The sequence below is a fragment of the Harpia harpyja genome, chromosome 21 (assembly GCF_026419915.1).
Source record: "Harpia harpyja isolate bHarHar1 chromosome 21, bHarHar1 primary haplotype, whole genome shotgun sequence".
NCBI classification, from domain to species: domain Eukaryota; kingdom Metazoa; phylum Chordata; class Aves; order Accipitriformes; family Accipitridae; genus Harpia; species Harpia harpyja.
In genome coordinates this window covers 2,837,292-3,662,145 of record NC_068960.1, presented here as the reverse complement: position 1 = coordinate 3,662,145, position 824,854 = coordinate 2,837,292, and the positions used below count along the sequence as shown (strand labels likewise).

Below are 824,854 nucleotides of genomic sequence, written 5' to 3'. Positions count from 1 at the left end.
ACCAGCCTCCAAAAAACTTCCCTGCACATCATCAGCCCAGGCATATGGGGCATTGCCCCAGACACATATAATCAGGGTGTCCCCATTAGCCTAGCAGCCAGGTTTCGGATGCCAAGCCATTCAGACACTCGCCTAATGCTCGCCGCAGCAGGGGTGATGGATGGAGCTGAGTGACGGCACCCAGCATCACCTCCACGGCCATCTCTCATCCCTCGCTCCGCTGGCGGCCGGCTTTTCCCAGGCAATCAGCCTTGCTCTCAGATGTGACACCCAGGAGGGCTGTGGAGAGAAAAAAAACCCTCACTGAGGACTCAGAGGGGGCGAAAAGCCTGGTAAGTGGGGGCTGCTTCGTGCCGCGCGTGACGGCCCCCGCAGCAGGCGCCTGGCCCTGGTGCTCAGCGCCACGGAGAGCTGGGCTCTGAGCCTATTCAGGGCATGAGCCCTTCCCGGAGTAGTGTCTAAAAGCTGCGGGGATGTGCTCTGCCTCCAGGCTTAAACCACTCGGGGAGCCCCTGGGGAAGGGCTGACTTGCAGGTCTTGGACACAAACACGTGCTCGCAGGAGCCAGGGAAGGGGCTTCCACGGGGGCACGCAGGTTTATCCCAAGGAACCACAGAGCTGGCTATAAATACCTCCTGAGAGCATCGCTCCCCCTCCTCTTTGATGTTTTGCTGTTATTTACTTCAAACCCACTCCTGCTGCTGTTATTTTTATCTTCTCTGCTTTCCCCTCTGCTTTTGCGGCTGTTTATGAGCTGCATCGCAGAAGCACCTCAAAAGGAAGATGGAAAGAAGGTTGGGGACCCTTGGAAGAAGGTTGGGGACCCCAGGAAGAAGGTCAGGGACTCTGGGAAAAAGGTTGGGGACCTTTGGAAGAAGGTTGGGGACCCCGGGAAGAAGGTTGAGGACCCCAGGAGGGCAGAGGCCCCATGGCCAGCGAGCTTCCCATCTCCCAGCATGGTGCCCTGCCAGCAACATGCGATGGGCAAGAGCTCTGCCCTCACGTCCCACCGGCGAGGGGCACGGCAGCCCCCCTCGTGCATCCCAGGGGCTTTCTGCTCCAATTCCACCCAACCTTTGGCCAGACACTTTCCTCTGCTGGGATGAACTGGTCCCGCTTGGCTGCAGCCCAGTACCAAGCGCTGTCAGCTCCTGGCAAGGCCAGCTCCCCGTGCCACCCCTGAATCAGTGGCTGGTCATGAGGCAGAAGGTCCCCATAGGACTGATGTGGTGGGCGATCAAAAGTACCTCTCACCACGGGGACAGGGCTAACGGGGTCTCCCGCTGCTCTCCAGCCACCGGCATTTGTTGAATTTGCAGGAAATTGGTCTCCCTGCTATGCCAAACCCCTGCCAGAGCCAAAGGAAACCAGGCAAGCGGCTCAGAAATTAATGAAAGTGGAGGTGATGTGAGTAGTCAGACACGGACAAGCTTAATTCCCTTAAACAAATTAAAAATACATTGCTCCTCACCACCACGAGCCCAAAGCCCTAAATCGCCTTGGCAGGAGGGGAGGGTGAGCTGTGAGTGCCAGCCGCCCCACCGACCCTGTCTCCACCCAGCCACGGGGCAGGGGGGGGATCCTGCCTTGGCCCTTGGACCCCCCCCAAATCGAACAACCAGGTTTCGCTGCCACGACCCTCCCTGTAGGCAGACTGGGAGCAGGGGGGCATTGCTGGGTGCCATCGCTGGGTGCTGATTCAAATCGTTTCAGCAAAAAGAAGCTGCTGGAGCCAACTTTAAAATTTTTTTTCCGTCACCTTTTCAGCGAGATGAAGAACACTGAGCACAAACTGATCTCTGCTTTGTAGAAAACGGGGCCTGAAACAGAAGGTCTGGGTTTCCCCACCTAAACCAAAGCAGACTGTTTACCTTGTTTAAGGAGTTTAATCCCCTTATTGCTAAAGACAAGATGCTGTCCCCACTCCCTCCTCCACGCATCCCTCCTTCTTCCCACACCCGGAGAAGCCAGAAACCGCCTGGAAGCACCGAAACCCAGACATCCCCTTTGCCAGAGAGCCTGCCTGCAGCATCACCCACTTGCCAAGAATTGGGGTTTTTTTTTTTTTGCAGATCCCCATAAAAAGGGCAACCGGCTGGGCTACAGGTCGCTGCCCAGGCAGGGGTGCAGAGGGTCCGTGCCAGTCTCGGCTGTCAGGAGGGATGTTTTCTGCTGCGGTTTGTTGTTGCTGGTGGGGAGCCCCTGGGGTCCCGTTTGGACATCGGCTGCTGGGGGAGAAATTAAATCCAAAGGGCAGAGGGGGAAGGAGGAGAGGCTGGAGCAGGGCTGGGAGCATGGGGTGGACCCGGCAGCCACCGACCGCAGCCCCGTGGCAGGGCACGGGACATGGGCACAGCAGGGGTGGGAGGAGGACAGCCCGGCTGGAAGCGTGGCCGGAGCAGGAATAAGGAGGGTTTGCCAGCAGATGGGTTTAGCGGGCTTTGCCGTGAATTCTTCAGCACGAGGAAAACTTTAAATCCCAACAGGCTGTTCCTCTCCAAGGTCTGCTCCAGCCCAGACGGGCAGGCGTCCAGGAGAGCCTCCTGGCCTGGATTGCGCGGGAGGTCACGGTTGTCCCTGTGGGCTCTGCGAGCTGGAGCCCAGCGAGGATGGATGCCGGGTGATGGGAAACCACGCTCCGGGGTGACTGGGCACAGGGACCTTCTGTGGGCGAACCCAGGGACCTGCTCCCCCTCCGCTGCCCAGGATGGTGTGATGGGAAGCGGCTGCCCTGGGCTGGGAAAGCCCTGGGTCGCCTCTGCAGAGGGGCTGCTCCTGTGCCATCAGAGGCCCCGCTGCTGGCACAGGCTCTGGTTTCCACGGCAGGGCTCAAAGCAGTTGCCTCTCCTCCTCCCTCGGTGCCAGACAGTGCCTAGCCCGCGCTGGCTGCCAGGGATCCGCGTTGGGCTGCAAACGAGTCTCAGCTGCGTGGAGAGCGGTCGTGTCCCGCGGCTGGTAGGGGCATGCAGGACAACGCTAATTGGGAAGAGAAATTACCTCCATCTCCTTGTGCCTCTCATTAAAGCCAAGCCTGGCAGCATGTGCTTTTTCTCCCAGGCGGGTGCTCAGTGGGGATGTGGCCAGTGGAGACATGGGTGCATGTGGGGATGAAGGCAGGATCCAGCCACTTTGCAGGACATCAACGCGTGGCAGCCAGGCATCGCCTCCACGGCGCTGGGCAGGACGCTGAGCTGTGCTGCACCCGCTGCAGGCCTGCTCCGGCTTTCTTTAAATGCTGCCTTTCATCCCCCCATGTTGGATATTCCCATGCGGTCCCCGGATGCTTTTCCCCTACTCCATCAGCTTACAGCATGACGGGACAACCCAAGCAGGCTCACAAAGCACCAGGCAGAGGACCCAGGGGTGCAGTGTGTGCAGGGATGGGGCACGAGGCCACAGCAGTGCTGCAGCTGCCAAGGAGTGTCTCGGAGTTTCGTGATCGGCCCCAAATCCAGCCTCACAGGGCACTGGCGGAGGGAAGCTGCCTGCAATCTATCACCTCTCCGCCTGGCGCGTGGAGAGGAAAACAGGCTTGGGGGCACGCGGTATGGGTTCAGGGCGCGCTCTCTCTGCTTGGCTAAAATGACACTAATTAAGCCCCTCGCAGTGTGCAAAAGCTATTCCTACAGGGCAGACAATTAACCTTGAAACTTGGCTTTTAGTGCTTGGAGGGGAGCGAATTTTTCATCCTGTTATTTCCCCGTGCTATTAAGCTAATCCTAGAGACCATGAGGGAGAAGCAGCGTTACACATCTGCAGCTCCCAGCCTTGCCAGGAGCACAGCATGTGGCCAGCAGCCTCATGCTCCATCCCTCCATCACGCTTACATTTTCACCCACGGTCTCCAATAGCATCATCATCGCTGGGGAGCGCTGGGAACGAGGGATGTGACCAAGGGCACACGGCAAGGCTGTGGCATTAAACGATTATTACAGTCAGAAATAAATCCAGCCTCCTCCAAGCATGCTGGACATGGTACCAGCCTGGCCTTGATTTTTCAGGGAGTTTTCCCAGAGGGACGGCGCGTCCCTGGCTCTCCAAGGCTGTGTCTGCTGGCACGGCATCACCCCAGCCCAAGCTCTGCGGGACATGAGCCACTGAAGTTTTGTTTTCCTGGAGGAGGAAGAGAAGGATGAGGGAGGTGGAGAAAGGGTGAAGATCTGGCCCGTGGAGGTCAAACCTGCCTTGGGGAGCTGGGATGTCCCTATGTCCTCCCCAGAGCTCGCAGCTCCTCTCCCCCCCCAGCTCCCCTCTAGCCCCCCAAAATGTGGCTGATGACAGTGCTGAGCTTGGGGACGCTGGGGAGAGGAGCTGGCAGCTCGGCCTGATCCTGCCATCAGCAGAGGCGAGGGGAAGGGGAGGACGGATAACCCACAAAACCCCACCGCGGGCTGCCACACAGGGACACCAGCACATATATAACATGTTTAACCACTAAAAAACCCAACCTGAGGACGTTTGTTACAGCAAGCTGCAAAAAGGAGCCAAAATGTCGCTAAATTGCCCCAAAAAGAGAGCGCTGGGAGAGCACCGACGGCCGCCCCGGCGTCGGGCAGGGCTCTGGCAGTGCCGCTGATCCGAGCCAGCCGTGCCGGGGCAGCCGTCCCCGCAGGCGAGCCCCTGGGGAAGGGGGACAGGGAGGGGGTGAGGGGGACCCCAAAGCCATGAGACGCAGAGGGCAGAAGCCAAGGGGAGGGCTGGGAAAGCAAATTTCTCCACCCGGGAGGAGACACATCAGCCCGGCAAAGGTCTCGGAAGGTCTTTGGGGCAGGGGAAATGGGTGAAAGCCATCGGGAAGGGAAACGGGAGCGTGTTTTGGGGTGTGACACCAGGAAAGCTCAATGCCGGCCACATGCCCAGATTGAGTAGTGTTTCGTGAGCAAAATGCACCCGGGGTGATGAGCAGCAGGTGATTGATTTGGTGAATGCAAATCATTTCCCCGTGGCTCAATTAATCTCAATTAACACTTGCACAGGAAAGCCTTTTTCCCTGCGGTCAATCTTGGGTTAAAACCTCCTTTTCCCCAATCAGCTGCTCCTGAGCAGTTCTTCTTCAGCTGCGAGGTGAGCAGTGGTGGGGAAAGGGTGGCCCTGTGGGTCCCCCACCTCCAGGGATGAGGATCGAGCATCCCGGTGATGTTGCTGCCAAAAAGTAAGGGAAGACGTGCAAGATGTGCTGCTCCCGGCGGTGATGGTGCCGTGAGAAAGTAAATCAGCCTTTGGGGGTGCCCAGGGGAGACCGGAGAGGCTGTGCGTGGTGGGACCCGGCTGTTTGCTGGGGCGATGCAGCGGGAACCTTCCCCCCAAAATGCACGGAGAAACCCACAACGTTGAGACCACCGCTGAGATGAACAAGGCACAGGTGGAAAGCCGGCCGAGCCAGACAAGATACAGCTTTTGCCTGCGGGAAGTTTAAAATCCTTCTGCACTCTGGGCTGGTGTTACCTGTGTCAGCCCAAGCCACCCTGCACCCAGATATTTTCCAGGTGCTCTTTCAACCAGGCCACTCGGCATCCAGCCCAGGAGCTGCAGCCGATGCTCATCTCCCCCAGAGAGGTCTTCCTCATCTTCAGCAACCCCTTCCCACCAGTGGGACCTGCAAACCTCCCCCTGACCCCCCCACCGAGCTGAACACTGGCTGCTCGGCTCCTGCTCCCAGCCTCAGCACCCCAAAATAGCAGCAAACCTCCTACCTGAGCACTACTGGAAGTGCTCTCCCAGCTTGCTGCGCTAATTACTTGGCCTTTAAATCAGAGCATGGAGGGCTGCAGCAGCCCTCAAGGAGCCATTTTGTTATGTGGGTGCTGTTTCTCTGAAATGGCCTGGTTTTTAACTGCTTTCCTCTTTTTTCTTGAGGGGGTGGTACATTATGGAGGCTGGATAAAGCGACTGAAGGGAGAGCTGCACCATAAAAGCCAGTCTGCTGCTAAATCTGTTGAAAAAATGATGCTGCAAAGTGCCTTTGCAGTTGTTTAGTCATTTGTTAGCCTGGCCAAGGGGTGATTTGTGCGGCCGTGCTCTGCTTGTGTGCACGAGCACCAGCTGCAGAGCATCATGTAGGGTAAAATGCCCTCAGTGTGTACAGGCACCAGAGGAAGGATCAGGAAAGGAGGATGAGAAAGCACTGAGAGATTTTCTTTTTTCTGGGTGACTTTTTTGGCTTGTCTGCCTCACTCTCCCATTTGCAAAATGATGCTCATCTTCTCCAGGGCTCCCATGGAGGTAAATTCAGCTTCCACTGCCTTGCAGCTTTTGCCTCCCCAAGAACCATGCCCGTGAAAGACACTTCTCCTGGAGCTCTGTTGTTTCTCACAGTTAGCTTTCATGCTTTAATAAAAAAAAAGAGTAGGTGCCTGGGGTAGCAGATGGGCCTGGCTTCTCCTGCCTGCTATAAATCACAGAGGAGGTTTTACCTTCCCAGGATGAAGCCATGCTCTTGGAGCACCGACCCTGCTGGAGTCGGCCGGGGAGCGGCTGCACGGCCGGCTGCCAGCACCATCACCGCTCATCGCTGCATCTTTTTGGGAGAAGACAAACCGACCTGCTGTGCCTCTTCTGCAGAAGTGGCAAGGACCTAATGGGATTGCTAAATCATGGCTGTACTTTGGAGCGTCCTTCTGCCGGCGTAAATCAGCCCCGCTGAAATCGCCTGCGTTGTGCTGATTTACACCGGGGAGCGGGGGGAGATGCTGGATGGTTCATCTGAGCATCCCTGTCCTCTGAGCGGTGGCAGGCGGCCACAAATTGTCTGGTGGCGATGGAAATAACTCAGCAGCCTGAGCTTGGGCATTGGGGTGAGGGAGATATGTAAAGTCAAAGGGGTTTCGAGGTGGCTGTGGGAATGAGTTTCAAAATATAGAATAGAATAGAATAGAATAGAATAGAATAGAATAGAATAGAATAGAATAGAATAGAATAGAATATTTTCAGTTGGAAAGGCCCTACAACAATCGTCTAGTCCAACTGTCTGAGCACTTCAGGGCAGACCAAAGGTTAAAGCATGTTATTAAGGGCATTGCCCAAATGCCTCTTAAACACTGACGGGCTTGGAGCATTGAGCACCTCTCTAGGAAGCCTGTTCCAGAGTTCGACCACCCTCACAGTAAAGAAATGCTTCCTAATGTCCAGTCTAAACCTCCCCTGGTACAGCTTTGAACCGTTCCCACAAGTGCTATTGCTGGATACCAAGGAGCAGAGATGTCCCTGGAGAACTCCCAGGCCTGCTGGAAGCTGGGTTTCTCCAGGATTTTGGAGGGGTTAGCGTATACCTCATTGAGCTTGCAGGAGATGCAGCCTTCCCAAGCGTGGGTGGTGCTGGACGGGGCAAGCAGGCACGGAGGTCAGCCCCGGGCTGTTTGCAGTAGGGCAAATGGTTATGAGTGGTTGGTTGCTCCAAAATTGGAAGGGATAAATGTGGAGTGGAATGCGTGCCAGCCAACTCGGCTGTGTTAAACCCGGCGTGAGCGCTTAGCTGTGACAAAGCATCGGCACCGAGGGGCTTACACGCGCGTGAGCTGGCGGCCGGCGAGTCGGGCCGTGCTTTATCGGTATTTGCAGCTGCAAAGCGGCGGCACCGGCTCTGGGGAGCAAGGCTGGCTGGGACCTGCGTGCTGCCGAAAGCCACCGTGTCCTCGGGTGACCATCAGCTGTACCTGTCCCCAGCCCAGGGGAAAAACTGCCTGCGGCCCTGCAGGTTGCATTTATCCCTCTAGATGACTACAGAGTCGAGGTGCCCATGTAATATAGCCTGCTATGTCTATTTTATAAGGTCCGTGCAGGATTGTATTACCTGCACGTGCTGGGGTAGACCAGGGCTGGGGAGATCCCAACCTCCCACGTGGCATTTCGTGCCCCGATGGTACAGGACAGGCTGCAGGACCAGCAGCAGCTCGGTGTGGGAGTGAGGGTTTCTGCTCTGCACAGGAATATCTTGGCAAGTTAGGTGTGATTCCCAGGAATAAAATTTGGTATCGTGCCAAGGGCAATGCCTGGGAGGGAGCAGGGGCTGTCCTGCTGCCCGTCTCTTTGATCTCTCATGCTGGGCTGAACTGGTGGCTTCTGCCAAAACCCCCATGATGGTCATTTGATTTTTTTTTTTCCTCCCCATTCTGCGCTGCAGACAATCCAGAGCAGCATGTCCCCAAAGTGTCAGCACTTTATACAGCACAAGACCCAATGTGATTCCGTAGGCACAGAGACACAGGCAGGATACAACTCTCAGGACTCATTTACATCTCTGTGCTTCTTTATAGTGCTGCAAATCCCCACGGTGGGTTACCAGGTCATACCAATACCTGCAGCAGAAATACGTCCTTGCCTTAAGCAGCAGGTTTTCATCCCAAGACACTATTTGTTTAGTGCATTGTGATTCTAATTCAGCAGATGGTACCAACAGCTGCCAACCCTGCTTCTTATCTCCCTCCTAGCAGGCAGCATTGACCCGATCTGACCCCGAGCAGGGCTCAGCCTGACACCCATGGCTTTGTGGGTGAGGACATCCCCTGGCAGCACCCCCAGTGGGGTCTGCACCCAGGCAAGTGTCAGCCAGGTTGGGAGCCCTGGGACCCAGAGGATGCTGCAGCCCACCCTGAGGATGCTGCTGCCCAGGTCCTGCCGCCTGGGCAGTGCCAGGGGCTGCCCCAAAGCCGGGCAGAGGCTGCCACTTAGTGTTGGGAAGGGAGCACGGCTGCTGCAGGGACCTGGCAGAGGGCCTGAGGTTGGGGACAGGCCACCCATCTGCTCCTTGGGGGGGTCCCCAGGCTCCTTGCTCACACCCCGGGGTGCCTGAGCTCCCCCAGGTAGAGCCCAGCCTGCCTTGGGTGCGGGTGGTCCCATCTAACCGTGGCCCCGTTAATTACTGCTGATGGGGCCGATGGGGTTCGTGCTCCTCCACCTCCCTGCCCTGTCCCTTGGGGTGCTGGCAGACCTCACCCCGCTGCCTGCGCTGCTGCGTAATCCCCTGCCAGCCCTGCAGCCCCGAGGCAGCTGATGAACATCCTCACCCCTCCCCGGGCACTGCCCGCATCAGCCGTCATTGCATTTTCCAGCATCAATCAAGGCAGCCCCCAGCCCGCGCTGCTCCCCAGCTCCTGCTCGCCAGCTGGCAGAGGCACCCCAAATCCCACAGTTTGGGTGACCGCCGGCTCCAGCTGCCCTCCTGGACACGTTTCTATTTAAACAAGGTGCCTCATACACCTTTTTCCTAGGCAATGTGACACTGAGGCACCCAGGTGACTCTGACAAGATCTCCCGTGCCTCAGTTTCCCCAGACTGTACAGTGGGTCAATGGCAAATAAGCCCTTCAACCAGCTCCCAGGGTCTTCTGGCTGCTGGAACAGAGCTCGCTGCCCCTTGGCCACATGGGGAAACTGAGGCAGGGCACAGTAAAGCAGGGGTGGGTGGTCCTGAGCTGGTCTGCATTCCCTCTGCCCCGAGCATACTGGCTGCTGTCATCTCCTGCTCTTTCCCCTCATTACAGCCCGATTCCCCGGAGACCACGGCGGCAGAACGTCCTTCCCCCGTGATGTTGTATTAGCTTAATAGCATTTTTCCACTCCATTTGAGAGGGGAATTTACAATGATCTCCAATTAGGACTGCCTTGGCAGTGCCGTACGTCTGCCCGCTCGGGCCGGCCACCCGGGCTCACCCTGCCCTGCTCCGGGTTCAAGGGCTGCGGGTCCCAACTGGCCTCTAGCCGCTCATCACCCCGCGGTGCAAAAGCCTCCATCTCCCTGCACCCCATTTCTCACCTGCTAAAGAGCTCAGGAGCAGAAAACACAGCTATTCCCACGGCTCTTTTTGCCCACGCATCTCACCCTGGTGATGCTCGCAAAGCCAGCCGGGCACCCGTTTTCTCTCGCAAACCTCGCTCACGGTCTTGCTTGCAAACCCCACTCGCAATCCTACTTGCAAACCCCGCTCACGGTCTTGCTGGCAATCCCCACCGGCAGCCCAGCAGGCAGCCCCCCCGTGCGAGAGCCCTCGCTGCGGGCAGCCCCAGCCCTTGCTCCGGGCAACCCTGGCTCTGGCAGCCCTTGCCCTCCGGAGTGCCGGAGGCTGCACAGCCTTGGCCCCCTCCTCGCCCGGAGCTGCCGTTGCTCTTCCCTCGCCTCTGCCACAGACGGTTCTGGGATCACTTACCAATTAGTGTGGCCTGCTCATTAAAGCTCATTATCTGCCAGTGTGAACTTGGATGGGATTGTGCGGGCTTGGCGGGGGATCAAAATCTTCCTTCTTTCCAATTGCATCCTCCTCAGCCTCCCCTGTTCCGGGAGCAGCCCCGCGGCCGCACCAGAAGGCTGGGGGACACGATGCTGCCTTTTAGAAGGAAAAAAAAAAGCATCCCACAAATTAAGCCGACCCCTCCCCACAGCAGGGACGGCTCACTGCGCTGCACCGATGCTGCGATGGAGGAGGATGATGCCAGGGCTCGCCGTCTTCCATGGCTTTCCAGGAAGCTGGGGACACACAAGGGGTAAATGGCTGGACTTCTCGTCAAACCCTAAATCTCAGAATCAAGCTTACAGCCCAACTAGTCCGGACCAGTGATTTTGGAGGCCGGGAGGCAGCTGCAGGTACCGGCATGCCTGCAAGGACACACTTGCCAACTGGCTGTGGTTCAGCCCGGTGGTGGTCCCCTGCGTACCCAGGGAAATTGCCAGGCAGGTCCTGGTCCGGCAGCCCCAGCTGCCCCTGGGTGATGCCCGAGCCCCCAGCTGTGCCCACATAGTTTCGGGCAGCCCCCAGCACTGTGTGATAGTGAGCTCAGCTTGGCTCCAGGGCACAGAGCCGGCAGCAACTGGGAAATACCAGCTGCCAACCACAGAAATTAGGTTTCTTCTCCATGTGCTGTGTTGTCGGAAGGGGCTGGTCTCAGAGGTGTCTTGGCTATTTTCTGCTTTTAATTGCAAGGATAGAAGGGAAAACATAAAACTCTGACAAAAGCATTCTTCTCCCGCTGCCTCGGTGGGTGTTTGAGTTAAGTAAGTGCTAGAAAACCCAATAGATTACATGGCTTGGATGAAAACATCTCTGCTCACGGAAGGGGACTTCACTGCACGGGGACCCCCGGCTGTGGTCCAAGCTGGCGGGCAAAGCCCTGCACCTCCGTCCTGCCCCGCTGTACCCCACGCCATGCCGTCGGTCTGGGGCTGGCTTTGCTGTCATCGCACGTGTCGCAGCCTCTGCCTGACACGGGGACGTCGGTGCCTGGGGGGTGACATGGACCCAGGTCCCTGGGCAGGGATGGGGCTGTTGCTTCGCTGCCACGAGGGCCGGTCCTGGGCATCCTGCACCTAGAAGGCAAACAAGCCAAAGCGTTTCTGTGCTGGGAAAATCAACCCCAAATGCAGTCTGGTTTCATAAGAACCAGGGGCATGGGAGAGGGAGTCCTGGCTTTCCCAGTGTCTCCTTAGCCTCTTTCCCAAAGCCATCCTTCCCCGGGGAGTCACCAGGTCTGGCTTTCATTAGCAAATGAGCCTGTTTTGGTGAATAGCTCTTGTCAATATTGATTAAATTCCATCTTCCCACGTGCAGAGAAATCCTCTTGCGGTCCCTTCAGCACCACCATCCTAAAATAACCGAGTAACAAGACCTGGTTTAACCCTTCCTTCCTCCTCCAAAAAAAAACCCCCCAAGGTGAAATCACCTAGTAACTGCTCCTTTGTTCATCTCCTGCACGGAGCCACCCAGTAACAAGACAAAAATCCACCAGCCAGTGGAAAGCAGCTGGTCTAAGTTCAAGCCAAACAGCCTCAGCTTGCGCGAGCCAGGGCTTTAGCACAGGCCAAGCTGGGAAGGCTGTGCCTGCATCATTAACAAAATCCCCAGCAAATGCTCCCCGTGGCATCCAACCAGCTCTCCAGGGCTGCAAATTGTGCCCAGGAGCGTATTCTTCCCCAGCTCCTCCTTGCCAGGGTGCCTTTCACCGCAGACATCAATGTGCCTGCATCCCACGCTGGCCTGGATTAACTGCCTCTTTTATTGCTGCCAATTACTGGCAGCAAAGATGCCGTGGGGATGGAGCATGCGAGATGGGTTACCACCTTCCCGGCCCTAATGACGTGAGGCTTTGCAGGCTGCAGCGGCAGCCTTAGCTCCCCGCGGAGGGGGGGAAATCAGCCCACAGCCCCCCCACCCTGCTTCCCTGCACACCCATCCTTTGCACCCCACTGCTGGATGCTGCAAATGGTATTGCGGAGAGAGCTGTATCCCTGAGATGTGGCATGGATCAGGGGATGCGAAGGTGATGCCCATCCCTGGTGACCCAGAGACCTTCCCGCGCGGGTGGGAGCAGAAGCAGCACAGGGCTGCAGGCAGCAGACCACACTCGGCTGCTGCTGAATGCTCTGAGACTTCACACTGCGAGAAGAATGAGCAGATAATAGGATTTTCCATCTCTTCAAAGGGCGCGCGAGCCAGGCCTCAGCACTGTGCGGCACCCTGGGAAGAGCCGCCAGGAAGATCCCGCACCTCCCGGCCAGCACTGCAGCCGCAGGGATGCTCCCAGCTGCAGAGCATCCGCTTACGTGCAAATGGGGGACTGGGGACCCGAGTCCTTCGAGGACACAAGGCTGGCGGGCACCACAGGGTTTATCGCTGCTGCTACCAAGGGGAAGCGAGAGGATGCCAAACCCCGGCAATGCCACGCCAGGAGCCACGGGAAAGTTCAGCCGCCTCCGCCGGCCGCCCCGACACGGCGCGTTTTCGCCAGGAACAGCTGCTCTGCTGCAAAAACAAACGGGAAAGCAGACAGCGGGCTTTCCACTTCATGCTTCTAACAGCCAGGGCACGCACACATCGCCACACCGAAGGCATGGAACGCTCACACCTCCTCTTCTGCACACATATGCTGGCACCGGCCCGGGGCAGAGCAGCCGCCCCCGGTGAGCCCGGGGTCCCTCGGCCCCCGACCGCCGCGCAGGGGCAGCCGAGGGACCATCTGGAAGCTCATTTGAAGAGCTCCCACGTCCCTGCATCCCTGCTCCATTTCTCCTCAGATGGCTTATCAGCAGTGACTTTCCCGACAGCAATCGATAGAAAACATTTTATCGCCTTCCCAGGCGGCAGGATCCTTGGAGTGGGTCTGATTTCTGTTTCTATGGTGACATCTTCCGGGCTTGTGAAAGATCTTGCCTTTCTTGGTTGTTGTTGGGTGGTGGAGACGGGGGGGGTGGAGGGGGGCTGGTGCTATATTTTTTGTTGTTGTAGGTTTTGCCTTTTTTTTTTTTTTTTTAATACCATTTTCAGCGTAACAAGGAAGTCGCCAGCCAGACAAACGCGATGCCCGCAGCTTACTCGCAGCGCTGCTGCTCGCTGGGAAGGGCCCCAGGGCAGCTTTCATCCCCGAAACACGCTGCAGCCTTTGAAACCTATCGAGGCTCAAATGCACGTTGGCTCGGCCAAGGCCGTCTTGCTCCTTCCTTCATCCCCGTCCACCTTCCCACCCCTCCGGGCTTCTCCTGCCAGGCCTGGAAAAAGCCACTCGGCCACACAGCAGGGATGGCCTCAAGCACAAGTGACTGCTCCGGGCGTTTTGTAGCATAGCTTATTTTGCTCCTCAGCTCTGCTCCCTCCTCCTTCCCTTTCCTTTTTTTCCTCCCACCACCTGCTTTGGCAGAGGAGGAGGGGGTTTGCCACGCAGCCCCCCGCTGCCAGCCCCTGCCCTGCCGGCTGCGGTGGCCCTGGGACCCGACCAAAGGGGCAAGGAGGGACGCCGGGGGGGTTCACTTTGTATCTCTAGGACAACGATCGCTTGCCATCTCCTGCATGCAAATGGCCTGGTGCTTTTGCTGAGTTATCTGCACCTGAGGATCTCACTGCCTAATTAATGTCTGCATGGTTCTCTCTCGTTAGCAGTCCCTTTACCCCAGGAATGGCATCGCCTCCTGCTGCCTGTCCCTGCCCAACAGCCCATGTGCTCCAGCTAGAAGCCAGCCTGCTGCAGCCACCCTCCTCTGGGAGATTGATGGATGGATGGATGGATGGATGGATGGATGGATGGATGGATGACCTCTCGTGTCCAGAGATGCCCTGTGCTGATGCATTTAGCAAAGTAGCCCCCAGCATCTTGGCCCTCATGGCTTGGGGACCCGAAGAGGAGCCCCTCTTCTCCGCCACCGAGTCCCCAGGGGGGTTGCACCCATGTCCTTACTGCAAAGGGAACAGATGCCCGGCTGAGGTGGCCTTACCCCAGGCTCCAGCTCCCCAAAAGCCTGATTGCATTCAGCACGCAGCAACCTGGAGAGATTGAGCAACACAAGGGAGCCAACAGCCCCGTGCTCCTCCTGGTGCGACACCGGCTGTGCTGCCCGACCTGGGATGTGCCACGAGGGCTGGCACAAGGGCAGGACCGGCACTGAGCCGCTGGGAGGGCTGAAGTGTTGCCGACGGCTTCAGTCCCAGTTACCAGAGATGGGTTTGAAAGGCATCGCTGGCTTAGCAACACCCTGCCCGCACCTTTCCCGTAACGATGAAGACACGCTGTTCTATTTAGTTAATGTTTCTCAGTGGCACGGCCTTCTGCCTGCACAAAAATAAATAAATAAAATAAAACAGAGGTTTCTTCTTTTTTTTTTTTAATAATGGGAAACTCCAAAGTTCAGAAAGTTGGATTCGCGTCCTGGTGTTAAGTGACAGCGGGGGATTACTCCTTGCATCGGGCACAGACCCAAAGCACTTAAAAGCAAGGGCAGGAATGGCTAATGCGGACCTGCCATCACCTTACGCAGCAAAGAGAAACGCACTGCCTGTGACACAGATCAAAAACCCTGCATATTTCATCTCAACACAATGCCCTTATCTTTGACCCAAAATAAAAATTATTCCTTGCTCAGCAATCTCAAAATACAAAATTATCTACGCGTGCATTAATGCCATGTATCAATCAACTTCAAATGCAAATCCACTGAGCGTTTATTCCTAATTTTACCATAAAAGGATGGTTACTCGCCAAGCACCTCGCTCAACATTATGCTGGGGAACAGCAGTTACGATCAGCAAATCTTCTCCTGGCCATTGACAAATACTTGGATCCTCAGCTTCTCCTAATGGAAACAATCTGGCTGGCTCCTGAGAAAGGGCAAAGCACGGAGGCCAGGAAGGAGAGCAGCACGTTCTCTTCTCTCCCCCTTTTTGCAGCCTCCCTCCCAAAAAACCTCTTCAGTTCTGGAAGCCGGTGTGGGGACGAGTGCTGGGGGGGAAGGAGAGCAGAGCTGGCTGGGACCTCGGGTGGGAGCGGTGAGCGAAACCCCTCTTTGCTCTCCCTGCGAGGGCAGCGGGGAGGATCGGTGTTATCGGCCGCTTTGGGGAGAGCCTGCAGCCTGTCCCTGCTGACAGCAGTGCTGCTCAAAGGGAAGCCCGTTTGCTAGGACGTGTGGAGGGTAATTAGGGAATTGCAAGGCTAGGCATATTCTGCAGGTCTTTTTCTTCTGTTTTAAAGAAATGGGGGAGCGTTGGTGGGAAAAGGTGCTGTACGAGCAAAAGGAAAACATCAGGGAGCACTTAAAGAAATGGCAAAGCGCAGATCAAAACCAGACCACATGAAATGTCTTTCCAGGTGACTGCGAGGCTGCTGCAGGGTGCTGGCGGGGTTGCGGACAGACAGACAGCAGCGCTACCGCAGGGCCATGACAAATATCAGTAAGAGCTCTGGAAAGGCTAAAAGTCCTTGGGCACGTTCCATGCTCCAGCTGCGAGAAGCAAGAGAGCCCCCTCAAGCGGATTGTCCCACCGGGGTTGTCCCACCGCTGCCACCAGCGGCTCAGCTGCCAGGCATGGGGTTTGATGAATTCCCAGCCTGATCCGCTTCGACAGCTCCTGGGTCCCGCTCACAGCCCGGGATCAGTCCCCAGCAGTGCGGGAAGGGTGGCACACAACGCGTCCATCCGAATTTCCACCCCTCGCGCTCAAGGAACAATGGCCCGTGTGTCCCTCGGAGGCTCCTCCTGCCGCACGTGGCCGCGGCCACCCTCCAAACACTCTCCCTCTTGTTCGCTTTGGCCGGGGAAGCGGCGGAGCAGCAGGTATTTCCTGCCATCGGCCGCCATCCCCGCCTGGCCGGCCCCGCGGGGGGGACACGCTGCTCCAGCCCGCGTCCCTGGAACCCCCAAGGGACCTGACACCCCTCGGGGACAAAGCAGGGACCCGCAGAGGTTGCCGTCTCTCGGCAAGCAGGTGGCCCCGCTCCAAAGGGACACCAGCAGCTCAACGCGCACACACACACACCCCCCTCCCCGCTGTGCACATCCTGCTGGAAAAGATTTCCCTTCTGCGGTTCCAAGTCCCAGCTAAAACGAGGCTAAAAAACGTGCAAAACGCTGTTTTTGCTTCGTTTCCTTTGTGCGTTTCACAGCATGTTCTGCAAACAGGGCACTTCCTCATAGTTTCGCTTTGGCTCTCACGTTTGGGAATAAGAGAGAGGCTTTTATTTTAATAGGAAAACAGGATTATAAATTAGCAGCCGGGCGGCGAGAGCCCAGAATCTTCCCGTTAAAATACCTGCACGCATCGCCGTGGCCAAAACCGGGTGTCAACACCAGGGACACAACCAAGGAGGGGTCCTGGGTGCCACCCTTCTTGGTGCAGAGCGGGTGCCGGCGGCCGGTGGCGCATCTGAGATGCAAGCGGTTAACCAGCTGCAACCGCTGAAACAGCGAGGCCTTATACCAGATACCTGATGGAGAGGAAAATCCCAAGCAAGCATTAGGCAGCAGTGCTGGCTGCAGCCAATTTTCCTCGTTTAATATGTTTCCTGCACTCGTCCCCCTCCCTGACCTCAGCTCCTCCTTGGAGCACGTTCAGCCCCAGACGCACCGCTGAGCAACAGCCAAGGCCAGCGGGACCGCTGCCATTTTGTCCCTCCCCTCGGCTCGGAGGCCAGGGCTCCTGCCACGGCTGCTGCAGCCCCCGGCGTTCCCCCCGGGCTCCCCAAAACCGCCTGGGGCAGGGTAAGCGGGCAGCACCCTTGGGTGGTGAGCACCCCGTGGCGTGAGGGTGCTCTGTGCGCCCGCTGGGGCTGCCGTGGGACGCTCGGAGAGCGGGGAGGGGGGGGGTCGGACATGCCACCTCCATCCTTTGCAAAGGATGCGTGATCCAGACGCGGATGGGAATCCAGCTCCAAATGCAAAACCAGATGCGGATCCAAATCCAGACCCAGATCCAAGCGCACACCCACATGCGGTCCAACCCCGATCCCGACGTGGAGCCAAATCCAGACACCGCAGACCCGGATCCAAATCCGGACCTAAGCCCTGGCCCAGGATCTGGCGCAGGGTCCCCGGTGCCCGGCGGTGCCTGGGACCTCACCCTGCCCTGCAGCGCCCGGTGCCCGGTACCGGCAGCACCCGTGGTGCCCTCCACCCACTACCGCTGCCCACCATGCGCAACCCGGTAGCTCCCGTCCGCTAGCGCCCAGCAACCGCTACCCGGTGCAGCGTCCCGGTGCCCCATCTCCCCTCCCCCAGCCCCTAACGCGAAATCCCCGGTACGCGATGCCCGGTACGCGATCCGCGATCCCCATCGCACCGGCCCCCGCCGACCGACGGGCCCCGCCGCTACCGCTCGCCCGTTACCGGCGGCGCCCGGCGCGGCCGGCAGGTGTCGCCGCCGTCGCGGGCAGGGCGGCGGGCGCGCGTGCACTTCCGACGGCGCTCGGTCATGCCCCCGACTTTCCTCCCCTCCCTCCCGGCGCCGCGCGGGGCTCCCGCCCGCTGACACCGCTGAGGCGGCTCTCTGCACGGCGCGGCGCGGCGGAGAGCGGCGCGGCCGCCCGGGGATGGCCGCCGGGGCCGCCCCCGCCCAGCGCCGCCGCTGAGACGCAGCGGGGCCACACGGCCCGTCAGGTAAGAAGCCTCCGGTTCCGGGGGGGGGGGGGCGGATCCGGGTGGGCCCCGGCTCTAGCCCGCCGGCCGCGTCGCCGAGGCTGGGCCCCGGGGGAGGGCGGGGGGGGGGGGGGGGGTGACAGCCGTTGTCTGGCGGGGGAGGAGGGGAGAGGGGTTGGCCGGGCGGGGCGGGGGCCGCAGCCCCCGTGGCCTTGCCGGTGTACCGGGGCGGGGGCGGGGGGCGCGTTACCACCCCGCTTGCTTCGCGTCGCAACGGCGGCTGCAGCCGCGGCTCCCGCCGGGGCCGCTGCATTCCTGCTGCCGCTGGAGTGGCGGTGGCATCGCGTCTCCGCCGCGCTGCCGGCATCTTCTTCCCTTCCCTTCCCTTCCCTTCCCTTCCCTTCCCTTCCCTTCCCTTCCCTTCCCTTCCCTTCCCTTCCCTTCCTTTCCCGCTGCCCAGCCTTGCGTTCCGCCCGCGCTCCCATCGCGCCGCACTCACATTTACAACCGCAGCCCGCTTCGGCCCCCCCCCCGCCCCCCCGCCTCGACACCCCCCCCCCCCAACCCCGCCAAGCGCGAGCCTGGCCCTAGCTCGGTGACGTCACGAGGGGGGGGCAGCGAGGGGCTCCCCGGCCCCCTCGGCCCCGCGGGTGGCCGCGGTGTTCCCGCCTGGCAGCGTGGGGATGCGGAAGGGGGGACTTGGTGTATCTGAAGCCCCCCTGGAGGAAGGGGGGGGGGGGTGTGCGCGCCCCCCCCCAAGCCCTTCTGCTGCAGCTGCTTTTAAGCTGCTAAATTCCAGCTAAATTCCAGTGTGTGTGGTTCCCCCCCCCCCCCCCATTCCTACCACCCCCCTGGAAATGTGCAGCTGGAACAGCAGCCTGAGCACGGTGGTGCTTGCACCACCGGGGATCCCAATGGAGATGGTGACCGGCCTCTTCCCCCCGCCCCGGCCCAAGGGTCGGCATCCCGAAGGCTCTCCGGCCGATGGCGAAGCGTCGCGGCTGACGTCGCAGACCTGCCGGAGATTTTCATTGACGTCAGAGCGGGGAGCTGCTGGGGTGCGCGTTCGTTCCCCGCCGCCTTTGACGGAGCGCGATGCCGTCCCTTAGACGTGAGCAAATTTGGCTTGGCAAAAGCTCTTGTGGCCACTGGTTCCTGCCTGTTCTCCCCTTGGCTGCAAGCGGTGCCCGGGCTGGCTGCCCTCAGGTGACCTCCCAAAGCGATGTTTTGGAGGAACAAAAACAACAGTGGGGGTTTTGCGTGGGAGAGCGCTCCTAGGGCCCCGTGCAAGCGGAGGGAAAGCATCTCTGGTGGTGCCAGCACCTTCCGAGGGTTCTCCCAGCTCAGCTCCAGCTGCCCCAGCTCGTGGGCATCACTGGAGCCTCCTCGAGGGTCCAGAAATGGTTTTCTGCTGGCTGCTGGGATTTGCAGATCGCTCCTACCCCGCAGCCGCCTTCTGCAGGGTGGCAGCTCACGTTCCCCAGGTGGGCAAGCAGCACCGCGGTGGCTCTGCGGATGCGGGTGCCGGCACCCGTGCGTTGGTGGGAGAGGTTGGGGGGACCCACGGGGGGCAAGGCGGAGGTTGGCTGTGCATGGTGCCCTGGCGTTGCACGGTCAGGTGCAGAGCTGGTGCTGAGACTGCATCTCCTGGTGTCTGTCACTGGCTGATGAAAATGGACCTCGAGCTGCTGGGGGATGGAGTGGAGAAGGATGGGAAGAAAAGGACACGTTCCCCCCGAGCACTCTTCCCTCCCCGTTTCCCGTGGGATCGAGGTGTGCCTTGAGGCATGGCGAGAGCCACGGTGTTGGGGGGGTTCAGCGTGGGTCTGCGCATCGGGCTCAGAGCCCAGGCTGGGGGCATCTGCACCCTGAGCAGCAGCTCTGCAGCCCGGGGCCAGGAGCTGTGTGAAGTTCAAGGCAGGAAGTGAGAGATAAAAAAAACAACAAAAAAATCACAACCGGTAGAAACTGCCAGGGAGATTTAGGGAAGCAGCACGGCTGTGCTGTGGAGCCCAGAAGAAGTGTGCATCCTCATCTGATGAGGAGCTGCCCGTGCCAGGGACCGCAGACCCACCTCTCTTCTCCCGGCTCTGTCTCCTCTGCAAGCCCCAGGGAACAATTGCATACAGAGTGCTTCGTTTCAGAGCCGCCACAGTCATTTCAGAGACCTTTTAGGCAGGAAAAGTGCTCTGTAGCGTGTAATTTGAAGGCTCTGCTCTGAACCTTCACTGTCGCTCTGCTAAATGATCCTCTGCTCTTCCAAACCTTTGCTGCCTGGAAACCAGCGGCAGTGACCTGGTTCCTGGCCTTGTTTGGTCCCTGGTCTCCCTTCGGCCTCGTGCTAAGGTGAGGGGAGTCGTGGGTTGCAAGGAGCAGCCCGGGGTGTTTCTCTGTCTTGCATGGGGCCTCTCAGACGTCAGAGTCCTGTGAGATTTCAGCCAGTCTTAATCATCTCTCGCCTCTGCCTGAGCTGCAGAGGTTGTCACAGCTCGCTAAGGATTTTCCAGCCTGGAGGGTCAAGTCTTGTGAGAGCTCTGCAGGAAAATCTAGGGCCCCCGACTGATTTCCCGCAAAATGGGGAAGCTGCAGAATTCTTTTCTGCACCATCCCTCAGGCTTGGAAGCTCACGGCAAGGAAGGACGGTTTGTTCTGCCATCAGAGGATACAGCGCAACTTTGGTTTACCTGAGGGACTTGCGCCGTAGCCTCGCCGGGGGCACGGTGAGCTGAGCCCGGAGGTGACGGGCCATCATTTAGCCAGGGAGTGTGATATCGCCGGGGGTTTCCTCACCCTCGTCTTTCCTCTTCTGCCCGTCCCAGCGCGAATTGCCCTAAAACTTTTGTCGGTTGGAGGCACACCTGCAGGAACAGAGCAAGCTGTGGGTTTCCTCTCGCCGTGGGCGCTGCCTGCCCTGCCAGATGCAGGCAGGGTTTTGAGTTCCCGGCAGCTGGGGCGTGCAGACAGCTTCGCAGTGGGGCGCAGGCAAAGGGAAAAAGATGGGGAGAGGGAGAAACATTTGCATGTGAAGGGCTGGGCTGTCGCACCTCGGCCTATTCCCGGCTGGTCCAGTCCCGTGCTGCGGCACAGGGCTGAGTGCCGGGCCGGTGTGGCGGCAGCATGCCGGCTGGCACCGTGCAGGCACGTGCACGTCTCCTCTTGCCTCGCACGGCTTCGCTCTGCTTTGGATTCGCTCCTGGTTTCCGCCAAGGCAGGGAGAGTCCCGGTGACAGCGGATTTATGCACATCACCGAATCAGACACGCGGCTAGGGCAGGAGGAAACCGTCTTGAGTCCGTCCTAGCGGGCTGGATCAGCCATGCCAGGCAGATACCCGGGTCTAACCTGCTCTTAAAAACTGCGGGTGCTGGGGACTCCACCCTGTCCCCAGGCAATTGCTGCCACTGACTAATGACAGACTTCCAGCAATGCGACTTGGCTTCCGCTCGCATCCTGTCCCCCGCAGCAGGGCACGAGGCAGAGGAAAGGCAGTTTCCCTTCTTCACCTCTCGGAGGGATGCTCCGCAGCTACAGCCCTTCCGAAGACCAGGCAGGATGCATCCCAGCTGGGTTGGAGCGGGCAGACCCGTGCATCGTCATGCCGGCGTCCCGTCCCACCACCCGCTTGGAAACATGCTTAGAATCCACCTGCTCAGCATCGTGTGGATTTGGGATTTTTCCCAGGAGGGCTTGTACAGCTGCTCGGGGCCGGCAGCAGCGAGGCTTTCACCCCGGGCCCGGTGTGGAGGAGGAGGAAGAGGAGGAGGGAGGCAGGTGCAGGTGCTGGGGAGCCGGCGTCACAGCCGAGTGCAAAGAGCTGGCTCTGGCTCCGAGCAGCGGTGGCCACCTGCGCTCGCCGGCGCCCAGCCGGCAAAAACTACACGTCCCAGCAAGCTGAGGGCCACCGCCAGCCGTGCAAGATGGAGAGCGGCTTCCTAGGGCTGGCGGTCACCCCCGGTCCCCAGTGGGAGGGTGGGCATCGCTGCGGGGAGGCCACTTTGCTGTGGGCAGGTGGCCGCTTGGTTTTTGCTTCGGTTGCACGGCCTAGTTTTAAGAGCTGGAATATGCTCAAAGATGGGCTTTCTGAGTTGCTTTTTTTGGTTTTGTTTTGTTTTAAATGACAGCATTTCCCCTTTAAATTTACATCTCTAGCTGGGGAACACAGAGCCTGGTGAGAGAGGGAGTGTGAGACTTTTATAAAAAGAACGAGTCGGGTTTTATTATCCCTTTGAGACGAGCAGGGAAAATCTATACTGAAGGCATGAAATAGCAATAAAAATGGACTTTTTGCCAAAGCAAAATTAATTGAGTGAATCTCAGTCCTCAAGCCTGAGCTCTGAGAGGCTTATGAGTTGGATATGAACCACGCTGCCCCCTTCCAGGCTCTCATCCCCCGAGGAGGGGAGGCAAAACCGCCCTCCGGTCGTCAGCCCCAAACAACAAAGCGCGATGTGATCGGCGCACAGGAGCAAAGGACTCGTGCTTGGGACACAGGCATCCCCACCGCTTGCGAGGCTGGGGTTGCTTCCAGCCCTGATGGTCCCCAGAGCAAGGACCTTCTCCAGATCCGTTGGCTTGGGGACCTGCTCCGATGGCATAAATACGATGCTGATGATCATTCAGCGGTCACCGCTCCGGTGTTGCCACTCTCCACCATCATCATCAGTCACGGCATCTCACCTGGATTGCAGATTTGGGGGAGTCTGACATGAGAAAGAAAGAAGGCTGGACGGAGGTTCCTTGAACCCACTCTGGGAGCCAGGAGAGGAACCTGCTGTCTTATCCTGGCCTGGGCTTGCTGTTACTAACCATTTTCCTCCCTTGTCTCTGCTTCCTGCTCCTGCCCCACACTGGGGTCTGGCTCTCCAAGGCGCTTTCTGGGCAAAACCTTCACAGAAAAGGAAAACCCCCTCCTGGGTTCGTCTGGATGTACACCTGCGGTGGCACCAGCTCTGCTCTCCCCTTTTTGGTGGGGGAGGATGGCAGGAGGAGCCGCCGGACAGAGCAGCAAGGGGAAAGACAGATTCTTTTCAGCAGATGGTGCAAAGAGGACGAAGCTGCGTAAACCTCCCGAGTCTACCAGAGAGACAGAGATTAAATAGCGAGAGGGCTGAGAGGCAGCTCCAGGCGGGAGAAGGAAGGAGAAAAAAGGAAAATGGGGGTGGAAATAGGATTGGAGAGTGGAACTGGGGAGAGGAGTGTTGGTTTGAACAGGAATCTCCTCCCACTTGATGTCTCCCCTCCAATTCGGAGGGCCTAGATTCCATGCCATAAAAATATAGCCCTTTTCAATCCCTTATCTTGCAGGAGCAGAAACAATTGGCCTGCAAAGAAGGAGAAAACAATCTGTTTGACTGACAAACAAAAACACATTTCTGCACAAAAGGAGGAGGAGGAAGAGGCAGCTGTCTGGCTGCTGCTTCGGCTTTTTTCCTTTCCCCTCCCTCTCCTGTCCCCTCGCTCATGGTGTCGGAGCAGAGCCGCTACCCTTGCCAGCAAAACACCCGCCGTTCTGACTGGCTGGGTTCAATGTCAGGCTCCCACAGCAAATGTCATTGTCCGCCCCGCCGTCACCAGCCATGGCGGAGATGCACAAGCCCTGCCGTGATGCCCTCCTGGGGATGGTGTGGGGAAAGGTGGTACCCTGAGCATCAGTGGGGCAGAGCCCAGCTGCTGGGAGAGGTGCCTGTTGGGTGCCAGAGACACAAACTGATGCTCAAGAGAGAGGGACCAAGGCCAGCAGCTTGTGGCGGCTCAGTTAGGGATGGAAGGGATGCAGGAGATCCCTCGTCCGGGGATCTTGGGGAAGTTCAGCCGGATTGTGGGCGATACACTGATACTGCAGCATGTGGGCAGCGTCGTTGGAGCACCCGAGTGCTGCAACTTGGAGGTGCTGCAACTTGGAGATACTGCTGGAGCCTCGGCCATCTCCAGAGTCAGCTCTGTGCCTCGGTTTCCCCGTCTGCAAAATAAGCAAGATAACACGCAAATGCTGTAAGAGAGCTGGGGCGTAGAAGTGCCCTGTGCACCCTAAGTCATTATCCCAGCAAGTTGTTGTCCCAACAAATGGTTATCCCTAAAAAATAATTATGGCAACCACCATACTAGCCAAATTGGTGCTGGGGGGAATCTGTCAGACAGGCAGGAGCAGAGCCCATCGGATCTCAGCAGTTCTCCATCTCTCCAGAAAAAACTCCTCACTCGGAGGCTTTTTTAAAAGAAAGAGAAACAGATTTTCCCCATGTGATTCCCTGACCAGGAGCAGCAGCAGTTTCCTGCCTGGGACAGCCTTCCGAGGGGACTCTGCTCTACAGGGACGCATGAAGCAAACACCCATGCTCCAAAAACAGCCAAATGCAATACCCAGTGCCTGCCCAAACCTGGAAAAGCAGGAGGCTGGAACAGGGCAATCTCTGCAGGGGCTGGTTAGTGCTGCCAGAGAGGGAATCTACGGTAAATAAAGGGGCACAAGAAGAGAACCCTGAAGCCACCAGGATGGTCTTAATTGGTTTTGATCCAGGTTGCTGGAGACCTGGTAGAGTCCACTGGAAAGATGATCCTGCACTAGTGGACAATTCGCTTTTTCCTTTTTTTTTTTTTTTTTTAAGGAGCTGTTTCACTCCGCAGCCAAATAGCAAAATAGCATGTAAGAAATCACAGATTCCAGGTGAGTTAATAACAAATAATGACTCTCTGTTCCTGAGTGGTTCTCTTGATGCCTCAGTCCAGGCACATAACAGCCAGGCTTTCCTGTGCATACTCAGCCAGGCTTGTTGAAATGCTGGTGCAAATTGATAGAACCATCCTGAATTCAAGTGAATTCAAGAGCTCCAGCCTCTGCTTTCTTAGAGTACCACAACAGAAGCTTTGGGGAATATTTGATCTGAAACATTAGAAGGATTTGATTTTTATTTTTTTTTAATTCCTGCACCTAAAATGCAGAATGTTCTGCATTTTCCTTTCCTCTTTCATTTCAAAGTAAGATGAGAGGAACCGTCTCTCCACATGTCAAACTGCAGGCAAAAGAAGATACGAAAGATGACTGGACTCCTTTTACAACTTTGGCGCTTGACTTTCCTCCCCAGAAGGGGAAGATGCATTGTCAGCCTGTCTTGTGATCGGGCTGTAACCTTTTGTTACCCTGATAAACGTCAGCTGACCAGGCTGGGATGTAAAAAAGCTCCATCTCTACCAGACCGTTGCTGCGCTGCCTCGCACACAGTATTTGGGCAGGAAGAGGCCCAGCGTCTCCCTGCCTGAGCGGTGCTTGCAGACTTTGCCCGGCGCGGGGGCAGTTGCATGCTCTGCAGGGAAGCACAGACAGCGACTGCAAGAGCAGGTTTTGCCCATGTTGAAGTGGGTGGCAGCACCCTTCAGGGACCGTGGTTCTCAGCGTGTGGTCATCCAGGCTGGGCCGAAGGAGTCTTTGCTGGGACGGGTGGTCTGCAGAGAGTCTGTGCACCAGAGAGGAAGAAACAGTGTTATCGAAGTGGCATGGCTAGACCCCTACCATCAGTGCTGCTCAGGGGCACTTGTTCCCTTCCATCTCAGCAGTGCCGCGTCCTCTGCAGCCACCTGCCCGGCTTCCCTGTGCTGGTGCCTTCTCCCAGCTCCTCCATGCCCTGCTGTGGCCCCCAAAGTCCTCCAGCACCCTCTCTCCTTCTTTACTTACTCCTGCGCCCCAAACTCTCCCTGCCTTTCTCCCTCCCAGCTGAACCCCGTTGGCAGAAAAGCAAGCCTGGTGAGGGTTTAGCCTCCACACTCAGTGCTGGTAGATGCAATGCAAAGCTGATGCGGTGGTAAAGTAAATCTAACAAAGACGTGGAGTTTGGCTCCCAGGCAAGAAAGACTGTTCAGGTTTTAGCAGACGTCTGCTTCTCTGGTCCTGCATGCTCTGAGCATCAAAGGTGGCCATGGGAGCAGCTCTCGGGGTAAAGCCAGAGTTTGGCTCAGCCCAGGGCTTGAGGAGAGGTGGCTGAGACAGGGTGGGATCTGGTGAAGCCCTGGCTCTCAGCTTCAGACCCTGCAGAAGTCTGGATGCTTGCAGCCTCTGGCCGGCAGGACGGTATTTCCCATTCCAGAGCCAGTATCTGGTGAAGCAGCATCTGCCCGTGTTTTATCCAGACCTACCTGGAGCCTCTCCTTTCCCTGCTACTGCCCTGCTTGCCCGCCATGCACAGGAAGGGAGCAGGCATCTCCCACCCCCTTCTACCTACCAGTTACAGTCACACAGTCTCGAAGCTCATCCTCGATGTTACTCTGCGCTAGTGCCTCTTGGGATTTGGCCAGCGTGTGTCAGGGCTACGCGCTTCTTCCTCTACAGCTGCTCTCCGCTCAGCTGCGTCACCCAGAGCATCCCTTCCTCCTGCCTGGGGTTGCTTTGTACATCCCGTTTCCCCAGTTATTTCGCCCTGATTTATACCAGGTCACGGGCGCGTGGTCCCTTACTTGGCCGTGGTAGCACAGCCTCTTCGATTAGGTGTATTTCCAAGCATGACTTCCATCTGTCCGTCAGTCGCTATAGCTCATTTCTGCAGCGTTTACAGCCGTACAGGGGCATCGTTCATATGTAATAATCGCTGATGGTGGCAGGACTGTGATAAATGATCTATTCCACGTATTTCACCTCTTTTCTATTCACAAATTGTTCGTGATTTTTTGTAGTTGCATTAAGTATTCAAAGGGACTGCGATTTCCACCATCGTATTCATTATTCAAAATTGTTCTCCAGATAATTTCTGCAAATAATTCGTGGTCTTTGCTCTTTTGTGAATACTCGGTCTCAAGAATGAGAGTCGTTTTAATTGGGATCTTACATCACATGATGGATTTCGGCTTCCCGATTGGGCAGGCTTAATTTTTAGACTTGAGGTTTGGGGAGGGAACTGTTGCAATTAAGAATTTGAAATTCACTTTCTTCCAATATCTTCAGTTGCCGCTAAAAATTAACAGTCTGTCTTGTCTTTTTTTTTCATCCCTTCCTGGCCAAAAATCCCTGCCGGTAACTTGTTGGCAAGAAACACTTGGAGAATATAAACAAAAAGGTGGCACCAAAACAGCTAAATTTAACATATCTAAAAACTGGAGTGATGATTCACAGTGGTTTGTTTTGTATTATTCACCTTGCTCTGGTAAAAATAATGATCAAAATAATTTAGAAACATAAAAAGTCACATAGCAAGGGGACATTTATAGCACTCGGTTTCATAAAATCTTCCATCGACGGCTCTCTGGGTGCCTGAGAAACATCCTGTGGGCTGGCTGGCGTGCGGCGGTGAGTTGGTACCCTGGCCCCGCTCGGCGCTCTGGCCCCGGGCTGAGGCTGCTGCCGGCTCGGTGGAGGCGGAGGGAAGGAACGTGCAACCAGCCTGGCTCCACATACTGCCTTGATCCGCACCCACAGCAGACAAGACTCCGGTTGTCTCGCACAGAGCTCGACTCCAGGCAGAGGGTGACCGTAAGTGGCTTGCCCAAGGTCGCACTCCAGCTCCCTTTTTCAGCTGGAAATAGCTCCAAGGTCTCCTGATCCCCCCCCCCCGCACCAGCCCCCTCCCGCTTCGAGGCGAGACAGAAAGGTGCAGAGTTCAGATGTTTTCTCTAACCGACAGCCTGGCTCCTGCCACCTCTCATAAAGCCTCCTTGGCTGTATTTTCTGTCCCCCACCATCGGGCTGAGTCAATGGGGCCCCACTTGTCCCCCCCTTAATAGCACGAGTTCCCGGGGCATATTTATGCCTCCGAAGTGGAGCGTTGTGCTGGTGTTCCCATTCATGCGGCACCCTCACACCCCGGCTGCTCGCTTCCACCAGCTGCTGCTGCCGATTTCCCTTAAAAATAAAACCCCTCTAAAGGTACAGCAGGGACACCTTAAATGCAGAGCTGTGGCGTGCAGTTAATCATATCCTCTTAACGGGTTTATTCGCTCATTAAATATTTAAGACTCGTTTCTCTTTATCAATAGTGTGGAGGCGTGCAGGCCCCGGTGCAAAGATTTATGCACACAATAGGATCGGTGCATTTAGATTTGTTTGAAGGGATCCGAGAGCCATTTAAAACTCGACCCGGGGGGGGGACGGTTTCTGCTGCTGCTGTTTTCCTCCGGTGAGGTTTCTGCCTCCTGACTGCGGTTGGGAGGTGGCAGGAGGGAAGGTCGGGGGGCACGGGCTGATGGCTGCCTCCAATACCCCCTTGGTTGCTTTTGAAACAGCTGTGCCCCTTTTTGAGGGATGCCGAGGTCTCGGAGGGGGCCCACTCGTGCCTCACGTGAGTGTCCTGTAGTGATGAGGATGGTCCGTGGAAAATGCGGCGCATGGATGCAGGACCTGGGGCTGGGAGAGCGGTTGTGGAAGTGGCATTTTGATCCCCGCTTCCCACTGCTGTCTGTGGGAAGAGCTTTGCCGTTGCGGCTCAGATGTGAATTCCGGCTCGTCTGGCGCCGTTTGGGAGCTGTCATGCAGGTGCAACATCTGTTGTTCTCCTCTTATTAGCTGGGCTCTGCTCTTCACGCAGGTGTAAGACCGGTGGTGGCCTTTTTGGTTCATAGGATGGGGAGGGACCAAATCCACACCATCACCTTGATCCTGCCTCCCCATCCTTCCCATCATCTACCCCCCTGCCCACCGCAGCTCACCAGCCCAGACCACCATCCAGAGCATCCAGTCTTCATCCAGTACCCACCATTTCCCATCCTGCCCCGTGCCTGGTCCCCAGTCCCTACGCAGGGTTCCGTGGCTGCCAGATGTGTTGCTTGCCCTCGGTGCAGGGAGTTGATCCCTTCTGCCGGCACGCACCCCGCTGGCACGTGTGTATGCCTGTTCCCCCGGCTCCGAGGGCTGCGGGTTGCAACCTTGTGCTGGAGCGATGGGGGGCCTGAGATGGGGCCGTGAGCCTGACTGCGCGTCCGATGCAGTTGCACAATGTGACCTGTACCCGTCCTTCCATTGAGCGCGTTGCCGGAGCTTGCAGGGACAGCAGGTCCCGGCACGCAGGACTCTATCACCGTCTCAGCAGCCTCTGCTTAGATCAGGAGGGAACATCTCATGCCAAGACCTGTCCTCCCCAGGCTGCAGCTTGAGTCGGAGATGGCAGCAGCTGACGCCCATTTTTTTTGGCCCCCTGTGGCATGCCGGTGGGTTCTTCCCACAGCTTTGCATGGAGCCAGACGTGCCCATTCCAAAAACTCCTCTCTGGGAGGTGCTGGGGTGGATGGGGAGGGTGAGTGGCTGCAGTGGCAATAGGCAGAGCTGGCAGCTCCCTCCTGGGGGTGTGAGAAATACCCCGGCTGGCTTATTGACAGCCCAGAGCACGGGAAGAGCATGCGTGCGTCAGATATTTCCCCAAACCTCTCCTGCTTTGCAACGTGCCCACTGAAAAAAAGGATCTGACAGCAATAAAACTGTCGGGCGGCTGCTGCTGCTTTTTTTTAAAGTTCTATGATAGCTTCTCCCCCCCTTTTTTTTAATAGCTAATGCATCTGTCACTACTTTCCTAATGAGCTTTCCGAAAGGGCCTTGGGGACCTCTACCTATCCATGTGGGTTCGGATAGGAGCTTACTCAGGGGAGGCAGAGAGAATTCAGCTCCCTATTTCACCCCCATCTCCTCCCCACCGCCCTCCCAAACTCCTCTCCGAGGGCAGGTTGTCCAGAGGGAGGGGAAGACAGCAATATCTCAGCACTCGGCAAGCTGGCATGCACCCCCTGCAATCACAGCCAATAATGACAAAAAGACGGGGCTGCTGCCAGAGATAGAGAGCTGAGCTCCAAGCGTTACAGCAATGTCACAGCCTTGGGACTGCTGCTGGCTGCTACTGGAAAGAAATTTCCTCACAACAGGCAGAGTTATAGGAAGGAGCCATTGATTGCATTAAAGAACACCCTTCCCACCTCTTTTTTTTGGCATGGATTTTCAAGGCTTTTTTTTTTTTTCTCTCTCACCCCCCCCCCTCCATTTGCCATTGAAGTTGCGTTCAATAAAACCCATCGCCCGAGAGCGTCTGTTCGCATGTTCTCAGCAGTACAATGGGCAGAGGACTGCAGTGTGCAGAGGCTCAGCCAGCCTCACGCAGACAATGAGGGGGTGGGAGCGGGGCGGGGGGGGTGGCTTTTATTTTATTTTATTTTATTTTTCCCCCACCTGCCAGCCCCCACTACTAATTGTAATCACAAAAGGCAAATGGGAAGGGACTGGGGGAGCAAGGCTGTGGTTCACTGGGGTCATGGTCTCCATCAGTCATTCTCCCAGCCTGTTGCTGGGTAAAAGCCTGGCTCCTTGGTTTATCAAAATGACTGCGCAGCAAAAGCCTCTTCACCCAAAAAAACAACAAAAAAAAGCTATTTCAACTGACTCAAAAAGCATGAACTTCCCATTGCCATCCATGGGAGACTTTCCATTGACTTCTCTAGGCGCAGAAGGGAAAACAGAGGATTTGGTGAATCAGGCACAAACCTGGGATCTCTTCCTCTCTCTGATGCTGTTGGCAAATCATTTAGGGCCCGATTCAGCAAGGATTCAGCAAGGGGCTGAACGCTGCCATCCCTGTGCATTTCGATAGGGCATGAGAGGATGCACCACTTGGCAGGACTGAATCTCTAACTGTGCTGTGCCCGAGTTCCCCTCAGCTGTAAAATGTAACGGTGCTAACCCTACATTGCATGATGGTGGAGAACCTAATAACTATTAATGCCAGGGAGATGCTTCCAGATCTCTAGATAAAAGGTGCTCAAGGAGGGAAAATTATTATCAACGTGGGCCAAATAGCTACAGGGGATTCGAAATCTGTTTGTATTTGTAGGATGTAACCACTAAGGAGGGAGAGACTGGGACAATGGAGCATGCACAGCACTAATGGAATGAGCATAGGAAAGAGGATATCTCTGGAGACCCTTAGAAACCATTTCCCAGTGGTAAGATCTGCTTGGGTTGTTTGTTCTTCTTCCCAGATGAGAGCTGCAGTCATGGACGCTTTTATCACTTACAAACTGGACTAGACGGAGGGCCAGAGAGTGTACTGTAGGGACGAGCCTGCATGGCTCTCCAGTGGGTGGGTCTATGGATTTAACAGGTCTCAGCTTCCATTTCTATCTTTCAGAGCTGCACTTTATAACAGAGGAATCTGGACTGGACATTTCAGACCTATTTTTCAAGCTTATGGGATGCAGGTTTGGCCTCTGGTAGAGATGCAAGGGCATGACTTGGGCATCTTGAGGCTGCAGCAGAAGGGTTGTTCAGGGTGGGCACATCCCCGTCCCATCCTGGGATGGAGCCTTGGGATACGGTTTGGGCTGAGGTGTGGATTTGGAACAGACCTGTAGTAGCACGTGACCGTGGTGGTTCCTTGAAGCCATTTCACTCGGAGATTCACTTTTTCCAGCTGATTCACGTTCCCGGTGCAAGCCCATTTCTTGCCATGGTGACAGTAAAGCTCCCTGAGGTTCTGCATACTAACGCCCAATGGTCCAGGCTAGAGTCTCCTAACATGCTCTGAGCCAGGTGGTGCCAGGAGCTGTACAAACACAGGTTGTTCCCTTGAGATTAAAACCAAGTCAGACAACCTGTTTGTTGTCTGTGGTCTGGCAGTGCTGGGAGACCTGGGCAGTGCTGTGCAAAGCATTGGGCAAGCATGTAAGAGACAGGCAGCATCCGTCTCGGCTCCCCTGGAGCGTACATCCTTGCTTACCCACAGTTCCTCGCTCATGGTGGCATGGACTGCTCCGAAATCACGACGTCGCCTTTCCTTTGCGCCCTGAGACAGCCCCATTTTGTGCTCTGGGGAGCTGCTGCCTTTCTCACTGAAGACCTGCAGCACACCATGCTGCTTTTTTTTTTTTTTTTCTCTCCTGGACACTTTACTTAGGTTCTTTCTTCCCTCTCATTTTCTCTACCATCAAATGAAAGCCATTCAGACCAAAACGGTTCAGTCTGCTCTTTGTGTCTGGAAAACAGAACACCAAAGACAGCTGGACCTACCCGAGATGGCCACGGCCGTGGCAACAGTGGCTCTTTGTTAGCGCTGTTGTCTCTGCCCCTATCTCCAGTGTCTGGGGCCCTGTCTCTTTAAAGCTTTAGTGTGCTGTGTCAAAGCCAACAGAGAGTTCAGCTTATTAATGGATTCGCTAGGTTAATATCCCAACAGTTTGGGTTTTTTTTTTTTTTTCCACCAGCATAATTTAGAAAGGGGGGGGAGGGGGAGAGAAAGATAACCCAGTCCCATTTCTGGGGAGGAGGGCATGGCATGGCTCATTGCTTTGGAGAAATGGAGCTGGAATGGTTGGTCGGGGCCACGAGGAGGTGGTGGCCCAGCCCTTCGCCTTCCTGTCTGTATGTACATCTCTCTCTATATCTCCTTCTCCTGCGGGGTTCCCTGCATCAAAGCTTCTTCCAGTTCTTATGCTAATGAGGTGCATTAATGCTTAATGACTGTGAACAGGCTTGTTTAATTGCACCTATCTGAGCAGGAGGCACGTTGCTGTATAAGAGGGAACGACCATGTAAGCAGCTGCATGCCCTCCTGGACAGTCTTAATTACATGTAAAACTGATGTGATCTAAACCACCAGGCTGGTGATTAGTTTAGTGAGGCAGGTGGTACTTTGCAATTCAGTGCCTCAGAAACTCTAGAGCAAGTGAGATCAGATTCTTTCGTAGGCTATGGAGGATAAGGCAAGCCCTGATCATCCTTGAATTTGATGTTGGGTGGGGACAAGCACGGCATAGTAGATTAATTTAATTAATTTATTGCAGTTAGTTTGCAAAGACATTATCCGCGAGCGTCTGTGCAGAATACTGAGCAGTCCCATTAATGCAATGCTATTTTGCCTGTAAATCCTCTCCCCCCGCCCCTTACAGGAGGAATGAGCTGCGATGGTCTCAGCTTTCTGCAGTGTTATCTCGCGCTGTTTGAATACGACTGATTGTCTGAACTACAAAGGGGCCCGGCGCTAATGCAAAGCCATCCCTATTGGCACTAGACCTAGATTAATGACTCTGCATGCATTGCCTTGGCTCTAAACTGGATTTCCCTAAAGCAGCTCACGGCGCTGCTGTCTGCTCCCGTATCGGTGCCTCTAGCCGGGCTGCGATTGTTCAGCTGGCGAGAGCAGCGGATCTGGGAGCACCTCCAAGTGCGAAGGCTGTTAAGTAGGGGTGCACAGGTATGAAGGTACCTGTTATCGCGAGCCATCTGCTGCTAATTACCCGGCCTCTCGCTTCTTGCGATTATTTGTTTTGCTTTTATTCACCGGAGGGGGGATTTTAAAAAGAAAAAAAAAAAGCAACCTTTTTTTTTTTTTTTTTTTTTAATAGAAATCGCTTTGGGCAGGGGAGTAAACCGAATCCAGCAGCATTTTGGGGTCGGTTGCGCTCCCAGGGCAGGCGTCTCCCGGCACACCGCTGCCCCGGGGGTTCACCCCCTCCTCCCCGATCCCACACCGGACCCTTCCCCTCGGCCTCCTCTCCCTCGAGAGCTTCCTCCCCATCTCCGTCCTGTGAACTCTCCGATCTTCCCCTCTCCCTGCCCGCCCGGGCCCCAGCGGAGGCTCTTCCTGACGTTACTCCCACAACAACCACTTCCTTCCCGTCCCGGCAGCCCCCAGCTCTGCAACCGTCCCTGCCGGGCCCTGGCCAGCCCCGGCCCCTCACTATCTCCCCGAGACCCCTCTTCTGTTTCTCCACTTCCAGCCACCGCTATTTATTTTGTGAAAGGGCTTATCTCGGACGCGGAGGCTCTTTCCGCATGGGGTGAAACCTGTGGCCTTGGGACTCGCGGCCCCGCTTCTGCCAAAAAAGCCCTCTCCTGGCATCCACCACACCCGCAGGGTTTTGGGGTTAGAAACCCACCACGTGGGACATGTTTTAGCCAACTTGCAGGGATCGGCTCCCCAAAATTAAGCATCCTCCCAACGTTGCCGTGCCCCAGGCTTGTTGGCAGGGAGGGAGGGCCCAGCCATGGCGGCCGCCTGCTTGTGGCGGGAAGGCAGCAGGGCAGGAGCTGGGGAAGAAGCGGGCTAGGTGCGTGGCGGGGGGATGAGAGTCCTGCGGCGTCTTCCTCGGCATCTTCCTCCCAGTCGGCGCGTTTCCTGGCAGAAGAAGGCGCGCGGCCATGGCGAGGGCAGCAGCTGAGGAGAGGGCTTGGCAGGGGGAGATGCAAGATGGTGGCTACCCTGAGGGGAGAACAGGGCCCTGCCTGGTTTGGGGTGGGAGCTCTGCCTCCATGAGAGTGAGCCCCACTCCGAGGGGCCGCAGCTGCCTGGTTCCCCACGGGGGAAGATGGAGGCCCCGCTGCCATCTGCCTTCTCCTCGCCCACCCCATCGTGGCTGTTCCCACCCTTGTCCCGCTGAGACGCGTTTTGCTGTGCCAACCCTTGGCCTTGCAATGGCCCCAAGGCAGACTTTGGGTGGAAAAGAAGACTTTTCCTCTCAGAAAAGCCACCCGAAGCACAGCCCCGCGGTGGCAGCACCAAGGCAGCCCCTGAGTGTCATGGCATTACCGCTCCCAGGGGACCTGCCCCGGTGTAACACCACCACACCAGACCTCGCCGCCCCGGCGGGCATGGCTGCCTGCAGTGCCGTCCCCTCGGGTGGGCCGAGCACCCCAGGACACGCCATCGCTGTGAAACCAGGAGCGTTTTTGCAGAGATATGCTGCGAAACCGGCACCGCCGTGGTGGGGGGGTGCGTCCTCCTGGGGGGGGGGTTCAGCCCTGCCTCGTCTGTGGGCAAAACACCCTCGCGCCAAACCTGAGCCCCAGCGAAACCTTTTTTTAGCGCTCCCCTATTTGCCAAGCGTACTTCCTTTCTTTTGATTCTTACCACCTACATACAGTCTGACTGCAACGGCAAAAAAAAAAAAAAAAAAAAAGAAAAAAAAAAGAATTGCAACATTCAGTCGAAGGCTTTTCTGTCTAATGACGTTAAATTTATTAACCAAAACTCCAGCTGCACCAGGCTGGGATCTAATAATATTCAGGCTATGGAGACATCAAGTAGAAAGAAGCTTAAAGCCCTTTTTATTTCACAGTAAAACTGTCAGTAAATAACTGGATTGTCTTGAGACTGAGAAAATGGGGATTTATCTTCCTGAACATGAAAAGTGTGCTTATTTTTTTTTATCAGCTTCAAAAAGCCCCAGCAACCTTGATTTTCCTTCCACACCGTTCTCAGCAGCTCTGCCAAGCCCCAAAACCACACAAATCAAGAGACAGGCTCTAAAGATATTTTTAATTAAATTAATTCCTTTTCCTTCCTTCCCCATTTCTCCCTTGTCCCCTCCTCCATCCTCTCTTTCTCTCTCCCTGTGTCCCCAGCTAATGACTTCTAAGCACTGTGACATTTCAGCACTGGCTGTCACTAACACCACACCTCCGTGCTGGTTATAAATTGGGCACAGAGACATAAAATTCCCCGCAGAAGGTCCCCGTTTGATGATATTCTCCGAGGTAAATCTCCAATAGCTCCCTGTTTTCTTTAATAACGCTAATAGGCATAGATTAATTAAACTGTTATATTACTTCCTTCTTTCTACCAGCACCAGTTAGAAATCTTATTACCTGCTCCTCTCCGCTTGCCTTTTCCCCAAGGTGGTTATATTCCAACCAGTTTCCAAGGTTTCTCAGAGGCTGTAGCACAAGGTGAAACGGCAAACATCGTCTCCGCGAGGCCAGATCCTGCCCCCAGCCCTTGGCTCCGAAACCCCACCGACCTCGGCAGAGTCGGGGCGGGCGTAAGCGGGGTCAGGATTAAGCCCAGTTTGTCTGAAGAGGTTCTGTCTTGAAAGCAACAGCGGGGCTATTGTTGAGTCTGGATGCCCCCTCTAAAAGGGACCACAGCTGTAGGAAAGGGAATTGTATACATCCATCAACTCCTCCAGGGCCCCAGGATGTATTAGTTAAGATTGCGGGATAACATGTCCCGGCTCCACTGAAGGGGTCCTTTGAATGACATGTTGGATATACTGTTGCACATCTGGCTGCTGTATTATTGAATTGCTCTACGGTTGCATTTTCCAGACCGCGGGAATGTGTTGGTTGGGGCGGGGGGGGGGGGGATGAAGGGGACGACATGTGGGAAAATTAGAGGGATGCATCCTGCGGGGTGGGGTGGGTTTGGATGGAGCCGCATGGTGGAGGCGGGGAGGGAAGGGGGGGAGCAAGGCAATGCTTTCACACAAAATGCCGTGTTGCCATTTGAAATCCACTCCAGAGCTTCCTGCTCTAATTAAATTTGTCACCATCGTTACTATAATGCCTGCCATTCCTCCGGTGCTTTTTGTTCTCAGGGATCCCAAAACACAACAGAGGCAAGGGCAGAATTTCCAGGTCCTCCGTGTTTCTTCTGCGGGAGCTTTTCTTGAGCAAAACCAGGAAAACCAGTCGTAGGAGCTGCTTTGGGGCAGGAGCGCAGCTACTTCTGGTTTGGGGACACTGGAGCAAGGGACGCTGAGGCTGGGGGATCTGGGCAGCTCTTGCACTCACACATGAGGTGTCTTCTGGGACTGCTAATTTGCAGGAGCTTGGGCAAGCACCCCGGGAAGGCCCACTGCAGCAAACAGCCCTTCTTGGGCTCTCCTTTGGCTCGTCCTGCTCTCAGCCCCTCTGGACCCGCGTGGGAGTCCAGCATCCCTGCAGCCACTGCTGCACCTTCGCTCTTGGCACCGTGTGCGGCCGGCCAGCCACCGCCAGCCTGCCATGAGGTGCCGCGAACGGCTGCTCCGCGCTGTGCTGGGGCAGGAGGAATTCACTAATTACTCGTGGCTCTTAATATGGCCCCTGAACGATGCCAGAGTGGCGTGAAGGGCTCAGAGCAGGAGACACAACCTGCTCCATCGTGTCTTCTGTGTCAGCTTGCAACGAACTGAATGCAAAAAGGCTGTCTGAGCTGCAAACAGCAGAGCCCTTGGAAATTTAAAGGTGCAGAGCACAGAAAACAAAGGCGAGGCGATCGCGCTGCTGAATATTCATCCCAGCGTCTGATCCTGCCAGGAGCAAAGCCTGCACAGCTCCCGTGAAAGCTGGTGGGAGGGAACCTTGGTCTGAACCTCATCTTGGGCTCCAGCCCAAATCTGAGGGGGGAGGGCAAATTAGTCCTTAATGCACATATATCTTAGACTAAAACCCGATAAGGGAACTCTCCTATGTTAATTTACCTGAGTTATTTACTATACTGATTGCTGAAGGTACTCTGATTAGCGCATGAAATATTTCTATACCTTCGGTCTGATTAACCCATATCTGCAAAATAAATATTTGTCTCATTATAGTTATGCGATCATGCAATCAAAGACCCTATCATAATGGGAAAGGGAGAGAGTATCCGTGTGGAAAAGGCAGGGAATGGCGACACAGAACGAGCGAGTTTGAGAGCAGGGAGATGAAAAGCAGGGGCATAGCTGGAGGGGGAGGCTTAGTGGTCACAGCCTCCGGCCGGAGGGGTTGAAATGCCGGGGAGGGCACGATTCTCCTCCCGTTTCACCGGTGCTAATTGGGACTAACTCCGTTTGACTCGGCAGCGGTGCGCCAGTCCCAGCGAGAGGAGGGTCAGACCTTGGGAACCACAGGGGTGAGTCCCAGCAGGCTCCCAGCCTCCAGCTTTTTTGAAACAGAAGCGGGGAGTTCCCAGCAGCGCGGTGCGTGTGCCAGTCTCCCAGACGAGCTCTTAAAATAACCCAGCACACCAGGCTGTGGCACCGGGGGAGAGCGCAGAGGATGAAGTCTTCAGTCCTTCTGGCCCAGATTCGGGGAGAGGGGGGGCTGGCAGCTCCCTGCCCAAGGCGAAGGTGTCTTAAAGTGTGGTCTGGGGAGGGGGGCAGCCGGCACCCCACGACCAGGTGGCAGGGAGCGGAGGAGGTGGCGGCCGGCAATGCTGGCACCGTCATGTATGCTGGACATCCTCCCTCGGCGAGGGGAGCTGTAAGTCATCTGGAGGAGAGGATCCCCCCTCTGCCGTTACAGGGCTGTTTTGCATATGCTCCGTTAGGAAAAGAGAGGAGTTTTATTGTGGCTGTGCAGAAGAGCTAAGTCAAGAGGTTGCTTTATGGCTCGCGGATCCCGGCGTAGAGAGGAAAGCGTCCCAGATGCAGCATATAGTAAGCCTGGCAGCGTTGTACAGCACTGCTGCATCGCGGAGTGGCTGCGAGCACTGCTCTGCAAAAGAGCTGAAGTCATTTTTCTTCTAAGGGCAGGGGGTAGTGGGGAGGAAATATGAAGGCAGCCCTGTTGCTAAGGTAATCTGCTCTTTGTATGGTCGTACATTTAGGTAATGCTAATGAAAGGCCATATAGTAGCGAGGTGCAGATGTCAGCACTGTGCACTCCTGGATATTTGATTAGCATTTCTTTGACTTTGCCTCCTCTAACAGAAATACCTGAGTACATGGATATTAGGAAAATAAAATCCCCCTTCTCCTCTGCCAACAGCCCAACAGCACACATTACGCAGAGAAAGGAAAAGCCTTACCAAAATAAGACACTCCATAATGAATGTGTGTTTTTTTCCCCCCACACACACACCCTGGGGAGGATGAGAGCAAACATGTGATGAGAACAGAAATAGTCACATTGCTTAATGCATTGCTGGACGGTACCCAGCCAGCACAGTGATGAACCTGGCGTAAGACCTGATAGCAGCAAACCAGCATAGCATCCTATTTAATGGCTGGTGGCCCACAGATGTTTTAAACCTCAAGGCTGCATCTCTCAGAGGTTTCCCTTTCAACTCGAGCATCAGCAGGCTGCTTTTGGAAGCAAAGGCTGCGGATGCTCTATCCAGGGACCCAGCGCATCCGTGGATTAGCTGGTGCGTGCGTACGTGCGTGGTGTCCAAGCCTGGATCCGGTGATCTGGCTTACGAAGCGGGAGAGGACCCACACTGCTGCTACAGAGCGCCGTGTCCTGCTCTCAAGCATCGCTGGAAGAATGAGTCAGCCGTTTTCCTTCACACGGGGGTCGAGTGGATGCCCCTGTCTGAGCGTCACGAATAAAAGCACCCAGAAATGTAACTGCTCTGTGCTTGCATGTTGTGCTTGCAACTGTCTTAAAGACCAGCTGCTCTGCGTGAGACTTCCAGAGAGCGAGAGCGCTTGAATGAAGCCCTTATATCTCTCTTTTGCTTTTGCCTTTTTTTTTTTTTCCCCCACACAGTGCAACGTGGGCTCTGTTCCTCCTCGCCTTTTGCTCTTGCTCCCTGGGGCAGCCCGCTGTGTCTCAGAGGCATGAGGAGTGAGTCCTCCCTGGAGTCCTCCAGCTCCTGCGAGGAATGGCCCCTCGGGGGCTAAATCCAGCAGCGGGGCCCCGAGGTGGCGGAGACGTCTGTGCGGGCAACGCCAAGCGTTTCTCCTCGATGACAGCAGTGCCTGGGACAGAGGTTTGCACGCCTTTTGGTGCGGCAGCCGGGGACGTCTTCCTCCCTGCCAGCACCTGCCCCTCCCTCTCGCCGTTGTGCAACATCCCAAGGGCAATTACAGCAGTGCTTACGTGGAGGAGTGATATTGGGAAAGTATTTAGTCATTTTTAACTGTTCTGCTGGCAGCTCCCCTCCCTTAAGGTGGTTCCTATTTCTTCTTCGCCCTCTCCCAGCATTTCGTGGCAACTCCTCGCAGCAGCCCCTGGCCCGACGACCCTTTCTTGGTGCATCCTTGGGTACCGAGAGCTCCTCTTGGCAAGGGGGAGCCCACGCTTCCGCAGAAGAGCCACATTCCCATCGAATGACTCTTTTCCTTTCCTTTCCCCATCCCTCTTGTGCTTACTACAGCGATTTTAAAGCTTCCGCGCCTTGACAGCAATGGGGGGGGAATGGTTTTGAAAGCAAAAGTAAGAGGCAGGAGGATGCAGAGCTTCTCCTGCTCTCAGAGGCGTCTGGATGCTTCTCTGGCTCCATCTCTGGAGTGATTTTCCCTGGACCCAGTGTAAACAAGGCAATCCGTTACAGCAGTTTGAGCGTTACTCCACAAACACGCCGTCAGCCCCTGCCCCCACCGCAGGCTCTCTCCGCTCCTTCTCTTCCTGCCGCCGTGCCGCACGGCGAGCGTTGGCGTGGCGCAGGGGTTATCAGGCACTGGTCTGCACGCAGAAGCAACCTCTGAGCATCGGCAGGCGAGGAAGGCTCCAGCGCGAACTGGAGTCGAGTCTGCAACAGCACCATCCCTGTGCTGCACGGCTCACCCCGGTTTGGAGGGGCAATTGCAAAATTGAGCCTTCAGGGAAGTTCGGGGATGCTGATGCACTCCCAAGGAGGGACATGGAAGAGTCCGGCTATTGTTTACCCCAGAAAGACGGCGAAAGGCAGAGGCCGCGGTAAAAGAAGATAAGCTCATGTGCGCCCAAAACCAACACTAAAAAATACATGATTAAGGTTACAAAGTCAGGCACTGAATGTGTAGGAAATCCCTGTATTAAAGACACCTGAGCGGCTTACGTCCGGCAGAGTGGCGTGCATTCATTAGGGCGCAGTCTTAATTCTATGGTCACAAGATATTTCTTCCGCAGGGGCTCTGCCTCAGGGAGTGTGTGGGATGGATGGAGCTCGGTTAAAAGCAGCTCAGTGTCCAGTATGTGGCCATCACCCCACTATTTGGTCTGCAACCGCAGTGCCTCTTTCACTGTGCATCATGCAAATCCTGCTTGGATGATGAAATTGTTCCTCCTGGACTATCCTAAACCGCTAAGTCTGCTCTCACCTCTTGCTTTCCCTTCCTTCCCTCTGTCCCTTCCACCTCCATGCTGCTCGGTGGGTGGCAGGGGGGAGTAGCAGGACCCCTCCCAGCAATAACCCTTTTGGGGAAGGCTGGCTTTGCCCTGGGACCCCGGAGCAGGAGGGAATACACTCTGCAGCTCCAGGAGGGCTGATGCAAGTGCAGCCCACATGCTTCACGCTGCCAGCATTTGATTTTTCCATCTGTTTTTTGTTTTGGTTCAGTCAAAGGCAGAGAGGAGAGGTGGATTTTGGTGTGAACCTCCTGTCTGTCTGCATGTGGTGTGCAGGACAAAGGCGGCTTAGCATGGAAAGCCCCAGAAGCACCCAGGAGTGGGCTGGGGGACTTAGCAGACATCGTTTCTTCTGAAGCTGCGGGAGAAGCGTACATTTAGGAGAAGCAGCCTTGCAGCCTGCTGTATGTATTCACCATCTGAGAGCCCAGCCAGCCAGAGCCTGGAGGGGACAGATGGAGGAATTAAGGACATCTCAGCTGGGCAGTAGGACCAAGGGATGCTTGCAGGAGAGCTGGCTCCCATACCTGAACCACTTTGGAGACAAGGCTGGGAGTTATAATAGCTTTTCTTAGCAAGAGAGCCCTCCACCGGAATAATGTGTTGTGGACATAAAAGGAGATCTGGAGAGGGAATATTTTCACCCTGGAAGCTGCTAAGGAACTTGCATTTAGCTGCTAGCAATCTGTTTCAAACTGGGTTTCTGTCCCAGGAAAGAGAAAGCAGAGCAATCTCGCTGCTCTGACCAGCTGTAAATTCTTTCCTGGCTTTGCTGGGGAAAAACAATGGGCTCTCAGTGAAAACCTCCCAGAAATCCAGGACATGGGTATTTTATATGTCAGCCCTTTACCACTTTGGAGAGAACAGCTAAGGAGACTAGTCAAGTAGATCCTCTGACTTTTATTTACTGACAAGTCAGTGGAGTGTCTGGTGAAGGACGAAGATGCTGCCTCCCTCCCTGAGCCGGGCAGGTCACGGTGACTCACGCGTGACCGCGGGAGAGAGGCCGAGAAACCGTTCCTGAGAGAAGAGATTTGAGAGGCATATGTGTAGCAGAGCACAAAACGCAAAAGCCATGTTGAAACTTTGCATTTAGATGCCTGCAGCAGCAAACTGGGGAGCTTTCCACGAGGACCGATAGATTTCCCGCCTCACAGCATTTGCTTAAAAAGTATTCATAAATATACCCGCCACTACTAACCGTCCTTTTCTGCTGGGAATTGCCATTAGCAGCTAAATTCAGCGTTTTACATATAACAAGCACTGAGACTTAATTCAGTGCAATGCTTTCTTCAACATCCTTGTAGAAGAGACAACTCCAAGCTGGATTCCAGCTAAGAGTTGCAGCAAGGTGTTGGGAAGTGGGGACTGTAACGCTGCTCAACGTATGATCACAGCACCTGGGAGGTGCATGTGGTACGGTCAAGACGAGATGCCACGAAGGATGGAGCGTACTCCTCGAAGATGGACCTGTCAGACCTGTGAGGTGCTGCAAAGAAAGCAGCCTCCATCGAGCGTGCACACACGGCACTCACTCAGAGGCCAAAAATGGACAGGTTTTCCTGGGTGCTGCAAGAAGCACATCCCTGACGCTAATTATCCCATGGCATTGCAAATCCCTGCTGCAGCACAGGGGGCTGCGTGAGATGTTCAGCCTTTTGGTTGGGGAGGGAGATTTATGTTCCCTCGGCCGCTTTCTCAAAAGTACCTGGATTTTCCCAGCGGAGGTTGTACCCGTGCCGAAATGAGCCTGGAGAGAAGGTCCCCGTGGAGTTCCTGTTTTGGAAGTGAGATGCAGTCTCATGCTCTGGTCTGCAGAGGAGTTTCCAAACACAGGGAATTAGGATGGGATTTCAGTGGAAGCGGATTATCCCGTTTCTCTCTTCTCTGAGCACATTTCTTCCTCCAAAGCAGCACATGACAGGCAGGGCAGCAGCCGAGGTGGCTGGTGGGGCAGCTCCCGTGCGTGCTGGAAGGGACTAAGCCCAGAGCTCCGGAGGGTTCCCTGTGTTCCTGGTGCAGCTGGAGTGGGAGTGGGGATGGCAGGAGCGGGATGGAGGGGGAGCAGACGGCGGGCACGGAGCTGCGGTGCTGAACGGGCGGTACAAAGCGCTGTCAGAACAGCAGGGGCTCGCGCTGGCGACGGCTGCAAATGGAGATGGAAAGGGCTGGAGAGGAAAGGATGCGACACAGCTGGTCCCCTTCGGCTTTGATCTCCAAAGCAGAAGGGTGTTGGCCACAGAGCAGGAGCGGGGAAGAAGGGGGGTGACTCATAAAAATATTGGTGTTTCCATGAAGATGCAGTTACCTGAGGACAGCAAGGAGGAGGGAACTTCCCTGCAAATGTGGGGGGAGCTGGAAGAAAAAGTCCCACTTGTGTAGAAATTGCCAGCCTGCTTAGGAACACAAAGCTGTTTGCTTTGGAGCCAGCGGGTTGGTTATTTGCTATGAGTTGCTGGTTATGTGCAGAGCAGAAGGTGGTTTGTGTGCTTGTTGCTTCAGGGCAAAAAAAAAAGACGGGAAAAAAAAAAGGAAGAGCTGATTTTCTTGGAGGCCTGTGTGGTGGAGATGTCTTTGGAAGAGAAAAGAGAGATCTCCTTCCTGCTGCTGAGTGAGGGAGCGGGTCGAGGGGGATAATCCAACCCCAGGTAGCTGAGGAGAAGTCAAGCACACCCCAGGATCTTCGTTTAGAGGCTCTGGCCACAGGAGGGCTGAGGTTTCGCCTTCCTGACCACCATGGGGTTTGTGCTGGGAAGAGAATTGTGGTTTACTCACAGGCATGTAGATTTGCTCTGAGTACCCGTTGCTTCCCCTTGCAAGCTGTGAGAAGTGCCTTGTCCTGCACAGGAGGACACGAGAAGGATGGATGGACACGGCTGATGCCTGCCCTGCGCCAAAGCAAGCTCAAAGTTTCTCTCGCTGCTCCCTCCATCAGCCCTTGGGGGATTCCAGCTCACAGAAGCCTTATATGCAGCGTAGGACCAGCTCTAATTTTTATCCTGGAGGCAAAAATCACTGGAAATAATGCTTCATCACTCTGAAGGTCCTGACACCACCCTTAACCACCACATCACGAACCTCCTGTCGCAATTGTGATCTGCGTATGTGTCAAATCTTGCCGCGCAGATAAAAGCTGCTCCGCAGGCACCTTTTGTACTAAAATACGGAGCCTTTAAAATGTGAAAGAAACAACAAAATGTAGGACGCCACACAAAGCTGACCCACTGGGGACTGGGGGGAAAAAAAACCGCAAGAAGGAGGGCTTGACACACAAAAATTGTTTTGTTAACAAAGCATCATTGTTCCACTCTGAATCGGTTTGACTGGAGTGGTAGAAACACCCCATCTGGAGACAGATGGAGAGTTTTCTGGCTAAAGAGACGGTGGGAGGAGGGACGGCTGACAACCCAGCAGATAGCATTGTCTGCTGCTACCTTGGCAATGGAGAGGAGAAAGGGCGGGTGGCAGATTAGGCGTCCCCTTTGCAACCCACCCGTCGCGCCGGCTCCTTCTGCGCCCTGGGCCCCGCGCCCGGAGGGAGGTGTGCGCCCAGGTTGGCAGCTCGTACCCCGGGATAATCCTCCCTCTCTTCTTGCGGGGCTGGATGGGTGCTCCTGGGGACCGGCAAGGTGTCTGGGGAGGCTACGAGCAAGCACGTTCCCCCTTCAAGGTGCTTTTGGTGCATGCCACGCTGGCAGAGCCCAGCGTGGTGAGATGGTACCGTACAGCTTGTGTGCTGTTCCAGGGCTTTGTGTGATGTGGTTTTAGCAGCACTGGGGGGTCCACAGTGGAAACGGCTTTCCAAAGCGAGCACAGAAGGCTTGCTCCTGCTCTCGCATCGGTTTTGCCACTAACTTCCAGGAGAGCAGGATTTGGGCTGCTGGGAGGATGCTGAGTGGAAACCAGCATGGTCAGAGCTGCAGGGAGTAAAACTGATGACAGCAGGAAGAGTTAATGCAACGCCGAAACGTCCAGGGACGGGAGGTGCTCGGGTGACCCGGCAGGTCTGCAGGACGCCTGAGGACCAGCACTTTGAATTGCCCTGGCCACCTTGCTGAGGTTGGGAATGAGTGAGGGAAAATCTATGCTTGAACGCCTGGGGCCTCTTAGCTACAGCACATGCTAAACGTGAGATGGTTTATGGCAGCAGGCTCCGCTGGCACGGTATCTGCTCTGCTTGCCGAGAACTCACCAACAGCCCCTGCTCCCTCTGCTGCCTTCCATGCCTGATGGGAAACTCTGGGGTGGGTTTTGCTCCTGCCAGAGCTTTGAGGGATCATATCCTGCCCACCCTATCTGAATTCCTGATTACTTGCTAATTGCTTGACACACTCTACTTGCAATGCAAGAGACAGGCTCACGTCATCCTCTGTGGTTTGCCAGGGGAGAGTGTGAACCTCTTTTTGACTTGCCTTGAAATAGATGAAATAGATGAAATAGAATAGAGCTCGATATGATTAATGTGAAAACTTCAGCTTGGTTTCCTGCCTTGGCATCTGGGCCTCAGTCATCTTAGCATCACCGTGCCTTGTTTTTTGAGGGTTTGGAGCTCACGTGGGGGCATCTGAGAGCCGATGGTGCGGGCTGCGGTGGCCTGGGTGCTCCTCTGCAAGGTCTATCCATAATCCCCAGCTGCTGGAGACATTTTGGGTTTGTGCAGCAGTCACGGAAGGATTCAGGTGGTTGCCTCGAGGCACTGCTGAGATAATACCTCAAGGGCTCCTATTCAAACCCACTGGGGCCTTTACATTTGCATGGTGGAAATCTATTCAGATTCACCATGGCTTTTCACTGAGCCAAGATGAGCAGGCCAGCTCGCCCCACTTGGCTGCGGGCAGGCGGTGGCCCATGCAGAGGAGATCAGGGGACCGGCACGGCTTAGATACAGCCCTGCAAAAAAAATGAAAGTAATAAAGTAAAAGGTGGTTTTGGTTTTTGAGCCTTGGGGCTGCAGATGCAGCAGCACAGCGGTGGCAAGGGGTGTCCTGCTGATGCCCTGGTGTCCCCAGACCCATCCAGTGTGTGCCCGTGAGCTTTTGAAGGTGGATGTAATATTGGCTTCCCTGCCTGGCTCACCAGGTTTACCTCCTGCATCACCTGCTCTGGGCCGGATCCTGCCTGGTCCGAGCAGTGCTGAGCTGGCCCAGAGGGATGCGGCATGGGGAGGAGCGTGAGCGTGACGGGAAGGTCTGCGTCACATCGTGCTGTTCAGTGCACGAGGTCCCAGAGTGTTTGCATCCATCACGGCACCGCAGGTGACTTTGGTATGAAGCGTGGCCTCGGGGAGGAGAAGCGAAGGGGGTCACTGAATGCGACTGAACACGCAGGATGGAGTAAAACAGCTTGGATCTATTTACCTGAGCAAGGTGTCGTGGTTGTCCCAGAGGGAAGGGACCTGGACTTTGGAAAAGCAGGATGCTTGGACAGCAGGCCCCTGCTTTTGCAGCCATTTGCCTGCCCTGGGCTGCTGGGAACACCGTCCCCGCAGCCTCCCCCCGAAAAAGCATCATTTTGCTGTCTCTGATTTCAGGCCTGCTGTGGGCAGGGAGCGCACCAGATGCACCGCGCTGGCAGGAGAGAGGAGGTGAGACAGGGCAGGCAGGTTCGGTTCATGCCGGCTGCTGTCACGGTGCAGCGCCCTTGACGTGGCTTTCGATGCCAGGAGGCCAGCCGGGGTGCAGACCCCGCTGCCGGGCGCTGGCTGCCCTGGAAGGAGGAGATGGGGCCCGGATTGCTGGTGATGCAGCAAAGCATCCACGAGCGAGGACTCTGACACATGCACGGCGGCAGGTCAGGGTGCTGTTTGCTTTGCCCTACCACTTGGAAAGCAAAGTACTTCCCTGGGGACCCCTGTGCCATCCACCCCACCTCCCGCACCGCTCCATCCCCGCCGTCCCCATCCCGGGAGTCCTGGCATCTTGATGGGTGGTGCTGGGCACATGGCGTGAAATCTTTCACTTTGCTTTACCCTGTGCAGAAAGGGGACAAAAATCAGCATGCAAGCTCTCCCGGGGAGCAGGGGGGAAGAATTCACCTGGCTGAGAGGGGAGGGAGTCGCTCGGTAAGAGGTGCTGGAATAAGCGCAGAGCGGATTAATCTGCAATGACTTCGTTGTCGCTAATCACCGGTGTAAAAGCACCCAGGGAGGTCGGGTGCTTTCGGGTGGCTTTGCGCAGAGGCAGCACCGCCTGCACAGGCAGCAGCAGCCGGGTCGCTCCTCTCTCTGCCTCCCAAACGCCTCCTGCGCCGGGCTCTGTGAATCAGCATTTCTGCAGTCGAAACGAGACAGCGGGGAAAGGCGGGAGGCTGTCGGGGCACGGGGAGCCTGGCAGGGAGGAGGATGGGGGGACCTTGTTAAAAAAGGGGCAGCCTGTGAGTTGGGGGTGGTCTCATGCCGCGGATCTGCAATCTGCTCCCTCTAGGTTTTTGCTCATTACCGCCGTACACCCCTCGTGCGCGGCGGCGAGGTAAACAAGCGCGGTGAGCAATGCCTCCCCTTCTCGCTCGTCCTCTCCCCGCCATCGGCGACGGGGGAATGTGACAAGCTGGCACCGGGAGAAGGTATGAAAGCGATGTGATCCGCTGCGGCTCCTGAGCCGAGAACCTGGGGAGATCCAGTTACAGCAACGGGGTTAGAACAAAAGAGATTTGCCTCCGGGATCAATTCCTCTCCATTTTCCGGGCTGTGCACGTGCGTGTGCGTGCACGCGCGTAACAGCCTCCGTCTCTGGTCGTTAGCACTGCTGGCTCTGCAGCACGAGCAGCCCAGGGCCCGGCCAAGCACCAGCCAGGCTCTTCTCCAAAGGGCTCCAACGCTCCGAAATGCTTCTTTTTCCCAAAACAGGGAGAGCAGGGTGATCCCCCGGGACAGGTCTAGAAATAGCAAGGCCAGACCAGGCTTTGCAATGCTTGAAAACCAGGAGCAAAGCTGGGCAGCTGGCAGTTGCCGGAGCTCCAGCCTTTCCTCTGCCAAGGGCCGACCCGATGTGGGGCCGAGCTCCGGGTCTGGGGCTGAGAGTCCTCGTGGTCCCCACAGATCGCTCCCTGCTCCCCAGGCATTTTGAGGTGACGCCTCCTCCCCTCCATCACAAGGCTGGCCAGCAAGCAAAAACCGAACCCCTAAAAAGCCTTTTCTGCGACAAAACAGCTGTGCCAACACCGTGTTAACCGAGATGCCTTTAACCCGCAGCCATGGCGAAGCTGGGGGCACAGCGAGCGTTTCACACATGCCGCAGGACCGGCTCGAGGAATTAGCGAGGCCCCGCACCCTGGGATGCTTGTCGCTCGTTTCGGGGGGGATTGGGCTTATTTGGGGTTGGGTTTTTTTTGGCATATTGCCTTCTCCCAAATGCCGCTGGGGATGAGCCGTGGAGAGCACAGATGTGCATCCCAAGCATACCGCAACGAGGTTCCTGATTTAAGGACTGTGATTAACCTCTTTCCGACAGTTGCTAACCAGGTGCAGAATTGTAACGGGAAGAGGAGAAAGCTCAGTGAAAACAGCCAGTTTTCTTCCGTCACCTGGAAATGCACATGGATGCCATTTTCTGCCTGGAAATCAGGCAGGATTTAGGATTTATAAAGGGTGCAGGGACACCCCATTTGTATCAGCAGTGCCCTGTAGCTGCTTTCCAGAGCCTGTCTCCTCCTTTCTGGCTTGGGCTCCTGCAAACAAGACATGGATGCAGCATGAATCCAGCGCAAGGCATTCCGGTGCGCGGGATGACGGGCTGCGGAGCGTGCCCCACTCAGGGCTGTGTATGCAGGGGTGTTAACGAGAAATGAGGCAGAAAATCACCCTGGATTTCCTGCCCTTCATCTTGTGAGTCTGAGCTGGAAGAGCACCATCCCTTGTGCAAAAAAAGCTATGGCATCTTCCAGGTGTTCCTGCATGGGGTACGTGTGGGAGCCATGACCTGCATGCATGGCTGTGCACGTGGATTTGCCTGGTCCAGGTTTCCGTGGGACCTTGCTCTTTGGAAAGCCGGGCATTGGGAGGAGAAAAGTGGTTTTCCGTGGTTAGGCATGAAAAGGGGAAGCCATTGCGGCTTGTGTTTTACAGTCAAGGGTTAAACCAGGGGCTGCCAAACTTGCTCATTTTCAGGAGACCTGGCATCTCTGGGACTCAGGGCTCCTCTGCCCAGGACTGTCACTGGTCTCCCAGGTCTGGTTTTCATGTGTGACACTCACAAGTGCTGTATCTCACCCCAAATACCACTCTGGCGTCATGGTCAGTTTTAGATCGACTTCAAAGTTGTCCACTGGCCAGCCAAGTGCTGCGGTGTGCGTGCGTGCATGGGCTTCTGCACCTTGTTTTTCGGAGGGCCGGACTCTTACTCCTGTTCCAGCCGCTGGCTGGCTGGTTTTGGGACCCCCCCCCCGTTGTACCTCCTCCCCTTCCATCTCCCCATCTCTTAACTGCAGCCAAATCCCTGTATTTTCCCCCAAAGAGGAGGCTGCAGGCTGTGTTTCACACTGGGGCATCCCCAGGCAGAGAGCGGTGGTCGTTGTGCTCCAAACGCTTTGCAGAGTCGAGAGCTGTCTCGTCCCTTGGGGGAAAGGCAGGGAGAGAGTGGGATGGGGGACCAGGAAAGAGGGGAAGCCCCAAAGAGGGCGAGTGGATGGTCTTGGGAAATCTGAAGAGACAGAAAAATTTATTAAAAACAATTAAAAGCTGCTACAACCAAGGATTTAAACTGAAACCAAAGCCTTAGGGCGGGAGGAAATGAAGTGGCTTACGATTGTTATTTTATTGCTTAATTTTTTTAAAAAATATGATATGCTAAATGCAAATAAGCGTTCTTACGGAGCAGGAGAGGGAGGGGATGGAAGACATGCCGGGAAAAGTGAGTGGGATCTAGGTTTTGCATCGTTCGCTGAATTACTGGCAGGTCCTTTGTAACATCTGTTAAAAATAAAACAAACATTCATTTCCATTTCTCGCTGCCTGAGATGGCTTCTGCAAAAAAATTTCAACCTGTCCAGGAATTTGTCTTGAAAGTTGCCCTCCCTCTCCTCACGCCTCCTCTTCTCCAGGGGAGATTTCCTTCCTGGACTTCCCAGGGGCTCCATTAGCCCCACATTAAAGCCTTTTTACTTTGCTCTAAAACTCTCCATCGAAGTAAAAGGAATTCTAATAAACCGCTGGGAAGACTCTGCTATTCACTCTTTCCATGGAAACACGGCACTGCCTCGGAGCAGAGCTCCTCTCGACGGAGCCTGGGTCACGGCAGGAGGAGACCAAGGAGGGATGGAGAGATGGTTTCCATTATAAGAGACCTTTTGAGAGAAATAATCGCTGCTCTCCCACCAAGGAAAGCCTTCGAGACGATGGGGGCCTTGGCACGCCGCGGGAGCGGGGCTGGCCTCGGAGGGGGTGGTGGCGTGAAGTGGTGATATGCCGGGCTCTGAGAAACTCATTAAAACATCTGATTAGCAGAAACGAAGGCGCCTAGGACCGGTTCCTCTCTCTCGATGGGAGGAACGAGTCCAGGAGGGTAGATGGACGCGGTGCTGCGGGCAGAGGCTACACGGTGGGCTTGGGGCTGGGGACGTGGGGTGCAGCGAGGGGACGGGGTCGCGGGAGGACATCGGTGGCTCCTCGCCCAGGGCCACGCTGCACTGGCCAAACATCGCACCAGGCAAATACATTTTTCAAGGCCAAAAAAAAGCCTGTTTGCTCTGCGAGGGGGTTTCTGGCTGTTTGCTGGGTCCCAGGCGGGAGCCGGTCTGAGGAGGTCAGTGCAATGGCCCCCCTACCTAAAGTGACTGCGATGTAATTAATTTCGAGCCTCCTCGCAGGCACAATCGTCCCGAGCGTTGCTGCTCCGACACCACGCTGCAAGATGAAGGATTTATTTTTTTTTAAGCACGAGGAAGCTCGTTAGAAATAGCCCAAAGGGCAAAGTTAGGAAATGAAAATCCATCGGATCTGCTCGGAGCTGGTGCACGGAGCTTGATGCGAGTTGGGGCAGGGCTGCCTGCTCCCTGCCTGTAAGGAGCCACAAACACAGGGTGTGCAGCACTGGGTGAGAGGTGTCACCCGGACCAGGGGACGAGAGCAATCCGTTGGGATCATCGGGAGTGGGGCTGGGGAAAATCAGCCAGAAAGAGGGATGAGAGGAAGAGGAATGAGAAAGAGCTGGCTCAGAGCATCCCACATAGGCACTGGGGAGGTCCCAGGGACCCCGGGCCAGCGGAAGGAGAGGCTGTTGGCGAAAAGCTCATTTTTCTCAGCACTGAGGAGGATGCCTTATCTTTGTAGGTCGCAGTGGCGAGACACTAAGGAAGCCGGAGCGCCTTTGTTTTAGCAGCTCCAGAAATGACATTGCAATGAGTCATTATTTTTTAGCCCCCTCCCCGGGGCAGGAGGTGGGGGGGGTTACTTCCAGGGAAGCCTCCGACTTTGATCAGCAAGGTGAGCCCTGCTCTCGTGGCAGGGAAGATGGGAACAGGCTTTTTGATGCCGGTTGTGCTGGGTTTGCAGTAGCTCAGGGTGAGATCTGCTCCGCAGAGGCAGCTGGTGAATGCAAGGGACACGGGGCCGTATCCACACCCATGGTGGGGGGCTGTGTGCCATGCACAGGAATGCTCTGGAGACGGATTTTGTCAAGAGGGTGGAAACTTTCCCATCCGCGCAACCGCGCAGCAGCATCTTCTGTGAGCTCAGAGGCTTTAACGAGTAAAGTTAGTTGCTGCGATAGGCGATGGTCTCCCACCCAGCCAGCAGCTGGGCTGAGACAGACACGGCCATGTCACGCAAATGGAGATGACGTGGGTTCCGGCACCTCAGAAGTGCTGAGAAGTCATGAAATCAGCCTTTGTGAACCCGTAAATCAGAGTCACAGAACTATGAAGCTGCCTGAAAAATCACAGCGTTTAAAAAACAAAGCGTTTGGTGGTGATTTAATTTGCATATGAGGCTCTCGGGGCTAGTGGTTTCAACCTTTCTCCTTGCCGCAGCAAGGTCAGGGTTTAAGGAGAGCAGGGCTGAGGTTCTCCTGAAATCACAGGACTCCTGGAGTTGGGGATTTCAAACATACCAGAGCCAGGAAACAACCCGGATGGACCAAATTGCTGAATTTATGGGATTGTAGTGTAAAAATAACAAATCCTTTAGTATTCTCTCAGTCCCAGCGGAGAAGCTGGGGGTGATGCCCATTGGGTATGTCCCACCTTGGCTTTACTAGGGCGGCAGTCACAGCCCGTGGTGCCAAATGGTGGAGGAGCTCTTCCCTGTGAAGGGCAGGGGGGATCGGTGGTTATGGGGGATAAACACTGAGTCCTGGGGGAGCCATGAGGTCCCGGCTCGGTTTACCGTCCTGCGGAGAGGCACGTGTGAAGTCAGAGGTGGCTGGGAGCGTGCTGTGGTGTATTAGCTATAAACAGCCAGGATGGGGCTGGGACGGGGCTGGGGGTGGGGATGAGGATGAGGAGAAAGGGGATGGGGGAGATGAGAGCAAGCGGTCTGCTCTGGCAATGCTGGGTCCCCTTACAAGGTTTGGTCTGTTTTGCAGGTTGATGCCTGCTATCTCGAGTAATTAATAGGGAAAAGAGAGGGCCTGGTTATCCATCCTTCAAGAGCAAGGGGTTGAATTGAAAGGCAGCACCTTGGAAGTGGATCAAATAGCTCTCCAGCCCCCCGCGTACGGCTCGGAAACTTGCTGCCGTGCTGCGTTATCAAGGTGAACAGCTTTAGTTCAATTAAAGAGAGGCTCAGAGCGGAGTCGTGGGAGGAGGCAGGGCTGGGCATTTGCACCCTTCAGGCAGGAGCCGGTGCGCACGGAGCTGCACGGCAGCGACCCCGGCCAGCCCATGCGGGCACCACTGGCGGCAGGATGCGGGCATCCCAGTGTGCCAGGGCCACCAAAGCCCTCCCTCCTCGCCTCTGCGCTGGATTTTATTTACTCCTTGGAAAAAGCAGTGTGTGGGGAAGGATTGCTCTTTGTTACCGTCTCCCTTTCCCCCCCTTCCTAAAATAAACCCCCCAAAAGCAATCGCTTCCAGCGATGAGCTACCGTCAGCTCACTGTGCACCTAAATCCCCGCAGATGCACGACGCTGGGAGCCCACGCGCCTGTATTTTTCCTGCCGGTCCCTGCCTGGGCTGCAGCTGGCTACGGCGCGCAGAAAGCTGCAGGTGTGATTTGTTCATTTGCCTCCAACCCCCCGCGCTGCCTCCCTCTTGCTTTCCTTCCCCACTGCCGCCCGAGCCCACCTAGCTCATCCCACCCAGCTCATCGCGGCGACGAGACCCGCATCCCCACGCCGACTCCAGCATCTCCCCGGTGCAGCGCTGGTGGAGGGCTGGGATCGCTGGGGCTGGCGTGTGTGTGTGTCTGTGTGTGCGTGGAGGGGAGGGGGGGTTAATCTGATCCTACGAGGCTGGAAGAGGAAAAAAATCAAAACTATAAAGAAGGCAGCAGCCTCCTCCTTTTCCCTCTCCCCCGCTCCAGAGGATTAAGCCTACAAAAAAAAAAAAAAAAAAAAAAAATGTCTGCAGCTTTCTGTTGACCCTGCATGATGGCATTTTTGCGCTCTGTGTGCTGCCTCTGCTGATTGCTATTCCTGGCACAAACACACACACACGCGCGCACACACACACACGCAGCCCCAGCACGGCTCACACGGGCACGGCGAGCCCACTCCGGAAAAAAAAAAAAAAAAAAATCCCCCCCCCCCCAAAAAAAATAAAAATACCCCAACCCCAAAATAACCCCAACCATCCCCAAACCAAACCGGTGCCGCTGCCCCTCGGCGTCCCTGGCCACCCTGGTCTCTTCAGGGAGAGCCGCCAGCACCCGCTGCCGCTCGCCCTCTCCTCCACCCCACTTCTCACCTCGTCCCCAGCTCCACCGAGCACTTTCTGCCGGAGCCGCCCGCAGCCAGAGCCCTCCACCACTCCTACCGCTGGCATTACATTTTCAGGCTGGATGCTATAGGGCCGTTTCTAATTACCTTATATCCCCTAGTGGTCTATGAATAATGGTTAGTGAAGGAGCTCAGAAGGGCTGCTGAGAAGGGAAGCAAAAAAAAAAAAAAAAAAAAAAGGGAGAATTGTGCTATTTCTCACATTTTTTTTTCTAAGGATCTAATCTGGCTACTGTGCTCTGGAAGAGGAGGAGAGCGAGCCAGCAGGAGAGAGAGGAGAGAGCGAGGACCATCGCAGGTATTGTTGCAAGCTACATCTTTGTGCTTTTTTTTTTTTTTCCTTTTTTTCTGTCTTTTTTTTTACTGAAGCCGCAGCAGAATTGGAAGGGGGGGGGTGCAGACGGAGCTTTTTCCGGATTTATTTTTCTCCTGTGCAACTCGTGTGCCGCTGCAATTGAATGGATGCACGGCGCCGGCATCGCGGAGTTTGGGGCGGGGGGGGTGTACGTACGTGTGTGTCTGTGTCCGTGTGTCCTATTTGCAGCAGCGGCGGAGGAGGGGGGGGGTTGTTTTGCTTTTCTGGAAGTAATAAAGAAATTTGCAACCGGTCCAAAAATCCTCCTGACTTGCCGATTGATGGGTGTCTGAACAAAGATACAGCTGAGACTTGGAATATTTGTGTGTGTAAGGGATGGATTCATTTTGCTTGTCCTGACTCCTACTTTTCCAAAGTTAAAATAATAACGGGCACGGGGCTGTGAAAGGCTCTGCAGAGGGAAATCTTCCAGGGGAGGCTTATTTAATTTAGGAGTTATCGATGTGCGTGGTTTAATACTTATAAAAGTTGCGGCGGTGCCGCGGTCGGGCGCCTGGCTATCCTTGCCGTTGTCTGCACGTGAGAACGCTGACTTGATGGATTTTCTTTCTTTTATTCGGTGGCTGGCGGGGCAGGAAAAAATGGATCTAGCAGATAACCCAAGGAATTGCAGGGTTTGCACATCTGGTTGTGCCTTTGGAAAGCCCCTCGGTGGGACTTTCACCTCCCGCTCCCTTTCTCCCACAGCAAATTTTGCCCCAAAATCCTCCGTTGACATTAATAAACAAACAAACCAGGGAATAACCGAGGAGCCTGGTGAGGGGGCTCGGAGCCTGCTGCCGGGGGGGGGCCTGTGCTTTTGTTTTAAATAACGAAACGGCGATGATTGAAAACATATGAATAGGATGCAATGCAGAGCGGGTGTGTTACGGGGGGGGGGGAAGAGCTGGAAAACTGCTTATACGACAGAAGCGGAGCTTGAATGAGTGTGGTGAGATGAAAGGCGAGGGGTCCGTCCCTCGCCCGGCTGCGGGGCTGCGGGGGGGGGGGGGCGATTCCCAAAGGCAGAGGAATGATCTTGGGGTGGGGAAACTGGCTGGGGAAAAAAACCCAAAACCCTGGAGTGAAGTATGCGATTATATCCCATCCAACTTTGCCGGCCGTGGCGTTAATGGAGCTAATTGTATTCGAAAATAATAAAATCGGAGGAAAATACGCCTGTGCGTGGAGTGGGGAGATGTGCGGGGGTCCCGAAACCCCATCGGCCCCCCAAAAGCGCCGCCGAGGTGGGTGATACCGAGGCGGTATCTAAACGTGGCCGGATTGTGTTTATTTGGGCGGAAATAAAGATCGAGCAACTGCCCCGGGGAGGGCTGTGATCCCCCAGGGAAGGGCTCCGAAACCGCGCTGGTGCTGCCCTTCGCTGCCTGCCCTTCGCTGCCTGCCCTGCCTGGCCTTGCTTTTGTGTTTGTTTGCTACCAAGGGAGGGGGGAGAAGGGAGCTGGGGGGGGGACGCGAAGGCGGGGAGAAGCCGTGAGGGCGGAGAGCCGATTTAAATTGGACTTAATGGATTCCCAGGGCAGCTCTTTTAGATGAAAGTCAAAATAAGAGCCAAAGTGAATCTCAGCAGACCTGTCTGTTGCATTAGAGATGCAGCCTTCCTCTCCCTCCCTCCCTTTATTCTTTAAAAGAGAGGGGGAAAAAAGTGTTATCCGTACAGAAGACGGCGTGGAGTTTCTCGTTCCTATAATGAGAGCTCTAATTGAAGAACTTGCAGCCTCTTGGGAGAGTCTTTACTGATCGCTGCTTTTGTTATTCATGCCGCGCTCTGTTTTCTTGGGTTTTTGCGGGGGGCTGGCGCAAGTCTGTCTGCGCTGGGGTCAGGGTGCGATGTTGTGTGTCCCCCCAAACTGGCTCCGTGGGTTGCCGGCAGGTAAGACCCCCTGGTCCCCTCTGGGGGGGGGGCCATGCCGGGTTCCCCCAGGTAGGCTGGGTGGCTGCTGCTGGCTGTGTCGTGCTTGAGGAGGAGATGGGTGGCCGAACCCCCCCAGGAGCCGGTGGGATGAGATGCTGCAGTCTGGCTGCGGGTGCCTCTCGTCCTCGCAGGACCCCCTGGGCTGTGGGACGGATCCTGCCCGGCGTGGCACTCGGGGATGGCTCGTGGTGAGGGTGCATGGCAGGGCTTGAGCCTCCTGCCTGGGCTTGCTGCAATAGTGGGGAACCCCACGTGGCTGTGGGGTGCCGTGGGGTGCTGTGGGGTGCCGCAAGCCTGCTTGGTGCAGAGGGCACAACGCAGCCCTGCCGTCATGGCTCTCGTGGCCCACAGGGGTCTGGGGTGGCTCTCTGCAGCTGGAGCGTCACCTGAAAGGGACAGGCGTCGTGCCAAAGCCACATGGATCCTCTGCCCACCCAGGCTGCGGAGTGGGACACGGCCACCAAGCCGGCAGGACCTGTGCCGGGCAGGAGAGGTGAGGTTTCCCCCTCTTCTGCATTTTCCGTTGCCCAGCAATTTGGGATGGGGATGGGCAGGGGGACCCCACAGGGATCTCGTCACCCCCACTCCCCCTCCCAGGCCCCCTTGGGTGGCCGGTGTCTCTGTGACCATGGGGAGGTGGTGGCTGTCCCCAAGCCCCACGTCCCCATGTGGTCCCACGGCGATGCTGCGTGTGGCAGCGGGCTGGTTTGGTGCAGCTGAAAGCTCCTGGAGGGCAGGTCCTTATTGCCCGCATGTCCCTTTCCCAGCCCTGGACACCTTTCGCAGCTACGCTTGAGCTCTACATGGATGAAAGCAAGAGCCACGAGCCCTGGGGATGCTCTCGGTGGCGTTTGGTGGCTTTGGGGCTGAATCTGGCTGGGGAAGAGATTGTGTGAGCAGGACAGAGCTCCACCAGCCCATCGGCTTAGTGCAGAGGCAAAGCAGTTAACCTGGACATCTGATCTCCCCGAGAATTGTGTATTGACCCTGACAGCAATGCATCAGGAGCAACAGACTCTCCATCATCGATCCCTCTCCTCCCATCACCAGGTGTCGACACCGACGGTCGTGGAGCCGGCTTTAATTTCAGGCCTCTGGCTCCAGCGCGTAACACTTAGCTGTGGTCCCAAGATGCCGCCAGGCTTTGCAAACACCACCGCGGGCAGGTTGCCATCCCCATTTTGTGGCAGCGATGGCACTTGCTGGGGGTGGCTGGCTGAGCTGGGGATGGGGCTCATGGAGGACCCAGGAGCCCTGGCTCCCAGGGCCATCAGGCAGGGTGGTCTCCCGAGGTAGCATCGCAGCCTTTGCGGGAGGACCCAGGGGGGCACCCGGAGCTCCTGTTTTGCCGGTCTTCGCTAGGAAAACCCTCTGGTCTGGTCCCCCCGTGCCGTCGGTGCCGAGCAGCAGAGGATGTACCCGGGCTGGGGAGTCCCGGTCCTTCTGCAGCCTTTGCCGGGTGACCTCCTTTGGCCAGGATGCCTCTTGCCCTCCCTGCCTCCGAAATGGCCACGGCCAAATCCGATGGGGATGTGGTCACATGTCTGTGCCACCCCACGGAGACCTGGTGGGGAGGGTGGTGTTTTTCTTGGGTGCCTTGATTTTGGGCAGGACGAAGCCGCTGGCGGGGGCCGGCTGGCACGCCGCCTCTCCTCCTTCCCAGCATCTTGAGATTTCCGAGATGCATGCAGCCAAGCTGAGACTGAAAAAGCTGCTTGTGGTTCAAGAGCATCTCCTCGACAGAGGAGAGAGGAAGGCTTTTCATTCCTCCCTTTCTTTTGGAGCTAGCCGAGCTCCCTTTGCTGGTGCAGGGGCTCTTCCCGCTCTCCCCTGCAAGGGAACGTTAAAAGCCAGGGGCAGCGGGTATCTTGACACCCCGTCAATCTGAGCCTTTTACAGCAGCAGTCTCTGAAGGCTGGCACTCTGCTGCACAGAAGAAAACAAGTGAGAAGAGGGGGGGAGGCGAGAGCAAGCCTTTGCAGCCGGCAATCGATAATTGTAGTGTCAGTCACTGCCTAGGAAGTTCCCGCATCCCCACTGTCGCTGGCAAGGGGGGGAGTAGGGGAGGGCGAGAGCTCGGCTGTGCCCCGCGCAGCATCGGGCACGGGGCAGGGAGCGATTGCGGAGGGCGAGAGCCCGGCCCTGAGCTGGAGCCTCCCGCTGCATTACTCACCACTTGATGTAGCTTGAACCTTTCAACTCCCTCCCCTTGGGGATGGAGCGGGCTGGGCAGAAGGTGTCGACGGAAAACGCTCTGCTTTCTTAGGTTTGAGGGGGGGGGGGTTTCCCCATTCCTTCTTTTTTTTTCCTTCCTCACCCTGCTCTGTGTGCATTTTGGGCTCTCATGTTCTCCAAAAAATATAAAAGAAATACCCCCAAACCCCAACCCAGCTCCCCCTCGTGTGTGTCTCCGTCTTAGCAAAAGCCGAGGCAAAAGATCAAGGAATTCTCCCTTTTGTGCAGCTTTCAAGACCAAAGATGCGCCGGTGAAAAGGGGAGGCTCAGAGTACCAGGCACACACAAGTGTTAAAGGAGAGGCTTCCCTTTTGTCTCCAAGGCAATCAGCCGGCGAAGGGATCCACAAATTAATTAAAAATTGCTCTGTCTTGATTGAGTTATTCCTGCTCGCATCCCACCTGCCTATCAAAAGACTGGGAATGGCAGGAGGAAATTCCTGTTTCTTTCCCAAACAGCTCAGACACATACTACAGGCCGTCTCGCTCGCCTTTTATCCCAGGCAGCAAAGGAAATAAAAAAAGGAAGGGCTGGCGCGGTATCCAAAGAGATCTCTCCCGGAGGATGCGTCCCTCTCCTGCGCTAACAAATGCTGCGGTATTTGGACGATTTGGAAGAAAAATGAACAGATTTACATGCCACGCATGGGCCAAATTGTGGTTGTAACTCCATGAAGTTGATGGAGATCCATCGGAGATTAATTTGGCCCAAGGTCTGGCGCTTGCTCCGCGGGGAATAGCCTGGATCTCTGCCTTGGTTGAAACAAGAGGTATTCAAATGGGTTTGTTGTGGCTGCACTATGCCCAAGTGGTAGAGCCGAGCAAAAATCCCAACTGGTTGTATCCCTTGTGCCAAAGCACCATAAATACGCCTCGATCTGTCAAGTCGTGCATGATCTCTACCGCATTTACCACCGAGAACATTTTAAAGGGGTAGATTTATATGTAGGGGCTGTACAGAAGTCTCCCAGTTTGCTTTGCTAAGAGGCTTGAACTCCGTCCCAGCGTCCTGATGCGGGCAATCCTTTCTCCCCTCCCAATTATGGGATTTCCACCCAAACTGAGCCTGTGCCAGGACCGAGCTCAGCCCTAGCCCAAGCGAGCCCAGCTCCCCGTCGCTGGCTCGGCTCATGCCCATGCAGGGCTCGGGCTCCACGCTGGTTTGGGAGAGCATCGTCAGTCAGTGCCTTTGAGCTGGATTCAGGGGGTTGGTTTGCTGCTTTGCAGTCAGACCTTGCTTCCTCTGCTTTATTGTCATCTCCGCTCTTAGTCACCGCTCAATGCCTCACCAGGGGACACCGCTCCTGCTGCATTTATGGCAGCCACTAAAATTGGCGCTCAGTGCTTGTGCTCCAACGGGGAGGAACGCTGAGCATCAGGGAGGCTCTGCCCAGCTCCGTTATGGTCCTCGACATCGCGTGGGGCGTGCAGAGGAGCTGCGGGGCAGGTCGGTCACCGGATGGGTCCCCTGTGCCGGGGACAGACCTCTGGCTCCGCTGGGTCCCATCCGGCTTGTGCCGGGAGGGGATACAGGAGCGGTGCTGGAAAGGAGCGGCGCTGGCCACGTTCTCAGGTGGAGATGGCCAGCACGTAAATGAAAATTAGATGCTCGATAAAGTGAGAAAGACTAATTAAAAACATTCACGGCTGCTGGCTCACAGAGGCGTGGGCACTCACTGATCCAGGGAGGCACGGCTGTCCCCCCCCAAACGCCGCGTCCTTCAGCTTGGCTGTCGCTGGGTAAACCCCCCGCACCGCCTCGTCCTGTAATAGCGTGTCCTTCACCATGCCTGTCGCTATATGATCTATAGAACAAGGCTGGCCTGTTCATACCACCGCCTTTCACCAGGCCGGCAACTGGATTCTCCGGAGCAGACTCTAGTCCTATCATAGCATGTCCTTCACCGTGACTGCTGCTGCGCGAGAGGCGCGGCGGCACGGGGCTCTAATACCTTGTAATTCACTGTGACTGCTGTGGCAGGACCTGCACCATGCTGCGCTGCGGCAGCCCTTCAGACCCTTTGGCTTTTGCATCTGCTCTCTAGCTTCGGAGCAAGGGCCGGGTGGGAGGGGATATGTGGGGGGGGGACCTTGGAGGTGCCTTGGGCTCGGACCCCGCTCCCCAGCTCCCAGTGGGCACGGGGAGGGTGCTGAGCATCCCTGGGGCACGGTCCCATTCTGCCTCCTGGGTGGTTTGCAGGGTGAGGTCCCTGTGGGGAGGGGGTGCTGGGGGCCAGACCCTGCCTGGGCAGGGGATAAATCCCCATCTGAGTGTGCCAGGGTGAGAAATGGCCCTTAGATGCAAGAAAAGCATCCTTCCTCTGGGTGGTTCTTGGGCAGCATAATAAATGTCAAAAGCCCAGCGCACACAAAGGAGAAGGAGACATTTGGCTACTGAGCGCGTTTGTTCCAGGAGCTGATTTATTTTGAAGACTTAAAGGGTTCTCCAATGCTTCCCTCTTCGCTGGTTAACCCTGTTCCTTTGCCAGTTAAACAGAAATGCAGCCATCGTCAATAAAGCCCTTCTGGAGGCTCTGCAGTGGACATTTGGCGTACTGTTCTCTTCCCCACGGAGGTGCCGTGCTGGACATCGCTCCCTCTTCCACCGATCTGGTTTAGCTCCTCCGTCGGCAGAAGGTGGCTGTACCCGTGAGCTTTTGGTGCCATGAGAAAGTGAGGGTCCCCACGAGGGGCAAGGCTTTCCTGGCCAGGCGATGGAGATGCCCAGTGCTCACCGCTTCCCCGCCATGCACAGAGGAGCCGGGAGCTGTGGTGCCATGGTTGTGCATGGCACAGGGTGCGGGCGACTGCGGCTCGGCCAGGAACCAGATTCGGGGCTGTTGCTTTGTGTTGCTGGGTTTTCTTTGCAGGGGAGGCGATGCAAAGCCATGCCGGGAGGTTGGAGCCTGCAGGAAGAGCGAGGATGAAGGAGAATATCCTCGGAGGGCTCCCAGGCTGGGAGAAGGGCACGTTTGGTGGTGAGATGGATGAGGGAGCAGATTTTCGGAGCCAGTGATTCCCTGCAGCATGATGCTCACTAGCAAGCGCCGGTGTGTGGCGTTGCCGGCAGAGCCAGCAGCCTGCCAATGGAAGTCCTGTTTTTCTGAAAGACGGGGGTTGGCATCGCCTGTTTTGCTCCTGTGCAAATCGGCAGCGATGCCGCTGCTTCTGCTTGGACTGGGGAAGGGGAAATTTGGCCCGGTGGCTCTTCTTCCTCCTGCTTTCCCCAGCAGCCTGGGCTACATATCTGCAAACAGCTGTAAGAAGAGCAGAGATCATTAGCTGGAAGGATCAGATGAGATAGTTTCTTAAAAGGATTGTCTGATTTCTCTATTGATCAGCCTGATTTAAAAGGGGGAGTTGGGTCAGAGGGCATAAATTATCATTGAAGGAGGGGTGAAGGCCTCAAAGGCTGTGCTGCACTTAGCTGCAGTGCTGAGGAATGTGTCTCTTGGTAGGGACGTGCATAGCTGAGCGCCGTGGCTGCCGGCCAAGTTGGGTCTCCTCTACGCTGAACTGGGAACTGAGTCAAGGGAAGTGCATTTAAACTTGGTTAAAGAGCCTGTCTTCGCCAAACTGGTTTCTGCAGCCCCCGCCAGTATTGCAGGGGTGGGTGTTTGGGGTCATAGGGGGAAGGGGTGCAGCATGTGGCCCTGCGTGAAGTTTGGGGTGCAGCGATGGGTCGGGGGAGCTCTGTGGTGCCGCTGTCTGCGAGCGAGCGAGCTCCCCGGGGAGAGGATGCTCTTGCCCTGCAGAGACCTGCGACCTCTCCCTGGCTTTCCCCAGGCTCCCTGTGTGGTCTCCAGTGAGATGTTGAACCACGGGAGGTTTCTGCCTCCCTGGCTATAAAATGAAGCTAATCTGCAACCTGAGGTTGCTGCTTTCCCTGTTCTTGTGATCGCTGCCTGGGGCTCCCGCATCTCCTGCCGACGGAGTCATGGGACTTGCAGCCTTTACTGCGACCCCCCTGGCCCTCTGGCTTATGGGAAGAGGAACGGGAAAACATCCAGACAAAATAAGATGCCGTCCCCATTAATTACAGAGGGTCCGGTTTGGGGGGAACACATCACATCGCCCACACCAGCTTGTTCTGCAGCAGCGTGCATCCTTGCAGCACCCATGGAGCTCCCTGGACAGCCAGGGCTGTAGGAGCATAATTACTATTCACGCAAGGTACAGCTCCTGTAACACACGGTGGCACAAGCCAATTACCGCAGCATCGCTGGGCAGCAGCGTACTTGCATCTTTCGGGGTGCAGGGAGCACCCATTTCCCCAGCGGGTCTCGCTATTGCCCCCTTCTTGCTCCTGGAGCTCCATCTCAGCCCCCACTGCCTGAACGTAGCATCTCCCCGAGCCGAGCTCGGCACAAGCCGGTCGGTCCTTCTTGCTGGTTTGGTGCCCAGTGGAGGTTTTGGCTGAAGCAGGAGGGGCTCAAGCCTGGGACGTTGTGAGCGGGTGGGAACCGCAGCCCTGCAAGGTGCATGAAACCCAAGGGCAGCCCTCTGCATCATGCTCCTCCTTTCTTCATCTTCACCCTCATCCTCATGATGGCGGAGCCTTCTGTGCCCAGGTCAGCGTCCGTCTCTGCCTTCTCCTGGGGTTTGCATCTCACACCTCTGGCTGCGCTGGCCCGGGACGGACCGTGGGGATCTGTGACAGGGTCGTGCCACCCCAACGGGGCTTGAGCTGGAGCTGGGACAGGCTGGCTGATGAGGAGAAGCTGCAGGAGCAGTTGTGGGATACCACAGGATCCTCCGATCGGGGTTTGTGCCCTTTCCAGCCCCGATGGGGTTTGTTCCCCTTTTATTTCTGGCTGTGCTAAAATAAAACAATGCAAGAAATGTGGTTTCTGGGACATCATCGGGGTGAATAAAAGCAGAGCCGTTCCCGGGGGCTGTGGGCAGGCCTGGGGTGCCCCGGCAAGCGCTGGGTCGGGACATCTGCTCGGAGCAGCACCGTGGGGGACACTGATACAGCCGCACGGCTGATATCCCCAAGCTGGGGACGCGTCCCAAAGGTGGGCTGTGAGCATCCACTCGCCTTTCCCCGGTGCTGCTCTGTGCACCGGCAGTGCCGCCAGCGCGGTCGAGGCTGCTGCCTGCCCCGGTGCTGCCCATCCTCTTGCTCCTGCCCTCCCGTGCGCCCCGTCCCCATGCACGGGGGCTGTCGGGGACGGCAGCGTAGCGGTTCCCTGCGGCGTGCGACTTGGGGCTGGGAGGAGACGAGACAAGTTGTTATCACGGATCACCTCTGCCAGGCAGAAAAGCAGGGGACTGGCACCCCAGCCCGGAGCATGGCCGGGTGCGGGCAGCGTCGGGCAGAGAGTTTGGATCTGGGGCAAGGGCAAGCCGGGGCAGCAGGGGCTTGTGGCAGCCCCACGCTCGCCGAGGAAGCAAGCATCTCTTCCAAGCATCCACGCGGCACTGACCTCCCAGCACGGCTGCGGTAGCGGCCACTGGCAAGCGGCGGCTGGGCCGGCATTATCCTCGAAATGTCAGCCGAACGCCAGCCCGCCGGTGAGCGCCAGGACGCGGCGGGAGGCAGTGACTCGGCTTGCTGGCATTGGCTACCATTTTAGAGGAAATGTGGAGCGGCGGGTAATTATTTCTCTTTCTTAATTGAAATTTCAGCCTCAGTGGTTTGCGAGAGCGGGCGGGAGAAGGAGCACAGGCGAGCGTGACACGAACACGGGGCTCGTCGTGGGACGAGGGGGAGCGCGAGCGTGCTGAGTCCGTGGGGTGGCAAAGCATCTCATGGCTCATGCGGGGTCCGGCACCGCTGGGAAGGGATTCCCACAGCCCGCGGCACGACCTGCTCATGGTTGCAAAATAAAACTGACGCCCAAAACGCAGAGATTTTAATTTTTTTAGGGGGGAGGATGCTTTATTGTTTCTTTATTCCTCTATTTCTGTTTTGCTTCGGATGGAGGGCCAATTAAATGAAATTACGCGCTGCAGTCTGGCACCCCGCGTCGGCTCGGAGCAATCAGGTGTAACGCAGCATGGCTGATGAGAGCCAATCAAGATGTATAAATGAGGTGTTGACATTCAAACAGCAGGTACCCGCGCCGCCCAGCCGCAGCCACGCTCGCGGGCTGTTGAGCCCGCTCCATGGATTCAGGCACGGGGCTATGACAGGCGGCAGAAAGGCCAGTGCCCGACGGGGCAGCCGGGCTCTGCTTTGGCTCCAAAGCATTTCGTATTAAGCGTGACAGCGGGGACACGCTGAGCGACCCATGCTGGGGGCGGCGGGCACGGGGACGGGTGGTGGGCATCCGTGCCGGGGTCTGTTCGCTGGCAGCCCCCGTGCCTGGTGCCGATGCATCGATGCGTCCCGTGGTCAAGGAGATGCAGCAGCCGCCGAGCCCTTAGCACTGCCCCAGGGTTGGCAGCGAAGCAAAACGCTGTTGCTTTGGGGAAACTGAGGCACAGGGCAAGCTGGTGGACAAGGGCCGCAGCGCCAGGGCCTGGCTCGACCCTCTGGGTTTTGTATTTCCATTGCCGGCGTCAGTTTTGTCTCTGCAAATCCCCGGGGCCGAACGGCAGCAGGACGCATCCGTCCCCGTGCGGAGATCGCCGCTGCCCGGGGACCGTGGATGGGGACCTCGCCGTGACCACCGCGCTGGCAGGTGCGGGGCCAGCACCCTCCAACGGTTTGTCGCCGTCGGCTCTCAGGCTTGCCATAGCTGCCGCCGCAGGATGCGGTCCCCTCGCCAGGAGGTGGGGGCCGGGGGGCCGGTGGCGTGGCAGCACCGCGCAGATCGGAGGAACTCGGAGGCCGTCCGGGGAGGAGAAAGCAGCTCCGTGGCGAACAACCTCATCAGCGTTTCCTGTCTCACGATGGAGAAATCGCATGTGGTGAGAGGCTCTAAAAATAGGCTCGGCAAACTTTTAACCACATTTGCAGATGTTAAAGGTAAAGCCAGAGCAGTCACAGGGGAGAAAACATCCCCGGCCGTGCCTCCCTGGCATTAACCCTCAGCACTGCCGGCCCTGGCTCAGAGCCGGCGCGGCTACGGGAGAGCCGGATCGGAGGGCAGCAACCCCCGGATGGGCAGCGGGGCCGAGCCACCGTCTCGCCACGCCGTTCTCCTCCGCGTCCCCATTAAGCGTGCCGGGGAGGACATTAGGAGCAGGAGCACGTAGCGGCAGGCTCTGTCTAACAGCGCTGCCGCCTGACCCTGATTTGTAGCAGGGCTGAGCGGGGAGGTTTGCTCTAGCGTTACAGCTCTTCCTGTGGTAATAGCTGGCAAGGCGTCACACGCACGGCGCTGCCGGCGGCACGGGAAGGCCGCGGCCACCCGGGGCGGTTGGAGTGGAAAGGAGAAGCCACCGTAGCTGGGTCGCGGGACGCTTGCTTGCGAGGGGAGGGAGGGGGCACGTGGGGACGCACGCTCCCGTGGCGCAAGCGGTGTCGCCGCCGGGATTGCTTTTCCCCGTGGCGACGGTGCTGGTGCCCGGCACGGTGACAGGGAGCTGGCTGGATGCCGCCTGTCCCTGTCCCCACCAGCGCCGTGGCCGTGTGTCCAGCAGCTCGCCCCGCACGCCGCAGCGGGTGCGTGCCAGCGGTGCTGCCGTCCCCTCACCGCCTGCCCCAATGTCACATTGCCAGGGCTGGAGTCGTTTGGGGACAGTGGCCAGGGCTGCCGGGTCCTCTCCCAGCCGAGGCGTCAGCTCCCTGGTGGCACCCAGGGGATGTTGTTTCATCTTCCCAGTCTCTGCCAGGACAAGGGTGACAAACTGTCGGAAGGTGCCAGCCCCACACCTGCCAGCGCGGTGGTCACGGCGAGGTCCCCGTCCACCACCCCTGCGCCGTGGCCATCTCCATGCGGGGACGGATGCGTCCCGCTGCCGTTCATCCCCAGGGACTTGCAGAGGCAAAGCTGACCCCGGCAATGGAATGGAAATACAAAACCCGGAGGGTCGAGCCGGGCCCCGGCGTTGCGGTCCTTGTCCGTGGAGGGCTGGCGAGGGGCGTTCTGCCCGCAAAAGGTGGGAAAGGCAGCACTGCCCGCCAGCGTCACTCCACGGTGCCGCGGTCCCCCGCGCCTGTGCCAGCCCCGCGAGCCCGAGCAGGAGAGAGCGAGAAACCTTTAACCTCGCAAACCTGAAAGCTTGACTCGGACCGTCGGAAAGACGAAAGAGCCAGAGAGAGGGAACGATTAAAGGGAAGAAAACGAGATTCCTCGCGTTACCTTAGCTGCGCGCTGCTTGATGCTGGCAAGTTGCAGGCCCTCAGCACCTCTCGCACGCAGCTCAGTGCCGGCGCACGGGAGGGTAGCGTGGCTTTCTCTTCGGGAGGGGGCTCCCTGGGAGGTTTTTAATAGTTGCTGTTTGTGGAATGGCTGGGGGGAATCCATCGCTTTCTGTCTGCCATTGCGTGGCTTCACCTCTCCTCCTGCCTGCAACTGCTGCATCCTCACAGCTGGGTTTGGGGTGATGCTTTGCATCGTCATCAGCCTTTATCTGCAACCCTGGAGGGGAAAACTGCCCCTCAGAGTTTTATTTAGCTTAAAAAAAAACCCAAAACCAACCCTCAAACAGGCGCAAGCTGTGTGGTGCCTTGCAGCCGTATGGCCAGGGTGCCGAGGAGCAGCGCTGGTCCCCAAGGGTCTCTGCAGGCGAGAGACGGCCACATCGGGATCAGTGTTTTGGCAAAAGGCATCACCTTGCTGGTAGGAATAATAACCAGGAGGGGGAGGGGGCCGGGGCAGGCAGACAAGCAAATCCGTTTTATCAGACGCCGCATATTTTATGAAAGCACATTTCAGCTCTTCAGCCTTGGAAAGCTTTTCATACCCTTTAATTTTCTAATAAAAAGGAATTACGTTTGCTGAAAAGCCAGTAACAAGATTCACTGTCATTGTCTTTTGTACAGACCATAATTCCTGGCTTGGGCTCCTGCTTGTAGCCCCGTTGTGTGGTCCTAGGTGTGGGTCTGGTGCGCTGGCAGGGGGGCACGGGGGGCCACGGCCGAGCCAGCAGCGGGCAGAGGAGAGCTTTGCCAGTGGAAGCTTGCAGCAAGCGCCCGGGGATGGCGGGGACGAAGGCGAGCGCCGCGTTCGGCTGCAACCGCAGCGGTGCCTCTTGGCGCCGTGCACCGAATGCGGCTCCCTGCGAAAGCGGCATCTGGTTTCGAGGCGCACTGAGGTGGTTCCCGCTGGCTGTGCGTGCTGGTGAGCCGTGCCAGGGCGGCTCCGGCACACCCAGAACTGCAGGGCCTTTCCATAGCCCTTTCCAGGCTGGGAAGGCATTTTGTGATCCCCCCCATAGGGTAGGGATTTGGGAAGGTGCGAAGGACAAGGTGCGGAGGGGAGCGCCGCTTGCTGCACCCCACGCTGCAGCAGGATCTGGATTGCGCCCCGCTGCTGTGCCTCCCCCTGCACCGTTCTGCCCGGTTTTACACCGGCAAGGTGGTGGGGGTTCCCCATTCCCAGCAGCCCGACGGCGGAGACGAGAGCTGCCGGTCCTCCCGCCATCCCACCCATCACATCTCCCATCGCAGGTTTTTAGTCCAATGGGGAAATGGTTTTATCCTGGTGGGGAAACGGCACGGCACCATCTGGCACTGATCCCTCCTTTGGGCATAGGTAGCAAATCCGTGCATGTAGGGAGGCGAATCTTCATCGCCTGCTGTTTGCATCAGACGGGGTAAGGCTGGAGCAGGGACCTCGTATCACCCAGCTGGGAACTGCTGGCACCTCCCAAGGACCCAGATGTGCCGGAGCGGCTGCTCCCCTCTCTGCCCCGCGCTGGCTCCTCTCCAGGAGCACCAGCTCCTGCCGATGGCCCTGCCGGGACATCCCTCCCTGGCAGCGGCTGGCTGTGGTTGATGCAGGGGGGCCAGCCCCAAAACCTCAGGGACTCATGGGCTGGCGGGGAAGGGCAAGCACTGGCACAGGCTTGCTTCCCAACAGCTTCACCTTGGTGAGCGGCACGCTGCTAGCGTGGCAGGTGGGATGGCTCTCGAACCAAAAACCAGGGAATTTAATTGCCCAGTTGTTGTAACGGCGAGCTCAAGAGCGGTGCGAGGTCTCTGCTAGGCTGGTGGCTGGAGAACAGCTTTCCCGGTCTTTGATGGGGATGGGGCAGGTCGCGGTTACACGTGTGTCGGAGCAACTGGGTGTCTTTGCAGGCGGCTGGGGACAGCGAGCCGGCGTCCCCCAGCTCTCCGCTGGCACTGAGGACCTGGCTGGTAAAGAGGTTTGGCTGGGCAGCCGGTGCTTCCCAGTCATCCCCCACCCCCCCGAGCATCCCTCCTGCAGGGTGCAGGATCCGGCATGCAAACAGCAGCCACAGAACATGAGAGCTCGGCAAACCCCGGCTGCCCAGGGCACCCCTGAGATCCCACAGACCACGGGCTGTGCCGGCGAGCAAAACGTGCTTGGGTGCCGGCGAGCAGCAACGGTGCGGTGTGGTTGGGGCCGGCACCGAGAGCCACCATCTCCTCCCAGCTCCCCCCAAGTCCCCAGCACATCCCGGCAGCGCTTGCGGCGTCGGGAGTCCTTCGCAGGTCCACTTGCTCCTCGCTTGCCTCTGAGGGCGCATCTTTCTCCGAGCGCTCAAGCCGCAGCTCTGCCTTTGCCGCGCGGGCTCCCGGCCGGCTGCCACGTGGCGCCGGAGCCACGATGCCGCAGCCGCCGGCGCTCCGTCTCCCTCCGAGTTGCTCATTTGAAGTTTCAGCTTACCGGCTGTTTTCATGCAGAGGGGACGCAAAACCAGCCCGCAAACACCAATAAATATCTTCTACATCCTCCCCCCCTCCAATTCTCGTTTTCATTCTTACTTCCCAGCTGGTTTGGGGGGGGAAACAGGTTTTCAAAGCTTTCCGTAAACGCGTGTAACAATAGGAAGCGTTGCCTTTTAGCCTGCGGCCGGCACAGTTTTAAATGAGGTCCCAGGTAGTCATGGTTACCTCTCCTCTTCAGTAAGAGATGACTTTTATTTCCTGCCTTTTGTATTTGCACATCTCAGATATACATTCTCCTAAACCGTAATTGGTATTCACAGATAGACGGGGACGCAGGAGCGAGCCGCCGCAAGAGGGGAAGAGCCAGATGGACACAGGGGGTGTCAAGGTCTCCAAGCCCCCAAACATCAGGAAATCTTAATTTCAAGTCATTTTTCCTCCCCTGGCAAGGGCGGGGAGGCAGACCTGCCTCTCTGCAGCCTCAGGCCTTGTCCTGATCCCACCTCCCTCGCAGCATCCCGGTTGTTAGCCTGGATGCTGCCCCGGGATTCGGGATTCACCCTACCCGTGAGCAGCGGTCCTGAAGCCTCTCCTTGCGGAAGGGCTCCCCGGCATCCCGCATCCCCTCCTAAGCATCCCTCCATCGTGCGGAGCCGGGAGGGTGGCAGAGGGGCTGCCCTGTGCCCCCCGGCCCCGAGCGGGGTCTTGACCTCATGGGCACTGGAGGGGCCAACCCTACACCCTTTGATTTTTGGAGGCGAGGAGGGAAAGCGGAGCAGCAGGGCCGTACGCTCGCAACGGGCACGGCCCGGGAAGCGGGCGCGGGAGGGAGAAGCGCTCGGCAATGATTGATGAAAGATCATAGCCTCATTCCACAGGATCATTGCTCAGAGTGTGGGCAAAGCTGCGCGTCCCAGGGGGACCATCGCCAGGATGCGTGCAAGCCTGTGTTTCAGGGCAGAGGGGATGGAAAGCCACATATTTTATGCCTCTCTTTTTCTTTTTTTTTTTTCCTCTCTCTCTAAAGCACCAGGAAAACAAAAACCCAAGCTGTCTAATCAGAGACAAGCAGATTCCACCCACTTCCTTGGAAAACTTGCATTTGCTAGGAAATCATCTAGCTGCATTTACAGCAAGCAGAGTGCCCCAGCGGTAGCTCGTGCCTTTCTGGCAGGATGATAACCAGCGCTGAACAATTATTGCGCTGGAGCGGGAGCAGCAGACATATTGGCTTTTCTCAGCCAGCAGGAAAGAATTTGCAAAACTAAGCAGGCAACTGGAGCAGCTCGGATTTGCAGCGTTGGATGCGCGGTGCCGGGGATTCGCAGCTCACCAGATTTGCTGGTGGCAGCATATCAGGGACTTGCACACCGCATGCACCTGGGCTCCTATTTACATTTTTTTTTGCAAGGGAAGGGCCCGGTTTTGCTGCCTGGAAAATGCCTCCAGTTGCCAGCTCCCCCCGCAGACACTCAGCCCCCCAGGTGTGCGCTAGGGCCGGTGGGGAGAAGTTGTCTGCTGCTTTATTTTTTTTCCCCCTTTAATGAGAAAAATGTGTTCTTGTCAAGGAGGTTGTCCTTAACAAATACAGCGCTGGGAAGAAAGGCAGCTGGCTCCATGACATTTACCTCTGCGGGGCCACGATTGATGTGCAGCACCCGGGAGCTTGCCCTCTGCCAGCCCGGCTGCCCGCAGCATCACTGGGAGGAGCGGGGTCAGTCCCGGGGTTCCCAGGGGAAACCCTTCTGGGGCATAACCCCAAATCCCCACTCAGGGCAAAGCTCCTTTGCTCGGTTTTAACTCCAGGCAGGGATGTATGGGATTGCTGGAGCGACTCCCATCCCGCAGAGGTTTTTGGTCCTTCCCTGGGCAAAACTCCCCCTGATTGTAGGTCCCACGTCCGCCCTTGGCTACTGCACGGGCTGGGCACGGGGGAAGCAAAGAAATTGCTTCTCTACAGCCTCGTCGGGTTGGGAGCTGGGGTCTGGCCCCGTTCCCTTCTGCCCGCTCACAGCAATCCCCTTCCCAGCTGGAGCATTTCCAAACGGGATGCTCCAATGCCGAAAAGTGGCAAGGCAGGGTTTTGACATGGATTTGAACCCTGCTCCCACCACGGGTGCCATTCGGCAAGGACAACGGGGCAGAGCCTGGCCCGGGATATGCTACCCGGCCCCGCTCTGGGTGCAAACTGCACATCAGTTGCAACAGCACTGATGGAGACTCCAGTATATTAGCAGCATTAATTAAGTTACAAAAATTATGCATGTTATCAGTTATGAGACGACCTTTCATAAACTCAGTTATTAAAGCAATAAAGCATGACCCGCTGGTCCTAACCAGTTTAATGGCTGGCTAAGAGTGCGGTTTTTCACATAATACTTTTAGCAGGTCATTAGCTGAGCAATAAGATAACATGGAGAGCCTAAGTGATGCGCATGAGTGGCAGCAGACACATCGCTCGATGGGGGGACGTGGGGCTGGGGGTCACCCGTCCTCCCGCACCACTTTCACGGGTGTGCACGGGCTCCGGTGGTGGCTGCAGCGGGTGACGGTGATGTGGCGGGTGCTGCCGGGGCTGCTCCCAGCCTGGCCGTGCCGTGCCAAAATCCCAGTGTTGTAGGGCAAAGCCATCCCTGGGGGTCTGCGGGGCAGGTTTGGGGCTGGTGCTGGTTTCTCTGCAGCCCCGGTATCGCTGGCCAAGCCCGCGCCGCAGACGGGAGATGGGATGTCGTGACGTGGCCACCCAGGGGCTCCCAGCTGCGGCACTGGTGCTGCTGTAAGATGGAAGACCCCGACCTTCCGTGGGCTTGGGAGAGGGATGGAGGGGCCTGGGTTCCCCCCACCCGGTGTACGGATGGTGCCGGTCTCGGTGTACGGATGGTGTTGGTCTCTCCGGGCTGAGACCCCAATTCGAGGGTGTCCGGGTTGGTCCCTGCGTCCCTGCCATGCCCACCGCAGCACCCGTGGGGATGCGTCACGCGTCCAGAACCACCTGGAAGAAGCCGCCAAGTCCTGGCCGCCAGGTCCCGCTCCCTCCACATCCCGTTACCGTTGCCGAGCGCATCCCAGCTGGGTGGCGATGCCCTTCCTACCAGTGGCCATGCCGCGGTACCCGGACCTGCCGAGAGCCACACCGTGCCGCTGGCACCCCCAGCACCCCCAAAGCGCCTTTCCTGGTCCCTGCCAGCCATTTCCAAGCACTGACCCTCTCCATAAACAAAGGAGAGGGAGAGGGAGGGTGGCTGGCATGTTAATATACTCTCCCCCCCTCTTTTCCTCCCTTTATCCCTCTGGGAAAGGCCTTTGCAGATATAAGCAAACCTTGATTAAAAGCTGCCTGACAGGCAACGGCAGCAGCAAGCAGCAGGCAAGGAAGCTCTCCAAGTCCAAAGGGAGCTGCTTCTGCTGCTGCCGCTGCTGCCTCCATTCTCAGATGTCCCTGATCCTTTAATCAATCACAGCCGCGGAAGAGAAGAGCAAACACCCGTGCCGGGGCAGAGGTATGTGCATGCATTCGTTCCAGCCGCAGCCGAGGCAGCAGGGCGGCCGCACGCCTTCGGCTGAAGGCACGGAGCCGTCCCCGAGCTTGGATCTGCCCTTTCATCTCCTGGAGACAGCAGGGGCTGTGTCCCCGCTGCTCCCTCCGATGTCCCCACAGGACCCGACACGGAGGATGGTACCCCACGGGGTGCGGGCAGCAGGATGGGTGCAGGCAGCGGGGTGGGTGCAGGCAGCATCTTGTCCGCATCTGCCCCCCTCCCTGGGTGCTCTGGTGCAAAATGCATCTCCAGGAGGGGAGGATGCTCCCAGCTCCCATCCCATGGGCTGTGCCACACCGGTGCTGACGTGCCTGGGTAGCAGCGAGCGGGGAAAATGGGGTGTTTGCAGATATGGTACCCCGCCGGGGAGCTGCCGGGATAGGGACGGCCGCGGGGCACCAGCCTGGGCATTGAATTTAACACAGGGCTGGCCAAAACCCAGCCATCCTTCGACGGCAAACTGTGGCTGGGCACGTGGTGCTGCGCCCATGGCAGCCCTGGGGACGGTCCTGGGGGGGACCAGAGCCCCATCCTGGGCTGCGTGGGGTTGGCGAGGGGTCCGCTTCAGCCCCAAACCGTCAGTGTGTGGAGAAACACCCTCCCCCGGGATGATTTGTCACCAAGTCCTGTGTGTCACCGCAGGGCTCGCTCCCCGGTGAGGCTGGAGATGGAGGCGGAAGGAAGGGAAAAACGCGTCGTTTTAATAAAACCCGGCAAAATCCTCTCTTTCCTGCCGTGCTTCCCCAGCTCGCGTGCGGCGGCGGGGGCTCTGCCTGCGCGAGGCCGGCAGGGGCAGGCAGGGACTGTGATTTCCTTGCTTATTTTTGCTGTTGCTTATTTTTAGCGCCGCGTCTTAATATATTGTGACAGTGCCCTGGGACGTACTGCGCCTCCGGTCGTATGAGAAGGTGTCTGGGGCAGAGCCGCTTGACGCCGCAAACGAGTTTTAGCCAATCGCCGGCATGGCGCTGGCTAACGAGGCACCCGCCGCTAACGGGGGTCCCCGGGGGGGTGGGTGGGCAGGGGGGAGTGGCAGGGCTGAACCGGTGCACCGAATTTGTCGGGGTTCTGCTGGGAGGGACTTGCTCTTGGGGGAGTCTTGGGTTTTAAAGCCTTTTTATGTTTTTTAATAAGGCGGTTCTGGTAATGACGGGCTGATCGCTGGCAGCTGCCGCGGCGGCTGAGCCCATGCCTGGTGGGAGCGGTGTCTTCGGTCGGGGCCGCGGTGGAGAGCGGGTGCCCACACGGTCGGGGACATCCAGGGGTTTGGTGTTTCGAGCAGGGACCTCGTGGGTACCGGGGGATGCCGGAGCTGCGCTGGCCTCAATCTCCCTTCCTGGAGCTGCTTTTTGGGAAGGGTTGAATGGTTTCCATGCCAAGACGTGCCGTGCTGTTGTGTTTTTGGACCTGCAAGCGGTTTTTATCGCAGAGGGGCAGCCAGCAGAGACATGGGGACATCGGGATCTTGCCAGGACCCAGGTGGGAGCTCACCAAGCCGGAGGTCGCCAGCACCGGCTCAGCCACGGGTGTAAATCCGGTGGGGACCCCGTGGCTGGGGGAGAGCCGGGCGCATCGTGGCACTGGTTTTGGCAGCAGGCATCTGTGCACGGGCGCTGCCTGCCCCCAAGCCCATTAGTAACGGATCTTTGTGGAATAACCCTCCTCATTAAGGCGAGCTACCCTGTGTGTCAAAGCCGCTTTATAAAGAAATTATACTCGGCTCCGGCCAGGCTGTGCATATGTAAATGGGGCGATGCACAAGCCCTGATTGAGACATCACGGGGCAGCTCAGCCCAGGACCCCTGGGAATCCCCAATCCTGGGGGGGAGCGGGGGGTTCTGGAGGGGCCAGAGGGTGCCAGCAGTGGGGGACGTGTCCCAGCCACTTCCCGGGGTCCGGCAGCCCCTGTGTCCACTCGGGGTCTTGGCAGGAGCCACGGAGCTGTTTAGGGCTGGGATGTCTCCGGGTGTCGGAGGCTCGAGCATCCCAGCTCCAGCCCCCACGTCCTCCCTGCTTCAAGTTGTTCCGACAGCATCGCGATGCGGCTCCTGCCCTCTGCACCGCGGCACCTCTCTTGGTTTGGGGCAGCAGAGGGGGAATCCCCTCTCATCCATCCTCCCCCCCCTCCCAGTTTTATCAGGACATCACCGTATGCCCAGCGCTGGTAGCAGAGGTGTGGGGGTCCTGCTCTGCTCCCCGCCTCGTGCCTGACCTGAAGCCCTGCTAAGCTGGGATGAAATCCTCCTGATCACACATACCTGGGGTGTTGGGATGCTCCACACACATATTTGGGATGTTGGGATGCTCCAGGGTTTGGGAGAAGCTGCAACAAGGTGCTGGAGCTGAAGCCATCCCAAGCACTGGGCAGCTTTGAAGCCCTTCAAGGGACATTGAGGGACACCAAGGGATGCCGAAGGACACCGAGGGACGCCGAGGTCCCTCGCACGGTGCCGGCACTGGTGCTCACTGGTGCTTTCCGAGAAGGAGAGCTCAGGCCCAGAGCGGACACGGCAACACCAGCCCCCCTGGATCTGGCCGCAGCATCCCCACATGCCGGGGCATCGGCACCTCTTTGTACAAACACGGCGGCAGCAAACCTGGGAAATAAGACCCTTCTTTTTTTTGGCAGCGTGTTGCTAATCAGCACGACCCAGCGCGCACCGCCGCGGGCGCGCGGCTCGCTGCTATTTAAGGAGCCTACTTGAAATACACCTGCAAGAGGGGAGAGGAGCGCCAGCAAGTAAATAACCCAGCAACCCGCCAGAATAAAAACACTGGTGGGGGCGCGCGGGCAGAATGAGAAGAGATGCAGCGATTTAAGGAAAAAAAAAAAAAGGGAGAAAAATGAACTGCAATCTGGCAACTGAGGGGCTTGGTCCCAATCGCGCCCTGGTTTTCCACAGGGATTCTCCATGGTCCCGGTGCTTGGTGGGGAGACCCCATCCCAATGGCTGTGGTGGGTCTCTCGCCCACGTCCCCAGCATGGGCAGGGGGACGGATGGAGCCCCCCGCCTGCCTCCCCACTCGGCGTGTTTACCACGCACTGCCGTTCAGCTCCTGCCTCCCCCCCCCTTTCCTGAAACATTATAAATCAAACAGCTTAAAATGTAAAGCATCAAAAATTCTAAAACCTTCATCTATTATTAACTGTGACAGTAAATTCCACCTCTGAATGTTTCACATAGCAACTGTTACCAGGACTCGGCATCCGAAGCTGATGTTCCAGCAACTTTCGATCATGCCGCAGCCGCTCTGGCGATGCTGAGAGCGGCCTGGTGCAACGTTCTGCTGCTCCCGATGCCTTTCCATGGGACTGGAATGCCAGCAGAGAAACCCAGCTTGGACTTAGTGAGCGCAGCCCAGCCGCGCTGCTGGGGTAGGAAGGAAGCTCGGTGCCTTTGTGTTGGGGTGCGGGAGCCGGTGGTGGGGGTCCCCCATTATGGCCCTACCTCCGTGATGGTTGTGTAACCCCCCAGACTTCATTACTTTCACCATCTCATTATGGAAGACGGTAAATAACGAGGACGGGAATGGGGTAATTAAAATAAATGGATAGAGAGACGTTTTTGCAGGGTACGGTGGTTGCTTTTCTACCGCCGCTTTGCCCCGGTGCTGGCTGTACCTGTGCCCCCCAGGTGGTGACCCCCACCCCGGTGCGGGCAGTGGGTCTCGCTGCTCTGAGCATCGGGCTTGTGGTGAGCTCGTGGTGTGCCGGGTGCCCGTGGGGACGGGGAGTGTTCGACCGAGTTTGCCGCCAGTGCTTGTTCGCCTTCCCCGTGCGGCATCGTGGCTCCGCTCTGTGTTGTGCCCCATTCCCGGAGGCCAGGATGGCTCTGGCTGCTGCCAGCTCACGTGGAGCTGGGTTGGGGTAGTTTGGGTTGGATTTGGGTGCGTGGCAGCACCAGGAGCCTGGTTGGAGGCAGGGAGAGCCCTGGCTCTGCAGCCCGGCGGGATGCTGAGCCTGGTCCGGTGACAGCCCGACCGGCACACTGGCATCCCCGGTGCCGTGCCGTGACTGCGGCCACGCTCGCACCCACATCCCCAAGCACCCAAAACCACCCAAACCCCCTTGGCAGCACCTACCAAGCCATGCCCTGTACCCCAGTGCCCCAGCACAGGCATCCCTGCCTCACCATCGCCCCGGCCATGCCACCTTCCCAAAAATCCCAGTGGCTGCTGACGTGCCGCCGGGATCTCTGCCATGCTGTGCTGTGCCGTGCCGTGCCGTGCCGTGCCGGCTGTGGAGCTGGGCGGCAGCGGCTGCTCCACTGCCTCCCCGGGGACAGGCAGCAATTTTCCTGCTCTGAAGAAGCTTGTGAAGGTTTGAGTGAATCTGGGAAGCAAATCTAATTGGCAACCTGGTAATTCCTCGGGGGGACATGTACTTTGGTCATATCTAAGTACATTCCAGCCAGTGTTTAAGACACGCTGAATCCAAACTTGGACAGTCGAATACCAGCAGCTCTAAGCTCCTTATCTATTTCAGGCAGATTAACTCCTTAATCATCCCTTTTGGAAGTTCCCTGCCCCAAATTCCTCTCCCCTCCCTTCCCTCCCCCCCTCCGATGTTTCAGCAGGAACAAAAGGAGCAGATTTTGTGGGGTGCGAAAGGTTGGGATGGCGCCTGCAGTGATTGACAGAGTCAATAACCAGGAACCAGGAGAAGGCCTTTGGAAATCTGCTTCCCCAGTTCACCTGCCCCAGTATTTGTCTTCGGGATTTGGAGACGAGGAATGTATAATACCGAAATAATTTATCACACGACGTCGAACCTTGATTTAATTTTTTCAACCCCTTTTTATTCTATTTTTTTTACCTTGATATATTTTTTTCAACCCCCTTTTATTCTTTTTTTTTTTTTTTCTTTTTCCCAGGGGATTCCTGCTCAGCATCCCCTAGCAGAGGTCCAGCTGCTGGTACCGGCTCCCACCGTGCCGGCTGGGGAGACGTGCCGCTCCGCAGCCCCCAGCCCCACTCGTGGCAAGGGGATGCTCATTTTTCCTCCTCTCTTCCCCACCCTGGCAGGCAGAGGAGGCCGTGCCGAGCCGCCGGGACGCAGCCGGTGCTGGCCACTGTCACTCAGGGGAGTGTCGGAGCATTACGCTTCATTACCGAGCTGTCTGCTGCTGGCGGGAGATGACTTAGAGGGCAGAGCCTGGCAGCGGCACAGCCGAATTCATCTCCGGCGGACAGACCTGTCTGCAGGCAGACACCAAAGCGTGGCATCCGTGGGGCACTTGTGACCGGGGGGGTTGCTGTGCTGGCGGTGGGGAGCCGGTGGTCGGTGGTTCTCCGGTTTGGGTGGTGCGATTCGGTGTGGCGGCGCGGCTGCCCCAAAAGCAAAGGCAGGAGGTGCCGCAAAAGTGGACGGTGGGAAGGCAAAGGGGGGACGGGGTAATGCCCTCCGTAACTGTGGGTCTCGGTGAGGGGGTCTCAACAGGACTGGGACCACCAGTAAAATATGGGCATAAATGTCCCTGTGTGCCTGCCAGCCATGAGGGGACATGGGGGCACCGGTGGCAAAGCCCCATCACCTCCCGGAGAGGGACTGGGAGCATGGGAGGGGGACGGGGTGCAGCCGGGTGCCGGGGTCCATCCTTTGCCCATCCTGCAGCAGCCAAGTGCCTCCTGGTTTTGGCCGCTGCAACGTGAATTTGCTGAGTTTTCCCAGTAGAAAAAAATGGCTGTGGACGGGGCAGAACCCGACCCATCAAAGCTGGAGGCGATGGACCCAGCGGCATGTTCGGGAGAGCTGGAAATGTCTTGGGGGTGACGGCCACCCATCACCTTCTGGGGTCTCCAGTCCTGCTGGGGATGGAGACACCCGCCGAGGGAGGAGGACTGGGACCCTGACACAGGGCTGGGGCACAAGCCCGCTCCGTCCCCATGCTCCTGGGCTGGCATTTCCCAGCCCGGCGGTGCTGGCCAGGGACGGGACCAACACTGTGCGCAAACCTGGGCCACCCCAGAGGTGGGGAAACTGAGGCAGAGCTGGAGAGCAGTTCCATCCCCAGTCCCATCCCAGCTGGGTTCCCCATGTGGGGTGCAGGCCAGCTCCGAGCTGTGGTGCTGGGCGGGTGCCAGGTCCTGCTGCCAGGTTTGGCATGGTTTTGCCAAGCCGGAGGGCTCGGTGGGTGTCCGTGGGCCAGCGCAGGGTAGGGACTATGAACCATCCCCATCGCATTCCCCAGGGAGCACGGCCTCGCACGTTCAACTGCATCCGCTTGCAGCAGCCGTGAGCAGCCAGCTCATGAGACAACCACGTGCTGAGCGGATCCGGGACCGGGATGAGGATCCATTTGCTCTCCCATCCTTGGGAAAGCTTTTATTTGCTTTTATATATTTGCTGCAAGCAGCATGAACCCCACGGGGCCGGGACTGCAGCCAGCTGCATCCTCAGCATCACCGAGGAGGATGCCATGGGGCACCCCGCTTTCCTTGTCTAGCAAGGGGGGGTCCGGCAACATCTCGGGGGTCCGGCACTCGCTTCCCTCCCGGTAACAAACCAGCATCTTGTTTATATAGTTTCAGCAAAACAGCTTGTCCGACGGCCGTGCCAATGAGCGAGCGGTTGGGAGGCCGCTCCGCGGGGAGGGTCTCGCCAGCGATTTGCATACGAGCGGCGCATGAAATATTGCAAGCAATCAGCCGGCGTTGGCCCTGGGCAGCACAGCCGACGGGCCGCAACCGGAGACCGCAGAGCAGCGCTTCATCACCGGCGGCGATTGCCGGCATCGGTCCGGTTGCTCTGCTCCCTGCAGCTTTCCTTGCAGGGATGTGGTTTCTGTCTGGCTTCAAGGGGAAACTGAGGCAGGGGGCAAAATGGGGTGTGGGAGAAGGAAGCGGGGGGTAATATTAGCGGTCGCAGTAATGATTGGAATGGTTAATTATTATTAGAATTGAAGTGAGTCAGGCCGGGAGCACAGGGGGAGGGAGGAAGGAAGGGAGGAAGGAAGAAGGATCCCGACCCATCAGGCAGAAAACGAGTAAAGAAGAAAAATGGGAGCGTGCCGAGACCCGACCCGGCTGTCGCTTCACGCCGGCACCGTGCCGGCACCGCGCTGGCACCGTGCTGCTCGCTTGTTTTGAGGCTGGAGGGTTGGCTGAAGGTCACCATGGTGGCGAGTGGCTGCCCCACGGCCACGGTTGTGCCCGTCGGTGCTCCCGGCACGGGCTCGCTTTGCCCGTCCTTGCCGCTGTCTGCCCGCGCCGGCAGCTGCAGGCAGGTCTGCAGCAGGATTTAGGTGCAGAGGCTGGGAGAGCCGGGTCCCTCCTTAACCTCAGCCATATTTCCAGCCTCATGACGGGCTTGTTTTCCTCTCCCCGCCAGCGCCTCAAGGTTGATGTCAATCCCCTCGCTGGGGAGCGAAAACATGCGACGCCCTCCCTCCATGTTACGTCCGGCGATGAATTTTGCTCCGGAGCGTGCTTCCCTGCCGGAGAGGGAATTTGCTCAGGAAGGCTCAGGCTGAGCATCTGCTTTGCAGTGAGCCACTAGCCTTTTTCTTCCCTTTTTTTTTCTTTTTTCTTTTTTCCTTTCTTTTTTCTTTTTGCCTTTTTTCCTTTTTCTCTTTTTCTCATTCCTTTTTCCTTGTTTTTTCCTTTTCTTTCCTTTCTCTCTTTCCCTGTTTTTTTCTTTTTTCTCTTTCTTTTTTCCTTGTTTTTTCTTTTTTCTCTTTTTTCTTTTTTCCTTTTTTCTTTTTTCTTTTTTCCTTTTTTCTTTTTCTTTTTTCCTTTTTTCTTTTTTCTTTTTTCCTTTTTTCTTTTTTCTTTCTTCCTTTTTTCTTTTTACTTTCTTCCTTTTTCTTTTTTTTCCCTTTTTTTCCCTTTTTTTTTTCCTCCTTTCCTTTTCAAATCCTTCCTTGCCAGCTGGCGTTTTCCAGCAGCAAGAAGAAACACACCAACTTGCTCCAGCTCTCATAGCCTCCCCCATCCTCCCCAGCCCAACCCTCTGCCAACCTCCCAGCCCTGACATCAGGGACCCAACCCCCCCACCCACCCCCAAAATAAAGGAGGAAAAACCAAGGGGAGAGAGGATGGAGCTGGCGGATGAGCCGGCTTTCCATGCGAGGGGATGAGGTTGGGGAGGCCACGGGCTTCCCCTGGCAAGCGACGGAGAAACCAGGGCCAGCAGAAACGTTGAGTCATGAGTGCGGTTCGCAGGCGATGTTTTTTTTCCCCAAGTAAAATTCCTTGCTGGGGAGGAGCAGAGCTGGGGGGGGGGGGCAGGAACGAAGGACTGTGCCCCCCAAATGGGGCATTGAGCTGTTGATGGGGATGCACCCCACTGCGATGGGAATTCCCTGGGCAGGTCTGGGGGGTTTGGGGGGGGGGACACACCTGCCCAGGGAATTCCCCAGCAGCTGGATGGGAGGAGCAGCACGATCTGGGGGGGCTGCAGGAGATGGGGACCCCATCCCTCCTCCTCCTCCTCGCTACCCGCATCCGCCCACCCTCGCGCAATGGGCGGCGCAGCCCCAGCTCCATTTATCATCATCTGCGGGCAAGTGAAGTGTGCAGGGAACAGCTGCTCCGGTCGGCTGAGCGCCGAAATCGGGGTGCGGGGGGGGGACGACGATGATGACGACGCAGTGATGGGGGGGAAGTGGGGGGCTGGGGTCTGCCCCTGTGGGTGCCATCCCACCCCCTCCACCCCAGTCGCTGCACTGGGATGGAGCGTTGGCGTTGCGGGAGATGGTGGTGCTGATGTGGGGGGGGGTGATTGGGGAGAGGGTGTGTTAATGGGGTGCATTGGAGAGAAGGGGGTATTAAAGGGGTTCGTTGGGAGAAGGGTGCATTAAAGGGGTTCATTGGAGAAGGGGTGCATTAGCGGGGTGCACTGGAGAGAGGGTGCATTAACGGGGAGCATTAGAGGGTGCATTGAAGGGGGGGTGCATTGACAGGGGGGGTACCCAACGCTTCGGAACTGGGTGCCATCACCCACTGCCGGGCACCGCAGGGGCGTCCGTGGGGTGCCGGGACAGACGGACAGCGGCAGCTTCACAACCGCCTGGAGGGTTTGACCCTGCCCTGGGAGAGTCCTGTGGGTCCCTCTGCACTGCTGGGGGGGTCCGTCTGCCTGTCTGTCCCCCCCAGTTCCTCTCATTCCCAGCTCCTGTGGCAGGATGCCTTTTCCCGGGCTGTCCCATACACCCCAACCACCCCCCCCTCCCCGCAACCTCCCCTTTTCTCTCCTCCCTTAATAATCAAATTCTCCGGAGCAGTTTGTGGTGTGGCAGCCGGCCAGAAAGGGTTTCTTTAAACTCCACCAGCTCACAATTAAACAAATCCAAGGCTGACGCTCCTTGATAGGCGCTTATTTCCCCCCCCCGCCACCCCGAGAACCACCAAGGGAGGCTGGGGGGTGTCCTACCCCTTCGTTCCCCCCCCCCGCGATGCTGCCTCGCCACATGGGGCTGCACCCATGGGTGGGTGGGGGGGCGAGGGCTGGGAGGGGATTTGGTGCAGTGGTTTTGGGATGGGGAGCCGGTGGCGGGGGGGGGGGGTCCACGGTGCCAGCTCTGCTCCGATGGCGAAGCATCCCCTTGCGAGAGCGCGCTGCTATTTTTAGACGTTGAGTCCTTGTTGATGGCGCAGCAGCGAAGGCGAGGGAGCAGCCGGGCTGGGGGGGTGCTGGATCCGGCCCCGTGGGATGAGCAGCAGCTGGGAAGCGAGGCTGGGGTGTGGGGGGGGCCGGGAGATGCCCGCCGCCCCCAGGGGCTGAGGCGTTGGGGGGGTCTTGGGTGCTTACCGAGGGTCCCCTGCCATGGAAAGTCCTGGGCTGCCTTCAGAGGGTTCCGGATCCGGCCCTGCCATGTCCCTGCCATGTCCCTGCCAGCCCAGGGGAAGTGGGGGGGGGGAAGGGGAGAAAGCAAGGAAGGAAGGAGGGATGGAGTTGGGGGGGGGAGAGGAAAATAACACCAAACCCAGCCACGCAGCACAAATCCTCCCGAGCAGCAGGCAGGCTGCGAGCCACCGTGCATCTGCAGGGACGGGGCTGCGCTGGCCTGGCAGTGCCGCGCGGTGCCCCGGCTCCGCTCCCGGCATCAGCCCCGGGCACCGCGTCAGCCCCGGGCACCGCGTCAGCCCCACGCGCTGCAGCGTGGCCTCGTGCACCACAGCATGGTCCCGGGTCATGCACCGGTGCTGGGAGGTGCAGCGGGTCCTCGCGTATCCCCGAAGGGTGACGGATGCTCCGGGGCGGCCGTAGCCAGAGGCGAGTGCGGCTCTATGCGTTACGGGGACAGGGTCGCACTGGCTTTGGGCGCCACGATGGCCCCAAGTCCCTGCCTTCTCCGACGGATGCCCTGCGGACCCCTTCCCAGGGATCCACACCGTGAGCCCCGGCTGCAGCTGTGACGGCTTTGCCGGGCCGCCGAGGGCAGGCGTCCGGCTGCAGCCGTGTGCCGACGGCCCCGTGTCGATTCCCATCGCGGGGGCAGCAGGAGCCGGGCTGGAAACTTCTTTGCGGCCAGGATAGCACGTCCGGCAGGGACGTGGCGGGGGGAGCGAGTGTGCAGGGCCCCCGGGACGCGGCTGCGGCTGCCTCCCCCTCCCGGGAAGGGCCGTAACCTTGCTGCTGTCGACAGCTTGATTTGATGCCATTAAAGCGTTTGCTCGGAAACAGCCTACATCAGGCGGCAACATCTGTTAAGGCCCTTCTCCGGCAAAGCTGCGGCAGAGCCGAGGGCAGAGCTGGCCTCCGGCTCTGCCGACAGGTCCGGGTGCTGTTGGTGATGAGCGTGTCCCCTCCCGGCTCCGAACGGCAGCATCCGACCCCCGGCAGAGCCCGGTTCCCCGGGTGGTCTGCAGGGAGATGGGGCTGTGGGTCTGGGCACGGCACCTCGCTCGGTACAGGATTTCGGCTCGTCTCAGATGGGGAAGCAATGGGCAGCCCCAGCTCCATCTCCTGCCTGGTGGGCCTCATCCAGCCCCTCATAGTGTGACCCCTGTAAGAAGACGCCCAGGGGTGCAGGATGAGCCCCAGGCCTTGCCAGGCACTGGGACGTGGCCTCGGCTGGCTGTCCCCAGCCGGGGGTTATCTTACAGGCATGACCATGGCCTGATCCTGCCCGAGGGCTTCCTCCCACCCACGCACACGGCTTGTGTGCACGGCGCTGCGCACCCCACTGCATGCACACCCTGCACGCACGTACACCCTGTGGGCACGGACACCCTGCAAGTGTGCAAACCCTGTATGCACGCACAGCCCGCACGCGTGCACAGCCTGCACATCTGCTCCCTCCGTGCATCCCCGCCTCTGCGTGCCGGTGAGCGACCCATCCCCTTGCACCGGGTGCTTTTGCTCAGGCTGGCATTGCCCCAGCTGTTTGGAAAATTAACTATAATGAATTAATAACAATAATTAATAATAAAAGCGAAAGGGGGAAAAAAGCTCCCCTTAAAGCACCAGCCCAGGGTCTTCTCAAGCCAATTTCATTTTTCAAACCTGCTTCCATGTGGAGTGTGAGGGGCCCTTTTCTCCCTTTAATTTTCTCGCCACTGCCCGGGGCTGTCCCAGAGGCCTGGCTTTGATTTTGCTGCCTTTGTTCCGGCAGCCCCGGCACAGGACAGGGCAGCACCGCGCCCGTGCCGCAGTAGGGGCTTTTGTGCCGGCCTTACCGGATTTTTAATTGACCCATCTTTTCCCCAGGATCTCGGCTTTAACCACATCCAGTTGCCCGTGCAGACTGCGAGATGCAGCTGCGATACAGAGGAGCGACATGGAAAGCATCCAAAAAGGGGATGGAGGGGATGGGGTGCTGGGCTGCTGTGGGTGGCACCAAGCCCGGCTCCAGTGGTGCCGAAGGGCAGCATGTGATCGGTGCATCCCTGAGCTGCCGGCGGTTATGGAAATATAATTAAATAAAGCCCCATCTGTGTGTACACAGCCCCCAAAAAGGTGCTGAGACATTACCGGTGTCCACAGGGCGCTGCGAGAAAACGAGGCCAAGCTGGGACTGATCAAGCCAGCGGTGCGGTTTGTGCGGCTACGGCAGAGCCACTGACAAAGGGACCGTCCGGAGCCGTGCGCCGTTTGGCACGTTGTGGCGGTGACACGAGGGTGGCGTGGGGACACGTGGGGACACGCACATGTCCCCATCCCGGCTTAGGGCTGCCTGGCGTGGCTGGCACCGCGGGGAGATGTGCCGGGGAGCAGGGCTAGGCTCAGCTTTGCCCGCAGGTGCCGGGTGCCACACACCGCCAGCACCTCGTCCCCTCCCCTCGTTACGCTCATTGCCTTAATGAAGGCAGAGGGGACAGCACTGGGGTCACTGCCGCGGCACGGTGCCAAGGGAGCAGCACCGGGGAAGTCCCCGGGGAGCTGCAGACCCTTGGGGCTGCCCTAACCCGGGCTCCCAAATCTCAAGCCGCTGCCAAAACAGACTCGTGTTCACCCCAGCGCCTCCGACCGACTGGTGCTGGGGACGGGCAGGATGTGTCCCCCCCACCTCCACCGAGCCCTTCATTAGCCCCCGCAAGCCACTCGGCTGCCTCTGAGATCAAACCGGTGACCCGGGTGCTTCCCTGCACCCAACGCAAGCTGGGCTAGGAAATGGGGAGGTTTAATGACGACGGTGGCGAGGCGCTCGGCTAATAGATGTCTGCTGGCGGGAGCAGACAGCTTCCAGATGGTATCGCACCGGGGCAGGGGGGATCGGCTGGGGCCGGGGGGGGGCTGCGGGAGGCAGCAGCAGGCAGAGACGGGCAGAGCCAGCAAGTTGAAATGACTTTTTTTGCAGCCCTCCACACTGCTGCTTCCAGTAATTAGCCCAATAATTAAAAAGAATGGTGATAAGCGGGGTGTTCGGAGGGGCTCGCAGGATCCCAGCATCCCCGGGGAGGGCGTGCGAGGAGGAGGCGGGTAAGTGATTTGCAGAGGCGAGGGGCAGCGGGCGCGTGAAATGCAGAACACCAGGGCTGGGGGACCCCAACACGGTGCAGGGGGGTCGCTGTGTCCCGCGGGGCAGGCAGGGAGAGGGTTTGTTTGTCCTGCAAAGCCGGGGTAGGCAGCAGAGATGGGGAAGGCTCCCAGCAGCAAGGTCAGGAGGGCTGGCTGGGCGCACCGCAGGCAGGGAGGAGCAAGCTGGACCCCAGCCACCCCCCCGCTCACGGGCACCGTGCTGCGGATAGGGGTGATGCAAGGAGGTATGATAGAGGATGATGCAGGGCGATGAAAGGTGAGGTGATGCAACGCCAAACGATGTGATGTGGGGCGACACGCTGCGATGCGGAGCGACGCGAGGTGATGCTAAGCCAGCTGCTGCGATCTAGGGCAATACAGGGCATCGCGACGCAAGGTGATGTGATGCAGGGCGATGCGATGCAATGCAAGGCGGTGTGATGTGATGCGATGCAAAGCAATGTGGTGCAAGGCGATGCGGTGCAAGGCGATACGATGCAGGGCAACGCGAGGCGATGCATTGCAGGGCGATGCCACGCGAGGCAACACGATGCAGGGAGACGAAACGCAAGGCGAGGCGATGCAGGGCGACGCGCTGCAGGGCGACGCGAGGCGCTGCAGGGCGACGCGAGGCCACGCGGCGCCGGCACCGGCGGAGCGACGCCGCGGCAGGCGAGGCGATGCCCCCGCGGCGCACGCGACGTTGCCCCTCTCGGCGCGCGGCCGCGCTCCCCGGCCCGCCGCGGTGGCGATGCTTCATTTGAATTCTCGCCTCTCTCTCTTCGCAGATAACGAGCCCGCGCCATGCAGTCCTTTCGAGAAAGGTGTGGTTTCCATGGCAACCAGCAGAGCTACCAGCCGACTTCACAAGATACATCACGCCTGGAGAATTACAGGCATCAAAGTCAGGCAGGGCCGAACTGCGAGCGGCAGAGGCTGGTGGCAAAGGAGTACTACAGTCAGCAGCAACTGCCGTACTCGGGCTACGAGAACAGCGCCGTGGAGAAATACCACCGGGGAAACAAGCAATTAGCGGGGCAGCAGCTGCAAGGCAGGCCGGCCTTTTCCAATTACGCCGTGCAGGAGAACAGCCCCTACCCGGCCCGATATTCGGGGGACGAGAGCCTGCAGGCGTGGGGCGGCCAGCCGCAGGCGCTGCCCGGCGGCGTGGCCAAGTATGAGGACAGCCTGATGAAGAAGACGGCGGCGTTGGCGGGTGGGCGGCCGTACCACGAGCCGGCGGCCGCCTCGCTGCCCTTCCGGACTCACTTTCAGCAGCAGCAGCAGCAGCAGCAGCCGCAGCAGCAGCAGCCGCCCGCGCTCCCCTACCCCAAGCTGCAGCGGCAGAAGCTGCCCAACGACGTCTCCTCGCCCATGCCCTTCTCGCAGAGCCCCCACTTCGGGCAGCACTCGCAGTCCTTCCCCGCCTCCTCCACCTACTCCTCGGTGCCGGGGGGCAGCCAGCCGGCACACTCCTACAAGAGCTGCACGGCACCCTCGGGGCAGCCGCCGCTGGAGCGGCCCCTGGGCAGCGCCGCCAGCCTGGCCCCCGGCCCCCGCGTGCCCAACCTGCACGGCTACCAGCCCAACCGCATCGGCTACGAGCAGCCCCCGCAGCCGCCGCCGCAGCCCCCGCAGCCGCCGCCGCCGCAGCCCCCGCAGCCGCCGCAGCCCCCGCAGCCGCCGCAGCCCTTGCAAGGGCGGCATCACGCCCCGGAGACCCTCCATTACCAAAACCTGGCCAAGTACCAACATTACAACCAGCCGGGCCAGACCTACTGCCAGGGCGACGCGCCGCCCGTCCGGACGCCGGAGCAGTACTACCAGACCTTCAGTCCCAGCGCCAGCCACTCGCCGGCTCGCTCCGTCGGCAGGTCCCCGTCCTACAGCTCCACTCCCTCCCCGCTGATGCCCAACCTGGAGAACTTCCAGTACAGCCAGCAGCCGCTGAGCGCCGGCGCCTTCCCGGCCGGCATCGCCGACCACAGCCATTTCATGCCGCTGCTGAACCCTTCTCCCACCGACGGGACGAGCCCCGATGCTCAATCGGGGAACTGCAAAAACTTGCAGAAGGAGAAGCTGCCTGAAAACCTGCTGTCAGACCTGAGCCTGCAGAGCCTGACGGCGCTCACCTCCCAGGTGGAGAACATCTCCAACACCGTCCAGCAGCTGCTGCTCTCCAAAGCGGCCGTGCCCCAGAAAAAGGGCATCAAGACCCCGGCGAGGACCCCCGAGCAGCTCAAGGGACAGCACTGCAGCCCCGAGAGCAGCACCTACTCGGCGGAGCAGGTGGGGACCCCTCTGTCCGACCCGCTGAGCACCCCCCAGTCCGTCCACGCCGAGACGCAGGACACCGACTACCTCAGCGGGTCGGAGGACCAGCTGGAGAGGAGTTTCCTGTACTGCAACCAGAACCGCAGCCCTGCCCGCGTCAACAGCAACTCCAAGACGAAGCCCGAGTCGGTGTCCACCTGCTCCGTGACCTCCCCGGACGACATGTCCACTAAATCGGACGACTCCTTCCAGAGCATCCATGCCAGCCTGCCCCTGGAGACCTTCACCAAGTATGTGACCAATGAACGGGACTGTCCCCGGCTGCTCCTCAGCGCCCTGTCCCAGGAGGAGCTGGCTTCCGAGATCATCGTCCTGCAGGATGCCATCAGCGAGAAGGCGGACAAAGCCTGGGCCAACTCTCCCATGCTGAGCAAGGAGGCCACCAAGTCCCCTTTCCAGCTGGAGAACCACCGGCCCTGCCTGGACTCCATGGTGAAGGGTGCCTGGCCCAGCCAGGGTGACTCCAGCACGCTCACCGAGCCCCTCAAGCTGGACAAGGCTTCGGGGGCCAGCACGGGAAAGGACTTTGGCGAGGAGGTCTACGAGGGTCCCCAGGTGGAATTCACGGCCGCCGAGACCAAGGACGCGCTGAAGGACTCTGCCCCGCTGGCCTTCAACTCCAAGCCCAGCATCCCGGCGGCGACGTCGAGTGCGGGAGCCGCCGGCTACAGCTGCTATTCGAACACCACCGCCAACTCGGTGGGGTCCGAGAACGCCATGGAGCACTTCGAGTGGCCGGAGGAAAGCCTGGGCGAGGCGTGCCTGCGGTGGAAGGAGCTGCAAGCCGCTGACCTCCCCAAGGGCTTATTCCCCAGCAAATTGGTGGGCTCCTGCAAGGAGAAAAAAAATGCCTGCGGCTTGGATCTGTGTGATGGCGAGCAGCCGGCCAAGAGCGAGCCAGCCCGGGACTTCGGCCAGCAGGCGATGGAGGAGGAGGAGGAGGAGACGCTGACCTACGACGAAGCGGCAAAGGCGGACAGTGAGAGGTGGCTGCAGGACACCCGGCACTGCTGCTCAGCTGGGGACTTCAGCGAGATCCCCATCATCTCCTCGCCGGAGCTGAAGGAGTCAGATCTGGAGGCGGAGGAGTACTCCTCGCTCTGCGAGCTGGCCGGCTCGGAGCAGAAGTCGGTGACGTACGACACCTCGCCGCCCAAGCCCCCGGAGATGCCCGCCGTGCTGTCTTCCAGCGAGGTGCCCGTGTCCGCCGAGGAGACCGTCAGCACGGTGGAGAAGGAGAGCTCAGCTCCCGCCGCGCGCCTCTCCGGCCAGTCCGTCATCCTGCTGGGCCCCGCCGTGGGCACGGAGACCAAGGTGAAGAGCTGGTTCAAGTCCTCCCTGCCCCACATCCAGCCCGAGGAGGAGAGCAGCGGAGGGGAGACATCCCACCTGGAGGCGGCGGACGCCGAATCTGCCCCGTCGGTGAAGCAGCAACTCGCCCCCAAAAACACGCTGGGAAAGACGGAGCCTGTCTCGCGGGGCAAGAGCCTCCGCAACAAGAGAGTCCACTGCCGGCTGCCAGAGGGGGACGGCCCCAGCAGCGCCGTGCCGAGCCCCTTCGATGACCTGCCGGCAGCCGGCGGCATGGCCAGCGCCTGCCTCGGGCCAGACGGCCAGGCGGAGATACCGAGCAAGAACGCCCACAGCCAAACACCCCGGTTTCCAGCCGAGGGTCTGCCAGCGCGCATGTGCACCCGCTCCTTCACCGCCCTCGCTGAGCCCCGTGCCCCGGCCCCGCTGGAGGGGCTGAAGGCCCCCGCACACCAGGAGAAGCTGGGGAAGAAGCCCGCCTGCGGCGTGAAGCAGCGGGTGGCCTTCAAAGCCAGGAAACGCAGCAGCCGACCGGCCCCCAAGGTGGTCCAAAACGCCAGCGATGCCACCCTCCTGGTGCCCGGCTTGGTGGCGGCAGAGGAGGTGGCGGGGCCGACACCGCCGGAGGGGGACGCGGTGGAGGCGGGGGAGAGGGACCAGCGGTCGATGATCCTGCGCTCCCGGACGAAGACGCAGGAGGTTTTCTACACCAAGAGGCGGCGGGGCAAGCGGGCGGCCGACGTCCGGCTGAAGAACTGCAAGGCGCCCAAGAAGCTCATCTCCAACAACCACCTCCCGCCCGCCTTCAAGCTGGCGGCCCCGGGCAGCCCCCACAAGGAGGGCAAGGTGGGTGCCCGGATGAAGCTGCCCAAAGCGGGGCCAGGCGTGGGGGGCAAGATGTCCGAGCGGCCCCTGCACTCGCTGAAGAGGAAGTCCACCTTCATCTCCCCCATCCCCGCCAAGAAGAGGAACCTGGTCCTGCGGAGCAACAGCGGCGGCGTGAAGGAGGAGAAGCCGGAGGCCCCCCCCAGCCTCTTCAAGAAGATGCCGGTGGCCAAGAAGGTGAAAGCCAAGCTGCCCCCCAAGAGCTCCGGCGAAGCCGTCCCGAAGCCCCCCCCCGCCGAAGGAGGCCCCCGATGTCTGCATCAAGATCACCTCCCGGGCGGCCTTCCAGGAGGCCACCAAGACCAAAGTGCTGCCTCCCCGCAAGGGCCGCGGCCTCAAGCTGGAGGCCATCGTCCAGAAGATCACCTCGCCCAACCTGAAGAAGTTCGCCTGCAAACCGGCAGCCACGGCGGCGGTGGCGGCGGCCACGGCGGCCGCCTACGGCACCTCCCTGAGCCCGGCGGGGACGGAGAGGGAGCGGGCGGTGAAGCACAGCGGGGTGGCCCCGGCGGCGGGCGATGCCCGGCTGCCCAAGCTGGTGGCGGCGCAGAAGGCGCCCGCCGCGCCGGCGGTCGAGCAGCTCTGCCGAAACCCCAACGGCCGAGCACCGAAGGGGAAGCCGGGCGGCGGGAAGAAGCTCTCTACCGACGGCTGCCAGGGCGAGGCCTGCGCGCCGGCCACGGGGGCCCAGCCCGGCTCCACCATGGCAGCCAAGAGCCTGGGGCTCCTACCCAAGAAGAGGAACCGCAAGGGCAAAGCGGCGGCGCTGGGCATGGCCAAGGCGCCCCTTGGCCCCGCGCCGCCGCTGCTGCCGCGGGAGCGTGCGGCGGGACCGGGCGGCGAGGAGGAGGCTCCGCGGGAGGGCAAGAAACCAAAGAGCGAGGAGAAGGAGGCGGGGGGCGGTGAGGGTCCCCCCGAGGGACGCCCCACTGCCGGGCCGGCCCGGGGGCCGAAGCCGCGGGCCAACCACTCCAACTACAACGGCTACTCCAAGAGGCAGCGGAAGCGTCTGGCCCACGGCAAGGCCAAGGCGGTGCCGGCACGGTGCAAGAGCCGCGGCAAGCGGCGGCGGCAAGCCCAGCAGGCCCCGCTGCTGCACCCCGCCGAGCCCGAGATCCGGCTGAAGTACATCTCCTGCAAGCGGCTGCGGGCGGACAGCCGGGCCCCCCCCTTTGCCCCCTACGTCCGCGTGGAGCGGCGCGGCGAGTTCACCACCGCCTGCACCGTCGTCAACTCGCCCGGCGAGGAGGCCCGGCTGCAACGGGGACCGGCCGGGCCGGCGCCGCGACCGCGGGCAGCCTTGCCCGCCTCCTCCACCATGCACATGGGGCCGGTGGTGTCGAAGGCGCTGAGCGCCGCTTGCCTGGTCTGCTGCCTGTGCCGCAACCCCGCCAACTACAAGGACCTGGGGGACCTCTGCGGGCCCTACTACCCCGAGGACTGTCTGCCCAAGAAGAAGTCGCGGCTGAAGGAGAAGGCGCGGGCGGAGGGGCCGGGCGAGGACGCCATCCCACCCACCGCGGCCGAGCGGGCGCCCCGAGGGACGGAGGGCGGCTGCGGTGCCGGCGGCAAGGCGGCGCGGCCGGAGGGTGCCGCCGAGGCGGCCAAGCAGAGCGCGCTGCGCTCCAGCCCGCGGGGCATGTTTCGTAGGCTGCAGAGCTGCTACTGCTGTGACGAGAGGACAGAGGGCGAGGAGGCGGCCGAAAAGCCCCGGCGGCACGAATGTCACAAGGCCGAGTCCCCGCCGCAGGAGCCGGCGGGCGACACGCAGGAGCACTGGCTGCACGAGGCCTGTGCCGTATGGACCGCTGGGGTTTTCCTGGTGGCGGGGAAGCTCTACGGGCTGCAGGAGGCCGTCAAGGCGGCTGCCGACCTGGTAAGAGCTCGGCCGCCCGCCCCGGCACGGCACGGCACCGCGCCCTGAGGCGGCATCTCCTGCCGGCCTCCTTCAGCCAAAGCCATTCCCGCGGCTGCGCCTCCGGACGGGATGAAAATTAATAGGGTTGGCCCCGACGAGTCGCCCTGGGAGAGCGGGGCGGGTGTTCGTGTGCCATGAACCCCGCTGGCTTCCTGCGAGATTTGTGCTGCCGCGTCTCTGATAGCACCTAAAAACCCCCCTTTTAGGCCTAGAAGCGGATTTATGTTGTTATGTTTTGGGAGGGTGGCAGGGCCCCCCCGGGACCGCGAGGATGCTGAGCCCGGTGGGTCACATCCCCCCAGCCCAGCCATGCGTCGCACGGGGCGGGACAGATGCAGCCTGGTGAAGGCAGGACGGGAGACAAAAATGGGCACGACGTGGCCTGATGCCACGGTGATGGGCAGCAGGGGAAGGGGAGCTGGAGGCAGGGGACGGCCCTGCCCTGCTCCTGTCCCAGAGCGAGAGGAACACGGGCACATCGAGCGAGCAAAATAGGGAGGGTGCTGCTGGGAGACCTCCAAGGGGACAGTGGGGTTTTGTGCTGGGGAAAAGGAGGGGACAGCCACCCGGCAGAGGCCAGGCAGGGGGTCTCCAGCAAGCCCCCCGGTACTAGCTTTGGAGCTGGCCGTATTCCCAGGCGTGCATCCTCACGGCATGGCTGTCTGGAGGCTGCTGCCTTCTCCCTGCCCACGCCGCGGGGCCGGGTGCTCCCATCCCTGCGGCAGCCGCTGGGGATGGGGAGCACCGTGGTCCTCCACCACCGCTGCCACCGAGCCATGTCCGGCCCAGGCCATGTCCCTTCACCTCCGCACCTTCTGCCCCGTGGAGGATGGCTGCGGGCTCGGTGCCGTCCAGGGAAGCGGTACGGCGGGTAGAAATCTCGTGCGTGGCTGCAGACGGCCGAGCGAGAGGCACGGCGTCGCCCGCGGTGTGCCGGCACGGGAGGAAGGATGCTGCCCAGCGGCGGGGGGGAGGCAGCGTGGGGCTGGAGAGGCGCAGAGACGCCGGCGCCTTCTCCTTGCGTCCGGGGCCGTCGCGGCGCTTTGCTCCTGCGCTGGGCTCTGACGGGGTCTCTCTGTCTCTCCACATCTCTCCTTCCCTGCTCCGAATTCCCGGGTGCGTTTAAAGAAGTGCTCGAGCTGCCAGCAAGCGGGAGCCACCGTGGGCTGCTGCCAGAAGGGGTGTCCCCACACCTACCACTACGCGTGTGCCGTCGACACAGGTGAGCCCGGCTGTGGGGACAGGGCTGCGGGGTCCCCTGGCACTCTCCAACCCGGCTGGGCTGCTCTACAGAGCACTTAAGCCCACCCAAGGTTAGGGTGGGCTCACGGCTCCCTGCCTGCCGGAATGGTGATGCCCGCACCACCGGCAGTGCTGGCTGGTGTCCTGAGTTTGGCCGGCCTCAGCTGAACCCTTCATGCAAACGCTGCGGTTGGTCCGGAGGGTGGCAGGAGGCCGTGGGCCGGGGGGGGGTGCTGTGTCCCCTGGCACTTGGGGACAGCCGTCCTGCAGCGTGGGGACTCCCCTGACACAGCCTTCTCCTCTCCTCGCAGGTTGCTTATTAACCGAAGAGAGCTTCTCTCTGAAATGTCCCAAACATAAGGTAAGCCCAGACCTCCCCCGTGCACCCCCTCCAATGCTCTGCAGCCCCCCTGGGGTAGGAGGACCTGCCTTCAGACCATGTCCCCCCCCCCGGGGACACCCCGCTCCACTGCACACCCACCCCGGGCGCTCAGCCCCGCATGCAAGGGGCATCGCGTGGGGCACGGCATCGCGTCCCTGGGGGATACCAGCTCTCCCAGGACCCCACCGCTGCGGGGTTAGGCGAGCGGGTGCTGGGTCTGGGACCCCCCCCCCCCAACCGGGTTCTTGGGGTTTCCCTGAGCGCTAACGAGGTGGTGGGCGGTAATTGAACCCGTGCTAAAAGCACCCGCATCTCGGGTGGGTGCACGATTATTCACGGGTGGGCAGGGTGGCTGCTGATGGGGACATCCCCACCGGCTCGGGGACCGGACCCAGGGGCTAACACCCCCCCCCACCTTCCCTCAGCGGGACCACCGGGCTGACACCCCCCCCCCTCCAATTCTCCCCGCAGAGGCAGCCGGTGTAGCGCCCGGTGGGCACCCACCGCCAACGAGGGACCGGCGGAGGAGGCAGCGCCCCGGGAGCGGGGCCGGACCGGGCCGGGCCGTACCGGGAGCCGCCCCGCTGCAGGTGGGCGCAGCGCTGCCGCCCCGTCCCCGTCCCCCCCCGTCCCCGTCCCCGCCACCTTCGAGCCCCCCCCCCCCGCCCCGCCGGAGCCCGTTCCGGGCGGGTAGAGCCAGCGCCGGGTTTTCCACCCGTTCCCTCGCCGGGCCCCGGTAAAACCCGGCCTGGCCGAACGGGAGACGGAACGGGATTCCCCGGCCCGCCATGGCTGCACAGGGAGGGGGAGGGAATATGGGGGGGGGGGGGTCGGGGCGGGGGGGGGCCGTGTACAAGGAGGGGGGGGGGGGTCCCGGCGATGTTGTCTTACTGTGGGGCCGCCGGACCCCCCCGCGGGTCCCGGCTCTCCATATCTCACACTGATCTGATCTGAGATGTTGCCTTCAGCAAACCTCACGGTGTCTGTCTGTATATACGTGCGGCGGAGAAAAGGAAAAAAAAAAAAAAGACAAAAAAAAAGGACAAAAAAAAAAAAAGGACAAAAAAAAAAAAAAGACAAACAACGGCCTGCTGTTTGAAACACCACTCTGCTTTTTCCGTTTCGTTCTTCCATCTCCTGTCTGGCTCCCACCCTGCCTGTCTCGGGGTGCCAGCCCCTGCGCTGGGCACCTGGGTCCCCACCGGGGCGAAGGGTGCTTGGCTGGGCTGGTGGGCGCCCACCGGGCTGCCCCAGCCCCGCTCCCTCCCTCCGAACCCCGGCCCATTGCACCCTCCACCCTCCCGCTCCATGGGCCGCTGGCGCTGCTGGGATGGGGACACCTGGTCCTGCTCTTTGGGACCCCCCCCCCAAAAAAACCCACCCTTCTCCTTCTGCTCGGCCTCGCCAGCACCTCGTCTGCAGCTCCTCTTGCTGGGGACGGGCTTTGCTCCCTCTGCTTGTGCAAACCTTCATGGCTCTGGGTGCAAACCCCAGGGCTTTGGTGCAAACCAACCCCCAGGGCTCTGGATGCTGAACCCCATGGCTCTGGGTGCAAACCCCAGGGCTCTGGGTGCTGATGCCCAGGGTTTTAGCCTGGTGCAAGAGGGTGCAAGCAGCTCAGAAATGGCTTCCAGCTGGCAGCAGGGGCCTTGCAGGAGGAGGAGGAGGCATTTGCTTCCTCCCTCTGCATGGCCTTGGCTCGCCCCTCGCTGCCCTGGGTGCCGGGTTCGCTCGGCTCCCTCGGCTTTCGCTTCCCTTCCCAGCCACTTCGGTGGAGCTGGGGGGCTGCCCAGCACTGGGATCACCCCCTGCCCCTGTCCCCGCGGGGTGCCCCGCATGACTCCCCAGTCTCTGCACACCCCAACCTTGCACCACCCGCACCCTGGCGCAGGTAGTAAATAACCAATCCAGGGTGAATCAACCCCAAATCCCATCCTAAAAACAGAGCCGCCAGCTGCCCCCCCACCTGCAAAGCATCTTGCAAAGCGGGGGGGGGGGGTGGCATAGTGCTGGCCCCATCCGTGTCCCCCATCCCGGACCCTGCAGAGCCAGCACCTCGTGTCCCCGCCAGCTGTCGTGTCCCCTCCGTCCCACCCAGTCCTCACCCTCAAGGTTTGCTGGCCACAAAATGTCTGTCGTTTCAGCAGCTTGCCTTGGACACAGGAGTGAAAAACACAAAAAGGGAGGGGGGGGGAAGAGAGAAAGAATAATAAAAATAATTAATTTAAAGAAAAAAAAATAAAAATCCTGGTGTCCCTGGCAGTGTTGCCTGAAATATGGCTATTTTTAGTGACATCTTGTACATATGACTGTAAAATGGTAAACCGTGTGTATTATATATTGCCTCATTATATAGTGTATATATATGTATACATATACATATATATAATATATATGAAGACTGTAAATGTTAAGACTAGTGTTCTTATTAGTATATTGCTTCACACTGAAGATTGTGTGTAACAAGCTGTTTCTAAAAGATGTTTATTTTCCTTAAGAGTAAAAAACAGGTCATTGCATTCAGAGCGTCAATAAAGATACAACGATTGTTTTGGAAGTACGTGGCGCCCTGCTCGTGGCCTCTCTTTCTCCTGGGGGGGCTCCCGGGGGTCCCCCCCGGGCCGTGCCAGCCCCTGGCTGGCCCTTTGTCCCCAGGTGCCACCTGTACCAAGGGTCTTGCTGTAGGGCTGGGGTATGGGGGGGCTGGGGGGCAGCACCCCCGGCACATCTTGGGGTAAGGAGGGGGTGTTTGGGGTCCCTTGGCACCCAGTGTCCCCATCCCTGCCACCCTTGTCATTCCCCCCCCCTCCATGCCCTGTGGGGGCAAGGCAGGACCCACGATGCCCAGCTGGGGGGGGGGGATCCCCCCCTTGCCCCAGCCCCTGCGTGCCCCCCAAGTTCAGTGTCTGTGTCATCCCAGTGTCCCCCCACCCCAGTCCAGCACACACTGGTATAAATAATCAGCTTTAATCATCTGTACAAAACTCTCCAACTATGAAAATACCGTTTAAAAAGGCAAGGCGGGGGGGGGGGGGGCTGGGGCAGGGTGGGGGGCTATATACAAGAGGGGGGCAAAGCAAGGGGACGGGGGCATCCACCAGCCCCCCGGGACCCCCGTTGCCACCCTGCCATCCCTTCTCTGAAAGCGCTCAGGCCCGGCTGTGCCCGGGGGGTGATGGCAGCTCCTAACTGGGGGGGGACTGGTCAGTGCTGGGGTGGGGGGAGGGATAGGCTGGGGGTCCCCTCTTACCTACTGTGGGCACAGTTGGGGAGAGGGCCCTTAGCTGCCACCGTGGGGCCAAATCTCCCCCCCCCCCCATAATGGGGGCAATGCTGAGGTGCCCCAAGCCCCCCCCTGCAGCAGCAGGACACCAGGAGAGGGTTGGGGGGGGCGAGGACAGGCCCCCACCCTGTGCCAGGGCACTGGGGTGGGGGGGCTACGAGGTGGCACTGGGGGCCAGGCTGGCCAAGCATCCCAGTGCCATGCAATACTGGGACAGTGTCACTAGAGGTCCCCACGTCCCATCACCCGAGCGGGCTGGGGACAAGGACAGAGCCATGGGGTGGCTGAGCCCACCCGGGGTGCCCCCACGCGTGACCGTCCCACACCGGGAGCCTCCACACCCGCTGCCGGTGGCACCGACCATCACCCTGCCCCCTCCCCCCCCCACCTTAAAACCTGCTCCCTAACACCGTCCCGCAGAAAGGGCTCCCGTCCTGGGGGTGAAGGGGAAACTGAGGCACGGGCCTCCCCGCCACCCCCCTTCTCCCACATCCCGGACCCAGGAGGGGCTAATGGGGGGGGGGGGGGGCTGGCAGCGTGCCCCCCCCCCCCAACTAGCCCGATGTGACGGTGGTGCCGCTGCCCAGCTTGATGATCATCTGCTGGCAGTCGTGCAGCGTCCGTTTGTCACCCAGCTTCTCCAGAGTGCGGGCGGCCTCGGCCAGCATGCCCACGCGTTGGCCCGGCCCCGAGAGAAAGCTGGGTGGGAGGTAACAGCAGGCCAGCAGCAGAGCCTCGGCGTGCTCCCGCGGCGTGGGGTGGCTCTCCGGCTCGCCGGCTAAGGTTGGAGGGGTGGGGGGGGGAGAATGGGTGTCAGCCCCAAGGGTGCCGCTGGAAGCCACCGACCCTCCTCCCTTGGATGCTCTGGCACGGCGACGGGGCTGTTCGCCCACCCCAGAGCAGGCGTCACCACCAAAGCCCCTGTCTCCCACCACCCAACGCTGCTGGGGTGCTGCGGGTGGGGAGCGGGGTGTCGTGTCCCCCCCGCCACCGTGTCCTACCTGTTTTGCTGCCCTGCACCCCTCTCCTCCGCAGGCTGCGGTCCAGCAGCTGGTGGGTGCGTGTGGGGCTGGCCCGGGCCATGAGCCTGGCGGTGGCTTCGTGCAGAAACACCTGGAGAGGAAGAAGAGGGGGACACGCAGTCAGCACAGCCGGGCACTGGGGGGGGGGACACACGGACGAGGGGACCCGCCAAGACGAGGGGCGAGGGGCTCACCCGACGCATGGCGGGGCGAAGGGTCTGGGCCAGGCGCCGGAGGCTGCTGAGATCCTGCTGGAAACCGCGGAGCTCGAGGGCGGACGCTTGGTAGAGGCAGCTGCGCTGCTGGCTGACGTTCATCTGCTGCTGCCACAGGTTGGTGCGGGTGACGAGGAGAAGGTCGCAGAGCAGGAGCTGGACCGCCTGGGAAAGGGCCAGGGGGTGGGAAGGGGGAGCGAGGGGACCTGGGTGAGCTGGAGACGGGGGGGGTCGGGGGACGGGGGACAGACGGATGGCGGGGGGGGGGGGCGAGGAGGTCCCTGCGGGCAGGCGTCGCTGCGCGGGACCCCCGCCGGGCTGCATGGCAGGGGCATTGCACTCCCAGTCTGACACATGCAATGCAACTACAATGCACCCCCGCGAGGGCCGGGGGCACCTCCCGCGAGGGCTGGGTGCTCTCCCCCCCTACCCCCCCCACCCCACCCCGGGGTGGGCGGCCGTTTTGCCCCCCACCCCGGCTCACCTTATCGATGGTGCCTTTGGGGGGGCTGCCGAGCTCCAGGCTCTCCCGCAGGCAGCTGCTGGCCTTCTCGCAGTGGTTCAGGCTGGCCTGGCTCCCGTCTTGCTTGCTCAACATGGCTCGGACGGCTCGGAAGGAGTGCAGGGCGGCGCGGGGCAAGGGCTTCCTGCAAGGATGGGGGGGGGGGATAGAGTCACTGCAGACCCCTCACTGTGCCCCCCGCCAACACTCAGCGGACACTGGGCAGCACAGCCGCAGCACTCAGAGTGCGTTAGCAAAAGCTGTGCCAACCCAAAAAGGAGGGGAGGTGTGCGATGAGCTGGCACCCCCTCACCCCCCCCTGCCCCGTCCCCAATGCCCCCCCCCCCAGCACTCACTCGGAGCTCTGCAGCGCCCGGGGCATGGTCTCCACCAGCGGGTAAAGGCGCTCGGCCCCCTCCTCATCTCCCCGCAGCCAGTGAATAACTGTGCCAATGATGGACGCCCACCACTTGGACACGGGGTCGGTGCCTGCGGGGCGGGAGGGACACGGGAGCGGGGCGTCCAACGGCCCCGTGGCCCCCAAGATGAAGCGTCCCCCGGGAACTGGGGGGGGGACACACGCCGGCTTCACCTGTGATGGCCGCCAAGCCGGAGCTGATGGAGGGCGCAGGACCGGGCGCGCCGCTGGCGTCAGAGCAGCCGTTGAGCAGCTGGAGGTACTCGAGCGCATCGGAGAAGCGCCTGCCGGGAGAGGGGCCGTGAGCGGTGCCGACCCCACGCCGGGCGAAGGGAGCGGGGTGCCCACCCCGGCACGTACCCCTCTCCCTGGGCAGCGGGGCGGCCGGGCTCGGGCATGGCCACGCAGCACAGCGCCTTCTCCAGGAGGTGTTCGCGGAAAAGCTGGGTCACCTGCGCCAGCGGATCCACTGCGGCACAGAGGGGCGGTGAGCGGGTACGCCTCCACCCCGAAATGGGGGGCTGGGGGCACCGGTGGGGGGTAGTGGGGGGGGGGTTACCAGGGTTGCCGGCAGAGCTGTAGATGGTCTCCCTCGGGACGCCCTTGACGGCCCAGTCCCCGTCGACGAAGAAGCGGTGACCCAAGGGGTGGCAGAGCCACTGCATGGCGGGGGGCACGGCCCCGCCGTGGGACAGGGCCACGCGCCGGGCGCTGCAGAGGAAGGGGCGCTGCGGGGAGAGGGGGGGGGTGTCAGGGAGGGGAGAGCCGAGACTGAGTCCCAGGGGACAGACGGGACCCCCCACCCCCACCCCGCCCCGCACTCACAGCCAAGAAGTGGAAGCAGCGGTGCAGGCTGGCCTTGACCCGCAGGGCGGCCGCCACGTAGATCTCGGCCAAGGCGGCCACGGAGACGGCGTCGCCGGCGCATTCGGCCAAGTTGACGGCGCTCAGCGCCAGGTTGATGGCCAGCAGGTGCCCCCCGGCCTGCTTCCCTGCGGGGATGGGGATGGAAGGGGGGGGGGGTCTTAGGTGGGACGCGCGGCGTGGGGATCGCATTCCCCCCGCCCCACGGCGCGGGGCCGTACCGGCGAGGTGGAGCTGGTGCAGGCGGTGGTAGGCCATGGCGGCGTCTCGGGCGCTCTGCCGGACGTGGGCGGGGGGCGGCGGGTCGGAGCGAAGCCCCCCGGCCCGGGCGGCCAGCCAACGGCCCACCCAGAGACGCTGGAGCAGGTGCCGCAGGAGGCTCCAGAGCAGGCTGCAGGCCAGGTCCCCGTGGGAGGCGGGCAGCGGCCGCCCCAGTGCCCCCAGAGCCGTCCGCAGGTGCTGGGCACCCTGGGCGAAATCCCCCTGCGACCCCCGGGAGAGAGCGGGTCAGCGCGGGGGGGCGGGGCCACGGCGGGTGGGTGGAGCTAACATCGCGGGGCAGCGGTGTAGGGGCGGGGCCAGGCGCGAGAGGTGGGGTGAGTTTAGAGGGGGTGGGCGGGGCTAATGGCGATGGGGGGCGGGGGCTGTGAAACGGGCGGGGCTAACCCAGAGAGGGGGTGCCGGGAGAAAGGGTTGGTGGGGGCAAGTGGGGCGTGGCCAGGGTGGGTGGGGCAGGTGACATCATGCAGGGTGGGGCAGGGCGGGGCGGGGCTTACCCGGTCGAGGTCGAGGTCGGCCTGCCGGCGGTGCCGCCAGAAGAGGACGGAGGGCTCGGAGTGGGGGCGGGTGACGGGCTCCCCGCAAACGAAGAGCCGCACCACCGCCCCCAGCACCAGCGCCGCGTTCAGCGCCCAGAAGGCCAGGGTGGGCCACAGCCACTGCGACCACCCCCACGGCTCCTCTGCGCGGGGAGGGGGTGAGCGCCACCCCGCCGCCTCCGCCCTGCGCCCACCCCAGGGTCTCCATCCCGGTGGTCTTCACCCCGTGCCCACCCCAAGAGCCTCCACCCCAATGGCATCCACCCCAACAGCCTCCACCTAATGGCCTCTGCCCCGCGCCAGCATCCTCCACCCCAGTCGTCTCCAATCCCAGACCTACCCCAAGACCCCCCCTCCTGATGCCCTTCACCCCACGTCCACCGTGACCGCCTCCGCTCTGATGGTCTCCGCTCCAACGGCCTCCACCCCAGGCCCACCCCGAAAACCTCCACCCTGATGGGCTCCACCCCAACAGCCTCGACCCAGGTAGCCCCTACCACACACCCCCCCAAACACCCAGCACCCCAACGGTCTTTACCTCAACAGCCTCTAGCCCTTGCCCACCCCGACAGCCTCCATCCCAATGGCCTTTGCCCCATGCCCACCCCGACAGCCTCCACCCCACGCCTATCCCAACAGCCTCCAACCCTGTGGCCTCCACCCCAAGAGCCCCCACCCCATGCCAGAGCTTACCCATGGTGCCAGACTCAGCCATGATGCTCCTGCTGGGGCCAGCGGTGCCCGGGCTCCCCACAAAGGCCGGGGCACCGGAACCCCGGAGGAGGGAGGCCAGGGGGTTGAAGGAGAGACAGAGGAAGACGAAGGCGCAGAGGGCCATGCGGGAGCGGTCCAGCATGCCCTGGCTGCTGGGCGAGGGCGGCGGGTGCTCCTGCTTCACCTGTGCGGGCAGAGCTGCTCTGAGCCCCAGGGCATGGGCACGGGGCACGGGCATGGACATGGAGCATGGCGATGGGGCACAGGAATGGGATATAGGGCATGGGGTACAGGGCATAGGGTACAGGTACAGGCACGGGCATGGGGTACACAGCATGGGGCATAGGGCTTGGGGCACAGGTATGGGCATGGGTGTGGGGTATGGGGCATAGGTATGGGCATGGGGCATGGTGATGAGGCACAGGTATGGGATACAGGGCATTGGCATGGAGTGCAAGGTATGGGCATGGGGCACAGAGCACATTTTGGGGTACAGAGCATGGGGCATGGGCATGGGCCAGGGGTCCAGCAGCCCACTGCACCCCAGAATGCCCCCGCATCCCTCCCTCCAGCCCCAAATCGGGTGAGGAGCAGCCTCAGAGAGCAAGACCAGGGCTCTCGGCTCCTTTCCCTACGCCGGCATCTGGTGCGCCTTGCTCTTGGCACCCCTGGCGTGATGCAGCTGATCCCCTGCCCCGCTCGGGGTGGGGGATCCAACCCCCCCCAGCACCCCCCCCCCCACCTTGCCGTGGTCGCAGAGGGGGCTGTCGGGCTCCGAGTCGCTGCTGCTGTTGCTGCTGCCCCCGCTGAGCGAGAGCGGGCTGCTGTGGGACGGCGAGCCCACGTCCGAGGGCGGCGGCGTCAGCATCTCCATCACCTCCGCCTTCACCACCTCCATGGGGGTCTCCGCCTTGGCCCCCCCGCTGCAGGAGGCCACCAGGTCCTTCAGGGACTCTGCGGGGGGAGCAGAATGGGCTGAGCGGTGCTGGGGGGGTACGGCAGCCCCAGCACCAAGGCTGAGTCCCCCTCCACCCCGAGACCTGCCCTTCCACTCACGGTTCTTCTGCACGGCCATCTTCAGCGCGAGGTTCTCCTGCTTCAGCTTCTGGTTGCTCTGCTGCAGGAAGCGGATGTACTCGATCGCCTTCCTCAGGATCGCCGATTTGTTGAGCTGCCGGCGGGCAGGGACGGCTCAGCCCCAATGCCGGGCGAAGCCCCCCCTTGCCCGCCCCTGCCCCACCACCCCCAGGCTCCCACCTTGGCCTCGGTGCCCACCACCAAGTCCTTGAGCTCCACGATCTTGTCGTTGATGGAGGAGCGGTAGCGTTTTTCGATGGCGTTGTGCGCCGTGCGCTTCTCCCCCCGGTTCTGCACCAGTGGCGGCTTCCCGCTGGGTGCCAGCCGGTTGATGGGCAGCTTCTCCGTGTCCACCACCAGCGGCACCGTGGCCAGGATGGTCCCTCCGCTCACCAGAGCCTGTGGGGATGCGGGACGGCGTCGGTGGGGGTCCCGGAGCATCCCACCACCACCTCAGAGCTCCCCGGCAGTGGGACCTACCGGCACCTGCAGTGGGGTGGCAGAGCCGCTGGCACTGGTGGCCAGGGAGGCGATACCGGAGGTCTTGGCACTGCTGGCGTCCGTCTTGACGGCCGTCAGCAGCAGGGAGTCAGCCTTGATGAAATGGGGCTGCAGTAGGACCTGGGGGGTGGGGGGGGTCAGCAGGGCTGGGGGGGGGCCACTGGGAACCCCCCGACCCCTGGCCCTGGGCTTACCGGCACTGGCTGGATCTGGGGCGAAACGGGCTGGGTGGCGGGGGCGGTGGGGGCCAGGAGCTGCTGGGGTGCCACGCTCTGCACGGAGCCAGGCAGTGCCACGGGCTGGCCTGGCTGCGGGGCGGGCAGGGGGCTCGGCAGGGCCTGACCCGCACCCCCGGGCTGCACGGCTGGGCATGGAGCAGAGGACAACGTTACCGGACCCCCCCAGCACCAGCCCACCCCAGGCAGCCCCATCCCGCAGGGACGCATCCCCCTCCTCCAGCAAGAGCCCCCCTGCAACAACCCCCCTCCCTGCACCCCCAAATCCTCACCGGAGAAGCTGTGCTGGTTCTGGTAGCCCACCAAGGGCTGGGGGCTGAACTGGCCAGAGGACGCGGGGACGAAACTGGGGGCCAGCATCACGCCGGGCTGGGGCTGGCTGCTGGGCACGGCCGCCGGCTCCTCCTTGACACCCGGGGCCGGTGCCGGCAGGAGCGGGGCCGGGGGCTGCGGAGCAAAGGCTGCCATCCCGGGGGGCCCCGGGTAGACGGTGCCGGTGGGGGCGGCGGGGGGAGGCTTGCTGGGCCCCAGGTAGGTGCCGAGGGTGCCCTGGGCTGGGGAGAGCCCCGGGGTCACGGTGCTGTCGGGGGCACCGAACGGCAAGTCAAACAGCCCCGAGAAGTCATTGTCCGGCGTGTTGATCAGCTGGAGCATGTCTGCAAAACAGCCCCCCCCCGGCCATGCTGTCAGCGGCTGCCCCGGCCCCACACCTCCCAAGGGGCCCCCAAAGCCCTGGGAGTCCCCCAGCTGGCCCCACTCTGCCCACCCCACGGCTCAGCACTTTGGGGATGGCTCTCCATAACCCAGGGACAAAATTCCCTGAGAGCCCAGGAATCTGCTGTGCCCTTCTCCTCCCAGCCCCCCAGCCACCCTGCCAGTGGGGAAACTGAGGCACGGCGCTCGCAATGGGGGTCCCAGGGCCTGGCCACCAGCGGTCAGAAGTTTCCAGCCCGGTCTGGGGGTGGCAGGGAGGATCTCAGCCTCAGGCAGCTATTTCTGAGGTCGAGGGGGGCAGAGATGGGCTTGTGCCAGCTCGTTCATTTATTCTGTACTGGAAACCCCAGCAACCCCCAAAGCAGCCCCTGTATCGAGGGGAGGGGGTGCTCGGGCTGGGACAGAGGGGTGACACACCTGGGATGTGCCAGACCCCCGTGCCAGGCGTGCCTACCCACGCCACCCCCCAGGAGTGCAGCTGGGCAAGCACGGGGTTAAATAGCCGGGGGGGGGGGGGGGGGGTCTGCCCCGCTCAATGGGACCTGGGTGCCCCGGGATGTCCCCATCGACACCCAAAGCATCGGGGTGTCCGGAGATGCCCCCACCGAGGTGTCCCGGGATGCTCCCACCGAGGTACCCCCCGGCGCACCCCCCCACGCACACCCCCCCCCCCCGGGATGCCCCCACCGAGGTGCACGGTCCCCAGACACCCCTCCGTGGGGTGCAGCACCCCGAGAGGGCCCGCGGCGGTGACCCCGCCAGGCGGGGAGGAGGAGGATGGCGAGGAGGGGGTACCTTCGAAGGTGCTCTCCATGCCGGCGGGCGCAGGGGGGGTCCCCAGGAGCAGACCGCGACCCCCGCTCAGCCCCGTATCGTGCCGCGACGAAGCACCGGGATATTTTAAAGCCATGTTCTCGCCTCCTCCCCGCCGGCCCTCCCCGCCGCTGCCCGCGCCAGGCCTGGAGCGAGGCCGGCGATGGGGTGATGCGACTCCGCCAATCGCCGCCCGCGCGCCCGCCGGCCGCCCGCCGCCCCCGGTCAGCCCCGCGGCCACGCCAAGGTGAGCCCGGCGGCGGGTTACTGCCGGACACCCCGCCGTAACCCGCCGGCGGTTACTTGGGGTCAGCCGCCGTTAACCCCTTCGCCCCGCGCGACCCCTCGACCCCCGCGTTCGGCCGACGCAACGCGACGTCCCTCGCTCGATGCCCAGCGCCCAGAGGAGACGCCCCGCAAGGACCGGGGTCTTTGCGCAGCCCCATTTCTCAACCCCCACACCCCAAAAGACATCCAGCCCTCGGCATCCCTCTCTGCGTGGGTGGGTTTCTTTCCAGGGGGGCCTCCCAGCTTCAACCCCCCCACCCTGCTCAAGAGACCCCCCCCAAGGCTTCTCCATGGTGCAGGGGCAAGAGAGCAAAGTCCGAGGGTGCAGAGAGGGGGTGCTCCCTCCTGGCCCCCCCCCTTCCTACTGCCCAGCCTCGGGGGTGGGCACGGCTCTCCCAGCCACCTAGCACCTACCAAATATTTCTATCCCGTGGCACCCACTGCCACCCACGCCATCAACACGACGCAGGCACCCGGCAGTGCCACGGCTGCCCCCACTCCGCTACTTCAGGCCATGGGAGCCCGTGGGGCAGAGCTATATGGCTGTGGGTCCTGGCGGGTCCCGGCGGGCGTGGGGCACCCGCATCCCCGAATGCGCATCCCACAGTCACCCCGGGGTGGGCACGGGAATGAGGGACGACCCGTGGCCACCCAGGGACGGGTGGCAAACCCACAGCCCGTGGAACGTCAGGCCACGTGGGGGAACCGTGGGGCACGAGGTGGCCCGGGTGGCCGTAATGCAAAGGAGCGTGGCAAAACCCCACGGCGGGGGACACCCTCACGCCAAAACCTTCACCGGGGGCAGGCAGGTGACACCTGGAGCTGCCCTGATCCACCCCGAATTGCCGTCGGGATGAGGTCCAACCCTGGGAGAGACGCCCCTGCGCCGGAGAAGGCGTCGGAGAGCTCGGCCAGCCCCGCGCCCCGCCTCGCCGCATGCTCCACCGGCTCTGCCGGTCCGCGCCATCCGGCGCGGACCGGCAGAGCCGGTGGAGCATGCGGCGAGGCGGGCGCGGGGCTGGCCGAGGGCTAGGAAACCCAATTTTTGGCTAAAGCCATGCTAACGCCACACCCGGCATCGGTAAGACCTCGCTGCCAGGGTGGCGGGGAGCGGGTCCCCTTGGGGAACGGATCCCCTCGGCAACATCCCCCATCCCACAGACACCCCCCCCCGCCCCCAGTTTGACGAAGAGTTGGGTGCTGCTGGGTTCCAACCACCGGGATCGGTGGTTTGGAGAACTCGGGCGTCCTGGAGGGAATGACCGGGAGTAACCCCGCCGGTGACGTCACGGAGGGGGCGGGGCTAGAGGCGACACGATGCTGCGGTCGCCGGAGGGGGAGGGGGAGCCCGTCGGGGCTGTCCCGGCACCGGCACCTCCAGCCCGGGGGTCTCCGTGTCCTGCAAACCCACCCCCCCTCCCCTTCCCGGGACCCTGCTCCTCCCCGAGCCCCCCCTTCCCGGTAACGGAGCCAGCCCGAACCGCCGGGTCATGCACCGACTCCGCGTTCCAGCAGCTCGGTTCCGACGCCGGACCCGGTGCCGAGCCCGGTCTCTCCGGTTATGTCCCGGTGTGGCGGCCGCGCACCGAACCCTATCCCTTTCAGCCCGCTCGTACACCGAGCTCGGTTCTCCGGCCACGCACCGAGTCCCGGTCATGCACCGAAGCCGCTCCCCGCCGGTCACGTCCCGGGCCCCGCTTCCCTGGCCGTGCACCGAGCCCGGTCTCCCCAGCCCCGGGCCACACACCGAGCCCGGTCCCGGCCACGCAGCGAGCCCCGGTTCTACCCCGAACCCAGCCGCCCCCCGGCCCGGTCCCGGCTGGGCACCGAGCCCGGCTCCGCTCGCCGCCGCCCGGGTCGGGACGCACCGTCGATGTCGCTGAGCAGGGCCGTGTCGATATCGCTGGCCCCGGAGAGGCCGAGGGACGGCGACAGCCCCTCCAGGGCCCCGTCGTCGAAGGCGAGAGCGCTCATCCCGGCGGCGGTCGGCGGCTCCCGGGTGGCGGCGGCTTTAGGAACGCCGGGGCCGCCCGCCCGCCATGGCCGCGCTGGCCCGGGGAGAGGGAGGAAGGGGACGAGCCGCCAAGTTGCTCCCGCTGAACCGTGCCCAGACCTGCTACCGGGCAGGGGAGGGAGGGAGGGAGGGGACGGAGGCGGATCCGCCGCCGCGGCCCGCCCCGCGGCCGCCTCTCCGCCCCGCCGGCGCCGGGACCCGCCGCTCCGCTGCACCGCGCCGGGACCCCCGGCGGCAGCGGGCAGGGAGCTGGTGCGCCGGGAAACGGAGCAGGGAGCGAGGCTGGTTGCAGCCCCTGAGCTGGGCAGCAGTCCCCTGGGAATGTCACCGAGCCCCTGGGACAGGCACCGACCCCTTGGGACAGGCACCGACCTCTGGGGACAGGCACCGAGCCCTTTGGGACAGTCACCAAGCCCTGGGGACAGGCACCGACCCCTTGGGACAGGCACCAACCCCTTGAGACAGGCACTGAGCCCTTTGGGACAGTCACCAAGCCCTGGGGACAGGCACCGAGCCCTTGGGACAGTCACAGAGCCCTTGGGACAGGCACCGACCTCTGGGGACAGGCACCGACCTCTGGGGACAGGCACCGAGCCCTTTGGGACAGTCACCAAGCCCTGGGGACAGGCACCGAGCCCTTGGGACAGTCACAGAGCCCTTGGGACAGGCACCGACCCCTTGGGACAGGCACTGACCTCTGGGGACAGGCACCGAGCCCTTGGGACAGTCACCAACCTCTGGGGACAGGCACTGACCCCTTGGGATAGTCACAGACCCCTTGGGACAGGCACCAACCTCTGGGGACAGGCACCGAGCCCTGGGGACAGGCACTGACCCCTTGGGACAGTCACCGAGTCCTTGGGACAGTCACCGAGTCCTTGGGACAGGCACCGACCTCTGGGGACAGGCACCAAATACCTGCGCTGGCCTCTAGATACCTGGGTTGGGCATTAAATATCACTTAGCCCCCGATCGGGGCACACGTGGGAGAAGGCAGGAGGGCCAGCGTGGGGAGAAGGTGGTGGCCGTGGCTGCGGAAGCCCCCAGCACCTCGTGGAGGCCACGTGCCAGGGTGAGGTTGGGCCACTGCATCACCTCTCGAGGCTCCTGAGGTTCCTGGTACAGAGGCAGGCTGTGGACATCTGCCTTCCCCCTCCCAGCTCTGGGGTCCGGGCCACATCCCAGCACTGCTGCCCAACCACGGCACGGCCCGGGGTGGGAGAAGCTCCCGCGGCCGCAGTTAGCGGATGCCGAAGAGCCGATGCTGCCCTGTGAGTCCCAGCTGAGGCCACACACCTTCCCAGGTACCGTGAGCTGTGAGAACCAGGAAAACTGCTGGTACCGTTGGGGTCAGCCCCGTGGTTGCCCACGGGTGGTGGGTCTCAGCGTGGGGGTCTCACACCAGGGCAAGGCCGCGCCGCTACGCCCTGCAGCGCTGCGTGGTTTGTCTTACTGCTGGGAATAATTTTGGAAAAGAAAATGCGCTGCAACATCAGCCCCCAGAAAGTTTGCCCTCCCCTCTTCTGTGCCACCCAGCACAATCTGAGGCTACCCGTGAATTAATTAAACCTGGCTGCACCGTAACAACCTCCCCCCCTACCCTCACTGCCTTCCATGTGGTGGCACAACGGGCACCCCTGTGCAATATGGGGATCCCCTGCGTGGCACAGGGCACCCCGGTGTGACACTGGGATCGCCGGGGACCACGCAGAGCACCCCGTGCGTGGCACGTGGCGGTGGCAGAGCCGTGGGTGCACAGCCCTGCCGGTCCCTCTGCACCCTCACCCCAATTTGAGCCTCCTCGAGCTGGGGACGTTAACCTGTGCCCGAGCTGGGGACGAGCCCAGGGAGTCCTGCTCAGCTCCGTGCCGACGGCTGGGGCAGCATCACCCGCACTCGGACATCTCTCGCCCACAGCAAACATTAAAGAAAAACCCTCGAGAGATCCACAACGTGCCATGGGGCGTGCGGGGGGGGCGTGTGCTCCCCCTCACATTTTTGTTCAGGTCACGGGGGAGAAGCTGGGCTCCGTGGCCGTGGGAGGTTTCCCTTCGCTTTCAGGAAAGCGCTTGCAGCAGTCTGCATGCTGCAGGAGGAGAGGGGCACGTTTCCAGGGCTGGGGAGGTGGATGTGCCGTGGCCCCGCCAGGATTTAGGGCAGCCTCATGCGAACGTGAGGGTCACGCACCTTTAACAACCCACGCGAGACCCGGGGCACAGCCTTCCCTGTGAGACACGGAGGGGGGGAAAGTCGCACGCGTAAACATGGCTTTATTTTCGCACAAGCTGCGGGCAAAGCCAGATTTTGCAGGGCTCCTTCCCTGACTCCGAGCCTCCCCCAAGCCGGAGGGTCAACGTACCCCGGGGACCCCCACATGATGCTTTCCCCTGCTCCGGGGGACCAAACCAAAACCGAGCGGCATCCTCGGTGCAACGGGGAAGAATTAAGCACTCCGGCAGCTCCGTGGGACGGGGTGGGTTTGGAGGCCGATGGATGCCACGCGGGGTGGGGTTCCCCGGGGTAAGCTTGGTTGTGGGGTAGGGAAAACCCCGCCTGTAGGACCAGGGCCACGCAGCCAATAAGCGCGGCGGCCCGGAGTGGAGTGATTCTGCATCACGGCTCAGGGCCCGTGATTACATCATGTCGGTCCTGCGGGGATGGCAGCGGGGCCACGTGGTTGCTTCGGAGTCGCTGAGACGTTTTCCTGAGCTCAGGCTTGGAGGAAACCGCAGGGATGAGACAGAAAACAAACCGGCCCCAAGACGGTTGGGTTCTGGCCACCGAGCCGGCCGGGCAGGCTCGCATGGCTGCAGCTGGCTCGGGCGGCTGCGTAGGGCTCGCCGGCGGCGTAGAGCATCGTCCCGAACCGCACTGGTGGCAGCGACGGGCTCCGGGACGTGCTATGCTTCAGCTGCGGAGCCCAAACGCGGCAGCCCCAGGCACCCCGCGTGGAGCATCCCCCGTTCTGCTGCCTCCTCGCTCAGCTGGGTGGGCTTCCCCAAAACGCTGTGCCTGGCCAGATGTGAGCCCCAGGATGTTTGCCGCCTGCCAGCATATCTTAACCCTCCACTAAAAGCAGCCCTGACCGCCCAGGGCTTTGCTGGCACGCCCCACTCCCAGCCTTCAGCACCCCTTGTGCTCCGGGGGTTGTTTTGCTATGGCAGAGCGCGGTGTTAATCATTAATTTGTGTCGCAAACAGATTCAAAGCCTCTTCTCTCCTTCACTACCTGTAACTCCTCTTTGTCAACTATCCCTTCCTGAGCCACGGCTTGGGTAAACATGTAGCCGAGACCAGCAGCACTCCAGTGTGCCGTGCAGCCCCCGCTCAGGATTTATTTACCCCGAGGTGAAATGGCAAAAGGCAAATGCACATGTGGTCATTTCCCATTCACACCGAGATCCAAACTCGGTGCCCAATGCTGAAAAGCAGTGACATGCACCCTGTCTGAGGCTCAGCCCGTACCGGGCTCTGCAGCGTGCTTTGCACTGGGGCTCAGCAGCCTGCGGTGGAGGGCAGCGATCTGCGGAAGCCCCCAGCCCATACTGGGAGCTTGCACGGTCTCTGTGGGAGCCTGGGCAGGTTTGGAGACAAGAAGCCCATCAGGGTTCACAAACCCAGGGAAGCCGTGCTCGGTTTGGGGAGTCAGGTGTCACCAGTGGCTGGAGGCTGGGGCTGCACACATGCAAAATGCGCCCACGTGCTTGTCCTGCTCTTACACTCTTCCCTATGCACCCACTTTGGCCCCTGTTGGAGACAGAATTTGGGGTTAGAGGGATCTTTGCCTCATGCGTTTAACCATGGGGCTGCAGAAGACAGTGTGGTGCAGCCCCCCTGGAAGGCAGCAGCCCCCCGCTCTGACAGCCTTCGCCCTGCACAGCGCTGGAAATTTATGACCCAGTGCTTTTTGTGCGATTTCTGCTCTGTCAGGGCAGCGGTAGCTCCGCACCTTTCTCAACAGAGCTGGACCATGAACCTACGGGAATATATCCGACACAGAGTCAGGCACATGATCAGTGTGATGGTAAACAAGCCAGGGCAGAGCTGGATTTAATGCATGCTAATCTGCAGCTCCAAGGAGGGGAGACCCATCTTTCAAGCTGTTCCACACACCCCCCTTCCCCAACACAGCTTTTAAACCACAGACCATTAGTTTTGATCTTTGTGTGTGAGACAGAGGGCACCATTCTGATAAATTGGTTCGTCTTTGGCCGAAGTAATGCCGTGTCACTTCTCCAGGGTTCCTAGATGGCCGCTCTTCCTTCTCCTCTGTCCATCACAACCACCATCATAAATGAGGATGTTGGAACAAATTCCTGGCTGATGAGTCAGGAAGTCACCCATTGCATGGGCTGGGAACATGACCTGCATTGCAGCGCACAACAACTTACCCGTCACTTTCTAGGTCACCAAGGCAGGTGATCTGAAGTTACCCCCTGAGAACCATCTGGCAAGCCCTGCAAGGCAGGCAGGGGTCCCACCAGGCACCAAGGTTGTCACCCGTGTGCCTGTCTGATGTCCGCCACAAAAGATGTGCCAAAGATTTAGCGAGGAACAAATTTACCAGCAGTGGCAACACACCACCGTGCACAGCAAGACCCATGTAAAGACACAAAGAGCATCTTCTGCTGGGGAAAACCCTTCTCCCAGTGAGAATACCCGGGCCTCTGTCATTTGGAGGAAACCGAGGATTCCCAAAAGCCTGCGTCGTGTTTTGACATCTGACGGGCACCCAACAGCAGCTGCAGACCCTGCGTGTCTCCCCCGCTCACTCGTACCGTGCGTTCAGGCCGGGCAGCGAAGCAGAGCGAGACACCACCTGAGAGACAGACGGATACCATCCTCCAGGTCACACTAGTAGTGTATTTATTGGAGTATCTCACATGCAGGAACCAAAGTAGAGATGATTTCTGGAGCAAGTTAAACAATGGCAGATTAATACAGTTGTATCATCCTTAACGTAAACACTTTCTATGTGAATACAGCAACATTTTAGTGTTGGGTTTCTTTGCTTTTTGTGTATTTTGTTTCTCTTTACACAGTCAATCTCTTTAAAACAGTTATGTCCCCCTTCTCCCCCTGCCCCATTCCCAAACAAAAAAATATCCAATATCTTCAGTAAATAAATATTATCCACTTTTATCTGGAAAGCCTACAGCTGTAATATACAGAGAAGCTATTACACAGGTTACATTTGTAGGGTTAACGATAGCTCATAATAACATGTACAGAATGAGGAGCTAGTACTCATAAAAACACAGAGCAGGGTGAGAAGTCTGGCATAGGTTTGCCATGGGCTAAAGAGAACCAGCACCGGAGCTCGGCACCGCTCGAAAGCCAGCCGGCTCTCAGTGAAACGCAACCTCGCCTCTCTCCTGGATGGAGAGGCAACCTGGGGCACGGTGTGGGGAGGCTGGGGCTGGCAGCCTGGGGATGGAGCAGGCGGGCACAGCCCGCTCCGGAGGTTGCAGTTTGGGAGGGACGAGTGGAAGGTGCTGCGTGGGCACCAGCGATGCCTCTGGGCACCTGGCAAGGGGATTGCTGCCTCCTTTCCTCTGGGGGTGCGCAAGGGCGGGTGGGTGCCCCCAGCAGCTGAAGGGTTACCTCCAAGGCGGCTATAAATCCACTCACTGATTGCCTGCTTCATTATTTCCATAAAAATAACTGTCCTGAGCTGTTTTTTTCCAGGGTAGGCTCCGCAAGCCTTGTGGTTAGCATTTAGGAGGTAAACAATGACTGAGCTGGATGAGGCTGGCCTGGGGATGGAGATAGCACAAGCAGTTCCCACTCCACAGGACTCCCAGCAGCTGCAAGAGACTTGACAACTCATCGGATGAAAAAGACTGTTGAAAATGCTGCTGTGTTTGCTCTCCTGGTCTGCATGTCCTGTCCTCATGGGTGAAAGCAGGAGAGCATTGAATAGAGAGGAACAGGAACAGGCTGCGTTGGCCAGGGTGCCAGGGAAGGGTGAGCCCAGCTCCTGCAGCAGCTTACGGAGGGGGACCATCACCCCTGCCCTGGGTCTGAAACCACCGCCTGGATCTGTTCTTCCACCACTGGAGGGAAACATCTCGCCACCGCAGCCAGCTCTGCTGCATCCTCCATTTAAAAGTGGAAACAGCCAATGTATCCCATAAAAAAAGCTGAACGAAGTCAAACGAACAGAAAACCCCACTAAAATCCTTTTTCAGCTTGGAGGTGTAAAAACAGCCCTGGAAATGGCAGAGCGGGTTTGATCAGCACATTTCAGAGATGGAGGCTGTGATAATTGGAAGGGGAAAGGTATGTGGGAGGCTACGTGAGGGTCCCAGTAAGGACCAGTCTCTGCATTTATGTTGTTCCCTTTAAGAGACACCATGCTACGTTTTTATGAGCAATTCTCCTATGAGCCTTACCTACATACTAAACACCCTAAATGTCTGTACAGCACATTGTTATCTATTACACCTGCCAAAGATGCAGCTGAAATCTACACATAACAATTAAAAAACCCGAAAGGATATATTTAAATAGAAACCATTCATTTCTTACATCTCAGCACATGAAGGGTTAACAGAAGAGGTTAAAAAACACACTGGAAAGAAAATATATTGACAAAATAAATATTTTAACCTAGATTAGGGTATGATTAGAACTTACAAAGGACCCCAATAATAATTTAGTGTCATTGAGTGTCAAGCTGTGATTCCTAATATGCCTAGGAAGCGTTGGGATGTTATTTTTCATGGAAAGCGGATCAGGCTGCAGCTCCATCTCTCTTCTCGCAAGCGTCGGAGCCACGCAAGTCCTCTGCCCACTTGCACAGAGGAAGCACTTAGAGTGAAAGCGAAGGGAGAATAAATTGAGAGGTCGGTCTTCTGAAGCGAAAAACCCCTTCCCTTTCCCTCAAACAGTTTCCACCGCTCAGGTTTTCTGCAGACCACAGGAGGACGGGGAAGATGAGAGATCCTGATACAGGACATTAGGGAAGCTCTAGCATAGCTCTTACATTTGTTAAAGAAGGTTTGGGCTAAACCACCCGTTCTGCTGCATGCTCTGTCCCCTTCGGTGCTTCCAGCCCCTGTGTGCTCAGCCCGCGAGAGCCAGGTCTGGTGGATTCGGGCTCCAAATTTAACTCACATCAGGGCTGTGCTTTTACCAGACCCATCAAGGGTCCCACCAAAAGGACGTTTAGCCATTGCCCCAGGCTGACAACACACCTCTCAAGGAAGGCATCTCCTGAGGGCTGCCCTACTTCCAGCAAAGCCGCTGCTTGTGCTGACGGCACCTGCCACCCCCTGCAATATCCAGCAGATAACGCGGGGCGTCAGCGGGGACCACAGAGTGCCTGAGGTTGCAAGCACAGAAGAGAGTCCCTTGAGCTGTGCCAACACATGCTCCTTATCTCCCCTCAGCCCCAGCCTTCTTGTTTCATCTTTTTTCCTCCCCGGTCGGAGGGAGCAGTCACTGACAGCTCTGCAAGATCTTCCAGAAAGGGGCCAGATTCTCTCTAAAGCAACAACTTGGAAGTCCCAGGACAGGTTTAGCATGACAGAAAGAAGTGTTAACAGCGCACCCCACCCCCCGCCCCCCCTTTTTTTTGCTTAGGGGTGGGATAAGAAGGGCCAGCAAATCCACAGCAGTGGGAGTCTGCAGGGGGGCTCGATGACAGCGCTGGTGATATCCTTGCCACTCAGCATCATTTGACAATGTCCCCATGCTTGAGCAATGCGATTATCTCCTCCGGCTTGGCAGGGAAGCTGGATTAACATGCTTAGAATCACCTGATGTGGCCATTTACAGGGTCAATGTGTTTCAAGGATTTAGAAGAGCAAATACACACTTAAAACACCCACGGAGCTTTTTGCATTGACAGGAATACCAACAATTCATTCTATGCTGGCAAGACTGCTCAGGCAGTCACCAGACACTGTCTGAAATCAAATCAGCATCACAACAGAAGTTTCCTCAGGTTTCTGGGAGCTGGTGGCCACATCTGATATGTTGCAGCAAGGCAGAGTCTGGCAGGAGCTGGCAGCGGGGTGTCTGGCAGCCGGTATCTGAGCATTAGGCTCGCCTTGTGTTAAACACCGAGGGCAGTGGGCGAGAGCAGCAGTGCATACATGCAACCAAGGCAGACTGTCCTGGCACCTTCTGTTAGCCACAGAGAAGATGAAATGGAGAGGAAGCCTCTGCAGACCCACATGGAAGGGCTTCAACCGGGGAAAGAGCCAGCAAGTGGGGAGAAGCAGCAGCTTGATCCCCAAGCTATCTCCATCCTTACAGTGATTTTCCCTGTCCACTTGCAAGCCATGCTACTTTCTGCACAGTGCAGAGCTGACAGGGAGCAGTGAGCTACAGAGCAGAGACGAGCGCCGGGGGGTGGCAGGGCAGCCTTGCCTGGGCCCAGCTACATACAGAGGGATCCTGGAAGAGGATGCAGGCAGGGCAGGACAGAGGAGAGGATGAGCAGGGACAGCACAGAGTGACATCTGACCTGGGATGGCCTGGAAATTCTGCCCCAAACAATGCTTCCCTTCAAAGATTAATGTGACTGCTCTCAAAGACCATCAGTGCTGCAATTGGGCCATTTGGTAAAAGGTTTTATGTGTCACAACCTACCAAAGCGTGGCAAACCCTAGAGAGTACGTTATGAGCTGAAATAACTATGCTCAGAGAAAAGCTTCTATCACTTTCACATCAGCTGTTTATAGCACAGCTTCTTGGTCTAGAACAACTTCTGAGGGAGCTTGACACACATCAGCATCCTGGGAAGCTCAGACATGCCAAGTCAGAACAAAGTGGCTGGTTGCCTAAGACAATGAGCGCCCTGAGGAAGAGGGGCTGCAGCGCTGCTGCCTGCATGGGTGTTCATCTGATAAAGTGCCTCTCTGTCAGGACAGGAGATTCTCCCTGCCATGAGTTCAGCGCTCTCTTTGATCCTGCCATCTTGCGCCACTGGCTTCCTACCAAGGAACATGCTGCGGGATGCAGCGATGGCTGGAGCTGCCTGCTCCAGCTCTGCTTGTCAGCCCAGCAAGGCAGGCACACATGCTGGAATCCCTTCTGGCAGCTCCAGGAAGAGCAGCACTCTCCACCATGCCTCTGGCAAGCAAGGGAATATGCTTGTTTGCACAGACAGGAGGGAGACTGCAGCCCCGTAGGAGCTGGGAGTTAATAAAGGGGCAGAGGTATCAAAGGACACTCCAGAAATTACAAATAGCATGGCCACAATCATCCAACACTTTGTCAGGCCCAAACCTAGAAGGAAATGAGGAGTTTCACCTCCAGCACAGGCAGGCATGGCTAATCCCTCCACAGTAACCACCTCCCTCAGCATTTTCATACAAGCCTCTGTGAGGTTTGCCTCTTTTTCTCATACCTACCACCAAGAACCAGTGTGTCTATCCTACCGGGCATGGCAGGGAATCCAGGAACCTCAGTTCACACCCAGTCCATGAGCAAGTCCCATCCATCTGCATGGATGTTATTAACAACAGCTGAGACAAATGCAGAGCTCTACAGTCACTGAAGAAGGAATCTAAGGTAAGGAAAAAATAACCTAGCTATTTTAAAAGGCAAACACACTAGAAAAAATCCTCATGTGAGAATGCTCTCCCAAAGAGCAAAATGCTTCATGCGCTAATGTTACAGCATCCATTTAGCTCAGCGTTTTTCATTCTCGTCAACTGCCAGAGCTACTGGACATGGCCAACAGACTGCTTTCAAATTAGAGCAAGCCCAGATAAAACACAAGGAAAAAAAATACCCTGTGAGATTTAGAATATGAAGCGCCGCACAAAGTGGGGAAAAGCGACCACCATATGGTACCAGGAGATGTGTGAGTGGGAGAGTAAAGGATTTTAACTTGTGAAGCACATGTTGAAAGGGGAACAGTTGTTCCTTGCTGTCGAATCCGACACGAAAGCCAATACATTAACATTTTATCTAAAAATAAAGACACGCTCCTCCTGAACATTCCAGCTCAGTCAATTACATGCTGATCGACAGAGCAGTCTACTTGGCAGGACCTGCCTACAGAAGAGGATGATCCCTACATAAATTGAAGGGCAAGGCTGCTCTCTCCCCTCTGGGCTTTTGTTTCAACACAGTGTGACGTACTCATGCATTCTAAAGGGGTTTTCAGCATCAAGAGCTGGTTTTGTGCAGCTGGGATAGGAAGGAGGGGATTAAGCGAGTGCTGGAGAATCGTGGTCTGGCAGGAATAGTGTTGGACTTAAATAGAAAGAGTCAGCTTGTGGGGGTGGATTGTTTGGGGAGGGGGGGGAAGGAGAAGCAATCTATGAAATCAGGGGGAAAGGGGTTGTTGTTAGCCAAGTATGGTGGGAGGACAAAGTGGCCGTACAGCGACATTCGCCTGCAGAGCATGGGGGTGGGAGGGCGGCTAAGAGCAATCTTCACAGTGCAAAGAGGGCATCCTCCGAGCGCTCTTGCTTTTTCCTGCTGGAAGGATTTGTCGGAGGGGTGGGGGCTTCCAGGGGAGGGGATGGCAGATTGGGAACCATCTCCGCCGCTTTGGCTCGCTCTTCTAAAAATTTGTCAAACTCTGCAATGCAAAAAAAAGAAGGAAGACAGGTAAGAACGGGGACTCTACGTTTAGCCCTGGGGACAGAGGTTAGCAAGGTCTGAAATTCCAGCGCCTGGCGTCCCATCGGGCTGTGTTCACAGGCACACATATTTGTACAGCCTGACTTCCTCAGGAAAGGGTACAGACGTCCTTTGAGACACTCTAGCTCAGGCAGCAGAGGGAATCAAACCCACACTACACCATCAGCTGCGACAGAAGCGGCAAACATCATTCCAAAGGGCTGAGCAGCCTGGGGACCCATTCCTGCTGGCACAAACACAGTGCACAGCCAAGAAAGATGGCAGGAAAGCACTTACAGCCGAGAGGGCTCCTCACACCATAAATACGAACTTTTTGCTCTGAAATGCTCTCCTCACGCCTTTCCGAGTGCAGAAGCATTTGCTGGGGAACATCAGGCTGCGAGAAGTCAGCATTTCAGCAGGGATCAAAGCAGATAATTCAGTCTGCGTACTAACCTGAGAATGGCTCATAGCCACAGGCATCTCTGCTTACCTTCACTGGTCACTCCTTCTTCCAGTTCGTCTCCTTTCTGCAATTGGAACAAAAAGGTGTGTGAACACACAGGCAGTGCTTCACCTTCGCTATTATCCTCTATGCACATTTAATGCAACTGGACAGTTTCTACCACTTCTTTCCACATGCTAACTATTTGAGCAGGGTGACCTGGGGAAATCACGCAGCTCCCATGTCGGGAAGCCAATGGTGATTGACATTTCACTGTGCTGCAGAGCAAGAGGATGAGCACTAGAGATGCTTCTGAAGATTGCTCATGGATAGCTAAACTTTCCCCGTTGGACCTGAATGGCAGTCCAGCGCTGTTTCCAGTTCAGACAGTAGGCTTGGTCAAAAACTGAGCTGCATGAGTCACACAAATACTGTACAAGATGCCATCTTTTCTGTCACATGGTCCTTTAAAAAGTCAGGACTGCTGTTTGCATTGTGTCTTCAAATAAAATGCACTTTTAGCTGACAAAGAACACATGCCACAAAATAGCTTGGGGCCAACGTTCCTCCTGTGGGAGTTCACTTTAGATTTCATACAAAAATATAGCAGCTTTCCTGGCATCCATGCTGTACAACGATGAGACTAGGGTGGGCTGGATGAAGGATACTGATGGCCAGTTAGCATCCATGAGATACAAGGGCTGGGATGCCAGGGGGTCAGTGCATTTCTACCAGCTGTGTGCATTTCAACATGTAAATTTCCAATAGTGCTTTTATAAGGAAATTAAAAGTCCAGGGATGTGGCATCCTTGTCAATCTGTCAATATGTTAAAGATGAACGAAAATACTACTTGGAAACCTCATGTTGACCCTGTTTTGAAAAAGAAAAGTATTTGTCCATACCATGGCTTCTTTACCAGGAGAGTGGAAACATACTGATTGGCCTCACAAAGGTTTTTAATGCCTGAGCATTAAAGCCACCTAGCATCTACTAGCTTTCTACCGCACAGAGGTTTCCAAAGGTACACACAGCAGCCACTGCTTCCCATGCAGAGGTACTGTTTCAATGTACCCCCAAAAGGGTGAGGAAATAAATAATGATTAGCTAGCCTAATCTGTAGCTTCCTCAGCTGGGAAGCAGAGAACTGAAATGAACCCTTAACAAAAAAAGGAGGAGGGGAACCCAGAGTGAAAACCAAAAATCCAGTCCAAACTTTCTCAGAGGGCATGTCTATGCTGCACCCACATATGGTCAGGATGGGGACCCAGGTACCCGGGAGAAGGGAAGCCGGTACAGTCACAGCCGCAGTGTGTGTGATCCCCAGGCTTGTTCAGGCATTTACACGGCACTTCTCTGCTCTTTTTGAGCAAGACTGTCTAGTGGATGACAGATATACAGAGCTACCTTGATCTCCCTCCATAAGATCTTATCTCCTGCTAAATTAATTTAAATGGCAAAGACAAAAGTTTATTGTTTAAGCAGAGTGGACATGCTACATTTACTGTAGCTCTTTAACAAAATGAGGCCAGTTTCTAATTACATTTGAAAATGACTGCCTGTACTGAGGCCTGAAAAAACTACCTGCAGCTGAAAACCAGTGACATTTCAAAGACAGCCAGTCAGTCTGCCAAACTCTAACACTGAAACCCAGAATCTGTTTAAGCACTTCAGGCAGCTTTGGAGAGCAGGAGCATTTTCTTCCTTTCAGTACAGTCAGCTCCTCTGGTGCCGGAGCGGAGGGCTGACGTGCTGGAGCATGCCTGCAGTTCTGCTGCCAGAGCTGGGGAGCAGAGCCTGAACCCCACAACTCCTAGCCAGGAGCTGAGCAGGCAATAGCAAGGGGCTGGGGGAGACCTTAAGGAGTAGGGAGTTATCTAGGGACAGTATCTGAAGTCATAAGAAGTAATAGAAGGACATGATCCTTAGGGATATGGTGACCACAAGGAAACAGTTCAGTTCACTAAAGCCATGTTTAAAAGAACAGTCTGAAACACAACCCACCACCGGTCCCCAAAAGGCACTTGGTTAATTTGAGTCAGATGCTTACATTAAAAAAAAAAAAAGACCAGAGTAAATGCGTACTAGCTGTACCACTGCTTAAACCAAATGTGTATTGGTACAGCAAAACAAACTCCAGAATGAAGGCAAAGCTACTTTTAGTTCTGTCTTTTGTTTGCTTGTTTGTTTAATAATTACCAGACAATAATCATTTAGGAGAAACTGAAAGTTATAAACATTGAAGAGAGACTGTTATAAATTTTTATTATTACTATTATGAAACATGTCAAGATTGCTTGCCAATTTAAAAGACACCTCCATTTGAAAGGAATCTAAGCCCTGATCCAGCATCTCTTAAATGCATGCCTCAATGTAAGCATGTACTTAGATCCTGTCAAAGCTAATGCAGCCTTAAACATGTGCTTTAAGTCCAGTGCAGAACACAGGTAAACCTCAGCACATGTTTAAATGCTTTCCTAAACGGGAACCAGAAACACGATTTCTGGAACACATGCTATTCCGTGGTGTTAACATGGAGAAGTGAAAATAAAAAACTCAGAAAAAAACCGTTTTGATTGAATTGCTGAACACGACGCTATCTCCTCCTGCTTAGATATTCCCTTCAAAGGGAAATAAGCTACATGATTTGGAAGTTTCACTGCCTCCCATTACGAGAAGTACCAGTAACTCAGCAATGCATTGAAAGTTATCCATACAAGTGCTATTGCCCATGTGAAAAATGAAAATATAAAGGGTCTCACCAAGTCGGTACTGAGCCACTCCTCAATGTCATCCATGACAGAGGACTGTGCAACAGGGATCTAGGGAGTGCAGCGAGAGAACAGCAAGGCAGGCAAAAACCAAAACACATCCACAATCATGGCCACAGAGCGATGGAAAACGCCAGAAATAAGATTAAAAACAAAACAAAAACAAAGATGTAAGATGTGCTGGAAAAAAAAAGGCAACAAAATATAAATGGCATTTCAAATAAAGAAACACTTGGAAAGGAAATTATGAACAACAAGGCAAAAAAAAACCAGGAGAAAGATTATGGGGAATGACGTGACTTGATGCCAGCGTAAGATGGGTAACTTCTCGACCACATATTAAAACCATCAAGATGGACTGATGATTCTAATCTTGATCGTGAAAAGCTTTTAAGGGTAGAATACTGGATATCAGTTAGGTTTTGAAATGTTAAATTTACCTTTTACTTTTTAAAATGGGTATTAGCCACAGTGAAGGGTTAGCAAAAAGAGGGGCTCAAAGTCTTCAGGCAACGCTCCTATGAAAACAATTTGATTTTCTCCGCAGGTGGAGGCAGGCAGAGCCCAGGGTACACAGTCATGTTTCCTTCCAGATCCTCCTCCCACCACACCACTGAGCCTTGGCAAGCCTCGGCACACCAGTTTAAAGCAAAAGCATCCCGGCTCCCTGGTCCCGCTCCTCTGCCAAAGGTGACCCTCTCGCAGCGGAGGCGGCAGAACCCAACGTGTGCCAGTGCTTAGTGCGGAGTCTCAAAGGTGAAGATGAGGAGGAGGACGGGGCAGCAGCTCCTGGTGAGGGCAGAGGAGGAGAGCACAGCACGTGCTCCTCTCGGCTCCAGCACCAGCAATGCCTTGTAGTGCTCCAGCAAGGCTCGCCGGAGCCTGCCCGTCAGGCCTCCACGGGCAGTTTAACAAGAAGGCATGGAAGGTTTGCCTCTCCTCCCGTGATAAAACCGCTCACGTTACGTTGTGCAATTGCAACAGGCAGCACAGACGCAGCGTGCTGAGTGCTGAGGTGCAGCTATTTCACAAAGCGCTACAAGCAACTGGGTCAGCGAAGGGAAATTACTGCGTATTAGGTGTAGAATTTCCTGACTTAACTACGCTGCTTAAATACACCAGAGGGCTGCAGAAGTAAACAGGAAAACACCACAATAGATCTCGTAAGGACAACCTGAAAAACATTCGGAAAGCAATGTCAGACACGCAGGTTCCAGGCCAGAGCACAGTGGCCGAGCAGCAGGGCTGGCAGATGAGATCTCACGGTGCTGGCGAGGCTCTCCTAGGAAGAAAAAGTGTCAGGGGTTGTCCACAGCTTTGCCTGAAACCTCTCATGGGAAGAAGAGATGAAAGAGGCTCTGCAGATGAATTCGCTGGGAGATGTAGTTTTGTCAGGGACTTCTACTGGAGGAAGATAGACAGATGCTGAATTACAGAGGCAGCAGCACAGACTGATGCTGTTTTGCACAGCTCCTCAAGAAATTTTTCTTCTAATCAAGTGGCCTTTTGCACTGAGGAGGTCAGTTAAGCCCTTGCTTGAGGTGAGGTCTGCTAAGGTGAGTTAGTTGTGTCAAAGGACTGGAAATCCAGGGCTCAATCCAAAGCATCTCCCACAAGAGAGGCACCAGGAAGATGGCTTGGCTCTGACTCTGCAGGTTGCTGGACAAAGTGCACGTGACAGATCCAAGAAGGGTCAGAGGTACAAGTTGTCATTTTGCTTTCAGCTAATACAAGAAGATCCCAAACAGAAAATAAGTTCCTGCAGTTTCCTTTGGAATGGGCCAGATTTAGGATAATCGCCCCTTTTTAATTTGCAAGGGAGAGCTGAATCATGCACGTACAATGCTAACGCAGTGTGCTGAAGCTGCTGCAAGCTGGCCCAGATGGCCATTAATGAGAGGAGGGCTCTGTAGACATCTTCCAACGTGTTCCTTCCCAAGGGCAAGTTGCATCTTGTAGAACTGGCTTGTTAGTTTAACAGCTTTGGAAAATACTGGCTTCAGAGATACAAAGCAATGGATTTATTCAGCCTACAGCAACCTAAAACCTACTGCAGAAGTTTCACTGCTGTCTCTCTCCTGTATTGCTTAATGCTGCAAACAATAAGTAACGCTTTGGAAGGTGTAGCCTTCAGAGCTGTTGGCTAGTTTGCAGCTCAGAAAGGTACTTGCATTTCTTTAACGATAAGAAAATCTGTATGGAGAGGAGGAGGAGAATAGCAGGGTTTTTTTGCTTTTTTGTGAATAAAATAAGAGCAGCTGTTCTAAAAAGCGTGGTGGTACTGTGGTCCCTGTATTAGGAGGAACAGCAATTCAAATCTTGGGTATCCTGAAAACACAACAGATGACTGAGCAAGTATTGGATTCCTGAGAACTGCAGGACTCCTGAGTTTGCAGGAGTCCTCAAAGAACAGCTCAGCAGTATAGGAGTCTGTGCTGTGGTGTTTTGTAAGATTTAAAAAAAAAAAAAGGCGGGGGGGGTAGAAAAAAAAGGAATTCTACTTTCAGACAGACCTACTTTATATAACAAACAAACAAAAACTTCAGAAGTGCAAGAACACTTCTCACAGGTCATATATAAGAAGCAGAGAGAGCTGCAAGATAAACATTTGAGCATGTCAGCCATTTGCTATTCAGCACTGACCTTTTAAAAAACTTCCCCCATCTTCGAGCACACTTGCAGAAGAGCCAAAAGTTTGCATCTATTGCTCCTTCCATGTTCAAACTTCCAATTTACCTTCCTCAGACTGAGCCCCATTTTCCCCATAAAACATGGGTTAAATGTATCAGGTTTAATTTGTTCAAGCATAAAGAGAGGGGAAACTCTCAAGAGTAACTGGAGGTTTTAAAATATTTTAACTATAACATTGTAACATTTATATTTCATTTGAAACTGACCACACACAGAAGTTCATTTTCTGCCAGTCAGTTGTGTATTTGGCAAGTCTCAGCCTTCCAGAAGCCCTAAACTGAAAAACGTGGAGGGGAGTTTTGTTAAAACTAATCCCCTAAAACACAACAGAAGCAATGTAAAAATAAATTAGCTAGTTTACACATTAAAAAAGACAACAGTTTCTGGGAACAAACAGCAGTGGCAGCCACAGACTACATGGAAATGGCTCCAGAATGGGATACCGTCTTGTTAATACTTTGATTATGCAAACACACACCGTCTAGTGAAGCGCTCAATCTTGGCAAGACAGCTCCCTAGATAGTCAGTGTTGGCTGCAAGAGCTGTTTTTGTAACGATATTGTGATTTCTTTTTTAAAAGTCTATACTCTAAGTAAATGAAAATTAAGTCTCAAAATATTTTTGGGTACTTTAAGTAACTGGCTTTAATTAAAAGTTGGGCTTATAGTTCAAATTCCTTTTTTATTTAGTCTTGGAAAATCCTACAAATGGGATCATCTCAACAGTCCTGAAAGGGAAATGGAAAAGGAGGGCTGGGAGAACAAAAACGAGCGTTCAATCCCACAAAACCCACAGGAACCTGGAATTCAAGTTCATACTTATCTAAGTTAGATTGTGTTGGTGTTCTCACTAGCAATCAAAAGCCAAAGAGTATTGCCAATATATTTCCTCAGAAGTCATAAAATCCAATATTCTACCCTTAAAAAGACAGTTTAAGGTTATTATTATCACATTTTATTTCTATTAAAAATGATCCCACTGGAAAAGAAGCAGGTATGAAATGACAATTCAGGTCTCTAGTTGAGCTCATTAATGTTCTTAAAATGTTTAACAAGGTTCATGCTAATTGTTGCTAGACTACTGTCTTGTAGTAGCTTAGTTAATTCCACTTCTTTATAGATGTTTAACAAAGCTGACACCAATACTTGGTTAGCTGCTATTCACTCCCCCCCGTTAGTTAGCAATAGTAAAGAAAGCTCTGTCATTCCTATGGTAGCAGAACGAGAGCGCTGAGATGCACACTAGCAGTCTACTCCAGCTTACTACTACGGTCTTACCATCTATTTAAAGCTGTTGTGATCTCGGAATAGCTGCCTGGCCTCAATATTAGAACACGTTTGACTTTACATGTAAGGATTCAATTAGCTACTTGATTACTTCTAACTGCGTTTACACATCGCATAGATGGGGAAGACAAGAGCTCAGGTGCAGTATGTTCCCCAACACAGCCTGTTGTACCTGTACAACAACCAGCCAATCTGGATCTGATAGACATGTCCAGACAGTGAAAGCCTTCCTTCACATGTGGTATCACATTGTCCTTGTAGACTGCTCCGTAAAATGCCATTGCTGGACAGGTAATGAAACCCACATGGTCTTCAGAACAAGGGAACACACCTGCTTGCCTTCAAAAGAGAGAGGGGTCCTACCACACAGAAGAAATGAGATCTTCACAGGTTTATTTCTCAGTTTGTCCACAATTCAAGCACTTTCGTCTCCAAGAAGATGATGTATTTCAACAGTCTCATGTTACCCAAATAATTTCCACATCTTAGATCCTATCTCTCTGTTGAAGGCATACATAGTGGCATCTCACTTTGTTACTAATTAACATCTCAGCAAAGGTTTCATTTATTCTTTACTCACTTATCTTTACTACAGAGAGGAATCTCCTCTCCAGCCAGGCATGCTGCTGGTGGTCAAGATGCAATGCTGAAAGCTGTTTGTATCACTTTCTGTGAATTCTGGTTCAGTTTCATTCCTCCCCTGCCACTGTCCCAAATAAATAATGTCTGGCCTGACGTAGTGGCTTAAGAAACACCTGCTTCTCACTTTCGTAACAAATACTCATTTGGCCTGTGAGTGGGGTGACAGATTATTCTAACAAATGAATATATTCATGCAAATCTCAATAGCTGCCCAAACTCATGAGAAGGGAACTGGAATTAACCTGCACTAAAACGTGGTGGCCTTGTGCCTAAGAGCTGCTGATACAGACCCTTGTATGACACCTGCATGGTCTAACTTGCAAACCCCCAGACCTTACATTGCAAACAGATCTGGTACTGGAACAGCTCAGCTAACATCCCTAAGTCATGTTTGAACGAGGAACATTTTCTGCAGATATCATTTTGCCTGCGTTAGTTTTGTAGGCAGAGCTGGAATGGATAAAGGTGTGGTTTGTGTCTCTGTGGTCCCAGCATCACCTTGCCAGCAGAACTGAGCTGTAGATTAAGCTGACACAGAAACAACACTGCCAAATTCACTGGGAGAGTACACACGGAGCCCTGAATGAGCCTCACTCTGCAAAGGTGTGTTGGTGAACTGGGATGCACAGAAATGGAGTGGGAAGAACTCAACCCTAAGCTTAAATGTATCGCGGTTTGGAAAGAATGTCAGGTCATGAGGGGTGCGAGTACCACTCTGGCAGGTGGAGACTCTATCAGTGGTCTCAGTGTTGTACAGGCACAGGTAATAGCAATGTCAGCTCACCCCTCTTTTCCCTCTCATCTCAAAAGTACAAAAAGTTACCAAAGAATGTGCACATCAAGTTCATACCTGGGATGCTAGTTATTCCACTGGTATTGCAAATGCTACAAAGTTGTATTAATAAATATGGTTAAGAACTACAGCCAGTTAAGAGAGAAACAGAGTTAATGATTAGTTTAGTTTTATTTTAGGTATTTCTCTCTCATACTTAGCATAAAAACAAGGTGACAGGCTTGTAAGAGCAGCGACTGGCTGAACAGCCAGACCCCCTTCCCTCCCCAAATCCATATGCCTCCATGAATGCTGCAGTATCCTTTTTCCAGACTGAATAACCACAAGCCAATGAACGAATATTGTGTTTGTTTTTTTAATAAAGCAGTGGTGTGAGTGGTGTGAACAGCAGGGGTGCCGATTTCATGCTTCCCTGCTCTTGTAAACAGTGGAAAGGCAAAGAAGAGGAACTAACTCAATCACTGGATTATTCATTATGGATGAACATCTAACAGTGGCATAGTACATCTCTGGCTGCAACAGAGCCACCGAACAGCAAGAGCCTCTGTGAACCACAATCAACAGTATCAGAGGCAAAGCAAGTGCTGCTCACTTTATGGCTTTTCCCTCTCGTGTTACAAGCTGTGGGTCTCTGACAAGCACTGAAATGAAACTCTGGCTCCCAAGGATAGGTACCTACAACTGGGCTTACCCACATCTGCTAGCAGGCACAGAACTGCTTCTGGGTGCTTGCATGGGCAGGCAGACAGGACCGTATACATGCACGTGTCCAATCACTGTGCATGCACAAGCCATGCGAACTTCTGACAAATTCACAAGCTGGCCCTCAGAAATAACCTGGATTAGCCCTAAGCCTAGAAGAATAAATGCAAAGTGTTTCACAGAGTTGGTGCACTTTGATATTGCACACTCTGGATTTTCTCAACCTTAAACTCTCTGGGTTGTTTCTCTTTTTAGGCACTGGGCAGCTCAGTCTGGGACATTCAAGGCTCTCCCTGGAGTGAGGCATTGCCATTCCACAGGCCTCCTGACACCCAGCCCCACAAGCTGCACTGCAAGCGCATGCCAGCCCAAAGAGAATTCTGCACTGCACCTTTCTGAACTCAGCTGCAGTCGGGACTGTCTCAGAGGGACTTTGTACAGTTAGGTCACATTATTGGTACTAATCTCAAACACTTAAAGTGATGGATTACATTGTCCAAAAATACAAAATTGGTCTTAGAACTTGGCTTTAAGGCATAGCTGAGGCTATTTTTTACCTACCTCTGACTTCTGCACTTAAAGCAGACTTTTGAACTTCTCTCTGCAAGCGTGTTGATGAAGGACAACTTCAAACAAGGTCAAAATGTGCACAGATTCAGTGATCTTCAGAAGCTTGACTTTATCAGAGCACTGGCATCACTAGACACGGGAATTAAATCCTTACAGCCAGAAACACGATTGTACCTTTTGGAGTCTGAATCCTAATGTCAGTGGAGTGGAAGATGTCAATCTGGGTAGCAGTTCTCCCATTCCCTTCCTTTCATAAAGAGCTATCCCTACATTACTCAATTCAATTAGGTATGATCCTACAACTTCTGTATGTCTATTACAGACCACAAAGTTAAGCACTACCAGAAGAGGCTGCTTTAAAGACATGTAGAAAGTGTCCTCTTTATGACCAAGATCCATGAGACTTGTGTTTATCCCTTGAAAAGTGGATACTGCATAAATAAATCAAGACAGTATAAGGAACCAATTGGATCCCCAGGCCTCTTCTGAAGGTGATGTGGGATCCTACAAACGATTCAGTCGGTTACAGGCCTTTGTACTATGTAAACCAGAAATTGGTTCAAATCTTTCCCTTTGCCCTGGGTGGGAAATAAACTCCTTGTACTGTCTGATTTCAAGTGGTTCAGTAGGGCAGGACGAGAGGTGAATGGAGGATGGTTATTCTAGGTAAAGGGACTGGGGTGGGCAGTAGGAATCGCTTCACTGGTGAAGTCCTCACCATTCCTTGTGTAATTAGCCACTTGTCTATAGGCTCCATGTCTGAGTTCCCACCTTTACCTCTCCTCTGTGTTGAGAACAGAAAGGTCCATAAAGAGATAAACCACAGCAACAACCCATGATATAGTAATATAACAGCAGCAAGTTAAAAACTTCATATACACATACACACACACAGAGTTGCCTATGGTAGCTTCTGGCAGCAGCTGCATCCCCCTCTGCTGCCTGTCAGCTCTGTCCGTCGAGGTACAGACCTCACCCCAACCTCTGCACTTCCTACAGACAGTTCACAGAATTTTAGCACTTCCTCCATGCTGATAATAAAAAAAAAAAAAAAAAAAAAAAAATCACTGACTAGTAGTGAGGCTGATGTTTGTCATCTTCTTAGAAGAAAAAGTATAGGCTATACAACCTACTAAAATCAGTCAGACTTTACCAGAAACACTAGTATTACACACTGTGGAGTTTCCCTTGTTTACGAAGCTGTGAGCTGCAGCACACCCTACTTACCTCCTTAAGCTCAGCAGACAGACTCTGCCCCAAACTCTAACAGTACGACAGCTCTAATGATGGCGTTGAGCAGGAGGGTAAGTAATGGCAGTTTGCTGCAGTGTTCTGGCAGTCTTTCAAACTGCCCCTCTTGAAGAGCGACAGAGGTTATAAAGGACCGCTGATGCATCCAGTTCCTCTGAGCAGGTTGCAGACTGCATGGCACAGCAACACAAAGACTCTCAAGATGGCTTCTTATCCTTCAGCATCTCATCCCTGAGCCAGGGCCCAGATGCAGAGTCATTTCTAGCTCTGGAGGGGCTTGCTCAGGACCGGCAGAGCACAGTGGTTCCAGCCCACCCACCCTGCCAGAACTGGGCCAGCTCAGCCGAGAGCCACTGGTATGTTTATGTACCTCCATTCAGATACCCATATACGTGGGATACATCTCCTGTCCCCACTATCACATCTTTTATGTCTCATTTCAGTACTTGTGCTGAGAAAAAAAAGGGAGAAATCACTCCAACTTCATCTACTATCTGTGTAACACTAGAGAATTGTTTCTTGGACACCTCTCCTCCCAGTTGTGATCATGCAACAACTCTGTGGCAACAAAAGCAATTCCCAACATGGAAAAGCAATATTAAGAAAACAGTGTATTTTTAGCTTGTCTTGTTTCCAGCTGCTAAATCATATTAAAAGACAGCTAATGCCACGTGATTAGCCATCTCTCTACAGACCATTCTGAGAATGACTACATTAGAAACGTCGGATGTGCTGAATTTTACCACTGGACAACTGTGCTGGAACAAGAAGTGAGTGAAGAACGCGTTGCGAAGCTTTTGGCTCCTCCCTAGAGCTGTTCTTAAATTAGCTCTCTACCCAAATTAACGCGTGTCTTTCATTTACTGAGCACTGCCAGTTTTTTGCTACACATACCGGGGCTGGTAACTTTAGGAGAGTTTAATTTTCATTTCCTTTAAGGAGAGACACCCACAAGCCTCACAACACTTGACAAGAAGCAGTGTTTACCAATTTCTGAAAGACTGCATTTCAAAACAAGCTATTCTGATTACATGATACAGTCATCAGGACCTTTGAAAAGAGGCTGAAAGTCTCTACGACATCTCAGAGCCCAAAGTTCCACAACCCATGAAGCGTTTGCCCAAAAAAACTTTGACCGTCAGATTAGCTTAGACACAGCCCTTTGAACTGACAACACTTTGGGCAGAGCAGCAGCTATGCTGGTGTGAATGACACGTCGCATTGGTGCCTCAAGCAGAATTGGCTGAGAACAAAAGTGTTAATAAATAAGGACATGACCCCATGGCCACTAGGGGAATAGAGCCCCCTTGACCAGTAGCTAAATGCAAGCCTCTTGCATTTAGTTAGCCAGGAACAAAGAGCAGAATCTCAAATCCTTTCCCAGGTCCTGCCAATAACACAGCACAGTGATACTGGGGGCTTGGGTTGTCACACTGGCTTCAGGAATTCCTCTCTCACCCGCTTAATATACTTCTGCCCCTGCCTCCCCATGCTTCCCCCTTTTCCCTCAGTACTGCTGGCATGAATTTTTGTGGGGCCGAGCTTGAAACTGGTCACAGGGCTGACCTGGGTTATAAATTACCCTTTTTGCAGGAGGACAGGGACAGGAACAAGCAGATAGATTTGTGGGGCAGGGGGATGCTCCCTAAGAAATCATTGCTGAAGGCCTGCTACCACTGAACTATGTCCGAAGCAGGCAGGCAGCTGTGATCTGACCCCAGCTGGCTCCGAATGCAAATTCTTCCTGGCTCAGAGCACAAGCTGCCAGGCATGCCAGCTGCCCTGAGCACTCCCATTTCAACTTATGAAAGAACCAGGGCGAGATCAGCCAAGGCATGGGGAGGCAATTCTCAGTGGAGGGAGGCGTGTGCATGCTGCACTGGCTCTCCCATGCTACACTGGCTCTGCCGTGCTCCCTAGTGGTCAGCACAGACCAAAATTAGACTAGGAAAAGGCTCTGAACTTGCACCGTCATCCAAAAACTTACACGCAGCTGAGTACAAAAAAGCAGGACAGTTTTAAAAAGCAGGGTGGTAGAAAGGGGTTAAGGGACGATCTGAAAGCTCTTTTCACTTCTGCCTTCACCAAGGTATGCAGACAAAGCTGGCCAAGCTTGCTCTCTCAAGCATGTTTCTAGCACCAGCTGCTTTGAGGTGACAGCACATGGGCCTCTTCTGCCCACACAAGATAGCAGGAGCCTGCCCTGGGACTGACAGAACAGACTGCGTGCAAGGGCAGTTATGGCAAGGCATGTGAAGCATTAAAAGTCTACATAATTTCTCTCCCTGTACCTTGCATCTGTATCTGAGCACTTAAAGCAAAGTCTAGCAGATTAAGACTGCAACAACTTTCGTAAGCAAAAATGAACCAAACAAATGCACACCAGTGTTCACAAGACATTCCCCACTTATTGTTTTCAGCAGTGATTCCAGTCAAAGAGCTAGACCCCCCAGGCAAGCTGCAAGAACACAGGAGAATTTACTCACTATGATTTTGAAGTCTTTTAGGCTGGTGTGCTAAGTAGCAGCTCTTTAGAGATCATTACTGAGCAAGTACTTGCTCCTAGGTATCAATTTCAAAATAGCCAGTACTAGCATGCTGCTGGAATACATAATGAGAAGTCTCGGTCAAAGCAGCTGCCTAAAGCTTGGATTCCACGCACGGCTTCAGATAACAAAATGCAGAGCAACGACCTACCCCTCCTGTGTTCTGTTTTCGAACATCCAGGGCAGATGCTAGTCCTTTGACAGCCTGTGGATCCTCATACGTCACGCTGAAAGAAAGGAACAACCACAGAACTAGAAGGAAGTCCAGCAGTCACCCATGCAGAACGCACTTGCTACTCTGATTTACACCCCTGGAAATCAGAAAGCACATTCTTTTTCTTAACAAGACTTCAAGTGTACTAAGTGTATTCCAAGAAAAGGAGTGTGCTCTGTATAAAGACCGTCCATCAGTTTCAGTAAGCACGTTGAAGCAAAAAGAGTAAGACTAGCATTATGAAAGGTAGGCAAATAGGTTACAAGGCACCATAAGTGTCTCCTAGAGCTAGCAGGGGACTATGAAAAGAGGCCTGATTACAGATGATGTTTTGCAAAGCTTTGAAGATGACATTTGGAAACCTGACCTTGATGTGTGCATGGGGGGGAGGCAGAGGGAGACTCGAAGACAGATGAAACATAACTAAGCAACTACAGTGAAGCATACAAAGAAATGCACTATTTACAGGGGTTGGATTTGTAAAAAGCTTCTTAAATTGTTATGCAAAAGGAACATGTAGCAGTCAGGTGACAGAAGCAATAGCATCATTTCTGAGAGCACAGTAGTGAATCATGAGGTGAAGCAGATGCCAACACCTGTCCATAAATCAGTTCCTGGGAGGAGCCGCATGTCTGAGCTGGAGGAGCAATTTCTCCTCCAGCATGCTGGCTTCTCCCAAGATCTGAGCACAGCACCCTGAGGCTCTCACCTACACACCGCAGCAAGTCACACTTACATCTTTACTGCCTCGCTGCTGCTCCATTTACACAGCGTACAATCCAAGGAATATATAGCAATCCTCCCTTGTGAAATCATGGACTGATAGGTGCTCCTTGTTCCATTAACTCACAGAAGGAGATAGAGGTGCAGTGTGGGAAGACTAGTTTCGTGCTTCATTTAGCACAAGAGACAGAGGGACCTCCATTAGATCTCTCTGCAATGCATCTCCTTTCTGACTGTACATTAGGGCTCTCAGCCTGAAATCTCTAGTGGTAACGTACGCCTCCACAGTGGAGCACATCTTCTCAACACTGATACTACAGCTAAGGCAGTACCAATAGCTATATTGATAACTGCAAATAAAAGATCCTAATAAATTTGCTGGCTCAAGTTTTCAAGAGCTGGTAAGTTTTTGATAATCTGCTAAGGTCTGAGCTAAACTATTTAACAACATTTATTAGTTTGAGACAAGATATTGATGATGTTCTGACTGCTGGTAGCCACTACATCCTCTAGAATCTGAAACCAGGGGGAGGCAAGAAATAATATATGAAAGAAAAATACCTGAGTGTGTCTTTTACTGAATCTCATTTGACAAGGATCAAAGGATTTCTTAATAAGTGCATAGATTTATTTTATATTAAAATAATTAGACCTGTTAAATGCCCTTGAAAGTGCCAGATTTGCAGCTCTAGAGATGCAAGCCCTATGCATATAAACAAATTAGGGGTAGCATGGCAGCCGGGCAAGCTACACTGCCTTGACAGCCCACAAGAGTCTGACTGCTGGGCCAAAGGGAGAGTTTAACTGGATGGTAATTCTGTTTCCAAGCCCCTGATGACAGTATTCAGTCACCAAAGCATATTCATGACCTTCAGGTGAAGGACCCTTATGCTCCTGTATCTCAAGAACTGGCAGGGTGGATGGGATGAGAAGTCTTTATGAGAGGAAGCATCTGCAGAAATAAAGGCAAGTTCATTTCCAAGTTTCCAGTGAGCTCATTAACTAAGACAGTCAAATAACATTAGTCAGCCAGTCAGCTCTGCCCAGCAGCAGGAACTTCTCCGCTCGCCCGTACTAATAATGACCAACAGGGTAGGGATTGGATTAAAAGCACAAAAACATACACCAAAACGACTTTTTTAGTCAAGAAGTTTCAGATTTATGCCCTTAGACAACAGCAATGCCGTGACTCAAACAGCGCTAAAGACAAACTCCAACATACTTCTTTCGCTGCTCAGCCAAGGAACTGCCTCTTGTCTGTGCAAACATGTCGAAGTCATCACGAGGATTACAGTGTTGTAGAGAGCTGAGTGTGCCACTGACGCTGTTTGTACCCAAGTCTGCAACCAGAGGCAAAAAAAGTGAACCAATGAAATAGCAAACCATATGGAAGCACCACTGCCATGACTGTATAGGTTACAGAGGAAGTCATTAACAATACAGGGCAGCTATAGATATCATCTAGTTAACAGTTGCAGCACTGAGCACAGTTCTGTCCAGAAGAGGCTGGAGGCTGCTAATCATGCATTTCTTAAAAGACAAATGTAGAGATTGTCTTATTGCTCCTGGAAGCACCACACCCTAAGTACTCCATCGAGAAGCCAGCATTTGGGAATTGGTGTGCACCTGCTGCCAATCTGATTCTGAGATATTTACTATTCATTAACATGGTCCAAAATTTTGGCATGGATACTAGTCTTCTCCACAATGTTGTCTCTCACTTATTGACTGTGAAACCAGCAGTTTCAAATCAAGTGATAATGATATTGGCACAGTGCTGAAAGAGGTGAAGAACCTTCACTCAAATCAAGTGATCCTATCTAGCAATCTTTGGTTTGATTTAATGTAAACCACCTAACAGTTTCATAAAAACTTTCATCCAAAGATTTCAAATATTATTTGTAGAAGTGAAACCAAGAACATTCACCAGACTGATTTCATGGAGAGCTATACCTAAGCAGAAATTAAAGTAGTAATACAAGTTTTACCATGAACAAGAACCTGCACCCTTTCCTTCAGTCTCCCCTTTGGTTAATAAATCCCTCCCTTTGTGCCAGGGTGGTTCCCAATTACAGATCGCTACAGTGCAAGGGAGTGGGAAAGTCCTCCTAATCCTACAACACACATACCAAACCTTCCAAAGGCTACATGGCAACATTAATCAGGTGGAGGAGACCCAAGGGGAGCAGAAACTCCCTGACCCACAAGTGAAAAATGGCTCCTCATAAATTCCAACAGCCCACTGTGATAAGGGCTTGTACTGGGTGTTCAGGTCGGTCACAGGGACCTCAGCAACCGCTCAGACTTGCTCCCACAGTCACACACCTGGATTGCCTAGCAGCCCCTGCATGCTGTTCAAGACCCACAGACTGGTTAGGCTTGAAAAAGTCCACGCATTGCAGCCTCATGTTCATCCGCACTATTTAGACCAGGTACTCACCAAGCCCTGCAAGCTGTGAAGAAAGTGAAGACGGGGGTGCTGAGTTTCCGACCATGGGGCTTACTACAGCTGGAGAGCCAGGACCCAAATCTATTAAGTTATCTTCTGTCACCTCATTCAGTACCTGTTGGGACACAAGAAACACAGCAAGTTACACGTGCCAGAGATTTCTTCTTGCAGTGCAACATGAAACACCAAAAAATAATGGGCACTTCCTAAAAAGATCTCTCTTGCATATTGCCAAATGGACCAGTCTCTTGGATACTACAATGATGAGTGCAGAATAAAAAGGGTCAGCCACCAAAAAAATCTCAGTTTGACTGCTTAGCACAGCAGGAAGCTCTCCTGGAGGTCATCTACATCTCTTCAGATTTAGCTAATGTGTCTGTGTTCTCCACCTCTTTTAGCACCAGACCAACATCAGATCTAAGTCAAACTGAATTTAGTATCATCTTCCACATTAGGTGTAAACTGTTTTCAGAAACATAACTTCTTTGTCATGACTAAAGTTAGAATGCAGAGCCTGTGCTGAAGTTTGCATCACACAGCAGTAGAAGAGGCAATCAAACAGGCAAAGTAAATAGAGGAAATGGTTAGAAGAATGCAGAATAGAAAATGTAATAGTGTCACACACTAATTCATCATGAACCCAGATCTTGAACACTATAAACCGACTATAAAATAGTTTTCATTGAACGAATAATTAGAACTGTAACTCTGCAGCTTGGAAAGGGGCTGCTGAAAAAGGAGATGAGAGAGGTTCTTAAAATTATGAGTGGCATGAAGAAAATTAACCTGAACAGCGGTATTGTAAGACACAGTGAAGAAGAATTAGGTGGAGCAAATAAAAATTATTAAGTGGCTCAATCAAATGTAAACAGAATATTTATTACATATAAATACCCACATAAATATGTAAAAATGTGTAGTGAAACTGTGGGACTCACTGCTTAAGGACACTGTGAATTCCTAAAGTCCACATGGACTCCAAAACAATCAAAAAAGTTAATAGAGCAAAGAAAATCCATCAAGGATTGCGAACACAGAGATGTTTTAGTGTAATGTCTTCCTGAGCTAAAAGTTGTCACTTGCGGTTTGCCACATTCTTGCGCTCTTTTCGTGGTATCCACTATTAGCCACTACAGGCAGGACACAGGGCTGGACAGGTAAAAAGGGATACTACTGATATTAGTACGGCTAGTATGGTGTAATTGCTGATAAAATAAATGGAGCGATGTACTTACTCCATTGCTGGCATTTTGTGTTGAACGTCCCGATCTGTATCGTTCAAATCTGTTTAAAAAAAACCAAAAAACCAACATGGACTATCAAAGCCACCAATAAACAATCAAAAACACGAGTTTATAACAAAGCCATGACATGCTTGCCACTGAACTTAGTTTTCTTTGGTTCAAGAGGGAACCCTGAGAGCTTTAAGTCCAAGCCAGGAAAAAGGGAGAACAGTTGCAGAAGTTGCATTCTTGGCAAATATTAAGTTGACTAATCTGATCTTGCAGCACACACATGCCTGAAAAGCACTGTAGGATTTGTCTTTGGGTTTTTTGTTTGTTTGTTTGTTTCCATTAAGTGCTTTGTGATAGACTATTCTGTTAGCCAAGGGACAGAAAGAATTGCAGCAAGATTGATGCTCCCAGCTAAGTTGAGCACCGCAGCGAGTCTTAACTCCCACTTAACAGCTCCCCCTTGCTGCAATACATGTAAATTAGAAGCCATATGCATGCTAGCACAGTACTACCCAGGCAGCACATGTATAGAGAAACAACGATTAGCAGATTAATTTCATAAAACATTCCGGGTCAGCTCAAAGATCGTCAGAACCAATGTTCAAATAGGTTGGTACTTTCCAAGAATGAAAAGTAATGACGTTGGATAAAAATCCTCATACTTCTTAGGGGAAGAAGTCTGGCTAGTCAAGATCTGGTCTCTTCTCTACTCCTTCCCCAACCAGCTGTGCATATGGGGTCGCAAACCTAAACGACGCTTTTGTGAACTCAAAAAAGCAGAGGGAACTACCTCCTCCCAAGGCCCATCTGAGGCCAGTCTGATCTCCTTCCTTACCAGGAAAAGCACTGTGATTTCTCAGAGGCTAGAATTTTTCCTCATTTAAAAGTAGTTTCATGTGTAACCTCTCTTTTCAGTAAAAAAACCCATAATATTGATAATAATAATAATCCTGTGGGTTTTCGCCCAGATGGACAAAATACAACTGGGAATCTCAAGCAAACTAAAATGTTTTCTTAATGTAACAGAGGAAAATGCAAACTTAAAAGGCAGCAAAACCAAATTCAGGCCCAAATTTCAATTTTAGGAAACTGTGGGTGTCTACTATTACTGGAAATGCAGCTCCCTTAGCTGGAAACCTAAGACACCTCCTACCTCATATTTCTCACCAAAAGGCTTATGAGCCACACGTTCGTTTACATCCAAAGCTTCACAGTGAAGGCCAGAGCTCCTGCTTGAGTCACTGACAGAGCTCGGCACCCATACTAGAAATCAGCGTGATGAATGTGGAGCTTTTGGAATAGCAGAGAAGGAACTGGAATTTATTGAAATGCTCAGACCAGTGCAGCTATTCTACCACAAATAGCTTGCTAACATCACTCAGCTCACCTTTCAGTGTATAATGACTACAAACACATTAGCCCCAGTCAGCAAAGGCGCAGATGGAGGAAAATAGAAAAAATACTAAGGCTGACCAGACTAAGCTTTAGTGACAGTTACACTCTGCCACTTGTAGAATCATGCTCGTGCATGAAACACATACCATTCCACATAAAAAGCCAGCATTTGTTTCAAAGTTTGCCCCGATCTCCTCTGAACAACTAAATCAAAGACAAAAATCGAGGCCACTGAGTCTACTTTCCAGCCTTTGCCATGACAGCATAGATTCACAGATCTAGAGTCTAATTTATTTTTAAAGGCTTGAGAAACAAAGCCCTGTGCTAAGAGCAAGTAACAAAGGGTACTCTTTAGTGCCTCACTCCCCAGGCCTGTCATTAAGGGGAAGATTAAACTTTCCCAAGACTGCTCTATCACGTGTCACCTACTGCAGCAGATGTGGCTGACAGCGCCTTTGTCTAACATGTCGAAAGTCCTGTGACCCAAGTCCCGCCCCTGGGGATGATTCCCACAGACCAACTCTTCAAAACCTCAGCTCTGCGCAAGACAGGCTTTTTTCAAGATTTTAAGTGTTACTTAAAAACAAAACCCTTACATGCATGACGGTCACGCCCACCTCAGACAGCTCCCTTTGCACCAGTACTGGAACTAGAAAGCTCAGAGATCAGAAGACAGAGCTCACGGGAGCCTCCCTAAGCCAGGAAGCAGCACAAGCATTTGTGCAGAGCCCAGGCTAGCAAGTGGAACTAGCAACTGTGGCTATGCTATTTTCAGTCCCAAGTCCCTACATCTGTACAGCACCGCACAACAGGGACTTGCAGACTCAAGTCTCTGCTAGTTCAGAGAGTTTTGCACAAGGTTGTCCTGCATTTTACGGATATGCCCCACAAAAATTCAATGGCTAGGACAAAAAAAAAATAAATCATAGTATTGGAGGAAACAACAGAAACAGGAATGTTACCATAAAAGACTGTAAAAGCTTTCTGTGGTTTGGTTCTCTGCATTTTGTTATGTTGGACCATTGGCCCAGATGGCAAACTCTTGTCAACTGACCTATTTTACACTTAAGTGAAAACCCAGAATGAATGTAAATAGTTAATGGAAAAGGTGCCCCACCTTTCGTATCGGAGGAAGACGTTATTTAAATCATCATTCACATGCAGCAGCTCCTCTGTGACTTCTTCATTGGACACTCGTGAGATAAGCTCCACGATTCTCTGCTGCATAGCTCTACAGGTTCGGTTCAGTTCCTAGGAGGAATGCATTGTGCACACGCATTCTGATAAGCAGCTAGCAATAAGTAGATTTAGTTGAGCTCTGTTCACAGCCAAACATATCCCCCAGCTGAGAAACACTAAGACAAGTCTATCTTTGCATGATTAAATGTCACCCAAAAGCACATCTAATCAAACATGCCCTTCAAGAGACGATGGCATAAAACCTTGAGAGCTTATTTACAAATCAACATCCTGATTCTTCTTTAACTCTGAGCACTTCAGAAAATAAATATCTGTATTTTAGTTATCTGTTTTAAGAATAAAACATGTTAATACAACAGCTTTCCAGAAGAGAGCTTTCAAGGAAAATTCAATCTGCTCTATTTGGCAGTATCATCCTTAAAAACTAAAAGATGCACATGGTGGAACAAGTAGGGAAAAAAAGTTCATCAGGGCTACCACAAGTAGCTAAGTGTGTGCTAGGAAGAGAAGTGTTGGGGACACAGAACTTACCAACTACGGAGAACATGAGGGTGAACACAAAGCAAGGAGCAGGAGCAGGAAAAGATGAGCACACCATACATACTTCAGTACTGAACTATACACAGAAACATTCCTTTCAACTGAGCAAGTCCACAGACAAGAGACTGCAAAAAGGCAGTGGGGAGTTTCAGAAGAAAATTTTAAAGAATATAGAGTAAGGGCATTTATTTAGAAGTCTCTCGTGCCAAGAAATCTAGATTTGAGTTTGCCTAAACCAGGAGTTCTGATGCTTCCAGGACATCTCTTCCATCACCAATTACTTAGCAGAATTCTTTACTCCTGAAAGGCCTCAAGACCAAAGGTCAAAACTGGTCTGTTGAGGAGGAACTACAAGAAGAAATGTGACATATGGCATGGCGCCACTGATTAGGCCCACGGTTTTACTTCAATAAGCACTGACATTTCAACTAAAGCATGTCCCTCTGTCATCTTCTCCCCCCCCCCCAGCTCCACTTCACAGCAAAAATTCAGCACTAAACAAGGATGACTTGTTGGTACACAACCTTCGGGATGAAAGCAAAAATGTGTTTGTTTTCCTTGCTTGGTCTGACATCCTAAGCTCTGGATAAATTTCACCTAGTGCAATCCAGCTGCCTTAACAGCTTGAGGAATGTGTTCTCCAATGTCAGTTTTGATCCCATCACTTGAGAAGCAGATTGTGACATTTCAGAGGTTTGTTTGCTGCCTTTCTGAGAGGGCTGACAGTACCTATCTATTCTGCTCAGAGCTGGCTCTCTAGCAAGCTGTTTACATTTGATTGTTAGAGAAAATGTCAGGAATTATTTAAGGAGGAGGGCTATATAAACCTCAAAGCAAGGAGTCCTTGCATGCAGCAACCGGCTCACAGCTTTCAAAAGACTAACCATCCTTTGTGATCAAAAATGGTTTCTCCCCAGCTCTGTGATTCAGATTTAGGATGCATCAGTCAAAGAAGGGAACCAGTTGGAATAAAGAATCGTTGCTGTCACTCCATTTTATGATCAAGTTCTTTCACCTTAAAGCTATGCTGTAAGGTTACACTGTCAAGATGTTAGTAGTTGTTTCTGAATGTAAGCAAACTGTTCTACACTGTTCTGGTCTGTTGTGGTTTCCTGGAAGCTTCTTTTGTTTTGAGCAGTCCGACCCAAATGGGCAGTAACTGAAAGGCTCTTTATTGCAAAGCCTCTCATTAGCTGCCATGATGACTCCGAGACAAACACACAATACCACTGCATGGGAGAGACCAGTTTTTGGATGGATTTCAGACTCTGATGTATCACAGAGAGCAATTCCCTGCCTTCCTCCAAATGTACTGCCGTGGGAGCCCATCCTCCCTGCTGGAGGATCAAAACAGAAGCCTCTTTCTAAGCTATGGAAAGGCAAATACCATGTTAAGGGCAGCAGCTGGAATGCTAGATCACAGTATCCCTCATCTGTATTGCATGTGGTACTGTATTACTTTCCTCAGCCAAAAGGCCACTCTGCCACTACTGGCCTAGGGAAGCAGTTATGAAGCCTGAGACATAAGCTCAACTTACACCATTTTACCTCTTGACATAATAAATGCTGCACTGGATTGAGACTTTCCAGCAAAGAAATCCCTTCTGATTACGGAGTCTAACCCTCCAGACAGCATGAAACTTCGCCTGAGCACCTGCCTTAAGACACTACCTTCAGGAGAAGCTACAGCACATCTTCTGGAAAGACAGTTAGTTCATACATAAGATTTCAAGTGGCAGAGAATCCACAGACCCTTGGCAATATTTAGTCCAGCTGGAACCATGGAGTGTTTTTTTCCTGCATAGTGACTGGGAATGTTTTGACACTGTATGAGTGATGATGGAGGAAGTAAAAGAAGCAGAAATGCTCAGGGCTTACAGAGCCTATGGCAATTCTAAGCTGCTTTGTGGTAAAGGAGACTTTATATTCAACATTGGGAAAAATTTCTAACTACATGGAGAAGAAAGCATTAGAACAAGTTTCAAGGGAAGTTAGGAAATCCTTGTCACTGGAAGCTTTAACAAATGAGTAACATCAAGTGATGAGACTAACCAGGGTCAAGCACAACCCACATTCATTATGTAAACCAAACAAACCAAGGCAGTGAAGTAAACTACAACAAAAACCACATCCTCCAGAGAAACTCAAGCACAGCAATGATCAGAATCATATTTGCTAGAAAACTTACCTGGAGTAACTCAAGGTCTGAGGAATCCTCTTGTCCAGGTACCATTTCTGTCAGCATTTCAGACATCACTTTTGTATTCCCACGAACAATATCCAGTTCACTGCGCAGCCGGGCAATCTACATTGGGGTAAAAAGACAGCAAAATACTGCACAATCTTTTGGTTTAAGCAGATCATTTTCAAGAACTGACTTTGTGATACCTCTGGTTCTGTCTGACTAGATATCTAAGGCCCCAGATATTCTAGCAGGGAAAAAAAAAAGTAAAGATAAAAAGTTTACCCAGGAGAGAATTTTAGAAAAACAAAACAAAAAGAAAAGAACTTTGTAGAACCACTTACTATCATCACAAACCCAGATGTGCTATGCGTGTATGGAAGGGAAGCAATTGAAAACAGCAGCTAAAAACAGACCTCAGTTGCAGTACACCTTGCGTGCCTCACTGAAGCGTGGGGAAAGATGTACAAATGTTGATCAGGATCTTTGGCTCTGAAGTTATTATTTTTGCAGAGAGAAAAGATGATCCTATATTAGGGCATTACGGATGCAGACTTAACTCCCTGTTAGAAAGACTTCCTGCATCTGCAAGACATTCTGTGCCTTTAAAGGAGGGGGGCTAATGATAATAACTGCTAACCTACTGCACAACCGTGGAGTGGACTGGTACATCAGATTGTGAGGTTTTGTAACTGCTGCCATTAGGAGGCCATACATACAAATCTAAAGCCTAGATTTTACAGTATAATAGGAGGAAAGATTACTAAGTAGAACCAGACCTAGGAGGCAATCAAAGTCAAAAGAGTTAAAATGAAAGTTCCTCTGCAAATTGGTTTCTAATTTGATCTGTTGAAAGAGTCTCACTCAAAAGAATCATCATCCCAATACCTGTTCAGAATTAGCAGTGATGGGACCAGTCACATTCAAAGCTGGGGCCTGAGGAGCAGAATACGCCGTTGGAGAGGATGAAGAGTAAGAACTGGTGCTCATCCTTTGCTGAGACTGTGAATTGTGCATATTTGCTGCAGGATCAACTTCAGGAACACTCTGCCACATCAGAAAGACAAGAGTTCAAAAGCTGAATTGTGACAGCACTTGCTTTGTCAGCAGCCTCAGCCCAAATATGCTCAAATATAGAACATAATTGCACCTTGTGGAAAAGGTCAGTGTAGTTATGAGAACAGACTGGCGGGCCAGCCCATAAACAGACAGCTGCAACAAAAATGCATGCCCATCACTTTTGACCCAACCCACATGCATTTAAGTCAATTTATCTGTACAAGAAAAGTGAGAAGCAAAATAAAAACAAGAGCCAAAGATAAATAATTATAAATTATTTAAAACTAGGAATTAAGTTGCAGGCTTACAAAAAATGATGTGATACTGAATTTAATTAATCTTGACACACGAATTGTAATCTTTCAGTCCTTGATCACTTGCATTTACCACTTCAAAGATTCATTAACTTTGGTTTTCAGAGTGAATAATCAGAACACCTGTGATCATTAAGTTCCCTCCTAGCAGCAGTTCTGCCAACTTTCCAGACCTAACTTTTCAGAGGTGTAAAGATCTCACATTACCATGGGATCAGTGACAGATTCAGACTCTGTACACCTTTAAAAGACAGGCAGGCCTTGGTTCAGGCTTATCACCAACAGAAACAACCATATTTTTGAGCAAAAGAAGTAAATCTCAATCATGTATCCTGCTGGACTTTCTCTGAACAAATTAGTTGCACTTGTCTGGTGGTTTTGTGGTACAAGACAAGTGTACAAACCTCCTCCAAACTTTTATTTTCTCAGACTGATGTTTGACTCAAGGGAGGAGATACCATTAGCTTATCAGCCTGACAAATGCAGCTGTATTATACTTCTCTTACATGCCCTTTCACTACTAAAAAAGTCCTCCCAGGAGAGAGAAAATAGGCCAAATTCAGAGAAACAGGAGGGGGAAGAAGAGTAGTTATCCAACTATTTAGACATCTTGGGAAAATACCCCTGGAATCGCAATGCTGCAGCTTACCCTCTGTGGTGTGTGTATTGGAGACAGAGCATCAAGATCTGCCATGGGAAACTCTATGCCTTTCCTCTTGAGTTCTTCATAAATATGCACTACTCCAGTTAAATCAGGGCTACTTCGAAAGGCATCAGCCCAAGCCTGGAAAACATGAGGGATTATCCATAGACCTTTCAAACGAAGTTCCAGCTCCACCCTGATCTCAGATACTGACTACAAAAGCTTTCATGTATTTCAGCTTCAAAGGGAAGCTGTAATCATTAGACCTTGTCTAAAAGATCCTGCAAATATTATTAAGACAGTCACATACACATTTTATTCAAATATAAAATAGACACGACCCCAGCGCACAGTAGCAATGTCTAGTCCCTGACATCATCAAAATCTGTAAATGCAAATGAAAGCCTCTTCCAATCTCCTCTACTTAGCAGTGATTGCATGCTCATCTTTTCTGGCAAATTCTATGGCCAATGACCCGCCAGAAAAAGTCTGTGTGAAAGATTAAATTGATCTAAGCAAAATTCATAAAGTCATACAATAATCTTAGGTAATCTCAATTTACTTTGTGAAAAATCCTCATTTGTTGCCAAAGAAAACACACAGCTGTCAAGTTTTCTTCAGTATTTTATTTGGATCAAACTTAAATAAAAAAGGTAGTTGCTGAGGTTCTTATATTGTGAAACATGCAGTCCCATGAGCAGCACAACTAATGAAGCCTGGATTCTTTCAGAGCATATCCAACATTTAGACACCCCAGTGTGTCAGAAGGAACAAGTTTAAAGGGAGAATTTCCCACAGCCAGAACACTCATAATATCTCTCTCGCATGAATTCTCTGGTGCCTAAAAAGACTTCAATTCACATTTGAGCTTTTTCTTCAGTGGGAGCACTAAGTGTTTCTCTTTGCTAGCCAGCCTCCTGTACTCATGAAGTTGCTAGGAGAGTAATATCTTGAAAGCTTCTACCCTCTTTCACTTTTGCTGGAAATTAGCCAAGTATTAAAAATTTAGAGGAAGGAAAAATTGAAATATTATGACTCAATTAAAAATGAAGCATTCCACAACCCCCCACATATGTGAGTATCAGGGTGCTGGATCCAGAACTACTGCGAGACATGTGTGTGGGCTCTGAACTTAATTCATTTAGTCATCACTTTTACACTAGTTCTTTGACTATTTTTACTTTAAAAGCTGTTTTTAACCACTTTTTATATTTGAGAGAAATCAAAGATAGCAAAGCAAGATAAGAAATAATATTAATATTTAACTTACACTCCTATTCTATTCGATTTTAAGAAAGAGCATTTCCTACCCCACTCCTATTCTATTCGATTTTAAGAAAGAGCATTTCCTACCCTATATGCCCAGGAGACAATCCATTATCAGTTGCAAGCTAACAATTCTGGGTTTGCTTCTCAGCTTTGTTAAGAGTAAATTAACTGCATCAACTTTCTGATGCAGTGCAAGTCCAAACAGCCCTATTTGAGCCAGAGAAAACAGCTCCAACTGCAAAGAGCCATTCTGTTTCCTTGGAACTGACCTTCCAAACCATCCCTAACTCTGACGGAGGTATTGGCTGTACAAGTAACTCTACCCTTGCACTTTCTCTGCATTTTCAATTTACGTAAGTCATGTGAATTATGCTTCTACATAATGGTACTCCCCACTTCAACTCTATTTGCAAGTAAGAGTGAAAAATGTTAGGCAAGGGATGGTCTATTTAATAATCACTTAAAATAAACTGAGAGGCAAAAGTATGCTGCGTTGCTACCCCCAAATTTTAATGAGGCTTGTTTGTCCAGGAGGATGTACTAACGCATCCTCTTTCACTGGCTTCCTATAGATTTTGTTGTAGGCTCTAATGACAGTGAACTCACTTCATTTGCACTCTACCTTTTTAATATATTCTCTCTTCTGCAATTCTCTTTACTGGAGAAAGGAGACACTTTCATTTGTATTCTTCTTCTGCCTGAGCTGGCAGCATTATCTACATTAGTGTGTCTCTCAGAGGTCACAAGCAGGACTGGGCGCTATTGTCCGAAGTGCTGTCTACACACATTGTAAGACAATCCCTGTCCTAGACAGCTTACAATTCAACTAGGCAAAAGTAATATTAGCTCTACTTTATGGATAAGGAGCTACACACAGACCTTAGGAGACTTGCCTATTGTCCAAACAATTGTATGACAGAGGTGAGATTGAATTCATATCTTCTAAGATTTTGGGCCAGACTATCAAAGGTAGATACTTAAGGATGCTGCTGTATAAATCCCACTTGGCACCTCAGTGTGCCCAAACAGGTTAATTAAATACCATTGCAAATCTGGCCCCTAAATCAGTGATCATCCCAAGACAATTTTTCCAGTGTCAGACACTCTTTAACACATGTACCCTCAAAAGAATTTGCCATGCCATGCCATGCTTCATCTTTGATGACAGTGCTCAGCTACTGGGCAGCGAGGTGGTATGAACTCTGAGGTGATATGCAAGTTCTTACCACAGGCACAGCAATAAGGAATATTTCCAAGGCCTTTTAGCAAGGTGAAGAAGGAAGGATAAGCAGTATGTAATACATGCTAATTTACGTACACTGGGAAATAGGTTGAGAAAGTGAGACACATGATGCTCAACATCTCAGAACAGTCAAATCTCCAGATAAGAAATTGGATGGCAGCTTCATCTACCCTTGCTATGGAAAGGCCCAGGAGTACAAGAGCTGTGTGGCTGAAGACATAGACTGTTTGTACAGCTTTTTTCCATGCTTCCAAGTGCTATTAATCCTCTCATTTCTATTCTTATTAATTCCCTGCTATCAAATGGTAAAAAGCCTACAGAAGGGGATAAATGTAATGTTAGTGGAGCAGAGCTGAGAAGAGATCAGCCCCCTGGAACGGAGTTAACTCCAACTGCAGGGAGCTCTAAAGAGCAAAGTCTAAGCTGAGCGAAGTGGTCATGACGTATGGGATATTTTGGGTATGCATGTCCATAGGGCACCTGAGATGAGTGACTGCAATCCCTTTTCCAAACTTGTCAGGCAATCTGGAAAACAAAGTCCCCTACCACCTCCAGCTAAAGACACACTAACAGAACCCACCCACAGGCAACTTTCATAATTCTCAGGCTTCTTATACCAAAAGGCATTTAGTACCCAGAGTGAGCCTTTTAGCTCTACTGCACTAAGTCTATTCAGATAAAGCTGTTTAATACACTCGGGCAACGACTGCGGCTTTTTGGTTATGTTACAAACACTTCCATCTTAGTTGCATTGATGACTGGAAATCCACTTAAATTCAGGACCCAGAGTAATCAACATCCTCTTAAAACACTGTAGCAAACAGTATGGAAACACACACAGTTTCTCTTTACAGGACAATATTTAACCTCATTTCCTGGTCACTGCATGCATCAGCTCTCCCACCAAAGCAGGCAGACATCCGAGGGCTCAGTCAGATGCACAAGAATTGCTTTTAATAATTTCATTAATGTTGTGCTATTTTTTTAAAAGCCTTGAGATTAGAGACCAGAAATAAAGGGGCCCCACAGACGCCAATGCAATGCCCACCTAATTCCCCCACCCAGCATATTTCCTGTTCAGAAATCACTTATTTACGTTGTCATGCTCTAACAATGTCCTATCTGTGTATCCAAATAACAAATAAACCAGCAGAAACTCAATTGCATGCTTTGCCACAAAAATCAGAAGTATATTTGGAAAACTATGCTGCACATTTGTGAATACCTTCCCACAAGAAACACTGCAGCAGGTTTATATCATTTTAAATACGCAGTGTCTTTTAGTCTCTGGTGTATGCAATAGCCTGTAGGAGCTTAGTGATAAAGCTTCCTATAATTGTCAGATTTCCTCCAGGCAGGCACCAATGTTTCCTCATGTGTTGCTAATGGTTTGTGGAATTAACATGGCTGTTTATTGTCACGCTGCACAGAGAAGAAAAGGGGCAGACAGGCCTACGTCTGAACTTCTCCACTGCAGGCAAGGAACTGACAGTGCACTTTTACTGCACAATAACCAGAGAAAAGACACCAAAAACATTTTAATTCCTATATGGTCATTTACTTTTCTATAACCATCTTTAAAAGGAATTCAGAATGCTTTCTAATGGAGGAAAACAGCTCCATTTTACGGTCAGGGAAACAGACACAGAAAGGTAAGTGTTCTGCAACTGACAGTGAAAGTGTGATCCTCTAAAATTTCTTGGCCTCGATGACAAGCCCATCACAGAAGCAAGTCTCCAGCTTCTAGATTTGACTGTTAAATTGCAAAGCCATCCATTTATCTTTTATTAAGTCCTCTTGTTTTAGAGTACATTGGTACCTCTAACTAGAATCCAGACATTTCTCCCTGGATAAAGTATCTATGCATGTGCATGTCTGCTCTTCCCTGCCAATCTGGATATACTGTTTGTTTTTACGTATAAAAAACTTGCCACGTTTTTAATGATGACAGCATGTTTAGTGATGCGTAGCACTGAAGCAGACAGTCCTTATTTCAGGCAGCAACATATGGAAGCAGAGACAAGCTGTGTACCTGAATCAGTGCTAGTACTTTATCCTGTACAATAGTGGGGGGATTATTCTTGGGCGAGATGATTTTCACCAGAACACCATCTATGAAGTCACGGTTTGCCACTAAGACGTGAAAGCGATGGCCACAGTTCTTCACACAGGTCTCCAACACCTACACACACAAAAAAACCCATTCATTGTTGGAGCAAAGCTTGATCACACACACAGCACCTATGTGGTTCGTTTCTGATTTTGGTTTTGTCTTTTTTTTTTAATTTTAAAACTTTTGATGGGAGGGAGAGAAGACAGAGGAGAAATTACACTTATACTCTTAATTCTTCTTTTCTTCCCCAATTTTACCAAAAAGCTTACTTTTCTACACACACATTTAGATGTACCTCACCCACCATTAACATATTGGGGACTTTTGTGATCTACCTTTGCCTGTGTTCAAGGTAAAGACATACAGTTTCTTCCTCTTCAAGTCAGAACTTTCCAACCTGTGCAGCTGAACAGCTAAGTACACGGCATCACATCAAGAGGAGGTAAGACAGAGGACATCCTGTCACAGTGAGATATTATCGTGCTGTGGCACTCCACCATTTTCTATGTACCTGGAACACAGCTGGACCCAGCTGCTCTGAGGTTGTTTTAAGCCATGTTTTAGAGTTGAGAATTCAGGTGAATGATCTTCACTCATTCAAAACACTCCCTTGTGAATGTTCTGACAGGTTATACTTTGACACATTTTCCCCCTGCAACCTAGCTAGAGGCACCTTCCAGTTGCTATTCAACTGCCATGGAAGAACAGCTGTTGATTTTTCTCTGAAGAACATGATTAGCATGGAGATAAATCCAATGCGTCACTTCTCCTTACAGCCATGCCTAATAACCACTGTGACTCTGTATCTGAGGAGTCTGTAATTACTCTCCTACTTCAGCTACTTTCATCAGCCCTGATGACATGGACTCATTCCTGATGAATTTTGCTCTTTCCTGCACAATGGATAATCTCATGGTTTGGTCTTTGGTAATCTGTCAAAATGACAATCCAGGATAGGAAATGGCAAGAAGACAGAAAGTACAGTTATGCTTCGTCAGGGAGATGCAACAAGAGCTGTGTGAAAGAATCATACAGATCACCTACCCACAGGAGTATAACTTGATCTAGTTACTGCTGCTCATTCTTCAGACTGCTGCTGTGCAGAGCCTGCCCAGCACCACATGTTCAGGAGTGCTGCATTACCCAGGAAACCCCTAGCTAAAGTCATCAGTAGGAAAGGTCACTGGCAAATTATCTCACACCTTACCAGTGCTGCCTAAATGCACAGAATATAATTTACACTTTATTAAGTGAAATTAGATCAGCATAAATTAACACGAGTCTCCTACACAGATCCATTCACAAGGGTAATTGTGAATCAGCTACTTATGAAGCTGAAAATATGGCAAGTTCACCATCCTCACTTGCAGATATGCCCACAGCTGTTGCCTTGGAGTGGAGAAACGGCTGGACACAGGGAGAGGAGAGTAGAAGGGAACAGACCCATTTGGGCTACTTTAATTTTCCTCAGTCAGTACTTCTGATGAATAAGATCCCCGAAAAAAAATCAATTGAGTCAGAAAAATGCTATGCAAAGGTTCCAGCAACTCTCCCCAAGGAAGCGAGGAGGCAATTGGAAAGAAGAAAAGAGCAGAGCAGTGGCTGTTAAAGCAAATAGTGTGTACATTCAAGAAAGTGCCAGGAAAAGGAAAATGACAAAAGAAAAGGATTATGCCCTTTTGAGGCATTCCAGTCTGCCCCCACTCACCGTTAGCGCCAGCATAACCTCTCTGTAATTTTTGTTTCCATTCAGCCTCTTCTTCAGTGCTCGAATGGCATCCTTTGGACTGAAGGAGAAATACACCATTTTTAAAAGACAGATCAGACACACTTTTCACATGCCATATATTGTGGGAAAAGGAATCCTTTACCACTTCCAGCTGGACATAAGCATGTGTGTTAACTTCAGATTACTTGACTACAACCAAACTAGGGTCATGTAGAATTATGTGAGGAGACAAGATACCACAGAAGTCAAGACCGGAGCAATGCCCGAGGCCTCCAAAAAGGTAGGATGTTGATCAAGCAGGAAAAATTGAGACCCACTCAGAAAAAGGCCCAGGGCATAAGACCAGTCATCAGTTCTCCTGCAAACTGCAAGCAGCACAGCTTTTCTGATGCTGAAGGAGGTGCATCAGAGAAGGTCTCTATTCAAATGGCTGAAATTAATAGCATCGCAGCACTGCAAAGAGATAACACCTGCTGAAAACAAGAACCCCAGAAGTACAAAGTCAGTACCCTCTCCAACAATACGTTTTTCACCCCAGCCATCCCAAGCAGAGACTGACCACAGAAAGTGCTGTATCATACAGTAGTTTTCTGAAATGCCTAAGGAGCTGGAAAACTAAGCAACTCATATGCAAACTGCGTTCAAACTATGAGCATCTGCCCCCAGACTCACTGCACCTCCTCACATGCTGACTATGACTGGATGAAGATTGTGTTCATGAACCTTTCAAAGTTTGCTGAAATAGCACATACCCTTCTTCTGTCTCGTTGATAATGTCACAGATCTCCATGTTAAGTGTCCAGTCTTCACTCTGCAGAGAGCCATCTGTGGCCTTTTCTGTAAAGAAAAATAAATCTTTTCACATCTTCCTGATTAGGTACTATACTTCAATCCATCTTCAGTTACTCTGAGCTGAAACTATCCAGTAAAAGAAAGACAGGGGGAAAAAAAAAAAAGAGTCCCCACTGACTGTAAGTAATGTCAAACCTTCCCTCCTGGTTTTAGGGATCAGCATAGAAGTTTCCAGACAGAATCAATTATCACTCAAGATCACCACCTTCAGCCCACATAGATGGGCTGTTCTTCAAAGACTCCTGAACTCCTGGGAGAGTAGGAAAATGTCAGCTAATTCCAATTTAAACTTCTCAGATGCTGCATTGTTGGCAAGTTATGAGGTAGGAAAATCTCCCCAAAATCAATATGACCTCCTCCCTGTTTTAGTAGGAGAATACCTCCACATGAATTGAGGGAGGAAAGATGGCAACTTGGAAACAGAATTCAAGGAACTCCAGAATTTCAGTGTGAAAAGAACCACCAGCACGTGAAAACATTTAGCACGTGACAGTTCAGGTCACGATATCATTCATGGGCACCCCTTTTTGCCCGGAACTCTTTTACTCCTGTACCGCGGTCCCTCAGTGTCTGCTTGCCAGGGGGCTGGGCACTGCTTCCCTCCATCCCATGCTATGAATCCACTCTCCTCTCCATGCTGGGACTACATACACATCTCCCAAGCACAATCTGCCTTCCTCCTAACTCCCAAATGCCCCCTCACTATTTGCCTGGCGGGTAAGTCACTCTGGCATCAGACTAAATTCTAAGGAAAGGATGACCTATAGCACTGTGACAGTGGCAGATGCCAACTGTTAGCAGTTTAATTTATAGACATCTGCAAGAGTAGCATAACCATAACTTCAAGTAATCAGTTGACAAGAACTATTTCCTCCTTGGGATTTCCTCCTAAATCAATATAGTTCTGCCTAGTGGTGCCTAGAACATCCCCTGAATTTTTCACACTTCTCACTTGCAGCATTCAAACCCTATGTGCGTTACGCTACCCACATTCAGAAATTCTACAGAGTTGAACATGAAGTCTGCCGCCAGAGAGACCTAAAAAGGGGACCTCCAAGGCAAATGTGACCTTCTTTGTTAAATTAGTCTAGGTTTTTCTACAGATCCCTGGCATCCAATGTTGGAAGGTAAAAAGGGTAAACGAAAGCATTTTTAAAATGCAAAATAAACCAAGAAAAAAAAAACACTTTTAAACATTTTAAAGCAGAAACAAAACCACAGATACCACCTTCCCCAACTATCCTTCTGTCTTTACATCAGACCCCAATCTGTCCCCCAGAACAAGGCAGATTTTGTTTGAGAACGCCAGGCTCCAAGGACTTCACACATCTCTTTTTCTGTTTACCAATGACGTTTTCCCATTAACATATGTGACTGAGGATATAGATGCCCACAGGCCATAATTAGGGGATGTTATTTGGAGAAAGACTATGTGTCTGGGTAATTCAAGTTTCAGTGACTTGTCTACACCAGAATCGTGGCTAAAGCAGCTCCATCAAGGACAGTAATTGCATGAGTCTGAGACAAACCAGACAGCTATGCAAAACCCAAGTAGAAAGTGCTGAAAAGAAGCCATCTATCTCCAGAATGCAGAGGACTCCATGGAAAAGGAGATTATGGAACAGGAGAGCATTGTTTGCAGGCCTCGCTTCCCACTCAGAGAGGCAGTGCTGCAAGGCATGGAGATGGCTGCACGGGGTCTCACCCACCGGGAAGGAAACGGAGGCTGGGAGGCTGCAAAACTCCCAGCTGTGCCATCTTCAGCTCTGAGTCTTTTTCAGCCACCACCACCTCATGGTAGAGTGGCAACGAAAACTCTTTCTGTTTGAGGAGGAGCCTCAGAGAGATGCATGGGTTCCAAAGTGTCCAATAAATACTGGACAGGTTATTGAGTATTTTTAAGTTACTGCATTTTGGATATGTTAGGCAGGGATTCTCTGAAGGAAGAGTGCAGGCAGAGGTGTTTAATGTTTTCTGGGATACGGGAATTCATCTTTGCGCATAGCTACTTCCAACAATCACTTTCATTAGTTGCATTTTGTTCTTATACTGTACATAAGGCTTTATTCCTACAGAATGTGATCTGCCTTCGCCTTCATATAGTCCTTGTTGCTTAGGAAAACATTTAACATTAGAAAAAATCCATTAATATTCAGAGATATATATTTTTAAAAAATCACTACATCTGCTCTGCTGGAGAAGGTGATCCCCAAAGCTGCAAAGGATTTATAAGCACAGCGCTGCAAACTGAGAGATTACGCCTTAAATAGAGGGTATTCCTTAAGCTGGGCATATGATTTGTTTTCTTGATCTAAAACTATATTAACAAATTTGTGTCTTCTTGACAGCATTTGGCATCAGGCAGCGACTTAGCAATGTTCATACTCTCTGGTCTCCTCTAATCACTTTTTATAAATGATTGTGGAAAATGCTGATCCTGCACAAAGTTGTGCTAGCAGCAAATTCATTCATTGCTCTTGTAAAACCCATTTAGCTAAGGTTTATTTTGACAAAATGTGTATATGGCAGTACTCCACAGCTAAAAACTGTGATATTTTGGAGACGGTAGAGTGAAGAGATGCTGCTGCAGCACTGTATGGAGGGTAGCACAGGAACACTCATCTGGAGTCCCCAATAACCTTATTTGTATTTCCCTTCTGAGATACACTACGGAAAACGAAATCCCCTTTCTCCCAGAAAGTTTGGTTACCGCCTTTTTATTTTTGAATTTCTGTTCTTCAGTTGGAGTAATACGTGGTTGAGACTGTGTGAGTTTAAGATGTAACAGTTGTCTTTTTGAGAATTAGTTCTTTTCCCCTTGGGTAATTTTTAATTCGAATAAGAGTCAGAAGCTAATTTTAGTCTCTTCTTCAGCGACAGAGAGCACACAAGCTCTTGTCATCTGTAGTCGTTTGTCCTTTGTAGGGTGTGTGACCCAGATTTGCTGCTGCAGTGCTCTCTCAACTGTTACAAAGGAGTTAACTGACTGCAGAGAGGCATACGAGTTTGTGTGTGATTTGTTTGAAGAACAGTATTACGCTGCGATGAATTGAAAGCCTGTAGAGCTATTCCAAAACTAAAACGCAGCAGGTTGTAGTTCTGGATTTCTGGTGAAACAGCTCTGCCTGCACTCATCCATAAGAGAATCCCTGCCCAATATATTCAAAATGCAGTAACCTAAAAATACGCAATAACCTGTCCAGTATTTACTGGACACTTTAGAAGCCATGCATCTCTGAGTCTCCTCCTCAAACAGCAGACAGATACCACTGACAAGATTAAACAGGTTTTTGGAAACTATCACAGAATTGCAAAGGAATGGCATGCAAATCATGCAAACACCCCTTTAAAAAAGTCACCAGTTCCTCAATCTCTTTCAACCTCATTAAAAGGCATCTAAATGGCACTAGTTCACACAAGGACTCTGGAACATGACCAAAGGATTCCAGTGTGACATAAGAAATGTTAAATCAGACAAGGAAAAAGGCAATGAGTAGGAGTCCCTCCTGCCCCTCCCCTCACTGAACTGAAGAGTTTATGGTATAGTTTAATTGCATAACAAAAGGGCTGGCAACTCCCAGCCTGGGTGCCAAGGGTGCCTTGCACAGCTTCTGACCCGAGAGCAACTCCGAGCGCTGTGTTATTGCCGAGTTTTGTCACTGCAGCAGGGGCCAGGAGTTAGTGTCTCACACGGAGACATGATACCACCAGTGAGATTATCAGAAATTCTCTCTCAGAAACAAGATGCTATCAGTTCCCACCACGTTTCCCAAATTAAAGAAAAAATGTTCTGGTAGAAAGACAGACAATTTGGCACCCCACGCCTGACACGCTGCAGACCTTGGACACTGCATATGCACACGCAAGCATTAGCTTATCTCTAGTCCGCAAAGAAGAGGAGAAAAAATTGTGCTATTTTTTCATTCACACCTTCCTTCTGATATCTAACTCTTGCGGCCGCATTTCCACACTCTGCCAAATGGCAATATCAGTATTTCCCTGCTCACATTGAAATCGTGACCATTTCATGACATTCAGAAGGCACTGTTCAGTAGTGCAAAGTTTTCAGTGTAAACAGTCTCAGTGCCCACACCCCCCAGCCAAGCCTCTTCTTGAGCAACCTGCTCCAACCCGAGAGATGTCACCACAAGGAAATCAAGTCAGAAATGCCTATGTAACCAACACATAATATAAACAGGCTGTGCAGGGCAGGACAGGAATGCTCTTTTAAATGCAGGGAAAAAACAGAAGAACTTTTACCACCCATCTTGAACACAGCTCAAAAGTCACCTAACAAAGAAATGCTAACACTAGTTGTCCTCAAGAAGCTGCTCTCAGCCCTTTTCAATCCATTCTACTTTTGCTTCAAAGTTACAGTTCCATGTTGATGACACTCTTAAAATTCTACTTTGTTCACATATGGATGAGATAAAGCAGAACTCCTCACTCTTCCCTGCTTCCCCCTTCCAATGCTCATGTCTGACCATTATACTGAACCTGCCGATGGAGACAGCCTGAAGATTTTCATTAGGATTGCAATTGCACAAGTTGAAGTCTGTATGTTATTTAACTCACATGCCATATGCATGCTTACACAGCTGAGACTGAAAAACTGACTGCTGGAAGCACTGAGAACATCTACTCTAGCTGAATGATCACAGCAGGCACAACCAGGGTAAAAATCTCCCCAAAACGTCTATCTATAAGCACCAGTAAGTGACTGTGGTGCTGCATAATGTTCTTGAAAGAAAAGGCAAAAGTGAAAAGTAAACGTTGCACTAGCTTTATATCACATTATATGAAAATGGCAGAACTGTGCTGTTTTCTGTCTGAATACCAGAATCTCATGAATGAACAGATCTTTGTGTTCAGAGAAATCACAGTTTTCTCTCTTGGGACTTCTCCAGGTGTTGCTTCAGAGACTCTTGATTCATATGTTTGGGAAGAATTACGCACGAAAAATCACCTCTTTATGCAAGAAGCATGCACACCAACGCACTGTATTAGGGAGATCCAAAAGCAAGAAAGTTCCAATTCCAAATTTCTCCCCTCCCCTCCAACAGTGTTTGGTGTTCAAGTAGCATAAAACATGGGGGGTTTTTTTGCTTGGAAGTTCAGAAGATTGTGGATCTTAGATCTTTGTCTTGCCTCTTAACAGTCCACCTGCCTACCAGCTGTGCTCCAAGACTGAAATTAGCAAATCAAACAGTCAGATGTGTTATATTTCACTCTGCATAATATTTGACAGAACAGAAGAAGCCACAGTATTAGCAGACTTTTACTACCATCCTACTGGTCCCCCTCCCTTCAGCTCAGTGGAGATCTCTCAGAAGCAAGGGCTATCAGCTGAGGTCAAATGCAAAATGCTTTTATAGAATGGACAAAGGTCTTTCGGGGGGAGGTGGGGGGAGGAGTTTTGCAAGGCAATGTAAAACACACAAGATAGCTCACAAGGGAAGATAAGCTACTGAATGAGATGATAACGTCTCTCCTCCAAGCTGTAGGTTATAGAATTGTTTTGCTTTAAAGCATCGTTATGTTTTGTGACTGCAGTTGTCTCTCTTGGATTCAACAAATCATCAATGACCTGCACAGCACCGTCAATAAGACCTGGGGAAAGACCATACAGAGGCCACAGAAACATATTTCACCTGTCCAAGCAAAAGGAAGATAAGACTAAAGATCCTCAGCATTCGCATAGCTGCTGAGTTCAAGACATCTCACTTGGAAGACAGATACACTAGAATAACACACTTGGATACTCCTGGACTTAACAGTCTATTCTTGCTTTCTCTATATTCGCTTTTAGAAAGACAGTCACGGACACTTAGACATTATGGTAACCAACAGGAGGTTTTTTCCTTTTTATCAAAATGCTGCTATTAAAAAATAAATGTGACTCATTCAAAACTCAAGATCAAAACTCAATTCTGAAGTGACTTACTCATAAAAACCTGCCAGTTTCTTTGTTAGAAAGCACAGCTCCTATAGCATTTTTCAATTAGCCACCTCACTGCTCCAAGTCCTTTTTCTACATTCCTTATTTCACACTGCTCTGAAAATGCTGAGCTTCACACTTCCAAAGAAAAAGCCAGTCAGCTAGAACAAACGGGCTCAATCTGAACTGCAAGGCATTACAGAAAAACGTGATTTGGGTTGTACTGCTGCAGCACTGGTCATCCACTTTGACCAGTGTGATTTTTCAATTGATTTTAGCTATGCTTACATCGAAACTCTTTGCGATGAAGTCATCTATCCTCCACTCATTGTTTTGCCAAAGCTTCTGGGGCTGAATAAATGAATAATCATAGTTTGTAATGACTGTGGAGTCTACATTAAAATAAAATAACAAGAGAAGCTGTGGACGTGGACATGTGCAATCATAACGAGTATTTAGCTCGAATGCTGTTTGAAGGCACAGCGGTAAACTGGGAACTGTCATTTTCTCCAATTAACTTTCAGGTTTTCTTCTTTTTGAAGCTGCCGCCCAAATGCCAAACTTCTTCAAATGTGCCTTCCAGATCACACTTGCCTGCAATCGTGAATATGAAATATGCAATTATTGTGCTTTTTTAAAGACCACATGGTATTCACAGTTATGCTGTGACATTCCTGTGATTTAGATATGCTACAGAAAAGACATTGCCCACAAATTCAGCCTCTCAGGAGTAGGAAACCACAGCTGATTAACTGAGCATAGCTGCACAGCAATTTCAGAAGCAGAGCAAGGTGAATGGATTAATACATATTAAACAAATATTAACAGCTGTACAACGGAGAAGATTTTTCTTTCATACTCAGATCAGAGCTTCATCTGAACAAAAATCAAAACCAGAAATCCTTATAATAATATTGGAGTAGGCAAGGGAGCATATCAGCCTGACTCGCTTAGTTTATCCCATCTCACAGGTATTGATGTATTTGCAGGTTGTAAAACCAGATGGACCTTCCAGTACTATGCTATTGTATTGTACAGAAATGGCCTGACGGGGTAACCTAGTCCAGGCAGTTTCTGTACTCAGGTGTCGTTCATCTCAGGCACAAATGATGGTTTAGTCATAGTCCTTAAAAGCATTTGGAATCTGGATCCCAAGCAGAACAGTGTGTTTCTATACAATAAAGACTTTGTTATGAATCTTCTCACTGAAGTTCCCCTATCAGCAGAAATTGTTGCTGCTGACAGCATGCTCCACTGAATGACATGTGTATGTAAGTTGCTCTCTTTCAAAACAGATGGCAGAAAGAGACTACTGCTTCTTTAAAACAAAGTGAAATCCCTCTGACTTATTCATTCTATAGAGCTTTAAAAAAAAACAATCAAAACTTCCTCCTATGTACTGTACGCTCATTAAAGCTAACGTGTTGACCCATGTACTGTAAATAGCTGTCCTTCAGAGCTAGGACATACGGCAGCAGCTCCCAGCTCATGAAGCCATTTGCATGATTCGGAGGCACTTTTCCCTAAAACTGAGCCTGCACCACACATTTCTTCACCTCGTTCAGCAGTGACCTTGGCCAGATTCCCATCCCACTGCAAACCCATGATATTCAAAGTATGGTGCTACTTTACGATTGACAAACAAGGACCCGCTCACGTCAGAAATCAATATACGCTAAAGCCTTCAATCAGAAGTGTCAAAGCAGTTTTAAAATATATGTCCTGTATTAATGGATTTTAATGGATTTGAACGGAGATGTTTACCGTGTGATTTACTGTAGGGGAGCGACAAATCAATGCTCCTTTATGACATGTCACATCTCATGACAGACTGTCCCCCCATACTGTTGTATCAGTGGAGATGATGGCTTGCCACTTTGCAAACATCTGTGATCTATTAGGCAACACTTCCAGTAGTCTAATATTATCACACTCTGAGTGTCCATCTTTCTTCTCTAGATGAGAGGCACAAAAGCATAAATTAAAACCTTTCGGGTGACAAAATGTTCTCCCTCGGATTTGCCTTTTCTGAATTAGACTGCAACTGCTGTGACTGGTCCATATGACTCTGTATGGGAGAATTTATCAGCACAGCATTGTTTCAACAGGTCACTGTGTTGGGATGGCTACTTAAATCTCCCCCTCCTTTGACCACAGTAAGGCAGCAGATGCTGTATACCAAATCACACCGACATTTAGCCACTACCAAAGGCAGAACTTGGATTGTAGCCTACTACTTCCCAAAGGGTTTTTATATTGGTTTAATTTCTCCAAGGAATTTGGATGATTGGGAGGGGGGCTACCTGTTCCCTAATTGGGGCTACCAGTTCCTTAACTAAGAATCTCAGGTATTAAAACACTGACATACTGGATGAATAACACCCGTTCACCAACATTAGAAATACAAAATTTCTTAATAGCTGAGTCTTTGGCTCTCCCCCACCCAAAAAAAATGCCAGACAAAGAAACTAGCCAAAGAAGCTGAAAAAATAGTCTTCTTCCAAACAGCCCTTAGTAGCTGAGAAGCTTTTCTCACCAGAAAGACAACTCGCTACAGACAATGCCAATATTCCAAAAAAGCTCTTAAACTATGTAATACATGCACATAAATTTGTCCTAATGCCAAAAAACAACTGCTAAAAAAATGCAGACTCCGTTCATTTTATCAGCCTTAACTTACAAATCTGAGAGAAGGGGCAGCTGAAAGTAGTGATTTATTTCTCAACTTCTTTGTTAACAAGTATGCCAAAAGTCTCTACTGCATTTATAAGAGTCGCACAGAACACCAGTATGACAGTTTCTTAAATAAACATTCCCCCCAAAATGCAGAAAAACAATACCACACATACAAAACAGAAGAATGTATTTGACCAGTAGTATACTATGAGGAGGTAACAGAGAGAAAGAGGAATATTCTACCCATCCGGATGCAGTTTTACCACCCAGAACTGTAGGCAGAGCGGTATTACAATTTGATATCCCAGCTGCACAAAATGTTGCAAGCACCATCAAGAGCAAGAAGGTGTCCTCATCTGTGACTAGCTGCCCTGTTCAAGACTTCAACGGCATCCAGTAATTACAGGTGAGACCGAAAAAATGTCTTTATGAAAAGTTATGGATGATCAGTGTGTCAGTGAGCTATATTTGAAATCTATCAGCTCTTGATGGCTAATTTTGTACTACATGAGTAAAGCAAGTTCTAATAACTCACTTGGGACTTCACTCCAGTACTTACAAGCTACGTGCTTTTCATATTCATAAAACAAAACTAATTGCCTTTCATGGATGAAATGTTCTAAGAATTTTTAATCCACGTCAGCTGCAAACTCTAAAAATCCATCCCCATATATTTAAAACTCCCCCTCCCACCCACTCGCTTGTAACATGCTGTTTGCTGCAAACAAACTGGAAGGCAAAGATGATCCATCAGGCTCCTACATTAGTATTATTTATACTATTTTTTACAGGTTACTCCTAAAGTCAACTGCCCACATTCTCACATGCTTAAAATAAACTGAAAACACCAGTTATATTTAGTGAGGGGAAAAAAGGGAAAATCTTTCATTCCTACAAAGAAAGCAGTTACAAGAACAATTTTACTCCTTAGCTGCAGCATGCTATAGCAGATTTTTAAGTAAACGTTCATACACAATAATTAAAATGTGTTACAAATGAAAAGAAACAAATCTTGCAGCAGACTATTTCATGTCCATGTTTCCACACCCAGCTCTCCTATCTATCTACAGCTACGAAGATGAGAGCTGTGTCCTCCGGACCACGATTATCCCACACGTAGAAGCAAACTAGACAGTAAGGAGTCTGCAGCTTTTGAGGGCTGACAGCTCACGTTTTCTAGTGTGAAATGCTTCAGTTTGCTTTTCAATTTTGCAGCCTTCCCTCACACTGCTCTACAGGATGACAGCAGGCCTGTGCAAGAGGCAGCTATCTCTGATCCCATTCAAACTCTCCAATACCTCCACGGCTTGAAGATCAGCGTCTGGAATACACTAAGTGTTTTCACCATGGGAAGTGGGGAGAGCTGGCTCCTGTTCCACTAGGTAACAGGAATCACTTTTGCCAACGTTGCTGTCATTGAAGGGCTCTGTTGCCAGCTGCCCGTTCCAACAAGCCAAGCTTGCTATGCCTGTAAAAGCTTAGCAGCTAAACACTTCCAATCTTCTCAGTGCAAATCAGGCAACAATAATAACAAGATACACGTGTGCAATTCTGTCTTGTATGGGCTGAGAAATGTGGATTTCTTGGTCCCTAATAACCCTGCTAAAAATTCTGCTCCATTTGTACAGCCCTGTTTCTCATGTGCCACTGCCATAGATAAGCCTAAAAACGACTGATAAATAGAAAATGTAAATACCACAAGTTTAGATCAAGTATGCAAATGCCCATTTCTGAGACTGTCATTTCAATTTTCCCATAAGTCCCTGTTCACCAACTTGTGTTATTCAGTCATATGACTTTGTAAATTCTTCAGGTCAGGAACTGTCCCTATACATTTCACGTTTCACTGCAATCGTCTATATTACATGATACTGTTAGTGTGGTAAAATTAAAAACAATGTAAATTTATCAGGGCACTGCAGCATACTTTTGGAAAATAACTATATTGGTCCTTGGACAGTTAAAATTCTAACTAGAACACAGATTTTGAGCATGGCATAAAAACAGTTTGGCTTATTTACCATGTGCAGCAGGGAAGCAAATCCTTGCAGATGAAAAGGGCTGATCTAGGGCATTCTGAAAACTGCACAGTATGGACGGGAAGGTAACTTTCCCAATGTGAACGTACAGGATCTTCTGGAACCTACAGAGAACCAGCTCTCCGGTCTTTGCTGCTTACAGCTTGTTTATCAACAACACAGGAGAAGTCACAGGATACCGAATAACAAATACGAAACCTACTGAAGCCTTTTTGGCAGTGTGACACTGATATATGCTAGTGTCACTGCTCCTGCTTGGGAAAGCAATGAGTATCACCAAAGATGCCAACCTGGCCCCATTCACTGATGGCCAGCTGTATGACTGAGCTTCACCAGCTCCTGCTGAGGTTAGCCTCTCCTGAGCATTCCCTTATGCTTCTGGGTGAATCAAGACTTTCTCAACTTCTTTCAGGTTTTATGTTCATGTACACTGTGCACGTCCTTCCTCTGAGCCCAGCAGCAGCTTTCTAAGCAACTAACAACAGTATAACGATGTCTTTTATGAAAGAGTGCCCTTTAGAGGTGTAAAGCTTGCCTGAGCGAGACTGTACCGTTTCAGGTCTCTCCTGGAGATCATCAACGGCCTGGAGATGATTCTGCAAGCCAGCATGCAAACTAAGGTTTGCTTTAAGGGGTGCCACATGTGAAATACCTCATTAACAGCAGCAAGACTCAAGGCCAATACCCTTTAAAGAACCTGGTTGGAAGAGGGATTTTTCATTACTCACTTGCTATGCCAAGTCATTGGCATAGATGGGGATTTTAAAGGCAGTTTTAATTATAGTAGGTAAAACCCACACATGATCAAGCTGCAGTGTCAGAAAACCACCAGAACTGAACACTGACCCATTTGGGTTGTTTGCTGAACTTTAATCACTTTCCAAGTCTGACAGCTGCTCAAACTTAATTGCTCATTACACTTGTAAATAAAAACTGATCTCATTCTCTGATTAGCCAGCCATCTTATAGTTGCCATAACAACTTCTTGTCTAATAAGTAATTTCAGATTTACCATTATTTGTACTAGCAGAAAATTTCACAAAGGTCTGAGATCTCTCTTTTCACTAAAATACCCTTCTAATTAGAAGACCTGAAAAATCAGTAGAGAAAGGGCAGCTCAAAGATAATGAAAAAACAAGCTATTTACTACAACAGCTTAAACATGAGATAAGGGTACCCCAAAATGAAATATATACTTAACCCCCAGCTTTCACCATCAATCATCTTATTATCATACCTATACACCAGAACAACTGCTCAGAAAAATAATAGACAGTGTTCAGGTAATAACTGGTCACAATGTGGAGACTGATTTCAAGATTCACTCCAGATGAAATATTCCAACAAAGTTTGCATATTTTCTCTCCTAATCTTAAATTAGGAACCAATTAACTGGTTAAATTCCTTAACACTGTTAACTGATTGGAGTGCTTTTTGGTGAACACTGAGGAGTTCAGATTCTTGACAGCGTCATATAAAAGAGGGAAAAGCACTTTTGAGTGAAAGTATTGAGCCCAACAGACGTTCATTGCATCAACTACAAGGAAAGATGTTTTGGAAGGAAGAGTTACAATACAGTATCTCATCTCTGGATCACCTCAGTCAAAAACTTACTTCAGGCTTGACTTTTTGGACAAGATTACTAATTAAAGCCTTACAAATGTCTGAACCCCCCCCCCCCCCCCGTATTTCAGAAAGTATTTGGTCATCACAGTTTAAGTAAAATGCCTCTATTAAAACATACAGACGTATTTGTTAGTCTGAGAAGACAAAGTGATCGGAAGCTATCAAATACCGCTAGCCAGTAGACCTAGTACAGGACATAAGGACCTTCCAAAATTTGCCGGCAAAGCTGCTGAAGCTTGCAACTTATTTAATCTGCTCAAGGTAGCTTTTTGTGTGTATAGGCAAGGAAGGACGCCCTTTTCCTTCCAAAAGGAAAATAAATGCAGAAAGCTATAATTGAGACAAAACTAAAGTTAAAAAAAAAAAAGGCAGGAAATACCAGATTTTAAAAAGGGACCTTCTGCATTTACTTGCTATGCCAGAAATGTGATTTTTTTGTTATTTGAGTCAAATACAAAGCTGGTCACACTTCTTGCAGTAGATGTATCCCATGAAAATACAGAGGATGCAACATGTCCAAGTTAACAATATCCTCAACATTCCTGACCACATTTGGGATGTAACAAAGTCTTTCTTGCCTTAAGAATAAGAAACGGATGCTCTGCAAAGTTCTTTGGGTTCAAACACAGTTTATAACACCAATCTGTGCCTTCACTTTGTGCACGTTTTCTTTGATCTGAATTTGAACAAAGAATTTCTTCCCAAAGTAATCTAACCCAGAAGGCTTCTGAGGACCAGCTGGGGAACAGACTGGCTTACTCTCAAAGAATAAGCAGGCTTACCAACTAACCAAATTCTTCAACAGGTTTTTCCTGAATATCTACTTATTTTTTGAGTCTCCTGATGCTCTCTGGACTACATTGCAAACTGAGCTGCCAAAGGGTTTCTGTCAACTGAGAGATACAGAAATACGGGTAAATAGTCTATACATAGCCATGACAGGAATCACCCAAACACAGACATGGTATATACATACATGGACCTATTTGTTTCCCTAATCCTTGATTTTGAAATGAGTTACTATATTATGGGGCCTACCTTATAATTCTGGCAGGTACAGAACAATCATAGAGTATATTTAAATTTAAAGACAGTGCTGTCAATAACAGACTGGCTGTATTTATTTGTGTCTCCCCTTCTTCAGCAATGGGAAGAGTGCCTACAGGTTGGAAGATCTGGCTCCATGAGTTAGGTAAAGAAATGTTTACCTGTAGCAAAGGGCCTGCTCCTAAGGGAAGAGAGACCAAGCTGTAGCAAAGCCTTTAGACCAGCATCTTTTGTGCTCAAGAATCATCAATTTTAAAAGAGCCCTTTCGCATTGATGATAACTGAAACAAATGAGCAAAACAATCGTGGAGAACCATCAGCAGCATGACTAAGCAAATACAGAAGATAAGGCCTATCTATCGTAGATAGGGTTTTTTTACTCAGCAACAAGTTTCTTTTACGTAGAAAACCAGTAATTCCCAGATGGATGCAAATGAGAAAATGGAAAACTAGTTCTGAATGATCTGTGCAGACTCATATGGGGGGAAAAAGGTGTTAATGCATGCTGGCCTTTTGGGTCACTTCCTTACTTCTCAGGGCTCCTACAACACTTCTTTCTCCCCTGTGTTCTCCGGACATTTATGCTTTTTATCACCTATACATTGCACAGATTTTGAAACTAAAACACAAAGTGTGATATGATTTACCCAGAGTCAAGTATGATATACCAGATGAGGAAAGAGATTGCCAGGCTAACCCTGAAGAGCACCAGCCCTGCAGGTACTGTGCAGGGTCATTTCCCATGAAGGATCATCTCATCACAATTTCTGCAAAAACTGCTGCTGTTCCTCCACTGATCGTTATGACTGAGGATACTACCAAATGCCTTGATCACCTTCAAAGAATGCTTAATTAAAAACTCAACATAGTTTACAAAATCAAAGGAAAGTCTGGCTAATTTAAAAATGTTCTTAATTCAACTAAGGAAAACACACAATACTTCTTTTTTTGGTGAAAATTGTTTTGGATGAAATACAAAATCAGTTGGAAGGGTCTGTGGGGATTTTCTAACTGTGTGGTTTTAGTCAAGCGTATTTTAAATATGCAGTTTAAAAAATCTGCCAGGTACTCAAACAGAGCAGTATCAAACTGGGAACGAGCTGTCCTCACACTGCAACCTCTCACATATAGATTTATATTAGAAGCATATGGAATATACATTTAAGCGTACTGTGCTGGAAGAGATAAAACTGCATTACTCAAAAATACATGCTATAATACCTTCATGAACTACAATCTGCTTTTGTGCCTATAAAATAAATCCAGTCTTAGAAACCTAGTATTAAATGGTATTATACTAATTATCCAGCTTCACACACGTATGTAGTTTCTCCAAGTTGCCAGATTCATGACTCAGTACTTATTTGCTCCTTTAAAAGCAAAGATATCCATTTTCATATTTCATGGAGATTCTCCTTACAACATAATCCATTGTCATGAAGTGAAAGCAGATCCAAATAATCTTATAAAACTAAAAGCACTTTATCAGACTCTCTTTTGCATGACTAGCACAATTCTATATGAAGGGGGGGGGGGCTAGATTTTTAGCAACTACAGGAGTACCTATAAAAGTACTTAAACTCCAAGGAGACTACTTCTTGTGCACTCTTCACTGCAAGCAAAGACAAAAGTCATCTTTTTGATACAGCATATGCTGTGGGCATCTGATAGCAAGAAAAGTTACTGACACCTTGTACTGAGAAAAGCTTCCCTTTGAACAGGGCACAATACTTCAGTGGCTATGGCTAAATGCAAAGGACATTTTATTTTATTATAATGCAATGACTGAAAAGAGAGATGATTGAGACCCCAACAGCATGCTGCAAACACATAATTTTCCTGGTACCAGATCCTAAGGTTACGGTGTGCACTTTAAACACTGACTTCTGGCAATGGGAAAAGGTCTGTCTTTAAAAAAATGTTTTCCTTACAGCACAGCACACCAATAAGTTTAGTCTGAAGGGAACTTAAGCAAATTGTGTGTTTGGACAAGAAAGCCTGGGTTAATTTATCCTGCAGGATTACCATGGGCTGCTCACTGTAATATATCTCTCTATTCTTACATGTAGCCATCAACTCATTTATTTAGAACCCTTTTTTTCCTAAGACTCATAAAGCCCTTAAGATATAAGAAACCTGCAGAAAGGTCTTAAGTGCTTCTTATGAAAAGGAAAATAAAAGGTGTTCATACACCCCTCCAAGCTGAGGCATTTTCTCATTTAAAGAAAAAAAAAAAAAAAAAGAGGGGGGAACAAAACAGCAGCTCTGAAAACAGAGTCTGTCCACCATATTTATTATCAGTTTCACAGCCTTGAATGGAAACTGCAAGTGCTTTGATAAAAATCAATTGAAAAGCTGTCTGCCTCACTGTTGCTTCAATAAAGTGCCTCTGTATCTTTTGCTGAAACCCTGTTTTCGTAGCCTCCTTAAACAATACTCTGTATTAAATCACTGCACTGTGCCTCTTCTGAAAACAGACTCCAGGGCAAGTGCCCAGACCGGCACCCCTCGTTCAAACCTCCCTTCATCAACAGGGACCAAGGATGTAAACCAGCATCATCTGATCAACACCCCCACCCCCAGTTATGCAGGACACCTTAATTTCTACTATATTGTTAAAAATTAACTTTCAGGTCTCTGTGCATTTAACTCAGGTGCTGGACCTCTCTCCCTGGAGGTCTTTGGCTCCAAGTCAAGCAGTCTTCAGGCTGCAGCAAGAACGGCTGACTTCAGCAGCACACAGAGCCCTGACCAGAGCCCTTACCAAAATGGACCTCAACACTCCTGTCCATCACCCCATGAGGAGCCCATTTCACACTTCACTGCCCCAACTCAGCCCTTCGCACCTGAGGGAGCAGGGGGGGCCAGCAGCAAGACTTGGTTTGGATTTAAACAAATACTCTCCTGAAGCAACTGCAAAGTCTCCAGACTAAAAAAAAAAAAATACTACAAAATGTAACTGGTTTTACTGTGTCCTCATGTGCAAGCCATATGGCCTATATCAAATAAGCAGAATGAGCAGAAAAAGTCACCAGTACTCCACATTCCTGTAATTCAATCAGCTTTAATCATCTAAGATGTTTTCCCTAACCTACGGTAAGGGTATTTGTTCTAATAACCTTGAATACAGTGGTGACACTTTAAAGATGGCTCCCTTGAACAAAGAAAGATAAAAACACAATTTATGGCAGGATGTTGAATCTCAAGGCAAATTCCCACTACTGTAAATTGCAGCTTTTCCCCAGGTCAGTCCCTCTCCCAATAGCAAGCAGTCTGTCTTAGCTGTTTTACTACACATCTTCCTGTACTTCTCCTCCTCACTGGTCAGGAATATTCTTCAAAATAGTCCTCCTCTAAGGATCTAGTCTATTGTATTTACAGTATTAACTGGAAAAAATAAACAGTTCAGTCCTAAGAACTGGGCCAACACCCAGTGCCACAAAGGATCTTGTCAGCCCTGACACACTCCGCAGCCTACAAAACCTGCGGCACCCAATTCCTCCCTCTAGACTCTTGCCAGCTTTCACAAAGACCTTCTCCAGGGCTGGTGGCACGGCCACCCCTCAGCTGGCCAGAGCCACGCAGCACAAGCTGTCAGTGAAAGCTCCAGTGCCCCCCTGGGCTCCTCGTCCAGCATCACCGATGGCTGCTGGATTCACCGGGCGCCAAGCACGCAGCACTGGTTAAAATCACCAGCAGCACATCAGGCTCCACACACAACCCCTGCTCAGGGATCTTCCTAAGGATGCTTGCTAGGAGGCACTGACCACCAACAAAAGTGACATTGTGAAGGGGTGAAGGGACCATGAAGACTTCTTCTAAGTCCTGTGAAATGCTGAAAAGCACCATTTGCTCACAAAGCCTTTGAGAACTAATGGATGCTGCTACATAATCCTGGGTAGGATTTTTATCTTATATGTAAAACGGTGCAGTTATCTCCCTTCACTGCAACCTCCAGGTAAAAAGCAACACGGAATGAGCAAAATGTTTTTTAAGTTCAGGAATCTCCTAGGCACACCACAGCAGCTGACTACCTTGCACACTGCAGCCCTGTCAAAAACCACCTCCTCCGCTCAGGTGAGGACCTTGCTAGAGACATAAGGACATTTCAGCGTCCACGGGTCAATTGAAGTATTAAAGAAAAGTTAAGTGAGGTTTGTAATTAGTAGCCATGGTGATGGCTTGTACAGTTTCTGTTAGGTGACCGCTGGAAACTAAATAGAGACTACCATATAAGCCAGTCCAAAAACCAGGTAGCTTTCAGCGATGAGGAACCTGGCTGCCATTTAAACCAGCACTTTAGATGCAGGAGACTCTATCCATCTCCATTACAAATCCTCTGAGCTCATCCTAGCATTACTTTCCCACATTAAGCAAAAGAGTTAACATAAAAAGCCTGTCTAGCTTCAGACATTATCCAGATAAAGAGAAGGAGAAAAGAGAAAATCCCTTGTATTACCTCTCTCAGCTCTCCCCAACCTTCTCTGACATCTTTGTTCTTTGAGACCTGGCATTTATCTGAAGACATTGTCTAGCCCTAATTAAATCTTCATGTGAACCACTGCTACTTCCTGGCAGAGAACGTGCATTCTTGGTGTGCTGATGGACCTACATAATTTTCTGCACTCCTCCCTTATGGTGAGTGTTAGGCCTTGCTTGAAAACATCACAACTGTGTTCAACACAATATGTTGAAACAGAAATACAAAATTATTCAGTTTCTTTTAAAGAATGAAGAGAAACATAAGTGAAAATTATATTTGACAAGCTCATTGAAAAAAAACTGTGGAAACACTGGGCAAATAGCACCGTCTGAGAACAAGGCATGCTTTTGTTTTACTGTTGTCTCAGAAAGGGATAACTGGCAGTGATATGAGAAGCAGAAAAAATTTTCTTCCAAAATAAAATCTGCAGCTATCTCTTCCCCCCGGGGATGAAAAAACATTCTTAAAGTGCAGATGAATTTTCCATTAAGGGAAGCTGCACTATAAGCCCCTCACACACACCTAACCTTATCTGATGAAAGCAACTCCTTCAGAGCTTTGTGTTCGAAGCCTCTAAGTTGGCAGCGACTGCTCATTCAAAGAGAGGAGGGGGATGTAAGAGCTATGAAAATCTTTGCACTCCAGAGTTAGAAAAGCAGAAGGCTAGAAAAGCAGATTTTACTGCTAACCTCCCCCAACAATTCTTAAGTCTTAAGGAAGCCCCTTTAAACCACTTACTGATGCTAAAAGAATCTGACAATAAATAAATGAGAAATTATTGCCTTCCCTTAACAACGCTCATTGTAGAAGGCTTGTCCAAGCAGCAAAGCAGCCAGCTGTCCTGCCAGATGTGGTCAGATAGCCAAACACAACAAAGCAAATTCACTTTAAAATCATGTTTAACTTTCACTGTTCTCATTATTATCCTCAAACTCTCGGCACTTCTCTCCCTAACCAGAAGAAATAAACACCCCAGATGGTGGAAGAAAAACAGCAAGCTATACATATGCTCCATATAGTCTGACAAAGCAAGAGTCCAGCCATCTTCAAAGCACATGTGAGACTTACCCATTTAAGGGGTAAAAGCTCTACAAGGGGGTGTCTTTGCATGTGTGTGTGAGTCAACTACTATAAAAGGACTTCTGGGTTTTCAGGCCACGACCAGGTACTCTGCAAAATTTTTCCACTGTAATTTCCAAAGACACAAGTCTTCCATCTTCCCATAAATCAATGTAGAACAGCTATAGACTAGACTATACATAGCTATACATTATACTATATATAACCCCTAAATAAGGCATTAGAATTACTGCTGCTTATGAAACAAATCAAGGAAACTAAGAGCATGGTTTCACTGGAGAGGGATGCTAGCGCATGTGCATTCATTCAGCTGAACATCGCCTTGGTTTGTGGGACTGCATGCCATGGTCCCTGCACTGCAGGAACCTGAGCCATCGTGCCGTTCTTTCCCACTGCACTGTGAGAGATCTTATATTTCTCCAGGGCCTAAGAGAAGAAAGCAGGAGGCAATGACAGCCCACCCAACCGTGGGCAAGTTATCAAACTCTGCAGAAGTGGCGTCCAGGCTTTCTCCCGTGGCCCTGGCCATGGCAACCCAGACCGAAACCAGACTTGCCACAGCTGAGAGTGAACACATCTGTGGGAGGGAGGGAGTAGACGCAGCAACCCAGGAAGGCCTATGGCTAGCCGCACAGTGAAAGCACACTCAAAAGAACCTGCCTAATGTCACCAAAGCATTAGCAAAACCACAATTCAAGCTCTGGGCTGAAAACTGAGCACGTACTTCTATCTCTATAACCACATCACCCTCTCTGCATATGCACAGGTCCAGGAAGGTTTCAACACTTTGGGAAAAAGGTGGCTGAATGACAGGGTTGCTCTGTAACAAGGTATTCATATGCAGGAAAAGGAGCTGGGGGATGCAACAACTTTCCTTCATCCATCAACCATCTTGAAGTGGAGTTGCTCCCACCTCATGATGAACAGCTTGCCCAAAGCCACCGCTACCCCCACAGCCCTCTGCTGCCCACAAAGCCCTCCACGACCCACACTAACCCCCAGAGACCCCCACTAAGGCCTACAGCACCCATGAGCCCCGAAAACCCACCACCACCTCCAGAGCTCCCACCAACCCTTCAACCCCAGAGGCCCCCACACACCTCCAGAGCCCCCCATTAAGTCCCAGAGATCCCCACAACCCCCAAAGATCTCCACTAAGCCCCACATCCCCCCCTCCCCTGGCTCCAGAGCCCCCCGCGGGCCCTCACAGACCCCCCCACAGTCACCACAGCACCTCACCGACCCCCAGAGCCCCCCACTGCCTCCAGAGCCCCCCGCTACCTGGAGCCCCCCACCCCCTCCAGAGGCCCCACCGGCTTTCCAGGCCCCCCCGGAGCCCCTTGCACCCCCCGGGCCGCCTTACCGAGGCTCTGCCCCACCGGGGTGCTGAACGGGTTCCCCAGCAGAAACTCCATCTTGGGATGACAACAAACAGCGGCCCGGCGGCCCCCCCTCCCCCACTCCGCCCTGACTGGCATCCGCGCACACCAACCGCAGCTTGTTCTGCCACGCGTGGCCCGCCTCCTTGCAGTCGATTGGGCGGCGGCTGGACGCCCCGTGGAGTCATAGGTTACAGAGCGTGCCCATCACTGTCAAGCGAAGGGCCCGCCCCCGCGGTAGTCCCGCCCTTTCCACGCCCACCGGTTGATAGACAGCAGGGACACCGCTACTGCCATTCTCCATTGGGCAACGGCCAAACCATTCTCTAATGTTATTGGGCAAGAGAAACATCAATCATGAGCGCCTCCTCCCGCCCCGAGGGCACGGTGCCAGCGCTGATTGGCTGACATGGATTTCTCGCTCTCTGATTAGCGGCCAGCCTTCCCACCCTCTCCCTGACCATTGGCGGCTGAGCCTGTCACGTGGCCGCCCTTAGCAACGCGCCTGGGCTTCCTTAGCAGCCGGCGCCGAGCCCCGGGGCCGAGGCGGAGGTGGGGGCCGGGCCGGGCACCGGGGGCGCGGAGCGGGCCTGGAGCCTTGGGGACCGGGGGGTGAGAGGCCTGAGGGGCCGGGATCGGGGCGTGGATGGGTCTCGGGGGGGAAGGCGGCAGCCCAGCTGGGTCAGAGCCGCCCTGACAGGCAGAGTCAGGGTCCCCGTCCCGGGCCCTGCAGGGCCGGGGGGAGTCGGGGACGTGGTGCTGCTTCCCAGGCCTGGGCTCCGGCTGGCTGTGAGCAGCAGCTTCTTGTCTGGGTGGGCGACAAGCGGAAGGTCTGGCAGGTCAAGGGTGAATGAACCCAGAAGCTGCTACTCCGTGGTCTGAACGGAGCACAGCTGTAGAGAGGTTTGGTTTGTTAATTAAAAGCCATGATGAGGAGAGAACTCTCTAAACCCAGACGTTTATCCTTCCTGTCCTCCCACGCAAAAAATCGGTAGAACTTCTTCCATAATTATAGACATCTTATGCAAGCAAAATCAAGTCCTTCGTACTGATTCATTAACTGTGTGCGGCTCTAGAAAGATAAGCAGTCTCATTGCCTCCTGGGCAACGTCAGGGATATTTAAGTGACAAAGCCAGGACAGAAAGTTTTGACTGACAGAATTTTCTGTTCCCCAAAGTGAAGATGTTTATGTGCAGCACTATGTATTGATTGAACTAGACAGCCTGTACTATGGATCTGCATTAAGTGCCTTCTTCAGAAAATTGTTGTTATTGTTTGTAAAGTTTCCTCCTTCCTCAAATTTGTTTTCACTTTTATTATGATGTTGGTGTTTAAAATTTAGTGAACTGCTGTTGTTAATGTTCCTATTCCATATATACCTGCCTCTTACTCTATAAATCAAACTTGCCTATAACGAGAAACTTACCTTTTGAAACTAGATTCAATGGCGCACAGAGCCTTGAATATGCCCTCTTCATGAAGATGGGTTTCAGCAGCAGGTGATTGCCATGCGATGGACCATTGCTGTTGATAAGTGCTGCACGGGGCCTCCTTTCCTGGCCTGTTTATCTGGCCAAATTCTGTCATTCTTCATGGAAAACACTCAAACATGGTGTGAAGTTTGCATGTGATTGTGGCTGGCCATTTTACAGTGCTGGGGCTGTAAGACTGTGCTTAGAGTCAAATCAGTGACTTCGTGATAAAAGTCAAGTCTGTCTTTTATATCATTTGTGAGGTATTAGATCTTCTTAATGCTCAGCTGTGCTCTTAATTCCTTGGAATTGTCATGCCTGTTGGCATGAATGTTCAATGAATGTTGGAAGTAGTAGCCAGGCATTAATTTTATTTATTTTTCTATTCTGTCCTTTAAGGGTGATACCATCTAAAAATGAGTCAGTTATACAATAGCATTGAGCCAAACATTATTGATGATGAAATGGTTCAGAAAGCCATTGAAGAGCAGTGTCCAGAGGACATAGGAAAGCTTGCCAAAAGGGAAGGTATTAACCTTAAGGATGTGACAGAGCTACAGCTTGGTTTTAGAAGTGAGTATCAGAATATATACTTTTTTTTCTTCTTCTTTTGTTAAAGGGTAGTAGAATTAAGCATGAAGTGGCTAACTGGCAATTAAACAATCATGATTAGCTTGGATTTGTTATGTGAAAAGTAACATCTGGAGTTACATTTTTAGTCATACCTGTATGAAGTAGTTTCATTAGAGAGAGATGGGTGCTTTTGCTGATGGGTAACGTTAAAGCTGCTTAGCTTTAAGCTATTATTGTCACTGCTATTCTTATTTAACATTTATATTGTGGTGACACCTACAGGCCACAGGCCTATTGGGCCCTTCTGTACGTGGACAAATCAAACCCCGGGCAGGCTCCGCCATCGCTGGCGATTATGTGAGAGCTATTTGGTAGATTATGGTGATTACAGTCCAATTCGGCGGCTTCCTCCGGTCATCCATAGCATTATCGCAGCTTGCCTCTTATTGTCAAACCAGTCATAAACTTGCATTCAAAAAATGAGAAAGAAGAACATTTGGCTCAATATTTGAGTATTTTGGGCGTATGTAATTTCATGGGCAAAAATCTGCTTTTGATTAACCATTGCATGCTTCAGTAAAATAATGCATGTATTAGTTGAGTTCCTTAGAACAGACTCCCTGTTACCTGATCCTGCATGTATTTGTTTGCAAATACAAAGTATAGAACTGTGTGAATATTTTGTGCATGCAATTACTTGCTTTACTCTGCACTCACTAAACAACAATGGCAGTAGAGCAGCTAACGAAATCTTCTGGGAAGCCATTGCAGGGGGGAAGAGAACTGAGAGTGAGAATATTCTGTATTTTCTGTCACCTTGGTCCTAATGTTTTGCTGTAGTGCCTAACGACCTGCCCTTGTGATTCTGTTTTTGGAGAAAGCTAAATGCAGGGATATTGATTAGTTCTAAACTGCAGCCTTCACAGAAAGAGTAGACCCCAACTTGCTCTCCTGTGATGAGAATACCAGAAGCAGGAGAGTAATTTACAAAAGCGGTAGCTGGCCACCGCTAGCCTGCAAATGCGGAGAAAAGCAGAGTCTCATCCCAAACCTCCCTCTTGGAGCTGGAAAGGAAAATGAAGGTCAAGGCCTCCTAGTAGTGGATTCATAAAGCCACTCTTGACTGCACGGCCATAGCCAGCATCCCCTCAGTGACTCGTTGGCATCACTGATGAGCAGTGTGCGCTGGTGCAGGACAATGAGGTTAACTGGACTGTTTCATTGAAATCTCGTCCAGCCAAGGGACCTCTCAGCTCTCTAGGGCAGTCATCACATGCTATCGTAATCTGCTGAAAATAATTTTGGAGGTAACACTGGACATGTTTTCCTTGTGCAAGATAGTGTGTCTGCTAAACTGAAAGCTGTCTCACATGAAAAGCAATTTTCTTTTATTTTTTTCCTGTGGCTTTAGATATCCTGCAGATTGATAATTTATGGCAGTTTGAGAATCTGACTAAACTGCAGCTGGACAACAACATCATTGAGAAGATAGAAGCTCTGGAGAGTCTGGTTCACCTTGTATGGCTTGGTAAGATACAAGTGTATGAAGTTGGATGCCCTCACAGGTGCAAAGCAATCTGCAATAAAGCCAGGATGTCGCATTCCTTCTCAAACACAACTGATAGGAGCTTTCTCAGGGAAGGCTGTCAGCTGCCTGTGTGTTTCCTCATTTGACTGGCAAATGTCAAAATGCCTGAATATCAGAGCTGCAAAACAATCCTTCAAATCCTTTAAAAACTGGTTTTAATACATTTGGTGTGGCAGGAACAGGAAGCTGAGGTTTCAAGGTTGTTTCCAGGGTTTGTACTTGTATTTGGAGATAACTTTCAGAAATATTTATGGAAACACCTCTGTGATTTAGAAGCCTGTATTCTGTTTTCAGAGCTAATGCAGGCATTTCAGAGGCTAGAACCCACTGTCTTTACCCCTATACGTTTAAGGGCTTGTCGTCATTGTTTTCCCAAAAAGTACCCGTCCTTGTAGTCGTCTTATGTGACTAATTTCAACTAAAAACTCAGGACGCTGAGAGCAGCATCTCACAGGGGTGCAGGTTTTGATGCTGGGCAGATCGGTGATGTTGCTGCTACAGATGCATAGCTTAGAGCATTCTCCCAGAACTGCAGGCATGTTGCTGGCTGAAAGTGTAAATATATCCTCATCCGTCTTTGAAAATAGCATGCAAGGCTTCAGTTCATAAGCACATCTTGAAATGTCTAATGGGTTCTTCTGCCCAGTTCTCTGCACTGTTCTGCTGCACAGATGACTAATGCACTTGTGAATCGAGAGCTGATCACCACAATGTAAGCAGAGTGTTTTGAAGCACACTCATGGGTTTCGTTTGCCCAAAGGCTGCAGTGGTTCAGGAGCTGCTGCATGAGTGTCTTAGCCATCCAGGGGCTGGGGTGATGCAGACAGCTGGTAACCTCATCAACCATCTTTGGACTCCTGAATTGCTCAGTACTGGCCTGAGGGCAAATACTGCCCTTAGTCATGATGAATGTAGGTGTTAGGATAGATGTTCTGGCAGGAAAAGAGGAAATTTCAATAAGTGAAATAATAGCTAAAGTGAGTATGTGCCTTTGCATACCTCCACTGACAACAGGGCGACTGTGAGCATGGGACTGGCGTATGTTGGTCTTATGGGAATGACCATGACAGTGGGCATTGGTGTGGCAGGCAAGAGTCTGCAAGAAACAAGGCAGGGAGTGTCAAATTTGTCACAGAAATACCCCCCCTTTTAGGGCATTTCCCCACCTCTTTTCTTGTATTTTGGTTTTCCCCATAAGGTAGAAGTCGCTTTCAGGTTGTGTATGTAGACTCCACAAGGAAAGCCTTCAACTGTTCTTCTCATTTAAAAGTTGCATGGACAGTTGAAAGGAGAAGATGTGAACGAATGATGATGCCTTTCCAGTGGGACACTGAACACCCCTGAGGAAAATACTGTACATAAACTCCTAAATCAAGAATCAGGCTAAATGCAAGGTCTGAATCAGGGCGTTCTGCTACAGATAATTTAACTTTTGCTTGTAAAACTTTTGATTTCTAAACTCTTCCCCAGACTTGTCCTTCAACAATATTGAAGTAATTGAGGGCCTGGATACCCTTGTCAAACTGCAGGACCTAAGTCTCTACAATAACAGAATATCTAAAATTGAGCACATGGACACATTGCGAGAGCTGCAGATTTTCTCCATAGGAAAGAATAACCTGACAACTCTGGAAGATGTGAGTGCTCCCTGTCTTTGCAAATGTTTCCTATCAAAGGATCAAATACTCTAATAATGACATTTGGCACTGTGTCTGAGCCCCTCCTTAGAGGAGAAAATTCTCCTTAGGATTTCACTGCCTCTGTAGTCTAAGTTATGGTTTTGGTAAGCTGTCCCAGTGTTAAGTGCTTACTACAGCTACTTCTCTTTTAGATTACTGACTCATGGGGGCCCGGCTCTGTTACTGCTATCAGCCATGGCAAAATTCCTATTGGTTCCCATGAAAGCTGAAAAAGGATTAAATAGCTACGTATGAGAAAAGGAGGGAGTGGAGACTAGGATTTATTTGGGGTTCTTTTGAGGGCAGCTTACCACCCCAGCTAAAGACCTTCTCTCTACACCCATTGTTTATATATTCACAATGTGAATTTAAGTATTGCCTTTCCTGAAAGCATTAGAAATTCATAATTTAATGATGTCACCTGTGTTTGGCAGCAGAGCAGGATATGTATTGCAACATAACTGTAATAAGAGCAATGAATTTCAAGGCCGTGTGTTTCCCCAGCAATGGGAAGTACAGCATCTCTTTCCTCTCGGCATAGGTGATCTATCTCAGGAGGTTTAAAAACTTACGCACACTGAATCTCACGGGGAACCCTCTCTGCCACGATAAGCAGTATACGCTGTTTGTTGTTGCTCATCTTCCAGACCTGGTATACTTGGACTTCAAGCTCGTGAGTGACACCACGGTAAGCATTTCTGCATTCCCTGCTTGTGAAATCGGGCAACAGCATCTTACAGAGCATTTGCTTTTTTGGTATGCCCGCAATATTCTAGCATTCAGGGCAGGTTCCCTGCAGAAATTAGACTTACAGAAACACGCAGTGTTTATTCTGCCTCCACCTAACAGCTGTGAACCTGTAGGCCAAATTCTATCAAATCTGACAGAGAGGTAGAGGTGTCAGAGGCATGATGTCTTCACAGATTTTGTGAAAATCAGCAGCTGTGTGTGGGAGAGGGGCCTGGTTAATGTTGCCACAGAGAGGCTGCAGTGTGAGTGCAAGCCTTCTTACAGATCAGAAAATCTCAGAGGAGATCAGTCTTGAGACACGGATCCAGGGGAAAGGAGGCTTGGTGGTCCTGCTGCTCGGTGAGCAATTTGTTTCAGTAGTGGACTGATAGACTATCCAGGCAAGCAGGTGCCTTAGAATGCACTTCCCAGTTTGATTTCTGAGAACAGGACAGCGCATCCGCACCGGTAACCTGTGGGACTGCTTTTTGTTCCCAGCGCTCAAAGGAACAAAGAAGGGTTTTTTTGTTGGGGTTTTTTTTTAGTAAGCAAAGAACGTGATTAATTGTAAATTTGCTTGGCACAGAGCAGGAGCTGTACTTGGAATATATATTACTCTTACCATAGGACTGGAAGGGCTTTCCAGGTCATTGAGTCCAGTCCCTGCTCATACAGACAGTACGTCATAGAATTGCATACTTAAATTTGTCAAGATTCAGTTTCAAGCTAATTAGGTTCTTGCGCCTGCTACTACCTTGCCATCCACTCCTCTGAAGAGCCTTCTCCTCCCTAGTAAGTGTATTAAACTTGCTAGCTGATCAAATCAGAGCTGAAATTCTAGAAGTCAAAACAGGGCCTCCTGCTAAAAAAAGAAAAAACAACCCTAAAGATGAGGAAATGGGGAGAGAAAAGTTTCCTGGGACTGAATCAGCTCAGATGCACTGAATGCAGAGTCAGAGTAATATGCCAACAAAAAATGGGATGAGGAATGGATTAGGAACTTCATAAGTAGTTTAATAAAAAGTCCACAGAGAAATGGAGAGGCAGATGTCACTCAGGTTCATGTTCTAGAAAGATCAAATGCTTATGCCCAGATTTGTTGAGCAATGCTGGATAATCTAATAAAGATATTTCTTTGTTTGCATTTCTCAGCGAGAAGTTGCAGTTTTAAAGTATCAAGATCTTACCGAGCCATTGGAACGTGAGGAGGCTCAGGCCCTGGCTCAGCTGGAGGAAAAACAGGCAAAGCAGAAAGAGCTGGAGTACCACAAGGTACGTTTTCTTCGGCTGGTTGTATATTGTCTCAGGAGAAAGAAGCACAACAGATATTGACTTCTCTTTTACCTGCTTGAAGATTTAATGAGAGGTTAACATCGACTGTGCTAAAACTAAGGCTAGGATTAATCTCTGTGATCTCTGAATCTCGTTTTTGAATGAAAACAGGAACTGCTGTAGAATACACATGACGTGGGGGAACATAATTCTTTTGGCTGAACAATGAAACTACAGATATAGACCCTGCAAAGCTAAATAGTAAATCATACCTAAGGATCTTATCAGACTGACATGAGATTAAGAAAATTACAGGTCTGAGGGAACTGTTAGCATTTTCATGGTGCAGTGACTTTTTTTTCTCCTTCACACTAAGTCAATGCTTTTCATTAGTTTTATGGTTAAACTCTTCAGGGCTTTTCAGAGATCACTGTAGTCCTGTGTACAGACTGAAAACAAGACCAGGCAGAATGGTGCTTTCAGTTATGGTCTGGCTCTGTATTCCAGACCTCTAGAAGATCAGACTGGCTGAAGAGCAAGAGGCAGTTAAGTGATAGGGAGGAGACCTGCAGCTCTTCCCTCTGTCCCTCCCCAAAGTCCACTGACTCCTTATCCAAGAGGCTTAATAGCCTTGCAGTATGTGGTTGTATGTGATAATGTTTTGTACAAGATTAAACAGTGTTTTCTATCCTTAGGCTAGATTGTTCAAGCAGCAAAGCCAGCAGGATGGTTTTCACTCCAGTTGCAGGGTGCTTTTATGCCTTGGTTGGTATACCTATTGTGTTGGTAAGACTGTGTCTGCACCAGAGTTCCTCTGCTGGTAAAGTGCTTATAGGAGTGACACATCCTGAGGACTGGCAGCTGGTTGGCACTCTTTATTTTACTTATATTGCTCTGATTCTCTTCAAAGACAGCCTTTGTTGAGTACCTGAATGGATCATTCCTGTTTGACAGTATGTATGCAGAGGATACAGAAGCTGCCAAACTGGCTTACCTCCCTGGAGTGGGTAACCTGCTGCAGGCATATCCTTCCTGGGTTTAGAATACCTACAGCTAAAACGCAATGCCTTGAGTTAAGAAGGAGGTGCATCCACAGGGACTCTTCATCCATTGCTTTTGTCCAGGGCTGAAAACTACATTGATCTAAGATCTGAGACAGTCTGTGTTCAGTTTTGGAATGGTACCAAAAAAACCACTGCAAGACCGTGAGACCACTGACAGCTTTAAGGCCTAATATCTCGTGAAATATGAGGGCTACAAACAAATAGTTTATATTACTGGCAAGCTGGCCAACCCAGCTTGAAACATCCCGTTTGTAAAAGCACTCGTTTCTATCACCAACAGGTCATGAGATTCCAGCGTTTTAAATTCTCACCATTGTAATTACCATATTCCTTTTCCTTCACTTGAATCAAACACAATTGTGGTAGCCTTCTTTTCTGACCCTTCAAGAATCAAGGCTTTGTACTTACTTTAAGTCTGGAATCCACTTAAAGTTTAAAATGAGCTATAAGATAAATGTCTGTCAGCTAGATTGTAAGAGCGCTGTCGCTAAAATCATGTTGAAATTGAAGTGGCAGGAGATAGGAACAGACTAATCAGAATGATATGAGTCGCATATCTCTCAACCTGCCAGAGCTGGCAACATGAAGTTTTCAGGCCAGCACTTTTTTCTGATCATTGCTCCTACACCGGGGATCAGAAAGCAGACACTTTTTTTTCTTTTTTCTTTTCTCATTCAGATTAATAGAGCATTGTCAAGGCCAGTAACTTGACCTTCCTTAAAACTGCATTACACTGTTGGGAAAAAATGCATCACGGCTTAACTACAATAGACTCTAGAAACAATTCCATTGCCAAGATAATAGTAGAAGAAAAATTGACATTATTTTTGTGATGCTACCAAGTCAGTAGTTTATTCTGTGCTCTGGCTGTAGGCTCCAGAGCTGTATTTATTAACTACGCAGACACTGTATTCACACTTGTGAAGACAGATAGGGTTGTATGGTTCATTCCGCTGCTCTGTCAGAAAAGAGTCAGAGAAGTATATGTATTTCCTTTTCTTCCTCAAGGCCTATTCCCCCCTCAAGTTGCCACAGCTTTCTCCATACCCTTAAGGTAGCAAAATCCTATGCATTAAATGTGAATGGGTGACCCAGTCCTGCCACAGACAGAATACTTGGCAGCCTGCTCCCAGCAAGAACCACGGAGTTTACATAACAGTAGCTTGTAACTCTTGTTGCTCACATTCGCAGAGGTAGAAAGAACATAGCATAACAAACAAAATACCTTGACTCTGGTGTCACATACAGGACGGAGTTTGTCTCAGTTTGTGAGAACCTATTTAACTATGGTCTGAAAGAGTATGAAGAACGAGAAGCTGAAGTCTCTGATTTCTATGAAAGCCTTCATGAAGCATTAACAGCCAACCAGCAAGAAGGCAGGAAAATAATCCTAGACTTTGAAAATCGGAACAAAAGGGTAATGTTGTTATACTTTTGTTTGTTTGATACATGATTTCTCTACATCCTCTGCCAGCTTTTAATTTCACTGAGAGCAAGGGTAACTCCATTAAAATTAGGGTAATAATTCTGGATTTACACTGTTGCAGTAGGAATTGGTACTTGATCCCTAATGGCAGAATCACAGAGTGGTTGAGCGTTGGAAGGGACCTCTGGAGGGCACCTGGTCCAACCCCCCCCTGCTCAAGCAGGGCCACCCACAGCAGGCTGCCCGGGACCATGTCCAGATGGCCTCTGAATATCTCCAGGGATGAAGACCCCATAGCCTCTCTGGGCAACCTCTTCCAGTGCTCAAGTCACTGATCTCTCTTTACATGTTTTTTACAGTATAAATCTATACCAAGAAAAATTGTTGTGTTAGCTAACATAACGTCATTAACTAACATAATGTTAAGAGGTTTTTAGTACTTTATGTAGGAAAATAATTTGGGGATTGAAGCTTCAACCTTTGGGCAAACCACAACCAGCTAACATTGACAGTCTTTATCTACACTGGAAATTCAGCGTAGGACAAAATTAACATAGCACAGTGTTATCTTATTGTCCACAAAGGTAAAGGGCCTTCAAGGCTTTACAGAAAAAAAGTGACTAAATGTGAAGGGGTTTTTTTACTTTTTATTTGCCATCCAGAAAAGTTACCAGTCTTTAAGAAAATGGAAACGCTCAACCTTTCTTTCAGTTTAAATATTTCTGATAAAGTTAATTTTAAATATATAGAGAGATTTATCAGATTTAATGCCACTCCCCTTCTCTGTGAGGCCTCCAATAGCTCTTCTTTCATTGCAAAAGGAGGAAGAAAAGGAAGGAGATGGCATGATACTTCGTTTTCAAGTAATTTTCTGCTTCAGTTCATTTTGTCAACAACAGCTCAAAGAACTTTAACAGAAAAATTAGGTAAAGTTATTGTAATGTATTTCTAGTGTTTTTAAAGCAGAAACTATCTTTTTTCATTCTGCTCAACTGCAGCCACCCATTGTGGCTGCTCAGGGCGTAGCTTCTAGCAGGATCCCCTTTCTGACCATGTATAATAGATGGTTCATTATTTTGTTTCCACAGAAAAAATAAGGGGGGCTAAAGCCTGGTAACAGTGTCAGCTGAGCAGAGCAAGTCCCTGACAACTGACACCAGGCAGTCACGAGCGCTGGCTCCCTTTGAAAACCAGGTCACTTTTATTTAGGTGCCTTGTCACACGCTGGCAGCCTGCTGAGTCACTCTGCGCCCGGGTCCTTGAACCTTGCTGACTCATGCTGGCAAACTGACTCCATCAGCTCTAGTCGGGACACGAGTTTGCAGCCTTACCAGAAGGCAACATATAAAGATTGATATGTATATTCAGTTAACTTGCACTTGAATTCCCAATATAGCATCCATTAAAAAAAAAAAAAGCCACAAAAACCCAACAAAAAAACCCAAAATCAAACCCAAAGAAACATGGCTGAGGCCAGATTTTGGCCTTTTGTCTGATGACCTGCAGGGTCAGCTACGGATTGAGCTGCAAGAACAGGACACAGTGGTCAGCGTGAGTTTTCATATAAATACTGGAGGAGTTGGTGTCAAAACTGAACACTGTATTTTAACAGCATTTCCCCATTCATTTAAAATTGCTGGAGGAGTTCAGAAGGTGCAGAGGTCCTGGCAGTCTGAAATCTGCAAGCCATTCTTAGGGGCTGTTTGTCTCGCTGTAATCCTTTCATGTAAAATTAGGTAACCTGTAAAATAACTTTGCTCTCTGAAGTTGGTTAAGGAGCAAAGAAGCATTAAAGGCCTTGAACTTTGAAGTTATTGCTCCCAGAGGTGCAGCTTGAATGGCTGTGGAGCTTTTGGAGCCTCCTAACTTGTTTACATTAGAAAAAAAGATACCTTGCTCTCCCCTTCCCCGCTTTTAACACTGCAAAGTTTGGGTAATCTAGTCCATTTTCAGACACAAGTCTTGGCAATGATTTTCATCAGAATTTGCTATTTTAGCGTGTTCCATTCCCTCTCAGGAGAAGTGGATTAGACATCTTAAAACATACATTTTTTTTCCTCCTATTAACGTTTCATTGTTAACTTATTTTGAACAGACTTGAAAATAATACATTGCTCAGCACAAAGGATTTTTTTTTGATCCAAGAAATCATAAATCTTGTCTGATACAAAACTGACGTCAATATTTAATTCTGAAGGGCAATAAATCCTTGCTGTAAGAGGAAGGCAGGCAATGATAGGTATTCCATATTCAGAATAGTAAATCCTGACCCTGCAGAAGTCAATCAAGATTCTCCTTGACATGAAGGGGATCAGGATTTAGGCCTGCATTTCTTTCTACGAAGTAATTGTTAATCTCTTCTTCATGGCCAGCAACGTCAAGAATCTAGTATTTTTCTTTACTTGAAATGTGTCAGAAGGGGAACCAAAGTTGGAAGCATAGAAGGGGCAGTGTCTTCTGCTGACTGGAGGATGAGGAAGCGTTTTCACTGATTCTACTGCATTGCCCCTGGATCGTTAGCGCAGTAGCATACCTCAGCACTGTTGACTACCCAGTATGTAAATCTGGAGACTTCCTGAATCATCACATTTCATTTCAGCTAATCAGCAGTAGGAACTTTTCTCACATATGTAACAAGTTAATTAAATTGCAATGGAGTGCTGAACACAAACTGTAAGTAATTTATGTATCTCTGTGTTTAGAGACTGGATGAGATTCATAGTGCCAGTAGTTACGATATTGCTGAGTCTAAACGAGCCGAGTACAAGGAGGACATACTTCAGCTGTCAGAAGCACTCATGACCTTGGAAATGCTCATAGCTGACCAGCTGGAGGTAAGGGTCAAGCACATACAGTGAGAGCTCACATCCAGAACGCAGGGGGATCATTTTTACTATTGCTACACCCCTCTGCTTAGTAGCCCATTGCACAAAGAGGGGCACATAGGTCTTGCAGTCAGGCTAATGTTTTGTCTTCATCTTAGTCTTTCTCTGCTCAGAGTTGATCTGGGTGAGATCAGGCCCTGGGCATTGATCCATTGCAACAGATTTCTGTTTCTCAGAGCAGAGCGCAGTATGTCCTTCGCATCTATACAAGCTGATTTCCTAGACTTTAGAGAAAGGGACTTGAGGTCATTCAGTCATTTTATAGGTCTGCATACAGAAGTCGTTGCATAGCATGGGGTATGCCTTTGGGATTCTAGATGTGTAATTCTTTGAAGCTGATCTTTGCTATGAATAAGATTACATACATTCCTGCTCAGCTTACTGCATTTGCTTGCATAATAGCTGCCTTTTTTCTTCACAGACTTTTCCTCAAAAACTAGGGCAGGGCTGCTAATGGCATCCTCATTAAAAAAAAAAAAAAAAAGTAATCTGTTTAAAAATTAGCAGGCAGGAGCTGTGGCCTGTGTGCAAGCAGATGCAGCTGTTTACTTTTGCGAATGTGCATGACAGAAAGCAGCAGATCAAAATGGATTCCTCACTGCATCAGGATTGTGCCTTTTAGTGTTTTCTGAATTGGTCCTCACATATCTGCAGTCACTGATGGAATGAGCCAAAGCATTTCTCCCTGCATGCCTTTCTGGATTTGCAGGATTCGGGTGGCTGTCTTTGAACTGTTGTATCAAGACATTTAAGTGCAACACTTCACATATTCTCCATCAGCCATTTCTGACAGAGGTAATAGGCAGCAGCAATTTTAATTTCTGAGGACTAAAACAAAAGCTGCAGTAAGCCCAGTCATTGGTTGTGCTTCTGACAAGAGGCTCTTCATGCATACAAGGAGACTGTAGCATGTCAGTATACGGGAATACAGCACTCTCCAGGCATTACTTAGGTGAGGGTAAAAAAGGATCAGCTGGCTCGCTCCAGACAGTGGGTAAAGGTATCATTCAGTCAACTTCCCTCCAATAAACTGATTTTCTGTCCCTGAAGGAGGAAAGAAAATCTTGCAGCACTTTCAAAACACTTTAAATGCTTGAGGCAGTTCAGTTTCTGACTGTGCTAATAACAGCAGTGAGTCCAAATTATAATAAATTGTAGATTCTTCCTAGAGTCCCTGACTCCCTTTTATGTTTATGCAAGTTTTCATTGTAATATGTCCTCTTTTTCCCTCTGTTAAGGAACTAATAAAGGATTTTAAAGGAAACATTGCTGTCATAGCATCAACATTCATTGAAAACGTTAAAGGGATATATCCTTTCGACAGTCTGTTGGCCTGGACCTTCCAGTGATATACGTGTATCTCGCCTCTAAATCCAGAAATGAGCCATCAGTATAGAATTTGATTTTTTTTTTTTTTTTAAATCAACAGAAAAGGTGTTTTCCCAGCTTTGCAGGAATGGTCATTTAAGGTGCCCAGCTCCTTTCTGTGGAGACTGGAGGGCACAAAAGGATCTAAGTTCTCCTGTGCTGAAAGTCTGTAAGACTTATGTAGCTTTCTCCCCCTTGGGAATCTTCCTTCCTTCTCCACACAGCCATGACAAAACCCTGGGAAGATCTGGTTAGACGGTTTTTTATGTACATTCTTGCCGTAACAGCCAATGAAATACCTACAATTCTCTTTGAAATTTCTTTTAATGGCCTTCATTTTTGTGTTGTTGATGTCTTCTGGTACAAAGTGAGATGAGAATACCAAAGTGCTTCAGTGACAGGTTACACTACTTTAAATATAGAAATCTGTTGGCCTTGTGCAAATAATTGCACCATATTCAGAGCTTAGCTTATATCCTGGGAGGCCTCCTCCAACTTCCCTTGCAAGCCTAGGCCCACTCTCAGTTCTGCGTAATATATGGCAGTGAGGATGAGACCCAATGTGCGATTAAGAGCAGAAAGCATATATCCTGACACTACACCAGCTTCTGGCAGCAGCCAGGCTCTTTCCTGAGGAGGCCCACTGTGCAGACACTCAGTCTCTAGTTACAGGAGGTCATTTAATCTCTACAAGGGAATGGCGTGGTCAGCTTTTTCCTTAACGATCTTCTGTACGATGACCCAGTGCCGGGACCTGGAAAACCATCACCATGAAAAGCTGCTAGAAATCTCCATCACCACACTGGAGAAATCAGTCAAGAATCAGCTTGACGAGGATTTGCCAGCTGATGTTCGAATGGTGAGGGCACCAAAAAAATTCATCTCTGCTAAGGAGTTGGCAAGAAGAGGAGGCCACAGCCTCTTCTCAGAAGGGACAGGGTTTCCAGGAGGCTCAATACAGCTAAAGCCATGTCTAAACCAGAGCATAACCTCCTCCCAAGAGGCCCCAGCCACTTGGCTGAACTGCAGTGCCACCAGACATCTCCGCTGACTAGGACAGAGGATAACTGCACTGCAGGTTTCCCTGGGCGCTGCCAGAGCTGATGGCAGCAGCCCAGGAGAGGTGCTGAGCAAGTCTCTCTCCTGCCTCCAGCACAACTCACTTCTCTGGGTGATTTCCAGACAGCCCCAACCCAGCAGGCACTTAGGCGGCATCTTTGCTGCACTCGCAGCTGGTTTTGTTCAGATTCTCCCTGCTCCCCCAGGAGAATCTGAACACTGCTCTGACTTTCTTGCACCGGGGCTCTGTTTGCCTCAGTGATTTCAAAAGCCCTTCCTAGAGCTCCCCAGCCCACGAGCTGATCTGGAGGCAGGACATGACATTTCAAATGGAGCCTTCCACTGAGCCCTCAGTCTTGCTGTGATAGCAAAGATCCCAGGAGCCTTTCAGAAAGCACAAAGATTGTTGCAGTGCTCCAGTCAGCAACGCTGCTGACCTTTTTGCCTCCGTTATTCCTTCATTCAGTGGCTAAATTACTTGAGTTTTGCATTCGCTGTGGTTTTGCTCTGTCCAGATTATCCCAGCCCCCCCATTACTCCAGGTAATCGAGAGCTGACAGACACAAAACAGACCCCTCAGCCCCCCCGGGGGAGCTCCCTGCTTTATGGCCTGTGCAGATGGCTGCAGTTACGCACCGTTGCTGTGCACCCATTTTGCCTCGCTGCCATCCATTTCCACGGAGAAGCAATCTTCATTTGTTCAACAGCTGCACTTGGCTGCAGGAGGAGAGTCATTATGGTTTAGTGAAGCCACCCTCTATTTAGAGCCACGGGGGAAGTCACTGCTTCGATTAGAAGCTGGGACTCTTCAAAAATGAAGATTTACAGCCAGTGCCACCAGTGCAAGAGACCCTTCCAAGTGCGATTTTCCACTTCCCGCACCTGCTGGGCCAGGCGTGCTGGAGCATATGCAGCCTTGCTTCAACACCAGCTGCCCACAGGGGCCTGCCATGTGCTGCGAGGCAGCCCTGCCTGCAACAGAGCACTCAGCAGCAGGCATTTGCTCCCTGCTCCAGCTGGGGAGCCTGAGAGGGCTGCCTCAGTTTCCCCACCCGTACTAGGGATAATACCCCATTACGCCGTAGCGAGGTCCAGGCGCATCCTTGCGAAGGGGTAAAGCGCTGGATTCCTCCTGATGACTAGGGCTTTGTCCGTCTGAAACAGAGGGCCGATTTTCTTCCCCCCCGAGCACTGCAGTTACTGTGCTCCTAGTTCCGAGCTCTGCTGCTTTTGCTGCAAGCCCACTGCCCTCCCCTCATCCGGTCACGTTACCTCCTAGCTTCTTGTGGACAAAAACACCATTGTCAATGCAGTCAACGCGTCCCATGGCATCCGTCTGCTGAAGATTGCTAAGCGAGAGAGCGACATCCTCAGCAACACTTACCGCTGGCAGGCCTCCGTGACAGAGAAGGTAAGAGACCCTCATGCTCAGGGGGATGGGGCACAGACAGGTCTGGCCCAAGTGGTGGGGACACTGCTAGGAAAGATGCTCCCTAACCTTTGCTGGAGCCCTCTGTGCTACAGCAAGGGACCCTGACAAGCCTGCGGATTCACTGCTTGGTTTCAATCTGTTCAGGCTTTCCAAAACGAGATTGACAGAAACCGCGACCGTGTCAGAGAGATCGTTCAGTACATCGACAATCTCCAGGAGGAGCTGGATAACATAGAAATCCTGGAGCCAACGGAGTAGGTCTGCCACAGGCTGGGCAGCTGCCTTAGCTGGGGGCACACAGGACAGCCCCCAGCGGCAGCACACTCAGCAGGGACGGCTGCCTCTATGCCTGAGCTGCCTGGGACATTTCAGGCCAAAGGCATGCTTCTTCCATCCCACCACAAACTGCAAATAAAAGATACTTCTTGAGTCTGGAAAAGCATGTGAAGCTCTGCCTCTTCCATCATGTTGGCGTGAAGCCCGAGAGCTCAGACCTGGTCACAAGGGGTTATGGATCAGCTGTGAGCTGATTGAACCAAATCATCGTAGCACATCATGCCTGAAAGCTTTGGTACCTGCAAGCACAGTGGCAGGAACCTGCGAGCCACAGGCACATGGCAGCAGCCTGGGAGATGAGTGCTCTCCATCAAACCACCCCCAAGATAACAGCAGGTTTCCAGCTCAGCAAGCACAAGGCTGGCGGGGGCTCTGCGTGCCTGGGAGTCTCGTCTTCTCACCGCCTCTCGCAAAAGCAGCTTTCTGCAGCGTGAACAGAGCAGCCCCCAGCTAGCAGGAAGGGAAATCAATGGTTCCACAGGAGCTCACACACCGCCGCTCGCAACAGCCAAGCGAGGAGTCATTAATTCCCCTCCTTGCTCAGTGACAGCAGCTGCTACGCTCACTTGTGGGCAGCTTCTGAGGAATGATGCTGGCTGGGGCGGTACTGCTCGAGGCAAACAGCAAGGAGAAAGGTGGGAAGGTTAAACGAGAGGGTGGCTGCATACGCACTCCGGGGGGAGACCAGGTCTCTCTGAAAGCCCCGTGGCTGGTGCTGCCTGTCGTACACAGATTTACCTTGTAGTACCCTGTGCTTTTGAAGATGGCAGGAGCCCAGGTTCCCCCCCTCTTGCTCCAGGACTGCACAGTCAGCTCCCTGCTACTCCTTGGCTGCAAGGACAGGGCACCTAGCATGGAAAGGCTCACACAGAGATGTGGAGGAAGCAGACCTGTTTGGTAGTTAGTGTCTGCTCAGCTCTGCTCCATGTTTTTTTCTGCCTGCAGCCATCCCAGCACCTGCCTGGAGCCTGGCAGCTCAGGACCTACACCACAGTTTGGTGATTAAAACAAAGAAATACTCAGCAGCATTGGCTTTCAGTATCTAGCAGGGGCGTGCCTTTAATCAAACAGAGAGACCCTGGTGTTACATACAGGCACACTGAGGGATGAAGAACAGATGCAATGGAGTCTGTTTTCAGATTTCCATAACAAGTGTGTGTCAGGAGCTGGCAGCTATGAAGACATGTGGCATATGCTGGGTATGTCTGTACCGCGCCCTGCCCAGGAAGCTGTTTCTTTCATGAGAGCTCCTCTGATGAGTTACAGACACCGGTAATGGACAGAGCTGCTGTCTTGGGGATGCAGAGGAAGCTCACCTTGACCTTTCCTCCTTGTGGGCTCAAAACTGCTGGCACTGCACTGCGGCAGGCAGTCCAAGTGAGGAGTCGCCCACAAAGTCGCAGCTCCTCAGCACGAGGCTGATCCCAGGAAAGACGTGGTGGCAGGAGGGTGGTTGCCCTCACTGGGTCATGCCAGCAATTCACAGCTGGGCATTCTCCTCCTGCGCCCAGCCCAGCAGCCTCAGTCCTGCAACAGCTTGTGTTTTACAGTCGAGCTCTCTGAACAGAGGTGAACAAAGAGAGTCCCAGCGGCCGTGCGAGCACGCAGCTCGCACAGATCATAGTCATGGGCCCACTCCACACTGCCCCACCGCTGAATCTGAAGGAGAGGAGGAACGCGAGTCAGTTCAGAACTGGATTATATGTAAGCTGCTCAGCAACTCCCAGCCTCCCTTTTCATGTTTGTGAAACACGGGTAATCCCCCAGGAGCTGTGCTGATCACTGCCTACTGGGGCAGACAGATCTCCAGATGAGTTCAGTGGAAGGACATGCTTCATTTGTACTGGGGTCTGAGGCAAGACCCTTAAAGGGAGGATGAAAAGATTCCCATCAACTTCAGCCACTTTTAGGTCAGGGAGAGCTTCACGCCAGGCCAGTTTCCAGCAAGGAAGTTATTAGCTTGGTGTCTACCAAGGCCTCCAGGCTGGATAACCCACAGCAAGAGAAGCCAGCCACGACTTTGCACTTCAGATTAGAGAGGGAGAAAAGCAGCCACCTGGGTTCTGCAAAAAGAAACTGGCAGTCCCAGGAGCACTCTGGGCTGTTGCCCCCATGGTGTTGCTCTACAGCAGCACACTCCAAACTCTCTCAAATAGGGAGACTGGCAGAGTGGAACCTCTCCTGCAATAGCAGGCACTTCCCTTGCCAGTTATTTGTGGTGGGAGGTGCATTTGTCATGCTGAGATTATTGCTATTTGAATTATAGGGCTGTTTTGTAACATAATTTACCTGGTATTCTTCCTCCAGGCGAGACAGAAGCACGGCTTTCTCTACTGTAATGTGCCTGTCAATCAGACCCATGGACAGAATCAGAGATTTCAGCTGGGTGATTACATATTCTATACCTGGAAGGGAATAACCCAAAACGAACAAGATTCATGGTTGTTTTCTGCAGCATTACAGCAGCATCTTCACATGCTCTGAACAGACAGTCAGGGTGTGGTGCCTCCTCAGGGGGATCACAGGGCCAGTGATCCTCCCACTTGCATCTGGGCACTTAAGCATCAGATCTGCAGTTAACAGGAGACACAAAGCGCTGTTCTGGCCACTGTCACTGCAGTGACAAAGGCTATGCCTTGGAAACTGCCTCCTTTTATTCCACCACAAACCTCCCCTGTGCAAAGGGAAGAGGTACCCTTCCAGGCCTGAGTATTCTGGAGCTCAGCTGAAAGTCTAGGGTGAGAGGGCCTTGTATACTGTTTGGTGATAAAAGAGCTGTCCGCATCTATAACCACTCCTAGAAAAACACTGTGCAAATGCGTGCGGTGTGCCGTGCCCTGGGAGAACTGTCGGCAAAGGACACAGCTGCTGGGCTCAGCTGATAAAACAGCAGAGCTCTTTCCTGCCACACCACCAGCTACTGGCTTGCAAGACACCCCTCTTCAGGGGAGGAGAGAGCGTGCCTGATGGCTGAGGGACCTGAGCAAATCCCTGAGCCAGGAGGAGGAGGAAAGAAGGGCTCAAAACTCTGAGCTTCTGAGCACTCACGGTTCAGCTCAACCTGATAGGAAATGGAGGTGCCTGCACAGGGACAGGGTCTAAGGAAGGAACTGAAGTGAGACTCGTCCTGTGCTACCAGTCTAGGCCAGACCTTGAATTTCAGGTCTAAAGTCGACTAGCTGGCCAGAGGGTCTCCTTCCCCAGGGGAGGCATGTGCCTTTCACTTCCACCCTGTCTACCCGTATTACAAACTGTGAGGAAAGGAAATGATCCATCAAAAAGTATCTTTACAGGGGTAATGGAAAAGCTTTGCAAGCCCTGTGCCAGGAATCAACACTGTTAACTTCCCTTAGCTGCAAAGCTAGTGTCTTTTGTGGGTTTCACTGTCTGCTGCTCATTCAAGTCTTGCATTTGAGGACTTGAGCAAAGCAAACATTACTTCTTTTCTATCTTTAGGTGTCATTCAGCAGTATCAGGTAGGATCAAGTGGGCTGTAAGGGTGAAAGAGTGAGGACAGTACACGGAACCATGGGCACTTGGAGTACTAAACCCTATTTCTTTTCCTGGTAACAAAGCTGGGGACTAAGTCACTGGAAGGTTTAGCATTAAAGAAGTTATTTGTGCTAGGGTAGAGACCAAACAGCTCACAGGCCAGCACAGTCAGACCCTGGACACTAGTGGCACTAAGGGGAGAGTCCCTACCCTTAAAAAATACAGCTACGGGACTGGCCTGCAGTTTTAAAACATAAACCTCAACACTCTGATTATCTCAGCTGTAGAAGAAAAATGTTACAGTCGCTCTTCTCCCCCATGGAGAGGAACCGCCTCCTCCACTGGCATAGCCTGAGCAGAGGGCTCCCCAGCCCAGCCCCTCTCACCTTGCAGGGCCCACATGTTGTAGGACGCCAGATGGCTGACGAAGGTCTCCTTGGTGCTGGCTGGAATGTTTGGCCCCAGGATGCTGGTCGAGGAGCCAATTGCCACGTTGTACCTGGAACGATCGCCCAGCCCCTTAGAAAAACACAGGGCTCATGGACCTTGCAGCTCTGACAGTCACAAGCACTAGAGCTCCTGGCCTCAGCAGGGCAAGGCATAAGCAGACAGAAACATCTTTGACCTCTTACCTTTTCTCAGCCCAGGCGACAACAGGATCCCATTCATTCCTCTGCAGCTCTGCCAAGGCGGCTGGCTCCTCCACACGATAGCTGGGACATTGCAGAACAAAACCACACTGGATGTTCACTCCCAGGCTGCCAGGCTGCTCGCTGCCAGGCTAGGACACACCTCTGTGAAGGAAGCTACCCCCTCCCCAGACCACAGCAAGGGGAGCAAGGGTCTACTGTCCACCCAGCAGCAGCAGTGACTGGGAACAATCCCCCCACTCTCCCCTGAATTCAGAGCTTTTTGTTTTTCTAGGAAGGACAATGCTATCTCACTGCAAATCAGAGCAGCAAACCACCACAGAAAACTGCAGGTAGCCCCACACCAGCCATGGGATGCTGCGAGGTTTAGCGGTTAGAGCAGGGGACATATCCCACTGGAAATCTTTATATGGGGCCACTCCTGCCCCACCTTGCCCAGCGGCTCAGCTTGGCACTCCCCACTGCCAGCCTGAGCAAAGCCACAGAGACAGATGGGGGCAGTCCTGTTCCCCTCTCCCCACAGGAGCTGAGCAGCTGCCAGTGGACACCTCAGAGGCTGGGACTGTGAGACAGGAGCTTGGGCATGAACAGGCTTGAGCCTGCAGCCCACAGGGACTTTAAGGAACAAAGGGCATTTTGCTACTGGTAAGAGTAGTCTGAGCTGCCTGTACTGGCACAGGAGTACCAGGAACTGGGCTGACAGATTCCCCCAGGCTTTTCAAAGATAGTTGCTTTTCCCCAGAGACCTTCATTTCCTGCTGCTCCCGCCCTTGCCCAGCATGGAGGTGTCCAAAACAGAGTTCAACAGAGAACCAGATCCTCATTCTCCCTCATACCTATACCGTTCAGGTACATGGACTTCCACTAGGTTTGCAGACGTAGGACTGGCCTAAACTAATTCAAACCCTCGGGCCAAAACCAGGACAGATCATAGCCCTGCCACAACTGGGTTACAGTAGACATTTTCTCTCACTTGCCCCAACCACCTTTCCAAAAAGCACACTGCGACAAGACAACCTCGCTTCTGCGCCAGCCGGGCCCCCATCTCATACCAGACAGTGTCAGTCTCCAGGAACTTCACAGCCGCACGGATCAGCTGCATTTTGTTTCGCTGTGTGGGATTGTCCAGCGCCGTGTTGCACAGTGTGGTCTGGGGGATAAAGGCAGTTTAAACCGCTGTTATTCAAGGCTTGGGGAAGCAGCAGCTTCCATTGTGCAAAGCCAAGAAGCAGCAGAGGAATTTGTGGCAGACAGAGAACTGAGGGACTCAGCTAAAGAGGGGTGCAGGGCCAGAACATGGCTCGTGTAGTAGGAATCTTCTCACTGGTTTCAGAAGCCTCGGGAGCAGGCCCATCAAGCACCAGGGAAGAGAGCTCACAGACTGTTCCAGAGCTCATCGTTTCCTCCTGCCCCTTGCTATCCCAAATAACACTGTCCAGGCCCTTCTAAAGTCCCCACAGTGACATAGATTCCCCCTAGACAGTCACCCATCCAGTATCTAACCACCCTCACGACTGCAAGGTTCTCCCCAGTGGCCAGCGGAAGTCCCAACCTCTTGTCCCTGTTTCCATCGGTGTTAGGACAACCTGCTCTCTCCACGTTCTGCGTCTGGAGACCATTCTCATGTCTACATGGTCACCCCCATTTTAGACCAAGCCATGCCAATTCTACTGCAGGTACTCAGGAGAGCTGGAGAAGGCAGGATGCAGAAGGAAGCATTCTCAGAAGACACCCCCATCTCGTGCAGCCGGCGCAAGGCTTACACCCCAAAGTGGTTCTCAACCCTTGCTCTGGAATCCATTCTGCCAGCTGGCACAGCCCTCACCATGTGGCAGTGGCCTGGCAAACCCACCTTTAGCCCCTGGCATTTTGATTCCCTGTCTTTAATCCTGACTTCCTTGACCTGATTTCTCCCGGCATGCTGCATTCTGCCCTGCCAAGGTCTCAGCGTCCCAACCTGCTGTGCTTACCAGGTGCATAGTGTAGAACTTGATGGTGTCTTTCTGGGAGTCCCACTCTGTTGCCACTGCAATGGCCAAGGCCTCACTGGGGACAGTGAAGAGCTTGCCCTGGGGCGTTTTCAGCTTTCGGTGGTCCAGGTTTATTTCAAAGCCTCCTGGGGAATCAGAGTAGAAATCCTGGGGAATCAAAGAGGAGCAGGCACTAAGGAACAACAGACAACCCTACAGTAGGAGCAGATTCAGAGCCGGAGCTGACGGGAGCACGGGACCAGAGATACTCAAGTTTCCCCATCATCACCATCATTTTGACATACTTTTCCCCCAGTCTTGGAAGCCATTTCCCACCACATAGCTTCGCTATAGATGAGGAAAGGGCACAGCCTGGGTTGCAGGTGTGCCACGCTCTTGCTGAAGAAGTGTGGGCTGGTAACACCCTTCCCAGGAACGAGCCCCTCTGTCCTGTCCCAGCGGCCATACTCACCTTCTCCTTGTGAGATGCTCACGTTCTGGTAAAACCGCTTCCTCTCTGGGGACAAAAACAGAGCCATTCAGAGGGCAGTTAGAGGAGGTTTGGTCCCTTCCCCTGCTCCCCATCACAGCCCAGAAAAGACAGAGCCCTCAGTGCTGCTGAGGTGGCCTGGCCACAAAAATCCAGCCCATTGATCCACAGTTTCCAAGCACTACACCGTTTCAGTGAGCTCCACTCAACTGGGGAAGCGCCATGAAGCTGGTGAAAACCACAGGGTTGCTGTGCACAACTGGCAAGTGAACGGGACCAGCTTCGCTTCTGCCAGGCTGCGGTCTCAGCTCACTTCGAACTGGCCTGCACTGAATTTCTACAGAGTCTGGCAGGGGCGGTTTCCAAAGCAGACCTGTCCCAGCACTCCTTCTGGAGTTTTGCTTTGGGGTCAGTCTTTCAAGATTCTCCCACTTGCAATCACGTTTGACAAATTAATCCCTGAACTGCTCTGGCTAACCCTCTCTCCCTGGTTGTTCTGTCTCAGAGTGACAAGAAACCCAGCAGAGCTGGGTTAGAGGCAGGGCAGGGCACGGCAACCTCTCTTTCCATCCCCGATGACAACAAACCCACCCAGTGCCAACCCACACGATCTCCCTCAGTGCCTCTAGCTCATTCTCTGCTTTGACCTGCAGCCGACGCACCCTCTGGAAGAACCACAGCTGCCGGCAGGCTCGGAGCGTGCAGGGGCAGGATGCTGTTCCCTCCACCACAACCGCCCACGGGAGCAGGTTTATTGCAGGCACATGCGGTAACAGCTGGATGGTACTGTGGACACGTTGCACACACTGCAGCATGCCACTGAGTCACCAGGGGAGGAACCACCTCCCGCAGCCGCCTCCAGCCCACACACCCAGCTCCAGCTCGGGAGGACGCCTGCTCCACCGGCAAGGTGAGCCTGAGGGAACTGCAGGTCTGTTTTGAGAGCAGCCTCCTTTCCTACCAGCACTGTTTCACACACGCCCAACACCTGAGAGCTGGATTACATGTATTGCAAAAGTTTGTATCTCTCGCACAAGGCAGGAAGAATCTGCAAGCCTTTCCCCTGACGACAGCGACCAGATCATAAATCCCGAACCCAAAAATCTACCTCCTGAAGGGTGAAGCGAGCAGGCCAGGCTGCAGGTCTGTTATTCTAGGCTATAAAAAGTACATTCCCGCTGGGGAAACGGAAGAGGATTTGCTCAGGCTCAGTGACCTGCAAGCTTCGGGGCCTCAGCAAACGCCATGCTGTTAGGGCACAGCACAGCTCTGAAAAGATTAACGTGCTCGTACCCCAGAGGGGTCCTGAGTCACGTCAGTGGGTTCCCGACACCCCGCGATGAGTCACTGCGACTCTGCAGCCTCACCTCAGACAGAATGAGACTAGTTTTACCGTCCTCAAACCTACGCGTTTCCAGCAAAATCTGAGGAGGTGATACATGGCCCAAAACATGCCTGAACCGCCTCGGGTGGGTCCCACTCCCTCAAAATCCCTAAAACCCACCAAAACACAAACGCAAACTGATACACGGAGCACTTGGACCCCCCTCCCCCGCCCCGAACACCCATTTTTCCACCCGCCCGGAGCCCAGCCTTCCCTTGGCCCGGGGTGACCTTGAGGGGGTCCCACCGGGGGGATGTCCCCCCCCAGCAGGACCAGCCCCGCCGAGCCAGGGAAGGGCCGCCGCCCCCCTCCTCCTCCTCCTCCTCCTCCTCCTCCTCCTCCTCCTCCTCCCCGAAGGGAGCTGGGGAGGCCCCGGTGGGCCCGGCGCTCCCCTCACCTGCCGGTGGGGCGTAGGCCCGACCCCCGCCCGGCCCCACCGGGCCGCTGCCGGCAGCGGCAGGAGGCGGTCGGGGGAACCGGGCGGTCGGGAAGCGGCCCCACAACAACCGGCGGCAACCGCTCAACATCGCGGCGAGAGAACAAGCAACCGCCGACCGCCACCGTCCTGCCGGGCTCAGCGCGGCACCGCGGGCGCCGCCATGTTGCCGTAACGACAACCAATCCGCTCCGCGAACGCGTTTTGTCCCTTCGGCGTCCCCGTCCCGTTCAAGGACTACATTTCCCATCACCTCCCGCGGCCGCGCCTGCCGGGAGGAAGCGCGTGCCCAGGCGGCGGCGGCCAATCGCCGCCCGGTACCGCCCTTCCCGCAACACCCGCGAGGGCCAATGGGAGGGCGCGGAGGCGCTGCCGGGAGGCCCTGAGCCTGGCGGCGGCGGCGGCGGCGGCGGCCTCGGCGTGTGGGGAACGGGAACGGGAGCGGGCGCGGGCGGTGCCGCTCGGCCGCGGCTCGGCCCCGGCCACGCTGGCGCCCGGGGACCCTCCCGAGATGCCGGTGCGGAGCGAACGGTGCCGTGCGGGCGGTGCGGCGGGTTCGGCCTCCTCACCTCCCTCAGGGGCGGCCGCTAGTAGTCTGGTACCGCCGCCTCCCATCAACACGGCGCAGCCCGGGGTGGCCACTTCGCTGCTTTATAGCGGTGCCAAGTTTCGCGGGCAGCAGCGCAGCAAGGGCAATGCCTACGAGGTGGAGGTCGTCATGCAGGTGAGGGGCCCGCCGGCCGCCTCCTTTCCCCCCCTCACCCCGTCCTTCAGCCCCGGGCCCGGCGCGCCGGGGCCCCGCTCTCCTCAGGCCGCGGTCGTCGTTCCCGCCCCTCCGGTCCCCTCAGGCCGCGGTCGCCCCGTTTTTTTTCCTTTTCGGACTCTAAAGCCGCGGTCGTCCAGTCTCCCGTCCCCTCAGGCCCAGTCGCTTGAATTTCTCATGCTCCGGTCGCCGCCGTCCTCCCCACCCTCGTTCTCTTCACCCCCCGGCTGGGGTCGGTGTCTGTTCTCCCCCAGTTCCCTCAGAGCCCGGACCTTGTTGTGTGTCCCATCCCCTGAGCCCCAGCGAGGGCCGTGGCTGAGGCAGGGGAGACCCCTTTCCCTTAGTCACAGAGTCCCCGTTCCTCTTGGCCCCGGTGAGGTGGGAGCAGGGCGGTGGAGGTCTCAGAGGGACCCTTCCCCTCAGGCCTGGAAAGGCCTGTGGTCCTCCCTGCCCCGCTTCCCCTCTGACCTGGCAGTGCCTCCCTGTGATTCCCCTGGTTCCATCAAGCCTGATAATGGCTGTGAGTCCTCAGGCTCTGGAGAGATCTCTATCCCGCACCCACCATGCGCTTTCCCTTCCTTTGAGGATCAGGGGAAAAGACCTTGTCTTATTCCCCTCAGGCCCTGGTATAGACTCCTTTCCCTCAGGCCCAGTGAGGTCCCAGGGCCACCTACTTGATCCCTTCCCCTCAAACCCTGAGGAGGGCCCACTGCACTCAAGCCTTTCTCCTCCACCTCTTTGCCCCATTCCCTTTGGTCCTGGCAAGGTTCATAACCCAGGATCCCTCCCCCATTCCCTTCAGGCTCTCGGCTGGCTGTGCACCTCCATGCTACAGGGCAGAAGGGTAAGAGACCAGCTTAGAGCAGGTGGTTTTCTGGAAAGTCCCTACCAGTGGGACAGCCTGTATTTCAGGCCTGGCTGGAAATCAGCAGAGATCCAGGTCCCAGTCTTAGGCTGGCAGAGCATGGCTTGGCTGGACCTGGGACCCAGGGTTCCTTGTCCCTGGGCTGTCAGAGGCTCCCCCAGGCTGAACAGAGAGCCTGGGACGAAGTGCGGTGGTTTGTCTGTGGCAGGAATGCAGCCAGACAGCTGTAGTGCCCAGCTGTGCTGGGGAATCAGGACGCTGGCTCATGTGGCTTTCCCATTCCTCCCTGCAGTCATTGTCGCCCTGCGTGCTTTATTTTTAGTCCTAGGGATTGGCATGATTGCTTTGGGCAGAGCTGGTGAGGTGTGGAGTCATTAGTACGCGGGCAAGCCAGACATCTGATACACGCTTTCCTATAGAGCACCCTGCGAGTCACAGCTTTGTTCCCAGTTTGGTGGCACGGGATCTGAGGAACTGTGGTTGAGCGTGCAGCGAGTGCAGCGATAAAGCTTGCCATGTGTGCTGGTGTTGTGGAGTAGTGTTAGAGCCCCAGGGTCAGCAGATGGGGTAGTGTTTGAACTGGACCGTCTGTTTTCATGTACGGTCCAAGCATACCTGGTACGGTTTGCTGTGGTGGGGACATCCTATGGCTGATCAGCTTCACTGCACGCTGCCTTCTCGCAGGGGTGGCTGTGGCTTTGTGCTAAAAATGCTGCTGTTTTGCGTGTGTCAGCTGAGAAGAGGTGGCTGCCTGCTTTCCCTGTGCTGAGCGCAGAGAAACGTTGCTTTTCTTTGATCACAGGTGGGGAAGATCCATCTTCACACAGTTGATGTTTGCACTTCCCCAAATAACTCACTTCTTGCTTTGAAAACAGATCTGGAGATGTCGGGGAAAAGCTTAGAAAATCCCCTGGTTTTAAAGGTGCTTGGAACAGACGCAGCCCCCTGCCTAGCTTCTGCACAGCAGAAGCAGCGAGCTGCAGCCCTGTAACTCAAAAGAAGGGTGGCATAAAAGCATTAGATCTGGGAGAAAGGCCTCTTTCAAAGCGCGCGAGAGATCGTTTGGCTTCTGAGCAGGCTTTGGCGTGCGCTGTGCTGGGTACTAGGCAGAGAGTACAGGTAGCATGTTAGAGAGGCGTAGGTCAGGCCTGTTAAATAAGCAGACAGCAAAGCTCAGGGCTGTGCTTTCTTCCTCTAGCCTGAATTATCTCCAGTAAATAGATGCTTTTTATTCTTCTCTCCCCTGAATGCCGGTTTGCTGGTAGCGGTTGACTGGGAAATGTGGGGGCTGGGGGTGTGGGTGATTCTGCCAGTGGTGCTTTCACTTGGAGAAAACTGTGAGTCTCCTTCATTCTGGGTGGAGAGGGGGGGATTTGCTTCCCATGGGAGACCTCTGGGCAGAGGGTGCTGCCTCAGTGTGATGGAGCTGGAAGTGGGGTGGGTGTTGTCAGGCCTGGGATGTGGAGGCTGTCAGAGGTGAGCTGGGCCCCTGTAAAAGATCTTTCCAGGTGGTTCCCAGTCATGGGGAAGGGCTGCCAGCATGAGCATTGGGCAGTAAGTTGGACAGGCTGTACCAGCTGAAGCTGAAATTAGCCTTGGAGGGGTTAGAAGCTTCTTTGGATCAATTGGGTGCCTTCATGCCTATGCTTATGGTTGGACTTTGCACTCTTTTCTAGCATGTGGATATGGAAAACTCCTATCTCTGTGGATACTTGAAGATTAAAGGCCTTACAGAGGTGAGTGTTAACTGCAAAACAACAAGAAAAGGTGCCGTGTAAAGGCTTTTCTTTTTCCTGGTGGGGTGGGAGAAACTGCCACCCACCAGAAATAGAAAGTGGAGGGATTGAGCATACAGTAGATTTGACCACTGTATAGTTTTAATAACTTCAGTCTGTTGTTCTTGGTGTGTCAAGCAAGTATGATGGGCCTCAGTGGGAGTCCTGAATGAGGAAGGCTTATCTGGCATCCCTTAAGGTCTGAGCACAACCAAATCTGACCCTGCGGTCAGCTTTAGGCACTCTACCCGTGGTGGTGTGTTGCTGAAAGTAAACCAGGACCCGAACAGTCAGATCTTTACATACTTCCTTCCCCATCCATCCTCTAAGATTGCTCCTGGTGTCGGACTGTCAGTGAGAACTGTCTCCCAGGGGTGATGCTTCTATTGGCTGCAGTGCACTGTGTGTCTGTCGTTATGTGGGAGCGTTTGGAGAAGTTCACTCACCCCAGCTGAGTCTGCTATTCCCTGCCTGTGTTCTAATTCGGTGCCAATGCAAAGCTGAAGAGGAGCACCTTCTCCCCTGGTGGGGTGGCTTAATCCAGCCCTTGGGCTCTGTAGCAGTCGCGCAGCAACTGCCCGGTGTCTGCTGGGGAGCGGTGCTGGCTGTAAACGGTCACTTGTGATCATCCAGTTGGGAGCTTCCCCGCAGTCCAGCTCTGACACGGCTCCTTCTGGTTTCATGAAGTGAATGGAGAGGCAGACAGAGGCTGGAATAAGAGGGTGGAGGCTGTGCGTGCATACGAGTCAGGCTTTAAGAGGTGTGGGGCAGGATGAGTCAGCGTGCTGCTTGGAGGGACGATGGGAGCACCGGCTTCGGATTGCCCAGAGCTCTTGCTGCAAGATGCTGCTTTTTGCTGAGCACGTGCACCTTTATCTGCGTTTGAGTTTCTGTCTCTAGTTGACCAATCCTCTGACCTCTCGTTCGTCTCCATTCTCTCTTAGGAGTACCCAACCCTCACCACTTTCTTTGAAGGCGAAATAATCAGTAAAAAGCACCCTTTCTTAACACGCAAGTGGGATGCTGATGAAGATGTGGATCGTAAACACTGGGTAAATAAATCTGGGGAGCAGATGTGGGTCTGATGCAGTCCTGGCTGAGCAGCTGGTTTGGAGGTGAGGTGCAGTGTGTGCCCAGGCAAGAGCTGTCAGAAGGGCCTGGAAAACTGTCCTTTTTGGGTGTCTCCCAACTTTACCCACTGCCATCTTTGCAACTAGAGGTCCCTTCAGCAGGCTGTTGGCTGTGATCTATGGGAAGGGAGGGGGCGTCTTGTTTTCCACTTGCTCGCCATGGGCTTGGAAGGGACCAGGAGCAATCCCCACCTCTTGACCCCCTAGGAGACCACGCTCCTTATTTTGAAGGCTTATCGCAAAATGGAGTGGAGAAGGGGAGAGGTGCGCCTCTAGCACAGGCAGGGCAGTTGGTACCTGTGTCTCAGCCACCTCAGCCCTCTGCTTGCGATAGGGTGTGTCTGCCGCTGCGCTCTGGATCAGGGCCAGATTTTGTTTGCCAGACTTTGATGTTTATTATGTTTCAGTCAAAATACCTTCCTCTGGAAGTGTAGGAGCTTCTCCAGCTGGGCTGGATGTGGCTGTGGGTGTCTTGCAATCCTCTGTGTTCCCCTGTGCTAGTCCTGGGGTGTGCATTTAGCACTGCTCCAAGGGAAGAGCAGCCCCTTTGGTGAGGAGGTCCTGTTCTGTAGCAGTTTTTCCCTCCTAAATAGCAGCTGGCACTAGTGAGCTCTACTCCTGGAGTAAGGATCCTGGTTTTTTTTTTCTTTTCTTTTTTTGTTGCAGGGGAAGTTCCAGGCTTTTTACCAGTATGCAAAAACATTTAACTCTGATGACTTTGATTATGAGGATCTGAAAAATGGGGACTATGTCTTCATGAGATGGAAGGTAAACTCTGCATGTCGTCTCCTTTGATGAGCTGCTTACAAGCAACTGACAGAGGCTTGTGGTGCCTGAAAGCTTTTTCAGCTATGATGGTTTAATGAAAGATCTCACCTTACCAACCTCGTAACCCACCATACTTGCAAATTCCAGTGTGACTCCTGTCTAGCCAGCTAATTGCATCCTTAGAGGCTGCAGTCATGGCTAAAAACACAACAGGAAAATCTTGCTTGGTGATGCTTCAGAGGACGAGAGAATTGGTGTCTCCAGTCCCTGTGTGGGACATGTGTGTTTGATGCAGACTGGCCGGTCCGCACCTCTCTATTCTTCAGCTGGATTGATTCTTCCCTCTTTACATGAGCCTTGTGCAGCTACAGGGGGAGGAAATCATAGGATCATAGAATGGTTTGTGTCAGAAGAGACTTCTAAAGATCATATAGTACACAGCCCCCGCCCATGGGCAAGGACATCTTTCACTAGACCGGGTTGCTCCGAGCCCTGTCCAACCTGACCTTGAATGTTTCCAGGGATGAGGCATCTACCACCTCTCTGGGCAACCTGTTCCAGTGTCTCACCACCCTCACAGTAAAGAATTTCTTCCTTATATCTATTATAAATCTACCTGCTTTTAGTTTAAAACTGTTACCCCCTGTCCTATCACTACAGGCCCTGGTAAAAAGTCTCTCTCCATCCTTCTCGTAAGTCCCCTATAAGTATTGAAAGGCTGCAATAAGGTCTCCCCAGAGCCTTCTCTTCATCATCACGTGGCACCGATTCCTGATTTTGCAATTGGCTTCTGGTTTGCAGGGGGTAGGTGTTGAACTGAAACTGGTCTCTTGCACTCTTCGGACTGGTTCTGTTCTCAGTTGTCTGCTTCCCTGTAGGATGCCTGCAGTGGCAGGTGGTGAAAGAACATGCTGGTCTCTGTGGTCTGGGCTGCCGTGAGTGCAGGGAATGCTCAGCCAGGAATGCCTTTGTGTTAATGGGTGCCCATATTCAGTTTGGGAGGGCAGATTCGATGGGGGGGTAGTATTTGACCGGCATTTTAAAATGCAGTCTGTGTTTTGTGTGCAGGAACAATTCCTAGTCCCAGATCACACTATCAAAGACATCAGCGGTGCTTCCTTTGCTGGTTTCTATTACATCTGCTTCCAGAAGTCAGCAGCATCTATAGAGGGCTATTACTACCATAGGAGTTCAGAATGGTAAGGAAGCTTCCTTCCTCCTGTGGACTGAAGGGTGGCTCCTCAAACCAAGCAGTGACTCCTCTTCTGCTTGTCTGCAGCCTTGGGAGTGTCCAGGCGGTGTTTCTCTGGGCTGGGAAGGAGGTTCAGTCTGGTGGCTGGACCTCAGGGCAGAAGGGAGGGCGTGTGTGCTGTGCTTGGCCAGAGCAGGCTAGCGCAGCCGATCTGTGTGGTATAAAGTGCTGCCCTTTTTGCATGGCAGGGGATAATTGGGCTGGCAAAGTGGAGCAGGGGAGATACAAGGTCTGGAGATGTGCTGTGGCCCAGCAAAGCAATGGCCTGCTGTGTCAGTGAGGTACGTTAGGAGGCAGACACCAGCTGTGGTTCACTAAAATCATCCCTCCAGAAGCCTTGTCTCCAGTCCAAACACTCACAGGGCTTGCTTGCTTCTGCCGTCCTGTGAGGACAGGCAAGTGTAAGGCAGCCTGATCTTGTGTGCAGGGTTGTGCTCCCTCAGTTTGCACTTTGCTCAGTGATTCAGGCTTTGAGCTTCTCCATGCCTTGGCCCTTCAGAGGATGTCGGAGGGGCCTTCGAGAGGGAGCTCGGTGCTTTCTCGCATGTAACAGCTTGGCTGTTGCTCCCTTCAGGCAGAAATCTTGTTAGGCCAGTGCTTTGTAGTCCAAGGTCCTTAGGGTGTTGCTGTAAGACGCAGTGAACAGTCAAAAGTTAATTGGTTGGTTTCTTGTTAGAGCCAGCCATCTGACAAGTAGCAGTGGAGGGCTCTTTTCCCTCTGACAGCCTTCAATATTTGTCACACGCAGCAAGTGAATCTGTAGGGTGGCTGGAAGCTCTCAGGGGGAGGGAAGGTACCTGGGAGGCTTTCAGACAAATCCCGTCAAGCTAAGCTTTGAAAGACCTGAGTGTAATTTGCAGTTGTAGCAAACGCTGTTTGAACATGAAAGTTGTTGAACTTCAAAAGGTGTCCAAAAACCACAGTCAGCCCACCTCGAACGCAGCCTGGCTGCAGGTAGCTCAAAGGCACGGGAATGGAAATGAGGAATGATGCCGAGCCCTCACAGGGTTTTGGCACCATGGATAAGTGGGTGTTGGGTGCCTGAACACCTCTGGGACTGTAAAGGGGAAGAGAAGAGCCGGCCACCAGGATGTCTGCTCTGTGGCCTGCCAAGCAGGAGCCATTAGTGCTAGGGGAGTTCTGTTGCTCTGTGTAGTCATTTTGTCCGTCTTTTCCTTCTTTCCCAGGTATCAGTCATTGAATTTAACTCATGTTCCTGAGCACAGTGCTCCTATCTACGAATTCCGATGACAGCTGTCCAGGACTGATACCGCACAGAAGCAAACCGGGCAGGAGAGCATGGCCTGCCAGGAGAACTGTGTCCCTGTCGGAGCACGGGAATGCACGCTTCTCTCCTGCCCCTCGGACTCGTGAGAGAGAGCCTGAATGTTAACCCACCCAGCCCAAGGAGCGTGGCTGCTGGAGCTTGATTCTCCCTCCTGTCGAGTGGCGATTTGATCTTTAATCTGGTTTTAAGCTACCTTTAAATGCACTTTCTTATTGCACAGCTAGTTTCTCTATCACTGAAGTTCCTCCTGGCTCTCCTCTGGAAGCTGTTTCTCAGTAGCTGGAATCAGTGGTCTGTCCTCTGAGTAATAAGAAAATATAAGCTCAATGCTTATGTTTTCATTGTTACAGCTTGATATGGGTTGAAACCGCCAGGACTCAGGTTTGTTGCCCAGATTGCCAGCTCTGATGCTCCCAGAGCTGGGTCCCGTGTGTGAGGCTCTGCTTGGCAGAGAACTGCTCAGCTGCAGAGTCTGTGGGGGGAGTGTTGGCTGAGACAGATAAGGCTTGAACAAGTCTTTGCTTCGCGCTGGCTAACGAGGTTAGCTGGAGCTGCAGATCTTTCAGGAACGCCGGCCCTTTGGAGCTGGGAGCTGTTCCGGTGTCTGGATACGCCACTGGGAATTAATTTGATGTATGGACTTCCAGGCTCTCAGTAAAGTGGATCTGAACTCTGCTTATAGGTGTATATTTGCTCTTTACTTAAGTTAAGGGTAAAAAAGGAAAAAAAAAAAAAAAAAAAAAGACTTTTATTAAAAAAATTATATATTTTTATGGTTCCTTTTCCAAAGGACCCTATGGCAAATGCACAAGTACTCAATTACATTTTACCGTTTTCACATTGAAAACCGGGAATGTCTGCGTTAGTTTTTATATACGTGTATGCTAGCCACTTTGGGAAAGTAATGGGAGTGCAAGTGTTGAGCAGCATCACAGGGATAGCTCTGGGACTGTTCAGCATTTGTACTTGCTCTTCATGCTTCACCAACACCACTGCTTGATACCTTTTTACAAGGCAAAAACAAGAAAAAAAAAAACAACAAAACAAAAACCAACAAAAATCCCCCGAGTAGCTCTCCTCTGACTTTGAAATGTTTCAAGTGATATAACTTAAGGCTTGCGTGCCAAAGTGTGTGTGTATGCGCGTGTGGTTTGTTTTTTTTTTTTTAAAAGACATTTTAAAAATTGGCCTTGGTTGTATATTTAATGTGACAGTCCCACCTGTGGGGCTTTTGTGAGAGTTTAGTTTGTGTTTTTCTGGCTATTTTAAAAACAACCCCCTTAAAGCAGGCTTGTGTCACGCGCTAACCGGGTGGGCGTTGAGGACGGGTTTGCCGCCTGGGAGAGGAAAGCAAAGCCTCCGCATGCCTAGCGCCAAGGTGGTTTGGGTTTTCTTCTTTTTAACTAACTTTCTTCCTTTCGGCAGCATGTCTGTCTGGTTTATTGCAGCAGCTGAATTGCTAGTTTAAGCCTTAACGAGAAAGTATTCAGGTCTCGGTGAGCCCATTTCCCTCTATTCCAAGTCAGGATCTTGCGTGATCGGAGAAGCGGCTGGGCTGGTCTCAGGAGATGATGCGGAAATCGCCCGCCTCGTGCGAGCTGTTTGCTGCAGATGAATCCTTTTCCCCAGCACAAATGGAGAGAGACCTGCTCAGGGGAGAAAGGGGGGGAGCCCTGGCCCTTCTGTGGGGCGGGAGCCCCCCCTGCGATGAAGGAAGCGTGTGCCGTTGTCTTGGCTGTTGCAGGTAGATTTGTAGAGTAGCGCGAAGGCAAGCGGGAGAGTGATTCGAGGCACGAAGGGAGAGCGGCTGCGAGCAGAGCAGTTGGGAAGCGGATTCCCATTTTATTCTGCTCCTCTCGGAGAAACTCATCCCCTTCGGGAAGAGGGGTTTCCTCACGGTACTGGGAGATGTCCTGGTTTTAGAGGCGAAAGCTGGCGGTGCTGACTGGCTGTAACCAAGTGTGGGGGTGAAGCCCCCTCCCAGGTGCTGTGTGGGCGCAGGGACCCAGCTCCGAGGGCTCTTTCCAGCCCTCCGGAGCTGTCTGTGTGCAATATTGGCGACGATGCCGGTCTCCTTGCGCTCCCCGGGGCTGTCGGTGCCAGCGTGACACTTGGGTTTCTGACGTGGTTTAGTTGAGTTAACGCTGGGGTTGTTGGCAGAAGCTGGGTTAGGAAGAGTCCTGGGGTTGTTTAATATGTATAACTACCCCAAAACCTCAGAAGTTTTTCTTTGAGACTTGATAAGTGGCGAGAAGGGTGGGGAAGGAGCATCCTGCTCCCCGTCTGTCTCCTTCCCACTGTTCTGAAGCCAATTTTGGCTGAAATCCAAAACTTTGGGGGTGATGCCGCCCCGTGGGATGTGTGTGGCGGGTGCAGAGCAGGTCGTGGAGCCGAAAGGTTTACTGGGGCTGTCGGTGTTTAGAGCTTCCTTCCTCTAAAGCCTTCGTTTTGGTTTTCTTTTTCTTTGACTTGTTTGATGAGCTAAGGAGAGATGTTACGTATGTCGCAGTGTGGTGAGAGAGAACTGACCGGGGGGAGGATTTGGGGTAAGAAATGGGGTATTTGGTCTTACAAGAGGTTGCGATGTCTCTTTTTAACCGTGCTGGCTGCAGAAGGGGTGCACTTGTGGGCAGACGGAGCAGGGGCTGAGGAGGTGTTTTGCGGAGCGATCAATGTCCAAATTAAACATGAAATGTATTTAAGGGGCCTGTGTCCGTGTGTGTTTGTCCGCCAAAGCGCTTCTCGGTTCCAGGGGGGAGCTGTGCTTCATCTCCTCCCTCGAGGGTTTCTCCGGCAATCGAATAAACTGCTGATTGCCTTAAATGCAGGATCCGGCCTTAATTAGGGGACCAGGAGGGGGGCAAGCCTTGGGGGGGGGGGGGGGGGGGTGTGTCTCCCTGTGAAACCTGCCCGATTCCTTACCCCTTTCCCTACAAGCAGCTCCCCTTACCCCCCCTTCTTAGCCTCGTTTCCCGCGCAGCTCTCACTGCCAGCCGCCTCTCCGGTCAGACCGTGTCGCCCACCCACCCGTGGGCGCCCACCCGCGTCCCAGAGAGCGACGGCGGGCGGAACGCAGAACGCGGGGTACGGGAGGTGGCCGGAGCGGCTCGGCGGGTGCACAAAGCACCTTTAAGCGCCGAACCTCGGCCCGGACGTTTGAGGGAGACGGACGGACGGGCCGGCGGCGCTTCCGGCGTGAGGCGTGCGGGGCCTGGCGAGCGGGCCGGGCCGGGCCGGGCCCCGCCATGGGCATCCTGGAGAAGATCTCCGAGATCGAGAAGGAGATCGCCCGCACGCAGAAGAACAAAGGTTCGGGGGGGGGGGGCTGAGGTACCTGGGGAGACCGGGCGGGGCAGAGCCCGGGGGGAAGGGGGGTGAGTGGGGGTGTGAGGGGCTGCTGGGTTATGGGGGGGCTGGGGAGGGGGGTTGGGGGAAGAGGGGACGGTCTGGGCCACGGGGGAGGTGGAGTGTGGGGTGGGGGGGGGTTGAAAGTCTTGGGGTGCTGGGGGCTGGGGCTGGTGAGGGAGCAGGGTGAGCCCTGAGGCTGAGGTGGGGTGTATGGGGGGGGGGGGAAGTACCCAGGGAGGCTGTGGAGGGCCGCAGCCCCTCTTCTTTCCCTGCCGTTGCAGCCCTGGCCCGTGCGGGTGAGGAGCCTCGGGCCCTGCGGAGGGGCTGGGCCGAGGACCCCAAGTGCTGCTGGCGAAGGGGGACCAGGGCTGTCAGCTGCGGGGTCCCCGAGCTGGTGTTGAAATGCTTCGACTTAAAAGAGAGGGGACTGGGGAGCAGAGCTCCCCTCGGCTTCTGCTGGGGTGGGTGCCCAGCACCTTGCTGCTTCTGGAGGTTTTAGGCTGTGGTAAATAATGGAAAGGGAAAATAGTAAAACGTGTAATCTCTTGGGTTTTGTGCCCTTCCCAGTTACAAAGGGAAACAACTGCCGCCTTTTTTTCTATATTGGGTGTAAATTCAAGTGTTTTGCTAAAAAGAAGTCAGTGAAGTACTTTCATGCACGTGAGCTCCAAGTTGACTGTGTCTTTAAAACTTGTCAAGAGCAGGGGGAAAAAAATCCTGCGTTTTTGGAGTGTTGAATGTGACCGGGTGTAAGGAAGGGCCTTTGCCCAGGAGCGGCTGTTCCCCCTGTGATCTTTCCCTCCTTAACTGGCTCCCTTCACCTGTTTGTTCCCGCACCTGCTCTTCTTCTGGCTTGCTCCTTTTACCCAGGAATTTTTTGGCTCCTTATTTCCCTCAAGTCTGACTTTCTGTGCAGGATACCAGAAGGTTTGCTCTCAATGGCTCGTATTTCAAAAGGATACAGAATGCCTAGGGGGTAGCTTGTGTGTGTGGCAGTGGTTCAGATGTTGACAGAGACCCTTAGTGTTCCTTTTTAAGAAGGTTCCTATTTCTAGAAGTGAATTATCAGCAACTTTCTGTCAACCAGTTGTTGCATTTGTGTTATTCCAGCCACTGAGTACCACCTTGGCCTGCTGAAGGCAAAGCTTGCAAAATACAGAGCTCAGTTGCTAGAACCCTCCAAATCCTCAGCTGCTAAAGGAGAAGGCTTCGATGTGATGAAATCTGGAGATGCCCGAGTGGCGCTGATCGGTTTTCCTTCTGTGGGTAAGGTCAGTGAGTGTCTACGTTAACCACGTGGCATGTGTGTTTCCAGTTCGTGGTTAGCAGCGGCTATAAAGCAGATATCCGTCTTCTCTTCATCTTTCACATTCGTGCCATGAGTTAACAGAAGGTTATTGTACGCCAAGAGCTGAAAGTTAGAGCTAGGGCAAACACTCCTTCATGTTGTGTGCCGTGCCCTGTGGTAACAGCCTGAAACTCGGTCTTGCCCAGCCACAGCACTGTGGAGAAAATAGGCGAGAGTCCAGGATTTACCTTCGTTCAGTGAAAGCGCTGGCTGTCCCATCACCGTTTCAGTCTCTGTGCCTTGAACAGCCACAACACGACTTCCAAAAGCTGAGGAACACTTTGGTGTTGCTTGTATTGCTGAATGTTTACCGGTGCTTTGATTTGTGTATCTCTAGTGATGCTGATCTCTTGCATTTCAGTCCACGTTTTTGAGTTTAATGACCTCAACTGCCAGTGAAGCTGCGTCTTATGAGTTCACAACCCTGACGTGTATCCCAGGAGTTATAGAAGTAAGTAGGATTTTCCTCCCTTCAGCACAGTAGTGGCAGTAAGAAACCCAGACAAGTGAATGTGTCGGTTTACACCAGTTACGCTTGTGCTACCACTAAGAAGCGGTGATATCCAAAGGTCTCTGCTGACTTCTGCTTTAAACTTTAGGAGGTCTTGAGTGTTTGCGGTATCAGGTCTTCTGCAACCTGCAGTGCTGATTTAGCACTTCCCGAGGCTACATAACTCTTCAGGATTGACTGCCTGATCAGGGTTTCATCTGCTGCCATTCGACTGACCAGAGCAATACGACAATTCTCCACTGAATTTTTTATAACCGCTATTGGCGCCATTGACCAGATGGCTGGAAACCTTGACAGATTTGTTTTTAATGAAGCTTTAAAAGAGGCAATCTGTACTGTGATCAATTTGGAAAGAAAATACAACTACTCCCATCCTTGAGGAGTTTTATTAGTGGTGGCCTAAGCACCCATCAGCAAAGCAAATGATAAAGGGCATCAAACTGAAAAGTGTCCAAGAGTAATGAGAGGCTCTGGGTCAGAATTGAAAATGGAGTTAAATAATGAAAGTAACCATATTCGTGTTAAAACGAACACAAATATTGTAACGCATCCAAATGCAGCCATTGCTAAAGCCATTACTGAGGACTTTACGGCAACAATAGCGTGAAAGCTAATGCCCCCGCAGATCTGATGAATGAAAGTGTCCTGTTATTTCCTGGTACTGTAAGACCTGCAACACATCTGAGTAGTTCTGATCTGTCTCAGTAAGAGATGGTGGCACTTGCTTGCTACTGTGCTTTCTCGTTAGATCAAGAAAGTAAGGTGGGGTTTTTTTCATTCTATTTCACCAGCTCAGGATAACGTGACTGTTGTCCTGTTTTCCTGGTGCTTTGTCAAACTGCAATCACGTGATGCTTTAGGAGGCCAGGACCTAACGTAGCACAGTATGTGGTGTTGAACGCAGCTTCATAGGAAGCGCTCTGGAGGTTACCTTGACAAAACAGAGCCATCAGCTTTGTGCAAAGCTGTCCTGCTCTGTCAGGTTCATTCAGTTCCACTCCCTGCAGGCTTTGGACCCCAGCATGTGCTTGGGGCTTTCGAGGCAGCTCAGGTGCCCTGCATAAGGCTTTCAACTTTCCGTCCTTCTGTTTCCTTTTCAGTACAAAGGAGCCAATATTCAGCTGCTGGATCTGCCTGGAATCATTGAAGGAGCAGCACAAGGTTGGCTGATCTCTGTGTTCATGTAAAGTAGGGATTTGCCCTCAATAGTGTATCCGGGTGTCTCAAATGTTAGCAGGTTTCCTGGGCCAATAGTTCCCACATTGGCTTTCCAAATTTTAGAGTCCTTGATCTTAAGTGAGGCACGATTCTTATCCCTGAGCCCACGTAAGGTTCTATATGTAGCAGAAAGATGCTTTTCTGGAGGTGGGAGCCAAAGCAAGCCAGTCACTTCTCACCTTCTTGCGTGAGTGTTATCTTGCTCATCTGTTTTCTGGTACAGAGGAAATCTAAAGAAAGATGCTAGAGAGGCGGAGGGGGAAATTACAGCTAAACAGTAACCTCTTTTGACTAATTTCCTGAGTTCCTGCCAGTCCTCCCATGACTCCTGATTCGGGGAAGAGGTGTGTTGGCTTTGTCCCTCTGCTTCGTCATTGTCCTGATTGGCTGGTCATGTCAGAAGATGCCTTAGGAAACTTTGGAAAATCTCCTAATAGTCTGTTCTTGGAGGAGCATGGCCTGGTTAATAAGGTCTTTCCTCTTTTTGACCAGAAAGTATATGTAACCCCTCTGCACAGGGGCCCTAGGCCCACATCACTGTTCTGGATCAGCTGTCTCTGCTGCCTGGAGCTGCTACCACTGCACATGTCTGGAGATGTCTGTCCGGCTGGCAGAGATGTCGTTTCCACCCATGCAGCCGTACTCGGATAGCTTTACTCACACCAGTTCATGTAACCGGTGGTGGAGGAGCAGCAGCAGAGTATTTGTTAGGGCTTGTGCTGGACATAAGACAGTATGGATTGACCAGATACGCTCGCTCAGGGCCCCCCCCAGCAGCTGACTACAGCCAGTACAGCACTGCAGGATCTTTTTCCTTGCTTCCAAGCAGCTGTGCAGGGCAGGAGTCCCCATCTGTTGCAGAACTCGTAGCTGGTTTGTCTTGCTGATGTACGGCCATCTCCTCTCTTCTCAGGGAAGGGCAGAGGTCGGCAGGTGATAGCTGTGGCGCGGACAGCCGACGTCGTTATTATGATGCTGGATGCCACAAAGGGTGAAGTACAGAGGTGAATGTGGGCTTCTGGGCACATGGAGCTGTGGGGTGGGGGGCCAGGTTCAGGGGTTCCCACATGACCAGAAAACATGGTAGCTTTCTGAAGTGTTGTGTCCCGTGCATGTTGGGGAACCAGTAGTTAAGCTATTGAGACTGAGATGGAGGTTGTACTCCATTAGAAGCGTGCTAGCTAACTGGCTTGGGCTTCTCAGCTGAAGGATCATTCCCACAGGATGGCTGTTCAGAGGCGGGGATGTCAGCCTAGATTTTCCACCAGACTCTGTCCTGCATTAGCTGTGTTTTTAGGTTGTAGTGAAAGCTTGTGGCAAGGCTGTATCAACATGTTAGTCAAAAAGAAAGGTATGGGTGTCATCTGACTGTGCTCAGTCTCACTTGTACTAATGTGCAGTGTCCCTGCAGGGCCTTGCTGGAGAAAGAACTGGAATCTGTAGGAATCCGGCTGAACAAAAGCAAACCAAATATCTACTTCAAGGTGAGGTTTCCTGGGCTGCTGCAAGCACAGCTGGTGTCTGGCTGCCTACTCAAAGCCGAGGTCACTCTGTGCTGCCCCTCGTGTTGGACAGACTGAAGGAGGGGGGGAGTGGGGGTGGTGTGGATTTTGCAGACTTTTTAAGATGCTTTATTGCCTCCCTGCAGCCGAAGAAGGGTGGAGGTATCTCCTTCAACTCAACTGTCACATTGACTCAGTGCTCCGAGAAGTTGGTGCAGCTCATCCTTCATGAATATAGTATCCTTTCCTAAAACGGGAGACCCTTAAGCTGTCAACAGCTCATGAGTCAAGCGGTACCTGTTGTGGGACAGCCTTGCTGTGTCTTTGGTGCTTGCTGGGTTGACAACAGGCTTTCGCAAGCAAGCTCAGCCCGTTAGCTCACAGCGGTGTGTAGATGTGTTGGGATTTGGGCCTTGACAATGCTCACCTCAGAAATCTTCAATGCTGAGGTCCTCTTCAGAGAGGATTGTTCCCCTGATGAGTTCATTGACGTGATTGTAGGCAACAGGGTCTACATGCCGTGCCTCTATGTGAGTATTTCGGAAACAGCCTGCCTTCTGCCGCACCGAGCAGCTCCATTCTTTTCTGAAGGAAACACTGGATCTTCCTGGTTCCTAAAGCAGGAACGATTTGGGGTTTAAGAGGTGGAAAGCGCAGCTCAACAGGGAGCTTTTTATAAGCTTTACATGTGCGGCTGTACTCTGTGTGTGTTCCCTGTGCCCTCTTGTGGCTGGCTGCCGTGGAGCAGCACGAGCTGCGTGTCCTGGTGGCATGGGCTTCGCTCCCGCTGTGCAGAGCCTTCGATTCCTCTGCTGCAAGCTCTGCGCTTGGGTTTTCACTACTGGTCCCTTGTGCCAGAGGTCATTTAATGACTCTGGTAGCGACTGGGTCTCTAGTGGAATCAAAAGATACTGGAGAACTTGAGGCAAGTCATCCCAAAGGGAGAACTTCAAGAGGCCCAAACTTACATTTAGGCTTCTGAATTTTAACAGTTTGTTTTACTAAGAGCCTTGGCTTGTCCTCTGGCTGACAGGATCTGAGTTTCTGTTTCAGATGCTGGAACTACCTTGTTATACCTATGTGTACATGTCTTACTTCCTTGCAGTGTCGCTGAATTGACTTCCTAAAGGGTGTGTTGTTTTTCCTTTGACTTAGGTTTATAACAAGATTGACCAGATATCTATGGAGGAAGTGGATCGTCTTGCTCGGAGACCCCACAGTGTTGTAATCAGGTAGGAGCCTGTCACGCTGCCTGATGTGCTAGCCTGGATGGCGTGGTGGTTCATTTCATACCCCTTTCTCCAGCTTCTCCCAAGAAAGGGCTTCTGCCAGGGCTGCCTGCAGCTGCTGGGGGGAGAAGCAGAGCTGCTGTGCAGCTTTTTCCAGGCTTCCTTCGCCTGGAGAGGCAGGCTGCTTGGCTTCTCCAAGCTGTCTGCAGGCCAGAGTAAGCCAGTCTAGCTTGTTTGCTTAGAAGTTCTGATATATCTGACTGGGGCTTTGCTGCTTCAAAGCTGCTTGCCCTTCTGAAAGCCCTGTTTATTTCACCTTGTGTTTTTCATTTACTGGCCTCATTAAAGACTTTTCCCCTTGTTCCCTAGCACTTTAATAAGACGTTTCACCTTGTTCTTCTGGATCTCTAAATCACAACAGCAGTAAACACGGAGATGTTCCTGGTGTTTTGCAGCTGTGGCATGAAACTGAACCTGGACTACTTGCTGGAGAAGCTCTGGGAATACCTGGCACTTACCTGCATCTACACCAAGAAACGAGGACGTAAGTGACCATTAGCCGAACAGAAGGTTTGAAAGGCACAAAGGGCTGCTGCTCATCAAAGGCAGAGAGGCTGCCAGCGGGGCTTGGATGCCTGGCTGTCAGTGATCTCTTGTGTCTTGGAAATGCTGCAATTACACTCTCCCTAACCAGCTTTCAGCTCTTGGGAAATGCTTTCTGTTCCATCTGATCCAGCCATGCGTGTATCCCACCACAGCCCTCCTATTCTCTCTGCACTAGAAGAGCTGAATTTTCATAAGACTTTGCATGATGATATAAGGAAATAAGTGTCCAAGTTTGCAGCTTTCTTCCTTGCTATGCACACTCTGTGATGAACTGTTCAGCCCATCACTACCCGGAAGAGGTCTCCTTTTCCTACTGTGAGAGGTTTGGTGATTCCCATGCCAGGCTCCTGAGGCTCAGGAATGCCTTTGATCCTCCTTTTGCTTTATAATTCACTTGCAGCTTCTCCCAGTGATGAAGGCATGTCTATAACTTGTTCCTGTTTGGTTGTGAACAGCTGTGACTCTGAACTTGGGTGGATGTGAGGAGATGAAGGAACTTTCTATGAGCTTGCTAAACTATGAAATCTTGGGGATTTTACAGAAAACTGCAGTGTGTTTTGGTTTTGCTTGAGCAGGTGTGTTTTGAATTGGGTGCGTTTGTCCTAAGTCAAGTGTTTGGAATGGAGTTGGAGCAGGTGGATTGTGAGGAAGCTGTTGACTGTGTGGCGTGGGTAATTGTACTTGTGGGTACTGGAGTGTCTACAGAACTGATTTGATGCTTCCAAGTACCTGGATACCTGTTCTGCCTGGGATCTGGCAAGTGTAACGGGAGGAGGAATTTGGGAGTAGTAAGCACAAGGCAATGTGAGATGGTGTCAGCATATTAGAACACACTTGATGGAAATCCAATGCTTTCCCCCCCCCTCCTGCTTCTCCACAGAGAGACCAGACTTTACAGACGCCATTATTCTACGGAAAGGGGCCTCTGTGGAGCATGTGGTAATTTCTCTGCATCTTTTACGTTTCCCTGTCTGTAGAAGGCAGGTTCCTCTTGGAGCCTGCTATGATCTGTGCTTTGTAAAGCTCGGGACATGTCAGTGTTTAGCTGGGCTTCTCCTTTTATTACCTTTACTGATTCTGTCTGCCTCGGGTTGCTTTCCTAGCTGCTATGAAAGGTTAAAAAAAATTTACTTAATGCAGTCCAGTGAAAAAGCACATGGAAGCAGTGGAATGGGGCTTTATGTGGACTGGTGATTCCTGTGTGTCTGTTCTGTATTCTTTCAAGTGCTGTTAACTGGCCCCTAAAGTCACTTGTAATTTCTGACATAGGCCTGAGTTGCTTCTAGTTCCTGGATATTGAGCTAGTTGGTTGCAAAGTAGTGTCATTGAACTGTCTCACATGCTGTCTGTCTGTCTTGCAGTGCCATCGAATTCACAGATCGTTAGCCAGCCAGTTCAAATATGCCTTGGTGTGGGTAAGTGTTTAACAGCAAATGAAATCCCTGTCCTCGGGTGTCTCTGACTGGTCTTCTAACCCTTCTCCCCCTCTTGCTTTAAAGGGGACAAGCACAAAATACAGCCCTCAAAGAGTGGGCTTAACCCATATGATGGAGCATGAAGATGTCATTCAGATCGTAAAGAAGTAACTCTCTTCGCTGGTGCCTGGCCTTGTCTTTAATCACTAGAATTGGAACTGACCACATAAAAGCAAAACAAAACAAAAAAAAAGAAAAAAAGAAAAAGAAAAAGGGAGATGTGTTCCACAGCCAAGAAAGCTTCCGTGAAGCTCCTTCTCTTGGAGAAAGGCAGAAAATGAGGCTACTGTACTTGCAGGTGGGGATGGGGAAGATGGGTTTCCATCTTGCGGCATTTCAGGTGAAGTAATTCTTCTTAAAAAAGGAGCCAGTTCTTCTAGGACACGGTTCCCACAGCCAGCATTGCCCTGCCCCTAGCAGGGTTTGCAGATGGATCTGTGTGTTAACCTACCAGTGGCTTGCTTAACCAGTGGGAAGTTTATGGGTTTGTGTGAACAAATCTGGCCCTGTGCTTTGGGACAGGGAAGCCAGGGCTGAGAGACCATTGCTGATGCTTTGCTGCCTATCCATTCACTTAATTTAAGAATTGTTCTGAAACGGAAACAAAGTTCTCCCTCCCCTGCTTATTGAACGCGTTGTCTCTGCAGCTTTCACCGTTGGGAGACTTCACTCTCTGCATCTGAGACAAACCCCGGTGAATTTGTAATGGTCCCACCTCAATTAACGTTAAAACGTGGCACTCTGTGCCTCTCCTTAGCTCTGCAGTAGAGTTTGTAGGACATCCTGGTCCAACTGGTACTGAGAGAGATGAGAAATGAAACCTTGTTAATGAATGATTAACCTGGCCAAACTGCAGCAGGGTATGATCAAAGAGCCATAGACTGCAGTGAGAATTCACTTCTGGCATATCACTCATTGAGGAGCTGTCTTGGGAGTTTCCTCCTTTGCTCTTGTCCTGCCCGTTAGTCCCCAGGAGTATTGCTGGGGATCTCATTCTTTCTCAACCGTGCCCCTAAATTCCAGTCACAGCTCTTTGAGCTGAAGGTACCATCCCATGCCATGGGTTTTACCCCAGCCCTGTTAAACATCGTTGCTTTTCTGGGTATTTTTCATCAGAAATCTGGGATTTTTCTAATCATGCTTTTTCATTGAATACTGATGCTAAACAATTCAGAGTGCCTGATAGAGAACAGCTCTTTCCTTCTGGGATCAAGAGTTGCCAATAGCTTTTATTTTCTTTCATTGAAAAAGGGTTCGGTCTGATGTGGATTCTTAACTGTGAGGACAGGTCTGATAGCAGATTTGTCTGAGCAGGGCTCCTTCCCTCTCCTTTGTGCTCCTCCCCACCCCTCACAAACTGATCGAGCAGAAATGGAAGGATTATTTTATTTGAGAAAATAAAAGTTGCTATTTCATGTGAACTGTAGGTGTCTGCCTGCACTGGGTGGACGGTTTGGTGTGTTTTCTAACTCTCTTTGTTACCTTTGGCCACCTGAGGAATCCTGGATGCTGTTGCAGGAGGTTATAGGGGGGAATAGATTGTGAAGTGGCTGCAAGAGGGCTCTGAGGCTGGAGGGGACTTGATGAGGTGTGATGGGAGATAAAGAGATATTATACACAATACCCAAGCTAAGAAGGTGACTTTGAACTCTGTAAGTTCCCTTCCCCGTCCCTGGCTTTGTTCACAGCTGGAGTGCTGAGCAAATCCCGACCGCGGTGGCAGCTAGCAGAGAATGAGCTCCAAATTAGCTGCATTATGCCTGAGCTGGCTGGAGAAAGCAAGCACTTCTCTGTGTGAATTGGGTGGGATGCCGTTCCAGCACATTAACTTGCCCTTTAAATTTCCTGTGAAGGTTGCGCAGGCAGAGCTGCCCGCACAAAGAATTCCTTTGGTTTCATTTTTGTCCCTGAGTTTCTGACTTTTCACTCCAAACCCAGGAGCCTGCCAAGCCCCGGCACGTGAATGGGCAGCCAGAACTGCTGACTGGGCTTCGTCTTTAGGCCAGGTACAGTGTGGAGTGGGTGAAACGGTTGATGCTTGCGTGAGACTGAAATGCACAGTGTTACCTGCTAAAACATGTCCTTGGTTAGTTAGTGCCTACCTCTCAGTGTGTTTGGGTTTCAAATTGACTAGTCTAGCGTGCCATCATTAAAAACCCCTCTGTCTAATTAGCCTTACTCCTCATTTAGGAAATCAGGCATTTTATCCTGTTCAAAATGAACCAATACATGATTAAATTGGAATGGGGATAAAGTAAAAATAGTAAAGCCAGAAGCAGCTAACTTCTTTTTTTTTTAGTGGGAGTAGCTTTTTTTGCAAGCAAGCTTATAGCTGTATTTGAAAATGCATGCATTTAATTGCAGTGTTCATTCTTCCAGACGGCTTCCCTAATTGTTCTCCAATAACGTTAAAAGCTGCAAACACTGCAGTTCGGTGCAGGAGCAGGTTTGCCTGAAGATCTCTCCGATTCCTGAGAAAGCAAGATCCTAAGGGCAGGGGGGAAATCTACTGCAGCGTTAGGATTGTACCGGAGCCTCCTGAGGTTTATGGAATTGGCCAGACCCCTCGTTAGCTCCGTGGGGGAGCTAGCGAAGGGAGATGTGCTCAGAGCGTGTTTGGAGATGCTCATCCTTGCTGAGCGTGTTTGGAGAAAGGCTTTCTTCTGTCCAGGAGGATGGGGAGCAGTTGCAGGCAGGAGCTGTGGGTTTGCCACCCCGAAGAGCAGCACGCTGCGTTTTCTCCGCTGTACGAGGGAAGGCTTGGCTGGATGATGCTCGGAGAAAGCTGCCCTCAGCAGCTTGGCTGGCAGTCTGCTCTTCTGCGCTGCAGCCCCCCGCCATTCCTCTGCTCTTTCAGCCGACTCCGGTTTCATTAGTGCCGGACCCTGCTCCCAGAGGGCTGCACTGATCCTGCCCTGTCCCTGAGCCCGCTCTGCTCGCAAAGTGCAGCCGTGCATCGCCGCTGAGCCACGCTCCAGGTGTGAAGCGGGGTGGATCGGCTTTGATACAGTCCATCAGCCACCCTCCATCTAGTCCTGGAAACAGCGACGGCCCGAGGCGTGCTCTGTTTAAAATGCCTGTTCCAGGCAATCAAGCAGGTTTGATTGGCTGAACACTCCTTTTATAATTTAATTTAGTCAGGAACCGTTTGCAAGGTAATAAAAAGAGACTCTGACTCCAAATACATTCATTTAATTCAATGAGAGACAGTTACTGCGGCAGGCTCGCCTCAGCCAGCTTCCCTCACCCCATCACGCTGACATCTTAAAGTGCTGCTCAGGGCTGTATATAAGAGTCACGATCTGCAGTGACAGCTTAATTGTTTCAAATGCTGACAAGGGTCACCCCAACCAGCCATCGCCATTGTGCGGGGCTGGCTCGGGAGGCTGCGGCGAGGAGGATTTATGGCTGGCAAATAGTTTTGAATTCCTCTGGTTGCGCCTGCTAAATGATGAACCTGCCCCTTGGGGGTTGGGGCTATTGATTGTAATTTGCAGTTAAGCCCTCGCTTTCTGAGGAATCAGCATAATAAATACCCACCGCATTACAGCAGGGACGTGTCTGCGTGGAGGAGAAGGCAGTGGAGGTTTTCCCGACTCAGGCGGTGCAGTGCCTGCAGCAGGATGCTCTCATTGCTCCTGGGTTTGGGAGAGCCGCAGGCTCCATCGCTGCTGGAAAACGGTCCCCAGTTTGGTGGGATGCAGGAACCCAGGGCTGGAGGAGGGGAGGATGAAGCTTTGAGGCTCTCGGATGCTTTGTGAAGGCAGGTGGACACATCCTGCTCGTCCCGCGGAGGAGAGGGCTGTCTGGTATTTTCGGGATGATGGGTGTCTAGATGCCTTCTCTGTGCCCGGCCTCGGGAGCCGGTTGGTCGCAGCCCTGCTTTGGAGAGGGGTGTGAGTGTGTCCACCCCCATGTCCCTGTGATTTCTCCTAAACTTGCATTGGTTTGGGGGCAGGAGTGGGTCAGGGCCATTCACCAGCTGTTCACATCTGGGATTGGTGACACAGAGGTGGCACAGATCTATGTCCCGGGAGGGAAGGGACTGGGGGACTGTCCAGCTGTGTCACTAGGGGAGGAAGGGATGGGGACCAGAGGTGGCTGCTCCCTCCCTGACGGTCCCCAGCTCTGCAGAGGGAAGATTAGCTCTTGTCCCTCCGCTCGTGAGTGGAGATGAGAATAATAGCAGTCATCAAATATGCATTGGAAAGCAGCAGCCTGCAGCTGCTGTGCAGCAAATATGGTCCTGCGGCTGCCGGGGGAGTGACGGTCCCCGGCGGAGAGCGAGGCCAAGAGCACGACGCCAGCAGAGCCGGGGACTTCGGGCAGCATCGAGCCGGCCCGGTGCCATGCGGGCGAGCTAGGCTACCCCAGGTGAGTGGCTGTGAGTCCCCCAGCTGGGTGCCACATCTCTTGGGCTCATGGAGGCCACAACGGGGAGGACCAAGTAGGGAATTTTGTGTGCGATGTTGGTCCTTATGCAAACGCTGTGGCGTGGGGCTCAGCTCCTCCGGGTCAGGGCGTTCGGTGTCCTCTTGTCTCTGGTTGTCCCCGCCTGTCCGCTTGCTGCCTTTGGATCCCTTATCTCACCTTCTGACTCGCACCTTCACTACAGTCCCAGCATTCCTGCTGCCCTCCAGAGCAGAGCTTTCTCCCCTAAACTCCTCCTTCGCCAGGAGCATCTGCCCCATGTCTCCTACCACCCCTTCCCCAAATTCCTTTTACTTTGGGGCTGTTTTACCCCAGGAAAGCTGCCTGGCCCCGCAGCTGAGCTCTGCGGGGCCCCTGGGCTCGGCTCTGGGGCCGAGGCGATGGCACGGGGCTGTGACCTGGCCCTGAGGCCACCAGCCAGCGTTCCTGGGTGCCCACCAGCGCTAAGCCCAGGACACGTCGTGCCCAGCTGGTCTCTGCTTCCAGTATCTGCTCTGGCCTGTCTCCTCCCCATAATGCCTCCTTTGCGGGCAGGTTTCGGTGTCAGGCAGCAGCCGGCAGGCAGGGACGTGGTGTGCATCGCTCACGAGATGCTGGGTCCCCGTCCTCACTTTGGAGGGAGGAACTGGAGAGGGTTGAAATTAGCCAGTTCAGGGGTGCGATGGGTGCTCGGGGGGGGGGGGCAAGGAGAGATCCCCCTGGTGCCTCGGGGGCTTGGAGGGCCGTGCTGCTGTCAGGCTGCCCGTTGCTGGAAGGGTCCAGCCCGTCCCCGTGCTCCCGGCATCCCTGTGGCTCACGGCTGGAGCTGCGAGAGCTGTGGGAGGGCTGCCCCACCTGCACACGGGCGTTTGAGAGTGGATGCATAAGGATACAGAACTGATGACGGGGAAGGGGATGTGATGAGAGATGCCACAGCCAGGAGGTGCCTGGCCAGCTGGACTGGCTCCATGGGGCCGGGCCGCGGTTCTCCCGCAAGGCATGGCGGCGGTGGGGCCGGCATGGCACGGTGCGGTGGCATGGAGCCCTGTTTGTTCCAGCTGTAACTGGAAACAGGCTGTAAGCGGACCTGGGGTCGGCTGGCGACCGCAGACCTGCCTGAGGACGGCGGAGCTGCCGACCCGGGAGCTCTGCCCTACCGATGCCGGTGCTCCAAAGGTACAGTCCCGGGCAGCCATGCATCGTGCCGGGCTAGGGCGGGCGAAGCAGAACCCCGGTAGCCAAAATCTCCCTCCTCTTTCTGCGCCCAGCTGTGGCACAGCCCCGGGCTGCGGTGGTGGGACAGGGGCTGCCCTGAGCCGTGTCCCTGGAATGAGGTGGCTTTCCCTGGCCATGGGGTGCCAGCCATGGGGCTCTCCTGGTCCTGGAGGAGGCCAATGGGTTCGGTCCAGAAACTGCTGCTGGTTCTTGGGTTCCCCCAGCTGCTGCACAGCTGGATGCTGCTGCTGCTCCTCCCTTGGGTCTCCCCAAATACCCACTGCGAGGGGGTGGAGCGGGTGCTGCCCCTGCCCGCACGGGTCCTGCCGCTGCCCGCAGGTGATCCGTGCGGGGCAGCAAGTTCCCACCGCCGCTGCTTAAACTTTCATGAACCTGCAGCCGCAGGAGTCCAGCCCTGGCATTAACATTTGATGCGGTCACCCTGCGCCTGGGCACGTGTGTGTGCAAACACGCTGCCAGCACCGCCACGGGGCACACGTGTGGCACAGGCGAACCCCCTCGCCAGCTGCGTGTGGGCACGCGTGGCACCCTGCACGCACGCGCGATGTGCGTGGCGTGGCGTGGGGGGTACCCCGTGGGCTCCTAGCTCCTCTCTGCTTCCCAGCGGGGCTGTGGGATTTGGTCTGGTGTTGGGTTCCTCTTCTGCGGCGCTCCCCTTGGCCGTGCTCCCGGTGCCGGGGCGGCGCGTGCCTTGGGCTCTGCAAAATTGTCTCCTCTCCCTTGGTGCCACGGTTTGGCTTTGCGGGCTCAAACGGGTCCCTGGGCTTTGTCCTCCTCCAAGCTGGCTGGAGGAAGAGGCTGATTCCCTGGCGGAGAGCAGAGTGAGCCCCAAGGCATGGAGAGGTGGTAGGGTCTGGTTTTGGGGTGGTGACGGTGCTCTGTGCCATCCCCTGCAGCGTCGTCCCCCCCGCCGGGGGGATGCTCCCCACCACGGGTGCCCTTTCCTGCTCCTTTGGAAAAGTCTCCGGTTGAGGCGGCGCATCCCTTACATTATTCATGCCACCGCGAGCCCCGGCGGTTGGGTTACAGCCGGAGCCCATCTGCCAGCACCGCGCTGCCTAACTCGCGGGGTGCCGTGGGAGGCAGGAGGCAGCTCCCGCCGGGCTGCCCCGGGGCTGCCGGCCCGCCGCCCCAGCGCCATGCCAAGCGGGGGGACGCCGGCGGCCAAGGGAGCCAGCCACGGGCACGTGTCTCGCCGAAACTGGGTGCAGGTAAATACCCTCCCGGGGCAGGCTGCGGGGTCGGGAGCCAGCCGGTGTGCCGGGACCTGCCTTGTGTCGGCACGGGGGCATCGTCTCGCAGGGCCCCGCTGGGGCCGGAGCATGAGCGCCCGCCACCGCCGGGATGGTTGGCAAGAAGGGGGAGCCCAAAAAGGATGCAGAGACCAAGGGGAAGCGGGGCAAAGGGAAAGGGAAGGATGGCAAGAAGGGCAAGAAGGAGGCACCCAGCGAGTCGGAGGAGACCTCGGATGCGGAGCTGCTGAAGGCGGAGGAGAGCGAGGAGATGGAAGAGGAGAAGGAGGAGAAGGACGAGGAGGAGGCAGCTGCGGAGGAGCCCAAGAAGGGGAAGGGGAAGGAGAAGAAGGGGGTGCTCAAGGGGGTGGTGGCGAAAAAGCCGGGCCGAGGGAAGAAGGTGCAGCTGGAGCCAGAGGAGGAGGAGGGCGAGAGCGATGCCGCGCCGGCCAAGAAGAACCTGAAGGGCACCTCCAAGCTGGTGATGGGGCTGGCGGCCGACAACGCCAAGAAGAAGAAAGGGGCCAAGGCCGTGGAGGCCAAGGGCCAGCCCAAAGAATCTGCGGAGCCCGGCCTGGCCGAGGAGGAGGAGGAGGCGTTGGCGCCGAAGGCCCGGGTGAAGCGGAGCCTCCGCAGCACCTCGAAGCTCTTCCTGGGCTTCAAGAAGCTGGGGTTGCATCGGCCCAAGAAGGGGCAGTTCAAGAACACGTCCCGCTTCTTCTGGGGGCTGCAGAACCACAGCACCAAGAAGAGGAAGAAGAAGAAGAACAAGGCGGTGCTCAAGTCCACCTCCAACCTAATGGTTCGCTTCAAGCGCGTGGGCAAGAAGAGGAAGGAGGCGGCCAGTAGCTCCCCGCCGGCGAAGCCGTCCTTCCTGCTGCTGCGGCGGGGCGGGCAGGCGGCCGAGGACGGCGCGTCCCTCTTCCGCCGGCGCCCGGAAAGGAAATTCAAGCCGCGGGCGCAGGTGCTGAGCAAGGCGGCCTCCGCCACGGGCTGGCTGGCCAGGAAGGTGCTCTCCCGCCGGGGGCGGCTGGCCGGGGGCGGCCGGGCGGCCGACGCGGCCTGGCTGTCCCGTATCGGTGCCAGGAAGCTGCCGTTCCCCGCGGAAGACGAGATCCTCAGGCACCGGGCCAACATGAAGCGGATCCCCAGCACCAGCGGGCTGTTGGCCCGCGGCGCCGCGCGGCACGGCAGCATGGTGCGGCGTCTGTCCCGGCGGGGCTCCCAGCGCGCACCCGCGGAGCCGCCGGTGCCGCGCTACGGGTGGGCCGAGGAGGAGGAGGGAGCCTACAGCCGCCAGCGGGGCTACGGCAAGGAGGAGGATGGAGCCTATGGCTCCCGCCGTGGCTACGGCAAGGAGGAGGATGGAGCCTATGGCTCCCGCCGTGGCTATGCCAAAAAGGAGGATGGAGCCTATGGCCCCCGCCGTGGCTACGCCAAGGAGGAAGATGGAGCCTACAGCCCCCAACATGGCTATGCTGAGGAGGATGAAGCCTACGGCCCCTGGTGTCGCTACACCGAGGAGGAGGATGGAGCCTACGGCCCCCGGCATGGCTACGCTGAGGAGGAGGAAGGCTACATCCAAACTCCAGTCTACCCGGCGGGGTACGGCTTCGAGGACGCAGTGCTGACCCCCTACGCTGACTACCCCGGCTATGAGACGGAGGAAGAGTATGGCTTCTACGGGGGGTTTTGGGAGGAGGGTGACCCCTGTGGCTACGCAGAGCTCGAGGATGAGGGGCCGCTCGCCAGTGGGTCCCCCCTCGCCCTCTACGACCCTTACGGCAGCGACCCTGAGTATGGCGAGGAGGCAGCGGGGCCCTTTGGCTACAGCGGGGACCCCTACGAGGACTTCGGGGACCCCCTCGCCGGGAGGTACCTGGGGGGCGAATACCCTGAGCATCGCATCCAGTACAGCGAGGAGGGGTGGGCACCGCATGCCCAGTCCTCCTGCAACCCCTACGCCCTGGCCCTGGAGGAGATTGCCGAGGCCGAGGAGCCTGAGGAGTGGGAGGAAGAGGAGGAAGAGGACAGGGAGTACCCCTTCTCCATCCTCAGCGCCTCCTCGCTCCGGGGCATGCGGGAGACGCTCTCCTCCAAGCTCTCCCTCAATAGGAAATTCAGGCTCTTCCCCCGGCCCCAGGTCAAGCTTTTCGGCAGGGACCGCCTGGACGTCCCCCTCTTGCCGTCCCCCCACCTGCCCGCTGCCCGTGACGAGGACGACTACGATGAGTACGAGCCACCGCCGGCAGCCCCTGGCCCCACAGCATCCCCGGGACACCGGGTTTCGGCAGCGCGGGCGTGCGGGAGCCCTTTGGGGCAGTTCCTCCAGCGCTCCCTCTCGCAGCCCCCCAGCCGCCCGCCACGGGGTGCGGGGGGATTTCGGGACCCCTGCACCCCCCAGCCTTCATACAGACTCTCCGGCCGCAGGCTGGCAGGGATGGAGACCACCGGCTCGGGGGGCCGGGACCCTCCACCACGAGCATCTCCAGCCAGGGACCCTTCCCCACTGGGGGGGCCCTGGGGGCAGCCCCCTTCCCGAGATCCGGAGGCTGCGCGGCGGCCGTCGCTCCGTAACCCTTTCGCCAACCCTGGGCGCTCCCCATCGCCGCCGCCAGCCCGGCAGCGCCCCGGCAGCATGCGGGGCGAGGGGCCACGACGATCCCCCTCCCTCGGGGCCAGCCTCCGGCGGTTTGGCCCTGAGCCCCCTGCCCCTCCGCCGGCTGCCCCCCACTCGCCGGGACCAGTGGGGAGGCATTTGGGGGTGCCCACGGTGGGGTCGGGGAGACCCTTGTCCCCGCGACCGTCTCGGCGGAGCAGCCCCCCCGGGCTACCGCTCCCCCAGGCCTGGCCCCGGCTTCCCGAGCCCCCCACCAAGGCTGTGAAGCCGCTGCAGAGGACCCCCTTCCTGGCACCGACCCCCCGCCCTGGCAGCCGCCGTCTTGGCCCCCCCGGCCCCTCCTGGGACGAGGAGTTGCCCCCCTGGCAGGGTGCTGTGCAGGGTCTTGCCGGGGTGCCCCCCCCACCCAGCTCCGCTCCTGGCACCCCCAAAACCTTCATCCAGCGCATCGGGCAACCCCTTGCCGGGATGGCCCCCCGTTCCCCCCCGGCGAGGCCATCTCCGGCTGAAGCGGGGGGCCGCAGCCCCTCCCCAGGGCGCTCCGTGGGTCAGTCGCTGGCATCGCTGCTCGTGGGGAGCATGGCCCCCTCTGAAACCCCCCCATCCCCACCTCCCACCCGCCGTCCCTCCTCCCGCTCGCCCTCCTCTCCCCGGCCCCCATCCCGGCGCGACGGGAGCACCCGCAGATCGCCGAGCCCACCGGCAGGGCGCCGGGGTTGGACCGACGCCGGGCACCCCAAACTCCCCTCCAACCCACGCGACAACCGGAGCCCCTCACCGCAGCGTCGTGCCGCTTTCCCGGCACCCCGCCGCGGTCGAAGCCCCGGTTCGCCTGTAGCCCCCCGCCACGACGCTCGTGCCCCAGGGCCGGCGGAGACCGTCGAGGGCGATGGGGGGGCCGGGGAGGAGGGCGCAGGACGCTACGCGGTGGTGACGCCGCAGGTGCAGAGGTTGGGTTCCTTCCGACGGGCGTCCCGCGTGTACAAGCAGCACTGGTCCACGCAACACGTCGTGCGGGTGCAGGAGATGCCCGACGCCTGGACGGCCGAGCAGGGTCTTCCCCGGCAGCCCACCCAACGCGGCCGGCGGTGGGCGAGTCAGCGGGGAGCCGACATCGCCCGATATCTCAGCCAGCGTTCGCCGGCGGGCGGCTGGCGGGACAGGCACCCCTGGGCGGACGGGTACCTGGGCACCAAGCAGCCCTGGCGCAGCAAGGTAACGCCGGCGGGGAGCCCGCTGCGGGGTGCCGGTGGCGGGACGGAGCCGGAGAGGGAGCCGGCAGCAGCCGAAGGGACCTGGGATGGGGTGGTGTGTTGAGATGGCTGACGGCTCGCTGGGGCACGAAACCACCAGGGCCGGGGGGATTTGCGGCACCCAGGGTGGGGGGGTAAGTGGCTATGGGTGCACTGGGTGCTGGTGGGGGTCCTGACACAGGGAGCAGGCTGGAGGGGGAGGGGGGGTAGTCATTGCCTGTTGCGTGTGTGTCCCCCCCCCCCGTGCACAGCCCCCCTTGGGGACACTTGACTCTCGTGTATGGAAATGCTGAGACCCGATCTGCGGCTGGGGCGGGCGCGGGTGCCACCCTGACCCGGCGGGTGTCCGCTTTCCTGCCCACCGCCTGGCCGGCCGCCAGCGCGAGCTGCCGCGTGCCACCCGCCCCGGGTCGCCTCTACGCGTGGCTGTGGGGTACGGCCATGGGGAGCAGCCCCCAGCCCTACAGCTCAGCCCCCACCGCAGCTCCCTTCCATCATCTCCCCTGGAGGTGCCACCCTGCCTGGGGGGGTCTCCATCACCCACCCCTTGCAGCCCCCGTGGGGGTATGGGTGAACCGTGGGGTGTCGCGGTGGGGGTGGCACGGCCATCTCTACCTGTTCCCACCTGCCCATGGCGATCGGGACCGGGGGTCTCCGCAGCCAGCCTTTCCTGGGACGGTCCCCAAGGGCGCCTTGGTGGCCCCATGTCCCTATTTCCAGCGCTGCTGCTTCTCTCCCCTGACACGCGACGCTCTTGCTGGGGGACCCGTTTCGGGGCCGTGGGATGTTTGCTTGGGGTCCCTGCCATCACTGGCTGTGGGCTCCCCGGTTTGGGGTTACAGACAGTGGTTTTGGGGGGGTGATGGTGGTGGTGACTGGGTGGGATGCCGGAGGAGGTTGGCGCAGCCCTGCTGTGACAGAGCTGGGCTGGGTTGCTCCGTGCAGATGCAGTCGCTGTGCAGCCTGCCCATTGTGCGGTACCAGGAGCCGCAGGAGGAGGACGGGCTGGAGGACATGACCCAGCTGGAGTGAGTGTCCCCATCCCCTTCGCCACCCACCCCGTCCCATCCCGACACGGGGCCCGCTCCAGCCTCCTGGGACTGGGGATGCTGGGGACACGCTTGGGGACAGCAGACACCTCCCGTCCCCCTGCCACCCCCTAACGCAGCCTCTGCTCCGTGCCAGGGACCTCCAGGAGGCCGCGGTGCTGAGCAACATTCGGACGCGGTTCGAGCGCCAGCTCATCTACGTAAGCTTAGGGGCGCACAGCATCCCCCCGAAGACGGTGGCCGTGGGGTCTTTGGGGGGGTCGTCACCCTCCGAGCGCTCGCAGCCCCAAACCTCGCTCTCCGGCAGACCTACATCGGCAGCATCCTGGTGTCGGTGAACCCGTACCGGCTCTACAACATCTACGGGACGGAGCAGGTGCTGCAGTACGAAGGCAGAGCCCTGGGCGAGAACCCACCGTGAGTATCGGGGCGTCCCCGAACGCCCCGTGGGGACAGGGGCATTCCTACCCACCGTCACCCACCCCTGCATCCTGGGGGTCCCAGGCCCCCGAGGACCCTTGGTCGCAGGGTGCCGGAGCGGCTGTGTCCATGCGTGGGGATGCTCGGGGCGCAGTGGGGGTCCCTGTGTCGGGGCGATGTGGCACCGCACCCCCCCAACCTCTGCTCCCCCCCCTGCCCCAGGCACCTCTTTGCCATCGCGAACGTCGCCTACTCCAAAGTGATGGATGCCAAACACAACCAGTGTATCGTCATCAGGTGGGACACGGCTGTCCCCACGCACGGCCCCCTCCCGGGATGGCCCCTAATCAGCGCTGCCCTAATTGCTGGTTGCAGGATGCTGCCACCAGCCTGGCCCGGCCCCGGGGCCGATGGGTGCTTCTGGGGATGGGGTGCTGGGTGGGTTTGGGGTGGGCACACCCCTGTGGCCCCTTGCTCAGCTGATGATGGCCCCGGCCATGTCCCCCCCCACTCTGCGTTTCAGTGGGGAGAGTGGCTCGGGGAAGACCGAAGCCACCAAGCTGATCCTGCGCTACCTGGCAGCCGTCAGCCAGAAACGCAGCACTGCCCCGCAGGTAGGGTCCTGCCCTGGGGACATCCCTGTCCCCTTGTCCCACCACCCTGTGCGCTCCTCCACCCCCTGCTCACGGCTCTGCTGCTCTCTCCTTGTCCTCACGCTTCCACCCGGACCATGGCAGATAGAGGTACCGGGGGGGGGGACGCACGTGGGCTGGGACGGTTCAAGGGGACAGAGCATCGTGGTGGCATCTCTGCCACGTCACCCCAGCTGTGGGGGGGACAGTGGGGAAGGACAGCAGGAGCTCAGGGCATGCATGTGCATGGGGTCCTTGCGCTCTCCCGCATCCTCATGCAACCCGGCCACGGTGCACACCTTGAATTTTGGCACCCGTGGGTGGCTGCATGGGGCAGGAGGTGGAAGGGAGGGTGGCAAGAGGGGTCCCCCTGCCATGGGGACAGCCTGTGGTGTATCGGGGTGCCCAGGCTGACCCCCCCCGGCTCTCCCCATCGCCACGGCAGATCCTGGAGGCGACCCCCTTGCTGGAATCCTTCGGCAATGCCAAAACCGTGAGGAACGACAATTCCAGCAGGTTTGGGAAATTTGTGGAAATCTTTCTGGAGGAGTAAGTAACACTGAGCAATGCCCACGCGTGGCCAGCCCCCACCCCCCTGTGTGTGTCCCCCCCCGCCCCAGGGGTCCCCAACCCGGCCCCCAGCCCCGCTGCCGGGCTATCCCTGCCCCTCAGCTCCGGGGTGGGATGCACATGGGGATGCTTTTGGGGACAAACCTTGGTGGGGGAAAGGCAACATCACCTGAAAACAGGCAGCGTTTGCCGCCCCTGGGGTAGGGACAGGGATGCTGTGCCCTGGGCTGGCACCCTGACCACTGCCGGTCCCCGTCCCTGTCCCCACGGCCCCCTCGCTCATCCCCACTGATCCCAACGGGGAGGGGGTGCCCGATATCGCCCTGGGGTGCAGCAGCTCCAGCCCTCACTAGGGGCCTGGGGGTGGGTACCTCTCCCTGCCCACAGATCCCACTGGGGGGGCACCTGGGGACCAGGCACCGACCCCCCGTGTGCCGGGGACAGCATCGGGGCAGGGGTGGGCACCATGGAGGGGGGGCACAGCCCCTGCCCGCGCCGAGGTTGCCAGCCATGTGCCCGCTCTCGCCCCTGCAGCGGCTTGATCTGCGGTGCCATAACCTCGCAGTACCTGCTGGAGAAGTCCCGTGTGGTCTTCCAGGTGGGTGACAAGGGGGTTCCGGGCTCTGTCCCCCCCCCCCCAAGCTACCCCCCACGCTCCAGCTCGGTCCTCTGCTCCCCAGGCCAAGAGCGAGCGCAACTATCACATCTTCTACGAGATGCTGGCAGGGCTGCCCGCCCAGCAGCGGCAGCGGTACTGCCTGCAGGGCGCCGAGACCTACTACTACCTGAACCAGGTAGCGTGCCCCCTGCCCAACCCCCCCACGCTGCCTGCTTTTCGGGGGGTTGGCCAAGCTCGGGGTGCCGGTGGGTTCCTGAATCCTCCTGGATTCAGCGTGCGGATGGGGAGGGTGCTCAGGGCAGGGTGTCCTCCCTCCAACCCCTGGGTGCTGCCTCCCCGGGACCCACTGATGGCACCGAGGGGGTCATGCCAGGGTGGGAACTGCGAGATCCCCGGCAAGAACGACGCGGAGGATTTCCGTCGGCTGCTCAACACCATGGAGGTGCTGAGCTTCAGCGTGGAGGAGCAGAACAGCATCTTCCGCATCCTCTCCTCCGTCCTCCACCTGGGCAACGTCTACTTTGAAAAATACGAGGTACCCCAAAGGGAGCCAAGATCCTTGGGCTGGATTTGGGATTTGATGGAGGGGCGGGGGCACTGCATCCCACCACCTCACCGTGTCCCACAGACCGACTGCCAGGAGGTCGCCACGGTGGTGAGCGCCACGGAGATCCGGACAGTGGCTGAGCTGCTGCAGGTCTCCCCCGAGGGCCTGCAGAAAGCCATCACCTTCAAGGTGACGGTAAGTGGATTGGGGGGGGGGGGGCACAGGCAGGGAGGAGGGTCCCTGGAGACCATGGCTGGTGTTGCTAAAACTCCATCACGCTGTTGGTTTTGTGCGCTCCAACCAGGAAACGCTGCGGGAGAAGATTTTTACCCCTCTGACTGTCGAAAGCGCCGTGGATGCCAGGTAGAGGGAAGGGGGGGACGGTGCTGCGTGGGGGCTCGGGGGGGTGTCTGGCCCCTGGGGATGGGGTGGGAGATGAGATGCCAGTCTGGGAAAGGGGACGGTCAGGTCCCCTAGTGTAGATTCTGCTCTCTGGTGATTAAAACTGCAGCCCTACGGGCTGCCCCATGCACAATGTGGGGCTGTGATGGGTGCTGGCCACAGTGGTGGGGGTGTACGCGGTGCCGTGCCGTGCCGTACCATGCCAGAGCTCCAGCACTCTGCTCATCTCGCCGCTTCCCAGGGATGCCATTGCCAAGACCCTCTACTCCCTGCTCTTTGGCTGGCTAACGGACCGCATCAACAAACTGGTGTACCCACGGCAGGAGGCCCTCTCCATCGCCATCCTGGACATCTATGGCTTCGAGGTGAGCAGGATCCATCCTGGCTCCATTCTTCCATCTGCCAGCCCCGGGGCTGCGAGGTCTGAGATTCTGCGGCCCCTTCTTCTTGCAGGACCTTAACTTCAATAGCTTTGAGCAACTATGCATCAACTATGCCAACGAGTACCTGCAGTTCTTCTTCAACAAGATCGTCTTCCAGGAGGAGCAGGTGGGCCGGCGAGCGGTGCCGGGCTCTGTCCCCGTGCCGAGCATCACCGTGGGGCCGGGGGCATGGGGCTGACTGAGTGCTGACCCCGCAGGAGGAGTACCTCCAGGAGCAGATCGAGTGGAAGGAGATCCCGTTCAGCGACAACCAGCCCTGCATTGACCTCATCTCCCAGAAGCCCTACGGCATCCTCCGCATCCTCGATGACCAGAGCTGCTTCCCCCAGGTGAGGGGCTGCCCAGTGCCAAGGCGGCGAGGATGGCAGCACCGGGTGGTCACCGTGCCTGGGGTGACGCCGTGGCCCAGGGCTGCTCTGCTTCTGGGCTGTCCTGGACAACCTGGGAGACCCCCCAGGTTTCTCCATGCTGGACAAACCCTGGGAGGTCCCAGGTCAGTGTCACTGGAGCAACTTCCCCCAGAGGACTCGCTTTTGCAGGAATTACTGAAAATCCCCTCCTAGCTGCCCTATAAAAGAGAGAAGGGTGGTTGCACCCTCTCTGCCAATGGGGAAACTGAGGCACAGGAGCAGCAGATGCCCATGGCTGTGCAGCTGCTCGGTGGCAGAGCTGAGAGCAGGGTCTGGCCGATTGTCCAGGCGTCCCCGTCCCGGTGCCTGCATTCCCGGGGCTGCCGAACCACTCGAGCCATGTCTCACCCCTGCGTCCATCCCCAGGCCACTGACCACACGTTCCTCCAGAAGTGTCACTACCACCACGGGACAAACCCGCTGTACACCAAGCCGAAGATGCCGCTGCCCGAGTTCACCATCAAGCACTACGCGGGGAAGGTGACCTATCAGGTGTGCAGCAGTGGGAAGCCCAGCTGAAGTTTTAAGGACGGTTAAATAGGAGGTTTATGGGGTTGATCCTGCACCTGGAGCTCCTCGCCTCCCACCACTGTGCCGCCAGACTCCTCACCACGAGGTTTTGCTCTTTGCCAGGTTCACAAGTTTTTGGATAAAAACTACGACCAGGTCCGTCAGGACGTGCTGGACCTGTTCATCAGTAGCAGGACCAAGGTAGGGCTCTGCCCAGCCCCGGCTCTGCGGTGCTGGGGGGACACCGGGTATGGATAGCCCACTTCCATACACACCACTTTTCGTGTCCCCAGGCGTGTGCCCCCGTGGCTGGTGAAGCCCAGGGGGACCAGGAGCAGAGGATGCCTCCAGTTCCACCCTGTGCCCTCTTCCCACAGGGTCCTCTGGGCTTTGACCCCTGAAGCATTGGCACAAATGGGCACATGGGCTGCTCTTGCACTTCCCCATCCCCATCCAGGGAATCTCACCGCAAATAGGGGATGCGACTCACTCAGGGCTGGGCAAAAAGGCAGCAGCCGGGCTGGGAAGAGGAGCCAGGAGAGCTGCACCATCCCGGCCACCTTCCTCCTCCCTAACCTTTCCCATCTCCCCAAGGTGGTGGCCAACCTCTTCTTCGGCCATGCCCAGGTGATGGCACGGCAGAGGAGCCTGGTTAGGAGGAGCAGCACCAGGACGCGGCGGTACAAGGCCCCCACCGTGGCTGCCCGGTTCCAGCAGTCGCTCCTGGACCTGGTGGAAAAGATGGAGAGGTCAGGGCAGGCAGGGTGGGCAGCCAGGCCATGCACCAGAGCTGGCAGGAGCAGGGTGACAGCCGAACCCGAGCCCGAGGTGGCCAGGCTGGCTTTGTCCCTTGTCCCCTGTGGCCGACGGGGTCTCTCCAACGCAGGTGCAACCCCTTCTTCGTGCGCTGTCTCAAACCCAACAACAAAAAGGTGAGAGCTGGCCCGGGGCTTTCCTGCCCGTGGCGATGCCAGTGCTGCCTGCCCTCGCCAGCACGGGGAGTGCGGTGGGCAGGGGTCTGCCCGTGCGGCCGCCGAGGCTTCTCCCCATCTCCTCCCCAGGAGCCGGGGCTCTTCGAGGCCGACGTGGTCAGCAGCCAGCTGCGGTACTCGGGGATCCTGGAGACCATCCGCATCCGCAAGGAGGGCTTCCCCATCCGCATCCCCTTCCTCGTCTTCATCGACAGGTGCCTGGGGGCTGCGGGTTGGGTACCACCGTCCCGGCGAGGGCAGACTACAGAGCTCGTGGGTGTTTTGGGGGGCAGCGTTTGGCCCGGGATTCCCCCACGGCGGGAGCTGGGAGCCCCCCGTTTTGGTGCGCAGCACCCGGAGAAGCTGCTTTCCCAGGCACGGTGCTCATCACCGCAGGGAGGGGCCATGCCGGCATCCCGGTGGGGTCCTGCACGGTGACGGTGACGGTGTCACGGGCTCACCCAGGTACCGCTGCCTCGTCGACATGTGGTCCAACGTCATTCCCAACGGGACCAACTGCGTGGAGATGCTGAGGAACCTCTGCTCCGTGAGCCCCAGCATGTACTACGTTGGCGTCAGCAAGGTACCGTCCTGGGCAGGGGGCTTGGCTCTGGCGATGCCCTGGGGGAGGGCGGCCGAGGTGGGGGGCTCATGGCATTGTCCCCCCCTCCCAGCTATTCCTGAAGGAGCAACTGTACCAGGCGCTGGAGAGCAAGCGAGCCCGTGCCCATCACCTGGCTGCGCTCACTCTCCAGCGCTACGCTCGCACCTTCTTCATCAAGAGGCGCTTCCGCTCCCTCCGCCGAAAGATCGTCCTCCTGCAGAGCCGGGCGCGGGGTTACCTGGCCAGGTGGGGGTCCCGGGGAGGGGGTGGTGGGTGGGGACTGGTGGGTGGCAGAGGGTGACGGGTGCCCTCCCGCAGGCAGCGGTACCGGCGCATGCGGCACACGCTCATCAAGTTCAGGTCGCTGGTGCACATCTACGTGAACCGCCGGCGGTACCTCAAGGTGAGGCAGGGGCTGGCACATCCCGGGGGGGTCCTGGGCACCCACTCCCACCCTGCTGCATGCTCAGTGGTGGGTCGGGAGAGGGCACAGCGGCACCCCCAGACCCTAAACCCCCCCAGACCCCATCCCCACCACCTCCTCCATGTCCCATGGGCCATGGGCAGTGCCTCTTTGGGGTGAAAGCCTGGTGATGCCGGGGGGCAATGGCACCCCAGGGGGGGGTCCTGCTGCCTCCGGGTCTCCCTCCCCCCTCGACTGGGGGCTCAGCGCAGCTGCTCTGCTTCCAGAGGAAGGAGGACGCCCGCCGGCGGGCGGCGGAGGAGAAGGAGAAGATGAAGCAGGTAACGGGGTGCAGGCATGCGGCACTGGGGGGGGAGCACGCAGGTGTGATGCATGTGCAACCCACGCTGCTGTGCCCTCGTCCCTGCCACGTGCTTGCCCGTCCCTATGCTGCCAGCTGAGGCACCCGTGGGTGCTGGGGCAGGGAGCAGCGTGGCAAGCGGGCGCATCGCTGTGCTACGCCGGCAGGAGCTGACGAGGAGGGAGGTGGTGGACGTCACCCACCTGGAGATCCCGGCCGAGCTGATGGGGCTGCTGGAAGCCGCCGCAGGTGAGCGGGTCTTGCACCATCGCTAGCCCCGCTCCCAGCCCCTTCTCCCTATCCCCGTGGCTATGCCATCGCTGCCCGTTGTGCCGTAGCCGCCCGGGAGGTGAACGCCGGCTGTGTGGTCCTGGTGCCACCGCCGGCGCTGCAGCCCGACTCCCAGCTCACCCTCCCGCTCGACATCAATGACTACCCCATGGCCAAGTACGTGCGGGGCCATTTCCAGGTAAGGTGGGCGCCGCGGCCCGGCGGCGGGGAGCCTGCCCCGATGGGCAGCCAGCTTTCGGGGAGTTCTCGGCGCCCTGGTCGTGGCTGAGCGGTTAGGTTCAGGGTCCCCGCAGCGGCTCTGCCCGGCGGCTCCCCGCACCATCCCGCCGGGCTCTGCTCCGGCTTTGGCCCCGGGGATGCCACGGGCTGCGAGAGGGGACGGATCCGGGGCGGCTGTGGTGCTGCAGGGAGCCGGCCACCATCTCCCTCCCTCCCCGTGGGTTCCTGTCGTCTCCAGAGGCCAGGGGGACCCCGCTGATGTTATCGGAGAGAGACCCGCCGAGCCATCCTGGACGCCCGACGTGGGGCAGATCCGGAAACGCTGGGGCGGGAGACCAGGTCGCTTCACTCCCGGGACCCCAGCCCCATCCCTGGTTGCTTTGCCCCCTTCCTCCTCCTCTTTGTCCCCTATTTTTGCCATGTGTTTCCCAGTCCCCGGCATCCTGAACGACAGCGCCGGGGCCGGATCCTGCTCTCAGCCTCACCGAGGTGCTGGCATCTCCGGTGCTGCCAGCACAGCCTGAGCCCATCCCTGCCCCGCTGCCGGGAGGCTGCCGGCCCCATCCTGCACCCCAGCCCTTTTGCAGCCCCATAGTCCCCATCCAGCACCGACGCCACGCTCAGCGCCGTGGGGCTGGCCCCTCGTGGCCTGAGGCTGTCCCCGGGGCCCGAGTAGCCACGGGTGCGGGTGTCACCGCAGGAACCGGCGTTCGGGATGCTGACGGCCCCGCTGGCAGCCCCCCTCACCCGGCTGGATGAGGAGCTGTGCCACGAGGCGCTTAGCCTCTTCCAGCTGGTAGGTGGGATGGCACGGGATCCGGCACCGTGGTCCCCTGCGTGCTCCTGCCTGGGGCCAGAGGGAGGACCTCGCTGTCCCCACGGCAGATCCTGCGGTTCATGGGGGACCCGGGGCTGGGCGGCCCACAGGAGACCCTCTTCGGCAACTACATCGTGCAGAAGGGGCTGTCGGCACCAGGGCTGCGGGACGAGCTCCTGGCGCAAGCCGCCAACCAGGTCTGGCGTAACACCAACGTCAACAACGAGGAGCGGGGCTGGCTGCTGCTGGCCGCCTGCCTCAGCGCTTTCCCCCCCTCCGCCGCCTTCGACAAGTATCTGCTCAAGTGAGTTGGGGCTGGGGACAGGGATGGGGACCGGGGATGGCTGGGACCCTCGGGGATAGCCTGGCACTTGTGCCTGAGGACACTGCCGGGTCCCTCCGGGGGCTCTCCGGGCCAGCCCGGCACGTGTGCCCAGGGATGCTACCCAGGTCCTGCTGGGGATGCTCTGAGGTCCCTCCGTGGTCCCCGGGGCCAGCCTGGCACACGTGCCCAGGATGCTGCCCAGATCCCTCCAGGGATGCTCTTAGTCCCTCCGTGGTCCCCGGGGCCAGCCTGGCACTCGTGCTTGGGGATGCTGCCCAGGTCCCTCCTGCAGCATCCTCCCTTCCCCACAGGTTTGTCTCCGACTACGCCTTTGCCGGCTACAAGCCGGTGTGCCAGCGCAAGCTGATGCACGCCATGGCGCGGTCGCGGCTGGGCGCCGCGGCCGCCCGCGCCTACCCACCCTCGCTGCTGGAGTGGACGGCGAACCGGCAGCAAGCCAGCATGGCTCTCGACCTCCACTGCTTCAACGGTGCGGGGTGGCACGGGGCTGGGGGACGGCAGCGGTGAGGGTTGGTCCCAGCTCCACCACCCTGCCACCGTCACGGGCAGGAGGGGACCAGTGGGACCCGCTCACCGCCACTCTCTCCCCAGGTGACCAGTTCTCCTGCCCCATCCACTCCTGGAGCACGGGCGAAGACCTGGCAGGGGATGTCCTGAAGTACAGGTACCTGCCAAACCAGCACCCCCTCACCCAGTGGGGTGAGCACAGGGCACAGCATCACCCCGGGGCCATTTTGGGTGACCCCAGGATCTGGGAGCCAGGATGCCCAGCTCGTGGGCAGGGTGTCCCCACGGAGCCGGGGTACTGCTGGCAGCCCATGCCCGTCCCCAGCGTCCCGCTGTCAGCAGGGGACTGGCAGAGGGCTGGCGTGGCTGGTCCGTGGCCATGAAGGCAGGTGCCCAGTGGGCCGAGCTGGCCGGCCATGACTATGTCCTGGACCTCATCTCCGACCTCGAGCTGCTCCAGGGCTTCCCCAAACAGAAGTCCTGCTTCCTCGTCGCATGGGAGGGGGCTGAGACCCACGGCAGGGACAGCCGGGCGTAGGTACCCGGGCAGGGACGGGTCCCCCGCTGTGGGGCTGGTGGGAGAAACACCGGCACCAGGCTGGATGGGTGCCAGCAGAGGTGTGGGTCGGGGTCCCGGCACCCGGTGGATGCGCGATGAGTGCATCCTCCCTCTCTGCAGGGTGCTGGGACACGGCTTGGATTTGGATGAAGTGCCTCCTCCCCCAGCCGTGAAAGCCCCCACGCTGCCATCCACAGAGGTGTACCACCCCCACGGTAGGGCATCATCCCCCCCCACAGCCCCCCGGAGCTGCTGGTGGGGCCGTGCCAGCGAAGTTCCACCATGCCGGTGAAGCCCTGCTGCCGGCGGCTCATCCCTCCTCATCCCCCAGCAGACGGGGAATTTGGGGAGCCGCGCAGCCAGAAGGGTCTGGACCGTTACCTGGACAGCCTCTTCGACCCCGTGCTCTCCTACGGCAATGGGGTGAGAGGGGTGTCCCCCTGCCCGACACAGAGGGAATCCAGCATTTTGGGGGTGCAGGTGGCACAGCCTCTGTCCCCTGATGCCTGCCCCCCCAGGAGCTGGAGAAGCCGGCTGCCATCTCACAGAGGATGAAGGGAGGAGGTGGTGTGGGAGGGGGGGACGGCGGCGGTGATGCCGAGCGGAGCGGACCCCCCGTGCCTGCAGAGACGCGTCAGCCGAGGGGTGAGCGCCCCGAGCACTCCTGCATCCCGACCCAGCTCCCTGCCTCAGTTTCCCCAACTGATCCCTGGGGTGGGGGACATCCCTGCATCCAGCACCCCACAGCTCCGGTACGGGGCTGCAGGATACTGAGCTCTCTCCCTTTGCCATCGCAGGCGCGGAGCCAGCTCCATCCCCGCAGTGCCGGGCAGATGCCAACCAGCCGCCTGGGTCCCCGGTCAGTGGGGCAGAGCCGGGGTGGGGGGGCCAGGAGGGGTCGAGCCCTGCCCCACTGCTGCAGGGCATTTCCCTGGGGATGGGGGCAGCTGGGGGGTGCCGGATTCTCACGCCGTGGTGCCCCTTGCAGGGCAGAGCAGCGGAGGGGACGCCAGCCCGTGCCCCCCAGCCCCGGCCCTACGTGCAGAAAGCCGGTAAGGGGTCTCAGCGCAGCGGGATGGCAGTGGGGGATCGCGGCACCGAGCTGTGCCTCAGGTGTGAGGGCGATGCCTGGACCCCCCCCCCGAGCCACGTGCTTGGCCTCGCAGCACCCGTGGGTCGGCGGTGGCCAGGCGAGCTGGTACGGCATTCCCGGCTCAACTCGGAGCAATTCCCACGGCCCACGCACGACATCCGCAATATCATCCGGCAGTGCCAGCCGGCCCCGCGCGGCTCCCAGCCCCCCAGGTACCCACCTCGGCCCCCAGCCGAGCTGCAGGCTTCTGCCTGCGGGTGTGTGTGCCAGCCCTGATGCCGGGGTGCAGGCGATGCCGGGGTGCAGGTGATGCTGGGGGTGCAGGCGATGCCGGGGTGCAGGCGATGCTGGGATGCAGGCGATGCTGGGGGTGCAGGTGATGCCAGGGTGCAGGCGATGCCGGGATGCAGGCGATGCTGGGGGTGCGGGTGATGCCAGAGCGCAGGTGATGCCAAGGTGCAGGCAATGTGGGGTGCTGTCTCTGCAGCAAGCTCTTTGGGAAGAAGCTGGACCCCCACGAGGAAGCCATGCAGATCCTGAAGGAGCAGCTCTCGGCAGCCCGGGTGCCGGCGGCTGTGGTAGGGATGCGTTCGCCCCCGTGTCCCCCACGCTGGGTTGGGGGAGTCGTCGGCCCCGACCGCAGCCCGCTCTCTGCCTCGCAGGGGCCCAAGGAGACGGTGGCTGCGGTGAAGCCGGTCACCAGCGGCAAGTACCAGCTCCAAACACCGATGGGGCGTCCGGCGGCCACTCGGCCCCCAGGTATCGCAGGGCAGATCCGTGGCACTGGGGGGGTCAGGGCAGAGCGGGGCACCTCGTCCTCCCCGGTGACACCGGGTGATGCCTGATGTGGCCAGGCATGGGTCCCGCTCTGCAGCATCCTCATGGGATAACCACTGTGTCTGGCTAAACCCTCGCTGGCCCCCGTGCCTCAGTTTCCCCGGGTGGAGAAGGTCTGTCTGTGGTCCCCCCCAAGGATGTGCAGGGCTTTTCGTATCTTCGCAGTCTCTGTCTCACGGGAGCTCCCGTCCGAGGGGCAGCAGGTCCAGACCCAGCTGCACCGGAGCTGCAGTGAGGACTTCTACACCTACCACAACGTGCCCTGGAAGATATACATCCGCAAGGAGGTGCGGTGGGGGGGGGGACAACGTGGGGACAGACTGGTGTCAAAGTGCTACGGGGATAAAGGGGGCTTTTTGCCGAGGCCCTGCAGGGTGGGCGATGCCGGTGATGCCGGCGAGCCGGGCTGGTCTCCCTCCTGGCAGGTTTTCTACCCCAAGGACAGCATCAACAACCCACTGCTGCTCGACCTCGTCTTCAGGCAGGTGAGGCACCGAGCTGGCCCCGAAGCCCCCCCGGGGGTCCCCTGGGAGTTGGGGTATCCCCACGCTGGGGTGATGGTTTACTCATCCCACCACGGCAGTCCCGTCTTCCCCTGCTGAGCTGCCGTGGAAGAGCAGGGGTTGTCCCTGTCGGGGGTCTGAGGGTGGGAAGGGCAGAGGGGCTGGGGGTCACACCGCTCCCCCCCGCACTGCTCCGCTGCTCCTCACCCCCTTCCCCAGATCTTCAACGACACGCTTTCCGACACTTGCATCCGGATCAGCCAGGAGGAGCGGCTCCACTTGAAATCCCTCTTTGGTAACCCTCGCTCGCACCCCCGCATCCTGCTGCTCCCCAGCTGGGGGGGGGTCACCCCTGGGGGACCCAAACCTGGGGGTCTCACACCCAGCATCTCCGGTGCCCCATCCTCATCTCCAAGCCACAACCAGATCTGCTTAAAGCCGGGGTAGTTTTGCCTCCAAATGCAATAAGCCCCCTGTGCTTTAGTACTCCACAAAGTCACGAGTTGTGTCAAGTCTCAGCCAGGCTTGCTGCATTAGGGGGTGCCTGGGGGGACACACCTGTCTCTCCATCATGGTCCTGCCAGGGTTGGGAAGGGGATGAGCATCCCTGCTCTCGCTGTGAACCCTGCATCCAGATCCTCCCTGGGGAGGGGAGGACACTCACCAGGGGCTATTTCTCCCTGCAGCGGCAAACAAGCTGGACTCCTTCAGCCCTGTGGCCACTGAAAGCGTCAAGAGGGAGATCATTGCTGCGGCCCGGGACAGCTGCGAGGTGTATTTCTCACGCCTCTTCCCCGCCACGGTGAGGGTCCGGCCGTGGGACAGGTCAGCGTGGGGGGGGCACCGCAATCCTGTGCCCCCGGCTGAGGCAGCATCCCGGCCCTCAGGGCAGCGTGGGGACGGGCGTGCAGATCCTGGCCGTGTCCCACGCCGGCATCAAGCTGCTGCGGCTGGTGAAGGGCACCAACGTCCCCGGGGAGCAGCTGCGGGTGCTGCAGGCGTATAGGTAGGAGCAAGGACCCCGGGTGGTCGGGGTGGGATGGGTGCTGTGGGTGCCGGGTGTTTCAGCCTCCCCTCACCCTGCCCCAGCTACGCCGACGTGCTGTTCGTGACCACCCCATCCAGAAACATGCTGGAGTTCAACCTGCGCAGCGAGAAGCTCATCCTTTTCTCCCCCAAAGCCCCCCAGGTCAAGGCCATGGTCGACCACTTCATCACGGAGCTCAGGAAGGTGGGGGGGGGTGCCTCGGGGTCAGGGGGGTGGCTGGGGGCATGTCCTGGGGGTCAGATCCTGCCCGTGTGCCGGCGTTTGGGGGGGTCAGGGTGGGCAGCGAAGGGCACCCTGCGAATGGGACGGTGCCTGGGGTGACGGGGAGTTGCGGGAGTGGGCACCCTGGGGTGGTCCTGCAGCTGTGGGTGCTTGAAGTCCTTGTGCTGGGTGGGATGTGGGTGTGCGTGGGTGTGCATATGTACGCCTGTGTGCACAGGCTGTGCCAGATCCCTCTGTGCCCAGGACTCCCAGTACGTGGTGGCCGTGAGGAACTACAGCCCAGAGGACGGGGACCAGCTCAGCTTCCACAAAGGGGACATCATCCACCTGCAGCCGCTGGAGTGCCCCGAGAGAGGTGAGCGGCCCCCCCACAGCCCTCCATGCCGAAAAGCCCTCGATGAGGGGCACGGTGGCAGCAGGACTGATGGCTTCACCAGCCCCAAAGGTGGCCATGCCCTGGCCTTGCATCCTGTGACACCCCGTGTCCCCGTGATGTCCCCGCAGACCACTACTACGGCTGCGTGGTCCGCAAGAAGGTGATGTACCTGGAGGAGCTGAAGACGGGCACCCAGGATTTTGGTGGGTGCCATGCTGTCCCCTGTGCATGTCCCTGCTGTACATACGCTGCCCTGAGCTGTGTCCCCTCCTGGGACTGGGGCACAGGGCAGGATCGGGCCTCTGTCACACCTCAGCAGGATGGTTTGGGCTCTTTTCGGCACCGACCTGATGCAGGTGGATGCTCCCCTGCAATTCCCACCCTGGGTGGCACTGGGTGCTGCCCCGTGTCCCTGCACATGATGGGCTTTGTGGCTCTTGGTCTGTGCCTTTACCTTGAGCAATGCCAAACCACAGCTATTTCCAGCCAAAACCCAAAGCCAGAACCCCCCTGGAAAGGGCTCGGCGTACAGGGGGAAGGAGGGAACGGGCAGAGGCTTTTTGGGGGGTCACCCCCAGGGCTGCCAGCCCGGGGCCATCCCCACCATCTGCCTGGCACAGGGTGGAAGTTCGGGGCCATCCACGGCAGGTCGGGGCTCTTCCCCGCCGAGTACGTCCAGCCTGTCGCGGCCCCTGACTTCGTCCATTTGCCGGCGGAGAAGAAAGAGGAGCCCAGAGACAAGCAGGGCAAGGTGGCGGCTTCGGCGGCCGTGGCCGTGGCCGTGGCTTCCACCGCCGTGGCCCAGGAGCTGGACCGGAAAACTGAGGTGGGTGCTGGCCCAGGGCTATTGCCGGCACGGCGCTGGCCGTGCCCGTCGCCCACCGCCCCGTTCCGCAGGCATCCGCTGCCAGCACCGCCTTTGCGGAGGGTCCAGAAGGAGACGGCAGCGAGCAGCTCACGGCCGGTGCCGGGACCTGTCCCATTTTGGTCTTTGCCCGGCGGTATTTCCGTGCCGCACGGCACGGGACCACGTGAGTGTCCGGCAGTGGGATAGGGATAAGGACACCCCGTGGCGGGGACACCCGTGCCCACCCGTTCCCTTGTCCCTCTCCCAGGGAATCCTGCGGGATGAAGGCCAAGAGGGAAGTGCCCGATGTGCTGGAGATGCTGATGTTCACCAAGGTACGGGGAAGCGAGGTGCCTCGGGGTGCTCCTGCCCTGTCGTCACCTGTGGGTTCCCCGAGGTCCTGGCATGCTCCGGAGCTCCCCGAATGCCACCCCAGCCCCCATCCCATCCCTCTGGCTGCTCCTGGGAGCTGACCCTCTCCCGCTCCAGACCCCTATCCAGGAGTCGCTCATTGAATTCGTGGATGGTGGCATCAGCAAACTGGCCGCCGAGGCTTTCCAAGGTAGGCGGGGGGCACAAGCGCCCCGTCCCCCTGCCCCACGGCCATCCCCAGCCCCATCCTTGGAGGATGGTGGGGGCAGGAATGGGGTGGGCAGATTGGGTGGCCAGGGGGGGCTTTAGCTCCTCTGGTCCCACTGCCCTGCGTGCTTGGGATGTTGCTGACACCCAGGGAAGCGTGTCCCCAGGGAAGGGACGGGGTGAGCTGTGTCACCGTGTGGCTTTGTCATCCCCAGCCGTAATGAAGTTCATGGGTGACCACCCTCTGCGGGGGCAGACGGAGCTGGATGCCGTCTGCGCCATCCTCAAGGTAAATCCCCCGCTGGGGCGGTGAGTCCTGGGGGTGGCCTGGGAAGGAGGGTGGCAGCTGGGGACATCCCCAGCCACAGAGCGAGCCATACCTGTCCCCCAGCTGTGCGCAGAGCACGAGGTCCTGCGGGACGAGGTATACTGCCAGATCATCAAGCAGGTCACCAACAACACCAGCTCCAAGCCGTGAGTCCCTGCAACAGTACCGTCCACCCTGGCTGGGACAGCAGAGGCTGGCACGGAGGACACTTGTGTCCCCAGCGGGGCTGAGCTGCCCCAAAGTGGGGGGAGACCCGGGGACCCCATCCTCGCCGGGGCGGTGGGTGCCGTTGCAGCCGCTGCGGCCACCCTCGCCCTTCCCAGGGGCTCAGCCCTGGCTTTTCCCGGCAGGGACAGCTGCCAGAAGGGCTGGAGGCTGCTCTACATCCTCGCCGCCTACTACAAGTGCTCGGAGGTGCTCAGACCCTTCCTCCTGGCCTTCCTGCAGGATGCGAGCAGGCACCCGGAGCTGCCTTTCCAAGGTAAGGGCTGTGCACACCCCAGGGTGCTGGGTGCACGGCGGGGAAGGACGCCTGGGGGTGTCATGGGGCTCCGGAGGTGCTTTAGCAAAGCCGACATCATGGCTCAGCCTCATCCTTCACCCCGTCCCTGGCAGGCATCGCCAAAGCCTGCGAGCAAAACCTGCGGAAAACCCTGCAGTTCGGCGGCCGCAGCCTCTTCCCCAGCAGCATGGAGCTCAGGGCCATGGTGGTGAGGCTGGGTGCTTATGGGTGCCCGTGGGGAGTGGGGCAGGGCTGACACCAGCTTGAGATTCCCCCCCCCCGCAGGTTCTGGATCCCCCCATGGGCTTGGGATCCCCCCCCAGACACTGCCCTGGAGCTGAGCTGCTGGCCCCTTGCTGGCACGGGGAGCACGGTCTTTTTTTGGGGTCTGCTTTCCAGGGGCACTGCTTTGGGGGTGCTGTGAGCTTTCAGGGGTCCCCAGTGGGGAACGCAGCTCTGTGCATGTGGGGTGGGGGGGGCACGATGGCTTATCCGGGCAGGATGGGCAAGATACAGGATGATCCCCATGGGATGGTCCCCACGGCATAGCTTGGGGATTCGGGGTCTCCTTTGGGGTCTTGCTGTGCAAAGGGCCCCCCCTGCACCCCGACGTGTCCTCCCCACGCAGGCTGGACGCAGCGCCAAGCGCCAGCTCTTCCTCCTGCCCGGCGGCATCGAGAAGCACCTCAAGATTAAGACGTGCTCGGTGAGTCAGAGGGGGCAAGAGGCTTGCTCGGTGCACCCCGGGCTTGTGGTGACCCCCCCCCGTTGTGGCCATCCTGTGGGTGCAGATGCCAGGGCAGGGGGGGGGAAGCTGCACCCCTTGGCTGTCCTTGAGCTGGGGGACTTTGTTCTCCGGGAAAGGGAGATCCCTTCCCTGGGAGCCGCATGGGATGAGCCCCAATGGGGGACCCACTGGTGACCCCGAGCGCGGTGGGGGGGATGTGGCAGCGTCCCAGCCGCCTGTCCCCGTGCCTAGGTGGCCCTGGATGTGATCGAGGAGCTGTGCTGTGAGATGGGGCTGCAGCACCCAGAGGCTTTTGACGAGTACATCCTCTTCGTGGTGACCGACAGAGGTGAGGGGCTGGCGGGGACGGCACGGCCGTGCCGCCGGCGGGTGCCACGCGTGGCGGCCGCGCTCAGGCTCCCGCGGCGGCACAGGGCAGAGCGTGCGGCCGCTGACCCGCCGGGAATACGTCCTGGATGTGGCCGCCGAGACGGAGCGCCGGGATGCCAGCTACAGCTTCTGGTGCCGCCGCGTGGTCTGGAGCCAGCCCCTCAAATTCGACAACGAGCTCTACGTCACCGTCCACTACAACCAGGTCGGGCCACCCCACCAGAATCCGCTGGGATCACCTCCCTGTTGTTCCCCCGCCCCGGGCAGCGTGCCCCAACCGCAAGCCGTGTCCCTGCGTTCTGTCCCCCCCCCCAGGTGCTCCCCGACTACCTCAAGGGGCTGTTCACCGTCCTGCCGCCCGCGAGGCCGGGAGAGCAGCACTTCCCACACGTGGCCAAGCTGGCCGCCCTCCAGCACCGAGCCAAGGACCGCCATCACCTCCCCACCGCGTACGGCCGGGGGCGAGGGGTCCGGGGGGGGGAACACGTCGACACATCCCATGGGGTATGGGACCTGCTGGCCAGCGCTGGCCCTGACCTCCGGCTCCCCGCAGGCGGGAGGTGCAGGACTACGTCCCCCCGCAGCTTTTCCACCTGCTGAAGGCCCAATCCTGGCTCCACATGGTGACCCAGCACATGCAGCAAGCCCAGGCGCTCAGCGCCCACCAGGCCAGGGCACAGTTCCTGGGTGAGCAGGCACGGGCCGGGGCTGGGGAGCTGATGCTGCCAGGGATGCAATGCTGCCAAGGATGCAGTGCTGCCAGGGATGCAAAGCTAATGAGGACACAGTGCTAACGAGGCCGCAATGCTAATGAGGGTGCAATGCTGCTGGGGATGCAAAGCTGCTGGGGGTGCAAAGCTGCCGGGAATGCGATGCTGCTGGGGATGTGATGCTGACTGTGTCCTCCTAACAAGGACACAATGCTAATGAGGATGCAATGCTGCTGGGGATGCGATGCTGCAGGGGATGCGATGCTAACGAAGACGAGATGCTGCTTGGGATGCGATGCTGCTGGGTGGCTCCCCTGCGTGGAGCCTGGGATAGGCAGACCTTGGCCCTGCGTGGAGCCTGGGGTGCTGTGGGGCCAGCAGGGTGCTGCACGGGGGGGGGCAGGACCGCAGTGGCAGGGCAGGGCAGGCTGCTCCCAGGCCCCACGCTTGGCCACCCGCTTTCCCAGCAGGCTGCAATGGGTCCCCTTGGCTGCTCCTGGGTGCAATCCTGTTCCTGGTCCAGAGCCTGAAGCGGCGCAAGGCTCTGGGAGCTGACCCAGCTCCTTCCAGGCGTGGGGCTGGCTGGGACCCTTGGCAGAGCCCCTGTGGGTGCGCGCCAGCCTGGGGCACAGGCAGGAGGGGGTGGGAGCAGGCGCTGAGACCCCGTCCTCCGCCCCGCAGGGCTGCTGAGCGCCTACCCCATGTTCGGCTCGTCCTTCTTCTACATCCAGAGCTGCAGCAACAACGCCATCGTCTCGCCCTGCATCCTGGCCGTCAACCAGAACGGCCTCAACTTCCTCAGCAAGGAGACACACGTAGGTGGGGGGGCTGTTTGGGGGGCACGGGGTCCTGGACAGAGCCAGGCAGCACCGTGCGATGTGACGGTCCCTCCCCGCAGCGGGCAGGGTCCCCCAGTTTGGCCCCAGCAGGGCATCGCTGGCACCCTCCGCCCCGCTCCGGTCCTCGGTCCCCTTGGTGGGGTTCCCAGGGCACGCGGGCCACCCGCCTCGTCGTCGTCCCCCCCCCCCCCTTCCTTCCAGGAACCGGTGGCCAAGTTCTCGTTGAAGGAGATCCAGTCGACGCGGACGCAGCGGCCGACGGCCGGATCCAGCTATCCCTACGTGGAGATCACGCTGGGCGACCTCCTGGCCCAGGGCATCACCCAGCTGCAGCTGGAGCAGGTGGGGGACACTGGGGGGACGGCGGTGGTCCGGGCTGGTGGGTGGGGGGGGACGACACACAACAACCCTACTACCGGGGCTCCCACGGTGGTGACCGTGGCCACCCACGAGCGTGTGTGTCCCCCCCCCACGCCCCGGCAGGGCCTGGAGCTGTGCCGCGTGGTGGCCGCGCACATGGAGAAGCTGCTGGGTGCCCGGGAGAAGAGGTTGACGCTGCCGCCCAGCGAGATCACCCTGCTCTGAGCCCACCGTGGACCCCCATCACGGGTGGGGGGACACACACACACACACAGAGGACGCATCGATGGATCCCGGGGCGTCCCCCGGCCTGGCTGCCGTTCCCCCCGTCCCCGTCCCTTCCATGCTGTTCACGCCTCGGTCTTGTTTTTTGGGGGTTTTATACAGGCCCGTGAGCCCGGCCCGACTCGGCGTCGATGGTTTTGTGCTGCGCTCGCTGCTGCGGTGGGGGGGGGGGGTGTCAGTGCCTCAGCTTCCCCCACCCCCGTGCCTCAGTTTCCCCGTGTCCCCATGCATCACCTTCCCCCGGCCCTGTGCCTCGCTTTCCCGTCCCCCCCGTCTCCCCTTCGGCAGCCCCGGGGGGAGGTTTGGGGGTACCGGGAACGCGATTCCCCCGGGTGACCCCCCCCCCCGGCCCCGTCCCGGTCCCGGTCCCCGGCCTTGTTGTCCCGCTCCTCCCAGCCGCCAGGGGGCGGTCGTTCCCCGCCGCCGCGCTCCCGCAGGCACCTCAGCGGTCACCCCAACCCCTTTCCGCTAAGGTCCCGTGTCCTTCCGTCCCCCCCCCCACCCCCGAGCCCCCCAATCAGTCGCCGGCTCGAGCGGCTCGCGCCCGCCCACCTCACCCCCAGCCAATCAGCGCCGAGCCGGGAGGCGGAGCGTTGGCGTCGCGGCGCCGCCGGTACCCGTTACGGGCGCGAGGCGAGGGCGGAGGTGGCGGCTGGGCCGGGGTGGGGCGGGGCCGCGCGCGTCGCCTTTACGTGCTGTACGAGGGGGCGGGGCGGCGCGTGCGCGGGCGGGGCGGGGCGGCGATCCGGGATGTCGGGCTGGCTCCTGGTGACGTAGCGCGCCGCGGGAAGGGCCGCGCGAGACACCCCCCCCCCCCCCCGCTCCGGTCGCCGCCGCCCCCCCCCCCCCCCGTCCGGTTTCTCCTTCCGTGTCTTCTCTTCCTCCTCCTCCTCCTCCTCCTCCTCCCCGCCATGGGCAGCGCCGCGGCGGCGGGAGCGGGCAGGGCGCCTTGCCGCGCCGGGGCCGCCGCTGGGCATGTGCCAGGCCCGGCCGCCGCGTGAGCGCCGCCGCCGGCGATACCGGCAGTATTGTCCGCGTCCGCTCCCGGGCGAAGCCGTGAGTGTGGCGTCCGTTGGGCCGAGTCCTTTTCTCCGGGAGGGGCGTCGCGGCGGGAGGGAGGGGGTGGGCGGGAGGGAGGCAGCCGTGTTGCCCACCGGGAGGTGGGGGGGGGGGTCGGGTCCATCTCCCGGGAGTGGGGGCTCTGGTGGGCCCGGCCCGGCCGGTCGCGGTGGCGGGGGTTGGGAGAGAGTGCGGGGGGGTGGCGGGGGGTCCCGTCCTCACCTCCCCGTTCCTCCGGGGCTCTTCCAGCAGGGCGGCGGGTGCCATGAATAGCAGCTGCGCGTCCCCCGCCGCCGCCGCCGCCGCCCGCCGCCTGCAGCACCGGGATCGATAGAGGCGGGGGCTGCGGACGCACTATGGCCGGCAGCGGTTACACGGACCTGCGGGAGAAGCTCAAGTCCATGATGCCCTACCGGGACGGCCACAAAGGCGGCAGCGGCGGCGGCGGCAGCCTCCCGCGGGAACCCCCCGAACCCCCCTACGATCGCAAACGCCGGCACCAGGAGGATTCCGGCTCGGAGCCCAGCGACTACGAGGAGCAGAAGGAGGAGGAAGAAGCTCGGAAAGTCAAAAGCGGCATCCGCCAGCTTCGCCTCTTCAGCTCCGAGGAGTGCGCCAAGATCGAAGCTCGGATCGAGGACGTGGTGTCCCGGGCGGAGAAGGGGCTCTACAAGGAGCACACGGTGGATCGGGCGCCGCTGCGGAACAAGTATTTTTTCGGGGAGGGCTATACCTACGGGTCTCAGCTGCAGAGACGAGGCCCCGGCCAGGAGCGCCTGTACCCGCGGGGGGAGGTGGACGCCATTCCCGAGTGGGTGCACGACCTGGTGATCAGGAAGCTGGTGGAGCACCGGGTGATTCCCGAGGGCTTTGTGAACAGTGCCGTCATCAACGACTACCAGCCGGGGGGCTGCATTGTCTCCCACGTGGACCCCATCCATATCTTCGAGAGGCCCATCGTCTCCGTCTCCTTCTTCAGCGACTCGGCGCTCTGCTTCGGGTGTAAATTCCAGTTCAAACCCATCAGGGTCTCGGAGCCCGTTCTCTTCCTGCCCGTGAAGAGGGGAAGCGTCACGGTGCTCAGGTAAACCTGCCGAGGCCTCCGCTAACGTGCCGGGGCTCGGTTGTGTAACGCTAATCACGAGGCACGCGGATGCACGCACCGACGGCGGCTCGGGCTTGATCTCGCCCGCCTGTAGGCGTGCAGGGTCTCGCTGTGAAGGAAGGATCCGGGGGGGTCCTGCCGCTGTGGTGAATGGGGATTTGGGTGGGTGATTGATTTGGCGGGGGTGGGGGTTAGTGCCTTCTCTGCGGGGCTCAAGGCGAGTCCTGGTGGGAGCACGGCCACTTGCGAAGCCGAGCTTTGCCGTAGTTCCCGTAAACGGTAAAAATAACACATCGAGATACAAAATGGATCCTCTGCCCAAGAGCAGTCAGAGCGGAGCAGCTGGCTGGGATGGGGCTCCTGGGTCTATTCTTAGCTCGGCCGGTGCCTCCCTGACCTGACCTTAAGCGTGGAGAGGTGTGAATGGCCTCGTCTTCCCAGTCTGTAAACTGGGAATGCTAAACCCTCCCCTGCCCGACACCGTTGGGGAGACTGGAGTGCAGAGCCCCATGGGACTGTCGCTTGGAAGCGGTGGCGGGTCACAGGCACAAGGAAGGACTTCACGTGCGTTCTTGCAAACGGGGGAAGAGCTGTGGAGGTGAAATGACCTGCCCAAGGTCACGCAGCCGGTCGGTAGTAAAGCTGGGATTGGCACTGGGAAACGCCTGCTTCCTAATCCCTGCTGACTCCCGGTACGCGCTGGGCGGGCAGAGCGGGCAGGTAAGGGGACGCGCAGAGTGCGTGCAGGCCGGTGCGTACGGACCCGCCGGCGTCCAGGTCTTGGGGAGGGCGGCTCGAAGCCCAGCGCCGGGGCTGCCCGACTCGGGAAGCACCAGTCCCTCGTGTCCCTGAAGGTCAGAGTGCTCCCTGCCAGGAGCAGGGATCGCCGGGACTATGCCAGCAGTGCTCTGAGCTACCAACTGTATCCTCGTTTGGGGTTTTATTTTTTGGACTGGTAAAGGTCCAGGCCGGTTTTCAGGGCTCCTGGGCTGTAACACAATCCCCTGCTTTGGCTTGTAAAGTGATCGCCGCAGGGTTCGGGAAGGAATTTTTTCCCCCTGCATACGCACAGCCTTGCACCGTTGACTAGTGCATCAATAATAAATGCTGAGATCTCGCGTAGCTTTTATCTCGGAAAAGCTGCACAAATGTTAACTAATCCTCGCTGTACCCCCAGCGTTAGGTAACTTCTGTGGATTAGCGAGGGATGAGGGAGGTTGCAGAGGGAAGCGGGAACGGCGCCGAGGACATTTTCTCGTTCTCTGCTGGAGTGGCTGGGGCAGGGAGGGTGCCGGAGGACGGGGAGGGGGCAGAGGTCACGGTGATTTCGTGCAACGGGACCCGGGAGCACCCGTCCTGCCGAGTGTCCTTTTACCGCAGAGCAAGCTCCATCCCTGGGGATGGAGACTGCTGGCTGTGAGGCAGCCACTCCGCTCCCTGAGTTCTCTTAGACACCAGGAGGGAAACTTTCTACCCTAATTTTCTTGCTGGTGATGCGAACCCCTGTGCCGCCTTTCCCCGGCGGGCCTGGAGTAAATAGTTGTCCTTTCTTTTACAGCCAGAGGCCTTTTTTTTTAAGGACGGTGAGAGTTTTTTCTTGCTTAGAAGCATGCTGGCAGTGCTGTTAATGCAGGGTCAGTCTGAAGTCCTGTAGTCAAAGCCACTAGGAAAACTCGTGGCCTTACGTCTGAAGGAGGATTGGGACTTTGCAGTGGAGGATGGCGGGAGGAGGAAGAGGTGCTTTTCTCTGCTCCTGGACCAGAGAATGATGTTTTCTTGTCCCAGATGCTCGCTCTTCTCCCAAAACTGCTGGGAAGAGGAAGCTGGCTCAGGGCTCCTGGAATTGGAGCGGGGTGTCTCCCAGGCCCCTGCATTTGGGTTGGTGGCCAGCATTACCTGGGTGCCGTAATCAGTTTATTAACTGATGGTTGAAGCAATCAGCTGGAGTTACAAAACAAACAAAGATATCTTTTAACTCTTGACTAGAAGGGTTGGTTTCTGACCAACCCAACTCTGGAGTTAGATGTTTCGTTTTCCAGCAAATAATAGACTTGAAAAAAAGGGGATTATTTCAGTTTTGGTACAGCAGTTAGCAGATACTTAGCACTCACTTAGAGATTCTGCCAAAGTAATTGTTCTGTGATGATATGATCCTGGCTGGATGCAGGTTCCTGGACTCCTGCAAATCTCCTTGTCTCCCCTCTAACCCCAGCAATTTGGGAGGAGCAGGGAGAGCTTCAGACCGTCCGGTCGGCTCTGAGGGGTGTATCTCCGAAATCCAGCCCTTGGTGATGTTTAAGTCAATTCCCCAAACTTGGCTTTTTCTGCTCTTAGTAAACAGTTGCTGAAGGCAGTTGCCCTGGAGATAGGGAAACGGCGCAGATAGAAATGGCATGCTTGTAATGTCTGTGATTCAAATATTGCTGGGTCAGTGGCTGCTGCTGGCGTGCCGCCTTTCTGGGGAAGCCAGGGTAGCCGCATGCGTTTGGTTACCGTGTGGAAATCATGAGGATCTAAAGAAAGCTGTTGGATCTCTCCCTTTGCCCCCACATCATTCTCAGGCTCTACCCAGGTCTCACCTGTCACGTTCCTGCTCTCAGCAGCCTATTCCAAATTGTCCTCCCAATTTTGTAGCCACCTACCCGGCAGGGAGTTTGCAGAGGGGCTTTCCCCATATCCCTCCCTTGACTTTATTTGCCTACTGTGAAGCAGGCTGTGGTGTTTGCAAACACTGAACCCGCCTCAAACTCACTGGAAAGTATTCGGACCTCAAACGACAGGTTAGCGTTTAAAAGGTGGAATGGAGATTCTCCTGGCTGGGCTGCACACCTCTGCCAGCACGACAAAGGCTGAGCCACCTTGCGACCTGCTAACTAGCCCTTTGCTCTTCCAGCAAGGCACTTTTTTCCTCTCCTTTCCCATCTGCGGTGAAGACTTGCCCTTGTAGGTTGTGACATCTAGAAGACCTCCTCCAGTCCCCTCTTTTCCGCAGCCCCAGGAAGCCGGTGCTCCTGCAGGTTTGTCCTGCTGCCAGCCAGGCCAAGGGAAAGCGACAGCAGTGCCTCGGTCTGTGCTGCTCTTTTCAGGCAGTCGGAGTGAAGTTGGATTTCAGTCCTGTTGGACCATCAGCTGCCTGTTGGGGGCTGCTTGCTGGACCGCGTTTGTGGGTGTTCTTCTGTTTTTTTGTTTGTTTTTTTTTTTAAAAAGAATTTGATAAGCATCAATCGATAGAAGCAGTGGGGAGGAGATGGAGGAATTTGCCCATTCATCTGGGGAACACGTGGTTTGACAAATGCTTAGGCTGGAAAAAAGGGATGGAGCTGGGGGGGGCGTTGTGCAGAGCCAGCCGGGGTGGGTGGTTCCAGCCAGACCCCTGCACCACACCGTGCCCTACAGATGCTGTCGTAGGTAGCAAATCTGAGTCCCCAGCCAGCTTTTGTTTAACTGTTGGGTGTTGCATCTCAGAACTGGGGTTGAAAATAGTGCAGTTGCATTTAGCCAGGGGAATAAATGACCAAAAGTAACATTTCCCAAGTTCTGAGAGCTTGTATGCCATACGGGCTTCCCTTCTGCAGCTGGTGAATGCTCCAGGTTGTCTCCCTGCTGTGTGTAATAGCAGTGGAAACATCGTAATGTTTGTCTCTCCTGTTGTCTCAAGGCATGCCTGATGGTAACATAATTGGAGCTGGTTGGAGTTTCTGGAGGATGAATCTGCTTTCTTCCCAGCTGGAGGAATCTCTCTGCAACTGCCTGGATTAGATGCTTTTCCAGAAAAGTCTGATGCCTCAGAACAGGCCGTTGGTGCAGAGGAAGTTCTGCATGTGCTAGTGATGATGAGGCAAATAGATTTGTTCAAGCTTTGCTTGAACTGGTCGGTGTCACAGCTGTGGCTTGTGGCAGCAGCTTTCCTGAACCACAAGTAAAGCATTGAGCTGCACAAACTCTGTGATGGGCTAGTGTGCGAGATCCCTCTGCCTCTGAGCTGGCCTGGCTGTTGTCACCCCCTAGAAATATTTCTTGTTAGATGTTCTGCAGAACTTCAGGGCCTCCTTTCTGGTGATGTTTGTACAAAAAAATCTGCTTTCATCTCTGTGTGAATCAGTTATGTTGTGGCTCAGCAGCCTCTCTTGTGGACTGGAAAAGGGACTTGAGGAGGAGTTGGGGGTGTAAGATCCGACAGGTTGGTTAGGAGTTGGGGTGTTAGTTGGGGGAGCGTGTGGATAGCATCTGCGCCTCCCCATGTTCTTCTGGAAAATGCTCTAGGCTGGAAACATCATGCTCGGGTGTTCTCGTGGGCAGCAATTTAGGGTTTTCCTTACCAAGTTGTCTCTTACCTTGTGCTTTGGGTTTGTTCTCTGGGCAAGAAATCTCTGGGTAGACCCTCGATATCATTATGGGTGTTTTGTTCCAGCTACTGCCCCATCACCCCTCATCAGGATGCAGCGAGGCCAGGCGGTGGGTGAGAAGTTCATGCTGGCACAAAGCAGAATAAGTGTGACACAACCAAGTAATCTTTTTCTTCCATTTCTCTTCCTGGTGCCTGTGCGAACCCCTTTGCTGGAGGGCCATGCAGAGAGATGCTATCACTGTATCTGATGTGGTGCGAGCTGGGTTTTCCCACACCAGCGTGGCACTGGGGCAGACTGGTGGGTCCCCATTAGGGCCTCGGACGGGGGTAGTGGGGCTGTTGCTTTGGTGCTCCCCATGTGCATCTGGGACTACGAGCTGTGCCTGGCGTCACTCTGAAAGTGAGCTGGAAAGCAGGTCGCTGCCTGGGGAGTGAGAACGAGTGGCCGGGCTGACATCTCATGATGGAGAGTGCAGGTCTGGAAGCAGACCTTTTCCTGATGTTCAGAGTGTTGCTGAGGATGTGCCGAGTTGAATGTTAACGTGGGTGATATTAATGAATTTGCTGGAGCTTGACGCAGAGATTCCTGGAACATAATAGAGCATCATTATAAGCCCCTTCGCATAACACTGTCTTGTTCTGCAGTGCCCCGGAGGACGGGGGGGATGGACATCAACCCCTGTTTTAACTGATCAGGTTTTAGACTCTTAACTCTCTTTTCAAAGCAGTAAATCCATCTTTGAGAGGTGTGCGTTCCTCAGTGAGTGGGTGGGTTATCTAACCAGATAAAGGAAACCCAGTCCCATCCCCAGAGAAGACCTGCGTGTGCGTGATCTGTTCTCTGCTCTGAGCATTCTGAATAACCTGCAAGCCACTGACCCTGGCCGTGCTCCTGGAGGGCTGGCTGACAGCAGCTTCACCGTAAAGCCTCGTGGGGAGAGTGGGCTCATTGATTTCTGCTTCAGGTTAAACCAGTATGGGGGTGTGCTAGCTTTGTATGGCTTCAGCAACCTCTGTCCAAGTCCCTTCAAAGGCATTTCTGTCTTTGTCAGCTATTTCAGGAGGCTCTGAAGGTGTTTTAACTTCTCTTTTTCCCCATACTGGACTCTAGAAGGCTCTTTTGTGAACAGATGCTCTCCAAACAGCAGGTAGAGGGCAGGCCCACCTCTCGGACCTGCTCGTTAGCACCCATGCGAGTGACGAGATGTGCTCCTGGTGGGGTGGTTTGTGTGTCTGAGCAAGCACGATGGCCGCTCTCCACAGACCCGCCGCGATCTCACGTGCTGCGCTGGACCCCAGGAGTTGTGCTGAACAACAGAAGCAGCCACAAGAAAAACGCTACTGTGTGTTGTGGGTAGCTGGGGCCCTCGTTGGCCATGGCTTTCCTCCTGCCTGCTAGAAACGTGGAGTAGGTGAAGTCATCTCATACAGCGAAACACTCCTGCCAAGAACGGCTACTGCGTGGTGACGTAGCTGCTTGAGCCTGGTGTAATTTTCCTCGGCCCAGGTAGCCGTCTTGCCTTGTGAGCCCTGTGGCAGGGAGGTTTTAGGAGTGCAGCTTGGTTTGCAGGTCTGAATTTGAAGGTTACCCCCTGTGCGTTGTGTTGGGGTTGGGCTGTGCTGGGGGGTGATGTTTGTACCGTGGCTGAGGATGTGCCACACGGGGGGGGTAGCGGGGAGGGTGAGGGTGCTGAGACGGCAGCGTCTGTGCCCAGGTGAGGGGGGTGAGACACTTGACTCTTACCACTGCTGCACCCCCTCCTCAACTAAAGAATCTTCTCATCGACTCCGGTACGCATTAAGTGTCTGGGTATGCTGTGCATCTCAGCCACGAGAGATGGCTTTTTCTCAGGGACATATGTCAGAAGATGCTTTGGAGCAATGTGCTGATTTTTTTTTTTTTTTCCTGCTGTTGCTCTCTAATTTCTTGATAAGTGAATTGGCTGAATTTACACTCTATAAACTCATTTTCTACATGTCTTATTTCACAATGTTGTGGCAGGTGGTAGTTTCCTCTGGTATATGCTAAAAAACTGAGTCAAAAAAAAAAAAAAAAGCCTTGACTGTCCTCATTCTTTCCTGGAGTTTCTTCCTTCCTATAAGTCTAGCTCCTGTGTGCCTGGGGAATGGTGTTTGGAGGAGGAATTCCTGGTGGAAGTTAGGAAATGACTGGCCAAACTGAGTTGTTGAGGCTGGCAACCACTTTCTGCTTCTGCCTGTCATCTTTCTCACAGTGGCTTTTTGTTTTTGTTGTCAGTGGATATGCAGCCGATGAAATTACACACTGTATTCGACCACAGGACATTAAGGAAAGAAGAGCTGTCATCATCCTTCGAAAGTAAGTGTTGAAGCCCTCCAGACAGTAAGATAAACTTGGATGTGGTGTTGTGATGTTTCCTAAGGTGCTTTTAAAGAAACACTTTAAAACTGCCTTGCTTGTTAATTTGCTGGCTTGATCTTACATCTTCCTTAGATGTCACTCTCATGCTTACTTGTGTCTTGCTGTACCCATTGCTTGGCTGGTGGAAGTAGATGGAACTTGTTACTGCAGAGTTAATCACTTCTTGGCTCAGTGCGGCAGTACTTCATTGTAATGTCTGGGTTTGCAAGCCTTGTTCATGTCCAAACACCTGGCTTTTATTGGCTGCCTAACTCCAAACAGCTAGGATTTCAAACTCTCTTGTTTTGGGCTATGTATTCAGGTGTCTGACCATATGATACCCACATGAGTGAGTTACCTGGACGGTCCTTTGGAGCTAATGCTTATGATGGAGAATCTCCTGTAAAGCAGATAAAGTTTTCTTGGTAACATAGCTTTCATTTCCTGGGGAGAGTGAGAGGAAGATGCTGGCTTTGAAGGGAAACAGATGCAGTGAATTTAGTGCTCACTTTACAGAACTTGTCCTTCGAGTCGGTGTTGGGAAGCCAAGCTCTGTAAGCTGTTTTAGAAGCACGCTTCCTGTTTTAGAAGATACGCTGTCTTGATGGCATTTCATCAACCAGTGCTTGTTCCTAAAGCTCTTAAGAAAATGGAGAAAAAAAAAAAACAATCCCACCCCAAACTCCCTCAGTATAACCTTTTTTTGTGCCCAGAAATGTCCCCTCTCATCAGTTTCTTCTACTAGGAGACCAAAAAATGTGACTGCCACACATTGACCCATACTGATTGTGCCTTAGAAGGTGTTAGCAGTAATTCTGCTGTCAAGAAATCTTTTTGCAAGTGAAAACACATGACTTGAGTCCTGTGAACCAAGCCAAAAGCATGGGCATTGGTGGCAGGGCTGCAGTTGTGGCCCAGGCTGGCATAAGGCTAGCAGGCAAGTGGTCTAGATTCAGACTTGCTGAGCTTTTGGACAGCTTAGTTGGTTTCAAAACAAGTCTGGCAACGTTGTGAAGATATGGCACAAAGCCAGTGGACTGGAGTTGGACATCTGGTTAGAGAGACCCATGAAATGAAGGCAGGAAAAACAGCAGCCCTGAGGCGTTAGCCAGGCTAAATCAGCACAGACCCAGGGAGGCGGGATGAGATGTGGCAGGTGATAGAGTGGGATGAAAGAAAGACAGATTAGAACCAAACCACCCAATAGCTGGTTATTGCCACGTGAGGTTTAAGGTGAGAGGGTTGCGATAAAAACTAAAAGATTGTTGTGTTCACTGCAGCCAACAAAAAGCAGTGCGAGTGCTGATGAGCACCAGTGGAAGGCATCTCCAAATCCTGTAGCTGCTTTAGTTGGGCTTTGGGATAGAGAAGCTGCCTGTCCTAGGCTGTAGAGCAGTTCCCTAGAAAAGACAATCAGCTAAATAAACTAAAGCTGCCCAAACGGGTGCAGATATCTAAGATACTCGTTTAAACTGGCTCTACCTCTTGCTTTCGCCAGCCTCTGTAAGCTGAGGGTGTTGAGTTATTTCCGTCTAGCCTGACTGTCCTCAAAAGTGCAACTGGGCAAGCACCTAGCTGGCTGAGATGTAACTGGCTGACCTGGTGCATTGCTGCTGAACAGACAAGGCCTGTTAGCTCCTTGCAGAGCCCTGTTGCGTACGTTTGCTTAGCTATCCTTCTGTAGCAGTGTGTCCTTCTGTCTTCCCCTGATTTTAGGGGCCTGATTTGCTTAGCGTTAGAGCAGAAGTGTCTCTGCCCAGTCATACGCAGACAGCGATGGGCTGACTTGACTGGCAGGCTGAATGAAACCACAACAGGATTTTTCTCTTGAGCAAAGTGGAAACCCCCTGGTAATTATTTTTGTGTAATCTCCGTAGAGCTTAGCAGCCCTGGTGAATACATGGCAATTGCCTGTTTGCCAAAGGGTGCACTCTGCTGCCAAATAGAGCTTATTAATTGCTGCTTATCCCTTGTGACGGCGGCCGTCTCCTCGCTGAGTCCCGTGTGCATGCATGCATGCACAGCAGGGCTGCGGTGACCTTTGTCTGCGCTCGCATCCCCGCGGCATGTATTGCTGCAGCGAATGCCATTCCCTAGTCCCGGATCATGCGATTTTGTGCAGTCTGAAATAGCGTGTTATGCAACCAGGAAAGCAGCTACTTCCGCTGGTAGCCTGCTAGCATGAAAGGCTTGGGAGCAGCCAGCGGCCTCATAAAACTCCTCTTCCTCATCTTCGTGGTAAGGATCAGCCCTGAGCTTTCCAGCGGGATCAGATCAGTTGGGTCATAGAGCAGCATAAACTTTGCTGCAGCTTGGAGCTGGGATATTTGGCTCTGAATAGGCTGCCAGAGCCTGCTGGGCCCCAGACGTTTGAGTCTGGATCTGCTCTTGCCGCTATTCCGAGCGTGTGGTTCTAGAGACGGTTTTTGCTGGCAGCGGCAGGAGAACAAAGCTGCACGAGCTAGAGAAGTGGCTGGGTTTTGCAGGATGCTTGAGAGCGGCGTGGTTACCAAGTAGGTCATAAACACTTCAGTGCTGTAGCGTGATGATATTTACAGTGTTTCCTGCGTATCGGAGTGCAGGACTGCGGGGAGCCAGCCAGGTTTGGAAGCACTTTGAGCAAGAGTCTGGGGGGGAGGAACGGTGCGCTCAATTTCATGAGATGCTGAAAGAGGTAACGTGGGAGGTGGGGATAGAAATGAGACCTATTGAAGCGGGTCTTGAAAGTCATTTTAGAGGGCTTATGCTGCTGTTTGTAAACACTTCTTTGCAAGCAGTTGCATTGGGGAGTTATTCTATTTAACTTGAACTTCAGTAGGTAATTTGCTCTCCATTTTAGTATAGCCTCTCCTCGTACCTGCTTCTGCAACTCATACCTGCATTGCTCTGTGGACAGAGAGAGCGTGGCTGGTGTTCCCTTGCCCTTGCAGTATATTTGGTGGTTTGTTTGTTTTAATTGCAAGCCTGTAGTTGCTGTTGTATTTGAGAGGTATTTAAACCACCTAACTTGTCCAGGGCAGGATCTGCAAAGCCTTTGGTGTTCAAGCTGGACTGGGTCCAGTCCTGGAGCTGAGAACAGCTCAGGACGATGGCATTGTGGACTAGCGCCGGCTCCAGCCTGGCAGCTGCCTGCGGAAGTGTTCCTTGTTTCTGGCATGCTGGGCAGACTTGGGCTGCCGTGCCCGGTTTCACGTGTGCCAGCCTGGCATTGCCCTGGTTAACTTGAAGAGGCTCTCTCTGATGGCGGACAGGAAGCTTGGCAACTGGACGTGCTTCCTAATGGGAGTTTAGGTTGGGATTCTCCTGTGGAAACCTCCCTTGGGAGCTAAAGTTCAGCACTGGAGAGCAAGTAGTGGCTCTCCGCTTTCTTTCACCCAGACCCCTTCCATATTCACCCCTAATCCCAAGTAGGGAGACAGGCTGCAGCAACAATATCAGGGTGCCTTTCCTTCTGGGAAGTGGCTTCCATCCTCCTGAAATAGGCAGCACTGGAGCACTGGCACCACCTTTTAGAGTGTTTTGCCCATTCTTAGGCTTCAGTATGAGTTTTGAAATAGACTTTAGCGGAGCTTGTAAGTTGAGACTGGTAACCGTGCTGTGCTTGGGAGATGGTGGTAGCGCTGTGATAAGACGCTGCGCCGTGGAGTTTTTATTCCTGCTGCTTAGCCTGATGCTTCCCCCCACATGTGCATGGCTACAGTCGTGCCTGGGCCAGTGACAGTTCTGCTCTGGGATGAGCTGTGCTTGCTCTCCGCTGTAGCTTGAGCAAGTGCTGCGCTGCTGGAAGGGATGTGGTGCAGCTTCTGTTTGCTAGACCTTCTCCTGACTCGTGCTTCAACTCTTTAAACCTCTTAGTCAAGCTGAGAAAGGCCTGACCCCACGAGATCTTGAGACAGTAGGGAGTTTCCAGATAGAAGCAGTTATTACTGTTGTAGGTGATGATGAATTTCGCAGGGCATCTCCCAGGTGGCTTAACTGGAGCTGCGAGTTATTGACGAGTCATTGTGATTTCACAGGATTTTACAGGTGCTCCAACGCCTCTACTCTGTATCCCATAACTGCGATTGCAGTGAGCCCAGCACCATTTGCATTCACCTCATGACTACACGTGTTCCTAAGCCTTCCTCTAACCAAGGCAGCAAAGGTTAAAGCTGAAGCTGCAAGTAGCAGAAAGCTGCAGCTCGTTCTGCTGTTGAGCGTAATAGTCCTGACCTTCTTCCTGAGCTGTGTGGCTGCGATTGAGGGTTCTGCTTCAGCATCTAGGACAGATGTCTGCTGCAGCATGCTAGCGGTTCTGTAGAAACTCCTTGCAAATTCTCTTCTCTTTAAATATTTGCAGAACAAGACTAGATGCACCTCGATTGGAAACAAAATCCCTGAGTAGCTCTGTGTTGCCACCAGGTTATAACTCTGACCGTCTATCGGGAAGCAACCGGGACCAGATCCTGAAACCAAAGCGGTCCCATCGCAAAGCAGATCCTGATGCTGCTCACAGGTAGGATGATCTCTGCTAAGATCAATGTTTGGATGGCATCTCTAGGTCAGTGCATGTCTAAGGTTCCTGGCCTCTGACAAGAAAGGCTGCACAGCACACTTAAAAAACATCCTAGTTTGCACCTCCTGGGTGCTTTCTGTGGTGTACAGATCTGTTTTATCAGAATGAGGTTCTTTATACGTTCCTCCTAGGCTTGCGGAGGCTAAGCTGTGGCTGTAAGCAGCTTACATTGTTTATCCTGTGAGTGGCATAATGAAGAAGCAATAGATTTGGCTGGCTGTTGATAATGCAGTCATTCAGAACAATAGTTTCCCTGCAGCTAATTATTTTTGACCTCTATTGCCAAGCAACCTGTGCAGCTGCGTTAAACTATATTATGAAAGCAGTCTTGAGAGAGAATGTGAGGTTTTGCTATCTGGGAAAGGTGAAGGCCGTCTTGGGAAGCTTCTCAGACCTGTTTTGGTTCCAGAGCTGCATGTGTATATTTTTGTGTGTGTAACCAGACTGTGTGAAAGCAGAAGCCTGACCTTCAGGGATGCTTCTTGCTGAGGTTTCAGACAGCTTGAGCTCTGCGGCAAGGCTTCCCTTAAACACCACCTTGCTCTGCGTGAACGTACTGATAGCCGTGAGTGATAGCCAGTCTGCCAGCTGTCATGCAATATTTCTGGTAATCTCCAATTCCAAAGCTTCCGGAGGATCGAGACAGCATTCTCTGCAGATCGTGTAAAAGCCAAAAGTCAGTTCGGTCCTGGGGCTTGGCTGCTGTGCGGTCCCAGCTCGTGTTTCAACCTGTCCTGGAGGGAGGAGGGTGGGGATGACTTGTTTATGAGCGGTGTTCATTCACCTGGACTCAGACTGACTGGGAAGATAGATCAAGAAGAGAAGCTAGCCTGCAAATGAAGGCTTACCTCTGAGCATGCAGTGGGCTGGTGTATGATTAGAGGAGCAATCATGCAGGACAAATCTGCAGATCTGTGAGAGCTGGTTTTTAGCCTGTTGTGACCTTATCGGGGTGGAGGGACTTCCATGGACTCCTGCAGCAGATGGGTATGAAAAACATGTGTTTCTCTTCCTTTGGCCTCAAAGGCTCCAGTATAACAGGTAAATAGCATGGATATCAGATAGCGGTATCTCTTGGAGGAACTTGGCAGTTGCCACCTAAGATAAAACAAGTGGTCTGTGCAGCCACCAGCCCAGTCCTGCTACAAAGTGATCGCGGGTGAGAGCAGAGGCAGCTTTGCAGAAATAACAACTGCGCTGTGCTAATGTTTGTGAGAACTAGCGAGAGGACAAAGGAGTTCGGAGCTGTGGTTTGATCCTGCACCACAAGCACCTCAGCAGCTTGAAAAGGAGCTCAGCTCTCTGCTGTGAGTTCTGCTGGAGGAGAGGCAGACCCCTCTGCCCAAGGGGTGTTTCTTGGGGCCACAAGCTGCACTTAAAAAGAGGTGACTGGGCTGTTTGGAAGTGTTTCCTGGTGGAGGTAAAGACCAAAACTTGCCCTGGGAAGGGGAAGGACTTGCACCATCGAAAGCAAAGTTCGCAGCCTCCCCATGGGAGGTGCAACTTGGTCATCTGTTCCTGCTCTGCTGAGTGCCCAGCACTGGGAAAGCAATGTGGAAACATTCAGTCATATCGCTCAAAGTATGCAAAACCGCAGATAGTGTCTGCACAAGGGATGCCTGAATCCTGTCGTGGATGTGCTCTCACTCCCTCTTTCTCTCTCTCCATAGGCCACGGATTCTAGAAATGGATAAAGAGGAGAACAGGCGCTCAGTCCTCTTACCAAAACATAGGAGACGGAGCAACTTCAGCTCTGAGAACTATTGGCGAAGGTCTTACGAGTACACGGAGGACTGTGACGAGGAAGAGGAGGACGGCAGCCCAGCCAGGAAAGTTAAAATGAGGCGACACTGAGGATTGCACTTTCCAGGCTTGTGGAGCTGATGAGATTGGCCTCCAGTCTGTGAAAACTTTCTCCTCCCTCTGGCTATCTTCCATCTAGCTTCAGTTTTGGTTTTTCCTTTCAGGCTGAAGAGTAAACAGGAAGGATCTAGGCGATTTGTTTTTATGAATGGAGGAATGCTGAGACATACGTAAGGATGGAACATGTCCAGTGCACATGGTGTCCTGAGTCATGGGTCAAATGGGCATCTCTCCCTTAGGAAGCAGATAAAGTTATGCCAGGCTGTCTGTTGGGATTTCTTTTGAAAACACCAAAAAGTTTAACTGTTTCATTGCGCAAGATTTCAAGAGTTGTATTTTTGTTTTTTTGCTTTAACTTTGTTCCTTTTCATGTGTTCTAAATATGATGTTTGACCCCAGGAGCTGAAACACTCTGTGGTGGCCTCGTATTCCTTGCTTCACCAAAGGGCTCCTTGGTCTGCTCTTACCTAGTTGTTGTTGGGTTGTGTTTTAAGGGTGCCCTGCAGTAACTGGAAGTTTGAAGCTTTGCAGACCCCTCTTACTGCAATTGATTTCAAAGAGTTTAGGACATTTTTGTTGCACTTTAGTACCAGTTTTAAATGCTGTAGGTTTCCTTTCCAGTCCCTTTTCACAAGTCAGTGGGGGCTCACAGCCTTGTGTCCCTGCGCTGCCCTCTCCGAGAAGAATGTACTTGAGCTCTGGTTTCTCAGTGCTGGTCTGACTAGGGGTGTATTTTGGTTGAGGAGGAAGGAGATGTGGCTGGCTTCATTTGAGGCTGGCTCAGCATTGACCCGAGGTCCATATTGGAGTCCCGGGGCTGCTGAGTGAGTGATCGCATTGACTACATGCTGCTTCCCAGAGCTGGAGATAGCAAAGAGGAGTAGGAGAGACGCTGTGCTTGTGAGGACGCTTGCCTTGGGATCCTCTGAGAAGACCTGTTCTCCACTGCCCCTTTTAGGTGGAGAGAGTTGAGATGGCGCAGCATCCCATCCCGAGGGACCGGCTGCGTTCTGTCAGAGCAGGAACAGGCGCTGCCACGGCCTTGGGGGAGCTGGGCAGCTCCACTGCGGTCTGTCCCCTCCGAGGCTGGCTCTGGGAGCAAGGACGCTGCAAGGGTCTAGTTTGGCCCCAGTTCAGTGCATTCAGCAGCTAGTGCTGCAGCGGTTGCCCTCCTCCTCCTCCTGGCTTATTCCTGCCTGTGTTCCTGGGGTAGGGAGTTTTCTGGTTGCTACAGAAAATGCTGAGAAAAATCAGGCATTCGGCCTCGCGGAGTTAGTGTTAGAAAGTCTGCCGCCTTCCTCCTCTTCTCCCACCCGGTTTGTGTTAGCCCAGACCAAAGCCTCAGCGTTTTCAAAGTTTGGGGCCCAACACCATATTTAGAACCGTACTTTTAAGAAACTTCCTCCAATTGATTCTTTGAACCCAAGTGTTGGCAGTTGTAAGGAGTAGTCTTATTTTTAAATTTTTACTGCTTTGCCCTCCCTCAAATTGTAGTTTTTCTTAGTGTCGTGTCCCCCACACACTTCATGGTCTGCACGCTTGGCAATAAAAAGATGTAATATATTTTGAAACCCGTTTGCTGCTGTCTTGAGGGGCTCCCAGTCAAAACAAACAAACAAACAAACAAAAAAACCCAAACCCCAGGCGTCATTCCCCGGAGTGCCGTTCCTTGACGATCGAGCATGTTTGCTGACATCTGGGTTTCGGTGTTCTTTTCCTTCCCTGCTGACTTCTGCAGCTCCTGCCACTCGCCCGTTGTTGGGGTTTCTGCTCAGGCTGGATCTAGCGGTCACATTAGTGCAAAGGAAATTACCATCACCTTCACCACCGCTGATCTGCGAGGTCCCCAGTGCCTGTCTCTTGATTCTCTTTATCCGATTGCTTTCCTGGTGAGAGCCCCATTCGGCTCGGTGCGGAGGTATGGGCACAGCCTCACGGCCAGCCTTCGAAGGACCCTGTCTTGTCTGCCCAGAGATCTAAAAGTTCATGCTTCTGCTGCTTCTGAAACCTTTAAAAAAACCATTTTCAGACCACGCTTAGTGTTTGAAGCGGTGTTCCTCACCCTCCCAGCTTTCTGCAGAGAATCCGGGCCAGCTCTTGGCTACAAACACCCTGTTTTGGAAAGCTCGGCATTCCCCTGGTAGCAAAACCGCATGCTGGGAGCAGTGATCCCTTCCCTTCCTTATGGCTGGTGCAAACTTCTCCAACAAGCTAGAGACCTGCTAGCAGGATGCCTAGCAATGGCTGTTTCTAGTTGTCTTTCTGGATTCATCCTGGATGTGCCCCGTGCCCTTCTCGGTGTCAGGCTCTGCTGTGGGTGCTGCTGACGGTGGCAGTGGTCGCTACCAGAGGTCTTGGCTCTGCACGACCTGCTCTCCCCCTCTCCCCCCCACCAGCTCCCAGTTTTACTCCTACCTCCATAATATGGATACTGTATCCTGGTGTCTCAACTCAAAATGAAGCTGGAGGCAATCTGCCTTTCTGGGGCCGCTTCCCAGAGCAGGGCTCCCGTGGGATGAGGCATTGGCTGTATCTGCTGAAAAGGCATCCTGAGGTCTTACCTCTAGCCTAGTACCAACCATCACCTCATCCCGGTCCTTGTGCGGTTTGTACACGCGCAGGTATCCTTCCTTTCCTGTTTGTTTTAGTATTCCTGCATGCCATGGTCGGGACCTCTCCCCTCCTTCCTTCCCCCACTGCCCCACATCTGTGTGGTGGGTCTGAGCTGGCAGCTGTGGCTGGAGGGACAGGAGGAGCTCCTCGCCAGAGCCGCTTTCCAGCTGCTGTCTGTTCTCGTGTGCGCTTGGTTTTCAACCTGACTGGTTGGGGCTTGACACCTTGGAGAGAGAGAGAGAGTGGGATGCAACCAGTCTGACCCGTAGCATCTCTTGGGCGAGGAGACCCCAGCATGTAGGCAGGCCATCTTCCCCACTTGTACAGACATTTTCTATACGTACGGATGTATATGTGTAGATAACATGGTTTTTTAACTCTTTTGCACTGAACAACATCGGAGAGAAACCTTGATTCCAAACCAGAAGATTCATTCTTCACATGGATCCAGATGTCTAGATCCCTTACTATAACCTGTCTGGTAAAACTGGCTCAGAAATACTGGTGATGCCTGTACCTGTTCTCTGTTGCTGGCTGTGTTGGGTTGCCTGCAGGCTTCGGGTCAGGCTGGTGGCATGGGTCTGGTGCGGAGGACGGAGGGTGGTGAGCTTCAGTTTGGAGGCAAAACTTCTCCCCGTCTGCTCCGTGGCATGGGCTCATGCACAGACCTGACCCCGTCGGCTTTGTCGTGTCTGTCTGGTCCGGTCGTGCGGTCCGACCTCCTCTCCATCCACCTACAGCGTGTCATTCATGTAACCCGCTCAGCCCAAAACTTGGGAATAAGGCTACATCCAATGTGATGATCCCATGCACCCAGACCCACAGCCCAGACCATGAGAACTGTCTTTCCTAAGGAAGGGGGAGGAAGGTGGGGTTTGTCCCCACTTTTCTGCAAAGAGCAGGAGGAATTGGGGTTTGTTACCATTACCTGTATCTCGAGAAGACTCAGTGGTTGAACTAAAGCTCTTGCATTGGTCGTGTGGGCTCGATATGTCCGTAGGAAGAGAAGGAAAGGCTGTTTGCTGGCGGTAAGAGGTGAGCTGGCCTAGGGAGGGGCTGTCAAGTCTGCCGGCAGGTCCCTGCCCGATTGGGCTCGGCAGGCAGGCTGCCTGCAGCCAGGGAGCCCTGGTTGCCACATCTGGCTCCATACCTGCTGAACTCTCATCCAGCTGTTAGGCGAGAGCTCTGATGCCTGGGAGCTGCGATCCCAGTACCGAGGCTTGGCTCATCCCGGGGGTCACTGGGGTGCGGGGGAAGCTGATTTGTGCCGGGGTGAGAGCTCGGGCCTTTGGCTCTCGGTGCTGTTAGTACCTAGCGCTCGCCGCTGCGTGGTCTGAGCCCCATGGGTCGAAACAGCTGCCATGCTTTGAGGAGGGCTCGGAGGGCTGGGGGGCAGGGGTCTGGACCCCCGCCAGCAGCAAATAGTCTTTTATCTGCCAAAAGTGTTCCCTTTCCCGGTCGAGAGGAGAAATGTTTGGCCAAGAAGCGTGTCTCTGCTCCTTCCCGCGCCCCTGCCCACACTTACAAGTTCTGGCTGACTTTAATTTTGTTTTTTAAAGATTCTAATTTTTTTTTTTTTGTTACAAATAAAAATAAAAAAATAAAGAAGAAGTGGCAATATTTTTTTCCGTAAGCTTTTCCTAGGAAAAAGCGTGGTTTGTAACAAAGTTGTACAGTTCTGAAGTTTGAGATACGAGAAGTACTGTGTGAAACGCTGTAAATGGGGCAGAGATTATTTTATGTACAGTCTGACGCGGGGGGAATCTTTTAATTCTGGTTGATTCTTAGGAAGAATTTGGTTCTTCACTGTCAGGGTTTGAAATTTCATGGTTTCATTATTATTATTTTTTTTTCTTGTATAGATTGCTGCATTAATTGAATAAAAGCAGAAAGCATCACTCTGCCTGCCTGTGTGGTGGTGCCGGCGGCTGGGATGTGTGCCTCGCTTCCCGGCCAGCAGAAACGAGGTTGCGGGGAGCAGGGAACCGCTTCTAAATAAAGGGAGTATTTGGCTCCTTGGGGACAGGGCAGCCAAACGCAGTGTCTGTCCCTCCTGTGCTGCCCTAGAAAGCAGCGGCAGGGCTCGCTGCCCTCCTCCTCCTCCTGCTCTCCCCCCCGGGGCTGGGGAGCAAATGTGGATGCTGTCCCCCTGCAGCTCCCACCCTGCCACAGCTGGTGTCTGGTCCCCAAATGGCCCCAGCACCCCAGAGGGGCCGCACCTTGTGCTTCAGCCTCTCGTAGAGCCCCTCACCCGCCCTGCCCTGTGCCTTCCTCCTGCAGAGAGAGATGGTGGTGGACGGGTATGCAGTGCCAGAGAGGGGATGGCGTGGCTGGATGGGGTCTGCTAGCCTCACATGGTGGGCTGCTGCTTCCTCCTCCTCCTTTTCCTCTGCTGGCCTCCTGTGGTGGCCTTCCTCCTCTTCCTCCTCTTCCTCCTCTTCCTCCTCTTCCTCCTCTTCCTCCTCTTCCTCCTCTTCCTCCTCTTCAGCAGCAATGAACTCCTGCCCGATCTGGCGATGTCCTCTCCATCACCCACCCTCAAGCCCTGGGGCTGTACGTGGGGTCAGACCCCTTCCCTCCATCCACCTGGGAGCCCATCGCTGGGGCATCGGGGCATTCACCCCCAGGCTGTTTTCCACCCCAAAAGGCTGCATCACCCCAATGTGACATCTCCCCGGGGCCGGACTTAGTCAGCAGGGAGGGGAAGCCCTGCCCTGCCCGGGTTGACTCACCCCAAACCTGGGTGCAGGACAGGGTGCTCCCCATATCCCTGGGGGAGTGGGACACGGCTATGCCCAGCGCCATGGTGGGAACAATCGGTTACCAACCGGGGATGGAGCCTGAATATTAATGGCGGGAGCTGGCAGGGTGCTGAGCACGGCCCCGCTCGGTGCAACTGCGCCGAGCGGGGCCGTGCTCAGCACCCTGCCGGTGCAGGGCCCAGTATCTGGGGGCACCCCATGGCTGTGGGGCCCATAGGCCAGGATGAGGCCCTGAATCCAAGACACCCCATGATTGTGGGGAGCCCTGTGAGCAGGATGAGCGGACTAGGGCTGCCCTCGCTGTCGCTCCCACCACCATCCCCGGAAAGAAAAAAAACGAAAGAAAAGAGGTTAAAAAAAAAAAAAAAAAAAAAAGATAGAAATAAAGCGCCCACAGAGGGCGCCTGAGCTGGGGGGAAACTACAAATCCCATCGACCCCTAGCGGCGGCGCATGCGCGGCGCGGCTGGGCGGGGGCCGCGCCGCGCGCCGCGCGCGGTCGCGCCCTGATTGGCTCTAAGGGTTATCCGTCAGGGCCGTGCCCCGCCCCGCCGCGGCGGTGCCTGCCCGGGCTCGGCGCGCGGCGCTCGGCGCTCGGCGCGCGCACCGGGACCCGTACCGGGACCGGGACCGGGACCCGCCACCGGCACCGGCACCGTCCCCAGCCGGGACCGGCACCTCCCGCCCCGGGAGTGGGCCACCGGGACCTTCCCCCCCCCCCCCCCTCCGCCCCTCCCGGTACCGGCCGCGGGATCGCCGGCCCCGCCCGCTCCGCCCGGTACCGTGCCGTCACCTGCCCCCACCATGATGAAGTTTCGGTTCCGGCGGCAGGGTGCCGATCCGCACCGCGATCGCCTCCGCCACGACCTCTTCGCCTTCAGCAAGGTGCGTTCCGGGGCGGTGGCAGACCCCGGGGGGTGGGGACCACCGGGAGCCACCGGGAGTATCGGGCAGGGCTCCGGGACCGGGGTGCGGGCAAACCCCCCCCCCGGTGGCGCAGGCTCAGGCACCCCCTGGGCTCGATCCCCGGGGAGGGGAGCAGCGCACGGGGCACCGCCCCCCCCCCCCCCCCCGGGACCGGTGCCACGCACCGAGACCCCCCCCGCCCCGCTCCCCGGGGAGTAGGTCTGGTCCCGGGAAGGGGGCACCCCTGGGTGGGCAGGGCCCCCGGGTGCGGGGGACCCCCGGGTGCAGGCTGTGGGGACACCCCAGGGGGGATGCACCCCCCGGGGGTGGGTCCCGGGACCCCCCAGTTGCAGGATTTGCCCTCCCCGGCAGCGTGGGGGGGGGCAGGCTGGGGGGCTGCCCTTCTCCCCTGGGGTGCAGCGGACACCCCCGCCTTAGGGAGCACCCACACCCGGGGGACACCCTGGGGCAGGATGCGACCCCCTCACCGGCGCGACATCCCCCTTCCCCAGCCCCACCGGGGTGGGGGGCTACCCCGAGCGCCCCGGTTCCCGCGCTGCCCCTGTCCCGTGGCTTCCCCCAGGCCTCGCTCACCGGCAACCGCATCTTGGGGTGCCCCGCGGCCCCCCACCCTGTCGGGCCCCAGAGCATCCCCAGCTGCAACCCTTGTGCCCCATGGGGGGGCTCAGCCCCTCGCCCTAACCCCCTCAGGGGTGGGATATGGGGGGCTGGACCCCCTGTGTCCACAGGGCCCTCTGGTGATGACTCGTGGGGGTCCCCTTGCACCCCAAAGATGTGTCTCTGGGGGACTGGGGGGCATCAGAGGCCCAGAGCTCAGCCCCCCCCCCCCCCCCCCCCCCCCCCAGCACTGGGGAGGTTTCCCTGCTTGGCCCCATCATGCAGGGTGGGGACCCCCCCCCCCGGCCTCGCCAAATGACCGGGGAGGGACCCTGCGAGCCCTCGGGTGCCAGACCCGTCCCTCGGCACGTTGGCAGGACGGGCTGCGCCGGTGGGCGCCCGCCTGGGTCTCGGTGCGCCCTGTCCCGGTTAGTCCCGTGGTGTTGGGACCATCCTCCTGCCCTGGCCCCGGGGACAGGAGAACACCGGCAGCGGCCCCTGGCTGAGCCCAGACCGTGTCCGTCCGTCCGTCCGTCCTTCGGCAGCATCTTGGCACCGGTGTCGGGCGCTTGCCCAAACTCACGGTGGCGTGCACCGGCGGGACCCCCGGATCCCCCCGCAGCGGGGCCGGACTGGGAGGTGTTGGGGTGTGCCGTGGTGGGGAGGGGGGGGTCAGAGCCAGCACCCACCGCCCCCGCACAGCCCTGTCCCCCCAGGCTCTGGGCGAGGGTTTGGCCGGGGCGTGAGGCTCAGCCCAGCTGGAACCCCCCTCCCAGTTTTGGGAATGACTGTCCCACGGCCGGATCCTGGCCGAACAGGCACACTGGGGGGTCTGTACCCAGCGGGGCGTCCTGGGGGGGCCGGGGAGCAGCCTCGCTTTGGCCGGCCCGGTGCTGGGGCCGTCGGCTGCCCACCTGCCTCCCATTAACGGTTGTTTTTCCTCCCGAGTTCCAGATCTGCCTGGGATTTGCTGTAATTTGGCCGGGAGCGCGCCTTGGCCGGGCCGGCACAGCCTGCCGGATGCAGCCCCGCTGCCGGGCGGGAGGAAGGGCTGAGCGTGGGGGGCTGCCAGCTGGGTCCCCTCTCCGGGGCTGGGGGTGCAGGGGAGCGCTGAGGGGGTCTTTGCCAGCGTCATCGCGCCGGTCCCCAACCTAAAGCGTCACCACGGTGTCCCCACGCTGCTGCCGTCCCAGCTCCCGCCGCCATCCTCCGGTGCAACGTGCGTCCCCGGGGAGGGATTCGGGGTGACCCTGCGTGGGGCTGCCACGAGGACCGGGACCCGCAAGCATCCACTAACTCACCCCCCCTAGCCAGGCTGGGACCCCCTGGATGGGCTGGGGACGTTGGCACGCTCCCGAAGGTGGCCCTTCGGAGGGGAGCGGGAGTCAGGGGGTGATGGCGGCTGCGCCGGCGGGTGTGAAAAGCCGCCCCGCTGCGCCTCTCGGTCGCCCCAGACAAAGGGAGCGGGTCAGGATCCGGCCAGTCTGGCTCCGGCGGCCTCCGTATCGTCTGATCGCGACGTCGCCGCTCAGCCGAGCTACCCCGAGGGCCGCTTTCCCCCCGCCCCGGGAACCCCGCGGTCCTCTCGCCGTGGGCCGGGGCGGTGGGTGCCCCCCATCTCCCTCCCGCTGCCAAGCGGGCAACCCCTCCCCAGCCGGCGAGTCCGGGCACGCCGTCGCCCGGCCGCGACTTCCTTGGGAAGGTGCCCGCGGGCGGCACGTGGCTCCGGCAGGGACGTCCCTGGCGCTGGTGGGTCCCGCTTGCCTGGTTCCGCCACCCGGCACCGTGGACCCCTGGGGACGTCGCGGTGGGGGTCCCGCCTGCCTGTGGGGGTGAGCTGGACCCCGCGCACCCCTCCTGGGGCATCCGCACCTTGGGCAGGGGGGTTTAGAGCGGGGGGGGGGGGGTCCCTTCTCCGAAGCGGCGGGGTGGCTCGTGCAAGCTCAGACCTACGCTGGACCTCGGTGCGGCGGTTGGATTTGGTCTGTTTTGGGGTGTCAGGTGGAAATTGGGGAAGGAGTGATGTCCTCCCTCCCCAGGGACCCCCTTGGTGGCAGTGGGAGGGGGGACGAGGCAGCATCCTCACGGTCCTCCATCGCTGGGGTGAAGCTCAGGCTGGTGCAGGATTGGAGCCGTGGGGTCGAGAGAGGGCTGGGGGGGGCGGTTTGGGAGGGCTCAGGGATTGGGGGTCCTGGCTCTGACCTGCCTTTCCCCACGGCAGACGGTGGAGCACGGCTTCCCCAGCCAGCCCAGCGCCCTGGCCTACGACCCTGCCCTGCGCGTGATGGCCATCGGCACCAAGGCAGGAGCCGTGAAGCTGTATCCTTTTCCCCGCTGAGGGCAGGAGGTAAGGACCCCCCCCCCCCGACACACACACACATACACCCCCCCCTCCGGCTGCCCCCATCCTGGGGGACACCAAGAGACGTGGCCGTGCCGCTGCTGACCCATCCGGCAGCGCCCCGTCCCCCAGCTCTGCTGGCGTCTGTCCGTCTGTCCCTCCGTCCAGCTGGGCTGCAGCTGGGCTGGGTGGAGGGGGGGGGGACGGACACGGTGGCCGGAGGAAGCCCCCGCCTCGCCTGAAACGATGGGGGGAGCAAAGGGGTTCGGCCATCCCGGGTGGCATCCCAGGCCGGGGGGTGCTTCCCGGTGTCACCCTCCCCTTTATCCCGGGGGGGCTCCTGTCCATCCTGGCCTCATCTGTGCAACCTTTTTTGGGGGGGGGGACACGGACAGCGGGACCTCCGGCCGGCTTGGCGCAGGGGTGGGGGGGGGCTGTGGTGGGCGCTGAGCCCGGTCCTGAGTGGGGGGCCGAGGAGGGTGGTAGTGGTGGTGGTGGTGTGGGGGGGGGAAGAAGACGACGACGCGGGGCCCGGCCAGGCTTTGTTGCCGGCGGCGTGCAGGGAGACTTCAGAGGGCTGCTGGCGGGCGGCCAGGGCTGGATGCGGCCCGCGTTCGGGGGGCCTCCGCGCCGCAGGAATGCGGGGGGGACGCGGGGGCGGCTGCGCCCGGATCGGGGTCGGGGTAAAGGAAGGGGGTGTGTGTGTGTGTGGGGGGGGGGTGTTCCACGCTCCCCCTCCCCCAGGCCGGTGGCTCGCTGCCTCCCGAACACAAAGATGGCGGTTTTTTTGTGGGTTTGTGTTTTTTTTTTTTTTTTTTTTTTTTTCTTCTGCCGAGGCCGCCCGGGTGCCAGCCCGGCCGCGATGTCGCCGGTCGCTCCGCTTGGCCGACTCGCCGTGGGGTGCTGGCTCCGGCCACCCCCGGGTTAAACCCCCTCCGAGGGCCGCGGAGCTGCCGTTTTGGGGGGCTGCGGTGCCCTGTGCATCCTCTGCGGGGATGTTTTTGGGGTGGTACCCGGCTCGGGGCTGGCAGTGGGGTGGCACGATCCTGCCCGTGGCACTGCAGCCTGCGCCCACCCGGCCCCGCTCTGGCTGCCACCGAGAAGATGCTTCTGGAGGCTCATGGTGCCGGGGAAGCCGGGGCCGGGCGAGGCAGCAGCCGGAGCTGGCCTGACTGGTGCTACTGGTTAGTGGGGGCACCCATGGGTTGTCCCCGGACAGGCTGGGTGGATCTGGCTGCAGAGAGCCCGGCATCGAGGGGCTGCCACCGCCTGCGGGATCTCCTGGGACAGCTGGGGGTCCCTGGGCTTGGAACCCCCATTGCGGTGAGCCAGTGCCACCGGTGTTCCCTGGCCGCTTGCCCCGAGGGCTACCTGCCTTTTGGCCAGTGGCACCATTTTGGGAAAGACCTCAGGATGAGCGAGGATGGGTGGCATCCACCGTCCCCTTAATGCCCAGCATCCCCTGCGTGCTCCCGCTCGCATGCCCTGTTGTCCGGCCTCACCAAAAGCCTCCGTGGCTCTGGCCTGGCTCTGCCAGCTCGGCTGTGCCCGGCGCTGCCAGACAGCTCCTGCCTGTCGGTCTGGGCAGAGCCGCTGGGCTTGTTCCCTGCGCCGAGGGCACCGGGGTGGTGGCCGGGGGCGAGGACCACAGGGGCTGGCTGGCAGAAACCCTTGGCACGCGGCGTGCCAAGACGTAGCTGCGCGACGCGCCGGCGACGCCGGGCTTGGGGGGAAGCAGCTTGCCGGGTCTGGGGATGTCGGGGAGGTGCCGGGTCGGGGTGCACCGTGCGGTGCCGGAGCTGCCGCACGGGTCCTGCCCCGGTTCCTGCTGAGCGGCGTCGCCGACGGAGGAGCCGGGACCAGTCGGGTGAGTGAGGCTGTGCCGGCGCATGCCGAACCCCACCCTGCTGCCGGTTCGTGCCGGGCTGGTTGGGGCTGCCGGCGCCTCTGCACGGCCGTGGCCCCGCGGCTGAGAAAGAAGGGGGTGGCAAAGGGCAGGAGCCGGCCTGGCCCTCGCACACCCACCCCAGCCACGCGTTGGCCGCATCCTGGCCCGGGGCATCCCGGTTGGAGGTGCTTGGCGGATCCCAACCAGGAACGGTGGTACCGAGGCTGGCTCTGGCACTGGGTGCTGCCAGGGATGCTCTCCCCGGGGGCACGGGGCTAAACTGGTGCCTGCTGGCAGAACTGTGACCTTGGGGGGAATTTGGGGACGGTCCAGGGATTTGGCGGGGGGGTGGGGGGGCTCTACCCTCGTTGTTTCTTTGACGGCCCCCCCCAGATACGGCGCGCCAGGCGTGGAGCTGACGGGCTTGCACAAGGAGACAGCCACCGTCACCCAGCTGCATTTCCTCCCCGGCCAGGTAGGTGGGTGTCCCCGGGGTGGGGGGGAGCCTGGCAGCAGTCCCCCTTGCCCCCCACCCACCCCACTATCGTTGTTCCCCCCCCTCCCAGGGCTGGCTCCTCTCCTTGCTGGACGACAACACGCTGCATCTCTGGGAGGTCTGCCAGAAGGAGGGCTGCTCTCACCTGGAAGAGACCCGCAGCTTTGGCCTCCCGGGACGCCCAGGGTCCGACAGCGCTAAGTACTTGCCTGGTGGGGGGGTCCTCCCCAGCCGTCCCCCCCACCCCCGTGGGGCTGCGGCCGGGAGCGATACCGCTGCCGGCTGGGAACGGTGCGTGGGAGCAGCCGTCCCCGCTCCGGGCGGGATGGCAGCCAAGGTCCCCTCAGTGGCGGTGGTTTCGCTGCTGGGATGCTCCTCCGATCCCGGCTGGGATGCTGCGGGGGGGGGGGTGTGAAGCGCGGCCCTGAGCTTTTTTTAGCTGCTGGCAGGGCCCCGGGGTGATAAGTGGCTTTTATCGCTGTTAGTGCTGGGGCCATCCCTGTCCCAGTCCTCCTGGGCCAGCGGGGCTGGGGATGCAGCGTCGGGGCAGGGGAGGTTTGGGGTGTCTCTGCCGCTCCCCCAGACCCAGCACGGGGCTGATGCAGGCCCCCGCTCCCCCCTTCCAGCTGCTCCCCCGGCATCACACGGGTGACGGTGGTCCTGCCGACGTCCGCCTGCGCGGTGGCCTGCCTGGGCACCGAGGGCGGCGCGGTGTACTTCCTCGCCCTGCCCGCCCTGGTGCTGCTGGAGGACAAAACCCTCTTCCCGGACGAGATCCTGCAGAGGTGAGCCCTGCAGACCCTGCGCCCCCCTCCCCACCACCCCCAGCCCCCCCTGACACCCCCTCTGTTTGTCATCCTTCCCCCCCCAACGCAGCGTCCCTGATGACTACCGCTGCGGGAAGGCGCTGGGGCCGGTGGAGTCCATCCAGGAACACCCGCGCGATGGCAGCCGGCTCCTCATCGGGTACAGCCGGGGGCTGGTGGTCCTCTGGGAGCAGAGCACGCGCACCGTCCAGCATCTTTTCCTAGGGAACCAGGTACCGGGGATGGGGGGGGGGGCTGGCGGGGCCGCGGCCTCGTGCGTATCCCACCCCCCCCCTCAACCCCATCCTGGGTGTCAAGCCCCCCGCCGTGTGCTCCTGCAGCAGCTGGAGAGCTTGGCCTGGGAGCAAAGCGGGAAGAGCATCGTCAGCTCCCACAGCGATGGTGGGTACATGGTGTGGGCGGTGAGCGGTGCCGGCCAGAAGACCCAGCAGCCCGTCATGTCCACCATCCCCTACGGTACGGGGAGGGTCGTTGGGGTTGGGGGCTGATCGCCCCATCCCGGTGCCGGTGCTGCAGCCGCGGGGTTGATATTTTTGTTTCAGGTCCGTTCCCTTGCAAAGCCATCAGCAAAATTCTCTGGCGGACCTGCGAGTCGGGGTACGTCCCCGCGGCACGGGGGGGCTGCTCCGGTGTGCACACCCCCCCCCATCTCCAGCAGCTGGGCCGGGGTGGTGATGGGCATGGCGGGGGGGGACCTAGGCTGCTGGGGAAGATGCTCTGCGGGGTCTGGGATCTGATGGAGGCTGCTTCATCCCACCCAGGAACCCCTTCATCATCTTCAACGGGGGGATGCCACGGGCAAGCTACGGCGACCGGCACTGCGTCAGCGTGCTGCAGGGCCAGACTCTGGCCACGCTCGACTTCACCTCCCGCGTCATCGACTTCTTCACCGTGCAGAGCGCCGAGGCGGCCGAGGGAGGTACGTTCTGCCGGGGCAGCCCCGGGGAGCGGGTGGTGGTGGTGGGGGGGGGTCTCCGCTAGCAGCAGCCATCTCCCCCCTCCCCAGGCTTTGAGAACCCCCGTGCCCTTGTTGTGCTGGTGGAGGAAGAACTGGTGGCCATCGATCTCCAGACACCGGGCTGGCCCACCATCCCTGCCCCGTACCTGGCACCGCTCCACTCCTCCGCCATCACCTGCTCCTGCCACGTCTCCAACGTGCCCCTCAAGCTCTGGGAGAGGATCGTCAGCGCTGGCGAACAGCAGAGCCCCCGGCTCTCCTCTGCGGTGAGCGACGGGGATGGCAGCGGTGGGGGGGGAATCCCTCCGAGCCCCCCAGGATGGGCTGGCGGAGGGATGATGCTTGCTCCCCACGGGTGGGCTCCCTCCATCCCTCCCTCCATCCTTCCCTCCAGGCTTGGCCCATCGACGGGGGGAAGAACCTGGCCCAGGAGCCCACGCAGAGGGGGCTTCTCCTTACCGGGTGAGTGGCCTGGCAGTGGGGAGGGGGGTCCTGGGAAACCCAAAATGTGCTGGGACACGTGTGCACACACACACGCACACATCCTCAGCCTCTTCCAGCGGTGGAGGAGTGGGACGGGGTGGCAGTGGGTTCCAGCCACTTTTGTTGGGTGGGCTGCCCCCCTCTCATTCAGCTTGATGGCCGGGCAGGAGTGTGTCACCCGCTGCTGCGTTGTCCCCCCTTGTCCCCCCCCTTCTGGCACGGTGGCTGCCAGCACACAGGCGGCTCTTGTTAGCCGGGCAGATGTCAGGGCTCCGTGCTAACAGGGCCTCCCTGTCCCCCCCCTCAGGCACGAGGATGGCACGGTGCGGTTCTGGGACGCCTCGGGGGTCTCGCTGAAGCCCCTCTACAAGCTGGGCACCGCCAACATCTTCCAGACGGACTGCGAGCACAACGACAGCCTCAACCAGGCGGGCGAGGAGGAGTGGCCGCCTTTCCGCAAGGTGAGGTCCCCGGAACCGGGGCGGGGGGACGCCGCTGAGGACCCCCCAGCACCCCCCTGCCTCCGTCGGCACCGGAGGGGCAAACCCAGAGGCGGGCACGGAGGATGCGCCCGCCGGAGCCGTCCCGGTTGTGCCCCGGGGACGTGTCCCCCAGCTGGGCACAGCTGCCGTGTGACGCCCCGTGGGGACACAAGAGACGCTTGTTCCGTGTGTCCCGTCTCGTGGGTCTGCCCCAGCGCGGGGGGGGAGCCGGGGGACGCGTGGGGACAGACTTTTCCCGGGCGTGATGCCCGGAGCAGCCCGTGCGCCGCAGCCGGTACCCGCCAGCTGGTGGGCTGACGTGGGGGTGCACCAGAGGGGGGGGCTGCCCTGCAGCTGTATGAAGGCACCCAGCTCCCCCCTCCTCGCCTGCAGGTGGGCTGTTTTGATCCCTACAGCGACGACCCACGCCTGGGCGTGCAGAAGATCGCTCTCTGCAAGTACACGGCCAAGATGGTGGTGGCCGGCACGGCAGGGCAGGTAGGGCAGAGGGGGGGCTGCCGGGCACCTCTCGGCTCCTCTCTTGGAGAGACATGGCATGGAGGGGGGGCTTCAGACCCCCGTGCCTGTCCGTGAAAGGCTTCTGCCCCCGGCTTGCAGCAGGGTGGCTGTCCTGGTGTGGGGCTGGCACGTGTTCCCCCACCATCAACGCTTGTCCCCCGCAGGTGCTGGTGATGGAGCTGAGCGACGAGAAGTCGGAGCACGCGGTCAGCGTGGCCACGGTGGACCTGCTGCAGGATCGCGAGGGCTTCACCTGGAAGGGCCACGACCGGTTGGCCCCCAGGAACGGGCCTCTGCCCTTCGCCCCCGGCTTCCAGCCCAGCGTGCTGGTGCAGTGCGTGCCCCCCGCCGCCGTCACCGCCGTCACCCTCCACTCCGAGTGGAACCTCGTGGCCTTCGGCACCAGCCACGGCTTTGGACTCTTCGACTATTACCGGCGTAACCCCGTGCTGGCCAGGTATGGGTGGGGGTGGATTTTGATGCCAGGGACCCCCCCCCCCAGAGCGATGCAGCAGGGGTCTGGGCGCTGAGTGACGTCGGTACCCGCAGGTGTACGCTGCACCCCAACGACTCGCTGGCCATGGAGGGGCCCCTGTCCCGGGTGAAGTCCCTCAAGAAGTCCCTGCGGCAGTCCTTCCGTCGCATCCGCAAGAGCCGGGTGTCGGGCAAGAAGAGGCTCAACGCCAGCAGCCCCTCCAGCAAGGTGGGCAGGGAGTGGGGGCCCGCCACGACTGCTCCTCATCCCCACCGGGCAGGGGCTGACCCCCGTGTCCCCCTCCTCAGGTGCAGGAGGCCAACGCGCAGCTGGCGGAGCAAGCAGGACCCCCCGAGGTGGAGATGACGCCCGTGCAGCGGCGGATCGAGCCTCGCTCGGCTGACGACTCGCTCTCGGGGGTGGTGCGCTGCCTCTACTTCGCCGACACCTTCCTCCGAGACGGTGAGACCCCCCCCCCCCCCACCCTGCTTCCCTGGGAAAAGCCCCTGAGCTGGGTCTGGCTGGTGCCACGCTGTAGGGAAGGGGGCTCTGACGCTGCTCCCATCCCCGCAGCCGCCCACCACGGCCCCACGATGTGGGCAGGGACCAACTCTGGCTCGGTGTTCGCCTATGCCCTGGAGGTGCCATCGCAGGAGAAGTTTTCGGAGCGAGCGGTGGAGGCGGTGCTGGGGAAGGAAATCCAGCTGATGCACCGGGCGCCGGTGGTGTCCATCGCGGTGCTGGACGGGCGAGGGAACCCCCTGCCCGAGCCCTACGAGGTCTCGCGGGACCTGGCCAAGGCCCCCGACATGCAGGGCAGCCACTCCATGCTCATCTCCTCCGAGGAGCAGTTCAAGGTGAGCGTGGGGCTCGGTGTCCCCACCGCGGCGGGGATGGGACCCACCACCCACAACGTGTCCCATGTCCTCTCTGGGTGTCCCCATCACCCCAGGCGCAGGGACGGGGGCTGGAGGTGACCGGCCAGGTTCCCGGGGCACTCCTATGCCTGTCCCGGGGGGTGGTGGCTCCAAGGGGAAGGTGCTGCCCTTTGCCAAGGGCTTCCATGGTGGGAGGCTGCTCGGGTGACCCCCGAAACCCCGCAGGTTCCTGTTCCTCCTTGGTACCCGGCTCCTCTCATCCTCCCAGGTCTTCACGCTGCCCAAAGTGAGCGCCAAGACCAAATTCAAGCTGACGGCGCACGAGGGTTGCCGGGTGCGAAAGGTGGCCCTGGTGAGCCTGGCCAGCGCCAGCTCCGAGGAGCGGCTGGAGAACTGCCTGGCTTGTCTCACCAACCTGGGTGACATCCACATCTTCACCGTGCCCGGCCTGCGGCCCCAGGTCCACTACGGCTGCATCCGCAAAGAGGACATCAGCGGCATCGCCTCCTGCGTCTTCACCAAGCATGGCCAGGGTGAGGGCACCAGCCCTGCGCTGGGGGTGATGTCCCTCATAGATGGGACGTTGTCTCTGGCCGCAGCCCCGCGGGAGGGGGTCCCTGAGGCTCTTTGTTGTCCCCCCCACCTCTAGGTTTCTACCTAATTTCACCGTCCGAGTTCGAGCGCTTCTCGCTGAGCGCCAGGAACGTGACGGAGCCGTTGTGCCGGCTAGAAGTCTCCCGGCTCCAGGACACCTCCTGCCTCAGGTGGGACGGGTGCCGGGGACACGGTGGCTTTGCTACAGCAGCACCCCTGTACCCCCACCCCACGGCACCGGCTCCGGCGGTAACTTCTGCCCCCCACCACCCCGTTTCCTTCCAGCAACAGCTCGACGGCGACGCCGAAGCTGCCGCAGGCGAACGGCACCCACGTCCCGCGCAGCCCCGAGGGCCGACGCTCGCCCACCGACAGCGACCGTGAGTGATCACCCCGTCCCCGCCGTTCGCACCGCGTCCCCGCGGGCCCTACGCCGGGGCTGGCCTCGTGTCGTGGCTGGCCCCCCCACCCCAGCCCTCCCGTCCCCATGGCTTCGCAGGGTCCCCCGAGGAACACCCGGCCGCCTTCTCGCCCGGCCCCATCGACTCCCCCAACAGCAGCATGGAGAACCCGCTGGACACCACCGGCGACATCACCGTGGAGGAAGTGAAGGATTTTCTGGCGTGAGTGGAGGGAGAGGGGCGGAAAATGGTGTAACCGGCACCCACGGCCACTGCCGCCAGCACCGAGGGGCCGCGACGGTGGCCCCCCCCGCTGCCCCGGCTGCCTCTCACCCTGCTCTGCCCCAGGTCCTCGGAGGAAGCGGAGAGGAACCTAAGGAACGCCAGCGAGGACGAAGCCCGGCCCGCGGGGATCCTCATCAAGTGAGGTGCGTGAGGGGCCGGTGGTCCCCAGGGTGGGCACGGGGCAGGGGGGGGCAGGTGGCCCCCCGTGGGGACGTGGCTCCGGCCGCAACCCCTGGGGTGCCATGGGGTTCGGAGCTGGGACCCCAGTGCGGTGTCCCGGCATCCCCATCCATCACGGGGAGGACGGGGCTGGGGTCCCTGGAGCTTGGTAGAGGAGGGGGGAGCAGCGTGTCCTGTGGCCCCCCCAGGTCCCTTTCTGAGGGTCTGCGTCACCCGCAGGCATCGCCGGCCTCTCCAGCCCATCTCAGTGCTCGGATTCCCGGGACGCGCGACTCGACTGGACCCCCACCCCGCGCCCCCTCCCCACATAACGTAGACTCGCCTCTTCTCTAACATCCGTGCTGGCCGCCGGTGCGCCCCGGCTCCGGCACGCTTCCCCCCCACACCTCCCTGCCCGGCTGCCGGCCCCGGACCCCCCCCGCTCCTCCCCACCGGCCCCAAGCCGGGGGCCGTGGTGCACAAACTCTTCCCGGGGAAGATAATTTTCTTTTTTATACACGGTTGAGTGTCACTATCCCCTGCTCCAGAACCCCCTTCCCGGGGGATGCTGCTGCTTCCTCGGCTCCAGGGGGGAGGGCTGGGGCTTATGGACCCCCCCCTCATCCCCTGGTTTTGGTCCCTTGGGGAGTTGGGGGGGCCGGGAGCCCTTGGGCATGGCCCCCCCCAAACCCTGGTCTGTGTTTACATGCCCGGCTCCCTGCAGTTTACAGCCCCATCCCCTGCCTGCCGGGAGGCTCCGGCTGCCGCACAGGGACTGTCCCCTTCTTGGGGTGGGGGGGAGCCCAGCGTGGCCCCCCTGGCTCCCAGCTGGGCACCGGAGGGCTTGAGCAGCCCAGGGGTGGGCACGGGAGGGGGGGGGGGTCACAGGTGGCCTTCTTTTTCTCTTAGTGGCTTCTCCAAGGGCTATTCTCCAGGTTGGGCTCTATGCCTGCTGCTCCTTTCTGAACACTAAAATTCCTGCCACGGGTGGGTTTGGGATGGGATCGTGCTGTGGGATCGGGGGGGGGGGGAACGGGACGGACATCGGCTCCCCGGCCCTGGTCTGTGCTGGTGCTGGGGGCAGATGGGGCATGGGCTGCCCCAGTTCCCCTCCTGCCCCATCCGGGGAGGGGGGGTCTCACTGTGCCAAATCCCTGCCGGGCTCCCCAGCCCGTCCTCGTCCTCGCAGGGGGCTGCAGGGATGCCGGCTCTGTCCCTCTGTCAGGGCTCAGCTTGGCACCTGCCCCTCTCATTTTGGGGATCTGGGGTGGTTTCAGACCCCCCCCCCCCCCCCACTCCGGGCTCTCTTGCGGTACGTGTGTGGCTGGGGGGGGGGGTCCAGGCGAGGCAGCGCTGCCCTGGGCTCTGTCGTTGCCTGCCGAGGCCGGGGCTGTAGTGTCCCTGGTAGAAACCCCCCCCTCCACCTCATCCTTTTTTTTTTTTTGGTAAGATGAATTTAGCATTGTTTAGTTATTAAAAATACTGGTTTTTAATATTGAAAATAAAGCATTTAATATCAACTGGCCAGGCTGGAGGTGTTTGGGGAGCCTTGGCGGTGGGCTTGGAGGTAAGTGGGTGCCGGGGCCCCCTGAGCTGTGGAGGGGCAGGATCGGGGCGAGGGGGGGACGACCCTGCTTGTGAGCAAGACGGGCGCAGTCAGAGCCTGGCACAGCCTCGGGGTAAGAAGTGCAGCCTTTATTGATATGATACCAGTGGGTTGCCCCCCCTGGGGGTCCATCCCCCAAGACAGCAGGGCTGGCTGTAAGGCCCAGGGCTGAGAGCCCCTCGCTCCCCCTACCCCCAGTGCTCTTTAGCAAAGCATCCTCCCACCCAAACTGGGAAACTCTCCTGTCCCCCAGTTGCAGGGGGAGCTCGGCACTGGTTTGGGGCAGCAGCATCCCCAAGCAGGGTGTAACAGGGGCCCATGCTGCCCCGTATGCCCCCCCCAGGAAGGGAAGGGGCTGAGCTTGACCCTGTGCTGGGAGAAGGGGGGACAGAGGGTCAGCCCCAGAGCTCCCCGCTGGCCCCAGCTCGGAGAGAAGCGGCTCCAAGTCGAGCTTGGCTGGGAGCAGGCATGTGCGGCAGCGCAGGGTGCCGGGGGGGTCCGGCCCTGCCGTGGGGGCCATGGCCGGAGCGCTGGGTGCCCCCAGCCCTTAGGCGGGCGGCTTGCGGAAGACGCTCCAGGCATGGAAGCAGCGGGTGAAGGGCCAGGGCTCGTTGCCTTTCCGCACCAGGCGGAGCTTGCGGGGACGCGTGGGGTCCTTGGAGCGCATGTGCTGGATGTAGACCTGGGGTAGAGCAGAGCCGTGGGGGTCCCCAACCCTCGCCCACCTTTGGGGGGTGGTGCTCCCCAGCCTGGGGGGCTGCTGGGAGCTCTGCAGCACCAAGCACGGGGCAGGATCAGGGCTCCAAGGGGAGATGAAGCCCCAAATCCTTGCCCACCCCCCCCCAAGCAGCAAGCAGGAGGGAGGCCCTACCTGGCATGCCTTGAGGCTCAGCTTGATCTCCACCTGGCTGGTCTGGGTGCCCACCCACATGTAGACCTGTGGGAAGGACGTGCAGCCGGGCTCAGCCGATGGAGCCACTGGCAGATCCGGCCCCTGCCGCGCTGCCCCTGGACCCGGACACAGGAAAACCTCACGGCCCTGGCTCACCTCCCGCCCGTTGTCCAGCAGCATGATGTCGTCATCAGCCAAGTCATCCTGGCAGAAATCGGAGCACTTCTCTGACACGGAGAAATAGCCCTTCTCGTTGGAGCACCTGCGGGGAGAGTCGGAAGGGGACCGCATCAAAGAGTTTGTTAGGACGCAGCTTGTGCAGAAGGAAGGGATGTGATGGAGCAGCTGTTTCCTGCCAACTGATGCCCAGGGATGGACAGAGTTGGGAGAGGGGCTTTGCCTGTCATGGGGAGCCGTGCCCTGGCTAACTTGGGAGGACCGAGCCCCTGGTGAAGGCCAGTATGGCCCGGGCACTATGGGAGGAAGGGGAGCAGCACAGACTGGAGCAGCCCCTCCTGGACCAGGACCCACCTGAAGAGCCGGGAGTGCTTCATATAGTCGGCATCTTCATCGTAGGGTTTCTGGCTCCCGATGCCTACCCAGAAGAAGTTTTCAGGCTCCTCTCCCTCGTTGATCACCTGCAAGGGCAGGGACAGGGCTGAGCACAGCCGTCCCCTACCCTGGTGGTCACTGCCACCCAGGTAAGGGGGCATCGAGACCCGCTGTGCTCCCACCCGCTCACCTGCTTGCTGTAGGAGTCGTCAAACATGTGGTTCATGATGTCCTCAGCCAGCTTGGCCTCGTCGGGGTCGGCCGCCCGGCCCACCCAGGTGTAGACGATGCCCTGGTTGTCTGTGCTCTCAAAGGGCACCTGGGGGAGCGCAGAGAGTCAGGGCTGCCCAAGCAGGGAGGAGGGCAAGTGGCCGAGCACCCCTGAGGATGCTCAGGCATGAGCAATACCTTGAGGATGAAGCAGAACTCTGAGTTGAGCAGACCAGCGTCTGTGTTGATCTGGATGCACCTAGAAAAGAAGCCCACGAGGGACAGTCAGCAAAAGATCAGGCAGTTGTGCCCACTGGCACGTACCCCACCAGGAGCCCAGCACCCGTGGGTGCTCCCTGGCTCGGAGCAGCCCCCAGAAGGACTGACCTGGTGCAGAGGGCCCCGCCGTTGGTGCGGATGTGGTAGAGACTGGGCTGGGGTGGGCTGGCCCTGTCCTTCCGCTTGCCCCGGTGGATGACAAACCTCCTCTTGAAGTGCGAGAGGAACTTGGGGTTCTCCTGCTGCTGGGTCATGCGCACGACCTGGCCAGAGGTGAGTGTCAGTAGGGCTGTGGGCCACCCCCCCCCCCCCAAAACACAATCCCAAGCCCCATCTGCACTCCCCTGCCAGCGCCCATCTCTGCTGCTATCCCCTGCCCTTAGCCTGGGGGGCAGAAATGGGATGGGAGAGAAGTGAGGCAAAGCTGGGGGACCCCTGTGTCACCCCCCAGGAGCAGGCAGCAGGGTCACCTCCAGTTTGCCAGGGAAGAGACTCTCGAACTTCTTCTGGAGACTGAAGGTGAAGGTAAGCCAGCCCATGTTGGAGGCCTCCCGGCCCTGCCAGAAGTAGACAATGCACTGGAAGTCTTCCTCAGGCTGCTTCTCCTCCTCCTCTTCCTCACCTTCCTCCTCCCCTTTGCCTTCACCCTTCTTCTTCTTCTCTTCTTCCTCCTCATACTCCACTGGCACCCAGTACCTGAGGGCAGGAACAGGGGGTGATGTCAGGGATGGGGCAGGTTGGGGGTCTGGGCAGGGAGATGGGGGGGACAAGGGGGTTCAGCAGCCCCGGAGAGGGGACGAGCTAGGTGTCACCTGCAGAGGAAGACGTAGCAGTCGTGGGTGTGGAAGTGACCAAACTCCTCCTCGGGCAGGCGAGCGAATTTCTTGCCCTCCAGCACGAAGCCCTCCATGCCGTCCAGGTCCTCGTTCCACTCCTCCATCAGCTGCTCCGCCTGCGGCCCCGTGTGCTCCGTCAGCCAGCGGCCACCCAGCCCCTCCATCAGCACCCGACCCAACACCCCACGGGGACGCACAGGATGGTCCCCAGTCCTACCTCGCTCAGGGGCATGGGGGGCTGGCGGGGTAGGAAGAGCGCTGTGAGGTCGGCCTTCATCTGGTCCTTCTTCTCGGCATCCTTACGGACCTTGCCGGCGAGGCCGCCCTCCTGCAGCACCGTCTCGGCGTTGCGGGTGTAATCTACGCGCAGGACGTCATCCCAGTTCTTGAACTTCGACTTGAACACCTAAATTGGGGAGCAGGTAACTCACCCTGGGCCACAGCACCCTCTCTGGCACCCCAGCACCCCATCCGAGCGGTCTGTGCCCCCGTCTCCCTCCCCAGTACTGCTGCCCGGGGGTCTGTGGCCGTTCGCAGGCACGTGGGCTGCCCTACCTGGCACTCGGTGCCCTCCAGGTTCCTGGAGACCATGGCGTGCTTGGGCCGGTGCAGCATGCCGCACAGCTCCTGGCTCAGCTTCAGCGCTGCCGCCCGCACCAGCCGCGGCGACTTCCTCCCGATCCAGATGAAGACGTCGGACCAGCAGTCCAGGATGTACACACTTTTGGTATCCAGCAGGCTCTGCAGCTGAGGGTACCGCAGGGAAAAGGGGGTCAGGCACCAGCGGGCTTTCCCGGCTGGAAAACGCCCTGCCTGCTCCCAAAAGACAGCCGGGAAGAGCAGAGCATCCTCCACCCGGGGCCCCGTGGGCCAAACGTGCCTCTCCCAGGGCACAGCTGGAGGCAGAGGGGGCATGAAACCAGTCTCACTGGTCAGACTGGGAGAACCTCCCGCCCCATCCTACCAACCAGGCGCATCTCTGGCATCAGATCAGCCTTCAGCCTCTTCTTGTGCTCCACCGAGAGCTTGTAGTTGATCTGGGGCAGCTCCAGGTAGCCCAGGCCCAGGCCGACCTGCGGAGGGGATGGAGACACGGGTGAGGGGGGGCTGCAGGTCCCCAGCAGCGCTGACGGCCCTGCGGACAATGGCTCCCCACCTTGTACAGCTTGGGCTTGTGGGGCTGGAAGTCATCGGGGACGCAGGGCCGGATCTCCTCGGGCTGACCCCCAAGAACCTCCCAGAAGTCGGGGGTCTCCTGGCCCTGGGTGAGGAGCGTGATCTCCGCTTTGCCCTTTCGCTCGTTCTTGTTGATCTTCTCGGCGAAGAGCCTGTGGCGGGAGCGGGTGAGACGGCAGGTGGGCTCCCTGCACCCCCAGCCCCCCGACCAGCCCTACCTGGCCTTGGTAGTGCTGCTCAGCGTGGCCTGGCTCCCACGCCACACGAAGAGGTTGAGGCCGTGGTCCAGGAGGAAAACAAACCTGGTGGATACAGAGGTGAGAGGACAGTCAGGAGAAAGCGGGGTGCACCGAGTGTCCTCCCCACCCCGGGGGCCCTTGCGGAGCAGGACACTGCAGCTGCTGGGGCTGCCAAGTGGGGTTTGGACCCACATCCTTGTAGAAAGGTGCTGGCACGGCTGATTTTCACCCCAGAGCTGCAGCTACGATGTCTTGGGTGGACCTTGCCAGCACTCTGTCCCTCCGCAAGGACCCTGTGTCCCCCCTCCTCACCGGGGATCCAGCGATGTCCCTTTCAGTGCTACTGGCTCCAGCTTGACGTTCTTCTTCCCATAGACACGGTACAGCCTGCGGGAGAGACAACCACGGTGGGACATGGGGCACGACCTGCCCCACGCATCCCCCCCCAGCCCCTGGCCCCAGCGGTACCTGGTGACATATTGCGTGTCCTCAACGGTGAAGAAGCCGCTGGCCGTGCCACCCTCGATGTAGGAGATGTCGTTGTCAAAGACCTGGGGGCAGGGAGGGGGTGAGGGTGGGAGAGGCAAGGCTGGGGGCTATGGGGGGGCTGGGAGTCAGCCTCACCTGGAGGAACTCATCGCTCTCGTCCCCCATCTCCTCACGGATGCTGCGGCACTCGGCTCCCAGGTAGTTGCGGAGGTTGACGGCGTGGATGGCGGAGCAGGCCTTCTTGTCCAGCGTGGCCTCCTGCCCGATCCAGTAGTAGATCTCCCAGTTCAGGGAGCCGTTCTCATCCAGGAAGGTCTGGGGAGGGATGGGCTGTGAGATGGGATGGCCGTGGCCCCAGGTTGGGGACATGGGGGACCCTTGGTCCTCCCCGGGTACCTTGAGCACGATGTAGCAGTCGGCCTCGTAGAACTTGCCATGGAAAGCCTCGTCCACCAGCGTAGGCACGAAGTTCTCAATCTGCCAGACGCAGAGGCCGGGCAGCTGCCCCACGTCCTCGCTGAAGAACTCCGAGTAGTCCAGCTGCGGCTTCTCCAGGCCCTGGTCCCAGCGGCGTGTCTTCAGGTCCGGCGCCTTCGCCTCCCCGCTCTCCTGTGGGGACGGGGACACGTCACCAAGCTGGCGGCAATTGGGTCCCTGCCGGCACCCGGGGTGGGCCAGGGGCACGCGATGCCGCTCGGGGCCCCTCTCCCACCACAGACCCTACCTCTATCTTCTTGTTCTTCTCTTGGGCCACGTCCGACATGCCCTTCAGCACCTGCTTGGCTTGGTCGTCCTGGGCAGAGTCCTTGCGCCGCCGGAGCCGCATCTTGCGGGCCAGTGGGTCCTTGGTGCCGCTCCCTGGGGACACGGGGACAAGGTGAGAGGCAGCCGGGACACCCGTGTCTTGCATGGGGCATGCCGTGGGGCACGGCTCGTTTTCCAGCCTCTCCCAGGGTGCTGCCCGAGGCAGAGGCTATCATCCCCCACGTCCCTGCAAGCTTGCCTGCTGCGGCGGCCGCAACGGTGGCCGGGGAGGCTCCGGCCAGACGGAGCTGGTTCTGCAGGGAGAAGTCGATGTTGTACCACTCCGACGTCCGATCCACCGGCTTCGGGGGCATCACCAGGTTAGGGTTCTCGCGCACGTCCAGGATCTGCCAAGGAGGGGATGGAAGACCTCACTGCTCTGAAGCATGGACTCATGGGGACGCTGAGGGTGTGGGATGGGATGGGAGACCTCCGGAGCACCCTGGGCTTCGGTGAGGTGAAGGGATGTGGAGGGAGCCCTGAATCTGCCACCTGCCTGGGCTGAACCATGTGCCAGAGTGCATGTATTGGCCCCAAGACGCCCTGTCCTCACCTCACTCCATCCCACCTACAGCCCTGGGATCCCAGGGACACGCTGGGGCTGTGGTGGACCCAGCCCACGGCGGAGGGGGCGTTGGGCTCTCACCTCCATGTCCATCAGGAAGTGAATGGCCTCTGGCAGTGTCACCAGGCGGTTCTTGTTCAGCACCAGTTTCCTCAGCTTGGAGCACCTGTGGGACAGAGAGATGCTGGTAAAGGGCCAGGCCAGGGGCATCTCCTTCAGGGACACTCAGAGACTCCATATCACCACACAGCCTCCGTGTCCTCTCTCGGGGACAGAGCAGATCCGGCTGGGGGCTGTCCTCTACCTGCAGAGGCTCTCGGGGATGAGCTCCAGGTTGTTGTTGGCTGCCATGAACTCCTCAAGGTTAGCGAGCTTGCCGATGCCTGAGGGGATCCCATCAAAGTCAAGCTTGTTGGAGTTCAGGTACATCTTCTTCAGCTTGGTCAGCTTGCAGATGGCTGACTGGGGAAGGAGGAGATGGCAGGGTAAGGGAGAACCCAGTGGCACGGAGGCACGGACAGGGACGCCATGTACAGGCAGGGACATACAGGCAAGGAGGTGAGCTGGTTGCGGGACAGGTTGAGGGTCTCCAGCTGGGTCCACTGGTCGATGCAGAGGGACAGCTCCGTGATCTGGTTGCTGCTGAGGTTGAGACGCCGCAGGCTGCCCAAGGTGTAGAGGCACTCGGGGACGCGACTGAGGTCATTGCAGGACAGGTCCACGTCTGTGGGAAGATAACAGGGTGAAGCCGCCGGCCAGACCCACGCCAGGGCCGAGAGAGCCCCGTGCACCGTGGGGCTTGGCTCCCCAGCCCTACCTGCCAGGTTCACCAGGCCCTCAAGGCTGGTGGGCAGATTGTTCTGTGTGCGCTGGGTGTTCCTGAGGTGGAGGGTCTGCAGGGCCGTCATCGCTGGGAGCTGCCTGCGGACCACGGAGAACCACGGGGCAGAGAGAGCGTTAGGGCCAGAGCAAGCACTCGGCCTAGCCCCGGCATTGTGGGATCCAGCCTGGAAAACAGGGCCTTACCGGAGCTGTGCGTGCAGGAGGGGGTTGTTGTTGAGGATGAGAGTTTGGAGGTGGACCAGGCGTCTCATCTGTGGTGGAAGGCTCTCCAGCTTGTTGTTGCTCAGGTCGAGGTAGAGCAGGTCCGTCAGGTTGATGAAGAGCTGGTTGGGGATGGTCTCGATGCTGCGGGGATACGGGGATCTTCAGGGCTGCCCGGGACCTGCACCAGCCCCGGGTCTCCCTCGAAGAGGGGCACAGAGCAGGACCCGGAGAGAAGGGGGGAGACGGATGGAGGTGGCTGTGGCTAGAGGGAGATGGCTGCCCTGGCCTGGACCCACCTGTTGTGGCCGAGGTTGAGGACCAGCATGTTCTTGGCATTCTCCAGTTCCCGGGGACACTCCGTGAGCTGGTTGTAGCTCAGGTCCTGGGGCAAATGGGAGAACAAAGCAGACATCACTCTCTGCCCCGCATCCAGCAACCACCACCCAAACCTGAGGACCGAGGGGCATCTTCAGGGGCACGGCCTGCCTACAGCCCTGCGGATCGGTGCCCGGCAGCAGAAGCTGGACAAGCACGCGAGGAACCCAGCCGCGGCATCAGCCTTTAAAGGAGGCATTGCCATAGGGTTATCCTGTCCGCAGACAGCTTCCCCGGTGCTCAGGCACAGGGTCAGGACTGGTGCTGAAAGGGCACAGGAGCTCTTGCCGCAGGGAAGCTAGTAATGGGCCTGGGCACCTGAAAGTCAAAGGGAGCCAGGCAGCGCTGAGCCCTGATTTACTCCCTGCACCTTTTCCCTGGATGCTCCTCAGCCCCACCATGCTCCCCAAGGAGCATGAGGAGCCACCGAGGTGCAGGAGCAGGACCCGGGAGCCGGCTCTCGCATTAGCCGAGGAAACTCTGCACCTACCAGCACCGAGAGGTCGTCCAACTGGAAGATATCATCAGGGACTCCCGAGTTCTTCAGGCTGTTTGCACGAGCCACGATAGCCTTGAAAGGGGAGACAGAGGCACGACTGCAGCCACCCACTGGCTCTACGGCTGCTGAGCCGCCCGGGGTGGCCAGGGACGATCCTCGTGTGCCCCCAGAGCCAGGGGCTGGCCGAGAGGTGCCTGAGGACACCAGCCCTGATGCAGGTGGGACGCATGATGGGGGGACACTTACCCGCAGGCAGGGCAGGCCAGAGAGCTCGCCGTGGAGTGTGGTGAGGCTGTTGTGACTCACGGAGAGGTGTTCCTGCAGGGAAAACCCAGACAAGCCCCAGTGAGCAGAGAGAGAAGCCGGGGCAGCCGTTGGGCCCCTGCATCGATGGGGGGGCTCCTCAATCCAGGGAGAGCTGGGGGCTCGCAGAGGCATGGGGTGAGCTCAGCTCCAACCCACATGAGGCTGCTGGGATGCTCCCAGTCTCAAACTGGTTGGCTGGCCCCAGCAGGCCCACGCTGCCTCTGGACCCCTCATTCCTTGGGGCAGATCTGGCTGAGACATCCCAGCCCTGCTGCAGGGTTTGGGGTGCTCTGGGCTGCTACCGAGCTGGCTTGTGGCAGTCCCACAGAGTCCCCGAGCAAACAGACCCCAGTTCTTGGAAACGCTTCTCACTGGGTGATCTGGAAACGGGCAGACATGTGGGGACTGGCAAGGCTGGAGGAGGGCCCAGGGGAAATTTTGTTTTCCTCTGGGCATCACCAGCCCAGCTGTTACCTGCTAGGGAAAATGAGGAATTGGCAGACTGTGGGCAAGATGCCAGGTTTTAAGTCTAGCCGTGGCCCCCGAGCATCTGTCAGGACTGGCAGGAGCGAGGCTCTGAGCAGCACGGAGGGCCTCCCCACTTGCTGCCGCTGAGCGGGGCACACCCGGCACGGTGACGAGGACTTTTGGCAGCGTTTAAAGAGTTGTGTTTGGCTGACACCGATGTAACGATGTCCATAACGTGCTGCAGGACACCGCCAAAGCAAAGCTTAGCCATGGATTCCGCCAAGGGCCTGGTCGTGCACAAAACTCAAGCTACCCAAAAAACAAAGCCAGGCAGCTGCCAGCTACTGCTCTTTATATCTTTTAGCAAAGGAAGAGGGAAAAAAAAGCCTCCAAACCTTAATGCTCCCCACACTAAACCTTCACCCTTCCCTTCTATTAAAGGGCAGAGGATCTAAGTGAGGTTTTTAGTCTGGTTTTCTAGGAAAACAAGGTGAAACCAAGTACAAGTCTGTCTCAGCCCCACTCCTAACAGCTCCTGCATCCAATTTCAACCACACGTTGTAGCTCAGCCCTATTATTAGACACCAGAGCATCTGCCGATGAGCCACGAGGCTGGCAGGCACCAGGCTCTCAGCACCACCGCGCAGGGCCCTGTCTGACCCTGCGGCCCCAGTGGGAGCCGTCGAGCCCCATCCCCTGCCCAAAACGTGCGGCTTACCAGCTTCTGGAGGGCGGCGAGCTCCTCGGGCAGGTAGCAGAGCCCCGTGCGGTTCAGCTTCAGCCAGCGCAGGCTGGTCATCGCCTTTACATGCTCCGGGAAGTAGCCGCCCTGAGAGGAAGAGGAGGATGGTGAGAAAACAACCTGCCCCATGGGGTGAGGATCTGAGGACCTCAGTCTGACCAGCCCTGTGAGGTCGGGGAGAGGCCTGGGATCACCCAGTCCTATGGGATCGGGAGCTGGGGGGCTGGGATTGCCCAGTCCTATGAGACTGGGAGCTGCAGGGCCAGGATCGCCCAGTCCTACGGGACTGGGAGCTGGGGGGCTGGGATCGTCCAGTCCTACGGGATTGGGAGCTGGGGGGCTGGGATCTCCCAGTCCTATGGCATTGGGAGCTGGGGGCTGGGATCGCCCAGTCCTACGGGATTGGGAGCTGGGATCGCCCAGTCCTACGGGATTGGGAACTGGGGGGCTGGGATCGCCCAGTCCTATGGCATTGGGAGCTGGGGGGCTGGGATCGCCCAGTCCTATGGCATTGGGAGCTGGGGGGCCGGGATCTCCCAGTCCTATGGCATGGGGGGCTGGGATCGCCCAGTCCTATGGCATTGGGAGCTGGGGGGCTGGGATCGCCCAGTCCTATGGCATTGGGAGCTGGGGGGCTGGGATCGCCCAGTCCTATGGCATTGGGAGCTGGGGGGCTGGGATCGCCCAGTCCTATGGCATTGGGAGCTGGGGGGCTGGGATCGCCCAGTCCTATGGCATTGGGAGCTGGGGGGCTGGGATCGCCCAGTCCTATGGCATTGGGAGCTGGGGGGCTGGGATCGCCCAGTCCTATGGCATTGGGAGCTGGGGGGCTGGGATCGCCCAGTCCTATGGCATTGGGAGCTGGGGGGCTGGGATCGCCCAGTCCTATGGCATTGGGAGCTGGGGGGCTGGGATCGCCCAGTCCTATGGCATTGGGAGCTGGGGGGCTGGGATCGCCCAGTCCTATGGCATTGGGAGCTGGGGGGCTGGGATCGCCCAGTCCTATGGCATTGGGAGCTGGGGGGCTGGGATCGCCCAGTCCTATGGCATTGGGAGCTGGGGGGCTGGGATCGCCCAGTCCTATGGCATTGGGAGCTGGGGGGCTGGGATCGCCCAGTCCTATGGCATTGGGAGCTGGGGGGCTGGGATCGCCCAGTCCTATGGCATTGGGAGCTGGGGGGCTGGGATCGCCCAGTCCTATGGCATTGGGAGCTGGGGGGCTGGGATCGCCCAGTCCTATGGCATTGGGAGCTGGGGGGCTGGGATCGCCCAGTCCTATGGCATTGGGAGCTGGGGGGCTGGGATCGCCCAGTCCTATGGCATTGGGAGCTGGGGGGCTGGGATCGCCCAGTCCTATGGCATTGGGAGCTGGGGGGCTGGGATCGCCCAGTCCTATGGCATTGGGAGCTGGGGGGCTGGGATCGCCCAGTCCTATGGCATTGGGAGCTGGGGGGCTGGGATCGCCCAGTCCTATGGCATTGGGAGCTGGGGGGCTGGGATCGCCCAGTCCTATGGCATTGGGAGCTGGGGGGCCAACATCACCTGGCTCTCTGGGGCCCCAGGGGTTGGGGGGGGCAGAGGTTGCCCAGCTGTAGGGGCTGGGGGGTCAGGGATCGCCAGGCCCTAGAGTGCCTACGGGGTCAGGGGCCAGGTCTGCCCCTAGACGAGCACCCCCGGTGTGGGGCCAGGAGCGGGACGACATCACCCAGCCCCAGGGGACCGGGACCGGGACCGGGGGGGGGGGGACGAGCTGATCCTGCGGGGCCTGGCCAGGCCCGACAGGGCCCTGCGGGGTCCGGGCCCGGGCTCGGGGCCTGAGGCCGGGCTGTCCCCCCCCCACCAGCTCCCGGTGCCCTCCCGTTCCCCCCCCCCGTCACCTTGAAGTCGTTGCCGCTGAGGTCGACGCCGCGGACGAAGGGCAGGACCCCGGTGGCCGCCATGGCTGCGCTGGCGGAGGAAGGGCGGGAGGACCCAGCGGCCGCACACCCCGCCCCGCCCTGCTCAGGCCACGCCCCCTTCCCCACCCAGCTCCGCCCCGGCGCTGACGTTCAGCGGAGGGAGGGTTAAACTCGGGGTTCTGCTTCCGAGCGTGGGTGGGCGGGGTCGCGCCGCGCCGCGCCCCCATTGGCTGAAGCAGCGACGGGGGCTGCGGGGCGCGCCGGCACGCGCGGGCACCGGGGGTGAGTGCGTGCGGGCGGGGGGCGGCGGAGGGAGGGTCCGGTCCGGTCCGGTCCGGTCCGCTCCGCTCCGCTCCGCTCCTGCCCTTGAGCAGGTCGGGGCTCAGAGGCGGCCCCGGGCTGTGCCCGCGGCCCGGCCGCTTCCTCTCGGCAGCGCGGAGCCGGGTGGGGGGTGTCTCCGTCCCGCTCCCTCCCCGCGGGCACGGGTCGCGGTACTGCCCCCCCCCTCCAACGCTCGCCGGTTCCCGGTTGCGGCAGGGGCCGGGCGAGGAGCGGGTGATATTTCTTTGGGGTGACCCTTGCTCCTCTGCCGTACCCAGGTGTGCCGGTGGCGGCGGGAGCCTTTGCCCCGGAGGTGGAGGGAGGGCGGTGGGGTGGGCGCCGCAGAAAATCCCCGTTCTTTAAAAATAAAAAAAAAAAAAAACCTCCCACCTTGGGGGCTCTGCATCCCCCGGGGAGGCAGGTCCTCCGTCCAAGGTGACACCCCACTGCTCCTCTCCCCCTCCGCAGGGCGACCATGGCCGAATTCACGGGCCAGCGGGGCAAGCGGCAGGAGGACGGCGGGCTGGGCAGCGTCCTCGACCTGCTGTTGGCCAACGCCAGGCTGGTGCTGGGCGTCAGCGGCGCGGCCGTGCTCGCCATCGCCACGTTGGCCGTCAAGCGGGTAAGGCTGGCGCGACCGCCGTCAGGGTTCGGAGGATGGGAACGACCGGACGGACCGTGGAGGAAAACCGTTTTGGTCCCCAGCGGTGGGAGAAGATGTGCCACAGACCTCGCTGGCTGTTCCCGAGCTGCGGAGTGGGTCCCTTGAGTCCAGTAGAAATGCCGCTGGTGACAGTGGCAGTGCCGTGGGTGTGGAGCTGCCCACTTCCACCCCGTGGGGGCACATGCAGCCCCACGCCCCGTTTGTCCGGAACAACACTCATTGGGGATACAGTATCCCATCCAGAAAGGCACCTTGGGCTTAATTCACCTTTGGACACCTGACTGTTTTCCAGTTAAAATCTGCAGGAACAAAATGTGCACCTTTGTGGCCCCCTAAACTGTCTATTTTCGCTAGCAGAAGCCCTGCGTGGGGCTGTGTCTCCCCACACGTGTACCAGAAGGGCTGTTGTCTCCTTTAGTTCAGGGTGTGACCGTGGGGAAATGGTACCAAGATAATAACTTATCTACGTGGCTTTTTCTTCCCTCCAGCTGATAGACCGAGCCACCAGCCCTCGCGACGAAAGCGACCCCAAAGCTGAGCAGAAGACCCTGGAGGAGAGCTGGCAGGACTTGGCCTTGATCAAGGCAACGCCAAAACTCCCCAAGAAGCAGAGAAGGGAAGACCTCAGCGAGCCTCTGCTCTCTCCAGCTCGGCCGCCAGCGCCAGGTGAGGCTCGTGGTTGCATGCCGGCTCCCGCCGCGGTCGGGAAGATCACCTTGATGTGCTCCGGGGCCATCTGTGCCGCTGCTCCCCACAGCCTGGAAGCATCGCGTTATTTTTAGCTCGGTGACTGGAAAGCCGACCCGATTGAGCCTGCCCTCCTGGGAGGCTCCCAAGCCGCGGTCCCTTTTTAGGCAATGCCTGCGGTAACGGCACCTCAGATAACGTCCTGGGCGTCTTGGCCACTGTGGCGTGGTGGAGGCTGTCGTGGCTTTGTTTCCTCTGGAGCGATGTCTTGCTGTGCTAGTTTTCTGGGTCAGCTCTGCCTAGAGGAAGGTGCGCTCGGGAACTGCCACAGACAAAGGCTGCCTTGTCCGGCTGCCTACAAAGACAGCGTTTTTCTAAGTGGGAAAGCAGCCCAGCTCGGTGCGGGACAGGTCCTGAGATACCAGACCCGGAGCAGGATTGTTTGCAGGACTTGAGCGATCAGACAGATGTTGGAGCAGGCTGGATCTGCCTGAGCAGTCTCAGTGGGGCTGAGACTCGTAGGGACCTTGGTAGTGAGTCCCTTGCTGGTGCTTAGCCTGGTTAACCCATCTCTAGCTGGGGGGGTGAGGCTGGGCGCAGTGGGGTTTTGAGGTTAGTTTGGGCTCTGCCTTGGCTGCAAAGCGTTGTTAACATCAGAGGACTTGGTGGTGGCCCTCTTGGCAAGGTCAGCCTTGTGTCCAGAGAGGTGGGCTGAGAGCTGGGCACCCGGCTTGCGCCTCTCCCTCGGCTGCGGCAGGAGAAGCTGCTGCTGTTGGTGGCAGATGATCTGCTCAGAGCTGTGACTTCTCCCTTCCCTCTGCCCCATCTCCTTCTCACAGAGCCCAGGGTCTGCTTTGCCCCTCCGGAGACTCATCAGGTTGAATTCAGCCCTCCACGCTGCCTCACGCTGCAGGAGAAGCTCCTCTCCCACTACAGCAGCCGGCTGGCCGTGCCTGAGGCGCAAGCATCCCTCGCCCCGCAGCTGGCCAGGAGCATCTGCGCCCAACTGCAGAACTTCCTGCAAATCAAGTGCCCGGAGCTGCCCTTCGGCAGGCTCTTCCTCAGCGGTCCCCTGCTCGATGGCCTTGGAGCTCTGGCAGCCAACCACGTTCACCTCATGCTGCCGGTGGTCCTTGACGCCGCGCTCTGGAGCCTCATCCCAGGAGAGGACACCGTGGTGAGGAAGCCCCAGTACTGGATGATCAAGAGGACTGATCTGGAGTATTTCCCTCGTGGGCGTAGCCCCTGGGACAGGTTCATCGTGGGCCGGTACCTCTCCTCCAACGCGCTCAATGAGACCCTTCACAAGATGCTGGTGGCCTCCATCAACTGGCCTGCCATAGGCAGCCTGCTGGGGAGCGTCATCCACCCGGTCGTGGCTTCCCAGGAGCTGAAACTGGAAGTCAAACACGATGAGGTTGAGCTGAGCATCGCCCTCTTCCCGGTGGTGGAAATGGAGGACAAGGTTCTTCTGGCTGCTCCTCCTGAAGGACTGGTGGAAAACCTCTGGCTTGAGAGCTTTTACAGGGCAGAGGTTTCAAAGCTGAAGGAGCTGGATGCCGGTGATGCCGGGGCTCGGCAGCGCTGCCTCCGCATCCTGAACGGCGTCTGCAAGAGCCATCCCGCCCTGCACAAACTGAGCGGCAGCCCCTTGACCCACGTCGTCCTTCATCTCAGTGCCACCAGTTCGGACTGGGCAGAAGAAAGCCTTGCTGACAGGTTCCAGCAGGTGCTTGAGGAGCTGGTAGGCTACCTGGAAAAAGGGGTCCTGCCTTCCTATTTCAACCACAAAATCAACCTCTTTTGTGAGCTCTTGGAAGAGGAAATCGATGAGATGGGCTTCATGCTCTACCGGGCGGTATCTGAGCCAGAGCTCCTGCTGAAGGAGAAATGACTGGTGTGTCGGGAGCTCCCGAACTTAGGGTGTTCCTCGCCTGTCTGCTGCTCCCCGCTGTGAAGGTTGGGATGCTTCTAGTTGACTAGTCAGTAAGAGGCGAAGTTCTTGCACTTTATGAGAAAAAAAAACTATTTCCTGTCTGAATAAAATGTGCCTGAGCAGAGGTGGGTGTTGGCATAAGGAGCCTTTGGCTGGGAGGCTCTGCCGAACCTGGGGCAAGTGCAGCCCACACCTCAAGTACCTACAGGTGAGTCCCATCCCCTGGGTGTTGGGAGCCGATGTGAAGCACGTTTGGTCTCTGGTTCCCAGTGTCCTCTGCCTGTCCCAGCCTGCTGTCACAACTGTCAGGCTCCCCTCGTGCTCTGAGACCAGCTGGAGCTGGAAGGGAGCAGTTCCTTGCTGCTGCTGTGTCCCGCAGACCCCGCAGGTGCTGCGTCCTGGGTGCTGGGTGGGTCCTTTCACCAGCACCCAACTTGGTCTTACTGTGTCATGCCCTCAAGCTGGCTTTTGGGACGGGGTGGGAGCTTCATCCGTCTGTAGGATGTTGCCAATCTGAAATAAGGCCCCAGTGATGACCTGGGTGGTTGTCTGGGCGCTTGAAGATAAAGCCATAGCAAAAGGGGCTGCAGGTTTATTCTTTGGAAACCCTTTCAATTGCCAAAAGGGGCGAGCTCAGCCCTACCTCTTTATTCTGCCAGTATTGGCTCTGCCCCGAGGAAACGGTGTGCTTCCAGCACGGCACTGGGGCTTCGTGGCCCTTGTCCCATGTGGCGTTTTGCTGGAAGATGTCCCAAAAAAGGCAGTGGCAGGAAGAGAGCTGCTGACTCCCGAGAGGTTCCTGGTATCGATCCCTTGGTGGAGGCTGCAGCAGGTCTGTGCGTTCCCTCCCCGGCGGGTGGGTTGCTGCCAGCCTCCGTCTGCGGGTACTCGCTGCTCTGCGATGAACCACAGCGTTGCCTTCCAGTTTGTCCAGTGACCTTTTCACATATGTATTGCTGCTGTCTTGAGGTCTTGTTCCCCTGGAGCCCCATGGTATGGGGCAGGACAGGAATGATGCTCTGAGCAGAGCGCTTGCAAGAACTGAAGTGGTTTATGCTTTTTATTAAGAAGGTATGTTTTGTTTGGGTATTTTGTTTTGTTTTTTTCCTTTGAGTGGCTGCTAGTAGGCTTTGTTTCTGGATGTAGTCCCAGGGCAAAGAATATATTCTTATGTTTAATGGGAAGAGCTGGTTTTGCACACTGGTGGAGATGGAGAAATCCTGTGGACTTCAATGTGAGCAGCTGTTGTGGTTTAGTTTTCTTTACAGTGATCATCTTGTTTATGGGAGGAAAAAAACCTGCTTTTCCTGCCAGTCTGAAGATTACTCAGTTTATTCCTCTAAACCACTTCCCAGGTGTTAGCAATGAGAATAAACCTTCCCTGTGTGTACTGGTTCTTTTGTGTCAGCTCTGTTTTGTCTCCTTTCCCATGATAAGGGCTGAAGCGATCTTCCAGCTGCGGTGGCATGCCCGAGAACCACCCAGCACCGCCCAGGGCATCCCCCCCTGTGTGGAGAACTTGGTGGTGGTCAGACCCCATCCTGCAAGGCCTTTCTCCTCCTTTTCCAAAGCCCTATGCCTGCAGAGCACCTGGCTGCAGTACAGGAGCCATCTGGACACTGAGCTCGTGCCATTTACCCAGTGGCTCTAACTGCTCAGCTGCCTGAACTCTGACCAGGGTTAGACTAGGAAAGCTGGTAACGGTCGATGCCACTGGCAACGCTTAACCTTTTGCCTGTGTGCTACACAAATGCTTTCTGCTGCTGTTGCCATTCAGAAGCTGGGCTTCTGCTGGGCTTTCGCCGGCTCCGTGATTGCATTACAAAGCCTCGTAATCCTGTTATTTTAGCCGGCAGGTCTGTATTTTTAGGCCACAGCTGTTAATCGTGGGAGCGAGGGGTAAAGGGAAATGCAACCCGAGTTCTCCTGCCCTTACTCCATAGATTTAGGCCCAACAGTGATGGACTGCTGCAGAGTTAAAGGCTCTCTCCTCTCTCGTGCAGACCTTAAAGCAAACCTGTGCTGCTGTGGTCTCCTCTGCTTCAAGCTACCCTCTACAGAAAGTGCTTCAGCCTCCTGCCCACGCTGGCTGCTCCGTGTGCTGCATGTCACCTCAGTACTGACCCCAGGGAACTGCTCTGCGTCCAGGAGTAGGGTCCTGAGCAGCGTCAGAGACCCTGGGGAAAAACTGAATGCTGTCCTCTAGCAGAAGAGGACACGGGAATCTTGTGGCTCTACTTTCTTTGATGTACAGAGGAAGCCCCAACAGAGAGGGAGGAGGTAGCCTGGCTTCCCAGGGAGTTTGGTTTAACTAAGTGCAGGAAAGCAGAACCTCCCTTCAGTTCAGCCAGCTGTCTGTCTGTCCCTGGGCAGCAATACTACAGCTGGTGAGATAAAACCACTTGCCCTGCCCCTCTGCAGCTCACTTCTAAATAACTGCGGGGAGTTTCTGCCAAGAAACCTTCTCTATTGTTCTGATGAGTAAGTGGAAAGAGCAAGATTTGGGTGGATGCTTTTACAGTAATAGCTTGACTAAGTAGGAAGAAATAATAAGGCAGAATTAAGATGTCACTTCATCAAATTTAAAAATTAAATAATCTTTTAATAAGAAACTTATTAGTTTGACAACAGTAACTTCCATTAGCTAGCAGCATCACAGAGGCATGTCTCAAGGTTTGAGGAAGAACTTGGTTTCAAATTCAGGAACCATCTAAAATGAAGGCTTTTCCTGAGCACTGCAGCTGAGCTTCCCTTTCAGGGCAAGCACTAGATCCAGCTTCTCTGCACCTGGCCCTCCTTCACTGGCAGGGACAACCAAGGTAAGGGGTGTGGTGCTGTGATAAAAAAAGAGAGGGGGAATGTTGCTCAAGTAACAACAACTTAGAAGGGAACTTAATTTAATTCCACACTGTGGAAAGCCAGGGACTGAGAAGAGCTAAGCAGCCCTGGTGTCCGTTTTAGTGGCTACAATCCAGCTCGCTCTTGTGTAGAAAGGCTGCGTACAACCACTGCCATGGCAGGAGCTGCAGGTGGACTAGATCCAGTGCCATTTTCTCTGCAGATTCAGTTTCCCAATGCTTCCTTGAAATGTTTAGACTATCCCAATCTGCTCAGCAGAAGAGCAGCTGAAAACAAAGGCTGACACCAGTAGACAGGCCACCTTTCAAAGCTGGTTGAACCCTTGCTGCCCAGGTACGTAATGCATGTGTGAGGATGGTATCCCTTGGCAGGAGCAGCCTGCAACCAGCCCTTCCAGAAAGCACTTGACAGACTTGTTTCTAGATTCCAGTTCCTTTCAGCCGCAGTAGCTCCTGTAGCAGCTCGCAACCCTGGACCTTTCAGGCTCTCAAGAGATGTCCATCCGGGCTCAGTGGTTTTGAGGGCAGGTTTTCCTAGTGTGGCCAGGCTGGTGGCAAATGCTACAGGTCCGTGGTTTCTTGGCAGTTGCTCCCGAGGAGAGACTGCTTGGTCTCTTGGCTTTACTTCCCAACCCTCTTGAGTATTCACTGCTGCCAAAGTGGTTCAAAGAGACATCTCCAGAAGGCCCTAGAGAGAAACAACTTACATTTTCAAAGGTACTTAAATGCAAGTAGGTGAAGAACAGAAGACAAGTTGAAAATGGCGGGTCAAGGATTTCACTACCCCAGCCACTCAGATTATTCCTGAATCTACACTTGCTTCAGATTTGTGTAAACAGTTAAATGTTATCCATTTGTCTTGCAGCATTAGAGAAATGTGGGAACAGAACAGGGGAAACTGCTCTGCCTGGTTGCATGCTCTGGTCTACAGCTGAAGTGGAAACAACAAAACACGCCAGAGGAAAACTTGCTTTTCAAGTAGTTTTGAAAACTTGATTCTACCCCTTTAGGCCCAAATGTCTAAAGAGGAGGCCAGTGTTGAAGATCTCTCTCAGACCACATCTCCACCTCTGTACTTTGCTTACTGTCCCTTTGTCTCAGTGCTCTTTCTTTCGCATCCTTATTCTGTGATTATTTTTTTTTTTATGGGTACTTGTTTTCAGCATCTTTCCACAGCAGCCACACTCAGTTTCTCAGCTCTGATCAAAGCTTCAGAAAGACTTGGTCTTTCACTGCATTTCTAAACTAGGGCAGAGGGAGTAGCACAGTTTCCCTGGTATGACAGAATGGGGTTTAAGATCTCCAAAAGTGGTGCCATCACTTCAACTCTATACCAAGTCAGTAACAGCTCTCACAAAGCTGAGCACCGTAATTTGGGAGGACAAATTCCCAAACAGACTGTTGGAAAGAGTGCTGGGCTTTATCTAATGAGTCATGGACAGAGAGATGCTCAAGCTTACTGCACGTAGAAGCAAAGCATCCTGCTTGGAGCTCAGCAGACGTGTGCTACGAGGACATATCCTGCTAGCACTTGGAAAGGTAAGCCAGACTCAGCTGTTACAAGCAACATTTGAAGTGCTATAATGCTGCTGACAGATGTTCTAAAGACAAACCTGAACTCTGTTAAATGTATGAGTTGCTACAAGAGCTGTCATGCTGTGTTAGCATTATGCACGTGTGAGAAGTGCATTCAGTTTAGCTTCAACAGCCTCCAACCCTTGCGTCTTGCCCCAAGCCCAGCCTTACCTGGTGCCATGTTTTCATCTGCCCACTGGAAGAAGCCACACTGCTGCTCTCGGGGTTTAGAGCAGGTGTGGAACTGCCGCCCTTTGTTGGGCCCGTCCTTTTGTACGGTACGTGTGACGGCTGGCTGGTCGCACTTGCAGACTGTGCTGCCTCCTGAATTGGAGCTGTTGTTTCCAAAGAGCTCTGGACCTCTCCCTCCTCCTGGGCACTGAAATCCTGCTGGGCCCCTTCCTGCAAAGGGCTGGGGCAGCGCAGAGCCTCGCGGAGCTGTGTTGCTTCTGTCCTCTGACTGCTGATCGGCCCAGAGAAAAAAATTGCAGGCACCGGTGCTGCATTTGTAAAACTGCCTGCCTTGATTGGGCCCTTCTTTGCGCACAGTTAGCAGCAGGGCTTCGTTCCCGCAGTTGCACACCACTGCATTGTTCCTGTCATCTGGAGCAGCTGAAGGAGCAGGCCTGGCTGTTCTCGCTGAGCTCAAGGAGAGTAGATGTCCTGATGCCAGGTTTGTGGTCCTCCTCACGTGCCTGTTTTCACCACTAGCTCTGTTAAAGGAGTTGTTGACCTGCAAGTGATTAGCTTGCTGGCTGGCTGACGATGTGGGCTGGGATGACCTGTGTAAATACTTCAGGTCCAAGAGCTCTTTTAGCATGTCATCACAGCCTCCAATGCAACCAACAAACTCCAGGGGCATCACGGGTGGAACGCTGCCTCTCTTGAATTTAAACTTCAGTCTAAAAGGAAAGGAAGAATGAAAGTCTCCCCTCAATTTGGACTGGATTTTTTCTTTTTTTTTTAAATTCTGCTACGCTTACACCAGTTTCCCCAACCCCTCTTCTTTCTATGCCCAAGCCACGAGAGTGCTGCTCCAGCTTTCCAAGACTGGAATGGAAAATGGTTGCCCAGCCTAGCCCGTGGAAGTTTCTGGCCCTGATGGTTAACACATAACGTCTGAGGGGTTGCGCTTCCCCAAGGGATAACTGGTATGACCTACCTGTGAACTGGATGGGGTTTACACACAGCACAGACGCTCTCGTCCCTGGTCACGTCCAGCACGAAATCAGGAAACCAGACTGCAGTTTTACAAGCTGGATAGCCCATGCAGCTGAGATAGAACCTGCCGTGGGACAAAGGCACCAGATGAGGAAAAGGCAAAGTCAAGACAGTCAGTGATCTGTTCTCCCATCTTCTCAGCTGTCAGAAATTGTCAAAACAATTTTTAAGGGCAAATACATACTTGAGAGAGGTTCAGCTGAGTCCACACAGCTTATGTAGCTGGTGGAGTTAGCTAGCTGCAGCCCAAGTTCTCATGCTTGCTGCAGAGGAGACGTAAACAAACAATGCCTAGAAAAAACACAAACCAACACAGAAGGCTACTTTGTACAACAGGGAAGATCACCAACCCGCCATTCTTCTTGGTCTTCAAGACCATGTCATTGTTGCAGTGTGGACACTTCCGAATGGAAACGGGCATTGCTGGGTAGACCTCCTCTTGCTCTGCAACTTCTGTGGCTTCTCCAAAATACTGAGCCAGGGCCTCATCCAATCTATAAAGAAACAAGCAGAGCATCCTGTGTGTCTCCTCTGCAAAGAGCACTGCAGTGAATTAGCACCTGCCGCCCTCCACACAGCCCCTCTGAGCTTCTCCACGAGTATGTTGGTTTAGCACCACGCCTCTGGAACAGGCTAGGTGTGGGTACAACACAAGAGAGGTCAGGGCACGTTGCCATCTCCTTCAGCCAGCTCTGAATTTAATCTTAAGGGTTTAAACTAAGATGAGCAGTTAGTTGGCACTAACTCATGACGGTGTGCCAGGCTGCGAGTCATCCCTTCCCATGCAAATGCCTACACACACCGGGCAGTGCTCTGGGAAACAGTGTAACAGGATCCCACTCCAGGCTGTGCCCCAGGTGAGAAGCCAGCACCTCCCAGAACAGCAAAGCAAACAGAAGAGGGCAAAGATGGGACTCACTTGTTGGCTCTGGCCACAGCTTCGACGAAGACTTGCTTGTACTTTTGGACCTGCTGCTGCAACACTGCAGATTTGTCTTTCTTCCCCTCACAGATCAGTTTCAGATCAGCCTCCAGCTCAGCTCGAAGGTCAGGCTTGGACATCTCGTAGCCCATGGAATCATAGCCTGAGGAATATACCACATGGTAAGCAAAAGGAAGGAGCAAGTAAGGAACCTGCCATCTTCCTAACGGGTGCTGCCCTTACCTTCAACCAGCCCCATGCCCAGGTGGCCTGGGAGGAACCGCTGATCCGCTGTAAGGCCCACGTACATCCGTGTCTTGATCGTCTCAATGTGCTCAGCGTGAGTGGCATCAGTCCCTGAAAGGAGAGAGGTTGTCAGTCGAACTGGGTGCCAAGAAGTGATTTCCCTTGTGCCTAGTGCAGAGTGCAAGGTGCTAAAGGGACAAGGAGACAACTTATGGTCAGGAGCGGCTCCTCATGTCCCACACGTCCCAGGTTGCCCTCATGTCCCACTGACGCTGAGGCCAACAAGTGCTGGCAGGCACACCCTGGACCCTAAACTGCATATCTCCCTAGGTATTGGAGGCACTCCGTGGACTCCTCAGGATCTTTGGAATTTGCCCGCAGGTCTCTACTATCCCTTTGTTCTGTACATTTAAGTGATTTCTTATCTAAAGTGACATTTAGGGAATTTCCTACTCTGAGGATGGGACAGAACTCATGTTAGAGAAGTTGAGAAGAAGCTTATGAACAAAGCTCTCCCAAGAGCGAGAGGCCACGCTGCCAATACTGACCAATGCCATGTTTCTCCATGAGAGCAATGAGATCCGCTTCTGTGAGGAGCAATGGAGGGCTGGTTTCCCCATCCACCATCTCCACTGTAGTGGGCTGAAAGCGAGACCCTTTCTCATACAGTGGGATAACCTGAAGGGAAGGAGAATCTCTTTGAAACTGCCTTCTGGTCCCTTCGCTGAAGATAAAATGTCACACTAACAGCAGGCCAGTGCAGTAATAGAGCAGCACCCTGTTCTGGAGGAGATCCAGCCTCAGGGTCCTCAGTATTAGCCAATAATGAGCTGCCAGAGACACCACGGAACAGCAACTGCAGCTCCTCTCGGTGAGTAAAGTCAACACTACTGCCCTGTATGGTCTCTGCTGCGGGTCAGAAGGGGAAGAATTTATCCAAAGCTGGCACAATAAAGCTGCAGAGGTTTTCAGCAGAGATGGCTCTGAGTGAAACAGCCAGTGGGCCAGAAATTATCAAAGGACATTCTGTAGAGGGGTCTGAAGTTGGCAGTGAAGTGCTATTTTAAACTCCAGGTACTTTAGCCTCTCCCACGTACGTCATTCAAGGGTATTACCTTATCACTCCACTTCTCATAAGGATAGACTTCCAGATAATTTCGGGCCAGGATCATTAGTCCTTGAGCAATGAATCGCTCATTAGCAATGTCGATCTCCACAATTGTTTCCTGTCCCTTGGCATCTTGAGAGCAGCAAGCCAAAAAATGGCGCACGATAAATTCATATAGTCTCTGCTCATTGCCCTAATATCAAACAGAAAAAGAGAGTCAGTGTCCTCCTGTGTAAATGAGGTGTCAAGAAATATTAGTGACATCTCAGGTGATGATACTGTGCTAATGACCATATTATTAAGAATTCTATCTTTATTTATCAAGCAATACAAACCATCCAGTAATCTGCCTTTGTTAAACTCACCTGCAGGTTAGCAGTGTATTTTGTGGGGTGAATGGGAGGGTGAGCCTGATCTGATTTGGTTCCGCTCCGAGGGGTTGGCCCACCCTGATCCAAAATCCTCTGTGCAAATGCTCCCCAGTTTGGGTCCTGTGTTTGCTGTTGTACTAAGGCAGAGAGGTTCAGCTCCTTGGGGAAAATGTTGGTCTCAGTTCGGGGGTAGCTAATGAACCTTAAGAAGACAGAAGAGCACTTTAAAGAGGTGCTCCAAGATGCTTCCCATTTTGGACTAAAGGCCATTTACTTTTGAAAGAGTTACGTTTACCAAGCCAAGTCTTGCTTTCTTACCCTTGAGTATACAGTTTTTCTGCTATTCTCATGGTTTCCTTTGCGTTTATTTTCAGTTTGCGGGAAGCCAACTTCTCAAGTTCCTGCGTTGGGAGGAGCCAGAAAAAAAAGAAGTATTTGTGCATAATTCATAGTGGTGAGTAAAATATCTGTTCAAAGCTGCTTTCAGATAAGTCCTTTCAGCATAGTTCAGACGTACCACAGTGTCCAGGGGCAGGGGCCTCCATTTGCTCTTTGGCTTGCTCACAACCTCGACAACAGTTGCTACTGGATCCTAAAGACAGAGTAAGCAAAATGCAAACTCTCCTTTAAGAGTTTACACAAACTGTTCTTTAAATGTCTTGAGCAAGACGGGTGCAGGAAATATTTGGCTGATACTGGATTATACAACTATTTACAAGCTTTCCTACCTCCATACACATGTGGTAAAGGACCAGGCATGCTGTGTGATTAAAGAGCCGGTTCCTCTTCCAGTTGAAGACCACATTGCCATCTTCATGATCATGTGTCACTGTGTTGAACAACAGATCTGAGTGATATAGGAGTAATACAGTGGAAATACAGCAGAGGCAGTGGGGCCACACTATTGGGAAACCTTTCAGTTCTGCTTAGTGGTCATGGCAAACGAAGAGGAAATCACCTCTGCAGCACTGTTTGTTTGTTGCCCTGATGGTTTTTCCTTTCTAAACACGTCAAGCCCTTTAAGATGGAGTCCAGACTTGCTTTCCCCAAGCATACCTTTTATTTTATAGAAGGCTTCAGGAACAAAGGCCTGGATGGCTTTAAAGCGTTCCACTACAAACCCCAGCGTTGGGAACTGGCAGCTACCATAGCTGATCAGCTGATCTGCTAAAATATCAGGGAAGATCTTCCGGAGCCTCAGTGTCTGAAATCTGGTGAAGGCAGCACCTGAAAAAACAAAACGGACACCAGAACTGAGTAAGACAACATTGGAGGAGAATCACAGCACTTCAGATGGTCCTTTTTAATACTCTGAGTATTAATTTTACTCTAATTTTAACACTCCAAGTTGCAGAAGCCTGTCAGTGCTGCGTGACTATAAACCTAACATTTGCTTCAAAGAGCACGTTTCCAGTAAAACATGAGATGTGATTTAGTTGCATCTGATCTAAAAAGCAGATTTACGACACTATAGATGGCATTTCTGTCTTGTGCTGGGGATAGAGTAACAGATGATTTCTAAACGCCCCTTGCTGGGCTTTAACAATGTGCATTCAATGTGGTTAGATGAGAAGTGAGGAAGAGCCTGATGGATGGCTATCTTGTTTGTTCAGCAGTCTAAGGGAGTTCAAGTATTTATAGACAATAAGCTATACACTGATAACAAAGCTGTCCCCTGCCTACCTACCACACTCTTGTTCACTTCCCGTTAGAGGAGGTGTATGCAGCAGCTCAGGCCTGGCAGCCTGCTCTTATCTCCAGCATGTGTTTACATACCTATCCTGAGGTCCAGCTCCTGCCTGACGTCAACAGCATCGCTTGTTTTTTGATCTGGCTGGGTGAGGTTCTCACAAGCTGTTCTGACAGCGTGAAGTGTAATCTCTGAAAAACGGGCTCGGAAAACCCGGAGGTTTGGCTTTACTGTCAGAGAGAAAAAAAAAAAAAAAAGGAAAAAAAATAAAAATCAAAGAGCGAGTCAAACACGAACGGGAAGGAGCAACTAATGAACAACTATCTTCGAAAGAGTATGGTGTCAACCTAATCTATAGCTTTCCAATAGCTGAATATATTTCTGGTCTATCAGAGCCACATATTTATCAGAACTACAGTCAACGTATTTAACCTGGACACAGTAAGATTGAGAATACGCCTGTTGCAAGATCTGTGAGCAGCAATACCTGTTAAATCGGCACTTTAATGGAACTCAGATTGATGCAGAAGATACTCTACGCACCAGCTTTGCAAACGTGAATTATCTCAAAGCCAATGTTCTCTCCTTCTCGATCGCAGTCAGTCCAGATCACCAGAGCTTGGCACTGCTGGACTTCTCGTTCAAGGGTTCTCTGAGATGAGAAAACAACACAGAGTGAGACATACCAAGCCACTTGCTTTGTCATTTAATTTTAGAATGACTCACTAACTGAATATGAAATGCAACATGTATCCATAGAGATAGATTGTTGCAATAACATTTTGTAATTGTGTGTCTCATGAGATTAGGCAGCTTTCAAAAGAATTTGAGTAATTTATCTACATCTAACTCTGTTAAAAAGCATGGCTTGGATCAGATTTGTTTTCTGAAAATGCCATTTTTTTTGTGAAATTGAGATGCAATTACCAATTCCACCTTGTTGGAAAAAACATTTCTACTTTTAGCAAAGTAGTTGTTCCTTTACTGCACTAATTGTACATGAGCAGGAGACTTTAAAAGTCACAAATGAACAACATATATAGTCTCAGAAAATGCAGGAGGAATTTGCTAAACTCTAGAACTTAGACGCTAAGGACAAAGGTACAGTCCTCCTTCTGTCTGAGACAGTATTTGTAGAATAACCTCTGAACTCAGAGTTACAGGGAAACCCTTAAAAACAACGTACCTTGATATCAACGTAATTTTCAGGGCAATACTTCTCGATTTCAGCATCAAAAAGAGCTAGAGGGTTGCAGCTATGCCTGGTAAACAGATGATAAGAGTGTGCATAACAAAAACTAAAACATACGTCGTGAGATACTAACTGGTGCTGTATTGTGAGGGAGTGCTCTTCAAGTACTGGAATTAGTTCTGGGCCTTGTCTTAAACAACTTGGGAGTTCACATGAAATGCTGAGTTACACTTAAAAGCAATAGAACCAAAAAGCAACCAGAGAAAACAGCGAATCTGGAAGGCAGCTCTAAACAAGCAACTTATTTGAAGCACAGAGAACAAAGGGGAGGGAAGCTAGAGAAAGCGCCTCGCTTCCCAGGACAACTCCTAGTTGAAGAAAGAACACAAAAACATCAATCAAGTGTTGGAATCAGTTTAATTCCTTGGGTCTTCCTTAATGTATTTTAACCAGTATTATGACTTTGGGGTTTTTCAGTGCCCTGAGGAGAGTAATTTGAAACAATATTTTAGCTACTCTACATAAAATTTGGTACTCATCACTCTGCTCTGTGTGGCTCCTTGAAGCACATGGTGTCAGTGTCCCTCCCTGCTCCCTAGTCTTCAAACTCGCAGTGCCCTGCTCAGCTCAGGGTTGAAAACAGAAGATGACAGCTCCCCTTCCTGCGAGGGGTACTAGTACTAACCATTTGCGAAACGGCAGCTTAAAATCATGAGCCAGTAAGTGTCCCGACACGGATGTCATCACCATAGTAACATTCTGCAAGAGACAGAGCAAGGTAATTAGTGCCCATCGTTTGCTAAAAACTACCCACAGCCCCAAGATCTTCATGCAGTTTTCAAATTACACAGTCAGTGACACCTCCCTCCTGCTAATATAACAAGCTCTTCTCTCTACTGACAGCTAAATCTATGGCCTTATCCTCAGTTTTCGTAGGAAGCGCCCAATGCTAAATAGCAACATATTTTTGGCTGATATAAAACCAGAAAGTTGAAAGACTTAAAGCAACAAAACAGGTCAGGGGTTGAGCCAAGAAAAGAACATCTGACTTTTCTTCATCTTTGGACAAAACGTCCCCGTCACTAGGTATGTGTTTCGTAACTTCTGACAAATGGCTTTTAATAATTAGCATTTTGCACTTCTCTAATCTAGCAGTAGAATGAAAGAAAACTCTACCTGGCCAAACATCTGGTAGTCATATTCGTAGATCTTGTTGAACTTGGAAAACCCTTCTCGCTAGGAGGAAAAGGAAAGTTGCTGAGTTTCTGGCTTCTAACAGAAACCAAACGCGTTCCACCTCACTTCATCCACGCTGTTATGGCTGAGCACAGACAAGCACGGGGCAAGTGAAAAGCAGGTACTGTAGCTAATGGGAATTGCAGCAGTGTGAGTGGAAATTGCCTGTATCATTTATGGAGACACTGAAATGGTGCTTTCTGCTGTAAGAATATTTTAAACCATGTCTGAAGGGGATGCCAGGGTTATCTCCCCATGGATAGTGACAACAGTGAAGAACAGATTTGTTTAATGGGGCTGGCCAGTTATATTCCTGACGAACAACTGTCCTGCTCCAAATGACAATTAGTGTGCCAGCTCCAGGTCCCCAAGACCACCTTCCACCTAACTGAGACTCGTGGAAGTTTCTAGATTGGGTATTTGCTGCTTTTTCTACAGAAGCAGGACAATACCTTCCTTGACTGGGACTGTCAGCACTCAGGTTCTCAATCACACCGTTCATTCAAATATAATTCTGGTCTAGAAGCACCTTCTAGTTCCTTACCTTGGAAATACCAAGTAATTATGCAAACTGTTAAAGGTCACAAAACAAAGCAGCAAAGAGGAGAGATCTTTGAACTCACTCTTCTCCAAACCACAGACCATCTTTGCTTTATTATGTGAACTTCGGTAAACCCCTGACAGTTGCTGACGCTGCAGAAGTGGTGCTTTTTCACTGGGAAATACACGCCAACAGATGGTTTCAGTTCCTGAAGCCTTTTGCATATACTTAGGAAGAACACAGGGAGCCCTCACCGCAGAGCTCACTGCCCAGAGAAGGCAGTCTGGGCAGAGGGAGCACAGCTGGGGATCTAAATTCTAACAGGACTTATGTCACAAGGAAAAGGGGTCCGAGAGTCCCAAATACACTTGGGCAAGCGGTGTTTGTCCACAAACGAAAGCCGTTCTTGTAACCTTGCGCGGCCAGAGGCAAAAACAGTGCAAGATGTCGCACATGCCGATGTGAACTGCCCGTGCCAAGCTCTGCCAAGCACGCTGGGGCTACCACACAAGACACAGACGACACCCGAGACCAGGACTGCGCTGCACGCTGGCCCTGCTGAGCTGACTCTCTCCAGCCAGCTAAGCCAGACCACCTGTATGCCTCTCAGCAAGCGGTAAGGAGATGCGGTGTATTCCTACCCGTCGCATTCTGCTGTTGGAGAGCAGATCTGCAATCCCTCGGGCAGCATCGTTCTTCTCGGCCACGCACAGAACCTTCCGGATCCTCTGCAGTGCCGTGTCCTCCGCAGCCCGGGAGAAGAGACGCCAGGGCTGCGGCAGCATCCTGACCCTCGCTTGAAAGTTCATCGCAGGAGACGGCGACAGCTCCGGCGGAGCCAAGGCATGCTGCTGCGGCCTTGTCCTGGGGCCGGATCCTGCCGAGGATGGAGAACGATCGCTGAATACCCCCAGGCGGCCCCCCCCCCCCGGCCCCCTCAGCCCTCCCAAGGCCTTCCCTCAGGCCGGGGATGGCCCCCGCCCACCAGGGCAGGGCAGACCCCCTCCACGGCTCCCCTCCCACCCCCCGACCCCGGCCAGGCTCTCCCTCCCCCGGGGCAGCCCCCTTCCCTCCTCTCACTCCCCCGGTTTCTCCCCGGCCGGGCTCTCCTCACCTCACCGCCCTCACTCTGTCGCAAAAAGCGGCGGGACGCGGCGCGCTTTTCCCTCACCGTTACGTCCTGCCGTAAAGCGCCGCAGCGGCGGCGGGAGAGAACTACAACTCCCAAGATGCCCCGCGGCACACCTCACCCTCGTAGTTTTTCCCCCGCCGTCCCGCCTCGGTTTGCCGTTTCCTCCGGCGGCCCGGTCCCTCCCGGGTTAAGTAACGCCAAGGGATGGCCGGTTAAAAAAAAAAAAACAATCCCGACAACGGTAAAGCGGGAGGGAGGGGCGGTGGCTTCGCTTCCGGGTGTGTGTGTGGAGGGGGGTGAGAGGTCGCGGCGTCATGTGACTCCAAGATGGCTGCGGGGCTGCGGCGCCCGTGAGGGAGAGCGGAGGCTGAGCGGGGCCCGGTGAGGCAGCGGGACCGGCGGTTCCCGGCCATGGCGGAGGCGTGAGGCAGCGGCGGCGGCGGTGGGAGAAGGAGGCTGCGGCGGGGCCTCCCGCAGGGCCCGGCGGTGGCGGGGGAGGGAGACGACCGGGGGGGGCCCTCGCTGCTCCATGTCGGTCCCCTCCTGCGGGAAATATGATCAGCGCCCCTGACGTGGTGGCCTTCACCAGAGAAGAGGAGCTGGAGGATGAGCTGTGCAGCGAGCCGCCCCTGCCCGAGGAGTACTCGGTGCCGCTCTTCCCCTTCGCCAGCCACGGCGCCAACCCCTGGGCCAAGGTCGCCGGCTCCAAGTTCACCCGGGACTTCATCCTCATCTCCGAGTTCTCGGAGCAAGTGGGGCCCCAGCCCCTCCTGACCATCCCCGATGACGCCAAAGTGTCAGGCACTTTCGATCTCAATTATTTTTCCCTTCGGATCATGTCTGTGGATTACCAGGCTTCCTTCGTGGGGCACCCTCCCGGCTCTGCCTACCCGAAGCTGAACTTCGTGGAGGATTCCAAAGTGGTGCTGGGGGACTCGAAGGAAGGGGCCTTCGCGTACGTGCACCACTTGACTCTCTACGACCTCGAAGCCAGGGGTTTCGTGAGGCCCTTCTGCATGGCCTATATTTCTGCTGACGAGCACAAAATCATGCAGCAGTTTCAGGAACTCTCTGCGGAGTTCTCCAAAGCCTCCGAATGCCTAAAGACGGGGAACAGGAAAGCTTTTGCTAACGAACTGGAAAAGAAACTGAAAGATCTCGACTACACCAGGACTGTCCTGCACAATGAAACCGAGATACAGAAGAAAGCCAACGACAAAGGGTATTACACAACCCAAGCCATCGAGAAGGCCAACGAGCTGGCCAGCGTGGAAAAGTCTATCATCGAGCACCAAGATCTGCTGAAACAAATCAGGTCATATCCCTACAGGAAGCTGAAGGAGTCCGACTTCCACCCCTACGAGCCGGAGTGTGCGCTGGACCAGGCCAACGCGGGCTGCGATCAGGACCTGACTACCTCCGACCTTGCCGAGCCTGGTGAAACGCACCTTTATGCCCACGTGCCCTCCTATACCCCCAAGCTCATCAAAGCAAAGTCTGCCAAATGCTTTGACAAGAAGCTGAAGACGCTGGAGGAACTCTGTGATATTTATTTTTTCACCCAAACTCTTGACCAGTTGCACCAGATCGAGAGGACTTTCAGAGGTGACGTGTGCTACCTCCTGACAGACCAGATCAGCAGGGCGCTCTTAAAGCAACAAAGCGTAACTAACTTCCTCTTTGAGGATGTATCTTTTCTGGATGAAAAACCACCTGAAAAACAGTACAGAGGCTGCCAGGGGCTCAGTCAAGATGCCGTTGACAGGAAGTGTTTGGAAGAGTCCCCCGCTCCCAAAGTGGTCATCAGCCTGGGATCCTACAAGTCCAGCGTGGAGTGCGTGCCCATCAAGATGGAGCAGGAAATCGAGGACTCCCAAGAACCCAAAATGTCTGACTCTGTCACGTTCGAACACCAGGACAACCTGGACTATCTCGATGCAGATATTAAAGGCAGCATCAGTAGCGGTGAGAGCATCGAGGTTCTTGGAACGGAGAAGTCTGCATCCGGCTTGACAAAATCGGAGAGCCAGGCCAGCTTGCCTGTCAGCCCCAGTCCCCAGGTGGGCAGGAGCAAGGTGGGCAGCCGGCGGACTGTCAGTGAGGACAGCATTGAGGTTCTCAGCACGTGTCCCTCTGAGTCGCTCATCCCGGAAGATTTTAAAGCGAGCTACCCAAGTGCCATTAACGAGGAACCTTACGTGGACGATGAAGAGGGAGGCCTTCGTTTCATTCCCAAACTAAATCTGGACAATGCCGACGAGCAGGAAGACGTTTCAAAACAGGAAAACTTAGTGCAGGTTGATTCTGCCTGTTGTATCGGGAAGGAGAGTCCCAACTTCCTTGAGCCTCTGCCTGACCTGGGACAGAAGCCCTGCGATGAGGACGGGGTGGTCAGGATTCCCCCGCAGCCATACCGGCAGGCCGAGCAGGGGCTGCACGGGAGCTTTGGGGGCTTCCCCTCCCACGACGGCATCTCGGGGGGGCTCCTTCCCTATGAGCTTGACTCGCGCTACCTGACGGGCAACAGGGAGGTCAGTAAAAGCAGCCTGGACGAGTGCTCGGACTCCACGAGCTATATCAGCAGCGCTGCCTCCACGTGCTCCGACAGGACCCCTTCTCCCGCTCACCCCGCTTGTCAGGCGAGTGAAAGGCACAAAAAAAAGGCCGGCCAGAATGCACTGCGGTTCATCAGGCAGTACCCCTTCGCTCACCCTGCCATCTACTCCCTGCTCAGCGGGAGGACCCTGATCGTGCTGGGGGAAGAGGAAGCGATAGTCAAGAAGCTTGTGACGGCGCTCTCCATCTTTGTGCCGAACTGCGGCATTTACGCCAAGCCCGTGAAGCACTGGGTCACCTCCCCTCTGCACGTTGTGGATTTCCAGAAGTGGAAGCTGATCGGGCTCCAGAGGTAAATCGAGGGTCTGTTTGCTTTATCAGTGTTGAGGTATATGATAAATACTACTTCTCCTAAGTGAGAATTTCAGAGGGGAATGGGTGTGCAGGGGAGGTCTCTGATTACCTACGCAGCTGCCATGAATTTCTGCTTATGGGATGTATTTGTGGAAGGGGGGATAGATTTGTCTGTCTCTTTATATCCAGCCTCACTTGGGAGTTAATATTTAAAACATCTGCTGGACACTTGCTGCCTGGCTCATACTAGTTATTTGGCCAGGAGGTTTCCCTCTGGTTTAGGTCTTTGCCTGGCAAAGCACAAAGCAAAGCCACGAGTCCCGCTGGTTTCCTGGTTGGTCTGATAACAGAGTGCTCCTGGGGTCCCCTTGTATGCTCTGCTTTCCCGTGTCCTCTGCCAAAACTCTTCTGATGTTTCTAGCCAGAATTTTGGTTTTGAAATGGATGCTTTGACATGGGGAGGCTTTTTCCTTGTGGACCCTAATGAAGAGATAATGCCACTGTTGATGAGGTCGGTAGGTCAGAAATTGGAGTGCCAGCACCTGGGGCTGTGTTGGCGAGGGTGTGCCGGCCGGGTGTTGTGGAAAAGCTGGAGACGTGGAGCTGCTGGGCTCTCCTCGAGAGGGTGCAGGTGAACAGAGACTTATTTATAACAAGCCTTAGTGCAGGGAAAAAAGGTCCGCGGTGCTCAGTGGGCTGTGGTGTTGGGATTGCAGTTCAGATGCGAAGGAAGCTCCTGCTCAGGGTGAGGACCATCGTGAAAGCAAGCACCCCTTCCCCAACCCTCAACTCTGAAGTGTGGCTTCATAGTTTACATTAGCAAATAGCGATTGCTCAGCTCTCAAGATTTCGGCCCTGCCTTTGTTGCTGTTATGAAAAGGATTTTCTTTGTGTTTACCAGGATGAGTTCTGGCGCTTTGGGTGCAGGTACGACAGGGAATGGCCATTGCTGTCACCAACGTGGAAAACGTGAGTCGGAGTGGCAGCCCATCGCTCGGAGCAGGGCTGGAATAGCTCCTGAAAGAGTGTTTCTGAGCAGCATAAAAATCAAAATACAGAAATTTGCTTTTTGGGCTGCTGAGTATTGCATCGCTGAGGGTTGTGGATGATGAAATTATCCTAAGCTGTGAGTTACCCTCATTCCTGTGCTTGCGAGGCAGGATGACAGCTCTGCCAACAGCTGCTCCCAAACTTCCCTGTCTGTCGGTGAGGCTTTTAAAAGCCCTGAGTGTTTACTTGTTACTCACCGTTTGTGGTTAGATGCAATTTTTATAAACAAAAGTGTCTTTTTTTTTTTTTTTTTAAGAACTGCTTGTAACATGTGTCGGTCATTTAAACTCTCCTCTGTGGAATGTTAATTAAGTGTTGAGTTTAATGTGGGTGCTTTCAGCAAACTATTTGTGCAAGGGCTTTGGGAAGGAATTTAGAGGCTAAATCAATTATTCTGGTAAGGGTGCTGCGTCTCCTAAGGCCAGATGCTGCCTGGGCACAGGGGCAGCCCTTACCCCAGCAGCTGGGGCTCCTGGTTTGAGGCTGGGAGCTGTATCTCAACCGAGTGACTTTAACCACACAGAATTGAGGAGCAGAAGGTAGAGTTTGCGTAGGCTTGTAATTTGCATTTAAATAACATTAATTTAGGCTTGTTGGATAATTGTTATGTTGTGAACATGCTGTGGGTTTGCACCTGAGTGAAAAATGCCCAGGCTCAGCCAGGGAATATTCTGTTTTAAGGATGGTTTCCTTTTTAAAGGAAGGGCAGAAGGTTTTGCTCCACTCAGGGCTTTGACCACCTCAGAGCAGCTCCTTCCCAAAACAGCTGTATGGGGGGAAGGTGGAGCTCTTGGCAAGGGGGTCTGATCTGGGTTTCTGGGTCCTTGTTGTCACATCCAGAAGCTACCAGCTGCTGCAAGATTTGTTTCTGTTCACCAGAGAGGTCTTATCACTCCCTCGCTGTGTCGCCAAGGGAGAAAGCTGCCCTGAAGTGCGGTGATTTATGAAGTAGCACACACAGAGTGTGGATCAGTGCATGTGGGGATCCAGGAGATCGAGGTTTCTTTGGGATCTGGCAGGCTGGAGAGACTATTTGGCCATTCTCTTCTGTGCCAGACTTCATTTGCCCACAGAGGCTCTTGTACCAGCTCGTGAACTAGAGGGAAAGTACATGCGATACAGGGGCACGGACGCAGTCTGCTGCTTAACTGTCTGGTCCCCTCCAGCCGTGACCTCTCTCCTTGCTGTTTCAGGATGGTGTCGCCTGCTGGGGTGAATGCGCTGCACGCCCTGAGCCGATACAGCCGGTATGTCAGCATTCTGGACGCCGACAGTAAGACTCTCCGCTGCCCGCTTTACAAAGGCACCTTGGTGTCCCGGCTGGCAGACCACCGCACGCAGATCAAACGAGGAAGCACCTACTATATGCACGTCCAAAGTATCCTCACCCAGCTGTGTTCAAAAGCCTTCCTCTTCACCTTCTGCCATCATTTGCACCTTCCCATCAGTGAAAGGGAACCGGAGGAATCCGTCGTGAATCGCAGGATGAACTTCCTGAAGCTTCAACTCGGCCTTGCCAATGAAGATATCAAAATTGTACAGTATTTAGCTGAGCTGCTGAAGCTGCAGTACATTCAGGAACCCGGCCGGGGGGTGAACCCTCTGCTCAGATTTGACTATGTTCCCAGCTTTTTGTACAAAATCTAGCCTTGCGCGGGCTGTCTGCCTGCGTACTCAGAGTCTGACAAAGCTCATCCGTGCTTGACATTGACGCTGTCTGCAGTAGCTCTCATAACGTCGGGAAGGGGCGAAGAAGACGATGCGTTTGCAAGCGTCTCTGCTCCACAGAAATCGGTGTCCAAGGGACCGGATTTCTGTGTGGTTCCCTGTAGCCAAGAACGTAGATGTTCCATCACATAAAACACCGGGCACTCTGTTTTTAAATGTTAGAAGGGGCACTGTTAACTTTTAAAGCATATCATGGCAGCATCCCAGGGGGATTATGGCAGGGAGAGAGAGGTGGGCTCTCTTGGGGATCAATACTTACTAGAGTGCAGCCCCCAAAACAACGCATTGCTCCGTACACTTCTGCCAGAGCCCCAAATGCTGTTGGTCCCTTCTGTGGAGCCAGGGCAGAGACCAGAGGGGAGATTTAAAGGCCGTGTGAAGTTTTTTAATCCACCAGTGTCTCACGTGAGTGTAGCTCAGAAGCTCCGTGGCAGGGTGGCAGTTCGCAGTTACCCATCTGTGCGCAGCGGTAGCGGATGGTGTGTCCCTTCCTGCATTTTTCTGAGTTTCCTGGCGCTTCCCAGGACAGGTTGTCCCTGGGTGGATGGGAGCGCGGTGGAGGCACATGTGCTTCTCTCCAGAAAGCGTTTGCCAGTTTCCCTCAGCTTTGTTAAAATCTGGAATGTGGAAGGACTCCTTAACGCTAGCGAGCACCGAGGCGCCCGCTGCTGTGAATGTAGAGCACTGTGCCTTTTTAATTTGTCACGTCCTGTTTGCTGGGCGACCTCCGAGAAGGGTGGGAGGGAGACCGGGAATCCTCAAAGCGTGTGACATCGAGGGTGGCCTTTTAAGGAGAGAGGGGAACTGAGGGGTGGGGGCTCATTTTTAGGTGCTTTTTGTGATGGGGAAACGAACAGTGCAATTCAGCTGAAGCTACGCTGTGAGACAGCAGGCTGTTAGAGCAGGCTGCCTGCCTGGCTGGTGAGATACTAGTGCTCAGGAGAGATTGGGGATGAATGTACTGGATTCCACATTGTATCCGTAAAAGTCTTGGGTTTGTTTGGGTTTTTTTGTTGTTGTTGGGGAGCTGACTTTTGTCCTTTATGGTAAAGCAGGGTCAGCATCACTGCATGCTGCTTCTGGCTGAGCCTTTGTTGTGTCTCGACTACCTCTCCCAGGGCGCTCCTGGGTAGCTCTGGACGGGGCAGAACTGCCGCTCTCTGAGCCTGGATGCTGGGGACTTTCCTTTGAAAGCTTCTACACCGCTGCCTGTGCCGTAAAGGTTGTGTCATTGGTGTGGTGACACTTCCAGATTGTTCCTGACAGTGTGGAAAGCTTTGTAACCGAGCACAGCGCTTCCCTTTGGAGTCCCGTAGGAGATGCTGCTCCTTGGCCACCAGTCCTGGGCTGTGGTCTGCTCTGCCCAGTGCCATGTGGCGGTAGCAGCCCCCATGGTACCTCTAAGCAAGAAAAGCCTTGCTAGGAAATATCCTTGGTTTTATTTCTTTTTAGCATTCTTCTGTGTGGGGTGAGAACAGCTGAGATCGTACAAAATGAGCTGATGTGTTGTTTGGTTTGGGTTTTGTTTTGTTTTTTTTTTTAAACCTCTGTTTATTGTGATGATGTGAGGCAGTGCTGGAGATGAATGTGATGTTCCTTTTGTGCCTGGGGAAGTTTCTGTGTACGGTCTGGGGTTCGTCAGCGTGGCTTAGACCCCACTGAAACTTGCTGCGAGAACTGCACTGCTCCGAAACCTGTGTCCTGAAGGCAAGGAGGCTCCTTGGGGACGCTGTCGTCTGGCACCAGCACCTGTGCTTCGGTACTGCTGCTGCCTCTTTCTCTCCCCTGGAAAGGGCTCTCTGGGGTAGCGTGGGAGATATAAACCAGCCGGGCAGGAAGGCTATTTTAAATGTTAGTGTTGTTTCTGGTGGCTTACAGTGAGGCCAGCTCAGCCGGGCAAACTGAGCTTGTGGTAGTCTCCAGAGGGATTTCCAAGGTCAGGGGTTGCTTGTGATGGTGTTTTTAGGTCGCATTTGGGAAGCAGTGTGGTGTCACATTCGCTGAAGGTGAGCAGTGTGCCTGTGCGCGGGGCTGCGTGCCTTTAAAGCATATTTAAAGGCCTTTTCCTTTCCTAACTGCGCCCTCCTGTCGCATGTGAACTGGGTCTGCTGGTGAAAGACTTCCATGTCCATGGAAAATGCCTGCTTTCTGAAGTGACTTCAGGTGTCCCCTTGTCGATTGGTGTGCACCCGAACGGCTTCCACACTAAAGCTGAGGCGAGATTCCCTGGGGGAAGAGGCATCTCAGTGAGTAATGCAGGTGACACCGGGCAGATGAAAAGCTCCCTGCGTCCTGCCTGACCCGCAGCTCTGGAGAAGCGCTCAGCACGGGAGCTTGTTTCCTGTTGGAAAATGACCTGATGCTGTTCGGGTTTGAGGAGGGAGGGACAAACTTTTTTCCTGCTGACTCACTCACGTCTTCCTCCAGGCTGACAGCGCAGAGCAGTGGAGCGGGATCAATGATTAGTGTTGGCTGATCTCTTAGTCACAGTGGTCTCGACCTGTGTTCAGCTGCACTCATAAATTGATAAATAACTCACTTCTCCTTGCTCCTTCTATCAAACCTGTCGTATCTGATATTCAAGGCTGTGTTGAGCAATACTTGCACTACCACCTGTCTGACCTGCTTCATCTCTCTGCCACAAAGCAGCTCTGATTTGGGACGATGTCCTGGGGGCTTTGCTGGGACGTCTCCCAGTTCAAAACGGGAGCTCCGTGCTATCCGTAACTCAGCTCTTTAAGCAGGAGCTGTGGGGAAACACACCTTGGAGTGCTTGTCCTCCTAAAGCTGGCTTGCGGCGGGGTAACCTCTGAGCTTGGACTCCAGGAAAGGGGGAATTACCTCGGGCTCTGGCACCTCGGTGCAGCGGGAGCCCAGCCTGCCCTCGCTGCTTGTGGTGCCTGTAATGGTGGCAGAAATTGCGGGGGAGTCCGAGTGCAGCTGGTGGTTCGGGAGCTGAATTCCTCTTTGCTCAGTAATTTCTCTGTCTGACCTTCTGCACCTGTACAGTAAAGATCCCTATATTGGCACTTTAAGACTTTTTCCTCATCTTCACTGTGTTACCTCACTGTTTTCTGATATTAGCAGACTTATAACAAGTTACGATCTTCGCACTAACAGCTCCCGCAATGAATCTTGGCATGTGTGTTCGTCGGCTTGCACCGCACCGCCCGAGCGCCGCGCGCTGCCATCCAGCCATCCTTCCACCACGAGCAGGGCAGGTTCCTCGCAGCCGCAGTGCAATACTCACCAGCCCTCCCGCACCGAACCTCCAGCCGCCAGAACCAGCGGTGCCGTGCATGGCCGTCTCCTGCTTCCGTGAGTGCTGCCAGCATGCCCCTGCCTCCCGCACGGCCAGCTCTGGCTCCCTCCTCTCTCTGCTGGCTGTCAGGGAGAGGAGGCTTTAAGCCTGACAGAGAATTCATCAGAGCAAAAGGAGAATTCATCAGAGCAAAAACCTCTCCTGGCCGTCTGCTGCCTGGCCGGGAGGGCAAGGCTCCCTTTTCTTACTCCTCCGCTTCCCTGCCTTGAGAGACTCTGCCTGCCAGCCCCTGCTCTACTCTACACTAGCCCGCTGCTTTCACATCCCACCCCGAGGAGGGTCAGCCATAGGAGTAGGCGATATTAACCCTACACAGGTTTCATTTCTCAGAGAATAGTGCTCGGATTTACTTTCATCCAGTAGCAATCACTTCTAAGCAGCTCCAAAGCTGTCTTGCCTTGACTAGGGAAGTACTGCCTATACTCTAGCAATATTCACCATTTTGTAAGGGGTGGGAGAGGGGCTTGAGGGGCGAGAGCTTTTTATTGAGTGGGGGGGGGCCTGAGCCCCCAGTCTGGTGGTAGGTGACAGCCCACACTGTGGATTCAGCGTCTTGGAGAGCTGGGCAGGACCCGGGGCTTGTTGCAGTGCTTTGAAAAGGCTCCTGTAATAAGGTGCAATGGGAAACTTAGGGAGCTGCCCAGGCTGAAGGAGAGTGCCTGCTCCGCACGGTGCCCCACTAGCACAATGTCAGAGCAACAGACTGTACCCCGATATTGGAGGGGTCACAAACCCACTGCACGCTGGTCCCCGAGACGCGTTTTAACTGGAAGGCAGAAACACAGGGTACCCGGTCCCGCTGGCTGCCTCGCTGCCGGCACGGGGATGGGGCTGGGCTAAGAGCTGCCTCTGAGGGCTGCGAGGAGGCTGTGATGAATTCTCATCTTATTTTAAAGCACTGTATCCTATTACTGCATGTTGAGTTACGTGTGTGTGCCTGTGCGTGCCGAATGCTTGCGTCGGTAGTTAGAGCGAGTGTGACCGGGAGAAATCCAAGAAGCATGTCTTAGTGTCGTGCTGTAAGTGTTACTGCACAAGAGTTTAACAGATGTTAACACCAAATGACTAGTCTGAGAAATGTACTTTTAAAAAAAAAAATTATTTATTTGGGTTCAGATATTTTTGAAATACAAAAAAAAAAAAATTGGTTGTATTTTTTAAAGCTTATAATTCTTGTCATACATTGTGGTTAAATTCTTAATTTTACCGTGCTTATTAAAAAATGGTTCTACCTAAGCTTTGTGCTCAGAGGTCTGAGAAAATACCAGAGACGCTGGCTAGGATGGGACGGTGATCCCGGGAGGGCTGTTGAGGACAAGGCTTGGCCTTGTCAAAGCCTGCGGAGGCTAGAAGGCACACAAAGCGAGCGGGCTTGTGCACGCGAAGGGAAATCCTCGAGGCTGAAACCAGGGAGCCTTTTGGCAGCTGTGAAGCCTCTTGTGCAGCCGAGCACAGCGTGCCTGGCCGTGGCGGGGGGTGGCTTGTGCCGAGGTGGACCCCCCTCCACGTCCCTCCCGATGCTGTGGGGAGGGATATCTGGGTGAATGCGGGCAGGCCTGCCTAAACCTCGTCTGCTGCTCCCACAGCCAGCGAGAGCGGGATCGAACGAGGCTGAGGGTTGTTACCTGGTGCTCGGTGAAAGGGCTGGTTTCCCTACGGGGGGGGGCTGTGCTCAGGGGGGTCCTGCGCCCCAAACGGGAGGGGAGAGGTGAGCAAAAGCCGAACGAGAAACTGATGCTGCACTGCAGCCAGTGCCAGCAGGGAGGTGCTGGGAGAAGGTACTGGGGCGTTGGTCTTGGACTGGGGGTGCGAGCGTGCCGTGATCCCAGGTACCTCCGCAGCTCTGGGAACGGGCACGGGTGCTTCCCCTTACAGGACGGGCAGCCCTGGGAGTGGGAAGGCCGCTGCGAAGGCCTCCACCTCTTCCTTCAGTGCTTTCAGCTCCCTCCGGTATTTCTCCTCCTCTAGTTTCTCCTTGAATTCCTTCAGCGTGGCCTTAGGGCTCATGTCTTTCTGCACACGCAGTGTCAGCTCGATCCCTGCCAGGATGGGAGATGCCTCGGTCAGTCCTCACAGCTGCAACACCTCAGCCTGCGCCCGCACCCCGTGGCTCTCCCAGCCCTGCCGCAGGGAGCCTGCGAGGCTGAGCTGCTGGCTTAGCCCTGCACCACCCCACAGCAGCGCTGGGGCTGCTCCCCGACACGTGGGAAGGACTTGCTGACCCAGGAAACCAGTATAAGATCCCTGAGGACAACTGGAACTGGACTGGGAAAAGTGCAGGCTTTCAGCCTGCTGCTAGTGCAGTGGGGAGGGTTTGGCTGGTCCCAGCTGTGGCCAGATGTCCCCTCCCACATCCAGATGTGCAAGTGGGAGAGTTACTCCTCGCTTGTGTGTGCGCTCCCTCGCCAGCTGCTGGGGAAGCCGCCTGGCTTGTGCCTCCTGCCCTGGAGGAGCTGCCCTGGCCCCGGGGCTGCTGCTGGAGCTGAGACTCGGCCCTGTGCGCACCCGCCCCAGCCTCACCTCTGTGGATGTACTGAGCCACCATGCGGAAATCGTCCTGCCGGAAGCCGCGGGAGGTGAGAGCCGGCGTCCCGAACCGCAGGCCGCTGGGGCGCAGGGCACTGACGTCACCTGCACCAGAACAAGTCACGCATGACCAAATCGGGTACCGAAACTGCTGTGCATGGCAACTTGGCATGGTTCCCAGTGCCCGGGGTGGGCCGGGAGCTGGGAACCCTGCAGGAAGCTCTGCACAGGCTATGGGAGATCTGCAGCGTGTGGGGCAGGACACGGCAGAGCTTGTGGGATCCCTCACCGGGGCACGTGTTCTTGTTGCAGGCAATGGAGCAGATCTCCAGCACCCGCTCGGCCCGGCCGCCGTCCGTGCCTTTGCTGCGCAGGTCCAGGAGAATCAGGTGGTTGTCGGAGCCCCCTGCAAAGAGAGGGATTTGTTGGGGGATGTGGGATCAGGGTAAACGCCACTCCCATGTGAAACTTCAGCAAAAAAAGGTTTTGGACTGCACTGGGGCCTGTCCCTGGTTTTGGGGGCAGAAGTGGACCTGCCCTTGGGAAGGGGGGTGCTGCTTCAAAATAGTTTTGTGGATGTCCTGAGGAATTGTGATGGCAGAGCCCTGCCCATTGTGTCCGCGCCGCCCTCGTGGCCTGGCTTGGGCCCCGGGCTACGCAGAGGGGTCAGCCCCATCCCGTGGCCAAGACCTGTCCTCACCCGTGACGATGTCGTAGCCCAGCTCCATCAGCGCTGCCGAGAGCGCCTTGCAGTTCGCGACCACCTGCTGCTGGTAGGCCTTGAACTCGGGTGTCATGGCCTGCCGCAGCGCCACGGCGATCCCTGCGGAGGAAGGCAGACCATGGTGAGTTTTTGGGGGCTCCCACTGGGAGAGCTGGTGGGGATGCATGGCACCGCCGGCAGAAGTCACCCTGGGAGCTGAGCAAACTGACGGACAGTCCCTTCCCCTAACCAGGCTGGTGGCATCGCTATGAGCCAAAAGGCAGGATGGGAAAAGCCTGGTTGCTTCTTGGGCAATGCTGGATTAAGCCGGCTGCTCCTTGCTGCAGCATCTCCAGGCTGCGAGCCCCTTGCAGCAGCTGGAGCCCCCTGCCCTGCTGCTGGGGGTCAGAGCCCAGCCAGGACATCTCTGCTGGCTCCCTTTGCCTTCCTGGAGCTGGTGGCCAGCCTGGGTGCGTACCGGCAATGGCGTGGTTGTGCGGGCCTCCCTGCAGCCCAGGGAAGACCGCCTGGTTGATGAGGCTCTCCAGGTTGTAGAGTGTTTCCTTGCCCGTCTTGGGGTCCACGCTGCGGGTGCCTGTGGGAGGGGAGGGCAGGGTTACTCACAAGGCAGCATGGCCACCCTTCTCCCATGAGCTGCTTTCACCCCGTGGCCACTCAGAGCAGGGATGGTTGTTGTTCCTTTTCAAATCTGGGCCGCAGTTGGCCCTGGGAAACTCCCCAGACACTCCCGGGAGGCCCCAGACCTTCCTGCCCTCCCTCCTTCCCAGCTAGAGCAGGAAGGAGCTTTAACTTGCAGCCCCCCTGGCCTGGAGGGAGCATTTCTCCCAGCTCCCCAGCCAGGTCAGGCACCTTTGCGGTAGAAGATCATGCCGGCCCTGCAGCCCCGCAAGGTCTTGTGGGTGGTGGTGGAGACGACATCGCAGTGGTCAAAGGGGGAGGGCACCACGCCAGCAGCCACCAGCCCGCTGATGTGGGCCATGTCGGCCATGAGATAGGCACCGTTGGCATCGGCGATCTTTCGCATGCGGGCATAGTCCAGGTTGCGCGAGTAGCAGCTGACACCTGCAGGGAGATAGGACGTGTTGGGGACAGGAGCAGATGCGCGAGGACCTTGGGACAGACCTAGGTCCAGCTCTACAATGGGGACAGCCCAGCTGGGGACAGCACACGAGCTTTTGCCAGTGTGGATGTATTTGAGGTCTCCTCCCGGCATTGCAGCATCCGTGGGTGCCTGCAGGCTTACCAGGGCACTACTCGCTTTGGGGAGCCGCCCCCACCCAGGGTGTGTCACCAGGGAGGTCGGTAAGAGTTTGATCCTTACCTGCTATGATCAGCTTGGGGTGGAAGAGGCGGGCGTTCTCCTCCAGCCGGTCGTAGTCAATGTAACCGGTCTTGGGGTTGACCTGGGAGAGGAAGAGGAGGGTTCAGCCACCTTGGTATGGGTGAAGATCAGCTGCAGGGTCATCCCGCAGGAGGGCGTGCTGGGAGCCTGACGCCCATACTGTTAAGAGGCACTAACACTTATGACAACCGCATCCTGGCTCCGGCTGGAGCAGCTCTCTTTACCTTGTAGGGCATGGACTCGAAGAAGACAGAGGTGGCAGAGATCTTCTTCTTGTCCGTCATGAACCCGTGGGTGAGGTGGCCTCCGTCAGGCAGGTCCAGCCCCATGATCCTGCCGTGGGGCTCCACCAGGGCCGTGTACACCGCAAAGTTTGCGGGTGACCCTGCAGCAAGAGCACACCGGGCCCGTTACAGGTGCCGGGACGCGCGGAGGTGGATGCAGCCGGCCTGGCTCTCCTGAGCACCCCGTTACCTGAGTAGGGCTGGACGTTGACACCCCACTTCTGGGGGTCGAGCTGGTACGCCTGCAGGGCTCGCTTCTGGCACAGCCTTTCCAGCTCATCTACAAACTCTGTCCCGCCATAGTACCTGCCAGTAAAGGACAGGGCAGGGGTTAGAACCAAACTCATTACTTAGAACCTGTGACCAAGCTGGGGAGAAACCAGGGTGATGCCGCATTTCTGGCAGCCACTGGGACAGCAGCTGCAGCAGATGTGACCCTGCTGAGATTGTCCCATGCATGGCCATGGACAAAAGCCGAGAGGGTCAGATCCTGCCCTGGAGGAGCTTGGCTGCCAGCACAAGGACATTGCTTCTTTCCCAGAGGTGAGGTCTGGCACTGTGGTTCCTCTCCCTCCCTGTGAGGTTTTGGGTTGGGCGGGACGGAGCCCGAGCCCCGTACCTCTGTCCTGGGTAACCCTCAGAGTATTTGTTGTTCAGGCAGGATCCCAGGGCCTCCAGGACCGCTCGGCTCGCGAAGTTCTCTGATGCAATTAACTCCAGCCCCAGCCTTTGCCGCTGCTTCTCCTTCTTGATGATGCTATGCACCTTTGGGAGGGGAGAGAAACAGCTTCACCCATGCCAGCTCTGCATGGAGACGTGGACGCTCCGCCATAGGGGATGCACCCTTGGAGGGGACAGGGCAATGGAGAGGAGCCTGGAAAGGTGCTGGAGAAGGGAGACGAGATCCCTTCTTGGTTCAGCTGATCCCAAACAGTTCATGTGTCTGGTCACAGGCCATGTGTTGGGTTTCTACGTGCCAGGAAGCTGCCAGATAATTCAGCTGTCATTTAGGCTATTGAGTCACGGGCAACTGCCACATGGCCTGGTGGGCCAGCTGCTCTGGTGTGGACATTAGAGCTTCGAGCAGAGGGGTATGAGCAATAGATGTGAAGTTATGGCCATGTTATCTGTAGATGGTTGGAGGATGCCCTCCCTCTCCTCTCACTGCAGGCAGAGAGGGCACAAAGGATGGATGGGTCCCACTATCTCAGCCTTGGACTGTCTCCCCGCCAGATGGGCTTGAGGAGGTCAGCATCCCCATGGCTGTCTGGGAGATGAACAAAGCAGCTGCTAGGTTGGGGCCAGGAAGGGGTTCTCACCTCTGCGTCGTTGCTGTCGAGTGGCTCCATTACCATCCTGTTATGGGAGGCCCAGAGCTCCGCGCTGGGGAGGCCCCTGTCTCCCTGCGTTGAGTTTGCCATCCTCCTGCTCGGTCCAAGGTCACCTGCCAGCAGAGAGGTGAGTTTGTGAGATGGCAGCGGGGCTGGGTACTTCGGTACTGTGTCCTGCCTGCTCCCATCCCACATCTTCCCCGGAAATACAGAAGGACCAGCCACGGGCTGCGGGCCACTGGCTAAGGAAAACACAGACAACTGTCTGGTTTCCCCACTGATTTAAGATCAGTTCATTAATTATAGCGCTTTGATAATTTCTGATACTCTCCCATCACCGCCCTGCCTGGGGGTCCCCCTGCCCAGCTCTGCAGTGCCTTGCCAGACACCTGGGGACATGGTGAACCTGCATGTGGACCAAACCTTATCAGCAACACAAGCAATGCCTTTCCCTCTCGCTCCTGTATATCCATGATTCTTAGGACTTCTAGGAAATGCTAGCAAATGCCCTCATGGACAGAAGGGTGTCTTATTAAAACTGCTGTTTAATTTCAAGGGCAGTGAAATGCTTATACCCACAGACCTCAATTTTAATGCACGTTGCATTCCCCAGCATGCTTAAACCTCTTGGCTGCTTTCCCTTGTGCATAGCTGTGAGGGCAAACCCCCAGCAGGTTGGAGTCCTGCCCCAAATGCTAACTGAAGCAAGCACGGCTTGTGGAGCTGGGACCTGAGAGGCAGCAGCTCTGCCTCAGCTTGACTGCATGGCATGTGGGATGCCCAGCCCTGGCAGCAGCCCTCCAGCCCCACCGGGTTCCACGGCTGCTAGCATTATAATGCAGAGCACAAGCTCCGGGGCAGGCATGACAGCCCAGCTTCTGCCTCGGCTGAAAACAATGCATCTTTTTACCCATTAACCCTGCAAGGCCAGCGAAGGGCCGTGAGCAGGTTATTAAGCAATCGCTCTTAGTTTGCTTGTGCCAAGCTGCTGAAGTCCATTCAGTGTGGGCCTCCTCCCTGAGCCAGGAGCCTGGCAGGGAGGGAATCCCCACTATCAGAAAAGCTGGATTGGGATAGGGAAAGGGCTGCAAGGGAAAGGGCAGGGTGTAGCGCTCTGGCTTTGAAGGGGACAGCTGGGTCCAGTGTGTCCCCCCAGGGCAGGTCGCGGCAGTACTTGCACCCAGCAGTTTTGGCAAATCTGCAGAAGGCTCCGGGGGGACAAAGCTCCCCGTTCCCCACTCAGGATGAGACCCCCATTTCCACCCTCGTGGCAGTTCATCTGCTGCAGGGGCAAACCCCCGCCCTGAGGCTCCATCCCCGCCTGGCCCTGCACCCCCCCCCCGTATCCCGGTTCCATCACCTCCCACATCCTAGACAGGCTCCTGGTGACGCGATCCCCCTGCCCTAGACACCGGCGGTGGAGGGACGGCGCTGCCTGCCCGGATCTCACCCCGCAGCGGTCTGCCCTGTGTCTGCCCTGCCCTGCCCTCCCTGCCCCGCACGCCCGGTCCTGGTCCCGGTCCCTACTCGCCCGCAGCGCCGCACCGAAGCCCGGTCCCGGTCCCGGTCCCGGTCCCGATCCCGATCCCGATCCCGCTCCGCCACCGCGCGGGAACCCGCGCGCCTAGCCTAGACCACTCAGGCACGCCTCTCCGCGCCTCGGCCAATCAGCGCCTCGTTTCGCACCGGTAGGCCGATGGCGGGGAAAACCGCTCCAGAAGTGTATGGGCCAATCAGAGCCGAGCTCTTCCTCCTCCCCGCGTCCTATTGGTCCCCTCCGAGGCGGGTCTGGCAGTACAGCCAGCACGTGGCGGTGGGGGCGCGGGTGACCTTGGCCCGGGCAGGCGGGAGCTCTTCTGCCGTCACCACTCTGCCGTCATTCCCCCTCTGCCGTCACCCCCCCCCTCTGCCGTCACACACCCCCCCCGCCATCACCCCGCAGCTCCGGCTCCACCTGCCCTACACCCCGGGGCAGGGGGATGACCCTCTCCCCCAGCCCTGCCTGGGGTGTTCCCAGCAATCTGGGGGTACCTCTCGCTTCCCCCCATGAGCCGGAGGATGGGACACCCCCCCCACCCGCCCACCAGGCAGGGAGCGCTTCCAGCCACCCCCAAGGTCGGGGTGCTGGCCAAAACCACTTCTCAAGGCGAGCAGGCCTGCCAGGCTGCCGCATGTGTTGGCTGCACCAGTATGGTGCTGCTGTGGGAAGCAAAGCCTGCTCCGTGGGTCCCCCTCTTCCCCCCCCCCCACAGCCGCAGGGCAGCCCCGGTGCCCGGTGGGGTGTCCGGGCACTCGGGAGGAAGGACAGTGCCTGGGGTGGGGGGGGTGTGAGCGTCACAGGCAGGAGAGGGTGCTTTGCCGATGGGGTTGGCCAAGCGGCCCAAGGGAGCCTGTGGCCACCGGGGCTTCAGGGGTTAAATCAACGTACCACAAATTGAGGAACAAGATTAGGGAATAAGCGATCCGACTAAATTCCTCGTGATCCCAAGCCATGGCAAAACGGGACGAGGCAACGTGAGTCACTCCAGAGAGAAGCAGCGTCCCAAAGGGGAATCAGCCAGCAGGTGAGACCAGCCGCCGTGGGCAGAGTGGCCAAGGAGCGCGGTGCCGCGGTGAGTCCTGCCGGGACCTGGACCTGGACCCAGCGAGGCGGTGTGCCGAGGCAGGGTGCCAAAGGGCGAGGAGAACGGTGGGCTCGCCGGGAGAAAGGTTTGTGGGTGAAGGGCTGACGGTTACACCAGAATACACCTTGGGTACCGTTCTGCCTACTGGAGTGTACCACCCTGGAAGGTATTTGTTGAAGGAACAATCTTTTAACCTAATCTTTATCAGTCTAGATGTTTTTTGCTATCTTAATTTGTCGTCGGTGATCTGAAGAGGACCCATCACAGCTGAGGGATTTGGGTTTCCACGGTTCTGCCGCTGGCCCGTGTCGGGTTGCTGTTGTAGGCTGTTTATGGAGGTGGTGTTCCAGCAGCGCCAACGCCAGCAGCAAAACCTGGGTCAGTTTCTCTGGTCGCGGTAGTTTCTGTGATGTGCAGATGCAGATGCTATCGAGAAGGACTTTATATTAATTATATATTAAGTTATATAATCTGGCTTTGCATATACATTTCGTGTACAGTCACTAGCAAAGATGTTCTCCTCCCCTGAGCCGCAGGAGCTGCAGATAATAGCGGTGTGTGCTATTACAATTTCAGGACTCCGGCTTGCTGGTGATGGAGAGCATCTCTTCTTCCCCTTCACCCTTCTCTGCCAGTTCCCCCACCGTGCAGTCCGAGAACGCCACTGCCCATGACTACTACTCCGGCCTGCAGAAGAGCATGCACATCCTCTCCATGGTGGTGTACAGCATCGCCTGTTTGCTGGGGGTGACAGGGAACGGCCTCGTCATCTGGATCGCAGGCTTCAAGATGAAGAAGACGGTGAACTCTGTCTGGTTCCTCAACCTGGCCATTGCTGACTTCATCTTCACCTTTTTCCTGCCCCTCAGCATCGCCTACACCGCCCTGGGCTTTCACTGGCCGTTTGGGAAGCTCCTGTGCAAGCTGAACAGCACCATCGCATTCCTCAACATGTTCGCCAGCGTCTTCCTCCTGACGGTCATCAGCATGGACCGCTGCGTTTCTGTGGCCTTTCCTGTCTGGTCTCACAACCGCAGGAGTCCGGAGCTGGCAGCCAGGATTGCACTGGGGACGTGGATCCTGGCTCTCCTCCTCAGCTCCCCGTACCTCGTCTTTCGGGACACGGTGGTCAGTTCCAGGAACATCACCAGCTGCTATAATAATTTTGCACTTTCTGATGACTACACGTCCGAGGCAACGCGGAGGCTGTGGAGGATGCGGCATAAAGCGATGATCATAACGCGATTCTTATGTGGGTTCCTCATCCCTTTCACGGTGATTCTCATCTGCTACAGCATCGTTGCTGTCAAGCTGAAAAGGCGGCAGTTAGCCAACTCTGCGAAGCCATACAGAATTATCATTGCTGTCACAGTCTCGTTTTTCCTCTGTTATTTCCCCTATCACGTCTTCTCCTTGCTGGAAATATCCAAAAACTCTTCCAGTCACGAGATGAAAATGGCCCTTTACATAGGGATCCCCTTGGTTTCCAGCCTTGCTTTCTTCAACAGCTGCATCAACCCCATCCTGTACGTATTTGTGGGGCCGGATTTCAAGGAGAAGTTTCGCCAGTCCATCCTGTCGACCTTCGAAGGGGCCTTCAGCGAGGAGTCGGTCCTGGGCAGTCTGACCAGCCGGCGGAAGTCCAGGTCTGCTTCGGAAGCGGAGGTCCCGAGGGTCTGAGCAGGCACTGGTGTGGAGGGGGCAGTTCTTTTCTCTGTGATTTCCCTTCATTTCAGAGCTATAGTTGCAGGACTGGGGGCTACGAAGGGCTGTGCATGCTAACGAAGTGTGATTTCATGTTTTGGAGGTATCTCAAACCTACTATGACTTAATATATTACAGAAATTAAACAACCATCTGGGGCTGCAGCAGGGTGGGAAAGTCAAAGTACATTTTGCTCCCTGTGTCGCTTCCTTGGCTGCCTTGTGTCCCTCTATCTCTTCCATCCCCCTATGGTCCATCATACCCGGCAAAATATCTCCCTGGCTGGCCATGCTGAGGGGGCAATCACAGCCTGGGTGGTGGCTGCCAGTTGTCAGACTTGGTTGCCTCAGCGCTGTTGATCTCTTACAGCTTCCAGTTTTTAACAGGGACCCTTTATAAAATTCGCTGGGTTTGTGACTCTGCTGGCAGAGCTCCCTTTACTTTCCTCTCCTCCTGGGGCTCTCAAGGAGGGAGCTCTCAGCTGCTCTCCATGCCACCCAGCCCAGGGTCACCTTGTACATGTCCGGGGGAGGCATATGGGGACAAATCCTGTTTGCATCTCTGTTGGGTTCACCTGCCTGCAGTGCATTTACACGTGGCGCCCCAAGGGGAGATTTTTCTTCCCTGCCCTTACCAGACTTCCCTGGCAGCTCAGCTTTGCTGGGGTTCCACCAGGGAGCAAAATCGGGTCCAGCTGCACTGGCGGAGTACAGCTGTGCCGGAGGTGTACGGCCACGCTGGAGGTATATGGCTGTGCTGAGGTGTATGGCTGCGTCAGCATTTCGGCTGTCCAGAGGAGAAGAGGAGGGAAGGGAGAGCTATTCCATAAGTCCCTTGTAATTAAATTAGTAAACAAAATACAAAAATCCTTTCCCATGTATCATTCCAGTCTGGTGCATGGGCTGCTAAAGCTTAAGGACAAAATAATTAAAAAAAAAAAGCAGCTTGAACGTGCAGTGGGATCCATCCAGAGGCACTCCTACACATGCAGCTTTTAAAGAAATAGGGTTAAATGAAATGGCTATATGTATTTTTGTAGGGTCTGGAATAGCTAGTAAGACACTCATCTTTTCTCTCCCCAGATGTGTGGCAGGACAAATTATTGGTTGTGCTCCAGTTCCTCAGGTTTGATGTACAGCATAACTATTGCTGAGCAATGCTTGTCTGTGTGTGTGAATTTGACATGTTTCTGGCCCTTAAATAGTGAAGATCTGACATTTTGTACTGTTGGTGAATGAATATTAAACCCCATTAAACTTATGTAAAACATACCCAGCCTGTTGTGTTGCCTGTGTGATAAAACACTTGTTGATGCAACCTGACCGAGCATGCTCATCTTCGATAATAGAACAACTAGATAAAAAGATTAAATACTCAGAATTTGGAAACCACTGGCATTAGCAGCAACTCTCATGACTGAAGTAGACAGGACTTGACCTGGGTGTGAGGACTTGCCTGGGGCACTCTGTCCATGTGGATCTGATTGCCAGCCTGCAGCTCTGGCTTATCGTTGGGTTTCAGACCTTTTGGCACATTTGAGAACCAGTGGTTTGGAGAAGAAAGAAGACCAAGTGTGGCTGAGCTGGGTCTACTCCAGTTTCACATTTGCAAACTGCTCAGGATGAAGATGGTGGGCATTTTCTTTCTAGGCTTGATCAGCTTCTAAACTGCTTTAATCTTCATAGTAGAAAATGTTGGTCACGTAAAAGGGAACGGTAGCGTTGAGGTGCTGTCATTCCCAGCCCATCCTAGGCAGCTGAACGATTAGGTGACTGTATCACACCTCCCTCTCCTGGCCTGCCCAATCTGCCTCTAAAATGGCCCAAGCTACCACTTGTCCTGTTCATCCTGCCAGAAACCTGCCTTGGAGCCTCACTGCTCCGATGGCTGGAAAGTCTCTGACTCCCAGCCTGAACTGACGAATTTACATGTACCTCGCTATTCTGCATGGATGACATTACCAAGTGAGAGCTGTCACTTGGAACATGTTAGGGATTAATTATGGGTCTGCTGGGCCAGGCAATATTATATGAAAGTTGTGATCCTACAGGCATGCATGTACTTAACCTTAAAATCATGCATAAACCCGCTGAGAACAGGGAATGTAACAAGACCATCCATATGTCAAGCATGAGTGAACAGAGAGACTTACCCTTTGCCACAAATTGCTGCCTGTCATCCAGATAAAACTGCAATGTTTGCTATGCAGCATGCAACTCGGGGGCTATTTACTTGCTCCTGGTGATAAACTACAGCATTGATTGCAGTGTCAAGGTTGTGCAGACCAGCATTTGCTGTTTCTGGTTTTCCTTATCTGTTTGCAGAGCCCACGTAATTCCCTGTGACAAGAGTCTCTGAGAGTGTTGGACCAAGGCCTCAGATTCCTGTCATGCCTCTCACCTCATCCCGGCACCCTTGAAGCTCCGGACTTGAAGTATTTACCTGGTTTGTGGTAGGCAAGAAAGCAATTTTCTGGGTCATTTGGACATCCAAGGTGGGTACAGGGTTCCCATGGGACAACATGATTTAAATGAAGCAGAGTGTCTGGGTGATCTAAGGAATTACCACTGGAATACCGGTAGGTGACTAACCTACAGAGCACCATCTCCTTCCTGGCATCCCAGCCTAGCCCAGCATGCCTTTCACGCAGCAGCTCTGTTTCACCGGCTAACCCCGTCCGAACCCAGACCTGAGACCAAGCTGCTCTCTCTCTCTTGCAATATCCCTCCCAGAAGTTACCTCCACTCTAAGTGGCACATTATTATGCCTAAGCAAAATAGTGTGTCTTTACAAAGCTGAACATCTCCCTGCATGATGGGGAAGGGACTGAGAAAGCTTTCAGACAGCCATTCCTGAGAACACTTGCCAAAATACTGCTGGGAGAAACAAGAGGGAAGCAAATGTTTTATCAATGGTAATGGCCATTGCTGTGTTACAGGATGCGCTTGAGATAGAGATGGGTCTGTCATCCCGGGTCTGATCCCTAGCCTTTGTGCAATAAGAAACCGTGCTGACACCAGTATGGGGTCAGGCTGCCAAGGGACTGGTTCCAAGATAAATCTCCCATTGTATCGAGTTCCCTCATATTCAGACTATCTCATCATCACAGTGATAATTGTGATAGTCCCTCATTCCTAACTGGAAGTCAGGCTGTTCATTCTCTCTGATACTTGTGTTTGTCATGTGCTTATCTAGAAAAGCTTGAATGAAAAAAAAAAGGGGGAAATTTTTTTCCAAAGGCGTGCAAACAATCCAAAGAAGTTGAATGACTCTTTTGGCAGCTGTGCCCCCCTCTGACGCAGCTTTGCTCTCAAGGCTCTTTCAGATGCGATCGGGTGGGTGGAACAGCCTGAACCCCCCAGTATTTGCAGTCATTGAGAAAGATGCTGAACCTGCTGCCCTGCTGGCATGAGGCCCTCATTGGTCCCGTGGAGGGGCCGATCCGACAGCCCCGCTCATACAAACAGGCGGGCTGGGACGGGCAGAGCGAGCCATTGGGGCGTGCGGGGTTCAGGCTGCGCAGGGGGGAGCCTTAGCTGAGAGAATAAGCAAGTTTTGATAGTCAGAGAGTTTGGTATGAATTAGCAGACCAGGGTGAGCAGTCTGATGAGGTCACTAATAATTTGGTGTTGGGCAAGGTAAATACAGAATCACCAAAACATCTTGGTGAAGAGCTCAGAAAGACTTGGCAGGTGATTTTTGGCTAGAGGATTTGTCACAGGCTGTGCCTTCTGAGTGCAGAAACTGCACTGGCTCAAGCTGTGGTCCAGAGCTGCCCTCCAAGGAAGGTAGCAAGGGACAGTGATACTTCACTAGCTGGTGTAGATGGGAAGAATTATGTCATGGGGCCATATTGGGTGAGGGATGACTGACCTCTGTATGCTGAAAAGAGAATTGACAGAATCCAAATTACAGCCTGCTTGTGTCCTGTCTTGATTCAATCACAGGCCTAAGTGGCACTGCATCAGTGTTACAGTTTTGGTCAGACTAGGGTCTAGCAGGATGGTAAGATGTTCTTATATCTTTAGTGCAAGAGAAAATAACTGTGGTGGTTTACGCATGCTGAGGGACAACCATGGTGTAACTGGGTCTTGTGACACAGCTGATTCTGTAATGAAGACAGGATATTAGATGAGGATGCATCAAGAATCTCAAGGAGTTAAAGCCTGGGGTGCATTGCAGCACAGAGTAGGTCCTCAACAGCTGTGGATTATTGCTATGCCTGGCAGTTCTACACTGTTTTAGCAAGCACATAAGTCAGGGATCTCAACAAGAGCTCTCGCTGCCTTGCTTTGGAGGAGTACAGCAGGTGACTCTGGAGCTGGGAGAAGATGCAGAGATATAAGGGAGGAAACCAGCCAAGGAGGACGTGGCAAGCAGTAGCTCAAGAGGAGAAGGTATTTTCTCCTTGGGACCTGGATGAGAGCATGGAAATAGAAACTGGGCTCAGAATAGTTAAGAGGAAAGAGGGAGGAAGGGGTGGGAGCTAAGACAGCCTTGAAAGTACCATCAGCGTGATGGTGGGTGCAAATGAATGAGAGGGAGACTGCAGCAGGTGAGGAAGTTCTCATTAAGGAGAACTTAATGAGATAATAAAAGCCTCTGTGAAACCTAGAAGTCCCTATGCCTTTCCTCTGGTGAAACTTTCCTGGTGAGTAAAATTTTTAAGTGTCCCACTCTTAAGCTTGGGGAATCAATTTGTTAGATAAGGTAAAGCAAAAGACATGCATGGAGGTCTGACAGCAGAACCTCTTCCAGAGCTTGCTGAAGTCAGGCAGGAAACAATATGGCAAGTTAAGAGGACTGGTACTGGTAAAAGGCTTCTCTGTGAAGGAGAGATACTGGTCATAGTGTTAGTAAGTGGTGCAGGCCAAGCCTTACTACCCAGGTCTCCTCAGCCTTTCTTGGCGTAGCAGCTGGGTGAGGGTCCCACCCAGCATGGGAGTTAACCTGCTATTGCCGATCCAGGGTCAGGCCTGATCGGCACCGAACTGGGAAGGGAACAGGGTGCTCTTTGCTGGTTGCACTTTGCTCCTCCCCTGCACTTTTCCCAGCTTGTGCTTAGCTGTACGGGGCAGGGTTGGTAACAAATCTTTCTTTACACCCCCCAGTATATCTCTGTGCAGCTGTGTATGCAAAGCACAGGATTTGTTCTCCTGTACTGAAATTCTGCTTTAATTTGCAAGCTTGCTCTGTAGTGACCAGTGACTAACTCAAGCCCTTCCTGTATGTTCACTAAATGCCTGTACAGGGCACGATGCATGCGCACTCTCTGTTTGTAGAGGAGCTGTAGCTTAGTTCAGTAAATGGCAAGTCACGCTAGGACCCAGTAGGCAGGACAGAGAGGAACAGGGCACTAACTAGTGTTTGGCACTAACTTTGTAGCTGTTCATGTTCCCTAAAATGACATGATTTCACTGTCCAGTTCAACTGCTTTTGTCTAAAGGCAAATCAAAGGGCAAACCACATCTGTAAACAGAAGGTGATAGATGTTAACTGGATGTTATGCAGACTTTGCAGGTCAGAACTGCACACAAACACCGCAAAGCAAAGAGAATCTGCGAACAAACAAAGCAAAAGGCGTTACTGCCGGTTCTTGTTTCAGGGCAGTGTTTGTTCCAACCCTCGCCCTCTCATCCAGCTTGAGACATTTGTCTGTGCAGTGACCTGTTAAACGCTGGGTATTCCAACAAGCCTCTCGCCTCTTTGTTTGAAGGCTGGTTGGAGATAACCCTGTGCCTGTGCTGAAGCTGATGCAGCAGATCTGTTAGTCATTGCAGACTGACACGGAACTGAGAGCACGGTTAGAAACAGGAAAACAAACTGAACTTGGTGAGTCTTTCAGTCAAAGCTTTGTGACTCAGGAGGAACAGGACTGTAACACAATGAGTTGGTGCCTATTTCCTGCAGATAGCCAGGCACTAATATTTGATAAAACAATAAGAAAGTGCTATCTACTCACATAGCCTTTCACATCGATGTATTTTCTGCTCTGGGGCCTTTTTTAAGGCACTTTGGGTTCCCAGATGTGGGGAATGCTATTTTCCAGATCACTCCCAAGAAATTATAAAATTACTCCTCCCTCCCTTGATTTGGAAATACATTTATAGCTGCTTTGAGTTCTGCCTCCCTAGCTGGGTAATATCCAAGCCAGCATCTTCTGGAAATCAGACAGTCTCTCCCAAGGCAGTAAAGCTGAAGGCAGGGGAGGAGGGAGGTGGTGGCCTTGAGTGTGGAAGTGCCTGTGTGCTGCAGAACCTCCCAGCAGGCTCAGAGGGGCTGAGTAGGGTAGAGGATGTTTTCAGGATGCCTCGTAGGACCTCTCTCTCTCTCTCTCGTTAGGGGAGACCAAACCTATTCAGAGGGCTCCATTAGGATCAAATCAAAATGTTTCTTTGGTGTACCATGCCTGATAATTGTCAGGTGGTTTGGTAGGTGAGTTTTAACATCTACCTTTTTTTAAAAACAAACAAACAAAACCCTAAAACAAAACAAAAAAGCCAACCTGGCTGAGCAGTGATGGATGGAGCTCAGGAGATTGGATGACAGTAGCATTTGTCTTCTCTCAGGTGATGGATGCAGGCTGTCGTCCAGCCAAGCACTGGATGAGCAGTGCCCTTCACCCTGGCTGGACTAGGTGTGGGGGTTTTTTTGCACATCTCTGCTTGCCAGGGTTCCATCTGGATTAAGAACAACAAATCTCTGTGAGCCAGTATATTCACACCCAGGAGATTTTCAGAATTCCTTAGATGACTGCTAATTGAATCATTATAAATGAAATAAAATCCAGGTGCTCATCTTGGAGCAACTATTTGTTAAACTCCTAGCATTGGGATAACATATTGTAAAATTAACAAATCCCTCTCCCTTGGGAGCTGAGATTTAAATTCACATTCCTGACGAGAAAAACAGAGGTGGGAAAGAAATTGATTTGCTCTGAGAAAACAAAGGCAGCAGCCTTATAAAAAGGATCAGAAGACAGAATATTTTAGTTCCTGGGCCTGTGGTTTGCTTAAGCAATGTCAGGAATTTGGGGCAGCATAAATCAAATAGTCAGCAAATTCTGGGTGCCCTAGGGTATTGAAAAATGCTTCTGGGGAAGGCTGCTAATTGCATTATGGGTCAGTGCTTCACCATGTGTTGTTTCTAGCTGTCCTGCCTTAAACTGCTCTGCCATGCCAGCATGTGGTGAAGTCCTGTGATGAAGAGTGATGCTAAGAGAGAAATCTCTGCTGCTCTGTGAAAAGGCTAACAAAATGCTCAAAACCCCCTTCCCCTTTGCCCCAAAAGCTCCAAAACAAAACAAAAAAAGACCCTACTAGGGTCAACGACCCTGAATCAACTGTGGAAGCACCAGCCTGTAAGCAGAAAAATACAGACTGAGAACAGTGGGGGTGGCGAGATGTTAGGAGAGGTCTATTGTCTTACACTTAAGTGTAATTCTTAAGAAGAGATTCTAGGAAAGGCGGAGGATCACTGCTGCATCTCTGAGGGTTCAAAGAGGCTTATGGCCTCTCTGCTCACATATTTCAAACAGATGCCTTCGCTTTGTGTGAGTGCTGCAAGTGGAGTGCTCTGCATCTGGCAGCTGCTCAGTGGCTCCAGGTTAAATTGCTCTCCTTCCCTAGCTCTGAGTCTGTTGAAAAAGCAAAAAAGGAGACAACTGATGAAGCCTTGGAACATGTGAAGCAATAAGCAAATGTTGTGAAATACGGGGAAACACTGGCCCGTGAATATTTAAAATGGAAAATGCATCTCGTAATGGCAGAAACTGCAGTTTGAAAATATAAATCTAAATGTTGTCCTTTTACAGGCACGTTTGGTGAGCAGTCCTGGCAGCTGTGGCTTTTCTTCCTCTTTCATGGTAAGGCCAGTACCAGAGGTTATCTGCTGGGGTGCTCAAGGCCTTGCTCTAATGCATCCTGCAGTCCAGGAACAATTAAGTTCAATTGCCTTTTGTGAGGAAAAGCTGCAGCAGAAAGGATCTGATTTGTACCTTTACACTAAACAGTAAAATTCTGATCCATAAAATGCTGTTCATCTTGGGCATACTGAAAAGTGTAATTTAAAACAGCTTCTAGCTACCCAGCTAGTGGGAAAACATGGTGCTTTTTTTTTTTTTTTTATTTAGAGAGGGGAGCACTGGCAAGAGCTTTATCCTCCTGTGTCTCTGCAGGCTGACTGTAACTTAGTCAAAGCAGTGAAAGGACACAACTTCTGTCATGGGTGCTGTCTAGTGATAAAGCTGGGCTTTTAAACAGGGTGACTAAAATCAGCGTCTTGTTGCTGATGTCAAATGCGTCTTCAGCCAGTTTAACCTATTTATGTTGCAAGGAGGGCACTGTCAGGGGACTCTGGACAAATTGTGTATGCTCTAGACAGTATAAGGGAACTGAGAGACCACTGATTTGTTTCTTAATCTATTTTCCAGAAAATCTTCCTCCTCTAGAAACACCGCTGGGTCTGATAACAAAGGCCAGCCAGCACCCCGGTGCCCAGCGGGGATGGCGAGGGCCCACAGCTGTGGTGGCAGTACCCAGAGCAGCGTGGCGGTCGGCCATCCCTCTGACAGGGATGCAGGTGTGGCAGCTCCGAAACCCGGCACCTTGTGGAGATCTGCTGGTTTATGCCGTATGGACTTTTCATCGGGGCTCTCACCACCCTGGCGGGGAACATTACCCACCCATCGTGCTCTTTCTTTATTGGGGGGGGGAAGCTGAAATCCGGCCTTGGTATTGGGGTCCCTACAGTATCCCATTCCTCCGGGTCCCCCCCGCCAGCATCGCGGGGGCAACGGGGTAAGATGGCGCCGGCGGCGACTCCCCTCAGCCGCGCCGCGAGGCCGTGGCGGGAAGGCTCGGGGGGGGGGGGGGGCGGGGAGGGCGTCGCCTCGTGCCCGCCCCTCGCGCGCCCTCCCTCCCCCCTCCCTCCCTCCCTCCCTCCCTCCCTCGCGCGGGGCCGCCATCTTGCAAGCGGACAACCGGAGGGGCTGAGCTCCGCCGCTGCCTCTGCCTCTCCCCCTCCCCTCCGGCCGGGCTGCCTTCTCCCGGGGCCGGGGGGCCGGAGCCGGCAGGTAAGGCCTTCAGGAAAGGGGCACGCCCGCCCGCTCAGCCCACTTCAGCCGGCTGTGTGAGGGCAGGACATCCCCCTTCCCCAGCGCTCTCTCCCCTTCCCCACACGGGGTTCCGCCGCCTGAGGAACGGGCTTTGTCGCCCTCCCCTCAGGGGCCCTGTGGGGGGGGGGGGCCCTCTCCTGGGCGGCCCCTTTCCTGGGCTGCCGGGGGCTCCTCGCCGTCCGCCAGCTCCACAGGTGAAGGGGAGCGGTGTGCTCGCTCCCACGCTGGGGGCTGCGGCGTGCCCAGGCCTCTCCCCTGGGAGGAGGGAAGGGATCCTCAGGTACCCTGGGGTGCCTGGGCGGGCTTCCCCTCCCAGGGCGTGTGTAACCCACCTGGAGCAGCTGAAGGACTTGTAGGGAGGTGTGGGGTGGAAGGGTCTACCCTCTGCCGTCTAGCCCAGGGGGACAGGTTAGTGTGGAAGGCCCTTCTGGGCCGGGGAAATTCCCCGTGGGGAGATGGATGAGAGGGTTCAGTTGCCCTCCAGCCCGTGAGGATCAATTCTTTAGCACCATGGTTATCCCATACAGTTATTCCTGCCTCTCTTGCTTTCTGTGTGGACATGCTCAGTTCATGGAGGTGTAAAGCCAGTGGGAGTAGGGTGTCATGTGTACCCAGTCCAGTAATTGTTGTGTTCATCATGGCGTCTCTGTGTAATTGTGTGCAGCCCAAAAGAAAGGGTAGGAGTTTGTGGCCTGCAGCCTACTCTGTGGTGCGTGTGTTCTCCCAAATTTAATGCAGGCTTGGAAGATTTGTCCACCTCAAGCCAGAGAGTTATAGTCCCATGTACCCTTGTGCAGTCATGTCTTTACACATCTAATAAAGTTTTGTGAGCTTTCTGTCATCCCAACACCTGTTTCAAGGTTGATACATCAATATTACTCTACAAATGCAACTTCCCCACCCATGCACACTGTAGGCCACTTGTTGCTGTTGAAGTACATCCCCAAGAAAGTCCTTGACCTATTGTTATGTGAAGAGCTATGTTCAGTGTTGCTTGTGAATGTGTCAATATTTCACCATGGTGTAAAATGCACCCTGAACAATAATCGGGAACCAACAACTCTTGTCTTCAGCAGATCTCTTAACTCCTCATTTCCCTAATCCATGGATCAAAGAAGGTAACACAATTGGAAAAAACTGTGTCTTCAAAACACCATGTGACTGTTTTTAGTAACATTGAAAGTTGTCTCTATGTTGTTCCCATCTAATCACACAAGCAGGGTGCTTTCAGGTGGTGTTTGAGACCTAAAAGCATTTCTAGTACATGCTCACTTTGTTGGATTTAAGATGTATCTTTAACACCGTTATGAATATTTGATGGATGATGGCCCTTAGTTGACAGCTGGGAGTTACAGAGAGTAAGTGTACAGCAGAACAAAGGAAGAAACACTAGCTAAGAAATAGGTTTCCCCTTAAATTGTTGGGTACTTAGTTGGGGAGGGTTATAGGGATATAGTTGAGCTTGAGACTGGATGTCTGTAACCATACTGCCTTCTACGATGATTTTTTTTTTTTTTTTACCTTCTCATCTGAAAGCAAAGGCTGAAAGGGGTGGGGTCTTGCTTTGGTGGTATATGGGGGAGCACCAGGTTCTAGTAGAGCCAAAACATCTAGGTGTTCAAATTCTGTTGCTGAAGTTGTTGCCATTTGTGCTCTCTTTCTGCACAGTTTGGAAGTTTTGATGACAGGCAGGTTTTCATTCACAGCAATTGAGCGTAGCATAGATGCTTCATGAAGAAATTTGTTGTTAGGAAGTTCCTGACTTGACTTTGGCTTTTAACTGAGAATAAATCAGGTACAGTTTCTGTGGCGAGGTCAAACTGAGCAGGAGTATGTCTAGTTCTAAAGGTGGGCTGAATGAGTTTCTTTATAGAGTTAGCCAGCTGTTCCTGTAAGATGAAAACTGTTGTTTTTCTTCTAGGTGCTGTTTTGGAGTACTTAATAGTTGATACACTATCAGTTTTTTGGAACAGCTTATGTGTGGCTCTTAGATAATTATGTTTCTCAGCAGGGAGATGTTTGCCAGGAAAGAAGTTATTAATTTATCCTAACTTCTATTTACTTTTGTTTTGTTTTGAATTATGCCACTTGTATTTGATATTTTTAGTCCCCTGCATAATGCTGAAATGGATGATGAAGGATTGGACTATTTATACAGCAGAAGTGAAGTGCAGTAGCCTAGGACTTTTTGAGTTGAATGCTACTTTGGTCTATCAGTGGCTGCTGGTCAGTGTGATTTATTTATTTATTTATTTTCTTTTATTTGAACAAAATGTTATAGTAGAAGAAGTCATGAGAATGTGATGTTACAAAGAAGAATAAAAAGTGTCGAGATGGAATCCCATCAAATCCTCATTGGGATTAGTGGTTTGTGCCTTTATTTGGAAAAAAAAATTGTATTGATTTCCTCTTGATATTTTTCTCCTGTTTTCACAGGAGAAATATTAGTATCAAAGAATGATAACAACTGCTTCACCAAGTGGATGCATTGTGCAAGAGGTCATTATTTACAGCTACCAGCTTTATTGAACTCTTCCTTACCTTTCATCCTTATTTGTAAGTTTATGATTTTTTGCCAAGTGATGGAAAGATATGCACCTATGGAAATAGACTCTTCTAGCTAATTTAGCAGAGCCAGAACCCAAGAGCTCTGTTTAGCTCAGTTCTACCTCCCGCTGGCTTTGTGATCTTGAAAAAGTCAATAAACGTTGCTCACGACAAGCTGATGGAAAAGAGAATCTGTATTACTAGATGATAGCCTGAGGAAAACATTTAAAAAAAGAAAAAAAAAAACCAAGAAAAAACCTGTTGAAGTTAGGAGGTTGTCTGGGGGTATCTTTGGAGGCCTCCAAGGAAGCATTCTGCTGGAGGGTATGTAAAGCTTGGGGGCAGGAGAAGGAAGGCAAGGCAGGCTGAACTCCCCTTCTTTGTGCCTTCTAGTTAGGTATGCTGAGCTAGGTCAGTAAATGGTATGGCTTGTGGGTCACAACATTCTGTAAGGGTATATTCCTGGTACTATTGAAGTGGTGATAACAAATATTAAGAATGCTAGAAAATACAGGCTTATGGGAAACTCTCACTTTCTAAACAGAAAAAATTTGTTTCTTTTTTGTTTTTAATGTTGCGGCCTTAACAGACCTTTGATCTCTTGCAGTCTTTTAGAAGTGGAAAAACAACTTAGGTTTGATGTTTTGTGTGCCATCAACTGAAATTGGGGCCATCATGAATATAACCAAGGGTGGACTGGTGCTGTTTTCAGCTAATTCCAATTCGTCATGCATGGAACTATCAAAGAGGATTGCTGAGTAAGTAAAATTTCCTGCAGGGCAGCTTAGGATCTTGATCTTACTATGATGGGACTTATTTTAGTAAAGACTGCTTTCTCTGTTTAGGGAAAGTTACGTTGGAAAACGGCCAGGGTTTGCAAGAACATCTAGTGCACTGCATTACACAGTGTATTTCAACAGATCAGTAACAAAATAACTTGTGTTTAAATTGTTCAGTGGCAGGTTGTGATTGGCTGCAGTAGGTTACAGAGAACACATGGGAAAATTAATGTTTGGATAGTGTTAAATAGTCATGGCAGAAGTTTTTATAATTTTCTTACTCTCCTTGTAGTGGAGTTTTCTTAGGCAGCAAAGCTGCGTTCGTCCCGCTCGCTGTATATTTTAGATGGCAACGTTTCTTTAGCTTTAAATGCACAAATAGCTTCAGCGGAACTTTTATGACTTAAGTAAATTTTTACCGTGCTACTATAATGGTACTGGGATGCACAACATTACCAGGAGTATTGCACATGATGGATTTCTTCCTGAGGCTTATGTGCCCAAAGTTAGGTACAGATAGGAGGAGAAAGGAGAGTGCAAAGGAACTCAAGTTATGCATGGCAAGGACTTGGGCATAAGTGCGTAGCATACTTGGTTGTTTCCTTTTTCTAGTGATGAGGTTCTGCTAATACTGAAGTGGAGTAACTATAGCAGACAATAGTCTTCGTTATTCATCGAATAGAGCTCACTAGTATTTCCTATTTACTCTACATTGACATTTTTTCTATAGAGAATGATTTTAAAGTCGTGTTTTAAGCATTGTGCATATGTATGTTGCCGTGTGTATATACATATATATATGGCAACATATATAGAATGTATATAGAAATATATATGAAAAATGAGAAATTGTTACGTGATTTAGTAATCAAGCATTATTTTCTTTCCACTGCTTGTTTGTCTGAGCTTGACTTGAAAATTAGTTTAGCTTAGCCCGCAGTGCAGCTTCTGGAAATTGTAGATGCTTTGTTAAGAGATTTCCACTATAATTACTGGTTTTATGGTTTGGGATTTTCTTTTCTTGGTTTTCTCCTATGAAATATAGCCTTTTCAGTAACTATTGCGTTGTATGGTTTCGCATTTGTTTTGCCCTTCTTTTCCCCATATTGACTTCTACTTCTCTTTTTTCTGCTCCTGCAGGCGCTTAGGCGTTGAGATGGGGAAGGTTCAGGTTTATCAAGAGCCAAACAGAGGTGAGCATTTAATTGGCAAAACTGGAAACTTAACCTAACTATGATGTGCATATATTGGCTACCCTTTTCGTAGACTCTGCTGAGTTTTGCTATTGCAAATATTACATATTTCTCTTCTTGGCAGAAACAAGAGTGCAGATTCAGGAGTCTGTGAGAGGAAAGGATGTATTTATCATCCAAACAGTTTCAAAGTGAGTAACTGTTTAAAGACACTGTGCTAGCGTTTTGACATCGATTGTCCATAGGAATGCTTCTGTTTTAATTTTTCTTTGCATTTTATGTGTATGATACACTATAATAAGCTTAGATTAACTAGATAGAGGCTTCTCTTTGTGTTTTTTTTTTTTGTTGTTACTGTTTTGGGGGTTTTCTTGATATGTGCATAAAGAAGACTTCAGTATAAGCTAACCTCTGTTATTTTAATTTTCAGTGAATATGTCAATGAAACTTTTCGCTGGGTCTCTGCATTCTTTCGCTAAGTGCGTTCTTTTGCTTATGTCATTTTCTTTAAATTCTTCCCTTTTCAGCTACCCTGTCTCCAGCACCATTACAAAGTTCTAAATGTAGGAGGAGCATTTCCTAGGCAATGGGTCCCGTGATTCAGAAAACAACTTTTTTTTTTTTTAATGTGAAAAGAACTTTACAAATGCTGAGACCTTTTTTTTTAATGACAACAGAAATAGTAGGTCTCTTAGCTGATGACCATTTCTCATCTAAAAAGATACCCTCTCAATATTTTCATTTAGGGCAGAAAATAGATGGTAATTGTTAAATATTTAGCATAGAGGAATATGTCGTAAAGCCTGAAACTTCTTTTTAAAAAAAAGCTTATCTATATCAAAAAATATACATATATTTCGGTTTGTGCAGAATAGAAGGAGATGTTGGAGATAAATTATGGGCTGCTTTGGTACAGCAACATGCTGTATTACTAAAAGCCTGGAAATGGTATAACAAAAACTGCTGAATTTCCCAAAATAGCCAAGTGAAAAAAATAATGAAGTGCAATTCTAGTGAAGAATTAAAATGTTGGGTCCAGGGCACTTGCCGTCCTGAGGTGCACAGCTGGATTCTTAGTGAAGATTGCTCAGTCACCATACTTTCCACTGCATTGGAGTGAAATCCCTGGAGTGGGTATAAATTTTGTGTTGAATATGGGATTTTTATGCATGAGATACAGAACTAGATGCTTCTCGTTCCAGGGATGTGAATACTACGATCATGGAACTCCTGATCATGGTGTATGCTTGTAAAACCTCCTGTGCCAAAAGCATTATTGGAGTGATTCCTTACTTCCCGTACAGCAAACAGTGCAAGATGAGGAAAAGGGGCTCCATTGTTTCTAAACTACTGGCTTCGATGATGTGCAAAGCTGGTAAGAATGCAGGTTGTATGAAATAATCAGGGCAATGGGGGCTCCTGCTGTCAGGTTTCAGGTTTAGAGGTCTGTGCACAAGTTGGGACTCTTTAAAAATAACTGCTATTTTTTTTGTGAATTTAAAACCCATATAGGAAGGAGAATGTAGTTAGAAATGTTTCCAAATGATGAGTTCATAAAAAACCCAAGCCTGTAACAGCCATTTTACATTGTGTCCTATTGAGCTGGCAATATGAGTCTGCTGGACTCTGCTGCTTTGGGCCATGATATCTCTCTCTCATAATACTGTTCTTTGCCTTTCTAACACTCTCGAACAGTAGTGCTTTGTCATTTCTAGCCTGTTTTTTACCTGTTGGATGAATACGCTTTGTGTCTGTCCTTTACATTTGAGATGATGTGGGATAATGAGATTATTCATTTTCACACCCTTCAATAAGAGCCTTTTCTGCTCCTTTCGTTTTGCTCCTGTCCCTGGGAAAAATGGGCAGTTACAATGAACACAGTGTGATCTGGTTTCTTATTTTGAGAGAAATGTTTTGATGATTAGAATTTGGGCCGATTTTTCAGGAGTTCAGTACTCTAACATTAGCTGTGCTGGGGTCTTGCTATGGGGCATAGGACAATTTGTCTTATTAGTGCTTCCATTTTGTCATCTGTTGAGAAAAATCTTACCTGCCTCAGTGTGGCAGTACTGAGTCAATTATGTAGAGTGTTCTGAGGTTCTTTTAAAAAGGACACTGTGGAAATCTCGAAACATGATAATGCCGGTGTACTTAAGAGGGACATAGTTAATATGCTATGCACTTTCACTGAGTATAGTATTCTTGTTCTAATGCAGCTTAGAGATTTTGTTCTGGACAAACTTCAGTGAAACTTACTAGAGAAATAAAGAGTGTGTCTGTTGTTCTCTCTTACTTTTCTTGATGTGCTTCTCTGTATGTCTTTTTATTGTTATTTTTTTTTTAAAAGGACTAACTCATCTTATTACCATGGATTTACATCAGAAGGAAATACAGGGCTTCTTCAATATTCCGGTTGATAACTTGAGAGCGTCTCCATTTTTACTACAGTACATCCAAGAAGAGGTGAGGAATGCCTGCCATTACCATTGCTTTTTTAAATTATTTTTTGTCGTGTCTCAAGGCTTCTGAAGCAAATTCCTCTGAAAAGACTAAATCTTCAAACAGAATTTTAAAGGGGGAAAGGTCATGTTGGGGCAAGGAATGGTGTTGAGGCGGTTGGTTCTTTTCTTCCCCACAGGGTTAAGTTTTGCTTTCATGAAGAGCTGGTGTTTTCTTATCCATGCAGAGATACTGTTCTGTCTTAGATATATTCCACTAACTAGTATTTAAAAAAAAGAGGATCTTCTTGCACTTGATATGCACTCTTCCTTTCCTATTTCTAGTTTCCTTGACATTTATAGGATGGACTGCTTGTGTAGGTGTAATTTATATCGTGTTATGAAAACACTTTGGAGGTTAAGTGAGAGAGCCTATTGATTCTACTCTGAAAGTAAGAACAGATGACTTCTTGTGTGGAAATCTTCACCTGCTGTTTGTTCAGCATGCCTTGACTTGAGGGGCTTAACTTCTGATGTTCTTTGCGTCCATTTCTCCATCTTACAAGTGCTTTGAGAAGTGCTCCTGGTAGATTCATACATACAAATTGTGCAAATGATAATTGTAGGTATAAGATGCATAGTATGCCTCTGACTAATTATAATTTGGAATAAAGCAAATGCTTTCTTCCTGGTCAGAGGAAAGGTTTAGCTCACTCTTACTTTTGAATCCAACTATTTCTTTTTATACAGATATGAATGCCTCAATTTAAAAAAAAAACCAAACCAAAACCCAAACTGACGCGATTTTGTTATGACAGTGTTAAAATCTGTTTGGGGAATCAGTTACCATTTGAATCTGTCGTGATCAGTTGATTTGGTACTAGAGTCAAAGAGGATGTTAGAACAAAATTCCGGGCTGGCTTTGCCATGGTCCTTCATCTTGTATACCAGGGAAGAAGCATTGCACATCGTAAGCACTTCATAAGTTAAAAAAAGGAGAAAAAAGTGGAAAACCAAATATGCAGACACAAGTTATGCCTTTATATGTTGCTTGAATGTATGGATTATGGTCGATAACATCATGTTCCTGGTTTAGTCTTGAAGCACATTTTGATACATGAGCTCTTGATGGTTTACAAAGAATTGTTGCAGCTTTCAGTCTGGCACTGCTGTGCAGTCTAACAAATGAATGTTTGTCGAGATCTGCTGAAGTATGTGTAGAGAGGTTTTAAAAGATACTTTCAGTTTTTCATTTCTTCATTCCTCTGCTTGTCCATGAGATGACTTGCTAAAACTAGAGTTGACTGAATGTGTCTGATCACATGGGATCTATATTGGCAAGTACCTTCACCAGCCAGGTCATTTATAGTATCTTTTCTTAAAAGTTTCATCCAGTGCTGCTCAGGAAGAATTTAGTATTCATCTCAAGTTCATGGTGGCAGCAGCTTGCCAGATATCCTGCATCGTGAATGAAAGCATGAAAAATGTTTCAAATGGGAGTTGTGATGGGGTGTATTGAGTAGCATGAAATAGAGCCGATCTTGATAAGAATGGAGGTCACTTAAAAAGCATTTAACTGAAAGTTAAGAGGATGAGGGCTTGTAGTTGTCCCCTGTTGGGAATTTATGCATAGGTGTGGAGAGAATTACTTGGTGTTCTGGGATGAAGACAGTCCAATCAGTGAAATTAATGTGGTATAGAAATAATTTGGTGATTTTCCTTTGTATGCTTAGCAAATGTTCAATACTCAGTGTCTTCTCTTTCCTATGCGTACATGTTAATCTTAGAGTGACGTAGCTCTTTGTTACGAGTTGTTGTTGATGACTTACTATGTTTTGGATGACATTTCTGGCTTTCTGACTTCATTTTTAAAGAGCTGAGAACAAATTTGATAATTTGGCAGGGGAAAAATGAGGCAATGATGTCTGAACAAGATCAAAGCCTTTATTATGTCAAGTGGCAGGCCCTGCCTTGTCCATACCTTCCATCATGTTAATCTTTGCAGCCTGTTGTATAACTAAGTGTTTATAAAGGACAGAACATGCTGAATTCCCAGTATTATAGGTGGAGTTAGTAGCATTGTGGATTATTAATGTTGCCTGACAAGTCCTCAGGAAAGCTCTTGTTTTCAGTTGGTTAGGCCCGTGCCCAAATTCAGAACTTAATTTTTTCTTTCCCATGCCTTTCCCAGCTAGAGTGCTTTTGGAAATATTCAGCCAGTGTGGTTGTATGTTTGAGGATAAGATTATAGAAGAACTTACCTTGCTTGTGTTTGGAAAAAACCCAAGTATTTCTATGCTCTGGAATTGGTATTTGACATCTGACAGCAAGGCAATGAACTGGATGTCAGGGTATCATCCCCTCCGAATTTGTGAAATTACAACTGTAACAGATCAATTTGCACGTATTTAGTAAAGTGTCTTCTGTCCCTGAACACTGGGATTCTGAGGATTGAATCTGCTCTGTAGGACTTTGCTAGCTGTTGCAGCTGAAAGTGGCTGTGAACTATTGTTACAGCAACTGATGGAAGGACAGGTTCTCTGTATGCTGCTCTCTGTGGCAGACAGATCGTCCCAGGGCAGCACAGTGAAGGAAAATGCTGAGTTTGCAAGGAAGGGGGTAAGATCAGATATTAGAGGGAGCATAGATTGCTGTCGGAAAGGAGGGCTGGAAGTGCGAATGGTGGAATGCTCAAGAAGTTATGGATAGAGAAGGACAAGTCTAATGTGGAGTTGCTGTTTGTAGGGAAAATGGCGACGAGGATAAGAAACTTTGGAGAGATGGGGACTAAAATAAAATGCTGGCTAAATGAAGAGGAGGAGTCGGGAGTGAAAGGCCAGTATGAGAGTGGGGCAGGGCAGTGGCAGCAAACTTTGGAGTATACTGTGCTTGTGAAGACTGACTGAAGTACCCATCAGACCTTGAAATGAAGCCCAGACTTCTTGGCCATACACTTGGCTGCTGTTGGCATTTGCATCCTCTAGTGCTGATCTGCGTAGAAGACAGTTTGCAGCAATATTAGACTGTGACTCCAGGATCAGTGCAGTGAATGTGGAATTTTTATCCCTTTTGATCGTCCATATGAAGAGTCAGTATGATGTGATGGAGAGACGGAGAGGTGTTACTTTTTTTGGTGTACACTGAAAAACAATAGGAAGTAGATAAAATGCTATGTTTTCAAGTGATTAAAGACTGCTGTATGCATGCACAAGACAAATTAAGTTGAACAGGAAACTTTAATTTTCATGGTTTCCTGTTTCTTTTAACACTTGTCCATGTAGCCCTGGTGTTCTTCTAAAGCGGTTCCTTTTGTGTAATCTGTAATGTAACATGGTGTTTATGAAAGGTACAGTTTTAAGTTAATATCTGAATTTTCTAAATACCTGTTTTTACTGAGCTGTGAACTTTGATCATGTACCATGGATTCTTGAGGTTGCTTTCTTATGTTAGGTAAGATGTTCGATGCTTAAAATTCTTCTGGCAAAATAAAGTTCTCTGATTCTTACTGAGTTAAAATTTGTCTGAAGATATGAAGTAGACATTGCTATCTGTTATTTACTACAGATACCAGACTACAGGAATGCTGTAATTGTGGCCAAATCACCTGCGTCTGCAAAGAGGTGGGTAAGATCTGCTCTCTTGCGTTAGAGCAGGAAATCTCTACTGTGATTTTGTTCTTAGGATCAAGTGAAGGACAGATATCCAATAATTGGAAGATGCAGCCTTCAGATCCCTCCCAATTCTACTTTGTCAGATGTGTAGTTTTTACATCATTGCTATAATCATAATAAATCTAAGGAGAGTAAAAAACAAACAAATGAAAGGATGAGGTAGGTTAGTACAGTGCTTAGGATAAAGAAGGTGTTTAATCGTATTATATTTGTGTGCATTTTCATTATAAATTTCCTGCTGTAAATTAATTAAAATGGCTGGAAGTATAACACTATTAATCCAGAGTAATTGCTTAACATGGTCATAACTTAGAAAATGGTTAATCAGATCCTGAATACAGATGGCTTACCGTCTAGTATGGTGAAACACGATTTGACGTTTGAGATGATTTTGATTGTGAAGTCCTTGTTGGCTGAACAACTGTTCTTAACCCATGAAGATTTTTGGTTGACTATTCCTAAACTCTTTGGAATTACACTGCTCTCAGCAGGTGGTGTAAGAGTTGGACAATGGTTTAAGAGATACTGTATTTGCTGTGGTGACAAGCCAATAGTTTGTTGAAAAGTTATCTAGACTTTCATGCCAAGGAATCATGATACTCTTTGTAGGAAAGGTTTTTGTTATTTTATACAGCAAATCAGAAATACTTTAGTTTGTAGAAGTGTAGTGAGGGGAACAACTTTCGTCATCTTTGTTTTCCAGGAGTAATTTTTATGTGATTTCTTTTGTTTTGGCGAGTTATTTTACATTTGCTTGTCTTTGACTGTTTCTTTTACTTGGTGTCAGTGTTCCCTCTTGGGTGTAGGCAGGCATTTGTTTTCATGCTCGTCAAGTAATTGTGCATGCCAGCAAGTAGTCTACACATACCTTTAACTGATCAGACAGATAAGTTGCACAGGTAACCGATCTGTGTAGGAGAGGACCCCAGAGCTGTATTGTTTAGCTTCTTCATATGTACACGTGAGCATTTAAGAGCAGTATTTGGGGAGGTACATTGTATTTGGAAAAGGGTGATTGAATGTGTCAGCCTAATCAAGGAAAACACTTTTCAGATGAATGCTTACTGTGAAAGAGAACCTTCACTGGATGAAGTTGAGAATGTTTCTGTGGTTTCTGAGCTCACTGGAAAATGAATAACTCATTTTACTGTTACTTTGAACTTTATTCAGTTTAATGTTGCATTTTAGAGTAATTACTATGATTTTGTTGATAGGATTACGCCTTCTAAGTCATAACTCTTAAGATAAATATGTTTGAAATCATAATTTATTTGTAGTTAACCACTTGAAAAAATATCCTCACTGTATGATAACCACAGGGCAGAAGATTCTTTTCAGTTTTTAATTAACTGAGCATCACGATGGGCAAATTATTCTCTGGACTTTGAGTTGTTTGGATAGTGAAACAAGGCTTAAGCGTAAAGGAGGTGATTCAGGCCACAGGTCTTAGATGCTAATGTTAGAACAAAGTGACTCACTCTTGACTTGCCAGGCTCACTTTCACCAGAAGGATACTAGATCATGGGTTTAGGCTAGATACCGAACTCTTGGGTATGCAAGGTAGTGTAGGAGGAATCTGCTAATTTTCACTTGCTGCTTCCAGTATCTGGGATACAAGCACTGTCTGTGAAATTCCTATTTTCCTGACTCTCTGCTTTCCCCACTCCCCCAGCTAACCTTATACTTCTTTACATAAATTTCTAATTTTACTTGAAAAAATATTGCATGGTGAAGGAGCTTTTTGTAAGCTTGTAAAAATCTGGGCTGTTTAACTTTTGAAGTGTGGTTTGTCAGGCAAAATGATCATCTGGATTCTCTTTTCTGTAGGATATCTAAGGTTATGTGTCAGAAGGTCAGGAATATTGTCTTTATTTAGTGCATATCTTGCTAAAAATAAATAGGTGAACACTTGTTTTCTGTTTTCATGTGGATATTTTTTTCCTATTAAATGTAGACAATCCAGACATCTAGGCTATTCTTGGTTGGTTAGATGAGACCTGCTAAAGCGTGGGATCTCAAGAATGCTGAAGGCAAGGAAATGTTTTTTTGACTGTTGGGCAAAACAGAAGGGAGTAATCAGAATTATGTGACTTGCAGCATTTATCCTGTTGCTTCAAGGCCAGTATTGGTACTTGCAAGGTTATTCTGACTCTCACAAGCCTGGTGAAAACAAGATACTAAGGGGCAAGGGCTTCCTTCTATGAGTTTTCCTAAAATTTTAGGATCATTCCATTTTTCCTCTGAAATGTTAGAAATAAAGTGGAAACAGATTAGGATTGTATGTATGTAAATAATTTTAAATTTAATGTATTTCTGTTTTTTTAACCCTTTCCCTGCAGGGCACAGTCATTTGCTGAGCGCTTACGGTTGGGAATTGCTGTGATTCATGGGGAAGCTCAAGATGCTGAGTCTGACATGGTGGATGGTCGACACTCACCACCTACAGCCAAAAATGTAGCTGCTATTCATCCCAGTTTGGAGATACCCAGTAAGTAAGTTTGTGTGTAAAAGTGTTCACCTATCGTTTTTTGTGGGTTTGGGGAATGGGGCTGGCTGTGATGGACCATCAAAGAGGAGTGGTTCTTTAGGGGGAAAGAAGATTACTTCTTTCTTAGTAGGGAGAAAAAAGATTCCTTTTTGATGCTCTTTCTCCATGGTTTTAGTGCGAGGCTGTATGTGAGGTCTGTGCCCTATGTAGGGGAGGGGCTGTGTCATTACTGGTAGTCAGAAGAGCCGCTGGCAGAGAGGCCCGGCTTTTTTGCGATTTATTTTTCCTGTTGGAGTTTTTCTGGGACACAGAGCTAATAAGTTGAGCTGACACTGGTTTTGTGCGTAGCTGTGTAACGTCATGGGCCTTGACAGAGTAACCTTGCTGAATGTGGATGTGATCTATAGCTGCACGAGCAAGACTTCATTGCGTAAACCTAGCTTGGATCTCAGTAGGGTGATTGAACTGGTTGTGTCTGCAAGCCACTCTATTCTCTGTACTAAAATTAAGCATTAATTGAATCGGTTAAGAATTTGGGTGTAAATGAATGTAGTTAATGCTTTGGCTAAGCTTAAAAAAATCATCTATGTATTAAAATCCTGCTGTGTTTTCCCCAGTAATGGTTGAAATAGTTGTTGCTGCATTTCTCTCTATAACAGTGGTGACCCATGCAAAGCAGACATTTCCACACTTGAAGTAAATTGTATAAGCTTTTCTCTTTCTTTCTCCTTCCTACCCATCTAAAAAAAATTGCCATTAATTAGTGCTGATTCCCAAGGAAAAACCACCCATCACAGTTGTTGGAGATGTAGGAGGAAGAATAGCTATTATCGTGGTAAGTAAGATGCCATCACTTCTGATAAATTATATTAAACATGTTAAAGTTGCAGAAATCAAGTAGATATTCTGCTGTATCAGCAACTAAACTTTGGTTGATGGTGGACTTTTGATACTGCACTTACACCATGAGGCAGTATTCTCCACATTTACTGAAGGTGACCATGTGAACTATGAAGAGATCCATGCTGAAAAGCAGCATTTGGACCTTGTTTCTATGAACAGGCCAGATAAATCTCTGTTCAAGTGCTTGCCTGAAGGTGAGGAGTTTCAGGTGGTGCTTATACATCAGATTAGGGGAAAATCACCATGTTTCTGTTCTGTGAGTTTAGAAATGCCAGTGAAGTAGAGATGATGCTGTCTTACGGTTTCTCTGAAGCAGAGTGTAATCTCTGGGCTTGTCATGGGAAAGGCCAATTTCCTGTTAGTTTGGTTTTTGAATGAATGTCAGTTGTCTGGGCTTTTCCCTCTTCCCCTCATGGAGCAATCCCTCTGCCCCTTGATGTTGCAGTAGTTTTGGACACTCTGCTTTTCTGTTCTTTGGCCCTCACCATCTAGCTCAGGTGTCTGAAGAACAGCATCAATAAAAATGGCCGGTTTGTGTTGGCTGTAAACTGTTATACTTGAAGAAGATGTAATGTCAATCTGGGCGTGCTGTGTTGATCTGTCTGAGGACATGGTGAATCTTCACTGCTTCACTGACTCAATCTTATTTTGACAGGATGACATCATAGATGACGTTGACAGCTTTCTTGCTGCAGCCGAGACCCTCAAGGAAAGGGGGGCTTACAAGATCTTTGTAATGGCCACACACGGCCTCTTATCTTCAGACGCTCCCAGGCTGATAGAGGAATCTGCAATCGATGAAGTAAGCATGGATTCTGAATTTCTGATCCAATGATTTTGGGCTTTTTAAGCAAGCAGTTTTCTCCTGATTTGATTATTAAAATATACTGGCATTAAGAATTTAGCTGGGAGGTTTCTGGGTTCAGGCTTTCTTACCATGGACATGTGTGCTAGAATATTAGCATCTAAGCCTCCTTAAACTATAGCAATGGGAAACTAGGGAATTAGTGAGATGATGGACTGGCAGTATTAGCGGACTTTTCCCTTCAGTGCGGGGGATATTTTCGTACCTTACTTTGGACCTGCATGGCAGAATGAAAGGAAGGAAGGACAGTGCCTTTAGTATCCATGGATACATGCAATCCTGTAGCAATGCATGGCTCTTCCTAAGATTTTGACCCTGACAGTAATGTAAAATCTTATTTTCATCAGCAAAGGTCTGGTGGGTGGACATTCCCTTTCGCAGTTCTAATATGGGAGGTGGAAAACGTAATGGAGTTAACGTCTTTCTGATGATTTTTTTCTTTCTGTAGGTGGTTGTTACAAACACAATTCCACATGAAATACAAAAACTCCAGTGCCCTAAAATCAAGACTGTGGATATCAGCATGATCCTCTCGGAAGCCATTCGCAGGATCCATAATGGGGAGTCAATGTCGTACCTTTTCAGAAATATAGGACTGGATGATTAATGCTTCTTATTTTAAAGAAACACCCCGGGCCAAACTGGAAGCAAACAGATAATGAGCTGTGAAGCATCATGCTTACCTTAATATTTCTATTGAGCCACTTTTTGTTTTCTCTTGGTTTAAGTATCAAGGTAGAACAGTTTTTAAGAGCTTTTTTTTTTTTTTTTTTTTCCTTTGCAGGGTTGGTTTTTTTGGGGGTGGGTGGGGAATAAACATTTTAAAAAAAACTGTTCTAGTTGCTTTTAGGTTAGTTGCACTATATACATGATGGAAAAAAACCCAGAAAACACTTGAGGCAAGAATTTGGCTTCTAAATTAAGCATTCCTTTTCCAAAGCTGCTTGCTACAAGTGCTTTAAAAGATAATAAAATGAAGTGACTGTATAATATTTGCATTTTAAAAGCCAAAAAGGTTGTACTGTTGTATGCAGTTAAGTGATTTTGTAGGAGTGCTTTTATAGAAAAGCATATGAAATATGCACCTGTATTTATTTTCTGCAACAAAGAATAAAGACTTGTTTTGTGTGAGCTTTCTAAAAATGTTCATGTACTAGTAACTTGTCTTCTAAAGTGTGTCCACTTAAAAATGATTTGTAGGTATTATGTTACTGAAAGAAATCAAGAGGAGAATTGATTCTTTTATGCCAACGTGTTACTTTGGAATACGAACAGGATTCAGGCTTCTTGGCAGTAAGGGGAGTAGCGTGCGTTTTGCTTGTTGTTGTAGCCAAACACCTGCATAGGAGGAGGAGAGGCTGCTTTTCCCTAATACTGACACTTGTTGTCATTTTTCAACCTGTCTTCTGCTGAGCAGTCTTGTAACACGCAAAATACAACCTTTCACCATCTGGTTGCAGGTGCTATCAAAGGTTTTTAGATTAGCTGTAATTTGGCAGTTAACGGCACACTTCCAGTGTGCTGCTTTGCTTCAGGGAATGTGGGAGGGAGCTGAGTCTATGGCTGGATGTCAAGGAACAACAGGGACTTGGGAATACTGGGGGCGGGCAGAGGTTCCAGCTGGTAAAATACAAATCAGCTCATCACAGGTAAACTGTTTTTTCAGAAGTTTCTAGCATGGCCTGAATGCATGGATGTACTAAAAAATATGGCCATAGTGCAGAGCCTAACTTGTTCAGGTTTGTTTTCCCAACCGTACTTGGGTACATGTGGGTGGAATGGCCGGCTAGCTGCCGTGCTGAGCTTCCAGTCTCGGAGACTTGAAGTTCCTGACCTGTTGCAGACAAAATGGTGGTGGAATTAATGAGCATTTAGGGGTGGTTTGGTCTAATCTCTCACCATCAGAATGTCCTACAAATGAGTATAAAACTTTAGGCATGTTCAAAACCAGAAGTGAAAATTAACCGTTGTTGACACCATTTCTCTCTGCTCGAGACAAACTTCCAAGGGCTTTGGAAGGTTCATTGGCTTTTAAGGATAAAACCAGTTTTTTTTTTTCCTTCCCTTGTCTGTCTTGCTACAGCACTGGGCACAATGGAGGCCTGTGACTAGAAGACCTAGATATTGCAAAAAGATTTACAGTACTTGGTCTTGTTGGTACATTCAGCAAGTGGGATGGTGATTTTATTTAAGCAACTTCATGTTTCTGTTCAGATAATGCTGTTCTTCATTCTGTGAGCTTATTTTTCATAAGATTATTCTGTTTGATTTTTGTGGTCCTGTCCAGAGAGGTACGTTCTTTCTCTATGAAATGAGCAAATGCAAGGCTGTACCTGGTTGTACTTCAATGACAGTAGGTTATTAAACACTTCAGCGATGTTAATAGGTACACCAGGCTGTATTAACACTTACATGTACTTTGAATGTGTTAATGCAGGTTAAATTCCAGTTGAGCAGTGAGGGGGAACTTCAGTTCCTCTTGCAAGTGTGCAGACCTGCTCCTGGGTGCCTCGGCGGCTATTTGAGAGGAGAAATACGCTGACCTGTCTGTGATGAGTGTATTAGTTGCAGGGTATTTATTTTATTAGTGAGACCTTGTGATACATGGTTGGAAAGCGTGCTGCCATTTGGAAATGAGCCAGCCAAGCATCCAGCGCAGCAAACAGCATGGTTACTAAATGCCCAGAAATATTAAATTCAAAGGTTGTTTCCTGCTGCTTGTTTCATGTTGGCCTTTGGAGGAATGGCTTCATCTCTTCTGTGAGTGTTTCTGCTGGTTGGCCCTCGCTGGCGTGCTGAGGCTCCACCTTGGATGTTCACGTCACTCCTGTGTTTGATCATTGCTTTTAGGACGTAGAAAACTCCCAACTTTGCCTAGTTCCGTGCAGTGCAATTATTGTATTGATTAGGACTCAAGAATTTGGGAGCAAGTTGCGATCGTGAGACTGGATTGCCGGTCCTTTGGCTTTTCATAGCATTGGAGTGGTTGAAAGCGAGCAAAGTGCATGCGTCTTCCCTCGGACATTTTTCATACCGCTTTCATTACAGCACATAACTGCAGAGCTACCTAATCTCTATGTGCTTTTCCCAGAAGCAAAAATATTGGATCACCAGAAATGCCAGCTATTCTTAGCGGTATTTCTCTGGGATCCTTCAAATGTAAAAAACACCTTAAAAACCCTGCTTTATTCAGCAATTTCTACAGTAATTAACTAGGCAGAAGATCATGCAAATTCTTTCCAGACTTACTATCCACAAGAAAAATATTGGGGTTTGGTTTACAGTTCGTAGAAGACGAAAGCCTTTGCCGTTTCTTGTCCAGCAATATCTAGATTTAAGGCACCTCTGCAAGAGGCTGCTGGGAGCCCTTATCCTGAGAGTCTGCACTGCAGAAATGCTTTAATTGCAGGGGCAGCTTGGACTGGAGCCTGCAGTTTCTTCAAGATCAATGCAGAAAAAGCAGAAAACCCCAAGGAAATGGGGATTAAGTAGCTGCTCGTTTGTGAGACACCGAAATCAAGAGGTGCTTGCCTGGACTGGGGGTCCCTTGGGTGCCAGCTGGAAGGGCGATGGGAAACTGAAAGGGGAGGGAGGCAGTGGACAGCCAGGCTGCCCACCCAAGCGCCTTTGGAAGCGAAGCTCTTACTGCTGGCTTGTTTAATGATAAATACCCTCAAGCCGCTAACGAGTTACTGATTCAGTGACTGTGTGAGGCTGAGGATGAGGAAGGAGGCAGAAGAATGATGGAGGGCAATTCCACTGCTGGATCCTTTACGCCCTCGCAGCAGTTCAGCATTGCTGACCTTGTTGTCGTAGTGGTTTATTTTTCCTTAAACGTTGCAGTGGGAATATGGGTAAGAATATTTTCTCTTGTTCCCTTTCTGCTTTCTGAGTAAGTTTTTTTTTTTTTTTCAGGGCTGGCTTTTCTGCGTGCAATCTTTTGAAAATCTCTATTATTTTCTTGTTGTAGTTTGCACTTGTTACGTATTTTGTGTGTTGTCCTGCATTTGCTCTGTTTTGTTGTACAAACCCTCCGCCCCTTTCGCTCCCTACAGAAAGACTCCTATAGCCTGGGAACAAGGTGGAATTAACCACGGCACAAACGTTTCACCCGGCCTCCGGTCTGCTGGGTGTAAGCAGGTCTGCCGCTTGTCTATTAAAGGGTGTTGAGACAAATGCCCTGCTTAACAGAAAAAGCCCTCGGCTACCCACAGTTTCAGACAAAGGTTCTCCAAAGCCATTTATTCTGCCTTGCAGAAAAATCGTAGCCAAAGCTGGGCCCTATTAGCCAGCCTGTCTGCTCGGGATGGCGGTAGGATGGGCGCATCCTCCGTGCTTCCCCCTCTCGGGGTGCCTCCTTTGCTATTCATGGCTCCAGGTACTTGGGGTGCAGCCACCGTTTCGTGTAATTAAGCTTGAGGTGCAGAGCTCCCATTAATTATCCCGAGTCTCCTGTCTCTTGGCTTCTTGTCTGGGAGACTTGGTTTCTTGCTTTCTTGGTGCCTTGTCTGGGTTTGTAGGGAAAGGGTGCTCTGTGCTGATCTTTTCTCCTCCCAGTCTTCCTGCAGGGTGAACAGGAACACCGTCAGTGGCTATTTCCTTGCTGGCAGAGACATGGCATGGTGGCCAGTAAGTAGAGATCTCTGTCCCTCTTGTGACACCCTGGGCAGCAGGGACATCCCACCAAATTCCCTCTTCTGCGCCCCTGCTTTCTCCACTGCCTGCCCACACTTTCCCCCACCCTGTATACCTCCTTCTGCCAGGATTCGTGTCTTTTGAGCTGCGTTTCCCTTCTCATTGCATGAAGGGTGCTGGAGCCCACCCGGTTTGTTGGGTCTCCTCGTAGGCTGCTCTGAACTTGAGCAGGGGTCGTTGGAGTCAAACATCTATCTCCACCAGCCCTGTGTGCTCCTGGTGGCTCCAACAAGACGTGGGTGTCCCAAGTTTCTTTTCTCCCTCCTCTTATTTCAGTATGATCTTGACAAACTGGTTGTAGGTCTTTCGCATGTCTGGCACTGGCTGCTTGCGCAGGGCCACCTCCGGGCAGGGTGCGTGGCCACCGTGGCAAATGCAGCAACGTGTGGTTCCTCCTCATCCTCCTGAAGACAAGAAAGTCCAGCCAAAACCCACCGGGGATGCCCAGATGAGCTGAACGCGCTCGAGCGCTTGTTGCTGGGGCTCATGCCTACCTGGATTGGAGTCTGTTAAGGGTTTTTCTTGCAAATACGTAGACGTCCCTCATCACACGCGGTGCATCTTCGGCCACACTTTGCTTTTAGAAGTGGCGGGGAGGTCTGCGCTCTGCTGCTCCTGTTCAGACATTATTTTTGCCACCTCCTGTTACCGAGTTATCCCCTCGGGGCTGCGCTGCTGGGGAAGCACCAAAGCTGGTCCAGCTGGTGGGACTGCCGTGCCAAGCCGTGGGGAGCCGGCGGCCGGGCACCCCGCCTGTGAGCACCCACAGCACCTCCCCTGCTCCTCCGCAGATCGGTGCCTCTCTCTTTGCCAGCAGCGAAGGCTCGGGGCTCTTCATCGGGCTGGCCGGGACCGGTGCTGCCGGGGGAATTGCTGTCACTGGCTTCGAGTGGAATGTAAGAAACGTGTCGCGTTATTAAGAAAATGAGTTTCTCGAGCCGTGTCGCAGCAGATGGCCCATTTCACAGCAGCTTCACGCAATGTCTCGAAAGGCTTGGGAGGAGTTGTGCAGGGGGTAATTAATGCAACCCTGCTAACTCAGCTTCTCCAGCTCATGTCTAGTGCATGTACAGTGAGTTTGGAGTCAACTCAGGTCCACGTGCTCAGGGAAAAGGACATTTCAGAGCAGAGCTTCCCCGTCCAGCCCCTCCATGACCCCGACAGGGAGATGGCTGAATAGGTCACCCATTCCCTGCTTCCCTCCACGTTGTATCCAAAGTCCTTGGGTTCTGCAGCAAAAATATGGCATTGGGCTTGCTTGGTGCTTGAGGAGTTAGTGGGAAATGTCTGGTCAGGAGCTGAAGGGCTGAGGGGAGCGGGCTCCTGCAGACGGGGGTGCCGGGGGGGTTGTCCACCATGACCTTGTCCCCCCCTGCCTGCCACGTGAAGCCATTTAGGGATGTAAACGTGCACTTGAGGGTGAGCCAGGGCTGGCTCAGGAGCGGTGGACAGGGTCTAGCACTGCAGTCAACATTGAGCTGCAGCAGGATCAGTGTTTTTTCTGGCTGTGCCGTGTTCCTCCTTCCCAACAGGCGACTTATGCTCTTCTGGCGCTAGCCTGGGTGTTCGTGCCGGTTTACATCTCATCTGGGGTACGTACAGCTGCCCTGAGCCTGCTGTGGGGAACACGGCCCCGGCCAGGTCCCCTGCTCCCCGGAGGGCTGTCACCACTGTCCTTTGAGACTCCTAAGCCCTGTTCTGGGAATGCAGCTGTCCCCTTGCCTTCCCTGGGACCATCCCCAGAGGAGGGGGCCTGGACAGGGCAATGATCACTCTCTTTCCCCCCTGGCAGATTGTCACGATGCCGGAGTATCTCCAGCGAAGGTTTGGAGGGGAGAGGATCAGGATGTACCTCTCTGGCCTGTCGCTCCTGCTCTCCATCTTCACCAAAATCTCTGTGAGTAGCTCCCGCTCAACTCTGTGACAAACCCACGACTGATTCCCAGCAAGCGAAATGTTATTTTGGGGCTCAAACCTTGTGTAGCCAAGGCAGGGGAGAGCAGCTGCTGCAGGATGCTCCAAGAGGGAGCAGGACAAGAGGTGGGAATTCCTGGGCAGATGCTGTCTGCGACACCTCGTGCATTTGTAGGTAGATCCGGCAGTGATACTCATGTCTGGGTGGCCCTGACAGATGCGTGGCTGTGTGTCAGGATTCTCAAACTCACGGTGCACTCGCCTTGTAGCAGAGGTTGTGGGTGAAACGTGCTTGGAGGCTGGGTTGTATCGTCTGGGTTTTTCTCCATGCTCCAGCAGTGATGCTTTCCAGCATCCCAGAGGGACCCGGCAGAGCTGGGGACTGAAGTGGGAATGCATTCCTTGCTTTAAGGCATGCAGGTTTTCTGAGGAAAGGAAGCCTTGCTGCAGCTATAAGATGCCCAAGACTGTACAGAGAAAGTGCCTGATTTTCAGGGACTCTTCCACAGGGATGTTTCCCCCACATTTTGGCCTCATTCACAGTTCCCTGTGTGCAGCCTCCGTTCCTGCTGCCCTCTCGGTAGCCGTGAGAAGAGTTTATCCGAGGTAAAACAGCTAAAAAGCCTGTGACACCAGGCCTAGGGCAAGCAGGAGAGAGCCGGGCACAGACAGCCCTGGGGGGGCTGGAGACAGCGAGACAGAGATCAAGAGCAAACAGCTCAGAAACGATCTGGAGGAGAAAACCTGCCGGAGGGAGCAATCCTGCACCACCGCCTCTGTCGGAGCAGGCGGATCTGACCTGGGGTCTGCTAGGGCTTCTGCGTTTCACCGCCTAAAAGAAATATGCTTTTGCAGGTGACTGGCTGCAAGAAATGTGTTTTTGCATGTGGCTGGCTGCAGAAGTGGCTGGCTGCAGGGCAGGAAGGCCGGTGCCGGAGCGTGTTTCCCCACGGCGAGGCGCTCAGCGCCTGCCGCTGCGTTCTCCAGCTCCGTGCTTCGCAAACACCAGCTTGGCTGGATGCAGTCATCGCTCCCTGGGCGGCATTTCTGCCTTCTCCCTGGTGGCTTTGCAACCCCAGGCCCTGGGCTGAGCTGTGGGGGGGGGATCCTCCGGGTCCCCCTCCGAGGGATGCAGAGGATGGAGCAGACTGCAAACAGTGCTGGCCGTGCACATCCATCAGCGCGTAATGCGAAGGGAGAGGCTGAACCCGCGTCGGACAGACCCCCGTGCTGCGTGATGTGATGTCCCCAGCTTCAGGAGACCCCCGTCTCCTTCCCGTGAGCTGCTCTTTGACCTTGGGCAAGGCACTACGCTTTGGATTTAAAAGGCGGGTTGCAGGGGAGATGGCAGCCCTTCCCGTGTTCCTGCTGATGAAGGGCTTTCAGCGTGGCAGAGGTGATGCTGGTGATTCCGTCGGTGCAGCTGCCAGCTGTATCTCCCCCCACAAAACCATGTCCTGTCATGCTGGAGGGCGTTCTCCCCATAAAACTGATATTCTTTATACCTTTATTGTTTATGGTGTTGAAAGTGCTATGGCATTTCTCCTGAAATCAGCCTGGTGGCTCCAGGAGCACCAGTTCAGTTTGCAGGTTTGGGGAGTGACGCTTTGATTATTCCCCGATTTTCCTAATGTCCAGTAAACTCTTGTTACTTACTCCCCTCCTGTGTGCTGCTCAGGAGACATCTCTCCCCTGCTCCTGACAAAGACCCAGCAGGAGCTCGAGGGAGATGCTGGAGCATCCGTGTCTGTGGTGTTGGTCCCTGGGATCTGTGTGAATCCCTGCTGGCGTTTAAAAGGAAAGGTTGGAAGCTGGGATAGGATTTCTGGTGGTGTAGTTCTTGCCGGTCTGAATTTGAAGAAAGAAATTACCGGTAGTTTGAGGGCTGGTTGCCTTTGAGTCTCTTTCCAGACTATCACAGACGTCCCCTCTTCTCTTACAAAACCGTTCCCTACCATGCCATGGGCATGTGCTTGGTCCCTTTGGTCTCCAGCGTCTCCATGGCTTTGCCCAGAAGGGATGGGTGTCCTACAAGTTCATTCTTAGCTTGGGAGACCGTTGTGGTGTCACCCCTTGCCTAACACCAGATGAACCTGTAGATGACCTCTGCCCAGTGCCTGCACCGATGGGAACTTCTGCGGTTCTCTTGGCCCTTCTCAGCCCAGCCTTGTGTTTGGAGCTGGTGGACACTCCCAAACGTCTCTTCCTGTGCCTTTTCTCAGCCAGTGCTATAGTTGCTTTGGTCTGCTGAGTTTTCTCTGATCTCTGAGTCACGCAGGATGCAACAGAAAAGGAATCAGCCTAATAAGGGGATTATCTTGGTATCTGGCTCCATTCATGGTAAATCTCACAAACAATGGTTGTTTCCAGCAGTGGGTTGGGATGAATGTCTGCAGACACACGGGGCGTTGCCAAACTGGCCCAATGTCCTGTCCCCGGTGGTGGCTGCAGCGGGGAGCGTGGGACCAGAGTGCGAAACTCGGAGAAATTAGGCCGTGCTGTCTCTCAGCGGGGGTTTCCTTTGGTCCTTACTGGGGGCTGCCTCGAAGCCTGGGACTAGCTGGGCTTTTCCTGCCTCCTCTCCCTGCAGACGTTGTGTTTATGGATGGCGCTCCACGTTCTCCCGAGCTGAGACATGGTGTCGGTGCTCCTCCCTTGGCTCTTCTTTTGGGGCAGAAGGTATGCCAGTCTCTCCACTCCTGGAATTTACCCTTTGGTGGACCCCAGCCTTCTGTGTTTCATGGCTGGGTGCAGCGGGGCAGCCCAGAGTCCTGCTGAGAGATTGTGTCCCCCCGGCTAGGAACACGTGAGGAGTTGTGCAGGCGTCCTAGCCTTGGTAAAGAGCCCCTGGAGACTCCTCTGTACCCTGGGCAACTTGTTCTACTGAGACTTCGGCTTCACCAACTGTTAAATCCAAGCTGTCTCTAAAGCCAGCTTTCATTGGGAAGGCATTAACGATGTTGGGTAAGAACCAGTTTCCAAGTGAGGTCACCGGTGGAGGCAGGGTTCTCACTGGATTATGAGGCCTGACTTCAAAGGCTTCTCCTCTCCTTTTACAGTTGAAAGGACTTATTTTATGAATAGGTCATGCCTGGTTTTAATTAGCTTGTTTTTGTATTTGGGATGTCTTATTAACGACTCAGTCACATGCGCTTTTATTTTTTCCCACCCTAGCAGAATTACCAGGAAGGGAGGTGGAGATACCTCTGCTTCCTCATAGCAAAGGCTTAGACTCATTTGCAGACGACTGCAAAAATGATTAAGCATTGAGAAAGTCAGGAGAAGCAGTTATGAAATATCTTGTCCAGGGCTGAGTCTTCACAGCTGGGCTCTGGGGAAGGGTTGCTGGAGAAGAGACAGTCACAGGGCGGCATGACTTTCTGGCTGGTGCTGAGATGACAAATGATGGATCCCTCCAAGGGACACTAGGAGCTCCGGAAAATGTCAAGGATGCTTGGCTGGCACTGTGCTAAGGCGGCTCAAAATATTTTGCGTTCCCACTTCAGGTTGCGTTGGGAGGAGATGGCTGAGGGCCCTTGGTTGGGGCTTTTCTGCCTCGCAGCTGAAGCTTGCACTGCACGAACGGCTTAGTTGTCCTCTTGTAGGGCTGTTTGGTGGTCTCTGTGGTATCAAGCTGTGGTTGGATTGCATTTGTGGTGGAAAGGCATCAGAGGAGCCACTGGCAGAGGTTTTGGCATGGTTGCCCACGAGTTGGTTCCTCTTCAGCAGGACATTCCAGGGCTGAATTGCCTCTCGGTGCTGGCAAGGGCTGTCCCAGAGACACAGCCAAGCCCAAGTGCAGCTGAGGACACATGGTACCCCCCTTGGGAATGCTGGGCATGACTGTGGTGTAAAGCCTGGTCCAGATGTTATGGAACAGTCCCTGAATTAGGATGCTCAAGATCATGGTGTAAGTGCTCTTCTGGTTGGTTTGATTTGTGATTTAATCCACGTTATGCCTAATGGTGTGGGCTCATCTGCCGGGGAACGGGCTTTCATGTTGTGCTGAAGCTGGGTGTGTGCTCACCTACTGGGTTTTCTGGCTGACGGAGCCCTGCTAGGTGGCACAAACCTTGGTTCTCCCATTGCGTAATCCTGCGTGGCCCCTCTCCATCACCTAATGACGGTCCTCAGCTCCTGCGTTGCGAGCTTGCTGGAGCAGCGCTGGGAGGAGGGAGGGCAGAGTTAGGGGAAGGAGGTGCGATATGGGAAATGGCACCGGTCCTCCACGTTACTAATCCCAAGCGACTGCTGCCGCATGACCGGGCAAGAAAGTCCTGCTGTTTGGGGGATGGTTTCTGGGAGGTGTGTGAAGAAAGATGTCAAATCAGAGCTGATGTCCTGGCTGTGGGAAGCTGTCATGGCTCCGGGCGAGGGCGTGGAGTCGGCTCGTCTTGCCTTTTCCTGCCTCTTCTGGCCTCGTTTCCTTCTCCAAACAAGGTCTTTGTGAAGATACCCCAGCTGAGCGCTGGGGATGGCTGGATCTCAGCTGTGGGTGGAGACTTGGTGGTAGCATGGGCACTGCCTGCTGCGCCTGGTCCTTTGCTCCCACGGCATCAGTGCTTTTGTTGGAGGAGGTCCCCCAGCTCCCTCTGAGTCTCTGCTTTACATTACATTCCCACGAGACCATGACCCGACCTCCTTGTGTGGGTCCAGCTCTCCCACAGGCGGGAAACAGTGGTCACTTTTGGGATGTCAATCATCTCGAGGGAGTTTGGCAGCTGAGTGAGCTGCAGGCCTGCGCACGCTCCTCTGGGCAGAGGCACACTCCTGGCATCCCTGTGGGACGTGACGTGGGCGCAGGAGATGCTGGGGCTGGTGGAGACAGCGTGTTGGACGTGGAGTCGGTCTGTCTTTCTGTGGCCAAGCAGAAGCCCCAAACCTCTTCCAGGGGGTTTGCCGGGGGGCTGCAAAGGTCAGGGAACGTGTTGGAGGATGCATTTGTGCTGGTCCATGCTGGGGCGCAGGACCCCTGGGCTGCTGCTTCTCCGTCGGGGCTGAGAGCAACTTCTGCCACTTGCCCATGCCTTGGTTTCCCCATCTGTGCAAAACCAGGAGGAGATATTTTTCCCCAGAGATGCTCAGCAAGAGGTGTCTTGTTGCTGGGGCAAGGCTCAGGAATGGCAATCCTGGGGGTCTTGCGCTCTATGCTGGGGCTGCCCACGTGTGCTCCTCACTGTGGAGTGGCTGCAAAGGTTGAAATGCTGCTGCAGCCCCCAGGGAGCAGGGCAGCACCTTGCTCTGCCCCACTAGCACCCACCTGAGCACCGCTAAATGGCTCAAGCGACGTGGCGCAGAGCTGCCCCATCCATCACTAAAGGCATTGCAGGTACCAGCGAGCACCTTCAAAACTCCCTGCACCTGGGAGGAGATCCCCTCTTGCCCCCAGCAGCATTTTTAGGCTCGCTGCCGCCCTCCTGACCGGTCTGACGGCCCGGACCGTTTTGCTGCAGCTGGGGAGGGGGGAGCTGGTCCTTGGCAGCCTCCTTGTAGGCAGCACGGGTGCCAGGACGGCGAATCCTGCCAAGCAGAACGTGAAATACCAGCTACAGCCGCCCCCGTGCATCGGCCCCGCAGGGGCTGTTGGGGTGCAGAAACAGCACGGGTGTGCTGGGCTGGGGGGGTGGCTTGGGCTGCCTCCAGGGAGCACCCAAGGGTGCTGGTGTTCTGGGGGAGCACAGCCCCTCGGTTGGTACCAGGTGCCCCGTCTCCAGGGCTCTGCAGAAAGCATGGTGAGATGCCACCTGGAGAGCAGGGCACTGCCATCGGTGGAAGGAACTGGAGGTACTTGGGGCAGCAAGGAGGTAGCTCAGGTCAGGGTGTGATCCTGTAACGGGCTGAGTATCTCTAATTCCACGCTTTGCTCTCAAAGGCTGCGGCAGCACTGATGCCCCAAGGCATCCCATTTCTGACCCTTACATCCCAGTGTCTGCATCCAGCTGAGCCCAGTTGCAAGTGACTGCTGGAGCTGTTTGCCCTGCTCTTTGGGGGAAGGTGGCCTGTGACACCCATCTGCAGAGGTGACACGGCCACCCACGTGGGACCCCGGGCTTCAGCACTGGCTTCAGGATGTGTCCTCCTGGCACGTGCAGTACAATGTCCTTGCTGTACCCGCAGTGTTGACCGTTTCCCTGCCGTGCTGCTCTTGCAACAGCCCTTGGGTGCTGTCTAGACAAGTGAATGTCACCCATCCCAGCCCCTGTGTTTCTTCTTCCACGCACAGACGGACCTGTACTCGGGTGCCCTCTTCGTGCAAGTCTGCCTGGGCTGGGACCTTTACCTCTCCACCGTCCTGATGCTGGTGGTCACGGGGCTCTACACCATTGCGGGTAGGTTGCTCAGCATCTGCTGGCCTCAATCTTTCTTCTTTGGTTGAACCACACCACTTACACTCCTGTTTTTATTCTATTTTTTTTTTTTTTTTTTTTTTGCTCCTGGAAGGTCTTTGAGGATTTATACTAATGGGGTTCATATTCCCTGCCCTATCCAGCCACTATCTGAGCATCAGCTCAGGCAATGACTCGATGCATGACCCCTCCTTTGTCATTATGGCTTTTCATTTGTAATAACTCCTCCTCCATCATGTAGTTAAATGCTTTCTTTTGTGTGTACCTATTTGTAACAGCAATAATCAGGGCTTCTCCTATTACAGGACTATTACTATAGAATCTACAACCTGAGAGCCCTTTACCCAACTCATTTCCTTCCCACTTGCCCTGCCTGCAATGCAACTTGCTGCCCTTCCTCTGGAAAGCTTTCGGGAATATTTCTTGCCCATGCTTCCCTGTTGTGGGACCAGCTATTTTTGTGCACTGTCAATCCATACGGTTCTTCTGTGATCCAGAGGAGATGAGGGTTTGGAGCTGGAGTTGGAAATTGTGGGTTTCGGGCTTGCAGTCCCTCTCTTGGACCGCAGGACCGTGTATCCCTGCCAGCCCTTTCGGTTATTATTTTGGCTGGGACGTTCCCTTCCCTGGTAGTGCCAGTGGAGACACCCGGCAGTAAATTCTCCCTCACTATCTCGTCCCAGCCATCAAAACGGGAAACAGTTTAAGTATATCTGAAACATGGTGGATTTTGCAAGGCTTTGGTTTTAAGCAAATCCCATCTCAGTTTTTTTCCTGCCCACAAGGCTTGTTGTGAAGTAAGGCATTTCAGCGTGAGCTCAGGCAGAGGGTGTGATCATTGCATCACCCTGATCCTGAGAACATCTCTCCAAATCCCAGTCATGGCTGGGGAGGGTGCAGCCCTGAATTCCCGGGATGTGACTAGGTGACTGGGGTTGAAACTGGTTCAATTTTTGACCCATTTTCTCTAGCTCCGCTACTTTTTAATACTTTTTTTTGGTGTGCTGAGTAATTGTTTTCTGGCTAGGTAAGCAGGTCCTGGGTTTGCAACAGGTCCGGAGGGAGAGCTTGGGATGGAAAGGGAGAAATGCTGCTGGCTGGATGGCCAAGGGGGACCCCGCTAAGCATCAGGTGCTGGAAAAATAAAACCGTAGGGTTGGGAGGAGAGCTGAGGGATGTACGAAGGGGAGAGCCGGTATGATGTTAGGGAGAGGTGGGATGAATGATGAGATCATCCTGAATGCCATCAGCTTGCTAGAGCATCCGAAGAGCCAGGGCTGGGGCTGGCCGGCATCCTCCCAACTGCATGGGGACGTGGGGCTGCATCCCTCCCCTCCTGCCACCCCTCGGCTCCCCTTCTGTGCCCCAGCTGAGATTGCAGCCCCCGCGGTTATCGGCTGCTCCCCCCACCCCATCTGCGGGGGGTGCTGTGGCCCCTCGACACCAGACCCACCGAGGAGCTGTTCCCCCTTCACGCTCCCACTTGCAGCCCCCCATCACCGCAGCGTCGGCAGGACAAGGCAGGTGACAGGCACGTCCCCGCGAGCGCGGGCAGCTTTATTGGGACTTCATGACCGAGCTGAGCCCGAAGCTGGCAGCGCTCCCGACGCTGTGCATCGCTCTCGTGCAGGGGGGTTGGCGGCCGTCATCTACACCGATGCGCTGCAGACGCTCATCATGGTCCTCGGAGCCATCGTGCTGGCGGTGAAAGGTAAGAGCTGGGACAGCACAGATCCTCCTTTCAGGGGGACCATCTCTCCCCACTCGGGCAGTCTTGGAAATAAATAAGAAGACAGTCTGAGCAATTCGGTGGCCAAGATGCCCAGCAGGACTTTGGCCCATAGCAATCGCCTAAAGAAAGTCTGTGGTCCCCCTGTGTCCCCTCTGCTTCCCCTACATGCCTTTCCTCTGGGTGAAGATGCCGTGAAGCATCCCCCTGGTGTCCCATGTGGGGCTGTCCCCAGCACTGGTGACCCTCCCGTGGTCATCGCTGCTCTGCATGTTTGCCTCTAGTCCATGCGCTCCGAGAGACTGATCAAGCATTTGACAGCAAAGCAGCGTTTCCAGTTTTGCTCCGGGAAACTTGCAGCAGCGTTGCGGTGGGGTCTTCAGACAGGATCCCACTGCACGGGGACATGCATGGCAGAAGGTGGTGCCGGTATGAGGCACCGCTGCAGGGGTTTGCCTGGGGATGCAGAGCACGGTGCCGTGCCTTCCTCCTGGTTGGAGTGAGCAGGGTTTATCACCAGTCCTTTCTGAACACTCAGCACTGTTGTGTCTCCGTACTTTTAACCGCAGAGTACCCTTGCAAGGCTGGGAGCTTTCATCAGCCTTGTTCTGCCATCGGGGCTCTTGGCCCTGAGGAGTAGGAGGCAAAAAGTCAGGTCCCAGCTTCAAAGGCAGGCGTTTAACTACAGAGGACGATTTCCAGAGGCACTCCTGAGATGATTTCCACCATCTCCTGAAGAAGTCTGCTTAGGCGGGCAGGTAGGAAAGGCTTTGACCCAGTGTCGCACAGGAGCTCTGCTGTGGAGGTGGGAACAGCTCCAAACCTGCAGGCAGCCCGGTCCCGCGGCTGCTCCCCTGTGCAAAAGCAGAGCTTGCTCCTGGGCGAGCCCTGTACGCAGCAAGATATATTTACAAAAACCAAATGAAAGGACAGATACTTCCTGGAGAAGTGACAATAACACTAACTAACCCAGCAGAAGCAAGGAGCTGCGCCGGGCAGAGGAGCACGCTGCCTGTCCAAGCAGATCTGAGCGGCAGCCGCAGCCTTTGCGTTAGATGAGGTGCTTGGATGTTGCTGATCATTGTCTGAAGCTGTAGTTGGCCATGGGGCTCTCTGCGGCTTGTGTCTGGTAGGCTTGGCTGGGTGCAGCAACTCAGAGCCAGACTAGGAGGGCAGGTAGGCAAGGTCTGGAAAATCCCCTCCGGAGACTGCAGAGCCCAGCTTTTTTTGGCTTTGCCAACCTGCAAGCGTGGCATGGTGTGTGCAGGGAGGTGAGGGTGCTTGGGAGAGGGACTGATCCAGGGGAGCCAAAAGACAAGCTGCTGGTCACACAATTTTTTTTCCTCAGGTCTTGGGAGACCTCAGGACCTGGAGATTGGTATGCCTCAAGGGTGCTGGGTTTTCTCCAGCTCTTGTCAAGCTCATCTAATGAAGGATACGCTCCATGCTTGACCTTGTTCGTATCTTCAGACCATGACAGCTGCAACGGTGATGCTAATGCTCATCTGCTAAGCTGTGATCACTCCGGGTCCGCTCTACCTGGACCATTATCTCCCCTGCTGCTGCTGAAGGGACGAAAAAACATATTGCTTGGCTTCAAGGTTGCATCTCCCAAGGGAGAGCAGGAGGGTTGTGCAAATCTTCTTGGGTGTGATGCTGGGCAGAGTCAGATAACAAGCGGGTGCAAGACCGAGGGGTTGTAGACAAATCACTTTGCTTAACAGAGAGCTCGGTGGCTGTTTCAGTGAGTGGTGGTGCCGGTGGTGGCTCTGCTAGTCTCCAGCATCGTGGATAACAGACACTGTGCCATCCTGCATCCTATTTGGCATTCACCGCAGGGATGTTAATCCTGCCGGAGCCCGCAGGCTGCAGCCTGGCATCTGCAGGCTAAGCTCCAGCTGCCCTGAGGTTTTTGCTCCGCTCTTCTGTCTCAGCAGGCGTAGGTGTCGTGACTTGCCGGCGAACACCTTTGGGAAGGGAGCAGGCCCACACCCCCGGGCGCGAATCTCTGCTTTCAGCACTCGTCCTCTGCCTCTGGAGAGCCTTTGTTGGTGCCCAACACCCATGCAAAGCTTGGGAGTAGCCAGTGCCTGGATAAACCAAGCGCTGGAGGGGGGCCAGGGCTGCTTGCACAAGGGCAGGAGAAGCTTACAAATGCTGACTCCCCGTGAAATACAGGGGCCGGTTTGCAAATGGCAGGGGGGCAAGGTGGATGATGCCCCTTTGCAAACTCCCCAAAAGCCTCAGGTCAGGGGGATGCCCTGGGATGGGGACAGGGCTGCAGGTTGGTGATGGAAATGGCAGGGCTGCAGGGAGAGGGCTGTCCTCGGGTGGGAGGGAACAGAGCAGGACGGGTGTTTTGGAAATTGGGATTTGCTTAAGCTGGCACTTGATGGCAATCCCAGTGTCCAGCACCCAACGCCTGAGGGATTTGCTCTTGGTCTAAAGACAGCAGCACTCGTGGACACTGTCCTGCAGGATGGCAGCTTCTCAGGAGCACGTTCTCACCCCACGCTGCTGTGATGGAGGGGGCCAAGCTGAGGGTCCGGACCGCAGCTCATGGACGGGGGCAGAAGGGATGCAGGATGTGACAGCTGGACCACACTGGGGGAAAGCCACCCAGGGATGCTCGGAAGTCTTGCTTTGAGTCTCCCCTCCACGAGACCCACGGAGGCCCTGGAGCCTCCTCTCTTCTCCCGAGCATCAGCAGCTGCCGTGGGTATGGAGGTGCCAACGCACCTCCCTGCTTATCTCCTCCACGGCCGCTGCGTGGGTGGCCGCTGCTCATGGGGGGAGCGGGGCGGGTGCCTCCCATCCCTCCCTCCTCTGAAAAACAATGCCTCTGGCTCCAAAATTTTCTTGCTGGAGGTACGAGGGGAGCTGCAAGGAGCGTTCCCAGGAGCAGGGAAGCAGTGGGGGGCCAGGGCAGAGCCCCGGGCTGGTTGGCAGCTGCTGCCGGGGGCTGCCGGCTGCGGTACGGGCAGGAGGAGCACCAAGGCAGCTGCCAAGGGCTCGGAGGCTCGCTTGCTAGGGCTTGTTCATGGCATGTGCTCCTCAGCAGGGCTCAGGCTAAGACCCAGACCTTGGATCCCATTTCCTAGGAAAAATGCAGTGAAGGTCTTTTTTGTTTGGTTTTTTTTTTGTTTGTTTGGGGTTTTTTTTGTTTGGGATTTTTTTTTTTTTTTTTTTTTTCACTGGTTGCTGGAGGTTTGGGGGTGGAGCCGCATGGGGGCTACTAGGGAAATGCTCAGAGGGGTAGAAAACTTTTGGCCGGACACTTGTGCCAAGGCACCTTGAACTGTAGTATATCAAGTCAAAGGCTACCTAATCTTTCATTTTAATAGTCCTAGGTGAGTTTCCCCTGCTCTGGGACTGGGGAGCTTTAATAAACAGGTTGCTTTTACAGTACAAGGTCAAAAGAGGTGGGTCCCTTGAGGAGCCTTTGTCCCAGGACACAGGTCACCCTCCAAAGGGAGGGCAGACTGTAATGGGACCTGCTGTGCAAAATGCTGATAGAAGTCTCTTAAATAACTAGAATAAAACATGATCGATCACAAACAAGCCCTTCCTCTCTGGGCAACACTTCTGAGTTAATGAGTTGGCGAGCGTTTTGCCAGCTGATCTCATGGGCCACTGGGTTTTGCTCGACTAACCAGCCTCCTCCAATGATGCTTTCCAGCTTTTAATGAGATCGGAGGTTACCCCAATCTGGAAGAGGCCTATTTAAAAGCCGTGCCATCCAAGATTGTTCCCAACACTACCTGCCACCTGCCCAGAGCCGATGCAATGCACCTCTTCCGAGACCCAGTCTCTGGAGATCTGCCCTGGACCGGGATGACTTTCGGGCTGTCTATCATGGCCACGTGGTACTGGTGCACCGACCAGGTAAATGTAAACAAGAATCCCCCTGCCCCATGTAACACGGCGTTGCCTGAGGTCCAGGCACGCTCTACTACTGCTCTCGCCCTGGAAGTCCACCTGCATCAGCACCTAGTGGTCCTTCTGGCTGGTGGTCTCGGGGGGCTTCTTTTTGGAGTCAATAGAAGCACCCGGGGCTCCCGCAACCCTGTTCTTGAGGTGCTTGGACTGGGACAGTTTGGAGAGCGGGATGCCAAGGGGTGTCCTCATCTCCTCGGTTGTCTTCTGGCTTTCCGGCAAGGAGGTTAAGCGTTTGCTTGATGCTCTGGTGTTGCTTGGTGAGAGGTGGCCGGGCTGCGTGGGCTTGCTGGGGCTGAAGGCTTTGCTCTGCCAGTAGGGCTGGCTGCCTGCAATGGTCTTTTTGGGTTCGACTCCATCCCCTCTGTATTTGGTGGCCCCGGAGGGTTTCTCTTGTGTCGGGGAGCAGGAGACCTCCTTGCCTTGTTCTCTGCCTGCGGGGTTCCTGGGTCGGTAGCGGTAGATGTGCGTCCCCTGTTTGTTAAAAAGCAGAGAAAGAGATGAGCTACTGCTGTTGTAAGGATGCTGTTCCCCTGCAAGGACACACCTTCCCACGCTTGTGCCACGGACTTGGTCCTCATGGACAAATCCCTCTGCCACTTGGTGTACTCCCTTGCCCAAATTCTTCTGAGACCGGTGGCAGCTCAAAACTGCCTCAAGTCTTAACTATTGCTGCTCCTCTGATTTCTTGCTCTGGCAACACACTGTCCTGCACCTCGCAGTGTCTCAGCAGCCCGGAGGCTGTCCTGAGCCAAGTCACCGCTGCCTGGAGATCCAGGACCAAGGACGCCAGCGGCATCTCAACACCTTCTCTCCAGCAGCAGCCCGAACGCCCATCTTAATCATCTAAGCGCTCGTTTCAGGCCCAGAGAGCATTCAGTCATCCAGACCCAACCTGTGGGATTAGGTGGCTACCAAGATTAGATGAAAGGATGGAGGGTTGGGAGAGGAGGTGGGATCAGGAGACAACAGTGAGCTGCAACACCACTGCGGGGGTGGCTCTGATTAGCTGGGTTGAGAGACACGTTTGGATCGGGTCTGAGCACCATTAATCTTAATTCTGGACTGAGTAAGGCCTTAACGCATGGCTGTGGTCACCAGATATTTATCTTCCTCTCCGGGCGTGTCTGCGCAGCAATCTGGAGGTGTGATTGCACCCTGTGCAGACGTTACCTGGGTGAGATTGGATCTAGCGAGCGCAGGTGCTGATGGCAGGACGAGCCGGGGCTGGGAGGCTGCAGAGCCGGCTGCACCGAACTGCCCTGCCTCTGCCGTGACCCCCGCCGTGCCGCCAGCACCCCATCTCCACCGTGCTGTTGGCATCATCTCGGTGTTCAGTCATTTAGTCCCAATGTCCCAATGGTCTCTCTGGTCCTTGAGTAGACACCTCCCGCTTTGACCGGGAGGGCTGCGTTAAAGCAGTTTAGCTTAGGTAATGATAGATTGATTTAACTAGATTGCTTAAAATCAGTGCTAAGGTCTGAGATGTCTTTGGGTGAGAAGGACTAAGGGTGATTTAGCTCCTCTCCCTGCAAGGTCATCATGTGCCTGATGTGGTGCACATGGTGCCTGAGCTGGGTGGTGGGTCCTGAGGGTCCTGACATGCTCTGGCTCTCGGGCATAAGTTAAACCACGGCTTCCCCGAGCATCCCACCCCAGGAACCGGCACCAGCGGCATGAGCCAGTGCTTGCTCAGGAGTGGCCGAATCCTGGTGGGTGCTGAGCACTTCTCTGTAAGCCTTTGGGGAGAGTCTGAGCTCTTTTAAAGTCAGCATTTCCTATGGAGTTGCCTGTTTAAGAGAGCTTGCCTCAAAGCCCAAGGGCTGGCTGTATTGTGGATGGACATGGCTTGGCCAGAGTTTTGAGGCGTGATGGTTTGAGCAGTGTGGGTGGTGGAGTTGTGGTAGGAAGAGGATGGACTTAGTGTCCATTTCATTGTGGGCACTTTTTGGGGAGGAGGTGGAAAAGAAGGGGCAAGAGGGAAGAGGATGGTGGTGGGGAATGGTTAATACTGGCAGGAGAATGTGCTGCTGTGGTCGTACTGGGGTTTTGTGGTGCTATGGCATAACACCGACCCGCTGCTGGTCTGGAGAGAAACCCAGCCCGTGGGTTGGGTACACATCTTCACTGCGTTTGGGCCTGATGCCCAGTGGCTCCAGCGTTTGGAGATGCTTGGGATGCAGTTTGGCAAGGAGGAGGCTGATGTGGAATAGGAGGCATTGGTGGCTGCTCAGCCGTCCTGCCCGGCTCTCCCACAGGTCATCGTCCAGCGGTCGCTCTCTGCTAAGAGCCTGAGTCACGCCAAGGCCGGCTCCATCTTGGCCAGCTACCTGAAGATGCTGCCCTTGTTCGTTATCATCATGCCGGGGATGATCAGCAGGGTCCTGTACCCAGGTAAGGGCCTCGCCATGCGGATGCGGAGCTGGCAGGGTGGGTATTTTGCCTGTCACTAAGTGATGAATGGGAGACGGGCTTGTCTGGAAACCTCTGCTCTGCACAGACCTGGAGGGTCTGCATGAGGGAGAGGGACAGGAGAGGACCTGAGTGTGCCCGGTGCTCTCCTTGTACCTGCCGTGCATCGGCCAACGCTACTGTACTCTATTAACCGTGCAGCCGGGTGTGAGCAGGGTTGCATGAATTTAGGCAAGGCAATGCTCCAGGGATAACTTGGCTGCTGTGTTCTCAATGTGATGGAAAACATGATGTTTGCCCCGAGTGAGCCTCCGCCTGCGTTTTGGGCTACACTGGGCTACGGGCCAGCACATAAGAAATGGGGACCCAGAATAAAAATATTTGGTGGGTGTTGATGGCGATTCCTGTTGGATTTGAGGTTTCTAGAGAGTTAATTGAGGACTGCTTTGGTTTATTATTTTTACACATGGGAGAAATTATTCTCTGCACATTTCCATCAGCTGAGCGCTGGCTTTCCTAACCCTGATGGTGTGTTAATTATCTGCCTTTCATCAAAGGGCCGGAACAAGTTATTGCAGGAACACCAACATACCCGGCCACTCTGAGCAAGGTGGCACCCGGGACCTGGGTCACAGAGCATCAAAGGGCTTGGTGCTCCTTGCCCTGCTTGGCTCTGCAGGGTGCAAGGGGATAGTTGATGTGCGAGGATTAAAACCCTGCTCTGAGCTCTGTGCCACTGGCTGGGAAGGGAGAAGCAAGTGGACTCTGGGCTAGTAAATTTAATTCCCTGTAAATACAGATTAGATGCTCGGCTGGGATAACCTCAGGTGGCTTCAGTGATTTTAGCTGCTGATTTAGCCCCAGGGGTTTGAATGCCTCAAAAACAGGGGGTTGGGAGCCTTGAGGAACCAAAATGCTTGGTAGTAGTGTAAGAGGCTGCAGCGCCTGGCTGGAAATAGGAGATTGACCCTGTGATCCCCCTGCCTGGATGGGGTGATGCTCCTGTCGTGGCGGGGATGCTGGCGTGCACCCCGTGCTCCAGCAGCGGGGATGCTGGTGTGCACCCTGTGGTCTTGCAGCAGGGTGCTGTCATGCATCCTGGTGCGGTGACAAGGTCTGGCATCACTCGTGGATCAGCCGTGAAGCTGCTGACTGCAATGCTCGCCCACAGAGGTTGCTGTCCCTGTTTCTCTGCTGTCTTGCTCTGCTTAATTATGTGTCCGAATGCTTTTACTTTGATGCTAATCACCTTTGCAAGGAGCTAGAAAACAAGCCTGAGAAGGACACGCCTGCACGCACAGTCTGTCCCTGGCTGGGCATGATGCCACTGCTGATGGGCTGTGAGATGGAGCCCGTACAGCTCCGTACGGCTGTGCCTGGAGCTGCTGGGCTCTGTCCCACAGCCTGATGCCATGGGATAACCTTTAATTCCTGAAAACCTCCCCTTTACGAGCCGTTCCCATTGCACTCTCGGACACCAAGAGCTGTGGCATGGCCACCACCTTCCTGACCAAGAGCACCTCTTGGGTGACTCCTACCATCGCCGTGTGTAGGGCGTTATTCTCCCCTATGGGAAGTCTGATCTCAGCATCTAGGACGCGACACCAAAGCTAGGGATGACACCACGCCTTGGCTGAGCTGGCTGGGTCACCTCCAGGTTTGCAACCTTTGTAGGGTGGAGAAAAATAGGGAAGGTTATAGCAAAAACTCCTACCTGCGCGGCGCTGCTGGGGTAGGAGCTGTTGCCATCCAGGATGGTGCGGGGCAGCACGCATCTAATCTCCACAGCATTGCTCCTTCTCTTCATCATGTCCTCCACACGGACATGCTTGAGGGATGGGAGGCTCCCCAGGGGGCTGAGGAAGGTCCCCCGGCTGATGTGAGGGTCACTGAGCTTCCTCTGCATGGGAAGGATCTCCCCGTTGTGAGTGACGTCCGAGTTGGTTCGCCGGAGCGGCCCGTAGCGATCCCTCACCTCCAAGTACTCGTCTGAGATGGAGGAGGCGTTGGAGCGGCGGTAGCTGTGGTCAGCAGAGCTGCTGGAGTAGCTCTCCTGGTCACTGAGAGTGATGTACTCCTCTTCCTCCTCCTCCTCCTCTTCTCCCAGCCCGTTGTGGGCACAGGGAGGCCCTTTGTCCTCCTGTGGTCCTGCCACCAGCCGGTCTGGCTGGAGATGGCAGGTGTCCATTGAAGCTCTGTTGGGGTTCTCCTCCGGTTCCTGCTTTACACCCACGTGGTCGGCCAGCAGTGGCTGTGTGTCACCCTCCGGGGCAGTGCCGCTGTCGCAGGGCGTAATGACTTTGGTCATGAGGACACCAACAGGGATGGTCCTTGGCTTTGGAACTGGGGGCTTGATGTCCTCCAGTGTCTCCTCCGGTGGCTTCAAGCGGTGGCCCAATGGTGAAGCAGCAAACGTTCCTGCTTGCTTCGTTGTCCAGCTGGCACCTTCGATGGGGCTGGTAGCAGGGACTGCAGGAGCTTCCATGGGGGTCTGTGGGGTCTGTCTTTGGCAAGGGGACACCAGAAGTGGCTCTCTGTCTGAGTTTTTCTTGGCCTCCATCTCCCTGTTCTTCAGCATCTGCCGGTGCTGGGCGCTGGCCTGGGAGACGTCGCAGACTTTGATGCGGTTCATCTGCGAGAGCTTCACGTTCTTTATCTTGGGGTCAATAATGTTGATGTAGCCCAAGACTTCGCTCCCAGGCTCAGGGTCAGGCTCGACCCAAGTGGGCAGATAGTCAAACATGTTGGCTTTCTCCAGATTCAGGAGGCCGGGGTGGATGAGCAGGGAGAGGTCCGCCACATCGCCGTGCCTGTCACCCACCTGGCCCTCGGGCAGGGCTTTGCCTTTGTTGTCTGTCTTCTGGTTTTTGTCCTGGTTCTCGGATGAAGTCTTGCTGATCTGGTCAGCGCTCTTGGCCTTCACCAGGGCGTATTTAGGGTTTATCAGCTTCTTCACCACGGCGTTGGCGGGGGTCACCGGCACGACGGAGGGCAGTGTTACGGGCTCGGGTTCAGGCTCTTCACCCATGGAGATGGACTTGAGGCTCACCCCCTTGGACATGAGGTAGAGCTCCTGGAACTGCTTGTCGAACGCCTCCACCACTTGGCCCGAGAGGACCGTGATGACGTTTCGGTCTGTCCTCGCAGCAGACCAGGTGAAGCTGGAACAGAAACACATTGGAAACTCTCTGAGCACTCGCTGGTAAATAACACGCCTCTCCCAAACCCTGGCTTTCCCTGGGGGATTGATGGTGCTAGCAGGGACATGATCTCACTGTAAACATTAATAATAATGAGATGGAAGAAATAGCTCTCATCCCAAATTAGAATGAAGGATTGAAGTCTTGAGCACACTGGAACTTGAAGTAAAAATAAAAGACATTTGCTGTGGGCCAGTTAGTTTTTCACTTTAGTGTTGGCTACTTTGCCTTTCTCAGTTTGGGTTAGTTAAGAAAAGCGACTCATAAATGGATGTGGTTTTTGTTGTGGCCAGAAAGTAGGAAAGGTTTCAGTTCCATGTTTATGAAACTTGTCTTTTAGAGCTGAAAAGCTTACTGAGACTGATCTATTTGTACCAAACTAAGTTTTCATTTGGACAAATTGGAAAATACTTTGGGTAGGAAATGTTTAACTGGAAAAGCTGAGGTCAACGTGAGAGCTAGGGCTGGCTGCGGTTTGGTGCTTTTGTCCTTCCTTGTGCTCGTCACATCCATTGGCAGAAGCACTTGTTGTGTCCCACCACCTCCGGGAAGGAGGGGTGTCCTAGACCTGGCTGTGGGGTGGTGAGGACCCCTTGGGTCCCACTCCAAATCTCAGGCTGGCCTTGCAAAATCATCTCCCAGTTTAGGAGGAGGGGAGCAAGTCTGGGATGGGGTCCTGGGGCCATGCTGGGCCAGGGACCAGGACTTGGACCACGTGGGTCCACATCGGTCCTTTGACCAACACCTCCATGGAGTGGGCAAGAGGAGACGCCGCTGATTACCTGTAGGATCCGCACATGGCCCGGTCCCCATCCACAAACATGAACTTCTGGGCCAAAGCCCCTTTGAACTTTGTGGCCGAGCGTGTGAAAAACTCTGTCCCCCCCGTGCTCCGGACTCGCAGGTTCTGCAAAGCAAAGGCAGAGGCATGAGTGGGAGCAGAAGCAAAGGGCTGGTCTTCAGAGCATCGTTCACCCCTCCATCGATGCCCCTGTGGATGCTCCACAGCCCCTCCGAGGACTGGGAAACACTCTTCACGGCCAGCTTAGAGATGGCCACAGCGATGGGAAGATAAAATAACTTGCCCGAGGCCACGCAGCAAACAACGGAGTCAAGAATTTCCTGCTTTGCCCGAGTGTTGGACAGTGTTTTCTACCTCTTGAACTCGACGCTGCCTGCGTCCGTGGGCGAGCAGTGTGGGACAGTGCTGCCAAATGCTTTCCATCTCCTGTGATCTATGCAAATGCCACCAGGGGAGAGGTGATTTTTCACCTCCACCGCAGCGGGAGATGTACAAGGGGTTTTAGGGAGAGGTGGTGAGCCTAGGACACCGCACGCGGACCCGATGGCAGTGGGCTTGTCCTCCACCAGGCTCCCCCCTTGCTATGCTCCTAAATCTGAGCATTTAGCCCTGTTTTTAGGGGTGGGCGGGGAAAAGAAAAGTCAGTGGGGCAACATCTTTTCACCCCCAGGAAATGAAACTTGGAGACATGGGCCAAAAAGGACATGCAGGTCCTTGCGGAGGTGGCTGGGGAGTGGGGTGTCCTCTCCCCAGGGAGCCTGGGCACAGAGGGACAGCCCTGGCTCTGAGAAAATGTTTTTTAACTTCAGTCTGGCTTGTGTCTCTGTGCATCTCTGTGGAGAGCACCAGCATATTTTTGCAGCTGAGCAGATAGCATCTTTCACTGTAAATGGTCTCCCTTGGGTGGGGAGAAAATATGTTCTTATGAAAGCACCTGCATTCCTCCTGTTCCTGCTGGGATGTTGGTAATGCCATTGCTAAAGGCACTGTGTCGTCACTAGGTCATGCCCTCCATGGTTGTTTTTTGTTGTGTGGTGGTTTTTTTTTTAAAAAAAAAAAAACAACCCACCAAAAGTCTTTGTCTTCCCCACCTCCAGCCTTCCTTATCTGCTTCCCTGGGCTCTGCTCTCTCCCTGTAGACCATGACCTGGCACAGCCCTAACCCCGGGTGCAAGCTGAGCTTGGGTACCCCTGGTCTGCTCCCGTGTACCCGGCAGGAGGGGCGGTGATTCAACACTGGTTTTAGCATGATGCAAAAGTAAAGACTTTCCTGACTGGGTTTCCAGGGAAGTTTTACACAGTGAGTGGAGAAGTTTGGGTTTTGGTTGGTTTTTTTTGTGCATTTGAGTTTTTTTCTAGCGTTCACCTTTTTGCCTGGTGTGGCTGGGGTGAAACCGATGCTGAGCACCCCAGTGTCCGGCAGCGGGCAGCACTGGGGGTGCTGGGGGCTGGCTGGCAAGCAGGTTGGGGTGGAAATTCCCATCCCTGTCCTATGTTATCCCTACACATGGGGCTGCTGAGAGAGTGGTAGTGCCTGGGTTGCACAGTAGCCGGCTGCTGGGTAACACTTGCACCCAAGGCTGAGCCCTCTGCCCATCACCAGCCTGGGCATCCCGGGCTCGCAGCTCTCCCAGGGCATCAGTCTCTCCCGCTCAGAGCCAAACTTTTGCACAAAGACACAAAGCAGCCGTGGGTTTTCCTCAGGTAACACCCAGGGGAACAAAGCTCCCCAGAAGCAAGGTGCAGGTTACCTTTCCCTTCCTCCTCGCTCCCGGCGTATCGCTGCTGTTAAATAAGATCTGTTTATTTAATCTCTCCCAAAACGAGCGCGCAGCGAGCGAGCGCCCAGCGCGATGGCCGGCTGCCGAGCCCGGGACGGGGTGAATCACTCCCCAAGCACTCGCCGTTGCTCAACGAAGCGACCGCCTTGCCCAAGCCAGCTTGCTAATTGTGAAGCGCAGAAGGCACCCAGATAACGACGTATGTTTTGTTAGCATCTCCTGGCTTACGAAGCAGCTCCCAGACACTGCCCTAGTTTCCTCACAGCCTCCTGCCCTGCTGCATCCCATGCCAGCAAATTGGCTGTAATATGTGGCAAATCCCAACTTCTAGACATTTGCCGAGCTCTGCAGATGTTCTCCTGCTTTTCCAGTCCTGCCACCGGGCTGCTAATGCATTAAAACACCAGCGTGCGTCAGCTCTGGCTTTTCTGGTCTCGGAGCAGCAGCAATCTGCAGGATACCAGACTCTCCAGGGAGTTTGGATGCGGGTAAAGCTCAGCTGAGTCTGCTTTAATTGTTGCGAGCAGCAATTAAGCAGGGCCGGCGGGCTCGGTGGCTGGGGAAGGCGTGAGGCTCGGCCGGCTAGTGCTTTTGGCTTCCCGGGCTGGGGGTCCCCGAGTTCCCCCCCTCCCCATATCCCGGTCCCGCTCCAGCCTGGCGTGAAGGTGTCGTGGCTCCTACGTGTTTCTGCTCAGCCGGGGGGGGTTCGCCCTCACCGTAAGCAAATTTGGCGAGCTTGCCCAGGCATGGGCCTTCCCGCCAGCCATTTGGCAGCCAGCGCGCGGGGCCGGGTGACGTCAGGCGCAGAAACATCGCTTTTCTGCCAAGCAACAGGCGAGGCCGAGCCGCTCGCAGCCGGCGGGTGAAGAACAGCCAGGAGAGGGGTGTCTGCAAGCCCCGAAGTGAAACCGCTGGGCTGCTCCGGCGTGTTTGCATCTGATGCTGGCGATGGGAAACGTTGTGCCCAAACAAGAGCCTGGGACTCTGTCCTGTGGCTGGAGCGAGGGTCCCCGCTCCCGCTGCTGCTGAGGCTGCTATAACTCCCTGCCCTCTCCTCTGCCTCTTTGTCTTCCTCTGCTTTTGCACAAACACCGTGCCAGGTGATTTTCTCTGTACCCCCTGCACGCACAGGGATGTGTAAAGGGTTCAGGGCACTTTGGGCTGGGGACCGAGTCCCCGTGTTGCCACGCATCGCCCGTGCTGCTTTATTTTCCCTCGTTTCAAACAGGATTCGTGCACAGGAGCGATGTCACGTGCAGCCGCCAGCACCTCCGGGGCCGGCTGAACGCGGCGTGTGCGGGCAAATCGGTGCCACTGGTGTGCTGCCCGGTGCGGGCGAGAGCGGTGAGGGCATCCTTGGCAGCTGCCAGGGCCGCGGGCAGCGTGGGTGCCTCTCTGCTTCGCTCCCGGCTCCGTGCTGGGGCGGAGGCTCCAGAAAAGGGGAAAATCGAGTTTTTTAATTCCAGCCTTGGACTTGAGGGAAAGCCCGAAAGCAAAGAGAACCGGCCGGCGGCTGCTCCTGCCGGTCCTGCCCCTGGGGCAGGAGCAGGCATGGGGCTGGTGATGGCGCGGATCTGGCCCTGGCAGAGCGTCTGCCTCTCGTGCCTTCTCTCTTGCCGGCTTGTTCACCAGGACGAACTGAGCACGTAGGTTTGCCCTGGGCTTTGCAGTGCCCTGCTCGAGTCGTGCCCACCCTTGTGGGGCTGCAGCTCCCTGAACACCCCACTGCCCCGAAGCCAGCTCCGGCTGGGTACCAGCAGCCCCCCGGGCTTTCTGCATCCAGCTTTGCTGGGTGGAAATCCACGTCCCCATCTCTCATCCATTCCCCTCCATCCTGCTGCTCCTGGATTTGGGCATCACCTTCAGATTTGGCTACAGGACAGATGGACTAAACTCAGCTAGCACTGCCCAAAGTTTGGGGGTTATGATCCCCTCAAGACAGGAGGGAGCAGGGCTGATAACTCTGATTATCTCCCTGCATCGGAGGAGGTTACCCAGCCGCAGCCCTTTCGGGCCATCCTTACCTTCAAGTGTCCGGCGTGCATCTGCGCTCGCTCGCACATCTGAAGGAAGTGCTTCACGTTGGTCTCATCCAAAATGATGTAGACTCCCACTTTCCTCTTGAAGCCCGCATCCAGGAGGTCCTTGAAGATGTCTACATCGGTGAACATGTCCATGACCACTGCGATGACCTGGAGAGGGGAGAAGAGAGATGAGTCTGGGTAGCATGGCCGTGTGACAGCCCCAAGATATAGCTGGCGATTGTTTTGTGAGAGCTGAAGCAACGTGCTCTGTCTCTAGGAGGTCGGGATTTGGTGTGGGGGGAACCCAGGCTCCCCCCTTGGCTCCAGCCAGCCTGAGGGTGGAAAGGAGGAGTCCCCAGTCCCATTCCTCTGCTGTCACTACAGGAGGTTTGGTCTCTGGCGGTGTCCTGTAGCATAATACACTTGTGAAAAATTGATTTCTGAGGGTGTATCTAACTTTATTACCTTTCACAAGCTCCACAAGTTTCAGAGTCCAGTTTCGGGTTGAGAAGTTTGGTGTTCCTTTGCTATCGGCACTGCCTGCGGCCCCATCGCGGGGAGCACCAGAAACCTGCGAAGCAATAATGTGTCGCTCTGTCCGAGGGCACGTTGCAGGGGGTGGTTGCTGTCTCTGGGGTTATCATGCATGCTTGTGCTGACAGAAACCGTATAAAAAACAGCTAAAGGTGACTCTAAGCTTGGTAGAAAGTATCTGGATACCCCTGAGGTGTATTCAGGGGCTGAAATAACTTTTAATACCTTTTAAAAAACAGGCCTGGGTGCGAGCTGATGAGGTTGCTTAAAAGCAGCCAGGAGTTTGCAGCTCCCAGTGCCTGCAACCGGCTGCTCTTCCAAGCCCAGGCTGCTGCTAGCAGCGATGGGGTTGGGTTCAAGGTTAGCTCTCTACTGTGAGGCCAGAGCAGAGCACCAGGGGCAGGCGGTCGTTCTGTTATCAGGGCTGCTGACGTCCCTTTTGGTCTCGCTGCCCAGCCCTTGCGTGGCCGGGAGCCTGCTGGGTGCTCGGGGTGTTGCTCCTGCTGCGCAGCATCCCTCCTTTCTCCCAGGCTGTACGAAAGCGGAGCGGAGCTGGGACCATGGTGCCAGCACCCCGTGCAGTGACAGTAAGGTTTGGCACATGGCAACGTCACCGTTCTTTGCAAACCGGAGCTGCCTTTTTACCCAGGGCGTTTGCTGCTGGGGCAAGTCCCGCGTGTGATAGGAATACGTATCTGCGCCGCGTCCAGCCGTGCTGGGATTTTTGCTTGGATGGCTGCCTAAGCACCAAAGTTCACTCCATGCCTGTGGATTTTGCTTTCCTGGAGATTGCATCGCCCATGATGCAACGGTGAGCAGCAGCGGTGCCTACAGCCCAGCTGAGCCTCTTGATGCAATCCCTGGGGTAGCAAACGGGCAGCGCAGTCCCACAGCCGTGTCTGCCTCCCCTCATCCCGCACAGGGTGGCAACAGCTACGCAGGAAAGCGGCTTGTCATCTGGGCACTGGCACTGTCATCGTCCCATGCTTGGAAATCCATCGGTGCCCCCATCTCTGGGGCTGTTCCTGGAAGGTGCCCTGGGTCAGGGGGAGATGGGTGCTCTCAGCCCTTCGCCCTTCCAGGAGGGCTTTGCTGGACACGGCGTGTGGCCGAGCTGGGGGGGACACCAGCATGGGAACGTGCTCGCTGTGGGGTGACACAGGGAGACCCTGGGATGCTCCTCCCTCAGGAGGGAAGGGATCAGGGTGGCGCTGGGAGCTTGCACACTCAGGCACGTCCAGTCCGGGGCTCTCAAAGCACCAAGCTGCCTTTTAATTAGTTTTGTGTCACAGGAGGTGGAGAGGTCTAATTAGGAAGAGGATCGTGCATTATGACACTGCTGGCTCTTCCCTTCCTTTTCTGCAGGCGATGGGGTGAGGAGCAAAGCTGCGTGGGGAGCCCCAGCCCGCGCCGTCTCTGATGCTGCCCCGACCTCCCTAAGCCCAGCCACACACAAGCGTTTCGGGAGGTGCCAGTAAGCCGAGCGAGAGGCGACTTTACAGCTCTGCCACTCGATTTTAACTGAATTCCCTTTTATCCTCACCCCACAGCCTCTCAACAAGCTTTGCCATGAAAGGATAAATCCTCACTCCTTTGTGCATCTGCTCGTGTGTTTCGCACGTCCTCCTTGTCCTGGTGGGGAAACTGAGGCAGAAAACCAGGCGACTGCTTTGCATAGGTTGCCCAGTGAGGGCTGCACTTGTCTTGCCAACGATGTAAAGTGGGACAGGTTCAAAGCTACTCTTAAAGCTTAGGGCTTGGCTTTTCCATTTACAGCAAGTAACTGGGGAGGAGCTGTGCTGTCTGCTGCGAGTCCTGGGTGAGGGGCACCTGAGCTGGGATGGCGTCTCCCCGGGCGAGGAGGTGGGTTTGCTGGCAGATGCTTTTCTCCTGTCTCTGATACCGATGCTCCCTGCAGCCGTGGTCATGTCACTTTGCCTGTGTGCTGCATTTTCTCCAGGGGAAGCTGAGGGCTTATAAACTGGGGATGAGAATAGTATTGGCCTTCATTTTGGGAGGAAAAGGGCATTTTCCCACTGCGGTCCTGGCATTCCCAAGGCCTTGGCTCACTGCTATGACTCTGAAGATGGGAAGGTGCTTTGCAGGGACGTGGGCAGGGCACGGTGACGTCCCCCATCCCAAGCACCGCTTGCGTGGGGATGGTGAGCAGGCAGTGCACTGCAGGCAGTTGCCCAGGGTGCCTGGCTCAGGTAGTAGTGAGGCAGCCCAGGTCTCACCCACATTTTCAACCCGATTCCTCCTGCTTGGCTGGTGCATCCTGTCGCTGCTCAGCGCTTCTGCTTCCCTCCCTGCCGCGTCTTGCCTGCAGGACAGGCTTGGCCTCGGTTTGTCACTGGTATCTCATGCCAGCGTGCCAACGTGCCGCCCTGGCACAAAATGGGCTAGGAGAGTGAGGATGGCGCTGGCAGTGCTCCCAATGTGGTGACAGTCCAGGGACCGCAGGGGCAAAGTCTGCTGCTGGGCTGCCCACACTCGAACGTCGGTTGGGACCGGTTAGGCCTATGCCAAACCCAGGTACAGGGTTTAATCTGCAAAGAATGGAGGTCTGTCTGCTCCAGAGAAGTGAAATCCTGTGCGGTATTTGCTTCCCATCCCAAGGAATGGGAGTGTCTGGAGCAAACCGTGCCATCCTGCTGCGGAGAGCGAGCTTGGCACCCTTGTCCCCATCACCTCTACCAGGGCAGCGCTCAGTGCCCTGCATGCTCCGTGCTGGGAAGGTCCCTGGCAGCAGGAGAGCCGCACTTCTTCCCAAAGCCCCTTTGCCGCTGCGTCATCCCAGGAAGCTTTGCCATCCCTTTGCCATTCATCTGGAGGGTGCGGAGAAGAGCAGCCCCAAATCTACAGCCAGATGCTCCCAGCGCCCAAGCGGGTGATGGTTTTCTTCCCAGCATCCCAGGAGCTGCCAAGGTCCATTGGATGCAGCAGATGTACAGGTGCTGGGTCCCAACATCCCGAGGAGCTGTGAGCATTGCATCCCCTTGGACACTGGGCAAATGATGTTGGAATTCTTCTGAACAGCTTTGATGAGCGCGTAAACTGCAGGATCATGTTTTATAGAGGAAATTACAGCTCTTTATTAGCTCACTCTGAATCATCAGATAATGACTTTTGGGGCATACCACGTGGGCATTTAATAAATTAGGCAGGCACCAAGGCACAATTAGAGGAAGCGTGTTGGGATGAGGGAGAGGTGGGACAAGTAACATTAATAATTGCTCTCCCCTGTCGACCCTTTCATCCAGGAATGGCAGAAGGTTTTGTAAACAGTAATTAATAGGGCCTCCCAACCTTTGCTGGAAGTTGCTCAGGGTAATTATATCACCACAACCCCAACCTGGAACCTCAAGTGCAGAGAGGAGCTCAGACTCACTGCTGTCTCCGGTGGCTTTTGGCCAAGGTCAGTGTTTTCAGCCTGCTGTAGTTTCTGGTCAGATAAGAGCTAAAATCTAGGGAAGAAGAGAGGAGGGAGATCTTCCTCCCTACCCATCCTGTGAGCTTTGCAGCCCGTGGGGATCCACATCGAGGGAGAGATGGCCGTGCCACAGCTGGACCTGGTGAAGGTCTCCAGGGTGAAGTCCAGTGGTGCACCATGTCCCTGACCACCTCCGTTTGTTGCCACAAAGATAGGGATTTGCTGGGAGAGCAGGGACGTGGCGACAGGATCCTGCCTCTCTTCTCTCCTATTTATTCCCAGAAAGAGGAGGGGATCATTTGCATCCCCTGCTCTGGCTCGCCTGCATTTGCCTCTCTGCAGAGCAAAGCAGAGGCTCTGAACTCAGCAGCGTTTGGCCTTGTTCCTGCAAGCAAATAGGTTCATCTGCACCATCAAAGGGGCCTCACATCTCAGCTCTTGGCTTCCTCGCCCCAGCTCTAAGCCGCCGTGAGCCTACCCCGTGTCAGCAGCGCTCACGTGGGCTCTGAACTTTCCTCAGCCAGGCTGTCTGTCAGGTGAACTTTGCTCTTCTGGCCACGAGACAGCGACCTGCGTGGAGGTGTTTGGTGTTCGGCATCTGGGAGCGTTGCAGACCGAGTGTCTCTGACAGTGGCGGGAGCAAGGGTCATCCGCTGGGATGCAGTACTGAAGCTCTCCCAAGCCTGTGCTCCTTCGCAGGAGGATGAAGAGCACTGCCGCTGCCCGGTGGGCTGGGACAATTCCGCAGGGATCTCCACAGGGTGGCCCAAGGGACACCGCAGGAAGGACAGGGCACGTGGCCAGCCTACGTGACATCTCATGGGGTGGCAGCCGGACCATCCCTCTGTCCGCTCTCGGCTTCCTCAGCCAAACCCTTTCACCTCCGAGCTGCTGTGAAGACCTTAAGCCTTGGCTGAAATCTCCGGGTGCAGAGGAGGGTGGTCTAGCCCAGCGTCCCCACGCTTAGGAGCACCCACACCAGCGGGCATCTGGGTCCAGCTGCAGTAACTGCGATCCTCCTGTACAGGGTGCGAGACCTCTGGAAGAACCCCACTTGTCAGACCCCGTAACTCCTGCCATCCCCAGACCCTGCAGACTGCAGGTTTGAAGCACGCACCCATCTCTACGTTTCCTGGGGTGCCATAAGCTCCAAGCAGGCTCCTGCATGTCACCAGTGGTGTCACCACATCTCATCCCACCGGTGGGGACCACCTGGACAAGGAGGCAGAGCCCAGCCCTGCTCACGGGGGCATCAAGGTACCGGTGACAAGCACGGCAGCGTCGACCGTGGCCATGTCCCTGCGGCTTGGAGAGGCTCCAAGGAGAGGTGGGGATGGTGCAGGCAGGAGGGCCTGGCAGCTGCCTGACTCAACCGCCCGGCTCTGCTGAGCCAGAGGAGGGTGGTAGGATGACTCAGGAGATGCCGTTTATGTGGGGGCAGGCGGGAAGCGGTGAGTAAGCTAAGCCAGGCAGGAGCTGCAAGCCTGGGTCAGACGCAGCTGGAAAGACCCGAAGATGAGGCATTACTTGTAGCGGGGGAGTTCTCCCATCCTCCATCCCATGGGACTTCAACCCTCCCTTCCCTTTGCCCTCACTGCAAAGTCCTTCGGTGGGGAAAATGTCACAGGTAAGGACAGGTCACCTCGACTTTTGCTGCTGGGGCAAGTCCTGCCCCAGCACCCCAAGGTGACAGAGGCCAGAGATGGGTCCTGTCCACAGCGGAGCATCCCTGATCCCCTGCATCAGCTGTCCCTGTGAACCGGCTGCCTCGGATGCATCAGGAGATCAGTTTTCCTGCCTGAGCTGGGGCTCTTCGTGCTCAGACCCCCGGCCCTCTGGTCCTGGAGAAGCTCTGACGGCTGCGTGCCACCAGGCTTCCCTCTCTCCTGCCAGGATCTGCGAACCCCAGCACCGTCCCTGGGCCCGGCACGGGGGTCTCTGGAGCCTGGTGGACCCGACACTTCCTAGCCTGTCTCCCCCTGCTCCATAGCCACCCTGGCAGGGTCTCCCCATTTTCCTGCTGGAGCATCCCCAGGGTCGGGATGTTCCTCCCTCGGAGCTGGATTTCTCAAGGGAGCGGATGCACAGAGCTCGAAGGGCTTCAAAGCACTGCAAAACTAGCAGGTACCGACCTCTTCCGCGCTTCCCAGCGGGGACCTGGTCACTGGGAAATACCAGCAACCTCTGCCCACCACCGCTGGCCTTCAACGCGTGCCATCATCTCCCTCCTTCCCTGGTCCTCCTGCCCGTGACACCAGCCTGACGCCATCGCTCATGCACCCCAACTCCCTGCTCCTTGCTTTGATGCCACAGGGAGGACAAGCTTCAACCCAAATCCCCTCGGCATCTCCCCAGCCTTGTCCTGCACACCAGCTCCTTGTTTTCCTCTTAAAGCCAGGATGAGGCCAGCTGGGAGCACCGCAGCAATCTCGGGCCAAACTTGACCCTCGTATACGTCAGTGCCGGACCGGCGGCTTTGGCTGCTTTGCCGCAGGGCTGAGTTTGGCTCCTCTGGTTCCTGCGTGTTGCCACATGCAGTCACACAGGGCTCTGGGAATAATGATTGCGGGTGCCTGGGACCGTGGGCTCACAGCTGGGAAGCAGCTCAACCCATTTTTCTCCCCGGTGGTTTTTCCTGCAGCCCTGTAGGGACCCTGGGATTAATGATGCTGTCGTACGGATGATGGGAAGGGTCGCATTGCTCCCAAGGACTGCTGGGCCAGGCTAAGAGCATCTTCTGATCAGCGAAATCTGATCCCCAAATATTGATTACGCTGACTGCACATGGAAAAACCCAAACACTTGACCCCGGTGCCTTTGCTTGGGCAGACCTCCCCGCAGGACAGGGATCGCCTGGCTGAGCAGGACTTTCGGATCTGTCCTCGGCAGGACAGCCTGGGGCAAATCCTGCCCCGTCCCCGTGGCGCACCTCACCTTCTGAGCCTGGCAGATCATCTTCCGCACCACCTCCTTGATGTGCGCTTGCCCTTCGATGGGCGGCTGCATGTAGACGGTGGCACGGGTGACCCCGCGGTAGGCGATGGTCTCGGGCCAGCCGAGGTCCAGCTGGGGGATGGAGCGGTCGGACCTCTGGGGCCAGTACTCCAGGGAGGGAGCCACGTCCTGCTCGTCCCCTTGGCTGTTGCGATCGCCTTCGCTCTCCCCCGCGCTGCTGCCGTGGCGCGGGATGTACTCGGAGCCGGGGTCGTACGTCTCCAGCGTGTCCAGGATCTTCTTTAGCTCCAGCTCGGAGAGGAAGTCCCTGATGTTCTCCTTCTTCAGGACCTCATAGAAGGCGTCGGGGCCACGGGAGGCCAGTGCCTCCAGGGCCAGGCGTTGCTCCTCGCTGTAGAAGAACTCGGGCTTGGACTCGCTGGACCTCCAGTTTACGTGGCTGTCGTCCAGGCACTGCACCTGGGAGAAAGCCATGGTGACCGCGCGCGCCGGTACGCTCTCCGAAGGGAGCTCTGTACCCCCAGTGAGCACCAGATATCAACAATAAATAAGGAATTAATTATTCCCCAGTCTTTACACAATTTGCTTTGCTTCGTCCTTCCCGGCTCAATGCACAGCTGGGGAAACCTGCCGCTCCCTTCTCCGCCGGCTCCTGCCACGCCGGAGCTCTTCTCCACCGGGGAGGAGGATTGAGTTTCTCGCTTGCTCCCTGCTCCGTGCAGCGAGAGGGCTCCGGGCGAGGAAAACCTGGAGCTTCCCACGGTCGGGGCTGTGTGACGGGGCTGTGCACCACCGGGAAGGTCCTCTACCTCCGGCTCCACGCTGTTCTCATCCTCCGCTCTTTCAAGACAACGATAATACTGGATAAAATAAGAAGTGGAAAACAAATGAACCAAAAATCGGCTTAATAAAGGACGGAGAAAAGCAGGATTTCTCAGCCCAGATGCCGTCCGTCGTTATCGTTCCTGGAGAACTGGGTCAGCCGGTGGGTTTCACGGCAGCGAACGTCTCCGTCAGCCTCTTTTGCATCGCCCTGGCTGGCAGGTCGATTATTTCGGGCTCCTGCCAGCGCGCAGTGCTGGGGCCGGACAGGTAACAGCAAGAAGTGAAAAGAGGAAAAGCAAAAGAGTGATTCATCACTCCGCCCTGCCCCACCTGCAGTCACATGCTGCCTTCACACATTCCCGGCCCTGCCCGCACATTAACTCTTTCGGCTGATGCCGTCCTCACACCTCCGTCCTGGACCGAGAGTCCCCCGGGACCATGTGGGTGCAGGAGGTTGGTGGGCGGCTGGGGAGGGGTTTGGGTGTTTGTCTTTAAAAAAAAAAAAACCAAAACCCAAACCGGTTCTCCCCTGAAATCTCCCCCTCTCCCAGTGTGCCAGCTGGTAAGCCAATATTTTCCAGGAAAGCAGCTCTGCTTCGTGGTTAACTCCTCCTGTGCCGAGCGCAAGGACCTCTGTGCTAGTGTGGGACCTCAAAGCCCAGGTGGGTCCGGGGAGCAGCACTGGGTCGGAGTTGCCATAAAGTTCCAGGCTGCACCAGGGGAGGTTTAGACTGGACTTTAGGAAGCATTTCTTTACTGCGAGGGTGGTCAAACACTGGAACAGGCTTCCTAGAGAGGTGCTCGATGCCCCAAGCCTGTTTAAGAGGCATTTGGACAATGCCCTTAATAATATGCCTGAACTGGCCAGGCAGTTGGACTAGATGATCATTGTAAGTCCCTTCAAACTGAAATATTCTATTCTATTCTATTCTATTCTAAACTCTTCTCTGCTTTGGCGTGGGGTTTGCAGAATGGACATGGTCATGGCACTAGACCTTGCTATGGCAGATGGTCAAAAAACCCACCCTGGATTCATCAGATGGTGCTCACAAGCCAGAAACTTGGAGCTTTTTGCTTGGGAATTCAGATAAAGATGAATTTCAAGAATCGGGGTCAGACTCTTGCACGGATGCAAAAAAGGAAAGTGCCAGGGGCTGTGTCTCGCTCCCTCACGTTGGTGCAGCTCATCTGGATTTGCAGCCGTGTAAATGAGAGCCCCGCTTGAGTCAGGCTCCCGAGGCGAAGCCACCCGTCTGCCCGGGTGCTCGGCCATCAAAGCGCTCCTCTCTGCAAACACGGTGGTGGCCATGCAGCGTCCCGGCTGCCCCGTCCCCCGGCCAGGGCTCGTGGTGTTGTGAAGCACCAAACCCAGGGAGGATTTGGAAGGAAAGACGAGGCAGAAATGTGCAGAAAGGGGAGAAACTGCAGCGGAGCTTTCTCAAAGCCAGGCTGTGGCAGGCTGAGCTGACACCCGCTCAGCTTTAAGTTACAGTAATGGGGAAATGGTGGCTTTTTCTCCCCTTGCATTGGAGTAAAAGGATTTATGCGAGCGCACGGTAAAGGCTGGCAAAATCAACCCTCCTGCCCGTCTCCCAGTGTGAAATCGTGTGCCAGGTTGTGCCCGGCCCTGGTCTGTCCTGTGCAGGAGGTGGCAGCGGGGCCAGGGGACACAGGGATGCGGGGATGTCACTGCCGTGTGTTGGGATCAGAACATGGGGAGGAACGAAGTGTTTGGCTCCCACTGAATATCGGCTCAGGAGGTGTTTCAGATGGAGCTGATGACTTTACGGAAAGGCTGTGCCAGCCTCGCGGGGATTTCCCAGTGGTGGGACGTCACCTTCACGCCATGGCCTGGGCAGCAAGGGGTGCAGTGGAGACTGAGGGTGCCGGAGGCAAAACTAGGTATTTTAGGTGAAATCCCAGCCCTGCTGAGCAAGCGGTGGTGGCCCCTTTGCTGATGGAATTGCACCTGGGACAGCAAACGTGACAGAGCCGAGCACCCAGCCAGCACCCACGGGGGAGCTCTGGGACCTCGTCCGCAGTCATTGTCCCCACTTGGGTGGCCCAGCCCCGGTAGCTTGGGAGATGCTCTGGATCAGGGCCGGTGCATCAAGCGTGGGTGTGCATGGCGTGGCTGGAGCGTGCTGCGGTTGTACCCACCTCAGCCGCCGCCAGCTGCCCCGGCTCTGTTTTTATTGTGCAAGATTTATGGTCTCTTTAGTGAGGTGTGTGCGCTTATGATTTATTACACGGTGGTGTAAACGCGGCATCCCATCCGTCGTGCGATGTGCTGGCTCCTACAGCTGCGCTGGTGGGGGGGGAATTGGGACCACAAAGCCCCATGCCTGGAGCATTGTCCGACTCTCGCGTGGGGCCAAGACGCCTGGGTCCCCCATCCCCAGTCCCCTGGGGATGGGGGACCCAGGTCTCTTCACCCCACGCGGTGAATTCAGCACCCAAATTGCACGCGGCCCCGGTGCAGGGAAAGAGCCGGCAGCTCTTTTGTAATCCCCTGCCCGTTTGCAGGGACAGGTCGCTGTGGCCGAGGAGGTCGGTCCCTTCTGTCGCAGGTGTCCCTGCTCGGCCGCCCTGGGCTGACCCAGCCGGACAGGCAGGACCCGGCGCAGACGTGTCCCCGCTCCTGCAGCCGGCACCGGCTCCTCCCAGCTGCAGATGGAAGCATTAATTACAAGCTCCTAATTAATTTCCCATCTCTAGCAGAGGGCCTAATGACAAAGCGAGGCAGCGGGGTACAACGCTGGGCTCTGCTCCCGGCTCAGGGGCTCCGGCCCTCCCGCCGGGCTTGGCTCCCGCTTCCCGCACGCTCCAGGGTCTCACCGAGGGGTTCGGTGGCAGAGCCGAGCCCTGGGGCAGGCGTTTCGGCTGGGCTATGACACCCAGACGCTGCTTTGCCCTCTGGAGCATCTTCCACCCGCCAGCCGCCAGCCATTTGCATGGAGCCGTGCGCAACGTGGTGTTTTAGAGAGGGGGAAACTGAGGCACAGAGCGGTGATGGCAGCTTTACTCACAGCTGCTGGAGGAGAGAGTCACCGGAGCCCCAGTGCTGACTCTAACCCTGGGGAAAGGCGGACCTGGCTGGGCTTTTTTAGCGTCCTTGGGATGTGCCGAGCATTGCCTGTGGTCTGCTGCCTGCGTTGCGCTCCCATCGCACCCCCATTGCAGCCCATCGCACCCCACGTTCCTTTACTGAAAGCCCTGAGGTGTTACCAGCTGGTGTTTGCCTTCCCCAGCCGCTGCTGCTGGGGGGGGGGTCGAGGACTGCACCCCGCTTTGGCGGGGGTCACCGACTGGGACGATGCTCCCAGTTGTGGCAGGGATCACCCATGCTACTCCCCATGCTCCTCGGTGGGAGGATGCAAACCGGAGAGCCAGGCAGCCCATCCATATTTATCCCTGACATTAATTTCCATCCATTTCAATATTTTATGAGCATAACAATAAAAAAAAGGGTTCAGCGCTCGTTGAGACATAGAAGTAATTGGGCGTTGACAGTCCTGGCGACCTGCCACGCGCGTCCCAGAGACCTGCTGGGTGCTGCCCAGGCGGAGGTAATTGCCGCAACGGTGCATGAACCCGCCTGGCCCCGCCACCTCCAGCTATAGCCCTGGATCCCGGCGGGACCCATCCTGGCTCTGAAGGTTCCCCCCCTGGAGCTGCTGTTGCTGGTTGTAATGTGGGGAGGGCTTGGTAGGGGTAGATCCGACCGGAGCCGGGCTGGATGCGATGCAGTGGGAGGTGAGGGTGATGCTGTTGGGCTGGATCCTGCCTGTGTTGAGGCTGATGAGGGGGAATGAGGCTGGGGGGGAGGCAGAGGTGGATCTCCACGCGGGATGTGCTCCCTTCTTCTCCACCCGGTCCCCTGCCAAAGTCTGGGCATCGTGGCCGTAGCGAAGGGCCGATATCTGCCCCGGTGGAAGGGGGTGCCAGGGGAGGGAGGGGGTGCTGGGCTGGCCCCCGCTGTATGAGGGGTCCCGGCACATCACCTGCCTCTGTCCCCCAGACACCGTGGCCTGCGTGGACCCCGAGGAGTGCACCCGCGTGTGCGGGGCCGCCGTGGGCTGCTCCAACATCGCCTACCCCAAGCTGGTGGTCGAGCTGATGCCCAGCGGTAGGTGGGTGGGAGGGGGTGCCTCCGTCTCCACCGGGCTTTGCTGCACCCCGGGGCTGCCCGTGCAGTCCGTCATGGCTTGGATGTCGGGGGGGGGAACCCATGGACGGTCTGGGTGGGTTTGTGCGTAGGACAGCCCGTGCAGCCCCTCCAAGGGTGACTCTGGAAGCGAGGCCGGGGGATGTGGGTGACCCTGGGGCAGCGCAGGGTCCCAGCATCCCGGGGTGCAGCCGGGTGTCCCTAAACCCTGTCCTTGCCCCAGGGGATATCCCAGCGTGTGCCTGCGGAGGGGGAGGCATTACCCCAGGGCGAAGCATTGGGGCTGTTCCATCCCATCCCATCCCATCCCATCCCATCCCATCCCATCCCATCCCATCCCATCGCCTCCGGTTCAGCCACTCCCTGACGGTCCCTCTCTTCCCCAGGGCTGCGGGGTCTGATGATCGCGGTGATGATGGCCGCGCTCATGTCATCCCTGACCTCCATATTCAACAGCAGCAGCACCCTCTTCACCATGGACATCTGGAGGAAGCTGAGGCCGGGGGCTGGCGAGCGAGAGCTGCTCTTGGTGGGCAGGTAGGTACCAGGGGTTTCGGGGAGACCGTGGGTTTCGGGGAGACTGGTGGGGCCGGTCCGGCCCTCTTTGATCTGCCTTTGGTGCCCGGGAGCCTGCAAAGTGCCTGGGCTCAGCCTGGTTTATGAAAGGAAAACAAGCCCTTGGATTATTTTATGTATGAAAGCGCTGGAAAAGCAGACGGGGCTTTCGGGGGGTTTGGAGGGGCAGGGCTGTGCCCTCCAGCCGGTTCCCCCCGGGGGAAGCAAAGAGCATGGTGGACCTTCGCCGGGCGGCAAAGGGCAGCGCTGCCCGAACATGTCCCGGCTATTCCCGGGGGACAGCGGGTGCCGGCAGGGAGCCCGGGAACCCGCCCGCAGTGCCGTGCTCGGGGCGGCAAAGTCAACGCTGGGGAATGCCCCGGCGCGGTGCCGGGGTGCCGGGGTGCACGGGGAGTGTCTTCGGCGCAGGGCAGACAATAACAAGGAGGGAATCTGGGTCAGGGTTTTGGCTGGGCTGCGTTGGGGCTGCGGGGAAGGTCGGCTGGTCCAGCGGCTCTGGAAGCAGCCGTTTCTCGGCATCCTCCATCTCCTGAGGGTGGGAAGGGGATGGGCAGCGATCCCGGGGAACCGCGGTCCCGCACGATTCCCCTATGGGAACCGGGGTGCTTGTGTCAGGGCCTGCCTCGCCGCTCCCTGACACCGGCTTCGGTGCCGGTGACGAGGGGTGTAGTAATGCCGGAGAGCTTTCCCGAGGACGATTAATGAGTGTTTGCGAAGGGCTTTGCCCGCCCGGGGCTGGAGTCACTGCTGCAGTCAATCCCGGGCGATTTGTGCAAGCCAGGGCGCTGCAAATCACCCGCCGCTGTATGGCCCCACAGGAATATAGCAAATGATAAATGTTTTGGAGAGGAAAAAAAAAAAAACCTGTTTAAGCTGCAAGTTTGAGGTTTTCCTACCTGCCAGCATGGGGACAGGTGGCTTGGGGTTAGTTTTGAGTAGCTGTCCGGGGGGTCCCAGTTGCCCCCGGGACCGGTCAGGGTGGGGATGCCCCATCCGTCTCAGCACGGAGAGGGAAGGGATTTGCTCGTGGGACCGGAGAGAGCTCGTGGTCCCTGGACCTGGGGGTTTGAGGTCCTGCCGTGGCCATGCCACCTGGCTGGAAATCCCCGCTGGTGTTTGATGCATGCTCGGTACCAAGGCGATGACACAGTGGCGAGAACACCCAATCCTTCCAAAATCCCCCCCCAGGCCCCCACGACAAGCTGTGCCAGGCTCTGCTCTCCATCCCTGGCCAGATCCCCACCTCAGACTGCAGGCAGGGGGGCCACCACCAGCTGGCACCCCCAGCTCACCACCATGCTCAGATATTCCTGCATTTTTCCTATGAACTTTTAGCATCCTCTGTGGCTTAACGATGTACCAAACACAGGGGTTTTTCTCCTACTCCTTGGGTCAGGGTGTGCATTTTATGCTCAGGCTGCTTCCTCTTTCCAAAGCACCAGGCAGGCAGTGGGGGCTCCGTCTAAAGATGCTTTCATTGCCTTTTTTTTTTTAATTTTATTTTTTCCTACTTCTGCTTTTCGAGATGAGCAGATGGAGATGTAGGTAATTCTGTGAAGCTGTAAACAAGCCGGCCTGAGCTATAAATACAGTGGCTTTCAGGATGCGTCCTGCCCAGCCTGCCTGCTCAGACTGGGCCCAAAAAGCTGGGGTCTGGCCAACGCCTTTTGCTTTGGAGGAGGGTGATGCTGTGGGGTACGGCTGGGCTTTGGGTGAGGATGGGGACAGGGTGGTATTGGGGGACAAATGCATCCCTCCGTCACAGCCTGGGTGGGGGGAGCTGAGCACTGGGCAGCTCAGCCCACATCCTCACTTCTCAGCTGGGTGCTTTGGCCAGATGTGGGGGTGCTGAGAGCATCACCCAAATCTGGCTGCAGCACCCAGCCTCCGCGGCTGGGGGCTTTTCGTAGCAAAAGCGCCCGTTGCCCGGTGTTTTCCCATGGAGGGGGTCCAACTTAGCAGCCCCTGGGGCTGGGCAGGGACCTGAGGAGTGCTCGCCTGCCTGGGATGGCATAATTAGCACTGGCATAATTAGCATCCTCCGTGGCCCTGGGGATGTCACCCAGCAGCGAGCATCCTCCCGCTGATCTGCCTGCATCCCCCCGCCAGCATTTCTGTGCCGACACCGGGACCCAACCCCTCATCCCGGGGACCCCCCACCGCCACGGTGATGCCGTGTGGGTGCAAGGAGGTGCGGGTGGGACAGGAACGTCACCCTGCACCGCATGGCTGTGGCTCGCAGGGTGGTCACGGTGGTGCTGGTGGCCCTCAGCGTGGTCTGGATCCCCATCCTGCAGAGCTCCAGCGGTGGCCAGCTCTACGTCTACATCCAGGCTGTCACCAGCTACCTGGCTCCTCCCGTCACCGCCGTCTTCGTCCTGGCCGTCTTCTGGCCCCGAGCTAACGAGCAGGTACACGCGTGGGGTGACCCTGGGGACACGGGCTGGTGCCAACGCCTCCCTGCCCACCCTGCTCCCACGGACCCAGCGGGGGCTCGGGGGGTTGGAGGGAGGAAAAAGGGAGGTGATGCTGATGGGGAGAGGAACCGAGCCTGGCTGGTGTTTCCCCAGGGAGCTGGTGGGTGGCTGGTGCAAAGACGAGGAGGAGGAGGAGGAGGAGGAGGCAGGTGCTGCCATGCATGGCCACCAAGCGTGGCACGGCCAGTGGGGCTGGCACGGGACATCCCCTGAGGAGGGGGGGCAGGTTTGGGACAGGGTTTGGCCGGCCGGGATGCGGGGTACTGTCCCAACACACAGGGACTGCTCTCCCAGGGCTGGTTGGAGGGAGCAGATCCACGGGGGGGTTTGTCCCCACAGTGGGGTGACTGTCCCCCCTCCGGCCGCCCTCCCCGGACCTTTGCTTTGCAGGGAGCTTTCTGGGGCCTGATGGCAGGGCTGGTGCTGGGGCTGGCCAGGATGGGGCTGGAGCTGGCATACCCCGTGCCCCGCTGCGGGGTCCCCGACCAGCGGCCCTGGCTGCTCGCTGACATCCACTACCTGCACTTCGCCGTGCTGCTGTGCGCCGTCACGGGCGCCGTCATGGTGGGGGGCAGCCTGCTGACCCCCCCGCTGCCTTCAGCCTGGGTGAGCAGGGCACCCGGCACCCCTCACCCTGGCCCCCACGGCTGCGTCCACCCACCCGACCTCCTCGGCCGGAGATGTCGGTGTCACCCAGGTGCACCCCGAGCTCGGCCGGGGGGGTCCCCATGGTGGGGTCTGTCCTGGGGGTGTTTTCTCAGCAAGTCTCACCCCGGTTTCTAGCTAAAGGATCTCACCTGGTGGACCCTCTCGCAGGAGCCCCCCCAGCCCTCCGTGGACGGACCCCCTGATGGTGAGTGTGTCTTCAGGGGTGTCTGGCAGGGGAGACATCTTCAGTGCCCCCCACCTGTAACGGGCAGCAGGACGGCATGGATGCCCCGTGCCTTAGTTTCCCCCGGGGCTGTGCCACCCGCCACAAGGTGGCTGGTCCCCATGGCTCTCTGTCCCCAATACTCACCGTCGTTCTGCACCAGGTTCCTGCTCAGCCACCCTGGGCAGCCATCAGCCATCAAAGGCCAAGGGACCCCTGGCCGTGGCCCTCAAGGACGCCACAGAGCCCCCCTTCTGGGCCCGCGTCTGCGGCATCAACGCCGTTGTCCTGATGTGCGTCAACATTTTCTGCTATGCCTATTTTGCCTAGCGGCTTGCCGGTCCCCGGGGAGAGAAGGGTGCTGGGAGGGAGGGAGAAATGGGGATTTGGGTGATAGTTTTTATTTGTCATGTTTGGGACATGGGATGTTTAAATCCACTGGTGCGATGAGCTGGGTGTTCTCAGCATCGTGGAACCTGAGTGCATCCCAGGGGTCTGTGAGGGGTGGGGGGCATTTGTGGGGGCAGCGAGTCCCCAGGAGGGGTCTGAGGAGAGGTATCGGGGTGGGCAAATGGGGGCTGCAAGGGAAGCAAAACCACAGCGAAGCAGCAGGCATGCGGCCACGGGACCACCGTGGCGGTGGTAGAAAAGAAGCAGCCACACTCAAGGGTGTCACCCAAACACATTTTACTAGCTCTAAATAAAAAATAATATTAAAAAAAAGCCACAATTTGCAGCTATGAACAGCACCCGCAGGACGGAATCCCCCCGGACCAGCCTTCCCCTGCGCCCTGAGCCCTGGCATCCCTCCATGGAGTTACCAAGCCCGGCCATATCCTGGCCGCCTGCAGCCCTCCTTGGAGCCGGGTCTTTGCTTACAGGGTCTGGAGAGGAGCGAAGGTTTGGGGCACACGTGCTCTTCCTCTCTGTTGCTGCCACCCCGCCGGGCTGTGGCTCTGGAAAAGTTTTTATGGCCCTGGTTCAATGCTCTGTGCTCCCTCCCCGGGGAGAACTGCTGCCAGCCCGCAGCGAGAGGTGAAGCCTGGGCTGGGGGTGGTGGAGGTCTCCTGGACCAGGGGAGCAGGGAGAGCCGTGGTTGACGTTTTAGGGTGCCAGAGCCGGGCAGCCCCTGGATGGGGATCATCGCCAGCTTGGCCTCTACCTCCAGCACAGCCGACACGGCAGCAGGACCACGTGGGTTGGCATCCCGGCGTGGGGACGGGCACCATCCGTGGGGACGAAGGGACATGCAGTCTGTGTGCAGGCACAAAGCAGCTCCGGTGAGTGGGGGGCAGTGGGGGCCGTGGTCCTCCCCGCTCGCCCGCAGCGCCGGCGGCAGCTCACTTGCGGATGGGGTGGACGTAGTTGCGGGGAAAGAGGCCGACGCGCCCGTAGATCTTCCCCTGCCACCAGTTGGGGTCGGGGCAGTCCAGGACCTCGATGATGTCCCCGCGGAGGAAGGGCAGCTGGGAGCCGTCGTGGGCCGAGAAGTCGAACTGGGCTTGCACGAATTTGGGTCTTCTCACCTGGAGGAAAGTCGAGGCCAGGGGTTGGTGGGGGGAGAGGTGCCCATCTGCCAGCCCCTCTGTACCAGGCTGCATTGCCTGAGTCCCCAGCATGATGGGGATGCCGTGCCACTGCATGGCAAGGACCAACCTGAGGCGACCAGAGCATAGAGGGTGTGGGGGTACCCGGGGTACCTGCTTTGAGGATGACAGATGGGAGCTAAGGAAATCCTGCCATGCGAAGAGCCAGAGTGCTGGGGACAGCCCTGGATGCATGGTAGAGCCTGGGGTGCAGGGAAGCATCCTGGGGTGCAGGGGAGCACCTTGGGGTGCAGGAGAGAGCCTGGGGTGCAGGGGAGCACCCCAGGGCACAGGGCACCCTGTTCCTGATGCCTGGGAGAGCTGAGTGCCCAGGGGACCCCTACCCCTCGGAGGCAGCTGGCACCCCTCTGGGTCCCTCTGGGTGCCAGAGCTGGCCCAGCCCAGCTCCCAGGACCCAGTTTTGCCACCTCCACAACCGCCGCCCCAGGGCTCGGCTTTGCTGGAGCTCGCTTGAAGCTGGTTGCTCCCCATCCCGAGCTGGTTGGGCTCTGCCACCTGCCTCGGGCAACACCACCGGCCCCAAGGACGAGCTGCCGTGTCCTGCTGAGCTGCGCCGGTGGCTTTTCTCCACCCTGCCAGCTTCCCCGCAGTGCTGCCTGTCTTGGGCTGTTTCATCCTCTCCAGCTCGACACCGCCTCGAGCCGAGCCTGAGCACAGGGCCAAGTGCTAGCCGGACACCCGGGAGGTCCCTGTCCCCCTCTGCGGTCACACTGCAGCCTGGGGGGAAGCTGAGCCTCGAGGGGGTTCACGCAGGAGTTTGGGACCAGACCCCCAGGATGCTTCGCCTGAAGGCGGTGGGGGAGCCTGCAGCCAGGCTGGGTCTGGAACTGGTCTCTACTCAGAGCTGGGCTGTGTGCTTTCCTCCATTTTGTGCCTCTCTGCTGTTTCTTAGCCATTGCCAGCGTCCTGTGGCCGGCAGGGAGGAGCAGGAAAAGTTCAGGCAGGAGGAAAATCCCCATCCCCTGGGAACTGCGGCCCCACGACACCTCCCTGCGAGCACAGTCCGGGGCAAAGCGAGACCATGGCGGTGCTGCTGACCCACGGGCCCGTTCCGTGCCTTGGTTTCCCCGTGGACCATAGCGGGGCGGTGGCAGCCCTGGTACCAGGGGAGCGATGGGGGAATCCCAAAGGGGATGGGATATGGGTTCCCAGCCCAGCCCCACGACCGGCCATGCCATCACCCCACGCTCCAGCTCTGTGTGTCCCCATGGCCCCATCCCCTGACGGTACCTCCTGGGTCTGGTCCTCATCCCGGAGGAAGATCTGCTGCCTTTTGGCGATGGTGGTCGTCCTGTAGAAATCCACCAGCTCGTTGAGGGAGTTGAACTTTTCCTCCCAGAGGAAATACTTGCCGTTCCTCTCCCTGAGCACCTTGAAGTGCTGGACGTGCTGCCCGTAGCTGCGGAAAGAGGACAGGCGTTACCGCGGCTTGGGACTCTGGCAGCACCCAGACCCCCTTCAGGCATCGCAGGCAAAGCCCGGGGGCTGCTGGCTAGGGTGGTCTGGCTGTGTGGGGTGCGGATGCGCCCACGGGTCCCACTACACCCATCCTGCCATGGCTGGGGGTGACGGTGGCACCGACATCACTCCTGGCCCTGCTGGCGAGGCAGCGGGAGAGGGTCCCCAGCATGCTAGCAACAGGGACCAGCAGCTGAGACCTGCCACAGCTCATCACATGCACAGCTAAAGCTCGATGCCCAGCCCCAGCACGGCGGGATGCCCGTGGGCTCAGGGCTGGCAGCGTGTCGGCCACGTGTAGGGCAGGTGGCTTTGTCCAGGGAGCAAACAGGGGCCACATTTGAGGAAAGCATGGTGAGAGCTGCAGGTCTCAGCTCAGCACATACTGGGAGGAGACTGCAAAGGCTGGGCTTGGGCTCCCAAATTCCCTGCGGCCCTGGGGACCCCCGAGCCGCAGGAGAATGGGGGCAAGCTGGGTTTTCCTTCGCTGGCCCCGCATGCTGGCACCCCCTCGGTGTGTACCTGGGGGTGGCAGGTTGGGGTGCTCGCACTGCAGGGTTGGCACGGGGCCGCTGCAGGGTCCCGCCGCTGCCAGGCCCCCGGGCAGGGGCAGGGACCCGGCCACGCTGGTGACGCACGGCAGAACACGGCTCCCTTTCATTATGGGCAAGAACCTCCTTAAACGCTTAATTAGAGATTAGCAGCGTGAGAAAGTGCCTGGCTGGCCTGGGGCTGGCTCCTGCTACCCTGGCCCTGGGCTGGAAAGGGGCAGCGATGGGGTGAGAGGCTCGGGGGAAGGCTCTGCCCATTGGCACGCTGCCTTCATACAGCCCTGGCTGCCGATGCCAAAATCATCGGCTTGTGGCATTGGGATGCTGCATCCCTTTGTCCCTGGGGATGCTCTGGGCAACTTGTTCCTCCAGGTCACGTCCCCTGGGCTGTGCTGGCAGTTTGGCCCCAGCCCCGATGTTACCCACATGGCTGTATTTAGGGGCACCCCAGCGAGGGACCCCGGGTGAGGCAGCGATGCAGGCAGCGATGCAGGCAGGGAGCAAGAAGCGATGGGGATGGAGTCGGAGCGGGAGGCTGCAGAAGGGAGGAAGGAGAGGAAGGCTCTGTGCGAGGCTGTGCTTGGATGCAGCAGGGCTACACCTCTGCAGCCCCCATCCCCTTCGAGGTGTCCCGGGCAGGACAGGGTGCTCACCCCTTCTCAGAACCGTGGCAGGAACATGCACGAGGGTGGCCTGATGCCCTCGGTCCCCAAAGCGGGGGCTGCGGGGGACCCCTGCCCATCCCGCCACACGTCCATCCGCATCCTACGGCTACTTACTTGACGGAGATGGAGAACTCCCCCGGGGTGCTTTCGCTGTCGCGGATCAGGAAGGCTCCCAGGTGCTTGCGCTTGAGGAGCTGCTCCTCTGCCAGGTGCCGGGAGATCCTGCCCGCGTACCACCTGCCAGGGGCAGCGGGCTCAGTCGCATGGGCACCCCTCGACACCCGGGGACACCCCGCAGGATGGAGGCACCGAGAGCCCTGGTGCCGGCAGGAGCGGGGTCCCCGTCGGGCTCCCCACAGGGCTGGGACCTCCCCACAGCGTTTTCTCCTCCCCAACCCCAATTTATCACAGCACTTTCACGGCGGGGGGGACGGCAGGGCGCTGCGGGTGCAGATGTGTTCCCGTACGCTGCCTCGTCCATGCAGGGTTAGTGCAGCATCGCCGACAGCCGCGACCGCATCCTGTCGCCTGGCTTGCCACATCACGTGCCTCATCCCCCATTTTGCTGCCTGTTCTCCCACTCACCCTCGTGTCCCATGGCCCCTCATGGGAACAGTCCTGCCAGGTGCTACGGAGGGGTTTGCAGAGCAGAAAACCCTCCGTGCCAGGATGAAACCCTTCCTGCCTGCGTTCCCGGCAGCTGCCGGAACGAGGTGGAGGAGCAGAGTCCCCGGGTCCCATCCCTGCCAAGGCTGCATCCATGTATTTGGGAGCCCCAGGCCATGGAGACCCTCTGCTACCTGTTAAAATTGCCTTGTAAATGATCAGCCACGGACTTTAGCACAGACCATTCCCAGTGCCAGCCCTCCAGGTGCTGCACAGAAGAGGCTGTGTCTCACCCATCCTGGCTTGTTAACCGAAGCCGGAGAGGCAACGGGATCTGCCCTGGGCTGCCCCGAGCCCACGCGTTCCTGCTCCCCAGCCACAGCCCCGAGCAGGTTTTGCTATGGCATTTAAATGTGATTTACTAGGGGGATAATGATACATAAAACACAGGTTAAAACAGGGATGGATTATGCTGGGCTTTAATAACACAGTAATAGGATTATGTCTAATGCAGTCATAATCCCATAACGCTTTGTTGTTCCCCAATTATCATTTATTTAGCGGGCAGCCCGGTGCAAGGGTTGAATTTCTGTGTGTCGGGGGTATGTGGGCATGCTGCTGCCTTCCGTCCCCTCTGGCTGTGGTGGCAATGGCAGACTGACCCGGCAGGCAGACCCCATCGCTGCCCTATCGCTCTGTGACTCAGTTTCCCCATGTGTGGGACTACCCTGGCTCGTGGCAAACCTTTGGGCATCGGGATGCAGCGTTGGGATCGCTGCCTCGGTGGTGGGCGAGGATGTCCTGGTGCTGGCGGGTGCTACCAGAGCGGGGCTTCGAGCCTCCCTTCCCCACATGGTGGGATGGTACTTACGGATGCGGCTTGACCTTGATGTAGTTTTTGGGGACGAAGCCCTCGCAGCCGTACAGCTCAGCCTTGTACCAGTTCTGGTCATCTTCCATGTTGAGGATCTAATGTGGGAGAGGAGCAGGGAGGCATTAGCCCGGCTGCCGTCCCACTGGGAGAGGGGCTGAGTGGGACCCCCACTGCTGCCCCAGACCACACGTCCCCCACTGAAACCTGGGGAAAAGGGGGCTCTGAAAAAGGTGACATGGTTTGGGGTGTTTGGGAGCACCCGTACAGAGCTGGCTGCTCCCCCCAGCCCTCCTCAGCTTACGGTCGGTCTGGCTCACCACGGGTGCCGGCAGCGGTTGTCCGACATTGCCCCAAAACCCCGGCCAGGGATGAGGTTAAAATCTGTCCCTGGAGGAGCTGGGGTGGCAGCCGGGCCCCCACGTCCCCCCGGGGTGGTGGCAGCTGGGTGCTCCGTGGGAGGAAACGCTCCGGTGCGAGCAGGGGTGCTGACACCCGCTTCCGCGCGACACCATTTTCCAGCCTCCCACGCAGGGACCTGGGGGCCGGCACAGCTGTGCAAACAGGATCCGAAACCCCGGGGCATGGCGCCGGGGCCGCGGGGAAAACACGCCGGGGAGGCAGGGACAGGCACGGCAGGTTTGGGGCCCGGGGTTACAGCCAGGCCATGCCCTTGCCCTCCCCAGGGCTGGCTGTAACCGTGGGGGGCTGCTGGGTGCCGGGGGTCCGGGAGATGCTGCCAGCATCTCAGCATCAGCCCTGAAGAGATGAGCGAGTGGCCAGGCAGCGTGGTAGGGTGCTGGTGCCCTCACCCCCACTGCAGGGACACGGTCCCCTGGGGATGTTTTGAACCCCCCTGAAGCTTTTTGGGATGCCAGGGTGGCATCCGAGAACTTGTCCCGATGCCAGCACCTGGCGGGGAGGGATTTGGGCACATGCTCCCTGCTGCCGGGCACGGCTGGTGGCACCGATGGCCAGGGAGGCCACGTGCCTCGTCCCAGCTGGGACCTTTCTGGAGATGGGGCTGGTGGCACAGACAAGCGGTACCCACCGCTGCTGGGGCTGCTGCTCTGCACCCCGAAAACCTCAAGGATTGCTCCTTATACCCCACAAAAAGCCCCAAAGAGGCAACAAAGCCAGGTGCAATGAAAGCACCGGTGTTACCCCATGCCGTGTGCCCGCTCCGTCCCCCAAAGCAGCAGCATCCAACCCCCCCCCCATGGCAGGTGACCTCCCCGCTCCCCGTACCTTCAGGGTATCCCCTTTCTGAAAAGGCAGCTCGTCCTTCTCCGTCGCCTGGAAGTTGTACAGAGCCACCGACTCCATGGCGCTGGCTGTCACCAGGCGGTGGCGAGGGGTCCCGGGGTGGGAGGCGGGGGGTCACTGTGCCAGGAGCGCGGGGCTGCCCGGGGCTCGCCGCCCCACGGCGTGGGGTTTGTGGGGGTACGGGGCGAGCGTGCGGCGTGGCAGTGCCGGCGCGCAGGAAGCCGCACTGATGTCAGCGCGCTGCCGAAGCGAAACGGTGAGCACCACGCGGGACGCTGCCGGCAGGCACAGCTGCCCAGATGTGCTGGGAGTGGGGGGGAGCTGGGCCGGCCGGCTTGGATGCCAGGGGCTCCATCTGCAAAAGGACCTGGGCATGTCGGCTGGGGGCACGATTCGGCATCACCCTGGCGGTGGGCTGTGGGCAGCGGTGTCAGGCGGACGCGGGGTTTTGGAAGGAAACAGGATGGCGATGGGCTGGATGCACAGGTTGAGGATGTGGGCGAAGGATGCCTGGAGAGCGTGGTTAGCAGGCCAGTAGTGTTAATGGGGGAGTCTCTGATGTCTTGTAAGGGCTGAGCTGCTGGCATGGCCTTTGAAAGGTGGCTTGGTGGGAATGGTTATTTCGGCAAAAAAAAAAAATCACGGAGGGGAGGATGGGCAGAGATGCAGGGAGGCAGGGTGGAGGCACACACCTGGTTTCTTTGGAAATCAGACCGAAAACAATGCGCCAGGTCCCAGCTCTGAACAGCGGGGTTTCAGCACAGTTGTTACTGGCTCTCTGGGTTGTGGCCCTTTGGGGGTTGATATTTTCCAGCTTGTTTTTGCAGGGCTAGGGAAAAAAAAAAAATCCCTTTAGACTAAAACAACTTCCTGCAACTCGTGGGCGGCTGGCACTGAGTCTGCAGGGCTCGCATGCGGGGCATCGTTCCCAATGGGAAGGTCCCCGATGCCGTGCAGCTTTCCGTCCTGTGCGTGGGCCAGGGCATGAAGCACACAGAAAATCTGCCGGACGCTGGTTTTGCTTTGCTGCGAAGAATTAAACCGGGGACAGCTGCGGCTCGATCCCTGCCCATGGACTTGGGCATATTCCAGCGAGGAGCAGGACATCGCTGCCATCTGCCCCGGGGAGGGATGAAACGCGGTGCTTGCAGGGCCTCTGCGGGGACACAGGCTCAGCGATTCACCTCCTCCAAACCTTAATGCTGCTTCCCAAGTGCATCTGAAAAGCAAACGCCATGTAACACCCCACCGAGGCCGTTTTCAGGATCTCGGTCCCCATGGGAAGTGGAGAGAGATGTGTAGGGTGGCCCTGGTTGTCCCTGCACCTGGTGAGGCCCCAGTCCCCAATGGTTATCCCCAGCACAGCCCCGGGACCTGCTGGTCCCAGGGAAAGCAGAGACACTGGGAAGACCGGGGAGGGCAGGGGGGACCGTGGGAAGAGGCTTGGTATGTGCACGCCTGTCATGAGGAGGGCAGGACTCGGCGAATCTCCGCAGCCCGGCAAGACCCAGGGGACAGGACTGCAGCGGGAAGATGGCTATCTCGGTGCAAGCTTCCTCTGCCGCTCGGCAGCTCTGGAGAGAAGCGGAGCTGGAGTCGTCCTGGAGAAACAAGCCACAGCAGAGCCGCTGCTCTAACACCCTGCTGCTGGCCAAGGGTCTGATCCTGTCCCTGTGTCCACCAGCACAAATCGGATGATGCTAAGCCCATGTACAGAGGGCTTGCTTGCAAAGGGCATATTGTATGCCTATGCATATTGTAAGGCAGTGGTGGTGGGTAAGCCGGGCACGGAGGTGTCTGATCACTGGGAGGGGGTCGGTGTGGGAGAAATCTGCAGCCCAGGGAGCAGGTTAGCACGGGGTTACCACCTGCCATGCCTCGTATGTATACCGTGAGCAGTTTTGGAGCCCGGCTTCCTTGGGCTCGCAGCAGGGAGGCTTGAGGGGCACCGTGGGGTGTCCAGCCCAGAGCCATGCATGGTGCCACACTGCCCTGTGTGCCTGGGAGCGGGGCACAGGACAGTGGGGTCACAGTGGGGTCCCCAGGCCTTGGCACAGTGGCCAAACTCAGGACCGGAGCAGGATTGGGTCCTGCCAGCAGATGGCAGCAGTATCCAGGGGGACACTGGGGACACTGGGGACAGTGCCACATGCCCCTCCAGTCATGCTCTAACCAAGCCAGCAGTTCCTTTGGCATCCCTGCCCAGCCACCTCCTGCGCCACATCCCTCTCCTCGTACCCCCTTTGCCTTGCTCCCTTTCTGCTGCCCTGGCCACAGTCCCTGCCCAAGGGCTGGGTCCCTTCTGCTCGCTTGCGGCTCGCTCAAGGCTTGCTCGTGGCTCGCTCACGGCCCGCTCGTGGCTCGCTGTCCCTGGCTGCACACACGTGGTCACTGCAGGGGTGACAGCAGCACCCACATCTGAGCAGCGAGCTGGGTTGGACACCAGAGCAGTCTGCAGCCCCGTTTCTGAATTGGGAGGCAAATGCTCCTGCCTTCAGCTGGTTTCTGGGTGCCCCATCCTGACTCACTGCCACGGAGCGGGATGGGGTGCCCCGATCCCAGGAGGGGAGCAGAGCCCAGCGTGGTGGTTGGTACCCAAGCGGCATCGTGCTGCCTCCAGGGAACCCCTCGAAGGGGCCACAAGCATCCCAGTACTGCAAAACTGGAGATGCCCGTCACCTGCTTGCCTCCAGCTGCTTCATTCCCTGGGAAAACCCTTCTGCCTGCTCACGAGTAGCCCCAAATCTGTCCCATCCCACACTCACCAGAGCCCCCAGAAGAAGCCAAGAGACTGTGCTGCAGAGCCCTGCAAGGCTCACTCCGGGAGCCAATGGCTGACTAACTGCAGGCCTGAGACATCCAAGAAACATCAAAACAAGTTGTTTTTTCCCCCCCCATCTTCCCTCTTGTGCCTCGTCAAGTAGCCATATTTTGTACAGCACGCACTGTACCGGAGCAGGGAAGAGCCTGTCTCTGCAATGCCAGCCATGAGCGGCGGGTGCTGAGCCCATGCCTGGCAGGGTGGGATCCTGGGGGGTCTGTACCCCCACCCCTGTGCCCTGCGTGTCCCCAGTGTTCAGAGGGACCCAGGAGGTTCCACATGGTTGCCGTTGGTCGGGTGTCAAAGCCTGTGAGCGTCAGTCCGGCTCGCAAGGAGATCCCAAGGGCCGAAGAGGTGCAGTGGCTCACCCGAGGGTGCACAGCCTGGGAGCCCACCCTGCCCCGGGGTTCGACCGCCAGCCCATGCTGCGTCTCCCTCCACACAGGGGAGTTTCGTGACCCTGTGGACAATCCGAGGAGGGTTGCAGCCGGCTCTGGCATCGCCCTTCCCCTCCGCATGGCCGCCCCTGGGCTGCGTGTCGGATGCTGGGAGCTGCCCGGAGCTCCTGCCGCCTCCCGGCTTGCCCAATCTGCCAAGCCTGTTTCATCAACATCCTGTGTTTACCTGGCTGCAAAATCCCCACGCGGGAGGGAGGAAGAGGAGGGAGGGGAGCCTCTTCCCCTTCCGCTGCGGGCCCAGGGAGCTTTGTTAAGGACGCAATCCTGGGCTCCCCAGCTTCTCTCCGGCCGGTGCCCTCTGCGCCGCCTTGCTGTGCCATGGCCCACGGTGCTGTTTGCGGAGAACGGGAGAGGACGGAGGGTCTCCAGCCTGGCTTTGCCTCCCATGGTGGGGCTGTAAGCTGGACCTGGATGGTGGCAGGACTGGACTATGCGAGCTGGCCTACACCAGAGACCCCAGTGCATATAGGGACTTTGCTCCTGGCAGCGAGCATGCAGAGGGACGGGTCCTGCCCCTTCATGCAACGCTGCGCCCGGAGGTCAGCAATGCAGCACAGCCCAATGCACACTGTGCTTCCCCTTGCACCGCCGCAAAAGGAAACCCACAGCACGACACCGCCCTGAGCGAGCCGCAGAGAAAGGGGGGCTGGTGTGATGCTACAGGCAGTTTTCCTGAGAAGAAAACCCACAGCCCGTTTGCCTCTGGTTCTGCCTGTCCCCAGCAGCAAAGAGCTGCCGGCCGAGCCAAGCTGCTGTACAAAACGTACCGCAGGCTGGCCGAGGTGGCCGTCATGCTCTCCTCACACCCACGCACACAGCCCGTGTATCAGGTGTGGGGCAACTCCTCTTGCCTCATCAGGAAGGCAGTCCTGGCGTTGCCGACTCAGCACTGCCAGGTCTGCGTTTGGCTGGGGATGGAGCTGGAAAGATGAGGTGATGGGGAATAAAACGGAGGGAAGATCGGGTGAAGAAGAGAGGCGAATGGGTGATCCATCACACCGGCCACCAGCTGCCCCCCAGCAAGTCCCTGGAGACCAGAATAAATGCCCTGCACCAGCACAGCGAGTGGGACCAGAGCAGGAATGCTGGCCCTGGGCTGCTCGTTGGGAACCGGCTACTCCCCTGGGATGCCGGCGGTGCTGGGGTGAGGAGAGCAAGGTGATGGGGTGGTGCACCCCGGGACTGGTCCAGGGGTGGCAGTGGGGATTCAGCCCGACTTTAAGCTCACGTCTGGGATGCTGCGTGTGGATAAAGCCAGCCACACGGGTCAGCAGCCGGCACCACTGATGCATGCACCGTGCAGAGGTGTCGTGTCACCCGGAGCTGCCTGGGGACCAGTATCGACCCGTGCCCGGGGCATGGGATGCGATGGGGATCCTCTGCCTCTCGAGGAAGCGGGTGCCTCGCTGAGGCCCCACACGGAGAGGAAGTAACATCATGGGCTAGAAAATACCACGTCAGTGCCCATCAACAGGATTTCAGAGTCAGCACTTTCCCCCTGGAGCAGAGGCCATGTCGGTAACTCCTGAGCATCAGAGTTGTCCTTGTGCGTAACCCTACTTCTCGACAAAGCCCAGCCCACACCGAGGAGCTTGCGTCACCATTTACACCCTGGTGTAACTGAGTACAGAGCATGGCCAGCGCTGGGAGGATTAGACTCCTCTGAGCCTCTCATCATCCCGCAGGACCCATAGGAAAACATTTTGCAGGAGGGACAGCCAGCAGACCCAGAGCCATTGGCCACGCTCAGTCCAATGTGGTCACAAGAGGCCCCTTGAGGAACCGGTGGCCTCCAGCCATGGAGTTGCTTCTCCTTGTGGTCAACATGGGTGGTTGGGACTGGTATTAGGGTTTCTGGGCTAGTAAATCAGAGCAGGGCCCTCTTGCCCATGGTGTAGGTGGGATGGGAAGTGGGACAACGCTTTCCAGCTCCAGTGGGGGAAGCCCAAGGATGGAAGGCTGGTGGTAGGATCTCACTTTTGGCACTTGGGCCTGTGCCTGATGATGAATCTGGAAAAGGACTGGAAATCTTGACATCTCAGGTGTGGAATTCAAAGCCAAACCTGCGGGAAAGGGTCACTGAGGAGGCAGGTCATCCCAAACAGCCTCCTCAAGGGGTGTGCAAGCCTTGGATGGCAGCTGGGACCAGCCTCCTGGGAAAGGGCCAAATGCTGTTTTGGTGAGGAGGGAAAGCCCAGACACACGAGCAGCAGCCTCAGGGGCACTGACATTGAACACTTCCCGCAGGGCTCCCAGGACTCAGTTCTGGGCTGACGGATGCGAGCAGTGCCGGTGCCTGACTCTGGGGACAGGCGCTGCCTCTGTTTCGCTTCAGGGACACGGCTGTGCTGGAGACTCAGGTGAGGATCATTTACAGAGATGTTAACTGTTACTGAGTAAGTCATCAGGGCCAGCAACAGCTGAAGGCTATTCATCTCCCTGGGCTCTATAAAGGGAAATGGAGGCAACTAGCTGGGTTTGGACTGTTGAGGAGGGGGTCTTCTCTGCTGTGGCTTGGAGATGCTTCTGAGATCCTGCTGTTCCCTGGGATGGTTCCCCTTGGCAGCCTTGGACACCCCAAGAGCGAGAGATGGACTGTCCCTCTGTCTGTAAGATGTCCTCCCTCCAGCTGGCTGTGGCTTCCCTGTGTGTGACTTGGAGAAGACTGAGCCATGCAGCTCTACCTGGATCATGCATTCGGTGCCTGGCTGGAAGCAGATCTCGTGGTGTGCTCTGTGGCTGTGGTATGCTGGTCCTTGGGCTCTTCCCTGGGACCTTACTGTGGTCCCTGACATATCTCGGGGTAACTCTGAGACCTGTTGGGTGCTCTCAATCAAGTCAATCCAGGCTCTGCTTTAAGCTGTGTGAGCAATGTTTTCTGCTGAGCCTGCTGAGTGCTGCTCTGGAAATGTCTGATGGAGGTTTCTGGGGTGAGAAACTGCTGTGGCATCTGGCCTCCAATCTTCCTCCTTGGTGTTGGGCTGCCTACGTGGGTTATGGGGAAGGTGAGGTCCCCATACCAACTTTATCTGGGTAGACCAGTGCTGCAGCATGTGTGGGAGTGGGGATTTCTCTGCTATCTCTTGCGGGTCCTCAGGAGCCATCCCCAGACAGTTGGGGCTGGAAACCCACCATGTTGCATGCTGTGAGCACAGCACAGAGGTGGACAGGGTCACACCACCGCTTTGATTTGCACGGGAGGGAAATCAGAAGGGTCCCTTTAACTGGAAGCTCCAAAGAAATCAGGCAGGGAGGCATGGGGTTTGGGTGTGGAGGCTGTTTGCCGTCAGTGTTTGCCGTGGAGGAAGGCTCATCACCCTGAGCAGGCAGCATGGGGTGGCAGCAGTAACCACCCATGGGCAGGGGAGCTCTGTGGCTCCCAAAGGGCTTATTTTAGGGGAACCATTGAGTTTGGTCATATCCAGACACAGCCTGGTGCTTGAACAGATTCTGAGAAGCTCCCCCTCAACAACGGCATCTGTTATTTTTCTAGGATTTAAAAAGAAAAAAACCAACCAAGAAGCCTTGCGACATGTGCGTAGGTGAGGGGACCATGCTGTCACCGCTGTGACTCACTGGGGAGGTCTGCAATTTCTGAGAACAAAAATGATGTAGGGAGAAATTGTGAATGATGGCTTGCGGAGGGGTGGCTGAGCTCTGCACCGGAGAAGTAGTTGAATTTTGGTTCCTCCTTAGGGCTGGCTTGTTAACAAAGAAGTTATTAATAACCGATTAAGCCAGAGCTCGCGTCATGCCTTCCTCTGGAAGCGTGGCAAGAGCATCCGCGGTTCCTCCTTCGGCCAGCTCAGCCCCTTTGTAGCTGGATGGAGGAGTGCTGGGGTTGGGGGGGCTCACTTGGGCAGATGCCTTGTCACCGCTGGGCTGCTCTGGGGGGGACATTTCCCAGGCAGGAACGTGGGGGACCACCGGTGCAGAGGTGACCTGGGACTCGGCCGCGGTGCGTTTGGCTCCCTTCGGCTGAGCTCACGGCACCGAGGGGAGCGGGTGTGCAGAAGAGGAGCCCTGCATGGCAGGTTTTCGGTCAGTGCCAGGGCAGATGGTGCGAGTCAGCTGTGGGGACAGCCTGAGGCGGAGGGCCAGCGGCCGGAGGGAGGAGGCTCGCTCGCCTGCTGCTTCCTTGGGCTGAGGATGTGCGTGTTGCCGCATCCCTGGCCAGGTTGGCGATGCGCCGGGCAGCGAGGAGGAGGTAGGCAGGCTGCTGGAGCGGGGCCCACCGGGATAATTCACGGAGTGCCGGATGCACTGTAAAACCTGAGAGAATCCGGGCACTGTGCTCCTGCTGAAACCGCCTATTCAGGGGAGAGATGGGGAATACAAGAGGGAGGAAGCAGAGAGAAGATGGAGCACTGAAGCCCTCTGTGTCTGGCTGGTGACGGATGCAGGTGCAGCTGTGGATTCCCTGGATGCTCCGGCTGCTCTGCACTGCCTTTTCCTGCAGGGAAGGAGGAGATGCACTCAGGAGTCCCTTGCAAGGCTCCCAGAGTCCCCCCAGCTCTGCTTTCACTCTGATTTATTCCTGCTGCCACAGTGTCCGGTGCAGTCTTTTTTCTCCTATAGAGCTAAGCCTTGAGGTGAAAGGTCTGTGTGGATTCTCTGAAGTCTGATATAGGGTTGAGCTGTTTCTCATTAGTATAAGCTCTCTCCCCTCCCCAGCTGCTCATCTTCAGGAAATGTTTAGAAATGAAGAAGCTGTGAAAACTCTGCCCAGCCTGTCATCAGCTTGGTCTGAAATGAGCAAACAGCCTCAAAGGTTACGAAGGGGAATCCACATGCATGGCTTTGCCTGTCCCTACCCACACAGTGCTACTGCATCTGCTTCCCTTCTTTAGAAAACCAAGCTAAATAAAGCTGCTGCCATTACTTTGGTGGCACAGCAATCTCCCGTGCTGTATTCCTGAGCGGTGCTTTTGCCTGTGCAAGGCAAGAGGAAAGAGTGAGTGAAGATTTTTTGGGAGGCCACAATAAAACTGATGGATTCTTCCCCAGGGCTGTGTTGGATCGTGATTTCTGACACATCAGCCGTGGAAATCCAGGGTAATTTCACTGAAGGCTCTCCAGATATCCGCCTGTGTAAATGAGACCAGGATCTGGCCTGACTGTTTTAAAGAGACACTGCCCAGGGGATAGCTCCAAGATGCGTGCTCTTGCTTTCTGCCTCTCTTAGCAAATGTACATGCAGCACTCCTACGAGGCAATTCTTCATTTTAAGTGGAAAGTTGAGGCATTGCTTTCTTTAGAAATGTTCCTGTGGTGCTGGAAACGACAGCATTTGTTTCACTGAAAGTTTGAGATCCCCAGGAAACTGGGGACCTGGGCCACCTCCCCATGAAGCTGATGGCAAAGGAACAGCATGGCTGGGCTTGTGGGTTGAGTGATGTAAGGCACTAATTTTAGCACAGGTAATAAAAACCTTTCCCATGTAGGTATATGTATGGCATATGCATACATACAGATGCACTTGCAGTATCTAGGAAAGTATATAGAAAAATACTCTGTCGTATGTCTGTGCTTATATAAAGTGTTCCTTTCAGCAAGCATCTGAAATGCAGATTTGCTGTCTTCCCTCCTTCCTTTCCTCTCTCAGGCTGAAAGAGGAACTGGGTTTGGGTTTTGCTGGGGAGCTGTGGCTGGCTGACAATCTTGGTCACTACAGGCTTTGCATGTCTGAGCACTTTGCCAGCTTGTGGAGCTAACGATTAGGTGGCAGCAGGACGTAACGGTGTGTTATGTCCACTTGTTGTCTTGTCATGTTCATGTTACGTGATGGTGTCCTGCTGTGCTGGAGAAGCATTTGGGAGGGGGCTCCTGAGTGTATCGTGCTGAATGGCCCTGTTGGTCCTCCCTGCTGCAGGGACTGGGGTTTCAGCCTCTCTGGACTTGCCTGGGAGCAGGAGGTTGGAGGCACCACAGGGCACTGGATTCCTTGCAAGGGATCAGATGAGCAATTAGGGCAGGAGTTTGGTCTTGGGCAAGCTCCGTGTGGATCAGGCAGAGTGGAGGGCAGCATGCAGGAGAGCAGGGCTGGCTGCTGCCCTTTGCTGGCAGTGATGTGGAAGAAGAGGAGGCCCAGTAGAGATGGCTGGAGGAGCTCGGGCAATCTGTGGAGCAGGAGGAACAGCCAGGACTGAGTGCACTGGGCACAAAGGACTGGAGTCACTTCTGAGAGACCCTCAAAAACAGCTGGGGAAAGCCTCTACAGCCTGGGCACCTGCATTTTATTTCTCTGGAGACCAGGAGATTAACTCGAGGCCTGTAGCCCAAGCTGATATCTGCTTGCTGCTTCCTCAGCTAGGATCAGCCATGCAGCCTCCAGTGGTTTGCTGCTGCACTCTTCTTGGCTCCCCAGGGCAGAGACATTTACTGGTTCAGTAAATCATTTTAGCGTATGTTTAAATCTACCTGTGTAGGATGGGGTCTGAGCACCCCTGGGTGCTGAAGGCTTAAAAAGCATGCCACCTGCCTACTAGGCTTAGTAGAGGCTTTAGCCTCAAGGGTGTAAAACATGCCAGTTAATGGAGAGTCTAGGGAAAGGCATATGGGGATGGAGCTTTCGAGAGAAACCCATGATAGCCCATTCGGGAGAGCTGAGGAACAGCATGTGAGTGCTGCACTGGGCCTTTGCTCTCAAAGACGATGTACTTGCATGTTTGAAGCGCAGAGCTGGGAGCCAGTGTGTGGGAAGATAAAAGCATCCACTCTGCTTAAAAGCAAAGGTGTCCGGTCCAGAATACCAGCACCAATAGTGGTTGATAGTGAATGCTGGAGGACAAGTATTGGAAGTGGTTGAGCAAATACATTTCCTTGTAATGTTCTCCTAGGACCCAGCAGCGTAGGGCTTAGAGACCTCCTGAACCAGAGCTATGTCTGTAAGCTCCATCTTGAAAGAGGTGCCCGTGAATGACAGCATCTCCAGTTTTCTGACTCCCCCCAGGCTCTGATCTTGGAGCGAAACAGGAGGTCTTGCCCTGCCTGGAGGGAGAACACTGGAGCCTCATGTTTCTTTCTCATGATAACCAGGTGCAAGCTGGAAAAGCTGATGCAGACCCACTCCTCACAACATGCCCGTAATGAAGGATTGCAAGCAGAATAATAGAGAGCAAAATGCACAGGGTGTTTGCATGGAAGTGTCTGTCAATTTTCTTTTGAGGGTCAGACTGGTGGCTCCAGCGGAGGAAATCATCTGCACAGCACAGCCCTTCCTTTCCAAGTGGTTAAGATCCTGCTGAGTGTAAAGCACTTTTAAGCCTAGTGGTGCAGGTGTCATGAACTGTTCTTCCGGCCCACTGGTGACAGATGTGGGGTTTTCAATACATCAGGCAGTTTAGGCTTATTTGGCTTCCACCCTCACTGATTGGGTTATTCAGTTTACACATCTCACTGAAGGCCACTTCCAGTATCGCGAAAAATCTAGTGTGGCTGCACCATGGTTTGCACCCCCTGCTCCCCCAACAGGCTCTGAGTGACATGCAAGCATAAAAAGAGTCTTCTTGAGGGATAGAGCAAATCTACTGTCTGTAGCAACTTGCTTTGCAGTTATTTTTTGATTGATGTTGAGGCTGTTGTGGTTTGTGCCCCAGCAGAAACCGGGCTGTGCACAGCCATTTCCCAGCAGCACTGGTGTTTGCCTTTTACCTTCTCTGATCACAGAGGTGTTTGATTTCTAAAGATCAGAAGGGAATGGGTTCCTTTGACTTCCTCTCATGTTTACAAGGTCAGGGAGCAATCTTGTATTTCTCCATCTCATTCAGTCTATAAGAATGTGGAAGCTTGTAGGAGTATTAATTATGACCAATTATAACCTGCTTGACTAGCCATGATGCTCAAATGGCTACTGAAACCTGCTGTCATTAAAGATGGACATTTTTCTTCAACCAAGGAAGCCTCCTGGTTTTGAGGAGCTCGCAGAGCAGTTGTCCAGCAGGACTGATCTGTGGAGCAGTTTGGTCAGATAGTGTTAGAATTGAATATGATCCTGAGAAATTCTTGCCTGCAGTGCTGTGCAGTTTGTTTGCTTTGAGCAGTCCTGATGGCTTGTCATGAATCTCTTCTGGCCCAGCTGGTGAATTTTTTAATCTGCTTGTTGATTACACAGGGACCATGTATTTACAGCTCTGCACTGTTGTTTAGTGGTTTTGCATTATGAAAACACCTGGGAAGCCCTGTTGAGGATGAGATGCTCTTTGTGATGGGGCAGCAGTGACAAGCTTGGAGTTGCAACCGTGAATGCAGATATGAAAGTTGCAACTCGATTTGTGAGCCTGGGAATGGAGGAAGTCACTTGCAGAAGTGGGAATCAGAAACTGGGCCAAGTAATTAAGCGACTGCCTGGGTGCTGTGCAAACACAAACTAAATAGACAGCCCTCAGTTTTCATCTGTCAAGGGGAAAAACTACCAGCTTATCAGCTGTGATAATCAGTGATGGGCATCCAGCTGTAATCCAGGGACATGGCAGCACTGTGTTACCAATCCCTTGGTTTAAAAGAGACAGAGCTCAAAATGCCTACAGCTTCCAGTAGTTGGTCTGCTTCAGGTCTTTGCTATTGTGACTGAGAGCAATGCTATGAAATTTGAGCTAAAAATGGCTATAGCTATACAGCTTAGTTCCCAGGGTTATAAGCCAATGTGGCTTTCCAAGCAGCCTGTGCTGCCAGGTGTAGCTTGCTGTCGGGTGCTCTGGGAGCAGAGCACACATGAAGGAAGCTTGTGTTGACGATGCCCCAACTCTCTGTGTGTGAGCACCACATTGTGTGGTATGATAATGCTGATTTCAGTCTTGGTACCCCTGATTCACACTAGGTAAGTGGTAGATGAATCACCGCACCTACCTCCTGTGGGCAAGGTGGTGCTTTTCTCATGGGCCCTGGATTTTTGTGCTTAAATGTGAAACTCTGTACTTGAGTGTACCATGCCCTCTGACAGCAGTGACCGCTGCTTGGTTGTAGGTACACTTAACTTCCCTCCCCTCCGTTTCTGTTAGTGTACAAAGTTGTTTGCCTCCCTCTCCAGCCAGATAGGACCAGCCTAAATCACTGTCCCAGCCCACCAGGAGGAGAGGAGATGAGACCCAATTTCCCGGTGATGCTACAGAGCCAGCAGCACAGCTCCTCTTGCTCTCCTGATACTTTCCTCATTGTGAGCCCCACAGGGTGGTTTCCCTCAAGGTGAGAAACAGTTGTGAAGAGTGAGCATAATCCCTGGCCATGTGAGATCCTTGTGCAACAACACAAGTCATCCTGCGGCTTGGCTGTTATTACGAAGCCTTGATTGGTCTGAGGATGGGCTTGGGGCAAAAGGGAGGGCCTGACTCTTTGGGTGACATTCTTTGGGTGGCTGCAGGAATGATGAAGAGGAACTCTGATGGGTGACACTGTCCATCAGCTCCTTCCTGGCAGGAAGTCCTCTCGTCATGGCAAGGAGGAAGTCAAGAGGGATAGTACAAACTGTACCAACTGCATAGGAATCCTTGTCCTCCAGCACAGGCTCTGACTTGGTGGCTTGCTTTGGGGAACCAGATGGTAACACTAAATGAGCCCATCTTCACTACAAATACCCTGGGCCTGAGCCTGCCACTTAAAACTATGCAGATGGTCCCAATCTGCAAGTGCTCCCAGCCTGGGAACAAGCAGCAAGTCCAGGCTCTTTAGGTCAAATGTGCTGATTGTATCTTAAACATGAAAAATACCTCCTCACCAGTCAGGGGGCCTTGCGGTGGTCCTGTCCCTTCCTTTCTGCTGATGTGCGTGCTCATCTGACCTTCTGGTGAGCTGGTTCAGGGAGCTAAACTGGCTGAGAAGTAACCCTTCCTCCAAAAAAGTGATTAGTCTTCACTACAGATGGTATAAGGTGGTGTTGGTGGTAGGGAGGGAATGGGAATGGGTGGTGGAGGAAGGGCAGGAACCACAACACCCAGACTTAGGTTGGTTAAAACTGTTGTGGAATTTCACCCTCAGGCTTTAGTGGGATTTAATGTAAGCAATGCAGTAGCCTTGGCTTCTCGATGTGGCATGGGGAGAAACTGCTCCTACAGAGCAGTAAGGAGAAAGGAATGAGGGAAGGTGCCCGCAGATGAGAATGGCTCTAACTTCTGAAGAAGCACAACACTTGGTAATTACTAGAACTAAGCACATTTCAAATGTCACTGTCTCTTGCACTGTCAGTGCATATTCATTTCGAGAAAAGCAGAATGTGCTGGGGTTGCATTCTCTCTCCTCTTTTCATGAATTTGCTAACGTGTTCAGAAAAGGTCTGTTTTGAAAGCCCATATTAGAGGTGTATTAATTTTGAACTTGTCAAAATGAACATTTGCATTGGAAACAGTTCTACAAGTTTGTCTGCATCACAAATGAAATAAAACCCTCATGCTGGCCGTAAGCATCTCTTCTGATTAAACTTGGGTTAATTCCAGCTGAACTCAGGCACAGGCTTACTGGGCTGTATGCTCCTCTATTCACTGTCTTTCTGATTTTGTTCCTTGTAACTACACTTATTTAAATATGTTTGAAGAGACCAGACTAAATATGGTAGAACTAAACTTTTATTTTGGTTCTCCTTGGCTTGTAGACAAATCCTGTATGTGTGGTAGGGCTGCAGACCCTGTGGATCCATGTGTCTAACCAAAGCAGACAAGAGTGTAACTCGGACTTTGCATATTTCAATGAAATATTCATGAATCCAGGAGGGAATAACCTGGGGTGAACATCACTTTTTATGAATCTGAATATATTCTGTATCACTGTCAGCAGCATGCAGGCAGCTCAGAAAATTCAGAAGAGGGCCTGTGCTTGTTGAGAAATGTCTCACTTCTTTGGCTCTAAGGACAATAATGATTGCATTTGCCCAGATTCTCATTGAATTAGCAGATTTCCAAAATTGGGCACTTAAGGACTTAAGTCCCTATTTACCCTATGTGGAAGCATGTGGCTTCCCAGGGAGGCTGAGAAATGCCAGCTCCCACTGGAGTTGGTGCGAGCGGAGGGTGCCCAACCTCCTGAGACATGAGGCAGGTTCTTACTTGGCTACTTAATACAGACTTAAGTGCTGTTAAGTGTTAAGACTTAACACACCTTCATTAGATGATGCAAGTCTCTATTTTTGAATTGATTCCTTTGAAGACCTATAGGTTAGGAGTGGGAAGGAAAATCGGTAATGGAGCAAAAATGACTGTGATTTAGAGATCAGATTGCATACAGCTAGAGCCATGCATCAGGATAATGAGATTCAGTCTTGTTTGGTTACAAGCACTGGAGACAGAAGCAGAAAATGTGATCCACCAAGCCAGCTCTCAGGAAATGAGAAACAATAGAGTGAGGAAATCAAATTTCAAACTGCAGGGATATATTTATCAAGTTTTCCTTAGAATTTTTGCAGAGCTTGGTGGCATTCTCTGTGCAGATTTTTTTTCTGTATTTTTTCAGTCAGCCGACATATGGCTGGAGGATTAGATCACTGTAAGGCACCGTTGTTTGTGACCTATTTGTTAATGCGGGGCTGGGGTCAGCGAGAAGAGACGAATGTACTTGTCATTGTTCAGTGCTTTTCAAGTGCTGTTCCTGTTGTCACTCACACCGTGGCCAGACATTTGGAACAAACTCATTAGCTAATTAGTGGTGTGCTCAACCCCACGTGGCGGTAGTCGCTGTGTGGGCGATATTCACATTATGGCTGTGGAACAGGCCCTCCTGTGGCTTCCTGGCAGCCGCTCTTCGCTAGGTTAGTTGGGAGGGCAGCCGTGGCCAGGCAGAGCCCGGGAAAGCTGCGCCTGCCTTGTCTTTGCTGGGAGAGTCTCTTGCATACCAGCCATCGCACTGCAGCACTGCTCGTTATCCTCCTGCTCCTTGCCATGCAACAGCCCCTCTACTCCCACTCGCTGGAGTCGCTGCTGCCATCTGCTTTCTCCATGCAGACTGCTCTGCTGCTGGTGCAGCAACCGGGGAGGTGCCACGGCTATCGGCTTCTGATGCCAAACTCATTTTGCAAATAATGGCCTTGAACTCTGGCTCTGCCAACACAGCTGAAGTGGTGTGGGCTGGGAACAATTTGATAGAGTGGCTTGGGTCAACATCCAAGGTGTGGTACAGTCTGCTCGAAAGAGGGATGGGGCAGTGCTGGGATGGAAAGTTTTCTACATTAGCTCCTGAGTTTAAAATCACAGGACAAATTGCAGTGACCTCCTGTTGCTTGTATGAAACAAGTGCCATAGATCCACTGCCACGTGTCCCCTCTCACTGTGGATGTCCTCAGGGGACCACCAGAAGGGATAGTCCCTTTGCAGCCTGGGCAAATCTCTGCTGGTGCAGCTGTATCAGTCGGGTACCTGACCAGTGTAGCAGGAACACTGTGATTTAAGGCATTAACATGGGTGTAATTAAAAAAAGTGTAATTTTACTTGGCTGGCTTGTTTTGCTTGCACTAAGTGGCTTGATCTGGTTGATAGAAAATACGGTTTTGTTGATACAGGCGTGCCAGCTGTAGTAGCCCTTTGCTGGGTTCATTGATTCGTACATTTATGCCGTAGACAGGGATACCTGGGATGGAGCTGGGAAAGGAGAGGAATCCGCCTCCTGCTTGGAAGAGTTGTCTGCCCAGACCTGGAAGGAAGGCAGGCAGCAGAGAAAGCAGCAGGAACAATCTTGTTCTTCCCATTTTATTTTAACCAAGAGCTTGCTGCTTGTTCTTTAGAGCTGTCAGCACCTAATCATTAGGATTAATGAATGCACACAGAAACATTAGGTTTCCATCATTGCTGTTTTCTTCTAAAGAAGAAAAGAGGGAAGTATCCTTTCAGCTCCTGCTGATAGTGTCAGATGCATTCTGATCCTTTATTTTTTTTCCACCCGGAATTTAATTCTGCCTAGCTCTCCTAGCTCAAGGTTAACAGCTAAGCCAGCATCGTAGCTAGCTGCAGAAGACTTGGCTTCCCAGCTACCAGATGGTATTCAAAGCATTTGAACTTGCAGCATTTCTAAACAAGTTGCTTTTAATGCAGCTTACTTGGTGTTTCACTGCAGTCCCCGTTCTTCTGTATTTAAACCTTGATCTGACTCCTATTGAGGTCAGTGGGAATTTTGCTACAGACTCCATGGGAGAAAGGGCTGGTCCGTAAGTTTGCAGCGCTTGGCCTGACCTTCCTTTCACTTGAAAAGCAATACCTTATAAACTGCATTTTGCTCTGAGTTTCCTTTGTTTTGTTATGCTTTAGTAAGGCAGGATTCCTCAAGAATTTGGGTTTTAAATGACCAGTAGCACTACCCGGAGCCAGCTGTAATACGAGCAGAGTCCTGTGAGCCAGCTTCTCCCCTGACCTGCACCAACCCGGACTGTCTCCCCAATGGCCACGTCTCGTTTCCTTGAATTGTCTCACGGTTTTACGATAGGAACAAATATATTCAGGGAGAACTACAATGAGACCACTAACCTCCTCCAACCTGCGATCCCGGACACAGGTTTAGTCATTATCCCCAGAGGGGAAGGACGTGTGCTCCAACCCACCCAGACTGCCCGGCTCCTCGAGTTCATGCCTGCGTGTCTCCTCCGAGCTCCCCTTCTGATCACCAAGCGTGGCCACCAGAAAGCTCCCTCCCACCATCCCGAAGCATCCCCTGATCCATAAATCCCGTTGTTTTCTATTGGCGTCTTTGGCGGGAGGGGGAAAAGGTGCAGTAACTGCATTGCCTGAAGTGATGGGAGCTGCTTCTGGGCCTGGCGACCCACCCGGGGCCCTGTTTTTTTTTGGGGGGGGGGAATCCCCTCTCCTGCCCTGAACTCCATTTCCCCTTGGAGATGTGACTGAGGAGGGGGCTCCCCTCGCCTTCCCAAGCGGTTTCCTCCCCTCAGACGCGGCAACGGGCCCGAGCAGGAGCCGGGCCCTCTCCTCAGACCCTGCCCGGCGGTTGATCCTGCCTTATCCCACGCCGCGGGGGGCGGTAGGCCTGGCTGTGAGGAGACCCGGCAGGGGCCCGCCGTGGCCGGCGAAGACCTTAACCGGCGGCGGGTGAGGAGGGAGGGCAGCGGCGGCGGGGACCGGCAGCGTTCCCCGGGCGGAGGCCGCCGTCGGCCCCGCGTCCCGCCCTTCGCTTCGCCTCGCCGCGCCCGCGGCGGGGACGCGCCTCGGGGACGCGCGCGCGGCCGCCGGTTCCGCCTCCTCCGCCACCTCCCTCCCCACCCCCCCCCCGGCCGCCGCCATGTTGGATGGTGCGTGTGGGTGTCAAACCCAGCCAGAGGCGGCGGCGGCCGGGTACCGGGACATCCCCCTCCGCGTCTCCCGCGGTCCTTTCCCCGCTCCTCCCGCACCCTCCGCCAGGTCAGTCCGGGAACCGCGGGGTGGTCGGGTGCGGGAGGGGGAACGGACGGACGGACGGACGGTGGCGGCGGAAGAGCCTCCCTCCGCCTTTCCCCTCAGCGGCGGGGGTGCGGGGTGGGAGCGGGAAGGGGGCCCCCCGGGGCTCCGGGCCTTCCCGCGGGGAGGGAGCGGGCCTCGCCGACCGGCTGCGAGGCGGGGAGGGTGGCTGGTGGGTCGGGGCGGGGGGCCCCGGGGACGGCCGGCCGGACAGACGGCCGGACGGCGGGGCAGCCCCGGCGGGGGGCCGGGGTGGCCTTTGTTGTCTCCGTTGGGTGGGCAGCAACAGTTACTGCCCATCATGGCAGCCCGGCGGCGGGGCCGCGAGAGCAGGGAGCGCGCCTCCGGGACCCGCCGGGTCGGTGCTGCCGGGGGCGGGCGGAGAGGGACGACGACGGACACGGACACACACGATCGCCCCGGCCCTTCGCCTCTCGGGGTGCGGGCTGCGGGCCGGCAGCTGCCGGAAGGGTTTTCACCGCCGGCTGAAAGTTTAGGCCTGGTTTCCCGTGGCGGCCGAGTCCCTGGAAGCCACCTGGGCCGGGGCTGCGGGGGATGGCGGCAGCCTGGCCCGGCGGGAGGGGGGGGCTCCCCGGCGGCGGGTCCGTGGCGGGGGCGTTTGGTTCGCGGTGTCCGTCACCTCGGCTCTGCGTTGTTAGCCTTAATTGTGGCGGTGTGGGATTTATTTTATTTTTTGGGGGTCATGCAGTCGGTTTGGAAGACGTGTAGTAGTGCCTTTAATTATTTTTTTTTAAAGGTTTATTTTTTTCATATATATTGTTTTTCAATCTTTACCTGCAGTACCTTTGCTGCTACAGATTGGGCCTGGGTAGTCAGTGTGCTGCGTTATATGAAGCATTATTGTTGTGGTGAAGTGTATTGAAACAAGAATTATCGCAGGCTACCCACAATGGAAGTTTCCTATTTTAAAGCCGTAAGGCATATTGATAACGTTTGGTCTCAGTTTTATTTGGCCAAGAGGTATGTAATGCTTCCCCCCTCCCCCCCTCTTAAGTATTGGTATCATCACTGATCTGATAAGCTAAGTTATATTTAAAATTTACACGAATCGGACATGTTTCTTTTTCTATCTAGAAAGAAAATATCCTGAATTATACACACAGACATACATTTTCAACAGGAGGCCTAAAATACTCATTCAGGTTGTTAAGGTGTGTTGTGGATCTTATGGACTGTAGAGGCTGACTTTAGGAGTTCAAAATGCAAATCAGGCCACAAGATGAAGTTTTATTATTCTCTCCACTTAAATACATGTTTTATGGTAATGTGGAACTCTTGCATAATTCCAGTGTGTTGCTGTGTTTTGTGTGAGACAAGGTCATAGAAAATTGGATTGTTAGGATGTAAAATATGGGATGTTAGAATGATTATTGATTAAAAATATAAATATATTGTAATGGTATCTTTAGCAAAATACAGCCTATTTAGGAAGTGCTTCTAAATATGTTTGTCTTGGCTGATTCTCGGATACATTATTTTTTAACAAACTCGTATATGGTGTTTTATTGTGAAGAATCAAAACTTCTGATAAATTTTCTTTTATTAACTTGAAGTAATGGTGAACTAGCTAGCTAGAATTTCAAAGATAATCTTCCATATATTAAATATTTAACTATGTTATCAAAAATTATCAAGTACAAATTAACCATGAGTATGCATTCCTGAAGATGAATTCTGATAAGGCCAGATTGACTGCAAGTTATACTTCAGGAAGTTTGACTTACGCATGCTGATTGTAACTTCCTTGATGCCATAAAGTAACTATGCGACATCATTCCAGCATGACGACGGTTCTCCTACGCGGTAGCTTGACTTTTACATGTACTGACAAATGAAAATTAATATTTGCCTTTCAGAAATGAAATATAATGAGATACTAACAGGATGGACCTCTCTCTTTAGAAAAAACAATTGACCTGTTCCCTATGTCGAGCTAAGTAGCGTTGGATAATATTTGGGCAAGAAAAGTCCTATCTGCGAGTTACTTGGTGGTCCTGTCCTAATAGGAGAAGAGATATCTGAGACGTGGCTGTTGAGTAGCCTCGATGGTAATGTTCATGTTGTTTTTCACGTCCATTATTCCTACAGTCATTTTTAATGAATAGTTGACAAACATCTGATGTCCAGTGCAAGCAGTGCTGTATAATGCAGTGAGCATAAATGAATTCAGCTTGTACTGACCGCATCATTATTTACATAACTGGTTAATCATGCTAATTTTGTTCCAGCTGTCAGCCGTTTGATTGCTTTAAAACTTGGAGCTTTTAAGAAGCCTCAAATCTTGGGTCACTGCTGTGAAATGCCAAAGGCCTAATTTGTTACTTCATAAAAATGCTGATACTCTTTCTTGATACAGAAATTGGTGTTTTGTTTTTGTGGTGTTTTTTCCGGAGAGAAATCATTAAATGATAATCTGTTTTAGGAGAAATATATTACAGAGTAGTTAAGATATTCATGATCTTGCGTTTCTTAGGTCTCGTATGTAGGATGGGGTAATGGCTACTGGGTTTGCCTGGTCTAGAAGAATATAAGTTACTCTAAAATCTTTATTTAATGACTGGTACTCAGGAAGCAACTTTCCAGTCTTTCACTGCCATATTTGCAAAGTGCTAAATTGTCTCTTGGGATCTTGCTAATAGAAAATGAAAGGTGCCTGCTTTGTATGAATGTCTGTAATGTTCTTTTTCCACTTTGCCTTGCTCTGATCTGTGCAGGGAAAGTATCGAAATGTACTAGCATCCTGCTGTCTAAGTGCTTCAAAGAACAGCAGGTTTTTTTGTGTATTTCAGTAGCCTGGCTGCTCATTAAGAAGGCATGAGACACCGTGGAGAACAACATGTATGCTGTCCTCTAGAATAAAACCTGCTAGGTCTAATTGTAGGTCCGCTAGCATTGGTATACTTCAGTTTGGTTGCATACTGGTATGTGCTGAATAGCAGACCATAACAAGTCCCAGAATTAATCAGTTTAGGTGGCTGTTACAGGATTACTTTCCTGTTCTGTGCGAGGGGGGAAGTTTAGAATGTTTGTATGTCAGAATAAGTGAATTCAGAGACCGTAAGCTTCAGCATGAATCTAGAACTAGGTGGTCGTTGCAGCTGAGCCTCTCGGTGAGTGGTGCAGGAGGTAGAAAGCTACAGAAAAGCTGGTATTGCTTATTTATCATTTTGCAAATAACATTTTGTCTTTGGTTTTCAAATTTGGAATTTGATTGATTTTATGACGATGCTCCAAACTATTGATAAAGGGCAAAATAGTTGGATCAAACAGTTCGAAGGTGTGTTTTGTAGGTAACTAACTAGAGGTAGTAGGCAGTTTTTAAGGAGAGAGTAGCTTAAACTACTGAGATTGAGTTCCTTCAAACTGTAGTATACATGTTCAGAGTTACCACAAGAAGTGAAATGCGTGTAAGTATCCGATAGTGGAGTTTGTATGAATGATTACACTAATGAGAAAATTAGTATAGAAGTATTGTGTGTTTTCTAGTTGCAATGTCACTGGCAACTGGAGATGTTTACCAGAATTTGGTTTGTAATTCGCTATTGTGCATTTTTATATGGAAATACTACTTTGAATCACTATGCTTAGTGAAATGCTTTTCTTCTGTATAGATAATTTTTAGCTCAATTCTTTTGGTGTTGTTACAGAAATTGAGCTTAAAAAGTGATCTCGGAACCAATGCCCTGTACTGCCTTAATTGTTAATAGCGTGTATATCTCTTTTCATGTCACCCAGGGCTGTTAACATAAATGCCTCTAACTAGTGCCTTGAAGGTCAGACTTGGTCTGTTCACACTGCCTATGCCTTGGCTTGCACACTGACTTGAAAAAGCCAGCTCTTTCCAGGTGGGGAAACATGAGTACGGAGCAGGGGAGAGCTCAGGCACGAACAGGTCCCCACTGGCAGTGTGAGTGCAGCTGGCTCTAGCAGTATGACTGGGTAAAACCAGTCCCAGCCCAGAGCTGGGTACATCTCTGCCTTGGAGGCTCCCCTTATCTAAGTTTTATGGTGGAGGTGGCTGGGTAAAGTTTTAAAGAATCCCAAACACCATATGTTTTGTTGTCCTGATGCATACAATTTATTTTCAAGTAATAATTCTCCTTCCATTGTTAGGAGTACAGCTCCCTGAGCTGCCTAAAGTAATTAGTTGAAATTTTTGCATGAGACCTCTGCAGTTTTCTTCCACATTGTCGACTGTTCCTGTCTTTCCTCCAAGTGCTGTTTTATTAATGTTGTCTACAGTTGCTGAGTCTTCTGTCATGTAACTGTATAATATATAGTAAATGTACAAGGCATGAGAAGTAGAATAGTTTTGGAGGGTGACCGGGGCAGGAGAACGCTTGCATGCATTCTGCTTCTGTAGACACGGTACAAACCTGTCTTTTAGTCTTCTCTCTATCTCCTCCTACTTTCTTGCCCTCGTAATTACCTTGTACTTTGCACATCTATGCAGCTGGTTTAGTCCTTATTTGAATAGCAGTCCCGGTTCCTCTCTCCGGTCGGATCGTATACCTGTTTCCTATGGCACGGGTTTGATCACCTTTAGACCCAACGTTTTGGTGGATGTTCTTTTTCAATGGAAATTTCTGTTCTTATCCCTTACAGTAAAATATTAATCTGTGAATCATTTGCTCTCTTACGCTTATAGTGCAGCACTCAATGAACAATACTTTTACAAATTAAGTAAAATTTTTTTTTTGAAAGTTCAAAGCTGCTTATTAGTTTAAAAACATGCCAGACACCTTACCTAGAGATGTTTTATGTCCATCCTTCAAGACAGAAATCAGAAGACTTGCTTGCCTTGTTTGTTTTTCAGTGTAGCAGTAGTTATGGTCAATTTTTGGGCCTGTCCTTCTAGAATTGACTACTTAAAGATAGAGGGTGGAGTCTGGGGGTCATGGCTAAAGTGCCACATCTGTTTCTCTAGAGAAATTAAACAGCCAGACATTGATTTAATCTCCCTGCAGTATAACCTTATATAGAATCTTTCCTGCAGTTCTGAAGATGTCACTTACATAATGTAATGTCTTCTACTATCAAACTAGTAGTTTTCATTATTTAAAAGCAGAAACTCAAGCAGAGCGAGCTCTGTACTTCTGTTCGTTGGGTCTCTTCTCTTTGGTTGAGTTTTGCCACCGAGAAATGCTACAATATACGTTGTACTCATGCTAGTTAAAAATGTCAGCATGGGCGACAAAAGTGCTAATGATGTTAGGGATGTTCTTTTACATTTTTTTCTTTACTTGCTTTGAAATCACATTAATTTTTAGACTTAATATCAATTTAGTAGTTTCTGAACCTTTACAAGGGCAATGGTCTTTTCATAGCTTTGCTAGAACAAAGACATTTTAAGAATCTTAATAGAGAATCGTATAATCTTATTACAACTGCTCCTGACTGTTTAAATCACTTCCTTGTACTTAAATAACAATCTGTCACCAGCTATTTCTTGATTGTAGTTTTTGTCAGATGCAATTTATCCCCCTCCGTGTTTTTGTTACCATTTTTTTTTTCCCTGATTGTGCAACCCTTAGGTTGGCAGGCAATTTCTTTCTCAAACAGTTCTTCTGACTTCATTGGGACTAATCGCATGAGTAATGGTGCACTGGTGTAAGGGTTGTACAGTTCACAAATAAGACCTCTGTTTGTAGGACCTCGTGGACAAACCCCACTAAAATAACTGATATATACAGTTCTAATATTGCTTAGGGAAAGGCAAAACAAAGTATTTTTAAAGGTAACTTCCTCCCCTGAGATGCAGGCACGAAAGACTCCCTCAAACGTGTTTCCTTGCAGGTAGGGAATCTGTTCTCAAGTGGCTACTTGTGTGTTGCTAACTGGGTGAACAGGCCCCAAGCAACATTTTAGTTTTGTCATTCTCATGATTTTAGTTATTTTTTTTCTTTTACTAGTGAGGATTTCTTCAGCCAAATCTGTTCACCCAATTGCTGCTGCAGCTGTCTTTCTACTGACTTTCAGCAGTGTTTGGACAGGGATGAAGCTTGTGACAACAGCAGTAAGGCATAGGTGTTTGATCTAACGCTATGAAATCAGCCAAAATTTAAGATCATTAATTAATCCTTACCCTTCAGTTCTAAATAGAACTATTTTAACATGCCTGCCTGTTCTCTGATGAATGGTCAAGCAGAATGTACTCTGTCATGTGGTATATGTAAAGGAAAGCTCTTCAATTATTATTTTAAAAACAGAACTTTAGTGTTTTTAATTATTCAGTTAGCTAATTAATCAGTGAAACACCCTACCATTTTGTGACATTGCTGGAATGTGACTAGTAATGTCTGTTTAGAGAGAGATCTGAATTGTGCATTACTGGCAGTATTCAGACCCGGGGAAGACCTGGTGAATCTTTAAAATCCCCCTGCCCAGGTATTTCACCATTTGATAAAAACCTCTTTCTATAATGACCATTTGAAAGTGTAAGACTCGCATCTGTTCTGTTACCTAATGAAATATTTGCCTTCTGAGCCCATACTGGCTTATTGCATGGTTTTACGATTGCTTCTTGTAATACTATGCTTCTTGCAGTGATTGTTTTTTTTTTTTTTAAATTTTTTTTAAGGGCTTGGAATGCTTATTACTGATGAGGAGTGTTACTATGTTTTTGCTGCTGTTGTTGAGCAGAGTTCATTAAGTTAAGCTTTGTCTACCAGTTTAGGAGAGTGTTTCTCAGAAAGTAAAGATAATGCCTCTGTTGGAATATTTTTAGATAAATAGCATAGGTGACACCAAGTACTTTTCTTAGAAGTGTGCAAATGCAGATCAGAAATCAATATTTAGTATTGTAATTGTAGTTTTTGAGACTCTCTACCACTTTCTATGTATATTTTTAAAGCAGAAATTTCTACATGCTACTCAGAAGAACAGGAAGACTGTCATTGCACCAGACTGTAATTACACAGCCCATGTTTTTTGCACTTTTTCAGCAAAGCAACTGCTTTCTGAAGATTTTAAAAGATTGGTACCTGGGTGACTCCTTTGAAAGATATTTGTGTTTATATGTTTACTGATTTTCTTGGGAAGATTTAATAAGGAAGTAAAATACAAGGATGTTTATAATTGCTTTTAGTTAGCTTTCAGAATTCTTAAATTTTAGAGGAGCTGGAGTATAAAAGCTTGTGTGACAGCAAAGTCAGTTTTAAACTGGTTTATTGCAGAGAAGCACTGAGGTATATCATCAAAGGATGCGAGGGTTTTTTTAGTCTGCAAAACTGCTTAAGTGTTGCATTTGAAATTTACAAATCGCTGGCCCCTTTGTGAAACACTGAGACAGACTGAAATGTCTGGCTTTTTTTTACGTTTGACTACCTAGTGAATAATCTCCTTTTGCCTACCCTGCTAGTTTAAGCACACTGAATAATTGACATTTTGGTGTCTATCTGCCAACTAATAGTGTCTGCATGTATTTAATTTCACAATAATACGAACACAGGATGCCTCCAAGAGAGTATTTACATTGGCTTTAAAAGAACACATATAACTGAAGGTGTGTAATACTGGGGAGTGCGCTGCATGGTGGGAACTCTCTGCTTACATTGCAGGCTGCTGAAATGTTGAAGAGGTGAAAAACAGCAGGATAGTTTTGTAGGTTGTCTTCATTATACTGTTTTTAATATGCTTTATGAGGGGTTTTCTGTTCTGCAGTTTATGGTCTAGATCAAGCAAAGTATGTAAGCACGCACTTCACTTTGAACGTGGGAGAGATCTGTTGATCTGGGACTGGTCATTGACTTATAGTCGATGCAGAATGCGGCACGTCGTTTTTTAATACTGTTAGCTTTCCAGGTGTAAATGCAAGAAACATGCTTGAACATCCTGAATGCAGAAATATTTTTGTTATGTATGTGCTGGCACAAAATTGTGTCTGAATGCCTTGGGACAGAGCCAGATTGTTAATCTTTTTTTTTTTTTGGTCAGTTTGGATAGTGTATATAATACTATAGTGCCTTTTCCTGTCCCTGGAAATACTGATTTTTAGTTTTATCTTAAGAAGGGATTTCTTTTTCCTATTCAGAAGAAAAATAAACTTTAAAGGAGGCGTAAAGTCTGTGCTGGTTTTTTTCTTTTTTTTTTTTAAGTTTATGCTTTTAGAAAGGCCTGAAGTATGCCATCGAAACTTACTTTGTTTCTTTTGTCTCACAAATTTCAAAGTTTTTAGAAATGGAGCAGTGGAAGTTGGGTAGGGGTCTTGGGGTAGTGAGAGTGAGAAGGGGAGAAATGTGCGGGTGTGAGTTGCCTTGATATTTGCACAGTGTGTTCACAGCAGAACTTTACCACGTATCAGAAGTGGTAAATTATGTGTGTATGTCTATGTACATGCATGTATATATAAACTGGAGCTTTAGCTGATCAAATGTGTAATGGTAATGCTATTGGTACAGGCAAAGCTTTACAATTAAAAACACACTGAGTGCCTATCAAACGTGTGAAACCAATGTGTCTTTCAATGCCACGAGGCTTGTGCTTCCATCAAGCTCAACTAGTTTTTTGTCAAAACTCCTATTTTAATTATTTTAATAAAATATGGTGACTTTTGCATTTTCTCCTTTCATGAGAAACCAGAGTAAAAGAGAATTAAGCCTCGCCTGCTGCTTACATGCTAAACAGATGCAAATAAGCACCCACTCCCGGTTGCATCCTCTCTCCTCATGGGTTTCTACATTGTTTTGATTAAAGTGGTTCTATTGCCAACTCCCAGCCCAGAGGGCAGGTGAGAGGAAAAAATCCCTGATTACAGCTCAGTGATTAACATATCTTTTTGAGTTTGTAATGTCATCATTTCACAGAAAACAAAGTTCCAGGAGCTTCACAGAGTATAGGGTTGTCAGAAAGGCAAACATCAAAGTGGAAAGAAAAGAGGAGTTTATTTAAAATATAGTAGAAAGACTTAAAACATTCATGCTAACCTATGAGAGCTATTAAAAATTAAAAAAAGCCTTTGAAGCTAAGCATTAAAGATTTAATAGTATTAATTGAATTAAGCCGTGGGAGTTAAGGATATGTAGACACATGTGTAAGTGTATGTACTCTAAGACATTATCTATATTAAGGAAGCTAAGGTATTGAGAGTTGAATTAATTGTACTTGGTTTATGAAGGCTACCTTAACAAAACCCTTTTTATTCTTGGACTTAATTAGAGTAGATACCATTACAACTGAAAGTGTAAACAGAAGTGCGGTGTACTTACTATCATTTTTAAAACTGCAGTGAAGACCAGACTTGGCAAACCTGAACAAGGCAAAACAAGCAAAGTAGTTTCTAATCTGCAATTTAAGGATAATTTTGTTTCTTTATATTATTAAGTCTGATTTTTATTTTTTTTAAAGAATAAATACCTTTTCCTTTTGCTGTTATGAGAACAATAACTTAATACCATTGTACTACATAATAAGGTTTCTTCCCTCCCCTTTTACCCCATGATACTATGCCTGTAGTTCCAGCCACAGGTGTGGGCTTTTTTTGGTAGCCACACTTTCATGCATGCTAGTTCATAGTGTGTTTTCTCTTAAGACTGATTAATTTTGGTAGCTTTTAGCTCTTCTTATGTTTAGAACTTGTCACTGTTAGGAAAACTTCTTGCTGGAGGAAGAAGGTGGTCCCTCCATAGCTTTGTAAATAGATAACAAGAATCAGTCAAGTGTGTGACACTAACAGTTGCAGTAGCCTGGTGTTGAGGGAACAATGGGGGTGATGGGTTTTTTGTGGTTTTTTTGTTGTCTTTTTTTTTTTTCTTTGCAAATTGAAAATTCAAGTTAAGACTTAACATATTTGACCTGGACGTTAACAAGCAGCGAAAAGCCAGGTCCTTATGTTTGCAGAAAAATGAGCAATGAAAGCTTCTTGCAAGTGTGCAGGTGGCTTGGCAAAGGAAGCTGATGTCCAGAGGGGAGCAACATCAGACAGGATTTGATTGGCATGGAAATACTGGTGTGTAGAGACACTACCAGCCTTGTCAAGAGGGATAACAAAATTGAGGGTGATCTTAGTACATTCATTTTTCTTCCTTCAGGAAGATGGTTGCTGACAGTGTAAGGTGGGTTGTTTGAGCTCTTCTTTCTGCAAATGTAGTTCCTAAATGATTCAGCATGATACTGTACCCACGCATTTTAGCAATATTGATGAGTTCATTACCCTTCTGTTAGCTGATGGATGTTAATGGGCTAGAATTTCTTCCGTGCATTTGGACTAGGTGGAATGCTCTTGAAAAAATATCAGAGAATGGAGTGGGTGAGTTTAAGTCACTTTCTTGTTCTGTTTATAAATCTAAAGAGAGAGAATGTTTTTAATGACTTGCATTGGAACGGTGGTTAAAAGAATAATCAACAGTGCAGTGATACCAGGCAGCTATGGGAGGTACAGATAGTAGTAGTACTACACATGGGATTTACTTGCATTTTTTTTTTTTTCCCACATGTCCCAAGCTATAATAAGCTGCTTCAGAAATATCAGAGGCTTGAGTTTTGGATTACACATGGTAGGTATTGTCTTCTACATGTGGACTCCTTACAGGGTATATGGAGTCATGAGGACATGTACAGAGTTGCTGGTTGCAGAATATCAAAGCTATGAGGGTATAACATGTTCTCTGCAAGAGCCGACTGGAAGAAAATGACCTTTAATAATGGAACAGGCACAGATGCTTTTTAGTAACAAGGCTTTTGTCATCCTCTTTGAGAAGAGCAAGCTAACTCCCACTCAAATAATTTTCCGTCTAAATATCCAGAATAGATAAGAGAGTAGGTAGGATATTACTGCTGAAGGATAGATTCAGAAAACTTGAGGAATTGTTACGATGACAGCTGAAAATTCCTGTATATCTGTATGGGAGAATGTGGGATTTGCTGGCATCTTCAAGCTAGATTTTTTTTTTCCTAATGCCACAAAAACCAACAGAATAATAATAAAGCAAAACAATAACAAATCTTTGCATTTGTGAATAGGAATTATTCATATTAGTGCCTGAATGAAGGAATTGGAAAGTTTTGAGTAGCATAATGAGGAAAAATCCTTAGATTAAATGTGCTGATTTTTTTTTGGGGGGGGGGGGGGGACTTTTAGTGATTCACTTCCATCAAAGATGAACTTGAGAATATAGCTCAAAATCAGGAACTGGAGCAGCACAGAAGTATACCAAAGTGGCTAGCAGTATTTTTGAGTGCTGTTTCATGGTAAGCATAACCCAGTCTAAATCCAGGCTGCTGATGGCAGGGTAGTTGTGCCCTCTGCTCTGGCTGCACGTACTTTCTGCCCGGCAGCACTTCTTTGGATGGAATTTTCCTGCCGAGGTGATGATGCTAGGTATGTTAGACAGGTCTGTTAGGAAGAGAGAAAAGAGGTAGGGTTGTTTGGAAAAGATTTTGGAAGCTGCGTGGTGTGTACAGTGTGAAAAGATAAAGATATGGAGGAATAAGAGGGAAAGCTGAACAGCAAGTGTTGCAGGACAGCTAAAATCAGCGTGTAAAAAGGGCGGGGTCGAGGTTTTAAGATGTGAGCCAATTTTGAAAGAGTGGAGGACCAGATTTCCTTCTTTTCTGTGGCTGTCATCAACATGAAACAAAATGAATGTGTTACTGTTACTAGCAGCTTGGTAGTAAAAGGCGATTTCCCAGAAGACCCACTGTTTGCAGTTCTTGCACTGTTCCCTGCTGAAAGCAAGCCCCAAATCTAAACCATCATCTTTAACTTTACCACCAATTTGAGCTTTCAAAGTGCAGCTTCACATCTTGCCTCATGAAATGTAACTGTAGATTGCTGTTGAAATGAATGTTACTTCCCTTATTTGTGGTGTACTTTAAAGTAATTAGAGTGACCTTGGGATTAATTGGTTTGGTGACCTGATCTGTCAGAAACCCCAGCTATCCATCTCCCCCTCGCCTCCCCCGGTTTGTCAGATCAGCTCACTGAACCGATTCTATCTGGAGATCTGGCATGTGACGGCAGAGCAGGTAGGAGCAGGACGCTGCCTTCAGTAGCAGACCTCATCCAGTTGAGAGTAAATGTAATGTGAAGCCACATCCTCAGCTCCTCTCTGAGCCTGACTGCTGAACAGTAAGGCCTAGTGTAAAACCCTGGTTTTTAGCCAAAACGTTCTTCCAGCGGGGTGCATAGAGGATTTTAGGATATGTTTCCTGCTTTACAATTTTATAGCAACTTAATTAGTCATGAGCATACAACTGCATGTAGCTTAATTTCTGAGGGTTAAAGTAACCTTATGTTAATTGTTACCAGTTATGATAGTTGAATTAAGACCATGTGTTGACTTTTTCAAGATGAGTGTGCAAGTACAGTGGCTGTGAGGGATGGCACTTGGAAGTTTTATGCCATGAATGGGCATTGATGAATGTAGGTAGGATATTAAATCAATCTCCATTTTCTTTACAGGCTTGTAGTTTGTGGTAGCAGCCAGTACACTTAACAATTTAAACTGAACAAAATAGTAGTGTTTTGGATGTATGGACAGATACAGCTTTGCAGATCTTGTACTGTTCCTTGAACAATCTTTTTCATTAGAAATTCTTGTCATAAAGTGAAAGTATTAATTAGTCTCTCAGCTTCTACTAGTAGTAACATGGAGAGCTAAACTGTTTTTTTTCCACTAACCTTTGTCATGATGAGCATTTGCCTTTGGCCTACTGAATTTATTAATGTGGTTTCATGTCTGTGGTGTGTAGGTGGATGGGAGAAACTGCACATGGTGACGTCTGCTTCATAATAATAAAGTGCAAACTGAATTTAGTTAATGGAATCATTGGGTAATTGTAAGTAGCAGGTACCTTCCCAAAATATCAAGTCTGATACATGAGCACAGATATATATGAATATAGTAGTTCTTGTCAGCTTTGAATTTTAAAAATTGCAGTTGTATAAGAAAACACTGTGGCATACATCCTCTGGCAAGAATATCAGGTATCTTCCTCCCTTCCAGAATGAAAATACGGAAGGAGAGAAATGTCTCCTACTGTCTTTAATTCAGTTGAAAATGCTACTTAAATGTACCTGGTAAACTGCATTTATTTCAGATTGTTACCTTTTTGTTAAGGCACACATTGGGTGATTTCTGCCCCCCCCCCCCCCCCCCCTCTATTTGTGAGAATAAAATACGAAGTGCTTTCATTCAAGTAGGTAATCCCCAGAGAACAAATTCCTTTTGAGAGCTTGGGTAGGTATTTTCACTGTTGTGTTGGATTAATTTGCATTTAGAATTTCTGGTTCAGTGCATAATGGATTGACCTTATGCTGTTTTGTAATTCTGCAATATTCTGTTACTCATTACGCACCCGGTACTTGCTGTATCACTGGTGAAAAATAAACTGAGATCTGCTGTGTAAAATGCAGGTAGTACTGTTGATGACACTTGACCCAGCCATAGAAGGAGGAATGTGTTATTTTTAAAAAGATGTTGTCAAAGCTTGTAATCCTAAAATTAGATCTCCAGTGTAGGTCGGATTTGGATCGTTTGTGGTGATCTGCATGGCTCTTACAGAGGCCATCCCCTTTCGCAGCACTTCAGAGCATATTTGCAGCTGCTTCCCACACTGTCGATACCTCCAGCTGCGCTGGGGGCTGCAAAGTCAAATGTAACTGCGAATGCACCATCAACTCTGGCTTGGTGGGTCCCAAAGTAAAGTGGCCAGGTAGTGCTGCCGTGTTCTGGGCTGCAAGATGAAAGTTATATTTCTGTTCCTTGCCTCCCCTTTCTGTAGCCTCTGTGAGTAATGAGATAAGCTTTCCATTGGGCTCAAATACTGCCTTGGTAATTTAAGTAGACATGTAGTAAGAAGAGGTGTTATAGAGAAAACTTAAACAAATTCGTGTCTGTAAATCTATTTTATGGCTAAATGGCCATACAAGCTGGAATTGGTTTTTCTCTGTGAGTCTGAGGCAGGACTGTAAAATCAGTGTAGAATCTAACCTTGGGATTCATGAATATGCATAAATTTGAAGGCGAATTATCTTTCAGCATTAACTCTTTAAATAAAGAAATAATTTGGCCACCTGCTGTCTGTGAAAGCTGACCTTGTTCTCTCATTTGTAAAAGGGAGTGGAAAGCTTCCAAAACTTTTAATTTTGAACCATTTCCTCTTCTCAGAAATTACACTGAAGAAGACAAGCATTTAAGCTGTGAAAAATGGAAATGAAACCTTTCTTCTGGAGTTAACCCTGTTCTTCAAACCATTTGCCAATCTGTGCTTGTAACTCATTTCCTAAATAATTTTGAAGGTTGAGGAAGGGCGTTGATGGTAATTTCAGTGTCTTCATTTTACTGTTTTATTCACATGAATTGCTGTTTTCTCTGCTATACAATAGGAAGAGAGAGCTCATAAGTGTGCTACTTGTTGGCTTTTATGTATAGTGCCAAGCTGCTTTGCTTCTCGTAGTACTCTTCTCCAAGTGACCACAATGTACGGTTACCCCTCTTCCTGTTTGGTTTCGGGAACGATGTTTGTATTGCAGTAGGATGTTACACTGTAGGCAGTATAATGATATCCTCTGCTTATCCAGTTGTTCTGTAAGAATTATTTATGAATAGGGGGAAAAAAACCCCACCAAACTGTGAAAGAGAATTAACTAGGTTTGAAAATTTCTCTAGCAGTGTGGCATCCAGTGTAAGAACAATGTCTTTGCTATCATTTTTTCTGGATTATTATATTCCTGAATTTTAAATACAGGCTTGTGCTCAGTTTTGTTGTGAAAGATTTCTGGTTCCTGTTTGTGGAAAATGAGACTTTCCAAAAGCACAGTGGGTTTGGATTTGTACACATAACAAGCTATTGCAAGAAAACTAGGATGTGAATTTACAGTGTCAGGCAATGGGAATCCTTTTCCTGTGCTATAAATAGAAGCTGACTTATTGTTATGATTTGGGTTGTGTTTGAATGTGTGTTTTTTGCTCTGTTCAGGTGTGGTGTCACTGTCTTGTCTGTCTGGGGGAACTTCTTCCTTAGCATCTGGCAACGCTTTCCTCTTAGCCTGATTCTTTGCAGACTGGCAAGATGTGCTGTCCAGGCCCTGGGTTCTCCAATTTGTCCTGGTATAGGGGACTCTGAGGATCGCCCGTCTCTGTCATTCCACCCTGATAGTAAGGAGAGCAGATCTCTAGCTATTTGTGTGTATTCACACCTTAGAGGTAAGGCACATGCTTCGGCTTTATAATGTGTTGGAACTTCTCATAGCAGCTGCTTCAGCGTGTCTTGGGTAGGAGAGGCTCTTGGTGGCTCTTTAAGGCTTTATATTTCACTTACATTCCTTTGAAATTATAGTGGGGTGCAAATATCCCAGATGGTACTGTTTGGATCCCTTCATACTGAGGATGTGCTTTCATAATACAGAGCTGCTCAGAAGCATGGCTGGCCTGAGATCGCCTGCCTATGCCCCCAGTATTGCAGCGTTTTGGTGTCTCTGTTGCCAGCACAGCTGTTGAGGACTGTCCTGCGAACTGAATAAGGGAATCTGCTTGAGCTGTTTGAGTGTATTTTCTAGCGATGACCAGAAAAATCTCTTTGTGTAATTGCAGTATGAATCTTTGGGTGAAAACTTGTAGTTATCTTTCCATGTATTTCATGAAAGGGGGGATATTTTTATGTAGATTAAGATGGCTGTAGAGAGTGCCTTGAAATCACAGAATGACTGAATTAATAACTGTTTTCAAAAATTCACTTTTAGACATTTACTGTAAGGAGCGTGCATAACATATGTTGTCTGCAGTACTGTTAATTAAAATTTTATGCAAATTTCTGGTGAACTTCTTATGTTTGATGTTAATTTTCACACTTTTTATTGCCTGCTTGATATTAAAGGCTTCTCATACATTTCCGGTCCATACTTAGCTGGACTATGTGTGTATTTACCTTCAGGCTTGATATGAAGGGCATTTTATCAGTGCAGACAAACCCTGGTTTGAGTTTTACATTCCAGAGATCTGAATGGATTCTGCTGAAAGCCTGTATATAGGTGGGTTTGTATGGCTGTTTCTTTGAACTAAGTTTATTAAGGAGTTTTGTGGCTTGGCCTCATTTCTGTGTTAATCTTAGCAAATTAAAGATGGTTTCCTCATGTAGATTTCATTTACTGAATTTCATCTCTTGTGAGAGTGAGCTGTTGAGAAGTTTAGTCAAGGATTCATTCCGTCTGCACATTGTATCTAGAAAAGCACCGTGAGAATTCATTGGGGTTATTTGTGTAATGAAGCTATTGGAATAGGAAAAAGGAAATGGGGCATTCCCCTCCAGGTTACCCTTGATAGCACAGGTAAGCTTCACCTTCTTGTCTACAGAATTATATGTTTCCTTTTCTATCTATTTAAAGATGACAAGCTACTTACAAAACAGAGAAAATGGCTTGTAGGGACCAAGGAAGAGAAAATGAGGAAGGCCCACCTAAAATGAACAAGACTAACAACTCCCTCTTCCACTCTGTTTAACCTTTTAAAGAAATCTGTTCAAGCTGATAGCCTTTTTCCTGTTGTTAGCAAGGAATAGCAGCTTTAATCAACTAATCTTACTTTCTGCTTTCTTTGCAACTGTAGTGTTAAAAATGCAAACTCAGATTTTTGCTGAAGTTGCAAGTGCATTGTACTTCCTTGTGGTTTGTTGTGAGAAGTTAATTCACTGAGGTCTCTGGAAAAAAAAATTCTAAACTTTCTATGTAAGTATTTGACCATGCATTAGAAACGTTTTCTCACTTCTATGCAGTAGGGATATTTGGCTTTTTGATCTCTTGAATCATAAGATAGGCTGTTGTGGTGCTCCAAGACCGGTAATAATCAAGTAGAATACTTTCTTTGTGTGGTGTGGAAGCAGAGAGTTTGTAAAGCAGATACTGAAAGGCATACAGAGTTCTCGGTGAGGGTTACTGCTACTGCCAAAATAGTTATCTCAAATGTTGGTACAACTAGATCGGGAGGGGGAATAAAAAATCCATCATCTTTCCACCCCAGTCATCCTTTGTGTTTTTAATAGAGTAAAATGAAGTTTAGAGTAAATTGTCTTTAGTGGGTTAAAAATAGAATAGGATTAGAAAACCTGTCTTTCCTTCAAGAAAAGGAAAAAATAGACATTAATGCGATTCTCGTTAAATGCCTTCGTTTTCATGAATCAAAGATATGAAGGTAAAGAATCATGCCAGCAAAATCTATAATTTTCTGGAAGGATGAAAAATGCTCATTTCACTTCTTTCAAGAAGAGAACACATTGGATTATTTGCTCTATGTTTACTTTTCCAAAGCACTACTCCAGACTTACTCTCTGCTAGCAGACTTCTTCAGAAGCTTCACCCTAGCAAAACTTCCAGTCTGGGGAATGGGACTGCTGTAAATTGGGCCTCCTGCACATGTATGTGTTCCAAGCTCACTTGCTTTTGGGGTGTAGCTTTGTTGGTAATTCAACTAATAAATCTTAAACGTAAGCCTAAGTGTTTCCCAAATATAGGATTTTCTCCAAACCATTTCTGCACTTGATGAGGCTATGATTTTTATTCTGCTCCTTGCCTGCCCTTTACAGCAAAACCACGAATATTTTTCCTTCATTTAGCTGCAGCCTGTATGGAGAGCACAGCAGGTCCTTGGGTCCTGCATTTGGCTTCTTCTCTGAAATGGGGTGTACAGGTTCCTAGTGTGTGTGGTGTAGTTGGGCAGGAATGAAGGCTCTTCGCTTTCTGGTGCTGTTTTTTGGAGCTTGACAGCTTTATGTTATGTTTAATCAGCTCCTTAAAAAGTCAGGCCAGGGTTGGATTATTTTTACTCTTCTCACAGGCTGCCTTGCAGCAAAGCTTGTGACTGTGTCACTGTGCAGCCTGGTCACCTCACTGATTCGACAGAAAAACTGGTGCTAAAAAGCTAATATTCTGTGAGACTTTAAGTTGCGTTTTACTGTGCTGTTGTGTAATTGCTAGATTTGATGCAAGAGAGAGAAAGGGGAAGCGGTTGCAGGGTTGGGAGGCCACTGGGTTTGGTGCTGGCTTACAATTAGCTTGGGATGGCGTGTGAAATTGCACCATGGTTGTCCGTGTGCCTGCTTATGTTGTGATTGTGATTAATTCTTGACGTATTTATTTAATTGGCCAAAGTTCGTAGTGTTTAGGACTAGTAGGTGTTCCGTGTACTGTAAATTTTACCTTTCCAAATATCATGTGTGGTATTAAAGTGAATTTTTTCTAAAGCCTGTGAAGTTGTAACAAGTAATAAAACAAACTTCTTTTTTTTTCTTTGGTTGGGGAGGTACACATAGGTGAGGCATTTGCTTGTATAGGGTACTTGACTTTTAAAAATATTTTGGTAAGGCCTCTCATCTCTGGCCTCACCAAAACCAAAACTCTCATAAGACAAGAATGTTTTTCATAGATTTACAGCGGGTTAAAAGACAGGAAATGGGGTTAGGAGTAAATGGTTGGTTCCCACAGTGAAGGGTTATTCCCAGTGAACTGTCCTGCAAAGATCAGTGCTCTTGCACATACTTCCTTTTCCGGATCATTTCTAGATAACAAGGTGGCCAAATTGAACCAAATTAGTCAAATTTGAAATGAATCTTGAAGGGAAGGGAAGGATGAAAGATTGAGACCTGCTGAGTGATAAAATGGCAGATGAAATAGCCTCAAAGCATTTGCATAGGGAGAAGAAATGACCCTGGTTTCATGTGCATGAGTAGAGACACAATTACCAAAAGGCAAGTAGACTTTTAGAAAGTATTTGATAAAGAATGGGAAATCCTAAGCTGTAAATGACTGTTGTGATATAAACTTTTGTTACTGCCAAATATGAAATGTCGATTGCTTGGAACTGTGTGTATCTCAAGAAATTGAAGTGTAATACATGCATAGAAAGACATCAGGGATGATTGGAGATACAGAGCAGCTTCTAAGTAGAGGGACTGCATTTCAGGGGATCCTCAGTTCAGAAGGAGATGGCCAATTTCTATAAAATCATGAGTGACATAAAGAAGCCAAAGGTGACTTGGTCTTTCTTAAAAAGCATGCCCCCTGTCTGCAGCTTGGGGAATAAATGTCCAAATTTAAGCTGAAGTACTTGTTTGTGTAGCATGCTCACTGCACTGGTGTTGCATGCTTGCTGAGGGTGAAGTGGGAAGTAGAAGTGGCCTCAAAAAAAAGGGTTGGTGGACATACAGTGTGCCTGTTGCTGGCTGGTAGAACCTCCACCACAGGTTGCATCAAAGATGCCTAAGCTGCTGATAATATAAGGCAAGGGAATATATATGTTCTTTTCTCATTCTCTTTACGTGAGGATTTGTGTCTGAGGATGTTGGGCTTGGTGGACTTTTTATCTTCTAGGTCTAGGAGGTTTTGTAGTTCTCATGTGTTTGATTTTTCATGTTACTTATTGCTTTTCTGGTTGGGTGACAAGCTGGGCCCTTATGGGGGGTTTGCATTCTTCGGATCTGGGATCCATATCATCAGTATAGTTGTGTTCATGGTTAGGCTGGCGCTTGTATCCTTTGGTGGCTCCAGTTTTACCAGCTGAAGAAGTTACTGCCTGCAGCCTGCCCTTAGTTCTTTGTGACCATCTTTCTACCAGATGCTGCCACCTCCTTGGATAACTTGTTTCAGCTTTGTCTGTGAAATTGCCTTAATCCATTATTGACAAAAAGAAATGGTTTAGGTTAGATAAGGTGTGTGTTGGGGCGGGGTGTGTGTATGTGTGTGTTGTTTTTTTTTTTAATTGGTGCCTCAGCTTTTGAGAGTAATGGATTAGAGAGTGACCACAAGGGCAGGTGAGCCAGCAGATTTGGGCAATGTTAACTTTTGGAGTGAAGCAGCAGTCATGAGCACCTGGGAATGTTTATATAGGGTCATCCTTTTCAAATTCTGGGTTTATAATGCACAAACCTGTAAATGCCCCAGGAGAAGATGCCCCTTTTTATTCCTGTTGCTACTAGCCACCTGACAATAGATCAACATTCTTCTACAGCTGGTTTTAAATATTGGGGAAAACACCAAGATGATGCAGTTTAGTGTTGATCTCATTTAAAGTTAATTTTCCAGGATGCCATAATAGTTTTTGATTCTGCCAAAAATTAGCTTTAGTGGAACAAAATAAAATACAGTAACTCATTGGACCTGTTCTGTGGTAGTTTACCTTGTCCAGAGTGGTCTTCTAGGAAGGGTATATGCCTTTATGCTGAGAAAGTAATTACAGAGCTGCACGTTGTCCAACTTGACACTTAATTCTGCTTTCATTCTGAATGGTACCAATGTTAGGCTTGCAATTTGTGCTTTACTTCTCTCCCCTGTCTTTTGGAAGTGATACTGTTGCTTCTTTGGAGTGTTTGAAGAAACATCATTAGAGGACATCTTGAATGTGCAATCTCTATTAATGTGGCAAGTTCCGTTAGTGCTTAGTGTTCATGCGACTGGTGACTATCAAAGATGGCTATGCTAACTGTGTTAATGTAATAGCAAAATCTGCCAGTTTACTCAAGTAATGTATTCTAAAGCTTAATAGGCCTCTGCTTACTTGAAACTTAAATAAATAACTGAGACAGCTTTCCAGCTGCAGAGCTTGTTCTTGGGTTTTCTTGCCAGTCATTTTGGTTTTACAATTCCATTTTCATATAATTAAAAATTCTTTTGTGCTGTGTGAAAGACACACAGAGCAGGAACTGTAGATCTGATGAGTGTTGTCAAATGTAGAAAGTAAATGCAATTGGAAAAAAAAATTTCGGCTCTAATCTGCTTAGCATTAAAGGTCACCTTGAGTTGGAGTGCGTCGTTCTGGTGCTCATTTCTCTTCCCTAGGCCTCAACTGAACGCAGAGCACTGCTCAAGATCTCTGCCCTGAAATTGAGTGTACTTTAAACTTACCCAAGTTTTCAGAAAAAGCTTGGTTAATTTTTAGGAAGTTTGCTTATTCTCTCAGTATGCAGATTGCTACAGCAATGGTAGCAGACTGCAGTTGTTAACTGTTAGAGAGAAGCTAATGGCTGCTACGCGTGGAATTTCTAATGTAGTTTCATCTCAGGTCTGCAAGCTAGCATTGTAATTTCTGTAATTAAAAATTCTGGATAGGTTTTACCTTGTTGGGAACTAAATCCATAAGTCATTTCTTGGACTTTGTTTCTGTTTTGTTTTTAAGATTTTTCGTTTGCATCAGCATGGACATCTTCTTGCTTTTGTCTTGTTCAGCAGTTCAGGTTTTTAATCTTCAGTGTTTAATATTACTTGTGAGAAGAGCAAGTTGTTTTCAAAATCAGATGTCTTGAAGAAATTCAGGGAGAAAATTCATCAGTTACCTCTAGCAGAATTTCTCAAAGGTGTATGTAGATTGCTTTCCATGTAGGAATAATTAAAGACACAACTAACATGCTTTGTTTTCTTTCCTTACTTAGGTCATGATTTTCATTTTCTCGTGTCATTCTCTTGAAGAGAGGAAATGATTGTAGTGGAACGTGTTACAAATAAGCAACTGATACGGAGCCTTCGCAGTTTGGAAACGTTCATAGAAGAGCAAATATAGCTCTTTTTTGTTTGTGTTCTGGTATCTGTCTTGTTAAAAAGGGAAATAAAAATGACGACTTCGTCAATTAGACGGCAGATGAAGAACATTGTGAACAATTACTCAGAGGCCGAAATAAAAGTTCGGGAAGCGACCTCTAATGACCCCTGGGGTCCCTCAAGTTCATTAATGACTGAAATAGCAGATCTGACTTACAATGTTGTGGCCTTTTCTGAAATTATGAGCATGATCTGGAAACGACTGAATGACCATGGCAAGAACTGGCGACACGTATACAAGGCCCTTACTCTGTTAGATTACCTGATTAAAACTGGTTCTGAGAGAGTGGCACAGCAGTGTAAAGAGAATATTTTTGCTATCCAGACGTTAAAAGATTTTCAGTATATTGATCGAGATGGTAAGGACCAGGGCATCAATGTGAGGGAGAAATCCAAGCAGCTAGTGTCTCTTCTGAAGGATGATGAGCGACTCAAGACAGAGAGGGCCCAGGCCCTGAAGACCAAAGAACGCATGGCTCAGGTGGCCACTGGAGTGGGTAGCAATCAGATCACCTTTGGCCGAGGCTCCAGTCAGCCAAACCTATCCACCAGCTACTCGGAGCAAGAATATGGAAAGTCTGGAGGATCCCCAGCATCTTACCATGGCTGTAAGTACGAGCAAACACACATAAAAGAAGCTTCTTTTCCTTTTCTTTTGAGAGGTTTTGAATTCTGTTTTGCTGTTATATGTGAGAGTAAATGGTGCCAGCTAAGAGGATTAATATGCTGACTGCAAGGGGCGTTTTGCAATGGCTGAGTCTTTGTAGGTCTCCTCGTGGCACTAATGTCTTTTCAAATGACTGGTTAAATGTTTGTTTTAGAGAGGATGTGTGTACTGACGTAAATCAATTTAAAAAGCAGTTGTTTACTGTCGATTCCCAAAGGTAGCATTGTCAAGCTGCTTTTGTGAACATGTTCCAATGTTTGATGTGATAGGCCCCCAATCTCAGTAGGGAGACTTTGAATCGATTTTTTTTGTTGTTGTTGTTTCTAGTTTTAAAAGGAGTGCTTGAAAATTTGTTGTGTTGAGTTCTTTTTGTTAAGTATAATTAAAGAAAAAATAAGAAATGCAGGGTATTTTCTGGATCATTTTGCTACTTTCTTTATATTGCTGCTATTTTACTTCGGGAAGAGTTGGTATTTAATTTCCTTTATTTCTTGTTCAGCAGTTCTTAGAGAGTAATGCTTTGAATATGTCTATGTTTAAATAGTTACACTATCAGCATTTGGTATGCAAGTATCAGTACTAAATACTATATTTCATTCTTAAAAAAAATAATACAGTGATGTGGGAAGAATGGATTCTTTATACCACTGCTTGGGGGAACTCCCTGTCATGTTAGGAAGAGGCCTGATTTGGCACTAAATCCTTCTTAATATAAGTAATGATCTGATGAAAGCTGCTTTGGCTGGAATGTCAGTGGTTGTGGTCTAATTCTGAAGGAAAATCTTTTCTTTAAATGAATGCTTATAGCATGTGGAGGACTGTAACTGAGCCAGTGTGGTGAATCAATTGAGCACCAGTTTTAAGAATCTTAAGTTTTTCATGTCCTGTGTCCCAAAGCGCTTCTCAAATTATAAATACGTGAATGGTGTCAGTACCCCTGACATGTACAGACGTTTTCTGTGGAAGGCAGTGGGAGGCAGCAGGGCAATTCAAGCTAGGATGAAGAAAATCTCTGTCCATTTAAAGCTATGGAAAAGAGCATGAAACAACTTTTTTTTTTTCAGAAGGAAATATTTTTAGGATGCAGGGTTCAAAAAAAGTGCATGAAGGTTTCCAGGTATGAGAATTTTTATCTTGTCTCTAATTAGCAGTGGAATAACAAACATCTTGGGTTTTCTGTAATAACCATACTTGAGCATTGATTCAGTGTGACTTTTTAAAGAAGAACGTGTATATTGTTATCATATCAATAACATTTTTTCTTTTGAGGTCTGTAGATCTCTGTTGACTACAGCAAAAATTCTTAATTTAGGAGATAGATTGAAATATTGTTGTTTTTAACTTATGCTGATGGACTGAAGTAATAGTCACTAAGGTATGCTGAGCACACCTTCGGTTTGTTCCACAGGGTTATTTCTTCACCAGCTCTTAACTTTAATTAGTGCATGTAACTATTGTTTGTCATGTTAAATGCTACCAGAGGCTTCAAACTATTCCTCACAGCAAGGATTGAGCAATACAGGGTGTGTTTCTGAATTGTTGTTCCTTAGACAATTGTTCCTTAGATTTTTGATGGAGGACTAGATGTCAAGAAGCAAGTTTGGTTATTCTTTCAGTACGAAGTGTTGATTTACTGGATTCTCTCATTTGCCTGTGTATGACTTTGCTGTATATCGTTATTTGCAGGATTGCTTTTGAGGTAATGATTTCTTAATCTGTTTTTTTTCCTCCCCCATAAGCATGTACCTAAGAAGCTTTAGAAATCTCAGGCTTTTTCTTTTTTTTTTTTTTTTTTTTTCCCTTTAGGTTCTTCCTCTGTTGTAGACTTTCCTGGACTTAATTAGCTATCAGCAAAAATACAGATGGTTGTTAGTTTTTATGATCTGCATCTTTTGAAGTTTTAATATGTTTCTTCTGTGGTTTAACTGAGTATAGCAAAGCAAACCAGCACCTTACAAAACAGCTGTGCTAAGTGCTGCCAATAATGGAAAACTTTGTGTAGAGCTTTGTCCTTTATCCTAGGAAACGAGGAAGGAGTTTCATCAAAATCCAGACATTTAATCTGTTACATAAATGTAGGGTTATTCTTGTGCCTTCTAAATTTAATGGAAAAGATGCTTTTCATTATTTAAAGTGAAAGAGATTGTATCCATCATGTTTTCTTTTATTCTGTAACGATACCCTTCCTTTGTTCTGAAAATATGGATTCAGTAAAATATGTAAAAGGAATTAAGTTATGCTTAGCTCCTGGGAAATACTCTCCTTATAGCAGTTTTAAGATGCGGTTTCTGTACTGTATATTATGGTAGAATTGTCTTTCATTCCTCTGAGCCTTTGAAGAGGAGATCAGAGGCATTTAGATTTGCAATCTATAGCATGAGATTTGCCTATTAAAAATGTACATCCACCCTCTTTGCTAAATATTTACCGTGTCTTACTAACATTCAAATACACTCTCCCAAGCTTTATTTGTAACAGCCTTTTTACCAACATAGATAGCTAAATGAAATGTTTCATCTCTCGGTGTTTTGGTATTAGTGCATTCTACTTTTGTTCCTTGCTAGATGCAGTGGGTGGGGATTGCAGATTTCGAGAATATATTCCCCTTACTTGAAAAGATTGTGTTTGGCTATAAAATCTCCTCATTTTTGATACTTTCTTGCAGAAGAAAAGAAGCCTGAGCTCCCTGAAAGAGTTTAATAGTTTCTGCAGGACAGGTCACTAGGGGAACAAGTAACTTCCAGTGGATAATGTATCCAAATTGTGTGTGAGGGATCTCTTCCCCCTTCTGTCAGTTGCTGAAAGTGCAATATTGGATAAGTCAGTGGACCCTTTTTTGTTCAGTTTCTTCAGAACGTTGAATTAGCTGCACTGTACAGCATTGACTGTAAACAGTGCAATGCTCAAACTACTGCTCTTCTTCAGCTTCTTAAGCATGTGTGTAGGCTTATATCCGACAGTGCATGTAAGAATTGGTTTTTGTATTTGATGTTGAGCCAGAAAGGTTTTTCTTGTAAAGTTGCTGGTCTTTGTGTCTCAAATTTATCCTTTATGAAAAAATAAAAGCAGTATTGATAGCCTGTATAGTGTGAGAGAATTCAAGATGGAAAAGGATCTCTTGACTGATGTACCATCATCCCTCACTGCTGCAGGCAAGACACACTGGCAAATAAGGACATTTTCCTCGTTTCCTTGCAGATATTTTCATCTCATCTCTAACAGTCCTTTAGAAACTGTGGAAAGTGAAATGGTTAAGCATGATAGTTTTTAATAAAATTCTTTCCCCCAAAGCTTTGCCTTAATGACTTCATTGGCCCTGAAGATCTCTGTGCTGTAAAGCTTGCATAATTCTAGGGAATACATTATGGCATGTGAATATTACTGACTATTCATGCAAACATTTGTAAAAGTATTAGGTGTTTTGCTATCTAGTCTTGTAATCTGTAAATGGAAGCCAAGAGAGATACTGTAAAGCTAAAAGCAAAAATAAAGCTCCTCCCAACCTCCATCTTGTCAGCAGTTTCTGACATACTGTGGACAATTGGCTATCTTCCAGCTTTAAGCCAGGGGCAATTAATATTCAAGTTAGGAGTTATTAAATATACCATGACAAAATACATAAAAGTTCTTATTTATTTTGGAAAACCTGTAAATTGTATGGAGTTGCATGAAATCTGGTATCAGGTTTTATTTCACATTAAGGGAATGTTCTTGTGTGGTGCTGAAACTAAACCTACTGGGGAGAGGAAGGAGTATAAGGTCAATATTTGAAATCTTTTGGAGCAGTAGTTCCCCACCCCTAATCTGTCTCTGTGTCTAAATATTGTCTTTATGCTAGACATTAGTCACCCAGTTTTGAAAACTTCAGCCTTTTGTTCCTAGCCTTGTTTCATCTACAGCTGCCAGTGACCACTTAAATAGGATTCTGGATTTATGGCTGCATGGGGAAAGGTAGGGTGTTCTTAATATAGACCTCTTAAGTCTGAAATGTGATGCTGTTTCAAGCTTGGGAGTGCATTTTTTAGAGTTTACTGGTCTTGATAAAGTCCTTCATCTAGTAGCTATCTTTTTAAAGCATTCTTTCAGCAGAGGCTTACACAGGGATATTACTCTGTTGGTACACTGGAGTGGTCAGCATGGCAGAAGTGTAACCCGCAGTCACTGCAGTGTGGCAGACCGTTTCGAGTACCTGCAAAACGCTGTGCTAGAGCACCTCGGGCCTGCAGAAGCTCTTGGGAGATGGGGCAGGAGTGTAGGGACTCAGATTACCTTGTTCTTTCTCAGCCGTCTTGGGAGCAGGTTAGTTGTGTTGTCTTCAGCAGACCTATCTGGATTGTCACGGTTGAGCTGTGGCTGCTCAGGAAGCAAGTGGTATAGTCTGCTGCAGCTCCTTGTGGCTGGGGTGGTTATGGAGTCAGAAAAATGATGGAAAAAATACCTGGAGGGAAGTGACTGACAAAGCCAATTCCTTGGCACCCCTCCCCCTAGAAGACAGTGTGTTTGGATTAGCTTCAGCTTTGAAGGATCCCTGGAAAACGCTGGTCCTCTCCCTGTACTGCCTTCATGTTTTAAACCCAAGTTTACTGAAGCTGCGCTTTTTAAAGAGGTCCAATCCTATTATGCCTAAATGAGGACCTACCTGTGTTATTTTGGGTTGTACACATGTCCTTTCTTTTGGCCATCTGCTGCTTTGGGTTTGGGTTGCACTTAGAAATGTTGGCAGACCAAGACTGGTGTGTGTTATAATGTCCCGATTTCATTAACACAAACGCGGCAGAGTAGGGAACAACGCAACATGCATAGTGTGACCTGATTTTAGAGGAGTGCTTTGCCTGGAGGTAGGCCGCTTGGTTGAGAAATCAGATTCATTATACATGCAGCCTATTTGATAAAAGATTAGTGAAAGATGGACTGAAAAAGGCTTTTCTGGATCTTGTGAAATGCCAAGTCTCTTAACCTTACCTGTAAAGATTTTTTTGAGCAATTTTCTTTAGCTGAAATAATGAGTTTTAATATTTCCAGTGATTATTCACAGTAAGTTGACTCATTATTTAAAAACAGTTTTGTGAAGCGTCAGCAAGTTTGCGTTCACTCATCTATGTCAGCTTTGTCTCCCCTTTTGCTTGGAGTGGAAAATAATTCAGAGGAATTACTAATTTGGGTTTGACACTATAGGAATTTCAGAATGCTCCTGTTCTTAAAGTTTTGTTTTGTTTGGGTTTTTTTGTTTGGGTGGGTTTCTTTTTTTTTTTTTAATATATATATATAATCTGTTCTGCATTTGTACATGTTGGAATACATCCCTGGCCTTTTATCTTAGGGAATATATGGCATATCATCCAGCAATGAGTCTGGATGAGCTGCATGGATAATTTCTATAGTTTGAGGTGTTGAAGGAATTTGGTAGACTCCTGTGTTATCTGTCAGATGTCACTTGACAACTTGATTTAATCCTCTCATCATACTTTTATTTTTGTGGTGCTCTAAGTAAAGGTGAGAGATGCCATTGGTGTAACCAGGCTTCTGTAGTTGCAATAAATTATCTAACTGTGTCTATTAACATGAGTGTAGGGATCACCTGAGAGAAAAAAATGCTCTTTAACCAAAACAAGCTTTAAGGATTTGTTCAGTATTAAATTAATTTCAAAAGTGCTCCGTCTGCTTCAGCGCAATTAGAAATCATGCAGTAAGGCTGATCAGCTCCACCTTGCCACATTAATAGGTGCTATTAATTCTCTTCTTGTATTTGAGAGATCTCTCTAATTCCCAATGGAAAGGTGGATTACACAGTTCCTTCTAGATTAAGCAGCTTGCACATTCCCTTTCATAATTTGAGAGGTTAGATTGGCTTTTTGAAAGTATCCCATCTTTATTTGAATAGTCTTTTATTTGAAGGCTAACAAATGGGATCTCTGCTTGGTTCCCAAGTGAAATGCTATCAGTTTCTATGTTCTTGCCTCGATGATATTCTAATTTTTCAAGTCAGCCCTGGTCTTGTCTAGCTTTGTAGGCATACCAATTGAGTGAGGAAGCAGCTTTTCTTTCTGAACAAATGTGACTGAGAACTGAATTCTGTTCTTAAGAATGCTACCTGCAAATTATAAAGCTGGGGCTTATTTTCCATGGCACTGTGCCATCACTTGGTCTAGGGTGGCATTTAAAAAAACCCAAACCCAACCCAAAAAACCAAGCACACACTTCTGAATGAAAATACCCAGTCTGATTTTTATGCTGGGACTGATTTTTATCATTAATGTAGGCAATGAGTCTGCTTTCTAGCTGTGTACTGTATATACACTTTAACTCACTAACTTAACCAAACCTATAGACATCTACAGAGGGCTTCTAATAGAGCCAAAATACAGTAAATTACCAATAGATATGTATGAGAGATGTCATAGCCTGTACTAGAGACAGATGGTGGAGCAGAATCCTGCTTTAGTGATTAACTGAGGTTGGAAATTATTTCCTTGCACTGCAGCTAGAGTCTTGTTGAGAAGACAGCCTGGGTGGCATGTCTCCCTGCAGAAGCAGATACCCACGCTGTTGCTTCTGGGCAGCCTAGGGGGGCCGGGATCTCCAAATTCTCAAAGCAGCAACAAAGCAGGGTTTAGCAGGTCAGAATTGATCTATTGAGTCCCATCTTACATAAACATCTGAGTTAACTGTCATGTGCTGTGGGATAAGAGATTCTTTGTGTGGCAGTGATACTGTTACTAAGGCAATAACCTTTATGCTAGATCCTTGCAACTAAAACGTTAGTGCAGGATGAGGCCAATATAGAAGAGCAGTTATAATACTGCAGGATTTTAGGAGTGAAGTTGCTGGATAAAACCTGTCAGATTACTACCAAGAACAGTGTTTTGAATTTCCCTTAATCCTTTTTCAAAAAATATGCTGGCAGCTGTTTAATGTAGATGGTTTTATAACCACTGCAGAAGTTTAAATGTAAAATAGCAACATTTTTATCAATGTTTTTTAATGTAAGTCCCAAGGAAGAATTTCAAATTGACAGTTTTTTCCTTTTTTTGGTAAAAGGAGCTCTAAAGTGCCTTTTAGAGTTAATAAAACCAAGTAGAATGAATTGCTGAAAAGCCTAAAAGTGAAAAGAATTAAGCTATATCTGTGAGACCCCTTATTATCTGTGTTCAGATCCTGGAGCTGCTGAATGCTGGTCTCTGTTGGGAGCTGTGAGGTCATGTAGCTCTCTGCCAAAGCAAGCCTGCTGTTCCCGTGCGCGGCTGGGAGGCGAGGACCCACTATGGGAGGGCGAGTGAGACTCTTGGAGTAGGATGCAATCCCTGCTTCTTGTAGCTTTTTAGTGCAAAAATGCTGTGTGCTGTTAAGCTGAAACTGGTGAGCACTTTCAGCAAGTAGTCCTTCATGTGGAAATGGGAGGAGAATCATCGGAGCTGACCCATTTCACATCATTGTAAAATCATTCTACCATCAGCTGCTTAGTTGTTATGGAATGTAGTTATGTCAACAGAGATGGAAAAACTCCTATGCAAAAAGTGCAGGAAATTACATTCTTCCCTACAATTGCCATTAAAGAAATAGAAGGCCAGAAGGTACCTGCCTGATCATAGTCCAGTGGCCATCTGTTCTCAAGTGACTATGTTGGTGTCCCATTTGTATGCTTATCCAGCTCTGTGTTTAAACCAGTTATGACTCTTTCCTTCTATAATTCCTGCTGGAAAGCTGCTGCTTTCTATTCATATCTCAAATTTATTCATGGTCAATTTATACCATTAGTTCTTGCCCCTTTATCTTAAATAGCTTTTCTCATTCCGTAGTATTTGCAAGCCTGATGTATTTAGCAATCGCAAACTGCTCAATCTTCTTTTTGCAAAGATAAGCACATAAAATATTCTCTGTGCTCAGAAGGGAAGCGTTTCCATGTCCATTCTGTTTTGAAATCATCTGTCTTGGATTTGAATGACTAGAATTGTGTTTGTTATGTTAGATGAATTCTGACTAATGCTTTGATGCAGTAGTGCTAATGTTAATAATAGCTGTATTAGGTTAGTGGCTGGGAGTTTTCATGTGTTTTAGTACTAAAGAAAGTTCTTTACATCTCTGTCACTTGCAGTTGATGCCCCCAATTAGCAGAAGGTGGTCATCAAAGAAATTATTTTTCTTTCTCTGTATCATCCCATTTCCCTTCTCAGTCATCTGTTGGTTTTTTAATATTCCTCTTTCTCCTTCTAGTTTGACAATTTTTTTAGCGTTAGCTTTGCCTTTTCCCATAACCTCCTGCATTTGTTTATTACGTAATTTTTCTTAAGATGGGTCTTAAAGCCAGTTCTTGAGAAACTGTTAGTAAACTTCCTTGGTGGTAGGCAGTATGACGTAATCTCTTCTTCAACTGGTTCTTTACCTGTTTCAGTTCTTACACAACCTCTGTTTAACAGTAACATTCTATTTAGCATCATAAAATGCTTGGAGTCCACATAGATTAACTTTACTGCTTTTCCTCTTGACTGACAAATCGGAGAAGGATCTCAGTTTTTTCTGTCATGGGCTACCTTTTGGTAACCTTGTGTTGAGTTTTATCCGGTTTTCTTTTTAATTCTCTTTATTTTCATATTGAAGAATATTCAAATTCTACAAACATTTTAAGGTTATATTTTCCATGCAGTCAACATCCTGTTATCTGATGCCCTGTTTATTCCTACTTTAAGTCTGTAATAGTCCATATAATATATTGGAGAGCCTGTCTGTGACTGTTGGAGCAAAAAGTACACGTGAATCGGGCTAAATTTAGGTAATTTATATCAGAAAGTTTGAAAAAGTAATAGAATTGAGTTGTGAGTAACATCTTGTGAAGTAAGGAGCTTGTCTGGTTGGCTTGAAAGCTTCAGGATCAGCACAACATGGAAGAGTCGTTCTGAGTGATAAATTTGTCCCTTTAGAAATGGAGTGGGATGGGATGGCACATTGGATGTATGGTGGAAAGGAAAGGTCATTCCTCATTTACAGACAGTCACCTTCCTTCTGACCTGCTGGGTGAGAGAGAAGGTCGCACTTTTTATTTTGTGGTGTCATTTTGGCCTAAAACTTAGGAGGAGACAAGACTAGGAAATATTTGGAAGATTAAAGTAGTGACTGAAGAAGTCTCTTTTTTTTTTTCTTAAATTACAGTGTGGCAATCTAGTTTTTTCATGCCCAGCTGACCTGCTAAGAAGGAACTTAATTTTTTTGAGCTTGACATGCTGGTTTAAAAATATGGTTCCTCTTTATTAAATGTCAGTATATATTTTGCCAAACTAATTATCATTCCAACCATTAAATACAAACTTCCTTGCCAAAGTAAGATAAAATTTTTGTGTAAATGATTTGGATGCTAGAGAATTATCCGAGAGAGCGCACAAAAATTGTTTAACTACTGTATGGTGATAAAGCTACTAGAGTTGTCCCATTGGGATGGGAATTTCTGCATGCTACTGTAGTGAAAACAGCAGTAAAAGATTATTTGTGTTTTGAGAAATTGTGTATTTTAGCTGTCAAGCTCGACTGTTATTTGAGGAGGAGTGGGGGAGATTACCAGCTAGTTCTCAGCTAAGAGAGGTCTTCATCCAAAGAAAGACCAACCAACAACAAAAACCAAACTACCCCCCCAACCTACATACTAAACTTTTTTTTAACAGAGAATGATACAGTATTTTTGTAAATTTTGGGTACGAATAGCTGGCTTGTTTGTCTCTGAGCCTGCTTTAGCAGTTAAGAATAGTTCTTTATCTGTCCCATTAAGACTGTATTATTTTACAGAAAAGTGGGTGGTATCCGATTTTACCCTGATATTGGCCAACTCCCAGCAAATCCTTACTGACATTGGAAGATGTAAGAAATATCAATAAACGTTTTCTTGAACAATGAATTCTATAGTTTTTTAAGTCAGTGTCCTGCCGTCCAAAGCTTGTTACGCTGACAGGGTATCCAGCATTCATTGGTGATGCTTCTTGATATTACAACCCTACTAACACAAAAAAACCTTTGTTTTCCAGGAACGTTTTTCCTTTAAAGCAATTGAACTGTCTTGCAAAGTTCTCCCTGCTTAATTGTTCTGGCTTGTTAACCTCAGCCTTGGTACAAGCTTTAACTCTGACAGCTGAGGGAGCTGATGGTGGTCGGCGAGTCGGTGGTCCCTGGCACCCATGGGGCCTGTTGCTGTGCTGGGGACCTTTGAGAATGTCTGTGTGAAAGTGGGATGGTCTGGGTGGAGAAGTAATCAAACCTGTTATATCTTTTTGTTGTTTGGTGTGTTAAATTTGCTGGATTTTGTCTCCAACAGCTACGTCCCCTCGAGTTTCCTCGGAGCTCGAGCAGGCCCGGCCTCAGACAAGTGGAGAAGAGGAGCTCCAACTGCAGCTTGCGCTGGCAATGAGCCGGGAAGTGGCAGAGCAGGTCAGTTGCTGTGTAGGTTTTCCAAAGTGTCCATGCTTTGATAGTTGAGACTACAATCCTGGTTTGTTTTTTTTTTTTTTCTTCCAATGGCAGCTTGGCTTTGCTCCAGGTGGAATAGGGGGAGAGAAAGGCCATTTTGGAAGATGTTGCTCTTTTATTTTTTTTATTTATTTATTTTTTCTTAAATCTCTTTTTAAAGTAACTTCAGCCTCCAAGCTGTTGAGACTAGTGGAAGATGACAGTCACTTTGCAAGAAGACTTTGTGTGGGAGGATGTTAATCATCACATTACTGAAGATGTTTTCAGTTAGGAAAACTGAAAACATGACTAGTCCTGAAAACCTTCATTAATGGGGCCAGCATAAGAAATGTCAGTGAATTCTGATTACAATGAAATTTTGAATGATCTGTTCATTCAGGAAGATTGTCTGGAACAGAAGGGTGACCTGACACAAAGTACTAGAATATATAAGGAACCTGGTTTAAAATAACTTGGCTCCTAATCTATCACAAGGGTTATGGTACTGTGTTAATTCTTAGGAGCTTCATTCTGAATTTGGAGTAAATGCTGTAATTGTGGATAAAGTTTACTGCATGTTAATATATAACAAAGTTGTTGAATCTCAGCTATGAGTGAAAATTCAAGTCAGCTGTGCTGAGTGTCTGTAATATTTTAGAGGCTTCCTGTGACAAGTTTAGCTTACTGCTGTATCTTAAGCATTAGTATCTCTGTGCTTGGAAAGGGAAACTATCACCCAGTAAACTTTGTCATTATTGAGCAATAAAGTTAAAAGAAAATGAAAATCAGAGTCTATCAGTTGAAATAGCTTAAAAAATCGCAAGGGAAATACCAACTGGGGAATTAGTCAACTTCTGAAAGACGTGATGCAAGCAAAGATATTTAAAGTAGTTGAATGTACCACAAACATGGTAGTTTACAGATGTTAAAAACCTACAAAATATGCTTGGAGTTGGCTAGATTAATTCACTTAGTGTTCCTTGTAACAGTTGCATCAGGTGTGGAGGGAAGCTGACAAAAGCCAGGAAGATTAAAGTTTAAATCACTATGTCCTTCGGTGGTGATTTGAATGCTCAAAACCATTACAATAATTTAGAGATGGGATATTTACTTTACGTTTTGTGGTGTTTCTAGCGTTGTAACTGAATTTTGGAAAGAAAGTTTCATTTATAGCTTTCCCATTAGGTATAAAACAACACAAGGGTAAATTTCAGTCAGCAAAATGGATGTTGTTATGATCACACTGTTACGCTGGTGTTACGGGGTCAGGGTGCTCCTGACCTCTGTTTGAGGCAAGAATCACAAGAAATTTTTTTTTTTCCCCCACTTGTGTTATGTACAAGTTACAGCAAATAATCCTGGCAATCCCACTGTGCGTGCCTGTGGTGTGCATCACTCCTAGGGTGGTAGGGAGTACTGCCCAGGCCTTCCCTGGCAGTGTCCTGCCAAGGGGTCTAGATACCTGGAGGGAGCAAGCAGCACAGTCTAGGCTAATGGTCTATATCAACAGTGTTGATTTCCTTTGCAGGAGGAGCGCCTCAGACGCGGAGATGATCTGAGATTACAGATGGCTCTGGAGGAGAGTCGCAGAGACACAATTAAAATTCCCAAAAAGAAGGAGGTAGTGCCTTCGACTAAGAAATTCCCGGTTATGCTGCCAAAAGCTGAAATACAGTAACACGAAATAGCTTAATACTGAGCTTTTTTATGCTTTTGGGATTGCTTTGTTGTATAGCTTAAAGCTTCTTCCATGTGGGTTAAATTTCAAACTACTAGTCAATGCAGGTGTGTAAAAGGAAAAAAATTGCTTCTTCACTCTCATGGGTTTGTACTTCAGACTGGTAATGCTCTTGATTAAAGCTCAGATTATTCCTGCCCTCAGCATACCACTTTGTTGGACCTAATGGATGCCCTGCCCTCATCGGCACCGGCCCCACAGAAAACGGAGCCTTGGGGACCTCCTGCTGTTGCAAACCAAACTGATCCCTGGGGAGGATCCACAGTTGCAGCTACTGCCTCTGACCCATGGCAATCATTTGGTAAGAATAAAGTGTCTGAAAGAATGCTTATTTAAAAGGTTTTGCTTTTTAATGTTGAGCTTTTCAAAGTTTCTCAATGTACAATGTCATGCTTGGTAACAACAGGGTATTAGTCCATTTTGATTGTTTCCCTGTACTCTAGAACTAATGTTCCCCTAACTCATTTCCAAGCAGAAACAAATGGAAGTTGCACTCTGTTCCTGCTTTTTAAGCAGCTGGGTTTTTGTGTGTGCATTTTGAATCTTAAGAAAGAGGAGAAGAGTGAAGCTTCTGTTGTCTTTGTACAGCAAAAACAACTTGCCTCAGACTGGGGGGATGCTCATGCTTTGACTGCTAGCTGTGTCCAGTGTCGTGGGTTTATACTCTTGCCAGTATTTAATATAGTACTTGGGCAGGGTGCTATGGTTAGGAGGCCATAGATTTGAATTACCATGTCTTTAATTGCTCCTAGTGAAATGGGATGTGTATACTGTCAAAACCAAATGGATTAAATTGTTTAAATGGAGATTTTTGTACTAAACAAAAAAATTGAGGTTACCATTTTAAATATTCACTGTGTTTCATAAGCTTTTCATGCTAAATTCATGGAATCTGTTTCTGACGTGAAAGATCCAGTGCTTCACATCTTAAAGAACAATTAAGCCCACTTTTTTGCATGTTTGCTTTTGTGTGTGTGTGTTTTGCTGCCAGTGTAGTGTGCTGTTTTCTAGGTTAGCCAAAGTCTGTCCAAGGAGTTACTCCTTTGCATAAGAAAGTTGATGGTTCCTCACAGTACATATTGAACTTGCTACATCTGTGGAATTGGAGCTGGATCTACTTTTTGTTGGGTTTGGGTTTTTTTCTTTTTTGAGGGACGGGATTTCTGTGCAAATGGAAGCTTTTTCATGAAGACTGACAGCTTAGTTCTGTCAGTTTTGCTTCAGGCTGGTGATTCTACGACCTCTGCTATAAAGTGCTTCAAAGTCATTTGCATTAGCATTCAGCACACCACCATCCAGATTCCTGATAAAAATTTTGAAGTTTAATAATGAAATGCCTCCCCCCACCTCCATGGTGGCATTAAAGGCACCTACATAGCTGGTGGGCCAACTACAGTTCGTTGTTCTAAGTGTAATCTCTTTCTTTTTTGGTGATAAGCTGCAAGCACGAAATCAGAAAAAGTCCAAGTTTTGGGCCCTAAGACTGTTCAGTGTATTCTTCTGTGGTTAAAAACCAAACAAAATCCACCCTCCTCAAATCTCGATATATCATCCTCTGACAAGATTTTCTTTGCATCAGTTGCAGCTGTAGCATTTCCTCTCAGTGGCTCCCAACTTTATTAACACCGTAGAACAACCCCTTGTTCCACCTTGCTGGTTACTTGGCTCCCAAGGGTAGTCTTGAAGCTGTAAGATTTATGAATTTGACTGCTAATAAAAGAGTGACTCATTAAACTGTATTTCTCAAAACCTGCATGTGCTTTGGCATTTCAGTAGCAATAATGGAAGCTACAGGAATGTATCTTCCCAAGTGCTCTAATTTTGCGCACTCTCTTTATGAAAGAAAAGACATTTTTGAAAGCTTTCATTTAGGGGAAGTGCTGTCATTAGCATTTCTTGTGTGGCATTGCTCGTAACTCAGCACTAAGGGTACATAAAGGAAATGTAAGTACCGGTGTGGGAATAATTGGACTTACTTGGAAAATTTTAGCATTTCCTGGTCTGGAGCTGTAGCAAGACCATGCCGCTTGTTGATGAAACAAAGACCAACATTGCAAATTGGAATTTGTGCCACTGTGTGTAGCACTGAATTGGTTTTCAAGAATATTGTGATGCCAAGGGGGTTTGTATGTAGTTTTAAAAAATAAAACAATATTCAGTTGTAACCTGAAACCCACATGGTGGCTAAAGATAATAGACATGTACCACATCGATAATTCTGTCCTACTCTTGGATTATACAGTTTTTCTTATTTAGCAATTAAACCATGACTGGTTGCGTTTGCATGTACTATCTGACTTGAAGGTAATTGATCACCGTAGAGTTGTACAGGATGTGCATTTGAAGTACTAGGTTCCCATTCCTGCACTGTGATGGCCGGGGAGGGGCAGCAGGGATGGACGACATAGGAACAAAGCAAGAGTGATAGCTTCCAACACAGACCTGGCCCACTGCAAATCTGAAATGTGATTTGCTTTGCTGGTCCTTGATAAGCCAAAATACCTTCATTTAATGGTAGAAGGAGGAAGAGGCCACCTATGCTGAAAAGCAATAAATTAGCAGGTTGGGGAGGAAGAAGAAAAAACTGGCAGGAAATTGCATATAGTGAGGCGAGTTTCTAGGAAGCCCTAACCTTGTACACAACCTTAAGCAGTTTAGTAGTCTGAATTCATAGGAATGAAGAGTTGTCAGCATCTCCCAACAAAAATGAGAATCCTGAACACTCAGGCATTGGGTTTAAAAAAAAATATATAGGAAGGGTTATCAGTGGACAGCTGAGATCTGTGTCAGGAGGAGTGCTTACAAATGGGAATAAAAAAAGCACAGCTAGCTCAGGGAAGCTGATTATGTTTTTATAAAGTAACAGTATGGTAAAAAGAGTTTGAAAACTATTCCCTTTGAATCTTACAGATTTCTTTTCTTTGTTGTATATTTCATACCTTTTACATACAGGCTTTTTAGAAACCTTCTTTCTGCTGAGTTCATAAATATACCCTGTGATTTAGGTCACTTTCAGTCAGATACTGTCTGTTATGGTGGCAATGCCTGTAACAAAAGCAAGTTTATTTTCTTGTTGGAATTGCAGATTTTTTTTATTCAGTTTCAAATGGGAGATTTGTTTTATTCATGTCTTGCACAGAATTTCCTTGTGCTTGTTCAGTATGTATGACACAGATGCTGAGACTTATCACTATTCCTAATGTTGAATTGCTTCACCTACTTATGTTTAGTATTAATAGGCAGTAATGGCTCATAAGAGAGGTTAATCTCCAAGGAAAGTTTTCCAAAGTGAAACTGTACTGACTTGTGTTCCTGCTTGCTCTTTTTGCAGGTGCCAAACCAGCTGCTTCCGTTGACCCTTGGGCAGCACCTGCAGGATCCACAGCTCAGTCTCTGTCCAAAAATGTTGACCCTTGGGCTCCTGCTCAGCCATCTTCTACTGCAGCGAAATCCTCTGTGGATCCTTGGGGACCAGCACCTGCAAACAAACCTCTCTCTACTTCTGGTGAGAAACGGTCTCATCCCATATCCATATTATTTGAGTAATGAAGGTGAAATTTGAATTATTTTCTTGCATTGCTTGGTTAAAAGAAGCTTTGTGCTGAACAATTTGCAGAACTGGTCTGTAAAATAAATGGGACTTGTAATAGCTAGCAGCGAGAACAACTTCAAATGTAATTATTCTGACTTGCAGCTCTGAATTCGTGTTGCTGCTTCATGCTCTGTCCCTTCTACATTCTTTTATTGGTATGTGTGGATGCATGCTGAGCACTTATGACTGCTGCTGCTGTTGGGTTTTTAAATGGGTTTTATCTTTAATTAGACAAGGACTTAATTTCTGGAAATGAATGATACTGTAATTTTACCTTTCATCATGATAAATAGCTATGCAGATGGATGTCTCTGCAGACGTAGGTTGACAGGTTGAGCAGCTCCACACTCTGAGGAGACTTTTAGAGGTGCAAATGAAGGTTTGTTACTTCAGACTGAGGGTGTGAAAGCTATCCCTAAGCCCTTCTGTAGCAAGATGGAGAAGGTGCTGATGTAATTGTCTATTCATGCTCTGTAACTAATGCAACCTTGATGAATCTTAATACCTGATATTTTCATGTTGGCACCGTGGCTAAATGCATCCTAAATGCATTTTCTGCTAGTCATTCATCTCAGTACATAATAAACAAAGGAATCCGAGTACTGCAAAACATTGTCTAATCAGCTTTTCACTGGGCAAAGGGCAATAACTGGATCATTATGCGAATGATTCTTTAACTATGGTGGGTCTTTGTTCTTCATAAGAAGTATTGTTGTTACACACAACCTTCACTCATTCTTTTGGGTTTTGTCTTTTTGTACTCTTTATGGAGCTAAGTCTGTACCTTCATTTACTTGAAATGTGTTGAAGGTTAAAACTAAATTAGAAAAACATTTCAGCTAATAAAAAAAAGCAAACTAAAGCTTTTCAGGAGTGTGATTGCTGTTCATTTAGGTGTGGGTTTTTCTCCTCCATTTTGAGGTAAGGGTGTGTCCACATCTTGAAAATGTTATGTTTTCATTGGTTGCAAACTACGGGCAAGTTCTGGTGCTTTAGCTAACAGGGCCTTACCATCTCTACAAGGCGTAGATAACCTCTTCTATTGCATTCCTCCTCCATTCCACTTCGGAAGCATAAGTCAAATCATCACTTAAGTTGTAGCAGTGCTACATTTGTCTTTGGAACTGTATTCAGAAGTGTGTTTTACTTGAGGGCTGATAACGCACTTTATAGTTTAGGCCGTAAATTTGTTGCTGTTCTCTTCTTCTGCAGCAATATATGCCTGCCTATATGTCTCTCTAGTGCAGACACTCAATAAAAATCCAGCATGCTAAGGTGTGCCTTACATTGTGATTTAAAAGCACATAGCTCTGCATTAGTTGGCTAATAATGTAAGAAAGGACAGTTCTCTGATGTTATCCTTCTCCCTGGTCCTGGGTAAGAGTAGGAGCACTCAAGCTGATCTGAACTGCTGCCCTAGAACCTGACAGAGTGGCTTCTTGGTAACATGAATGGGTTAGAAATTGCTTTCAGTAGGATCAGGTGTGTGATGCAACTGAAGATCTGTTAATGACAGGGCTGTCTTGTTGTTTTGAACAGGAAGTACATCTTTTGACCTCTTCAGTAATTTGAATGGTACAGTTAAAGATGATTTTTCTGAATTTGACACACTTCGAACTTCTAAAAAGCCAGGTATGAATCAAATTCTTAGCACTTGGAAAGACTGGGTGATAGTCTCAGCAACAAATGTCTCTCTTCTTAAAATTTATTAAAAAAAAAAATAAAAAATTTACTTTTACAAAGGAAAAGATTAAAGCTGGTGATAATGCAGCAGTAAAAGCTTGTTAACGTTTTGGCCTGTGCATGAACTTATGGGGAATGGGCCTTTTGCACTGTAAGCCATAGAATTTCACTCTGTAACCTTTTGCTGCATTGACCCAGAAATTTGTTTGACCTCTAAATTCACAGTATCCAGCGTGTTTGGAGTATGGCTCATGCTCAGAGAGTCAAACAGAACAATGTTGACTGAATTTCTCAAATGTATAAATTCTAGTGTGTAACAATAGTAGGAAGATGAGAAAATACACTTCTATGAATGCTTTATTTTTTATTTGGTCATTAGTCACTAAAATAAAAACTGTCAGACCTTAATGTGTAAGTGCTTTTGATACTATGTACTTTCAGGATGGTTCTGCCTGAAAGAATGGTGACTAATTCAAAGCTGGGCTAGGCTTCTTTAACACAAAAGAGAAAACCTGGGTGGAATCTAACTAGGAAGGGTGCAGTAGTGGTGTAGTGCAAGGGCAGAAGCCAAGGCTTTCGAATATCTTTTCCTTGGAGACTCTTAGTCCCATCTGTTGCAGCATGGCTGTGAGAATATTCATCAGGGCAAATAAGGTAGTGCCTTCAGTAGAGCACTGCAGCTCTTAACTGTAGCTTCGTCATACTCCTCTAAAGAACATTTATCTGCTTGCATGCTATAAGGGTGTAACATGTACTCAAACATTTAAATCTGACTAATGCAAACATTAGCTTTTAAAACATTTCTGCTGTCAGAGACTTCAGGGTTTCTTTGCTTGACTATGTAGATTAATGAGATAAGTTTTGTTTTTCTCTTTGTGTTGTTTCAGCTGAATCCGGTTCCACTTTGCCATCTCAGCATAGCGGTACCACAAGTCCTGATCTCTTTGATTCCCAGCACTCAAGCATGACATCAGGCAAACAAAGTGCAGCTCGGAAAACCCCTGAGTCTTTTTTGGGCCCCAATGCTGCTTTGGTGAACCTGGATTCACTGGTGTCTAAGCCACCACAGCCTGTTACTTCACTGAATCCGTTCTTGGCACCAGGTCTGTTTCTGCACATTCCTTCATTTTACTATTTTAGCTTTCCCTTCCTGTAGGAAAACACTGTATAACTCACTCCTATTTGATTTAACGCCAGCTGGTTTGGGCTTGTTTTTCTTGATTACTTCAGCCAACAGATCATGACTGAGAGCAGGAGGGTGAGGCATCATGGTTTCAAGGTATACTGCCGGACCCTGAAAGCGTAGAGTTTCTACTCTAGTGTCTGCAGCTGATCTGCTGGCTGAGCTTTGTTCAAGCAGTTTCTCTTCTACTTTTCCCCATGCTCTCAAAATGATCTGTGTTAGAGGAAGGCTTTGGATTATTAAAAATGGGTGAGCTGAAGCTGATTGATTGTCAGAACAGGTAAGATGTGAATGTGTGCCACCAGAGAATCCCTTGGGAAGGCAATAGGTAGTAGGTTCTTGTGGAAGCAGGTAGGAATCGCCCCTTTGCTTGTGCTGCAGCAGGCACAGTAGCATCTCTGACTGCAACCTGAGGTTTCAGATAGCAAACTCTGCAGTATAATTTAGTGGGTTGCTGGTTAGGCTGTCTTTAGGCTAGCATGATAAACCAGTTTTGATCAAAACACACTCTCAGTGTATTTTGAAAAAAATAGGCTGTTGCAGTTCTCCTGTAAATTGGCTGCTGTTAGAAGTGAGCCTTTACTTGTAGCAGACTTAGATGGTGACACTAAACACGTGCAAGATGCATGTATTTTTTAAAAGCTGTTCGTATGCACTGAAATTTCTGTGTGACACTAGTATGGTGAAATACTTTAAAAATGCTATTTCAGTGTTTATTTTCTTCACTCTTCCAATGGAAAAAACATTACAGTTTATTAAACTCCTTGGGTAGGAAAAAAAACAGTAATTCTGAACAGCCTTGGCAGTGTTTAGCAAGAGGAAGTCTGCGTATCTGCCATTACCGGTTGCCACAAAAAGTTTATAAGGGGTCACTGGGCCATCCAAATAACGCTATACATATACGGTAAAAGGAATTTGTAGTGTTGGCAGCAGTCCAAAGAACCTCCAACACTGGGAAAGTTATTCTCTGCTTTTTCTAGCACCGCTGTAACTCGGAAACAACTTGTTTACTTTATGAATTCTTGTCAAAACTCAGTGCCAGAAACATGTACAGCTTCTAAATGGAGTCGACTGGATGAGATCTTGAAGCAAATGCACAAATCTGCAGTAGCCAGATTGCAGTAAAGGAGTACAGAGAGCTTGCAGGCCTCTTCCGTAATGCAAATTTCAAGTAGCATTTAAAAAAAAAAAAAATTAGTGATCTGGATGTCATGGTTAGGCATGTTCCAGGTAACCAAATTTAGAACTTGACTCTCTAGTGACCGCTATCAGAAGTGGAAACTGTTGGTCAGCAAAGGGGTGTTTTGTGGCATTGATAGGTTCAAGGAAACAAGACTGTACTTGTGCACCAGCACAGCCCCAGTGTGCTGAATGTTATCCAGGCAGGTTTCTCCGCGGGGTATTTTCGGGTTGGGAGCATGTGGGGATGTACCAAAGGTGTGTTCTTCGCCAGAAAAGACGATCTCCAAAACTTTATGGAGTGTTTATGGAGGTGTGATGTCTTTCCCTCTTCCCCCTTCTCTCAAAACTAGGCGCTGCTACAGCACCAACTCCAATCAACCCCTTCCAAGTGAATCAGCCTCAGCCACTCACTCTAAATCAGATGAGAGCGAGTCCTGTGATGGGAACCAGCCCTTCTTTCAGCGCTGTGCCACCGATAAGCATGGAGCCAATACCTCTGTCTTCCATGGCCCCAGTGCCTGTGGGAATGGCACCGATACCAGCTATGGGCACTGTGGCATCTATAACAAGGATGGGCCAGGGGCTGAATGTGAGCATTGCAGGATCAATGACCCAACCTCTTCACAGTACAGGAATCCCGCCGTCAGCATCCCAGTCTACAAATACAACTAACCCTTTTCTCCTATAAAGACCCAATTAAAGGAACTTTCTTTTCATAGTGTTTCCAGGCTGAAGTCTTTACAGCAAAATGAACGTGGCCTGTGTGGACTGAACGGTGTGTAACAGACTTGGAAGTAGATTTGCAGTTTACAGTTATGATCTTTGAAGAGTTGTCTCTACTTACCAGTTAATCTAAATCTAGTCTTTGCTACAGATGGTACCTTACTTTGGCTTGTTGAGCATTATGTGAAATGGTCAGACTTTTCACCAAAGTTAGATTCTGCCCATTTTGTTACTTTGTTAATCATTTCAATACACTTTCTAGGGAGAACCTGCCATTTTAAACTCCGTTGGCTATTTTGTAGATGTCAGATGATGTGCTGGATCCCGAAATTACTATTTACCTGCATCTGTCACTTCCTATGCCCATATGATAGACCTGAGATTCAGAGTGCTAGTGAATGTTTTGCACATAACTATACACAGTTCTAGACTGTTGGTTCACCCATAGTCCTTACTCTTAGAAGAGAACGATTCGGAGGGCCCAGGTGGCTGGTTTTTATGCATTAAACATTGCAACGCAAAATCGCACTGCTTTCGTATCAGAGGTTTGACTGAGAAAGCAAGCTTGTCTCAAAAGGAAAAAAAAAAAAAAAACCACAGACAAAAAACCCAAGAACATTCTCAAGTTGTCAAGTATAACGTGTGCTGTTGTATGCAGTGTTGAATTTGTACACTACTCTCTAAGGACTCCTGAGGAACTCTCTGTGAGTGGCATGCTGCACTCGTGCTGAGTGAGTGTCCTGCTCTGTGCTTGTCCAGTACCAGCTTCGTTTGGAAGTTATCATACGTATTTTGTTTTTATTTGACTTACAATGTGAGTTGAAAGAAAAAAGAAACACAGTGGGACAACTTTGAATTAAATTTCACCGGGGCAAGCTTTAAAACTAATTCAGGCTTAACCTTGCTATATGCAGTTACTCTTGTATACTTTTGCACATATTTTGTTTAGTACAGTTTCATATTTGAGTTTGCAGAGTTACCTAATAGTCCTTTTTTTGCTAATTTTTATAATGTGGTTCTTATTTAACTGTCTGGTTTTGATAGATTTATCAAGTCTGGCTGAAAAATTAAGATATTGGCAAATGTCATTTTTATGGTTTTAATGCCCTCTTATTTATGGTTTTAGCTCTTTGTTTCTGTAAAGAGAGTTTAAAAGGGAAGATTAACACTAAAATATTTACTTTTAAATGAAGTATTCATAATGCAAATCAAAACAAGATCTCGTGACTAATTATTTTTAGATGAATTGAATTTGAGCATAACATGATTTAAGACTACATTAAAAAGAAAAAACACTAAAGTCGCCTTTCCCTTGATTTGTTCCTGCTTTCCGATTACCAAAATGGACAGATGTTTAGCCTTTATGAAGATCAGAAGAGAGGCTGTTTTTTCTTGTAATACTTCTTGAGATGTTAAAAATTCTAATGTACAAGCACGACTCATTAATTTTATTGACTAATTTTTCTTAATGAAAGGTGCACACCATATTAATAACCAGTTCCATTTACAACTATTAATTGTAAGCTGAACTGTACATTTTAACTTGCATGTCTGGACTCATCGGCACTAAACCACGCTCAGGTTTCAGCCAGCGTTTCTGGTGGAAACCTGGCCTCCTCAAAGATGGCAACGTTTCTGAGCTCTGCTTTCACAAGCAACGCCAATGTCCGCAGAGCATGTGGAAAGGGATGTCCCAGTGCTTGCTACTGCCTTGAGGGCATCTCTGTGAATGAACTGATGCATCTTGGTGGCCTTTCCCTAATTAGAAGGAGGGGAAAAAAACCAAAAAAACAAAGAAGCTGAAAGAAATTGCCAGAGTTGTGTGTTCTGGTGTAATGATGCTGTGTGGGACTGTGCCAGTCTCGGGTCGTGTGCCACAGGAAGGAGGGACTGGCTAACGTAGAACGGACTGGGTTATATCTTTTGGTGGGTAGGGGAGGCTGAAAGACTATCAAATCTAGGGTACAATCACAGATTTTAGCTGTGTAGGTCAGTGTAGCTCTATTAGTATATGGAATGCTAAATGTGTGGATGTTTCTATGCAGATTGTTCTATCCTCTTGAATACTATCGGATTTGCAAGTAGGATTCAGAATATTCATCTGCTCTTGTTTTTATATAGGAGGAAAGTTACTGTCCACACCCAGTATGTCTTTAAAAAAACAAAACAAAAAACCATTCATGTTGCCTTTCAGAATAAGGAAAAATACTTTACTTTTTTTGTTGTTGTTGAAGTTATTGAAATGTGTAGACCAGGAAGGGTGTGATTCTTGCAGATGGGGGGGGAAAGTGCTTTCCAGTTGATCTGTGGCAAGATTTATCTGTCATTATTTTTCCAATTTAATTTTATCAACAGTGGAATTGAGGTCACTTGATGTTTTTCCCGTAGTCTGTCACCTGAGTGCATTTGCAACAGTTAGATGGGGCATTGTCGATTCAGCCAAAAAGTTCTAACCGCATCCTCTCGTTAAACACTAGGTAACTGTTTTTGGAGGCAAGATGGGGTTGATAGTAAGTATTTAAAATGATGAAGTCATCTGCAGTTCAGAGTCACGATCTGTCACCATGAATTGATAAAAATGTGCTGTTTGTCTGGTAGGGAGCCCTAGCTTAATGAAACTGCTGAATGGCAAATTGTTGCTTTTACCAAGCCACTTCTGTAAGAGCTGTATTACTTTTACATTACATATATATATATAAATATATATATACATACATACATATATCGCACAATAAGCCATGACAAGGCACTCTGAAGAGCGATCAGCCCAGACTGTGGTGCTGTAAAGCATTAGGCTAAGGACAAACCGTGCCGAGATTCCCAGCCTGACGTGGGGGTTGTGGCAGGAGCCGAGTTCAAGACGGTAAGCAGCTGATTTGGTGAATCTGCTTGGTTCCTGGGCTGGAGACGTGCCCGGGTCTCAAGTATCACGCAGGCGTGGGGTGCTGTAGCAGTGACGCTGAACGGTGGTTGCTGTCCTAGCCAGGTGAAGCTTCAGTTGTGTCCAGAATGGTAAATCTCTTTTCGCGATAATTTAACTGCTCTCCAGAATAATTCTTCCTCCCTCCTCGCCCTCCCACTTCTTTTTGCATGGAGGACGTGTGCATATCTGATCACATCTGCTCTGGTGTATTTCTCCAAATGCATTTCCCTCTTCCCCTTCTTTTCTCACTTGCAAATATTAAAAGTGCTTTTGATTTTTAAAATGTTAGTATCCCAAAATAGCCTTACTGGTCAAATTGACCAAAGATAAAGTGTTAAATATTTTGTAAAAAAAAAAATAAAAAAAATCTTGGCATAATTTTAAACCCAAAATAAGCTCAGTTATTTATTCAGTTTTATACTATATAGAAACTAAACTACATGGAGGGGACAGGGAAGGAAAACCATGGTGGGTTGTGGTGTTTACAGTCTTTTTGAAGTCCCGTAGCTAAGACAACTATTGTTATCCATCTTCCCTTTTGCTGTTATGGTTTCTAATGTGTACTGTATGTATTAATATTGCACAAATTGTGGAGAAATATATGGTTTATTTTTCACAGCAGAATCTCACAAGACTCGCTTCCTTTACAAGTGTTACAATTTAAATATTTACCAAACTGTTTTCATAATACTGGGAGCCGGCTGCTTTTTATGAATTTGTGCTGACTATTGACATTATTTACTGTATAAATAATTTATCATTTGTACTATTGTATCATAATGTCTGTATCTTTGTGTCATTTTTCCCAAGCAATGTCACAAATGTGATATTTAATAATGCCATCAGAACAGTGGAAAGACAAGGGGTTTGTAGGTGACTGGTCAGAATTAAAATTGTATTGCTTATATTCCAGCCGTGTTGCTTTTTCAAGACTCTGCGTAGTGTTTATAATCCCATTCAAAAAACTGTCGCTGCCATGCTTGATTTAGTTTTCAAGAAAGTTGATGGATTGGTTGAGATGATCTAAGGTTTGTGCTAAAAGTCCTAGGTGCTAGGAGGAATCTAACCGTTATTGAGAGTAATGCTTCTTGTACATTGTCAATGTGATTTCTTCAATGCATTCATCGCTTTCCTGGGGCAGGCCTGCTCTTACTATGAGAAAGGAGGGTTTCTATAGATCACTTAAATCGGAATCAGTTGAGACCTTACTAACTCAATAAAAATGAAGACTTGTGTTGCAGGTGACTGAATTGCTTCTTTAAACCACGTTACCCTTTAAACAGCACTTCTGGAGGGATGATCAAGTACTCTCTTGGTGGAGGCTTCTGTATTTATGTCAAGACAAGTCTGGGGAAGGTGTGACTTTTAAAGTCACCACTCATGGAATAAGGGTTGGGGAACTGTGACAAAACCAACTTTGGGGGGTCGTTGCTTCCCATTTTTGCAGTAGTTCAGTCTTGCCCTTGCCTCAGCCTTGGCTCTGTCCCATCGATCAAGTGGCCTTGCAGATGGGGTGGCAGCGAGCCGGCCTCCAGCTGGGAAGCGATTTCAGCTTCTAATTCTGGATGGTTTAAATTGAAGGGTACTTCATTAGCAGGCTATTTCAAGAGCTACCTCTCCAGAGCCCCTCCAGGTTTCCTGTAGTTATGCTTTGCTGCCAATCAGACTGATCACTAATCAAATACTTAATTTCTTAATGCTGAAACTGCAGTGGTGCTAGAGACCTGACTATCAGAAAGGCGACCTGGGGAAAAAAAGCATCTGTTTTGGTTTCAGATCTGTGGTACAGAGCTGGCTGAGAGTGTTGTGCAAACCCACTGCCCCGGTCACGCTCCCGTTTCCCTGCAGAGTGAGGCCACCTTCGGTCAGGTCTTTGATTCATGTTACTCCTGTGTTTGGGCCGGTAAGGAAAACAGAAAAACCTCCTTTGCCAGGGCTGGCAGCCCAGGTACCTGTTGCTCATTTTTACAGCAGGATGCTTTCTGCCTCTGTGCAGGAGGGCTCTTCTGTGCATCTGTGTTTATTGCTCCTCTGGCTGGTCTCTCTTTTTCTGTGTGATGAGTACTTCTTTACTCTTTTACTCTGGCCTCTTGAAATTGCACATTTTAAAATAAAGGTGCTCGCTATGGGAAAGATTTAGCAAAGGCTCAAAGTAGAAACTTTTGTGATGACTATAATACTCTTCAAAAGGAGCTGAATACTGCAGGCTGTTGCAGGCCGAGGGGGTGCTGGAGGGAGTCTGAGCTGATAAAGCCTGTTGCGAGAGATCTGGCTGCGGCTGAGCCTTCCTCTGACCTTGGGCAAGCTGCTCTCCCCCCGTCCTGGATTTCCTCTTCCTCTTCTATGAAGTGAGGTGGTATTTGCCTGCTTTTGCGGAGGAAAAGGGCTCACGGGATAAAGTATTATCTAGAGGCTTGCCCTCATCCGCACCGGTGTTGCCAAAGTATTTTTGCTGAATACGTACATTGCCATTACCTCTTGTTTGTGCTGGGCCAAGTGGTGCAACTCTGCTCTTCCGCTCGTTTTCATCGAACTGTGAGAAAATATTTTGGGCCACCTCGTGCTATGGCTTTGGCAAGACTTCTGCAACTGCCTGCAATCTATGTTTTGGAGAACCAACATGATTTATATGGCCCCTCACATTAAAAACTTCCACCTTTTTAATGTTAGCTGTCATCTGCCTTCCAGGTAATCTCCTCCCTGTATTGTGAGTTGGGACACAAGTGAACATTGATTTCGTATAGGACAGAAGTTTCTTTGGGAGCTCAGGATTATAAATAGCAAAGAGCCAGTGTTGTACACGGTGGTAGCGATTCCTGTCTCTTCGTGTTTTTCTGTCAATCGATTGTACCCTGTAATTGTTGAAGGCTTGGAGTTTTAATGAGTGGAGGTTGCCTTTGGTGCTTCAGACATCCCTGCCAATTACCCATTAGGGTGGTTAATTGGCAGCAGGCTGGTGATCAATAGGGGATTGGCATCCTACCAGCGTAACACAACGCAGTGGTTTGCAGAGGTTGAAGTGCTGAACGGGGGAGCAGGGAGATGCCTTGGGGGGAGATAGTGCATCCTCTGGCTTCGCTGGGGGGAGCCTGGAGCCGTACCAATCCTGGATTGAGTAGTGGGACCTGTGGGTATTTGGTAAATATCTCTTTGAAGAGATTAGGGGAAAATCTGTCCTTTTCCCAGTGGCTGTTTAACACGGGCTGGGGCAGGGAGGTGGTGCAAACTTTATTCATCAGTAAACTGGTGACCAGCAGAACTGTTAGGTGTGACGTGCATTGAAACTCTGGTCCAAAATGCTGTTGAAGTGCAAAATATTTGTAAAGCATCTGAACATCTTCATGGCCACCAGACAGCTGCTACGTGCAGAGCACAGATACTCGTAACGCATCGTGTGTGGAGGGATGAAGGCAGTGTGTGCTGCTAGACGTGGATGAAGTGCTGGGGGTGGAGGGAGCAGGTATTTGACAACCATCTGTGGCTGTTCAGTGTGTACTTATAAAAGCAGCCTGGACGTGTTACCTGATCTGCTCTCAACTCTTGTGCTGCTAGTTGAGCAACTGCGTTCCCATTCTCAGGTGAAAGAAAATCGATGACATTTCAAATAGCCGGAATAAAGCCACAGTAAGGGTGGAGTTTGTCTTCTCAGCTCCCTGCCTGCTGCTGCCTGACAGGAAATCTCACTGGGACATCAGTGCTGCCAGCTTTGAATTTTGGTTGCTTAAATATGCTCTGGGAGATCCCCACAAGTGGGTACGGCATCGTGGTTTTAAGCCCGGTTTAAACACTGCACGCTGGAGCTGCTGGAGATCCAGATGGGAGCTCGATCCAGCCCAGGGTCCCGTTGCGGGCAGCAGAGACCTTCTGGGAGCATTTAGTAGTCACCGATACAGCTGCCTAATAACACTTTGGTGAAACCATTTACTCTCCCGGCCTCGGTGAGAGCACGCCGCAGAGCCGAGTTAGGCAGGGGCCGGAGGAGAGCTTCGCTCCCGGCTGCTGGAGTGGATGGAGGCAAAGGCTGAACGGCCTCCGTGGGCTGCTGACTCGGCGTGGACTTGTCCCACCAGCCATGCTGTCACTGACCCACGTGCGGTTCTCCGTAGCGCTGGGGCTGAACCACCTCTAGTAATTTCTAAGGCAAGAATTCATTAGACACCTTCCTTGTGCCCCACCGGGGTGGGAACATGGAACCTGTGTTCCCCATCAGGCAATGGGGTCAATGTTCTTCTTGAAGGCCTTTTTGGCCAGGGAATGAAATTTGGTGGTTTCACCAAGGTGAAGGGAGTTAGTTCTGCCTTGGTGTAACAGCACATATGGCCTAGGAGACCGTGGGCTGGCTGGGGTTGTGTTGGGTGACAGGAGTGGGGTTTTTTTTTTTGCTTTTTTTAATGTCTTCATTAGCAAGTCTGGCACTAAATGTAGTGATATTCTCTGAGGTGAATTTGGGTACTTAAATATCTTGGCCTGAATAGAGGCATAAAAATAGAAGCCTACAGCAGTTAGATGCTTCTGCTGATCTTCCCTCTGAAGGACGAGAGACTGAATCGCTTGCACCCTGCTGTGAAAGTGGGTTGCGTTGCACCCTCGCTTCTCTGCAGCTTCCCTCCTGGGGGCTCAGGCCTGGTTTTGGTGGCCAAAGGATGGTTTCTAACAGGATTTGTGCCCTAAAGATGGCCAGGCACTGGAAATTGGTTGTCTCAAGCCTAGCCCTCGTAACCTGTGGTCCTTGTGCTCTGCAGCCTGTTAGGCTGCAGTGGAAGGTGCTGGGTGCTCTCTGCAGGCTGGCAGGAGCTGCGGTTTTGTGGTTTTTGTTGGTTTTTTTTTTTTTTTCTTTTCTTCCTGTGTTCCCAACATGGAGGTTGTTTCTGGGTTTGCAAACACCCATGAGTGCCTCAGCTCTTGGGGTTTGAGCTCACCCACTCCCCAGCTGATGGAAAACACCTCGGGGATCCCCTCTGCAGCGCGCAGCCCGTGGATGAATGGCGAGAGGAGGAAAGGGGCTGAACATCCCTTACGGGGGTGCAGGCCAGGCGGCTTTTGCTCTTCCCTGTGTTCCTCCTTGGGGGTTTGCATGGACTGGAAGACTTTCAAATTTGCTGTTGGTGGCTGCTCCAGACGTGCCGCTGGTGCAGGCTTGTATCCTGGACTTTGGGTCTCCAGCTGGGCTGGGTAGTGGTTGCAGGAGGGGGGGATTCATGGTGCTCTCATAGGGTCTCGGTTCCTTGAGCGTGTTTGAGGGGCACCCTGGAGATGTCCTGCGTGGGCTCTGCCACAGCCACCTGCTCGTCCAGCTGCTGCTCGGTGCCATCCACTGGCACTGCCAGACTAAAGGGAAAAGGCCTGGAGGAAGGTGGTTCTTGCTGGTGCTCTTGGGTGCTGGTGGAGCCTGATGTCCCCCAGACATCGGGGAGCTGGCTGTGCCCGGCTGGTTGCAGACCACAGGCTCCACACCGCAGCTGTGGGTGCAAGCCCAGCTCTGTCACTGCTGACGCTGTTCGTTCTGCGTAACCCCCATCTCCCGCCCCAGCTGTCCTGTCCTCCTGTTATCCCACTGATCCACGGCCAGGACCACGGATCCAGGGCGTTTAGCCCCCCCCGTAGCTCCAGGCAGCAGGTACTGGTGTGATGCTCTGGTGACCTTGGCACAAATGGGTCATACTGGGGCTGGTTTGCGACGGGTTGAAACGCTGCCGGTGCTGAGCCCATGTAGTGTTGGAGCTGAAGCTCCAATTTTCTTCAAATCGGGCAGTTCTGTGCTTCTGTGTTGGTTTTTTTGTTGTTTTTTTGGTTTGTGTTTTTTTTTCCCCCCTTTGGAGTATTTCACAGGAGGCTCCTGCTCTTAAACCGACACTGCTGCTGGGGAGCAGTTGCTGTCAGCTTTAATCCATCTGCGAGACTCTCATTTTCAGATGGAGATAACGTCTAGCTGTTGCAATACTGCTGTTGTAAAATAGCCTTGCTAGCCTCAGGACAAAGATGGTTTCCTGAGTGCTCACTGATGCACAGATTTCTGGCTTGGTCCCGCTCCTGCGAGGCAGCTCGGGTGGCTCATGGCATGGGAGCTGTTTGCCCCCTGCTCTCAGGGCAAGGGGCAGTGGCAGGCCAGCTGGCACCATTGCATTCAGCAATTTCCATGTAGGAACAGGAAAAACGTGGGTGTCCTTCGTGCAATCTTGTTAGCTAATTGCTATTAGCAACCTCCAACATCTTCCTAAGGGTTGAAAACTGCCACGAGAGGGCAGGAGCTGATGCTGCTATTTCTAATTTTGGTAGAAAGGGCTGCAAATACCAGTTCCTAAACACTACTCAAATGATTTTCCTTGTTCTGGAGGGTTTGATTCCCAAATTGCTCTCCAGTCCGTGTCCTTGGCCGTCTCCCTCCCAGGGTGGCTTCCACAGTGATGGCAGGAAACCTCTCCCATGCAGTGAGCGGGGTCCTGGTGGGCAGCTCTCTCCAAAGCTCCTCCAGACCTGGAGAGCAGAGGAGGGCTTCTGCAAAGTCCCCAACTATCTCACAGGCTTCATTTGCTTCCAGTGAGTCCCACTCTGTTTTGATGGCCTTGAAGCCTCATCCTGTGTCAGGACACATGTTCTGAATGAAGATTTTTTTTTTTTTTTCCTGCCCATCTTGAATTAGGAGGTTAATGGCCAATTTCACTATCTGGGAGAGACTTAAGCGTAACAAAACAGGAGCTGCAGCCCCAGCTGACAGCCTCACGCTGCCATCTGTGCTACAACGGGTTGGGAACTTCAGTCCAGTTTTGGAATAAAAGGGAGAATGATTAACTAGTAAACGAGCAGGGTGGTTACAGCTGCCTGGGGAGTGGGCGAAAGGAAATTACTTTAAGCCTCCATTATAGCAAGGCTGGGTTTTACTGGGTTTTGGCTGTTCTTAAAGCATGGATTCTTTTAACCTTTAACACTAACTGCAAGGAACACTTACGGGTCATAAATCCCTTCCTTATTAATGTCACCCGCTCTTCCACCACAGGGTCGTGTCTATCTTTACTCCTCTGTCATAAGAGCAGAGATTCCCTCCAGGGTGAAACAGCTGCAAACACTCTGCCATGCCTGAGTATCAAAGATTTAAACCAGAGAGTTTTCCAGAAAATTATAAAGGCAGCAGCAAGCCTGTCTCTGGGAGAAGAGCATGTTCACGAGAGATATGCCTCTCGGAACAAAGGAACGACATTGAACTCGGGAAGCACTGAAAAACACCACCTCACACGTGACCTTGTGTAAGGAGCAAACTCTGTCAGACTGAAAAGCTCCCACAGTGAAGCGCTCACAAGGTGAACATATTTTTAAGGCCTTGAAGAAAGTATGTGAGGTTCTTAACATACATGCTTGAAACACTGAGGAGCCAAAAAAAAACCCCCAAACCAACCAAACCCAGAGACAATAGGCAAAAAGCCCTAATAATGCAGGTACCAGTGTGGGATCTACTTAGAGTCACGCATCTTAAATACCGTTTTATGGAGTTTGGGATTTTTTTTAAAACCCTTGCTTTTCAGTGTTTTTTTTAACCTTTCTTCCAAGGGTTCCTGCAGCTTGGCTGTGAACAGTGAAGCTGTGCAAATGCACGTGTCTGTTTTGATCGGTCTCGGTGTGGTTAAGCGTCCAACTACTTGTTTGAAACGGGAGCAATTCAGGAGATGGGTCGTACCACCACGCTGCAAAGCTGTGTGTGAATAAATTCACTGCGCCCCTGTGGGCATGGAGTTTGGGCTTTATCTGGATTTAACAGGTTTCTCATGACTAGAAACTCTGTTGTGCAGTTTTGCTCTAATTGGAATGGGAGCAGGTAACTGTGCTCAAGGGAAAAAAAGATATTAAGCGGTAGTAGGTTTAGTGTTTGCCTTTCAAGTATTTCAAACACAGATAGTTATCCTGCTACTGTAGCTGCTTCCCAAATACTTTTGAAAAGGAAACAAAATTCCTTGCATCTCCTCTGAGCCAACAGGAAATACTTATTAATTTGGATTCCAACATGACTCAGTTCAGAGACTGTAACAGTTGCCAAAACAACTGGTGGAAGAGCTTACTGGAAGTGTAAAATCAACAAAAGCAAGATAGGAAAAGAGATGAAAAATCATCTGCAACCATGTTTGGAAAAGTATTTCTAAATATTATAAAAGAAGCTAATGCTCACAGCAAAATTACAGTGATCACATTATCTTTTCAGAAATGATATTTATTTAATCACACTGCTCAGCATGAAATAACAACTGCGTCTAACTGGATGCTTTATTTGATACATGTCCTGGAGGCTCTGCAGTTCAATGCTGTGTGTTCTTTATTTCTACCGTTTCAAGGTCCTGGTAGTTCACCTATAGGGTGGTATCGTGTTAAGTCATTCTCACAGTCATCTCTTGGTATTTGCAGTCAAACACAAGAGATTACATGCCCAAATTTAAATATGAAAATGACTAAGCAATTAGTCATTTCATTGTAGCATACAATTCTTTTTCTTTTGTACCTGTAAGAATAGCAGATCTTGGAGGATTTAGGACTTGGAAACATCCATTCTGGCACAAACAAAAGAAAACCCTAGCAGTAGAAAGACAAACAAACATATTTAGACAACTGTGTTTATTCAGGCTAAAAGAAGAGCACTAACATCAGCTTAGAGGGGGACTCACTGAAAGGCCATGGTCAGACATCAGAGGAGAAGCTCTTCGGACCGAGGCCAGCTCTACCCTCACACTGCAGGCGTCGGAGCGCAGCACGTCAGCTCTGGAGCCCCTGTCACACCCTAATAACAACCAACATCATTTCGGTCCTTCTTGGAGGTTATGCAATGGGAAGGAAAACCTGAGTATAGCAGACTTGAAGATCGCTATGTTGCTTTTTTACTGCCTTTCTTTTGATAAGAAAATCAGCTAAGGAACGCCATGGTGCATTATCTGTGTAATGTACTGGCTGGAGGGACCTGCTGAAGGGAGAGGGTCTTTCCTGCTCTCCTGTGCAGCACAGTGCCTCTGGTACCTCACGTGGAGCTAAATGCTGCTTATGACTGCATGCACAGCTGGCTTACTGAGACTCTACTTTCTTGGCAGAGCCTTCTCTAAAGCTTATTTATAGTCAATATCTGCACTTAAAATGCAATTTGTTCTACCAGAAGCTAAAACTATGCAGCAAGGATTTGTTTAACACCATGGTCTCTCTAACACCTCTAAAATAAACTGCTGTCCTTTTTTTTTTCTTTTTTTCCTTCCTGAAGCTTGATGCAGAAATAAAATCTGGAAATGGAAGGGCCATCATCTTGTTCTAAATGCAAAAGTCCAGCTTTGCTTCACTGAAAAAAATATGGAAAGCTCTGTTGCTACCATGCATGAGATAGATAGATAGATATATTTTAATTAGTTGCACAAACTCTAAAGGACTATGTGGGATTATAAAGAAAACTGCTATTGCCTTTGCAGAGGGAAGCGCATGTGCATTTCACTGGAACGTTTCCATTTTTCCTCCTTTTTGGAAGGTGCAAGATTTTCCATTTCCCATTTCTACCACAAAAAACATCGGTAAAAAGAAGCGGGTTTGCAATGATGTTTTAAACAACACAGGAAAACTGCTGCAACTATAAACTTTCCTATTCTTTAAGTATATAAAGAGTGTACAAAAGGCTGTTATAAAAAATATTTTGTTATAGGTCTTATATTGGGATAGTCTGGTGTTACTTATAAAAATGCTAAATATTATCTGATTACATTAATTTACATAATACTTCAACGTGTATGTTTACTGAAAGGATTATACTTTACTTAGGTAATTATTCCAAAGCCTCATGAGCTTGTGTTTCTTTTGGAATAATGGTCTCAAGTGAAATCTTCTCAGTTTAGTCAGATACTCATTTCCCTTTGCCACAAAAAACCCCAAAGTGCTTAACTTCTCTGTGAGCCTTTGAACATCTCACACCTGAGTTCAATACTTATGAATCCCTTCCGTAACAGGTACCAGAGAAGGGTTCTGCATGTCGCTCGGGCTCACGTCATAGCCCAACTTCTTCATATCTTTGGTCACTACGTTGAAGGATATGGTCACAAAGCCTTGAGATCGCACCCTCGTTACTAGAAGAAAGATATGAATAAAACTGGTTAAGAGAGGTTTCTGAATAGTTGTTGAACTGCTCACATATCCAGGTAGGACTGTTCTCAGCAGGAACAACTAGTCTTTTTTATCAACAGAAGATGGATGGCCAAGCAGTGGCCTGCTGTCGTGCAAGGGTTGCAGTCAGGAGCTCCCAGGGACTTACCTTCTCTTCCTTCTCCCTGTGCTACAACTTTGGGGTCAGTAAATTCTGGACGTCTCCCTGTGAACCAACTTGGAGAAGAAAATATAAAATAATTAATTGGATGCATTCACTAGTGTTTAGATTTGACACAGTTCATTACACACATGTTAAAAAACAAAGGGGGGGTGTTAATGACACTCCCAGCTTTTGTTTGCAGTACAGAGTTTTGAAGACTGATTCACTTTATTGCTGATCTACTTTGATCAAAGATAAGTTTTGCCTCTCTAAGGAAAAAAATTAAACCAATTTCATACACAGTATGTTAAATCCACATTATTTCTGGGTGAGACAGAATCCTACAGCAAAGATGCTTTTGAAACTGATTCATCTCTTGATTACCCAGAGTAACAGAGAGGCTTGGCTACTCTGAATACATCAGAGGTGTACATAATACAAAAGTATACAAATCAGAGTGTAGATTCTACAAAAGGGTCATCGTAAAGAGAAGAAAAGTAAATCAGTTGAAACCTGACTGTGGGGCCCACAGCTTCCCACGCTGACTCTGACCCAAAGTGCTCAAGTACCACAAGGCTGCCTCTGCACAAGGGTAGGCAATCCACAACCAAACAATCAGCTCACAGATCATTCAGACTGTATTTAAACAATACAATGGAAGGAAAAAAACCTTAATACCCTCAGTTGCTGTGTATAGACTGTTACTTTGGAAGGGGTGTGTGTAAACAAGACAATTACAGTTACAGCAAATGCACTCCAGATGGAAAAAAAGGTAGAACTGGGAATTGTTTTTCCATGTTCTGCCTTTGCTTTCCAGGTTGCTCTTAATGTGGCTGCCCTTCAAGAAAAGTCCCTAGCTACAGTAAGATTTAGGGATGGACTGCAGCACAAATCCTTAAAGTCCAGTGACAACTAAAATGCTCAATAAAATCAAAGTAGTGCCTCCGCAAGTCACATCACTGACATGAATCAACCTGTGGAACATGGAGCTACCACTTGGTACAAGAACTCATGTATCAGTCTGCTCTGCTGAAATTAGCTCTTTTTCAAACCAACAGAGTTCAAATGTGAGGATGAAAAAAAGATGAGTTAGCATTACTGCAAGCAGGTAGTTAACATGTTTTAAGAAAGCTCTTCAAAATATCTTGACATCTAAGAATGTGTTTTTACCTACAAAACTCAAAACTATCTGGTTATGATACAAAGCGTTCACAGGTATGCACCAGTGAGTAGCTGGATATACCTTTGTGACTACAAGCAAGAAGGACTGACTTAAAAAAAAAAAAAAAAAGTCTTTAATTATTACCTTGTAAACTTCTGCAGCCTAGATGTGGACTCTGGAACAAACATAGCGATGGTTCTTGTATGCCTAAAACAAACACGAGATGCACAGAACTTTTAAGCAATGAACCAAACAGCACTGGCAAGACTTCTTATTTTTATAAAGGTACCAGAATTTTGGACACATCAGACCACTGAACATCTCAAAGTGTAATACTTTCTCTTCCACAAAGAAAAGGTGTGTTTGCATAGGAACAGCGCATCTTCCTCCACTTCCAGCGGTGGGAATGAAAGCTTAGCATGTGCTGAGAGTGATGGGGGAGAGGTAACATGCTGTGCTTCACACTTGGGCTTTCTACATGCCAGTTTTGACTTTACAGTTGTCTACAGGATTACCAAAAATTATTTGATAACCAGGGGCTGCTGCTAGAAAATCCATGCTCTCTGTACCAAACGGACAGGACATGATAAGGGGATATGGGAACATTTTTGTTTCTGAAACAACATAGTAACTGGAAAAAAAATCCCCATTTCAGCTCTGAAAGACGGGTTTTCACCTCACCTCCCAGGTGTGAAGGGAACGTGAACAGCTCCATAACCTCTGACCACATCGTTTCCAAAAAAGTCAGGTCCGTAGACACTCACTACAATCTGCGGCCCTGCAAATGAAGCGTGCGTGAGAGGGGTGCCTGGTCTGCGAGCTGGATCCCACCACCCCCAGCACTCACAGCCGGACGGATTGGTGCTCTTGAAGGTAATGTCGATGGGGAAGTTCCAGATGAGCGTGGTGGGCGCGACGTCGCTCTTGGAAGTAATCTGGGAGATGCCCTCCTCCAGGCCCTGTGGGGAGAATGTGGTATGAGCCAGGGGCCTGCACTTAAGCCCATTACACACATGCTGCCGGTGGGCCTGGCAGGCAGGCTGGCTTTCAGGGTCCTTACCGCTGTGGGAACCCAGTCTTGGCCGTAGACGAAGCAGAACTTGCAGTAGAGGTCGTCAAATCCGGGGAACTGCAGGAAAGAGAAGCTGTCCTTGGGGGGAGAATTGCTGGGACTGAGGGCCAGCCCCAGTCACCGGCCTGAGGGCAGCCTGCACCACCATGACTCAGAGCCACCCCGCCTTGCTTGGGGTCGGGGCTGAGCCCGAGGTGGGAACGCACAGGGCTGCCTTATGGGACGGAGGACCGAAGCAACAAGGCCGCGTTACCGGCCCCGCGCTGCTGAGGCCCAGGCCGGGCTATGTCGCGGGGGGCCGGGCTATGTCGCGGGGGACCGGGCTCCCTGCCCCTCTGGGAGCCGCCGGCCACCCTCCCCTCCCTCCTCCCGTGCTCACCTGCCCGCTCTCGATCTGCCCGTTGACCGCCAGCAGAAAGACGCCGGGGCTGCCGGCGGCCGCCATGGCGCCGGGCTGGGCCCTGCCCCGTTGCTACGGGCGGGCCGCGCTCCAGCCGTTGCCGTGGAGACGGACGGCGCGGCGGCGGGGACACACTTCCTCGGCGGACGGCGCTTCGCGGAGCTCCCGTTCCGAGCGGGCTTCCCCGCTTCCCAAAACCGAGCGGATCACCCCCAAAAAAGCCCCCAAAACCGTTCCCCCGCCCCGCGGTGCGGGCCTGTGCCGCCGGCAGCGCGGTTCCCTTCACCACAGCCTGGCCCCACAGCCCCCCCTCACCGCCATGGCCGCCTTCCCCAGGCCTGAGGGGCCGCAGCTGAGGCCCGCCGGCCGCTCTCCCCCCCCACGTTTACTCTTCATACCACCTCATATTTTGAACTTTCTGGGTTTATTACGTTAATATTAGCCTATATCAACCCCAGCAAGCTCTTTTTAAAGCACAGCCAGGGGACCGGGGCCTTTTCCCGGTAGCAGGCGTCGAGGAGGCGGCCACTAGATGTTGCTGCCGGCCGGGCCAAAGCGGTTCCGTCCGCTCCCGGGCAAGGAGTTTTCCAGGGATTTGGGATCGGTGAGGAATGGTGTGATTTTGTGGTCTCCGGAGGGTCACCCTCATGGGTGTGAGGAGAGGGGAGAGGCCGGCGGGGTCCTTAGTGCCCCGCAGCCAGGGGATTATTCCCCCGGCCTTAGGGAAGCATGCCGTGCCTCCATAACGCCGTTGTCTGGATGTGGCCGCACGTAACTGTGGGAAGGGGAGGATACGGGACGGTGCTGGTTTAATTAGCCTGCTGTAATTAAAAGGAGGGGGTGAATTTTGTGCGTCAACAAGGCAGACAAATGTGCTGAGGCTCTGCAGAGCTGAAACCGCTGAAATCTGCTGACCAGGTCTTACTCTTTTCCCCGCAGAGGCCACGACGTGTCGGTGCTGGGCCGCGGTCGTGCCGCCGCTCACGCCAGGGAGCTTCGCCGCCCACACGCACCTCGGCGCCGCGGAGGCTCGGCCACCATCTGTTGGCGGTTCATCCCTTCGCCTCCTTTCTGCATCCTAGACGGTGCTCCCCTCGTTGAGAGCGATCCGGGGGGGGGCATTTGATTGCCACCGGACCCTCCGGGGAAGGATGGGAGGAATGAAGGAAGCTCTGGCTCGGCGCCTGTTTGGGTTTCCCGTGCTGTGGTCGCAACGAGTCGGAGACCTTTCGCACGTGGGCTGAGCAGAGATGCAGACTAGCACGGCTGCGACAATGCCTTGTCCGCATCCACCAGCTCCATTTTATCTCCCCTCTGGCAGACCTGGTGGAGATGGCTTTGCTGCTTTGGCTCCCTGCAGTGCCACACAAGGGACTTTTCGTTGCAGGTGTCTTTCCTTAAGGCAAAGGGACCCCCCCAAGGTACCGCCTCTTCTGTTGAAAGGGGTGGTGTGGTTTATATTGGACTGAAAGTAAACTACCATTACACTTCACGCTGAAAAATACCTTCCACGTTCCAATAGATGTATTCTCTGTCAAAGTCTAACTCGATTTTTCAGGTTTTATTTGAGTTTGGGGTTTTTTTTTCACATTCAGCAAATTTGGCCAAGAGAAGAATGGGAGAAAAACAGGAGGGATGGGAGGGAATGGCTGAAATTTTATCCTTTCTCCCCTGCCCCTCAGAAATGCTTCAGAGAAAATAGTTCATGTGAACTGAAAATTATCAGGGGGGAAATAAAACAGTTCTCAACCAGCTGTCTGATGCAGCTAGCAAGGATGTTTAATTAACACTTTACTTAGCTACCTCAGAGCTAGCTAAGAGCCAATTTAAGGCTTCTTTTCTTGCCTGGCAAGTGATATACAGCTGCTGGAGGAGTTAATACCAGCACTGGGAGACCTTCCCCATGACAAAGAGAAGGCAGCAGGATTATTCAGCAACTGTGAGTCATCTGTACCTGCTTGTGGAAGGACTCTGTCCCATCCCAGTCATAACGAGACATTTTTTTCTTTCCTCCCTTGCATGCCAGTCTTGTTCTAATTAGCTGCATTTTTAATCTTTGTGAGTGGAATGAAATCCCAAGCAAAGAAGCATTTTTACCCTGCTGGAAAACTTAATTAATGATCCATCAGAGAGTTTGATTTCCAAGCATAATGAAAACTCATGGATCGCAGCGACTCCATAGGTGTTACTTAACGATGTTGCTATTTCTCTTGGCCACGTAAAACATTCACCTCTTCTCTTGGTCTTGCCCTGACCCTGTGATATGTGAAGGGACTAACGGGAAGCCTCCCTGGGGTGTTTGGGGCCGCAGCCATCCTTGCAGGGAGGAAGGGCACTCGCCTGCTGCTCGCTGACTTGTCATCTCTTGCAGATCCTGTGCCCACATCGGGTCCCAGCTCCACAAGAATGACTCCTGGTCTAGCGAGCACACCAGCGTCCCTTTAGCACTGACCTCCATGTGCAAGGCATATTAAACAGCTAAGGGAATTATGTTTTCTTCATTCCCAGAAAGAGCCAGGGGTTGGAAAAATCCAAATTGCTTGGAGCTCTGTCACTAAGAGCTTCTGAATCGAGCCAATATACCTTGACCTGACTCCCAGAGCCAAACAGGCTGCCTCATTCCTGGGGCAATGGGTTCCTGGGGAGGCCGGAGGGTGGTGGTGCCGTCTGTTTCCATAGGGATAGACTCTGCATTTGCGTGGGTGAGGGCTGAGCTAGCCCTTGGGAGTGGGGGAGCAGGTGGAGGATTTCCTTGTCCTGGGAAAAGCTGTCAGGCAGTGACAGAGCATGATACAGCCTGTGGTGTGTATCTCCTACCATGCCTGTTGCCCATCACCCCATCTCTGGGCTCCTTCGGCATAACTGCAGTAGCAGTAGTAGAGCCCTTGATGTGAGTGGCAGGTCTGGGCTCTGGTGCTTGCTGCTGCCTGGAAGAGCGAGCGCTTAAAAGTCCTGTGCTGCGGGGAGATACCCAGAAAGCAGGTACTTTGTCACTATTACATTTTCAAGTATGATTAAACCAACCCTGGGGCTGATTCATTGCTTCCAACAGGCGCTCGGGGAAGGTGGGTGAGACAGAAATGACAATACAGTGGCACAGCAGAAAAGTTTATTTTTAATCCCAAATATTTACGATCAACACCTGCTAAATGGCCAGTGAAATACATTTTATGGTGTCATTAATCTGCAATAAACCAGTTTTATTTTTAGACTGTTTGCACAACGTTGCCAGCCTGACTCATCCCTGCCTGCATTTTATCTCTGCGAGGAGGCTGCAGAGAGCTTCCCTGCTCTTTGTCTTAACAGCCTTTTACTTCTGTTCTCGGAGCTCTTCCCACCTGCTGCTCAACTCAAACAGCATGGAAGGAGGATATTCTCACAACAGCAAACGACATACCAGAGGAGGATATGCTTGGTGTGATTCTTGCTGAATATATTTACCCAGAGATTTATTTTGGTGGGAAGGTAATGGGGCGAAGACAGGTGGGGCGAACTTTTGCATTACATGTCTGAATACCACGAGCAGCCGGGAAATGAGGCCCGAGGGGTTGCAGCTGCACCAGGAGGGTCCCCGTCACCCTGGTCACAGCGGGGAAGGGGCTTTGCCGGGACTGGGGGGACACACACTGTGCTTTGTAACCCAGGCCAGGTGTGAACCCAAGGGGACTCGCTCCATCCTCAACCCAAGTGCGTTTTACCAATATCCCCCCAGAGCAGAAAAGCAGGGCAAAAAGCCAAAGCGGACATTTCAATATTCAGTATTCAATATTCTGCTCCCCCTCGTTACACTGGGTGATTTAGCAGGTTGGGGTCCAGCTCCAACACCCCCTGTCCGTGTGGCTGCCAGCCCTGCGCCAGGCAGAGCACCGCTGGGTATGGGAGGTGTCGCTGCCAACAAGCTGTGAAATGCCCCATCTTCTATGAAGAATTAATTTGTATTGGAACTTGTTAGCATTTGTGAGATTTTTTTTTTTTTAATGAGGAAAATTAATTAGTGCCTCGGTCTGAGCCAGTCAGAATAAATTAACATGCAGGCAGGAAGGGAGAGAGGGTGAGGAGGACCGGAGGAGCTGGTTCCCAGCGGGGCCATCAGATTCGATAAGGGCATAAGGAATAAGAGCAATAATCAGGGTCTGGGGAGAAAAGGGGAGGGGAAGCGAGCTCCTTCCTTCGCCGGACGCGAACCCCTCCTGCTTGTTGGCCTCCTGCCCCGGCGGTGGCTGCGTTTTCGGGGGATGACTCGGGTGGGAGAGCTGTGTGCTGCTTGTGCATCTGCGTCAAACCCTGGAGACGTCGCCACAGGCCTTCGGCAGCTTGTGTCTCCGAGTGGGGCAAAGCAGAATCAAAAATAAGCTGCTCCAGGGGATTTCAATCAAATATTCAAATAATTAATCTGGTTTCTTTCCTGTGGCGTGACATAATGAGGGTTGCTGGCATTTTCTCTCTTTCCCCATGAACAGATTTTTTTTTTTTTTTCACTGAATAGTCCAACAGCCACAGCTGGAAAAAACCCCAAACCCTGACCTACAAGTGAGCGAACACAAGTGAAGGGTCCTGGCATGAGGAGCAGCCCAGCCTGGCCGCAGCCCCAACCTGGGTATGAAACCATCCCGGTGACATTGCTGCATGCATCAGTGTTGAACCAGGGAGCACGTCTGTGCCGCCGCTTGTCCCTCAGCCCGGAGCAACCCCTCTGCACGCTCCCAGCCTCCGCAGAGAGCTTGCGCTGGGGCTGGCCCCACTGAAAGGGCTAAAACCCGTTGTGGGAGAAGCGGGGCTGCCTACGTTAACACTATTTTGCTGGAAGAGGATCGAGCACACACCTGGTGTGAGCTTGAGTTATTCCAGGGCCCCAGCAGGATTGCAGCAGATAGACATGTTGAGCTGCTTTAAAAAAAAAAAAGGCATGGAGATTTCAGCCCCTCAGACCATGCTGCTGGTGCTGCGGCTCTGGCAAGCTGCACTAAAATTTCTAATTAAGCCTCCTTGTATAGAAGACGAGATGGCCCCAGCCATTAAAACACAGCCATGTATTTAAGGCTTAATAGGGAAGGTGTAATGGATAAAGTCAATTTAATTATTCATCCTAAGAAATCGTGTACAAATATCAAATGCTTATTAGTATTCATGCAACCTGTATGATCTCGCAACACTGACAGATTAAAGGTTGTATCTAATTGCACTGGGGATGGATTCAGATTTGGCTGGTGGTTTGGTTTTTTTTTTTTTAATGCTCTTTTCTCCCCAGCCTGACAAAGAGAATTTCAGATTGATGCCATCTGAGATTTAACCTTGAAACAGAGACCATCTGAAGGCTCTTCAAGTCACTTTGTGATGGTTTCCTCTGCCCCTACCTCAACATGGTGGTTTTTAATCCTCATTTGATCCCTACTCCTCAAAGGCTGCCAAAGCGGCTCCGGGAGAGCCCAGACCGACGCAGCGCTGCCGTCCCTGCGGGCTGTGGTTTTGCTGAAACGGAGAGCGGTGGGGCAGAGTCTGGCTGACAAATGGACGCAGCTGAATTGTCATTAAAAATGCAAAACAGGAATTGATCCAATTAAATAATAATGACTTGCATTTACCCGGTGCTTTTCACTTCTGATCTTAAGCAACACAACCCTCGCAGATGGCCTGGTGGAAATTACTTAACATTGCAGAGATTCAATCAGCAGGAAAATTAACACCGGGTGATGTGAAACTGTTTCTCTGTGCAGTTGGTCATGGCCAGGTTTGGGCTGCACTGGGGGAGCTCGGGGGTTTTGTACCCGTCTGTCCAGGTGACCATCCCCAAAAGAGACATCAGGGAGCAATTCATGGTCACTACCTGGTCTGAGAAAATTCAGTCGGAGCTTGACTCTCCCCACGCTGCCAGGGGACAGCTTGTCAGTGGCTTTGTCAGAGGGGACAGGCAAGTCCCCTGCCCTGCAGCCACAACGCAAAGTCTCGTAGCAGCCTCCGAGGCGATGTGGGCTTCCCTGTACCGTGGGGGATGGAGACCAGCGGGGAAGGAGGGAGCTGGGGGGGGGCCTGGTTGGGCCAGGGGAAGGACGTCCACACGTACCGGGAGGCATCACTGAGCTGTGATGAACACCTCGGCCTTGGCACCGGTGCCTGCAGGGAAGGAGAGGAAGGTCCTGAAGCCACACGGCACGTTCAGATGCTCTTGGCTGGGAACATCAGACCTGCTGCAGGCGAGCGAGTTCCCCGTGGTCTGATGCACGGTAAAGACTTGCACTCTGGCTTCGGAGAGACAGTTACATCCCCACCATCTTCTTTACTCTACAGAGTAGGGTTTTGCATCCAGCGAACGATAAAAGACACCTTGTCTTCACTAATTGCTCTCAGTACCAGGGTCCTGCCTTGTCCTTCCCTCCTATGTTTGCAAAAGCCTGATCCATGTCCCCAGACCCCCGGGATGGTCTCAGCGGGACCCCAGGGCAGATGTCGCGGCTGCAGGGCCGTCCTGGGGGACGGCTGCATCCCGCAGGGAGCGGTGGGGAGGCTGCACCAGTAAGGTGAGCCTCGCCAGCTGTTCAGAGGCAGCAAAAGCCCATTAAATCCCTTCTCCTTTTGGCTGAGGTAGCTCTGAACCTGCAGTTCCCAGCTGAAGCTTGTCCTTGGGGTATGGGTGATGTCCGAGTCCCCTACACCTTGCAGGAGGGATGTTGTGGGATGGAGACCATATCCCAGTCTTGGCAAGCTGCCTGTGCTGAGACTGAACTCAGAAATAAGAAAGGAAAGGTTATTTTGCTCTGCTGATGACCCCGAACCGAGGCGTTTCATACCTGGGAGCAGGGCTGTCTTCGTGATGTGGATCGGGACAGTGAAGACCCATGGTGTGTCCTCCTCACACCACCAACAAACTGCCAGCCTGGGCCAACCTCTTCATGGGGCTGACGTGTTTCATTCCTGGGTTTGTGCCTGTGGGATCCCCTGTGCTTGGCAGGGAAGAGTCCCGGAAAAGGGATGATTCCCAGAGCAGCCCAACCCCAGCACTCCTGAAGCCACCGCAAGCTGTAACCGTGGGCAAGGAAAGCCTTTTTGCAACTCCCTGTGCTTCACACTCCTGCTTGGACTTAAATGGTCTGATTTAGGCTTACTTTTAGCTTAATAAAGCACAAGTTTGCCAAAAAAGCTTCTAACAGCAGAGGTTCCTGCCTCAAATTGGATTTTTCTGTCCTTGGCTGGAAACCCCTGGTCAGGAAGGTTGACAAGTGGCACGGAGACTCAGTTTGAGAGACACCTCTGCTCCAGCATTGTGGGGCAGCACTGTCATTCCACAGCTCATCCATCTGCTGAAGATGGATCATGGATGTAGCTTGCACCCCTCTGCAGTGTCTCAGACACCCCCCCCCCCCCCCCCGAATTTGGAAAGATGCTCTGGAAAGGCGATGGGAAAAGGCTCTTTCCCTTTGTCCCCACTCCAGAGCAGGCAGGAACAAACATCTTCTAAATATGTTCCTTTTTAAAAAAAAAAAAAAAAATTATAATTGAAATTTAATAAATAGGAGCCTTTCCCTCCTCTGCTCCCCTGGAAGAGCTGCCTGCCTTTCCTACAATTGCCTGCAGCGTGCCGGGCCAGGGTTCCTCTTGCCGGGGCTTCACCAGGGTTTATTCCCAAGGTTGTAATAAACCCCTTCCCTGACTGCAGTTTGCTCAAAGCTCCTACTCCGTGAACCGTGTTGGTTTTAACAAATTACCTCTTTACAAAGGAGATCTTTCATAACATAAAACCCACCCCCAGCACTTGCTGTGTATTTTGGGTGATCTCCAGGGGTTTTTCCTGTGTCTCCAGCTGCAGCCGCACTGGGCTCCTGCTGCAGCGGAGCAGGATACGCCTGTCCCGTCCCATCCTGATCCTGGCTGGGTGACAGGCAGAGGGAGCGCCTCTTCTTTTCCTCCCTTTACGTTTCTGCTGGCATAAAATAAAATAGCCCCTTGGCTGCTTTTTAGCCTGCTGGAGCCTCATTTAATGCACTCCAAGCTGTGGTTCCTGCTGCAAAATCAAGGCGTTGGTACCTGGATCTCGATGCCCCCAATATTCAGCCATCATCTCACACAGATGTGGTGCTGGCCCATGGCTTGGAGCCCAGGCAGAGCCAGGACCAGGGGCCACAGGAGCAAATCTCCGAACTCCTCCCCGACACGCTGCCGTGGCCTCAAGCCCTTCCGACTTGTTCCGCAAGCCACCTCTCCGTCACCATGCAGGGAGTTATCAGCCGCACCGCCCCATGGCGAGAGGGTTTTCCTCCAGCTCTGGGGCATCGAGAAGTAGATTTGGGCACGGGGGACACTGCCTTTCCCAGCAAAGCTACGTAATTACAGCAGTAAGACCAGGAGCAGCTGCGTGGCGCAGCCGCCGAGGGACACACCGGGGCATCCCATGCGCCTCCAGGCAGGATTCAGCCCAGCGCAGGGGAATTCACCTCCCCTCCTTTCCAGTCTGCTGCTTAAACTGCAACGAAAGGAGTTTGCCACCGTCCCCAAAGCGCTATTAATAATTACTTTTATGGCGCTTCTCTGGAATTCCTTGCTATCCCACCGAGACGGAATAATTATTTACAATAATCCTAAATGACTCTTAATTACAGTGGCGCAGGTGCTCGGAAGCAGCCGGCACGAAGCCGCTCGACATACGGAGGCTCTTGCGTGAGGTGAGGGATCTGCCGAGCGACACCGTTGGAGCCGAGCGGGAGGTGGGACCAGCTCCAAACGCCAGCAGGGAAGGGGACGGTTCAGACCCGGGGCCCGCAGCCCGGACGGCCACATTTTAGAAAAGAGGTTTTAGGGGATGCCGAGCTCTGGGAGTGGGATGGAGACCTTCGGGCTGGGCTGCGGGCAGCGGGAGCTGCCGGCTGGACGCGATGCGCTGGAGCAGGGCTCGGCATCCCGGCTACACCTCGCCCTGGGGCACAAAGTCAGGCCACGCTTCCAGTTTATACAGTTTAATACATGTGAAACAAGATACATTTCCTTTTGAGTAATGAATGCATAAATAACAGAAGATATATGTGAATGCATAAATATGAGGCGGCATGGAACGAACCAAACAAAAACGATTGTTTTAATTTTTTTTTTCCCCTGTATGTCTTTTCGCTGCCGCCGCCCGGCGCCCGGGCCGATGGCGCGTCCACGCGACGGACTCGTTGCTGCTCTTATTTAACATCAGCTTTCCATGGTGAAGCTGTCCCACGGTGAGAGGGCCTGGATGAGGGGTGGGGAGGGGGCAGGGACCGGAGGCTAAAAAAGAAAAAAAATCAACCCCAAAAAACTGCAAAATAAAAAAGTGGTGTTAAGAGGTGACCTGAATTCCTCTAGAGGCTTCTCAGTCGGAGCTGGCGAGGGAAGGGCCTTGGGAGGCGAACGCGTCCACGTGTGGGTGCAGGGGGTGTGGAGGGAAGACCGACAGAAAGAGTGCAAATGGGAGGGTTATGGCCACCACCGAGGTTTCGAAGGCATTCTGCTATGAGGAGGACAAATCATCAGCTTAAATGCTCACAAAGTACATCACCTAAGACAGCTCTTTATACCTTTACATACTGTATCAATAATTTACTTTGAACTGCAGTAAACAAAATACATTTCTTAAATAATTTACTATTTATTTGTTTTGTTTTTTATCTCTGTAAATTTAACTTTTTCCTTTTTTTCATCTTTTTTTTTCTTTGTAACACAAGAAACCATGTTTGTGCACGTTAGTTCAGATTATTGCGACATTTAACCTGAATTTCAGTTAAAAAAAGGAAAAAAAATAAAGCAACAGGACAGTTGTACAGACAAGAAGAATGAATAACTTATTATTGCACTGGCTACAATTCAGTAGTGATTTGGTTTTTTTTTCTGTAGTTAGGACAACCTCTAAAGTACAAAAGAAAAATGAGAGAGACGTCTAAAGCATCAGCTGGTGGGATGATGGTGGAGGGAAGGAGAGGAAAAAAATGAAAGTGAAGAAAGAAGAGAAACATTTGGAAAATGAATGGCCATAATAATTAGTTCCACATAAAACCCAAGGAAACACCACCCAGTTGCGGAGTCACATGTAATGCAAAAAACAGTATCATTTCTCTATAAAAATATGTGCATTATGAAGAGAGAGTTTTTGTGGGTATATTTTTTTTTTTGTCTTTTTTCCTTGTTTTGTATCTCACAAATACATTATTTCTATTTATATAACTGCTGATATACAGACAATGTACAGCTCCCATCTCCTGGGCACTCCCGCGTAATGTGACATCTCTAAAAGGTGCCTTGTTAAAAGTTGAGCATCTTTAAAAAAACAAAACCAACAAAACAACAAAACCCAAAGAGAATCCCCCAAATCCCAACCGCCACCACCTTGAACCCGAATCAATGTGATTGAGGCCACGGAGCGGGGTGGGAGGAACGAAGCAAGCCCCCGAATCAACTCCACCTTCCCTGTAGAAAAGAAACCCCCAAACCGCTTTGCAAATCCGCTCCCCCCACCCCGAAGCCCGTCACCGTTTCGTCCAGCCGTTTGTTTGGTTTCTTTTTCTTTTTAATTTTTTTTTTGTTTGGTTTTTTTTTGTGTGTGTGTGTTTTTTTTTTTGCAAACCTCCACAGCGCTTAAGAACAAGTGACTGCGCAAAAGGAAAAAAAAAACGACAGAGCAGCCACCCACGTACCTGTGGCCGCTCAGTCCCTTCGGTTTGGAAACCCACATTGGTGTCAAGCCCTTGAGACCCCCCCGCTCCCCCCTCCCAGAAAGCTATACTGGGTCATCCACGTCTTCTTCTGTTGCAACAGTCACGGGGACCAAGTCCTGCTTCTGGAGGGGGCTCTTAGCAATGCCCAGGAGCTCATTGCTTTTCTCGGCGTTGCTCCACTGAGTTTTTAAGTGATCCGGCTTTTTCAGTTCGGAGGCGGCATCGTCCGGCCGGGAGTCCACGGAGGCCGGTGTGGACTGACCGCTGTCCAGGAGGAGATCCGAGAGGCTGCTCATGGAGCCGCCGTCCAACTGCTCGAAGGAGAAGTTGGGGATGGTCAGGTGCTCCCCGCGGCATGGGGGCTGGCCCCGGCGCTCCGCTTTGGAGGCCGGCTCCCCGGGCTGGCTCTCTGCGAGCTCCAGGGACTCTCTGTAAGCCGGGAACTCACAGGATGGGGTCCTTCGCCGCAGCATGCTGTTCTCGGAGGGTTTGGTGCGTGAGGCCGCCCCGCTGTCGTCCTCCATGGGAGGATCTATAGAAATGCAGGGTGGGCTCATCTTCTTCTTCCTCCGGGCTCCGTGGATGTACTCGGACTCCGACTGGATGTGGACAGGGGACCGCTGCTTTTCCTCGGCAGGGTCCTCAAAGCTGCAGTCCCCGTCGCTGATGGAGGGGCAGATCTCGATGGAGTGCCGCCTTTGGTCGTCTGCCCAGCTGGGCTTGTTGAGAAAGCCCTTCGTATCGATGCTGTAAAACTTCTTCAAGTCCTTCTCCTTGCTGCTGCCCCTGGAGAGGCTGGTTGTGCTGCAGTTCTTGAGGGGCACTGGAGACGGGGCCGGGGAGATGAACGGCGAAGTCGAGCGGCTCCCAGCATCCGAGTGCTCCCCTCCCCAGTCTTTGGCCGAGCTGTTGATGTGGCAAACCTCCTCGTCAGCCAGGTCGGAGGACTCGAAGAGGCAGCCCTCGGGGTTGGGAGGGCTGCCGCCGGGGCTGGGTGGCCGGCTGGGGACGCCGTGCTGGCCGCAGGTGTGCTTCCGCGTGAGTGTGCTGGGGTGCCGATGCGGGGAGGACGGGGGGGAGCTTGGGGGGGTGCCCGGGAGGGAGGCAGCCGAGGGATGGAGCGGGCTGGGGGTGAAGGTGCTCTGGGGCTGCGTGGCTGATGGTAGCGTCTCTCCAGGCTCTGCTTGCAGGCTGTCCCTGCGGTCTGGAGTCTGCCCCTCCACGGAGTCCGTCTGAATGGCCTCCTGGAAGGTGAGGAGAGAGAGATGGGGTGAGAGCCTGGGAATGTGCTGGGCCGGCGGCACTTCCAGTGATGAAACATGGTACGTGGCAGAAAAGTTGGTGGGTCTAACGCGCCCTGCACCACCCCATCCCTGCCCCATCGTGCCAGTTCGCGTCAGACCCTCCCTGTACAAGAGGATGCAGTTTTGCTAGCAGACGGACCCAGAGACTACATGTACAGGGCTTGTATCTTCTGGGTCTTTCTGCATGGTCTTACTCTTGCTCTAGCACCAAATCCTGAGTCAGTGCAACCTGTCTAAAGTGACATGGTGTAGGGCTGACTGCAGGCTACTCACAGCACTGGTAAAACTGAATTGGGCATCTTCTCTCTATGCTTTAGCTATTTTTTCATAGAATAGTACATCCACAAAGTAGGTAAAAAGGGCCTTCCCCTGTGTGTCACATGCTGAGACTGCACTATATCAAAATTTAAGGCACTAGAAATGTTTTGTTCTACAAAGGGGAATTGTACTCTCAGCTCCAAGAAAAGAAACCCAAGAGGGGACTGGAAAAGAAGGGAAGGATCCAGGTGACTATGAAGGAGTTTACCTCTGCAGGCTCTTGGCCTCTCACCTGTCTGCACAGCAGCTTGTTGAGAGTAGGAGATCGAGGTGTGACGTGGGGGGGAAAGATCTTCCAGCGGTGGCGGCCTTCGTGGTTGGGAGAGCGGACTGCCAGCTGGAGGGACTCTGTTGGGACTCTCAGAGAGGAACACGTTCCCACGGGCTGGGAGCGGATGGAGGTGATGGACCCTAGGAAACAGAGAGAGAGCAGTCACCACCACTGCTGGCATGGGCGCTCTGAAGGTTTGAGGCAGAACCGGTGCCCACAGACTCCAGGAGGGGAGTAAATGCGGGAGGCGAAAAGAAAAGACTGTCTAGTCTGGCTGAAATCCCAAGCCTCAGCATAAGCTTCGGGCAGTGTCAGGGTTAAAAGCCAGGTGTCCCTTGTCCTGTCTTCTGCTTTGAATACTAGGCCATATCTCATAAGGGATGGCAGGGAGGTTGCAGATGAAGTGTCTGCAATTCAGCAGCATTGCATGTGGCTCTGCCCACTCTGGGATATCTCCTGTTACATACTTTACACTCATAGCCTCTATTTTCTGTTTCAGGTAACAGGAATCTTCTCTTGCAGCTGCTGTGACACTCAGGATGGATGTCAGCCACCAGGACCACATGGCAGCAAATGAAGGGCAGGAGGTGGGGTTGCATTTGAAACCCTGCCATTGCCGCTTTCCTGGTAGCATTGATTTGGGTGGGTTTGTAAAAGGAGAACATGGATCAAGGAAGTCTGGTAGCTGTGCCCGATCCTCTGAGTGAGGATGCCTGGGTTGTCTTTGCAGTGCTGCCAGGGACGGGCTTGCAACCTTACGCTGCTCTGCCACACGGAGGCAAGAGCAGCGCTGCTCAGCTCCCTGGGAGCCTCCAGATCTCGACTTAAAGGTCCAACCTGCAGCCTCGTACAGCCAGCGGGTACCCTGCCACCGGCTCCTCCGGGAGGAGACACCGCTGGTGTGCACAGGGCAGTTTTCCCATTCACTACAGCCCAAACACTACCACCACCGTCTGTCCACGAGGCAGACCTTGGCTGAACGTGGTCCGATCAGCAGCATGGAGACTGCTTCCAGTGCTTTGACAGTCCCTGAGCTCATGTATCAGGCAGGAATCACTCTCTTCCTGAAGGCTCCCAGTCCCCTGGCTGAGTCTAAAGGCAATCCCTCCTCCCCAGCCCCTTCGTGGTGCTGCTTTACTGCAGTTCTGCGTTGTTTGAAAGATCTTTTGCTTTTTTATTTTTTTGGCTGCAGGATTTATTGTCCTCATTAGTTTGAAACCCAACGTCTGTTTCTACATTGCTGCTCCATGTTAAAAACACAGCTATCCATCACTTCAAGAGATCTCGCCCAGAGGTCAGGGAACTTGAACCTATGACAAAAGCCATCCAGAGAGATTGCAGTTGCATTTCAGAAAGAGATTTGTTGTTGGGAAGAAAGAAAAGTTAGTGTTTAATCATTTTTCTTTTGGAGCTTTTCTCCAGAACACCACAGAAAGAGCAGAGCAGCAAGCTTCCCATCCTCCCCCCCCCCCCACTTCTCCCTAGTTCTTTTTTGGGCTCTCCTACAGCCAGAGTTTCAGACCGAGTCTGTGCCGTTCATGTGCTAATCCAGGCTTTAGAAAATGTTTTTTATGATGCAGAAAAACTCTGTCATAAAATCTGTCACAAACATGGTCATAAAATCAAAACCCTATGCTCTCCTCCCTGTCCTTAGTTGGAATTTCCTTCTGTTGGAAACTTTCCATCTAGCTCTCATATAGGAAACCAAAAGCCCCTCTAAACTGCATACTCAGGAACACTGAATATCTCTGGATTTGTATAGTTTTTTCTCTTGTTTTTCTAGTAAATCAGGAAACGGCATCTAAGACCAAAATAACACAAGATCTGGTCATCTCACAATATTTTCACTATGTAGTCACTGACGTATTGGGAGAAGACCAGACATCCTTAACTGACATTGAGCAGTCCATGAAAGCACAAATGCTAATGTGAGTCTCTATGTGCTCAGTTTTACTTGCACGTAACTTATGGGACTGTGACTTAAATCAGAGTTTGGTCAGCTCAGAAGCAGCACTGCGCTGGGTGATGCTGGTTGGATGCATCTACCAGACCAGGTAAAAAGTAAGACCCTGTCATATCCATCACTCAAGTGTTCTTGGAGCGAAATTTGGGAAACATGAGAAAATTCTTGGTCAGTTCTACCCGCCCCTGCCAACATCACAACAGTTTTATACTGGTATAAATCCTGATTTACACCCACTACAGAGATGAAAACCATCCCCAGTAGTCCAGCCATGAAATTCAACCTCTGTTTTCTTTGCTTAGCAAAGAATTTGCAGGTGAAATAATAATAAATACTGAGCAGAGAACATTAACTGGTATCTGGAGAATTTGAACAAATACAGAGTTACTTCACCCAAGGAAATCAGAGCAGATCTTGCCAGCCCCACCAGGGTTTGCAAACCCACTACTCATCTGTCCAAGCAGTTCTTGCATTTCAAACAATGTTGCATCAAAGGAAACCAGGCTGATAAGTTCTTGGGAGCCACTCAAGAAGCACATGTGCTTTTAGGGAGGCAGGTATTTTCTTTCTTATTGATTTCTCTTTCAGCCAACTCGCACAACAAAAGAGATAGAAAGGCATTTTAGGGGAAATGTATTTGGATGCAGTTGGGTAAATGTATACTCAAAGGCTCTGTGTAGCTCATGATTCCGTGACTGCGGGGTGTCTCCACAAGATTCATTATAAGGCCAGGCTAGGGAGGCACTGGAGAGTGGTTTCTAATCTTCATGCTCCCAGAGAAACTCCTGCATCTCTGAACTCAATGTACCGTGCTAAAAAGATACTGCTCTCAGACTGAAGGCTGCCTGAAACAATAGCTGTAAAGGAGCTCTGTCAGGAAGTAATACCGACTCCTGCTTTTATTCATGTTGATTTTATTGATTCATAGTCATGATGTCAGGGCTGATCACTTCAGAAGAAATGTGCAGCTCGTATCCTTTTCATCAGCTAGCAGCCTGTCCTCTATGCCTGCGACATTGCTTGGGAGCCCGACTTCTCGCCAATCAAACACCTGAGCTGCTACCTTTCTCCCGAGAAAACGCAGTGACGTGATGGAAACACAGAATTGTGCAGCCTGTGGGAAACTGCAGTCCTGCTGATGGTATCAAATCGAAGCAAGCAAGCCCTGGCTCAGCCCACATTTGGCATGGGTTGCTTACTCCCCATCTCACCACCACGCGTAACCTGCTGCCCCATGATTTCGGCTAGGAGGAGGAAGGGAAAACTCGTTGAGCAGTACCTCTTTGGGATTTGCAGGGGTACGTTTCCATCTCCACCTCATGGAGGGGGAAAGGGGCTTTCGCTGGCATCACCGGCCGGAACATGTAGCTGTCATTGGGCAAGGAGTGCATGCGGGAAACAGAGATCTTGCGGACCGTCAGCAGGTTTTGAGAGTCCTGTGGCTTCGGAGAGGCTGCACCGCCCTGCAAAGTAAGGAGACAGGGAGATGGGGTCATTCAGCATCTTGGTGGTGAATTTATAGCAATCTCCTCGTCTGCTTTTTGTTTTAAAACTTTGTGCAGATGTTCCTCTTGGCATCTTACAGAGAGTCTGCAGCCCCGGTGACTGCAATGGGATACCAAAGCTACGCTGTGCTAGCTGAGTAAAGAGCTCAAGTTGCGGCTGGAGTAAAATAAGGCATCAGTGACCCACCGCTAAGCTGACTCTTGGACACTGCAGAGAAAAAGTAAGGTCCAGGAAAATGGGGCCCACCCTCTAAACACATGCGAAAGCCAGCATTTCTCACACTGTTCTGCTCTGATTTTCCCAGGGATGCTTTCAGCCCAGCCTGGGTGGTGATGCCCTTCTCCTCAAAGCTACTCTGGGACAGATGGGCAAAATGGGCCAGTCCTCGGCCACGCTGACCAAGGGTACCAAGTGTTTCTGGCAATTCATGTATTATCTCCCCCAAAACGCACATACAGGCAGACATTTAAACGTACACATTAACACCACTGCAGAACCCGGGGCCTCTCTCCTACAACATGGAGCATTTTTGGCACCACTGACCCCAGAAGAAGACAGCCGCATGGCAGGAGGCAGAGGGAAGGAGAAGACATCATAGCAGCACGTATGTGGGGAAGGAGCCTGTTCAGGGGTAGAAAAGGGATTTCTCTGTGTTTGCTCTTGCTGTGAAATGGGTCTGGTTGGAAGTGCCCAGACAGAGCATGTCACAAACCCTAAACTTGACCCCTCACTGCTTCTCTGAGGCCCTTGTCACCTCAGGCACCTGATAGCAAATTTATCCTGGGGTCTCAGGAGGCTTTAGGGACTCAAATGATGTCTCTGCGGTGCTGATGGAGCAGTTGTGAGAGGTGGTGCCATGACTTGGCCAAGTGTTGGGGGAGCATAAGCCCTTGGAACAGGACCTGCAACCTGGCTCCCGTCCCCGAGGTTTTGGTCCTAGACACATTTCCCTCACAATTTACCATGTTATCTAAAGTACGACTAATCGCTCTGGTTTTCCTTTAATGTCAGCCTCCCAGTGACTGATTGAAAACATTTTCCCAGCTGCAGGTCTTAAATTAAATGTATTTTGCTTTGCTCTGCTGGGCTGTTTTCTCTCTCTGCTAGCAAAATCTGGGCCTGAGATCCCTCGCTGGATAGTTTGGAGGTCACCAAGGATCTGGTTAAATCTGTTTTTTCCATACATTTCTGGCTCACAAATTTACTTCCTCAGATCCCTAAAGAGACACATCCCGAGACAAATTACTTGATGCTTTTACCCTGTTGAGCTTGGCTGAGAAGATGGGGGGGATCAGCAGCAGTTATTTACAGATAGTTGGCATCAAGCTCTGACTGCTGCATTGCCCAGCAGCCCTCCGGGTGCAACCCAGGTCTGTCGTCTGATATATTAATGCATCAGCAGTCTGGCTGTGCCAGTTGGCCTCTGGCCATTACAGCTAATAAGCTATCAGCATTGCAACACCTGAGCTGAAGGCAGGTGGGCGATTGTTAACACCCCAATGCCACACAGAGAACAAAAGGTCTTGCTCCACTTTCTCAGTAGTCTAACAGAAGGATCACAGTATCTGTCTATTAAATCTCAGTTCATCTCTACAGAATCTAGTATTGGTCATGTCTGGCTGGGACAAATGAACAGGAATCCCTTCTTGACATTAACAACTGCTATTTTTAAGGTATCAGCTATTGAGACCCAATTGAGTTAGGGACGTGGGTGAATTTCATATGGCTTCAAAGCCACTGTAATAAGTACTTGAAATATGAAACATGGATAGGAAGTGTGTTGGCTCACACCTGGTGAGCTGCTCTCAACAGCTAGGAAGGTTTGGAGACACACCACCATGGGCACTGCTGCTCCTCCTCTTTGGTGGGAAACACCCGATGTGCTCGGGAGCCTGATCCCATGCCCTGGAAATCAGCGTGGCTCCTTTCAAAACCCACAAAAGCCTAACCTGGACCATTGCTGCTGAGACTGCGTATGGTGAACCCTGCCTGCAGGCACCCTGAGGGATTGGGAGGATCCCAGGCATCTGATAGAGATGTGCAAAGTGGGAGCCTACTTGCCATGGGACCCCTCTCAGTACCTCAGAAAGGCAATAAATTGACCATAGATAGTCTAGGTGATGCGGCTCAGAGGCTCAGTTAAGCAACTTTAATCAATGAGCACAACTCCCTCTTCTTATGTCTGGGAATCAATAGTCTGTTCAAGCTCTGATTTTGCTCTGGTGCAGAGGGAGCTTGAGAATAAATAATCCTGCAAATACCTCCACAGGACATGACCCTTCCTGGGTGATTAAATGGCCAGAAGATACTCTGTAAGCAAAGGTGACTGGCAGGATACTCTGGAAGAGGGAATACTGTAACTTCTCAGAGGCCTAGAGCCAAGCGCCTGCAAACAAGCTGTGGGCAAAATTCCCAGAGGAAGGGCTCCTCCTGATCTGAAGGCACACGTCTCCAGCCCTGCGAGTGAGCTTAGCCATTTCCCGCAGCCTCTGTGGCGGGGAAGGCAGAGGCACAACAAGGGCAGGAGGTAATTCCCTGCCTGTGCCTGCCAACACTGGCATCCCTGCACAGGCCGACGCTGGTGGCATCTGGGGTCGTGCTGTTGGTCCCTGTAGAGGTAACAAGCTCTCAGCTCTGCCAGCAGAAACATGGGACCCCTTGCAGTTGCATTTACAGAGTCCCAAATTTTGCCTGTCCCTGAAAGATGCCTTCCCCACCATCTCCCTTTGAGCCTCTGCAGCTTCCAGGTGGCCAAGCTAACAGACACCCTGCAGAGCTATGCAGGGGAACTTCCTTGAAGATTATACCTTCATATCACTCATCTTGCACAGGGAAAACCACTTGGTCATCAAGAGCTTAATCTGAGCCCAGAATTTGCTTGGAGATGCTGCGAGATACTTGCCACTAGAAGGTGCCTTGATAGTCACGACAGAGGTCAGGTAATAAAAAGAAAATGGCCCAAGTCTTAAGCAGATTAACTCTGGATGGCCACTGCAAGTTCTCTCATGACAGCAAATGTGCTCCCCATCACAGCATGTGCATCTTCGTCACTGACTGTGGCTCGCATGTTCTCGTGCCCACTGGAGGACATCTGGAGCTCATTCACCCCGAGGAGGACACTGCGCTACAGCAGGGCAAACTGTGCAATATCTTTACGTGATGTGACCTGGGCACCGGTTCGTGGTGCGATCGGGAGGAGCGAGCAGAGGGGGCTACAGCCCTTCTGGTCTGCTGGGTGATCTCCCCAGAGCACCTCCTGAATCCACAGCTCTGGTGCTTGCTGAAAGGCTAACGTGTTTATCTACTTATGCCTTTGTTTCCTCAGTACTATATCATAAACAACTTCTTATAGTAACAATAAGAAAATCAAACTGGGCTGTTCTCTCCACAAAGAAAAGACTCTGCCTGCCTCCAGCTCTTGATATATCATTTGAAGACAGACTGCTTACACATCACATCACGTCACACCAAATGTGACACTTTTTTTGGCTAAAAAGAGTATTTCATTCGTGTCCCACACAAGGCTGCTGGCAGAGTTGGCTGGGACACGTTCTTTGCCCAGCTCCTGTACACGCAAAGGCAGTATGAAGGACAGAAGATGAAAACTACTGTTGTGGCTGTGAAGAGACAGGTTTAGGACAATTCAGACACCACCGCTAACTGCACAGCACCAAAGCACAACGCCACAACGCAGAAGCAACGGCGCGGAGTCATTCACCTCAGCCTCGTGGCCTGGGGTTTTGTGGGAAGGTGTCAGGACATGGTGGGAAACAGAGCAGAAGGACGGGATTTCCATGATGGGAGTCTCTGCCCCCTCCAGCGTGTCTGAGTCTGGGATGGCTAAAGACACATTCTCACAGCTCAGCGCCTCCTTCAAATTAGGGAGATAAAAAGCATCAGTAGCAGAGCAAGGCTGGGTCTTAATGCTCGAACACGTTTGCCCCATGGCATTTCCTAGTTGCCCCATTCATCCAGAGCAGGAAGGAAGAGAAAAGGAAACGTGGGCTGCAAAAACTGGCACAAATGGCCTGAAAATACAGAGCATCCTGCAACACCTTCCAGGGTGCTCATGCCAGCATCAGTGGCAGGATTAGTGATACAGAGCACTATTTGTTTAACCTCTTCAGCGCAGCTGGCAGGGAGTGCAGCACCGAGCTGCCAGCCATCCACGCCTGCCCAGAACAGCTTGGGTGTCCGAGATGTGAGTGAGGGCATTGCCACAACCCAGCTCCACCGCGGTGCCTCTGCCTCACTACCACACAGGGGAGGGGGAGCCCTGGCTTGCAAATCCTCACCTGCAATCGAGCAATCTCATCCGCAGGGGGAAATCTGTGGCCAGCTCCCTGCTTGTGCTGTCCTCCCTCTGGGGAGCGTCACCTCTCGCTATGGGTTTTCTAGGGCTAAGAGGAGGCTCTGCATGGCTCCTGATGTGCTCGGGAGGTATTAGAAGATGAGGAAAGCCCAGTGAGAATGAACTCAGTTTGCAATCACAGCCTATGTGAAAGGATGTGCCCTCTCTTCCCCCAACAAGAAAAGCAACCTGGGTGTTTATGGTGTATTTACCTGCAGAAATGTCTATTAGAAACTACATTCAAATAGCGAATTCCCCATCACTGTGTAACTGAATTTCTTTTTACTTAACTTAATAGAGTCTGATAGATTTTACAAAAATCTAATTTAATGTAATTTAATCTCAAATCCCCCATTGATTTTGTGGTAGATTTATTTGCAGTCATGGTGACAAAGCAATTTCATATTCACTCTTAATCATATGCTGCTGACATGGGATGAGACAATTATCTCATGTCCCTCCTTCCCCCCTGACTTCCGATTGCCCTATTTTGCTAGAGGACTAATAGAAATCAGAGAACAGGCAGTGTCTGGAAAATCAACCCAGGAACCTCCAGCTTCTTGCTGAGGGGCTTTGACAATTCCCAGGGTCCAAGTCAGCCATGCCATAAGCAGAGCATAAGCCAGTGGGAAGCTGCGTGCTTACACCAGTGCCAGACATGCCCTCCTGAGCTCCACGCTATGATCTGCTTGAGGCTCCTCTGGAAATCCCAAAGTGGGATTAAAAAGAACCTGAGCAGTATATCTGTGTCTGTGTGAAGGGAATTTATGCCATCCCTTACTGTATGTGTCAGGGTTGACAGTGCCAGCATTCCCAGGGCTTTATGAGATTGCTCCCTGGTGCTGCTGCCCATGCTAAAATGACAAGGACCAATGCGCCAGCTGGGAGCAGGACAGAGACCTGTGGCTGTTACGGTTCTGAACTTAAATTCACAACCTTTGAATGAACTGGAAATGGCAAGGGATGGGCTTTCACCCCTCCCCCAGAACAACGGTCAGGACAGCGTTAGCCCTGGAGAACGTGTTTCAAGCTGCCTTCCACTTCAGTGAGCCCTCCTGAGATGACTCAAGATGTGGAGGTGGCGGTGACATCTCTGCCGTAGGGGAACCCGGCAAAGCTGCCTTCCTCCCACGCTGCCCTGTCTCCTGCCTCTTTGGCTCTGTGTCACTCGGGATCTGACTGCCTGATGATCAGACAGCAGTGACTGGTGAGAACTGTCCCCTCCCTACCCTGAGCACAAGAAGAGCAGATGCGTTATGTGAACTATTACCAGGGCTTGGTCCTTCACCTGCACCGCTGACTCTGACTTTGTGGTCTCCCGACTTCTGTAGGGTACCCTGCTCTCTGGGGCCACTGCACCTCCCCTGCTCCCACTGTTGGTCGAGGTGGTTGCTCCTCTGGACATCTCCAACTCGATCTCAGCATCCATCTCAGCATCCTCCTTGGCCTCCTTGTTGCTCTCCTCCAAGTGCTTCATCAGCACTGCCACCACCACATTGACTAGGACGAACTGTGCGATGAGGACGAAGGTGACAAAGTAGACAGGAGAGATAACAGGAAGGTAACTGAGGCAGTGCTTGTCTTCCCGAGTGCATTCCCGAAGAGTGTCCTGCAACAGAGAGGGAGAAGTGAGGGATTAATAAGGGCTGGGGCTTTGCTTGGGCTCCAAATACAGAAGCATCAAAGATAACCTGCTGAGGACTGAGAAGCATATAATACCATACCCCAGACACAATGGCTTGTAGCTACAACTAAAATGGATAGAAGAAAATATGGACACCATGAATTACATCCTCTACAAAGAGGAGGATCATGTTACGTCCCAAAGGCACAGGTCACAGAGTACATGGTTACTCCTCTCAGCCACAAGAACTGGCATGATTTTCCTAAAGTATTATGTATATATATGTTAAAAAGAATGAAGTTTCAGGTTGGGTGAGACTTAGGAGAAATTCTCACTTCAAAATACACTTGGCTTTTAAATGGGAAAGTTTAATTTTGAAGTTTTAAAAGGAAACCTTTCCTGTTTTCACACAAGAGTTGCCTAAATGTGTTTGAAATCTGTATCTATATATCTACAGAGAGAAGCAAGTACCCAGACAGAGACTGCACACACCTTCATGATACCATTCCAGTTGTCCCCCGTTGACACCCTGAAGAGGGTGAGAAAGGCCATGCCGAAGTTGGTGAAAGTTGCGTGCCGGCTCAGACCTTCGCAAGGATTTTCTTCGCTGCAGTCTGCAGGAGAGAGAAGCAGAGCATGTCGGTGAAGCCACATTTGCCAGTACTTAATCAGAGCACCTCCCCAAACCTGGTTTGAGACCCTGAGATATGTCACACTGATACATGGCATCAGGGAGGACTGCTAAGTGGTGATCTCATGGTGGCCTGCAGCTACTGAAGTGCAGCAGCAGAGATCATGTAGCCAAACTCTTCCCAGTGGATGCAGGTGATATAATGGACAGCAACACACTGTGGCTTAGGAGGTCCAGGTTGGACATTAGGAAAGCTGTTTTAATCTGGAGGGCCCAACAGCCCCGGGACAGGTCACCAGAGAGGTAGGGTTGCTCTGTCGTCGGAAGTTTTCAAGATTTGGCTGGACAAAGCCACAGCTATTCTGAGCTCCTGATGGGGCTTCAAGTGGGAGGCTGGGTGGGGGCCTCCAGAGGCCTCTTCCACCAACACTTCTGTGATTCTCTTGACTTTACCCCAACAGGCAGAGCCAACACAGAGAGATCTAAAAGGAGGTGGAAACAAGCAGATTTGCTGGGCTGTCTCAACAAATACTGCTCTACAGTAGCCTTTTTCTGTTATCCTCTTGATTATGTCCTTGTCTTGATTATTTTTTACAGGATACGTCTACCATGGGGGATATTTCACTGAGATAAAGTGGAGCAATTTGACATTTTTCCCCTAAGAATTAATATACTAATGAAAGTAAATTGAACATATGAAATACCCCTGTTTCCATAAGACACAGGCTCGTTAAATATTCATTAGGACAGGCAGCAATGTCTCTTGCTATGGCATTTCACTATTAGGTATTTGTTTCAGAGCCAAATAGGAAGACAAACCAAAAAAGCAAAAAAACCCCACAAATGACCAGTCTTGGGGAGCGAGTGCTGATGGTTCTTGTGGCTGACATGGACTAGCAGTGTCTGGGAAAAAGAAGTGAAAGTATTTCCAGGTTAAATCAGGATGGGAAGCAGTGTGCTGACTGCTTGCAGCTTGCCCCAGACAAGATCAGGGCTTTCCCAATCTCTGACCACATGCTGTGGTTACCTGGAGGCTGGCACTGGCAAGGTGTGTATGTGGAAATACAAAAAGGATTCAGAGCAGCAGAAGGTGCCTTTGAGAATAAGACATTTTTCATCTTTGTGGCTGAAGAAATATGTACCTATATATCTAGATATGTAATATAAACCCCACAGTATTTCATTTGGGGTATACGCAGAACTAATTTTTTTCCAGAATTTGTTGAACACTGAAAAATAATTTGTCTTTGGTTGAAAGAAATATTCTGCTTTCAGGCATTTGTAATCCAAGCAGAGGGCTGGACTCATAAAGGGGATTAATGACAGCCATAAAACCACCGCAGAGAAAGGGCCCTTCTGATGCTCTTGAAGCCCTAATTGGGATGCAAACATTGAGAAAGCAGACACATCTCCTTCGAACAGCATGTTTAAAGGCAGTGACTGCTTTGGCCTGGCTAAGCTGGGCAAGGTAGGGCTATAGTGTTTTCTCTCTGACTCCACCCGATTTTCCTTTTAGTGGTGGACACATTCATGATCAGCTCTGCAGTATCCTCAAGCCGGAGGAATAAATGATGCTGCACAATCAGGAACCAGTGGATGCTTCCTGATTTATGTTGAAAGGGGAAGGCGATGCTGAGAACAACAATGGACAGACAAGACTTGGGCGGCTAGAAGAGCAATGTTAGCCAAGTGCAGAACTAACGGAGTGTGGTGGAAGCTCCAAGGAGGGACGTGTTTATGGTGGCATCTCTCCAGCACGAATCTGACTACCATCCAGCTTTGCAGACTCATGTTGTGTCATGAAGTAGCAAACTTCCATCTTTGTGAACATATCCATGCTGGACAATTATATCTAAACAGTAAATAGTTCCTCTACAGCCAAGGGTGGTGTTGAACAAATCTCTAAATGTGTGTGTGTGTGCACATTAGACAGGTTCTGTATTACATCCTTATGTGTCATCTGCGACCCTGAGATCAAGAGAAAACTTTAATCTTCAGACCATGAGCTGTGAAGCTAAGGAAGGCCCAAGAATGAGAGAGGTAAGAAAGGAAACAGCTAGATACCAAATAAACATCAACCGGATGAAATAAATTGTGTCAGGCACATTACTCACCTAGCTTGCCAAACAATTCCACTCCCAGGGCAGCATAGATAAAAAACAGGAGCATAAAAAGTAGGCCAAGGTTCCCTACCTACACAAGGAGAAAGCAGAACAAGGGTCAGGCAAGTTGAGTTAATGAATTAAATTGTTCCATCACATTTTAAACATAAGCAAAAGAGGGACTGGTGGCCAGAGGCTAATTATCATCTCCCCTGGCTTCCAACACCCTGGTCCCCTTTCACAGGTCTGCTTTAATAGACCCAGAGAAGTCTCCCATGTCGGGGAAGGAGCAGATACTCCCACACGCAAAGCAGTCTCTGTAGCTAGTACCTCTCCATCGCCCTTCCACTTACCCAGGATGCTGCCTTCATCTGTAATTTGGCCAACCTGTAGCTGTAGCCTCAGTGGCACTTAGCACTGCACTTCAGTGCAGTGGTAGTTTAAGTGACCTTATGCTCTGGTTTGAGTTTTAAGGGCCTTTCCCTTCTGTTTGCCACGTTTGAAACTCTCTGAGCATGAAGGCTGAGGGTTTCAAGGCAGTGACATTAACAAGACATGTCTCAAGCCACAAGAGGAATTGTCTGGTTTTCAGAGGCTTTGCTGGCCTGGAGGGCTTTCAGAAAAGGAACATATGCTCCAGTAAGATGTAAGTCTCGCCTAGCCTCGCCACTTTACAGAGATTTCTCAATAACACTACCTGAATTTTAGCTTACAGCGTCTCAAAAGAAAAGTCTTATTCCATATACCAATGCAGGCACCTTGCAGTTCAGACACTGCATGGTGTGCTACTATGAGGTATTAACGTGCACTGCAAGGTGGCTGAAGGGGGTGGTAATAGAAGTGCAATAACGCTAAAGGGAACACAAAGGTTTTTAGTAACAATGGCATTACAGTTATCCACACTGGACTCAATCACTACACGGGGTCGAAGCCTTTAAAATATCTAAAAGAGCAGATTTTTTGTGATTCAGGCAGAGAATATGAAGGGCAGAGTAACCTGACCAGCTAACCACCTGCATTTTACCTGCAACTAACTCTGGTCAAATTTACCTTTCCTGCCACTTTTAAATGCCTTGTGTCTATGGGCTTGTAATGGAGATAGAGCAATCAAGTTCTCCAGTTAGACACGGTGTCACAAGCATCATTTTATCTCTAAATAAAAATGAACTAGGTGGTGATTCGGGTAGTCAGGACGAGGGATTCATGATCTCCAAGATATCTTCTAGTGAACTCTTCAGTTTGAGAGAGCTTTCTTCTCTGAGGTGGCACAGCCACAGTGTTGCTGTGTATTTTGACCATGCTGCTTAATTTCATTAGAAAGGTTATTAGTATGATACCTGTTATCATAAAATTAACACAGCTATCACTTATGAAGTAGGGGTTTTTTTTTTGTATTAAAGAAATGGGAATAGTCAAATCACCCGGTGGAGACTGTAATTGCTATAAAGCCTAAACTGGCTACTACACATAGAGCTTTGCAATTCCACTAACATTATTACCATACTCCAGGGAATAATAGAGATAATACAGTGATGTGGATGGCTGGTCTGGATTATTTCATCTGCATGTACTGTATTCTGGAATAGTGTTTCCTAACTCATGTCTGTGAGACCACTGATGGTTTGTAAGACATTAGAAGGCAGTCTGCAAAATGATTGCAAATTAGAAAATACAAGAAAGCAGGCACATGTGCAAATGCACACACACGCACTGCCAGGGAGGCAAATGAGCAAATAATTAAAGGGAAGGAAAATAAAAGTGATAAACAAGTTTTCTAGGTTGAGTGTGTATTAAAGCCTGATGTTGTAGCACTGCAGAAGAGGGTCTTGGATTTTTTTCAAAGAAGCCTATAAGCTGAATATTTTACTGCTATTTTAATGCCTAATAAATCAGCCTGCAAACTTTTGGCATTGATGAAATTCCAAAGAATTTAGACTAACATCAAAATTATTACCAGCTTATCAGTCAAAACTATTATCTATCTCTCAACATGCAAAGCATGTTATGAGCTGACATTGCTCATAAACAATTTGCCTACTATCTAGTGTGCATTTGTAAAAGATTCTGTATTTAAGATCATGACTAATTGCATTACTGAACTAACGTGTCTCATAACAAGTCCTTCAAAGTCCAGTTTACACTCATGGGTTTGCTGTATAGGCTCAAGGCATCACAGCTATAGGAATACTCTAAAAATGCTAAGAGAGGCATGTTTGCTAATGTGGTGTTTGCTGGTGTCTAAGGTTGCATCTGCCCTTGGCTGAGAGCAGACACATGGGCAGTTCCAAAGCTCAGCTGATGCACAGGATCTCTTGGGAAGTGACTGAACATCTGACTCTGATTTGGAAACATGCCTATGTGAAAGAGAGATGTGGGGGACAGCAGCAAGTGAAAGATCCTGGGATGGGTGATGGGACTGCCTTCACTGTTAAACTCCATCCCACCCTGTATCTAGACATCCAGAGCTTCTCCCTGTGTGCACAAGAACAACCTGCTGCCCTGACCATCCCCTGCAGATGTAGCATCCACAGGGGTACATGCAGGCAGCTGGTGGCTCCTGAGTTTGGAGAGAGCAGCCCACAAACACCTGGTGCTCAAGAGAATGTGGTGGAGCAAAATGGCTCACCTCTTGCTCAGGTCTATTTGCGTAGCTTCTGGCTGTACTGAATCAGTACAAGTCAGTGCCAGGTTTAACATTTTGTCAGTATTAGCCCATGGCGCTCTGGTACATGACCCTCAGGAAAGGAAAGGAAGGTCTTCTTCAGCCCATGGCCATCATCAAGGCCTAAGCACAGAGAAGGACCCAAGACGTTCTCAGAGATGGGCTGAGGTGGAGGCAGCGAGGTCAGCCAGCGGTTGCTGAGTAGCAGAGAAGGCAGACTGTATGTATGTCTGTGACCTTGAGTGAGTCATTCCTCTCCTGTAACTCAACGTACCCATTTGTAAAACCCTTGTGGACAGCTAATTAATGTCTCTAAAGTACTCTGAGATCTACTGAGACCAGGCAAGAAAAAGATTATGCATGAATCATGTTGCTGGGAGGAACGGGAGGGGGAAGGAGCACATGCAGGCACTTTTCTCCAGCAGCCAAAGGCTGGGATGCCTGTGCTGGACTCTCCATCAGGGACAGAGATCCAGCTCTGGTCAGCAACCTCCACTTTGGCAGCCGGTCACCCAAGCAGGCTCTGAGAAGTGGTTCTGCTCTAGCAGTACTGAACAGGTCAGCCCATGCTCTGTTTATCCATCAAACTGGATAGGTGCCTTTGGCTGGGCAGAAGAAACTACAGATAACCCCTCTCTCTGGCAGCCAGGGGCTATCCATCATTTGCTGTGGCTCCAGTGTTGAGGGGAAGCTGTGGCCTGTAGCGAGTGAAGCAGAGATGAACAACCTCTTGGAGATATTCTTGGTGCCCTAAAGTATCTCAGAGAAGCCATAAGACAAGACAGAGACACTGGTGAGTATCTGTGATTCCTCCTAGACCTTCACTTTCTGGCATCCTGGCTGTCATATACTGCTGGCAAAAGTGTCTGTGTGCCTGGGACAGAGGGATGCTGTGGGGAGAGAGGCAGAGTCCTCCATCCCACCCAGAGGAGCTGGGAGGGCCTGTATGAAGAACCACCACCCTTCACCACCCCGCTGAATCTATGATCTACCACTGCAAAAGCTCTGGAATAACCCTGCTCAGCAGCAAGGAAAGTGACTCTCCTCTCCACAAACCCAGCAAAACCCTTCTCCCCCTGCTCCTGTGTGGCCTGGGGAGGCTGTCTCTGCTTTACTCTTGCAGACATCATTGCTATTAGGTTTTTGCCTCCTCCTAAGTGAGGCTGCAGTAGCTAAGCACCACTGCATGTCCCATCAGAGTTCAACCTCTGACCTATGCCACTATCTGCAGGCAGACAGAGCAACTATGCCAGGTTGTGATATGCAAGTGTCTTGCACTGATCACGTACAACAGGACACCAACCACCTGGGCACTATCACTCCTCTGCTGCACTGTCAGCTGTGTGATCCTACCCAAATCCCTCTAGATCCTGCTGGCCTGAGGCATTGATGAAATACGTGTCTTCTGCTGCCCCACTCCTGCAATGGCTGGCTGAAGCACACTACAGTTCCTCTTGTGCCTCTTCCTGCTCTGACATCAATTATTTCTGCATCACTGGCCCACACCTTGGCATTTCAGTTGTCCATGCAGGCAACACACACAGCTCCCTGGGATGCCTGTCAGGAGCAATTTCTCATAAAACTAAGCCCCTGCCAATCCTTTCCAAGGACATGAGTCCTCCTCATCTTCCTTCCAGCACTCTCCAGCCAAAGCAATAATCCTGGCAGCAGGAAAACACAGGCTAATTTATGCGCTATACCCAAGAGAAAATGGACACATTTGTCTGCTTGGAAAACGGAGGCCATCTGTGTGAATTCCAGGACTAGTGGAAAGGGCCAGACGGACAACCTTGGAGGCTAAAGTCATCTCACTGGTGCAACCACAAGGCCACTAGCTGAACTGAACGGGCTCCCCTTTCTGTGTATCCACTCAGTCTCACAGAGACCGGTGCTAACAGCCAGCAGAAAGGTGGTTTCTTTACCTAATGACTTCTGCTTCGCTACTCAAATCTCTGAGGCATCTCTGTACTTCTTTCCAATGTGCAGCATAGCACACATACTTATCTTCCAAAATCTGTCTCATCTGCAATGCTTGCTGGTAAGACATTTCTATTCTTGCTCTCTGAGCTTCACAGTCACTGTGGGGTTTCAGTGTCTGGCAAAAGCAGACTATTGTTTCTGTCCCACAACTGCTGTTAGGCAATGCCAGAAAACCTCTTCAAGAGCTGGAGTTGAGATAAGCACAGGAATTACAGCACCAAGAAGAGTTAAACTCCTGGACGGGAGCTGACTACAGATTCTGTCCTTCAGGACACTGATAGAATGAGGAGTTCTTCACTTTTTTCTTGGCACAGAGTCCATCTGGGGGGAGTTCCAAGCTTTGAAGACAAAGAGGAGATATACTGTACAGTCCTGCATTTAATTAATGTGCCATTCACAGACCAAGTGAGAAAAACGAAGGAAAAAGAACCCAGATCTTTTGATAGGAAAATTCCACATTTTACTATTATTGGCCCTGTAGAGCCAGGATGGTGATTGGACTGGATTCCACTTTGTCCTCTCCATCAGGAAGAGTACTGGCAGCTTCGCATTGACTGCAGGTTTTCTTACTGGCAATTGATACAAGAAGTGCTGTGCAGACTGAGCTGGGCTGCTTGGTATGGTGGATTCACTTACTTACACAATGAGCATTTTAACCCAGCCAAATGCAAAGTTACAAATCCGAGAGCAAAGTGCAGGCCATGCTACAGAAAGGCTGGACTGTACTTTGGAAAGCAGGGGATATGAAAAAGACTAAAGGATTACCATCAAATAGGAGTCTTACAGAGCAGGCATTGCTTACAAAACCGATGCAGCCACCAGATGTATAAGCAAGGGAATATTCAGCTGAAGCATAAGAGTGGTATAATTCATTATATAGCCTTAATGGGGCCAGAGCTCATAAAAAAGAGGAAAACATTTGAAACAGGTCTTGAAAACCTGCTTCATACTGAGACATTAGAGGAATTCAATGTTCTTCTGTTTGCCAGACTGCAAGAGATTATTTTATCTCTTATTGCTCCAAAACGGAGAAGTTCTAAAAGAAAAAAAGAAAAATTACATCCAATGAAAAAACAAACTTGGCTAATTCAGACTAAAAACACCAGGTTTTTTTAGCAGGAGGAGTAAACATCTACTGGAAGAATGTATTTCATCAATAGGGGATGGCCGATTGCCTAACACTTTGCATCCTTAAAACAAGACCAGGTGACTTTTAAAAGACATGCTGAAGTTCAGTGCAGAGCTGTGTGGCTTGTGTTATGCTAGGAGCAGGCCTCTGCAATCACAGGGGAGTTTTTGGTCTGTGAATGGCAGCACTGAACTGGCTTAATTAGGACTGGCAATGTCTAAATGATGAAGTCAGTGTTGGTCATGCTAGCCCAGCTCTTTTTAGTTGCTCAGTTTAAAGCAGTGGATCTATTTCAAGTTTACACCATTGGAGCTGATTTTAGCACTTCATACTTTAAAGTCCATGACAGATTTCATTCATTCTCCAAAAGGGTATGCCATGAGGGTACACCTTCAGAGGTGAGGCTGGCAGTGCCTTTCTAGGTGACCATGGTCCCACTACTAGTTCAACCTCTTGGTCAACCATCTGTGAAATTGGAAAACTTGGATTCCTGTTTGAAAGGGAGATGCTGCCTCAAGACTGCACAGTGGTGGGTAAAAGAGCCAGCGCTGCACAAGCACAGATGGCCTATGGCAGGAAGGTGATGATCGATTCACACTATCCCAAACATTTGCTAGGACTAAGAGGGCATGGAGGTGGTGGGCAAAAAAGGTGCCATTTGAGATGTTGCCCTGACTATTCTTTCTGTCTCTCTTGCCTCTCTTCATTTGTTCTCCTCTGCTCCAACTCATTTTTTTCAGAGACATGGAGGAGGAGGAGATCTCTGAACTGGTAGACATGAGGCTACCAGACAAGGAGGATGCAGTAGGGTAGGAAGTCTTCCTGCATTGAAACCAGCAGCTCAAGGTCAGTCTGAAGTTCCAGAAGAGGAGACTAAGCCTGTACTGTGACAGCTTCAATCTTGGATCAAAATGCTAACATTCCCCCAAGTCTGGGGATAGTTGGTTCTCTAAGTGTTATGCAAGCTATATCGGCGGCTGAATAAAAACAAATAGGAAGCTGATGAAAATAACCCAAAAGAGAAAGAAAAAAATGTGTACTGCAATGACAATACCCTGTCATCGTAAGCCCGTAAATGGACATTCTACATACACCAGACAAGAGTTTCGCCAAAACCTTAATGAATAAAGATCAAATTCATTTTTCTTGTCACTTAGCAGACACATTCAATGAGGATTTTCCAGCTGTGGTTTTAGACTGCTAAATTAACTGGGGTAGGAACTATTCCCCCGCCTTTGAAATGAAAGCTGTAGCTTTATGAAGAGCGATTGTTGTCAGAGAGGTCTTCCCAAACTTCCCTTCTCATTTTCTGAATTTCACTGGAGGACAAAATGGCATTTTTATCTGCACAAGATCTGCTTGGAATATCCCTGGGGATTTCCCTTTAAAAGAGACTTTGGTTTGAATGTAAACTGCAAAAACACCCCAAGGAAACAAAAAGCCTGGCCTGCAGCCACCCTATTGTTTGGGGGGGAGAGAAAACAAGGAGAGAGTGAAAATATGCTCTGTAATCACAATGTTTTCGAAAGAAAAAAAATAGACACAAATCAAATGCTTTCTTGAAATGCCAAAACAGGGGTCAGGTTGGTAAATTCCATGCTTTAGTCTCAGCCAAAATCCTTCACTGAAAAGGAAATCTGAATACCAAAGGGTAAATATCTCAGATTAGAAACATCTTTATGGCAGTGATGAAAAGTAAATGGGTCTTTCCAAGAAAAAGAAATTCCCCTTGTTTTCCAGTTCATTTTGAATAGATCATAGGCTTCTTTGTACTTAGCAACTAATTCATAGGGGTATATTTGGGTAATTACATGTCCTAGTTCTACTGATTCTCATATGGCCACTCATATTCTGCAAGAGATGTCTACACCGTGTCTGTTTTTGGCCAAGCCACAGTTTGGATGGCCAAGCCTCTGCCTTTGAGGCCTGACTCTCCCGGTCCATGCCAGGGCACACTACACTGCCTTTTACACAGAAGGGAGTGGGCCCACTCACAAAGCTCCTTCCAGCAACTCTGCTGTGGGATCTTTTGGAGGGGTTGAAAACTAAGGACTTGTCTGACCATGCTTGTGCATCCTAAAAGTGCTGCTTCTGAATTGCCAGCTCAGAGAAGAAGGCAGCAGAGTTCTTCTGCCTCATTCTTCATGGCCTGGCACCTCATATTGGTACTCACTTGTGGGTAAAGCATGGCAGTAAATGTTTCCAGTACTGTCTGGTGGGATACAGGATCCTGGTGATACATGAAATTGGAATGTGTAGGCAGCTGAACTGACTCTAAAGACTGAAAGATTAGGACTCGGACAATCAAACTCACAAACTAGCAGAACACAGCTTAAGTAGCATAAGATTTTAAAAACAAAGGAATCCTAAACTTCTTGGAATTCTTCTGATGTACTTTAGATCTTTTTGAGGGAGGAGTGCAAGTCAGCAAAAAGTTTCTTTCCTTCTTTTTTTAAATAAATAGATCCATAAAAAAGTGGTCCCAGGAACTGAACACTTGAAGGGTTCTATCAAATATCATTAAGACTGGCAGCATCATTGTTCCTCTTGCAGCTCATGAAAGTATGGTGATTTGAGACCCCACTTCAAGCTTTTAACATTCAGAAACATCTTCCCCATTTGCCTTTTAAAGTCTGCAGCTCCTCTGTCAATAAACATGGTTGCTCCTGTCTCACAAAGAAAACTGCTGAGCTGGAAGCTGTCTACTTCCAATGCTTTCACCAATAGCTTTCTCTGTCTATCCTTGTGTTTCCTGAACTTGCCAGTAAAATCTATGTTTTATAAGAGCTCTGCCTACAGCAATTGGCTCTCTGTGAACTCTTTTTCCATTATTCCGGTTCTTCCATGTAATACATACTATGTGAGCAGGATGTGCCATGCAAAACTCTGCTACCAAGGCACTGGTGGCAGCAGAGAAAGCTGATATCCTCCCCAGGTGAATTCTAGTGCCCACCAAACATGGTGGCACAGAGCCGTCCCCAGGTCCGAAAGGCACAGAACACCAAGTGGAACAAACTGGGCATGGATGAAGTCTGAGGGCTTACCTGGGGAAGCGCTTGTACCACTGTGTCCAGGAGAGCTCGCATCCCAGTGGCCATTTTGAGCAGTTTCAGCACTACAATGAGAATCAAAACCTGATCAGCAGGGCTGGGAAATATTTCAAGCAAAATCCATAAAGGAAATCTAGCTTCAGGTTTACATCTCGCTTGCATCTATTCATACAGATGGCAAGCTCATTGCATCCTGGCAGGGCCCACAGAACATCTGAACATCCTGACTACTTCCCACAGCCATTAATGTTAAGGACATCAGTAAAACAGACCAAAAGCCAGAATAACTCCAGCGTGCCCTAGCAGGAAAATAGGAAATGGGAGAGTGATGGTGAGACACTTCATCAGTGAAAAGCATCATCTCAAGCTCTGATCCTCCCTTCTCCACTGCTTCCCACTCTTGTCTGGTATCAGTAAAAAGGTCTGTGATCCCAGGTTTGAATTAGGGACAAATCTAAGATGCCACTGGAAACACCCATGAAACCCCACCTAGCTTGTCTCTGAATTGACATTTTGCAGCCTCATTGCCTAACTGTTCTCAAGTTGAACTGAAACAGCAGGACTAGAAGAACAAATGGCCAAACAAATGGGTGTCTGGAGGGATGGCTGGAGACCTACGGAGCAGGCCATACCTCTTGCTATTCTCAGCACCCGCATGATGCGTATTATTGTGGGATTGATGGGCAGTGCAGCATTCATCTCAATTTCCTCCAGCGTTATTCCCACAATTGATAACAGAACTATGGCCAAATCCAGCTGATTCCACCTAACAGACAAAGAGAGGAAGGACAAAAAAAAAAAAAGTCATACACAGACAGACACCCAAGAGCAGAGAATTATCTGTTAATAACAAGCACAAGCAAATCCTAAACGCCTCTCCTCTCCAATATCTGAGCTCACGACCTTCTACATGGTACAAGATCAACTCACTGCAGCTGGCATAGACAGCCTCTGAGCCACAAGCTGCTGTAGGCTGTGAGTGGGAAGCGTCCCTGCTTACTTCCAGGTCCCTATCATCCCCCTGCTATCCACTTGGAGCCACTCTCAGGGACAAGATACTAGGCTAGAGGGACCTTTGATGTGATGCAATACAGCTGCTCCCATGTTATGTCACCTGTCTTTTGAATTACTTCACTTGAGTATCTTCATTGATTTATAGCCTAACACTTGTAAATGGCCTTCCACACCAGCACTAGAAAGACAGTAAGATGTGAAGAAACTGAGTGTCTTTCCCATGCAATTTCCCTCATAAGTAATATTGCTGATAGCAGCTTCCAACCGCTCAGTCAGGATAAATGAATCAAACAAGCTGATCGCGTGGAAAAGTGTCCAATCTTACCCTGCTCCCCAGCAAGTCGCCAGACCACAACGTGCTTTCATACACATTTGCTTCTGGCTAAATTTGAGGCAGAATAAGATTGGTAGGTCTCTGCAGCTGGGATCTGAAGGCAGTGGGGCTGAACACAACTACCTCTGTCTTTGCCAAAGGCTTTACAAAGCCAGCGGTCTACCAAAGGACTGGTTTTGACTGCAGAGGAGACTTTTTCTGAGGAACTCTGTGACCTTGGGTTGTGAAAACGACTCTTTTGAGGACTGGAATGATGCCAACAGGTTGTTTCTCGCCTCTAAGCTGAGCCGGTTGGACCTGGTGGAGAGGCAGATACTGGGGGAAAGCGTGTATCCAGAATTTTATAAGATTTCCTGAATTCCTTCTGCAAAGCAGTACCAGCAGTTCTTAGAAATTTTAGTTCCTACACTATAAAGTTTGCACCCACAGAGAGACAGCCCTTTGCTCTTCCTTGCACACAGCATGTAGTACAATCATAGTAACGCTACATTTACCCAGCATCTGGCTTTGAAACTGGGTCAGTACAGCTCTATCCCAAATGCACAGGAGTTTAAAATACTCTCACCTGTCCTTAAAGAACCTTCGAAAACCAAATGCCACCAACTTCAGAACTGCCTCGAACACAAAAACTATGGTGAACACATAGTTGCAGTACTTCAGGGCTTCATCCAGGGACTGAAAAGAGAGAGACCAGTTAGACGAGCCTAAGATATCCTTTCCTATAGCCCCTGCAGAGGAACTGGCAGGCACAAGGGTGGCATAGGCACAGAGATGTAAGAAGTAAAGTCCTAACAGCTCAGTTACAAAACTGCACTAAATCACACAGCAAAACTCAAATAAAGGATTAGACACTGATGCAAACAAAAACCTCATAAGCACTAAAACTAGTTGTGCTAAAAATGTCAAGAGCTATCAATCCTCCAAGTTCAGTGCAGAAATTGTTCAGTCTGAATCAGAGAGAAAATTTTACCCCTTCCCCATCTAATAAAGTTTACTTCTTCTGAACTGCCTAGCCTTGAGTAGAATAAAAGACTTGATGGATCATTTCTTTATTCCAGCATGGCAATCCTTAGGACAATGGCTTTGCTTAAAACACTCAGAAAAATAAATAATGTTGGAGATGGATTAAATCTTGCCTTCTTGAAAAATGTTAGATCTCTAGAGCTGGCTGAAGTATATCCATATTTGGTGCAATGTTCACGCTCTCTATAGAGTTGCTCTCGGAAGTCAGGAATCTGCAGTGTTTATACTTTAAGATGATGAGTGTTTATAATGGATTTCATTGGAACTGTAGGCCAACAATAGCAAAAGAATCTTGCTGGGACCTTAAAATAGATAGTTGCAGAGTGAAACAGCTCTTTGGTTGGGTAGACATTTGGGGAGAAAAGAGGGAAGGGGATTTTAGTTAAATGTAGTCTAGGTCTCTTACGATAAAAAAATGATAACAGTGAACATCAAAACAGACACAACTAGAAATAAAATGCAATAGAGGAGTCTGCAAAGTAATGTCTGCTTTGTTGACAGAGGAAGCCTCAGGCCACAGGAAAGCTCTCCTCGTCACATTTGTGAGATGACTGTGCTTTGCTGATCCCAGATATGTGGGATGAACATGCACTGATTTTTTGGGAACAAGAGCTGAAAGTTTTTCAGATGTTGGCATTCCTCAATGCACTACTACCCCTACTTTTGTTCCAGTGCCTAAAATAAAATGGCAATTTAAAAGTATGTGGGACAATTTGCTATTTCATCTGAAGCACACTGCCTGAGCCTGAATTTTCATATCATTTGTGATGGTTTGCATTCAGATTTACGCCACTGGGTTTTACATGAATGTAAAAAAAGTATAAATAAGACCTAATCTGGATAAGTAACATTTACATGCAAAACAAAGGCTGTTATGCAAAACAACTATGGGGCAGAAAAGCACACAGTCAGCTGGTGTAAAACACACAGGCGTTACCCTGTGGCTTGGTGCCCCTCTGGCCTGGCTTCCAGGAGACATTTGCAGGTTACCTGGCAGACCAGGCAATACTAGAAAAGTAAACACTGAACCTAGAGCTCCATGAATGATAATGCGATCTAAGATTAATCTATGCGGCAAATGAACAGGCTATATGATTTATGCCAAAGGTTCTCTTGGGACAGAAGGATTTTATGATACATAAAGAAAAGACGGGTTGTACTTAAGAGTTGGTTTATGCTAAATTCATTGAGGAAAAGAAACGTTGCTCTGCATGCATTAACTTTATATCTGTCAGTGGAATATTCTAAAATTCTGGACTGTTTTACTGTCTGAGGGTCAGTCACGGCTGGGATCAGGAGAGGAAATATTTGGACTGGTCTTTTCCTAGTAAAAGTTTAGTTCGCTCTCCATTAGCCTTATTCTCTGTTTTTTTATGCAAGAGCAAGGAAATCAAGCTTTTGGCTGAGGCAAATGACTCCCGAATGGTAGAGCTGGTCTAGAGTTAGACGGATTGCAGTGCTGAGTCTGGAGCCTGACGAGCCTTTCAAACACCAGGGAATGGTCCCAGGGAAGCAGGGCTGGCTGCAGACCTCACTGGTCAATGGTATCCCAAGGGAACAGCGTGTGGTCCTCAGGCCCTCTGCTACACCACACTGCTGTGTTTCACAGCCGACACATTGATTGGTGACTCTTACCTTTGGCTGGTTGTAGTGCTCCATCGACATAGTGATGACATTGACCCCAATGATGAACGTGATGAAGAGGTCAAGATAGTGGCTGGTGCAAAGGGTATGAATGTACTTCCGCGCTGGGGAATAGTCAGCATAGTAAGGCCTGCGTTGGGCTTCTGCAGAAAAAGACAAAGAAAGGCAACGCAATGAACGCAGGCCCTGCGCGGTTGGCAGCCATCACAATGTGGCCTGTGGGTCGTGTCTTACACACGCCCAGATTCAGCACGTGGGAGAACTGATTCAAGCAAGCCACGTGAAATGGCCAAGTGCTTCTACCTAGAACCTTCAAGAACCATCGCAGGGTTATCAGGCTGAGCCAAACCTCTTGTGCCCGCAGAAGGGACCTCCATAGCTTTGACAACCAAGTCCGTTTTTCTCCTAAGTGCTCTCTGTTCTTACTGCTCTTTCTCAGGCTAGAAGACAACCTTTTTGCTTAATGGGACTCTTGTCACAAACCAGGAAGGTTGAGAAGCAGGAGGGAAATGAGACCCAAAGCCAAGAGAAAAAGCTTCAAATCCAGCAAAGCTTCAACTCCAGTTTAGAGGAAAGGCTTAGGGCAGGTCTCATCAGTCTGGACTCTGATATGCATCTCTCCTAATCCCACTGATGTCAGGCATGTTCCGCATAAGAGAGGAACATAACCTGAGCTCAGCTTCTGTTAAAGAAGGCTTTTGGTGTATTTTAAAGGTCTAAAGAAAACATAGCGATTCCTGTGGCAAAGTAGGGCACATGCGTGAGGGTTAGTAGCACACGGGAGAGCATCAACAGCAATGGAGCGGGGTGCTCAGGCATTTGTCTCTACAAAGACTATCAGCACAAGCTCCTCTGGAAATATAAAACCAAGGGCATGGTTGCATCTAAAAAAACATTCAGGCTATGACCACATGAATTTTATATCTGCCTCCGGTCATGACTCCTCCTTTCTTCGCTTTGAAATGCGGAAATTTCTGCACATGACCAAGTTCCCGGGGCTGTTCCAAGGAAAGTGTTTGGACACTGCCCTGTGACCGAGTTGTATTTACTGTGTGTGTGTCTCTTAAATTAGACTGTGACCACAAGATGGCTGTGGGCACTCGGATGGAGTCAAATTCTTTTCAAACTTAAGAAATATAAATATTCAAAGAGTGTACTTAAGGCCAAAGTCAGCATTACTGTAGATTTTGCAAGTGGAAGAGACATGTTAGGTCATACTAAGTCAGAGAAGGATTGTTCTTAACAGAGAGGGTTTTTTTGCAAATGTTTTGGCAAATTCAGCTTTAAATGCATGAGGAGCTGGGAAAAAGGAGTTGCTTCACCTTAAAAACAAGGAGGGAAATAAGTTCAAAAGTACTCAGTGCCCCCCTGAAATACATCTTCCACTCCTCTCATCTTGCTAATATCTTTCAGATGGAGTGACTCTTGAAAGGTGGGGTTTGTTTTTTGGTAGTGCAACTGATGCCAGATTACAGTCCAAAACCCTAAAATAAATTGGATAAAGGGAAACTGAATCTGTTGCTCTCTTTCAACTACTATTTTTTCTGGTAGATAAAAGTGGAGTGGAGGAATTCGAAAAACATTTCCTTGTGACCAGGGTCACCTAGACTTATTTTTTCTGCTAATGGGTGTGGAAAAACAAGATGAAAGCAAACACAATTGTTTTTTAATACATTCTTCTGTTGCTTTCATGTGCCTTAGTCCTACCAGTCATCTTGGACTGGTAGGGCTGTCTTTGCTTCTGAGTTTGACTAATCTTCCGGTGCGTCTAAAAAATAATAATAAAAACATTGCAGTACAATATTTATTTAAGTCTGTCCAACATGCTTTCATGTGTATTCAGGATTACAACATACTTTTTCTTTTTTTTTTTTTGGAAATGTCTTCTTGGGAATGCAAAAAAATCAGCTTGTTGGGAGGTCCGAGAATACCCCAAATAGTCAAACATTATATTAAAGACTATTTATTAATAACTAACGGTTGATTAATGGCTCTCAGAAGAACATTAGCAGGGATGGGTGGTATGTGAATACACTGGCTCACAGCACATAAGGAAAACAGGCTGTAGGTGATGGCAGCTACCTCTAACCTGCCCAAATGCAGCCATTGATTAACTATTCAGCAAAAGATCACGTCTTTATTATGTTTTATAAACTACTTACATAATTCTAAAGCATAATCACAAGAAGACATTTCCCACTGTAAAGCCACTGAACAGAAAACCTTCTAGGCTGCCTGTCAGCTACACAGCTCTCTCTTTACACGGGCTGAATATACAAATAGTAAGGAGGAGCCACCCAGCCATAAAGGTGGGTCTGTTTTATTGTGTGAAATTGTCTCAGAGGTCTGTGTCTGTACACTCTGCCAGCGCTCAGTGCTGGCTATGCCTGGTCAACTGGTTGCTCAGAAAACTTGGGATACGTTTAACTTGAGCTGGGGTGAGGGAGCGCTAGGAAATGCCTTACTCATTTAGGATGCACTACAACCCTGAAGCCAGGTTAACAGATGAAAAAGAAACTTCTCCTGGGGGGACACATACAAGGACAGTCTTGGATAAAGTTGACAATGCTTCGAAACACATGCAACAACACTGTCATGCTCAGTGCAGTAACCCATGCAATGTCCATTAGAGGAGATACCGCTCATGCGAGGCTAACAGGAGTGAGCAGGGGTGTGCAGGAAGGACAGGCCAGCTTCTGCTCTTGGCGATGCTGGTGTTAGGCCGGGGTGATCCCGTGAAGGCAGAGGGCTTGCAGCAGGGTGAAAGCAGCGAGCGATCAGCCACACAGCTTCACTGCAGCTCTGACCCGCTCCGAGCAGGAAGGAGGCTGCGTTTCAGACCTCCAAGGCCCCCAGCTCTGCTGGGTCACTGCTCATTCCTGGTCCCTTTAGGAACAGGAGTGTTACTTCAGTCAACAGCACAGCAAGTGGCTCTGGCCTCCTCTCAGTTCAGACACACATTTTTAGCTCTTAGTGAGAAAATACTATGTTATTCTGCCCCGTTTGGGTCTAAGTGTTCACTGTACACACCTACTGCTTCAGCCTGCTCAACCAGAGACGTGGGGTCTGCAGGAGAACCTGTATGAGGAGAACAGTGGACATTGGGATGTGGGCACAGCAAACAGGGGAGATCTAGTGCATCATTAATTACAGTAGGTAAAATGTAACCTGTGCCTGGTTTCTCCAGGGAAATGGTTTCTGGGATGAGACTCCAATCAGCCAACTAGCAGACTTATATCAAACACAGACAAGTATCCCTTCAGCTGCAGCTGATCGTTTGAATTGGTGGAAATGCAGGAGGGAAAGGAGAAACCATCAAACATATGCAAAAGGAAAACCACAGTCCTTTCTTGCCCCCACTTCTAGATGTTGGCTAATGCTTGAATCTCACCTCTCTGAAGAGTATTTAAACTTCTTTGCTTGTGATTCTGCTGACATGAAAATTAATGAAGCACTGTCTCCTAGCTTAAAAGCATTTAGGTTGGCATTACAATTGCTAGCTACAGCTCCTCCATTATTCTCCTCTGCATGAAACATTAGAAAGCCCTAATGGGTTTATACGCATGCTTGGCACAGAGTAGCTCTATACCTGCAGCTGCCTGGAAAAATAAGCAAGATGGTTTGATAATTCCCTAGTTGGAAATACTAAACACTCAGATATGCAGTGCCCAAAATTTTAGTTACAACTCAAATGTTTCTGCTGGATACAGAGATGGTTGTGGCATTGAGAGGATGGACTAATTTAAATACCACTGTGTGCTGCCCACGATTGTTCACCCCTGGAGAGAAAGGCTTACAGTCAGTGCTTTGAAAGGCATCTCTGCTGGGTCTTAAAACAAAACTGGCCTCTTCCTCCTACAATGCCCAGACGCTCAGCTCTGTGTTGGGAAATGCCTCAGAGAAACACGGCTGTGGCCACGCTCTTCTCGTACAGAGTGGAAATCAGGCAAAAGCATTTCCTTTTCTGAGTTCTTAGTTTTTGGGGTCCTCAAGGGACCAGTGACTTGGTGACACTACTGAAAGGCACTCTCTGCTCCCCAGCCAGGGCCTCCCCTGGGCTGTGTCAGGCATTTCCAGCTTTTCCAGCGTTGCCTGCACTGCTTTTGGCACGCAGTGTCACCCAGACCCTGCTTGCAGCCTTTGAAACCCAGAGCACTGCCTGCATTTGACCTGACATCGTGCTCTGCTCAGTGGGCCAGCGGCTGCTGGCTTCACAGCAGATACAGGCAGGTTGGATTTGGCCCCATATCCTGAACGCAGAGGAGATCAAGCCGATCCATGTGGTTTTAATCAAGAACTTTAATCTGGGGAGGCTTGTTTCGGTCTGTGTCTTCTGAGAACCTCATTAAAAGGTTAGGAGCTGCAGGATTATTAAATTACACTACACTTATTTATATAGTAGATATAGTGGATGGAGGTAGTGACTGTGTCAGAAAAATACCCTAGTTTATCTTGAATTTTTACTTTCACATGAAAAAGTATGCTGTGCAGTTCTGCCTTTAAAAACACATCAAATGCATTCTATGGCATATTCAACCCCCTGCCCTCTTTTCTCACGTGAGCAGAGTTAACTGGCGAACCCAGTGCCTTCTTTCAGTGGTGGCCCTGGCCTTGGATGAGTTAATCTCAGCCCAGTCGTGAAGGCTGGGCCCTGCGGCCGCTGCTGCTCTGTCACGGCAGCCCACAGTGACGTGCCTGGCTGATAACTTGGGTCCATGAGCTCCATTGCCGGTGCCTTGAGTGATGCTTCTCACAGGAGCAGAGGGAGTCAAGGCATGCTGACAAGGGGCGTGGGGTGTCACCCTGTCCCAATCCCTTCATGGAAGTGGCCCTCAGAAACTTTTTGGAAAGGTCTGAGGTGCTGTCTGACAGCAGGAATGGGGGCTGAGAGGTACCTTCCTGCCAGGCTCCTGAAAGGCCTGAAAAATACCCGCAAACCAGACACATGATGATTTGCCATCCCACCCGCGTGGGGGCTGATGAAGGAGCCGTGTCCTGCTGCAGGGCTGTGTCCTCCACGGAGCAATCCCTCTGCCAGGCTCACAGCTCTGCACACAGGGTCCAAATCCTGGACCCAGCCTGCAGAGCCTGGCATTTGTACCCAGAGCCTGCTTGGATGGGACCATCCAGGCACTGATAAGCTGAGGTTTACCCCATTTCCAGGCCTGAGCCCAAGCCTACTATGGCTCAATGGTGCGTTTCTGTGTGTATAGGTACCTACAGATGCCCAAAGACCTCAATACACAGAAACACACACAGGGTTGCTACACACAGAGGACATTACAGACAGGAGATGAAGACAAGATGCCAGGCAGACGGGGTGAGTCCAGATGGACAGGCATTGCTCGGATAGTACATCTGTTAGCTATGCTGGATTTTACTCTCGTTAACAGCCCTAATTCTTCCTCCCCTTACGGTCTCTTCAGGCCAAATGCTAGAACAGCAGCTAAAGGAAAAGCGGGGCTCTCTGCTAGGCTTTCCAACATAGGCTCCTTGCTTCTCCGCAGAATCACTAGTCTCGTGTGCCCACCCTGCCCCATGGGGACTGGCCTCTCCCCCACTCCTCTGTATGGGTAAGACACACAGCGCTGGGGCACGTGGAAAGCTGGCCAGCCCGCCGTCACCGTGCAGCATCCCATGCCTGCACGTGCACACAGACATTCCCCCCCAGAGACTCTACCACACACGGCACCAACCACATCTCACATCTTTCTGAGTCTGCCACATTTTTTCACCAAATCCATCATCTGCTAAATTACCCAGGAGGTGAAAACTCCTCCCATTTAAATAAAAAAAAAATCCATTAAAATGTAAAGAGTAATCTTCCAAAATGTGTATCAGATATTTGATTTCACATTGTTAACAACTTGAATTTGGATGTCAAGCTGTCCATGCTGAACAGAGGCAGGTAGGAGACCTCAGAGCCAGATGATCTGAGGTAACCTCCTGGAAGACCAGCACATGGCCAAACATTTAGCCTCTCAGTTGCTATACTGGACTTGATCACCTTCCAGAAAGCTGTCCTCCTCCCTGCACGCTCTCAGTGAAATGTTACAACCCACATCTGTGCAATGCCTGGGTCTGCGGTCTGAAATATCTCCTTGACTCTATCCTTCAAGATAGCAGGATAAAGAGGGTCAATGTAACAGCGTCCATCACATTAACAGGAACTGGCTCTTTTTGGTGTCTAAGCAGGGAGCCACAGACAGGCTTGTAATAAGATTTACTTACTAATCAGGAACAGCAACTGGCTGTGGTTAAGCTATCCCTCCTTACCTGTGCCCCAGCCTATTTTCTCTAAGGATGCTTAATGTTCTTTGTAAATAAACTTTTTTTTTTTTTTTTTTTCATATAAACTTTGCATTTATCTGAATGTCGTCTTGGGTCAGCACATTGGGGTAGAAATACTGAATAAGCAGGAGGACTCCTGAGAGCCCGAAACTGATTTCTCTTGTGCTGGAAATGCTGCCTTCAGGATTTCCACTTCTAATCCTAGCTGGAACCTCAAACTTAAGAACTTAAACGGAAAAAGGGAAATGAAACTGCATTTGAACTCTTCTACATCTCTGAAGAGATTCAACGACTGTTTGCAGCTGGCTAGTTTGATCTAGATTTCATTTTAACCCAGCTACTTAACTCACAACTAGCTAAAATGAAATGGGCTTGGCCTTCACTGTGGTGTCAGGTCAGTCTGTCATTAAGGCCCTGTGGAGACCATGGTGCAGACATTTAGTGCTGAGGTCTCCCATGGCTCTAATAAAGAGGACCACAAGAGCAGGAGAGGAGCTGCAAGGGATACAGCTGCCTGCCTTCTGACTCCAGCACGGATGGATGGAGGCAATTGGCTGGGGTTTCTACTAGCAAAGCCTCTGACTGCTATGTCCTTAGAGCCAGGCAAAAGACTATTCGATCTAACTGCAGTTTTCCCAGCTGAAAATGGATACCTATGGCTTGATGTTTGGGAGACAACTAGCCATTTGTCACAATGAGATATTAGGTCTTTACAGGAGATTACACAAGGCAGCACAGCGCTAGGCAAAGAGCCACAGGGCTCCTGCGGCAAGTGGGCCAGAAGCACTCAAGTCTTATCCCTGACTAAGCTGATCTTTGATCACAGTGGCCAAGCCATGTTCCCTCATTTACTTCTAAAGAATGCTTGCCAGCATCTGATGCAGGCTGTCCCTGTTCACTAAAACTGTCTGGGAAGTCAGTGCGGCTGGTTTCCTGGCAGTTTTCCTGGGAATACCCACCAGATGCTATAGGCAGCTTGTCCCTGGTGGAGCCTGCCAAGCCACAGTGCAGGTGAGAATTAATACATGAGAACCCCTGGGAATGTTTGGGTCAGGAAGGGAGCACAAACTCAGGTGTTTTTCTGGTCTGGTCTGATGGTCCCTACTAGATCCACTAAGAAGCAGATTTCAGCTAAAGGCCTTCTGTTGCACCCTAATGGCCCTGCGTCAGGCCAGTATTTCCATGTTGACTGTTTGCAAGGACAAACTGAGTCCCAGCACATTGCTCAGCAGTGAAGGGCTCCCCCAGCCTGTGATGGGGCAAGCATCTCTTGTAATGGACATCTTCCAGAGAAGAATTTTCTGGACAGCCCCATCTTGGAGCTCCATTCTTCTCCCCAGGGCTGTTGGTTTGTTCATGCCCTCATGCAGCATGGTTGTGGCATGCGGGACCATGCGCTAGGACTCTAAAAAGCATCGCAATTATTTTGTCTAAGAAAAGAATTAATAAATCAAACCACCACCATCATCAGATGCAAGCGGCACATTAAGCCACAGGGCTACCCTCAGGACTGGCCTTCACGCACACAGTAAGCATTGCAGCTGTTTACTCACTGCATCCCTCAGTTGCACCACGAGCTCCCGCTCGGTGCTTGGGACACCTTTGCCTTGCAGAGCATGATAGAGGACTCTGCTTGGAGGAGGATTTTCTCCCCAGCCAAGTAAACAGGTAATGCTTTATGTCAGGCTTGTAGAGGACAATTCCAGGGTATTGGCAACCCAAGACTTAAGGTACCGCCAAAAGGTAACGAAGCAAAACAGCCTCTCGAATCCCATGGAAACAAAACCAAAGGAAAACAAAAGTCTTGCTTTGGGAGCAGGCAGGGCTCAGAAAGATTTTGGTTTGTAACGCAGTCTACCGACCAGACAGGTATATCTCCTTACTCCTGCGCTTTTTCTCCAAGCGTCTCAGCCGCTTCTCCTCCCGACGCCGGGCCTCCTCCGCCTCCTGGTGCTGTCGGCACTTGTGAAAGTTCTCCACCACCACCCCCACAAACATGTTGAGCACGAAGAAGCTGACGATGAGCAGGAAGGAGATGAAGTAGAGAAGCATCCAAGGGTTATGGTTCTGGATGGGCTGGTGAGGTGGGGAATTAAAAAACAAGACAGAAGAGAAGAGAAGCGGCATAGACAGGATGTGTGTAAGTCAGGATATTGGGCACTCTGTAGCAACAAGACAGCACAGTACACTTTTGTGGGGAGGAGGAGAGGGCTGAGAGGAGTTAGGAGATTTTTCCCAAAACAGTTTCCTCTCATTCACTTTCTCACCGACTAGAATTTTACTTTTGTTGTGAAACCCACACTGGCCTCCACAATTTGTCTTACAGGATTTAATTATTTTGGCATTTATTTCATACAGCTTAAAATAAATCTCAGTGGATGTGCATCATTCCACCTGCGTGATCATTTTAGTTAATGATAGGCTCCAGCTTATTTTTTTGAGATGTGTGCTCATGGTTAACATTTCTCAGTCATTATGGGATCTTCAGAAGCAGGAGAAAATTTAAGTATAAAGTGTTACTGTAGCTGCGATGGGGTACTACTCATCTAAGACTCTTGACTTTCCTTTGCAAATGCCACGTAACACACAAACTTAACAATGTCCTTTTCATAATATTCCTGGTTGTTTCCCATCTTGTGAGAGTTTACTCATATTCATCATGCCTTCCATGAAGCCACAGTGCAATGGCACGTGTGGCCCTTCTCAAGTACCATCATTCTAATTAAAAACCCCATCAGTACTTGTTTGTCTACTACATGGGGCACATCCACTGTGAAAGCTACTCAGTGGAGAATGTAAAACCTTGGCAGCCCAATGAGCAGTCAGGACCTCAAGAAGGTCCTATAGCTCTGCTCCTTCCTGGGACTTCAAAATCACCAGAGTCATCCAGGCATGAGACTTCTGAGCGCAACACATCTGGACTCTGCAGTACATTTACCTGTTGGTCAATACCCACGGCATCCAAACCATCATACATGATGTTCACCCAGCCATCTTTGGAGGAGAGGACAAACAAGGACATGAGGGCCTATAAGAAAACAAACAAACAAACAAACAAACAAACAAACAAGATTAGTCTTGCATTTTAGTCCCAGGGGAAGAAACTAACAACAGACAATGTTCAGTAAAACCAATCCACAGCTCATAACACATCATCTGGCTTGGAGTTAGGGGAGAAATGCAACATATTGTGGCTTGCTTTTACCTATTTCCATATCTGGCTTAAAAGTGAGCAAACTATGGTCATTAACGCTCTTTTTCCCTCACATATAGGTTGAATTTTGCTCAGACACATCAGGCTTTCTGGTCACCAAAGCATGATTAAAAATCAATATTGCAGGCTGGCCCAATGTCATGGGGTTTTAAAAAGCAAAAATATATCCCAGCTCCTACTATGGGCTGTCTTGCTTTTCAGCCAGTATAAAGCATCTTATTTTTTTCATTTGCAAACGTAACAGCTAGAATTCAAGAGACTAAAAGTGACAGTTGTTGTCCATACATGAGGGACTGCATGCAAAAGCAGTGGCTTTAAGACAACACCCTCCTATAAACAAGGAATTGTATAACCCTAGGAAGTCTGGCTGCAAGAGATCAAGAGGTGACCCTGATCCATTTTTACCCAGTTAGGTTTGCTTCTGATAGATGAATGCCTATGTCATTCTTGGAAACTTCCTATGACGGATGTTCCACACCCTCCTCAAGGAATACATTTTAAGTGCTCATCCTTTAAAAACTGGTATGGAAAATCCCTGCAATAAGGACTTTACCTGTCCCAAATTGTCAAAATTGTACTTCCGCCGAACCCATTTGTAGCGTGCATTAGTGCAGTCAGTCTTCGTAGTGATGTTTTTTACATCAGGACCATCACAGTAGTAGAACTTGCCTTTAAAAAGCTGTATTTGAGAAGCAACAAAAAAAGAAAAAAACAAAAAAGAAGCAGCTTTGAAAGGTCTGTCCCCTGATTTATCTGTCTTTCCCCTAGTAGAGTTGTTTGCTAAGTTCAAATTCCTTTCCTTTCCTTCCAGCTCACATATCTGTCTTAAGACACAGGGCAGGAAAAGACCTCTGGTGAAACTTCAGGCCCTGAGATATTGCTGCATATTGCTCCAGACACAGAAGGAAGGTGATCCTGCAGGCCGGCCCTGTCTTGTTGGGAGGATGACAATCTCCTCTCTGAGGAAGAGTTATTATATATATCCTAGCACACAGAGCCAGGAGGGATCTTGGGAATTTGTCTTCTCCTTCCCCTACCCTCAGGCAGGCTTAGCTGGTGCTGCGTTATTCATCAGGGAGGTCTGCTCTTCTAATCCTGAGAGCCTTCCAATGAGCAGATGCTAACCCCACCCCAGAGCATTTCTTCTAGGGCCTGGCTCTGCTTTCCTAACACCTAACTGAAATCTTCCTTTGGAGAGTTTTAAGCTCGTTACTTCCACCTTAACCCCAGGTGGTGAGAAAAACATCTCTTTTGCAGCAGTCCCTTACAGATGGCTGTGGTGAGGAAAATACTCTACCTGGACCCCTAAAATCCCAAAGATAATGAAGAAAGCACAGCAGATGAGAACAATATTCCCAATAGGCCTCAAGGAGGAGATCAAGGTTTCTACCACCAGCTTCAGACCTGGGGCTCTGCTGATGACTCTGGAAAAAATGGCAAAACAATAAAGCTTTTAATTTTTATGCATGCCCTGTTATTATATGGTTGCTTTTCCTCCTCTGCTTTGGCTGCAGTAAAGCTAACACAACCCTCCTCTACCTGCAGGCAGCATACAGAGACAATTAGTGACTTATTTGGACAAGCAGAACATTCACAGTCACATTAGATGAAATTAAAAAAGTGTAAGACACGCTGACAGCAGGGTGTTGGGCAATTGCTTACTAATAACAATGACGAGGGAATACTCTCTATGGGCAGAATATCACAGAGGTTCCCACTACAGGGTTATTTGTACCTCAGTCTAGAGAGCTGATCCCCTCTGAGGTCTCTCTGATCCAAGCAGAGGGGCACACACCAGGCAGAAGCTTGCTTCCTAACACAACATGTCTAAACAGCTTCACAGTGGTACTAGAGAGCATGTCTTGTCCTCTTTCTACAGGCATAAGTGCTCACCTCCCCTACTGGGCTGGGCCCCATGACAACTTTTCAAACAAAGTAATTTCAGTTTGTTTCCTAATTAGTTCCTGAACTGACTCTTAGCTAACAGGAACTTGTGATCAACAGCTCCACAGCCAAAGGGTCATCCCATTAAAGAGCAGCTTGCTTGCTTGCTGTGAGGCCATGAGAGGCCAGGCATGCTCCGAGCACGGCCTGAAGTAGCTTTTGGGTATTATGGAGAACAAGTGTTTTCCTTTCCTGTATGAGTGCCTGGAGAATGGCTCTCCCATGGGCGTCTGAAAAATGTGTTTGCACACATAAGTGTAACTAGCCCAAGCAAGCTTTTCTGGGAAGGCGGGTGTTTTGACTGAAGAACATCAAAGGGTTTTTTTGGAGGGGCCTGTAGAGGGGAGAGGGTATGAGTCCTTGCAGGTAGCTTGAGCTTGCACAGCTAATGATGCTTTCATGCCTGCCAAACAGAGAAAAGAGGAGAGTTGTATGCTGCACGGACAAAGCGTTTCAATAGGGTCTTATTTGGCAGCAAATAATGTAGCAGTCTGAACTGCACCTACAAAGTGTTAGGAATGGTCCCTGGAGTAATCCTGGAAGAGGCTGTGATAAGTGAAGCTGTTGTGAGAGGTGATGAATTCCTCTCTATTAATAGGATCTGGCCTAGTTATTCTCCATGACCAATTCCTTTTTTTCCCCTTACGTTTACTTACTTATGAATTGCCTATGCCTTGATTTCTGTTCCTACTTATATGTGTTAGACAAGTGCCTCGAGGCACTGCCAGGCCAAGGCTTGTCCAGGGTGACCCAGAGTGGCTCCTGGTGAGCCAGCACTGCAAGGGGACCCCGATGCCACCAGCAGAACAGAGCATGGGAGCAAGAGAGGAGACAGAAACACTCACAAAGTTACGTGTCACTAAGGAAATACAGAGCAGCAGACAAATAGCTGTTGTTCTTGTGGTCATGGGCCTAAACAAGATTGCCTCTTCTGATTACTGTCATAAGCAAGCAGCTTTTCATTAGAAAGCCTACAGGTCTCAGGAGGTGCCTATCTTATTTCCCCTGAAATTTCATGAAAAAAGGCTTGTGTTTCTTGCCAAGCAGGATGGAAGCAGAACACAGGAGCTGTGAGCTGATAAAAATCCCCCAAGCATTAACACTCTTTGTTATTGCATAATTGTAAACAAAATACAAATTCTCTTTATTCCTTTTCTCAAATACTGAAAGTGCCTCCCCTTCCTCTTCCTAGCTGAGAACTAAATTGTTTTGCAGTAATGTTAGATATGCAGGCACAGGAGAGCAGGTATAGATGCTGGAGCTTATCAAATTATTGTCAGCACCTGTTCAATTGCAAATTTTCTCCCAACCAAGGCAACCTCTTTGCTTGGGAATGACTGTGAGGTTGTGCAGTTTAACAAGGAGCCAGACAGATTTGTAAAACGGTGATGAAAATGCAGCATGGAGGAGGCATTCACTGCACTAACTGCCTGAGTACAATAACACCTCTCACTCCAAACTCCATCAGCTCTTTTCCGTGCTGGAGAAGATGAGTTATAATATAACTAATTTCACTGTTTTCAAACAGTTTCACTACATAAGAGCTCCCCAAAGATGATTCTACCCATACTGTGTTTCAGCTTTTTGTGTTATTAAGTAAGACCTTGACGGCTCATGTGCATTTTTTCAAACTCCTTGATCTACCAACACTAAGAAAACTCAGCCACCCTATCGGTGAACATACCGGAGGGGTCTCAAGGTCCGCAGAAGTCTCAAAACGCGAAGGACACCCAGGATCTTAGCTCCGCCTGCCGATGCCATGGAGACAATAATATCAATGATAGATACAAAGACCAGGACTCCATCCAGGACATTCCAGCTGCTCTGCAGATAGGTGTTCTCCCCAGAGAAAAAGCCAAGAGCTACCACCTACAGCCAGGAGAAGAGAGACATTTAAATCTTCACCCAGATCATAACTATGTCATGTTCTGGTCTTTGCCAGGCCTCACTAAGGGCCATGGGATGAAGATATAATTACCTTAACCATCATTTCAACCACAAAGATTGCAGTGAAGATGTAATTAGAAACACTTAGGAATATCCTTTCCTGTAAAACATAGAACAGCAAAGAGGCAAGTTATTTAAAGGTGTTAGAAAACAAACATCTTTCATCTTGCAGGGTCTTGCCCTGACAAGACTAAGATCTGGATGCTGGATCAAGGAAGAAAATGACTCAGGTACTCACCGTGCTGTGTGGGTCTATGTCTGGTCGCTCCAGTGCTATAGTGATGCAGTTGAGAAATATGAAGACCAGCACCACGTGATCGAACATTTTGTGGGCAATGACCTTCTGGCACATCACTCGGAACCTGAAGAAATGGTGGGGAAAAAAATATACATTAGATGTTTGGGTCAGCGAGAGACTCCCACCTGAATGGCATGTCCTTGAAAGTCTTCAGCAGCTGTGCCACCAGCATCAGCCCAGGTGGTGAGCTAGACTCTCCACAAGCTTCAGCCATTATTATCAATGCAGTAAACAAGATGTAATAACAGCTATTATTAATGCTGGTTAAACCACCCTTCTTCCTAGACAGGCACAGGGTGAACCATGCAACAATTCTGCCCACATGTAACAGAAAAAGTTACCTAAAAATCAGGAATTGGATTTCTTAAACTCTCAGTGCTTCTACATCAGAGAGGGATTTTTCTCAAGGGAAGGCTAACTGGAATTGTAGTATTTCATTACCACTGGGCTGGCATTTTACTGGGATTTCTTACCGATTCTGTGGGGAAAACAAGTAGAGGGACCAGTCTTCATGACTCTTGCACCACTGTGGTTTGTAGGGCTCCAGGACTTTACGAATTCGGTAGCAGTAACTCTGGATAGAAGAGAAGAAACACCTTTTCTTCCTCTTTTATTTTCCTGCCTCTTCAACTTTCACAGTCCTTTTGTGAAAGAGGGCAGCACATGACATTTCATAGGGAGTCATTGCTTTTGGGACAGAGATGTGGCAGGCATTGTCACATTTGTCCAACAAAACACGGAGGAAAGGGGTGGAAGAAATGGGCTGCTGTACAGTAAGATATGAACATAACAAAGCAAGACTTTCTAGGCAGGTATCATTTTGAGATTCAAAGTTGTGTCAAAAACAAAAAGGCCTCAAACAACCAAAAACTTAAATAGAGAACACTCTAGGCTTTCAAGCCTTCGAGATGCCAAACAGCTCTTGTGAGCACAGACATTAGCTATTTCTTGTGTCTACAGCTCATTTTTGGAGGCAACCTGGGCCAGGGGGACAATCTCAACCAGTTCAAAAACTAGGCAAATGCATGCACAACCCCTTGCAGTTTTACCTCGTTGGAGACCACTGCAAGGTAACAGCCCAACCCATTAATAAAAAAAAGCCTTTTGGGAAACGGATGCCCATCCCTCGGATCTGGATTCATTTTGTCTACACCAGCCATTAGGCAGTAACACATTTCAAAGCCTGATTTTTAATCAGCCTTCTTGAAGTGGAAAAGCCACTTAACGCCTGAGCACCCAATTTCCCCCTCAACTCACATCCTCCATGTCATCCTCATAGTCCATAGCATCCTCCTTGTGTCCGTCGACACGCAGGAAGAACTCGCTGGGGACGTGAACCATCTTGCCGTTGCAGTCTTGGTACTCGGCAGGCAGAACGGCCACGGGGCTGACACTGAGTGAGTGGCGCATGGTGGGCAACTGAAGCAGCTCAGGCAGGTCCAGGGAGCTGCGGTAGTCCAGGGACTCTGCCCGGCGGTGCAATGAGGGCCTGCTGACTGTGCTGGACTTGGCGTCATCGGAGTCATCGTCTGTGCTGCCTTTTCCCTCCCCAGAGAGCAAGGACTCTCTTTCTCCTGACTGGTTCTTCTTCTTGAGGCTCGGGGCTCTGCCCAGGCTGTTCCAGCTTGAGCGTCGGCTTCCCCAGTTGCTGCTGGTGCCCCAGTTGGCGCAAGGGGAACTGCGGAGGCTGGACTGAGAGAGGAAAAAGACATTTGAGGGCTTGTTTGCAGGAGGAAGCCAAAGGATATAGCATTTTGCCCAGACTGGAAGACCCTTCGTATTGCAAGTCATGTCTTCCCCTTCCAGCTTTCCTCACTGCTCTGATTTCATCACGCCAATGCCTTGAGATGGGAGCCAAGCATCCAGCTAATCCCACACTGAAGGTACTCTTTGAACTATACCCGTAGCACAGCTACCAATCCTCTGTGCTGCATGACTTCCTACTGTCCTGGCTGCATTAACTGTGCATATAAACTGAACCCAAGGACACTATTGCTGAAGTGGCATTTTCTTTCCTCATGTTCAACTGGCTTCAGCACACAACTTCCCTGGCTTCCAGAGGGACTCTGGCACCTGAGTCACTCAAGTGCCTGTTGGAAATTGTGCCCCCATTTGCATTACTTTCTCTTCAGTTTGCTGCATAAGGAGATGGAATGAGTGTTTCTCTTACAGCAAATTTCTGGCACTGATTGGTGTGTGAGTGCACTTTGGCTGGCAGGTAGTTGCCAAGATGAGAGCACTTAAGGTCAGAGCAGAAAGGCTAGAAGGAAATCTCCTTTTCCCTCCATGGCTTCCTCCCAGCACAAAATGAGGCAAACTGCCTTCCTCCTTCTCAGCGTTGGCCAGCTCTTCTCTGACTGCTTTATCTTCCTTTGGCTGATGGCACTGATGTGCTCTCAGAGAAAGGATTCAAACCATGAACAACCCTCTCCAGCAACTCACAATCCCATGAAACCCCAAGGCAAACAACAGTCATCTCTATCTTCTTTTCAAAAGCATTACCTTGACTAAGCAGCTTACCAAAGGGGATAGTGGCTCTGTCTCTATGTGAAGTGCCTTCACGGTCCGCTGCCTTGATTTGAACATGATATTGCAGTTACAGAGCAGAGGAATGGGATAGATAAGCAGCAGCAGAAATCCACTTTGTCTATTAACTCTGCACCCTCTGTTTTCACAGAGCTGCCCTCCCGCTCCCCTGTTGCAGGCAAAATGCAATCAGTTGCCAAAGCAGTCAGCTCCAGCCAGATCTCTGCTCCATGAGCTGTGCCTGGTGGCAATCGGTCAGCTCCTACCTCATTTCCTTTGTTTCCCCTCCAATGGGGCTGCTGTACTGTAACTGGAGCTCAGCTGCTGTGCTGGTAAGGACAAATGCTTCATTTCCCTTGACACAAGGTGGATTCAAGATGCAACCCTAAAACACTGTGGGGGGAAATAGGCCTCATCCTCACAGGAGCACTTGACAACTTCTCCAAGACACCACAAAATGGCCAGTGTGGTTGGCAAAAGGTGCCTGCTCCTCCTCAGAGGGGTTTGCTGGAATAACTGCATGAACTTACGACTTGTCTCAGGTTGCGTCTCTCCAGTGGGGTGGCTTGGCATGGACTTCCAATCAGATATTAGGCAGGAAAACACTGAATCCCAGTACATTCCTGTCTCCCCTCTTCATATACTCTCTGTCCTTGACTGTTATGTTTCTCCCTCTTGACTCTGTTCTCCTCCTGACTTTCCACATACTTCTCACCAGTATCACCCGTCTTTTTTTTTCTGGCAACGCGTGCACGCACACACGCACACGTGCGCGCATGCACACACACACACATATATCATCTATGCTGCTTGCAGGCACTTGAGGGAGAGTTGTTCACAATAGCAACCTACCAAGGACTTCTGATCGTAGCTCAAGGGGTCTAGCGAGGCGTTACTCCCTCTCCTCGAGTCCACAAAAGTGTGCACTGAATCCATGTGTGGGGAACACTTCGGTGTGGGCATTGGTGTGGCAGCAGTGCGCATGATTATAGGAGGTGGCATGCTTCCCCTGCCCTCCAGGTGTCCATTTGGGGTGACAGCAAGTGAGTACATCTTCATCTCTGGAGAGAAGGGGAGAGAGAATACAAGGTGAATGCTCAGCTACAGCTACAGAAATCATTCTTCAGAATGGACATTGCTCCTTGGGTCTTCTAGGAACTCTGCCAAATGGAGATGAAATGTTGTGGGCAATAAGATCACCCCCACCGTGCTCAAAGGCATAAGGCAAATGTCACAACCTTTTAAGAGGTCTTCAGCCCTGCCTGGACTTGGAACTTGTTGCCCTCCAAAGGAAGCTTCTTTTGTTCACTGTTTCTTGGGGGTTAGAGAGTGGAGTTACAGTTCTGGGGGACTGGGAGAGAGTTTCCAGGGAAAGGATACTGAGGACTGGCTAAAGTCACCCTAGGAATTTAATCTCTTCTCCTTGTGATACAGTCTTACACAGAGATTTTCGTGCAGTTCTGATGTGCTCTACATTCCTTCATGGGAAGACACTAAGTAAACATTAGGCATTGTCTTTAGTCATCTGTTCAGGGGACAGGAAATGGAAGTTGCTTTTACACATCCAGCCATCTAGAAGAGTAAAATTCTCTGTAACAGAGAAATCTAATGGCACATCTCTGTGGTAGTTATAGAAAGCACCTATTTTAGCTGTATGGCAAGTACAGACTGCAAAAACCGTATTCACACTGAAGACAAACCAGACATAGCACCTCCAGCCCTATGGAGTGCCGTAATACTCAAAACCAAAAGCCTAATTTCAAACACAAAACTAAAGTTGAACTAGCTCCTGTTTTACTGGGCTTAGTGGGTTCTGGTTTAATAACTGCAGAATCATTCTTAAGGAGGGGGAAAAATGGGAGCATCTGCAACCAGCAGGAGAGAAGTCCAAGTCTGCAGTGAGAAATCCAAGTGAGTGCATTACCTCTGCTATTTCTCCTCCACTGCTTTTGTAATGCAGCGTGCTTCTATTGTATCATCTGTTTAGTTGCTGGCTTGTGCACAAATACCTGATCTGCACCACAGAAGTCCATGGGAACACTGCCATTCACTTTGAGGCGTGGAAGATCCAGCTCAAAATTTGCCAATCTGCAATACACATTCCTCTTGCCAGTCTATCTGTCTATAGACCAGTGGCATTGTAATAGAATTGTTAATGTCCTTATGCTGTTTAGTCACCGGTTGGCATCTATGAGGCTTATGGAGACACACAATTACTCATGGACTTTGACTGATGGCAAATTCATTCTTGTTTTCTATTCCTGTGTTACCTGAGAAGAGGTGACAATATTTCTTTCACCTAGAACTCTCTTATTATTTGAAGCTGCTCAGCAAATAGTTGGTGCAAAGCTGGTGCATAGTTGGTGCTGTAGGTTCCTTGTCAACTATTTGCAATTCATTTGATCACTTGGTGTTTGGAATTTGTTGCTTCACCTGCAGACTGAGCAGCTCCATCACCTTGCTGTGATCCAGCTCTGTCTCAGCTTCCCCAACAGATTATTTCTGCTCTTTCCTCAGTTGAATTCCATCTGCTCACCACAATCAATATAATTTCCTTAGCTGAAACGAATCCTGGTTTAGAAGAATTTGAAGTAATCCTAACAAGAGCCCAAGCCAAGAATCAAAGTACAGAGGAACTAAACTGGCTCTTGTTTACCATCAGGCTATTCACTCTGTTAAAATGTGTGATCCCTTCCTGTCCCCTATCTGGTTGCAAACTCTGCAGAGCGAAGGCTGTCACCTACTATTCCATGTTTATAGTAAACTAGTACAATAGGGCCTTACTTCAAATCAATTGCCAGGCCCTCCTGTAACACAAATGAACAGCAACATTTCCATCAATCAAACCTCACCTAAATGCATTTGTGTGAGAAACCAAAAAGAACAGATGAGAACATGATTGATTTGAAAAGCTGCTGAGAAGTAGTGTGAGAATATTGCTGTCAGCAAACCATTCTGTGGTAATAATACAGAAGAAACAATGAGACACATCTAAATATTCTAGTATAGTTTAAATAAGAAAAACATCTGTTTAAAGGAAGTATCAATGCTCATTTAGCTTTCCTAACGCTTTTTGCATAGAGCACTTTTTGCTCTGTTAACATAGCTATCAGATTAATTGCAAAATAAAATGGATTCTTCCACTTTCTGCCTTAAGCTTCTATGAAAAGATGACTGTGGAAGCAGAGTTGTAACTCTCAGACTCTCAGGGAAATGTAGAGACAAAATCCTACCTGTTGCTTGGAAGTCTTTTAGCTTCTCAAAATCATCATCGAAGTTGGCAGATGTCTTGTCCTCATCTGTGTCTGACCTATTGGCATCACCCTGCAGGGAGGAGAAGGATAATTAACAGACTTGATTCATTTAAACTTTAGCACAAAGGCCGTTTGGGTTACTTAGCAGCTCAGAGATACCTCAGCTCCCCATGGTTAGTTTAAGTGTGGCCCCAAGAACTGAGGGCAGAATGCCAAATTCCCTCTGACACTGCCCTGGGGAATGACCCCAGGTAAGTCCCTCTTCCTTGTTTTGATTCATTTTCATACTTGCACAGAAAGGATGATGTTGTGATTGTGACTACCGTTCCTGCAGTGTTGTCGTGTTTCCTACACTGCACCCAGCCTCACTGAAAAGCGTATCCCAGGGGAGAACACGAAAGTGCAGCTGTAATCAGAGTGACTAAGAAAAATTGGCATTGTGGGGTTCCATATTTGCACTCTCCATGATCCCAGCTGAAAGCACTTAGGTTTTAATGTCAAAGGATGTCAAAGGATTTTTCTTCTTTATTTGACAGCACTATAAATTTGACTTAGACCTGAAAACCCAGCCCTGATTTGCTTTCTTCACGCTGGCTGGTAATTGAGATTGTATTGGGAAATCTCTTGGCAACATTGGAGCTGAGACAGAAGGGAAAGAGGCCAGCTTGCCTGGCAGCACAGCATCATCTCAGGACAGAGAACAGCCAACCACCCTTAGACTGGCTTTCCTCTTGGAAGTCCAGTTATTTTTCCCTTTCATACATATCTGCCTCTGCTACACAAACCGATCAGCCTAAATAATGTACAAGGTTGGGACAGAAGAGCTATTGTCAGGTTCTGCTCTGCTGGGGGAGGTCTGCAGAAAGGAGAGATTCCAGCAGGCTGTCAGCATGACTCTGGCTGGATCCATCAAGACTGCAGAAAAGCTGTGCAAATTGATAGCAAATGGTTGGATTAAAGCAGCTGATCCCAGAAAAAGGAGTACAGTTCCTTAACTGATGCCTGAACAAATCACCATGGTTTCTAGAGACATGATGCTGAAGTGGCAGTGAACTTAATTTCATCAGTGATGTATTGCTAACTGGTGCAGCCAAACAGACAGGATGACTGAAAGGCTTAAGCTGCCTTATTCATCTTCTCTGTTTTGAAGCAGAAGCACTAGTGCAGAGTAGATGAAAGATCTGCATAATTTTGGAAGGTTTGTCTGCTTTTCCAGAGCAGCTCTAGGGTAGATTTCAAAATGACATGGGAACAATGTAAGCACAAATATGCAATTATGGTCCTGTTTGAAGTCTGGCTTCTTGTTGTCCTAAGCACAAATGTACTAAAAATGGTTTTGTGGCCATTTAAACCTATTCTCTTCTAGGGATACTCCTGCCAAACTTGCTCCACAGGCAGATCAGAACCTGAGATCAAGCTGAGACTGTACTGTGATTCACATTACAATTTTCAGTGTTCTTGCTGAAACGCTGCTGATGGTTCAGAGCTTAGAGCAGCTCTAATGCGTACCCTCTTAGCTGCACAAGTCTCCCAGGAGTCACTCTCCATCTAAGTAAAAGAAACACCCGAGCAAAGGGAGAAGTGCACCTCAGTGTGTTCTATAACTGCTAAGAGCATCACCCTATAAGAGGGCAAAGTCAAAGAGGTCACAACAAGAATTTCTGCCATATTTCCAACGTACCAACAGAACCAGAGGTGACAAAAGAAAACCCAGCTCCACTGATACTTTTTCCTGGGAGTTGTCCAAGGAGACTGTAAACATCTTCGGTTTACAACCAGAGCTAAGTTATGCATTTGTAAGTGCAAGACTTGAATTGAGCCCTGGTAGCTGAAATACAGCCCTGAGAAGGGTTTTCTGTAACACAGCTAATACCTTGCTATGAGACAACTGACAAGCCCATAGGCTTAATGTCAGGATTTATAATAAATGGAAGTGGAGAGCAAAACGTGCCCTGCAAATGTCATGCCTGTGGTTGCTGGCCTTTTCTGAGGCAGCACTGAGTGAATAATACAAGCTTTGAAAACTACTCCTTACACACATTTAAATCATGGTCTGTAACAGCTCAGAAAGGAGCCATTAAGCCTGAGCAAGAAAACGACAGCCATTCAGCTAGGTTTGTAATCATGCACTCAAGAGAGTATCGCATGAGGCTGCCCATTTCTGGCTTGTGCTAGTTTTGGCTAGGATAGAGTTAATTTTCTTCACAGTAGCTAGTATGGGGCTATGTTTTGTATTTGTGCTGAAAACAGTGTTGATAATACATACTGCTGAGCAGTGCTTACACAGAGCCAAAGCCTTTTCTGCTTCTCACCCCACCCCACCAGTGGGCAGGCTGGGGGGGCACAAGGAGTTGGGAGGGGACACAGCCGGGACAGCTGACCCCAACTGACCCAAGGGATATTCCAGACCATAGGACACCATGCTCAGTATATAAAGCTGGGGGAAGAAGAAGGAAGGGGGGATGTTCGGAGTGATGGCGTTTGTCTTCCCAAGTCACCGTTACACATGATGGAGCCCTGCTTTCCTGCAGATGGCTGAACGCCCATGGGGAACACATTCCTTGTTTTGCTTTGCTTGCGCATGTGGCTTTTGCTTTACCTATTAAACTGCCTTTATCTCAACCCACAAGTTTTCTCACTTCTACCCTTCTGATTCTCTCCCCCATCCCACTGTGAGGGGGGTTAGTGAGTGGCTGCATGGTGCTTAGTTGCTGGCTGGGGTTAAACAATGACAGGCTTCGCATTAGCAGGTGATTCAACCTCCAAAAGGGCAGGTAAGGAACAGGATCGGTACTGTGCAAAGGTACCTGCAAGCTGCCAGGTTGCCAAGTGGAGAAAACTTTCTTCTGCCTTAAAGCAATCAGCAACAAAGGATGCAAACTGCTGTACAAGGGCTCTCTGTGCCTAAATGCAAGATTGCTTGAGCAGGAGCAGTTTCCAGGCATTTGGGTTACACATGCTGGTTATCATCTGTTTGGATTTCCCTGGCATGTCCTCTTTTTCCACCCAGATTTGCTGGTTGGTGGAATTTCAGGATATCTGACATATGTCTGGCCACTGAATAGTTCCCTCTCTGAGTTACCATATGGCCAACTGTATTGGTTGTTTCTGCATTCAGTTCAGGACAATCTATTACTTTAGCACAGACTTCAGTCTGCCTGTGTCGTTTTCTAGCAGAATTGAGGTCCAGCACAACCACTCTGAATACAGCTACAACTCTCCTAGAGGAAAACCCCTTCTGGGCTGGAAGACAGCAGCTACTGCAGAGCCTGTAGAAATACTGGTAATGGCTTTGCTCTGGTCTTGCTAGGTTAGTGGCTAAAATGTCCAACTCAATCTGCAACAGGTTGCACTACAACAGGAATATGGCAAAGGTGTTACAGTATCCAGAGCAAAGCCAGGAGGTGCTGAGATTGGTGACACTGAGAAAACTACAGGAATTTGGAAATAAACAGTGTCAGCACGAGCTCTAGTTACTAAGACATGGAGTATAGGCTTGTTCTTGGAGAAGGACCTTCTCGCTTTTCTTGGTCAGCTGTGCTGGATCATCAGGGCATGGGCCATATTGTACAAGACATTAAAATGCCCACCAATGCAGTGCAGGGCTGTTGATTTTGAAAGCAATGAGCTGGACTACTTGTGTCTTGTCTGTGTGTGCAGGTGGCACTCACCACCCTCAGCATCTGTGAAACAGCCCTGAGCAATGTAGATCAGGGTTGTTTTTTTCCAAACTGGGGCTTGGCTCCTGTTGTTTCAATTAATTTTCCTCTGCTAGTGCTGCGAGGAAACTAGGAGGGATGTTTTGATAATGAATCTATGCATACATCCTTGAAAGACATAAATGGGCTGTGCTGGCTTAAGAGAAGGGAATTTTTGGTCCATGAATATTTCAATTATATTCCATGGTCAGCGAAGTTTCGTCTAAGTGTGATCTAAACACGGCAAATGAGAGCACGATACCATTTCTGGGGAAAAAATGAAAAGTGAAAAAAAAATCCTATAAAAATAATTTCTTTCTCTTTCCCTTGGGAGCTAAGGCGGTGAAAACTGAAGCCATTTTCTCATTTTCTTTCTGAGTGTGTGTGAATCTGAAGCCAATCCAGCACTAAGCAAACTTTCCCTTCTTGATGGTTGCAGAAACAAAAAAAGTAATAATTAAAAAATCCCCAAACATGAGGTAAGCCCTTTCGATGCCACTATTCTTAGCCTTAACTGGGACTGGATGATTTTTGGTATGTCTCAAAATCATTTCCATTTGCACTAGGACTTCAAAAAAAGTAGGTTTTTTTCTGGATAATATATATTTGCACATACATCGTTATATTTACAACCAGAACAGATCATCCTCACTTAAAATCTCCCCTAAATGGACTTGCTGTGTTCTGAAAGGAAGATGGAGAAGAGCAGGATAGGGCAGGGGACGGCTGGTTTCAGTGTCTCAGGCTGCTGAAAGTAGATCTGGAGTGGACTTGCCAGTGGGGAGGAAAACTTAAGAGGCTGCAGGGGCCCCCCACTCACACCAGTACTATACCACTTACACCACTCACACCAGTGTGGCCTGCTGCTCTGGATCATGCGGCACAGGATTGCCTGCACAGCTGCTCAGGTTGCTGCCTAGTTCAGATCAGGACATGGCATATCACTTCTGACAGAAATAAAATAATTTCTCTAATCCTTTCCATGTGAGATGAGATGAGATGCCTGCAGTTTATCATAAATTCCCTGCTCATTGACCTGATACAGACATTACTGTCAGGTGTAGGTAAAAACCTCTTTAGCATTTGTATGTCCTACAACATCCTAAGTATCTCAAAATTTGATGTTTGTAACCTTGCAACACAGCTTTTGAACAGCTGTGCTACTAGCCTCAAATAACACATAAGGGACAGAGTCACAAGGAAAGGCCTGGATTGACAGCCACTTCACATCCTACCTGGTCCCCATGACTAGCACTGGCTAGATACTTTGAAGGCCCGAGGCCCACCATAAAGAAACACAGGACATATGGGAGATTTGGTGAGTTAAATTCACCCTAAATAATTTCCTCTAGGTCACACAACAGACCCCGTAGCAGATCAACCAAAGTGTTGGTCTCCCAAGACTCATGCTGAGTCCAGTGGGCCTTATTTGCAAAGATAGATTCACAAGAGCTTCACATGCCCAACCCAGCTCATCTACACCCCTTAAATTTAAATTTAGGGCTGCTTGCATGACTAGATGTTTGCACTGACATAGATTCATCCCTACACTCTTGCCTACACGTGCTTCTCAGTTTTCTCCCTCCCTCTGCTCAGATCTCTTACCTCTGCCTGGAAGCCTTCTACCAGAATGGCAACAAGAAGGTTGAAGAGCACATAATTGCCGAAGGTCATCAGGGCCACAAAGTAGAGTGCTGCCCATGAGGATGTAGATGCCATCCCATTGTACAGGACCACGTTCCAGTCCTCTTGAGTGAGGATCTGCAGAGAGGTGAAGGGGAAGACTCTCTAATTACTCCACTCCTCTCATGCACAGCAGCTGCATTCAAATACTGACTCATCCATTTCTTCCTCTCCTTTTGACCTTTTCTGAGCATAATCATTAGCAGGTCTCATGAGATGGGACAGCAACACTCCTTTATTTAGATCTTTGCATGTGAGAGCTCTCTCCTGGCCAAACCTCCCCTCTCTGCAGGAAGATCTAGCACACCGCTGCCCATAGAGCTGACTAGTTCAGATCCTAGATATGGTAACATGAAGGATGTGCTGGTACGAGCCCCATTATTTGGTGGTGGTATTGCCTCCTTTGATAACCATCAGAAGATAACAGACCTGAGGCCAGAGCTGTTGTCGCCTTTCGGGCTGTTCTTTATAAGGCATCTGGAGCTGAAGGAAAGGGTAGGGGACATGATATTTGATGAGATAAATGACATTGGTGGCTCAAGAAACTCAGGGAAGGAAAGTGGTTTCCGTTAGGTAAAAGCACTGACAAGCTGGGCAAAAAAATACACATCTTTGCAAAGCCTTGCTCCAAGGGACCTTCCTCAGGGATTCCTGCTCTCCTAGCTTTCCCAAACTCAAAAATCCTGGGGCCTAAGAAAAAAGGATGACAGATTCATGCTCCACATTAATTCATGCTTACAATGAAAATGGCCTCTAACTCTCCTAAAAACAAGGTAGCTTTGGGGATTGGAATGCAGTCAGCTGCACTGAGTCATGTCACTCATTAATTTTCATTGGATGTAGGACTGAGCCCTTGTGCTCTGTGTCAACTCTATTTCCCAAGGGACTGTTAGAATAAATGCAGAAATTTGTATTTATGTTGGTAAAAGAAAAATGTGAACCTGTGAAACTAATGCTTATTTGTCCTTGCCCCTTTGTAAGAAGTTATATTCTTCACAGTGAAGACTCTGGACTGGTTTCTACCTTGAATGATAACTGTGGCGAACACCTACTCTGCATTTAGAAACTTGGTTTAACATTGTTTACATTGTGCTCCACTTGCTGCACTTGGACTCTAAAGACTGAGCTTTTAAACAGAAAAGACTAATCTTTATATTTAGAATGTCCTGGAAACAGCAGCTTATTGCTCCATTGTGTAATTTCAAGCACACACCAGATCTTGTCTGCAGAGGAAACACAACTTTTATATGAAGACTTTCTCAGCATATACAGCCAGCAACTCCAGCTCTGATTTGTGACAGTATTTGTCACTCCCAGTTAAATGAAATTGTTTGCAAAGTGCATTTTTGGGGAAGTGAAGACAGGTAAGGAGACAGAGATCTACAGAATAGTAGACTGTGGGTCTGATCTTACTGACTATATGAATGGAAAATAAGGGTGGATTTCCAGACCTTCTTAGACTTTACTTTTACTGACAACAGATATGCACAGTGATGACTTTGAGTAGATTGCTTCTCTATCAGGGCTTACAGAGGCCAGCTAACTCAGAAACACAATCACTTTGCCTTAATAGCTCTACAGTGCCATTTCAGTTCAAATTTGACACCTACTGGAATAGTGGGGTTTTTTAAAGTGAAATAACTTGTCCAGGTGCTCTACATTAAATCTTCCCAAAGGATCCAGAGCTTACCTGAAATACAGTCACAATGGCCCAAAGTAAGGAATCAAAATTCTTTCTATCTGGAACTGTGTCTCCTGTATCAGTTTTCAGGCTGAACTTGCATCCAAAAAGATGCATGCCGAGAATGCTAGAGTAGGAAAAAACGGAGATGGAAGATACACATTATGGTGTGAAATATGGGTGTAGGGAGGATTGCAGTGATTTTTCGGACACTTACCCCCCGCCCTGCCCAGGTATGTGCCAGTGGTATCTCCCAGGAAGAAGGGCTCTGCTCCACCACTGACATAATCACTGATCAAACCCTGCCATTTGGTTCTTCTGTGTCACATTTCATTACAACTGTCTATACTGAAGCCAAATCAGGGATCTCCTTTGCCTAGAAAATGACAAACCACATTGCCAGCTCCCTAATCTAACTGGTTTCCAAGAACAGAATCCTGAGGAGCATTATAGGGTCAAACAGACAGAAGTCTTGGAGTCTGCACAACCTCTATCTCAAATATAACACTGGTAGAGTCCAGTTACTGACAGCTTCCTGACATAGAGCTAAACGAGCCTCCCAGGAACTCCAGAGCAATTGTTGCCTATTTGTGTACTTCATTCATCTACAGAATTACAGTACTGCATGAAAAACTAAGACCGAAAAGAGGTAAATACTCTGTTGAACGTCTGCTTGTCAGTCTATTGTGAGCGCTTCTATCATGTAGGCAGCCTAGCAAATGCAGTGTATTGTTATTCTAACCTACATATTACTTAAGCAAGCTGAACAATTAATCGAAGAAGAGCTGCGGCCTCTGATACCTGAAGATAAAGATGAAGAGCATGAGCAACATGCAGAAGGTGGCTACGTTGTCCATTGTCTTCATCAGGACCACCAGCTGGCGACGGAGGGCGGGCATGAAACGCACCAGTTTCAGCACCCGGAGCAGCCGAAAAGTTCGTAGCACAGAGAGGCCTCCGTCTGACTGGCCAATGATCTCCCAGACACTGCAGGAACACCAGAAGGAGAAGAACTATAAACAGCAGTACCGTACTGTGAAAGCCCTGAGCAGGCTGGTTTCTTACAGGATATCACACCATTTAAGCCCTAAAGGGATAGTTTATTTCCCCACTACTTCCTTGCTTCTGAAAAACACCTTCACTTCCCAGTTGTGCAGATACACCTGCTCATGCACAACCTATATTCTTTATAGCTGGTTTCTTGATTCTTTAATTCCCTTGCTTTCTGTGGCTTTCCACAACACAGCATCTCTCCTGCTAGCCTGCATCACTACAGTCAGTCACAAGCCTAGCCACAAAATGTGGATCACAATTTTGTACCAAGCTAATATCCAGAGGGATTTACATTTGTTGGGGTGGGTTGATTTGATCAGGCCACAGACTGGCCTTTGTTCTGGGCCTCTGTTGCTCCTCACTTCCCTGAATCAAAGGGATGGGCCTACTGAAGCCAAGAGCACTATCCTGGTTTACACCTGCTGTGTCTCCCTTGACTTCTCTGCCTCAAATTACTGACCGAGGGGTGAACAGCACTGCTAGAAAGAATCCCAGCACAGAGAGGTGCTGCACAAGCTTCTCACACATGCTGTGACATCCCCCAGTTTAGGCTGGGATTGTGTTTCCCTGGGAGAGAACAGCAGAACAATGCCCTCTCTTACCCTCCTGCTTGCCCTATTCTGGCCTATGTGTTAATTCGGGAAAGGGAGGGCACGCTGCTGGGATATGGACACTCACAGTACTCCTTTCCCAGGACCAGCCATTCTGCACTTCAGTGGAAAATTGACCACAGTGCTAGATGTGTGGCGTAAATAGACTTTGTTCTCCATCTGCCAGGTCCATTTACTTTGGACAGCCCTTCTAATGACAGGAACCTAAAAGGCCAGCATAATTATAGCACATCATAGCCAGTGAGCCCTGGATTAACACATGCCACGTCATTCCTATTCCCCATCCCACTCCCCAACTGGCCTGAGCCCTCAGCAGAAAAGCCACAGTGGAAAAAGAACTAGCATTGACCTGATGACAACTATGATCCCATCAAAGATGTTGTACGGGTTCTTGATGTAGCCGAAGAGGCCAAAGGCCAGGAGTTTCAGGAGCATCTCCAGGGCAAACATGCTTGTGAAGACGATGTTACTGATCTCCAAGGCGTTGGTCAACTCATCTGGCTATGGGGCAAAAAAGCAACATGGTCAAACAGATACACAGAGGAAATGGCTAAAGGCTGGTATGTTCCTCCCGCTCTGGGATTCATGCTAATGATGTACAAATGCTACATCTTCCTGTATTCCTTCCGGAGAGCCATGGAGACAGATAGGTATCTGAGGGGAACAGCAGACAAGCCTCATGGACAGTCCCTGTGAGTCTTACTGGAAACACAGAATCCCAGCCCATTTCTGGAGCAGTTGCAGAACAACTGTGCCCAATACATGGGCCCAAAACCCTAAAGCTATGCAAAGGAGATGGCTTGTTCGCTGTTGCAAGATACAATTATCCAGGTGAATGGCTAGTATGGCTTGTAAAGCTTCTGTTTGGACTTGCATTGGTCAGGCTGTTTTTATTGCACTGCCCCAGCAGAGCTTTATGGATACTGCTATATCCAAGGCAGGACCACTGTCAATACAGCATAGCTCTATTCATGTACAAACAAAGCACTTTTCTTGCAGACATCTCTTAAGAGAATTAGGAAAACCAATAGCAGCGAAAGTCAGTAGGATCAATAGTTTTATCTCCCTTAAGATATTTATCTCCCTTTGGAAATTGTCCCCCCAAAATCCCAAGATGATTTTTCCTTCTGAAGTCCTGCTTAGTCATGTACAGCAGATTTTGTTAAAATGACAGCAGTGTGGCCCTGAGTGTCAGGATTCCCTCCAGGATTAGTGTGGGTTTCTCTGAGTGTACAAGACTGCATGCAGCTTAAATCCAAGAACTGATTTTTCCATTCCCCTCCTCTATCACCAGCACCAAATTACCTTGGGCTACAATCTTGCTTTTCAGACACAGCCTTAGATGTTCCTTTCCTGGGAAGCACAGCGATGCCTGCCCAGCACCCAGGCTCCAAAATGTGGCACAGCAGGGACAGATGCAAAAGGTGGGATGGGGTTCACTCACTTGCTGGAGCTACTCCTTCAAACAGCACCAGGCTCTGCAATGCGCATTTCTAACGCTCAAGGCCTGTTTCTTTGCAAAAGAAAATGAGTCTTTTTCATTTCCTCGGTGTAATAATATTGTCTAGAAAAAGGTGTTATTTTCATATCTGACTCATCTCCTGACTGATAATAGCTTCCTTTATTCCCCATCCGTCATTAGACACTATGTTAAAAGTTGGCAGTTTCTTGGGGATGTTGTTGCATTATTTGAGGCTCTGAAGGGAGAAACCATTGTAATACTGTGGCAGCCACATTTAACTCCACACTTTGCAAACTGAATCCTTGGCAATTGAAGGAGAGGGTGAAAGAGTTAACTCAAATGCAGGAAAAGCCCACACATCCCCTCCTATAGGCAGCGACAGTCTGTGGGCTGCTAATGAACCATCATTCATAGGCTAAATTACTTTATGCAATAGACTGTCTTTTGCTCAACCATTTATCCAGGAGAAAGAGCACTAAGAGCCTCAGACCTCATGATTATAATCCATATACACTAATTACTAAGGGACACCAGGGGAAGGACTGTGCAATTTTCAGTTCTTCAGTCTCTAGCAAGGGGTGGCCCAGATGGCTGCACAGTGCACCTGAACAGCACGTTCATCGGGCTGTGCTCCTCACACCTTCTTTGCTGCAGGGATGGCAATTCCCTCCCTAACATCAATCAGCGCTCGCCCATGCTATTCCCCACCCCGATGATGCCAAAACACCTGGGCAGAGGTCTTCCTTTTGCAATGAAAACACAGCTGAAGAAAAGGGCTGCTCTAGGATGGCATCTAACCAGCTTCCCAACAGAGACTGAGCCTGAAATAGCCCCGCGGGCTGCCAGGCGCCTGTCCGGCTGTAAGCCACAGTGGTGACGCGACACCATGCTCACAGCGTCCTTGAGCTATTTGTCAGGAGCAGTGCATGGCTGGCATGTTCAGTCTCCCCTCAGCCAGAGTTATACAAGGGCATTCTTAACAAGAAGCAAAATAACTTGCTAAATTCTTGCATCCCTCCAGGCAGCAGACTAAGGGCTCCTTGGGACAGGGTGTTCACGGCAGGCTAAGGATAGCTTGTTAGCGTGTTGTGGCTGGGAAATTAATGACACGATCATCAGCAAGAAAGCTGCGGCTTGGGCAGTTTTGAAGGGACAGGGTTGTTCTATAGCACTTTCTTCTGGGAAACATTGAGAACCTGCCCATCGCTACCTACAGTACCTTGTAGTCTGCAATACAGCAGCAGTCTCATCCGCTAAAGTCAAACTCAGTTCAGTGTTCTCCAAGTTCACCTCGCTGCTGCCAGATGTGCTGCCAAGAGTCATAGTTTTATCATGAAAATTGGGATAGTTGGTGATCATTTCAAAATCCCTAATCCTGGAGTTATGCGAGTATGACAAGACAATCTCAGGACTCATTACCAAAAAAGTCAGTGCCCAACCCGAAATGCCTAAGCCAAACAAACTTAAAAACACCCTCAGGCAAATAAAAAGAATTTGTAAGTTGCTATTCTCTAAAATCCCATGTTTTCTAAGCCAACGCCAAGATTCTTCTGTGGCCTGTTGAGCGCACGGCATTGCAACCAGTTAACCTGCCGGTATTATTGCTTGAATTGATTTGCCAATTTCCTTCGACAATTTGGTGCCCTTATTGCTTACTCTCCAGCGCTGTGACTTTTGCTTCATATACGAGTTCAGAGAGTGCAGGAGGAAAGCTGCAGCCATCTCTCAGGGGAGGGGAGAGAGGGCACGAGGGAAAGGAGAGGACAAGGAGGTGGCCCAGATGAGATCATCAATAGCTGTGATGAGGAGCTGATCCAGCAGATCAATATGACGGGGGACGCCTGGGCAAGGTTGACAGACAGCAGGCAGACACTGCAAAGCCAATCCTGCTTCAGACAAGAGATCTTCATTATCCTTTAGTGATCATATTTGGTGTGAGGCAGAGCTAATTCAATGACAAGGACTGCTGTAACGCGAGACATTTGGAGCACAATCCTGCAGTGACATGGAGGCAGGACCCACTGGGCAAAGACAAGGATGGATAGCCCTGCATGCTGGCTAAGCTGCTGATGTGAGCTTTTGTATTATTAGAGTGGAAGCTGAACAGCAGATGAGCCAAGCATTCAGTGATACAGCCTTCAAATGTAATTACCTTCTTTCAACACCAACTGGAGCCTAGAAAACGGCCTGCCATAGATATTTTTATGGCTTATGAAATGGTTTGTTGCTTAGAGAACAATTCATTTCCCACTTCTCTCACTCTGAGGAGCAAAGATCTAGGAGGAGGGTCAAGGAAAAGACACTTGAAAACCAAGATGGATTTGGCCATTCCCCTAGTGTCAGCCACTAGGAGACACTGTTGTTTTGTTCAAATTTAAGCCAACCCCAGAGCAGGAATTTTTCCAGGAGCATTTTTCTCTGGTAAAAAACAAAATGTTGATTTGCGGAAAACAAAACTTTTCATGGCAAGGATTATTTTTGTCAAACTTCCTGGCTGGAAGAAAATGAAGTCGCAACAAAGCTTTAAAATTGCTGCAATGTCTTGCTTTGACCTTCTCAGAAAAGGAAATTTCAGGCTTTTTGCTTGAGATGTGGTTGTGTCACAAAATGCAACTTCCTTTCTGGCAAGGAATGGTTAACAAACAAAGGTTGGCAACAAAACAATGCACTTCCAACAGGGTAGTTCTAAAGTGGTATTTTTTGCTTTTTGCCAAATACTTTGTAGGCCTTAACAACTATGACAGAAGGAAACTACTTCCCCACCATAGGGCTCCAACCTGTACGAGTGAAAACTTCCTTTTTCAAGTGACAGTGAGAGAGCAAGACCCCTCATCAACTTTGGATATCTCCTGCACGAGGCCACGAAACGCCGAGGAATCCCCACAAAGGATGCAATGTGGGAGATGGTGGGCAATGCTGTCCCGCTGGTATGAGGGTCCACAGTGCCAGATGTGGAGGCTGGAATGGGAACTGCCATGCTGGAGACAGTCGGCAAAAACGAGCACACAGAGTGGTTTAACCCACTCCCAGGCAACGTTCAAAAAAGGTTCAGATCCAAGTACAGATTTTATAGATTTCAGATTCAAATGAATCCTCATACTTTGGCTGCAGGAGTAAGTTTCCCACCATTCAAGAGAAGGGCAGAAACTGTATGGGATCAATTTGTAAGATTTCAGCATCCTTGAATATGAGTTTAAAGTAACAATTAGCCTTGACTCCAGGCAAAACATGTCCCAGCAAAGCACAACCACCTCTGCTCACTTTGAAGGCCATATTATGCTGCGGAATATTTCAGTGACTCAAAACCGTGTTTTTATTAGGGACGAACCTCAAACGTTTCAGCAGTTCATTCTGAGTTCAGATAAACAGACAAAAAAATCCTTTTCTAAATAGTTTGGGTCTGAAAACCTTGGGAGACTAGTCTCTTTCTGAGAATCTGATACTTCTGGTTTTAGCAAGACGCAGCAGAACCCCAAAGCCTTCCTGGAATTGGGGGAAATTCAGTAGAAGAGAAACCCATAATGGTCAAATTATTGATGGTCCCTACAAGCAGAGGATGAAGAACAGGAGTAGGAGTTCGCAGCCTTAGATTCAATTTGTGCAACTGAATTACATTTCTTCAAGCAAGTCACTATGACTTTGTGCCTCTCTTTTTCCGCTCGCCTATCTCCTACCTTGTCTCTTTTGATTGCTGCATCCACAACCACCTATTTTACATAGCTTAGGTTCAATCACTAGCAGGATGGCACCACGCCTTGGCTGGGACACCTTTTTGCTCTGATACTGAGTAGAAATAATCATACCTGCATCACACTGGAGAAAAGGGCTGTTAGACACCTGGTGCATCCTATTGAATGAACAGGGAAGGAAGTTTCCAGAGTAAAAGATGTGCTTTGCTTCAGAAATCCCCCCGCCAAGCCCAAAGCAGCCGTTCAACTCCTGAACAAGGAGAGCTGAGCCTGGCAGAGCCGCAAAGGAGTGGTAAACAAATCCAGAACATTTAGTCTCATAAACATCCTTTGCACTTGTGTTGTTTTTTCTCTAGTCCTGGGCCTAAAGCTGTCAATGGGATTCTGAGCACTTGTTTATGTTGGCTTTTCTGCTTTATATTTTTAAGTTCGGTCTGCAGACACTCTGACCAGGAAGAGGAGATATAATGAACTGTCAATTTGTGCTTTGCTTCCGGACACTCTGTATTTTCTCTCTTCACCCCATTTTTGAGAGACTGTAATTTTCCAATTACCAGTTATTCCATTGCAACAGATTTCACCTGTCTGCAGTCTCTAGCATCATCCCCATTTCACAGAATTAAAAACCAAAGGCAATGCACGAGAGTGGCAGGGAGCAGGGGAGAAGGCATTCAGGCTAATTACAATGAGGTAGAAGAGGGAGGGAAAATCCAAAACACACAACTTTTTAGATTAATAAACCCAAACCATAGCAATTAGTGCCATAGTGGATAACCCACCCAGCACTAAGCAACTTTACTTTTTAGTATGTTCATAGGTTGCAAAGGCATTTGCGAGCTGTGCCCAAGGACTATAGGAGGGACTGCTCCTGATACTTCTTAGCAGAGATCCAGTAACAGCGATGCACAGAACAACAGAAGGAACCGGTCTAGCTTCAAGGACTTATCCGCTTCGTCACTTCTGCACAGCCTGCTCCTCCTTCCAAAAACAAGGCCAGGCAGCGGTGTCAGCTGCGGCTCTGCCTGATCTATGGTAACGGGGTGCAAAGGCTCTGCTTAACCCTGTTGAAAGGAAACCCGATTATGGGGATTTTACGATCCACCTCACACAGTGAGCCATGGGCAGTGTCAGGATGGGAACTCAAGAATTTCTACTTTTCCACTGAAGGCTTTTCCAAGTGGCATCTGCATGCTGCACAGATACACAGGTGATACCAGGACACCTGCAGCCTCGGTCATGGTGTCACCAGCTGCAAAAAGGCGACAGTCCCCAAAAAACATGCAAAGGGATACCAACGGCAGTGCAATTCTCCTCCTCTCACAGTGGAGGGGGGGGACCGTGCCTCTTGGCAGCTGAGCCTCACGCTTCAGCTTTTCAGGTCGTGATGGACATCTGTGCTCACTCATCTGAGAGGAGAACCAAGACACTGCAACCAGCCACCCTCTAGGGTCCATCCCCACCATGAGATCTGCAAGGCAGAAGGAAGCCCTTTGCATCTCCAGTGCACATTGACTGCAGAGCACAGAGCTATACTTCAGCTGGCTTTTCCTCTACGGAGGGAGAGTAAAGCCTGCCTGCTTTACTCACTGAGCCATACAGCCTCCTACATAACTAATCTGTTTAAGTGATGGATTACTGGGCTCCATATTACATTTGTAGGGTTTATGTGCCACTGTGAAAGCAATCGCGAGATGAAAGCCAGTTTTCTGGGACAGATTAAAGCTATCGTTTGGGAAGGATTAGACTTTTTTAATAAGAAATATTGTTCAAAAATTGTGGAAAATAGCTTAAATGAGTTTGAAGCACTGGCACCACAGGAGGGGAGCAAATCAATGAAATTGCTAAAGAGAGCTCAAAATTACAAAACATTCCTCTAACTTTTTGTAAAAAACTAGAACATGTACAGAATGTGTGTATAATACTAATATTACAGGCAGACTCCCACTGCGCTAGGCAGCGAGCATCAGTCTGCAACCTTGGACCCGTGTGCCTTCTGAATGTAGGATGAAGAGTTAGATAAAACATTGCATGGGACTGTTGGAGGCTGGGTTTAACCCATCGAGAAAGTGCAGGGATCTCTAACCCACAGCCTGTCTCCTTTCCTTCCTCTCCCTGGAGGTGCCTGATTTATCCCAGTCCTCACGGCACCCAGTGGTCCCCTCCTCCTCACGCGCCACAGCTCACCTGCATCCACAGTTGAGTGATCCCCAAATCCTTGCACTCTTACAAGCTCCAACTTTGTATTTGAAACCCTCAGCTGTGTTTCTTGCACACTTATTCCTTTGAAAAATTAAACCAAACACCAATTTCTTGCCCAAAGCCTTTTCCTACAGTAAATTCAACTAAAGAGGAGCCCTAGTCTCCTCAGGTAGGTTCTGCTCTTGGATGAGGAGCTGTGACTGTCACATCACAGGCATTTTGCTATGGCGCAAATTTTGGCCAAAGGACATGAAGACATCAGCAGCATTTGCCCTCCTGGGCACAAGCTCAGACCCCTCTGAAGTCAGCCCAGCAACCAGACACAGCATGGGACAGGCCCAAGCTGAAGTTTCTTAAATGCTTAATGGAGCGTATAGGAGAATCTGTCACCTCGAGCACCCCGGAGGCTATTAATTATTTATTCTGTCCAGAACAATGTAATCAGCCATCCAGCATGACAGCGGATGCTCTACGTGCCAGCATCTGGTTTCTTCCCTCAGTCACAGCAGGTATTTATCACCCGGGCAGAGGAACTCTGTCCTGCCTCCCCCAAACACCCCCACTCCACACGTCTGGGACAAGAACAGCCTGAATATCGCTGCAGATTTACACTGGGATGCAGAAACGAAGCAGTTAGAGGGGCCTGTGTGTCCCTCCCCAAGCTTTCAACCAGCCTGTGTGGAAGCTGAGCACTGGTGACCACCTTACTGAAAATAACGACGCATGCCTGAAATCCCAGCAAACGAGCAGCTCAAGACACTACAGGCAGACAGCGAATTTCACACCTGAATAAGAGCAAGAGTGTTTAGGCCCATGTGCTTTGGGAGTGCCTGCAGGCTCTGTCAAAAGGCAGCACTGGCTGAGCTGGGATCTGGAACACGTTTCACACACCAGTAATGAAACGTAAGCGTGTAGTGTGGCTTAACTGTAATAATCAACACAAACATCCCCTGGCCCAGAAACGGGTGAAGGAGGGAAGCTGCGACACCTCACAAGCAGCGACTCAATACTGCAGCAATTATATGCAGAAGAGACAAGGTTGCCCTACACTCTGCAAGCTGTATGCTTGTTTTTATCTACAGCTATTTCATTCTAATGCCTCTGAAGCAATTTGGGAAAAGGTCCTCTTTGAGAGAGTTTAAAGAGCCGGAAGCTCACAGCTGAAGCAGAGAGCTGTCAGGGAATGTAAGTGACATCTCAGAAGACTGCTAGCAAATGTGAAGGCTACATTTTGACCTTTGTTTTTCTCCCCGTTTTTTGCTTGTCAAAGACCAAATTGAATAATTCTGATATTTCTAAGGTAAGTAAACAACCAACCAAACCAACCAAACAGAAAAACCCCAAGCAATTTAAGACCTGGCTTCTTTCCTCCTCTGCATTCCTTGCCCTTAACAAAAAAAAAAAAAAGAAGAATGCAAATGGGCCTTTCAATTTCTGCATTTGAAAATATTTCCTTTGTAAACCATTTTGATGTAGTTTATTTACTACAACATAGGACTCTTACTGTCTTAAAATCAACTTCAGACCAGTTTAGTCAATCTAGACTATGGTTCAAGCCACAGAAATTGCCTTGCCTCATATGATATAACTACTCTTACTAGGAAAAATGGTTTGGTTGGTGCTTTCCCATGCGCATGAGTGCAGCTGAAAGTTATTTATGGTCTCTGGCCTTGGAAAGGAACCAGGTCCTTGAACCAGGATGCCCCAGCTCCTAGAAGAGTACCTTGGTCACCAAGATGTTTGCTATTCTGAGGTGCCTTCTGCCCTGCTTTTGACAGCCAGACATCACAACCTCTCAGAACCAAAAGCCCTTCTCCGGAAGGGTTTAGCTGTCATTAATGTTTTTACTAAAAGCTGTGACTTTGATGAGTTTGTGCTTTCTGATGAAAAAAATGTTTTGCTGAGAGATTTCCAAATGGGCTCTACTTAAAAGTAGGCTGGAAACAGAAGGAGAGAGCAATCTCCTCCTCATGCCTACCGATGAATGTTCACTCTCTGGCTTTGGAATTAAAAATGGAGAATTTATTCTCTCAGGCACCTCTATTCTCAGGTTTTATGCCTTCCTCTAAATGGGATCCTTCATGTGGAGCGATAACAGTTTAATTGAAGATAGCCGATGGTAATTTTTCCTCCTTTCAATTGACCTACTTGATCTCCTAATGCTCTATGGAATTGCTTTTACCTCTCTGCTCTGTGGCATGAAAGTCACTGTTAATAATTACTTACCCAACTGCATATGGCCAGCCAAATGCAAAACGCGCTGCTCCTTTCTGGAGCTGCAACTAGGGCATCAGTGGAGGAATGGAGCAACCTGCATACAAGCGTGATGTACTCTGGCATTAAAAAAATGCCATTAGAGCTAATGTTATCCAGCATTGACCATATACCAAAGTTATATATACATACTCTCTGGGATTTTTGTGTGAATCCTTCAAGTTCACTTGGTATTGGCTCCTGGCTGGGAGTGTTTTCTACAGAAGAAGCCTTGGCTGCCACACTTCGATCTCTTGCAACAAGAGCTACAGGTCACAGAGTTTGTTCTCTGGGATAATCAACTCCCCTGTAACTTCCTTAGGAAGCTTCCCAGGCAGAAGGTCCCACATGGCACAACATATTTGCAGTATTACTTTCCCATTTCTCAGTTTCATTCAGCAAAATGCAATTTCATTTCAAGTGGCATAAACGCCAAGCTGGATTAGATCAATTGCTGTCTTTTCCACCCTCAGGAGGAAAGGACCCGGGCAATCTGAAATGCTATCAGCAGTACCGTACAAAACTAAAGCTACTATTCTTGAAAAGTAGGCCAATCAGCTGGATTATATCTTGATGGAAGATCACTTAGTCTGACAGATGGCTGAAAAAATAAGCCTTAAAATGAAAAAAACCACTCCCAGACACTATAAAATACCCCTCATCCCCCAAAACAAGGCCAGAAGTGCTCAGGTTTAGTTATTAAACAAGAAGTCACAGGAGGAAGGAGCCAACTCTCCAGATAACAACCAAGAATGACTGCCTCCAGCAATACACCAAGAGCACTGTAATAACTCACCTAGGGAGAGATGCTCCAGTGTGGACTCTGTGAACTGGTCATCTCTGTCAGTACTAATACACTGATTAGTTTCATTGAAAAAGAAGAAGAAACAGAAAAATGGCTGAACTGAGGACAGCGAATGCCTAATCATTCCACTGGTGCTGGGTGCAAGCGAGGAAGCGCCTGTTCAGACTGAGCTTGGTGCCAAGGGAAGCTACGATCGCCCCTTCACTCTCAGCAGTGTTGTGACTGGAACATGATTTGGGAGTACGCAGGACAGCATGTCCCCCACAGCGCATCAGGAATTGCCTCTGGCAACTTCCCAGTGTTTCAGAAATGGACCTGTTACTTGTACCCCTTCCCTCTTCTCTTAAGCAGCTGTTAAATATGAGCAGGTTTCTCTCTACGAGCAGACTGCCATCCCAACCCACATGGGCTTCGTTCCTTTAAGAGCCTCTGGCAAAAATCCAAGGAAATTATACAGACTGAATCATTCCCATCCATATGCTGGTGGAGTCCTTCAAAGAACGAGCAGATCTGTGAGGCGTGACATCTCTTAGCAAGGCCTGTGTTGACTCTCATCCAATATATTTAGCTTATCCCTCGCCATAAAAAAACCACACTCACACAAGGAAGTATATTCACACAATTCTTGCCCATTGCAAAACTTTTTGTTCTTGACCACTATCTGTGCTGAAGTCAACAACAAATGGTCAAAAATCATCAGCCTAATGCCTGAAATCAGCTTTGCTTTACTGGCTAATCACAAAGCATGCATTTAAAAAAAAAATAATCCATCATTCACACTGATTTTTTTTTTCTTTTTTTTTTTTTCTTTTTTTATATTTAGGTTGAAAATATCTTGTATTCCATACCATGAACTAGAAAGAAGAGCTAGGGTCTACCTTTTCCTTTTAGATGTAAACTGAGTCACAAGATTTCAAGAGCTGGAGAATTTAAGAAAATGCATACAATATTGTGAGACATGCTATAAAAGGATGGACACAAAGAACATGGAAATATGCTACCGCCCCTTTCAGACAAAAATGAACACACAGGCCCTGCTTCAAGGAGTCTGCACAAGAAACGAAGGTTAATTGTTGATTTTTTTTTTTGCTAAAATCTTGCAGCCAAACTACAACTGCATATTTCTGACTGTGCACAGAAATTACAGGATGCCCATCACAGGCAACTCTGACCACGTCCATTAAAGGTGGCAGGAGCCCGAACATCGAGAGAATAAAGAACTGTTTCCAAACTCTTTGATTGTACTGCAAGAGGCACCTTTAGCAGTGATTATATGATCTTTATCCACATCCAAGCAACAGGCTTGCTCGCTGATAACAGAGAGATCAAAGGCCTTTGGGTTGTCATTAGCAGGCAAACTCAATAGAAGTTGTTTACTTCACCCAAGCTAATGGCACTGGAAATATTTAATCAAAAATGGACACACTCTCTCTATTACTGCCAAGATGATTCAGAAGGGGCCACTTAAATCTATTTTGTCAAACCATTACTCATCCCTTGCTAATAGACCTTTATGGAGGGTCCCTTTGAAAAATGCACATTCGTGATTTGCGGGCTGTGTACTGGTATTAGGAGATGAGGCACATCAAGAATACATGATAGAGGACTGCTGATGGGAAGAACAAGATGGGGAATATGTTTAGTCTATATCTGACAAAGACCTTGACTTAGTCATCTTTTAAGCCCAAGGACAGGAAGCTGAAGTGGCCTGATGTGAAAATAAGTTGAAGGAGAGGATAATTTTTCAGAAAAATTTGAGCAATCTGCTGTAATTGACCTCTGAGTGCTAAGTGGAAGAAGGAAAGATGGAAGAAGATTAGGAGAGCTTTACTGAGGTTCAAGGATCTTGGGGTAGAAGAAGAAAACAAAAATGTTGGGTGGACATCAGGAGAAAATTTGGTGGTGTATCTTACAGAATAGCGGGGTGTTGCCTACTTGAGCCTTCATTCTTGGGTTACCAAGGAAAGGTTCAGTGTCTACAAGGAGATGCCAAATGTCAGGACTCCCAAGCATTTTTCCTACCTCCTAGACTAATGTCTAGTCTCTCCCATGGTCCTAAACATGCATCAGACATTTGGGCACAGACAGTTCTTTATGGGCTTCCCTTTGGGATGTGCAGAGACTTTCATTAACCAAACATGTTCACCTCCTGGGGTTGTCTTAAAAAATACGAAACCACTTACAACCCTGATATAGGAAGAGTTGATCCTGCCTTAGAGCAAGAGGATGGACTAGGTGAGTTGAGCTCTATCTACTGCAATTTTTCTGACACTGGACCGAAAAGATCCCTTGGGTTCTTAGCATCCAAGCCACTGCTAGGGTGGGTAGCTACATCTTATCACTTTTTTCATAAGCTGATGGAGCTCAGGGACATCCTGTGGGGACAACCCAGCAGAGCGAACTTCCAGCCCTTTTGTCCTCCAAGACAGGATCGCACTTGGTACAGACTCAGTTTTGATAAAGTTTCTCTGCAGCTTCCAGAAACATTCATGAAGAGCTTAAGATTCAAAAGCTTCATCAGCATGGAAATGATTATCTGAAATCCACAGCTGTAATACAGGCAGCAACTCCTCTCTGCTCTGCATCAAAGATAGGCTAGGAGCCAGGAGAACAAATTCAAGGGAAATCCACCTTTCCTTCCCTCTAGCAAACCTAAAGCAACCCAAGCAATTGTTACAAGCTTATTTTTGTCCCTGAGAACACAATGCTGCGAACAGACCAGGGTGCTCTAGCCTGCAGCCAAAGCAGGCAGATGGGAACTTTAGAGCTGCCACGCTGTTCTTGCAAGTGAATTATTGATACGTTCTTCATAGCCACGAGCATCAGACTAAAGTGGCAATTAAAACCATCCACAATGATCAAAAAGAAAAAGCAAAGACAAAAAGGTACAAAACCAGAGTCTGTGTTTGCCAGCAGCCTGCAGCATGTGCTATTATGCCTTGCAAGGAAGGCTTCTGGGTCCTGATCTTTCAGGTGTGTCTTCGGTAACAGCCTGCATCAGAGCAGGTGGACAGTGGTGAGCAACACAACACACCATTTCTGCTTGAGACAAGGGAATGAGCCGCTCCCGGGAGCACACTGCCCCATTTTAGCTTTTGAGTGTGCACAATGTGGGCATTCAAACTCAGAAATTCAAACAACTACAATCACCGTCATCCCTCTTGCTCCCTGAGACAACAGCAATTTGTTTTGCTAAGGTAAGAAAGGACAAAAGAGGTCAGAAAGGAACTACAAGACAGAGCTGCCCTTCAGCATAGTTGCATCACTTGGACATTGCACAAAGCGAAAGCTTGGAATTACTGAATGTAAGCACAAACCAGCAGGAGAGCTCAGCAACTCTTGTTCCTCCTCACATCAGCTGTTTGTATCTTACAGACAACTATTGGATTTTCACCTGGCAGAATTCCTCGATTTCAGTGGAACCGCCACTGAGTTTGGAGATGGCCCAGTGCTTCCAAATTTACACCTTATTGACAAAAAACCCCAATGAAATGAAATTATATTAAACCACCACCAATATTCAGATGACTAAGGAACAAAATTCACAGAAAATAACTGTGCTGGCTTTGCAACATGTTTCTCCTGTAATGTTTATTTCTAATATTGAGGGAAGAACACAAAAATCTGGAAAACAGGACCTAAAAATGAGGAGGTGACTTTCCATTGTATTTTTCTCATTCCTTTTACACGAAATATGCCTCACCCCCAAACATGCCCTGAATTTGCAGTATGTTTCCATTGTTATGGGAACAAAATGATTCAGAAAAAAAAGTTTAGTCATTCTGATTTTATATAATGAAATAAAATCACTGCTAAAATAATGAAATTCAATTATGTTAGCCCTAATAACAGTAGTACTAATTAAAATTATTGTAATTCACTACTACAACGAGGCTGCAGCGCCAAGCTGCAGAAGACGTAGGACTGCTGAACACCTGAGAGTAGAGACTCTCTCCCCAAGCTGGTGGAGTGAATGTATTTGGTTTTGGAGGTTGTTAGTTCAGCCTTGGTGCGTTGGGCAAAGGGGACTGTTACGGTAACACTAATTACACTGCTAATGGCAACAATAATAACACCTCTCAAATCAACAGCGCTGATGCCATGAACGCCGAAGCGATGCAATTATGCACTGCTGTCAGTTCAAGGGGAGCTGTGAGGCAGAGAAAAGCAAAGGTAAAAGAGGCAGCACACTCCTCTGGATTTATCATCTTGCAGCAATTTCTCTGCAGAAGATGCCTGGTTCGGTTGAAGGGCCGGGTAAGCCCTTTCCCTTCCTCCTCCTACATGATGCCAGGCTGCGCCCGGCCCTTGTGCAGGTCATGCTATCCTCTGTGTTGCCTTGCCGTGATGCCCCCAACCTGATCCCACACCATGTGCAGGAACCACGTCAGGAGAAACCCTCCAGGCAGAGTAGCTGAGCTCTGGCTCGCTCCACTACCTGCTCCCCCATGATGGCAGTGGGGCAGCGCCCAGCCCGACTGAATGGCATGGCTCTGCCAACCTGCTGCCCACAGCATGCATTCACCTGGGGAAAATCTGTCAGACAGTGACAGCTCAGACAAACAAAACAAAACAAAACATTTCATTTGCAACCTTCCTCCATGTCACATTCGAGTTTTCCTCCTGGCAGCTCTTCACGTCCCTGCCCTGGCTCTGACTAGCAGAAGTGATGCTTCGCCTGCAGCAAGAGCCACGAGGAACAGCCGCACAGAAAGGGCTGCTCCAACTGCCTGCTCTAATCAAACCTCACGGCTACGCCAGCCGCACCAGGGCTTTGATCCAGCTCCCTGCCCTGGGAGCAGGGCCAACCACCCCCTGCTGAAGAGGCAACCCCAAGAATAAGCCAAACTGATCCATATCCTCCAAACAGCTATGTCAGTTCTCATATGAAACAGGCAACACAAGGTTTTATTTGTAGAGAGTGGGAGTGAAAGAGCATCTAGATGCAATCTCCAGCATAGTGGTTTCAGTAAACTAGTAAAGCTAAAACAACCATGTGCAAACAGCGAGCCCCTGAGAAAGCAACTGAGCTCGCAAATGTTTCTGCCCTGATGGAAATCTTCCTCATGGGCTTCCAAAATGGATAGATCACGGTAAAAGCTGTCAAATTATTTTATTTCTTAGTCCCCAAATGCGTCAAGGTATGGGATACGCAGTGGATCACAAGCAATTATTTGCCAAACATCAGGACTTGCTCAAATGCTCTTGCTCAAGAAAGTGGCGAGTGTTTCCATGGCAATGAGCTATTGCCTTGGTGACTGTGGACCTGGACTGGTGCTGCTAAACCACTGCGACCCTTGGACATCTGAGCACAGCAAGAAGTTTCCTCCTTTGCTGTCTAATGATGTTTTTTTTATTTCTGAGTTCATCCCCATCTAAAAGTTGCCTTAAGCGGTTGTGCTAGAGACAGAGAAGCCCAAATTACTACAGAGAAGCCTCCTCTGTTCACACCTGCCTCTCTGCTACCCAGCCCAGAATTAACTTTTCTATCAGTCAGGTGCAAACCAGCCTTAGGTCCAATCCTGGCTTCTCCTGAGCAGTGCTGAACCTCTATCCATAAACTAGAAAATTAAGCAGCAGAGGCCCAGGACTTCATTAGCCCAGACATCGAAATTACATTCATCTATACGCATTTAAACCTTGTAAGAGAGGTCAAACTGAGAGGCAGTTGTGTTAACAAGGTGAAGAAGTGAGCTTGCACATAAAAGAGCAGCTTTGCACATAAACAGGTATCCTCCTAGGCAAGAAATTTACCTAGATTTCTGTGGAAGGGTAAAAAAAGTGTCTGTGTTGCCCTCCAAACAATCTTCAGATAAACTTTGTGCTATCATAAAAGCTTTATCCTGGGCTCATATAGCAGAAAATTGTTGCATCTCTGCCTTTGAGAACTTCCACTGCTTTTCTTCCCAACTTTATCATTGAAACACACACTCCTTCCAAGTGACTGGCTGTTCGAAACCTGATTGAGCTGAACCATTACATTAGTTTCTTTTTAAATTTGCACAAACCCTGCACTCTGCAACTCCAAAGTGGTTTCTATGGAGATGCTAAAAAAATGGAACAGCACCTTCTGGGTGCCAAATTCAGCATGGCAAAAACTTGGGTGAGCAGCAAATGCTGGGTGAGAGGAGTGTGAGGAGTGAATTAGAGACGCAGAATACGACTTCTTACTCAGAGCAGCAGATAATGGGGGTAAGTTACCACTTTGGCTGACAGGCGTTAACCAAACTGACAAGCTGCATTGAGTATCATGCAGAGTTTAATTAACTGCAGGCAATGGGGCATTAATACAGGCGACACAGCCTGCCCGATTTTCTTACGGTGTGAACGTGATAGGGAGAGGGAGGGACGTGAGCATTTGCAAGGCAGAAGCGATCCTCATGCATTAAGAGGTTTCTCAGAAGAGCACTGGAGCTGTGTTTGGCTGCCTCTTAGAGCAGCTCTATCTCCTTAATCTGCAAAACTGGGCAGAGGAGTCCAAATCTTGCAACTTCCTACACAGTCTATTTTAGAGTCTTAGAAACAGAAACAACACACAACAGGAAGGATGCGATTACTAGAAATATGTCTGAACTCTCCCACACCCCAGCCCCATCAATCTTGATGGCTTCACCATTTGCATCGTTAAGACAGTTTTCACATCCCATCCCATCCGTATGGTTCTGCTGGATCAGAGCTTTGGTCTGCACCGGTGCCCAGCTCCCTCAACACTCATGCTAGGTCCCAGTTTGGCTCTGCTCTGCTTTTCCCAGGCACTGAGTCAGACACAGAAAGACCCGTAGGCACGGCTGAAACATCACGTCTTGTGTTGACACAACTCCCTTGAGCCACACAGAGCCCAAACCTGAGTGCAGTGACCCTAGAGAGACACAGCCACAAGTCCTAAGGCTCTAACAAGACCTTCTATACCAAGTACACTATTCCCAAGTATATTTGATACTTTTCAGACCAAAGTACTGTTTAAACAAAGGCCAAAAGCTATTCTTATTTAAGCAAATCTCCATTAAAATCAACCAGCCAGGCCTTCAAACTTCCGACTGTGCGCACACAGGAGTAAGGAAGCACACAGAAACAGTCCAAATGTGGTGGTGGTGGGGGGGACTGAACAGCACAGCGTACCCTTGCTCTTTGGAAGAGAGGCAGAGTATCTCTTTCTTCAGCCACGCTAATCGGGACATCTGGTTTTAAGTGAACACACAATAAATGGTATGGAGCATTGTCTGCCTCCTGGTGAGTAGTCACCCCTGGGATTTAAACATATGGCTGCATCAAGGCTGGCTAGTGCCAACCTGATTCTTATAAACCATCCCCTCAGGCTCTGTATCCTGTACTTTCTGTGTATATTGTACAAGGGAAAATAATTTGACTTGGGGTTTCGAGAATTTCAAACAAGGATATACAATTAGAAAAGTATTTGCTTCAGATGATGATAAATAACCCTGGACTGAAGAACCTCAGAAAAAAACTGTTCTTCACTCCAGTGTGATGACACAAAGTCTTCTGCAGTGCCGTTTTATGCGCTTTCCCGAGAGCCCAAACTTGTTAACCTTCATTTCGCTGCATGTTTTCAGAGGAGCGACAGCTGCAGCCATAAATACAGCATTCAGATTTCATGTTATAGTTAAAAAATCAAATATGAATGAAACCTTCTGCTATTACACACTGACTAGCAAGGGGGAAAAAAGGAGTGGGAGGAAACCCATAGCATTAAATCACTGCTGAAATACAAAAGGACTTCTGCAAGCTCAGGTGGGAAACATCCGCTCCACTGTTTGCTGCAGGGTCAGTAATCTGTCTGTTGGTCTCAGCCTGCCTGTCCATCACTCGCTCACAGGTTAAACTTAGTCTCAGGAACAGGGAGAATCTGTGCATGAGAAAGGAAGGAGCAGAGGCATGTCCTCAGCATCAAACTCCCCACACTACAGCAAGGGAGCGATTCCTGCTACTTTGTGGGGACATCTGTATACGCTGGTACTCTGACAGCAGGAAGGAAGGGATGTAAATAACGTAATTCCAGCCTGAACCCTAGGAGATCCCAGTAGCACCCCAAAGAGGGGACACAGCTAGGGAAAGAAGAGTGGGGTACAAGAAGAGGAATGGGAATTCTCTTTTGCATATCTCTCAAAAGTGTTTCGCTGGGTTATGTTGTCCTCAGAGGAAGTGGGAAGCCATCCCTGCACTCACCTCTCCTCTAGGGGATTTCACAGGCATTTGCAGCTCCTAAGAGTCCTCAGCATAAACTGCTATTTCTGGCATTTAATCCCCCTGCACTTCCACGCTCTGCAGTTCAGTCCCTTGTACTTTGGCACACATATCAGCCGATACCTGCCAGCACTCCAACGTACCATATTAGTAGTTCTGCTTTAAAGACATTCAAGATGCTGATCTCTTATTTTGGCAGCTTCAAGAGACCTTAGCACAAGTGAGAGATCTTCTGCAATATGGCCCCCGTAACACAGGCCATTTGCAAAGAGATAATTGCCCAGCAACCCACGATGCTTTCAGACTCTCTGGCTGAAACTAATTTTCATGAATGACTTTCTTTGCGCTGCCAGGTAGCAGTGACCAGGGATGAACAATGCTGATGGGGTTGGTGTTTTGCCTCTGAACCCTTCATGAACAAAAGGAAAACTCTGATTCTCTCCCATATTGAGCAGCTCCCTGTGGTTTGATTTATTTCCTCTTATTGATTGGATTTGGGGCAGGTTGGAGCTGTAAAGTTTCTGCCTAGGCTCTGGATAGCTCTGAGAGCAAGGCACACCTGAGGAACACAGAGCCAGGGCTTTGTTCCCCTGGTCCCATCACCAAGCTCCAGGTAGAGCTCCTAGCAGCAGCCAGCACACTCTGGCTTCATAAACCCTCTCAATCCAAACTAGCTTTAAAGCATAGGCAAGTCCATGTATAGTCATGCCGAGAGTCAGAGAACTACAGGATCCGTCTCTCTGCAGCAAAGTCAATTCCCTTTGGAGTATATAAAATAAATAAAACACTTCTCTTTCTGCTGCTTTCTCCAGGGGCACTATAATAAAAAGTTCTGGATTTGACTGTGCATGGGACAAGGACAGGACAGGGAGAGAGGAGGTATTAATTTGACCTGGCATCAGGCAGCCGAGGAAAACTCCCAAGAAATGCCTTCACTGGGGGAAAGATGCCAAGTGGTCTTCCTGCCCCATCCTCCTTGATGGCAGACTCCATGCTCCAGCAAGCTTTACCACTGATGCTACAAGGCCTGTGCACAGAGTGTTTTTCCCAAATTGGGAGTCAGGCTGTCTTTAAGGCTGTAAACCAGACAGAGCAAACAAAAATAGAGCTTTAAAAGAATGCATGCAGGCATGCCAAATCTCCCTCATTTTCGAGTAAGAGTCTCACTCCTTTCAGATGCAGCTTTCTCCCCCACCTCTCAAAACCATTTATAAAAAAGCATCCTGATCTTGTAACAAAAGATCCAGAAGGAGGTTTCAAGGAGACATTTAAAGCTTCATTCATAATTCTGGAAAATCTCACTGTCCCAGCTGGAGAACCCCGGTTAAAACCTGAGGAAAATTCATGACTCATGTTGACAGCAGCAGTAAACATACCTGTTTATTTCCTTGCAGTGGTTCTTCTCCTCTGGTGTAAGGACCTGGATTGCTACCCTGAGCACCTTTAATCCTCTGCCTGCCAATGGGGACAGCCAGCTCTGCCTCTCAGCTCCAAGGTACCCAGAGAAGGGCGGTGTACAGGACACCTTAGCAATACCACTGAACCTCCACACAGAGCTTTCAGACTAAGTTGCCATCATTTCGTACGTACTGCCAAATACTAACCCTACTTTGCTCTCAGGTGTGGCATGACTGTCTTTTCTACAACTTCCTAACATTTTCTCAGTTAAATCTATTTTTAAGCCTTTCTGTATTTTCCATGTCTACAGAGAAAGGAATCATCCACAGGGAGTGGCTGGAAATGCACAAAAGTATTAAATTAAACATGACTAATTCCTTTGCCTCCTAACAATTGCGAACCACCAGTCTACAGGCACCGTTAGTCCATGGCACAGCATCATCATGTACCACCATCCCCATCCTCTTATCTGCATATGCCCTTGTGTTACAATCTTGTTGTATTTGGTTTGAATTTGTGCTGCAAACTCAGTTTCACAGAGTGTACCTGCAATGTCCAGGCACAAAAACTGGTGCCAGGAGAGGTGTAGTGCTCTGTTCCCATTCCCACTGTTACCATTACTTGTAACAACATCTAGCAGGCCCTGCCTGGGAGCCCCACATGGTAGGGTGATGTACACCCTTGTCTTGTAGAACAAAAAATCCAAGACAAAAGATGGATGCAGACGGACTGGGGAAGTGTAAGGAAACAAAGAGACAGCCTCGGCTAACATGGGAGGTGGTGTTCCTGGTAGACCAGCAGTTGCATCCTCCCCAGAGCATCTTAGTCAATCCAAGCCACTCCTTGCTTCCTGCTACTCTAGGGCACGTTCCTCTCCAAGCTTTGCCAACGGTGCCTAAACACGTTTTCCTGCCCCCATCGGTTGGTTTGGTTGTCTCAGTCTTTTGCATTTCCTCCTCTGCTGTTCTCTGCTAACCCTGCTCTTGTCCCTGCAGCCCAGCTGCCTTTCATGGAGGCAGCTGGAAGGATGGCAAGCTGCTGCCATGTGCAGTACCAAAGTCACTTGGGCTGCTCAGAGGGACCTGACTGCGGCTCTGCGTGTTGCCTGCAGGCACCATGATCTCTCTGGAGCTGCTGATCACAGCTGCCACGAACCAGACACTTGAGCTCTTCCTCGAACTCGTATCTTGTCATCGCTCAGGCAAGGGACTACGAGGTACGCCTGCTTTGGAGCATGCAGCGTGCTCACCCCAAGGCCTGCTTACCTGATCAAAGCCAAGCTCCCTCTCACCAAACCCACTCCCAGATGAAAAGCATTCAGCTGACAGCCAGCAGGAAGGCACAGATTCAATGCAACACCACGCTCTTTGTTTGTGAAAGCCACCTTCTTCATTACAGGCCCCCTCTCATCGCAGTTTCCCTTTGCAGAAAGTGAACACCCTGCTGTCCAGCTGTGTCAAGCCTCCCTGCCTGGGAGCACATTAGAGCCATTGTCAGCATAACATTTGAAGCTGGCCGCTCATGGCTGTGATTTATGCACATTTTTGTGATGAAATGCAGCTGGCAAGTGCACTCTGCTTTCATTCTTGGGGCTATATTACACTTGGTTTATTTTACCTGCCAGTTGAAATGCAAACAATCTGTCTACATTCTATATATAACCATCCGTTGCCATCATGTATGTTTATGAAGCATGGGGCTTTCATGGATTCGGTCTCAGAAGCCTTGCAGGGCACCACAACTGTCTCAGCTGACTCGCTGCATGACCCAGATGGAAAAAACGCATCTGGTGGGTCCTGCACACTGTGGCTACATGGTGTGGGTCTGTTACTGGTGCTGTGCAGATCTCCAGTCTCCATGCAACAGCTTATGCTGGGAAGCATGTTACTATCACCTGCTTAAGAAGTCTGTCATCTTGGCAGAGAGCAGATGTGATTTATATGGCCAATCCCTCACCACAGAGAACAACTAATGGCGTAAGTGAGGGGAAGGAACCGAATCATTGGTGGTGGTAAAACGTGCCTACAGTTCCACAGGGAATATCCTAATATTATTCCCTAGGCTAATGAGCACATCTATAGGAACCAGATCAGACTGCAAATTCCCCTCGCCATGACTAGCTCTGTTGTTCTCCTGACTCTCCCCTGACTGCTCAGTATGTCAGCACTCAAATGAGTTATTACACTCAGTTTCTACATTGGAGAGGTGCTGTTCCTGTCTGGTAGGAGGCAGAGGAATGGAAGGATCTCTAGTATGCTTTCCCTTATATAGTAAAAAAAAATATACCAAGAACATACAATCCAACAGAAGGAAAACAGAGCAGTGGAGGAGTCAGTGAAATTACAGAAGAGAGTAAGAGAGAGACAAGGCCCCGTGAACACCACTCGCAGTGGGCTCCCCATGGAAGGACGTGATTTACACCCTTTGCCATAACAGCTGCTAAGGTCCAGCAGACAGTGATGTAGCTCTGAGCTGGGACACCTGGCTTTTAACTGCAAACATTTGCCATCAGTTCATCCTATCTTGCCTCTGATCCTTGATTCCCTCTAACAAGGGAATGACACCTTGCCAGGTGTAAATGCTCATGTTATGAGCTGCTGCTGGCTCTGATCAGAAGCCTTGCGGCCTGAACTGTGCAGAGGGGATCCTAAAACTATTACCAGGTTCGTTAATGTCCTGACAAAGTGGCTGTCTGCAGAAAAGGGGGCCTGAATAAAGGTGGTGTGGAGAGCACTAAAAAGGTGGTATAATCTTGGGGCACAAAAGAGGATGGGAAACACCCCTCTCTTCCCCAAGGTTGCCAGACAAAGCCCTTCTCTTCCCTCCCAAGAGGTAGAGACAGGATTCAGGTTATCACAAGTTGTTGAATGAGCCAAATTTCTGTTGCTCTGCTCAGGAGACCCAGTTTGTGTTCTTGACCAGTGCAGCTTCCCTACGAAACCAATGCTTGGGGAAAGCTGTCCACTTACTGCTGGGACCTTGGACGGGGAGCAGGGAAGGGACAGCTTGGTATGCAGCTGACAAAGCCCAAACACATGAAACAAAGGACTACTAAGGGCAGAATGAGTCCCACATCATTTATACAATAAGCACAAACACGTTGGGCTGAATTTTCACATCCCAGGCTGGGCTGGGGGAATCTGTTTGCTTCAAGTCCAGCCAGTGTGTGAGTTCTTAAAATTGGATCGCACAAAAAGTTGGAAGAGTTTACAAGTTTTGCTAGCTGAAAGTGAGAATCTCAGATCAGGATAATATTTTATTGACTCACAACTCAAAAGGAATTTAAGCAATTTGCTTCAAACACTGCTGAAAGATTCTCCTCTGCTTTCTGAGTAAGTGCTGAGCTTTCTAGGCCAAACCAATTTTTCAAGCCAAAATTGACAAATGCTAAAATAGAACATCACTAGAGAAGCTAGTTGCTACCTTAAATCACACAGAATTACTTTTATTCCAGAATAATAAAATGTGCTACTCAAACCCAATACTCCTCTTACACTGATAAGCAATGGACCACTGGGTGCCCACCAAGGTCAGCTCCAACCTACTCCGAAGACAGCTGCTCTGAACGAAACATGCCATGGATGAGGGGTCAGAAAAGCAATTAAAAGCTCTTTGAACAGCAACAGCTTGGAACAAATACTAATTTGTACTTCTCTTCTGAGAAGTGAATATAAAATAGCATTTCTAGTGCCATTTGATGTAAATTGAGCCTTTTATGTGGAATCATTACAAGTATCAACAGCTACTTCTGCAAATTCCTCTGGGAAGCCCAGCAGGGGTCTCTCCTCACAACTTAAACTAGAGGTCCTCATGGATGAATTCAGAGCTCACCCTTCTGCAGAGATTAACACCAGCATCTCTCTTGGACAAATGAGCAGGACTCCGTCCTTCTACTGGGCAACTGGGGAGCTGGGAATCAAAGCAGACCGAAGAAGTAGCAATTATTTCTTCAGACCAGTCAGTGAAAAACAAACAGAAGCTGACTCTGGGACAGAAAGGTATCAGCTTTCAGAGGCAGAGAGGCACTTGGAAACACAGCTGCTGGAACAGGACCTGCCTGTGCCAGGCATCTCTCCCCACTGCCCCAAAGGCATGGCAGAGGTCATGCTTTTGGAGTGCACTGCTCCTGCTTGGTTGCTGCAGTGCCATGGCACGTTCTCAGATACTCTGGAGAATTGTCAGCTCCAATGAATGCATAACAAAATCATCCAATGTATTGAAATTGCCTGGAAGATTAATGCAAGGATTGCCTCCTTCTTTGTACTTGGCTTTCCTCATCTGTGGGAGTGCTTATGCGTGCTGGAGATAGACAAATAAATAAATAAAGCATGAGAGGAGGATGAAAAAAAAAAAAAAAGAGAGGAACTCCAAACCAGCCAATTAACCTTTGAAATACAAGTTGTGCTGCTGCTAACTAACAGCACCCTGTAACCTCCTAATTACCAGCCACATACAACGTGGCAGTTGGAGACAGAGCTGGCCGTTAACCCTGCGGATGCGCTGTGCGGGAGGATCCGATTGCTGCTAATGACTGAAGTCCCAAAGAAACTCACTTCCCATCATCAGCTGCCTCCTGCTACCCGGATCTCCTGCTGCAAACCGCCTGTGCTGCCATGAAATCTTCAATCTGCCTCTGAGAAGAGCAGGAGTGCTAAAGGACAGCTCTGTGCAAAGCTGTTCTAGCATCTCCTCATCTTTCCAATGAGTCAGCTAGCTGCTACAGTGGTCGTGCCCTTAGCCACAGGACAGGATCCTTGCCTAAAAGGGTATTGTGTGGGCTACGTGCATTAAATGGGGTTGTGCCAGCTATGTTAGCCAAGAGCAGCCAGAGTAACCATGTGAGCAGGCTGCTGTGAGCTTCAAATTCCCCTAAAAACAGATATTGAAGTCTTGAGGGGATTTGAATACGGACGGGGGTCTCTGATTCATCTGGAGGTAGCATCTGGGACTGTGGCAGTACGGACACAGATCACCTTCTTGTCTCGTCAAAGGGTGCTACCAAAGTGCCTCTATGGCACACATGCCCCCATGCCCTGCGTCTACGATAAGGGCCAGCAGTAAAGCTCACCAGGTTTTGCCTCCAGCCTGGCACTTTGCAACCTCGATTTCCTCATCCAGAAGATATGGACAATAATGCTCGATTGCCTCAAGAGGGCTCCGTGAGACTCCTCTGCAGAGCGCTGCTATGTCCCGGGATGAAAGGTGAGATAACACACCAAGGACTAGTACTGCTCTATCTTCCACGCCATATGTTGTTCCGTACCCTGCATCCCTCCCACACACACAGAGGATTGATGCCTTGGCTTTGAATAGCACTCCGAAATAAAAATGTATATGGTGTGCCCATCTTTTCGCAAAGCCACTGATGACTATGAAGTCTGAGAAGCCAGAAAAGAAAAGCAAGCAGCCATTAATAATTTTTTATAAAAGGGACTGGGAATTTCCTTACAGACATTGAGGTTTGTGGAGGGCTTCCCTGTGGCTGCTGCACTGATTGCAGCCCAGTTTGCTAAAACCAGTCAATGGCTGAAAACAAGTGGCAAGAGTCGAGACCAGGGAACCTGCTTAAGCTGTTCCAACCAGAGCAAATGTCTCCATGGTAGGTGATGTTTTGCAGTGCTTCAGGGCCCAGGAGTACCCTGCCCATGCTGCTGTCAGCAGGCACAGGAGGCCTCCTCAACGGGAGCCCCTGAACCCAGCTCTCTGGGTAACACTGAACAGCTCAGCGGGAGCGAGGAAAGCAGAGGAGAGCAACAGAGTAGATATCCTTGTAGGCAGCTCCTAAATCCTTATGACTTGGGGAATGGCCTCCAGCTTTGCCCTTGGGAGGATGGAGAAGGAGACGATGGCAACACCCGCGCCTGCTTAACAGCCTGGGGAAGGCTCACACCTTCTCACCTTGTAATACTTGCTCTGAGCAGAGGTGCAGAGTGACTGGGCAGCATCCGTCACTCAGTAACCAGAAAGCTGTGATTAAACTGTTTTTCCTGGCAAGGATCATGGCATACCCAAAAATGAGCCATTCTCACCTCCCCTCTGTCCCAGCACCATGCTGTGTGTTCGTGACAGCTTCACTCAGGCATCTCCTTCTTATCTCCACACAAAGCCAGCCCCCTACCCTGAGTCTTGCAGCCAATTCTCACACAAGGAGGGCTGCAGGTTCTGAAATCACCCTGCTTTGCTCACAGAAGCCCCAGACTTTCATGCCAAACAGTCTCGGAGCCTACAGCCATTTTCTATTGCTTTCGGATGGTATCTCAGCCTCTGGTGATGCCCTGGAGGTCACTCTGTTGATAGGAGAGTGTTTGGGCGAGGTGTTTCGAAGCTGTGAATTTGCAGCCCAGAAAGCCAACTGTATCCTGGGCTGCATCAAAAGAAGCGTGACCAATAGGTCGAGGGAGGGGATTCTCCCCCTTCTACTCCGCTCTCATGCGATCCCACTTGGAGTACTGCGTTCAGCTCTGGGGCGCCCAACATAAGAAGGACATGGACCTGTTGGATTGAGTCCAGAGGAGGGTCACAAAGGTGATCAGAGGGCTGGAGCACCTCTCCTATGAAGCCAGGCTGAGAGAGTTGGGGTTGTTCAGCTTGGAGAAGAGAAAGCTGCGGGGAGACCTTAGAGGAGCCTTCCAGTACGTAAAGGGAGCCCACAAGAAAGCTGGAGAGGGACTTTTTATAAGGGCGTGTAGTGATAGGACAAGGGGTAATGGCTTTAAACTGAAAGAGGGTAGATTTAGATTAGATGTAAGGAAGAAGTTCTTCACTGTGAGGGTGGTGAGGCACTGTCACGGGTTGCCCAGAGAGGTTGTGGATGCCCCATCCCTGGCAGTGTTCAAGGCCAGGTTGAATGGGGCTTTGAGAAACCTGGTCTAGTGGAAGGTGTCCCTGCCCATGGCAGGGGGGTTGGAACTAAATGATCTTTAAGGTCCCTTCCAACCCAAACCATTCTATGATTCTATGATCCTATGGGCTCTAACAGCTCCATGGCTCATTATCCCCGCTGTGTACCAGAGACACTTTGCAGTCAGGCACGTGGAGGAACTTTTACAGGTTTCACTTCAAAATTCCTCCCTTTTTATTGGGCCCACGCTGGGCAGTGCCTGTGAGCAAAGCTGGCGGGAGTCTGATGCTCCGTAGCCAAAAGCTTCAGAAACTTTATTGCCATTGGCTTTGAGAAGGTTTAAAGCAAATCTTTTACAAGGTAAAATCCAATATAAACCTGCCGGCTACAGTTTTCCTTTGTTAGCAGCAAGGATGTAATTATCACAATTTACCTTTATACGAGTGATTGTGGACAGACTCCATGCGATCCCTGGGCTTTCTCACTGCAGCCTGCCTAAGGTTTTCCCCCAGCACCCATCATGGCAATATCCAAGGACTGACAAAGCTGTATCTGCCTGACAAAAGAGTATCCATGCAGAAATGCAGCCGCCGTGAAGAATGAATGGTCTATTCAAAGGCTACTGACAAGGTGTATTTCCTAATTTTAAAACTTGTTGTGGAACAACTAACCAGACAGAAAGCTGACAGCGACAGCTATTTCTTTGTTGGGTTTGGACGCTCTCTGCTGTTAAGTGTGAACTAATTTATTGTTGCACGGCTGAGGTTCAAGTGTTTTAGCTGAGTACTTACTTTTCTGAAAGAAAATATGTCTCAGATAGCATGGAATATACAGGTTTAAAGTACACAAGTGGAGAGAAAATAAAGTAGCAGCACTCTAGAGGATTGTTTGCCGTGGTCCCGAGCAGGACTTAATCCTGGGAAATGATGGAGAAGAAAATGCAGAGCCTGTTGTCCTGCCTTTGGATGTACTGTGCTACTCTCTCTGCCTTTCCTCCTCACTCCTGAGCAGACCGACCAAGGCAGAGAGGAGGAATACCTTTATAAATAACCTTGACCTGGTTCTGATCCTGCAGTGGAGATTTTGGGGGAGCACTGGATGAACCTTTGACTATCCACCTCACAGAAGATCAGTATGAGGATTTCCTGGCCTCACTGGGATGCACTTTCTGCACCTGATACAGAGGCAGCACGAGAAATTCCAGAGCATGTCTTGAGAAAATAGTTGAAAGTAACCAGTTTTCCCGAGAAAGAAAAGCCCAGAAAAGCATAGCTTTCTCCAGAGTGACCAACTGGAGATACGCAGATGACTCACCTCCCTCTCCCATTGCACAGCCCCTCAAGCTCCCATCAGCCAACAAGGACAAGCTGTCCTCAGCTGCCAGCACTGCTTTCTGCCATCACTGTGTTCAGACTAATACTGGGAACAGCATGATTTCTCATTCCCCCCTCCAAACGCTTAAAAGAAAGACCTACTTGCACCCTATGAGATCAAATTAAAGGGTTTGGAGCCTTCAGGGAGAAACAAACTTTTTTTTTTTTCTTTGTCGCTTTTAGCATTGCCTGACAGTTTAAGTCTTTATTTAAAGGTCCAGGATCAAAGAAGAAACTTCTGCGTGGGTTATTTGCACTACAAGGTCCACTGTGCGCTACCACCGTCAGACCAAAGGGGTATTTCCATCAGAACAATTCATGCTTATATGAATAATTCACAGCAAACAACTTAAGCAGCCAGGCTCTGGGCTGCCGCGTCCTAACACACACATTTACACTCTCCACACCTCAGCAGCGCTGCCAGCCACCTTCCAGGCTTTTCACGCGCAGAAGGATGCTCCTGCTCATCACACGTCCGCAGGATCAGGCCCTCAGCCCCATTTGGTGTTTCCAACTTGCATGAAAACCGCTTGCTCCTCCTCTGGCAGGGCTTCGACAGAGTCACCCCAAGCTACCGCGCAAGCCACCATGCCGCGAGCACCTGAAACCACAGACCCTCAGGGCTCTTCAGGTCAGTCCCGCACTCACCTGCTCGTGGTACTCGATGCCCATGCTCAGCGTGTTGATAAGAATGGCTATCATAATCCCCCGGTTGAAGTACTTGCTCTCCACGATCCTCTTCAGCTTGCTGCCGAAAGCCTTCCACAGGCGGGTGACCTTGTTCCTCTCCTTGGGTTTTTTCTTCTTCCTCCTCCTCCTGCCCCGCTGCTGCTGGAGCTGGTCTCTGTGGTCGCCGTGCCGCAGGTCCTGGGTGAACTCGTAGACGCCATTGCTGTCGGATTCGCAGCTGTCGGACTCGCTGAAGGCGAACTCGGGGTCCTCCAGGAGGCTGGCGCAGAAGGGACAGTCCTGCAGCTCGCAGATCAACGTGCCGCCCGGCGGGCTGGGCAGCGGGCAGGCCGCGCTCAGCCCCGACAGCCGGCTGGGCGTCCGCCGCAGACCTGCAAGGGGAGACGCACGCCATGAGCTGCCTCACGCCCTCAACATGGCGGACAGCCTCGTGTCCCCGCTCAGGGCGGCGCTGGGCCTGTCCAGGGCAGAGCAGCTTCTGCTGCGTCCTCAAATAAATGTAATACCCTAATACAGCCTTCTAGCCATACATCTTACCAAGTGGCTCTTGCTTTATGTCATTTTTCCCTCTGTTCCCCTCTCCCCAAGTCCCGACACCCACCCTCTAGCCCCCTCCATGGAGAGGCCTCTCTCCACAGAGCGTGGCAGACATTTTGTGTTCTGCTGCTGCGAGAAGACTGACTGGCACACCTCTCACTTTCAATTATTTTTGATTATATCTGACCAGGCTAACATCATTAGCGGTGATCTGAGCGCTATCAAGCTGTTGCACCCAATTTAGGTAGCGCTTCCATTTAGCTAATAATGAGGAGGGAGAGGGAGAAATGGACCAAAGGTGGCTACAGACCACGGATCACAGATTGGAGAGTCACGTAGTCCCTTCAGTCTCCTTCATCCCTCCTTCAGCCTTTAATAAAGCTCAGGTGAAGTCTTTGCTTGAGGCACAGGACTGAGTGTTCAGGGTGTTTTAAAATCAAACACATCGCCACATTTTGTGGTGTGAGGAGAAATGCTGACTGCCCTCTCAGAGCCAGGGTACGGAGATGATATGGACAAGTGTAACAAGGATGATTCAGGTGGAACAGGAACCAGACTTTATCTCCTCATATTTAGGAGCCAAATTCCTAGTTTCCTCATATTTAGGAACCAGATATTAATGGCAGACGCCCCCCCCCCCCCCCCCAACATGAATGCAACACTGCAGGCATGGGATCCTTCTTACAAAATGCCTTTCAAGCATCAATGAAAGCTTTTCTTGAGATTCAGGGAAATAAGGTGCGGGGACAGTTTTCCCCTCTAACATGCTCCTGCCTGGAGGTTGGATGGGGACACTTGGGTTGGTTTTGGGGAGACAAAGCAAAATGCAGTGGATGCTCCTGGCTCTGGGCCCAGGAGCTTGGAGCTCACCCAGCAGTAATGCTGCTGATTTCAGGCACTCCTGGCTGAGGACGTCTTTAAAGAGAAGGCAGCACCAAACAAAATAAAAGCACCCCATTAGCTCAAAAAACAGGCTGTGACAAGAGTCAAAATATACTTTACTTGCCTGAATGTCACTCAGATATCACTGGCCTTTGAAATAGCCTTGCAGCCTCCTCGTTCATTATGTCAAATACACCAGTAGGATCAGAAATATTTGCCCCCTTACTCAACCTGCAAGCAGCACCAGTGCAGCACTGCATATTAGCATGGTGTTTCTGATCAGGACCGATCTGACGAGGAAAGACTGCAGCACAGCCACAGCAGCACGTATAGCAGAGGTAGTGGGCTTCCCAGACGTCTTTTAATGCTATCAAAGTGTTAAAAATCATATGAAAAACACTGGCGCCGCAGATGTCTTCAAAATACCAGAGTCTCCTTGGCTGCCTGCTAAAATAACCTCGCAGCATTGCAGGGCACGAGAACACGGAGGAACAGGCTGTACTTTATGCTGTTCAATTCCACAACAAAAGAAGGGAAGAGAATACTCTCTCCCACAATTGCATCTTTCCCAGCAGACACCAACCTTGCTTCCAGCTGGGGCTGCGAGTGCCCTGGCTGCTAATGCCTCCTTAATGCTCCCAATTATCACTTGTGTGCTCTCCTTGCACAAGTCTTGCAGTGAACAGACTCTGCTTGTTGACTTGTAAGAGTGGAGAGAGAATTAAGTGAAACAGCTCTTTGTTTGCCCAAAGAGGCTGAGGCCAGGAGGGTTGGGTGAGCTTGTGAGCCCACCTCACCTTCCCTGCCGAGCACAGGGTAGGGACTTAACATGGCTCTTTTGCTAAGTTTAGGCTGGGAGGGAGAAACATGAGTTGGGAGCTGTGTCTGACAGAACTACAGCCTCAGGAGCTAGCTTATTTGGCACTTAAAAACCCTCCTGAAGCCTGGAAGACACATCCATCATCTCTGCTGTATGAAGATGGTTGCGCTGCAGAAGTGAATCTGACTCAGCCTTGTTGGTGTAGCAGGAGGGGCTGCAGCAGGAGTGGGAAGGGGGACCTGGAAAGAGCCAGAGCCATGGAGGGGAAGAGCTGGGCACTGACACATTGCATGACAGGGTCTCCAGATGGACCCGGCTGACTTGCTTCAATTCCCAGCCCCTGTGCTCCTCAGGGTGCCAGATAAGCTGCCGCTCACCAGGCAAGAGCTGTGGCATCCACCCCTTTCCCTAGATAAGACCATGCTTCTGAAAGAGATTAAACAATTTCAGGAGATTTGTTTAAAGCATTTTGGCATCCTCTGGGTTGAAATGCCTCTGTAAAAAGAGGATACTATAATTGCATTATTAATAGCAACTCCATCTAACCTCCGTCTTTCAAAGAACCACCACAGGCTATGTGAAAATCTCCTCAGTCATTGAAGTGGCCCTGGGATGTCACAGTTGGGACTGAGATCTGGGGCTTTCTTCTTCTGAAGAGGACCCCAGCAGCAGATCCCCTTGCAAGCATGAAGAACCAAACCTCTGACTTGAGCACTGCCTTCCATGCAACAGCTCTTCTGCTCATCCTTGCTTTCCCAGTTCCAGACTTCTGCAGAGCCTGGGCTTTTATCTCAAGGTAAATACACATTCTCATAATAACCTTCATTGACTGGCATAGTTAAAGATGAACCAGTGATTCATATAAAGCCCTTGCTTAACAATGGAAGAACGTTGCAACTAACTTTGCCCCCTTCTGCCCTCCTGCTAAGCTCCCAAGCGTACAGAAATGTCTGCCGAAGGCAATTTCTGTAAACAATCCACTTTACCCTTTTGTATGGTCACTTAGAAAAAACATATTAACAAAGACAAGCCACCCAACCTATTTGGCAAGCAACCTTTACTGTGACCCCCCCTAAGCTAGGCTTGATATTTTTTCAGCACGTACGTCACTAGGATAAATATTTGTGTCCATGCACACGCAGATAAACAGTTTTGGAAAACACAGGCATTGAAAAAAACAAATGATGAGTTTGGTTTAAAGAGATTAAAAAATAGAAGCTAGATCTTTTTTACTTTTTACTGTTTGAGGGCTTAGGACTCTATTTTTCAGCCTTTAGCTCCAGCCATGAGGACTGGAAACATTTTGCAAAGTAAAAACTAAGTGTTGCATGTAATCCCTACTCCAGCAGTGGGTGATTTACATGTGAAGGGAGATAAAACTACACTAACTAGCAGTGCTGGCGTGGCTGCAGTCTGTACAGATAGGGATAGGACAGAGGTACAAAAGAGTCCCCAAGATGTCCCTCATTCATTCAGACTGAACGGAGCTCCAAATATGCAGTAACATTCAGTCCTACATTTCTTCTGCACATGAGGAAAGATAAGAGAGAAAGCCTGAGACCTGCAGCTCTGCTACGTTCCTGCCCTTACATGCATCCTCTGAGGACTAGCACAGAGCAAGACCCTGCAGTGGCCATGGGCCTTCCTCCAAACCTTCTGCCCCTTCTTACCAGAAAGAAATTCAGAGGCTCAGGGGCCCATCAGAGCAGAGCTAGGGGTTTCCAGAAGTATCTGTTTTGAGTTCTTTCGGTGACTCCCTGTTTTAAACTTCTTATGTTTCCTATACCTTATGCTTCTCCACCAGCTTCCACCTGCTCTTCCCTTTCAAGGTACCATCTCCCAGCATCTGGGGCTTCTCTGGTGCAGGGCTGCAGCCGGCAGGTCCGTCATTCACCAGAGAGGTAATTCCATGGGCTGCATAGATCTGTTCTTGGGTGGGAACAGAAGGAGAATCTCCAGGATATCACTAAGCACATGAAAGGAGCTCAAAAACACATGCTTTGTAACCACGGGAGAGAGGCCTCCAGCGGTGGCCTGAACTCACTGCCCGGACCATCCTGTATCTTGCTTTACCCAATGACTGCAAATACAAGGGTAGAAGGAACAGAGCTCTCAGTCCCTCAACCTGTCCTACTTCTGGCTTCAGCGCTCAGTTCAAATAGCGTTCACAAAACAGCCTCCATTTTCAGCACCCTACATGGCTGTCATTAACACCTTCACTCTTGAGCAATTTGCCCTTTGCCCAGTTTTCCTAAGCAAAAGAAATCAGCTTGTTTGTCCTTACCATGTTCTCCTACCAGTTGCTGCAGCTTCCCATAAGAATCCGTGCCCAAATTCACAGGGCTATTAACCACGGCCACAGGTGAATTGCCATTCTTCTTTCCTTTGGGAACTGGAGCAGAACTGGCCTTGCTAGTTGGAGAAGGCAGGATGGTAGGATAGTTCATGTTGCCATGGTTGGAGAGTCCGGCAGTCAGTTTAATGCTTGCAGGGGCATTGGAAGACTTACAGTTCACCTGTGGTCCTTCGACATGACAGTCTGCGTGGTAAATGCTGTGCACAGACTCCGAATCTGGAGGAGGAGCAGGGCTCTGCAAGTTGGGTGATGGAGGAGGAAGCATCAATTGGCCTCCAGGTTTCATGACCTTGAGTTCCAGGTCGCAGATCTCAGGGTTGGAGCATGGCCCCCGAGGGCTCCCATTGCTGATGTGATAGTGGTGGTGGTGGTGGTGATGGTGATGGTGGATGAGGTGGTGTATGGAGGTGATGTGCTTTTTGCCGCGGTGGCTTTGTCCATTTGTGGTGCTGTTTGGGTTAACTTTTTTCCGGCGCTTACTCTGCCAGTTATTGTACAGACGTATTGTCCGCCTTTTCACCTTCCTGAAGATGTGGCAGATGTACTTGAGCAGCTCCTCGTAGCAGCTACCTGGCTCCGAGAAGCTGGCAATTGTGCTGTCGTTGGAGAGATAACGGGCCCGCTGCTCCTGCATCAGCTGGTTCTCCCGCTGCTTTGTTTCAGAAAACTGTGTTGCTATCACAACCAGGCACAAGTTAATCATGAAGAAGGAACCAACCTGGAGAAAACACAGGGACAGGAATTAGCAAATTAGCAGGAACTTTACAAAGCAAGACACGTTCTTCGCCACCACATGCTGTCTGGACTTGAAGTGTGGTTCTTAAGAAATCCCGAGATTTCCAAACATGCCAAATCTCAGGGTCTGCTCACCAAATGTTATGTCAACATGTGCCTGAGCTGCTAAATTTGCTCCTAAACCATGTTAAATTATTTTGGCAATGGCAGAGAAAGCTGTTAACAATAGCCTTCACCACTTTCCTCCCCTCAACAGTGATGACATTTGCTACTAACGCAGGGTGTATGAAACACAGTGCAAACGGTTACCACCACAAAACAGATCACTAGAAAACACCCAGCCAACCTGCAAGGAAAGATGGTCTGAAGTCCAATTTGTGCTGTACTGAAACTGCCTCTTCTCTTCCTCTATCACTTCACACCCTGGCAAATGTATGCCCTCATTTTGAGGAGGACAGTCAGGGTCCATGCTTCGGTGACCTTGTACTCTTGTACCCCTCTGACACAGAGAAATGCATCTTCAGGAGACTCAGCATTTCTAGAAAGGCCTGATTTATTGTCTGGTTGAGTTGATGTGTTCTTGGGTGATACCAGGTTTTCAAAATGAAGTCCCAAGGACAAGAATGTGAAGTGACCTAAGGCTACATCCTTCCCTCAGCTGTTGAGTCCATAAACTGGTTTTTCACCACTTGGGTTCATAAATCAGCCAAAGGAAAATGTCAAATATTCCCATCAGAGAATCAGTGCCCTTAGGCGTGAAAGGGACTGACGTCAAGAAAGTGCCACTGTCTACATGGCCAAACCTCTGTGCTGTGCTCAGTAGGAAACGTATGGATTTAATCTGGACCATTGTCTGGTGAATCCTCAGGGGAAGCCGTTGGGAGATGTTTTGCAGTGCTATTCTCCAGTTTGTAATATCAGCTTGGATACTGTTTGAGAAGCAGCAAGGGTGCCATTCCCAGCTCCAAGTGACTTGGAGATTAGTCACCTTCTGGCTTTTCTGCAAGGATCCATATGTAGAGAAGGGCTCAAAAGAGTGGAGCGTAAATCTCTACTACGCATGGCCCATTGCTAAGGGCTCAAAAATCACTGGCTTCAGAATGCTGTTCATTACTGGGAAACTCTCACACTGCTCTGACCCATGCCTTTCCCACTGGTGGTGGGACCTCTGGTGGTTTGACTTCCCAAGGCCTTCAAAACCACACTGACGAGGACGGGGTTATATATAAAGAATATCCAGCCACAAGAGCACCTCAAAGTGCCTCCGTCCCATGTCCTGCCTGACATCTACTTGGTACTTTTCCCTCTGCTCTCCTCCTGACTTAAATGCTTAACTTTTCCACAGATGTAGACCACTGGAGAAGGTTGTGCCCATTGTAAAAAAAGAACCTTGCTAACAGGGAATGGCAGCTTCTGAAGGCAACCTCCAGTGAGTAATACTTTGTTTTTAGGAACGACAGCACCGTAAGACCTCAGAAAGCTGCACTGCCATTATTATGGTTATTTAAAGGGCTCAGGTGAAGTTCAATAGTTTGAGGGCCCTTCACTGAAATGAGGTGTCCTTTGGCAGACTGAGGTGGCTAAAAGAAGAAAAGCTACAGCCTCTCCGCTTTTTGTTCTGATTAGCAGTTGCTTGGCCAAGGCACAATAGTTAGGACACATCAAGGTGACAAGACCAAGACTGGGAGAGTAAGGGGGAGGGAAGACCATATGGCTTGACAAGCTGTGACTATGCATCACATGTGACACTAAAAAGGGCTATTGTAGCCAATAACCTGTCCCCGCAGCACTAATCACAACCCGAATGATTACACTTTATGGCGGGAGGAAAGTCTTCCACTCTGAATCCTAGCTGGCTCTTCTCTGTGAAAAGCCCAGGGAAAAACTTTACCCCACAAGGACAAGGAATGGGAGCATCTCACAGTTCATACTTACTATTATAAGCAATATAAAATATATAAAATTGTAAAAAGAATGTGCATCCATCACATAATACATGATGTCAACCCATCCTTCCAGGGTTATAACCTACAGGAAGACAGAGAAAGAAAGCGTAAGAACAAAAGTCAACCAAAAAGTTAGTAAACATCAATCTTCTGATAGTGCCTGGTACTCATCACGCCACAGCATCTCTCAGGATCCATCCAGACCTGCTGCACTTCTCTTCCCAGTTGGCTTAGAATAGCAGCAATGTGAGACCAAAGGACTGGCCTGAGGTTTCTACAGGAATCTTGTACAATTAAAGTGATAAAACATTACAATAAAACATCTGAAACACTGGTTCCGAGCCAGTGCAAAGAATTTCCGAGGAGGGATTATAAACAAAGCAAAGGCCTCTCTGTGCAGAGATCTGGGCTTTTACCTTAGGCTCCTGGTTTTGTAATGCTACCCATAAAATTCCTAAGTTTTTAAGTCAATTTTGTTTCTGTAAAACCAATTTCTTTGTGATTCCTACTGGCTCACCGTTACAACTGCATCACCAATATCATAGTGGGAAAGCATCTGAATGGAAGAGAGTTACTTTAATTAAATGTAAAATTGATTTCATACTCATTTTCTCAGTCTTCCTTCCACAAAAAAAGAAGCTGAGGATTTAATTAACACCACACAGGCTGTGTGCAGAGCAAAGCAAATTCTGCCATGTAATTTACACTTTTTATTTAGATAAAACATACCAAACTTTAGTGCTTTCTTGCTGCTAGTCCTAGACCTGAAATTCCAGCACGATTTCCATCAAAATCAAAGCTCCTGTCTGAATTTACTTGCAGTGATGTACCCTGTTCACTACGCCTAACGTGAGCCTTGCTGTTCCTAGCATAAACCCAGGATTGCTGCCTGTCTCCAATTTCAGTGGCATCCTTCCTGATTTAAACCATGTTTGCAGTGAAGGAACTGTGAATTAGCTTGCTGTGAACAAGAAAAGGATCAAGCCTCATTGGTGTAGGGGACTTTCTGTATGGCGTGTACAGGAAAGCTGATCCATAAAGCACTTGCTGTTGAGGCAGTGAATAAAACAATGTTCTTGTCACACTTGGAGCATCAGGGCAAAACACTTGCAGGGAAGTCAGACATGAATCCTAGCCACTTTTCTCCTGTTTTTTTTACCTAAGGAGCCGGAAGAAGCTCCTAGATATGGATCTTTGGTATATGACCACATCTGCAAGGGGGAGAGCGTTGCTGTACGCACAACCATCAGTACTCTCAGTTTCCCTGAGACCGTCAGAGCACCTTGCATTAGCTCATGCGTGCTGGAAGAGAAACACTACCTCCTCTTGATTCCTCTCATCCTAAAGTCAAATGTGGTGATGTCTCACCAGCAAGTTTTCAAACCCACTTCCAGTGTTGAAGCACGTGTAACTTAACACCCACCACGCAGCTGAGTGAGAAGAAGCCAGTGAATACAGCTCCATGCTAAAACCAATAAACACGATCTGCCAAGGAGCAGGTAAGAAATGTCTCTGCAGCTATTTGACTCTGTCAGCATTGCTAAAGACTTTGAGCAATCAGGTCTGATGACATGCTGGCTGCATTTACACAAACTTCACCCACCTCTCCTGTTCCTTATTACATGCATTAGATACTTTGATATCACATCCTTGCTGCTGGTTAGTAGTGTACAGGTATCAGACAGCAATGCTATGCTTCCAGCAGCATGGGTTTAACAAAACCAAAAAGAATGCTTTTGGTCAACACGAACCCCAGAGATCAATTTGTGGTAGAAAGTTTTCCGCAACAGACACATTTTTTTGTGTGGATGCAAGTGCTGTTATTCACCCTGGAGTCTGAGAAGGGGTTAAGCTGTCTGGGCAGACACAGGCAGTAATCAGTCTGTTCAGCGGTGTGAAACGGACAAGCAATCAAACTCAAGCTGCCCTTTTCTGCCTTTCCTTTAACACAGCTGAAACATTTATAGAGAGCAAAGTTCTTTTCGGTGGCATTCCTTGCCTGTGTTGGCTGTGCACAGCAGCCGATCATCTCTTGCACTCAATGCCTGTGGAGGTTCATGGGGAAACTGGAGGGATCAAGTCGGGACGTGACACAAGGCTAAACCAAATCACTGCCAACTACCTAAGAAATAGTCTCCTTTGTGTTGTTCAAAGTCCTCTCCCTTCCTTCTCCTCTATTTGGATGGACATTTCGGAGTCAGGCTGCCACAGCTGGCACAGCAGGTGCTCCATCCATTTACACTTGGGGACGAAAAATGAGCCCAGGGGCTCCAAACATATTGAATACACTTCTTCAACAAATTTGCATTTTGCTGGCAATCCTCAAATTCAATGTATTAGAACCATTAAACACAGAGGCGTCTCTACAAAAGGAGTTACCTGGGGGCTGCTGTTGGGCTTCTGCAGGCACTGCCAGCTTCCCACCTGGGAAACAGCTGCTGAGACAAGAGTGAGGGCCAACCAACATTTATAGAGGTATTTTTCTTGCATGCTAGACAGCATTTTCAGCAAGAATCAATCAACACACCACATTTCTCCTCCAGAGGGCTGAAAATGTTCATCCGGCTCTCAGAATATTTAAGATGTAATTAGAATTTGCATTATTTACTACTCACTTGTGAACCAAAGGGATACAGGAGAGATAAACAGACCGCTGGGCTTTTGTTCTCCTGTTTGACATCTTTGTGGATTCATTCTTGGACTCATCACCCAGAATAAATGCAGCAGAACCTAGGGGAAGGATTCCTGAACTGCTGAGGATTAGAGAGTACTAGCAATCCTGTAAGAGAGCGCGCTCACAGACATCTGTCTTCTTTTTTTAATCAAATAGCTGTGGAGAAATGCAGGAGAACACACATGCATAGCCACCTGTCTGGACAGGAACAGCGTCTATGATTTTTACAGCCTGATTCTTGCCATGCTGTGGACTTCTTTCCTGCTGTCCTTTAAAGTGCTCTGAATGACTTTATGAGTACATTTTTACCTACTCCAAGATCTCATTGCATATCCCCAGCAAGGCCTTCGTGTAAATGGGAACCAGACCATTTGAATTTGCCAACAGCTGGTCTATACACCACGAACTAAACTCTTTAACTATTTTTGGAACCAAGTCAAAGGCACCTGCACTGGTGCAAGGTTCACTGCTGCAATGCACAGTTTGATCCTACACACTTATTCTCAGACCAGACGAACTCAGAGGGAAAGCTAGCAACTCTCGCTATTCTCCCAAGAATAAGGATATTTTTTTTCAGCGTTGCTTTGCCTACTGTTCCTCCCTTGGGGCACCCTGAATGCAGTATCACCTACTTCGCTAAGCAGAAATGACTTCCTCCTCTCTTTAGTTTCCAATCTGATTAACGCAGTTGACTGCAGCTCCAGGATTTGGCCCTCTAAGCCCTTTATAGATGTCTTCCAAGGGCCTAGAGCACCTTTCTTGTGCTTTCCAATCTCAGAAATCCATTCTCAGTAATTAAATTCTGTTCAAGCCACGGTTGTTCACAGACAGACATATTAAACAGCGTCTCCAAATGTACCAGTTCAAAGCTTCCAATAAATGCAACATACGATTATTTATCAACAGAGATAAGACAGCAAGAAACATGTTTCCTAATTCTGCTCTGATGAAAAAGATGTGCAAGATACATGGCACACTAAAATTGGCAGCTGCAGGGAAATAGCTGAAAGATTCAATTAAGATGATTGGCAAGGTTGTCCTGGAGGGTGCTGCTCACTGTGATCACATGCTGCAGACCCAGTGGGAAAGGAGATACTGCCCCCTTAGCATGGGGAAATGATTTTTGCCTCTGAAGGACTGAGAATCTGGGCAGAGAACAGAGCTGTCCTCTAACCCGTCAGAGATCCTGTATGATGCTAAGTCTGATTCTCCTTGCCTGCTCATTCAGTCCTTTACCTCTTACACAGCATGGGCAGGGATGGCATCAATCATTTGTCTCCCATTAATACCTATGAGGCTGAGTATTAAAGCCATGAGCCTTGTGTCCACCACTGCAAGGATTTAACGGAAAGCTCACTCAGGTGAATGTAAAGACAGATTTTGACTTCATTGATCTTTGGCTTGGACACCATTCATGCAGTCCACAGTCAGACACTCCCTGATCACCATACTAATATGAGCAGGACAGAGTGGACAATCAGATTTTTTCTTTTTTATGTCTTCTGTTCTGTGATTCTGATCCTCCTGATTTGCTCATGTGACAATAATGTCATCAGTTGTAACAAAGATGCTCATCTGATTTATAGTAGCATAATTGGGGACAGAATCAGGTCTTCTAGTCAAGCTAATCAGAATCAGTCTAAAACTCCAGAGTGAAAAATCACAAGGGAGACGTAGATTAAAGATGCTGGCAATTAACTCAGACCTCCGCATTGTTCCCAGGGAGACAGGAGGTTTACATTGTTTTTTCTGGGGTCACTTCAAAGGCCTCTGCAGAACAGTTTCTTTTATTTTGTCAAGAAGTTTTCATCATAAAAATCCTTGTCTTTGAGCTCTGCCAAAATTTTTGCAAGTTCTTGGCTATAATCCATTCAAGAGCATGTTATTTTTTGCTTTAGTGTCAGTTAAGAAAAAAAAAAAAAAAAGAATCATCCAGGGAAAAAAACCCCAATACCCAAACTCCAACCCAAACTACTTTAATTAGTAAAGTCAAACACTGAATTACTTTCTGTGTATTAGAAAGCACTAATGGCTAGTGCCAGATGGACTGCTGCAGACAGAAATCAACCTTGAGGTGCCACTAATCAATCGAGGAAAGTTTGGACAATTACTGTGTGAAGTGAAGCTGAAAAGATTGCAAGAACTGAATGTACAGCATACAAAACTCCAGCCTAGCCCTGAGGCCCGATCTTTCTCATGGCAAGATTTCACTTCTATGATTACTTGAACAAACTTCATTTGTAGAAACAGCCTCCCTAAGAATGGGAACCCAAATCAGCATCTCACACTTTGATCAAAACCCCTATAAAGCATAGCTCTGGCAAACAGAAATTTCCTTGGTGGTTGATTTCAGAATTGCAGGTGCTTGTTCAACAGTGCCTCGCTGAAGCAGGAGATGATACAGAGATATAGAGAAACCCAAGTGTTTCCAAACCATTTGAAGTGTTCATCTTAATTGACATCTATAATTTGCACTCAGCTTCTTTTTCTTTGGCCTAAACTGGGTCCTTTGGGAACAAGATGGGCATTATCTGCATCAGAATCAATTATGCTGAACCAAACAGCAACTCTGAGCACTGCCATGATTATTTGGTTTTATTTACTTTTTATCTCATCATTTCCCTGGCCCTGCTGCAAGGCTTTATTTTTATAAACCTCATCAAGACAAGATCCAATGATATAAATTGAGCGCGCTATTAGTTACTATGATGGTCTTAGTAAGTTTTATAAGGCCTTCAGTATTCATTTCTGAAAGCCTCTTATCTATGTATCCTGCCCTCTTGGGCATATTGATTTGGCTAGCAAGCACTGACCAGTGAATAATGGAGTACTCCTTTTCCATATGCAGAGTGCTTGGCAGCTAACCAAATCACTATTTTTGAAGTCAACTTCACAATTTTAATTATTTCCTCATGACACATGTTGTTAAGTAACCTCTGTGGTCAGAAAAACAGGTTTTATTATATTGAGTAATGTCCTTTGAACAGATGCTTTCCCTTTCACTTTGAGGGCCTGCTTACTTTCCAAAGCAACTTTAGACATTCCTTTATAAATTGAAAGTCTTGCAAAGCATGCATCTGCTCTGAAAAGTGGCCCTGCAAAACCAAAAAAAGGAAACTGTGCAACCTTGCATGTCTTGGATTTGTGACGGCTCAAATTTGTTCCGCATAAACGTGATCTCTGGTCAGCATTACCAGTTCACAGTGGATCTTGAAAAGCAGAGCACAGCCAGTGTGCAATAGTTGGACACGTCACTGATACTGTTACTGGTGGCCCTAAACCTCATGAAAGTGAATCTGCAGGCTTAAAAATGGCATAAAACCTCAACAACTTCTGCTACAAAAGGAAGGTTAGTTGCTGTCTCTCCATTTCACACTAAATAATGCAAGATCCTCATCCGATAGCAAACACATCACTGATTTCAGATGACTGCTGCTTATAACAAATCGCATCTCAGTCCATATTCATGAGGTTTGATTTACTGTGGTAATTATCCTCTGTCTTCATTGTTTGTGTAAAGTATCTTATGCACAGGGAATGTATTTAACTGTTTAGCTTCAGCAATAATGAGTCCATTATCATAGAGAGCACCATAAATCAGCGTTTTATAGCAGAGCAAAGCTGAAAGATGAAGAGTCTACAATGAGGAGAAGGGAACCGAAGCCACACTGAGATCCTTGCTTACAGATGAGTGTACCATATAGCAATTATATGAATGACAGCACTTCTCCAGACACCACTGTCTGGAACACAGCAGCAGTTTGAGGTACTGGCCCAAATGAAAAAAGCAAGGATTTTTGTTATTCATGTCATTACACCTTGTTTCAAATTACATTAGACATTATTAGGGACAAAAGGTGCACAACTTCAAGCACAACTAGCCCTCTCTTCAGGACTTATGACCCAAAACACATTTCAGGTGTCCAAGTGTCTAAGCTTTACCCATTCACACTAATCAGAGCATGGGGGGTGTCTTGTTCTCCCGGATGGGTCTGCCAACTCAACGCAGTCCGGAGACAGTTGTGTGGGGACATGAGGGTAAAGGAGCCAAACCTTTGGCTTAGCATGCAAGTCTCCCCTAGGCTATGTACAACGCACAGTGCAAGGTGCAATAGCAGCAACGGATCACGGAGCCCGTTTGGGGCAATCAAATCAAATTAAGATTTTCCTGTAAGAATTGTTGATGTACCTCAAGACCAGTAGCTTTTTCATCACCTAACTGGACTCCAGATTGGGTCATGGCTTGCTGCAGGCACCCCTCTTTCTACTCTGGATACAAGAATCTATGATTGAGGTAAGATGAAACCCTTCCAAAACTACAGAGGTTTCTGTGCCATGCTGGGTCCCTCTGATACCTCCCATAGGTTAGTGGGCCCAGACCCAGAATCAGGATGGCCTCTCTGACTTGTGCTATATGGGACAATTCCTTCTAACCTTCAAAATGAAGGAGATTTTTCAAAAGCAACTAATCCTCTTCAAAACACACTCTGAGATGCTTTAAAGGGGCTGGATATTTTTAGATTGGGTATTCAGCATGAAAGTTCTTCAAATGCAGAAAATGATGTTTATTTGGCTGACCAAATTAAAAAAAGCAACACCAACAAAACTCAAACCCCATCATTTAGAGGGAAATATTTTTGGTGATCCAAAACAGATTCAAGTCTAGTGACAAAGCATCATCTTGAAGCAGTGGAAATGAAAAGCTTAGAACTCTTTTCTTGCCAAATTCAGTACAGATAAGCATTGTTGAAATATCTCCAGTTTAAAGAGTGAACCATTTGACAAAAAAAGTCCTTTTGGCCAAAAAATTATCTACTCAATCAACCCTGAAAACATGGGCACCCAGTGTGACAGCTGCTTCTGAAAAACATGGCCCACAAAACTACACGTTGCGCGCATAAATACAATTGCTGTTGGAAGCCGCAGGCTCTTTCACTTCCTTCTGCTTCAGTGTGCCTTTTGGCTGTTCCCCAAAATATTTAAGACTACTGGAAGTGGAAGAACAGAGGTTGCAGCAGACAGGCAAGCAAGCGTGTTGGTAACATCTTGCGTACAATACTCGAGACACTGCGGTAACCATTCCTGAGCTGTTATTTTGTAAGGAACTTGGCTGAGGTACCTTGAGGTCCCAGCAACAAAGCAAGAGAAACAGCCCCCCCCCCAAAGTCCCTGTTAATATCCACCTGAGTAGACAGCCCAGCTAAGAGGAAGATGTGCAAGTAGGAACAAACAGGAATGACCCTGCCAATTCTGTCCTGCCAGTATGTTCCAGAGTGGAGGTTTGTGCATACTCTAAGGGAAAGCAATGTTAGAGCTTCAGGTCTCGTCTCCTCAAACAAGATCTTTTCTTGACGGAGTGACAGTATAGATGAGGAGGGACTCCAAGCTCATTCTTGCATTTGGCCATAGCAGAAGCGCATTGAAATGCATATAATTTTTCCTTTAATTCAAACAGAAGATATGGTTCCCATTACAGATTTAGCTGAAAGATTTCCAGGCAAGGGAGAAATCCTCAGGGAATGATTTCAATCATGATGAACAGAGGCTGAAACAATGTGAAGTGGGCAATGGCTGTGGAACAGATCAGGGCACCAAACAATAGTGAAATGAGACAAATAAACCTTCCTCTTCCCAAACCTGAAATCTTCCCCCAAGCTCTGTACTTTCTCAGCCGGCCCATGTACAGGCACAGCTAGCAGGGGTGCAGATCCCGGCAGAAGCAGAGTCAGCACCACGGAGACAAAACAAGCCCCTCATCAGCACACAGAGCGGGGTCAAAATGAATAAACCCTTGATTGGATTGAGATAGCTTACACAAGCTCCCAGGGGTTTTTTTGACAAGCTAGAGCACAAGAGAGGTAACTTCACGTCGAAAAAAAAAAGGCTATTTCAGCAGGTGGCCTGCAGCATACGGCTGTCACTGCCAGCTGTCACACCTGCTCAGGCAGCCTGCCATTGCATTAGGAGTAAAGTATCTGCAGAAGGACAAATGAAGGAAGAAGTGGGTGGCATCAATTCCCCTACTTTCCCACCCCAAACTAGTTTTCTCTCCTGAGCTGGTCACCCACATCTTTGTGGCTGTAACATACTGCTAGCTTTGGTGAGACCAGGTGCAAAGAGAAGTTCTCCATCTAAGCACGCTATCAACACCTTGAACTCTTGCTGCTGCTGACAGTTCCTTTAGCACTGCTCTATTTCCAGACATCTTTCTTCAGAAGGTGATTCAGCTTTTCCTTTCTTGGGCATTCTTATCATGTCGTGCGCCCGCTGGGCTGTCTTCAGCTCTCGTGAACACAACTAGGCTTTTTTTTTTTTTTTCCCTGACAGCAGCAAGGGGGCTGCTGAATGCAAAACGGTCTCCTCTGAGAATTCCCTCGCTGGGGCCTTCTGATCATGGGCCAGAGATATGTTACTTGTATGACTTGATTAACTTGTAAACTGAGATGTCTTCTTAAGCAAGACCTCATAGAAGCAATATGCACTCAGAACAACATAAGCCAGAAACAGAATCATGAATCTGAGAGCTGTATCCAAGGACTAATTTCAAGAGGGTCCTTCATTAAGGAAGCCCCTTAGAAAACACAACTACTTCCAAAATACATGTGAAGAAGAGGCCACAGAAAAGGTAACTCAGCCAGCACCAGCAGTGTCACAGCTCCTCTGAATTGCCAGACAAATCTGTTCTCTTGTATTGGATGGACATTTCCTGAAACGTCCATGTAATTTTTTTCCCATACATCTGCTGTTATAGTTCAGTCCTTCCAACTATACCCTGGAAGGAGGCACAGAGGAACAGCTTGTTCCCTTGATCTCGTCTTGGTTCTGCCTAGCTGATGGTTATCGCTCCTTCAACTTTGCCTCACTAGTTTTGCCAAAAGCATTGCCTCCTGATGTAAAGTGCTATTATAGGTCTTACTTTTCTGCAAGTCAGATGTGAAATCATCCAAGCAATGGTTCTGTGGTTTGCAAAGTAGCCTAAATCATCTCTTCTTCCCAAACTGTGTATCTTACCAGCCATCCAACTCCCTTTTGTTTTAACAGGGTTTCTGCATTCAGGCCTGGCCACACCAAGACTGATGGTTAGGAAGGTGGCAGTGTTTTGGTTGCTCCACTGAGACTGTCAGTAATTCAAATTAAATTGGACTTTGGTTAGGTGGGTAATTCATCATTTGCAGTGTGACAACAATACCTGTAATTACTGCTCTTATTGTTGCACCTGAAATTCATGTGCAATAAAGGGATCTTAATATCATGCCAAACCTCACAGTTAATTTAGGTTCCATCTCCTTTCATTTATTCTGTAATAAGCTAATTAGTTCACATAATTTGCCATTGAACGTGCCTTTGTAGCAATTATATACATGAATTAGCCTATTACACAACAAATGAGGGGAATCAAAACATTAATCATTTGCAGGATTACATAAGGAATTATTATCCTTTCAAACACCCATAGATGCAGCCACCATCTTTATTACTTTAAGATTTTTTTATTTGCACTAGGTTGGTTCTCCTGTCTGATGCCTCTGACTTACTCTTCCACTTGGAAGGTCAACAATGCATTTCACTGTTTGGTACGCTCTGCTGCCACATGCCAGGTTACTTGCAAGTTCAGGATCACTACCGTGAAGTTAAATGTCTTTCAGCTTGGCTGCTTAAAGCCAAATTCTGGCAGCTGAAAGGGCTTGGCCATACTGCTAGCCTCCTGCCTTGGCGCACCATTCACAAGGACATTTTGGAGTAGAGATCTTCAGATTTCCCTGTCAAAGTCTGCTTTTGGTTTTGTTTGTTCGCAGTCTGCACAGTATCAAACTGTGCCCTTGGAAACTCTTGGGCACGACTTGCAGTCACTGCACTTGGAAGCTTCCTTCCAAATCTCACCTGTGGGGCTCATTTCACCAACCTCCCTTCTGACAGCTCTTAAACCATGCTAGATTTCCAACTTATTTGGGATAAATCACGAGGGATGCTGTATCCAGCCGAGTCCTAAGATTGCCATTATGCAAACTGGAGGCTTGCCAGACCTTGAGGTTCAGTCCACCATTACAACTCTTGCAAAGTACCACGTATTCATTATTCCTCAGAAGGGATCAGGACAATTGGACCTGTCTCATCCCGAACACAGCAGAGTGCTTTCTGCCTAGTAATTCAATACCAATTCACAGGGAAGCTCCTGAGCTACTAAACCCATCCGTTCTTTCTGCACTACTTACTTTGAGGCCTCATCTAACTGCTGACCTGGTGCTACCCAGCTTCAACTATTAAATGTAATGAGAGCACAACTCAATAGCTTTATTTGTTAAATGTTCTCTGCTTACAGCAACTGTTTTGATTCAGCATCCCACCTCTTGCAGTAATGATTTACTCTTTCCACATCAAAGTTAAGCAAGCACCTTACTCCCAACAGCTGTTTCTTTACCTGGAGTTATATTGTTTTCAGCTTCTAAAAGTGAGTCCTTACTTCTAAAAGGAAAAAGATGTAAGAAGAGTTTTTGGCTGGAAATACTGTTTAGCATTTGGATGGCCTAAGCAGCACTAAAACCAATCATAAACCTCCTGGCAGCTGCCAAAATGATCTATGGATACAATATCCAACTTTGCCAGACACTCTGCTCTGCCCAAAGGAATCAGTTGCAACCTCTGCTGTGGCTGGTGTGTTCTTCCTGGCTTAAAACCGCACATTTTCAGGACGAGGAAATGAAATACCAACATGAAATGAAAACTTGCAGTCTGAAGAAAGGCTCTGGAAGTAGAAAGGAAGCAGGACCCCTTGAGAAGCACCTGCTCATTTTCAACGCACTAGCACAGACACTCTGCAACGCAGTGCCCTCTGCCCTTTCTTTGGCAAGAACATTGCTGCCCCATGGTGGGAGCCAGATGGGACCTCCTGGGCACATCCATCAAGCTCCGTCAAAGAACTATGCAAGAGCAGAAAAAGGAGAATGCAAGTACAGCCAGAGACCTATCTACTATTCTCACTTTGATTTCCCTCTTTCCTTTATGCAACATTCGCTACCAGTCAGAAATATTCAAAATTACTATGGCAGCTCCTCTCTTGACATACTAATTCCAGGAAAGAACCAAAGCATTTTAAAAAATATAGCCTAGTAGAGACTTGGGATCTGTCTGAACCCTTCTGGATTTGGTTTTAAGCCTCTGACAACAGCAGCAAGGTGTGCTACTGTGACAGCATGAGAGCAGACAAGATGCTCAGAGCAAGCAATCGCCCCTTTACAACTCCCAGATGAAAATTGAAAGTTATTAAGTTCCTATTATAATGTGAAACTAGCAGGAAATTCATAAATGAAATTTAGTGCTCTGAATGAGTAATTATTCATCATTAACAAAACTAAAAAGAGCATTTTTTTTCTCTTTTAGGAATAGATGTCACCTACACTTGAGCAGGACCAAATAAAACAGGGCATCTAGCCAAAAGCATAAAGAAATTTGTATTAAAACCAGAAAGTGCAAATTAAAAATGGAAAACAGTACATGGATCATTTAAAATAGGCTAGCCCTAAGAGACCATAGCCTCTGGACTGTGTAGATGAGCTATCCAATGTTCCAGAGCTACAAATGCTTTGAAAATGCTTCAGTTGCTGGAGTGTTTTTGTCACCTGTAAAGGCTCCCCCAGTTTGAGCTATAAGTACTTTGGTCTCTAGTGAAGAGCTGTACAGGTGTGGATCAAGAAAGACTCAAATTCCACAAGTAGTATCTCTTCACAGGTATTCTAGCCAGAGCAGATTTCTTCCGCCCTCCAGCATACCATGCTAACCAGTATAACCCTGTAATTCTAGAATCAAGCCCAAACCATGCCATCAAGCTAGTTCCTACATTTTAGAATGATATTAAGTCTTGCTTAAGGACTTGGACAACACTCTCCATTTCCTGATACTACAGCAATAAATAAAGACCCTAACTCTCAAAAATCCCTGGGATTTATCCAGGTCTGATTTGCAGTGCTAGAACTTTCCCTACTGTTGTCTGTCTCAAGAAGTATTTCCCCCCTCTTCTAAAATGCACTGAAAAAATGGCTATTCTCTTCAAATGGTCTCTTGCAACATTTGTGCAGGTTATTGTCCGATTCATTTACTCGATGTGTCTTCATTTGCAGTTTCACACAAGTACAAGCAAATACCGTTCTCCTCTGATGCATCTATTAAAATCTTTCCAAGCAAGACATGACAGAACAGAAAAATCTTTAGGAGAATCCTACCTGAAAAATAGCTATCCAGGCATATCCAATATTATCAAAATTGATAGCTCCGTTGTGTGGGTTTACGTCCCCTGCCATGCATACGTTGTAATACTGGTTCCAGTTTATGCAGGCATTCCTGCTGCTGAAATCAGGGTTGTATAAACTTGGGTTGTAGGAGTCCATGCTCAAGGTGCACTCCACCTTGTACTCCTTCCTGTTTGGGATGTTGGAGCATTTCTGCATGCCGTTTTCACGATGCGATGAGCAGATGAATGGGTTCTCCTCCGCTTCGTCTGTCCGGTAGTACGGATGCAGGAAGGTAAGGTTGTACGTCCTGGAGGGGGAAGAAAGAGAAGGATGAGAACAAACAATGCATCCCTTGTTTCAGCAGCAGCAAAAGGCACTGGTTTCTGTCCCTGGTTTGGGTGTGTTATTTCTCCTTTGTCCTTCAGCCCCATCAGACTGGGGACAGCAAGCCACAGTTGAGATATCAGCCCTTACCTTTGTCTACAAAGCTTTTTGCATCCTGTAAGGCACCAGTGATCTTTCAGTTAAAGATCAGCCTGAGTCTTCCCAAGTGAACAGGACAGTTGAAAGTTGAAATGAGAGGGTATAGAGACAAAAATCCCAGCAGGCCAGGTGCTTCCCAAAAATCTAGGGAACTTTTTGTTTCTATCTAAGGATTTTAAGATAGCTCTTCTGATGCTCAGAACATGCTTCAGAAAAGCTGATGGCAAAGCAGCTTTCCAATAAATTTGCCTCTCAGCACATCTCTGTGATGAGTGAGCTGAACTTTAACAAGGAGATACCCAGCCACAGGCCATCTCAAATTCCTTCTGTACTTACATAAGAAAAGAATGAGCCCACATTAATAGGAACTGTATGCTTACTGCATATCTGATTTAATTGGCCTGGATAAAGTTTATGGCTCTGTTACAGCTAAGATAAGCAAATGCTCTAATTGCAGCATGGCAGGGATGTGCCTTTTTTCCCAAGGCGTGCTCTGGGGCAGATCAGCGAGCAAGCAGAGCCTGGGACTTTTCATGCTGTTTGATTAGCATTAGTGAGACCCACCAGCACTCACACTGCTGAAGCACTGCTCAAAATGAGAGTGCAAAGTCCTAGAGCCAACTTTATCTGCTGTGTTCAGAGCTGCAGGGATCTAAGATGCTATATAACCAGTCAGGAGATAAGGGAGAAGGCAACACACAAATTATACGACCAAGTGAGATGTGGGGAGAAGATAAGCAGGTATTCTTCAAGACAGGACAGCTGTATTTCTATCTGTTTCTGAATGTACCAAACTATTGAATAAATTTGGCTCTAATAAGTGCCAAACTAGTGTTATTCCATACAATGGCTTGAAATTGCTCCCCAAAACCGCTGAGTCAAGCAGGAGTCACTCAGAAACTGCACTTTAAGGAGAGAGCAATTGCTGCAGGGCAGAACTGAGGGGAAATTAACCCTGAACAACTTTCCTGGGGAATTTGGTTCCCTTCCATCAATGAATTACTTGAGATGGCTGTTGAGGGTTCATCCAGCTTTAGGAATAGACAAGAGTAACATGTCAGAGGAATTGGGCATTGTTCACTGGCAATTAAACATATTCACCAGCTATTCCCCTCCCATTGCACAGTGTTCCCACACCTCTAGACAAAACTGTAATATCTTCTTCCCAGTTTCTATGCCTTAGATTTAACAGACAAGAAAAACTTGAAAAATGTTTTTCCTCCAGGACTACCTAAAAGCCTTCTCCTTCCCCTCCCACGAATTGGTTTCACTGGAAGGAAATTTCCATATAAAACAAGCTGAAGAAAAGGCTGAGTGCTTCGCTAGCACGGTGTTTGCTAGAAGATCAGATACTACAACCAGCAGAGTTTGTCACACAGAGGGGGGTATTGCAGAGGCTTGCAAAGGATTAAAACGCACCGAGTCGCAGGGATGTGTCTGAGAGTGCTACAGACTTTGGCAAAGACAGACTTTGACAAAGACAGCTGGGGAACTTGAGAGAAGAAACAGAGGGAGGAGGAGAAGAAACACCTGAGAAGTGACTTCTAACTCACAAGTGGCAGGCAAAGCCCGTCAGCTCTGTTTTGGCCTTAGCGGGTACGCCAAGAGGGGCTCAATTCAGATGCAAAAGGCTCCTGCACCCTCAAACGTGGTGAGGACCACACCGCACCTGGGACATCTCTGCTTACAGCCACAGGGCCTGCCTGAGCCTGCTCACCCAGGGAGGTACTGGGAGGGCTCTGCACCTCCATAACACACGATGTAGCTCAGGGCAGAGCCATCCCAGCCTCACCAGCCTCAGGAAGGACATTTTCCTCTGAAACCTCCAGGTTTGAGAGGCCACGGGTGCATGTCCTGCTAGCCTCCTCCCAAGAAACTCAGTAGCAGGTGCTCAGTAGCTCTGAAGCCTTTCAAATAGGACATTGGGATCAGGGCTCTCTGCACTCTGTGGATGGTCTAACACCCCCAGAGCCCAGACCAAGCCTGGACTACACTGTGCACTGCCTGATACAGCAAAGTGGCATGGCCACAGGACTGTAGGGTATGACCAGCTTCCCCGGGGCTGACTTCACCACTCTTAAAACCAGGACTTTATGGGTTACAGGCAAAGAGCTACTCTATGAGTCCCTAAGGTGATGGCAGGAGAGGTCTCATTTGGTACCTTCAGCTAAGGCTCAACAGATCTCTGCAGCTCTCAAATCCGCCATGTGACAAGTCATGTAAACTTGAAATTTTTGCTGTTTGGGCAGCTCAGTGCCCAAACCTGGTGCTTGCAGCAGAGACAGCCACAGAGGCAAGTCTCAGACAGTAATCTGCAACCCTGAAACTACACATTGAACACCCAGCCCTGCAACAACCCTGTGTGATCTTGGGAACATCCCTTGCCCTTTCTTGTTTCCCTTAAAACAATGCTCACTAAGGCTCTTTGACCTGGACCTGCCACTCCAGGGACATAGTCTTCCAAACTGCAACTGATCTTCCAGGAAAATCTGCTCCAGAGCCAGGTGGAACTGTGAAACTCAGCAAAAACTTACTTCCTTCACCACGCTGGAAGCAACACCCCACCACACCACCAGCAGCAGGATTTTCCTGATCACAAGCACCTTTTGGCAGCAGGCAGGACAGGAAGGCTTAGCACACCACAGCTCACGGGCCAGTATAATTAGGATTCTACCCAGAGCAAAGCTGGACTTGCAGAGGGAGATGGACCATCTGGAGGGTTGATTGTGTAATTAGCAGCTATGGATGCACAAGCTCCTTTCCTGGGAGCAGTTTCGTGTTTAGATGCAGACACACACATGCCTGTGCCAAGAACACTGACCATGGAAGAAGTGCTCAGACAGAAGGGCTGATGCATCAGCGTGATGCTCCACTCTGACCTCACACCCGAGCTCCCCCGAGAGCTACCTCTCCCACCGCGGCACAATATACACAACATTCAGTGCCACATGCGACTTTGCAGCTATCTGCCCTGCCAGCTGTGGGACTCTGATAAACGTTCATTGTTGCAGATTAATCACCTTTATTTCAGCCCCCAGAGCTGATCTGTGATCTCCTGATATGCCCACTCCAACTGGGCAGGCTGGACAGGGAGGGACACAGCTAGTAGTGTGCCAGCCAATTCTGCTGCAGCCCATGCACCCACTTTTGTTGGAGGGAGGGAAAGCAACCAGCCTGGGGACCTACAGGACCAATTCCCCTCCTGTGCAATGCTTCACTATTCACTACACATTACAACTAGAAAGGCCCTTGATGAGCCACATACACAGATTTAGGAGGCTGCATGTTTCCCATGAGTCACCATTTAGGAAGCCTTGGGCTGAAGAAGAAATACTGCCTGCAGACACAGCGCCCTGGGCTGTGATCTAATAAGCTGCATAGAGAAGATCTGGGCCCAAACCCTCTGGAGAACCAAAAGAACGACACACTTTGGTGGCTGTGGGAGGAAAATAATACCAGGAAAACAAAGCACAGCTTGACTGTGAAGGGTGGATGAAGCTTGATTTGGTTCTGCTGCTGCCTGATTTTATCCTCACTTTTCTCTGCCTTGCTCATTTTTGCCACTGCCCCCAAAATGATTTACAAGCTAGAAGTCCTCCCTATGACAGGCCAAAATCAGTCGCATGGGGGCCACTTTCTGCCCAGCCCTTTTCCAACCCTTCTCTCTTCCATGTCTGCCCTGGGCACAGAGACACCATGAGCATCCATCCGGCTGGGAGGGACCCGCACCTGCATGATGCTCTGCAACCACTGAGTACAGAGGGGAAGGGACACACCAGCTGACAGCAAGCACTGCAAATTTAAGACCTTTTTCCAGTTCCTCTGCTTGATGACCCTGCTGGCAAAACCAGAAAGGGGAAAGAAGGAAGGAGAGCAAGAATGAGAAACAACAGTGTTGCAGAATGAAGGAATCCCCAGTATCCACAAAATAAATGAATTATCTCTGCCAAGACCGTCTACCTCCACATACGGGAAAGGTCAATCTGACTTCCTTGTTACTTGCTAACAGGCATAGTCCAAATAACTTATTAATGGTAATGAATCCACTAATCAGGAGACCCTTGTGCTCTGGGGAAAAGACACAAGAAACTAAGCCCCAGAATGGATCTTGTTATCACATTAGAAAGGATTAACACCCCTTTCTCGGCTGGCTGCCCACTGCACATCTTTCTCTGGGATTGCAGCAGCTTTGCAATGTATTCCCCTTTCTCTGTCCCTGGGCATGTTCATGTGCAGGACGGACAGCAGCGGGGCAGGCAAGTCCATTCTCCCCCATGTCAAAGGAGGCTGAACAATTATTCTCTGCTCCATCTTCCTCCAGGCTCAGTCCTCCCAGCTCAACCAGCCCGTGCAGGACATCATCCACAACTGCTGGAGTACGGTGTGGGTGCTGAGCACAATCCTGCTTCAGCTTTCTGAGGAGCAGAGGAGGAAAGCGAAAAGGTGGAGGAAACTCAGCACCAAGCAGGATCCGTTCCCTCCAAGAGGAGGCTGCTCTCTGGAGGAAATCCTGCTGACAACCCAACGTTGCTGCACAGAGTGATGCCAGGAGGAGCAATTAAGCAGAACTCAGTAGCACCTTTCAGACAAACTCAGAGCTGTCTGCCATGGCCGTATGTGCCTTCTCGCAGCTCTACAAAAGCCAAGGAGCCAAAGGCGGTACAATGCCAAGCAGGTATGGAGTTAATTAAGACTGAACTGCTCACATTATAACTGTCCTGCAGCATTAGATAAATACAAAGCACTCCACAGCTCTCTCCCCTCTCCTGCTTCCAACCCACTGAGTTCCTTGAAAGGCTCCACGAGGGGGAAAACACTCCTCTGCATAACAACACACAAACAAGGAGCAGCCCCAGCAGCAACAACCCAGACAAGCTGGGGGTGACCCAATTCCTTTATTTACAGTGATAGCAGCTCATGATGGCAGGAGGGAGCCGGAGGGGCTGCGTGGGGGAGACACACATCGTGGAGATCTTACAGATAAACTGCTGGCTTCGCTTGCCCTTCCCACGCATGCATGCCGAGCCTTCCTCTCTCAGATCAAGCCAACCAAAAAGGCCTTTCTGAAATTTCCCCTCCAGCTCCCACTGTCAGGCATCTCCTGCACTTGCTCACATAGCAGCAGAGACCATCTTGGCACTGCTGTTCCCCACTGCTGTGCAATGCCAAGGGAAATGCAACGTGGTCAGTGAGCTCCTCGGGGGGTTGAAGAGGTGCCTGAGCCACCGGAGACCTCTGAAACTCCACTCTGGTCTCCACGGCTGACTGGGAAGTGGCAGCTTCTCACGTGTCCTGAACAGCAGTGACCCAGTCCAGTTTATTGCTTGCTAACCCGCTACTGCAACAGCCCAGTAACTGCCTGTAATTCCTTCAAAGTCGCTACTCAAAGAGTGTCCTTAATAAAACAGCCTCCTTCCAGCATGATATTGCATTGCAACAGTGCAATTTTCAAAGAAAGAGAGAAAGCAGATATTTCCAGTGCACCTCAAAGAAATCCCCAAATTTCTATCAGAATGTACTATATTTAAAAATAGCTTCTTTACTTGAAGCAGTCAACTTTCAAGGGGGATTTAAAAGAAAAGGTTTCCACAGGAAGAAGAATGATGGCAAAATCAAAGTCACTTCTTCCATCTGATGCCTGCTGTAAAGCTGAACGGCCCAGAAAGCTGCTGGCAGTGAGTGTGCAAAGAAGCATGCAGCAGATAAGAAACTGTATTTGAAGCACCAGTCTCTGAGCTCACTTACACTTCCTTTACTCCAGAAAAGTTCTGGGGCTATGACCGTTCCTTGCCTGGCACCCTGGATTGTGTTCAGATGCTCACCCTCACTTTAAAGCAGTTCTGTTTTCATCTGGGAGGGTTTGACACCACCACCAAGGTGAGCCCCACCAGTAACTCAGGTCTTCCCCTTTACGGGGCTCTAAGGAAAATCTGAGCCAGGACCATCACCTGCTCAGCTCCAACCTGGGTGCACAGCACGCCCGTCCATCCTCCAGCCTGCTGAAGGGCTGGCAAACATTATTTTAGGCTGAGGACAACACCACTGGGATTTAGTGGGACTTGGCAGACAAAACTAAACGACCAGAATCTCATTCCCCCTTTCCCGCAGAGCTCTATTCTGTTTACTTCTAAGCAAAACCACAGCTTAACTTTAATCCTGCATCCCCTGGGTGAAGGTTTTGTTGTTGTTTTTGTTCTCTTTGGCAGCTCTGCCTAGAATGGGATGGATGGTCAGGGCTCTCCAGCACCGACACTGGGCACACAGGGATGGACCTGCTCCAATCCAACCCTGGGCTTGACTTTGCCTATATCTCCACACTGTCTTGCAGGCAGATGGCATCCTGCTGCTGGTCAGCAGGACCTGCTAGTTTGGGCCCAATGCTGTATATTTTGGTCCATCTGTACAATAGCAGGAAGATGTAACCCTAAAGTGCTTTCCCTGTTACTGCCACTCCATCCCTTTTCCCCCTAAACAACTTGCTGTTGGGGTATTAAAGACCACTGCAGGGGTGAACCATATCCCAATGCCTGGAACTGCAGATTCAGGAGAATGAATCGGGAAATGACAGAAAAGATGGGAATAGTTCCATCCGGATTCCCCAAAACTTCCACACCAAGCTCCAATCAACCTGGGATAGCTTCTAGCTGGAAATGGAGGGACTGGTTCATTGCAGCAAGGTTTCTCAGGTCTAAAGCTAACCCAGCAAGACAGTAGCTTCAGTCTGGGTGATGGTACCAGAGCAACCCACGTTTGTTATACTGATACGGGCACCAGCAGAGCTGGAGTAGTCCTGTCCTGCAACAGAGCTGCCCCATGGGCATGCCAGAAGCCTCATTTCTCCAAATTTCTCTGGAATGCTGTAACTTTGTTCACAGTATCTCTGAGCACATGGCATCAAGAAACAGGACTTGGGCACAGGCAAAGGATAACCCACAGCCACCCAAATTCACCACTACCTGCTGCTGGAGGGGACCCAGGAACCAGCGCAGAGCTGCGGTGAAGGAGGAAGGAGACCTCTTACAAACCTCCTGCCTTTTCAAACACAGCTCCCAAGGATTAGCACAGGGAACCTGAATTTGCTTTCAGTGACCGGGACCAAGACCCTGATAAGAAAATCCTGCGATGCCTTTGAAGCTGCTAATGGCCATTACATAACAGCCTGCTTAATATCTGTACTTAGCAAATGTTTCCCCTGTGGTTAATTTTAAAAGCTCCACTTTGCAGGAAAACACACAGCATTTTAAAAACCTGGTCAAATGGATGAGAAGGACTCACTGAAGCTAATTACAGCTCTGCACTCCTTGTGCTCAAAGCACTGCCCGCACACAGTGCGTGCCCCATGCAACGGGGCCACCTGAGCACAGCTTTACCACGAGTTTTCAGGCTTTTAAATGACAGCTCAGGGGTTACCCTGAGTGACAGAGAGTCTTGATGACCAGCAAATACCTGCTGTGGGTGCAGGAGAGAGCTTGTGAGGTTGAAGCATCAAGATGCAGGAGCAGAAGCATACACACATGGCAGACTCATTGATTTTCTGCCTTTCAGCATCTCTGGTGGGATGAGTAAGTGCCATCAGAGATGGTCTGCAGTACAGGGAAAGGCTCAGAGAGCTGAAAGCCACAGGACTAATCAGTGAGAGGCAGGAACAGGACCTGGGGTAGAGCTGACACATAATCTCTGCCTGTCTTCCAGACACAATGCAAGTTGCAGACAGCAGATGATTACAAACAGATATAATTACAGGCTCTATCTTCTCTTACAGAGCTAGAGTTGCCCTGATTAGCTAGTCTCGGGCATTTCCTCACCTCTGAACCACTGACATCTTCAGCAGCCTCTGACAGGAGCCTTTCAGAAAGATTTTCCCACGCAGACCTCCCTTTTCTGTGGAAGCTCGCAGGCTGTACTTGGTTTTGATCTTTTTGTTGTGCTGATAGGTTTTAAGGTGTGCCCTTACATTGCACCTCTGAAAGGGCAAGTGCAGAGCAGCCCAGGCTCAGTATCATGCTGAGGGATGGCTGGGGAGCAGCAAGAGCCGGGCTGCCCTGTGGCAGGGGATGAGCCAGGAGCCAAGAGTCATCCCAGCACCAGCAGCACCTGCACAGACAGAGTCTGAACACAGCAGGCAGAGCCCAGGGCTGGCAGCAGGGTCCATTCGAAGCCCCACACGTGGGAAGTGATGAACCAGATCTAGGATCCATCCAGAGAACTCAGGCAGGAGCCAAAGAAACCAGGAACAAAGAGAGCTGGAAACAGGCACACCACCAACACAGCTCAAACCAGGGCTAAGAGTCACAGGCTGAGCTTAAATAGAGCTCCTGGGCCATGGGCAGGGTGGGGGTCCCAGGTGAGACTCATCAGGGCAATTAAGGCCTATTAGCACCCTCAGCACGTGGCAAGGATCCTGGTCTATGCAACTGCCTAGCTTGGAAGAACCAAAACTAAAGTTTGCATCAAAAAGAGCTGGTGATCAAATGTGCTGCCCATCCCTGATGCCTGTCCCAGACTGAGAGCAGTGTACAAACATCTTTAATGCCTTTCCCATCAAGCTTCTTATCTTAATATGCCTACAAAGATTTATTTGTGTGTTTCAGCAGCATCTCCATGGTGCTGTCTGTACCAGCATGCAGACCACCTAATCAACACCCTGCCAGGTGTGTGGTATGCTAGGTGACCTCCCAGACCGGTACAGTTTTGGGAGCTGGCAATTTTAGGAGAGCTATAATGCTTTTGTTTGTTCTAAATCCTTAAATTCCCAGAGTCAGGTATCTCAGCTTCCTTGGACAGACATAATCCAAACCACTAATGTCCTTGTCCTTCAGGTGCAGAGGGAAAACATGAAAAAAGCCACTCCAAACCCTCAGCAACCTGCTGACAAGTGGGTTTTGCCATACAAAAAGTACCTGGCCAGACTTGGGAGTCCTGAAGCCAACAACCTTGTGAATCAAGATGACAGCCCAGTTAAGAGCTGCCATTGCAGCCGTGGAGCACAGCCACGTCGTGCTCTCAGCTGCTGGATCCAGCCCTGGCTGCACCCCGGCTGGATGCTGACCCTGCTGACCGCCGAGGTTTCTCCGGCAGGGCAGAGAGAGAAAGGAAGAAAAGGTGGAGATTTTTTTTGCTGTACTTACATTGCAAAATTCCTGTCTAGGAAACACCTGTTTCTCAGCAGCCCTGCCCAGAGCTGCACACCGACAATCCCAAAGATGAAGAAGACAAAGAAGCACAAGAGGAGGACGTTGCCTAACATAGGCAGAGTATCTAACAGCAGGGTGACGAGTATTCGCATACCTGTGGGGAGAAGGAGAAAACAGGTTAGAGGAGCACTTTGGCAGGGAAAGTGTGAATGCCACACCATTCCCAGCTTGGTTGTGCAGCCAGTGCATCCTGGGCAGAGGAACTGGGATGTTTATACTTTCCCCTAAACTTTAAGGCTGAAAAGGAAGGTAAAGAGTGCAAAAGGCTTAGCAGCAGATGGGAACAAACAGCGTATCTCCAAAGGGTGGCCTTAAGGGTGGGATTTTCAGACGTTTTCAGTAACACAACACTCAACAACACACAAGCATGGGGAAAGCTGCAAGACAGTCTTTCCTGGAGAAACGCCCCTGCAAACCATCAGCCTCCCAAGAAATTGTCAAAATATATATTTATAAACATATTGAACATCCCTCATGAGTCACAGAAATTGTTCCCCTAAACAATACAGAGCCTCGTGTAGGATGATAGATGCGGCTGCTCTCTGGGCTTCCTCCGTGGACGACAACTCTTCCATGGAGGACTCCTCTCCTTGCTGGCCACAGGACTGCCAAGCACGGGAAGCGGGGGAAATTTTGACTTTTTTTGAGGGGGGAAAGCAGGATGCAAATGTTTCTTCCTCTAAGGAAAGCTTTCCGCTCTGCTCCCTTCCCCTCCTCCTGCACAGGGTGCTGGGAGACCTTCCCAGCCAGTCCCGCACCTCTCTGCAAGGCTCCCTGTGAACCTCTGTGCGGAGCAGGGGCTCCCCCAGCACCTTTCCTGCCAGGGAAATGCTGATTTCTATGCAAGATCTTCCATCCTAAAAAGAAGATCGAGGAATGAGTCAACCTTGCAGAGCCTCAGCTAACTCTTGCATCTCGGTGCAGCATGCTCCCAAGCATCGCTGCCCAGGGGAGAGTGGGCCAGGAGACAGGGACGGGGCTGGCACCTGGGGGCTGCCCTGTCTCACATATCAGGGCACCTTCAAACTCAAGGATAAAACGGGAATAAAAAGGGAATAATGACTTGCAGCTCAGCAGTTCAATAGAGGTTAAATGAACCTCTGAGACACCGACCAGCCATCATTTCAACAGCTGATAATTGATGAGAGGAGAACTAATGAAAAGAGGAAGAGGCAAAGGCAAATGCTAAATTATAGAAAAGAATAAAACCAGAAACCGATCCTTGTGAGCCTGGTGCTCAGCAGAGAGCAGGGCTCAAGTTTATAGCATGGTGGAAATCAATGCGGCTGCTGGGTAAGGCGACACTGCCGCCTTTGGAGGCATTTTATCCCACTAAAATTCTGCTCTGCAAACACCTTTTCCTGCCTGCCTGCCTGCGTGGAGCCTTTCCTCCCTCCATTTCCCCTAGCAGGATGCTGCTCTCCATCAGTCATCCCATTTGAACGGAGAGCGGCATTTACACTGACGCAGTCTCTCTTCCCCCACCAATTTCCACATTGGCTTTTTCCCTCAGCCAGCTCCCAAGTCATGCCTGATGCCTCTCCTGCTAATTCAATGACAATGCTGGGCTGCAGCCTGGCATCTGTAGACCCCACGGATGGGTGCTGGGAGGAGCAGGGTCTCCAGGAGAGAAGTACCCGTCCAACCCGGCACCTCCCAGGACGTGGCAGGCAATGCTGGCAGGAGCCAGAGCCCCGTCAAGCCACTTTTACCCCCCTCCTCGTGTCACTCTGCCAGCAGAAACGCAACCCAGCCAAGCGGGGCCGGAGCGGACATTACCTTGTCAGCATGACACGAGTGGATAAACCACCCCGGCCAAGAAGTCTGCACTAATAAATAATTAGGTGTGAGTAATAACCTCTGCATCCCAGGGCAAGTGCCTTTCAAGGTCTCCATGCCCAGCTGCATCTTGGCTCTGGCGTGGCTCCCCGCTGCTGGCGCCGGCAGCAGATGCCTTTCCGGAGGAGCCGTGATCCTGGCGCCCAGCCCCGTGCCAGCCCCGCCGGCTGCCCTCCAAACCCCATCCCCGTGCCTCCCCGGCACCAATGCCACCCTGCGGGGAAGGGACACGGTGCTGGCAGCCAGGCTGCGCCGGCAAGTGCCATGGGCGGCGCGGGATGCCCGCCAGCATCCCTGCCATCCCCTGTAACCGCAACGCCGGTGCCAGCCGCGGGGACAGCGCTGGCCTCTGCTCCAAGCGCGGGGGGAAACCCAGAGCTGGAGGCAAATGGGGGTTTGATTTTGTAACGCTTGTTCCCAACACATGCTGTCATCGTAAGCCCCCCAGGAGCACATCCCACAGCACCGCCCTTCAGACTTTCCTTGCAAATCTATCTTTGGAAAAGCAGAAAAGACTCACTTAATTCCCACTGGAAAGAGGACGCTGGGCTTTTCTTCTTTTTTTTCCCCCCACTCTAACTAGTATCCTCACTCTTTTTTTCCCAAAAATGGTTAAAATTTATCTCCCCGTGCCAGACAACTTTTTTCTGCTCAGCTACTTTTGGTATTTTGGGTTGCTTAGTGGCACCATTCTTGAGATTGAATCCATCTGTTTGCTATCCGCTAAGGGTGCTCTGGGCTCTCAGCAGAATGTCAAGTGTGCCATGGGAAAAGAGCACGAGCATCGGTTAGGCTGAAATGAGGATCAGGCTTTCTTTTCATTCCCATTCCATGTGATGCCTGGTTTAAACCACATAGTAGAAAAATAAAAATAAAGCAGTGAAATGGATTTGAAAAAACAGTGGCCACTACTAAAAAAACCCCCTAACTACAGCCCCTGCCAAACATTTAAATCGCAGGACTTATATTTTTCCAGTCATTTTCAAGGAATAATTTCTAATAGAGATGATGTTTTTATTGGCCGGGGTTCTCCTTTCTTTTCTTAACAAATAAAATAAAAATGAAATAATCTTGTGGGTGAATTTATTGTGCCTGGAAGCAAAGAGCTAATAGCACTGGCTGGAACCCAGGAAAGTGCCCAGGCATCATAGGGATAAATTGCCAGGCTATTTCTCATGGGTCCCAGCTTCCCCTGTACAGTGACTGAACACCAGGCTCATCTCTTCTGACCCAGCCGTAATTCTCATCTGCTCGACATCCTTTTGCGACTGCCACTTAGCCAAAAACCCTGCTCCTGCCAGTGGTGCGGTGGCCGGGGAAGCATCACCGTCCCAGCGCTGAGGATGGCATGGACGGGGCTGAGCGGGACCCGCTGCCGCGCTGCTGGCTGGGATGCGGTGGATGTCCGAGGTAATCCCCCAGCTAAGCTCTAGCATCCCCATGGATGAAAGAGTAGAAATGTAACTCTGTTATTACTGGAAACTGCAAAAATAGTACAAAATAGAGGGTTGTCGCTATCCATTCTCTGCAGACCCTGGATTATATCAGTCTGAAACAATAAAAGTACTGATGTTAGAAGTGGACGGAGTTAGTGTCTCATAAACAAGTAAAGTCTGTGATTATCTGCCCTCCAGGAACTGAGATATTTCTAAGAAAACTGATCCTGCCCTGGCACTTGTTGATGACACTGGTAGTGTTTTAAGACCAGCCTAGCTGCTCATCAAGCCAGGCGACTCAACTCCAAACATGGATTGAGCTCTTTGGATTTAATCTCACATACTATTAACAAAAATTTGAATATTTTCTGTTGCCTGTCTTTTGAAAAAAAAAAAAAAAAAATCAAAGCAGCAAGTGTACCAGAAGACAGCCTAAAAGGCTTACTTCAAAGCTTCAATATCAGACTCCTAAGGAAGAAGAACACAAGCTGGACCCAGATCAAAATTTCACCTAGACTTGGAGGCGTTTGGATCCCTGGGTCTCGGTTTAATAGGCATGTAAATCCTCAAATTCCCCTGGCTTCTGCTCTCAGCCCAGCTGAATCCCAGCTTGAGAATCCCACTATTTCAAGGGAGAGCTACGAAGGGCTTCATGGATTTAAATAACTTCAGAGCGAGCCTGATCCTTGCCCCAGCCTGAAACCTCGGCAGGGCTCCGAGCCAAGCACGTGCCAGTGTCCCTCTGCTCCTCCCTGTCCCAGTGAGGCCACGGAGCCACCGCGCTAAAAACCCTGGGGAAAAACTTTGTGTTGTGCTTTTGGGCTGCTCCGAAACCCTGGCAACAAAACCTCATTAGGAAAACAAAGCTCCGGAGGGTTTCATGGTCCCTTTTAGCCTCTCATTTCTTTTTTGTCTTGTTTCTAACTTCTAATGATGTCATTGTCAAATTTACAGACTTTTTATTTTTTTTAAAAAGAAAAATCCTGAAAAATTTGAGCTCAGAAAGAAACTTCAAAGACTTCTGTGTGTAAACATCCATCTGTTCCCTTGCATGTTCATCTGAGGTACTGGAACTGAAACCCTTCTGGGGGAGTTTGTTTTGCTGTCCCTAGATGTGCCGACATGATGGGCAGGATGTTCAGCGAGGACCGGCAGAGCTGTGTCATTCAAACGTGCTTTTAAAAAGAACAGGAAATGTGCTTTTTTTTGCAAGGAACCTCTATGATTTCCATACAATGCCGTTGCATTTTGAATTGAGTGGATTTTGGTTAAAAAATGATGAAAGCGCTATGAAATTAGTACCTTGCAAAGGATTGCTCAGCAGACGGCTGATTCCAGCAGGAAATTATTTCAACTTGTTGGTTCGTCTTTCAAATTGGATTTAGAAGACAAGCAGCTGAAGCCACTTGAAAATGGATTTAGGGGCCACTTGAACTTTCTATCGTGGATGAACCCAATTTTGTTCTACATGACAGCAAACCCTCTGTGGTATTTTACCAGCAACGGAGGCTGCTGTGCTTCTAATCCTGAACACAAAGAAATGGAAAGACCTTAAATAGCTGACAGGAGAAAATGAACCCATCCAGGGCAAGGAGATTGTTCTTAGAACTGACCTTTCCCCTTTCTTTATAGGAACTTTGTTATTTACTTTGCACTAGGAGCAGAGAGTTACTTGCCTCAGAGCGTTCACAAAAACATTAGAAAACAGCCCTGAAAGTGTGGCCCCCCCCAGGTATAAAATCTACTCCCTTGCCCTTTACTAACACTGATAATCGTAATAAATGATCTCTAACTTGCCATTAAAAATGAAAATAAACGTACTTGCTCTCAGCAGCAGGAGAGTAGACTACTACTGCAAGGCTTAGCATGCAGAGAACCAGCTGGGGTGGCTTTAACCCCCTGGTTTTCCCAGGGGGTGAGCCAGGCAGAGCCCGAGCGGCAGCCGGCCAGCCCGGCAGCGTGGCTGCGGTCGGACGAAGGTGTTACTTACTTGGAACCCTGTTAATGGCTCGTAGTGGCCGAAGTACCCGGACGGTGCGGATCGCAGACAAGCTCACGTTGTGTCCGTCCAGGGAATACTCCATCATGCTGCGGGGGAAAGAGAAAAGGTGTCAGGACGTGGGATGCTCAGTCTCTGGACGTGAGTTGGGGCTGTCGCTGCCTGCGCGCTCTGGGAGCCATAGCCCAGGCTTGCAAAACCACCCACTCCGTGTTTGCAGCTCATAATGTGCATCACGCTGTCACTGGGGGATATAAGGGATATTTCAGCCTCTGAGAGACTGAAAATACCCACGTGAGCAGCGATGGTGCAGGGGCCAGCAGGCAAACGTGCTCCCGGGCTAATGGGCTGCAAGCACAGGTAACACATTGGAAAGCAGGACTTGGCACGACAAGGAGTTGCAAAGACAGGGCCACAGATATCGGGGCAGAGGGGGAGCCCGCAACTATCTGCTCAGCTCTCGTAGCCGTGCTGCTCTCCTCTTCCATTAGCTTATCACGCTCCGGCCGGCGGCACATCCGCAGCCTTCCTGGGGAGATTACTGCACAACTCCATGCAGCTCAAAGTCAATAAGATATGTCTGATATTATACCCCCTACTAGCAGCGTATTTTCACGCCAGCTTATCTCTTCCCCTATGACAAAAATGTGAATAACCAAGCCGACAAATGACGTTAAAGTAGTTTGGTTTCCATTTTATTATTAAGAATAGGGAACATTTTCTTTTTCATGCTCCGTCTCCATTTCACATAAACATTTCTCTCCCAGGCTGGAAAGGACGTTAAGTCAAGTCAGTTTTCTTGCTCTTTTATAGCAATGAGTGGCAAATGTGTGTAGTGTTGTTTTTTTAATGGGGTTATGGCTAGTTAGCATGGCTGTAATTACAATTTATGAGTTTGACTACAGGGAAGCACTTGTAAATATGTCACAAATCTCTCACCACGCCTGTTCAAATAACATAACAGCATCAAAAGCAACCCTGTGAGTAAGCTGTTGGATCCCATGGAGAAAGAGCTTTTGTTTTGGTTTGGTTTTTTTTTTAAATAAACAAACAGATATGGAAGGAGGAAGGCAAATACGAGCTGAATTGCTGCAACCAGGCGCTTCAGAAGCTTCAGTGGAAAGAGAGATTTTCAGTTGAAGCATCCTGCAGCCAGGATGGACCAAAATCATTACGTGCCATTAAGAAGCAACAGCCGAATGGACTGAAGCAACAGCTGAGTGGATTTCAGACAACAGCAGAAGGAGGTTTGGTATCGAGCCAGCCTTGCTCAGGCACATCACTGCCCGTATGCCCATGCTCTGCTCTGCCGGGGCCTTGCACTTCGTATCTGATGCCTTGCCCTGCTCTACAAAGTTTAATTGGGACTATCTAGATGTTCTGATGTTTGCTTCTCTTTTGTCTTTGTCCTGAAGCTGTTTGGCGTAACCCTGCGATATCACTGGCATTGCACTGAGGTGACTTTGGCCCGTTAGCCTTAATTTGCTGTGCAGAGGCCCTGGTGATTTTGAGCTGTTTTTAGTGATAACCTTCCAGAGATTTTTTTTTTCCTGAAATAGTTAGTGAGTCTTTATAAATCAAAACCACCTTAAAGCTCGTATGTAGGAACTGAGCCGAACATGATGAATAGCTTTAAAACTCAGCATGGCACAAAAACAGGTTTTAAATCTAACGTGTGTTCATTAAGCAGCCGGAGCAGAGCAGTGGGAAGCAGCCCGGAGCCGCATGAAGGACCACACAGTGGGAAAGCCATCGGAAATGCCCGTTCACACCTGCGTCGAGGGGCCTGGAGCCAGCACCAGGTGTCTGCTCTAAACAGACCTTGCAGGAATAGACAAAGCATTGTTTAAAGTCCCTGAAGTGAATACTGCCGAAGCCTGAATCTGTTCGCTGGCGTGGTCCCAATACAGCACGCTCACAATTTATCGGGTGGCTGAGTAAGTGGATTTTAGTGTAAATGATACAGTTTTTGAACTACTAATAGCATGTAAAAGGAGTATGAAATGCTCCAGTGGGAGCTGGTTTTGTACTCCAGAGAACACATGCAACTATTAGCGTGTTAAAGGGCCAGTTCCTGAGGCCTCACTTTTACTTGGCCCTTGGAGTTTCAATGGGGCTGATAAAAGATGAATAACCCAGGATTTGGCCTAGGAAACAGACTTTCTGACCCTGATACTTTGGACTTCTGTGATACTCCATTCAGGATTTGAAAGGAAGTCTCAGGGGGATCTATACTGCCCACCGAAGCCAACCTGAAACACTTGATGGATTCCAGACTGCACCTTCTACAAGCGGTGAAAACATCTGAAATGTTCATGAAAAAGTCAAAGGTTTCTTTGTCAAGGCCAAGTTTGGGGTCTTGTTCTCATGTCACACTTGTAAACCAAGAATACCCTGGAAACGTCTGACAGAAACCTGCTAGAGCTGGAAATTTTGCGTATGCAGGCACCGGAGGGCTGGGTGGACTGGCACTTCGTAGGCGATTCCCTACAGCCTCTGGGTACTGAAAAAAAGGGAGGCACAAGCCTTTGCGATGTCTTCTACCATGAACAGTTTCCAGTCCCTCAGCTGTCAAGTTAAAGATGTCCAAAGCATATCATATGAGCCTGCAACATCTCCAGGGACTGGATGCACAAGAAACCTTGCTGGTTTCAGCTCCTGTGGACAACATTTTTGATGCTCGGGAAATGCTTTCAACTTGGCTGCTGGACAGACTGAAAGGTTGTAAGCTCCATTCGGTCTGAAATTTTCCAGGGTACATTTCTCAGGCGAGCAAAACATGAAAGGGCTTTCAGTGCTGGAACAAACTTCAGACACAAGCTGTTGCTCTAGGCAGAAGATATGTATATTTTGTAGTTTCCCTGCTTACCCTCCGCTCTCTTTGGTATACTTGCTAGTAAGCCAAATCAGTGTATTTGAGGAGACTGAATGGGACAAAGCAGGCAGCACTGCCTATCACTTGTTTCTCTTCTTATTACAAAAAGCCTCATAACAACTTCATCACACCTATCCGCTTGCTGGAAAAAGCAGCTCTTGTTATTCCAGTAGCGTGCTCCCTGCTAAAACCACCTCCAGTTTTAGGAGCAGGCACTGGATCGAATGGTGGTGGTGGGAGAGGTGAAGAACCCCAGCCCATCGCACAGCTTCTCCTTGCCCTCCACCACCGTTACCAGCCAGCCCAGGTCCCAGACCAGCCTCTCTTCTGAGAGGTGGGAAATAATGTCACAGCTATGGCTTGAAAACACCAATATCATCTGGAGATGCCCCAGGATCAGCCAGAGAAGGGGCCGTTCCTCTTCTCATCTTCAGCCCAAGTAATGCCAGACTGGCAGCAGGGCTTCCCGTCGGGGTCTCCTGGTGCTTCTGCTGTTTTCATTCTTCTCAAACACATGCCAGCCACGGAGGGTGGGGAAATGCCCTGGAAAACTACCAAATTGACTCACCAGCCACTTTCCCCCTTGTCCCAGGTGCTACGTGAACAAAGATCCTGGTGCCAAACCTGACTCTGAGGTATGAGCGGAGGGCTCAGCCTTTCTACCCGCATGTGCTATTTTATTCTCCCACTTTGCTGGGATGATCTGTTTGATGATATGGGGAACCTCTGCTTGCCCATCAGGAGTGCTCATCCTGCAGGTTCAGTGTCCAGAAACACTGTCAGCACGTTGGTTATGGATGGCAGATTTCTGATCCCGAGTTCCTCCTGCAACCACAGACTTGCTCTTCCCCTACTACTTCTGGCTTAAACGCTGCAGCAGCTTTGGAAAGAAAAAATAATTAACTGCTTCTTTTGTTGTCCCTGCTGTTCTTTCCCAGGCTGTAACTGCACAGGGGTTCAAAGGAAGCTCTGCTCAGGAGAGCTCATGTTTTATTCAAACCAGTAAGGCCATTCCTAATTGTATTCCAGACAAATAACATGGAGCAAACCAAAACTCCATTAGTGCAGAGAAGATTGTACATCACTAATGTAACGGTAAAAATGCCCCAACATATTACAGGAATGTTCTAATTAACCCCAGGCTGGTCATTACAAACCCAGGAATTCAGAAATAAGACAGAGCTCTGTAATTAAAGCAGTCTATCCCTTTCTAGGGTATACTAAGCACGTAAGACAGCCTGGGGTTTCTAAAATCCATTTATTTATAGAAAAGTTTTAGACTTGCCAAGCTTTTAATCCATTCAGTTTTTCCCTATGGGTGTGGGGGAACTCGTGTCAAAAGCACCCAGATCTTCCTTATATCTGTTTATTAACACATCCTGCACAAATAAGCAGCTGTGGGAGATGGTATTAAAATGTAAACCAAGAGAAGTTTACAGGAGGCATTTGCATGCACTTGTAATTTGACTCAACTTCTGGCCAGCTGCTTCCATTGCGACTTCAACCTTCTGAACCAGATTTTTGGGCTAGATTCTCCTTGTTTGACCAATTTCTGCCTCTCTGCCTCACTCTAATGGTGTCACATACCAGGAGCGGGGCTGAGCTGCTGTGTGCTTTTTCCACCCATTCTGGAGACAGCAGTCTTAACCACGAGCACTGGGACATACTGGCCATTGCAAGGACTAGATCAGCGTGCACTTAATTTGACAGAGATGACACTGGTGAAAGGATTGCTACTGAAAACCTGATGGCTTTTGCCCTGACATTCATACCCCACCCCATAATCTGGCACAGTTGCCAGAGGTGAAACCAAATAAGACTTATGAGACTTTGCCTTGGCTTGAGCCTGGCAGCTTTCACAAGACATTATGAAAACCAGCCAGGACAACCTACAGATTTGGCTCTCTGGGGTTTTCTTGCTTTCACTGCAAACAGCAAATTTATGAGGTTTTGTTACTGACCCCGCCATCACGATGAAGAAGTCCAGGCGATTCCACGTATCTCCAAGGTAACACTTCTGCCCGAAGATCCCCAGAGCCACCATCTTGATGACCATCTCCACCGCAAAGAAAGCGAAAATGAAGTCGTCAAATGCCTGGAGACCAGTAAAAGATTATTACAGTCAGTTCTGCTGTGCTCTCTTATCAGGGAAAGGGAAAGCAGAGACACGAGCGCGCCCGCCGCAGCAGCACTCCCTATACCCTGGCAGACGCTGCAAGGCAAAGCCCCGGTACCAAAGTGCCACCTACTGAACTCAGAAATAAAATCTGCAGTACCTGATGGGTGATGGCAACCCCTGTCCACTGCCTGGGAAGCTTTAGCAGCTCCTATTAATCTACTGACAAAGATACAAGGACATCACTGTTGTACAGGCTGGATATTTTTCTTGGCATTTAAAGCCTATGCATTCAACAGCAGCTTGTGGTTGGGTCTGTGAGGTCTCAGCAACTTGCAGTGGAAGCTGTGTTTCCAGACTGGGCAGCTCATGCCTCCTAGAAAGAATTTGTCCCATCTAACACAGGGGGATGTGCTTCACCTCTGATGCCTTCCTGGACTCCCAAAGGGACCAGGTTCCTACCCAGAGACCCAGACACAGCTGGGAGTGAACATGCCCATCAAGCAGAGGCTGAAGCAGTAACTATAAGGGCAGTTCTGCTGCACGTGAGGAATGACTGGAGCGGTTCCTCGTGGTGCAGAGCCTCAGGGCACCCTGCTGGCAAGCCTCGGTGCCCAAGCGCAGGAGCCTCCTGCTGAAGGTCAAAATTTTGGGGTTTAGATTACTGTGAAAACAAGAAGAGAAATTAAAGGTGCGCAAATTAATCCAGTCCTGCCCTATAGAACATGCCTCAGCCTTTACTTAAAGAATGACTTCTGCAGAGTAGTGGGGACTTGGACAGCTGTGATTTCTCCAGCCTTCCTGGAGACTACAGGTACATGCGTGAAATGTGGATGTACTTGAAGATACCATGAAATGGACTCTGTTGTAAATACTCTTCTACATGTTGCCTGTAAACGTGACCATCAGGAGATACAGGTTGCTTTTAAATCATGTGCAGAGGCTTTGTTGTTTTGAATGACAGACTTGATAAAGCACAGGAACATCTCGATCTACAGACATGATTGCTGCTGTTCAAATCACTCTCTTAATGACCATACTGTTGGTATTGTGTCTCTGGCACTTCCATATTGAGCCCTAATGGTAAATTAATGGTAAAATTAACAGAGCATCCACATGGAAGCCAAGTTCCCGCTGTGCATCCATGTACCTTTGCGTGGCTGTGTGCGAGCACCATCTTCTCTGGCTGTTGGCCTCATCAACCAACCTTTCCCTTGATAAACTACACAGAAGTTTTGCTCCATTATTTCAGTTCATTTAATAACTGGCATCTGAATGCCTCCATAAAGAAGTTCAGGCTTTTCTACCTTGTGTTCTGGCTTCCATTCCCTCTTGCAAGCTGTGACAGGGTGAGGGATAACGATGGCTTTACTTGCAGCCCTTTTCTGCCTGCAAACCCTTCAGGATAATACTTTGGTTGTTGCAAATATACTCAATGCGTTGTAATCATTCAGCTGGTATTAGAAACCAAATTCAGTGCCTGGGCTCCTCGCAGAGTGTATACGTGTCTGTTCTGGGGAGAACAGACCATGCAAGCTGTGTGACTGCAACCTGAGTAAATTATGAAAAAAAGGAAGCAAATAATGAGCATTCAATAATGTCACCTCCTCATCCAGGCAGGATTCCCTTTGGCTGCCTGGACATTTTGGCAGGGACGGGCATCATCCAAACAAAGTCCCACGTGGGTGAATATGTGCAGAAAAACGGCAGGCATTTGGAGTGTAACATTTCAGGAGAGATCGGACACTTTCTGATGGGCTCTCTGGGGGCAGCTTAGCCCACAGCTGCCTGCAGTGTGACATCTTCTGGTGAAGGAGATGGACTAGCCACCTCTGGATGCCACTTCACACCATCCCTGAGCCTGACCCTCTGAGACAATCCCTATGCTGGATGCCTCTGGTGGCAACAGTTTCTCCAAAATTGATCTCATTCCATAACAAACCTCTAGTGGCCTCTCAATTCATCCGGTTTACTTGGCTCTGCATTTAACGGATGTTCTTCTGAGGTTGAAAGAAGGTTTGATGATAAACTCTGCTATTCCTGGCATTTGCAAGCAGTTCTGGCCCAGTCTTTGAAAGAGGCAGGAGAGGCTGGTTGGAAGGATCCCACTGGCCTTCCCGTATGGCTGAAACACTCAAAGGGAAGTAAAGCAGCAGATCTGTGCGGGATTCGAAAGAACCAAGCCCGATACACTACCACACGTCCGTAGTCCCTGCCTAGGTTGATGTAATGCATCAGAAACAAGGAAAGTTGGTTCCAAGCCTGAGAACTGAGTTGCTGCAGGAAGCCCAGCGCCAAGGTGCAGCCCACGCACCAGATGCTGCCGGGATGTGCTTCCAAAAAGAATCCTGTGGGCATATGGCAGTGAGGGGATTGCCAGGACGCAGCGAGGGATGAAGTGACAAGCGTGATGCCCCACTAAGCTTGGGGTGGCCAACAAAGGTCTGCGAGCTTTGTACGCGTATGCATTTCCCAAAGGTCAGTTATCCTGGCACTTGGCAACGCTGCACTTCAGCTGGTGGGTTCTGCTGGCGGAGTAGAGCAGGTACGAGCCCGTCCCATGCTTTTTGTTCATGAAGAAGGGAATGAAATGGCAAAGTCCCCGGTGCCGTATTGCACAGACCAGACCGCAGCAATCCAAGAATGACCTGCCTGGGGTGGAACTGACTGACTGCGAGCAAGAGGTTCCCCGCGGCATTGGCCATCCTGTAATTAAAAAGTGTTCAAATCTCCAGCGGGAGCTGGATGCCCAGTTTTGAGCCCCCCCTACCCTTATTAAATGTGTAGAGAAAGAATCTTGCTGGGGTAAGTCCAAATCAGTCAGCCTTTGGGTCTCACCTAGGGCCATAGCAGCGGGTCTCCTCGGAGGACAGGCTCTGGTTTATTGGAAAAACCATCCCTACGGGAAGGGCTTTCATGGCTGGATCCTGGGGAAAAGGGACAAGATGGGGGTCCCAGCTCCCAGGACGACCACCCACCCTGCACCCCGCACATCCCAAGCAAGCGGGGCAGCATGGGATCCTTACCTCCAGGATGGTGCACCGCTCCGACTGGCACTCCACGTCCTCGCAGGGCTGGAACATGCCCAGGGTGACGCAGTTCAGGAGGATGACCAGCATGCTGATGTGCTCGAACCAGGTGAGAGGAGGGCGTTAAGGAGAGCACACGCTTCAGCGGCCATTGGGAGCGGGGAAGGTGAGGCACTGTGCTATTTACACGTCAAAAAACCTTCACTCCTTGCACAAGCAAAGAAGAAAACACCTCCAAACATCCCAGATTGCTAAGGCTTGAAGTGTTTGGCAACTGAGGAAAGGGCCTTGGAAAGGGTACTCCTGTTGAGATGAAGGGACAAAGGATGCCTTTCATTTCCTACACAGCAGCAAAGCCAGAAAAGTGCAACGAGGTGCACGGCTACGCTTTCCATCTCAAGTCCCCCCCACTCCATCCTCTTCTGTTCTTCATGCATGCCCAGGGGCAGCTGGGACCACAGCCACCTCTGTCCTCCTCCCACAGCAACTTTCATCTCCAGATCTCAAAGAGTTTTAGCAGTGAATCACCCCACATGTCCTCTAGCATTAACTCTTTCACTACCAAGCTAAAGAAAGCAAGACAAAGAGAGATTAATTAATTTAGGCACCATCACCACCAGAAACCCGGCTTGTGCCCGGTTCCTTGCTCCAACCAGCGAGGTTGCTCTCCTTGTTTCCATCTCGAGTCATGGGAATGGGTGCTGAATGCAGGTTATCTCACTCCTGCCTGGTTTCTAAGTGTCAGAGAGCTATGGAGTCCATTTTGAGCTCTACATCATGACCGAGGATGAAGGCAAAACAAAGCCAAGCTGGTGGCACAAGTTGGTAGGGCCACGGATGGCGGAATGTTGGGATACGGGATGTAAACCAGGACCCAGGGTGCACAGCGCAGGGTTCGAAAAGGAACTAAAGGGCTCAATGTTGGATGTCTCCGTCACCAGAAAAAAAAAGACCATATTCTCTTACAGGACCCACCAGTGCTCAACTGCACTAACATTAATAGTTTCAAAGTAGTAAGTGGTGATTTGCATCAGTGCAAAATAGGCCCAGAGCTTATGATTACTGCTGCTGGTATGACTATTAAAAATAATAAAAAAAGATCTGGGGGAACTGAACAGGAGTTTCACAAATTAAGCATGAATGAGAGAACTGTTCTTAGGAATAATAATTGGAAACATCTGTGTATGAATAAACCTTTATGCTTTCAAACACACAAGCGTATGTGAGCAAGGGATCACAGAGAAAGAAGCACACAGACATTGTCTTATTTCTGGTAACAACAATTCTCCTGCTTTGGAAACCTGAACAAAAAAACCCTACCATATTTATCCCTGCCGTTTTTAGAAGTATTTTACCTGGCATTTTATCAGTTCAGTGTAAGATTTATTGCAGCATAAGATTAGGCAAGCGCAGGGCTGCAGTCTCAAACTACTTTTGCACACAGACTCTCATTTATCCAGATTAAAAGAAGAAAGAGAAATCAGTGGGGTCAGCCCCAGCAGCTTCCCTAAAACCTGAACCCAATCCACTTCTTGTTTTAGAGAAGGTTTTAATTTGAAAGTTCAGAGCTAGAAACACCTTGAAGCCCATGCTGGGGACCAACCACGTCAGACTTGGAAACCTACTTGTCTAAAATGGAAATGCATGAAATCAAATAAACAAATGAAATAAAAACCCAGGTCACCCCATCAGTGATGCAGAAGGAGCTGGAGCAGGCAAAGCTGCTGGCCATAGCCCCAGAGGACTTGTGCATTGCTGAAATACCAATGTCGGTTTATTTTAATTTCTCCCTCTCTTCAATATCTTCTTTCTGATTTTTGACATCTTTAGGGGCTGTTTGGATCCCCTTCCCTTTTGCTTAATTAGAAAGAGAGTAGTAATCCTGTTCCATAGAGAAAACAGCCCACATCAGATCCAAACAAAGCTCAACCTGTGGCCATATCCTACTTACAATATTTGCACTGCTCGATGGGATTCATGTAGAACTCCCTGTAAACAAGGCTCCTGCGCTATTCCCAGGGTGCCTGCAGTTGCATTCATTTCACTTATTATACTTGCAGATATTTTTTTTTCCTTTAAAGTAAAAAAACTAAAAGCATGTGGATTTTGAACTGTTAAAAAAGGTGTAACTGTGGTGATGAACTAGGTCTCCTGCTTCCCGCAAGGGAGGGAAGAGCACTGGCCCTGTACCTGGTTGCTCCCACCTTGCTCCTCTGTCCTTCCCTGGGACACCAATCCTGGGCTTGTGCCGGCTCCATCCATCCCCTGCTGCTCCAGCAATGGGGAAGTGTACAACCCAGGCTTTTCCCCACCACAAGATGAGAAGGCTTTTGAATCCACCACCCACCAAGGGTTGCTGGTTGCATTACTGTTCTCCATCCGGCTCTCCACTGCCTCAGCCCTTGTTTCTAGCAGAACCAAACAAGAATTAGATTTTGTTTTCCACTAGAAAACACTGATTTGTCAAAAGTGAATCATCCGCATGGACCAGTTTTGATGGCAACATTCAATTAAGACAGACTTTTTTGTATAAAACATGGAAGTGTCTGTCCCCAGCAAGGCAGAGGCACAGCCCGTTGCTGAAAGGAGTCCTCAAGAGTACAGGAAACTCTGATGGATGCCGGGGTCTTCCACACCCTGGGCTCTTCTGGCTTCTGGGCCAGTGCCCTTTGCTGCTCAGATTACTCTTATCGTGATACAAAATCACAAACATTTCAAAAAGAAAATTTTATGAGCAGAAAACCTGCCTGCCCTCTGCGTCTGGCATCTGCCCCTGATTTTTGATTTCAGTGGAGCGACTGAAGCCTGAAGCTGAAGATGTTTGCAGGGTAAAGCCCCTGTTTTGCTGAGCTACCCAGGACCTTTGTTCAGGCGCTCTGCTCATCAGATCTCTAAAAAACTTCTTTCTTTCTTGTAAATGACCTAATTGTGTTTTTTATGGTTAAATAATCACCTGCTTGAGAAGAATTGTCACTGGAGTTGACAGCCACCACAGTCCCCTGTCCATCTAACACCAAAGCTAAATTCAGTGTCTTTCAGGACGCCAGAAGAGTTGTTTTAATTTTCTAACAGAAAAAAGAAAGGCTCTCCCTTAGCTTTGTGGTCACAGACGTTTAGAGGCTGTCAGCAAGGGTCAGCAAGGGTCAGCCACAGCCACAAGATGGGAAACGGCAACGCTGCCGCACGTAGAAAGAAAAGAGACTAAAGAAAACTTGTGTTGCCTTTGAAGAAAAGGCTGAAAAGGTGCACGAAAACCCACTGTAGGGAACAGTTTTGCCTTGGCCAGAGAACGGACTGGAGGAGGGAGGAGGAAGCCCCTGCTCAGGGCTCAGACGTTTCCCGGGGATGCTCCCGTCCTCCCTCATCTCCAAACCCTTCCCGAGGGGATGAGGCTGGAGGGGTCTGAGCTGAAAGGTCCTGCGGCTCCCTCAAAGGCATTAAGCTCCTGCCCTATTTATTTTCACATCAGATTAATGACAGTGAAATCCCTAATTTGAAAGTGGGATTACCCCGAGTGCTCTGCCCTAATGGGACTAATCCTCCCTCCCGCCGGTGCACAGACATTCAAGGGAATTTCAGTTCACTCCCCCCTTCCTTACTCCTGGCTCTGGAAGAGCCCCAGAAGCTGTGATTTAACCCCCGGCTGGTTGCTTTTCCAGAGCCCCCCCAAAGCCATCCGTCCTTCAGCAGCGGTGGAGATGCCCCAAAGCAAACCCCCCGGGCAGCGGGAGGTGATGCTGCTTTGCAGGGTGGGATTATACAGGGCACCTTTTCACAGCATCCTTCCCACAGAGCCTGGGCCAGTTCGAAATGCCCATCAAGAAAGAAAAGCCCTGTTCTGATAATGATGGGAAAACACCCAGAAGAGAAAAAAGAGAGAGGAAAAGGTGAAAAAAGTCTGAGAGCAGCCCAACGCCAGGCTTGTGCCAGCACAAATAGCAAAGATGTGGCTGGAGACAGAAGTCCCACAGCACAGAACGGCCTCGTGGGTGACCCTGCAGCATTGCCATACACCCTGCCTGGTGTTTTTGCAACCAGGAGATCAAGGAAGATGAAGGATGGTAACACCAAACTCAGCCTGGGCTCCTGCTCACCCCCCGAGTGGCACCGGCTCTGGCACTGCTGGAGCTGGGATGGGATTGACTTGGGATCCTCCTGGTCCTCCGGCAGCAGTGGTGGCTGTGACCCGCTAAAACCATGACTGTGCAAAAATGGGTACTTCTGAGTTACCATGGAAACTGCTGCTCTCCAGGCCACCGAAGCACCACCCAGTTTAAAAGCAGCCAACTTTGCAACTAGGAGATTTGAAAAGAAAAAGATGCAAAGGGCACATCTAGACTAACTGCTAGAGGCAAAGATAATGGCAAAAGATTTGCTTAATATTTCTTCCTCTGCCACAAATTCCACTGTAATGACATCTCAAGCCTATCTGGGCCAAGCTCAAATCCCCCGGACGCCCTTTGGGCAAGAGCTGGGGAACAGCAGAGCCCTGCCTGCCCGGGGCGGGGGGCTGCTCCCCTCCGCACAGCACCGCACTGAGGGATTGACAGTCTTACATTAAAATCTAGCCCTGAGCTTAGAAGTGGCAACGCAGAAACCGGGCTCTGCCCCAAAATGTTGTTCACCCCACCAGCTGTTAGTGCAATTGCTGATGCTGATGCTCTCCTGATGCTGATGCTCTCCGGCAGCTTTTTACAGTGTTTTACTGAAATCACCTCCAGGGAAAGACCTGTGGCTTGAGGATGAAGAGCTCTGCTTGCCAGAAGATGCCTCAGCATGGGCAAGACCTGCTTTTCCCACTGACCTCTGCCGTGCCGGTTTAGCTGGTAAGGCCTTGACTTGATTTAAAAAGAGACATGGGAATTCAAGGGTGTCTTGAAGCAGCTGCTCAACACAACCTTGAATATTTCCAGCACTAAAACTGAATGGCAGGAGCCCAACACAGAGAGTTGAGGTTGGGTGGCCACTCATCAGGTCCACATGACCTAGCCACTGGTATCAGTGCCAGGGGATGTGTTTGAGGAGTAGACAACCCAAAATAAAGCTGTGTAGGAGCTGTGTGTGTGTCCTGCCCAGAGGCAGAGCTCCCGGCACCTCCTGCCTCCGTCAGCAGCCCCTGCCCTCTGCCACCGGCAGTGGGGTTCGACACTGCTCCTCCGTCACCGAGGCAGTGACACAGCGAGAGTCTCATCTCCTAAGGATGTTGCCAATTAATTAAGGAATCCAGCTAACAAACACAGAAAAAAAAAAAATGTCTTTAAAACCGCTGTTGGGTGGGTCCAGAGCAGAATGGGACATCAGAGTCGCTTTGCATCTTAGGATGCAGGGCGGAGCAAGGACACCTGCGGTGGTACAGCATCTCATAGCATCAACAATTTTTCTTAGTGCAGCAAGTGTTTCCTGAAGACAAGTTTGCATTTGGTCTCTGATTTAACTTTTTCTTTTCCTCTCTCCCTTTTTAAAGCAGTGCACTTGTGACTTTTTGCATTGCTGACCTCAGGCCCCAAACCGAGGAGCAGAGGAACGGGGCAGACCCGGGTGTCACCACCGCGGCTCCGGCCAGCGGCACGCAGACCTGCCCACGGGTCACAAGGACGAAAGCCAGAAGGAGAACTTTAACACCCTGGCATCCAGACCCTCATATTTAACTTTAGAAGACACTTAATCCCGTTGAGTTTATGGCAACAGAACAAATGTAAGCAAAAGCAGAAATAAGCTGTGTCCTCACTGAGCTCACAGAGCTCACGCTGTACTTTGCATCCGTTTAGTTCAACTGGTTTAGGCATGGATTTAATTAAACTGTAAGACCAGCCCCAGCCAGGCCTGATGGCTCCATCTCCTCCGGAGATGGTTTGTACACCATGACATGGACGGTTGCAGGCAGAAGAAAAGAATGACTCTGCTGAACTGAAAAACACCAAACCCAAATCCAGCATCCCCCAGCTCCTTCCCACCATAAACCTCCAATTCTTGGCCCAAAGAGAAAAGTAAAATTAACTGCAATGATGCAGCTTGGATCTCTGTTTCATGCATTTTAGCCAGCAAAACAATGTGGATAGTTCCTGTTTCTAGAAGGCTTCCAGATCCTTACACATTTGTGCAATGCTGTAAGGGGATTTCTTGGCGTGCAGGTCAAAGTCTAATATTTTCCTTAAAAACTTGAAGGCCCTCTTAAATATAAAAACAGAAGAAAAATAAACCACTTGTCTTGTTAGAAAGGTAGGTTTTCAATATCTCTTTTAAAACTGTATAGGTACCGAGTAGACTGCCATGCCTGCAACCCTGGTTTGTGTCTCGTTCACTTTGCATCAGCCATTTCCCCACTCCAAATAATGCACAGAAAACGCCGGTGATGTGGGTATAGGTCAGGCTCAGACGTACCATAATGCAACCGGTCTCCTTCACTAGGCAGTTCAGCCAGTCTGCGCCTCCCCATTTTCAGGGAGATAATCTCTACCATCCGTCACTCTAATTCTAAAAATATTTCTGCAGTAAACACCGTAAAAAATGCTGGGACTGTATTACCACTGTGTTGCAAACTTCCTTGCTTTCATCCCATGCCTTGTGATGAAGGACGTACTGCTTCAAATTCCCAGGTCCTTCAGAGGGATCAGTCTCATCTTCATTTAAAAGTTCCCCTCCCCAACCCCAACCCTCATTTCTAAATGCCCATATTGGAGACAGACAGGAGCCAAAAGCCTGAAGACCCAGCAATGGAAAAGCAGCAAGACAAGATCATGGCGCTTACTATTTTCACATAATCTTATTATTTTTAAGCCAGTCAGGGGATTTTGGAGACTTAACCCATTATTTTAAATGCTCGGATTTGGCAGTATTGTCATTATTACTGTTATCGTATCTGTACGTACTGCACACAACGCTGAGGAATAACACAAAGCAATAAAAGCCAAGTTATAGTTACAAGGAGAACATATGTTTACAGAAGAAGCAGCCAACTGAAGTTTCAGTTTTTATAGTCTAAGATGTGACTAATGCACTAAATATACACACACACACACATATATATATATATACACACACACATCTGAGAGACTGGGATTTTCAGAGTGCTCCTGCTGAGCTGGGTATGTACTGCTCATCAGAGAGCAGCAGGACTCGGGTGTGTAATTCCTCCTTTGCAAAACCGCAGTCTTATTTGCCTTTAGAAACAAGGCTGGTCAGAAACCTGAGGACCTGCTTGTAAACTGCCCAACCCAGCATCTGTCCCCCATCAGTGGCAAGAGTGCAACCAGCTGGAGGAGGAGAGCTTGGGGAGGTGGGAGAGGGGCTCGATCCTCCACCCGAGTGGTCCAGCGGACCCCGAGGCCACGAGGATGCCCACGTGCTTGGTCAGACCACAAAGCAGCTGCTGCATGGGATGGCAACGGGGCTCCTGCAAAGCCGTGGAGCATCGAAGCGCTTGCAGGAAAAGGGGATGGGGATGGGGGGAGAGCAGGGGATGGGGTGGGCTCGGCTGCTGCCTTGTCCCACCAAGCCCCACGGCACTGCTACCGCATCCGTGTGTCTACGTCCTCTGATGGACGGATGGGCCACCCTGAAAGATTTGGGTACGGGTGGGAAGCTGCTCCAGTGTAGAAATACTGAATTAAAAGTACCTAGTGCCCGTTTTACCAGTATTTAGGGGTGCTCCCCAAATACCGGCAAATTACAGTAATAATGCTTCCCATCCCTTCATGCCACCAGTGACAAAAATAGCTTTAAAAGTCTGCAATATCCACCTCATCCTGTATGCTAAGTAACAGAAAACAGTCCAAACTCGATGATATTTGGTAAATAGGAGCAGGAAAAAAAATAAAAAGAAAGAAAAAGAAAGAACAGAACTGGAAGAAAAATGAGTCAGAATAAAATTCCCAAGAGGCAGCACTGGCTGGTGCTGGCATAATTTTAAGGAACATTCTTATTTTTAAAAAGTTGATTGATTAAAGCTATTTTTAGTGCCCATACTGCACTGGATCATTCGGGTTCGTTTGCTTATGAATTGTAAAACAAAATGAGGCAGCTGCACTTCAGAAATATATACCTCCCCAGCAGTACCACAAACACACAGACCAGAAGCAATATTTCAGCCCAAAAGACACCAAGTTGGCACATACCTTTGGAGATGGGTCTGACTGCAGAGAATTCTTGTTTAAGACAGGATTAGCCTGAGTTACTGGAATAATTGCATCCCACTAGTTTGCTATCAAATAACCATAATGAGATTCCAACCTGCTACTAGCCCCAAATGGACCCGCAGCAACAGGCTGTTCTGCTGGTCTGCTGTCAGATGTGCCTTTCTCCCCCAAAATGTGAATAATTCCCTTTGCCTTGCACAGCCAGAGATCGGGGAGCTGATTTTGGGTCAGAGCTCCTGGATCTGGCATCGCTAGACAATTTTTGGCTGAAGCACGGCAAGGTTGCAGCCCTGGGCATCCCAGATGTGCCATAAGTGTTGCGGCCAGGGCAACCCAAACCTGGAAGACATCCCTGTTGTGATGTTCATCATCACGCAACGCAGAAACCTTCCGGCAGCTCCTGAGACTTTTGCACAAAACGCAGCTCTCTGCAAACCACAGACTTGCCGCGCAATGGCTGCGTTCAGTGCCCGGGTTGCCCACACGCCCTTTGAACATCTCCTCTTTGGTTTTAGCACTCGGGGCAGCTGGAAACAGTATTTGTACCGAAGGTTGCTGCTCTGAAAGCACCAAGAAGTTGGCATTTGTCCTGCCAGGGAAAAGTCACTAGTGTGCAACCGAGGTACCGCCACAAGTGGTCCTCAAATAACCCCCCCTTACTGACAAATCTTGGTAACGACTGTAATGCAGAGATCAAAGCTTGTTCACAGATCATTCAAAGGCAGTAAAAGGAAGCTGAATCCATCTTATTATGCACCTTAAATCATTCACCTTGCTCAAGCCAATCTTTTGGAGCCATAATGAATTTAAAAGCAGTTAACTCCAAGTCCTTGTCATGTGTCATTTGTCAGACAGCTTCATTTTCCCTGCCTGTTTTCACAGCTTTGTAAGGCTGTTATGAGACAGGCGATGCAGCAAGTCACAGCTATTGGGGATTAAACTTCAAACTAAAAGGATGATACAGGCATAAAAGCACCTCGAGGGGTGCACATGCTCACGCTGCCGCTCAGTTGATGCAACACTAATCCCCTCCCTGTTCTTGGGGCTTTCCGAGCATAAAACCAGGCTCCGTAAAACCCGATCACTACTGTTGCTCTTCCCTGCCACGTGCCTCCCCAGCACAAACCCGTCCCGGCGGATCTCGTACCTCCCAAACAAGCTCAGCAGGGAAATCAAGGCAACGCAAACCATTGCTATGCCCAAACCCACAGGAAAACCTCCCCACATCAGCCCGCTGGCATGCATCACCCCGGAAAAATCACCTCCATTGCCGGTGTTAAATTAGAGCCTGTTAGCGCCCAGAGTGATGATAGCAAATGGATTTAGCGTGTCATTAAGGCATCCTTAACTGCTGCGAGATGCCCCCAGAGGAAACAGGGTTGTATCGATTAAAGTGACATAAATGGAATTCAGCGCAGCTGTGCTGTGCCGGGCCGGCTCGGGAGCTGCCTTCTGAATTTTCATATCTATTATATGATGGAAAACACCATCTTGCGCGGTTTAAGTCCTGCAGCTGGAACACCGTGGCCGGAGTGTGCAGGAGGAGTTGGGGTTAGCGTGGTTTTCTTGCCTGTCACGATTGCTCTGAAGCCCTTGAGCAGCGGGTTCAGGCCATGCAGGAAAGCCTCTGTTCCTGCCATTTCCACGTATCGTGATAAAACCCCTCCGTAATTCAAAGCCACAGTAATTCAAAGGTGCTATTCCTGATTGACGGTGCACAGAGATCTCAGGGCCAGGGCCAGAGATCAAGTCATTACCACTCCACCCAAAATAAACCCAAATGATCTCTAAACACCCATTCAGCCACCGAATCCACTAAATCCACCCAAACGAGAGCGTGTCGTACTCACTAAATTCCCAGCCATCATTTACCCCGCACGGAGACAAGGACAGAAACAGTGTTTTGCCTAGTCCCCTCCGCCTTGCCTGACTCACTTGATTAAAATACATATAAGCACCTATCTAAGCAGTGACATGCGAGGGTGAGCAATCAGAGCAGGTAATTGCTTGAGAGAGACGGGCGCGTGGGTGAGACGCCAAATACTCGGGAAACGGGTCACGGAGGGCAGAAAGCCGCAGCCGCATCCTCGGGGGTGGCTCAGTGTCATGGCAACTCGGGGCTGCAACTTGACTTTCCGAAACGATGCTGCTGGGGGTGAACCCCGGGCAGGAGGTTGAGCCCTAAATATCTCCTGTGCCAGCTTTGCTGGGTGGTGGGTGATGCTGGAGGGGGCTGCAGGGAGAGGATAGGGGAGATGCGGCTCATCATCTGCCTACCACCGGTCCTGCCCTTGCCGGGCTGGGCTCATGCATCGTACAAAGCGATGGGGCAGTGCTTCTGGGGTTCATTTTGCTTTCTAGTTTTTGTTTTCTGTCTGCGGGTAAATGCAAATGTGCTTTTCCTGCAGGGAGACACACAGGTGGGTTTGGAGCAAATACAACCGGCCTCATGCAGCCGCTGCGTTGGCAGGTCTGGACCAAGCACGGCTTTTCCCATTCTTGATGAATTAGGTGGGCTGAGGAGGGGAAGCAGCCTTCCCCCGTGCCCTTGGTGCTGAGGAGTAGGTGTTGTCACCCACAGGGGACAGCCCAGGTGACAAACGTCGCAGCATCCACTTCTGAGGAAGGTCAGTGCAAAGGTGAAGCTGCGCCAGGGCTGCAATTCCCCTGGAAACACATCACCTTTGCATCCCATTTGCCTTTTCCCTACATGTGCCCCTAGCAAAATGCATGCCATTCCCAGCCTGCACTCAGCTAAATTGCTCCACCAGTTCGCTGCCTCAAAAGCGCAACCCTGGGGAATCCAAACTCAGCTGGAATCCTGAAAATGAAGAGAAGAGGATGACTCTGTCTTCTCTGCCTCATCTATCCAGCCAGGGTAAAAGTGCTTTACAAGAAAAAGCAAGCAAATAAATTAAACTTTGCAGAAGCACCGTGTGGTAGGTAAGAAAAATCCCCTTTTGCAAATGGGAAATATCAGCAGAGGTTGATGGTTTGCGAGGGCCAGGGCTCCTGCTTGCAAGCCCAATTTGCACCCACGCAGTGTGGTACAAGCCAAAGGAGACGAAATGCAGCCCCGTGTGAGTCACCCAAATCGGGGTGCGTGTCAGGCAGAAATTGCACCCCATCCTGAGCCCCCTGAGCCACCTCCCAGGCCAGAATAAGTGGCATCGTCCAAGCAGAGACAGCAGGACCTTGGGCTGCGTTTGCATTAGCAGGATATAGCTAGTATTTCCCATGAAAAAATCACTTGTGGGGATGTGGATCTCACTCCAGGGATTATCAAATCAACCGCTCTGAGTAATGCTCCCACTGCAGGTACAGGACTTTTGTACCCACTGCAGATCCCCTTCAAACCGGGATCGCAAACCTCTGTGCAGCTCGTCCAAACCCAAACGCTCCTCCAGGTTTCCAAGGGCAAACGAAAGGCCAAAAGATAAAAGGTGCTGGACAAGAAATAGCTGTACTTTTTCTTTCCTCTGTCCTTCACTTCAGCTACAGACAGAGCTGTGTGGGACTAAAGATGCAATGCGCCCCAGTAATCCTGGGGATAGTGTGAACTGGCCTTTAGATGACAAGAGGACAAGAAAAACCTCCCGAGGGATCAGTGACCCCAATGCCAACGTGCCTGCCCTGGGAAAGAGCCCGCATTTCCCCACCGTAGGCTCCCCGATACTTGCTTTGTGCCAAGATGCCCCATACTGCAATAATTTTGGCGAGAATTTTTAACCTGATTCTCAGGAAAGAGAAAAACTGTGTTTTTCTTCCCTACCTTAGCTGCTTCAGCTGTTTTACACACCATTAGTATCCCATCACGGCTTTCAGGGTAGGTGTTTGTTTGCAAGGGAGAGAGCAGCCACAGAGGTTTTTTTCTTGTTTCTATGACAATTCAGCTGCACCAGGTCCAACTTTTTAAAAAAAAGGGTCAAGTTTTTAAAAAAAACTGTTCTGCTGCATTTCAGCCACATCTCCCCCCAGCAGCCCGCAGCCAGGATCAATCTTGTCACAGCATCAGAGTAGCCTGGGGTGTTTTCAAAAGTCTTAAATATTTCATTTATTATCAGCATTGATCCCTGTTTTAATGAGCCAAACTGCACCCAGAGAGAGGGATCAGCCTGATCTTCTCTCCCTCCACTCGAGTGTTTCATGTTAAAATTGGGTCACTCGCATTAAAATTTTGTTGCCTTTTTAAATTCAATGTGCCCCATAGCCTTTATCCGGGATTTCTAAATATTTGCAGTCAAACGAGATCAGCTCTGAGGAGAAGGTAATGACTTACAGGGGGATTTCTTGGCTTGGATTTGCCCCATCCCTGCCCATTTCCAGCCACGCTCGCAGCAGTTCCCTGCGTAGCCGGTGTCCGTGTTGGGTAGGACCATTAAAAGTAATGATTTCTCCAACAGCAAACGAGGCAGAAACTCCAGGCATGAATTATACAAGCGCTGGGGCTCTCTCCCAGACGGGTATGAAGTATTTAACAGCTGAGGAGGGATGTTGTGCTTTAACAACATTACTCCGATTCCCACTCTGCGGGAATCACCCTGCGGGTGATTTAACCAGCAACACCCTTGGAAACTGCCCCGACACCAGCTACCTGAAGACCCAGCGTTTTTAGTGCACGGTTGCATCCTCATCCTCGGATGGCATCCGGGTACCGGCTGCTGAGCTGCTTTGGGCTAAACTTCACGGGATTTTGGACAATGCCAAAAGCCTTTGCACAGAGGGAGAAATAATAGTAATAATGATAATGGCAATAATAACGGTGAAGCAAATGGTTTATGGAATAGGATGAGCAAAGGACAAGTACGGTACGGCGTGGGGAGGAACCATGACCCAGCCCAGGGATCAAGCCGAGGTCTTACCAGCGGAGCAGAGTCCTGCTGCCCACGACCTGGGGTGGAACGGGATGAGTCACCGAGCAAACACCATGACCGAGCAGCAAATGGCTCCGGCACACCAGAACAAACCTGGTCCTCTGCTATTGCACCACGAAAATCAATTCTGTCAACATCGGGGCAGGAGGATCTGATATGAACAGAGGCAGTGAGCGTGGCTGGGCTGGCTCCCCTGTGTTTGCAGCCAGGATTGCCACCCTGCAGGTCCCCGAGCCCCGGCTGCTTGGCAAGACCAGCTCTCACGGCCCGGCAACAAGTTTACCAGAAATTTGGTCAATCAAAGTTAAGACTGGCTGGATTTTTTTTAAAACAGTGTCAGCATCAATAACAGAAGCTGTCCCTCTTTCCTCACATAGTTAATGCTGTGTCATAAACTTGGCTGCCATTATTGATATCAATATGACGTTGGTGTCCGTGTAAATGTCACTTGGTAGCAATAATGTCAACGCCACAGTCCCTGGGGTCAATAAACAGCAATACCAAATGTCATCCAGCTGGAAAGCACTGAGTAATTGGGAAATGTTAATACAAAGGTAAAAATCAGGGATGCACATGGGGCATGAAGTTTGTTTAGAGGAAGAAACCAATTTCACCATAGTCCAGAGCTCCGACAGCTTCTGGATTCGGTCTCGCTGCTGCTGCGGCTCTTGCTCTTCGCTGCTGCTGTGGGCAGGGGCTGCCTGGATGCTCTCTCTGCCTTTGCACTTTACCTGGGCACAAAATATGCCCCGACCAGTGCCTGCTGCCCCTGCACTCCCCACGGACACTTTCCAGCTGCTCTTGGGAAAGGCGCAGGGAATGGGCACCCCCCGCCAGCCCAGCGGAGCCGTTCACGAGCCAGCTTCTGGCACGCATACGGGTCCTGGATGGATTTATGCCATGGCATTTCTAATGATCCTTCCCAGGGTTACTTGAGAAGCAGAGGGGAGAAAACCTTTTGCAACTGCAATTGAGTGAAAGGGAAATGCAGCCGCTGTCTGGCACTGCATTTAGTGCACGGGGGCTGAAGAAAGGGTAACCCACTTGAGGAGCTGGCAGACGGCACCATCGCCAGCTCAGGGCTCGGAGGGTGGTTTCAAAATGGCAAAAAGTTTCTGACATTGTCTAGAACGTCTGCTCCCACCATGTGCTGCGCTGGAGAAGATGAATAGGTCCAAGAAGTGTGGCTGATCTGCACAAGAAATGCCCTTTTAACCTAACTGATGATGTTCAGACGTTTTTACTGTAACTCTCCACTCGTGCTTGAGCTCAGCAAGCAAAGTTATCTCCACTCAACTGGTCTCTGCACAGGCTCTAGACAGCTGTAACTGGCCTTGGGAAGGCTTTCAGCCTCTGCCAAATGCCTCAAGGCATCCAAAATGGAAGAGGTTCAGTCCAATTTTGAGCGAGTAAGAGCACAGCCGGGCGTTTGCTTCAGCCAACCCACGGCACTGGGTTTACCTGGGTCTTCCCTGTGTCTGGGATGCAAACAGCCTCGACACAGCAGCAGCTCTGCCAGACCAGTCCCTGCCCCGGAGAGGAGCTGCAGCCGAGCCCTCGCGGCTTTGCTGAGCTCCCGGCGGATCCTGCGCTGGGCTGTGCAGGGACCTGAGCGGGCAGGGAGCTAACTGAGGCGACAAGTGGCAAAAATAAAGGACAATAATAATTGCAATCATTATAAACAGGTGGGATTTTGGTGCCTTCCATCACTCTCCATTCACTGTCTGCACATCCTAGGTACCCAAGAGACCTATCTGCTACAACACTGAGTTTTAGGAACGACCGTGCTGACACTGGAAGCCCCCAAGGTCTGCCGCAAGACAACCTCCACGCTTAGTCTTCTCAGTCAGGACAGCTGCATATTTTAATTCAGCTGCGGGAAACTGAAGTCCTATTCCCAAAGAGCCGAGCGCTCCTGCAACCAGGGTCTCGTGATAGATTTGCATAAGCAGCAACATCCATCACTGACAGATAAAACTTACCTATCTCAGTACTGCAATTTGATGGATTGACCTGCTCTGTTAAAAGACAGTATTAATGGGAGAGGAAAGAGGGTTGTTTTTTCTGACTGCAATATTGAAAAAAAAGGGGTGAAAAGAAAATAAAATCCCCAATCAAACACTTCATGTTATACTTGGATCCATGGCATATTCTTCTGATGAATAGTGGCAATTATTTTTCAGGATAATTTAAGCAGCTTTGATTTGAGGGGCAGTTTAGACTGACATTTAAATGAGCTCAAATTTAAACTGAGCTGTATTATCAGCTAGTGATTTTCTACTTACTGCTTTAAATAACTCCGTGTCCCGCGTTTGCAATGTACTAACTCCCCAAATTACAATAATTTCAGGAGGCAAAGGACCTTAATGACCGAGTGACCTGCTTTGTCACGGGAAGTGCTCTGGGCTTAGGCAGGCGATGGGGACGCCATGCAGCAGCGCAGGGTCCCTGCACCGTTGGGGACATTACGGTGCCAGAGACACAGCGCAGCATCCCAGTGCAGGATGCTGCTCATCATGGAAGCATCACAGTGTGGTTCGAGGGACTTTGGAGTGAACCTTCCTCTCTGAACCCTCTCACCATCCCCAATATAGTAGCATTTACTTTGTATGGTTAGGTTTCCTCTGACAAACTCGGGTTTGGCTGGATGCTTCAGTGCTTTCTCTCTGCTTTGCTGTCCTGGATTAGCTGATGAATGGTAAGGACTAGACACATTCCACTGGCACCTAACCAAGCTTGAACGAACCCCAGAGAAATAACAGAGCAGCTGAAACCTGAACCTTTGCCCCAAAGGGGAGCTGAACCTGAACCACTGCTTCCCGAGGATGCCAGGCAGCTCCGACGCCTTGGAGCGGTCCCCTCTGCGTAGTGCCCTACGAACCTTCGGCCAGAAACACTGCAACATCGCCAAGAAAAGGACCCTGCTAGGGAGCTGCTGGCCTGGAGCAAAACCAACTAGAAGTCCCTCCTGAGAGCTCGTTCCTGGTAAACAAGCCATGTTTGTCCCTGATGCAGGTTTGGATACCTGGACAAGTATTTCCCGGTGACTCCCAGGGCTGCATCAGCCCTTACCCCTTCTCTTGGGCTGACACATGAGGACACATGTTTCTGGATGGCTGAATTCATCCGAGAGCTGTGACACATCATCTGCTCTCCCTGCGGTTTAACAGTTATAATGCAAATATAGATACATTCCTCCCCTTTCACAAAGATGTTCTTTGTGGCTTTTCTATCCTGGGAATTACCAGCCCTGCTGTTGTGGTATCCGAGAGCCTCATGATCTTTAATGGCTTCTTTGCATGAGTAATGCATTTACATGCATCTCACCCAAAATGCTCTTTCATCCTCTCTATGTGCTTTTCCTCCTTGGCACAACTCTCCAGTTTTATTCCCTTTTATCTGAGCCATAGTCTGTGCTGGGATGACAAACGCAGCCCTTAATGCCAAAGGAAATGAGGCACATTCTGGATGCAGCACTTTTGAGATAACAACCGATCCCAGACGTGCCTAACCCCAAAAATGGGGAAATGGCCCCGACTCTCCTCCCGCGAACCTGCGGGCTGCCCCACGGGGACCTGCTACTGAAATTAGGGGGACGAAGCCACACATTGCAGGCAGCAGTGACACGGTCCCGGCTGCTTTAACCATTGCAGGTCCCTGTATTTCAGCACAGCTTGTTGGAGCTGAACCCGGAGCTTCGACAGGTTTTGAATGGCTGAACAGTAGGTTAATATAGTAAAACTGAGGAGCGTGGTGATTTTATAACAAACTTTTTGAGGTTATGGGATATAAAGCATCCACTTCCAGATCTGGATCCTCCAGTCCCAGTATCTCCAGCTATCCAGCACTCATCGATCACACATGCATTTAGTAACTACATCAACATGAAAAGTCTATCGACTCCCCCATTCCTCTGCTCTACAGTCTGCTCTGCTGAAAACATTTCACTACCAGCATTTTGGCAAGGCGCGCTGGTCTTCTCCAAGCTCAGTGGGAAATACCCTCTTGAGTGCCTCTCTCCTGATCAGCTACCACAAAGGGGCTGGAAGAGGGGGACAGGAAGAAATCTAGTGATGTATACATCTGGTGATGTATACATTGCATCATCTGTGAGCAAACCAACATGCGAGCGCCTGGTTATTATCCTCACAGTGGTGCCAGATCCCTCTACGTGGGACCCACAGCAAGGCCCCAGGGCTGGCTCTAGCTGAGGTCAGACCTGATCGATGCTGCCATGCGGGGTGCCTAAAAATGCCGGATGATGCAGAAACAAGTGGCTGCCTTTCACCAGGCCGTGCTGACTCCGGCTGGGATCGCGCTATTGCTCGGACTGATGGAAAAACTGGCGAGCCAGAAAACACGTTTTACCCAGCCGCAGTGATTGGGTTGGAAAGATCAACTCCTTATTTCCTTGCAGAAAGAGTCTGGCCATGCGAGGGAATCTCTAGGTTAGAAGCTCATTTCCAGGCACCTCTGCAAATTTTTTATCATCTGCCCCGAAGACAAGCCAGTCTCCAGCATAATAAAAGCAACGCAGAGTCTGAGCCCCACTTTTGCTAGGGATCAAGACTGGGTGCTGCGCCAGCATCTTGGTGAGAGCAGGACTTACCGCTCCATGCCTGACAACTGGACCATGCTAGAAAAATGCCAAAAACAGTAATTGTGCTCAAGTGCAAAGGCCAACAAGCCAAATCCTGGGACCCTCAACCAACTTCTTTGTGCCCAGTCCTCCAGATGCTTGCTCCTGCCCAGCCAGGGACTGAAATCCCACAGTGGGGACCCCAGGGCCACAGCAAGGGGATGCCCAGCGGCTCTGGGATGAGGATGCTGCAATGGGAAGGGGCAAAGGTCCCTGGAAGTGACTTTTGCAGGTGTCTGCAGCCAGCTGTGACCCTAACAGCTGTCCTAGCCGGCCACGCCAGCATGGCCGGGCTCTTGCAAGCCAGGAAAAGCCCCTAACAACCTTAATTTTTCTCTCTGCTCGCCTCTGGTATCTCTTGCTTCTGCCTCCAACTGGAATATTATCAAAATAAATAAACAGTGGATCTCAAGATGCAGCTGACAGAAAAAAAGAATGAGTGCTGGCCATCCCTTTCGAACTGAGGGAACATGAGCCAATTCTCAGTAGATTTGCAGGCCACACAAGGTTCACACATGCAGTCTCTAACCCAGACCTCCACCACCTGTTTGCCTAGCCGAGCTCTTATGGAGAGCTAGATTTTTCTGCAGCCTGAAATTATTACTTTTTTTTTTAAATTTTGGTGCAAAATAGTTTCAGTTTTGTGGATTTGTTTTTTTGGGGCTTTTTTTTTTTTTTTTTTTTTTTTTTTTAACTGCCTGCGTTGGTGAGTAGAGCCTGGTGTTGCATTTGCTAATGACGCTCTGTGCTCAGCACCGGAGGGAGGAATGCAGTACGCCTGGTTTGGGGAGCATGAGTCCTTTGCATTCCAACACTGGTAGCACTGCTGAGCATACTCTTTACCCAGGCTCATCATTACTGTAATGCTGATTAACACCTGCACTGCTAATGAAGCAACAGGGTCAGGAGGGACAGAGGCAAAGGGAGGGGGAAGGAGAAGCGGACCCTGAGGGAATAGTACAGGATGGAGCAAGGAAAATCTGGAGAATCGAGTCAGCCCAGAGCTCCAGCTGCATCCTGAAGGAAAGAAGATGCATTGCTGCATTATCTCAGAGTCATCTGAGATGCTGGCATGGCCAGCTAGGACAGCTGGTTGGGTGACAGCAGATGCCGAACGAGCCAAGTCTATCTCCCACCTATCTCAGAGCTACAGGTGGGGAGAAAGCGCCGAGCACCAGGGCTGTGATGGCATCACGGGGGGCTCACAGTATTGGGGGGTCAGGTCTGCATCTGGAAAGCAGCTCCACAAAAGCCCAGCTGAAAGCAGTTAGCAAAAAGTGATGCTCACATTTCCCCCTGTGGGTGCACGTCCCACCGAGGGCCTGATCCTTCCCTCCCATCGGCATGGTCCAGCCGGCCTCGAGCCGGACGGGCTGGGGAGCCCGTGATAAGGATGCTGCTGGAGATGGGCTTTCCTTTCCAGCTTTATTCAGCCCTGCATTGCAATCCCCAAATATCTGTGCTGGCTGGAGAGCCCTTCAGACAGACGCAGGCAGCGTGGCATGCAAGGAGTTCGGTCAGCGCATAAATCATCTGTGTCCCCAACAACGCTCTTCTTTCTGCATTATTTTTTCATTTAAAACCTATCATCCCAGTCAGATCCTCCCCACTAAGCACCATCCAGTGCCAAGAGGAGGGGAGCGAAAGCTGAGCGCGGCTCCGCTCCCCCTCCCCGGACGGTGACCGGCCGGGGAATGGCCCCATCCATCTCCGGCTCACAGCTGACAAGTGAAATTGCTTCATATCCTCCCCAAAATGTGTGGAATGAAACTGTGATCTATTTTAACACATATTCAAAGGGACGCTGTCAAGTAGTTTAGATCCAAAATGAGAGATTTCGTAAACAAACCAACCAAACAAAAGACTTACAAAGCTTGATATTAATAGAAAAGTTATTTGGCTGCTTTTTTTTTTTTTCACACAGCAATAAAAGAAAGCTTTTTAAAAATTCCCCCTGCAGTGTTTGCAACCCAAACAAAACAGCATTATTTTGACACATGAGAAACGAGCCCGACGAGGAGCGGGAGCTGCAGAGAAGGCGTACGGAGGGCAGCTCCGGGAGAAGTGACAAAAAACTTTAAACCCCTTGTGTCCCCCAGCTTTTCACCCTTGTCCCCAAGCTCTCCTACCTCAGCTCTCATGGCCTGGAGACCCCCCCCAGCATCAGCAAGGCTCCCCACGAGGATGCTCCTGTTAGCAGGCAGCAGACGGGTGCAGAGACCCCCTGTCCCTCGCAGGGATCCCGACGCTGCCTACAAACTTGGTACCGCAGGAGCAGAGCCCGGGCCAGGGGATGAATAAAGAAATTTAGGCTTTTAACCGTGAGAAACAGGGGTGCAGTTTCTCCCTCTCCCTCCTGAGCAGGCCAGGTTGGAGAGCAGTCAGCTGCCTCACGCTTCGTTAAGCCCCTGATCGTTAGTGGTGGGTATTGATAGCTGCAGCTGGCAGAGAGGACCAGCTGAGGGGCTGGGTAGGTGTTTTCTCGGTGTTGCTCCCGGGATGCTGGCAGGCTGGACCTGTTGTCTCAAATTGGGGAAAAACCCCACGACCTACGGGATTGCACAGGGCTCACGCTGTCACGGGCAGCACGGCGGGGCTGTACGTTGCAGCTCCGCTCCCACCAAGGAGGGCTCAGAGGGGTTAGGAACAGCATTACTTAGGATGTGGTTCCTGGGAATGTGGGATGGAGAGGAAGAGGGTGAGAGGAAAACGGTGCTGATGGTGGGGACGTGGGATCTCTGCCACGTGAGCTGCACGGTGGCTTCTCCGGCAGCAGCAGCCTGGGACGGACCAGCAAAGCCATTCCCAAACTCCAGCCTGTGCATGAGCCCCAGATGCTTTGGGAATGGGCAGACGTCTGAATATCTGCTTGGGTGTAAGCTCTAAAAAGCGCAGCTTGGTATTGCAAAAAAAACCCCCAAAACCTTATTGCATTTCGCCCAGAAAGTCAGCATTTTGCAGCAAAGCTGCCCCCCCAGCCCGCAGTGCCCAGCGCAGGCACCGCTCCATGCTCCATCCCAGTAAAATGTCCACGTTTCAAGCCCGAGCGAGGGACAAAGTAATATCAGCTCCTTCCAGAGCCGCGCAATCCACTGAGGGACAAAATAAGGGAAATCCCTGAAAATATACGGGAAACTTAAACCAGTCTGGTGCAAGGTGGGATGCATGGATGGTTTGTTTTGAGAGGATCAGCACATCGCAACGCCTCGCTTTCCAACTGCTCCGAATGGGAATGGGAAAACCAAGCCAAGTGCGCTGGGGGAGCCAAATTGTTATTGTATTTTCTTAATTTTCCTGAACTGCACTAAAATGAACATCAGAGATGCCCCGTGATGAAAGCATGCAATGCTGCTTTCCACTGCAAAGTCCTTCCCAATGCACTAACCCCACTATCCCTGCAAGGTTAAAGGCAAAATCTGCCACAGCACGCAAGGCGATGGGCAGGAGCTTGTACAAAGAGGAGAGAGCAGCGTACTTATTGTGAGGCTTTCTGGCTGAATAAAGTGACTCAGATAACACACTTGGGCTCTGCTTTGTGCATGCTGGAGCCTGCTTGCAGCTCCCCCCAACTCCTCTGTAAATGAAGATAAAGGAAGGGGCAAAGCGGCAATGGATTTCACGGGATGCTCGAGCTTGGGGAGCCCTCTGCGCCCTCTCCACCGTTACAAACCGGGTCACCGATCGCTGCAACAACACATGGGCGATATGCCATTTGGGATTAAACCTGCTAGAAAAGTCTAACTGGCTTCATGAGCAATTTAAGAGCTGCGGGATCGTGCCTTGATGGTGCAGCGGATCCCGATGCAGCGTCAGAGGTGGAAGCACATCAGTCCAGCTCTGCCCCGGGTCTGGACCGGCATTGTCTGTCGCAGCTTGGGAAGTGCAGCTCTCGAGGAGATGAGTGTGGCTGGCATTAACCTCGGCCAGCCCAGGTTCTCTTAATTGCTTACGTTGGGTTGATGCTGGCACCAGGGGCTAGCTGGGGAGTGCTGGGGTTTTATTAAAACCAGGCTTGTTTTTCATAAAAATTGGAGATTAAACTAATCATATTACTCTGCTGCTGTATAAAACTTTACGTCCTTGGGCTTTAATAAGTTTTGCAAAGGAGGGAAAGATTACCAGCAGTATATTGTAATTAGTGGAAAACAATTTGGGTGCAGCGGCTTGGGCAAGCGCAGAATGAGGGGGGGGAGAAGGGACCAGCCTCCCCGTCCCACAGCCAGCTCCTGCGCCGAGCAGTGATGCTCCTCCAACCATTTTGCCAAATTCGGTTCCCACTGATGCGGAGGGCAGCGATCCCACCCTGCCCTGGGCTGCCTGCAGCAGGGCAGCTCTGCAAGAGCAAAACTACCCGTACGACCCGGCACAGGCAGCGGGGGTCCCTGAATTTCAGTGTCTTTACTGGCCCAATTCTGCCCCAAGGTGGTGTCACCGCCACCACAGCCATATTTCTAACTCGCCCTTCCAATCCTCACCCCGCAGCATCGCTGCGTGGAGGTGGGAGCACCCAAAATTTCTCCCAAAACAAGGAAGCCTTGCTCCCTGCCTTTCACCTGCCAGCAGCTCCAGCTCTCTGGTGTTGTACAGGCATAGGAGATGCTCGGAGAAGCCACAAGCAAAGCTTTGCCTAGCCGGGTCCCATGCTGCAAAATGAAAAAGGAGTTGCAATTTACACTTTAAATGAGTTAATGTTCATGAAGTGCTCTTGTATTGGTGCAGGCGGTTGTCAGAGCCAATGCAACAAAATGCTAATTCAGCTCTGCAATCAATGGTGCCTTTCTTAGAAGTGGCGAGATAATTATGTCTAAACAGAAACTAGCTTTTTAAAGAGGCAAACAGCTGAAATTCATTACCTCCCTCTCTAGTTATCTGGAGTAAACTGGTGACATTGGCAAATGCAGGAGGTTTCTGAGGGCTGCCCACAGGCAAGTTCAGGTTCTGCTGGTAGCCATGATGCAACGGGGAAGGGCACAATGCCACTCTCCACGCTGGATTTCACTGGCATGAAGAAGACTTGCAGGACCAGAGGATGCAATTAGAACCAACGGCTCATCAGGTGTAGGTCTGACCTAAGTTGGACAGTGGTCGTGTCCCCAGTGCTGACCCATGCAAGCCCCCACGGAGGGATGTGCCTGCAGGGAACAGCGGAATTTGGACCAAGGGAAACAGAGCTGCAGCCCACCAGCTTATCTTGTGATGCATCAGGTCTCCAAGAGGATATTTATTTAGCATTGTCTTGCTAATAGAAGAAAAAAGATCAGTTAAAGCTATTTGGAAAGATTGCAGCAAACTATGGTCTTTCCTTGAGACATAATTACTCATCTGGTTTCCCTGTCTAATAAACACACTTCAGTATTAATAAGACCCCTCCTCAGCACTACTTACAGCCTTCAAAACAGCGTGTCTGCAAATCACCAGCAAAACTGATCACAGCCCTGGGATGCACACAGACGTTAGCAAAGCTTTGGGGAAAACGCATAAAACTCAACCTCTCAGACTTTTTTCAGTGTGCACAGACACAAACAAGACCCACGACGCCTGCGGTGGGCAGACGAGCACCGGGCTGGGCTCAGCATCGGGGATGCTCCAACTTACTGCATCCGCCCCCGCCGCGTAGGAAATCCAAAGCGCATTTTGCTGGGAGCGCGCGCGCCCGACCCAGGCTCTTAGCAAGCGTAATTGCCAGCGGAGCAGAAAAGCCGATTGGAAAAGCAGGGCTGGGAGAGGCTCTCAGACGTCAAACTTGCGTTCAAAGCAGAGGGTACGTGCGAAGCACCGTGCCGGTTATCGGGGTCCCGGCACGGGCTCCCCGGGGGAACACCGGCTGCCTGGGGAATTTGGGGTCTGCCCCCAGCCTGCTGCTGTCTGTGGAGAGACTCCTCCTGACCCAAGCAGGATTGCAGAGAGCCAAAGGAGAGCAAATATTGACTTGGATTCTGAAATGAGCTTGCGGAGGGTTTTTTGGCTGCTAGCTGCTTTTTACTCGGGTTATAAAATTCAGTGGATGTTTGCAATGGAAAGTGACAGCTACCAGCCAGAGCGAGGTGAAGGCTGTCGAGAGCCTCTGCGAACCGGGCTTTAAATTTTGATAGCAATCATCTGGATTTGAACTGGCTCCTTTTTGTGCTTGCCTCCTGAGGGTGCTGTAGGGAAGAGGCTTTTTGCTCGGAGCACCGATGGACATTTTAACGTTAAGCTGCAACAGCGATCGACGATGTTTAGGGTTTAGTACTTGGTCAAGCACGTCTGTAAACTTGACCAGCTCTGGCCCCAATCCAGCAAAGCACTTAAAAGTGCCTTCTCCTGTGGATTTCGCCCAGGCTTAAGAAGCGGGCAGGGCAGTAAATGGAGGGTGAGCCTGATGCATCAGGAAGGGAGGATGCAATGCTGCCTGCTGGCAGGGAGAGGATGGAGTCAGCAGCGAGTGACGGGCCAGGAGGGGAATTCCCAGGAGATCACCAGTGGTATTATTTACACGTATTTCAGAGGCAAGTTGGGACCAAGGAAGCATATAATGATGGTAATTGGTGGCACACAGATGATTAAACCAAATTTCTCAACTTCTGCCAGTGCAGTTTTCTTCATCTCAATTTTCTTCTTCTAAAAAGTACCACCTTGGGTTTATTTTCCAATAGCGAATGAACCCAGGGCTTTCAGCTTTAATTGGGCAATTCTGTGGCAACGAGAAGTTGGCATCTTGTGCAGGCAGGATGGCAGGGGTGAGCGAAGAGCACCCACATCTGGTGTTTCTCCCATTCAATATTAGAACAAAGATAAAACATGGTGTTCAAATAAAAGCTAAAGGCGTCACAGGAAGCACACAGCTGTGGAAAGGTTTCCAGGCTTAGCACATAAGCTGGAAAGCAATAAATACAAGCCCAATAAAGCGATTCCACCTCAGGCTGAACTCTTCCGGAGGTGTTCTCGGCTGTATATGCCAACCTCCTCTTCTTGCATGAAAGGATCGTCCGTCATGACGTGGATATAAAACCAAACATAAGACAGGTAGCAATTCATTTGCAAGCACAGTCTGGCTGGGAAAAATGAGAAAAGACACTCATATGAAGCAGCATGGGCAATCCTTCTGAAATAACTTTGCGGTGCTCCTCTGGGAGAACTTGTCTCATGGATTTAGTACCCTTGTACTAGATGTTCAAGTCCTTAAACGTGCATAATAAAGCCAGGGAAATACCTAAACCCATTTCTCTAGGTTAATTCTGGGCCTTTTTAACATTTGGTGTGACTGAATGGGTCAAAGGTTTAGAGAGCACCGGCAGAGAAAGCTCAAGTTGTCCTTTTAGGAGCTAATGCAACGTCTGACCTCCAGCCCCAAGTCAGCCGTGCTGCTTTCTGAGCTGCCCAGAGAGCTCTCCCTGGCCTCGCTTCTCCCAAAAAGGAGAATATTTGCAGGTGCGGACACTGGCACTTCAGGTTCTTCCTAACTTTTCCTTGTGTGTCTCTTCCTCTGGGGATTTTCTGGAAGCTCCAGCCATCAGCACACATCCAACCTGTTTAAGATACCAAGCTGCAGTGCTCTTAACCTGATGAAAACCCTTAAGACCTGGTGGTAGCAAAGCTCATTTAGTGTAGTTAATTGCAGCCCTAATGAACACAGATCTTGCACCCCTGTGGTTTTGATGTGATTGCTTTCTCTACCTGTTCTCATTGAGACACTCTGGATAGGATAGCCCAGACTCGCTCTGTGTTGTACCCGAGTCTTCTCTGCAGATGGGTGTGATGCTACAGGACAGTCTCCTCTCTCTCCCGCTGGTCCATGGCAGTCATTCTCATGGGTGGTAAATGAGATGGGCACAGTGCATTCCATCCCTCACCCTGCCCATGGGTAATCCAGTTTTACATACGCCTACCTCCTATCACGCCAGCGGCTCAGCATCTGCACCGGGAAGGATCCGCTATTTCTGTCGACAGCAGAGACAGGGTTCCCCAGTTATGAAGTTACCCACATCTCAAACTCATCTGGGAGACTTACTCCACTGACCTTCTACAGTGCTTCCTTGAGTTCAACTGCAGCTATTGAAGCAAACCCATCCCCAGAAGATTTCTGTGCCCTTCGCCACACACTGAACAAGGTGAGAATGCTAACAGCCTTCTCTTCTGGTTTTAACATCAGGACCAGAGGTTTCCATGTCTCTCATTGTAAATACCAGTTTGGGGACCAGGACCTCAACATCTCCTGGGCATCTCTGTCTCTCAATGGCTTCAATCCACAGCCTGGTTGTGTCCAGTTGTCCTACAGCTTCCTACCACACACAGGACATCGTTGCTAATGAGCTGATGCTCTTGCTAAACCCATTTTTCACCATGCAGCCAGTTAGAAAGTTCCCAGTCTGTTTGCAAGCAAAAACCAAACCATACAATAATAGTGCCATCCCCAACAAGAAAACCAGAATTCCTTAAAAAAATTGCCTGTATCTGGCTGTAAGCAGCAGAAACTCCTCAGCCTAGCAAGGGAACTCGCCACCACTTCTTCTATCCATGAGCTAGAGCCCATAATCCACTTTCCTCCACCCAAGATGTTGCACTGTCTGTAACACCAGACTCAGCATGACAGACTTGCTGTAGCCTCGGTCCCCGCCGTGACCTGATGTATCCCAACTGATGGAAATGATCCCTCTCCCTAGGGCAGGACAGCATGGTTTGGTGCTGAGCGCTGTAATTTTTAGTATTGTTTCTCTCCCAACTGTGTTGGATAATCGGCGCTTTGCTGCGGCCGTCGCAGAGCTGCGGCGACAGCGAAATTCGCTTGGCCGTGCTGAACAGCCAAACAACTTTTCCAGAAAGAAAAATATTTTGCTGTCTCCAGACCCTGCATCGAGTAAAAATAACTCTCAATTCCCTTCTCAATTAGTCGAACGTCATGGAGGCCTGAAACGTGCATCTCATTGTGCCTTTCTTGCCTCAAATTATCTCTGAGAAAGCGGCTTAGTCCCCGTCTGTCCCCTGGTACGGCGGGGCACCGCGCCGGGGCTGGTCCTTGTGGGAGGGCAGCCAGGATGGGGACAATGGGGCAGCCCATCCAGTGGGGTCTGCAGAGGGAAGGGAAGAAGGTTTTTGGGGAAAAAAGGGAGAGAAACAGCTTGCAAAGGCAGAGGAAGGGAAAGCTCGGTGTAGGTGGTGGGGACCGGAGCAGAAGTAGGGTGCAGAGCTGCACAACCCGCTTCGGAAAGGGCAAGGCTGAAAATTCAGAAGGTGCTCTTGCTCTAAGGCACATGAAGAAATTTATTTAACTTTTAAAAAAAAATCCAAGAAGGAAAAAAACCCCATTTGTTTGTGGACTAGAATTCATTAATTGCAACAGCCTTAAATTTGGGAATTGTGCTTCATTGCCCAACAAACTGTTGGAAAATATTTAACCAAAGAATTGATGGGGGAAGTCTCTAATGCCCGTCATGGAGAGGCACACTGACACTGTGCACCCGCACGCAGCCGCTCGTGGCTCCCCGGTGGCTCCGTCCCCCTCGGTGACACTAAGCCACGCGGAGGAGGTGACACCCACGCTGGCTCCCAGGGAGCCCTACAGCAGCACTTGCTCTTATTCTCTCTGGCTGTCATCTCTTTTTTTTTCTCTCCGGGCGATGAATAATGAGAATAAAAATGAGAAAGAAAGCAGTATGACAGTCAATTACTGCCTTTGTGATTAACCACCCAAGAGCAGCCCCTGCTCAAAACAGCACTTGATGCTCCTTTTAAGCGAAACCATTCTGCTGGTTCCCTTGATGGACATTTAGACAGGAAGACAAAGTATCTGCTGATTTATTTTCTTGTTTTCTTATATAATCACAGCTTCCTAAATGTTAATGACTCCACGCTACACAACTGCCAGCAGTATTTGCATACAAGCTTTGCTTCTCTATGTGTGAACGCACGTTGCTCTCGCTAGCAGAGGTGTTGGTGTGTTGGGAGAAGGAGCAAATTGCTGCGCTTGGGGCTCCCCGCTCGAGGAAAGAAGCCCACGGCTTTTTGCAGATAAAGGCAAGAAGCTCGGCTGCTCAGCCCCCGAGGGTTTTAGCACAGGGTGACAAAGCTGGGACAAAATGCAAAATGCAGCCTCCCAGGATCCAGGTCTGAGCTGGCACCAGGAGCCGCGGGCTGCGGGGGGATTCTGAGTCCCACAGCAGCCCTGGGAGGTCCTTCAGCCTGGACCAAAACACCCAAATTGACGGCAATCCACCCTTTCCCTGCAAATGAACACCAGCAAAAAGGACAAAACCCTCTCTACGGAGGGAGGTAAGAGCTCCAAGGACAAATCTTTCCCCAGCATCCAATTAAAGGTCTCGTTATTCCTTGCTAGCACATCAGGAAGAGCAGGATACCTAAAGCAAAGAAAGCCTCCTTTATCTGGAGACTGGTGATGGCTGCACACATTCAGATCACACACTGAAGTTACACAAAGCTAATGAAACTACCCGCCCAGCACACATTAATCACGCACCCCGACACAGCAGCACGCCCAGATTCAAAGGAGACAAAGCAGGATCTCCGTTCAAGGTGAGCAAAGTATTGAACCCCGATTATTTCACTGCGAATTTCTCCTTCTCTTTTCATTAATTTCATAAAGAAACCTGATTTCTACCAACTTAGTTTTTACCAGACCGAGCACCTACCCATGTAACTCTGTCCAGGCCACATTTTCCTCCGCCCAGCGCTGCTGCTTTTCTCTGTACGGAGAATTAGAGTCAACGGGCACAGGACGCAGAGCCGGTGGGGCTCTGCTTTAGAGTAGTGTTTGGGAAAACACTTTGCCATTTTGTGTCTCGGTTTCCCCATCTCTACAACCAGGAGGAAGCAAACAACTGTTTTTTTCAAAATGCTTTGAGCTCAATTGATAAGAAAAAGTAAGTAAAGCCTAGATATCATCATTGCTTAAACTTCAGCAATTTACCCCCAAAAGTTCTGACCTTCCCCCTTGTCCCCACCTAAATTTACCAGTCTGGGACCAGACCATCAAAGTCATTTAGCCCATCTCTTCTCCCTGGATTTGTCCAAACATACGATAAAATCACATTACGACAAACTGTGATCGCCACTAGGACCAAGCGCTACAACAAGAAACCTCGTTTTGGGGTTACATCAGGGTTTCAAACGAAGTGTGATCCCCTCTCCTGACATTTGGGTAGGCAGGCAACCTGTCTGTATTATAATGGCTTTCTCCAAGGGTTTCTCCTGTTACAAAGTCTCAGGGGTTCTCTCTGTAATTAAGAGATTCAGTTTTCAGATAAACGTTCGTGCCATACATGGTGATCCTATTGCCATTGCTAACTCTTGACTCTTGCATGCTCAACAGTCAAGAAAGCATTTAAACAAACAAACCAAACCCAAGTGATTTTAACTCTTTGCGGAATCCAGCCGATGTGTTTTCCCTCCCCACAAATCAGCTGCCCTAGGTTTCAATGCAAAGCACTGGCTGAAGCTGCCTGACCCATAAGGCATTTAAACACAGCTTTTTTCTTCTTTTTTGCCTGGAGAACTGCATCTCCGAAGCAGTTAAAGGTTACCTGAAGGTTTACAGCACTGCACCGTGAGATGAGCAAAAAATTATTTCTCTGTATCAGAACTTGTGTCGGTCTTGCGCAGCTCAGAAGACTCCAGCCTGCGTGTCGCTTCCAATAAAATATTCTGAATGAAAATACCATTTAGAAATGCTTTATGAATATGCATTAAATGATTATTAGAAGCAATGACTGCGCATTCTTTAAGAGCTTATTGTAAATCATCATGTAATAAAATACATCAAAAATAAACTCTCAACCACTGATGCTTTAATAAGCTGCAATAAAAACACATATCAGAGCTTGTAATGCTGCTGAGCATAACTACGTGCAGCTTTAAGGAACTAATTTAAGTCTGTTCGACACCTTCAGCCTGCACACACTTAGGCCAAGCTGCACCCCACAGGGAGCAAGGAGAGCTGCTCCTGTTTGTGGGTGCTCGACCCCACGGGACCCCAGGTCATGCAGGAGCAGGAAAACCCCACAGAGATTAAAACACGGGCAGTAAGGGAAACCTGCGGCATCCCAAGTGCTGGGAAAGGCAGGGAAGGCCAAGCACCAGGCTGAGCCACCGGCTGCGCAAGAAACTTGCTTCCAGGCAGGTTTTTACCAGGTGAAACTCCAAAGTTTCTGGGGTTTTTTTTCTCTGTAAGGAGCCTGGCACATGTGAGCCCTGCGGCTTAGATAGCGGGCAATGACGGTTGTGTTTTGGGCAGTGGGAAAGAGTCAGGAACCATCCCCACATCCCGACAGATCCGCAGCCCTCCCAGGGCAGGGGCTGAGCCTCCTGGACGTAGCCGGGAGAACAGGCTCCCACGTCACCTGAAAACCAAACCACGAGCAGACGAAGGCACTGCCCGGTGCACATACCGGGTGCAGACAGCCCTGGACTTTTCAAGCATTTTACTCCCACGAACGCCCCTGGCCCACACATAAATCCTGCACGAGCAACAGACTTTGCCTCCTTCCCAAATGCAAATTTGGGATATGCCTAAAAACGTTAGGGTGCACATAGGGGCTCTGCTCGCCCCTGTGCAAAGTCCCCCCCGCAGCCGAGCTCCCAGGAGCCACCCAGGCGATCACCATACACAGCTTTACCTCTTTGCTTTACCGATGGCAATAAATCATTCCACTGGATCATTTTATTATTTATTATTTTCAGCAAGCCTGAGGAAAGAAATCACTTCATTTAACTTAAAAGATCTGCTGTGCCTATCTCTCAGGGATGTCGGAAACGCGGCTGCTGCATCGCGTCTCAGCTGAGCTGAGCAATGAGCCCCTCTGCCTGCGGGTGCTGTCCGTGCCGCCGCGCACGCCTGCGTGGTGAACCTGGTCCTACCTCCAGATTTTTATCTCCCTCTGGGAAATCACAATTGGGTTTGAATTCTTGAAATTAATGGCTGGTGCATCCCTCAGTCCTTGTTTGCTGAGAGCAATCTGCAAATGCAGTGAGAATGAGCAGCAGAGTCCACTGACATTTCCCCGCTTGAACTTTTCTCCTTGTTCTGGTTTCTTATTTGGCAAAATAAGTGTCCACAGAAGATGGCTGTTTCAGTAACAATAACAAAGTCTGGGTTGCAAAAAAAGGAAGATGAAATTAAAAAGATTTTCATCAGTCAGTGGCTGGGAATCGTGAGATGCTTCGGTGGGAATTTTCCTTCAAATCCAAACCATTTCATCCTGGGTTTCATTCTGCTGATTGTGGCTCTTTTTCCCTCTCCGGAAAATTTGTCTACAAAGTCCACTTGTACAGAAGGGACAAACCCCGCAGCCACCAACATCCCGTGCCGGGCTGGTTTCTGTTTATCCCAACCACTGCTTGGGAGCAAACTTCTGACCTTTTAAATTGCAGAGAACTGTAAGATTATACCAATAACAGTTAAGAGCTTTTATAAAAAAGCTCCTGACGTTTGTCTTCAGGGACCTTCTGATCTCCGGGCTGCCTCTGTAACTGTTTGTTGGGTGTTTCAAGAGGACAACATCAATTTTGCAGCTCCTCTGAGGAGACGGGGCCAGAGCGAAGGGAGGGTGAGGCAAAGCACGAGCATCACCTCCATGCCAGGGTCACCCAGGAAAGCCCCAGCACTCAAGTAATTTTCAAGTAAATTATCTGGAGAATTGCAGCCATCTTCCTTTGGCCAGGGCGAGAGAGGAGCAAGCCAAATCTCTAGCTATTTTGTAACCCTAGTTTTTATGAGTCTTTATTGCAAGCTCCTCTGAAAACAAACAATTTGTAAGAGCAGAGGAGCCGGCTGAAATGCTGCCGGCTGCCTTCAATGCAAGTTCGAAACGAGAAATACCTGCAGACTGTAGCAATCAGCTCCAAGTAATTTTCGCTGAGAGACGGAGGGAGGGTTCAGCAAAGCAAAGGGAAACACAGGGCAGGTGGCTCATCAGAGCCGCTTTCATGTTGCAAAACTACCTTCCCTCCATCATTTCTCTGAAGAGGGAATTTTGCCTTGCTGGGAGGAGTGGACCGTGTCTGAGCCCGGATGCCAAATTGCATTTTGATGATACCTTTCATTCCCCAAATGAAAAGGACTGAAGCACCTGTAATTTGGCCCTGATCGCTGAGCCCACCCGATGGAGAACCCAGCCCTACCACTTCTGGAGAGCCCCAACCATTTCTGTTGCCGTTTGCTTTTCTTTGCAGGAAGGATTTCTACACAGACAAATCAACCCACGGAAGGAAAAGGCATTAAAATTATGCAAACAGCTTTCACAGCTGAGAAGAGCAGCTCTTGATCTATGCTGTCATTTGCTGTTTAGAAATAAGTAAGCCAGTCCTCTGTGTGCATGGAGACAGCAGCGTCAGTGCGAGGCTGCCCAGCGTGGCCGAATAGGACTTACAGACAAGGAAGGGTCATAAAAAAGCCAGATGTTAATGGCGAAATCATTAAGCAGCAATGGGTCATAGCCCAGCACAGGACCTGCAAGGCACTGAAGCATCATATGGTCCCTCTGGGACTTAAAAAAAATGCTCTATCAAGTATTACAGCACAAAACTTGCCCTGCTTCATCTGGGAACTAATTCCCTAGGTCTCCCCGAGACCGTTGTTCCAGCAAACAGGGCAGCAGCAAAGAACATGTTTGAACCAGGGCTTTAATGGCACACTGGGATGGCACTGATCTGCGCAGGAGGCACTGCCGGTGATGCCCAGCATCAGAGAGCTTCTAGTTTCAGCAGCAGCGCTGCCTTCACCAGTTAGCACTCTGGTAATTGGATAGGAAAGTATCGAGGACCAGCGGGCTGATCTGATATTTCTATGGCCTGAAATGGGAGGATGCAGTAAAAGAAATTTCCTGCCAGAGCTTTTCTGCAGTCAGGAATTGTGCTAAGTTCTCCTCGGGTGGAAGTCTCCTGACTTTCAGCACATGCTGGAAATGGCCCTGTGTTTCTTGCCTGGGTGACCAGACCAGCTGAAGGGTGGCTGTGATGGACGTTCCTGATTTACCTGGACAAAAGAAGCCACTTTTGCACATTATGTCCAACTTGCACTGCAGGCACTTTGCTAAAAGGTGGTGTCAAGTCTGAGGGCTGGGGATGCCTGAAGGCATCAGAAGACCCTGATATTAAAATCAAACAAAACCCTAGAGTCAGAAATCCTATGTGCACTTAATTTTCTCTATTTATATAATCTGACTGAGGTAAAGTCATGAACCAAGTGAAGAGCAAACGTTTGCAGAGCGGGACCTCCTGGCCCGCATGTTTCCAGCCCAGCTTTGCAGACTCACAGACGGATGGCTTTGACAAACTTTCCCGTTTGGGGGTTTCCATCCAAGCACACAACCCGACCCCGCTGACTGAGCGCCATGTGTTTGTCCCCTTGGGATGCCAGCAAGCTGGCGTAAGCATGAATCAGACTTACCAGCTTTCTGAAACACGACACAGCGGGAGGCTGGAAACCGATGCCTGGGGAAGGCTGATAGAGGAGCATCCGTTTCACCTCCGTTCACGGCAGAGCCCATCAATCCTGCGGAGTGGCAAACGCAGAACTGCCTCCAAATCTATATTAACCCACGCTAATGTGGCAGCCCTGGACAGCACCGGCGTACAGCTCAATCAAAGTGTCAGAATATGAATGAAATTAGGATTTGATGAAATTGCATTTACAGCGTAGCAGTGACAGCAAGGGCATGTGCATATGTATCCTTTTCTCATCTCCCATGCCTCGCTAGAGCAGTCGGAGATATATTTACTGAAGGCTCCAGGAGCTGAGCGGTAACACTCTATCTCGCTTTTCTGTCTTTTATAAGGACACAGCGATGGCTCTTTCAGGGGAGCTTAGGAGATACCTACTGTCAGTTAAACCTAAATATCTACCTATGCTTCTTGAAACCCTGGAGACTGCAAAGAGAAGAGGACAGAAGGACAAACTGCTCAAATCCTGGATCTCACAAGAGTTATGGTCCTGGCCCTGAAGGTCACGTTGCCCTGTTATCCTCACCAGGACAGTGCTGGTTTCCATCAGCAAAGTCATCAACCCAGAAACCCTGGTGAGGGGCTGCTAAGAAGATGTGGCTGCACCATGGAAGATGAATCCTGGCTTGGGAGCTTTGCCCAGGGATCCGTTGCCCTGTGTACACGTGCCTGAAACCTCAGTGACCAGCTCAAGCTCTCCGTCACTCTCATTAAAAGCCTCAAGTTCAATTTGTCAACATGCATTTAGCACGAGACTAGATGTGGAGCCGTGTACAGCAAAATCTGAGTTTTGCACCCTGCAGCTTGCAGGCACAAAGCAGAAAACACTGCCGAGATAAACACATGGCACAGAGCCCTCCACAGCCCCCATAAATTCTTTTGAAATATTAATATTAATAATTAACTATGTTCCACTGCATTATCTCTTCTCATCCCCTTCAATGCAACTTCCTTGTCTCGCAGATTTGAAAGTGAATGTGAGTGGCATAAAATGTTAATACTTAGGGACAACATCTAAGTAAATAGATAAAAGCATCCCACCCCTTCCTTTATCCACCTCATGATTTATTCTGTTTTCACATTCTCCATACAGTTGTTTTGCAGTGACAAAGTTGCATCTTTCTCAAACACAGAAATACAAGTCCGCTTTGAATCGTGACTAAACAGTCCCTTGAAGGATTAAAAATAAGGGAAAATTCTAAGTTTTTTCCCCCACCTACCAAACCCAGCATATTAAATTTGAGATGAAGGCCATGGTGAAGAACATTTTGAAGCCACAAAAAGTATGTGCCAAAGAAGATGTGGTTCTTTTGGGGCATGGGGGTGGTCAGGGAAGAATGTTTTTTTTGTTGTTTTCCACTGATTTGAAGAAATAGCTTGAAACAGTAAGAACAGACTCAGACTAAATCACTGCGAGACACTCACTGTGGATCAGGCGTCTGCTGTGCCTGAGCTAGATCAGTAATTCAAAGTCCGTTCTCCTTCTTTGCACGTTCCAGAAAACACGGGCTACGCGCTCAGACCTCCCTGGGCACCACATCACTGGTTCAAAAATCCAGCATACACCATTCATTTAAAAACTAATCAGCAAGATAATCCCCCTTTCCGCCGAAAGACAGCGGATCTGGCTGAACCACAGGGCAAAGCAGCCTGCAAAACCAGCGGTACACACAGTGGCTGCAGCTCGCTGAAGCTGATCCCACCGAATCGTCACGTTGTCCTACTTCAGATGTTTTACCAGCATCGTCATCAGAAGGGAATGACTTTGGTCTCTCCCTCTCAGCAGCTCTCTTATCTGCCCTTTGCATTGCTTTAATCTGTTTGCTTGTTTGTTTGCTCTGTCTCTCCAGCTGGAGGCAGGGGTTGAACTGAAAAATATTTGCATTCCAGTTCAGAGTCATTGCAAAGGCCTCCAGACCTCTTCCTCCTAAGACACGGAAAATCTTTGCGTTTAAGATCTGATTGGTTGCAGAAAACCCAAAGAAACCCCTCAAAGCCACTTGTCTACAGCGCTCACGAATGGGGCGTGAATTAAAATGCATATAAACCCTGCAAGCCCACAGGCCTGGGTGAAGCAATCCCGTCTGCTGCTCTTGGTGCATTTTTACCCACGTTATTTCTTGAATTAAAGTGGGATTGTGCCATCGCGGCGGGAGAAAAGCAAGAGCCTGGTACCCTTTCAAGGAATCCCAAGAATATTTGCAAGGGAGCTCTGTTTTTCCTTGGTTTGCAAGAAGCTCGTGCCTACTGAGCAATTTTACTAAAAATACTGGGAGTGTTTTGACATTGAATGGTGCCAGAAATACACCCCGTCCACAGCATAACGAGGGAAGCATATGCTACGCTCCATTTCAAGGTCTTCTCCAAAAGCTGGGCTGGGAGCTTGGGGGTGGAGAACGCGCTTTAAAATAGCATTTTGCAAACTTCTGGGGAGGTTATTGGCAATAGAACATGTAATTCTGGAAACATCTTAGCAATTAAAAGTGACTAACTGCAAGAGGAGGATTTCCCCCGTTACCTCATTTGGTTTTATCAATGCGTCGCCTTCCCCCGCCTGCACCGTGCCCTGCGTCCCGCCACGCGTGACACCCCACGTCCCTGTGCGCTTGCACCGTCAATCTTCTGCTTAATTGCTTCTGACAATCTACCCATCTCTACTTAATCACTTGCCATCTTTAAGTGACAATTTTTTCTTTCCTTTTTGTTTTTTTTTTCCCTTCCATGGCGCATCACCATCTCAATTAAAGCTCAGCTGTAAAAATTAACACCCGCATAGATAGAGACGGAGTCGAATCTAGCAAAGGGGCTTTGCTCTCCGATCTGAGCGCGGCTTCAGTGGGCACCCGAAGACCGATCCTGTGTTCTTGCTATTCCCTATATGTCACTAAAAGGAGCTGATTTTCATGAAAACGGGAGGTGTTTCCACTGAGAAACCCCCCCAAACATGGTTTGTAGCTTTGCACCAAATTTAGCATCTCTCCTGCAGCGTCCCCCTGATCTGGTTACAAACTACAAGGGCACGAGCTTTTGCAAACAAGTTTGCAAACAAGTTTGCAAAAAGATGACCTGAAGCAAGGGGGAGCTGAAGCCCCATGGGCAGGAGGGGATGCACCGGGCCCCGACTTTGCAGAAGGGCATCTCAGCTCTGAATTTGCAAAGATTATTACAGCCTGGCACGCACTATTTCGGATTTCTTTGTAATTGTGGGATGAAGGTCTCAATCCAGCATGCAGGAGGGCAAATAGCAACACTGCACCCTCCCTGGTCTCATCGGTCCTAAGATTTGGGAAGGAAAAAAGGGCAGGAGCAGTTGGGCTTTCGTTAGGGACCCAAGTGGGGAGGAGGAGACACGGAGAAGGGGACTTTGATTTCTCTGGCGTTTAATCTAAATTGAAGGTTACAGACTGACAGCTCCAAATGAGGAATTGCCAAATGTTGGCCTCCTCGTTGTCAGAGACTAAGAAAGTGTGACAGAAGCGGTGGGTGTGAATTTTAATGTTTTATTTTGCCTGATCTTGGGAAAGCTTCCCTCATTTGCATTTGAAGTTCCTTAGTAAATTATTCTGACTTTGCTGGGTTTTTTTTCCCAAAGAGTAACATCTGGAGTGTTACAACAATCACTCTAATTTTTAGGTACCTCTGAAGGATAGGAATGGGTAAAGAAGAGCCGCCCTGGCCAACCTAAATAGCAAAAGCCATCCTTGTGTCCTGAAATCTGCTATCAGGAGCCTTGCGGAGCACAGTTCAAATGCCAGTTATAGGAGTTTTGGGCTTCAGTAGGACTTCGCCAGAGCTCAACGTGCCTTAGAAAAATTAAGGAATGCCCCTGCTCTGCCACAACTAAGCAGCTGCCTCCTCCCTTGCCCGGCTCTCGCTCCACACAGGGATGGACGCACAGCAAGGGGCCAGAGAGGAAGGTTTGGCATTAGCCGTAGGAAACAGGGCTGCGACCGCGGTCCTTGGCCTCAGCCGCTTATCAGCACTGCGCCTGGTCCGCTTGTGCCGTTTAATTACACGGATGGATTTTCTGTGCCAGGTTCCTCAAACTGCAGAGCTTCACAAGTCATTAAGATCTTCAAGCAGCTCCAGAAAAATCAGCGTAAATTTATAGGTTAGGCTTGCGGGTGCGTCAGAGCTCTCCCGCAGCCGCAGCACGTCCCGCGTTCCCAGTCCCTTGCAAAGGCTGCGGCTGCCCAAGGACCTTCGCCCCGCGTCTCGCCCCGTCGGGCGCTGACCCGCGACCCCGCAGCTTCCAGGGAGGGCTGGAAGCTTCGCCGAACAACCTGCCTGCCTGTCATTTTGGCAAAGGAGCGGTGGATTGCGGCACTGTGTAGACGACTGTCACTACGGCGTATCGTTAGCTGTATGCATTGCTCAGACTAACGCGATCAGGCGCGGAAGCCCTGCGGAGCTTGAGTCCCTTCATCAGTCACAGCGGGACTTACAGCACACAGCCCCTTGTTTTGCTATAAACCCCTATATATCAAAAATAATCACCGTATGCACCTTTAAACTAAATCTCCGTTTTAAAAAAAGAAACACCTAGTTTCTGCAATGGCATTGCAATCACCTGGGGACAACCAGCTGTACTGGCTGGAGCCAAACAGATCGGTACATACAAATGTAAATTCAGCAGCCAAACCATTAAACTTCCAAAGGAATCTGGATGACTGCCCAGCGAAGGAGTTTTTGCATCTCCCATGCCGTGCCTTGTCAGGTATCCCTCCCCTCTGCCCCTCGCCCCTCGCCGGTAAGAGACTTTGCCGGGACAACAAGATTTGAGCCCATTTTATGCACTAAAATGCTCATGTCGCTGATATGACTTAACCACTTTACCAAAATCCATAACCACGGGCAAAGGGGAACGGCAACATCCACGGAAAAGAAAAATCCGTGGAGGTTTATGAGATGCACAAGGACAGATCTGGCTCCAGCAGCCCGGGAGCTGCTGAGTGCTGGAGGCAAGGCTGGCGCCCGGGCTAACGCCGTTACACGCTTGCTCTGCTCCTCACCCATTGCTGGGTGATGTTTTGCCTTGTTTAATAGGAATTTTTAACCCCATAGAAGCAGTAAAAACTAATAAAATAGAAGGTGAAGGAGTATGTGCAAGGAGATACGCTCAAGAAGCTTCTGCAAAGCAGAGCAGTGGTTTCAAGCTCTGGACCTGAGTTTTCACAGAACAGACTGTGTTCGTCTGTGACTTTCACAAAACAGACTTCGTATCATTCAGCAACCCTTTGCAACCCTGCGTTTGAGGGGTTTGGAAGAAAAATCCTGAAGCAATTGTAAAAAATTTGGGTTATTTTCACGCATTTCTGTGGAGTGAGTTTTCTAGCTCTCCTGTCATGTCCACAGAAGAGTAACTGGTTTCCCCAGACGTTATCAACATTCGTAAAACTTTGAGACATACAAAACACATCCTCTTTGCCAGCGATTTCTTAACCCAGCGTAGCACTGCCAAACGGGGGGCGGTCAACCCCAGCCCAGAGCTGGACCAAACAGCAGCACAAGGCAGAAAGTTTCTGCACGGCCCAGAGCACCTCCATCCTCTCCATCACCTGCTTTTTCTTTCCCTCTAAAACTGCTGGTGGTTTTGGTTGCAATCCCCACTCAGGAAACTGCAACCCAAACAGGCCCTTTGGCCATCACTTGATTCAGAAAGCTGAGACGTGAAAATAAGCTATTGAACCCATACGGATGGGTCCACACATGCAACCACGCAAATGCCTTCGTGCAAAGCACCCCACCCCTGCAAAGCTGCTCAGAAGGGCTGGAGGTGATTTCCCAATGTGCACAACCCTGGGGAGAAAGGTAGGGTCCTTTGCCCCTCTTATCATTTTGTTTTTCGACAGCTCCCGTGACCACGCCATCATTTTTAATGCCAGAAACCACATTTGAGTGGTTTCTGTAGGAGATGGCTTCTCATGACCCGGTCTGCTCAACTTGCTTCAAAAGGCCGTAGAGGAACAAGACTGTAATGGAAAAAAAAAAAGAAAAGCCATCTTCATCAAGATAATACTGAAGTTATAACAGCTATGCTCCAGCTCAGCACACTCCTCCCGGCTCACGGCAGAGCACAGGACCAGCTGGCTGCGTCGTAGGGATAAAAGCAATCACCAATTTAAGACTTGCTCCAGCCCTGACCTGTTGCCATTTTAACTCATCTCAATGAATGCGTTAAACGCAGCCCTTGTGATTAGACTGCCTTTGGATGGAGCAAGCAGCAGCGATTCCTCCGTCATGTCACCGTGGCGATTTTCTCCCTGTACTGCCCTTATCTTTTCCATGGTGTTTCCTTTTTCTGGGTTAAGATTCAATGCTACCGAACGAAAAAGCGGCAGCCAGGTCTGATTCATTGAACCAACCCATTTCCACAGCTCTTACTGTGCACTCTGTTTCAGATGAACAATGAATAAGCTTAAAGAACAATACTCACTCTTAATTAAATGGTGCTGCAAAAAATATGCATTGGTGTTGGACCACGGCCACGCCGCTTAAGATTTATTAAATTTGACAGTTTAATATGCTCTGAATATCTGTGCTCTTTCACAAGTAGTGCTCAGAAAACAGTTTAAATATGCTTTCAATTTAATTATACTTCATGCCTACTTCCCTCGTTGTCAGCAGACCGGTGTGCCACGAGCTGACCTCGCCGGCAAAGCTCCTGCTAGGAAGGGAGGACGGTAAAGCCACGTCTGCCGATGGAGCCTGGCACAGAGGCGTGCAAAGCAGCGCCGACGCGAGCCGGCACATCCCTGGGGCACGCGGAGGTTGGCGTGCGTGGTGGCCACCTCCACGTAGCCTTGGCCAAGGCCACCGAGGCCACCCCGCTGGCAGGGTCCCGGCCGTCTCGGTGCCAGGAACAGCTTCTGCAGCCACGGCGGTGACGAAGCTCTGAAACGAGCTGCTGGACTGGGGCCAGCATCCTCCCACCATTGGCAGCTGCTGGCGTTTGCCAGCTCAGAAATGCCGGGAGATGAACGGGCGCAGAGACCCGTCCTGTACTTTGCTCACCGGGAAGACTTGCTTTTCATGCTTCCCTGCAGCACGTCTACTTCTGCTAAAAAAGGGAATCTCATGTCCAGACCTGTCAACCACGAGATGTGGTCTTGATTCAACAAAATATGAGACATATGCCTCACTTCAGCGCTTAATGTACCAGTCACCTGACTGCACACTAAGTCAAGGCTTCAGAAATTAAACATATGTTTAAGAGAAAAGGCCCCAATGAGTAGTCTCAGAATTCACAGAAATAAGGACTTGAAAATAAGTTCTCCTTTCCCCAACTACTTGGAGATGTCTTTGAAAGTTGACAGCAAAGCGACAAAGTTGCCAGCACTCAAGTCACGGATAGATTAATTATTCCTACTTTTGGAAGAGGGATATCTAATTTAATCAAACACACTTCAGAAAGCACTAATTGCTGTGGAAGTGACTATAATTTACCTAAAGGGCAACTACACTCAGAGAAGCAGAAGAAGCGGCTTTGCTTTCACCCCACCACCATCACCTTCCATTATCTCTGACAGCTACTAATGACACCGTAGACACAGAGAAACTGCCCCATAATCACGAACCATCTTCCAGGGAGCCAGGAAAATAGGAAGCTGAAGACATGCCATAATATTTCCCTTTGGTTTTGTGAGCTGGTGGCAGACATGGCAACGAGATACAGTTTCATGGGAGTCGTGTGTCCACGACTGGCAGTGAGCTTTGGGGATGCAGGTTCAGAATCCTGGTCCCAGCCTAGAAGACACACGCACCCTCACCTGATCCCTTGCAGCTGAAGACAAGCACCATCTTTTTTAGGGACTGGCAGGACTGGGGAAAAAAAGACCTGAAAAATTGCACATTTTTACAGACACATGAGGAATTTGGATTTGAAGAGCTTTAAGATTACACCAAGAGAGACGTGTGAGTTTATGCAAGCAGGCATAATAAGCCCAATCCCTAGATTACTTTCTATCAGCAGACGATTTTGGCCTGTGGCTTTCTCTTGCCTGTGAATTGCAACTTACTTTTACAGCACTCTGCTATTCGAGGAGCGGCAATAATAGTAAGCAGGCACTTTATTTTTCCTAGTAACTTCTTTTCTCTGCTGTATATACAGGTTTCTGCCATGCTCAGCCGATTCAGCACCCATCCATGCCATGGGCTGAGCCACTGGCACATCCCTGCAGCACAGCACCTTCGAGCACCTCGGAGCCGCCAATGGGTTTATCCTATAGGACCTTACGGAAAGCTACTTTGCCGGAGATTATCCGCCAGTTAAGCACAAAGGAAGCAGGACATAATGAGGCTGAGTGACTGGCACAAGATCACACAGGGAACTAATCGCTCCTGGGTCCTGCCTGGGTGCTTCAGCATCTCCCTTCGAGAGCAGAGCACGTGCATGAGGGTGATGGAGGGAGGACGGGAGATGCCATGGTGCTGGCTGTGCAATCCCAAGAGCTTTGCAGAGCGGTTACTTAATAGTGGACAAGTCCATGGCCATGGCAATGCAGAGGTCACCCCACTCCTTCTCCCATCACTGGTCACCGACGAGCTTTTAAGCAAGGAAATCCCGTGATGTTAAGAGCTCCTGCATCACAGGCGGGGAATGCGGCGCAGCTTAGTGCAATAGATCCAGAGACGGTGCTAAAACTGATTGAAAAAGGCTCTCCTTCTCCACCCTTTAATTACGGAGCACTTGTACTACAGTGACCTTCAGGGAGAACATGGGGGTTGAACTAAGGACTGCCTGAACCAGCCCACCAAAATTCTTCCTTTTATGGCCCAGCAGCCTCACTCGGTGCTAAATCCAATATACTTTGGGAAACCGAATTGCCCAGTGTCGTCATAGGCTGTCCTTATTTAATCACGTTAAAAGCCATGGAGATAGTATTATTCTGGATTAGAGATGAATAAGGCTTTTAAAAACAAACTCAAACCAAACCAATCTGCTTACAAAAAAAGCATTACAATAAGCAAAGTCAAATTGTTGCTATCAAATGCACTCTAAACCAATAAAACTTGTAAATGCAGAACTGTCAGGCCATGGGAAGGCTTGTGGAGGAGACAATCTTTCCCCAAGCCGCAGCGTTTCTAATCACTTATAGGACAGATAGCAGGTAATTTGGGTCAATGCTTAAGACATTAAACCACTGCTACAAACCTTTGGATTTAACAAGCTTTGGGACTTAGTGGGCAAGGTATAAAGCAGCAGAAGTTTATATACTTTCAGGGACATTTGTTCTCCATACAATGCTACACCCTGGAAAGTCTCGTCATACGGCACCCTTCGTCCCTTTTTGGGGCCATTCCCTGGTAAAATGAAACTTGATGAATAGGGTTAAGATGAAGGCTGACATTTTCAAACTGCCGGGGGATTTAGGAAGCCAAGCCTCACTGGAGGTGACGTACGCACTTGCAACCCACCCCTGCAAGGCTGGGATACAGTGTCGAAATTATCTCCCCTCAGCTCTCATCTTTTCCTAGAGATCCACTTAATGAGGCACAACTTGAGTGAGCCTACCCCGCACAGAGATGCCGTTAGGTTGGCTTTTTCTGGATACCCAAATGACTAAAATACTAAGAGCAGACCATTCCTCGAATCACATCCCCACGCTGGAGCCCTTAGGGAAAGAAAAATAGAAAAAGGAAGGGAGAAAAAAAAAAAAAAAAAGCATCTTCATTTGCGGGCTTCACACGTTAATTCAGATCCTGGAAAAAAATCAGGGGGGTTAAAGAAAAAATGTCATCTCTTAGAAGGGCCTCTTGGGGAGAAACGTGGGAGAGAAACGCTTCTTCTTCCATATGGTTTTGTGCATGGTGCTGGGAGCTGGCTCTTCTGCTACAGGCGGGTGGCCCGGGTGCCTCCATGCCAAGCTATGAAACTCAGAGAGTTGCTCCAGAAACTTTCTTTGGGACCTGCCACCCCGAGCGGGCTCTCGAGGGATGTTTGCTGCCATGACCATGTGTGCAGGGAAAGGTGAGGGGTCTCCTTCAGCCACCTCCTGCGGCTTTGGGAGAGCTCTCCCTGCTGAGCTCCTGGCCAGGTTAACGAGGCAGGGGATGTCCATTCTACTGGGAGATGCTGAGACGGAGCCAAAGACGACCCGCAGGGAGGTTTTCTCGCTGTTGCAAGGCAGAGCAAAGGACAAAGCCGTATTTGCTGGCTCCCTCTGCTCATGCTTGATGCTGCTGAGCTTATATTCCTATTTATTGTGTTGTATGTTGCAGAAATACCCCCTGGAAAGCCAGACCTGCGACTAGCCACAATTCTCCCCTTGTCCGCACGAAGATGTACAAATCGTGTGACATTTCCCCCACACTGACGAGGACAAAGGGACACTTAATACTCCACAAAAAGTCCTCCCGCATGAGCTGGGAGCTGCGATATCCCAGCCAGGACCAGTAACTTCACAAAAGACATGGGGCATCGCTGGGGCAAGGCTGGGGCCAGCCACGCACCCGCCGTTCCCAGGTCACTACAGGTGACACCCAGCCTGTCCTCATGTCACTGGTCCCGTCCTTTACTTGGGTGAGCAAGACCAGACAGAGAAAATGTCTCCAGCCCTGACAAAGGCACCTCGAGAGATGACAAATCTGCAGCAGGAGCCTGCCTGCACCGTGCTTCACAGCGCATACACAAAAGTTATTTCAGATACAAAAACATAATAGGCTTTTGTTTGCATTTAATATTAGAGGATAATAGAACTATTAGTTCCATATTTTCATAACAATTCTCTTGCACAATCATCTCAAAGCTAAAGCAGCAATATAGGTTTTCATCTTCATGAAGACATTTTGTGCCCTGTGTTCCTCAGGCCTCCCTGTGCCCTCTTACACTTCCAGATTTCCTGTTTTTTATTCAGCACCTTTGGAATTAAAATTTAAATCAGAGATTTTCCTTGCCACAAAGCTGGGCACATTATGTCACATCTTTTAGGGATACGTTTCCAGATTGCTAATTAGGCATTTCCTATTTTCTTGCTATGGGCCGAGTTCGCAAACCCGAACTCTTGCCTCCTCTGCCAAAATTGAAAATTTTGATCAAGCTTGGATTTTCATTTGCTTGCCTCCTTTCCCGTGCCTTGCCTCAAACAGGCATATGGGGAAACACTGTACTGAGTATTTGCCCAGGATGAATTGCTCAGCGAGGTGCTCAGCACATCTCGGTGCAGGCATATGCTCTTCCCACTCCGACAGAAATACTACCAGCACCCCAAATTAACACCACCACCTTCTTGTCGAGGCTGCGCCCTGCTCCCAGGACACCTTGGACTCGCACAGCCCTCGCAGTCCCCGGAGAAAGGCTGACAAGAGCATTTCTGAAAAAACACGGCGGAGTAAAAAAAAGACAAGGAGTTAGAAATTCTGATTTTTTTTTCCTCCTTGTGGTTTTGTAGGTTATTTTGATGAGGTTTCTGTAGTTCCCTGGTGCAGTACTAATAGCAGTATGGAATTATCCACTACTGACATGTGCTACTGACGCATGAACTGAAGCATTTTTTTTAATTTACTTTTTTAAAGTCATTACGGGCAGATGCTACAGGGGACAGACTGAAACATTTTGGAGCAACGCCTCATCTTTGTGCAATAATAAAACAGTCGCACTCTGTGCCCTACCACTTCTGACATGCTACAAAACAGCATGGAGAAATGCGTGGAAAAAACCCTCCGCAGAAAATTCCCAACAAAAAGCTTTGCGTTCTTAAAGGAAAGCTCTGAAACACCCAACAAAACCAAATCCAGAAAAAAAAAGTGTTAATTTCATGAATCCCCTTCAGGATTTTTTTAACTGACACATTTTGGAAAAGCATATATATTAATTGAGAGAAAACATACTAATTTTTTTCAAAAGAGGCTGACGAAAAAGAGGGTCCTGCAGTCCCCCAAAACTGCCTTTTACTTTAAAATCTTGGCTCAGCCTGTGCCTGCAATACCGCAGAACAGCAGCGGTTTGGTTTTTACAACCAACACTTGTTCTGATGCTCAGATCATCAATTTAAAAGCACTTTAAGACTGCCAGATGATCTACATCAATATTATATATTACTCTTATCGGCAACGAGCGTAACGATGCTGAAAGCCTCCGGCGATGCACGCGAGGCGTCGCAAGATGCCTTCTGCAGGGAGGTTGGAGAGAAGTTAGTGGCGTCCTTGGCCATATGGCTGGGATATAAGCCTAAAGCTGAGGCTTGGAGAATGCCCAACTCCATCGCAATTTAATCTAGCTCTCTGGGTCCCCGGTCGTTTACATGATGGGTAGGAGTGAAGCGCTCCCGTCCTCGCTCCAGCGGGGCAGCAGCATCAGGCGCTTCCCCGAAGGCTCACCCCAATGACCGCAGCATCGCAGCACGATGCTGAAGGCGAGACCTGCTCCTCTGGATGCTGCTAAATGATGGGAACCCGCAGAGAGAGAAATTTTTAATTCTTCAGTATAAAAGGAGACGGTATTACATTGGAAGGGACCCATAAGGATCGCAGAATCATAGACTGGTTTGGGTTGGAAGGGACTTTTAAAGGTCATCTAGTCCAACCCCCCTGCCATGAGCAGGGACATCTTCAACTAGATCAGGTTGCTCCGAGCCTCGACCAACCTGACCTGGAATGTTTCCAGGGATGGGGCATCTACCACCTCTCTGGGCAACCTGTGTCAGTGTTTCACCAGCCTCATCGTAAAAAATTTCTTCTTTATATGTAGTCTGAATCTACCCTCCTTTAGTTTCAAACCATTACCCCTTGTCCTACCAAGGAGTCCAACTCTATGCTCCTCGCAGGGAGTCTAATGCTTTGGGTCTAATGCTTTATCTGCCCATGCCTCGTGTGGCCATTGCTCCGGCAGAAGCGTTGGCTGGTGCTGCTCTGATTTCATCACCCCTCGCCCATGGGGAGACAGGTGGAGAGGGTGCAAACTACAAAGCCTACAGCTCGCTCTTCAGAAAAGCTCTCCAGCGTTTGTTGTTCAGAGATCCCGGTCACCCCGCCACTCACGAGGAGTCCCTCGGGTTTCAAAAGCTGCTTTCACACCAAAGAAATGAGAAACCCAGCGAACAGCCAAGAGCTCTGGCCGGCAGATGTGTGCGTGCCTGCGGCCGCCGAGCAGAGCATCGCTGCCACCGCCGAGCTCCGGGGCTGCTTGTTTTAACGGGGGTTCTCAGGGCAGTCCCACAGCCCCCACCTCTTCTGCTTCTGCTGCTTGATGGAGCTCGTAAAATTAACAAACCCCTCTCCAGCCCTTCCAATGGAACCCCCAACCACATATTGGCGCAGGCTCAGCCATTCAAAATGACATTTACTCCCACTGATATTCGGCAACAGCGAGGATTTAGAGATCAGCTCGACATTTGTGATGATTTCTACCTAAAACATTTCGGCGCTCGCACACTCCTATGGGTTCCCGTTCAGCCAAGCACTTAAGGACGTGTGCAACGTTAAGCATTTTAGGCTAAAATCTGTTGGTCTGGGCACATGATAAGCTTTCTGAAACCCTACTCCTGCCATACTATAGAAACAGAGACACACAGAAGCTTTTCAATAAAGCAAATAACGGTGGTGCCCGGCTACCTTATATCTGCTCCATCAATAAGCGATGCAGATGGAACTGCAAAGATGGGAAACCGCATTTGTGAGCCATAAAGTTCATTATCGCCGGGAAGCGGCAGCGTGCAGGCAGCTGTGGATGCATGCCTCGGCTCCCCACCACCTGCACCCCAACACCCGATGAGGGCTGATGTGTGTGTTTTGGCAGGGCCAGCAACCCCAGCATTGGGATTTTACAGGGGTCTCCAACGGCACAGGAGGAGTGGGAGGACTTGCCCGGCCATGCGGCAGCGCTGGGATGCCGTCTGTGTGTCCGGCAGTAATGCAGCCTCTATGTTCGACCCGCCCCGGCTCCTTCCCACCCTGACATCCCATGTCGACCATCAACCCCCCTGGTTTTCCTGGGGGCTTTGGCTCTGAGAGCCCCGAGCTCCGTGCGCCCGTGCAGTAGGAAATTCAAGCATTCATGAGACAGCAATGCGGGAGGCAGAGCAGCAGCAGATAAATGCAGGAAATACTGCCAAGGAAAATGCTCGTGTGTCCATCCTTTAGCCCAAGGCTTTGCTTCAAAGCACCAGGGAGCAGCAGAGGACAGGGATGGTTTACAGAAAAACACGGGCAGAGTCTGGGCTTCCTCGTAGCTCCCAGCCTCCTAGAGCCTGAGCTGATATTAGTCTCCGATTTCGCCCGTTAATGATGGATTTCCATGTTGGTATTGAACTACGGTGGTGCATGCGGGAAGCCGCGGCGCAGACCCTGGTGGCGGGGTGCCCTCTGCACCCCACGCTCTGGGCTGATCTCCATCTCTGCCAAGCCGCTGAGCTGCTGTGCTAATACAAAGAGTGGCACCGTCCCAGCCTCGCGCTTCCCATCCTCATCTTCACCTTGCCTCCCCAAACCCCTTTCTCCCCGCAGGGGAGCCGGCAGCAGCCCCAGGCAACACGCTCTGAACAAACGCGTCGGCTGTTCTCACAGAAGTGCACTTCTGTTGCTGTGGTTGCTGCTCACCAGCCCCTTTGGAGAACCAGGGAAACAAAACAACATAGAAACCAGACAACAGTGACAAAGATTGCCTCTGTTAATGGTTGGGGACCTTGCTACAATGGCGCAGATGAGATTTTGCTTCCTAGTAGGAGAAAACATTTCTGGCTGCTTTAATGTCTGCTCTTGGAAGTGGCTCCCCGGGAGAAGGAGGTGCTGGCCATGTCCCATGTCCCACATGCTCCAGTGGATGCTGGGGGACAAACCATGCAAGCCTTCCGTGGTGGGCAGGGAGACAGGCTGCTCTCAGCCACCTGCGCCCAATATTTCTTCCTATATTACAAAACGCATTCTGCAGCATCGTAACCAATATCAAAGCTGACTTTAAACACATATATTTACTGTGCTGAACAAATAGCAAGCAACGCAGTGGTGGACTAGCAATAACACTGCCACCTTGTGAGACCTTGCAGGGATAACAGACAGGCTGGGGGAAGGAGGAAAAATCCACATTATGGGTTTAGAGAAAGATTCAGATAGAAAAGGGTGAACTAATGCAAGAGAGGGCATGGAGCAACACGCAGAGTACAGGGGATCTGCATCTCTCCCTGCCATGGGAAACTGTGAGCGGGCTTCCCACGCTGGCTGCAGTGCACACCTCTGAGCATCCCGCCACAAGAGCAGGGAACTGCGAAGTTTTGGGCTAATGACATGATTAAAATAAACTAGCAAGAAGTTGCAAGCGCCGGATTCAGACACTGCAGGGAAGGAGTTTGCATCAAAGCAGCAAGCTCTGGGTTTGCAGGCAGCAAAACCCAACGGAAACCCTCTGGGGGTAAAAAGCCAAGTCAGCGTGGCTGTCAGCTGTGATATGTGGGCCAAAAAACCCCACAGTCTGAACATGCAAGCCTTCAACTTACTGATGTGTTTATCCTAAGATCAGGGATGCTGTTGGGGCAGCAGGGGGCACAGGAGCGGGGTGGATGCAGGCACCGCTGCCCTGCAGCCGAGGTCGGAGGAAGGGACACGGGAGCAATTGCCAACGGCCTCCCCATGATGCTCAATGTGCAGAAAGGACAGAGATTTCCAGCAAAATATCAACTATCGGGGTGGGCCGCTCGGCTCACACGGCACAACCCCTGCCAGCATATCGTCTTTGCAAAGCCCAGGGATAACTAGCCTTCCTACGGCGCCCGCCTGCCCCGGCCCCTCTGCGAATGCCTTTCAACTGCTGCAAATGGGAGCAAAAAAAGGACAAAACCAACAGATAAAGCTATTTTATGCCCAACTTGCTGCCAAAGAACTATTATCAGCATTCTCTGCTCTTACCTCCCCTCTGTGCCTGCTTGTTCCAGATGACTGAATAAAATAAAGTCAAAATAAAATCAAAAGAGTGAGACCGAGAAAGAAATGGCCACTTTCAAATAAGCCCAGCTTGATGGTTTCAAGACCCAGATCGAGCCACAATGGGATGGCCTAGATTTCCCAGCTGATTTTTTTCTCTGGTTTCCCGGAAAAAGGAAAGAGAAAACCCCCCGTACCACTTCACTCACTTTCCCTCAAAGCAGATGGACAAATTAATAAAACGAGCGGCTGGTAGAAGGAGACCAGAGCTGGCAGGGAGCTATAACAAACCCAGATTGCCATGGATTCAACACAAAGTTACTTTTCTTTCCCCTTTGCTTTAAAATCTCGGCATAAGTAATTTTGCACACCGTCAGTCATTCCTTGGGATGGGAAACGCTGCACGGAGCAGCACCCATGAGCACCCACTGGAGGTGGCACCTCCACAGCAGGCGATGCTGTGTTGGACCCCCCCCAAACACCGGGCAGAGCTGCAGCAGACACCGGGACGGGTCCAGCCCAACACCAGAACAACCCCAAACCCACTGGGCACGCAGCGGCAGCCGGTCGGGACGGCTGGGGAAATCCAGCCTCGTCCTTGGCAGCCGGGGCCAGTCTTAACTTACACGGTAAATCCCAAGGGTTCCCCTGTGCAAATTCCCCGGCACTGCGTCGAGAGCACCCGATCCTGCCGTTACTTGATACTTGCAACGTGTCAGAGCTAAAAATAACATCTGCATTTGAGAAGTAGGAATAGCCGTGCGTTTAATGCGCTAACGGGACGGTGCTCACGGTGTAATTAAGTTGCTGGATGTAGAGTTCAATATTTCTCCTACACACGTTGCGATCCGCATCTGAAAGTGTTACCAAGGGAACACTGCTGAAGCGTTTAAAAAGTACCTGGCAGCTGCCAAATTGGAAAGGGCAACCTGTGTACGTGGGCGAGACAAGGCGGCTGCTGCCGTTGCGGGTCTCCCCCGAAGGTGTGCGGATGAGAGCCGCCGGCTGGCACCTGAGCATCCTTCAGGTGAGCCTTGCATGGGTCTTATCGGGTGGCTCTTCGCACCATCAAATCGTCCCATAAGCTGCTGAAGGAGGTGATTGTCAGCCTTGGAAAGTGGCCGGCCCTGAACTCTCCTCTCCTTCTCTTTTCTGGCTGTTAAACTAAACACACGGCTGTCTTGCTCCACCCTCGCATGGCGAGGAATGAGCTCTTGACTCCAAAGCACTGAGCACCAAGAACAAGCCCAGATAATCAGGGATCATCCTTCTTCCACTCACAGGCAGCCTCTTGTTTCATTTCTTAAATGTCAACCCAACTCACCCACTGTCTCCCGTCCCCAAAATTCTGTTCTCCCCCACTTGGCCCTATTGGTGAGTCCAGTCAAAAGCAGCAGACACACACCCGTACCCTTAAATCATTCAATTAAAGTCTCCTGCTCAATTCTATCCACTGGGAAAAACGAAAGCAATGATGCTTATTTCCTTCACGAAGCACTGGGAGACCCAAAGCTGAACGGGCTGCATAAAACCTCCTACCGCTGCTAGAGGCTCCCATTCCCCCGCCATTCTCCACCCAAGCTCATCGTACGGCAGGCCGCCGCCGCAATGCAAAATGGCTCCATCGCATCCCCTCCTCGCGCGGCTTTCTCCTCTGAATAATTTTGCAATCTGCTGGCCCGGCTTCGTTATTAAATCAGAGCTGGCAAAACTTCCAAGGCTGGCAACCACACAGAGCGTGGACTTGAAATGCTCTTATTAATTCAGGAACGTCACCGTCACCAACGGCGCTGGAAGCCAGCTTGCCAGCAGAGCTCGGACCGTGCCCTACACACTCGAGGGCATTCTCCTCCAAGCCAAAGGCTGCACGGGCAGCAGCGAGGTTTCCCTCCAAGAGGCATTTCAGCGATAGTAGATGTTGAGTTGCTGGTCCTGGTGAAGGCAGTAACCTTGAGCAGAGACGCACCAAATATCCTTGCATCTCACTTGACTGGGCACCCATGGAAAGTGAAGTCCAGCACCTACAGCACAACCTGTCTTTTGACTTCTGTCTTCTATAAGGGAACTAATGAGCCCCACAGATGTGTACAGCGGGTGGTCTGCGGGACTTGGATGGAGGCCATCAGCTCACAACACAACAGTGGGCTGTCAGAGGGTGAAGGCTGGATGCTACTAGAGATAACAAGCTTGAGCAAGTGAGCCCAACAGCGCGGAGGTCTTCATCCTACTCCATCAACGGCCCTTTGGGTATCCAAGTCCTCCAGGCACACTGGGATGAAGAATTCAAAATGCCCACTTCTCCAGCCATGCTGGAGAGCTCTGTAGCTTCTTCCAAAACGTAGCCGGCAGCGGGGCCGACGTCAGCGAGGTGGCCCAGGGTGCGAGCAGAGAGCGTGGGACTGCAGTGTGCCACCGGCAGCCGAGCACGAGCCGGACGCCTCTTCCCAGAGAGCAGCTGCAGCAGGCTGCAGCCCTCATTTCTCTCTATCATCACATTTCTGGGATAACGGAGCTGCAAGGCAAGTCTATCACTCTGGATGACATGTTTTATAGTGGGCTGCACTCTTCATAAGCCGCTCTTTAGGACTTGGCCACACAACTCTTATTAATGTAAAAGTGACTAATGGACAGAAACCTCCCTAGGCATAAAGATAGGAATTATCTCCTCCTGTAAGTATCTCTTTCCATCCCGGGCTGTCAGGCGTTGTCTTTTCTCATTGCTTTACCTTTCCTTCTCACTGTCGCATTCTTATTATATTATCTTCCTCTCCCCAGCAGAGTTTCCAAATGGGGACCCGGTATCTGCGCAGATAAAAGCAGCTCCCGCCGGGCTCGGGGAATTCTTTCCACCCACTGGAATGGCAGCAGGACCCGGCAGGCGGAAAACCGCAGGTGCCGGGATTTAGCCATCCTCCACCCGAGCACTGGGCTTCACGCTGAACGGCACGGGCAGCAGCCCCGGCGGGGCGATTCCTGCTGTGCACGGGGGTCCTGGTGCAGGAGACGTGGGGATGGAGTCCCACCAGCTTCTGCGAACCAGCTGCTCTTCTGGGTCTTTCTGTTCTTTACGGCATTATTTCACTCAAGGTAAAAGCGATGAGCTTTGATTTGTGTCTTTAGGCCCGCACGCTCCTAACTTCTATCGCGCAGGGAGAAGAGGGAAGAAAAGAGCCTGATATTACACCCTTATCTCAGCAACAAGGGTCAGCAATTCTTTATACTTGACTAGTGACATGATTTTTCCTTAAAGGCTGAAGGAGATGATACAATTTCATTTTGCTAAACAAGCCCAGAACAGCTTTTCAGTTATCTCCGTGTGTGACACTGGGAATGTGAATGTGCTCAGTGGCAGAAAAGCAGCAGCAGTGATGGAGAAATTATTTCCCCCTTCGAAATGTCAGCCTGGGACAACCTGGCACAGGGGAAGGGCAGGGACTCTTCTGCATTTTGGTTACAGTTGCTCCTGCAGGCCATAAACCTCAGTTATATATATAGCCCACATATATAACTCAGTCTTCAGCATGGACTTCTTCTGGCTGTCCTAAATTTATGAAATAACTGATGTATTTCATTCTTTGCCTCCTTATTTCCCCTCTTTCCCTATTATGAGGAGTTTGTCCTTCAGTAGCTCAACTCCCACCATAGCGAAGGTCATAAATTTTCTGAGGGAGCTTTTATCCAAACGAGGGGAAAGTGGGCTTGTGAATGAAACAAAAACATCCCTGAAGAGTTCCCTCTTCAGAGAGGAGCACCATTTCCCATTTATAAAGGTGAAGCCATTTTCAGTTGGGTTTGTGTGATGTTTGGGGGCTCAGGTTTCTCACAGTCAACCTTTTTTTCCTGAAAACATGAAACGTTCACTCCATTGACTTCTTTCCTTTGAGCTGCAAATTTCTGCAAGAAGAAAACCACCGTGACCAACCCTGTCCCATCTGGGGCATCTGCAATGAGGGGGACCAAGAGTTCTCTGAGACGCAGGGTAACTCGAGGAGCCGACGCTCACTTTTTATACAAATAAAGAAAAAACCTAGGCTGAAGCAGCTCACAAAAACTGAACACCGCATAAAAACGTAGTGCGCTGGAAAAGCCCCGAGCAAGCACAACTCTCGCAGCAGCTGTGGATGTGGGGAAGAAACTGGAGTTCAGAGGACAGTGTGGATTACATGGGCTGTGCCTCTAAGTGACGGCAGCGAGTTGGCCCCAGGAGCAGGTGCCGCTTTACTGAGCTCCACCAGCCATCTCCCCAGGGGCTTCAGATACTCCAGCTCTCCCCCACCACTGTGGCTGGAGCATAGTAGGGATGATAGGACAAGGAGGGACCTCTTGGGTCATGAAGATGCCCCGCCAAAGGCAAACCCACCACGCAATCCCCAGGAAAATGCTGGTGTCCCCCCTGCAAGGAAAGAACACGTCTCTCACCCTAAGTCGCGGCGAGAGAAAACGGCAGCAAACGCCGTGACACGGCGTGTGAGCAGCTCCCTCCACGTTCTCAGCTCTGCCGCTGCCGAGGGTGGGAGCCTTACAAGGCGCCGCACAACGTGCGCTCCATTTACTCTCCAAACTCAACACGTAACAGCGAGATAACAACTTGCTCTTGTGATAATCAACAGACGGCTGGATCTGTGAAAAGCAACTGGCACTTCGGAGGCATTAGGTTGGGTTTGTCTCCTTACACGCACACGCTTTTGTTTCCCACAAACATGCAAAGCAGGCGAAGCCAAGCCGAGCGGTTCCCTCTGCACAGCTCAGGAAACATGCACAAATACAATGTACCTTCCCCAAATCGATTTGTTATTTCGAAATTAGGAATTTCTTCAGGACCCCCCAGCATCACTTTTTCCATAAGAGAAACTCAACAGGCACGTTGGGAAAAAATTCAGTGCCGAAATGTCTCCCACCAAGCCTGGGAGAAACGCAGGATGCGTCGGGGAGCTGCAGTCAGCCACACCACGCAGTGAATGAATGAGCCTAACTCTGAGGTCAGGAGAAACACTGAAAAGGATCCAGCAAGCAAGATAAGGAAACGGCAGAAAATTATTAACACATTACTTTCCAGTTGTTTCCTTAGGTCGCAGAGCTGTTTAAGGTATTAGATGACTATGGATCCCCTGGTTGGGCTCAGATTTTGGGTATTAATCCCTGATCCATCATCTTGATATGGACATGAGGGCACGGAGCTGCAGGGTCCTACTTCTGAGGATTCACATCTCAGCAGTGTTCAGGAGAGGGGACGTGAAAGGACCAAGGGAGAACGGAGCGGTTTGCGCCTTGAAGATAGCAGGACCTCCTTTCCCAAAGGACACTAGAGCAGAAAGACAACCTCAAAACATGAAGAGATGGACGAAGACCCAGGGTGGACCCTGCCCAGGAGCTCCTCTGTGCTGCCAGGTCTCTACCACCACCGGCCTGCCCGTGCCCCAGCCAGCGGAGCATCACCAGGCAGAGGTCCCAGGGAGGCACCCATGAACCGAGGCACAAAGCTGCAGAGCAAGAGGAGCAAAGGGCTTTGCACTGGGATATAGGGCTTGGAAGACGCAAAGGGGACAGAGAAGCTTGTGCCTTTCTTTGAATCGCCCGCGAGCTCTAGAAACACAGGAGAGCGCCTTCGGTGCCTGTAAGGAGAAGTGCTGACAGCAGCCTTTGAAGACAAATGAACTAACAAGAAGAGCTGGAGGAGAACAAGTGGGTCTGACCTGATCAGGCTTCTCCTCCTGACAGCACGTGAAAGCTGCTCAGCAGCATGAAAGGTGCCAGGTTGGTAAAAGCAACTAATAGGAACAATGAAGGGTATTTAATTAAAACCTCACACACAGCCAGATGACAATGATTATCGCTGCTTCTTTTCCTTCTCTAGTTAAATAAGCCTTTATGGCCTCAAAATCGAACTAAGACCAACCTGCAGGGCATGCATCTCAGAAATGTGCCCAAGTGACACAATCTCCTTCCCAAGGCAGAGCCCAGCACAGCATCCCTCTTGTGCCATGGCTTCATCCCCATTTCCCCTCACAGAGGATAAGGAGGTTGCAAGTTTTGGAAAACCTTGCGGTCAGTATAAAGAATCCTCGCAGAGAAACCCAGATTTGTGTCTCCATCAGGAAAAGAAAAGCATCAACTTGCAGAGCCACAGGGGCATGGTCTGATAAGCAGCAATAATAACAGGCTGTTAGCGTGTGTGGCTGAGAGCGGGATGCTGTCAGATATGGAAAAAAAGAAAACCGGGTTCAAAAGGAAACCAAGTTAGAAACAAATCTAACAGTAACTGCAAATGGGCTTCCCGGTAGATTAAAGAGGTGAGGAAGGGAAGCAGGTCCTCATTCATCAGCCTCGAGTTGAACACGGCGTGAAAACCAGCAACCCCTCAGGGAGCACGAGAATTTGTTAGGACTTGAGCCTAAGGAGATCAGTTTTATTTTACTAGCCCTTCCCTAATTACACACCTCCAAAGAGCCTCATTTTGTAAAGCTCGGGAATCAGTCTCTTACGAACGTGAGTGATGCCAGGCTCAAGAAACATAAATATCCATCTCGAGACATTCAATTCACCGCTCCCTCCGGACCCGGGCACTGCTACGCCCGGCACTCGGCTGTCCCCGACCCACAGCTGTTCCAGCAGCTTGGGGGCAACTTATCCCAGCCATAAAAAAAGGGGAAAAAAATAGAAGTAATACCTCTACCCATGGAGCAGCGGTACTGCCTTCTCATCCCCGACAGCAACACGCTACAAGAAACAGCTGAGAAACAGCTGAGTAATTGCCTGGAGAAGGGACGGAGGACGGGGAGCCGTGGCGGGGGAAAGCCCTGAAAGATAATACGGGAGTGGGAATCCGGCACATGTGATGCGAGTGCTGCTCCCAGAGGATAGCACATTGCTGTTATATCATCCCAAATTATAAACGTGCAGAACCTAATTCGCGAGTGTCAATGGCCTGACTCGCGCCGAGTCGTGCGTTGTTGTTCTCGAATAATGCGTTATTGTTCTTGAATAATGCGTTATTCTGAAAGTGGCCACGGAGAAATGAAGTGCTGGGGAGCAGGGTGCTGCAAAGCCACCAGCGAGCTAACCAGAACCAGCCCGCTGTTACGATGGTGGTCTTCTCTTTATGCAAACCAAATTTTTTATTCCGTGCTAAATATAGTCATAGCAGAACCATCTCCTTCAGCACCCTGCAGAAGAGACCTACTGCAAGGCTACAAATGTTGGCTAGAGCTGCCTGTCCAGCTGGGTGCTTGACTTCCGATGATGGAGAATCCAATATGGATTTATTGGGGTGGGAGGGGTGTGCAAAATTTAAGCCATCCCTAAATTCTTTAGGGAATCCCACAGAAAGCATAACCCTTGGAAAAATAAACCTTCTGCCTCTGAAAAGCAAATGCACAAACAGACCTGAAAATCAGTTGTAGTTTGGACCATGTCCAGCCTCACCTTTTAGACAAGGATATTATTTTATCTGATAGTCACGCACCATCCTACTGCACCTTCAGTTCATCCAGTTAAGCTCATCCTTGTGACCTACACACACAACCCCCCTCTTTACCTGCGATATTAATGTTTTTCCGACATGTCTGCACCTTTCATACATTCCCTGCCACCACTTTGTCAGCCTCTCATAACCAAACCCTCCTGAGCCTTCCTCGCTGCCTGCTTAACAAGATTTCATGAATTTTACCCCGTTCATCACCATCCATTGGCCACAGCAAGCCCTGCGGCAGAACTCCCAAAGGGAAGCCCCGTGAGCAGCGCTGGCTCTCTGCTCCCAACCTCTGCCCACCAGAACTTGTTCATTAGGGAGATGTAACGAAGTTTCTTTGCTCGCATGGCAGAGGAGCACGGCAGCAGCCGCCCCAGGAGCACGCCGGGCGTTATCTCACCCGCTCTCCATCCCACCAGACAAGCCATCCACGTGCTATTTCTCTGGGCTGCGCCTGCGCTCTGCGATAACATATTTTGTGTATAGCCTCCGGCAACCGTGTTCTGCAATAATTACAACCCTTCAGCAAGGCGGTTCCAGTGATGTTTAATGCCAATTACTTCATAAGCACTCTTTAATTAATGTTCCTTCCATGCTGCTCCTGCTACTTACACTCTGTATTGCTGCAAGGACCGCTGCCTTTGACAGACTCCTGGTGGGTATGGCTACATGGAATAATTTTGGTTGAAAGCGTTTGGAAGTATGCTCAAGCACGCGCACCTGAAGGCAGCATCAGGGTCCTGACATTTTTTCAGGTGCTTTCTTGGGGCTTGTACTTAACAATACAACCACTACCTTCCTGCATTCTCAATTACAAGCTCTGTTTTCTATTTCAGGTACCATAAGCATCATCTGTCTTCATTACAGGACCTCATAAATAAGTTCCCAACTGAAGACCATGCTCCCACTGAGCCAAATGAGATTTCTCATCATTTGATCAATCGTCTAACAGCTTCTGAGAAAAACCTGAATGTGAGCATATTCGCCGTTTTTCTGTTCAATCAAGGGATGATTAAACATCGTTTCCTGAGCACAGCATCTGCATGGAAACGAAAAGCCCTTCAGAAGAAACACAAATAGATTCAAAATGGGGGTTTTCAATTTGCAGCTCGTCCCTGCTCGTCCTCAAAGGGCGACTGCGGGTGGGAAATGACACCGGAGGTCCTGGAGTGCTCGGGGGGGATCCTGGCCGGTGGGGTTAGTGGAAAATACACTGGACAGGGACCCAGTCAACACAGAAAGCAAGGTATGGTGGAAACAGCAAGGAAAAAACAAGGGCTATCCAAATAAAAGGAAGGTTATAGGATAAGGAAGAGCAAAAAAAGCCTCTTGCTGGTCTGAAAGGCAGCAGCTCCCGCCGGCATCTGCGGTGGGCTGCGGAGAGTCCCTGCAGCCGGAGAGGCTGGAGTGCCGCAGGTTAGTTAGTGGGTGGCTGCTGTGAACTTCAGCCCCGTGATTCTGAACAGCAGTGCAAGGCTTGCTTAGAAATACAGCCAAATTCTTTGCGGGAAGTAAGTGGATTCGCAGCCATATACACCAGAGAAAAATTTGTCCCTTCAAGTGTTATTCTGTTGTTTAAACTCAATTTGACATTTACTCTCTCTAATGTCAGATCTTTAAATCTAAACAATTCAACAAGGCTATTTCCCAGCCCTTCATTTGCCTTCCTTGATTAAGGTTAACTGGTCCCCCTGGTCTGGGCCAAACAAACACACGTGAGCAGTGTCAAACGATAGAGAAATTCAAAGGGATGAAGAGCTCTCGGTATATCAGCCAGCTACAGAGAGAGTGACCTTTCCTCCAAGGACACCTGGATTTTGGGCACACAAATAGCTGGAAAAAGCACACTGGAAGAAGAGGTTTGAAAATGGGTACGACTACCATCAGTGCCTGAGCTGGAGAGCCTGGGAAGGCTGGATGGAGGAAGGGATGCGTGGAGAGAAGTTGCACTTCCACTCCTCTGACAATGCAAGGCGAGCAGATGGCCTTTCCACTGATAACGTTTTATCATCCCTGGTTATTTAAAGAAACTGCCCAAATGCATCTACTGAGACTTTGAAATCCATGTTTCACAAGAATACAAATGTATAAAAGATAAGAGATTTCACCTCGTGCCAGCCACTGCCAAGGAGATCACATCATCTGAGGCAGTTTTGCTAATAGATACCACAAGAACAGCACTTCCAAAATCATGACTATGTAACTGTAATGGATGATGGAGAGAGACTTTTTACCAGGGTCTGTAGCAATAGGACAAGGGGCAATGGTTTTAAACTAAAATAGATTTAGGTTAGATATATGGAAGAAATTCTTTCCTCTGAGGGTGGTGAGACACTGGACCAGCTTACTCATAAAGTTGGATGCCCCATCCCTGGAAGTGCTCAAGGCCAGTTTGGGACAGGGCTTTGAGCAACCTGATCCAACGGAATATGTCCCTTCCTACAGCAGGGGTTCAGACTAGATGATCGTTAAAGGTCCCTGCTGACCCAAACCATCCCATGACTCTCTGATTCTGTAACAGCTTGCAATTCAGAGGACCCCCAAATTGGCTATAACTATGTGTAAGTGTCCAAAGAGAAAAGGCGTGAGCAAGCAAGACACTCAGCCTGTCAGAGGGCACGGGAGCATTCACATTTTGGGGGCTGTCTACAGAGTAAGGCAGAGGGAAGACCCCGATCTGCTACGATGGAAACTGCAGCCTCATTTAGAGCAACGCAAAATCTCCACAGCCCCGGTGAGGTTTTGCAATAAGCAGCACCCAACCGTACGGAAACCGTACGGAAAACTCGACCACCTCGCCCTGAGAGCTGCAGGGCAACACAGCGGGACCAGCAATGGGGAAGGCAAGGGGTTCCTCTCCATCCGCTCCCATAAGGGATGAGGATTTCCCCAGCTGAGGCTGAGCAGGCAGGAAAAGCCCAAGGAGAGATGCCAGCTGAGATTTGCTCCTGGGGGGTGGTGCAGGAGAGGCCAGGAGTGAAACTAGCTGACGGCAATTTTTTAAATAGGCAATTTTAGGAACTGGCTGTGATTTTACCAGCTGGTTCTACCAAACAGGAACAAACTGTCTCCAGCCCAACCCGGAGAAGGAGCCTTCCCATGGCTGACAATGGAGCTTGAATGAGGAACCGCATCCCAGGGCCATTAACATGATTTAAGAATGTGCTTTCAATTTGGGGCCCCAATCCTGTCTGCTTCTAGCAAGTGAGAAGTCTGGTTCTCGGCATCTCTTATTTAGTCTCCTGGTAGAAACAGAGCAGGAATTACATTCATCTGACATTCTTTATTACTCGGATTGCTAAGGCTCCTTACAGTTGCATACCCTTGTCAGTTCAAATTTCTCCACGAAAATAATTAAACTTAGTAAAAATTAGTTTGCGCACTACAAAAAAAACCCCCTGAACCAACCCAAAACCCCTTGTGTTTATTTTAAGGGTTCACAAACTCTGGTGCCTCGCTTTGTTCGTCAGTCCTGCGGGCCGCATCCTGCATTCCTTCTGCACCAGCGCATAGGCTAAGTATGGAGCGATGTTTCCTGGCTGGATTTATCCCTCTCCTCCCAGCACGCAAGGAACGCCGCACCGGGCTCCCATCCTCGCCGTGCACATCCCCGCCGGCTCTCCCCGGCATTTATCTGCCTGTCAGCCTGGGAAACTCTAGCCCCACTAAAAGTAGGCTTTTACAAATTAAAAGGGAGGTTTAGGATGACAGTAATTGTTTACGCATGCCATGGGGATGGGAAGCAGAGGGCTGAATGCAATTCCCACTTCAACGGCTGAGTCACGGGGTGAAGCTGGAACAACATCATCCTCGGAGCATCCCGGGAGCTGCGGCTGGAGGGACAGCACCTATTCACCACAGGCTGGAGGAATGGGGCTGCACTACCTCTACCTCTGAAATTACTATCACCCTCCTTGACACGTTTATTATGGGGCCGAATGAGAATTTTCAAAGCACTTTGCGACCCTCGTGCAAACGTGCTAGGGAAATACAATATAAAGGGTGGACGTGGCTTCCCGGCTGCTTTGCAACATGAAAGTCCAAGTCCTGCGTGCTTCTCCTCGCACAGGTAGAGCTTTGCAAAAACACTGTTTAAATTGCTTTTAGGACCACCATCTAGTTTCCCAAGTAAAAAAAAAAAACAACCCAAACAACTTGTATTTCATTTTTCTTCTCTGCCCTGTGACTTTGAAAGTATGCAAAACATTGCAATCTAAATGACAGGCCCAATTTTGTTAAAAAGGGGGAAAAATGAAAAAGCAAGAGTTGAAAAAATAAATACAGTGATACCAAATGATTTGCCAGGGGGAAAAAAACCACCTTACAGTCTAGCTCAATCTCGCTCTTCAGCAGTTTTTCTATTTGGGGGCTGAAGCAGCAGAGTATATGTTAGGGACTTGTCTGATGTATTGATTTAATCAAGTTTCTGTTTCATCTTTGTGTTGTTACCATAGCTGCAAGCTGCTGACAAGGTATAAAAGCAAGAAAAAAAAAAAAAAAGTCACATATGCATAACAATCTATGAAGTTCCCGTTTTATTGTTTAGAGCCCAATTAAATACATTCCCAGAAGGTTTCTAGGGAAGCTGGTTCCTAATCACTCTGGAAGGGAGGTACAAACTTGCTCTCAACCTGGCAGCACAGGTAGGTGAAGTGCAATTACTGGAGCATTGGAAAAATTAAATTAAGAGCCTGGCTCCGAAATGCCACCCCTGCTACCTCTCTCGATTCCCCCGAAACTGCTGCATCTCTGTGTTGAAGCCTGCTCCATGGCAATGATCTACAAGCAAAGCTCAAAAACAAAGTCACAGTCCTGGCTTTGCTTTTCATATTATTTGTGGCTCCTTGCCTAAAACATCCTGCTGGCTCCAAGAGGAATGCCAAATCCACTGGGAAAAAAAGGCATGGCATTTTGAACTCAGAGGACAATATAGTTTTGACCTAGCTCAGGGGTGGGGGGAGATATATACCCATCGTGTGCGTATACGCACATACATACGTGTACGCATATATCTGCGTATGTATATACCTCCATATGTGTGTATATATATAGACTATATTCCTTAAATAATGAGGAATTGAGTGGAAAAGTGGGAGAAAAGATCTAAAAATGAAACATCAGTGCATTTTTCATTTTTTCTTAATTACAACACCACCATCCCCTTCACTACAAATCAAAGCAAGGAAAGATAACAGCTCATCGAAATCAGAGAGGGAGTTTCACACAATTTATATGAGTCATATGTTAGTGCCCTGGTTTGCTATTACTGCAAAGCCACAGCCCCGATCCTTCAGAGCCCCCTTCTAGACTTCATCACCACGTACCTTTGGTCCCTATGAACTCAGCAGGACTATTTATGGGCGTAAATGCAAACATGAATTAATCTTAGCAGGATGGGGAGCACTAGGACTGGCTCAGATTAAAACAAATCGGGATTTTCTTTGTTTGTGCCACTACGATCCCCACTGGAAAATGCAAATTAATTGCAATTAATTTTTTGTTTTTATTTTGATGAAAAACTGGCTGTAGTCAGGGGAAGGAGCCCACCCTTTTGGTGGAGGTGAGGACGGGGTGCAGGCAGGGACACGGGAGACTCGGGGCTCGGCCGAGAGCTCCCAGAGCTCCCTCCCTCCCACCCGGTGCCTCGGGAGACGTGAATTCTTGTTTCCCTTCCAGTCCCAGATCCGACCAGCAGACGACTGCCTGGCTGAAACCAGCCCAGAGAAATTAAGAAAGGAACTAAAGCAACGAATGCCTTTCCAGCATGTCAGTTTTTGACAGAGGAGGTAGCCTTAAAATAATTGTATGGAACCAGGCAAGCAGTCAGGGAACACACGGGGATGGGGTGACAGCCAGAAATCATCCCCCCCAAAACCAAGATGAACCTAAAACAGGCAGCGGTTGCAAGCCCAGTATTTTAGCACTGAGCCCACCTATTTTTAGGTGCCCAGTGGCCACGTACAGCTCCTTGCCAGCACCGTACAAGTCCTTCTGCAACAGCCCAGCAGCTCTCCGCAGCTGGAAAAGCCCAGGGAAATAAATGCACACGTGGAAAATCCCCTCCCACGGCAGCAGCACCTTCAGCAGCGGCTGTTTTGGCAGCAATCCGATCGAAGCATCATCTATCCCCGCACTCATCAGGCTGGCTGCTTGCTCGATCGCTGAATGAAGAATTCATTATGATCCCTCCCAGATGCCTGCAAAATAGTTGTGCCGTGCACGAGGGTGTTTGAACCCAGCGAGCACCCGGCGCGCGAGCCCATCACAGTAATGATGTCTTTGGTGAACCCCTTTCGGCCCCAATTTCAGGACCATTCCCAGATCCCCCATCCAGTTCTCAGCCATGCTCCCTTATTCAGTATTTTGAAAGTCTTACAGGAAAGTTTTTTCCCTCCCTCAAATAAATTTAATCTCACAAGTCTAAATACAAATCTGAATTTTGATAAAAGGATTTGTGCTATCGTGCATCGGAAATGGAGGTAGTCTCACACGCTTCTTGCAAAGCTATTTATTTTATGTATATCTCTGCAATCGCCTATATTTGAAGCTATAATTTTCCAGGCAGCGTTCGAGTTCTCCACCTGGAGAGCTCAGTGTTACCACTGAGCAGAGAATTACCAAGAAACAGGAGGGATGAATGCAAAACTATTTCATTTAAAGGCCTTTCCCCAAACATTTTTAAGTAGAGTGTTCAGACATACATACAAATACACATTTAGCTTCATCCTCTCTCTACTAAATCAATAGATTTTAACTTCAATTTAGGGGAAAATGCTGAATTTTAATTTAAAGGATTTATGAGGCCATCAAAGAGAAAAAGTTGGCAGCTGGAACCTTTGGATATTGTATTTTTTTAAATAAATTAAGAAGTATAAGCTATGGTAAAGGCAGCACACTTTTTCTTTCTTTCTTTCTTCCCTTTTATACTTTTTTCTCCTTACTGGGTATTTGCCAGTGAGCAGAAAAGTATTAAAGCTGCACTCTGGGCCAGGCCTCTCAACACGCATATATGCGTTTGTGTAAAACACCCCAAAAGAAAAGCAGGGGATACTTGATTTTCTAACCACCTTGCAAGCGCCCACCCTCGCAGCGGGGACCAACGCGCGGGCACTCCATTGGGGGATCGATGGGAAGAGGCCAATTGAGCTGGAAAACAAACCGCAGCCAAGGGCAGGTTATGATTATGAATCATTGGGGACTGCTGCTGGCTCGTGCTGTGCAAACCCTAAAAAGGAGGTTTTGAGCTTGAAATTGTCAGTTTTCTAATGAAACATCCATAGAAGATGAACTGGGGATGGGGATGGCGGCAGGGGAGAGGAGGGAAGTGATTTAACTTGCATAAAATTGACTGCGTATTGCATGTGTAACAAATTGGTGCTCTTATCCTGGGCTTTGGGGTAATTTTTAGTGACTTTTATCAAAAAGTAAATAGGCCTCGGGAAGTCTCCCCGCCACGTGCACTTTGCTGGGTTAGGTTTCAGCCCAGAGCACTGCTGTCAAGGTTTAACTAAACCAACAGCACTCCCCTGGAAACGCTCCCTGCAGTCCTAAATGTCGGATTTGTCTAACGCTTAACATGTGAATAACTTAATTAAGAAGTCCACAGCCGAAGGAAACACGCCTTCGTCACTGGTGGGTTGTCATCATTTCATTTCACCTTTTTTTGGAGAAACAAATAATGTGGTTTGGGATGTATTTGACTGATTTGGTCCCCTTTGATGCACTGGAGTTCATAGATTTATATCTATCGATTGCCAAAGAGCGAGCTTTCTGTTGGTTGTAAATTGGAAATACTCACATCCACACCAGCCTAGCTAATTGTTGCACCCCTATAATTATACCTTTAAAGTTATCCCTCATCAAAGTCCAATTTTGCAGAGCATTAACTAAAGAGCCTGGGCAACCAGCAGAATAGCCTCCGCTAATTTTTATGCTCATCCACCTCCCAAACCCACCGCCCAGGAGGATTAAAGCCAGAAGTTAACATTTACATTTAAATCCACTACACAGAAAAGAGAGGGCAGGGAGGAGGGAATAAATACATCCCGGTTGTGCCTTTGGCCATGTTTAATGAGCTCCCAGGGGAAAGATGTCCCTGCTTGGGAAGCACCCGGGAGCGCGCCGCATCGGCATCAGCACAGCACATCCATCCTGGGGCACCGCTCCTGCCGCTTGAGGAAGAGCTCAAACTGCACAGCAAAATCAGAAAACGGGGGAAAAAAGGGCAAAAAAAATGGGGAAAATCTATCTGGTGGCCGAGGGTGTGTGAGTGGCTTGTCTTTTGTTGTATCCAAAACCCGAGTGCAGACCCTCCAGATCCCAAAAGGCAGCTCAGCCTGGTATTTCTGTTGTTAGGGAAGGGATTATGATGAGTCACCCTTTAGCAAAAGTTCACGCAGAGAGGATGGGGGGGGGGTGCACCAGGGAGATTTCCAAACATGGCAATGTTTATTTGAAATTCAGGCTGAAGTAGATATTCTGAAAGATCTATAGAAAATATTTTCTTGTGATTAAGCTTGCTGGCTACTGGATGTCACCAGCGGTCCAACAAAACAGAACTGAGAGTGTTGCAAAGCACAGTGCACACAGGCACAAAAATAACCCCAGCAATGTTTTTCCTTTCCATAAAGAGCATTCTCCCAACAGAAGCAGGTATTTCACAGGTTGGCCGATTACAACGTGATTATTTGCTTTGTTTAACCAGGCCAGATGTTGCGTATCACTTAAACAGCTGTCTCCTGAGCTGCAGCCCAGGCTGCAGCCACTGCTTTTCTGCACCAGGACTCGTGACCTGAGCTCACGTCATCCATATCCCACCAACACGAGGCTCCCAGCGAGCCAAGCTCAGCAGCAAACTTTTGGCTCCAAGTCACGGAAAACTCAGGTAGGATAATTATGGCAGGTAGCAAATTGCAACTACAGACTCAGCATCATTTCTGATGGGACACACATCCCGGCTGGCGGGGGGGAGCGGGTCAGGGCGTAGGGGGAAGGGACGGAGCAACACACAGCAAAACATTAATTCACCAAAGGAATTAGGACTGCAATTTTCTTCTCTGCTGGGAGAAATTCCTCGGTCCTGAAATGCTCTTCCACTGCATCACCTAGTGTGCACGAATACAACGCGAGCACATTGCAGCGTGCAAACATCAGGGAGATATTTTGGGCTGAGGTTAAAGCAAGGACTATGTTGTTCCTGCGTGGATTCCCTGCTGTTTTGCAGGTGGACAGAGCTGGAGATGCCCGTGGGGGCAAGGAAGCGGCAGTCAGCCTCCCCCAGCCCAGCCAGTCCCCAGGCATTTGAACCAGACGCAAGTCCAAAAGGAGGCAGAGGATATGGGAAGAAGGAAGTTCTTGGAAAAAGTCTGTATTTCCATCATGAAGATGAGTCGATACGCTGCTTCCCGACACTAGAACAGCCAGCTGAACCACACGGTTTCAAAGTGCAAGAGGTGAAGCAAACGCAAGCTCCTCGACCCCGGTGTGTGTGTACACATGGCAGAGCTGCTTCACGGGATATGGCAATTAGTCATCCTGCAAACAGCAGTCACGTTGCAATTATGCTGTGATACCTATAATTACTCCTAATTCATTTAACCAGGAAGTTCACTACCTGATGGAGAATAATTACGTGTCAGTGCAGCGTGGTTAACGTACCTGGACTATATGTGCAACCGCGGGGCGATGCTAAATGAGCTGTTCGTGTGATGAACTGCTATTTCAACTGCTGGTAAATGCATAAAGAAAAGCAAAACTTTAGGGTGAGCGTACTGCAATGCTCAGCTGGCCTCCTGGCTGCAGGGGACAGAGCAGAGGCCCCAAGGCACTGCCCTTACAGAGGACGTGGGGTTTTGGGGGACAGCGTACCCAGGATAGGTATTTCCCATCCAAGCTGCCCCTATTTCAGTGGCAAAGATGAGCCTTGCATCCCGCACCCCCTTCTCAAGTCCCTGCTGCGCTGCGGCTGATTCATTGCCTTGCAAGCCCGGTGACAAAGTTTGCTAAACAATCTCCTCCAGTTTAGTATCAATAGATTTCCCACACACCGGGCGTACACGCTCTCCACTGCCTTCCTAAATCCTATTAAGTTACAAATATATCTGGCTCGTTCGCCGAGCAGAAACGCCGGCTGCTGCGACGCTAATGAGGGGGCGAGCGTGGGAGCAGCACCGGGGGACACGGAGCCGAGTGTCCCACCTCCCCGTGTCCAGGCAAGCCTGGATGGGAGCAGACCGTGCCCGCAGCAGGTTTTGCAGCAGCAAAAGAGCAGCGTGTGCTACTGGTTTGCTCAGGAAAGGATATGATTTCATGCATTCAACCCACTATGTAAAAATGCAGAAAAACTCCAAAGGTCAAACCCCCTCCAGCTCCTCCTCCCTGACCAAGAGTAAAAATACCACCTTGTGTAAAACCTTTGCTTTCAGCCTCAGACAGAAAAAGTATCAGCACAGGCAACGGCATCCAAACAGGTAGCCACGATGGCTTTCACGGCTTCAGCGGTGGCTGTGGGCTTTCCTAACTGAGATCCCACATAAAGGGCTTGGGGAAGCCCCAGCGAGGTTTGGCAGGACCTCGGTGACTCCAAACCCACCTCCACACACTGCCGGCAGCAAACCCTCTTTGGTGCAGGGCTCGTCCTGCTGCATTTGCTCTTGCCCAGGCAGGACTTTCCACCCAAGCAGCGTTTTGTGATCTCGCCCCGTGCACGGCGAGGGGCCGGACCCACCTGCCCTCGCTCCCGTGCTCGGGGTGCGAGTGATGGGGGGGTCCCGCTGGGGTGGGAGCGGGAACTACGGCCCGCCCGGCATTCCGAGGAGGAGGACGATGCATTCCTGCTGTCGGGACCGATAGCGACGTGCCAAACCTCCCATGGCGCAGCTGTCCCTGCGCGAGATACCTTCTCCCCTGCAAAGCACGCACGCAGCAAGGGACAGGGCGGCTTTTCACGCTCCTTAGGAGAGCAGGGCTCTGCCAACGCAGCGCAGCCCTTCTCTGCTGCCGAGCTTTTGCGCTTGGCAAGGGCTAGGCAGACACTTTGGGATTGCTCCATATTTTCTGGCCGTGATGGGATGCAGCTGGAGACCCCGGGCAAGCAGGAGTGCCCCGCGCTGCAGGCTCTGCAAGAGTTTCTTGGCCATGCAAAGGGGGAGCAGAATGCCCCAAAGCTGCTGGCCAGGGCTGCTGCATCCCCCCCCCAGGCACATACCTTTGGGGACCACCGTGGGGAGCGGCGATGCCCGGCCGGGGGGGATGAAGGAGAGGAGGCTTCATGCCACCAGACCGTCACACGTGCAATGGGGACAGAAACATCAGCTGAGCTCCGTCAGCTGGAGAGGAGTCATGCTGACATATGTATCTTGTATAAAAGGAAAGGTTAGAGGAGCGAGGAGGAAAAACGAAACCTTCATGACAGTGCACATTTGACCTTGATATTTTCACTGTCGCAGCCAAGGATTAAACTGTCCTATTGAGTTTCTCTGCCTGGGAGAGCTCCAGTGTCTTGAGCCCGAGCTGCGCAAGGGTGTAGGATGTCTGTGCAGATGTCAGCAGCGATAAGGAGAAAAACCTCTCTGGACCAGGATCCCAGCAGGACCTTGCTACCGCTCCCATTTTGAAGGGTGCCAGCACCCTGCCAAGAAAGCACTTTGGGTTGGCAGCCCCACTGCGGCTTTCGGGGGGCTGTCGGTTAGCTGAGCTCAGCCCCACACGTGTGGCAACCATCTCCCAGCCGTGCTGCGTGGGCTGCCCGCGTCTGGGTGCTTTGCAGGGTTAGAGAGAGCTTTTCCCTGCGGAGACCAGGATGGGGCAGGACAGAGGCTTCCCCGGCACAAGGCTGCAGGAATACAAACGACTGCTTACGAACACCTGGGAATTAACCCCCCAAAACCTCCCTCCCGGTGCAGGCTTTGCTGCTGGCTGACACCCCGTTGTCTGCTGCCGTGGCCCTGCGGCTACTGAGGTTGGACCCACAGGCAGCTGATGTGCCACGGCCGTTGCAAAACGGAGCAAACCGAGGCTGCTCCGACTGCAAAGGCAGCTCAGGCTCAGCTTCGAGCGAGCTTTGGCATTGGGGGTGATGGTATCATCACCCGTAATTTCACAGTGGCCAAAAAATGTGCTGGACACGCGACTTCTCTGTGCCTTCCCCCAGCTGCCCCGGCACGTCACACCGCAGCAGGAGATCTGCTGCAAAACCCTCCTGCATGAGACTTTTTGTGCCCCTGGAAGGGCAATTTGAGAAGTTGAAACAAAAAAAGACGGTTTAGATATTTTGAAATTCTAAGATCCAAGCCTGCTTTCCCCTCTGCAAGTCTTCTTTTGGAAAAAAAGTAAGACCCAAATGATGTACTGTAAATTGTAACAGCCGGCTCTCCGATCTTTACCCACGAGGGGCCAGCGGGTGGGATGATGCAGAAATGGTCCCTTTGCTTCCTACACAGCCAAGACCTGCTGTTTTGCTGAGCTGAAGCAGGAGGATTTGGGGCGGGGGTGGCTCAAATGGAGCCCAAATCAGGGTGAGGAAAGAGCCTTTCCAGCCCAGCCTTCCCGCAAGCTGCCTCGGAGTGCCCGGCCCCGCTCTGCTGACCCATCTGCATGCAAAGCTTTTGCTGCCGATTGCTCGTTAATGCCAGTTAATTACTGTAGGTGCGAGTCATACCTGTACTTAAACTCAGGCATGCGCTTAAGTTTCTTCTTACCCACACAACTAACACAAACTCATCAATAAAGCACACGTGCATCCCTGAGATCACGGATGAACACGCAGACACCAAGGCACGAGGCTTCTGCTCCTTCCTCCCCTTCAACGCCCCCCTTTGAAGCCAAATTTGACATTTACAACTGGAAGCAACTGTTAAGAGACAGGGCAAAGATGGCAGCTACGGTGGGAGCAGGCGCTGCTAATGTCTGGGTTGTCAGAGGCTTCTCCCAGGCTCAGCGCCCACCCCGCGCTATCGCCCTCCATGTCATTGCTCGTTTCACGCCTGTCACTTCCTTCCCCATCCCTGATTTTACTGGGAGAGATGGGAAATGAAAGAAAACCAGCGGCTTTTGATAACTAGCTGCTGGGCTGCTAAAGTGAGGATGCTTCACTTAAAACGATCGGGTTCAGAATACTTTTCTTTTTGCTCCATTTCACAAAATAGAAGCTTTCTCCTCTTGTAAATTTATTTAAAAATAGACCCACTACCCATTAATGCAACAAGGCTCAAAATGAGATTCTTTTAAGTGTTGCCTTATAAGTCCGTATTTTCAAGAAGTTTATAGCTCAGCAGTGAACACACATAGTCTCGACTGGATTTTTCTTCCTTTCCCCCAACTCCTCCATTAATGACTTTTAAGCAGTGGAGGAGGCAAAAGTAGGGACCTGATGCTTCCTCCAACTCCCTGGGCCCCCCGCCATGCCCCGGTGCACCCCAATAACCACGGCGCAGAGCAAGGGCATGTACACTCCTCACAGCCTCAAAGAAACCCCCAAACGGAATTATTAAAATTCTCATAAATTATTTTTTAAACAGTTCTCCAGGAGGGTGGTAGGAGATGGTTTTCATACGGCATTTTTCCCGCACTTCCCAGCTCACTCCTTTCCATTTGGAAAGAAAAGAGAAGACATCAAAATGACAGCCTTGGAAGCCAAGGCTCTTCTGTCCTACGATAACTCTGGCTTAGGGCTTTTTCTATCACATAAATGCTGGATCAGGCATTTTTGGTCCTCTACGGTCTGCAAGATGCCAACACAAAAGCATAAAGCTGACACAAACTCTGTATTTATAGCTCTGGTCAGCTGGACAGAAATTACCCCATGTGTGCACACCAGATCCAGACCCAGTTTGAACTGCTGGGGGGTGCATGGACTGGGGATTAATTATTGCCAAATCATGCCCAAAGCAATCTTGGTCTGTGGCAGCAGCAGAGATGCCGCAGCTGGACCCATTCCAATGCTGCTCCGAGAAACGGCTCTAAAACTGCTGCTTCCTCCTAAAGATGCGTGTCCCTGGGGGTGTTTGGTGTCCAGACCTGGCTTTGGGGACAAAACGAGCCTTTCCGCTGTTTTCCAACCCCTTTAGCCAGGCAGGGGGTGGCAGATCAGCAATCGAATGGTTTGATGCCCTATGCTGGAGCGACGTGCTACGGGACAGCGGGCGCACCGCCGAGCAGAGGGGCTCACCGGGGGGACGGAGGGCTCTCAGCTCTGGCACGAACACAGCCCTTGGCAGCACCGCATACAGAGGAAAATCCTGTTCAGCTGCAAGCCCAGATTAGGTCAGCAGGGCTGGCAGTTTTGGAGTGGAAATGCAGATTTCGTCACTTCTGAACCGAGATTCGCTGGGAAATGCTGGAAGATGCAGCACCCCGGCAAAACAACTTGGCAGAACTGCATCTCCTTAAGTCTCTGACCCACGAGAGGGCTGCTGTGGGGCTGCTCAGGGCTTTGGGGACTCTTGGGGGACACGATGACCTGTGACCAATGCCCAGGCTATGCAGTGACTGCTGGCACCAACCCTTGGTCCCAACCAAGCAAAGCAGGTCCCAAAGCTGCACCCAAACCCAGCTGCACTCTTTAGCCCTCTCCATTCACCCTCTTCGTTTTAAATTCCCTTGAGAGCTTAGATTATTTCCAACAACGATTAGGCAGAAAGCAGGATTTAGATCTGCTGGTGACAGTGGCCTCTGAACACCAAACCCTTGAGTTACAGCGTGCACCATCATTTTAAACACTCGTTTCAGCATCCATATTCACATCAACACAGAGGGGGTCCTGCATTACTCACTGACATGATAAATAATACATAAAAGCACCAAAGGAGACATTCCTGACTGCTGAGTACCTGATTTGTCTTTGAAAATGCAAAAATATGTACTTCGACAATAAACATGGCTATCGAGCGATATCTCAGACCCGATCGAGGAGAGGCTGTACTGGCTTTGGCTTCATGTCTAACACAAAGTGACACTGTAAATGTATTTTTCAACATTAAAAACGTTGCTCGTCTTCTAATGGGGACAGAGTGAGTTTGGCCTCGTTTCAGTCCTATTCAAACTTGACTGCGACTAGGGTTTGAACTTGGAGGGTCTGGGAAAAGTGGAGCAAGGTGAAAGGCAGGAGAGGGGATGAAAGAATAAGAGGAGGAAAGGAAAAACTGTGTGAAAGTGCCATGGTTGTTCAGTAACGAGAATTCTTCTGGGGCCCAATGGACACAGATCAGGAAAAGCACCGCAGAAAAGCAAAAAGAGAGCCCACACCTACCCACGGCACCTGGGCTTATCTTCAGGGATAAATATCACCTTTCTAGGAGGAATCATCCAAAGCCAGCATCTAAATGGCCAAAGTCTATTTACTGCCATATATCAACTTAATCCTTTTATTTTGGCTTCCCAAGAGCAAGTTACCCCCAACAGAAACCGCTATCGGTGGGAAGCTCCAAACCCAAAGCTGCAAACAGCACCGTGTGTTCTGGCGTGTGGACCTGTCATAACCAAAATATTCCATAAATCATCAGTACCGATGATGCCCCCACAGCACACGTATCCCACGAGAGATGGGACCCCCCCCGGCACGAACTGCAGAGCCCAAAGCCAGCGCCTGGCTCCTGCCCCCGAACCAAACCGTTCCCTCCTGCCAGCACAACTCTCTAGCTTTTCACAAAGTAAGACTTTTGTAGGATGTGTACGAGATGATGAGTCAATAGAATTTGATTATAAGATTAATATTGAAGAATGTGCTCATTAACCCCGCTGCTCACAATGACAGGATGTGTTGCCAACTTTCTGACAAAGAAACACAGGAATTAATTTAGTGACTAACTACATGGAGAATTGCATTACTCCGGTATGCTCCCTGTATCCCAATGTGTAAACATCCCTAATAGCACAAGAATTTTTCCTTCCAAAAAAGAGGCACGAGCTCAGCCAGACTTGTGCCATTTGCTTGTTAAGACGTTTTCTTCTCATTGCTTTTCCTTTTCAAAACCAGTCATTAGACAACTCCTGAGAACTGGGGTTTAACTAGAATTTTACTTGGGGTTAAATTCCCAGAGGGTTTTAAGCAAATAAATACTTATTTTCAGTGTCTACTCCTGGCTGAATGTTATATTGTATATCTAGGTACTATGAAGCAGCCAATACGCTCTGCCCTGGAGTCGGCTGCACTTCAGTCCCCAGCATCTCTGAAGGCTTCGGGAATGATCTGAGGTTTCTGGAGAGCACGAATGCTGCACGTGAACCAGGGGACCTGGCTGGGGCTTCTCCACTGCCAGATAATACCCAAATGCGATGTCCACATCAGTGATGGGTATTAGCCCAACTTAAGGCAGGTGGCTTTGTCTTTGCTGCCATAGGAAATAGAAAAGAAAACCTCATTAAGGCAGAATAGGTTGCTCACGTCAGTCACCTTTTAAGATGCCAGTTTGCTTTTTCTTGCCTGTATTTTTAATTCTCAGGTACCAATGCAAGTCAATAGTTCAAGGCTGCAAAGTAAGTTGCTTCAAGTCAAATATTCAATTGTTATTAGATAACTTTGCCTCTGTTCGGCTGCTGTGTGTAGGTGGGTTGCCAGGTTATGCACGGCACATAACACCTGAAATTACATTTCACAGGGTGGAGAAAACTCTCCACTGCAGATAGATAGCCAGGAACTGGATTTATGGGTTTGGATAGGATATTACCAATCTATGAAGACAGAGAGAGGAAGAAGAATATAAAAGCATGTGTTTTGACACTTCTCTTCCAGCTTTTCATCTTCTCCCTTAGGATATCAGCTACTGATAGGAGCTATAAGCACCATCCCATCCAATAATGTATTCTGTTCTAGTTGTCATAAATCTGCCTGGTACCAGCCCACCACATAAACCCTACACAACGCAGGAGATAATCTCATTTCAATTGGAAAGCTTCACAAAGTACCATCGACCTCTACTAATTAATACTCTAGCTCGAGCTGGCCACGCTCCCGGGCTCTCCCTCACACTCAAACTGCAATAATTTGAGGAGTTTCTGCCCATCTCCTCTGGAAACAGAGAGTTTTGAGCAGAGCATCTTTTAGATGCAAGATCTTTGCTTGGATTCGCTACACGTTGAACTACTGTTAAAAGACGCAATGGTTTAATCTCTCAACCAGAGCGATTTGGGATAAGGGGACAGCCACAAGAAATTGTTTCATATGGCATGAGAGACCCTGGCTGGGACATTCAAGGCTCGCAGCTCTGGGAATGACACACATTGGCTTTCAACCTGCCCAGCTCCTATCAAACTCACAGAACGGGCGTCCACCACCTCTGCACTGACTCAGGTGCTCGCCAGGAGGATTATGCACCACGCTGTGAAAGCTTATGGGCAGTGTTAAATATTGGGTTTTGCCCTGAGCGTGAAAATATACTCTGAGAGCCATTAAAGACAATGTGGATGGAGCGCTTGGGGATTTTGCCTCCTCTCATGGGAAGACAGGGCAGATGACAACAGATATGGGCACCTCCTCTGTTTTTTTGGTCAACTGCTCTTATCCAGCGGAAAAGAACAAGTCTTCACCATGCAAAGTCCAGGTCAGAGCACACTAGCGTCCATGCCACAAAACTAGACAGTCTTGCTTTTGCTATCTGCCTCTTGGCCCAGGGTGACAATGCTCTTACTACAAGCGAGAGCGTTGTCCCTACGGCAGCTGAGCCATCTGAGCGGGGACTCTGCCTGGGAAACACTTTGCACGGTCTAAAATATCTACACCAATTTGGTAGGCTTGCACGTGTTGAGGCAATTCATTGTAGCACATTTTAATAAAGTCAGTGAAAAGGAAATTACTATTGCTGATAGTCCGCTGGCACTGAAGAAGGTAAAGAGGAAATAAGAATCAGTTAAAGAGTCTGTCCTAGGAAATTATAATCTACACAATTGCTTGTGGTAAGCAAAAACCAGGCAGAAATTAATTCCCAGGTGAAGTTGGAGCAATCTGCAAAACCAAAAACAAAACAGCTACAGACTTCCCCACACCCAAACAAAAAATTCCTGAATATATGCACAGCATAATTTCCATTAATTTGTTTTATCAACTGACTAGGGAACAACCAGTGTCCAACCAGCTTTGCTATTTGTTCCACAGGCAAAGAAAACAAAATAGCTAAAACTTTTGGGGCCGTGAAGGATATTGGAGAGGAACAAACCTTCGGAGAGCCTCCATCGTCCCTGCACAGCAAGACCAATAACGCAGCATGATTATTTATACTGCCTTCACACCCCCCGGCCCTCCTCACCCTCAGCACCACCCCAGAAGCACGGGGCTCCGCAAACACACTGCAGAATCAAGCTGTTGAGTTTCAAAAACCTTAAAGGTCATTTAAAATTGCTGTACTTTGCTAGATATCGAAAAGCATCATCTAAAAGCGGTGGGTGTTGGAGCTCACAGCAACACAGGGGCTGCTGCTGGGTCTTCCTGAGCTCTTCACTAGATTTGCAAGAAACGACACAACTTCTTAATGCAGCAGAGGAAAATAGGGATATAAATGGGGATGTACCCACCCGGGGGGGGCTTTAAGCTCCTCGGGGAGGGAAGGCAGCTGGATGCAAAGCGATGTGTGAGCAGGGGCACTTTGCCAGCACCCCCGCTCTTCTTATTAAGAGTTTTTACAGTAGTACAAATGTTCAACCTGCCCTTTGCTCCCAGGAACATTATTTCTTTGAAACAGGGGAGAATCCAAACCTTATGCAAGTCAGCCTGCGTCTCACTGCTGACTCCAGTCCCTCCTGAGCTGGGCCCAGAGGATGCTCTTCATTTCCAAGTTCCTAACTCGTGTTAGCAACATAACCTCCCACTGAAGCTGAAGACAAGAGGAGTATCTCGCCAGGTGGGTCAGCACTTTCCCTCATGCTCAAAAGCATCTTTCACCTCACTTTACTGCATTTATTTAGGCATTTATTTTTCCTAACACATGCTACGCTTTACATTTTACAGCGCCAGATATTGTAAAAACTGTTTACTTCAGTTGAAAAAGCAGCCCAACTAAAATAAACAGCCAAAAGGAATATCTCATTATTTACTGGTAGCTAGAGAAGGTCCATTCACTTTGTGAAGCAGTTGGCTGCAGGAAAGCACTTATTAAAAAAAAAAAACAAAACCCACAACCAAACCCCAAACTCATTTATCCAAACTTTGCAGCTATTATTTTGCATTTTTTTTTTCCCAGCCACACAAATCTGATTACCTTTTTTTATTTACAGTATGTCCCCCCATCCCAGGTCCTCCTAAATTGCTTAGTGACCACACACAGAAAGAGAAAAAGGGGAAAAAAAAGGGGGGAACAGCTGCTCTCCAGAGAAATCCCAACACAGTTCACGCGAAGAATTTCATATCTGTCAGGCAACCCAGCTCAATAAACAACAAATTCATCTGGCTCACCTCTGCTGCCTGGCAATATTTGCACTAAGTCGCTGCATTTTTCCCCCTCCTCCTTACTCCTGCAAGTAATAAAGGTGGCAGCTCTTTGCTCCACTCACAGGGAGACCTGCCAGCTAAATAAAACACTGTCATTAAATAAAAATACTCAGCCTGAGGATCCTTGTTTTCATATGTGCCATTGGTTAAAGGCTACCTCCATCCAAAACCCAGCTCTCGCCAAAGAGGCAGCGGACTGCTCCGAGTCTGGGTATCAGCTTCAAACCTGCTCTCATCAACCGCTACTCAGTGCATTTTCATGGCAAACCACCTCTTTCTCTTGATGCCTGCTCTTAGTGCTTAGTCACTTACTGGGTCAACCCAAAGTCTCATGAAAAAACCGAAAAAATACCATTAACTCCTATGGTTTGGCATCACACCATACTTGTTCAAAATAGCCTGATTTTGTAACAGTGATACAACAGGAGAATAAATGAGCTGATCTGGACCACAGTGACCCAGAGGTAAAGATGCCATACAGGAGCTTGGGAGCTCCTGGTCCCAGCCCCCAATCCCAGTGAGCTGGAAAGCTGTAGCATTGCTCCTACATCAGGTATTTTAATATCTTTGTTCACGTCACATGAAGAGTGGACTGGGGCAAAAGCAGTTTGTGTTTAACATTTATTAAGGCAGAGAAGAAAAATAAAATCTTAAAGAAATATTTTTAAAAAGGTATTATGAATGGGAAATTTCAAACTGGCTGGTTGCAAGGGGAAAGAAAAGCCAAAACCAGGATGGGATTTTTTTTTCACTAGCCCTTATTAGGTAAAAGGGCTATTTATAACTGTTTATAAGTGCTTCCCTGCTCCTCCTCATCCAAACCCAAAGCCTCTGGCACGACACCACGAACCTTCTCTGCTGTCAGGACGTGAACTCTGATGTCACAAATTCAAGATTACGGCATCACTGGCCAAGTTCAAGTCTGTGAAAAAGCCACAATCTCCACGGTTACCAGCCCTTCTTATCTGTTACAGTAATTAACACCCAACAGGAGGAAGACGAGGGAACAGAACCAACATTATTGCTCCCTCACTGGATTATTTTCCCTATTTTTTGTGCACTGTGGGCAAATATCTTCCTCCCTAATCTCTCACTGGCCCTTGGGAGCCAGGTCCTCAAGAGGGATGGGGAGAGCAAAGTGAGTCCAGAGTCCCTGGCTACTGCAGATGAGAAAAAAACCCAATGCTCCAGTTAGCCCTGAAAAGCTCAGTCCCCTCCACAACCCACGTAGAGGGGAGGGGGGGGTGTTTTGTCCCCCCCCCCCCCCCATATTCCACTTTCTATGGTGACAAACCTGAAATGTCCACAGCCCCATCACCCACAAACTATCAAGGAGAAAACCAGTAGCATGTAATACTACTTATTAACAGCATCACCCCAGCATTATTTATTGAAAGATGCTGCAGGTGGGACCCGGGAGAGCGGACTCACACCTCCCAGCAGGCGTTTTCCAGCCTCATAATTCACACACACACAAACATATATATATGCAGACATATCCTCCCACCTCACCCCCAAAATAAGGGTGGGATTATTTGGGGACCGCCTGGAAGAGTCCTCGAAAACCCTAAAAACTGTGTGTGGCATTAACAACGTGATGGGATGTGGAGGCATGGCTGAGAAAACCTTGCCCTGCCCCATGCAGTTAGTTTGGCATCGATTATGGCAATAAGGACCTTATTCGAGCTCTTCAAAGTGCTTTAACGTGAAACATACTGTCCCCAAGGACATCCCTGGTACACGAACACCAGATGACAGTGATGCCTACCCCTTTCTTCTCTATAAGCTTTAAAGTTTTTGTCCCAGTGCCCTGCAAAGCTCGTGCCAGTTAGAGATGTGTTGGCAGCTACAGAGCCAATTTAATTGCTGCCATCGACTTGTTCCCAGACAAATGAATTCATTCATGATACACATACACTGTGAACATATAAAATATCCCGGGGTTCTCACAGAAATGCACAAAACCATCAGCGGCTCTAGAGCTGGGTGGAGGGTGCTGCTGTTTTTCAAATGACAAATTTTTAGGGCTGATCACAGATTTCCCATCGCGTATTTAGATGGTGGGAGTTGCTACATGAAAGCGTTCGCGCGAAGGGCCTGCTTTTCTCCGCAGCTTGCCGCTTCGCCCTCGAAGCACAACCCCCAAACCAAAACAAAAGGATAAAAACCAGTTTTGGTGAAGTCAGAAGATTTTGCAGTAATAAAATCTGTCTCTACGTTTCCTTCAATGGATATGAAGCGGAATTCAGCCTGCTGTAAAACCGCCATCCACCTCCAAATACAGTTTCATTGCTTTTTTGCATTACGGAACCATCAGTCCATGGGGCAGCTCTCTTCTGCCTCTCCTTCCAACCAGCTGCAGATGGAGACCTGCAAAATGTGATCCCCAGGCTACCACGGACCCGAGTTTCAGCAGGAAAGTATTGGCATCCGCACTATGCCGACACAGACGTGATTTTCAAAAACTTCTTTCATCCTTTGTTCAGTGATGCCATTGCAGGGAGTTAGCACAGATACAGCCTTCCCTGCCAACTCACGGATGCACAAGCATGGGGGAGAGGGGATATTCCTCTTTTTCCCCCTTATGCTTCCTTTGTGGTCCAACCACAGAAATTCAGTGAATTCTGAATGCAGCATGGTCTTGTTATGAATCTAACAGCATAAATGCTAAAATGTAATCTCTGCAGATGCAGGCTGCATTGCATAAAACTAGATACGGATAGTTAGCTTCATTTAACGGAGGTGGGAGCAGAGCTTTGTACAGCAAAGAAAAAAAAAAAAAGAGAAAACCCTTAAAAATGAACATGCAATGTATTAGCTCAAATCCCACCAGCTCCTGCATTTCAAGTAGGCAGAGGTTTCTTGCTTTCAGATTTCTAATAAAGTCACAGCTACTTAAAAGCCAACTTCCAGGTGCGGTTTTTTATATGAAACAAGTACTGCTCAGTATTCCTAATAATCTCTTAATTTTAGTTCGAGTCTGTTCCCTGCTGCTGCAAGCGGGAGGTTGTACTTGCACGTTTATGCAGAAGTACTGGGATGCTGCCACTGTTTAGATTAGAGCCCTACTGGGAGGTTTCTCCTGGAAACACCCCATATATGGATTTCACAAGGAGAACAAAAAGCAGGAATGGAGCAGTATTTTGGACTTGGCAGCCACAAGCATCCCTTGTCATCGATGCCGGGGTTTGCTGCCGGCCAGTGTCCCGGGTGGGCTCCCCAAGCTGGGAGCTGAGGAGAGCCTGCGAGGTCCAGCTCGCTGGAATGGGGCATCAGGGACAACTGCCAGGGAAGAAGCAGGAAATAAATTAGGGCAATTCTCTGCTATTCTCTAGCAAATCTCTCCCGTGATGTCTCAGCGTCCTGACCGACCTCCGAGTCAGAAGTGAGATCTGGCAATCGCTGCCAGCAGAGGAAGACAGAGCCGAGAGCAACCCAATAAGTGGTGCTGGGAAGAGTTAGAGGGTTCAAGTGGGGTTGAAAAGATGTCCTTCCTCTCTTCCCACCTGGTCATTTGATTACTTAACAGTTCAGCACAATAAAATATGCGGAGATCGTGCCACAAGTTGGATGACATTACCTAAATCTCCTTTTCTTGCCACTTTTACTCTGCCCGATGGAAGGAAATGCTGTTTCCTCCGATACAAACCTGTCGCTCAGTTCCCAAACACTGAATTTTTTCTTAAAAGTCAAGACTTGGGATGTGCAATTCCCTGGACCATGAAGTGGTTGATCACCCCTCTGTTCTCCTGCATTGCTCTGGGTCTGATCTTCAAAAGGAGAAGTCAACATTTTCCATTCTGGTTATTAAAGCAACCCTTCCACATACAAACAGAAATTGCCCTTTTTAACGTGTCATTCATTTGAAAGGAGCACGAACTGGAGTGGGTAAACTCCCTTACTCACATAGTCCGTGAGTTCTGGCAGCCCAGGGCCAAATCCAGCACTGCAAATCCATAGCACATCTCCATCACTATGCAAAGACGCACTTTGTGAAGCCGCCAGATCCGCAGCTCAACCAGAGACATCTCCCTTACTGCCCGACGTGATTTGCTTTGGCAGAACATTGTTTAATATCTATTACCCAACTTGCCCTAAGACCGAGGCTGTTTCGCATTCCTGCCAAAACCAGACTCAACATTGAATTGACTGATTAGGTCAAACGCTTTCGAGTACTCGGGCTCATGGTGGTTCCTCAGCCCACAGGAAAAAAAAATAAGAAAAGCCCAAACAATGCCAGGCAAGGCTCATTCTCAGCAAAAATGCGGTGATTGTCACCAAATAAGACCTCTGTAATCGCCTTTCTGAGGCAGCCGAGTAGGAGAAACAAGGATGCATCTGCTCATCCGAAATGACATCAGAGCCAAGTCACCAAAACCCACCCCGGAGGTCCCTGTCCTCGAATGCAGCCCAAGCGGGGAGGACGCACGGGCAGGAGGTTTTGCACGGGCAGCTCTTGCTGATGCCTCCTTTGGTTTCCTTGGTTCCTTGGAAAAGGAACCGGAGCACCAGCCAAGCAGCCCACTCAAAGCACAGGGCTTTTAAAACACACCACCTCCCTCCAGACAAGTCACATCGCGGTCTGCGTCAGTATTAATGGCTTCTGCCTCTTTACAAATTGCGTTCTGATAACAAGCTGCTGAAATACCAAAGTTTTCTAAATCTTCCCTTTATCCCTGCTCTCCACTTGAACTATAAATAGCCCTGGCATTTATAGTGGTACAGCCTGCCTTGTTGAAATTTGATTTAAAAGTAAAATTGGCCGGACTCCTTGTGAAATTATCATTGTTATTCATCTTTACAGATGTCCTCCGCTCTAAACACTCTAAACTTGAAACCAAGAGCAGAGACACGGAGTGAAGTCATTAGAAAAGATCTCCTGACAAACCTCAGGCACATGGAAGGGTTCGGTGCATTTTTCACCTTCCGTAGGAGAAAGCCTGGATATCTCCATGCTTTTTACAAACTCTTGCCATAGCCAGTCCTGCTCTTGCCCCAAACAACATCTCCTGCAGCTCACTACCTTGCACGGAGGGAAAGGACAAGGTCTGTGCAAAGGCATGTGGCTTTATTAGAGATTTATCAGATTTTGAAGGAACTTTACTGAAGGGGGAAAAAATGAAACTCTCATTGAGTTCTTTTTACTTCAAAAGCTTTCTCCTTCCTGCTGTCGTAGCTAACAGCCAGCTTTAAGCAGTGGTATTTGGGCATCTAACAGAAGCTTTCCCAGCACCGACCTCACTATTAAATTCTTTTTCGGTCTCTACAAGCCATTAAGGCTGCCCCTTTATTCCCCACAATCCCCACGCTTGCAGGTGGGCAGTGCTGTGAATCCGTGGTATTACGATTTCCTTGCAAAGTTATTTAACAGCAAGCGGTAACCAGCAAAGCCCTGCTGGGTCAGGAGGTGATGGGACTCGACTCTGCAGTGGCTTTTGGAGTGTCCCCAGCACCCATCGCCAGGTGGGCACCGTGCCGGCCGCCAGCGGTGCTCGGGTTCCTTGCAGGCACATCTACGGACCCTGTTTCAACATCCCCTTCTTCCCAAAATACGTGACCACAAACAAGAGCACCCATTCGCACGTCTTTCTCAGCAAACAAACAAAAAAAATCACCCGGATTTCTGACAGAGTTTATTAGCGGCGGAGTTTATTATTGCTCCTGCTGCTGTGACACCTTGAAGCTCTCCAGACTCCATCTATAGGTTGGGTAACCTTCACTTACAGAGGGAAAACCACGGGCTGGTGATTAATGCCTGCGCCGGGGACTGCAGAGCGCAGCTCCGCTCCCTGCACCGCTACTTTCGACCTCAGATAAATTACTAACTCTCTCAAGCCTCTAACCTGCCAAGAAAGGACAGTAGGACTCCCCCTCCCCAGGGTGCTGTGAAGATAAATACATTAAAAATTTTGAGATATGGTGTCAGTGGGGATTATATAAATAGCTCACGGGCTCTTTTCTGCTCCAAACTTGACCTTCGACACAGAATAACTGTAGTTGGTGCATGTTGTTACTGACACAGTGGGAGCTGAATATATTTATTTTAAAGGACTTTCTGGGCTTTAAATCTCAGCCTCTGTTCCTCACATACGTCAAAGGCACCTCTCTTGGCTGGAGGGGATAAGTGGCATCACTGAAAGTACAACACCCCCCCCCCCCCCCCCGTTCTTTGCCTCTACGTCAGCACTTACTGTACCTTTCTCTACAGATGAGCATAAGCACAGGTACCAATCTGCATTCAAGCATTCAAACATCTGTGCCTCATCTCGTGTCTGATCAATAAGAAAAGATTAGACATCAGTCGCCTTATTCCAGCAGTCTCCAGAATTAAAACCCCAGAAATCTCATACCTGTAATCCAGGCTGCAATCATTTTTTTTAATACCACGGTGCAACAAACTTACCCAATTAAAGATTAGCTCCAATAGAGTATTTGCATATTATATAAATTTATGTAATAAATATATGTATACACATAGCATATATGTGTATATATAGTTTATGTATATAAATATTTCTCATATATTAATGTCTGCCCACTGAGATATTTTAGTATTTTTATATATTGTTATAAAAATCTCTGCCAAGACACCTAGCGTGTTTCTGTGCATACTCGAAGTTTTGGGGAGGCCAAGGATGCTGCGGGGTCTCACAGGGACCCACTCAGATGGTGACTGCAGGCTGCTGGCAGCGCCCATCAATTCCCAAGCGGCATCGCCAGTGCCGTGCACTTGCTGGATGTTATCTGGAGGCAGCAATCAAAACCAGATGCAGCCCTGAGCGACAGCCTTGCGCCAGGACCGTTCTCTTCTCGGCGCTGAATACTTGTCTGCCACCACACAGCGGAAGACAATAGAAGGAAAGGATCAGATAAAAAGTGGGTTAATTTTTATAAGGCACTCAATCAGCCAATTCACGTTTTGGATCAGGTGTTAATTGCTGCTCTAAGTGTCTGGCACAGATGGTGCCAGCGCAAATATTGCAAATGTCACATTATTTTTGTTTAACGTGCTCCACTCCTCTTGGAGGAACCCAGCAGAGCTATTCTGTTACCAGACTTGCAGAGAGGAAAAAACCCAAAAAATAATAAACTCTGTATTTAGAAACCATTAAGTGCAGGGGACTAAAATGACATGTCAGGAAAGCCAGCTCAAAGGACTTCAAGGAAAGATGTTCATAGAAGCGATGCAAAAAGTTCAGCCCTGCTTCTAAAAAAACAAAAGGAAGAGGGTTTAAATGACTTGCATTGCTCTCTCCAAGTGTATTTGCCTCCTTCCCGCTATTTATTTCAGGCACGGCACGGCACAGCAAGGCTGGTCGGGACTTTGGTGGAGCAGCAACAGGCATGGCCCACTGAACCGTGCGCTGGGAAAACCTCCCGGACACCATCCAGCTCAACGCGCGCAGCAGTCCACCAACCGAAATTGCAAACCACGAACCAGGATTCAGCTAGGTCTGTGCTGTAGGGACAGTGTGGAGAAAGAAAAAAGTCCTGGTTTTAGCATGGTGACCTGCTTCTTCCCACAGTCCGTGCATATAAATCAGGTTAGATCATTTTACAGGGGTTTGGAGGGGGAAGGAGGACCCCACAAAAAGCTTGTCAGAGCAAAGGTTTGGGTCGAACATCTCCTCTCCCTCACCTCTGCTTAGAGTAGAGCATGTAACTTGGGTCACACAGATCAATAAAATCATCCATGCCAAATCCTGGCAGCAGCGAGAGGACCAACTCCAACCCCGGCTGCAGGAGGGGAGTAAGGACAAACGAACGAATTGCTCCACCAAATCTCTGGCGTGTTCAAAGTGTTTTCTCCAGCAGAGTGGAAATACTCAGGAACTGGCCTAGATAGACCCATCTATGACCACTGCAACACGTGGCAGCCATTTGGGGCTCCCTTTGCCTGGCACAGGACCAGTTTGGGAGGATGAAGGACATCCCAGGCATCCCCATCCCTTAAACCATGGCAGCTCATGCTTGTAGGTCTGAAACAGGTACGACCAGCCCCCATATATCAGCCAAAATAGCCTCCATAGCCAAAAAACAGAAGAAAAGACAACTCTTATTTCAATTACGCAACCTTCAGTCCAAAATTATGGACAGAAAACACAACTTTTAGAGCTATTCTAGATCTACAGAACAGGAGATCCCAGACCAGCAGCAGGTCACTACTGATAACCTCTTGCAAGAGGAAGGCAGAGGAAAGAAACACTCTGACCTCCTCCACCTGGACCATTCCTTGTTATCTATTCTTAGGTCAGAAATCCCAGAATTCATACAAAAGCAGAAAAAAAATGGAATTTTATGCTGAAGTCCTGAATTATTACTAAAAAAATGGACTTTCCCCAGCCTAAAACTGCTGTCAGCAGAGCTCAGGAAGAGCACTCCTAGCCAGTGTAGCAACAAAGCAATACTAAAAAACAAATTACTGCACTGTTTTACTGTGGAGGGGTTTTCCCACATCTCAGAAAAGCCAGTTGGGTTTTCAGAGGTGACACTTTGTCAGCCGGGAGGGGGCCACGGGGACTGCTTTGCTCACCACTGCACAGAGCTGCACAACCCACCATATTACTTTTAATTAAAAAAGGGAAACTGGGATTTAGCTGCCTACTCTACCACCGGATCAAATGTGGATTTCAAGCTAAAGAAAGTTAAAAAAAAAGAATTAAAAAAAATCATTTCAGCCATAAACAGTCTGTAACAGTATTTGACAGAATAAGAAAAAACAGAGTAGAAAGCAAAATTTGAGGTTTTCTTGCTTATCCAAAGCCATCACAAACCTGTTCTCTGCTGTGTATTTCTTACCCATAAGAAATACACTCAACACAATCAGATGTGATCAGGTTGGTGTGTTTGGCAAAGGCATCACTCCCCTTGATCCCATCTTGTCTCCTGTCCATAACCCAAACTGGTTCAAAATATTTCCAGAAATCAGCTCTTCCCTCATCTCTTTGGTGGACTAAGGGCAGGTCATGCTGGTTCCTCTCAGTATCTCCTCTGAGCAATTTCCTCTTCCATTAATCCCATTTAGATCCTCTCTTGTCACTGTATTTCTCTTAAAGGTTCAGCATCAATTCCCTCGTGACAAAGTGCCTCAATCTCAGCCACTCACTGAGGCTCCATAGATCAATTTTAATTTTTCCATTAAAAGACGTGTTTTCATGACTGCAAAATTGAATTAATTAATATGAAATAGGAGATCACAGAACCTTCTGGGTCTGCTCCCGATCAGCAGCATCAGCTGGGCAGAAGGAAGAGGGGTGACCCCGTGCAACCGAGACAGAATTTGGTCTGTTGTTTCTCTCACGCCCACACAGACGCTTTTAATTATCTTCACGGAGCTTAAAAAGAGTAATTTGTGTGGCCACTGTACGTATGCCAAGCCGATCCATTTATTCCAACATAAATCTTTCATGCTTGCTACACAGGAGAATGTATCTTCCAATCATAAAAATTCATGAACAAAAAAAAAAACAAAAAAAGAAAAAAAAAACCACACCAAACCAAAAAAATACAGATCTGTCAATTAAACTAATGCACTGAAAAAAAAAAAAAGGGCAACTGATTCTGTCACAAAATACAACCAATACGAAAGCCTTTTGATAGTCAAAATCAATAACTATGGAGGGCTGGAGGCTACGCAAGACATTTTGAATGGGTACCTATGTGTAAGGGCGAGCAGCATTTGCTTTGGCACGCAGAACAATATCAAGTGATCTCAACCACTGTTAATTTATTGATGGGAATCAGTGATGCTGCAACAGATTATACATTGCTGTTATGCTCACATGCCACCGGCTGCACCGCAAATGGAGAGCAGCACCCTCCAATCATCAGGGGCTGCTGGAAATATTGTCCTTGCTAATGGCAGCGGCTGTGTTCCTCCAATTTCTTCTTTTTTTTTTTTTTTGCCTCCATTTAGGGGGTAAAAGCAGCCTTTTCCATGACGCACCGTGTCCCGTGCGAGCCTGGCCAGTTCGCTCACTCCCAAATTAGCAGGAGAGGGAAATCTGAATCCTTTGCAGTCCATTAAGTTTATGGAAGAGTTTATATAGGATGCGATGCCTGTGATGGGAGGGGACTGCGCCGGGTGGTGAGCCAGGAAACTACGCTGAGTCCTCTGTTTTTTTAAGGATTTGTAATTTTTGATCCTTGGGTAAGGAAGTTGGGAGAATGATGGTGGGGGTGGCAATGTCAAGATAAAAAAAAAATTACAATGACATCATGGGGAAAGGACAAATTTACTAAAAATATTCAGCATATGTTCATTTTGTATTTACAGACTGTTTTTTGAGCCACTCTTATTTTTAATTCAGAATCAGGCAACTCTGGGAAAAACGCTTTAAAAAAACCCCACACTGAATGCAATCACCCTGGGGAAAAAGAAGAAGGATGAGTCTAGAAGTACACAGATATGGATTATTTCACACTTTTGCAAATGGAAAATATATCATCCTATTACCTTAGAGCAAGATCAATGCCAACAAGGCTCCCAAATGCCCGGCGGGTCCAGCACTGATGGTTGTGGGAGGGGAGGAGAGCGAAGATACGTGGGGCCGTGGTCCCTACACGGCTCCCTCCTGCAAAACCAGGAGCATCCTTGGGATGGGACGGATCAGCTCTCCAAACCACCCCAGGCAAAGCCCAGCCTGCAGAACTGCGCAATGTGCCGCCAAAAAGTTTTAAGACCACCTTTTTTTAAAAAAACCTTTTTTTAAATTACAATAAATTGGTTTATTTTCCTAATTAAATGCAAAAATCGAACAATGGGTAATTAGTATGTGGAACAGCAAAGCTGCAATTTAGGCGTCTCAAAGGGGAGAGTGTAACAAGTGGCAGTTCCACCCCAGTGCCGTGTGTTTCAGCATATATTTATTTTCCCTTTTGCTTTGATCTCACTCACTGGGAGGCTATCATCTACAAAACTGGAACAACTGATGGCAGCAAAAAATCCAAAGCGGAGATCAGCTGCTCCACTTAACGTCTCCCCCTCCCAGCATCCCCTCGAACCCCCTTCCCTGCCCCCCGAGACCAAATTAAACAAACAAAACCCAAATGGGGATCAAAAGGTCTGTTTGGTTCTGGCAGCCGACGCTGCGCCGACTACAGCAAGATGTTTTACAAAGTAAATGTTGAGCAATAAATAATGAATCAGAGATAGGTCTGGAGTAAACAGATTTATACCCTCAGCACCAATGAGCTCTACAAGACGCAGCATCGGGGAAGGCTGGGAGCACTCGATAATTAGCATTTTGGGCCTAAACACAGCAGGAAACCCCAAACTGGTTAATCCCTCCATAATCCACCTTAATGCAGGGGGAACCTCTGCCTCTTTCTACTGGCTGGGCCATATGAGAGGTTCCTGACTGCTCCTTGCTAAGAAACCTCATTTCTTAATTGCAGCAAGGTCTCAAACCCCGGGGTGTCCCCTGATGTCCCAAGATGAGGGTTACTTCACCCCAATTTCACTGCAGAAATTGCTGAAAAGTGCAAAGATGGGGTTAAAAGCCCTGACCTGGCGCGATGGGCAGGGGGAGCATCAGCTCTTTGCCATTCAGCCAAGCACCCGCCGTACCCCTGGCACCGACTGAGGTGTCCGAGGTCTCCAGCTTGGGCGAGACATCTTAGAAGAACAAGTCTTTGCCTGAGAACTTGATGCAGACCAGGCAAAATCCCCAAGAAAATCTGCACAAAGCCAGGACTGAGATGAGCGAAGAATTGAAACGAAAAGGTGGCAGGACTCCTGGAAATAAACACCACTATTTTCTCCCCCCAAAAAGGGCTCTAAGTTTGACATTCAAAGCCAGGTCAGTCCCAAACCCTGTCCAAGTTGAGGTAATGGCTCTTCTCATTCATGAAGCCACTTCTGAAAGCTGCTGCTGGTTGAAAACGTGGGGAAAACTTTGGGAAGGTGCAACTCTGGCTTTACAGGGCTGCTGAGCACGTCGGGTGCCCGTGTCCCCAGGGACCCCCATTAGATACGTGGCCAAGAGCCAGAGGAAACCTTCAGTGGGAAGGTGACCTGCGCTTCGCATATCAGAGAAACACCCACGTCGAGGTATGGGTGCAGAACATGGCAACACCCGATTGCTGCACAGATATACAATGGGCTTTGATTTTTCAGTCTGAAGCTTCCTGAATCAAGTATTTGTCCTTAGGGAAACCTCTGCGGTATTCCAGCAGTGGGACCACATGGACAGTGGGCAGAGGTTTGCAAAATCCTCTCTTGCAGAAAGCAAACAAACCGAGTGAGCGGGGAGAAGTGACAGTGGGGGACGGGCTCTGCAGAGAGGCTGTCATATCTGCTTTCGAAATGTCAGTTAGAAAAATCAATGTTGCTATCAGTTAAACAGCAGCTGTACAGTTTCTCTTGCTTTTCATCCCCATTAGCTCCTCAGCCTCGAGCTTAGCTTAGTGTGGCCTTTCCTTAAGCAGTGATAAAGCCCTGGCCAGGACGTTGTCCCCTGCAGGTGCCAATCTGGAGACGTGCTTCACATCTTCACCTACGCGGGGTTTAAAAGACACGAGAGGTGTGGACATACTCAGAACACGTCTCAGTGGTCTGCTGTCCTCCAAGCCCTCCAGGTTTTGTGGCTGCCATCAGCAGCATGAGGGGCTGAGGAGGGATCCCTGCAAACCCAACAGACACTCTCCATAGGGTTTTAGTGGAAAACAGCACGGCTACACCCCAGGTAAAAGCCTGGTGAGAAACCGCAGCCAGCCTCTGCTTGCCACCAGGAAGGAGTTACGTGAGATTAGCACCGAGGGCACAGGGAGCCACGGAGGAATTACCAACCGTATTGAAGCTACGATACACCCTGCCCACCATCCTGGGGAGACTGGTGACTCAGTGGAGAGATCGGGAATAACCTCTCTCTCTATATATATCAAATTATCCTCCTAGTCCTTTCCTGGGAGCACTCGGAGCTTGGCTGCACCTAGCTCATCCTCTCTTCTAAAAATCAAGGATTTTATCCGAGGGTTTCTTCCTCCCCACATCCATAAATGATCCACAACTCTCCTTTGAATTTGAGGGTTTGATTTTTCTAAAGGATTAACTTGAAGCTCACTATTCCTGAACAACTCCTGTATCTAGACATATTTGCTGCAGAATAAACCAGTTGATTCCTATTTATGCCGATCTGTTTTTAAGGTGGGTCCCCGAGAGACAAAGCCATAATAAATTTGTGACCTCAGAGGCATCCTATGGCCAGCATTTGCCTGGGTGGAACACAACCCAAGCAAGTAGCAACAGCAAGAAGAGATCTGGGTCCCATGAGCTCTTAGACCTCAGAAAAACCTCCCAAAGAGAGCTAAGAGCCACTGGTATCCAAGAGGACAAGTAATCCTGGAGGGAGGTAATCCTGCTGGAGCAAGGACTTCACTTCCCAGGTGATGGGTGCTTCTCCTACCTCCGTTCATGCCACGTGCATGTTATTGCACTAAGCCCAACCAGCCATCCAGGGTCTACTTTGCCCCAGCTGTGTCCAAACCCAGAACTCAAGACAAGACATCAAGCAAAGCCGTGCCGGGAGGTGACAGAAAGTCACGCAGTGAAGAGCTGTCGATGCCCCTCCTGCAGAGGACCTCAACCACCAAACCACCACACATCTCACGGTTTCACCCTTCGCCTCCATCATCCTCATCCCCTTTGCTCACTGGGGTCCACGGTGAACCCCCAGGGTGCAACTGCAGAGTTACAAAGCGCAAGAGGCTTTGGTGATGGCAGACACGGACGTCCTCCTCTGTCACCTCCAAGAGCAGGCTGGTGGCTTTCCTCCAGCAGGACTTTCCCATCCAAACATCACACACCAAACAGCAACAAGTCCCTCATCTCTATCGCAGCCTTTCTGGCCAAAAAATAAAGCTCCCAAGCATTGCACATGCCGTTACTGACCAATCGATGCTATTGATTAAATTATAAGGGAAACCAGCAGGACAAGGAGGCAGCAGGAACTGCTAATCTCATTTTGAAGTAAGCTATAAAACATTACCACTTTGCTGCTTCTGAGCACGGCGACGGCTTCCTCTCTTCCGCTGGCCAACCCTGCGCAATCAAATTCGGTAACAGCTTGCCGTCAAAAATAAGAGAGAAGATTTTTCTCCTTTGACTCAGGGAGATGTCCCTTCAGGACGCAAAGGCCGGGGAAAGATGCAGCGGCCACGAGTGCTGTGGAGCAGCCAGTGTACTGGGAAAACATCATAAGTCTCCTGGGAATCAGGACAGGACAGCCAGTGCTTAGAGACATCGAAGGTCAACAGCTGGCCTCAGGGCAAAAGACCACAGTAGGTCAAGAGCACGCAAAAGAGTTAAGCGGAAGAGTTAAGCTAAAAAATGTTGATCATCAAAAAAAAGCTGGTGTCATAAGCAGGCTCCTGCTTTCACAGTGCTCTTCCAGAGCTGGAATCTCCACCCCGTTCGGCATCATTCCCAACAACTCTCGTGAGCCTGCGACTGGGGCGGCGGAAGCTGGTGGCTTAATTATTTGGCTTATTTATCTGCCGTCCCTCAAAGGCAGAGGACTGGAAAGCCACCGTCTTTCTGAAATCCCTTCGACAACCTCAGGGACACATCAGGTACCAGACAACTTCAGGAGCGCAGAGCCACCTCCAGCAGCACATATGCCACAGGATCAGCAGGAGCCTGGCAGGCACTGGGATTTCAAAGGATCCCAGCCAATTACCATAATTTTATGGGAATAACCTTTTTTGAGGCTTTTCTTTTTCAGTGTAACTTCTGAAGTCAGGTGTCTGTCTAGAAATCGGCTTGCTTTCCTTTTTCAAAAAGCTCCAGTCCACATAGTCTTATTCACCCAAAAGTGCATGCAGGCCAGGCTAAGCCAGAAAGCCAAAGATGAAAAGGAACATCTTAACGTCTTAATGGCTCGAGGTTGGGAGGTTTGTAAGGCGTTAGCTTTTTGGGGGGAGGGAGAGGCTGAGGTTTTGGGGTTTTTTTAGGTTATCATTTTGAAGCCAGTTTCATGATTTTGGTCATGAAAGAAATACATGAAACAATTATAAGTCTCTTAAAATGGGAACGCTTTACATTCAGCATAATATTTAGTAATTTTACATTTTCCTTTTTGCTTTCTACTGATTTGTGAGCAATAAAAGCAGATGGCTCAACCAGCCTCGGTCCCCATCACGTTCAGTGGCTGGTCCCCATGCCCAGGCATCCTGCTGCAACATCTGGGCTGCCCCCAAAAGCCAAACAAACAGCCACACTCATTAGTTTAGTTGGGGCGATGGTCTGCATAAAATTAATGGTTCATGAAAATATTTCTATTAACATTTGGTTTTACGGTTTCTCTCATTAAACAACAAACGCTGGTTCTGTAACACGAGGATGTACTGCTAATTCAAACGCTGGCCGCACAGAAATTTGTTAAAGGATTTTCTAGTTAGTTTTGTTTGATTAGAGAAAGTACAACACAAAAATCAATTTATGAAGTCCATTAACAGGTTTGCCCCCATCAAGGAACAAAAAACTCTACATCCTTCGTCTCACCCATTCAGCACTATTAAATTTGAAATGAAAGACTGAAACACCCTTAGCATTTAAATGTTCTCTGAAATACATGCAAAGTCCCTTTTTAATTATATTTTCTGCATTTTGGAGACAGGCTTTGCGTTCCAACTCATTCATATGTTTTGACAGAAGTTGAAGTGAAAAACTTGTAAAATCTGGATCATGCCAGTCAAAATCATCCCTAGTAATGCCATTGACCCACAAATTGAATTGGGCTTATCTGTAGGAGATTCTTCCTTCCAGGATAAGGAACCGAAAAGCCCCATTGATTAAGGGCCAGATCACCATGTGCGAGTTGAGATCCCCGTGGAGGATCTCAGCTCTCCTAAGGCTCAGCTGAGATTTTTTCCCACAAAAGCCCATGCCCAGGACCCTGCATGCCCGTTGTCTGTCTGTCCTTCCCAGCCACCCTCCCTGCTTGGCCGCTGGCTCTCATCCTTGGCCAGCGTCATCCCTCAGGATGCTCCTGCCCTCCATCAGGACACAGTGGTTTGTCTTTCAGCTTTTCCCAGCCGTATCTACCAGCCCTTTGGGCCACCACTCTCAGCTCTAAGTGTCACTCGTTTTCTCCTGCTCTTGCCAGACTTCTCCCTCTCCAACAAGTCACGTCTGCTTCAGGAGAGCTCTGAGCTCTCACACACGTTCCCCCAGTGCCACGTCCAGACGTCACCTCTGGAGCAACCAGATTTTGCAGAGGAGGAGGAGACAGCACGGCATTGCCCACGTGGAGTAGACTTGTCAGTGCAATCAGTAAAGCTTTGGAGACACATATAGCTTTTTATCATAGTAGCTCCAAGTTCTGTTAGATTCTTATAGAGGGTCTAAAATCCAGGAAGAGGTAGTAAGTGATTTCCCCAAGATCACATGGCAAGTCTGTGCAAAGGCAGGATTCAAAATTCAAGTCTTTTGACACCCACTGGTCCATTATTTCCAGCACTGAGCCCTGGGAGATTTTTTGTAATTCATGTCCTTGTATCCTCCTCTGGTTTTTGCAGGTCAAAGTAAACCGTTATCAGCTCAGGGCTTAATTTCAAATTTGATTTTTTTTTTTTCTACACAAAAAATGTTCTACTCTAAAACAAGGTTGATGGAAATTTTAAAACCCAAAGCAGATGCAAAGAAAAGAAACTATACAGTTCCATTTTGAGACGTCTGAATTGAAAATCTGATTATCTTCTGCTTTGCCTCATGCAAACAACTCAGAAGCACCGAGCCCGAGTCACAGCCTACTCTAGCACTGCCAGCCCTGCATCTTTGCTTTAAACATTGCTACCCATTTTCCCCTCACAGCTCCACCAGCAATAAAAGCAAAGACAAATTTCAGTTGAATTTTCGACTCAATGGTGTTTTGTTAAACACAACCATATCGTATCATTATTGAAGAAGGCACAGCAATCGTAATTACTTCAAATTAGGAAAAGAAGGAGTGAAAAGTCCACCAGTTCCATCGAGTGTTTCTATAAGGCCTGACGCAAAGCAGTATAATCCAGGCAGAGAGGCAATACATCATCTGGCAGGAGACCATTTGGGCTTCCCAAATACTTCACAAAAAAGGAAATGCGCTCAGAACCCATTCCCGATTCCCAATCTTATGTAAAAGCAATAAAAATCAAACATCTGGGCTGGTTGCACACTGGGATTTGTATGACATTGTGTAATGTGGGAACAGCACCAAAACTAATCAACAAAATTATCTCCCTGTAAATCACAGCAGTCCAGCTACAATTATTTTATGTATTCTGTAGCTTTTTCCATTTTTCTCGGCTATCTAGGTTGAATAAGAAACAAATATCTTTGTAACCCAAAGCCACAGTTACAGCAGGGGGACAGAAACCCCCCGCACCAGTCGAGACCGACCTGAATCTCCCCACCCCACACCGTTGCATTTTTATATGTAAATAATACACTTGGAACATTTCGTTTCAAAATTGTGTATGCATGCAATTCACACTTAAAAAAAAAAAAAAAAAATTAGCATTGACACCGCACCCCATGAATACTAATGGAGCATCTCCCACCATCTGCAGCAAGCGAAGAATTTTTCTGACGCTGCTCCTTTCACAAGGGTGACAGCCCGAGCAGGAGCTCCCCGGGGAGAGCTGGGACCTGACCTTGACAGGGGGTAAGTCACAGTTACTGCTTGAGGGGTTGCAGTCTGCCATCCTAAAATCAAGAGGAATTTGGGAGGTATAAAAGTCCTGGCATTGCGCTAGACACTAACACACTTCGTCTTCTCATGACTGCAAAGTGAAATCCCCATAACTGTGGATTAAATACGGGGGTTTTTCCTATATAAAGGTGTTTCCCCCATGCACCTTGCCCGAGTCCCTGCATAACTCACCCTGGCTACCCGCAGCCTTTGAACCCGTGGACCAGAGAGATCATTCTTCCTCTGCCTGGCTTAAATCAATCCGTCAACCCGTCCTCTGCAGAACACTCAGAGCTTCACCCCAGGGACGGCCACATCCCACGAGCGGAGTGACAGATAACCCTCTTCTGTAAAACACGTAGGAAATCTGTGGCATCGATCCAAGGGTTGCCCTAGTAAGGACCGAACGCAGCTTTCCAGGGTTTCAGCCCGTTTAGGATGGCTGCACGGAAGACTTCAGATTTTTTGGTATTTTGCCAGGGCTCCTTTCCCCAGTCCCAGCGACCGACCCGCTCCCACGGTATGTGGACGGACCTGCCACAGATAACTCCTCCGCAGGGTTTGAGCAAGGGCTGCAGGTGGCATCTAGTTGCTGCAAGATGACTACTTGGGCTTAATCAGCCTTGGTCAGGAAAGAAAAGTTTTGCGCGCCTGACTTCTTCTGGGTTTATTTGATGCTTAAGTTATTAAAAATAAATTCCAACCTGAAATTCAGAATATTACAGTGGGGAGGGAAGGATGGGAGAGAGAAAAGAGGTTTTCCAGGAAACCAGTCCGCATCACACAGACTTTCTGAGCCACCCTCATCTTCCCACAGGAGTTTCGCTGCCGCTTGCCCTCACGAATCTCACGCCGTGTCCCATGTCACAAAACTAACTCGGGCAGACAGCTCAAGGACTTGCACAGCTGAGATCTGCAGGAAAGAGGCGTTTAGGGGAAGAGGGGAGACATGCCATTTGTTTGCTTCTGCTCTGATTTTGCAGTGTTCCCTGTTGTTCCCGCTGCTTTGCTTGTCTTGCCATGACTTTCCGTAAAGGACGGGCACAAATGCAAGAAGAGCTCCGCAAACTACATTAGCTTTAAAAAAATAAAAAATTAAAAAAAAAAAATCTGCCTTTCAATCAAGTTAGCCTGAATACCTAAATAATAAAATCTCCTTTCAAGATGATGTGATCAAAAGTGACATAAGAGAAATAAAGGGGGGAGGAAAAATAAAGATTAAAAAAAAAAAAAAAAAAGAAATGGGTTGTCCTGGCAACTGGCATACCTTTCCAGCACCTCCAAGATTATTGCATGAAATAAATGTTTTCTAATTAAATTCATAAAAGGTAGCATTTATCAGAGGGTGACCACTTAACATTTTGTTTTAGAAATGGTTATTTTCTTGCAACTGAAGGATTTAATAATGGTCTGGCTTTGATCTAAATGCAATACTTACATCCTCTTTTAATTGAACAGAGGATTTTTTCTTCTTTTTTTTTAAACTTTAAACAATAATAGCAGAAATTGTGAATAAAGCCTAAATCAGTCCCTCAGATTAAGAAGAACCGGCTGTGAACAGCCTCTCACATGCAATGATACAATTCCACTGTAATTATCCCGGATTTCTAACACTCTGGGTGAGATGAAATCGCACCCACTAAATTGAAATCTGAACCTCACTGAAAACGTCAGCATTTCTACCAAGCTTGACAGGCTGGGGACTTCATGCCAATGAGCCAAATGGCAACCTGCAGTCCTGCCCATCAGCCTCTCATCCAAGGTCAAGGATGGCAGAACTGGAATGACAGCCTTGGAGAAAGGCTGCCAGATTTAATAAATCTTCCTCAAAGCCAACCTTTCTTCTCCGGGCACTGCTTGGAAGCCAGCAATGGGCTGGTGGGAGCTGCAAACACGAGGAGAAAGGCAACGTCGTGATGGTTGGTGTGGTTTTCCATGCAAATTTTGGAGTCCCAGAAAAAAAGGAAGACCAAGACGCATCAGACTGGATTATCAACCTGTTAAGAAGTAGAAGCCCTACTGCAGATGGGTGAGCATGCTCTGGTCTGCACAGGCAGCCCAAGATGGTTCAACCTGCAGTGCAGATGGGTGCTGCGGAGAGGCAGCTGCTTGGGAGAGAGAGAACAGCTTCAGCGCATCCCTTAGTCTTTGAACTCCAGGACCTCTTGAGATAAACAGTCTAAATTAAGCAGCAAAACATTCCAGGCTTCCTAGCAAAGCCGTCCGTTTCAGAGAAGCCCTTGGAAAGCAAGGCGTCTACTGGAGATGGCCACAGGACATCAAAACTTTTTACGGTGACTCCAAGTGGCCTTCCACAGATTTGAACACAAAGTGACCGGTTTACTCCAGAACTCAACTTTCTTTGGAAAAGCAGACAGCACTTTTGAGTGCTTCTCATTTAAATAAATCTGTTTAGATCACTGCACATACTGAACTGGAAAGCACTGAAAAGCACAGGCTAGAAGGCAGGCATTTGATGAAATATTTATCATTTAAAACCAATGAAAAAACAACAAGAAGGGAAGTGTATTTTTTAAAAGGCTTCTTTGCAACGTGCAGTTCTGAGGAAGAACGCTGGGAACAACAACAACATATCTGTAAGGCGTAACAAATAACAGGAGCAGATAAGGAGGCAGACGGAGACCTCGTCAGCAGGGACCAGCCCCTTGTCGTTAAGGCTGTACTGCTGCCTTTTCCTATGGCAGCACGTGGAAAGATCGGCAGCAAATATCCCGGAGCGGTGGGGAGGACATCACCCGCGTGGTCCTCGCCACAGTCAGGAGCTGCTGCGAAGGGAGCGAGTGGGGAGGTCATCTCTCTTCCACCCGTTGTGTGTGGTAGGAACATCAGAGCAGATGAGAGAACTCCAGCAACAGCCCAACGGCTGCCTAAGGATGAGATGAGATTTTTTTAATACCGGAGGAACTCTGTGCGGAGCAGTAGTTGCCAGGAGAGAGGAGTGCGTGGGATGGGGAGGACCGCTTGGCGCGCACCAGGTCAGGAGGCAATGAAGCCTCCAGGAGAAATAAAGGGGAAGCATTTTTGCCTACAGATCCTCCTCTGAGATGCCACGGATGCAAATAACCTTTTTCAGATTACTGACTAAAGCATTCAAGAGATATAATCGCATCTGGTAGCACTGGTGAGCGGCTGAATCCAGACAGGCTGCTGACCAGCTGCCAGGTCCCACTCCCTTTGTGGAACATGGGAAGAACATGTAGCGATGGGCAGTCTGACCACAAAGTCCTCCTCCAAGCTCCATAAACCTGTTCCCTCCCAGGGACTCTCAGAGCTGATATTCTTCTGAAATAGCTGGTGGAGGAAGAGGCTTTTTTACACAGAGGTGTATCAAAGACAACTATGGGCTTTCCACTGCGGCCTTTTGCTCCTCCACCCTAAAACTGATGGCCTGAACTGGAGAGATTTCAATTCCTAGGGACATCGGCAGGACACCAACCTCCTTCTGCATCTTCCCTTCTCGGAAGCAGATTTTCCAAAGCTCTCAGCACCACGAGGGTGCGTGGGATAAGGGTGACAGCCACCCAGCACCTAGAGACAGACGTGGCCCGTGTGGTCTTGTGGTGGCTTGTGTACCATGATACAAGGAAGGTAAACTAGCACTGCTTGCAATGCATTATATTTGCATCACCCATTTACTGAGCTGAAATAAGACAATAAACAGCACTGAGATGGAGCATGTCCTTCCCATCAGGTATTTTTGTCCGTGTGTCTGTCCATCCTCTAATCACATGTCATTGCATGAAACTATGGTACAACAACTCTTATCTAACTGTTGGGAATCTGGACAGACACGAACAAAGACTGACTTGCTCTGTTGAATCCCACTCCACCTGCCAATCACTCGGTGGGTTGCATTTACTTAATTTTCCTTTCCCTGCACCAAGGTAATTTCATGCTGCCAAGAGCCTACCTTCTCTTTCAGATAAACAATATCAACAACAACATCCTGTATTACAACACATTCAATTTATTTATGATCTCTCAAAGACTCAATTAGCTTCAGTTTACTCATCTGTAAGATGGGTACAGGATCTTGTATCTACTTCAGAGCTACCATCAATCACTAGATAAATTATTCATTGTTTTACAAGGTATCATTAGCCATGCTCTTTCATACCTGGGAATACACACACGTATGGAAAGCTTTAGATGATCACCGTTAATGCTCGATAGCTTTCATCTCAGTGATAGCGATCCTGGGAGAAATGCCCTCTGCTATCCTGATTTTATTAAGGAGCCAAACTCTGATCATGGAATAAGGATTTGGGATTTCTCAGCACTACTAGTCTTGTTCTTGCTCTCCCGCAGTACTCTAGCCCTCTTCTGCCTCAGTTCTTCCATCTCAGTTGCTGAGGTTTGATTTATTCACACGTACAAAGTGCTACCAAAACAAGAAAAAAAAAAAAATTCCTCTATGAAAGGTGCTATGAGAGGGAAAAATATCATCATGCCCAAAGCCCATGATGAGAGATGACTTGGCTTTAACAGATTAGTCAATACTGCCTGGTGAAAAATAGACCTTCTGATGGATTTCAGTGTCTGCTCTGCCTTGAATAGCAAAAGCACTTAAGTGCTTACGCAGACTGCTGCTCCCTTCATTGACAATTTACAACCAGGGCTAGTGGCTGGAAGATAACTGGCATGAGTAGATAAACTGCCAGGCCCCTAAGATACTAATCATCTATTATACTCTTTTTCCATTGCTTGCCGATGAGACATTGCTGATACAGAGGAGATTTTTGTCCTGTTGCATTCATCCCATAAATTAAAGAAAAAACACTTTTTTTTTTTTTTGTTACTGTGCATTATCGGATCTTCTCAATTGTTCCATTTTTGTTCAAACACTCACTTTGCCAGCTGAAAACCAGCTTTTAGATGGCTGGAAAACTGTTGACCAGCCATACCACTCCGAGCACTGCCACGTACATGACTCCGAGGCAAACCTCTGTCAAGGATTGCCATTAGAGCTGTGGTCTCTCCTAATGAATTTGCGTTACATAATGAGCTGAAGGTGCCAGGCTTTGCCGGCTGCTCCGGACAACAGCAGCTACCAGGCAATTATACAGAGGCACATTCTCCATTAATGAAATGCACCTCATTTACCATTGGTACCAGAACGTTGGTATTAAACAGGAATGCAAATGTGTTTTTTCTTGCCTCTAACTGCCTTTCTCACACATGCACTTTGTATGGGGATGGTGCTGCCTGAACACCGCTCCTAGCGCGGATAATTAATCTCGCTACAGTAAACCAAAGACATAATTTTTTGCAGAGAACCGCTAGCAAGTAGACAAGCACACAAATTCAGTGTCAGTCCAGCAAGCTGACCACCCAGCGGGATCCAGCTCTCCGTGCGAGGTGTCACTCAGCCACCCTCATTCGTCCCCCGTTGTCCCTCCCAGAGAAGCCAGTTCCTTGCACCAGTGCTTCCCACCACCACAATTAGCCCATCAGCTAAACCAGCAGCCCTGGGTCTAGCTGATTTTCAGAGCTGAAAATCCCCTTTAGGAGGTGAGAAGAGTTTTGCGGGTGCCCAGCATGCTGGATACATACAGGACTCAAAAATCCCCCTCTGCAAGGAGTGCCAGGAAAATCCTGGGAATCAGAACCCTGAACTCTTCCAAAAAATCTCTCCAAGAGGAGGTTCAAGCCCTGCTTTTGGCTGCGCTGGGAGATGTTGTCCATTGAGAAATCAGCAGTGCTTTTGGTCCCCACTTTATTTTCCTCCTTTGCTTTTAGCTCTCTAAAGCAAGGATGGAGAGAGGCTTCTCCCCACCCTGGCAGCATTGGTATCTGCTTGTGAGAGGTGCTGGGGGGGAAGCCAGGCAATAAGGATTGAAATGTTTCAAAACTGGGCCTCAAAAAAAACCCCCAAACCACAGTGTCAGCCCTCGTTGGCTTGGGCACAGCCACCCACAGCGTGAAAATGGGGACTGTCCCCATCCCACACCACCTCCCAGGGAACAGGGCTACACGTCTGCAGACATCCGCAGAGCAAGCCTGGATCAAAGCTCCTGAATCAATCCACTTTATACCATCAGACAAATAAGTTAGGATCTGAAGCTGAGCAACTTTGGTAGGACAGCCGATGGGGAGCTGGTCCTGGCTCCAGCCAGAGATTTCAGCTCGAGCGTTGCACGGTTTGGGGTAGCACTGCAGCATCTTCCTCCCCTGGGTCACAGACCAACCAACTCCCCATAAAACTAAAAACTTGTTTTAGGGAAAAAAAAAACCACCAGAAAATCCCCAAATCCAACACCAGGTAATTCCCTAGTGCAACTCGTTCAGCTCGTGCCCTCTCCTGCTGTCCCCCCGCCCCTGTGCCAGGCGCTGAGCCCGTCGTCCCCCCGCCCTGGGAGCTCCCACCCCATTTGCAAGTGCTGGAGAGAGGCAAAGCCTATTTTAACTTTTCCTTCTCCATCAGCTACACCTGTGGAACTGTTCAAAGACCCACAGAGAGTCCAAGCCACCCAGCTAAACATATAGCCAGCTCAAAGGGACCACGCCGCCTTTTGAAAAAACACAGGGAGGCAAATGAATTGCCTTGTGGCTAATTATCCCACACTCTGCCCACCACAAAGAACTGGGAAGAAATTCCCACATTTCCCAGACTTTCCTCCCAAAATGCTCAGCACTGGCTCGCCCCAGCGCAGGGCCAGACAGTGAGTCAGTGGAGAGGCGACAGCGAGGAAGAGGAGGCAGCCAGGAGATAGCAAGCACCGACGTGGGAGGCAAAGGTTGCAGCAACGCTGGGCTTTAGGTGAAAAAACTAGCAGAGAGAAAGGGATCAGGTTTGGAATTTTTGGTAAATGTTAAAGCTGTTTGGGGGGAAAAAAAAAAAAAAGTCTCCTAACTTGCAGGAGGTATAGGACTAAGGGACTGCAGGTTTGATAGCCTACTTACACGATATAAATCCCCCTGGCTGACATAATAAGGAGCTTTATCTGCCCATCCGAGGCGGTGGCCCAGGAGCCAGCCAGGGTATCAGTGACATCCGTTGCCATGGGAACGCTATTACCAGGAAACGTGGCTCAAGGTGGAGAGGAAACCCCAGAGATTCATTAGCAACAGGTTCCCATGGCAACCGCTCCAAACTCATTAATAATTCTCCCTTCCCTCCCTCCTCCCACCCTAAAAAAAAAAAAGCCCAACCAACTTCTTTCTGAGCGTGGGTGTGAAAATCCTCCGGGAAGGCTGATCAAAAGGAGGGGAAGATGCACACATGTGCGAGGAGCGGCACAGAGCTGTGTCCCCCCCCCACCTCCCCATCAACCACCTCCAGAACTTGTCTTTTTAACCCATGATATAAAATAAAAGCAAACGGTTAGGGTGGAGATGCACCCCATTTGCAGGGCAGCATCATGCTAAGGGATATGCTGTGGCCTGAGAGCTGCTGCAAAGGGTAAAAATAAGATTTCTCCATTAAAAGTGAGAAAGAGCGAAAAGCAGGCACGATGTGGTCCCAGTCTGGCTGCTTTCTCCCTCCTGCCCACCCCAACGGGTGCTGCCACGTCCCCCATGTCCCCTCTATTCATCTCCCGCCACCGAGACCCACTTTCTGCTTGCTAAATTTGTTCTCCCCGGATTCAAGACCGCAATTCTCTTGTCCTAAAAACGCAGCTGGGCTGCAAAAAGTGTTACTACGTGCGAGAGAGGAGCAGAAGGTGGAAAATATGGGCAAAGTTGGAGCAGGGAGAACGAGACCCAAACTTCAGCGCTGCTCCCTCCCTCCTGGCTTTCCCAGGAAACACGACATGCTCCCTCGCTCCTGAAAAATTACCTCTCTGGGCAGGGAATACCCCAGCTTTGAGTTTTTATAGCACTTCCAGGAAATCTCACTGTATTACGCACATCCTAGTTCAGGTGTCAGTGAGAGAAGACAGCGTGAGTCTGACTTGGGAAAGAACAGGGAAGGAGATGCGATCGTTAAGACGACTTGGATAAAAATGTAGAAAATAGCTACGTTCTCTGCCGTAACAGCAAATTTACTGCGAATGAGGAAATACCTGTAGTGTAATGCTGCTGGGAGCTGCAAAAGGGAAATGGTGAATTATCTGGACCAGAAAGAGCATCCCCTATGAGCACCTGCAGAATATACACTATGGGGTCAGGCAGCATAGAAGAAAACCTGTTTCTTTTAATAAACTTTCCCTTTTTTCCAGCTGAGTTGAGGTTTCCTCCACTTACATCTGTTGTTCTCTTTGGTGGAGCAACAAAGTTTAAGGGACAGCAATATTTGATCCCTAAAGTATAAATGTTCCTGGGAGATGATGTCCCTTTTTATGCCTTAGTGCCTCTTTTGGTCCCCCAAACCCCAGGCAGACTTCAACACATGGAGCTTGTGCTGAACTCACAACCCAGCTCAAAAAGGGGGTTGAAAAGCATTTGCCTCTCTTTGTCTTGCTGAAATTCTGCATGTGTTTTCTCAAAATGAGAGCTCTAGCATTTCAAAAACTGTCTCAAATCCATAGTTCAAAACAAGAGCTAATATCAAACTCGTAAATATGATTTTTCCTATGGATTTCAGTGAGACTGCTTACAGGACAATTAGGTAGTGTTTGTAGTATTAAGTGTTCTGAAGCACTTCTATAACAATAGCTATTCCTCTCAGAGCCAAATAATATTGAATTAACTGTAATAATAGTATAATAACTGAACAAGCCTGGGGGTAGAATGTATGGCTTCTATTTTTTTTTCATGTTTGCTTGCTTTACATAAATGAGATATAATCTCTTATCATAAACTAATATGAATATCAAACACATCAAACCATCTCCATGGTTTTTATCCTCTGCAGTTACAATAAAAGTCTCAGGCAATATTAACCAAATACATTTCACATGCAAATACTAGATCCCAGCCTACAGCTGTCAAACTTCCAGGAGAAGGTTTATTTCCTATACCTCCAGCCTAATCTCTCAGCTAGATGCCAAATAGTAAAACTGACATTTTGGCTGAGCGAGCCTCCCACATTGGAGAAACTGTCAGATAGTGCAGATTAACACATTTGGGATGTGTATATATATATTATACACACACACACACATATATATATACATGAGTTCTTTTGTTTACATAAATAGCAGAATATGTTCACCACACGAGACTGCTGATCTAAGACAGAAATCTGATAAAATCAATAAATACTCAGGTCTACGTCTGTTTCTCTCTGCTTGTTAATATTAGGGCAATGCTTCCAAACCATTCCCTCTGCAGCCTCTCCTCCGGACAAGGAGACCGCTTTTGGGAATCTGCGTGCTGCAGCAGCAGATGTACATCTAACACAGATCTGTTACAAGGTTCCTAAGTTACAGCTAAAATCCTCTAGCACTTTAAAATTCTCTGAACAGCAACAACCATAAACAAATTAACTGAACAATGATATATTCATAATGCAGAAGTAGCCCCAAGCCCAGGACAGGATGAGATCCCATCACGCTAGGTGTTGCACAAACAGACTGGAAAGACAGCCCAACCCCCAAAGAGCTCCCAACCTAAAATTACTTGTTATTTCATTTTTAAGAAATCTAGCCCCAGATATCATAAAACCTGGCATCATAACTGTTTTGCCTTGTAGCAATTAAACGACAAAGGCAAGAAGCTACTTCAGAGCCTCTCTTTATTGCAACTCCTTGGGATGCTGTTAAAGTTCATCCTAACAGAGGGGCTGAAAAGAGAGAGACAGCGATCGGCAAATTACCAAGCTGCCAACAGGAAAGGCTTCATCTCGATATGCTCTTAAATCTGACTTTTTTTTAATTCTGTCTGAACAGGACAGAGTCTTTTTCCCATCATGTGATGGGTCAAAAATACATATACTTGTTAGAATGCCATTTGGATAAAAGGAGCAAAGGTCAGGGAATAGGCTTTCATTATTCACCATAATAAGACTGTGAGACTTGTAGAAGAAAGATATTAATAGTACTCAAGAGGGAGTTGCTTGGCTCGCTGCTGCAGACAGTCCAGCTGTGCTGTATGAAGGCAGGACTGGGGCAAGAGGCACCGGCCGTGGGTACCCAGGGCCACCCAACGTCACGAGGGATGCTCTGCAGAGCACGAAGCCCCTGGTACCCAGTGGGATTGGACTTGCAGCATCCCTGTTAGGAAGCCCTGATCCCTTACAGGGAAACCTTGCAAACATAAAACACACCACTGCTATAAGTCCTGGAGACAAGGGAGATGGCTGTCCCTCTCTCTCCTGTCACACACCCAGTGACAGGCAGCAACGATCCCTCAGGCCCCAAGGACACAGAGTTTGCACTTTAGAAGATAGCAGAGAAAGGTGAAATAGTCCTATCCATCAAGTCTCCACATCTCTCTCAGCTCCGATGTGCATGTGCTGTTGAGGCACACAGTAAATACCACCTACAAGAACACATCCTTCAGGAAAAACTGAGGGGTAGAATTGCAAGATGGTTTTAGAAACGTCTATAGCTTTAACCTAAAGTATTACTCTAATACTGGTGTTTAATTGGCATAAGAAGTGGAATTAAAAACAATTTACCCTGGGTAGGATTAGACTAAGGATTTTAAATGCTACTTGTTATGCCCTATTAAATACTGCTGTTGGGTTAATGTAGGTCTTCAGAAATTGTGGTATTGTAATGCTACCGTGGCCTTGAAGAGCTAAGCTTTCCAGGATACCTATGCTGCAATTACCTCCACTTGCAGAGACTTCAAATCGTGGAGGACCTGTCCTCTTCAGATGTTCCCTCAAGGGTAGAATTTGAGACACTTTGGCAAACTGATAAGACACCTTGCACCATTTCTGCCCAAGCTGTGCTTTTTCCTATGAGATAAAGACTTCCATTTCAAGGCCATCATTCTGGTACCTATCGCCACAGCCAAAATTCACTTTAAATAAGCAGGCTTCTAGAGGAAAGAAAAATCAAGGTATTTTAAGTCTTTGTATAAAACAGTAATTCCTTTCCTCAAGGACAGTATTTTATCTGCTGCATAATGAGATGAAGAAATCCCATCAGACTAAAGCAAGAGTTAAAAGCGCTGCAAAAACTGCTCCAGGTTCCCAAAAATCACTCTGAATCTCTACAGTGTGGCTTCAGGAGATGGTTTCATCTTTCAGCATATAAAAGCCCTGCAGGCCCCTTTCAGTATATAAATGGCCTAAACACATAGGGAAAGCCACGGCCCTCCTGAGCTCTCACATATCTGACTTCATTAATGATCTGTACAAGGAAGATTTTCCAGAACACCAAAACAACGGGAAATAAGCGGGCAGAGATGAGGGAAGATGATTCCTTGTCTATGTCAAAGCCTGCACCAGGGAAGGACAGTTCACCAAACTGTATTATTACCTTTAAGATTGCTTTAAATGTGAAGAAGTCCGAGTATTCCCGTTTCTCTTTAAGCAAAGCCATGAATTTATGCCACGGCCTCAGCTCAGCATCTGGCTGGCACGAGGAAGCAACCCCAATCTGGAGATCATTCAGAAGCGGGTTATGGATCTCTTGAAACAATCTTTCTACAAGAACAGCAAGAATGACACTGTGAGACAAAAACTCTCAAGTCGGAGACCCTGAGTTATTTCACTCAAGCCTCTCTGCACCCAATTTTCAGCAGCCCTGAACTTCTGTAAGTCAACAACTTCTGCAGACGTCAAGGTGCTCAATGGCCCTCAATTAAACCAGAGGCCAACTAGCCCTGGCTGGCTGAAATAGGCACCTAAAAATCATTCACTCCTATTAAAACTTCTGGCTTTAGCGTTCGTCATTCACTTAGAGCTTTCAAAAGCCTTAAGTCTGCAAAACTGGCACAAACGCAGCCTCCTGCAAGGTCACCACCGCATCCTCCCTGCAGCAGCATGTCATGTCTCATCCTGAGTCAGGCATAAACTCCACAATAAAACCTGCTTCTTCCTTCCTGAAAAATACTGTTTCTTCCTCAGGCTACTACTTTAATACCAATAACGGAGTTACCGGAGTCACCACAGACTTTTAGTGGCTGAGTTTGGCGCGGCAAAGGGAACAGCCACGCAGTAGCTTCCTTCTACTGCAACCCCTGCTGTAATTCAGGTGCAGAGGCATTCTTCTTGGGATCTGCCTGCGGAATTTGTGTGCAGGAACTAACATCTCCTCCCATGCACTGGAACAAAAATCATCGGCTTTCGTGTCATAAGTTGCATGCTTTGCTCAAGACATGAATCTGAACCCAAAAGCTGGATATATTTTTTCCCCATTGATATATCACTTGGCCTAAAAGGAGAGAGCGTTTCCCCCAACCTTGCCTTGCTTCTGTCCTTGGACCACGACACCTGGATCCACATTTCCATTCAATAAAACACCTTGACTTTCTCAAAGCAAACAACCATTCCGATCAATGTGCTAAAAAAAAAAATACAAACTGAGAAATTATAGATGCAACAGCAATTTAAAAAAAAAAAACAACAAAAAAACAGAACTGCACAGCTCACAACAGGCTTGGAGATTTAGTGAAGGTCCTGCGGGTTGGCTGACATCCACTCTGAAACCGCGTAACTCCAAGGAAAATCAGTGGCACGTTGTGATGCTCTTGCAAACGCGTCCTCGGAAGAGACTCGTGATGGACCCGAGGTGTGCGGGTTCCCACCAGCTGTGGGGACAGCCTGGGCGAGAGGGACAGGCTGACCCCCGCGGGGACAGGGGAGGAAGGAGACCATCATCATGAGAGCATCCCAAAGGTGTTGGGATCTGTGGCAGCTCTCTTCTGCCCATGACATGAGGTTTCCCTGAGCTCTGGTGCTCACCCCTGGCTTAGAAACTTCTCTTTTTTGTTTTCTCTCAATTTTACCTCTTTCTCCTTGGGATGCTAAGACAGCCTGGCTCAAATCTGAACTCTGTTCTAGTAAGGCAAGGCACAGACTCCCTAAAGCTCAAACTGTCATTGATTTTGCTGTGTCCAAGATTAGGTCCATTAGACCTGTGGCTATTTTGCAAACTTTTTTCATACACTCTTCAAATTTCCCCGAAGCATTAAGTGAAAGCTGGAGGATTTATCAGCAGCCCTATCTCCAAGGATGGAGAATAAGGAGAAAAAGGTCAACAGTCCTTGCCTCTCCTGCCCACGGCGTTGCAGCATGCTGCAGTCCGGCCATATTTCACACCCTGCATCCCCATGGCCCTGCCCAGCGTTAAATACAGCTACAAAGTTAGCATTAAAAGTAATAGCATGGAGGAGAGCGAGAGTTATAGGGAAGGGGAAAAAGTTATGTTTTCAGCTGAGATTTAAAGCGAGCTGCTGAGCCAATGAGGCAGAGAGGGAGTGGAAGGGAGAGCCGCAGTGCCATAGCTATTCTATCTTCAGCCATGAAAGGGAAAGATGAACAAATTGGCTCAAAAATTGCCCTCCTTAGTTTTATAGCCTGCTGTACACACTTCATCCATCTCGCGGCTCAGCCCGCGCTGCGTTCCCGGAGCCCTCCGTCCTCCCTGCCCTGCACAGACAGACACGACCCCTCCTTAACACCCACAGAGACCAAACCCCGGAGAGGCAAACATGCAAGGAGAGCCGAGGCTCGACCCGAGCTCAACGTGGTACCCGCACAAGCGACCTCAGCTCTTCCCAACCTCAATTTTCCCCGCTTTGCAGCAATATACATCCTCTTCTATTAATTTGCCCTCCCAGCACGCTTATTATTTAAGCTCTGCATTACTTAACTCTCCAACGTGTTTTGAGACACAGTTTGCAGAAAAGGCACTATGCAAAATAAAATTGTATCTTCTGTTCTAATTTGTTTCAGGGGCTAATTACCAGTTTTATTGGGTTTCTGAGCATGAACGTGTGCTGCATATTATGTATGGCACAGCTGCAAACCAGAAAGTGATCCTTTGAGCATTAGAAGTTTCATACTTTGTTTTTAAAACAGTACAGAAAAGGGAAATAATAGATGGTCATTAGGCATTTTTCAACCTGTTTTTTTTGGTTTTAGTGTCAATATGTGGGTTTTCCCCACAGTCCCTACCAAGCGTCGTTCGGTCCTTCAGTACAGCAAAGCTCCACCAGACCCGTATCAGCAGACGACTGCTCCTGAGTGCATCACACCAAAATGTTAATCTTGAAGTGAGATGAGGATAAACAAGTTTCAGCAGCACTTTCTTAAAAAGAGCCTGTTGCAGCCTCCCAGGAGGTGAATAAATGCCAGCAGAAACGGCTGCTGCAGGGAACCAGCCTTTGGGAAGAGCGAACCTGAGCTTCCCGCAGCAGCTTGCTTGCTTCACAGCCTTGCACGGGTTGTTGCCACAAGCACGTCGAAATGAGCTAAGCTTAAAGAGGGCATTATTGGGACTCTAACACTTTTGTTGCTCATTTTAAAGCAATATGGAATAATCCCTCTGCGATGAGTCGCTACAGAAGAATGTGAAGGGCTCTGAATTCATGGGACAGCTGCGTCCCACATCTTGCTGCCCTGATGCCAACAGGAGCCAAACCCAAACCACGCATGGAAACACACTCCTAAACCTGGAATCGGTTTCAGCACAGCTCTAAACATCCAAAGTTGTAAAAAGGATAGGCAGAGAGATGTGCCTTTTTCTTGGCAAAAGGGGAAGAAAACTTCTAAGCTTCTCTTTTGCTGAAAAAAAAAGAAAAAAAAAAGAGAGAAACGCACCAAGAGATGTCCATGAAAAGACTCCTTTGCAGCACAAGGGGAGAAAAAGGCCTTTTCTGCACCCAGAAATAATAATTAAATAGTTCCCCTTGGTGAGAAGAGCAGTGACAGGGGTGTGCAAGGAGGGCAGGGTGAGGGCACACACCCAGGGGTGCTCCATGGGAGCGGGCACTACCAGGACCCCCCCTTCACCAAGCAAACACCTCCCTCCTCATAAAGCCCTCCGCTCCCAGATGGCTGCATGTAATTAACTCACATCAGGCTGGAGATGCCAAAACTTTGCCCGGAGAGAGCGTGCGGCCGCAGGAAAGCCTTCCTGGAGCCGGGCTGATGGCATCTTGGCAAGCGGAGCCCCAGGGAAGAAGCACATCCCGCTGGCAGCCCGCCACCCCATCCCTCCCTCCTATTAACACGTCGGCCCTTTGCTATTCGGAAAGCAAAAGGCCAGAGATTTGTTTTTACAACACAGCGTTAGCTTTTCACGGAGGAATAAAAAGAATCAACAAAACAACCTACGCGTGTAAAAATCACAATTTATATCCCCCTGAACAGGGTGGTGCCAGCGACCACGTACTCTGCAAGAAACTGAAATGCACATGGGACCTCGGAGCAGCGAGGACGGCATCATCCCCGGCGAGGAACAGCGCCTAAGCTGGGGAACCGGCACGGATAGAAGTGATCAGAATTGATGGAAGACATCCCAGTTGAGGTGCGGTGGAAGCACCAAGCCCCTGTACCTCCTGCTTTCCCTGATCCCAGCCACATCCCTCAGGACAGCCAAAGCACAGCCGCAGACGTGGTTTGGGGGGACGGTGTCTCCTCCCCACGCAGCTCTCGCTCCACGGCCAGGCTGTCCTGCATCTCATCATCCCCTCCGAGGGGCCCGTCCCCATGACAGCTCACCCGGTGAAGCCCAGACAAACACTATTCCCGGGAGGATTTATTGCTGATCCCACAGGGCTCGGCTCTACTGCCAATTCCGGTTTAATTCCCGTGACGGACAAAGCACGAGCTCCTGCCCGCGCCCTCCCTGGCTCTTGCCCTTGCCAACCCGAGCACTGCTGAGTAATGGGGACGGAGGATGAAATTGGGATCTGAGGAACTGCAGTCAAACCTGCCCCAGTGGCAAAAGGGACACATGCCTCCAGGCCCCCCCTAATCTCACGCACTTGTCTACCACCGCGACCTTTCAGACCATTTACCCTTTTATACATCCCTCACACCTCACCCTGCTCGCGTGCCCGGCAGCAAAAGCATCAGCACTGTGGGTACTCAGCTCATCACCATCACAGGGGCACCCAGAAACACACCCTGTAAAAATGCCATTGCAGCCGTAGTGCCTCAGAAGGGGAGTGCTCAAGACCCACAGAGGAACGAGCCACCCCTTGCAATGAGGAAAAGCAGTTTGTCCTACTCCAAGCAAGTTTTTTTTTAATCCATATCACTGTGTTTTATCCTTGGCTCACACTGTGGAAGGCTTTGAGGGGAGAGGGGGGCTGAATGAAAACTGAACTTTTGCAAAACAAGGAGGCTGCGATCATAAAAATCGTATCAGGTCCCTGAAGCCAGCCCAGGAGAGCACCCAAAATCACCCACCTTAAGCGAGTCATGCATCGATGTGCAGGAGAGGAGAAGTGGAGGCTCAGTAAGAACCGCTGTCCCAGCCACAGTGAATGTGGGAATCCCTCTACAGGGTGAGGGTGCATCTCCTTCTCCTCTGTATAACCCACAGCAACACAACCAGGGGGGTTACTGCCTTCGTGAGCATAAGCCCTGCCCATCCCAGGACCCAAACCTGCAGCCTTGGTCCACGCCGTGGTGACACCTCACTTTTCTCATCAGCTCTACTCTTCCCAGGTCCTTGCAGACCGGAGTCAGAAGGCGTGAGGACCGTTCCTGAGCAAACCAACGCCGTCTGCTGCCTGTAACCCAGGGCACTGTGGTGCAATTACATGATGTCTAACAACAAGCATTTTCTTCCCTCGTAGAGCTCCTAAAATTACCAATTTCATGGTTGATTTTTCTCTCTGCTCGTTTCTGCCTGTAACTCTCACGTCCCCCACGCTTCCCCGCGCCCCGGTGAGAGGGCGCATTGTAGCAGGGACGTTCAGGGGTTCAAAGAGCTGCCTGGAGCCTTGTGATGGGACACGTGTTGCTGGCTGTGTGCATCCCAGCACAGGAGTAATTTCCTTCCAAGTGTAGCAGAGGCATTCCAGTGCCATGTGCGCACGGGGACGGCACCTGCAGAGCCAGGGCAGGATCTCTGTCGGCACGTGAGATCAGTAACTGCAGGCACCGGGGTCTGAAGGCACCTGATGCTGCACTTCACAACCTGCCATTCCCTGCACCATTCCCTGGAAACACAGCCAGCCCAAAACCAAAGTCCAGCCACTTCCAAAATGCTCTTCATGGTCCTTATGGCCATGATGTTCCTCCAAATCACCGGTCTTATGGAAAACTCCTTTCCGCGCAGGATGCATTTTAGCTCAAGGGAAAAGGATGAGTCCTATAAGAAGCTCCTAAGCTGCCATGCAGTTATTGGGTTAAGGTTTTACACTCTAGGCCTGATCCCCAAGGGCCCGAGAGGTATTTTATGCCCCCTTAGCAATGAATTGATGAATTTCCATGGCTATATTTCCACTCACATGACAGTCCTTCCATTCTGGTGCCTGCATATAAAAGGCATTGGTGCACGTGAGTGATGCTCTGCCCATCCAGTCCCCTCACCAGAACTGCAAGGTTTCACTGTACCACTGTACATTTATTTTCTTGCTCACTGCTTTGCATTGACTTCTTCAAATACCAGACAAGGCCAGTAACAACCACAGAGACGGAGCACCACGGCCTTATGGGGTGCTCTACCAGGACCCCAGGATGCCAAACCCACGTGCCTCACCTTTCACAGCCTGTCTGCTCTTTGAATGAGATCTGAAAAACTGGAGTCGTGTTAATCTCAACATCAGATATTCATTTTTGGCCAACAAGCATCTATCTGGCTAGTGGGGAACAGGCCTGATCAATCCCATGCTGATTTCTCACGTCAGGTTAGGTTTTATTTAATGGTATGGCTCTCTGAAGTCATGTATCTCTGGCAGCCTCAGCCGAAGGAAGCGTAGCCTGATGTTTATAGTAACAAATCTAATAATCAAATACAGTCTGGTAAATGACAAACTGTTTATTTTCCCTCACATGAGGAATTCTTATAAAACTGCTGAAACATTCCATTTAAAAGTCATTTACATGGCGATGTGCTGGGTATTGTCATAAATCAGGGAAAGCAGCCTCATGAATAATTTCAGAGACTAAAAATAATCCCAAACAGGAATCTTCTCTTCACGTCTGAACTAAGGAACATACAAGTATATATACATTTTTTTTTTTTTTCTTAATTAAGACAAAAGGAGACCCCAATTGATGGGAATTTTGAGGCGCAAGTTGAGCAGCATGTGCCAAGGGCTGGATGGATGCTTTCAGCTCCCCGGCCTTGTGGGATCACAGCAGACTTTGGACTACTTACAATTCCTTTCCTTCGGGGCATCCAAGTGCGGGAGCCCAGCCAAGCCTTTAGGGGACAGACACACACAGGGGAACAGATATAACCCCCTAAACAATGTCCATATCTTCACAATTGGTTCCACCAAAGGAATGCAACTGGGTCAGCCCAAAGGTTTATCCACCTCCCGTCTTTGGCAGTGCAAATACACAGAGAAAGAGAACATAAACCCAAGGGAAAGTAAAGTGATAAACTTCCCTGTATTCAGCAACCAGTGGGATCTCTTGATCCAAAAGTCAATAAAATAAATAAAACGGAACAAAACTTCCTGACTTTACAAGAGAAGTACCAGATTCCTGCTATAAGTTGTTAAATATCATTTTACCAAGCAATGGCACCAGAGACATCCAATCTGTACGAGAACAGAGATCCTGACCATACTCCAACCCCATTGCTGTCCAGCAATATCTCAAGGGAGAGGTTCTGCTTCAAATTATCCTTGTGATGATCAGTAGCTATTCATGTCAAAGCAGGTGCCTCCCATAAAAACTGGAGTAAAAGTAAGATCATGAGATCAGAATTGGGTCCCCATAAGTTTACTTCTAAATCTGGAAGTCCCTTTGGCAGCATGTCTGAAGCCTTCAGCTAGAAGACAACTGAACTCTTGAAACTTCACTTGAAATAATTCATATACTTCCAGGAAAAAAAGGAAAAAAAAAAAAAAAAGCATTCCTTTCCCACCCTGCTTTAATTTGAAATATGTCAACAGGGAAAGCCAGCTGAAATCCCACACTTTCCCCAGATGGGCAGTGAGGTAATCGGTGGACGTCCGCCCGTGTCAGACTTCAAATCCCACGTTGCTCCCTACGCGTCGTCTGTGGTTGCAACCTTCCCTCCAAGCTGGAGCACCCCTTTTGCAGCAGAGTTTTGACATCTAGTGGACAGGCAGCTCCCGAGAAGCTGTCACTGGGAGGAGAGGTTATCCAGGCTCAGCACTGGCAGGAGATACAAGATCAAGGTGGGCGATGCTCGGACACCAAGCAAACACAAGAGCCACACATCTCTATTTTTGAAGTGCTGTGAGCAAGCCGCTGTCTCCCTGATGCCCAAGAAGCATTGCTAGGGAACTGGGGCACCCAAGGGGCTGTGTAGTCCCATCAGACCCAAGGGATTTGGGTCCAAAAGTGACATCTCAGGAGAGTCACCCATTATCAGCCCTTCCAAAGGCTGGTAGGAGCTGCTGGGTCTGTCCTGGGATCTGCAGCATGACCTGGGCCACCAGCTTGTGAACTTGGATAAACCAAAGCCCTTACACTCACCAGAAAGGCAAACCAGACCCTGCCAACAGCCAGATGACTTTATTAGTTAATTTAGTCAATACTGCTCAGACACAGTATTATCATCCTGAACTCCCCACAGCCCTTGCAAGCGTATCTTGAAATAAAAGGATCAATCGTACTTTTATCAAATAGGCACAGGATATAAACCCAAGCATTAATGGCCATCTCAGACACCTGGATAAATGAGGAGCTTTCTTCAGGCCTGAGTAAGTGTGATTCATTTCAGAAGAGGCTGAGATCTGCACAGCTGCCTAGAGATTCAGCATGCCCAGTTCCCATTAAAATTTATGGGCTGGAGAGGACAAGAACTTCCATGGGAAGGCCAATTTTTGCTCAAACTTTCTTTCCAATTTACAGACTAAAGCAGCTCGAGATGGAAGCTCAGACGGGCTCTGAATGAGAAACTGAAGCTTTTGGAAGGCTCTTAGCTCTCCAGCCCTCCAGAAAGGGCAGCACGTCACAGCGTACCAGAGAAAGCAACACCACGGGACACAACGGCAGCGCAGAGCCCGATAGATCTTGTCCTTCTTGGCAGCCCTATTAAACACAATGGGACCGCGTGCCTTTTTAAGGATGCCGGTCCAGGCGTTTTAAGGCAGAGAGCATCCAGTGGACGTCTGGTCCCCTCGCTACGGCAGGCGAAATAACGGTTGTTTGGTAATGGATTGCACCAAGAGCCATTTGAAGTTGCAGAAAACCTGGACAGCATCCAATGTGAGATTGGATCAGGACACGCTGCCGGGGCCAAACGCATTCCTTGATGCACTAACATCTTTGGGGGAAGACGCATCTCCCTGTCTCGTGGTCTGATGATGGGGAGCCCGGCGTGACCCCAGCTTCTGGCTAGGGCACGTCGTGCAAACAAGGAGCGATTGCTCTGACACGAGACCTCCACGAGATCTGCAACAGGGAAAAATTCAAGCCCCACTTCTCAGGACTTATTCACTACTGCCTGCTCCCAAACATACTGCCCTGTCAGCCCATTGCTCCGTTTTGCTGATACCTTACCCTGTTTTGCACGATGTGCTCTTCTGCATCGTGACATTGCCTGGCCTGCCAAGGACATGCACGGGCGAAGGGAGGACTCGGCGATAAGGGAGTTTCAAAGGGCTCTCGGAAGGAGCTCGGAGGAGGCGAAGCCAGCGCCGCAGGCCAGACAGGGAAGACGCACAACTGTGTGTGCAGAACAACAGACTCGGTTAAGTCTACAGACATCATAAGACATTCTAACGTGGAACTGTATTGTCTGGGGAACGCTTCAGAGGAACCCCAGCATCCAACTGTACAGTCCCATATGTTTTGATAACAGACTGTTAAAGGCACACTTCTATAAACACAAGTCACATTTTGTATAGATATGGGCTGTAAATGTTACGTTAAAATACCTCAGTTGCCTTGAAGCCGATTCATGCTCTGCAACTGCCAAGAAAAAAAAAAAGCGAGCCCGGGATATTTCAGCTTGCTATCTGAAGTTATTTATAATCAACTCTGACTGAACTGAACACAACGGGCCAAAAGAGCAGAGGAAGCAGCGATGAAGGGTGGTAAAGCTCACATTGCAATCCATCACCTCTGCCGCAAAGCCGGTGTTCAAACAAGGCAACGGGTCTGGCTTCCATCAGGCAAAGCCAGGAAACGCAGGGTTAAGGCCAGCTTGAACTTGGTCCTTACGTGACCCCTTGACATTACTCCGGCAGCTCCACTGTCTCGAGGGGATGACTTGTGCCTTGTTTGCCCTTGGCTCTTCCCCGAGCAGAAGTTGCAGAAGGACTCGGGGATCCCCCTCACAGCCCCTCTTTCCTCGCACTGATGGAGCACTGGGACACAGGTGTGCTGGTTTTGGCTGGGATAGAGTTAATTTTCTTCACAGTAGCTAGTATGGGGCTATGTTTTGTATTTGTGCTGAAAAAAGTGTTGATAATACATACTGCTGAGCAGTGCTCACACAGAGCCAAGGCCTTTTCTGCTTCTCACCCCACCCCACCAGTGGGCAGGCTGGGGGGGCACAAGGAGTTGGGAGGGGACACAGCCGGGACAGCTGACCCCCACTGACCCAAGGGATATTCCAGACCATAGGACACCATGCTCAGTACACAAAGCTGGGGGAAGAAGAAGGAAGGGGGGATGTTCGGAGTGATGGCGTTTGTCTTCCCAAGTCACCGTTACACATGATGGAGCCCTGCTTTCCTGCAGATGGCTGGACACCTGCCTGCCCATGGGAAGCGGGGAACGCATTCCTTGTTTTGCTTTGCTTGCATGCGTGGCTTTTGCTTTACCTATTAAACTGCCTTTATCTCAACCCACAAGTTTTCTCACTTCTACCCTTCTGATTCTCTCCCCATCCCACCAGGGGGGATTGAGCGAGGTGCTGCGTGGGGCTGAGCTGCCGGCTGGGCTTAAACCACGACAACAGGTCAGACCGCAGCTGGCTGGTGAGAGATCAGCTCCATCCCACCCAACTGCATCTCCACCTCCAGCTCCTCGCTGCTACAACCCGATATTAGGACTGACATTAAACTACAGGGCTGACTTGGAGGTAGCCGAGGATATTTTATCCTACCGAATTTCTCTCCAACCTATGAAAGATCACAGGCTGCCAGGAAATGATGCCTCAGATGTAGCTCCCCTTTCTTGTGATGAGCTGGTGGCTTAAATCCATCCTTCAGCTAATACTGCTGCTGACATTGACCCATCCTGGAGAGCAGAGATGTGCTTTCAAACACAGCATTTAGAGCTAAACTGACAGCTTATCAGGACAAAGTGATACGGAGCAGGCAGGGGATTGATTTTGCCTAACTGATCCCTCTTGTCTCGCTTAAGGGCAAACTCCACAGCCCTTACCGAAATGAACAGTCCCGCTAGGTCGCAACGGGACCACGGGAACACACAAGCGCAATAGGAAACTGCCACCTTTCTGTGGTGAAAGCTCCGGGCCCACGGAGCCCACGTGCAAAAACCGGTCTCAGATAAGCAGCAACAGTAAAATACCAGATAAACTCACAGCGAGATGGGACTGCTGATGTCCACCTAGCATCCAAAGCTTTACACCATTTAGCTGAATTTGTTCTCTTCCCTTCATCCATAAGCTCTGCCTGTCCCTCCTCAAGCCGACAGAGGTTCTTCTGGTGCCCGTTTCTTAGATGAAGTTCTGCTCTGCTCATGTGGATACAAACTATTTTGAAGATGCTTCACAGGACGAATTGCAGGTACCCACGTGGCAGCCTCTCGCCCACCTCCACCGCTCGTTGCCCGCATGAGCCCTTGCAAGTCACCTCACCGCTTCTTGGCGTGGTGGTTCCCTTCTTGCTTTCCGCAAGAAGCCAACTCACTCTCTTTGAAGCAATCTCAGCCCCAGATTGCCTCTCACTTTGAGCTCTGCGGCACTTGCAGCAGCTCTGGGCTCAGCCTAAGTGCCGCCCTGATGCAAATGCTAATAACGCAACTGGAAAATGGGCTCCATAATTGATTGTCGTACACACCAGAAGTAGCTCTGCGAGCTCCATCCCTTGATGAACATACACAGGAAAGCCTGATAGGTACTTGTCAAAAACTTAACAGAGCTATAAAGAAACCAGCCATGACTCAGCAGGGCCTGGGAAATTTCAATGAGAGACATGTTTTAAAAAAAAAAAAAAAAAAGTAAAAATGGAATAAATATGGCCTTAAGAAGACCCTCTGTTTTGCTATGGTTGAGAATTGATTTTTTCCAGTCACGGCACACCCTGCTCTAGCAATGGGGTAAGATTTCAGTTCATCGTAACGGCGGCATCAAGCTGTAGGTTGGGGATGGAGCCATCCGAGCAGGAGTCCGACATGTGACATGAGACAGGGTCAGGAAAACGGGGCTAGCCTATGACGTGGGAGAAAAGCAGCTGGCCAAGACCCCAACTGTGAAATCCCTGGCCTCAACAACAGAGTTACCCCCAACTTCAGCAGGCCCAGAGCTCCCCTTTTAAAAACCAAATTATCAGTTGAAGAACAGGTTCATACTTATTAGTAAAAATGGGAAAATCTCTTCAAAGCCTATATGAAATCAAGTTCCAGATCCCATGGACAGGCACTCTCACAAGTGAACATTTTACTGATCCTCATCAGAAAAGCAAAGGACAACAGCACACAGAAACTAAACCAACGTTTGCCCGGCAGAGCCGTGCCCTCGGAAGCCGGCTGCAAAATGATGTGCGAGAACTTACCCTGCACTCGCTTTGTGCCTTGATAAGAGATTTAAGAGACCGTGGTGGTCAATCAGGCCCTTCACGAGCCTCTCTTCATGTAAAAGACACATGATTCAGTGTCAAGTGAATTTTTACTGTTGCCTTATAAACCCCTGCGAGGTGCAGGTTTGCACTGGAGCGGCCAGGAGACCCGCGCCAGTGGTTGTGACTGTAATAAAAGTGTTTACAGCACTGGCGTAAGCTTGAAATTGCAGAAGCAATATTCAGGATCACCGATAAAGAGAAAACACCACAACCACATGTGAAACCGCATGCCCTTCTGACTTCTGCTCTTCCATTACCAGTGTTGATAGAGACGAAATTAAAATCTTTAGCGGGAAGCAAGGTGAAGGAAATCCCAGCATATTTACAGACATGACATTTATCAGTGCCCTTGGGAACGGATCCAAATCTCTTTTCTTGGGAGCCTATTTAACAGGACAGCAACCTTCCTAGGATTTGCTTCCCATTACTGGTGTCTCTCCCACCCGTCTGCCCACGCCCAGAAGCCCAAGCATGTTAAATATTGGCCTAGGAAAAAAAAAAAAAAAAAAAGATTCAGGAGAAATAGGTGACATTTTATCTTTTTCCCCCTCCTCAAGAATTGCTCTGTACTGTTCAATCCTCCAGGCTATGAAATTCAATAAGCCATAATGTTCCAATCACTACAAGCCGCCTAGTCCCCACCATGCCAAAATAGCTGAGATTTAACAACAAAATTACAGTGTACATTATATCATTACAGGCTCTGCACAAACACACTTACAAAAGGGCCTGGTAATAAAAGGTTGGGGATATACAATGTGTTTAGGGCTAAATCCTGCTCCTGGACCCATTAGCTTTGCTGGCATTGAAGTTACCTGACCTGGAACATGTGGCTGAAGAACAAGGTCTGTTTCTTTTCCAAATCCAAACTGACGCTTCCCTACACTCCTCCAGCGGTAGAAATCCAAAGCCAATGACAAAGATCTCGTGGATTCATTACTTCACCCCAGGACTTCAATCAGCACCTCCAAGTCTGACAGCACCCTTATGGACAAACCCAACCAAGGAATAAACCCGCTTGCTATCATCAACCTCCATGAGACAGGTTTTCATTCCTTTGCAAACAAAGCAAAGTCCATTCTGCTAGAAACAACAGCACGGGCACACACAAATATTTATAAAAACACGCATGTATTCAGTACGTACGCACAAATATTGCATTTCTGTGTTCTCTGCTTTCCCATCAGCTGCGCCCAAAACCTAAGCCCAAAGAATTTCTATTTGCGGTACCAAAACCCACGGTTTGCTTTGTCTGCCGGCGAGTTCTTCGTCCTTTCCTCTCTCTGTCATCCCCAATGAAGGAGGTGTCAGTTCATGCTTTCTCTCCTTAACCACGTCAAGAAGCAGCCTGGGCTGCAGCTCCTCTGAGACAGGAACAGATCTCTATGCAAATACCTGTGTACTCATCGCAAATCTCAGAGGGTTTAATCGAACAACAGAAAAATCAAAACAAACGCGCGGGCGGAGAGGAGAGCGATGGGGATCAAAGAGCTTGGGTACGCCAAGCTTCGCGAGGGTCCCGGGGGATGCTCCCCCCAAAACATCCCTGTTTGTACCGTTCATCCGACATCCCAGCTAATGTGACTCCTCAGCCTTCTGGAACATGACAGATGTCCCAAACAGCCCGTACCATAACTTGTGGTTTACTTTCTGCAGCAAGATCTACCAGAATATTAGATATTCAGGCAAATCCTCTTCTAACTTTGCACCACAAGGATGGAGGAAAGGGGCCAGGAGCAGTCACGCAGCTTGAATTCGCCCTCTGAAGCGACCGCGATCACAAATAGATGTACACACATACAAAGTCATCTTATTTCTCCGGATGGCTTTCGGAGGCGCTGCTTCTGAGCAAAATTGCAAGATACTAGTAGCATTGTGAAAGCACACAATTTCCATCTGTCAATTGAAATGGGCAAAATTAGATCTCGAAGCTGTGCATTTAATCCATTGCCAAACTAGTCTGCCTGGTACAGTGCTCAGAACAGATTTTTATTAAGGGAAAGAAAGAGGAAAATTGTCTTTTACAGCTGCATCTTGTCAAAGCTTCCCTCCTCCGCCCCCAGCCCAGCCAGCAAGCTCCAGAGTGACCGCTCTGATATTTCCCTGCGGCAGGAGGCTGGGAACAGCCCTGGAAGCCCTGAACAGAGCTCATCAGCCTCTAATTCACTTCCAATTTGTCTCTGTGCAGGCTGATGACTCCTAATTGCTGGTTCAGAAATACAGTGCATACCCTGATGATTTTAAGTTGGTCCAAGTTATCTTAGAATTAACTATTAGGGGAGATCACGTAATAACTCTCCTCCTATCCCAGGCAGCTAAATATTCAGTTAAAAGTGTATCTTACTTAAAATCACAAGGCTGCTTCAACGGCTGGATTAACGGATTGGACACAAATGCCAGATGCTACCTTAAGAATTAAGGGCAAAATCTGAGCTCAGTTCTCTTAAAACATCTGTGTAAACAGAGGTAACATATTTCTTGCATGAGTTTTAACGCTAGTGGCAAAGGTTGCTGCTGCACAGGTCGGATGCCCTACCAGGTTGAATTCCCAGCGTGATGTGTGATAAAAGTAAAACACACCTGTGTGTCTCTGGGTGTGCGGTCCACAGAGCCAAGGCTGTAGCCCTGGGACTCCTCCCGATTTACACCAGCCTAAGGAAATGGCAGACCACAAGCTATGTGCATAATCCAGTGGAAAACCAATCGGAGCTCTGTAAGTAGGCAGCTCAATGCTTCTTGTCTGCAGAAGCAATTTAAAAACAAAACAAAAATCAACAATACACAAACACACAGAGAAAAACATGATTCAGAGTTCATTCACTGTAAACTAATGTGATCCCGACTGCTCTAATGGAGTTACTCCAAACATGTCATTAAGACAGAGCATGGCAGATAAAGCTGAGGTTTTGCTTCCGAGTAAGCAGGAGCCAGCCCGAGCCCCAAAACGCTGAGTAACAAAAGCCAAGGAAAAGCTGAGCTTAAACACAATTAGACTAAATCTAAAACAACTTTTGCATTTTAAAAAAACTCACTAAAATACAGTAAAGCATCTTAGAGACAGCTGTACGATAATTCAGAAAATATCCATCTCCAACTTGGGGTTACACTGCACAAAATCCACCTGTAACATGAGGAAGAAGAGATTAGCTATAGGCTCTGATCTTCTGCTCCCATTAATAAGTGCAGTTCAACTCCTGTGATACACTGTTTTACGTTTCTAAGGGATTTGCCATCTAGACATGCTGGAAGAAAATACATATGGACTCAATACATAAACCAAACTTGTAAACAAACTGCAAATTGAAACTGCATTTATTGGTTCCCACCAGATTTGAGAGGTGAGAAATCTGAAGGCAATTGGAAAAACTTTACAAAGTGGAGTCTGGGATGCATCTTGTAAATGCCTTGAAAAGTAGCAAATTAATTGCTCTGAAGGGTTATAAATTACAGTCTGAAAATAAGAAGTAAATTGTAGCTATTTCGCAGAGTTTACAAGTAATCTTTAGTAAAAACTGACACAACAAGTTAGCGTCTCTCAGTTTCTCACTGGAGGGGAATATCCAGTACAGAACAATTAAAAAAAAATTAGTAGAAAAGGAAAAGCACACACAAAGACATCCTAAAATAATTTTAATTACTATCTTCAGTGAAACTGTACATGTAGTAAATTTGGATGTGTGGATGCCAAGAGTGTTAACTTTTGAATCCATTGGCGTTTGTAGCAATAAAAGCGCTAACTAAATTAAGGGGTGAGGAAGAAATAGGCAGGCAAATTTTTTCTAAGCGCATTTGCGAATTAAACCTGGTCAGAGATACCTGCTGCAGTCCTGACTCGGGACAATACTGAGATAAATCCCTAAAACTCTGATGAGCTGCACACTCAGCTCGGAATCCCAACACAAATGCAGCAGGGCCAGAGATGAACGGGGCATCACGGGCTCCAACCACGGCCAGCGGCGATAAGGGAAAGGCAGCAAGCCTGATCAGAACTGGGGCTGAGAAGGGGTTAAACATGATTCTATTTACCGAATATTATATTTCATTAAAGTCAAAGATCTAATTTTATTTTCATTACTTATACTTCTGACTTACTTTGTACACTTTGCTCAGGTGGACTTTTTTTTTTTTGTTATGAGTCAAATTCATCGGACAATTTCACATTTCCTTTCTTGGGAACCCAGCATCGTATCTTTTTTTTTATGGTTTCCCTACACTCACACTTCTGAACGCATACAGGTATTACCATCCATCAGTCCTTGCTGCAAAAAGCTACGGCAAAACCTCATCCGCTTTGAAAGTATTTTCGTAATTAGCTTTCTAACCCTGTTTTTTGCTGCGAAAGTCATTTCAAAAACAGGAGCCAAGCACCAACTAATGCCTGCTTGAGTTTGCAGAGAGCTTAACACCTTGCTCTGAGCAACCAGCCACCCCCCTGCCCACGCCACTGCGTACGCTGACATTTTTCCTAAATATCACAGCAGCTTTGCCATAGGACAGGGATTTCCAACACTGATCCATACTCCCGAGTTTGGCTAGAAGACAGGAATAAAAGGCATTTCACAGAGGTACAAGCTATGGGCAGTGCTTAAGGAATTCAGGGTGCAATACAGAGGTCAGAGACGAGGGTTTTTGGCAGTGCCAGGGATGCAGGGACCACGACAAGCCAACAAAGATAGCTTCTGTTGGTATTAAAGACAAAACTCAGGACTAAACTGTTGATTAGATGTATTGAGCCAACACAGAACGCCGAAATGAAAGGAGCTAAAACACATGTGGACAACATATTTTTAGACAAGTTACAATTTACAAGACTTTTCTTCCGTATGTTTCCTAATTGCTTGTCATTCAGCGGGAGATGCTGCTGGGTGCACAGCACCTGCGCCTCTCACCAGATTCAGTGGGCGTCGTGGATGCTCAGCAGCTCCCAGGATGAGGCCAGAAATACATTTATTCGTTAACGGGTTTTTCCACAGCACGCTAAATATTTTAACTGCAATATTTATATTCGGAGATGACAAATTATGATTCGGTCAAACCCTCCCCGTTGCACTTGTCAGGATACAGCCTGAATAAGAACAGATTAAAAGCAAAGGCTTTCCGATAAAGCTCCTCAAATCTGATACATGCTTATTATGGAGCAATCAAATAAAGTCTGTTAAACTGATGGGAGCCCAGACCCGGTCACTTATACCCACACCTCCGTGCGCTTCAGTATAACCCCCCCAAATCACAAATGGCAATGCTCCCACAGACGTGGGAGCCAGAACACATCAATTGTGCAATAAGGAATGAAGAGAACTGCAAGCCTCGTGTCAGAGAAAAATTCGTAACACTGCCGAGCAGAGAGTTTAGCCCAGTATGAGGAACGGGGAGACGGAGCAAAGACCAGAGCGTTAGAAACAGAGCAGATCCAGCATTTTGCATTAAATGCATTTTTTCACCATCCAAGCATACTTATAGACACCTATACTGAGGAATGCTTGGAAATAACACACCGAATGTTATTGCGGGCCTTAGGTCTGCCCTGAAGTGCTTGTAAGGGCAACTAGGGAGTGCTGCAAGGAGGAGAACTTCATCAAAAAACAAAACAAAACAAAAACCCAACAGATTTGATGCATGCAGAGACTCTACCCAGACGGGAGAACAGAGCCAAGTCCCACAGAAATCAGCTGGCACCAACAAGCTCTGTAGCCACTTGAGAAAATAAATCAGGGGAGGGTTTTTTCTGACTAAGGCACACAGAATTCAACCTATAATGAATCACTGCATGTTTTTATGAATCACAAAATAACCGGCAAAGTTGCTCGTGCCTTATCAAAGCCGTGCTGCAAAGCTGACGCTCGGCGCCGTGACGGAAAGCAGGTTTAATCGCTGCTGCGTGTTACATCCCGGGTCACAGCCCGTTTCTCCAGCCAGTCATACGGTAAACCCCCTCGCAGCAATGCAACGTACTGGCGACGGACACAAAGTCAGCATTCCTCCCAACCGCTCCACCTCGGCTGCCAGTTGCCACCCCAGCCCATCGCTGCGTTACACGGGCATGAACCAGCAAGGGCCAGGAGCTGCGTCCAAACGTCCCCCCCGCCAAGGTGCAGGGACGTCTACGGATTGACAAAAAGTGACTCAACACTTCGTCGATCGAAACATGAGCAACAGCAAAAAAAAAATATTAAAGAAAACACCCTTCTGGATACAGGCATAGCTCTGTGTTTCTGCAGAGCTGTCAGTTAACAGCGGCGCTTGGGAAGAGCCAGGAAAGGACCTCGTGGGATCGCAAAAACCCAAATCCTGCTCTATACCACCCAACGTGCACACCGAGTACACAAAGTCCCACCCACAGACCTCTATAAATAAACCCACGTAGGAGATCCAGGACCGAAGAAAGAAGTGCGTTTGCTTCCAATTATATATCTTTTTTAAAAAAGGTGATTTAAAGGTAAATCAGTAATAACAGAGGGAAAATACAATACAACTTGACAGCGAAAATGCAATTTCAACCATTGCCCTTATCACAAGAACTATATTCGAGCTATTTGCTCTGTCATGTACAAGTGACTTTCTGGTTGAAGTTGGGTTTGGAGGTAATCCTGAAGCTCGGAAGGAGACTCCTGAAAGCTGAAGAATGGCACTGCACAGCAAACAGCTCGACAAAAGTCAACCGTGAAAATCCAGACCCAGAGCCAGTGTGAACACTTTCTGCTCCTTTAATTAAACTTTAATGGACACAACTCTTTGATTATTGCTCCCACACCTGAAAACCAGCTCCTTGCAGCTCTTTTGCTTTCTGTTGCTCGAGAATTCAGAAGTTTGTAGGTTTTCTTAATATAAAACCATGCAAATGGGGGGGGTGGGGCGGGATTTTTTCCAGGTTCTTCTTAACATTCCCAAACGCAGCACAGCTATTAAAAACACAAACGTGCATCTACTACATCTGCCTGCCCACTCCCCCGTTTTCTCTCCGATGTGCAGCCCTTTGGGCGGATGCGTGCCTCCGGCTAGGCAGGCTCCCGGCCCCGTAAGCTGATCCCCATCCCACCTGTCCCCCCGAGAACCAGGCAACAGCTTTTTTTAGCTATTTCTAAGCCTGGCAGTAACCCCTTCTGCTTAAGCTGCAGAGGCAAACCACGCTTTTGGCCCAGCCGCGGAGGATTTCCACCTGCTCCAGACCACAGGTCTGGGCTATCTCTGCTACCGACAAATATTTGGAGCGGCCGGGCGGTTTTTGTGGTTCAGGCGATCTGGATTGACAGGGGTTTGCCGGGAGCCCCACACGAGATGTACTCGATGGCACTCCCCGAACCGCGGTTGCATTTGGTTTTTTGGATGCTGACGTGCCCAGGTCCGTGGTGCAAACCTCACAGCGTGGCGGGATGCAGGTCCCTGCCTCTGCCAGGAGCATCCCCCGGGATCACCCCCAAAAGCCAACAGGGACTCACCAGGATTTGGACCCCAAATGCGCAGGATGGGACACCCTCGCTTTTTTGAGGCATGCTGGACAGACGGACGGCTCTGTTCGCAGCCCGGGGACACAGGCAGGGGTGAAGTCTTTCGGCTTGGTGGCGGGGGGGGAGCGTGCACAAGTTTTAGAGCTGAAACACCGCAGGGGAGATGCGCTCCCACACCGAGAAACACTCAGTGAGCACGGGCAGAGGAGGGACGTGGGCTTTGGCAGGCCCAGAGCGAGACCCCAAAATAAAGCCCAAAGAGAGCAAAGGACAACTCCCCCAGCAAGAAAAAGCACTATTGGAGGAGAGCACCTGCTTTTCAGAAGGGGTTAGCGCTTCCCAGGTGAGCAAGTACCTTGGTGAAGCTCTTCAGACTCAGATTTTAGGAGACGTCACAGTCGTCCCTTCCTTCTGTAACAGAGGGAGATTTTAATGTAAACGTAAAGCTCGTTATTGTGGTTGATGGATCTATGCTTCTGGGTGGGCAGAAGAGTCACCAAAACTGCACAACTGGCCACAAACCACCTTTGTGTTGCCATCTCCTCTTTCAGGTTCCTCTTCCCCCAGGACAGGCACCCGGGGAATCTCAGTCCTGATAGCACTGATCCACCCACACTCCTCCTCGAGCCGTCTCCCCATCTAGCTGCTTTCCAAGTGTCCCAGCTCCGTGGCAGTGGCACTCATCCCCGAGCTGCCCGACCTCCGGCTGCTCGGGGTCCGACACGCACCCAGCACCGACCGGGCACAGCACCAGCTCCTGAGCAAGACACACATCTCCTTGCTTCGAGGTTGCTCAACGCAGCTTCGTTAAGCAGCTTCAGAAATCACAACCACCAGCAACGCGAGCACTCTCGCCAAGAAACTTAAGAGTCGACACCGAGGGATTATTCTCACTGCGATGCGTGGGACTGCTGGCGACCGGGAGAAGGGGAAAAAATCCCAGCAAGGAGCTCATCCTTATTGCTGCGATATGTCGTGAGCTTTGCTCTGCTACAGTCAAAACATACCGGCTCTGACTGCAATAATGCTACAACACAGGGCTTATGTAGTTTTATTAAATTTCTGCTTCACTATTAACCAACCGTCACAATTTCCGTCTAATATTATGTTAGACGGGTAAGTTCTGTAAAGGAACTTGGTCTCCTGTGAATTCTTAGGAGACACGTTGAAAGGCAAAATAAAAGCACAGCCTCACCCTCCGGCAGCACGAGCACACCTGAACCCTCTTCTACACAAACCTCCCTTGCTCCGTGCCGACACCGCTTTCTTTTCCTCCCGCTGTGGGTTAATTTGTCAGCGGTACTGGCTTCGGGGATGCCAAACTCAGAGCACTGCGCCCGAGAGCGAGACCCCCCAAAGCCAAAGGAGAAGACTGCTCCCTCCCGCCTGCCCCCAAAGTTTGGAAACTCGACAACCTGCTTTTAAGAGATCTGTCCCGACTCACTCCAAGGTGTAACAGGAATGCAGTGCCCTCCCCAAGCCCCTCCAGGACCAGGTATATCACTTTTTTGTTATGGAACCATCATTTACAGTTAATATTGATATGGATAAAGCATCGCTGTGTTTACTTGTTTACTTCTGCCTTCCACCCACAGGCGTATAGAAGCTCAGTTCCCCTCCCGCAACGGTGTAAAGCAGAAATATCTCTGCAAAAGTCAATAGTTCGTGTAAACCTAGTTCAAACGAGAGGAGACCCAAGGCCATAAAAATTGTGGGTTTTCCCTCCAAGTATTTCTCCTAATAACAGACCAAGGCAGCATTCTGGGGAGGATTGTGCAATTCCTCCAAACGACAACACTCGACTTGGTGTTGTTGCTGAGGAAAACAGTGATCTCAGATGCACACGGGTTTCTTTGGTTAACTGAAGCGAGATCAATAATAACCATATTAATAAATAATGCTTTTAATAGCAGTGGCAGGATATAGGCAGCAAGCTGCAGGCAGGTATCAGGGGTAGGTAAAAGCATTAATTATCTGCACAATGTCAATGCTTCTGAGCTGACGTGCAGAGCAAAGCTAAAAGCTCACTTTCTGAAGATTATCAAGACAGACTGACAACTCTCTGCTTGCTTGCACACAAGCATTTTGGGTAAAATTCAATTTTCTGGATGTCACAACTGAGAGGAACACACTGCTCTTTTTCATTTAACATTAATAAACCGGGTAAAGGACTCAGGGGAGGGGGGATGAGATTTAGAGGCTTGACTGTCCTCTTCCTTCCCTGCCTGCAAGTTGCAAAAGAACAAAAGCAAAGGGGAGTTTTCGGGACCCGAGGTGAGCGAGGCATGTGCCTTCCCCAAACCAACTCCAACCCGCTCCATTTTTCTGCGACGAGAAAGCGCACATGCACTCCCGAGCTCTCTTATATAAACAGCAAGAGGGTCAGCGCCTGTCTGAAATTCCCCACCGCGTCGAAAATAAATACGAGGCTGTCTTTAAACTTCATTCCTTCCCACCCCACCGAGAAATAAGTGAACTCGAGGGGGTTCTCCCCTCTTGCGGGTCTTGGGGGGCTGCGGCTCAGCATCCTCCACCGCCCTGCGATGCCAAGGACGGGCACCTCGTCCTGCCGCCCCGTCCCTCTCGCTCCCGCACCGGACGGTCGGATGATGCTGGTGGAACCGAGGGGACCTTGGCGTGTGCGTGTCCCCCGACTGAGGCCAGTGGGATGAGCACCGGTGGGGGGGGGGGGGGGGAGATGTGCTCCCTGCCCGGCCCGCTCCTGCAAAGCCCCACATCCCCCTCCCCGAGGGGGAGGGGGACACGACACACACTCTGGGGACCCCGGAGGCTTCGTGACACCCCCGTGTGCTGGAGGGAGCTGTGAGCCCCCGGGACCCACAGCCCCGACGGGATGCTCCGGGGACGGGGAGGGCTCCCGGGTGGTGGTGGTGGGGGGGGGGGGGGGTGTCCCAATCGGCCGGGGGGGGGGGGGGTTGGTGTCCCTCGGGGAAAGGATATGGGTTACAGACCAGCCTGAGGCACCAGCTGCGCGGCCGGGTGGTTTGCTTGAGGCAGAAGAAGGCGGTGGGTGCCAGAGCCGGGTAAGGCACCTGCTCCTCCTCCTCGGAGGCCAGGTCGGGTGGCGGGTCGCGACAGGGAGAACCGACGGGACCGGAACCGGCATCCTCCTCCTCCTCCTCCTCAGGCGGCTGCTGCTGCTGCTGCTGCTGCTGCTCGGCGGGGCGGCGGGGCGGCGCGGTGATGGGCACCCGCACCTCGCCGCCGGCCGGGCGCGGCAGCGGCTCTCGGCTCTCGCCATCAGTCATGGTAGCGGCCAGGACCTGCGGGGCAAGGGCAGGGGGTCGGTGGGGATGGGGGGGGGGGGGGTTGGAGGGCGGCGGGACACCCCCTCCCCTCTTCCCCCGGCGGGTTCCCACCGTGGCCCCGCCGTTCCAGTCATAACAAAGACGGGCGATGGGGGTCGAGCCTCCTCCCGGGCGCGGCTGCTCCCGCCCCCCCGGGGAAGCTGGGTCCTCCCCCCCCCCCCCCCCGGCTTTTTTCTTTTTATTTTCGAGGATGGAAAATTGATTGGGGCGCGGGGAGGGGGGGGGGGGTGTCCTACCTCAGTTTGGCGGAGCGCGGTGTCCCCAGGAGCATAGCCGTGCCTTCCAGTTCACATGGGACCAGGCAGCAATCGGGGCGCCGGGAGGCGGCGGATCTCTTCTTCCCCCCCCCCCCAAAAAAAAAAAACCCCAAACCCCACACGAACACACACACACACCCCCCACTACAACCAGCACCCCGTAAATCCAGCCGGGGGGGAGTGGGGGGGGGGGGGGGGAGCTCGGCGTGCGGCGCCCGCCCGCCCGCGGGGATGGAGGATGGAGGAGGGCTGAGGAGGAGGAGGAGGAGGAGGAGGAGGAGGGAAGAAGAGGTGGCGGCGGGGGCGGGGGCCTCTTCCCCGAGCGGAGCGGAGCCTCTCCCGACGGTAATCCCAAGGAGCGAGCAGGCAGCTCGGCAGCCTCTTTGCAAAGCTTCGCCCGTGTTTAACAGGAAACTTCGGATTTACCGGGGGAGGAGGGAGAGGAGAGGGGAGGAGAGAAGCGGGGGCGGAGGGGGCTGGAAGCCCGGCGGGGCAGGGCGGGGGCGGGCAGCCGGGAGGAGCCGGGGCAGCCCCGGGGGGTCGGGGCCGGGGTTGGGGGGGGGGACACACACACACACATGCGGGCGGCACCCTGCCCCCCCCCCCCCCTCCTTGCCTTTGTTCAGGCTTCGTGGCGAAGGGCAAGTCGCCCAGGGCCTCTCGGGGAGCCACCGTCACGAGTGGAAGGTGGGGCGGGGGGGGAGGAGGGGGACCGACCCCCCCCCCTCCCCCAGGGCAGGAGGAAAGGACTTTGCAAAGCCGGGGGGGGGGGGGACGGGGACACCGGGTTTGTCCCCCGCTCCGTGCCGCGGCTCCATCTCCGCCGGGTTCCCCGCGGCCGTGTACCCCCAAAGGGGGAGATGCAGCCCCCCCACACACACACCCACACCGGGGGGCTGCTGCGTGGGAAGGCGCAAACCCCCCTGGCAACCCCACTTGCCCCCCAGGGCATTAATTCATTAGTTTGACTAAATAAATGTATAAGCCCAAGTTAGAGGTCGGAGGATTTTAATAAATAAAGATCGGCTCTTAAACTGCAGTGATTTTTAGCTGAGTAGCTAATCTTCTCAAGGGCTTAGCTTGGAGGGATCGGAATAAACAGATAATAGAAAGTCGTTACAGGCACCGTCCCCTTAAACTCCGCTTAGGAAGTTTTATTCTTTTGAGTTATTTCAAACCGTGAATTATATCTGAATGTAGTACAGGTGGAGGGGAGCAGGGGTAGGAAGAGAGATTACAAAATGTTAGCTAGATACATTCCCCTCAACTGGAATGTTTTAAAGAGTGAGTTCATTATATACCACCCCATTCAATTTGCAAATGCAGTTCCCAATGCTATTCTTCATGGTTAATAACTGGGAATTGATTGAAAAGGGAGGTCGTGCAGCTTTCAAAGCAGAAAGAGCCAAGCCTAATGGGGCTAGTGAAGAGATGGTTTTACATACACACTTTCAATTGTTGTTTTATTAGATGTTTGCAGGTTGTGATTAACAGTACGTGGCAATTTTATTATTGAACAAACAATGCCTCTGACAAGCAGGGGACAGCCTGCAAAGCGAACGTGAAACGTGCAAAGAAGAGATTGCACTTGGAGTTTCCAACATTTATACAAGCTAATTAGGGCAAATCATAAATTACTGTGGGAAGGGAAGATCTGCGTGTGAGTTGGTGGAGCTCTCCTTGAGCAAACCGTCTTCCACTCATAAATTATCTTGCTCAGGAAAATGACCTTTAGAGGAAGAAAAGGAGGTTTACTAAAATGGGAATCGGGAGAAGGAGAGGCCAAGCCTCGAGAGCCAGCAACGCCTCTTGACCCTCTCCCAAAGGCAGAAGCTGCCCAGGCAATAAACTTTCCTCCATGCCTCCCCTCCAGCTCCGTGTCAGGAGAGCGGGATGCTGCTCCCGTGACTAACAAACCCATCTCCAAAGCTCTTTCCCCACCAGCAGCCACCTCCTGCCCTTCCCCAGGCAGAGGCTGGGAAGCGCAAAGCCGTCGCGGGCTGCAGACATCCTTCCCATAGCCAGACAGAGCACGGGGAGCCTGACATTTTCAAGGTCTTAACCTGTTGCCTGATGGAGAGTATTTAAAGCCAAGAGCCTTTATTAATAAACTCCGTGCAACGATGGCGGCTGAGAAGGACTTTTATCGTAAAACGGAGGATTTTGAAGAAGCCTGGCGAAGAACAGAGCCAATCCTGACCCCAGTGGGGATTTTTGGCTCATTCTGCAAAGGATCAGGATTAATTCCAAAGGTGGTCGTTATTGAAAAGAGACAACATTTTGTTGGCAAAGGTGTTTGCTTCCTCCTGTAGTTCCTGCTTAACCCACATCCAGTGGTTGGAAGGAGTAGGCCAGATCCTGCTCCGTTTACTCCAGATTTGTCTCCAGCTGACTGCACTAACAGCAGTAACACTTCTTCAGGTTTACACGAGTCAGAAGGATCTGGCCATTTCTGTCATTAATAAACCACCAGAAATTTTAAGATCAATACCAATCTGAGGATACACTGTATACCCTGAATGGGCACTTGGCTTACAAAATCACAGCTGACATAATGGGATGTGTAATGCTCTTAGCTGGCCCTAATAAATCGTCCCCCGCTGGCATGCATCCAGGTGTATTCCAGTCCGCGTGCAACGTGGACAGGCTGGAGATGCGCACATCTGCCCCAAAATCACACAGCCTGGAGAGGAAAGCTGGGGTCCCTGTCCTGCGCTCACGAGCGAGGTGCGTGAGCGTTGGGAAGGCAGCGGTGCTGCGTCCCGTCTTGGGAGACCTCACCCATCCCAGGCCAAGGCAGCAGTCGGTGCTCACTGAGGCGAGATCTCAGCAGGGCAAACTCACGGGGCTCCTAAAGTTACCGGAGCCACAACGGTTTCAACAGCTGAGAAACCAGATCTGCTCTGACCATGACAGCCAGCATGCGGACGGAGGACACCTAACCTCACCTTCTGCCTGATCTTCCCCGTTTGATGTGATTTAGCAGGTAGCAGCCATTTGCAAACTGTCACGGAAAGACAAGATAGGACTTTACAAGAAAATCCCTGATGGTCTCAGGTATTTTCCATAAAGCACCCAATTCTATTTAATATTCCTCCTCCAAACTTGCCTACAACCTCTCAAAGGCTGTAAACCTTCCAGCGACCCTGCTGAAGGAAGGAGCAGCATCTCCAGCCCTGCAGCCTGCCCAGCTCCGGGGAGGACGGCAGGATGCTCCTCCTGGCTGCTACGCCTTGAGTCAGGAGCAACCTGAAGGAGACCCACTGCCAAGGTGACACCCACCGGGATTAAAAATCAATTTCTCAAGGTCACGGGCATGGCGAAAGCGGGACCAGGCATCCCTGCACGACTCACGCCCTGCTCGCTAGCGAGGCTCGAAGGGGAGCCTTTGCCAACATTTATAAAATGTGCTGGGTGTGCCATCGTAGCGTACTGTCAGATGAAACCCAGACAGTAAATCAAGCAGCGTAGCACAGCTTAATGCCCTAGTCTGTGATTGTACGTGATGCACAGCCTCTTCCCATAGAGTTGCAAGGATCAGCTGGGGAAAGAAAAAAAAAAAATCCGATTTGACTTTCGGGGTTTGATGCTACAGGGTTTCCCAGGCTCAGATGAGATCAGTAGGTCAGCCCCATAGTTTAAAGCTTCTTTGTGTTTTTATGCCTATTAAGCTGACCTCTTATATATGAAGTCTGACAGAGGTGCTGAATACTTTATGTAATAATTTTTTTTTACTGGATCTAATTCTAGCTGACTCAAATCTGGGTTTTTTCTGATTGCAGAAAAACCTTCAAACAAGGAACAATCTAGCTAATAGTGCTTGCATAAATCATCCTCAAAATAATGAGTATCTGTGGAGTGAATTCATTTAGCTAAATAGATGGAAGACCACTTTAAAGTTATTTAGAAAGATTAACAAAAGAGAAGGGAAATGAAAAACAGATAATAAATTGACGAGAGAAGGGAAAAATTGTATTAGAAACAATGAATTTATAATAAATTCAAAATGTTAAGGAGAAATTTCCAAAAAAGGAGATTGGCACCATGGCAGTTTGGCTGTGCTGGTGCTAAAATGTATTTTTAATTAAAATACACGGATGTTAAAATGCATTTTAAAATAGATAGATAAATAGGTCCCCAGCCAAAATTATATTTTTACTTTTATGACTTTCAAATTCACCCATAATTTGTCACTTCCTCAGTACAAGAAAACAGTTGTCTGCTCCAGGGCTAGGTCTTCCATGGCACTCAACACACCTTCATCAACTCTCACTACAGAATACCAAACTGCCCGTGCCCCCCCGGCAGATCGCAGCGCTTCCTCCCTTCCCACCTGGAATCTGCACCTTTTTTTCTGACAAAACCCCTGGTATTTTGCTCCTGCATCCTTTCTCCGTCTCCTCTTGTTTTTCCTTCCTCCCATCCCAATCCTTTCCCTTCCTTCTCCACTGATTTTGCCATGTGCAGTCCTCCATCCGATTCCTTAATCTAATATCCCCCCTCTGCTCCTTGGCCCTTTGCTTAGGGGTGACTTTGCAAGGTGCCTGCTGTCCCGGTAACAGCCCCACAGGGAGCCCCTGCAACCGTATTGGATTGTCCTGATGCATTTTTGGTATCTCAAAGGCCCTCCAACAGTTCTCTATCTGCATTCCGGTGGCAGCAGCAGGCATGGATTTTTCTTTCCTTGCCCTCAGCAATTTAGTGAGTATTCCCTTGCCATAAAATCTCATACTAGGTCTTAGTGCCGTTATGGAGGGATGTTTAGGTTCTCTGTAGCCAAGCTTGGAGAAATCCACCAAGAGGTCCACGCAAGGAGTACAAAGGCTTTAAGTCCCACCTAAATCCTGAGAAAAACAGGGATAATGCCTCAACCAATATGATGCTTTTGAGATCAAGTCTACCACTCATGTTTCATCCTCCAGAAAAACATCGTTTTTCAAGAGAAAGCATCCCCTAACAACTTTTGACATTGTGCTAAAGCAGCACAAGGCTATCTATCTTCAAAACCCTTCACCCACCTTGCACTGTTTCCAGTCTCACAGCTGAATGTGCAGCATTTCCAAATACATCACTGAGTGAGCGTATTTCAAACCCACACATTTTGGACAGGCTCAAAATCTGCATTGTGGCTTCTCTCTTTCTCCTGTTGTGTTTGCTGCTTTGATTTATTTACTTCTCATATCATGTTTAGACTTGCTAAATATAAAAACCGTTCAAAATAACTGTGCAAAATATTCTCCAAGTCCTTGAGGAAAAAAAATACATTGCTCAGATCTGCCTTCTCATGTTTTATGGTTTTAACACATGTTGTAAATAGAATATTTCCATAATAAACATTTGATAAAAATAATTTCCACGTGAAGTTAGTTTGAAGCCAACAGCCCCAGAAAGGCAGAAGAGGAGCTACCAGGTTGGCAGCAACATTCGGTGCATTCCTGAAAAAGTTCCCCAAACTTATTGGAAGAGACCGCCTTGAGCGGGGAAGACAAGTTTGGTCTCCGCATTCCCCCTTTGCCTTACCTCCTCCTCAGCTCCTCCATGTGAACACCGGCTCAGCCAGAAGAAAGTAATGTCAAGGAGCCCAAGAGTTGCAGATGTGTTTTCTGACCACCAAAGTCATGTCGGTCTGTGGCTTGACATTTCATTTCCCTGCCTTCACGCTCAAGCCTTCACATAACTTAGTGGTACCTCTCCTCTTTCACTCACGGACCTGAGGACCGAAGCATCTCTCTTCAGGAAGACCCTTAAGTGCGAGTTGTTGCCTTCCTGAAGTCCTTGGGACAGGAGTGTTGGTCCACACTTATGTTTGCAAATAAGTTCATCTCTGAAGCTCAGAGGTCGACTTGAGCGCTGCGCACCATTTACCAGCACTTTCCCAACACCTTTTTCTAACAATTGTGCAGGTTCTGGTGAGCCAGATTTCCTGACTGCGTTTTGAGTAACATTGTGAATAATGATGCTTGTGGCAAGAAATCACCGTGGCCACGATTTCCCCTTTCATGGAACTGGAATTTCATATCCTTTAATTTCATCGACTGCTCTGTAGTCTTATTCAGTGAGAATGAGAGGAGTTTCACTTTTACAGGTGCCTGGTACATCCCCACTTGTTTATTAGATGGGCAAGACAAGACAAAAATAATGAATTTTCAGTTTGTTGCCAGTATCAAAAACGCTTTTGGTGGAGCTCTAAAAAGGCAAAGGCTGCACGAATCTGATTTCTTGCTGAAAATTTGTGCCTCTTACTGAGAAGACAACAGAAAATTAAAGATAAATAAAAGACAATTTAACCAAAGAGGCACCAGAGCAGTTTTAAAATGAATTAAAATGGATTTGTTCATTTAAAGGACTTTACTGTAGGTCAGGCCCTTCAGAGGTAAAATTATTCTAATTGATTATATTGTTGGTAAATGCATTTATGATGTGACAGAGTATTTGAAATCACTGAGGCAAACTGCTGATGGTGCAGATTAGCTAATTTACTGGACAAAATGGCCTCTGTTGCGCTAAGAACCAAATCTTACGGGACAAAAGTCTCTTAAATAGCTGCTAATAGTTTAAATGAATTACCCAAGAAGATGACGCTGAAGAGCTGAATGTATTAGAGAACTTAACATAGTAGGGGATATATACAGAATATGTATGGGCTGACTATATTAGAGGATGCTTTGCATGAGAAATAACTTAATTTGGGACCCACAGGCTTCTGCTTTTACGTGTCCATGGAGGGAAAGCAAGCAGATACCTCTTCTACACGCTAAGTTGTTTGACATTTCTCTTCCAACCCTCAAAGGCAACTGATGCACAGCAAAGGCAAGGTAAGGGAGCGTATCCAACGAGGAAAAAAATTGCCCCATATTGCATTGCTGGAGCGGTCTGGCTGTCGAGTAGGAAACCGTTCAGCCGGGACACGTGCAGGTAGCCTGAGGGATGCACAAGCGTGGAGCAGCTGTGCTTCACCCGCCACCCTGCCCTGCTCTGGGCTCGGTGCCGGGCGGGAGGACGGTGCGGAGACGAGCGAAAGCTCACTCTGAATGCAACAGGAACCAAAACCTAAGCACTGCCGCATCCTTCTCCAGCAGTAATTTCCTCATGCTATGAAAGTCATATAATGTTCTTTACACAATTTATTGTAAATCACTCACGGCTTGTTTAACACTCCGCTGATTTTATCTTGATTTATTGCATTGCCACCCTGCACGGCAAGGCAACGGCCGTGGCTTTATGGTCTTTAATCAAAGCCCAAACACCTGTAGTTTGCAGCCCGCGGCTCAGGGTTCCCGTACCCAAAGTCCCTGCGTGATGCTCAGCGTCCTGCGAGCCCCGAGCCCCGCACAGACACACGCAGGGGGTCAGGGCTGCTCCGCTCCCCTCCTCCTTCTGCAGCCCACCGAGGTCCAGCACTGCCAGGCCAACGCACTGAGGACCACGCTGCACAGCCCTGGGATTTCATCTCCCCATTGCTTTGGGAGGGGGGGCAACGACCCCACTAGCTCTTCTGCCCGCTCCTGTTATCCTTTGCCTTACTGTTCCGTGGTGGCTCCTACGGATCTTGGGTGAGGTCATGGTCCCACAGCTGTCCATACAGTCCCCGGCACAGAGAGTCCATATTCCTCAAAAAGCTGACAGCCTGGGGAGGCAGAGATCAGGAAAACAAAAGCATTATCATCCTCAGAGAGACAACAACATTTTAGCCCCAGAATTTACCTGGGGGTCACACACGAAGCCTGTGGCAGAGCCAAGAGCAGATCCAGACTTCCCCGAGACTTAATTACAAAATTAGCATCTCCCTCCTTGGACATCAGGGCATGTTGCAAGCAGCCAGTTGATGCTGGCAACATCTGAGTGATGTCCAGCTTCGAGGAGGTGAGCAAAAGTAGGCATGGGACTATTGCAAGCCCATGGAGAGCATCTGGAAGTCAGGAGAGCATCTTTTCCTCCCTTTCTGTGGGACAGCCGATGATACAAGATGTAAGGAACAGCTGCCTGAAAGAATCCTTTCATCACTTCAGACAGCTAACAAAGCCAAAAATAAATATTTCAGCTTAGGCAGTATTTAAAAAGATTTTATTGCTGTAAGGCCAAAATTTCAGTCTATCAAAATCTCTTTACACAAACCAAGTTACGTGATTTAGAAAGAGTTGGACTAAATACACAGCAAAAGTATAAACTGTTCTCAGGAAACTCCGTTAACTCTCCCCCCCGCCAAATACATATATAAAATAACACGGACTGTGCCACCAGTCGTACCGCAGAGCTCTGTAGGTGCCCGTCCAACTGCTCGCCCCACCGAGCGCGTCTGGATGAAAGACCTGCCACGGTGCCCTTGGCCGGGGCTTGTCCCCCGCCGAGCCCCCCCGGCCGTCGCTGTAGTGCCCTGCTTGGCGCACGCAAGCCGGAGCGCGGTGGGACACGAGGAGCATGTTGGCTATTTTAATCCCGGGCAGTAGACACCGAACAGCTGCACGTGCCGGGCCCAGGCCAAGCGCAGTCACGTCCCCGTTTGCAAACCTTGCCTAAAACACCTGGCCTTCTGCTCCCCTGCCATGCCGTGGCACCGTGCGGAGGACGCTGGGATGGACGGCCAACTCCACAGAGCGGTGCAGAGCCCCGCTGTCCTAGCGAAGGGCGAAGAATCTACATCATCTTCTCCAAGACTTGCTCCAAGACCGGAGCGACGGCTGTGGGGGACAAATATGCAAGGCAGAGTCAACGTTATTTCAGCTCCACGAACCCCAGGATTTCCCAGGCAGATGCAGGTGAACACGGGTCCGAGGTTGGGTGGGAATCTTGCACGGCCACGACACGCTGCTGCCGCGAACTCCAGAGCTGGTTTACGCCCATGCAATGGGCATGTCTGGCAGTTCTGCTGGAGACACAGCTCCAAACCCCAGCGCTTTAAAGTTACGCCCGGGTAAAGCTCCTGAGAAAATCCAGACTTGCTATAGCCTTAGGGACGACATAGTTTTGCCATAAAGAAACCTACGGACGACAAAACTGGCTCTGAAAGATCTCCCCATGTCTGCTGTCAACCAGCGTTTCCATCAGTGTCACAAGCTGTTCACAGCAACAAGCTTTAGATAAGCAAGAACACAGATACACCCACACAGCCAGGCAAAGGTGGGCGCGGAGCGTGCGTTTAAACAGCCGCGCTGCTTCCAGGGACCTGTGCTGCCCTCGTCAAAGAGGAGCTGCTGGAAAAGGCATCGGCAGGTTTTAGCAACCAGAGAGCAAATCCTCCACGCACCCAAGTAGGTAGGGGTTGCCGGCTGAAAGCTATGCAACCCTCTCTTTGCTTTGCTACTCTTGATACTTAAGAAAATAGGAATTATTTAGGGTAATCCTAAAAGGGAAGGAGGATGTAAAGTCCTCTTTGCTGGGTAATTTAGAAGTGGATAGGGGAAAAAGCTCCAGGGTCTCACTTATGGGTCAACCCTGTGATGGCCGTGTACAGACCCGTGGCACACCGGAGTTTTCCGTCACCCATTTTCTGCGTGTCACAGGGCTCCAACAGATGTGGGGGACAGACACAGAAGGGGACATGAAAGCTTAAAAAGGCAGAGTATGCTTATAGAAGCAAGGCTCTGGCTAGCTCGAATGGGAGCCATGCAGCTTAATCTGTATCAAAAATTTAGCAGGAGCACAAGCCTTCTGCAAACCAAACACAAATGAATGTTAAAAGTCCAACTCCACCTCACCTTTGCCCTTTCACTAGCTCTGTATGTGAAAACGTTCTTATTTATAGACCTATGGAGGCAGGCAAGTAAATAAAGGTGCAAACAAGCTAGAAGCAATAGGTTAAACATATCTGGAGGACAAAGAACAGCTTGGTGGGGGCAGCTAAACAGACATCAGGATGCATAGGAAAAAACATATTTCTGAGTAATACAGTCCGGATGCATGGCAGTACCGAGCGGAAGAGCCCGATTTGTGTGTTTAAAGGCGGGGGTGCCGGTTTAGCAAATGCATCCCAGCCTGTGAGCTGTCTGAGGAGTGTTTGCTGTGGGTGGGTCTCTCTGGGTGGCTTTATCCTCAGGTGCAACCGGGGTCTTCGGGGCCCCAGGGTCACCTTTCAGTCCATCTTACTGGTGGTGTCACCTGAAGCTGCTTCAGCCTTTGTAGGATGAGGCAGGGAAAGAGAAACAGCTGTAACAAAAGCAGATGTTTTTACTAACAAAATCTCTTCTGTTAAGGGAGATCCAGTTTGCTGAAAAACTGAAAATTCCAAAGATTTTGTTTATAGGACAAGAGGTACAATATATATATGGGGGGGGGGGGTAAGGTCATTTGCAAAGCAGCTGAAACGTGTAAAGATTTGCTTTCACGTTTGCTGCCATCTGGGTAATTCACAAGAATAAAGCTGCCTCTTAAGCCACTTTAATCGATAACTTCTTTTTCATTCCCATCATGCAAGTTACAACATTTTATTCTCCCTCAGCCCGTGTCTGCACAGGGAGAGAAGTGGGCACATCCTGGCTCCCTCCAGTTTTAAACTGCGCTGCTAATATGATTTCAAACCCAAGTCGCCTCATCCTTACTGCTATTTTAAGCAGAGTCAGATCACTTGGTAACCAACCACCAAAAGCCTTGAAGATTTGCAGACAGAGACATTTCTATTAGGGAAGGTTTCCTCATCGGTCTACAAGTCAGCACTTCACATCCCCCAGGGCCCCATGGAAAACATCAGACCTCTGCTCTTCCAACCTCCCTCCTCTTTCATTGCAAGGGGATCTGCCAGTGATCCACCAACATCATTAACTGTTCCCTTGGAGTGGAGCACACTTATTGTTTTAACTAACTCACAAGGATATATTTTAATCAGCTACTGTTCATTAGGATTTATTATGCTGGACCCAAAGGCAGGCATGGAAGCTGATTAGAATTATTATTTTCAGGTGACAAGTATAAAGACCTGCCAGGGACATTTTCAGCCCTTCATTTTAAGGCTGAGGTACAATTTTCAGGGTTATTTTCTGAAATTATTTAATGGGATCGTTCTTTGTAATAATGCAGAGGATGTGGGAGAGGGGTTGTAGTGGGAAGAGAAGGAAAACCAGACCCTGCTGAGAAATTCTAGGTGGATAAATAAACAAAAGGACATTAATAACAGGGCCTGATTATTGCACTGAAAGCTGCCACACAACCAATTTCTGACCCACCACGATCACTTCATTGCACATGACTTCCCATATTGACCACAGAGGGCAAGAACAGTGCTCAGAGCCCATCACAGCTTCATTTGTGTTAGCTTTGAAGCTCTATATCTGGTAGAGCTGCAAGCATCATTATTCCCTCCCTCTCCTCTCACTGCTATTTTGGCATATCCAGCCCTGGAGAATGGTGCAAGACTTTTCGGGGTCGCTACCAGGTTCACCCACTTGCTGCTCCCCCTCCAGAAGCTGCTGGTGCAAAAGGAGCAGCACCATTTCCACGTGCTCAGGACCGGCACCTTCTCTGCCGCTGAGCCGCTGATGCCGAGGCAGGACTCGCCATCCTCAGCTCATGGTATGGAGAGAAACTGAGAAGCAAATTATTTACGCAGGAACGACCTACTCAGCAGTTGTTAGCCCGGCTCCAAAGAGCTCACTGCTCCTAATGACGTCTCCAGAGCTTTGCTGGGAGGGAATATTAAAGAGAAGAGCAAGAAAACAAGCTGGTTATCTTTGGTGACTGACTGATGCCAACAGACTACAACTTGCTAAGCATTTTCAAACAGCATTTGCAGTTGAAGACTTGACATTTGGAAACCCTAGGGACCTGGAAGGAGATGGGGGAAATTTCCATTCACAAAGGTTGAAGTGCACTAAACTGCTTTTGATCAGAGCTGTCTAGAAAGGAGGTAAGAGCTGACAAACACACGTGGTTCAGGGATGCCTTCGCCTCCAAAGGCGAAAAGCTTTTTGGTGCGTGTGCTAACAGAGGGCACGAAGGCATCCAAGCTGCAGAAGAGGTAAGCACTCATGTTTTGGGTACCAGAGTAAATGCCACATCCTAACTGCTGGCCAAGGACCCCCAGATCCTGGCAGAGGATGCAGGAGGTCAGCAGATCCTCCTGTTTGACCCTCCACACTCACGCTCGTGCCCCCCGTGATAGGGATGCAACCAGGAGGAGGAAGGCTGCAGCAAGTTTGCCTCTGCCTCCATCTCTCTACCCTGAGAGCTCTGGGGTGAGCAGCATCCCAAAAAATCCCTACTGGCCATTGACAATGTAGACTTTAAAGGCCACAGCATGGGTCCTCAGTCCCCTTCAGTCAGGCAAAAGGAGAAACCCCCAAAGCAGCCCCAAACACCAAAAACAGAGTCTGAGGGAGGGAAATGAAACCAAATCAAAGCCCGCTTGTGGCAAGTAAGTGAGTATCTCAGTTTTGCCACGCAGGACATGCATTCTGCTCCCAATGCATTCCAACCTTGGGCATGTCACTTCGCTCCCTGCCTCAGTTTCTCCTTTCCGGAAAGGAGCTCAGGATGCCCTGGCAAGCATTAGGGGACAATTACTATAAGGACCTATATAGGATCTACATATTCATATATTGTGTGCCCTCTGCTGGCAGCCTCCTTTTCCAGGAGCACAGGAAAACCCTGCAGAGAAGGGCAGGTGGGACTTGGGTCTTTCCTTCAAATGTAGGAAAATAATTAGACACAATACAAGCCATAAAACTACAGCAGTAGCAATAGAAAAGGGAATTTCCTTCTGCACGTTGCAGAGTAGCAGGTAATGAGATTATGCCTTTTCTGATGCTCTTTGGACCAGGCTGGTTCCTGCAGGAGCCCCTGCATCCCAGCAGCGCTGTGGCAGCTCTTGCCGACCGAACGCTCGGTAGACTTTGCTTCCAAGGAGCACTCTTCTAATATAACCACATCCCTGAAACAAATAAAGGTAAAGGGGACATTTAAGTGATTTATCCCATCACCTGTCAGGTGATGCTCAAGTTCAGCAGCATCACAGCAAGTATCCCAGATTTGTTGATGCAAAGCATAGATCAGATGAAAATACCCATGGCTGTGTGCAGACAGAGCTGGCGGAGGAGTACACGTCACCTGCAGCAAGCAGTCCTGGTCTTCACCAAGGTCATTTCAGCCATGTTCACAGCCTTAGCTTTGCACTATGAATATTTGAGCAGTTATATTTGATTTGCATGAAAACCTGTGCAATTCCAGCAAGTTTTGCTTTGCTTGATTCTGCTCATCCTCCCTCGCCACCCCTTTTGGGTCTGACATCCCTGGGGGGATGGAGGGACCTCCTGGGGCATGCAGTCCCACACCGCTGCACCCTTCAGCTCTACTCAAACTGATCCCCAACAGGGTCTTCAGCCCCAGGAAAAGCCTCCTTCTGACTGCTAAGAACCTGTTTTCCAGGCTGATTTTTTTTTTAATCACCTATTAATACTTACTTCTTCATGCACCAGCATTGTCTTTTAGCACAGACGATTCATTTCTCTTCATCCACTGAAATATCCCCGAAACATTACTTAACCAAAAGCCAGCTGAAGAAGAAATTTATTTTTCTTTTGTGGAGGAAACCAGTTCTCCTACCAACAAAAAAATATCAAGACAAGCAGCTTCAATGTGCCTTTGTAAGTCTGGATTGGACTTGGTCCTATTTTCATCCCATTATTCTTTCCTTCACAATTTGTCTAAAGCTTTGCAGACTGTGAAAGGCCAGTCGCTGCTGGGATTGCTTTTCCTTCTCCTTTCATATGGAGTACTCTGTTTGCCATTCTTCAGTTATATGAACCACTCCTGAATGACACATCTGTGAAAACACTTTGCCAACGGACTCTTCTTTTAGTCCTTTTTTTTTTTTTTTTCTTTTTCCCTATCTTCAACCCCTTCAGGATCCCTGTGCAGAGATTCCCCCATTTCCAGGCCAGCAATACACCAAGGTCTGCTTCAAACTTGAATTATTTTCGTATAGTTGAATCCCCTGTGCTTCCTGCCCCTTGTAGCACTGTTTGATATTGAAAACAGGGGGAGTTTGTGTGAACTCTGAAGGTTTTTGGTTGTTCAACCTCACGGGAGCACCATGAGGGTCTCTGCCACGTCGCTTCCTTTCACAAAGCTTTTGGGATTTCTGACTCTGAGAAACATGGTCCAAAAATGACGAGGAGCATCCTTGTCCCAGCCACATCACCTTAGGAATCTGAGTTTCCTTTTCCCTTTTCCTTAAAGACCCCATTTCCCAGCAGCTGCACAGCAGAGCCCCGTTGTGGGCTTACCCACCCAGCCCATCTCTGCTCGAGGGGGCTTTTGGATTATAACAACTTCAATACTGAATAAGGAAAAAGAAACACACACACAAAAAAAAAAAACCAAGAGGAGAAAGCGACGAACAAGAGAGAAAGCACTATAAAAGGCCTACAAAGAGACTAATGACACTGTTTAAACAAAGTTGTCTCCTGCGATAGTGCTAAATCCTTTTTATGACCTTTCAGCCTTTAAAAACAGTTTATAAGACAATTTTCTATTTGCTAGGCTTACTGACAAACAGTCAGTAACTGCTTATGGTGGTACCAGGAGTCCCATTACAGAACAAATAAGGCCCATTTTACCATTTTTCCCTCCCTCTTCTAAAAAACTTAACTATTTCTCTCCCCAGCTGGTCCGTTGGAGCACTGCACAAGCAGAGCCAGAGCAGAGAGAGAGAAGGGAAAAAGCATTTGGAGAAAAAGAAATGTCCTCCAAGAGCAGCATCACAGGAGGAGGCAATAGTTGCTGGGACAGATAAAGCACGTTCTGCATGAGATTACTGCATGAACGATGCTTTGATCACAAAAGCAAAGAGCAAGACGACAGTTTTAATGGTCTGAAAACACATGAAAAGCTAATGTAGAAAGCAACTTTGATACACAAGACAGTGGCACAGTGTTTATTTTGCGACCTTTAACAAGTATGGGCAGTGCAACAACAAGATAATTTGACGGAAAAAAATCAAAAGGAGACAGAAGAATTAACCCGAGAGCTTTGTGGCAGAGGGAGGAGAGGAGCAGCTGGGGCTGAAAGTGCCTCTGTGCTGATTTCCAGCGTGTTGAGGACTGAGCCCTGCAAAGTGCCACATGTCCTCAGTCCCCACCGAGAGTGGCAGGTGCCCAGTAGCTCCCAGGAACAGGGATTTGGGGATATTACTTAGGAAAACCCTAAAGCTAAAACATGCTTACAGCAAGCATTAACAGCTATATCTTCACACAGCCCAGAGAACTGTATTTTGATGGGAGCTTTTGTATGGGACACCTTAGAGCTACCAGGGTATAGAAAGATAGGATGCTAGAGAGGACTGCAGACTCGTGACAGGCATGGTTATAGTGCCCTGGTCCTCAAATGCGGGAAAAACAGGGGAGAGAGAATTTGAAGGTGACTTGAAGGGATGGAGGGGGGCGATGATGATGTTTTCTGGGAAATAAGTTTCAGAGAGAACTTTGAAGATTAGAAAAAACCAAGAGCAAGACATGTGCATGTGATGACTTTTTAAATCTTCTCTACAAACTGTCTACATTTGATAAACCAAGGGCTATGGAAAGAACTACAAGTTTCTTTTTTGCACATGCAAAAGGGTGATGTCGTAGAGGCCCCAAAAGCACAGACAAGGTCCTGCAGAGGGGCACAGGCACTTACCTCTCCCCAAGAGTACATCCTGGCCATTTGCTACCGATAGCCACTTGTATGACTGTTTTTCTTCTTATAAGGATAAGGCAAGAAATCCTTTGGTCCACAATAGCTATTTTTGCTTGAAACCTGCAGGAAGAGCACTTGCTGTATGCTGTTACCCAGTCAAGAGCACAAGTCACCCCCTGAGAGATAGAAAACATCCCGAGCAGACCACCAAGGCCAACTCCCACCTTAAATAAATGGTCTGAGCAAATTGCTTGAAACCGCCACCAAATCTGGCTGGAATTTCTAAGCAGTGAATGTCCCACCTGAAAAAAAAAGCTTCTCCATGATGAAGAGTCACAAAAAACAGTGCCCATCAACTAATTTATGCACTATGAATAATTCAGCCACATCTATTTAAAAACTTCAGCTGAATAAATATCACATTCAAGAGATCATCTGGACGTAAAGTGGAGAGCCGACCACCCCAGAGGTCTCTCCCTCTTTCCACACCTGTTATCACCTGAACTGCACCAGCTGAACCCAGAGATTCAAAAGAGATGAAGAAAGTGGCAGTGGAGAGATAAATCCAGGAGATAAGAGCAAAAGGACCTCTTGCCATCCATAAGAGCTCCCCAATATGCATCCTTCTACTTTTCTACAGGAGCAGCCCCCAGCTGAGTTTAACGCCCTGTGCTCTCCCCTCAGGTTCTTGCACCATGGAGGAAGGAAGGATGCATTTCAAAAGCAAACTTATTTTCCAGCATTTTCCACCTCCCCATTTCTTTTACAATCATAAAAAACTTAAGGGGACCCTGTGATTGAATGGGCTCCAGCTCCCCACAGTCACCTTCTTGGAATGTTTGCCTGGCTTTCCAAGGGATAACAGAGCAGGACCCACAGAGACAGTAAAGATCTGGCACCGCTGGAATAAATAAATACTGCCTCAACATCTTTCACGGAAGCACTTTTGCAAGCAGGAAAAAGCCAGAGCACATCTGAATCCCCAGGACTGCTGGAAACTCATCACAGTAACCAGAAATAAAATATTTCCCTCTCCCTTGCAGTACACCTGCAATATGGTGCAGGTGATGGAGGCAGTTGCCTTCGCTCATCCAAACTTTGCATTTATTTAATCTTAGAGAAAGCTCTGTGCCTCCATCTTCCTAAGCAGAGCTCCACTTTGAACCACTATAAGCAAGGTTGTTATTTTTCCAGAAAGCTCAGCATTTCTCAAACTAGGGTTTTCAACCTGAAATGGGGTCACAAAACCTTTTTAGCTGGGTTACCAGCCCTGGGCATCTTCATGTTTATTCCAGATAATCTGCAAGGCTGAGTTCAGGGAAGAATTCTTGTTGTTGTGGCAGGATGGCCAGTCGAGCATAATTTAATTTAAATTTATCTTTGTTAGCCAGCAAATTCATCTGCCTCCTCTACTGGCTTGCATTATCATTTCTTCAGGGCTACTGAAGACTAGGAAATATCTGCAAAGCGTTATGCTGGCAGCAAGAAAAAAAAAAAAATCTTTTCCACAGATAAGTGTGGCGAGGTGCCTATCTGGCTCTCTAAACAGTGGGAGCAAGAGTGGGTCAAATGAGACAAAATTGTTTTGTGACCCTAAGAAATAGGGTGAGAGACCTGCAAGGCTGTACCCCCTTCTGCTACACACTACGTGGTGCGTGCTTGTGGAAGGGCTCCAGTTCTTGGCCAAAGCATCCTTTTGTTTCAGGTAGCAACGGCACGAAAGGGGAGGATGCAGCATCAGACCCACCTGCAGCGAGCCAAGGCATCGCCCTGGACCAGATGGAAGTCCTGATGCCACCGGCCGTGGGTCTGGGGTTGCCTGGGCTGCTCCCCGTCCCTTTTTCTGGCATTGCAACAGCCAGAGAAGCCTCCCATGCAGGTGGCATTGCCAGGGACATGTTTTGCTCTGCTTTAAGCTCCTTTCTATTGCCACTGTGGTCTCAGGGAGCATTAGTAGGACAGTGACAGAAGCCTCATACATATTAAACATACCGAGGGTGAAATGCTTAATAAACCGTCACATTCGGAGCCTTCTTTCCCTCTCCACAGTTGTGTCTATCTTGACTTATTCCTGCTCTACAGAGGAAGTGGCAGGATTTAACAGTCTTTTATTAGTATGTCAGCTTTTAAAATGGTCAGTGATATTCATAGGGTAGGTTAAAAAAAAAGGAAATGCAGCACATTTAGGAGAAATACTTTTTTTTTTTCCAGCCAATGAAAGGGGTTAAGTACAGCAGTGTATGCCTGGCCCCTTTCTGTCACATCTGGAGAGGAGCCGTCACACTTTCCCTCCCAAGCCAGCCTCATTTTTACTTCATTTCCATGCTTCATGCCCTTGCCACTCCGTGAAGCAGTTTACTCTGGGAATTTGGGGATTTCATTGCCCTGAGCAGCAGGAGGGGCACCAGTACCACCAGCTTTAAGACAACAGCAGGGTTGCACAGATGCAAATTGGAAGTCTTAAACATTTCTGTAAATTAAAGTCTGCTCCATCTTTACCCTTTTCCTTCCCAATTTCTTTCTTTTAACAATGCCTGAAAAGTGTTTTGTTTGGGTTTTTCTTTTAAGTCACTGAAAGCCCTTGTCTTCTCAGTTCTTTTGCCACCTGACATTGTGCCCAGACCTGAAGAGCTGGCTTTCAGGCAGAGGAGGATATTTTTCCCCACCAAAAGGCAACTTCACAGCCTTAGGCTAAGAAAGAACAGGCACCAAATACTCCCAAAGCTTTCTTGCCCCACGAGTCATATTTCAAAAACCCTCCTGGACCTAAGAGTTCTTTTGCTTACTGTGCTGGAGCAGGTTTTCTTGTCCCAGTGTTACAGGACCAGAGATGTACAGGGATATTAGAGTCCTCTGCTCAGCCTGGCAAAGGCTGAACCTGGTGTCCTGGTTCCCGTATCTATGCCCAAAAGGGCCAACGAGTTTTTGAAACAAAGCCTCATAGCAAAGGTATGAAATGAAATAATTTGTCCTAAACAGATCTTCTAGAAAAAGGCACATTTGTATTATGCAAAGATAAATGAGTGAATGTTTCTTCCCATGCTTGCTCAGAAGGATTAGAAAAAAAACATCCTTGCTTCTCCCCTTGTTTAATTTTCTGATCAATCTCACATCTTTTTCTCCACCTTTCACGGTTTGGGGTTCTGCCTTCAGCTGGAAAAGCTGAAAGGCAGCATCTGCTCCCAGGATTTTTCTAGCTCAGGTAGAGCTCTTCCCATCACAGTCCCAGCCCAGACACAAGGTGTTCCACGACACATCCACATTTCAAGGGGCTCATTAAAAACAGACCTTCTGAAACTTGGAGGCTCACCCTTCATTACTGACTGTACTATCCTGGAAGCCTATTACCTTTAATTGGCACAGAGTTGAATTGAAAACATGGAGCTAGCTCCGCTCTAATCCATGCAAGGACTGCCTCTAGATTTTGATGGAGGCGGGTTTTCACCCCAGAGCCTCTTAGAAGCAAATCTTATTTAGGTCAGCAGTGACATTTTCCTTTCTGAAATAGTAGGCCAAATGCCAACGAAATTGGAGCACATTAGTTTGAGCAGTCAAGGGATTTACTTTACAATACTATGTATTACACCCATGTGAACGCTGAAAAAAAAGCAACCTGCTGTGATGAACTTCCCACAACTTATTCATCAGCACTGGTTGAACATCAGAGTTTCCACTCCAGAGGAAACCCAGGTTACTGTTAAAAGAAATCCCCTTTAGCCCTATTTGGAACAAAGCCTCACACTAAGGTTTCCCATCAAAAGTCTCAATTCAGTAACAGACACGTTAGCTGCTATGGCTATCAGAATATGTATGAGAAGACCTTACGAAGTCCAAACATAGAGCTCAGCTGTTGAAAAGTTGCATTTCAGTATAAATCAGGGTGTTTTTGTGATGCATTTTCATGCAAACAAAAGCACCAGCTCATACGGGGAAAAGCTCTGCCCCACGAGAGTTTCAGCAGTCAGCACATGCTGCAGCCCTCTAGGAGGGGAGGGTGATGGTTCTTTAAAGTTATTAAAAAACTGAGGTTCCAGGAGATTCAGTGACTTGCTCAACAAGAAAAGCTGGATGAGTGATAGAACACACAATAAGACCTTTTTGCCCTGAAAGCTACAGAAATCCTGCATCCCTCAAGGCCTTTCGATGGGGATTAGACCATCCTCTGCCCACAGGACTGGTTATTATTAATTCAAGAGCGTCTCAGTGTGGCTCAGGGACTGCACACCCAAACAGCTTTGTTCCTATCCTCCAGCCCCAAGGAATTAAGTGCAGGTAGATTTAGGAACAGTTATAACAGAGCAACTCCCAGCATCTCTACACGGCTTGCACCTACCCTTCCTCCGCAGCCAGGATCCGGGCTCTTCTCTTTGCTGCCTTCTGCAGCAATGCCACTCAGACTCCACATCAAGGCTGTAGACACCCGCTGCCTCTCCGGCTGCTCTTCAGTGACAACCTGACAAGCCCTCACTTCGACAGTCACGCAAGATTTACAGCTTGTTAGACGCTGCAGTTGTCTAAGCAGAGGCACCTGGAAATGGGGAGGTGGTGGGAGGACCAGAATCGTAAGTGGTGAATGATGCTGGATTTGTGCTGGCATCCCAATATTTTAGCAGCTACTTGTACTTGACAAGCACCGTCCCAATATCCACACACAACTCCAGGGCCAACAAACTGATAACAAACTCCCCTGCTTCAATGGCTCATAAAGAAACGCTCCAAACCCAAGTTGACTTGAATAATAGAAAACATCGAGCTCCTGCCTAAACCAATATTACTGACAATGATTGATCAATCCATGTAGCTTTATTAGCATAGCCTGACTGCAAGTTCCTTCCCAACAGCAACAGCATCTTGAATCAATAGCTTAATTGTCTTCCTGGCTTGTTTTGCTTCTGGTTAAATTCACTGATTAATCCTGCAGACTAACAGAGGTCGCTCAGCTGAACGAGTTAAACCTCCACAGACTGATGAGGAGGTCCCCCTGGATTTTCACGCCCGAGCTTGGCAGGAAGGCAGTCGGCAGCCAGCATGGCGAGATGTGCCATGGGAACACCCTGGCCCCGCAGTGCCCTGGGAATTGTCACTGTAGCATCGTTTTCAGGGAAAGGAGAGAGGCCGAGGCAGGTTTGCACGTACACGTGCCTGAAGACACATTGACAGGTAGCATGTCATCTGATGAGAGGTTCTCCATGACATTTTACCGTTGCTTTTCCACTGTCTTTTCTTCCCTATTCAATTCCCGCTCCTGGAAACAGCCTGGCACCATCTGATCTACACTTGTTCTCCAGCAATGATCTTTAAATATTGATCACCATCACCAATAGTTCAAAAATGCAAAACAAGCTCTCTAAAGCAAATATTGCCTCTAACTCAGCCATGACAGATTTGAGGGAGCTTTTAAAGCCACACACTAGATCCTCTGTTAAAACAGCTCTTTCCAGATAAGAAAACTTGCTTCAGATGTGTCATTAATCCTATGAATAAGATGTCCCCATTAGACAACTTCTGTCATGTCTTTGTAATTTGTTAGAAGGTAGCAATGCTTTTGTGCCTCTCCCCTAAGTATTAATCTCCTGGAGAGACTAGAAGAGCTATTTTTTAAGTGTGACCTGCAAAGCAAAGACAGTCTTTGAGTCTTTTTGTTACTTAGATCCAGAGAACAGGTAAGGAACTGGGCTGTTTGCTTTTCCTACTTGGAGCTAACAGAGGTGTGCAGATTTATGGTAACCTGAGGATATAGCTTTTGTTTCCTGGAAGACTGCAGAAAGGACAAGAGATGGTAGATTTACGATTTCCAGTTACCAAGGAATTGTAACCTATTAGCAGTCAATCACAGAAAGATAAATGGCAAAGGAGATTTTGGCTGACTTGGAGAACATTTGTACAGTGTTAGGGAAGCTGTATGTGTAGGAACAAACTCACCAGGCTGGATGTGGTAAAGCTTAACATCTCTAATGTCTAAGGTGAAAAACAAGGCAGAGAAAAGAGGTGACAATCCACAGCAATAGCTCACAAATGAGCCATTTCTTAAGTGGCTCAGCAGGGGCTGGGATGATGGGGTTGACAGGCAGGGACACTTTTCATTGATTACGCTTTACAACAACTCCTAATGGCAGTGTGATCTCACCACGCCCAACAAAGCCCTGTGGCACTGTGGAGTGGGGTCCCAAACTGTGACCCAGGCATCACGAACCAGCCACCAGCCACTTCAGGGAGTCACACAGCCCAGCGTGAGTCAGCACCTCTGATGTTAACAGACCTGCATCCACGCAGCGGTGTGCAAAGGGCTTTATCCCTGTAATTACTCCACTGCAACCACAGGGAAACTTCTTGCATCTACGGCAGCCTCCACAGCTCTGAGCTGCTGACTGGTGAGCCAGGGCAGGATAAAGCCAGTAGAACCAGGTGTCTGTTCTGGACATAAAGGACAACCAAGAAAGGACCACAAATTTTTTTTTCGTTTTTTGGGTTTTGTTTTTTTTTTTTTTTTTTTGAGGATAATTATCAGAGAAATTTCTAGCCATGCCATTTGGGGGTAGAGGAAGGATTTTTCAGCATAAGATGAGCTTAGCTACCCATCTGAGATGAAGTTTTTCCCAGACAGGAGACATGTACTTGTCTGCATGTCACCCAACTTGTATTTAAAGCCTGTTCTGAGGGTATTTTATTTCAAGAGGGTTTAAACTCACACACTGCACTGGAGAGTATTTCATCCTTGAAATACTCCTCTAGACAGGAAACTTTTCCTACCAAAGGTTACAAGAAACCAGCTTCTGACATTTAATCATGGTGATTTGCTTCAGCAGGCTAGTATAAAGTACCACTCAGCATAAATAAAGACATCAATCTGGCTGAAGTTTCCCCAGCTACTCCTATTTCACAGGGCTAATGATGAGTAATGCTCCAATCTTGACTCTGGCTGAAGCATCTCGTGGACAAGAGGGTCCTTATGGTGAATTTGGGGCTTTCCATGCAGGCAGCAAGAGAAGCATCCAATTCCTCCTAAAACCAGCAACGGTCAAGACTTTGCTTCTGCATCAGGGCAGTCACAGCCCTGTGCTGGGCAGAGCTGCCCACGAGGCAAGAGCTTGTATCCATCACAATTAGCAAGTCGGTTCACATGCTCAGGCCCATAAGGCATAGTGTACCTTTGGCAGTGTTGCCAAGTTTTGCTACCAGCTCATTATGACTTTGAAGATTGCTCTGAAAGCTGCTGCTTATCCTAAAGAGTGAAACACCCAGGACAGGTCACTAAAATTGCAGGCAGGATGGTGCTCACAACACACCTGCTGGCCTCTGAGCTTTGACTTCTTCATGAGTGATCCCTACTTTCTCCCAGGTCAGTCACTGGAACCTCCATCCATCTCCCCAGTTTAAGCACCTTCAAAATTTCAGTTTCATTCATATAGCTAACTGTGAGGCCCCCAGTCAGAGAAGCGAGAACATGAAACTGCTGGTGATTTGTAGTTTTACTGCAGAACCCAAGCTTTTTAGACCACAGCATTTACAGCCTGCTGCCCACCAAAAGACACATTAACTGAAGGTCACAAGCAATGCTGCTAGGGACATAGGCCAGCTCTGCAGGGCTTGATTCCAGAGATACTTCTCATTTCAGAGATTTGGACACGCGTCTCTGCTGCCCCCAACTAACGGTATATGAGCAGGAAGACCAACAGCCTTGTGATAAGGCACTTTAAACAACACTGAACCCAAGGGATGTGCTTGAACCCGTGAGATGGCTGACTCAGCCTCTGATTATCTCAGTAGAAGTTGAACACTGTTACTGAACATAAGGTTGAGGTACCTCAAAGGTCAGCTTTCGTAGGAGAATAAAGCAGAGGAGGGCATGGAGGACCCACAGAGCCCAGATTATGTTCCCTAAAAGACCACCCAGAGGACAAGGTTTGGCCCTCCCTGAGAAGAGCCCCTCAATGCCACCATGTTTAATTTCGCAGCTGGAAGAAAACAGTCATGACCAGGTGGGTTGAACTCTCAGAGCAGCACTATTTAAAACATAGTAGAGTCACCTAAGCAGCAGCCAGTGGTCTGGAGGCTACAGTTCATGAAACAAGAGGACTTCTTATTGACCAGAGAGGAGTTGGCCTGCTGTACTGAGTCCAAAGTGGACATGTCTAACGAGGCAGGCTGGACTCCTGGGTTAGGATGGCTGCTGTGCTCGTTCCTCCTGCTCAGAGGCACAGGATTCCTCTTGGAACAAGCGTTTCTGTGGTGGAAGAGGCATTAGAGCCACCACTTGCTCAGCACAGGAGGGAGAACAGCAAAGCATAAATAAAGGATGTCCCAGGAGAGAGCAAGGCGACGTGGCAGGCAGCAGAACGCGGCTCCCTGCACGGCTCCTCAGCTTCCTCATTTAGGAGGAGAGACAAAAGGTTGCGTTCCCCACTCAGCCCCGGAGCAAGAGATAATTAGTAGCTCATTATTTTAAATCCTAATAAGTGTTCCCCAAACTGAGTAGCCATGTTGGATGTAATGTAAATGATTCAGAAGAAAACATGATTTGTAGAGTAGCCTAATTAGGTGGCCATGAGAGCAAGGAGCCTGTGCAGCACTCACTGCCGAGGGAGACCTGATAGCACAAACCCCAGAAGATTCTCACATAATAGCAAGAGCCAATTTCTTTAATTCCTAAATATCCACCAGTGAGCAGCATACAGACTTAATTTCACCATTTGTGAACCCCAGAGTTAGCTACCTAGAAGATTTATTCCCTTCTCTTTGAATGAAGCGGGGGAGAAGAGTCATTTTAGAGTTTACTAAGACACAACGGCTGCCCAGATAACTCCACCAAACCCCTTGGTCAGCTCAGCAGAGGAGGTAGCACAAACCAGAGCTTTGCAATGGTCCTTGTCAGGGCCAGCACATTGAGGAACAGAACAGTTTCACAGAAACAGCAAGAAGGGCCCCTTCTCTCTGGGGATGGGCTGTTGTATCTCCCACCCAAATCCCCAGGTCTAGGACAACTCCTGGTTTGTCCAGGAGAGGAAGGGAAGAAAGTTGTGTTTTGATATAAATTGATGCAACAGCTTCTTTCAGGTCTTACCTGGCAGTTTGTGACACCTTATGTGGGCTTAGCTCACTGCTGAGGACTTTTGGGTTGGAGACCTTGCCCTCTCCTGCCCTGAAGACACAGGAGGATGGGGGGAGTCTGCTTTCCTCAGGTGATAACTCTTTAAATAAAAAGTTAAAGCCTATGTTCTTTAGAGCTGCAACAAGCAATTACAGCCTGATTGAAGGTTATTGGTACCCACAGTCTTGGCACAGCTTGTTTTCTGAGACACCAACGGACAGCAAATAAGTGTTTTGTCACAAATCAAGACTGTCCTAGAAAAGCCAAAGGATGGTCTGCAGCATGCACAGTGCCACTTGGATTAACAGCAGCAGAAGTCTCAGGGGCAGCACAGGACAGAGATGAGACACATTCCTCCCCATCCCCACCCCCCCAGTATGAGGCTGAGTAACCTCAGGCCAGATCTCAAGCTGAGCTCTGACAAGATCAGGCAATCACTGGGTGCAGCGTTGAGTTTATGCTCATGTCAGCTTCAGGACACCCGCATTTCTGCTCAAAGCACTGCTCTCCACAGGCTTCCAACATTACAGCAGTCAGGCTATGGTCTTTCGAGGCAGTGTTGCAATTGCTACACCACCTCTCAGAGGCTTAATCAAACCATGGATTATTGCTGGGGGAGATCCCGCTCCACCTCTGGTTAGGTCAGTTCATCTCTGCACAACATCCCCGAGTACTGACCCAACCACAGCACAACACTTGCAGTGTGGGCACTTCTCCGCTGGGTCCTTTCCCCGGCCACAGAAGAACCCCAAAAGCAAGAGATAGCAGGTAAGGAACGTGCAGCAGCATTTCTCCACTCCTTGCTCTAGTGGGAGCACAGCCAGGACAGCGGAGGCAGAAGGAAAAGCATCCTGGAAGGTGACTGAACAGCAGGAGGACACAGCTGACTGGATTTCAACCCCTGCAGTTTTCTTGCACTCTCCTACAAGAGGGAAATCAGCTGGAGGGGGAGTGCTTTGACCCCATACAGCAGCTAATTCTGGTTACTCAGGATCATGTGAAACCAAGCAAGCACGGTGAGAGAGGGCACGGGGATTTCTTGAGCAAGGCCAGCTTTCTTGCTTGGCCAGCCAAGCTGGACGCCAGCTCTCGAGAGGCTGCAGACTGACGGTGCTGCAAAGGCAGGGAACTCCCTTAGCAATCACGTACCTGAAAAAGGAGTTTCCAACCCATGCAGGAACAAAGTCACGGCTGATCAGAAGTTCAGACCTCACGGAAGAGAAAGTATTTCACTACAACAGTGCTGAACAACCTGCATTTTTCACTCCAGAGCCAGCTTTCGCCAGGGAGCCTCTGACCTTGCGTGCAGGACACGACTGAGCTGGGCCCTGAGGTCCCGAAAGCATCCAAGTGACTTTGCAGCACAAAGCCAGATGAAAGCAAGCGAGGCTTATGGAAAAGTTACTCAGGCACTTCTGAGAATATAGCCATCCCTGCAACTGTAAGGTGCATGGTCTCTGTGCTCCTTTCTGCCTAAAATATTTATGTGCTAATATAGGTGGAGCCAGAGGAGCCTTTGAGGTCACTTAGAGAGGTAAACTCCTCACTGCAACCAAAATAGCTGAGACAGCAAGTAAGCCAGAAATGATCAAGAGCAATTAGTATATGCCTGTACTACATAACATTTACTTGTTATGGTAAAAGAGTCCAAAAAGCAAAACAAAGGGGTTTTGCTGATTCTTTCCTACTCCATTACCCTTGCAACCAGGAAAGCATATTAAATACCTCTGCTTTGCTCGCTGCTTCCTGTGTGTTCAGTTCAGCTCCCCCTTGTCTCAATAGCTTAAAAGCCCGTTTTTCCCTTTAAAAGCCAACTTGCCTGCCAGGTTGCTTCTCTTAATCTCTCAGTCTTGGCTAGAAGCCTCTCTAGGCTGCTGAAAGAGATAGCTACTTACCCTTTGTTCTTGCGACAAGAAAAGCCTCAGCTATCAAATCGTTCCAGATTCCTTTGTAGTCTGAGAGACTTTAAAATAAAAAGAATAAAACCCCCATGTATCAGTCTAAGATTAATTGCTACTAAGGCTAGTGGTTAGACCAGCTTATAACCATGCCACACCTCCCTTCAAAGCAAGCCTTTCCCAGACCACATAGCTATGAGACTTGATAACAGTCATTGACCTTGGACAACAATCCTTGCATCCTTCCTTGTGTCAGTGGTCACCCTGAGAAAGGAGTCAGAGATTAAACTGATGCTTCCAGCCACGGCTCTTCTCCCAGGGCTGATGGAGGAGGTCCCCAGGAGCAGAGCCAGCTCGTGAGCTGAGGACTGCAGTACCCAGCCATCCTCCATGAGCAGGCTGGACCAACTAGGGCATCCCACCAGGACGGGCAGGAGAAGCGTGTCCATACTGGTCCATATTGGTCTAAGGCTGTCATTGTCTTCCTCAAGGTTCTGTGCACACTGGAGTTACACACAGCTCGTCAATTAAAAAGATGTACACGGCTCCCATGAAGGCGACGCTCATTTCTACAAGCTGAGAACTGTTCCCAGAAGTTGCAAGCAAAAATAACACCCAAGCTACCAGTTACTTCAGCACAAACAAATATTTTTGTAATGAAGCTCTCTGTAGCTTATGTGGAATTGCTTCAAAAAGCTTTTTTCAAAGTCATTTGTAGAGACCATTCACCACGGTGAGTGTGAAGAGGCATGTCTCCCCTCCACACATCCTCACAACGCTGTTTTCTTCCCTGGAAAGCAACCCACCACCTAGCTACTTACACACCAGAAGGATCTTGGCCCTCCTGGTGTAGACCTCTGCACGTCTCTTGTGCGTGAAAACCCTCTCACGCATCTTGACAGCAAGAGTCAGACACAGTCCCAAAAGAAAAGAAACCACAGCCAGCTGCAGTAAGCTTTTCACAGCCGTGTAACAGATGTACTGGATCTTCGTTCCTCAAGCAGGGCTGCGAACTGCGTACGACTCTGACTGCTGTCGCTTTTCAGAAAAAGCCTTCCCGAGAACAATTCTTCAGGTTCAACCTCAGTTCAGCACGCACCGATTTCTGAAAGCGGCATTTGCTCTTCTGCTGCGCCGTTACTTATCATCAGGGTCTCCATCACCACGCCGCTCTCCCCGGAGCTGCTCCTTCCCAAGTCGCAGGGACACGTGGATCTTCTCCCCGCACCTTGGGAAGCGGCTTGCTATTCTCCAGCAGCCGGAGTGTGCTGTCCGTCCACATCTGTTACTGCTGCAAAACAGTTCTTCTGGTTTCTGCAGCAGAATAGCTTTAGAGAGAGAGTTTAGCAGAGTTTAATGAAGTTCTCTCTGCTGAGGAGCAAGCCTGCTCCTGTGCTAAACAGCACAGTCTCCCTGTTTCACGTGAAGAGACAAATGCTACAAGCAAGAGGCTGCTGTAACCCATAGAGATGCAGCAGAATATTTTACAAAGGTACCTAAAATTTTTTAGAAGTGCTCTCAGTTTTAGGCAATCCATCATGCTAGTTCAGTCAGAGCAATCCCAGTGGTTACATTTCACTCACTCCAGCTAGCTGAAGCAACAGGTCGATGCTAGTGTCACTGCACACTGTAGAGAGCTACACTGGGCATCTTTCTACTCTGATATTACACCTTTGATTTCTGCCTGGTTAACAACCCCTTTGCAATACCCATCAGGATCAATGGCTAGTGAGGCTCAAGCAGGCAGCATCCATCCAGGTTTGGGATCTGGAGCAGTGGGTTAATTTTAAGTGTCATGATATTCTCCACCTCACAGTTGGTTTCTTCTTGTGTTCAGTTGATATTAGAAGCCTTTGAAGTGCATATGTGCTTGGGGTCCAGGAGAAAGTCTCCAGGGAAGCAATTTGCTACAAATACCCAGCTACTTAAAAATATTTATATATGCTAGGAAAGGATTAGACTTCATTTAGCATTTTTTCTACATTTAAACCTCATTTAATGCCGCATTAAGCTCCAGCTGCAGCAAATTGGTTCTGAAGTTGTAAAGGAGAAAGACTCTTGAAACAGCAAGATGGTTCAGTTAAGAGAGAAGACTGATTGCTCATTGGTTTCCAGACCATGTTTTAATAATGGAAAACTAAAGGATGTCCGAGATCCTCAGTTCAAAAACCTTTACTTACAGGATACTGTTCCCAAACTAGGAAGCATCACAAAGATGCAGGCATCTAGAACAGCTTTAAAGGGTCAAAAGATGAGATAAGGACAGCCTGCCGAACATACTACAGGAGAGGCATTCAGACTGTAGCTGGGTACCTTCTCATGAGACAAGTTCCACATTTAAAGGAAGAAACATCGTGTTATTTGCAACCACTGATGAGTCTTTGTGCAACAGCCGGAGGGGCTTTCCCAAGCCAGCGTGGTAAGGGAAGGAGCAGCAGGACTGCAGCTTGCTCTGCTGCCGGCAGACAGCGGTGGTCAGAACCAGCTCTCAGAGCGGGAGGGTTTTGGCACGGCCACCTCGAGACCGATGGGGTTGCACGAGAGGCTGGGAAAGGCATTAGAAGTGCACGAACTCCATTAGCAGGACCACTGGAGTTCTCCACTGCCCCAAGCCCTGCCAGCACGGTCCCAGAAGAGCATCCTGGGGGACTTTTGGAGCTCAACAAACCACTGTCAAGATAAGAGCCTGATAATGGAAACCTGCTTCTTTGATGTGCCCCATACAGTGCGTTCTGGAGCTGTGCCCCAGCTCTGGTACCCATCGGGCAGAGAGCACTGGGCCCTCCACAGATGGGTGTCTGCAGGAGATGGAGCTGCTGGAGCTTGCTAACCAAAATCCTGGTGTGCAGGCAACTGGAGCTGGTCCTTAGTATTTGAAATAAAAGATTCATAGCTATTGCCAGGCAGCTCGAGCCTTGGGAGACTCCTGCTTTCCTACTTCTGCCATCGACCTTTTCAACCCTTACCAAAATACATCTCCAGCAGGCAGTTCATACATTAATAGTTTGCACACTTTTAACAAAATTGTTTTTCACAACTAAAACACAGCATGTGTTTTCACAGCACTAACCACCATCAAATATTTATTCTGTTAAAGAGCCATCAGTGACCTGAACAAAACCATTTTTCAAATACCGAACAGGAAAATACACTCCAATCTCTTTGAGCCCAGTTACATCTGGCTCCAAGTTAGCTGGCAGATGGGAAGAAAACTGGTCACAAATGCTTAAAAATTTAAGCTTCTTGCATTTGTGAAGTCTGTAAGTCAGGAGAACACACTCAGAGTGAGGTAGGTAGGGTCTGTTTGTAAAGGCACTCAGTTTTCAAAGGCACTGAGACAGAAACATGCCCTGGAGAGACACGCAACGTGTTTACACACTGCAAGCAAGATGAGCTCCTACTACTCCTTGTTTGGCCACTTTCCTCCCAGCCACAACCTACAGCCTCCCGGACACACAGCGCAGAGCAGCCAGACGCTGCAGCCCACCCCCATCTCACAAGGGTTACAAGAAACGTTCATTTTTATGGTAATGTGCAGAAAACTAGAGGCAAAGGTGAACACAGGAGTGTTTTATGAAGAACCCCAGCCCACAGATTGCTGCTCCATGCACAGCAGCGTTTGGGTACAGCTGCCTGAGAGGCAGGATTTTCCTGGATTTGTGGAAGCCCTGAGTTTCTCAGACTTGCTGAGATACGATAGCTGAAAGCTGAACCATATGTGGCTTGTTCCCCCCCTCCAGGCCACCACAACTATGGGTATCTACAGTACCTGCTCCAGCCCAGCTGCAGCTCTGCAGCAAGGAGCGTCTAGTTCTAAGAACGGCCAAACTCTGCCCTCAAGATGCTTATGCTAGAATATTTTGGATGGGGATAAATAAAGGATTTGCAGTGAACCATTTTGTGTGGGAAGCCTGCTGCCACAAAGAAACCCAAATTCCCTTACCAGAGGGTGAGTCCTGGAGCATCCCAGACACAGAATGCTTCTCAGATTGCTTGGTATAGGCTTGGGGCCCCTAGGTAAGCAGAAAGCCCTCCCCTCTGAGCCTGGGCACACACCATTAGTATGCCTTGCTTGAGGACCTGCTGCCCCCCACCCACCCCCAGCATTTCATCAAACCTTTCCTTATTGCTGAAGGAGGGACACAGCCTCACCCAGCTCCAGATCAGAGCCACCTGGGGCTGTAATCCCCTTCCTCCCCACACCTGGGCATGCTGCAGAGCCAGACCTCCCACCCATGGGCAGCTTTTACAAGCATCTCTTCACCACCCCCTTTTGCACCCTCCCCTCTGGCCACGGAGGTGCCACACCAACCTGGGTTTCTCTTCAGGGACATTTCATCCTCTTCCTGCTCTCCTCCCAATTTAAGAGGCAAAGCAATGTTTCTTCCCATTAATGCGAAGACACCAGACAAGAACAGGCACTGCTTCTCCAAGGTCATCATCATGAAATCCCTCAGCACCATGCAGCAAGCCAGCCCATAACCAGCCACCTCAGAGACAACACACCACCTGCAAACCTCCTCCTGCCCCACATGCATCCCCTTATATACCCACCCAGCTCTCCCAGCAGCCCACTGGTCCCTGCTCCTGGGAAACTACAGTTCCCACAGTGCCTGACCATGAAGGTTTGCAATCCCGATGCCTGGTCTCAAAGGGAAATGCCTCAATGCAGGGGCTTGGGGAGCAGGTCCAACTAGCCCAAACACTCCTTTCCAAGCAGATATGTGATTATTTTGCAGAGGTCCCCTATTCCTACCTTCCATATTCCTGCATTTTCATTGAAAGGGTCTTTAACACATAAAATGCACCAAGGAGCTTCCTGAAGATCTCAATCACAAAACAGAAAATCAGGGCTCTGCCAGCTGGAGGGAGGAGTTTGCAGACCCTGGAAATAGGTTTATCGTATAAGAATTGTTGTTTATGAGCCCTGGGGTGTCAAGTGTGTGCCTCATTGTGGAAAATTGTTTCTACCATTCACTCAGTTCCAGGAAGTAAATTTCTGTGGTTCAGGAGAAACTAACTGTGGCAAATCCCTGATGTAAAGAAAGCCAGAAAGCTTTTTCTATTCCTAATTATGCTGTGTTTCTAAACTTTCCCCTATGGCATGCAATATTAGAGTTCTTTTAGCAGCTTTTCCCTAAGAAAATGCTAACAAAGGAGGCATTGTTATAACACTGATGAGTGCTGAAATCACAGTCACTACCCTGGCTCTGAGCCCACCAGCTACAGCAGATGGGATGGCTTCTTCCCGTGAGATGCACAGGGCCAGCTTCAGCCTGGTCAGAGAAAGCGGGCAGATTTAGAAGAGTTAAATCAGAAACACTGGTGGGACGACTTTCCAATGGACAGCAAATGCTTTACATCCCACATTGCATCAAAAATGTTGTACCAGCGACCTTTGCACTCACCTCTCCCGCTTGACCTAAATGAATAACTCCACCCTGAGGCAGCAAACAGAGGTGAAATCTCACCAAAAAAGGGAAACATTTTAGTTGAACAAGAATATACCTGTTCAGTGAAAACTCCCCCTCCAGGAAGACCTCCTCTGTCCTCAAGTGTTAACATTTGTTCCACCCCTACATGCGTGCAACATCTTCTGTGTCGCAGCGCTGGGCCATCCATGGGGTGGAGTCACTCCTTATCGATCGCTTCATTGATAGCGGGCAACCCCTCCGGGCAGCTCGCACTTGTCGTAAGCAGGAGAGCTCTGTTACGTCGGTGGCCTGCTCATCTCCAAAGAGAAAAGTTGCTTCCGTGTGGAAAATAAAATATTGCCCATGGGAGACATGTTCAAGAGGTTGGAACAAATTCATTCATGCACCACCAGATCCCTGCAAAATGCCCTGGTTTTTTTCTGTGTTGGTGAGCGGAGGAACCAAGTGTTCCCTCTGTACTACTAAACTGTCACTCAGAACAAAATAATGTTACCAGTGTAGCTTGGAAAACATTATTAAATGCAGCCAGTTATTCTGTAGATTGCATTTTCTGCATCATGCACAAATAATAATGTTCATGCACAAAACCATCCTGAAGTGTAGTCAGAGAGAAAGGGAGCGTTTCCTACTGTTCGGGGGTGAGAGGAGATGTGTGCGCAGCCTGGCCAGCTGTTCTCCCTCCAGGCCATCAGGATGCTCTCTGCAGTTTTGCTCACCCAGTTCCCAACAAATTATTTACCTAGGGAGCGTGAGGAAACTGGAGGGACAGAGAGGTGGGTTTGCTGAACGAGCTGGCTGTGCAGAGCCCGGGTCAGCGGCGTGGGGTCTCCAAACTTGCTTCATCCTGCTCCCTGGGTAATCTCAGCAATCCCAGGGATGTCCAAGGGCACCTGAGCTCTTCCTAAATGCTAGCCAATCTCCCACCGCATGTCTCACGGCACAAGCCTGCTTGAAGAAGAGCTTTATTACTAAAAAGGCACAGAGCAGGATTTTCAAAAGCAGCTCCAAATTCCTGGACCCAGTTCAGTGGGAATTTGGGATGCAAACCCCTCCACTTAGAGCCTTTGCAAGTCAGCTCATACCAAGCAGCTGTCTGCAGCAGAAGGGACAGCTCGAGAAGGGTGGTAGCAGGAATGGCCGCCCCAAATTTGTTCTTGAGCCCTGCTCAGGCTGAAGCTGTTTTGGCCTTCACTAGAGGAGAGTATCCATGGGGACTTTGTCCCTGTGTGGGTAGGAAGGACCATAGTCCTGATCTGGGCAAAAGAGTGATTTGCACTGCCACCTTGCATGGTGAGCACTTGAGTACCTAAGTCTGCAGCTGGAGGCTAGCGGAGAGGCTAGAGCCAAACTTTCCACCATAAATCCATGCTTAAAATACTTCAATGTCAAACAGTGTGATTTGGCTCTCAGGCACTTCTAGGGATCAAGTAGCACTTAGGTGGGATGGAGACATGAAAGTCCATCCCCCATGCTCAAGCCCTTTATCTGATCTAGCCCTAAGTGTTAAAAGCTTCAAAGCAGAAATCACTTTTCCGCTCTTGCTCCCTCCTTTGATTCAGATCTTTGTTAATATCAGCATGGAAGAGAAATTTGGAATGTTTTCTGAGAGTTTTATCTCCTTTTCAGGCTCATTGGAGTGGGTGAAAAAGGCATTACTGTACATACGTCTCAGGACTGTTTAAATGCATTTATTTTTTGGCAGGAGATAGGTTTGGAAATTTGTATTTAAATGATGATTTGAATGGAGCCTGGGTTGAGGAATTCACTGTTTATGAGCAATTTCATTTTAGTGTTTGCTTATATCAGTGCTGCTATTGCCTTTGTTGGAGTTCGGAGGAGGCACAACTCTTTTTAACAGCCGTGGTGGGTGAAGGCCGGGGTGCTGGAAGAGATCTGCTTAATATGAATTCTTCAGGGTTGAGCATCTGCTTTGAGAGACTTGAAAGTGGCTTGGTGTTTGTGGAAACTTCTGTATACTAAAAATTAGGAGCCTTTTATAGCACCTCAGAATAAACATTCCAAATTAACAATCAAGCTGTGTGGAAAAAAAAAATATCCCCGACCATGCTGGCCTACCCGATCCCGTCAGCTCCACCGAAATCTCCACTGATTCTTGCCACTGGGAAATGGCAAGAAAATAAAAAGAGAAAACAAATTTCAGGTCAGCCCCAGGCGTTTTGTTTTAATTGAAAATATTGAAGCAAGATGTTTCAGCCTTGTTCATTACTCATTTTTATATGCATTTGTAACTTCATTCTCAGCTGAGATGAACAACAACTGTTGAAAGAGCAGAAATCCCTCCTGGAAGGTTCTTTCTCTGTCAGCTCCCAACAACCAGACAGTGCTGACAATTCGGGTCTTGGTAGCTCCTTAGAAACGCTCATGGAAGTGAAAGCCCCTTCCTGGTGATTAAAATGTACCTGTTTTTTTCTGTGTTTGTGGTAGACAATAAGTACACACAGTGCTTGCTTCCGTGGGATGGGCAGATGCATGAACCCACCTGCTTATGATCAGGTGTAGATATATTAAATTTTCTAAAATAAAACTGCTTACATTAAATCACGACCTAGCCCCAAATGGACACACTTTCTTGCAGAGTTACTTATTTTAGTTCAACTCTTAAATAAATAAATTGCAATAAGCTACAAGGTTTAACAGGATCATGCTGAATGTGCATCTTAAAATGCGTCCTTGCAAATCCGAGCTGGGACAAGCAGGTTTTTCTTGTCTCCATGAAGCTCCATCATTTTACAAGGCCTGAGCTTGGTGCCCTGGGTTTGAGCTGCTGCTGCTTGGAGGGATGAAATGGTTCCTGGCTGGAGCTGTGAGAAGGAGATCAGTCCATCACGTACCTACACGACTCCAGATGAGCAATTGAAATTCCTCCATTGTACATAATTCACTTATAATTATTTGTAGAAGGGAGGAGGGAGGTGGAAATGTCATTATCCTACTTAATGACTCAACCACGGAGTCCTCCTGGGCATTTCTCTTTCTTTCTCTATCTTTTTTTTTTTTTTAATAAACAAAAATGTGCTTGATTGTGAAATTTAAATATTTAACAACATTTACTTGCAGAGCATTTAGCAGCTGACTTTTCAACCTCCCTCTCTATTTCCATTTTAATTTTGTTTGCTGTTTCAGAGGAGCACTAATCCTTCCTTAATGTCCCCTCCTGGCTTCTCCCCCCTGTCTCCCTTCCCCCTCTACATTGTTTGGAGGGAGCAGGAATGTCCCACACGTGTCTCTGTGTTTTTCCAAACTCATTTGCTTATACAAGGTTCTTCACTCTAATGAAAGGATTTCCAGGCACATTAGTCAGTTAAAATAATCACAGGCTGCCACTGTCCAACTGTATCTAGAAAAGGAGAGAAAAAGCATTAATGAACTCCTGTGTTGCTCTTAGCACAGACACAACTAACATCTGGATTTCAGACTTTTCCAAAGTCTGTATATGTTGTCTTCTGTTGCAAACCCATCAGATAGCTGCATTTGGATGGGACGTGTGGGAGGAATAAGAAGGACAAAGGACCTGAGCCCCTGGTGCCATACGGTACCCGAAGCAGCGAGTATGTGTGATGGTCAGCAATACTGCTGCAACTCTGGAAAACTCCACAGACTGCAGAGAACTTCCCCTTGATTTTCTTGAGAGTAACCGGGAGCATGTCTGCTACCTGTCCTAATGATCTAGTTGTAAGATGGTCCAGGCAGGGGTTGGGTTTTCAAAGCACTTGACACTACAGAGCCTCAGTCATGCCAAGGTGCTGTAGGTCCTACTCTGGGCAGGATTTTAGGTGCTACTGTAATAACCCCAAGTAAATATAGTAATGCAGTATTCCTTGAGAGCCATTTCATGTTAAAAAACAAGAGAAAAAGAAGGCATTGGGTTTCTGTGACTTCTGAGAGCACGTGATTAGAAGGCCTGAAAGGATCATTTGCCTATGCTACTTTGCTTGTGGGACTTGGGAATTGAAATATTGACCAGATCTAGATCAGAAACTCACAGCTGGTGTTTGGGTCTTTGAACAGTATTTCCAGCATGAATGTTTTCAGCAAATCTCCTGTAGTCTCCGCAACCGAGCTTCTCCCCGTGGAGCAGGACTAGTGCGAGACACAACTTGTTTGGGATACATTGGAGGATCTCCGGGGATTCTCCTGTCCTTTGGAAAAGTCCCCATGCATGAGCTGAAGTCCCCCGTTACAGGTGACCATCTCCATGACCCTGCACCACTACACACACAGACACAGACGTGGAGACGGGTGTTGCTAATGGTGGTCCCTCTGTGGGGAAGTGTGGGAGCAGGACCTCAGCCCTCTGAAGTTACTGGCAGGATTAGACCCTCAACTTGCAGCCTCGAGTCTCACTGAGATGCAGATTAGGTTGGGAAAGGTCCTGGAGAAAGGCTGAGAAAGTTGGTGGTGTGCATGAAAAGGCAAGAGAAATGTCATTCCTCAGTGTGGCAATTTCTCTCTCATTGGATCATTTTTGACCTCTAAAAGGCATATTTTGCACTGTACAGTTCTGCTCTCGCCATGGCCAGGATTATATGTGTTGTCCCAGAAGAAAATAAATGCCTGTTCGGTTTGCTGGTCTCGACTGAGTTTCACAGGGTGAGCATTTGAAAAGCAGCCACGGGGACATGAATGCAAAGTGTGTTAAAAAAAGATAACAGAAAGGGAAGCAGCTGAGGGTTTATTTAATTAATACATTAACGTTTGCTCTTAATATTATTTTTATTAAAAAAGTAGCAGTACCATTCATCCAAAGTCCTTGCCTCTGTTTAGCAGATGGAGGAGGATGTGTAATAACACTAGAGGACTTCGGAGGTAGATCATTTTTGTACTCAAACAAAATGAAGAAGGAAGCAAATGAATTTTTGTGCATTGTGTTCTTTTCTAATCCCTCCAGTTAATTACTTTTGTGGCCAGAGTGGCTTTCACAGAATGGGTTTCACTATCATTTTCAAAGCCACTGGAGGTGCTCAGCAGTTGTGTTCAGGAAAGGTTTATTGGGTATAAAAACAAGCCACAAAATGTCACTTCTTAAAAATGCAACCCTCTTCCCTTGGGAAAGGAAACCAGGGAAGGGATATTACTATGAGTAATGGGATGGAATTGGGGAAGGAAAAAATTCATACTGAATATCAAGAATAGCTTTTTAACAATGAGATGTATCAGGCTGAGGAACAACTTCCTGCGGGAATAATAAATAATCCATTGTCATCGTAAGTGCACTTAAGCAGTACTTTTCTACTGCACGTCTCAGAGGGCTCCGGGGAGGACGGAAGCACCGGTTCTGTTTTACTGGTGGGGAAAAAGAGGAACGGAGGGCTGCCCAAGGTCAAAGCGGGCAGTGAGCCTGGAATCCCGACAGTCTGAAACCTTGAGATTGAAGTTGTTATTGGCAAGCAAAGTAAGGGCAACGCAAAGGGACTGGGTAGTTCTCGGGCAGAGGGACAGTCATTATTCTCCATAGGCTGCCAGAATACTATACTTGCATTAGCTTGGAGCCAAGAACCCACAAGCAGCAAAGGCTGTGAATACTAAAGGGCCAGTTCAGCATCACCAAGTGCCTTGTGTCAGTATTAAAGCCATGTAAAGCAGCTGCAGAACCATCCTTCCTATCAGTGTTCTACTTCCACTGCTTTCTCTTGCTCCGTGTAGGTGTAAATGGCTATACAAGTCATCGGGTTACAAAAAGACGCTGTGGAAAATCTGCCTCTAAAGGATTATTTATTAATTTTAAATGCAATCCTCCCACATCACAGCAGAGGTACAGTGCTCTCCTCGCAAAGGGGTGCCTGAAATTCCTTGCCATGGCAAGTTGCAGCGAAAATCTCTTCCACACTAAAGAACTGGGGGCGAATGAGACGCGCTTTATCTTGTCAACAGGGCAAACTCTTTCATGGGAGTCACAAGATTCATTAGCCTGGCATTTTTATAGTTATTATAAAATCTGCACATGAGCCTTTTTTTCCCTGAGTCTTAGTTTAGGCCAGCTGCCCTCAGCCGGCGTGAAAGAGCTGGGCGATGTGCTGCCTTCACATGGCGCTCGCTGCCTGGGCGTTTGCACGTGGTGACCTCTCAGCCTCATCTTCCGATGGGAACACAGCTGAGGATCGGCTCCTTTTCCTCATCTCAGTTTTGTAGCTATAGGAGCATGTTACTCTTCACATTTAAAAGAGGCCTAAAAGTTTCTGTGAAGTGGGCATTTATGTCATGAATATATTTTAATCAGAGCTGTCCTTCTGCAGAGTCAATGGGACGTGAGTGTCAGGATATTCCAGTTCATGTGAAGACCTGATGCTCATGGGCTCCACACCAGCACGATGCCATGGGGGAGGTACTGGAAGGCAGTGCTGGAGGTATCTCAAGGTTACCTGAGCCTCTTATAAAGTTAATAGAAAAAAATGCATGGGAAGGACTGGGAAAGAATGCAGCACTTTTAAAGACTTTGTGGGCACCTGCCAAAAAAAACCTCGTTTGGCTATCTGATAAAAGGTTGCAAAACAGAAGTGAGATGTCTAAATGTTACAAGGATGGGAGAGGTTTTACTGTTGCCTGAAGCTCCCCAAGGCAGCTGAATATCCTCCCATGTCCTCCTACTGCTTTGCTTCTGGGCCCAGCACATGAATACATTGCTTTTCACTTAAAGTCAGACTGGGAAAGCAAAGCACTGGCTGGCCGTGATGTTTGCACTGTGTTGCTTCCTCAGCAGCCTGCATTCCCAGTGGCTCTGGTTTGGACAGCTTACAAAGACTATTTTAAATTTTCACCGTATTTTCATTTGCAGGCTCAGGTTTGGGCTAGGATATTTCTTTTTCTCTGTACAATTTGATACTTGCATTGTTGTTATATTGCGAGAAACTTTATCTCCTCACCACAAGTAGGCACTTGGGAATGGCTCCTTGGGTTGCTGGAGGTATTTTCACTCGTTCCTGGCCTTTGGGCCTGAGTTTCAGCCAAGGCTCTGTTCCCTGCCCACAAGGGCTCGCAGCCCCATTAGAGAGGGAAACATCAAGCCCCACAGCATGGGGGGAATCTCAGGGCTCTGAAGAAAGCTATTAAACACACACATTAAAAAAAAATAAAAAAAATCAACGCTGAATCTATCTGATCCCTCTTCCCCTTGCAGTTGTTGATGGTCTCTCTCTCCAACCTCTGTAAGGTCCAACTGGCCCATGATGGTGGTACAACTTCTGTCTCCTCTTTGGTTGCTTCCTTGGGCTCCTCACTGCTATTCCATTAATGTCCAAATGGGCATTGTCAGCCCTGTGGCAGCTCCAGTTTTGTTTCACATATTCCCCTTCCCCTCCAACTGAGGCTGCTCAAGATTTTATCCCTTTCGCCGTTGGTGGTACACGGGGGTCCTTCTTTAGCTGGGGCTGCACCTTTGCGCGAAGCTGGCACAGGTTTTGTGCATGGTGAGAAATGGGGACAGAAACCTTCTTGCCCATAAAACTTTATTGTTTAGGGATATTGGAGGTCCCAAAAGCTTCCTTGGGACTAAAAGACATTTAAAAGCATCTTGGCAACTGCGTCACTCAATATGTTGTTTCTAGTCCTGTGGGTATAAAGATGAAAGGTTCAGATTTAGTGACCTTTTATTTCTCATGGTAGATGTTTTAATCTGGTATTAGGACACTAGCAACTGAAAGGCTAGTTGAAAACAGAAACTGCTTTAAAGGTCAAACATTCATGACTCAGTGCTCAACACTGACCCAAGATTCATGTGAAATTGGGAGGAGAAGCCCCAGATGTCCAATGTCCTGTCCTACAAGCACCTGCAAGGTCATGCAGTTCACCATGGAAGGGCTGCTAGATTTTCCAGTGAGCTGTGTCATGAGAGATAAGATCAGAAAAGATGAAAATGATGGATATTCATCGAGAGGTTTGAATGATGAGTGTGTGCATTTCAAACCTGCAGAGCAATTATAACGATAAAGAAAACAGTGGAACATTAAGCATTTACTGTGGTATCGAACATAAAAAAAGACATGTTCAGATGCAGCAAAGGCAGGGAGATGATTGTTCGCTATGAATACATCGGAGAGGTAAACATTAGAGAGACAGTAGTGCTATTTAAGCTAATGGACAATTTTGGCATGAGAACAAGTAAGTACAAACTATCTAGAGGCTAAAAGGATGTTTTTGTTCTCCATGGAAGAGAATTTCTAGACCAGCCATTCAGTGGTGGGGATAGGGAAAAACAAACAAACCAGACTGATAATGGGGCTTAATATGGGATGCAAAGGGGACTGTCAGACACAGCAACAGGGAGCTGCCTTTCAAGGCCCGGGAGGCTCTTTCCCCTCCCATTCCCATATTACAAGGGCACTTAGCGATTCTTGCTCTTATCTGCTTTATATCTCCTTCTCTTCCCCATGCTTCAGCCCAGCATCCATCCCACACTCTTTCAGTGGAAAGTTAGCTGTGCTGGAGGCAGGTCCATGCTCCTGCGAACAACATTTTTGGTGACGGGGCATGCACAGCATCCTCTTTGCTCAGGAATGGTGCCGGCGGTGCATGCCAGGACCTGCTCTTCTCGGCAGCGTGGCCAGTGAGCTGTTTGTGCGCTCAAGGTTGCCTTGCAGACAAGTTGAAGGGTATATTTAATTCTAGCAGGTTTTTAGAGGGAGAGCTGGAGCAGGTTTCCTTTGCCTTATAGTCAATTCCCAGGGTTTCAAGCTGTGCATAATGTTAACTCCAGTTTTATTAGGCCTTTAAAGTGCATTTTTATAACATTTTGGCTCAAACAAAGTTACCATTCATATCACAAAGTAGATAAGGAACAATAAAGTCCCGATTCATACGCAGTTTAAAAATTTGTTCTGTTTTATGGCTAAATCAATGGACAGCTTTTTGAAAAACAATGTTTCCTCTGGGTAGAGATGCTCTCCGCTTTGTACAGTTCCTTGCTGACACTGGTGTCACGAACATGGAGGTCAGATCTTCGGCTGATGCAAATTGGCACCGTCCAACTGATTTAAATGGAGATTCACAACCCGATAAGACAGCCTTTACAGTTTTCTCTAGGTTATCAGCTCTTTGCCAGCAAAGGACCTACTCGAATTCCCTTTGTAATTAGAGGCTGAATTGCTGTCGTCTTCAGCAGAAGCTGGCTCAGGGTGTTAGGTGGAAGTTAGCAGGGCTTTTGCCCTCTTAGTGCTATGGGGAATAAACTACTTGGGAACGAGCTTCGGACCTGGGATCGTTTCCTTAAAGCCAGGAGCCGTATCATGTAAATGGCTGGGGCAGGATGAGTGGGAACTGGCTGCCAACAAGAGATGCAGAACAAGGACAAGATGTCCCAGCTGGGCATTGGGAGAAAAACACCAGGCACTTCTAAAGGTGATACCAACCCTCAACTTGTCAAGATGGGAGTTTTCTTAATACAAATATCACGTAGCATTAAAACCTGATGCCTCTGAGCGCACTTGCAGGGAGCTCTGCTTTACAAATCTGTGGTTGGCCTGTGCTGGGAGTGGTGACAGAGTCTCCCCAAGCCACAGAAATGCTAACATTTCATTTTGGTTTTCATCCAAGAGGGTCCTCACTGCATCTGGAGCAGCACATTGATGTGGGGGGTACCAATGAGTTACGTGCAAAGCCTCCTGAAAAGTCTTTTTTTCCCGCATCCACCCATTAGCGAGGCTGCACGCGGCAGCGTGGAAAGCTTCACTGTGTGCCCCGCCACCCCCGCGCCTTCCCGTGGTGGGATTCCTGGGTCACCGCGAACTCGTTAGTCTCCATTTCATTGGAGCGATTTGCATACATTGCCCATCTGTTCCTATTCAGCATTGCTCTCTGGCCACATGCACTAGCATAAAATTGCAATATCTCAGCTGCAAGACAGGCAGGAAAATGTTTGCTTAGGAAAAAAACCCCACACGTTTTTTTCTATTGTGCTTACATTTTATGGAAACATTTATTTTTCTGAAGTTCTGTAAAAGCTTGTTTTACAAGAACCTAAATGTGGCTAAATTTGCCCTGCTTGCATTCCTGGAATGTGGGGGAACCTGCCAACCTTGGCTCTGTGTCTGCAGACCATGTATGTTATTAAATGACGAGCTGCTAGCAGCTTCCTGCCATACAGATGGCAGCTCAACGTCCTTATTTTGATAGCGTCGTCACTCCTAAGACAGGCAGGATGAAAGGAACCTGAAAGTAATGAAGCCACTGGCAAAAATCCCAAGCGATGGGGAGGGACAGTGAGTGTGTACACGGCACAGTTATTGAAAATGCCACTAAGTAAAATTAATCAAAATCATTAAAAGAAATTATGACTATTCATTATCTAATGATATCTGCAACTTTCAGACAATCTGGAGTTGTTTTCCATCTATTAGCCTAACCCTGTAAGTGCGTTACAAAAACCCAAAGAAATAATTGATGCATGTGAAAACTGTGGGAAGAAGAGCATTACCTGCTTGGCCTCAGTACAGCACCTCGTGTGACAGGCTGCCTGGCTGCAATATGAATAACAATGGATTATAATCTTAATAAGAATAATACTTGTGGTAACAAGTTGGGGTGTTAAATGGCCCAGTTTGGGGAAACATAAAATTTAACATCACCTAAGCTCATTTTGCAAGCTGAGTATAGTGCAGGTGCTGTCTCCACCTGGATGGACACCAGCACGTGCCTTCAAATTTCCCTGACCAGGATTATCTGGGGGCAGAAGCAGCAGCATGGGAGTCTTTCCCACTTCCCAGTGGGCAGGCTGGGGACAGCAGTCCCACTCGTGGGATGCAGACGGCTTCGCTGGGAGAGCACCGAGCCGGCCAGCCGCCGGCAAACCAGCCCCGGCCATCGGAGCAGGCGTGGGTCTGCAGTCCCAGCACTGCTGTCTGCGACAAGTTAATATTCTTAGCTGAGTTTGTAATTCATCATGTTTTCCTAAGAAAACAGCTTCATCAAAGGCACTCCTGAAAGGTTTTATCTTCCACCAGCCGTACGCAGGATAGCACAAACAAATCTTTGCTTCCCGCTTTTCACCTTCAGTCCTTTTTTTGCAGGGCTGTTTTCTTGGCAGCGATGCAGCGAGATCACAGCATGCGTATACGTCTTTACCGCCAAGCAGACACTGTGACAAGGCTGTGATCAGGCGTGTAAATCACTTTATTTTGAAAGTGCCGAGTTAAAAGTGTGCTGCTTCCCTTCTTTCTCCAGCTCGCCTTGGACCCGCGGGGCTGGTGTGATGAGGGGTGCAAATTGCATTCGCATGGCACTGCTGGGCGGCAGGATGGGCGACCTGCCCCACACATCGCCCTCAACTCCCTGCAAGCTCCTCGAGCTGTTTTCTGCTTTGCAGAGTTGCTGCTTTAGGGAATAAAAGGCAAAAAGTCTAACACAAAGCAGGGTGGCAGTGCCGAGCGGGCTGCTCAGTCCACATGGAAGGGAAAGATGCACGAGCCCTTCATTCATCTCAGCCTAATTGGCCTTGAGTCCTGCTAATTAGCCAGGAAGATTTCCAAAGTAATGCAGATACACCTGATATTTTTACAACAGTGTTTTCCTCTTCTAACATTTGCACAGTTAGATGCAAAGTAATAAAGGCATCTGGGCCCTCCAGCTTCCTATTTTGGGAGCTTGAAGGTTGCTTGTCTGCCTGCAGAGGTCTGACCTCGAGCTGTAGAGGGGGAAAAAGTCTTTCCTTTGCTTGAAGACAACAGGAGCTGCAGATCTCCAGCACTTCAGGAGCCTTTGGAGATGGCTGCAGTGGGATGGAGGCTCCTCAGAACAAAGAGCCCCTTTAGAAATCCATCCGACAGCTAAAGGTGTGGGAAGCTAGTGCTGAGCTTCTGCAACTCTGCTATCTTTATCACTGGAAACGTTATATGATAACACAAATACTTGGAGTTTTTTGCTCACAGCTATAATTTTTACCTAAAAAAAAAAAAAAAAAAATCCTAAGCAAGCAAGCTCTGTTGGAATGGTGTGAAGATGGTATGAGCAACAAACAGCTGAAATACGGTGCAGAGATTTTGCAAAACCAAACACGTCTCCAAGAAACGGAGCAGTGAGTATAACACAGAACCCCTCCTTCAATGCTGAGGTGCCAAAATACAGCTTTCAAGCACCCCAGAAAGCCTCCCCGGTGCCCTGCAGCACACGAGAGAGGTTATAAAAGTCTGTTCAAGCCAAGCCAAGCCTACCATGCTGTTACGCACTAATTATAACGGTCTGGTTCTCGCCGGGCAGGTGCGCGTGGGTGTCCACGCTGATTTCTACTCGTGGCAGGGCTGTTTGTGCTATTTCCATGTACCTTCACGGTGCTTTCCCCATCAGAGGTATATTCTCCTTTCGCCGCTTGAAGCTCTGTTCGTCGTGATGGGCGTTACGTATCTTACTCTCTTCTCAGCAGGACCAAGCCCTTCGAGGGGAGGATGCAATTAAGATCACTAAATCGTAGGACTTTACCTCATCTTGGTGAACACACGGAGGGATTTTTGTTGTTGTTGTTGTTGTTTCCCATTTGTAGGAGGAAGGAAACCCAGGGCCCGGTGGGAATGTTGCTTAGCAACTGAGCCGGACCCGCACGCTGTTAAATGCAAAAAGATAAAACACAAAAAAATCTCATTTAAAACAACCTTACAGGTTTCACCTGACAAAGACTGAGCAGGTCTGCCAGAGAGTATCTGCAGCCTTATCAGCAAGGGGATGCCTCGCACATGGCAGTGTCTTGCAAGCAGGGCATTACCCTCCTTTTTCAGTATTTTATGCTTTGTTAAATGCTTGGCTGCCAAAGAAAGTGCATTAAAAAAATGAGTGCTCCTTGCTGCCTTGTTTCTCACTCAGACCCAAAGAGGAGTCAAACAATAAGAGCTTGATGTGCTTTGGAGGGACCGTGAACTTCTAACACAGCTGGCAACAAATTCTTTTTCCACTGAGAAAAGTGCATGTACTCCAAAGCCAGTTTGATGGAAAATGCCCAGCCAGATACAGATTTTTGCTGAAAGCCAGCTCCTTCAAAAAATACAGTCCCCAAATATTCCTCCTTCCCCTGCAAAATCCCACATCCCCATCTTGCTCTCCAGCAAGACATCTGCTTACTCAATGGGTTCAAGGAGTTGATCCCGTGTCGAGGTTGCTCGCTTCCCAAACCTTACAGGCACAGGCGGAATAAGGGAGATGCTGTGATGGCTTAAGGTCCCCATGCTCAGGACGTCACTGAAGAATTGGTGGGAGCTTTGCTGGTTGGCACATGTCAGACTAGATGAGCTACAGTCATTCCTGATCTGCATCTGGTGAGAGAGGCTGGCTGTCTTAATAGGCCTTTTCTATCTCTAATTTCCAGGAAGCTTTAAAAAAGTGTGACAGTGATAAAAATAACAATAAAAAGAATGTGGAGCAGCAAGGCATCCAATGAATGTCAATTGATTTCTTTAGTTTAAATGATGCAACCTCTAATCCCACTCTCCAGACAGATCATTGCTGGTGGCTCTGTGTCGGCATTTTGAAAGTGGCTTTCTCTGCAAGGAGATGCATTCAGAGGATTATAAAATAACAATAAGGATAATCCCAGACAAACAAGAGGCAGTCAAGCCCCTGGCTTTTGGTGTATTGCTTCAAGTGGGCTGTTGTATTTTCTGCTTTTTCTGCTAATTGTGATGGTGAATAAACAATCCTGGATGGGGAAACTGTGACTTTTTCGGCAGCAGATTCCAGCGGATGCAGTTTGTATCGCAACCATTACCTATTCATAGGTGAGCCCCCACGACCTTATTTTAAGCTTGGCCTCTTACTTGCCTCCTACAAGCAACATGACTCTGTACGTGTCAGGTTTTCCTAATCTTTTAAATGTTCAGTCCACTTGTGTTGAGTAGACTCAAACACGAAGCAGAGCGTGTCCGTACAAAAAGAATTGCTCTTGTCTGCCTGCCTTCTAGCTAGGCATAGGAGAGATTATTTGGATGATGAGAAGACCCCGTGAGGGATGTTAATCCATATTTACAAGGGAAGGAGGTAAGATCTGGCTGGAGATGAGTTGCAAGACGACAAGGCATTCAGAATTCAGCATCAGAGAACGCTCCTTTCTTCACACACTACCAAAACACAGTGAAACACAGAGTAAGCATATGTACTTGAAGGGCTTCCTAGGTTAAAATCTAGTGTTGTGGAAAAATCTTACCGTGTCCGTTTTCTATCCCCTTTGCTGAGGCTGCTAACAGGGGTATGAGTTAGCGCAGTGGGTGGAAAGGATTCCCTATGGACCCGCGCTGATCCCGTGGGAATGCCTGGAGCCTCGGCACACTCTTTTCCATTATGCCCCGGATCAACCGTCGCATCCTATCAGCAGTGGATCAGCAATGACCTAAACACTATTGAAAATAAATAATTTCCAGATGGGAAAGATGCTGTACCTATTTTCTGGATCTTGGGTTGGAGCGATGGGCACTGCCACTCACATGCCCGTCAGCGTGTGACCTTGCGGCTGTGCGATGCCTTCGCAAGGAGCTGAGAATTTGAAGCCACCGACCAAGACCGACCAGCAAATTGTAGTGTCAAGACTTTGAATAGATATTTAGTTAATAGGCCTCATTTCTTGGTGTGTGGCAATTTCATTTGCTGTGAGCACAGTCTGTGGAGGAGCACAGGCACAGCCCGAGCGGAAAGAATGAGCATTTAAACTCACATTTCATGTAGTGTGACACACCTTTATTCAAACAAGAATTGAAGGAACAATATTTCAAAGCCATAAACATTTTTATTCAATTAACACTTTAAATTCAAAGTTAATTTATTTGGGACATTTAAGTTTAATTTCTGTCTAATTGGAATGTTATGGTATTTTAAATGGCAATTGATTATTAAAAATATATCTGCTCTTTCGAGCCCTAACAAGCTGGAACCGATGAATATTTTACTGCAGAGATGCTAAAGCCTCAATAGATGTTTTTAATAATCTCAATTGGTGTTTAACATAGAGGAATGAGCTGTCATTTTAAATCTAAGGAGACACATCTATTTACAAATAATAGTGGTGCTTATTGCATAATACTGAAACGCCAGCTGATTTTTTCCAGATTTGCTCTCAACTATACCCTGAATAATTAATTAGCATTAAACCGGCATAAAGAACCCACCTTATGAATCCCTATTAAATCTTAATTTCCAAAGCAGTGAGGGCTAAGCGTGCAAAACATCAGTGCCAGAGGTGGGATGAGAAAAGCGAGCATCTCTATAGAGAATATACTGTTAGGTGGTGTTGCTGTCATCTAGAGGGCAACACACATCGCTGCTTCCTGGAAAAGCTGCTTAACGCAACCCTTATTAATACCGGCGCTGCTGCTTGGCTGAGCGTGCTCTGGTTTTGCTCGCCGGCGGGGAGGTAGCCAAGCTGGAGTCTTGCTCTATTGCTGTATCGATTGTATGCGATGCTTTGCTCTCTTCTCCCCTGGTTGTACCTCCATGCAGCTCAAGGCAGCATCTGCCTTCTTGAATTATGAATGTTTTCCCAGCTGCCCCACACAGTAAGGATTTTATCTGATTTTTTTTTTTTTTGTAGGAAGTCCTAATTCGAGGATCGCACTGGATATATTTCCCCCATTTCCTGTGATTGCTCTCCCCTAGGAAACGCTGTGTTATCACTGAATTTTGTGTGCAAATTAAAAAATGCATTTATATACCCAGTCAGCTTTCTGGGGTTCTCTGGGTTTTGGTGCTTTGGGGTTTTTTTTGTGAAGGCATGATGTGTCACCTTGAAGTGGATTTCTATGAGCTTCTTTGTCTGCTCCCCCTGCGTAGGTGTGTGTATGTATCAATGGCGGATGACATCAGGCGATTTAAAAGTTAATGACATCTTTTCAAAGAAAACCTCCATCTGGGTAACAGAGCACATCGGTTTCCTTAAAAATGAAACTCGAAACTTTAAATGGTGAGTTCGTCTCTAAATGCTGTTGAATCCAGTGTCTGGCCAACTGCATTTTAAAGCCCATTTCTGGAAGTCTTCCACACAATCTGTCATTCAGTCAGCTTCCTTGTTATGCTTGGATTTGACGTCAGGTTTGTGTCTATAACACGGCTCCTGATTGACAAGGATGTTATTTTATGTATGACTCCGAATTCATATTCATATATGAGGATTTCAAGCCCCTTTCTCTTTCTAGGAGAATTTTCTTCACTGTTAAACAATACTGTATATTTTATGAAAATGAAGGATCAAAATGATGTTAAATCGACAGTCTTCTGTCTTGTCGAGGACGTGCATTGTATCAGATACGGACCAGGACTCTCTGCTCCAGGAGAAATAATCCCCAGGGAAAGCCCTGGACTCCATTCCCCAGCCCTGCACAGCACATTTGGCACCAACTCCACACCCAGCTCCAAATTCCTGTGATTATCCAAAACATTGGAGCATCCTGAGTCTGCACAGCAATGTCAGGAATCTCATCTGGCAGGATTTCCTCCTGGCTTCCCCGCTCTGAGAAGGATTTCTGTTTCTGCTATCTTCCCGGAGAGCCGAGACCTGCTGCTCAGAGCTTTCTTTAAAATATTCCGTGGTCCAGGGCAGATCCCCAGCTGCCACGACATGCTTTGGATAGAATAAAGGTGACTTAGATGAACTTTGTTACTTCTCACCCAATTTCATCTAAACTGACCCTTTCTGGAAAGTTTTGGTTGCTTGGGTTTGATTTAGGGGAAAACACCTTTCTCTCTGATTTCCCCTATTTTTCATTTCTTTTCCAGTTGCTGGGTGGAATAGTGGTGCCATCGCTTCATGAGAAAGCTCCAGCTGACTGGGAGGACCAGACCCATCGGGGAAAACTGTTTTTGGGAGATTTCTGCAAGGACAAGAGTTGGTCCCTCGCTGTCAGCGCAACATCTCCAGCTCTGTGTCAGTGTCTCTGCGACTGAAGAGACCCACCGAGTGCCATCAGCCCTTGCAATATCCATGCCTGCTAGTTGGCAGATATCCTCCTGGAAAAGGATTTGGGTTTTTTCTCAGCCCCAGACCCCCAGGCCTGGCATGAAGCACATCCTCCTGCCAGCCCAACATGTATTCTGTGCTGCCACCCAGGGACGCAGAAGGAAATGGGTCAATGGGTTTGCCAATTAAAATTTCAGGAAACTTCATCCTCTCCGATGCCAGCTGATAAGGCGCAATTAAAAATTAAAGGTAGCGATGCTTTCACATTCCCATGGTTGAACCCTGCCTGGCTTCCCTGAGGATCCCATTATCATGTTATTCCATGCACTGAGGTGGAAAAGAAAGAGCCCTGGGTGGCCGGGGGGGCCAGGTTGGTGTCCCCCACTCCCAGGCGATGCGGGGGAGGCTCAGGAAGATTTGTAGAGCACGATCAACTCTAAACATCCACGGTGTGCTCATTGTGGGTAAGATGCAGAGAGCAGTGATGGGAGGTAATTCCATAATCATCTGCAGAAGATGACTCTCCTGATAAGCAGATACACCGGCTGAGCAAGCAAATGGGGCTGTTAATCATCATTTTGTTCTGAAGCACTTAAAAACAATGCTTGAGCAATCCAGGATGCACAGAGGAAAAGATAAAGCAGCCATGAAAGGAGACACGGCTCGGGCAGGAGAGCTGCCACGGCTGGATGCCCACTCCGCTTCCCACCGCTGGTCGCAGAGGAAGGCATTTCCAGCCGGCCTCGCCATCCTCCCGGAGATAATGCTGTTCAATTTAATTTTACGTTACAGACATCACAGCATCAATCAGGCGGTTGTAAATTGGTAGAGCTGCTATTCATTTTGTCTGTAAATCAGGAGCGTGTGGCACGACTGAAGTTATGCTTTTCATGTATGGATAAAATTAAATTCGAACCCATTGGCAATATCGTTAATACGCTGTGTTAAAGACAGATGTTTGGGTTGACTAAACTCCGAAAATCAATGAATAAACATTGTAATAAGGTTTCAGCTCTGACACTCCACTGAAGCCGGCACAGGTACAATAATTTATACCAGTTACAGCTTTTTCAAGAGCTGAGGAACACAATGACTATATTGCCAAGTGTCAGCTGTTCACTTGTCAGTCTGCCCAAGAGACCCCCAGAAGCGGCCGCCTTCTCCTCATTACTATGCTAGCTGTTAACAGGGTCTGATCATGTTGGGATTGCCTAGCTATGGATGACATCTGGACCCCAACATATGAAGCGTTCCCTGTTTGGCATTGGAAAGGCAGTTACAATGAAATACAGAGCCAGGTAGATATCTGCCTTCAGCTGAAGACCTGACTCACACGCCTGAGGCTGCAGAGTCTGAGCTGCAGGGTGGCAAAATCAGAAGAGTCAAAGCAACAGCTTTCCAGAAAGGCTGGAGCAATTGGGCTGTAAGCAGATTATTCTTATTTGTTTACAATGCCCTTGGCTGTTCTTGTTCGTGGAAAGGCCTGACCCATCACCACCCTTCCTGAGGAATTCATTAGAGGGAGCTCGTCAAGCTCAGGGCGTTCTGCATGGCAGATTTGCATGCTGAGATAAATGGTGATTGTGACACGGCGATGAGAGTGATCCGGACTGATACAGATGAGTCTGGTTTGATCAGTCGCGTACAGTGCCAGAAGTGTGGCCAGGATTGGTGTCAGGAACCAAAGGGAGTCTGCAAGGGAGCTGAGGAGCAGCTGTCTGCATCCTCAGCCCCATTGGCAGGGAGAAATAATTTGGACTGGCTGGAAGAAAACTGCTGACCAAGGGATGAGCCTTTCACCAGCTCGGTGGGGGCCAGGCTTGGTCAGAATAAAAGCTGTCACTCCATATGTGCGTGCGGGTAGATGCAGAAGGTTATTCAATGGTCCACCCACTTCCCTGAGAGCACGCTACTCCAACCAACAGCATTTGGGAGAGTGGTACAGACCATAAGTCCTCTGGATGCTGCTACTCACTGTCTGGAAGTCCAAGGCACCGTCTGTACCTGGGAGAGACGTTGATGTGCTGCTGACGAAAGTCTGAAGATGTACCACCGAGCCACGGTGCTCTTGTGGGAGGGTGTCACTGTCCAGGAGGCTGGATGGATGCACCCAGCTGATAGGAGATACCAGGACCCTTCATCACACCTGCAAGCCTTCTCTGTAGCAAAGCTGCTCCTTTCTGGCAAGCTTCTGAAAAGCCTTCCCTGGGCTAGCCCACACAAAAAATAAGAAATAGAGAGGTAGGATGGCAAATGCATCCTTAGATGTCCACAGCATCTACATCTGACCTCATCCTTGAAACTCCCTTGCTAGTCTGTACGAGAAAAAGGCATTTTTGGAGCGTGATTCATTGACCTATTTTAGACAGCTCCATAAGGACAAGATGAATCACCCTCTTGGGTGCCTACTTGTCTCCATTCATGGGGAGTTTGGATGACTAGTGCAGACAAAGGCGTTCACACCGTAAACCACAAAAGGGAGGTGCGATGAGTGTTGCACATGGGGTCTCTCGGTGTCCCTGTGGCAGGGGCAGGTTGGAGCAGCCCTAAAGTCTGCTGCAGCCCCATCTCATCTGCAAAAGGGAGTGCAAACAGCTTCCCTTCCGTTGGATGCCTACCCCTCTCCTCAGTCCAGGGGTGAGCTGGGATCTCCCTGTCTGCACCGCTGCCAGCACAGGCACCTGCCGCGTGTTTCGGTCTCTGCGTGCTCTTGCAACACGTCAGACATGTCAGGCTGTCCCCGCCCCCGTCTTGCTGTTGCCAGGCTGCTCTCTGAGTGATGGTTCTGCCATGTGAATTTGCAAAACTGGGCTGGAAATTGAAGGCAAACAGCTTTTCTGGTGAGTTCTTCTTGCTTGGTGCATCTGGCCAGGTTGGAGAGGTCATAAAAACAACTTTTCCTTGGGCATTTTGGCACTTCCAGCCCCCGCCAGTGAACAGAATGAAAGCAGAAGAGGTATTTATAAATAGAGCTGCACAAGAGCTCATATTAAGCTCCAGGTTTCCAAACTCCCTCCTCCAAGGTTGGGTTCAAGTCTTGTCTGAATGTTCGTATTAATCAAACGCCACTTGTACACATAACACCTACCACCTTCCACAGGAGAAATATGAATTCATTAGCAGGAAATGTTAATAACTGAGGGAGTATTGTTTTCTGCATTGAACAGTGACCAAACCAGAAAATAATGGGGATGTTATAATTTAGCCCTGGCACAGGGATTACAGCTTCAGCCCTCCTCATACCCGTGAAGTCCTTCCTGCACAACCCCATTAATCCATCCTTTTGCCCAGCAGGGTTCCTTTTACTTTTCCTTTTAAATAATAACCTTTGCAATATCTCTCCAGTTTGGCAGGTCAAGAAAGGTTTGTTACAACAGCTTTCTCACTGCAATAGCCTTGGCACAAGGAAAAACCAGGAAATTGGTTTTAGAGGCTGGTTTTGATGGACAACATGTCCTGGACACGGATTTGTTTACGCAGTCAGTTGCTGGAGCTAAGCTGTTCTCCTGTCGTTGCCGTTTCATGCAATAGTGTGCCAATCAGAGGAAGTAAAAGCCCTTGCATTTTTTCTTTGTCAGAGAAACGTGTAGACATCAGAACCTGACTGCGGTACCCAACGCACGCAGCTCAGCGCGGGGAAACACGCCTGCCCACGCACTGGGAGGGGAAGGGTTTGCTCGGTGCCGCGGGCTGGGATACGTCACGGCAGGAGGGAATGCTCCCTTTGCTCTGGCATGTGATGCCATCGGCACCTGTGCCGAGCCGTGCACCCTGTTGGGTCTCAGATGGGAGCACCAAGGGCTTGTGAGCTGCTCTGCCTCCTGACCGACCACTGGCCCTGGAGAAGCACTTGAACGATGCAGATTCACTTACAATGAAGTCATGGGGTTTCTTCCAGCAATGCAATGGGTTTCATTCTCAATGGCAAGGTTGCGAAGGCAGCAGAAGATCAAGAAAACACCAAGCAAGGCCAACCCGATCCCAGCTGGAGGCTTCCAGCCATTGCAGAGGGTGAATCTGGCTTCAAAGCCGCGTGTCGAGGACCAGCCTGTGCCCAGGCTCTTTGCCAGCAATCGCACGGGGGAAAGCATTCCCCAGGCTTTAATTAAGGCAATTTTTTTCAAAGCTGGGCTCACTGCATATACATAGCTGGCTTGTCTAAGCCAGTTCTACCTTTCCCCCTCCTGTGATGAGGTGGGCAGGGAGCTTCACACGAGCAAAAAAAATTTTATATGTCACGATGTCATGTTTGCAGCAGCTGCTAAAGCGCTGATGGGGTCCGTTCCATATGTGTGAGCAGGGAAATTGCTGCACCCGCCTCGGCCCTTGTGCTTCCACTATGTCCTAAAGCTAGTGGAAACACTGGGTAACCAGCCCAAGAGTTAAACAGAATGAAATAAAAATTGCCTCCCTTATTTGATGTGATTATAAAGCAAATATTGCACCCATGAAGGAAATGGAAGTGACAAGTCCCTTTGCTGCATGATTTGAAGAAGTAACACTTAATACAGCACTGCCAACTGATGTGTTGTGTGAGGCTGCTCACAGGCATTAAGTTGGGAAATTGGTGGCAGTACATATTAGCTCAGTCATATTTCATTACATGGATTTTACCAGGATGGGGTTTTTCTCTCTGTCTTTCATTAGCAGGTCCCTGTGAAATGTGGCGGCAGATGATTAAGACAAGTTCTGTGCAGCTGAGCAGGACGGATCCACCCCAGGAGCCCATGCCCAGGGATGCCCTCCCAAAGCAAGCAAAGATAAGGGAAAATTGGGCATTTCTGGGTGCTGTCTGTGAAGCAAAGCACACGAGAAATCACTCCCCTTCTAGTTTTTTTCTAGCAACATTTTTTCCTGAGGATGGTTAAAACTGGAAAGTTGTATGTTATCCACTTGTATCTCATTCATGCTGAGATTTTTTGACCAAACCCCTTTATTTTTGTCCTGTGGACAGCATTGGTTTGGGGGTTCTTTTTTTTTGCTTGTTTTCTTTGTTTTGCTGATGACATTTTCAAAATGTTTCCCATTTTGAAAATGTTTCTCTTTCTCAAACCTATTTACTTTGGCTCGTCACCCAATCCTCTCCTCTCTTCTCATCCTTGCCAAAAAATCAGCTGGAAATATTAATTTCTCATTCTTCAGAGGTTTTCATGGTACAGAGTTGAGAAAAAACTGGGAAAAAAAAAAAAGACCCAGATTCTTCCACCCTGCCTACTATTCCCTTCACAGTACTTCAGTTTGCAAATATTCCCATGAAATCCCACGGGATAATTACTGTGGCTAACATGAGAGAAAGTGGCCAAGTCAAGCCCATAATGGACCTGCATGGACCTGCATCCTGGTTCATGCCCATAATTATTCTGAAACAAGACTTATTCCACTCTTCAAGCAAATTACATAAGCTTACCTGTGCTAGCAGCTGATTACCAAGGAAAAGCTTTCACAATTTGACCCTATGCAAATAATTGCATTAGAAAAAGACCTGTGTATGAGATTGATTTTTTCACTCTTTCCAGTAAAACTCTCTACCCAGATATGCTTCACTGTGACTTTGGTCTAGATTTTTTTTTAATATAAATAGTTGTTCTTAACTAGTGATGAAAGCTACAGTCCATCAGGATGATGGTTGGGTGAGTTCAGTATCTCTCAAAGGCTACTGATGCTGAAACCCTCAGTATGGGCAAGGGTGTAAAAAATCATCAGTGGTATTTTCCTGGCAGAAAGCCCAAGCAGCTTACAATAAAGACAAGATTTTAAAAAGCTTTTGAGTAAATCAATTTTCATTCTTTTTCAATGTTCCTGACTAAAGTAAAATGAAACTTAGTTTAGGCCACATGGATGATGCTGGGCTTGAAACATGCTTTGCAGCTGGGGTGGTTGCCCTGCGGCTCTGCTCTTCCTCCAGGTGAGCATCAAAGCCTCGGGCTAGAGGACCAGAGCCAGAAGCTGGCTGCTGAAATCAGTCCAAGACAGGCTCTGTGCTTGCACTGGGGAGTGGGAACATCTCATCACCCAGCCACGGAAACGGCTGTCCAAGCACCGGACAGTTTCTGCCTCATGAAAGCTCACCCATCGTATTAGAAATGCTTTGTGCAATAGCAGTAGCTGGACAAAAGGCGCTGATACTTGTGTGGCTGCATCCAGGTAACAGCCCTTATGAAAGCAGATACTCACGTAAGCGTATATTCTCTACTCATACGCAGCTGGGGTGTTCGTCAGACACCTTCTTGTACGTCAAAGCGCTCATTACAGGAATGACAGGAGGAGTGCAGATAGCACACGCCACGCGTCTGGCTTGCAGATACCTACTGCTGCTGGCCTCCTCGGCATCACACAGAGCTGCCCTCTCCACCTCTGAAAATCTTCTAATTAAAGCTAGGGGCAGCTAATAATAAGCCGATTTAGCAATTAGCATAATGTGAATAAGGGGAATATGGGTGTCCTTATTCCAGAATGATCCCAGGCAAGGGGGAAAAAAATCCCAGTTTTAATTCCAGTAAGATTAATTTTACATTTTAATTAGAAAGACAAAGGGGAAAAAATGGAGCAAGCATGGGCTTTGTTAGTAGCTTATAAAACCATTTGGAAATTTGGCTTATAATGAATTTTGTCCTTTTTGTCTGCAACAGCTATAGGGTTGCATTCAAAAGGAGAGAGTTCAATATCTTCTCAAGAGACACACACAAGTGCTGTGCTTCCAGCTGCCCATGGACGCATTTTTAAAAATAAAAAATTTGCCCTAGCAGAGATTGATTTCAGCAGCCTCACAGCAAGTCCAGGCAGGTGGTTTGTCCGGCTCTTCTGAGATACAGCGTAAAGCAAATTTTACAAACAGATGGGAAGGGAAATCCCTGGAAATCATGCAAGTATACCTTCAACAGCAAAAACTTTGGGGGTAAAAGCAGGGTTTTTGGTTTGTGCTCTTGTCCAGGACTCAAGTGCTCGTGGGCTATATGGCAGAAAGCAATAATCCTCGGAAAGTGCATGCTTCCCCACCACCTTGAATTGACTACTAACTTAACCGCTGGCCACAAAATAGCCAAACTGCCATTCCCAGAGGTCACCGAGGGCTCCTTGTCCCAGTTCCCACTGGTCACACAGTCTCCCAATGCCTTCACCAAATTCAGCTCTTGTCCCTCTTGAAGTGAATCCTTCACCTTCCTCTCTTTCCCTTTTCTCTTCCCTTCGCTTTCAGGACATCAGCAGGAGGAGTGCCACCGGCAGAGGCAAGGCTCGGTCCTTTCACTGCTGCTGCCTGGATCCATCTTACAATCCAGGCTTGCAATTTCTTGTCTGCCTGAAGACTTCCAACAAGGCTCATTGCATAGATGATCTTCAGGGATTTCTCTGCAATGTTCCAGTGAGTCTTTACTGAGTATACGAAAACAGCAATTTTTCTGAAGATTATAACTTGGTAAAATATGAGATGATTTTCCCAGGGACAGCACAAAGCACATCCATGACATAAATGTCATCCTTTGCCAGACTCCAATAAAGAAAACGTAGTTTGCTTTATAGATTTGTCAGAATTTGGTTAACTTCTGAGGATAAACTCAAGTGGAAGAACTCATTAATTTCTAAAATACAATTTATTTTTTCTAAAGCAAGAGATTTATTTGGAGGGATAAGAACCTGACAATGACTACCAGCTAGAAAGTATTGTTAATAACTCCTTCCTGTATGTTGTTGCAAGTAACATAGATTAGAAGATTATTATTTAAGTTTTCAAGTATCAATTATACATGGTATACCTCTATTGAAATATATTTGTTCAATTACTGTTTCGACTTATTCCACTGCATTTTATAAAAATAATTCTTGCTCTTTTCACACAATTAAAGTCCTTTATGATTTGCCATAGCTAAAGCTTGTGTGGGTGTTTTTTGTGTTTTTTTTTTACTGCCATTTCAAGGCAAAGTTCAGCTCAGTTCCTTAATTTTAACTGCTGTTGCCTTCTTGTCAATGTGGTTAGTTAATAGGTAGGGAATCCCTGCTCCACTCAGGGAGTCCTGCAATTAATGTTGCAATGTCGAAAGGAGGTTGCCTATAGCAACCTTTTCATTTGCTTGAGTGCTTTTATGTGGGTTAACGATGAAGTATTGTCAAGGTGTATGTAGGATGCAAAAGCACTGTGTGTTACAGCCCAGCATAATTAAAAGTAATTTCTTCTTTCAGAAATGGCTACTAATATTGCATCTGAAGAAGAAAATAATGATGAAGCTGCTTGGTGGATTCCTGACCTCCAGGCTCCTCCTCTTTTTTATTTATGTCAGTGCCTTACAAAGGGCTCCTCGGTAGCGGGCAATGTACCACTGATTAGTCTGAAGAAGTGATTTCAAAACCCTCTTGAACAGAGACCCTAGATAATAACCTGCAGAGTATCGTAACTATGATCAGCTCCCTGGAAAAGTGCTCCACTCCTAAATATTTACGTTGATCAACCCAGCCCATCAGCCTGAACAAAAAATAAAGGTCAAGAGCTCTTTCCTGCATGGAGCCAAGGAGGTGCCCAGGCTTTTTGGGCAGCTGTACCATTCACCGCCAAAGGGCTGAGCAGTAGCAGCCACGGGACGGGGAGCGGAGGTTTCTCCAGTTGTCCGGGCACAGTCTGGCTTGCTAAGCCGCGTCTTCACGCCAGAGCATTTGGTTTGCATAGCAGGGAACTGTGTAGGGGGGCTGCTCTTCTGGCTCAACATTCATCTTGCGATGAGGCAGGTGAGAGAAGGTCTGAGATATTTCATCTCTTTGCTGCTGCTGCGGGTGTTAAAATTACTACCAAGCGCCCAGGTAAGGGAAAGGGGCTTGGGCAAAGCCCTGCATTGCATGGCTGCTTTGCAGGAACTGTGACATTGAATGTGGTGTTAGCTGAGACTTCAGACAGTGGAAGGTATTTCCAATATGTGGAGTCTTCCTTCAGATTGTAAGTGAAACAAGAGCACTGAAGGGTGAATCTGGAAAAAAACCACTGTTGGCAGAACAACTCCACAGCATTCGGATGCTGTGAAATCCATACAAATGAAGCATCCGTGGAAGAAGTCCACACATGACTGCTTCCCCCTGCCTGCAAGGAACATAAAGGTAATTTTTCCGTTCATTAAAATATACCTGCTTTGAAAAGCTGATCTTCTTCTAATAAGCAAAACTCACAACGTCCTCTCTAGCAACCTTTGCACATAGCATTAATTAAACATGGCATCCTTTGACAATGCATCAAGCTGGCAGCAGGAGGCAAAATACGCATTGACAATGCCTGAAAAGGCCAACTGTGAACCCAGATTCCCAGTTGCCACGACTTCCAGCATCTTTTCTTTTAATTTTTGAAGTTCTGCTGCAACATCACTTACAAAACAAACATATGAAGAAAAAAAAAAAGCCCTCAAAACCACCTGTGAATTTTCTAGTGGCATGAACAAGACATCAGTGAATGATTAGCCCTTGTTTCATCTAGCACAGGTTCAGTGGGTTGGAGGAGCAGCACGGCCACGAGCTGATAACTGCCTGACAAGGACTTGCCTTCACCAGGGTGTGTGGGAGGGAAGAGAAACAGCTTCAGCTTCCCAGGGGAGGTGTAGCAGCACCACTGTGGCAGACACATAAGAGCATTAACTCACTTTTGCGGGATTCTCACCTGCAGCTTCACTCGTGATATTCCCTAAAGGTTGTTTTCCATGAGCAACCCCATGTCCCGGCAGCCTGAACCACTTAGCCCTTCCCAGCGGACCTGCATGGTATCGCTCTGCTATTGCTTTCCCACTGAGAAAATGCCCTTCATCCTTATGGCTTTCCAGGAAAGAAAGAAATTATCTCTTCTCCCCATCTCCCCTGAGCAGGTCACTCATCTCCCATCTCAGAGAGGACCTTCCCCAAAGACCCACCTGCATAAAAATCGTGGAGTTTATAATTTCTCTCCAAAGGCTTTAGCTAAAACTGGCTGAAACCAATGGAAAACTCCCTCTATGTTGAAAACTGGAACTCAAAATGGGAGGCTGAATAAACAAAGATTCACTGAGGTCTGGCCCTCTCGTAATATCTTAATATACAGATGGGAAACTGTTAATACCCTTCAGCAAACACATGCAGAAGTAAAGGACGAACTTCAGAAGTTAGTATCAATCAAATATTCATTCCATTAATAGATATAAATAAATGTGTTGCTAGCCACAGCATTGGCATTTAATAATATACCGTAACATACTGAAACCGAACGGCTGCCAAGCCCCATAACACATCGGAGCATGGTACCTACAGCACCACACACACCGGGAATACCGGAGGCTTGTAGAGGACTTTTTGGAAAACGCCGTGTTGTTACACAGAATTTTGGTACCTTTTGCTTGGAAATTTGTAATTCCATACGCTATGCAGTGGTATTTTCACTATAGTAAAAATTTGTACGCTGCCAGCAGCACCGAGCCCGGCTCAGCGCCGAGCCCGGCTCAGCGCCGAGCCCGGCTCCACAAGCAAGGAGATGAGCTGCAGGCAGCACACTGGGCTGCCCGAGAGGTACACAGCATCACCGGCCATACCATCCCATGCTGCCCGCCATCCCTCTGCCTGGTCCAGCCATTGGGAAGCAGTGGGACATCCACTGAGCATCACCAAAATAACGTCTGGGTGACACGGCAGTTCGTGCCTCCATCAATGGTTCCATTGACTGACATGATGCAATGGTGGGTGATGTAAAATGCACCTGGAAAATAACAAACATGCTGGGTCCTCTTTGTTGACAGGCCCAAATCTTTTTTCTGCAGTAGTAATAATAATAATGATAATATAAAAATACTAAATGCCCAGCTTTATGGAAACCAAAATTAAATTGTTTTCATAATCATTATAAACGTCAGCTACAAATAAAGATAAAAAAGGACCCATTGAAGCTAGAGGTTGTCAAATAAATACGCCAAACCTTTTAAAGTACAGAGGCTCTTTGAGTCAGCAAACCTTTAAACACCGGTTGCCACGCAACGCCAGTAACATTAGATGATGAACAGCTCAGCAAGTGCACCGAATGTGGTAAATACAGGGTTTCAGTATTTATGTATCACTATTTATTAAGGCATTTCTTTATGCTGTTGACAGTCCCTGATAAAACAAGGAAAGGGATGCTATTAAAAATCAGATCTGTTCCTGCAAGGAAAGATTGACTGGGGCTGAACAGACATAGCATAAGCTATACGGTACAACATATGGTCCCTATAGGTCTTGAGGTTGCCAGAAAATGAGAAATTGTCCCAGCCAGCAGCCATCTGCCTGGAGTGAAATGTGTTTTCACAGGGTAAATAATTAAACCGAGATACATCTTTCACATCACAAAATGTAGAGGGTAGAGCCGCATAATTTTGCATAAAAATGACAAAAACCCTTGGCTGGGACAGGGGGGGAAACATCAGGATCCGTATCAGCAGGCAGGTAAGTGAATTTGGGGCAGGTGGTGCTTGTTTCGCTTCAAACTTGCAATGCTTTTCCAGCAGTGAAGCTTTTCTGGTTTTAGTGAGGTTACCTGCGGGGAGAAATAGGGCCCTTTTCATCTTTTAAAGGCATCCCTGAAGACAGCAGTTGCAGAAATGATGATTAGAGCACAATAAGGTAACGGTTTTTCCTGCCAAACTTACTTTCCCCTGTAGTCCCAGTTTTGGAAACTGTAATTTTCAGAAACTTAGCTTTTCACGTGGAAATTCTCATTACTCTGTGGTAGATCTGTCAAGAAAAAGGCATCATTAGACTTTGCAAATTAGTAAAGATGTGAACTTCCCAGGTTATAAGAGGTGGTGATAGTCCTGGAGAGTTCAAGCCCTCCTAAACCCAGGAAACGGTACCCCCAAAATGCAGCACTTTTGGGGTGTGTTGCCTGGGATTTTGTGCACTAGAGAAAAAAAAAAATCCATCCTTATTATGTGAGAAGGAAAATGAAGACAAGCTCTTAAAGACTTTGCTTTGATTATGAAGGAAATAATGGAAGGGATTGAAGGAGTTCTCATATGGAGCGAGCATATCTGCATTTGTAGAAAATCTGCACATATGGAGATAACAGCACAATTTTACATTTGAGAGGTGACAGCATTCTATAAATATTGAAATATGATGATGTTGAGCAACTTGTGCCTGGCAAGTCCCTGGTTTCTTCTCCCATTTGGCTTGTGCTAGATCCTCTCCCCTTGCCAGCCTGGGGATGCATTTCAGTCCCAGCCCAGGAGCATCCAGCACCGGGAGCTCTGGGGCTCTCAGATTCCTAATCCGGGAGCATTTCTTGTGCATCCCTCCTTCTGAGTCAAAAGGCATTTGGTAGAGGATCAGTTTGGTTTCATAAATTACATGGCAGTTGCTTAAAGGGGGAAGAAAATATATTGTGTTTAAATAACCTGAGACACTCAATGCTGAGGGATCAATACATTAAAAAGGTGATAAAATGCACACCAGTCTGGGCGGAGTGGGAGGATGTTACAACCTGTCTGTCCTTTGTGAAAGAGGGAAAAGCTGTGGGAGCTGCAGAAGGACAACTAACCCACAAATCATTTTGCCCACATGACTGTAGGCAAGCGGGTAGCTGGAGCCAGGGCTCTGACTCACATGTCTGGCCAAAAGCAGAATTAAATCACACCCAGATTTAGGTCAGGAGACTCTGTTGCGGGGATGGGAGTAGATCCAGGTTAAAATGCAGATAAGAATTGAAGTTATGTGTTCCACGAAGCCATCACCTTACAAATGACAGCTTTGGGCTAGAGATATTGGTTCCACCAGTTCCTCCAGCTCTCGGGCACGCAATCCGGCTGTCAGGACTCCAGCACATGATGTTATTAGCTTTGTCAGAGCTGATGTAAGGTGCAGGGCCATCGAGACGGGTGTTAAGAGCCTGCGTAACTGCAACCACAGTTACAGAAACTCAGCTGGTGAGCAGCTTCCAACTACCCAGGGATTTTTGCAAAAGCAAAAATGCTGGCTGGTATGATGCAACTTAATGGACTATTTACACAAACGGGATTTTTTTTTTTTTTTTTTTTTTGCTATCTACCATATTCCGCTTGTTGGTGTTCTGCATGGGATTCCAGCAGATCTGAAATGCAAGAGAAAACTGGCACTAGGCTGGCATATTTTGATACAGCACAGTTGGTGGAACGTGGGCTAAGTGTATTTGGCTGTTTCTGCCTATTAGTGCTTGCGGCTGGCTCATGGCATACTGATGAAAGCATTTCCAAGAGCTTTCATGTGTGCAGATGTGATAAGATGCTAATTTTTCAGAATTCCAACAGCTGGGTTTGCCGCACAGAGGAGCAAAAAGGAAACCAAATCTCTTTTTGAAAAGTCAAGGGACTTCCAAGTGACACAGGTCAGGTCGAGCTCTGCAGCGGCTGAGCGGGAAGGCAGCAGGTTGGGCTCAGATGCTCGGTGATGTGCTCCCAACAAAACCCCTTCGAAAGGCGATTCAGGGGACCCCAGCTTTGCTCCTCTGCAGGTCACGGGGGCTTTTGGCTCTGAGAGTGTAGTGAGAAGTTGCAGGGCAGCCAGAAGCCAAGATAAAGGAGATGCTCTGCGTTTCTCTTCCTTGATAAAAGGACTCCTGTGTAGAAAGCCTTTTATTTATGGCTTAGTTATTATGAACTCAGCTTTTCTCCATTTAAATGCACTGGTTTCCAGAGCCACACAGCATGCGTTCCTCCCTGCGCAACCTGGGAGGGAGTTTCGCTTTATTACGCCAGGCACATGCAGACCCCTACTACAACGGGGAATGATAAGGCAGCCTTAAATCACAGCAGAGGAAGCAGCTTTATTTCCAATTCACCGCTCAATTATTAAGAGCTGCTTTCTCAATTTGTTTACTCTTCATCTCATGGCCGAGGTATTTAAAGTCTACAGTTTCACCCCTATTTCTGTCCTTTCTTGTGAGGCCAACTCTTTTTATGCCCTCTTAAATCTTCTTTCAGGTTGTTGGAAACACCATTGCTGTTCATAGTCAAGACTATTCCCCAAAATATATATCACCAATATATTGCCTAGTTATATATTTACCCCATGGGACAAGTCATCTCCCTGTAAAATTTCCCTTCACCTCTTGCATTTCATTTCTCCCCCGTCCATATACCTACGCTACCCGTACGTTATTTTTCTTCAATTTTTGCTATTCTGTTCTCTCACAGCAGTAATAACTCTCACCACAATTAAGACAACTAGGTCCAGCGTACCAACCAATCCATATTAACTGTCCTTTCTGGTTGGCTTCATCATGCAAAGTGCTCCTTATTCTGGAAGGTCATTTGAATATCTCCTGGCAATTACTCAGCTGAATATTGATCTCAGCATCATTCTGCATTTGTGCGCCTGTCCAATGCTTTCTGCTAGCTTTATGTTGGTACATAGCATTGAAAAGCAACAACCAGCTTTCAGTATTGTTTCTTTAATTAGGAGAACTCAAAAAGGTGCTAATACGTCAAAGGTTTCCAAAGTGCAAGTCTCTTCTTCAGGTGTTTATGTTCTCCCTTTTTTTACTGTTAAATCCCTTTTCATCCATTCTCCCAAACTCTAGAAGTAGAAGGATGCACCAACAGAGGGTTGTTCAACAGCTAAAGGGAACTCTCACACTTCCATTACCGGGAATAACCCAAGAAAGGCTGGTGGATGGACAGACAGACACAGGTAGAACACACTGTCCACCTACACCAAGCAGCAGCTCTGCCCTCGTGGGGTCTCCTTCAGTGTCTCCCATCTCTCACTGTCTAGTAACCTACCTGCAGTAAGGATCTAGCAGACCTGTCCCGGACTAACAGCTCAGGATAACACTGCTTGAATTAGGTGTCTCCAGGCACACACAAGAGCTTTATTTCCCCCTTTCACTGGGTTTAAAGAAAAGGGAGATGGACAGATGACACACCAAACAATCGCCAAAGATCAGAGCTCAACTGCCAAATATTAACCTTCATCCAGGCACCTCAATAGCAGAAAACAAGTTAACCCAAGCTCTTTAGCAACCCACCAGGTTGCTCTTACCTTTCTCCTCTGACATTGCCTCCTTGCTGCCAGTCCTCTCCCTCCCAACGCAACCTGCCTGGAGCAGAGAGCTCACCCCAAACCTCCCTGCTGCAGCCCAGGGTGTTAATGGCTCCATCACACCAGGCTAGAGGTGAAGAAAGTGCTCATTACCATTATTACAGGCTAAAGAAAGAGTAATTAAGCCTCTCTTTTTATAGGAGAAGGACCTGGAGACACTCAGAACTACTAACCATGGGCACCTGGTGAAGGCAGAATTAGGCAGAAGTATCCTGGGTCTGGTTACACATGGGTAAGTTGAAGGAAATATGGGAGAGTCAGGGGTTGGCTAATTGGGAAAACTAGTTCAAGAATGTGATTTAACAGCTTAGGAGATGCTTCATGATAACCCTGGAAATGGGACTGAGAGAGCTTTCACCTGCTTTTTGAGGAAACAGCGGATATTGATGTTCTGGAGAAATATCCCACATTGCATCTCTAAGTATACCTGTTTTGTTTCATCTGCTTCTCCTGACTGAGGAAAAAAACAGAGCCAGGCCCCAAGGACTTGCCAAGTGCTCGGGCTAAAGTGACAGTAATCCTGTCAATCCGTTTAAAAGGGGGATGCTGCCCTTTACTTTGCCCTCTGCAATAATCTTTGGCAAAGTAAGATGGTCTGAAAGAAGCAGGTAAAAGCTATGAAGAGGGGAAAGGCAATGGCAATGAGTGACACCTGCCCTGGAAAGTGCTGGCTTCTAAGCTGCAGGTTTGGCCATGCCCTTTGTGCCAAGGACAAACAGGAGCAGCAGCACTCCCAGCTCACCTAAGGGTGATGGGCTTGCCCCCTTCCAGCTAAAATATCCCCCATTTTGGGTGTGTATCCATAGCACGTTGCTCTGAATCCCCAGTGCCCAGGTTGAGCAAGGAAGGACTTTCTGATGGGGTGATGCAGCAGGACTGCAGCCCCAGCAACACGTTAGGGCTTTTGCTTTGCAGACACAGCAAGGAGGGACAGAGGGATGCTGCACAACACACAGACACAAAGCTTGTGTCCCTGCGTCCCCGGGGACAGGCTGGATGAGCGTTCTGCTCCGTGCCCTGCTTCAGCTTTGACTCTGGCCTCCTTTATAGCAAGAGAGGGGAAGGAAGAAGCAGTCTGCTGTGCACAAAGGCTGGTAGGAGTGGGTCTTTTGCTCCCCAGGGCAAAAAACATTGCCAAAAGCAGGGAAACAGCATGCTATATCAAAGTAACATGAGAGAAAGACAAGTGAGAAGAGTGCCTGGAGAAGCACAGGGTGCTGAGATGGCAGCTGTCAGTTCGGGGGGGCCCGTTGCAGCGGTCCCCAATCCACATGCAGAGCCACAGCAGGAACAGGCATGTTAAATTTATGCAGATGCTTCCTGCCAATTAAGAGGCAGCGTGCTTGCAAAATGTGCAGATTTTACACTTGGAAGTCAAATGTAGTCAAGGGGATTCTCTTTTCATTGGGCATATAATGCATGTACATGAATCCTCTGGTGGGATATTTAAATGGTATTTTAAGAGAGTAGTTTTCCTTCCACATCAAGTAAATGGCAAAGAACTGTCAGAGGAAGAAAGGAAATCTAAATCATTCATGCCACAGCGATGGTGATTTTCTGCAAACACCAGCATTATATGGTCCCTTTGTGTTAGGAATCCTTTTCCATCCTCAGATACTTGGGGTGATGGGGAAGAACTGGGTGGCAGGGGAGAGAAGAAGGGATTACAGGTGAGTAGTGACACAAGGGGAGGTCGGATCCAGAGACGTGTGACAGATAACAGCGTAACCAGAGAGTGGGAGAGACACCACCGAGGGAGACTCTGATGAGGTCAGCCTGGGAATCCTCATGCTGCAAGGAACAGCCGGCTGGTTTCTATAGAAACACCGAGACAGGATTTAACACATTAAATGGACAAGTTTTAATGTTGGTGTTTAATAAAAAAAACCCAAAAGAAATACAGTGAGGGAATCCTTATCACGTGCACCCCACAGTTTCCCTCCAGTGTGTCAGCAGTCTGCTCCAGCACCCTGGAAAATAAAAAATAATAGAAAATAATAAAAAAAAAATTTCAGAGATTACTCAAAATGATGTCTATGGTTTCACTTGCTCTGTAACGTACATATTCTTAAAGAGTCAGCACACATTTTTCTGTATAATTTCACCACAGGATTCTTTTTTTTCAGTCCTGGAGGTACTCACCCTTACCAGGCTGCTAAGAAAACCATCTGTGGCATCCATATTTGCACTTCAGACAAGATGATAAGATTGAAACAGCTTCTGAGCTGATGACATGTGAGCAGATGGGCCAACCTCGACCCGGTCATGGGGACCAGGTTGTCCCCTCAGGGAGGGACAGTCACCTCTGCAGGGAGCCTGGTCAGAAAAAAAGTCCTTTTTTTCCCACTGGCTCCTACATAGGACAAGCTGTGCTGTTTCAGGAGGCAGCACCAGGTACTTTGGGGTACCAGGTAGGAACTAAGTGAACAGGCAATGCTATTGCAGTCCCCCATCTGGGGGCATATACCAGCACAGCAGGAAGGAGCAGCCCAAAAAACTGCCCCTCGATGGTTTATAACATCCCCATTTCTGTTGACACAGATGTTCAGCCTGGCACACTTTGTAAGCACTAAAGCAACTTAAAAGAGATACGGAGGGGTTTGTTTCGTTTTCCTTTAAAACCTAGCGAGAGAGCAGCTGCTCTGATGTAACTTGTCCTATCATCTTCCCCAAAGAAGTGCAAATTAGAGCCGAGAAGGTATGAAACGCAATCATCTTGCCTTAGCAATAGGAGGCTGCTTCAGCAAAAGGAGAACAGCTGCCCTCTTAAAAAGTGTCAGCGAAGTGAGCACTGCCAGAGCCCCGGAGCAGAGGCAGAGCTCGGCACAGCTCCCAGGGACAGGCGCTGGGCAAGGGGCACCCACCGGCCCACCCGTGTGTCCCCTCAGGGTCCCTGGCAGGAGCCAGGTGGGACTAAATGCTGCCTGCCTGCCCCTTTTCTCCCCATCAGTTCTGGGCCAGCACGGAAAAGTTGCAGCCCCAAATTGCTGCTCACTGGACAGGGAGAGGAAATGGGACCAGCCATCATCATCATCATCATCCCCAACACGCTCCCACCCAGCCCCTCAAAACAAAGGGGTTTGTGCACGCATCTACCCTGATCCATCTTGGGGGTTGAATCCCCTTGACATAGGGCACGTCAGCAGCGTTTGCTGACTTTTGAAATGTACTTGGACTGTGTTTGCTTTTGGGTAACCCTCACCAAACCGTGCCATGATACCCTGCACCCTCACTGAGAGCTGGAGGAGGGAACCTCTCCCTTTGGCAACCATAGATAAAATAAAGACCTCAAAGTTTCTCAGGGCATTGCTGTTTTCTGCCTTGTTTCAGCAAAACTCTTCCCTTCCCATGACCCAGTGCAGATCCCACCCCAGACCCTCCAACACGCAGCATCAGCAGATGAGACCTTCTAGTTCCAGCTGCTCCGCCGAGCTCACAGTCGGTGTCACAGCTTTTGTGTGGCACCAAGGTCCCCTCCCCGGTCACAGCACGCACGAGGGGCTGGAAAGAAGGACCAACTAGTCTGAACTTCAAAATGAAATTGCCTTCCAGCCACAGGCGAGGCCACTCGGAAGCAATAAAAATAGGACTAACTGGCTCTTTTGCAAGAACCATTTGCTAAATTACAGTATCTCTAGGATTCTCCAGGAAACACTCAAATCACGTAATGAACTGTCACCAGACAGCAAATCCCATTCTCCGGGGAGTTTGCTGAACGTTACAAAAATCAACCCCAAGTGAACGCCTTTCTTGGAGGTCTTATCTCTGCAATGGAGCAAAGGAGGGGACTGGCGGGAGCTGCTTCTGCCACCCTCAGCCCCGGCACGGTCCCACGGTGTGCACGGGGCTGTGGCTCGGACCCTGGAAAAGATCAGGCTCAGGTTTGCTAATGAGCATGCCGGGCTCACTGCCGCCTTCCTCCGCTCTCTCTGAGGGTTGCAAAACCATTGCAGAGTCAATCACATAAACAAACAAGATTTTAGGTAGTGGTAAGAAAATTAAAAAAAGGTGGAGAGGAAAAAAAAAACTATCCTCCAGAATCATCTATGCAGCAGAAATCCCCAAATACATGATGGCAGGTAAACACGGGAGTGTGAAAGCTTTTCAAAGGAGGCATTCTTTTACAGTATAGATGATCATAAGAGCAAAATAAATCATCTTTTTTTTTACCATAAAAATGTTTTACACCATTCAATTAAAGCCTCTGAGATAAAATAATTTCTCTTGGGTGTTTTCCTCTGCTCTTCCCTTTCTGTCGGAAGTCATTTCAATATTTTACTATCTTAGTAATAAAAAATACATAATGTCTTGCCAGGCAATATTATTTCAGCAGCTTGCTCACTATATGACAAAATTCAGAGCAGTCTTTTTCTTCACTTTACACTGGAGATAAAAACGTGTCCCCAGATGCCAAGGGGCTGTGATGGGAGTATGTCATTTGCTTGGGGTTGCCACAAAGGCTCTGGGCAATCAGGGAGAGCCAAGCCAGATCTCTGTCCCTAAAGGCTGTGGGTAAGGCATTGCATAGCCACACTTCCATTTCTTCGCCAAAGTACACATGAAAAAAAGAAAAAGGGAGGTGAATCAACACTTCTCTAAATATTAATAAATCTGTGTTGCCCAATTGTATCCTTTAAAACACTATACACTTAAGTGGTCCCAAGTGGAATGATGTATCTTTCCCCTAGTGTTAAGAAGAGCAATAAATCTACAATTACTTTATTACTCAGTCCTACTAAAAAATGCATTAAGCCCTTCTAGCAAATTCGAGTTTTATAAAACAATTACTTGATTCCGACATTAGAAAGAGTCTAAGTCAAATGAGATGTCGCTGGATACTTTTCAGACCTCACGTGTTTCATTTTGAAACTGATCCTCTATCATTGAGCTATGGTGTCACTAGAAAGGAATTCCTTAAGTTAAAAAGAGTAAGGTATGTCTAGGGTAAATATCAGGAAAAAGACTTACAGGGAACTGTAGGTCGACACAAGAAAGACTCACTTGTGTTTCAGGAATGTGTGTGTGTGAGTATGTATATGAACATACATATGCACACACAGAAAATCTAAAAATACTTTTTTTGCACATCTTTTAAGAAAACTCCCTTCTGTTAGATGTAATTTTCCCTTCTTGTGCAAGAACAAAGGGATAAAAAGCCCCTTAGGAAACAAACATCCCGTTATGTCATGCAAAGACCCTATTAATAAAGGATGAACGAAGAGGAGAGCAGAAGATGCAGGAAACAGAAGCAGAGCTCTGAGCCTAATTAGACCGTTCTCCAAAATTTCTCAGGAGGCATTTGCTGAGGCTGAGGATGTAAATATTTTATAAGGGGAGCTCCCTTTCTCTTCATGCTTCTCCTTGTGCCCTCTCCTGAACTAATTACTTGCTTTGTAGAGGGAAACACTGCTAATTTTAGCCTTATGGGGCCCTGCGTGGAAAGCAAGGGATGTTCCCTGGATGACTGGGAAAAACATTTTGGCTCCCATCTGATAGCAGGGCTGGCTGTCGCTGGAAAAGCGATCTGTGCAACAACCTGGCAAACATGCCGTCCTGGTTATGTGGGGTGGCCCCACACCATGTGGCCAAGGACAGGGCTGGGGATGTGGCAGGAGCCATCCCAGTGCCCTCTGTTTGTGTCGTCCAGTTCCCCCTGCTCTTCTGCCGGGCCACCCTATCTCTCCCATGCACTTAAATCACCCCTGTGCTATCCCACCCCATGCACAAAGGTTGGGAGAAGAACAGGCAGAGGAAGTAGCTACTGCGGAATTAAAATTGTTTAGATAGCACACAAAGAAATAAAGACAAAGAATAAGAGGGAAAGAGAGAAGGAGGAAGAAATACTCCAGCCTCCCAAATTAAAGTCACTTAGAAATCCTTCTGCTCTTTTCCCAAAAGCAAGGTTAAAAAACAATACAGAAGGCTTTTGCCTCTCTAATAGAAAACATCTGGAGCCAGCCAGGTTGCAAGGGCAGTGCCTGTACACGGGAACATGAGGTGTTGAGCATGGTTGGATGGGCAAGAGCACCGAGGAGCTCGGTCAGCTCTTTCCCTGACCTGTCCACTGCTAGTGAGAGGAAGAGAAGGGGCTTATGAGCATCCAGCACAAAGAGCTGGCTATAAATTGGTATTTTGGCATGTTCCCCAATGCCTCAGCATTCAGCAGCAGCTTCAAGACTAAGGCCAGGCTGGGGGAGCATGTGTGGGCTCCTACACATGGCTGGAAAAAGCTTCTTCTCCATAAGTAGTTGCCAAACAGGCTCCAGGGAGGGGAGCAGACCCAGAGACCCCACCAAGCCCCATCTGCAACCAAAACACAAGGCTGGGGGAGACTGTGTAGATCTCAGTTTCTCCGCTGGAAGCTCAGACAAGCTCTTCCGTTTTCCCAGAAGGATGCGAGGAGTCGAACCAAGGGACCAGTTGAACCCTGCCCAGCAGTGGGAGTCTGGGGAAAAGTATAGACCAGTAGTGGTGGGTCCCTGGTACGTAATCCAGCATCCCGTACTGTGCACCTTGGGACCTCCTGTTCCCTCTCCCTGCTCTGCTCCCCACTCTTTTAAGGGCATGGCTGAAATAAGCCCTCGGGCTGGCACAGCCCTGCTCACTGTTGTGCTCTCTCTGACAGCAGAAAGGAGAAAATCTCCGGAGGATCAGCACCCCCCTCTCTCCTGGTCTGTATCCCAAGGGAGGGAGGATGCTATGCACTGAGCAACTGCCTGAAGCACTGGGGTGAGACACCCGGTTAGCCTCCCGGGGCTGCATGCCACTTGGTAGGAAAACCTGCTTTATCCCTGCCTGCATGGCTGAGAGTGTATTTCAGTTCAACGGACTGGAGTTCACCTTCTCATTGTCTGTGCTCTGCTTAATCCATTGCTTTTTAGGCTTCTCAGATATTTTGCCTTCATTTGTTCTCTCTCATATTTCAGCACACAAAATCCCAGCCCCAGGGGTCCCATGGAGGTGGTGGCAGTCGTGTCGCACCTGGTTTTTGTCCCTTTGCCAGGGCAGGTGCTCCCCGCCTTAGCAACATGGCACCAAGGAAACGAACAACATAAAATCAGCAATTGTAAGAAGCACACATTTTCAGTGCATTGAAAAGGATTTTTTTTTCCTTTTTCCTTTGAAAAGTACTAAGAAAAGAAGGAACTGGGCCAACAAATTGACCAGTGTGTGCCTCCCCCACCTTTTGTGCAGGGATTTTTGCAGCAGTCCTGTCCTTCTAAAGCCCAGCCGATGCAAAGGACTCTCTGACTGAGATGTAACATTTCCCTCGACTCAGAAAATCCACACTGATCTTTTAACAGGATTTCCCATGGGTTGGCTATAATGTGGATTAAATAAAGTAAAAAAAAAAACAAACCACCCAGCTTTTCCCTTTCAGCTATGGGCACTTGCTCAGTCCAGTGTGCTTTTATGCTAGGGAGGAGATTTGGAAGCTGTGATGTTGCAAAGCAGAGAAATGGTTTGATCTGCAAATGCACACTGAATCCCTGTAAACTCCTGTAAGTTTACAGCACAGCTTTCTGCGCTAGACTGAAGAGCTGCCAGTGGAGGAGAAGGCATTGCACCTGACTGCAAAACACTTTCCACCGATAAACATATGCACAGATTACGAAGAGACGGCATCTTAGCAAGCCTCTTCATGCTCGTAGCATCTCCTCTTTGCTGATTATGAATAATAACCAAGTACTAGTAGGGGGTGGGTTTTTCCCTACGTCCTTATCCCCATTGGGTCTCCCCAGGGTTTCCATCCCCAGCTGCTGCTCACCTTGGTCTGGACTCCTGTTGGAGGTACTCCCCTTCTGCTGCTCCAGTAACACCATACGGGCAGACTTACAGCTTCAAGAGCTTTCAGCAAATGTGGCCTCTTCACTAAGCCCAGGGCCAACACGATGGGTCAGAACTGTGTGGCGGGGTTGGATTTTGGGGTGGGAACAGCGCCGTGGATGAAGCCAGCCCTGTGGGACCCTCGGAGCCTGTGCCCTTGAGAAAGGCACAGGCACGCACCGAGAGACCATCCTACTGTACCATGCTCCCTGGGGGCTCCTCATTCCCACCCAGCCCCTGCTGTGACAAAAGACATGGTCAGGGCAGGGAGGAGGGCAGCGTGGCCTTTTTCCCCTCTCGGAGCCCGGCTCTGCTAGAGCCACGGGGCGCAGCAATGTCCTGATGCAGAGCTGGCCCCACCAAAAGCAACAGAGACAGCATGGCACTTGGCTCAAAGTCAGCAGCAGCGAGCCTGACACCTGGGTTGTTAAAAATCCTCCCGCTCCTGCCCCGAAACCCACTCCAGACACCTTCGCTTTGCTGGTTTTTCCCCCAAGAGCAGCACAACCAACTTTTGCCTTTACCCTCTGTGCATCAATAGCTAAAAAGCACCCGACAGCAACAGCCAAACAACTCCCCAGGGCACTAATGCCTGCATTACAATTACACTTCAGGCCAGATGAAAAATTCCTCACTATAGCACAGCCACGCTCACTAATCTCCCCAAGAGCTTTTCTTGTCTCTGCCCCCTCTCTCCCCTCCCTCGGCATGGGTGTGCGAGAGAGACAGAAAGGAGGGCTAGGACTTCTCCAGTCATGTTCGTTTCCTTCCCTGTTCGAGACAACTAATGAGATCTGCGTGGGCGAATGTCTCCTGCACCGTGTCAGATCTACCCTCACATGGATCGACGCGTGTGACGGGAACACCGTGGGGCGTGTGTGCATGCGTGTGTGCCGGATGCACTCACGCCAAGCTGGGGGCCACGCACACACAGCAGCCAATGCACAGCTGCGCTCTCCTCCCTTAAAGGTTAAATCAATCCATTATCCTCTTTATTAGGTTTTTGCATGCTGGAATAGCTGTGCAGAAGGGGAGGGGGTTGTCACTTCCCCTTCCTTGAGCTGTCAGAGGAATGAACTTGATAGGATTCAAGCTTTAACCCTCGCTCCCCCTCCCAGATCTCTACCAACATGCTGCCAGTCCTCTATCCTCCTCCACAAAAGCACCCTAAAAGGAGCAGCAGTGAAAAGCTTTTTGAATGCTTGAGCGCTGTCGATACCAGGCTAGGAGGCTGGGAGCAAGTTATGGATTCACAGAAACCCGCATTCAATGCTGATGTAAGCTACACATTGTTTCTTGCTGCTTTGCTCCCCCATAAAAGCTTTTTTTCTCAGTGCTCATCTGTTCTTCTTCCCCTGGGCAGGCTGGAGAGATTACCTCTGTACCACGTGAAACGAGCTGGGCAGGTCTCAGACCTTCCCATCACAGACACGCAGCAGGAACAAGCATTTGCCGAGGAGAGGAGGTGCTGGCACTCTAATAATGCTGAATTTATCGTATCAAGCTCAGGAAGAGACAGACAGCTTTAACCCACTGAAAAAACCAGATACCTGGTCCCACAGAAGAGAAATAAAGGCCGAGCCCCCTGGCTGTTCATTTCTATGCATACTTAAATCAATCACAGGCCTATATTTCTGGAGACAAGTGGATAGTTGCTTAGGGCTGATTGGTGTTTTTCTGTCATCATGATTTTGTTTTGATTTTCGAGCTGGAAATTCAGCCTCTGCAGAACACAAAATTTCCATAAGAATATTTAGACTTTTCCATCAGTTTTTCAAGGTCCCATCAGAAAAAAGAATCAAAAGACAACAATTTCCACAGGGTCAAGTTAAAACTGAATCAAAACAGTGTTTTTCTCTTTAGCCCAACACTCATTTGCTGCTTGGAAATCTCATGGACATCTTAAATTGCCAGTCTCCAGGACTATCAGTTCATGCATCCCTCCCAGCCTTAGGTATTTACCTGGGTATGAACTTTTCCCAATCCACTCAGTAACTCTTTCCTCAGACTAGGCTCTATATTAAAAGCAAGAGTTAAAATTTTATACTCAATTACCTAAGAAACAGGACACCCAGCAAAAATCCATTTACACAAACCTCCAGCGAATGCTTCGGCTAAAAATAAGCTCATTTCCTGCGGTTAAACCTCATACCTGCTGCCGGAAACCTGAATCACGCTGCCAGCAAGATACCAATCTCAAAACACAAACAGCACCTTTGGCTTTTGAAAACTATTTGGAGATCAGTGGGTGGATCCTAATAGATTACATAAACTGTCCTGGAAGGGCTACGAATGAAAACGTAAGTGGCAAAGCCCGTGCAAATCAGAACCAGCTGGATTATCCATCTGGGGTCAATCAGCAGGAATCCGTGGACTTCCATGGAGCCCTGTTGATTTGTAGCAGCTGACCCACATTTTCCCTTAAGAAGCCTTTAATTTCAGTCAGTATGAAAATAGCAGGCAGGTTTTAGCTCCAACGTGTGGTGTTAAGGGCTCTACCCACCACCAAGAGCTTGGTGGAGGCAAGACATTAGGTGGTGCTTCTCTTGGAGCGTGATGGAATTCTCCTACACGGACTGTCCATTTCGTTGTGCCTTTGGTGGGCTTCTCACAGGAACAAAATCACGTTCTTACAAAATTAGCTATTGCTTAACTGGAAAATTTGAATGTGCCACTTTTCAGGAGGCACGGTACCAAGTGCCTTTACTCAGATCCCAGCATATACCCAAGTACAGCTGCTCTCTTCCCTTCCTTCAGTTCACTCTGTAATTATATCACATAAAAGCAATCAAGTTCTCTTGGCAAGATGTATTCACTTTAGCCTCCTGGGTCTAATCTTGTAGCCCTACGTGAGTGTATTTAAGTCATCATGGTTTGAGTGCTGGAGTGCCTCCTCGCCCGTTGTGCGGGGCTCTGCTCCGCAGCTCCTCGAGGGAGACAGGCAGTGCTACCGTCCTCAGGCAGCTGGTGGGAAGGAGACATGAAGGATGTGGTTCCAGCCCCACTCTCCTTTACAGATTTCCTCTACTTAGGTACAAGGTGGGTTTGGTGGTCAGGTGATTCTTCACCCGCTTGGTGCCCTTATGTTCCCTTAGAGGCACTGGGTGACTTCAGGGGACCACAGAGAGGTGCATCTGCAGTTCCTCCTCGCCTTTATCCCTGCCATTGCAAGGACAGGGTCTGCCCCAACCACTTTCCATCTAGTTTTTATTCCATTCAGGTCAAGGAGTTATTAATCACCAAGAAGTCCTGTTGATCCTTTTAGGACACCACTTCTGCTTTTGGTTTTCTTCACTGCCCTGCCACTTTTCCAGTTGCTCACCTCTTTCTGGGGTGGTAGCATCTGAGGACTTCAGGAGGAGGTAGCCTCTCTCCCCTTTCCCCTTGGCAATGTCCAGTTTGTTGCAGGCTTCCTTTTCTTCTCACCACCATCATGGCTGCATCCAGCCCTCAGTTTGGAAATGACTGACATCCAGAGAGGACGTTTGTGAGCCAGTTAAATCAATAGCTTAGGGTATGCAGGTCCACAGTGCTTTATTTGCCCTTGCACAGATCTTGACAGGTCCTTCCCTCTTCCTTGCAAGAGTTATTTTACAGAGTTCTTCTCACTTTTACATTACTTTTGGAGCCTTGATAACTTCCTCCCATCTCCCACATGGCCAAAGGTGAAAGCTTTTTATTAGTGAAACACAATGAACACAATATCCCCGCTGTTGGACATAACCACTTTGGATCGCTGGTTCCGCACAAACACAGTTCACAGATCGCTGCTCATAAATGTACGAAGCTCCATTATAAAACTAGCTCGGCATCCTTATTTCCATGTGAAGGCCAGCCCAGAGTCTTGCTCCTCCCATGGCTAGAAACATTTATTTAATGTCTAGCCTAAATTACAAGACCAGCTTCTCCCATGTCATTGCTCTTTACAAAGATCTTCTCCCCCCTTCTTGGCACTTACTCCCAACGTCTTCTATTATGAGCAATTGTGCCTCCTCAGTGCTCATTTTGGTAGGAAAGGTGTCTCTTTGTCAGCTCCTGGCAGTCAGGCAGATCTGGCCCTGGCTGACCTTCTGTGTGTTGCTTCAGCCTGAAATTCCCCTTGAGAGCCAGATCCCAGGACTGCACACCATCTCCAGTGAAGGTCCTCCTACTCCCTCGTACAACGAAGCAACATCGCAGATGAAACATTTGAGGAACACTTTTGCCTTTTTTTTATCTTGTTTATAAGCTGGCCTTGTTTATAAGCTGGCTTGTTTATAAGCTGGCCTTTGCTTTGATCTTGGATAGTGATTTCTATCATCCTTTTCTGAGGAAGATGCAGCGTGTGTTTAAACAGGATGGGGGGGGGGGGGGGGTGTGCACGCATAGCACTGAGATAGCCAAATAAATGATGAAAGGAAAATAAAGAGGCCAGAGCACGGTGTTTGAAGGATTCCCTTTGAGGCAGCTTCACCTCACCACTTGGCAGGCAGCTAGTCATTTTGTTTTTTTTTCTCGGTGGGATCAATTACATGGCAGGCGGAATTCAAGGAGTGCAATGTCAAAACTTTTAGCTTTAGCATGACTTGTCCAGGTCAACACAACCCAGCTGAAAATCAGCATGTGTTATACAGCATGTTCAATGCCTTACAGCAAGACCAATGCGACAGTAATGGGCACGGTCTCCCCCGAGGAGTCCCACATCTTGGGCTCCCCTCATGAGCATCACTCCGTGCTGCATCCCAGCAGAGGTGTCTGGCCTGGTGCTCACTGTCTCATTCATTTTATCTAGACAACACAAGTACTGTGACTGGAGCTGAGTTGCAGATGGAGGTTTCCTCCTCTGATTACACTGTGTCATAGGTATGAAACAATTGCAGGAGAGTGGATAGACTGGCTCTGCCAATCCTGCAATCTTTTCCAGTGCTGTTTTCCCAGCAGTCCAAATGCACTGGGCCATATTTAGTCTGGGGTGTCCCATGGGGAGTTCCCAGGTGACATGTACACAGGACCAGTGGCAGCTACACAAACATGGGGAGCTCACACGGGTCATCTGCTCAGACAGCTGCTTCTTGGCCCCTCGCTAAGGAGGGCACTTGCTCTTACCCACAGTTTACTTTCACACATAATTGGCCATTTGTGAACCTCTCTTTGCCATGGCAGACTCTGATTTATACTGTTATGTCATGCATTAATTAACAGCAATTTTGCCTTCATTCGAGCTCAAAGAGAGCAGCTAGTGAAGCATTCACACATTCATATGCTGCTTTTGCAGCCTGCAGAAAGGTGCTTGCCTGCTCTCCTTTCTAAGCTGCAGCCTACTTGCGCTGACCCTGCTAGCTCAGGGGACTTTGCCAGTGGCTTTTCTCACGTTCCCCAACTGGAAGGGCTGTTGGTCTGTTTTCACATCTTACAGTATGTTTCTAGTGCTATTTTTTCAGTTGGTTTCCCAAGGAAACAAGGCTTACGTGATTATCCTGTGTTTGTGCATGAGAGAAAGAGAATTAGTCTCCTTTTGATAACTTTTAAACCTGTTGGGCAGTTGCACCCAAATTAGGCAGCAAGGTTAGAGATAGCATCTTCTATAGATAGTATTTTCATGCAAACAGGCTGCATTGAGAATAAAACTATGGCATTTGTGTCCCTGCTGAGAAAGAGCCTGAACCAGTGAGGGCTTAACCCCACTGTAGACATCAGAGAATACACACAAAATGACCTGACTTCACAACATTGTGTAAAAGCAAATGAAGTGTGTGAAGTATTTATATGGTGACCATGTGCATCAAATATAAATAAGAGGGACAGAGCTAGTGAGAGAGCCATGCTGGGAGTCATGGGGGGGGTATCTGATGCAGTCTACCAGCCAGGGTCTGCCTCTTGAAATATCGATTGGAAACCCAGGTTTTCAATCCCTAACTCCACTGGAAGTCTGAGCCCTTTGATAAATACCAAAATTGCCTCAGGCCCCTACAATTCAAAAATTAAAGCCTTCCCAAAGAATCCCTCTTTGTTATCCTCCTGACACTGCCTCAGTGGCTCCAGGAAGCATCTGCAGACAGCGATCACACGTCTGCAATTAATTTTTTAATCAGCTTTCAAAAAATCTTTCAATCAAGGGATCTTCCCAGTCTACCACGTGCTCCCTTTCATGTGGGCCCCAGCTTTAATGTTTATGGGGGAAGGCTG

General features: G+C 50.7%; 24 protein-coding genes across 54 annotated transcripts; 13 read left to right on the top strand and 11 right to left on the bottom strand.

Annotated features, from left to right (window-relative positions):
* The first annotated feature begins 17,690 nt into the window (after positions 1–17,690).
* Positions 17,691–93,911, top strand: RAI1 (retinoic acid induced 1). The gene is given in 7 exon segments (XM_052772731.1): positions 17,691–17,841; positions 53,595–53,675; positions 85,824–89,778; positions 89,780–91,441; positions 92,612–92,705; positions 93,037–93,086; positions 93,579–93,911. Coding segments are annotated over 5 exon segments (5,760 nt in total). The 5' UTR covers positions 17,691–17,841; positions 53,595–53,675; positions 85,824–85,839; the 3' UTR covers positions 93,594–93,911.
* Positions 93,912–95,575: 1,664 nt separating this feature from the next.
* SREBF1 (sterol regulatory element binding transcription factor 1) lies at positions 95,576–106,704 on the bottom strand. Of its 4 annotated transcripts, none has more exons than XM_052772733.1 (19): positions 106,441–106,704; positions 103,030–103,413; positions 102,716–102,885; positions 102,501–102,641; positions 102,201–102,419; positions 102,000–102,114; positions 101,686–101,897; positions 100,923–101,127; positions 100,188–100,372; positions 99,633–99,894; positions 99,373–99,539; positions 99,107–99,275; positions 98,908–99,016; positions 98,722–98,831; positions 98,486–98,618; positions 98,112–98,274; positions 97,607–97,792; positions 97,392–97,503; positions 95,576–97,168 (listed from the first exon to the last, which is right to left on the bottom strand). In XM_052772733.1, the coding sequence occupies exons 1-19, from the start codon at positions 106,544–106,546 to the stop codon at positions 96,945–96,947; spliced, it is 3,372 nt and encodes a 1,123-aa protein (XP_052628693.1). In that variant the 5' UTR covers positions 106,547–106,704; the 3' UTR covers positions 95,576–96,944. The 4 variants fall into 4 exon arrangements, with proteins under 4 accessions (XP_052628693.1, XP_052628694.1, XP_052628695.1 ...); XM_052772734.1 differs by having other exon boundaries at positions 102,507–102,641; XM_052772735.1 differs by lacking the exon at positions 106,441–106,704 and adding an exon at positions 104,267–104,374 and having other exon boundaries at positions 102,507–102,641.
* A 4,724-nt stretch (positions 106,705–111,428) lies between these two features.
* TOM1L2 (target of myb1 like 2 membrane trafficking protein) lies at positions 111,429–170,377 on the bottom strand. Of its 4 annotated transcripts, XM_052772488.1 has the most exons (16): positions 170,280–170,377; positions 149,928–150,012; positions 149,155–149,233; positions 147,366–147,515; positions 142,828–142,962; positions 141,694–141,852; positions 140,812–140,928; positions 138,001–138,134; positions 135,489–135,537; positions 134,245–134,368; positions 133,027–133,144; positions 131,019–131,094; positions 127,789–127,854; positions 120,378–120,437; positions 117,666–117,702; positions 111,429–117,131 (listed from the first exon to the last, which is right to left on the bottom strand). In XM_052772488.1, exons 1-16 carry the CDS (start codon positions 170,329–170,331, stop codon positions 116,983–116,985), a joined length of 1,590 nt encoding a protein of 529 aa, XP_052628448.1. In that variant the 5' UTR covers positions 170,332–170,377; the 3' UTR covers positions 111,429–116,982. The 4 variants fall into 4 exon arrangements, with proteins under 4 accessions (XP_052628448.1, XP_052628449.1, XP_052628450.1 ...); XM_052772489.1 differs by lacking the exon at positions 120,378–120,437; XM_052772490.1 differs by lacking the exon at positions 127,789–127,854.
* A 426-nt stretch (positions 170,378–170,803) lies between these two features.
* Positions 170,804–187,285, top strand: DRC3 (dynein regulatory complex subunit 3). The gene is made up of 13 exons (XM_052773023.1): positions 170,804–170,847; positions 172,168–172,341; positions 173,753–173,869; positions 175,400–175,566; positions 176,150–176,296; positions 177,490–177,609; positions 178,520–178,632; positions 179,916–180,090; positions 182,802–182,933; positions 184,223–184,293; positions 185,088–185,211; positions 186,691–186,822; positions 186,988–187,285. The coding sequence occupies exons 2-13, from the start codon at positions 172,185–172,187 to the stop codon at positions 187,099–187,101; spliced, it is 1,569 nt and encodes a 522-aa protein (XP_052628983.1). The 5' UTR covers positions 170,804–170,847; positions 172,168–172,184; the 3' UTR covers positions 187,102–187,285.
* A 922-nt stretch (positions 187,286–188,207) lies between these two features.
* ATPAF2 (ATP synthase mitochondrial F1 complex assembly factor 2) lies at positions 188,208–195,829 on the bottom strand. Its single transcript, XM_052773022.1, has 8 exons — positions 195,563–195,829; positions 193,764–193,808; positions 193,292–193,437; positions 192,374–192,471; positions 191,304–191,384; positions 191,058–191,170; positions 189,469–189,584; positions 188,208–188,838 (listed from the first exon to the last, which is right to left on the bottom strand). Exons 1-8 carry the CDS (start codon positions 195,690–195,692, stop codon positions 188,701–188,703), a joined length of 867 nt encoding a protein of 288 aa, XP_052628982.1. The 5' UTR covers positions 195,693–195,829; the 3' UTR covers positions 188,208–188,700.
* A 125-nt stretch (positions 195,830–195,954) lies between these two features.
* On the top strand, positions 195,955–206,144 carry GID4 (GID complex subunit 4 homolog). Its single transcript, XM_052773098.1, has 6 exons — positions 195,955–196,325; positions 198,906–198,965; positions 199,949–200,056; positions 200,801–200,902; positions 201,971–202,101; positions 203,342–206,144. Exons 1-6 carry the CDS (start codon positions 196,113–196,115, stop codon positions 203,403–203,405), a joined length of 678 nt encoding a protein of 225 aa, XP_052629058.1. The 5' UTR covers positions 195,955–196,112; the 3' UTR covers positions 203,406–206,144.
* A 454-nt stretch (positions 206,145–206,598) lies between these two features.
* On the top strand, positions 206,599–216,100 carry DRG2 (developmentally regulated GTP binding protein 2). Its single transcript, XM_052772991.1, has 13 exons — positions 206,599–206,751; positions 207,901–208,061; positions 208,500–208,589; positions 209,750–209,810; positions 210,781–210,871; positions 211,279–211,351; positions 211,516–211,606; positions 211,802–211,899; positions 212,525–212,601; positions 213,054–213,142; positions 214,085–214,143; positions 214,566–214,619; positions 214,704–216,100. The coding sequence occupies exons 1-13, from the start codon at positions 206,688–206,690 to the stop codon at positions 214,788–214,790; spliced, it is 1,095 nt and encodes a 364-aa protein (XP_052628951.1). The 5' UTR covers positions 206,599–206,687; the 3' UTR covers positions 214,791–216,100.
* Positions 216,101–221,930: 5,830 nt separating this feature from the next.
* Positions 221,931–245,836, top strand: MYO15A (myosin XVA). The gene is made up of 64 exons (XM_052772992.1): positions 221,931–225,392; positions 226,376–226,458; positions 226,616–226,679; positions 226,787–226,896; positions 227,122–227,196; positions 227,423–227,513; positions 227,637–227,642; positions 227,977–228,080; positions 228,636–228,699; positions 228,782–228,895; positions 229,094–229,255; positions 229,349–229,462; positions 229,572–229,630; positions 229,911–230,034; positions 230,123–230,218; positions 230,310–230,441; positions 230,889–231,014; positions 231,156–231,233; positions 231,627–231,781; positions 231,919–231,964; positions 232,094–232,218; positions 232,469–232,586; positions 232,678–232,853; positions 232,926–233,010; positions 233,298–233,351; positions 233,539–233,620; positions 233,710–233,840; positions 234,582–234,677; positions 234,767–235,002; positions 235,335–235,513; positions 235,636–235,708; positions 235,891–236,085; positions 236,231–236,325; positions 236,445–236,533; positions 236,629–236,755; positions 236,908–236,969; positions 237,099–237,162; positions 237,277–237,415; positions 237,691–237,781; positions 237,866–237,962; positions 238,206–238,327; positions 238,466–238,525; positions 238,763–238,838; positions 239,230–239,345; positions 239,431–239,549; positions 239,633–239,774; positions 240,057–240,168; positions 240,318–240,392; positions 240,810–241,015; positions 241,087–241,220; positions 241,305–241,371; positions 241,526–241,598; positions 241,831–241,904; positions 242,007–242,089; positions 242,294–242,424; positions 242,559–242,653; positions 243,074–243,151; positions 243,425–243,521; positions 243,607–243,767; positions 243,878–244,011; positions 244,116–244,249; positions 244,954–245,087; positions 245,313–245,453; positions 245,595–245,836. The coding sequence occupies exons 1-64, from the start codon at positions 222,042–222,044 to the stop codon at positions 245,694–245,696; spliced, it is 10,134 nt and encodes a 3,377-aa protein (XP_052628952.1). The 5' UTR covers positions 221,931–222,041; the 3' UTR covers positions 245,697–245,836.
* An 808-nt stretch (positions 245,837–246,644) lies between these two features.
* Positions 246,645–265,577, top strand: ALKBH5 (alkB homolog 5, RNA demethylase). Of its 2 annotated transcripts, none has more exons than XM_052772713.1 (5): positions 246,645–246,812; positions 247,068–247,899; positions 254,526–254,606; positions 258,988–259,143; positions 260,874–265,577. In XM_052772713.1, exons 2-5 carry the CDS (start codon positions 247,172–247,174, stop codon positions 261,055–261,057), a joined length of 1,149 nt encoding a protein of 382 aa, XP_052628673.1. In that variant the 5' UTR covers positions 246,645–246,812; positions 247,068–247,171; the 3' UTR covers positions 261,058–265,577. The 2 variants fall into 2 exon arrangements, with proteins under 2 accessions (XP_052628673.1, XP_052628672.1); XM_052772712.1 differs by having other exon boundaries at positions 247,065–247,899.
* Positions 265,578–266,980: 1,403 nt separating this feature from the next.
* On the top strand, positions 266,981–280,270 carry LLGL1 (LLGL scribble cell polarity complex component 1). 2 transcript variants are annotated; one of them, XM_052772277.1, is made up of 23 exons: positions 266,981–267,325; positions 270,186–270,283; positions 272,587–272,668; positions 272,760–272,875; positions 273,316–273,474; positions 273,566–273,728; positions 273,837–273,972; positions 274,059–274,113; positions 274,278–274,435; positions 274,523–274,740; positions 274,869–274,936; positions 275,265–275,418; positions 275,833–275,937; positions 276,123–276,415; positions 276,508–276,661; positions 276,742–276,895; positions 277,007–277,290; positions 277,580–277,844; positions 277,961–278,075; positions 278,191–278,285; positions 278,405–278,528; positions 278,655–278,734; positions 278,991–280,270. In XM_052772277.1, the coding sequence occupies exons 1-22, from the start codon at positions 267,245–267,247 to the stop codon at positions 278,731–278,733; spliced, it is 3,156 nt and encodes a 1,051-aa protein (XP_052628237.1). In that variant the 5' UTR covers positions 266,981–267,244; the 3' UTR covers position 278,734; positions 278,991–280,270. The 2 variants fall into 2 exon arrangements, with proteins under 2 accessions (XP_052628237.1, XP_052628236.1); XM_052772276.1 differs by having other exon boundaries at positions 272,760–272,890.
* Positions 280,271–280,424: 154 nt separating this feature from the next.
* On the bottom strand, positions 280,425–291,858 carry FLII (FLII actin remodeling protein). Its single transcript, XM_052772281.1, has 30 exons — positions 291,713–291,858; positions 289,812–289,922; positions 288,566–288,637; positions 288,311–288,391; positions 287,742–287,827; positions 287,425–287,586; positions 287,216–287,319; positions 286,947–287,122; positions 286,703–286,860; positions 286,480–286,564; positions 286,017–286,180; positions 285,754–285,883; positions 285,426–285,638; positions 285,165–285,344; positions 285,009–285,091; positions 284,853–284,927; positions 284,520–284,603; positions 284,282–284,453; positions 284,094–284,198; positions 283,681–283,872; positions 283,343–283,531; positions 283,102–283,241; positions 282,760–282,985; positions 282,398–282,552; positions 282,209–282,269; positions 281,991–282,119; positions 281,780–281,886; positions 281,405–281,510; positions 281,228–281,293; positions 280,425–281,038 (listed from the first exon to the last, which is right to left on the bottom strand). Exons 1-30 carry the CDS (start codon positions 291,773–291,775, stop codon positions 280,904–280,906), a joined length of 3,810 nt encoding a protein of 1,269 aa, XP_052628241.1. The 5' UTR covers positions 291,776–291,858; the 3' UTR covers positions 280,425–280,903.
* On the top strand, positions 289,817–296,736 carry MIEF2 (mitochondrial elongation factor 2). Of its 2 annotated transcripts, none has more exons than XM_052772279.1 (4): positions 289,817–289,942; positions 292,523–292,676; positions 293,207–293,384; positions 294,245–296,736. In XM_052772279.1, exons 1-4 carry the CDS (start codon positions 289,902–289,904, stop codon positions 295,297–295,299), a joined length of 1,428 nt encoding a protein of 475 aa, XP_052628239.1. In that variant the 5' UTR covers positions 289,817–289,901; the 3' UTR covers positions 295,300–296,736. The 2 variants fall into 2 exon arrangements, with proteins under 2 accessions (XP_052628239.1, XP_052628240.1); XM_052772280.1 differs by lacking the exon at positions 289,817–289,942 and adding an exon at positions 291,938–292,015.
* A 1,165-nt stretch (positions 296,737–297,901) lies between these two features.
* On the bottom strand, positions 297,902–309,478 carry TOP3A (DNA topoisomerase III alpha). Its single transcript, XM_052772278.1, has 20 exons — positions 309,416–309,478; positions 308,943–309,178; positions 307,701–307,760; positions 307,210–307,283; positions 306,519–306,594; positions 305,876–305,984; positions 305,419–305,562; positions 304,699–304,869; positions 304,371–304,471; positions 304,160–304,234; positions 303,961–304,043; positions 303,637–303,844; positions 303,279–303,464; positions 302,712–302,841; positions 302,161–302,274; positions 301,915–302,080; positions 301,346–301,489; positions 300,937–301,059; positions 299,946–300,676; positions 297,902–298,887 (listed from the first exon to the last, which is right to left on the bottom strand). The coding sequence occupies exons 2-20, from the start codon at positions 309,108–309,110 to the stop codon at positions 298,709–298,711; spliced, it is 3,042 nt and encodes a 1,013-aa protein (XP_052628238.1). The 5' UTR covers positions 309,111–309,178; positions 309,416–309,478; the 3' UTR covers positions 297,902–298,708.
* A 252-nt stretch (positions 309,479–309,730) lies between these two features.
* Positions 309,731–316,548, top strand: SMCR8 (SMCR8-C9orf72 complex subunit). 2 transcript variants are annotated; one of them, XM_052772625.1, is made up of 2 exons: positions 309,731–312,341; positions 313,245–314,551. In XM_052772625.1, the coding sequence occupies exons 1-2, from the start codon at positions 309,988–309,990 to the stop codon at positions 313,450–313,452; spliced, it is 2,562 nt and encodes an 853-aa protein (XP_052628585.1). In that variant the 5' UTR covers positions 309,731–309,987; the 3' UTR covers positions 313,453–314,551. The 2 variants fall into 2 exon arrangements, with proteins under 2 accessions (XP_052628585.1, XP_052628583.1); XM_052772623.1 differs by lacking the exon at positions 313,245–314,551 and adding an exon at positions 314,587–316,548 and having other exon boundaries at positions 309,733–312,341.
* A 2,978-nt stretch (positions 316,549–319,526) lies between these two features.
* SHMT1 (serine hydroxymethyltransferase 1) lies at positions 319,527–326,032 on the bottom strand. The gene is made up of 12 exons (XM_052772626.1): positions 326,011–326,032; positions 324,639–324,763; positions 323,939–324,084; positions 323,510–323,625; positions 323,260–323,420; positions 323,015–323,096; positions 322,543–322,755; positions 322,151–322,267; positions 321,670–321,792; positions 321,259–321,375; positions 320,964–321,074; positions 319,527–320,482 (listed from the first exon to the last, which is right to left on the bottom strand). The coding sequence occupies exons 2-12, from the start codon at positions 324,738–324,740 to the stop codon at positions 320,313–320,315; spliced, it is 1,458 nt and encodes a 485-aa protein (XP_052628586.1). The 5' UTR covers positions 324,741–324,763; positions 326,011–326,032; the 3' UTR covers positions 319,527–320,312.
* A 973-nt stretch (positions 326,033–327,005) lies between these two features.
* Positions 327,006–330,249, top strand: LOC128134643 (chemerin-like receptor 1). Of its 2 annotated transcripts, none has more exons than XM_052772627.1 (2): positions 327,006–327,262; positions 327,851–330,249. In XM_052772627.1, exon 2 carries the CDS (start codon positions 327,869–327,871, stop codon positions 328,952–328,954), a length of 1,086 nt encoding a protein of 361 aa, XP_052628587.1. In that variant the 5' UTR covers positions 327,006–327,262; positions 327,851–327,868; the 3' UTR covers positions 328,955–330,249. The 2 variants fall into 2 exon arrangements, with proteins under 2 accessions (XP_052628587.1, XP_052628588.1); XM_052772628.1 differs by having other exon boundaries at positions 327,210–327,440.
* Positions 330,250–332,466: 2,217 nt separating this feature from the next.
* On the top strand, positions 332,467–354,120 carry PRPSAP2 (phosphoribosyl pyrophosphate synthetase associated protein 2). 6 transcript variants are annotated; one of them, XM_052772571.1, is made up of 14 exons: positions 332,467–333,629; positions 334,695–334,810; positions 336,792–336,842; positions 340,530–340,649; positions 341,248–341,398; positions 342,560–342,612; positions 342,737–342,803; positions 343,815–343,987; positions 344,960–345,075; positions 348,615–348,670; positions 351,061–351,209; positions 351,974–352,044; positions 352,768–352,914; positions 353,426–354,120. In XM_052772571.1, exons 5-14 carry the CDS (start codon positions 341,280–341,282, stop codon positions 353,582–353,584), a joined length of 1,110 nt encoding a protein of 369 aa, XP_052628531.1. In that variant the 5' UTR covers positions 332,467–333,629; positions 334,695–334,810; positions 336,792–336,842; positions 340,530–340,649; positions 341,248–341,279; the 3' UTR covers positions 353,585–354,120. The 6 variants fall into 6 exon arrangements, with proteins under 6 accessions (XP_052628531.1, XP_052628529.1, XP_052628528.1 ...); XM_052772569.1 differs by lacking the exon at positions 334,695–334,810; XM_052772568.1 differs by lacking the exons at positions 332,467–333,629; positions 334,695–334,810; positions 336,792–336,842 and adding an exon at positions 337,923–338,051.
* Positions 354,121–356,717: 2,597 nt separating this feature from the next.
* On the top strand, positions 356,718–398,347 carry SLC5A10 (solute carrier family 5 member 10). Of its 4 annotated transcripts, XM_052772564.1 has the most exons (16): positions 356,721–356,831; positions 357,535–357,606; positions 358,464–358,568; positions 359,205–359,264; positions 359,465–359,569; positions 365,810–365,915; positions 367,564–367,644; positions 371,342–371,547; positions 373,857–373,992; positions 387,202–387,215; positions 393,552–393,693; positions 394,119–394,269; positions 396,551–396,719; positions 397,176–397,391; positions 397,569–397,646; positions 397,903–398,347. In XM_052772564.1, exons 1-16 carry the CDS (start codon positions 356,721–356,723, stop codon positions 397,984–397,986), a joined length of 1,836 nt encoding a protein of 611 aa, XP_052628524.1. In that variant the 3' UTR covers positions 397,987–398,347. The 4 variants fall into 4 exon arrangements, with proteins under 4 accessions (XP_052628525.1, XP_052628524.1, XP_052628526.1 ...); XM_052772565.1 differs by lacking the exon at positions 387,202–387,215 and having other exon boundaries at positions 356,718–356,831; positions 393,586–393,693; XM_052772566.1 differs by lacking the exons at positions 367,564–367,644; positions 387,202–387,215 and having other exon boundaries at positions 393,586–393,693.
* On the bottom strand, positions 370,796–389,862 carry FAM83G (family with sequence similarity 83 member G). The gene is made up of 5 exons (XM_052772563.1): positions 388,719–389,862; positions 381,818–381,985; positions 377,993–378,117; positions 375,725–377,171; positions 370,796–372,072 (listed from the first exon to the last, which is right to left on the bottom strand). The coding sequence occupies exons 1-5, from the start codon at positions 389,211–389,213 to the stop codon at positions 371,653–371,655; spliced, it is 2,655 nt and encodes an 884-aa protein (XP_052628523.1). The 5' UTR covers positions 389,214–389,862; the 3' UTR covers positions 370,796–371,652.
* GRAP (GRB2 related adaptor protein) lies at positions 398,335–405,358 on the bottom strand. The gene is made up of 5 exons (XM_052772575.1): positions 404,663–405,358; positions 403,415–403,512; positions 402,052–402,174; positions 400,494–400,662; positions 398,335–399,182 (listed from the first exon to the last, which is right to left on the bottom strand). The coding sequence occupies exons 1-5, from the start codon at positions 404,738–404,740 to the stop codon at positions 398,997–398,999; spliced, it is 654 nt and encodes a 217-aa protein (XP_052628535.1). The 5' UTR covers positions 404,741–405,358; the 3' UTR covers positions 398,335–398,996.
* A 3,298-nt stretch (positions 405,359–408,656) lies between these two features.
* Positions 408,657–468,880, top strand: EPN2 (epsin 2). 7 transcript variants are annotated; one of them, XM_052772375.1, is made up of 11 exons: positions 422,140–422,280; positions 423,118–423,297; positions 424,194–424,385; positions 443,692–444,465; positions 454,819–454,931; positions 456,478–456,570; positions 456,832–456,988; positions 460,019–460,192; positions 461,819–461,911; positions 462,850–463,065; positions 464,678–468,880. In XM_052772375.1, the coding sequence occupies exons 4-11, from the start codon at positions 443,871–443,873 to the stop codon at positions 465,013–465,015; spliced, it is 1,779 nt and encodes a 592-aa protein (XP_052628335.1). In that variant the 5' UTR covers positions 422,140–422,280; positions 423,118–423,297; positions 424,194–424,385; positions 443,692–443,870; the 3' UTR covers positions 465,016–468,880. The 7 variants fall into 7 exon arrangements, 6 of the variants coding, with proteins under 6 accessions (XP_052628337.1, XP_052628335.1, XP_052628336.1 ...); XR_008232777.1 differs by lacking the exons at positions 423,118–423,297; positions 424,194–424,385 and adding an exon at positions 463,193–463,425 and having other exon boundaries at positions 464,678–464,814; XM_052772376.1 differs by lacking the exon at positions 424,194–424,385.
* Positions 468,881–476,553: 7,673 nt separating this feature from the next.
* B9D1 (B9 domain containing 1) lies at positions 476,554–480,927 on the bottom strand. Of its 2 annotated transcripts, XM_052773262.1 has the most exons (8): positions 480,839–480,927; positions 480,448–480,516; positions 480,235–480,346; positions 480,069–480,165; positions 479,532–479,594; positions 478,232–478,299; positions 477,895–478,046; positions 476,554–476,731 (listed from the first exon to the last, which is right to left on the bottom strand). In XM_052773262.1, the coding sequence occupies exons 1-7, from the start codon at positions 480,902–480,904 to the stop codon at positions 477,901–477,903; spliced, it is 621 nt and encodes a 206-aa protein (XP_052629222.1). In that variant the 5' UTR covers positions 480,905–480,927; the 3' UTR covers positions 476,554–476,731; positions 477,895–477,900. The 2 variants fall into 2 exon arrangements, with proteins under 2 accessions (XP_052629222.1, XP_052629221.1); XM_052773261.1 differs by having other exon boundaries at positions 476,554–478,046.
* An 8,861-nt stretch (positions 480,928–489,788) lies between these two features.
* On the bottom strand, positions 489,789–618,900 carry LOC128134739 (voltage-dependent T-type calcium channel subunit alpha-1H-like). Of its 5 annotated transcripts, none has more exons than XM_052772815.1 (34): positions 618,686–618,900; positions 615,505–615,638; positions 610,660–610,757; positions 605,329–605,488; positions 595,709–596,024; positions 582,807–582,899; positions 580,065–580,854; positions 575,500–575,912; positions 546,979–547,130; positions 545,767–545,952; positions 544,975–545,092; positions 543,207–543,362; positions 537,883–537,973; positions 535,502–535,710; positions 533,381–533,815; positions 532,597–532,697; positions 532,064–532,187; positions 531,857–531,925; positions 531,563–531,747; positions 529,232–529,358; positions 528,488–528,613; positions 527,659–527,748; positions 526,583–526,796; positions 518,421–518,572; positions 516,328–516,437; positions 515,047–515,180; positions 514,409–514,479; positions 505,606–505,684; positions 503,353–503,474; positions 502,525–502,845; positions 500,604–500,756; positions 496,659–496,842; positions 493,378–493,556; positions 489,789–492,767 (listed from the first exon to the last, which is right to left on the bottom strand). In XM_052772815.1, exons 1-34 carry the CDS (start codon positions 618,776–618,778, stop codon positions 491,586–491,588), a joined length of 7,167 nt encoding a protein of 2,388 aa, XP_052628775.1. In that variant the 5' UTR covers positions 618,779–618,900; the 3' UTR covers positions 489,789–491,585. The 5 variants fall into 5 exon arrangements, with proteins under 5 accessions (XP_052628775.1, XP_052628776.1, XP_052628777.1 ...); XM_052772816.1 differs by having other exon boundaries at positions 526,604–526,796; positions 618,686–618,897; XM_052772817.1 differs by lacking the exon at positions 500,604–500,756 and having other exon boundaries at positions 502,507–502,845; positions 618,686–618,897.
* A 126,578-nt stretch (positions 618,901–745,478) lies between these two features.
* On the bottom strand, positions 745,479–747,011 carry LOC128134983 (voltage-dependent T-type calcium channel subunit alpha-1H-like). Its single transcript, XM_052773389.1, has 3 exons — positions 746,903–747,011; positions 746,259–746,621; positions 745,479–745,562 (listed from the first exon to the last, which is right to left on the bottom strand). Exons 2-3 carry the CDS (start codon positions 746,604–746,606, stop codon positions 745,479–745,481), a joined length of 432 nt encoding a protein of 143 aa, XP_052629349.1. The 5' UTR covers positions 746,607–746,621; positions 746,903–747,011.
* Between the last annotated feature and the right edge of the window lie 77,843 nt (positions 747,012–824,854).

What these genes read in the sequence shown, in the direction of transcription:
- SLC5A10 (XM_052772564.1), top strand. Translation starts at nt 356,721, where the DNA reads ATGGAGGGCAATTCCACTGCTGGATCCTTTACGCCCTCGCAGCAGTTC. An exon ending in GAGACATGGCATGGTGGCCA is followed by an intron (nt 357,607 to 358,463) that starts GTAAGTAGAGAT and finishes GCTCCTCCGCAG; the next exon opens with ATCGGTGCCTCTCTCTTTGC. An exon ending in TCACTGGCTTCGAGTGGAAT is followed by an intron (nt 358,569 to 359,204) that starts GTAAGAAACGTG and finishes CCTTCCCAACAG; the next exon opens with GCGACTTATGCTCTTCTGGC.
- ATPAF2 (XM_052773022.1), bottom strand. Translation starts at nt 195,692, where the DNA reads ATGTTGAGCGGTTGCCGCCGGTTGTTGTGGGGCCGCTTCCCGACCGCC. An exon ending in AGTTCTACACTATGCACCTG is followed by an intron (nt 192,472 to 193,291) that starts GTAAGCACAGCA and finishes TTTATCCCCCAG; the next exon opens with ACCACACTGTGCAACACGGC. An exon ending in CTGGAGACTGACACTGTCTG is followed by an intron (nt 191,385 to 192,373) that starts GTATGAGATGGG and finishes GCAATGTCCCAG; the next exon opens with CTATCGTGTGGAGGAGCCAG.
- FAM83G (XM_052772563.1), bottom strand. Translation starts at nt 389,213, where the DNA reads ATGGCTTTCTCCCAGGTGCAGTGCCTGGACGACAGCCACGTAAACTGG. An exon ending in TGATCTGCCAGGCTCAGAAG is followed by an intron (nt 381,986 to 388,718) that starts GTGAGGTGCGCC and finishes TCCCCTCTCCAG; the next exon opens with GTCATCGCAGTGGTCATGGA. An exon ending in GCCATGTGCGGATCCTACAG is followed by an intron (nt 377,172 to 377,992) that starts GTAATCAGCGGC and finishes TTTCTGTTCCAG; the next exon opens with CTTCACCTGGTCTGCTGCGA.
- LOC128134739 (XM_052772815.1), bottom strand. Translation starts at nt 618,778, where the DNA reads ATGCTGGTCATCCTCCTGAACTGCGTCACCCTGGGCATGTTCCAGCCC. An exon ending in TAAGGAGATATACCTGTCTG is followed by an intron (nt 518,573 to 526,582) that starts GTCGGTAGACTG and finishes CTTTTTCTGCAG; the next exon opens with AAGCCCAACGCAGGCCTTAC. An exon ending in GGTGCTGAGAATAGCAAGAG is followed by an intron (nt 514,480 to 515,046) that starts GTATGGCCTGCT and finishes TTCTCATTGTAG; the next exon opens with TGCTGAAACTGCTCAAAATG.
- GID4 (XM_052773098.1), top strand. Translation starts at nt 196,113, where the DNA reads ATGCCGGTGCGGAGCGAACGGTGCCGTGCGGGCGGTGCGGCGGGTTCG. An exon ending in AGGTGGAGGTCGTCATGCAG is followed by an intron (nt 196,326 to 198,905) that starts GTGAGGGGCCCG and finishes ACTCTTTTCTAG; the next exon opens with CATGTGGATATGGAAAACTC. An exon ending in AGATTAAAGGCCTTACAGAG is followed by an intron (nt 198,966 to 199,948) that starts GTGAGTGTTAAC and finishes ATTCTCTCTTAG; the next exon opens with GAGTACCCAACCCTCACCAC.
- PRPSAP2 (XM_052772569.1), top strand. Translation starts at nt 341,280, where the DNA reads ATGTTTTGTGTGCCATCAACTGAAATTGGGGCCATCATGAATATAACC. An exon ending in TTCGATGATGTGCAAAGCTG is followed by an intron (nt 343,988 to 344,959) that starts GTAAGAATGCAG and finishes TTTTTTTAAAAG; the next exon opens with GACTAACTCATCTTATTACC. An exon ending in TCACCTGCGTCTGCAAAGAG is followed by an intron (nt 348,671 to 351,060) that starts GTGGGTAAGATC and finishes CTTTCCCTGCAG; the next exon opens with GGCACAGTCATTTGCTGAGC.
- DRG2 (XM_052772991.1), top strand. Translation starts at nt 206,688, where the DNA reads ATGGGCATCCTGGAGAAGATCTCCGAGATCGAGAAGGAGATCGCCCGC. An exon ending in AACCAAATATCTACTTCAAG is followed by an intron (nt 211,352 to 211,515) that starts GTGAGGTTTCCT and finishes GCCTCCCTGCAG; the next exon opens with CCGAAGAAGGGTGGAGGTAT. An exon ending in TCAAATATGCCTTGGTGTGG is followed by an intron (nt 214,620 to 214,703) that starts GTAAGTGTTTAA and finishes CTTGCTTTAAAG; the next exon opens with GGGACAAGCACAAAATACAG.
- SMCR8 (XM_052772623.1), top strand. Translation starts at nt 309,988, where the DNA reads ATGATCAGCGCCCCTGACGTGGTGGCCTTCACCAGAGAAGAGGAGCTG. An exon ending in AAGCTGATCGGGCTCCAGAG is followed by an intron (nt 312,342 to 314,586) that starts GTAAATCGAGGG and finishes TTGCTGTTTCAG; the next exon opens with GATGGTGTCGCCTGCTGGGG.
- TOP3A (XM_052772278.1), bottom strand. Translation starts at nt 309,110, where the DNA reads ATGAACTTTCAAGCGAGGGTCAGGATGCTGCCGCAGCCCTGGCGTCTC. An exon ending in AATACACTGCTAACCTGCAG is followed by an intron (nt 303,465 to 303,636) that starts GTGAGTTTAACA and finishes GTTTGATATTAG; the next exon opens with GGCAATGAGCAGAGACTATA. An exon ending in ATGAGAAGTGGAGTGATAAG is followed by an intron (nt 302,842 to 303,278) that starts GTAATACCCTTG and finishes CCTTCCCTTCAG; the next exon opens with GTTATCCCACTGTATGAGAA.
- MYO15A (XM_052772992.1), top strand. Translation starts at nt 222,042, where the DNA reads ATGGGGCTGGCGGCCGACAACGCCAAGAAGAAGAAAGGGGCCAAGGCC. An exon ending in CCTACTACTACCTGAACCAG is followed by an intron (nt 228,896 to 229,093) that starts GTAGCGTGCCCC and finishes GGGTCATGCCAG; the next exon opens with GGTGGGAACTGCGAGATCCC. An exon ending in TCGTCTTCCAGGAGGAGCAG is followed by an intron (nt 230,219 to 230,309) that starts GTGGGCCGGCGA and finishes CTGACCCCGCAG; the next exon opens with GAGGAGTACCTCCAGGAGCA.
- LLGL1 (XM_052772276.1), top strand. Translation starts at nt 267,245, where the DNA reads ATGATGAAGTTTCGGTTCCGGCGGCAGGGTGCCGATCCGCACCGCGAT. An exon ending in AGTGGCCGCCTTTCCGCAAG is followed by an intron (nt 275,419 to 275,832) that starts GTGAGGTCCCCG and finishes CCTCGCCTGCAG; the next exon opens with GTGGGCTGTTTTGATCCCTA. An exon ending in CTTCACCAAGCATGGCCAGG is followed by an intron (nt 277,845 to 277,960) that starts GTGAGGGCACCA and finishes CCCCACCTCTAG; the next exon opens with GTTTCTACCTAATTTCACCG.
- FLII (XM_052772281.1), bottom strand. Translation starts at nt 291,775, where the DNA reads ATGGCGGCCACCGGGGTCCTGCCCTTCGTCCGCGGCGTCGACCTCAGC. An exon ending in ACTGCTACATCGTGCTCAAG is followed by an intron (nt 285,345 to 285,425) that starts GTACCCGGGGAG and finishes ATCCCTCCCCAG; the next exon opens with ACCTTCCTGGATGAGAACGG. An exon ending in GGCGGGGCCCTCTGCACCAG is followed by an intron (nt 282,270 to 282,397) that starts GTCAGTCCTTCT and finishes CTTCTTTTCTAG; the next exon opens with GTGCATCCAGATCAACACAG.
- TOM1L2 (XM_052772488.1), bottom strand. Translation starts at nt 170,331, where the DNA reads ATGGAGTTTCTGCTGGGGAACCCGTTCAGCACCCCGGTGGGGCAGAGC. An exon ending in GTCTTCCTCCGATACGAAAG is followed by an intron (nt 135,538 to 138,000) that starts GTGGGGCACCTT and finishes TTTTTTAAACAG; the next exon opens with ATTTGAACGATACAGATCGG. An exon ending in AGTGGCTCAGTACCGACTTG is followed by an intron (nt 117,703 to 120,377) that starts GTGAGACCCTTT and finishes TTCCAATTGCAG; the next exon opens with AAAGGAGACGAACTGGAAGA.
- MIEF2 (XM_052772279.1), top strand. Translation starts at nt 289,902, where the DNA reads ATGCTCCGGGAAGTAGCCGCCCTGAGAGGAAGAGGAGGATG. An exon ending in CTGAGAGGAAGAGGAGGATG is followed by an intron (nt 289,943 to 292,522) that starts GTGAGAAAACAA and finishes CCCCCTCCGCAG; the next exon opens with GGCGACCATGGCCGAATTCA. An exon ending in CCACGTTGGCCGTCAAGCGG is followed by an intron (nt 292,677 to 293,206) that starts GTAAGGCTGGCG and finishes TCTTCCCTCCAG; the next exon opens with CTGATAGACCGAGCCACCAG.
- LOC128134643 (XM_052772627.1), top strand. Translation starts at nt 327,869, where the DNA reads ATGGAGAGCATCTCTTCTTCCCCTTCACCCTTCTCTGCCAGTTCCCCC.
- SREBF1 (XM_052772733.1), bottom strand. Translation starts at nt 106,546, where the DNA reads ATGAGCGCTCTCGCCTTCGACGACGGGGCCCTGGAGGGGCTGTCGCCG. An exon ending in CCTGCTCAGCGACATCGACG is followed by an intron (nt 103,414 to 106,440) that starts GTGCGTCCCGAC and finishes GCTGTTTTGCAG; the next exon opens with ACATGCTCCAGCTGATCAAC. An exon ending in CCAAAGGCACCATCGATAAG is followed by an intron (nt 97,793 to 98,111) that starts GTGAGCCGGGGT and finishes GCCCTTTCCCAG; the next exon opens with GCGGTCCAGCTCCTGCTCTG.
- LOC128134983 (XM_052773389.1), bottom strand. Translation starts at nt 746,606, where the DNA reads ATGACTGATGGCGAGAGCCGAGAGCCGCTGCCGCGCCCGGCCGGCGGC. An exon ending in ACCAACCCCCCCCCCCCCCG is followed by an intron (nt 745,563 to 746,258) that starts GCCGATTGGGAC and finishes TGCAACTTGCAG; the next exon opens with GCAGGGAAGGAAGAGGACAG.
- ALKBH5 (XM_052772713.1), top strand. Translation starts at nt 247,172, where the DNA reads ATGGCCGGCAGCGGTTACACGGACCTGCGGGAGAAGCTCAAGTCCATG. An exon ending in GCTGTCATCATCCTTCGAAA is followed by an intron (nt 254,607 to 258,987) that starts GTAAGTGTTGAA and finishes AAATATTTGCAG; the next exon opens with AACAAGACTAGATGCACCTC. An exon ending in GATCCTGATGCTGCTCACAG is followed by an intron (nt 259,144 to 260,873) that starts GTAGGATGATCT and finishes CTCTCTCCATAG; the next exon opens with GCCACGGATTCTAGAAATGG.
- SHMT1 (XM_052772626.1), bottom strand. Translation starts at nt 324,740, where the DNA reads ATGGCAAACTCAACGCAGGGAGACAGGGGCCTCCCCAGCGCGGAGCTC. An exon ending in TCGAGTCCATGCCCTACAAG is followed by an intron (nt 323,097 to 323,259) that starts GTAAAGAGAGCT and finishes TTCCTCTCCCAG; the next exon opens with GTCAACCCCAAGACCGGTTA. An exon ending in GGCTCAGTACATCCACAGAG is followed by an intron (nt 320,483 to 320,963) that starts GTGAGGCTGGGG and finishes CCATCCTGGCAG; the next exon opens with GGATCGAGCTGACACTGCGT.
- DRC3 (XM_052773023.1), top strand. Translation starts at nt 172,185, where the DNA reads ATGAGTCAGTTATACAATAGCATTGAGCCAAACATTATTGATGATGAA. An exon ending in GGTTCACCTTGTATGGCTTG is followed by an intron (nt 173,870 to 175,399) that starts GTAAGATACAAG and finishes ACTCTTCCCCAG; the next exon opens with ACTTGTCCTTCAACAATATT. An exon ending in AGGCCTCCGTGACAGAGAAG is followed by an intron (nt 186,823 to 186,987) that starts GTAAGAGACCCT and finishes CAATCTGTTCAG; the next exon opens with GCTTTCCAAAACGAGATTGA.
- B9D1 (XM_052773261.1), bottom strand. Translation starts at nt 480,904, where the DNA reads ATGGCGGCCGCCGGCAGCCCCGGCGTCTTTCTGCTGGCGGTCAACGGG. An exon ending in GAGCACCAATCCGTCCGGCT is followed by an intron (nt 480,166 to 480,234) that starts GTGAGTGCTGGG and finishes CTTCATTTGCAG; the next exon opens with GGCCGCAGATTGTAGTGAGT. An exon ending in GTTCCCTTCACACCTGGGAG is followed by an intron (nt 479,595 to 480,068) that starts GTGAGGTGAAAA and finishes TGTTTGTTTTAG; the next exon opens with GCATACAAGAACCATCGCTA.
- GRAP (XM_052772575.1), bottom strand. Translation starts at nt 404,740, where the DNA reads ATGGAGTCGGTGGCTCTGTACAACTTCCAGGCGACGGAGAAGGACGAG. An exon ending in AGAAAGGGGATACCCTGAAG is followed by an intron (nt 403,513 to 404,662) that starts GTACGGGGAGCG and finishes CTCCCACATTAG; the next exon opens with ATCCTCAACATGGAAGATGA. An exon ending in ATCAAGGTCAAGCCGCATCC is followed by an intron (nt 402,175 to 403,414) that starts GTAAGTACCATC and finishes TGCCCCTGGCAG; the next exon opens with GTGGTACGCGGGCAGGATCT.
- EPN2 (XM_052772377.1), top strand. Translation starts at nt 443,871, where the DNA reads ATGACGACTTCGTCAATTAGACGGCAGATGAAGAACATTGTGAACAAT. An exon ending in AAATTCCCAAAAAGAAGGAG is followed by an intron (nt 456,571 to 456,831) that starts GTAGTGCCTTCG and finishes TCCTGCCCTCAG; the next exon opens with CATACCACTTTGTTGGACCT. An exon ending in GAATCCGTTCTTGGCACCAG is followed by an intron (nt 463,066 to 464,677) that starts GTCTGTTTCTGC and finishes TCTCAAAACTAG; the next exon opens with GCGCTGCTACAGCACCAACT.